This window comes from Meriones unguiculatus, chromosome 10 (assembly GCF_030254825.1).
Source record: "Meriones unguiculatus strain TT.TT164.6M chromosome 10, Bangor_MerUng_6.1, whole genome shotgun sequence".
NCBI classification, from domain to species: Eukaryota; Metazoa; Chordata; class Mammalia; order Rodentia; family Muridae; genus Meriones; species Meriones unguiculatus.
The window spans coordinates 56,985,915-58,139,347 of record NC_083358.1 but is presented as its reverse complement, the minus strand read 5'-3'; the positions used below and the strand labels follow the sequence as shown (position 1 = coordinate 58,139,347).

Below are 1,153,433 nucleotides of genomic sequence, written 5' to 3'. Positions count from 1 at the left end.
ACATCTGCTTTCATTCCCACCCGTCACTCCTGATGACTCAGCAGTGACTCTGCACAGTAGGCAGAAAGGCAGGTGGTCAGCTGCCACTGGATGATAAGTCAACAGATATTCTTGATATAAACTACTTGTCTACCAGGATTACCCTTTGCCTGTGGGAGGCCTGACTGGTTTGTGCTGATAGGAATGCCTGAAAGACTTCTTCCAGGAGAAAAGTGAAGCTCAAGGGCTTGAGAGCAACCGCTTTCAATCATTACCTACCAAAATCTTCACTAATAAAGTGCTGATTGCCGCTGTGTATGGGTACATACCCTAAGATCACTGCACTTAGGAAGTTATCACATACTTGAGTCCATCACAAGCTATCCGAGACCCTGATTACACAAACTAATCTTAGATGTTGTGTGAGGCTCAACAGCTTTGTACTGGGTACAGAGAGTAATCATTGACGATTGTAAAGTTTGTACCACTCAAGTATAAGCACCGAATTGCTGAGGAAGTGGATCCATTCTCCTGGGATGTCTACATTCTATCCTAAAAAGAGAACATGCTAAAATGAGCTCTCATTTTCTCTTATTGTTCAGCTTCCCAGACCTTAATAGTTAATGTTTATGTGTCCAGTGCCAGAAATATAACAATGCTTTAACCAAACATAATAATAATGATAAAGATTGATAATCTTTCCACCTTGTCAAGAGCTAGTATGTGGTAGGTTTTACATTTAAATTAAACTTTATATATATATATATATATATATATATATATATATATATATATTCTTACCCTTTGTGTCAAATTATTTCTTGATTTGTGGTCATTACCAAGAGGAGTAAGAGTATGTTCTTTAAAAGCCCAAGATCCTCTGCTGCTAATTCAGAATTATTCATTTCTAATCCCAAACTTTTAAAGATCACATAGACTTATGTGAGTAAAGTTGAGCCTGGTGAGCTAGCAAATTGTTCCAGATATCTTACACTGTCCTTATCTGTGTTGTCAGACCAAATCTCTGCCTCTCATTTTGGTGCAGCCTAACTCAAAAACCTTTAACTTTTCAACAACAAAAGCTGGTCAAAACAAGAATACTCCAATGGGTATTAGTTATAACTACTAGTCAAGAGTACTAGTCATGATACTACTTCAACTCTTATTTCCTTTTAGGCATTTCTTATGTCTGGCTTGAAGATATATGCTAATACAATCACCCCACTTGGTTGGCATCCACATCTTCCTGTGGCTTTTATTGTAGCCTCAGCATTTTTACTCCACTTCCCAGAGAACACATCTCCTCTGGTTCTACAAATCGGCACCCAGGTAGCCCACTGGTCATCTTTGTCCCAAAATAGCCAATATTTCTATATTCCTTAGCAAATGGCTTCTTTAGTCTATTCAGTGTGGGTTCACACCAAGCATCTTCTATGTGGGAATATTTAGAGTCTATTCTATCCAATTCCTTCTTTAATACTTATTACACTCTTACTGATTTTATCCATCTATCTTCTTATTAAAGAAGAGAAAACAAAGGTAATATATTACATGTATTTTTCATCACACCTAAACACATGAAAAGAGAAAGGGTAGGAATGATAAAATTTGCTTCATGGTTAGAGGGTGCATTCCATCATGGCAGGGGAGGAATGATAGCAGGGATAGCTTGGTGCTGAGGTGGCAGAGCATGAAGCTCATATTTCAGTGGTCCAGGATGCAGAGAGAATAGTGGAAGGGAGACAGGCTATCAAGTTCAATCACTTTATCCCATTACCCCACCTCCTCCAGCTCTGTCCCAACATCACCCAAGTTCTACAACCAAAACCATGAAAACAAACGAAAAACACCAACCAACCAAACCAAACAAAAAACCCAGGTTATCAATGATTCAAACATCTGAGAGTGTGGGGACATTTAATATCCAAACTACAACATTCTCCACTTGGCTACAACAAGCTTCTTAGGATCTCATAATGAAAAACTACATTCAGTCCAACTTCAAGCATCTCCCGTGGTTTTAACAATCTCAATTCTATTTAAAAAAAAATCCATCCAAAGTATCTCCTAAGATATAGGAAATATCTTGCCTATAAGCATCTGTGACATTTTGAGTAATTTATATAATTCCAACAGACAAAAGCACAAAAAATTCCTACTACAGAGAGGCAGTGTGGTGACATAGAAATGAAAGGCAAATCAAAGCTAAACCAAAGCATTCACAGAGCAAATAAGAAACCCTACATCTCTGTGTCCACCCTCTGAGCTCAAGATGTCACCATGATATATAAGATTTGGGTCTCCCTGAGGGGCCAATATTTTACCTATGAGGCATATTCCCTGTTTGGAGCTGATTCGGCTTAGTACCTGCAGCATTTCTTGGCAAATGCCTCTAAGTTCTGGCAGCTCTCATATCCTGGATCTCCACGGAAATTTAGGCTTTACTTCCACACTCTTATGTAGAGCTAGTCAGAAGCTTTATGCAGGGATTTCAACCTCAATACACATCTCTGGCTGCAGTGACATTCTTCAGCCTTAGTACGTGTTTCCATGACCTCTTCACTCTTGCATGCCTACAAAAACAGCACCACATAGATGTGCCCAGTTTTGCTGCCAGCTTTGCACGTAGCCTGCCCATTCAACTCTATTTACTTTCACCTCTGTGTGCCTTCAAGGCTGAGTTGGAGAAAACACTTCCCTTGGCAGTCTTTCTGTAACAACATACCCTGAAGGCTCTGTGTTTTAGCAACTCTCCTTTCAAATGAATTTGTATTGTTGTACCCTGAAGGTCTCCATGAGTAAGGTCTTGCCTAAAGATATCTATCCTATTTGTCTCAGTGCTAAGTTCATAGTTAGATCATTATTGTTGATTTCATTCTCACTCAAAATTTCAGGGCATGGGTAAACTACATAGAGATGCATTGTCAGAAAGTAACACAATGGCTCCTAGTTCAATTTCCTGTACTTCTCTGTTCTCTTCACATGCCTGGGCTTTGTCGAATTTCTCTGGGCATTCTGGTCTTCTATGCTCTCACCAGAATAACCCATTAAGCTCTGTTTATGACATTCAGGAAGTTCTGTGTCCCTCAATCGCAAATACTTCCACATCTCCTGAAAACTAGTTCAGGAAACCTGCAGCCTAAAACATAAGTTTTATCACAGTGAAAACTAACTTCTTGGAGACAATTTTCTGGTTTTGATTCTTTTCTCATTGCTGACAAGAGAAACTTAGTGGATAGAAGGATACTTTGAGCTCATAACTGAAGAATAGCATCCATCTTGGTAGGGAAAACATGGCCACAGGAGTGGCTTGCAGCTACGGTGGAAGAGTCTGCCTGTTTGCTCACGTCTAAGTGGGCAAGGAAGCAGAGAGAACTGGAAAGGAGACAGGCCATAAACCTCAAGGCTTTTTCCCAGAGACCTACTTCTTTTCCAAGAAGCCCTATCCTCAAAATGGTCAGCATTCTCTCAAATCAGCACAACATGAGAGCCAAGTATTCTAACACACACACCTCTGGAGAAGTTTTACATACAAACCAAGCAGACAGAGACAGAGTGAATGACTACTGCAGTTTGAATCACATGACAAAAGGAATGCTGAAAGCTGTAAAATCGGTACAGTATTAAACATTTTTGGAAAACTGTACAGCAATATGAAGAAGTAGGGCTTTTAGGACGTATTAATAATTGTGACAAGCAGTGTTTGGTTTCATGGATGCCATTGTTGTTCTTCTAAAAGGCGTTGAGGGAGAACATATTTATCTCTTTTGTTTTTTTCTTCTTGGGAGTGTGTTCACTACACTATAGTGAGAATTTTGGTTTCTTTAAAAAAAGTTAAATTACATGAATTGTGTTTTTAATCCCAGGTACAGGATACTGAGCTGCTTCAGATTATTCACAGCAGCTAACTGGAATATGTCTCGTGCTCTGGCAGGGGTGTGGTTTGTTCCAGCTGCAGTTAGCTTAATTCTGGGAGCTCTTGAGAAGTTATAAATGAGAGAGTCCCAAGAGAGGGCCCGTGGCAGCTGCCTTTCGTCCTGCTGCTGCCACCATTGCTGCTGGTTTGCCGGTCTGCTGAACATCCCGACAACAGAGATTGGACTTGCCCCAAGGAACTAAGTCCCTATTCAGCAGGAAGTAACCTATAGAGGTGTATGCCCTGCTTTCCTCTCTAACCTTCTTGCTCTCTGACCTAGTGTTGTATTGGCATACTTTTAAAATTTCCTTTTTCTGCCAGTTTTTTAAAATTTTTATGAATTATAGTTTATTCACTTTGTATCCCACCTGTAGCTTCCTCCCTATTTTCCATCCATGCCCCTCCCCCAGATGCTGAGACTCATAGCCAAATTTTGGGCAGGGTGCAGGGGGAGATAGAAAGACCTGGAGGAGACAGGAGCTCCACAAGGAGACCAACAGAGGCAAAAAAATCTGGGCACAGGGGTCTTTTCTGAGATTGATACTCCAACCAAGGACTATTCATGGAGATAACCCAGAACCCCTGCACAAATGGAGTCCATGGCAGTTCAGTGTCCAAGTGGATTTCCTAGTAATGGGGACAGGGACTATCTCTGACATGAACTGATTGGCCTGCTCTTTGATCACCTCCCCCTGGGAGGGAGCAACTTTACCAGGCCACAGATGAAGACAATGCAGCCACTCCTGATGAACCCTGATAGACTAGGATCAGATGAAAGGGGAGGAGGACCTCCCCTATCAATAAAAAAAACCTCTTATTTACAAATTTTTAGATCTCTTTCTCCCTACTCCACCCCAATCCCTTCCATCATTCCAACACCTGGTAGAGAGGGAAAGGGTTAATGGGAGAGGGGACACAGTTCTCTTAGCTGCTTCCTGCTGTTTAGGGTCCTGAGGATCCTTGGAGCCAATTCAATCCTCCTCCCTTCAGATAGCCAACTTCTTGTCTCACTGAAACAACAACAACCAGGAGCCTCAGGGGAGAAACAACAGCCACCTTCTTCTTTCTCAGAGCTCCCCAACACTTTCTGGCCTCTGGATTATTCACTCTCCAGAGTCCTCAGATTTAAACTATCTGCAGCTGGCAAAGAGTTCCTCTCAGAGCCCACATGAGGCAAATAGTTTGTTGCTGTGGACTATCTGAATCAGTCCCACATTCCACACCGGGATTAAAACAAAACAAAACAAAACAAAAAAAAAACAAGAACAACAACAACAACAACAAAAAAAAAAAAAAAAAACATGTTTATATCCACAACAGTGTTGGGAGTTAGAAGGGATTAGGATGGATAAGGCTTGGAAGACAGGTAGAGATATAAGAACCCAATAAAATAGATTTAAAAAAAACTGCAAATACACCTACACTAGGGTACCAATTTAATGTCAGGGATCTCTCACAATATACCTAGTCTACCAAGATTCTGATCTTGAACTTCCCAGCCTCCTGAATATGAATAATGAATTTACTCTTTTTTTTTTACTAATTGTTATTCCTAAGATATTTTTTATATAAACAGTTGTAGAGTGAAACAGTGGCTTGTCTTGCTTTTACACAGTGTAACCAAGATTTGAACCTATGTCTTCTAGGTCCAAATTAATGTTTACCCAGTTATAACCTTGAAACAGAACCACTCAGTCTCAGACTAATCGCCCTTTTAAATCAGAGCTGTTCCTTTTTCAATTTGACAGATGTAGGAAATTTCATCTGAAGAAAAACTCCTGTGTTTTATCCATGTGAATCTTGTACCCAGACACAAAAGTACCAAGTTAAAAAAAAAAAAAAAAAAAAAACTTCATGAATCAGGCAGGCAGTCACACCTGGCCTAGAATTTGCACTGTGAAATGGGAAGCACAATTAAATATTAAGAAATAGCTAGCCAAAGATTAATAATAAATGAAAAAGTTAATTGGCCTATGCAAAACTTAAAAATGCACAAAGAAATTATAAAAGTGTAAAAAGTTTCTCTCTGCTTGTCTTCTACCAAAGATGGCCCCCTCAGCAAGACATGTCATCCCAACACGGGCCCCATGTTAAGGTACTCCAATTAGCAATAGACCCTAGGCATCTCAATGTGGAAGAAAGCACTCAAAAGGTTTGTGATTATATAGTATGTCATAGTTTCCTGCAAAAAATAAGGGGGAGAATGAAGAAATCTGCTTCTGAGCTTGTGCTTAATTATCCTCCTAGACTAATCAGGAGAGGGGTGGATGTTCTCTCTCCCTCTAACCTTTTGATCTCTTTCCTACCAGGGTTTGTTTCACTTTCTCAAAACCACAAAAAGAATAAAACAAGGTGATCAAGGCTGAAGTCGTCCCCTTTGCAGCCTCCTCTAACTTGACACACTTTTTCATCCTTAAGCCAAACTGTGGAAGAATTCTGTTTAATAAATAACAGGTTGCTGCTGTTAATTGCTGTGGAATTGCACAGCAAAAAGCTCCTTTGTTTAGGCCAAGCAGAATTTCTTCCTTAAATCTATTGCAAATGTTACATGCACTGATTGCAATTAGCATTCTAGTTTCTGCTACAATTCTATGGCCTCTAGATCAACAGATATGAGGGTCCCAGAATTAGCACAGTTTGTGAGACCAACAATAACAAAAGATGTCATTTCTGAGACAATACTCATACTTCACAGAGTATTGTTAGAGGGGCTGTGGAGATGCCTTGTGGGTAAGTTGCTGACTGCACAAGCACGAAGACCTGACTGCTGATTCCATGGAGCAGCGTGATATTCAACTATGGCAGCTCATGTCTCTAAGCTTAGGCCCCAGCACTGTGGACTGGAGGATGAAGACAGGTCTGACCTTGGCTGATACAAACCACCAAGTCTAGCTGACTCCGCAAGATCTGCTTTCAATAAGAGACCTTGTCTCAAAAGAAAACATATAGAAAGCTATAGAGGAAGACACCTGAACTCACATTCTGGGTCTCACATGTGCATGCATACACATGCAAGTACAAACACACTCACACACACGCACACGAGCACACACAAGCTCAAACCATACATTGCAACAAGTGTTACTAAAAATTCTATTTAAATCTAAGTAAATTGTTTGCTACGAGTTTAAATACTTGTAAATTCTCAAGATTGCACATAAACATTTAATCACCTAAGCAAGTGCAGAGGTAATTTAGAAAACTAACAGACCTACATTTACTATATCACTCTTTGTCTTTTTTCTGTTCGTTTGTTTTTATGTAATTTATTTTTATTTTGTTTTCGTTGGTTTTTGCCTGCATTTATTTTTGCATGGAGTTGTCAGAAGGCCTAGAACCGGATTTGTGGACAGTTATGATCCACTATGTGGGTGCTGGGAATTGAAACCGGGTCCTTCGGAAGGACAGCAAATACTCTCAACCACTGAGCTATCTCTCCAGGCCCAACTCTTTGTCTTTAAGACAAGAATTTGTTTCTATTATCTTTACATTTTCATAAATGACTCCACACTTATCAGATAAGTCCAGATTCTCTATTGGCTGGACATTTTGAGATGTAAAAGTAGCAACCTTTAGCTACTTGTCCAGATAACAGAAGGGATTGAAGAAACAATACCAGCCAGTGTGTTTAGCTTATTCAAGGAAATACACAGTGTGTTTTGTTTCGTATTGTTTGATTATTTGTTTATCTTGTCATCTATGAGTCACTTGCTTAGCTTTTTTTGTTTCATGGAGTATTCTACTCCACAAATTTAACCAACAAAACATCTATGGTTCTCAAGTTACAGGATATTTATAATTTGAGTGGACATTAGGGATATGCCCTAAGAGCTGGACATAACTAAGTCTGTACGCACACACACACACACAGACACACACATTTACCAAATACATCATTTTCTAAACCTTACAGTTTATCAAAAGTTCCTCCCAAGCTAGAAAATAGAATGACCAGTGTGCATGCGTGTATGTGTGGTTTTACCATTGTCATTTGTCAAATACTTCATTTGATAATGATCTGTAATGTCACACACACTCAGCTACCTGTTTGGAATGCGGGGGATGGGCTTATTCTCCTGATTCAGAAATAACAGTTTGGAAGTTTACACCCCTAGAATTCCAAATTCCAGATTGGAAAGTGCCTTAAGAACTTAGAATCCTCTCACAATCCCTGCCTGCCACAGCTCCTATTCATAATAATGAAGCTGAATGTCATTTTGCATTCCTGAGTTTGGTTAGAGTATAGCTTCTTTATTTACTTTTATTTATTTTTTTGAAGAGATAAAACAGAACGCACACTGTATCCACATGGCTTGCTCTTCACCATCTCTAACTTCTCTCTACCTTTCTTAATTTACACCATTTACCTGGAATATAAAACTATCTCTTCTCCCACTTTCTATGATAATTTAATCCCACAGGTCTCTCCTTAGCTTCCTCAATTAACCTTTCCATATTGGCTCTTACATGTCCATCTTCAGAAAGACTCAGTTACTCCTACTTTTAAATAACTTTTACCAAGTGTGCTCAGTTAATTTAGAAATAACCTCTTTCTGGTAATTCTAAATGTCATTTTCTTACTGATCTTGACCCATTCTTTCACTAAGATCTTTTCAGCTTTGGCTTCTATGGGGATGAACCACATTAAAATAATTTCTGCTTTTCTCTGTTAGAACAGCCTTTCTACTTCACATTTCTCAGGACTCTGTGCTTACTTCTTTATTCCATATTCTCTTTCTTGGTCTTTTAGTGAGAAAAATATTGCCTTTAACCTTTTCTTTTGTATATATGTGTGCTGTGTTATTCACAAATGTCCAACCTCTACATATTGGATTGTTTGTGCAATCATGGTGAAAACTCCTTTTTTTTCTTCTCAGGTGTCCTTTTGGGACAACTACCCTACTGCCAGCTTGCCCTTGCAAACATTATGACCTTTCACTAAATACTCAGTAAGCGATCAAGAGGGAAAGGGGAGAAAGGATCAAACAGTAGTTTGTTGTCTTTGCTTGGTATGTTTTGTTTTAAATTACAGCCTGGGAGTTGGCATCAGTCATTCTGAACTTATGCTATGCTGGCCATTATCCACTGTGATTGCACTTCCCTGGAATAGACGTTGCCTGGTAGAGTGGAGAAACACCAAACAAAGCCTGGGAATTAATTCTGAAGACCTTGTAGATGTCTATTCCTGTACTCCAGCTCCACTCACTAGCTGTGACCTGCCTGTTACGAATCCTATAGCATGCCAAGGTATGGCTTTCTCGTATTCCCTTCCAACACAACACTCCCAAGATTGACTTGATCTTAGATATATAAGCTTTATCAAATCTGTACAAATTAGAAAGCAGGGTGGAATGGAGTACCATGGCCACCCAAACGGCTAGGCTCAGGGAGTCAGCAGAAAGGCAGTTTCACATCCTCCACTTCCACATTCACCAGCACAGCACAAGGCCACTGCAACCTTCCTTCTCACCATGCCATGCTTTCCCCCATTTACTGTCCCCCATGGCCTCTTCTCAAGCTTTGTCTTAATTTTTCTCTTATCCAATATAACCTCCTCTCCTTAAAATGCTGCTATATCTTATTTCAGTAATTCTTTTGTATCATGATAAATTTAATGGTAGGGATTGGGTCTTTCTTCTTTTTCATCTCTGATGCCCATTCCATACCTTTGTTTAAAATTTCATAGCAGTTTTCCTTGATGTCCATCCCTCCGTATTGCTCTGTAATTCTTTTATTGCAGTATTTTCTAACTAATTAAATACTTAGTGTTAACTCTCTATCAATGTTATTATGTATTCTCCTGACACCTTCATTTTCAAAAGATGTGTGTCAACCCAAAATGGATACTTCTTTCAAAATGCTGTGGTTGTAAGAACTTCAAAAAGAACACTCTACACTACCTCTGTAAGGCCATTTCCTCCAGTCTCCCAATAAAAATTGAGGATACATTTTCTTCCTGCTAGTAAGATAATGCACAATCCAAACATCCATTTATTCAAGAGCTGTATAAGAATATGCTCCTTATCCCCCAATGTTAAAAGAAAATGACTGTTTTTGTTTGGAAGAGGTAAGTATAAAGTGTGTATAGCAGAAAGGAAAAACTCAAAACTATTGCCCAGAGTTGAGAAACGTTGATATGATGCATTTAGGATGAAACAGAATGAACAGCTTCACAAGCACCGATTCAAGGTGGAGATATGAAGGGCAAATTTTGTAGTCAATGAATCATTGCTGGTCCTAATATAATTAAACATCAAGTTCCAAAAGGTAAGTAAAGCTAAATGACTCTGGAGAGGTAAGTGGAGGCCAGATCATGGACAGCCTTGTATGTCATGCCCTACTGTGTTATACAGAACCTAAGGACAATGAGGAATCAATGACTGTCTTAAGGAATAAATGAGCTGATCTGGTTTAGGGCTAGAAAATTAAAGCTGGTAGTGAAAAGGAATTTGAACTGGCTAAGTCATAATACAAGAAGGAGGAATGAGTATTAAGAGGAAATTAAGAAAAGTATGCAGAGAAAGGCTCTCCAGGTCTGTACAGTGGAACAGAGGGGCATACAGCAAAGCAAGAGCTAGTAGAAGCAAAACAACAACAACAAAATGTCAGGGCATCATGACTCACCACATACACTCTTAGAGGGTAAAGAACTCTGAGTAACCTCGTATGTAGAGCCTTCAGGGGCTGATAAAACTTATAAGTAACTTAAAACTTAGTAAATCATGAGAGACGACACTGAGGCAATGATAATAAGGTGAAGATATTGTGACTGTTAAAGTGATTCATGTAGAAATTAATATACAGGAAGAAGAAATTACCTGAATAAATAAAATGAAAAGAATACCCAGATATGAAAAGTACTTACATAAGACTCAAATAAATAATAACGATTTACTTATGTTTTCTTGACTGCAAAATGGGATTTAGGATATGACAGAGTTCACAGAGTTGTTAAAAATATAGTTATGACAAATATGTTAACATGTCTTTGTTGTTCATGGAAAGTCTCATGTAGGCTTTTTTTTTAAAGCAGATACATGCTGAAGGGCAGCATGAAGCAAGGGGAAAAGGAGATTCTAGAATTTTAAATCTGGTAGCTAGGGAATTTCACTGGGAAGATGATATTTCAGTAGAGAGTTGAAGGGAGTCAGAAGAAGAAGATCAGGAGGAGGAATAATAGGATGAAGAAGAGGAGGAGGAGGAAGAGGAGGAGAAGGAAGGAAAGGAAGAGGAGGAAGAAGACAAAAAAATGCCATTTGATACACTTGCATGGCAATCCTAGAGTTTTCAGATAAGATGTAAAGTGCCAGAAAAAAAAGATGGGTCAAGTGTTATTTAACAACATTAATCTGAGCCACTTGAGAAATAGGACAATTAGGTGACATGAGAATGATTACAGGAAAAGCAGCCTGAGGAATGTGGCTTTGGATATATTAAGTGTGAGGTTCCAATTGCACATTCAAGTTGTGAGGTGAAGTATACAGTTGAGTCTGTCTTTGAAAAGGATATTTTTATCTGCAAGCTCACCTTTGGGAACTATCAGTAATAGACAGCACTTAGAACCACAGGAAGAGGATAACCAAGAAAATTCATAGTGTGTGTGTGTGTGTGTGTGTGTGTCTATGTGTCTATGCGCACGCGTGCACACACACGCAAGTGTGTACACATGCACGTGAAGAGGACAGACAGAGGGGAGAGAAAAAAGAGAAGGAGGGAAATAGAGAGAGAGAGAGAGAGAGAGAGAGAGAGAGAGAGAGAGAAAAGCGAGTTAGGAGGAGAGAGAGAGCATGAACAATATCAACAGATTGGTCCCTATAGAGAATAAAGTTTGCAAAAACCAGCCACTACTCCAGGAGTCAAGGAAGAAGATGCCAGGGAAGCCAAGAATAAATTAAGGGAATGAGGTATTTTTGGGAGCCAAGTGCAAAAGCCATCTTCAGGAAGAGCAAACGACTAACTTCATCAACTGACAGCAAGAAGTCAGTTACCAAGAGGATGCAGGTATTAGAGGTAATAACACAAACCACTGGTGAAGTTAAAATGCTGAGGTTCAATAACATCATGGAAGGAAGACCAGGAAGGAGATGATGTGAAAGAGGAAGGAAAAATGACTTAGGTATTTCACAGCTTCTTGTACATACAAAAAAAAAAAAAAAAAAAAAAAAAGCAGTGGTAGATAGGCAAGTTAGGAAAAAGCAATTTAAAAAAATTTTGGGAAAAATATTTTGACAGAAAAGATCAAAGCAAGGTATTCTCTGGCTCTCTTGAAATCGAATTTATCAGCCCTGCTTCTTTGACAAAAAAGTTGAAGGCCATGCAAATGATTTTCTTTCTAGAACATTACCTCTGTGGCTCCCTTTATACTATGGGTGCATTCCTAAGGATAGTACTATTCTGCAAAAAAAGTGTGCCTGTTTTAAAGGGTCATGACCTGAGGCTCACACTGAATAACTCTTCAATCTTATTTTATCCCCCTGGTCTGGGCCCACTCCAACAGTCAATTGAATTGTTATAATGGCAAGTTTAACTTGTCTTTCACTCTGTGGTTCTGAGATTCTTCACTCTAACTCAGCACATGCTGGTTGAACCCATCATGAAGATCCAATCCAGACCTCACCCTCACCTTTGGGATCGTTGTACTTATTCCCATTTAATAGAAGTACCCATAAGACATGGCAGGTACTCAAATCTCTCTGGTTAGTATGTTCACGCGTCTCTTTTATTTAAAAGTTATCTGTTTTACTCATCAAATATTGTTGTAAGTGACGATTAATATTTACTATTGGTTTATCTTCTAGTAAAGCTTGCTGTTAATCTTAAACAGCTGTATAACCAAATCACCACACAGAGACTGGGTTTTTAGTTAACCTAGAACACAATGCTGGGTAATATTTACTCCCTCCTAAACCTCTAAGCCCTCAGTTTCCTAACATTTAGATTTCCCACATTATACTTGCTTTTTGTGAAATCTTAGGTCTGGTTCATGCTCCATGTCCTCCAAGATCTCTCCTCCAGCTCTGCTCCTAGCTCTCCTCTCACCCCTTCTCCTCCCACTCATCTCCTGCCTTCTGGCTCCTCCCCTCTTTGCCGTCCTCTGGCTCATCCCTGCTCAACATTGTGTCTAGTTGCTTTATTTTGTCCAGTTTACACAAGAGTTGAGACAGGATGCTTAGAATGAGTATCACAATACAATATCAAGATTGAAACCAGAGAGTTGGGGGTGGGTGGGGGAGAAATCAGTGTTTGAATAAACAAGGGTAAGGTGTATACATTAAAAAAAACATTATACCAACAAAATATTCAACAGTAAGCTATCAGTCTTCTTGATAGTGATTATACAAATATGGTCATATTCATAGGTATCCTAGTTTTCCAATCTGAAAAAAAATGGGACCCAGAATAAATTGAAAAAATAATGGATTAGAGTGTCAAATGAAAAAATAATAATTTCTGATACATCTGAGTTAGTATTTCATAATAAAGGTATCAAATAAATAAGGAGCCATAGTAGAATAGCCACACAAAAGAATCAGAAAAGAAAGTGTGACAGATGATGGGAAGTTCATCTGGAAGTTAAAGAATAATCAGAAATTATGCCAATAAATACCATAAGAAGAAATTGGACACTATAGTTCATTAGTGGATAACTTGCCTAGAATTCAAGAGGCCCTTGGTTATTTCCAGTACCAAGAAGGAAGAGTAGGAAGAAAAGGAAAAGGGAGAGCAGGTGGTTTAGGAGGAGGATGAGAAAGACAAGGAGAAAGAGGAGAAGAAGATGGACACTTTCTTTGAGAGTTGGTGAAGATAAATTTTAGGTTTGTGTGGAGGAAGGGAGCATAATTTAAGAGGGGATTATCATTCTGTGAGTGTTTTTGTAAGATCTTTTACTATGGATTTGGGATGGAGTGGTGTAGTGCCATGAGGAAGTAAATCCTAGGTTCTTTGACTTCATCAAATTAGACTAAAAGATCTTGTGTTTCTGTGTTTGAGCTGAAGCAGGTGTTTAGAAGGTCCCATGGCTTTTTCCCAATCTAGGAGAACAACGGACCTAGTCATTATGTAAGTTATTGCAGCAATATTCACAGTAATATGCAACAGATAAGAACTGGGAAATACCTAAGTGTCCATCGGCTGATGGAATTCACCGATAAAACTGCCATTTACAATGTAGGAAAACTAAAGATCAACATGTTAAGTGAAATGAGCCAGACACAGAAAGATGAAGGCAAAGCACTCCAAGAGCTCATTCCATGGAATTTAAATCACTGCTCAAACAGAAATTGGGAACAGAACAATGTCTTACAGAGGCTGAGGAGAGAAGGGACAGATGCCTGGGAATGCTTAGTGGATAGAAACCTCTAGTAATTTATAGATGTTCTAGAACAAGGCTCTGGTGTGCTCCTGCATTGTGAAATGACTAAACATAACAGTATATTCTGTATTTCAAGATATTTATAAAAGGATCCTGAATGTTTTTGCCATAAGTAATAGATAGGTATTTGAGGAAAGGGATGTGTTTAACCTAATTTAGACATTATGCTATGTCCACAAAACAAAACATTTCATATCTTATGTGCCAAGTCAAATAAATATAATTTATAATAAAACTAAATTAAGGGCTGGAAAAATGGCACAGTGATTGAGAGCACTTGCTTCTCTTATACAGGACCCAGGTACAGTTCCCAGCACCCACATGCTGACTCACAACCATCTGAATCTGTTGCCCGATTCTAGTCTCTGCACGACATCAATGTGATGAACATACACATATGTGGGCAAAACTTTATACATATAGAAATAAATCTAAAACTATGTTTAAAGCTATGTGGAGGGCTTGCTAGATCGCTCACTGAGTGATAGGTATTTGTTGCTAAGTCTGAGAATCTGAGTTCCAGCCCTGGGACCCACATGCTGGAAGGAGAACCAACTCCCATGGGTGGTCCTCTGACCTTCACATGGACACGGTGGTGTTTGGAGGAGTGCAAACTCAGGAGAACACACACAGACACTCAATAAACAATATGTGGGATTCTTTTTTTTTCTATTCAAAATACATTTTATTATCTCAGAGCATACATAGGAAAGTAATAAAATGTAACAATGATTGAGGGGAACACTGAGCTTAAAACATCAAATTCCTATTTGTATGTAATTATTTTTTTTTCAATGCAGTTTATTCAGGAACCTTGAACAATCATCTGACCCTGGGGAAAGCCAGCCCACAGCTTAAATAGCCCCTGGGTAGCCAACCCAGGCGTGCCACGTGGGCAATGCAGATAGGTCCACATATATGGAAGCAAGCCAGATCCTCAGCCTTAGCCAAATGTGGAATTGTTCGTGACAGAGAGCACTCACCATCGGGAAGGTGGAAGGCGGAAACCAGCTCCATCTTTAAGGCATGGCATTAAGCAGCTCTCTACAGTTACCCCTTTTTGTTTTAGACGCATCAGGCAAGAGTAGAGATCTGATCTCTGATATTAGAAATAAACTGGGACTTTGTACCGATGTTCATTTAGGTGTCATCCATATGTGGGATTCTTTTCTCGTAAAGGTTTTAAAAAGATACGAGAGACACAGACAGAAGGTACTTGGTATAGTTTAGTTATGTAGAAAGTGAGTAACAAAGGACAGACAGACAGTTAGATTTTATGAGATTATAACATTAAAAATAGCAGCTGATCAGTTGATTAGTTGTTTCATTTTATTTGCTTGTTTTTAATTTTATTTTTATTCATTATAGTTTGTGCACTTTGTATCCCAGTTGTAGCCCCCTCCTCCACCTCTGCCCAATCTCACCCTCTCTCCCTCTTCTTCTCTAGATGTCCAATGTGCCATCCATTGCACCACAGAGCCTACCTTATTTGCTTGTTTTTTGAGGTGTAGCCTCATTAGCTCAGGCTAGCTTCAAATTTGCCATGTCAAGGGTGACCTTGGAATCCTTTAATCTCTATGTCCCAGGTGTTAGGATTACAAATAACGCCTAAGTAACACACCTAAGCATTGGGTAGATTTAGAGAGCTGTGAGGGGGGAAAGCCATAAGTTTGATACCTTGGGCCAGTGAATGTACAGTGAAGCATCCATTAACATCGGGAATTACAAGAGGTTCTGAACCCAAAGAAGTGAGAAAGCAAGAAGCTGGCTGATTTCAATGACCATAAAACATCCGTGCATACAGCTAGTAGATATTTGGAAGTTCAGACCTGGGCTTTCTAAGAGATGCTGGGGTTGGAGATATTATGTCGAGTTCAGCAGGATGTGGGTGGAAATTAGAGTTGGAACAGTGGGTGCAATCCTCTGGGAGAGTGTTGAGAAAGAGTAAGAGCATTCTAGAAAAGAATCATGGAAAAGATCTACACTTGGCAGGCTGCTCAGGCTGTGTCTAGAATACAGGTGCCTTGCCATCTATTTTCTCAAGCTTATTAACCAATAAAAGCTGACAAGACCTAGCTTCCAAGCTTAAATCTCAAGAAAGCATTTGTGTCTGAGTTTTCCACTCCTAGATCACATGTCCCTCTTCTGATAATTTGCTTACATAATCCAGGAGTTTCAGATTATTTCAGATGCTATTGTCTCTTCTGTAGCTGCTGGCAGAAATGTCTAGTTTTATGTGAAGATGTCATGGTTTTGTTTTTGTTTTTGTTTTTGTTTTTTGCGGGGGAGGGGAGTCCATTTTCATATGTTTTGATTTTCTAGCAGATATCAGCTCCCTATTCTCAGAAAAATAGCTTGAGTATATGCTGCCTGGGGTGGTGGTGACTCAGTGTGGATTTCATATCCTGGCACATTAGTCATTCTTGCTGCCTCCTGTTTAGGTGCCTAGACATTTGTGGTTTTCTTATTTCTAATTCTCTGGATAAATCCCCTATCTCATAAGGCTCACCATTCCAAAAACTGCTTTTATTTTCAGCAAGACACACAGAGTTTATGGTCTTGAATAAAGTATGCAAGGGTCATTCCTTTTGACTATGATTTAGTCCATCAATTGAGTTTGGTTCCGACAATAAATTCTGCCTTTTAACTGAGATGAACACTCACAGCCCAGTGTAGTTTCTGTTGGAATAGTTCTAGATTTTCATGGGCTTATACTCCAGTGAGAAGCCATCATTCTTAATAGATTAGAAAATTAATTAAACTACATTATGCTTGAAAGTGGCCAGGGAAAATGGAAAATAAGAGTGTGTACTCTGTGCTCGAATCATATATTTGAACTTGCCCTAAGTAGTTTTAGCTCAGGCCATCAGCGTTTAATGTACAGATAACTCATTTTAAAATAGAAAAAGTAACAGTGTTATAATTTTTATAATTTTCCCTTACTAGAGCTTTATATATTTCTACTAAAGCTTTAAGTAAAATACATCCTAATGATTTCTGCACCTCACTAACTTTATAAAAAATTCTTGGCCAGTGACTGCTTGAGATTGAATACAAGAACTATTCAATGAAGCAAGCAATGAGCTCAATCTTACCTGAACATCAAAGGCTTTAAGCCCCTGTTTTTATGAATTTCAAAAATATCCTATAAATGTGAAATTGGGTTGTAGGTTGTTGCCAGTCCTCAGTGTAAACAATCTTATACTACTGAACTACAAGTGTCCTCAGTTCCTTCTCTCCATCTGTGGCTCATGCCTACGTTTCTATTCATAATACACTCCTCAGAGAGTCTGTTCACCTCCCATCACACAGAGATCAGCCCACAGATTTTTGCCCTTTGCATTTCCATTTATAAAGAGTTCTAATCCTAGGTATTATTGCTATAGATTTTTAAATTTTCATTTATTTATATTGAAAATAGATTTTTCTCCCATACAATGCATCCCAAGCATAGTTTCACCTTCCTCCATTCCTCCTAGCCTCCACTCTCTCTCCCCTAGATCCAACCCCAGTATGTCTCCCATAAGAAAACATGGGACCTCCAAATATTAACAACCAAACATGACAAAACAAAACACAATAAGACAAGACAAAAGCCCTCACACCAAGGCTGGGCAAGGCAACCTAACAGGAGAAAGAGTCTCAAGAGTAGACAAAAGTGTCATAAACACACTCACTCCCACAAAACTCCAAGGTAATAGCGACAACATATATACAGAGGACCTGGTACAAACCCCTGCAAGGCCCGTGCTTGCTGCTTCAGTCCCTGTGAGCACATATGCACCTGCTCAATTGTTTGAGTGGGTCACATCTCTTGTTGTCCTCCATTACTCTGACCCCTACAATCTTGCTAGCCCCTCTTAACCAAGATTCCCTCATGTCAGAGGGAAGAGACCCTATGGAGATCTTTCATTTAGACTTTCTATCTTTAAAGTATCTGGCTGTGGGTCTCTGCATCTTCTTCCATCTACTGCCTTAGGAAGCCTCTCTGATGATGATTAGACAAGTCACTGATATATGAGTATAGCCGAATATCAATAGGAAACACTTCACACATACTTTATTTCATTTCATTTATTTTTATTTTTACAAGTCTTGTTTGGTTCTATCCTAGGTCTCTGGGCTATCCAGTCTCCTATTCCTGGCCATCCAAGTAGTGTCAGACATGGTGGGGGCCTCAAGCTAAACCAGACTTTGGTTGGCCACTCACACAATTTCTGTACAACCATTGCCCCAACACATCTTGCAGCCAAAACATGTGGTAGGTCAACAGTTTTGTGGCTGGGCTGAGGTCTGTCTTTCACTCTCAGTAGCCTGCAGTGTACTCTCCCACATCAAAGAGGGACATAGGAGAAAGGCTCCGTGCAGGCACAGCTTGACCATTTCCACATTCAAGGAGCTGTGTGAACGTTTTCCTAGATAATGGGGCCCCAAATGGCAGTTTACAGAGAGTGACCCTCTGTCCTATCATCATCCTGGTTTGTTTGGGGATCACCATGGGACCCCATGGGCGAACAACTAAACTGAATACAACCCATTGTGAGCTTTGGCTGGCTACAAGGGATGGCCTGTTAAGATTCTGTAATCCCCATTAGTAAAAGTCTTCATTAGAATCACCCTCATAGATTCCATGAAGTCTCTACATTAGGTTTCCACACCACTTCCAAGGAGCTCTACATATTTAAAAATAGACACACTGAACATGATAGGGGAGAAAGTAGAAAAAGCTTTGAACTCATTGGCATAGCAGATGACATTCTGAAAAGAAAACTGACAACACAAGCACTAAGATAAAAAAAAATCAATAAATGGGACCTCATGAAACTGAAGAGCTTCTGTAAGGAAAAGAACACCATCAGCTGGACAAAGTGGCACTTTAAAGAATGGGAAAATATTTTTTACCAACTCAACCTCCAATAGTGGACTAGTACCCAAAATACTTAAAGAACCCAAGAAACTAGATATCAAAAAATAAGTCAAAACCAAATAGTCCAGTTTTAAAATGTGGTACAGATCTAAAAGGAATCTCAGAAACTGAGAAACACTTAATGTTTCCCATATCCATCAGGGAAAGGCAAATCATTCTGTATTCTTTAACTTTGATGATTTAACTCTAAGAGTCTTTATGAGAATTCTATTTTTTGATAGGTCCTACTCAGTAAATATTGTTTTAATGTTTTGAAATAATCCCACCTGGCTAGCAGAGAAAAATTGCACTGAGGCAATCTAGCCTTTAATGATAGACTCTGCACAGCCACGTTTGACAGCCATGGGCTTCGTGTAGACTTGTGATTTCTGTCAACATACCCGGAAGGTATAGAAAGCATAGCCAGACTGATTAGTGCTGAACTCAGGATCTATGAAGACTCAAGACTTTGACACTATTTTCAAGATCAGGGATTTCAACATTGTGTGGCTTGAAATTTCTTCCTGCTGAAACCCTGCAGCCTTTTCCAAAAAATTCCATTTTAACATCCACACCACATGACAGCATTCCCTCTCTTCAACGGAATCTTTACACCCTTCAGATCCGGAGGTAGATGTCACAAGTCTCCACCTCAGACTCCCCCTGTCCCTGTGGTTGCCTGATGAATATTGATGGGACACATATTTCTCTTAGTCATTTGTAAGAGTTCAAGTAACAAATGAATTTTTCTACCCCTGCTGCTCTCTAAACTTTAGGAAGTATCAAGTGAACCATTAGGCATTTCATGATATTCAACTTGGGAGACCATGCTGGGAAGAGTTGCAACTCAATGCCTTTTAAAATATACAGCTGTGGGCTGTGTCAAATCCCATCCTATTACATTTTTCTTCCGTTATTATTTTTTCATTTTATGTTGCTATTAATTATTTATTATTATTTTTACTATCAGATAATATTAATTATGTTATTTGTATGATTTTTTTCTCATTTCTTTTTATAAAGTTTATAACATTAACAAATTTGTGAACCACGTCTTGAGAAGCCAGCAAGGTCTCTGAATTGCCCTGTGCCAACTTGTCATTATGGAACCCTTGCTGTAGTATTTGGGCATTTCTTCAACACACAACAGTGAATACTGAGATCCTAAGCCTTTTCTTCTTTATTCTGTAAGTTTTATATAATATATAAACCTGGAGAAAAATTATGGTATTCTCAATATGAAACATTTTTCTGGGCAATATTAATGGGCATTTTTTTCTAGCAGAAATATAAGTATTGTAGTGATCTTAATAATGCTGAATTAGTTACTGTTCTATCACAGTAATAAAGCAGCATGGCAGAGAAAACTTAGACAAGAAGTCGTTGCTTAATTGGGGTCATGGCTCCAGAGGGTTAGAGCCCATGATGGCTGAGCAAAAGCATGGAGACAGGAACAACTGAGGGGTCACGTCTCAACATACAAGCAGGAAAGAGAGGAGCTACCGCAGACTGTGTGTGGCTTTGGAAGCCTCAAAACGCACCTCCTGTGACATACCTTCTCAACAAGTTCTACCTTCTAATCCTTCCCAAGGAGTTCCACCAACTGGGGAACAAGAATGCAACTGTATGAGACTACTAAAGGCATCATTCTCACTCAAACTACCATAACCTTCAAGTGGCTAGTTATTAACATCTAAATAAGCTCAAACCACACAATATTATAGGCAGTGATGACATTATATCTGAAGTATTTTTTTTTTCAAACCAAAAACTAAGGTTGAGAGCTTGCAAGCTTTGTGAACAGGAAAGAACTCCATCAATTCTGAATGGGAATGAGAAGAAGAATCTGGGAATCCGTGTCTTTCTGACTTCAAGTGGAACATAACTTATCCCAAGAAGGACTTGGTTGACAATTCTTTTCATTGACCTATTTTTTTGTGTGTGTGTCTAAATTATCATAAATGCTTATGTTCACTGTGGGGGAAAAAATCAAACAAAGTCTTAATCATATGTCATGTTTATTTGGTTGCTTTGTTTTGTTTTTTCAAGGCAGAGTTTTTCTGTGTAGCCTTGGCAGTCTTGGACTTTCTTTGTAGACCAGGCTGGCTTCGAACACACAGAGATCTGCCTGCCTCTGCCTACCTGAGTACTGGAATACAGCTGTGCTCCACCACACCTGGCTTCATATGTCATGTTCTTGAGGACCATATACTGTACAGAACATGCTCCTATAGAACCCTACTGCCAGAAGCAGCATAGTTTCTCAATAAATGCCCACTAAATGAACCTGCAAATAGGAGGCAGATACATGGGTTGTTAGAATCATCATTGGGCTAGTCTTGAGTGTCACCTTGATTTGGAATTACCTAGGAGATGCCTGTGGTCAGGACCCTGAAGGCAGGGGACACCTATTCTGAATATAAGAGGGCTAGAATCGTGGAGAGGAGGAGGAGGAGGAGGAGGAGGAGGAGGGAAAAACCAGATGAATGTTGTAATTCTGCTTTCTCTGCTTCCTTTTCCACTGAGATGAGGGGGAAAAAAGTTCCTCTATAGAGCCAACAGGGACTATGCCTTCTCCATGATAGATGCTGCCTTCAAACCACAGGCCAAAATCAAAAATTTCCCCTATTAAATTGGTTCTTGGCACAACATTGAGAAAGATTACCTAATACAGTTATACTTGTAACCTTAGGTGACCTTTCTCAATGTTGTGACAAGAAGCAATTAGTACTAAAATAAACAACAATATCATATATAGAATACTGTAATAAGAAAAAATATGTAGACATTTGCAACCTTGACCATAGTATTCTATTGAAATTATGTCATATTATCTATGCAAAAGTGACAGTTCTAAACTTTGGGCAGAGTGCAGGGAGTCTTATGGAAGAAGCAGGGGGCAGGCGGGGGTAGAAGGACACGGAGGGGACAGGACCTCCACAAGGAGACCAACAAAGTCAAAATATCTGGGCTGGGGTTGGGGTTTGCAGCAGAGACTGATGCACCAACCAGGGACCATGCATGGAGATGACCTAGACCCCCTGCTCAGATGTTGCCCGTTGGCAGCTCAGTCTCCATGTGACTCCATAAGGGGAACTGGGAGTGTCTCTGGCATGAACTCAGTTGCCTGTTCCTTGATCACTTACTCCTGGTGCTGCAACCTTGCCAGCCCACAGAGGAAGAGGATCCATGCAGTCCTGAGGAGACTTGATAGGCTAGGGTATCAAGATAGTAGATAGATAGTAGAGCAGGAGGTCTCCCCCTTTCAGTGGACTAGGGGAGAGGGATAGAGGGTAAGAAGGTGTAAGGATGTGACCAGGAGAAGATAAAGGAGGTGACTACAATCAGGATATAAATTGAATTTCGTAAAAAAAATTAAATAAAATTAAATTTAAAAGAGTGACAGTTCTTCTAGTATCTGATTGTTAAATTAAGCCTTAACATACATCTGTCCAAAGGAATATGTATTGATCAAAGTAATCTTTTCTAGGCTTTCTAGAAAAATAGAAAATGCAATGAAATCCATTTCTGCTTAGCACATGCCAGATATCTATTTCAATGACTAGTGCACTTTGGGCTGCAAATTGAGAACCACGAATACTAATTAGCAAACAAAAACACACATCTAATAGGGTTCCTAAAGGATATGCCTTAACATTGTACAGCACTTTGAAATTTAACAGAGCAACCAAAGATAAAAGAACAGTGTGTCAGCCTTGTAATTGATCATTTTGTCCCCTACCTTTCCTTACACAAAAGCCATGCTTGTAAGGTATTTGCTAAAGGCCATTTGATTTTCCTCAGATGTAAAAAAACAGATCTAATTAAAAAGCACACTTAATTTATAATAAACCTCCTTTCTCAGTATGCTTTGTGTTTTCCAGAATATTTTAACTCAGATGTGGGTTTCAAATCTTTGAATTTCATTTAATAAAAAGCACTAAGATGGTAGCAGTTCCATTTAAAATGAGCTAACGTATCTTTTTATCTAATGTTGGGTTAGTGATGTATCTGTATTCAATGTAAGCATTATACGCATATGTGCATAAAGATAGATACACAGAGTATGAAACCTCACTAAATTCCTATACCCAGAGGCTCATACATTTAAACATATAATTTATAAATTTAACTGAAAAATCATCATCATTTTCTCAACAACAACAGCAAAAAAATCTTTAAAGAAAATTCAAATTCCATAGTATCACTACAACATTATCCTGGTCCCAGATGATTGACATATATATGTGTGTGTGTGAGTGTGTGTGTATATATATATATATATATATATATATATATATATATATATATATATACAAAGACAAGAATCCTACCACTTTGATGACCAGAAAGGAAGATTAGCTTGAATTATGAGGCCAAACTCAGAAAAGAAAAAAAAAATGTATTCACAGTGTAAACCTGACCTCTCAGAAAACCAGTATATAAACCAGCAGAGACTAGAAATCGGAATAATTGATATTGAAAAAACGTTTATATATTGGTTGATTTTCCTCCTCAATTTGGAACTTCCAAGATAGAAGACAGGCACTTATGTTCAGCAACAGCAATAGGACAGAGGAGGGCACAGACCAAGCACAAAGGTGTACACGCAAAATAGATCTGTGATGCCAGCAGGAAAGAGGAGGCATGCTTAACTACATAACCAGAGATTTTAAAGGGCATCTGTTCACAAGGATCACGGTTGGAAGTCAACACGAGGTCCAAAGGATATAGCCAATTGGAAAAAGATGTGGAAAGTACCAGATGAATTGAAGCAGCTAGCACTTGGTAGTCCCACAAGAAAGAAGTGAAGACACATAGCCTACATGATCAGCATTTTCCCTTTCTCCATTGACAAGCTTTCTAGGAGTCAGAAAGCCGGGAACCACACACAAATAAAATGAAGTAGAAAGAGAGGGCAAATCGATCTGAAGGATACAAAGAGACTTTCGGTTTATCAGAGGACAAGCTTAACAGAATTTGAGCAAGAAGAAAAAAGAAGATGCTCAGAAAAAAAATACTCAAATGTAGTAAAAGTTGCTAAAGGGAAAGCTGTAATCTAGTGTCTTAGCCACTTATACTATTTAGTTAACTCTCAAGTTAAATCTCAAAGAGCTGCTAAAAAATGTTTTTTTCCTTCTTTTTTAAATAAATAAGATTATAGGGAAGTTCTACAGATGCTTTGCACGGACTTGCAATATGAAATGCAAAATCAGGAGCTACTAGGTTTGCACAAGAGGTTTCTGGAGATTGCTGGGAAATGTAGGTCTTCATCGCAGGAGTGAGGAAGGTTTTAAGCAGCTGATAACTGTACAGGAAATTCTTGCTTTCCAGCTTCCACTAGGTCTCAGAGTAAGGAACACCTTTACTCTCTCATGGCTCCATAGCTTCTTTCTACCCTTTTATCCTGCCTGCTTCAGCACTCTTGGGAATATAAGCAGGAACATAGTTACAAGGGTAGTGGAAGAAATTTCAAAACAATAAATAAGTGAAAGACAAGAACTTAATCCTTCTAGAAAAATGCTATTTGTCAAACATTGGACTGACACTTGTTTTGGTAATAGACGTCTTCATTTCTCACAACCTACCAATGAAGAATTCATGATAATAACAAATTTAAATTTATGGAATTTGTGATTCACATGGGAACCTTTTCTCTCTATATTGTAAGCACACTTGGATATTAGCCAAACAATCCAGCCAGCAAACATAAGTGAAGCACCTTTGGGTGGTTCCTCAGAACCCTGGCCTTGAGGTTTTTCTGACCTGGGAAAACACTATGGAAGGTTGTGAGCCCTTCCCAAAAGTTTCTGTCCTCCATTGTCTCACTGGGCTCTCTAGAGGGGAGGAATCCATATGCCCGGCTGCTTAGCATGCCCAGACACCTTGGGCTGGGTCTCTGATTCCTTTCCATGTGGAGCTGACTAAGGAGACAATCCAGGCATATAGTTTTACAGCACATGTGGAATCCGTTAGACAATTCTGCTTGGACCTAGAAAGCAATAACCCTCCTTTTTCCAACTTAAAAAGGCCATTGGGGTCTCACTCTTTTCCAAAGCTATTTGCAGCCAGTTTTCTTCCTATCTATTGACACATCAGTTTGTCTTATCCAATCCTGCTTATCTACAAAACTAATTTTATACTCTATTGCTCCAGCTTTATAGCTTTTCTCTGAGCTCCACCACGTACAACCTCAGCATCCTCCCAGGGTTTCTGATGATAACAGTTAGCATTCACAAGGGTCACGGCGTGGACTAAGGATCAAGACCTGGTTTTTCTCAAGGAATCTTCCCAATGGGTCTATTAGGTAGGTACGATGATTACCCTCATTTCATTTCTAAGTCACAGGAGCTTGAGATTTTCCTAACACTAGAACAACAGGAAATATCAAAGATAAGCTTAGAGCCAGAGTTTAGTGTGCTTAGCCACCGCCCTCTGTTGCTTCCCATTGCTTTAAATAAAATTCTACTCTGTACTCCCTGATTTCCTCTATACTACCTGTTATCTCTGAAGCTTCTGGAAGAGTTCCTGCTCTTCTTCTCAGACAGGTTTCCCTATTCTCCCTTCTTTATTTCTTCCTGCCTTATCTGCCTGTCTGGTTACAAACATGGGGTTTCAGGAAATGATGCTCCAACATGACGCACTGGCTTGCTTTACAAGGAAGGATGTTGCGAGGGCTTCAGAAGGTCTCTCTCTGACCTTCCTCCCCCTGTCTCCTGCCTGTCACTCTTCTCTCAAAGCTAGCCCTAGAAACCAGGTCTGAAGGAGGCGGGCAGGATAGCACAGGGGAGTAGGCATGCTGGGTAACGTCTGATGCAACAGCAGAGCTGTATTACAGCAGGATATTACATGACAGCTGCCAGTGAAAAACAAGCCTTCCCAGGGCCACAGGGACCAACATGGCAGATCAAGATGCCCTCTAAGTTCATTACAATGGCTGTTCTGTATCACTACCCATGCAGAATTGGCTGTTTCCATCATGTTTCTAGTGTCATGACACATCTAAAAGCTCATATAAGAACAGAGTATACAAGTAAGCCGTACTCCCCAGGAAAACCTCCAGTTTTTTTTTCTTGTCCTAACTCATGAATAATTCTCCTCTTCTTTAAGCTGTATCCTAAACTGTGCTGTTCAAAATGACAGAGGACTCGCTCCAAGAGACACTATATTCACCCCCCCCAAGTGTGTATTTATGCTGTACAATAAAGGCTGTCTTTCACTTTCTCCATTTGTGAGTTCTTTCTCTGACAGTGACAAGAACTTGGACACAGTGCATAGAAGGGTAGGCTCTACCTGTGCCCAAGATCTTGCTAGCTACCATAGCTGACAGCTATAGAAGCCAGAATTTTTATTCTAACTTTTCCTTGTCTTTCTCTATAAAAGCTGGACACAAAAAAATTTCTCTGGTAATATTAAACTGAATAAGATATAGCACACTCCTTCTAGGAAGCCCCTTCCTGGAAGGAAGTAGTGGTATTTGGAGAGCCTAAGTATCTAGAAAGACTAGCCTTGTGTGATCTGCAGTTCAGTCTACTGCGTGTCAAGCAAGTGGGCCACTCCACTCATCAAGTCACATTTATTTCATCAAGTCTTAGTCACCAAACACATTCACTACCATCAGATATTATCATTCATCCAAACACATTCACTACCACTAGATTTCACCTTTCATCCAGTCACATTCGCTACCGTCAGATTCCCCCACCTAGCCAAACATATTAATTACCATCAGGTCTCTCCATTTATCCAGTCATGCTCACTGCCATCAGATCTCTCCATACATCCAATCACATCATATCTCACCACTGTCAGATCTCGCCATTCATCCATTCATGCTCATTACCGTCATATCTCTCCATTCATCCAATCATACTCACTACCTTCAGAGCTCTCCATTCATCCAATAATGCTCACTACCGTCATATCTCTCCATTCATCCAATCATACTCACTACAGTCAGATTTCACGGTTCATCCATTCATACTCACTACCTTCAGAGCTCTCCATTCATCCTTTCATGCTCACTACCATCAGAGCTCTCCATTCATCCAATCGTATCATATCTCACTACTGTCAGATCTCACCATTTGTTGAACCATGTTCCTTCCCAGCTATTGTTCCTCATCAGACCTAAGCATAAAGACATTGGTTCCTGGGTTAGACTTCTTCATGTCTAATGTCTCTCTTGTCATGTAAAACTCTGATCTGACAAATTTGTGATAATTTTCTTATGTTAACCCCACTCTGGTTATAGAAATGCTGCCGTGAACCTTGATGTGAGAAAGAGAAAAAATATGGTTTTCTTCTCTACCTTAAATATTATTAAAATATTTTGATGTCCAGTGTCACCAAATTCTGAACAGTTTTTCCAGAAATGCGAAGTGTGTGTGTGGGAGGGGTAGGTATCACTCTCAGTTTTGTCAAGACAATGAAATGACATGAGGTAACTCAATGCCACATGCAGGCAAATGGCTGCTAACTATGACACATGGCGTGCTTTACCACTTCTAGCCTGGTAGCTACCAATCAGACAAATAACGAATAATAAAATGTGCACGCTCAGAGAACTCCATGCGTTATTGATCGTGAAATTAAAACAAAAACCATTTGAGTCCTAGAAGTACTGAGGAGACTGGTTCTAATACTGAAAAAGAAAATCAAGTCTTCTTTAGTAATAATTAAAGAATTCTGTGTGGAATCTGAGACCTGTAGGCAAAACTCATATTATTTGAGTTTTCAGTATAATAACGTTTTCACTATAATAATGTTTGAAATAGCAACTAACCAAACTCAGATGTATGACTTCAAAAGTAGTAGACAAAGAAAATGTGCAGCGTTCTCCAGGGAAGATAACAGTGTACCAGTTTCATTTCAACAGGCATCTATTCTGTATGTTTTCTTTGTATCTCATAATATGCCCTAAAAGAGCTTCCCGCCCCCGTACTAATTAGGATGATTATTTACAGTAATTAAAATTTATAATTCTGTGTTTTTCAGCTCTCATCTCAAACTTCCATTGCAGAATTGATTTTTGACCATTTCTTCATGTTTTATCATATGTGATTGGGATAGGTACTCCTGGGACTATAGCTAAAGTGACTATGAAGTTGGCGACATCAATTTTGCAGCCACACTGGCATTGATTTAAAATACATTTTGGACTGATGAAAAGTAGTGTATTCAGTCTGTCTGGATCTCCACTGAAATGTGCCTGGGGAGCTGCAGTGCCTCAGTTGTGAGGTGATGCTCACAAAAGAGTGGCATGTTTGGAAGCTACAGCAGAATGAGCTGCATTGCCAGGAAGGCACATACCATTTAGGGATGGAGAGAGGAAGTGGATTTTGCTAGAAGAGCCAAATAAATACATTACTCAACAATAATTTCGTTTTTTTTTCCTTAAATGCTTAATTTATTTTAAATATTTGAGTTTTCCTAGAAAGTTAGCTTTATTCTTATTCAAAACGTTTCTGTCTTATTCTTACAATATCAGACATTTTATTATGAGACCAGCTAACTTGGTAGATATGTCTACTAAGTGGCTGTTAGTCTGGAGTTTTATGAAATGTCTTCTTCCTAGGAAGTTTGGAAATATGGCAAAAATTATCATGAAAGTGAAATGTCCACTACCCCATGGATGGCTTGAGAATATAGTTTGTTTATTTCTAACACATTCTCTAGTTCTAAAATAAATATGGTGAGCATCTTGAATTCAGAATAAAGCCAATGCCGAAAGCTTTCAAGTGCAGGACTGAACATATAGCTCTGTCTATAAAGTGCTTGCTGTACAGATATGAGAGCTGAGTTCCACCCCCAATACCTACTAAAAAGCCAAGCGTAATGTTGTGGGCTTGTAAATCCCGCACTGAAAAACCTAGACTGGAAGACCTTTGGGGCTCACTAGCCAGTCAGCTCAGCCTGTGGGGGAGTTCTAGCCCACTAGGTCCCATGCATCAAGAACAGAAAAAGGGTAGAGAGTGGATACTGCTTTCTGGCCTCCACAAACACATGTGTACCTAAACACACACACACACTTTTAGATGTGGTGGCTTATATGTATTATCCTGCCAACTCCGAAGGCTGAGATTAGAGGATCATGGGTTCAGAACAGCCTGGACAGCACAGCCTACTCTTTCTTTAAAACTGTTAAGAAAACAAATCTTTATGGCCAAGGCTGGAGGCTAACACTGGTAATCGCAAACTTGGAAGGCTGAGGTATAAAAACTGGCATCAGTTGGAGGACAGCTTGGGTTGCAGAGTGAGACCTTACCTCAAAACAAGAAACAAGGGGAATTCGTAGCCATTTGTGTGGGAATACCACAAATGGTTCTATCTGTTTTAATCTCCATAATAAATAAGGGATTCTGGCTATTTCTTATGTTTGGATTACATAATGAGAATTCCACAAAATAATACTAAGACAGCTCACTTTGTTCTCCGTGATACATGGACATTTTCGTAAGCAGCAATCTTCACAGACGGCTGTTGGAATTTGCTCTGACAATCCTACTCCTTCATCTCCCAGAAAGGCTCTCTTGCTGTGGGCCCTGATAGTTGTCCCAGGACAGATTTTTCCAGTTAGACAGACCTCATATTAAAATGAAATGGGAGGGGGAGAACAGTTCACTGGAGCTGTTATTATCCAGCAGATTCAAACCAGATCTAGCATTGTGGAAGGAGATGAGAAGCAGTGAGAGACAAAGATAAAGCCATGTGCCATGAGATTCCAACTGCAGCCCGTGCTTTGCTGGTGACATTTTATCTTACATCTATTATCTTGGTCACTCTTAGTTCTCTCCATTTTATTACGTCTAATGAACACACAGAGAGAGAGAGAGAGTCAGAGAGACAGAGACAGAGAGAGACAGAGATAGAGAGAGATGGAGACAGAGAATATGTCAATACTTAACTCATCCTGCTTGCTTGTGCCCTAAATAGTTATATGGTAGAAGATTACACTCATGGATCAGCATAGTATGTAATCCAAGGCCACCTACTCAGCTCATAATGAATTTCAGCCCTCTCTGATATCACTCACACGATAATTATCTATTTTTAATGTTGTTTTTTAAGAGAGTTTATTTGTTTTAAATCTATATCCCTTTCAACATTCCAATCTTTCAAAAGTTACTATATTTCCTTGAACTTGTGCTTGTAATTTATTTTTTATTAGTGAAGAGAAACCCAAATGTGTTGTTAACATTAATGTGAGGCTGAAGAGCCCTGAGCCCTGGGGAGACTTACAAACCCCGAAAATCTCTTCTTGAGACCAGCAGGACTAGGACTGCTTCCTCCCCGCACTGGGCTTGCATGTCCCTGCTTGCACCTGGAATTCCTCTTCGTGGAAACAGGCATTACCAGGACCTTAGCCCGAGCCAGAGATGTACCCTGACCCGAAAAGCCTCTATGGACCTCATAGGTGTAAATGGCCTTTATTCTCCCCAAGAACAGCCTCAGCAGATGTTTATTTCTCAGCTGCTCAGAGCTGGCCATTCCCATGTCTAGATTCCTCTACTCAGGCTCTACTTTGAAGGGCTGAGAACCAGAGCCTGGATGGCACAGTAACATGAAAGACTCAGTGGTACTTGATTCTAATAGTGAAACGGCATACATATAGATAATACATGCATGCATATATACATACATCATACATTTATGTGTACATATATGTAAATATATTTTTTGGCATTATCTATATTTCCTTCTCAAAGCTAATCGTTTTATTTTCAGAGATGCTAAAGTGAAGTCATAAATGAAATAATGTTTTTCCTTTGTAGATAGGTAAAGGTTAAAGGCTAAAGATTAAATGGAAGTCCACTCAACGAGAAGGGGAAATTGTAGGTGTAGATGTGTGTGCTTCGAGTTGGTTTTTGAGGCAGAGTCTCTCATTGCTTGTCACTGAACTTGAAGCTCCTGGACCAGGCTAGACTGGCTATTCTGTAAGCCCTGGAAATCCTTTCTATCTTTCCTTCCCTCACCTGACACCATGCTTAGCACTTTCACATGGAAGTAGATCACAGACTGCAGATCCTCATGCTTGTGTGTCAAGCATTTTACCAACTGAACCCTCTTCCCACCCCAGAAAAAAAAAATGACCAATAGTGGTTAGTTGTTATAGAAGCATAAAAAATAAAGTCAACTTTGTCATGAATGCCTTAGTAGGTACAATGACATGTATTAGTGGCAGAGTTAAGCCAATAGTGTCCTCAGCAATGTGATGATGCTTTTGAGTCACCTCTGATGGACCAGCAACCATGTAACACAGACAAGTCTGCAGAACAGGACTTGGCACAGCAACCATGCTTCTTCTTGAAGCATGCTTTACAGTATATTATATACATAATAAATGGTTACATATATTTCCATTTAAAATGCTTCAAATTACATTTCCATATGCCTAGATGGCAATCACATGGAGAGGGGAAAAAAACAGCTTTAGAAGTTTAGAAAGGAGTATGGTCCTTCCTTCATATACATGACAACTGCCAACTCATATTGAAGTTGTCTTTTCAAGTAAAGTAATAAAACACATTATTGTCATGATCCTTAACTTGCCTTCTGTTTGTGGTGAGCCATAAACATAAATAAATAGGAGGTGGAGAATGCCTAAGCAGGTCACAGCATTTGCTGCTCTTGTAGAAGGTCTGGGCTCAGTTCCCTGTACCCACATGGTAGCTCACAACTGCCTACACCTCCTACAACAGGATCTGTCAGCTTCCAGCCTCCGAGGGCTCCTAAAGCATGTGATGCCCATACACCCATGTAGTCTCATGCATGTACATGTTAATAAAAATAATTTTAATTTAAGTAAATAATAACATTACCAATACCTTCCTTTTACCGAGTACTGGGTTAAAGACAAAAGAAACATCAACTATGACCTCAGGAGCTGCTACAAGAAGCCCACCAAGTGAGTAATAGTGACACAGGACTGTCTTCCTGGAGAATGAGACACAAAGAATCAACATTCCACAGACGAGCAGTGGGAGAGCACAAAGAATGCCTCACAGTGATTTTTGGTGACATCTAATGTGATGGACTTCAAGGAGAATTTATCTATTTCTTAAATACCAACAAGAGGAACATTCTTTTCTTACCTTTGTTTTTAAATAATAATCAGGACATTTGGTGATATATTTTCCCTTGTACCGTTTTGTTTTGGTTTTTTGTTTTTTTATTTGTTTTTTTAAGATTTTTAACGCTAGGTTCTAAAAAGGTAATGGGTTCGGTGGCACACACTCATGGTCTTGACACTTGAAAGGTGAAAGCAGGAGAATCAAGAGTCCAAGGACAGCCTTTGCTACACAGTGTTTGAGGCCAGCCTGGAATACATGACACCATCTCAACATCAAAAAAACAAAACAAAAAAAAAAAAAAAAAAAAAGAGAATCTTCTCCTTTCATCAGCAAAGCCCAAGTTTTCCCTGTCTGTCCAGCACTTGCAAGCTAGAGAGAGGGTAGGTCTGGGCTTTCCTGCATCCTTGAGTGCTTAACATTGGTTCTCTACCCATGATGCTGCATTGATGTAGAGTTGGAACGTTTTAAAAATTAAAATCTGGGGCTGGAGAGATGGCTCAGTGGTTTGGTTTAGGGCGCCGAATATTCTTCCAAAGGACCCAGGTTCAATTTCCAGCACCCACGTGGCCGCTTACAACTGTCTGTAGCGGATCTGACACCTTTACTCTAATGCACATAAAATAAAAAATAAATAAATTATTAAAAAATTAAAATCTGTTGTGGGCAGGATGATATTGAACCGCCAAAAATCTCTTCTAACTTTCAAAATTCAGCGAAGGGCATTGAAGTTCCTTAATTTGGGTAAAGATGCAAATATCCCCTTTGACCAATTCGTTATTAAATTAGAGTAAAAGCTATAAAAGTCACCCTCTTACTCAAGCCAGCACAGAGAGACAAAGGTCTGTCTGTTTCTGGTGACTTTTCCCTCAGGTAGATAACTGAAATGATTCTAGTTTGATGTTCAAACACTAAAGTGCCATAGTGATGAGCATGGTAAGATAAATAGAGGGATAGCTTACAAATATTTCCTTTTGCAATCTGGTATTGCATATGGATGCCTGGAATAAGTAATGTAAATGAGTCTCCTCTAATTTACATTTAAACAGGGGCTTAAGCAGGATCAAGGAGCACCACTCTGCCTTGATACGCCTGGGCCTAAGAAGAGTGGCAGGGATTGTCATCAGTATTATAATTATTACTAAGTCCCCCCTCCCAAAAGCTCTTGTTAGAAATGGATCTCTCTGCAGGGGATATCTGAGACTGGGGTTCTTGGGTAAAATATGAATTGAAGGCTAATGCCAAAAAAAAAGTGAAATTACATTTTCAAAAGAGGATGTTACTTTAAAACAGCAATAAGCTGGATAATTACAAGAATTTTCTGAATCTTCCAGCATAATTAATGACACGGAATACCGAAGTTTGAAATTTGAAATACATCTTTCCAGAATTATGCTTGTACATTTACATACTACTTTAGCCTAAAAATCAGTGTAGAATGGCAATATTAGTAAGTGTAAGCCAAACATGGATCGGTTATTTGTCCATTGTGAATATCAGAAAGGAAAACAAGAGCTGCTTCTCATCTTAAGTGGATTCTTGTTAACTGCAAGGCATTTCCTAAAACTAATATTAATGTTATCTTAGTTAACTTTTCATATATAACAAGCACTGGGTAAATAAACCCTGTATGAAAGCTGAAATGTAATTTATAATGAATTTGTGCTAATGGTATCCAATATGCCTGGTTTAAGTGGAAGCTTTATTGAGAATAAATGTTGCTCATTTGCTTCAAAGGGAGTTTCCAAACATGTGTAATTTGATGGTAATTTAAGGAGTAACACAGTGTTAGCTAATACAAGTACAATTTGAATTTCCTTATGACAATGTGGTACATGGGTCACTTGTTTTTCAGTATTTACTAGTTAAAAGGGTTGGGATGAGCATAAGAATATCTTCTATACAAGCATGGAGTCTCCAAAGTTTCAAACAAATAATTAATTCAGTCTACGTACTATGGAAGGCAAAAAATAATTCTACAAACTCCTTAGTTTTCCAATCCTTGGGACTTGGGAATACATAAGCGGGTTATATTAATGAGGAAACGTCATTGTATTATGAAGGTATGAGCCTTAGCACAAGGGAAAGGAGATCACCTTCATGCAGATGTCCATGTGGTAGCCCTGGGAGCTTGCCGAGGGAAGGGACCTGTTACAAAGGCTCTCCGCGCCAGGCAGATGTGCCAGGGTTTTGGCGATCTAAGAAAGCAACTGAATAAGCACACAACAGTGGAAAGCAAACGTTTTACTCAATAGAGAAAGAAAAAGCATCAGTCAGGTGGCACTGCAAGGGGGCAGTGAGGTCTGGTGAAATGACTCAAAAGCTCCCAGTCCCTTTTCAGGATTCTCTCTTATGAATCCCAGGGTTGAGAACTGTGTGGCTCTTTCTGCTGACTGACAGATGAGCTCTTATGTGACTTGGGACAATGTGCCCATGAATGGGTGGGACATTCCACAAAGTGTGTTGCTTAACATTTGACCTATGCTATTTAGTTCCCTGTCTTGAGAGGAAATACCTCTATGTATTGTTATCGCTATTTCACAAATGAGAAATAGAGACTTAAGCATTTAGGTAGTTTCTTTAGACTCATGGAACTAGAAAAATTGCCAAGTGAACCCTAAAGTGTCTTAAGCTGAAGTTTGTGCTCAAAACGGTAATAAGTCTGGCCTCTTACTACCAAAGCTATTTCAGAGTATAGAGTAAACCCAAATTTTCTAGGTGAGTAGCTGCACTGATATACATATGTAAAAATCTACCCAGTAATTATGCAAAGAGCCTGTAATAAGAAGGTGGCAGATTGAGGGGAGGAAGAGAGGAAGATGTGTACAAAACACAGCGGGAGTGATCTCTGTGTAATGACAGTGAGGGGGCAGAAGCACATGAAGCCCTGCTGATCATGGCTGTCCCCACACAGGCACACAGATCCAGCCTAAGAAGCCAGAGCATCTAAACACTGTAGATCCAGCACCACGTGGCCTGTCCTGAGGCAGATTCAGCCCCACAAGGAGGGCACGAGAGCACAAGCATAAATCCAACAGGGAATCGTGGTTAAACACACTCATTTCCAAAGCTGAAATTCTTATTCGCTCCCTAAGAGTCATGTATCCTAAATTCTCTGTCTTTTCAGGAGAAAGTACAGATGGCATTTCCCAGGTTGACATTTTAGAGTCTTGGGAATTAAAGATAAAAGAAACTAATTTTCTTTAAATTCTGGTACATTATCAAAATGGTACATTAAAATTTTTCATATTAAATTATTTAACTATTTAGCGCATTATAAAATTAAACATGACAGTTCTGTTTTAAATAATTACACAGCATAGAATTTGAATATCATTTAATAAGAGTGTTTCCTATCATCTGGAGTAGATCTGATCAACTTCATAATGCTATACATCCATGATTTAGAATACTATCAAACATATTAATAAACATTTTAAAAACATTTTTTCTTTGCTGTTGGATACATGACCAAATGCTGTGATGAATTTTCTAAGCAGAATCTTGACACTCTTCCTTTCTATAATTGTTGTAGTAATTATCTAACAATAAAACATTGCAAGATTCAAGCTTTATCAAGAATAGGAGACATGGCTGAACTTATTGTGTACTCATCTATCTTAGTGTGGCTTTTAATTAAATAAGAGAAGCATATATGAATCAGATCCTATTGTAACACCATTTACTGTCATTCTGATGGGATGAGAAAGTAAGATAAAAATAGATTTTAAACACCCAAGGACTTAGCCTGCTACTTAACAGTAATATCCGTACATATATTAAAAGCTGAAAGAAGGCCTGCTAAGGTGTTTATATGGTTTTAATACAGCACTAAGAAGACAGGAAGGCAGGTGTATCCCTGTTAGGTCAAGCCATTCCGGTCTATGTAGCAGCTTACAGGCCAGCCACAGCTACACAATTACACACTGTTTTAAAACTTTTCCAAAAATCTGAAAGGAGCTGGATACGGTGGTAGACCTGTAAATCACTCTGGGGACTGAGGCAAAAGGATGAGACTTTAAGGTGAACCTTAGCTCTACAGTGAGACAAGCCTTGAGTGACTGTTGCTGCTGCTGCTGCTGCTGCTGCTCCTCCTCCTCCTCCTCTTTATTCTTCTCCTCCTTTTCATGCTCCTCCTCCTTCCTCCTCCTCTTTCTCCTTCTCCTCTTTCTTCTTTGCTTCCTCCTTCTCCTTCTCCTCTTTCTTCTTCTTTTTCTTTGTTTCCTTCTTCTTCTTTAGAAGCCTACCTGAAAATGAAAACTTAAATAATAAGCTGTTTGGTTATATACTTCTTTGCTTGACATCTGACTCAAGATTAAATCAAAAATATTAATGTTTTTCATTATAATAATAGTGAAGCCAGGATTGGTGGCACAGCAAGTATGTTTTCAGCAAGGATGAGGCAGAGGAATCATGACTTTGAGACCAGTTTGGATTGCATAGTGAGTTTGTGATCTCAAAAGAAATAACAACAAAAACAGGAAAAAAATTGTAAAAGCAATTAAGAGAATGAGAGCAGAACAATGCAGAGCAGCTCTTGGGCCAGTGCACTCACGTGACACCATGGTTACCTGGCCAGACATTCTGAAGCAACTCTCCTCACTCTTCCAAAGACCCTTGCCTCCCCTTCCAGAGCGCCTCTCACATGCTCCTTGAATATCAGCAGCTACAGGCTTCTCACAGCCAGCAACACCCTCGAAGCTCATTGTAACCCTCTCAAGTGCCCAACTGTCTCTAATAGGTTTACATCCTAGAGATGTGAGACTTTCTACCAAGGACCGAACCTAAAGTTCCCTGCATTGCCCAGAACCTAAATACTGATATTAAAGCACAGGCTAGCATTGATAAATTTCTGAATATCCTTTTGGCTATACCATGTTTAGATATTAGGATTGTTGTAAACGGTAATCATCAATGAGATACACTCAGTGTGTAGGAAAAAGGATTCAAGGTTGGGGGATTGGGTGGAGACATAGAATGGTGACTCAGTGAGGTAACTAGTCAATCATACTTTATTTTTAATAACAAACTTAAGGTGTCTTAATAATTGTTTTACATTCACACACACAAATAATCATCATCATCATGTCTAGTCTGATTTTGCAGTTACTGTCTATTCGTTTAATCCCTGCTTCCATGGTTTAATGTTTTTTGACTCCTCCACAACTCATACTAAAGCTAACCCTGAATAAAGCAGTGCTAAGAAGCAGGACCTTTAGGATGACGAGGTTGTGAGAGCTGTACCCGAAACAATGGAAAAATGCCATAAAGAAGGCTCGAGGGGCCACACTGTCCTTTCTAACTCTTCCTCCACATGAGCACAGAGCATTTGCCTACTCTGGAGGATGCAACAGAGGAGACCTCTTGCCCCAATCCCACATCTATTTATCTTGAACTTCTAGGTTCTTGAACGCTGTGGTATTAGTTTAAATATTTGGTGGCAGTATCAAGAGCAAAGGCAACTGGTTGACCATAATTAGGTTTGTAGGAAAAGGATGTAAGTTTAGACATAGAGATTAATACTCCCTGTACTGTTATACAGCTACTAGATTGGTTTCAGTTAAACCACACTACCCCTCTATGGTCACTTACAAAGCATCAAGAGTAAAATATAAAGATACGAGTGTTGCCATATGATCAAGTTGTAGTATGTAGAACAATAAAGCCATGAAGGCAAAATGAAGTTTAAAATGTAGGCAATGTTTATCTTGAAGATTCAGTTCCCATCAAAGCCTAACCAAAACAGCCCTCCTTGATTAGAAATATCTATCAGGATGAAGGCCAATGCTGGCATCAGCATAAACAGCGAATCTATAATGCGCTGCTGCAGTGAGATCATCAGCCAGTTGTTTGAGAGTTGCCACTCGCAGCGCTCGAGGTAAATCTCTAACCAGGAAAATTTGCAATCTCTAACCAGGAAAATTTGCAATGTCACCCTCATCAACGAAGCTTCTTTATGAACTAGGTTACAATTAGCAGAGAGATTAACAAATGGTTGGAGTGAAAATAACCAGAGACAGTAGAATTCTCAATATGGGACATCTGCATCACACACCATCTTTCCAAGATGTGGGATCACTGCAGAAGAGAAAGAAAAAAAAAGTTCAGAAAAAAAAAAAGCCAGAGTCAGTGGATGACTTCAGGGAACCAGCTTTGCTTAGTTTGGTTTGGTTTGGTTTGGTTTGGTTTGGTTTGGTTTGGTTTGGTTTGGTTCTTTTCCTGACAAAGTGTGGCATCTACACCCACAAACTCACAGCAATTGTGAGTTGATGCACAAGGACTCCATAAGCTCAATCCAGGCAAAATTCCAGCATGGAAAAGTGAGAGGTGGATGCACAAAATCCTACCCCAAGCAAAATGAGATACTGATCATAGACAGCTGCTAGGAAAGAGAGGCAGTTCTCTTTAAGATCATGGCCTTCAGTGGGCTGATTCTGCCCCAGTGGAGGCCACACATCCAACAGTATATGGTCAGTACAAACTGGCCTGGACTGGTTAACAAGGATGAGGACACAAATTTGAGTGGGCAGAAAAAGAGGTACATATCTGGGAGGAGTTGAGGAAGAAGAGAAATATGGCCAAAATACGCTGTTCAAAAACCTCAAAGAATGAAGGAAACAAAACCAGAAAATTTGCAATGTTCTGAACTCTCACTGCTTATGTATGAAACACTTTCATAGACAGTTTTCTCATATTGAAGATATAAATAGTCATATAATGTTAACATAAGTTAGAAGAGGCAACGGACAATACTAGGATTGTTTTTATTTAATTTTTTCATACAACATGTATTTATTACATTTTCCCTACTCCAACTTCTCTTACATCCTTACCACCTTCATGCCCAATACATTGTTAACAAGTTTTGATTAATTATACTAGAGGAAAGAATGAATTGGGTTCCTTTGCTTGACACACACACTCAACATTCAACTGTGGTTTTTGTTCGAAAGATGAGAGCACAATCTATAGCCCGAAGATACAGTCACACAAGATATTTGTGCTATAAAAGTTGGCCAGGCAGGTAATTAGTACTTCTCTACATTATTTTTCTGCACTTTTTGATGTGTGCTTTATTTTTGTGCTTTTAGCTTTCTATTCATGTGTTGGATTTTCTGTAATATTATATCTTTGGAAATAGTCCGATCTAATATGTGTCACAGTGTTTGTGTTTCTTGTAGTCTCCCTGGCACTCTTTGCTTTAGCTAGTGAGCATGGACTTGTCCTCATATTGTTTTCTACATGCTGGGCCTTTTGCATTCTTTGTCTGGTGTGTGTCTCTTGATTTGGACCCCTAGTAGGTCCTCCAGAATGTTCTGTGTATTTCCTTCCATGTGATACTCAGAAACCACATACAGTGTACTCTACTCTCTAGTCTGTGTAAGTTCTGCCCTCTCACACATATGGTCGCTGGGTAAATTCCAGAAACACAACAACTTTATCTTTAGTGTGTCCCCTAAAAGATATGAAGCCGTGTGCATGGTGGGAGAGGTATGTTCAGAAATTCAAATACAGCACATTCTTTTTCATGTCTGTAGCTCTAAGCCTGGAGCCCCCACTCCTCGTCTTCCCATTCCTGCCGTCAGCTTCACAGCACTCATACTTCCCTGTGTCCCTCACTTCCCTGTTGGTCCCATCCTGCCCCACCTGAAGATAAGCTTCACATCAGCAGGAGCAGTTTATGGCACTGTTCACTACTTCTCTCCAGCAGGAACTCAAAGGGTATTGATTTTACAACCTAAAGGATCTTAAATATTCAATATCTGAACAGTCTTGCTACAACTTCACTTCTTAAATATGTCTTAAATCTTTTCTTTACTTCTGTCACAGTTGGCGTCCTACTCAAAACTCCAGATGGTCACTGCTGTTTTTGCTGTAGCCTCTTTGTACCAAGCAGTCCTGCTCTAATAGCCACTCACTCAAACTAACTCGACTTATTAATCCACAAGAGGAGTTGGGCCACACCACACTCTGACTGAGGCTCCACAGGTGGACCCTATAAAGAACATAAAGCACTGTCCTCTCCATTGCACTCCTATCCTTCTCACCCTCCCACCTGCCACAGACTTCGTGAGGCCCATAGCTTCCCTGCATCAGCTCCCTCTTCAGAGCTGCATGGGCATACTGAAGAGACTCCTGTCCACAGGGCATGTCCTAGCCCTCAGGCATCCATCTTTGCTATGCCCTGGAAAATTTGTGTCTGATACCATAATCTCCCTGCAATCCTGTCTCAGTAGCCATTGTACAGTCCATCTGACACACAAACTATTTCATTATTTCTCCCACTAAAATTTAAATACCTTGAATTCAGGACAGCATGGCATTTCTTTTCAGATTCATGGGCCAAACAAAGCACATTGCACAAGTAGCCTTCCATAAATACTTGCTAAAGGAAGTAAATGCAGCTAAACTATCCAAATTAAACAGTTGATTATATCTAATTAAAATTTCTAACTTGGGATCACACATTGAAAGATGTGTCATACTCCAAGATTCCTAATAAGATGAAGAAAAGATATGTCTTAAAACTAGCAAAGAAATGATTTGTAAGCAAGCCACAGAACAGCTATTTCAAAAAGAGTATGAAGAATGAAAAAGGTCACAAGGTTGGGGAGGGCCAACCAGAAGACAGAACCATATCCAAAAAACCAAGTCCTAGGGACTGCAGCTGTAGCACAGTTGGTAGAGTGCTTGCCTAGTGTGTGCTTGTCCCCACTGTTGCATAAAATCATTTCTGGAATCCTGTTAGAGAGGAGGATGAAAGTTAGTGTGCCAGGATTACAGGCACAGTGACAATGAGACAGCTGGAGACATAGGAGACTCTGAGACAGTATCCACTAAGCTACAGGCGAGACCCACAGTTAAGAGATGGTGTGGAAAACAAATGCTAGCCTTTGTAATAAATATACATGAATAAAATTAAATTTAAAAAAAGATAATCCAGTGGATCTAAGAAAGCTGTAGCCTTCAAGGAGGAAGGTCCAGAGGTGCTGGGCTCCTCATGAACCAGTGTGAGCCTCAGGAATCACCGCATGGCATAGAGTCTGTCACCTGGAAACAAATCCTAGGGTCAGCCTGACTAACCCTTCTTGAGTATAGGAACAGGATAAACTTTTATGAAATAACTTTAATAAGGGAATAAAGGAAACACCTCACCAAACAATACATTTGGATGGTTTTAAGATCACTATTATTAAGGTCCACCCATGACCTTTCTTGCCCACATTTCACAGTATTTGTAGAACAGAATTCTTTTCCCATCTTAAAAAATGAGTTAAAATAAACAGAATGAATATATGGAGACTAAAAAGGACAAAGGAATGAAGAGGAATGGAAATCAGTGAAAACACCTTAGGAGGACAGGAAAGTATCCTCCCTGGTGCCTAAAAGCTCTTACCTGTGAGGTGGCCTTTGGTATCTCTTGTACATGGAGAAGCTAAGTGAGAAAAAAAGGAGAGCCCCCAGTGACTGAGTACAATTGTCACCCTCTGGTGACTTTGTTCTGTGAGTCATTAATGCACAAACATGTTGCCTGTCAGAAATGTACAAGGGAGTTTTGAGAACTGGCATCAGGATGTATGTCTTCTGCTCTCAATTCTTCCAACCACTCACCCCAAACTCTCAACCTTGCTATCAAATAGGAAAATGGGAGATAAATTGAGGGACTGTGAACTAAGCTTCACTGATCAGTATGTAACTAGGTGTTCCTTTTAAGGAATTTCCACAGTTGCTCATGTCAGTCCTCAGCAGCAAGGTTCTAAGGACATGGTGTGCTTGTATCAAATCCCGAACTCCTCACCTAATGGTTCTGAAGAGAGAAGGTGCTTTTATTGAGATCCCAGGAAACGAGAGACTTTTCTGAGACACTTTTCAACTCATAGCTCTCAGACACTGATTTTTTTAAGGGGAAAAAAGTGGAAGAAGACTACTGTGACAGTTTTCCTCTTCCTTCATTTCTTCCATTATAGCCAATTAACAATATTAGCTAAGTAAATTCACATTGTTCATCAATCTGGAATCTCATTTGAAAGAAAAGAAGGGAGGTGTACTCTACTCTTCTCTTTTACACCATTCTTTAGCTTATTAGACTAGTCCAAAACTGGAGACGTTATTTCCATTAAAAAGACCCTACATTAAAATAACTCCATGGAAACATGTAACACAAAACAGGTGTACCAAGTGAGAGATGTTAAACAGAAAAGAGAGCTATCATGTCCCCAAGGAGTCTGAGAATCAGGTCTAAGTACTATTAGAGAGAACCTTCCATCAAATCTCTGTTCAACTTAATTATGGTTTAAGATGTGCACATGTGAAATTAATATTCAGGATCCTGGTGATTTAAAAAGCAGCAGTAGGCCACCATTTGAATTCACAGACTTGTAATCCATCTTGTCCCATGGAACAACTAAGTACAACATGATACCAGTGCTCAAATTTCTGAGGAAAGAAAGCAATAGTCCTCTAATTTTTAAAGAATCATGAGTATGTAACTTGAATACAAACTGGTGGTAATTATGTTAATGCAAAAGGGACATAGATCCTTCCAGCTCCAAAAGAAGCAAAAATCCTCACTTAGTTCTTTATTCTATTAGGGATGTCACTATCCACACACCAATGCCATCTTAGGTATTCTCATGTCTGTCAGAAATTGAGATCCCATGTGGAGAATGAGCCAGACCCAGGCTACACTGACTGATGCTCCATTGATAACACCCCATTTTTACCTGCTACTACTGCCCACGCTTGCTATTTAACACTGCCCATGGAGAAATGTACCAGACCCATAACATAAATCATCCTATCCCATCGTCTGTGTGGCCTACAGCATCTCTTGAGTCTTTTTCAATGTCCCTGTATCTGTTTCCCATGACCACTTAACATAATCCCCGTTCTCTAAGGTCCAACACTCCTCTGCTGAGAACCTTCACATCTACCTGGAAGTACCAGCTTCTCTATCTTGTACACTTGTGTGTGGAATCTCATTGATTCTGACCTCTGCACCCTACCCCAGTCACTCTCAGAGGGAAGTCACATGACATAGAAGAACAGCCCTAGCTTTGAGGTCATGCTTCTGTTCTATTAGTCACTCATGGCCTTGTATCTTTGGTAAGGCACTTTACACGTTTTGTTGTTTTGATATCAATAATTTCTGCTATATTTTGCTTATAGGTTTATGCACAACAAGTCAGGGTGGAAAAGATTGTACAAAAGTTCTCCTTCTAGGACTACTGTATGAGATTAGCAAATCTGAGTCCTGAGACTCAGTTGGCATGTGTATCACCAAGGATAAGGTCAAGAATCTGGCGGTGAGTTAGGCCAACTATAGTTAGACCAACCACTCTGGAAAGGGTGACAGAGCACTGAATGAAGCTGCCTTAGTTAACAAAGCACTGTGTGCCCACTCCACTGTCTTCATGTTACTCTCAATCAGGTAATACTGGCTCACTGTCCTGCTCCCAACACCCTGCCCTTCCCTAACTTGGAGCATTCAATGTTCAAACTTTCATGGGTTTCTTACTGATACTGTTCTCCTGGCTCTTAGAGCTTTCTATATTTATGTCTCATTTATAATGTCAACATCCCAAACAGCATTTCATCCCACCCTACAGGAAGTCATCTTTGCATTTTTTTCCAACATCCATTCCTTTATTCTGAACATACATTGTACCCTATACTGATCTTATCTTCCTGGTTTGTAATGTATTTTTACTTTTAGACCTTGTCTGGCTCAATAGATATAGTATTTTTGCAGGAATGAATGAGCGAGCACATTTTTCAACTTTTAAGCTCTCTGTGCTGCATTTTCACTTATATGAAGCAGCAGGGCATTGAAGAAAGACATTGTAGGAAAAAAATGTTGATACTAGTATGGCCATTTCTCTTTGACCTTGAAGACCTGGCTGGCGTTGAACTTGTGATCCTCCTGCTTCTGCCTCCTTAGTGCTGAGATTACAATTTCTAGTTGAATGACTAGAGGCTTAACATATATTAATGATTTCTAGTAGTGTTTTTAATATAGGCACCTCGGAGATGGCTCAGGAGTTAAGTGTTTCTGTGTAAATCTAAGGACCCAAGTTTAGCTGCCCAGCATCCATATAAAAAACCAGAAGGTGGCAGATAGAGGGAAAAGGGAAAGTGTCCGCAGCTTTGGTTGGTAGAGATTTGTTGACACCTGTAAGGTACAGTAAAAGTCTATTAATTCTGGGTAGGTGGGAAATCCATATCACTTGGTCCTCAGACTATATGAAAGGATCAAAATGTTGTCCAATGAAGTCTATGGAAAGATTACATCTTCAAACTCTTTCAAAGCTTACTATTTTCAGTAACATCATGTGAATATCAAAAAACCATTTGGTTCTGGACATGAAGCTCAGTTGGTAGAGTTCATGCTCTATACTACTGAGTTATGCTCCCAGGTCCTCCTGCGCTTCTTCACTGGGTTCGCAGGATTAAGATTCAACCCAATACCTAACTAGTACAATTTTTTTAATAATATTCTACTACAAATTCTGAGTTACAATGTGTTTCAATGTGTCTGTTTATAAAGATTTTTTTTTAATTTAAAATGTTTGTGTTAATAGAAACTAAAAATAGCAAATGGTCCCATATTTATATCTCAGTAGTCAGAATACAAATAAACATTCTTGGTGAAAACACATCAGTGCTTCCAATTAAGACAATATAATTGCATGCTTTGAAGTGGAACAATGGAGGAATCTGACAATCCATTGTATTAATATGAGGCACAGACTTTGGAGACGTATAAAAATAACGTTTAATCTTTGTAAGGCATCTGCTTCAATATACTTTTTGCATAACATTTATATATTGTGTGTAAAACACACACATTAGATAGATAAATAGATAGCTGGATAGATCAGCATATGTTAAAGAGCCACATGAAATCTGGGAAGACCCACTAATTCATGTTAGCCAGCCATTTCCCGATAACACTGAGAGTTCTGTTGACTTCTACAGACTCACTGTTTTCAGGATGCACACTACAGCTTTCTACCTCAACACTGAGCTAACCGGTTTATTTACCTAGCAGGTATCAATTGGCCAGATGTGAGGGTAGCAGACAATGCCTCAAGCAAACTCAGGGGTTACAAACGCAGAGAGTGGTGCTTCTTATCCAACATGTGTCTCTGTTTTATTTTATGCATAAATTGATGTATCTTACATGACCAGGAGGGAGGGGGGTTAATAAGAAGCCAGTCAATCACCTCTTGCATTTCAGCATACAACTGGTTGTCACAACACTGGGTCCTAAATTCTTCATTAGCTCACTCCAAACTCCTATGTACTGATTGATCCTCTCTCCACGTTGAGTGTGTTAGTGTGTACAGATGCTTACACCAATACTTGTTGAAGCCAAAGGTTAAAATCATATGTCATTTGCTATCATCTTGACCTCACTGATTTGAGGCAAGATCTCTCACTGAGCCTTGAGTTCAGCAGTTGGCTAGACTGACTGGCCAGTTAGCTCTGCACCCAGAATCCTTTTGTCTTTACCTCCTGTGATTACAGGTGCCTGTTACATTGTATAGCACTTCACAGGGGCTTCTTGAGCCCTCTCTTTAGCACTAGTACTGAATATTTTCAAGCGTCATTTTCCCATCTTCATTTTAAGTTAGCCTAATGGCAAATAAGCATTAGTTTCTTTGCTAAGATCCATGGTGTCAGGTTTACTGAGTCTGCCTGTAATATTTTTTTAATTATATTTAAGCAACATTACACTTAATTTGTTTTGATCAAGAAAAAGAAGGTAGAGAGGAAAAGAAAACCAAGGAACAGCATATTTATGGTTATCAGTTAGTGGATCAATAATTAATATTTGAATGCTGTTGCCTATAAGAGGCTGTTGTGCTTTTCAGGGCTTTAGAAATTTATTTGCATGATATATTCTGGTTAAGGACCACACAATACAGAGAAGCTTCTCTAGTAGTTTTTGGTTTGTATCTGGATATCTACAGGGGCTAAACAGTCCATTTTGGACTAAAACAGAGAAAGTATCACTGTTGCCTTTGGCCCACCACAAACAGCAGTTTCCGTTAGGATGCATGAGTTTTGATTCTAATATTCCAACCTCTGTGCTAATTGCAGCAGAATCTCTTTCTAATTTGTTCTTTGTTTTTTTTTATTTTAAAACCATCTCTAGTTTTTGTAATATATAAGACTAATTACTTGTAATATTGAAACCATCCTTCAGTAGAATCGAAATTCCTAAAATATAAACATGTTACAAATCTCCAGGATGGAGCAATTTTCTGAAATGTAAAATGTTAGCATATGAAATTAATTTATTTATAACACACTTTGGGGGTGAAACTCTCATTATAGACACTTTAATGAAATGTATTGTAAAGTGTATTGGGCAAACGTTTAGATACATGTTCAAAAAATATTAGTTAAAGACACATATTATCTAATAGGCACGTCTTTCATCGAATATCTTAACAGATACTAGGTTTATACCTTGCCTAAAAGTTATTAGTCTACTTTTTTGAGATTATAACTTAATTACAACATTTCTCTCTCTTTTCCTCCCTCCCCATTCCCCTTCAAATTCGTGGTCTCTTTATTCACTAGCTATTCCATGTTAGGCTACCTGCATGGTTTCAGGAATACTGACACTAGATAACCATTTGATGTGCTCCCCATGGGGAGGACCACTCTCCTTCTCCCAGGTTTATTCAGTTTCCTGTCCCTAACAACCATCTATAAACATAGGACTTACATACACTGTAAGTGGGTCTTCACCTCTCATCAAGGAAACCTCTGCCACAGATGGTAGCCAATACAGAAAACCCCAACCGACCAAAATGCAGAGTTGGGGCTCACAGCCTGGCTCTCCAGGGATCAAGAGCTCCATTTTAGGCTCTGTAACACTGAGAAATAATTTTGTTCATGTCTGTAAATTCTGAGAGAAAGTTAGGGCTCACTATAATTTCTGACAGAAATGTGAAGTGTGGTAGGTTTGAGTCAGGTGTTTCAGAACTTTGACGCTCCTGGGCAAAATGCTCTCGAACGCTAAGATGCAACTAAAGCAAGGAAGAAATAATCAGACATAAAATTTTAATTCATCGTTGTCTTAGAGCCTAAGGGTACTGAGAGGTTTAACAAAAGACCACTAAGAATAACATGCTGGAAATACACTCCAAAGAGGAAGAAAATAAACAAAGGGCCTCAGATAGTTCAAGGCAGTGCATACCACTAGCAGTGTGTAAGGCCAGAAATAAAAGTCTAAAGAAAAACTAAAAAAGCTTTGAGAATTGGCCTTCAGGATGGTGAATATGAGGACAGGAAGGAATTCTAGTTAAAGCCTTTCAAGATCCAACAGATTATACTTTTGATGGTCAATAGTATCATCGTGACCTTGACTGCTGCTATAGGAAATAGTGGGGCATTCAAATATGGCCAAGCGCCTGCTCCTCGTCAGTCAGACACCAAGAATAATGATGGCCCAAGAATAGAGGTCCTTTGGCTATATTCTTTGTTCTCTGTGGGAGGAAAATCTGAGAAAGATTTTCTATTATGCCCCAAATAGCATTCTTTCTGGCAGCCCATAATAGGGGGAAAGGGAAGGGATTATCAAATGAGGGGGAAAGTTTACCTAGGGAAAAATGTATAGAGAAACTTCAGTGTATTTCATATCAATGTCCTCTGGGATTCTGCTTCATCTGTTAACTCATTGAATCCCAAAAACACTCAGAGATAAGAAGCATAGTTCTATTTTATAAATATGCATGCAAGAGAACAATGGTGATAAGCCATTTTCCATGCCCTGTGACTAACAGGAAGATCTTTCTGGAAGTCTGTGAAGTGCAAAGACTTTGGTCTCTAAACTATGATGCTTTTTACACATTATTCAAGACAATGAGGTACCATCTCTCATGAATCCTGCCTCTGCGTCTCACAACCTCAGGCAGACAATACCCAGAATCCTCTGAGTTCCAGTGCACACTGAAGGCAACTAGCTGACTTTTAGTATTATTTTAAGAACCCATGTAGGACTGATGTTTCCAGCCCTTCTAGTGATTGCATTAAAAAGGACCTGAGAGATGACATGTCTTCCTTTAGTGAGAAGGATCTGAACTCTTCCTGGAGAGATGAACTAGGACCATATAAACTCAGCCTGAAAGAATTCATGTAAATTTAACCCCAGCTACTGCAGAAGGCCATGGCATGGCTATATGAAGACTGCTCCATAGATGTCCTTTCAAATGAGGATAAACTCCATAAAAGTAGAACTTTGTATAGATGCTTTAATGCCAAAAGACTTCAATAAAACAAAAACTATCACTGCAACAAGTAAAATGAAATGTTTCATGTTCACTCACTTGGTGTATTTTTTTTAAGTTTCGATAAGAAAATAACTCTGTTCTCAAGGTGAACTGAGAGATCTGCTAGAGATAACTCATCTAAAATGGCATAAATAAATTATTTTCTTTACAAAATGAAAGAAATGCTGTCATACAAAACACTTTATCCTGTAATTGTGTTAAAACATGCGATTATTTAAAACCAGTTCTAAATATCCCATCTATCAAAACTAAGATGAGACACAATTTTTGACTCACAATTTGGACTCATTGAGACTAGCCATTCACAGTAGAAAGCCACTCAGACTCAGGGTTGTGGAGGGAATCTCCGTTAAAAACCAGCACACCCTCATTCAAGGCTCTGCCAGAGAACTTAATTAGAAGTTACTGACAGCTTCCATCTTCACTGCTGCCCCTGGAATGTGCTAACAAGTTGGCTCTCCTGACTGGGAGAGCCTAAAAGCTCTCCCTGTTCCAGAGGTCACAACGTCCTCCAATTTTTGTTCTTTTCCAAAATAAAATTTTGACATTCGACGCTATTATAATCAGCCTCATAAAGTGTATGCAAGTATAACAACACATAGCAAATAACACCCTGATGAGTTCTCAAAATAATTATTGAGGCTTGGGAGCTGGTTCAGTGGGTAAAGTTCTGACTGTGTAACCATGAGGACCCGAGTTGAAATTCTCAATTATAAACCAAGCATGCAGCCACACCTATGTAACTCCAACAGTCGGGGGAGGAGATCAACAGATCCCAGGAAACTGCTGCTGGGCAGTCCAGCCAAAATAGTGAGTTCCAAGGTCAGTGTAAGGGCTTGTCTCAAAAAGTATGAAGGGTAATTGAGGAAGACGTCTGATGTTCACCTCTAGCCTGCACACACTATAGTTATGAATTATAGAAATAATTGGGCTCTTTGATTGAGTGGTAAACTGAGGCCCTGAGAAGTTAAGGGCAAGCTAAGATCATAGTTGCATAAATTATCAAAATGATGACAGTTTTTTTTCTGTCAATAAAATCAATTTTTTCTGCATTGAGAGGGACCTAACCTTCAACTTCTCATCTTGACTGTAAACTAACAGTAGTATGTGTTTAAAATTACGTGTACTAGAATAAAAGAGATAAAAAAATGCTCTGATGGCCACCTTAGCTAAAGTCTTATGTTCCAATTCTGAGTCTCTACCTAAATATTAATTAATTAATATTAATTAATTAAATAATAGTATCTCTAATTGCATACATTGCACATTAGACAAGTCAATAATTGTTCTGTAGATAAAATGATTCCTTCAGGAGAAAATCTGAAAGACTGGAATAAACTCTTTGCTAAAGTTCTGAAAATCTGAAAGACTGGAATAAACTCTTTGCCAAAGTTCTGAGCACCCTGGGTCCATCACTTAGACCACTGAAAACAGTTCGCTGTTTCCTAATGGAAACACTTCCTTCAGTTGCAACACTGAAAATTCTTGCTAAAGTTACTATGCTACTAGGAAACCATGAGAGGGTATCCCATTAAATTACTATTAGACATTAATACCATCCTACAATCCTATTTAGCCAATTAACTAGAACCATCTACCAGGTCCCTGAAGAACCAGATGATCCAGAATAGAATTAGGGAAGCTTGGTGCTGCAGGGTAAGCAAGGACAAGCTATAATCATAGAGTCACTATGCCCAATATACACATGTGAGATTGCTTCACCAGGTTCCTCTTGCAGTTGATGAAGATGACCATGAAGCACATTAATGCACACAGCATTGTAATCATGCAGATCTCTTTACTCCCAACCATAGTGGTCACATTGTATGGCCAAGCTTTTTCATCACTCCCATAATAACACCAGACACAGCAGACATGAGGCGCTGTTTCTCACAGCACCAACATTTATGGCCCTTCAGAGCACATTTTCTATCACCTATGGTTCCTTTAAGATTTATTCTTTATATTTCTAACAATCAGGAGTGAGATGAGGTGGAAATGATAGTGAAAGATATTTTTCACTTGCAAAGAATAATTGTATATTTGTGGATAAACAAGCACCTCAATATCAAAGGCAGATTCAGGAGAGGTGCCAGGCATAATAGCACAGCCCATAAAGCAACCACCCGCCATCACAGGCTCTTTCCTGGAAACTCCTCTTGCTCTACCCTATATTTAAAGAGAGGATGGGAAAAAGTAGAAGGTAGTTATTTGAAAAATGCATTCTTTTTAAATGTATCTTAATAACAATTTCAAGTTTGGGAATTGAATTCCTCAGTGTAGCTTCATCTAAATTTGTCGGTACTTTCCCCCACTATAGCTTCACTCCAATGTCAAAAAGTAAAAGGCTAGAAAATGGTCCTAGAGGATATTCCTCCTGACAACAGTGCCAAGGCCACGAAATTACCCACTACATTTACCTAAGTCTGAGCAAACAAAACCGAATCACATTATAAAGGCTTAAAATGACTTCTTCTGAGCAATTTACTAAAGCGAAAACCAATGAGCTGCAGGTCCCAGAGAATAATCCTTTCTTTAAAATTAAGGAAGGTGACACACTTGAAGAACAAGACTCATGGTTACCCTCTGACCTGCACAACACACACACACACACACACACTCACACACAAACACTTCAACATTTTGTTCTTTCAATGCGCCACTATCAAGCTCTTACTATCTTTATTATTAAAGTGCCCTTACAAGGGACATGAAATACTGAAAAATCAATTTAAAAAATTGAAAGAAAGAAAGGAAGGAAAACGTAATAAATGAAAGTAAACAAACAGAATGAAAATTATAAAATTTGTTTTGGGTTTTTATTAATACAAGGGAATATGAAGTAAAATAAAGAGAAGCTAATTTTAAGCTCTAGCTTTGTAATTATGTAAAATAAAATCTGTTTGAGGGCATAAATTAGCACAAGTCTTTTAAAAAATAATTTAGTAATGTGTGTCAAGAGTATGAAAACAAATAGTCTTTCTCTTTGAGGAAACTTATGGAAATGTGAGGGGCCACAGCAGGTGATGAAGGCATCCAATGGCATCATTCTTCCTGACACTGCAAAGTCAGAAATAATCTAATACCCAATAACAGGAGTTACATCTTATAACAGAAGTGATCATCTTGTAATGTGCTCAAGGCTTTGAACTGAGATGGATAGAACCGATAGAGATAACTCTTAAACAGAGAGTTACGTGTGTTCAAGATACTGTCATTAAAAAACAAGACAAAACAGAAAAAAAAACAAAAAACAAAAAACAGGGGTGTTTCGGGGCCTGGGGAGATGGCTCAGCAGCTAAGATCACTGCTGCTCTTCCAGAGTACCCAGATCCCATTCCCAGCACCCACATGGCTGCTTGCCTGTATGTCAAGTTCCAGGGGACCTGATGCCAATTCTAGCCTGCTCAAGTACCAGGCACACACACGGTGCACACACATGAATGCAGTCGAAACACTCATCTACATAGAGTAAAATTAAAGAGTAAAATTTTGTCTTAATTTATAACCTTAAAGGAATATGAAACACATCTTTGGAGAAGAAAGGTATAGAAAGTAGTATATTAAAATGCTGGACAGCATTAGTTACTTTTTCCTTTTCCTTGGCAAAATAGCAGACCACAGAAATGTGAGGAAGGTTTGGATTGCCTCACAGTTTTAATGTGACAGTCTATGATGGCCTAGGAAGTAAAAGACAAGAGGGTATGGTGGCTGATCAAATTGAAAGAAAATAGTTATAGACAGAGACAGAGACTGAGACAGGCCACACAGAGACAGACAAGGCAGAGACAGAGACAGGCAGAAACAGAGATGAATGGAGCCAGGTTACAAATTGCAGGGCTCAATTCCAGTGACCCATTTTTTCATTTCAAGTCTAGCTCTTATTGTTTGGGGAGCTCCCTGAACCTCCGCAAACAGTACCACCAGCTGACAGTCAAAGCTCAGTAGTAATATTTAGTTGAAGGTTTAGAACTTACATTTTTTATTAGGTTATTGGCTTATTTTCTGTCATGGGGGAATGTCATAGAGGCGCACATGGGTGCTCCAAAGTGTGTGTGCAAGTGAGAGGAGAGCTTGTGGGAGTCAGTTCTCTCCTTCCACCTTGAGCGTTCCAGGTGTTTAACTCAGCTTGTTGTGCTTGGCTGCAATTGTTTTCACCCTCTAAGCCCTCTACATGGCCTGCATTTTTATTTTTTTAAGAGTATATATTTAAAAGGAAAGGCAATCATTTGCAACAAAATAAAAACAAAACAAAAAAAAAAACAGGCTATGTTCTTCACAAAACTCATGGAAACTGTTACAACTCTTCCTTTAAGTAAAGAAGCCATGAGGAGAAGACAGTGTTCAGACGAGCAGGAAGGCACCTGGTACATGTATGCAAATAGTTCAGCCAAAGAACAATAGGAAGAAAATAAGTCTTAGGAAAATATTGTGAGTGAACAGTTTCTTTTCATAGAAAAGAGTCCTCAGAAACAAATGCCTGCCCTTTGCAATTAAATGTCTTGGTAGCGTGGATTCTGAGTAGAGATGAGTCTACAGACAGAAGAGGAAGACAGCAGAGGAAGCCCTAAGAAGCTCCAAAAGTAAAATTTTTTTAATCCCAAGGAAAAAAACAACAGAATATGTTATACCCAGAAAAAATGGGAATAGAATAAATAATATACTTATTTGAGGAAGGAAGGAAGGAAGGAAGGAAGGAAGGAAGGAAGGAAGGAAGGAAGGAAGGAAGGAAGGAAGGAAAGAAGGAATAAGAACAGGTTCACCTTCTTGGGCCTTCCTGGGATGACATTAGAAGATGTTCAGTCTATGGGAGTATTTTTGTTATTTCAAATCCAAAAGACATGAATTGTGTTCCAGGCTCTCAGTGTACATTGGAAAGAAACCATGACCTGAGGTGGTATTGTCTTTGGAGATTAAGAAAAATGCATTTCTATGCTATCGTTTTTCTGATCCTTTCCAATTATAACCACTTGCAGACAGTTCCCTGTGGCCTTCGCAGCTTGGTGACTACTAAATAATTGGAGTTGAGATGTCAAATATTTCCCTAATGAGCTCAAGGTCCAAAGTAAACCCTGGAGAGAAAATTTGGGACAGCCAGGAATTTCTGGTGATCCTGTATCTGGACATGAATGAGTGAGGCTTCTCCCAACACATGTGCATGATTGCTGAGCCAAAAAGAAAGAAAACAAACATAAAGGTGAAAGGACCCTCTTTTGTTAATAGATTATGAGGACTGCCATTTTAAAGTTGTAAGCCCCGGAATGGCTGGCTCTAAGCAGTTTGAATTCTATTCATAGGTAGTTCAATGTTCAGATGTTCTGCACGGGAGAACGAAAGCTACTTTGGAAAGGAAAGCACTGTAAGCCCACCTCAGAAATGAAGAGCCTGTTAGTGGAACTCTCTCCTTTTTCACAAAAGGGTTTCTGGCCCCTCTAAGCACAGAAGGCAGGTGTGAACTTACAAACCAAGCTTTGGCCCCAGCAGATGCCACAGGTTGCCACATGCTTTGTCATACTTGTGAGAATAAGCCAGAAAGAGTCACATGTCCAGGCTGGGTGACTCTCACTGCTGTATAAATTCTTTTCTAAATAGTATAGAGTAAAACAAAGTTAGTTAAACCTGAACAAAGAATCGAAGATGTTGCTACCCTAAAATTAAAACTAATAATATGGCAATTAACATCAATCATTATCAAAAAGAAGCCAGAGTTACTGGTTAGCCTAAGAGTCAGCTACTGAGATTTCCTTAAAGTGGAGAGAAACAACTTCTGGCTGGCTGATATAGTCTTTTTAGTTCATGGGGCTATCAAAGCATCATGGACATTTCAAACCAGGATATTATGCTAGAAAATTGTTTTGTCTGTCCCTCTTCATTGAAACACGGTTGTAAGTGAGATAGTGGGCACATAGCTCTGTGCCAGCTTCCCAGCCCTCCAAAACAGCACCTTGGCTTGAGAACAACCTTTGCTTAGCTCTTTGTAGTGTAGACACGTTTGAGCATGCCTTTTCCAGTGCTTTGGGGATTTTCCCAATGTAAATTCTCTTGGAACCAGCTCTCCGATGTACAGTGTACAGATGTACTGTAACTGACTCTTTGTTTATGATCCTGTATCCAGCTTTTCTTTAATGGGAATAGACAGATTAGACACACTTCTAAGGGACCTATTGTCTATTGTAAGAAGTACATGCTTAATTGCAAAAAAAAAAAAAAAAAAAACAGAAATGAAAAAAGAAAAGACCAACAACCCAGCTGCTTAATTTGTGGATATCAACAGCAGTGCCAGCAGTTTCAGCACGGAAAGTGGGGTGCTCATCATTTGTAACGTTGGCAAGGCTTCCTTCTAAATTTTATACTGAACAAGAATCTCTTTGTTTTCCTCCAATTACTTTCTCAAACAAGTAAATTGAGTACTGGTGGAAGGTGCTTGTTTTCGCAAGCAGGGTCCTCTATTTCACCAAAGAACAGGTGCTACAGAATGAGCACTACACAAGGCATTATAGACTCTGTGAAATTCTGGTAGCATGCCTTTGCTTCCGTTTAAACACTCCAACTCTATGGCTGGGAAGAAGTGAGCCTCCTCAGCTTTTTGACATTATCTGTAAATGAAATGGAGATTTTTTCATATTCAACTGGGCCTAGAAATAACCAGATCACTTCTCTAATGCATTACCTCATATGATTTTGACCTGTTTCTTCTTTTTCGTGGCCAATGGCCATAAAATATGATGGAGCCTCTTGGACAGCCACTGATCAGAACCTTGTTAGTGTATGCTGCTGGTGGTGTGGGCAGGGCCCATGTCAACAATACTTCACCTGACTTTGCTTTATTTTTTTTTTGCAAACTCTCTGGGGATGTTCTTTTAGCAATATGGACCCTTTTAACATCTGGTGGTAAATCTTCTATCAGTGAAGAAAGAGAAATCAAACTGTCAAACCACAGAGTCTTTCTAAAGCATCATGGACAGTCAAAGGCACTTTCTCATGAGGCCATCTTCACAGTCCAAAGAAGGTTGAAACATCTTGAGATAAAACTTCTATGCAATGAGAAGTAATTTCCATCTCAGACTTTAAATTCTCTTGGGTGGGATCCAAAAGGATTTCTGTTAATTGTGAAAGTATTTTCAAGGCAAATAGTCTTCAAGTGCAATTTCACTATATTGAAGAGAGATAATCTTAGAAACTTGTAAGGAGGGCATGTATTGAGAAATAGCTGTCCAGAGATAAATAGCAGGAGTCAAAGACAAACACACACATACATGGGAAATGCTGCTTTAAAAAAATAAAAAAGTCAGTGCTTCAGGATCCATTAAACAGAGGCATTCTGATCTAAATTATTCCAACAGAGCTCTGAGAACTCCCAAATGCAATAGATTTTTGGTTACTAATAATTGGGCCTGGATGCATGCCCACAAATTAAAGATAACTTGTGCCCATATCCCATTACTAATTCTTTTAACAAGCCTTCTCTGAGCAGTTTTTACTTTTTTAACCTTTTGGTTTCTGACATTGCATTCAGCAGAATAATTCCAAGGAACGAGTTTCAGCCTCGTTTCTGGCTGAATTCTTGGGATGCAGCTGTTTAGAGGGATCTCCTGCTTGTGACTGATGCTTTCTTGTTCATGCCAATTTTAAGTATTCACATCTGGGTTGGCAATGAGAGCTAATATATGTCCATCTATATCAAGACTGTGTACAGTGACAACCTGACTGTATATGCAGAAACCTTGAGGAGTTCTTGTTTATTCAGATGGATAAGCCGAAGTCTGGGCTCTGAGCTGATTTAGTATGAAAAGCCAACAGGTTAGTTAGTTATGAGATGAATCAGTGACAAACACCCAGTCAGTCCAGACCTGGTGATGCAGGTCTGTAATCTCAGCTGTTAGGAAGGCGGATCCAGGAAGATCTCAAGTTCTAGACCTGCCTGAGCTACAGACTGAGTTCAAGGCAGCTGGAACTACCTAGTGAGACTATTCCAAAACAAAAACAAAAACTAGGGAGACTTCTTAGTGGTCAAGAAATTATAAAACTGTAGGTTCCGTCTCTTGCACATGCATAAGTGCTGGGGTAACTTGTCTTATCTTATCCAGAGAGGATATATCCAAGACTCAGAATAGATTCCTAAAACTCTTAGCACAGATAGTACAAAATCTATATACTGTACAAAATCAATATATTGTTTTTTTCTGTAAATACATATGTATTGTAACATTTTACTTATAGTTTAGACACAGTAAAAGATTAATAATAAAACAGCAGTTATGACAATACAATAACAAGTTATGTGCATGTTGTCATTTTTTTCCTAAAAACATCTGTCTACCCTTCTTATGTTGATAAAAAGTGAAACCCCTTGACAAATGCACTCTGCAGTTTGTCCTTGGCAAACCTAAATTGAGAGAACCACTTGTACTTCATGCTATTACTAAGTAAAATAAAGGTCACATGAACACAGACATGTGATGCTATGAGAGTTGATCTAAGAGCTGACAGTGCCTGCAAAATGAATGACAGTATACACACACAGTGGAGCAGAGCAGGATTGGACAAGATCTGTGTCTCCATGCAGAACAGTGAGCCATTTAGATTAGGAATTGTTTGCTTCTGAACATTTTGCTACATATTATAATATGTTTGCATTATGATTGACCATGATTAACATACTCCACAGGAAGCCCATGTACGGATAAGTATAGATGCTGAAGTGAAGGTGTATTTTGGATCCTTTACTACTGATACTCAACACTTTGAACTTTGACACTCCTAAACATTTACATATATATATATATACATATATATAAGTATATATATATATATATATATACTTAGTTATGAATTGTGAGACTTATTATAGGTTTTCCACTAATTGCCATGAAAGTAAGATAATCTTCTCATGTGATTTATTATGCCCATGACAATAATGACAACTAGCATTGCTCTTGGAGTTAGGATAGAGATTAAACCCTACCATACAAAAGAGGCATTTTAATGAAATAGCCAACAGGATACTTAGGATTGTTGCTAATGCCTAAGGAAGATCTGATTGATGGGTCCTAATCCAGTGTCCAGGACAGTTAACCTGAAAACATGAGGAGCATATCCCCCCCCTTCACTTTCAGAAGGTGCTGGGGAAGACACCTGGCTGACTTTCATTAAACAAGTCTTCTTGAAGGCTCACCATTCTCCATTCCTTTGTTAGTCAGTGTTTACAGTGTGATGACCCAGGCTTTAGATACTTTCACAAGTGCTGTTTACATGCTAATAAGGGGTGTGGGTGCTGTGTACATAATCACTCAGATAATGACTGCCAGGAATGAAGGGAGAAAGGGAGGGAAGGAGGAGGGAGAGAGAGCAGGGAGAATAGCTCCAGTTTACTGATGTGAAGACTTTTACCTTTTCCTCTGTGCTGCCTAGAGGAGTCTGTGTCCTGTTTTCAGGAAGCTCATCACTGTGTCCGCTGCTCACTCACAGATCCTCATACTCTGTCAGGTCACATTGTCTGCCTTACAGTGGAGCCTCACTCCCTGCTGCCCAGGGCCTCAGGAAATGTGCCAAGCACCCAGCATTCTCGAGAGGTGGGCTCGTGGTATCACTTTCATGGATAAGAGAGCTATCTTATCCAACTGGGTGATTCTAGCTAGCCTGACAGTAGTGCTGCCTCCTTGGGGCTCCCCATTTGCTCTCCTTCCTGAGACCTTTGAGGACCTTTCTCTTTGCAGCTCTCGGGGCTTTGTTCAGGATGGTGGAGGCTGCTCATAGACGACAGAGAGGAAAACATCACACTGCACGTACTGAACACTGAGTGCTGAGCCACCAGATCCTCAAAAGAAGGCAAACGTGACCACCTGATATAAGGTGTCTGCCTCAGCCCCTGTCCCTCAATTTGGCTACATGAAGGGTCATATCCACACACACAATGGATGTGAGGCATTACTTATAACAGGCAGTAAACAAACAGAAGTGAAGTACACAATCTAATCCCAAAGTTCCTGGTATGATGAGTCCTCATAGCCTCTTTGTAGATCTATAGACATCTGTTCCAGGGTCACCTGCTTCAGCTGGAAAAAGTAGAGGTCTAATACAAACTTCCACCTGCATCACATGGTTTTAAGGCCTCAACAGCATTTAAGATCTAATTCATGTACCTTTGCTCAACAAACACTGCCCCTGTATTTCCCAACACATAGACCAATGGGCTATGAACTAAGAAGATGCTCTGGTCTAATGCAGTGGGAAGTTGGTGTGAATTCCTGAATGCTTCTTTGCTGCCTGGGTGATCCAGAGACCATTGGCTTCTCAAGAGGCCATATAGGTACAGGCTGCCCCTGTGACTGCAGTGACTGCTTTGAAGGTGCTTTTCCTTTGCCAATTCCTCCTGGCCCCTCTAGCCCGTATCAACTAACACATGATAAATTTAAGGTAAATCTTAACTCTCCGACAAGATGAGTTCTCCACACATTTACTGCCATGTTTCTCTAAGTAGTTACGCTCGGGTGGTATAACTTTCCTCAGGAAATCCTTTGTTGAGCCCACATCTCTAGAATCTCAGTGGGTGAGGAGGGAGTGACAAACTAGTTCTCAGTCTGCTTCAGTTTTAAGTACGCATGTGTGAATACAGTGTTGAGATCAAACCCAGATGGACTGAGCCTGATGGTAGCATATGACAGATGCAAGGGGAACTCAACAAGAATATCTCTCGTGTGAGAATTTTGTATCTTCATCTTTCTGTATAGGCCACCAGTCTGGAGACTTGTCAACCAGTACGTGCAAGCAAAATGCTTAAAGATGAAATGAGAGTGTATGGGGACTTGGTGCTCAAAGGGTAATAGCACTTGCTCTGCAAGCATGAGGACACAAGTTCGAGTCTCCAGTGCCCATGTAAATGGTTGGCCATGCTGCACATGTGTTTCTGACCTAAGAGTGTTGGGTAGAAATGAGTGGATTCCCATAGACAAGCTAGTCTAGCTGGAATGAGATTCTAGATCAGGAAGATCTAGAATCCCCAAGGCAATAAGGCAGAGAACAGTGAAGGAAGGCATCCAGCATCTTTCCGAGGCCTGTCTACATGCACACAGGCGTGGGAACCCACACCCACATATATGCACATAAAGATAATGCACACAACACATAGGCACATAAAAAACAATGAGGTGACCTGTTTGGCTGATAAAACTTCGCCCCTCATTCTGAAAGTCTCTCATGTAGAAAACAGTTTCTACATGTACATTAGAAAGACTTCAAGGAAACATATGAGCTACTAAAATTAGTGTAAGTAGTACTCTAGCATCGTAAAACTCTAGCATTGTCTTTCTTGCTAAGCAGGTCACTAAGCAAAACAAGCAGATAGCTAGCAGAGACCACCCGTAACGAGAGCAGCTTGTGTTAGTTCAAACTTAGTTGTGTGGGTAGCATCCAAAGATTTCCAGCATCCCAGCTTTCACAGGATTGTGAATTTATGCAAACCACCAGCATTCCGAGGTTAGTGGTGCAAGGAATAAACAGAGGAAGGCGAGCAGATGATTCCAGCTGTGTAGCAATTTGGAACAAGTACTTCTGTCTCAGATTAATAAAATGGAAATTGTGCTTCTAGAACTATGTTACTTCCTGTTAGTGCCAAATCTCTTTTGCATTTGTATGATCAAAAACTCATAATCCTATTGAATGCACACAAAATTGGATAATAAACTTTTGCAAGTGTTATTGTCAATGTCTGCTCACCAATACCAACACAGAGGGAAGCAGTATGCATAGGAGCTATTATAATGTTTTAAGCTCTTCACTCTTTTCCATTTTTCCATGCTAAAATACATGTTCAAATTAAGCATTGAACAGTATTAGATAAAATAGGCACATATGAACAAAATCATAATCTGATTAGCTATTTTGTGTATAGGAAAAACAGAGTTGTAATTCTGTAATTTGGATTTCAAAATCTGATGAAAAAAATGGCTTTACTTCTGCAATGAAAGTATTTTTTTTTCTTTTGATTTCTTCCGCAATATTATGTTTCTGCTGCAAAGCAAAGGGCTTTGCTGTGCTGGAAACACCAAGACTGCAGATGAGGCTGCACTGGGAAAGGGGCAGAGAGTGGTGGAGACTCACAGAAACTGATAAGCCCTCACCAATTCGTATTTGTTTCCTCATCCCTAAATTGCCATAAGACTGACCACAAAGAAAAACCCATCAGCTACCAAATGGCACAAGCAAGCTCTTTCCCTAAATCCCGGGCAGCTCACTGGAGAAATCTCAATAGCAAGTGTTTCCTTGAGAACATTAAGATGGTCCACTATCAGGGAATTCCTTTATGAAACCCTAAGCAGCAGGACTCACAGACTCACTGAAGCTAAGGAAGCTGGAGGAGAGACAGAGCTCCTCCACATCCTGAATGTCGAAAGATGGAAATCCTGTTCTTTAAAAGGGCTGCACAGTTCTTCAAGAAATAAAATAGCCAACTTTATTTTCTTTTAAATTTGTTCCTTTATGTGCAACTTGAGAAGTTTCCTCAACTTCTGACCTTACATGTCAGGCAGTTGTGGAGCCCTGCAGATGGGGAAGGTTGGAGAGGGGTGAGATGTGGCGAATGGCATTCTGTATTGTATCCCTGCTCAACATTCCTGCATTAGGGATGTGCCAGTGGCCCACCACATGTTTATCATATAGATTGCGCCTATACATTATAGACAATGAAGGAAACCAGACATAATTTCTTTTTCGTCTCACTCTGGAGATGAGAGAAAATTTGTAATCATTAAAGACAGGTAACTGTGCCACAAAAGTAGCTTAGGTAATGTTAAACCTGGGAAGACTGTGTTTTCTGAGGCTGGTATTTATAATATTCCGTGCCACTTTTATTTTAGTGACTTGACTCATTTAATTCTATCCCCAAACCTCCAGCATTCTACTTTTTTAGAGACATAGTACTCAGTGCTCAGTACTGTTTTTCCTTTAATGGCAGCATAGAGAAAGGAGAGAAATTTAACCCATGGAGATAATCAGCTTGGTAAACAAAAGGATTGAAAATTTTCTTCCAATTAAAAAAAAAAAAGCACATGATTTTTTTGATTGTTTTCCCCTTAAACAGAAGAGAAAGGAGAAAACAACAAGTTAATATGAGTGATCAGGTGGAGAAGAATAGAGAAAACGGGATGATATCATATCTCCTGCAGTATTAAATTTTTAATCTCTTACCAGGGCAGGCAATTCCTCTCTGTCGGACAGTGTCATCCCAGCGCAACCACCCAATATTCTTATGGCTCTCTGTGACCCAGTGAGCCGCTCTCAGTTACAGGCCATTTTCTAGAAATCTGGGTCCACAGTCACTGTGTTTTGGGGGAGAAGCAGAAGCTAGGTCATTCATTTCATGGCCCTCATTCCATTGTCTTTGGGGTTACACCCTGTCCCTTTTTCCTTCCTTAAAAAAAAAAAACAAAAAAACTTCCAACTGCATTCACACAGTGCATAGATATAGATGCAGGCAAAACATCCATACCCATAAGAACAAAATTATAAGATTTAAAAGGAAAGAAAATCAAGTATGACTTTCCAACACATGCTGGTGAAATATATTACTTAAATATGCTTCATTATGAGAGAATAGAATCTATCAGTTTTATAGGAATTCAAGTAAACAGAATGTCTCAAATATGAAACTATTCCAACATTTATCCCGAGGTTCTAAAATATATTTTTGTATAGGAAATTTTAAAAGGGGAGGGGGTTACTAAAGGTAACAGGAAACAGACTTCAACAATATTGAAAAGACTCGTTGAGAAAGCTCCCCATCAGTATTGAGGAACCCTGCTGGGTGTAAGTGAAGCTCCTTCCCCGCGTGATGGTGGCTCTCACCCACAAGGGCCCAGAGAAAGTGATTAAATAATACTGTATGTGCTCTAATGCATGTGCAAACATTTGGCTGAGAATTTGTATGCTTTCCCTACATTAGTGTGGGGCATTCCATAGGCCTACCATAAGGCTCCATTATGTGGAAGGATCCACTAGAGAACTCCCGTTATGTGGCAGAGCTGAAATATCTGCAGCTTTTATGCAGGCAATATTCCATTTTAAAATGTTTTCCAATCTGGCTCAGAACAACCCCCTCTGTGAACCAAATGTGTTCGTTACCAAATATTCTCCATGGTTTTCCTCCAAGGACCAAGGCAGCCTCCAGGTGTTAGTAATGACCTAATCAGGCAAAAGCCAGGAGTTACCCATTCTTAACCCAAGATATGTTTTCTTCTTCCTCCATATCGCCTTCACAGCCTTCATACATCTGTTAATTATATATTTGTAAATCTCTCCTTTTATCTCCCCAACAGATGCATGCTGTGATGAGAAGTACCGAAGCACGAATTAGAAGCAACGATGGTTATCAGCCTCTTATAGGCGGATGGGCTTCCTCCCATCCCGCCATGGAACACATGGAATGCCAGGGAATGGTTGGCTGGGGAACTCTTCCACATTGTCACACGCATTGGAAAAGAGAATGCAAGAGACTGATGAGCAAAAACCTGGAGCAAAGCAATCTGCTACCTCCCTCCCTTCAGAGAGGGATGCCCGGGCTGGTGTGAAAAGGCCCAGGACCCCAGGACCTAGAGGAGTTGAAGAGAACTGGATGTGAGCAGGCTGGGCAGAGGGAAAAGAAAGGTTTAGAGCTGCGTCCCAGCCGTTCTATTAACTGGGATCTTCTCTTGAACTCAGTCCACCGTCCATGTTGCTGAAAATTTATCATTTCCTTTATGAACTGGTAGAAAACAGACAAAAAATAAGTAAGAAAAAAAATGGGTAAAAGACAGGAAAGAGGAGAGACATTAGCTTGAAAGCTGCAAGTCCAATTCCTGAGTTTCCTGCTTTTGCCAGATCAAGCAAAGCATTTAAAATCATCAGCAGACATTTTGAAAGCAGCATCTCAGGTTTCTTGCAGACAGATCTGGTCCCGGGTCCAGTCACTGCTAGGCCTAATAGCACTTAGGGACAATGGCCTTTCAGTGGTCATCAGGTACCAGAGCTTCTAAATTGGCCAATTTCATGTGTCAGAAGGGCAGAAGATACACAATCACATAAGAAAAACACTTTAATCCAGTCATTATAAGGCATGGACAGAACAGAGTGACTGTGCGTTTACGTGTGTCTGTAATTTCAGCCAGGTTCATTCAGTCAGAAAGATTGTTCTACCAGAAAACACTTCAATAAGCTGGAATTACAACCCCAAATCTTTCTTTTATTTTTTTTTCAAGTTAATGTGAAATAAAGAGTTTTCCTCAGCAATAGTTCCTTTGCTGCCTAAACATCAATGAGTATCTTACCCTCTAGAACAAAATCTAATTTTTTTTTTATCTCTTAGTACACAGACACAGCACAGGCATGGGAACAAAATGGGATTTCCGTTTTTTTCTTTTCATTCACTTTTCTGCAATTGATCACTGGCCTTAGAAGAAGCTGGATGTGATGACACTTGGAGGCAGAAGCAAGTGGATTTCTGCGAGTACAAGAATAGCCCAGGGCTACCTAGTGAGAATCTGTCTCAAAAAAAAAAAAAAACACACACACACACACAGAGAAAGAGCGAGGAAAGGAGGGGTGACAGGTGTCATTTCATTGGTGGCTCTTTTCCATTCCTTTTTTCTTTCTCTTCTTTCCCTGACCTTCCAAGCTCCTCCTCCTCTATTATATCAGCGCCACCCTCACTGTATGCTCACATAATTAGTGCCTGATGCCTTTGCAACATCTGATTTTTTTACTGTATAGTAAGTGTGCAAATGACACTACAGAGTGGAGTTGGGAAGAATCATAGCTTAACAGGCATAGTTTTTATTTTGCCACGCCCAGAGAGAAGCATCAGCAGATCTGAAACGACAGAGACAGGGAATAAAAGACATCAGAATGTCAGAACATCAAATTAAACAACAGTACAGTGCTCCTGATCCCTGAGCTCTCTCTACCCACCAAATGAATGAGAACTCCAACACAGAGTAAAGCTGTAAGAAGTTCAAACAATTATGCTACAATTAATCTCTCACTTTACAGGGTGGAAAGTACAATGGTTGGTAATGCTTTGAACACAATACTTTGTGTTGAGAAACATAAAACTTCATTTGTTACATTGTATAATTATTTATTTTCAGTCCACTTAATTTTTAAATTCCCATGAATAAAAGCAGTGTCCTGGAAGTTGGGTGTGTAAATTTTAATGTACCACAATATTAAAAATTAAGAGATTTTTCACTTTGGTCCAGTGTCTTCAGGTGACTACAGTGTTCTGGGAAATAATTTGTCCCTTACAGATCAAATCTAGAGTCTGGGAAGGCTACCAAAGGGTCACTAAGATTTTGTTTCTTAAACCTCACTACTAAAGCAATTACCTCAATCATGTTTGTATCAGAGAGATTTCAGAAAATACATGCTAATTTCCAAAATGAACGTATCTGTCCCAGTGTGTCTTGACTTGTTTTCTGTTGCTGTGGTAAAATACCTCGACAAAAGCAACTTTAGAAAGTGAGGGTTTAGACAGACATGGTGGAGCACACCTTTCATCCCAGCACTCAGGGAGGCAGAAGCAGGCTGACTCCTGTGAGTTTGAGGCCAGCCTAGTCTACAAAGGGAGTCCAGGACAGCCAAGGCTATACAGATAAACCCCTTCTTGAAAAGGAAGGAAGGAAGGAAGGAAGGAAGGAAGGAAGGAAGGAAGGAAGGAAGGAAGGAAGGAAGGAAGGAGAAAGAGAGAGAGAATAGAGAGAGGAAGAAAAAGAAAGAAAGAAAGAAAGAAAGAAAGAAAGAAAGAAAGAAAGAAAGAAAGAAAGAAAGAAAGAAAGAAAGAAAGAAAAAGAATGTGGGCTTTATTTCAGGCTTACAGTTCTGGGGTACAGCCCATCATGCCGGGAGTTCACAGTGGCAGGAGCTTAAGATAGGTGCTCACACTGCATCCACGACAAGGGAGCAGAGAGCAGTGAACACATGCTAGTGCTTAGCTTACTTTCCCGATTTTGCACAGTTCAAAATCTCCTGTGTAGGGGATGGCCCCACCCACAACTAAAATGGACCTTCTCACATCAGTTGATGCAATCAATATGATCATCCACACATATGCCCAGCATATCATCTCACAGATAATTCTGGATTCTATCAGGCTGACAGTACTTACCCACACACAGTGTGTCTTCTCTAGGTGGCTCTAGACTGGCAGCCTCTTCTTTGTAAGTTAACTGTCTGCTCCGCTTCTAAAACCCATGATTACCTGTGCTCACACTTCTGAGGACTCACAGTTGGGGAAACTACTATGGAGGTGAAGGGTGAAGAGCTTTCCTTCTGAGTTGACTGGGGGTGGGAGTGAGGTGGGAAATAAGCCTGCATCAGACTAGCCTCATTGTTCCTTCCTTTTTACTTGTGACTTGGATACTTAGGGACAGCCTAGTAGAGAGAGAAGCACTATCCTAACACGTGAGAGTGGCCTTGTAGCCAAAGTGGCAAACCTCGTTGTATTTGGGAAATGAAAACAGCTCTTGGATTTCAGAACAGTTAAAAGGGGGAGCAGGAGGAGGAAGGGACAAGTGTAACACGACACTGTTCTTACCAGTCACATACTCTGGTTTCACCAGGAAGAACCTCCTTCCACATCTGGAGATGAACCTGCCCACAAGCTGAAGAACAAGTAATGTAGCAACAGATACTTTTATCATTTCTCCCACTGCAAGTTAACTCCACATGGATGCTCACTCCATTGCTCCATGTGGTCTCCAAAATCTCTTTTAAACTTGCCTCTTTGCACTCTCTCCTGCCTGTGGGATAAACACTATTCTAAACCGTTATTGTTAATTAAGGGATAACTTGAGACAAGTTCTGTAATGCTGGGACCTTCTTTGGGGCTACAGCTAGCTTTGAATAAAGTGCAGTTGAGATGGCATGTCACTGTTTATGTGACCTGTGTTGGCTAGTTACGGTTGCGATAGAACACTAAGGAAGAGATAAAATACCCCCTTACACTGGGTTGGGGTAGAATAGGGCATGGAGCTTCTAAAACGGCCTGGGTCCTATAGTTTTGCATGACAACAGAGCCCAGTCAGTCATTCTCATGACTGAATAACAACTGTGTCTCTTTCTCCAACTGCACATCAAGCTGCAGACGCAGTGGCTTAAAGCTCAGAGATGACAGCTGTTTCTGGGCAGTAGGATGGCTCATCAGAATGTGTGGATAAGAGCAAGCACAGCTGGGCTGCCTTGTCAACACATCCTGGTTTTCCTCCAGGGTACCATTCTCTATAGGTCTCTAATTCTAGTTCCATCTCAACCCCTACCAGCCCTCGCTATAACTTCCCAGATTACTCTCCTAGAAAGATAGAGCTTCCGAAAGATAAAAACCTAAAACCACACAACTGTAGCATACAAGCTTCTCTTCATTGATGTGGATCCCTCCATTGCCTTGCTTGTGACTGACTATGCCTGCCAGCTGATCTCTGATTCTCTGCTGTGGAACTCAGTGGTCACTAAATACCAATGACTACACTGCTTAGGAGCTTTCCACTTTGCCCTCAAGAATCTCTGGCTAGTAGACCATCTCACCCACCCTATTCGCCTTGCAGTGGGCCAATCACCAAGCAGCCTGTTCACTGGCGAGTAAAGCAACTATGTCTTCCTTGTGCTATTCTGTAATTCCAAATCATGACCACAGAAGTAAGATGAACAGAAAGAGGAAAGAGAACCATTAAAGATCAGCCAAAGTTACTGTGAACAAGAAGAAATAAAAGGTGACTACTTTGAAGCAAAATGTGTGCCATAAGTCCATGGAGACATGACATGCTTGTCAGGCAGCCATAAGGTCCTGAAGTTACTAAAAATGGTAAATCACCCTTCCACAATTCGTGGTCAGGAATACGTGAACCTCTAGGAGAGATCTGGTGGATTTGGACAAAAAGCTCTTCTTAGTTGGAAGGGCTCCACTGGTTTCAAAACAGGTGAAAATGCATTTAAAAATAAATAAATAAACAACAGTGCCTGGACATCCATTTAAAAGACATGAAGTACCTGAAACTTTAGGAATATTCATTGTCTGCCTTGTTAGACCCAGATGCCAAGCGTGCTTCAAGGCAAACTGTGAACTCAGTGACTCCTCTGAATTCGTTTTTAGCTCTCTGATTTTAGCTCTTTGATTTTTCTATTTATGATTTTCCAAGATAGAGAAAGGAGCTGATTTATTCACATTGGGTCCTCGGTATGTTTTGAATACGTTATGGAAGAAGGCTTTCAGTGGTTCCTCATTCATCTGAGTGTCTGTGACCTATGAACTGCCTCAAGGCGTTCTGTTCAACCTCTCTTTGGGGTTTTCTCAACCACCATCTCCATTTAAATTTTAGCATTTATAGGAAGTCTCTATGCTGCCAACACATGTCTACTTCTCTAGTGAACAGGCAATTCTGATAGACGAGCAAACACTGTGAGAAGAAAGGAGCTTTGTCACAAGTAGCCTAGGGCTCACTGAGCACGTGTGATGTCCATGTGCAAAGTCCATGACCTCAGGTAACACCGCTGTCTGAACTGAGTGTGCTCTCATTTTCCAGAGTTCATTTCTACTTGTCAGCTTTGTGCAGTCACTCAAGGATTTTTCTACATCTTGATGACCATTCTATGGCTTCCACTCTAAACACCATAGACTCCTACCTACCCTCATGTCTTTTTTTTCAACTTCTACAGAAAACAATGATTTCTCTATAATTATAGTAATTTCTTTAAAAAGTCATTTTTTGTTTTTGTTTTTGTTTTTGTTTTCCATTTGAAAAGAGATTCTTTTCTCTCCTGCTCTGGGGAAAGTGCTGAATTTAAGGTCCATGTTTATGCCATGTATAAGTTAGAATGAGTCACTGGATAAGGTACTATTGAGCTTCCACAAAAGGATTGTCCTGGGTCCCCTTTTCAGCACTTACTGGTTAGTTGGACTACAGAACCAAACAGCTATATATTTTTCTGCATTCACGGATCCAAGCTTGTTTCAGTAAAACTTGTAAAGAAATATTACCGCTTAATGCTTTCTTCAGAAACAACACCTAGGAAGTGAAATGAAATACCACTATCCAGAGAAACGATTGTGCAAATAAGAAGGATGCTTTGTTTTATAATTTGCTTTGGAAAACATAATGTAGATTCATGTAATGAAATTCTCATCAGAAATATGATGTGAAGTATGACTAAGCTTCCTGTAAGTAACTGCAAATCCTTGTGCAAGCTCTATTTCAATAGAAATTATTTTCCCAACCTAGAATAATTTTTATTCTTGCAGGTGTTAGAGAAAGCTACTAGAAGACTATTTTGTCAAAACTCTTTACATTTACATTATGATCTTCTCACAAGCAAATCCTAATTAAAAGAAATATACATATGTTATTTTGTACTTGTGTTTTCTAAAAAGAAAAAAGTCAGGAAAGTTGAAAAGCACTCATTAGTTGTCTGTTGTGTGTGTGACACAGGAGTAAAATGTGAGAAAACTTTAAAAATGAAGAGTTATCCAGTAAAGGACATTGCCATCAAGTATTACTTTATTTCCTCAAATACCTAAATAAAATTAACAAGAAATACTAGCTGTGGTGATATGCCTACCTTAGCATATGGGGACTTCCCATCATCACATGTTTTATCCAAAAGCAAAACAACAACAACTTAACTCGTAGTCATACTGGAAATGACCATTCATAAATGACCAATTCAGACAGTCATGATCATATGAGTGTCTGCTTCCTCTATCCTTGGCTAACAAGCAGGTTTTTGTCACCTTTCCATTTATAGACAGAAGCACTCCTCATCTGTGTCTCTGTGCCTTTCTGTGGGTACTGGAGGGATGCTTGCTCATCCCATCAGAAACAAAGGGAGTGCTGTGTGGAAATGATGCTTAAGGGCTAAGCCCAAGGATAATGTGCACCACTATGCTTGAATGCCATTGGCTAGAGTTCTCAGTCACATGGCCTCATCCAATCACAAGGGTTGACTGGGCATGCATTCTAGTGGTATATCCAGGGGGAAAAAAGAAGACAATTTAATGTGTTGATAATTCCTTGATGGGATGGCTGGAAAAAACATTCAGTGAATATAGAAAGTCAGACTGTGAGACTTATTTAACACCACCAAGGGGCATCATAAACTTTGTGAACCCTTCAAAGTATTTGAGGCATTATATTTTAATGTAAATAAAATTAGGCATAAAGAAATTAAAAGGATAAAGAGAAAAACACCAAAGAGATGAAGATATGAAAATAATGATAGTTTCGAACAACATGGGTTATATCTGCCTTGAACATACATGTTCAACAGTGATATAAATAATGTATGACAAGCTTCATATCTTCAATAACTATATTTATAATTAACTATGTGACACATAAGTGTGTATGCCACATATATGTAGATATGCGCACCAATTCTCATGGAAGCATCACACCAAGGTGAAAAATACCCAGCATTGTTTCCTGCTCCGGTGTAATGTCTACAAATTCTTTACCCATGTTCCTGTCTCTAGGCAACATCCATCCACTTTATGTTACTCTAGACTAGTGTTCTTGGATTTTATCCAAATAAAAACAATGCTCGTCTCTGGTGCATTCTTTCACTCAATGTCATTATCCTTGGATGTATCCATACACTTGCATAAATCAAGAGCACCTTCCTTTCAATTGAAAACTATGCACTATCCAAATAATATATAATCTTCTTACCCATTGTGCTCAGAGTTTTCTACTCACAAAAGACCCAGCTGTGAATATTTACATACAACTCTTTCTATGGGCATATGTTTTTATTTTGCTTGGATAAATATAACGCCTAGGAATGGAATAGTCAGATCAAAGCATTGGTTTGATTTCGGTGTTTTTGTGCCTTCATTTTGTTTAATTTTTCAACTTTGTTTTATCTTACTTGAACTATCACACTTTTTGAAAATATATGGTGGTTGTTATGAGTTTTTTGCTTGTTTGGTTTTGGTTTGGGGTTTTTTTTGTTCACTTGTTTTTTGTTTTTTGTTTTTTTTTTTTGGGGGGGGTTGTTTTCAGCTTCTTCTCTTCCCCGGTGCTGGATACAAAACTCAAAGCTTTGCACTTTTAGACAAGCACCACATATTGCAATATTTATCGTTAAAGAATTTGGACCAAATTTCAAATAATATACTGCTGTAGCTGCAGGTTGTGATCTTTATAAAAGTAAAAATGATCTATACAAAAATTCCCAATTCCTTCCCAATCGTTTCACAATTACCATAATTTTAATATATTTCATAAACACATATTAAGTCATTGCTATTTTTACTTAACAGTAGTGTTTGAAGCAATTAAGTTATAAGAAAAAATTCATTTTCCTCTAATTTGTTCAATTTTTAACTCTTCTTGTCTTCTTTTCTAACATCCTAGTATTCTTCTGAAAACATTTCTTTAAAATGTTCTTTAGTGGGTGGCTTTTAGAGAAGACTTCCCTCATTTGTGTGTGTGTGTTTGTGTGTGTGTGTGTGTGTTTGTCTGAGAAAGCATTGATTTTTCTTCCACTTTTAAAAGTTTAATCTAGACACAGAATTCTGGGATGGCAGGTTTCTCTCTGTCTTTCTTCCCCTCCTTTCCATTTGGCTTCTCACTCTTCAGCCTTTAGTCTTCTAGCTATCCTTCATTTGATTGCTTGCTTGCAGGCTTCTGAGAAGTTTGCAGCCATTGTCCTATTTCTTTGCAGGCATATCTCCCTTCTCCTTTACTTGCCTTCAAAGTTCTCCCATGCCATTTCACATCCAGAAATAAGTGTAGATTTTTATGATAGTTAGCATGTTTTGATGTTTTCTAATCTTGTTAGACTCATTTGATTTTAATTTTTAGATAACTTTGGAAACATCCAGCTCTTGTTTCTATTGCTCTTCTTTCAGGAGCCTAGTCATGCCAGAACTACCCATTTACTATTGTCTTAAAACTCTGATTCGTCACTTCTTCCCTCTTCCCACCCTTCTGCACTCTTTCAGTCTGCATTGTCTATTGGCCTCTCTTAAAGGTCATTCATGCTTTACTGTGTCAAGTCCACAGATAGTCACTCACCACCACTCAAGGAAGGCAGTCATTATCTATGATATTATGCTTATAATTTTTCTGACTTACACTTAGCTCTGTCTAGTCTCTCTGTGTAGGTGACTCACCTGATGCTGCACACAGTTGTGTTTTTTTTTTCATTAAAGATTTTAATGTAGAGTCATAATTTTTAAATTTTTATTTTTTATATTAATTACATTTAGATTTTGGTCAAATAATTCTGACATCTGTGTCATTGTTGTGTCCAATTTCTGTGTGTATTTTATCTCTGCAGAACAACTTTACATGCCTTAAATTTTTTTGTCAGATTTTTACTGAAAACCAGCCATCTCACTCAGAACAGCAGATACATTGGTAAATATTTCTGTATCTTGAGATTTACAGCCTATTAGTGAGGGCCTCGTGTTAACTAAGCTAATAAGAAGCTGGGCTGTTGGAGATTTGTGGCCATGGCTAGCCTGAGCTCACCACAGGCTCCTGATCCCTCTGGTGATGTTTTTGGTCTTGAGTGTGAGATTGTTGCCTGAGGTGGTGGTGCGCCTTCTCCTCAGTGCTGTCTTTTCCCTGCACCACTCCTCAGAGAGGATCTGTTTCTCACAGCTCTCCCAGCTGTACTCCACTCTCAATTTTATTCAACAGCTGTTAGTCTGGTGGTGGGGGAAAGAGGGGGGACACTTGCTAAGATTTTAATTAAGCCTCAAACTTAGGCTAATATAGAGTCTGCAGGGCCAAAGGGGGTCTATTTATTCTTCATAACTGATTTCTCTCTGTGCTATAATACTGAGCTGGAACTTAGCCTTACTCTTTCCTATGATGAGTACCATCTCTGAAATTCCTTTTCCCAAACTACAGGGGATTCGTTCAGTAATGTAAAACTGCCATGCTAATGTTGTTAATGTTGCTATTCTCCACCACAGCCACCTACCCTCGAAGACCCAAACTCCTGATCCAAAGCAAAAACAGGGAAGATGGCTGGGGAGGGAGTTCCTAGTTCCCCAACACCACTGAGTACATGAGGAAATACATTTGAAGGTTATAAAAAGCTGCCTGAAATAATTCAAGAAGACTTCTGCCTCATGGCAGTACACTCTCCACTTTCAGCAGCTTATTTTAGCTGTATTTTCTCACTGTCCAGGTTACAAAAGGTGCGAGCATAAGGCATTCTTAGAGCATCATCCCCACCACACCCCACTCCCCTTCCATCCCCACCTCCCCCCCTAGTTCCCTATTTTCTCTCCTGCTTTCATGTAATCTGTGTATGTCTGATCTCATGTATCCATAAAGTCTAGGACACACACATAAGAGACTTTCTCAGGATGACTTAATTCCTTTAAGATTTCTACTTCTGTCCACTTCCCTGAAAACAACAAACTTTGTTCTTTACAGTTGAAAAGATTCCTGTTGTGTATATACACAGCATCTCCTTTATCTGTTCTTCTGTTGATGGACACCTGGGTGGGTTCCATAACTTTGCTGCTACAAACTGTGATGCAATAGACCTACATGGGCTGGTATGCCCAGCACCTGTCCTGGAAGCTTTGGGTAAATACCCAAGAGCTGCATAGCTCTGTCGTGTGGAAGTTCCAGCTTTGGTTTTATGAGGACTCTTCACACTGACAGTCATAGTAACCAGCTGTTTTCCTGTCCCACCAACAGTGTACAAGAGTTTCTTTGATCCACCCTAACCTGCATCCTTTCCCTTTCTTGATGTACATTTGACTTGCATTTCTTTCACTCAGACTGGCTTTCAGGACCATCAGTGGCATCTTCCTACTGCTCAGCAAAGTGCACTGTTTCTCCACTGACTCGTGATCCTATTTCCCATTGCAGCTCTGTCATAAGTCATGAACGATTATTAATCTGCAGTTCACCCTTTTTATTTTTGATGATGTTATGATCAGGTTTCTTCATTCCCAAGCTGAAAGAGAACCCGACTTGGTTACAAGAACACAGCAGCAGCTTCTCTATACTCTGCTTTGAAAAATGGAACTTCCCTGTTTGCTCAATTGCACTGTTACTAGCAAGAAATATGCTGTCCTTGTTACTCTGAACCCTCTATGGATAACATGTCTTTCTATGTTCCTTTTGAAAATACTTTTTAAAAAACTTTTTCATATATTTTGAGTAGCTTATTTGGTGATGTTTTAGCAAATGGTGTTCTGTATGGAAGTTATTAAAGTTCTTTGATTTTGTAGATTTGCACTTTCTTAATCAAATCTAGACATTTTGTCATTTTTCCTTGAGCGTGTTTTGTCTTTTCACCTTTGATTCCTCTCCTTTGAGGGCTCTGACTGTGTACATTTGCACCCTCCGAATGATTCCACAGCTTTCCGATTATCTGCTTCTATTCTTCATTGTGGTTTTCTGCTAGTTTCTTCCTCTTTGCTTTCCATTTTGGATAGTTTTTGCTGGTACATTTTAGAATTCAGGAATCCTTTTTTTTTTTTTTTTCTGCAGTATTCAGTCTTCCATGAATTCCTACCTAGTACATTTTTCATCTCAGACATAATACTTTCTACCTTTAGGGAAAGTTTGACATGATTTTTAAAAATGTTTTCTAAGTTTGAGTAACATTTTGAATCTCCTTTAGCTTTTGAAATCTATGGGCTACACTTACAATGACCATTTTAATGTCCAAATCTGTTCATCTTAACATGTTTCATAGTTGGCTTGGATTCAATTGATTACTTTTTCTCCTAATTATAGATCCCATTTTTCTCCTTTTCATGACTAGTAATTGTTAATTGCATACTAGACAGCACAAATCATTCCTTGTAGGGTGTGAAGCATTCTTTCGAGCCCTTTGAAGTCCCTCAGCTTTGTTTAGGACTCTGTTAGGTGACTTGGAAACAATTTGATCCTCTCAGGTCTTGCTTTTCAGAGTCCTTAAGTAGAAATAAAGCAGTTTATGTCTTCTTCCCCTCTTCTGTCAAGAGCATATCATTCTGAGTATTTAGCCTATTCTCTGAAAGTCACGTGAGTTTCCATTTTGACCGGGAAGTAAATAGGACTTTCAGTACTGTGTGAGCTCCAGATGCTGTTGTTTTCAATACTGGAATTGAGTTCCTCTCCTGGCTCCCCGCAGCTTCCTCAGACTCCTTAGCTCAGAAAGTTTTGCTGAGTATTCCAGGGGAAGTCCCTACAGACGCTGGGAGGATTTGCATTTGTTTTGTTAATTCCTCCTGTTTTCTTCCTAGCAATATGTAATGTGAACTCAAGGTGGTTTAGTGTCTCTATATTCTTAGTAACTCGCATATTCCGGAAGTGTTCTCATTACTGCCTAGATCACTGGGGTTCTGCAGCCCAAACTCATTAGGCTGTAAATTTAAGCCATGCTATAGCCCAATTCATGTCTCCTAACTTAAATATCAGTGTCTTTCATTATCCAATGCTCAATTTATTAAAAAAGTAATTAATTATTTTTATCAAATTGATTGTTTTAAGTGCAATGATAAATTTCATGCTTTGTTACTCTATTTTGAGAATTAATTCTCAAAACATTTTTTGAGAATATAAAATGAACTGCAATAATAAGCAATATAAACAGATAGATTCATGGGTGTAATAGTGGCATGAATGTTAAAGAGGAAACCAACTCCTTTCTCATTGGCTGTAATGCTCATTTTGTAGAAGGAAGCACATACTTGGTCCTCAAAATCTGGCAAAGAACCCATGGTTGGGGAGCTCACAGGCCCCATTGGTGAGCCTACTCCCATTATTTTGCTAAATCGCCATGGTATCCAACACTCCGCTCAATTGCTCAATTCCTTTCTCTGTAGCCATAGATTCACACAGCTCTCTGACCTCATCAGAGAAATTTCTTTGTGTACTGGACAGTAGTTAATGCAGAAACTCACAATTGGCCAAATTTAAGAGAACGAGTGACCGTGAAGTAACTACACCCTTTCCCCGGGGTTTAAGAATCATCACAGAAGAGGGTTAGAAAGATCATCAGGGCAGACCAGAGCAAAACAATGTATTATGAACACATCAGGACCATTGCACTCGTGAACTCACAGGGGCTGTAACTGCCAGGACAGGATCAAACCAGTCAGCATTCTAGCATGGAGTAGGAGGGTTATGAGTGCCCCAGCACTAACTGAGGAGCTATGGACAGTTAATGGCTTTTGGGGAAGGAAAATTCACTTTCTTTAAGGCTGTGACTCCTAGAAGATCAACCATGTTCCATTAGACAGCTTAACACCCAGGAATTTATGATGATCTTAAATTGGAGCTAGTAACAGGAGAAGATGAGATAGAGTACGGGTGGTCAGGGAGGAGGTGGACCTGGAAGGAGTTAATGGGAGGAGCCTGAGCATACAATCAAAATGCGTCATATGAAATTCTCAGAGAATTAAGGAAAATATTTAGAATCTTTTCCTGAACAATTAAGTTCTTCACTAGAAATACTCATATCAAAACAAAATACTGAGATGAGTTAGATTCAGTACTAAAACAGTTGATCATTTGTTGCTATGGTTTGCTACTCAGCATCTCAACTTTCTTTTTTGACAGCATTAAATCTGGGTGTTTTTGTTTGTTTGTTTTTGCTTTTACTTTTTTGGATTGGCTTTCTGGCTGGTTTATATGGTTCAGTTGAGACTGTACTCCTGGCTCAGATGATTCAAAAGTGGCATATCAGTGCAGTTTGACTTCACTTTTGTCTTATCATGAATGAAAGTAGGGCAAATCTTTGTGTACTTGAGAACCATTGGTACTTTTCCTTTCAGTGGGCTATGAGCTCATTTCTTCTGCTCACTTCTTTTTCTTTAGAATCTTTGTTCTTCTCTCAGTCTCTCAGCCGCTTTATGCTGTTTGGAGATGAATCTATTTGTTTGGCATTCCAATTGTATTGATTATTTGGTTCTTCTGCTGTTTGGGTTTCCCCTTGATTCAAGCATTTTTTTTTCTCAGTGGGAAAATATTTACTTTCAGTTTGAAAACTTCTTATTAGACCAGTAGGTTTTAAATCAGAGTTGGAATTTTGCTAACTACTAGTACATAAAGAATTTCCCTAATGTTTCCTTTAAGCATTTTCATTGCTTTATTCATATGACTTCCAACAAATGAATATCTTGCATTTTTTAATGCTCTTTTCCAACTATCCCAGTTATGATGCTTTATTTCTGATTTCTCACACTGGATATGGATGTATTATTTACTATAATTACATGCCTTAGTAATTTTATGTGATGCTCTTGCATGTATTGTGTGATCTCTAAATATGCTATATAGATCACAGACATTCTTTACTTTCATTAGGTTGCCCAGGTACACCCTGTGATCCACCTGTCTCCCCAGTTCTGCAAATATGAGCATGGACTACTCCACCTGGCTCTTTATGTGGATGATGAGAAACAGATCCTGGTCCCATGTTTATTTGGCCATTGTTTTACCAACTGAGCCATCTTCCAGTTCTTATTGAAGAACTTTGCTAACAATGTTCAACATGACTTGATTTGCTTTGTGGTTTGTAAGAGATTTCCTACACTCTTGATTTCGTAAGTACTAAGTACATCTTGTCAAGTAACATAATTTTAATATGTATCTCCTTACTTATAAGATAGAAATAAATTTTGTTCTTAATTCAAGAAGATACATGCACACACACAGCAGCCTGGTATGGGATTAGAGTTGATAACATGATGTTCTCTTCTTCTTCATCCTGTTCTGAACTATGAATTAGTTACCTTAGCACCTCTTACATAGATAATTTATCTTTTTTCCTTTCCTTCTCTTCTTACTTCTTTGCATCATTTTATTGATTTTTTGCCTTTAAATATACATACCACTTGATTCAACATTCTACCCTGAATATAGTTTTCATACATCAGATATTTTGTTTTTTCACAGAAATGTTCAACTCTGTTCATTACATAGGTAGGCATCATCTTAATATAGTATGATATATTGATGATGAGGTGGACCCTACTGCCAAGACATCAGGAATATAACCTCTTTTTCCCTTTTGTAGCCACTCACCTACAACTACATGACTGATCTATGTAGATAACTTCTTCCCAAAAGAAAGATGTCTTGAAGTGCCTTGCTCTGTCATTTCTCTGAATCATATGCTGTTCCATGCCATCTTACAGGACTTCACTTGCCTTCTCTGAAATAATCTCCTGGAATAAATCACTTCTTAAAAGCTACAGGCTCTTGGGTTTTACTAAGACAACGATGAAGGCTTTGTCAGCATGCTTTCCTGGAAACTTTGACACACATTGAGACAGAGAGGACTCATTTACTGAGAAGGATGGTAAAGACATAGAGATGAACAGGTCATATGCACTCAGGTGCCAACTGCAAGTTCTGAGTACAGCCTGTGGGCATACAAAAGGAGTGTGCTATGCCTGCCAAGCTGACTGTGGACACTGGACTATGCCACCACACCACAGGACAAAACAGAAACAATGACTGGAGATACAGCACAACAAAAACACAGCAAGCACTCCAGTGGAAATTAGAGCAAACATTCCAAACAGAGAAGATTTCCAGCGGTAACTGAAAATGCCCCCTGGTTCTGTTACGTAACTTATAAGGACTATATTCCATTTACCTTTAAGTTTTGAAATGCAGAAAATGTCAGCTTTGTTTTCATATATTTTTAAGTTCAAGATTGGCAAATATTGAACCTTAGACCATTTCCACTGACAAGGCTGCAATATCCCCTTCATCTCCTTTTATAATACGAACAAAATGAATTTCTATCGTCTCTTGTTTGTTCTAACTCTTGCCTTTAAAAAATATTTTTAAAAACTTTTAAATTAGTAATTTTCACTACCTAATACAATCTTCTAAATTCCTTTTTAGAGTGCTGGCTATTAATATTTTAGGCAGCTTTGATGTTTTACTTTATAGTCTTCAATTTTATTTTACATTTCACAGGTTCCTAGTTGCAAATAATCCTACAGGCAATTTTCTCACGCTGCAGCTATTCCTTGAAAGATATGCTAATATGGCAAGGCACTTGCGATACTGGGGGTTAAGTTAATCACCCAAAATGAGTTGTATTACTGTCAGTGGTCTATAAAGACATCCCATAGCGAGTTACAAGGAAGGCTAGCTTTAAAGCTGCTTTTCAAAAAATACCCAAAGCTGGAGATGAACAAAAATAAGCACTTATTTCAAAGTCTATTGAGCTCAAGAATCAAACATTTGTTATTTCTGGTTTCAGAGTTACCCAGTATAAATAAAAGGATTCGTATTCTTTACAAAATTTAATTACCAGGAAAACTCATACGGATCTCACACTCTGGGTCTGGGTAAGACAAACACTGCATAGCAGTGTCTGTCTTCATACTCATCTGCCGCAAAAAGAAGAAATCACTATTTTGTTCTCTGTTTGGCTGAACCCCATGCTGAATATAAAAACTTTGAGAGCAAATTGCTTTGCTCTGCCCCCTCAAGGAAAGCGACATTTGCAATCTAAAAGTGACTTTGCAGGAACTCAGGAGGGGTGACAGGCTGTGGATAAGATCATCTTTCGCTGCGGCACTGTTCCCCCTATTAAGTCATAGGTTATGTAAGCAAAGTGGGGACCAGTCCATTGTATTTTTTTCCTGTTTCAGAAATTCAAGTCACTTTCAGGCTATTTTGTACCAACCTCGTGGTACCTCTGTGGTACTCCAGACCCTTTCATTGGGGGGAAGGAATTAATTATCATGGCTCACCCCTACCCTCAGGTACACACCCATGTGGCACCTCCAGACTCAAGACAATCTTCCACAGCTAAGCATACCACTGCCTTCCCTGATTCTTATTGGTGGCATCGTGTGTTGCCTTAATGCTTTTCTGTATGGGCAGCAGATTAAAGATTTTTCAGAGACTTAATCCTTTCTGTCAGAAGGGCGCTTCTCAGCAGACTGGCTGGCTATTCAGAGGCAAACTGAGGTAGAGCTCAGAACTGCATTTTAAATAGCTGCATGTCTGCACTTAGGATGATCGAGATTTCTCTTTTCTGTCTCACAAAAATATTGAAATAAGATTTAGATACAATGCCCGGGATATGCATTTTTATGAGAGAAGAAATATATTGTGAGAAGTGTATTACTTCACTTGAACAGATCAAGAGAGCAAGAAAGAATAAAGGTTTACCAGGAACATAGTATTTATTTGCCATGCATATTTGATGTGAGTTCATTAAATACGCAATAGAAGTGTCAACATAAAGTGTTGTTTAGATCAAGCTATGAAAACAAACTGCCCTGATACTAACACTGGAACATGCTAAGCTGCGGTTAAACATAAGCCTTATTTACTATATGATGAAGAAATACTTTATGGGGTATTTTTAAATAACCATCTACTTAGCCTAATTGAATTTGCCCTTTATTTGTAAAGGCTGATGAATCGAAGACAATGACAGTATGGCTGGCACTTTCACTTCCTAGCTACTCACCGTTTTCGGGATTTTTCTTCTCTCACCTTTGACACGCAGTGGTGATTATCAGCGGTCCACGCCTAACTGGAGAGCAGTCTCTCAGTCTCCCTGGGCCGTTGCCAAAGCTCAAGCCAGCTAGGAAACAGAACACACAGGGGCTTGTTAAGGAACACGTGTACTACATGTGGAGAGTATTTGAGGGTGGCGTAGCGTGGGAATCCACTCACAGGCAGGGTAAGGGCATTAACCAGAGAAAGCAGACTCATCAGGGTCCATTCCTGGAAATGAAATTTAAACATGCATTTCAGGTTAAAGTGCAAGTTCCTCCAGCAAACAAGGACAGCAGAGCTTCTATGCCATGTGCTTCCACGCTCTTCCTGCCATATGCCTTTGTCATTCCTGTTAACATGATGCAAAGGCATAAAGGAAGGAGAGTATTGTTATCCTGTGTCTCATGCAATCTGCAAGAAAGATAACCCACAGTAATTAATATTGACCCCTCTTTTACAGACAGTCTAATGGCGGCTTTTGAGGAAGAATACTGGTGGAACACATGTAAAGTCAGAGTTTTTAAGAAGTAAGCTTTAGATTTCTAAGTGATTTCTGCCACTGTTCTGACCTTAGTCCTTTAGGATGGAAGAGATGAAAACTATGAACACAGATGCTGCCATCAGGGCATATGAACCTTCTGCCAACATAAGGTAAAAGCTGGAATTTACTCAACTCATTTCTAAAACGCGGAACTATATAGTCAAAGGCCATTTCCATGATTAAATTTATTCAGGAACAGTAGATTTCTCAGCTATTTTAATCTTAATGTTGTACTTTTGGTTGTTTGTTATTTTGTGATTTCCATAGAACCTGTTGATTGAATTGCTGACACATATTCCGAGACACTGACGTCTTTAATTATCTAATGCTAGTGTGTATTCTTGTTGTGTCTTGTTCTGCTTGTTCAGTTTCTCAAGTGCAGTGGTTGAAATGAATATATATTTTAAAAGTCTCAAGATTTTAAAGAAATGGGTAAAAACTCTACAGTTAGTTCCCTGTATACAAAAGGAAAGCTAATTACTCTGTAAGCAATACTTATGCTTTCTATAGAAAAGTGGTAGCTCTCAAGGCATCTTTTAAGAATGAATATCAGAAAAACAGAATCAGGGTTTAAAATATGTGGCTAGGGAGTAGAGTCATTATTCAGACTACATGGATTCATTATTTTCCACTCTTCTTTAAATATTTTCTGCAAACGTCCAATTATTGTCTAAACTATCTTTGAGTCAAAATCTTCCTGTCAGCTTTGGACTCTAAGAAGCGAGGATTAAAATGTGAATAGTCTAGAACAAATCGCCACACCACCACCATTGCTAATAACAAAGCATCGGGGAGAATTTCCTGGTGTTTTCAGCTGGGCCTTTCATTGCTAACAAACAAGCATGCTCTGTGCACGTAATAAACATGACAACTTCTTCAAGTGGTCTCTTTAGGACAATTTACTGCTCAAAAGAAGAACTAACTAGTGATACTAAGATCAGGCTACATTGTTTCTAAATTACTGGTAAAATTGTTTTTTCTCCATAGTATACTAGTGAATATATAGTTTCTTTTCAATAAAGGAAAATTGATTAAATATTGTAGATTTCCCATGCTACCTTAAGATTGACAGTCTCCAAAATTTTACCATAATCTCCACTTGTGGTGTAACTACTTCTGATTTGAAACATTTTCGCTGCATGAACACTGAGAGGACGGTAATACTCCAGAAGCTAATGAAGTTACATGGCTCAGGAAATTCAGGAAAGTTACAAGACTCAGAGAATCCCTCTCCTAGGTTATAAACACACTAAAGAATTGCTGGGGATAGCAGATTCTCTGGTAAAGCTGTCTTCATGTTGTGTAGAAGCTCCAGGGATACATATTTTCTGAATCATCACCTATTCTGGGGTGGTCCTTTCAATGATGCAGCTGTTGTTAAGTCACTTATGCCCTATAATCCCCCACCCATGCCCTTGTAAGCAACCTCAGTAAGATAAGCTCTCTGGTTCACCAAGCTAATAATCTTGGGTGTAATGGTTTCTCTGTTTTGTTGTCAATGCCTCACTTGACTTGAAAAGACATTTGTTCATATTTCTCAGGGAGTCACCTGGCCTCACTCACTTGTCCTTCTCTTCCCAATGAACAGACCATTTTCTACAGCTGCCTTTTTGGACTGTGATATAGTCAAGTCAGTCAACCAAGCTACCAGCTTTCAAGTTGGGCTTGGTAGCTCTTCTTCACTTACTTCCCATGTGGCCTGCCAGTTAACCCAGCCTCTGCTAAGACAAGGTCCAACTGTAGCTGCCATGTACTGTGGTGTAAGCCAAAGAGGACCTGTTAATTAGGAAGAAGGTTGTGTGGATCACTTGTCATTGATAGTAGACTCTATTTGGCTTAAAAAACAAAAACCAGTTTCAGAGTAACAAATTATGGCCTCAAGTATAACACAATCCAGGATCTTTGAAGATATTTCTTAATCTTGTGAAACATTAGGAGTTCAGTGCTTCCCGTTTTCTTCTGGGAAGCTCAGAAATGTCTCTCAGAGGCAAAGCTCAAGTTTCAGTATTTGGTTGCTGATCAGGCTCATAGATGGGTGGTTTGCATTAGTTATCTATACTCCTTCATGTCTGCAGCCCATAACCATGTAGTTTTCATTGCTACCTACAAAATTCTGCCTACAGCAGAACTCACGCTAGCCGGAATCACCTTAGCTTAGAGGCAACACAATTCAGCTTATATTTTAATGAACCTGCTTATGGGATTCAGCTTTCCTGGCTTCTAATTAATTGAGCGTTTGATTTTATCTTCTGGTTTTCCTTGTTAACTTGATAATGCTCCTCTTGTGTCCTTTTGAATCCAGACCCTTAAAAAGAATTCCCCTTGGGAACAAAAGACATGGCTCAGGTCTGGTCTAAGAGCACTCACTTGCTGTTCTTGTTTTCTTTCATTTTGGTTTTGCTTTTGTTTGTTTGCTTGCTTGTTTGTTTATTTTTGAGACAGAGTTTCTCTGTGTAACCTTGACTGTCCTGGAACTCTCTCTGAAGACCAGGATGGTCTCCAACTCAAGAGATCCACCTGCCTCTGCCTCCCAAATGCTGGGATTAAAGGCATGCACTACCACCACACCACTCTTATTGCGAAAGACACCCAGGTTTGTTTCCACCCATAGACATTGTGATTGAGAACTGTCTATGGTCTAGTTCCAAATGATCTGACATGTTCTTCTGACTTCCGCAAGTGTTTCATGCCTATGGTGCACATATATACATGCTAGCAAAACGCCCCAATGCATGAAATAAAAGTAAAAAAAATATATTGTAAAACAAAAATGTTTTATTCTGTTGATATTTTCTGTATCTATCACCTACTCCCTATTCTTCCCATAGCTTTAAGTTAGTGTCTCCTGCTTACCTGGATGAAAGCAATACCTTTCTAATTCAGCTCACTCAGTCTTCCCTACTTCCTGCTACATCCTCCCCACAAAAATCTAATGTGATGCATCTTAAATCAAGCCTGACTATGTATGCTTCCACTTAAAATTTCCCTATAGTTCATTATTACCCACAGCTTCCTAGCAGGGAGCACAAGCTCATTATGTGCTTCTCCATATCTACCATCAACTTCATAGTTTACCCTACTGCCTGATATTGATTGTGTTTCACAATATTGTTACATAAATGGCTCAAACCACACTTTGTGGTTTGTGATTCTTCTGTGCTATTGCTTTGATTGCTTTCTCTGCTTGATATATTTTTCCTGCTTTACAACTTCGAGATTCATCCTTCAATATTCAGTACAGAGGGTTCTGCAATAAATCTCTAAGCAAATTTTAAAGGACTTTTCCTATATATCATATCACTTTTACCACTAACCACAATAAAATCAAAGTATAATTTTGTCTCAGTCCCCCTCTTGGAAATCACTAACTCAAAGATATAGTCTTTATTTTAATCAACTATGGACATTCAACATTTAGTAGAAAACACCTAGAGATGATTTCCTTATAACATCCGACTTCTGCATAGACCCAGTGACGATGTGGCAGCATGAGTCACTGAGAGCAAACACAAAGGGATCTGGGTACTACCTGGTGCCGGATCGTGCATCTGAAGATGCCAAGTTACAACTAGAAGGAAATATCTGGGGTATAGATCTGTAGTAGGAGATGAGCTGGGAATTCAGTAAAGATCTGGGCTCCAGATCAAGGTTGAGAAGTCATAATTACCTAAATGGTAATAGGCCAGTACGAAAATTCCAATTGTTTCCTGCTTAAACTCCTATGCTGAAAGCCAATTATTTATACCTTCTGCTTTAATTGGAGTTGTGGTTGCAGAAAATCATTTTAATTAAGTCAAATACTAAAGAATCTGGATGCCCACAACATCTCTTAGTCTAGATTAAGTAACAGGGTTTTGACTTCAACTACTAGACTATGGGGTTACTATGTTTACAATGAGAAATCCTCACATGAAGCTCTGACATAATTATGGAAAAAAAAACACATGAAAAAAAGGTCAAATTAAAAGTTACAAAACTGTGCAAGATAGACTACTGAAAAACAAATGTTGTTCTTTGGACAATGTCAGTGGCTATGATAAAATATAGCCAGTGTGATGGTGCAGGGTCCCACACAGTTGGCTGTCTGTTAACAAAGACTGGCATTTGTCAACTAGCTGTGTGCTTCTTTCCTGGTCTGTAGATCTATAAACACATGCTGGATATTGATAATAGACATTTATGCACTTATTCTTTAATAGTCACCCTGTGGTTCTGGAAGCAGACTATGTCATCACTGTTTTTTATTTGTTTGATTGTTTTTTGTTTGTTTGTTTTTTAAAGTTTTGTTTTGTTTTAAGATTTTTTATTTATTATGTATACAGTGTTCTGCATGTGTGACTGCATGAAAGAAAAGGGTACCAGATCTCATTATAGATGGTTGTGAGCCACCATGTGGTTGCTGGGAATTGAACTCAGGACCCTTGGAAGAACAGCCAATGCTCTTAACCTCTCCATCCCCTTGTTTTTGTTTTTATACATCAATTATGGAACCAAGAAAAACAGGTAAAACTTATTCTCCTTACAGAGATTCTCGTCCATTGAAATAGAAAAGTGATTAAAAATAAAATAAAATAATGCATGTTCAATCACAATACATATTATGACTCAAACTTAAGTGCTAGCATGGAATATGGAACACTGGAGGAGGGGCCATTCATTTCAAATAGAGTAAATTTTAACAGCAAATGAAATGAAGTTTGGGATGGAGCATCATGAATAACTGGAGGAAAATTTCTAGGCAAAAGCCAAGACTGTGAAGTGAGGAAAACTGTACAGTGTTCAAGGATCAACAAAGTGATTGAGTAAAGAAAACAAGATGAATGTGCTCAGGCCATGAGAGCTGCTGCTTCCACTGGCAGACTCTGTGAGAATTTGGAGAGTTTATTCTGAATAGGAGCCACTGAAAGGACTTGAGCGGAAGAGTGTTGTGACAGAACTCATCTTCAGACTTCTGGAATGGTAAGACGGCTTCCATACTGAAAGAAGCACACAAACAGAAGCAGAAACCAAGAAGGAGACACACACAGCAGCCAAGGCCAGAGCAAAGGTGCCTTAGGCTCAGTAGAAGCGGAAAGCATATTCTAGAGATCCCAGCTCAGTTTTAGTAGTTAAATCCATAACATTTTCTAATAGCACAAATATTAATTACAAGCAACAGTAATGCTACAGGAATAATAATGTTTTAAACCAACTAGAACAATGGACTTGTTAGTCACCATGTTGAGCAATAAGTACGAGTCAGTAAGTGAGAAAGTACGGGATTCCATTCTAGCTGAGCCTACTTGATATGCCTGTTAAACATTCTAGTAGAGGTGGGTGTTGAAGTAGATAAAAGAGTCCTGTTCATCACAGCTGTTGAAATATGGGCGCTGTTTAGTTATTTTTCTGTTGCTATGGCAAAAGCAGCCTCACAAATAAAGGTTTTACTTTGGCTCACAGTTTGCTGGAGAGTCCATTCTAGTGGAGAACCCAAGGAGTTTGAAGAGCCTGAGCACATCACGTCGTCAGTGAGGCTGAAGCAAGCAATAACGCAATTCAATGCTGTTCCTTCACCTCAGCTGGAGAAATGTAGCATGGGTGGTCTCATTTGTCTGTGTGTCCATGTTTCACAGGTAATCAATGCATGATACCCCTTCTTAGAAAATGGTCAAGCATGCATTTTTAAGTATTTTGTCTGAGACACGGAATTAAGCACTTGCACATACTTTCTCTCAACCCACTGCTTACCAGCTGTGTGAAACGGACACCACTGCCTTCCGAACATCCAAGGGGCTGGCCTCACTGCAGTGCTTTGGGTGCCCCATTTCCCTGAAAATAGTTGCTACACTTTTGAAATATGGTATTACATATAACTTTGCTGTATGTATATATTATATAGGGTTTTGTATTCTTTCTAAAATAAATTGTTTTAATAGGCTAGTTTATAATTCTAAAAATAATTGATTCTCTATGCACTTGTGCTCCAGACTAAAACCAATATGTCAGGTCATTGGCCACCTAAGATGCACAGACTTGGAAAGAGTGAAGATGGGATCACAGAATTTTGAGGACCAAATCAGACTCAGCCTAGATTCCAGTAGGTTGAAAAGGAATTCCACCCCAACATAACATCAGATCTGAAGGAAAAAAAAAAAAAAGCATTGGAAAAACCAAAGAACTGGATTCCACTTCAGACATGCATTTCTTCCATAGCAAACCAGTCATGCACACACACACACACATACATACACATACGAGGAGGGTGGGGAGGGCTATTATACAAAGATTTCATCTCTTGGAGCTTCACTTTCTACATACATACATACATTAAATAATAATACGTCAAGGCACTGGTTGAATTCAGTCAGATATCGTATGTTGTTATTTGAAAGCGTATTTAACAATAGTAACTAGGATTAGATAAGTGTGAGAATCATAAAAGTCATACATATATATGTAGGACTCCAAATATAAATAATTTATCATATATACATATGATTGGATAAGTGATAACATATGTTAAACGTATTAGATGCTTCATCGAAATGATAATGAACAATGTAAATGTAATTTAATAGAAATATAACAGCTAACTGTCCAAATAAGTATAAGCCAAACAGTTCATTATGGTAATAACATTTTTAGCTATAAGCAGGATATCCATTTTTATAAAATGGTTTAGAATCAGTTTTGAAAAGCCATACTCTATTCTCCAAAGATAAAATACTACATTCAGTTATGTTTAATAAGACATTACAGCATCCTATCTTTAAAAACACAGTTATATTTGTACAGCATTAAAATAGCTGCCTCAGAAAGGATGTGAGTTGTTTTGGCTTGGCCAAGAAAGGCATGAGAAATATTTGTCAGGGCTCATTTCCTAGGCCCACTCATCCTTGTAACTGCCAATCATTTCATTAGGCTGGTGATTGGAAACTGGGAACCTGAATAGAAAAACAAGCTCAGTTGCAACAAGAGCCAGTCTTTGAAGACTGCTAGCTTCGGCTGCTGTGTCTTCTGCTGTTTAAGAAGCACAGTTTTAGAAATACAGATGCCTCTTCTTCATCCAAACAATCATGGAGTTGGCAAAACTTGTTGAATTACATTAAGTGAGTTTTAGTGTGCCTGGCAGGACAAAGTGATTGCTCCTCATCCTCCAGGTGGGTCTGTTTAGACTGACAGTGCAGCAGAGGGTCCTAACACATGAAGCCTTGGAGCCCTGCTCCCAACATGGACATCTTCATCCAAAGCAGGTCTGTCATTCCGGAGAGGACCAAGCAACATCCCAGTGGCCGCACAGGATGAAGACTTGCAAAGCATTTGCCCAAACTCAGCACCCAAGTGTAAGATCTCCCACCAGTGAGATCTTACAAAGGCAATTCACCAAGAGACCTATCTATGAGTCTCAGGCTTAGCTAATCCTAGTTATTATTGTCAAATATGATACTGAGCAACTTATGGTATCTGACTGAATTCCAATAGCACCCTGAAGTATTATTTTATCTATGTATGTAGAAAGTGAATCTCCAAGAGATGAAATTTTTTATATCACACAGAAATGGGGTAAATATTCAGAGTTTGAATCTAATCCCAAGATATTTTAACTGTCCCAGGGCTCTGACCTGTTGCCAGCAGGATGGCTGCGTACTTATGGGCCAGCAATCTCATAACTATGCACTTGTCTTGTCCAGGACATGAGCAATACTAATTGAAAGAGTTGGAACTTAGAATCTGCATCTGAGAACCAGAGATCCATACCTAACATGCCACATGTTCTCTCAGAGTTCTTGTATTCCTTTTAATCCACTTGCCTTCCTGCACATGCTGGGACCAGTTCTGACCACCACATCACAACCCAAAACATTGACATCAAAAATGAAGAACAACCCACTTATGAAACAGCATCAATGGTTGCTCCAAGAATAGTTGGCATTAGAAAAGTAAAAATAGTATGTCCAAAGAACAGCCGGGTCTCAGTGATGACCCAACATTTTATTAATATGTTACAAATAGTGAGTGTTTTTAAATGACATGCTTTCTTTATAACATCTGATGTAGTTTTCATGGCAGTGAAATTAATATTGCTCTTCTCTACCATTTTATGAATAGCAAAAAGAAAAGAAAAAAGACTATTTTTTTAACAGAACAGCATTTCTAAAGCTGGCTTTTCAAAGCCCCAAACTAGTTTCCCTGACCAGAGTCCCCTGCTCCCTGTGGGTTCTTGTGAATAGTCATGATGTTGCTTGAATATGCATTGTTATAATTAAGCTGGATATTAAACACATGGTTTTTGAGAACCATATTCGGCAATAATAATTAGATGATGTGATTTAAAGAGTGAATGGCCGTGACATTGTTACAGATGTTGATGTAGGGACTGATGGCTGGTACAACCATACCGGATGGTATATCAAATATTCAAAATGCAGGAATTAGTCCACTGAAAGCAAGGATGGTATGGGAAAGAAGAGGTATTCATTTGGGGAAATGAGGTTTTTTAAATGGCTTAGATAACTTAATTTTTCAATTCCTTGAGTTTAATAGTGAAGATTTAAGTAAGTTATCCAGTGTTCTGAAGTTTTGAAGAACAAAATTACTTTTAAATTCCTTTGCTAGATGTGAAAGATTGAAAGACTGTCATGAATTAATCCCCCCCCTTTTTTTGTCCCTGTTGGAGACTGAACTCAAGGCACTGTCATGCTAGGCAAGCATTCCACTACTGAGTTATGTCCCCAGCCTGGATTAAAAAAATTTAATGACATTGGACAAACCTAACCAGTAAAATTAATACCTCTGAAACTGAAGTCCTACTACTGAATACATGAACAAATTTTAAACTTCTCTTTGGTTGATGGGAATGATAAATTTTAATACTAACATATTTTGTAATGTGTGGGTAAAAAGGAAAAACATTGCTATGCTACTGGCCGAAGTAAGAAAAGCATTAGAGTTGTGAGCAGACACTTGGCTGGGGTGCAATAACACAGAGAGAGATCCATGAAGAATGACCCCTCTGTGGTCAGGTCCCTGGGGTATATGACTGGTTTCTTGACTTATGCCAAAATCGCAGGCATCTAGACACAGACCTAAGTAAAAGAAGAGCACTATCAAAATAAATGTACTTTTAAGTACTGTCTTTACAAACCACAAGATCCTAGAACATGAACACCTAAAATAGTAAGTTTGCTTACAATATGGTAATCCAAAATGAGCAAAACATTGCCCTGTCAGTTTTAGAGTCAGGCCTATAGAATGCATAGCAAGACCATCATCTTTCAAACAGATTTGATTTTATGTCATTTCAGCAATCGAAATATAAATAAATAAACCATGAGAGCTCAAGAAATCCTGGTGTTTTGCTTTGTCTGCCGAGCTATTTTTCTGACAAATCTAAAGAAGGAATAACAAACTAGAGTATTTGAATTGTTAAAAAAAATGTTGAGCAGCCTGTAGCTCAGGCTAGCCTAAAGCTTTCTCTGTAACTGAGCATGACCTTGAACTTCTGATTCTCCTGCTTCTATCTCCCAAATGCCGGGACTGTAGGTTTGTGTCATTGTGTCCATTTATGTGGTATTGGAGATAGATCTAGGGCCTCTGGCACACCAGATTCTTTATCAGCTAAGCTCCAGGCACCAAAATAACAGTTTTCACAACCGAAACACAAGCAATTCTTGGAGAAGCAGAAGTACCTGGCCCTGAATATATCCTTGACATTAGGACTGAGGCACTGGGAGTTGCTTCTCATGAGTGAGCTGCATCCCCTGATGGTATTTCATGAAATAAAAATGAACACACATCTCCAAATCTACTTATCTGAGTTGTCAATAATTGAAAATGTCAGAAGCAATCAGAAGATAATGACACAGATTAGTTCCAATGAAATCTAAACACATGTATAAAGGAAAAGGATCTGGCAAAGAAAAACAGCAGGCTCTTCCCTGTCGCGTGCACTCTTGCAGGGACTCTCCTCCTGGCAATGATCTCAGTCTTCTATTCTGCCTCCCTGTTACTGTTTCTCGTCGGTTAGGGCAGTGTTCACAGCCGAAAAGGGCACACTGCTGGGACTGCTTTGAAATGACCTGACTCTCACTTTCATTGAGTATACTCTGACCTAAGACAGCGACTGAGAAAGTTCATAATTCTGGGAACTATCCCAAATCAATGGGAAAGAAAGCAGTTGAAAAGCAAGTCTATGCTGCACATTTCCCCCAATTACAATTAAAAATCAACAGCTGACGATTAAGGGGCCTTTTCCAACTCCTGGCAGACCTGCTCCTTTCATTACCTGTCTACAAAATTGTAGTGCATAAGGGAGAAGGTGAGGAAGAGGGGCAGGCTGGGAGCTGCCTCAACTCATCAGCGCGTTCTCTGTATGGGCATGAAGAGCGGGAGGTGGGTGGGAGGCAGCTGAACACCCCAGACCGAGGGAGTTGCAGAACCAGAGCTTCCAGCAGTCCACTGGGCCCAGGCGACTGAACTTTTAAGCGTGGTGTGCTCTTCATGGATCTCTTCCCAGAGAAAGGCTGGAATGAGCGAGGGGAAAAGAGCAAGGTGTGCTGGACGTTTTATCTCTGGGACCTTTCCTAGCCTCACCAGGAATTGGCATTAGAAAGGAAACTTGAAAAAAGAAAGAAAGAAAGAAAGAAAGAGAGAGAGAGAGAGAGAGAAAGAAAGAAAGAAAGAAAGAAAGAAAGAAAGAAAGAAAGAAAGAAAGAAAGAAAGAAAGAAAGAAAGAAAGGAAACTTGATCCGATGTGTCTTAACACACAGGGGCAAAAAATACACTTCCACAGCTTCTTGGGTAGCAGGCAACATCAATGGCATCTTTTTATCAAGGCATCAATCTCTCCGCAGCACGAGAGCGACAGGTGACTGATAATAATTAACACATCTTTTCAATTACAGCCTCTGACAATGTTACTGATAGACATGTCATGGGGAACCACACCTAACAAAAGATATGGGGAAAGCATCTGTGAGGATTTTCCCACTTGTATGCATTCCTCTGAACCAGTCATTCTCCATCCTCCAACTCAGACTAATGAAACTGCTTCCAGCGCCATTTTCTCTTTCACTTAAACAATTTATTGTTTTATTTTTAAGTATGTGTGTCAGAGAGAGAGACAGAGCCAGCCAGCCAGGCAGGCAGGCAGGCAGACCAACAGAAAGAGAGAGCACAAGTGAGCAAGTAAGAGCAAGTGCCAGAAGAGGTCTAAAAATGGCCATAGGTGCCCATAGACCTGGAGTCACAGACATTGGGAGCAGTCTGATGCTGGTTCTGAAAACTGAATTTGGATCCTCTGCAAGAACAGTTCACACTGTTAAATGTTGAGACATTTCTCTAGCCCCAAGAAAGAGGAAGCATCTAACTTTTCCTCTGTTGCTTTCAGATAGGGTCTAAAGTAGCCCAGGTCAACCTTCCTGCTGATTTTCAAAGATCGCTTGTACATTGAGTAACATTCACTTATTCGCTTGTTTGTTTCCTTTGCGACAGGTTCTTGTATGGCACAGGCTGTTTTTAATTTCCTTCCTAACCAAGGATAGCCTTGAACAGTAGTCCCCTATCTGCTACACCGGGCTGGGATTATAGGCATGCACACAGCACCAGGATTGGACCATATTTTCATAGAGAAGTCCTGTGCTTGTCTGCAGATATCACATTCAGAATTTTGAGACAACGTAGGTGTGACCCTAGTAAAATTTTCACCCAGCACCAGTATACAGTGTTAAACACTGACTTCAGCAGAGCTGGGAGTTAAGGGAGTCTGAATTATGAATCCCCCTTTTTTTTATGAGGAAATGTCAACTCTGTACTTTTTGAAAATTTAGCTCTGCATGTACATCTAGTTCTCAAGGGAAAAGGGATGCATCACAGTGTATTTCCTAAATTAATCCAATTATAATGATTTCTATATTTAACGACGAACCACAAATGTTTTTAATCACACTGTGTTCCCCTTGGTATGTCTTACACAATACCATTGCTTACCTGCTAAAGAACAGCACAGAGATGTCCTGTACTCTAATGGCATACCTGGCAAGCTGAGAGTTCATCCTCAAATCTCAAGCCACTTTCTGAAAAGGAAGAAGCCACAGATTTGGAACCAAACAAAAGTCTGTTTCGCTCATGTTGTCTTTGGCTTTCACTGTGCAGTGAAACAGGATAATTCCAATAAAAAGTATTCACCTTGGGGCCTAAAATTATACCCTTAAAATTAACAGGATAATTACCTGTTCTGCATTTTTTTCTCTGTCTCCGAAGACACAGCTTTCTCCTTATAGCTTCAGGGAAGAAATACTGGGAATTTAATAGAGGAAGAGAAAAGAAACAATATCAGGGTTGGAATGTCTCTTTGTTCATTTAATCTATTCTCAGAGCTTTGGGTCCCAGGATTGAAAAGCTACACATAAAACCGGGGTCTTTTCCTACAGAAAGAAAAGATATGCCTTTATCATCCATTATAATTCATACTTATGCTTGAGTGCAATTAGAAATGCTTTTTATCCAGGGGAAGGTGTAAATACTTGTTGTTAGATCGTTGTGAGATGCTTAGCAAGGGAAGTTCACTAATGACAGAGGTGAATTGGGGTGAGTGGGCACACTCAGTGAACTGCTTGCCTCATAGACTCCTAACTGTTTGACAAAAATCACTGACAATATGTATACTTCTACCATATCACTGTACTGCAATACACTGTCTTCCAGCAGTGGAGCATGAACTACCAAAATCAACCTTTGCAGAGAGTTGCCTGCTATTAGTAACTGTGAGAGGAACTGCGTTACGTGCCTCTCTCAGCTTCTGAGGGTCAGCTCTGGGCACTGCTTTCCCTGCGACTTTACAGTGTTCAACACGTCAACATTTGCCAACATTTCCCTTTCTTATAAGGATGCCAGGTATAATAAACTAAGAGCTACATTAATCATCTCAACTTGACCATTTATTAAAAATATGGACACAATTAGAGATACTTGTAAAGGGTCTTGCGATTAAACCCATAAAAGTAATTAAACTCCAAAAATCTGGGCCCAGGTGTCTTTTCTGACACTGATACTCCAACCAAGGACCTGGAACCCCTGCACAGATATAGCCAGTGGCAGCTCAGTCTACAAATGAGATCCCTAGTAAGGGGAACAGGGGCTGTCTCTGATATGAACCCAGTGGCTATCTCTTTGATCACCTCCCCCTAAGAGGGGAACAGCCTTACCAGGCCACAGAGGAAAACTATGAAAGACAGTCCTGATGAGACCTGATAAACTGGGGTCAGATAGAAGGGGAGGCGGTCCTCCCCTATCAGTGGAAGGGGGAATGGGAGGAGATGAGAAAGGGAGGGTGGGATTGGGAGGGGACAAGGTTGGGGGCCATAGCTGGGATACAAAGTGAATAAATAGTAATAAATAAAAAATTATATTAAAAAAAGAAAAAAAAGGATGGAGGGAGGGACAGAAGGAAGGAGGGAGAGAGGGGGAATAAGGAGGGAGAGAGAGTTCTTATGAAAAAGTTATCTCTTTCCTCTTGCATTATAATTACATTGCCTTATACCTATCTCATGAGTAAAATGCCTAAGACAATTATCTATGTTTTCTATATTTATGCTACCTTGATATGTTTATTGATTTACACCAATAGTAAATGGTCTAGTTACTTATCAGAAAACAATAAAAAGGAATTAAACTGTTTTCAAAAGTAACTAATCCTGTTTAGGCAGAAGTGTGTTCATTAATAACAAAATCTCTACAGTGCGGCACCAGCAGTCCTCAGGTGAGTAGCATGTGGTAAAATCAGCAGTTCCGGCTTGTGAAGTGTGGAGACAGTGAGGCAAACAAGTTAACAGCAGGAAGAAGCAGGAGTGCCACCTCCCAACCGTGAGCAACAAAATCAGGATCAATGGAGGCCTGTTATCTTTTAAGTTGTGTTAAACATTACAATTTTTTAATTAGAGCATGAAAAAAATAAATATTTGCCATATTAAATATAAAAACTCAAAAGCTTCTAAAGCTTTGTTGGCTGGTAGAAATGAGAAAAAGTATATCTGGACCTTCCTTCTCTTCCGTACCCTTCTTCTTGTGTGGGCTGAAGGAAGTCTGTCAGATCAAGGCCATGTCTGTCAGCATGATGGCAATCTGCCAACACTGCATATTCTCTGTTGCCCACCCCTGCTTGGGGACAGGGGAAGAGACTAAAGACTATGCAGTCCAGTGACATCAGTGTGATCTCATTAGAATTGCTGAGTCTGTTCCCTAGGCCAGCTTCCCTGTCCTCTCTGCCACTCTCCAGGGTGACATCTGAGAACACAGCAGCCAAGGATTTTTTTTTTATCAGCTAAATGTGAGTTCCATAGTATGTACACAAAAACTTAATTGCCAGCATACTAGTGTATTACCCAACGTTCACTAGAGGAACAAGACTGGTCGAATGAATGTAATTACAAAGGGGTTCACTGGCTTGCAGGTAGCTCAGGACTGGCTGTCTCCACAGTGGAAAGAGGCCTGCAATCTAGTAGCTGCTCAGTCGCTAGGTCAAATGCCTCATAGGTCTCAATCTGACACTGAAAGGCTGGAGAAGACGCAGAGAGCCACTGGTCTTTAATTCATGTTGAAAGCACAAAGACCCTGGGTTCTAAAACAAGTGAAGGAAGGCAGACACAGTGACAGTAGATGAACTGGACATGAGGGCATGACATGAGGGCCATCTGGCAACAGGCTTTTCTCTTAGACTTGTTGTGGGAGACGCCACTGGAAAAGGCCACTCATATTTAAGGTTGACTTTCCCACTACCAGTAACTCGAGAAATAAAAGAAACATCAGAGATACATGATGAAGCTTGCCTCTTAGCTGATTCCAGATCCAGTCAAATTGATAATCAATTCATTTTAACCACAGATAAAATAAATGTTGGCAGCTTTGGAAGTAAGTCATGAGAGCTCTGCTCAATGCAGGAAGATATAGAATTTCTACTTCCTCTTTGCATATGCTACGTTTCATATCTACCCTAAACACTTAAAAATAACCATCCTGTGATATAGTAATCCCGGTTTGGCTCTTCCCACCCCACCAGCTTTTTTTGAAAATATCCCAGTCTGGATGTTATAACTAATATCCAAAGGAATTTGGAATAGCCTTTTTCCTTTTGAAATTTCCTTTGTTTCGCACTTTTCACCTCTCACTGAAGGCAAGCTTTGAGCTTTACAGCACCCCACTGACCCGTGAAGCCAGGGAAGGAACTACTCTCCATTTCCCTAAGACAGTAAGCGTTGGTGTCCAACACTTGGAATGAGATGCTGAAAATCATGAATATCAGATGTTGGCATGCATGTGGGCTTATCATGTCAAAGTAACATCACTGTGCATGTATACATACAAGGTGATTTCCTGCTCCTTCAAGTGTGATCCTAGATTGCAGGCTTGTAGAACATTCTTAGATTCGGCCATTAAAATAGGAACAGGCACAGTGATCTGACTCTGATAGGAAAGCAGGCATCACAGCGCTGTCGTGCTCAGTGCAATCTTTACTTGTGATACTTTATCAGTTTGGTCCAACCTCAAATCCAAAATTAGAGGAATGCTTTCAAGAATTACTCTGCAAACTTCTTTACAATCGTTTCCCAGGAAAATATAGTCAACCTGCCCTGTATGCGCCTCCCAGCACTCATGGGAATTACACTGCTACTTGAAAGTCCTGTGGAGAAAAGAATTATGTCTTACATCTATAACGGGAGAGATTGAGTATGCGTGGTGTCTCTGTCTGTGCATATGTGTTTGTGTGTGTTCTTGTATGAACACATTAATGTGGCTGTATGTGCATGTTTGCGCCAGGACTTAACATCTAGTATCTTCTCAGTTTCTCCCCACATTTGGTTTTGTAAACAGGGCTTCTCAATGGACCTACAGCTCACTGACATGGCTGAACTAACTCGGCCAGACCAGCTGTGCTAAAAGCTCCATGGAACCATTTGTCTCTGCTCCCCCAGAGTTCTCAGAACATACTATTTCACCCAGCATCTATGTGGGTCCTAGGGATTTGAACTCAGGTTGTCATCCTTGCATAGCAAGCATTTTACTTCCTGAGTCATCTCTCTCACCACAACACAAAAAGGAATTTTAGGCTAGATATAAAGCACCACACATGCAATTGGAACAGCCGGGCAAGCTTAATGGCTAGAACGCATTTGTGTGTTTGCTGATTTATAATACTAAACAAAATGTGAATATTTTTATAGTTTACACACACACATACCCTCATTTGATGTCTCATTCACTACACTTAACAAATGAGGAAACCAGGGAGCAATCACTTTAATAAGTTGTCCACCATTACAAATCCAAAACTGTCACAATTTGAACCCACTACTCTTTGACTCTTGACTATAAGATTCATGCTTGTTTTTCTATTCTCTACTGTTTTCCCCTTGATGAATTTTTTTGAGAACCACAGAAAACTTCAGGGCTGACAGTGTTGAATGTTTCGTAGCTAGAATGGGACTAGGTTTCATTTAATGATTACTACTATTAGATAAGAATTCATCCAGACTCCTATTTTCAAACTCATCTGATTCCTTTAAAGTTTGGAGTCTGAGAGCTAGAAGAGTTCAGAGAGTTCTATAATAAATAAAATGGGAGAAATGCAAATAGATATTTGACTTAGCTAGTTGTAGTAGTGAATTTTTTTGTCCAACATAAAACAAAGTTGAATTCTGCACGTAAAATGCCATTTGATTTTCTAGTTCACACCAAGTAACCTGGCATTACAAAAACTTTTTTTTTTGCTCATTCTTATATTTCTTGATCATTATTTTTCAACTATTTCAGCCAAACCAAACACTTCATTTTATGTCAAATTGGCAGAATCTTTGTGAAATTTTCAGGGAGAAATATGTCCCCTGTTCTCTATAATGTCTCAGCTGAAGGTGTTTGCGGCTGACTCCAATCAGTAAGAATGGCCTACAGTGTGATCTAAGGGAATACTTGTCACCCTGAGCTTTGCAGGTTATCAACACTTTGAGAAAATGTCATGTCTAAATCTGTAAAAGAAGGAAGTCTACTGCAGAGTGAGAGGAACAAGAAGGCACCTTGGAGCAGAGTGTGAGGCTCTGGGCATTTTGTAGAGAAAGGCGTGTGGGCACTAGACATCTAAAGACAAGGAACATTTCCACTGGGAAAGTGAGATTTTTTTTTACAATTTGTCTTAGAACTGGTTGCCCTCTATGGTTATTTCCCTGACACTCCACAGAGTTAACACTTGCGTCGTGTTCAACAAGGGCTAATTTCATCAGATTGCAGCGACTGACAGACGCAAGTTCAATAGATAGAAAGCAATGATTCTTAGCTTACCAACAACTAAGCCTTATACTATGCAATCCATGTAGATGGATATAATCCTGGTTAATGTTTGTTAGTCAGCTCTCCAGAAAAAATAGAAAGAATAAACAAAGTCCTGATCTTTGCTCATGCCATTTTCCACATTGTAAACGCATCCATCTTAACTGCTATCAGCTACGGAGCACACATGTTAGCATACTCAGGACACTGGGTCCCAGCTTCAGCATTCCATCAGTCTGAATATTGTTCTATCTGCTATGCAGGTTTCTTGCAAACACGTTAGTCTACATTTGTACTTAATGCTGATTGCACACCACTTAAAAGTCCTCGTTTTCAGTCCTATAAGATCCCAGATTGCATTATAACACTTCTCTTATAACACATCCTTAGCATAGAAAACATCTAGAACACCTCAAAATTCCATAGGCAACGTTTGAAATTTTGTCTGTTTCTGTCTGTTATGCTCATGAATGGTTTTGTATCAAAGTCAGCGGACAAGAAGTAAAAGAGATGACCAATATTTCTTCGGTGCTTCTCATAGAATTCCTAGGAACGTATTGGTAGTTACTAAATATTGTTGACTCATATTTTGGAGTTCTTGGGTAGAATGCTTCAAATATCCTGTGTTTTGAATTCTCCAAGCAACCAAACAGTCTGTAGATACTATGGCTTCTTTTATTTAGTTTTGTTGCTTGTTCTTTTTGTCTATGAAAGATAACAGCTATGAAAGTGAAAAGAAAAGTAAAATAAAATAAAACTAATGGATAGAAATTTCAGTAAAAGATTTTTATTTAGATGGCTAGACATGATAGTTCATGCGTTCAATCCCAGAGCTGGAGGTGAGGTAGGCTGGAGGCTAGCCTATGCTAGATAGCAAGTAACAGGACAACCTGGGTTACAGATTGATAGCCTGTATTTAGAAACAAAATATGTATACCATTTTATGTTTTGGAAAGTTAAAACACTTAAGTTTAAGTGTGAGTTCATCTTCAAACATAAATCAACGAGAAGAAACAGACTACTCACCTGCATGTGGAACAGAACCCAAGCACTGGCAGTGGGAATGAGCTTTCAACATAAAGATTCCGTTTATGTCTCTTTTGTTCAAGTTTTCAAGAATGGAAGAAATCCTGGTTTGCACAGAAAACACCTTTATTTTTAACCTTTTTGCTTTCAATGCTACACGTATTCAATTATATCCAGACATTCAGAGGAAGTATACATTTTTATTGTTTGAAATTTGCATAGTTAGCAATATTTCAGAATCACACATTGGTAAGGTTTTCTCACTGAATCTTTATTGATTATGTGAACATGCAGGATTATGTCAGACTCACATGTACTGAAACACGAGATACTGAATAATATCATTAAAGCATCCCATGTGTCTCAATGCCTATCTTCATCTATTCATCCAGTTTCATCAAAATCAAATTTACTTTATTTTCCATATTGAATTCAAACCTTAAGTTTGGTTTTATTGCTAATGTTTTATATGCAGTTGTAAATGAGATTAACATCACAGGCCGGCATTGCATGTCGAGTTCTTTCAGCTTATTAAAAATGTCAGCAAGAGACAAAAGCAAGCACAACCATGCTTTCAGTGAGATTTTGTTAATGGCGCTATTACAATGAGGGAATTTTTTTTTTCGGTTTCATTTGAAAGATTTGTAGCAAGACTTGGTCTTGGCAGAACCAACTAACCTCAACTGAAAAGTGAATTCTGGAACCCCAGTATGAAACCACAAACACTACTAAAAATTCTCCATTATAAAGAATACACCTTAAAACTTGGCAATACTCATCATAAAAACTGAACACTGTTTTGAAAGAAGCCCATTAATCTGCTTTACAGCAAATGGTTGTCTATATAACACACCACAATTGTCTGAACTTATTTTGGCAACTGCTCCTACATGAATCAAAATGCCTGGATATTTTTACAACCATTACTTGCTCAACGCTAATTTCAACTCTACACAGCTTTGGAAACTCATTTGATGGCTTGTTCTGAAAATTAACATAAAGACTAAACACTTGTTCTGTTCCATGTATTTAAATGATTTTACCCAGCATGCTGGTTAGTTTTAATTGTCAACTTGAAACAACCTAGAATCACCTGGAAATAAAGTTTAAGTAAGCAACTCTATAGGTCAGATTGGTCATACTGCTAAAGCTCCAAGTCATAACGAAGACACCTTATTATTTACTGTCTAGATCATGATAGGCGTGTCCACGGAGGGCTGTCTTGGTCATGAATTGTCCACAGTGGTGTGGACAGCACTTTGTTTCCATGTCTCGTCATCAGGCCTGAAGGGCCAACGGACACCACACACTGAGCAGGAAGTACGTGTTTCTTTGGGGAGGAGGGGGGTCCCAGTGATTTTTTTAAACTTCCGGGCAGAAACGATGAAGCCTGGAGTCCTGGGTTCTTCTCTCAGGAACAGCTGGAGTAGGCCTGGTTAAACTTCCATCTTAACAGCAGAGGGAACAGGCGAATGCCTTTGCTTGACCCGGGTTACAGCTAGGATGCAGGTTCTGGGGCTGCAGGAGCTCAGGGACTGACCTGACCTGACTTGAAGCCGCTGCTTTGCAAGGGGGTCAGCAGTTGACTCCCGCAGATGAACGCTGGCTGAGTTTGTGGCCAAGCACCGGCAGCGACCGAAGTGGTTCCGCTGTGGCTGTCTGGCCGACAGTCAATCCCTGGGCTCAGAGATGAATTCCTTGGGAAGAAGGTAGCCCTTCTTTCCCCAGAATAGGTGATGAGTTTCAGGCGATCTTTTATGAAATAGATGGTGTATTTTATTTTGTGAAGAGCGACTTTCTAAACCTTGGACACTGGGGAGGGGTTCTGAGGATGAAGGTGCTCAAATGGCTGGGGCTAGGATGCTGGTGATGCTCTGTTTACATGGGGGAAGGGTAACAAGTGACAGCTTGTATGCTTGAACACCTGTAATGACCTAGGGCCTGTGTCAGGTGTTCCTGAGGCAGGCACGGAAACCAGGAGAGAGCTTTGTCCCATGTCTTCTCTTCTTAAAGTGAGATTTTACGTCTCAAATTTGCGGTTTCCGGGATTTGAACATGCTGTATCTCCATCCCATGCCTATTCGTCTGGATGCATGGTCCACAAGCCCATCATGGCACCACTGTATGTACTGAGCACTGGTCACCACTGTTAAAGGAGAGCAAAATAAGCAGACAGCCTGGGTGCATCCCCTCTTCTCTGCCTTTGACTGAGAATGCCATGTGCTAGCCGTTCTGTTTGAGTTCTGATTTGACTCCCCCTCAATCATGAGCTGTAACAGGAGTTGTAGATCAAATATACTCTTTACTCATATGTATTGCTTTAGCTCAGGATCTTTTATCACTGCAACAAAAGTGATACCTGCGCACTCACTAATTGTGTGGGTGGAGGTAGAGGTTGTCTGTGTGTGTGTGTGTGTCTGTGTGTGTGTGTCTGTGTGTGTTTGTGAGCATGTGTGTGAGTGTATATGTCTGCGTGTCGGTGTGTATTTGTGTGTCTCTGTGTGTATATGTGCATGTATTTGTGTCCCTGTGTGCTTATTTGTGCGTGTGTATATGTCTGTGTGTACCTACATGTTTATCTATGTATTCATATCTTACAAAAAAAAAGCTGTAATACATAGTATTCAGACATGGAAACAGTTGAACTCCAATAGTTCATCTTTTGAAATAAGCAATTATTCATGGTAGCTCTTTTGTCATTTGCACAGAGTGTACAGCAACGGCAGACAGTGTGTAAATTCACTGCTTGTTCACCTACCAAGACCATCACAAATCCAGAGCCCCGTGGCAAGTGAGCATTTCCCTGCTTTCTCGTGTGCCTTTTTCTTTACAACAGCATGGCTTCAAACCACACCATACATTCTCTTGACAGATTTACACTTTTAAGTACACTTTTTCAAGAATGTTGAATGGCTCAGATTGCACTCACAGATGCAGAGTCTTAATTTTATGGTGAAGATTTTCTTTCATAACTTCAAAATTGGTCAGCATTCACAGAGACCTGAACTTTGCAGAATTTAATTTGATAAACACAATGAGGGCATTGTGCGGGTTGCTCTATGTTTGGGACTGGTACAACGTTACTTGTGTCATCTGACCTTCATAAGATTTTTGATATCTACCATGAAATTTTATTTCCTCCTGAAACTTCCTGTTTTTAATTAACGATACATCTCCAGTTTAAGCAGCAATTATTTTGCCTCAATTTTAAAGATTACACTTATGCGTATATTTAATTTAGGCAAATGACATCTGACACTATTTTTCACACAATATGGTCATGATGCCATTCGTGGAGTTCACTTATTACTGCACAATTGTCTAACAAGGCATGATAAGAGCTGGAGCTGAGCAGATGTGCCGAGCCCTGCCTGGCAGTTAATTGAGCTTAGCACTCATACATTGAACTAGTGAGCTCACTTGTATAATTTTACAAGAGCAGACATGTGCAGGCTTGAAGTCAAACAAAGACCAGAGCAAAACCTCATCTTCCCAATCAATTACACATTTGCAGGAAGGTTGTGTGTGTGTGTGTAAATAAACAAAAGGAGCCACGACTGGAATTCTTTGTGGAAGCAAGGAGGCCAAGTGCACGGAAAGTACTTCATAGTCTCAAAAGGGCCAGAAGTTGGCAAATAGCACATTTTATGTTTGTTTTTGTTGGCTTTGGGAAGGTTTGGTTTTGTTTCATTTGGGTTACAGCTTGAGAAATAAGTGAAGTACATTTCAAATATTGAATTAAATGTGAGGCTTTAGAAATATCTCATAGAATCCTAAGGTTTCACAGAAAGCATCTTCAAAGTACACAGTGATCCAACAAATATCCACCCGGCATGAGGCATGAACAGCCTGCTTGGCTCTTTCTTTCCCCCACTGAGATCACCTTCTGGAGAGGATGGAGGGAAGCAGAAGGAAACGAGAGAAGGAAAGGTGGCAAGGATATGAAAAGGAGAAGAGAGAAGAGAAAGGGAAGGGGTGTCTTTGGAGCCAGTGCTGTGGGTCAGCAGTGTTATCACAGAATAAACTCCACTGACTCCTAAGCTGCCCCTCCCACCAAGGTCTGCCCTTGCCAAAGTCTCTGCATTCAACTTCCCTCTGTACTTCAGGTTGTCATGATTCTTAGCGGGTCATAGGGTGCACTGTTCTCAACCCCAAACAGTCTCATTCCAAAATCTTCATGCTATGTATGTCTTCTATTGTTTTTTTTTTTGGGGGGGGTGTTGTTTGTTTTGTTTCAAAACAGGGTTGTTTTTTTTTTGTGTGTGTGTATCCTTGGCTGTCCTGGATTGGCTTTGTAGACCAGGCAGGTCTCAACCTCACAGAGATCCACCTGCCTCTGCTTCCTTGAGTACGGGGATTACAGGGGTGCACTACCACACCAGTCAATATGTATGACTTGATGAATTGTAAGGAGGCAATCCTTTAGTTGCTTGAATTAATCAACATCAATAGTAAATGACACTTTTTTCCATTTTAATTTCTTGAACCTATGATTACAGACAGTATGGACCAAAGGTGAGATCCATGAACAACTACTCTGTATACTTAAATATTTAAAGAGACTGGAAGGAAGTTTTATCTGTTTCAGACCTGTGCCAAGCATATTTTGTTCATCACCGCTCTTAGTTTCACAGCACTAAGAGATAGAAGGCAATCTTCTTTCTCCAAATCAGATGATTTTGGCCTTAAACTTTAATAGCCAAGGATTTACTTTAATAATCAAATTATTGGTAACCTTCCAACCTCTAAAGTAACTTCATGTGTTCCTTCAGAGTTACTAACATACCCTTATTTCCAATGTGTCTCTGATCAGTTCATTGTCCAGACATTAAGATTTCATTCTGAGTTGATCTATTATTCTAGGCTATAGTTTTTAAACATACAATTTTACTAATTTCACACTCTCATCTACTTGGTATAGTGGAAAGGAAAACAGAACCACAACCCTCAAATAGATGATAAATTTCAATCGTTTAAATCCCAACATGTGAAGATCTGCCAACCAGAATAAAAACAGCCTTGACTTCACAAGGAACTTCTGTTTGAATCTGCACTGTACCAGCAAAGGTTTTCAACACTCTTCAGTCTTGAACATCCAATTGAAAACTGCCAAGTAACACCGAGAAAGCAAAGAAGCTACAAATTAGTTGACTTGCTTGTTCTTGTGTCAGCACAGGAGTTCACAGGGGCACCCGGGACAGGGCTGCCTACACGTGATGGTTTGTGTATATGTGTACAAAATACATGCATGTACACACAACTCTGCTGTGATTCTCTTCCTTTCTCAGGTTTCATGATTGCAAGGTCCGCCTCCTTCATGTTTCGTTCACCTTTGAAGAGCTTTCTAAATAACCTTCCCAAAGTAGAACATTGCCAAAATTAGCCAACTGATTCAAATACTCCTCATTATATACGCACAGGTAGCTTCCAAGATACCACGATTCACTCTTTTTCCTGTATACACTCGTTTGCAAACATCATTCATAGTGCTTCCTGTTAGGTAGCTGGTGACCTCAGGTTAATCAGCCTAAGCAGCCAGTTTTTGGAGTTGCTGGTACAACCCCACCTCGCTGTTACTTCAAATGGTAACATGATGCTATTCTGAATGTTGGAAAAGATTTGGTCCAAAATCCATTTCTGCAGCTGCCTCATTTCAGCCCAGAGATATAAGTAAAGTGACGCCCTGCACAATGGAGCCCAGGACAGAAGCACTCAGGAGAGTCAGGCAGAACTCACATATGCAAAAGCTGACTGCTTCTTCTTCCTACACAGCACAGTGTCTTTGGCATGATCTCCGAAAGGCTGCCATGCCATCTTCACCGTGAACACAAATGTCCCTAACCTATTATGTGTGGGCACTCTTATCAGGCAGCCACTGGTAGCTATTGGAGCAGATGTGTTCTGTGTCTCATTTGGTAAAATGATTGCATCTTTCCTTTATTAATCGATGATGGATATTCTTCACGTTCATATTACTTTGGCATGAGACACTCATGCTGTTTTATGGAAAAAAATCCATACTTTAGAATAGACTATTATACATTCTTGATATAACCAATGTCATTTCATATAATGAATGTGTTAATAAAATACACAGAATGATTGCTTCTCTCCCCAAGTGTCTGCACACCCTACTTGAGCCTGCATAGAGCATGTACAATACAATAATTATTATTACATTCTATTGTCAAAATATATTGGTAGCTTAACAACAAATGATGAGCAAATCTCAATGGGGTTTGAATTGTAAGCTTTTTAGTCAAAAAGAAAAGGAAAAAAAAAAAACTTCACTAAAGTAGTCTTTTTATAAACCCCTGAGTGCCTTTCTCTCCACTGTTAGAAAAATTCTCTAACAGAACTTTCTATATTTCTGGCATGTGTGGTTAAGATCTTAGCCCAGGCTATGAGTTATTAGGTAAATTTCATTATCTTTAGGCCCACACAGTTATAATTCATGCTTCAATCAACAATCCCGACACCACATTTCATCTTTAATCTTTTGGGGGAATCTTATTTTTTTTAACACCAAGACCAGTAATTTTCTGGCTAGTATCCCAGCATTTTATGACTTGTGTTTCATACCTGGAACAAATTTTTTCCTTCCTTATTTTAATACTGTCTTGCTTAAGTCCTGTGATGGGAAATTTATGTTGTTTTTCATAAACCTCTAATCCACCCTCAAGAAGAAAGTTCCTCAGGTAATTATTGTTTATGAAAGAGGAATGGAAAATTATCTTCTAAGAAGTTTAATCCATAGAGGACAGTCTCATCCACTTTCTGGGTCAAATACCAAATAACCATACCTAACTACACTACGAAAATGTAACCTCAGAATATGTGCTTGCTGGTAAACCCATAAACCATCACACTGTTCATTTTCATGTACTTAAGCATAAGGCACTTAAAATAAACTAGGGAGGTTCTTCATGATGAATGCTGACATTTATTGAAGGATTACAAAAGTGATTTTTAAGTTTTGTCTTCATTATTTTTTAATTTTGTGTGTGTGTGTGTGTGTGTGTGTGTGCGCGCGCGCCCGCATGCGCGCACACGCACATGTATATAAGCACATGTAAATGCTGGTGGCTGAAGACTCCAGAAGGCATCAGATTCTCTGGAGCTGATGTTACAGGCATCTGTGGATCAGTCAACACGGTTTCAGGGAATCAAAGTTGGGTCCTCTCTAAAAGCAGTATGTGCTCTTAACTGCTGAGCTATTTCTGTTGCACCCAGAGGAAAGCAATTATGAGAGACTCAACCAATGAAAAAATAGGGAGGCTATTTTTGTTTTGTTTGTGTTGTGTTGTACTGTGGGTGTTTTGTTTTGTTTATCTTCAAGGACATTCTGCTTTTTCAGCCAAATGCTCTCCTGCCTCCTAACTGGGCTTAGGTGTGGGACACATTCAATCCCAGTTTTCTGTATTCTGAAAAAGGAGACAGAGACTGGGTTGGTTATTGCACTTTTCTCTGTGCGGTTGCCAGCCTAACCCATTATCCTATTCTCAGCCCTGAACCTGGCCTAATCACAGACTCACTCCATAGTAAATGAAATGAGACATTGTCAAGTTAATTTCTTTTCTTTTTTTTAATTTTATTTTTTTCTTATCAGTTACATTTTATTAACTCTGTATCCCAGCCATGTCCCTATCCCTCATTCCCTCCCAGTTCCTCCCTCCCTCCCTCATCTCCACCATGCCCCTTTGCAAGTCCACTGATGGGGGGGACCTCCTCCCCATTCATCTGATCCTGTTTTATCAGGTATCTTCAGGACTGGCTGCAAAGCCCTCCTCTGTGGCCTAACAGGACTGTTCCTCCCTTCGGGGGTGGGGAGACCAAAGAGCCAGTCATTGAGTTCCTGTTAGAAATAGTCCTTGTTCCCCTCACTTTGGGAAACCAATTGGTTACTGAGCTACCACAGGCTACATCTGAGTGGAGGTTCTAGGTTATATCCATACATGTTCCTTGGTTGAATGTCAGTCTCAGAAGAGACTCTGTGCCCAGATATATTTGGTCCTTGTGGAGCTCCTATCCTTTCCCCATCAGACTAACTCCCCTTCTTTCTTATGATTCCCTGTACTCTGCCAAAGGTTTGGTCATGAGTCTTTCCTTTGAAAATACTGCTAGTCAGAGTCTTTCAGATGCACTCAGTAGACTCCTGTCATATGTTCAATGAACATCCCATCTGTCTTTCTAAACAAGGATTGATCATCTTACCCCATGTCCGCTCTCTTGATTATCTTTTTTAGGTGTATAGATTTCATTATGTTTATCCTATCTTTTAGGTCTATATAAGTGAGTATATACAGTATTTGTCTTTCTCCTTCTGGGATATTTCACTCAGAATGATCTTTTCTATATCCCACCATTTGCCTGCAAATTTCATGATTTCCTCCTTTTTGATTGCTGAGTAGTATTCCATTGTGTAGAAATACCACAATTTCTGTACCCATTCTTTCGTTGATGGACATCTGGGTTGTTTCCAGGTTCTGGCTACTACAAATAAAGCTGCTATAAACATGGTTGAGCAAATATCCCTTTTGTGTACTTGAGCAAACTTTGGGTATATACCTAGCAGTGGTATAGATGGGTCTTGAAGAAGCACTATTCTTAATTGTCTTAGAAAGCGCCAGATAGCTTTCCAGAGTGGTTGTACCAGTTTACATTCCCACCAGCAGTGGAGGAGGGATCCCCTTTCTCCACAACCTCTCCAGCATGTGTTGTCGCTTATGTTTTTCATCTTGGCCATTCTGATGGGTGTAAGGTGATATCTCAGAGTCGTTTTGATTTGCATTTCCCTGATGGCTAATGAGGATGAGCATTTCTTTAAGTGTTTCTCTGCCATTCGATATTCCTCTACAGAGAATTCTCTGTTTAGCTCTGTTCCCCATTTTTTAAGTAGATTACTTGTTTTGCTGCTTTTCAGCTTCTTTAGTTCTTTATATATACTGGATATTAGCCCTCTGTCAGATAGAGGGTTGGTGAAGATTCTTTCCCAATCTGTAGGCAGTCGTTTTGTTTTGATGACGGTGTCCTTTGCTTTACAGAAGCTTTTCAGTTTCATGAGGTCCCATTTATTGATTGTTGCTCTTAGAGCCTGTGCTGTTGGTATTCTGTTCAGGAAGTTTTCTCCTGTGCCAATGAGTTCTAGGCTGTTCGCCACTTTTTCTTCTAACAGCTTTAGAGTATCTGGTTTTATGCTGAGATCTTAGATCCACTTGGACTTTAGTTTTGTGCAGGGTGATAAGTATAGATCTATTTTCATTTCTCTGCATGTGGACATCCAGTTGGACCAGCACCATTTGTTGAAGATGCTCTCTTTTTCCCACTGAATGGTTTTGGCTTCTTTGTCAAAATTCGAGTATTCATAGGTGTATGGGTTTATTTCTGGGTCTTCTATGCGGTTCCATTGATCCTACTTTCTGTTTTTATGCCAATACCATGCAGTATTTATTACTATTGCTCTGTAGTACAACTTGAGATCGGGGATGGAGATACCTCCAGATGATCTGTTGTTGTACAGGATTGTTTTGGAGATTCTGGGTTTTTTGTTTCTCCATATGAAGCTGAGAATCTTGTTTTCAAGGTCTGTAAAGAATTGGGTTGGTATTTTGATGGGAATTGCATTGAATCTATAGATTGCTTTTGGCAGGATGGCCATTTTCACAATGTTAATCCTACCAATCCATGAGCATGGGAGATCTTTCCATCTTCTGATATCTTCTTCAATTTCTTTCTTCAGAGACTTGAAGTTTTTCTCAAACAGGTCTTTCACTTGCTTGGTTAGTGTCACTCCCAGGTACTTTATGTTATTAGTGACTATTGTGAAGGGTGTTGTTTCCTTAATTTCTTTCTCGGCCCTTTTGTCGTTGGTATACAGGAGGGCTTCTGATTTTTTTTAGTTGATTTTGTATCCTGCCACTTTGCTGAAGTTGTTTATCAGCTGGAGAGTTCTCTGGTTAAATTTTTGGGGTCGCTCATATATACTATCATATCATCTGTGAATAGTGACACTTTGACCTCTTCCTTTCTGATTTGTATCCCCTTGATCTCCTTTAATTGTCTTATTGCTCTGGCTAGAACTTCAAGTACTAAGTTGAAGAGATATGGGGACAATGGACACCCTTGTCTTGTCCCTGATTTCAGTGGGATTCCTTCAAGTTTCTCTCCATTGAGTTTGATGTTGGCTATAGGCTTGCTGTATATTGCCTTTACTATGTTTAGATATGTGCCTTGTATTCCTGATCTCTCCAATACTTTAAACATGAATGGGTGTTGGACTTTGTCAAATGCTTTTTCAGCATCTAAGGAGATGATCATGTGGTTTTTCTCCTTCAGTTTGTTTATGTGGTGGATTACATTGATGGATTTCCGTATGTTGAACCACCCTTGCATGCCTGGGATTTAGCCTACTTGGTCGTGGTGGATGATATCTTTGATGTGTTCTTGGATTCGGTTTGCAAGTATTTTATTGAGTATTTTTGCGTCAATGTTCATAAGAGAGATAGGTCTGAAGTTCTCTTTTTTGTTGGGTCTTTGTGTGGTTTAGGTATCAGGGTGACTGTCACTTTATAGAATGAGTTTGGTAATGTACCTTCTGTTTCTATTTTGTGGAATAGTTTGAGAAGAATTGGTGTTAGCACTTCTTTGAAGGTTTGGTAGAATTCCGTGCTGAAACCATCTGCTCCAGGGCTTTTTTTGGAGGGGAGACTGAATGACTGCTTCAATTTCCTTGGAGGATATAGGGCTATTCAGTCTTTCTACCTGATCTTGACTTAATGTTGGAAGATGGAATCTATCAAGAAAATTGTCCATTTCATTTAGGTTTTCAAATTTTGTGGCATATAGGCTTTTGTAGTATGACCTAATGATTATTTGGATTTCCTCAGTGTCTGTAGTTATGTCACCCTTTTCATCTCTGATTTTGTTGATTTGGATAGATTCTCTCTGCTTTTTAGTTAGTTTGGCTAAGGGTTTGTCTATCTTGTTGATTTTCTCAAAGCACCAGCTTTTTGTTTCATTGATTCTTTGGATAGTTTTATTTGTTTCTAATTGATTGATTTCAGCCCTGAGTTTGATTATTTCCAGCCGTCTGCTCCTCTTGGGTGTATCTGCTTCTTTTTTTTCTAGGGTTTTCAGTTGGGCCATTAAGTTGTTTGTATCTGATGTTACGAATTTCTTTTTGCAGGCACTTAGTGCTATAAATTTTCCCCTGAGCACTACTTTCAATGTGTCCCATAAATTTGGGTATGTTGTGCCTTCATTTTCACTGAATTCTAGGAAGCCTTTAATTTATTTCTTTATTTCTTCCTTAACCCAGCTGTCATTGAGTAACAAGTTGTTCAGTTTCCATGTGCGTGTAGGCTGTTTGTTATTTCTGTTGTTGTTGAGGTCCAGCTTTAGTCCATGGTGGTCAGATAGAATACAAGGGATTATTTCAATCTTTTTGTATCTGTTGAGGCTTGCTTTATGACCAACTATATGGTCTATTTTGGAGAAGGTTCCATGCGGTGCTGAAAAGAAGGTATACTCTTTTGAGTTTGGATGAAAAGATCTGTAGACATCTATTAGGTCCATTTGATTTAGGGTCTCTGTAAGTGTTTTTATTTCCCTATTTGTTTTCTGTCTAGTTGATCTGTCCCTTGGTGAGAGTGGAGTGTTGAAGTCTCCCACTATTAGGGTATTAGGATCAATGTGTGATTTAAGCTTTAATAATGTTTCATTTACGAATAAAGGTGTTCTTGTATTTGGGGCATAGATATTCAAAATTGTGATGTCCTCTTGGTGGATTTTTCCTTTGATGAGAATATAATGGCCCTCCTTATCTTTTTTGATTAACTTGGGTTGAAAGTCTATTTTATTAGATATTAGTATGGCTACTTCCGCTTGTTTTCTTGAACCATTTGCTTGAAAGACAATTTTCCATCCCTTTACTCTGAGGTAGTGTTTATCTTTGTTGCATAGGTGTGTTTCTTGGATGCAACAGAATGATGGATCCTGTTCCCGCAACCATTCTGTTAGTCTGTGTCTTTTTATTGGGAAGTTGAGTCCGTTGATGTTGATAGAAACTAGTGACCAACAATTGTTACTTACTTTAGATGTGGGGTTGGTGCTGTCACTGAGTTTCATTGCTTGTATTCTTTTGGTTTTTTTGTTGTGTAGTTATCTATTTCCTCTGTTTCCTTAGATGTAGTTGTTTTCTTTGTTTTGGAGTTTCCCTTCTAGTAACTTCTGTAGAGCTGGGTTACTATGTAGATATTGTTTAAATTTGGTTTTGTCTTGGAATATTTTGAATTCTCTGTCTATGTTGATTCAAAGTTTTGCTGGGTATAGTAGTCTGGGTTGGAGTCTGTGGTCCTTTAAGGGCTGTATGATTTCTGTCCAGGCCCTTCTGGCTTTCATAGTTTCTGATGAGAAATCTGGTGTGATTCTGATAGGTCTACCTTCATATGTTACTTGGCCTTTTTCCCTTGCTGCTTTTAGAATTTTTTCTTTGTTCTGTAGGTTCAGTGTTTTGACTATGATGTGACGTGAAGAATTTCTTTTCTGGTCTAGTCTACTTGGTGTTCTGTAGGCCTCTTGTATGTTTATGGCCATCTCCTTCTTTAAGTTGGGAAAGTTTTCTTCTATAATTTTCTTGAAAATATTTTCCGGACCTTTGAGCCTGATGTCTTCTTTTTCTTCTACTCCTATTATTCTTAGGTTTTGTCTTTTCATGGTGTCCTTGATTTCTTGGATGTTTTGTGTTTGGAACTTTTCTGATTTTATTTTTTCTTTGAGAGACGTGTTGATTTCCGCAAGTGTATCTTCAGCTCCTGAGATTCTTTCTTCCATCTCTTGTATTCTGTTGGTGATGCTTACCTTTGTAGTTCCTGATCCTTTCTCTATGTTCTCCAGCTCCTGGTTTTTCTCTATTTGTGTTTTCTTTATTGATTCTAATTCTGTTTTCATGTCTTGCACCATTTCCTTCATCTGTTTGAATGTGGAGTCCTGCTTTTCAATGACGGCTTCTATTTTTTGTCCGTTTCCTTTCTATGTATCACTAATTGTGCCTCTACTTCTTTGGGTATAATTGCCTGTATTTCTATGAGAGCTTTGTTTATTTCTTCTTTATTTGCCTTCATTTGTGTGGACATTTCTTTGAGAGCTTTGTGCATTTCTTCTTTGTTTGCTTCAATTTTCATGGTCATTTCTCTGAGAGCACGATTTGTTTCCTCTTGGTTAGTCTCGATTTCTTTGGCTAGTTCTCTGAGGGCTTTGTTCATTTCATCTTTATGGGCCTCTAATAGCTGGAGAAACATAGTTTTGAGGTCGTTTTCTTGTATATCTAGTGAATTGAAATGTCCATTGTTTTGTGGGGTTGCTGGTGAGGTCATTATGTCCTGATTTTTGTTGGGAGTGTTCTTACGTCTGCCTCTAGCCATCTGGTTATTTATAATCCTCACTGTTTGTTCCTCGAGATTGTAGTTCGGGTTATGATCCTCTCTTTCTGTTTTCTGAACTTTTTTTTCAGGAAGATGAGAGGTTCACTGGTTTGGGAGTGTGCACTGTGGTTTCAGTTTTGCCTAAGTAAGGAATGTGATGCTGGCGCTATTTGCGTGCGCTTTTACTGGGTGCAGTGTGCATGCGCAGATTCTCTGACTATTGCAGTGGCCTGCAAGCCACTATTATGCAGTTCTGTCTGAGATCCAGGGATTGTTTGCCTGGATTACACTGGTAGACCCACAAGGCAGAGGCTTCAATGTTGGGGTCGCTAACCCAAGAATCCCTATGATGCCCACACTAGGGGTGTGGGTGGCAGGGATCTCGTCTAGTTGCTTCTGTGGAGAGGCCCTGGTCTGGGGCAAACCCTCTAGAAGGCTCACTCACTCTCTTGCAGGACCAGTTGGAATGCACAGGGGTTCCCCTTGCTCACTACTCTTTGATTTGGTCCTGCTGCGGAGAGTGCATGGGTAGGCTAACAGTCAGCTCTGTGACACTGTGGCCACAGGACTCGGTATCCACCTTTCCTGTGTGCTGCCTCTTTGTCCTTTCCCTCTGCCAGGAGGGGTTATGTTGACTGGTCCCAGGGTGGCACGGGAAAGAGTTAGGTTGAGTGTTCTCAATCCCCAATCCCGGGCCCAGATCTCTTTGCCAGAAGCAGCCTGGTGGTAGAACCTATGTTTGCTGATCCCGAGAGAGTACCAGGTAGGGTTGAGTGTCCTCAGATCCAGAGCTTGGGTTTCTCTGCTAGGAGCAGCTGGGTGAGCTGGAAAGAGGGTGCTGTGTCTTTGGCAGGCTGCCTCTCTGTCCTTCCCCTCTGACCTTGCCCTCCGCTAGGGCAAGCTTATGGAGGTGCTCTCAGGGGAGTGCCAGAAGGGGTTGGGGCTTCTGGGTCCGATCCTGAGCCGGGGTTTCTCTGCCAGGGGTCGGGGGGGGGGGGGTGGCGCCCGTGATAGAACTTTCTGATAGACCTTATTGCGCTGGACCCAGGAGAATCTCAGGACGTGTAGAATGACCACAGTCCCAGATCCCTAGCTGAAGTTTGTTTGCTAGGAGCCGCCGGCAGCACTGGAGTTCCGGCACTGTGAAGCTGCTGTGCACCTCTTTATCCTTCCGTTCCACCGCGGCAGGGTTATGGCAGCGTTTGGGGGAGTGCCCGAAAGGATTGGGTTTTCTCAGCCCCATCTCAGGTTGGGGTACAGACAATGTGGTCTGTGGCAGATTCTGCTGGCCGCCTCCTGCCTCCTCCCAAGAGGGAGTAGGGATTTTGAGCTGGGCGTGCAGCTGCTCTCTGCGCGCAGCGGGAGCTCAGTTATGATGGCGGCGGGTACCCATGGTCAGTGAGACCTTCCAGGGAAAGACTGGGTGACCCGTGATCAGACTCGCAACTTTGCTTCCCCGTGGGGTTGTCTTGCAACTGGGACTCCCAGTCTCAGGCACCCTTGTGCCCACCAATCAGCCTGGGAAAGTGATTGGGATACGCAGGCTTGCGGCTCCAGCCGAGAGACACAAAGCCCGAGTTAGCCGGGTTCTCTTCCGGGTTCTGGCTGGGCAGCCGAGAGTGGACCAGACCGATTCCCATGCCGTGGGAGCCTCCCCTCACCTGGGAAACACTATCGCTGTTGTTTTAGGGCCCAGAGTTCAGTCTCCTGGTCGCTGCACGGAGTGTGTTTTCCTGCTTCTCAGACACAGTGTTCTCCCGGCGCCGCCATCTTGCCCCCCCCCCTCTTTCCGTCAAGTTAATTTCAAAAGAAGCTAGCCTTCTTCTAAAATGACTCTGTGGATTTGCTCGTTACAGTGAGGAGGGGTAAACCTGTAGAGAAAGCCAGAGCCTCCTATTGTGAGGATATGGAAGGTCCTACACACCTTTGTCCACTGTACTCATTTCTTGGTCTCACAAGGAAGCCACAGAACAAATTGGATCCTGTTCCCTGTATCTTCCTCTTCTGTAAGCATCTAGTCTGAGCCTCCCCCTGCCTATATTGCTTTCTTTTCTGTTGCTGAGATAAAATACCCTGATGAAGATGAAAGGCAGCTTAGGAGAAAGGATCTATCTATTTTGTCTTACATTTCTTCTATGCACAAGAAACGGAGAGAGAAAGAGACAGACAGACTTACAAAGACAAACAGACAAGAGACAGACAGATAAACAGTGACAGAGAGACAGAAAGACAGAGACAGAGAGGTGAGACAGACAAAGAGAAGCAAATGGCACTAGACTACCCATCATTCAGCAAAGTTCAGTTCCTGAAAGTTTCAGAACCTTCCCAACTGGGACCAAGAATTCAGACATGAAACCATGGGGAACATTTCATGTTCAAAGAATGATGTTCCTCAAATTTTATGCCCTACTTTTATTATTTTATATTTTCTGCAATTTTTGTCCTTTTTATTTATTTGTTTAATTTTGAAATAAAATTGTATTCTTTCACTGAGTTTTGGAAATAAACTTGAGAAATATGTGATAATTATCTGATTACCTTGTGTTTATTATCTTTCTGCAGCTAAGTTTTTATGTTATCCTGGTTCTTTTCAAATAGCCAATTTTCCCTCTTCTGTTATAATTTCTTCCTTGCATCAATACAGTACTAACATCTAGAATGACTGCAGTACTAACATAGATAGAAATAGACCTTTCCATGTCATATATGCTAGCAAACCTGTCCAGAAAATACAAACTTTTTTAATAGTATCAGACCCAGATGTTTATTTTAAAAAATTGTCTTCTCCATAAATAACTGACTTTACAGGCTTGATTGTGTCTGTCAATTCACACCTGTGTGAAAACAGTCTTGGCTGAAGAATCATATGAAGAAGCAAGAGCAACGGATTTCCTCACAGTAAACACCCAGATCAAGCCTCTCAGAGAGCGGAAGATGCGAATGGAAGCTGCTGTTCGGTGATTGCACTGAGATGTGAATCCACCGGAACCTTCCAGGGAAGATATGACCCACGTACTGATAATCCACATGCCTGAGGCTATCGGCAACTCTCCAGACAAAAGCTGGCCGACAGCGTCTGCCCCTGGACTGTCTGGTGTGCTGTGAGGTCCTGCATGATCTGCCATGCACTGGGTCTTTTTGAATTTCAGCATGGAAAAGTTGTGTTTTCAACTGAAGCAAATTATTCTTACAAAAATCATGTCTTGGTATACAGACAGAGCAGGTTCTCTTTAGAAATATATATGTATATTCATACACATATACGCATGGAACAATAACTACTAAATGAGGAGGACGTGGGTTTGAGAGAAAACAAGGAGGGAGGGTGGGAGGGTTTGGAGGGAGTAGTGAAGCAACTGTATCATAATCTCAAAAATATAAGAAAATATCACAGGTTGAACTTATGGGTTATAAATTATTTTTATTGACGTTGAAATACCACCATACGCTGTACCATAAGCTACTAAAAACTTCTACCATCTATTTTCTAATTTGGTAAAAAAAAAAATGATTTTGCCTTCATTTTATTTCTTTATTGTCCCTTGTGTTTTTGTTTTTCATAATTTGGAATCACCTTTCGAACAGTAAGCACTGTATTTTCATTTGCTCATTCATTGCAGTTATACTTACTCTTCCCTTAGTTGTGGGACTATGCTCTTCTCATTTGCATGTACACAGGCCCAGCCTAGTTTCTGCATCCTCTTGGTTTTCACTGGGAGGCAGAGCTGTTCTCTCCCTTCAAACCTTTCCCCTTCAGTTTGGCATCTTGCTTGCTCAGAGGTCAGCCCTTGCTTCACTGCAGGTAGAATCACCTCAGGATTACTACTCAGATGCTTGCTTGAAACCTGCTTTCATAAGTGGCCTTCCCTCTCGACTTTGTGACAGGAAATAGAACACTGAGGCTGCCCAAGGCAGAAACAACAACTGTGCCCAGTCAAAGTCTCATCCTTCCTCAGTTCAGTAAGGAATACAGTGTAGACAGAGTCCAGGCTCTAGCCTAGGCATTGAAATCACCTATGGGCCACTAGGCCTGTCCTGATAAATATTAGAGGTTTAATCTTGCATCTTCCCCAAAGTGAAAGCACATCCCCACCCCCCAAGCTGCACCCCAGCAGGTTAGAAACCAAACATGCAATTCCCTTGCTTATTTCTCAGGCTGCCTATGAAAGAGATAATCCTCTGCAATGAGGAGGTAGAAGTAGCAGAGGGGACAAGATCAGCATGGGGTCTACATCATATTTCTTTCTTTCTTTCTTTCTTTCTTTCTTTCTTTCTTTCTTCCTTCCTTCCTTCCTTTCTCTCTCTCTCTCTCTCTCTCTCTCCCTCTCTCTCTCTCTCTCTCTCCCTTTCTTTCTTGGCTCATTAAAGTTTCCCACTATTACCCATGTTATCAAATCATGAGTAGGTCGCCACTCACTCCCAGGATGCTTCATTGACTCCTGAGTTCACTCCACAGCCCTGTTGCTGGCTGAATGACACTGCATAAATTATCTAGTCTCTATAAACAGCCATCTTGTCTGCAAAATCCTAGAATAATGTCTTTCTGCAGCTGATTTTGAGGGCCAACAGGACAAAAAGGATAACTATCAGAACAAACAAAGCATAAAAACTGATGCAGTGTGAGGACCCTGTACTTGTAGATGGTCACATCAAAGGCAACCACAGTGTCAGTGCAGTCTCTCTTTTAATTTGGAGATGGCCAAAAATTACGTATAGTGTAAAAACTAAAAGCAAAGGCAGGACTTACAAGGAAAAAGTGGCTGCATCCCGATTGGCAATCCTACTTGTGGCAATGAAACTGTTCTTCTCTTTAAAATATTGTGTGGTAACAATGAAAACAGTGAGGAGAAGCCAAATATGTTAGATATTTTTAAATGTCAAATTTCCAAAAAAATATAATAATCTTTCAGAGCAGGCGAAAGTGCCAAAATTAAACTTTCCATTCCTTATGTACACACACATAGAGATACACACATAGACACACACACACTAAACTGAAATTTTGATCAAATAAATTAAGATCTGACAATATTTTAATTTCTGAGCTGCATGTTAATGTTTGTATTGTCATTTTGCAATGAGATTATTCAATCTTCACCGAATATCTATGTGATGTAAGTTCCTATTTGCATGTGTATGTGTGTATGGTAGGCAAATGTGTGTACATGCATGTTCCCATGTATGCTGGTGCACAGGTGTGTTTGTTAGAGAGACACAGAGAGAGAGGCCAAAGTTTTTGTCCAGTATCTTCTGCAGTCTCTCCCTACTATTTACTGGGAAACACTCTCTCTTTGATCTCTGCTCTATATCCTGATAGTAGGTTGATCAAGCTCACTACTGTAGCCTCTTGGCTTTACACGGGGACTGGAAATTCAAAAGCTGGTTCTCAAGATTTATCCACACCTAGCAGCCACCTGATTAGTAGTATTTCTCATGCCACTGATACATACGCTATTATATTATAGATTTTGTATGTATAAATGTGTAATTCACGTAGAATGGCAAATATTCGCTGTCTTTAAAGTTGAATTAATCGTGCAGGGATTAGTGGTGGCTCACGCCTTTGATCCCAACAGAGGCAGAGGCAGAAGGATATCTCTGAGTTTGAGGCCAGCCTGGTCTACGAGGTGAGTCCAGGACAGCCAGGACTCTGTTACACAGGGAAACCCTGTATTGCAACAAACAAACAAAAAGCCGAATCAGTGGTTCTTTTATCTTAATACTAATATATCCTAGCACTTTAGTTAAAATACGTCTGTTTGCGGCCTAACCCCAGATTTGCTTGATTTCACAAGTTCAGAAGGAGCTGGTAAGTTGCAGCTGAATAGATGCTCATGAGATCTGAAACAGGTGTGTATCAAAGCTCATCTGGAATAAGAAACTAATGTTTGCTTCCACTGTACAGCAAATCCTCAACAAATACCAAAAATGATTGCAGGTCTCTCAAATTCTTACATTCATTTACTTTCATCTTTTACAGCAAATAAATAAAAGTGCCAGGTAAAAACATGTAGATATTCCTTTCTATATTTTCCCCATTCTGAGAACATTCGCTATCTTCCTAAACTTCTAGAAAAAAAAGGAAATAAAGATAATAAAATATGCAAAAACACTAAAGGTTGGTATTAGGTAAATCAACTTTTATCTTGTTATTTTACAGACAAGTTTATTTCTTTTTCAATAGAATGCACTTGACTACCAATGCATGCATTAAGTTGTGTATCCACTTGATGTTACCTGCTATGGAAGCTGTTGGAACAGACATAATTAACGTGAAGGTGACAAGAACACGACCAGTTAAAAATTCATCAGAAGTGTAGCAGTGTAAATTCACCATAAAGATATAAATATATCCACTCTTTTTGTACTAGTCAGTGTTTATTAAGTACAGATCAAATGACAAGAGCCTGGTAGGTTTATTTTTAAAATTTGATTTGTTGTATAAGACAAAAATGTATCCACATAAGCTAACAGAATGACTTTGGTATGTGTGTGTGTGTGTTTCTATGTTTATGCGTCTGTACATGTGAGTATAGGTGCAGGCAGAGTCCAGGGGCCTTAGATACCATCCCTGGAGATAAAGTTACATGCAGCTGTGACCTGTCCAATATAGGCATTACAGCTTGAGCTCTCTGCAAAAGCAGTATGTGCTCTTAACTGCTGAGTAATCTGTCCAGGCCCAGAGTAACCTTCATAGGCTCTTCAAGAGCAGTCTTTGAACTCACTGAATGTGGTGGTGCTGGATTAAAATGTTCATAAAGTCACCAGTGAAACCTTCAAAGTGTATCCAGCCTTTCTAAGCCTCCAAGTTCTTCTGTTTAACTTGGAAATCACACTACTTCTTATTAGTTGCTAGCGTGTGTTTTGGACCTGACTGCATAAGCCTATTTGAAGAGACAGATTCTGTCACTGACATTTTCTAATAGTCTTCTCATGAACTCAAATGAATAGGAGTCATCTTTGAAACCAAATATCTTTTTTTTCCCCTTGAGACAAAAATCTGTCTAGGTAGCAAAGGTTGGAATATAATTCACCATGTAGCCTGGGCTGGCTATAATACGTAAGTATCTCAACGTGTGGCTAAGGCTAATATTAATTTCAAAACATTGAGACACACTGAAAAAAAGTTTAATTACCTTTTAGTGATCCTACAATGAAAATAATATCATTGTGTGGATTATGCTGGGAAAGTTATGCAATTCCTCCAAGACACCAATTCTTCAAATGCTAAAAACAAGTTCCAAGTGTTGGGCATGTTTAGGTGGTCGAGGGTAGATGGCATGAATTGCGTGCTGATGGGCTTAGCATTCCTGAGGGCCTTGGTTTGATAGGCAGCACCTCATGAGGTCTAATCTCAGACCTGATGTGCAGAAGTTCACTAAAGCAATGGGTGTAAAACGCAGAATCTGGCAACCAGCGATCTGTAAGTGGAAGCTGGCTGAGGAGCTGAGGAGGAAGATGTCATCTTTGACCTGGTCACCAATTGTTCCATCTCTGTGTGTTTTTCCTCTTTTCTGCTGCTCTGTCGATTATCTCGTAGTAGGAACTGTGTTGTCTTATTAATTATGATCCACCTACTACAGTATTTGATTAATAATGCCCCATATGTGTGTGTGTGTGGTTATCAGAAATAACTCTATTTATTGACAGAAATAAAGTTTCTTTTTTTTCAAAAAGTATCAACAACGTCTTAGCAAAGAGCATAAGGGAAATTGTCAAAAGCACTAGGATGAATGTCCTCTAAGATCCTAAGAAGACAGTCATGGCAGTAAGAGCAAACAGCATTTCAGTGCTTCTTATGTGCCAAGGCTGCAGAAAGTGCTTTCTTTGTATTAATTCACATAAACCTTTCAAGGAACCTCAGACAAGGGATGAGTTTCCTGATGCACAAAAAAGCGAAGTGGGGATGAGAGATGACTTTCCAAGGTCACAGAGGCAGTCAGTAGAGGAGACAAAAGACTTGAAACAAGCATGCTCCTTGCAAAAATCTGTGTCGGTAACAACACATGCTTCTGTCCAGAAGCTACGGCAGATTAAAGGTGAGAAAGAACAGGAGATTTAGGGTCAGGGGTACAGGACAAGAACAGATTTAAGTACCATAAAATGGGTCAGTAACCCGTATGAGCTCTCTCTCTCCCTCTCTCCCTCTCTCCATCTATCTAAAGCTAGTGTGAGAGTGCTTTCTCCCTGAAGAACAAGTTTGTGCAGGAAAGCACCTTAATTGCTTGCCATGCTGTCCAAGCAAAGATGTGCACGCATCATTAGGGAAGGCACTTTGTTGCATTTTGAAGCATGTGACAGTCCGTGATGCCAAATATAACAGCAAGAGCCAAAAGTTCCTGGGCTTTCGCTTTCTTAGATTGTAACAACAAGCTTTCTAAACTGCAGCATCAGTAGGGGCTGGGGCTCTCAGTTTGTTATTGGCTGTTATTATTTCATCTTTATTTTCCTGCAGTTCTTTTATATGTATATAAATGGGATGAGAGTTTCTCTCAAGTATCAACCTTTATTTTCAACCTTATGAAATAGTTAAATGACTTGGAAAAGAAGTGCCAATTACTGGCCTGCTACTGTTTTTTGCAGCTGTTTGCTATGAGAGGTCAGAGTGCTTTGCAGGACAATGGTCCCTGTCACAGCTCCTCACTTATGCTCTCTCAGTGTTAAGAAAAGCCACAGATAATACATGAATTAAGGGTGTGGCTGTGTGTCAAGAAAACTTCATTTGCAAACAGAGTAGAGGACCAAAGTCAATCCTCGGGCTACACTTTGCTGACCTCTAGGTTGTTACAATGCTCACAGTTTTACAAGCCCTGCATCGTTGCCCCTTAAATGTCATTTTAATCCCACATAGTTAATCATATTGGATTATATTAACACTCTTAGGTGTGGGGCAAAGCAAGCCCAAGCAAGCTAAGTGGGCAAGGACTGATCCCATAGAGGGTTGGATAGGAGTGACAAAGGGAAGCAGCAGCCAATGACCGTGAATGCTGATTACCAGTGCCTCATGCATACTTCTGCATCTGTGCTCCTACTACACAAGGCCAGGGCTCCTGTGCTAATTAAATATAAGGTCCAAATATTTTTCACTTAATTGAGTTAAAGCTAGAGATAATTAGTCGCAATAACAGTAACTTTGAGAGAATGAAAGGCTGGATTGACTAAAACGCTTTGAAAACACAGAACGCCTAGCTGGCCTTCGACATCTTGTTACAGGAATAAAGAGGAAGGCTGGAGAACGCATGGCAGCCTGACACTTCAAGACACAAGCATATAATTAACAGCTAGATTGGGTTCCAAGCCCTTTTTCGTCAGTTTTGTGCTTAATCTGTGTCTTGTCGTTATGAAATTAAAGTCTAACTGGTATATTTACATGGTGATTCCCTCATGACACTCTGGCTTCAGAAGTTACAGTGTTGTATATCATTAACCTCAAGAGTATGACATTTGCTTAAATTATTTGTAGTTGTGAATTATATTTGTTCATTATATATCTGAATGTTATATTAAATTTTCTTGTCAACTCAACTGATTCAGCCAATGCATTTTTAAATGAACTAACAGAATTGAGGGGATTTTTTTTTTTTGCTCTATATAATTGTACAAACAAAATTGGTAATTATAACACCATCTTTTAAGGCTAACATGCATCCCATGCATCCTATCAATTTTCTTCCACTCTGTGGACTTTTCATAGTTTAACTCTTGCCACTACTCTCTATTAAGAATACCCAAGCACATAACACTGGTCACCTCTGAAGAATATTTTCCTGGAAAATTTAAAGTGAAATTTACTTTTCTTAACTTTAATTCATGAATGAAATGCAAAACAAGACAAAACCGAAAACAACAACAACAACAACAAAAAAAAAAAAAAAAAAAACAAGAAATTTACTCTGGATTTTAGTCTGGTGAGAGAATGATTCCTGTAGAGGGCTTGGGCTTGGGGTTTGATTTAATTTTTAAATCTAAATTCTTTGAGGAGAGAAATGTCTGAGTTTTGTGTCTAGTAGTATTTCGAAAATCTCGCTTGAACGTTAGCTATTCCCCTTTCAGAATCCTGCACTCGCTATGCTTTTGTTATCTTCACCTTACCTCTGTGCTGTACCAACCGAACAGGATAAGCATATGCACAGTGGAGGCTACTGTACTCGTCAGCATTGTGTTACTACAACAAAATGCCTGAACTAATCAAGTTTAAAAGAGAAAAGGTTTGCTTGGCTCATAGTTAAATAGCTTTAGCCCATGTTTAGTTGGTCCTGTTGTTTTGGGGCTGGATGGATGCTGTACTTCATAGCAGGAACACCTGAACAGAAAGGACAAGGTTCCACATCCACCATTGGTGGGCATGCCTCACATTCCATAGGACATCCCAGTTAGTCCCTAACTCTTCAAGTTTCAACCATCTCATTATGCATGTTAGAACGTGGGAGCCATGTTTAACACGTGGATTTAGGAAGGCAATGTGACCCAAACTACCACAGCTGTTTAGCTGAAAGGGACACTGAGAAAGTTGTTTTTCATTAATGTAGCAATGACATATGGGGGAGTTATCACTAGGAAAGAGAAATGATGCACCACCTGATATGAGAGCTTGGTCCTTTGCATCAAAAGGACAACAGTAATGGTGATATGACACATACCATCCTAGGAGGAAAGAAAGCCCAGACCTCAGGGAGGCACAAATAGATATTTTTTTATGTTTGTAGTCATGAAGCAAGTTCTGAAAATGTACTTCAAGGGGTAATTATTGGTCCAGCGATTACTTCAGAGAGAATACCTGTTCATCAAGCTGGAAGCCCTGTACAGAATCTCCAGTACTTAGATTCAGGAGGGAAATTTAGTCTTCTTCTCACATTAAAATTACAAAAACTCCAGGTATAATTGCTAAGGTCCTACAGAAAGCAGAACCACTGAGAAGTGTGTGTGTGTGTGTGTGTGTGTGTTTAAAACCTAAGACAGTATAAGGAATTAGCTCATGTTTGGTATAGAGACTGGTAAGTCTGAGCTGTGCATTGAGAGCAAGCTTGTGGAGATCCAGAAGAGCCCAAGGTACTGCGAAAATTCAAAGGTAGCATTGTGGAGAATTCTCTCTTGTTTGGGAGGCCTCATTTTGCCCTGTCTGGACCTTGAAATGTTTACATCATAGAGATGTAAACAGAGACTTTCATTTACATCATGAGGATGTTTTACTAACCAGCAATGAAAATATCCCAGGTTCTTCCTCAGCACCTACTTCAAAGAAAGGCATCAAAATTAAATTAGTAAATAAGAATGGGATGCTTCTAACAGAGCCTTGCTATGGAGTTACTGTACATTATGAAGTATGTTTTAAAGTATTTCTATTACTAAAATAATTGAAGAGAATCTGCTGACCAGATATGGTCACATGTCCCAGTAAGGAAAGCAAGGTGAATATGGAGTGGGATTGAATAAAGAAGATTATATAAAATGCCACCCAAAGAAGGGAAGAGGAAAAGTAGGAGATAGAAGAATAAATATGCTTTTTCTAGATTATCATATTGATTTGCATATTGAGATATGGCATAGCTCATCTGGACCACTATGCTATGTGTGTCATCATCATGACCTTGGAGGGAATCAGAGAGCAGGCCAGACTGTAAACAAAAAGGATTGTTATATACAGTATTCAAGACCTTCTGTCTAGAATAGCATTGTTGGAAAAATACAGTCAAAACTGATAAACTCAAGAGAACTGTAATTATGGTAAATTCAATGTTTCTGTTTAGAGTGTTAAATGTCCCCACAGGCTCATGTGGGGTCCCCACCTGGTGGTACCTTTTTTTGGGAGACTGTAATGTCTAGGAGATGGGGCTTAGATAGAGCAAGTGAGGCACTGGCCTGCAAACTTTGAGGGTAATAGCTCAATTCTGCCCACAGCCCAAGGCTCTGACTCTTGGTTCACGGAGACCAAAGAGCGTGAGAAGTCTAGACACATCCTCTCTCCACAACAGAGCAGCATACTGCCATGCCTTCCCTACCATGGTGGAGAGTCTCAAACTGGGAAACGGAAGACCCATCTTCCCTTAAGTCCTTTTGTGTCAGCTATTCGGTCAAAAAAAATTAAAAAAGTAAATCACATGTGGGATTCACTATAACACCAAAAGCATTCTTCGTAGAATCTGGGAAAAGACTTAAAACTAATTCACACATATGTCCATTAGGCTTTATTTCCAGTTAGTCAGAAATTCTTACTGGTCCATTATTTTTAGAATTAACCTTAAGACTCAATATCGCTCATTCTCTCAGTTGCTAAGGTCCTAATCTAGGTCACTGCTCTCTCCACCTGCAGTTCCACTAAAGCCTATTTCGGCTTGCCTCCCAATCTTGCCTCCATGCAGAGTTGTCTTAACACAGCAAGTGCAATGTATTTCTTAATAAGCCATCTCTTCAGAAAACCTTCCCATGACAACTTGACTTGTGCAACAGCAAAAGCCAGTATCTTTAAGATGTTCAACAAGATGTTAGACAGTCAAGTTTGACTTATCTGTACCATCCATTCCTGCTTGACCACCTTTACCTCCTTGCTGGTCTTTGTGAGCACCAAGCCTGCTCCTTTTCCAGGATCCTCGCACCTCCTCTACCCTCAACCTTGAATATTTTTCCAGGTGCATTGAGGCTGCTTCTTCTCTGTCTTCACTCATTTATCCTCTCTACAAGGCCTTTCGGAACAGCCAATTTATGCCTGCAAGCAATCTTCCTCCCTACACCCGAAACGCTTCTTTTTTTCCATATCAATTAATATTAATTGCCTTATTGTTGTGGCTGGGATGACCTTGCCTTTGGAATATAAGCTAAGAGGTAGATATTTCTTTCTCTTCTGAGCAGTAATGAATCCCTGGTTCTCAGAGCAATGTGTTCGGCAGAGACAAAACTTACTATGCATTTGTAAAATGAAGTCTGGCAAAAACTATGGCGCTTTGAAAGAAAAGAGATCATACCCAGGTCATAACAGTCTGTGAATCTGTAATGAGTCATTCTCACATCACTTCTCCCCCCACCCCGTATCCGGGTGCCTATCACATAAACACGCTATGGTCTCCAAGGAAATACTTGATTTTGGCACTCTGTGACTAAAACACAGAGCCTAAGGGTTCACTTCACCAGCTCATACAGAGAGCACTGTGTCCTTCTCCAGCATCTACCATCTCCAGAGTAACTTATCTATAACAAACCTGCTCTGCCTTCATCCGAGCGTTGATGAGTAGTTTAAAATGATAGGTCCTTTTGTAGCTCTGCTTCTCCCTCTCTGAAAGCAATCAAGGGATAAGCACTTGACGGTATGCAAACAAGCACCATGGTAAATGTCCAAATGACAGGGGCGAATGCCAGGTTTCAGATTTCCCATAGCATGCCTATTTTTTTACATACGGGAAGAGAAGTTTTATAATCCAAATCCATTCCCTCTCAGATGCCTGCTGCCCAAGTAAACACTATGTACACAAATGTCTCCTTGTGTGGGATGTCTGTCCTCCAGTTGTCAGGCGCCCTCAGAGCAGTTGCTGCCTCACTCCTCCCAGGAGCCTCTGAGCACTTAGCACCATCCCTAGCCCATATTTCTGCCTGCTGGCCAGATGGCCTTCGTTACAGAGAGAAATTCTCTGGACAGGTGCTTCTTAGGCCTGGAAATACCATCCTGAAACCCAAGGCAGAGATAATCTTCTGTGTGTGTTCGGGGTGGTGGGGGTGATGCCTTTAATTGTAATTGTAAGTGTGATCTAGGAAGTTTGCACTCTGCTGCTGGGTTTCTTGCCACTCACTTGTTTGCCCTTTGCTCTTAGAAATAAATGCATCCAAGCCCAAGGAAATTGCAGTTTTTGTCATCTCAATTTTATTCCACTTGGGCCAGCAAGAGAAGCAACTTTAAGAGCTCACAAACTGGGTGTCCCAAGGACAGAGCCAAAATGGAAAACGCAAAACAAAACAAAAAGCATTCTACTATATAAGTTCCAGAACATTCTATCACCAAGTACGTTACCACACTGACATCTTCTAAGCCAGCAAGCATCTTTCTCTTTCAAAACTTAAGTCTCCCTCCTCTTTCTCTGCTTAAGTTCTAGTTAGTTCCCCAAGCTGGGGTGTTAGTTGCTGTCTGTCTAAATCCAACTCCTAATCCTCCTGCTGACGAGCTCTGCTTTACTGTGTGCAAAACAACCAATTGCCATGAGGGGAAAAGAATCAAACTGATGCTCAGCTCATTGATCCAGGAAGAAATGACTGGGGGAGTGAGTGAGTGGGAATTCATTCCTGGCGAGAAAGAAGATGCCAAGAGTCAGAGAATGCAAAATTCTTTCTGCGGCACACATTAGAGATAATCAGGGTATCAGGGGGCATTCTATAGTCAAGAGACGTCAGGGCTGAACCTCAGAGAACTCACACAACCTTCCATCTCTCGCTGTGTAAATGTGAAAGTAACAATAAATCTTGCTGACAATCACTTCCACGTCTGTTGGCAGGGATTCAGCAGTGGTTTGAAGAGTATTGTAAGCCATGCGTGCCTGGAAGCCAACACCCATTAACTATCTCCCTGGTTTCCCCTGTGACTTATAGAATGTGTTATTTTTCCCCAGTGAGTAACCCTTCCAAATGTTGAATTAGTAATATTAGCACCGAATACCACTAATTTGTCAGCTGGGTGGTGTTTTTCCATAGAGCTGGTGATGGAGTCCGATTACACCTTTTGCTGCATAGCCAAGCCAAGATGAAAATCTGAAGACATTTTATTTATATAATTCTGCCAGGCTTTACGAAAACACATTAAAAAACAGTCACAGAGGTGACTTAGTCCCAGTTCAAAATACTCACCCAGACTGCAAATAGAATCCTGACATTTCAACCTAAGCCTCCAATAAAGTTGGCATTTTGGCAACACCAGCACTATTTTGGAATTTCATAAACTAAATTAAAGTTTTAATTCATTCAGCAGCATTTATATATGAAATTCCCATGTTCCTGCAGAGTTGGGAATTAAGTTGGTGGCCTGAGTTGAGCTCCTCCAGAGTTTTATGGGGGAGTAAGGGTAAGGTTCAGAGAGGTTACCTAGAGTAAGGGGTCCAGAAACAACCCCCCCGAAATGTTTCCCTATGACACTGCTGCCCAGCACAGGAGATAGAGGCACAATGAGAGTTCCCAGCTGTGCAGTCAGCTGCCGTGTGGAAAGTGTGGAATATCTAGCTTCTTGCTTGCTTGCTTCTAAGAGCATAGATGCTGTCGGACTCTCCCTAATTCAGGCATCAGTTTTGAGGCCTGAGTGGCTTCTCACAAACAGGGCTTTGAACTTCTTGTAATCAAAAGATCCTTTCTTCGTTAAGAAGTCATTCTCCCTAGCAGAGCTTGGGTAGCCAGCAGTCATGCAGAAGTTTGCAGCACCCATACCCCTCAGAAAGTGATTAGCCAGGAAGACTGGAAGACTGGAGACTGGAAGGGACTGTGGCCACAGACTGCCCTGTTGTCCCCCACGATCCATATGAATGCTTACATTTTTTCCCTTTATCTTAAGTTCTTTTCTAAATAGGGAAAAATAATACAAGAAAGCAGACATTGTTCAGCCTGTTTCAAGTTCCCATTTCCCTATACTATTGTATACAACTTAAGACAATCATGTGACTTACTATCCAAACTCTTTGAAAGAGCTAGCGGGTACTCTTGAGAATGGCTAGGAATGGTATCTGTAAGCCAATACCAGCCTGGCTTTCCTACCACCCAAAGGAGAGCTGCTGCCTTTGGGGAAAGAAAAGCAGGTAGGTGGAGATTGGAAAGTGGTTGAATTCTTTACTCTCTGACAGAGGACTGAGACTCAGAAGAGAGTGAGCCCCTTTTCTTCAACCCTCAAGGACTCACTCCCACAATAGGGTGTGCATGTTGTTAGGCATGGGATCATTGCTTCTTAAGTAAACTTACTGTAAGAGCCAGAGTCAGCACAGTTGTGGGTGTCCTTGTTGTCTGTCCTTCCACCCAAATTTCCTGCCAGTCAGCACACCTAATCTTCAGCTTCTAGAACAGATTTTTAGCTGGCTGTGGTAGTGTTCACTTTTAATCCCAGCACTCAGGAGGCAGGGAATGGCTGGTCTCTGAGAGTTCAAGGCCAGCATAGTCTACATATCATGTTCCAGGTCAGCTGGGGCTATATAAATGGAACTCTGTCTTAAGAAGAAAAAGACAAAGAAAACAGACTTGTGTTCTGTAGATGTGAGAGGTAGGAATCTAGAAAATGCTGCCAATATAGGCTGTGGGCCAAGGTTATATTTCCTCACTCTCCAAACAACTTCAGTAAGCGACTTAACCTTCTGTGCAGTTTAATTTCCATTTCTGGAAAGCGTAACAAGAGAACAACCTCACCAAGCATTAAAGGACATAAATTCGTGTTTTTAAGTATTTACACAGGAGCTTGTATTTAGACTCCAATTGGTAAACAATGATGGTGTCTAATAATATTTTTTTCAGCATCATTTTTGGGATGGCAGGCTTGCAGTTTGTACAAAACTGCCATGGGTTTCTGCTGCTCACTGTCAACAGTCTTTTTTTTTTTCCATCCTGAAATTCATTGTAGAAGAACTTCGGTTTTATGGGATAAGACAGCAGTATACAAACAACAAAGGACTACCTGTTGAACACCTGCCTATACTTCACCTCCTCACTGCTGGATGACAGATTAGCTGATCAGTCATAAAGACAAGCCTCAAAAGGTGTTTGCAGGCTCAAGTCCATGCAGTCTCCTTTGCTCTATAGTTAAAAGTCCAAAATGAACACAGGTGTCTGTATGATTCCAGGTTAGTATTTTCACATGTATAATATTTCTTTGTTTAATGATTCAGGAAGTGCCCTTAGATAGTTTTTGATCCAGCAGGCTGGATGAAGAAAGGGACAGGCAGGCCCTTGTGGGGCCTTTCCTCTCTGAAAGGCATAAGGAGAGTGCCAACTATGAATAGGATAAGGAATGTGCTAACTATGAAAATCTATTACAGTTTTGCACAGGTGAGGTTTCAGCTGGCCACTTGGCTCTTGCCCATATGCTAGAAAGCCAGAGAACCTAACCAATAGATCTTCTGCCAGACAGATCGCACCTCAGATGCCTTCAGCAAAAGTGTTTAGAAGTGGTGACATCTACAGACAGTTTCCTCATTGTTCTCCCATCTCCTCTTTAAGAAGTGCTATGTCCACACATAAACTGGAAATAATAGATCTTTCTCATATGAGCCAAGCTCCCAAGTGTTGAAAATTCAAAGTAAAGGTATTTTCAAACTGTAAAACAATTATTGCCCAACTAGAGGGCAAGTGAGTTTTACATGAGTGAAAACAGCCTACCTTTTTTTTCATGTTTCAACAGCAGCAGCAGCATGAATACACATTAATATGTCTTCTATGAAGTAATATTCCCAAAGAGATAATGATGGAAATGTATAGGACAAATATGTCAAACAGAATAACAGCAGGTTAGTACTTTTCCAGGCAATCTTAAATCAAATCTTCAAATTGTATGTGTGTGTGTGTGTGTGTGTGTGTGTGTGGGTCTGTGTGTGTGTTGTGTTCCTGTGTAAGTATGCAAGTGTATGTGGAGGCAAGAATGCATCCACTGGTTTTTTGAGACAGGGTTTGCCTCTGGCCTAGAGCTCATCCAAGTAGCAAGATGACTGTCCAGTAACCCTCAGGAATCTGCCTGTGTCCACCATCACCATCCATGGAATTACAAACATGTGCCTCAGTGCCAGCTTTTGTTACGTGGGTTCTGGGGATTAAATTTCTCCCTATAAGCACTCCATCAGCTGAGCTATCTCCTCACTGTGATCCTGAACAACTTTAAAAAAACTTTTCAAGAAAGAAGATCAAGAACAGATGCTTTCATAGAGAAAACAGAAGTTACATAGCCATCTGGAGGTATCTAGGCCTTGGTCCATCAAATCTGTAGAAGAGTAAGTCCTGGGAAAGTATCTCTGACACACACTGTACACACAGCTCATGTGACATGGCTGCTTTCAACATGGAGCCATGTGGTGTCAAAAGAGTTCTAAGAGACTGGCCTCAGTTCTGAAACTGGCCTACATGCTGGTCTGATAATCCCATTCAATTTATGAGAACCAACTAAGTGTGGATGATATATAAAATTATTTATTATGATATTTGTTTGCAAGTAATTTTCAACACAAAGTAAATTGTTATTTAAGAATAATTTTAGACAATACATGGAAACGTAGGGGAGGTATTTTTACCATAAATGTTAACTATCTCTTTTATTTTGTTGGGATCTTTTTACCAGTCAATAAGTTAGAACATCCAAAGGAGACGTTGTCAAGAAAGATACCTTTGCAAGGAAGAAAGCAAGGTAGAAAAGAAATAAGTAAAATGCATTACAAAAACTAATGCAAAAGATGTGAGAAGATAACATGGTGGTACACAGGGCATTGATGCAGGAGAGTCATGAGTTTGCGGGCAGCATGAGCTACATGTGAAGACCTTGGGTGAGATTAAGTGACTGTTGAATGCTTAGCCTTACATGGGGCATCTAAATTACCTCCTCCATGGCCAGGGACAATCATGGAAAAGAGTCAGACAAAATGTAAGAGAGCACAATGAAATTCTACCTTCTGGCATGCTGTTGCAATTATGGACACAAGAGTGGGACTTTTAGAATTCCATCAAGGAGTGAGGAGGAAATCATGAGGACTTGCTTTTTAAGTATTTACCAGTAAGTTTTTTATGGCTTAGTAAATGGCCACCTTTCCATGTTCCTACAAAGAACTTCATTTAAACTCAGTTTCTGCCTCCCACTCCACAACACACACACCACCACCACCACCACCACCACCATCCACCAACCACCACCACCACAACAAAAACTAGGAACCTGAGTAAAAAGAATCCGAAAGAGCTGGGGTATGTAAAGAAGGCTAATGAAGAGTTAATATACTTATGTGTAGTTGTGTGAAATGGTTAAAACTTCATATCTTATTTTTAAACCTACTAATCCATACCAACAAAGAACAGCCTGTATGGTACACTTTAGTCATATAGATGGCATGATGAACTGATCAGAAAGGCAATTTCATTCTGGATGTAAAATAATCACTTATGGAAGCACAGAATGGAAGATCTTATACCTCCTCCAGGTACAAGGTTAAATGTGATAACAAAATGATGGCCACATTTGGAAGCATACACAAATAGTAGTTTGACCAGCAGCCTGTGGGCCTGCTCTAGGACTTCTAGAAGAAAGTGTCTAATACAAATAAGTTGTCAGAAAGGAAGTACTCTGTCATTGCTTACCCAGCATTTTAGGGTAAACTGACTCCTCCACTCTATGCTTGCACCATGAGGTGCCACCTCAATCCCACCACTTACCTAGGCATCTGTGTCCCCAAACCTCTAAAACTGTAAGCTCCCAAACTCCTGTTTCCCCTTTAGGAGGTTGACTACTTGTAACTCACCACAGTACCAGAAAACTAACTAGATGTCCCATTGTTTTCCAAAGCCACTTAGGAAGTATCCTCAGGACTTTTGAAGATGCATTCCATAAATCTTCACTCCAATCCAACAAGGGAGACACCAAATTGAAGTCTAGAGGCGTTGTGCAAAGTGCCACATTCACAGACACACACGGTACTGGGGTACCTGACATCTGGGGAAGGCTTAAAGAGCATAAGATGTTTGTGAACAGTCCAAGAATCTGCAATGCTCAAGTGCATTGTGGGTAAAGTTAAGCAAGACAGGAGGACATGTGTCTGGCCCAGGCCAGCATGCAGTGAATGCCCTAGGGATGTGAATTCTCAACACTTGGGAGCAGCACAAGCCTCTTTGCTCTCTTAGGTGTTTTCAGTTGCAAATTAGCAGAAAAAAAACACAACAACAAAAACAAACAAAAAAACAACTATAAAGTTTTTCATATAGTTCAGATTATTCAGCTGAGTGGGGGAAAGCATAAGAGAGGAACAGACTTGGAAATAATCAAGTTGTGACTTTTCTCACATGAAGACAAGAAACCAGCATGGTGAAGTACAGAGGTCTTGCAAAGTGTGACTGCAGCAATTTGTTGGCAGGGGAATCAAACTGTATCATAAAGTCATAGAAATCTCTGGGTTGGCACAAATTGCCCAAAGTAATCACCCTGGAGAACATGAGGTAGGAATGAAGATTCTGGGAAGAAGCTGGGAGGGAGAATTAGCAAGTGGAACCTGCAAGCCAGTGGCCTCAGGAGAGAGAGGCAAAGGTGGGAGAAGAGAGAAGATTCTTAGAGCAGAGTATGCAAAGGAACTGAGGAGCCAAGAGTCCAAAGGATCAATTCTGTGCATAATGAATCTACAGGAAAGAAATCATAGAGCCTGAGGCCATACTTCAGTGAGCAGTAAGGTGACATGAGGGTCACCGAGCAAAGGAGAGAACAGTGAAGAGGTCAGTGTTCTTTCAGCAATAGTGTGGGAGCCACTGGCAAACTGAGATCAAACTTGGGGACTTTCATGGTAAAAGGAAAAAGACTGATCTGGACTAGACAAGAGGAATGAGGGTGTCTGTTCTACCTCCTGCCAGTGAAAGAGGATGGGTGGTGGGTGAATGGAGGGGCTGTGGGGACTTGTGGGAGGCTGGACAGACAGACAGCCTGTGGGGTATGTCTGTGGGAGGCTGGGGGAATCTGTATGGGAAGCTTTAGGGAGGCTGAGGGGGATTGTGGGGATCTGTGAGGGAGACTGCGAGCACCTGTGGGATACAGCGAGATGTACCATTTGGAAGGAACACAAAGAAAGTAACCTTGGGAGGGACCCAAATGTCCATTCAAAAGGAACTTATAACAGGAACATTTAGAAATCAGTCAAGACTATCGAATACTTTGCTGAAAATGTGGTAGATACAACTGGAAAGGACCAGGAGTCTTGAGGAAGTTGGCTGTGGTGCTGAGGTTCATACATCCCCATGCTCCTGTAGAAGTGCCATGCCCCTTGACAAGACCTTAAAAGGTGACATAGTCTAAGTATGAACTATGGAAGCACAACTCTGAGGGAGGTCATTGAGGTTAAATGACCCATGGGGTAGTGCTAAAATCATCTAGGGCTGGGATGTTTATTTGTTTGTTTGTTTATTCAGTCAGCTCTCTCTTTGTATCTATTCAAAGAAAAGGAGAACATAGAAGTCACCATGCAAAAGCCTGTGCCACCTTGGGTCTATGCAGACTACTCACTTCCAGCAGGAGGAGACCAGAGAAGATGCAGCAGGTTGGGCTGTTTTGATTTATTACTATTGCTGTGACGAGACACCTTACCCTAAGCAATTTACGGGGGAAAAAGGGTTTATTTGACTTACACTTCCATATCAATGTTCATCATCAAAGGAAGGCAGGACAGGAACTCAAACAGGGAAGGAACCTGGAGGCCGGGCCTGATGTAGAAGCCATGAAGGCATACTGCTTACTGACTTACTGTGTATTACTCAACCTTCTTTCTTGTAGAACCCTGGACTGCCATCACAGAAGTGGTTCTCACCAGTAATTGGGCTAGGCTCTACCCCTATGAATTAAGAAAATGCCCTCCAGGCTTGCATACAGCCTGATCATACAGAGACATTGTCTTAACTGAGGCTCTCACCTCTCTGATGACACTAGGTTGTATCAAGTTGAAACAAAACTAGTCAGCACAGTGGGCAAACCTTTGTTCTTTATAAATACCCGAATGTGTGCTAGTCAGTTGTAGAAAGAAAAAAGTGAATCAGAACATAGATGTAAACCTTGGGCCAGGATTACAGTGTGATAGAAAATGGGAAAATTGGGCCTTGAGTCTCCTGGGGAAATTGGTATAAACAAGAATGAAAGTGACATGAATTTTAGGAGAGAGAGCTAAGAGGAGAGGCATGTCCCTACAGCCGCTTCTTACCGTGAAGATGGAAATGGAAAGCAGGAGAGAACTCTGCCACTCAAAAGCTTTCAAATTTGTTACCACATTCCAAAAAACATTCACTACAATTCATAACAGCAAAAGCTCAGAGGATTGAAATGTAGAACAGTTTTCTCAGTTCTCAAAAGTCCAGAGAAGCCAAGATGAAGAGATGCCTCCTACCCAAAGCCATGCATAGCAGGAGCCAAAATACCACAGAAAGTCTTCACACTTCAATGCTGACAGCCTGTTCCCTCCTGCTCTTTAAAATAGGAACATCCTCTCACCATGGATCCCTTGACCAATAGCCTTTTGCCAAAAAAGGCAAGCATCTTGCACAAGTATTCAACTCGCTTTGGTTCTAAATCATCCAAGTGTTGGCAGCCAGTCCCACAGTCCACCAGGAGCACGGGAGGAGGAGAGATTAACGACTCTCTCTCTACAGCAAAACAAGTCACAGCACTGCTTCATCCAGATGACAGCGGTCTTGGATACTGTTAGATGAGGGAGGAAACTCATCATGACGAAAATGAAAAGAAACATTCCAGGACAAAGGGAAAGGTCAAGGACTGTCTTATCCTTTTACTGCCTGGGGCCTCTGTTGAGCAAGAGAAAGTGGAAATACATTATCATAGTGAGTGTCTTACTTCTGCTTATCCCATTTTAGTTTCTCCCTTTCCACTTCTAACTTAGAAAGATCAATTAAAAACAAATGTGTCCCAGTGTCCCTTGGCAGGGAGGGTCACTGAGCCACTGCCTGGTGAGTGTCTACTGAGCCCTTGGCTGGCAAGAGTCTGTTGTCCCATCTCAGCTTTGGTACCAGCAGAGGTATGAAGAAAAGCATGGCCCTGACTATCAGCACGGGATTAAACCTACACCTGGCTTCATCTGCTCCACGAGGAACTGCGTTCGGAAAGGAGCCCAGACAAAGCCTTTCTACGTTAAATTATAGGAACACATAGGGATGTCTAATGATCACAAAGAGTGGTTGGAGGGTGGAAAAGCATTGGAAATCATTTCCCGTCATAATCCCCTCACATTGCTTTGCATCTCTAATATAGATCGCCTGGGAAATAATTTTACAGCATTTAAAATATCTCCCATGTTATATTATGAGCTGTTGGGTTTCTATGGTTTGAAAGAGCGATGAGACTGCAGCCTCAAGAACTAATAGCAAAGCATAAAAATGCTGGAGTCTAATAGAATGCAGCTGATTGGAGGCCGAAGCCAGGGAGGCAGGCATTCCTCCACCCCCAGGCTAGCAAAGCGACAGTCACTGCTGTAAGGTGGCAGCAGTCTCTTCCTCCGTGTGTTGTTCTCCACATCTTTGTCTCCTATTCTCTTTGTTCCTGTCGGTTTACTAATTAGCTGTGATTTTTTTTAATGCCCCTCATAGTAGGTTAATTTTGTCTAACTCACCAGCAGGGGTTTTTGTAATACATAATTCACAGAGCAATGTCAATGATTAAAATTCTTTCATTAACACAGCACCTTAAAGATAATAAATATGAAGCATTTAGCTCCCAATCTGTGGGCACAGAAAGCTTCATTTTGTGTGTGGGCAAAACAAAAAAGCTTGCTCAGATGATGGGCACTGGAGGAAAAAAAAAAAGAAAAGGAAAAGAAACGAGAGTCTGAGTTTTAAGCTGGTATAAAGACAAGCAAATCAGAAAGTACTTATTTTAAGCTCTGCAATTCCACAGGGGTTTTCAAAGAAAGAATTCAAGAAATTACACAGCCAGAGGGTTCTTTACCTACCCTTCAGAGAGCCACTTCGTAGTGTCGAGGCTAGCCCTCTCACCTGAGGGTGGACACAAACCACAGAGAAAGGCCTGCGTGTGGTGAAAGGGGCCCTGGCTTCCACATGCCCCTTCTTCATTATATTCAACAATTTTAACTGCTCTGGCTTGTGACTATGCAAGAACTGCAGTGCAGTAATTAGATACAGAGGATGAAATTTCATTTAGAGAAATTTTAATAACTCATAGAACATCTGTCCCTCTGTACCCTGTCTATCCACCTACTCACATGTGAGTCTTAGATTTCACTTTGTTAAGTGCAAGCTCTGTCTGCCTCCATGTTTCACTCTCATACAGAAAAAGAAGAAGAAGGGAAGAAGAAGAAGGGTAATAACCACAAATGCCTTGGCAACAGCAGCCAAGAGAACTAAACAAGGTCACCGAATGCGATTTTGCTCAATCTTTTCTCTAAGTTGTGTGTGTGTGTGTGTGTGTGTGTCTGTGTGTATCTCGCCTGTGTGTGCATGTGTGTATATATCTGTGTGTGCAAATGGGTGTGCACTTGTATGCAGGTATACAGATGTGTGAGTTTGTGTGGGTGTGCATATTTGTGTGCATATGTGTGTGTGTGTGTGTGTGTTTCTGAGTGTTCCTTCTTTTTTATTCTCCAAAGATGAATCAGATTGTTTTGGACTGGATATTTTCAAAGGAATCTATATTTTTTGGTAGTAATTATATATAGCACTACTTAATTTAGAAAATTCTTCAGTAATAAAGATATCAGTCGATACTAACTTTGCCTCACAGAAAGCTTGAAGTTCAAAGACACATAAGAAGAATGAAAAAGCACAAAATTTCTACCCTGTCCAAAGGTTATGGCTCAGATTAACAGGAAGCCTCGACATAATACACTTTCTACTCTTTTGCCCAGAAACAAAACATAGCATCAAACTTGGCCCCTAATTGGCATTTTGAGCTTAAGAGACATGGAACAGGATTACTGAAGTGCTCTCTCAAAGCATCATCCACTCCCGTAACTAGCCTGTCCCCTTCAGAGGCAGGTCATCATCCGACTTGTCTGAGAGATGCTCACAGATTTGTCCCTGTTTTCATGAGCCTGTGGCCAAGTCCACATATTTTCTATTTTTAGTGGATGGTGGCTCCCATTGCTCTCATGAGCTCAAATAATTACTGCCATTTTTTTCTTTTTCGAAGGAAAGTGAGCAGCACAGACCCTAGTTAGGCCCAGCGCCATATGAACTACTCAAACCAATACTGAGCAGTATCAGGTGAAGCAGCTACTGCCATGCAGGAAAGTAGTCATGAGCGTTTCTATTTTTAAAAATGGTAGAGAAGCTTTAATTTCACACATACAAACCAAAAAGAATTGATTTTTTTTCCCCCTTGTTTCCACTTACAGATTAAAGTCTGGGTAGCCTGCCAAACTTGGTCAACTGATTTCTGCTAAAGATAGCAGATGAGGTATGTACAAGAAGGACCGGGACCCCAACCACTGGGCAGTAGACACATGTGACTTGGCTATCTCACGTATCGTCTACGGATGCACTGAACTTCACTGAGCATGACCTCAAAGTGTCCCCGTGCCACATAAAAGAGGGTAGGGAGTTATGCCGGGGTAATGATTCACTGGATAGAGAGCTGGCCACATAAGCACGAGGCATAAACTTTGACTCCTCAGAACCCATGTTGAGCTAAATACACCGCCACATCTGTAGGCCCTGCACACTTGCATAGAGAAGGGAGGCCAAAGCTGGAGAATGCCCAGCAGGGCAGCTCAGAAGCTCTGGGGCCAGTTAGTTTGTAGTACACAGCCTTGAACAACAAAATCCCTGCCACTGACCAGGCAAAAGAGAGGACAGACACCTGGGGTTGCTCTCTGAAACTCTTAGGCATGCTGTGGTATGTACACATACACAAACACACACATTATACACACATATAAACAATTTGCAAAGCAAAAAAATGAAGCTTTTGTGCAAAATCAGTGTCCTCTCTCATTGCAGTCTGGGATTTTTTTTATTCTTCCTGGTGTGTTCATGACTCTTTCTAGATTGACTGTGTGTCAGTCAAGTGTTCAGACATCAAATGAGTAGTCTACCTTCCCCACCACAGATGAGCCTGATCTTGATGTGAAATATTTACTTTGGTTCCTGTGTTCACAAGCCTCTAAGGTATACATTCATGTTTCCATTGACTTTTTGTGTTTCTACAATGCATCAAGCTTATAGTAAGAACTTTGTATTTCATTTTGAGATTTACATCAAAGGAGAACCAGACCAGGTAAAAGGTTCAGCCTGAATGTGAGCATCAAAGACCTGCCCTCCAGAAAGAGGGTACTGACTCCTTAGATGGGGAATGGACAGTGGCTACATTCAGATATTAGGAAACAGAATTCGCAGGTGGAATGATCAAGGCCACTAAACGTCAGCTTCACTGTGACTCATACGTGCCTGGACCACAGTTATACATCCGTTCATGGAACCTAGCTCTCATTCTGATGAGGTCTCCAAGAGACGAAAGAGAGAACTAGAAGGATGTGTGGATGGATGGAGGTGCCCTTTGTAGAACAAGGAGAGCACATTCAGAGGCTTTGCTGGAGGGAGACATGAAAGGAGCAGTTCAACTTCACAAGGGCCAAGTTTGAAATATCTGCTAGATAGTCAGGCCCAGAGCCCGTGTGGACAGCAGGCCAGCAAGTGTGGTGATTAGAGAAAGAAGAGTGGAGAAATGAATTTGGCACTTGTCAGAAAATAGGTAAAAGTCACAGCTAGGGGTGGATGAGACTGTCCAGGCTGTGAGCACCTGAGTCCAGGGTCAAAAAAGAAAGGACAAAAATTAAATCACTAAATGAGAGAGGAACCAATGAAGGTACCTCAGAGGCACGAGGGAGAACTCAGTGCATCATGCTGTTCACGAAACCATCAGGGGAGCATAAGAGAGTTCACTATGGGAGTCCTCAGCACAGAGGTGAGTGGTGAATCTGACCTGAGCAGTGATGATATGTCACTGTAAATGAACTGAGGAAGTGGGTGACGGTACCACTTAGACAAGCAGAACATAAGCAGACACTCCACAGACACACACGGATAAAGAAGCCAAGCATTCTACTCCAAGCATTACTTCAAAACACTTCTTACATGCCCCATGTTATTCACACGTTAGTGAAAGTGTGTGCCTGGAGAGATGGTTAATCAAACTTAAAATGCACATAAAAATTTGGAATAACAAATAACAAGATAGACAACCATCTGGGTTAAATACATTCATTAGAAGATTAGATATGGTGGTAAAATGTTCAACAAAACATCAAACTGTAATAAATAGGCAGGTAACTTATAACGTATTTGGAAGTGGCACATCCTGCCCAATTAAAAACATTCAGTAGTAAAATCATGTGCTTAGGTTTTCAAGAGTATGAGATGGTGTCATACGTTGTCATAGACTATGTGATATAATAGTGTGTGGCTATAAAATGCTAATTGCAGTGCCTGTGAAGATGGCTCAGTGAGTAAGTTACTGCCTGTGCATTGGTGAAAGCCTGAGGTCAGATCTCCAGGGTACACGTGGAGCTAGATGTTGTGACATTCATCTGTAGTTCAAGTGCCCCCACGATGAGATGGGAGATGCCCCAGAAGTCCCTGGGCCAGCTAACTTGGGAAACACATCCACAAACAATACACCTTATGTCAAACAAGATGGAAGATGAGGATGGACATTCAAGTCAGGGTTGTCTTCTGACATGCACATATGTGGACTCACACACATGAACAGATACAGACATCTTACACACACATAAGGAGAAAGTAACCAGAGCAGGATTAATATGGAAATATGAACTGTCTAAAATCATCTGATAAATGTGTGTGCATTTATCTGTGTAAGAAATCAGTGTAGGAGAAAAAGATGGAAGGATCGATTCTTACTAACTAAGGAAGCATTCCAAAATTTCAGTAGAGTTTGTCCATGAAGGTTCTCTTTCATCTTCTCTTCTTTCTATTATATTCAATTTCTTAATTTTCTCAAATATCACTATTTGCTTATAAAGTGAAAAGTGAATAGACTTTGAACTATAACAAAGATAAATTATTGTGCCTATATTAATATGTAGATAGTATATATGAAATTTAACAGATGTTATGGTTTAATTCATGGTAAAGGAATTACCTGATCTCAGTGTATCTGTACCAACAGAGGTGGGCTGGAGTCTGTGGCAATGACACTCCTGACACCTGCCTTTGGCCCTACATCAAATCTGAAAGGAATATTCTAGATTCCTTAATCTCTCTTCTTAGACTTCCTCACTATTCTAAATTCTGTGGCTTACATCTACTTTTAGTCTTTCTCAGGAATAAATCACTAAAGGAAATTATTTTTCAGGAGCTGGTACAATAGCTCACAGATTAAGAGTGATCAAAATTTTCCAAAGGACCATAGTTATGTTCCCAGTGGCCATATCAGGCAATTCTCGACCAATTGTAACTCTTTACTTTAAGGGATCTGACATCCTCTTCCCATCTCTGTGCACACTGCACTCATTTACACAAACACACACACATACACTTGACTAAAAATGATCATCAATACAAGTAATTCTATAAAAACAAATTATGAGAATTTTAGGGAGAATGCAAGAGACGAGAAAGAAAGGAAGGGAAGGAAGAAGGGAGGGGAGAAGGCAGGAAGGGAAGGAGAGAGAGAAAGAGAGAAAAACAATTCCCTGTGTAGGTTATATGTATGTGCAAAGGTGTGGGTGGGTGGTGGTGTGCATTCATGCCTATGTATGAGGAGACCAGAGGTAGACATTAGGTATCTTCCTCTACTGCTGTTCATCTTATATTTTGAAACAGTATCTCTCAAGGAGCCTGAAGTTCACCATTTCAACTTAATTGTCTGGTCGGCGAGGCCCTAGGATCCACCTGCCTCTGCTTCCCTGGCTCTAGGTGAAGGGGAATTTCACTACACTCACCTTCTGCATAGGCTGGAGATCCAAACTTAGGTTCCCATGCTTGTGCAGCAAGCACTTTGTCCACTGATCTATTTTTCCGGACCCTGAAGGAAAGATCTTTAAGATATTTGACTTGGGCTGAAGAGTTGGCTCAGTAGCTAAGAATACTTAATGCTCTTGCAGAAGACCTAAGTTCAGTTCTCAGCACCTACATGGATGCTCATAACCATTTATCAACCCTGCTGCAGGGAGTATTGTGTCTGGAAGTCCATAGGCAACAGGCACATGTGTGATACACACACATGCATGCAGTCAAAACAGTCATGCAAAGCAACATTAAATGAAACTATTGTAATTGATTTAATAAGTTTAAAGGAGAGTACAGCCTGAATCCTGCAAGCCCTGTGATATCACAAAACAATGCAAAGTATCGACTCACTCCAGACCCAAACAGACTTCCCAACTTTAGTGCATAATGGAATCTGATTCCCTCATTTCTCCAAATTACCCACTATTCTAATGGGGCTAATGGATTGTTTTCCTTACAACAAAGGCCTATTATAAGCTATTAACAGAATCAATTTTAAACAAATGCATAGCTGGTTCTTTGTCTTTTAGTTGTGTAATTTGATTAGTACAAAAAGAGGCTGAAAAACTGAGAGACTGTTGTTGCTCCCACAGTATTTCATTATGTTTGCAACTACAGAAACACTGTATTAAGCCTCTACAGATTCCACATCTGTATATTTATATGTATATTTTAATTTTAATATGTGTATAGGAGCATACACAATGTGTGAAGGGAAGGTTTGTAAATCTCTCTCTCTTCCCCTCTCTCTCTCTCTCTCTCTCTCTCTCTCTCTCTCTCTCTCTCTCTGAGTGTGTGTGTGTGTGTGTGTGTCCATGCTTTTGGAAACCAGAAAACAATGTCAGATGTCTTCATCAGAGACAGTTTCTCATGGAAGGCTAAGCACAACAATTTGGATTCACTGGCTAGCCAATGAAACGCAGCAACCTGTCTCCAGTGTTGAGTGTTAGGGCTCCAAACGCAGGTCCTCATGCTTGCTCAGCAAGCACTTTAGCAATGAGTCAACTCCACGGCCTTTGTAGTGTTCTATAGGTAGTAAGAGCATCTTCTCTTCTACCTAAGCACTCTATCTTGACCCACCTAGGGGCCGGGATTCTATTGAAAACGAAAACCTACAAGAAAAGGTCATGATTGTTGCAAACATGTTACAAATATTTCCCAATAAACCAGCAATAAACTAGATATTTTTGCAATAAGCATCATTCATTGCAATTGCTTCTCTCAGGAAAAGAGTGAAAATAGACCCATCATACGATTCCTCTGTTTCTTATCTTTTCACCCTTGCGATGTGAAGGACTGTTCCATTAACCAACTGTGCTATTATTTAAAGCATTAAAATAATTTTAATAGGTTTTATTATTGCAATATTAAATATGTCTACTGTTATTAAATTTTTTAAATATTAAAAGTCACACTGAAAAATAAAATCATGCACACTACAAAAAGGAAAAGTTCTAATGTGTAGATGTATTCTCCATTATTTTTAAGGCTTATCCAATTTTTAATTCTTAACTTAGAATCCTCTCTATCTAGGCAAATAGCTTTTCATGAGACACTTAAGCACCACCCACCACTTTCAGTCTCCAGATCTGAGATGCTGTGAATGGTTGCTGAACATTCCGTCAAATGCCTTGGCTAGAATCTCTTTAAGCAGTCCCATGGTGATCAAGAAGAGGATTTTGAATTTTCTCCCCTGAGAACAAAGCTACACAAAACATCATTGCAGACATAAATTTGTACAAAACCCTATTCACATAATCTGGCTACATAGCATCACACATTGCTGTAACTATAAAAATGTGTGGAAACGTTGATTGACTATCTTTCTCCAAAATGCATTCTTCTAGATACCTAATTTCTTCATTAGAAGAGAAACTAATATTTTTTCTGGCAATTGTGGTAGATGAGGGCTGTAAAGGTGGCTTGGTGGATAAAGATAATTGCTGAATTCAACCCCTGAGATATATTGTCTGTTTGGCCAAGGATAAACACACACACACACACACACACACACACACACACACACACACACACACACAATGATGATGACTAAGACAATGACAACAAGGATATGATGATGATAAATTTATGAAAAGTATTAAAGGTAGGCAATTTTGTAGCAACAAATCTTTGTACTAATCTTGTAATATGCATCCAATCCTGCCCATTTTATTTTTTAAAAAAGAATGATGATGAGAGTCCAGTAGATTAAAAGTATTTTCCCCAAGATCACATAGCTGGGAGGGGGAAAGAAGGAAGGAGAGGGAGGGATGAAGGAAGGGAGGGACAGAAGAAGAGAAAGCTAGAAAGGAACCTTTCCACTGAATCCAAGCTCAGGACTTTCTTAAGAACACTGCCTTGCAAACTTATGTTCATCGTGGCTGCATTTCACTCCTTTCAGAAAAGTAAAAGCCTACCTTGATAAGAAGCACAAAATCAGAAGATAAATGCCTGAACAACATGCCCCCTTGGAAAACAAGCTTTGCTGTTTGTTCATTTATTTGGAATTATATTTGTCTGGCCCCTGCATTGTTTTTTTTAATTTAATTTAATTTTATTAATTACCTATTCACTTTGTATCCTCCCCATAAGCCCCTTTCTCCTCTCTTCCCAGTCCCACCCTCCCTCCCCTTTCTTCACGCATGCCCCTCCCCAAGTTCACTGATAGGGGAGGTCCTCCTCTCCTTCCTTCTGATCTTAGTCTATCAGATCACATCAGGAGTGGCTGCATTGTCATCTTCTGTGGCCTAGTAAGGCTGCTCCCCCCTCAGGGAGAGGTGATCAAAGAGCAGGCCAATCAGATTATGTCAGAGCAGTCCCTCTTCCCATTACTATGGAACCCACTTGGACACTAAACTGCCATGGGCTACATCTGTGCAGGGGTTCTAGGTTATCTACATGCCTGGTACTTGGTTGGAGTATGAGTCTCTGGGAAGACCCCTGTGTTCAAATTTTCTGGTTCTGTTGCTCTCCTTGTGGACTTCCTGTCCTCTCCAGATCTTATATTTCCCACATCTTACATAAAATTCCATGCACTCTGCCCAACAGTTGGCCATAAATCTCAGCGTCTGCTTTGAAAGTCTGCAGGGCAGAGCCTTTCAGAGGCCCTCTGTGGCAGGTTCCTAGGTTGTTTCCTGTTTTCTTCTTCTTCTGATGTCCATCATCTTTGCCTTTCACAATGGGGATTGAGCATTTTAGTCAGGGTCCTCTCTCTTGATTAGTTTCTTTAGATGTACCCTGCATTGTTTTTATGCTTCAGTTTTCATGTTTCCTTGACGAATCTGAGGGTTTCTTCCACTTCCGTCTGAGCATACACTGGCTGTGGCTATATGGCACACCCAGGATGTTCATTGTCTGGTCTCGAGTGAATAATGTCCACATCACATTCTAGACAACCTTGGCATTCTGATTGGACATGCTTTCTTTCGAGCATAGTGTTGCTGGAATGCACACGCCCCACATTCCCTAGCACTTTAGAGTCCTACTGGTGGGGAACAAAGATTTTACACATCAAGACAAAGATTAAGTGTTATAAGAGAAAATTAATGATTCTCACCGTCTATGTCTCCTTCTTTTGGCTGTTGGCATAGGCATGACATCAAGATGGACAGCTAAACTTCGCCAGATTATTCATGCAATGTCCAGAACAAAGGCTTCTTCTTTTCAAAATTAGAGAGAATAAAGGTTGAGGAACATTTTAACTCTATAAAGAGGACAAACAGATCTGCTCATATTTTTAATTGATGCAATTATTCATGATAAAAGATGTTATGAAAACATGAGAAACTTTTAACGACTAATAAACTGTTTCTCCTCTACAGCATTTGTCAGTAAGTTCTGTTCACTTTGTCTTGTTTGTGTTTCTCTGCCTGTGTTATTGAGTGACAACGTTTTCTAGGGACCCTTTTCCCACTTTCCCTCGCCTTACATTACTTGCCTAAGATAACCACACATGCCTGAAGATCTCTTGTCAAATTGCCCTTCTACCTCCAAAAGTGTATTGAATCCACACTATCCCAAAGATAGTCTAGCTCTTTAAAATTACAAATATCTGTAGGGGATGACAACCCCTGAGTATGAGCTTCTGGATGACAGGGATTATCTCCCTGAAGAGACAGACCTTTGCCAGACCCACTCAGTACCTCAGTGTTCACCTACTGAGTATTGCTCCAGCAGTTATGTATTATAGACAGTTTGAGATTGATTTTCTTTGTTGTTTGGTGCTGGAATTTGTCTGTTTATCTGCCATTCAGTGTATATGTCACTTATATTTAGCTTACAGCAGCTGGGGGTCTGTTTATGTTTACCATAAATGTGCACTCTGTCACGCATTAATGCCAGTTCATAGGTATACTACTGAATTATCTCAGCAACTACCACAGTCTCTGAACTGCTTACCTATCAAAAGAGTGTGTTTCAACACATCATCAGCCAAGCAGCCTAGCAACACCAACGTTCCTATCATGACACACTCAAGACCAAAATGAGCTAAAATTGAACTGGTACTGCTGAGAACCTCCACCTTTGGAGTGTTCCATACCCCCGTGCTCGCTGTTCATCTGAATATTTCCACACTGGTCCCTGATAAGCTGTTACAATGAAGAATCTTTATTAATTCTTGATAGTGACCTGGAGGAGCCTTTCACCTAGATTTTGATCAGTGGATAAAAAATCATGAAAGAACTGGGAATGTGAAGCCTCCTCGGCTGTCTGGTACCAGTCATCGGTATTTGTTGACAGAGTGCACTCAGTGACCCTGATGCCCTCAGTGACCCTGAACTTGTTAGAAATGTGCCCCAAGGTCATCGCGTTCTTTACGAGCATGCGTATTCTCAAACTGTCCGATGTTCATCATTGGCGAACAAAAAATGTTAATGATACAGAACATGAGCCTAATTGGACAGCAGGGAGGTTGGATCCACTTTTAGTTCTCAGAGGCCAGTCCCAAGGATCAGTCGCTACGACCATTCCACTCCGAGCACTAACGTGCTTATGCTTTCGGAGAATGATTTATGTTTCTCTTTATTTTTAGTAAGATGTTCCCCATGAGGTGGGTTTTTTGTTTTGTTTTGTTTTGTTTTTCTTGTGTGTGTGTGTGTGTGTGTGTGTGTGTGTGTGTGTGTGTGTCTTAGCCTGGTTAAATTTCCTATGAAGAAGATATAACTATTTGCATAGTTATATGCATGATCCAAGTAGGGAAATTATATATACACAAATATATGGCTGATAAAATAGGAATATTGTTAATTCTGTGCTTTTAATTAGGTATTTATTCTTCCAAGGAAAAATAAACAAACCAGAAACAAAAGCACTTACTTCAGATTAAAAATCAACGGTATTCTCTCTTTCAGCAGAGTAATAAATCTTACTATCTTCTTTTGAGTGCATTTTTCTTGTCAACGCTCTGTGGATAAAAAAAATGGTATTTGCCTGTCATTCATATAACACACCAACAGTGATGTCAGAACTGCCCTTCTCCTGTGCCTCTATCCTTCAATCTAGGGCCTCATCCCCCTGGGTGGTTGCTTAGGTTGCAGTTAAGCAGTTGCTGTAAGGCCTCTGCTCTGGAGTTTCTAATATAGTCAGCAAGGGTTTGAGTAATGACTGAGCGTCCCATAGCAATGACAGCACTGCTCAGGAGGATGACCTAGTCAAACATGGCCATCTCTGCACTGCCTCAAAGATAAAAATGTCTTCCCACTTCACTGTGAAAAGATGGACACCAGTGAAGGATGAGACTGAAGCATCATGGGTAAGTGTAATACAGATCTTTGCTTTCTCCCACTGTGGAAATCACTAGAGTGCTGGATAAGAAAATGGTGTGTGTGTGTGTGTGGGTGCTCTGTATATATAAATGTTGACACTACTATTAACTGGGTACCTACTTGCTATTAACTGCATACTTATTTTGAAGGGTGCTTAGCTTGCTTGGGATCAAATCCAATTCTAGGAAAAAAACTCATTTCTGAGCTCTTCTCCTGCTCCTTGTATACTCGTGTTGTTTTGTTTGTTTGTTTCGTTATTTGTTTGTTTTCTTTTCTTTTCTGAGTATTGTTTTGTTTGGGGGAGGATTGTCTGTTTTGTTTCATTTGTTTGTTTTTCCTGTGTAGCATTGACTGTCCTGGACTTGCTTTGTAGACCGGGCTGGCCTCAAACTCTCAGAGATCTACCTGGCTCTTCCTCCCTGAGTACTGGGATTATGGGCATGAGCCACCGCTCCTAGCTGCACATTTGTTCTCAGTGGGTATCTTCAATATTTCTACCTCCAGTGAGGGGGCCTTACAGTCACTGATTTATGAAAGTTTTACACATTTCAAATTTCACAAAGTTGGCAAGGAGAAAGCATTGAAAAATGTATCAGCAACATATGTCATAAGGTGCTTAGACCTATCATTAAATAGTTAGTTTTTATGAGTTCTACCTGTTCAAAGGATGCTGTTTCTAGGGACTGTTTCATAACTTCCCGGTTGGAGTTATATTATAAGCTTCATTAAGCTAAGAGAAGGTGAAGGAATAACTCATCAGAGGATACAGCAAGCAGGTGTGGTGGTTTGAATAGTAATGGACCTTATAGGCTCACAGATTTGAATGCTTGGTCATTAGGGAGTGGCACTATTAGACAGGAATTAGGGTGTGTATACTTGCTGGAGTAGGTTCGGTCTTCTCAGAGGAAGTGTGTCACTTGGAGTGGTTTTCAGAAGCTCCAGCCAGGCCCAGTGTCATTCTCTCTTCCTCTGCTGTCAATCCAGATATATAACTGCCAGTACCATGTCTGCCTGCCTGCTGCCATGCTTTCCTCCAGGCTGATAATGGACTGAACCTCTGTAAGCAAGCCCCAATTACATGCTTTCCTTTATAAGAGCTGCAGTGGTCATGGTGTCTCAATAGAACATTGACTAAGATAGCAAAAGAGAATACATGACAGCGAACATTTTCTGGGTCTTAGCCATCTCTCCATATGTCAAGTTGTTTTCCAAAACAGCAGAGGTAACATTTCCTCAGAGGTTAAAAGAAAAAGTGTTCAGGAACGGATGGCTCCTGGAAGAAATATTACCTCCTATCCCAAAATGTGAAATTTCTCATCAAGAGGGATGGTATGTAAACCTGCAGCTCAAACACAGGCTGTGCTAATAATACACTTGGGGTTGCTTGGGTGTTGTCACACTGACTGATGGTTCATGGCCTCTGACACCCAGAATCCTCAGCTACTTCCCTCACTATACCATAATACCAAACCTCCTCTGTCTCTTGGTCTGAAAAGTTCAGATTCCCATCTTTAAATTTCTTCTTCTTCTTCTGTAAGTACAAGTCACATAGCAACGATTGCCAAGCACACTTTTGGAAATTTAATGAAATAGTATGTGTCCAGAGTTCAACATGACATTTGGCAAAGAGCCAGGCAAATAATAACACTCAAATTAACATTATCTGCATTGGGATAGTACAGAATTATGTATTTTGCCCAGCAGTCTATGAATAGTTATGAGTACCATTGCCAGGTATGGTACAATCTGCAATCCCAGCTCTTGGAAGGAGGAGGCAGGAGGATTGTGAGTTTATAGGCAAGCCTGGACCAAATAAAAACTGGAAGGAAGGAAGGAAGGAAGGAAGGAAGGAAGGAAGGAAGGAAGGAAGGAAGGAAGGAAGACTCTCTTCAGTAAGTTGCCTGAGGTGACCTGTGAATATACTTTGCTACTACTCTCTTGACTCAGAAAATCCTACAAAATCACCCAAATCAAAAGATTAAAACCTTCATGTTCACTTTAAGAACACTGGTGAAACTGCCCAGGCCATCAAGAGCATGCACATTTGGAAAGCCAGCCAAGTATCTGAAAGAAGCAATGCACCCTTCTGTCAATACAATGGAGTCCTTAGGTGTGCCCAGGTCAAACAATGGGGTTAGAGACAGCATCAGTGGCTCAAAAAGAGTGCTAAGTGTTTGCTGCGCTAGATAAAAATGCAGAGTAATGCTCGAGTTAAGGGTTTTGATGTAGATTCTCCCAATGTTTGGCTGTTTCCATATACTGCCGGGTGGAGCCTCTCAGAGGACAGCTATGCTGGGCTCCTGTCTTGTTCCCTCTCTTCATCCAGTTCTGCTGTCTATTCTTAGTAAGGAGAACAGGGACTATCTCTGACATGGACTCTGTCGCCTGCTCTCTAATTGCCCTCCTCCCAATGGGGGTGCCTCCCCATGCCACAGGGAAAGAAGCATGCCATCCTGATGTGACTTAATGAGCTGGGTTATTGGGGTGTCCCCTTATGTGAGGAATAGTGCATGAGGGATGGGAGAAGAGGAAGGAGGTTGGGACCGAGAAGAAAGGAGGGAGCAGACTACACTCGGGATCTAAAGTGAATTAATTAATAAATTTAAAATAGATGTTGATTCTCCAGTCATTGAACATAGCCAGTGAACAGAGCACCTAAGATGCCCTCAATGAACTTAACAGAGCCCACGGCCAGAGTAGGCCATACATGAGCTGCCTCTGCCACATTGAGACGATCCTAACTGAAAAGGAACAAATAATCCGAGAGCCAGAAGAAGCAGCACAGAAGACAAACATATCCCAGAAGAAACTGAAGAAACTAAAACTCATGCTGTGGGGATAAATTCAGCATAAAATAAATACAGATAAAAAGAAAGGAAGGAAGAGAGAAAGTGAAGGAAAGAAGCTTTACATATATATTAAATTTCACAAAGTTGACAAGAAATAGATAAGGAAAAATATGTAGGCAACACATATCACAAGGTGCTTAGATTTATGGCAGAATTTTTTATACTATTATTACAGGGAATCAGACAGACAGTCTGATTTTATTCCTCATTCGCTTTCCGCTATACACAAGTTGGACATTATAAAATAAAGAATGACTTTAGCCTGGAAGCAGGGGTCAACCAGTCCAACTGAGCTAGAAACATGCTCCTCTGACTGGCCCAGGAGTCAAGAAGGTCATTTCCTTTCTATCTCCTATTGCATCTTATAATTCATAATGGATCAAGATGCAGCCCCCTCCCAAACACTCTATCAAACTGAGTCAGGTAATGTACATACATATTGCCTTAAAAAAATAGTCATCGATGTGATCTGCTGGGTAGCTTGTTTTGTGTCCTGGTCCCAAAACATTCCCCTGCTCCCTGGAAAGAAGTTTGATGATGGACAGTAGCAGAGAGAGAGGAGACATTAAATCATATCCAAAAAGAAACAAATGCACAAAGATTTGACAGCAACAATTTGTGAGTCAACAGGGAGGCTTGCTACCAGGAAGCACAGTGAATCAAAATGATCAAATGATTTTATTAGTTTGGTTTTATTAGTTAGATCTATTACCTTTGTTTTTTCATGATCAGGAAAAAAACGTAATTATCATCAGTTTATCAAGACAGCGCCTCGTGGAACATGCATGCTACTGCTTCTCTGATTCTGCACTGCAGAGCTGAGTTTGGTGCCAGCTCTTTGCCTCCAACTCACCCCCTTCCATAAGTAGGGCGCTGGAATGCATCTCACAATTCTCAGAAAACTGCTTCACTACGTGGAGAGAAAACTACAGAGTGTGGCTATTGTATTTTAAAAGCATTGAAGATGGACGCTTCTCAAAGATGGGGGGGATCTTAATTTATCTTCAAGCCTCAGACTGTAAGCATGGTGCTGCAATCACAGCAGACAGCTGCCTCACACCGCTGCCCTCCTCAGCTCGCCCCTGAACTTTACCTGGTGTAATCACGTTCTCTGTGGGAGAGAGGGGATTCGGCTACCAGGAAAGCTAATTCTTGGGCCTGCCCTAAGAGAAGGCAAGCAGTCATTATAAAACATTCCAGATTACTGACAGGCATTCTGCCATGGAGACTGCTGTAGACAGGGCCAAGACAATTGCCCAATAAAAGAAATATTATTATGTGAAGGAATCTAATGTTTTAATACAATATGAAAAATGATGGAACAAATTTGGGTACTTTTTTAAAAGCTTATAATAAAGAAGAGATCGGAACAGAATGCTCCTGTCAGATGTGGATTTACCCTGAATAAAAGCCTTTACAGATAACTCAGAGGAAAAGGGTGAGGGTGTTAGTTATCATTTTCCCATTTAATGAAAAGGTGTTCCTTGACTGGAAGGTGCTTAAGAAGTAGGTTTTGGGGTGAGGCAGTGTGGGGCAGTGGTGGTGACTTGTTTGGGGGAACACAGACAATGAAGGCCTTGAGTCTTAACATTCACTGTTAGCTTCAAAAATATCATTACTGTACATTTAAATAATAAAAAGTTCACCTTGCTGTTGGTATAATGCTCTTGTGGCACGTGTACAATTTACCCTTGTTCATTAGAATGCTGATTTCTCCACCCCATTATCTGGTTTCAGTCTGGACATTGCATTGTGATGCTTATTCTAAGCATCACCTCAAATTTGTGTAAGCATGCCCCCATTTGTTCTCTGTAATTGTCAATTAAACAACTGGCCAGTGCTGGGCAATGGAGAGAACAGTGTGGAATATCCTGGTCTGGAGGAGGAGAAGGAAGTGAGTGGGAGAAGTTGAAGAGCAGAGATAGACAGGAGAGGACTTTGAACCAGGAGGAGAGAAGAATGGGACTTAAGATATGACTAAAAGCAAGTATAATGTGGGAAAACTGAATGGGAGGAAACTATGCAGGCTTGGAGGTTTAGGATGAAGTAACTATTGCCCAGCATTGTGCTCTAGGTTAATTAAATAAATCCTAGTCTCTGTGTGGTGATTCGGGTATACAGCTGGTTTAGGAATAACCAATGTTTAACTAAAAGATAAATCAATATTAAAGATAAATAATAAATATCACCTTGCTGGTGCCAAACTTTATTCTTAGTTCAGTTTTGGTTCAAAGTGGTATTCCTTGTAGGATTTGCAGGTATTAGAATTGTCATTTTGTATCACTTTTTACCATGCCACAGCCCTGCTTTTAACTGCAAGAGTGACTAATGATAATTGATAGCTTCTTACTTGCTAGTGACTAGAGTCACCCTCAGAGCAAGCAACTCCCCCCCCCGTCCCTGCAAGGGACAGAGGTACAACTGATTCGAAGACACCCTCAAGAAAGTGAAATTTGTTCACATTCAAAAGACAAAACATTAAAGAGCCTGATCTTTTGATTTGGTAGCTAGTGTTTCTTTGCATTGTGAACATACAGGCCCAAGTAACAATAGCCAGCACCCGTTAAGACACCACTGACTGAAGAGCCTAGGGACCCCTCTACCTTTCAAATCGTGCTTAATGTCCTTTCTGTTCCTTCATTCCTTCAAATATGTTTCTAAGGGAGAGAAATACCTGAAGATAGATGTTTTCAAAAGTCAGCCTCAATTATACATCTGTAGTCCCAAGTGCACTTCCCTTAGGAGGCAATGGACTGACTGCTGATGACATTGCAATTTATATTATTGAGGAGCTCCCTTTCCACATCACATTTTCCTATTGGTTGCAGGCTCCCAAGTCAGCGTGTTACAGTGGTTGATAATAGGAGCTGGATAGTCAAAGCCCATCAGGGACAATTCTCTTGGGCACTGACTTTGTTCTGAGCTATCTATCTGTTCAAGGGTACGCAAGTAGCAAAAAACTGTGGAAGACATGACGGTTGTTCATCTTGATGGTGAAGTGGAATCAATTATGAGGCAAACAGTAGGGGGCTGGAGAGATGGATCTGCAGTTAAAAGCACATACTGCTCCTACAAAGGACAAGAGTTCAGTTCCCAGCACCATGAGAGGCAGCTCAGCACATAAAGACCTGTGACTCTAATTTTAGTGGATCAGATGTCTTTTGATTCCAAGGAACTCATGTACACACACACAGAGAGAGAGACAGAGACAGAAAGAGAAAGAGGAGCTTTTTAAAAAATGAGACTAGATCTGTAAAGCACACTTCTGGGCGTATCTGTGAGGGCATTGCTACCAGAGACAATTGGTATGTGTATGTAATGACAAGCTGCCCTGAGACTGGACAGTACCATCCACAGACACAGGGCTCAAAGAGAACACAACTGGAAGAAGCAGGAAAAGCTGGCCCAGGCTTGCTCTTGCTCTCTGATGCTTGGCTACCATGAGCTGAAGGGCAGTGGTGTTCTACCGCTCCTTCCCACCAAGATGCATTCTTCACCGTGAATCCAGACACCATGGAGAGAGCCAGCATGGACGAAAACCAGGAAACAACGTAAATCCTTTCTGATAAAAGTGTTTCTTTCAGGTGCTCTGTCATGTGATAGGAAAGAAACTTTTCAGACCAAGAAAAATATGAGGCCAACCTTCAGGCTTCAAGTTTAGGTCTTACATGATATAATTAAACTAGGCTTCAAGTTTAGGTCCTACATGATATGATTCGCCTAATCTATACTACATATCTTGGCACACACATGTGTAAAGTATGTACTTGATAAATTTACCTAGTGTGAATCTTGTATAATAAAGATTCTTTACAATGAAGAACCAAATCCTAGCAAAGTTCTGTATGGCCTCAAAAGTCAATAAACTCATTCTGAGGGAACAAAAAAGTCAAGAACTATATAACAAGAACTTCAAGTCTCTGAAGAAAGATATCAGATGGAAAGATCTCCCATGCCCATGAGTAGATAGGATTAGAATAGTAAAAATGGCCATCTTACCAAAAGCAATCTACATATTCAATGCAATTCCTAACAAAATTTCAATGCAATCCCTTATAGACCATGAAAGGACAATTCTCAACTTCATCTGGAAAAATAAAAAACCCAGAATAGCCAAAACAATACTGAACAATAAAAGAACCTCTGGAGTTATCACCATCCCTGATTTCAAGGTGTGCTACAGAGCAATAGTCACAATAGAATAAAAACCACATGGTGTTGACACAAAAACAGACATGTTGATCAATAGAACCAGATCAATCAGAAACAATTGTGCTGTGTAGAAAAGTCCTCCAAAAAAAGCAGGAATGAGATTTCACATTCCTCATAATTTTATGAAAGAATGAGAAGAAAACAAACGACAAACAAACAAACAAAACCCAGCAAAACTTTGATTCAGATCTGGGAAGGAATTAAAATTTACAAAATGGGCTTGGCCACCTAATTCCTCAGAAGACAAGAAAGGAGACAAAAGATTAAGGAGAAGAAAGAGGAGGCGAAGGATTCAATTAGAACAGCAGTATTTTCTCACTTGCAAAGGATGTTGAGCCGATGATCCCAGTTCCAAGTGACCATTCACAGTGTAAGGCAGGGATTCTGGTCCCTGCAGCCATCTCCTACTGCATCTCTGCAGTCTAGCTGCAGGCAGGAGGACAGTGTGGAAATGACCACAGACTCTTTCAAAGAGAGCTGACTCGGAAGTGTTTCTCTGCTGGGCATGATGGCAATGCCCACACCTTACATCCCACTGGCTGAAATTCAAATGTATCACCTTGCATCACACAAAGAAGCACAGGAAAGTAAGCAAGAATTATTGCTCGAGGGGCCAACACTCTTTTATATACTGCACAAGAATTTAAACACAAAAAAAAATTAAAAAAAAGACTTCTACAGAGTCATTTGTGAGATTTTTTTAAAATGTTCTGTATTCTAGAAACTTCCAAGAAAAATTATACTGTAGAAGAATACAGTATAACCTGACTATGACTGAATTTTTTTTCTATTTCATGCAAATAGTTATGAGATTTACTATTTTTGCGGTATTCTCCTTTAGTTTACCAGAGTTCCAATATTCAAAAATCTGGGGAAATGAAGAAATGTTATTCAAGACTTATTTGATCCATTGTTCTAGAAACAGGAAGGTCCACACCTACACCATTCCATTTTCATGAAAACACTTTTGCAAAGATGTGCAATAGAGAGTCCAGCTAGCCTTTGTATGCCCAACATCCCTCCAGGCCAGGAAATTCTTTCTTGTTGCTAATTTAAATTTGTTATCCTATAGCTTAAGCTCAGTTCCTTTTGGAATTTTCTTAGATACAGAAAACAGATGTTCTTTCACCCTCACTCTGCTATGCATCCCCACATTTCTACTTTTAGCCTTGTCCTCAGCAAGCTGAAGAATCCCAGAACCTCTTCCCACAGGTCCAAAACCTAAACCATCCCACGAGAGGCGTCACTCTTCTTAGAAATCACTCCAACTCGCATTCTAGTTAAGCTGTCCAGAAGGGGCTGCTCATCACTTAACCCAGTTTGGTAAGTACCTGTTCAGAGAGCAGCATGTGTAGGGGAAAATATTCAATCTATTTTTTTTAAAAAAGATATGTATTCTGTCAACATTAAAAACATTTATTCCCCGGCATTTTTCTTATCTTGCCTGTTGCTGCTTTTATGTTTGTCATCCTCTTGGGAAGAAATCTTGGCTCACAATCCAAATCTCTGTTACAGAATAGGCATTGCCATCGACTCTTCTCACCACACCCTTAAGGAAGAAAAAAAGTACTTTCTTCACAGATGCTGAAAGTCTTTCATGCATTCACAGCTGACACACTATGCTTTCAAGTAGCCCCTTTACAGTTGGACAATGCACACTCTTCATGACAGCCCTGGAAGAGAAATGTCAATGTATGAAAGTCAGGACAAAGGCAGGGCCTTACCTTGAGTTACCTGATTTTGAATTCGAGTGACAAAGAGTAATTTTTGCTTTTGGAGTCACCGCCTCAGAAACCTAACACAGATACATATCTCAACAGCAGCAAGATATGCTACGCAATTTTATCAATATAAAATATCTGGTCTGGAGAGGATATATTGAGTTATAAAGGATGCTAATGAAATGTAACTTCGGTGTCTAGAGGGGATAGCCATTTAATTATCTCACAAAATATGGGCAACAATCATGTGTCAATAAGAATATGATTGTGTATTCTTGACAGTGGAGATGGTGTTCTTGAAGTGAAAAAAAAAACGCTATGTGTGAGAATGAAAAGGATGCTTCTTCATTTATGTAGTTATTTGAGGAATATAATAAAGCTCACAAAAACTCAGGCACATCACTCACATGATCGTGGGGAAAATATCCATGTGCAAACATGCAATCACCCTTAATAAAGGCAAAAATATTTCTAACCATATGTACCTTCAAATTATTTTTCATTACTCACAATTTTGAGTCTATTTTCAGAAGTGCTTGTTGAGAAACAATTAAAATTTAGCCCCAGAACTTATGAGGCAGAATTGCTGTGCATTAGAAGTGAACATGGTCCATACAACCAGTTCTAGGCCAGCCAGGGTTAGAGAGTGAGACCTTGTTAACAGAGAGTGGGGAATGGGGGGTCCTGAGGATACATCTGAGGATGACCTATAGCTTCCAGAAGCATATATCCACACGTGTTCCTGCATGTATACTTGCACACAAACACACAAGTGTATCTGCACACACACACATATATATATACACACACATTGACACAAACAAGAACATACAAGAATGAGATAAGTTACTATAGATTTTATTTTCCATAAGAGTTACTTGAGTTTCACAAAAGATTTATTTTAGGCCCACACAACTTGGTGCACTTATGGAGGAGACTAGAATTTGCCATTAAAAGTTCAATTGACTCAGGAGCTTGGCTTTGATGTCAATAATGTGTACCCAAGACTACTAAGCTGTACATTTGTTGTGCTTTTGCACTTACAGTGTTTGAAGTATGGAAACCTCCTTCTGCTTTCTTTTCTGTTGACTATGCTTAGATATCACAATGTGATTTGGTGTCACTCACTTCTAAGAAGCTATAGAATATCATATACAGCGGATGTTGAGAAACTTTCCCAGTGAGAGACAGATCAGGAAAAACCTCATTTCACTACCAATGATGCTGTTTTTGTTTGTGGTAGTGTAACACTGAGAGACCATGAGAGATAGTGAGGAACATTCCTTGGTACCTGGGGATCTTCAGCTGGTAGAGATAGTAGTATCTAGAGACAAAGCTTACGCTTTCCTGACTAAGTAACATCACTGCCAGTTCTGCTCCTAAATAATTCTCTTGAATGGACTCTGTCATTTCAGACATAGCTACAGTTGTTTGTTTTTTTCTCCAGTATAAGTGTCACCTGGCTTTTGTTGAAAGGAGTATAGTGTTTGTTGAAAGAAAAACAACAGCTGACCAAAGGCCTGCCATTGAATAGATTTATTCAAAGTGACATTTTATTTTTCATTTCTGCCTCAGAAAACTCGGGAAAGGCGAAGAGAAATACAGAAGATCAATGATAGCTTACTACAGAAAGGAAAACATAATACCTACACAAGTATGCAGCATGCGCCTGCATAAATAATTAGCTATGACAGAGCATCATAGGTGATGTGAAAGAGAGTGAGACTTGATATCCCGTCACCTCTAGAACCAGTCACTGTCTTGAAGTTTCATAAGGCGGACCATCATTTTATAATATGGTAACTACTTTTTCATAAAAGAATCAAGCGTTAATAAAGAGGTTTTTTTAAAAGGCTTAAAATTCTAAAAATAAGTAAAAAGAATCTGAAGTAAACAGGTTGACCAGTGCAATGGGCTTTTGGCCACCAAAACAGAAGGCAAAGAGGTGAAAGGAAGGCATAGTTTGAGAGGGAAAATATCTTTAAGGTGTTTCCTATTCTTCCAACATAAAGCATACATTTTGCCAAGGGGTGGGCTACGTATCTATTCTCCCACAAGTTTCTGTTTTGAATCCATACATTGATCAAATAAGGAAATGCTTCTTATGCTAGTAAATAACATGGGAGGAATCTGGGACCAGGCATAGCCTGGGGTTTCTCCTGGAGAGGGAAAAGGCAGGCTCAGTAAGAGTACATGGGATTTGTGAAATGGTTTATATCCCTCTAGAATCATGGTATCCCTGGGATCCAAAGCCTGCTTCCTACTTTGGATTCACAAGCCAAGAAGTCAGCAAATAAACAAAAAATACAAGTCAAGGTGAGAGTTGGATTTCCTGGCTAGACAGAGAGAGGGGAGAGGACAGGAGAGAGGAAGCAAGGGGACAAGAAGGAGGAGGAAAAAGAAGGAAAGAAGAGAGAAAAGTGGCATGTTGTTACCAAATATCCAACCTTTAACTTAAATTGTTGATTTGAATCATCTTTTTTTTTTTTTCTAGGTCTTCCTTCTCTGGGCTAAGAAAAAGAACTAGAGGGGGGCCAAGATGGTGGCGCCGGGAGAGCATTGTGTCTGAGAAGCAGAACAGCACTCTCCATGCAGCGACCATGAGACTGAACTCTGGGCCCTAAAACTACAGCGATCGTGTTTCCCAGGTGAGGGGAGGCTCCCACAGCGTGGGAATCGGTTGGGTCCACTCTCGGGCTGCCCAGCCAGAACCCAGAAGAGATCCCGGGTAACTCAGGCTTTGGGTCTCCGGGCTGGAGCCACACGCCTGCCTGTCCCAATCACTTTCCCAGGCTGATTGGTGGGCACAAGGGTGCCTAAGACTGGGAGTCCCAGTCGCAAGAAAACCCCACGGGGAAGGAAAGTTGCAAGTCTGATCACGGGTCACCCAGTCTTTCCCTGGAAGATCTCCCTGACCGTGGATACCTGCCACCATCACAGCTGAGCTCCTGCCGTGCGCAGAGAGCGGCTGCACGCCCAGCTCACCAGTACAGAAGAGCTGCGTGCCCCAGTGCAACAGAGACTGGGAATCCCTGTCTGGAGAGAGCCCCACAGGGAAGGAGGAAACTGTGCTTCTGGAATCACCTAGGCTTTGCCTAGGGAAAGCCTCGCAGACCACAGATCACAAATAGGCCAGTACGCCTAGCCATCATGGATCCAGGCCCAAGCAGGGAGCACAGAGTTATTGGGAACCCAGCTCCCACAGACTAGCAGGCGGACTCACGCGCGGCCAGCCCAGAGACCTGCTTTGTACCAACTACTCCTTACAGACAGAACTGTGTGCCCCAAGACACCAGAGTCTTGGAGTCACTGTCTGGAGAAACCCTCACAAGGAACAAGGAACGAAGCAAAGGGGACGGACTTAGGCCACCCAGTATATCCCTGGAAAAGGTCCCACAGACTGGCCCAACCCAGGGAACTGCTGTGCCCCAGATAGCCTGCTGTTACCAGGAGAGCAATACTCACCCGCCACAGATTACCTCTTGGGTTCTGGGGCACAGAGCCCCAACCTCAGACCTACAAAAGACCGGGAACTCTGAGATCAACCCCCAGATACTGCTCCAAGGGGCAACTATTTATCCCTAACAAAACCGACCAAACCACGGGACACACAGGTTACAACAGCTGATCACTAAATTTACAGCAAGAAACCCAGAAGGAGGGCAGCTGTCTCCAGGACTTCTCCCGGTAAGAGGAGAGCCCTTTTGACTAATCAGGACCACAGCTACCACCCAGGTCTCTATGTCTGAGGTGAGTTGTAGCAACTCCTGAAAAACACCAGCCATCCAGTGACTATACCCAAAAAGCTGAGAAGGCTTCCTTCAGGAAAAACCATCTTCCTGCCAAAGGGATTCTCTCCACCACAATAGTGCAAGAACAACCAGAAACTAACTTCAAACACTTAAGATAGCCCAATGGGTAGAGGACAGCATAAAAGTTCAACCAACAAAAGCCAGAGCAATATGGCATCTCCAGAATCCAGTTATTCAGGGGCAAATAGCCTCAGACACCCCAGCATAATTGAAATTCAAGAAGATGACCTAACATCTATGCTCATGAAGAAGATAACAGAGGAAACAAATAAAATATGAAAAGAAATAGAGGAAGCTGCAACCAAACAGTTTGTGGCCTTTAGAGAGGAAATGCTTAAATCACTAAATGAAATAAAAGAAACAGAGGATTGTTCAAACAAACAGCTGAAGGAATTGATGGAAAAACATGAAAATACAGTCAGACAGGTGAAGGAAACAAACAAAATGGCTCAAGACCTGAATATAGAATTGGAAAAATTAAAAAAAAAACCACAAATGGAAGAAATTGTGGAGAGAAAGAACTTAAGGAAGAAAGCAGGAACTACAGAGGTTAGCATAACCAATAGGCTACAAGAAATGGAAGAAAGCATCTCAGGTGTGGAAGACACAATGGAAGAAATAACTGTATCTGTCAAAGAAAATGTTAAATCTAAAATATTCCTGACACAGACCGTCCAAAAAATTCAAGACAACATAAAAAGACAAAACCAAAGAATAATAGGAATAGAGGAAAAAGAAGATTCCCTGCACCAAGGCCCAGAAAATATTTTCAACAAAATCATAGAAGAAAATTTCCCTAACTTAAAGGAGAGGCCAATAAGAATACAAGAGGCCTACAGAACACCCAATAAAATATACCAGAAAAGAAAATCCTCCCACCACATAATAATCAAAACCGTAAGTATACAGAACAAAGAAAAAATACTAAAAGCTGCAAGGGAAAAAGGCCAAGTAACATATAATGGCAAACCCATAAGAATCACACCTGGCTTTTCAACAGAGACTATGAAAGCCAGAAGGGCCTGGACGGATATCATGCAGACCCTAAGAGAACACAGATGTCAGCCCAGGCTACTATACCCAGCAAAACTCTCAGTCCTCATAGACGGAGAAAACAAGATGTTCAATGACAAAAACAAATTTCAACAATACCTACAAACAAATCCAGCATTACAGAAGACACTAGAAGGGAAAATACAACCCAAGAAAACTAGCTACATTCAAGAAAACACAGGAAATAAATAACCTCACTACAGTAAAACAAAGAGAAACCAAGCACACAACAGTATGTCCACAGCCAACATCAAATTCAAAGGATGTAACAGCCACTGGTCATTAATCTCTCTCAACATCAATGGACTTAATTCTCCAATAAAAAGACACAGACTAACAGAATGGATGCCTAAACAAAACTCAGCAATCTGTTGTATACAAGAAACACACCTAAGTCACAAAGATAGACATTACCTGAGAGTAAAGGGATGGAAGACGGCTTTCCAAGCAAATGGATGCAAGAAGCAAGCAGGAGTAGCCATTCTAATATCTGATAAAATAGACTTTCAACCAAAATTAATCAAAAGAGATGGGGAAGGACACTTCATACTCATCAAGGGAAAATTCCACCAAGAAGACATCACAATCCTGAACATCTATGCCCCAAATACAAGGGCACCCACATTTGTGAAAGAAACATTGATAAAACTTAAACTACACATAGATCCACACACACTAATAGTGGGAGACTTCAACACCCCACTCTCAACAAAGGACAGGTCAACTAAACAGAAATTAAACAAAGAAACAATATCTCTAACAGAGGTCATGAATCAAATGGACCTAACAGACATTTACAGAACCTTACACCCAAACACAAAAGAATTTACCTTTTTCTCAGCCCCTCATGGAACCTTCTCCAAAATAGACCATATAGTTGGTCACAAAGCAAACCTCAAGAGATACAAGAAGATTGAAATAATCCCTTGTATCCTGTCTGATCACCATGGACTAAAGCTGGACCTCAACAACAACAGAAATAACAAAAAGCCTACACACACATGGAAACTGAACAATTTGCTATTAAATGACAGCTGGGTCAGGGAAGAAATAAAGAAAGAAATTAAAGTCTTCCTAGAACTCAATGAAAATGAAGACACACCATACCTAAACCTGTGGGACACAATGAAAGCAGTGTTAAGAGGAAAGTTCATAGCACTAAGTGCCTTCAAGAAGAAATTTGAGACAGCTCATTCAAGCAACTTAATGGCTCACTTAAAAGCCCTAGAAAAAGAAAAAGCAGACACACCAAAAAGGAGTAGACGGCTGGAAATAATCAAACTCAGGGCTGAAATCAATCAATTAGAAACAAATTAAACAATTCAAAGAATCAATGAAACCAAGAGCTGGTTCTTTGAGAAAATCAACAAGATTGACAAACCCTTAGCCAAGCTAACTAAAAGGCAGAGAGACACCATCCAAATCAACAAAATCAGAAATGAAAAGGGGGACATAACTACAGTCACTGAGGAAATCCAAACAATCATTAGGACTTACTTCAAAAGTCTATATGCCACAAAATTTGAAAATCTAAATGAAAAGAACAATTTTCTTGATCGATTTGACTTACCAAACAAAGCTGAATCAGGACCAGGTAAATCAATTAAATAGTCCTATATCCCCCAAAGAAATAGAAGCGGTCATCAAAAGTCTCCCATCCAAAAAAAAAAAAAAAAGCCCAGGACCAGATGGGTTCAGCGCAGAATTCTACCAGACCTTCAAAGAAGAGCTAACTCCAGTTCTCTTCAAACTATTCCACAAAATAGAAACAGAACGAACATTACCAAACTCATTCTATGAAGCCACAGTCACCTTGGTACCTAAACCTCACAAAGACTCAACAAAGAAAGAGAATTTCAGGCCAATCTCCCTTATGAACATTTATGCAAAAATACTTAACAAAATACTTGCAAACCGAATACAAGAACACATCAAAGATATTATCCACTATGACCAAGTAGGCTTCATCCCAGGTATGCAGGGGTGGTTTAATATATGGAAATCCATCAATGTGATCCACCATATTAACAAAATGAAAGAAAAAAAAAAAACATGATAATCTCCCTAGATGCTGAAAAAGCATTTGACAATATCCAACATCCATTCATGCTTAAAGTATTGGAGAGATCAGGGATACAAGGCACATATCTAAACATAGTAAAGGCGATATACAGCAAGCCTATAGCCAACATCAAACTGAACGGAGAGAAACTTAAAGCAATCCCACTGAAATCAGGGACAAGACAAGGCTGCCCACTCTCTCCATATCTCTTCAACATAATACTGGAAATCCTTGCTAGAGCAATAAGAAGTTGAAGGAGATCAAGGGGATACAGATTGGAAAGGAAGAAGTCAAATTATCCCTATTTGCAGATGATATGATAGTATACATGAGTGAGCCCAAAAACTCTACCAGGAACTCCTACAGCTGATAAACACCTTCAGCAAAGTGGCCGGATACAAAATTAACTCAAAAAAATCAGTAGCCCTCCTGTATACAAAAGACAAAATGGCTTAGAAAGAAATTAGGGAAACAACACCCTTCACAATAGCCACAAATGACATAAGGTACCTCGGAGTAACCCTAACCAAGGAAGTCAAAGACTTGTATGAAAAAAATTTCAACTCTCTGAAGAAAGAGTTAGAAGAAGATATGAGAAGATGGAAAGATCTCCCATGCTCATGGCTTGGCAGGATTAACATAGTAAAAATAGCCATCTTAACAAAAGCAATCTACAGATTTAATGCAATTCCCATCAAATTGCCAATACAATTCTTCACAGACCTTGAAAGAAAACTTCTCAACTTCATATGGAATAACAAGAAACCCAGAATTGCTAAAACAATCCTCTACAATAAAAGATCTTCTGGAGGTAACTCCATCCCTGATCTCAAGCTGTATTATAGAGCAACAGTTATAAAAACTGCATGGTACTGGCATAGAAACAGAATGGTGGATCAATGGAACCAAACAGAAGACCCAGAAATAAACCCAAACACTTATGGACACCTGATTTTTGACAAAGACGCCAAAACCACACAATGGAAAAAAGATAGCATCTTCAACAAATGATGCTGGTCTAACTGGATGTCTACATGTAGAAAATGAAAATAGATCCATACTTATCACCCTGCACAAAACTGAAGTCCAAGTGGATCAAAGACCTCAACATAAAACCAGACACACTAAATCGGCTAGAAAAAAAGGTGGGGAATACCCTAGAACTCATTGGTACAGGAGAAAACTTCCTGAACAGAACACCAACAGCACAGGCTCTAAGAGCAACAATCAATAATGGGACCTCATGAAACTGAAAAGCTTCTGTAAAGCAAAGGACACCGTCATCAAAACAAAGCGACTGCCTATACAGATTGGGAAAGAATCTTCACCAACCCTTTATCTGACAGAGGACTCATATCCAGTATATATAAAGAACTAAAGAAGCTGAAAAGCAGCAAACCAAGTAATCCAATTAAAAAATGGGGAACAGAGCTAAACAGAGAACTCTCTGTAGAGGGATATCGAATGGCAGAGAAGCACTTAAAGAAATGCTCAACCTCATTAGCCATTAGGGAAATGCAAATCAAAACAACCCTGAGATTTCACCTTACACCAATGAGAATGGCCAAGATCAAAAACTCAAGTGACAACACATGTTAGAGAGGTTGTGGAGAAAGGGGAACCCTCCTCCACTGCTGGTGGAAATGTAAACTTGTACAACCACTCTGGAAATCAATCTGGCGCTTTCTGAGACAACTAGGAATAAGCGCTTCCTCAAGATCCAGCCATACCACTCCTAGGTATATATCCAAAAGAGGCTCAAGTACACAAAAAGGACATTTGCTCAACCATGTTTGTAGCAGCTTTATTTGTAATAGCCAGAAGCTGGAAACAGCCCAGATGCCCCTCAACTGAAGAATGGATGCAGAAACTGTGGTACATCTATACCATTACTGAGTAATGGAGTATTACTCAGCAATGAAAAATAAGGAAATCATGAAATTTGCAGGTAAATGGTGGGACCTGGAAAGGATCATCCTGAGTGAGTTGTCCCAGAAGCAAAAAGACATACAAGGTATATACTCACTCATATAAACATACAACATAGAATAAACCCAGTAATATCTGTACATCTAAACAAACTAAGCAAAAGAGAGGACCCTAACTAAAATGTTCAATCCCCATCCTGAAAGGCAAAGAGGATGGACATAAGAAGAAGAAAACAGGAAACAACCTAGGAACCTGCCACAGAGGGCCTCTGAAAGCCTCTGTTGTGCAGACTGTCAAAGCAGATGCTGAGCCTGATGGCCAACTATAGGGCAGAGTGAATGGAATTTTATGTAAGAATTGGGAAATAGTAAGAGCTGGAGAGGACAGGAACTCCATAAGGAGAGCAACAGAACAAGAAAATTTGAACACAGGCAACTTCCCAGAGACTCATACTCCAACCAAGGACTATTCATTGAGATAACCTAGAACCCTGACAATGCAGCCACTTCTGATGAGAACTGATAGACTAAGATCAGAAAGAAGGAAAGGAGGACCTCCCCTATTAGTGGACTTGGAGAGGGGCATGCATGCAGAAAGGGTGGGGGAGAGGGTGGGGCCGGGAGGGGAGGAGGGAGGGGCTTATGGGGGGATACAAAATGAATAAAGTGTAATTAATAAAAATTAAATAAAAAATTAAAAGAAAAGAAAAGAAAAAGAACTGAATACAAATAGTTTCCCAGCCCACGAGCAGTTTCATGGTCTAAGAAAGTGGCTGACGTGATTCCAGTGATTCCAGCTTCCCACTCTCCTAGAATGGTCGAAGAGGCCAGGCTGGAGCAGGTGCTTCATGATGTCTTAGATCTTTGCATCTTGGCTCGCAAGCTGCAAGAAAGAGCTCTGGCTAGAAGAAAAGTCACTGTTAATTTATAGTGGTTCTAATGTTTTCCACTGAACATGTACAATGCAGGCAGATGGCACCTGAAATTCTTGATTTATGCTCTGAGCCTGAGCTTTGTTCGGGATTCCCAGTGGGAGAAATAGAAAGGCTACTTTTCATGCTATGTCTAAAAGCTAAGGGGTAATGACTCTGAGAGTCACTTAAAAAGTTCTGAGGCTCCTTGGTGGCAGCTTCATTGTTCTCTTCACAGCAGGCTGGAGGACAAAAGTTTATCAGGCAGAAAGAAAGAGGGAGGGTGAGGGACCTCAGGTTAAGTGGGACTCAAAGGAAATTCAAATATGCTAAAATAAAGTTTCCTCTTGGGTTTTAATTCTGGCTTTTGATTTGCATTTTTCTTTAAAAATATTAAATAATGTTTTCGATAAGGCAATCTTTTTGTTGCTTTCACTTAAGCCCAAACTTTTGACTTGGGGGCACTGTTAATAAAGTTAAATATTATGCTTGCATTGTTAGCTTAATAGTTAGGGGGTAGGGTGGCTTTGTAATTGTATGATTTTTCTCACTCAAATCTTTTCTTTTAATAAGTCAGTTTAAAAACTCTGTTAATGTCAGGGCACTTTCTACAGGAACTGCTCATCCACAAAGAGGCTTAGCCAACTCAAATCGCTTAAAACTGAGCACTTAATGAGTTCTGCTCACTGAGTTTATCCTTAAAACCTGGTTAAAAGCCACCTAAAACATGGGTTAACTAGGTGAAGAGTCTTAAGCTATCTTAAACACTGTGAGTCAGTTTTCAAGTAACATCTGAAGACAAAATTAAGCCACTGCATTGCAAATAAATTTCAAGGTAGATAGTTAAATTCAGTTACAAAACATTTAGCAACATAGGATTAATAGAGATGTTATATTTATGGGGGATTTTTAAGATGTATTGCTCTTTTGCAAATTCATTCTTAATTATTTATATGTCTGTGTCTGGGCAGAGAGAGGTGCCAGCAGAAGCCAGAAGAGAAAGCTAGAAAGGTCACCTGAAGCTGGAGTTAGAGACTGTTGTAAGCTGTCTGATGTGGGTGTTGGTCATCAAACTCGGGTCCTCTGGGTGAGCAGTACTTGTTCCTAAATACTGAGCCATCTCTCCAACCCCAGCTCTGCAATTTTCTAACCACCCTCTCTTTTTAAGCAGAACACAGTAGAATCTTCTAACATCTTCCTGCATAACCAGGTGCATGTGGAGCTGCTCTGAAGTCTTAGACAGTTTTTACTATAGCGTGCTATCTATTCACATTACCTTCATGAGCCATGGATAAAAATTAAGTAACGGGACTCAGTTCTCATGTAAAGGTGCTTCCCACCATGCTTGGTGACCTGAGTTCAACCCCCAGGACCTACAATGCAAAAGGCAAGAACTAACTCACACAAGTTGTCCTCTCAACTACACACACAAACACACACACACACACACACACACACAAGTAAAACATTCTTCTAAAAGGTGGAAAGTCACCACATAGACTTAATAGGTTATGAAAATGTTTAGGACTATTCAATAGTTTGTGTGTAATATTACAGAGATATAATTATGGGATGGAGTATATTATATAGGTGTTAATATGACAGTATCCGTATATAAAACAATCTGAGCAAATTTATACCTGTAGATGTGTGAGGTCCTGGGTTTAGTCCTCTGTCACAAAACAAACAAACAAACAAACAAACAAACAAACAAAAAACCCACAGACAATATAAAATGGAAAGGGGGAATAATGGAGAAGGACGTTTAAGTAAACAGAAGTATGGGAAGGTAGGATGATGACGTCTGTAGGTTATAACAATAGCTAAAACTATGCATGTTTGAAAAACCCATATGGAAACCTATTATTTTATAAGCTTAATATATATGTATATGAATATATATATATGCAGTATATATGCGCGTACATATATATATACTCATGTAAAAGAATTTAATTGAAATTACTGTACCTAGGGGTAATGTTCCTCACAGACGCCATAAACTGCCAATGAAATTCCAGTGCCAGATGTGGAATACTTCACCTTCAGTTTTTGATCATGCATGTCCGAGAGACACCCCAAACAATACAAGGTATGGCCATGGTACTTACCAGACACCAGATCTTGATGAGTCCCATTGTTGAAGACGGTAGCTACTCTGGTCAGGGGCCATAGAAAAGTCAAGTTAGTACTGACCTGGAAGCTCTCCCATGGTGGCTGGGTTTCATAGTACCTGAAAGTGCCATGCATGCTTCTGGGATGGTAGTGGGGACAGTCGTCAACAGTGTGATCTAGCTGTGAACACTGTGAGCTACAATCACCACCATGTAAGATATGTTCCTGACTATGACAGTGACACAGTGTTACTGCGGTAACCAACCGCTTTCTGATTAGATCCATTACACAGGAGGGAACACATGCCCAGAACTCTAAATAATTGCTGGAAAGCTAAATAAACTCCAAGGATAAGTCTACTGCTGTTATTTTTTTCAATAGACATAGTATCAAATTGCCTCCTAAATTTAAATTTCTATGACTACAGGTTAGCATAGCTTTCAACATCAAAGAAGTTTCGTTATGCAGTGATGACAGTTGGCATAGAACCTCTCTACCGATCAAAGTACAGAGACTGTCTGTGACTCAGCCACAAATAATAATAATAATAATAATAATAATAATAATAATATCCCATTCCCCAATGCTGAGGCCACTGCAGAAAGGAGCAGACAGATTTTAAGAACAAAATGTTGAGGAGGCCAGAATGAAACAATGTCTTCTGGACATGACAGTGCCATTATAGGCATGAAGTCACAGCAACTGTGGTTACCTACACAAGATGGAACATTCAACCTTCAAGCATGGAGGGGATGGGACACTCAAGCTCCTATACCTAGCTGAGGATCTGCTGATGGTTGATTAGTGATGGTCATATGAAACTCCCCAAATATTAATAAAATATTACACCTAAAAATTGGCAGCACTGTTCTGTAATGAAAATTCCTAGCCATCTCTGTACATGAATTCCTTTTTTAACAACATGGCTGGATTAAGCTGGGCAGGCACCCTCACAGCTAGTTACACATATTAAGTTCTAAGTCGTATGAGGGAGGCAAAGGCACACCTGCCAATATGGGGTATTCTTACCTACAGAGACTGGATGAGGATTCAGAGACTCCTTGTCATCTTCCTGAAAGAAACAGACAGTGGAAAATTCGTGGTGGTCCACCAGGAAGCTGCTGTGTGCTGAGGCTGACAGCTACTTTACTTTAAATCACTAAATTCTCAAGAATGTTGAGCGAAGCAACCACATTCCATTTAACATCTGCTGGGGAGAAATGGTGCACCAGTTTTTTTCAAGATACTCATAAGTAAGAAATTGTGTATGGCTGAAAGAATCAAGCAAGTTGAAGACAAATTTGACTAAAATTTACAGGTGTCTGTTTATTCAAAAGCGGGAAAAATGTTCATACTTTATTCAATGAACTCCTTTACCAAAGGGTCTTTTTATTATTATTATTTTATCAGTTACATCTTATTAACTCTGTATCCCAGCCGTGTCCCTATCCCTCATTCCCTCCCAGTCCCTCCCTCCCTCCCTCATCTCCACCGTGCCCCTTTCCAAGTCCACTGATGGGGGGGACCTCCTCCCCATTCATCTGATCCTGTTTTATCAGGTATCTTCAGGACTGGCTGCAAAGCCCTCCTCTGTGGCCTAACAGGACTGCTCCTCCCTTCGGGGGTGGGGAGACAAAAGAGCCAGTCATTGAGTTCCTGTTAGAAATAGTCCTTGTTCACCTCACTTTGGGAAACCAATTGGTTACTGAGCTACCACAGGATACATCTGAGTGGAGGTTCTAGGTTATATCCATACATGGTCCTTGGTTGAATGTCAGTCTCAGAAAAGACCCTGTGCCCAGATATATTTGGTCCTTGTGGAGCTCCTATCCTTTCCCCAACAGACTAACTCCCCTTCTTTCTTATGATTCCCTGTACTCTGCCAAAGGTTTGGTCATGAGTCTTTGCTTTGAAAACACTGCTAGTTAGAGTCTTTCAGATGCGCTCAGTAGACTCCTGTCATAAGTTCAATGCACATCCCATCTGTCTTTTTAAACGAGGATTGATCATCTTACCCCATGTCCGCTCAATTGATTATCTTTTTTAGGTGTATAGATTTCATTATGTTTATCATATCTTATAGGTCTATATAAGTGAGTATATCCCGTGTTAGTCTTTCTCCTTCTGGGATATTTCACTCAGAATGATCTTTTCTAGATCCCACCATTTGCCTGCAAATTTCATGATTTCCTCCTTTTTGATTGCTGAGTAGTATTCCATTGTGTAGAAATACCACAATTTCTGTACCCATTCTTTCGTTGATGGACATCTGGGTTGTTTCCAGGTTCTGGCTATTACAAATAAAGCTGCTATAAACATGGTTGAGCAAGTATCCCTTTTGTGTACTTGAACGAACTTTGGGTATATACCTAGCAGTGGTATAGATGGGTCTTGAGGAAGCACTATTCCTAATTGTCTTAGAAAGCGCCAGATAGCTTTCCAGAGTGGTTGTACCAGTTTACATTCCCACCAGCAGTGGAGGAGGGTTCCCCTTTCTCCACAACCTCTCCAGCATGTGTTATCACTTGAGTTTTTCATCTTGGCCATTCTGATGGGTGTAAGGTGATATCTCAGGGTCGTTTTGATTTGCATTTCCCTGATGGCTAATGAGGATGAGCATTTCTTTAAGTGTTTCTCTGCCATTTGATATTCCTCTGTCGAGAATTCTCTGTTTAGCTCTGTTCCCCATTTTTTAATTGGATTACTTGGATTGCTGCTTTTCAGCTTCTTTAGTTCTTTGTATATACTGGATATTAGTCCTCTGTCAGATAAAGGGTTAGTGAAGATTCTTTCCCAATCTGTAGGCAGTCGTTTTGTTTTGATGACGGTATCCTTTGCTTTACAGAAACTTTTCAGTTTCATGAGGTCCCATTATTGATTGTTGCTCTTAGAGCCTGTGCTGTTGGTGTTCTGTTCAGGAAGTTTTCTCCTGTGCCAATGAGTTCTAGGCTGTTCCCCACTTTTATTCCAATTGATTTAGGGTATCTGGTTTTATGTTGAGGTCCTTGATCCACTTTGACTTTAGTTTTGTGCAGGGTGATAAATATGGCTCTATTTTCATTTTTCTGCATGTAGACATCCAGTTGGTCCAGCACCATTTGTTGAAGATGCTGTCTTTTTTCCATTGAATGGATTTGGCTTCTTTGTCAAATATTGAGTATTCATAGGTGTGTGGATTTATTTCTGGGTCTTCTATGCGGTTCCATTGATCCTCCTTTCTGTTTCTATGCCAATACCATGCAGTATTTATTACTGTTGCCCTGTAGTACAGCTTGAGATCAGGGATGGAGATACCTCCAGATGATCTGTTGTTGTACAGGATCGTTTTGGAGATTCTGGGTTTTTTGTTTCTCCATATGAAGCTGAGAATCTTTTTTTCAAGGTCTGTAAAGAATTGAGTTGGTATTTTGATGGGAATTGCATTGAATCTGTAGATTGCTTTTGGCAGGATGGCCATTTTCACAATGTTAATCCTACCAATCCATGAGCATGGGAGATCTTTCCATCTTCTGATATCTTCTTCGATTTCTTTCTTCAGAGACTTGAAGTTTTTCTCAAACAGGTCTTTCACTTGCTTGGTTAGGGTCACACCAAGGTACTTTATGTTATTAGTGGCTATTGTGAAGGGTGTTGTTTCCTTAATTTCTTTCTCAGCCTTTTTGTCTTTGGTATATAGGAGGGCTTCTGATTTTTTTGAGTTGATTTTGTATCCTGCCACTTTGCTGAAGGTGTTTATCAGCTGAAGGAGTTCTCTGGTTGAATTTTTGGGGTCGCTCATGTATACCATCATATCATCTGCAAATAGTGACACTTTGACCTCTTCCTTTCTGATTTGTATCCCCTTGATCTCCTTTAGTTGTCTTATTGCTCTGGCTAGGACTTCAAGTACTAAGTTGAAGAGATATGGGGACAATGGACAGCCTTGTCTTGTCCCTGATTTCAGTGGGATTGATTTAACTTTCTCTCCATTGAGTTTGATGTTAGCTATAGGCTTGTTGTATATTGCCTTTACTCTCTTTAGGTATGTGCCTTGTATCCCTGATCTCTCCAAGACTTTAAACATGAATGGGTGTTGGACTATGTCAAATGCTTTTTCGGCATCTAAGGAGATGATCATGTGGTTTTTCTCCTTCAGTTTGTTTATGTAGTAGATTACATTGATGGATTTCAGTATGTTGAACCACCCTTGCATGCCTGGGATGAAGCCTACTTGGTCGTGGTGGATGATATCTTTGATATGTTCTTGGATTCGGTTTGCAAGTATTTTATTGAGTATTTTTGCATCAGTATTCATAAGAGAGATAGGCCTGAAGTTCTCTTTTTTTGTTGGGTCTTTGTGTGGTTTAGGTATTAAGGTGACTGTGGCTTCATAGAATGAGTTTGGTAGTGTTCCTTCTGTTTCTATTTTGTGGAATAGCTTGAGGAGAATTGGAGTTAGCACTTCTTTGAAGGTCTTGTAGAATTCTGCGCTGAAGCCATCTGGTCCAGGGCTTTTTTTGGAGGGGAGACTGTTAATGACTGCTTCGATTTCCTTGGGAGATATAGGGCTATTCAGTCTTTCTACCTTTGACTTAGTTTTGGTAGATGGAATCTTTCAAGAAAATTATCCATTTCATTTAGATTTTCAAATTTTGTGGCATATAGGCTTTTGTAGTATGACCTAATAATTGTTTGGATTTCCTCAGTGTCTGTGGTTATGTCCCCATTTTCATTTCTGATTTTGCTGATCTGGATAGTTTCTCTCTGCTTTTTAGTTAGTTTAGCTAAGGGTTTGTCTATCTTGTTGATTTTCTCAAAGAACCAGCTTTTTGTTTCATTGATTCTTTGGATAGTTTTATTTGTTTCTAGTTGATTGATTTCAGCCCTTAGTTTGATTATTTCCAGCCGTCTGCTCCTCTTGGGTGTATCTGCTTCTTTTTTTTCTAGGGTTTTTAGTTGGGCCATTAAGTTGTTTGTATCTGATGTTACGAATTTCTTCTTGCAGGCATTTAGTGCTATAAATTTTCCTCTGAGCACTGCTTTCAATGTGTCCCATAAATTTGGGTATGTTGTGCCTTCATTTTCATTGAATTCTAGGAAGTCTTTAATTTCTTTCTTTATTTCCTCCTTAACCCAGCTGTCATTGAGTAACAAGTTGTTCAGTTTCCATGTGTGTGTCAGCTTTTTGTTGTTTCTGTTGTTGTTGATGTCTAGCTTTAGTCCATGGTGGTCAGATAGTATACAAGGGATTATTTTAATCCTTTTGTATCTGTTGAGGCTTGCTTTGTGACCCACTATATGGTCTATTTTGGAAAAGGTTCCATGGGGTGCTGAAAAGAAGGTGTACTCTTTTGAGTTTGGGTGAAACGATCTGTAGACGTCTATTAGGTCCATTTGATTTAGGGATTCTGTGAGTGCTTTTATTTTCCTATTTGGTGTCTGTCTAGTTGATCTGTCCCTTGGTGAGAGTGGAGTGTTAAAGTCTCCCACTATTAAGGTATTAGGATCAATGTATGATTTAAGCTTTAATAATGTTTCATTTACGAATGTCGGTGCTCTTGTATTTGGGGCATAGATATTCAAGATTGTGATGTCCTCTTGGTGGATTTTTCCTTTGATGAGAATATAGTGGCCCTCCTTATCTTTTTTGATTAACTTGGGTTGAAAGTCTATTTTATTAGATATTAGGATGGCTACTCCAGCTTGTTTTCTGGAACCATTTGCTTGAAAAACAGTTTTCCAGCCCTTTACTCTGAGGTAGTGTTTATCTTTGTTGCATAGGTGTGTTTCTTGGATGCAACAGAATGTCGGATCCTGTTTCCTTAACCATTCTGTTAGCCTGTGTCTTTTTATTGGTGAGTTGAGTCCATTGATATTGATAGATAATAGTGACCAATGCATGTTAGTTCCTTTTGTAATGGAGTCGGTGATCTAACCCTGTTTCATTGCTTGTTTTCTTTTCATTTTTGTTGGGATATTATCTATATGCCCTGTTTTCTTGGGTGAATTTGTTTTCATTGGATTGGAGTTTTCCTTCTAGTATCTTCTGTAGGGATGGTTTGCTGTGTAGATATTGTGCAAATTTAGTTTTGTCATGGAATATTTTGTTTTCTCCATTTATGTTGATTGAAAGCTTTGCAGGGTATAGTATTCTAGGTTGACATTTGTGATCTCTTAAAGTCTCCATGATACTTGCCCAGGCCCTTCTGGCTTTCATAGTTTCTGATGTGAAGTCCAGTGTGATTCTGATAGGTCTACCTTCATATGTTACTTGGCCTTTTTCCCTTGCTGCTTTTAATATCTTTTCTTTGTTCTGTAGATTTAGTGTTTTGACTATGATGTGACATGATGTGTTTCTTTTCTGGTCTAGTCTATTTGGAGTTCTGTAGGCCTCTTGTATATTTATGGACATCTCTTTCTTTAAGTTGGGAAAATTTTCTTCTATGATTTTCTTGAAAATATTTTCTGGACCTTGGAGTCTGGAGTCTTCTTTTTCATGAATTCCTATTATTCTTAGATTTTGTCTTTTCATAGCATCCTTGATTTCTTGGATATTTTGTGATTGGAACTTTTCTGATTTTACTTTTTCTTTGAGAGAAGTATCCATTTCTGCAAGTGTGTCTTCAGCTCCAGAGATTCTCTCTTCCATCTCTTGTATTCTGTTGGTGATGCTTACTTTTGTGGTTCCTGATCTTTTCTCCAAGTTCTCCAGCTCAAGGGTTTTCTCATTTTGTGTTTTCTTTATTGATTCTAATTCTGTTTTCATGCCTTGCACCATTTCTTTCATGTGTTTGAATTTGGATTCCTGTCTCTCTATGATGGCCTCTATTTCTTTTTTCATTTCCTTTTTATATGCCACTAATTTTTCTTCTACTTGTGTATCTATTTGTTTGACTATGTTTGCCTGTGTTTCTTTAAGGATATTGTCTATTTCTTCTTTCTTTGCCTCCAATTGACTGGCCATCTCTTTGAAAGTCTTGTTCATTTCCTCCTTATGAGCCTCAAATAATTGGGCAAGCATGGCTTTAAAATCATTTTCCTGTGCTTCTGCTGAATTGGAGTATCCATCGATTTTGGGGTTTGCTGGTGAAGTCATGATGTCCTGATTTATGTTGGAAGTGTTCTTTCGCCTACCCCTGGCCATTGGCTTATCTGAAACCTTCCCTGTTTGTTTTTGGATTCTGCAGATCAGACTGGTGCTGTCTCTCTCTGGTGTCTGGAGAGTTCTTCAGGAAGCTGAGCACTCTCAGCGTGTGCTGAGGACTAGCTGTACCTGTGGGAGGAAAGTACGCAGGCGCAAACGGGGCAAATGCAAGCGTGTGTGTGCGCGCACGCGTGAGTGTGTTTGTGTGTGTAAGTGTGCGTGGATGCGTGTCTCAAGGGACAGAGTGATGGCTAATGTTGAACGCTTGAGTGTGTGGGAGGGGCTCCGCACTGTATATGTCGCAGGCGCTAATGATGATTGCAGCGCAATTTCTGGCATTAACTGCCTAACTCCTCAATTAGGCCCACAGGGCAGGAACTTCAATGTCCCTAGTGCCCCTCTGTTTCCCAAAGTGGGTATGTGGGTGGGAGGGGGATTTGATGCCTGGCTTCTGATTTAGAAGGACCCAGGATCTGGGGAACTGCAGAATCTCAAGGGTGCACTCACTTACAGGCAGGTCTCTTGGCAGAGATTGTGGTATCGGGGCTCTCTGCTCTCTGGTTTGGCCCTGCTTCTTTGATGTGTTCCGCCAGTTCTGTGCTGCTGTCACTGCCAGGTTCTGAGGTCTTGCTGCAGCTGGAGATTTCAGGGTGGTCACTTCAGCAGGAATGGGGTAACCAGGCTCTCTGTTCTCTGGTTTGGCCCTGGTTAGTCTTAAACTGGAGGGCTGTGGTGCCCCGCCAGTTCAGTGCTGCTCCGCCATCATGTCCTGCTGTAACTGGAGACTGGGTCACTACTCCGGATGCTTTCTGGGAAGTCCTGGGGTCTCTTCGTTGTGCTCTCCAAGCTTGGGAGGCCCAGCGCCTGGTGTGTCCAGGTCGTATGACGTTTCTGCATGGTTTTGGTGACTATATAGCGTATTCTCTGTCACTGTGGGATTGGGCGGGCCGTACCGTCAGTGATGGTGATCCTGCGGAGCTAGTATGGCGTCTAGCAGATTCGCGCCCTGGGAGGATGGTGCAGCCACTGCGTGAATCTGGGACTCCGGGACACGTACTGCTGGCTTTTGTCTGCCACTAAAGTGCTTGGGGCTCCGTCTCAGCGGCTGTATACCCCAGGCAGTTAGGTCTGCACTGAGAAAGATGAGTCCACTGTGCCGCTGTGCTGAGGAGGAAGGAGGTCTGGGGGAAGGGAGTGCCGCAAGATCAAAGGATCATTTCTCTCCTTCCCCAAACAAGTCCCCGGGTGACCGGAGACCAAAGTTTTCACCTCCTGCGATGTTCCCTGTTGTTCAGAAAGCCTCACCGTGGTTTTCCTGGGTTAGGGGTCCTTCCATTCACCAACTCAGAAGTTCAGGTATCCCACCGCTCAGAAACTGTGTGTGCTAGTCGTCCTACCAAAGGGCTTTTAAAATATAATTGTAATGATGCCCAGTGTTGCTTTCATTCAGATCTACACCTATTGGTATGAGTTTAGTGATTACAAGGGGAAAGTAGGGTGATAAATTTCTCGGCTTCCATCATTATTGCCACATTCAGATCAAGCCTCTAGGTAAAACAGACCAGGTTTTAGTGTAACTTCAAGTCTGGGATGGAGGACAATGGTAGAGTAGGTATTTAGCATGCTCTAGATCCTGGTGCAAGAACTAGAACAAAAGCAAATAAATGAAGAAGAGCAGGTGGGTTTCCATGATGTTTGCATTTTTAAAAAATTATATGCAATAGTCTTAAGAAAGGCAAAGGCTGTTAATAGCACTCTTAATAGCATCATCATTATTTATCATTTATATTTTCTTTTTCAATTTTATTGGCTACTGACCTAAAACTTGAGAAGAGAGATGAAAAAAGAGGCGTATTAAGGAAACAAGTGAACAGTTCTGAAAAAAAAAAAACTGACAAATGAGTAACACAACCTATTGGTAAAAGAATTATGCCTTAAAAACTCTGAATTTAAGGTTTAGATTTTCCACATACACACACAAAAAATAGTCTTCACTATATACATCAATGTCCTTTTCAATGGTATCTATATGAGATAAAGGAGGGCTGGCCACAAAGCTTAGAAAGAATTAATACATTTGATATTACACAGTATGTGTGGGAAAATGTGTATGTGTGTGTATCTGTGTATGTCTGTTAACATGTATGTGCCTGTTGTATGTGTGGGGGGGGAGGGTGGTATTGATTTATTTTCTTGTTAGTAGATTTTCATTATAAAATGGCTTATCTTATAGATGTAAAATCAAAATTAATATTTAATAATTTAAACATAATTTATAGTAAGTAGAAAACTAAAAGATGCATGTGGACGTTTATCTTGGGTCCTTGAAAAGCAAATTTCTCAGTGGTTAAGGCATTTGCCCTATGAACCTGAGGGTGGGCATTCATATTCTAAGTGTCCACATGAAAGCTAAAGAGGAGCTGGCCCACTCTTAATCCCAGAGCTAAAGGAGGCATAAGCAGGGCACCCCTTGGGCAAGCTAACTAGATAGATTGGCTGAATAGGCAAATGACACATTCAGCAAGAGACCCTGACTTAAAAAGTAAAGACTGATAGGGATCATAAGAAACACCTGATATCAGCTTCTGACCATCACACGCTCGGGTACACACATGTAGCCACACATGCTAACCAATAAGTGACATAATAAATTGATAATACCCATAAATTGTAATGTCTAGCTTAATTTGAATATTAAATCAAACTATGTTTTCCAATATAGTGTTGTTGCCTTAATTACCAATTTAAAACTTTTATTTCTTAGTGAAATAATTCAGTAACACCAAGCTAATTAAATTATAAACTTTTAGGCTAGTATGTCAAAGATAATGAAGGAACTAGAATTAACCAATAAACAAGTGCCTACGTCTACTCCATGCTTTAAGAGCTTAACCTTGTATTTTGATTGACTTCTATAAGATTTTCATATTAGATGCCATGAGGATCTGCAGACTGGTAAAACACAGAGATACAACCCTTCTCAGTGCTCTCAAACAGAATGAGTTCTTTCAGTATAAGAGCCAGGCAAATTAGCCATCATTAAGTACTTTATTTGTGCTAAGCACTATACAGAAATAATATCATTCATAGGTTCTATTATAAAATTACACTGTATTTGCTAAACACTATATTATCTTGTTTCAAACACATTTGTGAATGAAACATTGCATTAATCTATATATTCTAACATAAAGCATTAGATGATTGGATCACCACTAGCATACAGTGAGAGTCGGATGGGAAGAGGCATAAATAGCACGAGCTCTGTTCTACAGTCAGAGTACACATGGAGTTTTATCTCAGCTGCTGCAGTAGTGAGCTAATCCCTTCAAGTCTAATGACCATGGGCCATCATGGAGGAGAGACTTCATTGGCCTCCTACAGACTGACTCTATAGTCATGCCAATAAAGCCACCAACACCCTATCTTCTACGGTGATGGACCAGAGCTATTAGCATTCCCCTAATATAAGCAAGGGAGGAATGACTCCCAGTCCACTACCTTTAATTCTACCCACCATGCCCTCTTACTCGCAGCTGCCTAGGTCTTGAACGCTTGTAGAGTATAAAAGAGATGGTGGGTAGCCTAGACTCCATTTATGCAGTATCTGGGAGCTCACTCACACTGGGTAGGACCTTTTGGGGATGCAATTGCTTCTGGGTGACCTGCGCCTCCATCATGTAGATCCACTCATGCTCTGCTGCAGCAAGGAAGCCAAATAAACTCACCAGCTCTCCAATTTGGACAGGGTGGACCTGTTTCTTTCTTCTGCTGTCTGTGCCTTGTCTAGGGTGACAGACCTTCACTTCTCCCCTGGGAAAGTCACCCATCAGGAGCCATTTAAGAAAAACATATTGGTGTGGCAGGAAGCAAAGCATGTGAGGGAGGAATGCATTCTGGGAGACAGGGCTGGTTAGTTTGCAGGCTGAATAAGAAGATGGATGGCAGCAACAGACTCATAAAAAGATTTCAAGATACTTAACTGCTGACTTGAACATGAAGGAAGAAGCCACAAGCCAAGGAAGGCAAAACCAAAACGACTATAGAAGCTGGAAAAAAACAAGAAAACCCATGTAACTGTTTTTCCCTTTAAAGCAAACAAAAGAACACAACAAAGAAGGTGAGTTGATCTCAGCTCAGTGAAATAGGATGTCAACTAGTAGACATCAGAAGTTTAGGTTCATATTGTCTTAAGATACTAAATTTGTGACATTTTTTTGTAAGAACTATAGAAAATAATTCATTTTACAAAAAGGAAAGGGGCTAGCAAAGCACCACAAAGAGAGAACATAGTTTACCACAAAAGGAAATTTCTGCTTCTTATCCTAAGCCATATTTCTATGTTTATATGTAACAATATCTCCTGACTTCAGGTCAGGGGCACTAAAACACACTCTCAATATCTCTAGATGTTCTCATTCAGAAATGGTCCAAATTTGGCCACCTGTTATATAAATACTCATTATCAAGAGTTTGGCAATGTAAGGATCTGGTTTATTTGGTGGCATTATCTGTGTAATCTGTACCCAGGACTCCCCTTTACCTCTTCTCGGTCATCCTGCTATAGGCATCATGCTATAAATGCACCCTGAGATTTTCAGATTCTTGGAGCAGGGACATACATGAACAGAAACACAAACACAGAGGCAGTTAGGAAAGAGAAAGACACTGCCAAGAATGAAAGGAGCAGATAGTTTAGGAAAGTGTGAGTGTCAAATGCCCTAGACCACCGAAGACTTCTCCCTGCACAGATCATTTATCTGATGGCCATTCTTCTCCAGCATTTAAACATCACATAATTTCATCACATTCTCTGGTTATGTAACATGTAACCCACAGTAGCAGGGTTTCCCAGTCTTCCTCTCCCACTGTTTTTTTTCATTTGTGAATGTGGATAAACCTAAAGTTCTCCACTACTGATCCTCCTATCTCACTAATTCCCTGCACTTCTGGAGATCCAGGGTCAGTCCTCATCTTGCACTAGACCTTCAGCTCTTATAAACACTATGTCTTCAATAGTTTAGTGGAAATGAACAAATCATTATTTTTCGAGTACAATTAACTCTTACACTTAAGGGGGACTTTGAAATCATATCCACTTGCAGAATGTATTCCCATATAAATTTTTCCAATACCTTTTCCCCACACAAGTGATGATAATTTGGTTGCTAACAATGCCTTCTTTGATAAAAATGCTAGCTATATATTTAATCTATGTGGGTAGTGGAATGTTGGACATAATTGTATATACAAGTCTGCATTTCCCGTGGAGTCCCATGGAGTCCCGTGGAGACAAGTAGTCAATTGGACGTCTTCCTCATTCTGTCTCTATCTTGCTTTTTGAGGATGAGCTCTCACTGAGCCTGGAATCCATTGATCTGAATAGACTTGCTGGCCAGCAAGCCCCAGAAATCTGTTTTCACCTACCGAGCAGTATGGTTGTACAAGCATAACACCATATAAGGGTTTTCACATCAAGCCTAGGAGTCCAAAGTCCTCATGCTCAAGCAGTGAGCATTTACTGACTGAGCATGTCCCCAGGCTGACACAGTCAGTATTTCCAGGGCAGATCATTTATACAATTGACTTTTAAATATTTCTAACTTCAGTGAGGAAGAAAAGAAACCATGAAGTTATATAATCTTTCAGACTATACTATGGTTAGGTTAAGTTTAAATTGGTTCAAAAGAATGGGGGGGAAAAAAGCAGAAAAAGATTCCTTTAAAAAAAATGTCAGCCATCAAAATAATCCATACTTGGATCATGTTGAAACAGTGGGCACAAAGAGCACATTAGATTGACTTAAATGACTTGCAATGGCTAAAGGAGAAATTGACAGTGTTCACAGGTGGTAGAGGTGAATTCAGAAACAGAAAATCATGGAAGACACATTTTTTTGAGCCTTTCTTACAGTGTATTTTACAGATCACTATGCAAAGCCCACAAAAGAAGGATAGATGATGATCAAGCAATTTCCTGCCAGGGGGTCAAGATTTGCAATAGTACAGTGATCATTCTGAAAAATCTTGCAATAAGGAACAAATTACATTTGTTTACACAAATGTTTCCCTAACTATTTGACCTTTGACTAATCCCATCTATTATAATCCCTTTAACTCTTTTCATGTGGGAATATTTAGGGGAACTGCACAGGACAGCAGGGTTACAACTTCTCTTCTGTAAAGGCCAAGGAGGAAACACTTTAGATTTGGCGGGTCACACAGTCACTAGCAACTATTCAACTTGGTGTGCAAATATTCTAAACAGAGTAGCTTAAGAGGGGGATATGATGGGATCCAAATCAGTGTTTATAGAAACACAGCAGACCAGAGTTCACCTATGAGTCATAGTTGGTGACCCTGCAATGGAGGCAAAATTGTCCCAGAAACAGAAGCTGAAAATTCACATCGCCTCACCCCAACCCCATGAAGTATTGCTTTCAAGCTTCTTCAAGGAGCAACACCCATGATAAGTGTCTTTGAGTTTTGTTATGAACTAAAAAGCTGTCAGCCTACTGTGTTCTAGCTTCATCAGTGGTGCTATGTGATTAATTAAATAAAACAGAATGACAAAGCTATATTATATAAATGCAGATTTATCAATACAATTCTTTACAGACCTTGAAAGAAAAATTCTCAACTTCATATGGAGAAACAAAAAACCCAGAATTTCCAAAACGATCCTGTACAACAACAGATCATCTGGAGGTATCTCCATCCTGCTCTCAAGCTGTACTACAGAACAATAGTAATAAAAACTGCATGGTATTGGCATAGAAACAGAACGGAGGATCAATGGAACTGAATAGAAGACCCAGAAATAAACTCACACACCTATGAATACTTGATTTTCGACAAAGAAGCCAAAACCATTCAATGGAAAAAAGACAACATCTTCAACAAATGGTGCTGGTCCGACTGGATGACTCCATGCAGAAAAATGAAAATAGATCCATATTTATCACCCTGCACAAAACTAAAGTACAAGTGAATCAAAGACCTCAACATAAAACCAGATACACTAAATCATTTAGAATAAAAAGTGTGGAAGAGCCTGGAATTAATTGGCATAGGAGACATCTTCCTGAACAGAACACCAACAGCACAGGCTCTAAGAGCAACAATCGATAAATGGGACCTCATGAAACTCAAAAGCTTCTGTAAAGCAAAAAATATAGTCATCAGAACAAAACGACAGCCTACAGACTGGGAAAGGATCTTCACCAACCCTGTATCTGACAGAGAGCTTATATCCAGAATATATGAAGAACTAAAGAAGTTAAAAAGCAATAAATCAAGCAATCCAATTAAAAAATGGGGTACAGAGCTAAACAAAGAATTCTCTGTAGAGGAATATAAAATGGCAGAGAAACACCTAAAGAGGTGTCAATGTCCTTAGCCATCAGAGAGATGCAAATCAAAACGACCCTGAAATTTTACCTTACACCCATCAGAATGGCAAAGGTTAAAAACTCAAGTGACAACACATGCTGTAGAGGTTGTGGAGAAAGGGGAACCCTCCTCCATTGCTGGTGGGAATGTAAACTTGTACAACCACTTTGGAAATCAATCTGGCGCTTTCTCAGACAATTAGGAATAGTGCTTCCTCAAGATCCAGCTATACCACTCCTAGGCATATACCCAAAAGAAGCTCAAGTACATAACAAGGACATTTGCTCAACCATGTTTGTAGCAGCTTTATTTGTAATAGTCAGAACCTGGAAACAACCCAGATGTCCATCAATGGAGGAATGGATACAGAAATTGTGGTACATTTACACAATGGAATACTACTCAACAATTAAAAACAAGGAAATCATGAAATTTGCAAGCAAATGGTGGGGTCTAGAAAAAAATCATCCTGAGTGAGGTATCCCAGGAGCAGAAAGACACACATAGTATATACTCGCTTATATAATTTATAAGATAGGATAAACATACTAAAAAATGTGTACCTAAAGAAGATAAACAAGAAAGAGGACCCAGAGTAAGATGATTAATCCTCACCTAAAAAGACAAATAGGATGGACAGGGGAAGTAGGAGAAAACAAGTAACAGGACAGAAGCCTACTGCAGAGGGCCTCTGAAAGACTCTACCTAGCAGTGTATCAAAGCAGATGCGGAGACTCATAATCAAACCTTTGGCAGAGTGCAGGGAATCATATGAAAGAAGGGGGAGTTAGTATGACCTAGAGAGGACAAGAGCTCCACAAGGACAATCAGAGCACGGAGGCCCTCTATGAGACTGTTTCTCCAACCAAGGACCATATAAGGATATAACCTAGAACCCCTGCTCGGATGGATGTAGCACATGGTAACTCAGTAACCAAGTGGGTTTCCCTAGTAAAGTGAACAGGAACTATTTTCGACATGAACTCAATGATTGGATCCTTTACCTTCTCCCCACCCCCCGAGGGAGGAACAGTCTTGCTAGGCCACAGAAGAGGACATTGCAGCCAGTCCTGAAGATACCTGATAAGCTAGGGTCAGATGGAAGGGGAGGAAGACCTCCCCTAGCAGTGGACTTGGAAAGGGGCAGGGAGGAGATGAGGGAGGGATGGTGGGATTGGGAGGGAATGAGGGAGAGGGCTATGGCTGGGATACAGAGTAAATAACCTGTGATTAATATTAAAAAATTAAAATTAATAAAAAAATAAATGCAGGTTTATTGAGAGCATTGAGGGAGGAGGAGGGGAAGGGGGCAACTTGAGGGTAAAGGAGGGACAGAGAGGGCAGGAGCAGGCAAAGAGTGAAAAAGGGCTGAAAAGGGGTAGCTGAACCAAGATATCTGGATTATATAGTGCAGGACCTCTGGGAGAGAAATCCTACCCCTAGGTAGAGGACACAGAATGGCAGCCATGCCCTGCAGCAGGTAGGAACTTTAACACTATGGAAGAAGACCCACTAAATGCTAAAATGCCTGCCACTTCCAGTTTGAAACAAGTACTGTCTCCAGTTTACTAGTGGACTTAGGATCCAGATATACATTCCAAACTGTTGTTGGCCCCCAACAATAAAATGATTAAGCTACATATGCATTTCAGAAACAGGATGATTCAGTCTTAGTTTCTTGTCTCATTCGGGAAGCAGAAAGATGAATGCTTCTGCTCAGCTCACTCCTTCCTGTTAAGTCTGGTATCACAGACCGCGATGGATACTGACCACATTTAGGCTGCCTCTGTGAACCTGATTTAGATAATCCCTCACAGACACTTGTTTCCATGGTGGTTCTAAATCCCACACAGTTGACAACCAAGACTCACCATCATGGCCCATACATTTATTAAGCGTGTTACAATGTTGAAAAGATGGTATTTAGCCACTTCATTTTAAGAAGTAATTATGCAAGCTGCAATATAATATTCTCATAAAATTATACAGTTTTCTATTTGGGTATCTAAATTTAAGGGATTTGTTAAAATTGTCTCTTCAAGTATAGCTAGTGATATCCATTCCAACAAAGTTTTCATTAAGACAATTTCATCACCTCAGGGAGAGACCCTCAGGTGATTAAAATATAAAACAGTGATACAAACACAGTATTTTCCCCACTACAGCTCCTTCTTTGCTCTCATTATGTTGTTTAGAAACTCATATGCCTTGTCAAATTAGCAAAAATATTAGCAAGTATTACAGTCCTGGCTCCCAACATTAGTTTTGATCATTTAGCTCATTTCTTCATTTCTCTGGAGGTTCAAAAGACCTTTGGCAATTCTATTAAATGATCTCTTATTTTCCTCAGTAAATGCCATTTCCTTAATCTAGTAATTAATAAGAAACAAAGTCCCATTTGTTCAGAGTGTCTCTCGCTTGCTTTCTGTGCTGTAGACATACCATTTACCATTTTATTTTTTGCCAAAAACTGAGGTTATTATTACTGCCAGCATTTAATTAGATTGCTTGATCCTTGGTTAAAGTTTGTGTGTTTCCATTACCTACCTACAAAGACCAACCCAACTGCTTTTATTGAAAAACATTTTTAAATTTACAACCTGATCTCAGCCCCCTACCTCTTCTCCAAGTCCACCCTCACTCTCTCTCCTCCGTTCCCCCATCCCCTTCAGTGGAGCTGAGGAGCCTTGTGAAAGGGGGGGGGAGGATTGAGGCAGCTGAAGAGATTAAGGACACCACAGAAAGACCTACAGAGTAAACTAACCTGGGCCCGTGGGTGCTCACAGAGGCTGAACCATCAGCCAACGAGTATGGGCTGGACCTAGGCCACCTACACATATGTAGCAGATGTGCAGCTTCTGTGGTCCCCTTCATGTGTGTCCCCTAACAAGTAGAACTGCGGCTGTCTCTGACTCTGTTTCCTGCCTTGGGATCCCTTTCACAAAGCTGGTCTGCCTTGTCTGGCCTCAATGGGAGAGGATGTACCTACTCCTGCCATGACTTGACATATCAGGATGGGTTGCTCACCATAAGGGGGAGGAGGGCTCCCCAACTGCTTTTAAAAACTGCAATATTTTTATTAATTTGTTGGGAATTTTACCCATTCATCCAGTGAATTTTAATTGAATTAATCTCTACTCCTCCAAGATCTGAAGGCCTCACCTCCACACAACACAGCTTTATAGCATCTTTTCTCTCATCTCTTAATAACCTCTAGAATCCAGTGTGTGCTTTCCACACACTCTTGAGGATGAGCGTGTGCAGTGGAGGTTAGTGGACCTACTCTGGGCCACACCGGAAGAAAACTGACTCTCCTCCCCAGAGCCTTCATCTGTCAGTAGCTCCACAGCTAGCAGCAGAGGTTTCTAATCCCTCCCCACTTTCATGCTGGAGTGCTGACCAAATTGACCTGGTGTGGGGGTGAGCAGGCTGCTGGGAACTCATGCAGTCCAGCCGTTTCATGAAAGTTGGTATCTCTTAAAATGACAAAGTGACAAAGCTACTTGTCTATGACCCTGGATACTGAATTGCTATTATGATCACAGGAAAATTCCAAACAGGAATTCTCAATTTTTCACAGAAACCAGATTTTTCATGAACCACTTAGGTTATAAGTTGATAGTGAATTGCCATGATTCCATCAACACAAAATTCAACAAACAGAAGATTTTCTTGATTACTCAAAATTTAGGCATAAGGGATGACAACTAAATTCATCCACAATAGATTTTTAAGTATTTGTTCTTCCCAGATCTCAGTATTTCAATGAACTGTTCCTTGTCCAGAGACTCTTGTCAGGGGGAAGATTTTGTTTCCATGGCTTACACTTACTGTTCTGTGGTAACCTCTCTCTCTCCCTGTTCCTTTACCCTCATCTTCACTGTACCTTCCTATTGCACAGTATGGCCCAAACATGGTTAAGCTGTTGACCACTATTTAAATAGCCAATTCTGACTAAATAACATATTGACTATTGCCCATGTGCCACTCACTGTGGGCAGACTGGAGAGACAGCCATAAACCAGGTAATCCTTACTCTCACGGGGCTTACAGCTAGAGAAAAAACACAGGAAAAAAATGCAAAGGCCAGGAAGATCATTATAAAGTACCTACACGGGGGTGGAGTGATGGCTCGGGAGGTAAGAAACAGCATTAAAACTGAGCCTGTGGATAGGAAGAGACCAGGTCTGGGTATCCCTCTTACTAAAAGGGTAGCTGAAGTTGCCCTGTTCTGGAACCTAACAAGGTCAGTGTAGTTGTAGCAGAGAGCCCTGGTCTAAGGTTATAGAAGATCAGCATTCAGTCTACTTTCTGCATCTCATTCTTAGCAGTATACAACAGGGTCTTATAAATGTCTGCTTCAAAATCAACTTTGAGCTCTTTGAGGTTGATTACCAAACTTTATGTATCTTGTTCTCTAGGAGCTAAATAGGACCAAGAAGAGCCCTATATGTACATTTAACAAGTGTCTGCCCCAAATTAATGCCTGTACCATCGTAACCCTTCGTAATTATATGCTACTCTATTAATCATTTACCCACAGCTTTACCTCCCCATTAATTCCCAACAAAATTAGAAATCTAGGGATGGTTCCTCTCGTTTACTTTTGAACATTTCTTTAAAGTGTTTATTACAACATGCACATGTACACAAATGAAAGCAGGCGCACACACACACAAATACACTCATGGTGAGTGCTTGAGTGTTGGGGGGTGGGAGGATAGGGTGTTCAAACATGAATGCTTGTGCCAGTGTGCACACGGAAGTCAAAGAGCAACTGAAGAATTGTTACTCTCCTTATACCAAGTGGGTTCTGAAGAGTCAAATCAGGTCATCAGGCTTGGTAGCAAGCACCCCTACCTGCTGTGCCATCTCACTGGGCCTCAGGAAAATTTCTTCAGAGGGCTTCTTATTCATTACTGAATACCCTTCCTAACTTCCTATATTTTTCATCTCATTGCAACTACACTTTACTTTTTAAAATATTTTTATTTTATTTTTGTTTTATTTTTATGTATATGAGTGACTTTCTGTCATATATGTCTGTGTACCACTTAGGCCTTTGGCCTACAGAAACTAGAGAAGATGTCAAATACCCTGAAACTGGATACAGATAAACATGAGCCACCATGTCAGTGCTGGGAATTTAACCTGGGTCCTCTGCAAGAGCAGCCAGTGCTCTTAACCACAGAGCTATCTCTCTAGTCCTGTGAACCTTACTTTTTTAAGTTTTAGTTCCTAGGTTTCTACCTTAACAAACCCAGTTGTGGTATGTTTGAATTTTGGAGTCAGGTTTGAATAAAGAAATTCCCTAACCACAGAGCAAACTCAAGGAACATACGTTCCAGCTCCACAAGGAACATAGCTTAGAATTCTATACACATAATTTTTTCCTGCACATACCTATACCAAGGGTTAACTTACAAATTAATCACAGGAAAAGATTAACCATAGTACTAATAATAAAACAGAATAATTACAACAATGCATTATAATGAAAGCTACTTAAGACTTGTGAACTATTAATTTCTGGAATTTCCTCGTAATATTTTCAGATAAGTATTGACCACAGGCAGCTGACACCACTGAAAGTAAAACCAAGGCAAAAGGGAGTTCCCATGCATTTCAAAATGTGCTTAGCTTGCCCAGCCTCCCTGTGGTTCACAGTCTCCTGTGACATGCAGGTAACAGCAGGATGTGCCTATTGAGTTATTATGGAGATTAAAAGCCACTGCATGTAAGGTGCCTAGCAAGGTTAGTGTAGTTGGTTTGCCCTAAAATTCAGCAGCCTGAGTGACCACCCATCTTAGAGACACTGAAAAGCACATGTCAGTCCCTCTAGGCTTACAAAGTTGTGGTCCATCTAGATACAGCAGCCAACAAGAGCTTTTAAAATGCAAGCCTAATGGTGCCATTGCCCTGCTTAAAACCCACGATGACTCCCTGATGCTTTGGGGACACAGTTCAAACTCATCAGTTTAGTTAGAGACCCTGTGCCTGAGCCAGCTCACTGCCCTTAACAGCTCCCTTCTCAACCATTCGGGAGGCAGCCAGGGTCCTATAAATGTCTACTGTGCAAACCCTCCCAGCTAGAAACTAGGCATGGCTGCTTCCTGCAATGGCAGATCTGTCTGGTTCACCATCTTGCTCTCTACAGAGGAATGTCTTCTAAGCAGAACACTTGTTCTGCCCAAGGTAGCTCACAGTAGGAAATCTTCTTGCCCTACTCATGTCCCAGGCTGTCCTAATGAGTTGCGGAGCCTTCAGCCAGCAACTGGGGTTCTCCAAGGCTGGGAGGGGAATGGAATTTTTCTCTGTTTTTCTAGTGCTGGGCTTTAATCCTAGAGGCTTGCATATGCTTCGACAGCACTCTGCCACTGCAGAACTGTCTCTAGAAACTGAAATGCTTCCTGTGTTCCATTCATGGGGAATAGTTACTGCTCCCCCAGCACTATAGGCCATTTCACACCCGTGTCACTATTCCTTTCGTCCTGCTACACCTGCTCCTCCTCACTGGCCTATAGCCCATTGCCCAGCATGAGCACCTCTTGGCTCACTGAGCCCATCATGAGCACCTATTGGCCCATCACTCTGAGTTTCAATTCTTGAAAGCTTTCAGTGACTCCCTTTCTTGCCTTTTTAAGACTCATGTCCTATCTTCTTGATCCTTCCTTACAAAGCTTGGGTGCCTATTGTTTCAAAGTTATCTTATTTCCCCCTTTATCCTAGTAAAGTCAGTCCTCAGGGTCAGGAAAATGTCCTCATCTCTGTATCCCAGTGCCTAGGGGAGTGCCTAATGGGTGACTTTTCCATGAACTGATACACAAATTAATTTCATAGTCCTGCAACAAACTCCATAAATGCCATTTTGAAACGTTTTTTTAGATGCTATAGAAATAGCATTTGACAATAATACATAAGCATAGCTCCAAATGTGTGTTAATATCAGTATTCTTAGACTAGACATAGCCCAAAATATCTCCAAGAACCACATGGTATCCTTCCCCTTTTAACTTACACTTATAATGTATTGACTCCTTAGACCCTGAAATCAATGCCCATCAATTTCCTTCTCTAAGAGGCCTGGATGATGCAGTGGGGAGTCCCAGCAGAGGATACCCACCGGAGAATTACGCTGTGTATGTGCTGTGGAGAGAGCCCCACCAGGGGATAAAATAAGATGCCCTCCTTCTTCCTCACTGCGCTTCTGTGAGGCTCTTAGGGAGGAATATTCGCATCACAACTTTCTGAGTAAGTTAGCTCCCGTAGTGCTTTTAATTGTGCCATTTATACCTGACACCATTATCCCTATGACTAAACACTACACTGCTGAACATAGATAGTTATTGGATATATTATTAAAACTGGGAGAGATGAATGTGTGGAATACCAGATGCTAATATTATTTTCCTGATTTAGCACTTTGTAATTCTAAGCCTCAACACACACACACACACACACACACACACACATTCACACACATACACACTCATGCACACACATACACACTCATGCACAAGCAGTAGCTATGCTTAAACCATTCACAATGAATCATGTTTGTAATAGCCAGCATTTACTGAGCCTTCACTGTCTGCTCTAGGAACTTTACATGCATTTCAGTAGTTAGACTGTAACAATACTGAGGAAAAAAAAATATCATACAATACAACTACTTTTTTCAAAAGAAGAAACAGGCACAGAAAGGTAAATAGCCGCAGGTCACAACCTAGTGCATGGTGGGTACTTTCCTGAAAATCCTGTCACTCTAGTAGCACAGTGCTCTTCTATTTGTCTTGAATCCACACATATTTTAAGGCAAAACAAACAGTTCAATGTCTCCACCAAGACAAGAGCTTAAAAAGTACGAAACAGTATAATTCTGTCTTCTCATAAATAGAAGGAACCACATGCATTAGTGAATTTTGCACCACTCAGATATACATACATTTCACGAAATCTCTGCACTAATCTCCTATCTCCCCTTCTCAATAGGTTCAACTTTACACTGGCAACACACGGGAGCAAGCCACCCGGTGACAAGCTGACAGCTATAAGGTTTCACGCCTACAGCATAGATTTGATCAATAAGATTCTAGAACCAGATGAAGTGCTGTGATAAGCACTTTGTGTGCGGTGGCCCATTTAACTCTCATTGATATGTAGTTGAAATGATGGTCTCCTTTCTGCTGATACTTAGGGCAGGGATTTCCCCAAGGTCTCAGGGCAGTGATTCAAATACAAGTGTGCGGTTGAAGAAGCATTCTGACTGCTGAGAGACCATGTTCAGTGTCATGTTATGCCAAGTGGCCACAGGGCTCTCCAGTTTCTGAACTTCACTTCCTTTTTAGTCTCAGGTTCTATATGTATGAGTCTAAAGCATCAACTCTTCCACCTCTGTGAATGAGCTTTGTTCTGACTACTAAGCTCTACTGCCATTTTAACTTCCTTCCTAGTTGTTAGTGAAAACCTTGGAAAGAGCATGGCACAGCTCTGTTCTTGATAAGAAAGCATAAAATAACTTCCTGGACCTGCTGGGCATCCCCTCATCTCCATCGTTTCCATCTGTGTGCATTGTGCCACGCGTCCACAACAATCAAGAGTCTGTCAGAATCTTAGGAACTCAAACAAAACTGGTGGACTAGCCGACTGCCAACTGTGTGATTTGAGCCGGGCGGGGTGCTGTACACCTTTGATCCCAGAACCTAGAACACCAGGTGGACAGATCTCTGAGTCCAAGGCCAGCCTGATCTACGGAATGAGTACGAGGCCAGCCTTGTCTCTAATTAAATTAAATCAAATACAGTAAAGCAAAACAACAGCAAAATATAACTTAAAATGTATCTTTTTAAAACCCCCAAAATTTCCCTTTTTAATGCTATAGCAAAAGCAAAAACATATTGAGTGAATTTTAATGAAGAATAAAATGTAAATTCATACTTAACAAAAGTACAGCTAAAAAGAATAGAAACCATCATCTCGTCCAGGACCTCACAGCAGGAGATACACTCTGAATATTTATTGAATAAATGAATGAGGTTGACATTTATACCTCAGGCTGCCTTCCTCTAAATGGTAACATTACTATGAACTATGCTATAATTAGTATAAAGAAATATCTGGTTAAAACCTGCAAATACCAGTATTTAAAAAAAATAGCCATTTTCAGGGCTGAGGAGATGCAGTGGTGAGGAGCTCTTCTAGAGGACCCTAGTTCACCTCCCAGCACCCACATGGCAGTCTACAACCATCCATAACTCCAATTACTGAAGCTCCGCCCACTGCTCCTAAACTCTGCAAGCACCAAGCACACACATGGCACACATATGTAAGCAAAGGCAAAATCAATTAACAACTGAATAGATATGTTTATGTCTATCAATAGATTATATCAATATATATCTATAAATACATAAATCTAAAAACAAAATTTTAAAACTGACAATTTACCATGCTAAAGTAACCTTCATCCATGTTGCTAACCATTCATGATTAGCATTTCTCCAGCTAAACAGTGGACCTGTTTGCAAGTGGCTTTGGTGCAAGTCCAGTGTTCAAATCCTACTTCCTTCAGTCAGGGAGTTCCAAGTGAACTCTCAGGTATAAGAACACGTTAATATCAGACATGTTTTCTCCTTCCATTTAAGATCTGATTCACTCAACGACTCCTGTCACTTTTCTAAGATTCAAGAATACAAAAAGTTTAATTTCTCTTAATGACACTACGAACCCACGAAGACACCCCTGGGTTCACCACTGAGCTCAGCTGCAGTTCTCAGGACTGGGCAGCAGCTCATTAGTCCTCTATGTTACAGAATACTGTGATCACTAGTTATCTGGCCAGATTTTACAAGCCAGAAAACACGTTTTTCTTAATGTGGAATGACTCTAAGTCAATCTGACCAGAAACAAGTAATGATACTAACCTAAATAATTAGGGTCAGACTTCATTATTGGAACGAGGGCAGCTCTTTCAGAACTCTGTCATAGCAGGGCCAATATCATCACTCTTATTTGTTCTCTGTTTTTGTATTGATCTAATTAAACATCACACAATAAGACAAGGGTTAATGATATGTTGACCCCATTTATTTTCCTTTAGTTTTATATATATATATATATCTACAACACTGTATGGTATCTTCTGGAATTCTCTTAAAAACTAATTTTTACATTTCAGTTACAATCAAAGATAAACTTAAAAGAAACAATCATCTAGTTGTCTCAAATATACCCTGCTTATTAATATGACAAAAAAATTACATTGAGTTAATTGACCTAGGGTAATGACACTATAGGAGGAAAGTACATTATTAGTCAAAGTGCCCTCGTATATATCCTTGATAGTCTTCTGTACAGATTAGTATTGATACAAATTAATTTCCATATTCTGAAAAGTACTAATTGAAGCATTTTGGCCTGGTTTCCAGAACTAAATGTATGCCCTTGAACCATGTTTTGGATCCATTTGCAATATTCATCCTAAACACTGGAAATCCTAGTTTATCCTGGCTCTGATTCAACCTTCCAACATTTTCTCTCTGTTTACTTTGGTCTTTTGGAAGAGGTCCAAGTTTGTCTCAGTCTTTGAAAGCAGATGAATGAAACTGAAATTACATTTACTGTTCTTTTGGCTCTTGTATTTGTGCTCAAAGACAGATTTAATTCCTCTGGTAATTTTCATAAAGAAAAATTACTAAATTAATTTATTTTAGCACTCAGTAAAACAGAGATCACGTGTAGCTAATATAACACCATTCCCGTTTTTTATTAAAAAACAAACTCCTTACTAAAGGGTAAATTACGGTTTTCCCAGGTATGGCTATAAAAAGCTTTACATGATGCTAAGCGTTCTGGAGTAATAGAAATGAGACTCTTAGAGCTGATATAATTGAAGCGTGGAACAGCAAAGACTCCTGTGGCAGTCCCATGGTGAACCTAGGACTGGTGGTGCAAGCACAGCTCATGCTGTGGTCTCCTCGGACTTCTGGGAATGCCGGTGGTGCCCAGGTTATTCCACTTCTGACTTGATCTTCAAAGTTTTCTATGAATGGTTGCAAAGTCAGCTCTCACTCTCTTACTGAGCATTGACACTATCTTGATCTCACTCAAAAATAGAAACAGGAACAAATGAACATCAAGGATAACTGCATCAGTATGGAGAAGGTATGAAGGACAGGTCTTGAGACGACACAGAGCTAGCAGTTGCTAGGGCCGGAAATGCTCTAGCAAATGCCAGCCCCAGAGACAGACCGATAGACAGAAATCTCCACAAAGCTACATTTTCAGTACATAACTCTTAGCTCCTCAAAGGTTTTCATGCACACAGGCAAAACAACCCTCAGCTAAAGAATATCTTGCATCTCTAGTTGTCCTAGCCAAATGCTTCAATTCAAGCATCCGACATGTCAAGCCTTGTCTTATAAAGATATGAAATAGCTGGAGACACGCTGTACACAAAGCAAAGTTACATTATTCTAATGTTTTGCTTAGGTTCCACGTTCCTCCTGCTGATCTGTCTATAAAGTCATCCACGGATCAACAGAGGGCCGAGCTGTAAATATGTACCTGGCCTAATGAGACAGCCACGTTTCAGGAAACTCATGAATGAATCATTTCTTTTGTTGTAAGCCATAATCTTGGTTTAAAATGCATTGCGAGCTTTCTATTTAAGGGAACTCTGCAGTAATTCTTGCAAAGGATAATTCAAAATAATCACAGTATTCTGTTCGCAGAACCGCTGAAGATAGAAGCCACCCAGACCTATAGGTAGGGTCTCACAGATACCTAACGCTGGGGTAGACTGAGTTCCGTGAGTCAGAACCTCACAATTACATGGGAGCATTTCTGTCAGCTCTGGGTGTGAACAAATTTTATAGTCACTTGGATGATATTGTATGTGGATGACAGGACCAAGTTTCCATCCCGAATGACTGTGTTACAACTGACACAGCACACACTCAAAAGGGGCTATCGGTTTATCTTGACCCAAATGTGAGTGACCATGCTAGTAAGCACAGTTTCAGGTCCCCCCACCAAATGGCATGTTCCACAACAGACATGAACTTTGATAGTCAGAGAAGAAGTGATAGCTCCAACTCCAGGCCTTTACCGCACACACTGGTGGGGACAGCCAGTAGGTTGATTATAACAAGCAAAGCAAACAAACAAACAAACACCTCATTCATAGGTTTCAAATGCTCGCAATCTTCTCAGACTAGGGATGTGCAGAAGCCATTGGTCTGGTATGACTTTATTCCGCAGGTTTACCTAGGCATCAAAAGGAATGCTATGTTAAATAGAGGTGGGTGATAAATGGGTGCTAAGGGGAGTGAGGACTTGCAGGGTAATTCTTCTAATGTCAGCTCTCTCTAAGCAGGACGTTCTAATCAGTCACTCTGCAGCATTTTCAACATAGTGTGCCTTTTTTTTAAGGGAATCAGTCAAACATCTTGCACAAGCATTTTTGTGGATGTGAGTGTTGAAAGCTTGCAACTAGTGAGTCCACAAGAAAGCCTGAAAATAAGAAGGAGAGAGAGAGCAAACATAATCAGCTCCTTCCAGTAGCTTGTATTGAAAGGGGATCAGACAAATAAAGCATTATCATTAGAAGTGGGTGCCCAGGGCTGGATGAGTTGATTTGTTTACTGCAGGATTTCAGTTGGTTTTAAAGATGGAAAGTGCTCTAAACCATCTGTGTGTGTTCCTGGGAGGAAGAATGACCATGTGTTCCCATGCTAGCCGTGAGTAAACAAGAGGGCAAGAGCTGCAGCTCTCAAGCAGAGACACTGGACAAGATTGAAGCATGCCAGCTTACTCCCGGCAGAGGTAGGAAACAACAAAAAGAATTCTGGCTGAGGAAGCACACAGGGCTGGGTGAGGGCTTGTCTGAAAAAGTGCCGGGCCCCTGAGCTTAGTAACTCAAGTTCCATCTTTGGAACCCACACAATAAGGTAAATGCAGTGGCATGAAGCTCTCCTGTGGCACATGGCCAGTCATTGGCATGAACTTGATTGCCTGCTCTTTGATCAACTACACTGGCGAGGTGGCCTTGCTAGGCCACAGAGAAAGAGGATCCAGACAGTTTCTGATGAGACCTGATAGGCTAGGGTCAGATAGGGGAGTAGGACTTCCCCTATCAGTGGACTAGGGGAGGGGCATAGAGAAGAGGGAGAGAGGGACCAGGAGGGGATGAGGGCCTGGGATACAGCCGGGATACAAAGTGAATAAATTGCAATAAATAATAGTAATAATAATAAAGAAAAATAAAATAAAAAAAGAGAAGGTTAAGAGCGAGATAGCCTGGAGTATACAGTTCAGCAGCATGTACAAAAGGGGATTAGATCTCAAGATAAGATTGGAAGAAGGAACTGACTGTCAAAAGTTTCCTCTGACCCACAAATGTGCCAGAGCATGTCTATGCACACACTCACGTATATTTATCATGCACACAACACAAATAAATAAGTTAATGAAGGTATACACAAGTAAAACATGCGGAAATATGGTTCCTTCAGATAGCATTTACTTTACCAGTGAGTAGAGGAAATATCATCAGAAAAGATGGCAAGGCTTAAGGATGGGAGAGTACTGATCTGTAGAAAAGGCTGGTGTAAAATAACTGTGAAATGAGATGAAGGACATACAGACAATTTTCACCCATTGTTCTGTTCACACAGCAGAATAAATGCTATTCAAAAATGAAGTACAATGCTCTCACATCTGTTGATCTTGGGGAGTCCACACGCTAGATCTAATGACTACCACATGTCTCACCAAGGTAGAAACCCACACTTTGGTTCAAAGCTGCAAAACTTTCCTTTCTACATTTATGAAATATTTTCCTCTTTTTCAATCCTCAAGATAGCACTTGCTCATCCAGAGTGCCGAATCCCAGTCTCCAGAACCCCTTAATGATAAGATCATTGAAAATTGCCCAGCAACCTCATCTTTGAGCACTCTCGAGATCCCGCAGCTCGGTTTAGCCAGTCTGACTGGCATGACACATTTAAAGTAACCTCTGCATATCCATCTTGCTTACATCAGATCTCTTAAACTGTCGCACAGTGCCTGTGTGTTTATGAGATTAAACGAAGCATTTTCCTTCTTGATCCCGTTTCAGCCCTACTCGATGCAAATCAGAATCTACTTGATCAAATATTATTAATTCAAAGATAAATGCACAGATGCAAAGAGAACTAACCAATGTATAGAGATAGGTCCATATATGTGTGGATAGGGCTTTATATACATTCACAATCTGATATGCATTTTTTACAACTGTATGCAAACACATGAAGTTTTATTTTACTGCAGAGCCTCAGTTTGGTACAACGACAGAATTAAAGCATGATGAGCAGGACCTAGCAAGGTCCTTCCCTGGGGCCCTAGTCTCTTCATGGGTATAAGAAGTGTCTCCAAGGGCTGGTGAGATGGCTCAGTGGTTAGGAGCAACTACTGGACCCAGGTTCAGTTCCCAGCACCCACAGGGTAGCTCCCAAACATTTGGAGCTACAGTTTCAGCAACCCAATGCCCTCTTCTGACATTTATGGGCACATTCATGTATGTATACATGTGGGTACATACATACATGCAAACATACACACATAAAATAAAACTAAATAAATCTTTAAAAAGAGAAAGAAATGAAGAGATGTGACTTTTCAACAAGGCTTGGTGTCTCCATGCCTGTAAAATGATTTCGCCCCTTGAAGTTATGCTTAGGAGGGACAGTCAGTGTTCATGTAATTCTGTCACATAGTAGGTTCCCGGTGAGTCACTCTGATTTGTATTACTCTCTTCATAAGTCTTTTTTTCCCTGCAGTGCCAGACATTTTTAATAACAACAATAAATAAATGCCTGCTGAGTTAGATATTGCTATGATTTGATCTTGTTAATAGTAATGAGTAAATGGGTGGGTTTGATGCTTTCACATGTAAAAAGAAGCCATCTTTTGATGGAGCCTTGCAACATCTGCAGTGCAGTCGCACTGCTTAAGATGCTTTTAAACTCACACATCAAATCAAACACCACAGTGGTCTTATATCACAACCCACACAAAGCTCCAGGCCATGGAGCTGCAACACACAGGTCTGGAATAAATGCAGGGTACCTGCAAATACAGTCTCGTGGCAAACATAGCTATCTGTGCCTTCTCTCTCCTCTCTCCTCTCTCTCTCTCTCTCTCTCTCTCTCTCTCTGTCTCTGTCTCTCTCTCTCTCTCTGTCCCTTTCTCCCTTCCTTCCTCCTTCTTACTGTTCTCCCCAATCTTTCCTCTTTCTTTCTTTCACGCACTCCCCTGTTCCTCTCCTTTCCCTTTTTCTTTGCCTCCCTTTCTCTTGCTCTCTCCTAGTCCTTTCCTTGATCACCCCATCTCCGTGGGTGCATCACAATAGTGTATATATTCACATTGCTCTTGCAACAATCCAGCACACCTTGAGAGACCTTATTATCGACTTTGCTGGTTTGCTCCCCACTTTTCTAAATGCCAAGGAGAGCCAAGTCTGACGACAGTTAAGCAATTTCTTGTCATCATGCCTTCTGCTTTTTCATCAATAACATTTTGCTAAAACAAACATGTAATAGAAATAGATCCAGTTCACATCACCCAAGCTGATTGGGGTGGAATTTCAAGGCCACTAAAACAAAACAGAGATCACTGGCTTGACAGACTAGAAGAATCAAAAGTTACACAGGATTGGGAAGAATTGCCTCCGCATTGATTCCTGAAGTAAATCATTCTCCTAGCCCTTTTACATGCTGACAGGTTAATGGAAAGAAATGGGCTTATTTCTTCATTTGAGTGATATTCAATTTAATCACATTTCAGTGGTGAATAAAGACAGTGAAGGATGAAAACCAAACTGTAGTGCAACTTAAAGGAAAAAGCTACACTTTGGAAAAAGTAGTCCTTTCCTATTCAGGGTAATGAAACACAACGAATGAAAGATTATTGTCATGTGTATCTTGTTTTTTTGTGTGTGTGTTTCATAGGAGGATGGGTTGATAAATATGGTTACCTTAGCATTGGCAGACACAGCTGCCACTGTTGCTGGATTATAATAATTATAGTAATAGTAGATTCAGTTCACATGACCCAAGCTAACTGAGGTGGAATTTCAAGGCCCAGAAAACAGAACAGAGATCACTGGCCTGACAGACAGAATCAAAAGTTACACAGGTTTGGGAAGAATTGCCTCCATATATACTTTTACATAATTATTAACCATATAAATTAATTCTAACGATATATAATTATGATTATAGTGTCACACTGCTGAATAAATGCAATTGAAAAGGCTGTACTGGAGTGAATTTCAAACTAGACAATTGTTAGTTATCTGACCATGAGAAAAAAAAATTTGACTTTCTGAGTTTTCATTTTCTTATCAGTAAGATGAGAAAGGCAGTAAAATTTTAGCAGGATTTAAATTTGCAGTTATTGAAAAGCAGCTCCAACCCAGCTGAACCTAAGGAACTCCCAGCTCAAAGATGGGAAAGAGGCAGTCTATGCGATCCTTGAAGTAGACATCCACAGCCTCCTGCTGTCCAGCTTTCCAACGGGAACTGAACCCTGGTACCATCCTTCTGGGCCCTCCAGCCTATGGATAATTATATGGTAGTGAAAGGGGCTCTTTGACCTTCATGACCATGGGGGGTGGGGACTGCTTCCATGAAATTTTCCTTTATTAGGATGGAAGTGTAGCTCAGTTGATAGAGTGCTGTCTAACATACACAGAGCTCTGGGTTCTTCCCCAGCACCACATAAGAAGCCTTTAAGTCATGCACTTGGCAGGCAGAGGGGCAAGGGCATCCACCTCCTACATAGTGAATTCAAGGCCAATGAAGGCTATGTGAGACCCTGAAAAAAAAAAGAGTCCCATCTATGTATTCTTGATAAGCCCAGCACCTAAAACCTAGGAGTCTAGCTCTTGGGCTCCACAGTAGCATGTGCTAATTGTCACTCCTTCTGTGCATCAGTATTTTCAAAACACTATACTGAGAATATCTAAACCTTCTGACGACTTGCTTGATAGGAACTATGAGAAGGGATTCACAACAAGTTTACTTTTACAAGGTGCCATTTGTTGGAGTCAGTAACAAAGCTGATGGATCATTGTAGGAAGAAAGGAAACACCAATTTTTGTTCACCATGTCCCAGTACCCCATATGTCCTAGGCCATGAATATTAACGGTCCATTGTGGATTGTTCTTTTAAATTTCTTAATAAAATTCTAAAACTATATAAAATAAGAAAATGTGTATAATATACCCTAGTGATTGGCATATCTTATTTAAACACAAAATTCATGATAGCATTTTGACACCATCTTATCAAAAAAGCATTGATATTGGAGTTGACATCCACAAGTAGCTCCCAAAATTCTCCAGATGGGTATAGCAAAAGGAGTTGGGGAGAGGAAGGTTCTTCCAGCATAAATGTCTAAAGAAAGAAGACACTTCACAGTTCTTTCCAAATATTCTCTAAATTCCATTCAGTTAATTATCTCTCTATTCTGACGTATGTCACTCAGAATTATCTTCCAGGAATGATGTCCCAGTCCTGGATGCCCAAAAGAATCAAAGGAAGCATTAGATTCCAAAACCAAACTTGCATTTGATTGTGAACACTCTGAAGTAGTAGTGTCTGTTTTCAAATCCAGTCTTTGACCATTTCAAATGCCCCACTACTGAGAGATGCAATTCTATAAAATGTTATATGGCAAAATACACTACTTAAATCCCAAGTGTTTGACCTCAAAGGCTATTCCAGTCTCCATAACCTGGAAAGCAAGAACAAATCAATGACTTAACATGAATCACCACACGCATTAGCCACAAGCTAAAAGAAATTTTCTTTTTAGCAGGTTTAAAAAAAAATAGCAAAGCCCATTTAGCTCTATAAAATTTAAGCATGAAGAGGTTTGGAAGAATTAAGGTTTAAGCACTTTGATGCATTATACTATAAGCAGAGTAAAGTAGTATGCCTGCCAGGAAAGCAAACCTTTTTATTTTGAACAACTCTAGACTTATAAGCCATGGACACTTAAGTGATATTCTGACAATATTTTATTCTTTCTAGTTGAGCGTGCAAATCAGTAAATTGTGTATATAATGGATGGTTACATGAGCATAATTAGAGTTTATGCTTGCAATCCACATTGACATGCTTGATCAACACACTGGCATTCCACTGAGAATAGTTTATGCACATACAAAAATTAAAAAGGTTACATGTTATATATTTTCATATCTATTAGTTTATATTTCTAGTGCAGTGAAATAGTTCAATGTGTACTTCTTAAAATTAAACTTGTTTTCTACACTATTGTGTTCCACAGTGGTTTGTGTTGTTGGACCACACATATATTACTTGACAATTCGGTTACATCTGTACACAGTGGGTGTCATCTGGTTGTACTTTGGAGTACTACTGTGAGTAACAAGATAGATTTCTTGCCTTTTAAGCTTCATGTATGTATGTCTTTTTCAACAATATCTCTAAGTTTCCAAGCATCCAGAGCCCAAATGAAACTTTTCAGAAGAAACTGGATAGTTAGGGATGGTGGTTCACACTATTAATCACAGCACTTAGGAGACAGAGAAAGGTGGATCTCTGAGTTCAAGCCCTGCCTGGTTTACATAGTGAAACTCTCGAGGAGGAGGAGGAGGAATGAAAGGAAGAGGAGGTGGAAGAGGGGGAAGGAGAAGAAGAGGAAGATTGCAGCTAATCATGACAATCATACTTTACATATTTGTTTCCTGTTTGGAAGTGGTCCCTGAGGGTGATTCACTATTAGGTTTATATAGAGGCAGAAAGTAATTTCCAATAAGGTCAAATGTCACTGTTCTCTCTAACTTTCATAATCATCTCATAGAAAAGAAGAAACATTGACACCTTCTCTTAACTCATTCAGCATCCTTACCATAGGTTTTGATGCAGGCCTTTTCAAGACTCACCATGATAACATAACTCTTGGCTGGACCTTCTTATTTGAATGTCTTTTCTGTTCTTTGTAAAACATAACCTCTTTTTTCCTACATCTTTTCTCCTTTCCTGAATTTCCCACTCTCTCAAGTCATCCAAAAATTACTTTTCTCACTGATACACACCTATTTGATTATCCCATTCTTTCCATAAATTTTCTATTTCCTTTGTCCCTTGCTTTCCATCATTACTTTCCACCTGTCATTTCTGAATCCTTGAATACATCAGATCGAAAACAAAACAACTCAATGCTCTGCATTATCTTCACAATCATTCACATGCCACAGCCACACTGTGATTTATGCCAAAATCTGTCTTCATTATGCATTGGCATTTTCCATTGATTAATCTAAGAAGAGCCTAACCAACCCTCAATCCCTGCTCTTGCAAGCAACCCTAATTAACTCAGTGGGACACACACACACACAGAAAGTAGAAGGGGAACATTCAAAGAATGGACTCAAAAGAAGTGGCAAAGTAATAAAAAAGAATAATGTGGGTAAATATGATAAAATATATTTAAATATGAAAGTACCAAACTATAAATAAATTAATTTATTAAAAATAATCACATTCAATTGTTAATATGAAGGTTTCAATATGCTTCCATATGGAGACTAACAGGAATGAGCTACAGATGTATTCTGGGTGATTCTAGATTGCACATTCTAGCTGGAGAACTTTAACTTCTGAGACAGTGGTTAATATACCCAAGGTTCCATGATTAGTGAATCTAACATTTAGACATAAGAAAAGTGATTCTTGGAAAAGACAGATTAAAGGGAGACATCTCAGCAGTTTCCGTTTGTTTTCTAGAACACTGTTCTAGTTCGCTTTCCCAAGATGAACAGCTAACAGGAAAATTAAAAAAAAAAAATGTGATATTAGCAGCCAAACTTTGATTAACAGCCAAAATATACCTCGGCCTGCATCTTGTGAGTAGAAGCAGCAGAAGAGAGAAGCAAGATGAAGTGGTTTGGAAGTAGCAAGGTAAAAAGTGAGAAAATCCTGTAAAGTCTGAGAATCAATACAAGTCAATGTTCCCAAACTAGGAGATTCAGGTAGCAATGGGTTGCTTTCTGTTGAGCGTTTTCCTCCTTTACCTCTGTATTTGTTTTCATTTAATTAGCTAAGAATGCTGAGAATGTAGCTTAGTGGTAGAACACCTGCCTAGGTCCAGCATTCAATCACCAGCATTGCTAAATAAACACCTGATGGTGCTGAGACTCATTGTGCATGCCTATAATCCCAACCTTGGGAAGTGGAGGTAGAAGGATGAAGAGTTCCGGGCCACCTTCAGCTATATAGTGAGTCTGAGACCAGCCTTGGCCACATGCATCCTCATATAAAAAAATAACATTTAAAATATTAAAAATAAACAGGTAATAATATGTATTTGAATCAGAGTGATGAGTGCATTACCAAAATAATGGTGAAAATTAGGTAAAATGTAACATATAACAAATGAGGTCTTCATAATATAAAAGAAAAAATTTCTCTTTTCTATGGAAAGACATTCAAATAGAATATGCCAACTACTAATTACTTTTTTCATAGATTTTTTTTTAATTCTACATGTTGGTACCAGACAAGGAAGTGACTCAGTTACTTTTAATCATAAACAGAAAGTAGATATATAAATTTCATTTCAAAATTCTATTTAGAGATATAAACCAACATCCATCATACTGATTGAAGCTTCAGGAAATCCAAAGTAAAAATAAAAGAAGATTGTAACCATTCTTGGTTACTGTTGTAAGGAGTTGGCAGCAGTTGAAAGGTTTGGACCCTTTTCATGTGGCATGCCATGGGAAGCTGAATCCTGAGTGGGTGCCATTGTCTCCTCTACATTCACCATCAAGATGCTGGTGGGCAGTGGGCTAGAGCCAGTACAAGGCTCTAGAGCTCCCACATAATTCTGTCCTTGCACAAGTTAGGATCCTTTGCTTGTAAATATTGAGGTTCTGATTAGCCTACAACAACTAGCAATTCACAAGAACTTGCAAAGCTCAAAATGGAAACAAGGCGGTTTTCTCACCTCAGAAATAGATCAGTATCTGCTGAGGGACTTTAGTCAGCCTGAGGCACCAAGACCACAAAACTGCTCAGACTGTCTCTTTAAGATACTTCACAGGGTAGTGGGACTTCAAATGCCTCCTTCATTCCTGCAACACTTGGCTCTATATAAGAGCTCTCCAAAGAGGAAAGTAATACCCCTGCCCCAGGAAAACCATCTGTTGTTCAATGAAGGGAGTTCAGCAGCTTTGTTTTATGGCCCAGCAAGACTCCTCAGAAAGTAGAGAAGTTAGTCTTCAGAAAAGTGGGGACCCTCTTAAAGGAGGCCTCTGGGAAGCCAAGAAACCAAAGGATGAGTTGGTATAATAGGAGCCACTGTGGGGCTGCAATTTTACTATTTGGGGTTATGTTAAAGGATTTAAGTCTATTTTCCCTAGAAAGAAGAGACAGTGGAATGTCTCTATTATGGTTTCCAAGTGCCTGTAGAATTACCAAGGTTGACTAGTTGCTCTCCACAGTGGAACAGAAACAGACCTCTGGTTTGGTTTAAACTAAAATGAAAGTAAATCAGTTTCTCATTAGGTCAAATTACACTATGATAAAGTGGCTAAAATAAAATAAGAGATAATGGGCTGAGGGAGGTGACCAGGGCAGGGAGATGACAGTGGAAAGATCAAGGATAGTGATCAGGGAGAGAATATAAGCAGAGTGTAAGTGTGTTAATTTGCACGCAGAGTCAAGATGGTGTCCATTATTTCATATGGTAAACAGCTGAAAAGAATCTTTTAAGTTCTAGTAGTTCCTCAATTAGTTAAGCATAGGATGGTGTGCAGCCCTGCAGGCCCTCTTCTGGGTACAATGAAGCCTCTCTGGACACAGGTTAGGTCTCTATATAGTCTCTGTCATCTGCTGGGTCCTATGAAAATCCTACATCAGCAGTCCTGCGGGACCAACACATACTCTCCCTCCTCACTTGCACTTTCCAAGTGACTAATGATGCTGAATGTGTTTTCAAGTGCAGCTGGACATCTGCTGACCTTCTTTGGAGAAATGTTAATTTCAGTGCTATTTCTAGTTTTTACTTTGTATTGTTTTTGCTTAACTTCTATTGTCAGGTTGTAGTATTCTGTATGCTAAGAACTCATCAGATATATTACCTGAAAACAAACAATAGATTATAGGTAAAATGTTAGGAAACCGAGGCTCAGAGTTAGCGAAGGCACCACAGATTCTCAGAATTACACATAAAATCTACCACATAGATTCTTTAATTTATCGTAAAGACAGATTTCCATTATTCCCTCAGACCTTGTGCATCCAGGATAACTTAGATATGCCCTGACAGGATCATAACCTTTATTTGTTTTTTCATTTTGTCATCTAAGTCTTATGACTGCCTACCCCACAACAAGTTTCAAACTGAAGTAGTTTAGCACATGACATTATCATCACTGTCAGGCATGTCAGCACTGTCTCAGCCTCCAAGTGGATGCTTCGTGGCAGTGAGAACTTTATTTTAAACACAGTAGTAAGAGTCTTTCCAGATATATTTACATGTGGATTTTTACCACTTACACATGGGTTTTTCAACTTGTAAGTTAAAAGAACATGAGAAATATATAAGAAATTGTTGAAATGTCTCAAGGTGTGGAATCCAGCCTTCTGGTCTACCTTTTCCCCACAGCTATAGAAAAAAAAAAAAAGTTGTATGACACCAACTCTGTCAGCAAGAGCAACAGTGCCCAGCCTTTCACAAATACTTCCCACCGATTTTCTTGCAAGCCACTAATAGCCATTCATTCCTTGTGCTCCTTCTTCAGACTGTCTGATGGCTTTGGGGGAGATCAAGAGTTTGCCCTTATCCAGTCATAGCAGTGAGAACAACAGTTAAGCTGCCACACGCACACATGTTGACACCTGTCTTGCAGCTGCCATCCGGTCGGCAACTGTGCAGCTCCTCCTAACTCAGCTGTGCCTAAGAGGGTGAAATACGTGCAGCACAACAGTAACGTAAGTTTTACGTTTTAGCATTTTAAAATGGGTGTGAAGAAATGATTCCCACTTCATTATCAACTTTACAAAGGGAGGGGAATAGAGGGGCCCTTCCGCTCTGTCATTTGCAACCTGTGATAATCAACACCCTGACAAAGGCACGGACTTTTTTCCGGGAAGCAGGAATAATGACTGTACTAACTGAAGGATGTACAAATGTTTGCTATGACTCAACAATATTTGAGTCATCAATACAAAACTGTTTTAGTTCTCAGTTTTAAAAATATTTTCATTTGCTCAATTCCCTGTTCTCACAAGTGTTATGGCTGTCAGCTGACATGGGAGGGTAAAGTACTTCAAAAGCTATAAACGTAAAGTTAAGGGTAAATAACATACTCAACATTTCACTCTTTTGGCTTTTAGTTGCTATAAGCCAATATACTCTGAGATGGGGAGATGGTTCAGTAGATGCAGCAACCAGATTCTTGGCCAGAGCTCAAGTCCCTACAGCATCCACAAAAGTGGCAGGTGGATATGTTGGCTCCCTGGTAATACCAACATTGAGAGATTCTGCCTTAATAAGTATGGTAGAAAGCCACAAAGGAAGATTCCCCAGTGACAATCTTAGACCTCCAACAAATGTGTACATATGTATACACACACACACACACACACACACACACACGCAGACACTGTGCATACATACATACAGACCACATACATATCTAGGTTAAAAAAAGCTCCATAAGGGGGAAAATCTCTATCATAATAAGATATTTATTTTTTAAAATGTTATAGTTATTGTTTTAAATTATGTGTAGGTGTGTGTCTCTGCATGTGGGTATGTACATATGAATGGCATGCCCACAGAGGCTAGAGGCCTTGGACCACCTGGAACTGGAGTCGTAGGTGCTTGTTAGCCACCTCGTATGGGTGCTGGGAACCAAATTTAGGTCCTCTAGAAGAACAGAAAATGCTCCTAAATGCTGAGGCAGCTCTCCAGCCCCGTGTTTTCATTACAAACATCTGTAGGCTTACATTTTTCAAACACCTACTTTATTTAAGATTTTTTTTCAGTGATACTACTTTTACTCATTTAATTTTTTGCTTTCACTGTTTGCAGCTTTCTTTTTTATATAATTTATTCATTATATATTCTGACTGGAGCCCCCTCCCTCAACTCTTCCCACTCCCATCTTCCCTCTACCCTTTCCCCTTAGTCCACTGAGAGGCAGAATTTTCCTCCTCTGCCATCTGACCATAGTTTATCACATCTCATCAGGACTGGCTGGATCCTCTTCCTCTGTGGCCTGGTAAGGAAGCATCACCAGGGGAGATGATCAAAGAGTAGGCAACTGAGTTCGTGACAGAGGCAGCCCCTGTTCCCCTTACTCGGAAGCCCACATGGAGACTGAGCTGCCAATGGGCTGCACAGAGGGTCTAAGTTCTCTCCATGCATGGTTCTTGGTTGTTGCATCAGTCTCTGCAGGAACACCTGGGCTCAAATGTTGTAGCTTTGTTGGTCTCCTTGTGGGGCTCCAGTCCCCTCTGTGTCTTTCTATCTCCCCCATCCCTGTTCTTCCATAAGACTCCCTTCACTCTGCCTAAAGTTTGGCTGTGAGTCTCAGCATCTGTTTCAATTTTTGGGTGGAGTCTTTCAGAGAATGCTCTATAGTAGGCTCCCATCCTGTTCCTTCTCTTCTACCACTTCTGGTGTGTGTCTTGTTTGCCATTATGAATGAGATTTAAGCATCCTCTCTAGGGTCCTCCTTGTTGTTTAGCTTCTTTAGGTCTGTAGATGGCTATCCTATATTATACAGCTAACATCTGCTTGTAAGTGAGTTTATACCATGTTTGTCTTTCCGGTTCTGGGATACTTCACTCAGGATTATCTTTTCTAGTTCCATCCATTTGTCTGAAAATTTAAGACTTAACTGACTTTACTTCCCTTCTAACCCCCTGACCTTAGATAGGAGATAAGTGGGTAAAAGAGATGTAGATCTTTTTTAGCTACTTCCCAATGATTAGGGTTATTGGGTTCTTTGGGGATATACAGTCTCAGTTGTCAGGCTACCAGCAGTCCAATCAAACAGCAAAGAAGCAAACAGCAAACAACAAGCAACATCAAGAGAGGTGGGTACCACACAGCAAAAGCAGCAAGACTCCACCCAAATGGCATGAGTCTGCCAAAGCTGCAAATCTTCACCAAGGCAGCAAAAAAAGTTCTCTGGAGCATTTCTCTCTGAGAAAACCAGCAAAGTGATCTGAACCCTGTTTCAAAGCATACAGATGCAAAAAGCATTGTCTCATTGTCTGTGGGCTTCTATTTATCCCTTCTCAAATTATACGTGAAGATGTTTTCCAGCTCATAAAACCCACACACATCACACGAGGTATTTTCGAACTGACAAACATCACATGCCCTCTCATGGGGGCTGTTTCTGAAGGGAGTATTTTCTCTGGGATGAGGAGGGACAACATTCCCACATCCCACGCTTGAGACCAAAAAAAAAACATATTCACATGACACAACTGAGTTTCCAAAGACACCAGAAACTTCAACTTCAAACATCAGACTAAGTGATAACTACTTGATAGTTAGAAAATATTCTCTGATCCCCTTCAAAAGTTACTAAATAGAGGAAATTTAAAAGTCTTTATCCTGGGCAGGCAAGAAGGTGTGGTATGTAGAGGTACTTCCACGTAGGTCTGCCATCCTGTTTTGATCCCCAAATCCCATAGACTGGCAAAAGAGAACACCCCAAGAGAACTGTTATCTGATCACCTACTCACAGCCACTTGAGAGCTGCTGCATTCACACGTACCGACACACACTGTTATTTAATTCTCTGTTGATTTGGAAAAATCTGAAAAATAACAAAAGAGAATAATACATCCTTTATATTTTCATAAGTATGAGTACAAGTATCAGAAATGATTTTTAAAAACTAAAACTATCGTGAATAAAGTGTAATTAATAAAAGTTTAAAAAAACTAAAATTATCTATTGCTTACCATAAGTGTGGCAAATTACATTGGCCCTAAGCATTTTTTTGGAGGAACTGAGGCTTGTTTTTCATTTTCAAATTAATATGAATCAACCTATTAAATCACAGGAAAAAATGGAATCAAACCAAATGGAAACTAGCTGAGTTTTGGGAAACAAGAAAGCACTGCCCACAATAGAGAAAATACAGCTTCAGAGATGTCCACCACTCCATTCTTACTCCTGTTCCCAATGTTTTAGTCCCTTGCTGCTGTGATTTTTGTGTTATGATTTATTTTCCTCTTTGTTTATTGAGGCTACTCTCTAATATTACACATACACAAAATTTCTAGCTGTTTAAGAAACTAAATATTAAAGCAGATATCTGTTTAAAGTTGTCCATATCAATAAATTGCCAAGCTTCTTGTATTAGAAATTCCCGTGTTTTTTGTTTTGTTTTGTTTTGTTTTGTTTTGTTGTTTGTTTGGTTGGTTTTTTGTTTGTTTGTTTTTTGTTTTGTTTTTGTTTTTGTTTTTCTTTTTTTTTTTTTTTGGTATTTAGCACATCGCTTTAATTATTTAAAACCCAAAACATATTTCATTAAAAATTGAATCTTATCAAGACAGTTAAAGTGATCATCTTTTGAGTATCATTTGATTTAATTTTCTTAAAGGTCCTGTGATGAGAGCATTTTTAGAAGAAGAATAAAGAAGAGGAAGAGGAAGAGAAATGGTAAACGTGAGTGAAACTTAGGGAATTTTTAAACCACTGAGTACCACTGCACAAAAATGGTGCTGCCCTGTCAGTTAAACTGTCTTCCCTCTGTGGGCATACCTCCACTTTGCAGGGAAGATAGACATATTGGCATGTATTAAAATAGTCTAGAGCAAATTATGGTCTCGTTGAGATGGGGATGTAGCTAGGGGATGTCTCGGTGACTCAGAATTCCTCAGAGAAGAGCTGCAATGTCAAACTTGTGATATGGTGTCAAGATGAAATATGCTTTGAATTTCATTAATAGTATAGAGCGCATTCCGCCACTCCTTCAGGTGCCACACCAGAACGAGGCAAGTAAAGTGTTGCCGGTATCAGTGGATGGAGATGAGCACTCAACACTCTTGCCACTAAAGTACTTAAAACGTTTATACCTGTAATAGTCAAATTATGTTAATTGACTACTGAAAAGAGACTAGTAAGCTGAAGTGTTCAAAAAGCACATGTCTCGGAATCTCCTGTGGGCTCTTCAAGCTGGGCACTCACGGGACCTCTTTTTCTCTGTACCACGAAATCACAATGTCTTAAAATATCATCTTGGTCTTGATTTTGAAAAGTAAGTTCCAGAGAAAAGACCTCCATTAAATTTCTGATGAGACATATATAAGGAAGCAAGAATTTGACTTTCCAGTAGTTTTTTTTTTTTTTTTTTTTTTTAACTCAGTTGTACTAATATGTGTTAGGAATACTTATTTGATGTGAAGTTTGTGCACAGTGTAAGAATATTTCCAGCACAGCTCAGGTATTCAGCCATGGGGAGATGTTAACAATAAATCAGGCACAATTGTGACTCAAGAAGAAAATGAAATAAAATATTGGTTCCTAGGAGAGGTTTATTTTTCCCTACCTCCTTCTCTCAGGTCAAAATAAATAGAGATTTTTTTCTGAATGTCATTACAACTTCAATGACTTCTCACTTTTTATGTGAGAATATTCTACTTTCAGGGCTATAGATAACGATCCCCACGTTGCAAAACTCTGACCATATTCTATTAAAATCATTTTTCCACTTTTCTGTTAAACTGTATTTAATCCTTTGTGTCAATGTGCTGGGGGAGATAGTAAAGATATATCTGAACTTTGCCTTAAACTGCTTTCATCTTTTTTAAGCTCTCATTCATGTAACACGGCTTCAGCAATCTGATTTCAACACCTCATCTCCCAGGGGGGGGGGGAATGCTAAGATTTCCAGGCTCAGAGACCAGTGGGAAACTGGTTCTCCTCCACGCAAAGGTGTTTCATTCCAGCCACAGCTTCTCCACAGTGCCTCCTCCAGGCCTTTCAAGCCTTTTGAATTCCAATGGGTAGCAAAGAGGCCTTTTGTAGTAGGTAGAGAGCCCTAAAGCTGAGGGGACTGGTAATGACACCAGGCACACGTGGGCTCAGAGGATTTTTATCCAGTGGGGAGGGGAAAATCAAACCTCGTACAAGGGCAGCATATACTACCAAGAACACACTTGCTCAAAACCTTTGTTCTTTGTGTTGGCCGTAAGCTCAGCTTCACAACCATTATAATTGCTGCTTCACTGTCAAGGTTGTTACTGAGGTAGAATTCAGCTATGGGAGAGACTGAATGACAGTGCATGTTCTGCTGTGTCTCTTATCTTCCACTGGTAACGTGGAAATATCAGTCCTTCCAGAAATGTTTGCTTGCAGGCCTGTGATTCTACTCCTGGCCCTCGGCTCTTCTCTCCCAGCTCCAAGAGTCCTCTCCAAGGTGAAGTTGTCCCGAACTGTTCCACCTATGAGGAATGACCTCCACTGTTTCCGACAGTTCCGTGAGGTTTCAATATTCCTCATCAAAGGTAAAGTTTAAGTTCCCTTTATCTCTTGCCCCTTTGGCACACTTCAAATATTTTTTGCACAAGAAATCATGAGTTCCAACAGTGATGATAGTTCCAGGCCCATGGATATCTTCTGGCAGATGAAGAGCAAGTCAGAGCTCTCTAGGCCTGAATGGACAATTAAAGCATCCAGGCCAAATTGGTGGTGGTTGCTGTTTACCAGTTATCCAAAGGCTTTATGACCCAAGCTGACAGAGACAGTCCATGCTTTGGCAACAAAACCAAGCCACACCGAACCACATGCTTGACACAGAGCTTTTCCTGTGTAGAGGCGCTTTAGCAATGAGTTCCTTTGTACCAGAGAGACCTAGACAGAGAATGATGAACCGTACCTAGTTCCTATGACAAAATGGTAGAGTGTGGTTTTAAAAACCTTAGCCCCCAGCCTCGAACAAACATACATAGTGCCATTGCTCTTTTAAAGGTAATATATTAAATTGTACAACTGATCACCTTCCACATTCACTAAATTAAAAGAATGCTGGGACACACTGGGAAGTGTAACCAGTACACTCAGTATCTTCACGGGAAGTGTAACTGGACACTCAGTATGTTGATACGAATTTGTCCCCTTTTAGTTTTTCCTGAAAATTTCCTACACAATGGAAGGTGTTTGTTATTCCTACAGCTGCTCAAGCATGAAGGGAGTCTACAAAGAATCAAGTTTGGAAGCCAGAGGACAATTTGAAGGAATTGGTCCTCTCCTTCTACCTTGTAGGTTCTGGGGCTCAAACCCAGGTCATCAGACTCAGCAGCAAGCACCTTGCCCTTGTTTGGTTTAAACTGCTATGATAAACACTATGACCCAAAGTAATCTAGGGAGGAAAGGGTGTATTTGGGTCACACATCCCTGAGTGATGTACTGAGTCACAGTACATCACTCAGGAAACTCAAGGCAGGAGCTCAAGCAGAGGCAGACACAGGAATCTTGGAACAGAGATACCCACTGGCTAGTTTTCCATGACTTGCTCAAATTACATTTTTTTATTGGAAATAAATTTCTTTCTCACACAATTTATCTTTACTTTTGTTTCCCCTCCCTTCCATTCTTCCCAGTTCCCCCCCACCCCCACTTCTCTGCTTCAGATCCACTCCTGTTCTGTCTTTCATTAGAAAAGATAAGGCTTTAAAAAAACATCAATCAAACATAACAAAACAAAGTACAATAAGATTAAACAATAAATTTCATATCAAAGATGAACATGTCATCCCAAAAGGAGGAAAAGAGTCCCAACAGCAGGCACAAGAGTCAGAGACCCACTCATTCTCATACTCGGGAGTCCCATAAAAATACTAAGCTAATAGCTAATATATACAGAGGACGTGATGTAGGCATGTGTGGTCCTTGTGCTTGCTGCATCAGACTCTCTGCAATCATATGCATCTTGCTTTGTTGATTCAGGGGGACTTGGTCTCCTGGTGTCCTCTATCCCCTTTGAATCTCACTATCTTTCAGCCTCCTCCTTCTTGGGATTCAATGAGTGAGCTTTGAGCAGAGGGATTTGGTGGAAATCTCTAGTTTAGACTCTCTATCCAAGTAATGTCTGGCTTTGGGCCTATCTGTCTGTTTCCCTCAGTTCCTATCTGCTTCTGGAGGAAGCCTCTTTGATGATAACTGGATAATATATCCCTCTATAAATAATTTGTGGGTTCTTCTTTATTCCACCCCTCTTTTTAACTCCCTAACACTAGATAAGAAAAAAAAAAAGGTAGAGAGGAAAGGAAAGAAGTCCCTAAATAAAGTCAAGGGTAGTAAAAACCGTGACATTATTGTTAGACTACTTCCTGCTGATTAGGGAACTCAAGTTCCTTGGAGCAAGTTTCTTTTTATTGTTTTTTCTTTGAGCAAGATCAACAGCAACCAACAACCAACCAACCACCCACCAACTCTCTCAGCTCTCGTGGTGCCCTAGCATTTATATGCCCTCTGAAAAGTCCCCAGAATTCCAAATGTCACACAATCACAGAAACTATCTGCAGCTGGCAAAGTCACGCCTCTGCTAGAGCAGGAGGCAAACCCTAGTCAGCTCCTGGGAAGCTGTCCCATATTCCCACCTGTGGGATCAAAATGAAAACATAATCTTATGATATTTCTGTGTTTTTTTAAGAAGAAACAAAAATTCCAGAATTATCACTACAGGGTATGGTACTGATCTATGACTACAGAAGAATGTCATTAGGAATCATTTTCGTGGGTTTTGCCTGTTTGTTTGTTTTAACCAGTCGTGTTTGGTGTTTGATTTTATTCTAGGTCTTTGGTCTATCTAGTCCTATCTTACCCAAGCAGTGAGGAATAAAAGTTCCTTCTAAAGGAGTGGGCTGTAAGTCAAATCAGACATTTGCTACTACCCTAAGTTCTGTGCCACCATTTCCCTAGCATATTTTGAAGGCTGGACAGACTGTAGGTCAAAGGTTTTATGGCTGGGTTGGTGTCCACATTTCTCTTTCAGCAGCCTGCAAAGTACCCTCCTATAGTAAAGAGACTAGTACATAGGGGTGAAAGCTCCGTGTAGGCACCAGCTCCACTTCTCCACGTTCTATGAGTTATGCAGATGTTGTCCTCAGCAATGGGGCTCTGCTGTCAGTTTGTGGAGAGCAACCCTTTGTCTTAGTACCAGCCTGAGTGGTTTGAGGATTTCCATGGGATGTACACCCCCACCTCCAGTCACTTCCCCAGTAATGGCATCACACATCATGGTCTAGGAATTCCAACATCAATCATTAATCAAAAAAATGCCCACACAGGCTTGCCCTACAGACCATCTAGTGGAGGAAGTACCTTGGTTAAGGTTCTCTCTTCACAGAAAACTCTAGCTTCTGTCAAGCTGACAAAAAACAAAACAGAACAAAAAACCATAACCAACATACACTTTTATCCAATAAACCATCCTACAAGCTTTAAATATCTATTTATTAATAACCACATAATAGGTAATATAATGGAAAATTAGTTGTGGGATATGTGGGGCCTTCTAATTAGCTTTGTCTACAATTTAGAGCTGTTGTGAATATTTAGTCTTTACATTCCACAGAGCTGGCCTGCCGCTTACTTCTCTGGAATCCTGCTTTTATCTTACCTGTAGTAGCTCAGCTGCCACAGTCCCTGGTGCTACTATTCAGCCTAAATTGTTCTTGTAAGTCCTTTGAAGTTAGGCAGGATGGTACTGGCATGTTCTGACCAATGAAACATAACCAGCAGTGATAGCCATAGCCTGCAGTGCCATATTTAACAACCACTGTCAGAAACGTTCCACAGCTCCTTCCACCCCACCATAGTGCCACCAGTCACGCCACTGAACTAGAACCCAAATGGCCCCACCCCTTAGTAATCACCATGACCTCCCGCTGCCTTCTGTTAGGAGAGCAATAGACCTTTACCTTTAGCCAATCAAAACTGCAGGCTGTTATCACACCGTAGCTTGACTGTGTGGGACAATCACCTGGGTACTGATATCCATCAGTTAATCACAATGAAATTTCCCCCAAACAAATCACCTATAGGAAGCTCAATCCATGTGGAACCTGTGTTTACCACATGTACTGTGGTCTAAAGTGGTCTAATGGACTAAAAACGGAATTTTAAATGAAGTAGAAATAGGGGTAGGATTTGATGAGAGTTAGGGAGGACCTAGAAGTACTTGAAGGGTGAAGAGATGGGTAAAAAATCAGCTATGAAATTTCCCTCAAATTCTAAATTATATTTATTATTTTAAAAAATTGGAGTAAGGTTTTCTTCATACTGCCATTTTAGAACTTTTAAGACTTTCTGAACACTTCTCTTGCATTACAGGGATAGAGAGTTCCCTCCAGATGTGAATATGGAAATCCTTCAGGTTGTGCTGAGTCCTGGACTTATGGGTAGATTTGGTGTTAAGATCCTAGTGTCTGGAGACAGCTCTACTGAGCTCTTGCGCTGAGCACTCACCACTGGTTCTTCTTTCCATAATGAAAAAGGACTAGTAAAATAACTAAGATTTAAAAGAATGGTTCTATTAAAAGAAAAGTACTAATAAAATCCTGAAAATACCCAGCAATAAAGCTATGGGAAGACTCATTTTTAATAACATATTTTAAGAGATAAAGCAACTTTAATGATCCTTATAAACATGTTAGTTTGCTGTTCCTTCTACACTGATTTACATAAAAAAGAAAAATCAATATAGTGAAAAAAAACTGTTTTGGTTTTTTTGTTTGTTGGTTGGTTGGTTGGTTGGTTTATTGTTTGTTTTGTTTTGTTTTGAGCAGGTTTGAAGCCACCATGATGTGTGCTGGATAGAAAGTCTCTCTTGGCATCAAGACAGTATGATTCCCTCATTTCCTCTTTTGGAGCTCAGATTAATCAAAAGGTATTAGAATCTTAAGACTGAAATCTTCAGCCAGACACCATCCAAGCCACAGTTCCCAGCTTCAGTGCTATCTTCTGGTACTAAGTTCTATAATCAGAATTTGTGGGGCTAAAGAGATAGTTCAATAGGTAATAAATCTTGCTGTGCATGCATTAGGACCTGACTTTAGATGCCCAGAATCCATGTTAAAGCTGGACACGGCCACATAGCTTCTAAAACTAGTGCTGGGCAGAAAAGAGACCAGAGGGTCACTGGGGCTTGCTGACCAGTCAGCCAGCTCATCTGTAGAAAGAAACATGGCCGTGCTCCAGGTTCTGGGAGAGATCCTGTTTCAGGGACATGAATAGGAGAGTGATAGAGCAGGACACTGCCTGATGGCCTCCATTGGCTTCCATGTGTGTATGTATGCGCACATACGTGTGCTCAGATGCATTCACTACACACGAAGGAGGAGAGGTAAGGGAGGGAGGGAGAGGGAGGGGAGGAGGAAGAAACATAGAAACAAAGAAAGGCAGAAAGGGAGTGAGACAGGCACACCTCTTAACAGTACCTCTTTGTGTCTGCTCCACCAGCCAGAAGGTGCCCATTGGGGGAGGGTAGTCTCCCCACCAACTCTTCTTGGGAGTGTTGGGATTGCCTGTTCAGGGACATACCTCTTAGCTGAGCCTAGATCTCACCTAGATGACAATCAAGATTGGTCACTGCAAAGGGGATTTTTAAATAAACACTAAGCTTTTTGTTTTATTATTTATTTGTGTATTTTACAGTAGTCTTTTAGAAAGAAATGTGGTAGATCCTGTTCTATTTGTAAGGTGCAGCCCAAGACAAAGGCCAGTGGCCCAAGGATGTCTCTATGCTTAATAACCAAACAGTCTGTTTATGTCTCTGTACTGACAAATGGACTTTAAATAATATAAGTTTTTATTTTAGGCTCTGCTTCTGGTTGGTGAGTGGTTGGTTCTATTAATTCAGCTTCTCTGCTTCCACCATCCTCCACTAACAACAGACTGCAGCTTCCTATGCTTTCCAGCATGAACTGAAAACCTATTTCATCCTTTTTTCCTGTATGTTGGGGGCTGGTCTAGTCCTATGTACTCAAATGCTAAATTCTGACCCCCAAGATCTGATTTCAGCCCAGGCACTAAGTGATGTTGTATAAACCTTGCTCCCCAATTTGAAGTTGACTGATTAATAAAAATAGCTAAAAGCCTGTAACTGGACTTCTGAGAAGTAAGCAGAACTTAGGTTCTCAGGTTTGGGATCAGATGGGGACCATGAGGTAGGGGAGAGAAGCAGAAGAGGAAACCTGAGAAAAGTTAGTCAGCATGAGGCAGTATGGACCATCAGCACTTGACCATAATGCCTGGCCTAATGGAACAGTAGCAGTCCAGGCAGGAACAATTATGGCAAGTAACTTGTGTTGTGTAACTGGGAAGTAGCAAAATAGCTTAGAGGGCTGATACTTCCCATTTACTGTGTTGTAAAGCTTATCATAAATATAAAAGGCCTCTGTCTTTATTATTGGAGAACTGGGGTAGAGAAGCCTCTAGAGTCTAGTAAGTATTCCACTACACCCGTGCGCTTTATAGGGAGGACAAATTGTGAGTTTAATGTTCTGTGGCTAGGTTGGTGTCCCAATCCTGAAATGTAAATCAAAACAACTCTGAAAGTCTGTCTTAAACCCCTCAGAATGGCTAAGACCAAAACTCAAATAATAGGTCATGTTGGCAAGGATGTGGAGCAGTAGAGACAGTCCTCCATGGCTAGTGGTAGTGCAAACTTGTACAACCACTTTTGAATTCAATTTGGCACTTTCTCAGAAGATTGAGAATAGATCCGCCTTAAGACCCAACTCTATCCCTCCTGGACATGTACCCAGAAGAAATTCCACAGGGACATATACCAAAGAAGCTTCATAACATAAGGACACTTGCTCACCTATCTTCAAAGCAGCTTTATTCATAGCCAGAAACTGGAAACAACCCAGATGTCCCTCAGCTGAGAAACGGACAAAGCAAATGTGGTGCATGTTCACAATGGAGTATTACTCAGCTGTTAGAAACAACAGTAGCGTATTTTACCAATATGTGTCATGGATGTGCGCACTTACGCTAGCTGTTGCTCCACTACTACCAGCAATCCTTTGTTTGAAAGAGTCTGACACACGGTCCTGTTTGCCCTTATCGCAGTAGTTTCGTCACTGTGTTTACCTGACACAAAGGAAGAAACTGAGAAACTGCATTCTTATCTCTCAGGCTAATTCTACCATATTAGCATAGGTGTTGTGGAAAAATGAGAATGGAATAGAAAATTTTTCCAAAGGAAGAAGAAAGCCTTTCAATGGGGCTAAATAAGAAGACATGGGATTCCTACAGTTATCCAGGAATATCATGTAAAACAATTTTATGTAGATTTATAAAGTTAATTGCTTTTAAGTATTATTGTCAGAATGTAATTTATATTTATTGCCTAAAAATAATTATTAATAAAGTACAGCAAGAGGGAATAAGAATTGATAAGCCAGGAAAAAAGAAAGAAAATACTCAAAAGCTTAAATGTTTTCAATAAAACTCTTTCCTTTAGCACCTTAAACTCCTTAAAAAATAACCAAATGGTATTTTCCTTCTCTTGAAAAATCTATTTAGAGTTGAATGCGTAACACCCAGAACTCCCACTGAGTTCATCTCTTCTTTTGAAAACTGCCTCCTGCACTTTAAATAGTCAGGTCTTGATGCTACAGCTGGGTTTATAATCCTCAACAACACACTTCTCATTATTTACAGGAAAATCATTTTCTACAATGACGCCCCGACCCCTCTCCATCTAGCCATCACCTCTGCAGCACTTAGTCCCAGAGCCTTGGCGTCCTCACCACAGATGCTCACTGAGTGGTGCTGACACTGTAGCCTGAGCTGATAGAGACCAAATGAGGCTGTGCAGCTACACAAGGCACTGAAGAGAAAGCACTATGGGGAGCTAGACATAGAAGCAACAGGGGAAGGAGAGAGCCAGGAAAGGAGCATGGCTGACCAAGAATGCAAGGATGCCCTACAAAAGAGGCTGAAGATTTCTAGACAGTCAAGGGGTTCAAAACAGCAGGAGTCATGTTGAGTCAGGAAATGCAAATGTTGCTATTCATTGTCCCTTCAGTATCTGACAACATCTGAACACTGTCACATATTCTTGTCGTTAAAAAAAATATCACTGGACAGTCCATTGGGATTATGTTCATAGTGAGAAAGAGATATAGTTAAATGCTTTAAATAATACTGTAAACTTTGGTTATCTTGGTGGCTAACTCTATTTATCAACTGCAGTGGATCAAAAGATGCCCAGGGAGGCTGTTTCTGGGAGGTGTTTTTGGACAACATGAAGCTTAGTACACAGAGCAAAGAGCTTGCCCTCTGCAGTATTAGCGGCCCCATACAGCTAGTGGAGGGTGGAGGGCATGAGTGAGACACAAGATTGACTCTCCTCCCAATTAACAGAGAAACTCAAACCAACAGATTGTTCTCCTTGCCTTTGGGCTTAAAGTCAAACATCAGCTCTTTCTGGGTCATGTGCCTGCCATCCTTTGGTAGAACCACCTCATCTATCCTGATTCCCAGGACTTCAGAAGAGACTAGAACTCAGCCCCTCACTCTTCAGGGTCTCCAGCATTCTGGCTTACTCTACAGGGTATGAGACTTGCCAGGATCTACAATCACAAGGCAATTTTTAAATGAAATATATAGAGAAATATCACATTGGTTCTGTTTCTCCAGAGAACTCTGATTAATGCAGGTAATTTTACATGGAAAAAAGGGTTGGCTTTTATTGTTTCTTTGGTTTGCTAACAGTGGCTGGACACAGAAGACAGTTGACAGTGGCCAGTCAACTCAGAAAAGCACAGTCATCAAATGCTTGGCCAAATGGAATGGGGTAGAGAGTTTAAAGGTCAAACGAGCTGTGTTCAAAGAAAGTCTAGGTTTGTTCTAATTTATAAATTCCATCAGAGGTTAGAATGCAAATTGAAAAATCATGAATTTCTCAATTTAAACTTATCTTGTATTATTAATTTCTCAGCTTCTTATAAACCCCCAAGAGTCACTCAGGCAGTAGCAGTTCTAAATGTTCGTGACCAGAAGAAGAATTTAACTATTATGCATTATGGGAAGGGATAACTGTGGTTAAGTTTTTACGCATTAGTCCCAATATTGTTCAGGATGATCAGAGGTAAAAAACAATATATTCTCTGAGATGCTGTAGCCAACAACAAGAAGCCTTGAATTTTAAGCTCAATCTTAAAAAACAAAATAAAACAGAAATGGGTTTGGAGAGGTGGTTCAATGGGTAAAGTACTTACAGCACAAGAATGAGGACCTGAGTTCAAATATCTAGTACCCACATAAGAAGCCAGACATAGTGCTTACCTCTTACCCCAGAATTGGGCTGTAGTTACAAACAGATGGCTCTGTTAGCTTGCCAGTCAGCCAGTCTGTCCAAAATAGCAAACTTCAGGTTTAGTTAGAAACCATGTCTCAAAACAATAATAATTGTGTAGAGAGCAACATACATAAGAAAACCCAAGTTGAACTCACTAACACACACACACACACACACACACACACACACACACACACACCAAACTACATAAGAGATAAATTCAATATGTAAAATACCACATAAGACACATAACACACGACTACTTAAAAACTGCATCTGTCACTAACACAAAACATTCACTAGTGACTAAATGTCAATATTTACCAGGTGTGTTTATCAGCATTTTCATTTGCAGGAACATGAAAGTTTCTGTTTTTAAAAGCATGGAGGCATGAGAGGAAAATCCCAACAGTATTGCACAGCCCACTGCTTGGAAACAGAGACCATCTTCAATAGCTGAGACCAATGCCAGAAATATTATGCATGGAATGAAGGGGTCACTGTGGCAAGGCTCTCTCCAGGTATCTAAATGTCTCACACAGAGGGACTGACAGAACACCGGAGATAGGAATGACCAGATGCGTGATTTGACAGCACTTCCCCAAAGGATGTCTGTTCAGTAACTCCATGGACTTCACCAATTGCTGGATCTAAAGATACCCAGAAGGTCCAAAGACATATAGTACATAACCCAGCAGACCCAGTGAAACTGAGGCAAGCGTGTAACGTTTCAACAGTCTCATCAAAAAGGAATACAATCTTTGCCTACTCAGACAACATAACTTTCGTTGTTATGACTAGTCCTGTGCTTGGAATCTTATGAGAGAGCCTATAAAGGTTTTCTAAGTTCCTGTGACAGCTTCAGCAGGTTCTTAAAGGGGTTACGAGTCTCTGGATTCATAAATCTTGGGTTTTTTTTTTCTCTTACTCATTAACTACCAATCTCACAGTTGCTCTTCTTCACCAGTTCAGCTCCATTCAGATCAATCCCAAGGTGACCTCTGTCATCTGAAATGGCAAATGGGACTAAAAATTTCACAGACTCAAGAAGTAAAACTCAGTTTTTATTTTCATATTTATTTTTTCTCATTTAAAACAGGCATCACTTACCATGAATATAATTTTTTAAAATTAATTCACTCTAAGTAAAGTCTGAAACCAATTCTGAACACACACAAAAAAAAGTTTACTCAAGTAGTTCAAGAGATTTAGCAAAAAAAAAAAAACCAAGAGATTAAAAAAAAGTGGTGGGAACAGGATTCAGGCAATTTTCAGATTCTGAGAAATCCACAATAATTTTGTACTAAGACTTGTTGTATATTTTACGTGTGGCATATAAATGAAGCAAAGTTCATATTTTTGTGGAATTTGAAATTTTACAATAACTATTACCAATCTCATGATATACATTAATTGTATCTAACATGGTGTTACTGTTTAATGACCAGATTAATTCTAATATTATGTGATTTAGGTTACATTTAATTATATGCTATACACATATAGAACTTACATTTGGATTAAGTTTTTAACTAACATTATTTGATTTGTTTTTACTTTCTTGACTTTTGACCCATTTGATCCACCCTAAGTGAATTTTATTGTCTCTGTCTGACTTCCCACTCTTAGGCCTCAAAAGCAATGTTTAATACAAAGGCAGACAATAGAATACATAAGAGTAAAGCTCAACAGTGATTGGGCTGGGGAAATTTTATTCTCCTACTTGTTTTCCCTGCCACAAATATAAGATCAAACAAATTTAAGGTAGAAAGAAGGAACTAGGTTTAAGAATCAAGCAATAAAATTCCAACTTTACCATCCACTGGCTATCCAAATATGCAATCCTCAAATTAAAAAAAAATGTTTGAAAAACAGAGGCAATGGAGCAGTCTCACATACAGAATGTAAAAGACCAAGCACAGAATGACACTTTGGAAGCCAGTAGAAGTAGACCATAGCTTCTCTCTGTTTTTCATTTTGTTATTCTCTTATTAACACATATTAATGTCATTCAGTCCCCCAGCAAGGTAATGACAAGTCTCATAAAAATTATCTATCTACATATTATTTATAAAACCAAAAACCATGTCCCTGGTCATGGTTAAAGGGAACTTGAAGCTAAAGTCAAGGCTGTGGAGTGAGTGCAGTTCTATTACAGCTGTTCAGGAATCAAGAAGGCTGGGTAGAGCTTCCCAAGCCCTTAACACTAACTAACACTAGGGAGATGGAGGCAGAAAGAGTATGCATTGAGGCCAGCCTGGACTACACAGCTAATTCAAGATTAGCATGGGCTACCTAGGAAGAGTCTCCAAAATTTTCAAAATTTTATCATATAGCCTTGGGAGTCAGAAGTCCAAAAGGGCTCCCACTGGGTGCTAAGAGAAAGCTGAATAGCTTTCTGGCTGCTTCCTGGGGAGTTCATTTGCATGTTTTCTTCACACTCCAGAGGCTGCTAATAGTTTTCGCTCTACCACCCCTTCCACCTTCAAAGTTGACCACAGCAGATGAGTTTCTCATATCTCTCTGCTGTGAAACTGCCTTACCCATACTTAGACCTTAGTGATTGCGTTCAAATTGACTAGATAACTCAGGCTAATCATATAAGCTTACAGTATGCTAATTAGAGCTTGATTCCATCTGCTACCCTAATCCATTTTGCTATGGAGCTTAACACATCCACAAGTTGGAAAGGATGGAACGTGGGCATCTTTTAGAGAGAGAGAGAGAGAGAGAGAGAGAGAGAGAGAGAGAGAGAGAGTTTGTCTACTTTGCAGATGTTAGAAAATATATCCTGAGTACCTTGTGTGCCTGATGTTGCTTATTTGTGTCTTACAAATTGAACGATCAGAGACCAGCAATGTAATACATGGGAAAGATTTCTACTTAACAAGCTTTGCTGGTTTTTGGATGTGAAAGATCCCAGGACTGAAGACTTTGTGAAGGAAGCCTGCAAACCTCAGGAGGACCCTCACCAGCATCTACAATGAAAGGAAATTCAGTCTTGGAGTCTAAAGGACCAGCAACTGAAGTGAGACTCCAAAAGAAACCCAGCCCAACCAACACTGATTTTAACCCAGCAAGACTTCAGACTGACATGGCTGTAAGATAATAACCATGGATTGTTTTAAGCAGCTAAATTTGTGGTTATTTATGGCGTCAATAGAAAGAAAGCAGAGCCAACTACCAATGTTGCCTAATGGGTTCCACAGAGCCATCGTAGGAATTCTGAGTAGGCTGCTCATGGTTTAATCCCTCAACAAGCTCACACGAGGTGCCATATTAATATATAGCATGATTGCTTAGCTCTATGATGTCTTCCTCTAGTCAGGAGTTTCTTTGGCTACATGCTGATCCCTCTAATTTCTGCTGTCTCCCCTCAGAGCGTGTATTCTTCTATGTAATAAATATGTATTAATCACCCAGCACCGAATGCATTTTGCTGCATATTAGAGAATTAAAAAGAGATAGTACACAATTCTACAAAATCCTGTGGCTTACTATACAGGGGGAGAGACTGAAATGTATCTTTTCTAATTGTACAAATTAGTTGCCTTAGTTTTCATAACAAATACCATGAACTTGGTAGCTTGCAAATAAATTTATCTCATGGTCTGGCAAGATGTCTCAGCACATAAAAACCCTTGCCCTGAGACTGATGGCCCATATTTCCTCCCTGGGGGCCATACAGCAAAAGAGAGAACCAGCTCCTAAAATTGTCCTTTGACTTCCGACTGTATGTTCTGACATGCACAAGAATGTACATTTGCACCCAAACACACTTACTCAGATGTGCACATTTGTATACATTTGTGTACCCTCACTCACACATGCAAACAGATGCATCAAAATATAAATAAACAAAGATTGCCTGTAAAATAAAAGCAGACATACTCAAATGTGAAACTCGGAGGAAAGGGGCGGCTCTTCTGTACTTCTCCCTGAAGCATAGTCAGCACACACTTCCGTCAGGGCTTACACTTTGTGAATACTAGAGCAGCTGAATCAAGAAAAATATCACAGTTGGAACCCAGCAGACCCTGGCCAAAGCCACTGGTCCTCAGATAGCTAAGTAGGGTACTCTGTACACACACACACACACACACACACACACACACACACACGTTATATAAGGAAGGCGGCAGCTCATAGCAGTGGCCTTCTTAACAAAGTGCCTTAATCCAGTGATAAAAACCAAATATCGGGGGGAAAGGGGGTAAACATACAAATGTTCCTAAGACATTAGGGCATTCTCCAAAAACCTGACTTTTATTTGAGAAGAGTGTTAATGAAAGACTAAGAAGGACTGAGGGCCTGCCTTTGAGTGGAGGAGGCCAGAAGAAGTAAGAATGGAGGCAGAGAGGACTGCAGGGTGAGATCTTGGAACAGAAAAAGAGAAAGGCAAGGGGAAACCCCGACGTTTGAATATTCGTGAATTTAAAGTATTTGCATGAACTACAACTCATTTAACTCTTGTCCTAGAATGATTTTCTGTTGCTTTGTTAAAATACTAATCAAAAACTACTAGGGGAGGAGGGGAGAAATGGGTTTATGTAACTTCCAACTTAGAGTGTATCATCGAGGGGAGAAAGAGTGGGGACTCAGAAAGGATTTCTTGAAGGCAGGGGCTGGAAGAGAGGCTATGGAGGAGTGCTGTTTACTGACTTACTCTCCTGTCTTGTACAGATTGACTCCCTATACAATCCAGGACCAGTTGCCCAGCGCAGGCACCACCTACCATGGGCTAGGCCTGCCACATCAGCCATCAATAAAAAGAAGGCCCCTCAGATCTACCTACAGCCCAGTCTGATGGAGACCTTTCCTCAGCTGCGTTTCCCTCCTCCCAGGGATAAGATGACAAACACTCACCTGCACAATGGTATTAGAGCCTGTGCTTGCTGATCTAGAATCGGTGCCACCTGGGAGAATAGAGCCCATGCATGAAGGGAACCTATTTCATGCAAAAGCCAACTTTATTCAGAGCATAGACGATTCATAGTTTGGGAGTTAAGAAGAGTCACATGAGTAAAGTGTCCAATCACAAGGGTAGGCTGCAAGTAGCAGGCAAGCTGCGTGTGGCGAAAACACGTTTTCCCATAGAGCCATACAAACTATTAACAATTATAATGAATAACCTGAAGTGAACTCGCTCTAGCTCCTGTCCACCACACCTTGGTGGAACAGGAATACACTTTGCAAGAACAATTCCATGTTTTTCAAGAACCTGAGGTCACAAGACTCTTGTCTTCTGAAAGCATTCTCGCAAGCACTCGGGCCTCTGCTCACATGACTCCGCTCTTGGACCACGTTCTGACAGTCATGTAAAGTTTCCGAGTTTGCTTATTGTTCAGTGGTAATGTAAGACGATAGGGAAGGGGAATGAAGGGAGCTGCCGTCACAGTTTGCACACACAAGCCTATGCAGCCAGGATCCTTTAAAAACAAAACAAAGCTCACTCCCTATGTAATCCCACCATGGCAGTTAGGGGAAGCTGAGGCACAAAGGAAGAAGAAAGAAGTGGGGGGGGGGGGAGAAGGGAGAGAGGGGAAAGGAAAGGAACAAATATTTTTAAAGCTGTCACATCTAGACCAGAACCAGGGGTTTGCAGGTAGACCTCTGTTGAGCAGTTCTCACTTGTATTGTCACAGACATGTCTGAGTGTCTGAAAATCTCCTCTCCAAAGTGGTCAATTAGAGACAAGTGGGAAGCCCAGGGGGGAGGCTGGCACACCGTTGTGATTGAATGGAGAGGGGTAAGCAGGGAACTGAGGTGATACAGGACTGCTAATTTCAGGCAGACCACCTGCCTGGCGCAGACACAAGCCAGTGACCTAACGGTGATGGGCTAGCAGCATCCCTCTGCTGGTGTTCTGCTGGGCTGCAGAGGGGACACATTTAGAAACACTGAGAGCTCTAAGTGGCAATGAGGACAGAGAGATGACATTTCAGGAGCATTCTGAAACACCACACATACACACACACACACACACACGGATGTGCACACATATCACACACATACTATCTCCACAAAGTCACCAGGAACTCTGTTATGTGAATTAACTGGACTAGTCAAACTTTTTTTTTAATAAGTCGTGACAACGTGAAGCCTTATCTGTGGGGAAAGGTTGTCTAAGTGGACCCTTTCATCGCATCTCCTGAGGCACCAGAATGAAGCATTTTAAATACAACAGTTACTTTCTAGTTTGCTCCTTCCTGTCAAGCATGTGTTCAACTGCTTTGTTTTTCCCTCTGAGGCTGTTCACATTATAATGAGTGAAAGAAAAGAAGGAAAAGCACCATGGTCCTGTCAACCACGATAGAACGGATACATTTCTTAACAGGAAACCTTAGGAGCTTCGTGGAGTCTCTGCTTTCTTTCTGTCTTCTTTCAGTTTTCATGTGCTCACGATATTGTAAAGTGAAATCTCTGTCTTCTATTTTAAACATTGTCATTGCCCCTGTGTGTGTGCCAACAATTCACACCGTGTCAGGTGATAATACACCAGTAAATTTGATATTTTAATGGTTATAATAGCTGTAATAAAGAAATTAAATCAGATGCCATATGCAGAACATACATTCTTTCTTGACATGAACAATAAACTGAATTATAGCTGGCTAAATAGTACAAAGCGAGCTGTGAAACCATTTGGAATTCAGGTGGCTGTTGAGACATCTCTAGGACAAGCAGAGGAGGCTCCGGAATAAGCCATGTTCTGCTTGTCTCTCACACAGTCCCTCTAGGTCCTTCGGCTTCATCCATCAGGATGATGTCCACTAAAATTCACCCTGAAGGGCATCACAGTGAAACCTCTGGCTGTACCGAATCCTAGAACCTAGCACCGTGATTTTAATTTATTTTCCTTTGTTGAAAATAATCTTTTCCTTATATACTTATATATTTATATGTTCCATATATATATATATATATGTATGTCTATACATATATACATATACACACTCTATCCTGATTATGGTATCCCTCCATCTACTGTTCCTAAATCCTCCCCATCTTTCCTCCCATCTGGATCCACTCCTTTCAGTTTCTCCTTAGAAAACAGACTTTTATAGGATAATAATAAAATAAATAAATAAAATAAAACAAGACAAATCCAAGACATTGGAATTGCACAAAACAAACAAGGAAAAAAAAAACAAGAAAAGGCACAGGAAACAGTGACCCACTCATTTGTGCACTCCATAATCCCATAAAAAAAAACTAAACTGGAATCCATAATATATATGCAAAAGACTTGCAGAATAAAAAGAGAAAAATATAAATAAAATAAATATATATTTTTTTAAAAATATCTGCAAGACAACAACAAAAACAAGATCCCTGACAGGACATTATGAGACAAGGAACTGCCAACAATGGCACTGGGTTCATGTTCTGTTGGCCACCTACCCTAGGTACGCAGCCTACCCTTAAAAGTAGTCTGTTTTCCCCATTAGACTCCACTGGAGGAAACTAAATTTGTATTTGCAAGCTGTTACTGGTTGGCGATAGCTCCTGGGGTAGGGGTGGGGCATGTGTCCACTTTCCCTTTCAGCTCTAGGACCCGCCCTGTGTGGGCAGGGCCACAATTTAATATGCATATAATTTCACAGGGCTGATGAATGAGTCCACTATGGGTAAACAGCAGGGAGGGGCAAGATGGAAAACTCATTTGTTCATTTTCCCATTTGGAGGCGGTTACTTTTTAAATTACTGGTATTGGACACTGTAGGAGTGCCCCTTTTCATACACCCTAAAGCACTCGACTGGCCCCAGGAGTCACTAAGGCTAGTGGGTTTTAATAGTTATAGATCTTAAATGGAGGGTTAGAAAGTGTTTCTTTTCATTACAATTACAACCAGGAATTAACCCCAAGGGTATCCACTTAATTTCATAATATATAGACTGGAACGCTAATGTGGCTCTTCTACAGTGTAATAAAGAGGCAACTGGTCCTCCTCTCCCCAGGGTGGGTTTCTGTAAAATGTATCACAAGCACACACGCACGCACGCACACACACACACACACACACACTAAATGAAGATGATTTGAAGTTAACAAGCTCCATAAAGTGACCAGCTTGGGTGCCTGGTGTGGATGGCAGTGAGCGTGGTGTGAGAGAGAGACCCTTCCTGGGCAGCAATTCCTGCTGCTTCCTCTTGCAGTGGGAGCTCACGCCCAGCACTTGTCTTTGAATCACTCCATTGACACAGGAAAAAAGAGAGAAGGAAAGATCGTTTACAATTAAGCCCAGAAAGTCAACAGGAAGACAGAGAGGCATGGAGCGGGACTTGTTAATGGTTTCAGTGCTGAGATGAGAGCAGTAGTGTGTGCTGGCCAGGACTGGTCCTGTGAACTTAATTCTGCACTCTGTCAGAGACCTCAGCTCAGTTGTGGGAACTCGCTTCATACTGACAGGAACCTGGGGTAACACCAGGGTTAAGGTTGCCATCTCCAGGCTCCAAGTGTCTGAAGCCACTTCCTGGCAAAGATTTGATATCCCTGGTTCCTCCCGTTAGCGTTGGCCATTAAAGGCATTTTTATTTCCCAGTGCTTTCATGATGTTGAATCAAGGTCTGGGGGACAAATGAGAAGAAGGACACTATTTCAGAAACAGAGCTTCAGACAGAGGCGGTCTACGGACATCAGGAGAGGCAAATGGCAATTCAATAAAGCACAACCCTTCCAGGAGAAGGTTGTTCCCGTATATTAGACATTTCCAACATCGCTGTAACATTTGACCTGCTCCAGGCCTCCTGCCAGCCATACCCGGGGACTCATTTCTTCCTTGCTACTGACAGTGTCAGAGAGGTAGAAATAGCAGACTTCCCAGTCAACTGGGGGAAAACTAATGATGCAAAGAGAAGAAGTAGCCAGTCACCCAGCTCATTTGTTCACATCTATCATGCAGATCACTTTTCCAGAGTCAGATAATGAAGCCAAAAGAACTCTGGCTTCATCGAGAAAAGTGCCCTTTTATAAATCAAAGTTCCTAGCTTCCCTCCTGAGATAGGAAACAGTGGCTTGAAGCAGATGTCAAGAGGGTTGCAGCAGAGCACCAGAGAGGGGGAGTCTCCAGGGCAGACACATTCCACAAGAGGAAGCTGAGAAAGTTCAGAGTCCTCATTGATTGGCTCTGTGCTACAGAAACCATTTCCAGAAGAGTTCAGTATTTTTCTCAAGGCCCAAGCAGCACAAAACGAAGGGACAAAGGACAGCATGAGGAATATATCACAAACCAGTAGGGCAGCCAGGGATGTGGCTTAGCAAGTGGCCCTCTATCAGCCAAGCAGGTATAACTTTACAGTTGCAGGAGCCCTGCAGAAAAGATGCCTAGGCAATAAATATGTGGGTCACTGGCCATGCTGCCTCTTTCCATCCTTATTCATCTTCATAAAATACCGTGTCTCTGCATGGTCAGGTCCACGAGCATACAAAACTTTGACTCTTTAGAAATTGTGCTCATTTCCAAATAACTCCTGACGTCTCCTTTCCCAACGTCATTGTTTCTTTTCTAAACTCACAACTTGTGGGAATTTGAAGTACAGAAAACACTCTCTTACACCCACTTGTTTTGGTTTCTCTAAGCCTGGCACACCCAAACTGGCTCTTGCCTTTGGCAAGTATAATTAAAAAGAATAAGCTCACCTGTATAGAAATTTCTCATCTCTTTCTTGAAATCTTCTTGTGCTGAAAACTCAAAGCTCTTTATTTTATTTATATATTAAATAGAGAAGTAGTACAAAACTGTCCTCTACAATTACACGAAACATACACCATACAATGTTGATGTTCTGAATCTTCCCTAGGCATCATCGAACGGAATATCATATCAAATATCAGCTTATCCAATAACAAGCAATTTAGTTTTCATAACTAACCCAGAGAATATCTAAATGTGGTATACCAGACAATTTGTCTCCGTTTGATTATTTCAAGAGGTGTTTAGTTAAACTAATCTGCAGTAGCAATTTCACTTTGTTCAAATAACGTCTGACTTTAGCTTGCTGGTATTTTATCACTACAAAGGGGCTCAAATATGTTCATTTCAAATCATACTGGGTAAAACGTCTCAAATATCTACTACTGTTTAATTTGTTTACACACTTGTTTGCTTTGTGAGCCTTCTCAGACACCTTAATCTTTTTGATATCTGATAAAACATCACACTATTTGATATGCTCAATTTCACTTTGTTGGGGGTGAGCTGACATTCTGCCAAAACGTAATTTAATAATTCTTGAATGATATAAATGTGTTCTTTCATAAATAAGCTAGACAAACCATGTTTTGCCCATTACCTTCCTCAGTGATAGAAACTACTTCAAAAATGAGAGTCACACACATGCATATACACACCTCCAAAAGCTCTTCAGTCTTTCTAGAGGTCAACATCGCTAGATTACCAGAGGAGAAGTCTTTTTTCCCTCTGACTCAGCATTACAATGGAAATCAGAAGTTGCCCTCTCATAACTGCTTGAAATGTTGCCAGTGCTGCCCGATGACCCTGGAGACAGTTGACCCAAACCAAAAGTATCTGTTTCTCTCATAAAACTGTTTCTTCTTTTCACAGTTCTCTGCTAGTCAGTGGAACAAGTCATTTCTAAGGATGCAATATTTTTGCTGTTATTGTTTGTTTTGTGTTTTGGCTTCGGGTCTTGGTGGAGTTATTCTGCAGTTTGTTTTATTTTCCTAAAGAGGAATTCTTTTGTCATTCCCAGCCTTATTTTTCTTTCCTTTGAGACAAATCAAGTAATAGCAGGCTCATACTTGAACACAGACAGGCCCTTAGAAAACAGTCTGAGTCTCTGGGCTGGAAAGGGGTTAAAATGTCACAATGAAGAAGTAGAATTTAAATCTATGACGTTACCTAAGTAGTCAAGAAAAACAGAGAAGAGGAAATAAGAGAAAAGCATGCTCTGTGGAAGGAGCAAAGTTTGGGGCCAGTGCTGTTCTACATTTTAACTGAAACAGCTATTTCAAAGAGTATGGTAATCAAGTCTGTTAACACACCTGACAGTTCAGAGTTGTAGAACTAGGCAGCAACTTTATCAAAGTTGAGGTTATCAGTGACCTTGATAAGTGTGCTTCTGGGAGGGCTGAGGGTGAAGGCATGGTTAGCCTGCCTCCTAGAGAGAAACAAGACAGAGCGAAAGATGCCAAGGTAATCCCAAAGCAAGGGAGCAGAGGGCAATTGATGTTGTGCCCAGGGAGGGCCTTAGTGTGTATGGGATGGTTTTTTGTGTTTATATGTGCAAGTGTGCTTGCCTCTGCGCACAGTAAGGTTCAAGGAGGATGTCAGCGACCTGCTCTATCACTCTCCACCATATTTCCTGGAGAAAGAATCTCTTCCTGTGGTCCAGCAAGCCACAGAGCTCCTCCTGTCTCTGCATCCCATGGCACCGAGGTAACAGGCACATGACGACGCCTGAGTTTTACAGGTACTGAGGATTTGAATGCAGGTCCTCCTGTTTATGTAGCAAACACTCTTATCTACTGTGCCACATCTTCAGCTCGCGTATCATCAAAATACCTACGTTATTTCTTATGCACGTGTGTGCCTCTCTGCCCGTACATGTGCCACCTGCACACAAGAGCGTGAGGAGGGCAGAGGAAGCTCATAGCCCCTGGAACTGCAATTACAGATGGTTGCAAGCTATTTTGTGGGTGCTCGGGACCAAACCTAGGTCCTCTGCAAGAGCAAAAAATGCTCCAAACTGCTGATCCACCTCTTCAGCTTCTCAAGTATTTTTAATGCTAAAAAACAAAGAGTGTACTTCATTATCAATGTGACTAAAGTATAGGAATGAAAACTCTGGCTTTTCAGAAAAACAGGGAGAGGGAATCAGGTGGTGACAAGTGTAGGGAGTTCATCATTAGCACTGACTAAAGGAGGAGCTGGCAAGGTAGCCAGCTTTCTTAATCAGTGGAACAGCTGCCAGGCCTCAGAAAGGGTCCTTGACCCTGCAGTGCAAGGCGCTTCCCCATAGGCAGGTGTCTGCAGCCCTCCTTGACTCTCCTTTCGGCATTACATGTTTTGTTACCTTGCTCCACTATTTATCTCCCAATTAACAACGCAGCCCTAGCTTTTCTTTTCTACTGCTTCTAACCTTAATTCGCCAAACAGAATCCAGGGAGTACAGAGGGTAAGCTCCATGTATAAATGTTGAATAAGTAAATAACGAAAGTTCCAAAAGCAGATCGCCTCTAGATCCCAGGTGTTTTAAAATGTGTTCCTACCACTATGAAGTTTGCCTGTTTGATTTTGTTTTAAATTAAAAACAACAAGAAAAACGAAACATGGGTGACAAAGTCTTTTGGGAGTTGGGCCTGTAGTAGTTGGCTTTCCAACTTTGTGACAATCAGTTGGCACTCTTGGGCATGCTACAAGCTGCAGGCGGAGAACATTGAAGATTAGTAGGTATGGCCAATACAACTGCTTCCACTCATCCTGCTGAACCCTGACTGTTTTCACAAATGACAGTGCAGACCAAGAATCACTTGCTTAATAAACACCCAAGATTTAAAACCGTTAAAGAGGACAAGAATTATCCTTAGATGTTTGCCTAGCACATTTGTCTTCTAAAATTTTTGCTGGTATCTACCAAATCACTTAAGAGTTCAGCTAATATTTCTGTCCTGGTTTTCCACGGGGCCGTAAAATGAAACTTGGAGAGATTAAGAGCCTTCCCCAAGGGCAGTTATCTGCAGCTGCTGAGTGGGAGCTCACAATCTCAGTGCCTGCTTTTCTTAGCCTGACTAAGCCGACGAGCTTCCAAGGGAGTGAAGGCTTGGAGAGGCAGGAGAAGCGCACTGGCCTCTGCAGATAATGCTGATTTCACTTCTCTGGGCTGGCTTGTATTGATCTGCGCCAAGAATATTTATGAAAATTAAAATAGTTCATTCATGAATATAGCGGCTAAACCCTGCTAGCGTGCTTATGCCTTGGTTGAGTGACACCAAAAAACAACTGGACATTGCCCAGTAGCCTTGGATTTAACCCTTGCTACACCTGTGAGTCAGCGAATCCATGTTCACACTTTAAAATCTTCTCGGGTTATCTTTCAAAAGTCAGCTGCCAAACGGAAACAAAGCGATAGAAGAAACTTGGGAGCGGAGAAAATAGAAATATCCCCCTGGGGATGGGAAAATCGGTTGACTTTCGCAGGGTGTTGCCATCTTGCTCCAGTTTGCTGAGTTTAGTTGTGGGGGAGTTTTGCTTTAGAGCTGGTCATACTTTTAAGGTTGTGTTCCCAAATGAGAAATAACATTCCATTCTTCTCTGTCTCGAGCAAGGGGGAATTTCACACCCTGATTCCAAACCACATAGTAAAATAATAACATTCTGCATGGGGTGTAGAATGACTCTCATAATCTCCTCCGTACTGTGCGAAGACTTTTGCAGAAATGAGTATAAAGCGATATTGTTTGATTAGGTTCCTCAGATGAGGTCAGCGCCGAGCAGCAGAGGAGATCATCTTACCTGTGAACTGCAAGCACGTGTGAGCCATTCGCGCGGCTGCCTTCCTTTCACCCTCCTTCCTTCTTTCTTTGCTCTCTACAAAGTTCCCCACCGTGTTTCCTGCCAATTTCGACCTTCGAAAACTAGTGGGCCAAGTTCTTGTCATTAAAAATGCCATCATCCCGCAGATGGAGAGAGAGAAGACAGCCCTCTTGATGAACCAGTTCCCTGGTTTCTGGCTCTTCCATCCCTGATCATTTCTACTGGCTTCATTTTTTCACAGACAATCCAAAGCAGGGTGGGGAACGTGAAGACAAAACTATACCTATTAATCAATATTTTAAAAAAATAGAAAAATACTTCAAATTAAAAATAAATTCAAGTTTACTTCCTGTAGGACACAGAAAGATATATATATGTATACATATTCTAAAGTACATTTGATGCATGTGGGATTATTTTTGAAATTTAATGTTAAGAAAAAGCTATAGAATAGCATAACCACATATTTATATATAGAAATAAAATTTAAAAATAACATAAGACTTTTACTTTTATTCATTTTTCTGTTTTCTAGATTTTCTAAGTAATTAAAACACCTATTTACTTAGTTCTTCATTTAAAAGGTTTTGTAATATTAAACTACCTATGGTCCTATTTTTTCTTTCTCTCTTTTAGATAATTTTTAGATATTTCTTAAATCTTGGAAAAGACATTTGTGGGAATATATATATATATATATATATATATATTATATTTGGATTAGGCCAAGTTTCTCCTCTCTGAGCCAGTTGATAAGGCAGGGATTTAGAAGGCGAAAGCGTTATATAATCAGAATTTTATTAAACTGTCTGGGATTTTATAGATCATCTGTTGAAACCCTACATTTTATAATGGAGAAACTGAGAAGGATAAAGTTAGAAAAATATTAAGAGCTGATGTGTGGGTGGAACCGATGGGAGTGATGGGAGTTGAATGAAATTTTCACATTTGTAATTATTTCAGAGAGCCCTGAATCTGGCAGGAACAGATCTAGCTGAGAGGACAACCTTACCCCCCCTCAACTCTTTCCCTTCCCCATTGCTTTTGCTGGGGCTTTGCAGCTCCCAACATCAAAGTGCCTGGTTCTCTGCGGAATGTACACAGCCAGAGATACCAAACCCAGAGATGGTGCTGATGGTTCTCATCAGAACTCTGCATTCTAGGAGAACTTGTGCAGTGGAGGAGAGACCCCATCCAGCTGTCCTTCCAGTATCTACCAGCTGTGGAGTCTCTCTCAAGGGACTCTCCTCATCCTGTCCTTCATCTTTGGTCAAGACAACCCCTGTCCAGACACAACTATCTTGAGCATGGTAGCCTGCATTTTGATGGTGGGGTGGGGGGGACACAAGAACCTAGGAATTCCAGTGGACACCCTCCAGACCCCAATCCAACACCTTTGATAGGAACCATGTTCAATGCATGTTTATGAAATAAGAGGCAGAACTGTTCTTCATAATACTGTTGCTTTTAGCAATGACTATATCACTACAGATACCAAATAAGAAATATTGAGTTTGGTTCAGGGTAAGTCCACATAGGTGTGCACAAAATTTCTTAAAGTTAAACACTGTTATGTTTTTAAGGAAGTGTGTGTAAGCAGGCACTGAGAAAATGAAGTCTTATTTGCTTTAAGCCATTGACACAATGGAGGCAGAAAGTTAGTTCTTATTTTCAATTCAGTCTGTGCAATGCTCAGTCAGGAACTCAAAGGGACCAAACCATGACAGTCATGAACTTTTATGAGTCATATGCATAGCACCAACTTTCTCCTGCATTTGTATGTGAGAGCTTATTGTAACCTTTGGTTAATAGTTTCTACCCTGATATCACTAGTTTTCTTCACACACCGACAGCAATCCCCTGTGTGTTGGGTGTGTGTATTTGTGGGGGGGGAAGGGGGAGCATTTCTGCCCTAACCTCCTGCCCAAATGGCTAGAAAGCACATAATAGAAATTCTCTTAGAAGACAAAGGGCATTGTAAAAAGCACATTTTAAAGAAATTGTTTGGGGTTGTAAAGAAAAGATTGCTAGTATATCTTGTAAGCTCCTCTTTCCTTTCTGATTGGCTCCATTCAGCTCATGATTCTGTGTGTGGTGATGAGACACTAAAGTTCAGACAATGTACCTAACTTGCCAGGAACTCACTCTAGGTGAAGCATGACCTTCAAGTAGTGATCCCCTGCCTCTGGCTGCCACATACTGCTGCAGTCACAGACCTGCACCAACCCAGCAAGTTTATAAGGTGCTGGAGACAGAACCCAGTGTTTGATGCATGCCAGGCAAGAATGCTACCAACAGAGCTACACCCGCAGAGCCTCAACTTGCTTTGAAATTAGTCTCGGTGTTTGCTCTAGGCCACAGCTGCACTTAGGTATTTGTCCTACATGTTGTGGTGAGCCTGATTTTTCATTTGGACATTTAATTATCACTGGCCTTGCTCACCCTGGAGGTACTATCCCTCCTGGGGTTAATTAATTCCTAGAGATAGTAATAGAAGGTTAACTTTATATGCAGACCAGCCAATCCAGAGCCCCAGTCACTGCCTTTGTCAGCCACTGTGATACTTCTCTGGCTGCCCTGGGGCCAAAGCAGGACAAGAAGAGAAAGTCTACCTTTCAGAGTATGTGTGGTATATGGCCTCTTCTTAGGAACTGGGAATAGCAAACTACCTTTTCACTAACAGTCATCTTTTGATCTATTGACCTTACCATTGTCTAACAGGAATAAAGACATTTTCAAAGCAGTTATCTCATTTGAGTTTCATGACATTCTTATGAAGTCACTTCTCCTCCTCCTCATCTTCCTCCTCCTTCCTCTGCCTCCTTTTCATCCTCCTCTTCTTTTATGATAAAGCAGAAATGCATTCATTTCAGACAATTCCATTTTGTTTAAACCAGTGTGTTTTAACAGAAAAAAAAATATCTTGTCTAGTATAATAGACAGACAAGGGTTCAAATCCCACCTCTAAGTCTGCCATCATAAACAACCTTAAGAATCCCAGTCATTCTGCATACAAAGTTTGCAGCCTACTCACCAAGACAACTAAGGGTCTTCCGGGGACCTGTACTTCCCAAGGGTGAATTGTGAATCCTTCTGGGTTCTACTGTGTGGTTACAGCATCTGTGAGCCTTAGACAGCCATAGAAAGAACAAAAGAACTCATCCCTGCTCACAACTGTCATGGCCTGTAAGTGCCACATGCCCCATCCACTTTCAGACCATTGGCCAGAATGCATCATCTAATCTAGCTGCAAGGCAGATCAGAGGATGTAACAGAGTAAGTGAGCATGCACTAGGGACTACTGCACTAACATTTCCACCAGTTTTTCCCTAAGGAAATGTCCCGAAATTCTGCCAGCCCAGCTGAAGGTACACAAAGAAGTCACAGCCATTGTGTTGAAAGAATCAGTAGTGTTCGTCCCCTTTTGAATATGTTGATACTCTAAGATCCTGATCTGCCATTACTTCCTAGCTATGCAGAACATCAACATATATTCACTGAGAGAATGGCCTTTTTTGTTATTTATATTTCAAAATGTAAATTACTGGAATTGGAGTCTACTTTGTTCTCATAATCACTAATGGTGTGGAGAGATGGCTCCGAGGTTAGAGCACTGGCTTCTCTTCCATAGGACTCAGGTTTGATTCCCAGCATCCATATGATGGCTTACAACTGTCTATAACCCAAGTACTATGGGATCCAGAGCATTCTTTTGGCCTCTGCAGGCAATGCATGCAAATGGTATGAAGACATACAAGAAGGCAACATACTATAGAAATGATGCACAGAAATACAAGTAGGCAAAATAAACACACACACACACTCTCTCTCTCTTTCTCTCTCTCTCCTGCAATAATTACATTTGATTCTGGCTTGGGGCTTGATATGCTCTCGCTGGTTTTGATGCTTTAATGCTAACTGCCTAGGAGCAGAACCATGCATAGAAATCTGTATCAATTCAAATACTGCTCAGTCTCAAAAAACGTGAGACTGTTTTAGGGTACGAAAGAAATTATATCAACCGGCCTTTCCCTCTTTGAGAAACTTTATTATTTCTATTTCTATTTTTTTTTTGAGCACTCCTTAACAAATGATTAAATTGGTACAAATTGTGTGACTACATACAATTTTCCAATGAGCTTCCTTGGGGGCAAAGTTTTTATATTACTGCTCAGGTGAAATACGGCTGCTGTGGTCAGTGACAAGAGATACCAAAGCATAGGACAGGACACAGTCTTTTCTTGTTATAGGTTATGTATGTGTGTGTGTGTGTGATGCAGCCCAGGATTACCCAAAATTCCTTGCGTAGCTGAGGCTATCCTTAATCTCCTGATCCTCTTCTTCCACCTCCTACGCTCTGGGATTGCCCAAGCGAGTCACCATGCTCAGCTATAATCTACTCTCTAACCACCGCACAGCCTCCCTCCAAAGATGGATTTGTGTGTGACAAGGACTTGCAATTTCATTGATTACTCACAAAAGAGCACCTGACAATTTTTTTAAATGAATATAGTTAATTTGTTATTTTCAGTTTAGTGCTCGCTTAGTATTCTGTGAACTAGGAAAATACTGAACCTGGCCCTAGTTACCAGATAGGTTACTGAAGACAAAGAAACAGCTGCAAAAAATGCATCTTCTAGGTAATGTTCTCTCTCTCAGTCTCAGAAAGTTCATAAAATGACACCTGCATCATATTTTACTGACTTTGTTCTTATGTTTTGCAGTGTTAGAATTTGCTAATTTATATTTTGAGTGAGTTTAGAAATGGGGCTGTTACCGTGAACCAGAAATAAATGAAACCTTGGGTTGCATTTCCAGTGAAATCAACAGAGAAACACAATATCATAAATTAAAATAGGAAGGAAAAATAATCAGTTATGAACAGAGAGCATGACTGGTCTGCAAGTGGCATCAGTGTTGTATAAATTCCACAACACTATCTAAGTCTGTGCTGTACTCAGTGCCGCAAAGCCTGAGACAGGTTCCCAAGCTAAGGTTCCAGAGTACTGTCCATTCCAGCTCCCTCTCTCTAAGAGGAGAAGGTAAGAGAATGTTAAGAGAAATGGGTTCATGCAAACAAACAACGAGATCTTTGTTTTGGCTAGAGGATAATTTTTCTGCTAAGATCTAATAAGTATAATTAACTACATATTCTACATCTGAGATCCCAAAGACAGCAAGAGAACCAGCCAGACCTCCCTGGGCATAACAAAATATTTAATTGGAGTGTGGTATTCATTGAAATTTTTGTTTTATATTGTTTATAATAATTGTCCATCTGACCATCAACAGATTCAAGAGAATGTGTGTCTAGATGGCCAGGGAATAGTATTCTAATTAAGAATCAAGACTTAGTACTCATCCCGTCAGTTACCCAGCACGGACCAACCCAATAATTTCAAAGGTATACGGAGATGGGCTTAATCGCCAATATATCCATCATGGCTAGATTTGGGATTCTGTGAGCCACAAATTTGATGTTCCAATAGCCAGGATGTGACAAGTTGGCAGGAAAATAAAAGGCAGTCATGATACTGAATTTTATAGGTGGCCAGGTGTCAGGTCCCAAGCCTTCACACAATTGAAAATGATTAGAGAATATTCCCCCCTGATAAAGGTTCAGGGCACAAGATGCTGTTGAGCCTAGCAAAGGCAACTTTTCAACTACAGCTTAGGGAAGGTTAGAGGGACCTAAGTAATAGAAAATAGCCAAGACCAATTTGGAAGCTTCCAATCAAATGTAACAAAGTGCATTCTTTTTCCTGGGGATTGTGGCCAGGTGAGGGACCGGCTTATGAAGGCAATCTCTGTGTGACATGATTTATACGGAGGCCCACACAACTGCACACAATGGCATGCCAGACGAGCGATCTGGCTTTCCAAATGAGATGGTTGCAGAACTAGAAATAAACAAGATCCTGAGTGAAGGAACAAGTCAGAGCCTTCTGCAGTCACACATTCAACATTTCATCCCTAAATCACAACCAGTGAAACCAACTTTTTATTACTGTGGAATGAGTGACACATGGTTTAATATTCTTCTTCCCTCGGGGAGTGTGCTTTCCCCAAGAGCTGGTGGAAAGAGGCCCATGTGGCCTTCTCTCTGGTACGAGATCATTGACCATGCCAGCTTTGATGTTTATTGTCTCCATACAACAAAATTAGAAAAATGACCAAAAGGGAGAAAAAAAAAAAAGAAAGAAAAATTAAAGGTGATGAATGGGCTGTCCCAATATGTTTTGATGACTTTTTTTTTTTTTTTTTTTGGCTTCAGCTAGAGTCAGGGATGACATTCAATAGGCTAACCAGCCCATGTGGCCTGAGCACAGACCAGCCAAGAAGCATGAAAAGCGAGCCCAGTTAACACCCGTGCACACTGGCACAGGCTAAAGCCACAATAATGTGATTTCTAAACAAAAGATACCCTGCCCCCATTTTTAACAGAGGGAACTTGCAAAGAGCTAGTTTTTCTAGAATCAGACCAAAAAAAAAAAAAAAAAAGAAGCCAAAGGAACCTTTGTTTCTATTATCTTTCCTGTGGCTTCATATTGCAGGACTTCTTAGGCTTCTGTCAATCAAGTCTTTTCCCAGTCAGACTTAACATTTATGTACAAGAATGGTCCCTCAAAATAATACTCTGGACCCAGATTTGGCCAAAGTAGATCTGGTCAGTCCCATCCAGTCTAAACTCTGCCCAAAGATGATATCTTTAAGAGCTCTAGACTTCATGGCCACAGATAATATGGAAGCATATCTGCCATGGGCAGGGGCAGGGATTAGAAGCTCTCAGCAGCTGTTCCACCTTTGTGGAGTCCTTGTTTCTTCTCCCTCCTCCCTAAATGCTGAGGTGGACCAGGAGGCCATGATTGTCACAGAATCATTGCCGATAAGAGTCTACTTTCCAGCCCACTGATGTGAAGTCACTCTCAAAAGACACACAGAGGAGGAGGATAGGCTATGCTATACTTTACCAGCATCTCCCCTGCCAACAGAGCCAACAATGACAATCTCTGCCAGTATTTTGTTGTTGTTGTTATTGTCGCTGCAGAGAGACATAGATTTCATCATCTCCATAGTATCAACGGTCAAGATTCTCTTGGGTGGAGGCAAAGCTATTGCAATGTAGGCTGGCCTCAAATTTAAATTCTTTTCCTCAGCCTCACAAGTGCTGGGACTACTAGAATTATGCAGCACGACCTCTGGCTAGGACAGTTACTGATACTGGCTGAAACACTCCTCCTCCAAGGCCTGCCTAAAACAGCACTTTGGTAGAGTTTCTTCCCAGTATGCAGGGGAAATCAGCCCAGCACCTCTTTGATGCCCAAATCAGCAAATGCTCAAGTTCATTACATGTGATGGAATCATGTTTACATGCAGTCTGTACACACCCACCTGTTTGCTTTAAGTCATCTCTACATGGCTTATCATGCCTAATACAATGTACAGATTATGTAAATAGTGTTTGTGACATACTGCTTTGTAAATAATGACATCGAAAAACTGTTTAGAGCAGAGGTAGCTTAGAAAGTCTAAACCGGAGGTCTCCATTAGGCCCTCATTGGGGAACCCTGCAGAAGAGAGGGAGGAAGGATTATAGAGGTCATTGGAGGGGGAGGTCACTAGAACATGACCCACTGAATCAACTAAGCCCAGCTCATACAGGCTCCCAGACACTGAAGCGTTAATCCCAGGGCCCGCATGGGTCTGCACCAGTTCCTCTGCATATATGTTATGGCTGGTAGCTTGGTCTTTTCACAGGAGTGGGTGTGTCTCTGACTCTTTTGCCTGTTCTTGAGACTCATTTACTCCTATTGGTTTAACTTGTCCAGCTTTTATCTAGTCTTACTGTATCTTGTTTTGTCTTGTTTGGTTGTGGTCTCTTGAAGGCCTGCTCTGTTCTGAAGAGGAGATAGGGATAGAGTGGATCTGGGGGAGAGGGAAGGAGTGAAGAGTGTGGGAGGAGTAAAGGGAGGGAAAACCGATAAAGATGTTTTCTATACGAGAATTTTTTCAATAAAAAATTTTGAATGATCTGCAGTTGGCTAAATCCACAGAAAGGGAAACCTTGGTCCTGAGAACTGACAGTGTACACATGGAGCTGGTGTTAGACACAATTTTCTCGTGCAGTCATAAAAAGGTGTGCATTAGCCATAGGAAGCTGGAGATACAAGGGAGTGGCAGCAGGCAATGAATCACTTTCCTACCTGCCATGGGTTTCAGACCTCTATCTATGTTAGATGGCAGCAACTCCCCTGTGGCAGAGCTCTGAGGAGGAGGAAGCCATATTTATGAGTGGTGTGCATGGTAATCATTTCACAACTGTTAGCAAGTGGGACCTGTGTCCAAAGTGCAGTCATTCGACTCTGATGACTCAGCTTATTATCACCAGAGCTTGCTGAATCTTTGTTGTTTCTTTCATCAAAGTATTCATCAGCCTTGTCACAGTGGTGCATGCTTTAGTCCCAGTACTCAGAGGCAGAGGCAGGCATATCTCTGAGTTTGATGTCAGACTGCTCTACATAGCCAGTTCCACAATAGCCAAGGCTACACACAGAGATATCTTGTCTCAAAAACAATTAGACAAAGTTTGTAATTTGCCGAATTGCTCATTATTGTGGAATTATTCACAAGGCAAATTTTAAGAAATAACTACTTACCAGACCCTGAAATGGCATCTAGAAACATAAGAAAGGAAGAAATGTGGTACCCACCATCAAAAAGCTTAGAACCAATCTGTCTAAACAGACCTGCATAACCACTTTTGGATACAGGAATTGAGCTCAGCAATGACACACAGGAAGAATGGGCAAAAGATCAACTTGCCATTGTAAGACCTGGGGTCTCACAGCTCAGGAGTTCAATCGCGCCCTTCCCAGAAACTCCCCCAGACCAAGACTCATTGCAAAAGCAAGAGGTTTATTAACCATTGTACAACGGGGTCACCCCTGCCAGCCAGCAAAGAGTGGCACTGGGAAACAAAGGCCTTTAGGTTTTTAAAAGAAAAATTGTGGGAAATTTGAAGTTGCAGTTTTGGCAATTTAGGATTGGATGAGGACGTTATAAAGTAAGATAATTGGTTAGTCTTAGGTGCTCAAGCTTGGCCAGTCCTGCCAAGTGTGGATGCAGCTGCAATTTAAGGTGGGGGTGGTTAGCTCATCCTTGAAGACTAGGGGCCACAGACTTTTGGCTGGAGGTCAAAAGCTACTCAAAAGAAGTCTAGGTTCATTGCTAAGAAACGCTATCTCAAGGACAAGGGTCTGGTCCTTCTTTTGCTGAATGAAGGTCATTGCTTGCTTGCCCTTTTTTTTTATATCTGTCCTCACAGATAGGGTCACATTCCTTCACTCTCTGGAAAGGTATTAAGAGGCTTTAGCTTAACCTGGACCTAAAACTCAAAACTATAGGCTTTAGAAGACATATAGCTTACAAAGTTAGTCTAACCCTTTCACCATGTGCCCCACACAAGCTAACACAAGAATTTGGACCCAACAAACTGTCACACAACTTTTCACTTGTCTACTCAGCCCAGACAGAGAACCCATGCCAGACCAAAGTATGTATACCATCACAGTCCAACTCAGTGAGCCAGCAAGGTTTATTGGGGCTATTTACAGGAATATGGGTGAGGGGTTACTTATAGGAGCAGAAATTACTAAAAGACAATTTCATCACCAAGAACCAGCCCAGCATGGATGACAACTCACAAAAGCTGTGCAATCTGAAACACACTGCTCAGCCAGCAGGTAGATTAACAGGTTAGAGAGTGTCCTTTCCAAGGTGTTAACCGCTTCCAGGCAGTTCCATTGGGTTTTGCTTCTTCCAGGCATCCAGCCAGGTCTCAGAATATTCTTTGCAGTGAGGGGCTCTCAGTAGCTGTATTACTTACTCTGCTAGAGAGGTGCCTACTGAATTTGGTCAGTTTCAGAAACTTCCTGAAGCTATTTTGAGTTGCTCACCCTCCTGCTTAAGGAACTTCCCTGCAGGTTAAAATGTTTCAATCTAGGAGGAAATTGTTATATAATACACACTCATTTCACAATTTCTACCTACTGCAGAACCCCCAAATTAGATCTTACTTCTTCTGGTTAAATTAGATACTTGTTTTAAAACGTAACCTCTTTTGGAAAGTCAACTTCAAGATTTTCTCCAACACTTGTCTCCTGTTCATTGGCGGCCTATGAGTTGTATTGTCATCAAAGAAATATCCCATACCTTCTATTTGTTGTCTGGGCACATATCTGGCTCTCTCCTGGCCAATGCATAAGTGTTTCCTAACCCTTTAGCAGAGGGATGGAGTCATTTTTCAGGACACTAATACTTTCATTGCTTATCAAACCCTTTCTAGCCTACCAGCACAGACAGCTGATGTTTTCAGATTTTCCACATCTTATGCTGGCCTTTGCTTTCAGGTCTCTCATCCATCTATTCCCATCTGAACAAACTTCTACACACATGTTGATGTCTAATTTTTAAACACTATCTCATGCACCTCTTGTAAAAGACTTGTAGAATGTTCCTGGATTCAACAGACATGGTAGGAAGGGAGGCTGACATCTTAATATCAGATCACCTTAAATACATAGCATCCCATTTCTTAGAGTAGTGGCAATGTCCCTTTTGAGACCACCATCTCCAAGCAGAAGTCTAGGTAAGGTCTATGTCCCAGTCGTCTCCCACCAAAGATTTCCAATTTCTAATCGCTCCATCTTCAGGCCCAGGAACGCACCCATTCAGGGTGCTATAACATTGCCTATCTCTCATTCTGCCCTCATTCCTTTTTGTGTATTGGGAGATTACCATTATGTTAGTGATACCTACATATTATCTCTTTGGTGGCTTGAAGTATATTCTCCACTTTTGAATCCCCTAACTTCTTAATATATTAAGGACCTGGTTAATATTGAAAGGGAAGCTTCTCACTTCTCTTTCAACAAGCCTGGGGACTGTGAAGTAAAAACCCTGGCTTTTTACTGCTATTGTTTCTGAAATTAGCTTCAAAGACAAATTTGATTTCCAAAACCTGAACATTGTATCCTTTGTTCTTGTCTGAGCTTGGTCTCCCCCTGAAGCAATGGATGCCATGACTCATCAGGAGAGATCTGTAGTACTGAGTGGAGCGCCCGGTAAGGAAAAGTACAGAGCAGTCTTGAAATACAATCCAGCTTTCTTGGCCTCCATTTTCTTTTTTTAATTCAAAGTTCTAAAACATCAGAGAGAAAAACACCACTGAACACACTTGCTCTCTAACATACCTTTGCTATCCAATGGCCTAGAGCTCACAGCAGGAATACAAAAGTGGGGACAAATCCCCAAACAGGACAGCTGCATCATCACCCTGATATATACCCTGAGTTAATATTCCAGCTTCAGCAGAAAGAGGACTTCCCACTGTGTGCAGTGAGCAAGGCTGCTCTGCAGAGCGGGGAGGAAAAGGGCAATAGAGGAGGCTGACGTGGATAACAGAAGCCAAGAGTACTTTAAAAATCTGTATGGCTTCCTGAGGGCCACCATCAAAGAGTACCAAGTCGGAGAGTTTAATACCAGCTCTACATAATAAGAGCCATTGTCCCAGACTCCTACAATGCACTAACTGTTATCCTCCCACTATCGTATTTGTTGTTCTGTGTAAAATAGTTATAGCAAGTCAATTTCCCCTTGATGACCTTGAGGCTCATTCACTTTCTTAAAACAAAAAAAGGAGCAAAGGTAGAAAGCAAACTCAGTCTTCTCTCCACACTGGAAGCTCTGTTTATACTTTGTTCTTACTAGAAGCACTTCTTCCTTCTCTTTTCCCAGAGTTCATCCTAATCTTGACCAAATGACTTTTAAGCATTTACTCAGGAAACATCCACAGACTGCCAGTGTTTCTAACTGGCACAGGTTCTGCCAGTCACTGTGTTGCACTGATTGCTTAGCTTACATTCTAGCAAGCCATCAAATATTCATTTCATTATTTTTCATCTGTCTTCTGAAGTTCCCTCTGTTTGGGGAAGGAGCATACGTGTGTGTGTGTGTGTGTGTGTGTGTGTGTGTGTGTGCGCGCGCGCGCATGTGTGGTGTAGATGCATGTGTATGTGGGTGTGTGTACACATGCATACTAGCATGCACAAATACCTCTGAAAAAGGCCAAAGGAGAATGTTTATCTTCCTCTGTCATGCTCTGCCATGTTCCTCTGTTGGCAGGTTGCTCACTGCACACAGAGCTCACACGTTATGGAGAAGCTGGTAGACAGCAAGCCCCAGTGATCGCGCTGTCTCTCCAGCCCTCAGGGTTGGGTTCACAGGCATGTGACAGACTACACCTGGCATTTTACATAAGAGTCAGGATCTGAACTCTGGCCCTCATGTTTGCACAAGTGTTCATACGTGTCCCTTCAGTTTTGAAGGTGCTGGCAGTCTTCACAGGATTCGTCATGGACTCTTCTGGTTTAATAGCTACTGCCTGTTCTCTGAAGATAACTTCCTTTAGTGCTTTCCAAATTCATTGGAGTTGTCTGTCTCAAATTCCCTTTGGTCCATCTAAGAACCTTCATCCAAAGCAAGGGCTGATACTTGGGTCACATCTTACTACCATCTTCTCTAAGCACCTCTCAGCTGACTCTTTCCCTCCTATCGAGTTGCCTTGCCCAGTCTCCATTTGAGGGCTTCCGCCTTGTCTTATTGTATCTTGTTTTGTCCTCTTTAGCTGTGGTCTCTTGAAGGTTTGCTCTTTTCTGAAGAGGAGGCAGAGGAGGAGTGAATCTGGGGAAAATGGGAGGTGAGGAGGGGTGTCTGCGAGGACTTGAGGGAAGAAAAACTGTGGTAGAAATGTATAAGAGAAGAATCTATTTTTCAATAAGAAAGGAAGTTATATATAGGTGCTAATTAACCTTTGCTATCTAATAATCCCAAAACATCATGCCTTAAAACAGTGTTTGTTTAGTTTACAATTCTGTAGGTCAGCAATTTGGGTTGAGCATAGCTGAGAATTTCCAGTTTCAGCTGGTCTCAATCAAAGTCTGTGGTCACCTGCCAGTTCAGCTGAGAACTGGCTTTTCTAAAATGACCTCAGCTAGATGACTGCCCAGACATGTTCATGGAACAGTTGAGCAGAATGTCAATGGCTTACCCTTAGAACTCATGTATTATCATTTCTGTCACATTCTATTAACTAAAACACATTGTAAGGCCAGCCAACAATCAAAGACTGGATAAAGAAAGAGACTCCTTTTTTTGTTTAAGAAAAAAACAGGAGAGATACTTAGTATGTTACTGAATAACACAAACACAGCAAAACAACTCTAGTCACATTTGTAACAAGCCTACCAAAGTATCTATAACTAAAATTAGCCACACCAAAAGATGCCAGGCTTTTTGCTTTACTGAAAGAGTTGGGTTGCCATGAGTAGTGTATTTGATGCTAGGGACTGCTGACAAGGTACCATTAAAATGACTCTGCCTACCAATATCCTTCTCTTCATGTAGTGAACCCAGGTTTATTTTTTTCTTTAGCCAAATATTAAACGTTAGTCAATGTTACTTGCTTTTCGCCTCTAAACTCCCTACCACTCAATGTGATTTTTTGCATCCACAGTCCTGTATTTTTAACACTTAGCAACCCAGAAATCATTAGTTCTCTCTATGGAGATGTGACACCCCCAACATACATTTTACTTAACTCCAGAAATTAAGTGTTCATCCAATATTGAAGTCAGTGTACTAATCAAATATTCATTCATGCAATGATTTATCGAGACCAGCTATAGCTTAGAAGTACTACATAATGGTTAACAAGATAATCAAATGCTTCTGTTTTCTTCACTCTTGATGTCTACAGAAAGAGACTGACATTAAAGCAAGAATTACAAGTATGAACTTAAATTACAGCTAATACTCAATAAGGAACAATATAATATATTGTGAGAACAACAAGAAACATTTAATTAGTCACCTGACAGATGAGCAGAAACCAACCCAAACGAGTTGGAGAGTTCCGGGGAAGGTCTCATGCTGAGGCACACGTGTGCCATGGCTGTGTTGGCACCTAGCACATCGGAAGAGCAGGAAGATGCCCAATGTCATTATATCCCACTGAGTAAAGGGCAAAATCATCAGAAGTAGAGCATAAAGAACAGAAAATATCTAATCTTCAGAATGAGACTACCTCTGCCCTCAAATCCAAGGTCAATTCTGAGGAATCCCAGTTTCTCGGGTATTTTCTCATAGTAAAGTTGGATGAACTTTGATCAGTAGTTGGGATCTAAATAGATTCCTCGGAGAGAAAATGTTTGACAGGACAGACAGCAATCTCCCAGAGAACTGAATGAAGGTGGTCGAGGAACACGGATAGATTCTATTTTGTTCAATTTTATTTTTCCTTTAAGTTGGTCTAGTGAAAAAGACATGCTTGCAATTCCAGCCTTCCACTTGGAGGTCTGACTAACTCCCAGGACATCTAAAGATTCCACAACCCCCTCTGTGTTAACTCTCCAAAAATCTTGCTTTATTTGGAATCTTCTGTTTTAACTTTTCTTGAAATTAGAACTTGGCACAAATGTGCTTCACATGCAATGAAAATATTTGGTTGTTGCTGCATGCAAAATGAAGCTGAAAATCAAAGCTATAAAAACAAAAATAGAAACCTTAAAATCCTGGTTGAGGCTGTAACTCAGCTGTAGAGCACTTGCCTGGTATGTGTTCTCTAGTTACACACACACACACACACAGGGATAGGGAAAGACAGACAAACAGAGACAGAGATGAGACAGAGACAGAATGCCTTCCACACCCAACTGGCTTGGACATAAGTTAGAAATGGTAATGCGTCCATGGAAAGCAAATTTGGAAGTAGGTCCCAAACCTTCTTTTTGTGGTGTCTGGAGTTTCTCACTATATAGCTCAGGCTGGCTTTGAACTCTGATTCTCATGCCTTAGCCTCCTTAGTGGTAGGATTGTAGGCCTGTTTCAGCCTGCTTGGCTTTCAAACTTTGGCCTTCTCTGAGGCTCTCGTATTTGGCACTGTTGTATGCTGCTTTTCTTCTCCTTTTGGTCCTGTAGTCTGTCTAACAGTTAATTTAAAACCACTGTCCTCTGTCCGAACTGGGGTTGCCCCTTCATAAGCAAGCAGTGAAGCACTCTGAAGTGATGATCACTGCGATTCCCTGTTGTTAAGCGTGGCTCGGCCCTTTGTTTGAATTCAGCATCGTTTTCACACAGTTACTCTGCATGTGACCCTTCGGTCCATACTTTTCAATTCACCTGAATTTAAGGAAATCTGTCCAAACTTCTAGGTCAAAAGTTTCCAGGTCCCTCTCATTCCTCGGAGGTCACATTTTCTGTGGGTATGATACAACTTATTATCAATGACCAGAGTTGAAAGTGTAGTGCAAAGTTGAAACGCCTTCCATTTTAGGAGCTCAGCTCCCACCCTGGGTCTTGTTATTTTAAACCTTCAGCTGAAAGTTGCCTGGAGGTGACTGAGTTTTCTCGGTCCCTGGGGAAGCCGCTGTGAATGGCTGTTCACAATGCTTTTTCAGAGTGTCGCCAAGTTCAGTTTTTGCGACCTAAGTGATTATGAGTTTAAATGCATGCCAGGGGCCATTCAAATTAAAGGCAGGAATGAAAGTTTGAAATGGAGAGCTTAAAAGGAATACAGACACACGTGGAAAAGAAGGAAGAGAGTTTAAAACAAAGCGGGGAGGGGCATGGGAGGAGAAGAGGGATGAAGGGTGGGATTGTGAGGGGATGAGGGGGGATACAGCTGGGATACAAAATGAATACATTGTAATTAATAAAAAACTTAATAATTTTTTTTAAAAAGCATGGGTTCTGACCTGCTTCAGTTCACCCCTCCTTAGGGAACCAAAGCTTGGGTTCTAATCTCACCATAAGCAGAGGATTTCAGGGCAAGCTGTGAGCTGCTCCCAGCCCCAGTTCTATCATACAGGATACATGCATCTCTGTCTGTTAGGCACCTAGGACATGGTTGGTACTGAGCCATTGTCTTCTTCCCTGAGCCTAAGTAATGTTGAACCAGCCAGCATAGTGGCACAGGAAGTAACTGACACTGTTTTCAGTGAACTAATAGCGATGCACTGATCTATGCAGTCAATTCCAAGTGTGAGCAACAGCCAAACAGGCAAGTTACTTCAGCAAAGAAAAGAAAGAAAGAGAGAGAGAGAGAAGAGAGAGAGAGAGAAAGAAAGAAAGAAAGAAAGAAAGAAAGAAAGAAAGAAAGAAAGAAAGAAAGAAAGAGAGAGAGACACTCCTCAGGTCACTGAAGGGGCAATTAGTATGTATTATGAAGAGAAAGAGAGAAGAATAAAGAGGAAGAGAAAGGGTTGATGAAGCAAATTGCCTTTAGTTATCCTGAAACATTTTCTCCTCTTCTTTTGATGCCATAAGACCCCCTGCAGCTCCAAAATAAAATAAGCCTGAGTTTTGTTTCGCTCTTGTAAATAGGAAGGCAATAGCCACTGTGGAAACATGTTCTTAATCAAAGGTATTAAACTCTGGCTGCTCTTCTTCGTTTGAAATTGCCTGGGCTCATTATTACCATGGGGAAGAGAAGTCTAGTCACAGTTTAGCTCACATCTTGGTAAATTAAAATATTAATTACAAAATACGTTATTTTTATCTTATATCTTAAGCTCTTAGTTAGTTTAGCTGGAGAAAAGAACACCTTCCTTCATCTTGGACTGAAGTTGTTCTCCCAACAGAGCACTCAGAGCATCTCTTTCCTTCCTGGAAATCAAATCAGGATGTGAAATGTAACATTCTGAGAGACATCTCAGAATTAAATAGCAGCATCATTTGTGTTTTATGTTTTTATTTTATTTTTTTGTCTCTAAGCTAAGTGTGCAATTACAGCAGCTGCATTCACATGCTGGGGACTTGGGACCCTTTGTAGACGTGTCCCTTGGCTGTTCCAGGGGCCTGTGGCCAGTGCTAGGCAGAGCTGGAAAGGAAAGAAGGTGTTCCCTGTTCCCTTTCATTTCTGCCTCACAATTCAGCAATCGATCTTATGCCCATAGATACAAATGCTCAATCTCTGGGAAAAAGGCAAATAAAGCCACAGAATAGGCATCATAGTCCACTAAACCTCTCATTGTCTGCTTCTTCAAAGATCCAAATTACCAGCAAGGTATTGAGGCTGGGAGAGAAAAGGCAGGCTGCTAGCCAACAAAGCCACTAAGCAGAACATTACGTGGTACCAGGGTACTTGCAGTCAGCGCAGATGATTAAAAGCTGAGTCTCTCTTGTGGGTGAGTTATCTACATTAACTGCACAGAGGGTCCAAAGCCACCAGCCCCATTGCAAAATGTTTTCTTCTTTGCTCACTACTTGTGCAAGGCTTCTCCCCTCATAACTGGAGAGGTTCTCAGTGAATAAATCACCAACCTCAGAAAGAGATGGAAGGTTAAAAACTATAGTACCAACACCACTTATGACCCACTTAGAACTAAGTACTTCATTTCCTCGTTACTCTAATAATCTTGCATGTAGACACTTTTTCCTCGATCCATGGTGTTCATGAAGTAAGATCAGAGGCTTGGGAAGATAAAGCAGCCTGAACAAGTAGCCAAGTCTATAGGCTAATAGTCTATGGGGGGGGGGGAGAGAGAGAGAGAGAGAGAGAGAGAGAGAGAGAGGTGCACGTGCATGTGTGTGTGTGTGAAAATACCTTGCTCTATTGCTCTTGTTTCTTCCAGCTTCTAACTTTTGAGGTGTTGGGGCTTTGGTGAGCAAAATAGAGAAGCTTTTGGAAGCAAAAGAGAGAGTACCAAGACTCAATGAAAAGGCAGCAACCTAACCAGAGTCATGTGCCCTCTGAAGAGATCCCCAACTCTTTCTAGGCTGCTAGTTAGCAATGTTGGTGATTGGTCTCTTCATTCTCCCACTAAACACCACCCCCAAAAGACCTACTGTTTCCTCCTTTGTGCATCTTTCTCCATGAATTCCACATAACAAATAAGGAAAAACAGTTTCTATTCTTTCATACACATGTGCTTTTACCCCTAGTTACTTAAAGAGTGGCCCATAGGTCTCTGTACTTTACAGTCACTAGGAGGCTGTGGAGCTTGGCAAGGATCCACTGCTCAGCTCCATATTCTAAGAGATCTGAGATAAGCACCTGTGCCTCAGATTCTTCATAGGAAAGAGCAAGTCATGGCAATGCCTCCTTCACTGAATGTCAGGGACTAGCAGAAAGTGTTGCCTGGATGCTAGAGAGTTCCACGATTCCTTGATTTTATTGGGTTGAATAGAATCCCTCCAAGGTCCTCTGTAAAGGAAGTCCCAAGCCAGGCAAGCTTGGAAATGTTAACTCCTCAGACCAGCTCTTGCAAATACAGAGAGCATTTTAACATACAAAAGTATCCTCAGAAGAGAAACCTGTTTTAATATATTTAACGTGAATCTCTTGGGGCTTAGGGTTCTAAAGAACTCCCTACAAGTACAGAAAGAGCCTGAATGGAGTAGAGATAACACTGGAGAAGTGAATGCTAGGGGCTTCACTATAAATGTTACAGAGCAGAAAAGTGATGGAGAAAAATTATATACTTCGGAACCAAAACCTTTCCTGATTTAGAGCCCAGACAGGGAGAGAACAGCCTTGAACATGGGGCTCAGCTCTGACAGTTTAGTGTGTAACTGCATGTGCACGTGTGTGTATGTCAAGGAAGGTGAGGCTGAGCCTTATTTATCCTTGAACCTCTAGACTCTCCGAGCCAAAAGCTTTTATCAGTATTTAGGATTCCGTAAAATGAGAAAATGAAGGCCCGATTTGAAAGGGAACAGCGCAGCATTGTTCCAGTGAACACTTCCCTGGTGCTCAATGACATGTTTAATTCTGTGATTTCTCTCAGGGAGGCTCCCTCATCCTCCTGTAAGCAGACATTGGCACCAAGGGAAGTTGTGCAGGAGGTAAATTGGGAAGTGGCTCTCCCTGTGAAAAAGGAAGTGGGGACTGAACAGGGAGGGACTTAGCATGCAAAACAGAGCTGAGGAAGACTCCCCCTGCTCATTGGGGTGGACAACACAGAGACTGCACATACTGCTCCACTTACTTCCCACCGCTCTCCTATTGGTTGGAATTGCCTGGAAGGTTGTACCACACCAACCTCCAGGCTGATGCAGTAGCTCTCCACAGCACTACGCCTGGAGACTCTGCATCTATCACAGCTGAATGAGACCCTTTTCTTCTTCTCTTTCCCTTTTTTTTCCTCCATCCTTCCTCTTATTCTTTCTTTTTGGCAAATATTCAATGTACATACTGATGGGTTTCATGAAAACAAGGATGTATGTCTTCAACCATATCTACTCCCTGTACCCTTTCCTTTCTCTCTTCTGCATCTGAGCTTCATTCTCTCCCCAGACTGTCTGACTCCTGCCCTCATCTTGTATTACATATGTATGTACACATATGTGTATACATATATGTGATTTATGCATTTATGTAAAATATAGGCACCACAAATGAGAGATGTGAGACACTTCTTTCTGGTTCTGGCTTCTTTCTTTTAATATAATATTTCTTTTCTTTTTTAAAAAAATTATTTATCTATTTTATGTATATGAGCACTCTGACTGCATGTACACACACCTGCAGGCCAGAAGACAGCATCAGACTCCAGTATAGACTGGTTGTGAGCCACCATGTGGTTGCTGGGAATTGAACTCAGGACCTCTGGAAGAAGAGACAGTGCTCTTAACTGCTGAGCCATCTCTCCAGCCCTAATATAATATTTCTAATTTCATCTGGTTTCTAGCAATTGACATAACTTTATGATTGAATGAAACTCCATTGTGTGTGTTTATACTACATGATCTTTCTCCATCCTCCTGCTGCCATGCATCTAGGCTGGTTCTATAAGCTACTGTGAATAGTGCAGCGATAAACGTGGTGTTGTGACTCAGAGGCCTTTGGGTACATACCCAGCGGTTGCATAGCTGGACCATGTAGTAGCTCTGTTTTGAGAATCAGAATGCAAAGTCTTCTCCTAAAGCAAGATCCATAATCTCATCTCTATGGTTGCTGTTGTGAGCCTTTCCCACACAAAAAACTCAGTAAGAAAAAATACACTGGGCTGAAAGTGTACACGTAGAGAGACCTGTACATGGACAGGGACACAGGCCAAGTACCAAAGTAATTGTGTGAAGTCTTCAAAGAAAGGATACTCGGCCATGGTGACTGAGCAACAATGTCGGCTATGAATAAAGCAAGGTTGACTTTGCAAAGACTCATATTCGCTCTTCCTGGGCCAACCTTCCTCTGCCAAATTCAACCTTGACCTTAGAGTTTTTTCTCAAAGTATCATGGTTTCCATAATGCACTTTCCTGTTAGTGCTGTTGTCCCAGTAAGATGTTCCTGGCTGTGGAATTTCTTTCCTGTGTCGATCTGCAACTGGTTTTTTTCTGTGTTACTTTTTGTCTGTTTACAGAGAGCCTCATGACTGACACCAATTTGATAGCAGGTGGATGGGGTTTCACACTTGCACATTCCTCCCTGTGGTGAATTGCTTCCCACCACTTAACACTTGAGAACATGGTATTGGCCAATAAATGGATCCCTTAACTAGACTGCCTTTCAACTATAGGTTTGGACTTTCAGAGGCTGAATGTGACAGAAGGCCCTTCCTATAAGCTGGTCTGTGATTGTAGATATACAGATCTGCTTCCAGTATTGGCTTTTATTGACCCTTCCCCTATAGGCTGTAAAGGGTAAAGGGTGTGGGGGGGCAGGGAATGGAGACTTAGTGGACATTTCTCTAATCTTGGACTCGTCTGCCCCACCCATATCCTCCAAAATGTCAAACCTTACTTTTATAATATACAAATTGCACACGGGCACATTTGCCAGGATAATCCTTCACATTAAGATATCCAGCATCTATATGCTCCATAAACAGGCACTCAGAGATTCTTCTCCACTTTCTTCAGAAATATAGGTGGATAATAGATCCTCTTTGCTATTTCTATTTTCTCTGTCACAACACTTCATGGTGTAGTGAAGTCTACTCTAGTTCCTCAAACTCCCCACTTCTACTTTGGTCCACAGCCAACCTCTCTGCAAGGATCATCTTTCCATTTCACCCTCTATAGAAAGAAACAAAATTCATCATTAGAAAAAAGAAAAAGCTAGACTGGTTTGCAGATTTCTTCGTTACTTGTTTGTATTTGAGACTGGATCTGGCCATGAAGTCCAGGCTGGCTCCAACTCTATCTTCTGTCTCGGGATCCTAAGAAGTAAGCCACCTATTATGATGTGCCCACCTCCATAATTTCTTTTTAAAAAGAATTTAATTTATGTACATCCGTGTCTATTTATCATATAAAATGACATTGGCTTCTAAGCCTACTGAAGTTGAATCTACTCATTCAAATTTGTCTTTTCCTTTGTTTTAGCTAAAGTGATCACATGGCCTGTCTATAATGGTCACAGTATTTAATGTGAGTAAACATTTTCACGAAAACCTCTTTGAGTCTTTATCATTAAAATTAGTTCTCATTATATTTCATATGTTTACCCTGAATAGTCTCTATTTTATCCTAATAGTAATTACCAAAGAGCTTCAGACAGTATTTGGTTAATGAGCCAGGTGTGGTGGCACATGCCTGTAACCCCAGGAGTCTCAAAGCTAAGACAAGAGAATTGGAAGTTCTAAGGGAGATAAAGATGCCTAGTGAAATCCTGTCTCAAAAAGAAAACAGCGATTTTCTGAAGGTCATGATGGCTATGACTCAAGGGGGCGTGTCAGGAATAACAACTAGTCGTTTGGGCTAGCTTCCCTGGGCTCCGACAACCCTCTGTCCCATTATCTAAAAGCTCTTGTCCCACAGCCCTTCCCAATCCATGGATCTTCAATAAATGAGACTTGCAAAAGCCTGAACTACCCTGTCACTTCTCAAATTTGAATCTGACTTCTTGAAAAATCTCTTCAGCAAAGCCAAGTGTACCATTTGGCCACTTACATATCAAAATCATCTGTTTTCTAAACTGATGGACTGTTGTTGTTGTTTTTTTTTTTTTTTTTTTCATTTCAAACACAATATCACTGTAAGTGCTAAACATTTTCAGATCTCAGGTAGTGAATTTTCTTTTTCACTTTGTCTCCTGTTGATATGAATTCAGCCAGGACTCCCTGTATTCTATGCATTGTGATAACTATTAGCAATACAAGTCATATAGGCCTTAGCATCAAGAATCTTACCATTTGTAGGAGACAACAAACAATTAAGCCAACAACTGGACACAAAAACTTATACCAAACTGGTCAGTACCCAGGACTTAAAGAAAGGTCATGCCAGGATGGGAAGAATGGAGACAGTTTAGAAACCAACCCCTCAGCAAACATACTAGTCAGTTGTTATAATTTAAACTGAGTCATCCTAAAATAAGGTTAACCACTACTCTCAGTATGGCAGAACTGGGTCTAACTTGACAATAAGGCCTAGATAGCATTAATCAGATTCAAATGGGGTCAATATCACTGGCTTTCATCCAGGGTGACCAGTGTCTACACCAATTTCCCCACAGAAAAAAATACCACATGAAGTCACACAAGAAGACAACCTGAGGCATGCCAGAGGTCAGCAGCAAACCACCAGTAGCTGGTAGAAGCAAGGACAGTTTCTCAAGTGTGGCTCATTCAGAGGGACCAAGCCCTGAAGAATCCTGTGTCTTGGACATCTAGCCTGCCAAGGCCATAGCAAGTTGCACAGACACATGGAATCAAGACCCATTCTGTGATTCTCCCTGAAGCAAGTCAGCCTGTCTCCTGCTGTTAGACAGCCTGTGAAGTCCCTGGAACAGCCACCGTGAAAAGTTTCTGGACTTGGTATGTTCTATGCATCAGCTGATAAGCCATAAACACCGAGCTTCCTCCACAGCCAGCCAGCTTGGAGCATCAAAGCGTGTGTCTCAATACCACATCAAAAGTCAGGAAGCGCTAGCTGAAAAGAGACACCCGGACCGACGCGGGAGGCAAGCCATGTGCTGTCCCAAGAATCCTCTGAAAATAAATATCAATGAACTTTCAGTTAAGTCCTGGAATGCCCTTTCCTGTTTCATATCTACTGTAGCCAGAAATATAAGGTGCTGTGTCCGTTTAGTCTAAGGGTTGTCAGCAACCATCAGGAGTCACGAGACAAGTGGAAGGAAGCAGACCTCTCAGACCACAAAGAGCATGTGGTCTCCCTCTTCGCAAGGGCAATGACAGCAGACACCCTGGGCTGCGAAAACATGTTCTCTTGGGAATGTGCTAAAAGTAGCAGCTTCAGTCCTCTTTGAAATATCTCCACACTGTAGAAAGCACTTTAAACTGACTTTCATAAGGCCCAGCTTCATGCATGTCCGGCCACACATGCGGACAGAGTAAAGTAACAGACTCACCAGGGTGAGCATGGGGTGGAAGAGGATGGAAACTGAATGGAGCTGAGAGGGGTACTGGCAAGAGGACCTGCCTGCCACAGGCCTCACTGCTCCCTGGAAGAGGAGAGGTGCTGCCTTAATCGGGGGAAACTAAACAAAGAATGGGCACTAACGGACCAAAGTCAGTTCCCTGGGACTCAGTCTAGTGGCTCATTTGCAGAGCTGGCCTGTGGAGCAGGAGGGGGAGGTTTCTTCTTCCTTTTTGAATCCCAATCTTCTTTCAGATATAAATGTATGTCTTCGTTTGTTTGTTTGTTTGTTTGTTTGTTTCTTTCTTTCTTTCTTTCTTTTCAACATATCCCGACCACAGTTTCTCCTCCCCTCCCTCCTCCCAACCCCACCTTCACTCTCTGCAAGCCCACTGCTCCTCCATTACCCTCAGTAAAGGGCAGGCCTCCCAAGGCTATCAATTTGACAGCAAAGATACAGTAAGACTAGGCATATACCCTGATGTCAACTCTGGGCGAGGTAGTCTAGTAGGAGGAAAGGGATCCCAAGAGCAGATGAGAGTCAGAGACACCCCTGAATCCCACTGTTAGGAGTCTCAGAAGAACGTCAGGCTACATGACAATATCATATGCAGAGGACTTGCTGCAGACACATGGTTGCTGCTTGAGTCCCTGGGAGCCCCTACCAGCCCTGCTGAGTTGGTTCTGTGGCCATGTTCTGCTGGTGTCCTCGACCTCTCTCTTCTTTAAGCAGCTGGAGATCTGCTTTGAGAATCTGGGCTGAAGGGAAAAGGCAACTGGACCAAACTAGCTGAAGCTAAGGAGAATTAAGGATGAAGTTGGTACTAGAAAATCACCAAATTCATGTAATATCGGAAGAGCAGTGAACTTTGTTTCAGCCAAAATGCAGCATTTGCTCATGGTCACTGAATACCCCTTCCCCAGTGCTCCTAGAAGGAATTGTGCCTAGCTGCCTCTCAGAAGTCTGCCCAGTTTTGTGAGGTGCCTTATTGTGCTTTACAGTCAGCTAGCTCTGAAGGCAGCATCTGCACCTAACTATCTCTATGCCCCCAGGTCTCAACCTAGAGCACATTCACCATGTATTATTCTGTAATGAACAACCAGCACGTGTCTTGAGTCACTAAAACACCGCAGCCCCAAATTTGCTCTTTTGAGAGGCGATTTCTTCTCCTAGAAACAATGGTGGTGTTTCTCCTGCCTGGGCTTGTTAGGGACACAAGCGAGCTGACTTCTCTACATTTTTTTTGTTTGGGGATCAAATCCAGACCTGTGTGTGCACCCAAACACTCTGCCTCTGAGCTGCACCCCTGGCCCGAGTCCCCTTTGCTGTCTTGCATCATTCTGTGACTCTTTTTGTAGGAACAGCTGTGTCTTAGAATACAGAACATATTATTTCACAGATTTGAAGAACGGGCACTGAGACTTCACAGTGCCTGATATGTACAGATGTTGCCACTCAAAGTGTTAATGGCTGTGCTTATGCAAACTGCATGCAACACACAGTTTCTAGTCTGTATTTAAAGATGTTCTTTATAAAACATGATAAACTTTTAAAATTACAGTAGCTTCACTAATAATAGTTTGTTTTAAGAATTAAAAACATTTCATTGACCTTCCTGTTGCCCTCTTAACAGCATGTTAACCTGGGGATTTTGAGGCTGCATCCTCCTTGCACTCACCTGAAGAGGAAAAAGGGAGCACCAGTCACTGCCTGGGCTTCAAAAGCAGTACTTCAGAACTGCGTGGGGTGAATATGGAGACTGTTGTAGATGGCTGAAGCAGCTCGGTTTCCATCCAAAACAGGCTTTGTTAGGGAAATCATGAAAAAAATCTTCATTTATGAGAAGACTATGCCAGAACTCAAAATAAGTGAGGCATTGGGATTATATTCTAGAATGTCAGTGAAGTATGTCATGAATGTCTGATCATGTCGTCAACTCAAATTGACATCATAGAAAGTGCCCTAGAAAATAAAGCAATTATTCAGAATGTCTCTGGGTAAAGAAAGGTACAATTTGGTTTGGGAGGTCTGGAGACAGAACTGATGAGATAAGCTTCTTGGTATTTGAAGGAGCCTGTATAGTGGGCGAAATATGTGTCCCCGTGTTCCCATCTCAAGACCTCCACCTCCATCCTGGAACAGGAAGTGAGTCTCCAAGAAGCACAGCTGGGACTGTGTGTCATATCCTCCCAATAAATGTCAGAAGCTAAGCCAGGAGAGAGATTTATTCTGTTTTAGAGTTCTACACACAGAAAGGGAGAGTGGAAAAAGAAGACAGGTTTAGGGGGCAGCCCATCCAGAGTGAGACTCTAGCTTACTGTGTAATCTCAAATAAATCGCCTCACCCACTGGAACCCTACTTTTCCTCATTAAAAATAAATAAAAACAATAAGAGCAACAGTATTTACCTGGTGGCTGTGAAGATTTTAAATCATGAAGGAGAAGCAGATAACGTGTTTCCTGGTAAATACCAGATGTTCAATGGAAGGCAGCTATTATTACAGCTAGAATATTAAATTACATTTGCCATCAGCATAGACTTGCAGAAAATGAGATTCAGTTGTATTTATGCCCAAGAGCAATTTGTCCCCTATTAAAAAGATTTCAAATGTCAGCAAACAAAAGGGAGAAAAGTCCTATTTTTTATGTAACAGAAAATGATACATAAAAGCTAAGTAGCTAAAAGGTTAAAACTACATTAAAATTAATAAATCAATTGCCAAGTGCAAGCTGTTGGTATTCAGTTCTCTCCAGTTTTGTTCTGTTTACCCAAAGAAAAACACAGTAAAACCAGGAAATAGGAGGAGAAGAAGAGAAAAACCCACAGATGAGAAGAAATCTATTTTAAAATTTTAATGAAGTATAGTGGAGTTTATTAAAGTAGTTAAAGACAATTTTGCAGGAAAAAAATGTCAGGCAAGAGCTGACTTAAATCTTATGTTTCCTATATTCTTATATTTTTCTATATTGAAATAGCCACAAAACTAGGTAAACTATGAAAACATTTAAAATACTTTATTGTACAAGCATGATATTAAGGAGTCCATAGAAATAGGAGCAAACCAATAGGACCTTCAAGCAAAGTTCAGTCTAAACTCGACATTTTCTTTCAGGGGTTTGGTAAGAACAGAAATTTAAGTTCCATCTTTGACAGTTACCAGGACAGGTAGCAGACAGTAGATTTGATCTAAGTTTGACCCAAGCACAGTGCCTAGCAGAAGATATTTGTTGAATCAACACAAAATATCTCCACCTTTAGTGTTAGAAGAAAACAAGAAATAAAACATTGTGTTTCAGTTAAGATGATTTAAGAATCATGTTGATTCTGGATTACTGAGGGAAGGAATGCCTTCACACACTAAATACAAGTGTCCCCGAGACAGGTGGACATGACTAAATACATGTTCTCTGTAGGACACAAAGTTCAAAAGAAGGTAACTTCATAGAATATAATGTTTCCGTGTTGGTGGTGTCAGGGTTTGTAAGTGCCAGAAGAAATAGGACTCTTCTTTTCAGGAATTAAAATTTAAATCAGTTCTTGGAGAATATTATAGAATGTATAAGGAAAATATGCCACCCACTGTGGAAAAAAATCACACACACACAAAAAACATCAATAGAGAAGACACTATGAATGAGAATCAGGTGAAACAACATAAATAAAATATACCCAAACGGACCCCATAAGCTCACAGCCCTACACCAAATGTGAAATGAACATTGATCTGTATAAATTTCAAAAGCATGAAACTAAAATCAGTGTAATTGCTCAGGTACAAGAATGAACAAATATATTGCAAAAAGGAACAAACTAGAATTCATAAAAACTGGAAAATATAATTATTGAAGTTGAAAATCAATAAAATGAATAATATTGCTGAGAAAATTAGTGAGTAAGAAGATTATTATTTTTTAAACTGTAAGAGTGCCTTTGTGGTCATATATAAGACATTCTGTTCTCATTTCATATATTGTGCTGATAAAATACTTAGCCAAAAGCAACTTGGACAAGGAAAGGATTTATTTGGCTTACACTTCTGGGAGGGTCTGGACTGGACCTTGAAGACAGAATCCATGGGGGACACAGCTTGTTTGCTTGTTCACAGTTCCATGCTCAGCTAGCTTTCTTATGCAGCCTAGGACCACAAACCCAGGGAATGGTGCCCACTCACAATGGGCTGAATTCTCCTACATCAATTAATAATCATGACAACCTCTGTAGGCATGCCTATCAGCCAATTTGACCTAGACAATTCTTTAATGAGACTTTTCTCTAAGAAAACTCTAGGCTGTGTCAAGCTAAAAAATTAAACATCTCAGCAGAACTTGTGAATGAGTTAAGAGAAGAAAACAGAAAAAAGTCAATTATCAAACACATAAAAGCTGGGATATTTTCAGACTCAATGAAGCAACACCAACAACCAGATATAAAAAGCTTCAAAACTTTCCCAGAAACATAATCATAAAGAAAGCACACCTAGAGAACTGAAAATGAAACTAGAAGGTGCCGAGATGTTTTTAAAGAGTTTCAAAAGCTTACAGCTAGAGAAAAATTAAGATTCATTTACAAAGAATAAAGGTGATTAAAACAATGGTTGACGTCTCTATACTGCTGCAGGAGCAGGAGATGGAGACAGTGAAATAATGCTTCATGTTTTCAGAGAAAATAACTTTATATGTAAATCATTATGTTCTTTTTTTTAAAGATTTATTTATTCATTATGTATACAGTATTCTGCCTGAATGTATGTGTGCAAGCCAGAAGAGGGTACCAAATCTCATTGTAGATGGTTGTGAGCCACCATGTGGTTGCCAGGAATTGAACTCAGGACCTCTGGATCTCAGCAAACGTGGAAGGACTGAGTTTGGAGAAGGCACATATGCCCTGTGAAAACCAAAACACTTAGGTTTGGGGCCTAATGTAGATCTTCACTAAAGGAAACAGTACAATAACTTCCGTAATACTCACTTGCAATACTCATTTCCATAAATGCTTCTTATCATGGTTTATCAATCTGACTATTTCTACTCATCAATTGCAAAAAGTTTAGAAGAAAATATCCAATATTTACAAACAAACTGAGAAATTGATTGTTAAATATGTAAGTATTAATGATGTATAATCATTAATTGAAGATTAACTGTTGATTTCTCCATGTGTACGTGTGTGTGTGTGTGTGTGTGTGTGTGTGTGTGTTTGTGTGTGTGTTTGTGTTGTGTGGCAGTATTCCTGCATGGGACAAACATGTTATGGGTATAGATGTGTGTGCATTTGTGTACATCAGAACCTGAGGTGTGATGTCTTAGGTACCTTTAAATTTTTGCTGGTCTAGAGCCGGCAGGCTTACAATCTTAAAGTATTCATCTGGTCAGCCCTGCATCCCATCTGTCTATTACTATGAATACAAATGTGCCTCCAGACCAACCTTTTCTTTACTTGGAGCTGAGGATTTGCACTCAAGTCCTGCTGTTGATAGGTCCTTTACCAAATGAATTTTCCCTCCAACCTGAACTGAGCCTTTTTTGTTAGATTAAGTGAGGTACCGAGGGCCACATGCAGCTAGATCATCACTGCCTCATTGATCTACATCTCCAGCCCCTAGTGGGCATTTCTTGTGTGTCTCTTCAACTACTCTTGACCAGGGCTATGAATCTAGGCACAGTTATGGCTGTCCCTTACACAAGATGCAAAATCAATCAACTTGACAATGTCACACAACCGCCACCTGACAACACTACACCCTTTCCACTTCAAAAATGCAACACTTAAAAAAAAAAAGCAAATTTCATGATTTCCTTGATTTTCATTGCTGAGTAATACTCCATTGTGTAGATGTACCACAGTTTCTGTATCCATTCTTCAGCAGGTAAATGGTGGGAACTGGAAAGGATCATCCTGAGTGAGCTGTTCCAGAAGCAGAAAGACACACATGGTATATACTCACTCATAGACATATAATACAGGATAAACCTACTAAAATCTGTACACCTAAAGAAACTAATCAAGAGGGAGAACTCTGACTAAAATGCTCAATCCCCATCCCGAAAGGCAAAGAGGATGAACATCAGAAGAAGAAGAAAACAGGAAACAAGTTAAGAGCCTGCCACAGAGGGCCTCTGAAAGGCTCTGCCCTGCAGACTATCAAAGTAGATGCTGAAACTTATAGCCAACTGTTGGGCAGAGTGCATGGAAACTTATGTAAGAAGTGGGAAATAGTAAGAGCTGGAGAGGACAGGAGCTCCACAAGGAGAGCAACAGAACCAGAAAATTTGAACACAGGGGTCTTCCCAGAGACTCATACTCCAACTAAGTACCATGCATGGAGATAACCTAGAACCCCTGCACAGATGTAGCCCATGACAGTTCAGTGTCCAAGTGGGTTCCATAGTAATGGGAACAGGGACTACTTCTGACATAATCTGATTGGCCTGCTCTTTGATCGCCTTCCCCTGAGGGGGGAGCAGCCTTACCAGGCCATAGAAGATGACAATGCAGCCACTCCTGATGAGAGCTGATAGACTAGGATTAGAAGGAAGGAGAGGGGTCCTCCCCTATCAGTGGACTTGGGGAGGGGCATTCGTGAAGAAGGGGGAGGGAAGGTGGGATTAGGAGGGGAAGAGGGAGGCGTTTATGGAGGAACACAAAGTGAATAAAGTGTAATTAATAATTTTTTTTAAGGCAACACTTACTCAACCCAGGAGTACAAGATGCAAAGACAAGGTATCCAGGCTCAAGTGGGGGAGGCAGGAAACAGAAATGGGCTTTGTTTCTCCTTGTTTTCCATTCAAGCCTCACTGGACTGGATGGTGTTCAACTACACTGAGGGTAGAGGGCAACCCACTTTATTGAGTCCATCTATTCAAAAACTGGAGCTGTCCAGAAACAGCCTCACCAATGCACCCAGCAATCACGTTTTGATTCTGCTACCCCAGGAGTCCACTCAAAACAGTGTTAAAGAAACCATCAAAGTTAAGGAGTTGAGAAGAGCTTATGCTCGCTGAAGCTCCTTTACTGCATGAGCAATGAGCAAAATATGAAAAACTTTAGATTCAGTTAAGTGTTCATGTTAAAATATTTATGAAATCACCGAAGAAATAGTAATAAAGCATACAATTTCCAAAGACAGTAGAAAGAATAGAAGGAGGGGGTCAGAGACCCATCTAATGCAAAAAGAAAAGCAATGGAAAGTGCAGAAGTGGAAAAACACTTCAAAGAAATAGAACATAAATTAGACAAACCCCTCAAACAAGAGAAAAATATCAGTTTGTAAAATAAAAGCCAACTTTAAGAATGAAATATATCTAAAACAAAACAAAACAAAACAAAACAAAAAAAAAGCAGAGAACTAGGAAGACAGAAAGTGAGATGACAGGAATGAGTGGGAAACAGATGATACCCACGGATTCACCTTGATCTCAACACCCAGTGGTTTTCCATGATGTCTCCCAGTGTCTGGAGAAAGACCAGTTTGTTGTTCATATTTATGTACCTAACACCCAGCCTAGTAACAACGCAGTATCTACTGAATTCATGAAATCAAAATTGTACAAGTATACAATCCATCAGAAACTTGTTGAGTCTTCTCACAGGAAGCAATGATATCTCATATAATTTATGAAGATTGATTTGTTCTGGTATTCCTACCATAATAAATGGTTTTATTTCCCTCTAAAGGATAACATCAAGGCATAACTCATCCTAAAAAATATCTAGATGTGAGGTCATTTGTGAGGTGACAAGCATGCTTATGAAAGATGGCCTTTTTCATGCATTTATTCTACTTGTATTTATTTGCCCGATCAGTGTCAGATGCTGTGTAGGCATAGAGCACACGATGAAAATTAGATAAACACAATTCTTGACAGTTCGGATATTGCAGACTAGTTGTTGTAAGGCAAATCTGCAATCAAAGGTATTTTAATGTATGTATTGTACATGCATTTTAATACAGTTTAAATTGTATTTCCTTTCGATTATATTTCTTTTAGGAAGTTCCTTGACTGCAAAATAAAATTTCAGCTTGTCTTAACTCTATTAACTGGATAACCCTGGGCTCGTAATTCAGTCAGTCAGATCCTTTGCTGCTGAGGAGTTCAGGTTTCTTATCTCAGAATTTGAAAATAATCCCTACCTCTCCCTGTGACCGTTACCTAAGATAATGTGCCAGGTATGGCGATGTTTAACAAATGTCAGTTTCCTAAGAATCAGATTGTTACTTCTGTGCCCAAAGTTAATATGTACCATATCCCATTTGTAAATATTAACCATTATTCATGCCAGGCATCAAGTTTCAGAGAAAAGGAGCTGCCCAGATGGAGCAAGACCACTATTTATTAGAAGCAGGTTTTGGAGGAAGAAACAGACATGTGATGTATGCATACCTGTTCATGTTTTGTATCTGTTACATAGCCTGTTAGACTGTCAGCTACGTTTTGACTGGTCTACTGGTATTTTATTGCAATAAAGATCATATTATATTCTCTATATTTAACTCAGATAATTTAGGGCATTGTCCTCCACGCCCACCCCACAAAGGCAGCTGACCTACAGAAGACCTAGAAAGCACTGTTTTGATCATCATCTCCAAGCGCCCTCTTTCCACAACAGATGGAGAAATGCATAACTGGATATGCTGCATAAAACTAGAGGCTTTGAAATTAATAAAGACCTGGCTGTCACAGGATGCAACAATGCCTAATGGGCTACTAAAAATGATTAATACATGTCCCATTGGGCCAGCAAAGAGAAGGACCATGATTGTGCATTAAAACGAACAATTAATTTGATCTATCCTGGCAACAGAAAAGATTGGCCCAAGTTACCACACAATGACCCTGAGAAGAGGCTAAAGGGTTTTACTCTTATGCGATTCTAAAAATAGTGATGTTTTTAAGTGACGAAAGCCCAGAGTTTACTAGAATGAGCCATGCATTTGGTCTCACTGCAGTGGCTTAATCCTTCACTGGTGAGTGCTATCTTGCCTTTCATTCACCATTGCCATTGTGCTCTGAGTCAACAGCATGAGAGAAACATTAAACAAAGCCTTTGGGAAAAATACTAAACTCCTATGGATGCTGGAATAAAAGATGCTTTGTAAATGGAAGAGCTTATTATTAATTATTATTATGCGAATGTTCATTTCCCCACATTTCCCACTTTAGGCAAACAATACAGAAAGTCATTTTCGCTTTCCAAAACACAAACGAAAGATGCTTGGAATACTGCAAAGCTTTGTCTCTCTACTCCTCTGTATTCAGGGCCACATATGAATAGATGATTTCTTTCTGCTCAGCAACTATGAGATGAGCCGTTAAATCTCTCAGATAGTTTGGATGTTTTAGTTGTTGAATGAGACATTTTAAAATTGGTTTCTTTTTATTGTTCCCTTTAAAATACTCCCGTCCTAGCTTTATCTGTCACACACGTTATTTCTTCTTCTTAAAACCTAAAGGTTGCCAGTCCAGAAGTGGGTATTTCTCAAAGCCATACATGATAGAATACATTTTAGAAAATATATGTTTTAAAAAACCTAAAAATCTATTGTAATCTTAAAATTAAAATCATTAATTAAATATTTTGATATACAGAAATGGTTAAAATATGTCAGCTCAACAGTGAGGGTTTTAGAACTCCCGTCCAAACTATTTCTACCACTACAGAAAAGTTAGTAATCATCTAGAGTTTATCTAATTAGATAAATACCGCCCACAATAATGGGAAATCCTTCCTGTGGTAGAAGGGAGGATGAGACCCTGGGAGACTTCAGAAAAGGCTAAATTAGCTGTTTAGAGATTCTGCCACTGACTTTGGATTTCCTTCTCTGCCACACTCACATAAATTCACACATCTGTGCATTCACAGGAAAGGGAGAAACTATATTTCTGTTTATCATCTTAATATATTTATTTTAGTTAAGCTTTACAAAAGCATTAAAAAGCAGATATTATTAGCTGCATTTCACAAGTCCCTGAAGTCACATGAATAGTATTTGATAAAGTTGACACACACACAAACCTAACAGTATGCAAAGCTCTTTGCGATATTTTCATTCACTCATTCATGCATTCATTTACTTTATTAAATGTTGTCTGTGTTCTCTATCATTTACTGGGCATACAAATATTTCCTTTCCTGTCCCTGTTTACAAATGCCCCATCTATCTATCTATCTATCTATCTATCTATCTATCTATCTATCTATCTATCTATCATTTAGCTCTGTATCTTGATCTCTGTGTGTCTGTGGGTGTATGTGTCTGTGTCTGTGTGTAGGTGACAGGAACTGTAGGTGTCCCTTCTGACCCCAACTCTACCTTCTTTGCTGAGACAGTGTTTCCCATTAGCCTGGAACTTGCCAGCTGGGCTAGGCTGGATGTCCATGGAGCCCCAGAGAACTTGCCTGTTTCTGTTGCACCAGCACTGAGCTTTACCTAAATGCTGCCCACTCTTGTGGGTGATAGGTGGGAGAATAGGAGTGTGGATGACTTCTAAAAAAGGCTAAACTATCTGTCTAGAGTTTCTGCCACTGGCCTTGGGCTTCCTTCTCTACCACACTCACTCAAACACACACACATTTGCACATTCAAATACACAGAGTCACTCCTGGCTTTCTAAATGTGGGTTCTAGGTCCAAACTCATGTGCTCATGCTTGAAAAGGAAGTACTTTCCAGGCTGAGTCTTCTCCTCAGCCAAAACAAAAATGCTCCTATGAGGCAATCACTATCTTGGGGAGCCAAGAGCAGTATCCTGCAAAGGAAGTCTGTGGGAGATGAGCCTCCAAGGTAAGAAGGGATTTGACTGGTGATTCTTGCCACACCAATAATTCTGAATTCCATGCTCAGACAAATGCTAGTGAGGGACTAATTTTACTTTTCTTCACACACATCTCCCTCTTCTATGAATATTCATACTCATGGGAGAAAGATATTTGAGGGTTTTCTTATGTTCCTTCCAACTTAATCCAGTTGCGGGAAGCAAGCAGACTGACCTTCTTTAAAAGATGTGCACTCACTGTGTGCACACTCCAGATGCCCTAGATTCCACACCAGAGCACTCACTGTGTGCCCCTTCTAGAGATCCCTGGGCACAGCACAGTCAACCTTGGGGGTTAGCCAGACACATGGCAGCCCTGGGGGAGGCACATGACACGTGCCTTCCTAGGCCCTCTGCACTTCCCGGCTACTCCTTGGATGAGTTCCCCACCTGGCTCTGTGTGTCATCTACAGTAGCTCACTGGAATGCCTTTTCTTCTCCCAGACCTGGCCTGAACACTGACAAGTGATGGTAAAGATGAGGGTGACATTTCCTGATTACAATGCTCTGAACATAACTGCAGTTTGGACGACGTCCTTGACAGATTGGCTAGTGTTGGCGCCAGGTTCCACTGGACCCTTCCAGAAGCAGCTGTAGCATGCTCATCACCTGTCTTGACTGCCAGTCTCCCAGGGGCCAGGAATTCAGCAAGTATCAGGATTCAGTAAGCCTCTGCAATTGTAGGTGGACCAGGCACCAGCAATGTGCTTGGTTGTGGGCTGGGTGGCAGGGCATATAGAATGAGCTCTTTGTCATTTCTACTTTCTCTGCATCTCTGACGCTGGACAGATGAAGAATGGCAAGCTACAGACGGACGTAACAAATTACCCATAAAATATATTCATAATCATCTGATAACTAAAAATGGGAATCAGGCCACCGATCACATTAAACTTCTGTTGTCTTGGCAAAGACTGTTAAATTAACCTTGAAAACACCCATAATCCCTTGGTAACTAACAAAAAGATACCATTTCCTGTCCCCCACCATGGCTGCTTCTGCTGTTGCCTTCCTTCCTCTCCTTTCCCCTTCTGACTCAGCTATTGTCTTGTGCTCTGTCACTCACCATTTTTCCATCAATGCATGCCTCCTTCAGAATTCTGTCCCCATCCTGGAAGTCATGAAAGGGCTTCTATCATCAGCATCCATCATGGCTTCATGTGCTAAAAAGATGCCTGTAGGTTCCTGACCAAAGCAGGACCTGCTCTCTGAGTTAAACTACATCTAGCGACAAAATGAGCCTCCAATACCATTTCCTTTTACTGCTCTCTAAAAATCAAGGGAAATAAACAATCTCCTGCAATGAATTTTTATGTCAAAAGATAAGAACATGGACCAACTAATCAATCACACAGCCAGCCTTTTCCCCGTTTCTTTCAAGCAATATTTCTTCATGCCAAATTTTCTTTTGCTTTCTTTGGAAGAGTGGAAGTTAGCAACTGCAGGGCACAGGTACTGTTTCAGGCTCTGGGGAGTGAATTTCCTTCTGCCACACACACACCATATTCAAAAATGGGGTGTTGTGTGTATGTACTTCTAAACTTTGTGAATGAACTCATTATCTGTCTGATTCCTTACTTTCTTAAAGGCAGAATTGTAATGAACTATTTATGCCCCTACATAATTTGAAATTCCAACGACGCGGTTCTTAACAATCTCAGCATGACCATGGGTGTGAGCTGCATTCATAAGATTGAGTTTATTTTGCATATTCAGTATCAGGTGCAGTTCAGTGTTTTGATATTTTCTACACTGGCTTGAAAAGCTATTTATTACCACAGAGTCACTTCACCAGTAAATATTTATAGGCAGTTTTATTTCCAGTTTAGGGTTTGTGTATCGTATCTTATAGTACCTACAAAAGGCATTGTTGATTTGCTATTTTAGCTTCTGATAGAGAACACGTTTATGGCCTGATGATGGGAGGTTTCTTCTTTAATAATTTACAAAATTACCTGCAGTAAAGATTTTCACCTGTTCTTTGTTTCCTTACTGCCACAAAATTGGAATTACATATAAAACCCTTTCCTCCGGGAGATTCGTATCTACCAGAGACAGAAAACCTCCACTTAAATTTTTATGAAACATCAAAATTACAGCCTGGTTTTAGCAAAACAATAGAAAGGAGACTTCATTGAGTGCAGAGTATTTCCAATATTTGAAGACATCATTCTTTATCTCCCATTTAATCTTTATTGTCCCGTGGCAGCTTCTGTTTTGGGGCCTATTGATTCCCTGGTGTGGATGTTCTGTGTGCTCATTTGTCTTCCATTACCGAAGCTTCTGAGTCCCAAGCACAGGGGCTAACTCCGGCCATAGGACCTGCTTCTCAGATACTTGTGCTTTTCCAATTTAACTTGACATTGTTTCATGAACAGATTGATGCCCAGTCTCTTTCTTTTCCCTTGGACTGACCAACCCATGTTTGAATAGGATGATATGGAAACAACCCACTGGCCCCAAGTGAAAAATCCAAAGAGATGCAGAGACAGAGAAACCCAAAGACCGTCCTGAATAACAACTCACATTTTAAATCTCTCTTTATTGAATTATGTTTTAATAAAGGGTTTATGTAACATCCACAGAACAGTTATCAATTAATTACCCATGGAAATTTAAGGCATGTTGCACAGTAGTAGTTATTATACTCTGAGCATTAGACATATGTTACATAAAAGATGCAGTCACCTTGAAATTATGCTGCTAAGGCTGCCTTGTTCCTGTAGAATATTATACAATCCAGTGTGAAAATTATGTTTAAAACTTATCAGGACATGAAGGTGGCTTGCTCCAAATGGTTTAAGGTAGGCTTAAGGGTGCTTCCAGTTAGCTCAATAAAATTTCAGAGCATTGCACTCAGTAACTGAAAAAAATTTTTTTAAAGTTCTTCATCCCCTCCTAGCTTCTGTGGGCTGAGGTTGTGTGCTGCAAAGAGCAAGCAACCTCACACTTCGGGCATTGTTTGGTTATGCACCAATACAGAGTTACTCTTGGATAGTGACTCTGGCTTTGGCAAGGTAACGTGTTCCTAGCAGGCAGCTGTGTCCTGAGGACTTGAGAGCACCAGCACCTGGGACTGAGGTCCAGAGAGGACTGAGTATGAATGATCGCCAATGGCAAAAGAATCCCTAGGTCTGACATACATAGAGAAGGAGAATGGAAAGCCACTAGCTTCAGAATGATGGCACTCTAAAAGACTGGCAGGGCTCTTGGAGTAGAACAAGTTCAAATATGGGAGAAAGGGTGATGGATTTAAGATCCACTAAATCTAAGGACAGCAAGAAATTTCAGCTCTAAATAATATTGTTATTTTGGGGGATAAAAGCTATCTTGCTTTTGGAGAGTTTAAGTATCATTGTGTGTGTGTGTGTGTGTGTGTGTGTGTGTGTGTGTTATTTTTATAGTTACCAGAAATAAAAATCACCCCCTGTCAGCCTGACGAAATGAGGGAGTTGTGTAAGCTATTTTTTAAAGCATAATCTAAAATATCAGAAAACCGAAGTCATTACTTTAAGGCATTATACTACATTGATTTTTAGGGAAAAATTGCCTCCATAGTTTCAGTTTAATTTAAAAATATCAGAAACCCATTTAACTACTCATTAAATTAATTTGAGCAAATTCTAAGTAAAATAAAAAACAAAATCTATCCAATATCTTCCTACCTAGCAAACAACAAATGCTGTATCCATTCATGCATCAGTGTCCATTTCAGATAGATCTGTATCTGGGAGTTACTAAAGGGGAGATGGGACAGAGGACCCAGGCACTGCCCTTAGGGAGGGCATGAGCAGGGTGCAATAGGCCATCACATTACAGGTTGAGAATGATCTTCTAGGTAACCACACTCAGGGGTGCTGAACACTACAATGGAAAGAAAGAAAGAAAGAAAGAAAGAAAGAAAGAAAGAAAGAAAGAAAGAAAGAAAGAAAGAAAGAAAGAGGAGGAGAAGAAGCAGAAAAAGAGAAGAAGAAGAAGAAGAAGAAGAAGAAGAAGAAGAAGAAGAAGAAGAAGAAGAAGAAGAAGAAGAAGAAGAAGAAGAAGGAACAGCCGCCTGGAAAGTAAGGGCAGTGATTGACTGACATCACAGTGTCACAAGAGAAGTGATGCTCTGGAGAGAAGGTGCCAAGGTCCGTGCTTGACTCACATGGCTAGTTATGAAAGGCAGCTTACATTAGGCTGGACTTAGGCTCTGGTTTCCACGGGTGATTAGGACTAAGAAGAGACGTTCTTCTCATACTTGGAGCCAAACTTTTCTCTGAAGGATGCAATGGCTCTAACATGAATATTAATGATTCTGGGGAACTATAAGTGTCATAGATTTTGCCTGACAAGCTTTTCATCTAAGGCCTAATTTCCTTGTTGCAGTTTTGGTCATTCATCGCTGTCAAAAAGTCACGTCAATGAAAATTCAGCTAAGTACTTATGACCAGTTTAGAAATGAACTATATCTGATATATGAAATGTGAAAGATCATCACATGAAAATGGAATACCCTGCTGAACGCAAGGATGTGGTGATGAGGACTCAGAATTGCAATGACACAGTCAGATTTGTTGTCACATGACAATAATCCCTACTGTGCTCACATTCATGGAGATTGAAAAGGTAGCATGGGAGTCACGAAGACAAGGATTATCATCTTATAGCACACAATGATTTGATTCACCAAGTCTGGTTTGATAATGATGTCTGTAATCATAGAACCTAAAGTATGGGTCTAACATTAAAGGAACCCAGAGGGGAAAAGACAAGAGGATGAACAGATAGAACATAGAGAGATAAAGACATACCTAGAGAGATTGATACATGATAGATAATATATAGGTACATAAATGATAGATAATAGATACATAGTATGTAGGTAGTCATACAAATGATAGGTAACAAAAGATAGAGATGGATAGATAAATGGTGATGGTCACAGATAGATAATAGACAGATAATGAGATAGATACATAGAGATACATAGACAGATGCATAGATAGTTAGGTGACAGTTGTTTAATTGGGTGGTTAATTAAACATGATTTTGGAGATGTAAATATCCCAGGATGACGTCTGAAAACTAGAATCCCTGAATTCTGGTATCATGGCTCAAGTCAAGTCTAATGGCCTATGAATCAAGGGTGCCAAGGCTGTAAATTAAAATGTGAACAGGAAGGATTGTCATCAAAAGGCAGAAGAAACAGAGTTCTGGTCTCTAAGGGCAAGACAAACTTGTCTCAGCTTCAGAGATACACAGAGTACATGGTCTTTTTATGTGATGTTCTTTCCATGTTTTCCTGACTGTTGAATGTTGTCATCTCCCACCGTTATATTTCCCACTATCTGACTCTAGAAACACCCTCACAGCCAGTGCCAGGGCGATAGTTTTACCAAGTCTCTAGCCACTCTTCAATGATTCCTGTTGACACCTCTAAGCACCCATCATAATATTGAGGAGCATATCTTGTGCTAACTTTTTCAATGCCAATATTAAAATACAAAATTTGATCCTGATCTCTAAAAACTGTTCTGACTGTGAGAAAATGAAGATTATCCACTAGCTGATTTAATTTGCATCTTGTCTTGGACATGTGTGGCTTGGCCCTTCTTGCCATTTACACAGCACAAAAATGCCAAGAATTGCCCAAAGAACTTTGTGTGTGGCAGTATGCTGACGCTGACCGTGAGAGTGGCTGAGAAACTCCAAGCTCTGACATGTAACAGACATTTGGAGGATGAAAGGAGATTAATGCTTATATTAAGATGGAAAAATATTTCATCAAGTATATGATCAGAGGAAGTCAGAAATGAAGCATAGTTAAACAGATAATGGATTTGGATACCAAAGAAACTCAGAGATTCTGGTAGCTTAAATTAGTCAGTTTCATGTCTTTCTTTGAGATTTTTTTTGAATAATTATCAATTTTCATGCATACATTTAGTACACAAACTATGGCTGTTTATTATATGGTAAAATGCTTTATATTAAAATAATTTTAAATATGACCTTCTAAAATTTATTTATTTATTTACTTTACATTCCAATCTTACACCCCTCCCTCCTCTCCCCATCCCCCTTTTTCCTTCTTCCCCCTATTCTCCTCTCCTACTCTTTAGAAAAGGGGAGCCCCCCTCTCAACCAACCCCAGCTCATCAAGTCGCATCTGAGACTGAGCGTATTGTGTTCCTCTGTGGTCTGGCAAGGCAGACCAGCCAGGGAGAAGTGATCAAAAAGCAGGCAAAAGAGTCCATGTCAGAAAAAGCCACTGCTCCCCTTAGGAGGGGATTAACACGAAGTCGGAGTTGCCATCTGCTACATCTGTGTATGGGGTGTTAGGTCCACTCTGTGTACATCCTTCGTTGGTGCTTTAGTTCCCCTAGGACCCTCTAGGGAGGGTCCTGGTTAATTGGCTCTGTTGGTCTTCTTGTGGAGCTCCTATCACCTCCAGGTCCTATCCTTCACCACACTCTTTCACAAGATGTCCTACACTTTGCCCAATGTTTGGCTGTGAGTCCCAGCATCTTGTTTCACTGCTGGATGGAGCCTCTCAAAAGACATCTACACTAGGCTCCCATCTGCAAGCGTGGCAGAGTATCTTTAAAAGTGTCAGGGGTTGGCTCTCTCCCATGGGGTGGGTCTCAGGTTGGGACAGGCACTAATTGGACATTCTTTCAATCTCTGCTCTATTTTTACCCTGCACAACTTGTAGAAAGGATAAATTTTGGGTCAAAGTTTTTGAGGGTGGGTTGGTGTTCCCCTGCCTCCACTAGGAGTCCTGTCTAGTTAGAGGGTGCTCTCTCCAAGTTTCCATGACTCTTGCTACTAGAAGCCTCAGCTACAGTCACCCCTATATCCTCCCAGAAGCCTGCCTTTTATAGGTCTTCAGTTTGTTATAGAGATGCTCAGACCCATGGTTTCTCTTCTCTCTGCAGGACCTCTGCCCTCCTGCACCCACTCTCCCCAGGTCTGAGCTCCATGCTCTGGGTGGAAATGGAAATGTGTTGCTGATTGCTGCAGGCTCTGTTCCTATATTCTTTACTTGAAGAGGTCTGCTGATTTGGGGAGGAGGAGGGGGCTTTGTGGGGAATCTCTTGTTGTTTCAGGTAACTTGTCATTACATAGTCCAGAGTGGCAGGGATTTTTTTAAAAAAACATTTTTAAGCATGAAATATTTTTTTAATATTTTATGTTGATTTATGTTTTGCCTGCATGTCTGTATATACACCAATTGCATTCAATGCCCTCAAAAGGTGTAAGAGGTCTTTGGATGCCCTGAAAATAGAGTTGCAGATTACTTTGCATGACTTCATGGGTGCTAAGAAGCCAACCTGCTTCCCCTAAAAGAACAGTGAGTGCTCTTATCCTCTGAGTCTTTTCTGTATCCTGGAAGTGAATTCTTGGTTTTCTTGTCTCAGATGGATGCTAGGTCACAGGTGTTCACCATCTTATGTGACAGAAATCATTTGGGAAGTAAATTCAAAGCAATTAAAGATGGGCATGCGGCTCTGAAAATAGTATATGGAAGAGCTGGGGAAGTGTCTCAGATAGCAAAGCCCCTGCCTGGGAGTGTGAGGAACCTGAGTTTGATCCTCAAAATCCAAGTAAAAAGCTGTCAAGTATATTGGGTCATGCTTGCAGCAGCATCACTGGGTTTATGGGAGTGTGAGGATTGGGAGGATGGAGGAGAGATTGTCTTGCTGGCCACCCAGTCTAGCCTATTGGTGACTTACATGACAGTAGAGACCTTGTGTCAAAGGGTAGATGGTTTCTCTGAAATGACATTCCAGGTTGAGCTCTGACCTTCGTATGCACATGCGCCTTACACACCTACCCATGTGATATGTGCTCCTGCTATGGCCTGAGTAGTTGTTGGGACAGAGAGAATAACTACCACTAGAAAACTGGGAATGTGAACTGATGCTTTTGGGGACACAAAGAAGACAATTTAAGTCCCCTGTGCTGTGATTTCATATGATCACTACATCGGGTCGTTTATATGCCACAACAATTATCACATACTCTTTTCCTTAAAAAAAAAAAAAAAAAAAAAAGAAACGTATTTCCTCATAGGATGTCCGAAGGCCACACTTCACTTTAAAGGTCGTAGGAGAGACTGCTGCTATCTTTCTAGCTTCTGATGTTTCAAAGCAGTTTGTTTGGCTGAGATATGATTTTACTATGTAGGCCAGGCTAGCCTCAAATTGTCTCAACCTCTCAAATGCTGGGACAGACCAGTGCCGCCACACCTTTCCTGGCTTGTCCCTCTTCTGTCCTCGCATATCTTCCTCCTTTCTGTGTGTCTCTCATCTGTGTGCAACTTAGCAAACACTTGCGTCGCTGCTGTGTCTTGAACGCAAGGCATCTCTGGGCAGGCTCCCGCATTTGAACTTTTGGTCCCCAGATGCACTAACCTGTGAGGGTAAAGAATCTTGAAGAGGCAAGGCCTTACGGCAGATGACAAGTGGTAGACCTTCAATGTCACAACAACTTTTGGTTCTGGCTTTTGCCCTGGTGATGGGAACAAGCAGCCTGCCACCTCATGTTCCCACCACAGTCAGAGCTTACCTGCCCCGCTCTGATGATCCATAGCCTGGAGACTATTGTAAAGTGTGTCTGTCGTCCCTTGCCTTGTCTATGTCCACCCGTCTGTGAGAAGGGTGAATAAAGTGGCTGATACATTCCCACTGGTTGTTGTTGGATTTAGACCCACTTGGCTATTCCAGGATGATCTCACTCAACACTTTTAACTAACATCTGCAAACTCACTCTTCCAAGTAGGGTCACACTTGCAGCTTCCTGAAGTTTCTGTGTAGGCAGACCTTCAGAAGGACATTGTTGAGCCCACTGCACTCACCTAGCAACACCTTCCACTCATGTAGAGATCATCACTGATTGGTCATTGGCTCGGTGTAGAGACTCAAGCTGAGTCCCTGACTCACTGTAAAGTCCCAATCACAGTGACCTTGTAACTAGATGACAGATCTCTGAGAAAGGTGACCCTTAACTTATCTTTTTGTAGTCTTGTTTAAGAAGACCTCATGTCAAATTACTGGAGCCTCTATTACTTGTGGCTTTTTCCTCCCTCAGTAAGTATTTTACTAAGTGTCTCACATACTTTTTGAATACCATGACCAAGGCTATTTGTATAAGAACACATTTAATTGAGGACCATTCTGAGGGATTAGAATCCTTGACCATTGTGGTGGTCAGCACGGCAGCAGGGAGGTAGGTGGCCATGACACTGGAGCAATAGATGAGGGCTCACATCTCTGATCAAGCACAAGACAGACAGACACACACACACACACAGAGAGAGAGAGAAACAGTGAGAGAGAGTTCACAAAAGAGATAAGGAGAGAGAGACATAAAGGGAAATAGAAGAGGGGGGGGAGGGAGAGTGAGAAAGACAGTGAAAGAGACAGAGACACAGAGAGAAACAGAGAGAGAGAGAGAGAGAGAGAGAGAGAGAGAGAGAGAGAGCTCAGTAACTGGGCCTATCTTGCAGTGACACACCTCCTCCAAAACGGCCACATCTCCTAATCCTTCTCAAACTGTTCTACGAACTAGAGTACAACCAGTCAAATATATGAGCCTATGGGAGGCATTTCCGTTTAAACCACCACACCACTCTGTAAAGGTAACTATTTATTAACTTTTATACCAGCTAGCTCAGTTGGTAGAGCATGGGACTCTTAATCCCAAGGTTGTGGGTTTGAGCCCCACGTTGGGCACCATATGTAAAAGTAACTTTTTTTTTCGCCCTGTTCTGTTGCTGTCTTGGAGGCTTACTGCCTCCTTCTGCTAACCTAGACCTATCCCTGGAAGCTTCCAGCCTCCATACAACCTAATCTAAGCGTAGAATGTTATCTGCCTATGAGACTTACTTTTAATAAGCTCCCCCTTTCTTGTTCTCTTTAAGCTCTGAGCTGGCTGGTTCAATTCAGCTTTTCTGGATCAAACTCCTCTCCCAGCTAACTGATTCAATCTGGCCTTTATCTCTGCCTCTGAATTGTTCTGCTTGGCTTCAAACTGAGCAATCTGCTTTAAATTTCTGAGTCCTCCTCATTCTCTGGCTCCTTCTGTCTACAACTGAGTTTTCTCTCTTCAACCTGTCTCTCCATCACTGTCCCAGTAAAACTGCTTCCTCTCTCTGCATTACCCCTTAAATAGCTTCCCTTACCTCTGTCTTCTCCTGAGAGTTGGGCATATCCTATCTGTCAACTCTTTCTCTGATTCATCACTGTTTCTGCCGCTCAATCAGGCATCACTTTCAAACATGGGTGCTTCCTCCTACAAACCAACTTTACCTTCATTGTTAGGGCTTAGAGGCATGTACCACCACATCTGGATCTAAGATTTTCTTTATCTGAACTTTCTTTTTACCAGGCTGGTCGAGAACTCAGATCTGCTTGCCTCTGTCTCCTGGATTAAAAGTGTGTTTGTATTCTAGCTGGATCACACAGACCTAGAAGATCTTTGGATATAATCTCTTGCCAGAGCAGCCATGTTCTATATTAAAATTCCTCTACACCACACCTCGCACATGAGGGTGTCATCAAGAATAAGGGACATAATTCTCCCTCTCTTCCTTGAAAACAACTTTGTCCTATTAGGCAGAAGCAACATCATGTTTGAAGACTCTTTGTTTCTTTTTGAAAATCAGGTGGCCCTGCTATTTGGGTTCTATTCCAGTGTGATTTTTATCACCTCATCTTCAAACAATGGACATATCTTGAGAATACAAACTATTTATCACACCTATTAAAGTGTGGAGTTGTTATGAATCCAAAATCTAAACCTTCACAAGTGTATTTTTCAACTTCGGAAGGCATGGCTGCTTTTGCCTTGTATCTCAGGGCCTTTTTGAAGGCAGCCTTTATTTTTAAGAACAGATGCATTAGACAAAAGCAGGGGATGAGCCTTTATCTATCATGATAAGGAAGACTCTTTTTACTTTGGCCAGTAAACTATTCAGTCTAAGGATTAAAATCAATGATGACAGAAGTGAGTAAGCAAACCTGATTCTGTAGAAGCCCTACAACAAAATCCTCAACTGGGTCCAGCCATAGTCTCACCCAGGATATCCCTGTCTGGCTAGTGCTAATTTGTATCTTTTTGCTTTAATGCCACTACAACTAACGGTTAGACTTCTCTAGGTTCTGGAAGCTCTCCTAGGTAGATTTGTGAATCTGAATTTGTAAACATCTGATCAGAAGCTTGTGGCTGAAAAAAAAGAATAATTATGTAGAGGTCTTTTCTCTTTACCCATGGAACTTAGTTATCTCCACACAGTTGGTGTCAGAGGTCGCAGCAACGCGGACTTGATGCCTGGTTGATGTATCTCACAGGGGCCTGTTGTCTGAATCCTGGTGCCTCTAGTTAACACATCACACACTAAATAAGGAAAAGCCACGCATTTACTGTTAGAAGTTAGAATTCTAAAATTGGCTAAGTATCATGTTCCTCACAGAAATAATTTCCTTTTCTTTCTCTTTCCTTTATTTTTTTAAAGCTTCTCTTCGGTGATTGTACCTCTGAATGTCATCATGTATCTTCTCTTCCCTCTAACATCATCTCCTTTGACACCGACTTTTCTTCTTATTTTGTCTGGAGATCAGTGTACTATATTTAGGAGTTGCTTTCTGCCATCTGGATCCAGAGATTTGAATTCAGATCCTCAGATATGCTTGGTAAACATCCTGGACCTCTGAGCCATCTTGCCTACTGTCGTCTTCATGCGAGGCTCTTGTGGTTTTTTTAGAGACTTTCCCATCTCAAGGTCCTTATGTAAAAGTATTCACAGGTTTGAACTCAAGCTTGTTGGGGACCATTGCTCTTCCTACCACAAATAGCCTTATCAGTGGAAGAAGAGTCAAAAGCCATGAGGTTCTTGTTCAAGCTGAATTTGTATTTTTTTTTAATCCTTTCAAAGAAGCAAGTATATTTTGCTAAATGTAATTGCGTTCTGTCTACATAGTCCTTTCGTGTTAGAATTTAATTATTACTACCCTTAGGGCTGCCTTTCTTTAATTTTTTCCCTTTTTATTTCCTCTTACATACCTATTATTATTAACCCAGATCTCTTACATTCAAAGTTTATATCTGAGAATAGAGAATAAGATTGCAAATTCTATTGCTGACTTCATTATTTTTCTTCTTAAAATGGCTTCTGATCCTGACGCCCTCATTTTTATTATTATTTTTGCATTAGCAATGCAGCAGCTTAGCCAGGAGATGAGCGGATGAGCAGAAGAATTGGCTGTGTCTGATTTACAAGTTAGTGTTAGCCACTTGCTTGTTACTGGAGAATGCAATCTCTTGAAAGTGCAGTTGCATTGTCTCACCAGGGAAACAACAACAAGAAGGGCATTGTTAGAATATGACCATTAGATTTTTGTAACTATGAACCTTACAACAATGGGCATGGAAGTAGTAGGGCTTCTTCACAGTCATCACTACTGCTCAGCTGAAGTGAGGCCTTACTTGTTGACACAGTTGACACAAAGTCAAAGCATAATCTGTTCTACCCCAAGGATCCAATGTCCTAGAAAAGTAGGTAAGATGCCATTTTCTCACTGTTAACAAGGACTGTTCTTTTTTACTTATTCTTTCCCTTTGCTTGATTTTGTATTTTAGAGAAGGTCTCATGTAGCCCAAGCTACCCTTGAACTGACTATGTAGCTGACTGTGACCTTGAGTCCCAGATCTCCAGCCTCTATGTCCCAGTAGATGGTTTTGCAGCTGCCCTCATCAAATCCAGTTTGTCTGAAAGAAGGGCTTTCTCAGTAGCCCTGGCTGTCCTAGGACTCAGTCTTTTTGCCTCTGCCCAAGTAGTACAATTGTGGAAGTGTGCCACCCTCTGCCCAGCTAACTCTAACTGGTTTTTGTAACCCATGCAAGCTAGTATTGTTTACTTCGTTGTGGTGGGAGAGATGAAATAGGAAAGAGGAAGTGTTTCTTCTGGTTTTCACTCTTTTCTCTGAACTTTACTATTCTGTTCTGCAGCCAGCAGTTTGTCTTGCTTAGCTGTAATCTCTGAGTGAAAAACAAACAAACAAACAAACAAAAAAAAAAAAAACAAACGGCAGTCTTGGTCGCCCTGGCCCTGTTTCCACAGCACCTGGCAGAACAGGGCATGCACATGTGTTTCTTGCTAATACTTAATGAGTAAACTAATAAATTCCTTGCTTGCTCTTTTCCTTTGACCTTTTTCTTGGCCTCCATTGTTATTTCTCCTCTCTGAACTGTAGTAATAATTTAAGGGCTAGCCCAGTCATTTACCACAGCATGCTGCACTTTTGATAAAATTTTTGCCATCCTGGGGACTGGAACTGGAGACTTGCTAAGACTAAGCAGCTGCTTTACCACTGGTCTATATAGAGCCCAATCCTTATTTTGGTAAGGTTCATCCGAATACTCTAATATATTTACTGTCAACTGCTTTAAAATTCTTCCAACTTTCTTGGTTATCTAGAACTTACTTTATTTTTCATCACCTTTTAACCTCTATTAGATATTCCCTGAAAGTCCTGGCAGGGCAAGTTGTTTGTCACACACGTGCTTTGTGCTACATGCCTGCTGCTGTAGGCAATGGAGAGACACCTTTGTCTGGCTCACCCCTTCTTAGATTCCGCATAACTCACAAAACAGCTCGAGAAACATGTCCATGACACTAACACTTTCATCATTTTTGCCAAATTGATAAAATTGTTCAACAAAATGTCTTAAAAAAAAACAAAAAACAATATGGCCTTTCAGTGGACTAGGGGAAGGGAATAGGGGAAAAAAGGAGGAAGGGTGGAATTGGGAGGAGTTGAGGGAGAGGGTTCAATTGGGATATATAATGAGTAAATTGTAAAAAAAAATTAAAATTAAAATTAAAAAAATAAAACAATATGGCTGACTTATATGCTGCATTGACCATACAAATTTCAAATGCATCCTCCTGTTTGCACTTTGCAACTGTGAAGCTTGCGTGGTGCCTGTTGCTGGGTAACCAGTGGCACTCTGGGGCCACGAGTTACAGAATTGTCACCTCAAATTTTTGGACTCAAAAATGTTTCCTAAAGTAATCGCTCCAAGGTATGAGTCGGGGTTGGATTGTTAGAGCAAATAGCAAACCGTGCTAATGGAAGTCAGTGAGGAATTTAATTATTCTCCCAATTTCCAAAGGCAATGGTGTATCACACTAATACTTTTTTCCTTTGCCTTTGCTTCATGCTAGTAGCTGAAAGTGAAATGATGTCCTGCTCCCTGGTGAGGCTGGAGAGGTGCCTTAAAAGCGCCTCTGTGACTTATTGAAGAGGTTCTTTCTCCTGTTGCTAGTTGTGCCATGTACCAAGGGCAGACTGGCACAGCTCACAGAAACAAGAAGCTGAACATTGATTCCTAAGTTATCTCAGAGTCATCTTTAAATTTGGATTTTTTTTCCTCCTAAGTGATTTCTATTGTGCATGTTTGATGGTTCTTACCAATATTCCAAGGACATTGTATTTTATTAGCTTATTCAATTAATTTTAGCAACATTGTCAAAATCTTTGAAATTTCTGAAAATAACAAGAATATTTATATTCTTGTTATATATAGATATACAGAGAGAAAAGAGAGAGAGAGAGAGAGAGAGAGAGAGAGAGAGAGAGAATGGTTCCATCCCTAGCATGAAAAGGAAAAAATGTGGAAATAAAATGGCAGCACCTTTACAATAGGTGCCCCTCAAGCTAGAGTTGGCCACATCCCAATAAAGCTAGTCACAGGCTGCAATATCATGACTACAGGACATGTCTAAGGCACTTAACTTGTGAAGAATTTTATTTTTGCAGCACGGGGTACTCTAGGGCATCAGTTTTTGTCCTTAGTATGTCCTGGTTGACTGGGAGCTTGGGCTTCCAGCGCCTCAGGAGAGTAGACAAGTCCCCCAAATGATTAACATACAGACATTGAGGTATAGCCTCTACTGAATACATACCGATTTCATCTCATGGAAGGTCAAAAAATGCAAATCAAACCATTAGGAATGTGCACCAGCTGCTCTGTGATGGAGACGTTAACACTTCGTCATGAAAGAACACAAATCCCTGGGGTGTTTCCTCGTGGATGGACCACCATGAGTGACTCTTTGTCGCTGACCAAGCCACTCACAGTGGAGGAATCAGCAAACGAGGCCATCTACGGTACGGGTCTCCTCAGCATAGCAGTCTCCCGTAAAAACAAGATGCAGCTTGTACAGCTGGCTCCAGACAGCCTCTCATTACGGCTGGGGTGAAAACTGCTAAAAGAACTGGAAATCTGTACAAATAAAGAATTTGAAATCTTATGAAGTCAATAGCGTTGAGTCTAAAACCTTGTTTAAAACCAGGATAGTTTTATATGGGAAAGTGGAAAAGAAGAAGGGAAAGGAAAGAAAGGGAAGAGGAGATGAAAGAAAGGCTGGGAAGGTTAGAAAAAGAGGAAGAAGGATGATAACCCAGAGGTATCTTAATAAATGAAATGAACTATGGCATTCGGGAATGCATTGGTTTCATATATATATATACATATATATGTTTCATATATATATATACATATATATAAAAGAAACCAATGCATTCCCTATATCTGTATATATGTATATATATATATATATATATATATATACTTATACTTATCTCTGATTACTTTCTGTGTGAATATATATGAAGTGTAAAATGAAAAAATACTGTTACAGAAAATTATTTTGCACAGAAATGTCCATACTGCCAGACTTCCCACAAAAGGTTTTAGTCAGCCACCTTAGATTATTTACTTTAAAAAAGGAAGGAAGGAAGCAAACAAGGAAGGAAGAGAAAAGAAAAGTTAGTGGGCAGGTGTGTTAGAACATCTCAGTACTTGGGAAACAAAGGCAGGTAAACTCTGTAAGTTCAAGTTTAGCCTGGTCTACATACCAAGTTCCAGGTCAGCCAGGCCTACACAGTGAGATACTATCTCAAAAAAAAAAAAAAAAAAAAAAAATAGATGTTACTTTTTAAAATTCTTTTGGATGAAAAGTGACTGAAAATGAATCTGAATTTTACATTTTCTTAATATTTATTTTGTTAATGATATCAATGTATTAATTTATGCTATTCATCTTTCCAGACATACTGACCTTATTTGTTAGACATGAAGTAAGGTCTCAGCGGCTGTTCAAGCATAAAAGAAAAGGAAAATTCTTTTTTTGGGGGAAAAGACTGAGTTCCTAGCTCAGAACACTACCAGGGGCTGAGGTAGTAAATCAAAAAAGAATGTTGGCCAGAGTAATTATGGAATTAGGCATTTTTTTTCCTTTTTCGGTTTCTTCCTTCTTTTGTTTAGCTGGGTTGCACCAGTGTGTCCAGCTCCTTTAGTTCAGTGCAGTGAGTTGCAATTTTGATGATGACTCCTGCAAAAGCTTTTTAAAAGAAAGAGCACTGCACAGCCAGGCATGGAGAGTCCAGGCCTGTTCCTGGGCTTTTCGGCTCTGCTGCCTGGCCTGGGTTGCTGTGGGAAGGAGACTTGAGGTCTCTGTTATATTTCACTTCCTGCCAGTAAAGCAGGGATGAGACTAAGCTTTCTTGCTAAAAAGGCATAGTGGGTCGTCAGCACGGAAAACTCTGCACTAAGCCATTACCCCACCATGCCCAGGGAGGGGTGAGGAAGCCCCCGCACGTTTCCCATTCAAGGCCCTGAGCTTTCAACACAGAAGGACACAAGGGACTTTTCACTATGTGGCTTCACCACACGGTAGCACCTCTTGTAAGTATGATCTTCAATGGTCCCTGGAAGAGAGGATCTTTCTGTGAAAACTGTGGGTGCTGTCTATCATCACCTGCATGTTATTTATATACACAAGGCCCCTAAACTAGCCAAAGCTTTCAGTTAAGAGAAAAAATGTAAAGTAGAATAAGCCAGACTGTGAAAGGCAGCCTGTGTGTTTTCTCTCACAGGGAAATCCAGGCTCAGATCTATAAAAACATATATACATATACACACATACACAATACATACACACATACATACACGCATACATCACACATGCATATATATCATACATACACAAACATACATATATACATACATAAACATGCATACACACATACATAGAAATACATGCATGTTTACATGCACATATGTATACATACATATATAAACATTTGTATGCGTGTATGATTGCATGCACATGTATGCATACAAATGTTTACATGCATACATGTGCATGCAATCATACACACACTGTGGTAGTTTGAATAATAATGGCTCTCATATGCTCATAGATATAAATGCTTGGTCACCAGAGAGTGGCACTGTTGGGAGGCATGGCCTTAATTAAAGTAAGTCTGGCCTTGGTTTCAAATACTTAAGCCATGCTCAGCCTCTCTCTCTCTCTCTCTTTCTCTTTCCTGCTTTCTGTGAATCCAGATATGGAAATCTTAGCTACCTCCAGCACCATGTTTGCCTCCATGTGGCCATGCTTCTTGCTGTGATGATAATGGCCTAAACCTCTTAACTGTAAGCCAGCACCAATGAAATGTTTTCCTTTAAAAGTGTTGCCATAGTCATGGTGTCTCTTCACAGAAATAAACTACACGTGCACACACACACACATTCGCATACATGGACATACATACATATATATTCAGGACACTCAATAGAAAGGTGACTGAGAGAGGAGAAAGAAGTCTAAAGGGACAGGGATGGGAAGAACAAGAGTGGGTGTATGGAGTGTGTGTGACATGAGAGCTGAAGGAACTATTTGGGGTAAAGAAAGGGACCAGTAATGGGCAGAAAACAAGAATGAATGGGGGAGAGATAAATAAAATAAAATATAATTATGTATGTGTGTCACAATGATAATCATCATTTTGAATGCTAACTAGTAATAATAATAATAACAAACCAAGTTTTTCAAAGATTTAGAGAAATCAAACCCTGAAATGATTATCAGAGTTCATTGCTCATATTGACCAAGGAGACAGAATGACTGTATTTTTCAAAGATCTGGGTGTCTTTGTGAAACCTACTCCAGTTTCACCAGGCTTGGTTTCCTAGTTGGCAGACAAAGACACTGCTGAAGAAGGCATCATTGCTTTTCCATTTGGTATCTCCACATCCTAACACTTGACTGAACTCTACCATCAAAAGCAGAGCTCTGAACTAGGAGTCATGGAACACACCCTAACTCAAGCACATGGAAATAGAGATTAAGAGTATCATGAGTTCAAGATCATCCCTAGCTACACAACTTCAAAGCTAGGATGGCGTATAGGAGACATTGTCTAAAAACAAACAAATGAAGGGATAAACAATGGCGATCCGACTAGGGGAACCGTTTTGCTAGAACCTCTGCTGCTATCTTGCAGTATGCCCTGTAGGATCTGGAGGCCCAGCATTTGTGCTGGAGGACACTGCTAATTCTTTTGTGAGGACTGCGGATGCTGGGGGCACATCCCCTTGAGTTACTCTCTACGCTACAGTAAGTGATAGAATGTCAAGGATCTTGGTGTGTGACTCTGAGCACTGAAAATGGCACAGTAGATCTTGCCACTCTCCCCACTGTTTTATTAGCATTACCTGTTGAGAGAAGAGTGATTAAACAGTGAGTATTATCTTTCCGTGCAGAGTTAGAGGAAACAGTGCATGCTGGTGGAGCAGTGCCTGCTCTGTGATTAGTGAATGACTCGGAGGAGAGAGCATTGCAAAAGGGCAGCAGCCTAAAGCAGGATGAAGGGACACCTACCACCATCCTGATGGAATACGAGGGCTATTCTAGCTTCATTCTGTTGCTGTGACAAATATCATGACCAACCGCAGCTTAGTGGAGGGAAATGTTTATTTGGCTTGCCCTTCCAGGTCACGGGCCTTCACTGAGGGAAGTCAGGACAGGAACCTAAGTAGGAACTGAGCAGAAGCCATGGAGGACACTGCTTGCTGGCCTGCTTACAGGCTCATACTTCGCTAGCTTTCTCCCACACCCTAGGACAACACGCCTAGGGATGGTGCCTTCTGCAATGACCTGGGTCCTACTTTATCAAGCCACCGTCAAGACAATCCCCCGCAAATGTGGCCCCAGGCCAGTCTGATCTGTTAATTCCTCAATGGAGAGGCTCCTTTTGGATAACTCTAGGCTGTGTCATCTTGACAATTAAAGCTGACCATGACAATGGCACACTTACCACATGGTGTTATAGATAACTGTGACTTTATTTTCTTTCACCTTTCTCTTGCCCCAGACTCTGACTCTGAAATTTTCCCTTCATGATTCTCAGGGATACACCATGAAACAAAAACATGTGCAGTCAAAATCCTGCTAACAAGCCTCAATCGTATTCCTTGTGCCCATTCTCCAAGATGCCCTCATTACAACACTTACCTCATCTTGCACTTAGCACCATTGTGTTTTGCTTTTGCTTTCCCAGTGGGTTGAACACAGCCAGTTCCTACCTTCAACACGCCTGCATGGCAGACCCTGGTGTTACTAGATCAAATAAAACCATCCAACTTGGTGGAGAATAGAGCAAAATTAAGCCTAGTCTCCAAAGGCATCATGTTGTGTTTGAATTCAGCACCTGTGGTTTTTGTAGAGTGAACAATAAGCAAGTCAGAAAAAAGGAGAGCCAATATCGCACACGCTAACTACATTGTGATGGGTGTTGAGGAACAGAAAATGAAAGAGGTCTTTGATTGCCAGGCAGGGGAAGGTACATGGCAAACCCTGGTAGGGGAAACATACTACACACAGGGAGGACATGAAGGTGGACATTTACAAGAAAATTAAGGTGTCTTTAGAAAGAAGGAGAGCAGGAACTGAATGAAGGGCGTAAAATTGAGTGAGAAGATTAGTGGAGGAGGGGAATAAAAGGGTGGAGGAACCAGGATGCTGTGAATAAACAGGGGGGCTGGACCAGAGTGAGAGAGACCTTTGTGCTTTGTTCACATTGGCCGTCTGTACCGGCTACTTCCTCTCCTGCTGAGTTAAAAGGATTGATACTCAAATTTCTTCTTTTCTTCAACTTCCTTGGGAGTTATGAAGCACCGAATCCCTGTGATTTATGTTTTTCTCATTTGAACTTTTGATTAGACTCAAACATTGCCTAAAGTGTTTAACTTGGTCATGATGATCTGGGAGGGACAGCTAACCTACCTGTCCAAACTGGGCAGCTTGATGAACTGTTCACACTGATTTGAATGCTGTCATTTAGGCACACATTCAAAAATGTGCTTTTCATTGTTTTGCAGGCATTAAGTGTTTTTGGCAGGATGCTTAAAATCTGAATAAACAACTTAAACTCTTATGAAGGTTAATGACCGGGACAACCAATGCATTTGAAATATTATGATCAGCTCCATGAGCTGTGCATCCCACATTTTAACTTTGAATGTATTTGTTCATCTGAGATAGTCTCTTTTAGCCAGGCTGTAATGGCATTGAACTCCTGAGCCTCTTACCTCTACCTCCCAAAGTGCTGAAATTGCAGACAAGCACAACATATTTGGATCTTTTATAAATTTACACTATTGTGGGTGAGCACGGTAACTTCTGTGCTTTGGCCCATGTTTTGAGGTCAAAGGACAACTTTATTTATTTTTTTAATTTTATTTTTTTCTTATCAGTTACATTTTATTAACTCTGTATCCCAGCTGTATCCCGCTCCCTCATTCCCTCCCCAATCCCACCCTCCCTCCGTCATCTCCTCTCTGCCCCTTTCCAAGTCCACTGATAGGGGGGACCTCCTCCCCATTCATCTGATCCTGTTTTATCAGGTGTCTTCAGGACTGGCTGCAAAGTCCTCCTCTGTGGCCTAACAGGACTGCTCCTCCCTTGGGGGTGGGGAGGCCAAAGAGCCTGCCATTGAGTTCCTGTTAGAAATAGAAAGGACAACTTTAAGGGTCAGTTCTCTCAATCTGGTGTGGGTTCAGGGGATCAAACCTAGGTCTTTAGGCCTGCACAGTAAGCGACTTTACCCTCCGAGCCATCTTGCTGGCCCCCTAATACCTGGCATTTAAAACTTAAATTTGTAAGAGAAAATGTCTTCAATGTCTCTTCTCCCACCTGGACATACAACTGCCAGTTACATCCTGCAAAGCCTTTTCCTATTATTTCTCAAGAAAGCCCTTCTCTGCTCCGTTCCCCCCCTTTTTTTATTATCTGAACCTTTTCAAGGTCTCAGGCCTAAGGCTCTCACTTCCAGCAGCCACTGGCCTCTAGAGTGAGGAGTGTATACAGTACCGTGACGTGTCTGTGCTTCCCGGCCCAGCAGAAATGGCACCGCACCATCTTAAAAGCTGTGTCTTAGTGTTCCCTAAGCTGTGTGGTTTCTTGTTGGCATACCCACATCTCCTCAGCTCTCTTAGCCTCTCTGTGCCACAGTAAAGACTCTTAATAGAGAATGATAGATATGATAGATCCTTTCTCAAAACGTTGTGCATGTGTGCATGTGCATGCGTGTATATATGTGTGTGTGTGTGTGTGTGTGTGTGTGTGTGTGTGTAGTGTCCATGTCTATGTGGGTATTTACATGCATACATGCACACATACATGTACGCATGTATACACGTACACATACGTGTAGATATGTCTGTGTGGATCGGGCTATCTCCATCCTCTACTGATGGAATTAGATAGATGCATGCTGCCATGCTTCCCAAAAGAGGTTCCTGGCAGTCTGTACTCATATCCTCACACTTGTGGGGCAGGCATCGTGCTAACTGAGTAATTGTCCCAGCCTGCAAAATATTACTGAAAGTTTATCTGTCTAGCAAATAGTCAGACATATCTCTGAGTATTGGTGCTATTTTTATTATCCGTAGCACTAAAGTAAGGTCATCTGCTGGTACTTGAACATCTTCATAAATGTTTAATATCTGCACGTATATGAGTACATGCGCATGTGTGTGTGTATATTTATTCATTTCCCTAATTCTCAACTGGACTTTGCTGCTGTGTGAAGCTTTACTTGCTGTACTGTCTCCTCTGGTCTGGTCTGTATTTTGTGTTCCACATGCTACCTCTATTTGTTTGTTTCACACAAATGAAGGGAGATCCCCACCCTTCACAAACCCCAAAGAAAGTTTCTCTGGTGAAGAAATAACTTGCCCCATTTACTTGATCTCACAGCAAATCAAGCGCCTTGTTTGATGAACGGGTTCCATGAACATTAGAAGAATGTGTCAGCTAAACACATGAAAGCCAGTTTTATCAAAAAGTTCAATCTATTTAAAACATGCTTTGGTAAAGCTGGCTTGTATAAAGGCTGGGCTTGGAACCTCAGCTCTGAAGGAGTCCTTGAGAAGGGTTTGGAGCAGATCTTCTACCCTAAAACAGAACCACCTGAGATAGAAGAAAATCTCTTCTGTTTTAAATAGAACACAAAAGATTTTCACTGCAAAATTGATGTCTTACCAAAACACCTCCAGTGTAATGTAAATCATCCTATAATGTCCACTTCCTGTTTTCTTTCTTCCACAAAATTGAAACCAGTTAGTTCCCTTTGATACCATAATAATCCTACTTTCACAGTCTTCAGCATATTTTTGCCTCAGATTATAGAACCTCTAGCTTTTCCAGGGTTGCTATGTAGTCTTGACAATCTAATTCTCTCTGTGTTTGCACTGAATTTCCTTATAAGTTTCTCACATCACTTCATGAAGGTAAAAAGAGAGCAAAGTAGGGTCTCTACTTATGATTTTAGTGAAAACAATAATTCAGGAATGTTAGTCATTTTGCTATGAGGTTGAAGTTATTTTATTTTATTAAATAACCAGATCTTCATGGTCATACTCATATAAGCATAATATAGTAACTGTATTTTAACATTTTTATTATAAATTCTTATTTCATGATTTTAATCATTTCTATGTATAGTTTTATATTTTTTACAATCTAATTATGTTTACACAAAGAGTTATTTATTTGCAAATGGTGTTTCTATACAGTTTTAACTTAAGGAAAAAAAATCCTAATTTTCATATTTAAGTATTGAATACTCATGATTGCTCTTTTTGTTTTTTGCGTCTCATGTGATATTCTCCCCTCCACAGAAGGTCAAAAGGTTTTATAGTGTTATGATATTTTCTTTGATGTTAATCACATCTCATAGAAACCAGTGATATACCTCATCAACAAAACTACATTCAGTTGGCCTCTGGATCTATTTCACATTGCTTATGAATGGGTTAGATTAATTAATTAATTAGTTGATATTTTATGCCAAAGAACTAAAAATTCCCAAACTACTTTTAAAAATTGTGGTTAAATAAACACGAGATAGATAAAATTTGTTATTTAATCATGTTTAATCATGCAGTTCAATAGCTTTAAGGAAATTCATATTATTGTATAAAACTTTCAACATCATTGATCTCTTGAACTTTACTCATCTTCTCAAAATGAAACAAGAATGTGTGACAGAAGAGAATCCTGAGTGTTTTCCTTCCCTTATACTATAATTCTTTATCATGGCACTGTGGCTCTTTCCATTTACTTGGTAGGGTGTCTGATTGTCATTGACCCTATTTCTTACTCTTCCTTGAAGTAACCTCTTGAACTGTTTGGAAGGTTACTATACATAGTTCCTTCTCTAAATCCCAATGATTAACACATAGTCATTGGAGACAGCTGTCTTCTGTACTTAGGCAGTTCCAGAACCTTTGTTGTTTCGAGTTGATGAGACTCGGGAAAAGGAAGTGGTCAGGACAGACCAGGGCCTCTGCTTTTCCTGCATCATGTCCAGCAGCAGTGTGTAACTTATACACATGCATCGAACTCAAATGCAGGATTGTTACACAGCTGTTTTCTCCAGACGGACATGTTTCCTCCACGAGAGAAATGGAAGGCTCCTATTACGATGGAATCTCAGGAAACTCATCAGCAGGACTCTCTGGGGAGTAAATAATTGCAGGGTGGGGACAGAACAGCTGCCACAGTCCTACCCCATGCTTTTCAGTGATGCAGCTGTCTTTCAGTCACCAAACTCCTGTAAGCAGCCCATCACACCAGCTCTTCTACACAACCCTAGGAAATTCATGGCTTCACCAAGGCAGATGTGGTTACAAGCATTTCCATTATGGCTCTCCTATGTCTGCCTTTGGTTCACACCTCCCCAGGAAAAGCCATACAACCAGTGTGCTCTCCCTTTTTACTAAATAGATTTAGAAAAAGAAATAACAATGAGTGTGAGTTTAGTATTCAGAAAAGCATAAAGCACAAGGTGTGGACATTGGAAGCTGGCCTTTTGGTGACATGACTGGTTTGGAAATACGTATTTAGGAGTGAAAACTTTTACTTTTTTTTTTTTTTCTCATGGAAGCAGATCCTTCCGCTGGCCACTGGGATTTTGTTGTTCCTGTTTGTTCATCTTGTGCTGCTGGGAATGAAACTCGGGACTCAGGCACTCTAAATAAGCATTCTGCTCCTCACCTACATTGTAGGTCCAGCAGGCCGGCCCACTTTAAAACACTCACAGACTTCAGATCACCCAGTGCGCATTTGAAGTAAAAACTGTAGGAGCTTCCCTTTGAGGCCACATTCCAGAACAGGTCCCAGAGATTGTCTTCTGATTCCTGTACCTCAATACTCAAAAAATAAACAAAGCTAGGTAAAGAGCAAGGCTGGGAGTGTGGCTCAGTGGTAGAATACGTGCCTAGCATCAGAGAGGACATGAGTGGACCCCTTGCACCACGAAAAAGATGACACAGGAAGAAAAGCAGAAGGAGGAAGTGAGATGATATAAGATCACTTTTCCATGGTTCAAATAGGGGGTGGAAAGAGGGGAGAGCCTTGGGAAAGACGTCCCTGGCATTCCTTTAAGTGGCTGTGTTGGAGCAGAGAGTAGACGGGCTTGCTGCAGCAAGGTCCGGTGGGATGCAGTATGTACCTGAGGCCATGGAAATGGAGATGGGGTGGCTGAGGATGGGTGGATGTACCAATGTGTTCAGATAGTGTCTTTCCAATAACAGGTGCTGAATAGTCTCAGTGTCCCTTAGTCCCTTCCAGGAAAAGGGAATCAAATTGAATTGGTGAGTCGTTCAACACAAGGGGTAGGAAGAGCAGGGGGCGCCAGCCTCATCTAAATCTTTCCTTTTGTGAGTCTTTCTCTCTGAACACTCCCACCCCATCCCTGTTCCTGCTTCCTCCCTCCCCGTCCACTCTACCATGTTTGTTACTGATTCGGATGTGAAAAGCTCAAATGTTGTAATAGTTTAAAAGTAAATGTAAACCGAAGAGGCCGGTGAGCTACTCTCTGCACATGCCTCTGACAGAATGCAGGAATGGAAGCTCTGAGCCTTGGCATTGACAACCATGCTAAGCATATTCATGTTGACTTGAATGCACCAATGGTGGCTGTGGCTGTGACGCTCTCTCAGCACTGGCGTTTACATGTGAACCTAAAAACAGAGATGACTGCCTCCCCCCCCCCCCCCCATAGCTTGGTAGTTCTTAGCCAGTCACTTGAAGGCCTGTCACTTCGATCTGCTCAGCCTTGCAGCTTGCGGACATAGAAGGGAATACTGGGTGTTTCTAAGTCCTCAGAGACTTTAGACTTACCAACTTCCCTAAGCTGAAGAACATTCCTGCCAACACACACACACACACACACACATTCTCTTGGTTCTGCTTCTCTGGAGGTTCTGCTTCTCTGACTAACACTAATATATGAAGTATTAATTTTACTAAGGAAATCCTTGCCTTATGTGCCCTGTTCATTTAGGGCAAAAGCTTATACTGCTTCTCTGATGATCAAACTAGATTCTAGAATAAAAAGGCCTCTAAGCGTTAGTGGGTTATAAAAAGCCTCAGGGATACTGTAGTTCATTTCAAACACTTTCACTTCATGAAAGTGAATCTTCCTTACAATATCCTGTGAAACACAGGCTTAGAAACCTTGAAACTGCACCAACTTGCTACTGATAAACATTAATATTTACAGCAAACCAATTTTATTTAGTAACAGTTGCATATTTTTAGGAAGAAAGATACTTTAACTTGCTTTAGAGATGACATTCTTAAATATTGCCAACTCTGTCTCTGCTCTTTGTTCTCTGTAGCACATGCTCCTTTCGTATCTGCTCTTGCTTGCACTTGTTTGTATGTTAGTCAGTGTTAAGTCAAGAGGAGGGTAATTAAATTTCACTCGAAGTTCAGAGACAGAGTGATTAAATTTGAACCTAAATCTTTTTGAAATCGGCACCTCTCTTGTTTTTCAGAGTAGAGAAATTCGACTTGCAGTTTAGCAGAAATATAATTATCTTGTTCAAGATACTAGATCTTTTGAGAAACAATACAATATTATCTTGGGGAAAGAGAGGGTAATCAGAAATTCAAAGCAGGTTTTTCTTACAATTATTTTTACATATGCAGGAAGTAATTGAACTTTCCCCATGTGCAGGCATTTGCCACAACCAAATGATAGGCCTTCCAAGGAAGCCTCTATCTGCCTCCCTCATCGTGAAAGCAAAATGGAAGGAAAAATCTGATGCGTCTATGAAGCAGGGTGGGAGAGGACAAAGCAGCGCGGGCGCCAGATGTTGCTACAAAAAAAAAAAATTGGGACTGGGCTGGGCCTGTTGAGAGAGCACTTTTCTAGCACGCAGGAAACACCAGATTCAATCCTATCACATAATCTGGGCGTGGAGGAGCCTCCCTGCAATTCCAGCACCTGGGAGTTTGAGGGAGAAGGCCCAGAGTCTACCCATCACCCTCTGCTACCTGAGGCCCTGTAGTCGGAACAAGCAAACACGCAGACAAACGGAGCTCCAGCAACGGCAGCCATGATTCATGTCCTCCGGAAGTGACAGAGCTGACCCTGGGACCTTTCCAGATGTGGGGTCCCTTTTCCATTGGACCACAGCACTTGAAAAGAGTGATTTTTAGCAGGAACCAGGCAGTGTGGATGTACGTACCTGGGCTCTTAAATCCAGTTTTTCCAACAGTAGTTTAATCTCCTCTAAACTGAAAAGCCAGTCTATTTCCTACAAGCTTCAACTTTATCTGTCCCCCTCATCCTCCACCCCAAGCTGATTAAGGAATTTGAAGGCAGAACTCAGAGTAACATTCCAACAGCGGCTGAGACTCCTGCCAGAGCAACAGCTATCCCCATTCTCAGGGGGAACAAGGAGCAAGTGCTAATTAAAATGACAAGCTAGAGAGAGCAGGCATTGAGAAGAAGAAGCCGGCCCTATCCAATAATTCCAGAGATAAATCGTACTTGATTTGCTAACATATAGATGTGTCCAGGAACTATGAGGTACAAATGTCTTGAATACAGTTCCAATCAACCTGCAGAACAGTAATCAGGGAGGCATATAATGAGAACAGGCTCGTGGTGATGAACAACAGGCTGCACTGGGTCACCTTGAAACACAGCAGGACACAGAAGCCCCAACCAGAACGGATCTAAACAGGCAGCTTCTTCATCTAAAATGCGCTTTGTCAGGTTTTGGGCTTCCCACAAAAACAAAACAAAATAAAACAAAAACAGCAGTCAGTGGCTTCCAGAGTTTCATAGTTGGACTGTCGACTTGACACAGTCTATAGTTACCTGAGATAGGAGACTCAGCTAAGAGATTGCCCACATCAGATTGGCCTGGCATGTTCGGGGGGAGTTGGTTATTGACTGATGTACAAGGGCCTACCTCACTGCATGTGGCCTATTTCTCAGGCATGAGGACATGGTCTGTACGAGAAAGATACCTAAGCAGGAGCCTTCATGCAGGCCAGCAAGCACTGTTCCTCCATGGGTTCTGATGCTTCGGTTTCTGCCGAGGGACCGTGACCTCTAATGTGTGCCCAGTAAGCCCTTTCCTCCCCTAAGTTGTTTGTAATCAGAGTATGTTGTCATAGTAAATGGAATGAAGCACAGAATATCTTGGTCAAGCTTCACAGAGCCTTCTGCTCATTCTATCCTCTATGCCCTTTAACCTCTTGTAGTGGTTCTGACCCCTCATCCCTATTCAGACAGTTCAGTTCCAGACTGCGGTTTGCAAATTGTCAGGCAGTGATGGGGAAGTGCAGGACGAGACTGTAAGAATCTGAGCCGGTCACATCCTCTCGCAGGAAGTCTATGGGTCATCAGCTGTTGTTGGGGTCAGCAGCAGCAAGGTGGACCGTCACTGGAGATTAACAAGAGTAGGATAAAGCAAAGTTTTGAACATGGACACCTTGTCAGTGCATCATCAGTGCGCTAGCCTTCATGCAGATACCAGATTTGTCAATGTGCTCAACAGGGAAGCAAGAACACAGGAAGCCAGCTACATTTAGTTCAGGCTACTCCACCCATGTCTCCAGGATCCCAACCCTCACTCCCCTCAATCTTTTATTTCTGACCCTTCTGTGTGCCACTCACATTCCTGACCCAGGCTCTTTTTATTAGCTGTATCCCCTGCTTGCAATGATGTCTCTCCAGAGTCTAAGAACAACAGCTCTTCTTCACCATTCACCTCTCTAGTGTGTATATCAGTCCCTCATAGCATCCTAGCTGGGTCAGTGTTCTCACTACAGCATGGGCTCTAATTTTCACATCATGAAGTTATGGTTGGTGCACTGACTCTCAAGCTCAGCAGCCTGGACTTGAACATGGTTCCTCTGGTACTAATGGTAGAGTAGGATAAAAATGCTACAACAGCATGGCGGGGCATCTGCATATGTGAGAAAGACATCACGAGGTCAACTGATTCACTCATCGAGTATTCTTTGGTGGGAGCAAAATCGCAGGAAGAAACGCAAGTGAGGTGGCATTATAACAGATTTGCTGACATGCGAGCGCCAGTTAACTTCTGCAAGTCCGGCTTGCGTGTGCACGCCAGGGGCTCTTCCTGGCTCCCACAGTGCTCCTGGAAGCCAGAGGCCTTCCCTAAACCCAACAAACCGTTGATTAATTCATTAAGTATTCTAGTTCTAGTCTATACACTACTAAAGTGCACATGACTTAGGCTTTTGAGTACGATGATCCTAGATCAGATTCCTTGCAAGGTCATTCTCTAGCTCTCTGGCTGAAAACTGAGGCCCCTAACTTGTTGAAGTTTTGGGCTGACCACTTTTTAAAAAGGACAGAAAGAAAGGAACCCAAGTTTTGATATGTAATATACAGCACTATCATCTGTGGAGTTTTATACAGCAGAGAAAGGCAGGGCCACAGTGCACACTATTGCCTGAGTGGATTTAATGAACACAGTGTTGATGCAATCACATATAAGCTATTATATCACAATAGCCGTGCTTATATGGTTAAAATGTAGGCTGGACATCTGGTACTGCTCTATTTGGAGGTGTAATATATAGGGCAGGGGACAGAGTTGTAATCTATAGGTTTGTGTTTCTGCATTGTTTCTTGATAGAGGACCCATTCACATTATATTCATATTGAGGAAATTCAAGAAGTATCAGCTTCTTTGGTGGTGCTTTGGTAACTTGACTGGACTAAGAAAACAGTGTTGGGTGTGTCTGTGCTGCATGTGAGCAGAGGGGACTGTCTTGATGTGGGTAGCTCTATCACATAGGCTGAGGGTCCTTGATGGAATGAAGGGAGATGGAAGCGGCCAGCATGTGCCAACATCCATTGTGTCTTCCTGCCGTGATGGGAGCTGTTATGGTCTGCCACACCTCTCCTGCCAGGATGTTCTGAAACTCTCCTGGATCGAGGGCTGAAACAAAACTTTCTTCCCCCAAATGATTTTCTCAGGAATTTCATCAACGTGCCGGGGAAGTAATTTGCTCAGTGCCCTTTTAATTAGAATATGGCATTACTAATAAATAAGGAAACACATTTCTTTGAATGAATCACGACTAAATGAAGTAATGTTGATAAAGCAGGAGGCTCCCCTCCATCTTTTCATTTCTGTTCCTTTGGTGCCGCTCTCATTCCTGTCCCAGGCCCTCTTCACTGGCCACGTTCTTTGTTTGCAATGTCATCTCTCCAGCATCTTGGGCCATAAAAGGTGACGGGAGAGAACACACTCAGCACCAATAACAAAACAACAAACCAATCTTTGTTGTAACCTGGGCATGATGCAGCAGCTTCTGGCACTATAAGTTAGGTCACCATGGCACCCCTTTCAGGCTGTCCCAAGCGCTCTCCCTGACGTTTGTTCTACTATGGCTTTACCTTGCAGATCACCAGTGTCTTATCTGTCTGTTTTTTCTGTACTTTTCCACCAGTCTAGAACATGCCTCTGCACTGAATTCCTCCAGAAAACCCCTATATATCTTCCAAGACCCAGATTCACATTGTCTCCTCAAACTTATCTGGAATTCCATCAGTCAAGCGCTCTTTCTCTCTTGCGTTCTCATAGGAATTGTGCCTTTGTGTTACTGGGTGGTAAACAGCCATTAAAAACTGGTGCTTTTTTTTAACCTTGGAGAGGCAGAAAGATCAAGCAGCTGAGCTTGGGCTGGGTCATATAGGGAGACCTTGCCTAAATAACAAACAAACAAAAAACAAATAAATACTTTTTTCCCCTTCCTGTCTGGACATGCCAGTTGCTTGGTAATAAAGTTCTGAGACTTTCTGTTGACTCCAGTTTTCATCTTTGGCAAGTTATTCTACCTTGTTAACCCTATTTTTCACTTATAAAATACAAATAGTATTTACTATAGACTTGGCACAAGAATTGGAATTTTAGGAACAAATGAGGCAATGCTCTTCATAAAGAGTTTAGTCAAAAACAGGTGATCAGCAAACACTCATCATCATAACTAGGACAACGTAAGCCACTCAACTAATGCTAACTATGGAGAGAAAAGAAATAACAGCTACATCCAGGAACCTGTGTACTGTTTTGCAGAAAAGAATGAGAAGGTGAAAGAAGAAGAGGTGGAAGGAGATGAAAAGCTGCCCATTTATGTAATTGTAAATTAGCTAAATTAATACAGCCACATTGTTGCACAGAGCTGAGGACCCCATTGGGCCACACGAGGAAAAGCATCGGAACCTGGTAGCCTCAGGGCCACTGCTCATAGGATGTGTCTGAAAATATTTCCTGGCCAGGAAGTCTGGAGTCTGGAGGAAGATAACGGCAAACCAAAAGGCTCGATGGCTGGTTATTTTTCTCAAACTGAAAGTCAGGAGGTAGTTATGCTGCTTACAATATCTTCCTAATGAAAGAGGCTGCTATCGATTGACTATCTGGTGGCGGACGGCACACAGGCTCTTTACATATATTACCGCTAATCCTCAGGCCAACCCTGGGCAAGGTAGGCTGATTCCAATTTTCCGGAGGAGGAAACAATTTAGGAGAGGTTAAGTAAGAGAGAAGAGGCTTAAGCCCATGTCTGTGAGAATCCGAAGCCTGCACAGATTCTAGTGCCTCCGCTTCATTAAATGATTGACACGAATATCTTAGCATATAAATGAATGCTAAAATTGAGTAAATATGTAAGAAATGGATAAATATTCAAAGATTTGCTGTTTTGTCTTCATATATGTTAAAACTTGATAAATGATAGACAGTCTAATTATTGTATTAAGCAGTCATCTCTAAGGGTATGTTTACATGATTAAACCAATCCTTTCAGCAAGAGCCCTGGCCTTGGGTAGGTCATCCAAACATCCATTTCTTCCGGGTCATAGTGTTTCTGTGTAGGTTTGTTGTTGTAGAGCCCTAAACTGGTGGCAAATGCCTCAAGAAAAGCAACCTCCAGCATATCCATTTTCTCAGCTTTGCCTGGGTCCTATCTCATGTATTGAGTTAGGAACAATGTAACTAGCCAGTTGTGTTTGTTGTTACAGTTTCAAAGTTTTACTAAATTTTACACCAGGTGGTTAAAGTGGTTAAAATAAGTGTTCATGAACTGTAGTAAAATAAGTCACTCAATTGACCCTGTAAAAAAAGTACCTGTTGGGACAAGATTGTAACTTTCAAAAACTGCTTGAGATGTGGGGGAGATGAGCAGAAGGTGGAAGAGTCATGAAAATTTCACCTGGCATGTCACAGGGGTACATGGGGAAGTCACCCAGCTGGGGCAACCTCCTTCCCATCTTTCCTTCCCGTAGTCTCCTGACATGGCACCTCAGCGGCCACACGGTAAAGTGGCAGCTGCAATCAAAGGTAAGAGAAGAGGAGTGCGTGTGCTTGTCATTTTTTTTTCAAAGTGTAGAAATAAGGAGAAATTTAAATACGAGCGATTTTATATTTCAATAAAGATTTAAAATAATACAAACACACACGCTTTTTTTTTTACACGTGTTGAATACATTAATACAGTCCAGGCTGGCCTGGAGTCCCATTTCCTTGTCTCAGCCTCCTGAGTACTGAGATTACAGGTATGAGCTGCGATGCCTGCCTAATGTATATAATTTTTAAAAAGGGGGGTTATAAAGCTAGAAGAACAGAGACAGAAAAAAAAAGAGGCAGGGAAAAACACATATACACAAATAAGAAAGGTTAACTCATAATATGAAAAGATAATATACAAAAAGTATGATCATAAAAAGAAAGCAAAAAAAATCAGGACACAAGAGAAAAAAAATCACAAGAATTTGGAAAGGACTAGATGGGATGAAATTTACAGAGAGGGGTAGCAGACAATGACAGAGGTTAATGACATCAATAGCAGCCAAGAAGGCTGGCCAGAAGCTACGCCTGTCTTGGGCAGAAGCCCAGGGAGCAAATCCTCTGCTCCCGGTGAAGCAAGGTGCACGAGCCTTTGCTGCACACGGGGTCCTGGGGAGCCCTCGGGGATGGGTGTTCAGTGGGGTCAGCCTGTCACCAAAGCAGAAGCGAACAGAGCTTTCATAAGCACAATCTCCATTCTAGTTTGTACTCTCTAGGGCACGCGGCCTCAGGACCTGAGAGCAACCGTGGGAATTACCGCAAGGAGCAGAAAGGGCAAGAGGCAAGGGTGTAACACTGTGACAGGCGCTTGCCTATCGCCCAGCATGGGGAAGGGCCTGGTTGGCAGGGGCCATAGAAGTGTCACAAAGGGCCATAGGGGCATGGCCCTCCCAGAAAAACATCGTATTTTAGTGAAACTTTCACTTGCTTAGGGCAGAATATTTTGTTTCTATTCAGACAGTGAAAAGACAGGGAGATGACCATATTTGAAAACCCTAAATGCTGAACACTCCTTTAAAAAATTTAAATAATACCTTAAAAGAGTATAAGGAACCTGAGGTACTGTGACTTTTTTCACAAGGCTTTTGCTGTTTTTAATGCGTAGTTGTACAGAGAAATAAAAACAAAAATCTTAAATATTTTACTTTGTGTGTGTGTGAGAGAGCATTTTGGCTCCACTGCAATATTGCTTAACCAGTGTTAAGCAACATTATTTTAATTAGTGAGGAACAAAAGTCAGATGCTGTGAATCAAATCTTGATATTTTTCCTTCCTTATAACTTCTTCTTGGAGAGATTTTAAGTTATAGCCAAAAAGATAAGCCAATAACCAAGTTGGTCACACATTTGACTCAGCCTGGTAATGGATCTGCGCCAGGGAAGTGTTTTTGTGTTTGTTGCTGTTGTTCTTCTGTTTCTTGGCTGAATAGATTATCTGTACCAGGAGTTTGTACTTCAGAAACTGTTTCCAATTCATTTTCTTTCCCAGCGCTGTGGATTCAAAAGCAAACCCCTCTCTGACTGAAAGCTGAGAGCAAGTTTGTGAGACATCAGTGGTAGGCTGGGATCTTCTCTCAACTCCAAGCAAATTATAGTTGGTCAAATGTTCAAACTCAAGGAGAACCTCTGAAGGAGGGTGTGTCACTCATCAGCCAGGAGACCTCCAGAAAATTATTATTGTTGTTGTTGTTATTTTGTAAAGGTAGGAGATGAAGATTCTCCTCAGAGGACTGCGGAGAGGGTTGAGTGGACTAAGCAACACAGCATTTAGGACGCAGCCTGACAGCGCTCTCAGTGACTATTAAAAGGTAGATGGTGGCAAATGAACTTGTTCCAATATGCAAACAGCAAATGCAACAAAACACTTTAGGCTATCTGTTAAAAACTGTACAGTCTCCCTCTCTCTTGCTTATTACAGGTTAAAATGACTTAGTGCAGCCTAGCCCCATGTTTGGGTGTAAAAGCCAAATGTTTATTGTGATTGCTACTTCATCAGAAAACCACCAGTGACTCTTTATCCTGATCAATACTGGCTAACACCTATCATTATTGCTCCTGCTAGTTCTCTATGGTGGCTGGCAGTGCTTTTCAAAGTGCAGCAAAAGATCAGACTTTTTTTTTTTTTTTTTTTGCCTAATAAAGGCAAATGAGAAAGCCATGTGGCTGGGAATGCTAAAATGCTTTCTCAAAGGCTGAATTCTGACTCATGATTTAAAAATGCTTGTGAAAAACTATGCATAGATTGATCATTCATCCTCAGTCTCTGAGGCTCAAAGCACTGGATTGCTTAAGGATAACTGTGCCTTCTACATAGTTCCACACGATTTTTGTCTTTTAACTTCAGTAAGCACAAAATAAAAGGCTGTGTGTGTGCACACATGTGTGTGTTTCCTACAGCAGGTAAAGATTATGGAAACCTCACAGGCTTCCCTATTCATTAATTCTGACTTTAGACACTCATCTGTAACACGAAGGCTGTTACACATGACACCTTACAACCTAGTCAGGAAAACCTCACCTAGAAATAACAGGTTTTTAAAACCAAACCTGCCTGTCCAGACGTCTGAGAAACAGCGTGAATGCCATCAGAAGAGGAAAGAGGATGCTGGAGAAACCTTATTTTGACACGGGGAGAGGTCTTTTGGAAAACATTTAGAGCATGTTTAATTGGCCTACTTTGTTACCTGCGATGTCAAAGTTATTGTTAATGTTTTTTTCTTTGTTTTTTGACAGGAAGATGCGTCTCTGGTCGGTGGCCATGGAGACGAACTTTGTGTGCCTGCCAGCTCCCACTAGTGCTAAATGCTTCGCAATGAGGCTCAAGTGTGCAAAGTACAGGCTGCTTGAAGATGCTCTCTTACATTCACTGTTTCTCATACATTCACTGTTTCTCGCTCAGTGGTGGTCTTAGCTAGCTTTGTCTCTGAGCCTTTGGAGACTCAGTCTAACCCAATAGAAAATTCCCCCGCCAAATGATAGCTAAGACTGTCATGATTTGTCTCAGCCCCACCCCAGTTGCCTAACCTTTAGTGTGCATGCTCTACTCTGGGCGTGCTCCTTAAAGTCTCAAACCAATGAGTGGGAAGCCCCGGTGAAGGTCTCACTTTCAAAGGCGTCTTCCTTTCCTCACACTGGGAAGCAATCTCTTTTATTTTGCACTTGCCAGTACCTTTTCCTGCTGAAGTTTGAGATTCAATGCTGGCATTTGATGGAAAGGAGTGATCTAGAACTTTTCTTTGTGAAATGCGATGGGGAGGGACATCCTTAGAGAAAACTGGAGGGTCAAGACATAAGAAAAGTTGGCTTCTTTCCTGAAATCCTACTGGGGGCATCTTTCAAATTTTGTCTCTTTTCAATTTAGAATATTTGAAATGAGTGAAATTTTTGTACTTCAAATAGTTGGACGCATCCCACCCCAAGGAAGCAGAGTAAAATTCAGTTTAAGCCTCAGTGAAACATACACCACCCCACCCCTTCTCATCTGAATACATGAATTATCTTGAAAACACCCACAGAAGAAATTTCCTTTGAGAACAGGCAAAGAATGTGTCCACATTTCCTGTTTGGTTTTTTGTGGGAGAGTGCAGTGATGATTTTCTGTCAAATAATTGTTTTACTGGCTACCGTTACCTCTAAAGAATGTGGATGAGTTGGAACCAGCGTCGTATTTAAACAACTTGTATCCACTTCCATATAACTGACTATAAAAGCATACAAAATGAACACATACATGGAGATGTATAAAATACACTTTCATAAGAGAACGTGAGACCCTTTTTCCTAGAAAAGGTGAGTCTAGATGAACTCATATCAAGCGCTTCTGAGATAACTGGACCACAGCATTCTTCTTACTAGACAAGGAGAGCAGTTGTTCCCAGGGAAAGGGGTGGCGAAGCAACATTATAAGCTCACCAACACAAACCACCAGGGAAGTAGGAACGGTGCTTCTAGGACTAGTTGAGCAGACTCAAAGCATGTGGATAAATGAAAAACCCATTAGCAACTAAAGGTTAGACACTGGACAGTGGGTAGTGATTGCTGCACCAGCCTGAGGACCTCACTGCAGATGCCAGCGCCACAGTGCCCTGTGCCTGCATCCTCAGTGCTGGAGGGAAGAACGGGAAGATCGTGAGAATTCTCTGGCTAGCCAGTCTCTCCCTGAGCCGTGAGCTCCAGGCTCAGGGAGAGACTCTTTCCCAAAACCAGGGTGAAGAAATTGAGGAAGGCACCTTCACGTTGACTTCCGAATGACACGTGCCCACACAGACAAGTTCATACACACAACACATAAGAGCACACGTACACTGCACACACACACACACACACACACACACATACACACACACACACACAGCTAGGTAGCCAGTAGAATCATAATTTTAAACTGAAAAATTACCTTATGCTAGGAGGACTCGCATAAGGGATCTGAAGCAACATTTACATATTCCTTTTAGTTTATCAAACAAAACCAAAATAAAAACACAAAAAAACAATTGTTATTTTGGCAGCCCAACCTTTCCTTTTCTTAGTTTTTAAAAATTCATGACTGAAGCAGCCTGATGCTGTCTGGCTTGTATACAAAAAAGTGTGTTCATTACAATAGGGTAGAGGTTAAGACTGGAGAAAAAAATGCAACAAGCCTGAAAGGACAGCGGCTGTGTATGTGATACCTTCTTATAAGAAACAGTTTGCTAAACTCTGGGCTCATTAGCCATAACTCACACAGACTCTTTCCCAGAGGCAGCGACACTGTGGAGTTCGTTAAAGGGTCAGCTTCCGCTTGTGTATTGATGATACGTGACCATATGGCTCTTCTTCAAACACCGCTTAAGGTTTACTGTGTCCTCTAGGAGATGTGTGAACATAAACTTGGGAGTTATTTCTCTTGAGGCTGCAGAGCTGGCTCAGCAGTTGCAGAGTTACAGATGACCCAGGTTCGACTCCCAGCACCCACATGGCAGCTTACAACTATCTGGAGCTCCACTCTCAGGGCATCTGATATTCTTCTCTGGCCTCTTAGGGGACTATGCACGTGTGTGGTATAGACACACATGCAGACAACACACACATACACACACATAAAAGACAGTAACTAATACATATTTTTAAAGTTGAAAAAGTTAGCCTTTTAAAATTCCATAGGCACTTCCAGTTGTGTCCATGTAAAGGGACAGCTAACTGAGCAGCACTGCGGGACTACAAAGCTTGGTAGAAATGATTATGTTTCAAATCAGAAAGATCTGTCTATGGAAAGCCAACTGTAAAAAAACTGCACTTGTAATATGAGCTTTTCTTCACAACAGACTTTGCCACTCCGAGCAGCCTCTATTTCACAGTCTGTAAACTGGGAATACCTGCTTCAGGAACCATTCTTTTCCACGTTACTTTAGAAATCTATTGAAGGAAAAAAAAAATTAAGTGTATTCTTCTGTCCAAATTTAATCATAAAAATTGTAATCCTTCATCTATTTTATGGAATCTTACTTCTCACTGCAACTCATTTTGCAGCTCTCGTGTCTGTATGAGCGATAACTAGAATATGAATCTATTCTTTTCACTGAGAAGCATAAGCAGGCAAATTTGCTTGCATTCCTTCAAACAGCTATGGGTTCCAGTCTGAGGTTTCCTAAGCGGAAGGTGGGATGGGATTGGAAAGGGCCACCTTGGTCGAGTCTACTGCTTAACATACATAAAAGTGCACATTACTACTTGAAAAAATTCACATTTATTTACTGTCAAACCGTGTTAAACTTTACACTGGATATTAGTGATGGGCTCATTATTAACAGGTTTACACAAAGGGCTTGAAAGAAGAGCAGAGCTTTGCTGAAACAATTTACATGTCATTAGAACTTTACCATAAAATAAATTAATTACTAAATATAGGCAGAAGGAATATGGAAGAGTAATATTTCTGTTTTATTTTATTTTTTAAAAAAGAATAGGCACCTTTTGTTCACTAGAAAGTTTGTGAGAAGTGCCCAGTGCCCCCTTCGCCCTCTGTTCCAGAATAAACAGAGGGATGACCCAAGACCTCCAGATTTCCCCACATTTGTGCAAGGCATGGCAGGACTGACTTCAGGGAATTTTCTCCCCATAAAACACACTCTTTTGGCAATAAGAAATTTAAATGTAAGAAAAGGGACTAACTGGTCAAAGTGGAGCGCTCTCTACAGTGGAAAATAAGCAAACATGGGTAGAACTGACCAGGACGGGTTTAAGAAAAAAACGTTTCTTATTATGTGCGACCAAGAGCTCCTCACGATATTCTCTCCAAACTCTTTTAAAATTATTTTAATGACAATTATATCTTAGTTGGACACAAATGTATTTATTTTACCCTAGCAATAGAACAAAATATAATTTCTTTAGCCATTTTTTTTCTTCATGAGAATAGTTCATTGTACAGTTGAGGAAACATGAAATAAGGCCTGTGGCTTGATTGCTACTGGTTAAACATATTTTCAATTGTTGCCTTAATGTAAAAGGTTTGCAGGGAAGTGCAAACGGGTGCAGAATCTCTCTCCTGCTTTTCCAAGTCTTGTCAGGAAAAGTAAGATACAGTCAATCTGTCCCACAGGATCTTAAAGCCTACGTCTTGTATATAATACAATGCAGGCCTACAAAAAAACTGTGCGGCCCTATTTACAGACTCAGTTCGCCCACTGCCGCAAGGAACGTGGCTGGGAGGGTCTCCTGTTCGTTTTACAATCTCTCTACACAGCAGCAGAAAAAACGTAAAATACCTGGTTGGCATCTTTTTCTTTGTAACAAATAATTCAATTTAGTATACTCTGTGTATATACAAAGTTCTCGGATGTCTTATAAAAATTCACACAACTGTGAGGATCAGTCTGTTTTGTTTTCCTACACTGGAGAACCAGGGTCCACAGAGCCGATTCTTCCGGCAGAGTTGGAGGGAGCCGCAGTGGCCGCTGGCAGCGTCTCTATCGAGTAATACTAGCGCGTGGCCCTAGGAATTTCTTAGCTGTCCTATCAAAGGCTTGTGACCAGCTGCATCTGCCCTTCCCTGACGTCCCCCTCCGGGACGCACCCTTCCTTGTTAATGGGGATGATGTAGCCATCACTGTTGCCCCTGCTGATCTGGTAGCACATGTGAAGGTGGCGGCCAGCTCCGAGGTTGGGCATGCTTTTGTAGAAAACGTCCTCGTTCTCACTCCGCCTGGAGGGAGACAGGTCCTCGGCCGTGTCGGGGCTGCTCTCCGGGTAGGGAGAGTCTCTTAGGTTGGGCATGCTCGTGTACAGAGAGTCTCTGTTGGGGGACTGCAGGTGATCGTCGGCCTCGGCCGTCAGCTGGGAGACGTAGCTGTCGGTCGCCTCCGGCTTCACTTTTTTCTGGGGCTGGTACAGAAGCGAGTGAGTCCGCTGAGGGATGAGCGGGGCCTCCAGCTCTTTGTGGCGGAACTCCAGCGCCGGGTTGTCCCCGTGCATCAAAGATGAGGCGTCAGCCACAATCGCGTCATCTTCGCTGCTGCTGCCACCGATCACAGGTTTCACCGGGAGCTTGAGCTCCAGGTTGTGGGGTTTGCTGCCGCCCCGGAGGTTGTTATGCACTAACTCTGAAATGATCATTTTCTCAAACGCAGTGTCATTCAGACTTAGTCCACAGTCCACGACCTGCACCCCGTCGTGGTAGTCGCCCTTGCGCAGTGAGTAGCTGTTGTTGAAGTTACCATTTAGCGGTAGAGTATCCATGGCACTTGTGTCCCTGGCATTGTTCAGTGAATGTCCTGTAACAGAAAAGTGTGCGATTACCGAACTTGCCTCCACGCCTTCCTAAAGAAACTTCACTTTTCGTATACAAAATGTTTTAATGTCGTTCAGGACAAAGTTGAATTTGAAACCTAGCACTTGAAAAGTGCCAGGCTTTCCCGCATTCCCAACGGTAAACAGTTGCAACCCTTAGATAACAGGAAGAAGTTTCGAAATACAATACTGTTTTCCAGGGAGGGAAAAATGGCATCAGAATATTACTTTATCAATTTGGGGGACACTGTACTTCACCAATCAGGTTTTGGTCCAATTTTGACACATTTACAAACAAGACTTCACTCCATGCCCTTGCATAGTTAATGCAAAGCAATTCGTTAGTGACGTTTACAATTTAAAGTACAAGACCATGGTTCGTAAAAGAAAATCAACAGAATTTGTCCTAAACAACACTAAATTAAAAAGGAATAAGTCACATACAGAAACAAAAAAGGCAATGTGCAACGAAAGCCCACGTAACTGGCAAGCAACTTTTAGACAACGTTCTAACATTTCCTTTTTCTGGAGATGAAATTAAACGACAAATAAAAAGGAATGAAAAAAAAATGGACAGATACAAAGGCTTCATGTTGAACAGAGTCAAGCATCTTTCATTCTGACAGGACCAGGTCCACAAGCACCATCCAACACCACGACAGACAGCAGGTGGAATGACTCACTTTGGACAACTCACATTATGTCTGTCTGCTCAGGCTATCTGGCCTAAGAGTAGCTGATATATAAAAGAAAGTAAAATGATTTATTGTAACATGATGAAGAATCTCTAAGCTTCTCAGCAACTTAGTCAGAGCAAGGGTTCAGCAAATCAGATTCCCAGCAAAAGCAGCCTTGACTTTTCATTGAGTGCTTCTCGTTATTTTGAGTTGTGTTTGCTACTTAATGGCACGTCTTAATAACAATGGCCTTAGGCTTCTGAGGGTCAAAGTTGGCCTGCAGCCCTGCAGACTGCATCAGTCACAGTGACAGTACCAAATGAACCAGCAGAGACTACTGTACGAGACTGGCCCAGAGACATCATGGGCATGGAGGTCAAATGCAGAAATGTTAGAGAGTTCCTAAGTATGGGTCACAGAAATTAAACCAAGATATTAACTATGGAATGGGAGAAGGTGTCAGCTTTGGCTAATACATATTATTTTTTTTAATTTCTAAAAGAATGAGAGATTGGATAAATCTGCTTGAGATATGAAGAGAGATTTGGGAGGAAAGAAAATAATGGGAACATGCTGTATTTGAATCAGAGTTGCATTTTCAACAGACACATAGACATGTAAACTAGGACATCACAGTGATTGTCAAGCAAATGGAAAAAAAAGTCGGAGAAAAATAAATGGTCTACACGATGGGAAATTAGGGTCTGCAACCTCAAAATCCTAAAAGAAGAAAAAAAAATTATCTGTCTACAGAGGTCTGAAAAGAAAAGAGAATTAAAAAAACAAAACAAAAAAAAAAACAAAAAACAAAAAACAAAAGCATGGCATGATGTCACTGAAATGAAACTGGCCACTGTGAGGCTGCTGCATTGTATGCAAGGCTTGGAGGTCAGGAAAACTTTCACTCTTGAGGAAAGAGGAGGGACGCTCTCGTTTTAGTGCTCATTCCATCTTAAAGCTGCAGATATCGTAGAAAACCCGGTGTTCTTAAAAAAAAACAAAAACAAAAACAAAAAGCAACAACAAACCACGTCTCTGCGTGCTTCAAACTTCATGACCAATAACTGGCAGCTGGCGGACAAGTCTGCAGTAAGCCATGTGAGCAGATCAGGGAGAGCCTCTGCGACTCACTCTTATAACTCATACAGTCTCTACATTTCCGGAACTGTCAGTTCCACTTATATCATGCTCCGTGTGCTAAGAAAATGAAGCTGTGGTTGTTAGGTCTCGCGTAAGTGCCTACGTGCCACACTCTTGTTTAAGATTGTTGTCGGGAAACACTGGGCATTTTCACGTTGTCGCGTGGCTAAGACGCTGGCATTTGCTTCCCCTGCAATGAGGGTCAACCGCTTCACTTTCTTTCCTTTTATCATTGCTCCCTAAGTATAAAATAATATATGCTGGCTATAATTCAAACGGTGTTTTCTATGATATACTGCAGATTTAAGACCTCTCTGGTTTTGAAGAGGCATCTTTTTCAGCCCATGTTCAGGTAATTCACTTGAAGACTTTGCATAGCCTGTAGCAAGATTACTGTGGGAATGCAGAAATGATAAGTCAATTATTAAGCATTTTGGCTGACAGTACTTCAGGCTTTCGAGAGCAAATTATTTCAGCATTGCACAGACTTCAGTGTGGACAGCATTTGCTACAGACCTCTAGGACTAATGAAAGCCAGTACACAGAAATGCACTGTTAGAATTTGGTAACATTTTTAGTTGCAAATTGTGAACACTTGCCCGCTGAGTCTACTTCATGACTGCTAGGTATGTTTTAATTGTGCCCGTTAAAAATCATGCTGAAAAAATTTACATTTGATAGGCAAAGTTAAGTTTGACTCCCATACTTGTCTCTCTGTAGGTTGCTAGAGGAGAGCGTAAAAAGTAAGAGAACAAGAGAATGAAAAGAGAAGCTGCAGTTACATTAAAAAGGAATCGCAAGAAGAGCAAAAACAACAGACAAACTGGAAACAAAATTCTGTGTTTAATTTAACTGCAATTGCTACGCACAAGTATTATAATGCTAGTTTTAACCATGGTAAAATTTAACGAAAGCTTAAAAATTACTAGTAAATGTTTTTAATAAGCTAGGAAATATCGTAAAAAGGACAGGTTAGTGAAAACCTCCCCCTCCCCCAATTAAAAGCCCCGGGCACAGACTGACTTAATAGCTCCTGTACCCCCACCAAACAGAAACCCATGTAAAGCTGCACTATACTATAGTTGGAACTGTTGACAATGCCAGATGCAGTACACCTGGACATCCAAATTATCTTTAGCTAGCTCGTTACAGAAGGAAAAAATTTGTCAGCAATGTTTAGAGTCAACTGAACAACATATTATATAGAGAGGATACCTCTAAATGATATAAATCTTGAAGATGGGCTCTCGGACCATGTGATGTCAGTCCTGTAATAATATATTAAGATTTATGCCACCTGTGTCAAAAACATGGACAATCACTGCAAACCCACCACGACTGAGCCGTCACTATAATATAGTGCAGTTTTGGAAGCCTGGCCTGGGCAATGCCCTGCTTTTGAATTTGAGAAACTAGAGACGTAAGGGTAATAGACACATAGTAATGCGTTATTTTAGAAATGGGATCAGAGCTCTGTTTAGCAGCACAGAAAAATAGTTTTGTTTGTAAGTGTAAGCACACCTGGTGAGTTAAACACAGGAGCTGACGGGGCATTACACACAACTGTTTCAGCGAGCAATGTGTTATAGGGGTTGTTAGTGCCGTGGGGTCGAAGAAGAGGGTTTGTTAGTAGGTAATTGCCAGTCATTCCTAAAGCAGAGAAACAGAAAAAGAGTCCGTCAGTGTGCTTATTTCAGTGTCACCATTGCAGTATTTTAGTTAATTCATCAGGGCAGTGGGCAGGCTGGCAATGGAAAGTCTGCTGGAATTTTCCTGACTCTATTTGAACTACTAATTTGAAGGAGAAAGGGGAGAGGAAAGTTAAATTCCGGTAATTCGCAGGTGCTTTCTAAGTCTCCCAAGTAAACACCTGCTGAGAATGACATTTACTAATTTATACAAAATCACTGTTAAACAAAAATGGCAATTAAATGCGTGGAGATCAACATTATGTTTCTCGATGCTACTGCTTAATATTAAAACCCTAACCACCAAGGCCCAGCAGAGGGAATCTCAAACTTTCAGACTTACAGGTGTAGGACCGTCCCTCATGAAAACATCTGTGTTAATACTGACTTCCACACAAGCAGGGGGAAAGCAGCTTCCACAGACATGTAAGGACGACAAACTGCAAAAAGCTGCACTCATTAAAGGCAAAAGCATACATGCTGGGGGGGGGACAGATTATTAGACCAGGACAAGAATGCTCGTTCTGTGATCTCATTCGACAGATCTCAGACGTGAGTCTGAGGGTCTTTAGTGCGTGACAATCCTGTCAGTGGAGTGAGGGTAACCCAGGGTGAGTGTGCGGGCACTTCGCTCATTGTAACTGCTAAACCAGAGACCTACCAACCGTGGGCTACACCACGGATGGAACTTGACTAGAACGAGGCTCAAATTCAGGCTGTATGGACGTCACACAGACGTTTCCATTTATTTCACAGCCGAACCGCGTCATGGCAGTTCTATAGATCACAGATCACTAAAGCAAAACCGAAAGAGTCTCTCCAGGGACTGGTACAGCAATGCACATTTTCCATACTTGACTGAAATATCCTTAAGTTTTACTTGGAAAGACTCTGGCTTTCATATGTATGCCTTAATCTTGCTAAGGTCCTATATTTTTGACCATTATCATTTAGGGACTGAAATTGCTTATATGAAAAAACCTAAGTTGGTTCTACTCAACACCTGGAACTATATGGGGCAAGCTGGTTTCTACACTTCCATGCATTTTAATTTACTACTTATTATTTACTTTAAAAATATAAACTAAAGGAACGTTACAAAAATTACCTGAATTTTCATTGTGAACTGGCACCGCTTTACATGAATAGTAGTTACTCTCATTATCTTAGGAAGATAACTTATCTAGATGTCTTACAAAGGACAGATGTGCACTGAGAAAAGTTTTACTCTCTAGCAAGGTATGTTCTCAACAATTTAACTTTTTCCACCCACGTTCTGTTAATGTGGAGCTTAAAATTCTATTTTCTTCCCTTAGGCTACGGAAACGATCTAAATCTACACATACTTTGATGGGTGGTGTTAAAAGCTGACCCCCAAAGCTTACTAACTGGTGATCTAACCCCGCCACAGGTAAGTTGAGCGTCTTCTCTAGCGTTAGTCTAAGCTCACACAAAGCACAAGCTTCACGCTGTACACTCGATTCCCCTAATAACTGACCTTGATTAAGGGTAGAAGTGCTATTGATGTCACCTGAGATAAAAGAAGATTCAGACTGCTTCCTCACGGTGTCATTCCACATCCTTCTTATACGACTCTGTCAACAGGAAACAGCAAGACACACCCGTTAGGTTGGCTTCCTGTGCTCCCCACCCCAACAATACACTGATCTACCTTCAATCATTACTATACAACTGGCCTTTGGGCCTTTGAAGGCTGTGTTTTGTGTTTGGCCCAAAAAATGAGGACACCAATACTGACTTGTTCCTCTACTGAAGTCTATGCAATCTTTAGCCTTACACACTTTGTGTGGGTTTGTTTGTTTGTTTGTTTATTGAGATAGATTTCATATAGCCCAGCCTGGCCTCAACTTGCTCTATAAGCAAAAATGGTCATGAACCTTCTGCCTCTACTCCCCTAGGGCAGGAATTATAGACTTGTATCATCACACCTACCTCTAATCTTCTTCTCTTATGTGTTATTTTATTGCCTCCTTTAAGGTGGAGACACCAAATTATTAAATGAATGGGCTGAGAGGGCCTACTAAAGACACTGTTCTAGATGACCCTAAAATATGAATTATGACAAACTTCTAAAAGTGCACTCCTCAAAAAGAATGCCCTCATCTACATAATACCTTAAAAGACTGAAATAAAAATCCTAAAGTAAAAGTGACTACTTACTACCTAGATCACCACAAGGAGGAAACAATTAGTGCACCTAAACAGAGCAAGTCTCCACAGGCTTTCTATAAATAAGGTTAATTAAAGACGCTGTCAGGTTCTTTGTTACCTGTGTGCCAGAGGAGTAGCGGGCACTGGTGCGGGTGCTTGACGCCTTCACAGAGCTGTGGGGGCTCTCTGTCGGGAGGCCGCCACAGCAGTACCAGTGTCTGAAGCACTTGCCATACTCTTTTCGTACCTGGATTGAATAAGTAGAAGACCAGGTGGTGACTGTAGGCCTATCGGCTTCTCCGCGCTCTCTAATTAAACGAACAGTGAGGACAACTGAGATAAAAATTAAACTTCCACAGAGGAGACAGGTTGAACTCTGCACAAGTTCAATGCAAGTTCCTGAAGTATTGGTCACTAAAGGAACCTCTGGCTGTCATCCAGACTGGGTGAGGGGAGCTTGAAGATTTCATCTGGACATGCTTTGGATTTTGCTACTATTATGCAAATTCTGGCTATTAATACAAAAGGTAATGTTTGTAAGCCTGGGTAAGGTTTGTTCTGTCTAAATACTAAGTAACCATTTCTTGGAAAAATAATGATACAAAAAAAAAAACATCTAGCGTCTTCAATGCCTGGCTGTATATAGCAATTTTGAAGTTCATCACAGCCATTTTATAAGCTTAGCCTACCTCGGCAGTCAATATATAAATGCCTGGATTTCACAGACAAGACACCTTTGGCTTGAGAACAATAAAAAGCACTGCCATTCATTTGCAATACTTGGGAGGGGGTGTGTCCCTGGATTTCTGCTGTATCTGCCTTTGGCATCTGTGCAGTCTAAAGTACCCCTGCATTCCGCCAGCACACAGCAGCATGATTTATGCAGCTCCCACCCACATTAACGTGTTACCCTCATCCCCCGAAGCTGGGGTCCATGAGGAGACACAAACATTGACCAGCCTAGAAGAAAATTCAGCTTAACCTGTGAAATGTGAAATCCACGCAACTGATAGAGGCCCCTCACGGACAGTGAGTGTTACAAACGTGGGAAGAGTGGGGAGGCGTGGGAAGGGGCTGCTTGGTGGTGTACAACTATGCTAGTGGACAAATATGGTTTTCATACATTAAAGCAAGACATTTTGAAATTAAAATAGACAAGGAAAAATTCAAACAAAACAACAAAACCCCTTTCTGGTAGACTATCCAACTCTTGAGGCCATCCCCATCTCCTATTTCTGTCATCTCCCTGAAAAGGCCCCGACTGACTCTCCTCACAAAGTTAGAAAAAGAACACTACAAGAAGACTTTCTATGTCAAGCACAATTGCACTGCTATCCTCCCAGTTTCATTAAATGATACATATTAGAAAAAGCATGAACAGTACTGAGCTTCCAGCGCATTTCCTGGGGCCAGCTGTGTTCATTCAAGCATTAAAATAAAATTAAAAAAAAAATCAAGCTTTCATTTTACTTTATTTTTTCAACTAAACCATTTTATGTTATATTCTTAACAACCAATCATGACAACACCCACTAAGAGACATGTAAGACTGCGTAGAACATGTGCAGAAGGGCAGGATACGGGATGCTTTTAAAATGTAGTTGCTAACATAAAAAGCCAGTGAAAGCTCCGTGTTCAAGGAGCACACACAGCTATATGAAGAAGCAATTTCCTCAGGCTTCTGCAGCAAAGGCTAAGCTTTATGTCAAAGCTGGTGGACATGACCTTTGAGAAATGATCAATCTGTGACTGTATGTTTTATGCAGGATGCTCATTTACATAAGACACACAGAGAAACAAATGGCAGTGGTTACCAAAAATATTCCCGTACAATGTTTAAAATGTTGAAGTGTGCTGTTATTAAAACACAAGATACCTTAGGAAAAATTTCTGTACATGTAACAGCTATTAGTAGCTCTGAAAGGCTGGATAACCAAGACAATGGCAATCAAAATGGAATTTTATCCAAATAACACCCTCCGGTGTTGGTTTTGCCTAATGCCTATATTGCTATGACTGTACATTATCTGTCAGTATTTCACGTTCCACCGTCATTATCTCAAAATTACAGCTTATTCAGAACCGATGGAAGTAACAACACTATCATCTTGTCAGGTCTGAAAACTTAATAGTTTTCACTTTCACAATTCTCTCTCTCTGTTCAATTTAGTGACCAACTAGTAATAACAGAATCAAAAGACTACATTAGACATGCAGGCAGGGAAGGGCGATTCTGTGTGAAAGGCACAGAAATTCTAAACTTAAATGGCAGCTAAGTGGTTTCCTTGGTTCTAGCTATACACATTCAAGGTTTTCATCCTCAACTTTTATTTTCAAGATTATTTTTGCTGACTTGAATCCACATAAATGAAATCAGGACAAATAATCAGAGGTGAAGCACTAAATGATAGTTGTTTTAGATCTTTCAAAATCTCTCAAAAGGTAGCATTAATATTAATCTTTTACATGTCTGGATCTTTAAAAATTAATGCTATTTGTCCCTGGATTCACTTTCCTTTTGGACCACTGCACTCCTGTCAGGAAGATAAGACTGTATTTAAGCCTGTTCTTTTTTTAAGCACCAAAACTTGTAACTACGCACAGACACCTTACAAAACCTTCCACCAAAGAAGGGGTCCTGGCTTAAGTTCGAAAACCAAATTCAAAAGAGGACTGTTGTTATGCAGCTCTGCACGGACCTGCAGGTTTCCAGACAGGCATCATAGACAGCTGAAACCTGATGCTGTTTATGAACAAGCCAGCTTCAGGAGAAATCGTCTCTAGACCCATGTCCAAATCAAAGGCCAAGCGAGCTGAGCCCTTTCCCAGAGGTCCCCGTTCACTTACTTTCTTTTGAAGAGCACAGTGGAAGATGAAAATGAACAGTCCCTGGAAAGCATTAAAGGTGGTGAAGAGATACGCCATGACAACAGTCTCCTCATTAAGAAAAAGCAACCCAAAGGACCAGGTTAGGCCCAGGAGACACAGCAGGGCAAACGCGCCAAGCACCCAAGACCTGGGAAAATAAAGTGGATTTTTTTTTTTAAACAGGTTCAATGAGGGGAAAAAACTTATCTCTCATTTAGTAACGACTCAGTAGTAGAAGGCTGACTTGCTCTATGTTCACTCAAATTCAACAGCTTTTTGCCTTCAACCTTCTATCGATTAAGAAAGAACAGTTTTAGTACTGCAGCCTCCTGTGAGTACAGCAACAGCAGGTATGGCCTTTTCTCGCTCCAGAATGAACAGGTAGCAAAACTATATTAAAATGCAAGATGTAAAATATCCCCTGTGGCTTTATTGTCTTTCATGTGAATTTTAGTGGAAGAAATTAAGGAGTCCTTAATTAGTTTACTCCTATATTTTTATTCCTGTGGTGTAGGCATATGATACTAGATAATGTGACACACAAGCAAAGGTTAAATGGCAGATAATCACAGAGAGCCTGAACCTGAGATCTAATATACTAGTCTGAGGTGAGCCTACGAAATTACAATGAAAGTATGAAAAGGCCTAGCTGAAATGAGATTTTAAAAAAAACAAAACAAAACAAAACACGAGAACAACTTCAAAATAAAATATTCTGGCAGAGATTTCATCATGAATAGCTTAAGGAGAAAAGAACTGCAGAAAACGGGGCGGAATGAGAAGGGTTTAAAGTCATTGCATTCCATGTCTAACTAATGATCTTACTTGATAAATGGCTTATTATCTTCATAGCTAGAAAGCATTATAAGCAGAAAAGAGAAACAAAATTATTAGACAGAATTAAAATAGAAAGTAATAAGAAATCACTTATATATTTTATAAATTAGTCAAAATTAAGAAAGTCAAAATGCAGAGGCAAGCAATTAAAAAAATAAAGGCATATTATAGTTTAAGGATACTACAGCAAATTAGATACTCCAAAATAACTATAAAAATCAAGAGCAATTCATGATACTGAGAGATTTGCAAAAAATATAAATCATGCCATAAGTTTGTTAATGCAGGGTTCTACCTTACCCAGGTAAGTCCGTATTATAGTAGCCATCACAAACACGGTAATTACTGGTGTAGGTGAGAAGACAGAAAGAGGAAAGGGAAGAAAAGAGAGAGACGCTAGCGACTAGCTCTCTCTCTTACCATGCAACATGCAATGAAGCTGGCACTAACCTATTTAAAACATCTAATTAAAAAGAATATTACCCTTACTATAGATCTGCCATTTTTTTTAAACAGTAAAAATAGTATTTTCGCAATCCTGGCATATCCAACTTTAATACCCCCTTGAATTCTACATTTTAAAAATAAGTCTGAAAATGCTTCCATAGCTGATTTAATGAATCAACAGCTATCAATTTTGGGTTAATTAGATAGCATTTTCACTAATAGAATATTGCGGATTTTATTCAACATTGAGATAAAGTAAACACTTGTTTAATTAGCATGAAAACAACAGATAATCTACAAGATAACAGTAGTAATAGAGTAAATTCTCTTAGGAAAACAGGATTAGGAGGGGAAAATGCTCAGAATCCTTAAATCAAAAAGTCATTTAACAAAACAAACTTAACATAATCATATCAGCCATGCAAACAGGACCATCATTTGGAACCGCATTTTAAATTCAGATGAAATCACTACAGCGACATGAAATATCCATGAAGCCACAGAAACAGTTTTTCCACTCTATATCAAGCCAACAATCATCTACTTCTTGACCAATGCCCATAAGACGGTAACCGGGAAATTCAACCTCAACCAGTAAAATTTCATTCAGAACCCTGTCTACAGTTTCCAGAAGGCAGAAACGCCCTGCTCCCTGCGGAGAGCATCTTTTACTGAGCTCGTTAAGTGTAAGAGTTCAAATACAAAATACTTACTTAATGTTTTCCAACCTGCTAGAATCTGGTTTCAAAGTGTTTGAATGCTTCACCATTTTGCACAGCGTGATCACCAGGAAAATAATATTTAGCTGTTTTAATGAATAAAGCAAGGGTTAGATCACTAGGAACAATGAATAGAATACCTTTCGCAAATTTAGCTAATGAGTTCACCCAGTTGAGTCCCCACAGCATATGGGCACCGTACACAGGGAGTCAGTTTTCATTTATGCATACAGTGATGGATGCGGCCTGTGAGGAAAACACCCTGGCTATTATGACCGATCTAACAGATCATTTGACATGGAATTGCAAGCTCATTAAGCCAGTATCATGTGGTAATGATTAAATTAATTAGAAAAAAAAAACCTAAATTAGTTCCCTTAGCTAAAAGTAGTCCAAGGCCTAAAAGCCACCTCATAGAGACCTGAAGAGAACTCTGACAAGTGCATTTTCATCAAAAAACCTGCGGTGTATGAATTGTTGAGTTCTAGGAGATCTGGCTAAGAGCTTGGTCAACTTGATGTAGACCAACGAGGCAAAAGGAAAGTTTGCATGACTTGTCTGAGGTAACTGAGAGGAACAGATTAAGTAAAACACACCGAACAGTTCATATTAATAAGAAGGTAATGTTTTTATTGTGTGCATACTTCCCACCTAGCGTAAAGAGCCATTCATCCTTTCTTCCCATGCTTACACTGAATGAAAGTTGTCATTTCCAACAGAATGAGTCCTACTAAGTGTTCAGCTGTGTGAAGGCTTTAGGGACAATCGCAAGCAAACCAGAGGAGATGGAATTTGGTACAGAAGGCCTGGATTCCCCAGAGATCAGATGGGTAGACTCAGTAGGATATTGGGGGAGGGGAGGGACATTATTTTGACTGATGAGAGGGAACCAGCTGGTAAATGTGGCCGCTCCCAGCCCCCGGCTGAGAGTTGCAGGAAAGCACACTCATGCTTCTGCCCTGAAAGTAGCTAAGCTTGACTAACCCTGTGCCATGCTTGTGATATTTCATTCCTTCATTACTAAGTCACCTGTACTCTTCTCGAGACATTTCATTCCTTCATTCACAAATCCATTCGTTCATGGTTTTTTGAGGACTCAACAAGACCTGGGGTCTTCTGGACCCGAGGAAGACTCAGGAAGCTCACACTGTATCAGGACATGGACTCTGCTTCTGGCTGAGAGATGGTCAACTTAACTGTATTATCATCATGGTCTGTTTCACCCAGTCACAACCCCACACAAGCAAACAACCTCACACTCATTCATTACAACTTCTGACTTTATAACCTGGAAGCATTATACAGCTCAGTACATTAAAGGTTTCCAGCTATCGGGCTAATGATTTGGGGAACAAGGCAAACAATTAAAGCTGTGTGTGTGTGTGTGTGTTTGTGTGTGTGTGTGTGTGTGTTTGTCAGAGGCACTTTACTGCTTCTCTTAGATGTAGCATTTCCTCCTTTAAGGAATAAAATGAGGTTAACGGCATAACCTACATGCTGGTACATGCTCTACCTTTGCATGCTGGTTACTTAAGGGCAAAACATATTTGTTTAATTTAACTTCTTAAAACAACTATCAGACAGAAGATAAAACCACAGGAACATTTCTTGCTTTATTTTTACAGGATTAATCCAGCTGGCTTATAGATATGCTTTTGTTCTCAGAGATGGACCACGTCTTACTTTTCACCCAACCCATATTTTATTTTATTGACTGGCCAGTGCTACACAAGGATGTGTCTATCACGCTGTGGACACCAAGGACACAGACCCCGCCTCTAAGAAGTGGAAACGCTCTGTGGTGGTAATGGAGTAAACACTGATGACTTTTTAAAGGATGATGATAAAAAGCGATTCTAACATTTTTCAGAAGGAAAAAAACAATCAACAATATCATCAATTTTCTACTTTATGCAGCAGTAGCCTTAACAGTAAAAAATGGTGAAAAGAGCTGGGTGCAGTGGTGCACGCCTGGAATTCTAGCACTTAGAGAGGCAGAGGCAGGCGGATCTGTGTGAGTTCAAGGCCAGCCTGGTCTACAAAGTGAGTCTAGGACAGTCAAGGCTACACAGAGAAACCCTGTTTCAAAAAACAAAAAATAAATAAATAAAAACAAAAACAAACAAACAAACAAACCCCAGAATGGTGCAAAGGCAGAAGACCTTAGCAAGCCCATGCTCTACTAGGATTGTCACCCTGGAAGCCTGTGTATTTGTTAGGTAGTAGCCACCGAAAGACACTCTATATGTAAATACACTAAATACAAATCCAAAATCAAGGTAAACAAACAAATGGACTCCAACTCTTGAATGAGATGACCTTTTCTACAGAAGCAGATGTAATCTTCAACCCTCTATTATTTTTAAATGCCCTGAATGTAGAGGATTAATTAATTAATTGTTTCCTGATACAGGGTCTTACTATGTAGCTCTGGCTAACCTAGAACTAGCTATGTAAAATATATAGAGAGGGTTGGCCTTGAACTCCAGAGATCTTCTTGTCTCTGCCTTCCAAGTGCTTGGATTAAAGATGCATAAACCACAGTTAACTTAGAGTGTTTTTTTTATTATTATTATTTTTTTATCAGTTACATTTTATTAACTCTGTATCCCAGCCGTGTCCCAATCCCTCATTCCCTCCCAGTCCCTCCCTCCCTCCCTCATCTCCACCGTGCCCCTTTCCAAGTCCACTGATGGGGGGACCTCCTCCCCAATCATCTGATCCTGTTTTATCAGGTATCTTCAGGACTGGCTGCAAAGCCCTCCTCTGTGGCCTAACAGGACTGCTCCTCCCTTCAGGGGTGGGGAGACCAAAGAGCCAGTCATTGAGTTCCTGTTAGAAATAGTCCTTGTTCCCCGACTTAGAGTGTTTTAAGAATACACTTTAAAAATAAATATAAAACAAACTCCAGCAAAAATTATGATGTAAAAATATGATGCAGAAATTATGATGGAAAAAAATATGGAAAATAATAAAAAGCTCAGTGGGTTTTTCATTAAAATTGTTTTACAAGTGTCTACAAAATTTCCAGTTTAAAGAAATGGAAAAGGCCTCTGAAGAAAAATGACTTGCAAACAAACAAAAAAATAATGGAGCAAGGGTATATTTAAAGGGACAAAATGCCATCATTTCTAAACAAAGTAATTATAAAAGGAGGCTCACAAGGTATACTCTTGTGACAAATAATGTCAATCTAAGACTTTTCTCCATGCTTATTAAATATTGAAATTTCATGGATATATATTGTTGGTAGCATAGCAGAGAAATGGAGGAAGTGTTTATGACATAAATATTGAGCAACTAGAGACCCCACCATCAGCACACACACTCCTGGGGTGGGATAGAATGCTGACTGAAGCTCAAAGGAGGTTCTACACTTCTCGCTCAGTTAACATTCAAATATTGCAATGCTCCATTTCAGCTTCATACAATAAATGTTGCTATGATCTTCTACAGGAGGCAGTACACTCCACCAAAAATTACGAGTTTTTGTAGGTTAGAATATTTTAATATACTTCTGTTGCTATCTCCTTTCTTCCTTATGCTCTTAAAATGGAATCATGCGGCTCAAATCCCGACACAGAAAGGCAGGGAAAAGCAGCTTTCATAAAATCTATGGCCCAGAAAAGTCACTTCAAGACAAAACAGGCTGCGTTCAAATAGACTATTGTCTACAATCTACAGTTTCTTTCTGTGCACTTTACTCAAATCATAAATGATTTTCTAGTTCATAATAGTATAATTATGCTTTGTCTTTTTAAAATAACAAAATAAGTTAAATGAAACGTAAGTAAATGAAATTTACATTTTTTTCTCTATTTTATTTAAAATTACTATCTTCCATAAGCTTTGAAAAACCAAAGAAATGACAATAACCAGACGTTTCCCTGTTTGTTACCAGAAGAGTGACAGAGACAGGAAGGTGTCATAACACCACCACCGAGCGAGTCCCTGCTCCTGCCACCCGTCCTGTCTCATTAGGACATTCTCTGACCCCCTTTTGTTTTTTGTCCCCCTGCAACAAAAATATTACTAAATACTAATGAGTTTAAACATAGTCTTTGGGGAGATCATAAAAGATTACATATCAGTGGGTAAGGAAAAGCACTAGGCTAAATCTACATGCAAGGTTTTGTCTAAACCCAATTACTCACGTAAATCAGTAACTTTACAGTATTAGAACTGTGTTAGGAATGTTGTGCCAGCCGAGAATCTTACAAGCACTTATTTGGGTAGGGGGAAGCAGTTCACTGAGGCATGAATAGGAACTAATCTTGTATTAAGTCTACGCTACGGGCTTATGTGTGCATGTGGGTGTGTGCAAGCATAGCATACAGGTGCTAAGTCAGCTCTTAACTGAACGTCATGTAAGAGGCTGGGCGTAGAACCAGAAGGGGAAAATCCTACTCAATCAGCAAGTAAATAAGTAAATAAATAACCAAACAAACTGGAACATTTTTCCAATGGCTAATAATGCCCACAGTGTAATTGCAAGGATATTATTCAAATAATACTTTGTTAATTTAGTAGCACTAAAGAGTTAAGTATTGTCTATACTGCTACGTATGACCATACAAGAGTTTTTTTTTTTTTTTTTTTTTTTTTTTTTTTTTTTTTTTTTTTAAGGAAAGGTTCCCAGGGATTAGAGGAAAGCATAGTTTCTTTCATGGTCATCAACTTGCTCCATTGAATCACATCTGCCTGGGCTTAGCAGCTTAGCATTCATCCCATAGCATGCAGGGCTGACATGGATATGATAAGACAGAGGACAGAAACAGCGCTCTGAAATAACCTGGCTGAACTGCACATGTTCCGACCCTTTTTGTCCTCCCCAGAGCTTTTGCTACCTGGCAAATGCAAGTCTAAAACCGCACTCGTGTCTCTAGATCTTTGCTGTTTGCCAAGCAGAAACCGATTTCCCCTGGACAAGCAGCCAGAGAGGTGATCTCTGAAGAAGACTTCTAAGTGAGTATGTGAGCTGAACTCTTACTGAACTGAATTAATTATTAATGATGCAGATGGAGCTGTCCAAATGATAAGAACAGCTCCTGACGTGTCATGATCCAAGCCTTCATTAAACCATTTCAGGCATACTAATGGCTTCCCTCTGCTCATTACTAACGGGGACTTTTCTCATAGATATAATAAGTCCAGAGCCTGTAGGCAAGACATTCTATAGAAAGGAGCTAAGTAGGAAGTTTTATCTCCCACAGCCTTTCCTTTTTCTTCATAGAATATTACAAAGGTATACCTATTTAATACTATCAAGTTAAAATGTTTTCAACTCAGAAAAGTCAGAATTCAAAATGTATTTTCCTGAAATGGCAAGAAATGTTTGTTATAAAAATATTCCTTACAGGGGTAGTATATAATATAGTTTATGTTATTAAGATTCATGTTGGAATTAGATTTTAAATGTCTTGTGTCACCATAGTATCTACTTATGTAAATGTGTTTTCAGCATACATATGCTGTACAATTTTATTTCTCAATTTAGGTCAAACATTGTATTTCAAGATACTGTTTTGCGTTCTCTCTGTGCTGAGATGATTAGAGGGCAAAGAGATCTCAGAATCCCCAGAGCTGTCTGCAATTGTTACCTGCTAGGTTTTTGTTCTTGTTGTTGTTTGTTTGTTTGTTGTTAGGTTGGAAACAATGTTATGCAAATCCTTTCACAGTTCTGTCTGAAGGTAGAGTATAAATAATGATCAGAGACTAATAAATAGTGTGCTCTCATTATAAATGGGCAATGTACTAAAATATCTTAACCTTCTTTACTGAGTAAACATTAACTTGTTTTCCAAATGAAATGTTGGTTTTGTTAAATGTATTAGTTAGTACTATCATTTAGAGATATAAATCTCAGTCACCAGAAGTAAACATGTGACATTTTTATGTCCCAAACATCCCTAAAGCAGCCTTTGTATTTAATTTCAAAGTACCAATGTGTTTGTTTTAGGAGCTTCCAGAGAAGCCTATGTCTTTAAGGACACTTAACTGTACATTCTAGAACGTGTGTGCTCACATAAAGTAAGAGCCAGAACTGGGGCCATTACCTGGACAGAATAAGCCGATAAGAAATTGCCATTTCAAGAACACTGACAATATTTCAGTGGTTCATACGGGCATTTATCTCAAATTTTCATTTTGCTTTGTTAAGGTTCCTATGTGAAATAATTGCAATAAGAATTAAAATGCATGCAGTACTTTTCCATATTTTAAGTTTAGCTCAACAACAAATACTATTAATTAATTATCTGCGTGAGTTTGATGTCATGTGTCCTTTTCAATTACCCTCCCTCATGTTCCGAGAAAGAGCTGCACACTGAAGCTGAAGGACACCAATGAGATGGGTCTGCTTTGCCATTGGTACCTGGGATCTTACTGTCTCTGCCTCCCCAACTGTAGGGATAAAGGTTTCTCTGTTACTTGGATTTCTTTTTACATGGCTCCTGGGATGAAACTCAGGTCTGCCTGCTTGCATGGCCAGGGCTTTATTAACTGAGGTATGAACTTTTCTTTCAGAAATACTGAAATAACCTGAAAAGTTTATAAGACTCCTTCCGGAAAAAAAAGACAAGATGTAAACAGCGATAAAATATTTAAAACAGCAACACACAATGTCTTTAAGAACATTAATTGTACATAAATGATACTTATACTTGTTTATGTTATTTTTTCAAGCTTCTAAAGCTAGTGACACCCCTTTCTATCTACATTGTCCTATAACTAGGCCAAATTTTTAAATGATAAAAATCTTGATACGACATTTCAAATATGACTATAGTTATTAAGAGGCTTTAAAAACACCTTTATGTTGCTACTGTTGGCTTATATGACATTCATCTAAAATAAATTATCACTGATTTTCAAAAGTATGTCTTCAAAAGGAATCCTTATTTCTAGTGAACTTAAAATTTATTTACAATCGTTTTATTAATCTCATCTTTATTACAAATTATGAGCTAAAAAAATTAAGGTATGAACATTTACTTAAAATCACTAAGTTACAATTAGACTAAAAAAATAAAGTGTGGTCATGCACCTTTTTAAAACAGTCAAACAATACTTGACAGGGCTGATGAGTGGTTTTTCGTTTTGGTACTACTCTGCTGTCTTAGCAAACTGCATTAAAGTGGCACCGTTTCCTTCTCTGGAGAGGGGCTTTTCAGGCATGGTTAACCGGCCAGTGGACAGCCTTCAATAATGATAACAGTCTAAATATGCCACACAACACTGTCCTGTTCCTAGGCATGTTTACACATCTTCGACTGCATAAATAATCAGTAGTGGAAGGCCATGTCTTAATTTGAGAACCACTGTTGCAGTAGCAGCTGGAAAGACTGTGAACGTAGAGTCTGCTTACCAGAATAATGAAGGTAACAGGCCCAATGAAACTCCATATGAAATAGTTATCAACGTGAAGCCAGCAACTATTGGAAAAGAGAGAGAATGAATTAAGTCGCTTTCCTGAATTCTTACTTTAAGCAGAAAAACAGAACCACAAAAATTCAGCCAAGAAACCACCCCTTCATTTGCCTTTAAAAATTCATTAATCACTGGCAAGAAGAATTTCCATAATTCTGAGTTGGCTTTGGGCCAACCAAGTTTCATAATTCATTTATTTCAACCTACAGTTGAAGTAAACCTACAAGTCTCAGTTTAGGCATGATATCGGAGAGAGGTGTTCATAGGGAAAATGGAAGCCCTGGGACCTTCAACTTCTTTAGAAATGATCCCAAACAGTACTCATCACTGTATCGTCCCTCTAAAATTCTACACACAGTCTTCAAAATTAGTCTTTCAGGTTGATCAGAATTAAAAGAAAGCATTCAGATGCTGTTGGTGGAAAAATAGTATAGCATAAATATCTCCATTAGGAACAGACAAATACTAGGGGGAGATAAAAGCACACAACTTCCATAGTTTTAAAATACATGATCTGTAAACTTGTTAAGACACACTTTAGTTAGTGGCTCATACTTCATACAATACTGAATCCTCATTGAATATCTCTTATTTCTCTTTCATCATCTATGCAGTCATGGGTTCCTTGACTGCAAATAAATCTTCTCAATGAATTTTATCAGAGAAAAATATGACCAGAGTTTGAAGTCAAATTTATGCCTTTAGTAAATGAAATCAATGGAAATGTGGCTATATCTTCCTTTTGCCACTCTGTAAATATCTGTACTTTTTAGGAACAAGAGAGAGTGACTTATTTTAATCCTCAACGTCCCTGGTAAAACATTATCAAAGTAAAACATATGGGCTGGAATGTGCTCATGTCACAATGCAGGACAGTCAGCTGTACAGAGTGAGTTAACGGAGCATTAGCTTAAGTCAGATGTGTTAAGTTCAGGAGAATTTTTACTTAATTTTTTTTTTTTGAGGCTAAAAAGTTATTTACTTTTTCAATTTGTTTCAGGTCAATCTTTTGTGTTAAAAAAGAAAGTTCGTAATTTAGAATCTGTCTCACCAGAGAACAAATCCTTTGAACCCAGAAAATTACAGAAGGCTTGATTGTAATTTGTGCACGGCATGTCCATTCTGTCCCCAATAAAGCTTTCAGATGCCGTTTTAGTCTGTCAGGGACCCTCAGTGACAGCTAACAGGCTTTAAAAAATTATTCACTTGAAAAACATTCGGGTCACTTGCAATTACTTACGCCTTTTTTGTCCCGTAGCTCTTATAGTCGATTGCAGCTGAAATGCCAACCACTGCAGCAGGGAACAAGTACCCAGCGACATAGTAGTATTTCTTCCTGGAATACTCGCTCTCGAACACTTCCACTAGCATCAAGTAGAGCTGGACACCTTCCAGGCACATCCACGAAAAAGCTGCCAGGAAGAAAAAGTGCAGAAGCCCTGCAAACACAGGGCATGCAACCTGTGAAGGGAAGAAGGAGCACACAACCATTACAGGTGAGTACAAAACACCCTGCCCTCACCCATCCAACAGTCAGTGGCAGAGATCACTGGTGTTGCTTACATAGCTCATCATCAATGCTAAACACACACACACACACACACACACACACACACACACACAATTCTTCCTATAAGTGGACACAAGTTAAAGGCCTGGTAAAACATCAAGAGCTCAGTGCTTGAAGAACCTAACACCAAGTGTGCTAGCCACCCTCACTCTAAACCCTTACTAGTTTAGTGAAATTGACTGTCAAGTAGGACGACAGACCGTTAAATTCCCTTCTCAACCCCCCCCCACTCTAATCTCTACCCATGGGTGTTTGCTTCACACGTCTGTAGAAGAGTTCCACACAAACACAGTATTTCTAATGTCTACCACAGAATTTAAAAACGTTGCTTTAATGACAAATACCCTCACTCTAATTCCATAGTTACTTCCTTTATGTTTCTGAAGCGTTCTTAAATTCACCCCAGATGCAGGCAGGGTGATGCGGTAATGAATTGTTCTACGTTGGACACCGAGCCCTTGTGACGACGAAGAGAAGACTGTTGGTCAGAATGCCTATATAAGCAAGGCAGGCATTTGGAAAGTGCCACCTTTTTATTTCAGGGTCCCTTGTGGTCTTCTGTTACATAACGAGCCAGGAAAATTGCACTTGTTGTTTAATGCATGGATCGAATACATTCATAATAACGTCACCCACGGAGTTGTCTCATAATTTATTACAATGTATCCTTCGCTGTGACCATCGATTGCATCAAACAGCAAGGTCAGACACTAATGTCAGCGTCACACGTGCACTCTCAGCTAACAGACATAATCACCCAAGACCCAAGGTCAGCCACCTCCACAGTGCTTACCGTGTACTCTGTCTTTTTAATGCCTATTAGAAAGATAAATTCAGCGATGAAAAGGTTGATGCAAAGGTTCTTGTGGATAGTGATGCGGTCACTTTGCAGACCTCGGAAGAAGCAGAAGGTGAAGATGCAGATAGCCAGGCAGACAAGGGAGACGACGATGCCCACCCAGGTGATGACAGTCAGCAGCAGCTCGTGAACTTTGTCTTTATACTGGAAGACAGAATGTGTGAAGAACATCAGCATGCCGTGTAAACAAAAAGAAAGCAGCATCCACCATGTCTGCGATGAAGAATGTTCATGTGTTCAGACGAGGCCTCACAGATAAAGATGCTGACTGTGTAACACAGTTAAAGGCTGTCTCACTGGATTCACTACTTTAAAACAATCTAATGAGGGGGAAGACTTTATTTAGAGAATGATGCAAGAGGCCAAATGACTATCGAAACAATTACCTTCAAAGACGCATACAGAATATTTACATGAAATAACGACTAATGATGATGAAAATAATTGGCATTTTTAATGATTTTGCAGCTAACACATAATTCAACTTTCAAGTTTCCTTTACTCTTTGGGTTTCTACATACTTGCACAGTGAGCAAAAAATAAACAACACAGACAAGCCCCGTGCACCTGAGAGTTTTGCGTTGGACTTTTGTTGGAGTGAGCAGTGTCTAGGGATGAAAACCAGAGTCCTTCTCATACTAGGTGAACACCCAACCAGTGAGCTACAGCCCTGGTCCCGTACTACTTGTACTGAGTACTTTTTATTGTTTACTATCATTCTGTTTAGCAAGAGGAAGAACTATGTGGGAATATTCCGAAAGCTTTTCTGACAAAAAAGCTCTATAATGTGCAAATTACTAAAGCATGTGAAATGAGATTCCACTGTTCAAGAAAGAAAAGGCATCCTGCACTTGAGCCTCTACTCTGTCCTGACTGATATTCACTTTTTAAAAAGTCTACATTCTTTTTTTTATTAATTACACTTTATTCACTTTGTATCCCCCATAAGCCTCTCCCTCCTCCCCTCCCAATCCCACCCTCCCTCCCCCTTCTTCATGCATGCCCCTCCCCAAGTCTACTGATAGGGGAGGTCCTCCTCTCCTTCCTTCTGATCTTAGTCTATCAGATCTCATCAGGAGTGGCTGCATTGTCATCTTCTGTGGCCTGGTAAGGCTGCTACCCCCTCAGGGGGAGGTGATCAAAGAGCAGGCCAAATTCACTTTTAAAGTCCTCAGTGACCTCTGAAAAACACTGGCCTATAAGGGTGGGGCAGAAACTTAGTTCAAGTTTGTAAACTGAAAAAGTGCCAAGACTTCTGAACATATACGGACAGGGTAAAAACAATTAAAACCCTGCATTGCTTTGTTTGCTTTATAGTTACGATAAACACCCAAAGATGGACTATTACACAAGCTGTTTTGAATCTCTGAGGTCTTTCCCTGTGACTAATTAGAAGCAAATACTTACTACAACTTCCCTTTGGGCCATGAGAATGGCAAAGTTGGTTAGGTGGCTGCACGCACACGTTGTGCGAGTTTTATTAGTGTCAACCAGCTTGCAGCCCTGGGTAGACCAGTATCCCATCATGGTTCGCTCTGAGTAGTTCCAGAAGGAGCAGTTTGCATTGAAATAATTGTCAGGCTGGGAAATAAAACGACAAGAATAAAATTAGGATTTTACACTCAAAGATGGCAATAGCAATTGTTTAATATGTGTAAAAGGTAATTTAGATTAAACTTTGCATGTTTCGGACTATAAAGTTTTTCATCAGCAAAATTGTGGACTATGTTATGTTACAAGGCACATATCGAGCTTAAAGGGGCTTTATAGTCCGAAACACTCTTAACGTGTACTCTAAATTACTAGAGACCCATTTCACATGATTACAATTTCCATCTTATGATTTTACCTACTGATAGGTACATCAGAATCGCCCTCCCCTTCCTGATAAAAGATTAAGATTGTGAATTTGTTCTGAGAAAACTCTGTAAGGACCAAGTGTCTTTAAAAAACAAACAATTTTCAGTTTTTGCATCCGTTTTTGGATTCCTTGAAAGTGACATTATCACATGTAGTTGGCACTAATGCTCTTAAGAGCAAATAAAACACAGCAGATATGAGATGGTCCCTGACCACACAACCTGTGCCTGCCTGTCCTGGACACTTGGTTATCCTCAGGTACTCATTTCCTCCACTCATAACATCCAGTCCTCCAACGTCACTGTCACTTAAGTATCAACCTGTGTTGTAGGCCACCTCAGACAAGTCATGCCTCCTCAATTCTGAAAATCTGAAATGCAATATTTGATAAAAATTGAGCCAAATAGGATTAATTTTTGTGCACACACACTTGCACTTATGTATGTGCATGTGCAGGTAAGTGTGCGCGTGCGTGCGTGCGTGCGTGCGTGTCTGACCATGTGGAGGTCAGAAGACAAGCTCCAGTGGTGTTCCTCTGGTTTCCTGAATTAGGCTCTCAGCATCCTGAACTTTCTAAGTAGGCTAAGAACTCCATGGAGGTTTAACCCTGCCTCCTTCCTTTCATGGGTCTGAGTGAGTCAAACGTGGTCCTCCTGGACTGCAAGGCAAACGCTACTGAATAAGCCCAATATAACTAATTAAAAAATATAACAATTAGCCATACTAAAAAAGCAAAGCCTTAAGAGTTAATTCAGCTATCCCACTGTTAACATAAGAGTTAATTTTCATCCAAAAACAAATTAGAGTCATTTACATTTTCCTGTTGATTACTGAATTAGCTTTCATTAAGAATACACTTAAGTTCTAATAATCACTGAACCAGGCTCATTTAATTTTATGTTCACAGACTTAAATAAGCTTGTGTTTCTGACCTAGTCCAACATTTAAATTTCAAATGGAAAGGTCTTCTCCCACCCACCCAGCCCCATGATCCTTCCTGCATCCTCAGCATGGCTTTCCTTTCTCTGGGGTTTAAAACCCTCTGTGACTTTATTAGCATATATTAGCTTACATCAATGTGTGGCAGAGTGAAGAGCACTGGGTCCGTCAAGTACACGCGGCTGGACTCTTTATTGATGGAAACGGACAGGACATGGGAGTTCACCGCAATGGTGCTATTCCGACCAATGAAGTCTGCGCCCAGCTTCATGGTCGCATTCTCTGTACTTAGGAACTGTCCCAGACTCCGGTAAATGATCAACACCAGCTTTGCCAGCCCTAGGAGGGAAGCCATCGTCACATAGGACTCACAACAAATCGCTTAGGATGAAAGAGCATGCAGCAGAGCGAGAGTAAAACGAGAAAATCCGATGGACTCTCTAAATCAAGTTTATTGAGAAAGAGTAAGTTATTATTTTAGATGCTAAGGCATTTTTGTTTTATTAAGGATAAATTATCAAAATAGAACAGATCCAGCTTAATAGTTTAAAAAAGGTTGGGGCAGAGGAAACAAGGTGGGAAGGAAAGAGAAGAAAAGGCAAAGCGAAGCAAGGCTGCTCCATCTCACCATTCCTGCTGTTCTGCTTGACAGTGTTCGCTGAAAGCTGGATGGAGCTGCCAGCCCCCTTGAAGCCTAGAGGGAATTTAAAGTCTTGGACCTGCCCTTCTGTGCTGAGTACAGCAACCTCTAGAACTGAAAAAACAAAGAAAAACGGGGGGGGGGGGGGAGAATTGTTTAAACTACAAGTACACGAGAGAATCCCATAAGAATTATACTTTCTATTTGCAAAACTCTATTAATTTGGAGTTTTTGTATTAAGAAATTATTCAATGACCATTTCTTAGTGGAAAGTGAATCTAAAGTACAAATCTGAATGCCTTTGCCACACAGGTATTTCTCTGGGTAGAAAAGATTTTAATAACATTATGCATATCAAGTTTGTGGTGACACATTTTCCTAATTTCTATAAGCAGTGAGGTCAATAAAGTATAGTCATGAAAAATTGTCCGTAGGTGCATGTGATTTCACTCCCTTCTTTGATTAAAATTTTTATATATTATTTTTAAATTTTATTTTATTTTAAGTATGAAAACACTGACATTCAAAGATTCTTAGATGTAATTCAGTGTCAAATCAAACCACTAAAAAGCAAGTTTATAATGATGCTCATGCAACTCTTGGCCTCCCCATGTGGACACAGGCTCATGGAAAATATCAAGCAGCCGGAAGGAAGGCAGGTGGTCTCTCTACTCACATCAGATGCTTTGTGTGAGGGCAAGGGCTAGCTGGAAAGCCTGATTAGCAAGTGTTTCTCTGAAGACAACACCCACCAAAAAACTAAGAGTGGTATCACAGAGTGACAATTAGAGGCAGTCAAACAAGAGTCGTGAGTTCAAGGTCATGCTCAGCTACACAGAACAACCCAAGCCAGCCTGACTACATAAGACCCTGCAAAGCAAACATCACACAAATAAAGCAAAATACCACACACACAAACACAGGCACTCACACCTCTCTGATACATAATTATCTTCTCCCTACACTGAATATGGCTATAATTTCTAATTATTCCTCTTAAAAAGTAAATATAACAACAACAAAAAAATTAGTTTTCATGCAAATTCAAATGTTCCAGACACACAATGAGATACTTTCATCTAAGATATATTTTCATTTTAGCTTAAGAAAGAATTAATTTCATAGAAAAGAAAAATAAATCTGAAGTTTCTAGAGTAATGGGATTGTTACTATACACAGCTACTGATTTTGGAAAAAATGAAGCAATTTATATGGGATAATCAATTTTATAAAGAAAGTTTGCATCATCCAGTAAACACTGAAACAGAATAGAAACATTCTGGGGAATTAAAACTGATTGAAAGAAACTATAAAACTCAATAGTTTCTGAACATCAATGTTTTAATACGTAGTTTAATGTACACTTAATTTTAAATAAATTTTATATCTCCTCTTTCAGAAAACAGGATATCAATGTGTGTTGACCACTGATAAGTTTCTCACTGATTAAAGTTTTGTAAAAACAATCCTTAGTAAAATATGCAATATGCACACACTTTAAATATAATAGCCTAAAGAAAAAAAAACTAGTGTAATTAGTATATTAGAAAATTATAAAATAAATCAAAATTTAAAAATTTAACATTATTAGCAAAAAAAAAAATGGTATATCTCAGCTTGCTTGTTGATGATGATAAAACTTTTCAAAACAACGGGAATAAAGAAACAAGACCGCGAGCTGGAGGGTTCCTGTCAGAGTGCTATCTACGCAAGCATCTAAGATGACGAGAACACCCTTTAAAAAGATTGACACTTTACAGTGTTTATTTATCACCATCTTAGAATGCTTCATAATAACTTTAAAAAAAAAAACAAAAGAAATGTAGACTGCAAGGGAATAACAACTTATTATTCACAGTAAGCATGATTAAGAAATAAGCTATTAGATAATGTTCTTTAATTTGAAGAAGTCTGGTACTTCTTTCAACATCAATCTACGAGTAAAGTTTAATTCTAATAAAAATTCGAAAAGGCCTTATGAGTGAATGCAACTTGAAAAATTGATTTTAAAATTCATATGCATGAGCTATACATAAAGGCAGCCAAGGAAATTCCACAAGGAGAACTGTTGAAAGGCTCAAAAGCTACTGGTATCACAGAAATCAAAACAGTACCAAACAAAAGCAGGGCACACGAGATCTTACTAAGATGCTGACATGTGCAGGGCCTTGATGCATGACAGCGACAGGGACGAGAACACACCACGTGCAAGTAAAAGTACAGAAAGAACAGGTTTATTCACACAGAAAGAGCCAGATTAGTTATTTCTACCAAAAGCACAATGAAACAAACTTTAGAAAATCTACAGCCAAATGTAAAACCATAAAGCTTCATAACTTATACATTTACAAAGTTATAAAGTGTGGGATCCTTATAAAGTTAATGTAGAGAAGGTTTTTTTAAAGCAGGAAGCCAAGAGTAAAATTTACTTGACATCTAAAACTTCAACCCTAAAATTAAAGACTAATCAATTTCTTGTACTTTGTTACTATGAAAAATAATGCCTTTAAAATAGTTTAAAAAGTAAAAGAACATAGTATTTTTAAACTATATAATCCTCAACACATTAGAGGCCAGAATGCAAACAAACTAGGAAGAAATAGAAAAATAGGGACATGCTGAGAACAACAAATTCACAGATAAGAAAAAGAAAACACGCAAATGGAAGCAATACAAAAGGAACACTTCAAAACATCAAGAAAAACTGAAGTTAAAACACTAATGGGATCAATCCAAACTCATTAACAAAATTTATGCCAAAATGAAGTGTTAGCCTGTGACAGTGTAATGTTTTTACCAATGAGAACAAAACTGGAAAAAAATTTGAGATAGAGAAAAACCTGGAAAAAAGTTTGTAAAATGGATTAGCACAGCGTGTCCCCTAAAATGTTTCTGGTAGGATACATGCATGCCCAGAAACACGCTGAACAAGAAAGAGTACCCACAAAAATGTCTGGTCTACTTTCCCTTCCCAAAAGTGGGAAGCCATTCAAGTGCCTTCTAGGACACTTAACCATGGTGTATTCTTGGACCAGCTGAATGAACTAGAGACACACCTGTCAGTAAATTTACTCATGAAACTTCTGTTAAGGGAAAAATCATCTAACGGCATTTGCAGTATGAAATCATTAATTCCATAAATAGAAATTCTGTACCCGTGTGCAGCCTACCAAGTAAAATAATTTAAAAGAGTTTGAAGTCAGCTTGCACAACATGCTGGGAACTCCCATCTCAAAAAGATCCCAGAATAAAAGTAAAAACTTATAGAAGAGTTAAAAATAAATGGACAGTGATAATTATTTTCTACCTGACTTGGTCTACCATGGATAATGCCCCTCATTAACTTTACCTCCAAGAGACATTCTGTATTGCCTGTGTGTTTGAACTAAACTGAACATAGGGAAATCTCCCATGGCACAGCTGAGGGGCCAGTGCATGGACAGTGGTCACTTATGGCACATGCCTTAGTCAAAACATAGTTGAATGCACATACATTTGGTTCCCTAGAGAGCCATGCAGAGTCTCACTCATCACGGCTTGCCCCATCATCCAGGAGCAGCAGCTGTGTGAGATGAAGGAAAATCTCAGTACAGGAGAGCCTCTATGGAAGATGATGGGGGTTAGGGGAGCAGCCAAGTTCTAGATCAGTCTAGGCTCCAGGGAAAAGACAATACAGAACAGAGTTTAACAGATGCAAGCCCAGCCTTCTGTCTGCGCAGCAGGAAGGAAGAATAACTTTGCTGCTGTAAACTACTGTATTTTGACTTTTTCTTTCCAGATAGTACAACTATGTCTAAAGCCACAGGGGTCAGGGTGGGGTGAGGGTCATATTGGCGACTAAGGATATTCTGAAAATAAAAGAAATGATATTTTATAATGGATGTATCCGACTTTTTACTAAACTATACAATTAATCTTAATGTCACAAAGAAAGACAAAAAACACCAAGTATCCCACAGTGTTAGGCAACAAGTTCCTGAGCTTGGTCTGATCAAGCCTCTGGATAATTAATGTATCATACACAGTTGATTGAAAAACTGGAGACAAAATCAGCCAGACCTAAGTGTGAAAGCATCTATACAGGGCCATTCACCCACTTTACTTCTCCACCCAAACAGTTTCTTTTTAATATGCATTCTTTGAGTGAAAGGAGATTAAATCAGTACGTGGGATAGATTCATAGACAAACATTTATACCCACTCTCAGATAAACTGTTCACACATTTGCAAGGAGTTTCATCTTCTGAGCCTATTTTCTTAATGTTTAAGTGTGATTTTTTTCTTTCTTTTAAAAAGTACACCAAGGGTCTCACAGCAATAACGATAGGCCATTATGCCTTGCTGTAAAATTATACAATGCTGATAAGTGTAAGCAAGGTAGGATAAGGTAGACAGGCGAAGTTGAAACTAGATACCTTTCAAAATCAAAGTTAGAAAGTTCTGCTACTCCCAAGATAACAAAAATAAAATAACAAATTTAAAATTTTTTTGAGAAAAGGAACGAACAAAAGAGAGAGAGAGAAAGAGAGAGAGAGAGAGAGAAAGAAAGGAAGGAAGGAAGGAAGGAAGGAAGGAAGGAAGGAAGGAAGGAAGGAAGGAAGGAAGGAAGGAAGAAGTCTCTTATTGCAGAAAACATTCAGTGGGCAGATTTCTGCCCAAAGATATAAAAAAAAAAAAAAAATGACTGAACTAGAGCAAAATAGATGAACTTTATAAAAAGACGAGTGAACTGGCCAACTGGCCATAAACATTTGCAGAAATTGCATGAACAATTAAATGTCACTTAGTGGGCAGCCATCCACACCTTTAATAGCAGCATTGAGGAGGGTGAAGCTGGAGGACAGAGTTTAGATCACGTAGGCTACACAAGGAGAGCAGGTTTCCATCAGTCATGGGAAAAGTAAACAATGTTACTTAGAAATCATAGAAAGGCAAAGCAAACCCACTTGGGAGGCCAACGAACACCACTGAGTTGGCCAAAATTAAAAAGCTTGAGTACTGGAAGCACGGAGAACTGGTGGAACTCTCACACATCGGTGTAAGAGACCAAATGGGAAGAAAAAAGCCACCACATGGTAACAACTCAAACACCTGAAATGGGAATGGATGGGTACACGGGAGTTGTGAGGATAGTCTAAAAAATGGCAAAACACAGAGCAACAAGGGGGAACTACAGACAATCAGCCTGAATACAGAAATCCCAACATTAACTCAACACAAAAGATGCAAGATGTAAGAAGAGTACAAGCTGAAGTCTAGGGGCCCAACCACAACGACAGGAAGCAGAATTTCTTAGGGTGGAGGGTGGAGGATACTGCCTTTTGAAGATAAAAATGTAGCCTGTGCTGACAACTACTTGGGGAAACTTTGCTCACTTTTCATGAGATCTGTGCATTCAAAATAGGCAGCCCTGAATACAAATTAGACCCCAGAGTTGACTGCCGATCTTGCACTCAGATTGTGCAACCCTTTTTGGGCTCATACACTGTTTGAGTAAATGAAACCATGAAGTTAAAACTAATTGCTAAGAAAACCAAATTGTTTTAATAATTGAAGATATAGTCATCCTCTAAGCTTATATAACAGCTTCAAAAGAATAAGGAAATAGTAGGCTATTTTCATAGTATGTTTAAAGACAAGTTCAAGGAAAAACAGAATGTTTTTTGTGCTTAAAACACCATTTTTTAATAAAAAATTCATTATTAATTAGAAATAAAAAATACATAACTATCTTCAAATGCTTAAAATAATTTCCATGCTGGTAACATTCGGGTAATAAGTATAAAAACAAAATAAATTCCAACTCTGGATTAGTAATATCAGTAAAATGTATATCCTGTTTCCCAAATGGATATTCATCACATCATTAAGCTTAAAATTTTAACAGGAAGAACAATCCTTCCAAGCTTAGAAAGATGTACGTATTAAGACAATGATAATTTCCAGACATCTACTCTTCAGAGTTTGTCTTAAATTGGGACAAAAAAAAAATAACTGGGGTAAAGAGATAATACATTTTCTATTGTCATGCAAGAATTTAACATGGCTCTTCAAACACTTATGCACAGTTAAAGTAGAGAAAAAAAAATTTAAATTAACTTTAAATATTTGGAAGAAACAAATTGAAGCCACCAAATGCCATGCTACATGACTCTTTCTGGACATACTAAGAGGGCTGGGTGCATGCCACTTTGCACTTCGGGGTATGCCACCATACACGGCTGAATGGTATGCAATGGGCATGAATCTGAAGAATGTCATTAGCTCACAGAACTGTCAGATAATGGACACTTTGGAGTAGTATTAATTTCTTATTATGACTAATCTATGAGGACAGACTTATTAGATAACCAGAAAACTAAGATTATATGGTAGGTACATTCTTCATTTACACACTGAAGTTACCAAATTATTTATAATTTCTACACCTCAGAACAAATACTTAGTGTTTCATTTTATGTGAAAAATTTACATAAATGCAATAAACTTAAATTTAAAATTTCAATTCAGGTGGCCATATTTGAGTCCTCTCTCTCTCTCTCTCTCTCTCTCTCTCTCTCTCTCTCTCTGCAGTGGTTAATATGCAATCATAATATTGATGATCATGATTTGTTAGTAAGATATAGCATTTCAGCTAGAGGACTCCATTCATGCTGTCCTAAATGGTCATCATGGCTTTTGGTAGAGGAGTGAGCAGTCTTTGCTCTTTTCATGCTTCTTTTCTTTTTTACTAATAACTGGGAACCTTTTTATTTCAGTAACATAAACTTCTTCTGAGGTCAAGCTCACAATTATTGACAAATAATTGTCAATCCTAAATTGGAGAAATTTAAATATAAAACTTTACTCTCCTATCAAATATTGTCAACAGTTCATTTCTGACCCTCATTTGCAACACGTGGACTCTTGGCTGCTGGTCGAAATTGTTAGTATCCATTTGACAACCTAGAAATGAGGCTACTCTGTCCTACAATATCTCTTAATGGGAAGAGGGAGAAAGACTGTCTCACGTAGACCAAGCTGACCTTCAAATTCTGAGCCTCCAGACTGCACCTTTTTGGGATTACAGAATGCACAAGGACCACTGAAGCAGTGCCTAGCCCTAAAAGGTGCTGGATAATCAAAGCCTCAGTTTCCTGCTTGCTAGGTGAGCCCCCACCCACTGAGATCCATTTGCAACTGTTTTCTTTTGTGAATCAGGCTCTTACTCTATAGCCCAGGATGCCCTTAAACTACAGCAATCCTCCTGCCCCAGCCTTGCAAATGCTGATATTACAGGTATGAACCACTGACTCTCAGGTTAAATATTATATTTACCTGAAAGAGGTTGTGTTTAATCGAAACAGTTCACTCAAGTTTTATAAGCTAAAATATTTGGCTGGAAGAACACATAAAGTGATTTAAATTAATTAGGAATGTTATAAAAATGGAAAAGCATTCACCACATTCTCATATGAAGCACTTTCATTACTTAAGCAATCCATATTCTAGCATTTAAGTGCTCTATTTTTTCCCCTTTAATGATTTTTCAATTGAAAAACTTACACATACTCATAAAAACAACTTCTGTAAGATTCAGGCAGATTTCAGCTTAAGCATTAATTTTATTAAAGTATGATCAATAATTTTTTCTTTTTCTTAAAATAAATAACGCTGCAAAAGAGAAGTCCAATCCTGGGAGATGACAAATTCAGAATACAAACTCTCATCTTTTCAACATGTCTTCAATGTGACCACGGATGCACTCACCAATATTCTCTGTGGGCATTGAGACCCGGGTTGGTTCTAGAAGGTTGTCGGCTAGGACAAACGCTCCTTCTTCCAGCGTATCCAGTAACATTGTGGCTGTGTGTGCTTGCTCAGATGAATTCATGTGTTTCCAGGATTCCAAGGCCTCGGCTCTCAGCAGGTTGTCTACTGTGTCCACAATTGCCTGCATCCATGGGAAAACGACCATTAGTTTTGATGTCCTCCAGAACACAGGGGACTGTCAATTGCTGACTGGTGACAACTGTGATGTTTACCTGACGTGATGGTTTACTTTTCTTTCAGGACTTGGGCAACTGTAAGTGCAGGCTACTATCTGAGAAGAGCACCAAGTGGATGTGCATGAACAGCTGCTTGTCTCTCTTACAGACTTAAAGAGCTGGAAGAAAGGTGGCCTGTTTGTCCTTCCTCTCAGCGAACTGCAACTGCTAAAGGGGACATGGGGCTCCCAGTTCCAGCTCCAAGGAGACTAAGTATTGAGTACATGTGTGATTACAACGATGACATCTACCCTATTTATAACTGCAAATTTTAAATGTATGACTAGGAAACACTGATACTTCTGGAATAGGCCAGTATCTACCAGAAATTTCAGTCACAATGTTTCTTTGCACCTGAACTTGATGAAGTAATTTAAACCGCTTTACATACTTTGTCTATTTATTATCGCTTGAGTTTAAGGGTAGCTTGAAGGTTTGTAAGTCACCTGGCTATATTTTCGCCTTCCTATTACCTATACAGCTAAAAGGCACATTCACTTATACTTTAACTCCTAATGACTGGTCTGCTTTTACAGGAATGACAAAAACAGGCAAAATACCAAAAGGCTATACTGATGACTTAAGGAGAACAGAAATATATAAAGTGTTGAAAAACAACCAAGCAAACAACATTAAGTATCAATATAACCCAGTAGGCTTGTCCATTGGTGGCAAGATCTGATGCTGACACTCGCTGCACTTAGGCTGCAGAGTGCTGTGCCAGGCATAGCTGGACAGCTGAAATCACTACATGCATTTACTATTCCACCTGCCTACACATAATGTGCCATTAGGTCTGTCTATACATTGTTCTGATCTGTTGGTAATCGCTGAGGAAAAAAGACAGGCCATCTATGAAAAACAACAATGAATTTCTAGTTGGAGGTTCTGCACTGAAATGAGCAAGGGGAAAAGTTGTTTGAGGCTATTGTCAAAGTAAGATTAATTAGCTTAATCCATCTTAATACCCTCGTTCCGTCTGCCTTGTGAGCCACCACGACCTCCCTGGCAGGTGGAGGGTACTTCAGAGTGGCGTTAAAGGCTTTTTTTCCCCCTTTTCTTTCTAATGGGAGATGGAATGGTCCAGAATGCTCACACGGATGCTTCCTCAGCCAATAACTAGAGTGGAACAGAAATTGGTCTGCTGAGGCCAGATTCATTAGTCACCAAGAAATACAGACTAGAGCTTCTAATCTAAGTTACAAATGAATCCTCTGTAGCCAAGTAGAAACTTGCTTCATTTGCATAGAGTAAGTCAGCTTCTGATTTGTAATTTAAGGGGGCTTATTAGTCTTGTCTGAACAGAGAAGCTCATTTGAAACACACTGAAAACGACACCGGTCAGAAATTCGGGTCATATTGCGATTTACCGTGTATACACATTCTTCCTGATGGCATGCTCACATTAATTTGAAATGCTCCTTGCTTATTAGCAGTTGTGCTTTTCAGTGGGATCCAGATAATCACTAGCCTAGTCATGGTCACAAAATAGTCTTTTCTTGCCAAAGCTGAAGAAAGTCTACTCTTTGCGGGGAGGTATGTCTTGGGCAACATACTGATCACTGCATTCCACACGTTAATATTGTGAGGGAACTTCAACACCTGAGTGTGAATTGCTCTATTGATATTTATCAGTTATAGCCTCTGTCAGATTCTTAAGGGGTTTTAGAACATTACTGCCTGAAAACTGATTTCCTTCTGCCTTTTCTTGTAAAGGGCTCAGGTCCAAAGTTGCCATTTGCTAACTGGTGAGACGCTGTTCTTAGTGCCCAACCCTGACCTTGCCAACCAAGTTTATGAGGCTGCAGCTTCTGAGTAACTTCTCCTTCACGAAACTACAAAAGCTCTTTGGTTTGTTCCCCACGATGTGAATTTATCCTTTGAGGTTAGATTTACCAGGGTAATAACTCACTCCCCTTTCCCAACAGCAAAATCTCCTAACCCACAGAGCAAACCAAAACACAACAAAAGCAGTCTGGTTTACTGTGTGGGGAGTCTTGCCATGCTGTCTATATCACTTAAATTCACCAGGAAGAAACATTGGCCATCTCACAGAAGTGCCTTTCTGTTCCTATGAGCCAGAAAGAACCCCCAGCTACTATACACTAGAATCACCATCACAATAATCATATTTTATGTCTGGACACCCAGGCTCATCACCCTGCTTCCAGAAGCAAATTCCCAAAAGGCCAGGACAAAGCCTAATTTATTGACCAGTATACCCCAGAGATCAGAGCGCAGTGGCTTTTACATGCACATACATTATGCCCATACAGTCTTTGATATGATAAACTGCCAAGAATATATCATAGCTGTTTCAGGTTTGGGTCCACAGAGATGGCAAAAGACAACAAAGGTTCAAGAGTGCTTTCTTCCAATTCAGAGGACATTCATTAAAATTCTTGTATTTTTTTTTTTTTTTTGGATAAATGGGAAAACAGTAAAAAAAAAAAAATCGGTAAACTATTATTGCCTTATTCTGAGAAAATACAACATTTGTACAGCTGATATGGGGCACATTATAAAATTATCAAAGACTGAAAACTCTGAGTCATGCAGCAGGATGGCGTAAGCGTGGCAGGCAGCCGAAGAAGGGGAAAGCAGGGGGACAGCACAGGAAAGATACCTTAAGGTAAGCCCTGCATGTCTTCTCTCGCTTTTGGAGCTTTTAAGTAAAAGAAAAGAAAATCAGAGGTTAGATTTTATCTGCTGAAAAAAAAATGAGGAAAGAAGAAATCCTCAAAAATTACGTTGGTGTCCCTGACTTCTAAGTTGACTATGTACAAATATCCTCTGGGGATCTGGGCAACCCCCGCTCACAGCCAAATCTATCTGTTTACAGTTATTTGCTCTACTTTGTCAATGCCATTTAAAATTTTTTTGCAAGAGAAAAAAGGAGGAAAATATACATACTGTCATTAAAAAAAAAATGATAGTCCACTTATTTTTGACTCATTCTGGATTCTAATGAACATAATATAGACACAACACGGTAAGTGGCACTTAACATTATCTTAGTAAGAAAGCTTGTGGTGTGACCAGCATTCCTCCTAAAATGGACACCTCCTTCTCCCCAGAGCTGCCACTAATATCACTGCGTGTCACAACTTCAAGTATTCAGAGCTGCCTTTTGTTTTCAGATAATCCATTAACCATGTAACAAATGTTAATTGTACAGCAACAGTACTGGCCACACTAGCAACCAGCATGATGGGTGCCACTTACAGCTTTGTGGGAGAGGAGAACACTGTTCCTTTCTCAGTAATTCATCCTCGAGAAATGAGTAACCCAGGAAGTCAGGCGTTTGTCTACCACTGGTGGCCAAGTGTGGCAGGGCAGAGAGCCACCACACACGCAGACCCCTGTCCTACGTGGCAGAGCTCCTACCTTGTTATAGCTCCTGCCGGCAGAATCCTTCTCACTGGGTTTCAGCTCTTGCAGCTGAGCGTCCAGAATGTCCACCAGCTGCTCCATCAGCCTCACTGAGGAGCTCACGTCCCCTGCGAACACAGTCCCCTTGGTGTGCTTTGCCAGTTCATTGGCTAGACTTGCAGCATTCTCTCCACTTCTGATCTGGAACGACAATTTGTATTATCTCAGTAAAACTCTGTATCTGTGGCTTTTAGTTCTCTTCAAGCATCTCTGTTGTGGTAGAAAAAAATATTTGCAAATATGTCAAAAATCTGCAACTAATTGAGACCAATAACTTTCTCTTCATCTCAGAAGATTAAAGGCTTTTAGATCCTCAACACAGGAAGAAATTCTCTTAACCAGACACAAAAAAGAAACAAAGAGGAGGAGGGGGCGACATCCTTCAATTTTTTTTTTCAGTTGGCTCTTATTTCCCTGTAACCACTTTAAGTTGTTATTTTTAAAAGTTTACTTATTCCAATGATGCAGATTTTACATCACAAGGCAGTCTGTGTGATACCAACGAATTATCACCTAATGTCTGTATTTCAAAGAAGGTACATGGAGAGAAGGAAAAAAAAGAAAGGTACTACATTACAATACAAAATTCAAAGCAGTAACTCCTAGGCCTTTTTAAGGGTCAGCTTTACTCACTGTGTTGTAATCGTGTGTGATACAAACATCTGTTTGCATTCTGTGGGTTCAGTTGCAAACTTAATGAGACTTGATTTATTGGGCCAAGACACTATTTGTCTTAGGAACATCAAAAGAACCAGAACAAACTAAATGCGAACGAAATTAAACAAGTATGCATTTGTTAAACAGCTTGACACAGCAAACAGCATACCCTCAAAACAAATCTAACATCAACGACTAGTTTACAGACAAAACTGTACTTTTCTTTTCTTTTTAGAGCTTATATGCTGAACAAAGAACCATGGAGCCTGGTTTAACATAGAAAACTAAATTATTTATGTTAGAGATTCAAGCCCTCCATCAACCTATCACATCAAAACATTCCAACCCACCTTCTGAGCCAGTTGATTCACCCAGTGAGAGGTACAGTTGCTAAGATCCGGGCCCTTAGGGTTCCATGTTCCCGTGGAAGCCATGCAGAGATATGAGGCTGTTCCTGTAACAGATTCACAGAGCAGTGGTGAGACTGAAGCCATTTTTCTGCAAGCTTTCAGGAAACTGACTATGATAATCCTAGGCTGTGTGTTAAATTTTGAATAAATGCTAATAGAAGACGTTGGCAATAACTAGCAAAAAGTAGCAGGCAATGCTAAAGAGTATAAACAGTAAATATAAAGTAAGCCAGGACATCGGAGGCAGAAGACAGGGAACAGGACAGGAGCCTACCATAGATGGCCTCTGAAAAGACTACTGATTGAGCTAGCAAAGCAGAGGCTGAGATTCATAGCCAAACTTTGGTCAGAGTGCATGGAATTTTATGAAAGAAGGGGGAGACGAAAGACCTGGAGGGGACAGGGGCTCCAAAACGAGAACAACAGAGCCGGAAAAAACCAACAAACAAGCAAACAAACAACAACCAAACAAACAAAAAACACCTTGGGCCCAGGGGACCCTGCAAAGACTGATACCCCAACCAAGGACCCTGCATGGAGAGGACATAAAACCTGTGCTCCAATGTAGCCAATAGACTCAGTCTCCAAGTGGGTACCCTAGTAAGGGGAGCAAGTGCTGTCTCTGGCATGAACTCAGTGGCTAGCTCTCTGATAACTCCCCCTGGGAGAAGCAGCCTTGCCAGGCCACAGAGGAGGCTAGTCCTGATGAGACCTGATAGGCTAGGGTCAAATGGAAGGGGAGGAGGACCTTCCTATCAGTGGACTAGGGGAGGGGCATGTCAGGAGATGAAGGAGGGGTCACAGCTGGGATACAAAGTGAATAAATTGTAATAAATAATTAATAAAAAAATTTTAAAGTAATCCTGGACTATCCAACACTAACAGCAGAAATGGCAAAAAGCCCTTAATTTTCTCATCCAGAGTGATGTTTATAATGAGCAAGATGGCTGCAAGGGAGCCTCGCTAGAGTCCTGGGCAGAAGACTCAGCTTTCACATAGGAAATGGGACAGGTAATTTTGTGCCTAAACTTAAGTAAATTTTACAGTTTAAAAACCCTTATGCTGTGTAAAGAAACTGCATTAATACCGTGACAAACTAATGAAAACGGCTAGTGTAAACATCTCCCTCTAATGATACTGTTTCTGTGTCGTTTAGAAGCTACATATTAAACTACACAATTGTGCATTAGATGGTGGAGGAAATACCTCTTGTTCCCTTGGGACACGGTCGCTCAACCATCATTCCCCTTTGTGTCTGAGGCCACTTTATTCCCCTCTTGTCTAACGCTTCGCAGAATCTCTCTGGCAGGGGAAAAATATTTGTTACAGGAGGAATTTTGGTTGTAGAAACTGCTGGAGGTGGCTTTGTCCCTCTGCTTCCTTCCTGAGGTCCAGCTACTGTGGTGCTCACGGGGCCTCTCTGAGAAGTACTGCTTGTGGTTGACACTGTGGTTTTGAACAGCTCAGCTGAAGAAGTTATTGTCACAGCTGTGGTAGGCACTATGAAAAAAAGATGAGCGCATTAATCTCAAACACACCTTCATGCTCACCTACCGGCATGTGTATGTGAAAGGCTGCACGCACACACACACACACACACACACACACACACACACACACACTCCCCTTCACCCAGCCATATACCCCAAGCCAACAAACAGCGTTATAGAAAAGGAGAAAAGAAAAAAAAAAAAATCACGTCTATTACAATTTACACATAATGTTAGAAGATGATCATTTAAGCCAGACGATAGCTCAGCTCTCAGGGAGGTATGACCACATGATTTAAGTGTAATCTCTCTATAAAGCTCTAAGGCAATGTTGCTCAACCTCCCTAATGCTGTGACCCTCTAATACAGATCCTCATGCTGTGGTGACACCCTCCCAACCATAAAAAATCATTTCATTGATACTTCACAATTGCAATTTTGCTATGGTCATGAATCATAACGTAAATATCTGATTTGCAGCCTGTGATACATTTGACCCTCAAGGAGTTGCAACGTCCGCAGGTTGAGACCGTCTGCTCAAAATAATGCAGAAAAAGCAGGAAAATTCTATTATACAAACAAACTTGATGAAAAAATTCCAAAGATCAAGGGAAAAAAAAAACCCTGACAATTAAGGATAATTAGGATGATAAAAAGATTTGAAGTCAGCCACTCCCCAACCTGCAGCAAAACAAACATGGACATCTTTCCAGCCAGTAGCCATTCTTGCTTGAGGGATTTTAGCATGCCTGATTACATCCAAACAGAAGAGAAGTTTGGCACGCTTATGCTGCTCTGGGCTGGGCATCTTTACTGTGCAAAGGTGGGGATGAAAGGGCATGGCTCACCATGTACTCTCTTATGCAGACAGGGAGTGAGAATAGACAACGAGTTCAAAAACCAACCTTTCATTACCTCACTGACCCTTACCAGAGAATATAAAAGAACTACAGTTACACATTTCAGAACAAACAAAAATATTGTTCTAAGGGTTTTTGTTTCGTTTTGTTTAGGTTTTACTTTTTTTTGTCTTCTAATATTGCTTTCAAACAGTTAACTAGATTTTAAAACAAAGGCATGCAATTGTAATTCTCCATTAATAACTAAGCATCAAAAAAAAAAAAACTGTCACGAAAAATTTACTAACATTTAAAATCTGTCAGAAAATACCCAAACGTTTTATATACAGATATCACAATTTTTAAAAAAATCTTACATATAGGGTTCCTTGAATTTAAAATACACACATAAGTTATTCTTAAATTATGAAAATAGGAGCATTGATATGTTCAAGTGAAAACACTGCAGTGAAATCCATCATTTTGTACAATGAACATATGTGAATTAAAGAAAACACCGTTTGTTTTACGTATACACAAGGAACAAGCTACAATGCTGAGCATGAAAAAGCACATTCAAAATCACTACTATGTTTAGTACTTAAGGATCTGCCCTACAAATATTTATGTAATGCTTAAGGATTGAGAATATTTTATGCTAATTAAAAGGTGTATATAATTTGGGGGTTTTAGGTGTGGCAAACATCTAGTTATCATTAAATACACTACGCTTACCTTCTCTCTCCTCTCTTCTCACTGAGAACATTTTAAGCATGTGTTTTATTTCTAGGCTAAAATGACTGGTTGTATGAGAGGCGTCTATGCACATCAGTCAACCAGCATGCCTAGCCAGCTGCCGAGGAAAACTATTCAGACCTGTCTGTCTTTGTCTGTGAAAGTACCCTCCTGACATCCTGTTAAACCTGTGTAATTTTCTTTTGATTACGACGCAGCTAGGCCTTCAGTGCCTTCTCAATTAACATTGTCAAAGCACCACAATCTTTAGCAAAAGTGTCAAATGACTGTTGCGGAATCAAGTTCTGAAGAGGAATGGAGGAATGAGAGGGAGCTGAGAGAATGGTTTGGAGTTTGCATGTATCCCTTTCTTGTATGTCTCCCATCTTAGGTATCCCTTGGCACTATATTAGTGCACATGGGATCACTCAGATATGTATTAATATCACACTCACTGTTAGCTAAGCACCGATAAAGGCAGTGCAAATAACACGATCGCCACTGGATTCACAAAATCAGCCAGGCATTCATCTACTTCTCTCCAGCACACTACCCTACAGGGAGCAACTAGGATTTGTGGGATTTTGGAAGACTGAGATTTAGTAATACTTCAAGGCATAAAGATTTATATTTAATAGTTAGGAGGTAATTCTAAAAGTGATTAACCCTTTCCACAAGTAGAGACAAATGACAGTGGGGCATCTGGCAATGATAAAAGCTGGTGGTACTTCCTCAGCATTCCTGGCCTGCTGTTATGACAACCAACAGTCTGGATCAATAGAGCAAGTCTTACCACATGAAACAGGCACAAATTATCTTTTCACACACATGGAAATCTGGTCATGGAGAAGTTAGGCAATTGGTTTAAAGTCACCTGGTTATCCTCCTAAGTGTTTGACCTTACTTTTCTAGGTAAGAGGTTGTGCAAAGGCTGAGAAAGGACATCTCTACAATGCAACCTGCCCTTCTTCTGGGATATGGAAAGATCAAATTTCATCATGAACATGGCAGAAGGTTCAAACTTTGAGAATGTTCTCTGAAGAGCAGCACAAAACAGAATTGTTACATGATTGCTAGTATTTTTACTGAGTTCTGTTCATCAGAACATCCTAGCAAACATTCAGTGGCTGCCTCAGCACTCCCCCTACCATGTATCATTTGAGTGGTACCAAAGACTCAGTGAACACATTGACTGGGTACCCAGGAAGACTGTAATGAGTAGGAAACAATTCTGTCTACCATGTTACCTATGCTCCTTTTCTATCATTTTGAGAACAGTATCCATTATATAAGGGCCATGATCTCTTCCCAATGATTAAGAGTCCACCTACCATCATTGAATGAATGACCTCCAGCTAGATAATATACAGGCTGGCAAGGTAAAGTGCATACCCATTAAATTTAATCTATGCTGTTATATGAATGACATTTACTATCAGTGAAAAGATATTCAGAAAATGGTGTGTGTTGTAATATTTTGTACGACAAAATGGCTCCTTTGCTAAAATACAACCTTCTGTTATAGAAATACCATACTTCCCACAGGCAAATCAAACAAATATTCAGGAACAGACTAAAGATAGGCCTGTTTTGTTGTTAATATTTGGGATATCAGATCTGTAGGAAGATTAAGAAATGTCAATATGGATAGACTGAAGAGTTAAAATAGGACCAAAACAGGTTTTCTAAGACCTGTTCTAGAGAGAGGGAAAATTGGATGTAGTTTTATGACAACAAAGAAAATGGATCATGGTGGAGAACAAAAGTTAAATATATCGTGTGTGTGTGTTTGTCTGTCTGTGTGTGTGTGAATGAATGATCAAGAGAGAGAAATAATATACTTATGCCATCAGAAATGGAAAGGCTTGATCCATGAGTGAGGAGAGTGTTAGAAGCGATGAGCTAGCAAGATCCACAAAGCAGGAGAAAAGGACAGTGATTTCTCAGCACCCTTTATGATCCGCAGCCCACAGCACAGTTTTCCCTGTATATTTTTATTGTTTTGTTTTGCTGGCTATATAAGCTAGGCTTGTCTTAAATGCCACAGCCTCTGCTTCTTGAGAAGCCAATCCACTAAGACTTACATACAGGCTTTGGCTTCACAGGCCAGTTGTTGGCTTATGAAAAGGAAAGTCCTAATTCTTCTGGTTGCTCCAGCCCCTTCCTTTATCCATTTCTTGAATCTTGCTTTTGGAAAACCAGATGTGTCTTATTGGTTTGACCTTAATCTATTGGCCACAATAGTTCTGTGAGAGCCCACCTCCAGGCATATGCAGAGCACACACCTCAGATGAGAGAAATGAGTCACTGGAAGCATTAGAAGATACAATGTAAGGAGAGAGAATATGGGTCAAACGGCAGCAAGAAAAATTTAGGTCAGGTAAAATTTTTTATTACTTAGGGTTTAATAAGGGGTCAATATGAATTTTTATGTTCTGGGAATACGGAAGAATGGCTAACTATTTGGAAGGATAAAACACTGTCATGGGAATGCTCACTTGCTGCCTGTCTCATTTTTAACACTAGCAAGAACTCTTTCTGAAAAACACCTGAATTAGAAAGCCTTCTTGACAGGAATTACACCAACAAAGTACACATGCATGTCATGTGGGAAAGACACTGCTACTTGCTCTTGTGCTTAATGAAACAAGTAAGTGGGTCATTGTGCTATGGTGAATGCAGCCTATACTACCAAACAGAATCTCTACACCGTTCTTCACCTTTCATCTACTGATTAGGAATTTAGTCTCTCTCTCTCTCTCTCTCTCTCTCTCTCTCTCTCTCTCCTTCCTGCCTTCTATCTCTTTTTTTCCCCTAATGAGAGTGAAAGATTTACTGCCACCCAAAACAAGCCTAACAGTTGTTAGGGTGGACCAAGCTACGAATAAAAGTGAACAGGAGATCGATACAATTTTAGCCAATGCCTGAAGCTTGTCAATGCCTTAACTCTTTCTTTTGAGAGGTCGGAAGGATGAAACAGAAGCACTGTAGTAGCATTGAGAAAAATTAAGATGCATGAAGCATCCCAAACTGCTAGCCTCTAGAGAAAATAGACATCGTATATTTTAAAACAAATGATTCTAAGAGGCTCGGTAAAGATCTACTCTGGTAAACGAAATTTCTCTGTTCAAAATCTAACAACAGATTTTATAGGCACATTTTTAAACCAAGAATCTCCAGGCACATGATTCATCAGCATGCCACCAATGACCTTTCTTTACAAGTAAACCTCAACACATTTTTTGGTATTGTATGAAGATTCAGATTTAAAATTAATTTATAAAAAGCTCTGATTTCCCCCTTTAAGATCCTGACTATATGATAGTATTTAGAAGTTATTAATAACACATCTGGAAAGAAGTGTTTGTATGTAATTGAATGTGAGTATATCTAAATGCAGTGCCTCAATAGGAGGGTATGTTTAACCTTGGTGAAAGGATTAATTTCATCATTTGACGATTTTTTTTCAGTTTTTAATTTTTTAAGGAACCTCCAAACTTGAAAACTCCAATTTACCCATTGAACTGAAATATTAATATATGTTAAACCCACATCATTATTCATTTGAAAAGACACCATTAGTGCACACTCTATGATAATACGTTAACAAATTACTTTTTAATACTGAGTTTGAGGTAGTATTATATATATATTTTTATGTAATTACAGCCAGAACCTATTTCTCATAGAATTGAAATCAAAATAAATAAATAAAATAAATCAAAATATGTATCTAAACCTTAACACTTCTTTCTAAAATAATTAGCCTCTTTAAACACACCTACATGGGATACTCGTGAAGAAGATGTTAGCAGCATTACCACAGATCATCCGGAGTTGCATAAACATGCAGCCTGTGTGTTCCAGTTGGAGTCACAGAAATGATGATTTATAATGGCCAATAATTTACCGGGAAACGAGAATTGTAATTTTACATTATGGAGGAGGAAGAAGTTTGAAGGTGCCCTCTCAGTCCCTGTCAACACTTCAGAACACATAGCTCTGGGTACGTGCGGCAAAGCTGTCCATTCTCTTGGGACGTCCTAACACACATTTCCCTTAACCACTGGTGCCAAGATGTGAAAAAAGTCTGAGCACGCACTGGAATCAATTCAGAATACAGGTAAGGAAGAAAAGCAACATCAGGTTTGCAGGCATTACTGTATGTCTAGCAACAGAAACCTAAATTGAGTAATGTTATTCCTTCTAGGAGCCAACATGTGAAGGAAAAGACTGAGTCAAAGAAAGCTGCACAAAACAGGGATGTGATATATCAAATCATCCTTTGTGATTTAACTCTGAAAGGAAGAGAAACTAATGGAAAAAAAACAAAATTACTTTGAAAGTAAGCTGTTCAAGCCATGGAGAACAGCGACCATCCTTACCTTGGGCAGGGTCAGGTGGACCAAACTCCAGAGAATACCGTAAAATAAAGTTATTGTTCCACACGTAGAGTTGGTTATCTCTTGGATTGTAATCCACCGCAGCGATATACTGGTACTGGTTGGGGAAAGGGACGTCCACATACTCTCCCCGGCTTAACCGCGTGTTGTAAATGTAGTCAATTGTGTTCTTGCCGGCTTCACTCTCATTGTCTTGGTACACCGACCTGACCACATAGAGAACCCCACAGATCATGAAGGCATTGGAGGCCGCACGCTTGTCATACACTGTCTCCCACGTTGCTTCGAATCGAAGAGTGTATGGGTTGAGTTGGCTGATCACTATCATGCCGTTGTTCTGCTCAGTGGCATAGATGACCCATAAGCCATTTTCATCGACTGCCAGGTCGATATCGGTCTTCCCTCCCCATCTGTAGGGTGATGTATCATGGTAGTTGGCATAATTGATGATGGCCTCACCACTCTTGATCCTAGTCCTCAAGTCAAATTTCACAATGTTTCTCGTTCTTTCTTTGTTAAAGAAGACAGCTCCGTCATACACCACGAATCCAGTGCCATCTACTCGGTTTGGAAGCTTGTACGTTGTTGTCTGGCGGCTATTCTGAAAATCTTCTAATGAAGCGTATTCTATTAAAGTATCAGTGCGGTAGGGAGTCCAGGGCATGAAATAAATTTTATCTGCAGCCTGAAGAGGGTCCTTGCACCAAGCACCCGCCTTTTGCTCAGCTTCATATATACATGGTGAGTCCACAATTGCTTTCAAGGTCCCAGGACACACAAAAACTAACACCACAGAGAAAAGACAAGACGTGAACAAAGTTAAAAAGATGACACAGGCAATCACACATTTGACTGATCACAAATCAAAGGAGGAAAATCCACTTTACTCCGCATTCAATTTTTAAAAATTTGTACTTTATACATACTAGCCTCGTTTTCCCAAAGTTTTTCTAATGCAGGTACCAGCATACATACAGCTGGCATTTATTTTCATGAATAAAAACCTATGCTTAGGATCCCTATAACTAAGACAAAACTTAATTTCTAAATTGTGTTTTTATCTAACGGTTTGGTAATGAATGCATCAAAACTTAGAGCCTTTGCTTAAGAGTGGTTAACTATTTTATTTTAATCCAAACATTGTAACTTCTAACCCCTAATCCACCTTACGACCTCCCACAGGATAAAACAAAGCAGAAAACTCAATGTGAAGACTTATTCTGAAGTTTTTATAGGAGTTACAGGTGCTTCAGGTTGGAGAATACAAAATTTAGGAAAATGCAATCGGGAGCAGAGAGAAGTCAACACAAGGGAAGCATGGTGAGATGAGCAGGAGACCCTGTAACCATGGCATGCTACGGAGAGGGTTCTGGAAGCCAGGCAAGATGACACTTCAATAACAAGAAAATATTCCAGGTGTCAGAGAGAGAGAGAAAGAGAGAGAGAGAGAGAGAGAGAGAGAGAGAGAGAGAGAGAGAGGATAGAAAAGAAACAGAAAGGGCAGCTCCCATTCGCCGACTCAGAATTTTACCCCATCGCCAGTTAGCAGTCACACAATTTCATTGTGAGCAGCTGACGCCTTTATGAGGTGCATTATGAGGTCCTGCTGGTCATTTGATACAGGAGTGTTGCGGGGACAGGGAAGGGAGGAGGGTCACATCCATAAGGCACATAACAGGGAGCTGGGGTTGAGACTGTATACATTATTTACCTTTTTGCTCCACTTCTATTTTAAGCATCGGAAGAAAAATAAAAAAAAGTGCAAGGAAAAAAAGAAAAAAGATTAAAAATAAATTGACTATTAGTCTAAGATTGAATTCGTAATAGATGTTAAATATAGAAAGAATTAGGGAGTTGTACTACTTTGGATAAAGAGAAACACACAGGAGAACCTAGCGGGAGAGAGATTCTAAAGTTACATAAGAGAACACGGATCAATCATTTTAGTGGATTAAGGAGGCAACACAAATACGTTGGCGTGCTGCTTCACTTAGCATGCCTGAATAAATAATGACCCTTCACTAATGCAAGCTGAGCAGCCCTCGCCTTGCCAAAGTCCCCCAGCATCCTGACCAAGTTCTCCTCTCTATATGTATACTACAGACATAAAAGCATGCACAGGTGTGTCATCTCCATTTGCTCTGTGTGAGCTAAATTATCAAACTCACTCTTCTTATATAATGGCAGGAAAATGCATTTATAAGACTGCCAACTTGACTTTGGAGTTTCAGTCAAATTTAATAAATAGAGATGGCTACATTTCCCCAGAGATATCTAGACGAGAAAAAGCTATACAGTCATGCATCTCAGTACATTTCAATTATTTTTCAATTATTTCCTATTTCTAGGAAAATGCTTTAACCATTTAACAAAATGCTCTCTGTCTACAAATATATAAATCTTCCCTCACCCAGTAGAGATATTGAAGGGGTGGATAATTCCCACTCAGTATTAGCAAGATTTTTTAAAGGTTTCATATAGTACAAAATTCTAATTCAATTTTCTATATCAAGTATAATATATATTATCAAACTTGTAATATTAAGTCTATAAAAAAAGTAAGCAAAATACATACAAGGGAAAAGCAAGCACAGGTGGCAGGGAAAAAAAAGGAAGAAAGAATTATGGTTAGCTTATTATGACATTTTTCTACCATTGTTTATTAACACAGAAAGCAAGCTAGCATGCAGCAACCACCATACCCAGCATTCATAGCAAGTACCTCTATCCACAGACCCCATAAAAAGAAAGGCTTTGACAGGGCATCCCTGGCCAGGGTGAGCCGGGAGGAGTACGAGTACGAGCAGGGAGGAGCCCTGTGTGGTTACAAAGGTGAACTGCACACTAAGAGAGGGGCCAGGAAAGTTCTCATTGGCATGTAGTCTCCAAAAATGAGGACCCACACAACTCAACTCTTAGGTTGAATGGAGGCTCCGAAGTCTGCTGCCCAAGCATTAGAAAATGACTCCACTGACTTTCCTCCTTTCCCTTTCCAAAGGCATCAGAGTGTGTGACGACTGAGTATTCAGCGCAGTTGCACATTTTATTACAAGCTCAGCTTGATTACATATTTTTTAGAATCATAATTATTTGTCAAGATAAAACAGCGACCTTCCGGAACGCCTTTGAGAGAAACATCACACAAATATTTTTTTTTAATATTTTTTTTGCCATGGCAACAGCATATAATTTCTAAATTAAGCCACAGCCTGCTTAACCAACATGGTCTAAGCAAGCACTTTCAGGAGGCACACTTGTTCTGATTTGTGTGAGGCTGACTATGTGAGGAGAACAGGAGAAGTAGGGGTAGGCTGTTGGAAGCCACACTTTTGTCTGTGGCACTTGGTCCTGACGCCACGCCTCCATAACGAGCATATTGTACCTGCTCAGAATCAATACGAGACGGGCATGGCGGGGGAAGGAGGAGGACAAGAGAGGTCATTAGTGCTGAGGCCGCTCAGACTGGATTTATACACAGCTCTATTGTTCCTTAAGGAAACAGTGATTTTACTCACATGAAGCTATTACGTATTAAGGATGGGAATAAAACTTCTTACAACGCTTACTTATTTACAAGAGAATGTTAAAATAAATTAAATAAAAAATTAAGGAAAATGGATTCTCTATTGTCCATCCACTAGAGATTCCTCGATTATAATTATAATTATAATTATTTGATGCAGTAAAATTATAGGGCAGTCACTGAACAAAACATAAAATATAAATATCTTCATTTATTTATGATTCAAACCATACCATGTAAAGGAAAAGAGAATAGGCATCAATTTCATATAATTTATAATTTCAATAAAAACTCAGAAATTACATCCAAAGATAAAAATTAAAAAAAAATAGGTAAATCCTTTGATGATTGATGGATGGAGTTTTAAAAGAAAATAATCCTCTATATAAGAATTTTTTATGGAATCAAATAGGGTAGAGATCTGTCAGATCAGTCAAAATTTATCTATCAGGAGGATATAAAAATACAATAAAATCACCAATAATTTGCAGTCAGAATCACATGCCAAATATATGCAACCTGTCTTAAGAGGTTATATGAATTAATTTATAAGGATATATTTAATACTCTATGGCCCAAACACACAAATACACACCCACCAACACCAGCAGGGGACTGCATGGATGTACAAAACAAAAAAACTGGCCCAAATTGACTACAACCTACATACTCTGTATCTGAAGTGACACACTATTTCATTTGAAATAATCTCACGTTTATTCAGCAATAGTAATTTAATTCATCAACATAAATGCAATTTTCTCATCAGACGAACTTGTAGGTAACATTAGGATAAAATTCTTAAATACCGTTGGCAATTTAAATTAAGTAGGTGCAAGATTGAAAGGTTATGCCTGCTTACAGAATGCGGAACTCCAGTCTGACCAATCTCTTTGTTCTTAAGGTCCCTACGACTTTTGAAATGCACACTCACATGTTGCATTACCTGCATTCTGTTAAGATGCCTTCCATGTGTGTGATTTGGACACAGTGTGAAAGGGCCCATATAACGCACCTGCCTGCTTAGAAAGGAAACGGAGGAGTGGCGTTTCTAATGTTCTCCACCGAGTACATTTATGGCTAGGTTTTCTGAAGTCATGGAAAGTCTTTAAAATCGTTTAGAGCAGGATGGAGTCGGTGTGGAGTATATGAGGTTCCTGAAGGATTTGTTACGGATAGAGACTGGCATAAAGCCAAGTGGTAAGGCACACATGATAAACTTTATATGATGGTGACTTTTTTTTAATCTAAGTAATGTGAGTGAGGGGTGTGTAAACTCCAAATACGTGGTGAAAAAGAAGGTCAAAGCTGGGCCCTTAGACTGAAAGCAAATGCGAGGAGCGGACAGCACAGACAGAGGCATAAGGAACGAAGGGGAAATGAAAGCAGTAAGTATCTCTGTAAGATTAGGAACCGTCTAAGACGGCTCTGCATTAAATTTTAAGATGAGCTCCAATCGCGTAGTTATAGTGTGTCACTACTGAACGGTATATAGGAGTGATAACCACTTCTAGTCTTCAAAAAGAAATAAAAAGTCATGGACTTATTTCTGCCTCTTGCAAACATCTAGAAAGGCAACAGCAAATTAATTACGGGGTTTACTTTTTGTTTTGAAGGACAAAAACTAAATTAACAAAAAAAAAAAAATGAAAGCAGATACTTCTCTGAGTACAGCTATTTGCAAGTTTAGTGCACAATATACAATACTTCTGGAGAACTGAAAAAGTAAAATTTTGAAAGTTAGACGTTCCAGAAGATATCCCCATTTTTCTTTCTTAAACAGCGCAAGAAATTACTTAAGAGTCTGAAAGTAATATTGCTTAACACTGTTCTTGGGGTCTTAGACTAGGTTTCAGGAACCAGGTTGCAGAAAGACACAATTCTTGGCAGCTCTGACTGATTCCACTGTATGGAAATGGATGCTGTACTCCTTGTCTAATTTGAGGACAGAAACCAGGCTGAATTCAAGGGAGAGGGACTTCGTGGAACAAAAATTTTGGTTAGCTCAAAAGAACACAATGTTCCTCTAGTGGCGCAGGAGAGTGAATACGTAAAGCCACCGCGCCACACAGGAGCAACGCTTTAACAGCAGTTCACGCGGGGCTTCCAATCCTACAAACGGTACAGAAGATACTGAAAACACGAAGCGCATCCGTTTCAAGTGACACAGGAACACAGAGGAGGGACGAGAAGAGAAAGGTGATCTGTGTTTGGCCTTTAACCGACACCACACACACACACACACACACACACACAAAATCAATTTGTCAAAACGTGGCAGAAAGGACGGAGCATATCTTCCCAGTATCCGCTCCCCTGAGCCATCACCTTTGTGGATCTGCCTTGTGTAGTAGAATGTGGCCTCTTGGTGTTTATAGGTTGACAAGGGGTCTCCCTATGTTGCCCAGCAAGGCCCAATCTTCCTGATGCCTCTGCCTCAAAGGAGCTGGCACTGCAGACACCCATACACCACAGCACCCATTTCCAACTGTCTGTCTTCCTTCCTCTCTTCCTCTCTTCCTTCCTTTCAGTAGAAAGTACAGAAAAGTTTCTGAAATCTTTAAAAGTACTGTTCTAACACTGTCACTTCAAATGCTTCTGTACTAAAGTGACACATTAAATTTTCATTCAACTTTAAAAAGCAAAGAGTAAAAGCACTTCTAAACTAGCTTGTGACAATTAGTCACCATATTCAAACTTTTAGGTTGTGTAAAAAAGCTAAGGTATTTTTTTCCCTATCCAATGTATGAAATATAATGGAGAAGTATTCATTCTGATACTGGAAGGAAAAAACTAATTCCTACTTATAAATTTTCAACCGGATTTTAAATCTTAAGCATTATGCTAATGGTTTAAAAATAAAAACAGGTACAAGACTCTTGTCTGCCTTCTCTGTGCTTTCAGCTCTGTTTTAAGCATTAAGACTTCCTCACTGAATCTGGTAAAGAATTGCTTTCTTCCAGGACATGGAAGAAAGGGGGACAACTCTTGCCTCAGTTTCTGCTCTTGTAGCTTTCACCAAGCGTTCATGTTACCACGACAGCAGGTAGCCATTCAAATCCCTTAGGATTAGAACCGAAGTCAATTCCTTCTTCAGAAAACTGTGAGCCAAACCAATTTGTCAGCAACTGGTATTGGGCAAAAGTACAGATTTCTATCTGCCCTATTGAATAGCTAATTCAAGTTTGTTTTCTGGAAAAACACTAGCCTTAAAAGCCAAACACTTAAGAACACAGACAGACACTTGGCCAGCATCGCACTGTGGCTTCCTTCCACAGTTCATGAAGCTAATTGGAGTCCCGAGTAGGAGAGTGCTTTGCATGCATAATGGTTTTGTGGGCCATAAACATACGCTTCTTTCACATGTGTGGTCTTTCAGATCCAACAAGGAGCGCTGGAGAAAGGAGAAAATACGAACTTCATACTTACTGTAAGGGACACACTCATATTGAACTTCAAGGTATTTGTACGTTCCGGGACACGGATCAGGAAATACATCTGACCCAGTAACTACTACGCACTGCGTTCGATTGTTGCACCTGGAAAACAGAATCAATCGAGCCTGTGAAACAATATGCCTTTTAATAGTTGAGAAATAGAATATGAGCTGATTCATGAACAAAAAATATGAAGGTGATATTAGATGTCTCTATAAAACTCACACTTTCTGCGTATTATAATTTCTGTATCGAGGACCACACTAAATTATAACTAAAAGTGAAAATACTTGATAGTCTTCAAATACATTATACTATTATGTATTAATTGGAAATTGTATAATATCCGCTAGGTTCAGGGAGGCATAATACATTTAAAAATTAAAAGTTACAACCAGAAAGAGGTACAGTCAAACACAGGGTCACAACATACCTGAACACACAAGACCCAGATTTTAGCCTCTTCATCCAGTTTGTGCTACATGTTCTAACATAGACACTGTCTGCACTTGAGATCATGAGGTACTTTCCAGTGCTTTCCACCTAACATGTGGAGGCCTGCATAGATGGCATCCAGTGCCTGGAGCACAGTGAATGGTTAAGGCCTGCTGCTGCTTTTCATAGAAGCCATACTTCTATCCGCAACATGGCTGTGAATCCAGTTCTACAGTGGGCGCTCCCAAAGTTAGTATTAAAAACAGTGTTGTGAACAAGATCCCAAAATGTCCTGTAGAGTACTCTAAAGAGATACTATCTTTGTTGTTGTCATTGTCATTGAGTCACCAATGGTACTGTTATTAAGCTGGGATTCCAGGCAGGATGATACTTAAGTTCCATAAATGGGCCCAGATGTTCTTCTCTTAAGCCTTGTAAAGCAAGAGCTATTTTTTTTTTATAATTTGATTTGATTACAGCCCAGTGGAATGGAATGTTTATAGGGGTTTCATTATGCTTCTTGATAGTATATACATTAAGAAGGCAAAGCAAGCAGAACCAGGGCATTATTATAGAATTTATTCAACAATTTGAATACCAAATAGTCTATGGTGCATAAAATAGCAGAAGTATAAAATAGCACTGTAAAGCAGTCTGAGAGAAGTAGAGTCCTCCCAGCTCAAGGAACACTGGACTGATGGGGAGCAGAGTCACACTAACGGGGAGACATGTCAGCTCACACTCACTGGTGCCACAGACTGTCCTGAAGGGAATTAAAGTATGGAAGGTCGACAGGGTAAACAGCTAAATTTTTAAATCGAAAATATATTGCAGTAAACTTCAGTGACTCCGCCATATTGAATATCACTGAGACCAAAATGATACATTGTAAATATTGAAATAGTTAACATTGATCTCAGTCTCTAAGACAATCTGGCATTTTTTAAAGACACCCTGCCCTATACTCTTCAAGAACGTGTGTGACGTAAGTACAGCTTAGGTGGTACAGCTCCTACAACAGAATGCTTTGTTTTCTTCTTTCTCTGTCCTTTTTTCTCTCTCTCTTTTAAATTTCACTCATTTGAAAAAAACTATGATTCATCACTTAATAAAACAAATTATTTTTAACATGAATCCCAGAAACCATTTTGTATTTAAAAATTTAAAGCAAACAGTGGGTGGATTTACGACTTCTCAAAGTGTCATTATCTAATGTTTCAACCCCTAAAGAAACATAATTCTGATGTTTCATTTGTCTTCTTTCATGTTGTAGCAACCAGAAATCTCAACGCTTCTGAAATCTTCTGGGGATCCGCAACCCTACCCGGGTCCCCATCAAAAGCTCAGGTCTTTTGACATCCTGTCTTGCTTTTTCATACCTACAGGGATTCTTCTTATGCTTCAAGCTCTCACCTCTCAGAAAGCAAGAAACGTAGACCCCTATATGTCAAACATTTCTTTCACATTCCCCCAGCGTATGCATTTCATAATCACTCCAACTTATTCTGTGATTTATTTTTTAAGAGATTAAATATACTTGGAGAAACCCATAAACTAACAATTCAATTAGTAAATGAACTTTTCATATAAGCATTACTTCCCCTTCTTACTGAGAGCTCATTTCACATCAGCAAATTAGAAAGACGAGAAAGAGCTTGTACTGAGGCTGAAGAGCATTAAGAACATGAGGCTTTGGAAACAAAGTGAAAGCCCACATACTTGAAGAGAATTGTGGTTTATATAATTTTCTGAGAAATGAATACTATGATGGTGCTGGAGAGATGGCTGAAGGTTAAACATGCTTTCTGCTCTTCCAGAGCCCCGAGCTCTGTTTCCAGAACCCACTTCAGGTGGCTCATGAATACACACACACACACACACACACACACACACACACACACACACACACATATTCCATGAACACGTATAGAGACAGAAATTAATATTGAGTAAAGTTGGAATTTTAGAATAAACCAATAAAGAGTCAATAAGAAGAGCAACTTAAGTGTGAAATGGATAAGAAGGTCATAGTTGTGGACACTAGTATGTTGATTCAGAGATGAATGAAAGCTTTTTGAATAATTAAACACGGCACCAGCCGGGCTCATGACGAAGCTACCCAGTATAGGTTCTCAACATGAGGAAAAGTCTGGCAGCCCATTAACCTGTGTGCTCTGGGTAAAACTGTAAACTGCTATAATTGAAGAGATCAAGAATGAGAAAGCAATTACTTAGCCACAAAAGAAAAGTAAATTTCCACCAAGGGCTCAGCTTTCAATTTTCATTGCCATGGAAATGAAGAGGCAACATAAGCCAAAAAATGAAAGTAATTCTGGAGACTGCATCCACACCTGGAGGAGAGCGAGCTTGACTCTCCCTTTCTCCACATAAAGAGATGTGTGCATGCAGAAAGCCATTGTTGCACTAACAATGAAAACAGTGATATGTTTTGGTAACACCTTGTGGATGTACTGCTGTCAACAGCCTAGACAGTAATCATAATAGCTCTTGAGCTGCTCTGTACTGATGGATAGACACAGATGACGAAAGACAGTTAAAGCAGTGGCTATCAGAACCTGGTCCTCAGAACAGGGCCCGTATCAGCTAAGAGTTTTCTAAAGGAAAATGATCAGAGCCCACCCAGGTAAGGAGAAATCAGTGCTGGGAGACCCCAGCATAGTTTTAAACAGCAGGAGGATGTGTCTCATTGATCTAAAGACCACCAAAACAAAACACAGAAATTTTAAATATTTCAGAAAAAAAATAACAGCACAGGTATGGTAGTCACAATTTTTCTCCATAAAATTTTATGAAAACAAGACAGAATGGTGAATGTGATTTATCTGAGCATGTAACTGGGCCTTCCCATGTCAGTTTACCTTGTCCGGTCACTAAGTCAAGTATTTCTTTCGCCCCTTTTTCGAGCAGGCCTTCCAATCATTGACTGCTGAGTTAAAGTGAATACGACATTTAGGTATCTGCATATGACTCATATAAACCTACTTTATGGACAGGAGAAAAGGAATAACATTTTCCCTAAAAGGTGGTTACTAATTACAATTATTTTCATTCATTAAATATGAAATTGATATTGTCTCTGCATTTAGTCTTGACGTATTTAACAAAATGAACAATTCTAAGGTGTAACTACTCAGAGTGGACTCATGAGGAAATAATGTCTACCAAACTTCCGGAGTACAGCCCATGATGCCAATGGCCATGAAAATAAACAAAGATGTGCTAAAATGCCTCTTCAAACACTCAAAACATTAAGTTATTTTTTAAAGATAAATTCCTCTGGTATATCCCCATGATCTAGGGTAGTGTTCGTGGGTAAAGCACTTCCTTAGACTTTGTGAAGCCATGCATCTGGTCCTGAACTAGATTACACTACGTATTGTTTCTACATCAATTCTGACTACAAACTTCTGACTGTAATATGAAGAGGTCTTTCTCAACATACACAGGGAACATCATGCTAAACCTGAGGTTTCCATATGAAATTAAGATAAATCCAATAATAAATGCTTCAGAACAGCACCATATGCAAATAAAAAATTAGGAGGGTCATTATAATAACTGACCTAGATTAATACTTTAAAACTTAAATCTTATTCTTAGAGCCATCAATCACATCACGTAAATACTAATTTCTGCTTTGCAGGTTATACCTGGATTTAAACACAGCAAAACACCTTATGTTAGACAACATTTAAAAGCCCATTATTACAATCTCTCTATACTAAACAGAGGGAGTGGAATAAAAGAAATGAAGTCAGATATTCATCTTCATGACCTCAATTTTTAAAAACCACTAAGTCTAGGAATGTTTCTTTAGTTACTTTCAAACCCTCTCCTTTACAGTACACTAATAAATATTTTTTCTAAAACAAACAAACCCAAATATTGAGACTGACAATTTAAATTACTAAATATTCACAAAAAGTATCAATATATTTCATTATCATCAGAAATTGGAGCAAATATTTAAACTTGGTGTCCACGCTCAGGCTTACGTTCAAGAGATAACAGGAAAAAAAATGGCAAAATACTCCAATGAGTAGCTCACAAATTTCTTCGCCATCACAACTTGCGGGCTGGTTACACAGTTTTAAAACATGCACTTAATGCCCTATATGTAGTCAATGTTGGTATAAGTTTTTACAGTATCCACAGTACTTTCAAAATCAAACTGCCTCAAGAAAAAGGTGTAGATGGTGAAAATGTATTTTATAAAAGCATATTTGTTTACCTAACAGCATACCCAACTTTCTTAGGAAATGACAGGTGTACCCTGGCACAGTTCTGAAATCTCAGCTGTCAAGGCTAAGGCAGGAGAGTAAGTTCAAGGGCAGCTTGGTTTTCTCTGAGTGACCCTCAGAAAACTTTGTACACAAACAAACCTCAGTTAATTGAAGAAACACGATCTTTCTATTTGGGGGAAGAAAACTACTTACTGGTTTGTATGCTATTAATCATAGCTGTACTGGAAAGCAATGCAGCCAAGTACAGATTGCGAGCATGGGAAGATGAGTGCCGAAATAACATGCTTGTACATGATGAAGAGGTGGGCACGAAGTTCCTGCCTGCGGGCTGTGAGTCCACACACACTGCACTAATCAGTCCCGACTCAGTTCTCTCATCTAGAAGATGCACTACCTCCCCAGAAGTGTGTTGATGAGGTTCAAGTGGGTAAGGAAGAAGAACTTTGTGCAATGCCTAATCACCAGGAACTCCTGCCACCATAAAAAGCCTTGGAATTACGCCCCTTACAGAAAGGAGACAGAGAGCTGCAAATCCAGAGACACAGAACACACTTTCCCCTCCCAGTGAGCTCCCTGCACTGTGTGCATTCACTCCCGAATGTACCTTTAAAAGCAGGCTAAACTTATCCACGCAAACTTGTTTCCTTTCCAACTCTAATCTTGAATTGTACAATGCCCGACAAATTGCTTTCAGTCTGCTTTTGATTATCTTATGCTCATTATTACACTTTACCAAGTGCAAAGTATGGAGATGAGATTCCACGTGTAATCTATTGTGAGAGGTGTTTTAATCAATAGTCTTGTTCTGCTGATTAAGCAGAGGCTTCTGTTTTGGCAAGATAACATTAGCTTCTCCAGTCATGCTCCAAAAACCATTGGGAATCTTCCCCAGATCATTAGATATGCTACAATAAAGCTTTGGTGCATTTTCTTTTCTTCCTTAAATTACTTCTTCACTGTCCCATCGTTCCCCATCACCGACGGCACCACATTATCACTGCGGCTCCCCTGGAACTTGCACTCGAGCTATGTCTCCAGGCCATAGGATGCCATTTTCAATTGAAGCTTCTACTTGAAAATATAAATTAAGAAAATTTCATTATCTCCTGCCAGGGGCCATTATTCACCACAGTTCTAAGGAAGATTAAAAATGCAAAATCTACCAACTTGAACAAATACTCCAACATTCAACAGAGAAGCTTGGTATTACCCAGTCAGAAACTACATTCAGATTTGCTTATATCTGAAATGATCCTGCAGAATTAGTACAATTCTTTACTGAGTGTATGTGTTCAGTGAAGACTGTTTCCACAATTTCCTTCTCTAATTGGCATCTGCTATTTTTAAACTTCAATTACAACAAACTAGCGATAAATAGGTTTGCTGTTTCCACACTCCTCCCTTGCCAGCTACCTTCAATCTTCAAATGTTCACTTCTAGAAGAAATACGGGCTTTCAAAGTGTTAGGATTCTAAGAAGTATTACACCTGTTCATAGGGCCGACTATAAACAGAACAGTCATGGTGGTAATTGTATTTGCACATCCATGGTGAACTGTATATTCAAAATGAACAGAAACACCTACAGCTGAACCTTCTATAAGGGAGCTAATTGGTGGAGCTAATTCATGAGCTTCAAGTAACAACAGAAAAATTCAATAATGTCAATTAGTAGACTTCATTCTATTCAAGGACACAGGCTAAACAGATATAGAGCCCTTGCATAGGCTAAACAGATACAGAGGCCTTGCATAGGCTAAACAAATACAGAGGCCCTGCATCAAAAAGAAGGACACACACATATGCATACACACACACAAAGGGGGGAGGGAAGAGGAGGAAGAAGATGATGATGAAGAAAAGAGGAAGCAATTTCTAAGACTCATTGGAGGTGATTATATGACAAGCAAGTAAGAATTCAGTATATGTTTCTGAATAATGGAAATGATGACAATTGACTAACCTGGTTATTTCTACTTGTAAGTAAGCATGATTGACAAAAAAATATACAGCAGACACCCTGTCTTCAGTTGGCTTACATGATATGAAAGAATTCTGTCAGTTTGGACAAATTTTTATATCATGTAAGAATACAATAAACAGTTAATATGTAGGTTATCTATTTATTGGGGGAAGTACTCTTTAGTTTGCAATCATTCTCCCATATGATAACACTTCAAACTGTCTGGTCTATTATTGTTACACTTGTCCCTTTTAGTACATACATGCTGAGAATAAATATTCCACACACAGCATGTTACCTGACCCCTCGAACAGGTGATAGGCATGGGAAAGAGATGTATGTAAAGCAAGTCCTCAAGTCAAGCAAGAAAGGGAGACAGAGATCATGTGCAAGTCTCAGCTGATCATCATTTTCAGAGGTCAGGAGGGACACTTCTGAGTTCCCAATCAAGCATCTCTCTTTTCTATAAAATAAATTTATAACAGAATGCTTTTTATCCTTTAAACTTTCGCAGTGCTATGGAAGCAGGTTCTGATTTTATTTAATATTAATGATGATGTGAGAATTAGCTAATTGCTAGGTAAACATGACATTAAGAAGTTAAATGGTGTGGAATTACCATGGCAGGAAAGGAAAGTTCTATAGGATAGTTCCATTTGTCACAGACTCTGTTCTTGTGATGTATTTAGCAATTTGTGCTATCTACAAGAGGTCTATCACACAGAACTGAATTCTTTAGGCATGTTAGGCTATTACTTGTATGAATTATAGAATATTGTCTTATTTAATGCATTTCAAAATCATTTCTGAATGAGCTGCTACTGTACCAGAACCTAGAGCACCACATGCTAGCTATGCACAAACAATTTGAAAACAAAAACAAAAACAAAAAAAAAAAATGAAGTAATTCAAATTGTATTCCACTCCATCTCCTACATATTATGTTATCAAAAGTTTTGATATAATCCTGATTTTTCAGGGCTGTAGTGATTAAATCCTTGAAACTGCTTTGTGAATAATTTTACAACAAAACAACAAAAACTCTAAGTTACTGCATACATAACCATAAAAAGAAGTGTGTATTTTAGTGCTAGGAATACACTGTTAATGTTGTGTGGAAGAAAATTAGAAGGCCTCTTCCAAAGCAGTTCTGGGTAAGTCAACCAGTCTGACAAGACCATCCTATTTAAGTTCATTGCTATGGGGTTATCATTCCACTTTTAGATGTTGAAGACAATAATAGGAACAGCAATGTCATACATGATTGGTTTGTATCTCAGTTAACCACTGTGCCAAGAAACACAACCACAACATACATGGATCCTAAAGCATATACATTTTGTATCTTGCAGATTGCTGAAATTATTTTCAAATTCCTCATTAATTATGAAAATAAGCATCTTGAAGTGGTACTGCTGTACTAAAAACAATTTTGTGTGTGTGTTTTAGGGACCACTGAAAGTCCTTGCAGTTTTTACTAGACTTTGGGGTCAGTTTAATGCAAATGAGGTTTGACTCACTCTGAGCCTTATTAATCCAAAACAAAGTTTCTTGTTTGCAGAAATGCACACTCAACACAAATGCGCTTACTTTTATTAGCAAAATCAGACGTATTTATTTACAAAGCACGCCACTAAGACTGCTGCATTCGTAGGGTCATGCAGTCTAACTACTTAATAAAAAGAATAAGATCATTTAAGTGGGGACAAAATACATACATTAAAAAATTCAAAACTATTTCTTTTGTACCTGAAGTCTTCCAATATTAAAAAATACACATTCCACCTGTAAAGATTCAGAGTGTTGTTAACATGCTTCAGTGTGTACTGCATAAGTAGTCACATTTTTAACAGGGGGAATCACTACGAGATGCCCCAGTTAGATGACATCAGCAGCAGACTTGTTACCGGACTATACAAAAGACACAGTCTAACAGGACGTGACCTTGCACAGCCACAGAGCTGTTCTGTGATGTCTTTCTCTCCTATAGCCCTTGCTAATTATCTGCAAAGTTACAGACCCTTTTGTCCTGGGTTATTTTTCTTCAAATTGAGAGGGGATTTTGGTTTCTAAATATTTAATTAGTTTTGTTATGATGTGAGAATTGTACACGCCAAGCGCTTCGATTTCCACACTCTACTCTGTCTAATTATCCTCAGATTTAGATCGGTCAGCCCAGATCTTTTTTCTTTGTAATTATTTACTTCTGAAAGATCATTCAGTGAAGAAATATTTTCACCCTTATGGCTCTTCTTTGCCACGAATGGCTCTGCTAGTCTGTTAATTACCCACTTGGAGGATTAGAGCTTGAAATAGAGCTACGGAACTGTAACCGGAAGGAGTTTTGGAGGGCAAGGCAGAGTCAGAGATGCATGTGGCGCTGTTCTAAAGCCACGTTGAGATCACTCCCCAGGTTTGAATACAGTTTTGACAAACAGGAAAATTAAACCATTGAGGTGTTTTTTCTGACTCTTTATGTTAGACAGGTTGTCATTTAGTCAGTATTATAATGAACATAAGACAAATTCCCAGTCTAATTGATAACTAGTATAAGTTTTTGCTTCTAGAGATCTCATTTACATTAAACACTGAAACAAATGTTCATAAACATCCCATACAAATCAAACTGAATGCTCAGAAGTAAAATGCTAAGGCTTTTGGAAATGTGGCTTATTTAAAAAAAATTGCAGCTGTGCAAAACTTTAAAAAATGTAATTTAAAAATATATTTAATCAACTGAGGGAAAGTTTCTCATATTTTATTAAAATGCTTATAACCCTATGTATCAGGTGGCCAGAAAGCACCACTGCTTGTTCAAACTCAGTTCTAGGTCATTTCCAAGCATGACTTTACTCCACCAAACTTATCAAAACATACGAGTGTTAATACTTCTATGTTACAACCAGGCCTTTATTGACTTCTTGGCAGCTTCTAAAATGTTTGGCAGTAAAATACCTGTCATGGTTTACAAAAGGACGTATGAAGTATGTAGTGCTCTGCAAACAGCTGCAAAGTTCTGAGTGAGCAGCTTACTACCAGGAGTAAGTCAGTGCCACAGAGGAGTAGATGAGCTGTGCACATCTCTGTCAAGGCTCCACGAGGCAAAACGCTTTCTGCTAAAGACAACCTGTCACGAGACTCACCCGAAGGCCAGCAATCTGTCCCTACTCACTTAGCTTTGTGCCCTCTAAGAGCCAAGCCACCTATGCTCCCTTCTGTTGCATTCTCGGAGCAGGAGAAATAAGTGTTATGCGTCTGTCAACTGAGAACCTACTCAAACTGGATCCCACCTCCCCAGGAGCATTCACACAGATACTCAATATAAAGACAGGGTTCTCTTTCCACAACATGAAGATGTCAGCACTTGTGCCTCTGTGACATTCAATGCCATGCTCTACCCTAATTATCCCCAAATCTTTTTCCCTTATAAGTTTTAGCTTATGAGAGATTGTTCAGTGAAGAAATATTTTCACCCTCATGGTTCTTCTTGGCCACAAATGGTTTTGATAGTTTGTTAATTACAGGTCCAAAAATAAGTAATATAATTATCAAATATAGATACCAAATTAGAGTCAAATCTGAACAACAGAAGCTCCCTGTCAAGAGCAATTTTATTTAGGAAAAAAAAGGCCAATTTTACTGTAATTAAAAATAAGAAGTAAAGCCAGGGAGGGCGCTCAATTCTGCCCCAAGCCCTAGGAGTCCATGGACTCTTCGCCTCATTTCTAACTCTCTCACTTACTGTTCAGTCTGAGGGCTGCCAAAAAGTCAGTTTTAAATAGCGGCCTCTACAGATAAAACATCCAAAATCAGGAGAATTTGATTAAGCTACGAAAACCACACCCTAAAACTAAACAAAAAACACTTCCTCCACAGTGCAAGCCAGAACCGATTTCCAACAAAAAAGAACAAAGAAAATCTTAGGAGCAGCCTTTTGGTGTAAAGCCCTGGATTCTTGACCATCTCGGCGCACTACACAGAACTTTCTGCACAGGCATGTGGGAACCCTGTTCTCCAGATCTAAAGATTCCTTTTAAGGGCCTTCAGTCTCTGATGTGAAAAACTCTGAGTTTCTCCAGTTCCCGAGATACCCGTGTGGCCTAAGCAGTGACTCCCTGTTGGGCATGGAAGGGAGTTTCTCATGACCAAGGATCGAGTGTAGATGGAGAAAGCCAGTGGAAGCCACGCTGGCCATAGTATTAAGTTCTGCCGTGGATTAAGTTCTGCCGTGGAACTAAAACCCAAAGACATCGTTTTCTGTTCTCTTTACCTACAAATTCCCATGCATTCATTTTTCAAGTATTCACACTCTGCTTTATGTTCTAGATTTTATTTTATTGTACTCAATTTATCAATATCTAAAAATCAAAAGTGTAAGCTTCATATCTACTTGTTTAATAGCATTTGCCTATCACTGAGCATTTTGTTTTATTTTATGACTTTAGTGGTTACTGGACACTAAGTTTTCCCTCCCCGGTAGATGTTAAGTGTCTTGTAAATCCTGCAATGCTTAGAATGATTTTTACCAAGAAGCATTCACTGAATGAGTGTTTTCTAAACTGGATTTCTTAATCTGTTTCATCTTGTTTGTTTGTTTGTTTGTTAAGGGCTGAACAATCTAAAATGGCTTATGATACATGTGAGTCATCTCTTTAAAAAAAAAGCTGCAGAAATTTTGTATACGTATAGATATTGTTTCCCTGAAAAATCAACATAGTCCAAAGCTGGAAACACAGACCCTTGGGGTAGTGGAAGAAGTCAGCTGAGCTGGGAAGAAGGTCCCACACTCTTAACACCCTCATCTGAATATAAAACATCAACTCCTTACGAGACAATATGAAGACATGGGTACTTTGTGATTCACACTCAATTTTAGTGAAGTCTCATCTGACTGATAAATAGATGACAAATTTCACTGGCTTACCTCTGATAAATCAGACATAATATTTAATCATGACAAAATATTCATAATCTAATCCTTTTATCAAATTGACTACCACCGCAGGAGTCTCGTGTGTTTGCACAATTAAAAACCCTGAGTTAGCTGCATATAATAAGGCATCGCATTCGATGCAAATCCTTTCCTATTGAAATAAGTGCCAAGCTGACAGCAGGAAGTAGCTGATAAGAAAGCAACAAGGCATTGCTGATGGCATTCTCGATAACTGAACACAACTCATAAGCATTCTGTCTACAGCCTATTACCCAAAGAGCTCCTTTTAAAAAGTGTGGATCAAGGGACGCATCCTTCTGTTACATCTCAGCCACAGGAGGACGCAGCATCTTAAAAAGATGATAAATGGTAGATAGAAAGGGAGATGATAGATAGATAAATGAAATAGATAGATAGACAGACAGATGACAGATAGACTAATCTGCAATTACAGAGGCAATAATACCCTAAAATAACCACGTGCAAACAATATCTGTGTAGATAAAAACTAACAAGGCGCATGTGGAATTGTGTATTGCTGTTCTCTGTCGTAAAAGAATAAACTCTGGTGGCTTCAGTGTTAATGTAACCCTCTCAAACCCTGGTGTTCATTTCAATAAAGACATTACAGGAAAAAAAATGTATTTATACACACATATATGTATTCTGTACAATGACTGCATGCTTTTAAGAACGAGAAAGGAGGTATGTGGACGACCCCTGCTCCTTGGCCGAAAGGCAATAAAGGGAGTTAGAATGTTGCAAAGAAGGTGGGTGATGCCAACGCTAAGGTGCAGACAGGATGCAGCATGGAGTGCAGTGGGTGCTCGCAGACCTCAGCGTGCCCTCAGTCCCCAGGGTATTTTCCATCTAGGTTACTCTGGCTGTTTCCTCTCCTCCATCCATGTTTGGAAGTGTGCTGTGCCATACAGGAGGTCTGGCACATAGCTGCCTCTGAGTGGTTGGCCACAATTTTAAGGCTATCTCAGCTATGTGCTATATGCACCATGGCACCTTCTCTAAATTTAACCTGTCCCCCACCAGTCTGTTCTCTTGCAAATGTGTGTTCTTGCCAGATGTTCATGGACGCCTTTGGCTCCCACATTAGGATGTGCAGTGCATTAGAATGGAGTAAGCATTTGATAGTGCACACTAATGAAGCTCAGACAAAGACAGAATCCTCCTAAGTCAAACCTGGCTCCAAAGCCTTGAGATACCATACAACTTCTCTGGTTTACAGCATGTACAAATAATGTAGATGTGTTTTAAATGGCAATGAGGGCAAAAGGCTACTTCCACTTTATAATGTACTCATAACCTGAGTTAGTTTTTTTGTCAGTAACTTGTGTAGAAGGTGCAGGTCGTGGGGAGCATGAGAGCTTCAAGCACCACTGACGCCCTGTGCAAGCATGGATGGGAGCAAAGGGCCATATGCTGTAAACCACTCAACATCGGCCTTTGAAATCTAAAAATGCCAGGCGTGTAGAGCTAGAGAAGCATCTTTATAAGATTGGCTGGAAAACCATCCTTATCACTTCAGTTACAGACATAGGATAGGCCTCACTATACTGGACACAACCAACTCAATCCCTACTCCTCAATTTTAGGAGTTTCATGACTTACAAAAGTAGTAACTAAATATGATATCCAGATGGAACAAACAGTATTCTAGGTGATACATATAGTTTCCAAAGCAGATTTATTTGCAAAAAAGAAAGAAAAAAAATCCAAAACCAAAAAATAAACTCCATAATAACTAAAGCAGTACACTCACATATATTATGTGTTTTATGCTAGATATGATAGTCAATTTAAGCATATTTGATACATCATTACTAAGAAAGAGAAACATTGGGGGAGCTTGCTCTTGTCCTTGACCCTTAAATGTTTCTATTTCAGCAATGTCATTAATGTCAAAATGCCATTAGGATGCCTGACAACTCTTGAATATCTGTAGCCTTAGCAGCACGAAATCTTCTGGATTCAATCAGGAATGGTTTTCTCTTTGTACACAGCTAAAAAGCTTAGGGGAAAAAGCTTAAGGGAGACACAAAGGTCAAAATACCACTTTCACTAAAGAAAAGGGATGACATGGCAAAGATGAAAAAAAGCCACTTTTAGACTTGAACCAGGAAATTTTCTTTGTCTTTTGTTTCAAAATGCTTAGTTTTAAAACTTAACTCCCATACTTAAACACACGTAATCAATATCCTTATAGGATCTGTCTTATATTTCATGTCAGCACTGTCCTCTGGTTGGGCAACACAGAAAGTGATCTCTCTAGGAGGCTTGGTGGGAGGAGAACTCTGCACTGGGGAAGCCAACCTAGAAAAAGGTTGGGGCAGTGTAAGAAGCTGAACCGCCAGAAGGTGAAGCTGTCCAGCCAGGGAGCTGGGGAGCTGCTCTGGAGAATGGCCAGGCTCAGCCTCAGCTCTGACCTCCAGCACTAAACAGCAGCTGCCTCCCAGGGGAAGGATCGTATCCCAAACCTCAGGGAGGTTCTGTGAGGGCATGAGCCATGAATCCTCTCACAGGGCAATGACACGGGAACCAGGGTGGGGCCAGCAAAGCAGGAAGAATGGATTGTTGCATAGCATCTTCTATAGCTGTGTGAGAGGACACAGGTCTACCAACCATTTTCAGACATCTCATTTTCATGGTTCTTATTCTATTTTATCTTCTTGTACACACTGACATGTCAATCCTGTTTACTAAGTGATAGTCAATGGGTTTCCTATAGAGCAATGAACCTTAACAGAGAGCTTTTAATTGGCCCACATAGGAAACCACACTACTATTAATTCCTCAGATACAGCATAAAATAAAACCATCGCTTCTCAAACTCTAGAGCAATTAGACCTCTCGGCTATTTGGCTAACTCTACTTCATGATACCCAATGCAGTTAATTATATTTTTTGATGTTAATAGTCTCTGTCAGTCTTAAGCATAACTTTGCTTTGATGAATATTTAAATTATATTTGAATAAAAAATAATCTTGGTTACATTTCACATTCAGTAATCATTGCGGCTTAATAAAGGTCTGTTCATCAAGGGTTGAAATACATGGCAGTGAACACACAAACCTCTTGAATCGTTAGGTGTTGTTATCACAACAAGCCATCACCTCTCACAGACCTGTAAAACGTGTGACCTCCTTCATATAACACAACATGATCAGCTTTAGATAGCACATGTATTGTTCCATAAATTAATGATGCAATGATCTTAGGGCTAGATCAGGATGTAATTTAATGTGTGGACCAAGTTCATCATAACAAAAGCATAACAAAGTATGCTTTAAAGGTTGGTGTACATTTTCTTATCTCCTCGAGAGTTATGGTTCTAGCAATTTCCACAGGTAATGAGGAGCATGGAAATTCATCTTTTGAAAGATCCCTTGATTAGAGATTATATTGAAATCACTACTAAGAACATGTAACTTGAACACATTTCTTGACATGGAGGGCATCAGTGCGTCATAGCAGAAGCTACTGATGGTGTTATCTCCAAATGGGCTTAAGGGGTGAGGGAGAAGGGAAAATAAAGTCCAGCACTTTCTGTTGCTTGACACTGAGAGTTCCACCCAATTGTAGTATTTAGCATAAACTATAGAGATGGGTTATTCTAGCTCAACACTTCAATAGAACGAATAAACATTTTATTATCATTTAAATTATTGAATTATTAGAGTTTTTAAATTTTCAGCTTTTTTTCAAAACCCCAAGTGGAATGTTTATAATTTTACCTTCTGCCCTTGGCAGGTGCCCTGTGTCATCCACACTCCAACCAGGAACACTTGGGTAATGTGTGAAAGTGAAAGACTTCTTAATGTCTCACATATTTAATGACTGACAGAATTTGGCATGAAATTTGCTTGATACACTGTTAGCTTTATTCCTCTTCACCTCCCCCAAGCATTAGGTGCCGTAGGAAACACTTACATTGTGGTATGGTCTGTTACATTTATGCCAGGATTATGAGGAAGTATATAATAAGTAATACGAATATTTCCCATTTTCATCAGAGTAGCCACAACTTCAAATGACATACAAGCTACACCAAGGGGCTGGAGAGATGGCTCAGTGGTTAAGAGCACTGTCTGTTCTTCCAAAGGATCTGGGCTGAATTCCCAGCACCCACATGGCAGCTCACAACTGTCTGTAATGCCAATTCCAGGGGATCTGACACCTTCTCACTAATGAACATAAAATAAAATTAAATAAATATTAAAAAAAAAACCTAAACCAAACCCAGACTGTCACAAACTAAGCTTCTGTTAAACAAGATCTTCACATGATCTCAGTCCCTCTTGCACCCACAAAGGAGGGGATGTGAAAAAGGCAAGTCAGAGAATGGACTCAAAGCCACGGGAGACAGTGTTTAAATGCTGTTCCTGTTCCAGCGTCCACAAGAAGCATTTCCTCCTCATCTACAGCGTGCTCCTCCACCGTGACAGCTAGCCTCCATCAGGACCAAAGTAATGGACACGAGTGACTGTGGACTGAAACCTTGAATTCTTGAGCCAAAGTAACAATGTTCTCCCTTAAAATCTATCGTGTATCCATCACAGCAATAAGCCTGACCAGCAGAGGTGGGCAGTGTGTTAGGTGGGTCCTAAAACTGAGTTCTTTGGTGGCATACAACATGTTCAGAAACACCCGATGATCTCTTATGTGCTGACTTATATGCCATCCTTGGCTGGCTTAGATAGAATACACAATAGTCTATTGTCTATTCTATATAATAAAGAATCTCCTCTTTGTTGCCTCTTTCATAATGAGATTTCTCCTAGAAACATACTAAACAGATATTATTAGCTCTGAAATTAATTGCGGAATAGCAAACAGTACTGAACAATTTAAATTGGTAGAATATATTAAAGAAGTGCAGACTAAGGTAAGAAGGATTGGTCCTTAAAACCTGCAAGACAACTAAATGTGCATTAGTAAAATGTCACCAGAAAACACATTTTTTACAATAAATTTCTTACGCCAATGTGCAAAACAGAACATTAATACTGGTGTGGTTATGTTCTTACTAATACAGTCCTTATGTTAAAAATTCTAGTATAGAACTTCTAGAAAATGAGGAGAGCCAGGCTTTTTGATGACTTAAAATGCTTTAAAATAACTAAAGAGCTAGCTTTCTGTATTTGATAAAATTAGTCAATAAATGCCTGGTGTTAAACTTCCAATCAGAAAATGAAGTACAGATCCAGGGAAGGTTGGTGCACACCTTTAATCCTAGCATCTGGGCAGTGAGGCAGGTAGGTCTCAGTAAAGTCAAGGCCACGCTGGTCTGACTAGAGAGCTCCAAAGCAACCAGTGCTACGCTGAGAGAGCCTGTCTGAAAACAGCAGTAACAAATAAACCAAATCAAAACCAAAACCAAAATAAGCAATAAGGGAAGTTTATATATCGTGTGGGCGTGTGTGTACAAAATTTGATATAATCTTATTACACGTACAAGGGTAATAATGAAGTAAAATTATAAATTTACCTGGAATAACATTGGCTTATTGTTCATTTTATGGTATATTGCAATGGTATACATGCACTGCACTACAAATTATTATAGAGTTGTATAACATTTTGGTAGAAAACTGGTAGAAATATATGTTCCTTTACACTTCAGCAGAGTGGGTCTAAGGGCAGGGTGGGGTGGACAGCAACCAAACAATAAAAAGCCAAATCTGAGTAAAAATTAGTAACTCTTATAAACCTTTCTTTACAACTGAGTTTAAATGACCATTCTATGTGATTACTTGATGGCAGCTGCCAGAAGATAGTGTTTATTTCAAGGTGTCTTTATTCATTACCATTTCAGATTAAAAGCTCATTTACAAGCGTGGTGGGTGGCTGGGAGGGTGGCTGGAGCACCTGTAATTCCAGCACTCAAGAGACTGAGACAGGATGCTTCGTGTATGCTAAACACAGTGAATCAAACAACCATGACCCACTTTCCAAAAAAAACCCTAGTTTCTTTGATCGCCATACACTCTGTCCGGATCAAAAGTAAATGCAAAGTTATTTCACCCAGCAATCTTGAGGTTGTACAGAAAAGCAGCAACACACTGTTCTCAGAGAAAAATGACAGTTCAGCATCCAAACAGGAAACACAGTATGAAAGGGACAATGCTATGTATGGGCAAGTATCTGCAGAAACAGGAAGGCAGACTAGGCCTCTCCACAGACACAACTGGGCAAGGGAACTGCTTCACAGACTTTCACTTTACAAGGGAACTCCCAGGTCCTTGCAGCAAAGAACCTCTCCTGTGACCCCCTTGCTTCTTTTTCATTCATTTAGGTAGGCCATGAGGGGCATTTAGACGGCTTGTGTTATAAGTTATTTATAATTAGTCTTTCTCACACAGCAACTGCAAATGTCAGATATGGTTCATGGAGTGGTTCGCGTGTGTCTCTGTGTATGTGTTTTTATTATTATTATTGCCAGTGATCTCTCTTCTGTAACATGGACTTTGGTTTACATGCCCATCAGTGAGTAACGTGCAAAACGTGTCCAATTAGACATACAAATTAGATCTGCAATAGTTATATATTACTGTATTAAGATTCAAGAATCTCTACTAACTCAAACCTGCAGCCAAGGAAGGAATTCCAGACACTGTCTGTAAACAAACTCAGCCAAGACAGAGAATCAGTGAAACCCACCACCTGCATTTAGAAAATAGCCTCAGTATATTTTGCATAGAAATGGTGAGTCAGGAAACTAAGTCGTTTCTTTTCCCCCTCTATATTCTATCCTAATGGACAAATGGCTGATAAGCCTGACACCACAGATAGATAAAAGCACTTGGGATGAGCGGTGTATAGCATGAAGGCAGTTTCTCAGAAGCTGCAGACTTGGATCCAGTGGGAAAGCGTGAGTGGACTGAGCAACCCTGGCTAGCAAGCACTTAAACGCAGGGCGGAGCACACCAGCTCCCCAGTCCCATGAAGATGAATTCACAGGATCGCACAAACTGAGCTAAAGCTATCATTCTAAAAATACAATTTGCATGGAAGAGACCTCAGGTCTGAGAAAGCTATCTCCAAACTTTATTGTTGTCTGCAAGGAGAGATCAGTAAATGTGTTTTAATTAAATTGAAGAAAAAAAAAAGAACACAACAACTTCCTAGAGTCTGACATGGACACAGGGCCTCTTTACGGAGACTGATTGATCAATATAAAGGCTGAGAGGTTTGTATGTCAAGGAGACTACACACCAACAGAAATCTATAATCATGAAGTCTGCCAGAACTGTGGCTGCATTTTAATGGATTCTTATGGCTGACATCTGAGCTTCTTAGAGTAAAGTTCTGTATATGGTGTGCATGGGTGTGCTCATGTGCATGTGCATAGTCCTTTGTTTAAATAGTTCATATACTACTGATATCTATTAGTACATTTGAAAATGTTTATCCATTTTAGATAACAGAATGGAACTTCAAAGTTATTGAAGAATAAAAGTGCATCCCCAGGTGTGATTGTAATTCTAGCACATAAGGAGGTTGGATATACAGCCAAACCCCATCCAAGAAACAAACAAACAAACAAACAGAAAACATCCCATATTGCAGAAACAAATTCCACTAAGGAATTAAGCACTCAACACATAATTGGCCGTTTTCGCCTCTGTGCCAAGTAACTCAACCTTTCTGAAAGGTTCACAATACTGAAAAGGGGAAGAAAATGATATCATACCATTGGTTTTAAACACACTTATGGAGAATACACGTGAAGAAATGGGATCAAACGTGCTGCCCACTTGCTGATTCAGCAAGTATGATAAACGGCAGTGAAGTTAGTTGAACTCCTAGCCTTGGGTTGACAGCGTGGTGTTCAACAGCTCTCTTAAGAGAGAAGCCACAGACTAGCTCTACCAAGACAGAGGAAGTCTGGCTACTGCTCTGCCTGGCAGCAACATGAGAACAGAGGGCGGTCTTCTCCCAGCCCTGCCCGGCCTCACCTCAGCCTTGAGGTTTCAGTCGCCAACCAGGCTGCACTCAGATGTGGCAGCAGAGACTCAGAACTCTCAGTGAATTCCTAACTTGTTGATTAATCGAAGCTCTGGAGTAAGAGCAGAAATCACTTTTGTAACTGTTTTACGGGAAGGTGTCCCACAATTATCTTCAGCGATTGTTAAAAAGCTGCCACTGTCTGTAGTGGTGACTGCCTGATAATCTTCGGGTATAAATAAATCTTTCCAAGAAGAGAAATTAATTCAATCTTTTTGAGATGAACTGCAGACGCAGGTTGCACAGTAGTCATTGAAGAATCTGAAATGCTTCACATATAAAATCTGAAATACTCAGGGCATAGTGAGTATTCCAAAAGGACTTAGGCACTTCTTGGATAAAAATATTTAGCCAGAAAAAATTGGGGCAAATGTTTCAAGATCTGCTATCTGAGTAAGGGACCCAGAGAAAGTTCTGGCAGTTACTAACATAGGCACTGCCCAGTCTTCTAAATGACCAGGTAAACAGAAAATAGAGTAACAATAATTTCTCACTCACAACCTGGACTGGAAGCGAAGACCCCTGCTTCTTAACTAAGGAGGGGGTCCAGGTGAAAAGCGGGAGTGATGCTTTGCATGTAAAGCAGACAGCAGAGCTGTCTTCCTCACCATATGCAGGAAAGAGGCTGTGCAACCCAGTGGAGAATGTCTAGTATTTCTCTTTGAGCTTTCCAAAAGGAAATATCCTATGTTAAAGGAACAAAACCATCTCTTTGGCACAGTATTCAATGCCTCAGTTTTTGAGGGCTTATACATAGAAAAAAAAATCACTAAACTACTTGAGGTTTTGTGTTTTCAGAGTGAAGTGGTGGTACCTGCACAGTAACTATTCATTGACAAAGCAGCTGCAAAAACAAACACTGCCTCTATGGCTTCTTACAGTTCTTTCCAACGATACCAGTCAAATATGACAGAGTTCCTTATACTTTCCCTGCTGACGTACAATGACGAGGGTACTTTCATGCCTCCACTAGGAAAATGTTTTTAAAATCATCTCAATCTGAGCTTCCCCCTTTCAATACAGTGTTTATGTTCAAAGTGTCATAGCATTGATTAAATTATTATAATCCACAAGTACACTGCAATTTAGAAATGAGGTTTCAACTGCTGTTTTTGGAATTATTCCTGTATTTATGCCAACACGCCATATCCTATTTGAAAATCTGATAATGGTAGCAGACAGGTCAACAACACGCATTCCCAGAAGTTATTTATTTATTTATTTATTTTAGTCTCTAAATCCTTTTCAAGTACCGCAGCAACAAGACATGGAGTCCTCTGGTGCTCAGACCCAATGGAAATATCTTGTGTATTTTTTTTTACATATATAGGACGCCTGCCTATAGAAGCACAGTAAGTTGGACACGTGTACTAGACATTTGCTGTGTACAAAAGTGTGTGTGGTGCACGTCTGGCCAACAAGCAGTAGTAGCACTGTAGCATTGTCCGTCCCTAAAGCCAGACCTGCAGTCTCTGTACTAACTCCCACCATCGCTGGCTGTTTTCTCAGTCTATCGAAACAGGGAACCATCCATCCATACTAGGCCCTTTCCTTTCTGCTCCTCCCTGGCCTGCCTCCAGATGCTGCATTAATCGTGACTAAAGTGGTCCAACAAGAGGAATGAAGAAGCAGTTGATTATCAGTGTGTCATAATATATCCAGGGCATAGACAGCTCCCCAAACTGGAAACACCACGAGGAAACTGTTCTATAGGTGTAGGGTCTCTCATCTGCAAGAACTGAAAGCGAAGAAGTTCCCTACTTGTTTATTTTTTACAGGTATGGAAGGCTTGCATATTATACACAGTAAACTACGAGGGTATAGGACAGAAGCAGGAAGAGAGTTCACTCTTTCCCATGCACCTCAGACACAGCCAGAAGGTAACTCCACTGTTTGTTTGTTCTTTCAGTAGACCTATGCCGTGCTGCACCTGTCACAAAGCCACGTGGTGACACTCTGCTGTCGTACCATGGTGGCAACACCGTGCTGTGATCCAGCTTTTCTGTTGTGGATGCTCACCTTGAAGAGTCCATTTTACCAAATAAAGCGGAACACTAAAAAGCAGCTCTGTTCACAAGCTTGACGTCCAGTCTCATCTGGGATTTGGGCTTTAGATAAGAGTCACTGATCAAGCACTATTTATGCATAGAGACTACGTCTCACATTCTTAATACTAATTCCTTAAGAAATGAAAAAAAGACCATTTCGTTGGAACTCTTTTAAAACTTTGGCAATGCTCTCTAGTTTCTTAAGCTCCAGCAAGCCACTGGCCACATTTGAAAATCTAGCTATATTGGCTTTCAGTTAAAATACGGCATTCTATGTCATCCCAATCCACTCTCTTGAAAATGTGTATTCTTAAGGTGTAGACAATTAAGAAGTAGTGTTTGATTTTTTTTTCTTCATGTATCCTCCAATGTTTTCACTGTGTCTGTGATGACTACGCCCACACAGAAAGCTCGTTATTCTTCTAGGTGATCTGCTAATCAAGAAAGATATCTCATTAAGATATTGTGTCCCAGAGGAAGGAAAGCAGGAGAAGAGGGGAAAGCAATGAATGTAAAGATCAAGGGTTTTGTTCCACAATATTTGAAGTAATAATGGTGCTAAACTATGTGACCACAATGTGTCCCTTTAGTATACTTAGCATGTTCTAATAATGGGGACCTCTAGACAAAGTGGTGCTGGAGAACTGCCGTACTGCTGAACTAGTTGGTCACAATGACAGTAAACTACTCTGTGTGTGTGTGTGTGTGTGTGTGTGTGTGTGTGTGTGTGTGTGTGTTTCTGTGTCTGTGTGTGAAAGCAAAGTTGACTGAGCTGCCATGAATTCGGAAATTAAAAAAAAAAAAGGCTATCAAGTGTTGGGTGCCTTGTGTCTAATGTAGGTTCTCTTTAGCTTAGGATGCTCAGTTTAGGACCTCACTGTGGAGCAAAAGGAATACACATTTGAAAGACTCAAAATTTGGTCTTTTCGTAGGGAAAAAATATACAGCTCTTTCCTCACAATGAGCAGCAGGATGAGCTCCTTCCCAGCTGCGTGGCTCCAATGGCAAACAGCTTCCATAAGGAACGCATCTGAGTTAGGACATTTTAAGGTCTGGATGGGTTTATGGGGGCACGTGGCCATGTTATGTTGAAGAGCACCTATCTCCACTGTCTGCTTTCTGTCTAATTAAATCAACTGAGACAGTTGGGGGAAGAAATAAAAAGGCTCAATTTCAGCAAAGTAGATATTCTCACAACTTAGATTCCAACTTATATCCCAGGTATCCAGGCATTCTGTCACATCTGGGTAAATACCTATTTTATACTCAGCCCATGCAGACTAAGTTGCAATCCTTTAAATGTAGTTACAATGATGTACATCTTTAGCACAAATCATGGTGCATTGAACATTCAGTGCCATCACATTTTAAATTGCCTTGAACTTTAATTTTTTTAATTGTAGACAAAAATATTTAATTACAGATTGTACATAAAATATATTTCTTCCTTTTGCCTTATCCTCAGAATCAGAATCCTTGAATTGCAGAGAGGAACCTTATTAGAATATGTTTACCTTAACTATCTATGTACCATTTGAGGAAGGTATATACTCTCATTGCTATGCAGAAATCTACCTTGCATGTCATTTTTAGAACACTTAGTACATGGACAGCACAGCTCCGAACCTCTAACCTGCCCCACGGTCAGTCATGGCTGGGTAAAGGTAAGGCTGGTAACAGAGACACTGGACGTTGCTTAGCTGTTTAGAAGGATTTCATCCTAGTCTCATGAGGACATACTTAGCTACATGCTTTCTGAACTTGCTTCTCTCCTTTTACTGTTAGCTCTTTTAAGGTTAAGGACCAAGAGCACAGAAAAGAAGCCAGCAACACACTGAAAACATTTACATATGACACAACTGAGAAAGCAGTTTACATCCGGAATGCACAAAAAATTCTTAGAACTAAGCAAGCAGCTCAAGTTATCAAGGGGGTGCAAGCGCTAAGGAACACACCTGAAAGGAAAGAGCACATGGGAAGAACTTCCTTGCTAGGCGTCATTACGGAATTATAAACAAGGATGTGTTTATGAAATGGCCAACATTCAAGCACTGTCAACACTAAATGCCAGAGACAGTGTGGGGGAGCAATCCTGCCCATTCCTTCATTTTAGGGAAGCAGGATGGTAGCGCAGCACTTTGGAAGACAGTTTGTCGAGTGCGTGTCCCCTACCCCAACCTACTGTGAGGTGGGCGAGGAGGAGGATGGCAGGAGAGAGGATTTCTCCATATATACCAGGATGGCCTAACACACAATATTCCCACCTTAGCCTGTGACCCTGTGATGTGCCAAAATTTATAGGTTAGCTATACCAAACCCAAATGAAATTTTCTTATAAATCTTTATCGACTCTTAGTATACAAACCAGCACACTTTCCAATCAATTTTGATGTGTCTAAACTTAAAGTACTGTAAAGACTCACTTAAAACAAAATAAGGATAAGGAGCAATTATTGACAAAGTTCCAGACAAATCAACATTCTTCATAATTACAGAAAATTGTTCACATTTCTGAAGCCCTGAGAAACAAGCATAGATTTGAAATCTTCCTTATGTGTTCTATATTCTGTCATCTATATTAAGATGATGTCCAGATTTAGATGTTGCAGAAAACAGAATACAATGTAGACATTAACATCAGTGAGTGAAAATCTAGCAGTTTAGTGAAGAAGCTCAGCTGTAGGCAGCATCTATTCACTTCGGAAAGGCACTAATTTTAACCTATGGCTACGGTAGCTAAAACCGCACATGTGCGCATGCATCTACCTTTGAGTCATGATTTTGAAGGCATCAGGGAGGTAGCAGTCTGTGTTCTCCATCTGAAAGGGGTCTGCGTCACAGATCTTGTCGTCTGTCCGACCATAGTTAGCGCTCTCGATCATGATGACATCACTGCCTGGACATCGCAGGTCTATGGAATAACCTTCACACGATAGTTCTCGTCTCACTAACCCGAATGGTAAGGCTGCTCTGCTGAAACCTAAGAGAAAGTTAAAATGGAAAGTCAAGCTTGAACTCAGGTATCAAATCCATTATTTCAATAAAGCATTTTCAAGAGATAGAACTCGCCACAGTCAAGAGATGTCAGGAATCCATGTATTCATTCTTAATTAGACATCTAAAGGTCACTATGGGATACTTTGATGCATCCTTATTAGGGATCTTAAAATTACTTTTAAAAGTCATTTTCTCTATAATCTAGTATAAACAAAACTAAACAGCTTCTGTTGTGTAAATTCGAAGAAAAATGTTAAATTTAATTGACTTCAGGAAACCTTGTCAAGTTTTATAAGTATCTAAACATCCACTCAAGAAAGAACTGTCACAGTGTGAAGGAGTAGGACTCTGCCATATGCCATCCCCACGGTGTCATTTTTAATGTTCATGTTAATTGTGGTCAGCATCATTATTGTAGAATTACTCTGTATTAGGAGTTCTTTCTAAAATAACTAAAATGGTTATGGCAACGAAAATTCTAGATAGAGCATGCTAACATATTCTATTTATAGGCGGTATTTGAAAAGTGATACCAATAAAAAGATCTGGAAGATGAATAATCACAGGAGACAGCACTGATCCAACCCACTCCAATAAACACTAAAGAGCAAAGGTTTTGCAAGTTACACTTTCTACCTACTGCATTAGCCTTTCTACCTGTAAGACTCAAAAACGCTTAAGGGCTGTATGAATTACACGTGACACAACAGATCCACATGGTAGAAAACAGTCTTGCTTGGAAGTTAAGGTTCAGTCGTTGGTTCTCTATTTCCACCTCATGTGCATTCTAGGGATTTCACTCGGGTCATCAGGCTTGTGTGGCAAACACCTTTATCTCCTGAGCCACCCGTCCAGCCTTATCTAAGCCAAAATTTCAAACCAGCAATCCCATTGGTTAGTACCACAGCACAACCAATCGCCAGAGACAGGGAAAGTGAAGTGGAGATGAATGAGCAAGGAAGACAAGGGCTCCCACTGCACTAGAGTGGAAGGCTACCTAGGGATTAGTCACCACAGTAACAACTCTCAGGTGTTGCCTGAGTCTCATTTCCATTTTCTTGTCTGTCACCATCTACAACATTCCTTTAATAACTTTAATGTTCTGTGTTTGTTTGTCTGGTTTGGAGACAGGGTCTCACTCTGTAGCTCTGGCTGGCCTGTAACTTGCTGTAGACCAGGCTAGCCCTGAACTCAGAGACCATAGGCCTCTGTCTCCAAACTGGGATTAAAGGTGTGTACATCCATGACTGTCCTGCTTTACTAATCTATCTCTATTTTAATTACTCTGTATTACACAATTACAGGAAGAACACTGACAGATTCGCAAGAAGCTGCTTCTAGTTAAAAACTTTAAAGCAGAGTGCTAGGTGTGCCTGGGTCATGGCAATGGTTGACCCCCTCTCTATCGGAACTGTCCAATGCCCTCACTCATCCAAATCCTTGTACTAGATGCCTCATCCTACAAAGCGGTTCCTGAACCATACCCATAGGATCAGCACAAAAGCAATCCTCAAACTCACCTCAATTTTCCTGAGAAAACTAAATGTGGAACTAGACTTCAGAGAGAAGAGAAGAATTATATAATCAGGAATACAAACATCTTCAGGAGGTATGACAATCCCCAATCCTGGGAAGTCTGCACCAAGGTCCAGGGCAACGAGAGAACACTGGACAAAAGGTGGTGTGTGCCATTAACAAAGATGGAACACAGACATACTTGGCATCACTGGACAAGATGGTTAGCTGGACAAAGGTATTTTTCTTTCCCTACAAGGTAACAGGCACTTGACTCCTTTTCTGATTCTGTACTTAAAAAGCAACTTAACTAATATTGCTACATCTGTCTTAATTAAAAATATTTGTACGGCTTCACAAGTTCTTATTTATTTGTGGAAAAAGCAATGTGTAAATTCAAACAAGTGACATCAAATAAAATTTCAGAGTGTAACCTACTTTAAAGGCAGAGGTGATCTGCAATTATAATTCCACAATAAAGCAGAATAAATCATATTATTATAAAATCTTAGGAATATTACAACATGCTACTGAAAGACTGGCATGGACACTTGGTACTGTTTCATCAAAAACAACGGATTTCAAAGTTGTGTGATTTCTAAGCCGAGCGCTTTAACTTTGCTCTTTGTCAGTGTGCAGGAGTCTAGGTATAGATACAAGTGAATTTCCACCTGCTTGTGAAAGCTGCTTGAGGCGCCACGCAGCTCAGTGTTTTGCTGTTCTTTCAACAAGGAGGAAATTTTACAGGCTACATCACAGTCAACCAAAAACGGTCAAGTAAGGAAAGGAATGATCAGCATCCTTTAATAATTTAGGGATGTCTACTATGAGTCAACAGGAGGAAAGAGATCTGGGTTCCTGTGTTTTCTAATTTCTTTTCACTGCAAAGAACTTAGGAGCTCCTTATAGCAACTACTGTTTACCTAAAACTACAGTGTCTATTGTTTCAGAACATAAATCACCTCTTTACCAATTTGTCAAATTCTGGTTCTTAACTGTTCTCACTGATTTTTGTTGTTTGGTCACACTGTGAACTCTGAGATTGTGTTATTTATTGGAAAAACCTGTTTTCAGTTGTGGTGTGGCTCATCATTAGCACACACCTTTAATCCAGGAGTTTTCTGCTTGAATATTGTAAACAGGATTAAATAAAGTCAATCATAGGTCAAGAGGCAGAGAAAGAATCCATTTGACTGGGAGTGAAAATAGGATTATTAAGAAAAAACACAGAGAGGAAGCCTGGAGGATGGATAGAGAGATGAACAGGAAGTAGGGACATTGAGTTTGAAGGAGGTTGTTTGAGCCAGGTCTTTCTGGGATATCCACTGAGTAGGAAGGTCAATGAGGTGCTTTCTCGGCCTCTGATCTAGCAGGCTTTCACCTAGCATCTGGCTCTGGAGTTTTTACTAATAAAAACTGAACTATTGAGATTTTGTTAACGGCAACATACAAGCATGTGTGCTGGTTACATGTAACATTCACCTTTAACACACATCTACCTGATAGCGGCTGATAGCGTTCTTAGAATTCCACTAGCTAGTACATGTATGGCTTCAGGAATGGTGCAGAACCATAATGAAAATGGTACTTGTGGAACTGTAGCTACACAGACCACTAGTACAAAATAGATGACGATTAAATGCATCCACATGTAAAAAACAATGGGCACCAAATTGTGTTTGTGTGGTGTGTCTGTGTGTGTGGTATATGCTTGTGTGTGTTTATGTCTGCATGGATATATCTGTGTGTATGTGAGTTTTTATGTATATATGTGTGTGGTGTGTGTTTATGTGTGTATGTATATGTGTATTTGTGGGCATATTTGTGTCTGTATGTGTCTTTGTGTGTATATGGACATGTGTATGTGTGTATTATGTGGTACCTGTTTGTGGTGTTTGTATGTGGTGTGATATGTGTTTGTGTACATATACCTGGATTTCTGTGTGTGTGTGTGTGTGTGTGCGTGCGCGCGCACGCACGCATGCACGCACTTTTCTCTCTTTCTGTTGGTCTGTTTGTCCAGGAACCTTGAAAACTTGAGTCAAAAACTCCCTGTGCTTTTCTAAGTTCTCACATCCTTTCCTGAAGAAATAAATCAGTGAAAAATTATGTAAGATTTTCCCAATTTATGAGTCTAAAAGAATAAGATCCTTCTAATTAATCATGTGTGATTTTTCAACACTTTTTTCTCCGTGACCAACAATTAATAAAGCAATTGCTTTGCTTCTCCAAGCTGGGAAATCGGCATTGGTAAATGGATGCGCTGTGGTGGGACAAAGCAGATTGTTAGGTCTTGTCAGGAAATCTGGCTTATAAACTAGACAGGGGGGTAAGTCAAGGGTTGCTTCCCGCTGGATCAGCTATTCTAACCAAAAACTTACAGGCAGGGAGAAAGCACACAGATGTCAGTTATAACAACAAAACAAACGAAACAACAACAAACACAATCCCTGCCCTCTTCAGTCACTTCACAACACTCCCTATAAATTTAGGAGAACTTTGACCTCTGACTCCTGCCATGTAGGTCAGAACCTCCTAACTGAAACTCAGGGTTTTCACTAAGCAAACTCAAGCACGGACACAAACATGTGGGGGTGGGGAGAGTTATCCTTATTCGTTCCTGACTTACAGGACAAAAATCGCCACGGCTGTAGCTTTCATTTCTTAATGCGACCCATCCCTTTACATGAGGTCATTTTGATTCAGAAGCGGCCATTCAGGAATGTGTCCACTTGATCACTGAATGCGTCCATGCCAGAATAATCTCAGAAAACTGGGCTTGCATCTCTGTTTTAGACCCACGGAGTTAGGATGCTGGATTATGGGAAACTGGGACACATGCGCTTGTGGAGAAAAATGCCAATTTACTTACAACAATGATAGAGAGAAGACGTGCCAAGACCATCTCTGAGGTCTTTTAAAAATAGTTTTATTTCTCTGCTGAGACCATGTATTTGTTAACTCTCTGTCATCATAATTCCTCTTAATTCTCTAATATGGTTTTATTCTAATCTTTGAACATATCCATAATAGCTGCTTTGAAATGTTTACCAGCTAAATCTATCATCTGGGCCTCTCTCTGAGGCGGCTTCTACTAGCTATGTTTTCTCCTGAGTATGCGTCAACTTTCTCGTTTGCATGTTTCATAAAATTGTTGTTGAAAACTGTGCTTTTTAGACAATATCCTGTTGGCAGCTCTGGATTTGGCTTTTAATCCCCCGAGCTGCTGCCACTGTTGTGTTTTCTTCTGGGCCTTGCACAGATCTATAGCTCTGACTCTTCCTTGGTGTGTATTTACCTTGCCTCTACTCACTGCTTTAGTTTCTCAGCCTGGGCTTTCTAGAGATTATCCATCTCTGTGTATCGCCTTCAACCAGTGATGGAGCATAAGTGTCACAGAGAAGCTCGGAGCCCTAGGAAGGTCATCACACGCCAGCTGATCTGAGTAGGCAGGAGTTGAGCAGGCAAGGAGAGAAAACACCACTGAGAAATGTTGAAGTCCGCCTTGGTGATTCCTTCCTGCCAAGGAATCTCCTGTCTCCCTCCAGTTTTGTTGCTTTTCCTGGCTAGCCACGCATGAACCATGAACGGGAAAGACACAGCTCCTGCTGTGTCCAGGATTTGCCTGCTGGACATTTCAGAATGTTTGTCCGCACTGTCCTGTCAACTGAAAGCACAGTCAAATGGGGCTAGCGAGGCAGGAGGCACTCCCTCAGATACTTTCGCTGATAATAGCATTGGGTTGTGCTTTCCATCCTCACCTCCAAACCCCCTCAGCTCTGCCTGGCAGCATGGCCACCGCTTGCTGGGGACAGTGTTGCCCTGTGAAAATGCTACCATGGTGCCATAAGGAGAAATGGGGTCGGTGGAAGCTTCATGCATGAGCACTGTGGGATCGTACTGTTCCTGGCAGAGGTTCTGCAAAGTTTCACAAGCAAACTCACTACTGGCTGTCTGGCCTTAGTTCATTTCCACAGCCCAAAGTGGTCATTGCTGAGAGTTTTAGCTCACCACTATCAGAAAGCCCTGTGAAGACATTTCAAAGGTTTAATAGCTAATGATGCTTCGAAATCTCTTACTAGGAAGGTCACTGTTTTACGGAGTAAGAAATAGAGGCTAAACAAGACTTAAGTTTCCCATGGTTTCCCAGGCTATAGGATGCTCCTCCTACAAGTTGCTTTCATGATGCCTCAGGTCATGACAGCCATCAGCAGTAGGTACTGTATGGGGGAGGTAGTTGCAGTGTGCTGCCTGCTGTCAGTTTCAGGGGAGAAGGAGTAGAAAAGAAAACTGTGGGTGATGCTCAAGTGTTCAGATACCTGGCTAGTTCAACATGAGCAATATCAGGAAATCCCTAAATTAAAGTCTTGAATCCCTAAATTAAAGTAAGTAAGTAAGATACTTACTCCTGGCTGTACTTGCTATCTATTTTTATTTCAACAACCACTTCTCCCCCCACCCCAAAAAAAAAGCATTCCAACAGCAAAGTGTAATCCAATCCATCTTATAAGGCTGACAGTTGAAGAAAGAGCTAGTGGGAGGTTTCTGTGAGAAAAAGAAATCAATACTGCATCTTGGTGCTGCGCAAATGTGGATACTGGCAAAGGGTGGTGCTCTGAGTGAAGCGGACTGCTTTGCTCTGCTTCTTCTCTCTGAACAGATGATCCTGCAGACAGTTTCTTCCCCCAAGCTATAAAATGCCAAGCAGTAACTCTCCCTGCTTTAGGCTAGTGACTGGAGTGAGTACCTCTGGGCAACAGGTGCAGGGACCTGAAATTATCTGCATTTAGGAGGCAGCTCCCGGCAACAGGTGCACTGCTGAGATGGGAACCGGGAAGGTCACACCTGGAATGCCACCACTGGTTGCCACCAGCGTAAGCATCTTTGCAAGGTGATTAATGTGGTGCTCTGTCACCAAAGAGCACATTTTGTTGGGCTTGAAGCTAGTGGTTACACTACAAGCATTTTGCCTTTCCATCCTTATCTCTGTTCAGTCTTGTACAGGATTGTGTGGGAATCCTGCCTATAAAAAAAAGGTTCTTTTTAACTAGAATAGAAAAGGTTCAAGTTTTCCGGCACTGCTTTTCTTAATGACTCTGAATAACCCCTGTCGTGGATGCTACTGCTCATGCTGTACTCAGGTCCTGAAGATCGGTGGCTTTTGATTACCTGGGATCTCCATGGGACTGGGGCTGTGACATCAAGCTGTACGGAGGCATTAAGTCAGGCCACCGTTTATTACTAGTGCTGGCCTATGGAATCTCTGAATTACTTCCATTTCTCTATGCTAATGAGGTCTCTTCCTGCAATGAAACAGTGCTAAGAGCAAGTCTCAAAGAGAAATTAGTTCACTAATAGTTCAACAGCTCCGTTTACCTCTGCATATGCATGGTGTCAATGAAACACAATTTCTCAAAGCTCAAGAGATTGGGAAAACTTTCTGTGGTTAAAGGCAGGATGTGAGACACATAATTTCATGTACGTTTGTGGGAGGCAAGTGCTGTTTCAATTTCTGGACTACTCCAGTGTTTAATTTTATCAGGGCTGATGAGATGGCTCATTGGCAAAGATGTCACTGCTGTGACATCTAAAGACCTGCGTTCCAACTCTGGGACCCATGTGGCAGAAAGAGAGATGACACACTGAAATCACCCTCTGACTGCTGAAAGTTGTGCTCGGACATATTCATACACCCGTGCGCGCACACACACACACACACGAGCTTAAAGGAAACTCTGAAACATCAGGGTTTCTGTTAATATGTACAAAGTCTATATTTCTATATTAATATACAATTTCTTTGAGGTGGGTATGTGGTGGGAAGCCTAAACCACCAATGTAAGAGTATAAAAACCCTTCACCTGTGGCCTTGTGTGCAATGAGAACAATACAGAAAATAAAAGCACACGACGTCCATCACCCAGCATAAACACACTGGTAAAGAAACTGCGGGCAACTGTGTGGACAGGAAAGTCCCACGAAGTCCAAACACAAAGATGGTATTCTTACAAAAGCGGAGTTTGTTCAATTTAAGATCATGTGACCACACAACTCAACTGAGTGGCATGACATGCCTTTGCTTCTTAAATCTTATTACACTTGTTAATTAAGTGTCAGTATGTAGGTATGTGTGTGTAAGCAAGAAGACAAGCTCTAGGAGTCATTTCTCCTACCCTGTGTATCCCCGGGATGGAATCCTGGCCATCAATCAGGCTTCGCAGTAAGCACCTTTATCCACTGAATCCTCTTGCCATTTGGGTTTAGAACCAGTTCCTTATTTTCAATAAATAAAACACTCAATTGGAAGTTTAAAAATCGGAGTATTTAAAAAAGTTAACTTTAAAAATATCATTATAGTAACTTAAATAAAAATCAATTTAAACCCCAAATGCTATAATTTACTAAAATTGTAAATAAATGTATAATTAAAAAATTGAAAACTCTAAACACATAAAGTACATTGGACAAAAAAAAAAATTAAATAAAGGTATTTACTAAGTCTTACTAATGTCGCTTTCTGGACATTCAAAGGTAAATGTTAGAATCCCACCAGCTGTTAGGTTAAATATTAGTACTTCTGAAATCCTCTCAGTATTCTGAGAAAAGAATTCATTATGAGTCCTTCAAAACATTTGGGGTTAAATTACTTATTAGAAAGAAATTGATCCGACTCACTTAAAAACTTCCAAATTATCCACCACTGGGCAATAATTCACAAGTGTCATTAAAACACAGCAGTTTAAGTTATAAAATATGTCAGGTTTAATCCTGAACTTTAAAAGAAAAACTCCCGGCAAGGATGCCTACAAAAATAACATAAGCCACAGGAAAAGCTGTTTTTAAGAGTCTCAGCATGGTGCCACAACTTCTCCAGAGCTCAGAAACACAGGCTTCCTTAATTCCAATCTGCTTCAGAAACATTTCCGATGGATGTCTCAGCATTATGGAGTCGTCCCTAGACTGTAGCTTAGCTTGGCAGGGTGCTTTCCCAACACGCAGGGAGCCCTGAGTCTGGATGGGGGGACCTGATAATTTATATCCTATAGTACGTGCCTGTAATTCCAGCAATGAAGGAGGCAGGAGAACCAGAAGATCAGGACCACGCTCACCTGTACGCTTACTCAGCTTGCCGGGCTACATGCAATGCCAACTCAAAGAAAAGAAAAAAGAACCGACATAAATACAAACCAGTTCAAGGCTTCCCTCACAACCAGAAAGTAAAGTCGGATCTCAGGCTTCAGTACACGCACTGCACCTACTGTGCATTAGTGCTCTTTCCGGCAACAGGAATACAACTGAGTCAACAGGACCGCGAACCTGTGTCTGGGTAGCTGGCACGGAGGGAGGGAAAGGGGCCTTCTAACTCACCTCTGAAAACCAAGCCTACTGAAGGGTCAGCAGCTGCACATCAAAGTCAGTCAACTGCTGTGGTCATTAATTACATAAAAACAAAACAAAAAGCAGTGATCTACTTGTTTCTTTTCAAGGAAATAAATTATTCTCCACAATGTTTCTGTTTCCAGCTAGCTAAGAGCTACTAAAGAGTCAGCATCAAGAGTGAAATCTTTCTAGATCATTCACTTTGTACAACTAAATGAAAGTTCTCAGGGGCATCTGTATAAGTCATGCACTGTCAACAAAGAAACTAGAAAATAATTACAGAATAAGTAACAAAAAACAATTTATTATCTCAGGCAGGGGACTGCGACCTCTCACTGATGAACAGAATCGATTTCACAATTCCCTTTTCTACCCCTTTGTTATCAGAATCCCATTAATTCTCCCATCCCGACACTGAGAACTATTTGTCCTTAAAAGCAATGAAATAAGAAGCAAGAGCACAGAAATGTGAAATTTATTTATGTATGTAGCATGGTACCCCCAGCCAAGCAGACTAAACAAGATTCCATTCCTCCCCTGTAACTTCATTAGAGCCCATTTCAACTACGCATCCGGCAGGTCTCGCAGATCAAAGAGTGCAGATTTGGCGGTTACTCTATCCTCCTGCTGTCCTCAAACATAAACAATACTTTTTCTAAAATGCAAGAAAAAAATGGCAGATAGCTACTAATCACAATCTCTCTCTCTCTTTTTAAGGTAGATTTAAAATGGTTCTCAACAAGGACAACAGTGTATTCAAATGTAGGACTTCTCTATCAATAAAGTTTCATTAGGCAGCAATAAACTCTAAAGGTGTGAAGCAGTTCCACCGAGCTCAGGGAAGGCATCTCTAAGGATACCAATTAATGCAGACTCCAGAGTCTGCACTAACAACGTTGAAACTCGAGTGAAGCCACCCACGCATTTCTCTGTGTCCTGAGCGGGGAATCCTAAGGTGACTGCGGTCAACTACTGCTGACTCAAATAAGCATCCTAAAAGAAAAGGGCTCATGAGTCCAGGCACTTTCATAAGGAAAGTAATCCAGCCAAACCCTGCCTTTTCAGTTATCCATTCCAATCATCTGTCACTGAAAAAAGTAGCAACCATCAACTTTTCCTTCCAAGAAAGGGTGGGGCAGTTCTACCTTTTCATCATACACAACTTTATTTATTATTATCAGTTTTGTTTTGTTTTGTTTTTTTGACACAAGGTCTTATATATTCTAGGTTGTTCTTGAACTCACGATGTAGCAGCAGCTGCCTTTGAACTTTAGCATCCTCCTGTGTCCACCTCCTGAGTGCTAGAATTGCATGCTTGGATCACCATACCCAGCTTAGTCTTACATTCCTTTTAAAAGAGACAGTGTTTAGCCTAAAATCCCAAAGACTATCTAACTTGGAATTTCCCTTTAAAAATTAATTAATTAATTAATTAATTAACTAATTAATACTCATGAAGACCACAGAGAAGTTTTGTTTGTTAGGTCAACAAAAAAAAAAATCCAACAGGATTGTAAGAAGGGGCAGGGGACACACCTGCTTACATCCTTCCTCACCTAAAAAATGATAGGAACTTATGAGGAAAACTAACCAAACCAGCAACATAATAGATGCATGCATAAAACATTCCCTGAGATTGCCCTTCTTAATGATTCCACTAAACTAATTAAAAATTCCAAGATGCCCCAACAAGTGAAATGGGATGCCTCAGTTGGCCTCACCTGAAGATACAAAAGCAAGAAATAGCCACAATAAAACTCCTTGCTTTGTATGCTAAAATATGTATTTCAATTTTGACCTCGTTTTTTTAAAAGTAGAAACAAGCATTGCTCACTCTTTCCTGTTGTAGTTATGTCTCTGGCATGTGCTAAGTTCTCCCTTAGACTACTCTGGAATAAGTTAAATCAGTTAACAAACTGCCTAGAGGCAACACCTTTATTTCCAGGATCCATGGGAAGCCCTCCCATTGTACAGGCCGCTTTAGAAGCAAGCAGGTGACTCTAGCAACAGCCATGCTGTAATTTTGGGGAGAATTCTGGCCCATGATGGGACGCAGCTATCGATTCTTAAATGACAATGCAGTGTATTTGACATTGGAATGAGTCTGCGTGCCATCTCTGCATTTGCCTTTGAGGTATGTTTACATTTTGATGAAAGAGCAAATTAAAGGTGACACTGAAATTTTGTAAATCTTCAACGCCCTAAATTTAATCAGCCACTGCAAGGTTAAAAAGCCTTAAAAGAATAACATGGGACTTGTCTATGCAGTCAAAAGGCAGCTTCTTTTGTGTTGAGCGGCCAAGCAGATCCATCGAGAAGGAAAGTGCAGCAGAGTGGCAGATCCGATGGAGAAGGTCCTGTCCTAACACAGAACCATCTCATCCTCTGCACACTGGCTCTTGCAGAAGGCAGTGTCAGCTTCCAGCTCCAGGCAAGGTTCCTTGCCTGGACAAACTCCTTTGCAGAGCCTTCCCTGTATTTCAATGTTTATTTTCCCTCAAAATCTATGATGCTTTTAATTTTATACCCTTAATTCAAAGTGGACACTCTAAATTAAAAATGATCCTTGTCTTTTTTTTTTAAGTGAAAAAAAAATCAGAAATTAAGAGTCACAGTAACGATCAACTATTTAAGAGCTTCTATGGACTCACAGAGATGGCAGCAGCCATCCTGGGACTACAGGGGTCTGCGCCAGCTCCTCTGCATGTACAGTATGGCTGTTAGCTTGGTGTTTTTGTGGAACTCCCAACAGTGTAAGAGGGTGTGTCTCTGACTCTTTTGCTCGCTCCTGGGAATGTTTTCCTCTTACTGGGTTGCCGTGTCCAGCCTTGACATGAGGGCTTTTGCCTTGCCTTATTGTGCCGTGTTTTGTTATATTTGGTTGATGTCTCTTGGAAGCCTGCTCTTTTCTGAAGGGAAATGGGAAGAGTGGATCTGGGGAAGTGGGGAGGTAAGGGAAAGCTAGGAGAAGTGGAGGGAGAAGAAACTGTGGTAGGAATGTATTGTATGGGAGAAAAATCTATTTTCCATCATAAAAAAGAAAAAAAAAGAAGAATATGAGAGTTTAGGTGAATCTGACTTCTAATCACAACAGGTAAGTTCTATACAAATCACGTTTCTCAAAAGGAGGAAGCGTTAAAACTAAGATCTATGTCCGGAGCAGAGACAATGTCACTCATTGGCAGACTCTCAGCCATGTCATGTTGGCACAGAGGAGGTACTGCAACGACAGAGCAAAGAAACAGGCGCTGCAGAAGACAGTGACTCCAGTTCTGTCAACTGCTGAGGAGCTGAGACAAGAATCTGTCTTTACAAGTCCACTTCACACACAACGACTGCCCATGAGCACTGTATTTGGTGCTGAGCTGCAGGGATTCTGCAAATGCTGTACAAATGAAATGCAAACCTGACCTAGCCAATAGCTAATCCCACCACTCAGGAGACTGAGAGAGAAGGATGACTCCCAAGTTCAAGGCTACTGAGAGCTATCTAGTGAGTGCCAGCAAGCCAGGGCTTACATATCAAGATCCTGTCTCAAAAATTCAAGGAAACAACCTCTTTAATGTGGGGCAAACATTGTGCTTAATATTTTTAATGTTTAATTCAATCACAATCATATTTAATGATGTGAAAATTACACAAAATTTGAATTTCAGATTTCTATTATAGAATTTTTGGATATTTACTTCCCTCATTATAGAAAAACATATAACACCATCAATATGCTTTTGGACACACAAAGCCAAAACCGTATTCATGGGATACTTTTCCACATATATTAGGAAAAACATAGGAATGGTGAAGTCTCTTCTCATTGAATACTTCAGAGAAATTTGTTTTGATGATTGATATTGCCTTGATATTTCACACTGAATACAGATAGATTAAAAATAATAAAGTGTGATGGGTGAGGTTGAAGTTTCTCACAGAGCTAGATAAGGAAGAACAAGATCTACTCATCACAACTCTAAGTGGGGAGTATTGGAAGGTTGGTCAGATGGATCAGTGCATTTTTAAATAGGAATCAATGCATTTTAAAAGTGACTTGCATAAATATCCCATTATTAACTTCATCATCTCTACAGTAATAACTGAAGGGTTTGGCTCTACACTGTGTTAACTATTTCAGCTCAACAATAAAAACTTCTGAACAACAAGTTACTTGGCTTGACTTAGAATCTTTATCTCTTATAAATACAGCATCAGTATTTCAGAAGCTTCATTTGAAAACCAGACATGCTACTGAATTAATTCGGTGTTAGTCCACAGGCTAGTGGTTACAAAATATAGTTTACCTAAAAGTATTACCCAAATTGAAATTCATCAGAAATTAGGATCACAACTACAAATGTTTGGTATTGCAATTCTCATCCCAACCCCAGCCCACACTTAGCACATTTATTAAACCAAGTATTTATTAAGTGCTAGTTACCAGAGACAAACTAACATGGCTTGTGAAATTGCCATGAAAATTGCCACCTTGTCTCTCTGGGTGGAGTGTGGAGTGCCTCATATAGACATAGAAAATCAAAACATTACACACTGACCCAAGAACAGAAGGTCAAACCGTTTAGAGGAAAGTGCCTACAAAGCAGAATGCCCATTTTATTTTATTTGCTTTTGTTTTGTTCTGTGAAGTTTGGTTTCATTGTTTATACTTGAATGTCCTGAGAGGCTGGCCTTGAACTCACGGAGATCTGCCTGCCTCTGCCTCCCAGTGCTGGGATTAACAGCACCACCACACCAAGCAAGAACGTCCATCCTAAATTAGGTCAAAGAGAAAAAAATGCTGACCAAATGCTGGCCATGGCCTGGGCAAAACCCTGCTTCGATCCCTGGGAATGAACACTAGCATTTTCCAAAGCCCAGAAAATGGAATAAACAAAGTAGCAAGTGAACATCAACTACTGTATTTAATGGGAAAGAACAGAAAGAATGAAAAAAAAATCAAATTTGGTTACATTTTCTCATATCAAATTAGCAAAGATCTGGTTGTTTATTGTAGTAATTGGGTTCATAACTTAAGTGGTTCACATTTTGAGTCATTTTAATGTTGGAGATATATCAATCCATTTTTTTGGTGCTTTTATTTCATGAATAGGGATTGAATGCAATTAAGATCACATTTACCCACATTTTCATTATGTTTATGCTATACTTCAGCTATTTCTGAGATCATGAACTCATACAATCTTTCTGAAAAGATTCTTACCAAATCCCATTTATGATAATATATTCCCAAAACAATCTAACAATCTGACAGTAATTTGGACAAAAGGAGACAGTGAAAATTTTAATACTAGGTAATACCCCACAATAGGAGAATGATTTAGAGAATATTGATAAAGAAATACGGTTTATTCCTTGAAAATACCACACTATTAAATAACATGATAAAAAATTTAAGTCATATGGTGGATTCTGATCAGTTTGGAGGTAAGGCCAGGAAAATCAGAAACTAAGATCATCATATTGTTACATTGTGAGTTTTAGGCAGGCTGGAGCTAAATGAGATTGTTGTCGAAGAAACAAAACAAAACAAAATTATGATTATATTGTGTGATTTGGAATTGGATTTACAGGCCATATATAATATGATATATATATATGTGTGTGTGTGTGTGTGTGTGTTTGAACATACATACATACATACATACATACATACATACATACATACATGTGCTAAAGATGGCTCTGAGTAGTGCTTGCTGCTCTTCCAGAGGACCCGAGTTCCTTGAATCCATTATTTTGGGGAGTTCACAACCAACCATAACTCCACCTCTAAGATATCTGAACCCTCTTCTGGCCTCTATAGATAGCCACACACATGTGACATATACACAGAGAGACACAAACATACTCCCAAATGAATATAGAAATACCTCTTTATAAAAAGAATTATAAATCTAGTCCACCACCATCAAGCTTCCTTTTAGTTGAGCATTAATTCCTTTATGTACAACTAAGGCATGAGCTACATTGGCTAAATGATTGTTCAGGGTCTGAGCAGTCTGCCCAGTATGACTCATGGCTAATGCCCAGGTGGTAGCTCCAACAGCCGCCAATGAGATGGTAGTAACAATGGTGGCCCGCCTCTGAGAAAAAGGTATCAGACGGGTCTGATGCTCTTTGGGTGGATGACACCTAAACGAACATCGGTACAAAGTCCCAATTTATTTCTAATATCAGAGATCAGACCTCTACTCTTGCCTGATGCATCTAAAACAAAAAGGGGGAACTGTAGAGAGCTGCTGAATGCTATGCCTTAAAGATGGAGCTGGTTTCCGCCTTCCACCTTCCCGATGGTGAGTGCTCTCTGTCACGAACAATTCCCATTTGGCTAAGGCTGAGGATCTGGCTTGCTTCCATGTATGTGGACCTATCTGCATTGCCCCCGTGGCACGCCTGGGTTGGCTACCCAGAGGCTATTTAAGCTGTGGGCTGGCTTTCCCCAGGGTCCGAGGATTGTTCAAGGTTCCTGAATAAACTGCATTGAAAAAAAAAAAAATCTAGTCCAATATACATATGCACGGAGGGAAGAGGAGGTAAGGAAACCTTTTTGTAGCTTATCAGAAACCAGGCCATATAAAGTAATGGTACCCAGTCATCAAGATGTGTTTAAAACCCCAAAGGCCCAAGATACAGAACGGAAGTGAGTTTAGGTGGGCAGATGAGTAAAAAAGCAGAGTCCAAGAAAGAGAGCACCCGCTCCCTTTGTGGGAGCAGTCTGAAACTATAGCATTTCTTGTGCTGAGACCTGAAGTGAATGTTCCATTACTTCCTTCTTTGTAGCTCAGAGCCGCCATATCCTGCACTGCAGGTCCCCGGGAGGGAGTGCGAGCCACACGGCCTCTCCGAAAGCTAGTCTCCACTGCTTTCACAAGTCACCTCACCCTGTCTCGAATGCACTTCCCCAGGTTGACCTGTGCCCAGATTTATGCCACAAGGAAAAGGTAGGTCGATTAAGCAAAATGATTCTTAGAGATTTCAAGGCATTTTCCTTATTCACAACTCTCCCAGCTCCTACCTGCCTCCTTGCCATCTGTCCACATCTCCCCAGCACATCCCGCACTTGGCAATGTTCTGTTAGGGCAAACTTTATGTTCTGCAAGGTGGCTGAGAAAACGACTTGTCTGCAAATTGACTACACATATCAAGGAGAGATGCAAAAGAAGTTATCATTGGTACCAGAATGCTACTGCAGAAAAAAAAAGTGCAATTTGTTTATTCCATTAAATTTTCTTAAATGACAAATGCGCACCATCGAGCTGGCTTACTTTAAAATCTCATTTGCACGACCCTATCTTTATAACTTCATGGCATTCCCTCCAGCTGCAGGTCCCTCCTGCCTGCTCAGCTTTTTTGAATCCCCTTCTCATCTAGTGGGTAGGAGTTCCCTGCTCTTCAAAACTTCCCCAGAGAGAGGAAACTGCCATTGGGTCTTATCAAAAGACCCAAGGCAGAGAGAGAGAAAGTTTATTGTGCACACACACCAATTATGTGCACAGGAGTCCCAAATCACACTAACAATAGTGGGTGTTTCAAAGAGAAATCATCTCTTGCCAGAGAAGAGGGACAGGTCTAGGGACAGAACAGACTAAAGTCTTTGTAGGAGCTGTCACAGCAAGTCTTGCTGAAAATCCAGATCCAGACATCCTTAGCCCTCAGATAGCCAGCCCTGCAGAATCGCCCACCTTCTCAGGTGACATGGATGCAACTCTTAATTCTGCGACTATATGCTGCACACCTATAGCCTAAACTAAGTTGTCGAGAAGCACCTGCGTGAAAGCCAAGGCTGGAAGCTTTGCAGGTGTCCTTACATGTTGGGGGACTTGCTCTTCTGTAGTGGGTGTATTGCTGAGAATTTGTCAATCACATGCTACCTTTCAGAGGTACTACCTCACAAGATCCACCTGGATGTGAGCTAGGCTTCCAATGTGTGCTGGCAGAACCTGCCTGCTAACTCCAGGATCTGTTCTTCAGCTTCCCCACCATTCAAACGGGACTGATACACACCCTATATTCTTTTTTCTTCAGGTTTTGTAAAGATTAAATAAATTACATTCATGGGCTCAAACGTAACAACAGCCAAGTGGTCAATTTTGCCAGCACATCCTGGGGGAAAAAAGGCCCCGATGTATCAGCTGGCAATTCTCCTATTTACTGCAGTTTCTGAAAGGTCTAGATCCCATGTCCAAGGAAACAAGACTAATTGGTAAATTGTACAGCAGATATAACTGACTCTATGTAAATAGTTTGTGTATGATGAAATCATAATTGCAGGCAATTAGAATTAAGCTAATCCCTGTTAGGCCTATTTCGTTCTTCGCTCTTCTTAAAGCTACACTGGTAGCTAGGAAGGCAAACAGCATCCCTCACAAGGACTGAGCACATTACACAAACACTGCATGATATCTCAGTTTTCCTGGAGACCCTGGAACAACTCAAGCCAGGAATAACACCCAACCTACTTGCTGGACTCTCAGTCTTTCCTTTTTCTGCTTAGAAGACAAGACTTTTTGCAAGGACCGTCTTCTGTTGCCACCGTCAAGGACTCCTGCCTCCTTCCCCAACAGAGCCAACAGCACAGTCATGTGCCCCAACACTTACCTATATCTCCTTAATAAGTGCCAGACATTCTTTGGCTTCAGGATTTATTTGCTGCTTACTTACTTATTTAGCTATGTATCTATTAGTTATGCCAAGTGTCCACCATGACAAAAACTCAATACAAAACTAATTTCACAACTCAGAACAGGAGCCTAAGAATTATTTTACAGATAATTTTACACATTACTTCAAAGCTGAGAGACTGGCTTTAATTCTCCTCCCACATCAGCGTACCTTGTCAAGTCCTATCAGGAGCACTTTTAGGTTTCTAGGCCATTTCACCTGCCCACTGCTAATCTCATTCACCAGGCAAATCACTGCAATCCTCACACAAATTGATCAAAATCTCTCCTATGGAGAATCGGCTCAGTGGTTAACAGAGCATACCACTCTTGCAGAGGCCTGGAGTTTGGTTCCTCGCAACATCTTAGGGTGGCACGCAACTGCCACTAACACTCATGTACACACACACACACACAATTAGAAATACAATGATTCTTTAACAACTGTTCTAAGCACTGAAACTAAATCTTTTTTTTTTGAAACTAAATCTTAAATGCACATTAAAATAGCGATATTTCAGTACAACTAAAATTATCTTAGAAAATTTTTATTTATATTTCCCCTACATAGTAACGCTTTAGAATTATATACAGTGACTATTTTCTTTACAAATCTTACAGCAAAAAAAAAAAAAAAAAAAAAAAAAAAAAGTTCAAAAATGCTTTAACAGCCAGTAAACATTTTAATGATGAAAATATTACGGCATCTAATGCTGTTTCCACCGTTCTGAGCATCAGTTCCGGCAGCATGTCTTGGTTAGCTATGCTGGATGCTCAGAGTACAAGGCTTCTACTGTCTCTCAAGGAACAGTAGAAAGGGTTCTAAGTCTTTAGTTTATGGCTTGGGTCACCTTGACTATCACAGCATAAGGCACGAAGCCACGTTGCTGAGCAAATTAATCTTCTTTCTAATAGACCATTTCATTACTTGGGGGCAAGTATACTTGCCTATTCATACATTCTGTGCAAGGAAGATCAGGATTCTGTGTGCTATGCTGTCTCTGAATGGGGAGGAAATCCTACACAGCAAGCTCTGAAGAGTTTTCTAAGCTACAGCACTTGAGGGGAACTAGGAAACACACTTTCTAGTTCTGGGAAGAGCTGTGTGTATTTTCCTGCAGCCATTGTCACGATGTCACTGTCCCTGCAGGCCCGCATTTCAGTCTCCTCGTTCACTGTTTGACAAGCAAAAGAACAGACCCTGAGCTGGGCATAGAGGTGGGCAACTGGAACCACAACACATGGCAAAGACGCAGGCGGGTCTAGAGTTCAAGGTTACCCTTGGCTACCTGATGAATACAAATTCAGCCTGGGCTATATGAGACCTGGTCTTAAAAACAGAATAAAAATAATGATAATCACATGAATACTGACAAGACTTTATAAATAAAGTCTTAATTTTTTTTTAAATTTCAATGTACACATTAAATGGATCTACAAAAATAAGAGAAATTACAATGTCAAAAGTCTCTGTCAATAACAGGAAATTATGTAACTGTCCTTAATAGAAAGCCCTACAATCTTCTCGGGTATGATGAGGAATTTCTTTGTGTTATTTATTTTTCAGGGTCCTATCACATTAAAGCTTGAATTTATGTCTTTTCTGATTAGAGATGGAAAAGAAAGCATGCATGAGCATAGAGATGCTTCACTTACATTCCCAATCTCCTACAAAGAAATTACCTCATAAATACATATTAATAAGCCAATATAACCAACCACATCCAAACACTATGACATCAAATTTTAATTCTTCAAAACAATTCCATTATACCCTTTTAACTCAGTTTCCTCTCACTGAACTGCTTTTAGTTATTACTTTAAGAATTGTCTTTAGGTGGAAGAACATGCAATTGCTTTATTTTATTTATAAAACAGGGTCTCATAAAGTAGTCCACACTGGCCTGAAAGAGACCCCTGTGACTTCTGATCCTGGGATGCTGAGATAAGAGACCTTGCCCTGTAGATCCAGCTTTTTAATTTGCTATTAATTGCGCAAGCGTTTACTAAGGAATCATCGTGTTCTTAGGAAGGGCACACCTACTAAAACAGACTTGCCCATTTCTACTTTCAAACAGCGTGTTGTTAAAAATACACAGCAGGAGTACATCACACAGTGAAATAAAGATGAATGAAACAAACGGTGGGCAACTATCTTGACTGTAAGAGAGGAATTGGGATTAGTAATGTCTTAAAAATCCAATTATCAAGAATAAATAAAACAAAATAGGGAAGGTTCTGAACAGAACTTCAGTTACTGAAGGTCAAAGTTGTCATACAAACTATTACTACCATTTAGCTCTAAGTATTTTTATTTAAAAATACTACAAGGGTGTAGTAGGAATATCTTCTGTGTTATATGGGTTTAGCACCTATGAATAAATCTGATGGCCTATACCTGAGGCAGGAAACAGGAGGTGGGACCTCTGGTAGAAGAGGATGCTGGGATAGACAGGCATGAGATTCAACCAGCAGGATGTGAAGAGGATGGGTCTATGGTACCTGAGCACAGGTAACCAGCCACATGGCAGAATGTAGATTAGTATAATGGGTTATTTTAAATTAGGAGCTAGTCAGAGAAGAACCCTGCTATATGGCCTAGGTATTTAACATTTAATGAGACTCAGGAGTCATTATTCCAGGAGCATGGAGTGGGGGGGGGGAGGCTCCTGCTACAACACAAGGGGTCTGGGGAGCTGGCCCAGTCAGTAAAGTGACTGCCTTGCAAGCAAAAAGACCAGAGTTGATCACACAATCAATGAAAATAACTGCCAGTTGTGATGGTAATCCCAGCATTAGAGAGAGGCCTTGACTCAGAGAAGACTATTGACAGTGCCTAAGGAAATACTCCAAGGTTGCTCTCTAAGGGCCTGTACGCAGAAGCGCCTGCAGTCACACATGCGCTCACAAAATAATACAAATAAATTGAAAATGTATGCGATGTAGAAATTGAAAATACTGGTCAAAACATTTTTTTTTTTCTCACAGTTCTGCTAACAAGACAAATCCCAATATATGTTGGTCTCCTCTTAATTATCCACATTTCACTTAAATGAACGTAGGTGCTCAGGAAATGTATACAAAGCTGCTCCCAACACCTTTACAAAAATGCAAAAGTAAGCTGTGAAATGCTCCAAAACACAATCAGTGTTTTACATACAGAAACACCACCAGGCCCCTGTGGCTTACTGACTGTTTATCAAGAGACATTGCTGATACACTTGTTAGATCATTTCACTAGTAGCCATCTCAAACTCTCTTGTAATTTAACATGTAGTCCCCACAAGCACTTCTCACCTTACCTTCCCCAAGCCCACTCCTATGTGGTTCTTTAGCAGGCTTGGAAGGTCTGGTAGCTCTGCCTAGGCATCAAGATCCATTCCCAATCCTGGGAGACAACACGCAGGGCTCTGTTGAACTTTCTAGCCACATCTAAATCATGTACAGTTAAATCCCTGCAATCAGTACCTCAAATGGATGAGCTCAGACTGGACATTCAAGAATATGGTCTTAAGAAACAAAAATTTAAAGCCAAAGGGACCAGTGAGACCAGTTAGCATATACAGACCCTGACTCCGTAAACTTGTTGACCAAGTTAGGTCTCTAGAAATTATGTTAAGATGGAAGGAGTGATCTGACACCCCAAATCTTTTGTCCTCTGTCCTACACACACACACACACACACACACACACACACACACACACACACATGCATGTACCCCTGCACACGTGTGTAGGTGTGGTCTTGTTGGAGGGGGCAGATCGCTGGGGTAGGCTTTGAGGTCTCATACGCTCACGCTAGGCCTAGTATGAAAGCCTCCTTCTGCCGCCTGTGGAATCCAGATGTAGACCTCTTAGCTTCTTCCCCAGCACCAGACCTGCCTGCATACCGCCATGTTTTACCAGAACGATAACGGACTAAACCTCTGAACTGAACTGTAAGCCAGCCCCGGTTAAATGTTTTCCTTTATAAGAACTGTGGTTGGTCACGGTTCTCTTCACAGCAATAGAAACCCTAAGACACACACCTTGTACTTTTCTGCTATAATATTTTATTTACTTTTTTAAAAGCATATACTTCAAAATCACTAGCTTACTGCTAAGCATCACATTCTGACATGTTACTGGATTCCAAAAACCAGAAGGTTTTTATACCAAGGTCTAACTTGTCACACTTAGCAATTAGGAATAACTTCAATTTATATAGTACTACTGCAGAAGAATATCAAATCCTGTATCTTTCTTATTACCCTTTTATCTCCTAAAGTATCTTCATGTGACATATTCTATTAAAAAATAATACCACCTAAGGAAGAGTGAAACACGTACAATCTTCTCAGGACATGCTGTGCTGGGAAAGGTTTGATCCGGAAGCTTTTATTTGCATTTTTATAAGCTCTTCTGCACTGTGACCTGACTTCTTATAAGAAAACATGAGAGACTTACTATGTTCAGAATTGATGTCAATTCAATGAATATTTGTAATTGTTCTTGGTTGGTAGTTGTAACTTAGAAATATTGTCAAACACTGTAATGTGCAATGTAAAAAGTGCTGACCTGCTCCAAGTTGGAATCCAGGAAGGAACTGCACCCTCCCCCCCCCACATCAGGTAATGTGCAATGCTGTCAGACAGCACCTTGCTGCCTTGCAACTCCTGTCAGCATGCTCCCCACACGTTGTGCGCACTCCATCAGTTGGTTCTCAGGCTGCCAACACTCAGCCCTGACTTCTGCTCCAAGCAACAGTTCCTCTTAAATACTATTTAGCAGTGGATATGCACTTAATAATCCATATTAAGTGCACAAACAAGTATTTTTGGGCTTGTCTATCTTGAGCTAATTACACGGGTGGGGTACAGATTAATACTCACAGACTTCAGGCCTAAGTGCATCTTTCTGAGAAAGTGTGCCACATTCCTGGAATTTCAGAGCTATGGTCTTTTAATCCATTACCAGTTTTCTACCAAGGGACAGCTCTCTTGTTTTCCTTACATTAATTATATATGGGATCTTCAGGCTGAAACTCTGACAGCAGGAATGTAAACGAGCTAAGCAGAACTATTTTAATTAAAACGAATACATTCAAACACACCATTTTTAATAGAAATTCAATAAATGCTTAAAATTATTTTTTTATTTGGAAGGTTTTGTTGCTTAAATAAAAAAGCACATTTTAAGAAGCACGTCGCATTTGATTATTAATTAATGCTGAATAAGTAGCTCACTTAAAGCTCTTTCTGCAGAAGTAATAAGCAGCAGAAGATTTGGGGGAAGAGAAATCACAGACAACACAGCATTATCTAATGGTGAGCAGGAGGAAGCTGAACTTTTGGTTCTGGTAAAAACAATATCTGATTACAACTAAGTTTGAAAGACTATAATGTGTGAAATATGAAAGGTGTGTAATCATGGAGGTCACCAGGAAATAGCCTGTCTGCGCTGCCTCTGAAACGATGAATGCAGATGCAAACTAGCTAATGCTGCTCCCAACGCAAAGGTAACAATGCACTTGGAACCTCTGCTGTGGAGATGCCCCAGGGACTGCTGTTATTATGTTATTGGTAAGTACTGAGGAACAACGTCAGCCAGTGTAAGCCTCACTTCCTCTGTGTTAACTGTTTCCTGTGTGGCCTGTTTACATTCTCACAGAACTGTGTGTGACGCCTCCCCTGGCCCTGTTTAAGATACCCTGAGTGTGGGGTTGTTTCCATGTACACATGAACAATAGTCACCAGGCATTCGTATTTGGAAGAGATAAGATTTTTGTGGAAATCTCAATCCTTAATTAAATCACAGAATGAGTTTTTGAAGTAGTAAATAATAAATCACAATGAATCCTCAAACCGGTTGTCAAGGAAACTTCTTTGCTTCTGGTGTAATTGCTGTTGTGCCCATTCGCCCTCTCTGCCACCAAGCCTCATCATGCATTCTGGTCAGAGACTGAGAAAGTAGCTTTTCTATTCCTCTCAGGCAATCATGTAACATGCATTGAGCTTGACTGAACAGGGCCATGCGACCATACAAATGCTGAATTCAAGGCCTTCCCTTTGCTGTCTGGAGGCAGTAATTAATAGAAAGCAGTATATTCTAGCAAGAGTTAGTTACAAAATGCAAGCAAGGTGCCTTGGCAGCTCTTAGCAGCTGTTTTTACAGGATGTTTTTACTAATGTAATAATTTATTATCGGAACAATTATTTGTGAGCCAGTCATCCCCAATGTCTTAAAAAGTTGTGTCAACATTCTTTAGATTTCTCTGAAAACAGACACACATGAAAGCTAATAGAGCCATTATGTGGAATGGAAGGAAAAGAGCAAGATCAGTTTTTCCTTGACCATGCCTTCCTTCCTTCTATCTAATTATACTGGTCATTTGGGGCTACAAATATTATAAAATAAAATCCTGAGATAAACTGGTAGTTCTGTGTTGTGGATTCCACACACTGCACTGTTCTGTTGCTTGTATTTCTTTGTTCAGGCTCACAACAGAAGAGAGCTGTTTGCAAATGGCAACTTCTTGATACTTACTTCAACCATTACTAAGAGGTTAACAGCAATATTAGCAATATAAATTGTATCCAACACGGGATGTTGAAAAGGCAAAATTATCTTCACCAAAACAATGCCCTTGATTCCATGTTTTCATTCTTCGGTTTATTCTTAGGCACATGCATACCTCACTTCTCTAAAGCTGGTCACTAAGGGGCAGGTATGCTTGCTCATCTGTACAGATGGTCAATAACACTGTGGCGTAAGAGCTTCCTAATGGTGTATAAAAACACACTGACAATGTGTGTTTCCCAATGCATTTTGGTCTGAAAACATTCAATTCATTTTTGTTTTCTACATGGTATACATTATTCTTCTTTGTATTTATTTATTATATGTTATAGTTATCTATCTATCTATATTTATTTATTTATGTATCCATGGCTAGGGTATCCTTATGCATCCCATGCTAGCCTGGAGCTTGTTAGGTAGGGCAGGCTGGTTTTAAATTTGCACACACACCCCCCCCCAAGACCAAGTCCTTCAAATACTAGGACTACAGGTGTGCAACACCATGTGTGGATAATTTTTAAAACTACAGAGCAATAAATTGTATAACTTTGAAACAGCAGGTCAAAAAATTAAGTGTAATATTAGGAAAGTTCAGGAAACCAAATTCTGTCTGCATGCAACTCTGGATAGAAAAGAGAAAGATTCTTAAAAAACATGAATCAGCATGGAATGTTTACGGGTTAGGCTGTGAAGGAAGCAGTTTTTTTCTGAAAACGGAAAAGGGGTTTAACAATCTAAAACACACACACACAAAACACACACAAGACTAGCAACTGAACCTTTTGAAAAAATATTTATAGCAGTTTGTCTTCATTTTTGTCTTGCTTTTTTGTTTTTCTTGTTGTAAGCAAGGATGTGTGTGTGTGCATGAGTTTGTGCTGTGCACATGCCGAAGACAGGCTTCCCAAGCCTACATCCTCTTGTACAGTCTCATGACTCTACTGTATTTGTCCAGCCAGGGCTGCGTTGCAGACAGTGCCACTGCGCCCAATGTTATGACATTAACTCTGAACTTGAATAAACTAGTCACTTTAATTTTTAGACAGCAAAGAAAAACCTACATGTTGCTTGACACATCAGATAAACGAGTTAGACATAGTAATAATTATAAGAAATTAAATAGCTAGAAGTGGATAACAAAGTAGAGTTGGCTAGTCCAACTCATGTAAGCAACGTGGACATAGGACTCTCATGCTAGAAATTTCCTGTGTAAGATCTCCTTCCTGGTTCATTTGAAATAAATGAACTCACTCATTCTTTTGTAGAACCAGTAACTACACAGCATCTTGAAAGTAACAACTGTAGGAGGGAATTCATATTTTTTCAAAATGTTACAGTCAAGTTTGGGTGTCTGCATACCAGACTGACTGGAAACTGATCACAACATTCCTATTGGCTGGTGCTAATATATAAGCTAAATATTGCTATCTGGTTTCCTCATTTTTGAAACACAGCTTAAAAAGCAGTGATGTTTTGATACTATGACATAACTCCCTAGGTCAGGATGTCACGTTCTTCTCTGCTGATGTTCGGCCCTGAGAAATGCATCACACAGTAGGTACGCTACATTTGGTGCAAAGTGATATGCCCCCAGGAAATCCTTTCTCTCCCAAAAAAACAAACTCTACCTTAACTTGGGAAGTTAATTATGTGCTTTGGTTTCACAAACCAACTGCTGTTGCCAGCTGCATTCTAAATACAAGTAAACAGAGACAGTTTGAGCTGTCAACAAAAGACATAATTAAGTAGGAAAGACGCTGTCAATAAAACATGGCCACATGTAAAACTCTGGGAGGCAAACAGCGCCAACCACATTTGGATTACACAGTATAGTCAATACATTCTTAACCACTAAATAATAGGGTTCAGGAAGAACAATCTGGAAGGAGAAAGGTCCTCAAACATGAATGTGGAAAAACAAGATACTGTACAAGAGAAGATTAAAACAAAGTGTTCCCTCCCTTCTCCAGACAGGATTCCACAGGAGGATAAAGAGGCACATCAAACAATGTGCATACCTGTTTTTCCTACTCTACTAATTTCTAGAAGCATCCAAGAATTCTCTCATCACATGCACTGGGTATTTAGGTCTTAATGATCTGCCGGACTGGTTATGATGCTTAGAAGGAATCTCATGAACTTATGAACATGCATTGCCCATTTTTCAGTTGGAAAGATGTCAAGAGTAAAGACAGAAGAAACTCAGAGCCCCTGGCGCCCCCTCTCCTAATCATGTTTGCATGCATGTTTACAATGTTTCTAATTGTGTCATTATCCACCATAGCAGTCCTTTTTAGACATGCTGTGAAGAACATATGATTTGCTTGTATTCTTTTTTAAATGCAATGTTTTAGATAAAATTAACTTTTCCTAGGAACAAAAGAGACTGAACTATGTGCCATGTTGTTATAAACAGCATGCTCAGCACAAACAAAAATCTTAACTAAATCTATACAAAGGTGTTAACTCTTGATTACAGTGAAAACAACTAAAAAAATCACATTATTAGAGAGAGAAGTCAAAAGTGATCATTTCTCCATCATCACATTTTTCCTCACATATATTAAAAAAAAAATCGGGAATCTAGTTATACAAATTTTACCTAAGCTTTTCATAGAATATTTCCAAGAAGCAAGCTAATAGCAGAAATTGTTTACAAGGAAGACTGGGGAGAGGTGGGATCATATCTATGGATAGGGAAAGGCAAGGAAAACATACACAACAAAGGACTATGAACTGCAGGAGGCCTGGACCACTTCAGAGGCAGAGTTGAGGGAGAGAGGAAAAGGTCTCCACTTGGAACATCTGCCACCTCCAAAAGAGCAAAATCATCAACTATTATCACCTACCCATACAAGGAACATAAAAAGGTACACAGTGGCTTAGGAATTAAAATAAGATAAATAGGACTGGAGCTTGTGAAGGAAAACCTTTCCAAGGAGTGATGTCATGGGGAATCTGAAGATGATGGACTGAGAGCAGACTCACCATCAGCAGGAAGCAACCTCCAAAGTCAGTTTTCCTTCCTTCCTTCCTTCCTTCCTTCCTTCCTTCCTTCCTTCCTTCCTTCAGGTACTTCCTGTAGCAATGTGAAAACCACTCACCTGCTTTTAAATCACCCGCACATTAACATACAATTAATACGTAAAGCCCTCAAGAACTATGGTTTTACTCTGACGCTTTACTCTGATGTTTTACTCTGACACTTTTTTTTTAGTGTTGGATCAGCCAGTATACATAGGATGAGCCAACACTACAATTTCATTTTTCAACAGGCAAACCTGTTTATATTACTCTCTGTGACATGACACTGATATTTAACAAATACAGGGGCTGTACCCTTGGGTAGCCTGAGATCCACCTCCATTATGTGAAGACTGAAAGATGCCACCATTCTGGGTGAAGGTAGAAAGGGATGGATGGGGAGAGGGGGAAAAAAGATACATTAAAATAACAAGCCAGTCTTAGGAAAGAACTTCTGGCTAATGAACTCCATTTTCTGTACAAAGCAGAAAGGACAGTCTGGGATCCTTGACTCTCAGCAAGGCAGGTGAAGTACCCTTGTGTGGAAAACAACTCTTCTAAACAGGAGGGGCAGCAAAACACTAGAAAACACTGGAATATAATCTCTCAGTGACAAGCATATCCCATGTCACTCTTTCAAGGGATAGACATGGAAGGACTTCTCACCAGACAGACTTCTGTAGTTCCCACCTTCCAGCTCAGGAGCCAACAACAGCATCCTTAAGTAACTTATGTGTGCTCACAGTGCTAAAATATCGGAACTGACTCTATTATGTGTGCTATCATTCAGTTTCTGTATCAGTTGATAAAGAGCAGTCACCACAAGAAGGAACCTCCCTCCATTTACTTATTTACCAGTACGCTTGACTCATTTCAGCACACATATTTTAAGGCCTTCCTTTTCTGACCTGAGTTAATGCATCATGAATGAAATGAAGCCTTTGTATAACTTAGCGAGGTTTTAAGGGTTGCCTAACCCTTAAACAACGAAATGATTAATGTTCTAAATTGGAAAGAGTCTAAGAGACTGACCAAAATTCACAACTAAGTGTCAGAGAATGGTTAAATTTTTTTTTTAACTTTCAACTACATTGATTCTAGTTTCTTCAAACACTGCTCCTAAGCATTCTTACATATTCTTTCCTGAGTTTGTTAAATAATGCCTGCATGTTACAGACGGTTCAGTTTCTCCTGGATATTTCTCCAATGCATGGACTTATAGTGAGTGTTGCAAATTTGCTAGGATCCAGATTACCCAGGAGACAAGGTTCCTGGCACTGTGAAGAAACCCAGCTCAGTGGTTTTCAACCTTCTTAATGCTGTAACCTTTAACACAATTCCTCACGTTGTGGTGACCTCTAGCCAAAAACCTATTTTGTTGCTTCTTCATAACTGATTTTGCTACTATTAGGGGTTGCAATGTAAACATATCTGTTTTCTGATGGTTTTAAGCAACATGTCATGGGGCCAGTCAAGCCCCAAAGGGGTCCTGAGCTCCAGACATACCTGCCAAGTGTTGGGCTGACTGGGTGAAAAGTAAGGGAAGATGAGCTTTCAAGGAGAAGAGAACTGAGCACTCATCGCCATCTCTGCTTCCTAAGTGGATATGTGATGTGACCAGCTCCATGTACCAGGTGCCTCCACTCCTGGCCAAGATGGATTATACCATTAAACAGTGGGCCAGAGTAACGTCTCCCTCCTGGGAGTGGTTGGTGTCCGTGGTGGTGTTTGTTTGTTTTTCCAAACAATAAAAGAAACATGGCATATCTCCAACTCTTCTCGTCTCTATGTTTCATTCCTATTCATTCACAGTATTCTCAATCTGGTCCAGCTCAGCAGTGTCCAAGCCAATCTGTTATCTCAGTTACAAGTATTTCAAGAGACTGGTGTGGTGTGACTTCACAAGAACACAAGTATGTTTAGCCTTCATTTCACTGTGAATTTAACAGAACTGCTTGAAAATCAATCTAAGGTCCTTTTAAATGGTCTAGGGAAGTGTTTTAACTTCTTTAGAATGTTCATGTATGTTGAAAAACATCTGCTAACTTTTCATCTAAAATAATTCAACAAGAATTCTAATAGAATTAAAATACCACTACAGTATACGGTAGGAAACCGTTTAAGGGGGAAACACTCCATGTGTTTAAGAATAGGCCTGTATTCTGAGACTGACATTCAACCAAGGACCATGTATGGATATAACCTAGAACCTCCACTCAGATGTAGCCTGTGGTAGCTCAGTAACCAATTGGTTTCCCAAAGTGAGGGGAACAGGGACTATTTCTAACAGGAACTCAATGACTGGCTCTTTGGTCTCCCCACCCCCGAAGGGAGGAGCAGTCCTGTTAGGCCACAGAGGAGGGCTTTGCAGCCAGTCCTGAAGATACCTGATAAAACAGGATCAGATGAATGGGGAGGAGGTCCCCCCTATCAGTGGACTTGGAAAGGGGCATGGTGGAGATGAGGGAGGGAGGGAGGGACTGGGAGGGAATGAGGGATCCGGACACGGCTGGGATACAGAGTTAATAAAATGTAACTGATAAAAAAAAAAAAAAAGAATAGGCCTGTAAAGCATATAGCCCAGTATTTAGCTCACATTTCCCATGATTCCATTTACTCTAGATTTCGGGCTATTTGCTGGCACTGAGGTATCTTACTGTTATAAAATAGTTGAAAAGAACAACCTGATAATTTAAAAGGACACATTACAGCATCTCTCTCCGGTACTATACAATTTTAATTCCTGTTTTGAAGACAAACTGGTTGGAAAGTGACGACTTGCTTTGGTTCATACTATCTACTGCAAAGTAAGGAATAAATGTCTTCCTTTGCCTGTGCAGAAAGCCGTTCAGTGTAAGACTCCAGGAACAGAAGCATACTGGCAACTGATCACCACCACATTAAAAAAAAAAATCATTCTTCTTAGTTATTTGCAACTATAAACAATGAAAAAATTAATGCATGTTCTATTTAGTGGATACATACATCTTCAGACTCTAACTTCTACACTTAAGGAAAAAGTCCTTAAAAAAAAAAAACAAACAAACAGATGAGTAAAAAAATAAAGGCAGGTGGTGGTGGTGGCTCATGCCTTTAATCCCAGCACTTGAGTTTGAGGCCAGCCTTACCTATGGAGCTAGTTCCAAGACAGGCAAAGCTACACAGAGAAACTCTGTCTCAAAAACCCAAAACATAAAACCAACAAGCAAACAAACAAACAAAAAACAGAACAAAAAGCACTCATCAATTTATTTTTATGATTTCTTCAACTTCAATTAGCAGATATTTCCCCCACGTATTTTGCAAACATAAAATTTAGAGCACATATTCATGGCAAGTTAAATTTAGTTTCACAGATACAATTTGTAATATTTTGTTGATGTTTTCCAAAACTTCATGCCATACTCAACAGGACACTTGTTTATTTATGAATAAATGTTAAAAATTCCAATCAATTCTCAAATAGGAATATGGTCTTTGTTACTTCTTGCTGGGTCTCACATCAAGGAAAGAAAAAGCTATGAACCTACATTGAGCCACTCAAGGAGACAAACACAGAGAAAAGCACAGCTCTCCCACAAACACATTACTCTACATAAGAGGTTTGTTTACTGAGAACCTATAGCTACTCTGAAGCCCTCCCAAAGCTGAGCACATGAGAACAGGGCTCCAGCTAGACTACTGCACCATTGTGAAGACTAAACACTGTTTATCCAATAAAACTATGTAGCATTTACTATCACAAGCATATGGAAGATTTGGATTATATAAGATACATTTCTACTTATTTTTCAAAAGAAAAAATATATTAAACATGTAAAGATAGTTCTTTCAATTGAAATAAAAGTACTGGTGTCATGCCTAACTCATGATTAACATACCTGGTTAACATTTTTAAATGATTTTAATTGCTATTAGGCAAATAAGCCACACTTAATAACCTCTATATAGCTAACTATAAATGCTTTAGAAACATAAGAAAATAAAAATTAAGCTCGACACACGTCTCCAAAAATACCAACTGTCTCCCATTTCTCTCTCCCAAGGTTTTGTTTTTTTTTTTAAAAAAAAAAAAAACAACAATCTAAGAGTCTTAAAGAAAATAAACAGAAAATTGAAGTACTGCCCTGCACTTTGCAAGTTTATGGTTTCAATAAGTGTGGCTCTAAAAATAAATATGACATATGCTAGGTGGTTAAATACCTCTAGTTCACTAAGGCCATGGTGGAATTTACGTCACTCCCAGAATATCTGCCATGTGTACTGCTTCGGTTAGTCACATTTTCAGGGAAATACTAAAAGTTGAGGATTATTAGGGAAAAGGGCTGCCGTTGTTCATCTGTCTGCTGTGTCCTCCTACCACAACTCGCTTTGCCTTTGTTCTGACAGCAGCAAACAGCTGCTAGAAAATGAGCCACCTTCCCTGGGCTGACTCCCATTACTCCACACTTGTCTGACAAGGTCACTGGCTGCAGGGATTTGTGGGGAGAAAGAACATGCAGCCTGCAGAGTTAAGAGTGTAAGCCACAGGCAACCCACATATTTGTATTTTGGTGGGACAGACGTGTAAATAAATAAAAAGAGAATGATTTGCTCATTGAGCAAAGAGGAATTTTACCTTTAACAATTTCAGAAACCTAAAATTTTAAGTCTACATGGAAGTTTTCCACAGTCCTCCTTCCTTTGAATTCACATAGCAACTATACAAAATATTGAATCTGAAGATAATGTTAATGAGCAAACACTAACGAACAACAGACAGTGGCCCATATCTGCTGTACAAGGAGCAGGTGCCTACTGAGTGCCGTGGAATGTGCCAGGAATTCTGACGCTGAGGCAGAGACACAGCTTTCCTTCACTTTAAACTTCATCAAGAATTTAATTTGTCACTAATTTCACTAGGGTGAAGATGCAGGGGACCCTAAGGTTGAAATGTCCGTAATTCCATTCTGTGTTTATTTTACCTTTAAATTAAACTGGCATAAACTTTATTAGAATGCTTCACCCATAATTCACGAATGATCGAAAAGGTGAAACTGACTCTATGAAGCAAGGCTCACTTTGAATTTTCAGGTTCTCTTCTGATCTTTGAAAGGGCATAAGACCACATACATGACAACAATGTCAACTAATTAAGTTCTTTCCATACAGAGGTACACAGCAAAGAGGGGATATCCAGTTTACTGTGCACAGATATGGAAAGGAGGCAGCAAGAATCATGTTTTTGTGGCTCTGAAAGTTTAAACTGTGAAGACAAACTTATGTCTTTTTTTACATTCTTAGAAAAGACTCCCCTTTAATGTCCCCTAGAAATCTAGAGTTTAATAGACTGAGAATTTACCATGGCTTCATTTTTTATCTCCATGTAAAATTAAAGAATTTGTGCATTTTTCTCCTAACCTTGAAAACAACCATCACAAAGAACATAAATCAGCTGTAAATTTTAATACTTGATTCATGCATCACTGAAATAAAACGTTATTTTCTGTAACTTTGGGGATAGGGGCCTTCGCTGTTAAAAATTTAGTGTGTCCATACGGAGGGAGGAAGACAAGTGATAATTACCTCGTCTGCCCTGACAGAACGCGCTGTCCAAAATTCCTGCAAATCAAAACACTTAATAAAATTTATCAGCTCTGGTCTGGTGTGAAAGAAATCCCATTTCCAAAACTATGCTGACTGCAGTGGCTAGGTGTGTCGGAGCCCTTGGAAGGACGGATTTTCAGCCATACGCTTTGGCGTACTACTTAATGGTGTTTAAATAAAATGAGATCTTTTCTTCCTCACTTTTGTCAGGATTACCTCAATACTGTCAAAGCATTTATAGAGCCTCATACTTAGAGACATTATAAAGGTAAAATGATTGAATTTTATTTGAATTATCCAGTGACAACAAACAGTTACATAATAAAATAAGAGTAGGCTAACGTTAATCCTGGATGACGGACAGCCATCAATCATCTAGTGGCTCCCTAGCTGGAGCTCAAGCAGGACAGATTGTCAGCTTCATTTCTATTCAGAGGCGGCCAATCACCGGCATTCATTTACATCTCTCCATTTTCCTTACAGCATGTTAACAGCAGGCGGTCCATCCATACCATCTTTGAAAGACGTAGGTGGCTCAAAAAGCCTTCACATTTCAGTCAAGAGCTTGAATTAAAAATAAACTAGAGCCTTCGTGTCATCATTTTCCCTACAAGATCCTAACACAGAACAAACAGCGCTTACAACGCTCTGGTTTTAAGCTACTTTCTGCACAGCAGCCTAGCTGCAGAAATCTGTGCCGTTTCATCCACCACACTCTCTAAAAGGGTTAAGCATCACTTAAGCTGATAGTCAAGAACAAGCGAGAAATTTCAAGTGTTTCTGAGACTCTTCTTTAACTTTATTTTGCTTACAACAAACTACTCACAATAACATTAAAACAAATCACACCAGGAGGAAACACATGTGATTATTGTGACATTACCCTGTGGCCAGCAGACAAAAATACAGACACACATGAATATCCCCATGTCCTGTAAACAATGGTACCAACATAATGGTACGAAATAAATTACATTCCAAAATTATATCCCTCCAAGACACAGTGAAATATACCAGTTTAATCAGCACCAATTTTCATTGTGGTTACTATTTATGTGATAAATATCAATGCAAAATGTTACAGGCAACACTCAAGCATCGACATTACAGGGAATTTAAAGTCAAAGACAGGATGTTATAACCAACCAGGTTTAAAAACTGACAAGCTTTTCTTGGACATAAAAAAGACGTCTCTACTTTTCCCAGGTTCACAAACTACATTCAGAATTCATAAGGAACTTGTGGTCACAAGGCCACAGGAACAAACCTAAGTGTGCTTATTTTGCTCTGTTTTAAATTTTTCATTACGACTGTGGCCTTGTACATTTCCCTTAAGATGAAACTAGTAGGACCAAACCTATTTACATCTTCATTTTAAACAGAGGATGCTGAACCTAATTTCTAGTCAATGGCTCTGCACAGTGTCGTCATCTAGTGACAAATTAGTTCTTAGAATTTAGTCAGAAGTAAAGCCTGATGAAACAGTTATGAACTTACAAGACTTTCATTTATCAGCAGCAGCCATTAATGCTGACTTCAGACTAAGTAAATATATCCTTAAAAAAGAGAATTATTGATGCTTTTACTAGGTCAAATCAGTTTATTCAAGTAAGAAAAGTCAGTCTATTAAAATTTTCACAAGAAGTAAAATGAAAAACCAGGAAAAAGTTTGGTTTATGCTATACTAACACAAACAAAATACATAAAAACCCATTTCTGTAAAATGCCAGTAAAAATTAAAAGTATGATCACTTAATATTATTCCTTGTCTACAAAATTAATGTCATTAGAATAAGATATAGTTCATTGGTCAAGTATCTGTCTAAATATAGAAGTTCATGCTAGCATCCCAAAACAAAAATCAAAAACCAAACCAATCAAAAGAGAACTTTCTTTAAGGCTAATTGATATGACATGCCACAATGCAGTTTACATTCCTGTCTACATTTTCATGTTTATTTTAATATAGCTTTTTGCTGTTATAGATGTTACCTTCTGAAGGTGTGTATTCTATTTGTATATATGAAAAGGTTTCAAGAAAAGACAGAAACATGGGTTTCATTTTTATGGGATTTTTAAAATTGTTTGAAAAAAAAAAGGATCACTGGTTATCCCGGGGCTTGAGACGGCACAGATAACACTAAGTGAGATTTACGGGTGGGTGGGGCTGGAGGGACTGCTCAATTTTGAAGAGCACTGGACACTCTTGCAGACGACCAGGTTCGGTTCCCAACATCCAGGTGACAGCTCACAACCCTCTGTAACTGCTATTCCAGGGACCTGGTGCTCGTTCCCGTTCCCAAGGCACTGCATGTTATTAGTGCTCTCAGATCCAAGCAAAGCACTCAGACACATGGACTTCATAAGTTAAAAGAAGGGACTGAAGAGATGGCTCAGTGGTGAAGAACACTTGCTGCTCAGTTGTGAAGATTGGACTTTCTGTTCCCACAAACACGGGCCCTCTCTGTCCTTCGGGATCCTGCCCATTCTTTTGCCCTTCTCAGGGCACTGGAGTTGCAGCATGTGTACACGAGGACGTGTTTGTAACCCCCTTTCCTCACAAGTAGATCAAGAAAATGAATCTCTTTTTTAAAAAGATTTTAGGAATTCAAGTTTTCAATTTAGATAATTAGAAACATATGACGTCTTCCCTACAAATCTTCAGTTTTAACAAATGTTGAGTTATCCCTACCAAGAAAAGGCTATCTACAATAAACGTTCCCTCCATTTTATTCTCCTCCTGCAGTGAGAGCATGAATAGGACTTATGAAGGGACCCTGCACTGGTATGGATGGAATTAGCCATGAGTAGCAGGCTACCACAGGCTAAGACTTTAATTCTACACAGATCTCCTGGCTACTGTTAAATATTTCGCTTTTTCATGTGTAAGTAGAGTTTTCTTGTTTAATTGTGATATGAGACAGAATTATTCTGCTTAAGGTATATTGACCATAAGCTAAAATACAGGTTCAAAGGCCAGCAAGGCTTCATACTGTAGAAATCTGAGAATTTAAGGAACCATAAAAGAATTAGAAATTACACTTGGCTTCATGAAAGGTCAATTCAATCTCCTATTGGAAGAAAATTGCCTAAGTAAATAAATAGGAAGTGATCATCTAAGTATATGTGTATTAGACAACACTAAGTCATTTCATGAATTTCCAATAAGCCGATGGCTTTGATTAATACTTTCTCATATTCACCCTTTATCTAATCTATGGTGAGGATTTATAACTAGTTATAAATGACAGACTAAAATATTTAATCTATGTCTGTGTGTCACTACTTAATTATCATGTTTTTATCTCAGCTTGGGATTTTTCATGTCTGGAAATCAATACAGATGGTGGACAACTCATTACTAATAGATGGAGCGGCACAGATTGATTTCAAGAAGAAGACAAAGACAAAGAAAAAAGAAGACTAAGACAAAGAAAAAGAAGAGGAAGAATGAGGAGGAGGAGAAGAAGCAACATCACAACCTAAGAAAGAATTTGGGGGACTTTCTAATTATTTGCGGTTTTTTTGTTTTGTTTTGTTTTACTGGTTGAGTTTTTTTTTTTCTTTTAAGTGTATGCTTTTGAAATCTGAAAGACCTGATCAGGCAACATCTGAAATTTCTCCTTCCTGATATTTGAGAAATAGACAGACTTTCTGGGCAAAACTGCAAGAAGATGAAGCCCCATCCCCAACCACAGCAACAAAATGAACAAAGAAAGCGGTTCCAACTAAATGGTGCCTGGTTCCTCCAAATGCTAGCAACCCATGGTCAAGCCGCAGCACTGCCTGGGCCACCTCTACCCTGGCTAATCTTAAAGTACCATCTGACTAATACCCATTCCCTTTTCTCTGTCTCTAGTATTAGTGATTCTCAATCTTCCCTCTTCACAGCAACCTTAAGGCCAAAGTCTCAGCAGTAAAAACAAACTTTGGGACCTGCAGGTTCTTGGGATAGATATAAAAACAGCAAATTTGGGTATCGTCATCTCATTTGTTTTGATGTAATTTCCCAGAACCAATTAGCTACATCTTATTGTCAATAGTTAGATGACCAATGAGCCACCAGTTCTTCACCAAAAGATTACTTGAACCTCTGTTTTAGTCAAATATCTACTTAATTTGTGCAGCCCAACTCATCCTTTAGAACACACTGAGTATGACACTAAAATTCTGGTTTAAACAAAGACTGTCCCCATGAAAGCAATACTCCAGTGCAAATAAAAGAGTAGCTTCCCCACACATACAAAAAGAAAAAAAAAAAAACACAAAACACATACACAGATTCATGTTTTAAAATTCTAACAAAGAAGCAAAGGGTCTATATAATAATGCTATAAGAGACAGGGATGGTTTGATTTGGCAGGTAGTAGGTCAGTGGGAGAAAAACGTCAGTCAAAGAAAAAACAATCACAAAACAAACGGAATGATTTTGAGCTAAGAGTCACTTAGGAATGTAAGATGTATATGTGTGTGTGTATGTATATATATACATATGTATATATGTGTGTATGCATATACACACACATATATACATACATATATACATACATATATATACATATATATGTGTATATATATGTATATATATACACACATATACATACATAAAACTTTAGTTGTATAGAGGAACTAAAATGAGACCAGTGCCTGAAGTCAAGAGACTTGACTGCAAGACAGTGGGAGAGAAAATCCAGCAAGATCCCACATAGGATGGAAAGTAAAAAGCCACACCATCAGCTGTAAGAGAATGTGATCCAATTTAACCTTTACCAAATTCTTCTGAGCCCTGTGAAACAAACAGAGAAAGCAGGGACAAGGATGAAAGTGACCCTTGTGCAGATCACCTTTGTAGAATTCTGTGAACGTGTTTCTCCCTCCAAGATTAAAATAACTTGTATCAGAGCAAGAAATGTGCGGGGTTTTTTTCCCTTCAAAAATATTAACAGTATGTACTATAATACTCAGCACATACAAGTGGCACAGAGAACATTTTCAGTTAAATATTCAAAGATGCGCAAGAGCACAAGAGTGCATGCGTGCCCACGCATACACACACACACACACACACACACACACACACACACACACACATCCTTCAAAAGTAGAGCTTTGGTATCATGAGGTAGATTGCATTGGTATAGTTTTGTGTTTGTTAATTTACAGTGTTATGTGGGGAGGACCACCCAGCTATTGTGGGCAGTGTCAAGCACTCCATCAGCTCTGAAATTTTTCAGGCCCACACAGCTGGGTAGTGGGTAACCTTATCTGCTTACCCAGCAAGGGTGAGACTCTAGGTTCAATCACAGGAGAATGGAGGCAAGCAATAATCTAATAATGATAAACTAACCTATGCTCTTCATAGACATGCACGTTAACCCTAGAACGCTCTCTCAAATGAAGCATAACTATCATATGGAGTTTTAAAATTGAATTACCTACTCTTGAGTTTGCAATTAAGTATTTAGATGTCTTTAGTGACTGTGGCTGGTACTAGCCAACAGTCTGGTAAGTAAGTAAGCAAATGCAGCTCCTGATCCCACGTCTTAATCTAGCCATCCAAGGTGAGTGGATAAGAATGACGGAGGTCTAATCAGACAGTGATTTGCACCTTACTAAACTGTGGTCCTCAAATACAGAATTAAATAGAAACTGACTCAGTGGTGTCAGTGGTCTTCCTCTCACGCATCTGCAGCACTTGCTCTCTCTTACCCTGACTCTCTCTCTCTCTGACTGAGATCCACAAAAGAGCTACAGGCCTTGAGCACACAGCAAAGGATTTCAAATATGCCACAGATAAAATTTAGTTTGTTTTCCATGAACAACACCCTATCCTTCGTTTATGGTACATTAGTAAGGCCCCTTTGTCTAACTATGCAGCAAACATGCAGTCTACTTGATTTTAAAATGCATTGAATTAAGTCATTATTAAAGAATAATGAAATAATTATTGTTATTGCACAAATCAAAGAAAATACACAAAAACAAAGAATTTTTCTACTACTCTGTGTTCAAAAGTAACCACTATTTTAATTCTATACTGTATACAGACCTTAAATTATTCTCAACGCAGAAACACAATGCTGTTAACTGTATAAATTGTAACCATAGATAACAATTTATATTCTAGTAAAAAAAAGGTATTTATTAGCCACTTATGTGTGTTTACAGCTTGCCCTTAGCTAGTGGTTGCTAAGAATCATACACAGATCCCTAAGATACACAGATGAGGTCTTGGATTTGACAAACACGTAAATACACAAGGTCCATATATTGAAATTAGGAATCTGTGGTGTGCAACAAACAAAATCGGTTTAACAAGCTACAAAAGTCAATCTTAACCAGACAATGAAAGATTAGCTTGCATTTTACAAATCACAAAGCCTAAGGTAAAAAAAAGTCATATTACACAAAGCACAGTTTCCAAAAAAAAAAAAAAACAACAACCTTCTTATTCTAGAAAACATATTTAACTTCTCTGTTTTGCTTTTCTTTGAAGACATCATCTCATCTGCAGCCCAAATTGTCTTGAATTCAGAAAAGTCTCTATCATAGCCCCTCAGGAGTTGGGATTACAGAAGTGAACCACTATGCCTAAGCTTCAAATAACTTTGGACTTCCACAGAAACCACTTAAATTTTAGTCACCTTACATTATTCAGTTTTCATTTTAGTCTTTATGTATTTTTAAGTCAATGTACTTATTTCCACATACTTAAAGAAGTCTGAATGTAGTCAAAGTTGTATTTTCCCATTTATTCCATAGTTGCATTGTGCAGCCATGGGTCAGATACGAGTCTGGGATGCAGAACTACAATCCTAAAGGAAGCAAAAGTCCCTCTCCTCACAAAGCAGAGGTGGCACCTCGCTGAAGGAGGAGCTCAGCGTGATGACTCGACATGGGATATGTTCCAGCTCTGGCAGGCCTTTCAGGGACCTGCAGCAATTACAGCCAGGACCTGAAGGACGAGCATGACAAACCAAGCAACAGAAGCCAAATCCAAGAAGATGCACATACAGGCGGCAGCGTTTCTCGGTAAGAAAACCTGGCTTGGAACTCAATTCACTGGGAGGATGAACCTTAGCCCTGAATTTTAGCTCTACTACCTAAGCTATGAATTCAGGGGTTCTCAGTCCATGGTTTGTGATCCTTTGGCAAACTTCTATCTCCAAAATATTTACATTATGATTCACAGCAGTAGCAAAATTACAGTTATGAAGTAGCAACCAAAAGCACCATGACATGAGAAACTGTACTAAAGGGTAGAGCATGAGGAAGGTTGAGGACCAGTGGTTTAAATGATCTTGGCCAGAACTTATTCCTGCATTTTAAGCACCCTCCCCCTTTCTCTTTATTTATAATGCAGGGGAAAAAACCACTATCTTATGGCTCTAGGCACAAAATTTATTCCCTCCTTTTAGGAAGTCACTAGCCTTTCTGAACTTTAAAACAAAAAATATTTTTAAGTTTCAAAATCTGTTTTGGGAAGTTCAATTAATTTCAAATAAACTTAAACATGATGAAAGTTTCAAGAGGAGTCTGAAGCAGATTCACTTGCCTTACCTAAGTGTCACTGTTGGTCTCCCTGGAGTCCTGTATAATGCCTCTGGGGTCCACCACAAAGCTACCTAATAAAGGCTACTTCATTCCCACGTGTTTCTCAGAACACACTATTGGCTCAAGGCCAGTAATACTAACCTCATATTTCAGAAAATAGAAAAATCAGTCAGACACAGAGAGACTGGTTTCACTTCTAGAGTGGGCAGCTTCAGGGCTATGGGGTCAGGAAGGTTTTCTCCACATGTGGACAAAACAAACAAAAAAAATAAATGGTTGACCTTAAAAGTAGAGTGCATTCTCTATGTGTGGAGAGAGATAAACAGAAAGTAGATAGATAGATAGATAGATAGATAGATAGATAGATAGATAGATAGATACCCTTGAAATAGACCATGGCTGGAGAGTTGGCCCAGTGGTTAAAAGCACTGCCTGCTCTTCCAAAGGACCCTGATTCAATTCCCAGCACCCATATGGCAGCTCACAACTGTCTGTATCCAAGGGATCTGGCACCTTCACACTAATGCACATAAAAAAAAATTAATAAATTATAAAAAAGAAAGTAGACCATGTTTGAGTATTCTATAACCCCAAATAAAAAGCCAAAAATTAGATGCAAAGGAACAAAAATTCTTTAACTACTTCCAGTATCAGTATTTTTAAGACTTCCATCATTAGCTAAAAGTTAGTTCTAATACTTGCCTCATGCCAATACTGAACAAAACTGTTATTCAAGCTTATCACTTGATCACCAAAAATCTCACAATACAATTTTGAACATGGCTCACTCACTCATTTTCATAGTGAAAATGCTGGCTGCAGACAAAGCGAACTATAAACAATTAAGTTACAGGGAATTTTAGAAAAACAAAATATGGAAACAGTTTCGGAAATACAGAAGCAAAGTTGAAAGGCCAGAGCCCTTGAGATTACTTGCTGTGTCTTCCAGAGCAAGGGCTGATTGCTTGAGCAGCAGAGGGAAAGGAGGCGTTAACATGGAGAGTATCTGCTGTCTGTGCACCAGGACACCGGGGACATGATTCTTCCAAGACAATCAAATCGAAGAAAATGAGGAAATCCCACTTTCCTACTTCACTGGAAATAGCCAGTAGTTGAAACTTCCATGATAAAATGATGTAAGTTAAGGCACTGATTACACTGAACAGTACCAAATAGTTACAGTTATTAAAAAAAAAGTTTCCATTAACACCTACTTGCCAGTTCATTGTCTGGTATAATAGTCTACATATACAAGGCAGCTACAGTTATTTGAGAGAACAAAAGAAACTTCTGTAATAAGCTAACCAAATGTTGCAGTAGTAAACACTGGATGTTTTCAGAAACAGATCCTCACTAAATCCATACACATTTGCCCAGAGACATGCTGCACTTAGGAACCTCATGGCCCTTACCCACCCATACCATTTAAGTCTCCATGCTGGCAAGTGCAATGGCTCCCACCAACACCTCATTGACAGTCAAGATATGCAGAATCAAGCCGTGAGATTCATACGCAACTACTACTTAGGGACTTGGATGATTGCTGCCATAACATTATGGTCTGCTAGGGATGCTGAGGTGAAACTCAAACTGTTGAAAATCAAATACACTTTACACAGGGTCTCATGGTGACTCACACTAATGAAAATTTGAGTTCTGGCATTTTTAGTTCTACTTCCAAAGAAGATGCCACTGGTATCAGAAAACTGTAATTTTTAATGCTAGTCCCATCAACACTTAAGATGGCTGAAAGAAGAAAATATCTGCTGCTCTTCAGAGTAATTTAATCATGGTTCTAAGGAACTGCAAGAGTCTGAGAGGTGATTTAATACTTGTGACACATAATTCAATACATTTGGGTCAAATATATCGACTTCTAATCTTTTCAGACAACTCCATTATTTTTTGTTCCTAACCCTAAATATATACAACTCAACTACCAGTCTCTTTGTGTGGGAAAACATGCTCCTCTATTCTGCAGCAGGCTCTCACTACATGATACTTCATTTCTTGATTTTAATTGGCCCAATATAAACAATTAAATTTCAATTTATACTAAATCAAATTAAAACAACAGCACGAGACTGAAGTTGCCCATCCAGCTGCCACTCGGCTGCCTGAGCCAGCACAACCCACCTCTAGAGGGTTAGCATCTTAAGGATCCGCTCAGGGGGTTGCGGTCGGGGTGCCATGAATGCCCTCTGGATCTCGGTATTGCCTCCCCTTCCCCAGTGGAGCATCTGGCCTAGTGATGCAGAAAGAATGTCAAACGTGGCTCAAGGAACCTTCTCCAAATTTCCAAAGGACTTTTCTGCATATATCCTATGAAGCCTGCTATTTGGAGGTGAGTGGCAAAAAAAAATCTGTACCTGAGGTGCTTCAGAGGTCAAGGAAGGAAGATCAAGAGTTTGAAGCTAGCCTGCCGTATGTAGTGATAGCCTGTCTGGGGTGGATGGATGGGTGGATGGGTGGATGGATGCCTGAGAGTCCTTGAACATTATCCTATACTTGGAAGACAAACAAGCAAAGGGTGTGACCAAGCAAACCGCCAGTTCTACCCACTGTTTAGTTACATGGGTGTCTCCAGTGCCTACAAGACCACATGAGAACAGAGGTAAGACATCCTCAATCCTCAATCCGTACACAATAAATCATAAAGCTAGCTGATCTATAAGGTCCAAGATCTAGAGCTTAAGAACCATAAAATCTAATTTTTAATTCATGCTCTTATACCAGCCAGCTAAAACTACTAATGACAAATCCATCACCTAGCTTTGCTCTACAGCTAGATAAGATGAAGCGCTTCTTGGCTTCGCAGAGTCTGTACACATTGACACCTGAGACAGAAGTATAAGCACACCACAAACCACTTTCTCTGCCCTCTGGTGCTGTGACTTAATTCCTAGAAACCGCTCAGTATTTATTTCCAGGGTTGGGGATGCAGGTCAGAGGTACATGGCTTACCTATTATGCCCAATGCTCTGACTTTGCCCGACATATAGATTTTCAAAACTTATGTTTTTTACCCTCTTGTACACCTGTGTCTGCTTTATTAATTCCTTAATACCTATGATATTCCAATGATGTCACACTGTAATCCAATTCTTCTGCTTAACTTCAAATTTGTAAAATTTTACCTTCTGTAAGTGAAATAAAATAATGAGACAAAAGATATTTTTTAAATCAATTATTGTCTGCTATTTTCAGTGATCACAAAAAGATCAAGAGCCTGATATTCAGGCAGAAGCACTAAGCTGAAATTCTTATGAAATGACATGTGATGGAAAGTGTGTGGGATCTCACCCAGGCACTCCCCATGTCCATCAAGCCTTAGAGGGCCTTCTGGAAGTAACACTGACACAATCAATAGACTATGAATTTTTCTGCCTATAATATCCAGGACACACTTTTAACCTAGAACTTACCCAGACTTCTGACAGTTGTGATCAAGTAACAGATGAGTTCCTTAAACTGATTTAATAGCCACGTCATTAGCTCATTTGCATAACTAGTCCTGTGATAAAACACTGTTAATCATCCAATAAAAATGGCAATAAAACGTGCACATATCCTAATATTGGTGAGGATGTGTAATGAGAATTAACATAGCAAGGCAAGCCAGGCAACTGGAAGACAGCTTCACACACTGTGAACGGGAATGAAGCTGATGTCTGAAGAAAATGTCAACAGTGGTGAACAAGAATTGTGCTGGCAATGCGTGGATTTTAAAGGAGAGAACCGCCCTTTCAGATTTGCTACCTCTGTTTAGAGTTAGCACATGAACTACCTCCTTTCCAATCAAATTTCTTAATTTTGTCATCAGAGAACTTAAACCAAGCTAACCAATGATGCTTGAGTTCGAGCAAGTACCTACAGACAGTCTGTCTTCCCCAAACACCGCCTTTGTCCTGTTACCATGGCAAACAATGAACTCACACATCACAAGAGTATAAACACCTGCTTTAGGTTTTGCGTGTTTAAGAGATTAATGCACACTCAAGAAAAAAAAGAAAGCTTCAGAATCTTAATGCGTGATTTATTCATTAAAATACAGGAAATCAACCAAGTCGTTCTTTTGCTGTGGGTGGGGTAAGGAGGACTATTTGAAATATTGTGAAAAAAAAAATATTATAAATTTCTAGAACTCAAACATTCGATCACTTTTCTGTTCACTTTTTAGATTCTGTAGTTTTGGGATTTGCTTATAAATCAACAAAGTTCTTAACATATGTTTTAAAAGAACTTCAAGTATTTAAATTACAAACAACAACAACAAAATTGACTTTCTTAAATCACATAAGAAGTTTTGTTGGGATTCTGAAAATTGTATTTGCGTAGACAGAGTAAGCACTTCCAAAATGAAGGTTAAAAATAATAGTGTTAGCACAATGGTTCTTCTTTCCATGCAAAAGGGAGCTGAGGGACAGAAAAATCAAAATGGAGTGGATATGAAAATGCTACAGTGAAACGTGTCACTTTGTATGCTGATTTAAGAAGTGAATCTGAGAAAAGAGCATTTAGCTGCAACCATGGCAAATGTTTTTAAACAAAACAGTGCCCAAAGACTTAAAATATGATTAAGACAGTGACTAATTCTTTTTCCTTGTGCTCTTAAGTCACATCTGTTAAGTTTAACCTTTTTACATGAATTTGCTTGCTTTTTGTCTTTCATTGTTGGCATCTTCTTAATCCTTCTGACTAATTATAATAAATAATCTGATGTTCAAACATGAACGCTGAGCTCTGGACAACAAATTACATAAAGATATACATCAAATTCTATTTACTCACACAAATATCTCCGAGCATGTCAAAAAAGAAATTGTACCTATTATATAATTATAAAATCGGGAGCATACTTTAAAACACCAAAGCAAGCGTAAGCCATAGCAATGGAGAGTAAACACATTCCCTACACCAGGCAGCACACTTTGAGACCTGGAAAAATAATAATGACTATATTTGTCATATAATTTCCTGTTTCAGATGCTATGTTTTACATATTTTGTTTTTTTTTTCTTAATTTGCTCTTATTTTTTAAGGTGTCACATTTTCGCCGTCTCTGACATAAACCCTTACTTTACAGGTTTAAGAAATAGGAACACTAGACTGGGCATGGTGCCACAGGACTTTAATCCCAGCACTGGGAAGGCAGAGGCAGGTAGATCTCTGTGAGCTTGAGGCCAGCCTGGTCTACACAGAGTGCTCCAGGACAGCCAAGATTGCATAGGGAGAATGTTTCAACAAGACTGGTGTGCAGGAGGAAAGAGAAGAATAGAAAAAAAAAAGAATTAAAAAAGTAAGAACACTCAATCAGACACTGTCCTGGTCTGTCTGTCCAAGCTAAGCCTACGCAGGTAGTGCCCTACTTAGGCAAAGATCAAAGACTAGATACAGGAATGGATTATGTTCTGGTTCTAAGCATGTTTGGAACACTTTCGTTCTTTCCCAAAGACATTGGTTATGTGAAAAATAAACAATGTTAACTCGTTATGTTTTTAATTCTTGATACCAACCAGAACAAGCCCACTTACTAAAACCTCAATGAATACAGGCTATGCTGAATGAAATAATGGTTGACTTCATCAGCGAATCAAGCTAAAGCTCAGTGACTAATTCATGTCCCAGGGGTCACCTTATCTGCCTTGTCTCCTTCTTACACGACATGCACAGAATTTCCACATCCAGCCCAATCCTAAGCCAACAGTATAAATGACGAAGGAATAAAACAAGGAATATTAGTGTCTAATATTAGTGTCTACCCTGGAGTAGGGTAGTCTGTAAGCTGCCTCTACTTTCCTTCCATCGTCACTGCCACTGTCTCTATGGTAGTCATTTTTATCTTCTTATCATTTTTATCATTTTTCTAGCTCAGTTAACCATTACTTTTAGTTTCCTGTTTGAGATAAAATGCATTCGTGTGTATTGTCAAGGACCAGTCTAAAAGTATAACAATGATCTTGTAGCTGACAGCACTAAGAGTGATGATTAATTGCTGAGTAAATAGACACACACAAATTCCATAATTGGTTCTATCTATTATCTTCATCTCCTATGATGAGGCTGTCACACAGAGTTTTGGTGGTGGCACTGCTGATCAAAGGAGCTACGATCTCAATCTACAAATGGGTCTTTGCATTTTTCTCCACCTATCCAGTATATTTTCCAAGTTTACTTAATAACAAAGTGGTACTTTCAAATTACATGAACATTTTTAAGATGTATGTGTATTACTTAGAACAAAAACCTTCCTGCATAGAAGCCCTCAATAGATGGCGACTGCGTGAGAAGAAACTGTTATTATGTGAGAGCTGCCACCAGAAAGAGCCATCTGCGAGCTGATAAAGGATTTCTAACATTGCGTCTATGTGGTGCCAAAATATCTAGTCGATGCAATTAAAAAAGAAAGTTAAATAAGACGTCTGGCACCAGAGACAAAAGCATATGCTGAATGCTGTCTCTTCCATTTCCCAACATGCTGTCTGGGGCCGTGCAGACCTAGCCTGAGCGGGAACTGTGTTCACAGGCATGGACCTTTATAATCCCCTCCTTCCTTTTAAAAGGGAGTCAGTTGGCCACTGTGTAGGCATCTAGAAACACTCCAAAACTGAAAAGAAAAGTAGATATGTCTGAGCCGACAAGGTGGTAAAGGCACTTACAGCCAAGCCTGTCAAGTGAGTTCCGTCTGTGGGACTCTGGGGGCTGAATAAGAGACTCCACTACTGCAGGTTGTGTTCTGACCTCCACGACACATGTGAACACACACACGCATAAGAGAGATAATAAACAGAGATAGGTAGATGACAGATGGATAGATAGATGAATACAATATAAAAGTAGATAGTTCTTACTATACAAATTTACAAGCAATGTGAATTCTGTGTTAGTTCTGGGGATGAACATATCTCTGCAATCATTTACACAGTATTGATTTACTCTGCCTATTTCTCCTAACTATGAGTTCATTTCCTCAGCTACAGAATTGACAAAATACACTGAACTGCATAGATCATTTGGGAATATGACCCAGGACAGTGAATATAAAACATGTAGCCCAGTGCCTGGGGTCCTGAGGAGTTCAGTAAGAGGTCACTATTGCTGTAGATTTAAACTGGAAGTACTAAGTAGAGAGAAAAGCTAAAGTGTCATTTCTGCATACTCACATCTATTATTTAATCAAAGCAAGACTTCCAGTAAACACATTATAAATGATGGGATATTAAAGCTTTGGGAATATTTTTAATTCTGGAATTGATTATTCCACTGACAAGCTTGTCTCTGCAAATCACTGTAATAACTTATATTTTAATAGTATTAACTTCATTAAACTGACTCTACAAAGACCTTATCAAATTTGTTTCTCTCCTTTCTCTAATTTGCGTTCAAGACAGAGTCTGTCCTGTAGCCTACCATGGCCTTAAGCGTGCTATGTGGACAAGGATGGTCTTGAACTCCTGACTTTCGTGCTGCCATTTCCCAAATGGATTACTGGTGTGTGCTGTCACACCCAGCTCATACAATATTGCATGCTAGATAAGCATGCTACCTGAGTTACACCTGCTAATCCACGTCTGAATTTGGGGAGTTCATCATCCACCTTGATGGCTTGCACTTAGGCCTCAACATTCCAGATACAAATCATCATAGCCAGCAGCAGCACTGCATTTATGCCAGTTCAACCACTCTAATTACAGACTTTTCTGAGGGAACAAACCCAGCCTGGCCATGAGAACCCATGAGCAACTAGACACAGACTATCCTGGCAATAAATGTGGTTCTTTGAAAAATGGTCTGACCACAGTACTGAAAACTGAAGCCACTGAGTTCCTCAAGAATTTGAAATGGGAAACACACTGGGCAATGCAGGGGTCAGAGCAGATCCCAGGATGCTACACGTCATGTTAAAACAAAGCTGGGAGATGTGAAACTTGAGAGAGACAAAGCTGAGGATAGGAATGCCGAGTTCCAGACAGGAAGCAGTGGCACAGGAAGCAGAAGCAGAGGGAATCTCTAAGCCACACAATTAAACATCTAAGCAGACTCTGAGTGGGATAGTCCTGCTGCTCTGGGTTTGGTGTTCAAGCAAGACATGGCCACCTTCTGCTTCCCCTTGCAAACCTCATGCGAGTAAGCTCCGCGGGTCCCTCTTCAAGGCCAACGATGTGTCTGAATGAATCACCCTTTCCCTCGCCAGTCAAGGTTCAAATCTCACTGCCACTAACACTGAAGTCTCAGCAAGTCATATCTTTTTTATCTGGTATCATCACGACTTTATCCTTGTCTTTTGTTATTTTTTTCACCTAAGCTATAGCAATTGTCTTACTCAAAAAAAAAAAAAAAATAGGACTGTGGGGGGAGGGGAAGTGGCAAAGGATAAACGCAGCTTGCAGGTAGGTTTTATTTACCCTCTTGGTGACCGAATTTGTTTATTTCATTAGTTGCATTATTTTGGAATTTGAAGACAAAATAGGCAAATCCAAGTTCTGACTTTTCTTGAGGGGGATGGAGGGGAAGGCTGTGAGGAGATCAGATCAGCTGATGGAGTGTTTAAAAACACACTCTCTATTCAATATTCCCTCTGCTTTCACAGTAAACCCCATTCCCCAAAAGTTAATACTTACAGAATCAAAACCTATAAGTATCTTTTTTATAATATATTTATTTATTTTTCTGTGTTTGTACCTGTATGTGTGCCATGTACATGAGCACATGCCACTGTGTGTGTGTGTGCATGTGAGGGTGTATTTATTTACAAGTGTGTGCCTGGGTGTGGGTCACAGAAAAACTTGTTGTAGCCTGTTCTTTCCATCTCCAATGAACTCCAGAAGCTTAGCTAAGGTCACCAGGCCGAGCAATGACGGTCTTTACAAGGTAAGCCATCTCAGAGCATCAACAGCAACAAGTCTAAAAGGAAGGAATTTTGAAATGTTATAATAAAAATAAAACATAGGATCAAGAGCAACAGTGCTCACACGTTCACAAAGGTGGTAAACGTGAATGAAAATATGAAGCATTGGGCTAGAGATGGCTCAGTCGTTTAATATGCTGACTGTTCTTGCAAAGGATATGAGCTCAGTTCCTAACTCAACTCCAGGAGAGCCAACGTCTGACTCTCCACACTATGCCATACACGTGCGCCATAGACTTACTTATACAGACACATGAACAAACACGTAAATAAAAATATATTTTTTTTCTTTTCTGTAATGGATGGTGCCCAAGCTGGCTCTGCAGATAAAGTTATTCACTGCCAAGTCTACTGCCTTGAGTATCACCTCTGCAACCCACATGGTAAAAGAAAAAGACCAAGTCTTCTGTAGCATGGTCTCTGTCTCTCGTTCTCTCTCTTTCCCTCTCATGCATGCACACAAACATGAACACGCACACACACTAAATATTTAAAATGTCAATAACCCACTGGACGTATTAGTACCACATTTTACTACTTCTGAAATTAACCTTTTGTTGTTCCCATGAGATATGTACCTAAGCATAATTTCACTGCCTGAGCGGTAAGTGAAAGCACAGAGAGACATAAGTCAATACAAATGACAATAAATGCCTGAGTGTGAGTTGATAGGATGAATGCTGGGAAATGACCATCTACCAATGTGTGGTGACTGCAGAGGCTAGAACAGCTCTCAAAGGCCAAGAGAAGTTACAGGAAGTTGCATACAATGGTCATACTCTGAACACTTAGCAGTTCATTATCTTCCCATAATACAAAGATTAGAAAAATCAAAGAAAAAAAAAAACCATAATCTTTAATGGAAAATATACCAAGAAAATTCACTGCCCAAGGGATAAGCAAAAGATAGAACATAAACTCTTCTAGAAAAAATATTTACATTAGTCACAAAAGCACAATTAACCAAACTAATTAAAGTAGCATTCCATGAGCCGAGTTGTTTGATTTCAAGAATAGCAACACTGCCACAAGTGCTTCAAGCATAAATTAATCTGAGTAGTTCTGTGCAACTGACTGTGATATACATTCAAAGAGAATAAAAATTTAAGTTCTATCTTTAAATACCATAGTATTATATTACAAAAAAATCTCAGAAAATGACTAGAAGAAACCCAAAACTACATCATGAAGAAAAATTTTTCAGTAAGATAAAAAACAAAACAAAACAAAAAAAAACAGGAAGAAGCAAGATTCGTATTCAACATTTCTTCATTAATACTTGAGTTGCTTTCATGTTTTTGCAATTCTTCAAATTTTCAGTAGTTATCCAAATAGCTTGCAAATCAAAGTATTTTTAAAGACTCCAACATAAAGCCTAATTAAGCAGACTAGTTTTCTTTAAATACCAGCTTCCCCTATTTTACTCTCAATAGTATCTCAAGACCAACAAAACACTGCAGATGATGGTTCTCTGCATGTTCGGGGGTAAAACCCCTGAGAGCCACAATCCCCACACAGATGGATCTGTTCCTCCCAGCCCTGCTCAGCAGCACCTGCACCCCAGCATCACACTACAAGGCATTCCTAACAGCACCTGGACAAGCTGTTGAGGAAAAGAACTAGACACTGGAAGAGATGAAGGATAATTAACAAACAGAGGGAAAGAGAGAGGAGAGAGAGAGAGAGAGAGAGAGAGAGAGAGAGAGAGAGAGAGGAAAAAACTATTCCTGGCACTCTCTCAACACTTGTGCAGAACCAAGCTCCCAGCCGGCACCTGGTGAAGGGAACTGGTAGATGTGATGATTCCAATTTACACATTCAGCACAACGTTCTGTCTGCCTGTCAATTTGAAACAGTTTTCTATTCAGTGATAACAGATACCCTAAAAGAATGCAGTGTGGAAATGCTGACAGGAATTTTATGCACTAGCTAGACCCTCTCTTCTGGACCAGCTGCATTTGCCTTCCTAACTCTTGAACGGACTCACAGTTCTTTATTTCTACTGTGCTGGGGGAGGGGAACCACAACTGATTTTTACACGTTAAGATTTAATATATCAGTTTTTTTAATGTAAATACTAGGTTTTTTTCTTAAGCAAAATAAAATATTATTCAATAAATTCTTTAAATTTTTTCTGTGGGTAAATAGTACAATATTTATCAGATGTCCAAAGTGTAAAAATTTATATTTCTAGTAAACAGAGAATGCACCGATGTTTTTTCTAAGTTGACAGAGACAGTAAGCGTAAGACACAGGAGACTATCCACTTGTTCTAATGATGGCGTAACAACTCTCTTACACTTGTCCTATGAAAAAAAGCAATCTCTTCTTTAGTTGCTCTCAATAGTACCAGACTTCCATTTTTAGAATGGATGGCTTCCTGAAATAACTACGTGTCGTTCAGGATTAAGGTCTGATGCAATGATTCTTCATCTAAGAGGAAACAGTTTCAAAGCTAAGGAATATAACAGACCAACAGGTATGAGAACAGGAAAACTCACTTCTGAAACCTAAACCCATGTTCAATGGATTCATAAAAAGGTTGGTTTTTTAAAAGAAAACCTGTGAGTTATACCTTATTGGAGGCTAGAATACTTATCAGTGGTATAAAGAACAATACTTTGACCTCACCATTCTAAAGCAAATGGTTCCTTTTCAAAATTACTGAAAATAAAAATACATCCAGTATGTACCATATATTTTCCTCAACACAAAGTCTGTGAATTTTTTTTAAGTCAAAGAAAAATGAAGACAGCCTTGTAATCCATATATCCACTTACTAATGTTGATTAAAGGAGAGTAAGAAATTCTAAATACCAACATAGATATTCAAACACAGGCTGCACACAAGTATTGAAATGTATTATGTTAAAATAGCATGTTGTAAAAATTCCCAATAAAACCCACTTTGCTATCACACACTGTAAGTACTTTACTGCTAGCAGCAAGGTCACTAAGAAAACACTAACCTTAAAGTGAAATATTTTCACACAGGCTTGAGAAGTGTGTGTAAGACATCACAACAAAATATCATTACTTGTTAAAATGACAAAAATGTCTCCTTCCTAAAAGGAGCAAATCACAGAAACAAAACCATGAGAATTTTCAAAGGACTAGAGATAACCATTGCTCACCATGTCTAAACTGATGTCATTAATCTTACTTCCAACACATTATCCCAAACAATAGAAAGCAAGCATTAAGCTGACATCAAGCCTAGACTTCCAAGAAAGAAGTTCCATGTATAAGGAGAAGAAGCCAGTGTCACCTGAGGGGATTTTGGGAAGGTCATGGTCACCTAGATACCTTAACAACTGGAGGAATGGAAGCACTGAGCTATGAGTAACCAGGCCTTGCTACAATTAAGTTTTAATTACACTAACAGTCAGCTGTGAAGACCAGTGACTCTACAAGCTCACACTCTGAAGGCCTCAGACTGCACTTTCAACATCCATAGACTCAACATACTGCTTGGAGATGTCCACCAGTGAAAAACTCCAGGCCCGTGAATAAAACATTTTCAAAATCTTATCTGGGTGCTAAACTACCTTGAATCTGTTTTCCAAACAAGTAAAACACACAAGTACATTCATCTTATCACCATTACAAATAAAAACATGAATAAAAAGTTGTCACTGACCTCACGGAATTCACTGAAACACATAAAAGGAAGAAGAATTTGTGGAAAACAGAGCCTGATGGGGCAGGAGGGGTGCACATTAAGTCATTCTGCCCAATCAAAGCATGCTCTCACTGCTACTGGTCAGTTTGGACCCTCATTAACTACTACTGCACAGTGGTTTATTAATTCCGAGTGTGTTTGTATTTTTTTTTCTCAAGCTACCAAAAGAAACCAACTTTCAAAGTAACCCCTACCAAAATTTAAAATTTAAAAATACAAGCATTGTATTTAAGAGGACATTATCTTTTGGGTTGTTTTTGTGTTTGGTTTGAGGTAGGGCCTCAGGTAGCCCAGGTTTGCTTCAAATTTCCAATCATCCTGACTGTAGCTCATAATTGTTGAGATCACAGGCATGTGCCACTGTACCACCTAGGAAATATTATCTGGTCACAGAATTGATGTTAACATAGAGCAGACATTCAAAGCCTAAGAGTGGGACAGTGGCGACGGCAGGGGGGAGAAGAGAAGTTACCTGAATATTGAGAACACACTAGAATAGAAATGTTAGCTCCTAAATTTGCAAACACAGGCAGCCTTATAACTTATCCTACTGAACCCTCAAAATCGATACGTGGTGCTGGAAGATACTTGTTACCCTACCAGGAGTCATGTCACACAGTAGCTTTGACCAGTTGACGTGTCTGAAGCGTAGATGTGGGGAGAAGAGTGTTTGGAAAGGGTATGTGGGAACCTGAGTCAGTCAAATAGCTGTGGCCCAATGTTGTCAACCATTTGCTGGATCCTTAAATTGTTGCAGCATGTCAACTCTGTAAATGACTTCTGATCTAAAATGCATTCCAAAATACAATGTAAAGAAGTCAGCCATTCTAGTTACATATGAGGACTTCTGTTCCAAAACTGTGTCTTTAAAACTGTAGCCAAGGACTGAAAAGCAAAAGGGAGCATACATAATAGCCAGTGTGACAAATGTAAATTCGTCCTCCCCTCAGAGTCTTGCTATTTTATTAAAGTATATGACCTGAAGACATGTGTATACACTAGTTTTTTATGAAATCAGTTTCCAAATACCAGGGTATTATTTTAATTTAAACTTAGTTTAATTTTTTGAGCAAAAATGATCAAAAATATCTGTTCAGACTTTGTCAAAATTTTACAGCATTATACTTTTTACTTGTCTTATCAGTTAAACAAAAGTACTTGAAAGCATGTGATTCTTATATTTGCCTGAGCTACAAATCTCTGCAGGACACTAAACTAAAATGTACTCACGAATGTTAGTAATAATTAGGACAACAAATTAAGCCAACCACAATGTTAATTCAAACAGTCAAATGCTGCGACAATTCCAGGTTTATCACTTCTGGATCCATCTACATGTATTTCCCTCTTCTACCCAGCATTTAGCATTTTAGTTCAAACAGAAATGGGAGCAAGTGGTAAAGATTTACCACGTTGCAAACTGGGGTCACACCTATCTCCAGTATTTTTTAATCACTAAATATTTTCCACTCAGTTTTTGCCATCCATTAACAGCACTGTTGAAAGCGCGGGGTGACAGTTCTCAGAGGCAAGCTTTCTAATAAATAGAGCAGGATCACAGGATCTGCAGCAATCCCCGTTAATGGGGCAAAAGTAAGAGCTAGGATGTTCTATTTGCTGAAACTCTAAAACAGAGCCCGGATTAAACAAGCTTCCTGTGGCAAGCAGGATAAAGAGAAAGGATGACACCCAATGCCCCAACCTGAAAGAGGACTGGGGAGCAGGTCCTGACTTAAACTATTTGATGATGGTAGTGATCACTGAGAAATGAAAACTAACTATACTGTAACACAGGCTTTCAGAACATTAAGTCTATCATTTCATCAATATCTGATAACTTCAAAAGGAAACTGTACTTAGAAAACCATGCGCTTCTCACTGTAAACTTCAGAAAATGTTTTGAAGTTGCTGAGTTAGCATAGCTGTATTATTTTGTTACAAAACAAAGTCAGTTTTAATAAATCCTTGCTGTTGTGAGACAGAATGTTCTTGAACAGCCCAGGTGAGCCGCAAATTATCCCAGAATGGTCTAAATATGTGATTCCCCTGCCTCAGCCTTTGCAAGTACTGAGGTTACAGATGTGTGGCTACCTTGTCCAGCAATTGCCTTTAATCTGCATGGTACTGAACAAAGAAGATCTTGAAATGAATTCTCTCTTTGATAATAGCCATTAAGTGAAACAGTAGTGTACAATATCTTGAAGTATATTTTATTCTGGACTGAAAACTTCCTGAGGTAGGAATGTCTGTCAACCAGCTAAAGCCACATGTTACATTTTATGGGAGACGACCGGACTCAGCAATAGAAACTCCATGAAAGGACAAGCCTATCTGTGACATGGGAGAGGCTACACCACTGACCTCCAAGCTTCCAAGGTCAAGCCTAATATTTAACAAACAATGAAAACAAGAACACCTAAGGTGTCTACACAAAACTGTTTTCATTTCAAATTTGCTGTTTCCTCTAATTCTAGCTTTCAAGTGTTCAAAAGACTACTGCAGGCACATTTAATTTGTAATTTTTATTCTCATAAAATCAGTAACCTATTTCTGTCCTTGAAAGAAGGCAAAGGGATTACATCTCTACTGCGAAGAAATATTGTTATCTGCTATGAAAAGAAATAAACAGAACATCTTTGATTTCACTTTCAAGTGACAACATTATACGACCATAAGCACTTGAAATTTCCTTAAGCCACTTTTCCTGATCAGTTAACACGAAGTACTACACCCAGTCTACAATCTTGCAGCCCAAACATACCACAGAAGTAAACCTGATGTTGGTTATTGATCTATGCTGACCTTGAGAATATTAATATAAAATACCACATAATGAACTTTCCCCAAATAAGTTACGACAAAGAACAATATTTCACATTACACGCCTGCTTGTTAACTGTTACTTTAAATAATAAAACAATGTATTAAGATGCTATTAAAATAATGTATCTGTATAGAATAAAATAAAAGTAGGGCAGACCAACCGGGAATAGAGGGAAATATTAAGGAGAGGGCAGACTGCATGGCTGTGCAGGGAATTTTTTTTCAAAAGCAAATCATCAGATAAAAGGTCATCGCCAAGCATACCAAACGAGATTAGAACATAACAAAACATAACAAGGCTCCCTGCATCCTGAGGTTCCTCGGCTCTCTCCTTAACAAGGGTCAGAAAGCTGAACACTGTGCTGCTTCTTTATTTCAACCATGCCATTACAGTTAAAAATAAATGTCTTGCAATGACTGAAATCACTATCATGCAAATTGTGATTGTCTGAACATTTTAATAACCATAACCCAGGATACATATCTCTTCACAGAAACTACCAATGTCTGTGCCACACGGGGACTTGGCAGTCATGATTCAGGCCCACCCCAGACAGTGAGTCGGAATCCAGTCTGCTGGTCCCCAAGTGACAGACTCACAGCCATGCGCACTAAATTCCCATCCACAGCACGCTGGCTGTGACTTTTAAGGTTCAACATGACTGCTCTCAATCCCCCCCCCCCCCGGCAAAAAGAGCTTGGTGAGAGGACAATCCTTTCTGGGTCTTAGTTTCTTCACTTGTGGAGTGAGAAATTTTACACAACTAATCAACAAGCTGCCAATCCTCCTCCTGACTACTCAATCCTCCTCCTCCTTACTCAATCACCTGACACTACCGCCTCCCACAGCACTCTAGCACTCAAAAGAAAAACAAAACAAAAAAAAAAGGGGGGGGGGGGTGGTTCCAGGTCTCTGTGTGAGTCAGCAATGCCCTCCTGAAGGCTCTGGCTTCAGTCCATGCAACACTAACTGAATTCAAGACCTGGCTATGAATCACCTACTTTAAACCTTGTAGCTTAACTATCTCTTATCTAAAAGACTTGGGGCCAGAATTATTCCTCATTTCAGAACCTTTCAGATTTGAAACCATTTCTAAGATTAAACCGCTAACAAACAAACAAAATCAGCACGTTGGCCCTCACATATGTGGACTCCAGAGTGTTTTGTTTGGATTTTCAGATGTGGTATGCTCAACTTGTACTCCAAAGAAAAGCATAAAAACCAAAGAGGGGAGTGAAAAGTAATGATTAAGCCACAAATGCATCAAATAAAGAGAAAGGGATGATCACAAGGGAACAGTTTGGAAGCACCTTATAAATATGCAATGAACGAAAAGAAAATTTTATTTAGCTCTCCTTTAGAGAGTAAACCTTTCCACAAAACACAGCTATATTATCTAAATCTGTTCTGTTCCAGGAAATTTCTTCGTAATGCTGAAGTTTCCTAAGATACTGAACGTTGTCTTTGTATTTAATTATTTACTATTTTAAAACTATTTTAATTAATTACTTTAAAATATTTCAGTCACAACTTTGTTCCCTATTGCCTTTCATAACAATCTACTTCTACCTACATATTTCTTAAACCCAAATCTTGATTTTTAAGGCTCCATACAAAATTTCTTCAAAAGCTTGGAATTTTTCTAAAGGTGCTGTTTTCTATGTGTTACTTTTCTGCTTTGTTTTTAACTACTCCCATAATAATCTGGTCTCATCTTGATCTTACACCAACTTTGCCCACATGGAGATATGGGTTAATAGTCCCTCACTTCATTTGAAATTAACTAACTACAGAATGTGGGGGCCTAGGGTGTGGCCCAGGGTAGAATGCTTGCCTGGCATGAAGAAGGCCCTGGGTTCAACCCTGAGCACAGACAATTTCAGTTAAAAACACTTAAGAGTCATGGGAAAGTGCAAGTGAGGAACCATTGAAGACATGGATGGAAGGGGTTTTAGCATAAAATGGGAAAAACAACTTTAAATAAGTTATAAACCAAAAGGGGGGTATGTGAAATAAACCAACAGTAACAAAATCACAACACTGATTCAACTTTTAATTGGTGCTATATTACAAAATCTTCTCATTTCAAATTCTCATAGGAACTTGTTCAAGTAATACAAATAGTAAACTACTAGAGTAACTAAAAGATACTTTTCAAACTAAAAATGGCACGAGACCACTACCACCAATGAATTGTAGTCACTGGAAAAAGTGATCAAGTGGCTAAGAAAACCAAAAAGGAGTTCACATCAAAATATAAGTGACTGACAGCCAAGTACATAAAAAATGTTTTTATCCTTTCAAGTAACCCCCAAGTTAGAAATACAAACTAGAAATAAGCCTTTGTTTTAGTTGGCATCACTGCTAATAAATAATATTAACATTCTCATAAACTGCTTATCAACATGTACCCACTTAGAAAAGGCAATTATGTGTCTATATCTAGGACTCCAGCATCTGGAAATAACTCAATACTAAAGAAATATTTCCTATGAAGGTGTTCATCTAGTTAATACCTAAAAAAAATTAAGAACAAATGTCTGGTAAGTGAAAGTTGAAGTTAAATGTCTTTATATAATTACATGATAAATTTTGTAACTGCTCTGCAAAACCATTATCAAAATAACACCTATCAGTGAATAATTTATCTTTGTTTCATACATGATTTGGTATTTATCTGTAACATCACTATGTACATTGTAAAAAACAAAAAAAAATAGGATGTGTCTAAAGAAAATAATATAAAAAGTTCAAAGTATAAACAACTTTACAATGCTATCTTGATTCTTTTTAAATCTCTCTTTTCTCACGAAGATGTGCTGCATTCACTCTCAGAATAAAAGGGGGAAGGATACTTTTAAGAAAAATAAGCTCTCAAAGCAAGAATTATGGCAGACATGAAAGTCACCATCAGGAGAGTCCCATGCCGATAAGAAGAGATTATAAATGTTGTTTGTGCTTCCTGGAGCGCAGATACGGAATTCCCTTCTCAGCTTTGCATTTTAGCCACGAGATCCCAAGGCCGGGACTAGGTATTCTCTTGGAATCACTTCTGTCAAGTTGACAAAAGGAGTTCAGAGACAGGGTTGAAAGATGTCAGGAGATATTCACTAATCCACATTGATGTCTAATACATGTAGCCTGCATGGCTGTCATATGTCATTCTCTGTCACGCAGAGGAGGTGAAAAGAAATAAAGAGTGCCACAGGGTAGCGAGCATATGTTTCAGTAAGACACTCCCTTAGTAATGTGGAAGATAAATCAGGCTTTCAAGGCATACCAGTCCTCATTAATAGTTACGTTCAATCATTCCTATTATCCTTTTCTCTGATATTGTAACCCAACTATAAGGTAGACTTAAAAGTAAAAAATGCATGTTAATTTAAAAATAAAGAAAATGCCTTCTCAAAACTGAAACAAATGAATGGCAAATAATTAACAAAATAAAGAGCCTGCAAAATTATGGTGCTTTCGATGCTTCCTGTGTTTTTAATTAAGCCACCTTTAATATAAAATTGATTGTTGCCAATGTAACAATAACGGTGATGAATGCCTGATTTGCATGTAAAAAATCAATATTTCTAAAATGTACTTTCCTTTGAGAAAATCATAACATCTATAAATATTCGACACAGTCTTTTCCATCTGATAACTGAAGCTTGATAAGTACCCATAGCTGAGGACATAACGTTAGTGAGTTTTCTGGGTTAGCTGTTGAGATAGATACACTAATTTATGACACTTTTTCAACAGTAGTGGAAATACCAATTAGTCAAAGAAGAGACTATAGCTAAACAATATTTTTTTTGCCACACCATGAAAGACAGAAAGTCAGAATTAGTCTTAAAAAAAAATACATAAGAATCAAGTTCTTGAACAGTCTCCAATTATGAAACAGCATACATTAACGGTGAAAACTAACAGATGAAGTGACCTACATATGGGCCTGGCAAGACGCCTACCGCTCCTGCAGCACCCACCATGGGTGGCTTACACCAACTGTGGCTTGCAGTGGCACCCGCACTGGCATGCACAGAGCCTCCATGCAGACAGACACACAGACACTTTGTTAAAAATAAAAAAGGTGGCACAACAGGCACAGGGGCACACACCTTTCATCCCAGCACTCTGGAGGCAGAGGCAGGTGCATCTCTGAGGTGGGTACCAACTTATTCTACAGAGTGAGTTCCAGGACAACCAAGGCTATGTACAGAGACCCTGTCTCAAAAACAGAACAAAATAAAATAAAATAAATACTTCTTAAATGACCTAAGTTACGACAAAAACTTTTTCAAAGCTTCTTATGTACTCTATAATTTTAATTTACACAACTTTAACTCAAAAATATATCTTCAATTAGACAATAAGTGATTCTATGCTATACATCATATTCAAATATGATGCTATCTTGCACAGTTTATAAGTGGCATTAAGTTTATTTTAAACCCTATTGTACATCATTACCTGTGGAGAATATTGCCACAGTCAAATTATAGGACAGTCGCAAGGCACAATAAGTTTCAGGTGTCCTAACAGGGGACAGGGTTAAATGCCTCCTCCACTAAGGAGGAAAAGAGCTTTAGTCTGCACTAAAAATATAAATAAAAAGAAAAAGAAAAAAATGTAAATGCTTTGTTTTGAATGGATGCTAATTTACCCAATCTCTGAGTTTAAACAATGAGGTTACATTAGATATGCAGGGAGCACAGACACAATTCCTATCAATTTAATGGGAGTTATGACTTCCATTAAGTTTAATAGGAGTCATACAGCCAAATCCCCCATGCACCTTCCTGGAGATTCACATCCGAGGCATCGACTAATCAAACACACTGCACAAAAGTAGGTTGAGCTGCTAGGCTGTGCAATCTAACAGGGCTTCCGCAAGTCAGCTAGCACTGGGGGCCCACGGGCGTTCTCAGGAAGAAAAAGAGCAAGGTGCCGCTATGAAAAAACCAGCGCACCTAGCAGCCCAGCAGCACCACGAAGCCATGCTTACCCCTAGCTGCTAGTGTTATTTCTGCAATTTAATGTAACTATTTCTATGTATGTACGCATGTGTTTGCATGTATGTATGTATGCTATGTTCACTGCCAAAACAGGTTAAAAGATATAAAACAAAACAAATAACAAATAACCTTTCCCTGAGTCTAAAATTATGCTCAAGGAACATGATCTCCAGGATGGAAGAAATAAAATAAAATAAAACTAAAAACGTAACAGAAATTTCAAGGAAGCATGTGGTTTTATCAACTTCTGAATCACAGTGAATAAAACCACAAATTTTTTTTTTTCAAAATTAATTTTCAAAGCCTTACAATGCAGGATGGGACCAGGAATTAGTGACAGTAACTGCCTAGCATGTGTACAGACTGGTACTTACCACTCTTGTCCAAAAGCTCCTGTCCTCTCCTCCATTACAATTCCATCATAGTCTTCTGTGGCTGCTACAGACTGGTTGATGACTGGAAACCAGCATCACAGTCCTCCCCTGATCCTGGGAAGCTGACTTGGTATGTGTGTGCATGTGTGCATGCAGACATATGTAAATGTATATGCACTATATATATATATGTGAATGAAAGAAACACTAAAACTGTTGTATGTCTGATTCAGTTTAGCAGTGGAGAAGAATCGCTTTTTCCCACTAAACTCAGACCATTCTGAAAGAAACAGTAGTATACCAAAATAACCTTTCTCATTCATATTTTACCCCATTCCTGCCTTTGTTCCACAGCTACATATTAAAAATATCAATTTAATAAAATAGCCCTAGTGCAAAAGGTATTAGAAAACGTGCCGTCTAGATGCTGGCTTGATGCTATTCTCACCGGCATGTTCTCACGTTTTCTTGATTTCTACAAAAATGTGAATCTTTATTTTTCATTTGCATTTATTACAACATTTTTCTTTGAAATTGGGGTAAGCAACAATGTTCTTTGAATTAATTAAGTAGAACTCAGAGTTATGAGGTCTAATGATCCCTTCACGGCATAAAGCATTTGGACTAAAGTTCCTATCCCTGGCTTTGCTGAAGAACTGCTTTATTTGTAACCTGTCACTTGAGCGAGCCTTCATGTGCCTGACTTATGCTTGCCAGGGCTCCATTATATAGCATAATTTAATTCTCTAGGACACAAAAATTCAATTTGCTTTCCTTCTTACTGATACATGATTCCACAGTGGGTTACTGTGCTCATAAAAATTGGCCAAAATAATCAAAGCACACCAGGTTCTCAACAGAACTGACTTGTAAACGGCGAGGTTAGCTGTACAGAAATGTAAGTCAGTTATATGGAAAACTTACAGAACATTTCAAAGTATGCTCTTCATGCAATCACTGTTTGCACAGAGACACTACAGTCTTCCAACCTACATTGAAGATTCAAGAACAGGGCATTGTTTCTATTTTGAAAAAAAAAATCACATGATAAATTTGTGAACAAACAGAATATCAGTAGCTAAATTTTCAACTAATTAGTTTTACCACCTTAGAACATTTCAAATGAGTGTTGAGATTTCTTTTTGGTGTGCACAGGGAGAGGTGAGGGCAGTTAAGTGACAGAGTACCCCCGGCAAGCACAAGGCCCTGCATTCCAGGCCAGCACTGGGGAAAAAAAATAAATAAAACAAAACAAAAAACAAATAGCAAAACTACAAGAATTTGCACAAGAAATACATCCTAGAGACAAGATTTGTCTAACCATTGATAGATGCCTCATGAATTTGGTGACAGGCTTCTCGCGGGTACTGATGAACATTAAATTCAAAACTACATGAAGCCTTCACACTTACTCCAAGTGTGCAATCTCCTCCGTGTACGCAGGAGAAACTAAATGTGTGAAGACTGTAGATAGGGACCGTTAACCTCCATGATGGCCCAGTTAGGTTGGGGGCTTTATGCTTATCATCTTTAGAGCTATAGGGGGGAAAAATGCTTGTTTCTACTGAAAGGGTGCAGAACTGGGAAAACAGGTTAAATAACGTAATGACTCCAATCCTCGGTGGGCCTGGCAGGCCGGTTTCGGTCCAGGGAATACCTCAAGAGGCAGCACTGCAATGACCTGGTGATCCGCAGTGGGTTCCTGAGGCTCCAGCCCCAGCAAAGGAACACAAGCTCCTGCGCTGGAGCCCTGCAGCGCGTGCATCTCCTAATCTCAGGCACACGCTCAGGTTCAACACGCCACACAGAGCAAAGGGACAAAGGCAGCTAGCCTAAACCTTCTTCTCAAGGACAGAGCAGGGGAAATGTGAAAACAGCCTTTGTGTCTGCAAACGCAAGAGTGGGGAGATGAGCCCAGACCTCATCTAAGTGTGCTTGCTAAGTATTTTGGGGGCCTGAGTCCGAGTCACAGAATCCATACAAAGTTAGGCATGGAATTGTGGGGACAGAGACGAAAGGATTGCTGGGACTTAATGACACCAGCCTAGCTCCAAGTACACGGCGACACCTCGAATCTACGGAATGAGTCACCAGAGAGTGACAAACAGGACCACCCATGTCATCCTCTGCCTACACACACACACACAGGAAAAGGAAAGAAGAAAAATAAAATTCTTATAAAAAGAAGCTTAATGGCTGAGAAGTTAAAGTTCTATCCCCATGCCTTTCACACCTAACTTTGATTGGTTTCTCAGCAGCAATTCGCAGGTCGTTATCTGGTTTCTGGTAATAAAGACAGGCAGTGCCAGACACAAGTCTCCTAAGACAGATTCACCTGCCACCGCCTAGACCTGTGCGCTCACTGCAGCTACCCTCAAAGCCGGCAGCACTGAGTCTCTCTCAGGATTTTTTTTTTTTTTTTTTTTTTTTTTTTTTTTTTTTTTTTGCCAGTAGGAGGGAATTCTTTCAAAAGCAACACACCCTGGCCTGATGAGGCAAAAATGAAATTTCTCTTAAGAGCGGATATGAATCCTGACCTGTGAGGTGACACTGGAAATAAAACTACGGCGGCTCATGAAAAAAAAAAAAAAAAACCTCTGCACGGCGGCCCCCCATGGAGTGAAGCTACCGTGCCGGCAAAGCGGTCTCTATCTTGATTGGAAATTTTTTCATTATTGGACTAATGAGCCGTTGGTCCACACCTGGAATCTTTTTTAATGTATAAAAACACTCAACTATAACAGCAGGAATTCAGACAGCCGTTTTCAAAAAAAAAAAAAAAAACAGATGCAAAATTATAGACCATACGTATGATTTTCACAGCAGCCCAAGACTAAGATTCATATTATTCAACTCGGTTTCCGCCTGTTTATCATTACAGTGCTAGTTATTCAGACATATTACACTTCTAGATTTCCTACATTCTCTAAAGCAAAGAACTGAATCATCTCTGAATTAAATATTTGCCTGTGTGTAACTTTCAAGTAAATACATATATGTTTCAAATGTGGAAATATTTTCAAATATTCTTAAATATGTTCATCAGTTAAATTGCACTATTAAGTTGTGTTCGCATATCAAATGTAGAAAAAAGGGACAGCAGGCAGAAAACAATGAAACACAACTTGAAAACAAGTCTTTCAAAGAAACTACCTTTGACAAAATGAAAATGTTTACTTTGTTGACGTTCTCCACAGAGACAACACACAGTGGCTTCTGGACAGCTGATAATGAGCCTTTTCCTTATCATTTTATTAATATGTAAAAACCGGAACACTGAAAGTTACACATAGTTAAGTTCAGTGCTTTACTGTGTCAAGACTAAAAGAATTCACTCTATGTGGAAGAATTTCTAAAAGATTTTTTTAACTTAACATATTTTCATGCTAAATACAAACATTGCCATGAGCTACCAGCTATAAGATTGTCACATCTTACCTCTGTTCCTACTATATAGAATAAAAAATCTATGTGTGCTTCTTTAAAAATTAGGTCTGTGTTTAAAACTACACTCACAATTATTAAAAAGTTAAACATTTTGTAAGGACTGGGGTTATAACTCAGTAGTAAATATTGTTTTTCTTAAGTATAAGGAAAGTTTCTATTTTTCTGAAAGGTTTCACACTTCAAAAGTATAGATGTGTATTCACAAGTATGGGAAATTTTTATTTCAGCTGTTACACTAATATGACTTTGAAGCAGAATTAAGACAAAAGTTTAAAAAAAAAAAACCCTAAAATGCAAAGAATGATGACAAAAGAATTCAAGTTTTCTGAAATAAAGGCAACAATACATGTAAAATACATGTAAAATCTGTGCCAAAGAACTGTTGAAAATTATATTTTGTAATCTATAAGCTGATACAAAATATAAAATAAGGCATCTAGCACATTCTTTACCAGAGAACAGTGTAATGGAAGTAATTTATCTACAAAAATATGAATTCAGCATTTACTTTTAAAATAACAAAATAAGAGTGTAGCCACTTTAACACAGGAAGATTACATCCTTCAGGCCACTTGGGTTTAAGAAAAAGAATGAACTGTGTCTTACCTTCTGTATTCGGTGAGAAACTGATTATAATGATAAACCACAGACTTCGCATTCTGCAACCAGAAGACACCATTATTGATCCCTTTAAATATTTTCTTTGTATTCCTTAATGAATCTAGTTATAAATGCCCAGCTTCATCGAACCCAGCAGTCTGCATCATTGATCCTCATATCTGAAAAACAAACAAACAAATCCATCATTACTTTAAGGCCCTGGTATGGCGTCATAGCAAATGCATAAGTAACAAATCTCTCCCCTTCTCTCCATTTTTTAAGAATAAAATACATCTGATTACACATCCAGGAAGGTAACTGCTCCTACATGCACAATATTTGAGTCATGCTGAAAGCAAAGCCCCCAAAATGTGTAGCCAATTATATTCATAAATATAAATGTGCATTTTTTAAATAATTTCTTCCTCTTAGGAAGAATCTCTTGAAAATCACTTGAACTAAAACATCCATCTCTCTATGACCTTTTGATCAGAGAACTAGCTTTAGAATACAGAATACCTCTAGACAAATGTATAAACACATGAGCTTTTGCTGATCATAGTAGCAGCAATATAATTTAATATTTTCTTCAGTTACTTTGCAAGATAGATTTGATGAGTTCATTTTTCTAAACAAAGGTAAATGGTTGTTAACATATAGGTGTATGTTCCTTTACAACATAGGCAATCAAAATACCATCTTCAACCACTACTTCCCTGCAAATTATTCATAGAATAATCAGTTAGTTACTGTCTCAAAATCACTTTCTTTTAATGCTTTAGGTTTCCTATCATGGCTTTTCTCTGAATAAGGTGAAACTTAAGATCAAAGTAACATGACTGAGTCTACTGGACCCAAATAAATACTCAAAGACCCTGAGAACTGTATCTTCAAGGGCTTTGGGGGTTTCTTTTCTTTTCTTTTTAAGACAGCATCTAATTCTAGGTTATTCTGAAATCCATGATCTTCCTGTCCCAACCTGAGCACTGGCATTAAAGGTGTGTGTCACAAGACTGGATTGGATCGCTTTTTTAAAAATAACTGATACAGGGATGAACCTAATTTTGATGATCCCTGATGGGTTCGTCTCCCCAAACTAAAAACAGTACAAAAGAGGAGTATGACTTCAAATCTTTCCATATCCTCTGCTCTTCAGATCACAGGAAAACAGATCATTTTGAGACTTCCAAACAACTGGTTTACCTCTTTGTAAGGTAGTGTAAGGAGCCACTGAGCCTTACATACAGCACACATGAAATGAAGACAGTTCCCAAATATACTTGAACCTCCTGGTCCAACCTCCCATAGTAAGGAAACCACTGCTCCCTTAAAGAACCCTTCAGAAGCTGCAACTGTCAAATTTATGTAGTGTTTGCTGTTGGGTAAGGGGCAGGACTGTGTGAATTGAACCCAAGGACTAATCTATGCTAAGCGAGTTTTCTACCACTGAGCTACCAAACCCAGCCTTAACTGAAAAGATTTATAAACTGGGAACATAAAGCCACTTCTATTCCTTGACTCTCTCAGGGTGTGTACATACATGCCTCAAAACAAATTCTTAGTGATTTAAATCCTATCACTAAAAAATAAAAAAAAAAATAACTGCAAACCAAAATTTCCCTGCTCATCAAGTATTCCATCATGTCATCTGAATTACTCATATTTGTTAGAATCACCATGGACTACATTCTATTAGCAGTTCCCTCTATTCTGTCATGACATAACTTCAATGGAAAAGCGGTCAGATTCTAAATGGTTTGAAACATAACATTCATCAAACTACAAAGGGATTATCACTGCTGTCAGCAACAAATATACCAAAAAAGATGTGAGAAACAAATTACTCTGAATCTACTCTCTAGCATTTGCATATAAAAATCCACAAAAGACTCAGATGAAAAGCTATCAAGACATTTCTATTATAAGGAATTGGTTTTATCATGCCTACAGGTAAGGGATAAAACTATGTCTGTGCATATGTCTGTGTATGTATTGATACACTTCAGCCCATATTTTAGCGCTTGGGAAGTACTGAAGGGATTTTAGGCGTGGCCATGATAAGGGAGCAGTGGAGATTGGGCAGCTCTAAGAACACCCCATATAAGCCTCTCTATTGAAGGAAATAAAACAAACAAAAGCAGGGGTACCACAGTTCTTTCTCTTCTGAATGCAAATGCCACAGAAAAAAGGAAGACATCAGAATTTAATCTGATGGAGACAGGACACAACTCCATATGCAGAACTAGCCAGCCTGCTCTGATAAGCTTCCCCAATCTTAGCCAAAAGACAACCTGGAGTAAAAACCTGCAGTTTACGCTCCTGTGGCAAGACTTCTATTGAGGCTGACGGTTACTCTACATTAGACAGATCAAAACGCTAGTGCTCTGATACACCCAAGTGCTCGTCAATGAGTATTCTCTCAAGGGCTTCAACCTCCAATCAGCTGCTCAAGCAGCTGAGAATAATTTCAATATATAAATGATAGCCATTCATTGCTACAACTACAACTGAGCCAGCCTTTGGACGGCTCCACGCTCAAGCAAGGAATTTTGCCTACCCAAGTTTTTCTTGCAATGCGTCCTTTCCTCTCAGCTCTCCACACAGGCAGCTTGCCCACTTGTCCCACTCTCAAACCCGTTTCCAGTTTCCTACAGCAATCCAAGATCCGTCTGTCTTTGGTCACCCACTATTTGAAAGAGTCCTTGTTTGTGGGAAGAAAAGGAAGGAAGAAATCAAGGGCTGATGTCTGCCTTGTAGGAAACAGCTGCCAAGATAGGACAGCCAGTGTGAGTGAGAGGGAAAGGCAAGAAAAACCACACAACCAAGACCTCTATTGTGGTCTTTGGCCAGCACAACGACTTCAGAAGCAGATTTTATGCACTGAAATCCCATGTACTCTTAAGGTTTGAGAATGTGAAACACACTTTACAATGCACAGTCCACTTGACTGGAAGACCCAACATAAACGTCTGTTTCTGGTAAATGGAAGATGCTGGAATGTATAAAGCCATGGCTTCTTTTATGCAAATAAAGATGGAGTTCATCTGCCTGTGCAGTAAGTAAAAAGAATATCAAATTTATTTTTCTCATTCTACAACCTATAAGGAATCACTTTAACATCAAATAAAATCATTTCCAGAAGTTCATACTTTGAGTGTAATTTTTGAAAACTAAGTCAGAAGATTTTACTGCTGTGATCCAAATTAAAAACAACCCTTCATTGAACAAATGTTAATGAAAACTGAAATACTTACAAACCACAATCAGCTAAGAATAGAATGAATAAATAAATATGGTGAAAGGAATCCAAGAAAGCTTTGCTCCTAAAATGAGCTGGAGCCTAAGGAAACTCAAATACATTCATGAGGCTGCCAGACTAACCCTTCAAACCACCTGCAAATATCAGCTCACAAGGCCTGGCACACCGGTGCGGACCTACAGTCTGAACACCCTGGAGACTGAGACAGGAGGATCATAGTTAAAGGCTCACCTGGGCAGAGAGAAAGAGACAGGGAGATAGCGACAAAGACAGACAGAGACAGAGATACACACACGAGGGGAGGGAGTTTAAAATGGCTGTAACTTAAAAAAAAATGGAGGGGACAAATATTTCTCACAGAGCAAAAATAAAACTTAGGAACAAAAGCAGAAATGGGGTACTGAATATCCTTCCAACAAACAAAAGATTACTTCGAATAATACCTCAGATTAACTACTTATTTGTATTTAGATTTTTAGAAAATCTTTTTCCAAACACATCAGAAGGCTTAGCATGGCAAGGAGAAAGAATGGGCAGAGTGACACTATGTAACAGTTTATGTCTTAGTTAAACTGGAGATACCACTGTATTCCTTAAACTAGCTCTAATTATAAGTCTTCCGCAAATCCAAGCTTGTGGGGGCAAGCTCCCATGCTTCTGTCTCATTCTTTCACATAAGACGGTTCCAGCTATTTTCCTCCTAATCTCGCTTCTGTGAACCACAAGCCACTGTCTACCCTACCTCAGTCCTGACCTCCTCAGATCTACGCATCCTATTACCCAGCCATGTAAAAAGTCAATTAATGCATCCCTTACTAGGAAGCCTTTCCCAGCTGGGGAGCGACTTCCAGGAACACGCCTCAGCGCTGGGAGCATCCCAACAGCCCTGGACGGTTCAGACTGTGGTCTGCAACCTGCTTTTGTGTTTACTAGCTGCAATCAACATCACCGTGCCTTAAGCTGTCAGTGAAATTACTGAAAAGGGAAACACCAATGACCAGTTCTCCGTAGCATCGTTATGCTGCATGGTTCGAAATCACATTTCCCCTGATGATGTATCATTTGCTTAGTAAGTACAGAAGATAGAGGGCTGAACCACTGATAAGCATCATCAAGGAGCCTATAGAATTCAACATCAACGATAATTAAAGGGAAAGAAATGTAACTGAAATTTGCTATAAACTGAGTGAGGGTGGCTTTTCTACCAAAAGCAAGGTTGCTACTACACCGAATCATGTAAGCTGATTTCCACTCGAGGATACTGACCTACTAAGAACACTTGGCAGTAAACGCAAAGAGAACGAGGAGGAGAAAGAGCTCTCTACGCCTGAGACGACGGAAGTCACAAGTCCCTGATACTGCATACACGCTCAGGCTGCAGAAAATAAAGCCCGCATGCTCTGGGGGAGGTTGAAGCACTACACATTAGGGACTCTAACTCAAGACCCAGGACTGCTCCACAAAGTCAGCCCTTCCGAGCTCATTTCCACTCTAAAACCTTAATCATTATCAGAAGGGACTGCCCAGCTCAAAACCAGCAGTTTTTCCGTATTTTACTAACAAGCAAGCATGGGTGAGGAAGACACTAGCCTCCCCTGCTCCGCTCGCATCAACTTAGTGAAAACTCAGTGGGGGGTTCCATCCGTCATTACAGGCAGGCTAGGATCAGCCCGTCCTGCTCAGCCCTGAGAAAACCAACAGCTCTGGGAGTTTTCCACCAGTGGACGCCCCGAGTGAACCTTCGAAATCACTAGTCAGACACTTCTCCACACCAGATGCTTCTTTGAGATTTGCATTTATTTTCTTCCCTTCCCACGGACAGTACCGGTGGCAAGGCTGAGACCTTAGAACCACGTGGCCAACCAGTAGTCTCCACCCTCTCGCTTCCTGGGTCGAATCTCTGCAGACACTGATACCAATACCCACAGTGCTTCTTGAAAGCTCTAGGATCCCCGTAAGAGGCTTTGGTCTTACCCTTTACCGAAACTTCCTCGTCGTGAAAGAATAGATCCTCCTCTGGGGCTCAGGAACAGAAAAGAGTTCGGGAACCCTCCCACTTGCGTCGGCTTTACGCTATCATCTAGGAGTCTTGCTGAGCTTGCAAAAGAAGCTCTAGCTGTGGACATCAGGGCACAGTCGGGGCAGGCTGCCATCCTCCTCATTAAAACCCATCCAGTTGAAATGACAAAAACAAATAGCTGTCATTTTCAAACCAGTATGGGGGACAGCACAGAAAACTTGCAACTTAAGTTCCAAACAAAGGGGGGGGGGGGGGAAGCACAGCGGCAGAGCAGGCAAAAAATGACTGCACTGGGTATAAAAAAGATGTTAGCAATGTACTTTGTACTTCTCTGGAGTGTACAGACCACACAGAAGATGTAGAGTTCTTGATGTTGCCCTTGTTGTTGTCACCATTTGGGGAAATTTCAGAAAAGCTATTCTAATTAAATGACTGCATGACTGGTTGATTTCGGATGTCTGAAACCGGGGCTCGGGTAGGGCAGACTCACTGTTGCTGAGGATGGGCCAGAATTGCTTATCCTCCTCTCTCCACCTCCCAAAGTGTGGCATTCCAGGGTTATATCACTACACCTAACCCAGAAAAGCCATTATTACTTACGTATTTATTTATAATTTCTTTATGGATGGTGAGCATGCATACATGTTTACATGTGTGTGTGCCAATATAAACACACATGTGTGCACAGGCCCAAGGAGAATGTGCTGTATCTTCTTCATCTCTCCTCACTTTATTTACAGAGGCACAGTCCTTCCCTGAATCTTTGAGCTTGTTTTTTGATGCTAGCTCGGTGATTCTAGCTGGTCTTAGGCAGCCGGCTCCAGGATCCCATTCTTTACTTCTGAAGTTCTGGGACTAAAGGCATCCACACCACACCTGGTCCTCAGAGCAGGCTGGTGGTGGTGGTGGTGGTGGTAGTGGTGGATGTTTCTTTTATTTTAGTTGGATACCCAAGTATGGACATCAAGACTAGAAGTAGAACTCAGGAGAGGCCCAATCGGCAATCCTTGTAAGAATGTGCTATGACGGTTCAATCCCAGGCTCCTTCACTGAATCCTCTGAATTTCCCGCTTCCATGGAGGAGCCAACTGTCCACCAAGGCTAAGTGGGAAGCTGAGGACCCCCACCACTATCCACCAACCAATCCATAAGCCCCTTCTCTACTGGCCATGAACTGGAGAGTAAGGGGGAAAAATCTTATCCAAGGGGAGGTCAGTGTACAGCTGTAACTGCTGAGCAAAATAAACAAAGAAGCAAACAAGTAAAATATTGTTACACTTGATAGAAAACGAAATAGTTTAAAGTGAGAGATGTAGAGGTTGCTCCAGGGCAGCAAGGAGACAGCAGGTGGGTGGTCTAAAGTCCTGACTGCCACTAACTCAGGAGATCACATAAAACTCCTGCACGTGTCCTGATACAATTTACGTTAGGATGAAAAATGTAAACAGAGTCATTTTGTGATTATGAAAGTGCTGAAAAACCAGAAGAATAATGAGTTGATTTTCAAAATGTTTACATGAGCAAGACTAACATCCCTTAGGTAATGATAACTATGTATTAACTTAATTTTTAGTATTTCCAGTTGAGCTACCTTAATTTTATCCATTTATATTGCTATTTAAAGCACTAACAATTATGTGTTATAAATTAACAAATTATTCCAGACTGATAAATCTCATGAACCAAACTACCTGAGAAGTTGCTTCTAAGTCAGAAAAACAAACAAACATTTTCTCCAATGTAATTAGCAATGCACCTTAATTATCATAGAAGGAATCAATATTCAAATTCCCTCTTGGTCTGTATTTGCAACCAGTAAGGGAAACAGGAACCACCCAGGGCTTGCTGTATGTCACAACAACCTGTCACCACTGGAATTTTTTTGGAGGTGATGAGGTATTCTGAAAAAAAGCATGCAAATGATCTTTGAAAACATAAAAAAGTAACTTAGAAGACACTTAGCTACAGCCCAGCATGGCTGTTCCTGCACGTAATCCCAGCACTCAGGAGGCTGACATAGAGGACTACACATTCAAAGGCAGCTTGGGCTACAGTGTAGCAAACAACAACCAAAAGGCCCACAAATGAATGAACTAAAATGAAAAATATAGCATAACGCTGAAGAAAAACTTGACATAAGAGGACCATAGATGTGCCATAAATTATTAAGCAATACAAGTCTCACTTGGAAGCTATCACTTCATACGGTTTATGTAAGTTTGTACTTCCCTTAAATTGAAGTGGATCATATTAACCTTTTGTCCACTTCTCCTTGGCGATGAATAATAACTCCCGGGCCTTTAAGGCCTTGAATTCTGAAATCAATGTTTTTATTTTGTTTATTTCACTTAGTAATTAGTCTTGTGTTAGGTTCTAAAGGAAATGTTTGAAAAAACTAAGATATGGCAAAATTAAAACTATACAAAGAAATCTGCTAGAAAATGTCAAATAGAGAATATATAAAACAAATAATCACTAAATTCTTAAAAGTCATTAGTTACAAATGTATTTCATACCAGAATATGAAGAAAATAATAGAGTTTCTTTGTGGGTATCTCTCGGAGTTACACACTTAGAGCAACTTAATGAGGTATCAAGGCTGAGATCAAGGCTTAACCTGCCTTCTGAGTTGAGACCTTCACAAACATCAGCAGCTGTCCAGGAAGGTAGGAAAAGTCAACAATGATGTGTCTTTTTCTCTGACTTTCCCATTTACAGGCTTTTGGAGCTGATTTCGCCCTAAGTAATATCACAGAAAACACTCAAGGGCTTTTGCAGCTTAGCTAAACTCCTATTATATCAGCAGCTATGATATAAACACCTGACATTTATCCCACTCACATATTCTACTCTCCCCCTTTCTAGAAAACTAGATAATAATAAAAAAAAAAAAAAACATGACAGGAGGGACTTCAAGAAAGAATAGGCTCCTCGGGTGAAGACCCCTTAAATCACCAAGTTCCCTGCCTTGTGTATATTATTGATGTCTACAAGGAAAACTCAAATAATCTGCTTTTTTCTTAACTTGTAGAGAAAAGGACTATATATAATATTTCTAAATAATTAATTCCACTAGCAGTGTTAAACGATTCCATTTGAGTCCAAATAAATAAACAGAACAGAGTGCTGTCTTCCAAATATAGGAGTTAATTCTTTAAAAAAATAAATAAATCCTAGGATAGCCTTGGCTAAAAATTTAAGGCATTGTCAGAGAGGAATTTGTCAACATATATCTTCAGAAATAAATACCAACTGTGTCATTTTAAACAGTTGTTAGATAATAAAATTATTAAATTTTGTTGAAAACTCAAAACATTAAATTTTATAGGTTAGTCATGCTCCACTCAGAGTTGAAAGAGATCTGAGGTTTTCAGAAAGGTGATTTTGAAAACTAAAATGTACTTTTCAACCTCTGATAAAATTCCAATAGACACTGGGGAAACAGTAAACCAATGATGTTTACAAAAAGCAAAAGAAGGTTGCAAAAAACTGACCAAAACTTGCTCAATGTTTAAATAACTTTATAAGACTTCCCCATTTGGAAACTAATGCAGATAGATAGACAAACTGACAGACAGTACATAGTGTATATATAGTGTAATTTTTTAAACATTTTAATTTAGAGAACTTTGAGAGAAGAAAAAATTTTACTGTTACCTCATTACATACAAGAAAAGAGAAATAAAGTGTGCGTGACTGACGCCTGCAATCCCATCATTTGGGATTCGGGGAAGGAAGGGCAGCCTGGGCTACAGAGTGAGGGCCTGCCTTGGGGGTAGGAGGAGGACATAGGTGTTGTCTTATAATCTCAGCAGGAAGACCAAACATACAAGGCCAGACTGGAGTACACAGTGAGACTCCCATCCCCAGAAGTCAAAAAGCTGGTGTGAAAGGATGAGGACCCATGATCGCTACTCATTCTTTCTATCTGAAGTTATGAAATGTTTCATCATATTTGGAAAAGAGTAAAACCACCAGTTATGTGCAGAGAGATGGGATAACATCATGTGCACAGGACCAGATAGTTAATAGCTTAGGCTTTGGGAGTCAATAGTCCGCTATCACTATACAATTTGGCCACTGCATGGTGAGGGCTAACTGACTACACCCAGCTAGGTAGCAAAGCCTACTTAACCAGGCTGGCCATGGCTGACCCGCACTACAGATACACACACTCTGACCAGCATGACTGAAGACAGCTCCACCCTGTAACAAACACATGACTATCAGTGTGTACTGCAATTCCCATCCCCTCAGTCTTGTTTTTAGAAAATTAGTCTGAGCACTCGCCATGGCGGTGAGAAAACCAACACACTACTACACGAACAATGGATAGGTGTGTTGGCAGTGCAAAAGCAGATGCACAAGTAGCACTCACAATATTGGGGAAGCTTTTTCTAGACAAGAACAAAAAAACTTTATCTTACTTATCTTACTTATGTTAGGCACGGGAAAATGCAAACACCATCAAATGAGCAGCCGGAGCCTGAAAAGTAAGGAGGTGTGGAGAAGACCCCAGATACTCTACCGTAAGCATGACAGAAATGGCTCCAGTGAAAGCGGCTTCCAACACAGATCCTTGGCTCTGCTGCCCTCGCCCAGGAAAGACACCAGATCTATCCCAGTTACACTGACATTTAGCAGGAAATTGCTAAACCTGAGTTTGCCGACTTTCTTTGAGGAAGCTAAAAATTCTACAAGGCCAAATCACTAACGTTACTCCAAAAAACTATGAAGTCATGATTTGTATGCACTACTGGCTGAAAAGGAGTCTTTTCAAAGCTATTTATTCCTATATCCACAACCAACACTTGTTTTTAACAGAAAAGTGACTTTCTGCAAATGTAATGCCCACTGAAACTCAGCAAACCATAACACACGACTTATAAAAGTAACATCTTAAGCTACAACAGATATCATATTAAAGTAAATGAAGGCTAAACTTTTCTATAATACATAAGACAAAGAGGAGAGAAGGTTACAAATTTTTAATAAGAACATTATATTATGGTAGTGGTAAGCTAGGTGTTTTACTGAAAGTAAAGTGGATTACTGTAAATGAAAATTTAAAATGTCCTTTCCATTTTACAGATAACACAAAATGACTTTTTTTCATGTCTCTGGCGATAAGGATAAATTTGCCACACATTTAAATGGTGCCTTCGCTCTTCCCACCCAGGCTCATGAATTAATAATTCAGTGCCATTAATACAAGAAGATAAATGATAAAAAGGTTAAGGCGCATGGGCCAACCATATACACACACTTCTTTTAGCACAGTTAATATGCCCCTACCAATTATAGCTAAAACTTTTAAACAGTTTCCAATAGCGTTTTTACAATCTAAGTAGCAGCTTATACACACACAATTTCACAGGATACATTCCTAATAAATCTCCTGCTGGCCCCAAACAATCATTCTAGGGGATTAAAGCGCAACAACTGTTAGCATTAATAATGCTTTGCACACTGCGTATTAAAGAAGCCTTGCCACTGTCATTCTCTGGAAATCCTTCCAGACCAACACACTGATTAGGAATGAATGAGACCTGTACCTTCGGATTGCTAACTTACTCTAACAAAAAAATAAAGAAATAACTTTCAGGAAGTAGTAAAGAAAAGAAAACTCTGTGTCCACAATGAAATGTAAGACTCTGTCTGAACCTAGCTTACTAAATGGAAACAGAAAACAAGCACACTATTGAGATCAGCTCAAAACTCCTCTGAGTTTGGGAAAGATACAGCTGTGTTCTGTGCTTGTAGCTTTTGTTTTTTAAATTTTTATCACAAATACATAGAGTATTTTTTTTTTATTTTGCAATAGTAAATTGCAACTCGGGCCTGCAAGGAAGGACAAGAGTGTAGCAGGCAGAAAGACAAACTGAAAATCACATTAGTAAAACATCTAAACCAATCTAACTTCAAAAACACTTAACCTAATACTCTGCTTGCTCAAATTTATTCACTCAATAAATTGTAAATATGCCTGTCACACTGATGTTATTCCAAATTTTTACTCACACAAGATCCCTCTTCCTTTCTTCCTAAAAACATTCTATACAGTTACGGCAAGGCATCCAGTCAACGAACTGACCAGGAACAAATCTCTTCTTCTTCAGTCTCCTGACAGCAATTCTGCATCATCTATTCACAGCCACTACTGGGTCATATTATGTCAATTCTTCAAGTAGACTCTTTGAACTATTTTTTTTATGTTCTTAACCAAAAATTGTCATTGTATCAATGTTTATCTTTCTTCAACATAAGTCTCTTGAGGGCAATGTAGGCCTGGTGGAACAGGCCTGTGATCCAAGTACCTTGGTAAACTGAGGCAAGAAGATAGGAGGTTCAACTTAGTTACAGAGGAAGTTCAAAATGTGCCCAAATAATTTAAAGACCCTGACTCAAAGAGAGAGACTAAGGTTAGTGATCAAGTGTGGCCCTATGTTCAATCTGTAGCACTGCCACCCCACCAAAAATAAATAAAATAAAAAGCCAATGCCACCTTCCTGAGCTGGATACCACAAGCACCCAAGGATGCCAACAAAGACAAGAAAAGGGGAAGATGCAGGAATGGTTCTGCCATCATCGGTGCGGTGAACACTCCTGGTGTACGGCTTTTGTATTTGGCTGTAAGCTTGGTTATAATAAGCAGTGAGCACATTTGTAATTAACCCAGCAATTAGGACAAATTAATCAACTGGGGGGAAGGCATCATCCTAAATCCATTTATCTTTCACCTTAAGTCTGTAAGTGAAAATGGCCAGTCTTTCAGTGTGTATAAACTGAGTCGCACTTCACTTGATGTTCTCAAACCACACTAGGCTTGCTGCTGTGCATGTCGGCGCCACTTCTGACATCCTCATGCTCTGATTCCTCCCTGAAGCCGCTCTGCCACTTGTCCTTTGCAAGAGAACTTCTTTGGACCCCTGGATGGGTCTATCACTTGATTTTCTCTAACTGGAGCCTCTGTGAAAACTCCAACAAACACTAGGGAACAAGCTATTTTTAAACACGGTACCATACACTCACCACTATCAAAAAGTATCTGAAGACTCATTTTCAGAAGATCATGCCCTAATTGAAAACAGACCTCATGGCTTTCTCATCTATTGCTTCACAGAGTGACAGATACCATTCACAATGCCTGGCAAGAAGCAAAAGCGCAGTAAACATTCTGGAAGGGAAGGCAAGAAGCCAAGGAGAGAAGGAAGATGAAGCAGGAGATGGAAGCACGGGATGCCATGGCAAGATCAGGGGTCGATAAAGAAGTCAGTGACATTCAGACCCCAAAGGGTACGACAGGGACAAATTTCAATCTAAATTAGGAAAAGAGGAATTTTTTTTAGGGGGGAGGGGGTTAGGCAGGCCTATTTTTCAATTAAATACATTAATAAAACAGAAATGAGTATTTTGTCAGAATGAAGAACTTACTGATATGATATAAATTATCTTATCATTCTCAGCATCAACAAGAGTCAAACAAACCCCTCCAGAGAAAATTTCAGAACAACTGCCTCTCCTCATCTGAAGTCTGAGAAAGCAGAGGGACACCAAAGTATGACTAAAACAAAGCCTGCACCTCAGTTCAGAAGAATCACTAAAGCAACTTTAAATGTTTAGTTAGAACATTAATAGTATCTACACACAGAGAGAGACTCACAAGCACATATACACATGCAGGCACACACATGTACATACTCACACACACATTCCCACTCACGCACACAGGCACACATACAGACACACACAAATGCACGCCCTTGCAATTTACAACAATTTGAACCTGAGGTGTGTGAAATTATATGAAGCTGATAACACTGAATCTTCCAATTCTGCTTTTTTTTCCCCAATTTTGCTTTTTGATAAAACTGAAAATTGTGTAAATGAACAGATTAGACATCTGTGTTGCAAAGTGCACCCAAAAAATCTTGGATGATTTCTTTTTTTATTGCAAATCTTTTAAAGTTAGCTTCCACATCCACATATTATGCAGGAAACATCAGTAAAGTTCCTCTTTAACACTGAACTATCACTGAAGAGAGGTTTTAAAAAACAAATAAAACACTGTATCTCTATTCTAAATAAAAATGTGGATTTAGATGCAGGTCAATGACATGGTGGTTGTCTAGCAGGAACAAGGCCCCAGAGTCAATTCTAACCCCGAATAAAGAATAAAAAAAAATTAAATCTGTGCATTTTTCTCACAAATGTTAGAACAATCAGTAATCCAATAATCCACTAATATGCCATCTCACCTCTATGACTTGGAGGTTAGCTCCATGTTGCACGGGCTCCAGCCTTCTGTAAGGAGCCCATCTGGTGTCTTCTCTAAGGCACACAGATGACAGTGTTGCCTTTTCAGTCTATGACACACTACTGTAAAAAGCATGGCTACTTGGAAATCATAGCAGCATTTGCAAACTAATTATGCGTAATACATAAATTCAACATTGACAATAAGCCTAAGCAACTCATTTACAAAGAGACACAGGTATTAAATATGAAATTTAACAGGTTTTAATAATTAGACTCTGTAAATGGTGTGATATGTATGTCTGTCCTAATTTGGTTAAGAAGCGTTTCTCATGAAACACTCCTCAAACTAAACACAAGGAATTTATTCTGGCATTTCACTAAATTAAAATCTGAAATCCTACAGCCTTATGTATAAATTTAGATTTTATTAATACTTTAAATCAAGCCATAGTTATTATTCAGTCTCATCTAATGCAATTTACAGTAGACTTCTGCTGTGAAAGCAAGAACACAATGAGACTCTAATCAGATTTTAATATAAGGCACTTCGGAAGGCAGGGAACCACCTTCCAGTCCCCCTCCAAAAAAAAAATAACTATCATTTCACAATTAAAGATAATTCACTGGTAATGTAGGATCACCCACTGAAGAAAAGAGCTGTGAACAAATGGCTCTCTGCATTTCAGACCATGTTCTGATGCCAAAAATGTGGCCACCACTCTAAGTATCTCATGTAAAAATTAAGTGCCTTTGTTCCACAGGCTGATAAATGACTCAATGGCAACAGGGTTTGGCAAGGTCTAAACACAGACATTAAAATATTGTGAAAACATTTCTTTATATATTTTATCTTAAAAACATGAAAAATGTCATTTTTAAGAAACACTATCATTTTAATACAATGAAATTCACACTTCAGTATCAACAAGAATGCAGCTACTCCCTCTACTTCATGCTGATTACCTTGAGTCTTGTCCCCAGCATGACTGATCCCTTCAGAAGGAAAGAGAACCAAGTGCACATCCCAGACTCTCTGACAAGATTCCCTACTGACTCGCTTTTCAAGACATTAATAGGTAGGAGGATCCTAATGCTGGGAGTGATCTGGGACCAGGCATGCTGGGAGCAGGGATGCTGGAGCTATGGATGAAGGTCAGGAAGAATCTATTTTCGTGCTTTCTATAAGGCTACTCTCTCAGGCATCACATCACAAGAAGGGTGTAAGTATTACCTTTTCCCTAACTCCCATGAAAGGGTTGGGCAAAGTGTCCTGGCATTTTCAGGTAGAGAGACAACACTTCTTGTTCTCAGTATTAGACATTAATTTTGATATGGCGTTTATTGATTTATCATCTAAGCTACCTGAACTACAAAGCCCTATGGTAAAAAAGAGATGAAGGGAGAGATGGAGGAGGGAGAAGAAAGAAAAGGAGGAAGAAAAGAAGGGAAGGAGGAGACAGACAGACAGACAGACACACAGAGAAATAGGGAGAAACTCTACCTTGAGCAGAAACGAAAAAAAGAAAAGAGAGATCTGGCCCAAACAAAAATGACAGAAAATAAAACCTGAAAGCTGAAAACGATTGCCAAAAGACATAGGCCACCTGAGTACTGGAATGAGCACTAACCATCCTCAATCTACATCAATGACAGCTATGGAAAGCACTTACTAAGGGTGATGTGAGATTGAAACTCCATCTTAACAGAATGCATCACAAAACACCCTCCACTGTCCAGAAACAAGACAATTTTGAGGCCCAGAGCACCCAACACCACATGCGTTCTCTACTGTTACCACTCCTGGATTGATTGGGGGGAATCCTGAGCTGGTCGGGTTGTGAACTTAATTATCATCCTGACACTGAAATTACTCACCGTCTACTCTAACTACACTGAGGGAGTTGGGGGACCACAAGCTGTAGCAAGTGTTCAAACAAAACTCAGGCTGGGGCATAGCTCCATGGTACAGCTTTAGCCTAGCAAGGGTGAGGCCTCCTAAGTTTTGATCCCAAGTGCTCCTGCCAAAAGAAGACCCATAGAGCCCACTGTGGCTGAGGTCGCTGAGTCCAGCCAGCACTGCACTGAGTGCAGACTGGCTATTGCTTGGCCGACACACTACAGAGGAGCACCAACCACAGCTAACCTTGCTGCTGCCTAGGACTGGGGCTGAGTTCCTTGCTTCTGTTGTTTTGAGACAGGTTGTTCAATAGGCTGTCCTGTAACTCACAGTAATTCCCTTCCTCTTCCTACTGAGGCCTGGGTGCACAGGCATAAACTACCATGCAAGCTTTAAAATTCTGCCACTCTTATGAAATTAAATTTTTCACTCTTATAGAGAACAGAAGTTGGTAGGGACATCTTCTACTTTTTAATTTGTATATTAAATCAATTAAGTTTACTAAAATAAAAAAAAAACATTGGGAGTTTATGAAAACCAAAGGGAAATATTAACTCAGTAAAGATGAACTGCAACAAATAAAAATATAAATATTCAGGAGCAGAGAGATTTCTAAACTTCCTGTAAAGGAACAGACAGGTACATAAGGAAACCTCTGAGTGCTGACTATTAGGTTATTTGTTTACAGAGTTCTTACAGCAGGAGGAAGACCAGAGCAATGACAAATATCTCAATGTATCTATCCAGGATAAAGTAAACACTTTGTCTGACATAGATTACAATAGCTGACTATGGAGACCCTGATAAATCAATTAATTGAATTGGAAACCTAAACCTGTAGCCTGAAAACCATGCAATGTCTCATTTTATAGGAACATTTGGAAAACACACTAGTTTAGAACACAGCAGTTCACCCCAAAAACACTTCTAGGGATAGGCATAACCAAGTCAAAATCTCTTTCTACATAAATATCACATTAAAAATACATATAGAGGGACTGGGGATGTGGCCAGAGAGCAGAGCGCTCGCCTACCGTGCACGAGGTCTAGGGTTTCAGCCTCCAGCAACACAGTAATAAGTATAAGTGCATGTCAGCTTGAAGCAAACTGTGGGCAGCAAGCGCTTAGTTACGCTCTTCTAAGTATTACGAGAAACAGGAAAATGCCTCCCCCTCACGAAGGGGTATGACTAGAACCTTGGGCCTCGTGATTCCTCATTCCTCCTTTATTTATCCGAAGGTACCCAATCATTACAACATCTGTATATCATCGCTGCCTCTCACCAGAACTGTCATCTGCAGCTTCTAATTAGGTTTCCATCCCTTCTAATATGTCTCCACTCTACTTTGTGGCTCGGAAACTAGCGATTCAATGGGATACTCTCTGAACTGAAACTACAAACAGTCACAGTCTACATCATCCTAACAGAAAGCTCTTCACACACACACCCCAAATGAGCAGGCCAGTTCCAACTCCTTCCACTTTCTGTGTAACTGGTGCTGTGCAATCGCATCCCTCGAAGGCGGCAAACCTTCCTCCTCTAAGACAGCCTGCATCCTGCAGCTCTCCCCTCACAGGCATGAAAGTTTAGTCCCTTCTACACTGCTCATTCTGAAGGTGCTCTTCGCTGTTTCCACAGCTTTCCCTCTACTCTTCAGTCAGTCCCATCCTGTTTCTCCCACCAACCCAGTGAACTCAGACCTCACTTGATAGTACCATTCTTCAGGAAGGCCCTTAATAAATGTCCGTGCAGCTAAAACCTACAGATTAACAGTACCCTAGATGAAACGTACTTACCAGGAGTCTTGTTCTTGGAAAGGTTAAAGCACAGTATTTTAAAAAGACAGACTCGGAGACCAATGCAAGCAAATGCATATTTTTGGTCTGGTAATTTGGGCCAACTTGGTACCAGAAATTGTGTCAAATTTTTGAAGCCACACGCGTGGCCACAATAACCTCTGTGGTATTAAAGGGAACCAAAAATAACATCCTGAAGGTGAAATTCAAGGCACTGCAAATACTGTGGATTATTAAAGCAAACCCCAGCCCTTGCCTGCCAGTCACACACGAACACTATCCAAGACAGTTTCTCCAAACTAAAAAGAGTGTAGCCTACTCTCACCAAGTGGACCCGTGCATAATTTCAACGTAAATTTTATTTCCCAAAAAATACTCCTTTCATGATACCAAAATGTCCTCCTCGTTGTAGACATGTTAATACAGTTTCTTGAAACTGGGAGAGAAACGTGATCGGAAGATGGCAAAAGCTGAATCATTCAGGACTGGTAATAGCTTGCAGCCTGAGGACACTAAGCTGTGTAAGACCGACAGCGGTTGACATGGCTGCCAAGTGTTAGGACTCACTCCAATGTATGACCGTGACCATCACGGAACCCTGATATGTCCTCATACATGAAAAGTCGGCAGAGGCATTAGTAAACTGAACAGTCTTCTTTGTAAAATAACTTCAAAGATGAGAAGATCTACCACTCAGGTACATAAGCAAAGGACTAATGTTCTACACTTTGAAAGATCCTGGTTTTAGACGTAACTGCAAATGGTATTCTCTTTTCTCTTGAATCTGTCAAATCTATATGTGCTAAACCAAAATCACAGTGTTGCAGGTCGGTCTGTGGGAGCCGTCCCCAAACTGAAAGTTTGGATAAAGTGAACTTCTAACCTCTACTAAATTTGTAGCTGTTGGGAAGTGTAAAAACGACTGGGGTCCCCTTTAAAGCTTTTTCTATTCTCCTGTGATAGGTGATTTCAAAATCTCTAATTTTGCTTTTTAACACCCACAGTTCCCTTTGGGCTTTTATGCTAAGGACTGAACCCAGGGCCTCAAGTGTGCTAAGCACACCTGATCGACACCCCTAGCCCTTCCCCCTTTTAACTGTATATCTTAAAATGATGAAAAATGCTAAAGCTCTCATAGGTGCTTGGTATTCAAAGAGCCCATTTCACAAAGAGTGAATGTTCAGAGACTAATGACCCTAAAGACTCGGAGAGGCCTGGGTGCCCTCTGAAGTACCCTTACTAAAGAGTGCTAATGGAAACGGTTAACTATTAGCTCAAACTATACACTGCTTGGTTGGACTTTCCCCCGCTTTCAGTTTGACTCTGTGGGATCTTTAATTATTGATCCATTACAGGGCCTGACCCAAAGGCCTGTGCTCATGCTCTTTAAGTTTGCTATATTCTGCTTATGAAATAAATACAAATTAATGACAACAAAGTGCAGTTGTTACAAACTTTTATCAAGGTCATAGAATCTAATAGAAAATGAGACGTGAGGACTGAGACTTGTCTCTTACAAACAAACTAATTTACAGATTACAAGTAGCAGAGAGTAGAGCCTGTTTGCAGCCAAGGACTGAGATGGTCAACCATGCTAATTCCCAGCCAGGAGCCTTTAAACATGTGATTTATCGTAAACTGAGATGGAAGTGACCAAAATATATCAAAGGCATCAACTGGGCATGATGCATACTTCCCATACCAACCCTCTTGTGTAAACTAGCTTTGCTGTCCCTTTAAAACCAACCCAATACTCACAGAAATTGAAGGTGACAGTAAACACACACACACACACACACACACCAGTAAACAAACACACACACACACACACACACACACACACAACTGTATAATGTCCTTTAAGGAGCTGTAATGTCCTTTAAGAAGCTTGAAGGGAAATGTCTTCTATTTCTTTTCAGGAAAATAAAAAGAGAAGATGTGGTATAAAGTTTCATTTTTGCAGGCTGACAAAGGCCATTCACGGTTTATAGTGAAGAATCATCATACTTTGCACTAAGGGAAACTGTTCACTAGAATTTAATGGTGCCAAACATAAGGAGGGGTGGCAAGTTTCCCTGAAGTAAACCAGGAAGAACTTGAGTACGTATGACGTCACTGGAGACACTGCATGTCACCTGCATGAAGCTGTTTGAAGTTATGCCCTACTGGTAATCTCTAAAAGCAAATTTAGCTCTTTTGTGGGGGGAGTTGAGGGGAGGAGTCAAATAGCAGAAATTTGGAGTGAAGGAACAAGTATTTTTAGGGTTTATTTATGGTTTTTACTTATGTATGTGTGTGAGGCTGAAGACTTTATGTGCACTATATGTGTGCAGGTGCCCACAGAGGCCAGAGGCAGAAGGTCCCTGCAACTGGGGTTACAAGCAGCCATGCTCACCTGAGGAGGATACTGAGAAATGATGGAAATCAAACCCAGCTCCTCTGCAAGAGCAATAGGCAATCTTACCCTCTTTAGTCATTTCTCCAACCCCAGAACAGTAATTTTTGAGGAAGAAGAAAACTGTCAGCTATTCAGTAGGATGTGAAGAATATCAATTTATCAAAAAGCCATTTTGATTTTTTAAAAAGCTATTCTATATGAAGACATGCTCAAAGTAGTAGAGCAATAATATAAAATGCTTTGAAAATAGTAAGATTAGTGCCCAAGTGTTCTGAGGATAATGAACCAGTTTTATTAATGCATAGGAATTAGTCAGAAGTTATTCTTTACAAACAGGCAATGTTGGTTTAATAAAATACACTAATACTGTGTTTCCAGCCTATTTTAATTCAACACTAACGTCATGATGATATAACTACAATATTACTGAAATTGCCCTTCTGACTGTCACAGAATTAACATGCAACAGTCAGAAAAAGACCATATTGCATGGACCTATAATATTTTCAGTATTTTTTGTTTGTTTGTTTGCTTGCTTTGCCTTATTTTTTTTTTCAATAGGACTCTCTCTGTAGCCCAGGCTGGCCTCAAAGTCATGTCAATTCTCCAGCCTCAGCCTTGCCATTCTTAAAATTTTTCAAATAGTTAAACAATAAGTTCAGTATAAACTATTTAATCGACTATTGTTTTAAACAGCTCAAATTCTTAATTCTCTAGGCTTTCAAAAATACTCAAAAGTATTAAAAATAAATCCTAAGAATTTTGGAAAATGCGGTATTTAAACATGAGGTTAGGGTCACTAAAAAGGAACTGAAGGCCAGAGCACTTGCTGCCATGCCTGGTGACGGGAGTTTGAGTTCCGGAATCCCCACTGTGTAGGAAAAGAATCTTTTCTTGAAGGTTATCCTTGTACCTCTACATGTGTGCCATGACACATACAAGGCCCCTTCCCCCACCCAACACACATTAAGTATGTAAAAAAGGGAAAAAATTAGTTGAAGTAATAGGATACTTAAGCTTTGATCTTGCAAGTTATTTTTTTAATTTAATAATAAATGAAACAAATTAAATTGATTCTCATTTAATGGTTCCAATTACAGATACCTAGAATAAAATTTAAAAAAAAAAAACTAAATCCAACTATTTTGTCATAAACATCTGCAAAATAGTAAAATACAAAGCATGTTTTTACAAGAATAATAATAAACAATTTCTTTGCAGTGGATTCAGAATTCATCAATTTCTAAACCACCGAATGGGCACAGCAAAGGGCTATGCTATTAAAACAACAAAGCATAAACATACTTGGCCACCGTGTCCACTAATAATTGTGCCACCCCATTTGTATGAATTCTCTGTCATCATAATTCTATAGGATATTTTATAAGCATTAATCAAGGCTAAATTTTTATGGGGGTTATAATAAGAGAAAGGTGGTTTCAGAATGCTAATATCTTAATGTGTTGCAGCTGTTCTCCTAAACCCCAGAGGTAAAGCAAAGATTGTCTTCAAATAATTCAAATTGCAATTCAAATAATTTCAACCGGCCAGGTACTCATGCTTCACAGCGGATTGTTACTGCTAAGAGATTACACCAGCTTACCATGATGCCCACACAGGTCCTATGATGAAGACGGAAGGGGTTTCTTTGAATCTAGGCTGATTTTACTGATAAGTTATATGACTCTCTGATTTGATTTATATTTTGGGAAAATAAAGACTTCTTCGGAAATCAAGCCTGACTTAAGGAGCAATAAATACAAATTAATTCTTTGAAACTATAATACAAATTTCAGTTATTAAAGAATTTTACGAAGTTTTATTCTCTTAAACCAAAAAATAGTAGTCGTGTTACCTATCCTATTCACATTAAAACATTTAAACCACACAGACATTAAAGACCGTGTTTATGTTTTTGAATTTTTTATATTTCCTTAGAAGTGTTTGATTTTATAAAAAGGCAAAACTGAAATGCTTCAATGAATGGAGGAAAATGTGAAATTTTGAATTTTAATCTTTAAAAATAATGAAGAAATTTAATAGTCTATGATCTTAACCTGTTCACTCTTTTGTTCAGGTTTGAATTTGTAGTATCCTGTGAATGCCACAAAAATCTATCAAAGTGCACATAATAAAAGTATTCTTTAAACCTTTGTTAGATTTATATTTGAGAAAATCTGTGAGACGGACAAAAGGAATTCTGAAATAATTAGAAGAAAATAAGTAAGTTTAACTATTTTTACCATTTAAAAAATGTTGAAATTTTAAACGCAGAGACATGAAAGATTTTTAAATATTTTTCTCCCATGTAGTTATAAAAAAACATCCAGATTCATAACTTTTTATCCCTGGTTTCATATACCCATAAACAAGTCTGTGATTACTACTTAAAGTTTATGTTTTCTGTGTTAATTCAAAGTGCCTGATAGAGCATTTGACTCATGATTTAAGGAAGACCAAAGACACATAGTTTTTAAGATAAAAATCTTCTATTTTTATAGCCCTTTTATTAAAAGTTATTTCAACAGTATGTTCATCCATTAATTATATACGAGTATTATTCTTAAATGTAGAGTCTCTTCACAATATATCTTGCTTAAAAAAGAATCAGTCTGCTCAAATAAATGTGGGACCAATGCATATACATTTACTCTGAAATCGTGATTTACAAATGAGCATGAGATGTTATATCATGAATTGCTATTGTTTAAGAATATATGCTAAGACTATCTGACAACTTACAAAGACTGTCAAGGATGTTTCAAAATTTAAAAGCAGCTATCCATTCCTTCCATGATCATTCCCAAATAGTAAGTAATCAGCAGTTATTTTTTTACAAGAACATTTGAAAAACAATGGACTCAGATTTCATTAAGCTGAGGGGGGGGGGGTTATCACTGAAATAAACGCTCTAGTTTTAAATTTAAGACAAGACGAGTAGCACTTACCCTAGCTGTGCCTTTCCAATAACATCACAGAAGTTGTGCACTTTGTGACAGCCCCTGCGTCTTGCCTCACAGTGTTTTCTGGAACGAACTCGGCAGTAACCCTTACCTCGCTGAGAAGGAGGCTGAGGCATTAGCTGGCAGAGGTAACGAACTGTACTGTCAGGCTCCACTCCCCAGTGCCTGCCCACCGGGATGAGGCGTCGTTTAAGACAATGACACAAACTTGGCAGTAAAGAATGCCTATCAATAACGCTATTGAAAAGGAGTGTGTGATGCTCATGTGAAGCACAGCTCCGTAATCCTGTTGAGGAATAATTGCTGTTGCTAACAGTCTCACCCGTTATGAAAATGCTCCGGAGAGCTGTGGCACAGGCTTGTTGAGATAACGCAGAGGGTAATACTTACACAAAAGCCCGTGTCAGTGCCAAGAATCTCTCTATTAAACCACTTTTCTCACCTGCAGGGTTATTCTGTATACCAGTAACAATCTGACTCCACATATCAGGTACAGATTAGCTAATGAAGTAATATATTCAATACAGTGAATTTCATTAAGAAGCAAAGCCCTTTAAAATACAAAATAAGTATGTTTGTCACACCAATTTGTCAAAGGGAGAGAGACTATTACATCTCTCTTCAAGAATACATAAGTGGATAACCCTTTTTCATATCCCTAGCAAGCAAATGCTCACATATTACTTCATCCAATGTAAAAATAAACACTGGTATTTTCAATAGAAAGTGATACTGTTAAATTCTCTACTGAAAAACAAATGTATACAGTCTGTTTGAAACAATGGATATGACCTGAGTGCTTACTGCCCTAATTGTCAATGTGCCCATGTCCAGAATTAAAATAGCTCTGGATCCTGAGATTAGGTCTTAGAAAATCCACGGGCATGGTTCCTGAAAAAAGCAGTTTTCCATCAAGCACTGTCTGTCCCACTTGCATTCATGTTTTTCCAACAGTTCCCTCATCCCTTCCTGATGGTTCCCTTGTCTAAATGTTGCTAAACTAATGTGATCCTTATTACAAGCAGAAGTCTTTAATCTGAAGTGACCAGGTCTTTATTTTTGAAACAAGAACACATTCACCTAATTTAATTCAATTAATTTATAGGCAAAGTGCACGGGAGAGGGATACAATTTGCTACTTTGTGTTTACTGGATGTTTAATAAATATTTTGCATAACCTGAAAAAGTCCCTCTTAAAGCCTTGCCATGGCTTCCCTAATGGTCATAGATACTAGACACCTTTCAAATGTTTTATCTCCTAGAGACTCAATCATAATAAAGTCAATCCTCAAAATGAATCCAATGTGTTGATATTTACTATTTTTCTAATACTTTCACTAATTAAGGACGTGCTTGTGTTTTATGACTACAGGAAATGATAAGATTTGAGCTACTAAATTTCACTGGAATTTAACTAACCTCAAAATACCTGGCTTTCTAACCACCACTTACTCACACAGAGAAATAAATTATGTCTTTAACATAATTTTCAAAGGGCTAATTATCAATGCAATGTGCCCTGACTATTTTATCTCACATACAAGCTCCCTCTGCAGGTAATAACAAGGGTTAGCAAAAATATTTGCACTAGCTAAGTACTACTTACTACCTACCCTGCTCTCTCATTTGAGTAAGACGATGCTTCCTAAAAGTTATGATTGACAAATGATTACCTTACTCCCCATCCTATTTAAGAAGAAGGTAGCCTGGCTTGGCAGCACGCCTAAATTTATCAGTCACCCACAGGCTGTTCATAGTATTTGGAAGAAAAAAAAAAAGAGAGAAAAAGAGAGAGAAACCTTGTTACACTCAACCAGCCTGAAATGACAGACACCCCAAACTAAGCGCCCACAGCATTTACTTCATTCACTTCTGAACACAAAGCAGGCAAGCAAAGGGGTCACCTTGAGATCACCTGACAGGGAAAGACAAAATTTGTTTTAAATGAAGACACCTCTTTCTCTTGGGAACTCCAAAACTGTGGAGATTAGTTATTTTTAAAATAAAAAATTTCTTAATTCAACATAAAAATGAAAATGTCAACTTAAAAAACAAAACACTATCAAACTTGTACCTGTCCTTTCATCCTCTGTAATATTTGCTTTAGAATTTCTTCTACTCTATCTTTACCCAAAATCCTCTTCTGCCAAGTTCATATGAATTAGGGTGCACCTCTGCCAACACAACAGGAAAGGCTGAAGAACAGTTTCAATGTCTTGGGGATATGCATTAACCCAAAAGTTGCTGACAAGACAGTGTTTGATGCATTCATTGCCATAATTTCTCCTTTCCAACACCCACACCACCCCTTCATAATATGTAAATAAGGAATAGAAACTTAATGCAAATCTAATTTGCTTTGCTTTGCACTAACTGATAACATTTGTTTTCTTCTTTTGTTTTGTGTGGCTTGGTTTGGTTTTCTTATTCAAAGACTCCCTATATAACCCAGACTGATCTCCAAATCATGGCAATTCTCCTGCCTCATCCTCCTATGTGCTGGGATTACATTCTTGTACCACCATGCCCCACAAAGTTGATTCTTAAATAAATAAATAACACATTGTTAAGGAGCAAATGAAAATGATAAGATGTGGGTGTGGTACAGAGACAGAAAGCTTGCCTAGCATGTACAGGGCCCCAGTTTTCAACCTCAGGCTGCAGAACTAATGTTAGTTACTACATATATATATGTAGTTACTAACTACACACACACACACACACACACACACACACACACACATATATATATGGATTAATTCTCATGCTAGTTGCAGAAAGAACACAGAGACAAAAGTTCTATTTCTTTAGATGCACCACCTCCTACTCCCAACAGAAACAAAGAAAATAAGGCAAAGGGGTTTAAAAATGTAGAAATGTTTGTAAATTGTAAAACCAGCAACAATATAAAGAGTGCCTTTTGTGCACATTACGGGTATCACTGACTCAGAAAAAGCAAAGGCTGTTAACATCGTTCTTTATTCGCCTATTGATGTAACCACAGAGAGCACACCTAGCCAGGCGTTCTCTTCTGCACAGAGGAGCCTGGGGCATCCTGACTCTCCTCTATAATTTCTAGTTGTTGGCGCATCTGAAACTAAATGAAGTAGTTTCATATTGTAGCCATCTTTCTAAACACAGAAAACAGCCTATCAATCTCCAGTGTGCCCTGTGTCAATCCACAGCCTTCAGCAAGCTCTGTGAAAACTCAAGCAACTGACACAACAGCAAAAACACTACCAAAAGGATGCTCTCTATAGCCACAAGAAAGCTGGGTGTTTTAGGAACTAAAGTGACTTTAAGATTACAAAAATTAGGAGTACAAGAAGAAAGCTGGGGTGTAACATGAAGGGAGACCCTTGCTTAGTAGCAACTATCAGGCCTAGGCTCAGTTCCTAGAACTGAGGGAAGGGGGCAGAAATAATGGAGAAAAGGATGTGTAAGAAATGTAATTTCGAATCAATAACCGCAGTACCAAACACTAAAAGACGGAGGCTTTTAATGCAGAAGACTACAATTTTCCTGCGTAAGCTATGTGTGAAATAAAGAAATAAAAAGGAGAAAATAAATGTTGGTTTTTAAGTGAAGACAGAGAAAAATCATTTTTAACAGTTCTTTAGGTAAGTAGAAGCTGAGAAATGATTACGAAATGATGTTCTACATAAAAGAAACACCAAGTATTGAGCTTATCAACATTTTGTAATGTTCAACCATCTTATGGAAAACGAGTATCAGAGCACTTCAGTTTCAAGAATAATTAAAATTGAAGCTTGTTTTTAAAACACAATAAAAATCTTCTTTGCACGCTCTGTAAATAAACTGTGTTGCTATCCTCTACAGAAATTTAAAAATAAAAATAAAAAAGCATTAGTCAAGACCAAGGTCACCTCACCAGCCAACTGCCATTTTGACAGTAACTGGGGTTAGATTATTCTGCCATCTAATCCCTGAGTAGTATTCCGTCCCAGGTGTGGAACACAGTACCAGGGGAAGGATCCAAACAGTGGATGGACAGCACAGACAGTTTACAGTCCAAAGGCTGGGAACACCTTTGAGAGTAGAATAGACCTGAACTCGCCAAATCATTTCAACAAAGAGATGCCACAATCAAACATGGTTTTAAACTTGCATTAATTCTTTAACTGTCTAGAAATAGCAATGTATCAAGAGGATCAAAATATAAGTAGTCTTGTTCATGTGTATATGGTTGGCAAAGAACAGAGGTTAAACGGTATGCTTTGATGGCAAAACCATGCCTTTCTTATTAGACTGTACTGGAACATCTTTTCGCTGCTACCGTGCTAAACATTTCATTGTGCATATCAGAAAAAGACAGAGGCTCAGTATGCTTTTGTTCTGACAAGATAATATTGGTTTGATCTGATGATCTGTCTAAGGTTAGGCAACCGTCTTACTGGGTTCTGCCATCCTTCACAGTCAAGGATTAACAGTTCTCTTTTATGTCCATTTGTTTGTTTGTTTTTCCCTATGACCAGATTTTAAAAAAAAATCAAGGCTATTTAATATATTCTAAAACAGGATGCTTCTCCAGCCTGCTTTACACCCTCCCTTTCTATTTTTATAAGGTACTGGATCTACCCCTTTAAAAAGCCTTCCAGGGGTTTGGGTTTAGTTCCACCACATCCCCGCCCTTAAAGTGAGCTTCTTTTAAGGAAACTAATTTCAGGACCAGAATTCAGAGACAGAGGTGCAGTATGGGCCTGCCGTTTAATGTTTATAAAATATTCCTCACAGATTGGGGAGAGAAAACCATCAGTGGCAGAGTGGGACCCATGCTCGTCCCCCGTTTTCTTGTCTTGCCCTGATTAATGCCTTACTCCTCAGAGGGAGACTTCACATCCGGGACTACAGCAGACCTAAATTTTACCCTCAGGCAGAAATCTGATTTAAACATCTTTATTTAAAGTGACATTTGTCCTTCTCCTTTCAACTGGTTTCCCTAGAAATTCCAGGAAGTTGACTTCATGACCTAAAAACAGCCCGCTGGCTTTTGAGCAACACTTGTGACTATTCTTGCAACTGGGTGAAGCAGAATGAATCAAGGTGGCCATAAAACAGGTGCCCAGCTATCTGCGGTGATGAAGCCTGCGCCACTTTATTGTACTAAGCATTTAAGATAGAGAATTCATACTCTAGCGTCGGTGATAAAAAACAAATCCTAAACTGTTCCTGTGGCAGCCCTTTCTTCAGATTCCTAAAATCATGCGTAGCATTTCATGACACGGATTCAAAATATCAACTGATCAAAAATTCTAGAAAAGCAACCTCTACAAGAAATGCCAACACCCAACCGTAGTTTCCTGCATGCTATGAAACTACGCTGAAACTCCCATGAAAGTAGGAACAAAACAAGAAAAAAAGGATGCATTAAAAAAACAAATCGCCCAGTAAGCAAACACATGCATATTACAAGGGAAGCCAACACCCTCACATTGCAAAGCATGGTGACTTTTCATATTATTAAGGAATTTCCACACTGCTGGCAAGTTTCTAGTAACCAAGGTAATCTAATTTCTGTTGCTTTTCAACCTAAATTGATTTTTTTTTTCTTTTAGCTGTTCTGGTAATTGAACAAATTTATACAAGTGTGATGGGATTTTACGTATAACCACACAATGCATAAAATCCTCTATGAAGACAAACAGTATGGCTTCACAGAGCTGTATTTTTGTTGTAATTAAACAACTTGTATCTGAATTTGCTTTGTGCTTTCCAGACATTTCCAAAGCATCTCCCATAACTGCACTCTATTTGAAGGTATTATGAATTCAGTTCCTCAAACTTATTTTTTTCGAGGTATTATTTGCTTGTCAAACAAAAGAGGAGTTTTCTGTGGGGAGCAAGGAGGGAGAGAAATAATAAGCTTTTCAAAACTTATTGTACTAAAATTTGCTTTAGAAGTATCCAAATCATGGCCTGCATTAATCCATCAGACCAATGACCTAAAATTATTGATTTTTTAAAAGTATTTTTAGCTGATTGGACCTTCCTATTCTTATAGCCGTGACTTGCCTAAAAATAACCACTTCCATCAAAATTACATTAAGGAATTTCTCTAGTTTATAGCTCACATTTAAGGAAACCAAATGCCAGACTCACGTGGCTAGCTGAAGTCTGGTGGGTCCGAGTTACTCCTTGTTTGTGACTACACCAGATCAGTACACTAAGCGTTATGACTCACAGTACCTAATGCCCATAATTAGCCATCTATCTTTATATCAAACAAACCATTTCCTTAAGCTGTTTCTTAAAGCATTAAAAAAAAAAAGTCACTACTTCACCCAATCTTTGAGAGCATCTCAGGCAAGTGAAGATTTTACAGAATAGTCTCACTCTATTTTTCTGATAAGATCACTCTAATTATAGTAATCTAATGATTAAGTACTTTTTAAACCTTTAATCAAGAATTATTTGCAGAGATGAGTACTTGGGTAGGCCTGAAGAACTAGTGTTATGTAACAGAAAGGCTAACCAACCTATGATTTTCATCTAGCTTTCAAGTAGAAATGTTTTAATCTCTGTTCAAAATAGTTCCAAAACAGTTAGGAACTGAGGCAATGTGAACTAGGAAGCACAGGAGCCGAGCTGACCAATGTGTCTACAAGAATCCACACTCTTTTTAGGCCCAGTGACAAAATTGCTATCTTGAGTACTTCATCAAAACCTTCAGTTTAGATAAGCATGCTTGTAAAGACCCTTCCTCCACAAAGATGGACCTTATTTCTAGCACATATTACTTTGAAAATAACTGTGTTTAGTTTTATAAGGATCTCCTTTGCTGAAAAGCAGGCAGGTGTCAAATGAGCCTTTTGCCCTTCAAGACTGAGAAGCACATACAAAAAAGCAAAAAAAAAAAAAAACAAAAAAAAAAAAAACAAGATCCCAAAAGGTAAGCCTCTTCCAGGGAAATTTCTAAAAATAGCCTTTGCAGGGTGCTCAGTTCTTCTATTCTCAAAACTGTACTTGACTCTTAACCAAAATCCACCTAATCTGAGTTCTAATTATCAACGCTTAAGCAAGTGATGAAGATTTTGTTAAAATCAAAACAGAGCATTCATAGGCAGGTACAGGTTCGCTGACACCACATCTGTAATAAATTTGTGATGCTGTCTCTAGTCCATACCACATCTGTTGATAAACAATCATTTAAATAATTCTTCACAAAAGTTGGGTCAGATAAATATTTTTATAGAAAACAGAGCAGTGACATTTTATGACTTGGCTTTGCAGGTTGATGGTTTCTCTGACCTTCACATCTCCGTGTCGGTTTTCTCATAGCCCGTCTTACTTAAGGACAGTAAAATACCACCTTACATTTTTTAAGGAAGCACACAGAGCTTCAGTAATGATCAAAGGAAGCCCTAACCCAGCAAACCTTGGTTTGAAAGCTCTCCATCCTGCTGCATGTTTTTAGAAACACCCAGAAGCCTGGTGTTTCTGCTGATTGTGGAAACTGCAGCAGTAAAAACTCCAAGTGCTCATCTTAAATTAGGACTCTCAGTGCTGCGTGTGAGATCTATGTATTTATATTCGTTTTTATGACATTCGGAAGTTCTGGTGGCTGCTTTGATGTTCCTCCACTAATATAGCAGAACAAAAAGCCTGGAAAACAAAAGTTATTTATTGGAAATTCTCACGTCAAAACTTGAAGTAATTGGTTTGTTCTAGCCCACATGATTCAATATTCCGAATTCCCTAACGACCTGCTCCCAGGGATATCTGCATTTCTAAATTCGTTTTCTGTTGCCAACACATACTAACTTGGTGATTGAAAATGGCAGCTGAAGTGCTTCGAAGGCACATTAATTTTTCTCTAAGTAGCCCAATTGTGTCATCTAAATGCGGAGAAATCTTATTTTCACCACATTTTACACCTTTAGAGATTGGCCAAATTCAAGATCATATAAAAAAAAAAAAAGAACAATGTTTTCAGGGTAATTTTTGGATAATCACTAATAGCTCTCAAGGATGATGTGTCTTTTCTATAACACATTGCACTCAAAGACACCCCCACCCAATACTACAGTACTTCCTTGGCTAGTGAACAAAGCAGATAAATAAGCGATCATAAAATGATTCCAGGGTGATGCTCTCCATTGGAAAGGCACTAAAACCTCATCTTGATCTGAAAACAATTACCACCCCATTAAACAAAAGACTAAAATATTTAAGCAATTAATGGTGGGTTTTCCCCTCTAAAATTGTAACATTTGATAGAATTCATTTCCACTGTTACAAGCTAGGACTCCTAATTATTAGTAAATAATCCTTCCTCCAAGGAAAGAATGTCAGTTCCTGGTCAAAAACAAACATCACAGGTAAACGAAAGAAAAAGAAAAGAAAAGAAGAGAAAAGAAAAGAAAAAAGAAGAGAGAAAAGCTTACAATTTTCAACCATTTTCTGTTTATCTTTAAAAATCAGTTTGGAAAAACTAAAGTGAAATAAATGCAAGTAATTTTCCCCAGAAGAAAAGAGTTCTCTCTTGACCTCTCTGCCCTCCACAAATGCCCCACAGACTAGATTCCTATTTCTTTCTTCACTTAAGTTCTGAGCTGCTAAAAGAAATTGAGACAACACTGTGCTGTACAGATGGGGGTAAATTTAGACTGGGTGTTTTTACTGAAAAACAACTTTAAGCTAAACAAAAAGGTGTCTAGGGTTTGACAACTTTTAAAATTACAAAACTGTATCTACACAAAATTGCCTCTATTTAAACACAAGTCATAAAATTTGAGTGTCACTTAGAAACGTTTTCCAAGCTGATCCTTGTATCAAAAATTGTGTTAATAAAGCTCACAAGAGCTTTTAATTCTCGACAAGATCTATTTCCTGTTTATTCCCTATTAATTTAGCAAGTATATAAAAGTTTCCGATGTGTAGCAATGAATGTCTTATCACGGAATAGCTACTGTTGTATAGACTAATTGGACACTCTTCTAATTGTAATAATAGAGCAAAGTGCGTCTTAGAAAAGCGTTAGGTTAGACAGTAAGGCTTTCTCGGTGTTCTACTATGGGCACCCCAAGACAACCAACAGAGACTACCCTAAAACAAAAGGTCACCGTTTTCCTAGGAACAAACCATTTATCAACAAAAAATGATTGTCTCGCCTTCTGCGGGGGCTCCTGAGCAACACTGTTTTTCAGTTCACATAATTACAGAACAGAGAAAGTTCTCCAGCACAGCCTGAACCCTCCTTCCAGCTTGCACCCTTTACAATTCCCATTGCCCTTTGGGCCTCGGCTTGGAAGCAAAAGGAAGACGGGCTGCAGTTTTCTCAATTGAGCTGAGGCTAGGAACCCTTTGATATGCTAATCGTCCCCTTCAAACGGTAAGAATTCACACTTGCATTAATTCAAACAATTTGTGCAGCATGAGAAATGGCACCTCTTTTAGAGCAGAGCAACAATGGGGGAGATGCGAGCCGTCTGAACGAACCCAACAACAGAGCATGCGTTCCTGGGGATTCCATCACGCACCAGTTTGTTGGCCGGTGCAGGCAGGGAAGACAAAGTTGGAAAACACACCTGAACTTAGGCAGATTTTCTTGGAAGGAGTCTCTAAGGATACTTAGGAAACACCAAAGGACACTAAATGTAGATTTACCTTTCGCTAGGCTCCAGACAGTTCTAACCAACCTGGATGCTGTCACGGTCACCCCCAAACACTTCTGGATTTCTGTGGACGAATTAGTGCCTCTTTAGCGCCTGTATCTTAAGGTTACGCGCCAGGGACCCTGTGACTTAGCAAGCGAACTCCCACAGGCAATCATTGACCAGACGGGCGTGCCTTTCTTCAAGGTTGGAACGAGAGGTGGGCAGCGTCAACTCGGAGGGGCAGACTTGGACTGCAGCGGGAGAAATGAATGAAGCAACTACGGGGAACGCGACGCCCCTGGAAAGGGGTGCGAGCAGGGGAACCCAGCACGGCGAAAATGCAGAAGATAAAGCAGCGAGGGGGCGGGGGGAGGGGGCGAGGCGCCCTTCGGAAACCTGGCCTTTGTAACAGCAACCATCTGGTTGGTGCTGAGGAGCTGAGGCTCAGGCGCGCCCTGGCTGCCTGGAGAAGCTGCTAAGCAGCCTGACACCTTTCATGAAGCAGGAGGAAAACATTTCTTCCTTATGAATCTGAGACAGCACAGTTTCTATCTGAAGGCGCAGAATGAAGGGGCCAGGAAAGGGGGAAAAGGAGGGACGGAGGGAGGGGGAGGAGTCCCCACACGACGGGGAAAGGCTAAAACGGGCAGCGCAGGACGCTTTTAGAGGACAGGCTGAACCGAGGGCTACAAACACCCAGGAAGACGCACGTGCCTCGGCCTCGGATCGGGGACAGCCCCGCACTCGCTAAAGGCTCCAGCGATTTTTTTTTTTTTCTAACCCAAACCCCGCAGTTCAGCGAGGAGAAAAAAACTTTGCCGGTCCCAAGTGCAGGGTCCTGCATACGCAGGGACGCCTTCTCGCTGTGGATCTCCCTCGTCCGCGTGGCGGAGGGTCTCAAATCCAGGAGCTCACGCCCGTGACCCCGAAGGCTCCCCTCTTTGCATCGCGCTCCCCCCACGACTCCTTCTCCCTGCTGTTTTCGACCTGAGGCTCGCACTGGACCCGGCAGGCTCCCCACCCCAAAGGCAGCCGGGAGCCCACGCCCCTTAACTTCTTCTGCAGGCCCAGCGCGGCCCGCTGCTGCCCTCTCACTGCGGGTCCGGGAGATTCTCTGCCCTGGCTCTGGCCCGCCGAGTCCCCGGGCCCCGCCACGCTCGGGCTCCGCGGCCGGGCTCCCCTGGCCACCGCAGCCCGCCGCCACTAATCGCTGCCAGCCTCAGCGCCGGCGCGGCCACAGCTGGCTGTGCTCTGCTCTCATCCTCGCCCCTCCGTGCCACCTGACCAACAAGAAACGACGGCCCGCAACAACTCATCCGAGCCGCCCCCCCCCCCAGTCCCCTTCCCAGGGACTCGCTCCCAGCGACAACCCACGGACGAGTCCCCGCCGAGCCTGGGGCCCAACACCTGGAACGGGACAGCCCGGCGGAGGGCGCACGGCAGTCCCCTCCCGAGTCCCGCTGCGTAAAGAACCAAGGGCACCTTCCGGTCCCCAAGCTTTTTAAGACTCTCCCCTACCCCCACCCCACTCCATCCCCCCAAAAATGCAAGGTTAGGCTGGAGCTGCCTCGCAAGCCCGCGCGCCCCCGCCTTCTAGGTCCCCAGCAGCCAGCCTGATCCCCGAGAGCTTGACAATAGCCGCACGCGGCCCGGCGAGCCGGCTGCACCGCACAGAGTTCTGCGGATCGATGTCGGCGGGAAGGGCTGCGCACGAGTGGTCAGCGCGGGTCTGTCCCCGCGACACGGCCACCTCCACGCCGTCAGCCCCATCAGGAGGCGCCCAGCAAACAGGTCGCCGAAGCCAGGCACAGAGAGGCACATTGTTGGCGCTTACCTCGGTGTGCGAGCGCGCCCCGGGGGAGGGCCGATCTGGCGCGGGGAGCCGCGCGGGGGACACTGGCGCGAGAGAGGGGCCAAGGAGGGCGGCGCGGGGTGCTCCGGGTGGCCGAGCGCGCGGGGAGGCGGCGGCCACGGCTGGCGGGCCGGACACGGCGCCGCGCTTCGGCGTGTCCTCCGGCTCGAGTCTTCACCGCGGTCAGCCGCCGAGTCCAGCCAAGCAGCCCAGCGGCCCGGGCGGCTGCCGGGAGGTTAAGTCAACATCTTCCCGCAGTTTCCCACACGCTGCTCCGCGACACCGGGGGGAGTGAGGGGGGAGCTTTGCCCCCACACGCGCGCGCCCACCGATGCACGCTCCCTTCGGAGCCAAAAATCAAAATTCAAAACCAAAAGATGCGGGGATGAGAGAGCGAGGCTGGCGGAGGTGCGCAGACCCGGGAGTCCCCTAGCAGTGGCGGGAGGACGGCCGCCGGGGAGCGATGCCAAGTCCGTCAGTCTGTCCGGAGAAGACCCAAGCGCTCGAGCAGCGCCGGCAGGACCTGCATCCGGCGCACGCGCCGCCCCTGCGGCCTGGGGCACGACTCTGCCGCTGGCCCTTCTTCACATGTCGGGTCTCCCGGCCTGGGGTGGGGGGGTTCCGCGGATGCAGGAGGCGAGGAACTCGGGTGCGGGGAAAGCGACGGGAGGAGCAGGGCAGAGCTGGGCCGATGCACAGCCACGGAGGGAGGCTGGTCCCCTCAACAATTGCCAAGAATCCTCCGGTAGGCTCCCGATGGCGCTCGGGCACCTCTGCGTGCGTGTGCGTGTGTCTGAGTGTGTGCGTGTGTGAGTGTGTGCGAGCGGGTAGAGAGAGTGAGAGCTGGAAGAGAGCGAGGAGAGCAGGGAGCGAGAGGCGGGGGAGCCCGAAGTCCTGACACGGACTCAGCTAGGGCTGAACTGGAGTCACCTCCTGCCTCCTTCTCCTCCTTCTCCTCCTCCTCGTCAGTCCCCACCCCCAGCCCCCCCACCCCGGGACTGCTAATCATATAAACATATGAGCGCGCACCGCGGCGCAGCATCCGTTTCTCCCTCCCGTGTTTGCCAGCCGAGGGGCTTGTGCAAACTCCGAAGAAGACAAGCAGCTGAGTACAAAACGCGGAGCAGATAATCTAGAACTCATTGCGCCCAATGGCCATTTTCCACTCCATTGGAGCAGCTGCGGCGACGGGGCGCCCGAGCGCTGGGCAGGAGGAGGAGGAGGAGCGAAGGGGACACTTACAGGCGATCTAGCTTTTCGAGTGGTGGTGGCAACGGCCGAGCAGCCGCCCCAAGACTGGCCGGCCGGGACTCGGCCCGGTGGGGCGGCCGCGGGGCTTTCCGGGAGGCGCTGGTGGCGGTGGCGGCGGGGGACGCGCGCGCACGGCCGCGGAACGCGCCCCAGAGGAGCCCGCGCAGGCTCGGCCCCCCACTTCCTCCCCCTGCCTGTCGGCTAGCGTCCCCTTCTCACACACACCCCAGCCAGATCGCGGGGTTCGCTATCCAGCCTTCACCCTCTACACCCCGCCCCCCCGAAACTCCACTCACGGCGCGCCCGCTGCACGCTCGGCAGCCCGCGCGCACACACGCACTTTCCAAACGTCGCTTTTATTTCGGGATCCCGGTGCAGGGGATCCGGGAGAGCTCGGCATTCCGGCCGCTGGGGCCTGCAGCTCGGGACCCCGCTCCCAGTTTCCCTTTTCCCCTCCCGGCCCAGGAGCTCTCTCCCAGCCAGGACTGCGCCCCAGCGCTCTGGACGCGTGTTTTACCCACCCCGTCTCCAGGTTTTCTCAGCTCCGCGCGCCCCGAGCCGGAGGCCCCGAAACTTTTAGTTTCCGGAGCCCTCCTTTTGTGTGACTGCTCGCTGGAGAAAGGAGGTCTGTTCGCCGCGGCTGCCTCCGTCCGGCTGCCGCGCGCAGGGGACGCTCCAGGGCTAATGCGTCTTTGATACCTGAGATTTCCGGCGCGCTCGTTAACGAAAGTTACATTTTTTTTTTTTAATTGCGATGACTTTTCTTTGTAGTCACATAGAGCTAGCTAAACTTTGACTTTATTGACTATATTTCACAAGAGCTTTCTGTTTGTTTTTGATTAAACTCACCAGGATATGCAACGGAAGGAAAAGAGACTGCAAGGCTTTGCTTGCTAGAACATTCATAGTCCTCCTAGGTCTGGGTCCCCCGTTTCCTTATATTGAATATGCTCTTGTCCTCTCTGCTGACAGTGTCAGCAAAGGACAGAAACAAGCCACAACAATGTCATGCTAGGAGAAAATAAATAAATAAAGATTAAACGTTTAAAAACTGAGTAAACGTCATTGCCTGGAAGCTAAAAACTAAACTAAAATCAAATCAAATCTTTTTTTTTTTTTAATTAGAAGATTTCTGAGCAGAAAGCAGTAGGTTTTCCAATGTATTCATAAACTACTGTGTGAGCTAATGAATGCAGCCATTTGCCTTCGAAAGGCTGATTCTCCCAGGTTTGAAACCTCTAGAAAACTGGGTGAAATTTGAGCTTGTTTGCTTTCAGAAACAATATGTACTTTTTGTTACAGCGGGTATATTGCAGTCACCACACTTCGGAAATCATTCCAAACAATGTTATTAAAATGTCAACAGGAGATTGCACTGAAGACTTGAAGATTCTGAATATCAATTAGCATTTGCATTTTGTCACAGAGCCAAATATTTGCAGCACTAAAGTCATTCAAATACTGGTCAAATGCGTTCATGATTGCACAAAACCTGAAGATAAATGTGCATATAGCTCAGATTAGAAAGAGATTTTCCTATGATCCCGTTTCTTCTGCTGTTGTTAGGGTGCTGATAAAACGAGCTACTGGAGCACTTGCCCTTTAAAGTACAGACACTTTCCACTTGGAATTTCTTAGATAAATCAGTTCAAATTGCCATCTGTGCAGAGTTAAAGTAGTCTGGAAAATACACACCTTTGCAGAGCTCTTGCAAAATATTACAGGGTGCTGAAGTTTTCCCAGTAGTCAAAAACTATAGGAAGAGCTGGTCCACCTAGGAGAGTTAAGTCTGCCTACTTAAAGCAGCTGAAAAGAAAAGCAGACCAATGCCTCTCAGACTTCAAAGATCATTAATATCACATTCTTCTTTTTTTAAAAAAATGTTTTATTTGTGAGTGTGAAACACAGTATGTCAAACTACTAATAATTTGCATTTGCCAGAAAAATGTAGCCCTTTCCTTTGTTCGGCTTTGAAGGTTTTCATTCATCTGGCCTGATTCACAGGAAGCCCCAGTGAGTGCACAGACCCGTCTAATCCTGTTTTCTTTGGGGAAGCAAAACTTAGCCTGAAGTTTTTATTTAGTGAGCTTAGTAAGTAATCAATAGACATTTTTGCCTGAATTAAGCTGGCCATATGTTGGCTCATTTATTTAATTCTCTCAGAAAGAATCTCTCAAAGAAACCACTGTGTACATTTCATAGGTCTGATACTCTTTGAAGCCCAGGACATAAAGTGAGTCACTCTCCACTATGTTTCTAAGGAGACAACATCACACACACACACACACACACACATCTAGCAATGTCTCTTCCCCAATATGTCTTAAATATTAAGGAATTTTTATTGTTTCTCTCTTGATTATATAACATAATAGTTGAACTTTCTGTGTATGTACAAGGAAGAATTGGCAGAGCAATCAATTCAATTGAAATATTCAAGATTAAGCTGTTAGCCACAGCCTGACATTGAAAAGGAACAGTTATGTGATACATTCCACAGAGCCTGTTCACATCCAGAAAACATAGCTTACCTGACACTTCATGACAATTCAGAACACCCACTCTAGCAATACAGGTGTCATGGTAGTTAAAAAAAATGAAAAAATAAAAAAAATATAAAGAATGTCAGGGAAATTGGGGTGTGTTATTTGTTCCTAAAATCCAATAGATGCAACTACTCAATTTATATTATTATTTAAGTAATGTCAAATCATTGACTTCTTCATTATAATTGCTAATTGTTTTTTTAATAGATTCTACAAAGGAGACACCCATTTCCATTTGTTTTATGTTAAATCAACATCTAACCACTCATGGTGACTTCATTCAAAGCAAACAGAAGGGATTCATTAGCTCATGTGGTTGGAGAGATTGATGGGCTTCAAGCATCTTACCATACATGTTTTCCCAACTGTAGAGACGCATGTTTTTAATTTAAACAACTTCAAGAAACTAGAGATCATTTTATTCAATAGGCTCATGTATTTCTGATACCAAAATTATGTTAATTTTCAAAGCTATTTGCCATCCATGTTTCTTTGTTTACAAGGAAGCAATCAGGTACTTGTCAAAATACAAGTCTGAATTGTAACAGTTTAGGTAACAAGCTAATGGATTTGAAGAAAAATGAAGATGGACAAAGTGGCAAAATATGGTGATTGGTATAAGCCGGTAAACCCAGCTGCTAGCTTCTTCACTGACCCGCTGGAGCAAACGAGTATAAATTAACCAGATCTAAAGGGGATTGCAACAAGACCCTGGGACTTGACTGCGTCAAGCTGCCAAGACTCGGAACTGCCCCACTGAAGAGAACCATCTCAGAGAGAAAGCTGGGTCTGTGATTAAGAATACATGTCTACCTGAGAAGTTGAAAAAAGTACGGAAGAAACCAGGCATAGTGACGCCTTTAATCCTAGCACTTGGGAGGCAGAAGTGGGCAGATTCCTATGAGTTCAAGGCCAGTATAAACTACTCAGTGATTCCCTGGACAACCAATGAATGATACCAAGTGCGACCTTGTCTCAAAAAAACAAAACAAAATAATAATAATAATAATAAAATACCTTAAAAGTTTTAAAAAGAACAAACAAAAAAATCGTAAGACTACTCCACTTTCTAGTAAAAGTAGGAAAAAAATTAGTTAGGTTATAGCCTAAATTGGACTTGGTCCTCTTCTTGATCATTACTATTTGGTGCTTGGGGGAGAAGCTAGGCTCCCTGCTCTAGATAGCCCACACTCTAGAGCAGCTCAATGCAGTGAGAGTCACGAATTTAACTAGAACTGGTTGAAAGTTAATGGCTTTTTTTCCCCTTGCTATGCATGGAGCTAAAATGAAATCAAAACTCATTTTCCATGAGACTAGAAACATATGAAAGCATTTGGCAAAGCCAGTAAGTTTTTAATTATTCTCTCAGCTCTCTGGGCTCAGTAAATTTTTCCCAAGAAGGCCAAACCTTACCTTAAAGAATTCAAGACAGTTTCAAAATTCAGAGTAGTGAAAAGCATAATATAAATATGATTATGGTATACTATGCTTAATGATAGTATTTAGAAGATACAGTCATATGCATTTTAAGACCATCATTTTATAATTAATACTTAAAAAAATATCCACCCTTATAAGTGGCTGTAAGAATTTTTCTATATGTGTCAAGTGTTTAAATGTGCATAGCTATCTGTAAAGGATAATAAAGTTTTATACCGTTACAATTATGAAACTTGAAAGCAAGCAAATTAAAAATTATATCCCTTATAATCATTGTTCTACTGGGTTTCTCATAAGTCAGTCTTTCTTTTCCATAGATAGTTCCCATAATCTTGTTAATCTCTGCACCGTGAGGCTTTTCTCTAATTGGGCCTTATAGATCTTCCTCTATCAATGCTTCTGTCAAACCAAGGGTAACCGCACTGGTTTAACAAAACCCTCCATTCGAATCTGCAGTCATCATCGTGTTCACGACACACATCCTCAAGCACATCCTCTTGTTAATGTGTAGGTTTTGAAATGAACAGTCTCCCATTCTTTTTAATGTGTATACACTTTACCACTGTCAACCATGAAGAAGAGATTTCTTTAGGTTTCTTTAAACTTCTTGAAGTTAAACCAAGTTGCAAGTCTCTGCATGTGTCATTCCTGCTAAATTGTCATACACACATCACTTTGGGTGCAGAACAAAAGCAAAGAGATGTTGAGCTGTGGCAGCAGCTCCATGCTGAACAGCAGCCCTCAGAACCCTCGCAATGGGATTTGCCATGGCTCCTGGAATGTAACTTTGTCTATTCGTATTGCTGTCCACTGCAGTATGACTGAACTTGCTAAAGGCTCTAAGAGTCAGCATGCAAACTCGCAGATGCCCCTTGTGAATTCTAGAAGGTCAAAGATATCATTCTGTAGTTTTCTGATGTTTTCAGATTCAAACTAAGCTCTTATAGCTCTACAACATGAAATTGTTGTACTAAGAGTTTCACTTTTTTTTTAAGTAAGTAAGATTTATTTCACTTTTTAAAATGGTTTAAATTGTGAAACATGATGCTCTTTTACTCTGGCTTTGTTTGATTTTTCTGATTGATTTTACTAATACTAAATTTTCCATTGCTTTATTTTCTTATTAATATAACTGTTATTTTTCAACTATTTTATATTTTGAGACAGGATTTCAGGTAGCCCAGGGAACCTCTGACTGAATGTGTAGCTAATGGCTGCCTCAAACTTGTGAGCCTTCTGCCTCCTGCCCCTGTACTTGCGTGAACCACCACGCCTCTTTTAAGCAGTGCTGGGCGCAGAGCCCAAAGACTCATGAGCGCTAGGCAAGAACTCTCTGAACAGAGCTACAAAAGCAGCACTGCTGCTTTATTTTTGAAGATACTTATTTTTTTTTTATTTTGATAAGAACAAATTTGAACATGTGAGAGCCTAAATAGTTATTTGCAAAGTCAAGTCCTGTGTAGATTCTTGATACTATCATATAGTTTCTTGATAAGATATTAAAATGTTCTCATCTTTCCACAATAATTTAAATCATTCCATTGAGTTTTTAGCCCATTGCAACTCTTTGCAGTTCATCACCTAAGCCTTAGACTACACAATGACATTCTCAGCACATGCTTTTGTGATACATGAAACTATATTAGGAAAGAATAAAATTTTCTCTAAAACTAATACTGAAATTTAGAAACATAATGAATATTACTTGTATCTCTGAAATTGTGCAGTAATGATGGGATTTTATTTTGTGGATATTTTAAGTATTTTGCTTTTTAAAAATCACTTTTTTTTTTTTTTTGCTTTAGGTTAAAAATAAAACACTATTATAACCCATGCAGCCACCACACATGAAAAAGGCACTGTTGCACTCTTGCCTGGAGAAGTATTCTAGGGAGGCTTTTGTGTGTTTCTCTGAATTATCTACCCTCTAATTCAATTGTCCTTCCTACCAACATCATAGATTGCAAGAGATCTAAAACAGATTATTAGTGTGCCAAGAGTCCTCCATCTTCACTATGGAGATGTAATTATGGCACCAACTTAATTACTACTGTGTCCTTACTACTTGAATTAATGGCCCAAATGCAAACCATGTATTTTAAATTGTTCAGACGATATAGATTGTACTGCAAGAAAAACTAATTTCCTGTTTGTTATCTAATGGTAATTGAAACACAATAATTCATTATGATACTAGGTTATTGTTGTATATGAAGTGACAAGTCTCTGAGATAAAGGTGGTAGATATAATGAGAAAAAAAAACAGTTTTTAAAAAACAAAATCAGAGAGAAGTTGAATACAAATGTCTGCTATAAAATATAAATGGACAAGGAACCCAAGATTGAAAATTGTTTTTAAATAATATGAATCCCAAGGAGAATATTACTTCTTGGGATGCTTTTGTGGTGTTTTTCTGTATGTGTGTATGCAATAAATAAATCTACATGTTTTCAAATAAAGAATCTGAGAAACACCCGAAATAATGAAATTTGACATTTTCATGCCATTATTCAATGCATGCTTTCTCTCCAGTGCCCTATTGTAGAATGATTTTAAACTTTATGTACATATATACACATACGCATATGCACAACAAGCTATATTATGAGGTATAGATTCAAGATGGTAAGAATGGCGTAGGCTTATTACTGAAATTGTGTAATGTCAAAAATAGATACTGAATTAAGTATTTAGAAAACTGCCTTTAACTACATGAGTAAATTTATAGGTCTTTCAAAATCAGTTATAAAATATTGTCCCTCAAAACGGAAGCAAGTTTATCTTTGCTTAAACTTTCCAGTTAATGAAAGAAATGTTTAAGTACTCTATACTTAGATTATTAGCATCTACAAAACTGAAACAGATGCGTGTCTTAATATACCATTAAATTTATGATATACATAGAACCCTTACGTAGAACTGATGGAAGGCTGGTGCCTCTAATTTGCTCTAGATTTATACTAACCTGATCTGGTTTTCGTAAGTACTGAAACCCCTTAAACAAGATTAGAAAGCAGTTGTGCCCTGTGTGATTAAAGATGCAATTCCCATTGGGGAAATGAGAAAAGTTAGAACATGTTTCTTTCTTTATGGGTGTTTCTATAATAAACAAGACTGCCGTACATTATATATTTTTTGTTACTATGATTTCCTTGTTTTTAATTATAAAATAAACCAACTGAGTTTCAGTGGAGTCTCAAAATGAAACTGTGCCAAAATTGAGCTGAAGAATGTGCACTGAACTTCATAAAAATCCTTAAAATTGTTCCCAGGGTTTTGAGGTCTTGGGGTCTTATTGTACAAATACTAGTTCATGATTTTCTAGTGCAGAATATTGTCTTGATTTAGACCCGTACAAAAGAAAATCTTGCAGGCCTGATACACTTTAAACCTATACAATGACATGAATAAAACTGTTTATGAGTAATGATTGCTGGATTCATATAAATTACAAACAGAAAAAAAAAAACAGTCTCCTTTATCTCTTACACAAATAACATTTGCAGCACGATTTAAAGGTTCATTTGGTAAACTGCGATATATCACCTTCTAAGCCTCAAATCTGTAAGAATGTTTTGCTTTAAATAATGAGAACACTGTTTCCTTAAAAAAAAATCAGTCAGAAAATGTTAATACAAATATCAATATAAGCATATATGTATATATTTGTGTATATACAAAATAAGTGCATACAAAAGTATTAATTCATTAAAAGTTTATCTCTCATAAAAACTTTATTAGCCCTTGAAGTCTTTGTCACTTCATATAAAATGATTTATCTTTTGAATAACAAGGTTTCATTAATCTGTTTGACAAAGGAATTTTTGAATCATGTAAATAATTTATTTGGATGAATTATTTAAGTTCTGTAAAATATATATGTGAACACGTGTACGTATATATCCATATCTATATATTTGTGTTCTAGCACAATATTGCCGAGACAATACTGTGTAGGGTTCTGATGCCCTGTCCTTGGCATCAAAAGTGTGGCTTGCTGTGGCTGCCGTGGAGGAGGTCTTTGATCACCCACTGTTAGCGCAAGACCCCAGGTAAGAGGCCATTTGTGCGCCTTTTGGCAACACGCGATGCTCTCGCGTCAGGGAAACTTACACATTATTTTCTGTATTCATTTTCAATTTTGCATTTTGGCTGAAATTGTAGCCTGACATAATTTTCGACATGTAAGGATAATAAAGGCAATTACTGAGCCGTCACAGAAAACTGCTTTTCCTCAGTGTGCTGCTGTAGGTGCTACTGGAGAATGGCAAACACTGCCCTCCCCAGAAAATAAGTTGTCTGTACAGATATGCCTGCAGGAGCAGTAAGAACAGACAGCAGCCAACAGCGTGAACAGTACACAAAGCCGAAAGGACAGGAAGACGTTCCCAGTCTGCTCAACAGGCCATTCGGACACGCTCACTGTCCACTATTTCTTTACAGATTAGTCACATAAATTATTCACATTTTTCTCAACTTAGTTGTTTTCTTTTCCTCCAAAGATGTGTGTTTATGTGTTTCACAAACAATGCAAACAATTACCACAAATTTGGAAAAGTTACAAAATGTATTACAGCTTATCGATTTTAATTTTAAGCATGCAAGAAAGTTAGCTTTTGAATCAAGTCTTTCCTCTGCCAAACATATTTATTCTCTTTTGCCCGCTATATATGTCCCTGCTATGATAAACTCCATCCTGTTGGATGGTCTTTATTTGTTTGCTTTCTTTCTTTATATTCTGTAGGGTACTCTTCTCCCTGTTTTCCTCGTTTAGGGTGAGTTAATTTAGTTTTCATTTCTGTTTCAGAGCACAAACCCCTTAACACACTCTTTTGGCTTTCCACTTGTCAGAGAGGTCTTAATTTTACACATAAATTGCATTGCATTATTGTGGCATTTGGTAAACTTGCAAGTGCCTGTCTCTCACTTATAGAAAGCCCACCTGTAACACTTGCCACTTCGCACTTGTTATCTGCTATGTTTAAAGCCTGAGAAGGACTAGGGAGCCGCCAGCATATAGTCGTAAAAAGGCATTGTCCTAACAAAGTTAGACTATGACATCCTGGTGTGACAATAGTCCTGAAAGAAGTCTTTATTTTTAAAGTATACATTTGTAAATTAAGAAGAAGCAAAGAAAGAGAAAGTAGGAAAGAAACCACCACTCAGGAAGTTCTTCTCTGACAGCCCTGACCTTTTGCCCACATCCTGGGATGGAACCTAGAGCCCTTCCCTTCTATGCTTTAGGCCAGCACTTGGCCTCTGAGCTATATCCTCAGTCAATTCACATTTTGTAGACTTGACTCCAAACTCTACATAACATAGGAAGTACTAGGATTACCTACCGCTCAGAATAGCATGATGTGCACCAACCATTGAGGTAATTTGGAAACACGTCACCTGTTCTCAGAAGTCTTCAGCAGCTGCAGTTGTTGCTTGTGGAATGAATGGGAGTCAGGATGCTATCATTGTGGATTTACGCTATATGGTTTAGGTCAGTGTGAAGGTTATATGGTTCATACATGACAGCACTTTAGCCGACACAGATGTTAGAAGTCACATAACCCAGAAATCTTGCAAGAATATATTTAAGCATACATACCATTGTTACTTATTAACAAATGGAATAAATTTACTTAAATGGCTTGTTTTAGTCAGTTCATTGAAACATTTTTGTAAGCTATTTGTAAATTTTCACATAGTGGTGATTGCAATCAAAATTTGAATGATTTCCAAAAATTAATTCAATAAAAATGTTATATTTGAATGTATGTTTTTTTAAGTAAAGATAATTACAAATAAGGGCAATTTGTGAAGGGGGTTTCTAGTTTCTGCTATATGATTTTATTGTTTGTATGCATATGCGTGTCCTTCTCTCTGTCTCTCTCTGCCTCTGTCTGTATCTCTGTGTCTCTCTGTCTCTGTCTGTCTGTCTCTGTGTGTGTGTGTGTTGAGAAGATGAGAAATCACACAACTAAGATAGTGCTTATTGAACCCTGAGTTCAGCAAAAATGGCAGTGGCCTTACCACTTCACAGAGAACAGCCATCTCCCTCATGTTCTTCCTGTCTCTGTGACTGTCATGACACAGGAGAACCTCGATATTGGAGTCAATGCTGCTTTTCATAGTTTCTGTTTTTAACCCCAACACTCAGGTTTATTTATTTATAATTGGATTCATTTTATGTGCTTTGGTGTTTTGTCTGACACCGTGAGAGTGTCAGATCTGGGAGTTACAGATAGTTGTGAGCTGACATGTAGATGCTAAGAATTGAATTTGGGTTGTCTGGAAGAGCAGTCAGTGCTCTTAAATGCTGAGCCACCTCTCCAGCCCCCACTCAGGTTGTATTTAAAGACAGAACATTTTTGACAAATTGTAAAGATGCTAAAGAGCATCATACTCCCATCTTAGCTCACTATTACTTCCTAAGTCACCAAAGCCAGAAATTTTACCTCTGGGAGCCAGAAATGCCTTTTAACTACTTTTTCCAGACCACTAGAAATTGTGTTACTGTTATCTTAAATAGAAAAATAATGAATGGACATTTCCAGAGAAGCAGACACTGTTCTGTCACTTGACATGCTGGTTTTGTTACAATTCTTGCTTTTGCATTACAGCTTCTTTATGAAATTCTCCTGAAATATAGTCCATCATGTCAAGAAAACCATACTGACACTCACTGTACTTGTCTTTGATGATTGGAAATTTTGGGTCTTCAAGAACTATTATGACTATTATGTTGCCTATGACTCCTCTCTATTTTGATTTAATTTGTTCTCCACCCCAAGCACTCCTTAGACTGTGTTACATATTATCAGCTATTAGTGTAGCAATCCTCAGATGTTACAAACTATTGGACAGTAACAAGTCTGGCCAACAAATACAGTTTGCTTGCCCCATCAATATAGCATCAGGTAGTCTTCTGGGTTTTCATCTGTCATTTGTCAACTTAAAAATGAGATTTGGGGGCTGGGAATGTAGCTCAAGGGTAGGACACTGACCTAGCACACGCCAGGTCCTAGTTTGGGGGAACAATTAAGAGATTATGTATTTCCAGCTTCTGGGGCTTGAGGCAAGGGTAACTAGAGCATGTGATATTCTTAAGCTCACAGCCACCTTGAGTAGGGGAGGTTTCTCTTGGCAAACAAATGTGCAGGCACCAACCTACAGCGTTCTCCATGAATCCTATTGTCCCCTCCAGATCTAGCAAAGCATTTCCTGCCATGTTTTATCTAGCTTCTGCTATTGTTTCCTGTTCTTTTAGGATGGCATTAAAGGAAACAGAAGTGCATCTTGACCCATGCCTCAATGTGTGCAAAGTGGAAAATCGGAGCAACAGGGCTGTATGGAAGCTAAGTAAGACAATTGCAAGCCTGAGGACCTGAGTGGTCCTTCAGAAGGCATATAAGCACTGGCATAACAGTTTGCAATCTCAGTGCTGCAGAGGCACAGAGCAGGAGCCCTGCAGAGCCTTGCTAGCCAGCCAGTCTAGCCAAATTGGCAAGCTCTGTATTCACAGACCCACTGCCACAAATGGAGCACTGACAGTGACCTTTGGCCTCTATTCACACACATTCACACAAACACACACAGCTACACATGTCAACATAAGCACACACATGTACACATACAAGCACACAAGGTCGTTAAAGACTTTTAACCCACTTTCCTTCATGCATTTCCTTTTTCTTCCAGGAACCTATGAGCATCTTAGCTTTAAGCATCAGTGGACACCATTTTATCTTCTGAACCAGCATCTCTTGAAGAAATGTACTAAAGAGCAGCAAGCATGATTTCCTGTGTTCAAGGGCTCACATGATACTGACACATTTGTACTCACAATTCATGCTGTGAGGCTTTCTGCTTACTAGTTGCCTTAAGTTCACTCTCCTCAGTTTTCTCCTATCCTGCTGGCTGTTGCCCCCACCCCCAGCCCTGTAATGTCTTCTCCTACACTGTTTTCATTCTTTGACTACTTTGGTTTCCCTCTGTGTTTATCACAAGCAAATGCTATTTGTCATTATGTTTGCATCAGGTCATACCCCATAATTATGTTTCACCAACGGAAGACACATGAAAGAAATCAGACACTTCCACCCAACAAACAGAAGCAAACAAGCCTCTAAAGGATTATTACAAACTGCAGAGTTTAGTGGCCATTGCTCAACAAATGAGTAAGTATCATGGCAGAAACAGCTAAACATAAAATGTTGTAAGGCAAACAAACTAAGTTTTCACTTAAAACCACAAGTAATTGATAGCCCCACCCATGCTAAGAGCCTACTTTTCAAAGGACAGTATTTACTTAGAATCCAGACAACCTACAGAATCTGAGATAAGAATAATTTTCAATATCTCAATTCAGGGTGTTTCCTGTTTGCATCATTGATGTTACTTTTTTTTTTTTTTTTTTTGGCTTTTGGCTTTTGGCTTTTGGCTTTTGGCTTTTGGTTTTGAGACAGGGCTTCTCTGTAGACCAGGCTACCTTGAACTCAGATCTGCCTGCCTCTGTCTCCTGAGTGTTGGAATTAAAGGTGTGCACCACCATTGCCAGGCTGATGTTACTTTTAATTTTATTTTATAGTATCTGTTTCCCAGTACAGATTTCTAGCAGGATTGCAGGTTAAGACAATTTCTCATGGGATGTTATTGCATCAGGTTATAAGATGGAAAAATGTGATCATCATGAATTATTGTACAAGATGAGAACTATGTGAAATATGTTATGAGAAATATGCTCATTTTTATAAAGGCAGTTATAAGATAGATATACATACATGTATATATTTATACATATTTATAAATATGTACACACACACACATGTAAAATTTGGTGATCCTGGAGATTAACCAAGAATCTCACATGTATTAAATTACCTATCTTCCACTGAGCCAAATCACACATTGCTGGCTCACAAAATACCTTTTATAACATGTTGAAATATAGGGTAATATCATTTCTAAAAATTTATATTTTGTAGTCCTGTTGGAATATTGTTCTCTTCAAACAGTTCTACCAACTTTTAATTAACTGGCATTTTCCTTAATTTTGTTTCAGAGCACATGAATACTTGCCAAGTGTTTTGTCAAAGAATTACCCAGCAGGTTCACCATTAAAACTTTATTAGAACAATTATCTTGTTAATTGTTGGGTAGACTCCATTAATGGAAATCATTACAAATATCTTCCTGTTTAGAAACTGATATTGGCATCTATGATTATGTTGGCCCAGTCTAAAGCAAATTGACCAAGAGTGATGGCTCATACTTGAATCCCAGGACTCAGGACAATGCCGAGGCAGGAGGATAAAGGAATATTCAAGGCCAGCCTGGTCTACACAGTGAGTTCCAGGCAAGGGTAGATAGCTTCAAAAATCTGGACTGGGGAGACAGCTCAAAGTACAAAACACTTATTGAGCATGTGTATTCTGAATTCAGATTCCCCAAACCCTTATCAAACAAGGTGCAGCAAAGCCAGTCTGTAATCCCCAGGCTTCTACAGTGAGATAGGAAGTGGACACAAGAAACTGCAGGGCTAGCCTGGTCAATAGAGTGGTGAGAAACAGGAGACCAGGATCAAACAAGGAGGATGGTGAGAACCAGCACCCATGGTTGTTCTCAGATATCCATATGTCTGTCTGCCTGTCTCTGCACTGTCTCTCTCTCTTTCTCACTTTCTCAAATGTGTATGTGCACACATGAGTTTATTTTTTAACTTATCAAGATCCTGTCTCAAAGGAAATATTTATTTTCATCAGACAAGCCTCTTAAAAATGACATTAATAAAATTAAACTTTCATTAATTATAGTATTATATTTCTAGAAATTTCCATCTTATTTCTATTAATCTGACAAATTGAAAAATAACAGATAATAGTCTGTAGGTTGATTGAGTGATTTGACCCATTGCTTAGTTCATACAAAAAGAAAAAAGAAAGACACATGTTTTCCATCGTTCATAGTTCTCAACAGAATATGTATTTTAATGTAAAATTTCTTCTCCTGATGCTTCATAAGAACCGAGTATGCCTACACCTGGCTGAATCTTTTATATTCATTTATTAAATACTACAGTTCAGTTGAGTCAGGATTTGGTAAATACCATTTGAAATCCCTTTGCTTTGCAGAAGTTTTAGAAACATGACCACTGACTTGTTTGGGTCCTCCTATCAAAGAAACTACTGATGCTGTTTCTCAAAATAAAAATTAAGTGTATGATTAATCAGTTTTGCTCACTGAAAGATCCTCAAAAAAGATCTATAGGAAAAAAAATCCCAAAATAGTCTCATAATATGAAGTGCAGGCTCACTTACCCTTGGTTAATGTTAATTTTAGGCTTTTGTGTTCTTGCCCCTTTGTTGAAGAGCATCTTCCTATGCCTCCCTAGCTGCCCTGGAGTGCTGGGATTGAAGGTATTCACCATCATACCATCAAGCCCAGTTCTAAGCTCTCTCTTTCTCTCTCTCCCTGGTCTCTCTGTCTCTCCCTCCCTCCTTCCCTCTGTCCTTCCCCCTCTCTCCCTCTCTGTCTCTCCTTCTTCTTCCCCTCCCCCTCCTTCTGTCTCCAAGAGTCTGGTGCATGCTAACTGTGCGTTCTAACACTGAGCCAAGTTTCCCTTTCAGCTTTCCAAGAGCAGTACAAAGGGGAAGGCTCTTGAAAGATTGCCAATACTGAGAAAAAGCATAGTGAGACCAGAAAGAACTCACAGACTCCAAAGCTGGTCAGTAGCTCACTCTTCATACCTGGCCCTGACTGCTCGGGTCTTTCTCTGCCCTCTCCTCCCAGCATCAAGTAACAACAATCCAGTGTTACCTCTCTCACAGAGACCTCCTTCCTTCTCAATTCTGATGCCCCAACCAGGACAACTCCTCAAAGGGGAGTTCAAGCGTGTTAAAGCTAAATCACCTCAGACTCAACCTCACTCTCCCAACTCCTCGTTCTAATAAACATTTTTATGAGGAAGAAGGGTCTCACAGTCTCTGGTAAGTATTGGAGGAGGATAATGAAAAATCCCCTGTGGAATGTCACAGGTTTTCACCAACAGTTTTAGCCATACATTGTAGGGCAGAAGATAGAACCACATCATTCGTGGACCAACATTCCCTTCCAGACAAAACAACCAACTTAGGAGAGAAAGACCTCGGACCACCTGTGCATAACTAAAATATACTATTCGTTAGCAGGTGGGCTCCAAATGCAGAGTCTGACTTATAATTAGTTTTTGAAAGTCTAGCCATGCTCTGTAGATACAAATAAATTTTGCAATTAGAATCAGTTCCATTGTTGACATATTGCAGGAATAAATTAATGTGATTTCTTGAGCCACTTAGAGATACTTTTTCATAGACTGCCCACTTTGTGTCTCCACTGGGTTTAATTGGGGTGAAAGTTGGGGCCAGGTCAAGGGAGGAACACTAGCCAAGCATCCCCTAGGTCCCAGATGCTGGGCAGACGTCTTAAGGTCCCTCTATATCGGGCTGGCGTTTTGCTGCCCTTTGCTGGTAGTTCAGGATCTGTATCTGTTTTAATCTACTGATGCCCAAGCACAAGCAAACCAGCTATGCATTATGAAATATTTTGTTCTTTCCTCCATTTTAATCTTCCTCCTGGAAGGCAGGAGTGCTGGGATAAAGGAGAGACTAGCACGAGACTCCTGGCTTGAGCTCTGCCTGCTCTTTCTAATCCCGCTTATAGTAGGTGTTCTTGCCTGGAATGGTTTGCTTCTAGATCCGAGAGAGCTCTGTGTTTCCCATCATCACCTTACACGGAAGGGCGCAGACTCTAAGAATAATTCTTCTGAGCAGTGAAGCTAGACTTTTTTAAAAGTATGTTTTTCAGCCTTGGCAGTGAAGTCTTTGGCAGTTGTGTGGCCCAGAGGGAACCAGGCATAGAGTAAAGTCAAGCCAGGTATGTGTGCCTGCCTGCACCTGCTTCTGCTGTACCCCACTGTCTGGATTCCAAGTCTTGTGCACTGGGCTAGGATAACGTGGGAATGGCAGGTGTGCATGGGGCATCTGCCTGCCCATCAGCGCTGTGATAAATGGGGAAACTGTAGCAGAGAAACATTAACTTGCCTGACTATAAACAAAATATTAGAAGCCGCATCTTTGAGTGTAATTCCATCCTAGTACAGGTCTTTACAGTTTTCACAAAAGCTTTTCCTCCAAAAAGCAGCCTTATACAGCAGCGTAATCTATCAATTAGAAACAAGCATGTTCACTGTGATTCAGGCGAGACAGCATCAGCCGTGGCTGCATCCTCATCCCCTCTAAGGCTCACTCAGAGATGGAAACCCGGTGACCTACAAAACGCTGCACCCTCAGCCCCACTCTGTGTTCTTCACCTTGGTAAATAATTCATTCTACAAACATACCGGGTAGCTATTGAGCGCCAGACTCGAGGAATACAGAGATAAATAAATACTGTCTGCCCTCAAGAAGATCGAAGGGAGGGAGAACAAGGGGAGGGATGGCAAAGAAAACAGCCACTAACGTGGCAGGATCCTGAGCTGAGGCCGAGACACCTGTGAAAGAAAGGCGAGATTGGCCCTTTAACTGTTGAGGGAAGTAAAGTGTGAAGTAAGGGTTGCCTTGTCAAGCATCTCTTGAGAACTGCAAAGAGAAGGAGCACCTGGTTTCAGGAATGCCAAAACCTAGGGGTTGCAGCCCCCCCCACACACACACAGTTTGTTGTAAATCTACAAGGGTATAAACATGCCTCCATACATAGTAGAATTTAAAATGCAAATCGCTTCAATGAGCAGGAAAAACTCCACAGAAACCCACTGGGTTACACTATTAAAAATCATCACCATCGTAATACTGTCCTACAGAACCACTATTACACACCTATTATCTGTGCCCCTTTTCCCAGGCTCTTTGAGGCACAAGGGTAACCTGCTCAGATTTCCACTCTGCTGAAGTAGAAGCAACCCCCCGGGCTATTCATAGAGAATAGAGCGGTGTGGATTGAAATGTACCTGCCTAAGACGGAGGTGCGGTGCTGCCTAACAGTTGTAATGAGCTGTGATGTTATCCCCAATGAGCTGTGTGTGAGACCTTAGGCAAGTCAATTAACCTTTTCTGGCTACAATTTGCTCGTCGGTATAAATAGAGGTTCCAGATCCTTCATTCCCAAGGGCTCTTCAGTTGGGAGATGACACGCCAGCACCTTGAGAGGGCTGTCAGGTGAGTGTGTGGCTCAGTCGGCCTTGGGATCAACCCTCCATCGAGTGAGGCGCTGTTTCGGGTGCACATCAACACTGAAGCTAGAGGGAAACTTCATGATTTCCTGGGCACAGAGCTTTGTCACATAAACAATTTAATCTGTGTGAGGGTAAGTTCATGTATGTATGGGGAGAGCAGAGGTCAACTTCTAGTTTCACCTTGTGTGTTGAAAGAGCGTCTTTCTCTGACCTGAGACTCATCAATAAAAGCCTGGCTCCTGAGGGATCTAACTGCCTGCCTCAGCGTCCCTAGCACTGGGATTAAGTGCAGATTGACCATCCCTACATCTTTTGCATGGGTTAAAAAGAGCAGACTCAGGACCTCATGCTTGTTGGCAAACACTTCATAATTGAAGTATTGAGAGAACAGATATTAATTGACTCTTTGTCCTCTAATTTAATCATAATTAGGCCAAGCAGATTGGAAAGTTGGTGAGTAGGCCTTACTAGTTGGAAGCTGTGGACCCACATACACATCTACTGACCCATGGATAGAGAGACACTGGAGAAAATTCCAGGTGAATGTAAATGACAAGACCAGGCATGACAGGAATTTGGGACTGCACTGTAGCCTTTATGGCCAGGAAAACAGGAGATTCTTTTCTCCTATAGACCACAGAATTGACAGCACATCTTAGCACTGGGGATTTTACTCTCCAGGTATCTGCAGAAACTTGAATTCCTTGGAAAGCAAAACACTGACAATTTCTTGACCAGCCTTGCTGATAATTTCATTTCCCAGAAGGCAGAGTAAGCATTAAGGAGACTCCTGCTCAGGACCCAATTCTGACAGAAACCAGTAGGTAAAGTGGAAATGATTGGAACCTGGGGGAAAGCAGCCATGCAGTCCCAGAGTTTGATTTAAACAGTGTTCTGCCTATGCAAACACAAATGGTTCTAATGAGCAGGAAAACGGGAAGGAAACTAAAGAAACCAGCATGCCACACGGGGACTTGCTGACAGCCTCTGAATCTCAAGCAGCATGTGCAAGAGAAGGGAAGAGGGGGACGCATACGGAAGCAGGAATGGATGAAGGCAGCGTGGACCTGTAAGCACTCAGCAGGACTAAAGCATGGAGTGAGCTGGGGCTCCTGAGAGATGCTGTAAGGAAGCAAGGATGCTGGTCCTTGGCACGGAATCAGGGAGACAGCAATGAAGGAACAGGCCCAGATTCTGAATTTGAAGACAGATGCATCTGTGAATGGAAAGGTTTTCCATTCTTCTGTGCTTCTTCCTTGTAGTTCCTTCGTATCTCTGCTCACATATTACCTCTTTGGAAAGGACCTTGACCACCTTTGGAAAACAGTTCTTCCTGATATCTCCAACCCTTGGACTTTCCAGCCTCCTAACTGCTGGTGACACACTGCTCCTAACACCCTGCAATGTTTTCCCTCTGCATCGCAATGTAAGCTCCACAAGGAAAGCTACCTTGATGTTCTCACTAATGGCTGTCCAGGGCCTTGCATGTGCTCAGTAAACATGAGATCAGGGAGTAGAGTCAAGACCACTAGGCTAGCTTCCTAAAAAGAGAATTACATGAAGGCATTACATGATTTACTGAGAACTCAGATATATTAGCATGTCGAGATGCTAGCAGGTATTGAAAGTACTAAGTACTTATGTGCTCTAATTACTGCAGTAACCCTATGAATCTTGCATTATTACTGAGTTACTTCCTCAGAAGCATTCAGCTGCAGAGGTGCACAGCTAACACGTGAGCTAAGAGAGTTAAGGACAGTTCGCTGCACAGAACTCATATGATATGCCTGAGGAGCTTACTGGCCTAGCTGTCAGCATGTCTCTTGATCTCTATGAATCATTACCAGATACTTTCTGAATGATAGGGAGGAAAGTGTGATCAGCTACCTTTATCAAATCAGGGGTGTCATGAGGCACAGGGAAGAATATTCCTTATGTTAAAAGAAAAAAAAAAGACAGACCCTGAGGTATTGAGTCTCAGACAGCAGTGTTGTTTTAGAGAGAGTAGCTAACTTTCATTTATATAAACATAAAAGACTTTGTGATCATTTTTAAAAGATTAAAATTAGGAAAAATTAATCTACTAAAAAAGAATAAGCTCTTTTGTTCAAGTTTATATATCATTTCCTGGAAGAGTTAGTAAACAATTTACCTTTGCAATAGGTACAGATGTGCAGATTTTGGCAGGATATTTTGAAGTCTTTTTATCCTTGTGGGCTACATTGAAAAGTTCAGGATTAGGGAATGTTTTTACTATGTTTTCATAACTAGTTGAATGACTGCCCCCAGTTGCAGTGTTAATGAATCAGTGTCCGTCCAGAGAAAGGATTCAGATGGATACCACGAGGGCTTTCTCCTTCACCTTGTCTGATGCAAACATATTGTCAGTGACTGAGATAGAGCAAGAGGAAGTCAGGCCTGTCAAAAGTGGGTTCCATGAGAAAAAGGAGATGATGCATTAGATTACGAAATCAGGATATAAATGTTCTCAACAACTGGAAGATGCATAAAATTTAATAATATATAATTTGGTTAGGGTAATTGTGTGGGCCTGCCTTGGGACTAAAACACCAACTGCCTAAATTTGGTTTCAAGTCTATGTGACTTAGCAACAACACTCCTGGGGGAGAAGAGAGCCTCGCCTGGCAGCCAGCCGCTGGCGTGATGGTTGCAAACAACAAAACAGGAGGAGTTGAGTCTGCCTGATAAATTTAGAGCATTCATAATGTAATGGAGGGTGCAGTCAGTCCCCTCCATTTTCTGCTGCTTGCACTGCCGGGCTCAGTTCCGAGAGAAGCATTTAAAGGAAGGGACGAAAGGAAGATAGAAAAGCCCAGGATCTGGCACACAGAACCATAGAAAGACATAACTGTCTCTGATGAGAAAGGACTGAAAGAGTTGGGAAGTTTTAATCTGAAAAAAACAATTACATTTGATCATTTTATCTTAATAGTGTAACGATTTTAATCACTATTGAGGATTTACTATCAACCATTTTGCATTAATTAGTGATAACAACAATCCTAGGAGGTGAGTTCAGAGTTATTTTTATGTTCAAGGGTACAAAGAGATTTTAGGTGACAAATGCGAACAGATGGTACATTTTAAATTTGAACCCAGTGCCTACTCAGCCCATCAGCCACATTTCCCCTACGAAAATCAAACTAATTGCCCATTGCTTAGGCCCAGCTACAAAGTATGTATGTGTACACATGTGTATTACATATATTATAAAATTATGTGAAATGACAGAAAATCAAAATAACATTCAGAGAAAAGACTGGAAATAGACAAACAGATACACTTAGGTACTGGGAAAAATTGCTTTTTTCTTATGTATTTCTTTTAATTTTACAAAACTTCTTTACTAAGCTTATCTTGATTTTTTAAAACTCCCACCTACAGTTTTTGAATTAAAAAAACAATTACTATGTCAAAGAGGAATTAGCTTTATTTAAAATGACCCCAAAGAAGTTGAATTAAGATACCTAAAAGCTTTAGAAGACATTTTTCAGTATAAACACAGAACGACTTATAGTTGATCTTTTGTTTTTTAATTATTTTTTGGGGGGACAGGGCCTGATGTAACCCATATTCACCTTAAACTTGAAATTCTCACGCTCCTGCTTTGCCTGTTGGATGCTGGAATTACAGGTGTGTACCACACTCGCTTCATGAAATGCTGGGGACTGAACCCAGACTTCATGCACACAAGGGAAGAACTGTACAAACTGAGTCCCATCCCAGGTCTAGAGGCAATATGTTGGTAACACAAACAGTGAATTCCTTCTGCAGAAGCTGCTGACAAAAGTCTGGATGCACTACCTCATCATTCAAGTCAGTGCAGATGATAATTCATAAATTATGAATCAAATATGGTTCAAAATATGAGCCAGGAAGAAATAAGCCGGAGTAATTGGTGAAGATTTCATTTTGTGTGGAGACCCTTTGGACTGCAAATAGACTTAGTGAAATATTTCTCTACTGAACACAAGAGACGCTCAGAACAGGGGACACATCCTGGGTAATTCCTCACTCCCACAGCAGTCTGTGTGTGCAGGGTGCAGGGATGGCCAAGGGCAGACTTCAAGCCTCTATCATCACTTGCTCAGTTAAGTCCCAGATAGCCCTTGGTTTCTAAGATGAGCGCAAGCGGTCCCTCTAAGAAGTGATCTTTGGGTATGACCCCGGGTCTTTGTGCAAGAGTGCCAAGTGCTCTTAACTACTGAACCATCCTACCACGTCCTCCTCTTTCTTGAAAAACTGACTTATTTTACTTGACGCGTGCGTGCGTGCATGTGTGTGCATGCAGGTGTCTTGGATATGTGATTTGAAGCTTTCCTTCTTGGAAAGTGCTATATTCTGGTCAAAGCGGGGCTTTCAAAGGAAGCCCGGTGTGATGGCTACTTGATGAGCTCTGTAAGTACCTGGGGGACAGGACACTGCGCATGCTTATGGGGGAAGGAAGGGCGTAATTCTGACTGAAGTAATTGAAGCGTGCAGAGCAGTCTCCCATCCCCTGAAGTGGCAGCAATCTCAGACTGTGTCACCTCTCTCTCTCTGCTTCCTGAGTGTGGATGCCATGTGAACCACCAACCTCGTGCTTCTGCCGCCATACTGTCCCTGCCAACTGCCCTGCCGTCCCTGCGTCCTTCTGGAATTGCAAGCCAGATAAATCTGCCTCCTGCTAGTTGGTTCTGTCAGAGCCTATTACCACAGGAACAGAAAACATTACCCCAGACACCCAGAAACACACTCCTGCTCTCTCCTGCAGTGGGAAGGAATCACGGGTTGTCCTTGTCCCCTGCCTTCTAAGACTCCAGAGCTCAGGGAGTTCATCTCAGGATTGTCTGTGTTTACGTGAGTGCAGATTTAAGGACAATTTTGGTCACAATTTACAAAGATTCTACCCAAATCAGCTTCTGCGAAGACAGTTAACTGGTTTGTGGATCTCTGTGGGGTTGAGGAAGCAGGAGTAAGGCTTAGAGTCTGCCTGTTCTTACATCCACTAATACAGTCTCCCATTTCCTGAGTCTTCAAACCTTACAAGACCAGCTATGAGTGGCTCGGCCTCGGTCAGCTGTCCCTGTATGAGGGCAGTCAGGGATACTCTGACAAGAGTTTCCCTGCCAACTTCCCAAAGCAGAAGAGTGAAAATAAGTCCATGTCCTTGAGGTCCCAAGGACCATATTGCACACAAACAAATAGATCTGATTCATTTGTGATATAGTTCTGCATTCGAGTGTTTCTATCAATGATTTCTCTGTAGAAAACAAGAAAATTTGAGGAAGGGGCCTATACAATAGTAATCAATACTCAGTTTTCTTCCTTTTTTTTTCTTTTTTTGGATTTGTTGGCGATGGTAGTTGTTTGGTTTGGTTTTTGTCTTTGTTTGGCTTCTTTCTTTCTTTCTTTCTTTCTTTCGTTCTTTCTTTCTTTCTTTTTTTTTTTTTGAGACAACGATATCATCCTGGAACTCATGGATGTAACCAAGGATGACTTGGAATTCATGATCATCCTTCTTCCACACTACAGTGCTGGGCTCCCAAGTCTACAGGACCCAGGACGTGAGGCATTGGGGTAAGCCTGGAGCTTTGTGCACATCTGGCAAGCACACCCCCTGTATCCCCAGCCACACTATTGTTAATGTAATGTCTTAGTTTCTTGTTCAAGCTAAACATAAAAATCGTTTTTTAGTTATCTTCCATTTGTTGATATAGAGTTCTGTTATGGTAGCACTCACTTGACTAGATTACCATCCTGATTCAGCCTCCTAAATATTGGAATCACAGGCCTATGCTCCCACTTCAGCCCACCCAGGGAGGATTTCCTTAGGGACAAATTTGAGCTATGTATTTTCCCTACCCAGCTTGGGAACATAATTAAAGTCTGGGCAATCTTTACAGACAACATTGGCCACTGAGCTACATTCCCTGGGTTTCAAGCTCTTGCATTAAGACTTGAGATGTTCTCTGTGTCCCTTCTGGGGATGGAGTTTCATGCTGATGGCCACTGCTGCTCTCGCCATCAGAGCAAGCCGTGTTTACCCCACTCAGTGCTTCAAGGTTAAAGGTGTTTCAGTACTCAGCAACCTTTCGGTAGAAAAATTAGTCCCTAAATCAAGGCAGTGAGGAGAGCTGATAAAACCCAATATCCGTGAAAGATGTAATTTAAAGCAAGTAAAAGAGAACGGAAATTCTCTTAATTGGATATAAGGTGTGTACAGCGTGCTGCTCACTTAATATAGAAATATTTGAAGTCTTTGCTTTAAATGTCAGGAGAGACAGCCATGGCACTCACTGTTGCCTTACAATACTGGAATTGTGGTCAAACTAAAGGCAAACAGGGAGGGGGTATGCATGCAGAAAGACAGACAAAAACTGCAAGATAGACTTCTTTGTGTGGAGAATACCAGAGAAAACAGAGAAAAGTAATAAAAATGAATAAAACTAGGAAAGATATTATTGAAAAATGGTTTGCAAGAAAGTAGAAATAAGTTTAATAAATACATGTAAAGCCCAATATCTTTCAGAAAAACATTATAATGCTTCGGCATGATGGCAGATGCCTGCAATCTTAACATCATCTGTGCTAGAGTCAGAATGATCATGAGTTTGAGGCCAGCACAGGCTATATATGAACCCCTTAAGTGAAGAATGAAGCAAGGAAGGAAACAGAGGAAGCAAGGAAAGAAACAGAGGCAGCAAGGAAGGAAACAGAGGAAGCAAGGAAAGAAGGAGGGAGGAAGGGAAGGAGAAAGAGAAGGAAGGAAAAGAAGGAGAAAAGGAAGGAGTTAAGGAAAAACTAAATACTTGGGAAATGGAGCATATGGATGGATTGGAGCAGTTCAGATCTTATAAGGATTATTTTCCTTCAACTTAAACTGTAGATTCTACCATTTCAATCAAGTTGATGTTTTAAAATCTGACCACCCGTGTGTGTGTGTGTGTGTGTGTGTGTGTGTGTGTGTGTGTGTGGTTATAGGTCAGAGGCAACTTCTGAGAGTTATTTTTTTTTCTTTCCTACTATGTGGGTTCCAGGAGTGGATTCTGGCTGCCTGTCTTGGGAGCAAGCCCACTTTTCTACTGAGCCATCTTGCCCTTCTTAGTCTGTTTTGTATCTATAGAAGAAGTCAGGGACAAGCTCTTTCTAAAATCTATTTATAAGAGAAAAAGACACAGTAGCCAAAGAAGGAGTCAGGCTACTTACCAGAGAGCTCAAAATGTTATTATAAAGCTACAATAACTTAGCAGTATGACATTGGTGGAGGAACAGACAAATTGGCCAATAGAACCAAACATTAAATGGAAAACGTGTGGACATTTGATTTACGAAAGGCTAGCTTTGACAAATCACCCGGGAAAAGAACAAACTATTCCAAACACAGCACAAAGGCCACAATCTCCTATCTTTCAAAACGTATTTCTACCACAGACATGAAAGTTGACTTCAAATGGATTAGATACTCAGATACAAAAATCAAAATGCTAAGACCCTTAGAAGACAGAGGAACATTTTCTGAACTCAAAAGTGAAAGAGAGCAGTAGAAAAGGAAAGCATGCAGAGGAAAAGTGAACTAACAACTCAGATCCAAAGCAGCCCTGAAAGAACAAGAGCAGAAAAGCAAACAAACAAACAAAAACACTTCAGAAACTAAAAACTACACTTGTCACACACCTGAAAAAAAAATAGCAGGGTAGTGCATGTCACCTACAAAATCAGTCAGTCAAGGACCAATCATGTTTAGAGAGAAGCAGAAAACCCTGTTGCCAATAAGACAACTGCCTCATTAAACAAGGGATAGAAAATTAAAACCAGAAGAATTTTCATTATCTAATCAGCAATTTCATAATAAATAAATAATAAATAAGTAAATAAACAAACAAACCCCAAACCACCTGAGAGTATTGAGTGCTCACTGGGGTCCCAAACACTCGACCATTAACCTTTGTACTCCTGGGAGTACCTGGCCCTTCAGCCACTTGCCAGGCATAAGGCAGTGAAGGGAGTTAGAAGCCTGGTCCCTGGGGAGCGGGCAGTTTCATCCTCAGTGGCAGTTGTACAGCAGAGTCCCTCAGCTCCACAGTATTGACCTTTCAGACAAGGTGGCTCCGCAGTAGAGATGTTGCTGCGTCTTTCAGGATGTTTAGCACTGTCCCTAAGAGCCAGTTCATGTTCCTGGGGTCACCGTTAGCAAGTCAGCAACGCTTGTGGGGAGCACCACATATTCTCTGGAGGGAAAATCTGTCCCTCCAGGTTAGGAACCGTTGCCCTAGAGAGACTTAGATGCACGTATCTGCTTAGATATGCGTATTCCAGATTATTCATGAAATGACTGTCTGTCACAGTAAAGAGGTGAAATACCGGAAGCGGTGCAAATGCTCAGAGTGTAACGGAACCTTATATAACAGCGTGCATGGCTGTGTGATGTAAAGGGTTAAAAATTTATCGTTATGTGAAATAATCATAGACAAACATTGCTCACGCACGTAATAAAATGAGCAATCAAATATATTGAGGTGTGAGCACACGGAACAAAGCTCTTTTGGGGAACAACAACTCATAATGTGGCCTTGGCTGAGCAAGGCATAAGGTAAGGGGAGACGTCAGATAATGTGTAGCTGTGGTTGAAGGAAAGGATGAAGGAAATGTTACTGAAAGACACAGGAAGGATGTCAGGGGTCGTTATAATTTGCTTCCCCCCTGACACTAGTCTGCAATCTGTGTGTGTGTTTGTATGATGTGAGTGTGTAGATGCAAGTGCACACATGTCATGTGTTTGGAGGTCAGTGGACAAGTTTTGGCAGCCTGTTCCCTTGTTCCACCATGTGTTCTGGGGATTGAAATTGGGTTGCCAGGCTAGAAAGGTGAGTTCTTTTTTCTGCCGAGCCATCTTGCCAGCCCCCCCCCCATTTTCTTTTTTTAACTGTGTGGTGTGTTTTCAAGTTTCAAGTGTGCAAGTATTTTAACTCTGTGAACTATGCAATGTAGTGACTTACAGATTGGAAGTGCATTTGTGGAGATTTCATAGCTCGTTCATACATTTAAACAACTGTAAAGGGATTATAAATTATTTTAGAGGCTAATTTAGGACAGAACACTGGGAAGTTACAACACAGCCGTCATCCAGCAACCCTGACTTCAAAAGCAATGGCTGCTAGCTGGCCAGTGGTGTGTATACACTTTTTCTCCCAGCACTGGGGAGGCTGAAGCAGGGGGTTCTCTGAGTTTGAGGCCAGTATGGTGTATAGAGCAAGTTCCCGGACAGCCAGGCTGCACAGAGAAACGCTGTCTTGAAAAACCAAAAGCAAACCAACCAGACAAACAAAAAGCAATGTCTACCAACAGCTATCCTTGTTGACTTTTAAAGCAAAAGAGGATAATCTACTGGCAGCCATCAGGGCCAATAAGTTTGTGAAGCCAAAAAGTTGTAAGGAGCCCATCAATTACTGTTTTGCTAATTGGGAAAATATATATTTTTTTCCCTGTGAAATGAACCAGAGTTGTGTGAAACCAAAATCCCTGAGCTCTATAATGAAGAGATTAGGTGAAAGTGGAAAAGGAGAGAAGTATCCTTATTACTGCTTTTTTCAAACTTGCAGACGTAATCAAGCTTTCGGCAGGTTATCAATGCATTATTGTTATCTTTTAACCTCTCCTCCTCTTGCCTCAGCCTCCAGAGTGCTAGGATTATACATGGATGCCACCGTATCCAGCCAGAATTTCCCAACCTCAGAAATATTTGCACACTTGCGCGGCATGCTGTGAGGCAGCGATTCGATAACGTTATTCTGGCCACAGTGAGATTCTCTCAGATTCGCTACGTTGTTTTGATACTGAATTCTCTTTTCATTGCATGTCATAAGCACACAAGGTTTTCATACAAGCGCGTCCAGGCCTGAGGATGTAGTACCTGCTTGGCTTGCTGCATGCTCTGGGCTTGATCTTCAGCCTCACACAAGTACAAATAAAGTTGCAAAGATGTCCATAGTCTTTGACTCTTATTCCTTGTAAAACTCTGGGTGTAGAACCCATGCCTTTATACAGGTTCCTTCAAGTATTCTGAGCAAAACCCCCAACCTGACAATGATTTCCACATGGAAAAACTGCACAGTGGATTGTAGAGGGAGATTGGTTATTGTTGCATGTTAGTCTACCGATCTAATGGGCTGAAGTGCTTTATCTTCCTGTCCAGCACTTCCTTCTTGTCAGCATTTGTTGTTATTGTCAAACAGTACAGCACCACACTCTTATGCACTCAACGCCACAGTGAAATTGCAGAACATGCCTGGATTCAGCCATTGGTACCAGAATTAAAATGGTTTCTAAAAGAATAGTTTTCATCCCTTTAGATACTTTAAAAATATAGTTTACCTAATTAATATTCATGTATAATTTAGTTCCTCCTAGATTTAAATATATATTTAATTTTATGGAGGTTTAGTTCCTCCTGGAGTTAAGCATATATATAATTCCATGTGATTATTCTAGTTGTGAGTTTGGGAAAGAGAAATATTTTTCAATTCTATCTGTATATATACACAATTATTTAATGCTAGACATGTTCTTTTTATTATTCAAGTAATATTTTTATGTTAAAAATAACATGTATTTATTACAGAAAATGAAGAGTGGACAATATTTATTGAGTCATACTTCAAACTGTCTGTGGACCCTCCGAATCTTTCCCCTAATCCCACAAGGTATTATCACTCTTCAGTTTTTCCCAGTACACCACATATGTAGTGTACTTTCTCTGCCTGCTTTTTTCACACTTTCTGATGTTTAATTATTTCAAAGCGATATTTTTGCTCAGTGAAAATTTCCTTGCTTCCATAGTTAATGCCCAGGAAGCCCAGATTGGGGTATCACAGAATGAGGACTAACTTGCCAAGAAGTCTTTATCACTGACCCTTCTTCTTTAGGAAGATTCTGCTATTCATTAGATTAGATTGTAAAGAGGTTATGATCAAGACTGTAAGCAACTGGCTTGCTGTGTCATAAAAGCATGAAGACAATGAAGCTACACATTTAAATAAAATCCTGCAGTAGCTAGCTGCATTATGGAAGTTGTGATATATGGTTTAGAGAATATACATTTTAAAATTCACAGAAGCTTCAAAGCCCTGGTCAGACATAAATTCCAATCAGTTTTTCTGTAACAGTAAAAATCCAAAGGACTCTGGCTCCAAATCCAAAAATCCAAAGGACTCTCAGTATGTGTCACAGGTACACATTCCCTCTCTGCATGCAGAACGCAAAACACATTTATTTCTGCCTCAGTGTATATTTTAAAATAAATTACCCCAGGAAACAAAATGTTGAATATACTGTGCTCAGCTATGATCTAACAAAGGAGGCAAAACCTTCTTTTCCTTTCAAAGAGCCTGTGTCATATGTGGTGAGAACTGTGGGATGCTCAAGGCATTTGAAAGCAACATTCATCTATTATCGGCTCCCTCTTTGGCGTCAGTGGGCAGCACTCCCCCTTCATCATGACAGTGCACTTTCTCTCGCTTTCGCTCGGAGTTTCAAATGTAGGAAGAGTTCTTTACTTACCGTTCTGGGAAAGATGGAATTTATCATTGTACCGCAAATACCCTGGAAAGCAAAGAAAATATTATTATTTATTATGCCTTCATCTACAGAGGTCCTGACTGCCGAGTGACCGCCTCAGCAGCAAATCAAAGGAAACACAGCTCAGAAGGCCAAGCGTTCTTGAACCGGGACGACTTGTGCACCGGGCCGCCTCAGGACTGAGCCATTACTGTGATAAGCACTTTCAAATGCAGAGTGCTGCGGCACTTTATTTTCTCAAAATAAATGCTATAGGGTTAAGAGAAAATAGTCAACATATGGTTTTTTCACTCTGCCGTCAGATGAGTGAATATAGAGGTGATTTAAGTGATGCTTAAAGTTCTTTCAGAGAAACTTGGGGTGCATTCCAGTTTTCTGCTATCAACACAAGGACCATTCTTTCTGTTTAAATATAAATACAATTTCTAACTGGAATCCTGACTTGAAAAATCGAATGTAGAAACAAAGAAATGGAGATTGAAGTTTTACTTTTTTTTTTTTCATTTGCTTCTGCTTTATATTGATTTATCATAGGGCTCTCAATATAACACAGGATAAAAGTTAGAGCCAATTTGCTTTCTGGAAAGCCTCCCACCCTCAACACACACAATTCCTGAAGCACTAGAAAGCCTTGCTTTACCGGTAAGTACTGTTTCCAGCCCTATGGGTTGGGCCCCAACTTGCTATGTTCTTGAAGGTTTTTCTTTCCTCTTTCTTTCTTTCTTTCTTTCTTTCTTTCTTTCTTTCTTTCTTTCTTTCTTTCTTTCTTTCTTTCTTTCTTTCTTTCTTTCTTTCCTTCCTTCCTTCCTTCCTTCCTTCCTTCCTTCCTTCCTTCCTTCCTTCCTTCCTTCCTTTCTTTCTTTCTTTCTTTTGGGGGGACTTCAAGACAGGGCTTCTCTGTGTAGCCCTGGCTGTCCTGGAATTTGCTCTGTAGACCAGGCTGATTTTGAAACCAGAGATCTGCCTACCTCTACTCCTGAGGTTGAAGGTATGTGCCTCCACTGCCTGGCTAAAGTTTCTAATAAACATTTACTTTCATTTTATTTTTTGCCTTTAATACAAAATATTTTGCATATATATATATAAATATATATCAGAATGTGAGAAAATATGCTGTGTCACATCTTAATAAGGTTAGTAAAATTTTTTTCTGTTTATATTTTTTAAGTATCAAAACATAATTTAAGGAAAATATCTTTTGAAATTAAACTATGGCTAAGAGGAATGGAAAAAAAAACAAACAGAAAAATAAAGGGAGTTTGCTAGACTATGCTAGATGGCAATAATTCAGATCCAAAAATGTTGTCTACAGAAGCAGAATTTATATCAAAACTAGTCTTAATGTACACTTAAAATGATTATTCCTTAAAATATAATCCTTCTGTAAAAAAGTGCTAAAATTCTAAATGCAGATTCTAATGTTTATAGTCTTAAAAGACACATGGCTAGAAAATAAAATCTGAATTGATAGGTGCCTGTTTTATAAATATTTTCACAAATGAATTCCTTTTTGTCTTTATTGTAAACATTGAATTAAAACTGTTTTGGATTTTTAGAACTTTTGCTTCCTTAATTATTATTTTCTTTTCTATGCTTTATAAGATAGCTTTTTATTCTTGAATAAACATTTGGATTCTGTAACAACACAATTTCTTTTAATTTTTTTTAAATCTTATCATTTGTATCTAATCATTAGTGTTTATAATCCAGTTCAAAATTTCATACTTTTTGGGTTGCTTACTGAAAACTTTTAACATCCTCCAAAATCATATTAGAAAGGTGTTGTTGCATTATATTTGTTTCTTATTCACACAGGATTTTACTGGAAGTTTTTGATATCACTACTCAAAGTTATAGTTTCTAAACTTCTATTTTTTACGGCACTTTTAAGCATAAGCTCCTGAAGAGGGCAGCACGCTCTGGATATCACTGAATTCTAAGCTCGGATGTGACAGCTTTGGGTTTACTGCACCTTTTTTCTTTTCTTTTTCTTTTCTTTTCTTTTTTTTTTTAACTAGAAGGGTGGAACTGGATCTGTTTCGTAGAAATCTGCTCCCATGATACAGTGAACCAGCAGAAATTCCAAGCAGCTGCACACCAAGGTCAAAACTGCATTTGATTATTCAAGAAGAGCATTCAAATCAGCCACCCACAGCCGTGTGTTTGGGGGAGGAACAACAGAATGCTCGCAAGGGGACTTTGCACGTGGAATATGTTTTATCTTAATGCTGTGGGTGACTTCTGTTGGCAAAGCGTTCACTGTTCACTGTGAAGCCTACTAAAGGGTTAGATTTAATTATCTCACTTCTTGAACATTTCATCTCAATTGCTATGGCAACATTCACTTGCCTCAACAGCAGTGCACACTTTAATCAGATGCTTCCATTTTTCTAGGAACCTAAACTGTATAGTCAAATTTACAACCAAATCCTGATGACCTGATAATGAGGCTTACAGTTTAACGTATCTTGCCTTCACCTACACATACAAATATCCCAGAAAGGTTTAAAAGTGTTAAGACATCAGCTGTAGGACTTGATGTTCGGACTCTCCTACTCAGTTGATTCCTTTTTAATTTTCTTATCACTTATCATTCTTTATTCTCATCATTCACCAGTCTGTAATCTCTAGCCAGTCACCACCCTGGGCAGGGAAGAGGATGAGAAAAGAAACAGCATCTTGTATGCAAATGGCAAGCCTCCTTAGGAGCCTGTTAAATTACTTGTCTCTAACTGCCACACGCTTTGGATTGCCATGCCAAAGAGCCCGCCTTGATTTCTTGAATATAGGCAAGAGAAGGAAGGGAGATAATTAAAGGCCATACAATCTGATGCAGGATGCAAAATACCAGATTCAAATACAGGGCTATAAGAATGAGGGAACTTCAGTCCTGTTCTAGTTAGTGTGATGTTTTCAGTACAAAGGATTAGGCTTTGTATGTCCCTTGGGTGACTATATAAGATCAATATGGTCATGTAAATTACTGGCACTTTACAGAAGACTAGAAAAACTTTGGCAAATAGGTATTTATAAACATTACTCAGGTGATCTTTAGGTTAATTTGATACTGTGTAATAATCTACTTTAAATTGTTTTGAAGAAGCAAAGCAATCTAAGACCTTCCAACAATGTTAGAGGCTGCTATGCTTTAGTTGTTATACTTCTCCGAAAAAAATGTGGCCAGCAGTCGTATTTTAGCATGTATGTACAATCATCATTCAGTAGTGGCTAACAAAACTTCCACTAGTGGAGGCAGCCAAAAAGATGGTTGCTGTAGCTGCATTCCCTAGTCTGGCGTCTGAACAGCAGTTTCTAGGTGGCATCTTATATATTACAGGTGACTACAGCCATCAAAACCTGAACATAAAAGACCATTTAACAACTGTTCTTACGTACTTTTAGCTTTAATTGAGCTCCGTATTAGCAGGTTATCAAAATGTCATTATTGAAAAGTTAAATTCTCATTAATGATAAAGTTTGGAAGCTAGATAACCCCAGAAGCTAAAGGGAGATCAGGTGCTTAATTAAAAAAAGAAACCTACAAGCTGAGATAAGTGTGGATGCTGTCTTCAGATATCTGAAGGACTTCTTATGTAGGGCACACGGGGAGTGTCTGGAAAAACTGACAAGTGGGAGAGCCAGAGAAGTGGACTTCAGCTCTGTGGAAAGAAAAATCTAAAACAACAGTATTGCTTAAATAATACCCCAAGCCACGAAACACCAGCTTCCCTCCCTAGATATTTGCATGTGAACTCTGTGAATTCTCTTGCTTGGATTCTGGGAGAATATTGTAGGAAGCATATTAGAGCTACTCCAAGCACTGAGACCAGGAGTTCTGGTGAGTCACTGCTTAGTGGTTTTTGTTTTTTTTGTTTGTTTGTTTGTTTTGTTTTTGTTTTTGTTTTTATGTCTTTATGGAAACCTAGCAATGATGCTCAAACAGCACACTGAAAATCCTGGTCTGGACAAACAGGGAATGGGAAAAACAAACTTCTTAGCGGAGAGTTCTGTAAAGCCTCCAAGGAGACATGCAAATTGGTTCTAATTGGCTTCCCTTAAAGAACCTTTGGGGTCACCAGGGGATGAAGAGAGGTGAAGACTGAGCTCCCCTTTTGGTCTTGACTTGGCTTTTCCATCTGGGGTACTGCCACAGGTGGCCTCCCTTTCTGCCTACGTTAGACTTCCTCTCTGGATGAAAGGAAGATTTTTGGCACTGTCCTCAAACTCTACGTTCACTCAAGAAACAATAATTGCTCAATTAGGAGAAGCAGGAGCTTTTCTTCTGTGTCCAGAGAAATTAAAAGTTGAAGAGAAAATTACACATCTCATGGGAATGCTCATCTTTGGCACGATTGCTGACTAAGATAAAGGGAAGCTGTAAGTAATTTAGAGATTATAAATATAAAGAAGTTGCTGACTCCTGAGTCAAAACAATGCATAACTCTTCATGCAACATTAGATCCCGTAAAGTTCCAGTTTACATTAGGTAGAAGTAGTATTTTCATTAAGTTTGGTTTTGAAGTTTCCTAGGGTGACGTATCTTCAAATCACATTGAAGGAAGGGACCCCAGAAAGGTCTTGTGTAGAATGTAAGCTCCGTGTGCTCCAGCCCTGTGCTGGAGAAGGTGATCTCTGAGAAGTGATGCCCAGAACATGTGTGCACGCTACCTACAGGGGTGATCTTGCAACTGCCATGAAAAAAAAAACCTTTTTATTTTCACTATAAAAAACTACAGACTGCTGTATACTTATTAATTATTTTTACCTTCTTTGTCTTTCCCAGTCCCTACTCATCAAATCTTTGCGTTAGGGTGTGCTGTCGAAACTTCTCCTGCTGAGATGTCGCTACCAAATGGCCCTGAAACTTGCCTCCAAAAGGCTCACCCATAAAAGCTTTTACAAGCCAGCTCCATTTGGTTGGCTGTGATCCAGGAGACTCTGCTCCACGGCACCCTGGAGGAACTTTTTGATCCCAAAATGTCATCTCAAACTCACAAACATTTCCTTGTGTCAAGAAGACCAGGAGAAAGACCTCATCTGTGCAATGGTTTTTTTCATTTTTGTTAACCTGGCCCCAACCCCCAGAACAAAGACTGTCTTCAATTAACAAGTGTTTATTTGATGCCTATCGTGTCTAAACTTTAGAGCCAGATGAGGACAGACAGGAGATGTTTTTAATGGTGATGTTCGTTAAGAGAATGAAGAATGATGTATTGCTGGTATATGAAAAAAAGTGAAGATCCTCTAGGAGATAAAGTTAACATGAAATAATGAAAATGCAGTGCCTTTTGTTTTCTCCCTATCCTATACCACAAAGTCTTTTCATGTAATTTAATGATGTTAACTTCATTTAAGTAGTTTCAACAACAAGGGGAGAAAAAGCACAAATTTTGTAGCATAGACCAGACCAGTATGGCTCCACTCCCTTCCATCTCCCACCTTGACTTCTTGCCTGTAAAATGCTAAGGCCTCTCCATGAGGCCATCAGAGCCCTGGTGGTGAGCTGACTGAATGTAGGAAAAGGCCAGACTAGGGTGTGCGCTGTGCGCCGTGCAGCAGTGCTGATAATAACAAACACTTAGAAAGTGTTCGTTCAGTGCATAATGAATGAGTAGTTACTAAAATGAAAGCAATGGTATGGCCCAAATCCAAGGCATGTTTAGGAAGAACAGTGGCATTTGAGATGATCTTAGTTTCTTCATGAAGTTAGGGGGCTTTTCAGTGGCAGGGGAGATTTGAATAGTGGGCAGGAAGGAGGCAGAATTCAGAGCATCAGAAGATTGCTTGAGATACCCCCAAATTGCTGAAGAGACCTAATTCTGCAGATGGAGGATTGAACTCAAAACCTTGTGCACACTACATGGGTACTCTAGAACTGAGCCATGCTGCCAGCTCAGTTTCGCCTTGATGAGGCCACAGTTTATGATTTTTGTGTGGTTTAGATTAATGAGTATTGTAGAGAAGTGCTTCTCAAAACTAACTTCAATTTGCAACCCTTCCCACCTCGTTAAAGCGAAGACTCTAATTTAGTAGGTTTGCATTACGAATGTGATTACCCACTTTTAACAAGTTCCCAGGTGGCGTTAGCACTGATGCCATACTTGGAATGGGAATACTGAAGAGATGCTGAAAGCTAGGCAGTGTCCTTCAGTTTTGAGAATGCGGCTACCTCCTCTAGCAATCCAGACAAGATGGAAACTATGCTTTAGAAAGATGAGTCTGAGGAAGAGGTGATGCAAATAGACTCAGCTGGCAGGCTCTCTCTGCTTTTTCTGCATGTTTTACCAAGCCTTGATGCCTGGCTCCTGCTGAGAGAATGGTTTGTAGACATGGTCAGTTTGAAAACAAACGGTTCTCGGTGGAGTAACTGTGGGCCTAGTGACTTTAAAAACTAGTGAAGTTTAAAGGAAAACATGGGGAATACTGAATGTTTTTTCCTCCATCCTAACTAGGAAAAAATGCACCCATTTCTAAAAATCCTGAGATTTTTGCCCTTATCTCCTATCCTGTGTAGCTGTAATTATGACCTCCTACATAGGAGGTCTTCTCTCTAACTCTGAAGCCACTATCCTATCATATGTAGCTGTAATTATGTCCTCCCATGCATCTCTCTAACTCTGAAACCACTATATCATAAAGATGACAATAATAACAATTAGCAAGATGGCACAACTTGTGTTTTGAATGCTCATTAGTACTGCCAGGAAAATTGCTAAAAATTTTTTATAATTAAATCTGTGTAGCAATACTGTGAGAAACGCAGCTAAAAATTGTCTCCATTTATATAGATGAGTATAAAAATAAAGGAATACTCGTGCGAGAATTTTGTGCCTGGTACAAACTAAGTAAATACATTTATCAGAAAAATGATCAACTGTATTGTACAACATCACAGATTCCTCTTTCATATTTTGTTTGACTTTTTTTCTTTGTTCCTTATCTCCAATAATTATAACTATGACTATCAATTAGTGTTTCCTGTGCCTTGGGTACCACTGTAAGCAATTTGCATGTGTTGTTCATTTAATGCTCATAATAATCCTATAATTTAAGGTGTTATTATTATATATGAGGAAAATGAGGCATAAAGAGGCTAAATAATATGTCTAAGTTTCTGTATCTATAGCAGGAGAGTTAGAGCCAATTAAATTATATGACTGATGATCATCCAATCTATCTTTTAAAATGTAGACTTCTGGGCACTTTTTTAAATAAACAATTTCAAATCACAGTATTAGTGAATAGTTAAAGTGTGTGTGTTGGGGGGGCAACAAGATAGCCATGAGTTTGAGTCCCGGAACCCACAAAAAGAGGAACGAGACACCTGCACCACAAAGTCCTTCCTTGACTGCCAAACACGTGTGTCCCCACATACATACAACACACATGCAAGCAAAATAGTGAATAGATGTCCAAGTTAATTTTTCTCATACATTGAGAAAATGTTCGTAAAGGTTAAGGATACTTCTGGGTCCTATAGGCACACCACTATAGCATGGAGCTAGTCCTGGAGTGGCAAGTTTTCTAGGAACAGCCAGTAAAATAGTCCAAGTCCTTGTGCTCCTTCCTAGTTATACTCCAACTCCCTCTCAGGAGAACTCAGTTCTAGAACAGAATAAAGAGCATTTCCTCCAACATGGAAGGGCACATTGAAAAGATAGTCCCTCTTATGAATTCTTGCCTTAAGTCTCTCTGATACTTTTGTTGTAACAGGGACCCTCTAATCACACATACATCTTGGCTTGATCTAATTTTTCAAAAAAGTGTTATTTGTTTTTATTTTACATCCACGGGTATTTTGCCTGCATGCATGCCTGTGTGCCATGTATGTGCCTGATGTCCATGGCGGCTGGAAAGGGGCCTCTGGAACTAGACTTACAGTTTGTTGTGGGCCCCTGTGTGGGTGCTTGGAGCGGAACCCAGGCTCTCTGAAAGAACAGCCAGTGCTGTTAACTACTGAGCCATCTCCCAAGCTTTTTCATCTAAAACTTTAATACATACATCCAAGCTGGCAAACTAGGTTTCAACAGTTCTGAGACTGTGTGATTCTTTCTTTTGCTTGGTTTTAAGGACGATTGCATTCTGCAAGTGTACCAGATCCCTGTTGAGCCCAGCAGTCTGATGGCACATTCAGCCTTGCTCCATGAGTTCACATGTTCTGTGGGCTGTTTGTCCCACAACCAAGATTAGCACCACTGAATGCAATGAGTAACACCTTCAGCTCCTTCCTGGCTTGTGTCAGCTACAGTTCCCTTAAAACGTCGGTATAGCCAGGGAGCCTCTTACTCACCAGGCCCCACGCTATTCTTCGTCTGGGGGGGTGGTTGGTGTGACACTGTGCTGTCCAGGCTGGCCTTGAGTCCCCACAGCTCCTGAGTGCTGGGATCACAGGCGTGTGCCACCTCACTGCAGGCATGGACTTAACACTTCTGAAGAGTATGATTGATTTTGTAAGATGCCTATTTTGGGGGAGATTGACTTTAGATGTTTTTTATTTTACATTTATCTGTGCATGGCTTGCTGGGGCTTGCCATAGAGTGTATGTGGATTTAGGAAGAAAACTGGAAAACTGGACAGAGTCATTTCTCGCCTTCTACTACCATGAGTCCCAGGGACCAAACTCAGGTGCTGACATAGCACTTTGGCAATAGCACCTTTACCTGCTGAGCCATCCCATCAGCCCCTGTTTTTAGGTTATCGTTTTGCTTTATCATCAGATTCAGATCTTCTACTTTTGTGGAAGACTGTGATGGCGATTCATTATTGTACATCATATCAGTTGGCACATTACTTATTATATTAATATTATAATGTGGTTAAAATAATCGCGGTTAAATAGTTCCTTCTTTCTCATTTTGTAAGTATTTTCAGAGCACTACAATAAATTGTATTTACTTATGATAGCATTAACTCATGGATGGTCATTTCATTTATTAAGTTGTGATCTGCCATGCCAGAACATTCTAATACTCCTGAATATGGACTCCCCCCAAGAAGCTACAATCATGTCACTGAAGGTAGACAGGCAAAGAGTTAGGAGTCCCGAGTTCAACTCCTCAGTAGAGGACTTACCAACAGAGTGTCGTGGGAAGCAATATCAGGCAGTCCCTGACATCTGGGTCACAAAGAGGGACATGTACACTGTTTAGGACAAACTTGATTTTACTTAAGTCTTAATGTACCTGGTTTATCCTAAGCCAAAAGTCCCCTTAGAATCACATCCATTTCTGACACCAAAGTCCAGCTGTCAAGGTCTACACAACAACCCAATGATGGCCTCATCTTGCTTTTCACCAGGAAACCATGTGAGACAAAACCGACAAGGGTAACTCTGGGTGCTCAATGTGCATCTGCCTCATGCTGTGTGTGTGTGTGTGTGTGTGTGTGTGTGTGTGTGTGTGTGTGTATGTGTGTGTGTGCGCGCGCGCGCGCGCGTGCCTCGTGCTGTGTGTGTGCTTCATGCTGTGTAGGTTAAAACACACGCTGTGTGTGTGCAGTTGTGTCAAGCCGAATCTGCAATCTCTTATTGTTACTGCTCATTTGGATCCTCACATCATCTCAGATATGATCACAGTAATTCTTCTTAATCTGACTTTTTTCTTCAACATGTTCCTGGCATTGGGAAACAACATCTGTGCTTTTCCGTAACTCAGTATTCTAGGCTAGTTTTGTATTTTATGTTTGTGTGCTTCGTTCTCAGAATTAGCCCTTTCTCCAAGGAGTTTCCCCTTCTTTCTGTTACAAATGGTGGTTAGAAACCAAGCTGTAGGAGAAAAATGTGCCTGGTGCCTGAGTCTTCTTAGGACCCAGGAAGAAGGGACACCTGGTATAAAAGTCCATCTATCTATTCACATATACAGATCTATATTTATTTCTTATGTATTTATGAAAAATTGAGACCTCATTTCCAAACCAGTCTTATGGGGGCCTAAATAACCTGTACTTTCATTTTCACTGCTCCTTCCTCTGACAATGGCGGTCTGTCTTCCATTATATATTAAATGTAATAGTTCCTTCTTGGTCAGTTACTTGAGTTGAGGCAATAGATACTATTTCTACTGAACACGCCCAGCCACACCACAATGATCCCCTAACCCTATCAGAGGTGTAACCCTCAGTTTCTAAATTCCGTCCCACACCACCAACAAATGCCCGTTTTCCCATTCCCGCCTTATGAGTTAGCATGGACTTGTTCAAGAAAGAAGTGGAGGAGCAGAAGGAAAGGGAAAGTGAACAGCAAGGTGAAAAAGAGAATGAAGAACAAGATACATGTTTAAAATCACTTCTCTGTAGGGTGAATTCTGAAGTTATGGCAAATTTTTATGTTTAATTGAAAATTTTCTTTTTTATCCAAGAAACTAAAAACAAAATAACTCTCCTTTAACTAACTAGACTTACATATTTGACTGATATTTATTGAGTGTCTATTCTGTGGTAGTGTAATAAATTTTAGTAAAAACCCAATTAACTGCAGTTATCAATTAATCAATACATTTTGCTTACTGACTTTTCAGAGAAATTGGCCAATTAAAAGAAACCACATTGAGACTGACTATTTATTCAAAATAAGGTCACTCCGGAAGTGGGCATAGATTTTGCTCTAATTCTTCTGACATATATTATCCAATACAATGATAGAAATTGTCAAATTATGAAGCTCAGGAAAAAACATTGAAGTCAGTCATGATGGAAACACTGGCTGTCTGGCTGTCCTAATGATAGCAGCATAAATGTAAAGAGTTTCCATTACTACGAGAAAAAAAAAAAAAAAAAAAGAACATGGAAGGGACAAAATTCTAAGATGGCTGGAAAAATAAAAGTCATTCATTGTTCCTTACAGAAATGAAAAAATCCTCAGATACAGAATTTTGGGACAGGGCTTGAGTCCCTCCTAACTTTTGATTCTTTGGGCTTTCTTCTTCTTTTTGGTAAAATGTGATCATGTGCCTCCACCATTTAGAAATAAGCTCCGGGGCTAGGCAAGCAAACACTCAAAGTGGGGTGGGGGGGCTGTCTCTGTTATTACTGAGTTTCTGGATGTGTGTACTTTCTTTCTGTTTTCTATTACCTCCACCCCACAAGCCATATATATATATTTTTTTTCTTTCAATATCATATATATAACTGCACTGTCCCTTTTTAGTCATTTCAAAAGCTGTGTGAATCCCTTACAGTGATTACAACAGGAAAAAGGGGGTTGGAGAAATGGGTCTCAGATTTTCTTTCTTCCTATGTATCTCATAAACAGTATGTAAAAAGCAGCCACGTCTTTCTGCTTTTGCTCTTTTTTGTTTGTTTGTTTGTTTTGTTTTGTTTTGTTTTGAGACAGGTTTACTCTGCGTCGTTCCAGCTGCCCTATTGGTCTTGTGTGTGTCATTGGGCTACGGGACCCTGCCCCCCACACTATATTTTTACTTCTTAAATAAGTGATCAAGTCTGATTTTGAAGTGGAATGCCCATTTCCACAGAAAAGAGTGGACAGAATATTATTGCAGTATTTAAATTATCCAGACAAAATTTTTCCGATAGGGTTGTTTTTTGTTTTTTTGTGGTTTTTTTTTTTTTTAATTACAAGCCTTGACTATAAACAGCACATTAATTTACAGGAAAATACCTTCAACAACATACATACTGTCTTCCAGTGTTCATTTTCAAAAGCTTCTAATAGAATAAGGATTAAACACTTTCGAGAGGCTTATTTCTCAAACTCATTGACTTTGAAATATTTGGCATCTTGTACCTTTAATGTGAATACATTTTTTAACTAGATGCCAATTCAGTATAAATGCAATCCCCACATATTTGTAAAAATACATATCCAATGGTAAGAGACTTACATATATTACTTTATAAGTAAAACCCAAGGGTTGGGGCGATGGCTCAGTCAGTAAAGTGCCTGCCACACAGCGTGAGGGCCTGAATGTGAATCCTCTGGACCACAGTAAGAGTGAGGAGCTGTGTGTGCAACCCTGGCTGAGCGGGAGGACACAGGAGACACGAGGGATCGTGGGCCAATTGGTGAGCTCTGACTTAGATCAAAACTGTCTCAAAAACTGAAGTAGAAAGTAGCGGGGGAAGAAAGCGGATGTCACCCCTGCCCTCCGCACTTGTGTGCACTCAAGCACATGCTGATACATACAGAACACACACAGACTAAATCCATAAAAATCAAAATGAGAATATTTCTACAAAACAATTATTACATATATGGAACCGAACTGTCATTTTATTTATAGCTACACATCCAAAAGTTTCATTGCAGTGCTGGGTGTGTGGCTCAGTGGTAGACTGTTTATCCAGTATGTGCACAATACTGTGCTTGTTCCCTAGCCCTGAAAAAAAAAATCAAAGCTACTTTTTACTTTACTTTTTAAAAACCCAGCTACAGCTGAGTTTGATATTTTTCTGCTCACGTATTGACTGGGCCGTGGCATCCCTCACTGCTTTGATGAGCCTCACAAGTCATACCTTTTGCCTCAAGCCACTTTTGAGGTAAACAAAGTCACAGAGTATGTCTTCAGACCTCACCTGGAAACCGTTCTAACCACTTGTTGGAGGTGGCTGTACACAGAAGCAGTGCAGAGGCTCCCCAGGCTGAGCAGCCCGGACACCTCAGCAAGAAAGGTCACTGGCTGAGGTGTTGGTGCCCTGCCAAGTGACCTGCTCCTCCATCCACACATGAATCTGTAGCGACCATTTGTGGGGTTTTGCTATACATTTATATCCAAAGGGGGAAACCTGTCACATCGACTCTGAGGAGGAAGTGAAGCGGAAAGTGGAGGGTGACACTATCAGAGAGGGTAGCACAGGCTTAGCTCTGCTTTGAGTGGCTGTGGAGACACCAGACAGGAGCCTTGTGGAGCACAAGAACCTATCATCTCTGCAGGTGACAACCACCAGCTGAGCTGTGCTGTCACCCAACAGTACTGCCTCTTCCCTTTTGTAAGTGAAGAAACCTGGCTGATGCAGGATTGCCCTTCCTCTTGTATTTGAGAATGTATGTTGGTGCTAAACAGAAAATGAGACCTGTCCAAACCCCATCCACCTGCTTGCTTCTTCAGAGACAGGTATTAAGAAAAATATTATCTTCAAGTTGGGTGGCAGTAATAGCTCAGCAGTTAAAATCACATATTGCTCTTGAAGAGGACCAGAGTTCAGTTCCCAGAACCTAGGACAGGTGGCTTGCAACAACCTGTAACTCCACCTTCCTGGGATCTGATGGCCTCTTCTGGTCCACTCTGCACACACAATCACACTTCAAAAATAAAATTAAAATTAATTGATATTAAATACTTTCTTGTGTGCTTTTAAAATTGTATTGCCATATCAAAGTTAACTTTTCATGTTCTTAGAAAGAAGTCACCTCTTCCTGGTTGTGTGTTGAGTCTTTCCTTCCCGTTAAGGGAGGATTACCAGGGAATAATGTTGACAATGACCGGCACAGAAGGCTTTAGTATGTGTTACCTTGTGAGGTGACTCCCACTCTGAACTGGTGGCATGATTCGCAGTGACTCATCCTTGTGTTTTTTTCTGTCCACTCCGTCCTAAATGATAAAGGCCCTGGGATTCCTTGGTTCTCAAGTCATTTCCTGCTATGGGGATAAATTACATACAAGGGCCATTGGGATAAAATTTAAAGACCTAAGATATATGACATTTCTCAGGGACTTTATGAGCATATCATTCAGATATAATTTCATGTGGTTTTATTGGAGCTGGAACCAGAGACAGATTAGAAAATTACAGCAGGAGACAGAGCAAACTAAGTAGGGACCTCTGCTTGCTCTATTCTGCTCTTGCCCATTTTCACCAACATCTCAGCCTCTGTGTGTAAATTGGGTCCTAGCTGCTGTGTTGAAATCTTCTCTTTGGTAGATCGCTAGTGAGTTTCATACACTGAGACATGTTTGCTTGGAGCCTATCATACACTGCAGTAAGGGAAGCGAGAAGATCCCCAGCCCTAGAGAAGAGTCAGCAGTCATGCCACACCACACATGCTGTCTTCCCCACGAAGCACTCTAACCCCAGGGCTACATCATGCTGGCTCAGTGCGAAAAGCACTTGCATTGCAAGCCTGACGACCTGAGTTCGGTCCCTCGACCCACGTAAAGGGAAAAGAAGAGGACCAAGTCCACAAAGTTGCTCTCTGACCTCCACACGCACGCTATGGCATTTGCATACATACATTCATGTATCACGTACAATAATCCTACTTTTAATGAAAAATATCATCCACAGTGGTAGCATTTAATATTAATTGTCTCCTAGACACACAAGGAGCGAGTTTATGAGTTTATCTCAGGAGTTGCTATGTCTTCATAATCAGTCCCTGCCTCTGAAAGTGCTTGATCCATCCCCCTCAAAGCCCAGAAGTACCTGACATGGGAAAAATTGAAGGAGTGTTGAACCATCCTCAAACATGCCCCAGGGTCCAGTGGGTACTCATTCCTCAGATGCTTGGGAACATATCTTAACACAGAGAAACACAAGTGATTTCATGTGCTCAAGCAAAGGATGTACCTATCTGTAACTTAGATTCATATCCTTAAAAACTGATTCATCACACTCCTAGCCTATAACTGATTCCTACTTAATTTCCCAGAAACATGCTTCACTTCCCGCCTTTTATATCCCATCTTATTTTTCCCACACTGAATACAATTCATCACCAGCCAAGCCGGACCTTGTCTTTTCCTTTCCTTCAGGGTGGTCATGTGCCTCATTGTTCTTCATTATCACTTAGTGATATCTGCGCTATTACCAAAATAGACCTTACAGGCTAACAGAGATCTGTTGGGCACTTCCAAAGTACAGATAAATCTTCCCAAAGCTTAAAGCAGTTGAATTAGGAACACACTCAAAAAAAAATTAAAGGCCCAGGAATATAGAGCTCTGTGGTGGAGCATTTGCCTAGCATAAATAAGGCCCCAGGTTTAGTCCCTAGTACCTCACAGCAAGGAAAGCCAAGAAAGACAGATTGAGTCATTGATTACTGAGCAGATGAAACTGAATGAAAAGATAGTAGTTTCTTTTTCTCTCATATATATAGTGGTCTCTCATATATATGATAGATAGATAGATAGATAGATAGATAGATAGATAGATAGGCAGGCAGACAATATAAGAGGATGCTCACTGCTTTCTCCATATATGATCACAACAGGAATTTGCACATGGACATCATGCAAAGTGCTAGGAATACTTTGTGCTGGGAGTAAAGGTGAAGTGTACATTGTAAGTCTCAGCACGTTACAGGAAAACAGCTCCAGTTTGCCCCTTTTCTTCCCGTGTTTCTGATGCAATTACGTTCGTCAGGGTTTCCCTTCTTTATTTCCTACTAATAGTTCCTACAGTGCATCCTGTAAATTAGTCATTTGCATTTCCCTTCTCTTTAAACAATGAGGAGCAAGAGGCAATACAGGAGGACAAGGAAGAGGCAGAGGAGGAGGAGGAGGATAGAAAGCCAAGTGTAATTTTAAGTAACTTCTTTGGATGGTTGGGTCAGGTGCTTCATGACTGTCACAGCGCGGAGCCTTCGTGTCTGCTCTTGCACAGGCCAATTTATCAGCTGCAGCCAGTGCTGCTGGCTGCCCTTTCTGTCTCAAGACTCCAACGCCAGACACAGACGCCACTCCATTCATTCCCTTCATTCTTTACTTCTTTAACCTGATCTAAGTACAGTCTCCTCTTAGGACCCTCAATTTCAAACCTGTTCATTAGGCTGGCTGAAAGTACTTCAATCTTTGTATTTCCTTTCACTCCTTACAAGGCGAGCTTTCTTTCCAAACTCATTTCTTCCATCTTGTCTCTTGACTTCCTTACTGCTGACATCACTATTTGGCAAGGATGGTGTCTTTTATTTTAGTTCTTTGAGGGCCTTTCCTGCTTGATTTGGGAGACTGGTCTAGATCCAGCAGAGGCGGTCAAGTGTTAGGAGTGATCTGGCCAAAACATTCCAGTGATGACTCTACAGTCTATATTTGAAAAGTGAGCAACAACTCAGAATTTTTGAACTCTTGGGAAAGTAATGATTCAGTGACTTGAAAATCAAAAATGTTTTGTTTCTGAAGCTAGACGGTGGTTTGTATATGTAATCTGCCATCACTTGGCAGGCTGCGACAGGGGGCTCTTAAGTCAAAGGTAAAACTGGACTGACTACGTAGCAAATAATAAGCAAGCCTCAAAACATAAGACTCTTGCCCACAAACAGCTACAAATTCTGGCTAAGAGTAACTGTACAATTAATGACTGAGCAGAAAGAGAACAGACTTTTTCAAATGCAAATACAGCAAGCTTCACCCTTTGGTTCATTCACTCACATAAACATTTTGATCCTGTTGGATGGAGCAGTAACAGCTGTAACAGGAAAACACCTACCTTTTTTTGGAGTGCTAATTTGAGCACTAAGTTACTACTCCTTACAGTTAGAAATGGTCTGGGGAGTTGGTTTGGGAAGCAGTCTTGGCACAAGGCCAAGGCTGACCTAGAACTGTCTGCACAGCCCAGACCCGGAGCTATTCCCACGTGCTGGGGTTACAAGCATGTACTATCATGCCTAATGTGTGGCAACTTTTTGTTCCATTTGTAACTCTTTATGTGATGCCATTTAAAGGTAAAAGCCGAGTAAAACAGCAAACGCTGTTTGAAATATTGGACTGAATTCTATTTTCCTCAAGATCTTTACTCAGAGAGGTTTGGTTTCAAGGATCACAGAAAGAGTTTAGATTTTAAAAAATAAATGCTAGGCATTTTTTTTAATTATTTTATTTATTTATTTATTTATTTAGATACTGAGTCTCTCTGTGTGGCCTTGGCTGTCTTGGACTCACTTTGTAGACCAGGCTGGCCTGGAACTCACAGAGATCCTCCTGCCTCTGCCTCCCCGAGTACTGGGATTAGAGGTGTACACCATGGCACCTGGCTTTTTTTTTTAATTTCCTGTTTCTTTCAATCAATGGGAGGAAGATTTAGTTATGTGACGAAAAGCAAGCTGGACCTAAGATCAGACCCTAGAACACATACAAAAGCCAAATGTGGTGTGGGACAAATCACTAGCCTCAGTGCAGGGAGAGGAGCACAATCCATGGGCTCCTGGCCAGTTAGCAGAGGCAAACAGGGAGGTCAGGTTCAGAGGGAGACCTGCCCTTAAAATAAAGTGGGGAATTATAGAAGGAGATGGTTGATCTCAAACCTCTGATTTCTGTATATGCACACACATCTACAGAGCACACATGTCTCCATAGCACACACATCTATAACACATATGTCTACATAGCACACACATCTATATAGCACACATCTACAGAGCACACACATCTACAGAGCACACACATCTGGATAACACACACATCTGCATAGCATACAATAAAAAAGTAGATACCAAGGAAATGAAGACAAAAAAGAAGACATGTCCATGTTTTTGAACAATAACCATTATGAGAGAAATGGTTCTGTTTCCTAATACATGCAAGTAACTAACATATGTTTCAAAGGTTTTTTTGTTTGTTTGTTTGTTTGCTTGTTTGCTTATTTTTTTACCTGTTTCACTTAAAAGAAACTTTTTAATGCTCAACTGACTTTTGAGGGAACATAATCCCAAATTTAAAAGAGAGAAGTTGAGCAAGTGACACAACTAACAGGTATCAGCTGGCTGAGGCGGAAGCAGAACTGCCCAAGCTCTGGCCCGATGTTTTCCTGCGATATAATCCCCGCCACTGCCTTTTAAAGGTGAGTCCTGAAGCAGTGCGCAGCAGCCAGCTCGGCTTGTCAGGCGGACACCAGTGAAAGGTATAGCACATTGGCGGCTAGCTTATGTTTTATATATTGCCTAGATAATAAAATATTTGAAAACAAATTAAATTTTTATCAAAATCCTTGGCAAAGTTTACAGTTTCCTTTTGTGTGCTCAATTTTTTGATAAAATTTAATATTTATATTTTATATTACAGTAGGAAAAAACATCTATTCTTTGATTTCAAAGTCAAGAAAATTTTAACATTCTGAGGACTGGCTCTGACATCAAAGATATTCAAATAATTGCCACACTGATAACATTAACTTGATTGAATATTCTTGTCCTCTTGGTTAGAAATATTTAAAAGTTGTCTAAGCTTGATTTTTTTTTTTAAACTTAGAAAAATACAGTCTCCAGAGAGAACTCAGTTAGGGGCTACTGCTGTGGATTTAAAGAAAAGATTGATAGGTTTGTGTGCATTCTACATGTAGTTTTAAATTTAAATGCAAAACCTTCCAAGTTTCATAAGAAGTAAAGACAATATTCTGTAAAGTTTAATTAAACATACCTAAGTATGATGTTTCATCTGATCAGTACTATATAAATGTTGATCTTAGACCATGCAGGTTAAATGTACAGACATCATCTCAAGAACTAAGTTTCAGTATTTCAGGGGTTTGCACTCCAAACGTTAGGATGTGTTGCCCGGTAGTCTGTTTTCTAAAAGTACAATGACTGCACAGTAAAGGAAGGCAGGCCATTAGCTTTCCTAGTACTGTATTTCCTTTTAATTAACCTTTCCCTACCCCCAACCTCCCCCACCCTTTAACTGTTTCCTACATCTGTTTTGGCCTTACTCTTCAATTTCATTTCAGTTTGGTTTTCTTTACCCTTGTTCCATAACCTAAGACCTACCCCTTTCTACCTCTTTTCCTTCCTCAGTTCCTCTCTCCCCTCCTCCTTTTTTCTGTGTTCTGCCTCTCAGAACACAGAAAAGATATAAGACTGAACCATGTCCTAGCAATATAACACTCTGGCTTATATGTTTTTTGTTTTTTTTTTTTTCCTTTTCCGGCATATGAAACTTTTTCTCCCTTTTTGTGGTAATAGAATTCTTTCACTGGGTTGTTCTTCCTCCTGTCCCACAATCCATCACTCTACCTTTCCACACTCGGCATGCAGGTTCTGACCTTGCCCCCCTATTACCGCTGAGGGCCTGGCCTCTTTCATCCCTTCTGCTACATTGCCTGCATTTCTTCTTTCAAAAGCTCTTTGGTTCTGTTCATAGCAGCCGATCCTCTTGATATCCTGTCTAGGGAGGGAAGGGAAAGGAGAAAGCTCACCAAACGGCTTAACTTTCATATAGTAAATGGGAATGTTGGCTGGAGCTGAGCGCTGTCTGTGCAGCAGGACAGTCCGTGGGCACTATGGGAGCACAAAACCTTTGAGTCATGTCTGTGTATGTCTGGATTCCGGACCTGCGTCTGAATAACGTGTGCTTTTCTGAGCCCTGTTAGGATTATTCAGTGCAGTTACTCAAGCCAAAGGGTATTGAAGTTCTAACAGAATTGCTGCCAAGCCAGAGAGTTTGACTTGCGTTCAGAGATATAACAAAAAGAAATAAAAAGTGGTTTAAAGCTGTGGCGTGTTGATAGCCACTGCCTAGGAGTTTATAATAACTCACCATCTCAGCTACTAAATAAACTAAAAATTATATCAAAGACTCTCTCTCCTGGCTCAAACAACCCTTTTAAGATGGATATCATTTACCTAGTAGCATTATATGCAGTGGGAATCTTCTTTAGGAATGGAAAATATGGAATAATTGGCATCTTGTCAGAGAATAGTTTGGAAGAAAAACGTGGACTACAATCCCTTTCATTAAGTGATCTCGCCTCAATATTAATGGCTTACAGGAATAAATACTACTTTCCCGGATGTGGCTAACCCTAACTTTCTTTGGTTGTAGAAGGAATTTCCCTCAATGAACTCAGCTTCCTGAGACATGTGTGCGATTACACAGCTAAAGCTCTCAATACGAGGACCGTTGCCTTGTACAAGAGTGGAGGTGGGGCCAACAGAGGGAGTGGAAGGCGTCTGGCATTATTAAATGTATTCCCATCTCAAGGGGGAAGGGCCCAGATATGCTACAGCATCGACATGCCAGAGACAGCCTTGATCACAAAAGGATGTTGTCACGTCAGCAAAGCTGAGAAGCTCCATTTAGAAACTTGGTAGCACGCTGGAGTCTCGCCAAGCATGCTGGGTAGAGTGACTCTGGCCTGGGATTCGCGGTCTGTGGTTTGTACGTACACTGTTTACCATCCAGCCTTCAAGTCCACATAACCAACTAACGTTCCGCTTTAGCACCCTCTCCTAGGGCAGAGGTACAGTAAGAAAGAGAGCGCTAATTGTTTAAAAGACCTCTGTTGGCTCCTTCTCTTTACTCTAGGCAAGAACCCTTTCTTGACTAAACACATTGTTCTGTGTTCAAAAGTAGAGGAAATGACTCGGTGGAACCTGGGAAACTATCAGAGATTTATGAGCAGATGGCTACAGTAAGGCATATCCTTAATCTGAGTACTTGGGAGGCAGAGACAGGTAGATCTCTGTGAGTGGAAGGCCTGTCTGGGCCGTGTAGGGAAGAATAGTTGACCATTAGATCCCAGCAGTGTTGGGGATATGTTTACATGCTTTATTACACACACACACACACACACACACACATCACATCACATCACATCATATCACATCACATCACATTACATATGTATTAGGTTTTTCAAGACAGGGTTTCTCTGTGTATCTGTGGCTGTCCTGGAACTTACTCCATAGACCAGGCTGGCCTCAAACTCAGAGATCCACCTGCCTCTGCCTCCTGGGTATTGGGTTTAAAGATGTACACAGCCCCACACCTGGCTGTGTGATCATATTTTAGGCTTTTCAACATACCTTTCATTTCCCCCCTAGTAACAGATGAGGAAACTGAGGTACCAGTTAGATAATATACCTACTGACAGCACGTGATACAGCTCGGGGCAGTTTGACCAAGGCTGTACTCTCAGCAACTCAGCTTGTCATAGGCTGAGTTAATTAATTCGACTCTTGTTGTCTGCTGTTGTGGTTTTATTTTGCTTTGTTTTCTGTCTGCCAGGCTTGCTTTACTGGATTGGTCCATGGCTGAATAAATGCTTTGTCTATGGTTGCTAGCACAAAAGCCCTTCCTATGAAAGCTCTCTCTCTTGGCCTGATTATTCCAAAGCAGAAGCACCTGTGTTATCTGAAGGGCGTTAGGCCACTGGTCCCTGGGGCAACAGGCTTGAGAAAGCACCCAGTGGAATGAGTGCATCTGAGGGAGCCCAAGCCCTGCTGGCTGCAGTCATATAAGTAGGTTAATTGTTATGACTGCGGCATTCAGAGCAGCCTTCTCGGAGGTCATGGGGCCAAGGGTTCCTGGTAAAGAGCCCAGAGTTCAGAGTGGAAGGTGAGGCCCAAACAACAAGAAGAAAATGAGGTCAGCCACACAAAGCTGCACTAGAAAAACAAAGGTACAGAAGCCACAAGCTGCTAGGCTCAACTAGAGAATGGAGACAGGCTCGGTGCGAGGTGAGTCGTAGGGGAGAGCACTTTCCCTCATAGGGGAGGAAGGAGGTGTCTTCTATATCCTAACTACCATGACAGCCTTTGGGTACCCAGCCGGTTCTCCTCTCCTGAACTTCCTGACAGTACACGCCACAAGGCCATGTCTTCCTTCCCGTTAAGATAGGGTTTCCTCTACAGTTCTCTGGAGAGGTTTTAGTCTTTCATTCTGCAACTCCGGTGACATTGTGATGTTGGCTTGACCCTGTGGATTGAGTTAGGTTAAGACTTCAGAATCTCTTCACATTAGCTGAGAGTGACGCTGGGACCTGTGTGACACTAGCTCTGAGAACCCATCATCGCCCCAGTTGTGAGAATCAGCACCCAGGAACAGGTTCTCTCCTGTTGTATTCCTTATTGTTTAGCTTGGCATTCAGTCCTGACCTAAATCCAGATCTGCAGCACCCTAAAGCCACAATTGGGCAATGTTGTTACATTTTCTGCATTGTAGGATATGTGAGTGTGTTTGCTTTATGGCTTCATTTTTTATTTAATTTACTTCTAAGGCTGTTGTGGTCTAGCTTTCCAGACTGTTTGAAATTTTGAATTATAAACTGGGTTTAGTCTGCTCCCAAGTCTGTAGTTCTATTCAGTGTATCAAAAGGTTGCTTGATGATCTCCACAAAAAATATTCTATAGGGTAGGTATATCTTGCTTGTCTCGGGAATTTAGATGCCTTCTGGTTTTTGTAGTTATAAATAGCATTGCACACACATTGTTCTGATTTTAATCATGGTCAGACCTTAAAAAGTGTTCTTTCTGAGGAATTTCCTATGGAAGTTCTGGAGCTGGTATCTGGCTCTCTGGTGAGCTTCTCTTTGTATATTCAGACCATACTAGTAACATTTTGGGATCCATACTAGTAATATTTTGAGTAAATGGAAAAGCAAATGTACCATCTGATCTTGAAATGTGTAAATATAGTAAACCAAACTGACCCACAAGAATGTATCCTTTTCACAGTTTGGATGTATAAATGAGAACAAACCAGTCCTCTCAGTGTCACAGAACTTAACAGATGGAACACCCATGAGGGGGTAAGACCCTAAGTTAGGAAGAAAACATTAAAGATCAACGGAGCAAGGATCCTAATGGATTTCAGCTACCTGTGCATACATACGTGCTCGCACGTATACACACACACACACACACACACACAATAGGCACTGTTCAGCATGGCCAATCACAGTGTGGAAGCAAGTATCAGTCAGATGTAGTTTACAAGGCACACATATTTGGGTCTGAAGGAAAACCAGGATCAGAGAAGGAATGTGTGCCTGCTGTGTTGCTCATACCTCCAGTTCTGCCACTTGGGTGTGTGGGTACAAATATCTTTGAGGCCAGCCTGCCTAGGTCCAGAACAGCCTGAGCTGTACAGTCACAGACCACAAGCAGAACCTATGGATTCAGCCAACAGAATAAGAAGGAAGGGAATGAATGACAGGAGTCTATTAGGCAGGAGGGTTAGAGAAAAATGATCTCATTTCTTTACCTTAGAGGTGAGCTGACACTGGGGAAGGTGTCCCTTCCAACATCAACCGAAGGGGCTTTTTCTACCTGCCTCATGGAACCACCTCTCTTAACCACCTCCACAAAACACTAGCTGAGTTCATAGGTAGCCCTGGCTGAGCTGAACATGTGGTGTAGACCAGCCTGGCCATGAACTCGCGTCCCCACCCACCTCTGTCTCAGGAGCACTATCACACCTCACTGCGCTGGTCCATTGACTCCTGACTTGACACTTCTGCCTGCCCCTCTCCAGGAAGGTCACTACCACCTCCCTAATCTGCAGTTTCTTCCTGATTACAGGCCTGGGAGAGAGCTTGACCCTATATAACACAGCATGTTACACAGAAGGGAGCCACCGTACAAGGCAACCGTGGTGAGGATTCCCCAGTACCACGTCTCCTTGCTTTCATGCAGTCAAATTAAAAGCAGAGAAAGACAAATAATTGATAAATTGAAATAAACATTCTAGGATGGATAATAATAGTTCACTTTATTTCAGTTTGAGACCTATTGCTGACTTGTGTTTTAATTTAACTAGTCTAGCTTTCTCTGCTTACAAATTCTAACAGTTACATTTCATGAGCATGAAGCTCTACATCTTGTTCTTTATTTGTTTGTTAATTTTTGAGGCAAGTTTTCTCTGTGTAGCTCTGGCTGTCCTGGAACTTGCTCTCTAGAGCAGGTTGGCTTTGAACTCGGGGATCCACCTGCCTCTGCCTCCAGAGTGCTGGGATTAAAGCTGCATAGCTTCATCTTATTTGCTGTCTTCAAAAGACCCCAAACCCTGAGTGTTATCTTCTCAATACTGGCTTATGGCAACCACAGCTGTTACTGTAGTTAGTTGTCTCATTGTTTTGAGATGTTGGTGATGCAATTAGGCTTAAAGGATATATTAATTCCCGTTTCTGTTACCACTGTCTTGGTCATTACAACTTTAAGGTTATATTCACATGTAAGTGATATGTAATTAACATGAAGTATTAATAGTGATATCGGCAGAGCTCCAAGAACAGCCCAGATAAAGGAGCCTGCCTCCTATCAAGAATTTCTCTGACAAGGATAATTTCACCTATATTTATTGTCGAGCAATTCATCTGATGGATTTCTTACAGCTGGCATACCTAGAGATTTCAGGAAATACATCAAAGAGTGCTGCGGGGGAGGAGAGCACGTTGCGTTCTCTTAACAATAGTTGGCAGCCAGCAGCATTCCTTTCCTCCGCGTCTACTCTGACTTGCTCCAAGGTTAAAATGAGGAATATGCGATCTGCTGCTCACTTCCTTTTGAAAGTATGGGTTTCCCACCGTCCATGAAACCTGCCTGCCCCTTGACTGTGTAAACAGCAATGAGCTAGCTACTGTGAAAATCAAGAGAGACAAGCTGGTGATACTCCAGTGTCTCTGGAGAGCATATTAGCATCAAGACTCAAACACTTTGATCAGGGCATCTTCTTCTGGACCCTAAGCACTTCAGGGCTCTGTTTCTCTCTCTTCTGCCCCTTGTCTCAAGGGGCTGTGCACAGTATTAGATACTAGCAAGTGATCTTTAATGAAGGAGCTAGCTGTATGGTGTATAAACGCCCTCCACCTTTGGAGAAAACACATTTGTTGCTTAGTCATAGTGATCTATGGTAGGAAAAGTCATTGAACAAAACTCGGAATCAAAGCCAAAACCAGGACCCATGCTGCCTCTGGCTGAAACAAAGTGCTATCAAAATGCAAAGAGCTGGCAATGTAGCTCAGTGGTGGAGGATTTGCTCAGCATGCACAATGCCCTAGGTTCAGTGAAAATCAATCAATAAGTAAGCAAATAAAAATGCAGACTGGAGCATCTGTGAAATAAGGTTATAACTGGACACATGCATACTGCAGATCATAAAGCAATTTAAAATGGATATGATCATAATATATCTGCTATAGTAAAAATTATAGAGTATTTGAAACATTAAGGTAATTTTAGAAGGAGACAGAATTTATAGTATTTGTTTTGAAATGTTTCTTGTTGAAGAAAAAAAGTTTTAAATCAAATCTGAAGAAAGAAGACATGTATGTTGGTACACAGCTTTAATCTCAGCACTCAGACAGACCTCTGAGTTCCAGGCCAGCCTTGTCTACAGAACAAGTTCCAGGACAGCCAGAGCCACACAGAGAAACCCCAGCCCACAAAACAACAAAGCAATTTCAAGAAGAAAGGAGATATCATGTGGAAAATGTTTTTAAATAAAGATTTCTTTTATTTTTGTACGTGTATGTGTGTGTCTGTGTGTCTGATGTCTGTGATAATGGGGTTGCCTGTAGAGGCCAGAAGAGAATACTGATCCCCAGAAGCTGGACTTATAGATGGTTCTGAGCCACCTCATGTCAGCTCGGAGAGTCAAATTCCTGTCCTCTGCAAGAGCGGCGAAGCACTCTTAACTAAGGAGCATTCTCTCCAGCCTCATGGGAAATATTTTTTCTTGAATGCATGTGTAACATAGAAAGACTTAAACAAGAAAACATGATACATGTGCCAGTGTTCAAAAAGTGTATTGAACAAAACACACAGGTTCATTTCCGTGAACAATAACCTGGAGCCCTTCTAGGAGGGAGGCTGGCCCAGGTAATAACTTCCTAGAGTCAAATTATTGTACTTGCCTACACAAGCTTCCTCAGCCATTGTTCACAGCAAAACTGCCTGCGAGTGAGATGTTGAGGAAGTGGAAGTAAGTACACTGTTTCTCCGTATCTTGAGGAAATACACTTCTAATTTTGCCCTACCAGAATCCTAGAAGGGTAATTATGATAGCTTAGACAGGGTTTCCACTAAAATCGCCGTTTTTGTCTCTATACCTTAGGTGAAACAGAGAAACAAGCCAATCAGCATGTTAAGAGGAGAAAGAACACGAGCTCTCAGTTACCTAAATCTTCAGCGTAGGAGGGGTGTGCATCAAGACTATAGTTTCTAGGCCGGTGCTTGCGCCTTGCTTGAAGCACTGAGCACTGTATATCAACTAAGTTAATGGCAGTGAACACATTTGGAAGTAGAGTAGGTGCTGTTATAATTAAGAAACCAGGAATCTGTGTACAAATTTTTCTACTGTCAAATATAGTCAGCCTCTGCAGACATGGGAACACTTTTCTGAAAAATAAAATAAAATAGTCGGTTCATGTGGTATAAAATACATTCAAAGGTATGTGCTTCCATGGATTTTTCAACCACATTTTCTGGCATATTATGGATCTTTTAGCTAGAAAAATTTGGAGAGCACAGAGGCAGGCTATTGTTTGAGTCTATGCTGACAGCCACAGCATCCTAGAATCTCAGGATTGAGGAGCATAGGGTAGATCTGACATCCTTAGCTGCCTTTGTGCTAGACGTTCAGTGGGGTGAAAGGTGAGCCCTGTCAGTTAGGGAAGGTCTTCATTTCACTTATGCTTCTACAACTTGGAGACAAACCTGAACAATGAAAGCAATGAGACCCAATATGGCGATCTCTCCCTCCCCCTCACATACTATAAGAACTAGAGAATGTGGCCATTGCTATTGCTCACTAGCAATGGAGATGCTTGATTTTTAAAGTGTGGTTTTTCACAGACGTAACTTGAGTTAAGTTATTTCTGTTTTCTTAAACATAAACACACACACACAAATATACACACAGACTCTAAACAAGATTAGGAAGATAAATCTCAGAAATTTAAATGAGAAAGAGAAAATAGCTTAGCTTACTCTATAACAGAGTTTAATTACAACAAAATCAAAAAGAGAAAATACAAAAATATATGAAATACATGGGAAAAAAGGGAAAGGCGATACTTTTCCTATTGTGCTTTTTGTTTGCTTTAGACAGTGTTTCCCGCAAGACAGGCTAGCCCCAAATTCACCCTGTAGCTGAGGATGACCTTGAACTTCTGATCCCCCAGCCTCTACACTACAGTCTCACACCACCGTGCCTGGTCTGTGCAAGGCCAGGGATGCAAACTCTGGCCTTTTGCATGCCAAACAAGCCTTCCGTTGACTTAGCAACATCTCTAGCCTCCGTCTCATTTTACCTGTGATAGAATGCACAGAAAATAATGGACTCTTTTTTTTTTTAAATGCCTGAAACTTGGCATTGCAAGGGTAGTTCTGTTTATTTATTTAATTTTTTTAAAGTCAGATATTTGGGGGGTACTGTAAGAAAGAAACTACTAAAATGTCTACATACAGATGCCTAGTTAAAAACTGCAAAGGGGGTCTTACATTTAGAACAGAAACATATGGGGTTTGTTTGGGGTTTTTGTTTTGTTTTGTTCTTAAAATTGTTACTCTAGAATCAAAGATGCCCAGCATAGGCAAATAGCAAAACATTTAAATTGAAAAATAAACACAGAAAATCTTAGCATTAGAATTAAAACTAGTATGTTTAGAGATCCCTCGTTTTCATAAATTATTAAATAAAACAGTAATGACTGGAAGATTTTTTTTTTAATTATATATTGCTCAGGTCATTGAATTACTGCCACACAGTAGGAAATTCTTTCTGGTGCCCTTATATATGGTGTCTAAAAAATGCAGGTGTTATGACATGGCCATTTAGAGGAGGTTACAATCCTTGTATCTCTTTGAAAGCTAGCCCCATGTCAATGATGAGTATTTGGCCTATATTTGAAGTTTTTGATCATTTCCTGCCATCAGGGTATTTCGGACTTGAGGCAGAGGAGAGAAAGCCAAGCCCAAGGAGAGTAGACCTCTTTCACTTTTCTATAGTGAACTTGAAACAGGAGCATAGGTTCTTAAGGGCTATAAAGTCCAGATGTGTGCTGAAGCTGAGAGAGTAGGAAAAGGCAGAGCACCCAAAGGGAGATTGAGTAGGGCAAGCACAAGAGGAGAAGGGCTGAGACTAAAGAAATGAGCAGATGTTCTAGACAGCTTACTGCAGAAAAGGTACTCATCCTTGGCCTGGTTACTGTCCTCAGAAGATCTGTCTGGACTTCCTACCTTCATTTCTCTGAATTTTAAGATTTCCTTTTAGCAGGGGCAGTGCAAGGTGCTGAGATAGACCCTACTGTCTTGTGCATGCTCGGATAGTTTCTACCACTAACCCACACCTCTAGCCTCCCTTGTGAGTGCATAATAATTTGAAGTTTTGCTTAAATACTAGACTATGGCTTAAATTTAGGCCATGGAAAGATGAGAAGAGTTGCATATTGGGGATAAATACCTATCTTTATCTTTTAGGTTTCTCTATTTGGAAATTTATTAAAACATAAATAAATTCCACACACACACACACACACACACACACACACACACACACACACACAGCTTATACATGTTAGATAAGAGCTCTACCACTATGCTACATGTTCCTGGACCTCATCTTACCTTTTGTCCTGATACAAAGGCTCTTATTTATTTGCAGGCAGGCTGTGAATTAACTCTGAAGCCTAATGAGGTCTGATTCTCCTTCCTCAGCCTCCCATTGCTCTTCATAACTCAGGACTCAATGATGAGATTTTTAAAAAATAAATAAATAAAAGACCAGTAACCTCTCTAGGTCACATGGATTGTAGTAGACTAAAATTAGATTTTGTTTAGTCAAAACTTTAAAGTTCTGAGACATTCAGCCCAAACTCAAAGCTACAGTTTCATAGTATATAGAAATTGCTTTTTGCCTAAATGCGCATGATTTGACACAACTTGTACTTTCAAGAGGAATATGTTAAAACAAATCTGTAATGAGATACCATCTTCTGTCTACAACACTAAAGATAAATCAGAAGTCCCAGAGTTAATGAAGATTTAAAGAAATGGGTTCATCTCATGCCTGCCTGCCTGAAACTTGAAAGGCAACACATCAGCATGCACTCGGCAAATACTTACTGAGCACATCCCAGATGTCAGGTATTGTTCCAGGCTCTGATATTCAGCAGTAAATAAAATGCTGCCAGAGTGTTCGAGGAATTCCAGAGCCCTTAACAGAACGGTCGACTTTTTCAGGTGTTTATTGTGTCCTTGCCATAGAACAGCACTCAGTCATTAAGCGGGATGTTCTTAAAGAACGTGTTGCAGGAGAAGAATTCCCAAGGAGCCACTGCGGGGGGGGGGGCTTTCCTCTCATGAAAAACACATAAAGGGATGGGAAGTGTCACTCAGTGTTCCAGCAGTTGCTTGGCATGTGAGAAGCTCTGGACTCAATTCCCAAACCAAGAACCACTGCCAAAGAACTCATAGTAGAGTGCCACTAGAAGCAATGACCAAGGCCCAACGTAGTTTCCTCTCTATGCTGTCATTTTAGATACCTTTAATTTGTCTTCCTTGTCTTTGTTTGTTTTTTAAAGATGGGGTCTCCTAGGACTCTTGCTGTCCTCAAATTCCCTATGTGGCCCTGTAGCCAGGGATGACCCAGGAAGAACAGCGTGGCAGGATTATCCTCTTAATGTTTGATCCCAAAAGTGCCTTCAAGATGATTTCAGCTGAGTTCATTTTAGTGGAAACACATTAACTTAAATTTGGTCTCATCTCTGGTGTTCTGTTTTTTTTTCTTTGGAAAGTACGGGCTGGGGATGGTGGTTGGTGGGGAGTTGAACGGCACTCATAACCCTGACTCTCAGGAAGCAGAAGCAGGGTAGCTAGAAGCTGGAGCCTGGGCTGCTTAGTGAGAGCATCAACAGTTTGGCATGCATAGGAAGGCCTTCCCCACACCCTCCACAAAGAGTGTTTGCAGATGAACATTAACTCATTAAAGGCAGTAGATGCCTAACAGAAGCTTAAAATGGCGCATCATACACACCCAGCAATATGTCCACAGTACCTTCTGCATCTACCTTAACTAAAGAAGAACGAAGCAACAGAAACATTGGATGCTACATGAGAACCGCACAACAGGAACTTCATCACTTCAAACGTTAACACCTCAAGTTTGGAATACGTAGAGGAGTGTGTGTTCTGTTTATCAACTCTTTTGGCATCTACATGTCTCTGGGTTGGAAAAGTAGAAATGGCACCCCAAACCACCCCCCAAGCTATGAACTTAAATGGCTTTTCTCCCTAACTCAGACTCTAGACCTGTATATGCAATCATCTCTTATTTACTCAAACTTAAATTACCTAAAACAAAATCCACAGCTTTAGCTATATTGGGTACATTTCAAGCAACAAGAGCATTGAATGACTAGCGGCTGCAGTACCGGGTGACTCAAGTTACACATAAGTGTGCTCATCATGGAAGGTTCTCTTGAACCAAATTATGGGCGTCAGTAAAACATAAGGCTCCCCCATAATTGACCATTGATTGAAGGACTAGGAACTGAGCTCAGTCAGTAAGAACCAGGCCTGTGACTTTGGAAAGGTAAGAGAGAGATGTTCTCATGGGTTTTGAAACTATAGAGACCAGAGGCAGCTGAAGGACCACATCTTTAACAGACCTCACCTGAGTATAGGATGGAAGGAGAAGGCTTTTGGCTACAATGACTGAAGACCATATCTGTGAGCTATAAAAGCTAGCACTATTCTTCCTTGCTTGGGATAACATGGGTCAGCTCTGTGTTCTGATGTACAATTGGGGAAAATAGTGATAGAATTTAACATGCATAAATTGAAAAGAAGATTGATGTTCTGTCTTTGATACCACCTGCAAGGCATAAAAGTGACTGTTTTTTTTGAGTCAAATTTTGACTGAAATTCAAAGATGAGAGTCATGAAATTATATAGATAAATGTGTGCTATTGTCTGTCAGCAAAAATAAGTGGTCTGAATTTGACTGAGTTTACTTTCTGAAATGCTGTAATCAGATCAGTGAGAGGTGTTCATATAACTGACTTTGTAATGGTATATATGTACACTGATATATAACTTGGAGGATCTTTCCCTACATTGACCAAGCACTTAAGTTCACTAGATTCTGTTTGTTGGTGCTAAAGTGCTTTTTGGTTGATTTTGGTGAAGCCTACTTTCATCTAATGACTACATTAAATAGGATTTTGTGTTGGGAAACCGTCACTAATTTGTGTTTCCGAGGAATGAGGCCAGGGTCTCAGACATGTTAAGTCAATGCTTTATTGAGGTATGCCCTACTGTTGTTTTGGATTTGGTCTTGAACTTAGTCTATAGCCTTCCCAGGCCTTGAACTTGTGATCCTCTTGGCCTCACTAGTAGCTGGAATTACAGATTTGTAGTCTCTTGTTCAAGATTAGAGTAGTTTTCTTTATGCATTGCCTAAATAAATGTAAATATAGCTAAAATACAGAAATATCACATTTATTTTTCTCGATTTTTTTTATTTGTTGCTTGCACCCAGTTTTGTATCTGATGTGAACTATTTTGATAGTCAGGAAACCACATAAATGCTTTGGAGTGAATGGGTGGAGCAAATGTAAAGAACCAGCTTGCTGGGATTAAATAAATCCTGCTTTCATTTCAGTGAAGGCCTTTCCAACTATGTTTTCCAAGCATTTGTCATGCTCCAAGGAGAACCACAGGCCCTAAGCTGAGCCGAGTTCTCCACTTTCACTCTGATGGTCTCAGCGGCAATGCTGTCTTCATACACGTCATGATATTTCCGTAATAAAGCACAGTTAACACAAAAGAAAAATGCCAAGAAAATAGATTTGTTTCTGCAGATGGCAGGAGAAGGGATGAGTTACCTGGGCATGTTTCATGAAGCAGTTCCCAAATCCTGTTTTCTCTGCTGTTCAGTCGTTCACAGGCCAGAAGGGAGAAGATTGCCTGTTTATGGGAAAACTCCCTCAGGAATCAGTGTGAGATGTTCAGACACTCTCAGAGTCAGAGTGCTGACAATGATCAGGGGGAGAAAAGACGAACCCCACGAGCATCTGGGCTGTGTACAAAGAGCCATCACATTTCAGACTCTGGGCTGATATATGACCCACCTGGAAAAGCGCATTTCGCTTGGATAAGCTCGATTCCAGAAGTACAGGGACGGTTGGAGAGAGTTAAGAGAAAACTCTTTTGAATGATGAGGTGGCTGGGGAGGTGAGGTTGGGAGAGGGGCTTGGGAGGAAAGATTAAAGCGACTGACTAGGGAACTTTTCAGATTTGACATGATAAGAGCCAACAAATATTTGAGAACAGCAAATACCAAAGAGACATTGTTTGGAGTGGTAAGAACCATAGAAAGAAGGCGATCCAGCAAACACTAACAATCTAGTCGTGTAAGGGGAGGAGAGGAAAATGAAAAAAAATCTAGTAACTCTGGAATATTCTCTTGAGAGTTTAAGAAGCTTTAATTCATATCCCATTTGTTACAAAATACAAAGAAAGCCCTGGGTGCTGGGGAAGATGATTATAAGGGATGGGTGGTGGATTATGTTACTAGAGACATTCTCTCCTGCTTAGTATTTCTATAAATCTATTAAATATGAAACACTAATTTATGTTGAACCTTGCAGTACAGTGAGGTTTAAAGCAAACTTTGAAAGAACCCATTATTTCACAGTTTGCCCTTGGATCCCTGACTGTCACAAGGGAGAAGACAGTTTTTAATCTGCAGTTTTCCAAAAACAATTCAATTAAAAATAATAAAAAAATTCTGAAATCCTGCCCATAAGGGTTAATAGCTACAGAGGTGTCCAACCGATATTCAATCACAAAACCTCAAATGCTCTTTTCATTAAGCCTCTGGTGTCAGGTTTTTTTTTCCCCTAGCTAAACCAAGATAATTGTTTTGGGGCTAATTTCTGAGGCTATTTAATAACACCTCCTGCTAGACTTCCCATGTAAACTCAGCAAGTAGATGCATGTGGAGTAATAGAAAAATACTTGTGCTTATTTTATAGCTCACATTCTTATTTTTCTTTACAAAAGAGAGTTTGCTGCTAAAAAGTGGCGACTGCCATCCTACCTATGCCAGGGAAGATTGCATTAGGAGACAAGCTGATGGTGAGGGAAAGGTCCCACTCTAGCAGGATTTGTATGTAAATTCCATCAGTTCATATTTTTGTAGATGATGAAAAAGATACAAAACACTTGATTTTTTTTCAGTTGGCAAAATAATGAACAGGGCACCCAAAGATGCTTAATACACTTTGACACTGAATCATTCATATAAACGGGCTTTGTGGTTATTTTTCCCCCCCTCATGTAGGGTTTTTTTTTTTTTTTTTTTCTAATAGTACATTTTAACAGCTTAAAGCTCTACAGATTATGGCTAAAGTGTGAACACGAACTACAAAAGAGGTCATCATATTTTAGTTTTGTTAAGGGGCAAATTTTGTATGACGTTTCCTTAAGAGAACGTTACCCATCTTTTGGAAGAACTGCCATCCTTTCAGCTTGAATGAAAAGCAACACATACCCTCCAAACTTTTGGCAGGGCCAGGGGGATAGGTATGCTTTTGTAATCAACTAACCACAAAATTAAAATTATGTAGATTGATCTATAATTATTCTTTTGTGTAATTTGTGATGACATGTAAGGGCAAAAGTATGTTTTTGAAAAGCTGGCCTCTAGAGAACATATGTTTTCAGGTTTGCAAATCCACCTTTCTCAGCAATAGTCAATGAGTATAACAGAAACAGTCAAGAAAAATGTTCTGTCGGGCAGCATATAAAATGCGTTCTCCTCATTCAGCTACTGTCATCTTAGAGTTCCATATATTGTCCTGTGAAATTCCCATTTGTGTCAATGGAGAATCCAGGCACTGGGAAGAGGAAACCCAAGACTCTCACAACAGTGACCGAAATCTCCAAGCGCAGCAAGAATGTGAACTAGGTTTGTGCCTTAAACCTGAGGCAGCGATCCATTATCCTGTGAGCAGAGCTGAACTTCAGCCTGTGCTCATTTGTACCCAGGGATGACTAACACACGTGGGCTATTCCCTTTGGTATGTTTAATAATTTTAGTCAAAATAAGAAGCATACCTACAGTTCAGCTTATGCCAAGTCAAACAAGATTAGTCACATGAACCTTGTCTCACTGATAGATGAATTCTGATGAGGAAATGTCAAACCGTGACGCATGGCGTTTGATTTGCAGTTGGTCTGTAGGGAGCCATGGTGTGGCCCTCTCCAAAGGAGAAAAAAAAGCCTGGCTAGGGTGTCCACAAAAAGTCATACATAACTGGCTGGCTGACTATCATCTGAAAGTTCTCTTCTTTTGGAGTATCCGAACACACTCAAGTGTCCTGGGAGCAACCATTTTCAGCCTCCGCTTTCAAAAATCTTGATAACTCAGAGCCAGAGCCAGAAATGGAAGCAAAAGAATGACTGGGGAAAAGAAGCAAGGCCCACACTGATTGTAAGGGCACTAAGTCCTTCCACAGCCTTCTGTTATTGCTGGCAAGTCATATATGGTCCTGGCCTCCCAACCACCCTGCAAGCTAACTCTGTTGTCCCTATTTCAAGGGGAAGACTGAGGCTCATGCATGCATGCGTGTGTGTGTGAGTGCGTGTGTGCGTGCGTGTGTGTGTGTGTGTGTGTGTGTGACTAGAGGCTGACACTGTGTTCCTTCCTCAGTCTATTGCTTCCTTATTTTTGTTTGAGACAGTCTCTCACTGAATCTGAAGCTCACTGTTTATATAGGCTGACAAACCTATATAATGCTCTAGCATTCTGCCTCTGCTCCCCCAAAAACACAGCATACAGTGTGCCTGCCTTTTCCATGAGGTGCAGAGGATGAACTCACAAACTCACACTCTTGTGGTAAGAGCCATTCCCCTGACCCCTTCCTTTTGAAAATTAAATGCTGTGTTATGATGTTGGACTTGAATCCATGTAGAGCATTCTCGATGACTTCAGACATCAGCCCTCTCTTCGCTGCCATTCTTTTCACTCTTCCTCATTAACACCACAAAATGTACCTGATCTTCTATATATACTTTGGGGGATAGATATTGATTTTCTTGTGTGTTTTTTATCGTTTAATGCTGCTTCTGGTGGTTTTCGGCCAGTTTAGTATAGGTTTTACATTCTTGTTTTGTTGGTGGTGGGGTTGGAGGGCTCTTTTGTATGATCCCGATGAATCACTTGGTTATACCGTACTGACTTTTTACTGAGATCTTTGTTTTTTCTCCCTAAGTGCCATCACAAAGGAGGGCGAGAGAAGAGGTTCTCTAGTTCACTGCTGCATTGTAAAACTCAAACACAAGCTAATAACAACAAGGATGACAATATCCAATGAATGCAGACCTCATTTGTCAGTTCAGTGTTGGATGGCTTGTTAACAGGAGCTAATCCAGTACTCACGCCTTGCAGAGCAAAGTGTTATTGTGACTGTTTAGGGCACAGTGGCCCTAACCCCCGCAGGACCCACGTAAGGTTGTACAAAATCAGTGTGGAATTGATCTGATACAGCTCTGCTCCCCACCTTGGATTTTCTCCTTCCCTCACTGTCAGCCATGTTTAGAAATTGGGGACTCGGCCAAGTGACATTATTTAAAGTAGCAAATGGAACTTACTTCATGTTGGAGACTAAGTGAACGGCATCAGAAGGAAAACGTGATTGTCCAAGCACCACCTTTCTTCCCTTCTCATGCTGTGTCTTCTTCCTGGAGAGCTGAGAATGATCTTAAACCTCTGGTTCTCCTTCCTTTACATCTACAGTGCTGGAATCATGAATGTGCTTTACCTGATCCTTGCTGTGCTGAGATGGAGCTGTCTGCAGCTCTGTGCTCCCCTGTCTCATCCTTCTGATGGTGAGTTGTGGGGAATGCTTCAGATGTTGCACCACACTGAGTGCTCAGCACACTCTTCCTCAGTAGATAACATACTAATTCTCACACATTCTGTGGAAAAGCCTCCTTTTACAATGCCTAGCTAAGTGAAGAGACTCCATCAGGACAATTTGGAAATATTGAAAGATGATGTTAAGAAAAAAGAAAAGAAGATTGGGTCTGTGAGACAGCTCAGTGGCTTAAAAACCTTGTGGCTGAGCCTAACAACCTGAGATTGATAACAAGAGCCACATAGTGTAAGGCTAGAACTGACTCCCGAAAGCTCTTTTCTGATGCCCACAGATGAGTGAACATCATGCTCACACATGATGAATGTGCCTACACAAACACACACATACACATATACACACGTACACAATGTAAATGAAAAACATTAAAAGAAACTAAGGTTACAGGATACACATGTACAAACAAAATTTTCATAGTAATCAAGTTTACTCTTTGGGCTGTAGTCTGTCTGATTGGGATCTAATGTCTGTTGAAGCTAGTATACACTGCCTCACTCAGGGGTGATTACACCTCTCTTAAGAATTAAAAACAGACAGGTGAGGGGGGGACACATGCTAGCACTCAGAAGGCAGAGGCAGGTGGATCTCTGTGAGTTCAAGGCCAGCCTGGTCTACAGAGCTAGTTCCAGGCCAGCAGAGGCTACATGGTGAGACCTGGTCTTGAGCACTGTCCACCAAGCAACCCCCCAAACAAACAAACAAACAAACAAACAAACCAGAAACCAATCAAACAAACAGACAAGCAGAAATAAAGAAAAAGAAAAACCCACCTGTTGGTGAACAAATGTGATACAATCTTTTTCTGTTTTGTTTGCTTGCTTTCTAAATGGCCTGTTTGGTCAAATGTTAAAGCACTTACTTTACAGAAAAAAAAAAAAAAAAACGAAGGGATATTTTCTAAAATTAATTTATTTTAGAAAATAAACCTGGTCAGAAGCAAGCAAAGGAAGAAGTCATAAAAATTCAAAGATAATGTCACCGCTTCAGTTTCCTAGCTTTATGGAAATCACTGCAGAGGGAAAGAGGACAAAACAGGGCAGAAAGGAAGACCGAACAAAGTGGGTTAAAAACTGGGAGGAGAGAAGCCACGCATCAAAGAAAAAGAAACAAAGGAAATTACATGCTGTTCTTTTACGGGAAAGAAATGAAAACTTGGGATACGTTGAAAGAGAAGCAACCATGAAAGAAGCCTGAAGGCGTGCCCAGAGCTGTAGCTGTCAGGAGGTGGAGGTGCTACCTGCCACAGCTGTGTAAGAGTGCCTCTAGTTAATGCAGCAGCGTTATTTTTGAAGTACTCAAGAATGCAGACATTTCCCAGAATTTTCTCTTCTGAACCCATAGGTTACATGTCACGTTCGTTAACTTTTAACACTGAGTTAGCTTTCTAAACACTTATTATTCCCTTTTAGGCTTTTGCGTGAGACTTCTGTTTCATTGTGTATAAAAATACACCCAAATGATGCTGAGTGTTTAATCTTAGCTTTGAATTTCTAGGAAAACTTATTTCTTGGGTATTAAACATACTCGGGGTCACTCGCCCTTCCAGTAAGTTTATTTAACGTAAAATGACCAGCCATGAGAGAGAGACAGAGAAGGAAAGATGGAAAGAGAGAAGCATATGAATTAGTTCATGTGTGTGCATGTATATATGCAGATACATGTGAGGGTGTGCTTGTGGAGGTCAGAGGTCAACCTCAGCTACCTTCTTCCCCCTCTCTCTACACTGAGCCAGGTTTCTCACTGAACCTTGAGTTCCTGAGTTCACCTGGGCTGGATGGCCAATGTCTTTCCTGGACCTGTCCGTCCATCCCTGACCACTGCACTGTCAGCTCTGAAGTTACAGCTGTCAGCTACCATGCACCGCTTGATTTAAGTGCAGGGAGTCTGACCTCAAGTCCTCATACTGGGTGACAGGCACTTTGCCTAGTGAACCACTTCTCCAGGTGCCAGTTCAGTCGGTATTTCCAAGCAATGGTCTGTAGAGATGCATTTATTTTTCAGACGTTTGACAGCACTTAGCAATGTTTGCCTAATAATAAGGTAGCCATTTGTTCCAGGTTATCTGGCACAATCCAGTTTGCTCTGGCACTATTATTAGTAGTATATGTTTTCACTCTTGAAAGTATCTAAGTTTAACCAAGAAATTATATAGTTACAACAACCTAATATTAAGGCACCATGAGAGGCAAAGATCTAAAGTGTTTGTGAGAAACCCACCAGTAATTCTACATATTTTCATCATTGAACTTACTGTGAAACTGTGGGTAATTACTTATCTACTCTGAGACCAATTTTGCCATCCAGAGCATATGGCTAATAATAGCCCACAGAGCTATTGAGATAATGTAAATGGAACGGTATTATATCTTGGTAGGCACCCAAACGCGGATGCCATGACTACTCTTTAAGACTGTTGTGAATTTACTTGAGGTGATGGACTTTTGCTTAGTAATCAGCATTTTGGTAGGTACTAGGAAAATACCCATTAATGGTGCCCATCCTATCACCACCAGCACTACCGTCCACCAAAGGAGGTGAGGCATAAACATTAGACATGACCTGTCCTCTCTAGCTTCACAGTCATGCTGTGAGGTCCTGTCTGTGGGAGATGCTTAGGAATTTGCCTGGTACCCACTGTAGGAATTATTATCATTTTGCTGACATGTCAGAGTGCTTTGTAGGACAAATAGGACAGCATTTGGCCCAGCCATGGAGCAATATCTGTGAGCTATAAGAATCACAGCTTTTAAAAAATATGCTTCTTGCTGTAAGAATGAATGACTCAGAGCATCGCAAAAGTCCCCTCAGTGTAGAGCATAAATTTCTACCTTTGGGCACCCTGGGAAGAACCCGGACCCCTTTCTCATGTGAGGAAGTTTCCCTGAAGTCCCTATCTTCAAATGGTTTCCAACTATCTAACTATCCATCGTTTCCACTTTGAATCATTTTTAATATTTAAAAATTCACTAGTATGTGTTTTACGGTTTCGGATGAGTAATCAAGATGTGTCTGACATGGCGGTGTCTCTCTTCTCTGCCTGTTGTACTGCATATACCCTTGAGTGCAAAAAAGCAGGGGCTCTTTAACCACACCTCCGTACCACAGAAGTGTAACTTTGAGCATGCTGTGCGTGTGTGCGTGCTTACGTGTGTGTGTGTGTGTGTGTGTGTGTGTGTGTGTGTGTGTGCGCACATGCACATGTGTGTATATACGTTAGTGTAGTGGCTAGAGGACAACCTGGGGAGTCATTTCCATGCCGCCCACCATTGTACAGGTCGAGGTGGTGTGGAACTCCCTAAGCAGGCTAGAATGCTGGCCAGCAAGCCCTAGGGTGCCTGTCTCCACCTCCCCAGAACTGGGGCTACATGGTTATGCCCTGTGTCTGACTTGTTCTATGGGTGCTGGGGAGCAAAGTCTGAGTCTCAGCTGAGTCTCTCCCAACCCTCCATATTATTTAATGTCTCTGAGTCTCAGTCCCTTGTTTGTGAAAATGGAGATATTCTTGTATTTATCAATTTTATTATGTATTAACTGTGACAACATCTGTAAGGCCTCCAAGCCATGTAGCATGGATTCATCCCACAGCATTCATTGTATTGTGTCTTGTTGTCAGTTAAAATGGTTAATGATATTGGGTCAAACTGCACTAGTGAAGACCAGTTTGAAATTGTTTCTATTGAAGCAGGGAGCCAGAGCACACATAAGCCAGATGACACCTGCCTTACCCCATCAAAATCTCTGAGCAACACATTATGAAATGTCGCTCAGCTATCCAGGTCTTCTCTTCCAAATTCTCATCGTCACTCAACTTTGAGTGAGCATAGTTCATTAATGATTTTTCCTGACCGAGTACATATGTTTTTGGAATCCAGTTACCACAGGAACCATATAGCTGAGTTCTCTTTAGACTTTCAGACTTTTAGACTTAGCAATATGGAAACTGAAATGGCCTTTGCAGGCCCAGGATTCATTCAGCTATACATTTTGTTTAAAAATCTCTGCGTGTAGGTGCCCCTCACTCTCTCCACAGGTGTATTCTCTAGGAAGTGCTGTAAGCTTCAGCTGCAGTGCAGCTGTACCCCTCCTGCCTAGGAGATGCGAAGCCATGGGTTTGAACCCAAGACTCACCACCACCCAAAACCACAACACCGGCAGAAACATCTGTAAACACCTATAACACAGAACTCAGGAGCTGAGGCAGAAGGATTACTGTCAGTTGGTAGCTAGCCTCGGCTACATAAGTGAGTTCTAGACACTGTGAGTCAGGTACACCACCTGAGGGAGTGCTCGGAGAAAGCTATCCTTTCTCTGTCACTACACTCACAGAAAACCACTGAAAATCAATATTCCATCATTCCTTTTCCTCATGCTTTAAGTAGATTTTCAGTCTCAAGGCAACAGACCCCTTGATATCCTTGGGCTAAACCAGGGGTGAGGTGCAAACGAAAATCTATTTTCAAATAAAACTATGACATTATTTGCCTTTTTAAGTGTTGCCATTCTTGCTGAAGATAGAAAGTTTGACGTACGAAGATGCTACCATCTGAGTAATATTAAGGTGATGGCACCAAGCATGTTGCAGTGTTAAGATGATTGCACCAAGCAGGTCCCAGTATTAAGGCAGTGGTACCAAGCATGTCGCAGCATTAAGGTGATGGCACTGAGTATGTCACAGTGTTAAGGTGATGGCTCCAAGTATGTCGCAGTATTCCACTTGCAAAAAAACAAAAACTACATAAAACATACAGCAAATTAAAAACCACTGACTTCCCGTAAGAATATGTTTTAAGATTGATGAAAATTATTACAAAATCCAAATCCATGAATATGGATCATTAATGTTAATTATGACAAAAGGGAAATGCATCCAAAACACATTTACATCTGGAGAGATGGCTCAGTGGGAAAGAAAGCTTGTTATTGCAAGAATAAGAGCCTGAGTTCAAATCCCCCTCGTGTAAGTAAAACAGAAGAGCGTGGCTACACGGTCCTATAATCTCAGCATATGGAGGGGAAACGGGCAGATCCTGGACCTTGCCAGCCAGCCTCGCTAGAACCCAGCTGTAGACTCGGAGAGAGACCCTGTCTCAAGTCAGCAGGGGCAAGAGCAGTAGAGAAGGTTAGCTCACATCTGCCTCGGCCTCGGCCTCTGAATATACGTGCACAAGAGTATGCCCTCACACTCATATGCATGCATTACACACACATTCACACATACACACACACACACACACACTCACACACACACACACACACACACAAACACACACACCTGTGCAGCTCAACTCTGTGCCAAGATCTGTCTTGCTGAAAAGGCTTGTGAATTGTTAGTGTTAGGGGCTGAACTAGATATCCCTGCCATGGATACCACTGCTGCATCAGGAGCAGCTGTCAGACACGTTGGTGGACTTGTGTGCTTTGCGTAGTTACTTTGTAACAAACGGATAAATGGGCCAGTCACTTCAAGGAAGACACCCAATGAGAGATGTTGCCAACGATAACTCACAAACATCCCGATAAAAAATCATAACCTAATGAAAGATGTGAATCTATCCTGCTAGCTTGATCATTTTCCACGTTGTAGAGATGGACTTTTCTGATAAGCTCAGTGGTGATGTTCACAGAGGTGCTCTTTGCTAGATGTACTTTGTGAAATGTGATGGCATTTAGGAACTCTCCATATGTCAATGAGGCCATATTTTCCAAATGAGCAATTCATGATGTCTCAGAATCCTGTGTGTAATCTATGGGGAAATATTCATTTCAAATATAAGATTTACCAATACACTTTACCATAAGCAAGTTTAACTTAATTTTTTTTTCTGTGTGTGAATGTGACCATACATGGGTTTTAAATACATGGGTATTGTGGGTATTCTTGGAGGCAAGAAGAGGGCAATTGAATCTCCTAGGATGGAGCTACAGGTAGTTACAAGCCACCTAAGCATTCTGGGAATTGAACTCCAGTCCTTTGCAAGAGCAGCAAGTGCTTTTAATGGCTCCATCATCTCTCCAATCTTCACAATGTAGTTTTAAACTTTACCAACATGGCTTCAGCTTCCACCGCAACTGGCCTCTACTACCGAAGGTTCTTTATTGAACAGAGAATTACGTTTACTTGGAAAGGCTGTCAGAATATTCTTTTCTATCCCAACCATCTGTGGACAGCTCTTTTTTTCATGTTTCAGACACTACGCTGCAGTATGGCAGATTGGGATACAAGGGAACAGGTGAACTCAGCTGACCTCCCTCAACTCAAGTAGCAAACACATTCTCAAAATAGTCACATAACATAATTTTCATGCTGATTTTCTATTTTTAAAATGTGCTTATTTTTCTTAAAAACATGCCATATGGGGCTGCCAGGTTGCACTACCAGGTAAAGGCCTTCACCCCCTGAAAGCAAGCTTAAAGACATGAATTCGATTCTTAGAACCCAAGTGAAGATAGAGGGAAAGAAATGACTCCACTAGGTTGTCCCCTAATGAGTGCCACAGCACATGCACACACAATTACAATATAATAAAATACATTTTATAATGTGTCACATAAAATGGGTTTGTTGTGATTTTTTAATTGAATTAACAATGGCACATGCATGCACAATAATAATAAATTAAGATTTATAATGTATCATATGAAATAAGTTTATTATAACTCTTTTTAGTTGAATTAGTAATTACACATTTAATTTTTTTTTCAGTTTGATATCCAATGTGATCAATATTTAGAAAAGCTTTTGACAAAGAAGATGGGCATCAGAAGAAGGAGAAAACAGCCGTACCCCAACATACCTAGTGCACGTGGGCCTCATCCATGCTAAGCAAGCATTCACTATATCCCCAGGTCCCTGGGTAACTATGGAAAATAGAAAAGGCGCTATGTTTAATAACTACTGCTTCAAAAGGTACTCCTTTTATCTCTCTATCCAAGATGCCTGCTTCTCCTGAGTTGGTTCACAGATGTTTATTTAGCAAGAGTAGGTGATGGGAAGCAGAAATTCTACATAATCCCTGAAGAATCAGATACTGTAGCAGAAAATATTTTGATATAAAATAAACTGTGTATTAATTAAGATGCAAAGTAAAAAAAAAATCTCCCCATTATTTTTGCTTCATTAACACCTGACTTTAAAACAGACGGTTTGACCATGATTCATTAACTAAGCAAATACACTAGCATTCACGGAAAAAAACACTGCTAGTTATGCAGTGAGTTAGGTATCAAGTTGTGTGAAGGGAACAGGGAACAGTTTCGTTTCCCTTACTCCCACGCTGTGGCAGTCACATCTTTGAGCTTACTTGTTTAAGTGTAAATTTATAAATCTTGCAGATTGCTTGAGAAAGGACTTTTAGGACCTTTACTTTTAGGACCTCTTCAGGGCTCTCTGTTTAAAGCTGGGCCTATAATCTTGGCTGTTTAGGAAGTGGAGGCAAGAAGATGGAAAGTTTAGCCTGCTTACACTGTAGAGTGAGTTCAAGGTCAGCCTGAGGGCTGGGGCGCACTCTGGCACAGATGAGGTCCTGGCCTCAAGAACTGCAAAGGGGAAAACAAAAGAGGGTTTTGAAGTTTTGTTTTGACTTTCGACTTTTCATTCGTCAGGATAAAATCCAGGGCTTCACGTATGCCAGGCAAACCTCATTCCAGTTTCCTATAACAAAACTCTGCTCTCCTGTTGGCCTCAGAGGGAGATGGAGAGGAAATGCTGATAGGAGGAATAATGGGGTATTGAGACTGTACTGGAGCAGAAACGCTGAGCTCTAGGTAGCATAAGCCATTGCCTAAACTCTCACAGAAACTAAATTCTCATGTTCAACTGGGCTTTGGCTTTTCATTTAAATGCTGCGGTGTTCTCTTCTCTCCTCTGCCTCCTACAAACCAAGCTCACTGTCAGGAGGTGGTCAGGAACCATGGGACAGATGCTATACAACTTTTAGTTGGGTCATGTGATAGACATCTATTGAAGGGGTGTATTCCAATTTTTATGTTTCAAAATATTAAGCAGTTCCCCAAGTTACAGCCTAGTACATAATTTAAATACTAACAATAGCATATGTAATTGTCCTTTCTTCTAAAGTACCAAGGAGTAGAAGCATGTGCTAACGCGTTCATGCCCACATACACTATCTGTACACTGGTTAAACAATCAGTGCTTCCCCAGGTGAATGCAGGAAAATCAGGAGCAGCCCTGCTCCCTCCATCCAGACAGTACTGCCGCTCTGGCAGCACACACACATAATGGCAACAAAATTGCTTTAAATAATCAACATACACAAAGGCACTCCCCCCCCACACCAGTGATTGGAAATAACTCTGAGAAATGCTTGCATTTGGTAAATTATGAGCTAGGCAAGTTATGTTTGCATGAATATAATGAAAAACATTTTTTAAAAAAATTAGTGAGCATATAAAGTAAGACATTCTCTTGGTAATGAATTTCTTTGACAGATAAACCAACAACCGTGCAGAGCAACATTATGAAGGTGCCTCCCTGTGTGTGTAGGGGAAAGAGAGAGGGGAACCAGAGACAGACAGACTGACAGACAGAAGGAGGAAGGGGACGAGATAGATAATGAGGGGAGAGGAGAGGAGGAAGATAAAGATGGAGAGAAAAGAAGAGAGAGTATACATACATTATAGACACAAAATTGTGTAAATGTCAGGACATCCTACAACTGAAGAGAGGTAGAGAATGAGAGTCGACCGACATAGGCAAGAAGAGCACAAAGGCTGTGCGGTGCAACACTGCTGACGTGGCACACAGCTCAGTCACATTCCCAGACCTCACTTCCTGATCACCAAGATCACCTAGCATATAAACATAATCATATTCTCTTCCCACCATCTAGACACCACGCCTCAGCTGCACGTGGAAGCAAGCCTCGGTGGATAGGTGAAGGTAATTTATGTGTGGCTAATAAAAATGTATTTGAATAGGGAGAAAATAATTTCCTTCTCCCAAGTAATATGGTGCGATTTGTTACTGACTGCTATGAATGCACAGAGCATCAAATATGTGGATGCCAAAGGAAATAGATATATTCAGAATAAAAGGCCGAGGGAAGACAGGCATACATTTAGAATTTTCTAGATTCTCACATTCTTAAGCTAGGCACAATGAGGCTAGGAAACTGAGCACTTAATTTGCTGCCTGAATAGGAAAACAACTTTAAGAATTCTATAGCCTTTAGCAGCAGCCAGGACTGGGGGACACACCTTTATACAGAAGGGATATGATCAAAACCTCCCCCTCTCTCCCCAAACAGGCCAGTCATGTGACACAGGAATTTGTACTTAGGCCTATACCGAAGAGAGGCCACATCCTAAAAGATAAAGTGGACCAGGAACAATGGGCAGAGCACAGTAACTTTCTTCAGGGAAAATTCCCCTGATTCCAAAGCATGAATTGAAGGAAGGGCCTGCCTGTCATTTATAGCCTGACTCACCCAAATCACCTACTCTTCCTCATTAACCACCACCCACCCCCAGCTGATAGAGGAAGTGTGAAGCAGAGAGAAACCAGGACAACAGTCCTCTGGGCAGATCAATGGGGCAGAGACCAATAAGATGGAGCTTGCCTCCCCCTGAGGCTGCCTATCCTCTGCTAGCCCTGTCTCTTAGAGTGAGCTCCCAGAAAGCACACGGCTGCTCCAGTTTCGGTTTGCTGAGTGAGTAGGGATGACAGTCAAGTCCTGCGACCAGCCCAGCGTTTGCCTCCTCTTCCCCTGAAAGAAACTCGCCTTCACTGACTCTTTCCCGAAAGTCACCAGTGACTAAGTCATTGTGACATCCAGTCTGTGCCTCTTGCTTGCTGGCTCATCAGGCACCCCTTCTGGAAACTGCCCATCCCTTCCCCTTTCTTTCACTGGACATTCCGGGTTTTCCTTGCTAACCTATAAGTATAATTCTACCCTCCAACCTTCTCCAGGTCTCTACACATAGGATCTATGTTGGAGTCTCTCCTTTGGCAATCTTGTCTAGTCTTTGGGCCACTGAAATGAATATGGATTTTCAATTGTACCCTGCTTTTTCTCCAAAAGAATGGGTACTAGCATAACCAAACCCAATGATGTCCAAACATAATTATCTTTTCTCCCATGTTTCTATTCCCTCATCTCTCCTTCATTGTATTTTTATTTTCAGTGAAGTTCTTATTACATAGCCCTGACTAGCCTAGAATTTGACATGTAGGTCAGGATGGCCTCAAATTCAGAGAGACCTACCTGCCTCAGCTTCCTGCTTGCTGGAGTAAAAGTTGTGCACCACTAGGATCAGCCTCATTCCTATTTTTAAAACATTCTCAACGAAGATTTAAAAATCTCAAGATTTAAAAGCTTAGAGTTAGCTGCAACTTCCCTGTCCCTTTCCACACTCACTTGCAAACACCACCAATTAATTCTCTGGGGCATTCAACCCCTTTCAGCCTCTTCCTCAGCTTCCTCTCTCTCGACAGCTTCTTCAGTGCTCTTTATAAGGCCTTTCTTCATTGAAACAGATTCACATATCGCTGCCAGCAAAATCTTTGTGAAATGCAGTTTTGTTCATGTTTATATGCATTTTCATAGCTAAATGCATTTGCTCCAGACATTTGCTTTGCCAATGCTTTGCTTGCCCTATGGAAGAAACGTCTTTTCTTTAACCTCTCACTGCCTCTTATCGGTGTCTTTGCATAGTGTATGAGTCTAACAGGTTTGATTTCTCATAGAGAAAAGGGCCTACAAGAAAGGACTGATGTCTTTACCCTCAAAGCCTTGTGCATGTGACAGTTCCCCACAGAAACTTGTGTTCAAGATTCTTTGATTTTTAGATTACAGTCATTCCATTGATTAAAGATCTTTAATATCCCCCCATTGGCTACACGCTACAAACCCCATTATCAGGTCAACAGGGCTCTGGGATTCAGGATCTGGAAAAGGTCTGGAAGAGAAGAGCATACAGTGAAGACGGGGGGAGGAGAAGCAGCCAGTAGTTTCTGGGTGTCTCGGTTCAGACTCATAATCCTAGCACTTGAGAGCTGGATGTGGGAGGATCAGACATTCAAGGTCAGCCTTGAATACTTTTCAAGCTGGAGGCCAACCTGCTGTACACAAGGCCTTGAAAGAAACAGCCACTCTACCAGACTGGCAGCATTCTGGAGTCTATCCACACAAACAGAAGTCCCATCGCCAACCTCATCCTGTGCCCCGGTTATGCCATGTTCAAGCCTGTCACACCCAGAGGATGCCCCGGGCCCACTGGCACACATTCAACTGAATGTTGTTCTCTGCTCCAATCTTCAGGTAGGCAAACCAGAACAGCTAGCCAAGCGTCTGGATGCACCTATCCTAAAATGCTGATGGTCCTCCCAGACATGGAGAGCAGAGGTCAAGCATTTGGAGCCTGCTCTCCTTATCATCAGCGAACGGATGTGTTTTCAGCAGTGCTTTTCAGGCAGGGTGGCTTCCCTGTTCACAGCCTCTCACCCAGGGGGCTGTGAGTCAACAGAAACTTGGGACATGTAATGAGGAAGGCAGGCAGCTAAAGGGAGGCCTGGGCCAGCTGCACGCAGGCCTCCCCTGCAGCTGTGGAAGGACAGCAAAGCCAAAGGTAAGCAGGAGAAAGGGCAGCGCTCTGGGGGTTCCTGAAGACAAACCCTGTGTCCCTTGCTTCATACACAGATACCCCCTTTCTTGATGTAGGTACCACTTGATAAAACTTTTTGGTGCACTGGTATTGGAGAATGTAAAACATACAAGGCATTCACTGATTCATTGCCAGTTTGGTCTCATTTCTCACTTTCCTCTGGCTAAAGTGAACCTTTAAGAGAAGCTTTCCACTTCCTCTTTTTCCCACCCAATGTCAGTTTAAATGGTTGTAGGTTGGTTTGTAGTTTTTTGTCTTCTGTTGGAAGGTAGAGTCATTTTAATGATTGTGTGATGTCCACCATCCCAGCAGATGACCTCAGCAACATCCTCACTGCGATCAAAGGCACCCTCAGGAATCTCTTCACTGGCCTCCTCAGACTTTCTCTGCTGTGACCCCCTCAGTCCCCCTCTCTTGGTATAATAAGAACAAGACAAACTGCACTACAGCTACCTTGGCTCACTGCTGCCCCCCACGTTCAGCTGCTAATTAGCGGCACACATTGCTGCTAATTGCTCTTGAATTGGTGGGTAGTTGTCTCCTTAAAAATGAACTCACACTCTTTTTTTTTTCTTTTGGTATTTTCCAGGATGGGTAGTACAGGTATGTACTCTCAGCTTCTCCTGAGATCGGAAGGATTGCAAGTTCAAGGCCAACCCAGGCCTGACAATTTAACGAGAACCTGACTCAAAATAAAAGAAAAAGAACAGAGGATGCTATAAGCTTGCATGAAATGTCCTTATATGAGGCCTGATAACAGAAATACACAAGTAGGGTCTCTGAAACTGGTTCAGCAGACACACAGCACTCGTGCCTGGGTGAGGAAGGGAGTTCAGATTCTGAACATTCATGTAAACACTGGGTAGGTGCAGTGCCTGCCCACAGCCCCTCACTTAGGAGGCAGAGGTAGGAGATCCCTGAACACGCTCACTAGCTTTACTAGCTGGGATTCGAAAGCTCTGCATTCAGTGACTAAGGAAGACACCTAAGGTCAACTTAGCGTTTCTACTTGCATGCAAACACAAAAGCATGGCTATGAATACAACATGTGTGCCCACAACATGCCTGTGAACATGCATATGCACATGCACACACATCACATGGAAGCACACACCACAACTCTGATAAAATGTGTAAATATCAAGAGGAATGGCCACATAGCTTAGTTGTAGACACCAGCCCACATAGAAAAAAAGTAAAAGAAGCTAAATGTTTACATTAAAATCCAAGTGCAGTTTTTTTAAACATAAATATTCTAATAATTACTTTGGATCCATGTTTATTTTTGCTTTCTGGTCATGGATGTCTGATCATGAATGACTCAAGCTGTTTAAGCTCAGGGCATTAGCAACTCATAGCTCTGGAAAACCAGTATGTCCAATTCTGCCTGCCACAGGTCAAGACAAATGGGAAAAGCCCTGTATCCATCTACAGGCTGTGCCTACTTTGTTTTCCATAGGCTTATAGAAAATGGTACTAAAAACTTTCTCTTCAGTCCATTTCCAATAAAACGTTTGGGCTTTCCTAATGGTCTACTTCACATGCTCTTCACAATTTACCTTAAACGTTGAAATGGAGGCAGCTCCCTCTCTTAATTAAGGACAGGGCTAACAGATTGGCAGAAAGTGAGTCTATCTCCCAGGGGGTTCTTGAGAGCTGTCTTATGGAAGGCCACAGATCCTTGTATGTAACGAGGGCTTTCTGGGGGAATAAGGCAATCTGTGTTTCCTGGAGAAGACAAGTTGTGTTTCTTCTAAAACGGAAGTGTTGGTGCAGGGCTTGTATCCACCTTGCTCACTCTCCTGTGCTTTGCGTATATGGCAGGAAAGGCACATCAGAAACATTTGTAGATGTGGTGGCAGGAAAACAGTGGTGATGCGGTGAGGCAGAATGTGTGGGACTTGAGCAAGCACACTAAAATGGTGTTTCTTTCCCTACATCATTTTCCGAAGGAGTTACCATATGCCCTTGGGGTTGTAATTTGGATAGATTGTCCCTGTAGGGTGTTTTCAAGATGCTTAGGTATTTGGTTCTATGTGATCTCTGCTAAGATTCAATGGGCAGGGGGGAGCCTGACGCCTGGGCCTGCTGGGAGTAAGTGCTTGTACAAGGAAGCCAGGCAGGCTCTGACCTGAGGCCTCAGGACCTGGCTGAGGCTAGCCGCAGCAGACAGACTCTAAGACAAGGGGTCGGTCCAGCGGTGACCAGTAACACTGTAAATGTACACTGGAATTTAGTTATAGAGATACACCTGAGTGTAGCTTCACCATTTATGAAGCATGATCAGGTTAGACAATCATGTGAAATGTTCCAGACAAGCACCGCGAAACTGGTGTGTTACAGATCAAAGAGTGATAAATCAGCGTCGCAGTGACATTTATCGTTCCCTCCTCTGCTTTTGTAAATCCCCAAACATTTTATTTTAATCGAGAAGAAAACAAGGTATGTCACTGGTGAAAATAGCATACATATTTTTGTGCTTATTATTGAACGGAACGAAGAAACATCTGAAATCTGTTTGCTAACTACAGTATGGTGGGAGCAAGCCTGCAGGCACAGCGTGCCGTCCTGGTCTGCTTGCCAGTTCTGCTTAGTCCCAATGTATTAATGAACAAGTGCAAGTATTTGAAGAATCAGCATTTCCACATTTGCATGCAAACTCTCATGCTGGGTAATTATACACAGAGCTGGCACTCAAATTAATTAAGGCTGATTTCTCTGTGACTGCAAACTGGTCATATAGCCCCGCTTTGCCTTCCTATGAAGTCATCACTCTACATTCAATGTGACACTTCTGTCCCTGGTATTCTCAGGGACGTTAATGTCTGACAGTTGTGAACCAGGCAATATTTTGGAGAGCAGCTGACAATAGCTGGGTGGCACTATGCTTCCCCCCCCTCCATGGTATAAAGATAAAGAATAGCTTCTGAGTGCTTGCTTTGTAATTATCTCAAATAATACTGCAGACAAATTACACATATTGTTCCGGCGGGCTCCCTCCCCTCTTGGATGACTCCACCCACTTGATTAAAGCTTACAAACAATTCATCAAACTTAAAAATTTTGTTTATTTGATGTTAACAAACAATTAGTCTTGATGGGCTTAGTCCTAATTTTGAAAAGGCTATAACAAATGGTGTTTTACTTTCAGAGCTCTGGCTCACGCCATTCAAGACCGGGAGATTAGGAGAGAGAAAGCAGTGATGACTGCTAGATTTGATTAAGACTTTCTGAGTCCTCATCAAATAGAACAGAATTGAAACGGAGACTCTTATTTGCCAAAGAGATCCCTGAACATTAACTCCTAGGACAGAAGGCTTTCCTAGGCTCTTCTGCAATCAAGCCATCTCCTCTAGTTTCTTGCTTTCTCAGAAGGAACTCTTTCTGCGACAATTCTTTTGAAAAGACATCCTCAGAGCAATTAAGTTACATTATGATTCTCGTTCATAAATTTAAATCTCTGGATGTGAGTAGCTACCAAACATCCTTCAATAGGGCCCCGGGAGAGGAGCCGTTTTGACACGTCTCCCTGAAGTCACTCCCCGGCACTCAGGCATCCTCCCCCTCATTTCTCTGCATCCCATTAGCCAGAAATGGCACAGACAGCTCCTGCCGGGGCTGCCTGCCTCTTTGGAAAAGCAAGCACCATACAGTTCTGCTCCCCCTTTCCCCCCACCCCGGTTCAGGCTGATGAACCATGCTGCCAAGTTTGAACTAGTAATCTACATTTGAAAGGCAAGATCTAGCAGGAAGTTTATCATGTGTCTGTAAGCTCAAAACAAGAGCTGAATTGGCCTTACCTTATCAGGAGGAATCCTTGATCCACACAGGACACCACTTACTTGCTCCCTTCAATTTGAGACAAGTAGTCCAAGAGAGAGAGAGTCCTGAGCCTTTCTGGGAGAGACTCCTGAGGAGACCAGTCACAACTCCACTACTGGGATCCTCCAAAGCCTGCCCTTCTGGCCCGTCATGAATTTCCTACGCAGACAGGTGTCATATTGGCATAGATCTCGTTGCCAAGTACATTTTAAGAGGTGGGCGTGGCCGCCATCAGGCAGCCTGTTCCACTTGTCTTTAAACTCTCCTAACCCTCTTTGCCTTCAACATTTCGCTCCGGCACCTGGTGACTTCATGAGGTACCCACGCACAGGCCTCAACTCACTGAGGTGTGGGAACAGTATCGAGTAAGCAGCGCAGTCATTGTCCTACACAATGCTCATAGCTACTGGCAAATACCTGTTTGCTGAATCAGGACTGGGCTGCGGGAAGCAGGACTGGGCAGTTCCACGGCTTTCTGTTTGTTTCCTTTTTACAAACCATCCTCCTCTAATTAACTAGTTAGCAAAAAGAGATTCTTTTTTTTTTTTTTTTTATTTATTCTTTAACATGAGGGCTCTCACCATAACACGAGGACTACTCCATTTCAATCTTTCTTTTTTTTTTTTTTATCACTGCAAACATTTACAAAAAGAAAGCAGAGAGTGCCTCAAATAATTGCAATTAAGTACTTTCATATCTTGTTCATTTTGCTCTTAAATTATCTGATGGCCAATCAGACATAAATGTCAGTTAGGATTCAAACATATTAAGCTATGATACCCATTAATTTTTTAAGAGAAAAGAAGTGTTCCATACACTTCTAGAAATAAAATCACTATTTTTTCCTCTTCTTCCTTCATCCTTCTCGCCCCCTTCCCCAATTTGAATAGCAGACATGGCAGTTAGTCAATAAATGAATTAAAATTTTTGACAGGATTAAAAGTGTTTTGTACCTACATTATCTGTCCTACAGACATTTATATAAATAGAATTTAGGATATGTCACAACCATATGTATTACCTGTTAATATAAATACATCATAACAAAAACAATGTTTAGAAAATATGGGGCTCAGTGAATGTTGGCATATCATTTGAGCCAGTGTTGTCAGAGCATTCAGAAGTGAGATTTTAATGTTCTCAAACCTCTTGACTCCTTGGTGACATTTAAATCAAGCAAATTTATAATTTTAAAATTTATTTAATCTTAAATATCAATGCTCCAACCAATATGCCTCTCAAAGTAAGGATTTCTTGTATCATATTGCCTTTGCTTTAAGCTGCCCTCCATGTACCTCAAAATTGGCACACAATGATGCTTGCTTAATAGTTGGGAAGGCATGTTTGTGATTGCATGAGTGCAAATTAGAAGAGGCTCAGATTAACTAACCTGCACATTCTGTGGCTTTCCCTGTGGATTGGAAGGATATAAGCTATGCATATAAGGTGCACATGGGAATAATTTTCTAAGTAAAGGAAATCCCGATCACTGTGAGGAGAACACATAATTAGCTCTCAGATTACTCATTCTTGTTTTATTTATTTTAAAGATATATATATGTATGTATGTATATATAGTGTACGTTTTGTGTGTGTGTGTGTGTGTGTGTGTGTGTGTGCGTGCTACATGTGTGCAGGTACTCATGGAAGCCAGAAGAAGGTATCAGATATCCTGAGCTGGAGATACAGGGCAGTTGTAAGCTGTCTGATGTGGGTGCTGGGAACTGAACTCCAGTCCTTTGGAAGAGAAGCAGACAGAGGTACCCACTGAGCCATTGCTCCAGCCCACTCTCCTTTTAAATAAAACTTTTAGTCAGTTTTAACCATTACAATTCTGAATAATCTATCCTTTCGTATGAGTGGCTTTTTTTTTTTTTCTGAAAAGCTTCATAGGATAAATTTTATCCCTTTTCCACATGAAAGTTATTCAACTATTTGAAAATGGCTATCATTTTTCCCAAAGTCCTCTTTTTTCCAGATGGAACATTCCTTTAATCATTATAATGTGATATGGCTTTTAAGACCTATCATCATGTTGGATGGATTCCAGTTTGTCCGTGTCTCTGCTAAATGTGGCAGTCAGAACTGAATGTATTACTTGAAATGTGGTCTAATTATGCAAAACACAAGCATTCTGCAGTTGCTCAGAACTCTTCTTCAAGTCGTTTGTAGAGGCAGGAAATGCACTCCCGAGAGGGGCTGGCGTCCTGATCATATTCTCGGTTCCTGAACTTGCACAGAACTAAAACGTCTGTCTTTTTCAGACAGAACTCTACTTAAAGAAATCTCTCATGTCTTGCTGGAATTAATGTTTTAAGTGGAAAAAGAGACTTGCATGCCCATCCATACACAGTTCATCTTTGGTGCTGGTGGATTGTTCTAATTTCTTATGATAGTTTTTTGAAGCCTGACTTAACTATCCAACATGTTACCATATTTTATCATGCATCATTCACTAAAAGGCAACTGAGTGGCTCCCATGTGGTCAGGCAGCATATTGGTCACTGATGATGCCAAGAGCAAGAAGATGAAGGCTTGCCTGAGAAAGCTTTACACACAGCAAGGAACCTTCTGATGTAATAACAGGGCCTTCGATGACGTCTTCTAAATGACTAGTATGAAAAAGAAAAAGCTGTGGGTATCTCAAACACCATCCCCCTGCTGATAAGAGATGGTCGTTTGGCCTAAGCTAGTGAGAAAAGACTGTCTTTGCAGACTGTTTACTCAAGGACAGGTAAGAAGCAAGTGAGGAGTGCGATGGTATTTAGTAAACAGAGCATCCTTACAGTTTCAGGGCTGCCTACAGCTGAAAACTGAGGCTCAGGAAACTGAGGGGATATTCGCAAACATATTTGGCCCAATGTGTTTTAGAAGTTCTATGTGAACATCTGAGATTCTGGCCCTGAAGTCTCTTCCTAACTGATATCAAAGAAACAATTCTGCCATTTTTGTAAACTTCAATCATATTAAAATCTCGCTCTAACTCAGCTTCTAGGAATGTGTGTTTTGGTCAAATGACTTGCCAGAGTCCAACTCCAGAAGAGCATAAGAGATTGGTTACCTAGAGGTTGTTTTGTTCTTTTCTTTTCTTTTTTTCTCTTTTCTTTTCTTTATTACACTTTATTCACTTTGTATCCCCCCCATAAGCCCCTCCCTCCTCCCCCCCCTTCCCACCTTCCCTCCCCCTTCTTCACACATGCCTTTCCCCAAATCCACTGATAGGGGAGGTCCTCCTCTCCTTCCTTCTGATCTTAGTCTATCAGATCACATCAGGAGTGGCTGCAATGTCATCTTCTGTGGCCTGGTATGGCTGCTCCCCTCTTAGGAGGAGGTGATCAAAGAGCAGGCCATTCAGGTTATGTCAGAGGCAGTCCCTCTTCCCATTACTATGGAACCCACTTGGACACTAAACTGCCATGGACTACATCCGTGCAGGGGTTCTAGGTTATCTCCATGCCTGGTACTTGGTTGGAGTATGAGTCTCTGGGAAGGTCCCTGTATTCAAATTTTCTGGTTCTTTTGCTCTCCTTGTGGAGTTCCTGTCCTATCCAGATCTTACTATTTCCCACTTCTTATATAAGATTCCAAGCACTCTGCCCAAAAGGTTGTTTTGTGCTTAATGGACCCACACTAATTTGTTATAGTGAAGGCTGTCTTTTCAAAATGTTCTCTTTTACTTTATGATTTCTGTGTAATTTTTTTTTTTAGAGAAGTAGAGAAGGATGTAAAACTCAGAACTTATCTTGTATTCTTACTAAGTCCAGCTCAGCATTAACTGAATCTTCCTGAACCTACCTTGTTTTCTTTGATACCACAAACACAACAGGCAGAAATGCTCATCTGAAATTCTTTTATAGGGAAGGTGCTAGAACATACTTGTGGCCATTCATTTCAGCTTCTTGGGTTCACTTACTGTAATAGCATTTATTGGAAGGAAAGTAAAAATTGAATTTGTTCCTCAAAAAGCTTTACATGTAAAACACTCCTTAAAAGGCAGGAGACCTGGCCCTGGAGTCATGATAGTAGGTGAACTGTCCCTGTCCCTCACTGGCTGCCACACCTGGGAGAGTGGGCCCTGTACCTTGCCTGGGCAGTAGGGTAGAGCTGGCCCTTGTTGCTGGGATTGCAGTTGAGCAAGCCCCAAGAGTGAAAGAGTGGCAGACCCAGAGGGCTGTCCATCTCAGATTCCTCTCTGGCCCAGACCCAGGGCCTGGCTCCTTCCAACATCTATCCCATCTAGGAACTGGTGGAATGCATGAAGGGACCAGTCCTACAGATCTAAAACTACAAAATCTCTCTGACACAGAGCAACAACAGGATATCCGAGGGGAGTCCGTGTGAGGTTTCACTGTTGATAGAGTAGTAGAAGCCAGATCCCTCAGACCATGTCCAGGAATCATGGCAATGAGCTCTTGCAAGCAAAGAAGTGTGGACCAAAGGGCATACTGTAGAATACAATGGGGCACATGATAGCTTCCACAATGAGAATTTTTTTCCTTCTGTTGTAAGGGTGGAGGGCAGGTACAAGGGGAAGGGGACTGAGGTGCATGGTAGGAAAGTCACAAAGAACCAATAAAAATTTGATTAAAAATATTCCTTAACATGTTTACCTAGCACAGGATGGGGAAGTGGGGGTGTGGACGAATGGTGCCCTACAATGATGATTTGTAAAGAAGTAAGTGACAGTTGGAGAAGGCTTCAGCTTCAGAGTGTCAATTGATCAATGGTCGTATAGCATGCATGACACCCAAGGTTTGATTCCCAGAGGCTTCTATAAACCCAGCACTCAGGAGATAAAGACAGAAGGATTAAAAATTGAATATCACCCAAATGAACTCAAGGTTAGCCTGGGCTACATAAAGCCCGATCTTGAAAATGAAAATAAAATAAAAGAATTAAGCTTCACCAGTCTAAAATTACATTTGAAAATAAATGTATACTGCAGAGCTGTTCTCCCTGACAATGTGGAGATGAGGTGGTGTTATGCTAATCCACTGCAGCTGGAAAACCGTCCTCACTGAAAAACTGAAAAACCAAATTCTGATCAGTTACTCGCAGAAGGGCAATTATGGGAGCTGGTCTGCTTTCATTATCCAAGATGAGTGAGAATAAAATGTGAAGCTGAAGCATAAATGATGCAAGGCGTATTAGGTTTGAGAGTCCTTTTTGTTTTAATTATCTAAGTTTTCATTAGTAAGTGCTTTGAAATATATGATCTGTTGTCGGGGTGGCTGTTTCAAGAAAAAGAATAGTAGTTTGTTTTCTATTATATTTTACTATGCTGTTGCTAATAGCTAACCTTTTATAATTGTGTGGCAAGGATTGCAGTGCTTAAACATTGCCCGTACATTTTCTTATTTATTATTAATTTCAACTCTGTGATAGGAAACCATTGCATCATTTCCTCTAAACCAAGGAGGAAACTGAGGCAGAAAGAAATTAAGCAGCTTGTCCACTTCACACTGTTAGCAAACAAGAGAGCCAGGGTTGAAATCCAGGCAGAGTGTGAACCAGGCACTTCTAGCATTTATTTTGCAGCCACCAGCTGCTTCCTGATGCACACCTTCCACTGCTAACTGCTCTTCTGTGATCTGTGCTCTGATAAGAGAGAGGTTCGTCCTCTCATTTATTTTATAAAGTTAAAAATTCTTGAATGGCTTATCCAAATTGAGTATAAAGTATATGGCTTCTGTTAGGATTCAAAAGCGCAAACTGGATGCCATCAGGGAGCAGTGTATGGCATCCCCCTGCATCCCTCTGTACATATGCATCTGTGCCCATAACAAGCACTGCACTTATTTGTGTACCTGTCTCCTTATCACCAAGCCCTAAAACAGTACAAGCCCTAAAGGACGTTTGTGGAATGAATCGATAGCTGAGGCCAGTTCTTATCATTTCTTTATCATTTTTTGACATATAATTTTCCCTGCCAGGTATCAATTTGTCTCCCGCTGGGTTGAGGCAGAACGCTGCCTTCTCTAGACTGAATTAATGTTCTTCCTGTTTACCAAACTAAACAAGGTAAAGAAACATAGAGTGAGTCTTAGACTCCCTTCTCAAGCAAGGACATTTTTTTCTTTGTGTGTGCTGTTGTGCTGTGTGCTGTGTGTGTGTGTGTGTGTGTGTGTGTGACAAAGTCTCATATAACCCTGAGTTGATCTCCCTATGCATTCAGGGATGACCTTGAACTTCTGGTTCTCCTCCCTCCACCTGCAGAGTGCTGGCTGTGTGTGTACCAGTTTACCCAGTTTCTGTGGTGCTGGGGATTCAACCCAGGGTTTCCTCCATGCTATGCAACGACTCGGCTGAATCTCGTCTCCAACCCACAAAGAACGTTTCTGAAAGCAAATGAGTTTAAAAGTCTGAGCCTACAATCCTCATATTGATTGCCCTAACTTTTTCTCATTGCCTGGAATAGATGAGACTTGATGCTATTCTTCCTCAAATCTCCCTTGTTAAGTAATTTGACCTATAGGTCAAACAGGAAAGAAAGCCATAATGTCGCTGCTCCAACAGAAACCTGAGGAGAAAACAGTCAAGTGCAGGCTAATGTTAATTAACAGAATATCGCTATTCCTGTCTTATTTCTGTCATCAGATATTCATTAAGTAAAAGACTTGGGGCAGGTGGGAAGCTGTGGCTAAACCCCAAGGAGATTGCAGAGGACTGAGCACATCACATGCAGCCATGGGGGACTACGGTTACTCAGAGGAGAAAAGTGGGAGGCAGCCTGAGGATCACCACCAGCCACAGCAGGACGCGAGGGCTGATGAGTTCTTGGACACTAGAGACATCCATTGCTAATGGGGTCTTGAACAGGGGAATGATGCTCTAGCCCACACTGGCTGGTGTCAACATTTTGTGGTTAAAAAAAAGAAAAAGAAAACAAACAAACAAACAAAACAGATTTTAGACTTACCTCTCCATGAAATGGCCTCCTAAAAATCCGCTTATACAAAAGGTTCAAATACCAAAACCCTAAAAAGGCCAAGTGAGTAACCAATAGTGAATAGGAGACTGGGTTGCGGCAGGAGGGTTCTGGTGGCCTAAATCTGGTCAATACTGTTACCACTTTCAGCTTTCATATATCCAGTTTTCATGGGGTGATTTAAAAAAGCTTGATACCTACTTAACATTTTAAGTGCACTAGAAAGAAAGTTACTTGTGACCATTTCACAACGCCCAATTTAACTTTCTAGTTAATCGGAATACTGGATGATCCTTTTATAGTTTACTGAAAAGATTAATAGAAACATCAAGTCATTTAAAAAAACCCTTAGAATGTCACTGTAGTAAGACAGTCTATAAAGCAATCTTTTTATCATTAACATCATCAATTTTCAGTTATCCAACAAGTCTGTATCTGACTTGTCTTGCATTGCCTTTTTTTTTTTTTTTTTTTTTTGTCCCACAGTGATCCGAAAAGAAGCACAGCATACAGTGACCTGTTATTCAAGGAATTGGTCCAACATCGTTGGGTACAGACTGGTTGGCAATTCTACTCTCCCACATAATTCAATCTATTTGGATCTTTGTTTGGCAGAAAAAAATGGATATAAATACTTTCAAATGCATTATTTAATTTGTTTTAAATATATATGTAAGGCAGAGGAAAAGTGGCTTGCAAATACGAAAGCCACCTTGCCCCAGTTTGAATGACTCGTGCTAACTGAACGTCTTAAAAATAAAACAGAGTAGACATTATCCAAGTATATTGGTATGTACAATCAAAATAGTCTTTATTTTTAAATTATTGTTTCTTTTCTGCAGCGTAAAGATTCTTATGCACTTACAGGAGTTCTGGCTAATGCTTTGTTAAGCCTCATTCGATCTGAGCTAAACTGAACAAAGCCAAGCTCAGTGAACACTAGGATGCTAGAACCAAGTGGAAAGTGGACCGATCAGACAAGCGCGTGGCAGCGTTGGGCCTGAAGTGGCAGAATCTCGCTTCTCCAGAGAGCCAGGAAACAGCTTTTATGTCAGCTGGTTCCCATGGAGTTGGTGTGATCCTGCCAAATGGCGACCTCACCAGTGTTCTGTGTCTGGGCCAGTGTGGGTGGACAGGGCTTTCATGGAGAGGGCTAGGACGCTCCACAGCTTGTGAACTCTTTTAAGAAAGCAAAAATGTCACAAGAATCTCACAAATGTTGCCCCTCTGCGGATCGGAAGTTCTTCAGAAGCAGCTTTTTAACAGCCGGGTCTCAGCTAAGCGCTCCTGAAAGGGCTTCCTTTCATCAGCGCCGGCACAGGCCTCTGTGGCAGGCGACCCACCAAGGTTTAGATTAAACATCGGAAACAGATCACTTAAAGCCTCCTTCCGAATGCAGCCACCAGCAAAAGCAAGTCTCATGCGTCCTGTGATGTATTACCATAAGTCTCACAAAATCTAGCAAGAAAAGTAGGCTTGCCCAGAAAAAGAACAGGGAAAATGGGCGGGGAAAAGAAAAATCTAGAAGAAAAAATGAGGTTGCCAGTTCTGTGATTTTTTTTTTTAAGCTGGGAATACTAAAGAAAACAGCACCCCAAAAAACAAAGGCACCAGCTTCTGGATAAACAGCTAAAATGACTTTCTTTATGTTCTATAACATCTCCCACTCTGACCCACCTGCCCTTATGTTTGGAGGGCAGATGCCAGCATTTACATTATGAATGAAGCTTCAAGCAAACAACAGAAATACTAAAAAGATGGAAGTGATGGCTTCTGTTCTCGTTAGTATAGATCACATCTAGAGAGAAGGAAAAATAATTTGTTCCTGTTGTCAGTTATGTCCCTCTTTCTTTCACTCTTCCTTTCTTACTTATTTTTATGTGCACTGGTGTTCTGACTTGGACATGTCTGTGCAAGGGTGTCCAATCCCCTGGAACTGGAGTTACAGACAACTGTGAGTGCTAGGAATTGAACTCAGGACCTTCCAGTGCTCTTAGCTCCAGCAACCCCCAATCCCCACCACCTTATTATGTGATTACTGGGAATTGAACTCAGAACCTCTGGAAGAGCATCCAGTGCTCTTAACTGCTGAGCCATCTGTCCAACTCATGTCCCCTTCTCTTCATCCTCTCAGCCCCAGGACTGGACTGGAGGGAAGGGCCCTCATTAAGGAGGAATGGAAGAAATCAGGAAGTCAGGCTTGCAGGCTACTGGAAAGAGATGTCGTCAGAAGGTTGGGTCTTATCAGCTTTTAAAGAATCCCAAGAGATTACCCTCAAGAAAGTTTCATAATCTGCTATGTGAGCAATTACCATCTGTGAGATTAGATCACTCGAAAATGCTAATTTAGCTCAGGCTTCAAACACTCTGGCTTTGTCCCTGCCCTTTTTCCCTCTTCCCTCGTTCTATCCACAAGCCACTCCTGAAGTTCTGTTGTTCCGTGCTCACCCACACAGGCCCCCTTGACAGGCACACGGGTGGCATGTGCCAGCAGGGCAAATGAGGTGGGCAAAGCGTAGCTTTTGTTACACTGCCCAGATGTTACCATCCTTTGTGTTCCACCCTTTTGTTTATAGTCCGAGATGAGGCGGGACAAGACGTGTTCGGAAAACTGGTGTCTCATAGAATATTTTCTCCATTTCTAGACTAGTCGATCAGAGTTCCTTTCCCTAGATGTATGTCTCTACGAAAAGCATGGAATGTGGGAGGAATGCCGGAGCGTGTTATGTATTCCTGAAATATGGAAGAACTTCAAACATAGGTAGTGCTTAACAAATCTATGTTGAATAAGAGAACAGTCTTTAGAAACTCATTTAGGAAAACATTCTCTTAGATGGTCATTTAACATGGCTGTAGATCAGCAACAGGGAAAGAATTGTAAAGTAAGCCCTAAAGGAGCCCAGGAGGCAAAAGTGCAAACTATTCAAAGTTAAACTTAATGTAAGAGGAAGTCTGAGGCCATGAGCTCATACCAGCCACTGTGCTAAAAGTTACATTTGAAATCATTCTGTGTAAAGCTGTGAGTTTTAGCGGGGGTTACAGACTTTTTTGGGGGAGGCCAGGTCCCAGGACTGTTCTTCATCCTTATCTGAAAAAAACAGACATTTATGTTGAATAGGAAGACGTACACCTCAGGCAAACCTACGTCCCAGAATAAGAAACTTCATCAAGATGAAGCTTTTGAATGGCGATCTTCAAGGTGCAAAAAAAAGTGGCCTTAGGAGGAGAGCCTCTGTTCCGGTTCAGTCAGTAACCTATCCACCACGCTTACAAATTCCATCCATTCCACGGGGCTGAATGGAAAGAAAGGAACCTGCCTAGGGTGCTGCCCTGTCTCTGAAGGTTACAGAATGTTCGAGAACACCCCACAGAGCAGAAGAATTGCACAGCTGGATTACAATCTTACCCTCAGCTCTTACGTCTAGGGCACACAGTGTGCTCACAGCACACACTAAATACAGCGAAAGGTTGGGGCTTGTACAGGGATGCTTCAACCGCTTGCTAAATCCATTTAAAGAGGCATTGCTGTTAATACACTTTCTTCAAAAGCCCCTGTCATTCCCCGAGAACCAGAGGAGGGGCAGTTCTTGCAAGGGAAGTTGGCTTCTTTTTCGTATTTTGGATGTAATTGACTTCTGTATTTGGGGGGCAGAGGGGGAGATGAAGGTGTACAATTTTGTGTGCAGTGCATGTACCCAGGCACATTAAGGTCACAGGGAACATCAGGGGTCCTGCTCTCTCCTCTAGACACCCGCTCTCTCACACTGAGGCCAGAACTCTGGGCTTTTTGTTTGTTTGTTTGCTTGCTTTTTTGTTTTTGTTTTGTTTTCAGATAGCTTGGCAGCCAGTAGGCCCCAGCAATCCCCCTGCCTCTGCTTCCCTCACATTTCTACTGTTGCACTTCCCCCAGTTTCCAGTGTTTGGAGTCCAGGCACACAGTCTCACCACTTTGTGGCTGCTAGAGTCTGACCTCAGCTCGGAGGCTGTGCCTGGCTTGTGTTTGTTTATTTGTTTTGAGAGAGGGTCTTACTATGTAGCCCGGGCTGACCTGGAACTCACTCTAGAGACTAGGCTGGCCTTGAATTGAGAGATTCACCGGCCTTTGCCTCCAGAGTGCTAGGATTAAAGGCCTGTGCCACCATGCCAGTCATGAACCAGGCTTCCTATGTGGGTGCTGGAGTCTCTCACTCAGCTGCTTAAGCTTGTGCAGTAAGATCTCTTCCCCACTGAGCCTGTCTCCTTTCTGCTCCTTCAGCTCTTTTCCCCTGGCAACAGCTTCCTTCCTTTAATAGTTTCCTTATTGCAATGGCAGAAAGAAATGTGTATATGTATATCTGTATATACATATATATATGTGTGTGTGTGTGTGTGTGTGTATTAACTGAGCCAACCAGAATCTGGGCTGTTGCTTTTTAAAATGCTTTTGTAGCCAAACAGATGTATCTCTAAATTTTACTTGTGTTCATTCACTGGCTTCTATACTATATTTAGGATCCATTGCTCATTTTCTTATCATTTTCGATTTCATTGCCTTTGTTTTACATTGGAGGAACCAGAGGAGGTCAAATGTAATCCAGACTGTTCTGTTAAAAAACACTATGTTAAAATCAGATAGAAACTGTATGTATGATTAACAGTATGAATCATCTTAAAAAAAAAAAAAAAGCCCAGGAATGTAAACAAGTGCTCCGTGGAGCCCCACCTGCCTGGCTGCTGTGGTGGGGCTGTTTGTATCTGGAGGAAAACAATTCCTCCTTCTCAAGGCTGAACTAAAATTAGGCTCCACCTGCAAGATGTTAATGGAACGCACACAGCTGCATTCCGGAAACAAGTTACCCAGATTGCTTTCGGAATGCTCTGTGTCAATGCAAACTTGTTAGCTCGATGCCTAATTCCCAAAGTGTAGTATTAATTTTAATGGTAATTATTAGCACAATAACCAACTGATAAGTAATCTCAAAATAGACCAAGTATTATCAGATTTGAAATATGCTGTGATTTTTTTTTTCCCAAACATCCTGCCTACTTTAACCCCTTACTCACTGATGCTTTCCTTCCTCTCTCTCTGCCTTTACACTCATTCAGGGACAGGGACCAGGACCCTGGGAAATCACTGCAAGGGGGCCCAAACAGTTCTGCCTTTCATGGGGCTCCCTATAGGAGAAGACTGGGAAGCACATGCTTTTCTTGCCCTTGATCCTTTCTGTGGATGCTGGAGCTTTCATTGGAAGAGAAGATTCAAATAGAAACCAAATTCCATCAGGCTTGGGGCCAGCTTTTTCTGCAGATTTAAGATAGAGAGGCAGCCTTCGAATTCTTGCCAGAGAAGGCAAGTTCACTGTTCCTGTGGAGTACAAGTCTCCACAACTCTACTCTGGAGGCCAAACTGTCCCTTCTTGACCCTGTCACTCTTCTGGATTGCACTTCAGCCCTTGCCCTCAGAGGGAAACATATATTAGAATTTAATTATTTACTAAAATATGTCTTTGCTGGACCTGGTGGCCAATGCCTTTAATCCCAGCACTCAGGAGGCAGAGACAGGAGGATCGTTGTGAGTTCCAGGACAGCCTAGTCTACAAAGTGAGTCTAGGATAGGCAGGGCTGTTACACACAACCCTTGTCTTGCAGGAATTGGGGGGTAGCGGTGAGGGTGAGGGTAGGGGAACGGGGTCAAAAATTTCAAGCAACTGGGCTCCAGAGACAGTTCAGTGGGTACGGTTCTGCCCAGTGCTCAGAACCATGGTCATCCCAGGTCGAGGGAGGTAGAGGGAGACAAGTGGCTCCCAGCCCAGCCGACCTAGCTCACTGGGCAAATTCCAGGCTAGACGGTGTCTCAATGAACAAAGTGGGTGAGCATCCATCCTCTGGCTTTTACATGTGTGTGAACACCACCACCACCACAAACCACACACACACACACACACACACACACACACACACACAATCGACTTTAAATTTCAAAGAAGCTGTAATTGGGGGAAGGAGAATCTCCACTTCATATAAATCTAGCCTCAAAAAACCACCCAGGAAACCCGCTTTATCATTTCCTTTACTGCAGCGTCTTTAGTCTTGAAGGGAGCAGGACAAGTCGGTGGTTCTTCCGATTTGTTGTGTTCCCAGTGTCACTGGTGTCATCGTATAGATTCTTAGTGTTTTTTTATACCTGCCTCTTTCTAAAATCTCTCTGAGACTTTTTTTTTTTTTAAATCGGCTACAAGTCAAATAGGCTCAATTAGGTCCCGAGCGGCAAATTCAGTCTCTGTTAGAGATTAAACAATGGAGAAAATAGCGAGGCTAACGAGAGGGCTGCTTTTCATTACCCTATCTGATTTCATTAGCCTAATTCACGCTTATTAATTATTGGTCTGATGAAATCATCAATGCAGGCATGCCGGGCTCATGACGGCTACATTTGGGAAATATTCAGTCTTTCTCAGGCTCTTCCTTAAAAGTGCTGAGACACTATGCCATTTCATTTCCCTTTCAGTGAGCTGTCCGACTCCATAACTCCATCTGCACTGCCCGTGAAGCCAGCATCTCCGGAATAAACATGGCGTTTACCACACAGCTCTGCTTTGCATTGTCAACAGAGAAATAGAAAAAGAGCTGTGAGTTTTCATTCCTAGAGAGTGAACTCCTGTGTGTTTCGACAATGAGGATCATTATGGACTGGCTGGCCCCTGAGATTGGGCAATTCTCGCTCATGTTCTAACAAAGGGCTGAGGATCCGGCAGGGGTGGGAGGGAGTGGACGAGGCCACTCAGATAAGTTTCATTCACTGTCGGAGCCCAGGGGAACAGCACAAGGAGGCCGCACTGCGGCAGCCCCTATTGTAACTTTACACTATTTTTTTTCCCCTTTCAGTCGCTACTGATCCCTTGGGTTTACATGTGTGTGTGCTGGGGTGGGGGCCTGGAGGGGATGAGGCTGCATGAGAGAAAGGCAGTGTAAAATTAACTGATCATATAAGCCATCTCAAAGGATGAAAAGACAGATAAAGCCTCGGTGGCTCCCAAGAACCGTATTACAAGGCTCCCGCTGTGACTTTTATTTTTAATTTTATTGTTTTGGTCTGCGTCTAATGACAGCAAACAAATTACTAACCAGGTTAAAATTCCGTTTTTAGCATGATGTTTCTTGTTTACATATTTGCTAGTGAATGCTGCTTGTTTAAACTTGATCTCTTTCTTTCGGGAACCCTAAGGACAATCAGGAAAAGGAAGAAGCCTTGGGTATCAGAGATGGCCTGAATGCAGTGTGTGGCCTGAGTGAGTTGTCTAAACAATGTGCAAGACACTAATGGGGCTTTCCATCCTAACTCTCAGGGCAGTTCTTTGAGGTCTTGTTGTCTGCTGTCTGGGTCCTGCGGGTGGGAGCTAGCATCATGTGCAGTCCATGAAAATGTTTCACCATTGAGTTATAGTCTCCCCCCTTCTTAAACACTTTTTAAAAGAAAAAAAAAAAAACATTCTTATTTAGGACACTACACAGAAAGCAGCTGGCAGTGCAGGAGCATAAGAGCCATTGGTCTTGTTACACTTTGAGACAGGCCACCTGAAGAGTCCCGGCTGGCTTTGAACCTGAGTCTGGACCCTTGGCAGGTTTTAAGCTGTGGCCCTCAGAATCCAGATTTCCAAATAAGCAGAACTGCAGTCCTGCCCAGAACTATTGTTCTCTATCAAAAAAGAGGAAAAAGGCTAGGAAATGACCAAGCTATTCACAGAGTTTGGGTCTTTCATTTTAAAAAATCCATGATAATTTTGGTCTTTCCTACTGGAAAGCTGGAGGAGGTATTCTCGTCAGCAAATACGATGCAGACGTGCGGCAGCCACTCCACCCTCCTCGTTCTTTCGTGTTCTTCATTATCGCCAGTCCATCTTTCATCTCAATCCTTACGACTCTGGAAATTGGCCTGACCTCTTACCCTCTCCCTTTTATGAAAACACTAACTCTTCTCACACCTCCCTTTGCCTTACCCGCCATCCTGTCCACCCATCGGCCCCTCCTTGAGTTTTCCTCCTTCCTCAATCCTCCTACGAACAGCCATTTGGAAGCAATTTCCAGGTGTTTCTCCTTCCCTGTGCATCCGTCTTTGGTAATTTAGAGGTTAGGGACTGTGTGTTTTCTGCTTGTCATGTTTATGCCTCACACTCTGTGGGTACCTAATAAATGCTGAATAATAGCAGCTTTATGACGGGGCAGAACCAGAAACACAGGTTCTCATATTTAGCATTTCATCACCAGCAAGGCAGGCTTATTCACTGTCAGCCCGCAGGCTAGGCACTCACTGGAGTTCATTACCAGAGCCCCGAACCTACCTCTGCATACCAGACTGTCTTTCTTATTTTCTTGACAAAAGCAAAAGACAAGACCACCACTGACCTCATTAAATTCCCAGCATCCCAAAGATATAGGAAAACCAAGACATGGAGACTCTTGGACAAGAAGTCAGAGTCAGTTTGTTCCTGTGTGTACGTGTCCCTGGCTTTGTTTTTGATAGCATGCAAAGGAAAACAAAAACAAAACAAAACAAACAAACAAAAAACTGGACTACCTAAAATTTTTATTTTCTATAAATAACCAAATAGCTCTGTGTTTATGCCATGTCTCAACTAGCAGAGGAAATATATTATTAAGCTTGAAAATTTAGGTCAAAATGCATTTGCTTGTAAAATCAACCTAATTGCCTAAAGGGAGCTTAAGAGTTGGCTCAGTGAGTCCTGCTGCTGTAAAGGACCTGAGTTTGGTTCCCAGCATCTTATAACTCCAGCTCAAGGCTGGATTCCTCCAGCCTCTGTGGACACCTACACTCACATTTGAGTACTCCAACCTTTAATAAATACATGTAAACTAGCAATAGTCGTTTTGTTTTTTTAGACTTCCCTCAATAGATATTTCAATTCTGTCTCTTTTACCCACCTGTGTAGAAAGAACCTATACACACACACACACACACACACACACACACACATACACACACACATGCACACACACATCATGAAAATAAAATTCCATTTGCAAATTGGGACCTATTAATCTAGGAGCTGATCCACTGAAACATTATTGGTTTTGTTATTGTTTGTAATTGTTAATTTAGTACATACTTATCTGGTGTTAAAGAATTCTTGGCCTCATGGTAAACATGAAGGTGCTATTCAGTGTAGAGACAGAGATAGAAACAAATAATTGAAGAAACATGGTATGATATGATGGATATAATTATGCATTCTACAGGAAGATAAGTTCTTCTATGTGCCTGAGAATAGTAAATATGGAAGGTGGCATTTCAGCTACGTCTTTGAGGTAAACGGTGTTCTCTGTCAGAAGGTAAGAAATATATCATATAGGGCTGGAGAAGAATAAGCCCAAAGAGAGAGCTTCAGGACAAGGGTGCTGAATAGAGAGTTAGGTACAGAGAGGGGGATGATAAGGAGTGGTGGAAGTCAGCTTTGAACTCCCCGACGGCCAAGCCCTTTGTCCGTTCCTTTAGGGAGATTGGGTTATAGTTTATTGGCGCCGGGAAAATTTTAAAGCAACAGGACAATGTGACTGTGTTTATTCCCAGGAGAGAGGGCAACATAAAGAATGGGTTTAGGTAGAGTCAAGACTGTGGATGAGAAAAAAGTAAGTGGCCTTTATTCTAGTCATGGGCTGAGGTAATGCAGGGCCTGTTTTAGGTGATTCAAAGGAAGGGTGAAAAGAAGAGATGACTGAGAAGCACGAAGGGCCGCCAGGTACCATGGCGGGACTCATAGGGAAAACAAAAACCACTTCTGTTTTACCCCAAATAGCTCAGGCTTTGGACATGAAATTATTGGAATCTCACAGTAACATTATGACACAAACTCTAAGTAATTACACTGTAGCTGTTTTGTGAAGTTCAGTAGACATTGCCTAATGTCACAAGGACAGCGGAGTGGGTTTGAAACCTGGAATTCTGGTCAGCAGAGTGGTGCTCAACACACATTTGCAGAGTTTCCAGGTGGGAGGCAAGAAGCCTCACACTTAGAGTCCTGCTGATACTTTAAGATCAGAGTAAATCCTAAATGTTACTGTTATAGCAAACCTAATACCTCCATTCTGCAGGAAATCACTTTTCTGTCTATTAGTGCTGATAAAATGCCTGGACAAAACAAAAACAAAACCAAGAAAATAAAACAAAAACTACAAAAAGCAGAAACTTCTGTTCCTTTTTTGAAGAGTGAAATGTCTGTGTTACAAAGAAATCTTTGCTGTGACAGAGTGTGCTAGAGATGAGCCTAATGTGTGAGTAGAATAATGTTAGTTTTCAAATAGGTAATAATCTTTGTTTCAGCTCATTGGCAATTTGACTTTCAGTTTTTCAATATGACTGATTGAAAATATTTAGGAAGGTATATTATCAAATAAAAATAGTTCTCAGACGAGCTGAGCAAAAGTGTTCCCGACTGGTGCAGGGCTCCTGTTACAGAGGCAGTCATTAAGTAGGGGGGTGCAATATTTTCTTTGTGTGTCACAGGCCGCTTGATTTCTCCTTGCTGTTTCTGCTCAACCTTTATGTCATTTCAGTGTCCCTTGTATTTGCAAAGATTTGGGAAGGTATTGATTTGCATGAGCTGACTACAGTGGCCTGAGACTTAGGACAGAATACAAGATGGAAAAAAAAAAAAAAGGAAGAAGAAGAAGAAAAAGAAAAGAAAGGACATAGCCTCAAGCACTTTCTCCTTTCTTCCCCTTTTATTTTACTTTTTCCTATGACACTTCTTCCTGCAAGGATCCTCTCTATACAGTGGAGGGTGCTTTTGATATGTAGATCAAGCAAAATGGTCTATACATGGCCCTGCCTTTCAAGGGTCCCTTCTTCTACAATGTGCCTGTGGTGGTGGTGGCTTTGATTTTTCACAAGGGTTTGTACTGTTAACTCACTATCTTCCATTACCCCTTACCACAAAAATTCCTTCCTAAAACCTCCATTCAGCGTTTAATCCATCAAGCTGCAGCTCATTTTTCTTATTCTTCCTTCTGGAAGATTGGGTGACTAAGTCTTTGCTTTGATTTTCCCCCTGACTTTGAGGGTTCTCACTTTCCTAATTGCTACAATCTGCTGTCTCTTTTTGCTTAGAAATAAACAAAAACAGAAACAACCGAAGACAAATGGAAGGAACTCTGGTGTCACCGATGCAGGCAACTTCTGGCCTCTGGTTGCAGATGGTCCACCCTGCTATGTGACCTCAATTTCAAGAAAGGCTTTATGACAAGTGCTCCACCCATCAGAGCTACAGGTCTGCTGTAGGTCACACCATGACTCCCATGGCTTCCGATTAGAGAACGGGGTCTCCTGCAGTCATTTTCAAGATTGTTGGACCCCTGACTCTTAGCACTGCTTTCTATACTTACAGTTTTCTGTGCCCAGATTTAGGTGAGTAATGGCTATGCACCTGTGTGCCACTCAGGTAGTGCCAGAGCAGCTTTGGCTTGGGGTGGAAGAACTTAATATTAACGATTTCTCTGTTTTAATACTGCAAAGGGTCCACCTCTACAGATGCTTTAGGATTTGTGAATAATATTCTAAAAATTAGAGAAAATTGAAAAATTTCTGAAGATGCCCATTCAAGAAAAAGAATGATAGAAAGAAAATGTAGAAGCATTGCCATTTTATTACAGATGTTAAAACTTGAAAAGGAAAATGGCATTGCTTAATTCTGTCTATGCTTCTCTCTTGACCTTCCTTAGTTTCCCATTACAGAGAGAAAGATATGGAAGCAATCATTAAATATATTTTAACTGTGTATTACTTTGGATAATATAGTATTTAAAGAAATAAGAATATAATTTTAAATAAGAATGGAAGCATATTTACATGCTAATAATGCCAATCCAACAGATTATACCTTAATACATAATTTTATTTTATTCTTTAAGGTAAGAAAGCTAAGTCCTACATGAAATTTTAGAAAGAAAAATGAAATTCATGTATTTTTTGTATGGAAGAGTCTCATGTAAACCCATTAGGTGAATTTATTTTGTTAAGAATATGTGTCCAGGGGGAGGGGCATGGGTGGAGAAGGGAGAGGGAGTGTGGGATTGGGAGAGGAGGAGGAAGGGAGCTACAGAAGAATACAAAGTGAATAAGCTGTAATTAATAAAAATTAAAATGAGAAAAGAATGTGTGTACATGTTAAAATTTGAAATATGTTTAGGATTCTGTTAAACTAATAAAAATCAGTTGTATAACTCACTTAAAAATATCGTGTAAAACTCTATCAAACATTGTGCTGTGTTCTTTGATGATAGAAAGACTGCATGAAGAGCATGGTGGCCTAAGCCTTTCAACCCAGCACTCAAGAGGCAGAGGCAGGCAGATCTCTCTAAGTCTGGTCTACAAAGACAAGCTGGGCTACATTGTGAAACCTTGTCCCAAAACTAAACAAAACTTACATGAAAACACTAGGATTATCACACCTATTTTTAGATGAACTTAGCCTTTTCGAAGAAAATAAATAAAAGGCGGGACCTTTGGTTTAGATTTCTTGAATTTTCTTGACTGAGAGGTAGGTGTGAGTGTGTGAGAATGTGTGAGTGTGTGTGTGTGTGTGTGTGTATGGTGTGAGTATGTTTATGTGTGTGCTTCTATCAGTGCATGTGTGTAATGCCTAGGAGATCAAAGGACAACTTGATTAAGTCAGTGCTCTTCTAACCTTTGTAAGTTCTGGGTGTTAAGCTCAGGTCACCCTGTTTACAGGGTTCTGCCCTTGTTTGCTGAGCCCTCTCACTGACTCAGTCAATCTGTGACTTTTATTCTTCATTGATTACTTCACGAAGATCATCTGTTGAACATCTGATTGCACACACATGAGTTCTACGGTTAGAGAAGAAAGAGTGGTACAGGTGTCCTGGAAGAGAAGCAATTTCACTGACCTTGGAATATGAATATGACTTTGAGATGTGGGTAAGACTGAAGACAAACATTAGTCGCTGTGAAATCACATGGGAAGCGGCAGGCAGTGGTGCAGACACGGTTGAGACTGAGGTGGTTGGAGGGCTGTGGATTGTGAGCTCAAAGACGGCCTGGCTTGCAGAGCAAGTTTGAGCCAGTTTGGACTACAAGGGAGACGCTGCCCGAAAATAACAGAAGAATGAAAGAAACCCATGTCTCAGCGTTATTTATTTACTCTGGCTAAGAATGCCTTTGCTCTCACAGACAAAACAACGTGGACAAAGCCCATTAAAAAGTAGGTATACTCACTGGAGCATGATCAAATTCCTAGTGGTCAGCCTTTAAAAAACATTGAGTCCTTCCCTGCCTACAGCCCTGCCAGAAGCTATTAATTTTGGAGAGCCATGTGCTAGCATCCTTATCACAATAATTAGCGTTCTCTTCAGGGGCTTTTTGTTTAGGCTGTTACTTTTTTGGGTGTGTGGGGGTGTCGGGGTTAGGGGTTGTCCCAGAAACCTATGTCCCTCTTTCTCAACTCTGAGCCTGCAGCATGAACACCATGGCAAAAGCAGCTTTCTTCTCTTTTCCACATGCTTTCTGGAGAGAGCATGTACCACGGACATCCACAGGGTCTCTGCTGTGTACCAAGGACCTCTGCATAAAGGGGAAAAAAGTAGGTGTATGCAGCTGAAAAGAAAATTCTAAATGATGAATATTCTTTGCTTCAATGCCAATGCCAGAAATAAGATTTTTTCCCCTTTTCATTATGTGAAATAAATACGGTTGGAAGCTGGAAAACTGTAAAAAAAAAAAAAAAAGTCACTTTATCCAATGAAGCAAGTGAGTTCATTCTCAAGGTCTCAGCCCAGTGTGTTCTCTCCCTGGAGCTGGAGGAAGCCAGTTCAGCCTCATCAGCTACATCCTATGGGTGGCCTGGCAGAGCCGTGCCAGCAATAAAACCTGGAACCAGCTCTCACATGCTTTCAGACATTCTCAATTCACTTTGATCATAACTAACAAGCAAATGGCCATTTCTCTTACAATCTGTTAATTCTCCAGGGGAAACTTCATCCAAGGCTCAGGAGGGTATTTCACATTTTATTTTTAAAATATAGAATGATACTATCGGCAAATATATTTATCCTTAGAACATTAGTCAGTTTTCCATGATGTAATCTTGGTTCAATGTCCACCCGTTTTTAATTGCTGTTTCCCACAACTCTGAGCTGCTTTAAAAAAAAAAATGCATATATTTTAGATTACATCTCAGTTCAATGGAAAACGGTAACTTTCCCCTGCAGTTTTCAGGAGTGCCTCGAGCTGTGTCGTGAGGCTTCATCGTCCTTAATGCTGCTGAATTTTGCTGGGCACAAGAAAAAAAATACTCATTATGGCAAAAAAAAAGTTACTGAGTAAAATTTCTTGAAACCAAGTGTTTTTGAGCTAGTAAAGCTGTCCTTACATATGTATCAGTTCCTATCAGAGACCACAGTGAGCCTGAGTTAGAGGGATCCAGGCTGCAGCCACCATCCAGGAGAGCAGCCTGTGAGAGCTTGTTGAAAGCAGAGGATGATTTAGAGAGGGAAATTTCAGAGATGACAGCTGTTTAAATCTAATCAAAACCTCTTTTCTACACCAGGAGACAGTTAGTCTTTCATTGGCTCTAATATGTATCTTAGGAATCTGTAGGGTTTTGGAAGGCTGCAGGAGGCTTCGAAAGCAACACTTGAGAGCCCAGTTCAAAGATAAGACCTGCTGCTACCACTGCCAGCAGATAAAAATGGAAGCAGAGTGGGCACAAAAGGCTGGAGCCTAATCTGACACAAGATTCTACATAATACATCCAACAGCATACCTTTTCTTAACTCAGGGTGCTTTGAAATTGTTGTTGTTATTATTATTATTATTATTATTATTAATTATTATTATTTTGGAGAAGGAGTCTTAATGATGTAGCCCTTCCTGGTCTATATATAACTGACTGTGTACACGATATATAGGCCTCAAATCCACAGAGCTCTTCCTGTCTCTGCCTCAGAAGTGCAGGAGTAAAGGGGTGCACCACCTACCCTGGCTTGTGGTTTTGTTTTTAAATACACATTACATATAAATCTCCATGTATATGCCACACACACACAATGGTAACTGTTGAGACATTTACTTACAGGCCTTGCCACTCAGAGTGTGCCCTGTACACCCTTAATGAGTTAGTTAGAACTTCGGCTCACAGAACATAGTGGTGCACACTTTTAATCTCAGCACCCTAGAGGCACAGGCAGGTGGATGGATCTCTGTGACTTAGAGTCCAGCCTGGTCTACACAGTAAGTTCCAGGACAGACAAAACTACATAGTAAGACCCTGTCTTGAAAAAAAAAAATTTAAAAAGCTTCAAAAAATTAAATCAGAAGCTCAGGCCCCAGCCATCTTCATTGTAACTGATCCCAGTATGACTGTGGTACATATTAAAGTTTAAGACACATGGATTTAAAAAGATGCATAGCTCTCTCCTTCAATCTTGTGCATCTTCAATTTAAAGCCATTCCGAGTTGCCCTAGCATCCAAGACAGCACTACTTAATGAGGGACTAACAGCAAGAATTAGCAGAGATTCCCTGTTGAAAAGTCCTGGAGGCCACTCCCCAGGCTCGCTGGGGCTCCTTCCCAGAGCTGGTCCTGATGCTGTGACTGTCTGCAAGGGAAAGGTGACACACAGAATGGAACACAGGGTTGTAGGAGGTTAGTGTTGGCCCTCATCTCGAGCCTCGATTGGGACTCTTGCCCAGACCTTGTAATGCTAGGAAGTGTGGCTGATTAAAACCAACCTGTAGCTATAATGCATATGTTTTCATGAAATCATTTTGTTACTGTACATTTCTTCCATCTCTTCCCCTATTGTGCCTGGCTTGCAGGATAAAGATGCCGGCCTGGCTGCTCTGTCCTTCCTCGTCACCTGGTTTCTCTATCCCCTCTCACAGGACTGCTACTCTTTCACCAGGAAACTTCTGCTCCTTACAGACTCCCATTCACCCATGCTTCTGGGCTCCGGGCCACAGTCTCACAGTGACGAAGGGCAGTAGGCCTCCCTAGGCATGCAGGCATAGCTCCACCACCACGCGCCTGTTCTCCAATCAGACTGTGAACAGGGAACAGTCTAGAAATGGAACTTTTCCTCAAGGTAAGTCAGCACCAATGGCCCAAGCAGAAGAGCACACTTCCAATTAAATAGAAAAACACATGGGGGATTTAGAACAGAGTTCCTCTTTGCCCTGGAAAAAGAAGAAGGTGAAAACGAGCTGAGTTCAGATCAATTGCTGGGGAACATATGGACATTTTTTAAAGGTAATGATCGCCAGCCAGCCATTTATTAAATATCCCATCCATTCCACCTAGCTTGAAGACTTTAGAAATGAACACAAAGTCTCTAAATGCCACACTTTCTTACATGTTTCCTGGACCCAGGCTAGTTGTCCTCCTATCTGTAGTGAAATGGGAAATCTTCCTAGCCTAGCACAGGTGTCTGGACTGTTTAGAACACTCCAAGAATCCTGCACGCCTTCTTTATAGTCAATCTAATTAAAGATTTGGCTAATCACATGTTTCCTGTTTATCTCTCTACCCATAAGCATCAAGAGAATAGGGCCATGTCCCATTTGGAGTTACAGACAACAGACATGCTTACTGGATGAATGTACACTTAGTCACATAAGTATACACTCCAAAAGTCTTATAAAGAGCACATCCACCTGAGTGAGCAGGCATATCACGGCACCTTACATCAATCCAGCTCCTCTCTGGACACAGTTTGGGCAGACTTGTGTGTCTCTTTTTCCAAATTCCAAAAACAAAGCAAAGCAACAAAACAACAAAACCCTACAAGTAAGAAATAGTAAAGAAAGAAAGAATAGTGATAATTTTACTGGCAGTTTCATGGTGCAAGAAGATGGAAAACTACTGATGATATAACTAAACTACCATAGCAAGGTGGAGCCCTTGTCAGGAGCAGACATTGCAGAGAGCAATGTGGGAGTCCCATGGTTCATTCTAATAGTTGCAATCTCGCCTAAGACATATCTGTATGGGCTGTTTATGAGGAATATTTAGGAGAAGTTCCATTAGAAATAAGTCCTCTAAGCCTGATGCCGTGGCTCGTGCCTTTGAACCCAGCACGCATGGAGGCAAAGGCAGGTGGAACACTGTGAGTTTGAGGCTAGCCTGGTCTATAAAGTGAGTCCAGGGCAGGCAAGGCTACATAGGGAAACCCTGTTTTGAAAAGTAAACATTAAATATCTATATCTATCTATCTATCTATCTATCTATCTATCTATCTATCTATCTATCTATCTATTTATCTAGAGAGAGAGAGAGAGAAAGTTGTCTAAAATTGAGTTTGTGGTATGGTGGCAATATTTATAGCCACCCTGATGTGCCTCATCAGCTATGAAGCATGTTTTAATACTTTAGTGCCTTTATTTCTGTAACATACAGAAAGGATGCTGGCTGTAATAGCCAGGAAAACTTGGTGTAAAGAGCACTTCATCAGCTGGGCATAGTTGGGCACATGCTTCCGTTTCAGCACTCAGGAGGAAGAGGCAGGCAGAGCTCTATGAGTTTGAACTCGGCCTGATCTACAAAGTGAATTCCAGGATAGCCAGGGCTGTTACACAGAGAAACCAACCAAACAAAAACCCATTTCATTCCATGGTGAAGCTGACAAATTGTTGCCAGTGTGCTTTTCCACTGAAGACTATCATAAATATATAGATTTTATTTTTAAAGATTATGTCTGGAAGGAACCATTTGGTTATGATTCCCCAAAGTTTTTTAATCTATTTTTTTAAAGTAATGATTTATTGAATGTTGTACATTGTACTTAAATCCACTCACCTAAATCCTACATAGCTCTGGAGAGCTATTTCAAAGGATAAGGGCCTGGCACTAGCCTGAGGAGCTGAATTCAACCCCAGATTTCATGTGGTGGGAAGGGAGCACAGACTCTTCTGACTTCCAAGTGGTGCCACAGCTACAGGCTCCCACCGTCACATGCACAATAAGTGATTAAATGTAAGAAAAAATAAATCCTACAGTAGTGTCATAAATAATATACAACAGCCCTTATAAATATGCAATAGATGCAAATTTTATTATTTATCATATTGTAAAAGTAATATGTGCTGGACATTAACTTATAATTTTATATTCATTATGCCTGTGTATTACTATAGGGCTCCTTCCCTAATGCTGAACTTCACAAAGAAGCAAAAACACACCTACTTTAAAGGGTAGTAGGAATGTAAAGTTTACCATAAATTTCAAATGTGCTAGTTACTAGAGGTGCATGTACTTTTTATTGAAATAAAGAATAACAGCAGCCAGTTGAAAAGACTAAATTATGTCAGAGGTGAAAAGCACATGTTGACAGACAAAAGACAGTTGGAAGGAAGCTGTTCTCTCAATAGCCACTGTGACACAGCCAAGTAAAACTGTACATAAAATGTTTTTTCTAAATGGTTCCCTTCTACAAGAGACCAAAATTAAGTATATGCAGGAACATAATTAGAGGATTAATGGTCAAAGCCAGTGTATGAAGGGAGAGATTTCCAGAAAAAAGGTGTGATAAGCAGGTTTTTTTTAATGATTGTACTTTAAAAAAAAAAAGACCCAAATTATAGCACCAATTGTTCTCTAGTGTGAGAGAGGTCATACTAAATAATTACTCTCTGATTTCCCACCCAACCATATCCACGTTGCCAGGAAGAGGTTTTCCTCTGCTACTTCCAGCCTGGTGATTGCAGCAAAGCCCACTCCTTGTTGCCCTGACACTGTCTCTTGTTCTCAGAAGATCGTCAAAGCCCACACTAGCCAGTCACTTATGGTAATATTTAAAGAATCAAATAGGCGCCTGTGGGTTTTGATTTCATCATGACAGGAGTGGTGGCTTCCGCCTTTCACATCTGCTTCCATGCTTCCTTCCCAGATCCCATGCCCTTGTCTACAAGGCCACACTAAACCAGATACCTTCTAAAATGCAAATGCGCCTCCTGCCATAGTTAGAGGGGCATTGTGCAGCTCCCTAGCATTTGTCCCTGTTTACAAAGTTATGGGGTGGCTGACCGTGGAGCCCATGTCAGTTATTTGAGCTAAGAACAATGTTTTAGGCCTCAGAGTGAACCAAGGAGAAAGAAGTTTTTAAACACTCAGCTTGGATTGTAACTGTGATCTGTGTCAGTGTCGAGCAGGTATCAGAAGTTTTATTCCTGGGCCGTCATCAAAAAAGCACCTACACTACTGTGCTTACCTCAGGCAACGTGGGGAAGAGAAAGCCTTTAACAGTTGGCCTGGCAGAATCAGTCAGTACAGAGACGCCCAAGGACAGCTAAATAATGAACAAACAAACAAAGATAAAAAATAAAACAAACACTGAGAGTTTTAGCCTCACCAATATGTTCTCATTTCTTGGCAAAAAGAACAAGGGTTCAGCAATCCCTTCTTTTAGCTGTGGTTTTACAAATCGGGGGGAAGAGCTGCCAAGGGGCACGCAGTACATGGTCCACAGAAACTATGCCCTTAAAGCTGACAGACCCTTACAAAGAAATGCCCATTTCACTACCACATCCTTTTAGCATCTCCTCTCTGCACTCTAGGTACCACACAGAACTGTCCTGCTGTTTCTGAGGCATGAAACACACTTTAGTGGGTGTCATGGCGTGCTGAAGCTTGCCTTGAGAGTCGGTTTCCAAACTGATTTAAAAGAAGGCATCCCGCTTCGGCAAGGCATGCGTGTCACTAGGCCCACAAGTGCGTATTGGTTTGCTTGTTTAGGGAGGATTTTCCACAGCTGTGCTTAGCACATCCATCCAACTTTAGTGGGGAGAGAAATTATTTTCCGATGGCAAGCGAAGACATGACCAATCATGTGAGTTCATCATTAGAAGAACTTCCCTTTCAACTCTGTTGACTTGGTTTTTTATGGGTCAGAAGGACGGCTACCTGGAACCACCCACTGTACCCTAGAGATTATTGACATGGACTCAGTTCTCTGCAGTCTCCTGAAGAGCTTAGTCACAACCATGACATGCTAGAAAAGGAAGGTCCCACATTTACCTCCCTGCAAAGGCCCAGCTGCAGTGCTCCTAGTGCTACAGGCTCCTGGATGCCCTCTCTCGTTTGGAAATTTGTGATTTCTTGAAACCGAGGTTGTCATGCAGTGACACAGTGGGAATCACTGAATGTACTTCTCAAGGAGAATACTGACTGAGAGTAGGTTCGTGTGCATATTATATCTACAGGACTAAGTTCAGTAATGGGTGCAATGCAGCAGCTCAAATACATATAAAATAAATGAATATGGCCTCAAATTTACTCAGATTAAATCCATTTCAGACTGAAGTCCCAGCCAGTACATATAATCAACAAATTAGATGAACCTAGTCAAAGACATAATATTGACAGATACTCTGAAACCAGAGGGTATAAAGAGAGGACATGATGTGATCATGTTGCTCAGGGCTAACACAAAAACCCTTTCTGAAAGTGTCTTAGTTATCTGTGCCCTTGTGTCATTTCTAAGACTGTGGAGACAGTACAGCTCTTTTTCCTGCTCTCTGGAAAGCAAGGCAATCAATGAGACATTTCTTGAATCCATGCCTGGTTAGGGAAACTCTTGAGAATTGAAAGAATTTGATTCACAAAAAGGTTTAGTAGCATTCACGGAACGCATGTTCTAATTACTACATGCTGTTTGTGGAAAAAGCGGCGCTGATTATTTCAAGAGGGAAGCTCGCCAGCACTGCCACAGCAGAATGCAATGGAGATCGTGGGCTTCTAGAACAGGAAAAAAAAACCTTCCCCAGGATGGTTATACACATATATAGATTTGAAAGTGTACTGGAATTCTGAAAACATGAGGATATATTATGTATTAAAGTCCAGGATGGATCTTAATGTATTATGTGTGTTAGAAATATAAGATAATAAATATAAAGTATAGGTGTCTGTTCTTTCTTTTTTTTTACTTTGTAAATACTATGTATAGACATGAGTCTATCTGTAGTATGTGCATAGATTATACATAGATTGTGTGAGAGAGAAAGACACAGAGAGGGAGAAGGAGAGAGAGAGAGAGAGAGAGAGAGAGAGAGAGAGAGAGAGAGACCAGGTACTCTCCATCATTCTCTGGCTTAGGATCTTAACGCCAATTCTGTGCTTGAACCTGGACTTGGCTGTGTTTTGAGTAAGCTGACTGACCTGAAAGTTGCAGAGATCATGTGTCCTAGCTCCCTCCCTTGCTGATGTGGGGTACAGAACATCCACGCCACTTCCTGCTTTCATGAGTGGTAGGGCCAATGTAGGTCCTCACACCTGCAGACCCTAGTCTGTAGAATTATCATCTCCCCAGCCCTGATGAATATTTCCTTAGGAATTGGCCATATAGCTGTTTGTTGGTCATTGTATAAAATACAAAGATTTCACAGATACAAACAACATGGAAATAGAAGTTATAAAAGAAAACGCTAAGCCAAAAGAAAAACCATCATCAACATGCAGAACTTCCTTTTGCAGCTGAGATGCTTTAAGCCGGCAATAAAACTATAGAGCAGCAGGAAGTAGTTTTCCCATGATCCTTTTTGCTTTGTAAACACAGGATAACATAAAGCAAGATGGGCACCTTTTTTTCTCCCTGAAGAGTCTAATCCACGCTGAACAACCTTTAGCATTTTTATTTACTGTTGTTGAAAGACACCTTCTACAGATCATAAGAAAGGAAGACCACAGACATAAGGAGCTGATTCTTAAAGCATGTCTTCTCTTCCCTCAGCAAGCTTCTTGACTTTAATGATTAGCATGGGCAGCAAATGTCTGGAGTGTACAAATGGAGATGTTGTAACAGGAACAAATGGCCCAAGGCCACCACCTGCTCGGGCCCTTTTGCAAGAGATCAGTCCTAATTTAAACAAAACAACAGAATTACATTTATCACGTACTTGAAAAACTGGACTCTAGGAACCATTGCCAGATGGCACGGAAGTAATTTTGCTCCTCTTTATTGGAGTGTTGAACTAAACTGTATCCACACTACTCTTCCTCCTGTAATCTATCATAACAAAATTGTGTTCCCCAGTAAGAAGTCAAAATTATGTTAGAGTATGAGAGGACAGGCAGCCAGGAGGGGTGGGGACCGGACAAGACACTCATATTGTTCTTAACACATTTGAGCAGAGTGTGGGAAATACCCAGGCAGCCTGAATGGTTGCCTGAACGGTGCTTTTCAAGTGTATGTGGGGGTACTATTATTAACTACACCAAGTAATTGGTATAAACATGGACTGTCCTTTGCAAACTGGGCTGTATAATCAACCTATGAACAAGCAGCCGTAACCTTCTGGTTTCAGAAGAACTCGCCAGGGAGATGAGCCACAAATCAGTGACATCAGTTGTCACATGAGGTAACAGTTTTAAAAACAGTATTTATTTTTGTAGTTATTTATTTTTAATTTATGAATTCATATTTGCCATGTGGGTACAGGTGCCCACAGACACTAGCGGGCATCTGAGTCCCTAGAGTTACAGGCAGCTGTGACTGCCTGATTTGGGTGCAGGGAAGTGAATTTGGGTCCTTTTCAAGCACTGTTTGTACTGTTAACCTTTGAGCCATCTCTCCAGTCCTAATATGTAATATTTTAAAAATTCTAACTATGTACTTAATTATTACTTAAGTTTGAAAATGATGCCATTGACCGAAAACATCTAGCTGTACTCACTGTGTTCTCCGCACTTTAAATGATTTGAATATTATTCAGATAGTTTCCCTAAGAAATGGTTTACAGAGTCTTCATCTTTATTGTCCTAAAAGCTTTTAATATGTAAGATGGTTACTACTGTAGAATTTAAATGTCCCCCAAAAAACCGTGTAATGCTAAATAAGTGAGAAGTACAAGGCTAGATGGCCAAGGGCCTGGAGGGCTATGCAATTTTCTTACTCCTTCTTTCATGGCTACCTTGCTATCCACATTGCTTCAGATGAAATAGTATCACATGTTGATTTCATGTTGGTTTCGTAGGAACATGATAAGGAGAAATAGGATATTTTGGAAATTTCATAAACATCTACTGTATGTTCTAATCTGTTGCAAGAAGGAAGGTAAGGAGGTGTTCTTGAGATTCGTAGACAGGGGAGATTAAATACACTGGCTATAAAGAGCTGGTGTGATGGCTCCATGGGTAAACCATGTGCTGCTGAGTGTGACAACCTGAATCATATTGCTGGGACCTTCAAATGGAAACAGAGAACTTACTCCTAAAACATTGTCTTACAATCTGCACAGGTAAACCATGGCATGACACATCCTAGACTCTGTAGGCCCCCCTCCCCCCCAACACACAGAGTAAATTAAATATATATGTATTAAAATAATACAATGTGAAATATTTAAATAAAGTAGAGGAAACTGTAATTCCTGTGACTGGAAAATTTTATTCATAATGCATTAATAGCTTCAGAAAGCCTTCTAATAATCCCTTTACTTCACCTTGAACTGTCTGTAATAATAAATCATTACTGCATGTTTATCTTCTTTCTTACTAAAACTGCATGCCTTCCAAGATTCAACCATGATTTATCCATTATTAAATCATACAGTGTTTGATCCAAAGTAGACTCCAAAATGATCTTTGATCAAATTAATAATTATCACATATTTAGAGTGTTCTCTGTGTTTGAACATTAATATTCTTTATTTGATCATTACCAGATCTTATTTTCTTTTGAATTTTTTGTTTGACATTTTTCAAAGACCCACTCCTCCTCCTAGTTCCACTAAAATCTAGAAAGCCAGCCCATAGAAAGGCCTGGAAACTCTATGTGTTTTCTTTCCAAGACATCTTTTTTCCACAACTCAGGAAAAGCCAGTTTAGAACCTGAAGGTGGATGTGGCTCTGTGCTGGGCAACTACTTCCTTTCAAAGGCGTCACTGTCAGTGAGGGGACAACACTAATAAAGGTAAGGTTATAGGTTTTATTAGCTTGACATGAAGAAAATCTACTGCAGTGTCAAAGACTGTACCTCCACCCTCAGTGAGCTGTCTGAGGTCACAAAGTGTATAAGATTACTCAGAGCAGACCATTAACTGTTGGGAAAACAAACAAGTGCGGGAGATGTAATATACAAGAGCCAGAACAATTTTAACTCTCTCAGTGCTCACACAAACCAGGCCCATCAAAGAAGATAAACTTAAAACCTGCATTTTTGTCATGTCCCCTTGAAACTGGAGTCTTCATTCTAGCTAGCACTCCAAAATGGGCTGACTTAGCAGGAAAGATCTGTTCTGACTGTTAGAGACTGTTTCTAGTTCATTGCTGGGACTGCCACTTGGTAACCAACTGTCAAGACTGTAGCCATGTGGTTAGAGAGATGGCCCAGTGGATAATCTCCTTGCTGTGAGAGCATGAGGTTCAGGGTTTGGATCAACAACATTTGTGCAAAAAACAGAGCATGACTGCATGCCTGTAACCCTGGGGGTGGGACAGATAAAGGGGATCCCTGGAGTTCATTTGCCTGCTAGAGGAGCTCACTGCTAAGCACCTGGTTCACAAAAATATATAATAATAAGGTGGTGAGTGACCTAAGCAGACACATGGCGTCACCCTCAGTTCTCCATGCAGGCATACCCACATGTTCACACATTGATATTTTCACTTGCATATATGCATGCATCGAGTGTGGTTGCACAGCCCACACACACACACTGAGAGAGAGAGAACAATCAATCTGAAAATCTGAAAATCCTTGAAGCTGACTATGGTAAGCGTCTGAGGGTGACCTAGTATGCATGTGTGTACTGACATATGGTATATAATGAAATAATGGAAATACTTTCCAGGAAATGGAAAGTGACAGTAGAGTGGTAGGTCCTTGTTTCTGAAGACACCATGCACTTCAGCCACAGGACCCGGAAAGCTCCCGTTGTGTGATCTGGCATAAATCCCTACTCCCTGAGGACTGGCATCCATGGAACCAGAAGGAGTCATGCAAACTTCCAAAGGAGGGAGGCAACCAACAGTCCTACCCAGCTATGAGCTCTATGAATGACATCGAGGACCATTGTGGCACAATAACCCTAAGGGTGTAGTAGTTGCCTGCGTCCCTTGGTGGTAACCAACATCTCTCTAATTGGACTTAAGGTCTGCTCAACAAGAGGAAATACTTTTCTGATATTGAAAATCTAGCCAACTACCCAGGGCTAGTGAAATCGTTTAAATCTTGGAGAACCTACAAATGCTACTTCACTAAGCCAGCACAATCCCCAACTACATTCTAAATATTTGTTCTTATAGTCATAGATAACCATAGCCATCATCTGTCATCAGAGAAACTTGTGTTTGAAACAGATGGAGACCACTGTAGAAAATAATTGATCAAAATGTAGGATTCCCAACTAAGATATTTACAACACAACTCTCACACTTAAGGCTCAGGGATCATTGCGGAAGATGGAGTAGGACGATTTTAAGAGTCAGAAGAACCAGGAGAGTGCTATGAAATCATGCTTCCTAGATGTGTCAGAAGCTACACCCATGAAGTCTCATTAACATGACTGACAAAACATTACCTGAACAAGGACAACATGAATAGACCTGCTAACATGGATGGAGGGAAAAGCCCAAGAGGCCTCAACCCTACACAAAGAACTACAGGCAGCTAAGCGTGCTGAGAGCAGGAGACACAGTCTTCCTCAGGGAAGAGTACACCATTTGCTTACCCAATACTACATTGTCAGCCTTGAAAACAGACATGCAAGTAACATACAGACTGTACTATGTGTTTAGGAACACACAAGTGTGTGCGCACATTCAGTACGCACACGCACACACACACACACACACACACACACACACACACACTACCACCACCACCATCATCAAAGACAACAATTAAAGATAAAGAAGCTATTGGTTTGAAAGAGAGCATAGGAGAAGCAGAGGAGAGGTTGGAGGGAGGAAAGGAAATAGGAAAATGATGTAATTATATTATAAACTCAAACAATTAAAAAATAAGATGAAAAGGTTTTTTGTTCTAAAAACGTGTGTCCCTACACACAAACAACATTTCATTGTATGTGACACTCTTCTTTTTCTGATAAATACTGATTCACAATTCACTGGTTAATACTCAAAAAGAGCCATTTAGGAATAATTTTTATATGTTCTATTATGATAAATCTAGTTTCAGGGCATGCAATTAGAAAGTGGAGAATCAGCGAGGCACACTGCCAGGTAAGGAAGGTAAAGGAGTCATTTACAAACCACATGGTCCTCATGAAGTGATAATTATGAGGAGTCATTCGGTGGTCCAGCGTTCTGCACAGACCCTGCCCATCAGTGTGTTCACATCAGAGACGACAACAGTCATCTTGACTAGGTTCTCAGTTGAGGACAGAATCCAGCTTTTAGAGGGAGAGTGCATCTTCTACAAAATTCCGGCATAATCATTTCTTTCTGATTTCAAGTTTTCATTTCCATTGCCTTTATCATTTGGGGGTAAATGAAACAAATGATTATTATCGATTGCTCAAAAATGTAGCAGAGGGATGTGCAGGGATCGCTCTGTCAATACACTGCCTGCCATGCAACCATGAGGACCTGAGTTTGCACCCCAGCAGCCATGAAAAAGCCCTAGGTAGTGGTATAAACTTATAACCCCAGTGCTACTGGGAAGGCAAAGACCTCGCTGAAGTATTAAATGAATTTTGAGATATTCCATGCCTTTTGGCTTTATTCATGAGACAGTCTTTCAACTTTACCTAAGAAAGTACTGAAACAGAAATATCCCATCGTGGTTATCTGCAAATGCATGCAGAATATATGTGAGAAATTCCCATATGCAATATTTCCCCAAATTACATATACACACAGACTTTCTCCATAACTGACTCAGATCTCTTGGCAAAAGTGAAAGTTGACCTGAATAAACTGCATTGAAAAAAAAAAAAAAAAAAAAAAAAAGTGAAAGTTGGGAGTGGTGCCCAGAGCAAAGGGAGCACAAGTGTAGCTTCTCATACGATATTTTAGCTGGACAGGTTCACTCGAATATCGTATGCCCCAAGTGTTAGTCTGTTTGAAATGGTATAACAACGTGTCTTACACTGAGTAGCTTATAAACAACAGCCATTTGTTTTTCACAGTAGTGGAGACTGGGAAATCCAAGATGAAAGTACCAGCAGGCTTGGCCCGTGATGAAGACTCACTTGCCTTTTAGTGATGGCGTGGGTGGTGTGTCCTCAGATGGACAAAGGGGCAAACAAACACTTGTGGCTTTTTTTATAAGGGTAATAATGCCATTCTTGAGGGCCCTACTCGCTGACTTAATTGCCTTCTCAAAGGGAATGGTCCCACTGAGGACTGGGTTTCGATGTACGAGTTCTGCAGGGCCACAAACCCTCAGACCACAGCCATGTGCAATAAAACCAGGCTGGGTCGCTGGTTTATGTTAGAGTTGCCTCCCTAATAAACATGGTGTAGCTCTCGGAACAGTTTAAAATTACATAGGCCGAGCGGCCAGACCGGCAGGTTGCTCTGCAGTCCCTGTGGCTGAAGAGGATTCAGGGGTTACGATACTTAGAATTCTTTTGAAAAGATGTCTCAGTAGACAGTGCTGTACAGTGGAAACACTGGCTGTGGTCGAAAGCCAGACATCTGACACACAGTGGATTATCTGAGGCATAGTGAGTAGAGGTGTAACAGGGCCTCTTACTGCAGGAGTCAGGGAGAAGAAGGTAAGCTGGATGATACGATCTTGGCCTCTCTCTCTCATTTTCTGTATGAATATGGACTTCTGAGTTCAGTGAGGTAGACATCTATGTTTTTATCTTTAAAATGGAGAGAATCCCTGTCTCACAGAATTGATGAAATTGATCAAATATTCAGGCCAGAATGATGTGAGGTGCTTGGTATTATATTCTTCCTCCACAGGCCCTGAGCTAGATATTCCAGACAGAAGAGTTCCCTTCCCACCAGATACTGTGGATCTAGTAAAAGAGAGGCAGACAGTAGTCACTTACTGTGGGAATGCATTTGGACATTTTCCTCAATGTGTAAAAGAAATGAAAAGGGGCAGCTCTGTTTGAAGGGCCGTGGGTGGGTGTGAAGAGATGGATCCACCCACTCAGCCTCTCCCAGTTGCGTCCAGCTGCCTGGAACTACCTCCTTTGAACTCTGAAAACAGTCAGGGTGATCTCTGGAGGAACCTTTCACACCGTGTCTTGATTTCTGCAGATATAGATACGTGCACAAGAGGCAACCGTATGTGATAAGAGCACTGAGGACATGCCCATTCAGGCAGAGGGAGAAGACAGTTGTCCTTTCATGGAAGAAGAGAGGAAAAGGTCAAGAGTGGGGTCACACAGAAGGCAGCCAAAACTCCATGAACTGAATGTCAGGAAGCTGAGATCACTGCTGAGGAGGATGGACAGGAATGAAATGTGCTTAGAGATGTTTCAGGAGGAGAGGTGAAACATGAGAAAGGAAGGAAAGGGGGAAAGAGGAGGTACTTTGGGCAACCATGAGTAAGCGGCCTGGACTCTCACTCGGAGTACAGGGGAGCAGAGAGTAGGAGAGACATGCCTGGAAACCAGACAAGAGAAGGGCTCTCCCAAGAAGCAAGGACTGTGCCCTCGACCTGTGGGCTGAATTCCTGGCTGGACACTCATCAGCTCTGAGAACAGGGACAACTGACATAATATCTGAGCCTCTGCATCCCTCCCTTGGAAATGGCAATGGTAAGAGCAATATTAAAAATAGGGACTAAACAGAGAGACACTTATTGAGCAACCTCAAATGCTAAGTATCTGATGCAGCACAGGTAGGTAGACCCACCTGGTGAGTCACTTGTCACACAGTTGATAAGATAGGGATTGGAAGGAATCCAGGCTTTCTGGTTCTAGAGCCTCCCTCATTAACACGATGTTCCCCTGTCTACCCTGCGTGTGCTGAGAGTCAAAAAACACCTATCATCCGCCTCACCCAGAGTCAGGCACAGAGGAAGGACACGGGTGAATGAATACTAGCACAGAAGAGGAGGAGACCACGGGAAGGGAAGAAGCAAACCCTAAAAGTTCTCCGTGCTCAAGCTCTGACATTTGTAGTTAGTTCACTGGGACCTGTGAAGTTGTCACAGGCCTGCCCTATAACAAGAGCTGTGACTTAGAAGGATTCATCTTTTAACAAGGATCAGCTTAAAAGGGCCAGCAATGAGTGGAGACCAATTAGACTTTTATTGCGGCCGTCATTAAATGAACCCCAGAAAGCAAAGTGGGAGTGGAGAAGTAAGGGAGGAAACAGATGGAAAGGCCTTCTTCCAGCCTGCTCTGGACAGTGGAGGCAGCAGAAGATGAGTCAAGGATTTGAGGTCACATGGCTGTAAACACAGCTGATGCCATTAATGTTTCCTTGGTCCAAAAACCAAGGAAAAAAGCTGGACCTTGAGGGGATGGCAGGTGACATGTTTTACAGGCTGAATTTAAGGTGACGACACATCGCTCAGGTGGAAACATTTAGCAGATGGCTAGCTTTACAGAGAGTAAACACACTGTGTGACAAACACATGGAAGCCTGAACACTTTTCCCTCAGAGCATCATTACTGAATACGTATTTTGAGACTCCAGGCACATGTAAACAAATTTGATGCTCACGCTTTCCTCCCTGTGTTATAAATGACATGCTTCAATAATTCTGAATTAAAAACAATTCCTCTTTTCACCCCAGTGTTCCAGGAGGTGTTTGTTGTCTCCTGTGGAAGGTCACTTTCCTATTTTGGACACTGTAACTGTAACCTCTGTCCCTTTTCTGTGTAAGAAAGCGGACTGAGTGTTTGAAATAAAATCATCATCTATAGTGTCACCTGCAAAGGAAATTATCCTCTTTTCCAGGTCTCTTGAAAGTGTACGAAGAAAAAAAGGGGGGAGGAGTAGAAGACTTGTAACTCTATAACCCTTCACCTATAGGCACATGAGGTTTTGATGTAGCATTGTTAGCAAAAAAGATAACGGAAACACTCACCAGGTAGAAAGACAGTACATCTCTCTATGCAAGAAAACAAAGTAATCCCCTATACACCAAGTGAGGAGATGAATCTCCAAGATGCACTAGATTAAAAAAAAAAAAAAGTGTTACCAGGTGGGCAGTGCATACTTTTAATCCAAGCAAAAACAGCCAGCCTGGTCTACACAGTGAGTTCCAGGCCTGCTAGGACCATACAGTAAGACCCTGTGTCAAAACAAACAAACAAACAAACAAACAAATAAACAAACAGTTTAAAGAAGGCATCTTGATGAAAGGTGTCTAAGTAGGTAAGGGCTGAGCTTACCTCGCTCAGCATGACCTGAGTTACTCTCCAGAATTTACATAAAGCCCATATAGTAGCACATTTGTATAAGTCTAGTGTTGTTGTTTCAGATGGCAGAGACAGGAGGGCCCCCAGAAGCTTAAAGGCTAGCTAGCCTGTCATATGGAGCAGAAAACAACAAAGGAATCCTGCCTCAAATAACCCAGAAGCCAAGAATCTATTCCTAAGGTTGCCCTCTGACTACCACGGATCTGTTATAGCAAGTATATACCTACACTCACAGGGACTGACATGCATATCCATCCATCACCCATCACACAGGCACACACCCATGCACATTCTCACACATACACACACAAGCATTTTCTAAATCCTTAATATATAACATACATACATATGTACATACATACATTTGACATTGAATCTGAAGGAATAAGCCTTTAGTAGAGTCATCTGGATAGGCCTCTACACGCTACCAATTTCTAGTAGTTACAGAGAACAGAGAACAACATTGGATAACACCAAATAAAAGCAAACCAAGAATGAAGGATCTGCTCAAGACAAATAATTAATTTTCATTAACAAACTGCAATAGAAAAAGAAATACACAAAGACTATAATTTGAAGAAAGAAGGCAACTGGTGAAACTGAGCTATATTATCCAAGGATGTCCACAGGTAACAGAGACACACAGGAGAGGGTAGTGGGAGGGAAAGCTAGAGACCCATGGATCAAGAGCACATCAGGAGAAAAACCCATCAGGCCACATGCTTACAGCAAGTGGCCTTGTGTAGACATGTCCCGTTAACATTACAAAACTGAAAATGTACCAGAATAGCAAAGGTTTTTATTGTTATTTAATGAGACAAAAATAAAATGGTAAAGTATATGGTTTATATATTTCTAAATTGTCTAAAACGTCTGTTAGTATCCACAGGTAACCACTGACAGTGTAAGAAGAAATGAAAGCAAGAATGGGTTTTCACTTTTCGTCAGTGTTCTTCTATGTGACTTTATCCTTTTACAATAATATATTTGTATGTTACTTCTGTAATTAAAAGTAAAACTAAAGTTTAAAAAAAAAGCAATGCAGTGTGCACAGAGTCATTTGGTATAATGGAAGTTCCTGGTCTAGGCTGGATTCTAAGACAGTGTTTATTGGAGCTGAGGAGTTTCCTCAGAGGGGAAAGTGCATGTTCTGCAAACGTGAGGACCTGAGTTTGGATCGCCAGGACCCATAAAAAGCTAGGTGCAGAGGTGGATGTGTGTGTAATCTGGTGATGGGGGATAGAGACAGCAGAATCCTGGGAAGCCTGCAGACAAGCTAGCTTACTGCACACAAAGGCAAGAAACAAGAGGCTCTCTCTCCAACATGGTGGAGGCTAGAGAGGATAGTCTGTTCTCTGATGTGGGCCATTGCATGTGCTTGCACCTATACATGGATGCACATATGAACATACACATCACACACACAGACACTTCCCCCAAAGTGCTTAATAACCAAAAATGGACTTCCATCGATGTTGTAGTGAGAGATACAGAATTATAAAAATTGACTTAATTTGGAGTACTAGGGCCGTGAGTCAGCATTTGGACTTAGCTTGTTTAGCTGTTTCCAGTTGGATGCGGAATAGCAAAGATTTTCTTTTGTATTATTTGATACTACCTCTGATTCATAGACCTGTGTGTTTGCCATGTTCAGGAAACTTCCCGAACACTGAGATGAGGGTCTCTGGTTAATGACAGGAATGCACTGTGGTTTTCAAATGGATGCCAAAACACAAAGAATGAATGCTCAAATGTAAAGACTTCTGTTCCAATGGATAATTGGGTTCAAGAGTAGCAAACCCACAGTCACAAAAAAACAAAACCAAAAACCAAAAACCAGTTTTGTTCTGGCAGCCTTAATGCTACATGTTTGTTTTGAAGGTTTATTTTTTTCTTGCATTATTTTGTGTCAGTTTGCAGTGAAGCTTGCTTATGAAAATACTCTTCTATGCAAGGATCATGGGTTTATTAAACTTATCAACCAGTGAAACACTTGGTCTATGAGCAGAAATGTAATACTCCATTTACAAGGCTCTGTAATACGTCTTCACTTTTGGTGCTGTTTGCAACAGATTCTTGATTTGATATGCAGATACTAGTGAAGATGATACGGACTGTAATGGCTTGTTTTTTTTTTTCCTCTCTTTCTTGTAGGTAGTAATGAACTCTAAACTGAAATGAAGAAAGAAAGGAGTGGAGGGGGAGAGCCCACAGTGTGCATCTTTGCTTTCCACCATCAACAATTTCCAAGCTATTTAGCAAATATGGGACAGCTGCTTTATTGAGCTAAAAAAATGACTAAAAATGTACTGGTAGCTCTTTGGACTCTATTCTGATCTCCCTTAAATTCCACACAGCTTGGATTTTTCTGTAATTTTAATGAAAATGTGGCGGGGCACACCCCTCTCATTGAAATCATGCACTGTCAGTGTTTTCCGCTTTGCAACTCAAGCACTTTTTGGGACACATGCCAGGTACAAGCTGGGAGGGGGAGCCTGAGACTAGAACACAGAGGTGGGGGAGGGAAACTGGACAAATCCCAGGGAAATGGCCCAGATGATAAAGTAGGATTAATGTAGCTTTAGAGAGTCTAACTACTACTCAACAAGATTCAGAATGGGGTAAGTACAACCTTGAAGCCTGTTGAATGTTGAAAAATTGAGAAAGATTTTAAACACTTTATGTTTATTCCTACTTGGCTTCTTCATATTATCAAAGAAAAAAGCCCATCTACCCCCACCACCTTTGTTTTCCAAGCAAAGATCAACAGAAGAGGGAAGGGAGAGATGGGGAAAGGGAGAAAGGGACAGAGGAGGACAGAGGGACAAGAGAGGAAAGAGAATACTGTGTAATCTATTATTTTGTAGAATTCGTATGTACATGGTAATTACATTCCTTTTGACAGAGGTAGTTTTGCTTGCTTGTAAAGAACGCACACTAATTCCCCATCCCCAGGGACAGCCATACAACGGTGATGTTAAGTTTAAAATGGGGGCTGGAATGTAGCTCAGTTGGTAGAACACTTACCCAGCATTCAGGAAGGCAGACCTGGGTTCCATGTGCAAGCCATGGAGTGATAGCATGTGATCGTGATCTCAGAAGTTCTCACTGTTTGCTTTAGCCTCACATCATATTGCGTTCTCTCCTTCTCGGGCCTGGCTTTCTGAACAGCAGCTGCTGCTTCTCTCAGGGTGCAGTGGTTGAGGACATAGTCTCTCCACCCAGACTCCAGTTTGACTCACAGTTCCTTATCGTGACTTCAGGCAAATTGACTCAATACTTCTAAGTCTGTTTTCCCTAAACTGGAGATCCTGAAAAACCTCCCTCAGGGGGCTGTGGCAAGGAGTAAATAATACAAGACTCATCACGAGGGTTAGCACCTTGTTGAGACTCAGAAAGGGCTAACAGGTTTTAAACATAGCACTCTTGAAAAATGAAGGAAAACCTTCCAGTTTATTATGCAGTAAAATAATGAGATAGTCTGAAGACAGAAATGTAAATTAAACGCTTAGTTGGGACTAGTGTGGGGAGTAAGGAATGCCTAGGGAGGACTAAGGCCTCTAGCCCAAAAATAACTTTGCACACACCAAGAGATTTCCTGTAGGATAAGTTACCAGATCTCTCCAAATGTAAACCCTTGGGGGTAGGAGAAGCAAGGTGATCCTGTTTCTGGGTGACTCACTCTGCTGCAGATTCTTTTCATCAAATATCGAACCTGAGATCTTCACAGCAAGAAGTTGGAATGGAATTTCTTAGCTCACTTTGAGACAGCATGGTTTCTGAAATAGAGAGACCTAGATGGGTGGAATGCATCTCCAGTGCTCTTTAATTGGCCCATGGAGGACCCAGGGCCCTAGGAAAGAGAGAACATTCCAGAAGAGGGAGGAGGGGTCTGAGGAACAAGAGGCAGCTCCAAGATAAACTTCCTGAATTCTGAAGCTTAGTTCGAATTGCTAACTTCCTGTTGTCAATAAAAATGGTCAGTGTCTGGAGCTAGTTGGGGGCAAGGGGGCTGATGCCAGAGCTGGACTTTGGTCTGAATAGACCCTTCAATATGGCACAAAGCCTGTGATCTAAGGGACTATCTGGCAGGCAGTGTCAACAGTCCAATGAGTGCAGAGACAGTTCCTTTTAGTAAAGCCAGCATGCACCCCTATCAGAATTACCACTCTGTTTTCCTTTTCTTGTGAAACAGGGTCTCATGCAGTTTAGGCTGACCTCCAACTCTGTATGTAGCCAACCTTGAACTCCTGATCACGCTGCCTGCAATTCGACTATAGGCATGTGCCCCCATGTGCGGTTCATGCACTCCTGGGGAGCGAACCCAGGGTTTAACATAGCCTAGGCAAGCACTCCACCAACTGAGCTACATCCCCAATCAGAACTGCTGTTTTAGACGTTTTCTTCCAAATACGGTCAAATAGTAGTGCCTAATACCTGTTCCTGCCATTGCTAAATGGGTTGAATCAAACAAAAACTTAGGTTTATAGAGGTGTCTGTATGTGAGCTGTGTCCTAAGAACTTTGAACATGACCCCCGCCCCTCAGCCCCTGCACATCCAGGTGGTCCTTCAAGCAGTATGAGAAATGTGTCTTTCTTTGGAGCTTTATCATTAACTCTTTAGTCCCTTATCTTTGTCTAGCACAATCCATTGTTTTGGCCCTACATTCTAATTGTAAATATCTACACGTTTGGACATGGTCTTGAGCCCAGTGTACTGGGAGAAAGAAGATGAGCCTTTTTCTCTGTCTTGCTGCAGTAAACACAAAGGATTTTTACAGCATTAGGTTCTGGCATGTCCTCTTAAGGTCCAAGGAGGAGCTAAGGCTAAGAACAATTTGGGTGGCAAAGTTGGACTCCTTAAGTGGAGGGCTCAGAGCTCAGAGTCCTGTTTGACTTTCAGCAGTAACCCCTGTCCGTCTTTCAGTTCCCCAGTCTATAATATGAAGGTGTTGTCTTCTTGGGTATCTTTCTCTGATACTTCAAATTTGCATGATCCTCTTATCCCTGATGTAAAGATGGTTCTACGTTCAGTGCTCAATTAGAAGCCCCCAGCTCCTTGGCTCTGATCTCATTACAGGCTCTAGGATATAACAAGCATTTGTTATGAAATCCCTCTCTTTCAGGCTGTCTTTAAAAGCAGAAATCCCTTAATAGTATCTTATCACGGGCTCCAATCACCCCTCCCATTGGTTTCCTCTGCATCCAGCCATCCACTGACCCACACCGGAATAGGTGAAAGTTACATGAAAAGAAAGACGGCATAAAGTTAAGTCAAAGCTGAACTGCAGATCAGTGGTTGCAATTTTACCCCAAAGCAAGGCTGTGCTCCTGAAAGGACTAAGATTTATTGGTTGCAACACATGAAGATGTAAAATGCACAGTTATCGCTTTTCCCCAGAATGTGTCCTGGCACCAGCCTGGGGAAACTGCATGGAATAGCAAGTTTGGGCTGCTTAGTTTGGGCTGTCATCTTGCGATAAGTCAGAATTCTGAGGCAATACCTCATCATGCTGTCTTGTTAGAAGTGAACCCTGGACTAGTATTCATTATGACTAATTTGATTATTATGGTTTAGACGCTTTCATGTTTAAATGAGGCACTCTCATGACATTCCAAATTTTGCATTCACATAGAATGTAAACTCAAATTGCTTTGAAATTTTTAGTTTATTTTGGTTTTTATTGTTGTGTGTATGTGTGTGTGTGCCTGCACATTTGAGCTTGTATGTGTGTATATGTGCGTACGCATACACACCCGCGCACACACACAAACACATACACTCACTCATGAGGCCTGTGGAGGACAAAAGAAGGCATCATATCTCCTGGAGCTTGTAAATTATGGGTGGCTTTGGATGTCCAGATTAGGTACTTGGATCTTGTTTAAGAGCAGCAACTTCTCTTATTGGCTGAATCATCTTTCCAGCTCCAAGTTACACTCATTTTAAATGCAATTGTTTTGTTCCTTTTATTCCTGGTATAATGAAAATAATGAAATAATGAAAAAATTATATGCTGAGAATATGGAACTTCAGAACACAAGATTTTATTTAAAGTTTTTTGATTATGCTGGGATTTCTTTAAGTATGTTGGTCAATTATTTGTTGTTTATCATCATTATGTTTGCCATCATCATCATCGACAAGGTTGTATATAGCCCATGCTGGCCTCAAATCATGATTAGTAGTGGAGTCTGATTTTGCTGTTCCCTCCTGGGTGCTGGATTACAGGCCTGTGCCATCACCCTTCCTTATCTGCAGCTAAAGGTCAAACCTAGGGCTTCATACATGTTAGATAAGATACATGTCAGTTCCCTTTGCTTGGTTGATTGCTACTTGGTTTTGGAAGAAGCGTTACTTAGATCTTTGTAATGTGTCAGTATCCAGCTTCTAAGTGTGTTGAAATATTACTTTATTAGTAGATTTACTTAACAACTATAAGCTCCATGTCAGAGTTGACAGGACTCTTTTCATATATGGATTTGCACTTTGTTCTCGGCCCACTCTGTGAAACTGGTAATGCCGCTTTAGCTCCCTCGAATAGATAAGTAAATTGAGGGCCACTGAAGGTGGAGAGACACAGGCCGCACCAGATATCTTCAAATCTGATCTAAGGCTCAGAGACCACGCCCAAGACCAGATTCCCTAAGGAAAACACCAGGAACTGCTCTATCAGCCTAAGAAAAGAATGTCTGAGTGACCTCACAGTCTTGGAGGGTGATAGGGCTTGTCTGTGAGCACCCAGCTGTGCTGTTCCGTTGCCATGAACACACACCGACATGGGGTTCTAACTGTCACTTCCCCTGCCTCTACAGAGCTTACAACACATTACCTTTCAGAGCAGGTTTTGGCTGCTGCTTCTGAGAAGCTCTGAGCAGCGTCAACCTAAAGAAGTGTTTTCTTTGTTTCTTTGTTTGTTGGTTAAGAGAGGACCTTAGGTAACCCAGGCTAGCCTAAAACTCACTCTACAACTAAGGAGGACCTTGAGTTTAGGATGCTCCTGCCTCCAACTCCCCTTTGCTGGGATTCCAGGCATGCACCATTACACTCAGTTATAAGTTCCTTGCTGGTGACTGTACCCAAAAAAAGGTAGCTTGTTGGATAAGCGTTCTATCAACCGGGAATAATCTTTTTACCCCTTACATTAACGTATTTACTTTTTAGAATACATCAAGCATTGCTTAAATGTATGGAACTCTCACTTTGCAGATCGGTCTCTTGGCATGGTAACTTTGGAGAATGAACTAGCATTATATTAAGTTCCATTAGTAGCTAAAGAAAGAAACCAAAATATGTGACTAAAGAGACATATGCTAAAGTGCCCAATGCACAGCTTACGTTAGAGGAGAAAATATATAGAAAGGACGTTCCACAGGAGGAAAGCCTTCCCGGAATAAAGTCATATCCAGACAGTTGGAGAAAAAAAGAGACGAATCCTTGGAAAGAAAGCTAGTACTCATTGTGAGTTTTCAAAAATGGCGTTTGCAGGCTGGAGAAGGGTCTAAGCAGTTAAGAGTTCTTACTGCGCCTGCAGAGGACGCAGGTTCTGTTCCTATCCTTCACATATGGCACTTCACAGCTGCCTGTAACTCTAGCTCCAGGGGATTTAATGTTCTATTCTGGCTGCCATGGATACTGCATACACACGGTTCCCACATAGACAAGCAAACATCTATTCATACACACAAATAAAAATAAATTAAAAATTAAACAAGGTCAGGGGCTGTGAAGTTATGTGGGGGAAAAACCATCAAGAGCCGTGTTATCCTCGCAGAGAACCCAGGTTCCATTCCTAGCAGTCACCTGGTGGCTCACAGCCATCCATAAGTTTAGTTCAGTTCTGTGAGGTCTGATGCCCTTGTCTGACTGCGGCAGCCACCAGGCACTCAGGGAGTTCACACCAGTGTACATAGGCAAAGCATGCCTACACACAAAACAAAGAAATCTAAAAAAAAGTAAGTTACAATATTGAAGATAAAAAAAATCAGGCCTTGGGCTGTAAAAGTAGCAGAACTTTACATGGCTTGCCTAAAATGCATGCAGCCTTGGGCTCAACCTCTAACCCCTCTGGACCCCCAAATGCAGATATACCTCTCTCTGCTGTGCCCTGGTATGGGCTTATAGATATACTTACAGGTACAAAAATGTCTGGACAAATTCTGGCAGGCACTCGCAGAGTGGATAACACTGAAGGCCTCTCTCTTTCTCTCTCTCTCTGGGAGTGCTGGTCACAACTGGAAGCGTTAGCACTGTAGTGTTGAATGTTTTATAGGAATGCATTCATGTATTCCAGAAGAGAGAGGGAAAGGCTGCCCAGAGACTCAGCAGGTGACGGCGAGCAGCTGCACCAGGCTGGAAACCATGATTCTATCTATGTGAAGGTGACAGTGAGAATAGACACCACAAAGTTGTCCTCCAGCCTCCCCTTGTGCAACAAGGAACATGTCCCCACACGTGTACATCACACATGGATAAAAACAAAGATCCTCAAGAGGAAAGCACCCATTTGATCAGTGTTCTGGAAATCAAAGTCTGCAAACATGAGAACAGAGGTCTAGCCAGCCTCAGGCTTCTTTGCTGCTTATTTTTGGTTTATTTTTGTATTTTTGAGACAGACTGTTGCTGTGGAGGCTATGCTGGAGTCCAGTTCCTGTGCTCATGCCTTGGCCTCATGGATGCCGGGATTACAGGAATGCTTGTTTTCACTTAGAATGACAGCCAGACAGGGAAGAAAATGCAGATTCTCTGTTTGCCCCCACCCCACCACGTGGCTTTCCACCACCCACAGCCTGTGTGAGCGCAATACACTTGTACAACTTTTGAACCTCAACACACATAACTCACTTCACAGTCTACATCAGGGTCACACGCAATGCAGTCTGGGTTTGGACAAATGAGTAATGATACACAAAGCGTGGAATGTCTTCTCATATGGCCATTTGCCATCTTTACATCTTCCTTAGTGAGGACTCCAAATTTTGACCTGCTTTTCTGATAAAGTGTTCTATGTTTGCACATTTTAAACATTCTGTGTTTGTCAGCTTTCCACTGATATGACACAATAGCCGAGGGAGGCAGTTTAAAAGAGGGCAAAGACTTATTAGGCTTCAGGGTTTCAAAGGTTTCAGTCTGTGGTCAACTGTACCTATTGGTGTTAGAATATTTTGAATCAGGGCATCCTGGTAGCTACAGTGGTAGAGGAGTCTGCTCCCTTCATGGTAGGCAGGAGTGACAGACTGAGAAAGATGAAAGGGCCAGAGACAACATAGTCTTCAGCCTCACTCCCAGCCCTCCTCCAACTACGCCCTGCTTTTGAGTGGCACATTTAGCTATTGCCTCACACGTGATTAATCTATTGATAAGGATGTCCTGATCCAGGCACTTCTCCATGACTCTAATCTCTGGACACTGTTGTACATATGAGCCTTTGGGGGACACTCAAGATTTGTATCTTTTGTATATGGCCAGCGTTCTGCTGCTGAACAGGAGCTTCTAAGTGTATTCAGATCTGTCTTATTAATCCTTTCTTCTGTAGACTACACTTCTCTCTCTTGTGTTGTATTAAAAAAAAAATCAGTAAACTCAATGCCATCAAGTTTTCTCTCATGTTTTCTTTTAGTTTGATAGCTTTCTATCCTCCGTTTAGCTCTGTCATCTTTTGTGACTACTGTAGGTTCTGTCTGTTGAATATGTTCATTTTTGTTTTGAGTTGTCTTGTTGGTTTTGCATCAGGATGTTCAATTGTCCCAACACTGTTGAGAATATTATATGCCCCCACCCCACCCCATCTTGCCTCTGTCAGGGTCTATTCCTGGGAATCCCTTTTGGTTCCATTGCCTGTTTATGTTTTTATTTTTATTTATTTTTTTACCAGATGATTTTGATTAGCTTCATGATATGTCTCAGTTGGGTGGTGTCAGCTCTCCATCTTTGTTCTGTCTGTCACTTTTATGGTTGCTTTCTTAGCTTCGCACCTTCAGTTCCCTTGTTTATCTCTGCACAGTAGCGAGCACTCATGGTGATACTGAACAGCAACGCTGCTGGAGACTTGTTGAGCAGTGGAAAAGCTGTGGGTGCTTTGTCACTATGTACAGCATGAGCTACAGCTTTCAAATTAGTTATTCCTCATTAAAGCAAGGAAGGCCCTTTTTAAAATTCGTAGTTAAATTATTTGTAGTCATAACTCAGTGTTAGGTTCTATTGAGTGCTTTTTATACATCAGTGGGCTTGGTTGCATGAGCTTTCTTCTCTAGCCAGCTTGTGTGATATATTACACTAATTGATTCTTGAATGATGAATGAGTCCTGAGGACCTAGAATATATCCCACTTGGTCCTGTATACAACACGTTTTATAGATTGTAGGATCTGACTTGCTAATGTTTTACTGAGGACTTTTGCATCTACAGTCAAGACAGATACTACTCTTATAGCTCTGTCATTTATTTCTCCCTACCTCCCACCTCCCTCTCCTCTTCCTCCTGCCTGTCCTGCTCCTGTTTCTTCTCTTCCTCCTCCTCCTCCTCCTTCTCCTCCTTTTATAATGTTATTTTGTGAAAAAGATAATTTTAAAAACAGAATGCATGCTTTGGCTCAATTACACCTTACTTGGTTGAGTGAAATGCCTTAACACAGAAAGAGAAGAATGACTCCTCTTCCCCTAGGCTGTTCACACATAGGATGGACCAATAGCTACCAAGTCATAAAATGCATAAGAAATCCTTACTGAATTAATTTTGTTATACTAACTTTTCAGTACTCTTGTTTCAAATGTTTTGGAATTAAAAACAAAGAGAAAGATGAGGTGCAGAAGGTAACACGTTCCTGGACACGTTGGTGAAGAATGACAAGATTTCAGAACCTGAGTCATGTCAGTGGGTTCATTTTACAATCTGTAAACAGAGAGAGAGTTAGGAATTGGAAGTGACTTGTCTGAAGACCCCTAGGAGGGAAAGAGGATGTCTCTAGACTGTACTCAGGAGTTTTCATCTTTCAGCAAGCATAGTGATGGTTTCTTTTGAGTCAGAATTCACCCACTGTTGTTCCCTCAGGAATGCTAGAAAGTGACCATGGACTAATGATCCAGAGGTGAAGGAGGAGATGTACAGCCATGTCTATTTGAGTCTGAAATGACCCAACCGCAGATAGCCCACATGTTAAAACACTTGGTCTGCCACTCCTGATGAGACCTGATAGACTAGGGTCAGAAGGAAGGGGAGGAGAAGCTCCCCTACCAGTGGACTGGAGTTGAGGCATGAGTGGAGAAGAGGGAGGGAGGGTGGGATTGGGAGGTTAAGAGGAAGGGAGCTACAGGTGGGATACAATATAAATAAACTGTAATTAATAAAAATAAAAAACCAAAAAAATAAAAATTAAAACAAACAAACAAAAAAACACTTGGTCTGGCTGGGCGCGGTGGCACACTAGAACCAGGCAGATCTCTGTGAGTTCGAGGCCAGCCTGGTCTACAAAGTGAGTCCAGGACAGCCAGGGCTACACAGAGAAATCCTATGTAGAAAACAAACTGAAACAAACCAACCATCCAACAAAAAACCCACACACTCGGTCCCAGTTGAGGACACTGCTGTGGGTGCCTGAGAACCCTGAGGGGCTAGGATCTAGCTGGGGGAAGTATGTCACTGGGACTGATTTCTTTGCTTAATATCGCCGGCTCTTTCTGTTCATGCTCTCTGCTTCTGAGCTTGGCTATGACATGAGGGGTCAGCTGGAAGCCTCAGCCACCAAGGGACACAGCTACTCTGTTCTGTTTCTCCTGCAACGAAAGACAGAAAGCCCCTTCAACTGTGAGCACAAACAATTCTTCTCTCCCTTAAGCTGCTCTGTCAGACAGGAGAAAAGCAACTAACATATGGGCCGCATTTAGCTTATTGTATCACAAGTTGTTCTGTACCTTTATTTTATTAAAACTTTATTTCCCAGTTAGTAGCTCTCAATAGAATTGCCATATGTTCAGTGCTGTAATTGTGCAGCCCATGTCTTAGCTGTCTCTTTGGGAAAATGAAAAAAGACGGAAAGGAAGAAGAGAGCATGTGAGGATTAAAAGATTTAGACATTTTGAAAATTAGAACTTTACATACATATGTCTCAAAATTGATTTTCCAGGGAACATCGAGGTGTTCTGCAGGGGTATGTGTGACCCAGTATGCGGGGCCAGGTCAACAGCCTGTACACACATGTATCCTACATGCTTCCTGGTAAGTTAGGACGTTCACAATTAGAATCAGAAATACCTGCGACCCCTCAGATTCTGCCACAGAAAAGAGGCTTAATTTCAATATAATGGTCCATATGTGGACGATAGAATATATTCAAGCAGACATAGTCCATATTTTCAAATTTCCTATTCAGCTATTGAAAATTATTGTTTTTAAGAAGAAATATAATAAATCACCATTTTATGAATAATAAATACAAATTATAATTATATTTCACATAGCATCTATACCACTTTCTCTGTTCCTTTTGTTTGTTTGTCTTGTTTTTCTGTGTAGCTTTAGCTGTTCTGGACTGACTTTGTAGACCAGGCTGTCCTCAAACTCACAGCCATCTGCCTGCCTCTGCTTCCCTGAGTGCTGGGATTAAAGTTATGCACCACCTCACCGGGCTCACTTTCTCTATTCCAATGGGAATGTCAGCAAAGGATGCCCTTAGTGTCAGTGAGAGCTTGATTTGATCATTATAGCTTTTTCACAGGTGCTGCACAGAGGAAAAAGCCCTGGGAATCAGACAAATGCAGCTCCAGGTCATTTTCTGTGACTTGCCAGCTGAGGAAGCCAGGTATAGTTATTTTAATTTTTTATATTTTCTTCAGAAACTGAAGATTACAAGGCAGGAGGAGTAGGGGTGGGCACCTTTGTTCCGGCACTGTGGAGGTATTGACAGGAGGACTGGGTGTTCAAGGCCACCCTAAGCTACACAGCTAGTTCGAAGTCATTCAGGGCTCCAGGAAACCCTGCTGGAAAGTCTAAACCATGTGAGCTGGAGAGATGACTCCATGACTGAGGGTGCGTGTTACTCCAGAGGACCTGAGTTCTGTTCCATGCCAGGCAGCTCACAGCAATTGTCACACCAGTACTAGGAGATCCAACACCTTCTGGCTGTTGTGGGCACCGGCACAGATGTGACAGACATTCACACAGAAGAATGCATATACGTGTAAAAATAATAAATAAAGAAGTGACTTTTAAGAGACAGCCAGACATGGCTCTTGACATGGCTGGAGGACCCACACGGTGGCAGAATCTCTAAACACATCCTCTGTTGTCTATGTGCACACCAAGGCATGTAAACCACCCCCACCAAAATAGACAAATAAACAATAGGTAAGCAATAAATCAGTGTGCCTAAAATGTTTTGTGAAAGCAAAAAAGGGAAACAAATAAAAAGAAACTGTACATTCTAATTCTTAGCTTTAAGGGTTCTGTTTCCTTGGTAGCAAAGGAAGTAATCACTGACTAACTTCATAGCTACCTCCATAAAAGGTGCCCAGGGCCCTCTGCTTGCTCAGGAGTTGGAATGTGTCTGCTGTAGGTTCTGTCAGTGCGGTCTTTGCCTGTTTGTTTTCAAAACACCGGAAAGTATTACAGCAGGTTTAAGAACACGCACGATGCATAGTCGATGGCTTGAACAGGTTTAATCTGTGTTTTCTAGCTTTATTTGAGCACAGATTTTCTTTAGTCTCTAGAGAACATAAATTAATGGTTCTGGAGAACTCAGTTTGGGGAAAACTGGGCCAGGAAATGGGGAAGTATGGGTAATGGCTTTAAAGCTCTTGAGAACAGGGGAAAACTTGAAAAAAAAAATTAGGGACAGCTTTTGTAGCCATCCATTCCCATCAGAATTCCCTCCCTTTTCCAATTAGAGAATGGGTCCCTCAGAGGAAGACTTCAGACTTTCCCATCAAAGTACCCCTGAAGCAAGGGACAGTGAGCAATGATTTTATCATGAAAGCCCACAAGACCCTCCCTTGTTACACCAAAAGACATCTGTTTGTTTAAAGTTAAAAATAAAAGGTTTTAATTATTGAAAAGTAAATGGTATGTACAACATGTGTCTGAACGCCCATGTGTGCACACAAAAACATAAAAACTTCTCTTTCTGATCAAATCTGTTTCGGGAAGTTGTGCTACTTAAAAGAATAGTTCTGTGTACGTGTGTGTGCACATGCATGCCCTTGTACACGCGTGTGGACTTCAGCACACACGTGTGTGGATGTCGGATTACAACTTCAGGAGTCGTTTCCCTCCAACATTAGGTCCAGAGGTAGAACCTAGGCCTTCAGGGTCACAGAGCAAGGTTTTTGCTCCCTGAGCCCACGACGTCCTTCTTTTAGTGTCTATAGGGTATATGAAGCCAATTTTTTCATGTAGTGTCAAGTAGCCAAGAGAGGAGCCCGTGTATTAAGGCCTTTGGTCAACCAGTCAACACACGTTAGCTGCCTATGTGCTTTTGAGGAATTCTTATTGTCTTTTATTCTATGAACGTGTTTGGGATGGATGGTGAGCATGAAGAGGAGAGAAGAGATACGTCTCAGTTTCAGCACCGAGTGGCGTCTGAGGAAGGTGTGACAGCATTAGGAAGGCTCTCTGGAAATGAGCTGTTCTGGATGAAACCTACTGTCACAGTGTGAATTTGTGTGTACCTCAAACTTTGTATATTGGAATTTTAAAACCCAAAGTGGTGGGATTAGGAAGTGAGGCATTTGGGACATTGATAGAGGTGAGAGGTTCACATTTACAAGAACTTCCCTCACAACTGCTGCCATCTGAGGACACTAACTGGAAGGTTCCATGTTTAGACCAGGTGAAGGCCTTACTTGACACCAAACCTGCTGAACTACGATTTTGGACCTTCTAGTGTTGCTGGATATTTGATCCCATTGAGAACTCCAAAACGGTGAACTGTTTTATGAACTTATTTGGAGGGGTTGAGCCCTATCACACACCTTTAATCCAAGAACTTTCTATTTATTGTAAACAGGTGATTATGGTGTGGTTCAGCCAGCCCTAGCACACACCTTTAATCCTTTCTGTATACAGGATTTAATAGAGTTAACCCTAGGTCAAGAGACAGGGCAAAAAAATCAGCTGACAGAGATTAAAGAGTAGGAGGGACTTTGAGTTTTGGGGTATTTAAGGCAGCATATGAAAGTAGAAGAAGCTTTAACTCTCTAGCTCCTGTGCAAAAAGCCTTTTGGGAGCTTGAGCTAGCAAGCCGTTGGCCTTGAGTTTTTTGTTTTTTGTTTTGTTTTGGCCTTTTCCTCCTGGGTTGTTATCTGAGCTAGTGAATCTTTTAGGCTTTTTACAATGGGATATGAGCTGAGAAGGAAGGTCAGCTGGGTGCTTTCTGTGCCTCTCAGAGATAGCAGGTTTTCACCCCCAGTGTCTGGATCTTGATTCTTTATTGGTAAAGTAGAACGGTTGGGATTTTCATTCATTTATAACAACAGTCTAGCCTCCAGCATTATGAGAAATAAGTGTATGTGTTATAGACTAGATTAGGAATCTAATCATAGACTAGATTCCTAGTCTATGATGTTTGGTGATGGAGACTGATAAGAAAGATGGCTCATGGTGTCACAGAGATCTTTCTGAGACAAGGGCAAAAAATCTATGAAAGCACAAAGCTGAAAGTGATTTGGCCTAGGTTTTCATTTGCTTGACAATAATAGACGGAGGGGGGGCCTGATGTATGGTTTATTTGAGAAAGATACTCTAGAAACACCAAGAAACGGGAAAGCGCACAAAACAATGTCTAAGAAGGGAGTGCTATAGTAAGTTAATGCTGTAGACATCAGGGCCCATTTTCCCAGGTGAGATTGCTTTGAGAAAGCAAATGGAATTGACCTCAAGAACATTCTACCAGCAACTTAAGCAACTGGATTATGCTTCCGTCTTCTCCACATGGATGGATTTTCCCTTGCATTGTATCCATGCTTTTCCGAGTTACAGCCAGGGAAGTCAGGCCAATGCATGAAGAAATCTATCAGTGGGCAAATAGATGAAGAGGCACCGATGTGAAGAATGTGTGCAGTGTGCAGAGATGTGCGATGTCCCTTTATTTCTGACTATCAATGGTTTCTTCATTTCTGTTTCTCACAGGAAAGAACTGAAAGCTAAATGGATTAGAACAAAAAAAAAAAAAAAAGAATCAACGAGGGAGGTAGATGAGTTCAGAGAGGTGAGTAGAAGCCAGATAATGTTTCACTTTACCAGCTTGTTTTTATATTCCCTTTACCTTTTAATTGATTAGTTTATCATTTGTTTATTTTTGTTTGAGACAGGGTCACACTTTCACTCTAGCCTGAGCTTGCCTGGAATTGACTGTGTGGATCCACAGTGACCTTGAGCTCACTGGGTCCTGTTAACTCACTCTCTAGGGAATTATTGTCTTGAGCCACCATGTGCAACACTTTAAATATTTGCTTGCACACACAACACACACACACATACACAGTTTTGGTGCTGGAAGTAGAACCCAAGCCCTTTGCATACCAGGTTCATGCTCTGTCACAGAACCAGTCCAACTACCTACAAAAATCTCCCTGCAAAGCCTAGCAACTGGTGGTCTTAAGCGGAGACACGGTCTGCCATGACTAAGCTCTGCAAAGGTCATCATGGATTACTTTATGGAAGACAGCTTGCTGGGAAGCAAGACACCAGGAAGCAATTTTGTTGGTCTGAGCAAAAGAAATCGGGTGATTGGGTTGAGCTCTGATTCCCTTCACCCCAGCACACAGTGGTACAAAGGTCATAGCAGGGGAGGTAATAAAAAAGGTTTCCTGAGGAGACATTTTGGAAGTAGATCCAGCAGGATGGCACAGTAAGTTGATCTTGAGGATGGAGTGCAGCCTATGACAGCAACTCAGTTTTACCTAGAACAACTGATAGATAGTGGTTCTATTTACTGAAACGAAGATATGTAGATTTGGCAGAGAAGCCAACGGCTTTCATTTGACTAAACTGGGTTTAGAATGGCTGTCAGGTGTCCAAGCAGGATGTACAGAGTGAGCTGATGCTTCCATTTAAAGGAAAGATAGTCAAAACCAGATCTGTATTTAGGTCAAACAAGAATTCTACAAACACGTACCTACACAAAACTCTCTGTTTCTCTTTTCATTGCAACTACAGAGTTGATGATGCTATTTTTGTCTAATCACTAAATGTTCAGAAAAGCATAGAGCTGGTATGTGCTGATAAACCTCAGTGGCTATAAATCTTTAAGCATTCACAAGCAAGTGAAAATTTTATGCAAACATTGTTGAGCAGATTTTGATATGAATAATATCATTATAGCCACTTCAGTCCTTTTAACACCATCTTCTCAAAATTTCCCAAAACTTTCCATCTCCTTAGAGTGAAAGGGTATGTATGTCTAATGTATATACCTTGCCACCCCCAGCAGACTCCATTTTTACTCTATTCAGTCCAGAATGAGCTCTTTGCTTTTAGAAACCGCAAGCTATCCACTCAGAGCCTTTCCCATTATTTCTTCCCTCTTTCTGGAATTTTCTTCCTATGCAGAGTTTCTTTCATAGTTGTTGCTCTGTCTATCTATCTATCTATCTATCTATCTATCTATCTATCTATCTATCTCTCTCTCTCTATCTATCTAGTTATGATCTATGTATCATCTATATATCATGTATCTATATTTATCAGGTGTGTGTATGTGTATGTATATGTATATACTTGTGTGTGTGCATATCAAAAAACAACTTGCAGGAATCTCTTCTTCCTTCCATCACATTTGTTCTAGGGATTGAACTCAAGTCTTCAGGGTTGGCAGATTCTACCAAGTCTTCTTGCCTGCTCTCCTTCATAATTTTTTTTTCATTACTTGAGCTCATTTGTTATTCATTTGCTTGTTATTTGTCTCTCTTACTAGCTTATAAACATCAATATGCTAAGGGCTCTACTTGGTCTTTTCTGGCTAATGCTATGTCACCAGATTCTAGACTATTACCTGATATTTAAGAAGTGCTGGGAAAGGACTTAGCTGAATAAACTAGGGACTTAGTAAATGATTCATTTTAAATTTATATGCTTCACAATAATTATTTTATGTGCAGGCAAAACATGCTCGGATGGGAAGTCTCAGAGCCAAGAATGTCACCACTTGGACTCAGAGACATAAAAAAGAGAAGTAGAATCAGTATCAAGGAAATCTTTTTCTTTCTTTCTTTCTTTTTTTGTCTGCAATGTATTTGGACATATGCTTAGTCTCTTCTGAATAAACACCTATGAACAGAGTGTTTGCATCAGGCAAACGCTGTACGTAGAGTCTTTTAGGAAGCTGACAAACTGTGCCCGAATAGTGTGCCATTTTGCCTTCTCAGAACCAGTATGTGTGAGTTCTGTTTGTTCTGAGTACTTGGTAACACTTGGAATTTGCAGTGTTAGGAATTTCACCATTTGAGTAGCTGAGTATTGGTTTCTCAGTTATGTTTTTAATTTTAATGCACGTTTCCTCATGACCAATTTAGTTGTATGTCTTTATACATTTGTATATCTTTATTAGTGAAGTGTTTTCTTAAATCTTCTGCTCTTTTTATTGAGTTCTTTTTTCTTTTTTTTTCTGTTTAATGGGATCTCTGTGCTGCTTGTATTTTCAAACTGTATTTATTTATTTATTTATTTATTTATTTATTTTATCAAGGAAATCTTTTAAAAAAGCACATGTCCTCATGTAAGCAAAGGACTCTGGTATATGATGCAATAAGCATACTTGCAGTGAGACAAGATCAATTATTGTAAGAACAATAATGATCCTCTGTAGACCATAAAGACTTGAGTTTAAGTAAAGTAGGAAAGGTAAGAATTGGAATTTAGATGATGAAGACCAATGTTCTTAAGCTCTGCTGTACATCAGAATCAAGCAGGGAATATTTAAAACGCATCATGATCAGTTTGTGCCTCATAGCCATAAACTTAGAATATCCTAAGACAGAACCTGGATATCACGGAGTAATTCCAAGATCTGGACAATTAAAACTGTTTATTTATTTGTTTGTTTGTTTATATCTATTTCACACACATGCTATGGTACATGCATGCCATTGTAAACACATGGAGGTCAGAGGACAACTTACAGAAGTAATTCTCTCATTTCTGTTGCATGAATCTTAGGGCTCAGATTCAGCTTGTCAGTCTTGGTGGCAAGAGCCTTTGACCATTGAACCAATTCTGAAAAATTTGAGTCAATATACAGTTTTGTGGTTCAAAAGTATGGTGCCTAGACTGGCAGCTCTGACATGATCAGGCAATCTGTTAGACATGCAGAACTGAATCCCCTGCTCCATGCCAGCCTACTGACTCAAAACCTACCTGAACTAGATAGAGGGGATTTGCATGTACTTTATAATCTGAGACATGCTAATACAGACCACAAGGGCAGTGCTGGCCAGGAGAGAAGGGCATTTGCTTTCAACCTCAGAGCTGAGTCAGAGAACAGGAAATGTACTGTGATCTCTATCTCTGATGCGGATTAGGTCCAGGGCTGGGAATGAGGACATTCCCAGGCTGTACAAATGGACATCCTATAGCTCTGACTCTAGAGGGAGGACAGTTAATGGAACAGAGGAGCAGGCATCATTTAAATGTCGTGTGTGGTAACTTGTAGGAGACAGGTTTGAAAGGGTGAGTTAGCTCTAGACTGTAAATTCTCCCAGACAGTGATGTAACAGGTGGGTGGGGTGACTACATCTGTATTTTGGACTCATGTTGGCAAGTTAGAAATTCTTAATACACTTTGAAAAGAGGTGCAGGGAAGATGCTTCACCTGACCTGAAGTGGTCTGACGAACCCAAGTAAAAAGCCTGGGAACAGTAGCACACACATGTAGTTCAATACCCGTGGCAGGCAGAGAGGCAGGGGCAGGGACAGCAGCAGTCATCCAGAGCTCGCAGGCAGCTACCCTGGAGTGTGCAGCATAGCAGCAACAGCCAGAGAAACGCTGCCTCACAAGAAGGAAAGTGAGAAGCAACTCCCAAAACTTGTCCTGTGTTCCACAGTATGCTATAGCACGATCACATCTACACACACACACACACACACACACACACACACACACACACAAACATAAATATCTTTAAAAACAATAATGTGAAGATAGTGAAAGAATGAGAGTAAACGTTTTTTTTCTTGGTTCTTTGAAGTTAATGAATGTAGATCTTTAAGTCTCTAATATTATGCTATGTAGCTTATTATTTCAGTCACTGAAATATTTAAAACAGCATCTAAAATTAAGAGAACACACAGAAGCAAGAAGATTAGATTGTGTCTTGCTTGGATAGCTTGGCTAAGATTCTGTCAAACTCATTTCTTTAGAAAAATAAATTTTATTTCCATACCAATAGCAAAACTGACTTTTTTGTCACTTCATATAATTATTCTTACAATTATGAATTTTAGAGTTGTAAAGCACTTTACATAAAGTAGTGATGCATTTGAAAGTTCCTTTCAGCTGCTGATCAAATTTAATACACACCTCACTTTCATCCCATACCCTGTTAGATGTGTGTGCAAGGTTCTCTGTGAAGAGTTAAGAATCTAGCTAAGCTGCCTAGAAATAAACCTGAAGCCCATGGTGTATGATTAGCAATAGAAATGGTCTGCTTTCCTATCATGAAGTTCTGAAAATTACAATCAAGCAGCTCCATGTAAAATTTAAAGCCAATGACATAGAGTCACACTCTGAGCTTAGTGTAGTTCTGAGCTTGGAGTAGTCTCTCTTCCTCCCCCTCTCTGTATACATGTATACATGTATGTATACATACATATACACATACACTTATATAAATCTACATGTATATACATACACATACATATATGTACAAACATACATATGTACATACATATATGTACAAATATATGCATATATGTACATACATATACACACATATGTATACATGTGTATATATGTATGTGTTATGTATACATATACATGTCTGTATACACATATATGTGTTTATGTGTGTGTATACAGACATGTATACACATATACACACACCTGTGCTGTTTAAATGAATACGTAGTTACAGTAAAGAAGCAGTCTACCTTCCTCAGGCCAGCTCCTCTGACTAGGACTGTGCACAGCAGAAGGAGCTTTCCGGTTTGGGAAGGATGGGAAGTTAGACTTCAAAAGCTCGGCTGTGCTTTCCCTCCCTTGCTGCTCTATTTTGCCCATCTCTTCTTGTGGATGAAAGGCTTAGGGAGAAACCTGGATGAAAGGTTAGGCTAAATGAATATTCAGAGCCACCCAAGGTCTACCTCTGACGTCCATATGTGTGTGCACATATAAATGCACCCACGTAATGCACATATAACACACACGCACGTACACACACTGTCTTTGTGTCAAGTTTGCATCTAGAACATTATGCTGAAGGCATTTGTCAGGTATGTATTAGTATATGGGCATGTGTGTATTTATATGAATATGAGTGTGCATATATAACACATTTCCAAAATCTTCTGTTCTGCAGTAGAAAGCATGCTTTGTGTTATGACCCAAATGTGTATGTATTTATTTAAATATAAACGTGTATGTATTTATTTAAAAATATATTTGTGTATTAGCCCTTACACACCAAGGCTACCTCTACTCTATTTGACGGAGAAAGAGAAAGAGTGTGGTGTTTACATTCCTAACACAAAGTTTAAGTTTACCTAACAGTGTTACAGAACCTAATATATTCCATTTCAGTCTAGTTTTTCCATCTTTTCAATAACTATTCTCTTTCTTTTTTATAGAAATACTGCTTATGACCCACTACCTTGATTTAACAATGTGCTTCAGGGTTCCAACCAGTAGTTTGAAAACACTGCCATAGATAGTGTCAGCTATGATTCTGTAAGTTTTGGGGATGTGTTTGTTAATCCCTGTAGTCATTTAGTATGATATATTTAATGCTAAGGAGAAATATGTGGAGTTGGGTTCTGCATATTGGTAGCATTTTCCTTCCTTAAGTTTAGGTGATTCAACCTTCATGTTTATTACCAATTATTTTCAAAATATCCTTCATATATCTTCTTCAATTAGAAGTCAAGAAATGAAGCCTTGACTCTCTATCTAAACTGTCAGGCTCTTAAAAGAAATGTGTGAGCTAATGGCCACTCATAAGATAAAATCTATGAGCAGATCCTCTCTGCCTGGGAAGACAAAAGGCTGACTTTCTTCTTGAAGCTTCTGAGTCTTGAAATGATTCACAATCTGTGACCTAGGTCCTGTCTTCTACCTACAAGATTATAAATAATTTAGAGCCTTAGACCTAAGAGAAATCACAGTATTTCTTTGAGAAGTAAAGAAATTTAATGTAGCATCTAAATATTTGTAAAATGCATCATTTATATTTTTCACCTAAATATGTGTTGTCATACCTGAGGTGCTGACACGTCATCATTTGATAGACTTGGACATAAGGATCTCTTGTTTTCCCTAAATCTGCTACCTTGCCAGGGGCTGGAGAGACAAAGGCAGGATTGCTGGTTGATGGGAAGGAAGGATTCCCTTCAACCTGCCTGCTCTGGAAGCTGACTCTATGGAGGAAATAGCAGACATAGAGGCTGTTCATGAGCCCATATTCTCTCTCGTCTATAAAATGGGATAATACCAAAGTTTAAAAAATACAGCAGAGATGGCTTATTGTTATTCCATAAGCATTACAAATGTTTATATCAATCAGTTTTAATCAAGAGGAGGCACCTAGTTATCATGATAAAAGAAGTCTAGAACCATTAGAAAATAATACAAGTATCAAATTCTTCCTTCCATCCCCTTTTTTCCTTCCTATCTTCATCCCTTCCTTCCATTCTTCCCTCCTTCTTTATTTTCTTTTTTTTTTTAATTCAACATGTTATGTAGACCAAGCAAGCCTCAAGGTCTTGAAGTTGCTTTGTAGCCCCATAGATGACATGGAATTTCTCTCCCTTCCAAGTGCTGGTGTTATAGGCATCTCTATAATTACTTATTGCTTATGTGTATGAGTGTTTTGCCTACATGTATATCCATGTATAGCTTGTCTGCTTGGCACCTGCTGGGGGCATGGGATCCCATAGAACTTGAGCTCTAGATGGTTGTGAGGCACAGTGGGGAGCTAAGAACAGAACTGGGGTCCTCTGGAACAGCAACAGTGCTCTTAACTGCAGAACTGTCCCTCCAGCCCCATGTTTTGGTTTGTTTCTTTCTCTGAGATAGAATCTCACTATGAGCCCAGGCTGATCTCAAACTCAAAACCCAGGCTGGCCTTGGGGCTGTAGATTCCCTTGCCTCAGCCTCCAGGGTCCTGTGATGGCAGATGCGCACCACCTTTGTTTAGTTATTGGTAACTGATTGTTTATGTATCCAAACATTTAAGATTTCACTTGCAGAGGTGGTAGTTATGTCCCACACCACCATATTCATAATTCTACTCTGGGAGACGCCTTCAGTAAATTTTCTTACCTTAAGTCACTTTCTGTGGCCAATGTCAACTACAGTCGATATTATTTTTCCAGTGGAGTCTACTTGTCTTTTCCAATGTAGGTAAGATGGTGCAACATGGTTTCAGAAGTTGTTAACATATTAGGACATTTGAAAAATATGTCTGATGCTTAATCTGAAGACAGGGATGCAGAGGAAACTCCAGAAATTCTGTGTTCTTGGGGTCCAATGTTATCATGGGACAAGAAGACAAACCATTGGTGGTAGTTCTCAATGGGCCAACGATGGCTCCCTACACCTCAGGGTTCAACAAGAACACAGCCATGGGCTAGGACCAGCCTGTGAGCTTGCATTAAGCTGAGCCATGTGAACTTGTGACAGTCTAGACTCTTGACCGTGGTATCGATACCTGTCAATTATTGAGCCCTGCCACATAGGCAACTCTCAGACATGACAGGGCATGATCAATCTGTAGCTTAAACTGTAGCTGAGCTTCCTCTGGGGTCTCTCACTTTTCACTACATGAAGGTTGAACTTGTCATTCTAACCGAGTTCCCCCTCTGTCTATCGGTGGGGAAGAGTCCACTCATTTCTCAGTCTCTCTCCCTTCAGAACAAGATAGTTACATGATTGTGGAAAGGATTGCTTAACCAGTTGGTCTCAGAGTTTTCACAGAGAAAATGGAGGTGTTCATTGTGAATGCTAGGAAGCTTGTTGTCAGAGTCCATGAAATAATGAACAGAAAGTGCCAAGCGGAACTGGGGGACACAGCAGCTTTTCAATAATTGACGGGTATTATTATCACTACATGCGTAAAGATTTCCTGACCTCCCTCAGTGCCCACCCCAGGGCCTAGAAGCCCAGATCAATAAAGACGTGCCTCTCTTGGATGTACTCAAGAGGTGGTATGAAGCAGCTATTCTGGGGTAAGGAACCTTTAATAAAGTGTCTACAGTACAGATTATGGGGGAAAAGAAAGTCATTAAGGGCGCCAAGCTGGTTGGGAAAATTGGATACATACACTGAGTATTATTGCGGTCATGTGCTTTTATTCTTACATGTGCTTTGGGAATATGCTTTTAGTTTGCATGACTTCTGAACCCATTACCCATTTCTAGAATAATAATAATAATAGTAATAAGAGTAATAGCTAACATTTACTGAAAATTACTAAGGGTACTACAAAAACCTTCCAAGTAGGCTGTGTATCTGGCTTGGTATCATGGTAATGGATAAAGTATTGAAGCAGAAAGAGTGGAGCTGCCTCCTCCCCTTATTTTTAACTCAGCTCTCTCCACCTACCCGCTACCCATGCTCTTCACCATTCTCCTTGTTGCTATGTGTAAGTCATCATTAAAGTCTATAACTGCCAATTTTCTGTTCCTACTGGTAAAGTATAGGTACCGATGCTTCATTCACACATCAGCAAATATTTATAAATGCTTGCTCTGAGGCACCGGTCAAAGGACTGAGGTGGAACATTCCCACATGGACCACATAGTCTAGGAACTTAGGGAGTCCCCAGGTCCCCTCCCACCGTCAATCAGAGTCTTTTAGCTAAGCACCCCCTTGCACATTTTACATGGTTTGTGTAGTTTTAACTTATTTTCTTATATTTCTTTGTCTCTGTGCCTGTCTGTCTCTGTCACTCCCCCCGGCCCCCCTCCCCAGAGTGTGTGTGTGTGTGTGTACATGTGTATATGCACATGCCTTGGTGCAGGTGTGGCTGTCAAAGAACAATTTTCAAGAGTAGGCTTTCTCCTTCTACCATGTGGGTCCCAGGGATCAAATGCAGGTCATCAGGCTTAGAAAGGTATCCTCACTTGCTGAGCCACCTGGCTTTGGCAGTTGGCAGCCCAAGTATGGACCAGGTGGAATCCTGGAGCTCCTGAAGTTCCTTGGAGCTCCCAGCTGATGGAGCTTTGTAATAGTGTTTAGTCTATGAATTTTATGTCTAAGATTCTCAAAGCCTAACAGGATTTTGGATCTTTGAAGGGGCATGTCACTTTGGATAGTTAATTTTGTGAGAGTGGGAAAATACAGCTGAGATTGCCACTGGCTAGTCACTTTTCAAAGGCAAATTAAAGAATGAACTTCTTGCTGACAGCTTTTAGACAAAGAACTTTTATCTACATAGATTCTGCAGCTCAATCTGTACAAGTGGGGGTGTTCTTTTTAAATAAGGTTTGTCTTAAAGACGGCTTTATGGTTTGGCTGTGAAATGTCCCCCCAAAGCTCATGTATTTGAACAATTAGTCCCCATGTGTGGTACTGTTTTGGGAAGTCAGAACCACTGCAATCCAGACAAGAACTGGAGTTAAGGCTTGAAAGTGGTCTAACCATTTTTAGTTCTGGATTGAGTTCTCTGTTTCCTTATTTGCCATGATGTGAGAAGGCTCAGCTGCAAGATCCTGTCACCCCAGTGGCTTTCATTAAGACTAGAGTCCCCTGAACTATGAACCCAAGTAAATCCTTCCTCCCTTAAGCTGTCAGGCATGAGGAAAGGAGCCAATGGGTGGCTATAGTCAAGGTCTGGGCTGCTGGAGGAGCTGGGGTTTTAGAGCAGACCATTCTGTGTTGGTAGCTGTGTGTTTCACTTTCTAGGTAATGGCTCTCTGAGGAATGAAGCCATATTGTAAAGAAAAGGTATAATGTCAGTCTCTTGTTGAAGCACATTGGGAACGTGTCCTCTGAAGAGTAAGGAAGACCAAGAGCTGGCTTTTTCTAAAGAATGAAACGAAGCTCCATCCTAGGAAGTAGATTTCACAGCTCAGTCTGCTTCCCTAGCCAAAGTATTTTCATGATGTCTGCTCCATTCCATTTCTTCAGGGCTACAAGACACGAGCACAAGACTGAAAGGACAGTGAGTTTATGGCGATGACATCCTATTCACTAACCCAAGAGGAAGCTCCCAGGAAGAACAGCACGGACTTACTTTCTCAGTCATCCTGGAGACTAATGGCTTTCTTCCCAGTACATGCTTAAATATTTTTATAAAGAGAAATATATTTTTATAAATAGGGGCAATGAGGTTTAGAGGAGGAAGGAAAGGAGAGAGCTACAGCGACAGAGAGAAAGAGGGAGGGAGGGAGAGAACAAGAGTGAAGAAAGTAAGGGACTGAGAAAGTGCACTGCATTTGCAGGAGCATTTCTACCCTCTTCACATGTCATTAGTTTGTAGTGCCTTGCTCACGCAATGTGCTACAGTGAAGGATATTTGAGTATGTAGTTGTGAGGCAGGGTCTTATGTGGCCCACTCTGGTCTCAGATTTGTGCTTGCTCCGTAATTTAGGGTAACCTTGAACTCCTGATCTGTCTTTGTCTTCCAAGTGCTGATATGAGAGGCATGCTCCACTTGTCTCTCCTATGTAGCACTGGGGATTCTGGGACACCAGGCCAGCTCTTTACCAACTAAACTGCACCCCAGCCCTGAGAACCTTTTCCATTTAACCCTCTCAGGTCTCTGTTTCCTTAGTCGTTAAAGAATGGCAAAGTGTGTTTTGTATCATAGTGCAAAGATGACTAGGGTCTAATAGAGAAAATGTCTTGAACTACCCCCGCAAAACACAATACAAAGTGTTGCTATTGTCATCATTTCCAAGGATGCTTCTTACTTTCCCAGAATCTGGTTAAACTGGGGGCTTAATGATGGATACAAAACAATAGTGTTACAAAGCAAAGCTTCAACTGTTTAATTCAGTCCTTTCTATTGTGTGGAATTTAATGCGTGGAGGCATTAAATGACCTGTGAGGGCTACGCCGTTTTTTTTTCAACAAGGCTTTTGTTTTGTTTTGTTTGTTTGTTTCTTTTTCTATAGCTTATTTCTGTCTTGGCTGTTCTGAATTAAACGTCAACAACATTTTTTCCTCCTAATTTCTCTGCTAAAATTGGCATGCCTAATCTGTGATTAGAGTGGCTACTAATCCTACAACTTTTATGGGAAGATAGCTGTATTAGTTTCCCAGAATTACCAAAATAAATACTACAACTGGAAATTTATTCCCTTGAAGTCTGTGTGCTGGGAAGTCTGAGCCCACGGAGGGGATGAGTATGAGCAGGCTCCTTCTGGTGTCACTGGGAACAGCTCTTTGCTACCATTGCTCAGCTCCTAGCTACAGTGCCTTATCCATGTTATTCTTTGGTTTAAAGCTATGTCACTCAAATTTCTGCCTCTGTTGTCACCAGCTAATCTACATTCCTGTGGGAGAAGGCCTTTGTGTTTCCAATGTCCCTTCCCTTAAAAAGATGTATCTCATCAGATACAGAGCCCACTCTCATCAAAGACCCTATTTTAACTTGATTACAGCTGCGTAGAGCTTGCTTACAAATGGCCAAATTCTTGAGTCTTGGACTCAGGACTCACCGTAGTTTGAGTCTCCATTACCTTATGCTTTAAACACCTGTAGCCTAGCTGCTGGCATAATTTTGGGCATCTGTAGAACCTATGGGAGGTGAGGCATGACTGATAGACAGGTGACACTCGTGGGTGAATTTGAATGTTCTATCACATGCTCACCTGCCTAGCCTCTTGCTGTGGGTCCCAGCCTCTGCTTCCTGATCTGCTACCATCTGCTGCCATGGAGGAAGCGCCTTTGTCATTTCTTTCTGCTATGATGACCAAAACTGTTTTCAGTTACAAACCAAAGTAGATCTGCCCCAGTTCTTACTGTCAGTTGTAGATATGGCCAAAATAATGCAAATTAACTAACTCAGGACCTGGACATATCTTTTTAAAGGACACAGGTCAACCTACAACAACAATCTTCTGGGGTCACCCTCAAGGTAGTGGAAAACGGCCTCACCAAAGTCTTTGAAAATTGACTATATTTCCATCGCTCATATCAATGAACTTTGAAATTGCCCAGTGGAGGAAACAGACACTTAAATTTTACAATACTTATTATCTTACTTCCTTTTCTATTACTGTGATCAAACATCATGACCAAGGCAGTTTACAAAGCAAAAGGTTTATTGGGGGCTCACAGTTCTACAAGGGTAATGGTCCACCTCCATCACCATCGTATGGAGAAGCACAACATCAAGCAAGCACCCCGTGTGTGGCAGGAAGAGCTGAGCGTTACAGCTCAACCAGTGAGCGGGAAACAGAGAGAAGAGACTGCGAATGGTGTGCAGCTTTTGAGACCCCAAACCAGCTCCGAGTGACCTACTTGCTCCACCTAGGCCACACCACCCAATCCTACCCGAAGAGTGCCACAAACTGGGGAGCAAGCATTCAAATTAACAAGTATGTGGGGACAGTTCATCCAAACCATCACACTTAGTATGTTCTCACACAGACCCCTCCGTGTGCCCACTGAAGGCGCCACCTTCTCTTGCTGTCTGTTGTCACTGATTTAGCTCTTGTTGAGGCCTTCCGTCCCAAGTTGCTCTCACTGACTCAGATGGCAGCCTGAGATAATTCCTGCCTATTTGAGGCATAACCAAAGGGAAAGCACCTGATCAGTGCTAGACCTGCAGAACAGAAGATCTTTGGTTCCACGTCAGACCCAGATCTGATTCTGAATAAGATGCTGCCTTCTAAAAAGATCATCACTAATGTTCCTTCAACTGGGAAAAGGCTTATGAGGTTAAAATAAAATGAGTGCCACTTACCCAGGCCCCTAACTGGTCAGAAGTGCTTGCAGTTCCTCTAAAATCTCTCCTATCCAGATTCATTAAATGACTTGAATAATGAATATAAAATGAACTAGCATGTCAGAAGCATTACATAACCATCAAGGATGTTGTCAAAGATTATTAAATAACTTGAGAAAACATGTGTGCTACCAATGTGCATTAAAAATGCAAACTCAGAAGGGCATGGAGCGTCAGAGTTTGTGTGAGTCCACACATACCAGGTCAGTGCAACTGGAGAGTGGTAAGTCCTCATTTCTCACAGCTCCTGTTTTGTGATGTATCTTTTCCTAAAGCAAAAACTTACTTGGTCTGAAATAAGGAGGTAAAATCTTCCTATACAAATGTTCTTTCTTCTCTGTGCGTAGTGTATATGTGAGTGTGTGTGAGTGTGTAGGTATATGTGTGTGAGTATATATGTGAGGATGTATGTGAGGATGTGTGTGTGAGTGGGTATGTAGATATGTGAGTATGAGTGTGTGTCTGTATGCGTATGTGTATATGTGTATGAAAACGTCCATGTTTGTGAATGTGTATATAAGTGTATGGGTGTGAGTGTGTACATGACTGTGTGTTCGTGTGTGTGTGAGTGTGTAGGTAAGGTATTAATATCAGGTTTCTTGATTGCTTTTCGTCTTATTTTTTAAAAATAGGATATCTAACGGAAAGTGCAGCTCATCAGTTTGAATGGATTGGATGGTCAGTGGGCTCAGGGGATCGGCCTGTCTCTGCTGCTCTTCTTGCCAGCACTGGGGTTACAGAGAAACTCTTGGCTTTCCTGTGGTGTCCTGTGGATCCACGCTTAAGTCTGCACACTTACATGACAATAGTTCACTGTCTCAGAGATTTTTCCAGCCTCCCTCTTGCTCCTTTTTCATTTATATTCCCCATACTAGAGATGGGATTTGAGAGGGAAAACGGCAATTGAGTGGGGAGGCTTTGGTCTTAAGGTGTGATAACTCATACTTGCAAAGTTGCAGAGGGAAAAATGTAAATACACAGTAAATTAGACCGAGGAGAAGAGGACAAAGTGAGGGAGTGAACAGAGCTGTACCTTTGAACTAGATTCCAGCCTGACTTTTTTCCTTTCATTAGTTTAGGCTAAAGTAAGACTGTTAATTCTATTGCTGCAGCAGAGATAAATGAATAAATAAGCAGGGACTCAGAGACATCTGTTCTCACACAGTTCTATAAATTAAGACTCTAGGAAGGCTCTCTCACAAGGCTGTGATGTGACCACTAACTAGGCTACCAGATAGAATCGGCCGGAATTCTGTCTGCGCTCTAAGGCAGACAGGTCTCCCCACTACCATGTGGATGACACGAATCCATCCTGGAATCCTGCTCAGGACACAGATCTAAGCACCCGGAGATTTTGGCGATTAGTCTGTGGCAGAGCGGGGAAGACTGTCTTTGCCTCAACATTCGCTCCACTCCCTTCCTGGGCCCCCTGCGATGAAGCTACCACCACCATGGGGTAGAGACACAGGTGTGGCACTCTGCCTCACACCTGTGTGGATTCTGGTGCGAGACTGAGCGCAGTCCCTTCCAGTGTTTCATTGTTCCACGGCTTGTTCTGTCAGAGCTCTCACCAGGAAAGCCTTCCTGGTCCAGGTGCTCATGAGCTCTGTAGTCCACAGAGCTCCATGGCTGCCCCACGGTTCCAGCCCACCCTGGTCTTATATAGCTAAACACCTACTTAGACGAATGCTACCAGACTAATCAGGGAGTGCTTGCTTTTAATTTCTTTTTCATAGTTTGAATCTTTCTGTTCAATGAAGCTTGCCTTATTTGAGGGCACAACACATGCCACGTGTCAGTATAAAGCACTGTATCATGGGTGTGCTATTTAGTTTCATTAATTACGTGAACCTTGAAGATAAAGACAGAACAAACAATCCCATCATGACCATAAAGCTGGACTCAAAAGTCAGTGTATTACAGTGGACTGTTCCTGGGCTTTAGTATCCACAGGCATGCTGCTTTCTCCTTTGCCCAACCATGGCTTCCTTTTGCTCATATAATATAATATTTGGTGAGATTTATTTTTTTAATCTATGTGTATGGGCACTTTGGCTGCGTGTTTGTCTGTATACCACATGCATGCAGTATCCGCAGAAGCCAGAAGGTAGCACCAGATCTCCTGGAGATGGAGTTAGAAAGGTTGTGAGCTGCCATGTGGGTGCTGGGAATTGAACTCAGCTTTTCCGGAAGAGCAGTCAGTGCTCTTAACCACTGAGCCATCTCTCCAGACATTGTGATAGTGTTCTTTAAATTGATGGTTTTACTTGACCTCAGTCTAAGTAGCACAATCCATGGAACATGTAAATCACATGTGAGTTATACGGCTTACATTTTTTTTTTTTTTTTTGGTGTGAAACTTTTTTTTTAATTCTTTATTAATTATACTTTATTCACTTTGTATCCCTCCCCATGGTTCCCTCCCTCCTCCCATCCCAATCCCTCCTCTTCTCCACCCTCTGCATGCATGCCCCTCCCCAAGTCCACTGATAGGGGAGGTCTTCTTTTCCTTCCTTCTGATCCTAGTCAATTAGGTATCATCAGGAGTGGCTGCATTGTCTTCTTCTGTGGCCTGGTAATGCTGCTTCCCCCTCAGGGGGAGGTAATTAAAGAGCAGACCAATCAGTTCATGTCAGAGACAGTCCCTGTCCCCATTACTATGGAACCCACTTGGATACTGAACTGCCAACGGCTACATCTGTGCAGGGGTCTTAGGTTATCTCCATGCATAGTCCTTGGTTGGAGTATCAGTCTCAGGAAAGACCCCTGTGGTCAGATTTTTTGGTTCTGTTGCTCTCCTTGTGGAGTTCCTGTCCTCTCCAGATCTTACTGTTTCCCAGTTCTTTCCTAAGATTCCCTGCACTCTGCCCAAAGGTTGCCCATAAGCCTCAGCATCTGTACGGCTTACATCTTAATTCTTATTTTTATTAAATTTTTATTCTGTGTGTGTGCATGTGTGTATGTGCATGTGTATGTGCATGTGTGTATGTGTCTGCATATATGTTTTTGGGCTTGGGAGCAAGAACCTGTACCTGCTGAGCCTCTCATCAGTTCTATTTTCTCGTTTACAAACTTCATATGAAAGCATATAATACTGAATAAAAGTACTATTGTTCACATAGTACTTACAATTCTTTCCTCTTTCACTAGCAGTAACTTTGTGGAGGTGCAGGAAAAAATTCTCAGCTCTTGATCCTCTGAGTCCCAACTCAAGATATAACAGTGGCGACAGTGGCCACTAATGTTTAATATGAGTGTTCTGTGAAACCATCACACATTTTAACCAAGAAGTTATGTAACCTAACTTGCTAAAATCCTAGACCTGGCTAGCAAATGCAGGATTTTAACTGAGACACTCTGGTTCCACTCTGCTCCTTAATTACTCCATACCTTGCTTCTTGGGTTTAATTTGGGATTAAAAAGATTAAAAGAAAAATAAATTGCAACACACATAGCTCAAGTCCTGTTTAGCGCAGGGTCTAAGGTGTAGAACCAGCTCAATACAGTTTAAAGATCTTTCTAGAAGATATGGATGGATCTTGTGTCATCTTTCTGTAGCTGTTTCAAAATGGTGCCATGAAATGCCAGTCTTTCACACTCAGGCTAGACCTGTGCCTCCCCTAGGTAACTAGAAACCCAGGGGACACCTGACAATCCTGCTGTTGGGGACAGCAGCCCAACTGATATGAGCTACTTCACAGTGACCTTCCTGAAAGTTTGCAGGTCGTGAAGAGCAATTAGCTGCTATGGTGTCAATGAGTGTGAACTGCTGTAGGTTGTTGGTGAACAGGGAAATCTCTGCTGGGTCAGTGCCCAGGGCAATGAGGTACTAAATCCTCTGCAGGGGGCTAGAAAGCAGACACCTGTAAAAAGCCACAACTGCGCTGGGTGTTAGGGTCTGCTCATAAACGGGATGTGTTCCTCCTGCTTCTCCAGCCTGTGTGTGTGTAAATCAAGGTAGTAATCTCAGCCTCCACCTTCCTGTGTGGCCTACATTCATTTCATTTTAGGAGTGGTTTTCTCTGTAGGTATAGAAGCAAGTGAAATAATACAGAATTGCTTATATTGTGCAACTTTTGATTATCAGTACAACTTTGGGATATCACTAGCAATCCTCCTCATTTTAAAGCATTTCATATTAAAGTTAACAGAAAAAAAAGACAGCAAATAATGCCATACTGAAAACATTTACTCAACCTTTAAGAAGACAAAAAAAAAAAAAAATTCACAATTCTAAATTGAACCTAGACATTGCCATTTGTTACAGTAATGGTTAAAACAAAATTCTGGAAATTAGTGCTGCATGTGCCATCATAATGAACATGCTTCACCGAGATAATTAAAATGATTGTTATTTTGCTAATGATATAAAGTGTCACAGCTGATGGTGATTGTCAGAGATGTCTGCAAAGAGCATCTAACAGAGTATGGCACATCGTCGTTGAAAAATCATAACTGTATCCCACAATTGCAGAATGTTTTATTCATATGGTGTTTAGGTCTGGATATGTCCAAGCTATTTGCTAGGTGAACAGTCACACTTGATAGATCCAGGAGGGAATTTCTTGGTACAATGAACAAAAAGAACTATTTTGTTCTTGTGCTCCAACCTTAGACCAAGAAGAGAAAGAAAAAAAAAAAGCTGCCATAAAAATATGGTCACCTTTCTGTCTTTAAAACAGCTCTAGTGCCTGGGGAAGGATTCTCAGAATGAAAAAAAAATCAGTGACATTACACAGGAAACTGTGTTCTTCACTTTGTAATAGTCGATCTCATTTAGACAGTGGTCTCTGAGCGAGTTGTACACGATGCTGTGAGAGCTGGCTGGGGATTCGGGCTGAAAACCCACAGAACTATTACAGATGACCGAGACCTGCGTCCGCCACTAAAACTTTACTGTTTAGCTCTGTTCCTCAGTGCTTTGACACGTACCATAATCCAAACTACCTATGATAAAAATAAATCACTTCTCCCTACCTAATGATCTCTTTCTTATTCTCCTTTCCCTGTGCCGAGAAGGCAAAGATATACTCCTTATAATTGGAAAGGGGAAAGGCAACATAAGCTTTTACAATAAAGCTTTTGTTATGTAGCTGTAAAGTTGCAGCAATTGAAAATAAAAGAGGCTATAACCAAATAGACGGTGTATCTCTAACCAGGGTGCTGCCCTGAGGTGTTGATCCTTCCACATTCAAGGGTAATGTTAGGTCACCGTCAGTAATAAGAGGGGGGTAGAATTTTCTGCTGTTCATTTAGTTTCAATGACCCCTGGAAAGGGCTACTTACTGAAGTGTGTTTGTTGGTGGAGATAATTCCATGGGGGAATATTTTAGATTCTGCTACAGGAATGGTGCTTTCACTGGTGGAGCGGGGGGGGGGGGGGGGGGGCGGAGAGGCCCTCCATTTAAAGAAACACTGACATCACATCCAAATTCTGCTACCTTCCTGGTACAAAGACACAGCCAAGTTTGTGCTTGAAAAGGAAAAGGTTCTCTGCATGGATTGTGCATCTCATATCAGTGACATCATTGTAAATTCATGGTTGTTCACATCCCAGATGGAGAGCAAGCCCTCCAAAGTAAAACAGGAAATGAGAAACTATTACCAAAAGCCATGAAAGAAACAAGCTCTGCTGGCAGGTTGGGACTGCAATGAATAACTCAAGTTGAGGATACACTTGAGTGGCCATGCCTCCCATCTTTTCAAGGGTCATGGCATCTGTTGTTCCAGGCACTTGCCCATGGAAACCAGTGCCCAAGCTCTGAAAACTGGCATCGAGTATTAATGAGTAGACAGCCTCAGGCGGAAAATGATTGGCCACCAGTTCAGAACACTGGATTAGCAACTTTACACAATGAAGCATTTGAGGAAATGGTCTTAAGGGACCATCTTTAAAAAATGCCTTTGGAGATGGGGGAGGAACTCTGGAGAAACTGAGACCAAATAACTTACCAATGACCAGAAATAGCCTGACATCAAAAAAATATGGTTACAACAGGAGGACTAAAAGGGTTAGATCTGCCTTTTGTTGATTACACCTACAAGGCTTATCCGGAATCTCTGCTTGATGCCTGGTGAAGGGGAGAGGTGTGGGCTTCGTGCCTTATTCTCCCTTTCTAGACCCTAAAACTCCAATTGAAAAGCTGTTGTTGGGGAGCTCATGAGAGCACAGTGTCTGTACAAAGTTACCTGTGGCAACTTTGCAGGTTATACACTAGGTAAGATGGCCTATCTTCAAACACTCTTATAGGTTTCAAGATGATGTGTTTAGAAGACTATGGTGTCACTGAATAGGGCTGACTCTTTCAGATCGTGATATTAGATCAGAGAAGGGCAGAATGAGATTCTGTTGTATAGTGTTGCTTTGCACCACTAGAGTGCAAACCAGCACTATACATTGTTAAGTATGGCTTTTAGCTATCTGCTTTAAAGCTTTCAATCAGTTAAAGTCATGTGAACTCTCTCTGAGAGGCCATTTTTTGGGTATGGAGGAGAAAAGTGCTGATCTACTGCTAATTTGGTCTGGTTTGGAGTCACCTAGGAGACACATTCCTTGGAGTGTCTATAAGGACGTTTCTAGAAAAGTTTGGGAAAAGAAAACATACCCTGAACATGAGTGACACCATCCCATGGGCTGGAATCCTGGATGATATAAAATTTAGGAGAAAGTAAGCAGAGTACAATAATCATCTCTTTTTGCTTCCTGATAGATGCAAAGTGACCACCCACCGCAAGCTCCTATCACCATGCCTTCTGTGCCATAGTGGACTGTACCTCCTTATACAGAGAGCCAGGACTGTCCCTCCTTGTACAGAGAGCCAGGACTGTCCCTCCTTGTACAAAGAGTCAGGACTGTCCCTCCTTGTACAAAGAGCCAGAATAAACCTTTCCTTTCCTTCCTTAAGTTGCTCTTGTCATGCATTTTGTTACAACAGCAAGAAAAGTAACTAGTGCTGCAGACCCTGGATTACTATGTCCTTGTCTTCCTAATCAGTTCTCCCAGCTAGCTTTAACTTCCTATCAAATTGCTTTCCCTTCTTAATTTTAAGCCCCTTACAGTTACCAGGATATCCAGCACTTAGATGGCACTATAAAATAAATATGTTTTCTAAATTTTATGTGTGGTGTACTGAATTTTCAATTCTTCAGTCCAACTGTAGTGAGGCAAAATGTCTTCAATGAACTATTAAGTCACAGGGCTTTGTGAAGGAATTAGCCTCAGTGCCATGTGTAAGTCCCCTGAGTAAAGAAGGGTATGTAGTAGCAGATCCTAAGACACCCACTTCCATTCCAAGATTCTTGTGAAGTCAAGTGAGAAGTTAAAGCCTGACAACAGATGTTTGGACAAAAGCTGTCTCTAGGCCCATGGATTCCCTCTGGAGCATTCTGGGAACTGGGGAAATTACTGTCATTCAGAAGATACTTTGTCTCTTGCCACCTGGTAAGGTGTCCATACCTTGGAATGCTGGTCAAACAAGGACAAAACAGGCCGAGTTAATCATGCCACTGTGTCTGTGAACTCACCCCTGAAGCTGCTCTTGCTGTGTGATTAGCCGGTGTGTGTGAGTGAACACGGTGGAGTAGAAAGTCTTCTTGGATCCACACTGATTGGAGTAGTGCCAAGAAATTACGTGGTGCTTAAACTTTGGCCAAGAAACACCGGGAGAGTGGTCCTGCTTGTCCAGCCTGGGATGCTCTGGCATGGCACACAGGACAGGCGGTCTCTGCCCCGTCAGTGGCTGTGACAGACAGGTACTCCTGCTCTAGTCTCACGCCTCTTCAGTTCAGCTTGGCTGCTTAGATTATCGCTCCTGTTGGCTATCCTATTGGTGGGTTTCAGTAAGCCTTATGTACTGCCCTAGTGCATGCTAATTGTGGGAGCACTCCATTCTGACTGTGGGAGCACTCCATCCTGATTGTGAAAGCACTCCATTCTGACTGTGGGAACACTCCATCCTGATTGTGGAAGCACTCTCTCACAGGAGTGCCTTCGTTATGAAAGTGCTCAGTTATTACAGAGCCTGAGGCAGGGAAGCAAGAGTTTGAGGCCAGCCTGGGCACCATAGCGAGACTGTCTCAGGGCAAGCTCAATGCTTGATTTTGTTTTTTCTCTCTTTCTTCTCCTTTCCTCTTCTTCCTCTCCTTTCCTTCTTCCTTCCCTTCCTCCCCCTCCACCATCCAATCACACTACAGTGGAAGGGAAGAGACTTATTAAGTCATGAAATGAGCCTGTTGATCACCATAACAAGTGGCACGCCTATTTGGCCTCATCTATGTATGCTTGTGATAGATTAAATCAGGAAAGGTAAGGCTTACAGAACCAAGCTAGAGGGCCTGGATCTTGTCCAGTTAAAGAGAAAACATTACTCTGCCTATTTATCTTCTTCCCAAATATGGGCTAAGGAGAATAAGGAAGTTGCAAGGAATGTAGAGATATTCTGCCAATAACAATCAGCGTGCTGAACTGATAGAAGTGTTCGGGGAGGAAGTGCCAGAGGCAGAGATGGTTCTGCTTTTATTTAGCACATTTAATAATGATCTGGAAAGGGGGAAACACATTAAAATCACAGATTATCCTAAATTGACAGGTGGTGTAAACACAAATGAGGGCAAACAAAAGGATATAAAGAATTTAGAAGAGAAATGAGATTCCGTCAGGGGGTTAAAAAAAAAAAAAAAAAAAAGAGCGCTCTCACATCTGCGCCAGTATTCTAAATCAGCAATGGAAATTGTTTTTAAAAGTCATTTAGCTTAGAAAACATTCATAGGCTTTGCCCACACTTAGAAGTGCTAACCCCCCAACACTCACAGCTATTTTTATTCAGTTAGATTAAGCTGATTATTCCTATCACTTCAAATGCAGACCTCATCCCGCCCCTCCTGTGGGTTTACCACAGACGGAGGCTGAGCCCATAGTCCTGGAGGAAACCTCCCGCCACTACTCCCTTAACCTTCACACCCTGATGTCTGTCAGCTTTCTCCTCCCTGCTTCCAGGCTGACTTTCTTACAGATTCCGGCCGCATCGCACCTTGTTACCCTGTTTCTTTCTTACTTTTTTTTTTTCTCTGTCTGATCTGCAAGGAACCTTCAACACTGAGTTTCAGCCTCACCTCCTTCCTCGTAGTCCTATGTACAAAATCCCTCCCCATCTCTGAGCTCATTTTGGTACTGTCTTTGTCATAGCACCCATTATCCATTGGAACAATGACAAGGTGTGCATTTAGAGCAAATAATTGCGTTCCAGGCTCTCCCATGTGGTGCATTTTTCTTTTTTTAAAAGTAATTAATTTCTTTATTCACTTTACATCCTGCCCATAGCTTCCTCCCTCTTCTCCTCCTGACCCCACCCTTACTCCTTCTTCCCCCATTTTTTTTGTTTTTGTTTTTGTTGTTGTTGTTGTTTGTTTTTGGAGGTTTCTCTGGGTAGCCCTGGCTGTCCTGGACTCATTTGTAGGCCAGGCTGGCCTGGAACTCACAGAGATCTGCCTGCCTCTGCCTCCTTGAGTGCTGGGATCACAGCCATGTGCCACCATGCCCTGCTCACTTGGAACATTTTTACATGCATTGTCTTTGTGACGTTCATAGCATATAGCATCTTAGGACACTAATGATTTCCATACAGAGGAGATGGAAAGTCCACATTAAGCTCAATATCCTGCCCATGATTGAGCAGCTGAGTTGTAGGGCCAGCATGCAAACTCCTTTCAAGATCTCTACTTTTAAGATTATGCTTTGATTGTAATTTACTTTCTTGTCTCCTGGGCTGTACAACTGGAGGGCAGGGGCCATGTCAGGATCATCGAATATCTAGGCTTCCTTGCATGGTACACACTGCTTCATAATAATATCAACAAAAATAATTAATGTTTAATGTGTGCTAATCATGAATCTGTAGTAGCCACCTGAGCAGGTGTGAGGTGATAGCTCATTGTAGCTTTGATTTGCACTTCTTCAATGAGTGGATATTAGCTGTTTGTATATCGTTATTTGAAGAAATACCTCCTCAAGTTCCGATTCGATGCTTAAGTTTAATTATTGGTCTGCACATTCAGGCATGTGTGTCACTATTGATTGTCCTCATGCTTTTGCATAGGTCATTTCGCAATGTCCTCTGACTGAAAGTAAGTTTGCACCTTTAGGGATCCCAGCTGGTTAGATGGACAGCATGGGCTCCCTGGCTGCTGTTAGAGCCATCTGCGTTGTCCAAGCCATTCTGCTTCCTTTTAAGCATCTGTTCCACAAGTTCTCACGTTTGTGGTCATCTCTAATTTCTTTTATCTTCATTTTCACTGCTATTCTCTATCAAGGTAGAGGGATCAGCTAAATCCAGACCCAGGATAGTGCCTGGGAGAGTCATTGTGCTCTCAATAAGGTTTGCATGTGTCTTCCAAGGGGCCATGTGCTGGTAAGCTGGCCCGCAGTGTGGGGTTGTTAGAAGGTAGTAGCCTGCTGGTGGGCTACTGCTGGTGTTTCCTTCTCACACTCTGTCTTACTATGAGATCATCTGTCATTAAGACTTCATAAGAGTCTGAATCAATAGGGCTGCCTTTTATTATATTTTTTAGCCCCATAAACCACGATTCAAGCAAACCTCTTTTTATTTTTTAAATTATTCCAGCCTCAGGCATTTTGTGATAGTAAGAGAAAACAGTTTTACACATAGCAGAATCTGTGCTAGTCTGGACTGGAAAGAAGCCTTCCAGGGCAGCTGTGCTACAGCGTCACTCACTCCTCTATGTTTTCATTTTCTCAACTAGAAACCAGCTTTTTGGCTACAGACCATGGCCTAACTGCATCGCCATCACCAGGAGAATGTTTCATTAATTTCGATTTCTGTATCCCGTTCACAAAGATTCCATTCTGTCTGTTTGAGATAAGGTCTGAAAATAGCGTTTCATCAAAGCAGTAGGTGATTTTTGCATGTGCCACCGAATTAACCAATTTTTATCTAGGAAATAATGTGATTTATCACCATGGCACACTTCTAAGAAACTTAGGAGAATGTGTTTTCTTAAAAATTGATAATTCATGCATAATAAGTCCTGTAAGATGAAGAATTTGTGTGTAATGGGCTAGGTGAGTGGGTTTTGTATTTATTCACAAATGAGCCCTGTGTTATTAGGAATGTTTTATAGCAAACAGTAATACCTGCATTATTTAACAGTTCAAAAACTTTCCCAGACATTATTTTATTCCATGATCACTAATTTCTTTTTACAAATGAGAGAACAAATACTTTCACACATTAAAAAGCAATTCTTAGTGTGAACCAGGAGCACAGGCACAGTTTGAGCCAGTATCTTTTGAATCTAACTCCATGGTTATTTCTTCATCAACAATGGCCATGTAGCTGGTTACAGTGCAGTATGATGGATAATATTCATCGCCACCTTGACTAAACTCAGAATTGCTTAGGAGACACTCATCTGGGCACATCTGTGAGTGTTTCTGGAAAGATGTAACTGAAGAGCAAAAGTCGTTGAGAACATGAGTGGCTCCATGCTATGGGCTGGGCTCCTGGGCCGAGTCCAAAGATGAAAAGCGATCTGAGTACAGTCCTGCGGACTGCAGGTGCCATGTGACCAGCCCACCCACACTTCTCCATCATAAATTGCCTAGCACAGTGGGTTCTATCCTCAGACTGTGATTCTGGCTTCAGTTGTTCTAGTCATAACTCCAGGGACAGCAGCTCTACACAGAGCTTCTGGTTTTATGGACAGTGACGTGTCATTTCTACAAAACTCAAGAGTCTTAAAGTTAGTGGTGAAGGATGCTTGAATGCTGAGCCATGGAAAGGCACTGAGAATATAAGGCATTGCTGAGCCTCTCTCTAGCAATTGCTACAGACCTGGTGAGCATTTCACCAAGCTTTTGAGACGGCATTGGCTTGAACTGGTTTAGAACTGGCGGCGTTAGAGCAGGTCTGAGTCTGCATGTTGAGGACCTCAATCTAGAGTATTGATCAACATCTCAGTCACTCTTTCAGAGTGGATCCCTTCCACTCTGCCTTAGTGGATAACATCACTTTCTAGTTGCAGAACCTTCCATCAAAGACTTGACCCTTTCTGTAATTCTGCCTTTTGATTGGTCACTGCCACTAAGCTATTGTCTGTTCAAACATGTCCCTACTTTCCTCATGTCTTTCCACCTTTCCTAATTCTACTTTGAATTAGAAAAATCAGCTTTTTTGTGTAATGTAAACTGTAGTAGCCTCCCAAGTGGGTTTTCCACTTCTGTCATTATTATTATTATTATTATTATTATTATTATTATTATTATTGGCTCAACAATCCATTCTCCTCTCTCAGCAGAGGTCACTGAAGATGGAAAGTCTTTTTCCTTTTGCTTCTGTCTCTGCAATGGATCAAATCTAAGCCTCAACGTAGCTTTTTGGTCCTCTGGGTTCTCACAGTTCCTCTGAGCCCAACACCTTTTTTTGTTGAATATGTTCATGTTAGTAGCATGGCCCTTACATTGGTCCCCTGCGTGCAGCAAGCTCCTCTTCCTTTGGTCACTTCGTTCTTCCTTTTCCTGCTGCCTGGTAGTCATTCCTCCTCTGCACTGTTAGGTGTAGCTGTCCTCTTCACTGAGATATGACCTCATTTGTGATGAGGTCATCAACATTCCCCCCTCTGAGAAAGCTGAAGCAAACCCTCTTTTTCTGTTTTCTTTATGAACTCCAGAGAGGCCTCAGTCTATTCATGGGAAATATATCAGAACGGCTCCAGTGGCGTAAGGCTGGGATAGATGATGACATAGTCTGCATTCTAATGGAGGTTGTACATGCGGTGAGGGTGTGGAAGCTGTTACCTGGCACCAAAGGTCCAAAGTCTAGTGGGAGCTACTCAAGCACAGTTTTTATCTCCAAAGGAAAATGAAAGTGCTGAACTAATTAGCATAGTGAATGCCAGAAGTAGATGTTTATTGGTGAAATTAGCACCTTGTTAATTAGCATGATGAATTCTAGAGGAGGGCTGTCATTAGAAATGTAAAGGGAGATACTTGAGAGGTATATACCCTCCAACTTGGCATGAATCAGATACAGACAACAAGAAAACATTTTAGCCAAAAGTTGAACAGAAACAGTGATGTTTTTGTATGTTTGTTTTATTTTGCTGTTGTTTATTTCTTTTGGAAACAGGATTTCTCTGTGTATCCCCAAGGATCCTGAAACTCACCGCTATGTAGACCAGCCTGGCCTTGAACTTGAACTCACAGAGATGTGCCTGCTTCTGCCTCCCAAGTGCTGGGATTAAAAGCATGTACCATCATGTTAAGCAAGAAGAAACAATCTTTAAATCTACCATACTAAGCACTGGATTACAAAACATTTTCCCCATATATATATATGGGAATATATATATATATATATGTATATATATATATGTTTTTTTAAACACACACACATGCACGCACACACACACACATACAACACAAGTGTGTGTGTTGTATGTGTGTGTGCGTACCAAAGAATACAGACTTTTGTATGTAGATGTACCCATGAGTGTGAGGCCTAAAGCTGATGTGCTACGGATATTTCTTTCTTTCTTTATGTTTTGGTTTTTTGAGTTGGAGTTTCTCTGTGTAGCCTTGGCTGTCCTGGACTCGCTTAATAGACCAGGCTAGCCTTAATCTCACAGAGATCCACCTGCCTCCGCCTCCCTGATTGCTGGGATTACAGGTGTGTATTATCATGTCCGGCTGATATTTCTTGGTCACTCTTCCACATTATTTTTTGAAATATTGTCCGGTCTCTCAATCAAACCCAAAGCTTACCAATATGGCAGTCTCTACCAGCTTGCTCTGGAGAGCTCCCTTCTCTGCCAAGTGGGCCATCATACCCACCTGGCATTTACATGAGTTTTACACTCATGTTCATGAGGCAAGTGCCTTAGCGCCTGATCCAGCTTCCCAGCGCACAAACACTTCCATTTGTCTGAGGTTGACCACGAGAGCTTTACTACTCAATTATTCTCTCTTCAGTCTTGAATGAAGATGGCGGTAGGAACAAGTACTAAAAGGATAGACAGGGTCACACTTCTGTTACAGAACAGGTTTTATCAGCACGCTCTTGTGTTTAGTAGCTAATAAATTTCAGTTCAGTTCATACCATCTGTATGGGAGAGTCTGTGGTGAGCCTCGCTTTCATTTATAACCTTACTGTAAAGGTGTGGGCAATAAAACCATCTCAGAACTTGTGCATTGTCTTCTAAAGAGACACATGAATGTCAAGAGAGCTTAGTTTTTATCTACAAGAATGAATGAACGAAGTTCACTTGTCTATTCATCTACTTATTTAGTATTGCTTACTATCTGCCTTCTATCCAGAACCTGGGGCCTGAAAGGCAATGGAATATGTAACAAAGTCAGCTTTTTAGAGTCACCTGTCTTGGAACATGACCCCTGAGATATACTATGAAGGAAAACATAGTGGTGAAATGAGATGAATTAAGGGTTATGTGAGACATAGACCTATCTCTTGTACATATATATAATGTGCATAAGCATCTTAAAGACTCTGAGGGATTATTTACGGAACACACATACACAAGGGGGGGTTACCTTGTTTTAGCAGGTATTTTCCAAAGTTATTTGAGCATGGAACTGTTTTCTTCTGTGACATTTGCTATCAAAGCCTAGAAAGACATTGGGGATTGGGTGTATGCGTGACAGATACAGATAGGAAGTTGGCAAAGCAAACACCTCTGCTTTGATTATACCAAAAAACTGGTCTGGGTTGGGAGCCACCCTTCTCTTCCCGTGTGCATCTGGAACCTCTGCAGCATGGCTCTGCATCCCTTAGGCAGGTCTTACCTTCGGACCCACCCTTTACCCAGAGGAAGGAAGAGGAGTCTTCCAGAAGCAAGAGTACTGGGAGATCCAAGGTGCACTCAGGCACTAAAAATCAGAAAAGAACATACTACTTGGTGTAGCAGGATAAATGAATCCATGAGAGCTGCAGTAAAGTGAAACACACTTTCTATCCCATTTCAAGGGTCAGCTGGTGCTTGTACATGCACATGCGTGCTTTCCTTTTTCCTTGGAGAATTATTATGAAGCTGTTTTACTTCAGTAAGGTTCATGAGTTTATGGCCTTGAAAATGCCCTTGATAATAAACTCCAAGGACTAGAGTAAAGAGTTAGGACTATTAATGGACTTTTCTCTCTCTCTTCTTTCCATAACAGCTCAATGGAGATGTTGGCTTTCCTTGCATTTCCAAACCAGGAAGGACTTAAGGAAGATGGCTATTTTCTCTCTTTTCCTGACTTGTTTAACTAGACATTAAACTATATCATAAAGTTTGGCAAATACATTCAAGGGAAATATGATGCTCAAAAATGAATGGACTTTATTGCTACATGTTTGGATGACAGAAGGGCTATCTGAACAAATACAAAAGTGAGGGAAGGATGGCAAACAGAACTTTCTTTGTTCTCTTAACTGCAGGTGAATCCTCCTTCAACACGGGATGCTTTCCATTCTTTTCATGCTGTTGTTAATTACTATTCATCATCTCATTTATATTTAGATGACATTTACCTTGGTAAGCCTTCCCTGAGTCCTGGACCTAGCATGGCCTGGGAAATATTCCAGGTGCCTGAGTATGTCTTCCACAAAAAGGCTTGCATCTGCTATGTACCACTAGATTATAAACCCTACAGTGGCTCTATCATGATAACGATATACATACATCCCCTGAGTCTGACACATCAGCTGCAGGAAGACAGAGGCTCAGCGTGTATCTCTGTCTTAGTTGGTTGATAAAGGGCTTCAGATTTTACATAGAGTGCAACTATCATTGATTTCCTGTGATACATTTGGAAAACTCACAACAGCATAACTCTTACACAGATACTAAGCTTCACAGTCACTAAGAGAAAGTAAGATTGGCCCCAAGGAAATGAAACCAGAGCTTAGCGTAGGTTATGGAACTAGAGAGAAAGAAGATAAGACATGCAGCTTCTCAAGAAATTGGATTCTGCAAATTCCTAGCAGTGACTCCTGTTGATAGAGTAGGGTTTTAGGTTATAAAGTCTGTTGGATGATCAAGAGGGACCATTGTTTAGAAGGCTTGATTTGTCAGTATGTACAATTGTTTGCTCTGAGGTTTCCTAGTCACATGATTGCAGCAGCCAAGAACTGCATGTGAAAACCACAGAGCAGTACACAAATAAATGAAAAGACCTAAGTTATAAACACATTCGAGCACACGCATCCAAAGTGGCTTCTCTTGAGACCTTTATTTGCGTGTATGTTTGCACAGCTATGTAACATGAAGAATATAGTATATACATATGAGGGTGTGTTTGTGAGAGGTAGGGATGAAAGGAAAAAGAAAAGATTGTGGTAAGAAAAATAAAGAAAATAAAGACATAAGTAGAAAGAGAAGAAATCAAATGTATAGTCGAATTCTTGGTTCTTGGTATAAATAAATCAAGTTTTAAAAGCAAATACATTTAAGTCATATAAGCTAAATGTAACTGTGTGTGCAATGATTATTTCTTATTTCCCCACTGTGTTCACTGGCCTACATACATATACACACAGTTACTATGATCTTTGCTGCTCACTAAATAAATAGCTAAAACAATTTGTGATGACCAAAGTTTGGTTGTCCATTGAAAAAAGATCAAATGAAATGTAAGCATTTGGAACTTTCAGTGTAATGAGTTGCTTGCTCTATGGCAGATAAAGCCCTACAGCTATGCAGCGAATGGGGGAGAAAACAGAGTTTTGAAAGTCAACTTCCAAAATGCTCCATTTGAGGTCTGCATAAACTATCTTCACTTCATTCTAAAAAAAAAAAAAAAAAAAAAAAAAAAGCCACTTGAGCAGTTGAAGAGGTACAAAGAGGGAACAGAAAGACAGGGGCATTCATGACAAGCTATAAATTTTGGTGCTTAAATTGAGGTGGGGAGAAACTGTGTAGTACTTGTTTCAAAAGGTGGTAAATGATGTTTTCATTTGTGAAAGTGTTTGCACTTAGCCATTAATAAAGGATTGGGTTACATGGAGGCCCTTTTTCATCTTAAATCTTCAGTCTTTAGATTTCTCTTGTCTTCTTTCATTCCACTTAACAGCCCAGAGCTGATTTTATTCAAATATGTATAAGGTCTCAAATGAAAAACATTTTGGTGATTTGCATGGCTTTTTTCAAGCCTGTACAATTTAAGCATCATAGACAATAGAAACAGACTGTCAGCTTGGAAAGAAGGGACAAAAATGATTGGTGTAAATCAGTTTTTGAGATGTCATGTTTCTGCAGAGGCAACTTAAATCAGTATGGTATCCCTATTCCCAAATATGGAGCATGTGATACAACGCTACCAGCTCCAGGTTCAGTATGGGACCTCATCTTAAAAAATAAGGTGGACCCATGCAGAAAAATGAAAATAGATCCATATTTATCACCCTGCACAAAACTAAAGTCCAAGTGGATCAAAGGCCTCAGCATAAAACCAGATACTCTAAAGCTGTTAGAAGAAAAAGTGGGGAACAGCCTAGAACTCATTGGCACAGGAGACAACTTCCTGAACAGAACACCAACAGCACAGGCTCTAAGAGCAACAATCAATAAATGGGACCTCATGAAACTGAAAAGCTTCTGTAACGCAAAGGACACTGTCATCAAAACAAAACGACTGCCTACAGATTGGGAAAGAATCTTCACTAACCCTTTATCTGACAGAGGACTAATATCCAGTATATACAAAGAAATAAAGAAGCTGAAAAGCAGCAAACCAAGTAATCCAATTAAAAAATAGGGAACAGAGCTAAACAGAGAATTCTTGACAGAGGAATATCGAATGGCAGAGAAACACTTAAAGAAATGCTCATCCTCATTAGCCATCAGGGAAATGCAAATCAAAACAACCTTACACTCATCAGACTGGCCAAGATGAAAACCCAAGTGACAACACATGCTGGAGAGGTTGTGGAGAAAGGGGATCCCTCCTCCACTGCTGGTGGGACTGTAAACTGGTACAACCACTCTGGAAAGCTATCTGGCGCTTTCTAAGACAATTAGGAATAGTGCTTCCTCAAGACCCAGCTATACCACTGCTAGGTATATACCCAAAGTTTGCTCAAGTACACAAAAGGGATACTTGCTCAACCATGTTTATAGCAGCTTTATTTGTAATAGCCAGAACCTGGAAACAACCCAGATGTCCATCAACAGAGGAAAGGGTACAGAAATTGTGGTATTTTTACACAATGGAATACTACTCAGCAATCAAAAACGAGGAAATCATGAAATTTGCAGGCAAATGGTGGGATCTAGAAAAGATCATTCTGAGTGAAATATCCCAGAAGGAGAAAGACAAACACGGTATATACTCACTTATATAGACCTATAAGATATGATAAACATAATGAAATCTATACACCTAAAAAAGATAATCAAGAGAGCGGACATGGGGTAAGATGATCAATCCTCGTTTAGAAAGACAGATGGGATGTGCATTGAACGTATGACAGGAGTCTACTGAGCGCATCTGAAAGACTCTAACTAGCAGTGTTTTCAAAGCAAAGACTCATGACCAAACCTTTGGCAAAGTACAGGGAATCATAAGAAAGAAGGGGAGTTAGTCTGATGGGGAAAGGATAGGAGCTCTACAAGGACCAAATATATCCGGGCACAGGGTCTTTTCTGAGACTGACATTCAACCAAGGACCATGTATGGATATAACCTAGAACCTCCGCTCAGATGTAGCCTGTGGTAGCTCAGTAACCAATTGGTTTCCCAAAGTGAGGGGAACAAGGACTATTTCTAATAGGAACTCAATGACTGGCTCTTTGGCCTCCCCATCCCCCAAGGGAGGAATAGTCCTTTTAGGCCACAGAGGAGGGCTTTGCAGCCAGTCCTGAAGATACCTGATAAAATAGGATCAGATGAATGAGGAGGAGGTCCTCCCCATCAGTGGACTTGGAAAGGGGCACGGTGGAGATGATTGCGGGAGGGAGGGACTGGGAGGGAATGAGGGATCGGGACATGGCTGGGATACAGAGTTAATAAAATGTAACTGATAAGAAAAAAATAAAATTCAAAAAAAAAAATAAGGTGGACCTACTAAAATCTGAACACCTAAAGAAACTAATCAAGAGGAAGAATTATGGCTAAAATGCTCAATCACTATCTAGAAAGGCAAAGAGGACAGACATCAGAAGAAGGAGAAAACAAGGAACAAGTCAGGAGTCTGACACAGAGGGCCTCTGAAAGGCTCTACCCTGCAGACTATCAAAGCAGATGCTGAGATTTATGGCCAAACTTTGAGGAAATTGCAGGGAATCTTATGAAAGAAGTGGGAGTTAGTAAGATTTGGAGGGGACAGGAGCTCCACAAGGAGAGCAGCAGATCCAAAAAATCTGGGCACATGGGTCTTCCCTGAGACTGATAGTCCAACCAAGTAGCATGCAAGGAGATAACCCAGAACCCCTGAACAGATATAGCCCATGACAGTTCAGTCTCCTAGTGGGTTACATAGTAATGGGAACAGGGATTGTCTCTGACATGAACTGATTGGCCTGCTCTTTGATCACCTCCTCCTGAGTGGGAAGCAGCCTTACCAGGCCACAGAGGAAGACAATGCAGCCACTCCTGATGAGACCTAACAGACTAGAATCAGAAGGAAGAAAAAGAAATCCTCCCCTACCAGTGGACTTGGGGAAGTGCATGCGTAGAGAAGGAGGAGGAAGGGAGGGGTTGGGAGGGGAGTAGGGAGGGAACTACAGGGGGGATACAAAGTAAATAAAGTATAATTAATAAAAAAATTTAAAAAAATAAGGTAGAGGCCTTAGAGGAAGACACCCACTGTTGACTCTCTGTGTTCATGTGCAAACACATACTCATGCAAACATACACACAAAAATTAAAACAATTTAAAAATGCATCAAAGCCGTGATGATGGTGGGCTTCCAGCGAAATTAAAGATCTCTTCTTGGGCCACACAGGGTACTCGTCACACCCTGGCCCACACACAAAGTACTCCTCAATCCTCCTGTCATTTACAGGAGGCACTCCAATTTTTATATTACTTGGGGAGCTTCATTTAGCCCCTTTTCCTCTTAGTATCTTTGGGATGACTGTTAGATCCCTTGTTCTCCCAGAATCCCAGGCCTCCACTGGCTGCTGTAATCATAACTGTGGGCTTTAATGGTCTTGTATCAAGACCATCTGCTCTTCTCCCTTGAGTAATGGAGTTTGTCACTGGGTGCACATAAATCACAGACAGGAGAGCTTTCTCTTTTCTTGACCTCACAAACAGCAAACACATTTAGGATTCAGACTTGTCTTTAAATAGTGCCCAATCTTCACAGGCAGCTAGGATGCAAAGGGGTTTGTAGCCTGGGGGAAGAGCTGTTATGTTGACCTTGGCTGAAAGATGTCAGTAGTCTTGAGAATTACTGCTTCTATGCTGTCCTTGTTTGTGCCTTTAAATCACATCCGTGGGCTATGTGTCCAGGAGGTATTGAACATGAAGTATGAAGAGCAAAGACTCACACTTCAGTATCATCAGTAAAAGCCCCCTTCTCGGAGTCTGAAATAAAATTATATACAAGGGACACGTTTACTGAAATTTACTAAAAGATGATAAAAGAGGTAAAAGAGGGCAAACACACCAAATCTTTCTCAAGGAGCATGTGTCACTTGTGAATACATTTATGTCCAGCCCCTGTGTTTTGACTTATAGCCAGGCTTCGTTTTCAGCATCTCCACATTCCTTTCTATGGCAAAGAATGCCAAGCCCCCCTGATCAATGCCAGCCATGCTGAGCACTGCTGACTTCTGATGTGCTGTGTTCTCTGTGTGCATGGAAAGACACTGGACTTGTTACCTTGATCATAATGAGGCCGGCTGGATAGATGAGCATAGTTCTGATTTTAGAACTGTAGGTCTTTATGACCATGAAAGTACATGACAGTACTTCACTGCTTAGCAGCAGTTTAGAAAACTCAGCAGTGGGAGAGGGTCACTTGTGGGCAGCCGTGGTCCCCTGAAAAATTACCGTTCTCAAGAACCACTGGCCTAAACCAATTTTTTGTTTGTTTTTCAAGACAGAGCTTCTTCTGTGTAGCCTTGGTTGTCCTGGAATTCTCTCTGTAGATCAGGCTGGCCTTGAACTTAAAGAGATCCAGGTGCCCCTGACTCTCAAGTGCTGGGACGAAAAGTGTGTGCCTTTATTTAGACTTAATAAGTGAGGTTTCCTGAACTTGTAGAAAAGGAGAAGGACTTGCCTTTCATAGAATAATCTTGCTGTTTTTCTGCTCTTGTGGGTGATGAGATACAAGACAGAAGTATTTTAAAATACTCTTGCTCATTCCTGTTCATACTTGAGCTGTTTCTCTAATCTCTGTGATAGTAGACTTTACCATGGAATCTGCCACACGTGAGGTTATCAGTGTGTCTCTAGCTGATTAATGCTGAGGGCTGAACACACAGCATGGGTGCTGTAGAAGACGACAACTTTTAAAACCAGCAGTTGCTGACTCTGTCTCCCTATGTCATAATGTTGCCGTGCTATCGGTCAGCCCGTGGGATGACATGGCTTTAGTCCTGAGACTTACTGTATTGCAATGCATGTTAATTACTGGACACCCCAAACATACACCCCTCTTTAAAAAAACCTTGAACCTGAATACTTGAGGTAAGTAGTATTATGAGACTAAAGGGAAAGTGACCCCCTGGGATAGGAGATTAAGTTGGGGTTAGGTTATAAGAGGAAACTCGAGCTGGCCATTATAGCACATGCCTTTAGTACCAGCACTCAGGGCAGTAGAGGCAGGTCGATCTCTGTGAGTTTGAGGCCAGCCTGGTCTACATAGTAAGTTTCAGGACAGCCAGGGCAATGTAGAGAGACCATGTCTCAAAAAAAAAAAAAAAAAATTAAAAAAAATAAAAGAAAAAAAAAAAAGAGTTCGAAAAAGGAACCAAACTTATTAGGACAGAAATAAATCTTTTTCCTTCTTTCTTTCTTTCTTTCTTTCTTTCTTTCTTTCTTTCTTTCTTTCTTTCTTTCTTTCTCTCTCTCTCTCCTTCCTTCTTCTTCCTCTTCTTCTCAACATTAAAACATGTAGGAAAAACCATTTAAAGCTTAAATGAGTGAGAAGCATATTCTAGCTCTAGAATGTTACCCTAGTGTGCAGGAGCCTTGGATTTTGATCCTTCCTCGCACAAAACAAAGAAGTTCCACTCATACTTGGGCCCTTTCCCACCAAATGCCAATAGTCTGACCTCAGCTTCCTCAGTTTACCACTGTGGGAGGCTGCTTTCTGCTGTGTGAGTGATTCCTTTTAACCTTTTGGATGAGCTGTTGATTTGCTTTAAAATAAAATAAAGACACTGTAGGCAGGGTAACTGCCTTGAAGTCCAGGGAGAAGCAGGGCTTTGAACAGAGCCATTTAGGCTTCTAGGAAGGCCAATGCCTGGCTACTGTGGTCAGTTCTTCCACTTCTCAGGTTTCTGAGACAAGTTATTTTCCTAGCACAATCCATAGCCTCTCTCCCAAGTTGTCTGTCTTTCCTGTTCTCTCTCTGCCTCGTTTTCTCTACATATATTTTTGTAGCCACCAAATTGTTTGAGCAATGTTTCTCAACCTGTGGATCCTGATTTCTTTGGGGTCACATATCCTGCATGTCAGGTATTTACATTGTGCTTCATAACAGCAGCAAAATTATAATTGTGATGTAGCAACAAAATAATTTTATGGTTGAGGGTCACCACAACATGAGGAACCATATTAAAGGGTCACAGCGTTAGGAAGGTTGAGAACCACTGTGTTAGAGAGCTCTCTCCCATTGGGAAACACTGGCAAGACAGGAGAATGTTTCTGAAATTTGAGAGGGTCATTACTGCCATTACTGATTTAGGGGTGATGGAAAAACATTAATGAGCATCGATGGAGGACTTTATTACCCTGGAAGAAATTGATTATGCTTCCAGATGAACCTAGAACATTTTGAGAGCCTTCCTGAAGCTGATTTCTGTTTATTTAACTACCTTCTTCCCTCCCCTCCCTTCCCTTTTTTCCTTGCCTTGCTTCTGTCCCTTCTTTCTTTCCTTCCTTCCTTCCTTCCTTCTTTACTTCCTTCCTTGCTTCCCCTTTTTACATTTCGAGACCAAAGCCCCAGTTGACATTGAATATCTTAAGGAGCTGAGGATATCCTAGAACTCCTAATATTCCCTGTGTCCACCTCCTGAAAACAGGGATTACAGGCATGTGCTAACACACAGGGGCCAGTTTTAAACTTTTCTTGTTTCTTTTTGTTGCCTCTTAGAAAGTCTGATAGCTCCAGGCAGAAAGAAAATAGCCTCAGTCAGGCTTTTTCTCCCACAAGGACTTGGGGAAAAGGACTCTGTGTAGATGTGCTAATAGGGCTCTAAGTGCTTGCAATTCCTGAGGGGTGCTCACCAAATTGATAAGCTCAGTGCTAAAGTGAACTGTCTCATGCAGTCCCCGGGAGCCTCTGATTCAGTGTCAAAATGCAATTGTGCTCCCTTAACACTATGGCTGTCCCACAGAAGAAAAGAAACCCTTGAATGCACTATTGACAGCATAAGCAAATTAAAAGACTCAGCAAAGTTAATATTCTCACATTCTAACAACATCTCCCATAAATTATTAAAGCCCACACAATTTATTACCCATGTTACATGGGGGGAGCAAGTTGAATCATGAGCTGTGCTACTTAATGATTTATTTTTTGTTCTTCGATGTGTTGAGGTTTATAAATCACCCAGTTCTGCTCTGCACTGCACGAGAGAAAGGCATTCGCCAGTCAAGCCTTTCTCCCCGCCAATGGTCACCTATGCAGGGCCTGGTAGAGCCTCGTTATTTTAGCGCCTATCAGCAGCGCCTTTCTCTGTTTAGGGCTGGCTGTTCCTTTCCATTACTATAATGCTTAAGCATGGCTGGAATGACTATGATTTAGGTTGTTAGATGGTAGAGCTACGCCTTCTTAGAAATAAATATTAACCTCATTATTTAGGTAGGGTGGCGGACAGACTTCTTGTGTTCTGTAACAAGCCTTCTATGCAAATAAAAATTTACTTAGGAATCCCATGCTTTAAAGTCTGGTCTGCCAATTTAACCAAGTGCTATTCTGACTACATTTCACATATTTAAACAAATATATATATATATATATATATTATTTCCCTTCACTCTGAGGGACTGTTTTTTATCTCTGGTGTCACCATTGAGTTGGGCAAGTCAGTTAGGTCTCAGAAACATATTTTCTAATATATTTCAGGAGCATGATGCATTAGATAGTATCTGAATTCTTTTCCAGATATAAGATTCTGAGAGTATAGGATATAATTGCATATTAGGCAGCAAATTTTATTCCTGAGGTGGGAAGAGGGGAGCAGATTTGCTTAGCCAGTTCTGTCTCTGTTATAATCTAGCTTCAAGAGAGCTAGGGTCCTCCATAGACCAGCCTGTCCTGTCTTGTGTGTGCTGGCCAGAGAACAAGAGAAAGGTTTCAAAGGGAAATGAACCACACATGAGAAGGGAGACCAGAGCTGGTTTAGAAAGAGATTGTTGTAGAAATGGTACACAAATGCGAAGACTCTGGAACCCTCTGTGGGGTTGGCTTACAATTCAAGGACCCTGTTAGCTTGAGGGTTTGAAAATATTTGTGCATGTGCCCTTTGCAAGGAACCTTTTATCTCAGTTCTCATCCCAGCCTGAAGTTCCCTGGAGAGTAAATGCTTGTCTGAGCTGTAGAGCGGCCACTTGCATGTCTGATTTTGAAAACAGTGTCACGTTAGATCACTGTCCTAAAGTTAGCAGGAAAATAAACAGTCAAGCACAAACTAAGAAGGCATGTAAATACAAGTTGTTTTAATACAGTTTCTTTTGTAAAGGCAATTTGATACACATACTTCTTGGGAATTAAAATAATAGACATCAATAATGCATGGACTACACATTTAATTTGTTTCACGGAAGTAAACAAACAGTGTATTTTTCCTCTGGAGCCTCAGCACTTGAAGAACATATTTTGACCTTTAAAAATTACTTCATTTGTATAGTATATTATTAGCTACATGGATGAATAAATGTATTCATGTAATTTATTTTAGGGTGTGTGAGTGTGTGAGTGTGTGTGTGCGTGCTATGCTGTGGCATAAGTGTGGAGGCCATAGGACAACATGAAGGAGTTTGTCCTCTCCTCCGACCATGTAGGTTCTGGGAATAGAAGTCAGTAGTTGGGCTCTTGAGTAAGTGCCTTTACCCACTAAGTCCTTAGGATGTGTTTGATAAATACATTAGTATTCTAATCTTTGAATACCACTTGAGTGGAATTCTGTTTTGTTTTTTCACAAAGATATTGATCCACTTTTAAGCACATCGTTTATGCTTAATGAACCTCAGTTTCCTCATCTGAAAAATTGAGACAGTAATCTTTAGCTGCTTTAGAAGGCTGACACATAGCTAAATGTGTTTAAAACTATGAAGGTATATGAAAACATAAATTATAATGTTGCTTTTAATTGTATGAATAGCTAAATTTTTAGTTTTTCTTTCAACAAGAAAGGTCGAATTTCACTCAGCTACTATAAAAGCTTCCCTGGATAATATTTACCCATTAATGGCTTTCTCTTATTTATAGAAGAGAAGAGACTGTGGACTGGGTAAGTTGAAGAAGGAATGTCCTTTCACATTCCATCTGCAGGGAACTGTACCACATTATAGAAATCTGAGGACACAAAGCCAGGGCTTTCTTGATGGGTTATAAATTCACTATTGGGTTTCACTTACACGCCAGAAGCTTGAGTATACTGTCATATAGACAGACATGCCAAGGACTCACTACAAATGGGGGGGGGGGTCCTATATAAGTGTCCTTCCCCTCAAATGAGTGCTAGCTTTGGTGAGAATGTCAGGGCACATGTGGGAAAGCTAAGTTCAGGCACTGGTTGCGGAAGACCTTTGTAAAATCAGACATTGGGCTTATTGTAGACAGTGTGGGATAAACCCCCAGCGAAGAACAAAGGCTTCAGCAGCTCTTGGTAGCACGGAAGGTCCACTTGGCTGATTACGTTGAATCACTGAACCTTACGCTGCCCTATGTATACAATGGAAAACTAAGCACCCTCCTAGGAGGGGAGGTGTTTAGATGAGATCTTTAAGGCTTAGGTATTGTGTGTCATGAATGAACATGAAAGCCTGGATGCATAAATAGCCATTCATTCTGTCAACAACATTAATTGAAAACTCAGGGGTGCATAAAGCCCCGCTTGGGTTTATTGAGTGAGCCACGAGAATACCTTCACATCTGTATGCAAATATCTCACAACCGTGAAACCCGCGAGTGGGTGCTAGCCATGTGAAGAGGCTGTTAAATGGCAACACATGCTTCCACTGTGAATGTCCTCCCGCTGTTTGCCCGACCACTTCTGTGTCATAATTTTCAAAATACGTGTCTTTAAGGATATTATGACACTTAAATAAACACTAAATTTACTCCAGCGTCTTGAACAAAATGTTTCCCACTGACCTGCAACCTCCAATGAAGGCTGGTGAAGTATTAGCATGCTTGCTACAGCAAGGTTAGCATATGGATATTTCTTTGTGTTCTGAAAAAGCCAGAATAAATTTACTCAAAGCCTTTTGAATAAATTTGTTAGTTGCAGGGTGCACCAATCTCAAGTATTGTCTGAATTTACAAAGTCTTTTTCTTGCAGTGAGTATGTCTCTATTCTCACAAACTCTCATTACCACACTTGTTGCCCTCAGAGACTCCAGTCTCCTTCTTGAGCATAGCCAGGTGATTTGGAAGCGGTAAATTACCCAACCTCGCTGTGTTCAGTCAACTCTGTCTGTTCTGTCCACCATAATACTCTTAATTTTGAGCCTCAGAGGTGTCTGTTGTAACACCTAGAAGGAATGAGGACTGATGTCTGCCTCTAGGATTATACTGAGTGTGCAAATAAAGGGACCAACAGTTGCTTCAGAGTCACTTCCGTAAGTAGACTTCAGAGGAAGAGAGATACAGAGATTGGAGATAAAGATTCCAGCTTTATTTATTTATTTTGCTTTTGTTTAATATGTAAGCTAACCTGGCTAGTTCAATTCTTAGAAGAAAAAAATGAAGGAGAAAGAGGAGGAAGCCGAGAACAAGAAGGAGGTAATGGAAGAGAGCTCCTGAAAATAGGAAAACTTTTCCTATATTATTCTTTCTTTTCTCTTCTCTTCATTGTTTGTTTCCTTTTTGGTTTTTTGTTTGTTTGTTTTGTTTTCTGAGACAAGTTTTCTCTTTGTAGCCCTGTCTGTCCTGGAACTCACTTTGTAGACCAGGTTGGATTTGAACTCAGAGATCTGCGTACCTCTACCTCCCAAATGTTGGGATTAAAGGCGAGCACCACCACCCAGGTTATTCTATATTTTCTATCATTGTGTCCTCTGAGCAGCTCGAAAGTACTTACATCCTGGTCCTGGAACAAGCTCCTAGGACGACCAGTCAAAGCACGTAAACTTCTCATATGAAAATGAGAACCCCAGGGCCTGCTGTGACATCTGCATGGTTGTCCTGAGAATCAAATCACGTGCCTAATTTGATTTAATATAGATGCTTTGAAAACTGGGAAAGAGTCAATGAATTCTCATATTTTAACCAAGATGATTGCTGCTGCTATTGTATGCTTCAACCTTCAATTCATTCCTCTAAAATATTTGTAAATAATGCTGTTGAGCAGTGAGCTAAAGAGAACCCTATCAAAGAATGATGAGATAATGTAAGGTGGAATGTTACTGACAAGGGCTAGAGAGTCAGAAGCCCAGGATGAAGGGCAGTGCCCACACCAGTCAACCCACACATCCTTCCCTCATGTGACAGACGTGAAAGACAAAGACAGGAGGGAAGCCTGGCTTGTCCTCTTAGACTTCATCTTGTTTAGGAAGAATGGCTTCCCAGCTTTCTTTGCATGGCAGGTACTTTTTCATTAGGTTCAAAGTTCACAGGGAGGACCTGTGTTTGAATATAGAGTTTTTTTCGAAGAAAATCCTGTTATTTAAACATTCAGAAATGTAAGTCAAACCCCGACAGACAGAGGGAAGCCTTTTTAAGAAGCATAGGTTGAGGGTTGGGGAGAGAGCTTAGTAGATAAAGTACTTGCGAATTCTGGGACCTCAGATCCCCCAGAACTCATGTTTAAAAATCCTGGTACGGTGAGGTGTGCTTATAATGACAACTGGTTGTAGAGACAGGAGCATGGCCTGGACTCACTGACCACTGGGCAGCTTCTAAGACCGTCAGGGATCCTATCTCACTGTTTTGTTTTGATTCACTTTGTTTTAGGTGAACAAGGCCTAAGGTCAACAGCAAAAGTTGACCTCTGACCTCCTCATGTACATGCCCTCACCCACGTGCAGTCTCAAGCTCAAAGCTGCCGTTGAACACTGAAATGCCTGCTCATTACTTAGGCAAACTCAGGGCAGAAAACTACCCCTCTGCATTCCTGTGAGTCACCTCTCAAACTTAAACAAAAATGTGTTAGAACATTTTTATCAACGTAAAAGTCATTCCAGAAGAAGGAGAGAGAGAGAGAGAGAGAGAGAGAGAGAGAGAGAGAGAGAGAGGCCGTGCTAAAGCCTGCTTTGTGCTTCTGTAACACAATACCTTAGGGGCCTTGCAGCTCCTCAAGAAAGGACAGTATGGCTCAGTTTAGCCCATTCTCTTACCTTGCCAGGCCCTTCCACTTCCTTCCAGGAGATGATGTAATAAGAATTGCTCACAAGATTACAGACACCTAGATCACGGACTCCCCTCCTCGAGAACTGTCTACAGTGCCCTGTGACAACAGCCCCAGGGACTAAGACAGTCAAACCCTTAAATGGCCCAAAGAGCTGAATGCAGATGCTGGAACAATACCTTCCCATGGCAAGCTCGTGTGCTTTCATCTTGCTAAATGAGGTTATGAACTGACCGAAGAGACAAGCACATCACTTCAGGTTTGCTGCCCTGTGATCGTCTTAGATATTAATTGATTATGACCACAATTGCCTCAGTACAGGACATACTGGGAGCGTGTGACTCACCCCCATCTCCTGGCACTGTTAATGATTTCAGTGAAAATTTTCCAATTACTGAGGCACTGTCGCACAAAATAAGATTACCCTGGCAGTCACAATTTAGGTCCCATAAGGAGAGACCTGAGAGAAATGTTATCATGGGCACGTGGGTCACAATCCCGCAGTTCTCTAAACATTATCACTCATATTACTGGGAATTTACAGCTAAGACACACCCACTAAGTTTATCCCTACAAAGGCTTTGGCTGGTCTTCATTTAGGTATCAATCGACATACCTTGTGATCCTCAGTTGCATCTCTCAGTGGTAAGGTGGCGTGGTAGTCGCGTTTCCCTGTTCCCGTGATACTTAAGACTGCCAGTACAGCACAGCACAGCCATTCTGTGTTCCGGGAAACTGCAGCGGTGTCTCCCTCCTGTCTGAGACTGAAGGCAGTGACCACCATTTAGGGTTTTGTTTTGTTTTTTTTAATTCTTAGTATCTGTCACAGGCCCAGACATTTGGTCCATGTTCAATATAAAAGTCTGGTTATTGATTCAAATAGTCACAGTACATTGTGTTCATATTAAATATTTCTGCTGTTCATATAACAAATTATTGCTTATTTTTAGTACCTTTAACAAAAAGAACTGTTACGCATATTTGCATCTGTGGATGTGGGGGGGGTGGTCTGTGTGCGCATATTTGTATGTGTGGGAGCCAAAGGTCGTTGTTCTCTACATTATATTTTGAGGCTGGGCCTCTCCTCAACTTGGAGCTACCCTCCCTTTTCTGTCCCTCCAGTGGCTTTGTAGGTGAGCGCTGGGGATCAGATTCAGGTCCTCATTATTATGTGAGGCGGGCACATTATGCTACCAACTGAACCCCTGGACCAAAGACGGACTGATAATGCAGAAGGGCTGTGAACACACTTGGTTAAAAACAACTGAGTCCTTCAACGTCATTGTCTTCCAAAAGCTGCCTGTCACAGGATGGGTTGTTGCTTTTAAAATTTTCTTTCCCAACAAACAAATAACAGAATTTCTTACTATTTCTGATTTTCTGAACAGAGTTTTAAATTTCCCAGGGAAACACACATAATAGGTGAGAGCCGCTTTTGCCTGGGGTATGCCACTTCCTACTAACTTATGAAGTGTTCAAGCCCATCCACTGACTTTAAATAGAAAAGGGAGTAGAATAAATGTTTTTGAAAACCCCAACTGCCAAAAAGTTCTGTAATGTAATCTAAAATAAATATACCAGCTTAACTTTCACTTTTTTAAAAAAAGAGAACAGCAGGTTTTAAAAACCATCAGCAGAATAAATATTTATGGTGCAGAATGACAACCTGACTTATCGAAAGCTTTGGCATGCAGTGTCTCAGTCACTGTTTGACGGGGCATTTCCACTCACGGGTCTTCAGGGGACTAAAAGAAGAGTTTCATCAACTGTTTCCAGAAGAGGATGAGGTTATGACCCCCTTCCAGATGTTTTTCTCGTCACATAATTGTGATGATTCTGCCAAATCTCCCTGGTTGCTCTATTCCCATTTCGATGTTTGTTGAGCATTGATTTATGAAGACAAAGAGGCGTGAAAGCCAGACGGTTGATACAGACCAGCCATACTGCATATAGGCCCAATGTAGAAAAATCTTAGATTTAAGTGTTCTGATATATTCAGAAGTTAGAGCTGAGGCAATAGCTCTGTAGGTAAAGCTTATGCACTACAAACATGAAGACCTGAATCCAGATCCCTGGGAGCCGTGTGAGAAGCCAGGCATGGAGTCATGTGTCTATAACGCCAGAAGCAGGTGGAACTCGACCTTATTGAACCAGTGTGGGAGTTCCAGCTTGAGGGAGAGACCCTGTCTCGAAATATAAGTTGGAGAGCAATAGGGAAAGACCACTGTATTTTACTTCTGGCCTCCACATGCACATGAACCCAACATGCCCATGGACACGCACGCACATACGGATCACAAACATGCACCACACGCAGTCTGAATCCTAAGGTATATTTATAAATCCAACAACTGGCAACTGAAAACCACTCAAGCAGTGTAGTATGCTCATAGCAAACAGCACTCTTCGTGAGTCCTACAGAAATCGTTGCATGGCTTCATATGGAAACTTGCACCATAACCTCCTTTCTAATTCTTTGAAGGTTCTAGATTATTGTTAGCTGACAATTGTCACAACATTAAGGCATAATTTTACCTTATGAAAAATGAGGATTTGGAGTCAGTTACGAATGACATGTACCCTGTCTTCTGTCTAAAAGGAGAACCAAAAATAAAGCTTATGCATAATTTTCTTTGAGGTCTAGAAAAGAGACCTAGACTTTTGCTCAAGAGCAGACCTTTTTTCTGTGTATTTTTTAACATACTAAGGAGCAGAATTGACAGTCCATAACACAAGTTATAGAAAACTGTAAAAACTACAATTCAGTACAACAATAAATGTTAGTGACCCACAATAAATAAAATATCAACAATAGCTATGCTGGCACTCACAAAATGTCTACTACTCACCAAGGACATTTGCAAATTGTCCAGTAATTGTTTAAGTTTTAAATCTTTTCTCATTATTACAGTGTGTATATAGCACAAAATGATGGTTTTCATTCTGTTTTTTTTTCCTGCTGTGGCCTCGTGAGTTATTAGTATTCATCACATTTTATAGATGAGATACTAAAGGGGCGTAGACATCTTGGAAACTTACAGAGGTTCACAGCAAGAGACAGTGATAGAGCCTGAATGCGCTGGATTTCAGGGTAAATGCTACAATTCCTTTGAGCAATGAGTAGCAGATACAGTGAAAACCTTGAGCTATTTGGTTTCCATCTTGCCACATGCCTGTGTTTTCTGCAAGTGCTCCCCAACCTACTATCAGGTTCCATCCACTGGAAGAATGTTGGTTCTAGTTTGACAAATTGACAAAGAAAAGTGGTAACAACATTCACCATAGCTTTAAGCAAGCTTAACAGGAATCATTCTGCCTTCTTGCTGGCGTTATTAACTTGCATGTGCACACATATGCATGTGGACATGCATGTATGCATGGCTGCGTGTTTGTGTATGAGCACTTTTTTTCACTTCCATCTCTTAGGTATTAGCAATAAGGCCCAGCCACTGGTGGAAGTCTCCAAATTTATAGTATAGTTAATGACTGGCATTGGATAGCAATGGGACTGTCAAGACCAGAGGTCAGCACACTACACCACACAGGCTCAATTCAAACATATATGTATATATATTATAGATAGGTAGATACATACATATACAATAAACATAAACAAATGTGTTCATTTTATTGATATATGAATATAGGCAGAATTCAGGACTGGAGACAGAGATCATATAGTCTATAGAGCCTCAGGTTTTACTGGCTACTGTTTTACAGAGAATGTAAGATGACTGCTGGCTAGCCCCGCTCCCTGTAGTTAATGGGTTCTGATCCAAGTAGGAAGAGATACCATGGCAGATGTGATTTTCCTGGCTTTGAGAGCTATGAAGAAAACTGAAACTCAGAAAAACCTAGATTGGTTGGTTCTTGCTAAATATTGAAGTGTTAAAGAAATAAGATTAGACACCCTGCTATTTACCTATGTTCTGTGTGTGTGGTTATCACGTTGTGCAGCTTAAAACCATGCAGACTCATTAGCTCCATGGTCTTATGGGTCAGGATTCCAGCAAAGCTTTAGCCCGTCCCTAGGCGCTCGGGTCGTTCGCAAGCGTAAGATCAGGGTACCAACTCTGCCTACAGTCTCAGCACTTGAGATGAGGAAGATATTCTTCTCTTGCTGTGGTGCTGAGAGTGAGTACAAGTGGTTGGCTCCATCCTAGGAATCAAAGGGTAGAAATAGGACAAATTCCTCCTAACACCACATCCAGTGGCCATCTCTAGACTCTAATGATGCTCCTCCCAGCACTGTTTCCCACTATTAGTCACACTGGGTCATGTCTGGTCTGCCAGTGTCTCTGGCCCATTCTTACACTTTGTATGTAAAGGGCTGTGTGCACTCAGGATGCCAATTGAGTTTTTATTTTGCTTCTAACACCTCCTTTTAATTTATTTCCATAGGGAAGGCTTTCCCTCCTGCTTACTTTATAAGATCACTCTAACCAATGGAAATTATTCTATCCCTGTCACTCTCTAAGACAGTCTGTGTTCTGATGTTAACTAATTTCCTTAAACAAACAAACAGACAAACAAACAAACCATGGTTCCCATCATATAACTCCCCTGATTAAACCTATTGGTGATTTTCCATTGCTTCCTGGATGAAATCTCCATTCCTCTACATAACAAACAAGGCACTGTTTCTTGGATTGTGGTTTAAAGTGAAATTATGGTATAATTTTTTTCTCTTACTATATAGCCTATATACAAGCTGCTTATCTCCTGGATAATAAATGCTGTGGCGTGAGTCTACACCATTCCTTCTGCCTGGCAAAGGTCTATAAGTGCTCTTAATTATACTATTTTTACATAGCTTATTATCACATTTTTTCCCTGTGAAACTCTAGGAAGAATTAAAGTTTCCTCCCTGGATTTCCTAGCACTCAGAAGGACACACCTGTGTTACGACATCTGTCATATTGTTGTTACTGTTTATCAACATGCCTTTGTTGCCTACATGACTCAGAATGTCACAAAAGCCAAGTGATACATCATTGAGCCTCCAGTACCTATCAGAGGGCTTCTCACAATACTGTCAAGTGTGTACATAAAGGTTTTGAGTGAGGAACTTCACAGGCAACAAATTGGTCACCTTCACCCTCATTCCTGCCTCCTGTCATTCTCCTTTCCCTTGCTGAAGGTTTTGAAAATGAAGAATCTTTAGATGACTTGCAGCATATGTTGGTGTTAGCACTGGCCATACCCATGGTCCATGACAGAACAGGCTTATACAACTGTTTCTTGTACATCCAAACTCATTCTTTCAGTGAATTGCAGCAAACCGAGGTAAAGAGATATGCTTCCAAGGGACATCACCAGGAGATGACACCCGTGAAGTCATTCATTTCCTCTCTCCTTGCAGGTGGTGGGAAGTGATAGGACAGAGAGAAAGAGCTAGTGAACAAATATGGGAAAGTTCCATGTGCTTTATAACTTAGTCACACCGTCGTTTGGATGCCAGTTTGACTGGTCTGTTTCTGACTCACCTAGCGCAATGATTCTCAACGTGTGGGTTGCAAACCCTTCGGGGTCACATATCAGATATCCTGGGTATCAGGTGATTTACAATATCATTCATAACAATAGCAAAATTACAGCTATGAATTAACAAGAAAAATGTTATGTTTGGGAGCCCCTGCCACATGGGGAACTGCATGAAAGGGCCGCAGCGAGCCACTGAGCCACACTTACCTATAAGCACAGCATGAGTCTGAAAATTTTCAGCTTTTCTTCAAAGGAAAACAAATCCTTTAAAAAATATTTTTAATGCTGAATTGTGGATCTAACTTCATAAAGTCTAAATAAACACACCTGAGAAAAATCCCCAATATATTATTAGAAATTGCATTTGTGATCCGGGATTCAACCAGGAGGTTAAAAAGGTAATGAGTGTTTCCACATTAAAGGAGAGCCAATGGTTAATGTGGCATAAAATCTGGGTATGAGACTCTGACCTGATGATATTAATTTTTATCCTCTGAAATCACATTCTCAGCCTGAGCTCTCCCGGGTTCCTCTGACTTCAAAGAAAGTGAGAAGGCACACAGCAGAAGTGGTCCAATTTACCTCTGTTTGCAAACGGACAAAGGTTATGGACATGTTTTCTTCTTTTTGTGCATTGGACTCTATACCCTTAGTTGTCTCCAGAAAACCCCTGCCCAGGCTAATGCATAGATGTGGGTTATACTAACATCACATAAAATTGGAAGCAAAATATTAATAATAATCCATAATAATATAACTTGACAGAATCATATTTATTATCAGTGGATTTAGCTGATAGGATAAAAAGGTGAATCAATTTAGAAATGTAAATTTTGTGTAGATGATAGCCTGACCTGTTTTGTCCCTGAACCAGTTTATTTTATGATTGTGATCATTAGAAAAAGCACGGTTTCCCCTCCTCTGCTAAAGCACATTTTCTCCCTTCAGCGTGTTTATGAATGTGCATATGTGTGCACAGTGGTTATTTTAACACAAGTTTGAAATCAGGAGTTGTTATACTAAAGACCAAAGGAATGAATTAGCCTGACCAGGTCATTAAAAGACCATCTGTTGGGTACTAGCCTGGAGCCACTGTTGTGTATTTCTGTCTCAACCCTGAACGAAAAAGCAAGCACTACAATCCCTAGCCACTTCTGAAAGTGATATCAAAAAATGTGCCCTCAGAGTCAACTATTGGTCAAGACTTACATCGAGTTAAACAAAGCGAGGAAGGACCGAGGATTCAGATTGGTTGAACGTTCAAACAGAAGACCTGTAGCCCCCTCCTGCTGTCCCATGAAATATTTCCCATTTTTTAAATATGAACTAATTGTATTATCTCCTGAAAGAAAAGCACACACGAACTCCTTTGTTACCGGCTCAGTCTGCAGTCCTTGCCTTTCTGTGGAGGGTTATTTCCTGTGGAAGTGTCTCAACATAATTCAGTACTGAGGGAAAGTAACGGCAACAAGAACTAAGCATCCCCAACACGTCCATCCACGCAAAACCATCTGATAAAATATCTGAAATGAGTCAGGCCCCGGGGAGCTTAGGCGGCAGGTGGGTCTCTGTGAGTTCAAGGCCAGCCTGGTTTGTATATTCATCATGAGTTCCGGGCTACATAGTGAGACCCCGTCTCAAAATCAACAACAAAAGATTTAAGTAAATAAATAAACTCCTCAAATTTTTGTTGTTATTTCATTGCAAGACAATTAAATATAATAGTTATGATCTAATGAAGGCTAGCTTGCAATTTAAAGCGCCTTTGGTAAGGCTGGAGAGGTGGCTCAGTAAGTAAACACACTTACTACCAATACTCCTGAGTTCTATCTCGGGAGCCTCATGATAGAAGGAGGGGACTGACCCCAATGGGTAGGTTGACTTGACTGTCCTCTGACCTCACATGCCTGCACATACATACACACACACACACACAAAAAAAAACAAACAAACAAACAGTGTGCTATAAAAGTAAATAAGCAAAAGATAAATACATTTGATGAAGGTATTTTTCCTGAGTCAAACTAGCCTAGTGTATTTTTATAGTTTAACAAACTGTAACAAAATCCAAAAAAAAAAAAAAAAAAATGGAATTTTTGTTTGAGTTACTTCTGCTCTCAAATACAAGAAACTGGTAAATAACATAAAGTTATCTTCATCATTCCTAAAAGAGTTAGAATTATAAACAATAACATTTAAAATTAATTGACTTATTTATGTGCTTTCATTTTTGGTTAGCTCTTAACTGAAAATTTCCAGTACCCCAAGAACACAGAGCCAGAAACTCGAACACAAACTTTTTTGCCAGGCAACACTGGGGTTTCGTTTTGTTTTGTATTGCTTTTCAAGACAGGGTTTCTCTGCATAGCTCTGACTGTTCTGGAACTCCCTCTGTACACCAGGCTGCCCCAAACGCAGAGATCTGTCTGCCTCTGCTTTTCCCCTGATTAAAGTGTGTGCCACCATCACCCCACAATGGTAGGGTTTGTAAGAGGGGGTGATGGTGAGGACATTTTCACAGATGAATCCTGGAATTCACCAGTGTCACACTTTCCACTAAGCCATGTTTCACCTACAGCTCCCCTTTGGTCCTGCCTTCACATTTCCAGAGCCAACTGTACCGTGTTGAAATTTATATGACAGGCGGTTTCAACACTTTTGTTTAGTTAAATGCAAGAGCATCACTTTAAAAGAAAAGGTCTATTGCCAAAAAATATAAACAGCCCAAACTTTGATTAATATAAATATTTTAGAACCAGAACATTCTGTTACATCTTATGAAAACAATCCTGATGGGGCTGATGGGAAAGCAGAAGCTCTTTTGTACATGAGATGAACTCAACAAAATACAGCTGCAGAGCAAAATTTTTAAGTAAATATGAATTGTTTGTCTTTTCAAAGGGCCGTGGACTTTACTTGAATGGAGTTCTTCTGAGCACTTCATGTTTCATTAGTAAAAATGAAAGTTTTCTTTTATTGACTTATTTCTGATGCAGCCCAATTTAAATTTCAAAGTCTTCTAATTAAAAAAGATGCCATTAAAATGAGTCCCCCTGCCAAGTTTAGGGTTATTTACTAATAAGCTGCTGGACAAGAGATGTATGAAACGAATAGATGAGAAACATTGACAGCAAAGGCTCAGAAGGCTGAAGTTAGTCTATTAAGTCGTCCTCGTTTGTCACGAATGGCCCCAAAGCACACAGAAAAGCATCCTACTACCTTAGAAGATTAATTCTGAAGGAGGTACTGTGAGGTCAAAGAACACCGGAGCGTGTGCCTAATCTTGAAGAAATCAGGCTGTTTCTCACAGCAATTAAGCGGAGGTCTGAGTTTCACCCACGGTGTATTTAAACACAGGATACAATTAAGCTCCAAAGTATTAATATCTTTGCTTTGCAAAATTGCCCAGGAAATAGATTTGCCCTCTCTCAAATGAACAGCAAGTCAAATTAAAGGAATAACTCGATTCGTAGCCAAGTTGCTTGAAATGAGAGTGTCACATTCTTTTCTAATTGCAAATGACTCATAGACAGCAGTATAGTTGTTTTTTTTTTTTAAACCTTACAATAGGCTGAGTATTTTGAGCTTTCCAGCTCCTTTTATCTAAATAGGGAATCTCAGGCACTTTCTTGAAAATGTATTGTTTTCCTGCTGTAATTAAACAGACAACTCATTGTGTGTTAAAAATCAACTCATTATAAAAATCTGAGGACTTATAATTTGCTACCAAGATAATATTTTAACAGGGGAGCTTAGCAACGGATGTGTAAAGGGGGAAAAAAAACAAACTGTAACTTATAAGCAATCAAATGATCAGAAGGTTTTTCTTAGAGTTATTTTCTTCATATACTTATCTCAAGCAATGAGCTAATGCTCTAGAGAAAATTATTACAGCTTTAAAACATTGCTTCACAAAGACAAAATAAAAGGCTAAATATAAAAACAGCTAGACAGCTTTTATTTGTTGTACATCATATCCCTAAAGGCAAAAAAAAAAATATTTTAATAGTACACAGTTGTATTAAATAAACTACCACTTTTATTCAGATTTTTTTTAATTTCTAGGATTAAAAGATTTTTGCCCTTTTTCCATTTTTCTTTTGTTATTTCTCTTTTGTCTACATATCAGATTAACTTTCCATTTCATTGCCAAATCAAATTCTTTTTGTCTTTTTTTTTTTTTTTTTTTTTTCCAGGAGAAGGCAGGGAGGGAAGTTGGTCTTGGAATAGGAAAAGATAAATCAATAGCTCTTGTTTAGATAGCTGAATCAATAATTTTTTCTTTTCATATAGGGGCTTGGTAGCGAGACAATTTTTGTTACACGGTGTTAGGAAACTCAAGGAGAAAAGTGCAATCCCAGACTCACGGACATCCTTGTAAAACAATAAACCCGAAGGAATGGATCAAATAGGGTGTCCGCGATGCATGTGCGAGTGTGCGTGTCTGTGTCCACAGTTGTCTCTTCATATTCTCTCACACTTGTCTCTGCACTCGTGTTGTTTTCAGCAGCTGAGAACAGAGGTGAGGTGTAAGCCAATGGTCTTTGAACCCACAGTATGGGTAGTTTCGGCTGTGTGTGTTGTGTGTGTGTGTCTGTTGTGAACGCTTGGGAGTGTGCAGCTGGATGAGCCTGAGCATGCGCACAGACGCCAGAGTTGTCTTCCGCTGTGACTCTGTACCCTGTTCCTTTGAGAAGGCTCCTCTCCCTGAATTGGAAGCTCCCTGTTTTGGCCAGCTGCCTCAACAACAACCTCCCAGGACCCACCCGCTCCTCTTCCCTTCAAGTTGGGGTTAACCCCATCATACAGCCTTGCTTAGCTCTTTTCATTTTCTCTTTATGGGGATTTGAACTCAGAACTTCATATTTGTACACCAAACACTCACCCAATGAGCCATCTCTCTTCTGCTAGCTTGGGCCCCTTGGAACGTCTGTGGGCTATATGAGAATGTGTGGAAATTTGAATCAAACAAAGCATTTTTTTATAGCACCAACGAGTTTAATATACTTCTCGCTGCCATCGCTGGCAACTTGGTCTGTTGTGTAACCTTTAAAAGTGCAGCATATCCCAAAATGAGTTACTTATTAAACAAATGTTCTTTTTCTAGTGCAAACTGACCTTTAAGCGATTATTTCTCAGCGCCCACAACAAAGAGGATTTCACCTGTCACCTTTACACTTTTGATGAGCTACAGTAAGTGGATCCACAACCTTTTCATAACATGGAAGGGACCCGATACACAACAGGGACTCACAAAATGCTAACGAGCACTTTTTCTTTTAAGAATAAGTCATTACTTTGTTAACTTGCTGTGACATGCAGAAGCTATGCAAATGGTAGAAATAAATTGTTATTTTCATCAACCTGCAACAGTTTTAGACAACACAACTCCAAAGCACAGAGGCAGCCATTTAGATACTAGTGTCAATTTCAGCAGGTTTTCTCCATATATAAAGTGTGCAGATGCGGGCTCCTGTAGATGTGGGCATGAGAGCATGGGTGGGCAGGTATAATTTTAAAGCTGCATTTGATTGAAAAAATGCTATTGTCATATTCTGGAACCCATGAAGCATTTGTAGATAGTCTCAGTTAAACCTCTACCCACTTAAGCTTGTGACTCATTATCTATGTAAAAGGAAGAGTCTTAGTAGTATCAGAAATACACATGTAACTCTAAGGTTTTGTTTTGTTCTGTTTTTGTTTTTTTTTTTTAATTGTGCTTTCTTCAGAAACAGATTTCTTTGTACAGATGTGATAAGTTCAGTCATGTCTTGGTTATTTTTAATTAAATAACCAAGATGGAGATGGTGATTGTAAACTTTATTCAGGAATCAAATCAATCTATCACATACAGTTTTAAGACATGTGTTACCCTAAGTCCCACTGCTCTGTTCATTGATGGGTAACCTAGTTTATACTTCCATAGAGCTGTGGAATATGACAGAGAGTTCATTAGCCTAAATATTTTCACGCAGAGAAAAAGTGAAATTCTATTCTTAAAAAAAATCCCAATAAAAAGAGTTTTACCTGCAAGCCCAGTAGAGTGTAAAGAGTCCAAACTTCCCACATATTGGTTTATAAACTTAAGGTGTAAATAGCTACTTATGTTCAAGAATAATTTTTTTTCTTGCAAATCTAACCTTTAAAAGAGAAAGACAGGTGATGATATATAAATAGCTAGCTAGCTAAATAGATAGAAAATAGATAGGTGGATATGCTGTTTTTAAAGGCTTTGGGCTCTAGAATCTAAGTTCTATATCTCTATACAACAATCTCTCCTCTTTTCTCTTATAAAATATGTGTACTAGAATGAATTAGAAATATAAGAAGTTCTCTTAAATAATGAAAAATAACTATTCTTAAAATAAGTTTCATGAAAGAATTTTTTTTTTGGACTCCAATGTGACAAGGTTTTCTAAAACAGGGGCAGAGCAGCTACAAGGCTCCTGGGAAAAACCAAAATTAATATCCTTGTGGGGGTAAATGGAATCTAAAAAAGACAGAGAGAGAGAGAGATATCTTGTTTGCCTTCCTACAGTTTAATTTACAAAAAGGCAAATCAGTTATTTTATTGACGTTATCACGGAAAACAAAGGAACCCACCGGTACTTAAGACTAAACAGGCTCGTGTCAAGACTTCCGGAGTCACCAACTCATTAATGTTGGTGACTGCTGACACACAGAGGAAAATCAACAGCTCTGGATAAAATAATCACCAAGGGCTTTGATGTCTGTAAACGATTTAAATTCCTGACGTTGAACATTTACAGTGAGCGATGAGCCTTTGACATTCACCATATTTCAGTCGGCTCTCATCACAGACACAAGCCCAGAGGCTCCTTCCGGAGCTTCGGAGCTTGCCGTTCTTGGCTTGCCTTTCTTGGTCCTTTGCACTGTCTTGACCATGAGACAACCCACACCGCCGGTCTCTCAGGGGCCCACGCCCTGCCTGGTGGCCCTTGCTCCTCGGAACAATAGCTCAGATCCCTCACACCCTCTGCTCTCGCAGGCAGCTCTGTGGGGTAGTTTCCTTTATCCCGTACTTATCACCGTCATCACAAATCAGCACCGCTCGAGTCCTCGGGCTTCAGAGCCTCTCTCCCTGTGAGCAGAGACAGCCTTTCGGCCACAGATGTGACCCGTTAACTGCACAAGCAAAGAGGATAACTTCACGTAACAATACTTCATTCAGCAAGAGAATCTGCAGCGGATTACAGTCTCTCCCTGGTTAAGTCTGGTCTTAATTTACTGCTTTTATTCAGTTTTCAACCACAAACGAGCCCCTTATGAGGCATTCACTAGGCAGAATTGACAACTCTTTTTATCTACTTGAAAAATATTTTTGGATAATAATTTATGGTTACAAAATATTTTAAGCAGTTTGAGCACTTATATTCATGCTTTCAGGGCTTTACCATGCAGCATCCTCGTTAAAAATGGACTGCCAGACAATCTGGTAACCTTACACACAGCGTTTGTAACAACGGAGTGACTTGGCCACAGAGAAACACAGATTCTTAAGAAAGAACTCCAGGTATTTCATGGCGAGTCTCTCAAAGACTCTACTAGGCTTTTAAATTGCATCTCCGGAGAGGGTGGGACCCCGAGTGGTGTCCACAGGCTCTCAATATGGGGGGGGGATAATTGTGGCAAGTATTGTATTTTATTTACAAGTTAATGTTTAAAATAGCCTATATAAACAGCTTTCAGAGGAGAAAAAAAATGCCACTATCTAGGATAGAAAGGACAGTACTGTTTGCACTTTACACAGGAAGCTGGAAGGCAGAGACCAATGTGGACTTTCCTTTCTTTCTTTCTTTCTTTCTTTCTTTCTTTCTTTCTTTCTTTCTTTCTTTCTTTCTTTCTTCTTTCCTTCCTTCCTTCCTTCCTTCCTTCCTTCCTTCCTTCCTTCCTTCCTTTCTTTCTTTCCTTCTTTCTTTCTTTCCTTTCTTCTTCCTTCCTTCCTTTTTCCTTCTTTCCTTCCTTTCTTCATTCTTTCTTTCATTAAACTTTTTTTTTTAAACTTCATTCTGAACAAATGCTGTCAGTTAAACTGTCTACCCACAGGTGCCTCTCAGCCTCAGGAGTGGGGCATTTTCAAGACTGAGTACCAGTTGCTAGGTCTGCTCTGTAAACTACTCCCCACCGTAGGTTCAAAACACCATCTGTGTGTAATAAGTGGCAAGTGCTGGTGTCAGGCTCGTCTGTGAAGAATGTCTTCTGGTTTGCCAGCCCGTGACCTTGTGACTACAATGGACCCAAGCAAAGGAGAAGGAATGTGCTTTATAAACAGAGACAAGGATACAGTGTGGTTGGCATCCTTTGAGATGAAAATGTTGCTTTTGTGTTGCTTTAGATCTTTAAACCTTGGGTACACAAAGCTCTGTAAGTTTTTTCTTGGAAGAATTTGAGCATTCCAGGCTCCTTTCCCCAAGTCCTTTCTTATTTTTTTTTATCAGCGTATAGTAATTACACATAATGAAGGTTCTATTATGACTTTTCATGCATGTATATATGAAGCATTTTTATCATCTTCACCTCCCATCATCTAATTTTGCTCCCCTCTAATCTGGCTGATCCCTTTACTCCTCCCAGGTAGCTCCCTTTTTAGACTCATGGTGTGTGTGTGTGTGTGTGTGTGTGTGTGTGTGTGTGTGTCTCCCAGTGATTTTCATCAAGGTCTCTTACAAGAGTGTGGCTAAGGGTTTGTTCATAAGAGCCTTGGTACATTAGCCCTGGCTATACCACTGAAGAGAATGCTAGACTCCTTGATAGGAAGAGATTCTTCCTACTGTAGAATGAGCCTTCACAGGCAGACATTTGCTCAGTCAGTTGAGATAATAATCATCTGTTTCCCTCATCAGTCTACATGCTGTCTTAAGCTGGGTATTGAGGAAAGCTTATGTGGCCTTAGAAAGAAAAGACATTGCTTTAACAAGAAAAAGCTAGACAGCAGTCTCTACATGTCTCTTCAAGTACCGTATGTAAATCATATTTAAAAATCAAATTATGCATGTGTTACAAAGGAGAAAACTACATAAATGTGCAATAGGAAAATAATGAACTGTATCATTTTGGTTAGTTAAGTAATTATTCCCTCTTTATAGACTACAATTCTGTTTGATTTTCATCATAAAAACAGGTGGGGTTTGTTGACTGTTTATTATGACTTAGTTTGAAATTCTGTTGAAAACAATTCTGAAGATCATTCTTGTCATTTTAGAATGTGTCACCCTCTTCCTTTACACTATAGAAAGATTTCATTGCCTCCATGATATGCTAATAAAGTATAAAAGAGAAAGATTGGAAGGAGATAAACTAGTTCATAGAAGCATCAGATTTGAATGACACTTAATGTAATCCCTAAATTTGCTTCAGTAACGATACTACAAATACATTCTGCTGTTTATCACAAATATCTTAAGGCATAGACAAGAGTGACTTTAGTAGCCAGTGATGGAGGTTTGGGACTGTGACGATTCCAGTGAGCTGGCTCTGTCACCAGGCAAAAGTCAGTGCTCAGCAGCAGCAGCAGCTGCGCATCAAAGACAATAAGCTTTCTTCACAGGGTTGCTGCTTTCTCTCTATTCACTTCCCAGTCATGGTCTTTACCTATTAAACCAGATCCCAGGCACCCCAATCTTGTCTAATTTTTTTCTCTCTCCCCACCAATCACTATGTGTGAAATAAGAGAAAGAAGGAGTGTGTGTGTGTGTGTGTGTGGTCATTTAACAACAAACTTCCTTGTTGCATAGCTATCACAAAGTTGTATAGGCTAAATAATCTGTTTTTTTTTTTAATCACTATAACTTCAAGGTTCTAATGGTTCTAAAAGTATAACAGCCTTTATCACGTACTTCCTGAAAGGAAAACCAGTGCTTGGTTTTGGGTTCATGTATAGCAAGTGATTCAATATGGTTTGAAAAGAGAATGAAAGCTTGAAAAGCAATAATTAATCCACTCTTGTCATTCTCTTAATGGTTTGCACCTTTCATTAAGTTTTTTTTAATCCAAATGTATTCAAATGAAAAATTAAATAAAACATACAAGAAAATCTTTCTATAGTACATTTCATAGAGTAAAACTCCCACATAGTGAGGTAGGAATAACTGGGCATTTAAATGACTTAAAAAGTAAAAGTGCAACAGGTTGAGCAGAAGCAGGTAAGAATCTCCACCCCTATCCTAGATCCTCAAAAACACACACACATACACACACACACAAAAGGTCTGAAATGGGAAGTAGGATACATGAACACAGAGACGGGCCAGTTTCTTTCTTAACTAAGTGAAAACCTCCTTCCATAAATACTGGTTTGCAGAGATTCAAATTCAAGTGTGGGGTCTATCCAAAGGTGCCCTGGGGGCCTCCAGGCTCAGCTGCACATCTGGTCACTGTGTCTGCTAATCGTGGTCACTAAGGAGTCTAGCCAAATATTAGGAACCCTAAAAGAGAATGAACCAAAAAGCCATGCTGTCTGAGAGCACTGAGCGTGAGAGAATGCAAAGGTAAGGACCATGTTGGAGGAACATGGGTAACTCACAGGTGTAAGACTCCAGCAGTCGAATGGCTTACGGGCATCCAATGACAGGTGGTATAATGCACCTTTAATCTTAGCACCCAAGAAGCAGGGGCAGGTGGATTTCTGAGCTTGAGGCCAGCCTTGTCTTTTTTGTTGTTGTTGGATTTCTTTTTCTTTTTTAATTTTAATTTTATATTTTACAATTTGCACATTATATATCCCAATTGAAGCCCCCTCCTTGAACTCCTTCCAATCCTCCACTCCCTCCCTTTCCCCCTTATCCTCTTCCCCTAGCCCACTGAAAGGGGGAGTTCTCCTTTGCCACCTGCCCATTGCTTATCAAATATAGGATAGCCATACTAAAATCGATAGACCTCAAGAAGCTAAACACTAAGGAGGACCCTAGGGAGGAGGCTTAAATCTCAGCCTGGTCTTTATAGCAAAGCTACATAGAAAAACCCTGTCTCAAACAAAACAAAACAAAAAATAAGAAGACAAAAACAAAGAAGAAAAGACCATTTGTCTCTGTGGCTAATGGGACCAAACACACACACACAGAGGGTCAGATAAAAGGGTTATGACTTTTCCAAGCCAGTAGAGACCCACATCTCTAGTGGCAGGTACTTCCAGGCCTCAGTATACTTCCAAAAGTCTGAAGAGGAGAAAAAACAGGGTTAGTCACAGTATCAGAGCTAGCACTTGATGAAATACAGCATTCTTGGAAGGCTATGCAAGTGAAGACACTTCAAGGGGTAGTTATTAGAGGAGAATGATAGCCTTGTTAGGAACCACAAGCCTGAGATACAAGAGCAACTCCACAGCCAGTGTGGGGACTGGGATTCGTATCTTTCCTTTTTATTTCTTAGAGAGGAAGAATTGGGGCTAAAGAAACATTTGATGGTATAAAGAGAAGCTTGATTTATCAAATGGGGGTGGTAACTGCACACACACACACACACACACACACACACACACCCCTAAATTGCTTGGTAAACACATATCCTTCACTCAAATTATTAGGTTAATCAGCAGTACTGACACTGTTTGCCGAAGTCCCAAGCGGCCGAGCACGTGTTCAGGTGCCGAGTGAGTGTCTGAAATGTCGGTGAGTACAATTAAACATTCCATCAACTGTTTTGGCACCCAGCAAAGGCAGGACCAGATTGAATCTGCTGCGCACCCGGTAACCCGGATAAGCACTGCGTGCCCATCATCTCAATGGAGGTTGTCTGTGATTTGCTTATTGCCAAGTAACCCAATTTTAGAATAGCACAAATTTTAATTATATGTTTCATTTAACTGGCACCTGTCCTTGGAGGCTGTCATTAAAATTCTAACAAGCTATGATGTGGGAACTGTTATTATGTATGATTTATAGAAAGGCAAAAATAAATAAGGAGGCAAAAAAAAAAAAAAGAAGAAGGCAGAAGGCAGGCTAGGAAGGGCAGTGTTAAGAATGGTAGGTGAAAAATCCTGGAAGCCCACTGGTCAGGCACACAACAGCAGCTGTCTAGAAAGCTCTGGGAAGAGACATCTGGATCCTCAAAGTTCTGGTGCTTACATGGGATTTTGCTCAAGTCCCACCTTGCTCATCACTTCATGTTGTGGGTGGGGCACTCTCTTCCTGAGCAATGTGCTCTCCAAAATAAGACGCTTGAGCTGAGACCACGACCACGCTGGTTGAAAATAAACACATGTATGTAGGTATACACATGTGTCTGTGTATATGTATACTGAGGGGTGTGTGTGTTTGTGTGTGTGTGTGTGTGTGTTTGATAAAGTGCCTCATGTAGTCCATGATGAGCTGGAACTCACGAGGTAACCCAGCATGGCCTTAAGCTCACAGCAATCCTTCTGCCTCCATCTTCAGAATAAGTGAACTAGAGATATGAGGCACCATAATAAAATCCCACCAGCAGTCACGTTCAGTTAAAGATGAAATGCCTTGCTGTCTGGATTCTATGTCTAAATTGCGACAAGCCTAAGGCACGGAAAGGGTGCTGGTAGAGGCGGAGCACAGTGTGGCTAGGAGCTGGGACACAGAAGAGCAGACATGACAGGGATACATGTTGGCCCCGGGAGCATGGGTGTTCACACCTGCCTGTTTCACAAACTTGAATATTTCTATAATAAAAGAAAGGTCAGTTTAGAAGCTCATGTAAACAGCTATGCAGAGTTATATGGGTAAAGTAGTTCATTTGTGCTGTAAAGTTTGGTCATCACACTAAAGCAGACCTTTTTTCAGTTATTGTATATCACTGTGCTTCTCTTAGTGAGTCTACTGTAGATACAGCAATTTCTCCCAAAACAGAATTTTTTTTTTCTAGTCTCTGCCTTCAAATATATATATGAGCCTTAGGTTTCTAGAGTACGTGCCAAATACACTTCCTGTTTAGATCAAATCTGGCTGGAACTGAAATAATTAGCCCTGCTCTTGATTGTAATGGAAATGTAACTTAACTCTTTCCTGACAGTAACCCTGTTCTGTCCTGCTGTGAGCAGTAATTCATATAAAATAATTAGTAGACTGTTACCGGCAGAGAAACATGCAGAAGTTGTTCTAAAACAAAGGCAAAACAACAATAAAAATCACCACCTTTTAACCTCTCTAGAAATTTAAATAAAAATATGTGGAGAAAGTCACATGAATACAGCCTCAGACAGGGTTGTGACCCTGCTGAATGACGGAAGCTCCCACAGCTTCTATACCTGAGTGGGGCTGGGGAGTCTATAATTAGAAAACACATGCGTACAGAGAATGCCCTGAGTATCGGTGCCTATAAAACAGAAATATCGAACGGGTTGGCTTTCATCACTGTAACTGCATGAAAGAAAAGCACGGAAAGAGAGCTGACTATAACACAAACTGCGCAGCGTGCATGCCTGAGAGGGGTAACAAGGGGACAGCCTGGACTCTGCAGCAGTAGCTGTGTGTGTGTGTGTGTGCGCGCGCGCGCAAAAGGACCAGAAGCCTTGATTGTGCCATAGATACTGGAAGCCGCACGCTAACGAGGAAAATAGCTAATTCTCATTAAAACTTTTTACCCCTGGAGGAAGGGCATCGGCTTTGTAAGTGCCTTAATGTTCATTTCTGTCCTGCCATTCCCCAAATGTCCTGTAGAATGACATTTTAGAAAGCTGTTGCTATTCGGGGTGTCTCTGCTGCCGGAGAGGTCCCAGGATCACTCCAAAGTGTAGCTGTCTCCCCAGCGCTCAGCCTGAGAAAATTTCATCCACAGAGCTGATTCAGGGACTTCTTTGGATCTGCTACTGGCAGCATTATACGGGATGAATGAAAAAATAAAGCCCTCAGCAGCTGAATGCCCTTGGAGAGCACTTGGGAACTTTATTGGGTGCCAAATAAAGTGGCCTCCAGCGTCAGCTGCGGGAAGCGCATTGTACTGGGCTCGGCAGTCTGTCCCGGCCGCCTATTCATTTCTGAGAAAATTTTCAGGTATTGAATTTTAATCCATGATGCCCAATTATAATCTGGGACCCTTTTACATCAGAGACTGGGCTTCACCCCATATGGCAATTAAGTCAGGACCGCTTAATACACGGTTTTAATTTCCACAAAGCAGGTGCTGCTCCTGGTCAGGCACCAATCTGTGATTTTTCTTCCTTCTGTGGCTTCTGCAATTTTCATTTTCATATGCTGAGGACACTCCTTCCTGTAAGTATTTAATGAATGTTAGATGATTTCCTGCCTAACCCTGTAGACCTTCCCACAAATATCTTTTAAAGGTATTTGTAACTTCAAAACAAAACAACAACAACAAAGCATTATTTTTGTAGGTCCCAGTTTGATCTCCATTGGGCTGTAATTTTCTTTTCTTTTTTTTTTTCTTTTAAAGTAAATGAATAATGGTATGTTTACAGTATTAATATGATGCTTGGAATTAGGAGGTGGACTCCCCGGGAATAATGACTTTTTATTAAGTTAATTTTTATACATTCCCACATTCAAGTTTATTAAAAACTGACAAACAAGAACTGTACAAAAATATTCCCAAATTCCTTATCACTTTGACATAATAATTATCTTGAGGGACATAAACTCCTAGGACCCTCTCTTCCTCCTTCTCTGCCAGGACCTCTTTCTGTAACAGCTTCCCTTTTCTTAGAGTTCATCTTAGGGTCAACACCCACAAGTGGTGTGGCCAGAGGTAGGCTGTCTGGAAGGACAAAATAGTAAATGTTATTTCTTCAAACAGTCAGGGTTTCTATCTGGACAGGTTCTCTGTTCTTTAGGTAATTTCACAGCTTGAAGGTGTGTGTTCATACTAACCTCTATGCCTGTGTTTATTCAATAGAATTATGTTCCTTCCTTCAAGCCGATAGTTACAGTTTCATGACTCAGTTTCTTTAAGAATCTCATGAGCTTCATCCTAGCAGAGCAGTCTCCCTTCTGGTCCGACTATACACAGAATACAGGTTCCAGAGACCCATTGACTAGGTGTATGGGCAGTCAGACTATTAGAGACAAGTTTAACAATTTTAAAACTATTGTCTGAGTTTCTTTAGGGATATGCTATAGAGAACCCATCTTACAATGTGGCAAACCCGAACCGGAAGGTAATGAATGGCAGAAAAGTGTGGTGTAATTCAAATTTTGTCTAACATAAAGAAAACTTTCCATAAACATACAGAGATCGAATAAGCTTTCAGTTGTTTTGAGACAAAGTCTCATGTAGCCCATGCTGGCCTTAAGGGCCCCATGTAGCTGAGGCTTACATTCCTGATCATCATCTTGCTTCTACCTCTTAAGTGCTGGAATGAAAGACTGTGTCAACAAAACCCATACATGGCTGGTAGAAATTTATCTCCCCTAGCCCAGTGGTGGTGGCACATGCCTTTAATCCCAGCATGAGAAGGCAAAGGCAGGCAGATCTATGAGTTAGGGCCAACCTGATCTACACAGGGAATTCCAGAACAGCCAAAACTACACAGAGAAACTGTCTGAAAAAAAAGAGAGAGAAAGAAAAGGAAAGGAAAAAAAAAAAAGAAAGAAACGTATTTCCCTAAAACAGAACCAATAGAGAAGGATCAGGAGGCAGAGCCTGTTTCTCGCTGTGGCAGACAGCTTTTTTTGGGGCTGTTGACATCACTATTTCTCTTGCTGTATTTTAATTATGAAATTCTGTTGTTGCTGTAATGTGTGTTAGTGTGGTTCAGCTGAAAACTACTCCAGTCATGAATCTCTAATAAAGGGGAGGATGGGAGGGAGAAAGGAAGGGAGGACACACACACACACACACACATACACACACACACACACACACAAACACAAACACACACACACACAGAGAGAGAAAGAGTTTAAATAAAAAGCTATGAAGACTTAAGGAGGAGGGAAAGGCTGGGGGAAGGGGAACAAGGACTCCTTCCACTGAGGGCCAACCTGGTGAGGCCATCAATTCACTTCTCCTCATCTTTTGTTGCTCCCAGTAGTTGAAACCACAGACTCCTTTGCTTTCTGTCAGTGTGGTCCGCAGCTCCCTCTCAGGAGTTAGTCAAGGATGAGCCTTTGATAGGATCACAGACAAATACAACGAATTGACCAATTTGGGGATTTGAAAGATGCTCAGTTCAAGAACTGTGCAAAAATGTCTTGTTGTAAGGACATTTGCTCAACCATGTTTGTAGCAGCTTTATTCGTAATAGCCAGAACCTGGAAACAACCCAGATGTCCCTCAACGGAGGAATGGATACAGAAATCGTGGTATTTTTACACAATGGAATACTACTCAGCAATCAAAAACGAGGAAATCATGAAATTTGCAGGCAAATGGTGGAACTAGAAAAGATCATCCTGAGTGAGGTATCCCAGAAGGAGAAGGACACACATGGTATATACTCACTCATATAGTCCTATAAAATATGATAAACATAATGAAATCTATACACCTAAAGAAGATAAATGAGAAAGAGGACCCGAGGTAAGATGATCAACCCTCACTTAGAAAGACAAATGGGAGGTGCATTGGACGTAGGAAAAAAACAAGTAGCAGGACAGGAGCCTAAAGCAGAGGGCCCCTGAGAGGATCTACCTAGCAGTGTATCAAAGCAGATACTAAGACTCATAACCAAACCTTCGGCAGAGTGCAGGGAACCATATGAAAGAAGGGGAATTTTGTATGACATGGAAAGAATAGGAGCTCCACAAGGACCAAATATATCTGGGCACAGGGTCTTCTCTGAGACTGACACTCTACCAAGGATCATATATGAATATAACCTAGAATCTCTGCTCAGATGTAGCCCGTGGTAGCTCAGTAACCAATTGGTTTCCCATAGTAAGGAGTACAGGGACTATTTCTGACAGGAACTCAATGCAGGCTCTTTGACCTCCCCACCCCCCAAGGGAGGAGCAGTCCTGTTAGGCTACAGAGGAGGACTTTGCAGCCAGTCCTGAAGATACCTGATAAAACAGGGTCAGATGAAAGGGGGAGGGGGTCCTCCCCAGTCAGTGGACTTGGAAAGGGGTAAGGAGGAGAAGAAGAAGGGAGGGAGGGCGGGCTTGGGAGGGAATGAGGGATACAGAGTTAATAAAATGTAACTAATGAAAAATAAAAGAAATCAATAAAAAATAGTTAAAAAATGTCCTGTTGTATGATCATGTGGCATCTCACTTAAAAAAGAGTACTCTATGGTGACTTGGATGTGAGTGAGCAGGTCCCAGCGGTTCACGCAAAGGAGCAAGCCCACCTGAGGCCTGTTTCACCATCACTATGAGAGGAAGGAGGAACTTTAAAAGGAGAAGGCCCCCATAGAAAGTGCTTAGTGATTGGAGTCACACCCCTTGAGTAGGATGAATGCTGGACAACATCCCTATGTCAAGCTTCTTTTTTTAAGAAATGAACTATCTAGCTTCACTTATCTTGCCATAAAACAGAAAATGGACTGATAAAAGCGTAGCTCGCTGGAGGAGGGAATACTTAGCATGCTCATGTTCCTTGCTTTAATCCACAGACAGACACGTACACACATGTATGGTGACTAATATCTGTTTCCTATAACAGCAGATATTATTTGGTTGAACAAATTAAATTCTATTTGAAAGCATTTCTCAAACAGTGTCCTAAGAACTATCCATGTCTTACAAAGTTATACTTGCTTCACTAAAGCTTCATGTCTCAACAAATGCCTTTGTAACCCAGACAAAACAATGTTTGCCCTCTGAGTGTGGCTTGGCACTGAGAAGTTCTTCAGGGAAGGAGGAAAAAGTTTAATTTGTTGAACGTAGCATTTTACAATATAATTTGCCCCATTGTGAGACACCTCCCTTAAAAACACTGCTAATAATCTCCACTTACGTACGCCAGGATATAGATGAGTGATACAGTGCTTGCCTAGCATGGATGAAGCCTGAGGTTCAATCTCTAGCGTTAGCAACAAGCATTTTCAAGAAAATGATTACAAAGCAGTGTACTCCAGTGAAACTATCTGTGAATTCATGGTTGTTCCTTTTGTTTTGAAAAGTGAAAATAGTGGAGGCACACGGATCTGTCACACTACAGCTTAATACAAATATCCAATATGGAGATATTGGCTGTGAGCTTCATAGTTCCCGATGCTGTGGCCTGCCTTTACAGTGCTTATGTATTTCCTGCATCTCTGTCAGCCTCTGGCGCACTTAGGCCAGGTCCAGATCTTAGTTGTCAGTGTATGCCTGGTTCTTAAACATATAAAGATCCAGTAATTAGAGGCATATTTGTTTAAATGAGTGATAAACATTGTCGTAGATTTATTTGAGCTATAGGTCTAACCACATTAGAATGTGGGTTTAAAAAAACTCCTTGTCCTCAAAGTAAAAATAACAGAAATAAAAATGAGAAGGGCTAAATTGAACTGGTCTTTAATAGCGTTGTCAGAGCCAATAAATTCCTCACCAATTACTCTATTATCTGATGCCTCGTTGCTCCTGTTAGCCGGTCTATTTGAAGTCAATGTTCATTTTGTTCTATAATTTTTCAATTTGTTTTTAAGTCTTTATGTCTTCAATTACCTTCCAATAGCTGTTTCTTACCTGCCATTTATTCTTTGTTGGATGACTTCTTAAAAGCAAGCTAACAGTGAACTTCATCTATCATCAGACGCCTTGAAAAGCTTGTTGAAAAATAAAAGAAAAGGCAGTGAAGGACTGGGGATGGGGGAGAGATGTGATGTAAAGGAGATAAAGTAGATAGGATTTTGAATTCACTTAACACGTGGCTATTGAGTGCTGATTCTGGCTTGGACACTGCATATAAAGTTTAGGGCATTCAAGGTCAGCCAAATTACGAAATATTCATGGAACAGAGGGAGATAAGAATTATCAAAATTCCACCCCCCAATGTAGTTTAAACTCTAGAATGACTTGATGCTTCTAGAGTTATAATTTTACTTATAAACTATTTTATTCTATCTATTATGTATTATGTTTGTGTTCAATTTTTCTTTTTCTTTTTTTTTTTTTTTTCGTTTTTTAAAACAGGGTTTCTGTGTAGCCTTGGCTGTCCTGGACTCATTTTGTAGACCGGGTTGGCCTTGAATTCACAGAGATCTGTCTGCCTCTGCCTCCCTGAGTGCTGAGATTACAGGTATGCACCACTGCACCTGGCTCATCTTTTCTATATTGGAAAATTTACAAGGTTTTCTAGAACTCTGCAGGCAAGACACACAACATGATTCTGTCACCTAAAATTAAATGTAATTTAGTCACCTGAAATCAAGGTAATACTCGATCATAGGTCTTGACAGGCTTGCGCTATGTCCCCAGAGCTGCACTGTCTTCTTTATTGTGTTGTTAATGTCACTGTTACCGACATTACTATCTTAATGTTCAGTCAGTCCCAGGGCTGGCGCATGCTCAGCTCCCTCCCCACCGAGGACCATTGTCATGTTGTTGTGGATAAAGTTTTATTTTGGCCAGCTGTGAGTCTTGTCTTTTCTACAGCCTATTACAGGGTTTTGTGCCTCACCAGCAGATTTGCTCAGAACTAAATTGTCTACAAACCTGCAAATGTTTATTTGGCCATGTTCGAAACTCATATGCTGACTTCCGGTCTACATAGCCCTTGGTAATTTGTGTTAAGTAAAATCATAATTTGGATGAGAACAAAATGATTGATAACCAGGGGAAATTTTTAATATCTCCTTCGGGATATGATTTTTGTCCTATATTTGAATACGATGCGAATATTATTCTGGGAATTTTTATCTAATAAAAGTAATAATCTCCGCTCCAACGGTATTCAAGATCTGAATCAGTTGAGTGAAGGCCTATGTAACTTTGCAGAATGTTCCTCTGTTCTACATCTAGAAGTACATGTCTAACTTTTCTCCTACTGTGTTTTATGCTGGGAACATAACGCTTGCTCAGAGTGTAATATATGTTAGTAGCTATCATATCTGGGTTCAAAACTGGCTCAACTGATTCTGATTTCCAGATGCCCATCCACTTGTATGGTCTTTTTCTACACAGAACATGGCTGAATGCATAGGTCACAACAGGAATTACGGAGGGTGAGTTTTGAGGGCAAAATGTCATCAAAGCTACTGTAACTTTTATTATCCTGCTTTGAGGGCGTCAGCTGCTCTGTTGAGGGGGCAGTCGGCAGCTCTTTGGAAAGGTCTATACAGCAAAGACAAGGCTTTCTGTCCACAGCGGAGGCATAGATGAGCCTTCCTGCATTGTGCTCATGATCTTGGAAGCCAACCTTTTGCTCCAGTGTAACATCTGACGTGCTAGTGTCAAGATCCTAGGAGACCTTGTACAGAGATCACCCAGTCTTCCATTCCAGACCCACAGAATCTATGAAGTAGTACGGGTGGCAATCATTGTTAGACTAATTTGTTATGTAGCAGTTGTTAGGGAGAGGAGAAGAGTGAGGACAGAACCTGAAGCCTTTCACGATCTAAGCCTATGCACCGCACTCCTCAGTTCCACACAGAGCTACACTGACTCCTGCTTCTGCCAGTGGCTCCATGTGACCACAGGAAGAGTCTGTAATTATGTGACTTAATCTCATCGTTTGTAGAAGTGCTGATACGATAGTTTCCATATCTCTGAATGATGATTTCTTTGAGGTGAGTTTAAAAAAAAACCCTGACATATAATAATTGCTAATAACAAAAACTCCTAATAATAAAAACTTACAGAACTGCCAAAGAGATGGCTCAGTGGGTATAGGGACTTGCCATCAAGCTGGAGCACCTGGCTTGAATTCTCAGGACCTACATGGAGGAATAAAGGCAGGCATTTCTCTCCCTCCCTCTCTCTTTCTCTTATACACACACAAACACACTAAAGAGTAAGTAAATGTCAAAATTTTACAAAAATATTCTTCATCGTCAGATATTATTAGAAGTGACTTCAAGCATTGACCTAAGAATTTTTCAGGCTTTTTCTTTCAACCTAAGTGAATCTATATCAGATTTTAAAGGGACTTTTATCTTATATTCTAAAATGTATGCAATATAGAAGAACTAACTTAACTATGACAGCTTGCCATCATGGTAAGTGATGAAAGTCAGACACAGAATGACAAATATCATGTGGTCTCTCACACATAGCATCTGGATTTACAAAGATAAGGATGTGAAAGCAAAGGAAGACTATTGGGAAGAAGAAAGTGACCAGTGGCAGGGTGACCTGGGGAGCAAGTGAGGCAGATAGAGAGGTGAACAGGCCAAAATATGAGCTTGGAAACTTCATCCCAAAACTCATTATTTTATACAATTAAAATATATGAATTTTTTTTCAAAAATCAAAAGAAAGAATGCTATTAACAAGGAAAAAAATGGGGTAAGTCATTTAAGAAGTTGTTAGTGTTGAAACTAGGTTCCAAGATGGTGAAAAGCAAGACAAGAAGAGGACGTGGCTGACTTGTTTAAGAAGCCTGGTACCTCTTATGAATAGAAAACACCACGAAAACAACCCAGGGCAGCAACAGGCTGTGACAAACTAAAAACTATAGGCACTGACCTCAGGTACAACTTACAAAATAAGTGAAATGACAGATGTGATTTCTGATCGTATTCGCTAAAGCCTGTATCTTAGCTATCTTTCTTTTCTTAGCAAAAATAAAAGATAAATTGGAAAATAACATGATACTTTGCAGATTGCTTGAGTTATCCAGCCCACCTTTAATTCAAGGGATTACTGGGGAAACCCCGAGTTCATTCAAAAGACACTCCTCAGATCTGCTCAGGATTACCAACACTGTCAGCAGAACCTGTTCCAAATTTATTGCCCTCATTCAGGTTAAATAATAAAAGGGCCCATTTGTCGCACCACATGTACATACACAATTTTAGCTTTCATCGTTCCCCACAAGTTTAATCCGGTGATTTATGCTTTTCTAACTCATATTCGAGGATTCTGTTGAGAAAGTCACCCAGACAGACAGAAGCACTGGTGGGATTAATAGGATGTGTGCCAGGTTCAAAGCTGCTGGATTCCTTCCCGAGCAAGAAAAAAAACCTTAACATCAGAACCCTCCTTTCAGGGTCTCATCACGTTAATGACTTTTACAAAAGAAACTGGCTGAGGTCGAGGAAGTTCAGAGAGGAGGACCCAGACTTTAGACACACGCTGTGTGGAAGAGTCACTGCTGCCGGCAGCTTTTCCTGTTTAAAGTGCTGAGGACACCATCCTGGTTTCCTCGGAGGAGATCTGCCCTCTGTGTCAGTCATTGCACTAATGCTTAAACTGGTTTCAGAACTTTTGATTTTCTTTCTGATGTTGTCATATTTCACTTAGCAGCACACCTAGCTGCAAAATAAATAAATAAATAAATAAAAGCAAGAAAAAAGTATATCAGGTGAGCTGACTTTAAAAATGCTTTTCCATCATGCAATGCGTTGCTTCAGCATCGACAGAGGGTGGGACCCAGACCTGGACCGCTCTGGCTAGCTCTTATGGATGACTTTAAACATTTAGTTTATGTCTCACTGGAGTAAAGTATTGGAATAAGGGTGTGAAAAAGTTCTCTCAATTCCACTCTGTCAGTATGTTGTTTCAAGAACTTAAAAACCTCCTTTATGTGTACCTACCTTAAGAAATGAAGCTCTTCCATCAGCTTCCATTAAGACCCTCCAAGGACATGTTGCTGGGCATATTCTGTCACGTCCCTGAACTCAATAGCTGTTTCAGAGGATCCCCAGCTCCCTCTCAGTTTCAGCATTGTTGTTTGAATACTCGGGCCATGCAGCAGCTGTGTTTGTTAACTTGGTAAGACTGCCTGAAAAACTTAAATATATGTCTACGTTTATGTCCACATGAGTGCACATGGAAGCCAGACAAAAGGATAAGATCTCTCTCTCTCTTTCCTCCCCCCTCTCTGGTTTGTCTGTTTGTTTTGTAGACAGGGTCTAACTATGCAGCTTTGGCTGGCCAGGAGCTCAAGGTGTAGATCAGGCTGGCCTCAACCTCCTGGCATGCTTGTACCCCACATTGTCACTAATGTTTAAAAGATTAGCCTTTGGCTTATTTTTAAGTACCATAGACTTAAGGGCCATGAAGTTCATGACACATACCTTTAATCCCAGCAGCCAGCCTGGTCTACAGAATGAGTTCCAGGACAGCCAGGGATACATAGAGAAACCCTGTCTCAAAAGACAAACAAATGAGTAAAATTAAAAAATAATATAGACTTAAGAACACTAGTGTGCCTTGCATTTAAATACACTGAGATGTATTTGGCTGGTTTACAAAAGTGCAGCTGCTCAGGTGATATTTAATTTAAATTTATTTGAGTCAAATTTATGAGTTATGAATATAACTTGAATTCTTTCAGAGTAGTTGGAAATTGCTTCACAATGAAAAATCAGGAATTATTTTCAAAATACATATCATGTTACTAGGGCAAAATACCAGGGTATAATTTTCTATTTTTATGAAAAAATAAACTATTTTCTGAATAACACTTAGCCTAATAGAATGGCTACTTAGGATTTTAAGAAGAAAGAAGGAAAGAAAGAAAGGAAGGAAGGAAGGAAGGAAGGAAGAAAGGAAGGAAGGAAGGAAAAAAGATAAATTTTTCTGCTCTGTTTTCCTTAGGGTCCTTGCAGGAAGATTTGTGTTTGCTTAGAGCACAGGGAAGCCCAGCAAAGGCTCCTTGGCAATATTTAATATTATATTAAATTTTTAGAATTAACTTATTTAGCTATGCTGGCAACTGAAATTAAGGCTCTATGCTGTCCCACTCTTTTCCTCTTTGGCCCTAGTGTTGTATTATTCTAAATGTTGCTTCAATGATCACTCTAGTTCCCAGCAAATTTGCCTTGGGAAATTGAAAAGAAAGACAGGCAGGTCTGGGGAAGAGAATGCAAAACCTTCAACAGGTCTGCATTTTAGAAATAAGCAGACCTACACTTTCATAACTTGCCAGCATATGGCTTACAATGCCGTTGTGCATTTTATTCTTATTATTCAAGCTACAGAATTCTTAAATTGTCACTTTAGCTTTTCCTAATGTCTATTGTGATTCTGCACTAGTATAAGACTACAGACAGCCATTTGGGGGTTCATATTTTTGTTAGTGCTTCTAGTGAGAAGAACAATGCCATTACTCTTGCTGGCCACTTGTGGGATTGTGAAAAGCAATCTTAAACAACATGAGAGTAAGCAGGGCATTTTGGTGGCTTTTGTCTTAGTTTGTGTTTCTATTGCAGCAACAAAACACCTTGACTGAAACTAAGTTACACTTCCACATTGCTATTTGTTACCGAAGGAAGTCAGGAAAGGAACTCAAACAGGGCAGGAACTCAGAGGCCAGAGCTGATGCAGAGGCCATGGAGGGGTGCTGCTTACTGGCTTGCTTCCCCTGTTTTGCTCAGCCTTGACCACCAGCCCCGGGATGGCATCATGCACAATGAGCTGTGCCTCCCCTGCTGATTACCAGTTGAGAAAATGCCTTACAGCCAGATCGCATGGAGGTACTTCCTCGCCTGAATCTCCTTCCTCTCTGATGACTCCAGCTTTTGTTAATTTGAAACAACACCAACAAGTACAGATAGGATATTTTCAAATTCCATACAACACTCTGGGTATCTTTTCTTCCTAGTAACCCACTGCAAACAATGTATGTTTTGCTTGTGTGGGTTTATACACTACACAAAGCCTTGCAGGCATTTCCAACCTTTTGACTCTGTGACACAACACCATCACCTGCAACTTCAGGCTGGGGAACCATGCAATTGCGTTCTAGGACAGAAAATGGGACATGGAGAAAGAGAATGTTTTGTAATGTGTTTGGCCGTATTCACAGGTGTCCAGGGCTACAAGGTACCGGGGTACACACTTGGTACAACATAAGTTGTTTGGCTTTTTTTCCCCCTTTCATTTCTGTAGTTCTGTGTCTCACTCCAGACTTTACCTCCTTGCAGAAGAGCCGAGGTAGCCTAACTTCTCCAGACCCAATCTGTTCAACACTGTCAATCACACCACCTTCCAAGGTACTTCACTGCACACAAATCAAGTTTGAGGCACATTTCCTTCTAATCAATAGACCCTTATAGATTGCTTTAGTCTACCTAAATGACTTCCCAGAAAATATCTTGCCGTCTTGTTTCTAAAGGGAAAACATCAGATGAGATTTCTGTCGGGGCCATTGAAGAAGAAATGTGAGCGTATTCCTCTGGGGCATTGGGGCACCTCAACTCTAGGTAGTTCTTACATGATACGATATAATGTTTTCTCTCAAGTCAGAGAATCACGCAACAGGGGCATTGGGACTGGGAGTGGGTTTGAATTCAGGCAAATGGCTGAAGGATCTGCAGGCTGCCAGAGTGTGTCAGCACTTACAGAAAGGCCGCCCTATCTCCAAAGCTCTGAAGCGTGGTCAGACCAGGCCCACGCTAAAACACTAGCCTGCCTTGACACCCTTAGCAAACCAGCAGCAGATGTGGCTACGCATGGCCCCTTCCATAACAACCCAGCACATTTATCATCCGTACCCCAGAGATGGCTGTGCTGTAAGGAGAGAGTTAATGTCTGGTAAGCAGCTGCTCCTCGCGCTTTGTCCTGCTCTGTAGCCGAGGGCGACCCTGGCAAAATCTGTGTTTATATTTTGCACTATGTTGCTAGCTCAATATTGTCCACTGTGTCACCGAATTTGATCATCACAACGGCACTGGGCAAGAACCAGGATGTCCCTAGATTGCCTTCAGGAAACTGACTCAGCTGCAACCGTCTGTGTTCTGACTGGCAATCTTGAGTTATATTTTTAAATGGAGTCAGAAGATTCCAGAACCCACCTTCTTTTTTATCATATCATGCAAAAAGAAAAGTCATTTATATCTACTGATTTCCTTTCCTGGTATTTCAGATGAGAGTTTAGTGTTGAAAAGAAACGGATTTTGATCTAGGTGATGCCTGGATACTCATGGCATTTTTCAGTTGCAGAAAAACATAGGATGCTGTGTCTTTTATGACACTACATTCTGTCAGATGTTAGGTTCCGCCTGAAATAGTAGAGATACTAGGAAGGGCATTACCTTAAGGAATTTTGTTAGAAATAGGCATGAAGATGAGGGTCAACTGAGCCTGTTGACATCAATATTCTTTCAGCACACATGACTACTGTGGTTCTGGGATCTGAGCCTAGGCGTTAGAACATTGGAGGTAAACACTATACTCTAACACAAGGTCCATCCTGAGTTCAGAGAACACATTCTTTTTTTTTTTAATAAGATTTATTTATTTTATGTATATGAATGCTCTATCTGCATTTACACCTGCCAGAAGAGGGAATCAGTTCACATTATAGATAGTTGTGAGCCACCATGTGGTGGCCGGGAATTGAACTCATGACCTTTAGGAAGAGCAGACGGTGCTCTTAACTGCTGAGCCCCCAGAGAACACATTCTTGACTGTACCCCCTATGATGCCTCTGAGAGATCTCCATTTAAGGCTAACTCCCTTAGCTTGGGTATGGGGTGGATCTAGGGTCTTTCTTCTTCTTCTTCTTCTTCTTCTTCTTCTTCTTCTTCTTCTTCTTCTTCTTTTCTTCTTCTTCCTCCTCCTCCTCCTCCTTCTCTTCCTCCTCCTCTTCCTCCTCTTCCTCATCCTTCTTTTGAGACTGTGATTCTCTGTGTGTAGCCCTGCCTGTCCTGTCCTGGAACTTGCTTTGTAGGCCATGCTGGCCTGAATTCAGAGATCTGCCTACTTCTGCCTCCTGAGTGCTGGATTAAAGGCGTATGCTCCTGCCTCCACTGCCACCACCACCACCACCAGGCTAGTGACTTGCTTCTAATGAATAGAAAAATTGCAAAAGAGAGGGTGACACATAGGACTACAGAAACCATGCAGCTCTCCTTATTGCTCACAATGGAAGCTTGCTTGCTGTCATTCTCAGAGCAAGTCTGTGGAGCAGCAGCTAGAATGGAAATGAACAGAAAAACTCTACCTCTTGACAATATAAAACCTCTAAGGCAGTGGTTCTCAATCTGTGGGTTGTGACTTCTTTAGAGGTCAAAGGATGCTTTCATAGGGTCTCCTAAGACCATCTGAAAACACAGTTTTAATATCATGATTCATAATAGTAGCAAAATCACAACTATGAAGGAGTTGGGGAGTTGGGGGGCACCACAACATGAGGAACTGCACTGAAGGGCCACTGCATCAGGAAGCTTCCATTTTTTTGAGTTTGGATGAAGATCCTTCAGGTGACCCTGAGATGGCCTCTGGTCTGGCTGTTAGCTCTATGTCCTTCGTTTGGCTGCACCAAAATTCCCAACCTGAAGGAACTGACTTCACAAACTTCAGTCTGGGGCAGTTCACTTCACAACAGTATAGAAGGCATACATCAAGTTCAACAGTTTTCTCATGGGCATAAAGCTGTCCACTATCGGTGCTTTGTTTTAGAAATAGATTTGATGTTAATTAACTATGAAAACTGTTTAGTCAGTAAGATCATTGAAGATTATTGGTTTGTAGTTAGAAACATCAGAGCTGTCCCTATATTTAACCATTTATTTGCTTCAGGGGAGTTCTTTAAGCTCTGCTCCTGTTTCCTCTTCTCTGAAAGGCTCTATCTACAGATAGAGCTCTCCACGGGTGTTTGCTTGCTCCTTTGTGTTTAAAGTGATTGATGAAATAAAACAAAATCCTTATTAAGTGTTTGCTGTTGTGACTTGTGTATTAGTGGTCTAATCACTGTTTTAACCTATAAATATGAGTTTATACCAGAAGAGGAAGGAGGATGCTGTCATTAACTTATTTGCCTGCAGGGAGACCTTGAGCTCAGACTTATCCACAGAAACAGAAGAAAGGTGAAAAAGATCTGAAATGTATTTTTCTCTCTTGATTTCAGTTTCCTTATTTGTTTTTAAAAGAAAGTTTTTAGCTTTAAAAATTCAGTTGCATTTTATCTATTTTGTGGGTTTCTAAAATCTCTAGGAAATGATGCTGTCTTTATCATCCAGATCATAATAAGAAAAGCAAAATAAGTAGCACCTATTCTCTACTGCCCAGGATGCTTTTCTGTTTCTTTGAGGTGATGATTTTCCTAAGGTGCGATTGTCCTGTTCCCTGAATCATCAAAGATCTTGCATAAGAACAGGAGTAGGGTTGGGGAGATGGCTCAGGGGTAAAAGCTTTTGCTGAGGAAACCTGAGGATGCAAGTTCAAAATCTGGAACTCAATTTAAAATCTGGATGCAGTGTCACTTGTCTGTAGTGTCAGAACTCCTCCAGAGGTATGGGAGACAAAGACAGGAGATGAGGCTAGAAGCTCACTTGCTTCCAGTGCAGTGCAGTGGTGCAGCAGAGAGACCTCCACTCAAAGTCAAGATGGGAGGAGAGAACTGAATCCCCAAAGCTGACTTCCCTCCTGCTGTGTGTGCCCACACTCTCTCCCGACAAACAATGGATAAATAAATAAGTAAACAAATAAATGAATGAATAAACGAGTAAATAAATAAACCTTAAGCACAGGCCGGCATAGTGGTACACATCTTTAATCCCAGCATTTAGAAAGCAGGGGTAGGCCAGTCTCTGTGAGTTCAAGTCTAGTCTGGTTTATATAGTAAGTTCCAGAACAGAGTTTCTTAGTGACAACTTTTCCCAAAAAAGAAAAAGAAAGAAAAAACAAAAAATAAAAATAAAATAAAAAAAGAAAGAAAGCGGAAAAAAAAAAGAAAAAACAAAAATGACAAAAAAATAGACAGCCCCAGAAATAATAATGATCCAAGCCAAGCATTGGAACAATGGCACAGAATAGCAATAAAAGCCATTCTAAAATATTTCACAAGACACAAAAATGATGTAATTACATGACAATAACTGAGCTGTGATGCTTCAAATGGGAGCCACATTACAATGGTCTTTACTAGGTGTTTCTGAAATCCTATGGGGACCGTCAACCTATTTCCTCTGTCACATTTTCGAAAAGATAATTGCAGGAAATACTGCAACCATTTCTCACTCATGGGTCATACTGAGAAATCCTTAGAGACTCTGTGAGATGCACACAGTACATCACAGTACCACACACAACATGGTGTCTACCTGCCTTAGAGCATTTACAAATCAAAATAAAAAAGGCAAGCTTTCCTTTGGCAGTAAAAGAATCAAAAATGTTTGTTGGATGGGCAAATAAAAGTTTTCCAAGACTACTGTCTATGTAAAATCTGAGAAATAATACTCATAGCTATAGTGATTTTTTTAAAATAAAATTTAATGTACTACCCATTAGGTCCTTGGATTTAGAAGGACATTCGAAACAGGAAAAGCAACTCCGTGCATACTTCACTAACCAAGGAATAAACAAGAAAACCACTTGTGAATAGTCACAGAATATTGCTTCAAATTTTTTCTTTAAGCTGAAATTCCATGGAGTTCATTTTTTAAAAAACAATGAAAATTAGCTTAGTGGAATGATAAGTAATAGTGCTGGGAAACAGCCTCACACAAAGGCCCTGGAAAGGGTCTTTTCCAGCTGAGAACATATGACTGCACGCTTCAGGCTGAGGGAAAAGACATAAAGGGCATTTGTTTTCATTAGAAGAGACACATAGATTTGTCGAAAATGGGTTTTCATTCTTAGAAAGGCTCATGTCTCCATCTTGCTTGCGAATACGTTAAACATACAGGATCTAGTTGGCATCAGTTAAAAGTCTTCCTTAAAATGAAAGTGTGTGTCTGCTGAATAAACCTGCACTTGCCAGTAGACATTCAGGAAGAGGAGTGACTGCTGTGTTTAACTGAACCACTTTCTTACATACTTAAAGGCCTCAAAAATTTTAAATTAATGTATATTTTAACTGTGTACTTCCCCTCAAGGGGCCTTTCCATGCACAATTAGTTTCTCCCTCTACTTTGTAGCCCCCATCTTCTATCTATTATTTATAAAATTGTCCTGTTTTTTGCAACCAGAAATGTATATTGATCTTTGTGAATGTTGATTTATCTATGCAGAAACCCTTGTTCTTGTACATTAACAATGAAAATCAGCATGTGTGTATGTGTGTGTGTGCTTATGTGTGTGTGTGTGTGTGTGTGTGTGCGCGTGCGCGCCCCCCACACGTGCAGTAGTTTTTTATGGAAATTTCAATTAGAAGGGCTTTTCTATAAGTGATGCTCATGGACATATCAATCTTGTGCATTGAACAGAAATAGAGCAGTTTGTGACCGAGACAGGGAGACAAAACAAAGCAAGAAATTGTTCTTCTGAGAACCATTTCTTCTTCTTTCAAAAAAAGACCAGTACAGATGAAATCTACCGACCAAGGTGACGTCCGTATGGGATAAGCACTTGTATTAAACAAAAAGGGAAAAATAATGGCAGGAAAGAAAATAATTTTAAAAATAAACCTTATGAATGAATCATATTTGTGGGACAGATTTATTTCTTATGGGTCAAGCATTCTTTTAGGAATAGCTGTTACAACAGGAAACAAAGTCACCAAAAAGCACTTCCTCCGAGGCTTCTATTCTTGCGTAACGATTCTGAGAAAGAAAAAGGGAGAATAAATAATAAATAAAACTATGTTATGGGTCAGAAGAGTGAGGTAAGCGGAGTGGGCGAGCTGGCAGGGTGAGAGTGGGCATGGCACAGATGATGTGAGAGAAGACAGAGCAAGTCTCACAGACAAAGTGATATTCGAGCAAAGATGTGACTGAGATAAAAATTTCTCTACAAGTGGGAAAAGGCTTTTGAAGCAGAAGAGAATTTCAGTGAAGTCCTGGGGCTGGTGTGTGGTTCTTTTAAGGGGTCGTTGGAAGGGGTGTGTATGTGAAGTAAACAGCCCGAGGGGCGGGGCATGTTAGAGGAGCTGGTGGCTGCAGGTGGGGTGGCTGCAGGTCACTCAGGAACTTGCAGACCTTTGGGAAGACTTTGACCTTGATCCTGACTGTTGAATTACTATGTTTTGTCCTTATTTTCTCCTCCTCCTCTTGATCTTCCTCCTCCACCTCTTCCTCCTCTTCTATGTTCTTATCACTTCCAATGTCGAAGTACTCATTGGTCACCTATCTAGAACTGAAGAAATATATGTTTCTTTGGTCTGAGGGGCATATTTATGTAGGTTTCTTAATCTCTTTAATTCAAAATTATATGTAGAATTCCTAATATGGACAAAACTGTAGACTGAATCTGCATTTTTAAAGGAGAGGCGGCAACCCACACATAGTGACTACAGAACATGTTACTCTAGGCTGCCACTGGGACCTAATCCCAAGAATTTCACATGTGCTAACTCGCCTTGACCTCTCAGCAATCCCAAGAAGATGAAGGCTGTTGTTTTGTCCTTTTGTGGCTGAGATGAATGAAGGTAGCAAGATGAGGTAACACATTCCTCTCCTAGATAGACAGACAGTAAGCCATCTGTCTGACCTCTGAACTTGCGTATTTTAACTCCAGTGTCTGTGTTCTTGACTATTCGCAACACTGACTTCTGTTGTCATAATTCTTGACAACACTCACAGTCTTTGAAATGTTTTGTCTCTTCATTTATTAACATCCCACTGTCTGCTCAGTCTGCTCAGGCATTGTGTGGACAGGACGACTACTAGCCTTAATAGTGTCTTTGTCTGAAGTCAGGAAGGATCTCTTCTTCAAGGCCACTTACGATGATGTCAGAAAGTCTTTGTGATATTCTGATCTTTAAAGAAAGCAAGACATGGCTTGGGCTGTTGCTTAGTAACAGAGTGCCAAGCTCTGAGTTCAAGATATGTGTATATGACGTCATATGGCAGAGGCAGCAGAAAGGCAAGATACTCCACTGCCATTGCTGGCCAATTCAACTGTGATAACACACACACACACACACACACACACACACACACACATACACGTTCATCTATAAGTCCAAATGCATAATAAACATAAAAGATAAATTTTAGAGGTCCTAATGATAACAAGTCACATCTCTAGACCTTGTCTCCTTTAAAAGCAGATGACCCAGAAAGCTGCACTTGAAACCAAAAGCAAAACCCTCTCAGGAGGAAAAAAAGACTTTTTTTTTCTGTAAGAGAATTTGAAGTACTTTGATAGGCTCAAATTGAAACCCTCATCAACTGACAAATCTATAATGTTTAAACGTATCCGAATGCCACTAATATGACATTTTAGCAGTGTATTCTGGATTTCCTTAGAGATATCTTCAGCTTCTTGTCAAGTGTGTCATACAGTTTTTATTTCCATTCTAATTAAATCATTTATTTATATACCTTGCTGGGACAGGTTCCCATGTAGCCGAGGTTATCTTCAAAATCACTAAGTAACCGAGGATAACCTTGAACTTCTGATCCTTCTACCTCTCTTTTCTGTGTGATGAAATGGCAAGAATGTGCCTCCGTGTCCTGTTACTGTAGTGCTGAGATTGGAACCTAGGGCATCTAGGTAAGCACTCCTTTGTGTACTTAAAAAGACACTTCGGAGTCTCAGCAAGTGTAGAGTTGTGTGGTGGTCCTATTAAAGTAACATAGACCATAACCCACTGAGCACAGGTTGAGTACTGAGTACTGAGTACTGAGCACTGAGCACAGTACTGAGTACTATGGAAATGCCAGAGAGCAGTTCTTCATAGTAATTATATCCATCACGCCTGACATTAATCAGTTACCTACTTAGAAGGGTCCTTTCCCCCTCACCAAGATGAGAGCATGCCTTTGCCATTAATTTTATATTAATTAGCACTTACCCTCAAGAGAGTTTAAAGTATGACTAGTTATTAATTTCATCCTTACAAATAAGGAAAATGAAGTTCAGAGAAGAGAACAGTGAAGCTGAGCTCAAACCCCAGAATTTTTTGACCCTAAAGCTAATGATCAGGGAAGGGTGACTCTTGGGAAATAAGATGAACTTGGGAGGGGGCGACTTTTTCTCCCCCCACCCCTGAAGATTGATAGACAAATCAGAGCTATCAAAGAAAGAGTCAACAACAGAAGGGCAGTACTTTGCCAAGGTAGAGCTTCTCTGTGTGACAGTCCCCAAGTCCTGTCTGTACCGGACCCAGACCCAGCTTCATTTCTTACTGTTTGGAGGAAAGTTTGAATACCTGAACTCTGTACTGTAATTTCCACTACAAGACACTGTCCAAGAATGTGTTTCAAGGTTCCTTATAGCTCTTTTCTTCTCTATCTATGCCTGCTTTTCAGCTCAGATGGTGTGCTTTTGAAAGGGTAATTTGAAGATAACAGAAGACATGAAATAGGAATAGCAAACATGTTTCAAAGCCTAACCAGGTGCCTGGTAACACTCTATTATATTAATAAACTCATTTGAAGAGTGAGCACAGGGCTTTTTCCTCCCCTTTAACAGAACAAATTTTAAGAACTTGGGCAAAAGCCTGAAAATATCTGTAGCTGAAAGACTTCAAGAAAAAAATCAGATAGGAAGATCTTTGCTTCTCCACCCTTCCCTCCCAGGTAGCAACCTGACCTTAGGAGGGATCTCAACAGACCATCTAGTGAGACACTCAGCAAAAGCCATTTTGCTCAAAGCCATTAACTTTTCATAGAATCTCTGAATTCCAATGACCACTTATTTTTTTTTTTAACTTATCTTGTCTAGAGCTAATTTGAGAAACAGTTTTGGGAATGTGTTACTACAAAAACTCACTTTCTTATAGCTGATGGAGAAGTAGTGCTTACTTTTAGTTCCTTTTGGTTTCATTCAGAATCTGTCCCTGGTGGCTTTGTATTCCCTGGGCAGACAGCTGAGGATGACCCTGAACTTTGATCCTAACCCCACCCCTCTTCTGAGTGCTGTGACTACACACACATACCATGGGCTCTGTTTGTGCAATGCTGGGGGTAAAACTCAGTTTCTCTATTGTTCAACAGACGCTCTGCCACCTGGCTTGCTGCTTTTAAACTTTATTTACTTTAGTTTTATTAACTGATTGAGATAGAATTACTCTGATAGACTTTTACTTCTGTCCTAGAACTCATGTCAAGTCTTCGACCTCAGCCTCTCTGATTTATATTATAATTCTTTTCGTTTTAAAATTTATATCTATACTGTTTTTCCCACATTGCTATAAACCCAAGAATAAGGTAAAAGCTTTATTCTTTGAGAATTCTAGTGCTTCCCTTCCACTTTGCTCATGAAAAATGCTACTTAGTTTATGCCTTTGAGACCAAGTTTCATGTATCCCAGGCTATCCTCCAACTCTGGATATATAACCAGGCTGAACTTGAATCCCTGATCCTCCTTCTTCCATCTCCTACATACTGTGATTTACAGGCTTGTCTCATGAGAAGCTTTGATTAAAGTATCCTGTGATGATTTTTTTGAGCACCTATTGTGTGCCAGATAGGAAATGGGTGTATGAGACTCAGTCTCCATGAACATTGTCACTGTTATAACATACAGAAGGTAGGCAGGAAGCACGGAATCTCAACACAGTGGGGGTGAAGAAGTCCAGTGCAGCAGACAGAAGCACAGCGCTCACTCCGCAGGGGCAGAGTAGACCCTCAGACATAGTGTCAAGTATTTCTGAGATTACAACGACAGCCATCGCTAAGAGGAGAAAAAGCTACTGGGCCATGTGCAATTTCAAGAAGCCCAGGCCTCCAGCCCAGCAGGTAGAGCCCTGAGTGCTTGGAACGTGGTGCTTCCTGTGGCTGGACCAACAGGAGGATTTTTACAGGTAACTCCTACTGGAGAGTCAAGTGGCAGCCAAGTCACCAATGGCATAATGTCTGTATTTCGTTTTGATGCTGATGAGGCCATTTCTATGCAGGATCCATTTTCGGGTGGCTGAAAAGAAAGCTGTTACAATTATAAAGCACCTCCCAACAGTGTACAAAACCAAGGAGGACGTTCTCATTATAAATTAACCCTATGAGCAGTGTAAAATGGCTGAAGCATCTGCTGTCCTCTGTTCTGAACCTGCCTGCTGCCCTTCTCAGAGATGGAGGGAGGAGGTTGGTTACTGGAAGAACGTTTTGCATTCTCCACAATGTTTGGGTATAACACAGTGACCTTTTGATAGACACCACCTAAATCCCAAGAACTACCTGGCTATCCATAATCAAGATAGCTTTTACCCTATTTGCATTTTGCAAATTAAGCATCTATCTGAAGGTCTGAATTCCATTGCAAGCATCTTTCAGCTCCTCTGCACCTTCCCTGGCTCTGGAAGCGTTTCTCTAGTATGCTAGGTACTGAACTTTGACGAAGAGTCCGCTGCAATAACAGTAAAGTTTAATGGCGCATAACTTTGAGAGACTGACAAATTCCCAGCCAAAGTATTGATTCTTACAGAATTTATGAAGCACACGCTGTATTCTGTGTCATTATGGTCCATTTTTGGCTGAAAGAATCATGTAAAATAGATTTTTAAATGAGTGGTAATAGCCAGACATAAAGAAGGTATTGATGTGCGTCTTGGAGGGTGAAATAGCATGCCAGATTAAGGTGGACAACAAATCAAACACAACGTCCCGTCCCTCTGTTACTGCAATGTAAATTCCCTGTTCCTTTTAATCACCCCCTTCCAGTTCCCACTTAATTTGCCTTCCTTAAGACCTCTTCTGAAGAGCATTAGAGAAAGGGAGTTTTGGTTTTTTTTTTTGTTTGTTTGGTTTTTTTTTTGCATGCTTGCAAATATTATTTTGGGGCAGGTAGTGAGAGTCAAGGAACTGGTGGCTTAAATTTGACAAAGCAGTTTGCTCTCGTGTATAAAGGATGCCCTTGAAAATAATGTTAAATAAAATGTTTTACTTCAACAAATACATGCTTATAAATGACACAGGTATTGAATCGGGGTTTGAAGATTGAATTTTTTTTTCACCAATATAACTATTTTTAAATAAAAGGAATTTTTTTTTTCAGTAACAAAACTGTATTCTTCTGTTACAACTTTAAGCTAAGCTTCTTTCTTTTCCACAGTGGACTTGTGAAGCTGTCTCTGAGTCACCTTTGTGTTGGAAAAGTGTGGAATTCCCTCCCGTGGCTCTGGGCTGCTCATCCTAATACCTTTCATAAACAACTAAACGGAAGGTTCCCCACACCCCTGACATTTTGTTTTGACACGCTTGGGGAAAAAAAAAAAAGAGTAGCTTTCAAAAATAGTCATTTACACTTTGATTTTATGCTTCGCTGTGGAATACATGTTTAATAAATGCATGTCTCAACGACAGAGTAATCAATACAGATTGTGTAGTACATTATGAAGAAACCATGTCTGAGATTATTAGAAAAATTAAATGCCTTGGGTTTTGCTTACTTGAGCAATATGGAAAAATTAACAGTTTAAATCCTTTTGTGGGCCTGACTGGATTTAGCTTTACTCAGAACACACCATAGTTGGTTCACTGCTTCATACACATTATTTCTTTTTCATTAAACGAGTTCACATATACCCTGTGCAGTTATCTATCATCCATCTCAAACATTAAGGTACCCGACATCTTAATTTTAAAGACTAATGTTTATAAACAAAGATCCTACAGAGCAATGGGACACAGACAGGAAAAGGCTTTTCTGCAACCTTGTGGTGTTTTCATCTCATTCTAAACACCTTTTCAGAGCTGAAAAGAGAGAACACCTTGTCCAGTTACAGCAAGCAACCAAGGAGCCTGGATACCCCCTTACACACACACACACACACACACACGCACACACACACCCCTAAAACCCTGCCAGAATCAACTAAATCCATTTTCTAAAAGCTGATTTTCAACAATTTTGTCTAATCAAAAAAGTAAGTAGGCAGGAAGAAAAGGCTGAGAATCTCAATAGACTTTTCTCAGGCCCAAGAAGCTGAAGAACTCAGTCTTGGTCACCAGTGAACAGGGCAGCTTGATGAAGAACGCTGGGATAACTCACAGACTAGAGGCTCAGAGGCAAAGAGAGAGCCAGGTTTGGCATAAACATTTTCCCAGGACAAATGCTAGCAAATCCAAACAAACAGGCTGGTCAGGGTGGGAGATTTCAACACAAATTCAAGGAACAGGAAAGCAAGTCCTCACCTCCAATACAAACATTGCTCAAGAGATGTCCATTAACATAAGGCTGAAGAGCTCCCCTTTCACAAAGTCGAGGGAAGTTATTCTCATGGAACTCCTTTTGGAGAACATTTAGTTTCAGGGGCTGCTGTGTTAGAAGTCAAAGCCATGGGTGTCACCAGCAAGTTTTAAGTGTAGTCACACCCCAAGATCCTTATATCTTAATTCTCTGTTTTGTTTTTGTTGTTGTTGTTGTTGTTAGTGTTTTGTTTTATCTGCACACCAATTTTTAGAAACTATAGGCAGATTATATACACTGGATATGTACATAAGTGCACATAATTGTAACATCCAGTTGTGACAAATCAGTTTCACTAAAATGAAAGATTTAGCAGATGGAGTGAGAAAATGTCATTATAACAGCATATTAGACTTTGCAAATGAATGATGCCTAAGGCAACAGGAGTAGGTTTGTGTTCTGATTTCCATTCGTTTCATTCATTTGTCAACTAACATTCGGAATCCATCTTTGATCTCAGAGGACTTGAACAAATCAAAGTATAATCAGTTCTAATACTTGGCGATGCAAAGTGACACTCAGACCAAATGTGGTTTCTGACAGAGTCCCTTGCCTATGGTACTTGTAGACCTGGCACGGTTGTGGTATCAAGAGATAGCTTTTTTGGTTAGATGAGAGAATACGTTGAGGGGATTCAGCATTGCTCAGTGCCCCACCTCCTACTGAATATCAGGGATCACCCAAGTCTAGTTAATTGTTTATGGGGAGTTTCCCTTATCCCACTTCTTCCATGCGTTAGTCCTGGCCCTTCTATTCCCACCATCTTATTCTTCCAGGGGTCAGGATGTGATCCCCACCCATGGAGGAAGGGCAGGGGAGGATTCTGAGGGATAACTCTGGGTCTGGCCCTGGGTCACACTTCAAAGCCCTCCTGAAGCTGGTGACGTGATGCTGCCTCACCAAGAAGCCTTCCCTGAAGAGTGCACACCCAGACTTGTTCTTCCTGTTTGGCTCTTTCTAGACTCCCCACCTGGATCTTTGGCTTGGGACACCAATCTGAACATAGTTATCGTTAATAAATCTTTTGCTCATCTACAGGTCTGAGAGGCAGTGGTTATGGATAGCTTCTGGGGGCCCAGCTCTTCTATTAACTTTTAGCTCTAGAGTTCAATTTACTTTCTTGAAATGATGCTTCACTCAGTGGAGTTGTGACAAGATGCATCTCAAGCAGGGTGGCATGTGGTTGATCAGGCAGACAGTATGACTGCCAATTTGGCGTGCTGTTAAGATTAGCCATTTGTGTTGTGAAAACTCCTGTTAGCTTCTTACAGACACAAAGCGTGTGATGAGAAATTATCTTTATTTTGCTTCATGAATATCTGCCATTTGATTTTTTTTTTTTTAACTTTGCAACATGAGCTGACATCTTCTGGGCTTAAGACAGCATTCCCAACCCCCTCCTACCGTGAATAAATCCCTGAAAACACACTTTCTCTGTAGAGTCAACCAACAATGTGTTCAAAAATCACTAGAAATCAATTTCTATTAAGACTCAGCACTGAAATTTACTGTGTGACTTTGGAAAAGCCACTTAACCTCTCCAAAAGCCTTCATATATAAAATGGCCGTCATAAGGATCAAGCCAGATACAATCTTTACAGAAGGGCTTTACAAATTGTTGAGAATTAGCCAAATGTTAGGGTGTTTGTGGGCATCATGTTTAATCGGATTCCTTCCTTTTTGAGAAGCTGATCCTTCAGGACACACTAGTAACTATCACCCTCCATCTGTTATATCACCTTTTGACCTCTTTCTAAGTTAAAAAACAACAACAACAACAAACAAACAAAACTAATACTTCTTGGCTTCTGCCTCAAAGTTCCTCTATTCTGCCAACAGTCCGCAGGCCAGGAGCTCTAAACATTTCCACCTTCACTAATCTTCACTCTGTGTCGAATCCTGAAATTATTAGGAAGCCAGACTTCATTTTATCAGTTTCCTAAGAAGCCTCTTCTCTATTCTGGAATTCCTTCTTCTACTACTTCTACAGTAGTTTATCTTTCATAATCACTGACTACAGCCTAGGCTGTCTATTTGAGACAGGGGGGTGGGGGTGGGGGTTGTAACATGCATATGAGGGGTGATGAATGAGACTTCTAGCTTCCTCTTCTCATTCTTGCCACCACAAAAAAAGCACTTGCCCTAATCTCTGAAAGGTACCTTAGCGCCCTCTGCAGTATGCGGATTTCGCCTCCCACAATCTTGTTTACATGCTGGTTCCCGCCCCCGCCCCCTCCCCCTTAAATTATTGGTGGCTGTTGAACTCCTCAGTGACAGCATGCTCGGAAGAGTGCTGGTTTAATGAAAATTGTGACAGAAATGGCTCTAAGATGTCGATCCCTTTGCAAGTTGGGGGAAGAAATGATATCAGCTATTTTACATAGCAAGTCCTTTTTGAGTCCCTTCACAGGTGATAAGCCATAGGGGACAATTAGAGGTGACCATTGGAAGCCTGCAAGTGCCGAAATATTATGCTGTTTTTATCTGAAATTATTCTATGGCAACTGCATGACCAGAAGAATTCTGATGTCCCCAAGCCTAACCTAGCTTTTTTTTTTTTTCTCAAAACAGACTTTGTGTGGACTCGCTTTGTAGACAAGGTTGTCCTTGAACTCACTGAAATATGCCTGCCTCTGCCTCCCAGAATGCTGGGATTTATAGGCATGCCCCTCTACACCAGGTTTAACCTAGCATTCTTGCCTTTTCCTTCTTTATCTTGTTGTCAAAAGTGTCTGCCTTGTCTAATAAACCCGTGTGCTACAGTTGACTCCCTAAAAGCTTCATCTGTCCACTATCAGGTCTTCCAGCATGTCAAAAGGATCGTTGTGCTAATTCTAACCCACTTTGGAACCACATCCTGGTAGCTTTGCAAATGTCTCAGAGACCAGGTGTGAGGTTTAGTGAGGAGCAGCAAACAGCATACTTGAAGGAGGCCTGGATTCTTGTTTTTTCCTGTCTAAACTAGCATCGCAGTCCAGCCTATCTATGAGAGCAAAACAAGACAGATACATTAATGCATTTTATTGTTTGTTTTAACTAGGTTTTATAATCTGGTAATTCATGAACACTTTTTGAACCTTTTACTTCCTAAAAAATCATTCATTTACCTCAAACCTATTAACTGGTTTTTATCACCTGAGCTTTATTTTCATTATTTCACATCACAGTCACAGAGTGGACATCCAGGAAGCCACATGTCATGAAAGTCTCTTCAGAAATTATTTTGAGATTTTCGAGAAAAAGTTCCAAGAAGCCAGTGCTACATTTTTACCTAAATCTTTTGCAAAACAAAGATCCAGAGCTATAAAGCCCTACAGCTCAAAATTAAGAATGCAAATGTCTACCTGTACTTTCCAAAAAGCTAAAGTTAAGAAGACTTTAAAACTGCTTACAGGCAGCAAATCTTCAACCCGTCTATGCTTCTTCAGCACCAGGATTTCCTCATGCTAAGTAGCTTTAAAACTACTTAGCAGCATTTAATTGACTTCTTACTCACCACTCAGCTTGCTTCAGGTCTTTCATACGCAAGCTCTCCCAATTATAACTTGCACACAAAACTTCACCTTAGCTGGATTTCCAACTGGTGAAAGAATTTGGTGCAATTTCAATTTGAATTCGTGATAGGGAAGGTGGGGGAGGAGTAGCATTTTTTAAATGCCAGTCAAACCATTCTGTGTTTCCTGAAGTCAATTCAGTTGATTACAAGGACCATTAAAATGAAAGGGAAAGAAAAGGAAGAACACAGAACAAGAGGAATTGAGCTTTGCTGTGTTGTGTGAAGCCTTTCCTCAGATGCCTGTGCATCAGGAATGTAGCCAATCTGAGCAAGACTGTTCTAGAGTTTGTTGCTAGGAAAATCCCATTGCACTTTTTCAAAGCATTCCTAGATCCTCTTCCCCACTTGTGGGTTCTTTCACTATAGTGTTGTAATTTTACAGAGTAAGTAAAAGAAAGTGATATCGATGACCTGAGGTCTGCTATAGTTGAAACCCGATGAATTCGCTGCTTAATGATAACTGTGAGAATTATTTAAGTCATTTGAAATAGTAGACCAAACTCCTGACATTTATCTCTTCCATCACATCCTGCTTTGCAAAAATCAGCCTCCTAAAGGAGGTAGCTCTGGGGGAGGAAAAGTTGACAGACCTAGTTCAGAACAAAGATGGATTTTGAATCTCAAAGGCTGGCACTTTTAGATTCTTTTACCAAGACAACAGCCAGGAAATTTGGCTTGTATGAAAGAAAAGGATTTTCTACATTCTTTTATTTTCTTAACTATTGAGAAGCAAGCCAGACAAACAGTACTAGAGATAGAAAGAGAGTGAATTAGGAAGAAGGTGGGAAATTCCTAGTTCTCATTAGCTGAGTGGAACATCCAATGGGCAGAGTAAGTTCTGTTTTCCTTCTCTTGATTCCTTCCTGCTGATGGGGAGTGGGGGTTGAGTTGGAAATAAGCAGAGAGAGGTTTTAGAAGGAGGAGAGGGTTGTTGAAGCAAATTGAACTTTCGCACTTCCCAGGAGGGCCCTGAGGTCACCCTGTCACAGGCTAATTCTACCTACTTTTTTTTAAAAGTAAAATCATCTGCATTCGTGGCTCCCCAGCCCCAGCTCTGGAATGGTGTGGTCGCTCCTCACAAGTCCCCAGTATGCTGGGAAATTAAGTTGGCTAGCGACTTTACCACAGAAGGTTGTCCAAAGAGAACGAAGCCGGCCACTGCAGACAAAGGTGTAAGCATGAACCACAGTCATGCACTAAGAATACTTTAGCACTTGTCAGCAAAAGTGGGGAAGGAGGAGGCTGTGCAAGAGGAAGCCTGCAACGCTGTCATGGTCCAGTGAAGACACACAAGTGATGTCACCAAAGGCAACTTCTAGATTGTCCAGGATAGTCACGCTGAGCTGTCCAGGAGGAGGCATGGGAGAAAGGACACCCTAGGAGGATGCCTCCTGGGGACTGCACGGCTCCACCCTCTTTGGGATTGACAGTCTTCGTGTCTTCACAAAAGTCCACGTGAAGGAGTCTCACATCTGACAAGCACCTCTGGCTCACCCAGACAGAAACTAAGTTACATAAAGACACAGCTTAGATTACACCATGCAACTGAATCAACAATTTGACTGAAATAACTCTTCCACTCCACCAGAGAGCCGAGTGGTGAAGGCCTGGTCAGCTAGAAGGGTCAGCTTGCCATGGTGTGACTACATTTGTGAGGGTTCTGAGTCCTCATTATTGGGCCTTTGCATGGGTATTTCTAAGTATTTGCCCTAGTGTTCATATCAGTATTAAACAAGGACTGTTGGCCTTGGAAGCCAGGCAGCAGGAAGTGGGTCATGGGAAGGGGATAGAGAGTTGGCACTAAATTAGAAACGAGAGCCCCGTGGAGGCACAGAACCATCAAGAACGTCTCTCTGAAAACTCTGATCTTGCTTTTTAAAAGGCACTGGCTCAGGGTTGCTTCCCACAGAAAGTCTAATTGCATCCAAGGCCACCTACTAAAGAGCTTGGCCTCCGCTTCAGGCTTATTGGCTGTTGTCTCCCTGTGCGTACCTTTCCTAGCGGGGAAGACAGGGAAAAAATGATAGGGAAGTTTATTAGATGAGATTGAATTGGCAGGGCTTGGCAACTTGGCCGAAAAATTAATTTCAAGTAGAGAAGAAGGAAGGATGAAATCGGAAAAGCCTCTTGATGACATTAATTTCTTTCAGCAGAGAGTACATTAGTGCTGGCGGGAATGGAATGCAAGTGTCTCCTGATTCGGTTCTTGTCAATTCTAACATAACTGACAGCTTTACCTGTTTGTTGTTGTTGCTAGGGTCAAACATATATTAGACAAAATAGGAACATATTAGCCAAAATAGGAACTATGACAATCAGTGAATATATTTTTTGCCAATGGAAATAATTGTATCTTTGCAGCGTAAAGATCCACGCTTCCTGTATAATGGGCTCTTGGAAAATATTTCTGAATGGTGAAAGCACATTTAGATTCTGAAAGCACACACGAAAGGCTCTTCCTTTTTTATCCTTTGTATATGTCTGTGTGCTTGTGTGCTTGCGTGTAGATGTGTATGTGGGTGTCTGTAAGCGTGAACAATCGTTCCACAGGGCACATGTAGAGATCAAAAGACAATTGGGGTTATTGCTCCTCCCTTTTCACCTTGTTTGAGGCAGGAGTCTCTTACTTCTCCTGACTCTACCTCCCATCTGGTCGTAGGAGTACAGGGCTGATAGACTCATCATGTCCAGTTTTTCATGGCTTCCAGAAACACAAACTCATGTCCTAGCATTTTCACGACAACTAACTGAGCCATCCCAGGCCCCGCACCCCAGTCCTGGTCGCCTAATATTTATTAAGATTTTTAATACAATGGGGAGCACTTATAGAAACCTGGAGAAACACCAGACGGGATAAGGTGACTCCGAGCTGAGGGCAGGGTAAAGCAAATGCTGACATTTGAAACTGGTTGGCTGGGAAGAACAGGTCCCGTTGAGAAGGGACTGGTTAGACAAATCGTCTGAAGACAGTGGAGGACTGAAACTAGCAGAGATGTGTCCAGGCTGGAAGCAGAGATGACATGCATTCATGTGCTCTGATGGGAGATTTCCTCATGCATGGAGAAACTCAACATGTATGTAGAAGGCTGAGTAAAGAAAAGGGTAAAGAAGGAGCTGAGATAAGATAATTTTGTGTCTATGAGAATAGAATCCATTATCTGCTTAGTTGTTTCGTGTGTGTGTGTGTGTGTGTGTGTGTGTGTGTGTGTGTGTGTGTTGGGGGTTATATGTTTGTGGATGAACATGACACGTGTTCATGCTGAGGCCAGAGGTTGGTGTTGGCTGCCTCCCACTGCACTCTTCACCTTACCTTTAGAGTTCGTATCTGTCCCTGAGCCTAGATAGTACTCACTCATCCTCTATCTCCATCCCTCCAGAGGTAGGGTTACCTGGGTGTGACCATACCCAGCTCTTACGTGGGTACCAGAGAGCTGAACCACGCGTTTATGCTTATGGCACTTTACACACAACTAAGATATCTCTTCAGGGCTGATCTTCTTTCTTACAGAACTGAAACAAGTTTATTACAATCTCTAGAAAGCACAGTTTCTTCTAGCCATCTGGGAGTTTGTCCCTTATTTAGACTGAAATGTTTATAAAGGTGGGTGTGTGAAGAGGCCAGAGTTCAAGATTTCTGTGGGCTGGTGTGAGCAAGATCTCAGAATATACTAGCAAAGTCTAAATTGAATGATTTTTTTTTTAATCTTCCTACAACTTGCTACAATCTGGTACCAAGCCCACATCTGTGACCAGGCTTAAAGAAGGGATTCAGGGTATTTGGAAAAGACAGAAACTATTCTGTAGACATTGGTCTCATTGTAGTTCCTGGCACAGGAAAATCAAGTTGTAAATGTAATAAGAAACAGTAACAATACAAGCTGAGAACCGTTCAGCATAATTCTGTGTATATCCCTGTCAATTCAAGAAACAAGGACCATTTTTTAGGGCACAGTGAAGATCCTAGGAGATCACCAATCCAGTTCATCATTTTTTTTTGTTTGTTTGTTTGTTTGTTTTTTCTCATACTGGGTATACGAGTCAGCCCTGATTGCATAGTTGGCGTATTAAAGCTCACTGGCATATTAAAGGTCATGCTCAGATAACAATTGTACTTTTAATATTACAGTGTTTAGGAATAGCTGCACTTGGGCTCTTTCCCACACAGGTAAAAGTGATGGCAAAGTGATGACCAACAGGCCTAATTCTTTCTCTTGGAAATTCTTCAGTTTATTCTCTTCTTGTTGAGATGGAACTCTGCAGGAAATTGTCCCTACTTATTTTATACCTTGAGGAATCCAAGATTCTTGGATTCCTCAGAACCTTGCACAGGCTGTCTTCTCTGATTGGAATGTTCTAGAATGTTTTCCTATTCTCCCAATTTGCACAACCAGGTCATTCTTTTGAAAATGTATCCAACCTTTGCAGGTTACCATGCTTAATCCTGGTCATCCTCCCCCCTTCCCTTCCTGTTAAGACATTTACAACTTTTCTTATATTGCTCATTATTTTACAATAGCTATGTCTCTGTATTTTCCATGAGGAAAGAGGCTATGTCAAACTCCCTCACCATCCTGTCTCTGGGTATCTATTTCAGTGTCCAGCATGTGGGAAATGTTTGACATATACTTATTTGAAATAATTATGACAAAGACCCAATGTGAACAATTTCATTCAATTATGTTTCTGACATTGTAAAATTGGAATTAATTATTAAGAGAAAAATAATTTCTTCAGATGAAAAAAAAGTATAAAAAAATCACTCAAGATTTTAGGACTGAGTTTCCTTTTTAGAAATTCTGAGCAAGAGCTCAAATTGCAGTGTGTTCTGGAACCAGGGAACAAGAAATTAGCTGTGTGACTCTCTTTCATTGTATTGATGGGAAAGAGAACTCCAGAAGCTCCACAGCCTTCATGAGAATACAAGAGTGGATCCCAGAGCATGGGAAGTTAGGGATCATTTCACAGTGCATGTGCTCCAGATGCTTGGAGCAACCACATCTCTAGAACTGCAAGAAGGAAAGCACTACTTCCTGGGGAAGGGTTATGGCAAAAATTACACAGTTTTGAGATTTGCCTTCAAAGAGAAGGGCCATATTTTAACAAAAAGATAAAAATTAAGTTTTTCCATATTATTGATGTTGTATTGGGAGTGAGGGCCAGAACAACATGATTGAACTCATGCAGTGGAAGCCATTTGTGTTCCGAATGTGGAATGAACAGGGAGGTCTGACCAGGCTCCCTACGAGTTCAGTTGACCTCATTAATCCTAGAGAGCCAAGGAGAATTTCTCTGTGTAAAGGACACATAGCTCTATTTCTCTTAGGGATGCTTTATAAAAACAGTCCACATAACAAGAACACGGGTGACAGGCTCACAGGCTGTCCTCAGAAATGCCCAGAAAGTTCAGCATCGAGTGATAGGTGGGAATGTGGCAATTCTGCAGGAAACCACGGCATGATATGGGTAATTTGCTATCCGGAAAGGCTGAACGTTAGACCACATGCCAACTCATCCTATCCTGTAGCTCTGGAACTGTCAACACGCCACAGACTCCTCCGGAGCACAGGCTGACTCTTAGATAAGTGCGCAGCCGTTTCTGGGTATTACAGTCTTATAGGATTTAGAGAGTGGGACCACGCACTGTGCTTTTCCAGGGAAAGTATAAGATAGTTTGCCCAAAGAACGGATCTATATGTCCCACGAGTCTCAAATACTCTTCGTTCGATATTTATGCAGGTGAAACTCTGCATGACTGATAATTATCTGAGCCTGATCTTTTTTGATCATCATCATCAACAACAACAACGAAATTGACTTATGTTGTTTTAACAAACTTCAAAAAAAATTCAAAGATTACATACATGGAGGGGCACCTGGATGCTTTTTTATTCAGAACCGTATAAAAACTGGGCTTGAGGATGAGGAAAAAATATTCTAAAGAAAAAAATTCAAAGTTGGGTGTGCATGAAGGTGAAGGTAGATCTGGGAAAATTGGGGAATGTGACTAAAATATATTCAATGCAATTCTCAGATAATTAATTATAAATAATAATATTATTTATATATTTTATGTATAATATACTATCCTTACTATAAGACCTATAATCATATATAATTATACCATCTCTAATATAATGTTATAGATAATGAGAAAAACCTTGCTGTAAATAACTTCTTACAAGCATCACCTGTGATAGGGCATCAGCAGTCTAGCAACCTTGGATGGGTTGCAGCCTTTTTTATTTGTATAAAGTACATAGAGAGGCCCAAGCCTTTCTCTACTTTGTTGTGTCCTTTAGTGTGGTTGTGTCTAAACATCTACTATAAATCTTTACAGAAGTTTTATGTACAAATTTCAGATTATGCCCTCAGAGGAAGAAGTGTGTGCTTCCCTGTTCCTCCCAGCTGAAGACAAACAGGATGGCTGGAGCTGCAGCAGCCCTGTTGGATCGGGAGACAGAAGTGACGGTTGACACTGGCAGAGTGGTTAGACTGAGGGAGCTTTTGTCTCTGATGTTGGAAAGCTGCCCCAGCCCAACACTCAGGATCCAGACCATTAGATGTGGGAGAGCACATTTTTATCTTGTTTGAGCCGCTGTTTGGGTGTTTGTCACAGCAGCATAACAAAGGCCCTAGTAATATAAATGAGATAACCAAACTATTAATAAAACCTTCTGCAAGCCTTAGAGTTTCTTCTCAAAAACCTAAACCTAAAACTGGTTTTCCAGTAAGTGGAAAAAAAAAAAAACCCAAACTCAGCACTATAATGAAATCAACAACTTGAAATGGACGTGTCGTTTTGTTTTCTATCTCTTACTGTAATCAAGAAAACAGAACTGGCATAAAGATCAAGGAAGAGAAAAGAGCAGATGCACATCAGGGAGGAAAACACACTTCATTAGAAACAGTGATGCTTTGAGCTCTAATTCACAACTTTAAAAGGCACAGTTTGCATGTGCTCCTGGCAGGCGTGCCATGCTTTTCTTCTAATTATATTCATATGTAAATATACATATATAAATATACATGCTCATCCAACTTTCCAAATATATACAATGGACTTATTCCATAAATTTAAAAACAGTAATTTGAAAATAGAATTAAAAAAAAAAAACACATAAGGGATTTGAAGTGCTTGACAAGCGTTTCCAAAAATAAAGATTTTCATTATGAATAAAATGCATAGTGATCTTTTTTGGAGGGTGTTACCTTAAATTATACAGTGTTTCTTAGCATGGTCAAAGGTATTGCCTCCCATTTTATCATGATATTGTGTTTATAGGATAAAACAAGTAAATATCTGAGCCTAAAGCTGCCATGAATCCTGCTTGCATGCTGGATCCTGTAACAAAAACACAAAGCAAGGCTGGGAATGTGACTCCGTCAAGGCAGCGCATACCGAGTGTACACAGAGCCCGAGATTCGATACCTAGCTCTGCATAAACTGCTTGGGGATGCACATCTGCCTGCCAGTGCTGCATCTCAGTGCTCATGGCCCGAAGGAGGGAGGACCAGAAGCTCCAGGTCATCCTCAGCTGCAGAAGTTCCAGGCCAGCTTAGACTACTTGAGAACTTGTTTAAAAACATGTATATGTATATGTATATGTATATGTATATAAACATGTATTTTACTATATAAATATAATATATAGTATGTAATATATAATATATTATACAAATATATAATATGTATAGTGTGTATATAATATGTATAATCAAAGCAACCATTACAGGAGGACAATACCAAACAGCAAGTGTTCCCTAGGTTTGAAGTGATGCAGGGTTTGCAAGGGAAGGAAGTCTCATGCTCAGGATTATAAGAGAAGCTGGAGCTCCTGACCAGTTAGAGGACAACTGCTTTGGAGCTGATCAGCTTGCTGGCTTCCTCTCCAGATCAATATGCAATGAAATTATTTGTACCAATTTCTAGTAAATAGTAAAACTATTCTTGCTTCAAGATATCAGTGTGGAGCAATTGTATACATTTGCTTTGTTTTTCTCAGCAGATCTTCAATTTTCCTTTTTACCAATGTAAAAAGAAAGTGAAACTACTGATGCCAAGGGTTACATTAAAATATCATCATCGAGGGAACTTCCTGCAGATGACTACCTGAGATATGCATGTTATGCATTCATATATCTGAGTGATACATATTTGCAGACAACGAATGTTTACATAGTTATGCAAATCTGTAATCTAAAAAGGAAAGCAATTAACACCTAGACTCAGCTTGGCTTCAAATAATGCTGAAGGTTTTTGGCTGCATCCGTATCCAGGAAGTGTTACAGTCATGGCGGAACATAAGCATACAGTGTCCATGCTGACATCCTTCCATGTTGAAATGTTAAGCTTTTCTGGGAATTCCATATTCCGTCTCCCTAGTCTGTGTTTAGATTATGAACATGCTTTATAGGGCTGTGTTGAATTCCATGCTCTTTGCGGCACTGGGAATTCTATGTGGGCTGCATAGGATTCCTCACCTCGGAGCCCTTACAAAGTACACACAACAGAGTATCATCTGCCTGTTCTGGTGTGCCTTTGCACGCTTCTGGAAGCACAACCCTAGGAACCCAGGGAGCATGGTCTGCTCACAGCTTAATGCTGCTCGGGACATTCAGCTCCAGCTTGGTCATTCAGGGTTACTTTCCCTACTTCTTTCTCTACTTCTAGATTCAACCACATTTAGTCAAAGTTTATTTTATGGAGAAGAAGCTTTTAAATCCGTAATAAATCTTTCATGTTTAGAGAAAACATTGGAAGGAAAAAAGAAAGAACACATACAGACTGACATACAAAGAGAGAGGGGAGAATGAGGAGAGAAGGAGAGGAGGGTGGGGGGAGGAGAAGAGGGGAGGATGGGAGGAGAGGAAGGGGGGGAGGAGGGAAGGAGGGTGGGGAGAATGGGGGTTAGGAGGGTAATGTATTACCTCTATAGAGCAAAACCCCAAAGTTGGAGGCATTCAACTTGAGTGGTTACCAACTGAATTGTCATTTTAAAAAGATTGAAAAACCAAAGAAATATTTAATTAAAAAAAAATCACTGCCTCATCTTCCTTTGTTGCTGCTTTTCAGTCCTGGCAAAGAAACCTGACAGCTCTGGGAAAACAAAACCCTTCAACATTTCTTGGAGCTGAGCCTCAGTCCTCAGTCCTGCTTCTCCTTCAGTATACACATTTGGGCAACTCAGAGGCAAAACAACAGCTCAGCAGCAGCTATTTCAAGCCTTATAAAACCCACCCAGAGAAGTGGAATGGTTGAACAAGCAAGCCTCATTGTGGTGTGAAGAAAGAGGATAAGGTACTTAGATGCCTACTCTTGTCACAGAGTGAAAATGTACAGTACTCACCCCTTATTTGAATTAAGAGAATTTTTAGGAAGAACCTGCACCCGACTGAGTAATCTTTGAAAACACTTTAAAGAATGGCCTCCTCACTTAGCATTTCCCAAACTCCGGATATTCGCAGCCATAATCCAGGCAAAGTGTTGCTAATATGTGGTGTGACCTGAGAATGATAGATTTTTTTAAAGAGTGTTTAGCTAGGTATGCCAGCTTACATTTGACATGCCAGTACTAGGGGAAAGAAGTGTGATCAGAAGTTCAAGATCTTCAGCTACACAGAGAGTCCAGTGACAAACTGGGCTACTGTCTGAAAGGGGAGGGGAAAGGAGGAGAGGGGAGGAAGAGGGAAGGGGAAGAAATGAAAACAGCAGCCAACTAGGTCTTCCTCCCTGGACCTGCTTCTAGTCCTAGCCTACAACAGTGTCCCTTGGCATTTGTGCTGGGCATGAGAATAGTGGTAACTAGACTTTTTTATTGCTATTGTTCTTGTTAAAGATTTATTTATTTATTATGTATGCAACGTTCTGCCTGCAGGCCAGACAAAGGCACCAGATCTCATTATAGATGGCTGGGAGCCACCATGTGGTTGCTGAGAATTGAACTCAGGACCTCTGGAAGAGCAGACAGTGCTCTTAACCCCTGCGTCATCTTCCCAGCATGTAACTAGTCTTTTTCCTCTCTGTTTTTATCCCATTTTGTTTTTCATGCTCTAAAGGGGTACAAGTAAGTTCCCAATGTGTTGCTGGCTCATTAACACATGGGTTCCTGGAAGTCATGACTTGAGCCTCAGCTTGAGTGAAGGTGGGCTTAGGGTTTTGTCCCCCCCCTTAAAATGAATACATTCTGATGTCTGGAAAAGTAGCTCAGTGGTTGAGAGCACATGCTGGAGTCTGGTCCCCAGCATCCATAAGCACCTGCAACTTTGGTTCTAGAGCATCAGCCACCTTCTGGCTTCTGATGGAACTGCATGCACGCACGTGTGTGTGTGTGTGTGTGTGTGTGTGTGTGTGTGTGTGTGTGTGTGCGTGTGTGTGTATGCTCACACACAAATAAATACAATGTTAAAATGGATACATTATTTACCCAGCACTCATTTATTGTCTATGAGCTATGTCCTAAGCATATGCCAAGTTTACAACAGAGAATCAGAGAGAGAGATTCCTCAACCATGACACTTCTGCTTAGAATTTTCATCAAGGGTGGTGCTTCTCAGAGCGACTGTGGTTGTGGCTCCTCCCTTTCCATCCACTAGCATGTAGTGCTGTGCTCTTTTCTCTGAAATGTCTTCTGGTTTATTTCTAATATTCCTTTTACATAGCATAACTCTTCCTTTAAACCTGGGTTAGTATAAAATTTCAAAATTTTTCACACTGTGTCCCAGGTATGTGGATAGACAGAGCTCTAGTACTCACCGTGCTAGATTGGGGCTCATCCCTTCACTCCATCATGCCACCAGAAACCTCTACTTCCTCACTCTACTTGGTCCTTAGAAGTGCTGAGCCCTGAGTGGTAGCTCTGAAGGTGACGGAGATCTCTGATGATGACAAAAAAGATCCAAGAATGTTCCTAGAGAAAGGAGTAGGTTGAATTGTTCTTAAAGAAGATGCCTGAGAGGGTGGGAGGGGAGGGAAGGCACAGCCCTGGGCCTGTGGTCACCGTGGATGGGCTGGTGGTCAGGGCTCAGTGCACACTAAGGAAAGACCTTGGTGCCCAGCACTGTAGCCATCACCTGGCTTGGATCAGCACCTGACGCCTCTTCCCTCCATCACTTGCTTCCTGGCAATGAGGCTGGTATTTTATACTCATTGCTGTCTCTATAATTACTTAGACTTTTTTCTTACAAGCTCCCTCTCATCCTTCGCTCTAAAGCAAAATTCATGATACCACATGCTTGTTGCACGATAGTATTTAGCCCTGTGATCTTTAAAAGCTACCCTTAAACATTAGAGCCACTTACAACCTCCAGCAGATGTTTATTGGATGCTTATTGATAGCTTCCGAAACGCCAGGCAGCATGTTAGGTGCTGGATTCCCAACTCCAGCAAGGTCAGACACTAAAAACTCTCAGTTATGCCTTCCACATTCTACAGGATCCAAAGAAGATTAGTTTCAGTCCTGATCCCGTGTTGCTATCCCCAAACCTCTGAATCTATTTGGAGGACTGTAAACACACCTTACAGTGAGCAATTCATGGCCAACAGAAATGCACCCGTAGTCCATTACATGGGTTCTCTGTGACTCTACTTGTTACTGGCTCTGTCATCCAGGTACCTTATTTTCCACTACAAGACTCAGGGTTTGTGTGTTTGTCTCATAAAGTCGTAGAAGGGTTAAATAAGATACTCTGTTTTAGGAGTCCCATACTGCTTTGTGCTCTAGATAAACCACAGCTTTATGGTTTTAATGTGAATTAAAAAACAAAACAAAACAACAACAACAACAACAAAAACCAAAAGCAATCACCATGAGAGGCTGTGGGTGGACAGTTTGCAGGGCCTGCCTCTCCTAGGATGCAGCTTAGGTGTGAGGCTTACTGACCAGGCCTCTTGGTGGCCCCTAACTGTCATCTCAACCCCCATGCTGAGAGATTTAAAGCTATTGACTCAGCTCCTCCCAGCACACAGTCCACCAATTTGCTTTGATTTTAAATGTTTTTGTTTGTTTGTTTTTAGCTCTTCACCGATTTAAAAGCTTAACACAAAGTCATCCTGCTGCTTACCTCCAGTTCAGTATTCAAAGAACGGCATGGGACAGGCTACACTTGATCACAAAATATTTGTGTTTGGATCTTTTTGCTCAACTGTAGGTGGATGTAAATGCTCCAAGCACATGGGAGGTCGTTCTGTCTTTTCTATGGATCTAGAGTATACTGGGCTGAAACACTTAATTGTACCCCCAAATCCACTGGACAATTCATATGGCAGCATATGACACAGCGTTTCTCAGAAGAGCACTGCAAGCGCCCTCTGAGGTGCTCTGTTCCCTTTCTTCCCCGGGCCGCCCGATTGTTGGCACTAGTTCCATCCTCCTCTCCTGGCCCCTCACCCCAGCTCTCATCCCACAGGCTTGCAGTTCTTGGTCAGCCTCCCACGTCTGCTCCTCCCCTCCCCGGCTTTCCTGCCCTCACCTCAGCACTGACACAACCCTAGAGCGGCTGCCTCCACCTCCCCTGCGAGCTGTTCATCTATCTGTCCTTGGGTCCTTTCCTCCCACTAGCTGCAGGCTAACTCCCTGAAACAGCGTTCTGTCAAGCCGCTGCGACGCTGCTCATTTACTTACCTAATAAAGCCCGCAGTCCTCAGTCTAGTTTTTAAGGCTCTTCATAAATCTCCTTCCACCTTCCCTAGCAACATTCAGATTGAACGTTTGGCTCCATGCATCCTCAGTTTTAGTCTGGAAAACGTAGCCACTGTCCTCCTGAAGCACACTTCTTATTTTCTCTCCTGGCTTTGGCCTGTGTTATGTTCCCATTTACAATACACTGTTCTATTTTCCCCATCAATACAAATCCTGCCCATCCTTCCAGATAGAGTTAGAAGTCCATTTTATTCACAGAATTTTCCTTCTCTACCACCCAACAATGACCCACTTGTTCACTTAAATCCTGTAACAGATGTTTATTGAGTGCTTACTATATAGACCAAGCAATATGCTAGGTGTTAGATTACCAAAAAGAACAGTGGTCAAATCTATTCTAAAGAATCTCAGTTAAGCACTTTCTAACTGCCACAGCATTTGCTAGATGACTCATTTTGGCACTAGTTACATATTTCTGATTTTCCCCCCAATCTTCTTAATTTTTTCAGGTGGCTCTGAAAATATCCTTAAGGTGAATGATTTATACATAATGGAAGTTTATTTCTCATAGCACAGAAAGCAGGGACGTCCAGGGTCAAAGTGCATGCAGATTCAATGTTTGGTAAGAGTTCCTTTTTCTTTTCCTAAGAAGGCATCTCCCTGCTTTGTTCTCCCATCAGCCCTTCAGACCTTACCTGGCCTTCTCATGAGGATGCCTATAGGAAGTGACCCAGTCATCCCCTGAATGCCTTACCTCTTTAATATTGCCACATGGGGGGACGTTTCAACATATGGACTTTGAAAGGACATACATTTAGATCACAACATCAAATGGGACATTCTGAGATAAGGAAGCCTTAGGGAAAGTGTTAGGCTTGGTTAGATTCATGTGGTTCACGATGTTATCTGCTCTGTCTTTGGGCTCCTGAACGAGAAAGCCAGACTCCTATTTATTGATAACTGTAACACATCCAACAGAGTAAATCTTCAATTTGAACTTCTTAAGTGGAAATATTCTATTTTTATTATTGATTTTATGTTTGGTTTTGCAATATTACAATAAGTGTAATTGAAAGCTCTTGGCTTCTGATTTCAGTCTCATTAAGATGCATCCATCAACTTGTTAGAGCTGCTGAGATGCAGAAGCCAGAGATGCTTCACATGGTCTCCAACAGTTCTTCCAAAATTAAATAAGTAAAGCTGAGGAGTCGGGAGGTGAACGAGCTGGTAAAGCATTGGCCGTGAAAGCACGAGGAGCTGGGTTTGGACTTCCTGTACTTACCAAAGGAGCCAGGTGTGGTGGCAGGTTCCAGAAATCACAGCACTGGGGAGACAGATACAGGTGGACATTCTGGGGCTGTTTGGACAGTCTTTCTAGACAACCTGTGAGCTCCAAGTTCAGCGAGAGACCCAGTCTCAAAACAATTGCAGTGGAGAATTACGGAAGATGCCTGATAATAAACTCTGGCCTGGTCGCACGCCTCCCTACATATATATGAACATGTACAGGTACAGGTACACACACATACACATGTACATACACACTCATGTGCTTTCATGCATATACCCAAACACACACAGAGAGAGGCTGGAGGGAGAGAGGAAGAGGAAAAGAGAGGAAGGGAGACAGAGAAAGAGAGAGGAACACAGTAAATAAATATAACGTAGCAGCATAAGTATGTTTGTATTCACTTAGCCTGTGGGAAAAATTTTGCTAGAATTTTTAACAACAAACAGACAACAGAATCTGATGTAATTTTCCCATTCCCAAATATGAAAACTTTATACATTTGAAACTTTCCTTTGGGTATCACTGGCATAGCTAATGGCAAGGTAGAGATATTTACATAAGTAGGAACTATGTTTAAAGCAGAAAAAAGTGTAAGCAGTGTTTCCAAACCATATTTCCCCTCCGGAAACAGAGAAAAACCTCAATAGGAGGAAATCTTAATTGGGTTCATAAAAGTTTGAACAGAAAGTGATGCTAAACATTAGCCATCTTTTTTCTCAGCATTAAAGGTAAGTTTCATTTTGTTTTGTTTTAAGACCCTTAAGGACATTCTGTCTTTATTTCTTCCTATTGATTTAAAAAGTTTGACTCTGATTGTCGGCTACCTATTTATAAGCAGTTTGCTAACTATCAAGCTGTATCACTGAGATGAATGTCTTATGCAAATCAGCTGATGAAGCACTGAGTGAAGAAAATGTTTGAGGACCTTAGCAAGAGAGCAGGGTAGCCAACCACAGCTTGGCTGTCATGATCTGTAGCATTTCTGGACATCCTTGCTAGACAACTCCTACAGGACCAAAAGGTATTCCTCACACCTATGTGTAGTAAAGTTGCTTTTAATTATTTATAAAACAAGCAAATATTAATGAGCTCACAAACCTACTTGATTTTGTTTCTTTAAACTTTTTTTTTTGGTTCAAAACAATGTTTCTCTGTGTAGCCTTGGCTGTCCTGGCCTCAATCTCACAGTGATCAGCTTGCCTTTACCTCCCTGAGTGCTGAGATTAAAAACATGTGCCACCACACCTGTCTGTTTCTTCAAAAATATTTAATGTTAAATTTTATCTACTGTTTATATGTGTTTGTGCATGTGTGTGCGGTGTATTTGTGTGCATGTGTGCAGTATATTTGTGTGCATGTGACACTGTGTATGTGCAGATGTTGGAGGGGAAGAAAACACTGGGGAGTTGGTTCCTTCTTTCCAAAATATTGGCCCAAGGATCCAACTCAAGGAGTCGCTCTGGGAAGAAAGTCTCTCTACCCTTAGAGCCATATCACCACCCCTTGGTTATGTTATGGCTTGTAACTAAATGTCTAGAAATGAAACCAACAACTCTATTTGACCTAGGAGACATGGTGAGTAGAATGCTTACCTTCTGTCTTTATTGGGGGCTCATCAAGAGGAGGATATAATTTAAAAAATTTCTTTAGATTTATTTATGTGTCTTGTCTGCATGTATGTATGTTTGCCATAATTTAAGAGATCAGATGAGCTTTCATTATTATCAGAATCATATGTTAGTTAACTGGTTTACATAATTTTCTTTTAAGAAATTATTTATTTTTTATTAATTACAGTTTATTCACTTTGTATCCCAGCTTTGGCCTCCTCACTCGTCCCCTCCCAATCCCACCCTCTTTTCCTCATCTCCTCCCATGGCCCTCCCCAAGTCCACAGATAGGGGAGGTCCTCCTCCCCTTCTATCTGACCATAGCCTATCAGGTATCATCAGGACTGGCTGCATTGCATTTAAATAATTTTCAAAGTAAAAATTTGTTTCTTTTCTCCTCAAAATGTCAGCAGCAATAATTTATTAAAGATAGAAAAATGTATGGAGTCTGAGATGAAGGTCAATGGTAGAGGACTTGCCAACATATGTGAGCTCTGGGTACAATCCCTATCACTGCAAACCAAGTAATTAATTGGTTAACCAAATAACAAAATGTCAAGAAAATAAGCAGTACAGCTTGAACCACAAGGAATTTCTTATGAGGTACAGGCCCTGGAAGCAGGGTTCAGTGGAGGACACTTGACAGAAGTGTGGGAATCCCTGGGTTCGCACGCTTGCGCATGCGCGCGTGCGCACATGCGCGCGCGCGCGCACACACACACACACACCCCTACCCGACCAACCCCGGGTTTCCAGTGCTGCTGACTGTGTGTGGTGGGCCACTCATTGCCTCTCTGTACTCCAGTGGTGACCCAGGCCTGTGCATGAGTTACTTGGAGAGGAAGTGCTCTTGAGCTGACATACAGAGGATCTTCCTATCCCCAGCTGAACAGACTTCTTCATTAAAGTCAACCAGCAACTGCCTCCCCCTTTCCTCCTGTCTCCCGGAGCACACCATTCCACCATTGCTTAAGGCTGATTCTATTAAGTCAGTGACTCTCATCTGGGTGTCAATGACAGTGTCTTCTCAACACTGCTCACAGCAGACAGCAGCTACTACACACAGGGGAAGGACCACTAAATCACACCCTGTGCTGTGTACACTCAGCCAAAAGAAAAGAAGGATTTAATTCTGGCACATCATCTTTCCCCATGTCTGAGTGGCCTGACACCCTCCTCAATCACATAACTAATATGTGGAAAGAAAGAAAACTCTTTGAAAAATCAGTGACCCATAAAGTTAAAAGCCAAAAATTATGAAGCAGCAAATGGCATATTATATGTCATTTTTCTCTGACATAAAGTAGATTCTGCTTAAGTGTCCATGTATAAAAATGCTCTGATTTTGGGAGTTTTATATCATTTAATACAGACATATATATGTATACATATATACATATATATGGTACTGTATTGTAAACATTATATATTTAAAGCTCAAAACAAAACAAAACAAAAAAAAGGGAGCAGATCTCTGATTCATTCATATTCTTAAATTCAAATACAACCTTTCCCTTGAATGCTGGAATTATAATTTGACCTGTCCACACCACATACATAATTTCATCCTAACACATTTGAACACTTCATTCTCTTTTAATTGTGGATAGTCTTAAAATCCAGGACTGAAAAAGGTGGCATGAATTTCCCACATCCTGATGTAAGCTAATTAGCTAATTAGCGAGAGGATGGTGGGAGTTAAGGTGGAGAGCAGCAGGAAGGGACAGTGCAGAGTTGGAAGTGAGCAGCTTTGGGCTTCCAGATAGGAGGGCATTCTGCACCTGCCTCTTCAGTGGTCTTTTCAGGTGTCCCCCGCCCCCCACCACCTCACTGATAAAACTGCTGATTCTTAGCAGAGTCCGAGACCCTGCAGAACAACACTGACATTTCTCTTGTTCTCTTGCAGGTGGCAGCTATAGCTGATGTGATTCCAGGGAGGAGGGATGGTAAACTTCCTGGCTTTATCTAAATGTAATCATGCATTATTTGGTACCAAAATCGATTGTATTTGCTTAGGAATTAAAAAGCCATGAGAGACGTCTCCTCCATTCTAGCCTGACTGAGATTTATACATTTAAGTTTCTCTCGGAAAGACTGCAGTCTGGCACCGCAGCACGTTCCTTGAAGCCTTCGAGAAAACCCAAGCTGATCTGTCTTTCAGTCCTTTCTACCCAGGAACATAACCCTTGCTGCAGAGACCAGTGAAGCTGCAGGGGTTCCAGCATTTGCCTGGGTGTCTCAGGGAACAGAAGGAAGGGAGAGGAATGCCACAAGCCAATACCACAAAGTCAGGGGCACCACAAGACTCGATGACCGGAGGCTGAACCCAGTGTTGCCAGGTTGGGGTCCCTCTCTGTTCACCTACGGCTAGTGACAATTCCTAAATAAAATCTCGGGTCCTTGTCCAAATCCCAGCAAGAATGAGTGGAGAGTGAGTACCTAGTTCTGTGTGTCACGATAGTCATAGCACCTTGGTTTTGCGGGGTTTCTGTAAAACGAGATCATGGTAACACCCAGTTCTGAGGAACTGAAGAAGTGTCACCTGAAGAGCTCTGACATATGCCTCCCCTCCTGTGTGGCAGTAGTTAACTGAGTGTTCTTCCTTCATACAGCTGATGGGCTATAGTTGATTAACCTGATCCCAGACCACTGATATTTACATTGTTTGTTGCACTGGGTCTACTATTCATAAAGCTAAAATTAATACCTTCCTCTACATCATTTTTCCTCATGCACTGCCTTGGATTCGTGGTTAAACACTTGGAAGTATAATTAATGATCATCCAATATTAATGGAATAAACTGTGAGCCTCTCGGGCTGGTACAGGCAGAGCAGATAAATCAGGCAGACAAGTACTTGGAGTCGCTCATGGTCAAGTCTGTAGGGCCGCACACAAGGTGTTTAGGATTGGGGAATTGTGAGCATCCGCAAGCAGGATCTGGCCTGAGCTGGGTTCATTTCACCAGGACCAAATAACTTTTTTCTTACAAATAGTAATCACTGTGGCACAGCAGAAAGTTCACAGAACTTGTCTCTGTGTGACCCTGGGCCACAGCATGCTGCCTGCAAAGTGTGAATGAGGCAAGTAGCCTTCCTCTCCCAAACTCAAAACACTTCAGGGAGGGCCTTAGAAAGTGTAAATCACAAAACAGAAAACTATATGCCTAGGAGATTTGATTGGAGAAATGTCTGCAGCATAAAAAGTGCTTGGTGTGTGTGCTCCCTTCTGAGGAAGGGTCTCACTACATAGTTCACTCTGCTCTCTAACTTGTGGTCCTCCTGCTGCAGCTTCCTGAGAGTCAGGCGTACAGGTGACTCACGTACAGGTGGCGCACGTTTTCCAGTCCAAACAATGTGTTTCTTTTAGAAAAGCTAATGCCTCTATATTTTCTGCCTAGCTCTTAGTCCTTAAACAACACCTCCTGTTTTGCGTTTGTTTGTTTGTTTGGTTGTTTGTTTTTGTTTTTCAAGATAGGTTTTCACTATGTAGTCCTGGCTGTTTTGTATACTAGGATAGCCTTGAATTCAGAGGCATCTGCCGCTTTCTCATGTGCTGGAATTAAAGGTGTGTGCCATCACTCCCAGCTTAGATACTGTGTGGCGTAAGCGAGGAGAAACAGAGATGTTCACACGGTGCTACAGTCACTGCAGACTTGAACAAGAAAGTCGGGTTTCATGAGATCAGGGTTGAGCATGATGTACTGTGGCTTTATGTATTAAAAAAAAGTGCAAGATAAATCTCCCTTTCATAGTCCAGAAACATCATGTACCAGCGCTCCCCATCCCTCATGATGTGGGTCCTGACTCACACTATACTTGCCATAGAATAAAACATGGAACAGGGCCCAGCAGGAAATGAGGTCTGGGGAGAGGGCACGTTCTCTTTTGGTAGTGTGACTATGCGCACTCATGTAAAGCTCTACATATGAACAGACACTCTGAGGATGAAAGAAGGAACAGGGAAAGATGTCCCTCAGCCAAACTGTGAAGACAGTGACGTTTGGTTTTGATATGCTTATATAGTTATTTTTGTAATGTGTGTGTGTGTGTGTGTGTGTGTGTGTGTGAGAGAGAGAGAGAGAGAGAGAGAGAGAGAGAACCTAAGTATACAACTGTGCACCATTTGAGTGCAGGAGCCCTTGGAGATCAGAAGAGACTGAGTCTCCTGAAACTAGAGTTATAGATAGTTGTGAGTGGCCACGTGGGAGCTGACAACCAAACTTGGGTCCTCTGCAAGAGCAATCAGTGATCTTGAGCACTGAGCCTTCCTGGAGCCATATTATCTAGTTTTTTGTTACAGCTCTGCTCCCTCCATTTCTTCACTTGCCTTCCCTGATTACACTGTGAGTTTCCATCTGGGCAGCTTGGCCACCGAAGGTCATGCAGAATTGAGCTCTCTGTCCTTCCTCAATAATGTCCTCAGCTCAATATCTAGTATCAATTAGTAGCCTTCTAAATGGGACTAATCAATGAATGTGTTGATCACTGAAGATGTTAATAACAGAAATGGAACAAAATGAAAATTTCTTTCTCTGACATTTATGAATTTTTAATTCAAAATTTCAGGTTGCATGTAAAGTAATGGGTTTAATTACGGATTTTTTTTTCATTCCTATGTTCATGATTCTTGGATCTGATACAGAGTGGGTGGTAACTCAGCTAAGATTTCGAGTATTCTGGCTAGTGGTAGAAGAGGCATTGTTGGATGGGATTAGAAATAGCCCTCCAACCCTGCCAGCTTTGTCTACTGTGTCACACAGAGCACCTGAAGGAAAGACTGGACCAGAAGGCAAAAGCACCATTTGTGGACAGTAGTCTGCTGTGTTTCTTTAGGAAAGGAAGGGCAAGCTCAATTCTCCTGCAGTAAGGGTGGCAATGGCCTCTGAGGCAGCTGCAGAATTATAAGCTGGAGGCATGGTTCTGTTAAAGCCCTTGCCCAGCATGCCTTACTCCCAATTTAATTCCCAGGCCTACAAAATAATCACTCGCATTGTCACTACTGGTAGTGTGTTGGTAATGAGCACCTTAAACAGGTCCCGGATGCTGCATGGTGGGTAGAATGCTCTGCAAACATGCACAGGGTCCTGTGTCTACTTTACAGCATCATAGAAAGTTAGCATTGTGATGCATTCCTGTCATCCTGGCCTTGGCATGGAAGTTTAAGGTCATCTCTATCTTCATAGAGAGATGGAGGCCAGCTTAGGTTATATGAGACCTCATTGCAACAAAACAAAGCAACGCAAAGCAAAACATAGGTAATACTGTGGAAAAGCCAATGGTCTCTTGGGAATGATACACAAAGAGAATGGTTCACTAGAGGGCTAGAAAAAAAAAAGAAGAAATGCAAGTATATTGGAAGACCACCAGCATGTTAGCCTTGGTTCTCCAGACAAATTTCCCCAGATGGCCATCCTTTGTACCCTACAGCCCTAAACTACTGTTTTTGCAAATACCTTGACAGTGACACAAATCCATTGTTATTCTGAAAGGGAAAAGAAGCAAAGTACTATATTTGTAAGTGTGCATATAATGCCTTAACATGCTGGTAAGATGTGTCATTTACAGATAGATACATGTTCCTTTTCAGGAAATAATGATTGACATGAGCGAGGGCACCATTTGCAACATTACTTAAATAACTAATAGAATGCAATGACTAACACAACAAAAAATTTTAGAGATTACATTTCAATAATTACATTTGAATATTTGATTAAGCAATCTATTTCAACATCTAAAGCACAGCCCAGTGTTTGCTTGGTCTGCATCACCAGTAGTTTAAGACAGTAAAAACCCCAAGATGAGAAAACACAATAAGCACGCTTACACACTGACTCTATAATTGAACAATATAAGATGATGTGAAAGATAGTTATCTTTGAGATCTCAGGGAATTTTTTTTCTTTTATTGGCTACAGTCATTTGCTTGGCTTCCACATTGATACACATCACTTTGGGTCTAAGAGGAGAAATGTTGAAGGTCCAACGATGACAACTATAAAGGACTATACATTCCAATCAGCTCCCTCCTATTCTATCTTCTGAGAAGTGGAAGAGTTAGTTCCTTGCTACTCAGGACCAGGAAAGCCCCCAGGAGATGATTCTGTTTGGGTGATATTACCATACTTCAAGCACAAGAAGAGCCACATTTTAAACCTTGAATCAGAGGAAGTTGTCATTTTAAAGACCTCTGAAAGGGCAAAGACCACAAGCACAGGGAATTTTATATAACTATGATATTCGAGGTGATAAAGACCTGGCAGACATCAGCTGGGGTTTGAGCGAGGATTGTTGAAGCATGGGGGGGAGTGCAGTAGATGACTCTTGATGTCCATATTTTTGCACTGAATTATAAACATTGCACATTAATATTTAAGTAAGGAGAAACATGTCTGGTGTCTTTTTATTCTCCTACGTTCTCTCCACCATATCGCTATACAAAATGTGTTCATGTGTCCATATTGCCAGGCATAGGCATATGCATGTAAGCAGCATTATAGAGATAACAAGACAAATGTTTTATTAAATTTAATGCCTGATACAGAATTTTAAGTTTGTTGTCTTCCACCCAAATATAATGCTTTGGGGTTTGGGAACTTAAGGCTTGACAAATCAACTTTCTGTTCTTGAGTTAAAGGCAAATCAAAAGCATTCAGCAAACTTCATGAACGTCAAATGTCAATTGCAACAGAAGATTTTGATATAACTGTAAGCAAATCTGAAACATACGGACTGAATTTCCCTTGCAATACTCTAATGCTTGAAAGGGAAATCTGTGCAGAAATGTGTTGTAGTTTTTCTGAAACTCCTAAAGTTGAAAAAACATTTTTTATTTATTTAGATTTAGAAATAGAATAACCATTTTGCACCCTCAGAAATTTAATTAAGCACCAAATTCCCTTAAGCTCTGCATGGCACAGGAGCTGGCATGAGCAAAACCTCTCTTTCAGTGGTTACAAACTGTTATACACATTTAAAGTATAGAATCTTTTCAGTGGAGGAGTAAGAGCTTTGCTCTCTGGGGTTCTAACCACCCACATAATGTCCCTCACCCTAAGTTGCCTCCAGGAAACACACACTCTAAATAAACACAAAATGGAAGCTCAAACAACCACATCACCTAAACAAAAACTGTAGTGATGGTATAAAACCCAACATTTTGAGGCCATCTTCCCACACTCAGGAGTCATTACATCTCTGCTGGTTGAATCACACAGGATGTGGGTACTCTCCTCTGATGCTGTGAGCTTGTTTGGGTTTAGAGCTCAGATCTTGATCTTTGACTTCGTTCAGTCTAACACTACATCCCATTGTGGAATCCTGTCACACCTGCGGTTTGCTTTGCTGGACTGTGGAGATGCATGAAAGAAGACAGGAAGACGGACAATGGACTCAAATAAACTATTATGACCTGCTACTCTAGGGTTGGTGTCCACATCATCATCCTTCAAAGGTAATGAGTTCAGTTAAGAAAAGTCTCACCCAGGATAAGAAATCTCATTTGAGACAGAGACTCAGTCAGACAATATGCTTATGAGTTGTTTTTCTAAAAATGTACAACTATAACACACACACATATGCATACACACACGTACATGCACACACGGCATAACCTTTGGGATAAGGTGCAGTGGGCATTGCCTATCAGTTCTGCTCCTTACTGAGTGCCTGAGAATGTATCTTATACTTCAAACCATGTTTTTTCCCTTTGTAAATATGGGGATAGTAATACCTCCTTCATTGAGCCATTCCAAGAAATAATGACATCACCTCTTTACTTGGGAGAATGTTTTGTGTGTGACTGAGGCTCAGTGTATAACTTTTGCCTCATCATGTTGCCTGACATGCTAATAATTCATTCCATGGTATTTTGATTCACATCATAAAATCATCAAAAATAAATAAAAATCGAACCATCAAACGCAGCATAAACATCTGTATTAGAAATACTCTATTTATTGATGCCCAAGATTACAAAATGACTATAAAATATACTAAAATTATGACCATTATTTTGGCATTTTTCAGTGAATGGAGAAAATACTTAGAGATAAATAGAAAATGAAATAATCTTTTCTTGATCTTTCTAAAAATATTAAGCACTAAAAAGAGAAAAAATCCAATTAGAAATTATAAAAGAAAATGAAAAATTTCACATCTTAGATATTAAATGAAAACCAGTTATTTTCTAGACTTCCCTCCCAAATACAATACAAGCTTAAAGATGACTTGTCCACCCCCTTTATCAAATATCAACTATCTTGGTAGATATTTGCTATTACCAGGCACTGGGGACTAGGTTAAAAAAATTAGCTAACAGAAAGCATTGACTCTGATTAAGTAAATTCCATTGAACTCTTTCTAGTAAGCATTATTCAGGTCGTGAATGCTAATTTGTCCTGCAGGGGGCTGTGGGTAATTATCCAGAACAACTATCAGCTTTATTGAGTTGTTACAAAACAGTATTACTGAGTGGTGTGCTGTAAAAGAAGACAACCTTGGTACGGACTCAGAGAAGAGGGTATTTCTCTTTTCCTTCTCTAACTGGGGAGACTGTGTGGGCAAGGTAGAAATGTTAATAAACAGCCTTTTGCTTAGGAACATAATGCCCCCTTTGTGTCATGTCTTGTTTAATAGTCATGTAGAATTCTTGACATGCAAAGACATGTATGTGGGAAGTGCCACCCAGCTACCCGAGACAGTTTTAGCTTTCTGCATACTTAAGATTGTGTCAAATCAGAGCTGTTTAAAAAAAAAAAGAGGAGGCAAACATGGTACATTGGCTGCGTTCCAGCCACTGCACAGAACTGCTGACATTAGTAAAATCTAGATAATTTAGTCCCATATGGGGATCCATACCACAATTATATTGTCCCTGTTTCCACACAGCCCTGATTTTGCACTTCTTTAAGCCTGGCTTTTTATAATTTTAATTCCCTTCACCAATAAAGCAATTTGCATTCACACAGTCTTCTGCCCAAGTAAGAGGGTAGAAAAAAAAATGAGGCAAAATTTGCCACATGATCTTGGTCTCTTTACAGCTGATTACAAGGAACCAGATTCTTCAATGAACCCATTCTCTCCTCCCTGTTTAATTGATGTGAAACATCATCACACTGTAAGCTGGGAAGGCAAGCAGGCTGTGGGGTGCATGTGACAAGACTCACACCTGTTCAGATCCCCAATTCGATGAGACATTCACTATGGACAACACTCAGGAATTAAACAGCTGGCACTGCCCTTGGGGGTGGGGGTTGTGCAAACTATCATAAAATACTGAGACTTTTGTCTAACGCCCTACCATTTACAGAAATAATTTGAAAAATCTGCTATCTTGACCCATAGCGGCTGATCCTGACACCTCATAAATGTTTAATAAAAAAATAATAATTTCCAGAAAACCCCTTTCTCTATAATTTGAACCAAACAGTGTTGAAGTCAAATATTCATGTGAAAGTACATTTTCTTTTCTTTTAGACTCATCGTGGTGTGAAAGGAAAAGCAGCCGTGAGAGAAACCAGGGCAATGTATAGTCATCACAGACAGATAAGGCAGAGACGAAAAGTCAGACTGGAAACCTAGGACAAATTCCTCGTCTACCTCCTTCCACACACAGAGAAAACCGTGAGTTACCTGAGACTATCAGGCACATGCTTTCAGACAACTCAGATGCTGAGAAGCAGTCGTGAACTCTGCAGTCCTTATGCACTGAAACGTCTTCAGTCTGCTTCACTGTGGCCTTAATTGGAAAGTGGACACATTCCTAAGGGACCAGGGTCATTTTGTCCACACTTTGGCTTTGGGAGGATTCTAGCCTTTCAAATGATCATGTAACAATAGCAACAGCCACTAACTGAGTGATTTCATACTGCTTTAGATATGATATCAATTTTCCTGCCAGGGAGAGTAAGAGATTTTGTTTGACTAATTTTCATTTTGATTTTGTTATTACTTTTGTTTATTTGTTGAGACAGGGTTTCTCTCTGTAGCCTCTACTGTCTCGGAGCTAACTTTGGAGACCAGGTTGGTCTTGAACTTGGAGATCTGCCTGCAGCTGCCTCCCAAATGCTGGGATTAAAGGTGTGTGGAACCCTGTCCTGCTGAGATTTTTATTTTTTTTTTAAAGTCTCTTTTTTTTTTTCTCCAGATGTAAGAAACATCTTCCTACATAGGCTTTGTGTAGCTTTCACTTCCGTGATGTTAACACATGAAGCTGATTGAGTTCTGAGTTAATGCAGCTCAAGTTCTCTGGGCATGTTCCTTGTTAATGTTCTTGTAAAACCTGTGTGAACCTGAATATACTCACATATTAGACCCTGAAGGCTATTTTTCCTTTGTCAAGTAGCTTTGGTTGTTATTGTGACTGTTTCAAGGAGTCTGAGAAAAAAAAAAGACAACTCAATAATAAAGACTAAATTGTTCATGGATACTAATGACGATTTACACCAAGTATCTCTCTTTTTTTTTTTTTTGACACCTTGACAATGACAAAAGGTCCCATAGAACTGCCCTTCCCTAGAGGAATTAAAGCAGCTCTTGCTGCTCACTGTAACCATAACCAATGCCTACCAACAGCCTTTTGGTAGATTTTTAAAAATAAAAATCAATACTACCACCAATGCGTATCTTTTCATTTCTATCCTCGAGAATATAAAATTGCTTTTCTTTTTATCATGGCTCATTTCAAGGGAAAATGAGTTCCATATGTATTTCATGTCTAGTATTAGAGAGTTCATGTGAGTGTTTCAGGTTAATATTTCTGGTGTGTGTGTATGTGTGTGTGTGTGTGCACATGCTTACATCTGTCATATGCATATGTGTACATGTGAGTTCAGGAGAAAGTGTCTATGTGTGAAGACTAGAAATGTCTTCCACTCTTTCTCTCTGTCTTTTTTTTTTTGTGACAAGGTATCTCATGGAACTTGGAGCTCACTGAACTAGAGGAGCTGGACAACAAGCCCCCGAGACACACTTGTGCCTGTTTGTCCAGCCCTGGAGTGACAGATACACATCACCATTCTGACCTTTTATGTGAGCTCTGGATATCTGAACCCTCAGCTTCATGCTTGCCCTTCAAGGACTTTGGCCACTGTGTCATCTTTCCAGTCCAGTCATTTAGTTGTAAAGTCTTGTCATTATTTACTCAGGACCACCATTACTAAAGAAAAACTCCATCTAGCCTTCAAAAGTGGGCCAGAGAGGGTGCTGGCATATTTCTGTCAAGCCTGCTTTAAACCGGAGGCTATGCACCTGAGAAATATTATCCATTCGTCACTCACGTTATCATTAACAACCCGCACACAGCTGCTTCTCCAAGTAATAATTATTAACATGAATGTTAGTTCAGTCTAATTTGGTTCATTAGCAGGATAATTCCTTTGATTTCTAAAGAGGCATCATACATAGCACTATAATCAGCAGGCAAGACAGGGTGTTTACCATCGTTCCCTCAACTTCTCTAACTAAACGAGTACCAACTAAATCTGTGACAAGGTTCTGAGAGCTTTCTGCTCTGGACTTTACTGCGTGCAGTGAGACACTTGAATGCACTCTTTCCCTCTGTCACCCTGGAATTCCCTCTGCTGGGCAGACTTGCAAGGATTAAGAAACTTGTCCTGCGCTTGTATTTCACTAGATCCTTGCATGCCATTCAAAGTGACTGCTGCTTGAATGACTTCCTCCTGTTTGCACAGAAGAAGGGACTGGTGTGAACCATTCAATGGAGAGCCTGCCTGGTGCTGGGAGACAGGGTGTCCATTCAGCACTGTACCAGTAGTCACTAACCCATTTGCTTGACACAGGAGATGGAAAATAGGTCTCTGTTCCTTCAATCACTTCTCCAGGCTCTGTGTACAGTCTTTTATTTCTTCATTTCTTCTTACTCACATTCTTTTATACTTTCTAACATCATAATGTGTCTAGTTAGGAATCTGATAATATGACTTCTACAGTGACCAAGGCAGACATGGGGATAACTATAATAAACTCTTGCGAACTGTCCATCAGGACGATGCATGTTCCACACCACCTATTAAATGTTCATCTGAAGAAGGCAGGTGGTCAGTGCAGCCAGCTGTGGGAGATAGGGAGGCAGAAGGAATGTTGTGGAAGTGGCTTTTATGATATATCACTTATGATATGCCATGTTTTTCTCAGTGATACTAAATAATTTTCTATGAAAAGAAGATAGTCCACCCTGAGCAGAATGAGAGCCATGCAGTCACCAAGAGAAGAAGAAAAGGCCCTCAGGCTCTGAGAGGCAGCCAGTGAGGGGCTTAGAACGGTGAGCATGTCTGTAGGCATTATGTGCATCTGTGAAATGATCTCTAACTCCTTCTACCTTGGCTGCAGTGGAGGTGGGGCCACAATAACATGGGTATTAAAAGAGGCTATGAATGGACCAATGCTTTTGTGAACTGAGTTTATAAGGGCACATGGCCTGGGATTTTTAAGGTTAGTTGTTCAAAGTGAGTCCTGAAGCCACCCTCGGCTGAACCCTGCATAGTCTTGGCATAGCTCAGCTTCTCTATGTTTTTAATTTAATTTTATGTGTGTGAGTACCTTCATGTAAGTGTTGTAGCTCATGAGTGCCTGACAACTTTGCAGACCAAAAGAGGGTATTAGATCTCCTGAAACTGGAGTTGTAGATGATTATGAGCTACCGTGTGGGTGCTGAGTACCAAACACAGATCCCCTACAAGAGCAGCCAGTGCTTTTAACTGCTGAATGTATCTCCAGCCCAAGGATAGTTCAGCTTATAAACATTATATCTGAAGTGCATATGGAAGACATTTGAAGTGCATATGGAAGGGCCGCTGTTGGTAGCCTTCCCTGTGAGATGGCCAAGCCCTTGCTTGAGTGACCATTAGGTATTCTACAGAAGGCTGAGTGGGCCAGCTTCGCAGGGGTCCACTCTGTGCTTCACTTAGTATCAACATGGCTTAGCACCACTGTTCACTTTCTGTGTTCGCCACCCTGCAGTCTGTGATGCTTTTCTGTTCGAATCTGTTCTTACAGTGAAGTTAGGCAAATTGTGTATTCTAATTCTTGCCTCCTGATGCAGATAAGCCACTTGGGACACCCTAGGACTGAGGGAGTCTGCTTGGTGTTATCCATGTGTGGGAGTCCCGTGAGTGGAGGTAAGTGTGCCACACCTATGATCGATGGAAACATAGAGGAAAACTCAGTTGTAAGACAATGCGAGCTCTGGTTCCTTCAGGCCTCCTTACTCCTCGGGGTGACAATGGTGAGAGCATGTGTGAAATGAGGAGTGAAGTAAACGCAGTTGTGTTGGCTTTGTGTGTTACTTTTATTGTTCTGGCGAGAATTAAATGCATGGAAAATCTATAGCGCATGAGCTCGGAAGTTCCAGGGAGTCCACACAACTTAAGCACTCCTATTTGCATTTAAATTTGGCATCATGCATGATAAAATTGAGCAGTATAATTCTGGTAATAATTTATAGTTTTTCTTAGGACATTACATAGCAGTGGAAACCATGTCATGTCACAGAAGAGGCAGAGAAGGAAGGGGTAAGGGAGAGATTTCTATTTAAAGACCTTTAAACTGTTTTCTCATGATCTCAGAATAAGATATTCTGTGTTTTAATTCACCCTGAGCCCCGCACACATTACATCTGGTGCTGAGGGTGGGAAACCCTTCTCCCAGGAGAACAGAAAGCGGGGTATGCATCTATGTGCATAGGTAGTATGGGCTTCCCACCTTTTCTAAATTACTTTATCTCTGATATCTCAATGACAATAGTGAACAGAACCTATTCTTAGGGTATCAGGAATTGAATTAGAAAGCAAACCTGTCCGTCCCCTGTCATTGTTCCATTCAACTTTACTAGGCAGCGTGATGGATGCCTTTCTGGTACTGACATATGATGTATAGCCACTGTCCCCATGTGCTGCCTCCCTCCTGAGGAGTGAGATAAAAGGCCACCAACTAATGAGAAAAGGAGTTGAGATGAACACTGTTCCCACACACATGGTCACCAAGGAGAATGCCACTAATTAGAGGCCAAGAAGCAAACAATTTGTAAATGAATTAGTAAATGAACAATACCCTAGGGGCCCCAATGAGTTCATTTGCTTTTAGAGGAAGAGCAATTTACCCATCTGCACTGGCGAAATCAATCCCTTGTTAGCACTGTTTAATGCTAGTGTCATTGGGTTGAACTTTTTCATGTCCATAGTATGTCTGGCTAGGAGGGAGGAGAGCTGAGGGGCACAGTGTTCACAGCATGGCTTTTATCTTCCTGGAGGTTCAGGGTGGATTCGCAGAATCCTACTGTATCAGCACATCTCACCTGGGCTTGAAACATCCCAGGATCTATCATGTCTGCTATGTCAAGTACACAAACCTCAGGCTGGCTTCAAACTGCTGGGCTCAAACAATCCTAGTACTCCATACCTACACACACACACACACACACACACACACACACACACACACACACACACACAGTTTGCTGTGGATATCTGTGGGAGCTTGGCTCCAGGACCAGAGAGCACACCATTAAGCTCAAATGTCCCAGTTTGTAACCATATCTCATGCTAGTTTCTCCAGCATTTAAAGCCACCCCTCTGTGAATTACAATGCATACTACAAATGTGAATGCTATATAAGCTTTGTAGACAAGACCATATGAGATCAAACTCAACCATCTTCATGACTGCAGCCTTTAACAGGGCCTTTGGTAGCACAATAATTGACAGTCAGAGTACTCAAACCTCAGGGTCTGTGAAGCTTTTCCCACCCATTTAGGATGAACATTCTTTGGAATATATTTTGGGAAATGCCATATTATCTGCACATTTCCTGACATCACCGAGGTTTGAATGAATGTCTATGAAGCAGATCCACCTCTTCCCGCAAGTGCTTGGTGCTTTTTGTGGCTGTCTTAGCTGGCCTGCTTAGAGTGATTCTCACCCACCCTACTCCTTCCAGGCTCCAAGACTCCTTGAATTTCACACAAAGGAAAGGACTCAACAGACACAGAATAGTAATTATTCAGCACCTCCATCTCCCTGTGAGATTATATGTATGTGTGTTTACATGGTTGCCTGTGCGCACACACATATGTGTACATATGTACGCAAGACAGAAGCAGTGGCAGTCTTCAATCCCTCTTTACCTTAGTTTTGAGCCAGGGTCACGCAGTGATCCTGGAACTCACTGATTGGGTACAGTAACAGTTGGTCAGCAAGCCCCAGAGATCTTTCTTTACTTGCCTTCTCAACTCTGGGATCACAGGCACATGCCACATGCTCACATGTCAGCTGAGTGCCAGGCTGTCAAGCCACTTTGCCGATGGCTGCATCTCCAGCCATCTAAATGAGTTTAAGAGAGGTGAAGCCTTAACAGGAGAGCGTCATGCTTTCTAAACGGAAAGTGTGCTGGAGAGAAGGTTAGGCGGGTGAAGGGGCTTGCTGTCAAGCAGGGCAACCTGCATTTAATCCCCGGAACCCACATGGCTGAAGGAGAGAACCAGCCCCTGCAAGTTGTCCTCTGACCTCCACATGTGCTCAATGGCATGTACCTGTCTGAATACACACAGGCACACACACAGGAATCATAAAAAAAAAAAAAAAGAGTATGAATGATTGTTGGATAGGATTTCATGTTACAGCTAGCCCCAGTAGAAAAACCTTCCTTGGAACTTTTTTGGCACAGAACATAGAACTTTGGAACAGAGGCATAGGCCTGGAGGCTGGGGACAACGGCAGCATAGAAATATTGCGGAAATGGATACCCACCAGCTACTGGGGGTACCTGTCAGACGCATTTTCAGAAACCCTGTCTCATAAAATAGCTGCTTCTTTTTAAGGGTTACACTGCTGTTGTGCATCGAAGTAAACAGAATAAGTGTTGTAATACTAAAGACTTTTATACTTGCATTTCTATGCTAATGACATTGTGTTTTTAAAGGCTGAATTTTGCTGCAGCAGGAACCTTTGGCCCTGAAGTTACACTGTTGTCAATGTGGATATGCCATTGTCTTTGGAACCAGGAAGGGCTTTGGATCTAGGGTAAAATAACACATTTATTACTATTATTATTATATTTTAGGGGCTGGGGACAGCATTTCCCTATGTAGCTCTGGTTGTCCTGTAACTCACTGTATATACAATGTTGGCCTTGACCTCACAGAGATCTTCCCACCTCTGCTTCCCAAGTGCTGGGAGCAAAGGCGTGAGCCACAACTCCTGACTGAAGATCCAGATCTTTGGGATTTGACTGTGCCTGTGTGTGTGCATGTGCATGCGTGTGTTACTGCGCATGTGTGCACGTGTATGCACGTGGAAGCTACAGGTGCCAGATGTCTTCCTTAATAGTCCTCTTAACGCTTTGAATTTGCGCTCTCCCTGCACCTGGAGCTCAACTGTTCAGCTAGACTGATTGGCCAGAAAGCCCCAGGGATCCTTCCAGCTCCACCTGCCCAGTGCTGAGACTACAGATGAGAGTTACAGCACTTTTGGCTTTTTCTGTGGATAAGTGGAGTGTAAACCTGGGTCCTCATGCTGGCACAGCGAGCACTTTACCAAATGAGCCATCTGCTTAGTCCCCAAGGCTTGCCTCTTCATGTTCTTTCTCTTTTTTGAGTGTTAAGAGATTAGTTTGGGGTCTCAAATGGCTTCTTTGGTGGGGGAAGAGGGTTCTTCTTTTTCTTCAATGTGCTGGCTTTATCTTTTTAATTGCTATAAATTTAGTAATGTGAAACTGACCACTTTGGTCATTTTTAACTATGCAGTTCAGTGACAAGTACATTTGTTCTGTTGTGTGACATGACCCAGCATCCACTTCTAGGCCAGCTTCATCATGCCAGATTCAGCCCTCCACTCTGTAAACAGCTCTTCCTTCCCGCACTCTGTTCCCCAGCCCTGCAAAGCAGTCTGCTATTTTCCCTATGAATGGAACTATTTTAGGCCATAAAATTTCAGGTAAGCAGAATCATATAGTATTTGCCTGATTTATTTCCCTCGGACTAATACCTTTAAAGTTCATCTTTGTTGTAGCATGTGTCAGGATTTTAGTTCATTTTGAAGGTCAAGTGATATTCTGTTGAGTGTACATAACATATTTTCTAGATCCAGTAGAATACAGGTGGATATTTGGGTGGCTTCCACCTTCTGTCTATTCAGAACATGCTGCCGTTAACATGGGTATGCAAAGTTCTATTTATGTTCCTGTTGAAATATTTGGGCTATCCTATATTCAGTTCTCTCTCTCTCTCTGTGTGTGTGTGTGTGTGTGTGTGTGTGTGTGTGTGTGTATGGTTGAAAAAGCCAGTGGACTCTATTGTTTCTGGGATGTGGGGCTCAGGAGCTCTTGGTGGGGCATTTCCTCTTCACCACCACAGGCTTCTGGGCCTCACAGGATGGCACTGGCTCTGAGGATGGCCGCTATTCGTGGGTCAGAGCAATACTTTGGATCATGCTCTTTTGGATCTTTTTCTTTTGGATCATGCTCCTGATGCTACTGACAGTGGCCGGAGCATTCCTGTTGATGGTGTTCCTCATGTAAAGAGTGGCAGGTTTGCACTGACTGGATCTGCATTTCATGACAATCACAACCCCTTTGCCATCGGCCGCAGGCTGCACTCCCACAGTCTTGCAATGAATCAGCCGTTGTAGCGGAAGGAGCTGCAGGCCTTCAGATTTTTGGATTCGGTGTTGCTGCTTCTTCCTCTTGATCAGGAAAATGGAGCAGTTCCAAAGGACCATCTATGGAAGATGCACAGCTATGTGGCCGCTCCTCATCCTCTGGAGCCCAGAGATGGAAAAGGAGCCTACATTCACTTCTTTGTCGCACTCTTTTGTACTGCACAAGTCGCACAAGTCTAGGTCCTCATGAGTGCTGCATAAGGCTTCTGCCATTTCCATATCCTTGCTACACGTGCTTCTCTTTTCATAATAGCCATCCTAGAGATGAAACCTCCTTTAGCCTTTTCCCCCTATATTCTGTGTAAAATTTTGGCAGTAAGCTTTCTAATCCTCTTCTAGTTCAAGGACGAATTATTCCATCTTTCTAATCAATTCTATTAGTTTTATCAATAATGCACACTGATAGCCCACATATTCATAAATAGAGATTATGCTAGGATAAAATCTGTTACTTTGGTTCTCTTTGTTTCATTGTATTAACGATACCTACTGCCACAGAATACTGAAAACAAATAGAGAACTACTATCTGAATTATATAAAAAGGAAGGCCAAATAGTTTCTTCTGACACCAATTTTGTTAGTATTTATAGCAGGTGGGCCTCTGTTTGTGGGCTTGCTGGTGATGGAATCCATATATCTCTCTGTAACTTTTTGCATTCGGGCTCATATCATGCGGCCTCACGTAGCTTCATAAATACAGGTGCTTCCTGCCTGTGGGGTTCTCACAAGGGCACACAGATTCTAGGCTCAAATGATGAAACATTGCCTTTGTTGGTACCAACAGCGGCAAGATGCTCCTATTAAAGAAGACAAACAGGTGGCTGGATGGTTTGTGATCATTTTAACAATTGGGTTCAAGTCCTGTTCCCTCTTCCAAATTAACTGCAAGGAGATCCATCACCCAGGCCAATAACTTACCTGGCAGGTTGTACGGCCCTCACCGTCTCGGCCTCTGTGATCATGGGTGTGAATCATAGCATTTATGCTGCCTAAGGCACAGCATAAGAAAGCACAACCTAGACCCAGCTGATTAAGCTGTAGCATAAAACAACACTTCAGTAGTCAGGCACATGACAGCCCACGATAGTTTATTGGACCAAAGAGTATAACATTGTAATTTACTTCTCTAATACATGTCATGTTCTCTCTTATTGTTTCCCTTATGCAGTGAAATATGCAGGAAAGAGATTGCTGTACAGGCTTCATGTGTTATGCCCCTCCAAAATTAGAGGGTAACAAACTGTCTTTATTATCCTGTGCCTTTGGTAAGCTGCCACAAATCACAGAAGCCACTGCAGGTGAGCATCTAGTGGCTTCGAAAGTCAAGGCAAACTAAAAGACTTCATGTCTCCGCCTGAAGCTATTTTTGAACTACAGTTGCAGCAAGACACAATTACTGCACTTCCTGACCCTTCCTTTTTATTGTGAGCTCCTAACCAATTTTTCTTTCCTATTGACAGGAAACCAGGATTTATAAAGTCTAGCTCAATGCAAATATTTCAAGGCTTAATTCCCCCCCCCCCATGCATCAGTGTAAGTTGTTAGCGTTTCAGTGAGTTTATTTTTCTTTCTAAACTGGAATTCATGGCTGCTCTCCAGCTGCAAACAGCCCCAGTCACAGATAATTTAAAGAGAATAGCTTACTTGTTTGTCAAGCAAACATGTGTAATCTGATGAAATTATTAATGTCATAGTGTGAACTCTCTTCTCATAAATACAGTTAGCAGTGCTGACACTGCAATTAGACTCCAATGTTCTGGCTCTCTGCTTACTCGCTCAATCTGTCAGTCCGGTGTGGGGGAGACAAATTGTGGTGGGCACTTGACAACGCACAAAAGAGATATAAACCTCATCTGATTAAACCTTGGTGAAAGATTAAATGGTTCTGAAAGTTTGCCAGATTCTTACGATATGACATTTTTAACCAGTGGTAATAAAAGTCCCGTTCAATAGAGGTTCTTAGAAGAGATTATGGGGAGATCGTATACATGTGTCTGTATGAGAATGAACACACATGGGACAGACTGGGTGAGAAAGAACACAGTCTCTTCACGCGGAATCTGGCTTTATCACGTTATAATAATATGCTTGGCGCTCCCTTGATTTTTGTAGTAATTTGTAGGAGAGGAAATGACACCAACTCACATGCTCCCAGGCTGACTGCTTTCTGTTATCCTAATTCACTAGTAGAGTCACTGCCCACACTGGCCAATTTACAACAAGGATCTCTGCTCTCATTGAACGCAACTGTTGGTGAAAATGTTTCCATGCTTGATCTAGCAGCAGTCAAGACGGAGTACATTCGTGCCTGTAAGCCTTCTCTTTTTTCAACTCACTTTATAACTTTTCTGCTTTTGATCTTAGTTCACATGAAAGTAGACAAATTAATTATAATGGCTAAAGCCTACATTGTACTTTTGATAGCACTTCCAATACCCAAAGGCTGAGCGGCTTCCTTTATAGTCTTCCCATCATTTCATTCTGTATGCCATGCAACTCCTGCATTTACCCTCTTGTAGGTGAGGAAACTGAGGCACAGAATGGGGAACTAGCTTGCTTAAAGTTCAGTAGGTGATGACAGGTGAATTAAGAGCTGACAGCAGTAAGGCATACAGCAGTAAGTGTCTATTGGTTTAACTGTCTTTCATCTAGAGGTTATTGGAGTATTGTGTGTTCAGCAAACCCTTCTAAAAGTCTGTCAGCACAGAGAAATACTTGAACATAAAATAATCATAAATGGATATTTTAAGTCTACAGCATTAACCAGACATGCAGTCCCAGCACTCTAAAGCCTGAGGCAGGAGGCTTTCCATCAGTCCAAGGCTAGCCTCGTATGCTTAGTGAGTAATGGCTAGCCAAAGCTACATAGCAAGACCTTGTCTCATCAGTCTTAAACCAAGCAGCCAAACAAACAAAAGCCACAGCATCACAGACTTGTAATTGTGAATACTCATATTAAAGAATACATGAAACTTAATGATTTCCTCAAATAACAAAGAAGCCTCTTGTACTTCGTCCCCCTAGTGACAGAAGCACATGTAAGTGCATTCATCAAAAGTGAAATGAAACAGAGAGCCCAGAAGAGGTGAGTCCTCTTTACCTAAACCTTGTCGGTTTGCAGATGAACTGAAACATAAGACAGGATGCTTTCTGCACTCAGTTATGGCTAAAACCTTCTTGAAAATTCAGAATGAACCGACAGAAGTCCTTCCAATCCTTTTGTTCTCTTTATGTTTGCTTAGTAAGATGTGTAGCAGGGGCCTTTCTTCTCTATTGTAGGAGACTTGTGTGGGGAAAGACCCTTTTAGGAGGATGGCGGTTCAAGCAGTCAGTGAAGAGAACCATTCTTATAGGGAGCAAGCATAGGACAAAACGAATTCCTACGAGTGAGAACAACACTTTCAGTTGTGCTAAAGAGCGTTTTTTTTTTTCCAATCTGAAAGTTCATTATATTTATTTGTCATCAGACGAATTATTCTGCACTTGTTGCTAAGTCTGTTGCTTGCTTTCTCGGAGTCATTTCGCTCACTTCTAATCTCTGTCTTCTAAATGTGATAAGCACTATAAAATTCTTTCCTTGTATGGGAATTCTCAGGTCTTTTTCCCCCCTCAACAGCTTGAATTCCTGTATTCTGATTAAGATAGATGAAGTATTTGCATTCTATCCATATTCATAATCCTCTTTCAGAGTCAACCTAAAATACCGCATTTGTTGCCCAGGCAGAGACAGGCAATGTGCTGTCGAGCTCGGCAGCTTTTTGTTTCAATGGATGAGGATCCATCGCCTTCAAATCCACCAGAAGAGTGGCCACTAGGTGAATTCAGGCTGTAAAAAACCCAGGACAATCAGAGTGTCTTTTGTATGTGGCAGAAATGATAATTAATGATCCCCCCTTTTAATGCTACAGAAAAAAGAAGGCAGTGCACTTGACAGACATGTTATTAATAGTTTCTGCCAACTTGCCATGCATAAAGGGTTTATTGGTTGCAATACCAGTGTATGAAGACATTCTTTTCCTTGAAATGTTCAAGATGGTTGTTTTATGGATGGAAAATGAATGCAATCTGTCTACCGCCACTCAAACTTTGGGTTTCAATAATAAAATTAAAATGAGTGTGACATTTCCTATTGTGGTATTTTACAATCTGCTTCCTGCTGGTCTGAGCAATGACGGCCTTACCTAGGTAGTCTCCATTTAACAAGAAGACCCACTGATATTGTGTCTCATGGTTAATTTATAAAGAAGATTTATTATTGATAAAGGTACTTGCATATTGGCTATTGTTCCTCTGATAAAAGTGAATTCTTTCATCTTGGGTTGGAGGCTTTTTCGGATTGACGAATAACAATGGATGTTTGGTGCTCCTCAAGAACTAGAAACTTAGGAAGTATATTCAGGGGCAATGTACATCACTGACACATTCTTGCCAGGTGGGTTATATACAACTTTAGGTAAACACCTACTATTTTGTTATTTAACATTAATTAAAAAGATAGGTTCTCAAATGCTTTCTCAACATTTAGAAGCTAAATCCATAGGCTTTATTTACCTTCATTTTAAAATTTCTTCATGAAAGTTTTTCTTTGGGATGGATCTGCTATGTCAACGATTTCTGTCCATCATTTAATCAGGAGAAACGAACACCACTTTATCACATGGATTCCCAATAGAGCAATAGAAATACCAACAGCAGCTACCTAGCTTCTTCCTTCTTACAGAGGGGTGGGGAGATGGACAGTCAATATTTTAGTAGTCCTTGGATTTTCTGTCAGACAAAATAAAATTTAGACATATGTTTAGAAGTATTCTCACTATTGACAAACTTGTAAATATGTCTGGCTTATTTTGCTTACAATAATCTCTTATTAATTTATATAACTGCTATATTAATTCACAAACTTTAGTTTTTAAGAGTCATTAGTGGTTTACAAGAAGGGGAAAGATGCAGCTAGAAAGGGGTGTTTTCTACTTTGCTCTTGCATTAATTTATTGTCTCTGGGGATTTTCATGTGGGCACCTTTATTGAGAATATGCTAACGACACCCACCATGATTACTGATTTTTCTGAAGTTTTTGTCCTTTGTGGGTAAATCAGTCAGGAGGGGAAAAGAATCTTTTCTCTGCTTCGACATCTGCTCCATCCTCATTCATGTTAGTACGATGCCTAAGTTTCATATTTTTACTGCAATGTTAAAAGGCATTTAAAAGCTCATCAGGAATTTCTAGTTATCCATCTATGTCATATGTTGCTACTTTGATGCAGTCTAAGGACAGACTTGCCTACTCCCATTTACTTGGGTGGATTAATTTTATTATGTAAGGGCTGGTGATGGAGGTGAGCAACTTTGTTTATTTGGGAAGTGTCACTTCTGAACCCTAGCTAATTAATGTCCCTGAGCTTAGATGCTGCAAATGAAAATAAATGTAACCAATGTATTAAAATACCCCAATGTGAAGGCAAAGTATGTGTGGGAGAGGGTGTTGTAAAAGGTACTGATCTTCCCTGTGCTAGCCATAGGTGTTCTGACAAGGGTGGTGAGCTGGTCCTGCAGGCTTCTTCAGGTCACGCCATACTGATAACCAGAGCACTCTGTGCTGTTTGGAAATTTGTTTGTTCTCTCTGAGGTGCTTCCTCAGTGGTGACCTGAAATACAGCTGTAGGTGATCTTTCAAGTCTTCTCCACCAATAAAATCGTGCCTGTGTTATTTCTATAAAATAGATTAGAGATGATGGTAAAGTTGTTTTACGGTGTGGCTTTTGTGATCTTGTCCTGGGAAAAGCTACTTAAGAAAACCCTGTCCATCTTCAGAAGAGGGACTCAGAGACTAACTCCCAATTAGACTGTCATAAGCTAGCACAAGCAGGGCTACCACATGTTCAAGGCGACACCTGGGAATATAAGACAGGAAGATTTTGAATTCTAGGCCAGCCTGGGCTACATAGTGATATCTAGACTCCTTTTCTCCCCCACCCTTCCTTTTTCTTTCTTTCTTTTTTTTTATTTATTTTTATTTGTTTAGACAGGGTTCATCTGTATAGCCTTGGTTTTCCTGGACTTGCTTTGTAGATCAGGCTAGCCTCAAACTCACAGAGATCCCCTTGCCTCTGCCTCCCTGAGTGCTGGGATTACAGGAGTGTGCCACAGTGCCCAGTTGAGATCCAGTCCCTTAAACCAAAGCAAAAATATAAAAAGCAAACAAAATAATCAGTTGAAAAGTAAAAAAGATAAGCACATACGCATCAGATTCCAAGTGAGATTCTATGTCCTTTTCATTTTAGGGTGAGAGAGCAGTTGCTAAGGACACCAGTGCTCATTGACTGAAGCAAATCTGCCCCTTTCGTGAGTGAAAAGCTGCAACAGTCTGACACTACCAGCAAGACAGAGCCAAATTAATATTCAAGACTGACACTTAGGTAAGAGAGTTTGCAAAACTGGGTGCCATTAGCTCGCCAAACACTGTCAAAACATGAAAGAGACATGCGTAGGAAGGCTGACTCTGGAGTTCTGATGATCTTAAAGAGAAATCAGCTACTACTACTGTTCAGATTGCTTCTGGAAGGACCCATCCCCTTCTTCATTCCCAGTAACTGCTTCCATTGTCCCCATCCTGACACTCAGACTAGGAACATCTCCACAGCTTCCCTGTTTTGAACAGCAAGACTTCCCAGGAAGGACATTATAAGAGTTTTGGCAAAGTATAGAATCTACAGACTAGAACTTTGTTTATCTGAGTTTGTATGTGTAAAGACACAGGCATGTGCTTATACACCTGGAGGCCATTTGATAACCTTGGTGGTGAGTTTCCAGTTGCCTCCCGCCTTGTTTTTTGAGGCAGGGTCTCTCACTACCCCTGCTACTTACTCAGGAGGCCCTATGGCTAGTCAGTGAGTCACAGCTCTCTACCCCTCCCCGCCTCCCCACAGCTCAAGGACTGTGAGCTCTTGACACCATGCTTGGCTTCTCAGTGTAAATTCTGGGGATAGAACTCAGGCCCTCGGGGTTGCACAGCAAGCACTTGGCTTGACCGAGTGGTCACCCAGCCCCTGACTAAATCAGCTCTGCATGGCCCTCTCCTTGCCCCTCCCTTACCTATGTAATCATTTCTCTGGACATTTTCTCTGACAGCTATTACTGATTTGTGTTCTGATTTCTTTTTAATAATTCTGCCTTGTTACACCCAGAATGACAAAGCCAAGACTTAAATAGAAATGACTTCACTGATGTGTCTCAGCTGACCAAGGCAAACTCACACCCCAAATAACCTCTACTCCCTTCCTTCCACATCTCCCAACAAAGGAAAGACACCCATAGCCACTTTGTCTTTTTTTTTTTTTTTTTTTGATGTATTATACAAACAGAAATCTTTGGAGAAGCAGCCCTAAAAATAGTAAGTGCAAACATATCTTAATATTTCATGAGCTAAAATTTCAAGTGCTTAGAATTGAAGATAGGCAGGTAGCCAGGGATGTATGGAAAGAAATATTTATTGCAACTCCAGACCTATGTTTGTCAGTAAACACCCTTTCCCTGGGAGTCTGTCTTCAGACTCCTGGGACACACTGATGATTGGGCTGGGTATGGTAATTCATTATGCCTTGATTGAACCTCCTCCAGAAGACACTTGACTGAAGACTTTTGGTGTGCTTAATTGTTCTTGAATTTTTCTTCCAAATCTCCTAGAGGCTTGACGACCCAGTCTCTTATAATTTTTTCATATGAATAACCTACTTTTGGGATTGTTTCTTGCGAGTAGATCATGCTGTTTTTTTTGGTGGAATTTCTGTCCGTTTTTGTAGGCCTTGTTTATTGTGTACATACCATGCATGGTTCAATTACTGGACCAACCAACACTCAGTATAGGTTTGATATAGTCAGAATTGACAGGTGCCACAAATTTTTCAATTTCCAGAGCAAATGCCTTTCCTGTTCTAACTCTGGAATGAGAACCAGATTAAGGAAGCTCACACACCCCTAAGCAAGCAAATTTAGGATTGACGTCAGCTGAGCCCTCTGTATTGGGGGCCCAGAATATCTCTGGTCCACCACATCAAATGCCACTCGTGCTTCTAAAACTTATTTCTGAACCCAAAATATTGAGCTTCTTACCCAGTTTTGAGGATGATTCTATTCACTCAAAATCAGTTTTTCCCAGTTTAGAAATGATGCATACTTAAGTTTAAATCCCGCATAGTGATCATTTTCAACCAGGAACACATTTGGACCCAAGTATAATATTTCTCATTCGGAATGTACTTTTTTTTTTTCCCTAAGCAATAACCTAAGTATTTCTGTTTTATTGCATTTTCATTCCCATGTGGCTTCAGTCAATACGCTGTCATTAACAGACTAAAGACTTTTACATGCAACTGAATTTCAAACTTACAAAATATACACAAAACTACTTGAAAATTGGTATTTAAAGAGTGAGTAGAATCTAAAGTGTGCTTTACTTCCTTGGTCACTTTGCAAATTATTTACATAAAAACCTCATTTGTGTGTATCTCACTTTCCTTTCTCTTTTAGAAATTTTAGTAATTCAAACCATACACACAAAGTGATGAGTGTATTTAATGATAATGGAAATATTGAATTGTAAAAATATAAATGAGCAGAACACAGAGTTTCTAGGTAGAAAAAATTGGCATGTTTGGGGGGATCAATGAATGTAACATATCTCACACAAGAAAGCAGAGTGGCAAAAAGCTTCAAAATGGGAGGGGGACATGAATGAAAAAGGGCCATGGAGATATAAAGAAAGACACACGGAGAGGGAGATATATATAAAAAAGGAGACAGAGACAGAGAGATAGAGGGAGGGAGGACTGAGAGACATAGAAAGACAGAGATAGAAGAGGACAGAGAAATAGAGACAGAAAGAAGAGAGAGACAGAGAGGGGGGCAGGGAGAAAGAGACAGAGAAAAAGAGAATGAGAGTGACAGAGACAGAGACAGAGACAGGCAGAGAATGGGAGGTGATGACAGGGACTCTTTGAGGGGTACACGTTGCATTTCACAGCTGATGGTGACATGGCTGCAGGTGCTGAGTCTGAAGGCAGCCTGGGGCAGACCTGGTTCCTAATAAGGACTACTACTGGAAAATTTGCAGTTTTTATTTCCTTTAAGAAAGCAGCAAAACCTTTGTGACTAATATACTGACATGTTTTTTAATACAAGAGACGTTTCTTTCCATTTATGGAAAGTGGAGAGATCATTCTCTAAAGTCGTGCCAGACCACATGGTGCTTGCTCTAGAACCAGCTTCTGTATCTACATCGCTTTGAACAACCCTAACCAAAGCAGAGGATGGCAAAATGTATTATTTTGTGAGCATAGAATAACTTTAGGGTTCTGTTTCAATGGAGGAATGAGAGGAAAGATTAAGAAATGAAGTACCTTGGTTGAATGTCAGTCTCAGAAAAGACCCTGTGCCCAGATATATTTGGTCCTTGTGGAGCTCCTATCCTTTCCCCATCAGACTAACTCCCCTTCTTTCTTATGATTCCCTGTACTCTGCCAAAGGTTTGGTCATGAGTCTTTGCTTTGAAAACACTGCTAGTTAGAGTCTTTCAGATGCGCTCAGTAGACTCCTGTCATACGTTCAATGCACATCCCATCTGTCTTTCTAAACGAGGATTGATCATCTTGCCCCATGTCCGCTCAATTGATTATCTTTTTTAGGTGTATAGATTTCATTATGTTTATCATATCTTATAGGTCTATATAAGTGAGTATATCCCATGTTTGTCTTTCTCCTTCTGGGATATTTCACTCAGAATGATCAACCAAGGACCATGTATGGATATAACATAGAACCTCCACTCAGATGTAGCCTGTGGTAGCTCAGTAACCAATTGGTTTCCCAAAGTGAGGGAAACAAGGACTATTTCTAACAGGAACTCAATGAATGGCTCTTTGGCCTCCCCACCCCCAAAGGGAGGAGCAGTCCTGTTAGGCCACAGAGGAGGACTTTGCAGCCAGTCCTGAAGATACCTGATAAAACAGGATCAGATGAATGGGGAGGAGGTCCCCCCCATCAGTGGACTTGGAAAGGGGCACGGTGGAGATGAGGGAGGGAGGGAGGGACTGGGAGGGAATGAGGGATTGGGACATGGCTGGGATACAGAGTTAATAAAATATAACTGATAAAAAAAATAAAAAAAAAATAAAAAAATAATCTGCCAAATAAAAAGTGCAGTGACAGTTAAAAAAAAAAAAAAAGAAATGAAGTACCTGAACGGGTGAGCCTTTTACCTTCCAATCCTAGATTATATTTTCTTTCTTCCTCCCCCTTTCTTCTTCCCTCCCTTCCTTCTTTTTATCTTCCCTTATTCCTTCCACATATCTTTCTGTCTCTCCCTTCTCTCTTCCTCATGCCTTCCTTCTCTCCCTTTTTTCCTCCCTCCCTCCCTCCCTCCCTCCCTCCCTCCCTCCCTCCCTCCCTCCCTCCATTCCTTCCTTCCTTCCCTCCTTCTAGGATTTGTGAGATCTCTTTCTGCTACCTTGGCTTCTTACCTGGCTCACTTTCTTTTTCTTTTCATTAAAATGTTGAGTCACCTTCTGTCTATACTTTTAGAATAATCTTAGCATTTCTTTCTTAGTGAAAAATGATGCCTCTCCTTATCACCATGTTGACAAACACATACTGTTTTATGTACTTCCTCCCAGTTAAAGATATACAAGGTCCTCAGAAGATTACGTTTGCCTGCCTCTGCCTTGTCACCCCTCCCCCATGCCAAGGACGCGTCTAGCCAGCTTTAGACATTCCCTACTGAAACCGATACTGTGTTCCCTTGTGTGTCTAGCCATGTTCACACACACGGGATATTTCTATGCCATGTAGCGTGGAAGAGAAGTTTATTTTCTTTGCGTTATTAAAGCAGTGATAGTTAGGAGATGGAGCAATGAATCCCTCATAGGGAAGTAGCCAGTACATAGAGGCATATTTGGTTGTCTTATCTGGGGGATTGATGCTAGCACGTGGCAGGTAGGAACTGGGAATGCTGTCAAATGCTCTGAGCGCAGGGATCAGATCACCATGCTAGTATGATGTGGCCAAAATATCAGCTTTAGCAAAGAATATTAAATACCAAACTTTGATATACTTATTTTTGTATTATCTTGTTCGTGGACCCAAAACTTCTGTTGTCTTCATGTGAAGGGTTCATGAGCAGGGCAGCAGAGAATGTCCAGCATTGGTCTCTTACCTTGCATGTATGTGCAGTCACTTCATGGTGGACAGGATTAACATGGAGGCATATTCAACTTCCCTCAAATCACCACCTTCTCTCTAAAAGTGATTGTGCTGGGCCAGTGAGATGGCTTATCAGGTAAAGGTGCTGGTGGCCCAAGTCTGTGACCTGGGTTCAGTCTCTAGAACCCACATAAAGGTAGAATGTTGACCTCTAACCTCCATACAACTGCTTCCATACACACATGTACACACACACTAAATTTTCAAGATAATCATGTTATTGATGTGCCCATAAGCCATGGTATATATTCTGCTTTCTCTATATTCTTGTAAATTCTTGAAATTAACATGAAACATTTTATATATATTAGTAGCATCTAATTTTAATTTTAATTTGCAGTTTCTTGATTGCTAAAAACGTCATTCCTTATGCATATTTCTATTTGAGAAACATTTGGGTATTATTGGGGCCATTTGTTCCTTTTTGCACAAAGTTATTTACTTTCCTTCCAATATAGATTATATGCATATATATTATATATATGTTTTTTAAATATGTGAAGTGTCTCAAGTAATATAGAAAATGAATATAGAATATAAACCATCTGTAAAGCATTGGCTTTTCTAGTGTTCCTTGTATTTGCCTTTATAGACATTTTTATTTTTTTTCAGATGTTCTATTCTTTTTTTATTGGTTAAATTTGTCCTTGGAAAATTTCACACTTTAGATTATCTGAGTAACTGGCTACCATGCATTCATTTTATCTGTGGGGCTGGAACCTTTCTTGCTGTTTCACTGGTAAGAATGTGAGCTTCTGTGTGGTTTATGGAAATCTTCATGCCTCTGGCCCTCATGAAGACAAATTTGGCTTCATATATAGTTCTTTGGTCACCAGGTTTTCTTTCAGCATTTTGACTATATTGGCCAGAGATCTTTGGTCCCATAACTATTGATGATCCCTGGCATGTGATTAATCTCCTCTGTCTTGTTTCTTTCAAGACTCCCTTTTTGCCTTGTGGGAGCTTGATGAAGTATGTCATGATGGGACTCTAGAATTCTTCATCTTGATTTTGGTTGTTCACATTCATGTTTCACATGTTTCTCTCTTCATGTAGTCTTTCATATTGTTTCTTTGTCACTTGGGTGTTGGCTCCCCACAGTGTGCATATTGTTTCTTCCCACTTGATGGTGTCTGACAAGTTTCTTGGGTTCTGCTTATTTCCTTATTTTTATGAAACCCTTTTGTTTGTTTCTTTTTTTGTTGTTTGTTTTGGTTTGTTTTGCTTTTGAGACAAGGTTTCTTTGTGCAGCTGTCCTAGAACTAGCTCTGTAGTCCAAACTGGCCTCATATCACAGAGATCAGCCGGCCCCTGCCTCCTGAGCGCTGGGATTAAGGGTGTACACAAACACTGTTCCACTAGAACCCTTTTAAAAATCTGTTCTTCAAGAATTTCTATTGTCCGACCTTCAGTTTTTTCTTTCCCTGAAGAAATCTACTTTTAAAACCCTCTAGTGATTTTTTTTTTCTATTTTGGTCATTGCATTTTTTAACCGCTTCCTCCCCTCTTCTGCCATCTCTCCTCTTCCTTCTCTTCCCACATCTATTTCTCCTCTCTTATCTCCTTTCCTTCCCCATTTTTGTCCTTCTATGCCTTTACCTCCCCTTCCCATCCCCAAACTGTCTCTGTACTCCTCCTTCCTTTCACATCCTTCCTTGTCCCCCAAGTTCTTCTCTTTCTTTTGTCAGGTTTTCTCCCTCTTAATTGATAGTTCTATTTTACTTATAAACAATTTCCTAGCTTTCTCCCCCTTTTATGTTAGTTCTTGATCTTAAGACACCAATCTGAAAGCCTTTGTTCAATAAGTTTGCTATCAGATCTTTATAATAGTACTTTTGTTTTTCACTGTTGATAGGGACCAGAGCTTTTTGTGTCTTTGTAGGTGTTTTTTTGTTGTTGTTGTTTTTCTTCTTGAAAAGCAGTGTTTTTGATCTATCAATATGTTTATTCTGAAAATCATAGTCTCCTCTTTTTCTAAGTTTGTTTCTGCTTGTTAACATTTTTGCTTTTAGCCTTTGTTTGGTTTGTTTTACTGTTATTGGCTGTCTCTCTGGAAAGAATCAGCCAGAAGTATAAATTTAACATCTTTTCAGGTATTTTCTGAGCCTTTCTCTGGGAATATATAGTCTCTTTCTAATTTTTCTTACATTTACGGTTTTCTTTAAATGTCCTAGTTTTAACATCTGACTCACAAAAGAGGTGAAAAGAGAGAGAAATAAAGAAGAGATAAGGAGTGCTGGCTCTTTAAATCTCTCAGAAGCCATTGCAAGTCTGTATAGTCAGAGGGGAAATAGAGCAGCCCAGCACCTACCTGCATGCTTTGATTCCTGTGCAAGAAAGGCCTTACTGAGCTACATTACTACATTGAATATATTATTCTATATGCCTAGGTCACTCTCAGTTTTTCAGTGTTTGTGAGAAAAATCCCTGTAGGTCAAGAGACCTCTGTGCAGCAGTCTCTGAATCTCCCTAAGTTCATCCATTTTCCACATGAATGACTATTCAGATAACCCTCTTGTCATACTCAAGATGGAAATGGTTGTGCACACCGAGACTGTCACTAAATACACTTACTTGCATTTCAGGAAATGTCTGCTATTTTCTGATACATTTTAAAATGGTTTATGAGGTTTTGAACCTCAAGTGTTATTTATTCATCAGAATTATTTTGTTTTAATTTCTTATAGCATTTAGCCTGCTCATCATTTCTATGCTGTAGCCTTATCATTTCTCACTATCTTTGTAAAGCCATAAGACCTATGTCAGGCATATATTGCCGCTGAATTAGAGGTGAAAGAACTCAGCTATTTAAAGCCGGGCCTAGTGGTGCATGCATGTAATCACAGAGCAAGTGGGAGCTGAGGCAGAGGATTGCTACAAAGTTCAGGTTAATTTGGGCCACAGCAAATTTCAGGCCAACCAGGGATGCTTAATAAGAACCTGCCTTAGAAAATAAAAGCAAGAGACTAACTCAAGCATTTAAAAATTTGCCATATATAAAATAGATTTTTAAAGTCATATGTATGAGGAATAGATCTCCAGGGGCTGTGAATGACTAAGAAGGGCATCGTGGCAGAGTCTACAAATTTGGAGACAAGAGATAATTTCAGAAACCATATACGGAACTCTGGAAGAAAAGGTAATGTATCATTTAGTATCCATTTCAATGAATCCCCATTTTCTAAGAGCACAGTGCATGGTAGTCAAGCTTTTTCTAAATGTAGACGGTACTCTGCATGAGCCTATAAATCATTGCATTTAGCCCTTTGAAGCTCAGCATGGATACAACATTTTTCTATAAATTAGTTAATACTTGGGGCAAAGATACCAATGATCTGCATTTCTCTGTTGGGTTGACTTTAGAGACAACTTATAGACCACCCCAAAATACTCGCTCTTTTTAACTGGTGGGCAAGAATTGGAAGAGAATCACCGAAACAGCTTGTCTCCTCATTTTAAGGCATTTGTAGTCAGGTGGGAATTTAAGCCCTGTGAATAGAGGGCCTCAGTGAAGTGTGGCAAGGCTCAGAGATGGTGAGGACTTACTGTGCAACTTTGCCTGGCCTTATTATTCACCTGCTCCAGTGGTAAACAATGCTATGGACACTAAAGTGTGCAGAAGGTCACAGTAGTGCACATTTTTGTCCCAAGTCCTTGGAAAGCTAAAGTAGGACAGTTACTTGAGACCAGGGGTTTGAGGCAAGCCTGATTGAAGAAATTTCTTCTCTAAGAAATAAAAAAGAAAGAAAGAAACAAAATAAAACAACAACCAAGAACTGAACTCCTCTTGCACAGTGTCCTTTTGTTGAAGGTGCTAAATGGAAGACTTAGGTATGTCTGTACAAAACATTTGCACCATGGCTTGAACACAAACAGGAGTGCTAAAAAGTCTGCTGTAGCTGAATCTGTACAGAGAGCATGAGGGAGGGGGAGATTTCTCAGTGCTTCACTGACTGCACAAATGAGTTCAGATCCCCATCATCCTCGCAGGGTGGTCGATCAACAACCCCAAGGCTCCAGACACGGTGGCAGGAAATTCCCAGAGCAGGCTGGATAGCAAGACTAGCCAAATTGGTGGGGTCTGTGTTTATTCAAGAGACCCTTGCCCTATTGTATAAGGTGGGGAGTGACAGAAGAAGACTCAACCTTTGTCTTCCACTTACACGTGCATACATGTACCTGCACATATTTTATGGACACACAGACATAGACACTCATGCACACATACCAAACAAAACACATTTATGCACGAAACCAGAAGCCTGGGGCTGGGGGGAGTGCTGTGTTCGAGGCCACAGGGTTAACCCTGCAGGGACCTCACCTCACGTGGAGGTTATTGCTCAGTCTTGGTTCTCCATACCAATGGGCTTTGATCTTCAGTCCTGCGCTTGCTTCATCATTTATACATGGATCATAGGTAGGGGAATCAGATTGTACTTCTAATCAATTTTTACTCCAGTGGATCTGTTCTCTTTGGAAGGAAACGTTGTTCCCAAATGCTTTTTATTTGCCTGTAGGTAGAGCCATGATTTTAGTGACCATAAGGTAGAAGAGCGCGAAGACTACCATCTGAGTGGACACTACAGACAGCAGCACTGCTTGCCAAGAGATGAATTATTTTCTCCAGGGATGGTGTTTCATTGTTCTTATAAGAAATAACATAACAAAGCACAGGGCCCCAAGACAGCATATAGGACAAAAATAGCTATGAACATGGCCTCAATCAAGATGGTAACTTTACCTAAAATATTACAAGATTCTATTTTTTTCCTTTTTGCAATTTCTTTTTTGTAACTCATGATTCCTGAGCATAAACTTTGTAACTGACAATGTTATATGTCAAGGTCAGAAGGTTGAAGGACTCTCCTTTAAATCACATGTGGAGCTGAAGTTCTTGGCCATATTCCACAGCAAATGTGCTTCTCAGCATACAGTTTTAATAAGTGACAGTACTTACATATCATAAATACATTTTTATGATTCCTCAGATTTCTAAGACAGGAGTCCATTCAGGTGATTAGATCTTTATAGAGTGAGGTCTTCCAAGGGACTCCACATTCTCCCTCTCTGTACTCTGATCTTAAAACTTCCTTAATCACTCTGATTTCTTTTGTCACTTTCTAATTGCTGTACACAACACAGATGGGTAACCTTGTTTTCGCTCCTTGAACACAAGGCTTTTTCATTTTGTTTTTTCAGTTCTTGAATGTAATTGCCTACCCTAGGCTGAACCTAGATCATGCTATACTGAAGGACCTTTAAGTACTATGGTTGGTCATTTTATTTGGGGCAGACTGTACATTTATTTTCTGCAAAGCCTGTATTTTGTATTCCGAGTTTGCTTCTAAGTCATGTTTCTGATTCAATTACTAATATTATTTTAATGTTTAAGATTTATTTTTATCATGTTCATTCTCTCTTTGTGTGTGGTTGTGTGTGTGCATGTGAGAGTAATGCCCCTGGGGTCCAGAGCTGGGTCCCTATGGAGCTGTGGTTATGGGCAATAGTGAGCTGTCTGACATGATTGCCAGAACAGCGGTATGTGCTCTTAACTACTGAGCCCTCTCTTCGGTCTTTCTCTAGCTCAACTATCAAAACAAAACAAAAGATGACCAAAATCTCCATCTTTTCTAGATAGTTTATGGGTAGAAAGTTACACATACTTACACTTTTTAAAATGTTGCTGAGGGGAAAGTTTCCTTAGATATGTAAACTCTAGTTTAATCAGGAAACAAAAATGATACTTAAGAATTTAGGAACTGTTTTCCAGTATACAACACAAAATGATGGAAAAGGCAGTGTAACAATACATCTGCCCTTGCAAGACAGCTACTTTTTTGTTTTAGAAGGCTTTGCTCAATGGATTATGGTGGGGCATGACCACATTCCACACTTTTCCGGAGGCTGAGGCAGTGGGTCATGGCCCAAAAGTCCCAGCCAACCTAATCAACCCAACCAGAGAGCCTCTCTCCACCCAAGTAGAAGTTTATGCTAAACTGTGCTCAATAGCAAAAACCAGACTATCATCTATATGGTATATAAGGTAATCTAATTTCTCTGAGGCATACAAGCAGTAAAGACCACAGTCTGGAAAACTAGCCCTGGCTCTCTTTGCCACTGGTTTTACTCGGTGGTAAAGAGAACCGTTTCAGATGCTGCTAAGCACAGTATGAACCCTTGTAGAGTAATGGTGGAACATGTCTGTGTCTGACCGAGAGCACAGGGTTGCTCATACTCCTGGGGATTTAAGGGTTTAACTGTCTACAATGGTCTGTGTTGGAGTTTATTCAGAAACCTGGAGCCCAAATGAAATGAATTACTGCCATGGACAGTCTGTTTAATTCCTCAGGCTCATCAGCTGTTCCTACCACAAGAAAAGCTTAAGACTTAAGAATGAACTCTTTAAGGAGTTAGATTTTACAATTTAAATACACACATACACAGGCTCACTGCGTGTGCAGTGTTGATCAATTGCTCTTTGAATTTCACTCTTGAAATCAGTTTTGTACAAGGCAGACAGATGGCAGACTTAACCCTCTCGAATTCTGCAAGTCTAAGTAGCCCTCAGCAGGTACCCACCTGGTGAGGGAAACTGCTCTTCTTACATGGGAGACATACAACTTAAAACGTGGAAGCTGGCAATTTTAGAAATGTGCGCCCTTTCTAAATGATCATGTCTAGCCACAAATTTGTCCTGTTTTAGTCCACCACAACTGCTTTCATTTGAGGATTTGATTCAGTCTCTTCAGAAGTGCAGATGCCTTGATACGGAGGAAGCCCAAGTCTAGGAGGCTTTCAGATGAGCTTGTCTTATCATTGTTACACACGTGTTGTCTATTTCCCCGTTCCTATTAAAGATTTTGTCAAAGAAAACACGTTTGAAAACACCTTATTTAAGCTCAAACTTCAGCATGAAAAATAACCTGCTCAACAGCTCTCTCATTTCTAGAGTGGAATCACACATTGACTGTCAGCAGGGGGAAATGTGGGGGAGAGATCTTAGTGCCTGGCTCATAGCTTTTGTTTACATGAGGCTGACTTTGTTATAATCACTACTGGGAAACAGTATTCTTGTGCATCTGGGAGTTTTATATATTGCTATGAATAGCCTTAATGTAGAAGTAGTTTAAGCACTGTCTTTTTGCTTAGCCTTGCCTCTCTCTTTCCTTCGTTCCCTCATTTCATGCCTCTCTCTCTCCATTGCTTTTTATCTCTGTTTCTTGCCATTTCATTTTTTCTCTTCTTTCTTCTCATGGCAGGGTCTTGTGTGTCCCAGGCTAAGAATTTTAAATAAAATTAGAGTGACACATTGTAGATTTCTCTGTGTGTGCTATAAAATGCTTTCTATATAATGAAAATATAATGTATAAGTATAATGTATATATAGTATAGAAATATGAGGAAGTATATAATTAAGCAATAAGGCAAAAAATAATCTATTGGAAAAAGCTATTTATATGACATCTTTAAACTGATTTCTGTCTAATGTCTACTGTGTTAAAAAATAAGAAGTAGAGACATATTCATGTCATAACATATTGGGGGATGTGTACATTTATTTATCTATCTATCTATCTATCTATCTATCTATCTATCTATCTATTTAATCAATCATGGTTCTAGGGATTAAACCCCAAGGCTCTGCTCATGCTGGGGAAGTGCTCTATCACTAAGTTTGATCCTTAAGTATATTTTAATAGTTTTCTAATTTTAAATCATACTTGTATAATTTATAAGCGGTGATAGTAATGAAGGCGTGGATTAAAGCTAAAGGGAACAGGCTTAGCTAATTCCTCTGAGCCAAAGTAGAGTTCACAGGCTTGTATAGCTTCTATAATTCAGCACTTTGGTTTCAACCTCAGAATTATGCAAGTAAGATGAGGTTTATGTGGTTACTGACCTCACTTTGCAATAGTCTAGAGTCTAGGTTTAGGATCAGAGTTACAACAGTGAATATAAGAAAAATATGCTTGGATAGTATAGAAAATATATAAAATTTAAAGGACACATTAGGTCACTGTGATAAATCTTTCATTAGCAAATTTCCAGGAAGAAATATATGGTTGACTTATTTAAAGCCTCCCTAAAGATTTTTGGCTACAGCTGATAATCTGTTTTGTTGTTATTTTTTTATTTTTTTTTCTTAGGGCTGGGGACTTGGATTGCTAGGCAATGTCTACCACTTAGCTAAACCCTCAGGCCCTGTAATCATCTGTTTTCTATCAGGATCAACCAGGATCTGCTTCTATCAGAAGCCAGATCATTAGGTTGTCTGCCCAAAGCAGAGCTAGCATAGTAAAGGAATAGAAATGACTAGAGGGAGGGGTTATCATGTCTGACCTCATGTAGGTAGTCTGTTCTGCCTGAAATGGAGGTTAGCTATCTACAAGAGCCCTGGTCGGCAGTTGTGAATACAGTAATCTGGAACCGTTAATGGAACACAGACATGGAAAGAAACTCCTAAGGACATGTGGGTAATTGGCTAGGGAAAAACAGAAACACGAAAACAAAAACAAAAAACCAAAACTTGGAGGTTGATGCCTGTGAGATGAGAGCAGAAGAAAGGATTGGGTATTTAGGAAGAGATGGAGTCAGGATCAGGAGGACCAGGGACGTCACTGATAACTTCAAAGCGGCTGGGTGGAATCTGCTGTTAGTGTTTCCGACCCTCTTTATAAACCAGCCTGTACGGTAAATGGGGCCCAAAGTGGGTTAGAGAACATTGTAACCTCATTTCACCTTATTTAGCTATGTGCCAGGGATCTCAGCAGGTAGTTCAATTAACTTCCACTAGTTAAATGGGATGAAAATGAGGTTACCCAGATTGACAAAACTCGACGCCAGTTCCCCCCTCTAAATCAGGAGGGGTTCAGCTCTGGGCCACATCCCTAGCTATTGGGGACCCCAGGGCAATTGCTAGTCTGAACTGAACAGGAGCTTCCATGCTCAGGGCCACAGCCCCACCCTATCTCTCCTCAGGAAGATAGGAAAATGCCACTGAATGTCTGGCCACTGTATTCGTATGGATGTCTAAAGTTCATTGCACTCTTTAAATTTTTCTCTCTTCCTACATGGATGCAAGACCTTGATGGACAAAATGTTCCCACGTGGTTTGATTAGACATCTGTGAATGCAAACAGTGGCTTTCTTTCCTTAAAGCCTGAATTTTGCGAGATTATTTCTCTATTGATGGTGGAGTTTTTGAGCTTAGAAATCTCAATTAGCGCCACTTATTTTCAAAATAGTCTATCAGAATCTGCAGTTATCTTAATATGTTTAAAGGTAACATAAATGGAAATAGTTCTTTTAAAAAACATCATTTAATGATGTTTGGAGGTAGGCAAAGTTCAAATTATGCTTCTTTAATTTGTATCTATTTTCAATTATAGGAAGTGGTTTTATGAGTAATGGCCACTTTCAACAGAGAAAGGAATGACATAAATGTTGAAATATGCAGATGCTCAAATTCTCTGGGAGCACAGTGTGTGTGTTCTTTTCTCATTAATCATTCCTTGATTGTCTTTACATTATTTATTTAAAAAATACTTCTGCCTTTAATCTCTGTTCTCAGAAGGCCATGAGCTTGAGGCTAGCCTAGGCTACACAATGAAACTAATGTGACTGTCTCCTTAAATACATCCCATTTGTGTTCTACAGAGGGAAAATAGGCTTGTATATTCTGAAATCAAGATTTCTCTTTCTTTCTTTCTTTCTTTCTTTCTTTCTTTCTTTCTTTCTTTCTTTCTTTCTTTCTTTCCTTCCTTCCTTCCTTCCTTCCTTCCTTCCTTCCTTCCTTCCTCCCTTCTCTCTCTCTCTTTCTTTCTTTTTCCCAAGACAGGGTTTCTTTGTGTAGCTGTGACTGTACTGGAACTTACTCTGTTGACCAGGCTGGTCTAGAACTCAGAAATCCATCCACCTGCCTCTGCCTCCTGAGTGCTGGGATTGAAGACATGAGCCACCACCTCCAGAGTGAATGTGGGATTTCTAATGTGAGATATCGCCATCTCACAAAAGTCATGGAGACAACACAGATGGCATAAAACTGGTCAAGAGAATGTTTGTAATCTACCTGGGATTGCATGTAAACTCCATCTGCTTGCCATAAAGATTTCCTATGGTACCTATCTGAACTGTTGTCTTAATCTACTCTTTATAAAGTGCAAGGTAGTTTGTTAGGACTTGTCTACTTCACAAATGATGAACCTCTTCTCTGTGTGGTGTGGATCCTTTAGCTCAAAGAACCTCAGTTCACAACCCCAGGCCAGGGCCCCCAGCTGCCTCCTGCTGCTGTGGGTGATGATTTACTGTTGGCAGATGCTCCTTATGCTTAGCAGCAGGGACTGGCCTGTGACCTGCCTCCTCCCCGCCAGTACTTGGTGGGATTTGCCTACATTTTCTCTTAAAGTGTTACTAGGATTTGTAATGAATAATGGTAAAAATGATGGCTTTAAAGTTGTGTGAAATGAATATATCTTGTAAGTCACTTAGAATATACTTTAAAAATGAAGCAGTTTTGAGGGCTAATTATGCTTGATTTAAACCAATCACATTATGTGGACATAACCACGGCACTGTATCTCATAAGTAAGTACAAGTATTATATCAATTAAACTAAAAAAATTTTTTAATCAGGAAGTAATTTTAATTTGGCTTATTTAATTTTTGTCTCCAAATCTTATCTAAACTCTGCCAATATTGGGGACAAAAACCAAACAGATGTAAGTAAGTGGGTTTCAAGATTCTTCAAATATTATTTTGGATGGGGTAAATATGAACAAAGTATAAAATTTAGATGGCTGAAAATAAAAAAAATAAATATTTTTTATGTAACATTTTTTAGCACAATCTATATGAGACTTGACAAAGAAATAAGTGCTGATGGTTCAGTCTGTATAAGAAAACAGAATAGCCCTAAGCTCTTTTGAAGCTCACTGTGCAGAGCTGGGCTGTGACATTCTATGTAATTGAGAGATGTGTATAATAAAACAGATCACTTCCAGTAGCATCTAATTTTGTTTCACTGAAATAAGAAAAGAAAACATACTGAAAATAAATGCATGCAGATGCCAGTAGTATTTTTCTGACTTGCATTGATCACCAAAAAAACAAACAAGCTACAAGCAGTGAGCACCAGCTCTGAACCACAGGAAGCAGTGATAGCCACAGAGTCTTGATCCCGTGGATATCACAAAGGGGAATCTGAAACCTTTTACTATTAAATGATGCCTACTAATCGTAGCCAAGCAAACCAGGAGGAGCATTGGATGTATTCACTGTGAACTGCTTACGGCTTGAGACTTACAACCCCAGGGACTTTTAACAAACTCTTCTTATCCCCTTCTCCAAACAGAGATTTGAGTCTGTGTTGTGTGAATGCTTATCTATCCAAAAGAAGCCATGTGTTGCTTCAGAAATGTGTCTTCATAACTCTTAAAGATATTTTTAATGAACTGACCTAAGATGTAAGTTTTAGAACTATGTAGCAAGGGCCAGCACTAGCTGCACATAGACAGCCACTCTCCAGAAGCTCCAAAAAAATGGAACGGAGCCCAGTTCAAGCTGGAGGTGTCATCTTGTTCTAGCCAGCTGGGTGACCACCAGGGTGAAAGTGATGAAGTGCTAAATAAAAGGAATCCGCATTCCATTGTAACAGTGGTCAGGAGCATCTACAGAAGGAGCGATAGCCCCCGGCTCGTGGCCCACCCTGTCTAGAACTGGGTCTCTTATCTGTACCTTACTGCCTAGCTTTCCCTCATTATAGGTTTTGTTGGACATGGTGCCTCCTCCTGTGCTTTGTGCTTATTCACCAGTTCTTCTGAGCAATAATTGTTACATGATGCATGAAGTGTTGACCAGAGACCCTTGGTGAAAGTCTGCAGGTGTCTTTTGATTTTTTAATTTTTGTAATACAACAGATTAAAGTATTTGCTAAAATAAATAAATAAATAATGCAAATGAAAGATCTACAAAAACGCAGGAGATATTCTGCTTCTGGAATACAACATAAAGTTGTTCAAGTCATGTTTCCCGTGTTGAACTCTGGATGAACCGCATGAGATGCTGCTGCATCCGGGGCTGTGTGATAGTCTGCACAGATGCTCTACAGCCATTTCAGCACCGTGCAAGCAGCTTTTTAAAACAGAGAGTACAGCATGACCAAAGCAGCCTGCTTGATTAAATAAAAATGAGCGCCCTGCTTGCTACATAGAACAACACTTCAGCAGCTATGTCTTTGTGGCCTTAGGCCATATCACACATGAGCAAGGCCATGATGGAGCACATGGCAGCGTGTTTCTGAAGGAGACGTGCATTGCTCCACTTTGCATGTCCACAGCCCACAATGCTTTCATTTCAATGTGTGTGCCAGGGAGGCTGTGCCATGGTGAAATTTAAGGAGTCTGTGTTGTGTGAGTTCTTCTCTATCTAAAAGAAGTCATGTGGTGCTGCAGAATTGTATCTTTGCAACTTTTAAAGATTTACTTTAATTACTTAAGATGTAGGGTCATGTAAATTTTAGTTCTATGGAGCAACTGGGGAAATCCACACCCAGCCTCCCCTTCCCATATGTTTTCTTCAGAGTGACATAAGAGTGTTCCAGTCTTTCCTGATGTGTCAGTAGCAGTCCTGGCTCCCTTACCTTAGTCTGCTGTCTCTTTCAGCAAGATATTCAATTCTATGGCACCTCCCTTTTTTCATCTGTAAAATGGGCATGAAAGTTCAATTCAGAGAATTGTGGAACATCATATGAGTGGGCATATGTAACCAGTCACAAAATGCCTAGTGGGTACACCCTGCTGGTATAGAGGTCTGTCTGAGATATTCAACCCGTCTGCAGAATGGACGGAAGAGCAAGCTGTTTGACAGACAAGATGGATTTTAATTTGGATATATTCCACCTAACTGTACACAATACTATCTGAATATTTCCATGTGGTTGTCCAAACAAAAGCCAATCATATTTAGAAGACATTCAAATAGGCAGGTAGATAGAGTTGTTCTTAATCTAACACATGGGATCGACAAGTCTCTCTACGTGAAGACTGTGGAATAAGCATGGTGAAGTCAGTCTGGAGAAAATCTACAGTCCTTGATAAAGGGAGAAGCAGTCTTCTCTTGGGATGAACTCTCCAATAGGTTATCCAATCCGAAGTGGTCAGCCCTAAACATGTATGCATCCAACCAACATTAAATGGACTGGGCAGGTTTTATGTATACACACGTGTCTATACATGTAACATTAGTACTTAAAGAAGAAGGGGGTCATGAAATTGAGAGAAAATAGAGGAAAGACATGAAAGAAGCTGGCAAGTGAGGGGTGGGCAGAAATGAAGTGAGCACATTCCTAGTGTATGAAATTCTCAAAAAAAAATTAAAATTATTTAAAATAAAAAAGGAAAACAGGAAAATCCACAGCCAGAGCAGGAGTGGCTAGAGAGGAGTTTGAGAATGGTGGGTGATCACTCCATAGAAAACAGGGGAATGAAAATCTGACGTGTCACCAGGAGAGGCAGGGAGAGAAGGAGGCTTGGCTGGTTATATTGACTGCCAACTTGACAGGATCTAGAGTCACGCAGGAGACAGCTTTGGGCATTTCTATATCGATAGCCATTTCTAGATTGGGCTAATAGCAGTGAAAAGATCCACCCTAACTGTCATTACCACTATTCCATGAGCTGGGGTCGCAGACTGCCTGTAAAGGAGAAAGCTCTCTGAGCGTGAATACTCATTGATCGCTGCGTCCGAGTGCTGATGCAGTGTGGCCTGCTGTCCACCTCCTTGCTACCATGCCTTCTTTACCAACACAAGCTTCCCTTTTTACTGTGAGCCAGAAAAGCCCTTCCTTCCTCAGGTTGCTGTGGTCAGGTATTTTTGCGGCAGCAATGAAGGAAATGTTCAGTACAGAAAGCCAACAGTGAGCAATGTGTAATGAGGCATTGTAATGGAGATGGTGGCTTTTTTTTTTTTTTTTTAACAGCCACTTTGTGAGAGTTCTGAGTAAGAGAATGCTGTCCACGGTCGGGGGTGGAATGGCTAGTTGGAAAGGGTAAGGGCAGGAAAGCAAGCCTGCCTGCTGCGTCCTCCCCCCAAGGGAGAGGGAGTCTGCTGGCCTCCACTTCTTTCTTCTTAAAATGACCCAGCCACTGTGTTAGAAGTCTGGTCTGGGCCTTAAGGTATCTGAATGGAGACCTCAAACATGTGGCCTGTTCTCCACAGCTCAATCATTTCCTGCTTTCTTTCACCGTGTGAGTTTTCCGGCCATGTATCCACTTTAGATATCCAGTGTGAAGAATTTCTCCCTCAGGAGAATGGGTCAGCTGTGACCCAGCTCCTGGACATTGCTTTTGGTAGGATTCTCTCACATTTATGGACTTCTTCCTCTAAACATTTTCAGGTTTTCTTGGTGTAAGAGAGAGATGTAGCCCCAAACAAAAATGGAAGCACATGGGGCTTGTTTGGTTCCTCTGTCTTCACCACTGGCAGTGAGTGAAACACTCTCCCTCCCAGATTATGACAGCCTCAGCCTGTTTTTAACTGAGCACATTCTCTGGGAAGCAACTGCTAAGTCCAGATGACACCTGACAGCAATTTTTCATCTATATTCCTTCTTCTCTCTACTATGTGACACATTTGTTTTGACATCTACCCTTTATGTCTGTTTTTGTCTTTTGAACAATACTCTTAATTCTGAGAAATCCTTGCTTGCACCTTGCAGAAGAAGGGGAAATTACAAAACTCCTAAGGTTGCACCATCCTTTCTCCAGCAGCTATCCAATGATGGAAGATCTTCAACTAAAACTGTCTTAAGCTAGAAACAGGAAAACAAAACAAAACAAACAAAAACAAAAACAAACAAAAAACTCAGAGGTGCTAAATACCCTTTCAGAAAACATTCTAAAATACACATGCATGCTTTTGAGCTCCAGAGGAAAACAAACTCATCTACGTTGCTTGGGGGCTAGTTGGTACCTTTGAGCAGCAAGCATGAGGCAGCAAAGAGGGAGGAAGAGCAGTTAGGACTTGGACTCAGTGATGAGAACTAAGATGGTAAGCTGTGCAGAGGGTGGAGGGTTAGGGGTAGGGAGGAAGAATCTGACTATATGCACATCATTTTGGCCAAATTCATACCTGTTAACAACCAATGCTACCTTATATTCTGAAAGGCAACAATGGCTTATATTGTATCATTTTTAAGGTCGGTTCAGCCAAAAACTTCTAAAAAAACTAGATGTTTAACATTTTGTTTTATCCCCAGTTTTACAGAACAGCAACTGATGTCAGCAAGCTCTGGCAAATGAAAGGAACAGAGAGGGAATGGGTCGGGTCTACAGCAAAAACCGGGCTGCCTCCGATCACTTTTAGGCCTTGGCTTCAGTGCGGGGCACTTACTACCCACCAAGGCCTTTTCTCAGCAAAGGTTAGAAGGCCCGCAGATGGGAGCTTGTAGCTTTGTCAGTGACAATCTTTCTTGCTGTTACTCGAATTTACATAAAGTAACGATGCAAAGTGCTCATCATGCTCCAAACTCAATCTCAAACAAAATGACCAGTAATTGAAACAACAAAGGTAATTGGCCATGGATGATAGAAGAAATTTCACTCTAAGGAGCTTACTGACTGGAAAAGATTCAATAACTCCAAAGCACTGGAAATATTTTAGGCACCACAAGCCCTCGTTTGAGTCTATTGGCAAGGAGAATGTAAGAGTCCTTGATTGCCTAGCCTCATGCAGTGCTTTGCCTAGACTCTGTAATTTCTAAAATAGACAGCATTTGTGGAAATGATCAGCCACGCTCCCCTTACCTACCAAGCACTGTGCTCAAGGCAGCGCACACACTTCAGCTCCCCTGCCACCTGTATCTATTTACTGGGCATGCTAGACTTCATGGAGACAAAAGGAATTCTCCCTCTCTCCCTCTAAGTATTGTTTTCAGCCAGATTGTGTCAGAATTATTCATTTAACAAGTATTTATTGCCAAGATATTATGAGGTGGGTAATACTTTAGGCTCTTCAGAGGATGGGTTAAAACAAAACTAGAGAGATAAACCTTTTTCGTGGTAAGAGAGGCAAACATAATCATTGTTTTCCTTTTCCCTGTGTCCGGACTCAGGCATAGTCCACAGTATGTCTATTCACGTTGTCATTTAGTCCTTCTGTCGGAAGATTTCATGTAGCCCAAATTAAAATATTTGTTTCTCTTCTAAATCAAAGCTGTTTTCTCTGATCTGCCTGCCACAGCAGAAACTCCATAGTAGGAGGGGCATGTGCTCACTTCATCCCAGCTCTCTCCCTGCCTAGCCTCTTCCCCCTCTCTCATGATTTTCTTCAGATGCCAAGACAGTCCAGCTGAAGTTACTCCCGGGCTCTGCGGTGATACTAACCCCCCACAGCAGGGGAGATCCCTAAGGGTCTCAGCAGCCCTATGCACATATGTGTGAGTGCCAGCCTCTCCTCAGCCTTGCGCGTATGTCTGAGTAAATGGCTCGCTTTGGGGATTGCACTCAGCTTATACTGTGAAAACAAACACCCACAGCCCTCACCTAACAGAAGGCAGGTTCCAAGATTCTACCCAAGCAACTTTAGTTTTCTGTTGAAAAGCACATTTTCGTTCTCTAGGTCCACACTATGAAGCTAGAGTGTGTGTGGTTGTAAGAGTCAAAGGATCATTTTCATTATCTCGTAGCTATCTCTTAAGGCTGTGTAGACATTATTGTTCCTTGGGAACATCATTTATGATAGAGACAATCTGTGCTTTGCTCATAAGCGTGTTTGAAAAGAACAAGCACACAAAGCAGGCTGCTGTAGCCATGGGACATGCGCATGCTCCTGGGAAGGGCCTGTGCCAGTGTGTTCTGAGCAATCAGAGCAGCATTTCCTCCAGGTTGAAGCTGATATCTAGCAACAAGAATAACCGTATTCACACACTGTCCCAGAAAGGACTGACCCTCAAAAATCAGTGTGATCCCAGGGGACTCACATAGCAGCGGGTTCTGTGTTGAGCAATAAAGTCTTAAGGAGCCTTCAATCCAAAGGACTCAGTCCTGGTCTTCCTAAGGGTTTCTCCCACCTTGCTAAGAAAACAGATGTGGTTTCTAAGCACTTCCAGAGGAACAGAAAAGATTCAGATGACAAATCCTGTGTGATACTGAGAGAGAGCTGAACTCACCATGGACTCAAGAGGCTTCTTCCTGCCAAATGGAAATAGGGGTCACCCACAGCCTCTGACCTAGTGGTGTAAATTTGTCTGGAGGACTAGAACAATAAAAACACTTTAAATAAATGGAAAAAAGTCACAGATGACACTGGATTTACGAGACCTTCAAATAAGAATGAGTGTCAACACATCTTAGCACACTCCATAAAATGGGAAAGGAAGAAGAAGCCAACATAGCCATGATACTAAAACCAGATAAAGATACAACAAAAAGTAACTTACAAACCAATCTTTCTGCTGAAACAGATGCAAAAATTCTCAAAATACTTGCAAACCAAATTCTTGAAAACACCGAGGGATTATTCACTGTGGCTTTATTCAGGGGATACAGGGATGGTTCAACATATACAAATAAACAATTGTGATACATCACACAAATGGTCTCAAGAACAGAATCCACATGGTAATTTTGACAGATGCAGAAAAGGCTTTTGACAAAATCAACAACCCTTTAGGACACACTTTCTGAAGCCACAGAGTAGAATAAACATGTCTCAACATCGTATAGCCTATCTGTGACAAATCTACAGCAAAATTATATTAAAAAGAAAAAATCATTAGAATATATTTAAAAGAATTCATTCAAATCTTATTATGTCAATGTACAATCATCATAAAAAGAATAAGTGATATATTTCATATTCTTCTTTTTCCACATTCCAACTTTGAAAAACAGATCCTATTGAAGAGGTCCAGCGTGTTTCAGTTGAAACAACCACATTTCAAATGTCTGTAGACCTCCTCTGTACAATGTGTTTTGCACAGCACACAGACAGTTCTTTCTTGAGAATATAAGTACAGCTGCTGGGCATCTCCACTGAAACTCTGAGAGAACTATAATGATTAATATATCTCGAACTTACACATCTTCCCCCATCACTCCTACCTACTGAGGACTCCTTTTTCCTCTGCTTTTTCCTCTTCACCTCTTCTCTCTCTTCTATTTCTCCACATCAGTGGTCTCCCACCCACTCCTCCTGTCTTTCTTCTTATTCTATCATTAGTCTCTGCTTTTCCTGCTCCTTCATCTCCACTTACACTGAATCCTCTAGCTCATATGACAGGCAATGGAGTCCTAATTGTGAACATTTTCAGCAGTGTCTGAGGAAGAGATAAGTCCTCAAATAGATGCCCCTGCTTTCAGTTACATTCTTTCTTCTGTCCTCTTTCAATTATCTTCATTCCTGAAATATTTCATGTCATGTTAAAATTCTATGTAAAATATTGCCAATTTGCAGTGTGGACATAGAAGTAAGCAGAAAACAAAACAAGCAACAAAAACTATCAGAGTCTTCTTCAACTTGACTATGAGGGAGGAGATGTTCTTTCCATCTGTGCAGCAGTGTTTCTACTCTTAGAACATATGCTGTCAACATGGAACTGTACTGTAAGTACTATGAGATAGATGCTCCAGATATTAAAGATTACATTGAAATGAGTGCACTTTCACTTAGCTTGTTTGGTACTAATGAACAGTAGACTTCATGATAGACTGCTAGAGCAGAAAATAAACAAAAATATCAAATAAAGAGATTGCTAGAATTGGGAAAAAAAAAAAGTATGACCCTATTCACACTCCCATACAAGAGTAATATGTTTTGGTTTTGTTTGATAGTTTTTGAGGTCATTTACTCTCTATTTTTCCCTAATTATGATCCCTATTTTCTTTTTTTTAATATTTAAAAAAATAATTAAAAATTTTCACTTACTATCCTAGTCATAGCACCATCCCTCTGCTCTTGTCTCACCTGTTTTTCAGAAAAGCTGATCTCCCTTTCCCATCCACCCCAGTTCATCAAGTTGAATCAGAACCGAGCATGTCCTCTTTCCCCTGGCAAGGCAGTCCAGCCAGGGGAAAGTGATCAAAAAGCTAGCAAGTGAGTTCGTGTCTGATGCAGTCCTTACTTCCCTTACAGAGGACCCACATGAAGCCTAAGCGGTCCATCTGCTACATTTTTGTAGGGGCCTAGGTCCAGTTCATGCATGGTTCTTTGTTGATGCTAATTTCAAAGGAAAGAGGTTTGACTTTCATTGCTCTGTACCAGCACAGTGTTTCCAAATGTAAGAGCTATTTAATGTTTAGGGGGAAAGTTGCAGCTTGAGGTTGGAGAGTTACAGATTGAAAGTAAATACAAAAGGCTCATGACCCGATGTGGGGACAGGAATTAGTTATCTCTACCCAGATCACTAATAAACCAGCCAATATCCTGGAGAAAATTAGATTAGAAATATGTTAGATGTCGTCTCATTTCTAAATGGCTACTGTAGCTATGATAATGTAAGATGTCAGCTCTAAAGGTAGAGGGAAGATGCAGGTCCTACCCAACTTCAAGTAATAAAGATCTCATTTGCAGTTTCTCAGCTAAAGTAACAGCAGAACCACAATTAGGGCAATTGCATTCTGTGCACGAACACTTTCTTCTCACCAACTTAAGTTTGATTCAGGCTTAAAATCATTCTTATTCAACAACAGTTTAAACCTGCAAGAGGGTGAAGCCTGCGTAGAGGGAAGCCTGCCCCCTCTACATAACTAGCAACAGCTAGCATGGTAACACCTCCTCCAACACAAACAAATTAGAAAATAATTGCATTAATTATTTTAATTCCTGTCTAAAGACTGTAATAAATGAATCTTGTTGTTTTATTCGTAAACAGTTATCCATTTTTTCATGTTAATTTGGGCTTGTATCTACCACCCATGAGTTGACATATATACATAGTGGGGTGGATTTCATATTCATTCATATAACATTGCCACATATTGCTCAGAAACTTCTTGATATTGGACTGGTTTAAAGGAAAATGAATTATTTAACCACCGAAGAGGATTCTAATGAGCCATTACTAAGCCTTTTTGATAAACATTGTATTGACATCTAGTGGCTACAGAGGCTGATAACATATCTATGTTATAAGCATCTGTATTACAATATTTTCCATTTCAAAAATGAATGAAAAATAGACAAAGAATTCATCAAACACTGGGTTGAAAAAAATCTTTTTGCATTGTTATGTTAAACAGCAAGAATTTGTTTCAATGATCTTAAGAAAGAATCACCTCATGGTTGCCCAAGAAATATTGATAAACCTGTCTGCTTCCATCTTAGGGTTGAAAGCCATCTTATAGTAAAGACAAGCTATGCTCAATTCTGTTTATGATTAAACCTTTGTTTCTCAAGGATCAGACTATGCCCCATCTGTAACATTAACAACAAATGGTTCTGTATTGTCTGTTCCCCAAAATGGCAACCATGCCTTTCTTTCAAAAGGTTATTATGACCACCTTGTCAAAGGTTATTATGACCACCTTGTCAAGACCCAACGTTGTTATGACTTCCTTGTTGTAGCCACTTTGCAACCATGTCTTTGTTTCAGGTTGTTATGACCAACGTGTTATACTTACGTTCTGCTTCTATAACCCTGCCTATTTGCCTGCCAAATTTCCCTCAGAAAACTCCTACTCTTGGAATATAAGAGCCCATTATAAGAGTTCAGTGCTGCTCTCTGAACCTTCAGGGGGAGACTGCCTGTGTATAGAAATTTTTAAAAAAAAGGTTGCTTCAATTAATTTGGCCACGATTTTCCTTGCATCTGTGGGATTAACAAAGTAAGCAAATTTCCTAGATATTTGGTGAGATTTCATAAGATACATAAATAACAGTATCATCAACCAGCACTAACAAAGGTCCCATGTCATTATTCTGCAATGTGCTTAATTGAACTTGGCTCACTTTCAACTACAATATCATTAAAAAAAAATCTTTAAACTTTCTTATTTTCAGTGAGGAAACTGAAAATGAGAGGTCAGGCTACTTGTTGAAAGTTAGATAACTACAGAAATAGATTCAGAATTCAAACCTAGACTTGCCCAAATTCCCAGTCTGAACTCAGGCAAGCAGTCATTCTCTAGAACACAGAAACTGCTCTCTATGCTACTGCCTCCATTCAAAATTAATAAGTAAAGATGACTGTATTAATCATTTTAACTAGTGTACCTTTAAAAACTATAGCAAATAATCCAATTTTTCCCCTGAAGAAATATTGCTTCTATGTTAATGAGACATAGTCATGTAGCATACACACATGTCTTATGGCTTGGAAATACAACATATCTACAAAGAAACAGGGTGCTCTTCTGGTATGTATATTTTCCAACTTAAAAACATTTTGCATATTTCTTTTCTACTGACAAAACTATGAGAGGTTGTCATAGAAATGCATCATGGTGAGAAGTAAATTTGGGACCCAGATTCTATTCCCAATACCATTTATAAGAACCAGTAAAATTATAAAGGGAGTTGATAAAACAAAAGCTAGTGGTAGACAAAGGGAAGGCAGGATGTGAAAGATGGCTGCAGACAAGAATCATAAGAATAAAAAGGGAAAGAGTTGGATGCAGGAAAAAGATGTTGGTAGAAGGTAGAGTCTGATGGAAGGGAAATAGGGAGGGGTCTTCTTCAGGGACAGCAAGAGATGGAGCAATGATGTCTTCAGAGTCTGTTTCTGTAAGAAGCAAGAGTGGAAAGATAATAAAGGCAATATACAGCAAGCCTATAGCCAACATCAAACTCAATGGAGAGAAACTTAAATCAATCCCATTGAAATCAGGGACAAGACAAGGATGCCCACTCTCTCCATTCCTCTTCAACATAGTACTTGAAGTCCTAGCCAGAGCAATAAGACAACTAAAGGAGATCAAGGGGATACAAATCGGAAAGGAAGAGGTCAAAGTGTCACTATTCGCAGATGATATGATAGTATACATGAGCGACCCCAAAAATTCAACCAGAGAACTCCTTCAGCTGATAAACACCTTCAGCAAAGTGGCAGGATACAAAATCAACTCAAAAAAAATCAGAAGCCCTCCTGTATACCAAAGACAAAAAGGCTGAGAAAGAAATTAGGGAAACAACACCCTTCACAATAGCCACTAATAACATAAAGTACCTTGGTGTGACTCTATCCAAGCAAATGAAAGACCTGTTTGAGAAAAAACTTCAAGTCTCTGAAGAAAGAAATCGAAGATCTCAGAAGATGTAAAGATCTCCCATGCTCATGGATTGGTAGGATTAACATTGTGAAAATGGCCATCCTGCCAAAAGCAATCTACAGATTCAGTGCAATTCCCATCAAAATACCAACTCAATTCTTTACAGACCTTGAAAAAAAGATTCTCAGCTTCATATGGAGAAACAAAAAAACCCAGAATCTCCAAAACGATCCTGTACAACAACAGATCATCTGGAGGTATCTCCATCCCCGATCTCAAGCTGTACTACAGTAATAAAAACTGCATGGTATTGGCATAGAAACAGAAAGGAGGATCAATGGAACTGCATAGAAGACCCAGAAATAAACCCACACACCTATGAATACTCAATATTTGACAAAGAAGCCAAATCCATTCAATGGAAAAAAGACAGCATCTTCAATAAATGGTGCTGGACCAACTGGATGTCTACATGCAGAAAAATGAAAATAGAACCATATTTATCACCCTGCACAAAACTAAAGTCAAAGTGGATCAAGGACCTCAACATAAAACCAGATACTCTAAATCAGTTGGAAAAAAAAAGTGGGGAACAGCCTAGAACTCATTGGCACAGGAGACAACTTCCTGAACAGAACACCAACAGCACAGGCTCTAAGAGCAACAATCGATAAATGGGACCTCATGAAACTGAAAAGCTTCTGTAAAGCAAAAGACACTGTCATCAAAACAAAACGACAGCCTACAGATTGGGAAAGAATCTTCACCAACCCTTTTTCTGACAGAGGGCTAATATCCAGTATATATAAAGAACTAAAGAAGCAGAAAAGCAACAAACCAAGTAATCCCATTAAAAAATGGGGAACGGAGCTAAACAGAGAATTCTCGAAAGAGGAACATCGAATGGCAGAGAAACACTTAAAGAAATGCTCAACCTCATTAGCCATTAGGAAAATGCAAATCAAAATGACCCTGAGATTTCACCTTACACCCATCAGAATGGCCAAGATGAAAAACTCAAGTGATAACACATGCTGGAGAGGTTATGGAGAAAGGGGAACCCTCCTCCATTGCTGGTGGGAATGTAAACTGGTACAACCACTTTGGAAGTCAATCTGGTGCTTTCTCAGACAACTAGGAGTAGTGCTACCTCAAGACCCAGCTATACCACTCCTAGGTATATACCCAAAATTTGCTCAAGTACACAACAAGGACATTTGTTCAACCATGTTTGTAGCAGCTTTATTTATAATAGCCAGAACTTGGAAACAACCCAGATGTCTATCAACAGAGGAATGGATACAGAAATGGTGGTATTTTTACACAATGGAATACTACTTAGCAATCAAAAAGGAGGAAATCATGGAATTTGCGGGCAAGTGGTGGGATCTAGAAAAGATCATTCTGAGTGAAATATCCCAGAAGGAGAAAGACAAACATGGTATATACTCACTTATGTAGACCTACAAGATATGATAAACATAAAGAAATCTACACAACTAAAGAAGATAATCAAGAAAGTGGACACAGGCGAAGATGATCAATCCTCATTTAGAAAGACAAATGGGATGTGCATTGAACGTATGACAGGAGTCTACCACAAAAGGCATCTGAAAGACTCTACCTAGCAGTGTTTCAAAGCAGACACTAAGACTCATAACCAAACCCTTGGCAGAGTGCAGGGAATCATATGAAAGAAGGGGAGTTAGTATGATATGGAAAGGATAGGAGCTCTACAAGGACCAAATATATCCGGGCACAGGGTCTTTTCTGAGACTGACACTCAACCAAGGACCATCTATGGTTATAACCTAGAACTTCTGCTCAGATGTGGCCCCGTGGTAGCTCAGTAACCAAGTAGTTTTCCAAAGTAAGGGGAACAAGGACTATTTCTAACAGGATCTCAAGGGCAGTCTCTTTGACTCCCCCTCCCCCAGGGGAGGAGCACTCCTGTTAAGCCACAGAGGAGGACTTTGCAGCCAGCCTTGAAGATACCTGATAAAACAGGGTCAAATGAAAGGGGAGGAGGGGAGGAGGTCCTCCCCTATCAGTGGACTTGGAAAGGGGCAGGGAGGAGACCAGGGAGGGAATGTGGGGTTGGGGAGGGAATGAGGGAGCAGGATACAGCTGGGACACAGAGTTAAAAAAAAATGTAACTAAAAAGAAAAATAAAATTAAAAAAAAAGAAGCAAGAGTGGCAGGTAGAAGGGTAACTGGTTTTATAATTGTTCTGATAATAGGCTCTGTGTGCACCTAACCTAATTAAGAGGATGAGGATACTGTGTAGCTATCAGTCCCATCTTCCTTCTTGGATCTTTGCATGATTCTCTTACTCAGCGTAAGCTGCTTGCATCTGGACAAAATGAGATGGAAGGGTGGAGAGCAGAATAAAATGTAAGGATTAGAAGAGACATGTTTCTTTTTTCCACTTTTTTTTTTGAGTGTAAGTGCATTGTACACATCTCTAACAGTCTTTTTATGTACATGGAGGACAGAAGACAAATATAATTTTATAACAGGCACAATTTGTGGTTCAAGAATACAACACATCTGCAAAGAAGAAGGGATACTTTCACTGGTGTTTTTTTTTTGTGTGTGTATGTATGTGTGTGTGATACATGTATAAGTGTTCACATGTATATGTTGGGGGGGTATGTATATGAAAACCAGGGGCTGATGTCTTCTTGTGTCTGAACTGTTTTTTGGAGACAAATGTCTCACTAGACATAAATCTGACTGATTTAGTAAGACTAGCCAGCTACCATTATCCAGGGATCCCAGCGTTTAATTTAACCTTTTACATAGGTACTAGGGATTTGTCTCCATGCTGGAACAGTGAACCGTGTCTCAGCACATGTTTTTCTGTGGGCTGCAGTATGTCACATCCCTGTACAGATTTGTAGCCTGGTCCCTTCCTCCAGCCCTCTCTGCTGTGAGAGCTTTCTGAAGGCCCCTCATCAGTGGGGAAGACTTTATGTAGCGCTGTGTCCATCCACAGGTGACTTCCATCTAGTGCTAGGGCTGCAGATAGCTGGGGACACCTAAAGAAGCTAAGCAAGAAGGAGGATCCTGGGTAAGATGATCAATCCTCACTCAGAAAGAGAAACGGGATGGACATTTGAAGAAGGAGAAAACAGGAAACATTGCAGGAGCCTACCACAGAGGGCCTCTGAAAGACTCTATCTAGCACTGTATCAAAGCAGATGCTGAGACTCATAGCCAAACTTTGATCAGAATGCAGGGAATCTTATGAAAGAAGTGGGCGATAGTAAGACCGGGAGGGGATAGGAGCTCCACAAGGAGAGCAACAGGACCAAAAACTCTGGGCACAGGGATCCTTTCTGTGACTGATATTCCAACCAAGGACCATTCATGGAGATAACCTAGAACTCCTGCTCAGATGTAGCCCATGGCAGCTCAGTGTCCAAGTGGATGTCCTAGTAAGGGGAACAGGGGCTGTCTCTGACATGAACTCAGTGGCTGTCTCTTGATCACCTCCCTGTGAAGGGGGAACAGCCTTGCCAGGCCACAGAGTAAGACAATTCATCCTGTCCTGATGAGACCTGATAGGCTAGGGTCAGATGGAAGGGGAGGAGGACCTCTCCTATCAGTGAACTTGGAGAGGGGTAAGGGAGGAGATGAGGAAGGGAGGGAGGAGGGAGGGATTGGGAAGGAATGAGGGAGGGGGCTACAGCTGGGATAAAAAGTGAATAAACTGTAATTAATATAAAAAATAAAAATTAAACAAAGAATTCACAAAAAAAGGAAAGAAAAAGAAATAGGAAAGAAATGGAAACACAGCGAGGAGGTCTTTGTGATGAGCAAAGAAGGAGCTTGTGATAAAGCCAGGAATGACAGGGAAAGCTTGCGTGGCAAAGGCAGCATATGAGAACCTGAAAACAGTCCACCCTAAGGAAATACAGAATCACTGAGGATCTCACCTTCGCCCTTGTTTGAAGACTGAAGAAAGCAGTGGCAGTGCTTGCCGGTGGGTTGAAGATGAAGGGAAGGAAATCAGCAACATTGAAAAGGCAACTTTTTCACACTTCCGTTGGTCATAACATAACAAAGATAGCTAAATATAGGAAATTGAATGAGAGCTGAAATCTTAGGAGGGTACAGTTGACCCACAGTTATTTGGAGGATGAAAAAGGGAAAACAGTGAAGGCGTTGAGAGCTGCTGAGGGGCTCTCTTTCACAGGAGCACAGGGTATGCTGACATGGTCCATACAGGCCCTGACATCCAGGGCACAATGACTAGCACTTTTTGAGTTGCATGAGAGAGCAGGCTGTGTTTCTTCACATCAAATTAGACCAAATTCATGGAAGTGTTCCTCAAATTTTGCTGTACATTAGAATCACTCTTAAAAAGAAGTTCACAGTTTTATTTCACAGAGAGAAATCCTGAAATCATAATGTGTGGCCTGGGACCAAAGCCTTAGCAACTTTCTTTTTTCCCTCTTTCCTCCCCGACTCCCCTCTCTTTTGAATTGTATGGGACTCAGGGCATTTCTCACCACGGATTACCACACTCCAGCCCAAGCTGAACAATTTCAGAATTCCAGATGAGGTCCAGGTGCCGCCAAGTGTGAGAACCACAGACAGCAGGCATTGCCCGCCTCCCCAGTGCTTCTGTTAGATGGGAGTATAGGCTCTTATCCATTCTCATCTGTAGGGCAACCAAAAAGCAGGTGCCGTGTGCATAGTTTTTTGGTTTTTTTAATTAAAAAAAAATCATCTAGTGGTATGGAAGGTGTTGTTAATTAATGTATTAACATACACAACTGGAACACTGTACAGATTGTTCTAGAGTCTCCCTTTCTTCCTTCCTTTCTTTTCTCTTTCTTTCTTTCTTTCTTTCTTTCTTTCTTTCTTTCTTTCTTTCTTTCTTTCTTTCTTTCTTTCCTTCCTTCCTTCCTTCCTTCCTTCCTTCCTTCCTTCCTTCTTTCTTTCTTTCTTTCTTTCTTTCTTTCTTTCTTTCTTTCTTTCTTTCTTTCTTTCTGTCCGTCTGTCTTGTTTTGTTGGTTTTGGGGGACAGGATTTCTCTGTGTAACAGCCCTGGCTGTCCTGGACTCCCTTTTGTAAACCAGGCTGGCCTTGAACCCACAGAAATCCACCTGCCAGGCTGATTTTCCCTTTCTTTCAGATGATGATTTACTATGGATCACAGTCTGGTCTAGCCAGCAGTTGGGCTGGCTTCAAGCTCATGGAGATTCTTCTGCCTCAACCTTCTGAGTGTTCTGATCACAGGCCTGGGCGGTAACACCCAGCTGTTCTTGCCTTCCTGACCTCTTATTTCTGCTATGACTTCCTTGTAGTTTATTTTTTGAGAGACACTGGATTTTCCCATTCTCTTTCAGTATATTAACGTACTGAGCACACAAATTCCAGAACATTGTATGCCAATTGAAAAACGAGAAATGCTAGGTTGATGAAAAGTTGGCATCAATTAGTCACAACATATTCAGAAATGCAGCCTGTCCCTGGGCCTCCCAAAGCATATGCATAACAATAGGAGGCCCTGATTATTTCATGCCCAGGGTACTGGATTTATGCTAACATCCTTTAAATATTAACAACTCATGAGGTATCAGAAAAGCTTTCATTTGAATGTCTGAGGTGACTTCAAGTAACTCACCTTGTTCTGCTTTAACAAATGGAGTCAGTGTTCAATGTGGTCACATAAAAGTTCCTTTCCCAGAAGTAGTCAAGTCGTATTAAAAAGAGGCTCAGCAAATGACGGGGATGCCTCCTAGTTTTCCTCTCTGTTTAGACACATTCAATTCTGCATTATCCCACTTTGCTTTGATGCCAAACAAGATTAAATTTTCAAAAATAGTATGCTAAATTTATAATGTAAATTTAAAACAAAATTACTTATAAGAAACCAACATCAGCATCCAGGGATGAGGCTGAGCCATTAGCATAATTTACAACAGTGAAGATACTCTGGCTCTAATTATTTGTGGCCAATTATCAATTACTGGTCAATCCTAGAATCATTCACCATAATTATTTCCCTAAGGTATTATCTTTGTATATAATGATGAGTTCATCCCATTGCTTTCCTTAGAAAAATAATACTTAGTGTTGTCTTTGTTTGGTTTGGTTTATATTTATTTATTTATTTACTTATTTTCTGTGAGATATTTTTACTCTGTGAGAAAATCAAATCTAAATCGTTATGCCTGAGGATTTTTCTAAGATTTTAAATCTTTATCTCTTAAGCATCTAAAGAAAGAACTGAACATATTTTGGTTGATAGAGAAGTTTCTAGAAAGAACTCCTAAAAGGCTACTGTTTTATGTTTGTATGATTTTTAAAAATTAATTCAAGTTAAAACATAATTTTGTAATTTGAAAAGGTGATTTGCACTTCTTATAGTCACATTTTTAAATGGATTTCTTTCTCTGTATATATAGTTCCTCTCTATTAAAATCAACCTCAAAGCCTGGAAAAGCAACCTTACATTTGAATTCCTAATGACTCCTCCTATTGTCTCATTTCTGTTTGAACCTGTCAATCAATCGTGAAAAGTGCTAATCATTCCCAGAAACCCCAATGTTGCTCACGAAAGCACCAGCCACTGAAAAATAATGCCAATTGGTCATGGACAGGCAAGAAATCGCACCAGGGGCCTGTGGGCACAATGGAGTTTATTAAGTCCATTTTGATCGAGTCCAGCTCTCCCTACACGAAAGGATCTGGGATCTTAATTTGAAAGTCAGCGAAAATCAGCAAAGGTAGCGAACATGCACTAGCCAGCCTCCCACTGCACCATAGCAGCTTGTGGTCAGCTCCTTTGACGTTCTGTGGCATCTGCTTTTATTTTTCATCTTCATTTTTCTCCACTTCTTTTGAAAGGTACGGAGGGAATTAGTTGGATGCTGGTTGTTTTAAATTCTTGATTGATCCATATTGTTATTCAGTTGCAAATATTTTCAAACTCTGTTCTTCTAATGGAGCAAACATCATAGGAAAGCTAGTTCCTGTTAATGTCCCCACATAGCCATATCCTGTCTCTGAGATCTGGCTGAGTTTATTTCTCAGAGAAGTTATGATGGGCATAAAGTGTGGGCCCTAAAGTAGTGTAGGGTTCATAGAAGGAATAAGGTTAAGCAACTGTATTGTCCTCCTCATGCAGAATACCAACTTTCTCCTAGTCTTTCAAAAAAAATTTTTTTTTGAAAAAGAATTAAGCAAACAAACAAAACTCAAACTTAAATAAAAATCCACACAGCTTATTTGCTTTCTTCAGGGCAGCAGCTGCAAAGGACTGGCATGAAAGGAGAGGAAGACATGGCTATCACTAAAGAATAAACAGTAATTACCTTGTAGAAGTCTCCAGAGCGATCGATTACCTCTCTGGTTTGTAAGAACAGGACTGGGAATACACAATAATTGATTTCTATTACTTATGTGTATTTTCCTTTTAGCTTTCCGAAGAAGCAACGTAGTTTAATTGACTTTAATTTCAAATTACGTATTTTTATGACTCCCGGAGTTGGCTGGAATTAGAATGAACAGAGCTGCTGGCCCCACAAGCTATGTTCACCAGAGAAGGCAGAGAGACTGAGTGCTTGGGTGCATCCATGCATATGTGTGCAAAATACGCACTTTAACGATCACACGTCTCTCACTTATTTTTGAACCTTTTTTCTTTTTTTTTTCTTTTTTTTAAATGTAGGCAGCTGTTAGGTTCTTTTCCCTTATTTTAGAGAAACTAAGACTTTTTCACAATAACAAGTTGTGAAAGGACATAGTGAAGTTTGGCATGGGCTCAATAGAGATGAGCCTCCTCCAAGCATGACAAATGGGCAGAGCCGCCAGTGGCAGGTTCCTGCTGCATCTTCAGACACCAGCGTGGGCCATCCTGCTGTGATGTCACGGTCCAGTCAAGTTCCTGTGAAACTCGGAGGAACTGAATTATTCTAACCCAAACCTTCAACTTGTACTTTGATCATGAAAACAAGACATCTTTCCAAATAACTGGGAAACTGAGGCAGCATTACTGTGACTCAAATTCAGGAGATGAAAGAACTGGAGCTTGAGAACCAGAGCAATGAACTTGCGCTATCTGATGTTTTAGATAAAGAAAGTTTTCTAGAGCGTGTCACGTTTCCTGGCTTCTTGTGATCTGCCTTGGGGTGGTTCTGTGATATTATCCATGATCAGCACACTACCGGACACTTTATCGTGGTGCCTGCTACACTGTTATCATTATTGGGTAATTGGACTTTCCTCACTGTGCCTTTTTACGATACGATTTTCCTTTTTACATTTTTTGTCTGTACCATTTTTATTCCAGGTCTAGAACAATTTTAGGTGATAAAGACAGTGTTTGCAATGAGCTTCTAGTGAGAGAGTCCCTGCTGGGTTGGTGACATCATTCAGGCAGACACTGAGATTTCCATTTTTCATTGTTTGGACAAAAGTGATTAAGGGATCAGTTATTCTTCGGTACCATAAACAAAGAAAGGGCACAGAATAACAAAAGGGAGTCTGCCGTGGAATACTGCCCTTCTGATTTCTGGAATAGCAAAGAACCATAGGTGCACATGGGATGGCTTGATAGTAGTTGGCACAATTACTATTTAAGGAAGTTTAAGTTTGTAATATTGTATACAATATATGGTTCCAACCACAAGAAATCTACTAAATTAGCAGAAATTACATTACTACCAGAAGACGCTTAAAACACAGAATTTTTTATGTCAAAAGCCTTTTTCTTTCTAAACATGAAACAAAATTAATGATGTAAGGTAGCAGATTTATTTAAAGGAGTAAAAATATGTTAATATATGATATTTCTTTATATCTCATTTTAGATATAAAAATCATGTGTAATATCCCAAACTAATTTCTCATATCTTATTTGTACATTTCCCTCATATCATAGATGTATTCTCAGAATTTAAATATAGAATTCCAGGCTCTGCAAACCACTAAAGAGCTGATATGCCTGAAAAATATTTCTGTGGCAAGAACTGTTGTGTTGCTACCATGTAAACTATCTGTCACTAAGGAAGAATCAGCTTGCAGTACTTGAGGCTGCTACTTTAATACTGGAAGGTTTCAGCGACAATGCAGGGGCTGCAGACAATGAAGCCAAGATAGGACCACTGACATCAGGCTGTCACTTGGACAATGCCACCAATAGCATGAGTGACATTTGATGGTGGAACAGTAGGCGGCTGCGACATAGTAGGCTTGCGCTTTGTCAACTATTCCTTTTCTTCTTTCTCTCCCTGGTGGCTATTTGTCATTCTGAGATGACGACAGACTTCCCTTCCCCTAGACCTTTCTGAACTCTGCTGTCTTTGGCCATCATGGCTATAGCCAAAGAAACTATTTGCAACGCAGTAATTGTATGCCACCCCTCGTGGAAAGGTAAATGATAATGAGGGCTGTCCAGAGAATAGGCGTTCTGTCAGAGGGAAAAAGAGTGCCTTTTAAGACACACAGCCATACAAAGTGCCTTATAGACTTGTCCTGGAGTAACTGTATCAATTAACCACGCTAAAAGCTGGAACTCAGATGGGCGCTGCACACAGCATGTCTACTGGTATTTTATTATCAAGGCCATTATGATGAGTTCATGTCCTAGACAAAGGGAGAACAGAAAAAGAATTCAGGCTGACAAATTAGACTTGAAATCAGTTTCATTTACATAACGACTGGAAGTTCATTAATAACGGAGTTTTAATTATTCATGCTCTTGTTTCACTAGATACAGCAGTTTCCCCCCCGCTGTGCGGGATGTCTGGATTAGCTAAAATGAACCTTAGCAAACGGATGGGCTGCCCAGAAACTTGGAGGCTTTTCTCTTTTCACACTGCTGGAGCTGGCTGGGGGCAGGGAGGTGGCTTGTGTGTACAAATTGGGGCTCAGTAATGAACAGGCTGGAGAAGGCAGTGCTGAATAGAGGGAAAAGATACAGGCCCACACAATGTCTTTGACTCTGTGTTCCATGTAAATTAAAAAGAAAGAGAAGTAAATACTGCAACAGTCATGCACACGGTGTCTTCACCTGACGTAACAGTGCCTTCAGTATCTGCTGTTCTGAGACTGCCAGAAACGTTCACATCTGCAAACACATGACTGAAACTGTGGGTGCGTCATTTGACATCTTTGGATATAGGATCAGGAGCAGGGTTTTCTTTGCTCTGCATGCACTTGGAAGACTCCAAAGGAAGAAGAAAAATATGACAACCTTCCCTTTCTTTAAAAAATTTTTTTTGTTATTATCATTTATTATAATTTATTCAATTTGTATCCTGGCTGTGGCCCCCCCTCCTTTGTCTCCTCTGAATCCCACCCTCCTCCCCCTATGTCCCTCCCCTAGTCTACTGATAGAGGAGGTCCGCCTCCCCCTCTATTTGACCCTAGCCTATCAGGTCTCATCAGGACTGGACAACCTTCACTTTTAATTATCTGGAAAAACATGAGACAGAGGTTGACAATAGGCTCTAATTCCCTTCGTGTCTAATGGCAACAATAATGATATTTCTGTTCTTACTGGTAATCCATAATGGCACTAAGATCTTTACTCTAAAAAACTTACATGACCTGGGCACACCTACATCTTTGCACCTTGCCTGGGTATCACTTTGTGAAGGGAATAGTTGAGGGGCCTGTTGCTAGGGAATCATTGCCTCTCAGGCTCTTTCACTCCTCACTCACTTTCCTATTCTAAGGGACTTGCTCACAAAAAGAGAATCCCTGATAAAACAAGACCCAACTGTTCTCCACGTTTTTACAGATGACCAAGATGAGTAAGGGGGAAGGGGTCCTTTTCAATTTGTGGTCATAAGACTGCTGTAGTATCTGGTTTCCAGGGCTGCCATTTTCAAGTGCTTTAGAAAAAAAGTTGTTTGTCAGAAACAGCCTCACAAACAAGCACTAGAAACATTAAGAAAAGGAAAATGAACAAGGAAAAAACAAATTTAACAAAAAAACTTCTAGATTCTCCCATCTGACTTAAACTACATCACAATATCATATTTGTTTTCCAGGACTGAAACTGAGCTCAAAAGAGACTGCCAAGTATCTGATGAAGAGGGAGTCTGTCTGACAAGAGGTTCCCACAGACCTATGTACATTTAAGGATAAGGACCAATTACTTTTTTCCTACATAGCATATATACTTCTTTCTTCTCTCTTTCTACATTCTCTTTGACACAGATAAAACTTTGGACCAGACAAATGCAAAAACTTAGTTACTGCTTCCCCCCTTCTTCTTTCTCCTCTTCATCCTCTTCTTTTCCATCTTCTCTTCTTTATCCTTCCCTTCTTTCCTTCTCCTCATCTTTCTTCCTTAGAATGTGGTTGGCTTACTTAACTATTGACTGAAATGGAGAGTGGTACACTGAAATGACTAGTGATCTTCTTAGAATAATTTGGGAAAAGGATGTTGATACAATCTCTATCCCTGTTACTGTCCCCTCCCCCTCTCCCACCCTCTTCTCCTCCTCCATCAGATGTCTACTCTATTTCCTCTTCTGAATGAGATTCGAGCACCCTCTCTTGGACCCTCCTTGGCTTCTTTGGGTCTGTGGATTTTAGGACGGCTATCCTGCACTTTATGGCTAATAGCCACTTAAAGGTGAGTACATACCATGTGTCTTTCTAGGTCTGGGTAAACTCAGGATGATCTTTTCTAGTTCCATCTATTTGCCTGTGAATTTCATTACTTCCTTTATTCATTTATTTAATCATTTTATAGCTGATCCCAGCCCCCTTCCCCCCCTTTCTTCTCAGAGAAGGGGAAGTCTCCCATGGGTACTAACCCACCCTGGCACATCAAGTCACAGCAGGACTAAGCACATCCTCTCCCACTGCTGCGAGACATGTCAGCTTAGCTAGGGAAAAGGAATCCAAATGCAGGCAACAGAGTCAGAGACAGCCTCTTGTTTTTAGTAGCTGATTGTTATTCCATTGCAGTGGGAGAGGAAAGAACGGGAGAATGGAAATTGGTGTGTGTGCGGGGCATCCCTGAGACAGGAGAGGCTCCCAGGAGTCTCTGGGGGTGACCCTAGCTGAGACTCCTAGCAGCAAAGGATATGGAGACTTTATGCCACTTAGTGTAGCCAGGTAGGACCTCCAGTGGGGGGAGGGGGACACCATCCCACCCATAAAACCTTCCACCCAAAGTTTGTCTCACCTACAAGAAGTATAGGGATAAAGGTGGAGCAGAGATTGAGGGAATGATAAGCCAATGACTGGCCTAACTTGAGACCCACCCAGTGGAGGAGAGCCAACCCCTGACACTATTAATAAAACTCTGTTATCCTTGCAGACAAGGAGCCTAGAATAATTGTCTTTTGAGAGGCTTCATCCAGCAGCTGATGGAAACAGATGCAGAGACCCACAGCAGAGTTCAGGGAGATTTATGGAAGAGTGGGAAAAAGGACTGAGGGACTCAGAGGGGTCAAGGATACCAAAAGAAGACCTATAGAATCAACTAACCTGGGTCCATAAGGGCTCCCACAGACTTAACCTGCAACCAAGGAGCATGCACAGGCTGGAATAGACACCTGGTACATATGTAGCAGATGTGCAGCTTGGTCATCATGTGGGCCCCCTAGCAATTGGACTAGAGGCTGTCTCTCACTCTGTTGCCTGTGTTTGGATTCCTTTCCCCTAGCTGGGCTGACATGTCTGGCTTCAGTGGGAGAGGATGTGCTTAGTCCTGCTGTGACTTGATGTGCCAGGGTGGGTTAGTACCCATGGGGGACTTCCCCTTCTCTGAGAAGAAAGGGGGGAAGGTGGTTGGGATTGGCTATAAAATGATTAAATAAATGAATAAAAAATTTAAAAAGATGCTGATGTGAACAAGGGCCATAGGAAGAATTAGTAAAAGTTAGATAGTCAGGTGGGATTGGGAGGGGACAAGGGAGGGGGGCTACAGGTGGGATACAAAGTGAATAAACTGTAATTAATAAAAATAAATTACAAAAAAAAACTAAAAAAAATAGACAGTCTACTCTGCCTGATAAATTTATCCCACATACTCCACCTGATGATTAGGACACCGCCGTCTCTGGTTAATTTAAGCATACCTCAAAGAAACTTCACAAAGAAACAAAAAAACACTTCTACACAAAGAAACTTCCTTCCTTCTCCCTTCCCTTCTTCCTATTTCTTCTCAAACTCTTAATTCTTCCTTGCTCTTTAGAAGGAATGGTGCTTAGTAGCTACTTTTCTTTTATGTGTAATGCCTGCACATGTGTGTGTACATAGGTGCAGTTGCATGCATGTGAAGGTCAGAAGACAACGTTGGGTGTCAGTCTTCAAAAGACTTCCACTTTGATCGAGACAGAGTTTCTCATTGGCTTACAACTTCACGGAGTAGATTAACCTAGCCTGGCCCATAAAGTTCCAGTGTTTTCCCCGCATCTGCCTCCCTTCTCCCTTTGTCTGGGATTATAGGCACATTTCAGCATGCTCAGCTTTAACAGGTGGATTCTCGGCATCAGAACTCATGTTATTTTCCTTGAAGGCATGTCCTAAACTAACTGTGCTTTCTCCTTATCCCTGGCTAACCTTCATTTCAGTTGTTATTATATCCTATTACTCCTGGGCTGCTTTCCCTGCTGCATCCCCATCTCCACTCCCACTTTCCTGCCTATTTTCTGAATCTATATGGGAGATTTTGAGTGAGTAATTATTGTTGCAGTATGATCAAAACATATTTATAGTATTTTACCTTTTAAATCTTTCATATATATATATATATATAATAGTCAAGTATAAAGAAGAATGAAATGCCTTAGGGGAAAAGAAAGCACGTTGAAAAGATTTAACAAGATTTTTTTACTAGCGAGCTAGCCTGAGGAACATGCCGGACTTGAGTCCAGGGGGAAATAGAGGGACATTTAGTGAGATGTAAAGTGCGTGTAGTTCAGGCAGCAAGCAAGGCATTATTGTCACAGCGCCACCTCAGTAATGACCTCAGACAACCTGAAAATTCATTCTCAAAGGGAACTGTAAATTTCTTGACCATTTTACATTTTATTCCCCACTGACAAAGTTAAGGGGGTAACTCTTCAACCCAGAGCTTTGAATGGGCAAATTCTCTTAGTCACATTTCAGCTGCAAAGACATAATTTTTTGAAAGCCCTGTTGCTGAAGCTTCTGGCTCTTGACTGTTTTAAGTTGGATCAAAGGAATTTGAAATCTAAGAGGAAATGTTGGGAAACTGCAACTTATCAAATGCATCTATTAGGAATAATTGTTTTAGGCTAAAAAATGCAGCTTTTGTTTTTAACTTTGAAAATGGTTTGACTTGTGAATTTTTCTTTTGATGGCTAAGATAAAGCAGCTGTTGTAAATTTTCTGTTTATAACTATAATTTTTAATTTTACAAAACAGAGGCCCTGCTCAGGCTATGCAAGCATGCACTATCCTGCTGTCTCTCCATCCCTGTTTCTGTAAACTTTGATTCTCCAATGGAGTGACACTGGGTATGTCAGCCGCACTAGAGGGCGGGCCTCAAGCTCAGGAGGAGCTGAGGAGCACAAAACAGACTCCTTGTCTTTGGTGTGCTTTTAACATTTTTTGTTCTATTTAGTGAGGGTTTTTGTTTTTGTTTGTTTGGTTGGTTTTTGGTTTGTTTACTTTGAGAAAAAGAACATGAAGTTGGGTGGGCAGGAGTATCTGAGGGGAGTTGGGGGAATCCAAACAATATGATCAAAATATATTGACTAATTTTTTTTTCTTTAAAAAAATCAGAAAGAAAATCCTTAGTTTAGTTATTTGGTATAAGTCATGCACAAAGAAATATTCTGAAGCTCATTATCCCTGTCAATGACAAACTATTTCAAACACAAGATCCTTTTGCATTATTAAGAAAAAGCTAGCTGAAGAACTGGTTCAGTGGGTAACATGCTTGCCGTGTCAGAGTGAAGATCCTACTTCATGTCCCAGCACTCACGCTGAAAGGCAGAGCACAGTAGCACTCATGGCATTCCTGTGCTGGGCAGGTGTTTTCTTGGGCTCACCAGCTCTTCTAACTGAATAGCTTAGCTCCACACTCAGAAGAAAAACATGTCTCAAAAAAATAAGATGAAGACCAATTATGGAAGACAATTTATGTGAACCTTTGATGCCCCTGTCTACAAGCACACACACACACACACACACACACACACACACACACACACACACACTGATACATGCATGTAACAAAACAACAGTGAGTTTGTGGGGCCATATTAAACCACAAAGCTGACTTCTATGGGCAAAGGAATCAACCAGCAGAGTGGCAGGCCCCACAGATAGATGGTCAGCAGGTAGCAGAGATAGTCTGTGTCTTGTGATCGTTACGAAAGGGTAAATCAAAACCCCAGTGAGACTTCATCTCATGCTGCCTAGGTTGCCCATTATCAGAACAACAATGACAAGTGTTGGAATCAATGTGGAGAAACTGGAAATATTGCAGGCTGTTGCTAGGGATGCAGAACGGTATATTTGCTATGGAAAGCAGTATGAGATCTCCCTCAAAAATTAAAATTACAGTCACCATATGGCCCAGCACTGCTGGGTCAAATATATCTGGCTAAACGAATTAAAATTAGGATGCTATAGAGAAAATACTCTCTTGCTCATTGCAGCATGAGTCACAAAAGGCAAAACCTGTGAACAACCTGAGTGCTCAGAGACAACACATAAAGAAAACAAAGGAAGTGCACACAGTGGAAGCCAATTTGCTTCTAAAATTGGAATTTTACAACATATGACTTGGATGAACCTTGAGAATATTATACTAAATGAAACAAGCCAGTTGTAAAAGGAGAAACTTTGCTTGATTCCATTTGAATGAATTATTGACAGTCAAATTCAAGGATTTGGGAGTAGAATGATGGCTGGCAAAGTTTAGAGAAGGGTGGCACATTACCATAAGCAGGTGTAAAGTTATAGTTCTGTAAGATGGGTATGTTTGAGATCTATACTTTACGGCCGTGTGCATATAGTTAATAAAGCTATTGTCCCATAAAACATCTATCCATATATCTGTCTGTCTGTCTATCTATCTGTCTGTCTATCTATCTAACTAAAGACAGACTTTCATGTAGATGCAGCTGTCCTCAGACCCCACTATGTAGCTAAGAATAACCCTGAACTTGTGACTCCCTGGCCATCACCTCCCAAATGCTGGGTTGCAGGCATTCGACATGGTGCTTGATGTGTGTGGAGATGGAATCCAGCATAGTACTGCTTGCATACCAGGTAAGCACTGTATTGACTGAGCCACAACCTTAAAATATTTTAAAAGGTAAGACACCTCACGGTAAGACATCTTACCACAATAAACAGAATAAAAATATTTACCCACCATTGGCACATTGCCATTTGCCGAAAGGAACAGAACGCCTGTGTGGTGTAATGATTGATTTTATGAATCTTTGCAGCTTTGCTTAATTGCGTTTTTCGTGTATGAATCGAAGCATAATTTTTCTCTGACTGAATCTTTGTAAGAATCCAGGACAATACTCTGTACATACTATGGTGGCTGTTCACCTGGCTGTTGTTGTTGTGCTCTGACTGGAAGTTAAGAAGACCAATTTTGCCCATTGGGCATTGAATATATAATGCAATGTTGTCAGATCCATAGCACCAAATTGAAAAGCACATGTAATTTTCTCTCAGTAATGGGATCAATAGATTTCCAAGGGGTAGACTCCGTGGCACGACGTGGGGCCTCCACTCTGTGCTGCAAGTACCTGCTGTCGGCTGAAAGGGAGGAGCTGAAGCCCCTGAAGCATCCACACACCCTTTCTGGGGTGTTTTGTGCACAATCAGAGTATTCAGAAGACCCAGCTGGGCGTGAGCGCATGCCTGTTAGGCCGCCAGTACTTTATAATCACTGTTACATAAAAAGTTGCTGTGTAAAGTTCCTGTGTAAATTTTTAAAAAATTGATTGGTCCTGAAATATGTTTATTTTCCTTTTGTAAATCATTTCAACAAAAAGGATAAATTTAACCCAAAGTTAAAAATGTAAATATATGACCCCCCTCCCCCACACAGGATATCTTTTTTTTTTACCTTTTTTTTATTATTATTATTTTATCAGTTATATTTTATTAACTCTGTATCCCAGCCGCGTCCCGATCCCTCATTCCCTCCCAGTCCCTCCCTCCCTCCCTCATCTCCACCGTGCCCCTTTCCAAGTCCACTGATAGGGGGGACCTCCTCCCCATTCATCTGATCCTGTTTTATCAGGTATCTTCAGGACTGGCTGCAAAGCCCTCCTCCACACAGGATATCTTATTATACATCAAGTATCTGATTACTGGTCACAACAAATTATTGTGAATTTGAGGCCAGGCTGGTCTACAGATCAAGTTCCAGGACAGCCAAGGCTACACAGCAAAACCTTGTCTTGAAAAATTAAAAAAGAAAAAAATTAAAAACTAAGGTCATCTTCCATTGCCATCAGTCTGATGCCAGTCTGTGTTCCATGAGACTTTACCTCAAAAAATAAATGAACAATAATCTAAAAAAGTATGAAAACTCATCATATAAAATACACTATGGACTCCATTCATCTCTTTCTCTATTCAATCTTTTCAAAAATGAATTATTGTTTTATTCCTATTATTTATACCATTATTATTATTATTATTATTACTATTATTATTATGTGTGTGCTTTAACCCATGAGTGGCAGTCAAAGAACTATGTGGAATTAGTTCTCTCTCTACATCTTTATGTGAGTTCTGGAGAGCAAATTCAGCTCACTAGGCTTATGTGGCATGTTCCACCAGGCCTGGCTCATTTATTTTCAGATTGATTCTTTTATTTGTTATGCACATACATGAGTGTTTTGCCTCAATGTACATATGTGCATGTCTGGTGCCTCTGAAGGTCAAAAGTGGGTGTGTGATCTCCTGGAACAGTAGTTACAGATGGATGGCCATGTGGGTGCTAGGAATTGAGCTATGGTTCCTTGCAAGACCCACAAATGCTCTCAACAGCTGAGCAATTTTTCTAGAGCCCTCTCCCAGCTTTCTTGCTCCCTCTCTCTCTCAATTTAGTGTGGGTGCTGGTGATCAACTCAGACCATCATGCTATTACGACAAGTACTTTATCGACGGAGTCATCATCTCAGTCCTTTAAATTTATTTTAAAAAGTTCAATAAGAATGACACCTCTCATAGAGTGTAAGGTCTTACAGAGGGCATGGAGAACAGCACAAGAATAAGACCCTCTAAATCAACATGAGAAGAGTTTCTATGGACTCACAGAGACTGGCTCTGCACCAGTCACGTTATGGCTTCCAGATACTGCTTTTGTTTGTTTGTTTGTTTGTTTGTTTGTTTGTTTTGGAGTCCTGAATGTGTGAACATGTGGATCTCTGATTTTTGTGTCTTCTCTTGGGCTCTTTTCCTTCTGTTGGTTTTTCTGGTTCAATTTCAATGTGATAGCTTTTGTTTTATCTTATACTTTACTTTGTTATATTTTATTATTGTCTCTTAGAAGTGTGTTCTTCTCTAATAAGAGACAGAATGAGAATGGAATCAGGTGGGAGGAGAGGTGGGGAAGAACTGGGAGGAGTGGAGAGGGGAAGCTGTAATCAGAATATATTATGTGAGAAAAAAAATCTATATTTAATAAAAGGGGAAAAATTCTTGCCTATTGGCTTTGAAGGCAGCTCAGTCAGTAGAGTTCTTGTTTAACGTGTAAAATACCTTGGATTCTATCTCCAGCCCCAGATATCATGGCTCACGTGGTGCAATCTCATAATTCCAGGGAGGTAGCATCAGGAGGCTCAGGAGTTCAAAGGTCATCCTTGGCTCCATAACTAACCTGAAGCTAGCTTGGTTACATGAGACCCTGTTGCAACAATAAGAACAATGACAAAAAAGAATCATGCCTTTTATAAAACTGGGAAATGGGGACATAGTAAGGAGGGATATGTTGAAGAATGAGGAGGACTTGTTCTAAACAGCTATGTTTCCAGAATGGACAAGGAAACCAAGTTGAAGGCAGAATATAACAGAAGAAAGCAATGAACAAATTCTGTGGGGAGGGTTGGACTACAGATTGGACTTGATAGATGAAGAGCTTCCTAGCTGATGGTTTCAAATTTGTCATCCATCTAGTTCAATGTCTCCAGGTGTTTCTCAATGAGGCCCCAAACCTGCCCTCATTGACTCAAGAAGGAAGCCTTCAGGTAGGCTTAATGCCTAAGATTAAGGCTGCATTAAGATGAAGTCTGAAATGTACTGCCACCAATTAGCCCTCCAGTCTTTCTGTAAGCCTTGAATTTTTGATGCGATCAATGACACCAGTGGAGCCATCTTCTGTGCAGCGGTTATTAAAGATATAAAAATCAATACAAAGATGATACTTGGAAATCTATATCACAAGATAATGAATCACCATGAGAGCCCACTAAGAAGAATGTCAGCAAACCAAACAGAAGGTTTGTGCAGAACAAGGTATTTCATGCCAAGAGAATTGCAGCTAAATTTTGTATGAGACAGACATCCAGGGAGCATGCTTATGGCACAGTTGCATGAAAAGATTTTAATAAATTAAGACAGAAGTTTAGCTAGGCAAAAGGCAAAAGGCTCCAGCAGAATTAAAAGGGAGAGGGGCTATAAAGAGAGGTAACGGGAGACAGCAAAGGAACTAGAATTGAGATGTAAGACTAAGCCAATAACACCACGATTTAACTTTAATTCATGACAAAATAGCATCAAACTTTCTGTCAGTAATCCTCATTCAATTTCTTTTAAATGAAGCATGATTTGCCTGCACCTTGCGTCTGTAAGTACTGATTGCTATTGGAGCTGGGTCTCAGGGCTTCACAGATTGGTCCAAATTTAATTTGAACTGGGGATTGATTTTGTTTCCTTCAAAGGAAGATTTTTTTTCCCTTTCCAAAATTGAGCTTGAGCCTGACATTGCAAGTTCATTTTAGTTTTCCCCTTGATCCAATTGCAAGTGACATGAGAACATTTATATGCTTGGTCCTTAAGGGTTGTCCCAACATTGCTAATGATATCACACATGGCTAAGAACTTGCCTGTGCCTTGAGAAATATGGATTCCCTATCATTTCTTTTATTCTCGTCCTAGGTTTATTTATTCTTATTTTATGCATATGTGTGTTCTCTCTGTGGGTGTGTCTGTGCACCATGTGCTCTAGACATGCACACGGAAGCCAGACGGGGTTATGGGATCCCATAGTATTCAAGGTACAGATGGTTGTGAGCCACTCTGGGTACTGGGAATCCAACCTGGTTCCTCTGCAAGAGCGGGCAGTGCTCTTAAATGCTGAGCCATCTCTCCAGCCCCCACCCCATTATTTATTTATTTATTACAGTTTATTCAATTTGTAGCCCGGCTGTAGCCACTGCCCTCCTCTCCTCCCAATCCTATCCTCTTTCCCTCTTCTCCCCTATTTCCCTCCCCTAGTTGGCTGCTAAGCAAAGCAGAAAAGGAGCAGGCCTGCCACAGTCCTTGTTCACTAAAACAGTGTATATTTAATAGACACTAAATTTATGCCTGAGATTTCCCAATTTATAACTATGTAAATAAAGTTTTATAGACAAGGATTAGGAGAGGATGTGTTTTGTGTATATTGGGTGGTGTGAAAGTCATAAATGTTTCTGTTTCCTCTCCCTGTGAAGGCGCCCAGGCGCCCCTTGCTGCAAATCTCAAGGGGCTGCCCTCATGGAGAAATAGGCTCCAGACTACTGAGTATTAAGTCCTTAACTGAAAAATCTGGTTCTGTGTTCATCTGACTTGATTTAGACAGAGAACTCATTGCTTTTCTTGGAGTCTTTTCTTCTATTCTTCATTCTGATGCCAATATAATTTCCAGAAAATGAAACAATGATTAGTTTATATTATGGCATAGTAAGTTGGGTTTCTCTGTATTTTCATTGCATGTTTTGGAGGTTAGTTTAATCAGCAGTGGTTCTTGTGGAATTGGTCAAGTTTTTGTTTTTGCTTTTGCTTTTCCCTCCTAATGTATCATATAGAAGCAAGACACACCGCCTGTCCCTTTAAGAGGTCTTTTCAGCTTTGACTTCAGTTGCCATCCCCATTCCATCCCCTCTCCTCCACCCAGGCCCTCACAGCAAAGGAACCATCAAGTAGCATAAAACAAGAGAAATTCAGTTAAACATAAATAAAAGGCAGACCTCTTGCTGGCAAGATCTGCCCTGATGAGCAATGTCTGTGGTTTAAAATATTGTGATTTCAGTCATCTCTGATTACTCTCCTGAACCCCAATTGCCTGGGGAACACTGACTTTCCTCAGCTCCTCAGTTTTCATGTTCAGCCTTGATGATGTTCTTCAGGGAGTGTCCTAAACCCCTGTAGAACTCTACTTTAAATTACATGGAGCTACTTTGCAGTTTCCAACAGGTCCAGGATCCGGAACTAACTGGGAGCCTTTTTGGTATGACCTTTAGATTCTGTAAAACACTTGTGTCTTATGGACCCACAAAAGCATTAGCTCTTCTCGCATAGAAGTTTTCTTTTTATCTTAATAGATGTATTTATTAATTTACAAATAGTAGGTTTGGGATACAGCTCAGCAGTGAAGCACTTGCCTAGCCTGTGTGAGGGAAGACTTTGGTTCAATTCCAAGCACAGTATGTTTAAAAAAAAAAAGAAGTTATTATATTTAAAAGCTGGGTGTGATCTCTTTTGCCTAAAATCATAGCATGTGAAAGGCTGAGAATGTGAGGCAAGAGAATTGGTGTGAGTTCCAGGCCAGTCTAGGTTACAAAGTGACTCCCTGTATAAGGAAGGAAAATGTTTACAAGCAGTTTATTGTGATGTGCTGTGGTTAGAGCTGCTGATATGCTTTGTCTCTGAGGACCTGATCCAGGGGAAGGGTTTTCATGAAAAACTGTATAAAACAGCTTCTGAGAGTCACATCTTAATTGCTTTCAGAGCAAAGCTGGAACCCTTAAATTTTGGTTATGAAATAAATACAAAGAACAAATATCTTAGACCTGGGTAGAATAATCAAACATTTTAATAGGTGGAAGGAGTGAAACAGAATTGAATAAGAACAAAGACATCCATAGCAGAGTGAATGTTTAAAAAGGGAATTTTAAAGTTTGGGTAGGTCAGCCTGAGAGAGAAAGTTGTGTTTCAGGCAGTGTGTGTTCTTCAGATTAAAATCTGATGAAACCTTAACAGAGTAAAAGGGGCTAGGATAGAAGTAGGCTAGATATCTGGAAAGTGGGAGGTCAACCAGAAAATCTGATCGTTCATACAGCTAATGTGGTTGAGAGAGACAGGGAGCCCACAGAGGGCACCTACCACATTCCATAAAGCACAAAAGAGACTTTACAAAATACCTATAACTTAATTTGGGAATTAAGAATAAAGATGTATTATCTCATTATGTATTATACAACCCAATACTAAAATATTCTTTAGTTTCTATGTAATTAGAAACTGCTTTAAATGATTACAGACTTAGCACATGATGGAGGCAAAGAGAATCACCCAGGAATTATAACTTGGCTGTATGAAATTTTCTTTTTTTTCTAAACAAACTTAGAACTGTGAATACTTGAAGGCATCTAAGAGTCAAGGCTATACCAGGCCCTTTCACTGCCAAAGCTCCTGCTGTCTGCTTGGCTCATATAAACTGGAAGAAAGCGGATAGATCCTACACTGTCTAATTTTAGGAAAGAGAAAGAAGGATTCAAAGATATATTTATACATATCTCACACACATATATAGCATATTTGCACTTTTGGGTTTGAACCCAATGCCTTGCACATACTAGGCATGTGCTCTATTGCTGATACAACCTCAGCCCTACCCTATTGACTAAACTAAATTAAGATGGGATGAATTGAGAAGAGGACTAGAAAAAAACACAGTAGAAGGCTACAAACACTTTTGTTGCATGTTGACATAAATGGTTGTCTTCACATCTTTCATTGTATAGTGTGGTATTTGTAAATTCTCTGCAGTGGTGTTTCCACTGTAGTCAGAAAATTAAAAAAAAAAAAAAAGAAGAAGAGTCCAACGGAAATTATCAGTCTCACCATTGAAATGTCTGTAGATGCAAAATGAATCCACTTCACCACTGGCGATGCCTTGAGCTAGAAGGAAAGGTGATTTCCATAGAAGGGCAAAGGTGTTTTATGCCTAATTAATTGAGAAGGCTTTGGGCAAAGTGCAAAGGAAGATTCGATAAGTGTGTGGAAGATTCGATAGACACAGAGGGAAATGTCAAGACCAATGGGCACTCCTTAGCAAGAAGAGGGGTTTGTGTGTAACAGCAAAAAAATAAAAATAAATAAAAAATAAAAGTGCAAACTGGCAAAATGAATTCAGGAGGAGGTGAACAATGCATGAAAAATGATTAGAAGGGAAACTAGCCTTGAACTAAACAAAAAAGAACCACAAACAGGATTTTGTCTTCTCAATGTTGGAATTATTCAAGTCCGTTGGGAAATCAGCTTATGAAATAAGGAACAGCAACCTGACTCCTAGTCTGACAGACGCCCGAGTTCATGCCTTAAGTCATCACCATTGGGTCTGTCTCCTTGCCGCTGGGGCTTTGGGTTTGCCTCCAAGAGAAAGTACATAGACTGCTTTCACTCTCCCTAATTCACTCGCTCACTCACAGTCATTGATTTTTCTGAATCTGTAGCTCATCTGTTTGCAAAATGTTCATTGACTTCATGGGACCAAATGGTTAAGTATTGGTTGAAGTTAATGTGCGTGTATGCAATAAAACTGTCAACCCAGGCATCTTCTTGGTACCTAAGCAAAAAGAGAAGGCATAACTAGACAATGAGGCATATTGGAAAGAGGCTAAAAGAACAGTGCATGGCAGAAAGGGACTGGCCTTTGGGCATAGAGAGACATGGGTTCAAATCCCAGCTCTGCTACTTTAGCTACATATGATCATATCACAGTGTTGAACTTTATTTATGTTTAAGCTGAGAATAGCATATTCTTCCTGATGTATGTTTTGTGAGGGTTAAAGGAAGTGTATGTAAATTAGAGCATGTAACAGTGGTGGTTCTGCAACACTCTCCACTCAGTAATGGTATATAAGCAACATGATTACTGCTATCAGAAACTCAGCGTGCTTTTTTAGGTCGATTGTTCTTTTTATATATTTATTTCTTTAACATGTGTGTGCTCATGTGCCTATCCATGTATGCACATGTGTGGAAGTCAGGTGACAAGTTTTGTTTGGGAGGGCACTTTTCCCTTCCCTTCCACAATCCTGCTCCTGGGGATTGAACTCAAGTGCCAAACTTGGCAGCAAGCTCCTTTCTTCACTGAGCATCTCACTGGCTTTCTTTTAATTAATTACTTTGCTTGTTCATTCATTCATTCATTCATTTACTTTTTTTCAGTTCTGGAGGTAGAAACCAGACCCTATGAATGTAAGCAAGATGCTACACAATGAATTTTATCTCTGTCTGTCTTGTCTTTCTTAAGACATAATATTTTAGGCCTGGAGGGATGGCTCGGTGGTGAAGAGAAAGCTTACTGCTCTTTCAGAGAACCCCAGTTCAATATCGAGCACCCACATCAGGCCACTTAACAGTGGCTTATAACTCCAGTTCTAAGAGATCCAACACCCTCAAGTGGCCTCACTTAGATGAACACAAGTGAAACAAAGATACACTCACAAGTGTGTACACACATAAATGCAAACCACAAATCATAAAGAAAGCCAATATCTATCCATATTGGGTGACAACATGATAATTCCATACACGTATTCAGTATGCAGTTATTATGCCAGGGCCATAGGCACCCCTTTTTCCTCAAGAGGTGTTATATTCTATGTTGGGAATTTTCATAGTGTTTTAAATACCTCAAAATTTCCCACAGATTGCTCTAGGTGACAGCTCATTCCACATTGCTATGAAATACTAAAATGAATGATAACTTCGGCACATCTTTCTGTTTGTTACAACAGCAGCACCTTCCCCGTAGCGCTTCCGGGTCTCTAGCAACTACTGTTCACCGCTTCCTCCTTGATGAGATGAGGCAGACTTTTCGTTTGTTTGAGGATTAGTGTGCAGGGTGGGGTGGGGTTCATTTGTTTGTTTAATTTTGCTGCTGCGGTTGCTTGCTGTGTTTTCGGAAGGGTCTCATTCTACAATCCTGGAACTGGCTACACAGCCCAGAGTGCCCTCAATTGTCTGTGCTCCTACCTCAGCTTCCCAAGTGGTCAGACAACTAAGGCGTGAGCCTCATGAGCTGTGCCAGACTGACAAGGACATCTGTCATTTCTGCACTTTATTTTGAGAGGACGTGCGGCTTAGAATTTTAATATGATCAGAAGATTTTTAGTTTTCTTTGTATGGGTCAAGTTTCATATTATTAACACAAGGCTAACTCCCCACAGGGAGGCTTTGGGGCAGATCAGACCTAACAGGAAGCAGCCTGATTGGCCAAGAAGGATATCGAAAAACAGCCCTCGGGAGGACACTGGGTCACCAAGCCGCTGGGCTGGATTTAGCCAGGTGGGGTTACTCCTGAGTTCTCCTTGCGTTTCCCACTCCTTTGGTCAAGTACTTCACAGGCACATCTTAACACTGTGTGTGTGTGGGGGGGGGTTGATATGAGTTCATGGTTGAAGAGAAACAATCAATTATGCTGGGAAGATCCAGGTGGTAAAAGGGGCTCAATTCATGGTCCTAGGAGCTTGCAGTTTGCTCACCAAAGCAAGGTCCACCCCTAGTAGTCTGGAGGTGAGCTAACGCCTTTACTGACCCACCCCCAGTAGACTGTGTCTGCCACTGAGGCCTCGCTTCCCAAAGTGCTACAGCTTCCTCAAAACAGAACAGTAGCTGCCACCCACATACTTAAGCACATGACCCTGTAAGAAACATTTCACACTCAAACCATAGAAAGCAGGTTCTGGTCACAGAACAAATGTGTAACTAAAAACCCAGCAGTGGAGGTGCTCATCTGGAAGGGATTTCCCCTCTTCATCCTAAAATCAGTGCAGTTGACCCTGAGAGGAGGTCCTGATTCCCACTAAGCTGGAGATTTTCATGGATATCTTTTAGGTCTTTTCCTTGTCTGAGTAGTCAAAGACTCCTGTCTGGGATTCCGCTGGCTCCACGGTGTGTTGCCCAGCTCAGTTAACTCCCCCACCGGAGTTTTAGTGATGAGCTAGCTCATGGCAAACATATACAAGCCCAGTGTCTCTTACGGTTTATCCAGCAAGCACAATGCATATAAACTATATTCCTTAAGAAACATGGGCTTTATAAAATAATTTATTACTCTAGCTGAATGTTCTTTTTGTGTGGCATGTGAATATTTTCATATACTGATTTTATTTGTACAAAGAAACCACAGAGATCTCTGCATGAAGCCAAAAAGATCTAGTGTGCATGTTTTTGTTTGAGTATGATGGCTAATCTCAACTGTCAGTTTAATGAGATTTGGAGTCACCTGGGAGATGGAGTGCTGGTGAGGTCTGTTGGGGGATGTTTTCATTCCATTAATCGCTGCAAGAGGGCCTGCCCACCGTGGGTGGCACCAAACCATGGCTTGGGGTGTGGACTGTACAAGACAGGAAAGTGAGCTGAGTTACTGAGCCCATCACACCGGGCTCTTGATTGCCCACATAGTGAAACTGGCTCCCCCAAGTCCGGATGTTTCCTGCTGTGATGAGCTGCAACCTGGACTGTAAACCCAAACAAATCCTTTCTCCTCTAAGCTGCTTTGTCAGGGTATTTTGTCACAGGTAATATAAAAAGAAACTTAAGGATCCGTTTTTAAACGAACCTTCTACTTTTGGTGAGCAAGGAGCCACACACAGCAGACTTAGGACCAACTGCATATTACATTCTGCTAAATATTTTTGTTGCTTAAGAGCTTTTCTCTAAATATCACCCTTCAAATTTGAGGTTCTTTTTACCATTTCTTAAAAGTATCAGGGATTTTAGCCAGATAAATGCTAATTACTCTAAATCATTCAGGAAGTCCCACTGACAGTTTGGGACTGGAGCCCAACTTGCTCCTTCAAGTGAACAGACATCCATCCCTGTCCTTTCTGTTACCATGGTGATGAGTTTACTGACAGCATTAAACTGAAAAATGATGCCTGACTACTTTGCTGTAGAATTTCTAAAGTATCACAACAAAAGAATTGTCTTAATATCTAGTATTATATCCTACACAGTTGCATTGCTATCAACGCATCCTATTTTTTAAAATACATTTTATATACTGGGTTATATATATTTTTTTTAAATAAAACAATGGAAGAAGTATCTCAGAAGCACAAAAAAGAGTACCTTTTATTCTTATAAAAACTGTTTTCTCCCAATAAAGTAAGACTTGTGACTATTATTTCCATTTTGTCCACTTTTGCCTTTGACAATGAATATAATGTTGACTAATGCTATCATTTTGAATATGACTAGTGTATTAGGTTTGGGGAAAGCTCAGTTGCAGAGGGTAGATTTTTCATATATATAGCCAGAATTAAAACTCCAGGGCTATACACATATACACAAATACACAAATTATACTAGCATGGTTAATCAAGATGATTCTGATTTAATTTAGATCTGATTATAAATTAATATTTATTTATCTATCTATCTATCTATTTATTTATTTATTTATACAGTGTTCTACCTGCACCTGTGCCTGCACACAAGAAGAGGACACCAGATCTCATTATAGATTGTTGTGAACCACCATGTGGTTCCTGGGAATTGAACTTAGGACCTCTGGAAGAATAGTCAGTGCTTTTAACCTCTATCTCTTTAGCCCATAAATTAATTTTTTGATACCTCAGTAGTAATCCACTTATTAAAACTTAAAAGATCAGATTATATGGATTACTAATGAAAATATGTCTAAAGAAAATGATAGCATTTATGATACAGTCTAAGTAAAATAAATGGCATTTTTAACATATATTCGTCTCAATAGTATATGCTATCTTTACTATCATTTTTGGAAATAGGAGGTAATTCATCACTGTGTGTTCTTAAGCATAACATTGGCAAAGGACATTTTAGGGATGAGGAGTGAAGATCCTGAAGTAGTTGGTGTTAAACTTTGCACTGACCTTTGATTGTGGTCCAGGGTTCTAAAAATGGTGCCCCAGCACTCTGTGCTTTGTTAACACCAGTCCCCAAGGGAAAGCAGTTTGGTGAAATCAAGCAACGACTTGGACTTTCCTGGCCTAACAGCATCATGTTTTGATCCCTAGAAGAGGAGGAGGAATGTGCATAGAAACACGGGCGATTGGCGAGTCCACTGGAGAGATGAAGTCATTAGCTGTCCATAGGCTCATTAAACTCTAATGGTGGTCATAATCCTTGCTGTGATTTGGAAGCACTGCCTTCCCTCCCCTGAAAGCCTTTTTGTTTTGCAGTCTCCTTTTCATTCAGCTTCCTGAAATGGTATGCCAATTGACGTTTGCATGTTTCCAAGATGGCAACGAGCCTTCTAATTGCTTCTTCCACTACACTGTGTGCTGGCAGGAATGCACCCACTTTCTGATCACTTGATACCTCCTGTCACCTTAGGGCTCGCCAGCACACATTAAGTGGCAATGGAACACCAATTACCTTCCTTCCTGGTGTTCCTGTGAAAACGTGTTGTAACTCCTTTAAAGAGAGGGATTTGGGAGTTCGGTTTTAATACTTCCCATAGGGTTTGGGAGGGTTTAGCCTGTGGGAGACACTGAGTTGCATCCCCATACCATCAGTAACACCATTACTAAAATTCATTGTATTATTCATGATATGCACAATCATCAATAATAGTAATACTGATAACTACCAGTTTGTGGCTTATAAGAGTTGAGAGACAGAGACAGAGGTGATACAGTACAAGCATTGTAGCTAACCAAGAAATTTCTTGCTTGATATACACCAGCAGTATTTTTAGTGATCTCAGTCTACTGGCTATATTCTCCCACAGCTTGTTAGAAGTGTACTGTTATTTCTTTCATTTTGTAGGTGCGAAACCTGAAACCCATAGATAATGGCAGAAGCCCCATTTGGATCATTAAAATAGTACACATGTAAATTCAGGTTGGTGCTAAAGCCTAGTATTTTAGTTGTTATAGGTAGAGCCAAAGACTGTCTGGAAGAGTGGTAGGAATTATTACTCTTAACCAAGAAAGCAACAGAGTGGTAAACAGTGAGTTAGACACATGAAACATTCTATTATAAAGGTCTCCATCCCACCTTACTTTATAAGCAGCATCCTCTAGAAAAGCCTTCACCCCCTCCTACTTCATCAACCAGCATCCTTGGCAGAAGAAGCCCAACTGGGATGCATTATTCCTTTACAAAGAAATGCATCCTGGTGGCTTCTTGCTCCATGATAGTCTAATTCATCTCTTCCTAACTGTGACATGTGATGCCCACTCACATTCTAAGTATTCTACCATCACAAGAATACTTTTGCAATGCCAGGGAAGGTAGGCAGCCAGCTGGCAGGAGCATACAGCAACCCACCAGAAGCCATGCATTCAGTGACTCACATTTTCATCTCTACCCAGGACCACAATTTTACCCTGAAATAAGGGCTCATTGAATGTCACAACTTAGCAAATCACCCACAAGCAAAGCAGGACAGTTGTATATATGATTGAGTTCACACCACAGATAGAACCATAATGTGACTTACTTTGAAATTCATGGTTTGTCTTTAGAAACTATGTAGGCTCCATAGTCCCCGAAATGAATTGTGGAGTTTAGAGGAAGTGGCCTGTCACCTAGAAGAAAAACAAAACATTCAGTGTCTCAAATTCAGCATGAAAGGACTGAAGATGCTCTAATCTGCATGTTAAATGTTTTGCTTCAGAGTCTAGGGATGAGGGTAGTGGCTAACACGGAGAGCGAAACTAGGAGGAAGGACGTTTGTATCCAGCTTTTGAGGAATCAGCTCAGATGAAGAGAGCATAGGCTACAAATGATTCCTGGAAATGAACAATGTAACCAGACTCAGGAAGGAGGAGCCTGCTGGCACCCACCAGGGAAGAGAGGTTAATGAGAAGATCAATTTCAGTCTTAGGCAGCCATTGATACCACCTGCTCATCTTAAACACACAAACACAGGCCAGAAATCAGAAAGCCGACACCATGCTGCAAAAGCCCTCTCTACAGTGACAGGAAGACCTGGGCCCAACTCTGACCTGGGAATCTGGGCATCTGCTTCTCCAGCAAATGAAGATGTAAGGCGGAATCAGGGAGGGCAGGGAATGAAGGAGCTAGGTAAAGTGGAGGTCAACTAGGACTCAAGGAACAGTTGACACACTGGGGAAGTTTCTTTCTTCTGAAATAATTCCACCCCCTCACATCCAAGGCAGCGAGTCTTTAAAACTACACAGATAACATACAGATGTTGTTTGCTGGTTTTACTGATTTTGAGAATCACAGACTCCTTAGGTGTTGACTACTCTTCCTTCAAGCATAAAGAAAGGCTCACATGTCTGTTTGGGTTGTCAGCTGCCAATGGCCAAGAGTCAAATTAACTCCATGGAATTTGCAAAAAGCCAATCCCCCTCACCCACGGAAGGAAGGAAGAATTTCCCTGTACTTTGGCAGTTGTTCTTATCCTGCAGTAGCTACTATCTGCTTCTCTCAGCCTCTCTAACCACAGTAGAGACCTTTCAATGTTTTCTTAACCCCTGACACTCAGGGGAATCTATAGACGCCTAAGGGGAGATCATCAAAGCCTCTCACTTATGCAGTAAATGAATATTCATGGCTTGATTTTTTTTTTCTATTTTGGGGCAAAGGTCTCCTTAGGTAGCAAGCTGCCCATCAACACTGTATCAGTTGCTAAACTGTTGAGATTAAAGGTGTATCCCGTCATGCTTCCCTCTCAACTTCATCTTTCTCTCTGACCTTCCTCTAAGAGACATGCACTTTTAGTAGCTATGGTTGGTTGAAAAGTCACCAAGGAATGTCCTTCTGTATGTATGCTTTTCGCACTGTTATTCTAGTGTGAATTATCTTGTCAGTGGTAACATGTTAACTTGGAAGGGAAAAGGTAAAGTAAGTTGGTTACCTTGCTTGGAGTTCTGGGATGGCAGGCTGTTAGCTAATTATGGCTCTTCTGCTCCTTTCTGTCTCTGAGAGCCAAAGTATCATGTGTAGGTTCTGAATACTTAAAATTCATTCCTAATTAAGCAATGTGTAGATGGATGGATTTTCTATCAAGTGAGTCTCAAGTCTGTAGCAGAAAATGAAGCAGCATTTCTGGTCTGAGACAGAAATGAGGTTAATCAAGATGCTGCGTGAGAATCTGCTTTCTAATAAAAAGTTTTCCTTAGCAGTTTTCTAAAGCACAGGATTCCAAGATGGGCTCACCTTTTATATACTTTATTTTAATATCTGTGGTGCTGAGAAACCAGTCCAGGACCTCACACTTGTTAAGTAGGTTTTCTACCAGTCAGCTCTAGTACCATCTTTCCATTTATAGAATTTGAGGTTATTTATTGAATTTAATCATAATAGTTTATACATCTCTTATTCTGTGTTTCATGTAAAAATTAATTGAGAAGGAATAAGAAAGTAAGCTTTCAGGGATCAGAAATTTTGAGATTTCAACATTCATATTATACTTCTGACATGAATTGAAGAGATACATAAACACTTTCTGGATGTGAACACAGATAGAATCAGGTACATGTATGAAGCCAGATGGTTTGACCGTAGAACAGTGTGGCTAAGAGGGACTGGGAATGTAGCTCAGTTTGTAGAGTTCTTGACTAGCATGCACAAGGTCCCTAGTTCAATCCTTACCATCAACTCTGCATAGAATGGCTCATATTGCTAAATGCTGATAATCTTGGCACTTGGAAGGTTAAATCAGTTGTATCAGAAGTTCAGGGTCATATTCAGTGTTACATGTGAGTCTGAGGGTAGCCCCAGGAACATGCATTGCGAGCTTGTGCTCATATAACAATAATTAACAAAATAAAGTAAAATGAGCTATTTTGAAGAAAGTTGTTCATTAGGATTTTCCCCCAAATTATAATTTTTTCAATAAGGTTTGCCACAAACTCCCAAATTCATAATCCTCCTGCCTCAGCCTCCCAGGTAGCTGAGATTACAAGTACATGGCTCCTGCTTTCTTCAGATTTTGAAACTACTTTCTCTTTTAAAATTTCCAAGTTCCAAACAATAGAATTTTAAGAAATTAAGTCTAATCAAGCTAACTCCTTGTTTCATGTAGTGCTAGTATCTGTATATAAAAATATAAGACCAACACTCTAAACCCTAGTAAGAAATGGTGTCCTTGAAACTGTGATGTAGAGGAGAATGTTTCAACAAGATACAAGAAGCAGTAACTTGCCAATAACACTAAAGCAACATTTTCATCTGCCAAATGCAAATGAGCATAATTCCGAGTAAACAGAGAGAAGAGTACACAATTCACAAAAAGCTCAAGAAATAAAATACTATCCATGTACAGGGGGAAGCACATCTCTGGCGTTCTCTCATCTGGAGTAGAGGCAAAGGAAAAGACTAACAGAACAGGGGACCTGCAGGTTGCCGTGCAGCCAAACAAGACATTTTTAACTTCCAAAGGTTTAAGCAAACTTCTTTGCCTTAAATGTGCACATTTCTTTTCCCTGTCCCCCTGCCTGGACTGTGGTGGTAATCTCCTGCCTGTCTGTAGCATCCCCCGAGGAGCAGGTGCAATTATTGAGGTCAGCCCACTACACTCTACCATCGTATATGACGCAGCCCTGGGAAGCTTTTGCTATTACCAGGAACATTGTCATTTTTCTAATTAAAACAACTCTTAGAGTATTCTTAGCTGACTGGAATATTCATAGAAGGGAGTTTGCCCTCTTAATTGGGGGCTTGGCTCTAGGATGGGGACATTAACCAGTAGGCAATCAGTTGGGAACAAGGAAGATGTTTGAGCAGGGAGTGAATGAGCCAGAAATCCAATTTTGGCACATGAAGTATCTGCAGTCAAGATCAGAGCAAGGACAGAAGATGAATTTAGACAACAATTAACTCAGCCAATGATTTTAGCAAAGTTTAAAATGTTTTATTCTGAATAGCAGCATGTCATATTAGTGGTATAGCATAACTGTCCCATATGAACGAAGCCTTGAATAGGACGGAGTATGAGATGGGACAACAATCTCTTGGGTGATGCAGATGCAGAAGTTAAGAAGTTGGTGAAGGTCAGTTCTCTCTTGTCAGGAAGATGCTAGCGATGTCACACTAAACAGAGACTGTGTGGTGGGAGCTGCTTAGTCTGGGAGAACCGTTCCTGGGATGTTTAAGCTGAGTCTAAAGCTGGGAAGCCTGGCTGGTGAGCTATTGCAGTCCAGACAAGACGGTGATTAATGAGGACCTGGGTGAGGTGGCAGCAGTGGGAAATAAAAGGAAGCAAAAGATGCAGGAGGTGTTTCAGAGACAATCAGTAGGAGTCAGCGAGTGCTGAGATGAGCAGTCGGGGGAAAGGAGTAGACATAGATAAATTAGAAACATGGTCCCTCACAGAAGAAACTGGGAGGCCACTGGCAAAACTACAGATGTCCGGAGGACCAAACTGCTGTGGTGAGGTGATAAGGAACATAGGTGTGGTCCTTTCTGTTTGCCGGGTTAGAAAGTCTCATGGTACAAAAGCAAAGAGCCATAACCGCAAGGTCATAAATTAAGGATGAAACAAGAAGGAAGGAGCTCACCGTCTTTCTGATTGATGAGTTGGTGAAAGCTAGGATAGTCTAAAATCATCAAAACTAAAGTAGATAGTACATAGAAGTGGGGATTCCAGGACAGGAGATAATTAGAGGGCAGCCCAGTTATAGGTGAGGAAAGCAGGGCTGGTAGCAAGCAAGTAACAATCTGTGATCTTTTCATTACTGTAAACTTTTAGTATGAGTTAATTTACTTAATTTTCATGATTACCCATAGAAAATTGATTTTGTTATAAACTTTACTGCAAACATTTGAAACTGGAAGGACAGAAAGTTTGAAAAGGCCACACCTTAGGCACAGCAGGGGCAAACTTCAGGTTTAAATCTGCCTGAGAACTCCTGTCCTTTACAAGTGTGCCTGTGGAGCCAACAGGAGATTATTTGTCTACTTTGCAGCTCTGTCCATTGAACCCAGGGCCTCAAACATTCTGAGTAAGTACTCTACCACTGAGTTGTACACTCAGCCGAGAATGCGTGAGCTTTCAAAAAGGAACTGCTCTTAACAAAACAAAATATCCCACATATTATATTTTCATACTCTCTCTAGTAAAGTGAATGTCCCCAGTCATAGTGCTAAAGGCTGTAGTAACAGGCCTAAGAAACAGAGGTGGATGGGGAAGTTTTAATAGTATTCAAACAGCAGCATGCAAAATAAGTATATTCCATTTTCAACAGTGTAGAAGAGTCTGTCAAGTTTATAGGAGGGGCCCTGGCCTTTCTTAAGGCGGGAAGGGAGATGCTATCAGTGAAATCTGCCCGACCTTGGGAAAGCAATTTTCGTACAGAGACTGTTTTAGTTAGGATTCCTATTGCTGTGATAAAACACCATGACCCAAAGCAAGTAGGGAAGAAAGGGATTTATTTTACTCACAATTCCATATTATACTTCATCATCAAAGGAAGTCAGGACAGCAACTCAAACAGGACAGGAACCTGGAGGCAGGAGCTGAGGCAGAAGCCATGGAGGGGTGCTTCCTGGCTTGCCCCTCATGGGTCCTCTCAGTCTGTTTTCTTATGGAACCTAGGATCACCAGCCTAGTGATGGCACCACCCTTAATGGACTGGGACCTCTCCCATCAATCTCCATATAAGAAAATGTCTTACAGGCTTACTTGCCTGTAGCATGATTTTATGGAGGCATTTTCTAAGGATCCAGACTCTCAGATGACTTTAGCATGGGTCAATTTGACATAAAACTATCCAGCACAGAGAACTGCAGGGTTTTTTAAAACTTGTGATCTTGTTTCACCAAAGAAAATTTTATGCCATCTGGGACATATAGATATATAAAATAGAAATGCAAACTAGGGGTATAGCTCAGTAGTAGAGAGCTTGCCTTAGCATATGCTAGATCCTGTGTTCAATCTCCAGTCCAAATAAAACAATAAAAACTAAAATGAAAGCATGTATGCAAATCAAATATTTGCTGATAAGAAATCATAAAAATGTTGTATAAAATGCTTTCATATAGAAATAATTTCATCACGTAGTAAGGCCAAAGCAAGTTAGGACACTAATGAGATGGATGAGCTTATGTGTATTTGTACACAAACTTAAATCATGGCTGTGTATCTGACATGGTAGGACACAGAGCAGCTTCAGTGTTTTCCAGATTCAGTACTGTGGTTTTGCAGTTGGCAAGTCAGAGCCACACAATGCTGGGACACTTCTTTAATCTTAGCACCTGGCAGTCAGAGGAAGGTAGAATTCTGAGTTTGAGACCAGCCTGGTCTACAGAGTGAGTTCTAGGATAGCCAACGCTACATAGAGCAATACAGTCTCATATACCAAAACCAAACCAAACCAAGCCAAACAAACAAAAACCTGAAGTTAGCAGTCAAACAGCATTTTAAAAATCAAATATTGTGACACAATCCCTAGATAAATTAATCAATAACAGTAAGGAATAGCCATAAAAAAATGAAAAGTTCTAGTTTTTCATAGGTAAACCAGTATAGTTCTATTAAGAGCAGAAAACTGTATGGACCCAAGCAAACATTCAAGAACATAGCATACTTTTGTCTCTTAAGCACTATCGTGGTCAGGGTTACTACTGCTGTGATGAAATACCATGACCAAAAGCAAATTAGGGAGCTGTGATGGTTATTCTTGGTTGTCAGCTTGCCTATATATGGGATTAACTAAAACCCAAATGGCTAGACACACCCAGGAGGGATTTTTTTTTCTTATTTAAATCATTTGAATTGGGAAGAGGCACTTCTAATCCGATCACTGAGGCGGGTAGATGAACCTTTAACCCCAATCTTTTGAGATGGAAAAATCTGCCTTTAATCTGGACCACACCTTCTGCCCTCAGTTTAAATAAAGGACATGGAAGAAGGAAGCTCAGGATCTCTTTATTTGTTTTGCTTGCCTTTGCTTTTCTTAGCAAACCCATTCCCTCACTGGCATTAGAGACTATATCTTTGGGTTTCTGGCATATACTGAAGACCAGCCGAGACATCCAGACTCATTGATTGAAAAACTACTGGATTCTTGGACCTTACTTCATAGGCAGCCATTGTTAGATTAGCTGCACAGCAGCCTGTAAGCCATTTTAATAAATTCCATATATCCACATATCTGTGTATACTTATATCCATCTATGAGATTTATGAGAGAGAGATTCATTGTATAATTTATGTTCAGATTTCCTGGAAATGGCAACTATCAGGGAACAGCAGCTTCTGCCTGTTAAAGCCCAGCTTCAGAGACCTGCAGGCTTGGTCTTCCTTGGTCCATCCATGTTCAACCTTTCCCTGATGCTCCAAGCACCATCTTCTGGAGCCACTTCATTTCCCAGGCTACATCTCTACCTGTATTCTCTGAGACAGGCAACAATCAGGGAGAGCAGCAGAGACCAATATACATCAGAGACAAACAGCATCTGGCATGCCCCATATCCTAGTCCCCATTCCCACCTGGAATTCCAGAGATTGGCAGCCATCAGAGAGTACCAGTTCTCCTTGTAAACCTGGAGATCTGCTAACACCCCAGAAAGTCAAAGGACTACTGCCATCTGGAACCACCATGTAATCCTACAATCCTAGAGGCCAACTACCATCATACACCACCAGGTTTGCTAACACCAGGGCCAAACACATGGCTGGAGGACAGCATTAAGAACACAATCAACAAAATCCAGGGCTATATGATACCACCAGAAACCATCTGTTCTACCATTGCAAGCCCTGGAGATATTATCACACTTGAAGCAAGAAATAGTTTTATCTTAAATCTGACATTATGAAAATGGTAGAGGCCTTGAAACATAAAAATAAATCCCTCAAAGAAATATAGGAAAATAAAATCAAACAGGAAAAGGAATAAATAGAACTGTTCAAGACCTAAAAATGGAAATAAAGCAAACACAATTTAAGGCAATTATGATGAAAAGCCTAGGGAAGAGACATAAGCCTAGGGATGAAAGCCTAGGGAACTACAGACATAAGTATCACCAACAGAATCCAATAAATGGGAGAATCTCAGATATAAAAGATACAGTTGAAGAAATTGATACATCAGTCAAAAAAAATGTTAACTTTAAAAATTTCCTCACACAAAACATCCAAGAAATCTGTGAAACTATGAAAAGATCAAACCTATGAATAAGAGAAATAGAAGAAGGAGAAGACTCTCTGCTCCAAGTCCTAGATAATATCTTTAACAAAATCATAAAAGAAAACTTTCCCAACCTAAAGAAAGAGATGCCTGTAAACATACAAGAAGTTTACAGAACACCAAATAGATTGGACCAGAAAAAATATCCTCCTGCCATATAATAATCAAAACACTAAATGTACAGAACAAACAATATTAAAAACTTCAAGAGATTAAGGTCAAATTATATGTTAAGGCAGACCTACCAGACTTATACCTGACTTCTTACAAGAAACTATAAAAGCCAGAAGGGCCTGGGCAGATACCTAACAGATACTACAGGCACCACAGATGTCAGCCCCAACTACTATACCCAGTAAAATTTCTAATCACCATAGAGGGAGAAAACTAGATATTCCGTGACCAAAACAAAAACAAAACAAACAAAAAAGTAACTAACCACAAATCCAGCCCTACAGAAGATATTAGAAAGAAAACACCAACCCAAGGAGGCTAACTACACCCAAGAAATAAATAACTCCACATTAGCAAAATCAAAAGAAAGAAAGCACCACATACGCACACACTCCACTGCCACCAACATCAAAATAGCAGGAATTAACAACCACTGGTCATTAACATCTCTCAACATAAATGGCCTCGACTCCCCAATAAAAAGGTACAGGTTAACAGAATGAGTGTGAAAACAGGATCCATCAATCTACTGCATACGAGAAACATACCTCAACAATAAAGATAGACATTACCTCAGAGGAAAATGCTGGAAAAAGGTTTTCAAAGCAAATGAATCCAAGAAGTGTAGCCATTCTAGTATCTAATAAAATAGACTTTCAACCAAAATTAATAAAAAAAAAATGGGGAAGTTCACTTCATACTCATCAAAGGAAATTTCCACCACAATGATATCTCAATTCTGAACATCTCTGCCCCAAATACAAGGGCACCCACATTCGTAAAAGAAACATTACTAAAGTTTAATTCACACAACAAACCCCACACAATAATAGTGAGAGACTTGAATACTCCTCTTTCACCAATGAATAGATCATCAAGATAGAAACTAAACAAAAAATAATGAAAATAACAGACAACATGAATCAAATGGACCTAACAGATATCTATACAACACTTCATCCAAACACAACAGAATACACCTTCTCAGCACCTCACAGAACCTTCCCCAAAATTGACCATATACTTGGTCACAAAACAAGTGCCAACAGATACAAGAAGATTGAAATAACCCTTTGTATTGTATCAGATCACCATGGTTTAAAGCTGGAACTCTGCAACAACAGAAAACATATTAACACACAGAAATTGAACAAATCCCCACTCAGTGACCACTGGGTGAGGGAAGAAAAAAAAAGAAAGTTAAACATTTCTAGAATGTAGTGTAAATGAAAGGACAACACAAACAAATTTATGGAACACAATAAAAGCAGTGCTAAGGGGAAAATTCTTAGCACTAAGTACTTTTATAAATAAATTGGACAGATCTTATTCTAGTAATTTAAAAGCTCTAGAACAAAAAGAAGTAAACATACACAAGAGGAGTAGACAGCAGGAAATAATCAAACTCACGGCTGAAATCAATAAATTAGAAACAAAGAGAAAAATACAAAGAATCAATGAAACCAAAGCTGATTTTTTTGAAAAAATCAACAAGATAGACAACCCCCTAGCCAAACTATCTAAAAGGCAGAGAGACAATATCCAAATTAATAAAATCAAAAATGAAAGCAAGCATAACAATAAACATTGAGGAAATCCAAAGAATCATTAGGACTTACTTCACAAGCCTATATTCCACAAAATTGAAAAACTTAATAAAAATGGACAATTTTCTTGATAGATTTCTCTTACCAAAACTAAATAAAGATTAGGTAAACAATTTAAACAGTCCTATAACCCCTAAGGAAATAGAAACAGTCATCAAAAGTCTCCCAACCAAAACACCAAAACAAGCAAACAAAAAAACCAAAACAACAACAACAACAAAATGTCTAGGAACAGATAGTTTTAGCTCAGAACTCTACCAGATTTTCAAAGAAGAGCTAATACCAATACTCTTCAAACTATTCCACAAAATAGAAACAGGAAGAACATTCCCAAACTCATTCTATGAAGCTACAGTTATCCTGATACATAAATCACACAAAGACTCAACAAAGAATGAGAATTTCAGACCAATCTCCCTTATGAACATTGATGCAAAAATACTCAATAAAAGACCTGCAAACCAAATCCAACAACACACTGAATATATCATCTACCATGAGCAAGCAGCCTTTATCCGAGGGATGCAGGGATGGCTCAATATATGAAAATCCATTAATGTAATCCATCATATAAACAAACTGAAAAAAATCACATGATCTTCTCATTAGATACAGAAAAAGCCGATGACAAAATCTAGCACCCCTTCATGATAAAATCTTGGAGAGATCAGCGATACAAGGCCCACACCTAAACATAATAAAAGCAATTTACAGTAAGCGGATAGCCAACATCAAATTAAATGGAGAGAAACTCAAAGCAATTCTACTGACTTCAGAGACAAGACAAGGCTCTCTCTGAATATCTTCAATATAGTACTTGAAATCCTAGCTAGAGCAATAAAAAAAAATCTAAAGGTAGAAGAAGTATTACTATTTGTGGATGATATGATAGTATATATAAGTTACCCCAATAATTCTACCAGGGAACTCCTATAGCTGAAAAAAACATTCAGTAAAGTGGCTAGATACAAAATAAACTCAAAAAAAAAAAAGCAAAAAACAAACAAACAAACAAAAACCCCAGTAGCTCTTCCCTATAAAAATGACAAATGGACTAGGAAATTAGAAAAATTAGTCCTTCACAACAGTCACATAAAACATAAAATATCTTGCTGTAACTCTAACCAAGCAATGAAAGACTTATATGAAAAGAACTTCAAGTCTCTGAAGAAAGAAATTAAAGAAGATATCAGAAAATGGAAAGATTTCCCATGCTTGTGGATTGGTAGTATTGACATAGTAAAATGGCCACCTTACAAAAAGTCATCAACAAATTCAATGCAATTCCCATCAAAATACCAAGACAATTCTTTTCAGACTTTGAAAGAACAATTCTCAACTTCATATGGAAAAACAAAACCCCCAGAACTGCTAAAACAATCCTGTTGGGAGGTATCTCATCCCTGACCTCAAGCTGTACTACAGAGCAATAGTAATAAAAACTACAGGGTACTAGCATAGAAACAGGCTGGTAAATTAATGAAATTGAATCAAAGACCCAGAAATAAACTCACATACCTATGGACATTTGAGTTTTGACAAAGGAACCAAACCATACAGTGGAAAAAAAGACAGCATCTTCAACAAATGGTGCTGGTCTAACTGGATGTCTACATGCAGAAAAAGACAAATGGGGCTATAGAGATGGCTCAGTGGTTGAGAGTACTGTCAGCTCTTCCAGATTTCCTGAGTTCAATTGCCAGCAACCACATGGAAGCTCACAACCATCTATAATGTGATATGATGCTCTCTTCTGGCCTGCAGGTACACATGCAGATAGAGCACTCATATACATAAAATAAGTTAACCTTAAAATAAATAAAAATAGAAAGAAATAGAAAAAGTAAAATAAATCCATATTTATCACCCTGCACAAAACTAAAGTCCAAGTGGATCAAAGATCTCAACATAAAACCAGACACAGTAAATCTATCAGAAGAATAGGGAAAGAATCTCGAACTCATTGGCACTGAACAGAACACTAAAAGCCCAGGCTAAAGATCAAAAATTATTAAATGGGCCTCCATGAAACTGAAAAGCTTCTGTAAAGCAAAGGATACAGTCAATAGAACAAAATGACAGCCTACAGACTGGGAAAAGATCTTTACCATTCCTGCATTTGACAGAGGGCTAATACTCAAAATATATAACGAACTCAAGAATTTAAACATCAACAAACTAAATAACACAAAATGGAGTACAGAATTCTCATTAGAGGAATATCAAACAGCCAAAAAGCATTTAAAGAAATGCTCAACATCATTAGTCATCAGGGAAATGCAAATCAAAATGACTCTGAGATTCTATCTCCCACCTATCAGAATGGCTAAGATCAAAAACTCAAGTGACAACACATACTGGTGAGGTTGTGGAGAAAGTGGAAACACTCCTCCATTGCTGGTGGGAGTGCACTTTGTACAAGCACTTTGGAAATCAGTCTGGAGCTTTCTCAGAAAATTGGGAACAGCTCTACCTCAAAACCCAGCTATACCACTCCTGGGCATATACCCAAAAGATGCTCCACCATACAAAAAGGGCACTTGTTCCACTACATTCATAGTGGTTTTATTCATAAAATCCAGAAACTGGCAACAATCCAGATGTCCCTCAACCAAAAAATGAATAAAGAAACTGCAGTACCACCACACAATGGAATACTATTCAGCTATTAAAAACAAGGACATTATAAAATTTGTAGGCAAATAAATGGATCTGGAAAAGATCTTTCTGAGCGAGGCGACCCAGACCCAGAAATAAGCACATGGTATGTACTCCCTTATAAGTGGGTCTTAGCCATATAATACAGTATAACCATGCTACAATCCACAGACCTAAAGAAGCTACGTAACAAGGAGCACACTAGGGAAGATGCCTAATTCTCATTTGGAAGGGTAAATAGAATAGACACCGGAAGCAGCTGAAGAGAGGGAACAGGACAGGATCCTTCCATAGATGTCCTCTGAAAGACTCCGTACAGCAGAGGATGGGAATAGATGCTGAGACTCTTGGGCAATTGGGTAGAGCACAGGGAGTCCTATGGAAGAGTGAAGGGATAGAAGGACCCTGAGGGGAAAGAAGCAACACAAGAAGACCAACAGAGCTAACCAATCTGGCCCAGGGGATCCTGCAGAGATTGATGAACCAAGGACCATGCACGGAGAGGACCTAGACTTCCTGCTCAGATGTAGCTGGTAGGAGCTCAGCTTCCATGAGCAGGGGCTTTCTCTGACATGGACTCCGTTCCCTGCTCCTTGATCACTTTCCTCTGCCAGGCCACAGAGGAAGAGGATGCAGCCAGTCCTGATGAGACTTGATAGGCTGGGGTCAGTTGGTAGAGGAGAAGGTCTTCCTCTTTCTGAGAACCAGGGAAGGGGATATGGGGGAAGACGAAGCGTGATACTGGGCTGAGATAAGGGAAGAGGCTACAATCGAGATGTAAAGTGAGTAAGTTAAAAAAAAAATTTTTTTAAAGTTATGTTCCTTTAGAGAACTCTGACTTATACAGGGAGGAAAGGGTTTCTTTGGCTTACATTTCCACACTGTAGCAGTCTATCATTGAAGGAAGTCAGGGCAGGGACTCAAACTGGAGGCAGGAGCTGATGCAGGAATACTGCTTATCATTGTGGATGTAAACATGTTTTTGTTTTGATCCCAGGTGTAGGATGTGGGACTGATTCAGATTGTCCACAGTAGCAAACTAATCACCTCATGTGGGCTCTGACTGGGGCTCTTTCCCAGCTGAAGATAGTTTAATTCTAAGGACTTTGAAGGCCAGAAAGGCTGCTGGTACTTCCCACTGCTGCTTCTAATTGCTGGTGATGCAGTTTTATGAGAAGTCAGAGATATCCTGAAACAAAGTTGGACTTTCCCCAAGGAACCTGACAAACCTAACCAGCAGGAAGTAGGTAAGAAAAACTATGCTCCTTTTCCCCACTAACTTTTTTCTCTCCTACCCAGTGTTGGAGTGTTGGACAGGATTGGTGTGGAGAGGGAGAAGGAGATATTAAGAAATGAAAATAAACAGTATGCCTGCAGCTTACCAGGGTAGAAGCCATGCCATGGAGGGGTACTACTTACTGGCTTGTTTCTTGTGACTTGCTCAGTCTGCTTTCTTATAGAAGCTAGGACCACTAGACCAGGGGTGGCCTCACCAACAATGGACTTGTCTTTCCCGAATCAATCACTAATTTAGAAATTGCCCTACAGGCTTGCCTATAGCCTGATATGGAGCCATTTTCTTAACAGAGGTTCCCTCCTTTCAGATGACTATAGCTTGTGTTAAGCTGATGTGAAGCTAGCCGCAGAGGAACTGAATAACTTTATGCAGCTTTGCTCTTGATGTGGATGTGAAAGCCTGTACAGTTCACTGTGTATGGTATATGTTCAAATCCAAGGTTCAGTGGCCACCTAATGCAGCATGGGCCAGCACCTTGGACTCATGACCTGTTGGATTCTGAATTGATTTTTGTTTATTGTACATTCAATAACTATCAGTTACAATACTGTATACAGGGTGGTAACTCAGAGTTTACAAAGCCATAAAGACCTACGTAGTGATCAGGAGTGAACAGGAAATATTCAAATACCATGATTTGAGAGAGCCTTTAGACACAGGTATTTGGGGATCTCATTTAAAGAAATCTAGGACAAATATATTGGATAAAAGACCCTAAGGATTTGTACTCTATTCTCAGAACAATGGGAAGATATTGAAGTGGTAATAATTATACTTCAGAGGGTGAATGATAACCACCCAAGTTCACATAGCTTCTAATGGAACCAAAAGGGAGTCCAGGTTTATCTGTGTACAGTTCTTTTCTTTCACAAAATCTTATCAAAATCCTGAGCTGTCTTGCCTGGAAAAAAACCCAATGTTTCTGTTTGTTTGTTTGTTTGTTTGTTTGTTTTTGTAATTTGTGGTATGGGTGGCAGTGTGATTTCATTTCTGTTGCTGTGTTAAAACATATTGATCAACAGCAGCTTAAGAGAAGGGTGTTTATTCAGCTGGCAGGCAGTTTCACGCTCAGGGCTGTTTAGGGGATGACACCGCCCAAAGTGGTCTGGACTGTCGTACATCAATTAACAATCAAGAAAATCCTCTCCAGACTTGTTCACAGGTCAACTACTTTCTGGGCCATCCCATAATTAGGTCTTCATACTCAGGTGATTCTAGGTTGTGGCAAGTTGACACTTGAAATTAATCAATACAGGAAGTATGAATACCCATGTCTTAGTTACTTTTCTATTGCTATGATAAGACGCCATGACTAAGGCATGGTTACAGTTCCCAGAGGGTTAGTGTCAATGGCCATTATAGTGTGGGCCATAGATAGCAGTGGCAGATAGGCAGGGTGCTGGAGCAGTAGCTGAACGCTCACATCTTGATGCACAAGCATGAGACAGAGAGAGCTAACTGGGAAAGGCACTGGCTTTTGAAACCTTGAAGCCCAACACCAGTGACACACCTCATCCAACCAGGCCATGACATACTAATTTCTCCCAGATGGTTCCAAGAAGTGAAGAGCTTCTGGGAGATTTCTCACTGAAATCACCACACCCGTTAGTATTATTTACTAATGATAAACATATCATCAGTACAAATCTGATGCCACAGTAGAAGTGGGAAGTACGACCTATATCAGTCTCAATGGTGTTCATAACACAGAGTGAACAATACCTTAATGGCTCAAATATGGGTTCCATCCTTGAAAAAATTATCACACAAATAGAAAATAAAAAAATGTACCACAACAATTAGAAATGACTAGTTCCGTATATCCGTTTTGTATGTTTTTAGCTTAAATCTCCATTCTAATTTTGTGCAATGTAAGTTTTTATAATGGGTCTCTAGAGAACAAAGCACTTTCCAAAACCCTGCAACTCATGTGATTTAGAGTGGTGCCGGGGCATTTTATCAAGCCACCATTGGGCATACATTTTCAGTTCCTTTTTTTTTTTTTTGTTTTGGGAGAAGGTTCCTGAAATTTTAGATTCAAGCTTCCTTGAGTCTTCCCACACATCTCACCATGTTGATTAAGGTTCACATTGAGTAAGAAGAATGCAAAGATTTTTTTTTCTCCAAACACAACAAGTGAGGGAGCTGGAGTGATGAAACGCCCTCTATTGGGATGTGGGGGAAGTACGGAAAACGTGGTTCATCCCCCTCCTTCTGTGTTCCATCGGGAGAGCAGGATTCTCATTTCAAATACAAGCTTGTAACTTGGATCACAGCTAAGTTTATAGCCTCTGTCCACATTATCATTCCGCTCTATTATTGTCATGTAACCTCCTCTTTAGGAAAAATCAGTGGACCCTAAAATGAAATGGTCACAAACATGCAAATGGCAGTAGATGAATTCTCAGGCTTTGGCAGTGTTACTTGAGTTAGAGATGGCCTCAGAAGGGACAATCATAACATTTTTCTGGCTGTCTTGTCTTGATTTATAATTTGAATCTCCATAAATGATAATAGAGAGGGCAATTATCAAAGAAATGGAAAGGGCAATTATCATTAAATTGAAAACACATCACACATCCAACACGATGGATGTCTGAGCTAAAAACAGATTTTGTGGATCCTGCAACTGTTCCAGAGGAATTTAATGGAAGCAACTTTGTCTCCCACCTCCTCTAATTAGCCAGATGACTTTGGATATATCCTCCCCCCCTTTTTTCTTTCCCTTGGATGAAAACACAAGAGCTGATCATCTGAATAGGGACACACTTAGGATATGTGAATTTATGAGACTAAAGCAATTGTTATATACTTAGTATAAAAAATTTCCTCTATCCATTCTCTCTCTCTCTTTCTCTCTGGGTGTGTATTCTGGTATGGGAGGCCACACTATGAGTGCAGAGGTCAGAGAATGACTTCAAGTGTCACCACTTTTTGTCTACCTTGTTTTAAACAGCGTCTCTTGTTTTGACCCTCTATGGGCCAGGCTGGCTGGCTCTTGCTTCTGGGGATTCATAGCCTCTCATGTCATGGCAGGAGCCAAGGCATCTGTCTTTTGCATGGTTTCTGGTGATCTGAACTCAAGTCTTCATCCTTGTGCAGCAAATACTGTACCAGCTGACCAATTTCCCCAGGGGCAGAGTTTTTCCTCTTAATGGGAGTAAATGCCATATAGGAAACTTAGTCCTTTTGTTCTTACCTGTGTAATCCAGGCAGTATCGCTTTCATCTCAACCAATTATTGCCATGAATGAGCTTAGGTGAAGCAGCAATGTTTTTGTTCATGAGCATAAATGTCAGGGTGGACACTAGCATTCTCATAAAAGGCTTTTGTGTCAAGTAAGTCAAACAAGAGTTATAATCCAAGCTCCAGGCACTAGTTTTCATGACTCCAAGAATGAAAAGAAGAGGTAAATCTTATGGACACTGCTCATAGAGAATACTTGTCAGCTAGAGCTGATCCGTTAAAACCAGAAGTATAGCTGAGCTTAGAAAATGGTGGGGGCAAGGAATCCAAACACTGAAAGTTACTTTTGTTAGCTTTTTAGTGCAGGAAGAGTAGTTATTACATGGATACGAATGTCTGTTAAAGAGACTCTTCCTCATGTAATTTGACCCAGTTAGGTTCTAGCAGTGAGTAGCCAGAATTTCCTTTCTCAAAAGTAGCATTCATTCACTGAGCAGCCTCAGCTCTGCCTGTTGATGTTTTTAACGTATGTGCCATGAAGAAATGGTCTGGGAGTCTCGAAAAGCCAAGTAAATTTTGAAGTCATTTTACCTGGGTCTCTGCTTTTTACTCTGTGCCTACCAATAAGCCCAGGCTCTGTTACTGGACAGCGCCTAGCTAGAAGAGACTTGTTTATTTGAGGGCAAAGCATCAGAGGTGATGATGGCATGTGTGGCTATACTGAGTAACCAAGCTGGACATTATGGTAATGAACCAAAAGTGAGATAAAATTGTTTAAAGTTAAAAAAAAGGAAGGAAAACTCAACTGCTCTTTTTCTGTCAGCAGCTTTCCGTCAGTAATTTTAATATTTCCATCATCTCATGGCAAATTGTCTCTGGGCCTGTCTTTGTAAGTCATCCCCCAAAACAGATCAGTACGATTTTACTATGTTCAGTGTGACTCCTGGAGCTACATTCTCCTTCCGCTGGGCGGCCTGAGCTGTACCTGCTGGCTTGCTTATTGTAGTATTGAATGCATGCTCTACTCTCTCCAGGCCAGCGACAGGTGACATCCATGCTGGAGAGTCTGCTTCTGTAACTCCCCAGTGAATCATTCTCTTTTTTCTTTCTAGCATTTATCCTCAGATTCCACAGCCATGTAAGAAATACCTTTTTCTTTCTTTCTTTCTTTCTTTCTTTCTTTCTTTCTTTCTTTCTTTCTTTCGTTCTTTCGTTCTTTCTTTCTTTCTTTCTTAAAAAATTTTGGGTGGTTCTGAATATTGTACTAAGTCAGTACTTCCCTAGTGAGCTACCATGTTACAGGGAAAGAAAATACAGCTTTTTCAAAGTAGAGCTAGGCAAAACTTCTATGTAATGTGTCCACTATGAATTTATAGAAACACACATGTTTATCTGGAAATCACTCATCTTAACATTGTCTAGTTCCTTCTTATTTTGAGGGATTGGTTATTTTGGCCAATAAACATACTATAAAATACCAAGGACTCCACAAGCTCTGAGCAGATGCAGAGACCCACAGCCAAACATTAGGCAGAGCTCGGGGAACCCTGCAGAAGAGGGGAAGGAAGGAGTGTAGCATCCAGAAGGATTGAGGACAGCCACACGAACAGGGCTCACAGAATCAACTAACTGCGGCTCATAGAGACTGAAGTGACAGTCAAGGGGTTTATAAGGGTCTGCACTAGGTCCTCTGCAAAAATGTTATGGTTGTTAGCTTAGTGTTCTTAAGGAACTCCTAAGGGTGGGAATAGGGCTGCCTTTGACTCTTTTGCCTGCACTTGGGACCCTTTTCCTTCTACTAGGTTGCCTAATCCAGCCTTGCTATTAGGGTATGTGCCTAGTCTTACTGCATCTTTTTATGCTGTGTTCAGTTGACATCCCTGGGAGCCCTGCGCTTTTCTGAAGGAAAAAGGAGGAGGAGTGGATCTGGGGGAGAGGAAAGGTGGGGAGGAGGGAAACTGGAAGGAGTAGAGGGAAGGGAAACTGTGGTCAGGATGTACTATCTGAAAGAAGAATAAATAATATAAAGAAACAGAGGAAAATATACAAAGATCTCAAAAACAACAGCAACAACAAAACTAGTGGGGTTTTTTTGTTTTTGTGTTTTTTACAATTTTTCACTATGATCGGGGGAATACAACTCAGTAACAGAACAGTTGCCTAGAACTCCCGTAGCTCTGAGTTCATGGCCCAATACTGAAAAAGAAAAGCATTCCTTTAGAATTCTGAGTGCTTTGAATTTACTGGTCTTGTTTAGCCACTGTTACTAAGTGATTTACATTCTTCATACCCTCCCCAAGGCTTGGGAATTTCCCTTGAATTACAGGAAGTCCCTCTCTCAACATGACATTTACTTCCCTTGATGTCACAATTTCTCTTGATAAGTATAAACATTTATTTTTAACATGGCTGTTAGATCTTATTCAGTGTTTGCTTTCAATCCCTGTGTCAAGGACAGATAGAGAAGAAAGGTCAGCTTGGAGGTCAGTACACTCACACATTGAATGTGGAGTAAGTAGAAACCACACAATACTTTTTTCGTATTTTAAGTGTGTCTTGAAATGTCAGAAGAATTTGTGAAACATAGAACAGAAGGAGAGAGAGAGTAAGTTCTTTAACCAGAAACATCAGTGAAATAAAATTCTTGTCAGAAAATTTCATCAACAATATTTTGGAAAATTGGTACATTTTTTATCAGTTATATTCATCTTTTTTTTAAGTCTTCAATTTTTTTAAGTCTTTCATTCTTCCCAGATTCCACAGCTATGTAAAAATACTTCATTTAATTTTTTTGCTGGTTTTGAATATTATGGACTAAGCCAGTAATCCAACTGAGTTTCAACATAAAACAACAACAAAAACCTGACGGTTTTTCAAAGTAGGGAAACAGGTAAAGCCTCTATGCAATGTGCTCACCATGAATTATATAAACACACAAATACATATCTGAATCATTCACCTTGAATTAAGTGGCTTTTATTATTTTGAGGAATTGGTTATCTTGGCCAGTAAACATATTCTAAAATACCAAGGACATAAACATATTTTAAAATAGTAAGTAATGTTCTTAATTTTTTTTTAATCGACTTAGTTTTCACATGAATCCAATGACAATTTTTAAGTTATCTGATTTTACATTGCTGAGAAGTTATAAAAAAAGTGGCATAGCACATAGCAAGCAATTGATGACCTGACACCCAGACCTGGAGAGGCTTTTAAAGTACAACAGGACATGTCTCAACTGTGGTAGGGTTAGCAGGAAAGTAAGCCTGTTTTATGAATGTTGTGCTGAAGCCTAGGATGTTTTTAGATTGAACTGTTCTTAGGAAAGCTAAGGGTATATATACCTCAGTGATAGAACAGTTAAGAGTCATGTACAAGGCCTTGGGTTTGAGCTCCAGGAAACAAAAACACAAAACAATCTTCTCCCCATGAGAGCAATCTTCATCTGTGTGTTTTTGTTTGCTTATACAGGCTAAGCAAAAATTGTGCCTCTGAATGATGTCTCCAGACCTTGAGTTGTTAAGACCAGATCCTGTTATATTACATAGCCTACGCTGTTCCCAAATTCCCTATCCTCCTGCCTCAGATCTAAAGCACTGAGCATATAATTGTGTGATACCACACCTAGCTTCTCCTCATTTTAAATATGCCCATAGACCTCCCTTACTCTCGTTTTCCAAAACCTCAAATGTTCATTTTTCTATTTCTATATTCAGTAGAGATACATTCAACTCCCTATTAGGTAATCAAATATCTGCAGTGTGTCAGGTAGTCTTCTAATCTCTGAGGAAAATATATATTATATATTCTGTGCTTGGGAAGGTTTTCTTTGGGTAAAAATACAATAAGTATATTCATTCACATGGACACAGAGATATACACAATGACTCTGGTAAGAATGAGAAACTTAGCAAAAAAAAATATAAAGTAGGATAACATTCTGGAATATACAAGTTCATTTCCACTGAGTATGTATTACATGTATGAAACACTAGTCCAAGTTCATTCTAAAGATCAATTTGTTTAGTTCCCAGCACACTCTTTGTAGTTGGTGCTGCATTCACAGTAGGTAACTGTGGTGACAGCAGTCTTTCTCCCCTGGATGCAATGTGGAGTTGATTGCTCGCCTTCAACCTGTGGGCCTTATGGACCAGGTTGCTGGGTAGGGGTGGGCAGAGACAATAAGGCATCTAGTCCTCTTTAACTTGTCTGTCTCTGTCTGCCTTCTCTTGAAGTCCTAAGTGCTAGGTTAGAAGTCAGAAGAGGAACCCCAGGCTGTGAGAAATTCCAGCAACAATTGGGGCAAACCACAGCTCTCACTGCAGAAGGGGGAAGGCTTTATTGTTGAGATGACATGACTTGGGAACATTGATTTGGCTTGCAGTAAATGACACATTTTGACGTGGAAATGGTTTCATGAAGTTTTATAATATCTAAGGAACAAAATTATGTGATAAGCCACTTTGCAACTATTTTGATGGAACGTTAGGCACGTTAGTAAGAGCAAAGCAGGAAAGCCTGTGTTCTAGAGATTTGGGGTGCTGTCTGATGACATTCTTAGCTTCTGGATTGGCAGAAGCTAGTAGTCCTTAAGTGAATGCATACTGAAGGGCTCATGGGACAGGCATGAGGCTGGCAGGCCAGGAACAGTGGTGGACAGTGAGTGACTATGAAGTATGTAGTTTGGCTAGGTAACATTGCAAATCTTTTCAACAGCAATAGTGTTTTAATCATTTAGTCTTCTAATCATTTTCTCAGCAGTAGTTTTAACCATTTAACCTTGTAGAGTCTGTAACACGGCTGTGGCTTCTCTCTTAAATTCCTGGAAAACAGAGGCCAGGTTTAAACTGAGCTCTGACCAATCCCCAGCCTGGGCAGGAACCTTCTGTGGACCAGCACCTCAGTGCTCCACTACTGCAGTGGTGAGCTCCACGTGTAATACCTACTTAGCAGAGTCCAGCCCATCCTTTGCAGAATGAGAGGCAAGAGTCCTCTAACCTTTAGTTGTACAGTGGAGAGCATGTGGAACAACAGATGGGCAAAACCAAGGGAAAGAAGGGTTAACTGACAAATGCACCACATGATAGTATCCGATCACACCCTGCCTGCCTCACTCCCAGGCCATCTTACAGTCTAGCCCTGATGCCCATAGAATGAGGTCAGTGTCACAGGCATCCTTGAATCAGCATTATGTAGGTGTTGAGTTCTCATGTTCCACTTTCTTCATGGACTCACAAGGGTTAAAAGTGAGGCGCACTCCCACTGGGACCCATCAGTGCCCGCCCAGGCCAGGGTGCTTTTCCACCAAGGGACCTTGTGCTGTCCTTGTCCCAAAGGCATTATGCTGTCTATGGTCTTTCAGTGGATTGGAATCTTAGAGAAATAAGGGAGCCTAGGAAGGAGATTGACCCGCACTAATCTATAATCCTTTCATTGTGTTGTAAAATTATGAGAATTATTCAAGTGAAATAGGAAATTGACTGCCATTTGATTAAATAAAAGGGAAGGAGCACAAAGTAATTTTCTTAAATTGAGGGCAAATAACTGTCACAAAAAATCAAATTTCTTGGCTCACAAATAGGTCACATCCTTTGTCTACCAGGCATACTTGGTGGGAAGAGAGCGAGAGGACACATAGCCCTGGATACCCTCAGCCAGCACATCCCTCGGCCAGATGGACCTTCCTTAACAAGGAAGGAGATGGAGCTGAGGCCTGTGAGCTCAGCAGGCACAGCTCCAAAGGGTGTTTACCATTTAGCTTAGCAACTCCCATTCTGAAGCCCTTTTGTGCACAGCAGTGGGACAGCTCTGAGCACAGAGGAAACAGAGCCATGCATGAGGCCTGTCCCTCCCCCTCCCCGGGAAACTCCTGATAGTCCTGACACTTTCCGGTCAGACTATTATACAGTCCGGGGCCTTTTCCAAGCAGGAAGTATGATGTTCCAAAGACAACTTGACCTCCCCACTGAAAATAGGCCTGGGTGAGTAGGTGAACGGAGGTGGGGGTGCTGAGAAGAGAAAAGAATTAGACCTGGTGTAATTCGACCAAATTCACAGATACAAGCAACTTAATTTCCTTAGGAACACAAGCTACCATTTCTCTTACGACAAAAATCCCAATTATTTATTCCCCTCGGAGTACTTCACACGCGCCCCTGAGTTTCTAAACGTTCGAGTGTTCTGTAAAATAGTCAACATAATTACAGAAAGCGGCCTTTAAACAAGAGACCCTGTTTCCTGCATCCTCACTGGGGTGGCTCCTCTGAGTCCTTAAGAGCATCCAACTTTCAGGAGGAGCAAGCCTGTTTGCTGGGGTCTTTCACACTGCTCCTCAGCAGCAGGCCCCATTGGTCTCCCAGACCTGTAAGCCCACAGTCGCCCTATTGTTTACTCTGCAGTGAGAAAAGCAATGGTCCTCATAAACCCTAACAGCCATGTTCCCTCAGCAGCAGGTCCCCATCTCTAGTTCCCAGAGGGGCTTCAAATGGAGGCAATAGATAAGCATTGCCTTAGCTGGATGCAATCTATGGCAAAGCCATCAGTAAGAGCCTTTTGAAGAGTGTGGTCAAGGCTAAATGATTTGCTGTGAGACAATTTTGTTCTTGAGGTAGAGAGAAATTAGGGATAACTTCTGAGGACTGAATAAGCTGGCCAAGCGGCAATACAAAGCCTTAGACCTCTTGCCCTCTCTCAGCGTTTTGTTCTGTTTCAAGGGATGGGGGAGGGGAAAGCCCAATTGTGTCCTGATGATCGGAACATTCCCTTCATGGGAGTTTGAGAAAGACACATGCCACCACCAATTAACCATCAACAGGCTAAGGTATTTATCCTTTCTGTCAGATCCTGTGGGAAGCGTGCCTTATTAGCATCGAAGCTCAAAGAAGGAACAGCAGTCCACAAGTCACTTACCAGACCAGGAAAAACAGTGCAGGCATTCTGGGTTTGGAAAAAATAAAAAAGCAAATAAATAATAAATAAATGCTGTTGCTCTTCCTGGTCTCTACTTCAGTCCCCAAATTGAAAGTCACCTGATGAAATCCTATTTCCTCCCTGCTTCTCTGTGTTTTTACAGTGGACCAGAAGCTTGCATTTTAAATCAGTCCCATCATCACAAGCCTTCCAGTGATGGGGGCTGCTAATTCCCTCCTTAACCATCTCCCACCCTTCCCTCTCCACCGCACTTTGAGTCAGAGTGGCTGGCCTGGGACTGAGAGATTCTCTGGGGCCCATGTTTTGGCCCCATCAGAAGAAACTTCTTCCCTGCTTTCAACTGGTTCCTGGCATGTATCAGGGGGATCTGTGCTGAGTGGCCATGTGGGACTCACTTTTCATATCAGGCTGTGGTTAGGCTTAGTGGCAACTCTCTCATCCTAGCCAGTCAGTCCCTCTGGAAATATGTGCTACTCTCCTCTCCCCCTCTCCTTCTTTCCTTCATTTGCTTTCTTTCTCTTTTTCTTTCTTTCTTTTTTCTTTCTCTCTCTCTCTTTCTTTCTTTCTTTCTTTCTTTCTTTCTTTCTTTCTTTCTTTCTTTCTTTCTTTCTTTCTCTTTCTTTGTCTTCTTTCTTCCTTCTTCCCTTTCTCCCTGAAAGGGCTGGCAAAACACTCTGTCCCTTCCTCACCCTTAGGCTGCAAACACAGAATTATTATCATGTGTGCTTTGTACGTAACTTGAGAAAGCCAGGCGAGGACCAGCTCCTGATGTTCTCTGCTTCCCAGGTTAATTTAGTTGCTTTTCTATTAAAGATCTTAGTAGATGTAAGTAAACTGCTGATGTATAGCTTCACTAAAAAATTACGGATAAATAACACCGCTCCCTTTTCATATTAAAAAAAAAATGCAAGCCAAAATTAAAATGGGAGGATTTAAAGTATAATGGTAGCATTCTAAGAATGAACTAGGAAAATATTTTAAGTACCAAAATTGTTAAGATAAAGCAAAGGGAGCTGGTGCATTCTGGGGATGGATGCAATGGACCACTTGGTACATGTCTTAAGCTAGCACTTAACAGAATTTAGCCATTCTTGAATCAGTTTGGAAAGCAGAAGGGAACAATATAAGGTCGCCAACATTTTATATTGCCAAGTCAGGTTATTTTAAAGACAACAAGAACTGAAGTACCACAGCAAGACTGAGGGAGGGGGTTGTCAGTCGTTTCCTGAAGTGAGGACTTGTTCACACTGGAGTGGGTGGGGGCTGAGGGAGGAAAGCCATCATCTCAGAATGCAAGAAAGCTTTGTCGGGAATAAGGAGCTGTGACTCCCACGCCACTGTCCTCAGGGGGAAGCAGCAGCAGCTTCCTGAAACTCGCCAAGCCGCTTCCCACCTTACATCATTTGCACCCCAACCTCTGACTGGAAATGTGTGTCCTGGGACCCTGGATGGAGCTCTCTACTCCACTCTAACCACAGTACTGAAACCCCTCCTCAGGTTTCTGGCCCTCCCTCCCCACTTCCACTTCTCCACGCCTCCTTTTGTTTCCTTTCCTTCTTTTCTTCCCTCCTTCCTTCTGTCCCTTCCATTTGCCCCCTTGCTGACTGGGCCTTCTGTAGCCTAGGCTGACCTGGCATTGCAGCGGAGGATGACTTCAGACTTCTAACCTTCCTGTCTTTATATCCAAAGAACTAGAGTTGCAGGTGCGCACTCTCCACACGCAGATTCTAAGGCACTGGGACTTAGAAGCCCAGGACTTCATACATGCTAAGCAGGCACTTGTCTAAACCGAGACTCCTTCCCAGCCTCTTGCTTCATTTTTCTGCAGACTTATTACTGCCTGAAGGTATATGGCTGTTTGTTCATTATCGGCCTCGGTCTGTCTGTGTGCAGGCAAGGAGGACATGTGTCTTTGGTCTTCTTGTCACCTTTCTACTACTACATTTATACATGTGTGTAGTTGCATAATCCCTTTTTATTTCATTTTACTGTTCTCAAGGAAATGTTTCCGTAGAGCCTGCATTATCTGGTGTATGAATACCATTGTTAGTGTTTTTCTTAATTTATCTGTTCTATGTTTATGAGTGTTTTGTCTGCATCTCTTCCTGTGGACCATGTGGACCATGGCTGTGGAGGACAGAATAGAGTGCCCAGTTCTTTGGGACTGGAGTTACAGGCTGTTGTGGACCTCCGTGCTGGTGCTAGGACCTGAAGGCAGTCTTTCAGAGGAGCCACCACGCTCTCCTGAACAACAGCTCTAGCTCTTTTCATTGTATATATATATATTAGGTGTGTGTGCATTGTGAATGATAAAACCACTCGTTTTGAGTAAGAGACGGAGAGGGCTTCAGTAGCACAGACCAGGGCACAGCAGAGGGAAGTGACATTTAACTTTCCTCACTGCGAGTTCTTCCAAGCAGCAGGAGAGTTACAGTTCATGGAACATGCAAGCAATAGAGTGTTTGCAGAAATCAAGGCTAGTTAATGATACAGGGAGCAGAACTGTCTCAACACCAAGGTGGGCTGCTCAGAAAGGGTGGGTCTCTTTCCTTTTTTTCCCACATGGCCATCTTATACACAACAGGGCTGGTGGCCCGCACTCCTGTGACGGAAGAAACAAGGATGGGAGAACAAACACAGACTAGTTTAATCAGAGTTTCTGTGGCATAGGGCTTCACAAACAAGACTCAGATCCAGGGAAACCCGGTTTTACACTTAGACTTGTGAGGATTGTCTGTCAAAAGGGTACAGATACACCACTAACAAAACTGTACTCAACTTCACGGGAACCAGTGGTGAGTAAAGAAATAAGAATGGACAAAAGAAAATGATCACATGGTTGGACAGAGCGGGGGAAGCCCAGCGATGCTGAGCTATTCAGATTCTTCTTCATCTCCCTGTGACACACTCCTTCCTCCCAGGTATGGGGCAGAACCTTGCTGTACAATCAGAGAATTAGGTCATAGGATTTCTCTTTGGCCACACATAAGGAAGGCAGGGGAAGGTCAGAGCTTATTTCTAGTGCTCTGACCTGCCTTGAGGGGGAGAGGCATTCTGATTTCTGTCAGTTGCTTGAGGGAAGGAGAACAGAATGATGCCCTGAGACAGAAGGGCAGAAAAAGGCCATAGAGGGACTCTGCTGCTTCTTTGAACATTGTTCTCTTTAAAGTACTCAGTATGTGAAAGGTCTGCCAGCCAGGATATCCCCTTCTGAGCCCCAATACCTTTTCCCTAACCTTGTTGCTTATTGACACCTCTGAAATTCTCTTTGCAGTTTATCCTGAAGCAGAAAGTGTTGACTGACACGCAGAGCTCAAGTTTCTCCTGGACAGAAACTGTGACGGTAGATGTCAGGTGAAGTACAATGAGCTACTGTGTCTTGGGATGATTCGCTATGGCGACACAATGCCGGAAACAGGCAGCCAGACTACCAGCAGCAACAGGTCACCGTAGCAAAAGCTGCTTCGAATAGACAACTCGAAAGCAGATATTTTGAAAGGATTTCTAATTTTGGAGCCACATGAGGGTGATTCAGATTTTTTTTTATTCTTTTAAACATTTTTACTTGAAAAAAATAATTGTCATTTCATGTGTGTGTGTGCATGTGTATCTGTGTTTGTGTGCCATAGTGTACAAGTGGAGGTATAAGACAACTTGTGGGGACCAGTACTCTCTTTGTACCCTGTGGCATCCAGGGACTGACCTCAAGTTGTCAGGCTTGGCAGCAAGTGTCATTACTGGCTAAACCACTTCTGTCCCTCCTCCACCCCCCGCCACATTTTTTAATTGTTCTTTGGAGACAGGGTCTCATACCTGGAATAGTTTCTGCATCCAGAAATGACTTTGGCTTCCTCATCTTCCCACTTTTACCTCCTGTGTACTACTAGCCTGTTATGTGATCTTGGCAACCTAATTCAAGACTGTCAGCGCGGGAGGAAAACAGTCTACGAGCTAAGCTACAAACCTAAGCCCTTACACGGAAGCTGGAAAAGTGTACGGTTTTCATTTTGGGACATATGGGCTGACTCAGAAATGTCATTGGAAAAAGGATACTTGTAGGTATCAGAGTCCAGAGTCTGTTATCCCCAAATCCAGCATGATGACATGTCAGTGTGCCATCCACGCATGTTGGATAATCTCCTGCCACTGACTTTCACCCATCCTTGCTGCCATGTGTTTACTGTAAGCTGAAGAAAACAGAGAGCTGCATAGAAGAAAAGCTGTTCTCTCACCTTTCTTTCCTGAAACATGGCATAGAGGAATTCTCTGACCTGCCTCCCCTAACTGCAAGTCCAAAGACCCCCCCATGCCCCACGCATTCTGCTTTATGCCTGGTGGCAATAACATCTGAAGGGACCGGCTTTGCTTCCTAAGCTGGCTAGCTTGTCATAGTTAGGTTGTAACTTCTGTTACTAAGTCGCATTTCCACACAACCCCACTCTTTCAGAAGACTGTCCGTGAAAACACAGTAGTTTCTCGTTTTTCAGGCTTCATTTGTGCAAGCTCCAAATCATAGCGAATGTTATTGCCATGCTTTCTTCTTGTTTATCTTTTCTCAGAGGATGGTCAGTAATGAGCATTAGGCTAGATGAGAAAAATAAATAACCATGTCTTTTACATGTTCTGGGTCCAACAGAACATATCTGTGGCACTATACCTGCTTAGGAGACTGCAGAAGCATTGGGCATGATTAATAAACGCCATCTAAAGGGTAATAATTTTTTTTTTAAATCAATGTCCACAAGGTCTCACTGCTTTGCCTGTGGAGCTGAAAATACAGTTTCTCCTGTCTCTTGCTTCTCAAATTCAGAGGAGCAGTAGAAAAGCGTTGGAATGTTTTTCTCTTGTTAGTCTGTTTCTTGTTATGGGACGTCAGGTGTGGCATGCTGAGTGAAAAAACAATTGCCCAAGTATATACACATCAAGTTTAGCACAGATTTTCATGTTATAAACCCATTTTTGACACTTAACAAAGATTTAAACAAGTGAAGGAGGGGAACACATCCACAGGGACACGACATGAAGAAAATGGAACCAGAGAGTGTGAACACCCTCATGTGAATGCATGTGAGCATGCCTTTATCTGTCTGTCTGTCCTTCTCCCTCTTTTTCCTTCTGTCCCTCTCCCCTGTCTTCTCTTTCTCCTCCTCTCACTCTGTTTTTTCTCCCATTCCTTCAGGCCTCAGAACAGTATATAGATGGGGATTTGTAGAGTCTCTGTGGATTAATCCATCATATTCTGAAAACTGGGTTCCCAGAAACAAGAGTTAGACTTTACTTGATGGCTGGCCATAGTGGGTCCTCCAGCAATGTTAGTTTCTAGTACTGATAGAAATTGTTCCCTTTAAGACACCAAGCATAAGCTTACAAGATAGGGCAGAGGGGGAAAGTGCTTGCTCTGGAAGCTGGTGGCCTAAGTGTGATTCTGAGAATCCATGGTGGAAGGTGAGAACAGACTCCCAACGTTTGTCTTCTGACCTTTACACATGCATGAATTAACACACACACACACACACACACACACACACACACACACACACAGAGAGAGAGAGAGAGAGAGAGAGAGAGAGACATACACACACACACTAAATAAAACAAATAAGCAAGCAAACAAAACCCAAAAATTTGTGGCTGGGTTAATTAGAGCAGAGCTTGCCTTGAGTGTGAATCTCTGCTTTTCATCTCCACAACAACAATTAAACAAACAAGAATTCCAATGTCCAACCAGCTAATTCCAGTGTCTCAGCACCATCTGTACTGCTGTGACACCAAACGTTTGGTGACAGGTGGAGACAGAGTAGTTGGGCTGACTTTCACAGTGAGGAATAAAGAATAAAATAGTTAAGCAACCTCAGAAAATCAGAAGAGTTTGATTTTGAACCATTGTCCACTCAAAGGAAAATTCCTCTTACTTTAGTATCTCTAATCAAGATTAAAAGTGGAGGCAAGGCTCAATGCTTTTGATATTTGGAATAAAGATGTGCATTTACATTTACAACTCTCTGGGCACAATGATAGATGCAGTTATTTGTGGTCGAAGTGGATTGTGGACCGAGCGGCCTGTGAGAATGTTTCTCAAGTGTGCCTGCAGGACAAAACCTCCAGGCACTAAGACGTCTCAATTGGCTTTTCAGCCACACTGCAGTTTATTGTACTCTTCACATCAGCTCCAAAGAGACACTACATGTCATTGTGTCTATTGGAAAAATCATTATGGTGCAATTAAAAGCAATGCTGTTTCACAGACGAACGTGGGCTTCTAGCCCTGTGTCTCACGGCTGGCTACCTCCTTGAGCCTCTTGTGTCTGTGTGCTCTTCTGATGGTCAAGAGACCCAGCTGTCGAGAGACACTCAACAGATGGCCTTTGCAGCGGACGCACTACCCTTCTCAGGAGCCTCTCTGACACCGAAGCTGGGGACCTCCATCAGTGCTGGTTTGCAAATGACTCCCTTGAAGTAACAGTGGTCTGGAATGCTCAGTGACAAAATTAATCTCCGTCCAGAAACGTAGGAAATTGAATTGCCCTTATGAAATGAAGTGCATAATATAATGCTTAAATGTATTGTCCCTTTGAAAACTTTTAAATTCTTACAGATAAGTGACAGACCAAGAGAAAGTTGACACATCAATCAATGGAGCCCTTCTTTCTTTAGGATGAGAGCAAAGCTACCCTGGACCTCTTTCTCATTGTGTGAAGCTCTATTAAGATTGGTTTTATATTTCTTTTTTAAAAAAAGAGCGATTTAACCTTGGCCTTGGTAATGATAGGACTTGTTGAATGACATGGTCTGTAATGAAATTACCCTAAGTGGTTTGAGAATTAATTAAGTGGTTTCACTTTACATTGTAGCTGGCATTTTAACACAAAACACTGAAACCTCCCTCTTCATTACTGTTCTTGTACATATATGTGTGCATCATTACTTGAAGCGGAAAGCAGTGGATAAAAGTTGTGAACAGTATATGGAACAGTGTGGGATTGGACTTCATTGCTCAGTATTCAGAATGTCAGTGACAGACTATTTCTGACTCATGTTCCTTCCTGTCAGTCACACAAAAGATTCAGGTGCCAGAGCCTCAGTTCTGTCTAGAGAACATTCCGGTCTGTCTGGGTATGTAATTCAAAAACAGGACAATCTTGAATAATAGGTATAGGCCTTCCCCTGCACCCTGCAAAAATGTCCTGGGTGCACCTGCCTGGTACCTCCGCCTCTTTCTAAATCTCTAAAGGGTGTTGGCTTTCTTTACGTTGGCCCTAACATAAATGTCAAGTCTTCAGAGCAGGTTATATGAAGATTACTGTATCCTTTAGGGTTAAGTTTAGTTTTATTAAAATTATTGTCTTCCTTCTCTGATATTATCAAAACTGTGTCCTAATATATCTATTTATTACAAAACTCTGACATTTGTGTTTGTCTAGTTATGTCGGAGAAACAGAAACCACATGCTGTACATGCTTTCTGTTGTGTACTCACACTTTGCAATCTTACTTATTCCTCTTAAAGATTTGTCAGTTGACCAAACACATGAAGGACAAGCTTCAAAAATCTGTCTGTCTGACTGTCTGTCTGTCTTCTCTCTTTCTGGTAAACAAGGGACCAGAGGCAAAACACAGCCTGGTATAAATGAAATAGTATTCACTTGAAATGCATTGTGTGAGTTTGAGACTAAAGGATTTCAAGCATTGTACGAAGTCCTCAAAATAGATCATTGGATTTCATTTTTACCAATGTGTCAGAAGTGTTAACATCTAAAAGGGCAGTACACTGAAAACGGTGTGGAAGCTGATCATACACTCAAGCCAACCAGGTCATCTTCCAGAATTCTACATTTTCTCAGAAGAAAATAAGTATTTCTTCCCTATAAAATTTACTATTACTTTTGTTGTTGTTGTTGTGATTTCCATACAGGGTTTCTCTGTGTAGTCCTGGCAGCCCTGGAGCTTGCTCTATTGAACAGGCTGGCCTCAAACTCAGAGATATACCTGCCTCTGTCTTCCATGTGCTTGGATTAAAGGCGTGTGCTACCACTTGCTTCTGTTACTTTTTATATGTATGTTTGTAGAATTCTGTCATGTTATTAATGGATGGGTGGGCTAATTAAAATATTAAAAATACACATTTATATAATGAAAGACATCTTTATATCTTAAAATGCTGCAATTTCAATAAAAATCTGATAGACAATAAATACATATCTTCCTTTTTGTTTGTGTTTTAAAGATGGAACACTATGAATTTGCATGTCTTCCTTGTACAAGGGCCATGATAATCTTCCCTGTGTTGTTACAATTTTAGTACATGTGCTACCAAACTGAGCACATACATGTTCTTTTGAAAGAGTCAGAAACATGTGTAATAAGTAGACTCTTATTTGAAAATTTCAGTTGTAAAAATATAATTTTATGATTTTTCATTCATGGAAATTAAATAAAAAATATTCTCATTTATGGAATGAAATAAGTGTGTAACAAAAGTGCTAAGAGGTACTTTAGATCCTTTCCTGACAGCCTACAAATGGTAATACTTTCCAGGCTGAGGCTGCATAAGAACAACATAGCAGGCCTGTTTTCACGATCTGTGCGGTTTGGAAGCTGAAGAAGGGACAAGTTAGAAACCAAAAAAAGTGAATTACAAATTATAATGATTACCTCTCAGTGTGTGTATATGTGTTTGTGTGTGTGTTTGTATGTATGTGTCTGTGTGTGTTTGTATGCGTTTATGTATGTGTCTGTGTGTGTATATGTCTGTGTGTGTGTTTGTGTATGTATGTGTCTATGTGTTTGTGTGTGTGCTGGGGATCAAACCTAAGGCCTCACACATGAGAGTCTATCCCTCTACCAATGAAGCTATGTCTCAGGCTCTGTGTACTTTTTCTTGCAGCACTGTGGATTCAGTGGAAGGGAAACTGCACAGTTGGAATGCTCTGTGCTCACCTCTGTGCCGTGCTATGATGCAGCAGGTTCAGGACAACACTGACACTTATGTGGACACAGGACCTTCAGTGGGTCCACACAGCACAGAAGCACAGACAGACAGGATGAAATCGACCTGAGCTCTTCAGAGAGAGCCACTGTATGGCTGCACAGTGCCCCGCCATCCCCCTGCCTACTTCAAGAAGGTGAGAGAGATTTACCACGTGGAAGGGTCCTGAAAACTGACGTTAGACTCTGTGGTTGTAGTCTCAGTTCTGAACATGCATGAACTTCATCTGCAGCTATGATGTTCACATCTGCCCACGAGGCGGGTCAATAGTAAAAGGAAGTAGACAAACTGTGGGCTTGAATCTGTGGCATTGGTGGATATAATTTAAACACTTTTTTTTTTAATTTTTCCCCTTTTTTCTGAAGAATAAACACATAATGAGAGAAAACAAGGCTCCTAAAGGATTACATGTCCCAAAATGCTTTATGTCTGTGTTAAACTCAGTGCTGTGCTTTCCAGCCTCACTTAGGAGGAGTATTTGCTCACACTCAAACTATAAACCCAAAAGCCGCTCTTTAAGGTTTCTGTGTGTGGTTTTCACATTGGCCCTCCTGTCATTGTTCTGCTATCTCCATGTAAAGACCAAGCTCTTTTTGTGTAAAAAGACAGGCAGTGGGGATTTCATCAGGAACATGAGTACCCCTGTGCTTTAACCCAGCTAGTGTTTAATGATTTGCCATTTAATGCAGTTCATCTTCCATAGTCCTGAGTTCAAACAGAAGCAGCTGCTATTAGGTATGCAATACTATTGAACTTCCCACCAATGACCTATGAGAGTGTCTTTCTTAGCTTTAGCTACTGAACCCATCTGGCCTTTCCCCTATGCCTGACAATAGCGGGAGAGGAGCTGTTTACTTCCCATCCAGGCAATCCGGGACAGAATGTATAATTATGCTAGCAAAAGATCTTCAAATCAAAATTCCTTGTGTTAGCAGTGATCTGCAGCTCGGAGGACAAAACAATACACTTTAGCTCATTATCAAAAGAACAGTGAGAAAGCTCAGGAAACATGGAAAACTCCTGCTGAGCTGAAATCAATTCAAAGGGTAGAGGTGTCCCTGGCTGCAATCTGCAAGAGAAACTTATTTTCTTATAACTATTTGCTTTCTTCAGTGTGGAAGTGTAGGCATTTTAAAAGTTTCTCTTCTCATAGTTTTAGAAGACGGCTAGACAGACACAACTAGAGAGATGAAAAAGTTATCTATAAAAAGTAGACTTTCAAAAGCCTAAAGCAGGGCTGGGATGTGGCTTTTCTAACATACAGAAAGCCCTGGGTTAAGTCCGCTAGCACTGCTTAAATCTGGTATGTGGTGCATACATATAACCCCAGCACTCAGAAAACAGAGGCAGGAGGATCAAATCTTTAAGGTCATCCTTGGCTATATTATAGCTACTTTGAAGCCAGCTTGGGCCACATGAGACCCTGGCTTAAAAACTATCAACATCATCCTCAATAGATTAATTACTGAAATGAGCTAATGGGAAGATGAAACTATATTATATAAATACAAGTTTATTAGAAGCAGTGTGGGAGGGGGAAGAGAGAGGGGAGAAGCCTGAAGAGAGAAAGAGGGGAGAAAAAGAGGAGAGACACAAAAAGAAAGCAGAACGGGGGGGGGGGGTGAGGGAGGAGGCAGGGAGGAAAAGGAAAGGGAAAGGGTAAGTGAGCAAAAGGGCTGGAAGGAATCAAAATGTCTGGATTATATAGTGAAGGGCCTTTGGGAAGCCCCACCCCTAGGTAGAGGGCAAGGTATGCTAGCCATGCTCTGCAGGATGTAGGGAACTAATAATCATTACAACACACACACACAATGAACACTCACTGATACTAAAGTACAAGATACGTAAAGAGACTGAAGATTTTTGGTGGGAGAAATGGGATATTTATTATGTTAACAAATAAGATGCATGTTCTACATCTGAATTTAATGCTTTTAGAATCACTGTCAAGTTGTTAAAAAAATGAGTACAGGCTATGCCTCTTTCCTCATAAATATTTTTTAACCTTGTAACATTTATAAATTAGGATTTACAGGAATATCAAAATAATTATGAATTTTTACTGTAATTGTAAGGCTTCCAGACAATTATTACTTAGTTATGGTGGTGTCTGATCCCATGGCTGCACACAGTGGGCCAAAAGCAGCTTTTTTTTCTGGCAATAGATTCCTAAAAGTTGCAGGAGACCGTTTGACCAGATGTTTTCACTGTGGACTATGTACTTGAAGGTCTAGTCTAAGAGTAAATGGCCCTTCTCCCTGCTGATTCATCTTTTGTTCTTAAAACAAGGTTTTTAAAATTTATTATATTATTTTAAAGATTAACTTTGTTAATAATTTTTAAAAAGTTGTATTTACTTCTATGCATATTAGAAGATGCTGAGGTAATGATGCTATTTTATTTATCTCTTTTTAGTACAGGGGTTTGAACAGAGGAGCCCATGCAGGTACCTCTTGGAAGTACAAGCCCAGAGATATCTGTATTTTTATGTTGAGACAGAGTTCCAGCAAATTGTTGAGTCTGGCCTCAAATTTGCTCGGTGGCCATAGAAGGCCTTGAATTTGTGAGCCACTGACTTCTCAGGTCTTTGCTATTGGAACACCTCTAAGGACATTTTCTAAAGTTTGATGATGTTTAGTAGATTAGCCTCGCAATTTTGGCAAAGATGTAGATAATTCCTACAATGTTTTTGATTATCAATTATAATATGTAAAAAGGAAAGCCATTCTTCATGAGATGATTGCATGAAGAAGAGTCTGAAGCATGTGCATATCGAGCTCTGTTGCACAGACCTGTATTCTCAGTACGAAGGAGGTGGAGACAAGTGGACTGGGCGTTCTAGGTCATCCTTGCCTATGTTGTGAGCTTCAGGCTAGTTTAGGCTACATGAGAACTTGTCTCATGAAAACAAAACCAGGTGAGACCAAACAGTTGTCCTCTGACTTAACAATGTGTTGTGTCTGAGCAACTGACAGGAAACCATTGGGCCCATTTATTATATTCAGTTTTCCTGCCTGCCTGGCCACGGTGACAGGGCATGTGTGCCTGGACCATCAGCTTCGTCTCTTCGTGGAAAGAAGCCTTCTAAGCAATTATTTATCTGTAGCAGCTCGGGATTTTCATGTGAACAAATGAATGTATTGGAATGGAGAACTGAGCCTGAATGATCATGATTCCATTAGAAAAAAAAAAAAACAACCCATGATCCAAGTGAACATTCCATTTTAACACACATGTGTCCATGTGAGTTGCTGCAAATTGCAGATCAAGTGTTCATGCATCAAGCTCAACCTGTTGGAAAATTTGATTTGGGAATCTTCCCCACACTCTTTAAGTCTAAATACTGACAGGTATTTTATATGATTTTTTTTATTCCCCTGTTTGCTCAGTTCCAAGATTTATAGGAGCTCTAATGTGAAGCATGGCAGAAATGTCACTGCAGAGACAGCAGGGGTTTCCCCCACAAAATTTTATTATAATTGTTTCCAGGCCCAAGGGCAAATTATTATGGGTAAGTAGATATTTAAAAATAATGCTTGCATTCTTTTTCCTTTTAAAACTTTGAAAATAAATTCTGTTGCCTGGGTTTGTTTCTAAGATGGTAGATGTCCTGGTTTGTTTTCTTCTGATCAGTTTTAGCAAATGTATTTGGTACTTATTAGAGACCATCTTTTCACAAACAGCCAGAAGGAAACTCAGTCTCTCCTTAGCTACGTCACTTGATGGATATGGCACAGCACTCAGTGAAAGTGCACATTTCACAATCACTGTGAGCCGTGTCCACAGGACCCTCTCAAGGTATGTTCCTGTTCTGTGGCAGGAAATGAAAACCAAAATAGAAATGGCCTCGCCTTGGAAGGGAGGTCCACAGACAGGTCTGTCCCTGCCAGAGAGTGGGGGTTAGGGGTTCATGGCAACTGAACTTTTCCATTGTGGTTAGTGGACTAGTGACTTTCTAAATAACCCATTGCAGGGCAGCAATGGTAAATGTAGAAAAGACTGAAAACCGGTAAACTCTTTAAAGAAACGACTTGGCAGCATTGGAAACAAGGAAACCATGGATGAGTAACCAAGGAACACTTCCATGGGGAGCAGTGAGTCTAATAAAACTCAAGCCATGTTACAGCTTTCCTCTGCGCCCTGACTGAAAGCTGAGGTGTCCCTCCTTGTCTCTCATGATAGCTGTGCCGAACAGCGTGTACAATACATGTTAAAAAGACAAAGGGTTAATGTCGCCTTCCCTTTCCCCCGACCCTTCCTCCTCCCTTCCCCCTGCTGGTGCCAGGGTCTTCCTGTGTTGCTCTGGCAGACTGTATACCTGCTATTCAGCCCAGCCCAGCCTCACACTCCCTGTAACATACTTTTGACAGCCTCTGGAGTGCTGCGATCACAGATATGAGCTGCCATGTCCTGTCACAAAAAATGTATCTCACTGGTTTCATAGGCACAGAAGCCTTCTGAATAGAGGAATCAATGACACTGAGAACGCTGGATTTTATGCTTATGTTTAAGGAAGAATGGGACCTTGTACAGAACTGTGATTAGCCAAAAGCAAAGCTGTCTAATGCTATAGACTGAAAGAGTAAACCTTGCAAGGCCTGTTTTTCTGGATTCTTCTTGGTCTCTGTGTAGTTCTGAAATCAAAGTCTTAGGTCTTCCTGCCAGCAAAATGGGAGGTGGGGATGGGGAGGTGTTTGGTGAGTGCTGACTTTGGCCTCTAGTTGCTGTGGCTCTCTCTGGGGATGAGAGAACACCGCCTCTGAGATGTTTCCAAAGCCTCAGCTGAAGGATCTTAATAAGCCACGTCACAGCCCTTCTTTCCGCAGACACAGAAGCAAGATGCTATGGAGGCCAAAAGTACTATGTAGAGGAATAATCCCATCAAAGAGAAGCCAAAACGGTTGAAGGAAAAGAGGCTTCACTTGAGACGTTAAAAAAAAAAAAAAATTCATGTGGGAATCTAATGGTGTATTGTTGACAAGCACAGGTGTCCATGGGGACGTCTGAATGCTATTTTCTAACGTCATCGCCGAGGTAATGAATGTGGATTATCATCGTAAGGATTTGCTAATTTAGAAGAGGGTGTCCTTGTGCTCCTAGTGGAGCTGTCTCATCCTGAGTGCTGTGGTTACAGGTGTATACTTCCACACCTGGCCTTTAGGGTGGAAACCCTAAAATATCCTCAAAATCTAAGTTTTCTTTTTTTTTTTTTTAATTGTAACCTTCAGTAATTTCTATTCCTTTTAAAAGGATTTTGAAAAGTCATCCTACTCCTCACAGATCACAGTCAGCTGTGTTGCCATTATAAAATGTAGTTTAGAAAGAGTTAAATTGTACTTTATAGGAAAAGAATAATGTAGTAAAGGGAGATGTTTGTTGTTCCTAGAAAACAGCTTTGCGTAATTCTTAAGGCTGCGACTTTTTCGGCAGCTTCCAAGGACAACTTGCCTGAGAATTACCTGGGAAACTTGCTAGAAATGTACGCATTCCTGGGATCCAGGCCAGATCTACAGAGCCTGTGAGAAGTTACACTCAGAACTGGTTTTACTGCACGCATAGCTACAGATGCTGTTTAAGTGTGGACAACTTTAAAGGCTCCTTTTCAGGAACTCTTTAACCGATATATTAATTTAGAAGCACTGCCCTGCAATAGTAAAGCAGCAGGGTTACCTCCCTGAAAGTGTGGAGCGAAGAAAGGCTGATCATTTCCTGTTGTGCGCCTGCACTTTGTGAATTCTTTTGTACAGGCCAGGCACGCAACCAAGATAACGCTACAGCATTGGATAAGTGCAATTTTCTCCATTACGAGGCTTCGAGGAATAGTATTTCGATGTAAAATGGGCATCTTCTCCTTCTTTCCTCATCAGAGGGCCCTAATTAGCCAACCAGAACTAGGAATATACAAAGGAAATTGATGATTTCACGTATATCATGTATTCAATAATATTTATATCATGGGAAGATAAATAGATCCTTTAAAGCTAGCTACAGAGATAGTGAGAGACAAACCTCAGGAAACCATAAACTCTTCAAACAGGGAGGGGAGAGATGCTGGATTTGCCAACCATTAATTCTTTTTTCCCTTTTCCTTTCATTTTTAACCAGAATGTTGTTTTCGTGTGTGCTCTACACAGTGTTTGTCGTTAGGGATAAACTTATTATCCACGAGAGTCCAGAATATGAATGTTCTCATCTGTAGGTATCTGCTGAAAGAAAAATCACTTCTAGCAAAGAGGAAAATAAAGCCACTAATGTTCACACTTATTCATTTATTTCATCATTCAGCAAATAGTTATTGATGACTTAATTTGCGCATAGCTAAATAAGATAAGGTCTGTGACCTTGGGAAAGCTCACAGCTTAAAGTCTTGAGAGGAGTGGATAAATGACATGACAAAGGGCTAGAGAATGGACAAGACACACTTACCAGGGACTCCACTTTTCTTTTTTTAGAACCCTGGCTTGAGTCTCAGTGAAGAGAACGTAATTAAACAGCTAAATGGGGTCCTAGAAGGCAGTGTTCAAGGGTTAGCTGCAGGAAGGCAGTCTCCATTGACATTTCAGGACTAAGCCAGCAGGAGTCACTTCTGATTTCTATCACAGATGGTTTCCCACTCAGTTCCTGAGGTTCTGATTTGGGTCACACACTCTGGGAGTATTTGCGAGCAAAGTCATTAGCATTTCCATCTAATTCCCTCTTTGTTGAACCAAGCTGTCATTGGCTTAATAAACAAGCCATAAGTGTTTACAGACAGTCGTTATGATCTGCTCTGTCCTTTCCGCTTCTTCTTATAGCATCTCTAGCCAGGGAGTCATCCCTTCCCCGCCATTGTTAAGCAGGGTGTGTCGACATCCTGTTTCTTTATGTAATTATCTTTTTAGGATCTGAATAGCGCTGTCTGCTAAAATGACTACCCTCTAACTACTGAGACTATTGTTTGCAGGTTCTTATCAAAGAAATTATACAAAGAAGGACACTGGTGACTCTCAATTAAGAATGTGATGAGTTGAAGGTATTTGGTAGCAGTTGAAATCAGTGAGTCATTAAAGATTCTTCTGCGACACTACTAATTTCTTTGTAATGTCCTTCTAATTGCAGCGTATAAACAGATGTGAGCTGGACTCTATGTAAAGCATATTAATCTTGTCTTTTCTGGTTAAAACCATTTTAATTCCCACTTCTAGTACAGTTGAACAAAACAGAAAGCTCTTGTCTTCAGTACTTGGCTGACTAGCTTCTTGGTTTCCTCCTTTATGAAATGTTCCCTTTTAGCTGGAAATGTGTAGTCTAGAAGAAATCACAGGATTGCAGGTGCCCTGTGGATATCTATAAGGGAAATGAAGATGATCAAACTTCCTTCTAGACCCTATGGGTCAAAAAGGAAGGACACCATTTTTTTTTTCCCTTTGAAACAATGGGGACACGTGTCGTGTAATTTTCAAGTCTTGTATACAAATGACAACGGCAAGTCTCTGCATGAGATCACTTCTTAAAGACAGGACGCATATCCTACAGCCTCTTAAGCTGGAGCCTGCGATTAGACTCAAGAGCTATTTAACAGAGACATGAAGGAACTTCCACACATTTCCTTCAAGCAAGACAATACTCTCCAGGGAGCAGCCTTGGCCTTTGGTCAACCTGACTTAGTGGGGAGAGCGCCACCTATTGACCATGGCGGCAGAGTGCCGGCACCTGCTACCCTTGCAGCTTACGCCCCCCCACCCCCCCACCCCGTTTCCTCAGAGAGCTGAGGAAAATAACCTTCTGAGGTGGTCTAAAGTTCACCTAAGTGTTTTCATATCACGCCTTATAATTTGAGGCAAACACATGAATTTAAATCAGTTTTTCAAACAACCAGGCCTCTCTTCTCATTTACTAGAATGGGGGAAAAAATCAGTTTTATTACCTTAAAGATGCCAAACAGTGCCATTTTATTACTGTGGGAAGCTGGAAGTCATTTCCGAACTCTTTTGGCAAGGGTGCTATGTAGAGCGTCCAATTCAGCTCTTTAAGTGTCTTCTGAGAACCACCACACAGACTGTGATTTACTGTCTCCAGGAGTTAAAGGGACCCTTTCTATCCTGAGACAGGAGAAAGAAAGGTGAAGGGTGTTTACGAAGCATCCCAATGAGACTTGCAAGACTAGGAGAGGGCTCTGAGCAGGAGGCAAAGATGTTTAGCCACTTGGAGGACACATACTTTTCCAACATATAGTTCTTATTTTGGTATGAAATATTATGTTAAAAGTTCTTCAAAGTTGTGGCAGTTTGTGTATATTGGTAAATGGGTCTTTCCGGCCCAGTCATAGGCATCTCACAGTTGGTGGGCATATGGTTGTTTTGCCCCTCCCTACCCTGTCACTGTAGCCCAAACAGGCTTTAGCATACTTCCACAGCAAGTAGATAAACAGATGTAAATAGACACAGGCACAATGGCACACACACACCCACACACACACACACCTGCAACCACAGCTCAGAGATTAGGAGGATTAGGAGTACAAAGCTAGCCTCTGCTACCTAGTGAGTCTGAGGTCAACCTGGTTCCTTGTGAGCTTATCTTTATACATATACATTTATATATATACATATACACATACATATATACATATATATACATGTACATATACATTTATACATGCAAACAGGTATACACACATACATGTATATATGTACCTATACACACTCAACTTTCAAACAACAAAACCTAAAAGTAGCATATGTACATATAATTGTTTATATATAATGTATGCATATGTGTTATATATAAACAAATCTGCAGATACATGTTTCACATATGTGTGTGTGTGTAAAATACACACACACACTGTGAAGGTACCAAAGTTGCCTAAACATATTCAATGGACTGAACACAACTGAACAAGAGTCAGAAAGATTTTTACATATTTCGTAGTTTGCAACCCAAAGATGGAGAGACTGCAGCCAGTCTTGTTTCCATTCACTAGTAACAAACGAGAATTTTAATTTCTGTCTCAGCTGACTCAGATCTCTGGTGGCTGATCTCATGTAATCTCAAAGACACTACCATTGATGTCAACTAAAACATGTTCACACACATGTCTTTTCTGCCCCTGATGTTATTTTGAGTAGGGATTTTGACTGGCTTGCCTCTTCCGGTCACCCACAGGCATAAGCATCAGGTCCTGGGAGTGGAAACACAGAAAACATGGTATTTAACCAGAGGACGTATTAACCTGTGTGTAACTAGCCCCGTGCTCTGCACACAGTGGGCTCTGTTTCGATTATCAAATAATGTTAAGTTATACAACCATGAAAATAATTGTTCTGTCCCGTAAAAGATGAGAAGCTGTCTGTTAATGTAAAAGAGGTTAATAAAGTCCTTTCCTTGACTAAACTCAAGGAAAAAGGCTAGTCACTGTCAAAAGCAGCTGTCTATGCGGGATGTCACTTCTTTCCTGTTGTAAACAGCTCGAAATCTTTCATGGGGCAATGCCTATTCAATAATGTCATGCTTCTCTCTTTTTGTTTATGGTGTATAAGTAAATAACCCATCAATTAATTGTTAGAGCACTGTGGAATAAACCTATGGCTGTGGGCATGCTAGTCAAGAAAGCGCCCTACTGCTGTTACAGTCCTAGCCCTCAGCAGAGTATTGCATTCATAAACTCGATAATAAAGCTATCTGTAATGGCAGCCCGTAGTTCTGACATATGTTTCTGTTAGGTGATATTATTTTCTTACAAAGATGGGGTTATTAATGCGGAAATCATCCTTTAATTTCATTTATTTTGTTCTGTCAGGCAGGTTCTGTTGCTTGGAGTGGACATAAATCACTGGAGATTGCATGCATGCTGTGTTTTAGCACCCAGATGATGTACCTGCCCTAAAGTAGAGCTACATCTAGTAGCCATAGATGTCCTACTGCTTTCACTGTGCAAATGGGTAAAGGTAGCAGAGGCTGAATTCCCCAGCAACGCCTGTCAGACCAGAGGCAGAGGTACAAGGGGGATGCCATTCAGAGAGCCAGGAATGCAAGACCTGCTGTTCCTTGCAATGGTGACAGGGAACCAAATGGCCCCTGTCATGAAGGGAAGTAAATGAGCTCTAAGGCTCTGATGCCTGCACAAAGGAAGAGATGCTTCACAAAAGCAAACATAACTACCACTCTTCTGAATTATCGCCAATGGCTATTCCAAAGGAACAACAGAAAACAGGATTACGTTTTAGGATGGGTTAAGAATATTTCTCTTTTTAAAAACATGTCTGGGTCATCCATTTCTGTATTTTATACCATTTATTCTGTTTATACCTCCCTCTATCCATCCAACATTTGGTCATCTATCTCTAATTTTATTCTTTCATCTCTTCACAAGCCTAACCTATGTGAGGTCCATGCTTCATGACTCCTACATATACTATTAGCTAATGGCAGGAACACGTGGAAGTGAGAGTCTTGTCTCTCCCTTGAGAGGGTCCCATGGGACTGAGAAATTGAAGCACATCGGCACAGTGGAGGGGGTCAGGAGACGATAACACTTCTCACTGAAGATCAAAAGACTTGTAAGTCACGGCCCTGGTTCTGGGAAGTCTGTCACAAAAGTTCAACTGTCAGAGGCAAACGATAAGAATTAGGGCAGTGGAGATGAGAATGACTGAAAAGTCATTCCAGATACATGGTCTACTATATGTAAAACATGGCATCATTAGAGTTTGCTTCTGGCCACAAAATGTCAACTTAAAGGAAACAACTTGTCTCACAATGTGAATTAATGATTTAGTTGGCAGTGACTTGAGGAGGTGATAATGTAATGATTACATACTCTCTGCCTCTGCAGCCAGACTCTCAGGGTATGAATTTTGACTCTTGTTTATTCTTGTTGATAACTTGGGGGAAGTCAAATTCCTCTACTTCAGTTTTTTTTTCTTGCAAATTTGAGAACTATTGTCTCTCTTGTGGTGAAGATTAAACGAATTTAAACATGAAAAACGCATATGTATGTGTATGTGGCTTAAAAGAATATAATATACTTGTTATATTTAATCTTGATTAGCATGAGAGACACATAGGAAGTGGTTAGTAAAGTACCTTTATGGTGCATTGGTGAGGATGCTTTTAGAGAGGATTACTACCTATGGCCAGAGAACCGCACCCTAAATGTGGATGGTACCACCCCCTCGGCAGGGAGACTGGGAAGCAGCAGAGAGGAGGGATGCAGAGGGATGCGTTTACACAGGCTGCAGCTCCGTAGTCCACCGTGACCTGAGCTCTTCTGCTGTGCCCTGGCTTGCCTGCCATGACAGCCTGAAGCTTCCCAGACAACCCTGTTGGTCTTTTCTTCAGGTACTTGTTACTGCCAAGGAAAGTCTCACATATATGTAGTAGTTAAATTGTCCTTAGCTTACAGTTGTATTATTGGCGAATGCTTATCGATAACAACATATCAAAGATATCACAAAATGGGGTTCACCACACTCAACAACCAGGGGCTCCACTCTCCCTAAAACTTAAAACCTTGTACCAGATAGAAAAAAAATACTGGAAATAATTCAGGTGCTCTGAATTCAAACTTTCTTTCCTGCCTTCAAAATTGGGCCCTTTTGGCAAGATATTTAATGCCTGTAATTGTCATGCAACAGGGCTACAAATAACACCAGTATGCCTCTCTTGGGCTGTTCTGAACATCAAATACAACGGTGTATATAAGACTAGCATCACCCGAGGTTTTGTCCCCTCATCCTAGAAAGCCGCTAAGAGGTGAAGAAAATGCATAATGGCTAATCTAAGCATTCTGAGAAAAATATCTTTCCCAAAATACACTCCCCAGTTTGAGAGATCACATATAAATAGTCACATCTCCACGTGCCAGCTCTGGGAAACAGTCTTGAACATTACTGCTGACTTTGATAGCCTGCCTTGGCGTTTCTGCCAGGACTTGCTCTCTGTTGTGGCTATTCATAGCACACCCTTGAATAATGCTGTAGGTTAAATGTGGATGGCTCCTCCAATTGTGCAGGAGGCAGTAATAATGGCAGCTAAAACAGTCATCCGGAGAATGAAGTAAGCATGATCACATTCTAATATAAAGTCTCTCTCTAACGTATATACAATATAGGACATACATGTTATATATAAAAACATATGAAAATACATATTATATGAGGATAGACATAGTACATATTATTTATAAGGATTTTATATATATCCTCATCTATAATCCTTCGAGTAACCCCAAAGAAGATAATAAAATAGTACTTGAGTAAAACATACTAACGTGCTGAACATGCTAACTTCTTTGCTGGATATAGATCACAGGTGCTATAAGAGATCTCTAATCTTGTATAAGATAGAATTAAGAAAAACTAAATTATATAGGAAAACAGATATCATATCAGATCTTTTTCTGGAATTCTTTTTTAATTGCAAATATTGTTTTAAGTGTCTGAAGCCAGTTGAGGCGAGCAGAATATGCAGACTGGTTTTAAATAAATCCTGCAGAGCACTATGCTGCTAATGCGAATGTCTTCCGTCTCTCCAACATCTTTGCTTGTCTCTCTGACATACCAATTACTTAATACCGTTACATTTCAGGCCAGGGTTGTTAGTCTGCCTGAAGGAGCACAGAGGTTCCAAGCTGGCATAGCTTCTATTTTATTAATTTTTTTCCCCTTGCCTGCAACCTGATTTCTTCTGGGTCTGACCTAATTCCTTTGATGCCTGGGGCTCGGAGGCCAGGGCTAATCTGGAGGAAAGGTGAGACAACTGATAGAAAGCTGAAGGAAGAAGAGAGGGGCACCTGGCAGCTGCGCTCCTCAAAGTCAAACCAAGCACCATGTTCTACCCTCTTTTTTTTTTAAATTTACCTTTTATTAATTACAATTTATTCACTTTGTATCCCAGCTGTAGCCCACTCCCTTCTTCTCTCCCAATCCCACTCTTCCTCCCTCTTCTCCTACTATGCTCCTCCCCCAGTCCACTGATAGGGAAGGTCCTCCTTCCCTTCCCTCTGACCCTAGCCTATTAGATCTCATCAGGACTGTTTTCTTCATTCTTTCTTTAGGTAGTTAGGTAGTTTATAGCTAGGACAAAGCATCACGATGGATCACGGTTTTGGAGGTGGTAGCAAACTGCTAGTTGTTAGCACGGCACTATGAATCTCAGTATAAGAAAAAGGTTTAGAAAGAGTTCTGCAAAGCTGAGGAAGCCAACATCATGGAAAAGGGTTGCACTGTTGCTCACAGAGAGGTCACGTGAGGCTTTCGGCTTTGTTCTAGGCCTTGGAAAGTGATTCAGACTTTCCTAGACCTGTCCGTTTATTTATTGTACCTCTGGGTCTGTTCCCAGGAGCCGTTTCCCTTTGGGAAGCAGATTCTTCTTACTGCTCAAATATGCTTCAGACATCTTGTAGTCATTAAAGCACCCAAGTCAGGCCAAAGAGGCAGATTTTCCTAGTGTAACGTTGTTCATCTTGATTTTAGATTATTTTGAGTCTTGAGGAATGGGGAAATGACATTTACCCTTCCTTGCTTATGGCACGCTCCTTTCTTTGAAATGTGGAGAAATCATAATTTTGCAAGGATCCACAGAAAAGGAGGGGTAGTGGTGTCCACTGTGATCTGTTGTATGGAGACTTACAAAGCTATCATGACACCTGCCACCATCAGAAGAGATGAGCCATCTAAAGCAAGGAGACGATCAGTGGCAGGAACTGTCCTCAGCACAGCAGCCTGCCCCAATGTGGGGTGTACATGCACAGATGTCCACAGTCACTCAGTGCTCTGTTCCCGGACTTGATATCCACAGGGCCTCCAAGCCCATGTCTCCGGGCCCTGTGAACAGCCTGGGTACCGTCAGCACAGAGGATCCACTGAGTTCTGGAGCTGCACTCTGGCCTGCCCTGGGTGCCTAATTGATGCAGCTTCATATTTCAGGATATAGTTGCATATTCTAAAACCTTATCTTGGGCAGTTGTTTAGACCAATTTAGTTATGAGCTATCATAATGTTACTTGGTACACATGCTACTCTTTGTAATTTTCCAGTGAATAAAAAAAAAAAAAAGAAAGAAAGAAAGAAAAAGAAAGGACATGACTGGTCTTAGGTTTTGGTACCAATGAGTGAAAAGAAGAAATAAAAAGGAAAGAACATTACTACTCTTAGGTATGGTGGAGGAAAACATTTCTTTTAGATGAAGGGAAAGCAGAGCTAGAGGTAGTGGCATTTGGGAGAGTCCGGAGTGGACATGACCCTGAACTGGGCCATTGAAGAGAAGGGGAGGGGAGAGGAGATAGCCAGACCAAGAGACCAGAAGGGTAAAGGGTAGAAAAAAAGACCAGATAACCAAAATGGTTGCATTATATAGGGCAGGGCAGGTGGGGAAGGGTGGCCCAGCCCCTGGGCTCGAAAAGTTTAGGGATATGCCAGACAGAAGGGCCCTGTCCCACTTTGATATGTTAATGGGCATCTCAGCCATTTGTCCTAGGTTTGAGACCTAACATCCAGGAATGGTATGTTTGTATTGTTTATATTTTCCTTTTACAGTTTTCTACTTTAATAATATACACACCAGTTAATAGGCACGTGGTGAGGAAAAAAAATGCTCCTAGAAGGAAGAGAGGGTGGGAGGAAGGAAAGGAGTGGAAAGGAAGGAAGGAAAAGGAGAGGAAGATTTTTAAAAACCAGATAACTCACAATACATAAAGCTAAAGCTATAATTAGTTATAGATAGAATGTTGGCATCGGTTAGTAGGGCTATGTATGGCTGTAGATTGTTGCTCTGTTTTAGCATGAGTCCACAGAATCAATATTTTTCACACTGATGGTAAAATTTTGGCAGTTTGACCTGTTCCTGAAAGAACTGGAAAGGTCGTTTTAAAATGGCGTCCCTCTGTGCCATCTCCTCTTTGACAGAAAGAAATAGAAGGTCATTTATGAGAGTGGGCTGGTGCCACTTTATGTCATTGGCCCCTCCCACATAGACTTAGAACACCCAAGCCCAGAAAATCCATCTTCGGTTTAGACCACAGACAATTCCTTGGGGTTTCCCTTTGGCAGAGATGCCTGGAACAGCCCCGTGCTTAGTGCTTTACACTGCTTAGTTTTGAGATCAATTACGGCACATGTGTTGGGCAGGTAAGAGATTCATTTGCATTTGTAAACATGCGCACCCTTGGGGCAGTTGAATTTTACACGCAGGTGAGGCAGGATCTTTTAGCAGCAAATCTGTCCAGTTGACATTTTTATGCCTCTCATTTTTTCTTTAATTTTGTTTAAGTGCAGGTCTAAACATGTGAACAGCTGCTTGTTGAATGCAGCTTTGGGTTTACATTATAATTTACGTGGTTCATAAACAAATATTAGGTATAAACTTTATACATATATACATACATTTATTTTCCTAAGATACCAACATTTTTATCACTAAGTACAGTAAAGAAATAATTTATTTCTGTCCTATTAATACAACCACCCATTTTTAAAGGACTCCAATTATACTAAAATAAGATGACATGATCTTCTTATAGAACATCTAGAAAAGATTGTTTCTCTTCTTGCTGGTTTTTTCTTTTACAAAATTATGAGACTCATTCGGTAGAATGGCTCCACAGAAGCTGTGCTCTGCAAAACTCCCCTGTACGCAATTTTATTTTTACAGAATTCTGATGAGCTGTGTGTGGTGCTGTGTGGAATTCCTCAAGCGAGCTAGACCTAATGCTTATGATAATGATCATAGCAATTACAAACACAATAGATGCCCATTGCCTCTGATGAGCTCCGAATTCCCTAAGAAAGGAAGCCTGGTCTCTTTCTTCCTGAGTGGTCTCATGTCACATCCTCATTGCTGATAACTAATAGGTAAAAATGCAAGCAGGTGATGCTGTAATGTCACAGGGAAACAAAAGCAGAATGGTTCTTCTTTCCACTTGCTCTGCTAACCCCTTTCTCAGATGATCTTGGCGCTCTTACCTCTCTACCTCACACTCCTGCTAACCTCTCACGGATAGCAAAGCCAGCTCCTCCCCCTCCCTTCTCTCCTGCTGTTTTATTACATTTTCTTATGTGCATACCATCAGGTCCTCTTGGACACATAATAAGATTTGTGCCAGACTATGTTTCTTGGCTTTAATGGTTAGTTAGCTTTCCAGAATACACATGCAGCTTTATACATGCTTTTATTACTGACATCATGAGAATGCATCGCTGCTATGTTTACAGTCGGGTGTTCACCCTTAAATAAAAGCCAGGAGACCCGGTTGTTTAAGGGAATCTTTGAAAAGCAGAATAAAAACAGCTGTTATCTGCTCGAACCATTTCATTTGCTTTCATGATCCGCATGGTAATGATGTGCAGCGGTGGTGGGCAGTCTCCTGCGCTCATTATCTGCCATACATCACAGCCTCTTTCAGGTCCGAATTGGGGCTCTGTCCCAGAGTTCCAACACAACCATTTCCCCCTCACTTCTAACAGGTGCTGGCGTGTGGGGGCAGGAGACATGGGAGCATAAAACACCTATGCTTGCTCCCCACTGACCTCTGGATTCAGGAGGCTGGATTTCATTGGCAGGGTGGGTTTGAAAGCAAAGCCGGCTCTTTACTGAAATCTCACTCACCAGGAACACATTGCACATAACCCCTTGTCAAACAAATGAACAATAGGGTGGTCTTTATTCATCAAAGCCTGGCTCAATCAAGTACAGATGGGAGGGAACAACAGACTTCTCCTGCAGGAAGATTTCTAGAAACAGGAGAAATGTCTTTCACTCTCCTTCAAGACACAGAGGGAGTCTTATGGAAGAGTGGGGGGATGGAAGGACCTGGAGGAGACAGGAGCTCCACAAAGAGTTCAACGCAGCCAACAAATCTGGGCCTAGGGGGCCTGCAGATACTGATGCGCCAACCAAGGACCATGCAATGAGAGGATCTAGACCCCCTGCACAGATGTAGCCCACAGGCAGCTCAGTCTCCATGTGAATTCCCAAGTAAGGGGAGCAGGGGCTGCCTCTGTCATGAACTCAGTTGCCTGCTCTTAGATCATTTCCCCCAGGTGAAGCAGCCTTGCCAGTTCACAGAGAAAGAGGATGCAGGCAGTCCTGATGAGATTTGATAGGCTGGGGTCAGTTGGTAGGGTAGGAGGGCTCCCCCTTTCTGAGGACTAAGGGAGAGGGATGGGGGGAAAGAGAGGGAGGTGGGACTGGGAGGATATAAGGGAGGGGGGCTACAAATGGGATGTAAAATTAATAAAGTAATTAAAGAGAGAGAAGGAGGGAGAGAAATAATGGGCAAGAACAAAAACCCTTCAAATCAAATTAAACTCAAAATAAAATAACACAAATAAACAGAAAACTTTCAATCCCATTATTATTGTCAGAATCCAAACCAGGGAGGGCTACCTGCCAGTCAACACTATACCTTCCCCATCTGTTTCTGCTAGGGACCGACAAGCTTAAGTTGGTTTGACCATCCCAATCCCTCTTCTCTTATCACAGACATTGATGACTGGGGACCAGCTTGTAGTCCGTGACTTTGAAAGGTTGGTAGCATCCATTAGAGAGAGCGCAGCTCACCCCTGACAAAAATGCCCTTTGTTATCTGTAATTAACAACAACAACAAATTATTCATAGCTGAAATGTTGGGGATGGTGAGATGGCTGAGCCGGCCAAAGTGCTTGCTGCCAAGCAAGGTTTGATCCCTGGGGCCCCCAGAGGAGAGGGAGAGAACCCACTTCTGCACTGTTGTCTTCTGACATGCACACACTTATCATCATAGCATGTCAAGACAGCACAAAAAGGGCAACGTCTTGAATACAGAGAATTTCAACTGTTTTTTGTTATAGTACATGTAATGTATAATTTTATATATACATATATATATATACATATATATATATATATAGTGTGTGTGTGTGTGTGTACAAGAGAGAGAGAGAAAGAGTACAATGAACTGTGAATCAGAAAAGCAAGAGTGTTTAACGAACACGGGCTGGGGAAATAGTTCAGTAGACGAAGTGCTTGAGGGCTGAAGTTTGATCCCTAGAACCCATGTGAAAAAAACCTGAGTAAGATTACAAGAATTAAAAATGCTCGCAATCCTAGGGGGGTGGAGGTGGGTACAAAATGACCCCCTGCTGCTCATTGGCCAGTTAGGCCAGAGTAGTTCACTTTCAGGTGAATGAGAGACAAATGCACACGCACACAGACACGCACTGACACAGAGACCCTCACAGACACAGAGACAGACACACACACACAGACATACAAATACACACATACACACACTCACAGGCACACAGTGCAGACTCTGGCCCCATGACTAACTTTTTCCCTCTTAGCTCTGGTGCCTTTTAGAACCATGGGTTGGGGATTCTTCTGGGAACAGTGACTGTATGGACTGTTGGGAAGACCAGATACTACTCTTTAGAAAGAGCATTCTTAGATGTTTTAGTAAAATCAGTTTCACTTCTCTATCAAGCCATTATGTTCTCTGGTAGTTCGGGCAGTCCTTCAATGTGAAGGAGCAAAAGATACGGAGATGTCACTCAACACTCACAGGCTTAAAACAATGTTAACCTCAAATCATATTTGAAAATCCATTTGTGAAGTTCTCATGGCAGAGGGTGTGTGGTGTCAGCTGATAAAACAACCCAGTGGTGTGGAGATCACTGGGGCCCAGCTCTTCCTCCAGATGAAAGCTTTCAGGAGGCACGAAACAGCATTCTTCCTTCTTGTTCTCGGGGAAGAGCATCAGCAGAATAGACAAACACGTGGCTAAAGATTTTTAAAGGCTCTTCTTAAACTTTTGCAAGATAATTAGAGTCCAGATGGGAAAATTTTCTACTAATAGATTAAATATGTGTGAAACCTCAGATTAATTATAAATATCTTTTTCAGGAGAACTACAATTTTATAGCTTTTCATGAGGAGATAATGTTTTATTGGATTTTGAGGGAAAATGAAATAAAATCATTATGGATAAGAAGAATTCACACACACACTTGAATCATGATTCCACAGTGACTTTCTGGGGGAAGGAAAAGAGATTATCCAATTGATTTTTAAAACACTTGTTGGAAAAATTTCAAAATTCCTTAAGAAAACACATTCTATTATTTTGGAAATGTGATATTTTGTTCTATATTTATGAAACAGTATATTCCAGTACTCATATAGTGAGCCTCTCTCTTGAGAAGCCCTTGTCCATTTCACAATATGTTTAAATGTCCTTTTCTTAAGCCTTTCTCTCTCTTAGTGCCTGTGTGTAAGTCTATATTTAAACTCTTTCTTAAAGTCCAAGTTTTCTTCATGTAAAATCACTCCAAGTAACTCCCTGAATATGTGGAAAAACAACAAATTCTAAATCAACACAGAATCTTTGGCAAACGCTGAAGACTTCATTATTCCAGTTTCCTGGTGGTGTTGAGTATGTGATAATATCTCACTGAAATTCACTTTCAGTGAAAAACTGGAGTACACCATGTCCCCCTTACAGAGTGGGCATTCCTTAGAAAACACTTGCACATGCCCAACAAGGCTAGTTTGGAAGCATCTTAAAATTCAATGCACTTTGTGCACCCCATAGCGTAAACGCAGGCCACTGCCTATGCAGAAAAGACAGTTAAGAGAGTCCTTTAAGCGCTGGAAACTAAATGGTCCCAGGTTATTCTCTTGGAATGCCAACAAAGGCTTTTAGAATCTCTGTAAGCCACATTTACACTCAATCTTGTAAATGTTTTTATTTCCTCAGAAGAGGGGATAAGAAGTGGGCCGTATCCAAGCTTTATGAATCCATGGCTTGGGCTGAGCCCAGAGTGTTTTTATCTGACTATCCTTAGGCCTACACCTGGAAGCTTCTAGCCTCCATACAATCTAATCTGCAAGCTTGAGCCTTGAAGGCTTCAGCTTCCAGCCTTCATCTGCTAACCTAGAATGTTTTCAGCCTAGAATGTTTTCAATGTCAGAGACTTACTGCTGAATAAGCTTACCCTTTCTAGTTCCTTCTGAACTCTGGTAGACTAGTCCAACTCAGCTGTTCTGACTTAAACCTCCTCTCCAAGATGACTGACTGAAGATGACTGGCTTCTCTTCACTTGTCACTGAATTGTTCTGTTTGGAATAATTGCTACTGAACGCCACAAACTAAATTGCACTGAACTGCCTGCACCAAACGCAACCAAACTGCAGCAACTGTATTCCTCTACTCTACTCCCCTCTAAATCTTTTTCTGAGTTTTCACTTTATCTGTCCCTCAATTAGACATCATTGTTTGGGATTAAAGGTGTGCACTAAAGGTGAGTTAGTATTCAGCCAGAGGAATTAAAGGTGTGTACTAAGGCCTTGTTCCAGCCTGATCACACAGACCTAAGTCTTTGGATGTGATTCCTTGCCAGAGTAGCCATATTGCTGGCTCCTCTACAGAATCCAGACACTATCCAGACATGATAAAATAATCTTGATTTGTCTATTATTCAAACTAAACTAAAAAACAAAAGACAATAAATAAGCAAGGAATAACCAACAGTTTTTTTTTTTTTTTTGTGTGTGTGTGTATGTGTGTGTGTGTGTGTTTGTGTTAAAAGGAATAAGTGAGACCAGGGTGTGTGTGTGGTGGTGGTGGGGAGGTGAAGGGAAAGGAGGCAAGACAGGACCAGTGTGTGAGAGCAGAGATGAAGGGAAAGGGAGAGGGGACTACTCTTTGTGAGGAGAAGAGCATCAGGCCAGGGGAATCTTCCAGTGACTCCTCATAAGAGCATGGCTAGACATACAGACAAAGACCAGAGAAGTAATGAGCCTCATGACCCTCCTGTGTGCCTTCCACATGTTCAAAGACCCTGAAAGAAGCAGTAGACAGAGCAAGTTCTGGGTTTTGACTTGATTCTATGCTTCCATCTCTGTGATGTTGGCATGAAAACAGCTTTTTTTGTGGTTCATCTCCTCATGTCCACAATGTGGCTTCAGAATGTTCCAAGATGTTGGACATGATGTTTCTTACCTGTAATCCTAGAATAAAGGGTGTAAAGACAGGAAGATAAGGAGTTCAAAGTTATCCTTTACTAAGTAGTGAGCTTGAAACCAGCCTGGGGTACATGGGATTCCATCTCAAAATGAAACAAAACAAAACAAAACAAAAAACTTGTAAAAGAATTTTTTTGCACACAAGTTCTCAGAAGATTGTCTGGAAATTACTGTATTCCATAAGACTTTGTTACAAAAATATTCTCGTAAGAATTCTCTACACTGGGAAACAATTTTTTAAATTTTTTTTAAAGCAAATTTTATTAAAGCCACAAAGTTTATGCAAGCTGTCTAGGATCCAAGAGCTTGTCAATGGTAGCCTGAGACTGACACTCTGTAGATCTGATTCTAGGATCGTAGTTTCCTTGTGCTCAAGTACATTCTCACAGGGCGTATCCGGATCCATGATCACTTAAAAACTAAGTAAGAGGGTGGGCGAAAAGGTCCAGTGTCTAAGTGTGCTAGCTTTCAATCCTGACAAGCTGAGTTCTAGACACAGGGAACCACCTGGTAGGAGAGAACCAGCTTCAAATAGTCCTCTGAGGGCCACATGCATGTTTGAGCATACCCCCCACACACACACGGTAAACACATAGGAGAAAACAGAACCAAGTAAGAAACTAGTATGATTTTCTGAGAAACATCAAACATGTTGGTTTCACTATTTCACACTGTCACTGATGCAAAGACAGGTGAGTGAAGACAAAACACAGAAACGTTAAATCACTGAAATGTTAGTGCAAATCCCCCCGACTGCTCTCTGATTTTTAAACTAATATTTCTTTTCCATGAGTACCTACTTATTCACTTCACAATAATAACATTAGGTTTGATATGGGAACCCAGAGGTATCATTATTATATGAAAAAAAAATTGCTATGCAAATTCCAATAAAATTTTAATTGTTTCTATTCTGGGCTTCATCACTTGATGCCAAGGTTAACTCATCAAGGATGCCATGCCACCTAGATTCCTTTGAGTGGATCAGAACTGTTATTTAGCTTTTCTCTCAGCTAAGTCACCCTTTACCTGTTGCAGCTTCGATTACGTGGTTTTTTTTTTTTTTTTTTAAAGTGCTTCAAAAAAAAAAAAAAAACAGTCTTGTATCTGGAAACACCATGAACAGAAGAAAAAGGACATTTGCTCAACCATGTTTGTAGCAGCTTTATTTGTAATAGCCAGAAGCTGGAAACAACAACATTCCTCAACTGAAGAATGGATGCAGAAATTGTGGTACATCTACACAATGGAATATTACTCAGCAATGAAAAAAAAAAAGGAAATCATGAAATTTGCAGGTAAATGGTGGGATCTGGAAAGGATCATCCTGAGTGAGTTGTCCCAGAAGCAAAAAGACACACATGGTATATACTCACTCATATAGACATACAACATAGGACAAACCTACTATAGCCTGTGCATCTAAAGAAACTAAGCAAGAGAGAGGACCCTAACTAAAATGTCCAATCCCCATCCGGAAAGGCAAAGAGGATGGACATCAGAAGAAGAAGAAAACAGGAAATAACCTAGGAACCTACCACAGAGGGCCTCTGAAACCCTCTGCCCTACAGACTATCAAAGCAGATGCTGAGCCTGATGGGCAACTGTTGGGCAGAGTGAATGGAATTTTATGTAAGAACTGGGAAATAGTAAGAGCTGGAGAGGACAGGGTCTCCACAAGGAGAGCAACAGAACAAGAAAATTTGAACACAGGGAACTTCCCAGAGACTCATACTCCAACCAAGGACTATTCATAGAGATAACCCAGAACCCCTGCACAGATGTAGCCCAGGGCAGTTCAGAGTCCAATTGGGTTACATAGTAATGTGAAGAGGGACTACCTCTGACATGAACTGACTGGCCTGCTCTTTAGTCACCTCCTCCTGAGGGGGAGCAGCCTTACCAGGCCATAGTAGAGGACAATGCAGCCACTTTTGATGTGAACTAATGGACTAAGATCAGAAAGGAGAGGAGAACCTCCCCTATCAGTGGACTTGGGGAGTGGCATGCATGCAGAGGGAGGAGGGAGGGTAGGGTTAGGAGGGGAGGGAGGGGCTTATGGGGGGATGCAGAATGAATAAAGTGTAATTGATGAAAAATTTAAAAAAAAGGGAAAAAATAATTTAAGAACCTTAAATAACCTTCAAAAGTGGAGGAAAACATGGAGTTAGTCAATTGGCATGGAGCACGTCTTGCCCCTGGGGGCAATGGTCTCCTGAACCTACTCAGACCTCGGACACCACCACTGCTAGTTCTAGAACTGATGCAGGATGTTTCAATGAGGGGGTTAAGGCTTCTCATAATATTTCCTATAAGCCCACACCTGTTTGTTTATATCCCCCATTTTTATTCATTATTAGCCAGATAGAGCCAAGTAATTGTGGTAATGATACTTGCTTTTTTGCCCAATGCTGTAATGCTAGTAAATTTACTAGCTGGTTACTCGCATGTCTCGCTGGGTGCCTGTGCCCGTTGATGCCCTCTCGCTATGACTCTCTTCAGACAGAAAAGGGATCCTGGAATTACAGCTGCCATTGTTACTGCCATCTCATTGGCGGCTGTTGGAGCTACCACCACAGCATTAGCCACGAGTCATACTGGGCAGACTGCTCAGACCCTGAATAACCTTTTAGCCAATGTAGCTCATGCCTTAGATGTACAAAAAGGAATTAATGCTCAACTAAAAGGAGGTTTGATGGTGTTCAATCAGAGGATTGACCTCGTACAGGAGCAAATTGATACCCTATGGCAAATCGCTCAACTTGGCTGGCAATGAAAGTATGCTGGACTTTGAGTCACTAGCATACAACATGAGAATTTTTCCCGTGCTGCAAATCTGTCTAAACAATTGTCTAGCTATATTTTAGGTAATTGGACTGGAGAATTCGATACTACGATGGAGCAGCTGAGAGTGGCCATTGTCATGGTAAATTCTACCAGAGTGGACGCAGGACTAGCCACAGGATTATCATCATGGATTGCTGCAGCCATGAATCATCTGAAGGAATGGGCGGGCATGGGAGCATTAGCAGGCCTTCTGGTGTTGGTCACCTTGGTTTGCCTGTGGTATATATGCAAGATTAGAGTCTCACAACAGCGTAATGCAGCCATGACCATTCAGGCCTTTACAGCCATTGAAGCAGGACAGTCTCCCCAAGCATGGTTGGCTACCATAAAAAGCCAAAATGTTACGCTCAGGATGCGAGGCTAAGCACTGCACTCAGGGTCAGCCACTTTTGACCCAGAGAAGAGCATGTCTGCATGTGGGTTGATGCCCCAGGTCCCGCCTCTGAGAAAAAGGTATCAGACGGGTCTGATGCTCTTTGGGTGGATGACACCTAAATGAACATTAGTACAAAATCCCAATTTATTTCTAATATCAGAGATCAGACCTCTACTCTTGCCTGATGCGTCCAAAACAAAAAGGGGGAACTGTAGAGAGCTGCGTAATGCCTCGCCTTAAAGATGGAGCTGGTTTCTGCCTTCCACCTTCCCGATGGTGAGTGCTCTCTGTCACAAACAACTCTACATTTGGCTAAGGCTGAGGATCTGGCTTGCTTCCATGTATGTGGACCTATCTGCATTGCCCATGTGGCATGCTGAGGTTGGCTACCCAGAGGCTATCTAAAGTGGGCTGGCTTTCCCCAGGGTCAGATGATTGTTCAAGGTTCCTGAATAAACTGCATTGAAAAAAAAAAGTGCTTCAAAAAAAAAAAAAAAAAAAAAAAAAAAAACAGTCTTGTATCTGGAAACACCATGAACAGAAGATGTTTAACTCTGGCACAGAATGCCTGCTTGATGAGTATTTGCCAGACGTCAGTGTGGCAGATCAAAAGAAAGGCTGGTGGGATGGCTTGAGAGGAAACGGGCTTGCCAGCGATCCAAGGGACCTAAGTTTGATTCCTAGAAGGAGAAAGAAAACTCCTGCAAGTTGTCCTCTTACACCCATAGGAGCACAGCTTATGACTAAATAAATGAAATTTAAGTCAATAAGGTAGTATTGCCATCAAGAACTCAGGGCTTTTGGAAATACCACAGGAGTCCTGGGACCAACAGGCCACTGGCAGTGATGGCGGTCAGGTTAAACAGAGATGGTGTGCATATCTGGGTTGTCCAAAGCTACCAATACAAAATGTGTGTGGGTAATGCTGCCTGTTGTCTGTTTTTTAATTAAATTTTTATTTTTTATATTAATTACAGTTTATTCACTTTGTATGCCAGCTGTTGTCCCCTCTCTCATTCCTTCCAGATCCTATCTACCCTCTGTCATCTCCTCCCCGCCCCTCTCTAAGTCCACTGATAGGGAGGTCCTCCTCCCCTTCCATCTGACCCTCATTTATCAGATCACATCAGGACTGGCTGCATTGTCTTTTTCTGTGTTCTGGCAAGGCTGCTCCTCCCTGGGGGGTGTGTGTGTGTGTCAAAGAGCTAGCCACTGAGTTCATGTCACAGACAGTCCCTGTTCCCTTTACTAGGAAACCCACTTGGATACTGAGCTGCCATGGGCTACGTCTGAGCAGGGTATTTAGGTTATCTCCACGTACGGTCCTTGGTTGGAGAATAAGTCTCAGAAAAGACCCCTGTATATCTGGGCCCATTGTCTTTTTAAGAGGCGAATATGATCATATTAATAAAATTGAAAACAATGAAAAAGATTAGATACACTTTTAAAAAGTTACTTCAGGATATGGGGTTCAAGTGTATTTTTTGTTTTCTTTTTACTACCCCGTCCCAGTCTGTTTCTCAGTTTGAGTGGAATCCCTTTCGGTAATTTCATTAAAACAAGCTGGCTGTGGTCTGAACCTGTAAGCCTGACCAGCGGCTGCTGGATGGGTGGGTGACAACGGTAGTATAAGCATTCTCTGGTGGATGTTGTGTATCAAGGAGGGGTCACGACTCAGCGACCCCTGGGTGCAGGAGCCCGGGTGTGAGTCATAAAGGAAGCACTTTCTTCGCTGAACTCAGGAGAGAAGTTTCTGTACCCAGCAGGTGAAATAACATCCTAGGGAGCTTGGGAGGCAGAGCGCCGAGGTCCCTCCTGACCTCAATTTCCCAAAGACACTGTGTTGTCTGTGTATATCACATACTGGCTGGGAGAAGTGCAGGGCTGAGAAAAACTGCCAGGTCCTCAACAGATACCTACCCCAGTGTAGGGGCATAATAGTCTTGGCCTTTAGTCAAGGAAAGAGACTGGATGTCACTGATTTTTGAGAAAGAAGAAAGGTAACCTTAATTTGACTGCTTGTCACTTACCAGTTTTGCCCTTGCCAACTCAAACTAATCTGATATCACTTAATCCTTTAGTAGAGAACCCAACTATATTAATTTTTTCTCGATTGTATTTTGAGGAGTGTTTCTTTAGATTTAAGCATAATATACTTTTGTGTCTTTTCTATTTTAAATATAAAACTATTTTAAATATAAGATAGAGTATAATTAATTACTTGTGTTGTAGTTCCCTAAATAGACAATCTTTTACTACCTAGTGAGGTTAGTTCAAAGAGGAAGCTGAAGATGGAATTGCATAATTACTTCACGGGCAACCAGGTATTTCTTGAAGTTGATAGATAAAAATTTCAACGAAGAGCAACCACTTTAAGAAGGTGCAGGACAATGGTACTCACACAGAAAGTATTCGTAGTGTGATGTGTATTTAGTTTACGGTATGGGCATGCTGTATACTATTCTCATGCACATATTTAATGTAGTCTTTCCCAATTTGGCTACAAAGGTGTAGAAGGGCCTTTTTATGATGGAGGGATCAGCAGGATATTCCTGCTTCACATGGGCTTCTCTTTCTTTCTCATCATCAAATTAAAAGTCAACAACAATAAAGCAATTAAAAAGGGATATATAGCAACAAAGGTGGCAGAGACACTGGGTCATTCAAGATAATATGGGGGGAGAGAGGGGGAAGAGAGAAAGAGAGAGAGAGAGAAGATTGCTGCCTTAAAGTACTCAGATGGCTGAGGCAGGGGCACTGTGAGTCAGGTCATCTGGGCTACAGATTAAGACAAAACAATTAAAGAATTTAAAGATTAAAAACAATCAAACAACAATGGAACAGGGAAGGAAGCTTGAGTAATTTTATTTTATTTTTGAATCATAGTTAAGATGGCAGTGGCTGTGAAGTGGCTTTGTGGGTAGGAACACAAGCTAGAAAACTCTGGTCCAACCCTCAGAGGCCACGACAGAAGGAGAGACCTGACTCCTGAATGTGGTCTTCTTTCCATGTGCATCTCTGCCTCTGTCTTTTCGTCACTGTCTGCCTCTGTCTCTTTGTCACTGCCTGTCTGTCTAACTGACTGATTATTTCTCTCTCTCTCTCTCTCTCTCTCTCTCTCTCTCTCTCTCTCTCTCTCTCACACACACACACACACACACACACACACATACACACACACACACACACAAATTCCAAAGTCAAGTTGAGCAGAGGCTTCCTTCAGAGAGCAATAGGATAGGCTGCTGCTGGGCTGTGGAAACCACCTGGAAAGTCATTTCCACGCCCTTAACACATGTCCTGTGCTTCTCATGCTCTTTTGCATCCTACACTAATGTTCTAGAACACAAAGTTTTGTTTTATCCGAAGCTTCTGCAAAACCAAGATGAATTATCCGTTTTTTTTTTTTTGTTTTTGTTTTTTGTTTTTCTTTTCCCAAAGTGATACAGTAAACTGTTTAAAGATTGTTTTCTGAGAATGTTTGATTTTCCTAAAACTGTAATTGCCAATAAAATCTTCACAATAAAATTTAGCTCCATGTAACAAGAGATTAGGGGACCAGTTACATTTTCTTTTTTCCTCTTTTTCCTTTGTAGTGTTAGGTCGAATTGGAGAGGGAAGGACAGACAGCTGGAATCTATAAGTATCTGGAAACATCAACAGTGTTGAAATTTACACTGCTGTGTGCAGATGCTATCAGGAAAACAGTTGCATGCAAACAAGGAGCGGGTAAGCCAATTTTACTCAAGAGCCTTTCCTTTGGATGAGACAGACACCAAGATGGAGCAGGTGAAAACAGTCAGTTTTGGCAAAAGCTTTTTCAGCTTGGTGACAAAGACATGGTCTATACCAGATGATTGACTTAAGCATGCATTGTTTTCAGCTTTTTAGATTATATTTTAAAAAGGCTGAACTAATCATGGGAAATGGTGCCAGTTGGCACAGCCTTTCCCCTGGGGTTCCAAGTTCATAGAAAACTCCCATGTCCTAATTCTCCTGGGCATGGTCTCTGATAATGTTTTCCCAGTGGAGACGCTGGGCCACATCTTCTGTTGCTGACTCATTAGCAAGCTTATCTGGTGGAGACTGGTTAATCCAAGTGTGGAGTTTGGGAATGTGGGATTAGACTAATGCAACTCTGATACAGAGGTTATATAGGGTTTTCTTCTTTCTTTCTTTCTTTCTTTCTTTCTTTCTTTCTTTCTTTCTTTCTTTCTTTCTTTCTTTCTTTCTCTCTCTCTCTTTCACTCTTTCTTTCTTTCTTTCACTCTTTCTTTCTTTCTTTCACTCTTTCTTTCACTCTTTCTTTCTTTCTTTCTTTCTTTCTTTCTTTCTTTCTTTCTTTCTTTCTTTCTCTCCTTGGGGCTTTCTCTGCCCACTTAGCATCTTTGTTAGTATTTGCTTGCTCCTGCAGCATAATCCTGTAGAAACTGGTTAGAATAGATGAGGCTCCAAGGCCATAAAGACCCCAAGGCAGCAAAAGTTACTTAAGAAGACAGGTGCAAAACTTGATTATCACAAGTACGTTCAGAATCTTCCTCTGAAAATAGGATTTGTTTTTATTGCTTGCATTTGGACAGAAGAGGGCTCCTTAAGGCCAGAAAAAGTTTTTGTTTGTTTGTTTGCTTGCTTTTGTTGTTGTTTTGAGGAATAGGGAGGACAAGGGGTATGAATTCAGTGCTCTTCTGCATGATTTAGGGTTACCAGTTTGTACTCACATTGGGAAGTAACCTTGACATGTGTGTGCAGCATAATGTAATCAATCAAATATGAAAGGTGAGATTAGTTAGGGCTGGGTTCACATCTTGCATATTTTTAAGGTTTAGTGTGTGTGTGTCCATGTGGGTGTAAGTGCCTCAGGAGGCCAGAAGAAGGTGGTATACTCCGGAATTATCTGGTGGAGCCACCTGACACCCTGCTTTGGGATCTCAGATCCCCTGAAAAACCAGAGTGTACTTTTAAGCATTTAATTATCCTTCTACCCTCCATTTTGATTGTCTAGTTGAATATTTATGTGATTTTGTGAGTTGCTTTTTTTGAGGCTTCATGCTTCTCATTCATAAACTGAGGATAATGATCACTATAGAAACAGGAAGATGATCTACATAGAATGCACAATCTAGTAAGTCAAGTATTTGGCAGAGTGAGAATTTAATCGCAGCAGTGAATGTTTCTGCTATTTTCTGTGCACTCCAAGTCTTTCAGGAATGTAATAAAATACTTGTTGTTTTGCATCCTCTATGCTAGTTAGATTTTTGTGAACTTGACACAAACCACAATTATATGGAAAGAGGAAACCTAGGTCAAGGAGTCGCTTTTGTCAGACTGGACTACAGGCATGGTATATGGGAATTTGCTTGAATAATGATTGATGTGGGAGGGCCCAGCCTACTCTGGGTGGTGCCATTCCCTGGCAGGCTGGCCTGGGCTATATAAGAAAAGCAGATGGACCACCCAGGGGAAGGAAGCTAGTAAGCAACACTCCTCCAAGGTTTCTGCTTTAGTTCCTTCCTTCAGGTTCCTGCCCCGATGCCTCTCAGTGATGGATAATGACCTGATAGTTAAGGCAGATGAACTTTTTCCTCCCCAAATTGCTTTTGGTCCATGTTTTATCACAGCAACAGCAAACCAAATTAATATAATCTACATGTTTGCTTCCTTGAAAAGAAAGGCAGGTATGCACCTTCTCATCAGAGAAAATAGTGCCTAGCGTGCCACAGATTTGGAGTGTGAAAAATGTAAATAGGAAAATCATCAGTTGTGTACACAGGGACCGCAGATGGCCTCTGGCAAGACTGGAGCTCAGCTGCACACCTAGGGCACATGAAGATTAACAGCCTGAATGCTGGGATCTCAGGCATATGCCATGACACTGATATCTGTGATGCTAAGGTTTGAACCCAGGGCTTTGTGCATGCTAGGCAAGCACTCAACCAACGTGGCTTCAAACCCATCCTTCTACTCCCTCTCCACCTGCTGTAATTAAAGGTTATCTCTATGCCCACTCTACCTCCCACATAATGAGATGGAAACCTGTTACATTAGGTCTCACCCAGGCCACTCCTGCTCAGTCTCTGTCCTCATGATGACTCCTCATGATGACTGCCTTGTCATGATATGGCAACCTCCTTTCTTCTCTTTCCCCTCCTTTTCTCTCTCTTTACTTGGGACCCCACACTGGGGATGGAAGTCTCACCTACTGTCTCCTTTGCCTTCTCATAGGTTCTTCTGCTTTTTCATTGTAAGGGAGTCATTTTAACACAACTTTGAGCTAGGAGATTCCTCAACAGCAATGACAATACCGGAATCTGTTAGCATTTAGCTCACCACTGTTCCAGCAATTAACAGTCGTGCATACAGAGACACACCTTAATACAATGTGAATGAAACTCACCGCTACGTTCACCTGTGGTTCTAACATGTCACTCTTGCGGTTCAAGAGCTGTATGCATGTTGTCATGTCTGACTCTTACATATTAACAGCCCTGAGCACTAAGTGAATGTTCAGAAAGTGATCTTCCTGCATCAGTGTTTCAGTGTTGCTGAGTTCCAGACGAGGCCATTCATCCACTTTGTTAACAAATCTGATTGCCTTTTGTATTTTAAAACAACATAGACTAAACAGGAACTCAAAATAAATTTCTATCTCTGTAGTAACCCACTGATTTTTAGCACAAGAGTCTCCTTTAGATGTCCAAGCTCTCCATGTACTTGAATTATCTTTTGATTGCAAAGGTATATAACACAGCAGGTACTAAGACAGCTCCCACATATATTCAAAACTAGTATTATAAATGGTGTTTGTGGCTGAATTCATATAATAGTTAAACAATTGAAGACTGGTTAAAAAAACAAATGTTCACTTATAGTGAATTTTTAAAAAAATTATGCTACATTAATATATATGTATATATATTTCCATATATATTTATATATTATAAATATTGTATATTTATATATATATTTCACTATATATATATAGTGAAATGATTCACGGGGCTAGAAAACATGGTAGGTAACTGTTCACTGATGCAGAGAAGTGTCGAAGGACACATTAGAGAGCATGTCAAATGAAAGCCACAGTAATCTGCTTAGGTTAGCAGAGAAAAACTTCAGAAGAACATAGTAAATTGGAATGACTAGGTGAGGTGTAGGGCCTCTGCGCCACCTTGTTAGCTATTACAGCTATTGTAATAGTCACAGATATTATAATCGTTAACAGTTAGTAATAAAGGAGTATTCGTACTTCAAGGATTAACATTGCACACCATGTATACATTGTATTTCTGTGTGTGTGTGCATATGGCCACATTCCTCCCTCATGAAGACCAACATTTTCTGTCAGTGGCAAGTGTTTGGCACACAGCCTTTGTGGGAATTTCTACAGATCCCCCGAGTTTCACTGGGAACTGGATTGAAACGCAAGCTGACCAACTAGTGAGTTTTTAGATGGTTTCTGGCTGCATCATTCCACCTTTCTGCTCATGAATATTATAGAAAGATCCAAGTTAGAATGAGGAGCTCAGAACTCTGGTGGTTCAAATGGAGGTTCAGGACTCTCCTTCTTCCTGGTTTTGGGGGAGCCTAAAGTACAGGTAACAGGGTCGTATGGTGTACATCCCCTGAGCCTTTCAACAGGAAGCACAGTGTGAAACCATCACTTCACCTGTGTCACAAGGTCATCTGACGAGTGGGCTTAGTGGGGTTCTACTAGTTGACACACTGATGTTCGAGTTTAGGTTAGCCCCTGTGATACTGTGGGTATGCTAGTTCTTTTTAGAGATGGTGGCTCACAGTTCAAGAAAATCATGTTCTGCTCACATCTCTAATGATACCCAGACAGTACCTAATAGAGTGCCTTTCAGGTGAGGATCATCAACAGAGCACAAGAAACTAGAGATTATGTCGAATTTAATACTTGAGATGAGTTTCTAAGATCCTTCAGTGGGTTAATGAGACAGGGAGCCAAATTCTGGTGCCACTCCTGATCCAAGCCTCTTTCAATTCTATCTTAAATTATTCTTTGCCTAAGTCTTGGTACATGCATTGAATTTGATTTTAATTTCTTTTAATGTTATTTGTAGTTTAAATTTCCTTTAAATTTAGTAAATATAGCAAGCTATTTTCTACCATCTCATTATTTATCTTTCTATTTGTCTCTGAGTTCATGTTCTATTTTATTTATTTAAGAAATAACTTAAAAATCACTTTGAATGTTCCCCCTTTTGGGTGTGTTTCTTTGACTAAAATCTCACTTGTATTAGAAGAAAGAGTTTTATTGTTCACAAGGTCTTTCATTTCGGTGAGGTCACACTATTGAATGTTTTGTGGTTCAATAAGGTTATTTATTCAGATGATCCCTCGTTAAAAATGGCTAAGAGTTCTATATTTAAAAGGCTGTCTTAAAAGTGTCTAAGAGATGACAAGAGTGTGAGGCATTTAGGACAACACTGAAGAAAAGTGGGGATGTAGAGAACTAAAGCCTTTGTCATAAGAACATTTTTGCTTCTTGTCAGTATAGGATTAAAGCTGCACAGCATCGGGATACAGACATACAACCGGACATTCGTCCTATACATAGCCAATAGGAACCATTCTACCCTGTGCTTCCACTGGGAGAATTTAATGTTCTAATCTGCTTAGATTGCTAGGAAAAAATGCCGCAGACTTACAACAACTGCCACAACCCCAAACAAGCAGAAATCTTTCTCCCAGTTTTGTACCTAAGAAGTACAGGTTCAAGGGATTGGCAAATGAGCTCTCTTGGACCTTGTTTATAAAAACATTGGTTTTGTCCCCAGGGTTCTTCATTCTATGAACCTGGTCTGATGTGATGTATGGCAATTAGCAGCGGTAGGTATATGGCAGAACAACATGTGTGCTGCCTGATGGAAGACCCCTTAAGGCCAAGCCTCAAGGTCTTCCCATAGATCAACACACAGGAAGGCAGGCTTTTTGTAAAGAGAACATCATACCAGATGAACTGGTCTACTGACCGTTACCAGTCAAAGGGGCTGACACTATTGCCACAATTAAGGAGTTAAGCATAAGTTTGTAAATAGTTGTGGGTAACAGAAGCTGTGAAGAGTAATCTAAGATATTTGAAAAAGCAGTGCCTTGCAAAGTTTTAGAAAAATATAATAGCAAGAATCTAAATTAGGGGCTGGAAGAGATGGTTCAACAATTAAGAGCACTATTCTTCCAAAGGACCTAAGCTCAATTCCCAGCACCCACACGGCAACTCACAACTGTCTGTAACTCCAGATCCATGATATCTGACATCCTCACACCTGCATGCAGGCAGAATAGCAATGTACCTAATTTTTTTTAAAATATATATAAATAAGTCATTAGAAAAAAGAACACAAATTAAAATGCCATGAATCCATTTAACAGGGTATGAACACTAAGGAAGGTAGGTCAGTAAAATTATTCACAAGTTACTTCTGAAGTTGAGACAGAAGAATTAGCTCAAGGAGGAGGGAAGACTTTGAGCATAGAATGGAGCATTAGGGTACAATTTAGAGCCCCAGAGGAGGGTCAGGGAGGATTAACCACTGCACTGTTCAGCCAGGATGAGACTTTTAATTTCTCAATTGACACAAGACACTAATCCATAGACTCAAGATTGAGCTTCTCTTTGAGGATACACAGAAGAAATGTTACTCTACGCACATCTCTGTGAAAACGTGGAGGCCAAAATCCTCAGCGCACAGTGTGTAGCAACTAGATAACAAATAAGTATAGATAAGTGAACTTATTGCTGATTAGCCTGGACAGTTCTGAGGTCAATCTGCTTTGTTCAGTCATGTGACATAGGCAGAGATTATTTCTCCATCTGACTTTCATTCTCTTTAGAGATGAGGACTGTGTACTCCTGCCTCAGAGGATTCCTCACAGGATGGGGAATTTAGCCCATGTGCACTTTGCTTTTAACGAAATATACATAATGAATATACATTACCTGGCTTGTTGATGAAAAAAAAAAAACAAAAAACAAAACAAAACCAAAAGCATGTTTCAATAATTTTATATCTATTCTTATCAGTTTCTTTTTTTTTTTTCTAAGTTTACCTCTGTAGTAGAAACTTTGGTGATATTGTCTGCTCCTCTATGGATTAAAATCTTTTTCTTTTGTTCCTGGTGCTGATGATCAGACGTAGGGTCTCATACATGCTCACCATATGCTTAACCACTGAGTTAAAACCTGACCTTCATTGTTTTAGGGAAGTGCTGGCAAATGAAATAATCTGTGATTCTTGGGACTGCCTTGAGACTGCAATAACAACAGCAATTACTAGTTGTTCACATTGATTTTGTAAGTTCAGGTGCATTAACAAATATTATCCCAGGGCCGGATTTGCCCATACTACCAGTTTTGAAAAATGTGAAACTTTCTTTAGGCTCCTAGAACCCAACTCAGCCTGGCTGATGTGAATTCTGTACAGAAAGATCAACTTGTATAGACTTAAGAATATACAAAGTTGGCAGTCTTGGACGTGGTGGCACATGCCTTTAATCCCAGCACTCTTCGAGGCAGAGGCAGGCAGATCTCTGTTAGCTGAAAGCCCACCTGGCCTGTAAAGTGAGTCCAGGACAGCCAAAGCTACACAGAGAAACCATTATCTGGAAGACCAACACACACATACACACACACACACACAACACACATGCATATATAAAAAATTAGTCACAGTTGAGTAATATATGCCATATTGTCAAAGTGGTCCACTATCCTTCCTTCTGTCCTCTCTCCTTTCCTTTTTAGTGTGTATGTGTGTTATGTAACTGCATGTAGTATATGCACACATGTATGTACAGATAGCATACAAAGGTCTCCCGCTCTGCCACTTTCTGCTTTTTCCCTTGAGACAGGGACTGTCACTGACTGTGGAGCCAGACCGGCAGCCAGGAAGCACCAATGATTCTCCTGTCACCCCAGGGAGTGTTATGTTACAGAAGCACCTATCCACATGCAGCTTCTTATGAGTCTAAGGGACTTGAACTCAGGTCTTCACATGTGTGCAGTGAGTGCTCATACCTGCTGAGCCATCACCTAAGTACCCTAAGGGCTCACGAGGTAATTTGAAAGCATCATTCTCAGCCGTTCTCACTGAAAAGTAGCGGGGGGAAAAAGACACATTGGGAAAATAATGAAGATTTACCTCAGTTCAATTCTAGTGATAGCAGTAGGCATACTTAACTATGGATATTGACATGGTCATAATATTTATTTTGCACCGATTACATACATCAAGTTGGTTCAAAATTTTTTAAATTTAGCATGTACATGCCACATGAGTTCCTTTATATATCTTTTTATAAGGCACTATCATGGGAAACCCGGGGCCCTAGCATGAATACATCTGCTTCTAGGTGCTGTAGGGAGAAACACGATGATAGTGTTTGAGTCTGTTCTTGGTTATGGATGTATTATCACCTGACTGAAAACAGAGGGGAAAAAAGAAGCCTTGAGCAAATACGCACAACACACACACACGCATGTACACATAGACACAGACACACACACCTTTGAGAAGATGGAGACCAGCAAATAAAAGCAGCTTGATTGGCATGTACCACACACTGGAAGCAAGGCCAGCTGAGCTGAGCGAAGTGAGCAGTTTTCTGCTTGCTAGCTTGTTCCTTTTAGGTTTTTTTTTTTTTTGTTTTTTGTTTTTTTTTTTTTCTATAAAGGAAACTGTGTCTGTTTCTTTTCATTTAGATAGAGGGACAGTCAGTCATGTTATTAGATTACTTTTGACTCTGACCTTGTCCTTGACATTTTTTATGGTAAAAAATAGTTATTGTTTTTTATTTTTTCAGGAAAAAAAGAAAAAGAAAGTTCTTTCAAGTTAGTGACATTGAAACCTAATCAATTGGGCTATTTAAATAGAAAACAAATTAAAATTGCTCAGCTGCCATTAATTTTTTTTTTTTGTAATTAGCCACAAGTTCCTGAAGGACATTAGACAATTATAGAAATATATGCAGCTATGTGGTCTCAGGCTTCAAGTTAATACCTGTTTTCCTGCTTCATTTTCTGTGGCAGTTATTTTGGGGACCATACGACTTTTGCTCCTGTGTAAACAATCATGTTTATTGCACAGCAGCACATGAGCTGAAAAGCAGAATTGTATCAGTTTCCCTCCAAGAAATCACCTTGTATAGGTACTGTGGGACTCCTGTGGTTCAATTTTAGTTTGCAATGAACTATGGCACAGACTTCATCATCAGCATGCCAGCTTGCTTTCAGATTTGTTTCCCTAGTTGTCACCAAAACTTTCTGTGTGCTCAGAGCAGCTGTGCCAGCTTCCCTGAAGTGATGGATAAGGATTCGTTCTTGTTACTCTTCTCTAAAGCCACTGCTAACAGGAAATACTTCTGTATGTTTTACCTAAGTTCCTGTGCTTATTGTTCATTGATAAGTGAAGTCATTTGCCTTTGTTCTTTGATTTAATTTAGTTGACATCAGTCATAAATTGTGATCACATCAAATGTTCTTGACATTTTGTGTTGTATGACTATAGCACCAGGAAGGTCTACCCAGACTCCATCCTTGTAGACTTTGGGTTGTATTTCGAATTTGAAAAAAAAAAAAAATATATATATATATATATATATATTCAGTTTTAAAGTATATTTCTGTGCTAGACTTATATTCACATAGCTTTATGATTTCCCAGTATCCACACAAGCCCCCAAAGCTGTATCTCAGTAAGGAAAAATAGTGGGTTTTAAATAAATTTATAGGACCATCACTTTTATATGGCCCCATAATAAAAGAATATGTGGAAATGGTATTGATGAAATTTAAGCATTCTCTTCAGGTTTATGGAAGAACAAAGGAACGGAACACTGCCACTTTTTATATATTTATCAAAGACTGCCAGGCTACATGCAGCATGTGTAGAGCTGACCACACTGCACTGGGCTGTCTAGGTGGAGGCTGGGGTGCTAGGCGATAACAGTGTTCAGAGGAGGAAGACACAGCGGCTTCTGTAGAGAAGATAATTGTTCTGGAAATGTGTCTTGAAACCTCCTGCAATTAAAAAGAATAGATGAGCTTGATAACTCGGCCTCCCTTTATCCCATTCTGTGGCTCAGCGACTTATAAAGTCCCCCTTTGGAAGCCACCGTTTTACACTGATCCGGCATTGCTAATGTGTCTTCTGCAGTAGAGATACGAAAGCATTCGCCCTCTCAGATGCCACACCAGGAAACCTTCCTTACAGCACAGAGCACAAACAACGGAGAGCACAGCTAGAGCTCCTGCTCACACCACACCTGCTGGAAAAGGAGTAATGATCGAAACACTTTCAGCGACTAATTCCAAGAAAAATCACTGAACAATAAGGAAAAGCACAAAGTAAGATGACCTTCTCTTTTTCTTTGGTTCCAAACCATCCTTTTCCTGTCCCCTTACCCAGCCAGGTCACAAGTTCTAACTTTTTTTTTTTTTGCATATTTTTTGAGAATTTTCTATATCTCTCCAACCTTTTTTCTACATAAATGAGACTACACAACAAACTTAAGTATTGATGCTTATTTTTAATTTACTATTACTTTGTGCATATATTATGTACTCTTGTATAAATGTGAGGGAGTGCGTGTGCTAGGGTTCACCTATGGGGATCAGAAGACAACTTTTGGGAGTTGGTTTTCTTCTTTTGCCTTGGGATCCAGGGATCAAAGTCAGGTGGTGAAAAGCAGCCATCTTTTATATGTGGAGCCATCCCGCTAGCCTACAGGTGACACACATACATACATTTCCACATATACAGAACACATAGATCTTTCTTATTTTGAAGAACCATGTGACATGTTGTTGTATGACCATGTCTTATTTCAATACATTTCTAACTGGTAGGCATTTGGATAGTCTCTGAGTCCCTTCTTTGGTGAGAAACCCACATGGTGCACTTTGACAAATATCTTTGCACATTTGTGTGAAATTTGTGAAAATTTCCAGAGAAAAGCATTTCTAGAAGTAAAAACACTGAGTGCAATTTTGCTTTTGATAGTCATTGTTAAACTTCCCTACCAATTGCTTTTCTGCCAATGGGAGAGGAAACAGCCTACTTGCTTGACCTTGGTCAAAACTGGGTAATACAAAAGCTTTTTAATTTTTAGCTATGTATCTAATATAATACTTGCTTTAATTTGCATTTCTTTAATTATTAGGAAAGTTGAGCATCTGTGACAAACTCCTTTCCAGAAGATTCTGTTTTGTTAAATAAACAAGAACATATGATGACCTAAGAAGGCCCAAACATCTATCTATGCACACAAACATTTTTTATCTCTCTCCTCCCTTCCTGTTTCCTTCCCCACCCTCCCCTCCTCCTTTCTTCATCCTTTATAGAAAACATGGCATGAAAACCATTTAAAACTGCATTTCAGCTGTTGAATCTGTCCATATAGATTCTGACATATGGTGAATACTACATGTCTTAGGTTAGTGATTTTAGCAGGACCAGGTCAGGTCAATCGATTTGAAACACAACTAAATGTTTTAAAGGGACATAGAAGGTCAAACTGCTAGTCTATTTTTTTTTTAATTTTTCTTTTTTTTTTAATGTTTTTTTAATCTATTCTAATTTCTAAACTGTTAATTTCTAGAGGAAAACTGTCCTACATGGCTAGGCATCTCTCCAATGTGATTTGATAGGAACAGCTTCAGTAGTGGGTTGACAGAAACAGTGGATGAATGAGAAGGACCGTACAGGAAAGATGGCTTTTGCTTCCCTGAACATACCCGAAGCCCACAGCAGTGGCCAGCTTGTCATATGTGCCCAACACAAATGGACTCGTGAACTCATGCATGATGCCCTTGAACACTGAGCACTCAGGCAAAACAATTGGCATGCTAATTTCAGTATAAAGAATTATACTAGCCATTCTCTTTGAGAAATGTAAGACATACCAGAATGCTAGTTAGGATTCCCATGAAAACACTGATGTTTTTGAATTATCAAATTAACAAGTTATTAATTATTCACTATCACTTATGCTGAGATTTTGAGATCAGTTATATTTATCCAATTTTCTCTTCCTCTCATACTGTTTCCCTGTGTAATATGTTCTGTTCTGGCAATGAAACAGAATCTTTGAATGTAATGAGTTTTTTATCAAATGATTTATTAGGTTATGTTCTGTCTGCCCAGCACTCTATAACTTTCATTCAATATTAAAATCAATGTTAAAGTTGTGTTTTTAAAAAACAAATACCCTAACGAACTTATTGGTGCATACCTGTAGTCCCAGCACTAAAGAGGAAGAAGCAAGAGTAACAATGTAGGTGTGAAACCAACCAACCTGCTCTATATGAGGAGGCCTATCTATGCTGGCCAAGGCTGCATAAGAAGGTTCTGTATTCAAACCACAACAACAACAAAAAAAAAAAAAAAGAAAGAAAGAAAGTAACATAGATATTGGCACGAAGCTGAACATAGCTGATTTTCCACAAGGCTGGGTTCCTAGACTTCAAAATGTGGAGTGACTCATAGGCTTATAAGAGCTCCTCCAATGGGGTGTGAGTCCATAATTAACACACCCACATATTAGTGTGAGAGATGGGGACTTGCTAGCTGTTGCTGAACAGGAGCTCCGTTCTACTAGGAAGTACCAGATAATGACTGTTGCAGAATGCTCTTGTGCATTGTGAATTCAGATAATGATTTCTGTGCCTCAAGATCTGGTTGCCATCCAGATGTGGGCATTGTCATTTCTATGAAGAATCTCCTGTACCAATGCTGTGTAAAGGATGTTCCCCAATCATCTCTGATTGGTTAATAGGGAAGCAGATTAGACAATAGCTGGGCAGAGAGGACAGGAGGTGGGACTTTTTTTTTTCCAGTCATGTGGTCTCAGGTACAGAGAGAAGGAGACAGGGAGAAGGCACAATAAGGAGTTTGTGATGAGGAGTTCCCTATGAGGACACAGAGAGATACAGCAGAAGGCCATGGAGGGACTGAGATGGGAAATAAAAGGAACGTGGCTGGGAGATAACCAGGCTAGTATAATTGAGTTAGCATAGATGAATATCTGCCCAGTTATAGTGCTTAAAACTTGTTGAATAAGCCTAATAGGTCTCAATTATTTAAGAGCTAAAATGGCTATAAGAAAAGACCCCTACTAATACAGTTTTTCAACATATGACTACAGACATGCCATGCTATGTTGAAGCTTATTTAGAACACTGAATCATAGAAGGGTTCAGTTAGGCTTCTTCCTGGAAGAAAATCTACAAGATTATTTTATGCCAACAACTGGGAGACATTGGGGCACAAATTGCAGGAAAACGTATCAGCCACTTTTGACCTAACAGTCATGACCACTGAATGTTGAGGCCTGGGCAGCACAGCTAGCCTAAGAGGAAGAACATAACGAAGGGGTTTGAGTTGACGAAGATGAACAGGTGACAGAGTGGGGATTTAAGGAAATGTTACATGACAGTTTGTTTGCATTCTTGTGTCCTAAGTCCAACACTGCAGTGTGGTAAGAAAGAGCTCACCTCAAGCAGGAGCAGCTCATTCACAGGAAAGAAAACATAGTGTCACTGACTCTATTCATAGGGAAGAACAGACTGGAGTATCAGAAGGAAATGACATGTTCATATCTAAAGGGGCTAGAAGGGACATTAAAGCTTTATGGAGTCATTGTTCAAGATGTAAAGTGACTAGAAGACGATTCCTTGCCGATGTCTTTAGTTTAAACCAACAATCAGACTGTGTGTGCATGCACAAGTGTGCGTACATGTATGTGGGCACAAGTGTGAGAGTGTGTCTATATTATTGTGCCACAGTGCACACGTGGAGGAAGAGAATAATTGTTGGGTTTCACTCATCACCCTTGTTTGGTCCTAGGTTTCCTTCTTGGACACTGCATATGCCAGGCAGGCTGCCCTGTGTGAATCCGGAGTTCTGGAGACTCTCCTTTCTCTGCTCACAGCTTCCATAGCCCCGCTGGAGTTAGATGTGTGTAAGGATCCGAACAACACTTCTGTGACAAGAAGTTTGCATACAGAGTCTTCCCTCTAGTTCCCCAAATGTCACCTTCTCTCATCAGTGAAAACCAGTAATAAAATACAGGTCCCTACTGCTATCACTAATTGTACAACATTTGATGATTTCTATGGACCCGTGATATGAAACCAAATATTAGAAATACATATTAGGTAAACTGTTAATTTTCAGAAGTTATGTGACACAAAAGATTATTAATATGACCTAAAGTACAATTATATTTAACTTAAAGCTAGAAATAGAATTAAAAGAATAAGTCCTACTCGTGATATAAAACAATTAGTAACTTAGGGATAATCTTAGAAACAAATTTCTGAATCAGATATAAAAATATTGTGAAACCTGATGCAGTCTTTAAAGAATTCAAAACACGTAAAGAATTCAAAACCTTCCTGAGATCTCTAACTCACAACAAAGCACGACTGTGAGAGATAAGTGGAATTAATTTATATTTCATGTATTTCCCACTTGCATTAATATGTTTCAGGTTGTTAAAATAGGAGTTTTGAGGGAAACTTAACACTCCTTTCCCCCTAATGTTTACTTAGGAAGAATAAGCAGGCAAGACTTTTAAGGTAAATTTGAAGCAAACACTGTCACTACCAAGAACCATACTGTAAACTTAAACTATGTAAATCTATGGTTTGTGTATAGAAATGGGCAGCTGAATGGAAAGGGATAACCATTTCAGGAATAGCTGTTATTATTTATAAAGACGTCTTGTGTGTTAAAGTCATTGCAACAACAGAACAGTGGGAGGAGGCTGTTGGGACCTGTGCTGGGTGAACTTAGCAGCTGCGAGAGCCTCCGTAATCCCCTGCCTCACACAATTCCAATATCAGTTTCAGGTGGACTCACACACTAAGGTGACCAACTAAGACCGTTTTTAAACAAGAGAAAGTCCAAGTGCATGCTTCGATTCTTTTACTAGACGAGTACAAACTCACAAATGATTACAAAGCAACTACAAAATGTTAAGTGTGAGTGGCAGGGAGATAGTTGCTGTTCAAGCCTGGGGACTTGAGTTCGGATCCCTGGCACCCACATAAAAGCCAGAAATAAGGATGTCACCTGTGACCAGAGCTGGAAAGGGAGAGGCAAGAGGATCCTGGAGCATGTTGACCCAAACCGCTGAGCTCTGTGTTTAGTGAAAGCCTGCCTCAAGAAGTAAGGGTGTCAGTGGCAGAGGAGAACACCTGTGCTTGACCTGGGCCCTCAGCATGCACAGGCAAGTACACAGAACTGGATTTTCAAGCATAAGGACATTATTTAAAACAGAATACTACAATATATATTTGATAGAAGTTAGTAACATTGTATTTAGATACAAAGCCAATCGCACTTGGTAAGTACAAGGCACAGGAAATAAAACAACCTCCGGAAGAGGAAATACAGCTAGGAAATAAATATGAGAGTATGCCCAGATCATTAGTAGTCAATGAAATGCAAAACTGAAAAAAACATAGTTTGTAGTCCAGGCTTCTTAAAACAACCCCCTATTCCCAGCCCCCCAGTCTGGGGATTTGTGTATTAGGGAAAATGTGAGGTGTGGTTAAGCCTTCTGTGTGCTCAGCACTCTCCCCCCCCCCGTGCTGTAGCCCTGGGCACCAGGCCTGCTCCAAGAACTTGTTTGACTGGTCCTGATTGAAGGACCAGTATCTTTTGTTCAGTATCTTTTGTTCACTTTGCACAGGTGTGTACTCTCCCAGCCCAAGGAAAGGAAACTTAGAGCAAGAAGACTAGCAGGTCAAACATCAATATTACTAAAAAGAAACAACAACAACAACAACAACAACAACAAAAACAGGTCTTTGAAGGAGGAATGGCAGTAAACAGCAAAGAGTAATACTAAGCAACCATTTCCATGATCACACCAGCGAGAACTAAAATAAGGAAACAATATCTGCTAGCAGAAATGGTGGTGGGAATTCAAGCTTTGCTATCAAGGGCATGTTTTATACTATGTATTATTGGATAATAACTATCAATTAAAATTGGCTAAAAGATTAAAGAGTACTTTTCAACCACTTAACATGCAATGTTTACTAAAACCTGTGTCCTTGGCATTAGGGAACACACTTGACATGGATTTTCTAATTTATTTGTCACAATGGCATGTATGTGATAACTAAGACTTATTTTTATATACGGGGACATTTAGTGTCTCAGAAGTTAATAGACTATAAGTACCTCCCTGCCACTGGACAGGGGAACACAGGAGAAAGTAAGTTTTTTTTTCTTTTTTTGTATGTTTTATGTTTTAATTTATTTATAATCTTGTGCATATGAGTTGGGGGTGTGAGCATGTAAGGGCATGGGGTCCTTCACAGCTGGAGTCACAGGTAGTTTAAGCCTCCATGTGGGTGCTGGCAGCTGAACTCGGGTCCTCTGAGAGAGCAGTAAGCACTCAGACCTTCTCTCCACCACCAAGGTCATAAACACAGAAATATAAACACTGAAAAGCATCCTTCAGACAAGCATGTTCCGCTAAGTGGAGGCCTGATCAACCCCTCTTGCCGTCTCTTGACAAGGGAGTGACAACCTTGGTGAACTGAAAGGTGTTCACAGCTAAGCCCCTAGTAGAGGCAGCAGGCCCCAGCCGAAAATCCTGCCGGTTCTGATACTGATAATAACTGAGGACGGAGATGGTGGAGACGACCACGGGAGGGATTTGAATCTTCGGCTCGTTGGCAGGCAATGCGCTCAGCCCTCTGAAGGACTCCACAGTGCTACCATCATCTCTAGCTCATGTGTGTGTTAAAGCCCTGATATTGTGAGGTCTCCGCCCCCAAGCCTCGCTGAAAATCCTGCTTCTTTGCCCCAGTTTGGTTGTTTCTGATGAATATAAAGGTCATGTATTTATCGTCCTGACCTCTGCTCTCTGCTATCAGTGTTGGCTATCCCGCCAAACCTTCAGGCCTTGCAGAGCTTTGGGGCGGATTCATTCTGCATGATTCTTGATGAAGTGTCTGGCCAAAATTTCTCTCCTGTTATGCAAGAACAAAGTGGGCTCCGTGCCAAAATGGGGGGGTGGGAAGGGAAGGACTGATGAACAAAAGAAAGGGAGGGGGAGGGAGGAAAGGGAGGCCTTTTAAAAACAAGGTTATACCATCCCACTGTATGAAGTGAGAGGGGGTGGGTCAGCCCTCAGGCATTGTGGAAGCCTGGTGTTTGGGCTGCCCCCATAAAACAGGCTGGAAGGAGTCCCAGAATACCAGGATACTAAGCAATGTTTCTTTGGTTGGCAGGGCTCTGCAGTTCCCTTTTCAATGCCCAAGAAGTCTGAAGAGTGAAAGTTGCCCACCCCTGAGGCTGCTGGGAAAGAGGCCTAATGCGTCCCTGGAACAGGTTAGCGAGAACCAGCATGCACATCTTTGGACTTCACAGTTTTGAACTGAACAAAGCGAGATTTTAAAAGTTTGCTAATTGACTTGCAGAGAAAGGTTGAGGATATGTGCATCCGTCGTCTTTGTACATGGAAGCAGGAAGGAAGGCATCGCCAGGCTCAGCAAAGGCGAAGCCAGCAGACAGGGAAGGGGGTATTTAGTGCTATTTTGTTGGTAAAGATGCTACAGTGGATCAGAAGGGAATTCTTTCCTTTTACAGAACAAGGTACCTACAGGATCCAGTACATTTCTCTTTGTTCTAATTAACAAAATGTCAAAGGACGTATCTTGCTTTTAAACATAGTACCAAGGATATCAGTTTGCAAAAACAAAATCATTAAGTCCAAATGAGGAACCAGAGGTGAGTTTAGCCTTGAGGTCAATGCTGAACCATAACATGAATCTACTATAAGAGTTCACAGCGGTGGAGGTTGTCTACATATTCCTTTTGTGAAGACTAAATTGAAACACAAGGAGTCACCCAAGACACGATGTCTGTAAATAATGTAAAACGATTCTGTACACTAGCATGCTTGAAATATCCCACTTAAGCAATAGACACATTTCAAGATGGTTCTTCCCAATATGCTTATAGGCAATACTATCCTTTTATTGACGATAATAATGATTATGTTGTGGGATTTGGGATTGAATGATAGTATGTTGTTTCATTTGCATTAATGAGTCTTTCATTCTGCTTTAAAATTTTTTCGTGTGTGTGTGTGTGTGTGTGTGTATCAGTTATGTACAGGAGTGTCTTCTGAGGCCATATGAGGACATCAGAGCCTCTGGAATTGAAGTTAAGGTATGTGTGACCCCCTGATGTGGTTCTGGGTACTGAACTCGGGGCCTCTGGAAGTGAAGCAGGCCAACGCTTACCTTCCACAAAACACCTGATATCCTTTTGTTTTGAACTGTAACCTCCTTCCTCCATTAATACTTTTTGAGTGTTACCCATATGTTACATGCTCATATATTAAGACACACATCAAGTAAATCTGCTCACAGGAGAGTCTATCCCTGCATTGTCTGCAAAGTCCTGAGGAGAAAGAGTTCCCATAATCTAGTCTAGAAACCTAGAATTCTATTTACAACAGAGGTCAGTGCTTTTGCTTCACAGCAGAGCCTGAGAACAGGAGTGATGTGATTGAGTACCAAGCCACCTTGCTCTCAAGTGAGTAGACTGGAAAACAAATGTTTGGACCATCCCTGCTGCTGTAATGTAAGACCCGAGGCTGGGAACTTTCACAAGGAAATACGTGTATTTAGCTAACAGTTTTGGGTGTCCAAGAGTATCGTGCCACTCTGCGGAGATCTTCCTGGTGGGCAGCACCACGCTGCTAGAAGCAGCCAGAGAAGAACTCACATGCTGAGATGTGAACCTGGAATAGAGGCATGAGCCCTAGCCCCAGTTCACCCTGTACTTTTCTTGAGACTGCCCCACTCAACAAGGCCAGAATTGGTTATTTTTCTGGGCAGCTCCTTGAATAACCACATAATATGGACCTATGATCTTACCATTTACAGGTCCAGTTGCTTAACATTGCCCTAATGGACACCAAACTTCTAATGTAAGAGGCTTTGCAGGGGACACACTCAATTCATACCATGGTAGAGACAGGCACATATTCAGTCATAGCTAAGAGGGATGAAAGCTGCCTCATCACACTGTCAGTGATCTTCTAAGCTAGGACTGATGAACGGGCACTAACTCCTCATGAAATGCCTACAATAACTATGTTGGTATTCTAACATAGCACTAAGGTCCTACATGGTCCTGATGGATGTGTGGACCACAAGGAACAGACAATCTGGTATGCAGGCTAGGCTGGATAATTATTGCTACTATACCTGGGACCCTCATATGTTACTTAGTATGTGATGACCTCCCAAGGTTAATTATATTGACTTGTCTTAGTCCTTTCATTGGTCTTCTAGCAATTTCTTCCATGTATTTTACAGGCTTAAGTATTCTTAGTTAATTCACTGTGTTATATTGAGGCTTTGTTTTATGTCCCAGTGTTTTGGAGTCAACAACTATCTAAAGAATTGGACACATAGCATACATGTCTGCTTACATATGTAGCTAAGGGATACATTGTCATGTGTGCTATTGATATTCATATAATCATCATAAATGTTTGAATATTTATATATGTATTTAAAGACGATCACAGCATACTATTGAATTCTGTTGAATGTATCTGATTATCAATCTTTCTTGTATATTGAGTCTCAGGCTTATATATTTAATCTTTGGTATATCTAACACATTTTCCCAATAGCAAGCAATTTTAAATGTGATTGTTGCTTTACCTTACGCCTCAGATTGCCTGGATAGTGCCAGGTTCAAAGTGTGTCATTAAAATCACTTATTGTTTTTTCTCCCCGTTTGGAATCATCTGCAGTATAGGTAATCCAACCCACATGCCATCATCTGACCTTTTCATAATAACAGGCCTTTTCTGTCCGTCACTAATATTGGCCTTGAGGGGGGAATGAGTATCTTTAGAAATTCCACGAACAGAATGATGACAATCTCAAGAGAACCAAGCCAGTCGCTCCTCCTGGATGAGACAGCTCAGTGAATAGAGCATCTGCTGTGTTAATATGAGGACAGAAACTGGGACCCTAAAACCTATGTAAAAGTGTATGTAAAAGCTAGCAGGCATGGTGGTCTCCTGTAAACACAGAACCTGGGGCCACAGCCACAGACTCCCTTGAGCAATTTGGGGAGCAATATCAGCCAGAATTGGTGATCTCTGGGTTTGGTGAGCAAAGTGGAGATCAAACAAGGGGGACACTGACTTCAACTCTGGGCCTCTACATGTATATAAGTACATGGTTATGTACCTGCACACACATGAACACCCTTACAAACATACTCAACTAAAAACAAAGCATTTACATTTAAGTAATGAGGTGTCAAGCACATGCAACACCACTAGAAATTTTCTTAGAGGCTTGTGTCAGTGTCTTCTTCTCTAGATCCTCATGAATGAACTTTTTCTATCTCTAACTTATCTTTCTGAGTGTTGTACAAGAGGAGGGAGGCCATTTTGTGGTCTCAGGTCTTTTCTGCTTTTGTAGTTTGATGCCCACTGTAAGCAATAAGCCAGCCTTTGATCCTGTGAAGCCAACACATGGGGTTCTGCCCACTGTTGCCCCATTCCTTGGGCGTCAGGCACAACTTATTAGTAAACTACCTTGAGTCTTTCCAGGCAGAGAGCCCTCATTTGTCTATCATTGTAGGGATCAAACTGCAGCACTATTTGGCATTCCCAGTCATCTTGTCACTCTGCATTTTCCAAAGGCCACCATTTAGAGACACGGAATTGGGAGTTACACATTGCTTCCATCTTGAAGGACTAACACATGCTAGTCAATCATCCATTTCTTCAATGTTTTCATTATTTACTGAGTATTTTCCAGAGGTCTGTAAAGAGGTTGATAGAGTTGCTGCCATGTAAGCATCCATTAAGTACTGGGTAGAATGGCGATTTTCACAATTTGGTACTCAAATTAGTTGAAACAGCATGAACATGGGACTTGTTAGCAAGGCCAGTTTTTTCACTGCTTCCAGATATAGTGGATTCTAACCCCATGGAACTGTTTTTTAAGACGCTCCTTCTTCCTGGGTAACCAACATGATATAGAGTAAAATGCGAGAGACATTAGAATTTTACATACATGTAAATAAATGGGTTTTCTTTTTGATGTGTTTGTTGTCAACCTGGTTTTAGAGAATGGAGGACCGATTAAGCAAAACAACCATGCCTAAGTCATATGTATTAACTAGACAAGTAATGGTTGGTTTCAAGGGCTGCCCTAATGGATAGAAAAAGAGTCTTTCCAACAGTCTTTGATATATATTAAACAGGAAGCAAAGTTTTGTATTAAACCAATAGAAAATGAGTCATCTCAAAAGTCAGCTCAAAAGTTTGTATGGTTGCACAAAACTGTCATCCTAGAACTTGGGAAGCAGAACTGGCAAGACCAAGAGTTCAAGCCCATCCTTTGTAACAGAGTTAGCCTGAGCCACCTTGCATGACATGAGACCATGGCTAAAAATAAATAAATTTTAAAAGTAAATTATCCTGAAATTAAAAAGTAAAGTATCCTGAAATACTCCTGGCAGGAGATGGAATAACAAAGAACTAGCCAATGAACTAATTAATTAATCAAAAGGCCATAAACACGAAAGCCAGTGTGCTCTGAGGTAACACATTGAAACCTATTCAAAGTAAATTGTAATTATACATTCAACAATGGAGGAACTTTCCGTGTCATGCAGGCGCCAGCACATGGAAGCAGGCAGCAGCTGAGAACCAGTATCCAACTTGCTGGGTGTGTATTTCTCTCTGGTGTCTGCCTCTCTGCCCTCCTTACACAAGCTAGGACTCTCTGGCATTGCCCAGTGCCTTTTTGTATAAGAAGGAACATGGCTGTGGGGTGCTATTCCATGCCAAACGTCTTTCAACAATCTATGCTGATGTTTGTTCACTTCCGCCGTCTTTCCTCTGTGATTACCAGCGGAGGCTTGGTTGCAGTGCCTGCTGGAAAAGTGCTCTGCTCTTGAGCTACAAAGTCTGAGCTTGTAAGGTTCTGCTGACAGTGCAGATGCCCTCCCACTCCCAGGACAAAGAATGGCCTGTGCGTTTCACGCTGGGTGCGATCCTTCTGCCTACGGAGGGGGATGGAGGTGTCTGTGTTTGCCTCTTACACTCCTCCTACTCTGTCTGAGCACCTGCTTTGTCTTTATTCATTGCACAACGGTTATTATCATTTGAAACTGAGTTTACTGAATTTGCTGCCCCTTGCTCCATTCCCAACAGCTGACATGGTGCTTGAGAGATGGTTACTTCAATTAGTATTTACTGAAAAAAAAAAAAAATGAATGATCGGTTGGATGAATTCAGTAAGTTGTGATGAAACACTTGATTTTTCTAGCTCAAAGTCATGGTGTTTTTTTTTTTTTTTTTTTTTTTTTTCTTTTAAGTGGCCTCAGTATTTCCTAGTAAGCAATTAGGACAGGAACTATTACAGGTGGTTGGGAGTTGAACCTTTACAATGGGTTTCAGGAGATTTCTTGCAAATGGTACAGTGTTTCATTTGTTAGGAATGAAGGCAATACTTTCTAGATACTTCTGCCAGGCTAAGTACCTTGTGATCCCTCTTTTAGATTCACAGCAGGCTTACTGGGATCATATTAATCAATGTGTAATATTTTTAGGAGGAAGCACAGGCTTTAGGAGCCCAGGATGATGCTGTCTTCTCTTCATTGACATATTTCCCTCCTTATCATCCGGTTCCCTGTCTACAGACGGTCTTCCTCCAGCTTCTGTTTATTTTGGTGCCTTTATGTTACTTCAACCTAACTTGGTCTATAAAAATAGAAACAGTGAAAATGCTACTTCAGTTTTGCAGAACCCTGAGGATTTTATCTGCTGGCCAAGGTCCAGTGGTCATAAAAAATGTTGGTTCTGGTTTCTTGACCTCCTATACTCTTTCTGATGGTGAATGGGAGCCTAAAAGATGCCTCTTTCCCCAATCAAGTCTTGATATTAATGAACTACAGAAAATGAGAACTTGCTCCACTTTTCAGTAACATCTGCCATACTTGGGTACACATGGCCTAAATGGATAGATTTTTAAAAGCATTTTATTAGCATACTGAAAATTCCCATTAAACGCTAGAGAAGTCACTACGTTGCACACTGTATTGAAAACTACCCTTCTTGGTACTTCAAAGGATGGGCCTAATAAGTTTTTCTCATCTATAATATCTGTAATTCTATTACACTTAGCATAACTTAATTCTTGTGGTATCTCCGCAATGAAAAATTATTACATTAAAGTGGAGTTTCTTGAAAGCACAAGAGGCAAAATCACATGTAATGAGGGGAGAGATGAGCTTAAATGCTACCACACATTCCTAAAAGGACTCAGGTCAATCAGGGTCTCTAGAACACTTTGCCTTGCCCATTCCCATGAGAAGACGAGTTTTTAACTCTACTTAGATCTTAAAATCTGGAAACTGTTCTTTTTTTTTTTTTTTTTTGAGAGAGTATCTTAAGAGAAACAGACAACCTTCTATCGTATGTATATATTGTTGTGGTTTTGCCAATTTTTACGTAGAAACCATAGCATGTATTTCCACACACAAAATATGGTCCTAACAAATCCTCTTGTTTAGAACTTAGGTCTCTGCCAGCTGCGGTGGCACATACCTGTAATCCCAGCACTAGGGGAGGGAGAGGTAGGCAGATATCTGTGAGTTCAAGGCCAGTCTGGTCTACAAATTGAGTCCAGGAGAGCCAACGCTACAGAGAGAAATCCTGTCTCAAACAAACAAACAAACAAACAAACAAACACCCCCAAACCCCAACAAAACAAAACAAAAGGCAAACAAACAAACCAACCAACCAACAAACAAAAAACACAAAACAAAACAAAACAAAACAAAAGAACTTAGGTCCCTGAAAAAGGCAGGCAAAAGCATTAGATAGAGTGAGGACTGCTTTCTCTTCATAACAAGTGTTGTGCTATGTGTTGAAAGGCAAATAAATAAATAAATAAATAAGCCCTCTAACAATGGCCTAATGGTTTTGGATTCCATGAAGTTTAATATCTTTTCCTTAAAATTCTGGATCAACGGCAAAGTTCAGTTTCTATTGTATCAGTTGTGTCCATGAGAAAAGGGAAAAATCAATTAAAGTCAAATATTGTAGAAGAGCTGCTAAACATATGGAAACAGAATTAAGTTAAAGCCTTTTTCTGTTTTCTTTGGTCGTTCTCCTCCAAGTGGTGTCCAAACCACTTTGTTTCACTGTAGAATGCGGGAGGCTGTGTGCTCCTTTTCCTTGGCAGGTGAAGGCACACTCACACAGAGGGGGCTTTTTTTGTTAGGGTGTGAGGTGCTGAGAAACTCGCTGACTGATGACATCATCCTCTGAGGCGAGCCTGCTTCACTGGCTTCAGGAATCAGTACTAGGTGCAGCTAGTTTGCTCTTGCTCCAGTTAGTGATAATGAAAAATATGAATAAATAAATAGGCTTAGGCGAGTACTGAACATACTCAGTGTTTGCTGTAATATTCTGAGGGCTTCATTAAAATCAGTACTCTAAATGCAGAATGCCTGGATTCTTGTGGTGTGTTTTTCAGCCATAACTGCTTAAAGCCCGGGTTTCTTTTATTCCCCCATTATTTGTAGGAAATAAAAATTGAATTAGCCCAGCTTTGCCTTGTGTGTGGAACAGAAGTATACATGGCATTTCTTTCTTTCTTTTTTTGTTTCTTTCTTTCTTTCTTTCTTTCTTTCTTTCTTTCTTTCTTTCTTTCTCTCTCTCTTTCTCTCTCTCTCTTTCTTTCTTTGTTGTTGTTCAGTTTTGTTTTGATTGTTTTTTTTTTTTTTGAGACAGGGTTTCTCTGTGTAGCCTTGGCTCTCCTAGAACTCTGTAGACCAGGCTGGCTTCAGATTCATAGAGATCCACCTGCCTCTGCCTCTCAAGTGCTGGGATTAAAAACATGTACCACCATCACCTGGCTATGTGCCATATCAAAGTGAGCCAGTCACTTCAGAATAAGGCCATTCATTCAGCTGAAGCAAGTTTACCTTTGGAAGCAAACCAGCCCTGTATAGGAGGCAGGAGCATGTGGGCTGGCAGAAGTGGATTATATCTGAGTGCTTTTTGCAAATCCTTTTAACTCTAACTTAATCAAAACAACTCTATAAATGGTGCATTTTGACATGTTGTCACTATTTTCGGGTAAGTATGTGAGTTTCTATATATACATATATGTATATGCACATACATGTATATGTGCATGCACACATACGTGATATGTAATCTCTGATCTATCTAGTTTAATGAAAGAATAAGCTGCCGTATACCAGCCTCCCCATGTACTCTCTGTCATATGTAAAAGATGCAGCATACTGTAACATTTACTTTAAGAAAGAAATATGTTACTGATAATATTAATGTTAAAATAAATCTGCACCTAACTTATGATTAAAAAAATTAGAATCTTAGTACAATTCTGATTATAAATATCTGTGGTTTTATTTCAGTGATTCCTTAACATTTCTCAATAGCAAATGAATCCTAAACCGAAGATATGCTTTTTAGACTTATAATTTATTTTTATTTTATGTGTATGAGTGTATTGCCTGTATGTATGTGTGTGCACCATGTGGGTGGTGTGTCCACAGAGGCCAGAAGAGGCGCTGGATCCCCTGGAACTGAAGTCACAGATGGTTGTGAGCTTCCCCATGGGTACTCGGAATCTGTTCCTCTGGAGGAACAGCCAGTGCTCTCTGTCTCTCTTTCTCTCTCTGTCTCTGACAAGGACTCACTATGTATCCATGCATTGAGACTCCTTGCATACATGGGCTGGTATCAAACTCATAGAGATCCACCTGTTTCATGGGCTATCACACCAAGCCCAAGACTGAAGTTATTATCATGACAATGTTTTGTTATCCCATATATTAGTTTTTACTTAACACACAGACACATGTACATTTTCTACTTTCTGCCTTCATTTCTCCCCTTTCTCTATGTGTTAGAGAACCTATCTCTGTGTCTTTGTGTCAATCTTTGTCTCTCACTCCTCCTCTATATACTCAAACACATCTCCATCAGCTTTTCTTTTCTTTCATTGCTTTTTTTCAGTTTCTTAGAACTAGGGCAAATGTTCATTCAGGTATCAACCAATCTATGTTTGTATCCATCTGTCCATATACACATAAAATGGGAATATATAGAATACTTGGCTTTGCAGGGAGGGCCAAGCAATTGTGTTGCTTAATTTTTATTTTATATGGAGACAGGAGAGATATCTGTGAGGGAGTTGTGTCTGAGAAAGGAGGGGGAGCTCATTAGGAGCTGCATATACAGAGCTGTCACTGAGAACATCTCATATATTAGGAAAGTGTGTTCAGTGGGATGAAGCATGGCGGAGGTGGGTGGGAGGATTCAGGCTTAATGGGACAGCCCGCTGAAGTGCAGAACTGTGGGGTTGCAGGACTGGGAGGCAAAGTCTGATACATTAGGACATGGATGGTCACATGATTTGTAGAAGCGTTATGAAGCTTCTAGGTGACAGAGAGTCTTAAAAAGCTTTTAAACAATAGACTAGCATGTTCTTACGCGCATATAGATTCATAAATTCAGCAGATAGGTGCTGAATAAAAAATAAGGAAGGAGAAATACAGAGCACTTGATTGTGAAAATGGTTAATGGAAGCATTGAAGACAGAGTGAAAAGCCAATGTAACAAGCGTTGGCACATTGGAAGAGGAAAAGTGGTTAAGAACAACCGACCACCAGAAACCAGATGTATATATAAGTTGTTTACAATAATAAGGGACCTGTGAGTGAGGTCACACGTTTTATTAGACATTATAGCTGTGGATGTAGGACCATTCTGTAGCCTGTGAGTCATGAACTCAGAAGACAATTAATAGAATTGAAGGTTTCAAGACTTTAAGCATTCAGAGAGTTACTAAGATCATGGGATGGCAATATGGAACATAAACCAAAATAGAGCTTGTAGTAGAAAATAAGGTTGCAATCATTAGTAAGAACTGATGGGGTGGTGCTAGAGAAACGGGTCAGTGGTTAGGAGCACTGGGTGTTCCGCCAAAGGACTGGGGTTTGAGTCCCAGCACCCACACGGCAGCTTACAACTGTCTGCAACTCAAGTTCCAGAGGATCCCTGGCACGGGGCACACCGGTGCACATATGTATGTATACAGGCGATACCCATACACACTAAACAAACACACAAACAAACAAACACACAAACAAACAAACAAACAACCCTGCCAGACGAATAACGCAGCATATATATAAACAAGTCTGCATTCGATTTTATAACCTTCATCTCTTAAAATTATTTTCTGCTGTTATTGTCTCTGGGGACAGGGTTTTGTAGAGTTTCTAGCAGGTCCCCAGGCATGTTTGCATAGTTATCCCTGCTTCTTTGAATAAGAGAGGTTTTGAACCGGAGCCTACCCACCGCGCCAGATCGGATTTGCTGTATTTTCTTTGCCACCGCCAAGACTCCACACTGCAACACTGGATTGGCCAGTCTAGCTGTTGTTCAAAGGCAGGAAACAGGAAACTCAGGATGACAGGCAGAGGCATGCCGAGAAGGTGCCCGTGGGGATTATTATTCATTTGGGGACAGAAGATCATGCAGCCAGAGTGCTGGGACTATGGGGCTGCAGCAGCACATTGGTTTACACGGAACTGATGAGAGAACACAAAACCTCATCCACGCCAGGCGAGCTCTGCATCAGCTGAGCTACGCCCCCAGCCCCTTCACGGATATTCTAATGAGAACGGTATGAGAAGACCTGCTGAGAATCCAAGGCTGTCGCCAGTGTCTCCATTATCCAGAGAAAGAGAAGAAAATCCAGTGGAGCAGTAGAGAATAGAAAGAAACTTATTTAGGAAGTCCACGCCGAGACCCAGCCTCTCATAAACGCCTCTATGTACTAATAGACATACCCCGCCTTAAAAACAATCCTTTGAGGTATTTTCCTCATGTTCTAATGAAGGATCAAGCCTAGTGTTGAAAGTCAAATAGCTAGTTATCTGCCCCATTCAGAGTCAAATACTCAACGCTGATGGCACTCTTTACAACCAGTAGATTTCGACTACAGCATAGAAGAGCACTCTGTTTACATCATGTAGGCTGTATTGCAAGGTCTTGTGGCTGATCACTGATAGCGCCTTATTCCTTCTCTGTTAATATTACTAGATAATTTAATGCCGTGAACATATATGCCTCTCTGTGTGAAGCTGGAGTCTCTCACTACTTTTGCCTCAAGAAAAAGCAAAGTTAATAGCAGGGAGGGCAGGCATGAAGTAAAGCTAGCAGGTGGCGTGGATTCTGTCTGTTAATTCCAACTCTAGGAAGTGTGTGGGGTGTTCAGTACATGCAGATGGAAGTAGGGGTGAAAGATTACAAGGATTGTGTGTTCATCTGGGGACTTTTAGTTCCCACAGTGCTCCATTTGGTTTCCACCCTGGCTACTGTGACATACTGGTTAAGGCACCATTTCCTCTTCTAGTGCAGGATTTGAAGCTTCCCCTCTGTCTTGCTCTTGTTTGACTGACCTCAGGAAAAAAATAGACTTTGACTAAGATTTTTCAGCCCACTTTGTGGCATATCCCACCAGGAAAACCTGATTAGTGTTGGCTCAGTGTTCTCGCCTGAGGGAGGTCAACTATCAGACAGTGTGAGAAAATAAGCTCAACTGATTATCCCAATACAATCCTTAGATTTAAAATATTAACTATCAATATTCTACTTTTCCTGATTTTCCAAAATACTATGAATTTTAGAGAATTCTGATCACCGTAAGGGCCCTGCTTAGGTCTGTTCCCTATACTGATTCTCCTCTCTTATATCCTCTTTACGTAGTGGCCGGGGTACACTGTGTGCCATGTGGAGTCGACGGACAACATGAGGGAGTTGGTTCTCTCCTCCCACATGGGACCCTGATACCGAAGTTAGATTGTCAGGTTTGGAAGCAGTTTTGCAGCCAGCAACAACACTGGCTCTGGTTGCTCTTTACTTGATCTGTGACATTAAAAATGATCAAACTTCTGCTCCTCAGTCATGTGTTTCTACTCACGTCAATGTTAACAGCTCTTACTCTCAAGAACTGGGCTTTGGATATGGAACTATGTCATAATAGAAGTAGTGAGCTTTGACTCAATGCTTAAATCAACGATTGTGAGGGACTGCACCATGGCTAGGCACACTACAAATTCATTCCTCCTCAAAATGTTACTTCTCTCTTTGGTCATTTTTCTTCAGTCTGACTTTCTTTTTTTTTCTTGTTTTGGTGTGTGTGTGCGTGTGCGTGTGCTTCAGTAGAGACAGAATGAGGGTTAAGACACTGCAGAGACAGCACTGGGAAATGACTCGAGCCATGTGAGGTTAGGGGATGTAGAACCACGTTCTTCTAAAAATGCAGAAGTATTTCATGACTGTTAAAGGCCCTTGGAAATGACATTTGCCATTTTATTTGTCTGTAAACAAAATCTATTCAGAGAGAGAGAGAGAGAGAGACATAAATGTAGCAGGCAATTCCAGAGGCAGCTGCCTAATGCAACAGTGTTAAGTGTATAGACTTCCATTATTGCATCATTGTTTCCTAAATAAAGCACATAGGAGTGGAAATGTGTATCTGCCCAATGGGTATTTCAGAAAATCACTCAACTTGAAAAGGAAAATTTTTCCTCTTTATTTTGAGAAATAAGTTAGACACAGTTACTATACTGTTGCTACATAAAGGCCACACTTTTCAATGAAATCTTTCATTAGCAGCATATTGGGTGACTTTTTCCAATTATTTGACCGAATTTGTCAATTGCACAAGCTAAATTTCTACTGCATCCTCTCAGATGAGCACTCTGCGATTCAGTGTTCCTGTATCCCTACAGAGTGAAATTCTGACAATACAAGAACAAGAATCTTAGAAAACAGTTCAAAGTTTATGGAAAAGTTGTTATGTATAGGCACCTCTAGAGAAAACATTATTCAGCTGGATTACCATAGGATTGACTCACTAATAGCCTAATTTGAATAATGACTAAGTTACCCTTTAACATGCTTGATTGTAGCAAAGGGATTATGAAAATATCACAGAAATTGTATGTTTTTTTTCAAGATTAAATCAAAGCTTCCTGACTTGATCTTCATAGCAACCAGGAATACTGCACACTATTAATTTTCAAGTCTTCTTATTGTAATGTATTTCTATGTCAATTGCATCCAAATACTTGAATGATTTAAGATACCCCTTTTACTTAATAACAGATATCTCAAGTATACATATGTAGGCAGCAATACAGAAGTGCTGGTTCATGGGAAGAGGAAAATGGTGCATATGCACCAACTAAGAGGAAGAGTGTGAGGAGGTCCCACATGCTGTCGAGCCCCAGTCCTAACAGGCTTGCAGTTATGGAAAGCAGAAGGCAGCTTGCACTTTTAAGAGGCTGGGATCCGTTAAGGAGATTAGTTTCTAATGCCTGAAAGAAACACTCATCATTTGGGAAAAGATTTAAACAACACAAGTGTGGCCTGTGCTGATCATGTTGTGTTCACTAAAAATGAGTGCAGAGTGTATATTCTATACTCTGAAAGTAGTTCCAAGTGTAAAGTCTTTCACATATAAAGTCCATATTTCCTCATTTCTGTGGAGAGCTTAGTGTACTGATAGGAGGGCATATGATCGGTAGTGACACATTTTGTTCCATTTCTGACTGTAAGCTTTTTCAAAGTTAAAATAAAAGAAGCAGCAGAAAAACTGTAGTATTATAAGATTTCTCAAAGTTAAAAAAATCAGTAGAAAAACTGTAGTATTAGCACTAAAATGATCAAACAAAACAGCAAAACAAACAACAACAATGAAAAACAAACTAAAATACAAAACAGGCATGGCAGAGTGTGCCTGTAATTCCACCACTGGGAAGGCCTAAGCTGGAAGAACACATGAGCTCCCAGCCAGCCTGGGATCCAGGGGAAGACCAACCCAAACAAACCAAGAAACAAACACAACAGAAAACAATGGAAAAAAATTGGAGGGAAATAGAATTTAACTAGTTCGTAGTTTTAAAAGTGTTTTTATATGATACTCATGGGGAAAGGGACACAAGAGATGTAATGAAAATTCCAAGCTCAAACCCTTCTGACCATTAAAGTCAAGGCCAGACTCCCACGGTGTTTCAGTGCTAGAACTTAAAACAACGGAGCCCACACCAAAGTCCCTCAGAGACAGAACACAATGGATCTCATACCTGTGTTCTGCAGATGCTTCCATACAGATATACTGTCCACTCATGCTGAAAATACACTAAGGTGAAGGACTGTGGTCATTCCAGAAGTGGAGAGCATTATATACAGGGAATTTGAAAAAATAAGCATTGTGCCTAAACTAGAGCAGTGATTCAGAGTTGGGGCATTAAGAGAAAAAGTCTAAGGACAGATGGGGTCTTTACAAGATAGTCATTAAACAGGTTTTCTTTGGGAGATTTTTTTAATTAATTAAACTTCACTCATTTCAATGTCTTATTTATAATAAGAGCTTAATAATTGTTTGCTATATTAAAAAAAAAAAAACAGGGAGAAATAAACTACTTATCCCTTGAGGATACCTAGGGGAAATTTCCATTGAATTTTCTGGTGATGAAGTTGAAAATTAGAATCACAGGGAAGATTGTTCATATTCCCAACTGAAGATTAGATTTTTAACCCGATCCGTCCACCCATTAATCCATCCCCCATCCATCCATCTATCCATCCATCCATCCATCCACCCATCCACCTATTCACTTAGACTCTGAATGACTCTGATATCTTTGTCATAAAGTTCCTGTCCTTAAGGACTGCTTCAAGACTTTGGCTACCCTGCTTAGAATCTCTAAAGCCCTGGGCAAGGTCTTTGCAAGATTAACCAATTCTAAAAGGACTGAAAATAAAGCATGAGAGCAGTCAGAGTCATTTCGCTCAGCAACAATATATCCCAAACCCAAACAGGGCAAGTTTGAGTGTTGCTGGGAGACAGCGCCTCTGAGAAGCACATTAGAGGGTCCCCAATGGCATTACAGCATCACACTCAGCAGTCTCCAAAATGGCAGTTTAGAGACTGCAATCAATGGACTCCACTCAGTGGGAATAGCACACTGAGAGAACACAGCCCCGTGCATCATCTAATGAATGACATTCGACAGAACAAACATGTGTTTGAGCTGCTCTTGTGTTTGCTGTCTTTTTTGTTGTTGCCATTTTATATGAGACTAAAGAGACAATGAGGCAACTAACATTTCCCAACAGTACAAACTCAAGGCTTTCTTTGTCTTTTTCTCTTATCATTTATAGTTCTCTGTTATCTATGGATTTGTTGCTTAATTTCCCCACATGGATGATAGGGAGACTCTCACCTGTGTGTATTAAAAATTTGGGGAAATCTTAAATTTTTGTTTGTTTGTTTTTACACTATTACCAGTTTGAAGAGAAGATACAAATGGTCAGGATGCCAACTTGTTTCTAGTGGACACACTGGCTATGCTTTCCCATCTTCTTCCTCCTTCCTTTTCTCATACTGGGAATGCAGACATAAAAACAGATATTATCCTTGATCTCTTGCAATATATATTTTCCTGAAATATATAGGTACCAAAAATACAGTTAAAACAACCCAGAAAATAAAAGTAAATAAAATTACCAAACATGGTTCAAGTGAGCAGGTTACTCATCATATATAGTTGGGAAAGAACACCTTGACTAATAACAAAACTGAGGAATGGATGACAGACAAGAAGACAGATAAGCAGAGGGAAGAGAAGAGAGAGCTCCAAGTAGAGAAATGTGAAGTTCAAAGGCTGTGCTTGATTTGTGCAAGGAGTAATTAATGTCTAGGCCGAGTGAAGGCTGTAGCACAAAAAGAAAGCCTTTTCTAGGGAGAACCAGGTAAAGAGTAGATAGAGTATATAGCCTTGGTGGCTTATCACATGCCCAGCTTTAATGAAATAAGGTATCATCTGAGAGTTTTAAGAAGAACAATGCAATTGCATTAGAATGATCACAAGAGAGCCAGTCAGGCATGATTGCGTGGAAAATGGACTATTGTCTCGTAGAGCAGGTGGGAGGCTGTGAAGATGGATCTAGGTACAAGTTGAAAGCAGAGCTGGAAAGTGTTGGAAGTGGATCAGATGTGGGAAGACTGATGGGAAGGAACTCAGGATGACTTGCAAGTTTTGGTTTTGGAAAGCAGATGGTTCTTTCCAGGTGTGGAAGACTGGGTGAAAGCCAGGTCAGGGGTCAGTGAGTTTCTGCAGGTAAAGTCTTTCTCTTGGGCATGTCAGATTTGAGATAACTTGTTAGATAAGTAGGTAGAGGTGACAGTGTGCAGTTGATACACAATGCTGGCACCCAGGGAAAATGTGAAGGAAAGACTGATTTAATCGTGGCAAAGACATGCTAGCAATAACATGCTGACTAGGAACACGAAATCAATATGAGCAGTATTTGTAATGTGCTGATTTTGCATTTCTTGTGGTTAGTGTTGCCCTCTTCGCATTTACCATATGGGGTGTGGCCTCCTTTGAGGAATTGGCATTACCAACTGCATGTTCTCTATATGCACAGAACCTTCTTATGGTTTTTTTTTTTTAATTTTTTATCAGTCTATCTAGTCGAGTCTGTAGTATAACACTTACTAATGGGATGCAGATCAATTCAACAGGAGTAAAGTAATTACAGGTAGTATTCAGGCTTCTGTTGTCAGTGCTGTATCCTCTGTATATGTGCCTTTTGGTCATAGAAGCCAGTATTCTCAAACATGAACTGACTTAGGCTTGTGTATGTCATGGTATCAGTGGTGTTAAAGATGAACACACCTCCACATTGTCATCAACATCAGCCTGAAGAATTTCCTCAGTCTCCTAGGAACTTGGATTCGGGTAGAACCAGAATTTTCTGGCATAAAAGAATTTCAGGACTAGTTTCCATGAAGCAATGTTGAACTTCTCCTAAGAATAGAAAAGAAGGCACCCAGAGGAAGAATGGAGCAGAGCTCTGAGCATACCTGTTAGCTTCTTAAGGGAGAGTACTCTTTAAGTGGCCTAGCGGCACCTGTCAGTAGGATTTGGAGGCTCACACAGCTCCACTGGGCTTCTTAGGCATGCTCTCCTCCCTGGTTGCTCCCCCTTCAGTAACTGAGATTCTGTGTAGATCTGGAGGTGCCTCGGATAGATCACATTTTGATAAGATGAAGCCAGGAGCCACTAGGCTTGCATAAGGAGATTAGGATATGGCTTCTCCAGATGAAGGGGGTTGGTTTCCTGTGAGATTCGTAAACAGTTGCAGGTTTATAACTGGGAAGGGAGAAGGGCTTTAAGCAAATGTTTCTAATTGTGCTGGAATTTTTGATTTTCAGCTGGCAAGAAGGTTCAGCTAGGCTCTGGGGTAATGGTTTCCTCTCCCTTTTCATATCCCCACAATTTTCTCTGTCTTCCTGTCCTGCCTCAATGCTTTCAGACTCCCTCAAGAAGATTTTTTTTTTTTTGGTCAGCTTTTTAGCTTAAATATATTCTTATTTTCTTTCCTTTGGTCTTTCTTTAAACTTTTAAAAACTATACATGCACATATAATTGTGTGTTTATATGGTGTATGTGTGGGGTGTGCTGTGGTAACACATGTGGCACAATATATTTGTGGAAGTCAGAGGAGAGCTTTGTTGAGTTCATTCTTCCTTTCCACCTTTCCATGGTTCTGGAGATCAAACTCATGCCAGCAAGCTGTGTGGCAAATACCTTTACCTGTTCCATCATCTCACTGGGCCCCTTCTCTTCTTTCCATCACAGCTCCCCTCCTCTAATGAGCTCCTATTCATTTTCCTGGTTTGAGCCTACAGAACAATCCAGGGTCCTCTCTGAGACGTCCCCTGCCACCTGCTGATCCTCCTTATGAACGTATCCACCAGGCATTTGTGTGAGAGACTGATGACCACCTGGCTTTCCACTGTAGCCTGCATTGCTCTGTTTCACTTACTGTATCTTCTTGATGGCAAAATAGCAAGCACTTAAATAAAATATCTTCATGATTCCAGGATGACAAAAAATATGGAATCTTTAGGAGGCAAGATGGAAAATAAAATATATGACACAAACAAATCTATTTTACTCTGTTTGATTCATAATAGCATCAATAGAAATTAGTCAAATCATCAATGCCATGCGCCTTCATACTGCCGTGACTTGAAATGGAAGCACAGTTGGGCAGTGTCTTCCCAGTCTGCTTTTGAACTGGGATGACTCAGGAACCCAGACTGAATTTAATAGGATGAAAATGTAGGGCACCATGAGCTCGGGGAAAATCAGGGTTCTTTGCCCTGAGTGCACAGGGCACACGGTAGCTACTTGGACTTGCTCATCAAGGGAGCAAGGTCACCGCTCCCCACCTGCACCCTCCATATGATGTGGGAAAAATATTCTCCTGCCTGCTTATGAAAGAAACCATCCTTTCCCACCTCACCTCAGAAACGCACATTCCTGTATACCTCAAAAGCTGGAAAAATCTACCATGTCCATAAATTAGTTTCATGATCGTTTTTGAGATTATGTTGACAAGGGAATGAAAAGGTCTACTAAAAGTCTTCCCGGTGGAAAAGATTAGGCAGTGCCCTGTGCCCTAAAACATATTGTGGCTTACAGGGGGAGGTTGTTACTTTTGCTATTAGCTCCTCTGCTTTGTTCTTTGTGATCAGTCATATTCCTGCAATATTTTCATGTGCGTCAAGCACTTTCCCTTAGCCGATGCTTCACAGGAGCTGCGTGGATATTAATATGCTCATTTTGTAAATGATGAATTAAAGCTTAAGGAGTTTAAATAACTTCCCAGGCACAATAGTTAACGAAAAGGGCACACATGTTAGACTCAGGAGCTGGGCTTTTTATTCAGATCTTATTAGGTACTGGAGATAATACCTTAGGTAGCTTACTTGTTAACCCACAGTCTCTCATCTCCTCTCACTCTTCACCCTACCCAGTCTTCATTCATTTCCTTTGAAAATGGCTGTGGTACAAGTAATCACAGGTCATTGTTAGGAAGAATAAATGATAACATTAGTCTGAAAATTTAAATAATTATCTAATAGATGCTAAGACTTGCTTTAAAACCAAATCCAGTAATTTTATTTTTCCTGGCATTATGCTATGTAACAATACAGATATGTAAACACAGAGCCAGATCCCAATTGTTTTGTTAGAAAGTCTGAAGTAGTTATTAAAAACTAAAGATTGAAGATGGCCAACATTAGTAGACAGAGGGCTTACAATGGGGAGGAGTGAGAATTAGAAGTTGTTGCTGGTAGGAGACTGTTTCTAATCCCAGCTGTAATGTTTGTATCTAACACATGAGAGAGAGAGAGCTAGATGACAGAATGTTCTTCCTTCGTCTCTGAGCAAACCTCCTGAGACAGAGGGTAAGACAAAGCCTGGGGTTTCCCATGTGGCAGCATGCCTGCCTGAGATTGGGGAGGGGCTTCCCAGGAAGGCTGTTGGCCTCTTCTCGGAAGGACTTAGCATGTGAGAGGCCATTATCTTGCCATGTGTGGATAGACAAGCTCTAAGTACCTCCTACCTCAGATGAAAGCAAATCTGTGACTCTTAAGGCTTCAAAAGGAAACCCTAATGCTCCCCTGAAGACAGACAGAAGCACCCCTCTGAGAAGATGTTTAGGAAGCGATCCTGTGACAGTCATTCTCCAGCCCAGAGGAAAGAACCAGGATTTCTCACCAAGAACATGGCTTCCTTCCTCTCCTTCCTTGGCAGGATTGGGAGACTGGGGATGGGGGTGGGTAGTTATGGAGTGTTGACCTCATACACACTAGGGAAGTGTTGTACTGCTGAGCTGATTTCCCTTTTTCTTTGTTTCTTTTTACTTAAACTTTCTAATTTCTGGAGACTGCCCCTATAAAAAATTAACAGCACGCTTAGTAGTGTGGCCAAGGTAATCAGAGGAGATTACCAAAGAGCAATCAGAGGAGACAGAAGCTGAACGAGCAAAGCGTCCCACATTGTTTCCACAGATACATACACTTTTTAAATATGACTTGAAATCCACATATATGTATACATATCCATATATATCCTATGTAAGAGTTATCATCTTGCAAGGTAAAGCCTAAACCTTAATGAGATTGCAGGATGAATTTAACATTTTTCTTTCAATATTCTTGCGGGAGATGATGCCATTTTCCTTACCTGATTCTGAGTCTAATTAAGATATATACAACCTACTATAGACAGTAGAGATAGGAGTGAGGGAAGCATTCCAGGTTCCTCCTGTGCTGTGATCTCAGATCCTTTTATTTCTACCCACTGGCCAGTCATTACTCAATAGCACAATTTTGTGTTAATTAGAAGGCATTTCCTTGGGGCTCCTGATGCAAACAATGTTCACTGTCTTCCCAACATAAAAACACAAGAAAGACGAGAAGCATGGCAGAAGGAAAAGACTTTTCTCAATTTTGCAGAAGATGAGGATAGTAAACCATGGTCTATATTAAATGAAAAGATGAGGACCATTAGTCTAATCTGGGCTTTACAGAGATAGTGACAAAGTCAGGCTGAGAGGGAGAGAGTGGGTAACCATTCATGTGGTGACTGCAGGTTAAAAAGAGGCCTTTGTTGTCCATAGAACACCTGTGGGGAATTCAGCAGCTGCTGTGTGTATGGGAGGCTGCAAAGTTGGAGGCACTGGTGAACCTGCTTCTCCTCTGCTCTGCTCTTCCCAGACAAGATTCTGACAATGGTCTTGGTAGCCTGTTTCCTGTACTGCATAATGGTTTTGGTAGCCAGTTTCCTGTGTTGCAGCTCTGCCTTCTGTAAAGCCAGCTGGCATCATGCTCCCTTTCATGGACAGCGATGCCTCTTTATTTTTATCTCACTCGGCTAAGCACCTGAAGTATTTTATAATTTACTTTTTGTGCCATTAATCCTCACAAGTCTATAGATTAAAGGAATATGCATGTGTGTGTGTACATCAATGTAGCTGTAAATATTTAAAACTGAAAATTGTATGCCAAGTTTCCACAAATATAACTAGAACTTGGAATGTTTAAGACATGAACGCAATGAAAATTGGGATTTATTAAAGTGTAGAAAAAGCCTGTGCTGCTAAGTAGCAAAGAGCTTTTCAGAAAGTCACAGAATGCCAGGTGCGTGTATATATTTTAGAGTTGTTTTTCATAAATCTATTTTTTTACAACCTTTGGAAACCTTCTGGAAAATGAGAAGAGAGCGTTATAATATTTATGATCCAGCAGTGGATTAAGTACCATTTAATATTCTGATTTTAACCAGTTGCTCAGTTGGTAAACAGTTACTAAGCCCTGTGTGAGAAGAGGCACTGGAGGGTGACAGCATCTTTTTATCTGTGCAAAGCTTGCTGAGGGGTCGAGATCCTGGCAAGTAGGTTAGTGAACAAAACCTGATGGGATGAACTCCACGAAAGCTGCACAGGCCTATGGAGGAAGACCTGAGAAGAGACTTCTCTCTGGAAGGGGTTGTCAGGGAAGCTTTCGATATACATGCGGGATGGAAGATGTATTAGTTTCAAATGAGACAGGGGAGCCATTTTTACAGCCAGGGGGGTAAAAGCTTTTGTCCTTCAATCAGTGTTTAGTGAGACTGCTGAATTTCTGCTTGTGTGATAGGCATGAAAAATAGTCATTGTATAACAAGATGCAAAGGTCCTTGCATTGGAAGTATGAATTGGCAGACATAGTTTATAACAGTTGGTAGCTCACATTCTAGGGGAAGATGCACAATCTGTTCCATCATTAAATACTTCAGTGACTTCAGGCAAATCCTCGTTCATTTTTTTCTTCATACAAGGTCTCCTATGTCACAAGCTGGCCTTGAACTCACCATACAGCCAAGAATGCTTTGAACATCCTTCCTTGTGTGTCTGCTTCTGGTGTTCTAGGATTACATACTCTCCCAATGGTGTCCTTATCCCCAGTTCAGTTTTGTAGATTTTGTAAGATTTTCTAGGATGCAGCACCCTTTTTGTTGAGTTGAGTTTGGTAAGTTTTATTTTCTTACAGGATTATTGGTAAGGCTGGAATTAAATGAAGCCTATGAGGTACTCATAAGGTACCCAATTTAGAGTAATTATCCAGTGAATTAGAGTCCAACCTGAGTTCTTCACCCACGTTATTTTCCCTCCTAATATGTTCTCAGCCCACGCTGCTTGTCAACTGTACACTTGTCTCTCCACCCCCTGTGACCTTCCTGTGTGAAGATACCATTCTTCAAGGTTCCTCTGTGTGTTCACCTTAGTGTCACCCTGCAGTTTTTCTCCATAACTGTTCCAAGGCAAATCAATCAATATATGCTGCAATTATTATCTGTTTTCTCATTTCTTTTCTAACTCATCCATTTCCCCTCTGTTTTATTTTTTTGTGGTTTTAAATATTAAAGTCCCAGGTTGGCCTGAAAATTCTCTGTGGGTATGGGAAAGCCTGGGGATGGGTCTCCTTGCTAACTCAGGTGTATGTAAAACATGGAAACTGAGACTGTAGGCCCCAGGACCTCCGATCCTGCTCTGCATCTGGTCTTGGGTCAGATAACATGGTGTGGTATCTACCTGAAGACTTTAAAATCTCCAAAGGCTTGCCAGTATCTAGAGAGTGTAAGACTCCAGCCTGAACCGTTCCTCTCACCAGAAAGGTCTCTGTCATTGTCTTCTCATCCCTGGCAAAGCAGTCCCATCATGGCTGTTAGGCAGTGTGGGTCATGCTGAAATGCAGGAGTTTAACAAAGCAACTGCCTGGGTTCAAGTACTGGCAAGCAGAGGAAAGGAGGCTCATAATAACACTGAGGGACCATTCTGTGATGATGTCTTGATGTCTTGGTGGTCCCCAACCCCATCTCTCTATCTGCTCTCCCATGTTTTCTGAGGGTGTCTTGTTTACCTAATGTAAGATACACCAGAACTCCCAGAAGAAGGAATGCTGAATCTGAAACTTAAGCTGTTCTGTATATTATTTCAGTCTATCCAATGTCAGATTTTCAAAGTGTAAGCTGGTGTGCCAAGTTGTTTTTAAAACCCACTTGGTGGGGAGCACTTTTCTGGGGTTTCTATCCTTGTAAATGATGTAGGAAAGGTCTGTAAACTGCAAGAAGATTTGAACACCCTAATCTAAGCATGGCCTACCAGATGAACACCACTGAGGTGAGACTTTGTCCATTAGGTATTTAAGGGAGCACAAAGTCTCCACTGTCACAAGTAATGTGACATGGTTCTCTCTCCAGGCTCAAGAGTTCAATTGAGGGGGCTGTGAACCTATCTGTTTTGATGGAGTGTAACTTCTTTCCACAAAACCCTGGGGCAGGGTATTCCAAGTTATAATCTCAGAACCTGAGAAATGGAAGAAGGAGGATTATGAGTTCATGGCTGTATTTGGTTAGACAGAGTTCCAGGACAGCCTGGACTATATGAGACCCTGTCATAAAGCGAAACAAAACACAAGACAAAAGTGGTTTAGTTCTGGTGTGGAAGCCCATGAAGGCGAATCAAAAGTAGCTGGGTCCAGAAACACCGCCCAGTTCTGGTCATGACGCCTTTCTGTGTTCCTTCTATTGAGGCTGTCTCTCTGAGGTGGGAAACCGCACAAGCTTACATGTGTAGGCGCTGTGTGACAACTCTGCTGCCATTCTTTGGCTTTCGTGTTTTGGCTACCTGCCACTGAAATGAATGGCTTTCAAATTGCTTGAAAAACGAAATGGCACTTTTGTATAATTTTAGAAGAGGGGAGCCACTCTTAATCTTTTTAAACTTACTCAGACACTTGTCAGTTATTTGAAGGGGTTTATAACTTTGTCACCTATGTAGTCATTCAGGTTCTGGCAAAGCAAGTGCTGCCAGGAACAGGAGTACATCTTCCCCAAAGTCTAAGTACTAAAATGTTACTTAATGTGTGCTTGATTCTGAGTAATCAGCCCCTCCCCACCGGGAGCCAAACCTTCCACTCCCTTCCTAGGTTGTCATGTTGGCCAGAGATATCAAGGACTTTTACACCATTAATCTGGAATAATTATTTCCCTTTGTGCACTTGTCAGAGAGCCTGCTCATTAGGTTGGCTTTCTTAAATAGAACTTTGTACTTCCAGATTGCTGCTTCTCATTGGACTTTACAGTTCATTGTTAAGTATCATCCTTATCAAAACATGTACTACAGCCTTGAGTGGCTTTTTTCATGGGGCTAAGGGGACAGGAGTTCTTAAAGGCTTTTTTGATTTTATGAATTTTGGAAGTTGCCAGAAACTAAGACAAAACAAAATGAAACAAAAAAAAAAATCACATTTAATAAAATAGAAAATAAAAGAGGTTAAAAAAAAACTCTCACAGAAATAAATAAAAAACATCTGGGCTGACAACTTCTGTAAGTTCCAGACTTCTGCAGCTTTAAGGGTCAAGTGTTAAAAGTCCAGAAGTCAAGATATGCAGGAGAAATGCGAAGTGGCACACAAAGGCTCGAGAGAACACCAACAAATAATTTAGGCCCAGTTTTTTACTAAGTTTGAAATTGTCATAATTTGATAGTACATATCTTCCATAACTTTTTATTTAGTTATGGAAATAAACATGAAAACGTAGGTATTGCTTGCTCAAAACCATCCCTTTGAGTTGTACGAAAAATAAGTAATTAATAAAATTTTCCTTCAGGATGCGGGACATGTGATGCTAAAAAAAAATCCATGCTATTGCTATGAAATCAACAAATGAATGGTTCTGTCTAAGACTCCATCACACTCAAGTGACAAATTGTCTAAGGAAAGCAAGAGCGCGTTCATGAAAAAGACCAGCCTGTATTGTGAAAGCAAAATGCTGCTCCACTGTGATGAGTCTTGGTACGTAAACTCTTCAGTAGATGGTGTATTTCACTTTTCTTAACCTTCTAGCCTACCTGAGTCTTAAATTCTGCTAGTACGGACCAAACTGTTTTATGGCTCTGAAAGACTTCTGTCTTCCAGTCTCTGATATTATCTCAATATTGTGACTCCATGCATTGATTTCTTCACTGACTCTATTTGATGTAAAAATTAGGAATTCTTTCAAACTGCCACCAAATAATTTTGGATCCTTGCTACTGAAATCTTGTGTTGGTGTACAGGACAGAGCTCTTTGCAAATACTCATTTGAATGAGTCTCAGACCTCAGTATGAACAGTGTTGGGTATATGTGTCATATGTGTTATTTTCAGGGCGTTCTTGGAATCAGTAAGAGCTGTGTATCCTCTGATAAAGTGGGATGAGGCATAGACATAGCTGTGTATTAATGAAATCAGAGAGGTCAGTTTGTATGTTTAACAATCCACCCTTAAAAATCACAATTTTTCAACAGTCAAACCTCAAAAACAAGAGGAATGAGAGAAAATTGTGCAACAAATTGTAAAGTCACCAAAGTATTTCTCAGCCTACTCAAATGGAATCTGCAGTAATTACTTTAAATTTGACATATATTGAGACTATGTGAGGGAAAATAACATAGAGGAATGGCCAGGGAATGAATGTGTAAGATATGTTTAAGAAAGTGGGTTTTTGGTGTTGTTGTTTTGGCTTGTTTATTTGTTTTATTTCTCCCCCCACCTCTCTGTACTTGGGTTCAGGGCACACGTGGCAACATGTCTGTTTGGAAATGAGATTCCCCACCTTGTTATAAGTATCAGAACTGGTCACCTAGAGACGAAGAACAGAATCAGATATCTGTGTAGTCTGATCTAATGTGGTAAATTGGTTGGCTGTTCCTATAATCTTTTGTCTGTCTCCAGCCTACCACAGACACAAGAATGACTGAATGTTGGGAGAATTTACTGAATACAATGAGCAAATTCTGGTGCATAGCTGTGTGCACACACACTGCCTGCAGAACAGGTCTTAATATCTCCTGTTTAGATCTGGGGATAGATTGGGGGAAGGTTCAGGGTTGAGAGAGAGAGGGTTGAAGCTTTTAAAGAGTTTGAAATGAAGAGCGCTAATGCCACCCCTGCACACTGCATCCTTTCCATTCTTGTCCACACTTACTCTTAAGGTCCTGTTTTTCCTTCTTACTTTACTCTGTGTGCTAAGGTTTCCTGGTTCCCAGGTTAAGACCAAATGAAAACAAACAAAGAAGTTTATGCCACAAGACAACATGAATACAAAGATCAGCTGTGGAACTGAACACCACATAAACAAAGACATTCTGAGATAAGGATGACCACCCATCCTTCAACCTGATGACAAGCAGATACTTCTTTTGTGGCTTTGGAATGAGGCCTGTGGAGGAGCCTGGAGTCAAGATATCCCCCATGGTTAATGGCTTTGCTTGTTTTGCTTGAAGCCAAACCCTAGCTCAAAAATCCTCAGGGGACTTTTGCTTGGATGCAATGATTCTTTTTGAAACGATCAATAGTTATGAATATACAGTCATAACACCTTTTCACTGAAGAAAGAAAATATGTTGAAAGTGTAATCAAAAAATTAGTGTGACCGTTTGAGTCTCAGGCACTGCAGGGTGTTCCACTGGCACAGTGAAAGGTCACACAGCTATACACTGTCTCTTAAACAGCGAAGGCATAATAGCTTTTGCTACTCTGCACAAATTCATAAATCAATGATGCATGCATATGAATAACTTTAATTATGATTCCTTCTCAGATGGTTGGTTTATGTACTGTAATTGTTTACTATTTCCCACTATTACAATGGAAATGCTTGGTTTGGACATCTCATATTTCATTAAAAAAAACATTCAGTGTGTGTGTGTGTGTCTGTGGTGTGAGCAGAGGTCAGAGGATAACTTGTGATAGTTGATTCCCTCCTCCTATAATGCAAGTTCTGGAGATCGAACTCAGGCTGTCAGGCTTGACGGCGAGTACCCTTGCCTAGAAAGTCTATCTGGACGTTTTGTTCTCGGTTTAAGAATATTTTTATTTTTAATTGATAGCAAGGAAGAGCAGTCCTTGAGACCTGCTCTTCATTGTGATGCCCTTTTTTGTTGTTGCTGTTTTGTCATTGTTATTTCATCGGTGGGCTTTCATTTTCCTTTGTTTTGGGACATTTCTAAAACTTGGTTCTCAGACTCAGGGATCTTCATCTTATTTCATGCATCTTGTAGCTAGGTGTAGGGAAATTACACATACGTTTTAATACATTTGTCTTTGACAACTCTCTGTTCATCCTACATCCTAAAACACACCCAAACCTTTTGTGTCCCAGGACTGGGACACACGTACAGTTGAGGAGCTACTTCTTTGAAGTTGGGATCTGCATAGAACCAAGTCACATCCCAGTCTCAAAGGGATGCTTTCATCTTGAAGCATCGGGGACAATGAAACTAAATCAGGCTGTGAAAGCAGTGTGGTGGGCACAGTTTGTTCCTCTAGGTCACCAGGCCTCAGAATACTCTCTGTAAACCAGGTCCCTCACAAGGCTGCCCTATTTCTTCATAGTTTGAAGCATCAATCCACATTGATCCTAAAATGGATAATGTGTGTGTATGTATGTACACACACACACACTTTATGCAGCTCCTTTTAATAAAGTATTTTAAAAAATCCTTAAAAAGTAACATTTTCTACAGAAATAAGCTAAAATCTAACACATAATTAATTTTATGACTTATGAGAAAATTTTACAGGAAAGGTATATCATATTTAAAGACAAAGTAAGTACAAAGATTACTTATCGATTTGACACAGCTACAGGAGGAAACATGGAAAACGTTACTAATATATGATCTGAACACTGAGTTAGAACAGAGACTTCAAACGTAGCTGTTCAAGCAGAACTTTTGCCTGCTGGTGTGTGAGAATGTGAAGGCTATATTTGTTGCTCTCTACTTTGAGTTGCTTTAGCTTCGCTTATTTGACGCAGGTGCAAGGCTCGTCTCATTTAAAAGGTTAGTTCAACCTGAGGTTCATAGAGGAAATTTGTTATCTAATTAACATGTGTTAATTGCAGATATACACTATACAGCGAATGCAAAACAGTTAATTTTAAATAAATGCTCACCGAATTTAATAGGGATAAATGGACAGCGTCCATTGATTTGTCAATATGGCCACAAGTTTCTTTCTCCTGTCTCAGCCTCCACAGGCTTATACAGGGGGAGCATTTATAAGAACACAATAACTCATAGTTTGTGAGTCATTGTCATCAGTGATTTCCAATTATTTATTCTATTTTCCTTTATAATATAGTGTCAGTTTACAACAAACCCTTACAGTAGATTAGCCATAACTGGCAATTTTATGATTGTTTCACACTTTGAAAGGATCATAGGATCATGTGATTTTTTTTTTTTTTTGGTTAGTTACTTTTGACTGAAAGTTTCTGTCTTCTTAAACCGCACCTGTTAAAGTTCTGTTCCTTCCTCAGTGTGATGTTGAGAGGCAGAGTTCATAGTTTAGAAAAGGTTGTGAAGGAGAAAACCCTATGACCTTACCTTTGGAAGCAGTGCTCTCTCCAATGAAGTACAATCAGAAGGCACTTACAAGTCCTGGTCTATGTAAAAAGCTCTTGGTCAGCCAGGACTACCTAGTGAGAATTTGTCTAATAAAAATATTTGAGGAAAATAATTGCTTGTGTAATTTTGTTTCCTTTGGATACCTAGTGACATTTCTAAACTAACACAGAGAACAATTTGGACAACGAAGATATGGTGAAAAGACAACCTTTACAGAGAAGGAATTAAGCTAAAGGTGCATTTCACAGTTTGCTCTCTGTCTGTCATGGGGCTCTTGGCTACATTTTTGAGTCTCGAAATGGTACAGAGCTAACAGGTACTTACAATGATGTTAAATATGAGGAGAAACCACTAAGAAAAATGAAGATACTTAACAGAAAGGACACTTTACTGGTGATGCAGAATTTTTAATACTTCTGAAATATTTCACCTAAACAAATTCAACTTACTGACAGCTGTATACATATTATCATATGGAGTCTTTTCCCAGTTACCCACCATTTGTGCTAAATTAGACTTGTCCATAAGAAAGAATCATAAGAATCATAAAAATCATAAGAAAGTTTGATATAATTTAGTGCCATGCCAAAGTCAAATAAAGCAAACACATTCTTTTCAAAAATCATGAAAAATGAATAGAAAAGTTATCAGAGTTCATGTGATAAAATTTTAGTAGAGTTAAATTTGATTCAATCAGCTCCAACTGCTATAACAACTCAAGTTCCACAATATTTGTTTTCATTTCCTTATTTCTTTTCTTCTCTTTCTTCTCTTCCTTCCTTCCTTCCTTCCTTCCTTCCTTCCCTCCTTCCTTCCTTCCTTTTTCCTTTTTAGTTTGTAGACTAAATCTCACACAGCAGGCTAGCTTTGTGATCCTTGTGTCTTGGTTCCCAAGTGCAGTTATTATTATTTTTTTTCCAAGTGCAGTTATTAGTGGCCGGCCCATGACACCATGCTTGGCAATTAGTTGCAATTTCTGTGGAGTCTTAATACACAGGCCTAAAACTCAGTTCACACTCTCATGTGGTTCTTGAAAAGGTGGACTTTTAAGTGATATGCTTAATCAGGTAACTTGAGCATTTATCATAATGATTCACCAAAGGAAAAATTTCCATAGCAAGGTTTTTATCACTAAAATAGATGTGTGTGTGTGTGTGTGTGTGTGTGTGTGTAAACATGTATGCATCTATATGTAGCAGACCCAGTTCCACCTTGTCCTCAGATACCTTCCGCTTTTTATCTGAAAAGAGTCTCTTATTGTCCTGGAATGTCTTCAAGTAGTCTAGGCCAGCTGGTCACTGCAATTCCAGGAATTGCAGTGTCTCTACCTCCTACCTCTCCATGGCTGGGATTACAACACATATCACCATGCCTGGCCTTTCAAGTAGGTTCTTTGGCTTGGATTCAGGTGTTCAGCTTTGCAAGGCAAACCCTTTGCCAATGGAACCATTGTGCCAGTCCTAGTGATTATTTATTTTAAAGTACAAACACTGGGTATGGAGTAAGTCCAGCTGTTTATGCAGACACCACACAGGCTTTGTTCCCCTAACTGAACCTTCAGGAACTCTGACTTGAGGTAACTTGGTCATGTTCCTCCACAAGTCCTCAGTTACAGTCTGTGCTGAACACAGTTGCAGAACGTTAGCCCTAGCCACCTTCTGCTTCACAGGGAACTGGCTTTTACTGAATTCAGACTTCCAAAAGGAAAATATGCAAGCCTAATGTCAACTGATATTTGTTTTAGCTTTAGTTGGAACTGAAATCGATAGTGTTACTAGTCTTTGCTGAGCTAATTGGTAGTAATTTTCCATCTGTGTTGATAGCTTTGAGCATGCACGTATATAACAGACATATAAATGTATCTAAGTCCCAGTGAGCTCCATAAACATATTTTTAATGGAAATCTAGAACTGTCTATTGGCATAGTAACATAAGGTAACATGAGTATCATGTCCATTAAAATTCTTAAGAACTAGAAAAAATAAATAAGAAGCTGTTCTTTAATTTGGAGAGAGTCTGCTGCATAAGAATAACAGAGATACTCTTTATGTTGAGCAAATTGGTGACCACAGTGAACAACTCTCAAGTGTTTAAGTGTCAGGTAATAAAGCCAAAGTATAAAGTAGGCACATGTAAGAAACAAATCATAGCCTTCTAACAGGACAAAGGCTCAGGTGATAAATCATTTTTCTTCCATTGATCCTGTGTGAGGAGGCCAAAGAGATGATATACCTTTAAATAAATTCAAAAGCCTTTCTCATTTAAACCATCTCTGTTGCTATGTTTATTCCAGCACCTGAAATAAAATTGTAGCCTTTCCATTTGTTTACTTTTGAATCTAAGATATATATATATGTATATATATATATATATATATATTTTTCTTCTCCAGGCACGGAACTCAGCACCAATTTTAAGCCAGTCTGTATCATTTTGAACCAACTTAATTTAAACATTTTACCATGGCTCTATATTATTTCAGGAATGGATGATGAAGAAATGATTATCTTTTCTGCCATTCATGGTATCCACTCATTATTGTTATTTTATAACATGTAGCAAAGGTATAAAGCCTGGGGAGATGGCTTCATAAATAAAGCACTTGCCATATAAGTGGGAGCACCATAGCACCCACTGAAACCACTTTTGTAAAAGCTGGGTGAACATAGCGGCTGTCTGTAATCACATAATACAGAGTGCAGAGCAAGATGATCCCTAAGACAGGGTGACTGCCTGCACTAGCAGAATGCATCTGCCCTGGGTCTAGCAAGCGACCCTACCTTGGTAATTAAAAGAGAATAGCCATTGAGAAGACAGCTTTGTGTCTCCATGTCCCCGTAATACATGTCTGTGCAGGTGAATCCGCACACACATGTGGGCATATACACACACATATACAACACACACACTATCAAATACATGGCAAGTTCGCCCTATGATAATTCCTGGTGAGAGTGCCTAGTTAACTTGGATTTACCAGGCATCAACAGAACGAAAGCTTGTTCTGGAATGAATTTCTATTCAGACACCTCACAATGGGAGCACATCTCCTCTCTAGTCACACTAGCTATGGCTGTAAGTTCTAAAACACCCTGGAGAAAACCACTTTCTTATCTGGCGTGCTACAGAACAGCACCATCGATTCAATTTGGTCCTCATGGGTTTATTGTTGTAGAAGTGCAGCCAAACTGGCTCTTCTTCTTACTTTTAATTTTAATCATAAATGAGTGTCAGAGACAGCCTTGGCCGTAGATAATGTGTGACTGCTTCTTAGAATGAGTAATTTCCTTCGACACCGCAATCTAATTCCCTTCCTATTCAGGCAGGACCATGGAGAGTCCAATCTGATGACCCCGGTACCCTGGTAGAAGGAACAAATTGCCTCTGGGCCAGAGAACTGATGTAGACTTCTGACCTGGAACAAGCAGAAGGTAGGCAACACGTTGGGAGTCTTTGGAGAGAAAAAAGCTTGCGTGTTAGTGGGAAAGTCTGGCTTGTCCTCCGACAGTAGTTTCAAGTTGAAAAACCACAAAATGACAAGACAAAATGTTAATTTTCTTCTATCCGATCTGTATTTTGAAACAGAGTTAAAATAATATTTGCTTATCATATTTTCAAGCCACTGTTGGTACAAAATGACAGAACATCAACAAATGACTTTCTGATAAAAATGTAACATTATTCAAGGTGTGCATATTAGATTTCTCATTATTTACTAAATGATTATTTGAGGACTTTGTCTGTGAAATCCAGTTCCTGTCACTGAATTACTGAAGTGAGTACTGCATAGTTCTGCTTAGTTTTGCTGGTGGGAAATGTAGGCAAACACATAATAGCAGTTGGATAAGAAACAGAAATTGTACTACCGAAGAACCATAGGCAAAAAATATATGGAAGACAGAAAGGGAAACTAAATGACTCATGGGAGGGATGGCTCCAGAAGCATAGATGGGAATTTGTAGATCAGAAACAAAAGAGAACAAAAAAGATAGGTTGGGCAGAAGGTTCCTTATGCACACAGGGAGGGAGAAGCAGAGACTCCAGGGGAGTCAGTGAGAATCATTTGAATTTTGAAATCAGAAATAAACTAGGTAGAAACCAATGTCGTGGGAGGCAATCTTTTGGGAGTGAGGAGACTGACTGAAATTTGAAACCCTGGGAAACACTACAAAATACATATCAAATAAAGGCCTAATGGAAAGACAGACTCCAGTGAGGAACACTAGCAAACATCTAGTTGTTAAAATTTCACTCTCTATGTCTTAGAAGCTGTGTAAGGATCTAGGGTTACAAAACCAAATAGCTAAGTGTCTGACTAGTAGGGTGCTGCCAGTCAAGGTGAGACATGTATGTATAAATATGGTAATTACAGTTTTGTGGGTTTTTACATGCTGCAACACACACATGAATAAGATGCTTTCAAGAAAATGATCTTTCGAATCAGATGGCCTAAGTTTTAATTTTGATTTTGTCAGTTGCCAAATTAATTAATTGTAGCTTTAGGAAGATCTGTGCATTATCAGCATGTCTCCATGTGCTTCTGTGCAATGAAGGACCTTCCAAGGAAGGTTGTTACAAAAATATAGCTAAATAACCCAAGGGCAAGCTTTAATTCTTTGCACATGGCACTGCTCAGTTAGTATCACTTATACACATGTGCACACAGAGAGCATCATGGGAACACAGAGGGGTTACTTCTAAATTAGATTAAGAGTCAAAGAAGAGAGTAGACCAGTATCTGAGTTTTGTGGGATGGCTAAGAACACTCTGAGCATTTAGAATCATGAGTGACATAGAAAAATTAGAAACATTTCATATTCTCAGAACAAGGGTAGTGGGCAGTGGACTAGCGAGAAGTTCAGTATAGTATTCAGTGATGGCTATGAGCTTTCTCAGGACGTTGGGATTGAAGTTAGGCTGTCTGGGTTCAGTTTCTAGGTTGTTTGAAATTACTAGTGTGGCATAATCTCTGCATCTCAATTGACTTCTCTGCCAAAGAATGATAGCAGTATCTTCCAGAAGTAGAGTTAGAAGCACTAAAACTTTATCTGGCATGTAGTAGATGCTCTGCATTTGCTGATACTGTTATCAGACATCCAAGTTGGTGGAAGAGTCAGTTCAAAGCAACAGATGCTATTCTGAAAGGTTTCTCAAATTGCTGTGTATTCTATAGCCTTTTAAAATCAAATCACATGGTATTTTGGTTTGTTTGTTTGTTTCTATCACTGTGAGCTCAGAATTCAGAAGTGATCATTTGATTATCACTTATCTTACTTCACACTACAAATTAGATCTCTATAAAATCTTGTTGGATGTATGTTATGAAGAGTTTTGATTGTATATATCAACAATGCCTATGGGTTAGACAACTTCAAAAATAATCATATAAGCAAAAAGACTTTCTTTGTCTCCAAGAAAAGAAAAACAACACAAAAGAAAACCGATACGGCAAAGGAGGTAACTTGATGAACTTGAAAGTAGACCACATACATGCGGCCACTAAATCGCATGGAGCTTTTAGTATCCTCCAGAGCAGCGCTTCCCAACCTTGTTAATGCTGCCACCCTTTCATACAGTTCTTCATGTTGTGGTGACCTCATCTATAAAACGATTTCATTGCTATTTCATAACTATAATTTTGTTACTGTTATAAATCAGAAATATCTTATATACAGGACATCTGATATTCGACCCCTGTGAAATGGTCCTTCGACCCCCACAGGTTGATAGCTGTTGATCTAGTACAAAGGAAGGTATTTTTTTGTTTTTTTGTTTTGTTTTGTTTTGTTTTTTGCTTGTTTGTTTGTTTTGTTTTTGGAGAGAAAGATATCAGAGAAGATTAAATTATCAAGTGACCCAGGTGAGTTTTTCCCCTTACCTGAAGGATGGTTTTAACAGTAGCACCTTGTGTGTTGACAACCATGCATATTTAGGACCATCTGCACATCCCATTGACAAGCCCCGGGAACATGGGCAATGAGCATAAGAAAATTGCTAAGTCAGTTAAGATACAGTCAAGTCAGCTGGGAAGGTCCAGGAATAGGCACAGTGAACTGGCATCAGGAGGAATGCCTTCAGCCTCTGCTTTCCTGTCCTTGGTTGATATCTGAAGCTAGAAAACTGTTTCTAATCAACATGAAAAATGCAAAGTATTACAAGGAGCTAGTATGGAGCTCTGCCCTTTTCGTATCCTGATTAGTATTTCTCATCCTGTGATTAGTATCACAATCAGCCACATTCATCCTTTTATGTGGAAATTTAGAAAAAAAGTACTATTACAGCTTGTATAGGCTTTCAGGAACTGTGTTTGAACGGTGCAAGCAAGGAAGGGAGGTGAGACAGGGCGGGAAGCTGCAGATAGGACTTGCAGAGATCACAGTCCTGAGAAATTCTGGGATGGGTTCTACTAATTCTCTGTTGATCAAATCGCTTATAAACTAAGGGTTACAAGATGTCCTAAACTTCATGAAGAAAGGTGATGCCTTTGTTATCATGACAATCCAATGGTTAGTACAGGGCCCACAGAAAGATTTGATATATCTAGAAGGAATGAAAGAAGGAATATCAAATGTGAAATGAAAGTGACTTAGAATGGCCAATAGTGGGAGAAATGGAGGTTGTGGGAATGTAAGCATTATATTATAAGGGTAGAATTTTATAGAAAATTACATTTGACAAAGCATTTGGTCATCTGTACTCTGGAAGAGACTTTGAATTCTTTTGTATATCACATTTTGTTTTCCACACTGTATGTTTCTGTGAGCAGGCATCAATTTTGGTTTAGGAGCAATAGCCTGCCTTGTCTTAGCAGACTTCACTGTGATTTGTTGTGTGATATCAATAAATGAATGAATGACAACAGTGCATATCACCAAAGGCACTTAGCTGAAAAATTATGGGTATAATGTCAGGCTTTAGGTGTATCACTGTAAATAACTTGCACACTGTAAGTTTTAAAATTGTTTCTGTAAAATGGGATGGTGATATTCTGTAAAATGGGTAGTGTATGTGTGTGTGTATGTGTGTGTGTGTGTGTGTGTGTGTGTGTGTGTGTGGATAAGGTGAAGCAATTCCCAAAAAGTAAGATATTTTACATTCAGAACTATGGTAAGTATTCTTTTAAAAGACCATTTGCCTTATTATTCCCAGATAAGTTTTGGGCTTTGAATTCAAGCCCATTTGGGACTGTATTTGTGCTGTCGACACATACACTCTTGCATCACTCACTTAGAGCTCCTTTATTTCTAAAGGAGGCTTAGAAGAGGGCTAGTCACAAGTCAGGAAGCTCATTAGTGGTCATAGAAAATGTACTTTGAGCCAGGAGATATGATAATCCCTTGATATCCCCTACTGTGTAATCTTTGCCCTATACATCCTCCATTTCCTTTTCCCTGAAAGATCTTTCCCCTGCTCGGCAGTCTTCCTCACATCCATCCTGAGAGGATTTCTACTGTCCCTGACTGGCACCTAATCCCTCTAAGGGCCTGACTGATGATCAATATGTGATAATGACTTCAGACAGAGGTGAACAGCCATTTTTCACAAGTGCCAATTCTGAGAAAGTAAAAGTGTTAATAGACCATGTTTTAAAAATACAAAGAACATGGTAAGGACTATATGACTGGACAAATGTTACATCTTTCAAGCCATAGAAGTGATCATATCTGGGTATATTTAGGAAAATTGTAGCATGGAAAGCATTTTAAACATTTATTATGAAATTATAAATATGTTTTAATCAACTAATTTATTAATCTTGGCAGAGAGAATGTGGGCTTACTGAGGAAAATGGAGAAAAGAATTCCCAAGAGTGGGAGGGGCAAGAAATACTGGTGTATAGTAGTGGTTAATTTATGTGAGAAATTCTAATAGGCTCCTTATATGCCTTATCTACCCGATGCTCACACAATGAGGAAGATATACAGATGTTTTCAGAGACCATGCCACTGGGACAGAAAGCCACTTATAAGCTTGCTGCGGTTGAGGGACTCAGCTGTCAGGACCCCCCTGTCCTAGGAGCTCTGGGAAAACACTTCACAAAAGCGGAATGCTCTAACAGGCTACCAAACACTCGAAGAGTAGGAGGCTGGAGAGTCCAAGACCCAGATCCAGAAGGCTGCCTGTGCTCAGAACCTGATCTTTGCTTCAAAGAAGCACCCCCCACCCCCACCGCAGTTGTGTAAGATCACAGATGGACTGACAGGCTCCCTCAGTAATGAGGGAAATAAATACCTTTCAGCTTACTGGCTTTTCAGAGGCACCTTTTCCTAACACTAGGGTGTAGAGTCTCAATGTACACATTTGGTAGGAGCAAACAAGCAAACATGTATTCCCTATCAGCTCTGCTACCTCCTGCCCTTCAGTCCTGTAACAACACTGGCTCTGTAGGCTGAGATTGTAGGAAAATTTATATCCAGCTAGGTTGGTTGGGATTATTAATGATAGATTTTATACAATGTGTCAGTGACTCAAGGATTTTTCATGTTTCAATATGTAAGTAGAGCTACTGACATAATTTTGTAGGTGAGATATTTTGTCATGAAAATTCTATCTCGTTTCAGAAAATGTTATTTTTATTAGTTAATTTCCTCCTTGCTGTGATGCAATACCTGACAGAGACACCTTCCTGGAGGCCACCTTCTTCTTGCTCACAGCTTTCAGTGGTTCTCAACTTTCCCAGTGCTCTTACCCTGTAATACATTCCTCATGTCGTGGTGGCCCACAACCATAAAATTATGCTTGTTGCCAATTCATAACTGTAATTTTGCTACTGTTATGAATCTTACTGTAAATATTTTCGAAGATAGAGGTTTGTCAGAGGGATCTTGTCCCACAGGTTCAGAGCCCCTGCTTTAGGGTGCATCATTCATATTGTGGGAGAAACATGCTGGCAGGGAAGCTCTTGAACCTCACCTGCTTGCCAGCGGGAGAGTGAAGGTGTCTAGTTATATCAGGTTGACGACCAGGAAGCAGAAAGCTACAGCCAGAACTGGTGCTTGGAGCAAGGCTACCTACCCACTCACTGCAGAGTGAACTGTTTTCTTCTGGTTTCTGTAACAAAAGGTTAGAGAATCTCCCAAGGCAGCCCCATCATCTGGGACCAAGCTCGCAAACACACCAGCCTCATGATATTTATAACACAACAATTTATCCTCGGCCCCTGCAGGCTCGTGGCCATCTCATAATGCAAAGCGAATTCAGTCCAACTTCAAAAGTCCCCATTTCCTTTCAATTCTAAGAAACGCCGAAAAGTCATCTGAGACTCAAGGCAATTTCTTAACTATGAGTATATGGGAAATGAAAGCCATGTTACACAGTTTAGTAGCAATGGCACCCAGCAAACATTCCCATTCCAAGAGGAGGACTGTGAAGAAAGCAAGGAAAGAACCTGTCAAAATAGGAGAGAAACCCACAGGGCAAATACCAGCTCCCACAGGCTCCATATACCATGTCCTGACTTTGGAGCTGGTGCCAGCACCACCTGGGCTCCATGGGCTTGGCGGGTTCTAACTCCACAATCTGCTCTCTGCAGCTTGCATGATTTTTCTCTTGGGTCAGCATATATCAGTTTCTGCAGCTTTTTTTAAGGCAGGTGTTCTAGGACCCTGGGATCTTCATTGCGACTTGGGCTTGCTTTCATGGTGGGTCTCCTTCTAGGGCACCTGACACTGCTGTATAGATTCCTGGTCTCGTCCAGCTTCTTCCTTCTCACACGGGTGCAAGCCTCCTTGCCCGCCCTCTCAACTCTTGTGTACTAAATGCCTACATGACTAGTCCATGTGGACAATGCCAAGTTTTGCTTGAAGTCTGAGATGTAGCCCGGCCCTCTTGGATCATAGCAACAGAGCTTAGGAGCACCTTCCTGTCTATACCAGAGAAAAAAAACATTTGCTTAGACAATTTTCTTGAACCGGGACACACTGGAGCCTTCCATGGGTGGGGCCTTGCCATCAAGATGTCATTCCTATTTCTCTAGTGCAGAAAGCCTTTAACGGCGACTGCTGTCTGTCCCAACAATTGTGCTCATTCTGTCCACTGCTTCTTTTTCCAGAACTCTAATTGCTGAGGCTCATTTTACCTGAGGGACTGAATGGGATGCTCTATGTTTATGATTCACGTGCAACACTTGGGAGCCGTAATCACTGTCTCTTCCATTCTACCGACCAAAATAGAAACTTAGGGAGTTTAAGTGTCTAGTGCAGAGCAACCAAGCAAGAGGAGCAGAGCTTATGACTGAGACGGCACTCTCTTCTGTGCTTCTGTCAGCTGGGGAGCTAGACCTTGATTTCCTACTCCTCTGTGTTCTGTAAAGACAGGACCAGGCCGGGTCACTCGGCACTGGCCATGCTGACCTGTCTCAGCTCCCAGAGCTCTCCCTCTGACCATGTTCTGAGTGGTGTGTTATTTCCAGAAACCTTCCCACCTATGCTCTCTTTCTTCATGGGGTTTCAGCAGGTCATAGAGGTGCTTTCTGGATCACTCACATTAGCCATCTACCCTGGTCACTCTGTCACACTGACCTCTCAGAGCAGTTTGGGGCTGCGAGAGTGTTTGAGAGGCTTCCTTAAACTACCTGTGTGGTACTTTTGTGTTTGAGTTAATTAGACTAAAGTGATTTTATTAAAACTAAGAAAAAAGTGTTTTTTCTTTATCCTTGGAAATATTGCTTGCTCCCAAATCTTTAAATGATGTTAATATCATTAATATCATTGTACCTGCCTTTGATGTTAATAAAGGCATTTTTGTTTTCCAAAGAGAGACAGAGAAAAAAAGAATCTGTTTTCTTTTTTTCACACTCTTTATTATTGTTATTATTGATTACAATTTATTCAATTTGTATCCCGGCTGTGGCCTCATTGTCTCCCATTCCCATCCTCCCTCCCTATTCTCCCTCTATTCCCCTCCCCTAGTCCACTGATAAGGGAGGTCCTCCTCCCCTTCTATTTGACCCTAGCCTATCAGATCTCATCAGGACTGGTTGCATTGTTTTCTGTGGCCTGGAAAGGCTGCGCCCCTCCCCCCATGGGGAGGTGATCAGAGAGCTAGTCACTGAGTTCATGCCAGAGAAAGCCACTGCTCCCCTTATTAGGGACCTCACTTGGAAGTTGCTTTCTAAACAATGACCATCTATACGAAGTCTGTTTGTCTATTTACTGCATGTCCTTTTAAATAGAATATCTGTAAGAGCAAACTACTAAAATAGCACAGTACAAGCTTACTGCCTGGAGGAAGGGCCCTCGGGATCCACATCCTGAACATATCTATCTTCCTGATTGCATTCTTCACACTACAATTGCTTAACCAACCTCGTTCACAGCACAGTGATTCTCAGAAGCTAGCATGGGTCAGACCAGCACCTAGCCATCTCATGTAATACAAGAGAGAGTTAGTACAGTTTACCTTGTCAACTTGCTTTTTCCATAGGAATGTGAAGTTAGAACACAGTTGCTGCTCAGGCCTCCACAGTGGCAGCTCTCCTTCCATCAGGCATATAAGGGACACCTGGGGCCTCTAGCTAACAGACTCTCCCCAGGGAAGGGAAGTGCTTCCAAAGCTGACTAAGACTCGGTTATTCATCCTGCTCCCACCCCGTTCCTTACAGATTGCTTGGGAAATCAGAGAGCCTAGCTGTGGGTGCTGTGACATGTCCCTTTTCCTTCCAAAGATATGAGACTCCTGCTTCTGCCATGCGGGTTCTGATTCTTCAGAATCCCTGCTATGCTGTCCATGGGACTGGAGCTTGTACTCTCCAAGGAGAAAAAAAAACCTGCAGAAAAGTACATTTTTAAAACATGAAAATATAAATCCACAAAGTCCTGAACTCAGGTGCTTTTAAATTTCAGATGAAATTCCAGCTCTCTCTCTCTCTTTTTTTTTTTTAACCAGACCTGTTGCTTTGATGTATTACTAGAGAAAATAAGGTGAAAGGCGCATATGTTATAGGCACTCGGTTCAATTTTGTACAAAAGTATTATTGTTATATATTTAAATACACGTTTCCTCAGAGAAGTCCAATATTTGGGGTACATTTCAAGCTTGTGTAAGTTTCAAAGTCTATGTAATCTTTCAAACAAGAGCTTTTTATTTGAGATTAAACCTTGTCCATGAGAAGGCTTGAGCTTTATATTTCTGAAACATGGATATCACTAACCCCAAAGGATATCCTGTAAATCACCTTGGGGCTGAGAATGTAGTTCAGGTTGTAAGGTGCCTGCCAAACAGCATGAGGCACTGAGCCTGATCCTCAGAATTGTGTAAATTGGGGTGGTGGCTCACAGTTGTAATTCCAGTGCTTGAGAGGTAAGCTGAAGGAATCAGAGGGCCATAGTCATCTTAGACTGTTCAAGGCCAGTCAGGGCTACATGAGGCCTATATCAAAAAATGAATGACTGAATGAGTACATAAGTAAACAAACAAACGTGCCCCTTTAAGTATTTAAATAACCTGATTGGTTTAAAAAAGACATTATTCATATTTATAGTATTTATTGTGGTTTATTTACTCTCCACCAGAGAGAATATAATACTTAATACTTTTGATTATTATAATATTATTTCTTTCACTGGCAATAAAACAGTAGTCTCTGGAGTCAAGGACAGATTCTGTCTGTCAGTCTGTCATGTAAAAACAAATGGGTTTGTGTGAGAACACGTTCCAGAACCAGAGTTTACATTCAATTTAGATGGCTCCCTTCTTAGTTCTCAGTATAAAATCTGTATCCTGGCTTTATCGCTCAATGCAAAGCGTTGATGTTACGTGCTCTCCTTTTGGAATTCCACGTCAGTGGTGTGTAACAGCAAACTTCCTTGGTAATCACAGACTGCACTTGTCACACCAAATCATCAAGTGCATAGAGGGCCCATAGAACGGTTAGGCTGCTGTGTGTCAGTCAGTGTGATACAGTTAGAAGACTTACCCAACAGTGCGGCTGAACCTTCTCATGCTTTCCAAAGTTGGGAAGCCTTTTCATACCCAAGTCTGATGTCTAACCGGTGGGAGCATTTGTTCTTATCCGAATACTCCCCGACAGTCTTCAGGGATGTGAGTGTAGGTTTTACATCATAATGCATACTAGGCACTCACAGCTCTAACATTTTTTTATGTTTGGTAAATGTCAATAAATCTGTGGCATGCGAAAGGGCACTGCTAACATGGCAGCTATTTGATTTCTATACTTTGTCAAATATATGGACCTCTTAATTCAATAATCCATAAAGGCAATGCTCACTGTGGTTTCCCATTCATGAACCTGACCTTTCCTTAATGTCAAACATCATTTTCAACTAGCAAGGGAATAAAGCATATTATTTATATTAAGCTAATAATTATTAGAGAAAATAAATACAGAGGAAGTAATCATGAAAAAGATGAGCCCTTATTCATTTCCATCACTATGACTTGATATAATATTGTATATATTCTTTCTCACAGCGCCAAAATATAAAGAGAAATGTGGCATATCATGACAGAGTCTAAATTTACCTGGTCATTATTTCAGAGTCTAAGTAGGAACATGAATTATTTCTAAAGCCATCCATTTTACTTGCAAATGTGAGATCTTTCCCAAAGTGACCTATTGTCTTGAGTTTTTATTCATGAATTTTTCGTGTTATCCAGGGTAGTTCTATGTTACCTGACTTTTGTTTTTAAGAAGCAGCTAAGTGGATTATGAATATCCAGAAGTTAAGGGAGAAAATCCTCCTCCTTTCACCAGCTGGATACTTTGGTTTTGGTGTGAAAAAAAACATTCATCATCAAATATTTATTGAGAGCACACACTATGCCAGGCACTGTGCCAGGCATTGTGGGGCATGGAAATATGTCTAAGAAACAGTTCCAGCATTTGCAGACTTTATGCTTTAGTCATGTGTGAACTTATCAGCCAAATTAATCTGTTGTTAAACTTTCAAATGTTACCAGTGACAGTTATTAATATGTGTTCCCACTTCCTCAGAAACATCCTTTGAGCCATGCTTACATGTTTTCACAGCAGGTGTCAATCACGCAGACTTTCAACACTTGCTTTGCACTTCTGTGAGGTGCAGGTAGATGTCAGCCTCCAACCTGGAAATCACCTCTTTCCAGAATGTGGCGAGAATGTATTTGTTGTTGACAGAGACATCTGTTGGCAGCTGATAGATACAGTGATTAGGTATGCATGTGTTACCAGCTTTTGTGTAAATAGAATGTCATGACAGGGTATAAAAGGAAAGATGAAGGGCAGAAGAAATTGCCCAGTGGTTAAAAGCACTTGCTATTCTCACAGGGACCCAGGATCAGTTCCCAGCATCATTATGGCAGATCAAAACCACCTGTAACTTCATTTGCAAGGATATCCTATCCCCTCTTCTGGCTTCCTTGGGTACTGCATCATGTGGTACATTTATATACATGCAAACAAAACATTCATACACATAAAATAGAAATGAATAGATACTAAATGGGGGAAGAATCCATTATTTCCACTGTATTTTAAAGATACTCCAGTTTTAAGTAATAGTTCCTGACTCAGGTACATCCAAAATTTCCATAATGAACCCCTGCAGTGAAGGTTGACTCCGGTCAAATAAGATACCCTCCTTACTTTGGGACTGTAGAAGAAACTTCATTCCTGTGTGTTCCCAGCAGCAGAACATTCTGCAAGGCAGAGCAGGCCTGCACACATGTTGATATAAGGATGTGTGACCTTTTTCACTGTGATCTGATGTCACGCGTGTGACACGTGAGCGTTGTAGAAATCTGTTTGAATTAATCTCCACAGGATCAACATGTGAGATTATCCTTTGACCCTATTTTCCTGTAAAGCATTAATATTTTTAGCTGTTTTGGGTCCTCCTCATTATGATGATGGCAGATGAGATGTTGAGCACAGTTGGAACAACTCATATCTTAATAGCTGCTAATCTCACGAACATCCTAGTTGACTGGCATGTGGCACATGCCAGAGAGAAGCTAAAAAAGTCCTCTAGGATGATCAAAAATATTGTTATTTATTTAAGAGCAATTTAATCCAAATAACAGTTTTATTTTCATTTCACCTTGACTCAAATGAAAAAATAATCTCCAGAAATATGCAAAGCAAGGATATCTGTATCAGGAGGGTTGTCAGATGATAGTTGGAAAAAAATCAAAATCAAAACCACAATGTCTCACAGTGTATTTATTATACACTGGTTGCTAGAATCTTAGGTGAGGCACATTAGAAATATTTTATGGCATAAAACTGATGTTCTTTCTCTCTGATTCTATATAAAAATTTAAAATAGCAGTTGCTTGAAGACTACACATCTATTGCCAGGCTTTGGCGGCATACACCTTTAATCTCAGCACTCGGGAGGCAAAGGCAGCCAACTGAGTTCGAGGCCAGCTTGGTCTACATGAATGAGATCTAGGACAGCCAAGGATATACAGAAAAACTATGTATCAAAAACAAAAACAAACAAACAATCTAGAAGGAAAATAGTTTTTTTCACATAAAATAATAAGCATAAAGACTGTGGTTTATATAGTTTGGGCTACATGAAATTATTTTGAAATCCTACCCTATAGTTAGAACCTTTACTTCAAAATATCAAGCCTTCTGAGTCAGGGGTATGCAATGAAAAGATACTATCTAACAAAATCCTCAAGTAGCTTTTAGGGAAACATCTTGGCATCTGATTAACGATATAAACTACTAGATAAGGCATTGGGGAAGGACGGAAAAGAACAAATGGAAAGACTGTGTGGTCAAAGGTTTTAATTACCTACCTACTAGATACTGCATTCCTCTCTTCTTAAGAGTTTATCAGAATCAACAGCACTTCTGGTTTCAGTTCTTAGGAGGTGGAAACAGGAAGATTATGAGTTCAAGATCATCCTTGGTTACATAGTGAGTTTGAAGCCAGCCTAGGCTTTGGAGACCCTATCTCAACAAAGTACAACAAACAACTAAAACAAACCAAAACCAAATGACAGAACAAGAAACAAGGATATCTGGGTCCACTAAACTATCACTGCCTCCTTTAAAATAAAGGTGGACACTGAGAGTCACATCCAGGTTCTGAGTGTGGATGGCTGGAGTGCTCAGAGAGGAATGGGGGTGGGGGTGGCTATACATGTCCCTTTTTCTTGCTTTTCCCATTATTTGGAAACAAAATTGATTAAGTGCTATGATGGCTAGAGTGTCACACCATCCCGCATAAAGAAGCTACACAGACAGGAGAAGGGCAACAGAGAGATGGAAGCAACATTGAGGCGCCCAATTATTGAGGTAAGACCTTCACCTAGGGCTTTGAAGAACCAGCTCACCTCCATTTTATGATTAAAAGCCGTGTTATACAGTAAAGATAAACTAGGTTCATTCTTTATGATTAAACCTGCTTCTTGAAGATTGGGCCATGCCCCATCTGTAAACTTAACCACAAAAGGTTATGATCTGCCCATTCCAAGAAAAGTAATCATGTCTTTGTTTCAAAATGTTATTTACAACAATCTTGCAAGCCTACCTTTGTTTCAGGAGGTTGTATGGCTACCTTGTTATGACTACCTCTTGTTACTCCCTCCCTGCAACCATGAATTTGTTTCAGGAGGACATTAGGAGTGGTGGGCTGTGTGAGGTAAAGTCCACTGACTCTTTGTACAGGGTACTTAGCATGTTAAACTACTGAAATATCATTCTCTCCACATGTTTTTTAACCGAATGGAGAGATGCACTGTTGATCCAGGCTAACTGCATTATTTTTAAGGCATGACTAACTAGGATAGTTAAGATTTGGTCTGAATTCACATTGTGTTACAGAAACATGTATAAAATTATTTGCAGAAAGAAGAGGTTACGGGATAATGTAGAACAGTCAAAGGAGAATTTAGTTCACTCAGAAAACTTCTGATCTAGTGCTAAGAGTTCTTTAAAATTTAAAAATTTTTTAATTTAATTTAATTTTATGTGTATGAATGTTTTGCCTAGATGTCTGAATGTATGTCAGGTGCCATGGAAGTTAAAAATAGAATTGGAGTTACAGTGGGTTAGTTGTGAGTCACCATGTAGGTGCTGGGAATTGAACTCAGGTCTTTTGTAAGAGCACTCAGTACTTTTAACCATTGAGCCATCTTTTAGTTAGTGGGTATTGTTGTTGTTATCAGTGCTGAGTATTATTACTTTTTGTTTTTTGTTTTTCACAATACAGTTTCTCTGTGTAATCTTGACTGTCTTGGAACTCACTCTGTAGACTAGGCTAGCCTTAAACTCAGAGACTTGCCTATGCCTAAGTGCTGGGACTAGCCGATATCACCTGTCCCAGTGCTGAATGGTGTCTGACACACAATTTGACTGCCTACTTTTGGGAGGAGGAGTTGTCTTGAAAATTGCATTCATAAATGAGATTAAAATTAATGATGGTTTTACAGCGTAACAAGAATTTGAGCCATCCTTTCTCCCTCCAGGCATTAGTGAAAAAATTTTTTCATTGTCATTAAAGATCTTAAAAACCTGTATTTCTCAAGGCTCCTCCTCCTGGTGGAAAACTGAATTTACTTCACCTGAGTTTTGGGACCTGACTGATCTCTGGAAGGTTCAGAGTTTGGGAGCATGGTTACAGACGAAATGAAATTGAGAGCTGGGAATCCATGAGGTAGAGCAGGAATGGGAGGTGTGGGGTGGGGTGCGGAGAGAGAGGGTGTGGGTGTGGGGTGGGGGTGGAAACTTGTTCTGAGCCACCACCCTTCAACTTCCAAAAGGCTTACTTTGCGTGCTGAGTGTGGGTTAGGTGGATGGAGGCTGAATTAGAGACTCACCCCAAACAGGCTTGAGTCTCTGTCATATGTGAAGTTTAAATTTGGACTTGCATACCTTCTAAACTATGAACCAAGACAATCCTTCCTGTTCCTTTTGAAATACCTATTTTCAGGCGTTTAAACCTGGCCACGGATGTATAAACTGAGATCCTGGATTAAGACCATTGCCAGTTACTAGTCATCCAGTGATATTTGCAGGGATACTGGAAAGACAGGGTAGCAGTCAATTGCTTCTGCAAAGGGAGAGGTTTGAAGCCTGTGGTAGCTCCAAAGTGTTCCCGCCTGTACTTGGAAGGAATGAACACAGGCCTTTTTCTGAGCATTCCTTTTGAAAAGCCTGTTCCTGTCTTTTGCCCCCTTGAGCCTGCAGGTTGGTTTCAAAGAAGCGATTTTCACTGCCCTGGTGTAGGGTCAGCGGCAGCTGTCAAATGACTTGGAGGGCTATTCAGGCCTAACACTGAGGAAGACAATAGCTGAAGAAGCAGCTAATGGGCCTTGTCAACTGGCCCGAGATTGAGCACCAAAGTGACCCCCACATTTTAAACAGTCTTTAGTATTGATTGCAAACTCTTCGAAGTTTAACACAGAGCAATGTTGTACACAAGAGCCATGCCCTGGCACACTCGTGGCGTTACATACAGAGGGCGTGACATTTGATGATATCTAAGCTTCTTCAAATGCCAAGAGGAATCTGGAGGAAGATATTTGATATTGACTTTTAAAAGGTCCACATAGATAAAATTAATAAATCTTATTAAAGTTTATTTTAAGGATATTGATTTTAAAGTTGAAATGCACCCACAAAGAAAGTCCCATGATAAGGGTAATGTGTAAATTCCTTTAAAACCCATCGTTACTGTAATTATAGGGAGCATTTTACAAGCATTGAGGGACTGCTTAGGATAGACGACTGAAATTTAATCAGTTTCTGGCACAGACTGCCTTCTTTTCCCACCATGGATTTCTGATGCAGACGGACCTGTTCCGAGACTGAACCTTGCTTATCACATTGGCTCTGTCTTTGAGCGCTTTCCAAAAGAAAGACTTTGGGTCTCTGAAAGAGATAAGGGAACAGGGCAGTGTTTCTCTGTAGCCTTTAGCCTTCCTCCCATCTCATGCCATTCTCAGCAAATGTAATTCAGTTCTCCAGCCTGGCTTTTGTACTCAAAAGAAGCATTCTGTGTTGAATACATAAAACATGGGCGTGCTAATGCTAACCCGAGAGCATCCGATAAGAAAGAAAGCCGAACCTCTCTACACTTGGGGAGGAAATATTTACCCTGAGAACCTCTTTCAGAAACAACTAATTTCATTTCTAAGCATTTCCAGTTTTATTTTTATTAAGTGGTGTAGGCCTGCCAGTCCTGTGAAGAGAAACCTGAGTTTGATGGAGTTTCTTTTAAAGCGAGAGGGAAGTGGAAAAATAATCACCAGTGATAAGTGTGGAAATTAAACTACCTCCAGAGTTCATGTTTTACAAGGTCAAAATCGATTAGTTTATCTCCCAGCTGATTTAAAACCTATCTGATTATTTTTGATAGCTTAAGATGTAATTGTCTGGAAGTCTATACAGAATTTTTAGACTTACCTTTATTAAAGCCTTAGGAATTGAAGATAGAACTATCTGGCTTGATTTCCATATTTTTGTTGTTAAAAAAAAATGAAAACTCCCAAGTTGCTATATGTTGTTCACATTCTTATCTCAGTATTTAACAAATCTCTGTCCTAGTGCAAATTAATGTTTTGTTTTTTTTTTAAGTTCATTTAAACTTAGGTTCTTGAACATAGTAGCATTGCAGGATGGCATCTGAGTCCTAGAGATCAATTGATGGCTGTTAAAGATCCTGAAGAATGGCCCGTTAAAGCAGTTAGTACATGACAAATAACAAGGTTTGTGTTTACTGTGGAGATTTATCAACTAGACAGAGCACTTATGTCTGGGACCCAAATGAAAGTCTACTTGGACCAACTTATTAATAAGTCAGTGCGCCATTTTAAACATACCGTCTTATTAAAAAACTCCAGATATATTAAAATTGAGCTCTGATGTGATAGGTCCCATCTCCTGAACCACAACCACAAAATACATACGCATTACCACAGACTGAGGTCTGTAGAAAAGAGAAATCAGCTTTTCATTTTTATTTCTTTCTATTTTTCTGAGGGACAGCTGCCGTCCTTTGCCTTAGACCCCTGGCCAGCAAGCAGTTTCTAGCAGGTAGCTCATTCTCTCTCCTAGTCTGCATGAGTGTAATCACACATCAAAGCGGTGTGTCCAGCTTCAAGTTACCAGCTGTGTCGAGCTATAGAGACCACACTGAGGAATCTGCTTAAATATGCCAAGCCGTTTATAGAGCAGATAAAGGAAGTATTTCCAACAATGGAGCATGGGAATGTCCTCCTGGATATCCAGGGCGTCAGTAGAGAAGTTGTCAGGCTCTCTCATCCACAGTGGGATCTGCAGTAAGTCAAGAAGTTGATTCCGAATGATGATTTGTTTGATTATCATCTCAAATGACAATGCCAGTCATTGATTACTTGGAAGTGATGCATTGAGAAGAATGCTTCAGGCTCAGTGTAATCACAGAGAAAAAAAAAGCCACAGTAAATTAGTGACTTACATGGTAGTGGTCAGAGTCCTAATGTGAGTGAGCCCTGGGCTTCTAACTTCTGCAGCCCACTGCTCGTATAGGCTGGACTTCTCCATTCAGGAGGTTAGGAGAGAGAGGAATGTGTGCAAGTTACAAGGCAAAACCAACCAACCAACCAACCAACCAACCAACCAACCAACCAACCAACCAGCTAAGCCAATAGCTGGTTTATCCCAGTTTTAATAGTCAAGTAAATGGTTTACCAAACATTGTAGTGGCCTAAGTGAAATGTTTTGTTTTTCACATAAAATTTTGGAACTTGATATTCATAATTGATTAAACAAAATAGAGTTGGTTTGCTGAGGTGGCTCAGCCAATAAAAGTACTGCTAACAAGCCAACCACTGGAGTTCAATCCCCTGGACCCACGTGATAGGCAGAGATGGCCAACTTATTATTATTTATTATTATTATTACAATTCATTTACTTTGTATCCCAGTTGTAGCCCTCTCCCTAATCTTCTGGTTCCAACCTTTCTCCATCTTCCTCCTCTATCCCTTTCCCCTAGTCCACTGATAGGGGAAGAACTCCTCCCCTACTGTGAGGTCCCATCAGCCCTGCCCGGATCCTCTTCCTCTGTGGGCTGGCTAGGTCACCCCACCAGGGAGAAGAAATTAATGAGCAGGCAAGTGAGTTCATGTCAGAGACTCTCTCTTTTCCTCTTCCTAGGGAACTCACATGGAGACCGAGCTGTCTATGGCTATATCAGAGCAGGGGGTCTAGGTACTCTCTATGCCTGATCTTTGGTTGATGCATCAGTCTCTGCAGTCCACGCTGGGCCCAGCTTTTTTGGCTTTGTTGGTCTTTTTTGTGGGCTCCTGTCACTTCCAGGGAGGATCAACTTTTAAAAGTTGTTCTCTGATCTCCCTCTCCCCCTCTCTTTCTCTCAATGCAGCTTTTAAAACCCATTACAAAGAATAGTAGTGTTAGAGGTTAGCCCAAGGGTGAATAATAACCCAGTGTTCCAGAGCGTAGACATCACCATAGCCAACAAACAAACAAACCAACCAATCACAGTTCTTTGGCTAACTGAACTGAGGTAGTCCTCCTTGGAAAGTCGGCATTTGTGATGTTGCTTGAACAATGGATGGTTCTGCTCTCTTTTGCCTGACAATTCATCAAATGGTAACCCCAAAACATGGCCATGTCTTATAGCAGCCACTACTGCTGCTGCCTCTTCCTGCTGTTCTTCCTCCTTTTCCTTCCTCTTTCCCCTCCTTTGCCTTTACCCACTTCTTCCTCTTACTCCTTCTGCTCCTTTACCTCTTCCTTTCCTCTTTCCAACACCTCCTCTCTCTATTCTTTCTCCCCCCCTACCTCCACCTCCTCCCCCCTTACCTGCTGTTCCTCAGTCTACTTTTCCTCATGTCCCTTTTCCTCCTATTCCTTCTTCAAACAATTGATCTAGATTCTCATACTTTACTGTAGCCAAAACTAATTTTTTTTTTTATATTCTTGCTTTAAAGTTGCTCAACACGTTCCTCTCTGAAGCAGTTTATCTGGTTACTGTTATCAGGAAATGGATGTCTTACTTGGCATCAGGTTTCCATCTTCTCAGCATGTCCAATCCATCTCTTGATACTCACCTTTGACATACCTTTGGGATCATTTTCAGTCTCCAGCTACTTCTCCACATGATGCCAAACAACTTTTTTTCCTTTGCCTTTTCTGCTTCAGGAGCCACTGAAGGGAGCTCTCACAGCCCTTTGCCTCCCATCAGCCCACTGGTTGCAGAGACCAGGCTGGTCTTTGCAGAAGTGAACTGCTCGCCTTTCTCATCGCTTATACTCTTCACAGCATTTCCCAGCACTTAGAGGAGAAGGCTTCAGATGTACCAAAGCTCCCATCTGACCTCATTTTCTTTCCCTACCTTGCTCTTCATCATGCTGTGAAAATCTCCCTTCTCTATTCTTTATTCACAAAACTCAGTCTCACCTTACAGTTTTGATTCTGTGAATTGTGTACGTGATAGGCTCTTTGCTTGGGATGATGTCCTCCCCCAGCTTTGTTATTTATTTATGCAAATACCATGTTTTCAAAGAAGCCTTCTGTTTCATTTTTCTTGCTTTGTGATTTTTTTGCTACCACGTGCTCACTTGTGTGATTATTTATTTAAAACCCATCTCCTCATTTTGAATATAAAGAACATTATCAAAAATGGGAAAAGGACCAATATTTTCATTTTCTCTTTCTACTGTACATGATTACTGCTTGCTACAGAAACTTTGTGCTTGTTGAATGATACCTAGACTGACCCACTCCATTTTTATTTTTTACCAGATATTTACTTGCTTTTTTTGTTTCTAGGGCTAACACTCTTGTTCCATTTCTGTTACTCATAGGAGAAGGTTTTGGCATCTTTCTCTGACTTGGTCTCAGATTAACACACATGTTCTTCCGTGTTCTTTATAAATGTTGAGAACTGGCTGTAGGGTGTAAGGTATGATGCAGTAATTAGAGAAGGCAATGGAACCATTTGTTCCATTGTCTGTTAACTGAAATGTAAGGAATCCAAGGTGGTGGCATCCTTCTTAGTATCTATGGCTCACTGCAGGTATATTATAGTCTGGATTATGTAAGAAGCCATAAATCCTTTCTTCTACCATGAAAGTTCCCTGCTAGAAAAGTGACACTCGAAGTTGTACATAACATCTTTTAGTGCTATATAGAATGATTCATTCCCTTATATGTTCCGGCCTCTGCTTGTATCTCTTTGCCATAAGTGGTGCTCATGACCTCTTCTGTGTCTTTTCATGTTTGTTATACATGCACATTATTTACCATGTTCACATTCTATGTAGAAAATAAATATCTGATGTCTTGTATTAGCTGTATGTTATAAATTTCAGCTCTCTATGCTCATATAAAGATGAAAAGAACAATTTTAGGAAATTGGCCCAGGAGGCACTGAAGACAAAATAGTACATGAGTCATATGCTCCTCTACAATTATTGCCTTAATCTAAGAAATAAAATTAATGGATGTAATAAAAGCTCATGATAATTTGACTTATGGTTGTTTTAGCCTATGTATATAACCATTCATTACAAATATTCACAGTCGTAGTTTCCTTCAGAAAGTACTTATTGAGCCCTGCTTCTAAGGTTAGCATAGCAGACACATGACCCTGAAGGACTCTTTGGTCATGTTGTCTTACTAGAATCAGCAGGAGAGAAGATAGGAAGACAGGGTTTTTCTATGAGAAGTTTACATGTTTCACAGCCTGTTGCAAAATATGTAAAGGCTTCTATTAAGATTATGGCATGATGGTCTAGGACTGTGAGGACACGTACTGCGTTAGTCAAGTCCTTTCTACATACTGTCCCCACTTTATAGATGAGCTTGAGGCTTATGGTATTAAATAAAGCTGTTTGAGACCTAGAAGCTTCTAAATGGCTGAGTCTGAAATGAGGCTTACATCTGTATGTGGAGCTGGAGCTGAGTTTTCAGTCCCTAAGCATTGTTGAAATAAGTTTTTGGTGTTTACCCAAATGTTTACCTTGGCTTGGAAAAAAATTAATTACAGATATGCCAGATGTAGAGTTTACTCTGTTTATAAGAATAACAAAGGCAAATGATGTTATGAAATGCTATGTGTAAATGTTCCTGTTGAAAGTGAAACAATTGCTATGAATGGGATCCATGAATTTGTACTGATTAACAGTCAGCAAACTAGCCTATGCTCTTGTTGGCTAATTGTAGGACATATTTTCTTAATCTGATACATCACTGAACATGCTAACAGCTAAAAACATGGAAATTGAAAAACAAAACACAGAAGTGAAGGTGCCTTCATTAAACACAGCTATGTTCCCTAAAGACAAAAAGTGGGTTTTTCTATTTTATTGAAAATAAAATATTTCATTTATTCAATATACAGAATCACTAGAGTTTGGAACACTTAATGGTGTAAATGTCAAAATATGCTTCAATTGGATATATGAGACTATCATTGAGTATCTTCATTAAAATGTATAACTCACAGTAATTTTATATTTATAAACATATACAATAATGCTGTGTTTAATTAACACATGATGTTTTAATACATTATAAGTTAAATGCATGTAACTGGATATGTAGGGAAACCCTTAATTATCTAGGCAGACCTCCTTACTTATGAGTGGTAATGTTTCAAAAAATTTAAAAATACTTGTGCTATTTTCAGGCCAGCATCTATAATTTACACACTTAATTTGTAATGCCTGAAATCCTGTCTTAACCTCTATTTAAGTTAACTTCAAGCATCCTGTGCAGCAGCATTTCTAGAGGTGAGCCTGGCTTCATTGAGGAGATCTTATTGGACAGCTATATCCACAGAATGATGCTAGATATTAGCAATAGGAAGTGTGGCTCCCAGGAGAATCATGGTGTATTATAGGATACAGAAGATCAAGACTTAGGGCTAAGTGACACAGAGCTGGTAATACAGAGAAGTAGTCCTGCATTAGGGTGCTATCAGCAACAGAGCTCTTGAACCAGGGTCCGTGCACCCTGGGCATTGTGGTGGAGGAAGAGAAGTTGATATCATGCAAGATGGGAGATGTCTGTGAGAGGTAGTGAGAGAAGTGATGTAGAAATGAAACACAAAATGAAGATGAAGTGTTAGCTTTTCTTGTACAATGTACCTTTTATCCTTAGAGTTATTGAGATTTCGGACAGGACAAGCCTTTGTTGAAGGAGGTCCACTTTGCAGTGTGTCTCCAAGCAGAAGAAGAGTCACCCCAGTTTGAGAACCACCACTGTAGCAAAAAGCAGCATGGATGTCACTGGGTGCTGGAACAGTGCAGACTTCCCAAGGACTTTAAGAAGGGACAATTGGGCTGGAGGGACAGATCACTATTTAAGAGTGCTTACTGCTCTCAGAGAGCACCCAGGTCTGGCATCTGGCACCCACAGCCACCTAGCACCTCACAACTAACTCCAACTTCAATTCCAGTGGGTCCAGCCCCTCCTCTGGCCTCCGAAGACTCCTGTCCCTACATGGTATATATACATACACACACACACACACACACACACACACACCCATACACACACATACATGAGATAGAGATAAATAATATTTCAAAGGGCAAATTATTATTATTTTTTTTTACCTCCTAGGCATTTACTTCTTACAGTTCCTAAGTCAGGATGTAGGCAGAAGATATGTGATTTTTCTCATCTTCCTTCTAAGTACTTAGGAAATAGTGTTTGTAATTCAAGAATTGTTTAATGACAGGTAGGGAATTGTGTTGTTCTCTTTCTCTGTCTTTCCTTTCTGTCTCTCTCTCTTTGTCTGTCTGAAGATGTGAATGTATCTGATTTTTTTATTATGTTGAATGATCATCTAGCTCTTGTGCCTATAACTTCATAAAAATTCAAAATCATAAATTACCAGAATATAATACACAGCTTCTTACTGAAAGAAAGCTGAACCAGCCTCCCGCCTCACAGAAGAAATGATACCAATCACAGAGAGTTTCCTTATTGGGACTTCTGTTTAGTGAATTTTCATTATTTTCCACTTTAAAAAGGGGACCAGCAATGAAAATGATAAAATATGACTGGCTCACAATACAATATATCCAACTCGAACCATTTTCTAAATCCAACGATATTTTTAGATGAAAGCAAAGGCGGTCATTTCCACATCATTTTGTGGAACTTAAGCCTACCCAGAGGAAAGGTAATTTTGTTTGATCCTGAACATCAAGTGAATTTGTTCACCAAACCATTTATTCCAAAAGGTAATTAAAATAATGTAAAATTGATCCAGTCTATGTTTAACAAAATTAACTAATTATAATCTGCTTAAACCATTTAACCTGTAAAGGTTCTTTTAAAAAAGCTTTGATTTTCTTTGGAAAAAAATAAACAATCTGTCTTTGAAAAGGAGATACCTCCTTGTTTTCAGTTGGTCCAAGATGTGTCCTCCCCAACAGCAGAGAGACAAACAAACAAGATGAGAAACAGATTGTCTCTTAAGCAACAAGCACCCAGGACAAGGGAAAGACATGGTTAGAAGTAAGGAAACTGGACCCTGGGTTTTGGAAGCCTCCTTTCAGTGATGGCTACACGCAGTGCTGCTGGTAGCCTTTCGGTGCCCACTGTAAATGGCCCAACATGAACAAAAGGTACCCTCTTATCTGCCTTTCAGTGTTTGAATCGATCGTGGGCAGCATAAAAAAAATTCACATTAGTGTTTGTTGGTGTTCTACTAATTTGCACCTACTCAACTTATACTTTAAAAAAGTTACATAAAAAGTGCTACTTGCCTGCCACCAGCTACATTTATCCACCCTGTTCTAATCACAGAAACACTATGGAGAAGTCAAAATTCAAAAACAGTGTTAGGCACTTCTAAATGTCCCTGTGAGCTATGCAATGGTTATGAAAGAACAGAGATTATCTGTGACATCTCCGGGCTTTAAGCAGCGTGAAAGAACTAGGAACCACCTCAGGGAGAAGTAACCTCAGGCCCCGGGGTGGCTTGCCGATCAATTGCCACCTGTTATTAATTCATTATAACCCACTACTTTATTTTTCAGATAAAATTGTCATTTATGTCATTCCTAAAACCTAATGACATTATAAAAGACAACCGGTGCTAAAAGTGCCAGCTGAACTATGTCTCTCTACACTGTTTTTTTTTTTTTTTTTAATCTGATTTTTTTAAAAGAATCTGATTTTGACAGAAATCTCTGAAGGCTCCCTCCTACTGAGGTCAGTTTGTGGACTTGCGTTTGTCCAATGATACGGAATCACGTGAACACACCTCTACATCTAATCAGGAATTTTTTTTCTAATTGAATTATGACCTTTACTCCACCTTCCTCTTGATTGTGAATGACGGTGACCTTTATCTAATTTAAAGCAGACACTCTCATGCAAAATTATGCAAATGACATGTTTAAAGTCTGAATCAAACTGAAGATGAGCGTAATGGACTGCTGAGAAAATCTTTCAGAAGCGTTCACTGAGGCCCATTGAGGGTTTGGCGAGCGCGTGGATTCGTCCGCCTGTGAGCAGTCAGGCTGGAGAGCTGCACAGGCCTAGTATTGTTTATATATATATATATACATTTTTTTTCAGCTTCTATTTAGAAAACTGGCATGCCAATCAATATACATATCAATTTTGATTATTCTCCTCGGCATCCTCTAGCATTCAGGAAATGATCACCATGTAATGAAGTCAGATGAAACTGTTTTTCAGGGGCGGTGGTGCACTGTGCTTGAATATTCAATTCATTTCCATTTCAGATCATTTTAGGCCGTACAGAAACCTAGTGAAAGTCAGCTCTGGCACGTTGGATGAGTTGACTTCCTGATACTGTTTTATCTCATTAAAGAGGAACTTTGTGCCCGTAGCAGCTGGCAGCCAGCAGTGTTTCTCAGATATATTTAGAAACTACTGTCTCAAGGAAAAAAGTTGAAAGAAGAAGCATGTTTGCATCCAGAACGAGATGAGCCCTAAGTCTTGATTCTCCTTTCCTGCATTGACTCTCCTTTCTATTTAGATCAATTGAAATGATTATGAGTGGACATCAGTTAAGGTGAGCCCAGCTCTGAGCAAAAACTGTCACAGAGTAGAATCCTATAATCCACCCTGCCCTTTCTTCAGGAATTCCATTCTATTCCTAACACATGGTACAAATAGGATGCCATGATTTCTCCAATTATACTTATTTTTCTTTATGCACAAGAGCATAAAAATGCCATAAAACTTGAAACACATGATCCTTAGTTTGTGTCTAATTCCCTCCTCCCACCCCTCACACACCACACACACACACACACACACACACACACACACACACACACACCCGACTTTAGCGACATAGAAATTATGTCATAGTAGTAGGCAACTGAGTGCCATTCACTGTCATAATTTCTTCAAACAGTACCCGGTAGAGAAGCACGTACTTTCATGACTAGCAAACGGTAGGAGTAGTGGGGGTCGTGGGGGTGGCAGATTGCTCTACCTAAAACAAGCAGATTGACCCTGACAGATAATAGCATTTTGCACTGCCTAATACATGTTTATCTTTTGCCATTGACATAATCACACTGACAGTGCTCTTAATGTAATCTTTCTTAGGAAATTAAACAGGTTTTAATGATATGCTTATAATGGATTGAGGACAGAGATCCAGGGAGAGAAATATCAATGCTAGATGTTTGGGGGAGAATGCATACATGAAGCAATGCTGAGGGAATCAATGACCATCAGGAAGAAATCAATGGCAGTCTGTGTTTAAGAAACTCATTTACATAGTACTCAGAGAAACCAACAAAAGCCCTAGGAAGGTATGGAAGACCCTTCCTTCTCCAGGAGTTCTCTATATTCACCTTGCCTCACACACACAACTCAAGAGAAGAGTCCTTTTAGGAAGATGTGTGTAGCTTGTCTAATTCACAGTTCTCAGAAGTTGTCAATCTGGCTTTTGAGCTTAGGTTCAGGAAATCCCCGGCAGTTTGGACACATGCTGCTCACAAAATGGACTCAGAAAATTGCTAGAGCCAGCGCCCTTCCTGGCATGGCTGGGAACAGGGATGGACACACTAATTTAGGAGCCACAAAGGGTCCAGAGACGTGGCTCAGCTGTCAGGGCAATGGCTGCTCTTCCAGAGGAGCAAGGTGGGGCTCCTGGCATACATATGGCAGCCCACAGCCTTCTGTAACTCCAGTTCTAGGGGGCCCAATGTTCTCTTCTGACCGCCAAGGGCATCAGGAGCACATGTGGTTCATGCACACACATTTAAACAAAACATGCATATATATAGAATAAAAATAACTAAATCTGAAGAGCCATAGACATGAGCACATACTGGCTCAGAGTCTTTAGGTCCAACTGATGTTAAACTGAGTCAGAGGAGCAGAGTTAGGTGAAACTATTAGTTTTAATCAAAATTATGAATATGACTTCCAGTACCAGAAGCATTTTTTTTTTTCGTGGCTGTGGTCTATCTCACTGAGCCAAGGACTAGACAGTTTTAAATCCAACACACCAGAGATGCTTTATTAGGAACAGATTAGAATCAGCCCTTTCTTGCTTCATAAAGCTATTTTCTAAGCTACAAAAGAAAATGAAACTAAGAAACATCGAAATTGTTATGTCTATGAATGGCATGGAGCAAGGCATGAATATATTTTTTTGTTCAGAAAACATAATTGAATGGAGACTAATCTCAGCATAGGATTAGGGTGATCACAGCTGCCTTTTCTCCCTACTGTAAAGTTGAGAAGTGGGTATTTTTAAAATTTATTTTACGGATGAAGAAGCTGAGGGCTGGAGAGAGGCATTGGCATTCCTGACGGAATTGTAGCATAGGTCCATGTCTGAAGCCAGCCAGCTGCTTTGTGCTTTCTTTGAAGCGTCAGCTTCTGTGATTTAAAATGCCTATTTACCTCTTTCTTCTAAATCAAAGATGTGAAACTTTAAACTATGGCCACACACCCCTCTCGTTAATTAGAGGCACATAGTCACCTGCAGACTCTTTCTCCATCCCTACCTGAATCCACTAAAATCCCAGTGGCCGGTTTGCAATGGCTTTTGTCCCAAGCTAATCAAAAAGATTTCACGATAGTGTTTAACACCACTGTGGCTGAAGGTGGAAAAATGAAGAAACCATTCAGAGCTGAGACGAAATGCCACACCTGAGCTTTGCTATCCAGCCAGTACTGGAGCCCTCGTTTAGTGTCCTTACTCCCCAGAATCTTTAGAGGCACTCACTAGGAGATTTTTGTTTCCACTGGGCCTTGGTCCCCACAAGGAGAGCGGAAGTCCTTCTACTAGCTGGGCACCTCTGCTGCTTGCCCCCACTTTCTGCTGTGGTGTGCGCCGCCTATGTGTCTTCTTGAGGCCGTATCTTACTGCAGGTGTCCGAGACTCTTCCCAGGAGCACCCGACTTTTTGGAAAAGCTTTGTAGTCACTAGTCTCCAAAGCCCATGGCCCACAGTCTTCCCTTCCACATGCCCAGTTAATTCCCTTTTAGAACTTGGCTCACGGTCACAAATGTTCTCTGTTCGACCCTTCTTCGGCAGAGCCTCCTTCCACCCTCCTGCCTTTCCTAGCCTGTCTCCTCTTAGAGCCAAAGGGTAATTTTTGTTTAAGATTAATTACTATTGGCACTTTACGGTAAGTTATGAAGATTTGATAGTACAAGTTAACAAGCTGTAAACTGTGGCTTATAAGAAACACATAGGTCTGAATCCTTTAAAATCAGCTAGCCCTTTCCTCATTTCAGACACTACCACTCTCTTCATCCTTGTACTATTTTCCTTGTCTCTGTAATTTTCATTATCTTTTCATTTTTCCATTGTTTCCACCTTCCCAACTAATTCTTTCAGCAGTTGTGTCTCTGTTTTACATCAAAATGAGAAATTATAATATCTATCATTTTTATTCAGTGGAGTCATTTCTTTCCTCATGCTACTTCTTTTTAAGTTGAACACATGTACACTATTGTATTTTCGGGAAAGCACAGATCCAGTGTTATAACCTCTCTCTCTCTCTCTCTCTCTCTAAATATATATATATATATATATATTTACAAATATAATTTACAAAATTAAAATAGAAACATGTTGTAAAGTGGATCTCTTATTACCCCTGAAACAAAATTTGAGTATATAAGTAGTTCTCACTACATTAAGCAAGCCATGAATTGTCTATACATTAATCAAACACAGACTCTCAGCTTAGCATAGGGTCCAGATCTGTGAAAATTGAAACATAGGTCTGATTTTCACCGTGAATTAATTTAAGCCAGAACAATTGATGCATTATTTAAAAAGAACCCACACAATCAGAGATTGAAGCATACAGCATGAACTTCAGCCACTGCGGACATGAAATCCTGTGTGGAAGGGGCTCTGTAGCTTTTCTGGGAGAAGACTGATAGGAGCCATGCAGTAGTGACAACCACTACAACCACAGCAGCAAGAAGAGAGACATGGTGCTGGTTGAATGCAATTGCAAATTTTCGCTCTTCTTCGCAAAACAGTCGATCTTACGAGCTAGCGAAGTTTTATTTTTGAACTCCCATGTAATGACAACTGTCACTCTCAGCTGACTGCTAATACATTTGAGAATTAAGTTGTCTGAATATTTTTTGTAAATCTCCCCGGAGAGGAAAGTCTTTTGATTTTATTTTCAATTTGAAGAAGCTGACATTTTCAGGCAAAGAATTGAGTAATGGGGCTGATGGGTGGAGTGACGCGGGATCCCTCCTTGCAGTGGTTTGGGGTCAGCCGTAACTGTTCTGAGTGAGAGTGTCAGCCTCTTTCTCTTTGCCTATCTTTATCCTTTTGTGGTGGAAATAGCACCCAAGTAATTTGACTTGAGAAATCAAATCTGAGTGGAATGCCTTACAGGCTAAGGAACTCACTCAGCAGAGATGATGGCAGGATAAGCTCAAATTTAAATTAATTCCCAGATTTTCCCATACCGATGGCTGCCATCTAACGTGACTAATCCATACAAAACTGGTATATTCAACTAGCTGTAAAGATATGTTCTTGGGCTTTCTGCCTGCCAGTGGGTAGAGACATTTTGGACCTAGAAGAGCAGTCCATCTGCCTGGTGTTTGAAATATGATTGAAAAAGAATACTGGTTTCACACAATGGTATCAAAATTGTTTTTCATTTGTTCCCCCAAATAAATGTGTATCTTATACAATCACTACTGACCTCTGGTCCCCACACCTTTTCCACTGGATTGTGTATTGATCTTGTATAGGTTGTACAGATCTGTATTGCACAGATGATATCGTCGGGTCAAATGAGCAGTGTATGAATGAGACTCCCATGGGTAACATGCGTGATATACTTCATCTTTTTACATTGGAGGAAAGACAATAGGGGAAGACTGAAGCTACCACAAACAGGCAGACAGAAGGAAGGTTGCTCTCACTTTTCTGTAAGGATGGGATCTTATTTTGCCCTCATAAAGGGGATAACAATTATGACATAAGGACGTTAACTGTGCCGAGTGGTTCACACTCAGCATATTTAACATTCATTATCATGTGTTAGCTCTTGCTGCTTTGTAAATGGGCTGGCGATATTTTATCTCAGGAACTTTCCATACAGATGTTCCCAGTGAACAGAAAGGCAAAAGAAAGGGCCATTGCTGACCACACAGTACATCTGGTTCCACAAGACAGGGAACAGTTTCTTATGTGAACAGTTGTTTGCATCAATGTTTTAATTGTTAGCAGAACTTCAATGGAGTTACTAGGAACGGCAGTTAGACAGAGCCTCGGGTTAATTTCCAACATTACTCTTTGCACCACTGATACTCCAAACATATAAAAAGCTGTCAATCTTATTTTTAGACAGAAAAAAGAAAGTAAGGGGAGGAGTTGGCACTTCAAAGACCGAGTTGACACGCTGGTCAATTACAGATCTGATTTAGTTCTACTCTCCTAGTAACCATTCCTGTCAGGCTTTCAGTGAGATAACTCTTATAAAACCTGTGCCATAAGGCTAATACAGATCGAGAGGAAGAGCTATGAAGCAGTTGAAAAATCAGAACCAGATACCTAGTTCTGCTATGTCAAGACAGCAGACGGCTGAATGGGGTATGCTTGCTATTGGGAGAGAGAAGGAAGCACCCTGACAGATAAGCCAGGAAGCATCTTTATATGTGATTTCAAAGGATAAGCAGGTTCAAATCCCATGTCTGCTACAACTCCGTAGCCTTGACAAAGTCAATTAACTTCTCTGAACCTCTACATCTTTATCTACAGCATATGTATGATGGTCCCCTTGACCTCACAGCATTACCATGAAGATTCAAATTAGTGCAAATAAAGCAGTAAGGATCTGATGTCTGTTCCCTAGATGCCATAATCTAGTCACACTTGGCAATAACTTCCAAGGTCTGGGAAAAATGTGTAGTGTGGTAGAAAAGCTTCCTGAGGAGCCGTGCCTGCGTGCAGATGAAGCAGCATCAAAATGCCTGCTGATAATGCAGCTCATTTTCCCTCAAGCAGGGCTGCAAGTTTCTGTGGTCCCACTGAACACTCCCAAAGTTCTGGACAACTTATCAACACCCCACGTAGTAACCTTTTAAGATGAAAATTTATCTTTTAAACTGTATTCAGTACAGCCAGCAGAAGGGAGTCAGGTGGGAATAACAGCCTGCTATTAAATACAGCCATGAGGTTTACCAGTGCTCTACATTTTGCTGCAAGGCACGCTGAAATAGAGGAAATGTAACTTACCCTGAGCAGTTGCTTGAATGAGTTAGTGGAGGAATGGGAAGTATACAGATGAAGCAAAGGAACCCAGGGGGAGTTGAAGGCTGTGACCATTTTATTTAGGATGCACAGTAAGGCCTGACTAAAGGCATAGGAGGTAGGTCTTTGGAGACTTTCTTGAGGTTTGCAAACAAACGCAAGCATCTATAAAAATTTCTGCTTTTGAAATAGCCCCGTGAAATGATAGTTTGGAATTCCAGGGGGAGAGCCTACAGACCCATCAAATCCACGTAATGTGGATGCAAAGAGAATGCCTAGTTGGCAGCATTTTCTCCGTCCCCAGAAGAGCCTCTTGGCTACTTTCTCTGTCTCTCCTCAGCATGCCTGCTGACTGAGTATCTGTGGTATTCCTTTGTTCTGAAAGGGCACCCTTTAGTTTAATACTAATCTCAAGTTCACCCAGCCAGGCTACCCTGCACATCTCACATCTCCTGTGCTGGAGGGGTGGTGGTGTGTGTGGTGGTGGGGTGGACAGGCTGGGTTCCTATCCAAATCCTTTGGACATAGAAGAGTCTCTCTTGACCATGGAGTGAGGAATCCCTTTCTTCCCTGTAGTACAGATGCTCAAATAGAATACTCTAGTGACAATGACTGCACCGGAGATATCGTGGGCAGCCACATGGCTACAACAGATACACTCAATTAACCTTTCCCGGCAAGCCTCAGTTTACTTTACAACTCAGGATTTCAAAGAGTTTTCAGAGAAACTCTAATGACTAGGTAAGTAATAAGTCAAATTCCTCTTTTCTCGCCGTGAAGGGTTTTTTATTACACACTGCTATAAACACCCCTCTTCTCATCTTCTTGGAGTAGCTTTCATACCAATAGGACCAATAAAATGCCATGAAGCAGAACATATTTATGTGTTAAATTTTACATAGAATAACCTAACCAATGCCAGAGACAGAGAGATCGCCCTGTGTATAGGAATACTTGTGTGGACGGCTTCTTTATGCTAACAATGACAGGGCTCCGTGCCTTGTACCACTGTACTCAGAAATCAGAGGGTAATTTTTTCAACATAACATTCAGTATCAAAAGGAAACACACACACACACACAAACACACACACACACACAGAGCTTTGACACTGAGATATTTTATGTGGATAATAAATTTCCCCCCACAAACTCTACTAACTACAAGTATCTACCTAGAAGATGGAATCTGGGCTTTACGACATCAAAATGATTAGGTACACCAGAAAACATTTCTCTTTTCTTCTCAGGACTGTCAACTTTGTTTACTATTTATGTTCGGTTCTATCTCATACAAGGGATTAAATATCCTTGTCAGAGCCATATGTCAAAATGCAAAAACACATTAGCAAAGAGTATATTCAGATGTCATTTATCTGAGTTGCAACTGGAATGTTTTAATTATATTTGTACTAATTCAAAAGATTTTTTGAATTTGTAATTACATGACATTTTGGTGTGATTTAAAGTTAAAATGACTAAGGAATGATTAAAATACTATTACAAGTCACTTCAAGGAAACACATTTGAAGTATTACAAGCTGAGGGGTTGCTTTCAGAAACAACACACATACACATATATATATTATACAATCTATTAACCTCTTCCACACATTTTTTAACCCAAGCTTAACTATTTGACTATTGAAATCATTCTTGAATAATGCTCTCCAATGGCACTATATACACATCAGCGTTTAAAGAGCCTCTTTACATTAAACTTTTCTGAAATAGAATTTAAATTTCAAAACAATATGTAACAGCACTTCTAACAACAGTAACTGGATCCCAACTAATTGCAGCGCTTCTGATAGCCTAGCAATTCGTGAACTGTGAAGAATAAATCTGTTTGACAGGCCAGTTAGCAATAGGGCCTCTAGCTTGTTGCCACTGCAGCAGAATGAAGATCTACAGATTTCCCACTGATGTTAAAAACATTTCAACAGTTAATTCTTTTTTTCAGAGAAAATGCTGCAAGAAGGTCCTAGGCACAGGCAAACAATACACAGCCTCCCTTCTCACCACTGAATTTTACACTTGGCTGTAACTGGCCATGGCGCAGGAGAAGTTAAAACATCTAGAGAGGTTATTATTTTTTTAAGAGGGAAAACTTGATAGCGAATTGTATTTCTAGGTTGGAGAGTAGGCACTCTAGTCTTCCTTGTGTTTTAAAACTGAAGCTGGCTACATGAAAAATAAACATCCAAATGCCCGACGCTTAAACAATTGTGCCTACACGGTTAAGTAACAAAAGCGTGAGGCACCTGGAATCGCAGCATTTGCGCCCAGTGCCAGCAACAATGTAAAGCATTCCAGTGACATTTGACAATGAGCAGACAGGAGAGGCATTACACGCGTCTTTAGAAGAATCAGGCTTCCTACCTTGAAAAGACAGATGGAGGTAAGTTCCTTTATAAGAAAAAGTTGTAAGCAAAACCAGGCAGCAGTTGAAGTCAATTGAGTCCTTTCTGCCACTGTATACACACAGCAGTTCTGCAATAAGGGGAGAGATAGAAAGGGAGGAGCGGCCGGGAACGAGTGACCTCCTCAGGCTGAGTCCTCTCCGGGAACCACACACTGACAACCACAGTTTCTGATTTGCATGGATTATCTCCACTTGACCAGATCCACAGCAGATACATTTAAATGGAGCTGGCACAATGGTTAAAAAGATGGGAGAGAGAGAGAGAGAGAAAGAGGGAGAGAATCAGAATCAGACAGGAGATCGCAGAGCGTGGATAAGCTGGGGCGTGCAGAATTGTGTCTCAGAAGAGCTACAGCTCCCTCTTCATGCCACTATGTTGTCATTACGAGCTGGTTAATCATAGTGAGAAAGAGACCCAGGTTTGTCTGAATGCCACCTGCTCTGATTTCTGTAGACAGTTTATGAATCTTCTTATTTTGCCAGTAGGATTTTAGAGAATATAACAGAAATATTTTATCAGTATCCAGGTATGCAAATTTGGACAAAGTACCAGTTTTGAACAAGATTGGTGTTTTGATTTGAATGGAGTAGATAACAGGGAAAGAACATAATTTGCTGAAAGAAAAATGTATTTGAAAGAGAACTGATTCCTGGCAACTTTAAGAGTTATTTGCATTTTATCACAAAGCAAATAGAAAATGCTAATCTAATATTTATGAATAATTGATTGCCTGAAAGGACTCACATATGCTACTGAAAAGAGGTAGTTGTTTCTTTAAATCTCTTTAAGTCACTGTTTTCCTGTTGATGTTTTTCTATGCTACGGCTGTATCGTTAAATGTATAGTTATTATTTATGTCCCCACTTAGCTTCTCCAGAGATTGTCTGGATGGCTATATATTTTGTCTTTTCATTTGGAAGCTGAGAAAGGGGAAAGAGGGCATGATTTTAACTTTTACCAACAGCCACTTGGCAATCCCGCAGATCTGGAGAAAAGGGGGGACGTCTTTGAGTGAGTTAATATGGAGCCTGCCTTGTCTTTGTACAGAGGTGTCTCAGATGTTCAACCTGTCACACAATTAGGCTGATTCTGTGGAAAGATCAGTCAAACCAGCTGTTTAAGCAAATTGATCACAGCTATGCGGAAGCCATTGTTGACTTGGAGTGAACCTAGTGCCACAGGTTAAGTATGTTTCAGTGCTAAACTCTCAGCATAAACACATGAAAGGCATTTACAAAGGGCAGGAGAGATCCCACAACATCTGCCCTGCTGCTGTTGCTCTGTCTCTCTTTGAACATATTACACTTCTGGAAAACTGACTTGGTGGGTAGATGTGATCCTTTAAAGGAATTCGTAAGGAAGATGCTAACACATTTTCATGAGATTGTAGAGAAGATTGGGGACTTCTGAGGTGGGCAGGCTCAGGCGCAGCAGCCGTGTTTAGGAGACAATTGCTTGGAAGTAACGGGTGAAGACAATAGTTATTTTCTGTCTGTGACATTCTGTAGTTTGATTGCTATCAGAAAGGATGGCTGATTTCAGTGGCTCATTTTTTTTCCTTTATTTTTTTTTCTAATATCAATTTGAACACAACTTGTATACAAGTCTGACTTGTAACATTATTGGGGTCTTAATACCCTCTTCAGCCTGCAAGCTCAAGTCAGGGACTGTATAATTTCCTTTGACATAGTTCTCCAAATAGCCTGAAATATCCTTTATCTAGTTTAGATATTTCAAATGCTTTTTTTTTTCTTCAGAAAAGATATTGAAATTACTGCACAATCTTTCATATTTTCTACACTAGTTATTCCTGTAAACTTTGGAGTCAGGAATTATATCTTCCACGTCTTTATGAAGTAAGCAAAGTGACTATAACATACGTGTCATGGCATGCACAGGACAGAAAGGCCAGTAGCAGTTGCGCTCAGTTGTGTATTTTCACAAGACCACAATTAGACGTTTCTCTCCTGTATTGTGGACATCTTCCTGAGGGTGTTCAGGATTGACTTTTAACATTCTGGTCACCATTAATACCTCTGAACATTACCAGCATTGTGACTGTGGGCATGTTGCTTAAGATTGTAGTCATAGGGGCTCTCTAATATATGGCCAGCATAGGTAATAAAGACAAGGTACCTGGCAAACATTTCACCAGCAGAATCTGTTATGATCACTAGAACTCTCTTCCCGGTGAGTTGAAATGCCTGTCTCTGGGAAGTGCTAATATGGTGCCCATCGGCTGTAGAGAGAAGATGGTTTCTTTGTTTGTCCTTGGCTTTTTCTCTCATATGAGGGAGGCTCATTCCTGGGCCCTGACAACCAGAAGGAATGGCGTCTCTACCTTTTTATAACAGACAGAAATAGAAGCACGGCTCTCAGGAGAGCTGGAGAGTGTACTGTGGCAGCAGAGCCAACCTTCTGCACAGGAATAGGAGATGGCTGGTGTGGTACAACGTGAAGGGCACCCAGAAGCTCCCTGGTCCAGAAATATCTCCCCATCTGTCCCCTCCTGTTCCCCGAAATGCCACCATTAGGGGCTCATTTCTGTGTTTTACTGGCTTCCCATTCTCATTTCCACTGAGCACACTACTGGCAGAGTTTGCGCATTAACACGTTTACACTTGAGTGATACGTGAATTCACAGTAGTTTCGCTTATTCAATCAGAGATAGTTTTTCTAGCGAGTAGGTGGAGATCAGAATTCCAGGAGGCCCGACTTCAAGGCAGGTGAAGAGGAAACTTGTTTGGTGCGTTCAGCATTGTGTGGCGATGAAGCTGCGGTGTGCGGGGTGCTGTTGCTACATTTTCTATGTATGGATGTACGTGTTCTAATGTGTATGCATGTTGTGGATGCACAAGTGTGAGTGTGCACATCTAGATGTGACTGCACATACGCATGCTGGTACACTTGCACCAGTGCGTGAGTAGATGTGGAAATCAGAGGACAATCTCAAGTACCGTCACTCAGGCAACATCCACCTGACTCTTTGAGATTGGGTGTCTCGTTGGCTGGGGGCTTACCAATTAGGCTATATCAGCATGCCAGCAAGCCCCTGGGATTAAAGTGTACCCCACCATGACTGGCTTGTGTGTATGTGTGTGTTTGTGTGTGTGTGTGAGAGAGAGAGACAGAGAGAGAGAGAGAAAGAGAGAGAAACAGAGACGCACAGAGAAACAGAGACAGAGAGACAGACAGGCATAGAGACACACACACAGAGACAGAGAAACAAAGAGCAGTGGCAAATTACTTAATGTTTGCAAAACAAAGATAATAAAATGCTCTTTACTGGTCGGTATAAAGAATAAAGGCAAAGTACTTGGTGAACACTTAGTCAGTATACTCTTGTTATAATCGCTAGTAATCTGTTTCCATTAAGTTGAAATGCCTGCCTCTGGGAAGGGTTACTAAGATGCCCATCAGCTATAGAAAAAGATATGGTTTCTTTGTCCCCGGGATGGTACTTGGACATTTGAGTAAATGGTAAATGGGTCCCGGGGCTGCAGCTGTGATTCCCACACTGGCTTGCTGCACCCAAAGCCTCCATGCACAACTGATTTTCATTTATATATGAATAGGTCATAGAGCACTTTGGGTTAGAGAATAGATGGAGCTGCAGACACCCTCCTCCAAACTACATGTGAACTTTTTTACTGACTAAGCTATATGCCAGTATGTAGGAGAACCTTCAGTTTGCCACTAGAGCACATGTAAAAATGCTGGGCCCTGAGCCTCATAGGACAAACAAGGATTTATTTATTTATTTGTTCATTTGTTCACTCTTTCCTTCATCCATTCAACCAAAATGAAGAATGTTTGGTTAGACAAACCTAGGCCACACATGTGAAAATGTTTGGTGTTTGTTGTCTTACTCTTATGTATGCATCACATGAAACAATTGATTCTAACTTTAGAGAAATTCACAAAGGGAAGGTTGGAGAAGAACTGAATAAGAAGGACTTTGCAAATAGGGTGTTGCTGGGATTCTTTCTTGAAGACACAGGATGCCCTGCCTTGAGACAAAAGAAAAGGCATCAGTTGTGTCTCAGAGTAAGTGATCACAGCTTCTGGGGCAGGCCAGCAGGAAAAAAAAACACCAGGAATTGACACAGGTCACAGATACTCATGAAGGATGCTTTAGTAGGTGGACAGGGCTGCTAGGGAAGAAGTAAGGAATGGGACTAAGAAAGAAGACTGGAACGGAGGCACACCTGCTCATTTGCATCTTCTCCTTGCCTCAGGGTATGTGTTCACACACTTCCCAGCCCGGCCAGCATGTATGTAAGGAAGTTTAAATGACAAGGAATGCGTCTCCAGTGAGAGAGAGAGAGAAAAAAAAAATAGGAGCTAGGGCCAATTAGCTCATGGATTTCAGTTCTTATGAACTGAAGTATTTTGGAGTTTTCTGTGAAGTCTCCAGTTCCATTCTGTACTCAAAGTGCTCTATGGTCTATTCATATATGAATTAAAATTAATTGTGTTTGGAGACTTTGGGTGTAGCAAATCAGGGCGGGCATCACGACTGGAGAGCCCTGTAACTCATTTAGCATTGAAAAACTACAGCACTTTGAAATCCTTAGTGAGACGGATTACCAGCATAAACGCCACTAATACTAATGATGGTTAATAATTGGAAAATCATATTTACAAAAACAGCAATGATAACAGTGAAACTAGCTAGCACACCTCCCAGTTCTAATCCAAAATGCCACATTAGAGCTCTCCCCATTCTCTTTTATTGCCTGAATCTTAGTTATTTTGACATATTTATCCAGAAATTATTGAAGTTTCTACACTTAACCCAGGGATGACAAATTGCTTCTTGTAAATATTACGCTTACAGTAAAATTCACTATAAGATAAATGATTACAGAGATAGGGGACCTAGAAGTGGGAAATGTATTTGAATTATAATAAGGACTGGTTCAACTTAAAACTAATTAATAACTGTCATTTTCTCACAAACACAAGGACAAGTAAAAGCTCCAGAAGAGGCACCTGAAGCACAGAGGTTTAAAAACTATGCCGATGAACACAATGACTGAATACATTAGGATTCTTTTGCATTGCCTTTTGATCATGGTTCTCCTTGTTATGATCCCACCACGCTGTCATAATGAAGGCAGAAAGAGTGGTTTAGGGGCTGGAGAGATGGTCAATAGTTAATAGTACTTACTGTTCTTGTACTGGACCTAGGTTGGATTCCTAGCACCCGTATGGCAGCTCACAACCATCAGAAACACCAGCTCCAGGACTGTGATACTGATTTCTCATATCTCTCCGCACCAAGCACCTAGACAGTGCACGTATCTATCTCTGTTCAGGCAGTTATATCAGGAAGGCTCTAGGAATGAATGATTATGTACATTGTGGCTTCTAAACTTGTCCTTTTCTATTCAATATAGAACAATTTTTGCTTGGAGTTCCTTCAGATCAACACTGTGATCTGAGGTTTAGCCTGCCCAAGCCCTGTCTTTTCCTGCTACCTTACTTTCATGGAGTTAATTAGTTCCTGGGGAAACCCATATTCTTCCACTCATGTATGTTCTTGTTGGCTGCTTTACAGCTGAGAGTTCTTAGCAATCAACAAGTTTTACCTGAAGAAAAACCAACTATTCTTCCTACTTTCTTCCCTTTGCCAGACAAAAACTAGATGCATATTCTTTTATGTTCTCAGACCCTTAGATTTCTTTTAATTCCTAGATGTTCTCATTTTTGGAAAATATAATTTGGGGAGCAAAAAGTTCCCCAGCAATTGCTTACCCTGAATTGTTTCTCAGATCACTCCTCTTTATCCACCTCTCTGGTGTGTTCAGTCCATAACACAGGCACACTAACATACACAGAACTGGGACTGCAATAGACTCATTAGACTAACTGCAACAGACAGACCAGCAGCGCAAACAACACGTTGACATACTTAGATCAATATGCTTCTGGAAGACGTTCAGGTTCAGTGCCCAAAGAGGTTCACATTAAGGAGGATTTGAAAGATGTAAGAGAATCTAAAAGGAGCTGGCTGGGAGGTAGTGTGAATTCCTTATGGTATATGGAGAAACAGAAAAATGGATGGCGCTTCAAGAATGGAGTCATTAATGAAAATGACTAGACACTTGGAGTTTGAATTTAATCCTTATCTCTTCCAGGAGGAAACTCCTATGTTTCATTGTATTCTGTTTGCGTTTGCAAAACACTGAGTTCTGAAGACAATAGTATTATTTCAGAAGAAGGGACCATTTCAATTAATGAATCCTTTTATTTAGATTCTACTCTGGGACATTTTAAAGAAAAGAAACCTACTAAAATCTGTACACCTAAAGAAACTAATCAAGACGGAGGACTCTGACTAAATGCTCAAACCCCATACAGAAAGGCAAAGAGGATGGACATCAGAAGGAGAAAACAGGGAACAATACAGAGTGTGCCACAGAGGGCCTCTGAAAGGCTCTACCCTGAAGGGTATCAAAGCAGATGCTGAGACTTATGGCCAACCTTTGGGCAGAGTGCAGGGAATTTCATGAAAGAAGTAGGAAACAATAAGACCTGGAGAGGACAGGAGCTCCACAAGGAGAGCAACAGAACCAAAAAATCTGAACACAGGGGCCTTTTCTGACACTGATACTCCAACCAAGGACAATTGATGGAGATAAACTAGAACCCCTGCACAGATGTAGCCCATGGTAGTTCAGTGTCCAAGTGTGTTCCATAGTAATGGGAACAGGAACTGTCTCTGACATGAACTGATTGGCCTGCTCTTTGATCACCTCCCCCTGAGGGGAAGCAGCCTTACCAGGCCACAGAAGAAGACAATGCAGCCAGTCCTGATGAGACCTAATAGACTAGGATCAGAAGGAAGAAGAGGAAAACCTCCCATCAGTGGACTTTGGAAGGGGCATGTGTGGAGAAGGGAGAGAGAGGGTAGGATTGGAAGGGGAAAAGGGAGGGGGCCATGGGGGGGCTTCAAATTGAATAAAGTATAATTAATAAAAATTAAAATAAAAATGGAAAGAAAAACAAGAAACCTCTAGAAAAATTTTAGTTTCTACAAGTCATTTCTAAAGAGACCCTAGTGACTTAGGAAGAAAGATAGTTTTTGGAACTCTGAACTTAGAAGACAGAGAAGACAAGTGTGTGTACGGAGCACTTGCTGTCACTCCAGAAGTGTGTTAACTTTACCCGTGGAAGCAGCAACTCCAAAGAAAATGGAACAGTTTTATGCTTTATGTCAGTAAAAGGTAAAGAAACACCAACTGCTTTCAAATCTCATCCTAAACATTTATAATTCAATCATTCATTTTTTTTCTTTTCCTTATGTTTTATTTATTTGTTTTCTTTTCCTTTTTGCAATCGGACCTTACTACTTTGTTGCCCTCCGTTGAGCAATGTAAAGGCTGGCTCTACACTCTGAGTGCAAGGGACATTCCTGCCTCAACCCTCTACTTAGATGGGACTGTAGACTTAGTATCCTGTGCTTGGCCTTCTTTATTTTTTAGCATGCATGCAATTTTTTACCCTACATGTCTGAAATAACTATTGTTTTAAATCTCTTTGTGGATATTTGTTTTGGGAATTAGTTTCCCCATCATCTCAGTACCCAAATTATCTTACAGAAACAATAAAAAGAAGGAAAGGTTTATTTTGGCTCCCAGTTTCAGAGGACTTTCCCAGTGGTGGGAGCACATGGCAGAATCTCTACTTCAATGGACGCAAACCATAAGAGAGCTACTGGTAAGGACCGTGGACATAGCCCCCAGAGCCTACTTCTACAAGCCAGATTTTACCTTTTAAGTGCTCCACAGGATTCTAGACAACGCCACAACCTGGACATGGGAAGTCATCCATGAGCCTGTGGGAAACATTTCACATTCAAACCAGAGAATGTGGTTCTTCCACCCTCAAGAAGCTTCATGAAGACTCACCATCTCATTCAAAACAAAAAACAACGACAGGCAACGCCTCCGCTTTGCATCGACCTACAGGTCCTGCTGAAACTCCCTGCTTCTTTTCTTAAATCTCTCATGTCATGTCTATCAAATCCCTTTCTCTCTCCAGTTGGACCTTTCTGGCCTCCTTAGGCATGAGTGCATAAAGGAAACCTCTTTTTGAGCCATTGTCTTCCCTATTTCCTTTGTCTAACATGCCCTTCCCATGAAATGAAGCCTGCACAGGCTTTTCAGTATTTCTTCTAAAATGTCTTTCATGGCATAAAGGCTTCCATGATCACAATATTTGGATTCCACCCATCACCCAACCTCTCCAGTCCCTGAGCAGCTGTGCTCACCTTATTCTCTCTGCAAAGCTTATCTCTTTGACCTCATCTATATTCTGCCTAGCCATTTGTCTCTTAAATGTCTTCCTAGGCAGAATGTGAGCTCCATGAGAAAAAGAAATTTTACTTCTCTTTAATGCCTCATACCCAGCATTTAGGATAGATGCCCAGTAAATAATTGCTCAATTTAATAAATGAGAAGTTTATGATTTAATGCAAGTATTTATACTGAGATCTAGATGCTCTGTGCTTCTTGTACTTCTGGGAAATGTTTCCAAATCCCTCTGAATTCCTATTAGCTACTGACTAGAATCCATATTGCTAACTCTCTGGAGTGGAGGAGCATAGATGTTCTAATTTTATAGGACAATGGCACTATTCTGTTATGGCAAGAAGATCACATACAATTTGTACTTAGAAGCCCCTTGGTTTTCACTTGTCACTTTTGATTTGACTTCACAGGAGGCTCCAGAACTCTCAGGAAATAGTAATGAGGGAAGAGCAGACACACCAACAGGTATGCAGGGTGCAGCCTGGTCTTCTTAGAAGGATGGAAGGCAGCAAGATCAAAGCATAGGTATCCATGCATAGATAGTGCTTTTCGTGTGAGGGACAGAGAGCATGTGTACTTGCTGATTTTCTTTGATGGAATTTCAAAGAATTTAGGGGATATTCTTACAGATTGGAAGTTCCAAGCATCCATTTATGTATATGCTTGGCGGCACAAACACACACAGATTTTGCAGGAGTCTTGGCAGTCATGCTACCTACATAGGAGACTTTGAACTTAAATGCCAACATTCAACCAACATTCAATGCATTTGCCAATTAAAACATACACATTTACCTATGTACGAGTGCGTGCGCATGTGTACATGTTATTCTTTTGTCCAAACATATAAGATAATATAAAGCACTATGTGACAGATCTTTTTTTTTCATCATCTTTAACCATCAGAGGGCAAAACATACAAAGCAGAAAGCCTCAAAAACTTCCATCACCACATCTGTGCTCGTTGGCTGTAGTGACTTTGCTTTTTTTAATGCCATTCCAGAGATGTCTGCACAACACATCTATCCTTGCAAAGCAGAGGAAAGCTGCAAAGGAAACACAAGCAAACAGCAGGAACGCAGATGAGAAGCTGTTTGCAGACATGGATTTAGCTCAAACACACCAAAATCCACCATAGTCAAGGAGTTAACAATGTTGTGGTGTTCTAATTAGGGCTGTAGTTTGGGTTTGACTCTGATAAAAATCCTCAAAGGCTTATCCCCAGCATACCAGGACTGCCCAAATGTCTTAGTCTACAAAATTAGGCTAGGAATAGGATCCAAACGGGATTTCTAAAAAGATTTTTTAGGACTTTCTTCTGTGACTAAAGCTTGATGTTCAGCAAAGATTGCAAATACAGCCTTTAGAAAACATTTGGTTAAAAGCTAGGAAGAAGTAAGAAAGGTGTTCATGTATACTGCATTGCAGTATGTATCCAAGTGAAACTGAGGGGACCTCTTTCTTTCTTTCTTTGTTTCTTTCTTTCCTTAATTGCTTGCTTGCTTTTGCTAAGACATGACTATAAGAAGCCAGAATTAAATATATGATTAACCTTAGTGCTGAAAGACAGAAATAAATGAACATGCATATTAAAGGGTACTTTGGTAAATCTGGAAATTGCTAACATCAAAAAAATTAGACGTTTAGTGGTCCATGGGAATTTCAAAATTGCTACCAATTGCTGACCACTTGCATCATGTTCTCTTAGGACCTTGTATTACAAGAAAGGTGGGTAGTAGGGTGTGGGCTCTTTTATAATATTTGTACCTAGTAGAAAATGATAAATGCCAGGACACTTTAGATGAATATGTAAAATAAGTTGGAATGTGTGCATTTCAGATGAAAACCTTGGGAAAACATATTTCATTTATTCAACAAATACACACAGAGCACTTGAATTGCTGAGGCAACAGTAGGCAAAACAGTACCATGGGGTTTGCAATGAAGAGTGATAGGAGAAGCCAAATATCATCGAAGGCTTATGTAGATGAATTTTTGTATATCTATAAGACCCTGTTTTATTATGAGCTGTAATGTGAAAGATAAGAATTAGGTACTATGATATAAATTGGTAGAGGACCAGAGAATTTTGCAAAGGATGGTTTTATAAGGTCTGAGATTTAAGCAGAACCCATAGGAGGTAGAAAAAGTTGCTATCTGTTGGAAGTAGAAGCATCACACATGACACTTTCGTACGAAAAAATATTTGGTTTGCTTAGGGTCAAAAAGAAGGATGAGGCTGAGAGTGGGCAAGAAAGTGGTAAGAGATGTGATCAGAAAGGTAAGAAAGCCAGGCCTCTCTGAGGTGTAATGCTTGGAGTCTTACTTTGCTTCTCTGTATCATATGAAGCTCTTAGAAGAATTTGTATATTGCTTCAGGAAAAGGGTGAAGAAACTTCATACAGTCTTTAGTTTGAGATTATCCTTGGCTGCTGCAGAGAGTGTGGCAAAACATAGTAGAAGAAAGTACACCAAGCAGGCAGTCACTATTTTCAGGGAGAAATAGGGACGTTTGGGTAGGTTGGGAGTAAGAAAAACCAGCAGGAATGAGACATTCAAAACATGAGTTTAGGATGTGTGTAGCTTAGCTGATTAGATGTTTGAATCAGGGCTTGGGTTTGATCCCTAGCACTCCTTAGGATAGGTTTTGATGACTTCAATACCTTGAGAGGAAGAGGTAGACAGATCAGAATTTCAATACATAGTTAGTTCATCCTTCAATACATGGTCAGTTTAAGGTAGTGCAGGAAATATGATAACCTGTTTCAATCAAGGCAACCCTAAAAGGTCCAAAACTCACAGGTAGGAAGTCAGCAAGGAACTGCTAAGAGAAAACAAGGGAAAAGGAAGCCTCCAGAATGATGTCTAAGTTTCAGGCATTAACAGTAGACCATGAATCTTTCAGAGATGAAAGCTGGAGAGGGTCTAAACTGCAAGCAAAGGAAGTATTTTAAATGTTTTGTGTTTGCAAGCAGCTGGGTACCTCCAAGTGGAATCATGGATATCCTAGGCTGTGGATGAATAAAGTGGGGGCTCAGAGAAGAGGTTCAGAGCAGGACGATTTAACAAGTTCTTTTTCGTTAAACATGCTCAGTGGATTTCCATTCCCTAGAATGCAGTTTGAGGTCTCTAAGACGTCACTGAAAGCCTTCTACCATCTTAGTTTTCCTGTATAGGCTTAGTGATATGTGAAATGATTTTCTCAAGGTTGTGATCGGAATGAAATGTAAATCAATAAGGAAAAACCAAGGTGCTGGGTTCTCTGTACAAGTCTTTTCCTTTAAGAACAAGGTGCTCTCTGAATGCTTATGCTGTTTTTACATTATTAGTAGCTGAGTGGACTAGACTGATTCATAATTTTTTATGGTTTCTTCCATTTACTAGAACAGGCACCCCTTAAGGGCAGAGTAATTATCAGCATCCTGATACCCAAGGCATAATTTCCCACAGTCTACAGCACAATGCTTAGTAAATCCAACCTACATTCGTATTAGGTTGAGAATGCATATTAAGCTACATTTGTGTGTGTGTGTATGTGTGTGTGTGTGTGTGAGAGAGAGAGAGAGAGAGAAAGAGAGAGAGAGAGAGAAAGAAAGAAAGAAAGAAAGAAAGAAAGAAAGAGAAGAGAAGAGAGAGAGAGAGAGGCTTTACAGATCACTTGAACTAAAATTTAGGTTATTATTGAACAGGAACTGTGGTTTTTACAAGATAGTAAACTAAACTTTCCAATACAACTTGGATCTTCTGTGAAGTATAAAATCAGGTGTCTAGCTGATCCTGTGTTTGGCAGTAATAATTTTGAGCTCTTCTTCCGTGTTGAACTCAAGGAGGCAGGAAAGGGAAAGCAGGAGATACAGTAAGAAGAAGAAATGGGAGATCATTTTCCTCCTGCTTAATTTAGCTCTCACACATGCTATTACCAGAACAAATGGGCACTATTTTCTTTCCACTTCTAAACATACTTAGGCTTCTCCTTGGAGATCACTTTCTCTCTTCAAGGCTGTCTTGGAGGTGGATTTTCAACTGATTTTTATTTCTATAACAATAACTTTTGGAGTCTGGGAGTACATTTCTTGATGTATTGTGGCTGGGCTCCTCATTCCCTGGGGAATGACCTTGCCTAGGCATGAAGCCTGTTTCAATACTGCCTGGCTCCTCTTCAAAAGAAATTATAAATATTTCTAGAACCAATGTGGTTTCTAATTGGCAACAAACTCAAGATCTCCAAGGCTTCTTGTTTCTTGGGTGTAAACTATTCTGAATGACACAGAAAGTTCCAGAAGACTCAGAAGTCTTACACTAGCTTTATAATTCATAATGTGATTCAGAATATGAGTCCTGCAAAGTCCAGGATGACCTAGTGCATCAAGTGGGAAAAATTATGAATGGAGCAGGTTAGCTTATGCTTCCAGAGTGTTTTCCCATTGTGTGGTGAAAAGCAGCAACTGTAAGAGCTTGGGTTACAAACTCAAGTGTTGTCAGGGGCCAAGAAGGTAAAGTGTTGAATGGGGGAAGCTAGCCTGTGTTAGACAATGGAGCAGTGTAGCCAGCCATGGCAACTGGGCAGTGCTGCATGCCCTGTCTGACCTAAAACCATGCATACTAATTAGTAAACAAACCATGAAAAGAAGCCTCCAGGAACATACATCAGATCATATTACTCTTCTGCTTAGAGATCTTCAAGGCCTCACCTTCTCCACAGAGCAGAGTGTAGAGCTTTCCAGTGGCCACACAGCTCTGCTTGACCTGGGACATCCCTGATCATGCCTCCCTCTGTTAACATATCCTGTTTCCAGCCAGTGTGAATTCTCAGCACTTGCCGATCTTCATCTCAGGCCTTGGTTCTTGTTGGGTGTTCTGCCTGGATTAAGCTTCCATCAGAGTGAACATGTCCTCTATCAGTTTGTCCAAGTGTCTGGGTAAGGGGAACCTTGTTAAAAGTGTTCTGCTGCTGTTTTTACGATTCTTCACTCACTCTGTTCTGTCTTGTGTTCTTGTGTTTTCGTGAGGGAGTGTGTGTACATGTGCATGCTTTACCAGAGAAACCCAGTTTAGTGGGTTTTATTATTTTATTATTTTTTTCAGGTAGTTTTATTATTTTCTTCAATTTCCTTCTAAACACACTGTGTTGAACTACTTTTATTTGAGTCAATATGAACTCTCGGGCATATTTCCTCGTATTCATGGCCACCCTCTTCAAATAACATAATGCCACTTAAGATAAGATGTAGCTCAGTTGTCTTCTGAACCACCAGTCTCAGTCTGACTCTAGGACTGGAGAGAGTAGTGTGGAGGGGATGTGGCTATCTACCATCTTTTTACCCACCATGCCACCCCTGTTCTGTCCCTGGCCACTGCAAGATATGCTTGCTGGGTATGGTTGCTGCTGCAATATTAATATTAGTTGCATGGTAAAGGCTTTGGGTTCTACAGAAATCCTCCATTTGGGAGTCTGTTACTGGACTAGGGAGTTCAGGATGCAGGTTTACAATCTGTCTTCTGCAGAGTGGAACAACTCTAATTTCTCTCCACAACCCCTTTGTAACTTTCTTAAACTGAATGGAGATTAGCTGCCATCTGTGGTACAAATTAGTTCAGAGGGACTACCCTTAACTCTTCCTCTTCACTGTCTCCCATCACAACCACCTTCAGTGAGAGTGTCCATCATCTCCAAAGAGACAACTTCCTTTCTACTCTGCTTAATCCTCCTCTTTTCTTAGATTTTCAGGGCCTTCTCTTAAACAATGGGAGATATATGTCAGACCCATTAGAAGTATTGGATAGTTCCTTCATTTGGTCCCATCTACACCTACCTCTGAAAAGTCCTGTTTCTGGAAATGTCTTGATTTATAGTTACTAAGCAGTTTTACATCATTTTTAATATGTCCTGCATGCATCTTCCAGTACCTTTGCAAAACAGGTTAAAACTCTAAAAGAGAGAATGTCATGTTTGCCATTACATCACAAATACATTTTATGTGTAATTTACATAGTTGTATAACATTAACAAGGCATCCTTTTAAAATTTCTTTTGTGGCTAAACTTTTGTAACTCAGAGAAATGCAAGATGGCTCCATCACTCTTTAAAAACATACTATAAGAATGAAAAGAATCATCTGAAATGTAAATGGATATGTACTTAAAAGTATATACCTTATTTACTATAATTCAATATATAGATTTAGGTTTTTTAGCACGAAGAATGGTTAATGTCTGTTAATATATTTGGAATTACATTATAGTAAGGGCATTATTTTAAGAGTGCAATACAGCTGCATGAGTTTCAGACAATCAAGACAAGATTATTTGAAAATCTTTTTAAAATTTTGTCTGTAATGACACAGAACTTGGGAAAAAGTATCAAAGAGAATAAAGGAGTCTTTATATGTTTCAAAATAAATAACCTTTTCTTCCCACCCCCTTTAGAAACAAAAAGAAACAATTTTAAGGAGAATGGTGATGGAGCATTGTGAACATAATTGGAAACACAGAGGGACTATTTCTGTGTTTCATTATACATTCTGAATTGCTGCTCCAGTATTCTAGATTTGCTTAGACAGCTAAGGCCTGCCAAACAAAACAGCAGCCTGCTCTCCGGAAAAGAAACACCTACTGTATTGTCTACTTGGAACAAACAAATGTTGATGAATGTCTGTGCCACATGGATCCCTGTCCACTGTGAGTCACACCCTCAGGGATGGAGAATCAGAGCTTTGGAGAATTGACATTGAATCCATCCACTTAGCAAAACTCTAACCTTCAAACAAAAGCTCAGGACAATAAAATATAGGTTTACAGCATACTCAAATTATAAAATAATATAGAAGTTTTACTTCTACATCTACACTTTTCAGAAATCAGGCTGTCTGAGTCATCCAAGCCTTTTTAATCCATCTCTCTTTTATTCAGGGCGGCAAGAAGAGAAGGTCAGGGACAGACTTGCCTCTGTCTTGTCCTTAGAATAACAGCTTAACTTGCTGATGAAGTGAAGGGAAAGAAGCAGCTCCTCTCTCCACAAATGAAAGTCACTTACAGGTTGAAGCATTGCAATGGATAAAGGCATCAGTGAACAAATTATCTGAAGAGGCTTGAAAAATCTCACAAGCAAAAGTATAAAGGGAAAGAAATGTGTATACAATTTGCAAAATTCATGGTCACATTTTCTTACTCTTTTTCTCTTTTCTCCATCTCTCTGTCTCTCTTTCTCTCTGTCTCTATCTGTCTTTTTTACTCTTTCTTTCTCTGGGTGTGTTTGTGTTTGTGTGTTTGTGTGCTTCAGTGTGCATAGTGCTGCATGTTTGTGTCTTTGTATATATCAGTGGCTAGAGAAATCAGGTATCATTCCTTAGTTATAGTCCACCTTTCTCCTTCCTTCCTTCCTTCCTTCCTTCCTTCCTTCCTTCCTTCCTTCCTTCTTTCCTTCTTCCTTCCTTCCTTCCTTCCTTCCTTCCTTCCTTCCTTCCTTCCTTCCTCCTTTTTTATTCTTTCATTCTTTCTTTTGAGACAGGGTTTCTTATTGTCTGGGACTTATCACCAGCTCCACGGGGGCCATGCTTGGTTTTGTTTCATGTAGATTCTAGGGCCTTAAGTCACAACTTTCTGCTTGCAAAGTAAGCAATTTGTAGCCCAATTTGTTTTAATAAATAAATCATATATGATTTAATCTCCATTCCTTATTATAAAAGGAATAAAGGAGATCAGTAAAAAGCTCAAATTTCATTTTTACTTATAGTCTTTAGTCATTTATACATTCCATATTCAGAGAAATACAGCATGGTGCAAATCAAATCTCCTATTTCGAAGCAAATGATCCATCTTGGAAGAAAATGCTGATAGATGCTCCTTTTGCTTTAAGTGTCTTAATAGGTAGATTCTGTCTTATACAGTCATCAATAGACATGTGGTAGGAGATGATGATGGGCCAATGACAAAGCCTGAATGTCCTTCAGACCCATGGAATCTGAGCTCAGAAGTTGGGAGAGAAGAGTTTCTCAGGGTTGTCAGGGGAGGTCCTCCTACTTACACCTTTTTCTCCTTCCGCCATAGTTTCTCAACTCTGTATTCAGTAGTCAAGAGGAGCAGACTAACTAACTAAGCCTCAGTTCTGTTTTTATTTTACACCTGTATGTTAGAGAAGGGGGTTAATTTATTTCTCCACATCTAGAGTTTCTATCAATTACACAGGGATAAAAGTAGTGCCAGAAAGGAAATAGCAAGAGGAGATGCTTTAACCATTTTCCCATTGCTGGGATGAAATATTGACAAAAAGCAAGTTAATGAGGAAGTGTTAACTTCGGTTTGTAGTTTGAGATGACACATTTCATCGAGGTGGGGAAAACATGGTCCCTGAGATTCTATTTTTGGCAGGTGGAGTTTGCTGCAGCTGCTTACAGTGTGGTATTTACCAGGAAGCAAGGAGTCCCTGCAGGTACCCAGTATATCTCTAAACCTCTAGTCCTGCCTTTATACCCCTTCTGGTGCTAGTGAGGTGCCACATCAATAACGTTTCTAAACAGTGCTATCCACCAGGGAGTAAGCGTTCAAAACACAAGCTCGTGGAGACTGTTCATTCAAAAGATGGCGATGAGCAAAACCTAGCCAAGAGTGCTCAACATTTTAGCTATTTTGACTCTTTGTGTTCTGAGGCTCATTTTGGGTGCTTTATTACTAACCTACCCAAGAAAATAGAATATTCAGCTTCAGACTAACTCACTTAGTCCTTTAGAATTTTAATTCCTATTTCTAAAAGAGGCTTTTTTTTTTTAAGTTAGCTCAGTAATACTGAGTCACTACTATCGCCTGTAGGCTTCCTCTATTGCCACCAGGTGTCCAGTTTGGGTCAAATTAGAGGGAAAACACCAAATCCTCTCTAGATCACACAGAAGGAGCAGAGAGAGACCATTTCCTTCCTAGGTATGCACAGGTGAAGAAGGTACAGTGGAAGTCAGTAATGTAGTAAAAATTGGTTACACATTTTATGGATCCAATGTGGACATAAGATCAATACTGCAACACTGGTAATTTGGGTCACTACTAGCTTAAGGATTACTTAATTTCTAGCAATTTTGGTCACTGAGTAAAGGTCTTGGATATATTGGAATTGCTCCCTGTGATGACACAAGTCATGGAGTCTCTGGTCTGTATCTAAACATGAGGAATAGTGTGTTGTCAATATGACCGAATTGGTCAGTATTGTTTGTCACAGCATGTCCCCACAATCAATCTAGAAGTGCCCCAGTCCTTCTGCAATCAGGATTGATTACGATGAAAGCCAGCTGTGGCTCATCTATTTCATTGCAGATGGCCAGTCTTTGATTCCATTGAGAAAAGTAATTTGTCACCAAAACTTCAAATGCTGCCTTCACAGTATTTCACTTTCAAAGGCACAGGGTCAATGATCACATGGAAGTGTACATAGATTTGTTCAACCTGTCATTGAGTGTGCTCTGTGACACAAGTGCTAAAGGAAGGGCTGCTGGCTCCCAATTCTAAAGAGTATTTGCATAAACAAATTTCAGCGAGTCCCATTGGACATTCTTTCTGGTCCTTGCTTGCACACAGGAGACTCAACGTCTGGGCTCACAGCTTAAGAAGTCTGTGTGACTCCCAAGCTAATGTATCAGTCCAGTCATACAAATGTAATATAATAACATACAAGACTGCTAACAAATGGCCTTATTGTTGTACTTATTGCTTTCCAATTCTGATAAAAATTTACGTTTCCATGCAAAATGACTTTATTCATTTCAGTAATAAAGAAAGAAAGAGATGAAATAGAAGTTTGATTTAAAAGTCTGTTTTGCTCAAGATAAGCTGGTAAAAGGACATTTGTTGAAGCTATTAAGAACCATGTTTTCAAAAGCTCCCTGCTAATTTGAACCCTATCAAAGGAACACACATATGTGCACCCATTTTTCAGTACATATCAGAAAACATGAATAATTGAAGTGCTTTTGTGTCCCAGATTTTCATTAAATACAACTTAAATTCTGGTCTTGGGCTTCAGGATTGGGCCAGGTTTACTTTAGCAAAATGAATTAAAGAAATAATGGATCAAATAAAGCTTTCTATCAGAAAATCCACACAAGCTGAGTTTTTTTTTAAATAAAACAAGTGTAAGAAAAATAATGGATTCACTTAGATTTCTCTAGGTTCATTCTTTTACAGTTTTTGAGATTATATTATTTTAGTCACTCCAGGAACTGATCTTCACTGCACAAAGGAGATGAGATTGGAAATTCTTCTAATGAACCCCACAAAGAATGGAAAGGAGGAAGTGAGAAAATCTTGCTTAATTAATTGCTGCTGCTAAACTGTGAAAAAGAAAATAGAGAAGACAATAAATGGTGATAAGACTTAAGGAAAAAAAAAAACCCAAATCCAAACCCAACATGCTATTGGATGGTTTGTGAATGATGCAGAAGTCCCAAGTCACAGTGATGGCTAACACTGTGCTCGCTGGGTGGTGGTGACCTTTCCAGGGTCTGATTTAAAGGTTAATGCAGTATGAGCTTGAAATTCGTGCATAAGCTGGAATGTAAACCTCTAGGAAGGACTGAGAAATTTATGTGGTTAGGTAACCTTGGATTTTCAGCTCTACAAATATGACTAGACTTCAGAGAGCTGGAGTCTTGTTTTACTGTTGTGTCCTTCACCTGCCACAAAAGGAAGTGGTTATGTTCATCAGAAACTTGTAGTGGATGGCAGAGCAGCAGAGATCAATAGGTTAATATTTATAAACCACAATTCAGGTGATTTAAAGTCTAAAGATGCATAAAATAAACATTATGCTAATTATGACCTATTGATCATAAAAAAAATTTTCTTTGCTCCATGGCAACACCTTCCATTTATTCTCCAGGATGTATGCATGCTAGTTTCTAATAGATATTAAGTCATAGTTCCAATTATCATGTAATAACCCTAAGACTGATGTGGAAGGCATAGACCTAAGTATGCTTTCTGGGGGATTATACTTATTTATTATTACAAAAGCTTTGTACATGAAGCAAGGAAAAGAATAAAACTGTCAGCGATGCTCTGTTAGATAAGAAAACAGTAATCAAGCCGGCACAATTAGCCCTCTCTTTTTGTCAAGATTTCTTTTATATTTTAATTATATACATATGTGTGGCTGTGTGTGGCTATGTGAATGTGAGTGTAGGTGCCTGAAGATTCCAAAAGAGGGCAGTGGAGCCCCTTGAGCTGGAGGTACAAGGCAGTTGTGAGCTACACAACAGGATTGAGAATTAAACTCAGGTCCTCTGTAAGAGTAATACGTGCTCTTAACTGCTGAACTATCTCTCCAGCCTCTATTTGCTCTTTATCTAGGAGTGTGAGTGTGTGTACCAATAATTCATTTTCTATTTTCATATGTGATTTGCTTCTTATGACAAGCAAAAGTCATAAGAATGACATTTAATGTCATGTAAAGATAATTAAGAGAATGGCCATTTCCCACTCCTGTTAATGGTATTAGCATTCTTCCAGTCACTTAGATTGTAGACCACTGAGATGGTTTAAATGAGAAATGCATCTCCTGCAGGCTCTGGTATTTGAACACTCAGTGGGGCTGTTCAGAAAATGTGACTTTACTGGAGAACTATGTGACTGGGGACTGGCTCTGGGTGTTTACCATCTTAACCTCATGTGCCATATGAGCTCTCAGCTCCTATTCCTGCAGCCATGCCTCCTGCCTGCACCTATGCTTCCCTGCCATGTTGGATTCATCCCTCTGGGGAGCTCATAGAACCCTGCCTCTGAGGCCAGATCTTGTGCAGGTAACTACAGATACAGGAAGCTCAGGCATGCTCAGGGCTTAAATAAACCCTTCCATGTGTAAGTTGCCTTGGTCATGTTGTTTTATCACAGCAACAGAAAAGTAACTGGTGCAACCACATCTTAATCCTGTGTTTCATTACCTTTAATGAATTATCCATCCCACACAATCCAAAATCAAAACATCCCTCACACCAACCACCTCTTCCTGTTTCCATTACCATCTGTCTTTGGTATCCTTCATGTCACTGTTGTCATCTTCAGCTGTACCTTCCCATCATGCTTGCGCCCTTCTTCACCCTCATTTTCTTCAACAACCTCTTTGATACTGTTTCTGGCTTAATGCCTTCCATGGCTGCCTATTACCCTCACACTTACTATATGTTTAGTTTCCCCTTTTAGTCCTAAATGGAGGCTAAGAACACAAGCTTTACAGTGAGTTTCTTTTGTTTTTGACCCTGATCATCTTCGTTTGTTTGTTTGTTCCTCTTTTGTTTTCTGTTTTTTAAATACTGCAGATTAAATTGGGAAACTTGTACACATAAGGGAGAAGCTTTGAACTTCCCCCGTCTGCTCATGTTTGCTCTTTTTAGAACCTAGACAAGATTACTGAACATCTTGGCAGCATCATCAGGTTCTTGGGAAGTAAGGATGACAAAATTGATTCGGGCACATATTCATTAAATGTCTGTTGCATGACAACAAGTGTCCTAAGATTGATAGTGAAACAATAAATTAGACTTTCCAGGGGAATAGATTGGAGAGATTGCTCAGCGTATGAGCATTTGTTGTTCTTGCAGAGGACTTAGGTTGCCAATACTCACATGGTGGCTCATAACCATCTGTAACTCCAGTTCCAGGGGATATAGCACCCTGTTCTGGTCTCTGTGGGTACCAACTAACTACTTGGTACACATACATACATTCATGCAAACACACACCTACACATATAAAATTTGAAGATGGATAATTATTATATAGTACATATACGTTCATAAAAAATGATACTTCTTCCGTTAATTGTCGATAGACCCTCACGTAAGAATGGGATCTCATAGAACCCTGCCTCTGAGGCCAGATCTTGTGCAGGTAACTACAGATACAGGAAGCTCAGGCATGCAATGCCATGTTGTTGCTGGTTTTTGTTTTTTTTTTTGTTGTTGTTGTTGTTTTTTTTTTTAAACTTTTAGCTGTTTTACTCGAGTTCTTATATCTGCCACACCTCTCCACCCCAATCCCTTCCAACACTCCAACACTAGGTAAAAGAGACAAAAGGTTAATGGGGAGAAGGGCATTGAGATCTTTTTAGACTACTTCCTGCTGATCAGGCCTGTTGTGTTTCTTGGGGCAGCCCCATATACCATACCTGCGATTAAAACAGAACCATATTCACATAACATAACCAGATTTTTAAAGATACCAAAATTATCATTATAGTTCTGCTTTGCTGTTTTATGCCAACAATTGTACTGTATTTAGTGAGAAATTATAGAGACATTTTCAGTTAACTAAACATTTTCAAATTAGTGGTCAAGTTTTTTGTTTTTTGTTTTTTGTTTTTTTTTTTACCCTGATAACTCTTAGCTGCTCTTGTCTGAAACAGCTTATATTTTTGTTTTTGCCCCTGAGCTGCTAGCTAGGGCTTCAAAGCCACTATTTGATGGCAAGAAATTATCTTGTATGTCCCTCCTGGACCTGCACTCATGACTCTAGTGACAGCCCTTACCATAACATGTAGAAACCCATGCTGCCAGGTTCTTGTGGAAAGTACCTCATAGTTAACACAGAGAACATTTTGAGCTCTGAGGCTTTTAGTAGCTTAAACACCACTTCTTTTCAAATGACTGAATTTTCCTCAATTGAAAACAAGAAATTTTGATATGGAAGCCCTTGTGCTATTCCTGGGAAAGTAGTAATCTCATAACTTCAGGCTGCTGCTCAGGTGGTGCAGGTTGCTCAAGATTAGCTCTTTCTCTCTAAACAGGCTGTCTTCCTTCCTTCCTTCCTTCCTTCCTTCCTTCCTTCCTTCCTTCCTTCCTTCCTTCCTTCCTCCCTCCCTCCTTCCCTTCCTTCCTTCCTCCCTCCCTTTCTCCCTCCCTCCCTTCCTTCTTTCCTTCCTTTCATCTTTCTTTCCTTTTTTAATTTATTTACTTTACTTCCTCCCACCTCCTCCTGGTGTCACCCTCCCACCCTCTTCCTCCTTTCTCTCTCCCTTCTCTTCAGAAAAGGAGAGCCTCACCCCTTAGCCACCCACCTCAGCACATCCAGTTGCATCAGAACTACGTGCCTCCTCTTCCATTGAGGCCAGACAAGGCAGCCAGGCTAGGGGCAAGTGATCTAAAAGCAGGCAACTGAGTTGTTTTTCCTTAACCCTATTGCCTTGGCCTCCTGCTCTTCCCAGGTCCTACCCCATCCAGGGGCTGCAGGGCCTTGCAACCAAAAGTGCAAGGAGCAGGATGAGGCTGAGATCTGCCTTTTTGCCTGGGCTGGTTTTCTTTTTAATCCTGTTCAGTCACCAGGTCTAAACCCTAAGTTCTCCCTTTTCTAGTGCTATTCACTTTCCAAGTGCTTCCATCTTTACCTGCATTTTTTTCCCCAGTTGGTCTCATAGTCCTCTATTTCCACTCACAGTTTTTTTCAATTGTTCAGATATTTTCCCAATCTTTTCTGAGACAGAATATAGGAGAAGGAGAAAGGAAATACAGAAAATCCCCCCTGGGAGCAAAGTGGGGAGAAGCCAGCAGCAGCAGGTGCAATAAACTTTGTGTTGATGTCTTATGGCACTGGAAACCAGATTTTCCATTATTCCAAGCTGCACATTGGGTGCCACTTATAGGCATATTTTCAAAAATCTATTTTATTGAGCCGTATAAGTCTACCTTCCTTCTAACACTTATTTCACCCTAATCTTTTCTAACCACTACCCCAACACTAGGTAGGAGAGAAAAAGGTTAGAGGGGAAATGGGACATGGAGTTCTTTTAGACAGCTTCCTGCTGAGTAGGGCTTTGAGTTCCTTGGGGCAAGCCCAATCTTAGTCTTATCAGACCATCTCCAACTTCTTTTCTCTTTTATCTGTACCACTTGCCAAATCAACAACAGCAGGAGCAGGAGGAACAGCCACACATCACTTGGGAATCTGGTCTTTTTATATCCTCTGTAGAATCCCAAGAATTAAGCTGGTAGAATCCTGCCCCTGCCAGAGCATTCGGGGGCAAATAGTCTGCTGCTGTGAACAGTCTGAAGCAGCCTTATATCCGGTTCTGGGACTAAAACAAAAACATGTTTGCATAACATAACTGGGTTTTTAAAGACACCAAAACTTCACTACATGCTGACATGTCTAGAACATAGCTTGTCACAGCACTCCCTTCCTTTCTTTGACTCTTACATTCTTGTTCTCTGGGCCTTGGAAGGGATGGTAAAGATGTTCTACTACAAACAAGTATTTTTAAAGTAAACCTCCATTTTATCTTAGTTCTTTTTACAAAAAAAAAAAAAAAAGAAAAAGAAAATTAACACAGGAAAACTTGCTCATACCCAGTTGTTCCCATTGTTAATATCTTACATTGAGACATTAACTAAAACTGAGGGTTTCTTTCAATGTATTTCTTTTCAGTGTCGTTTTCTTTCCAATTCGAGGACTCTCCAGGATGACACATTGCATCGAGCTATCATTTGTCCCTTTATGCTTTTCTCCTGTAACTGTCTCTCACATGTTCCTTGCTGATGATGACGACCTCAATAGTCAGTTAGATGCTAGGAAGACACAAACTCCATGTAGAAAAATAAGACCCAGTAAAGGCATAGGAGGAAAGGAAGCTGCTGGCTCATTTGGGTTGGATGAGGATATAATGTTTCTATATTATGTTTGAATTCAAACCAGAATTAATAGCTCAGGCTATAGTACTGTGTATAAAAAGTAATTTCTCGAACTTACAAACACCAACACAGAGGCTCTAAACAGCAGCGGGTACTGATGGAATTAAATGAGTATACGAAGATGATGGTTACTGGGTCGAGTGGCCAGTGCAATCACGTAAAAATGTGCATACTTTTCAGGATGAACTGGATGAGAAACCTGGAGCATTTGGAGAAGATGAGCATAATCTGATATAATGATTAAAATAGAACAAGCATGTGATTTTGCACCATGTCATTATCATGATAGCTTTGATGACCATTTACCTAGTATCACCTACATCTGATTTGGATTGTAGTCACTCCCATCATGCTCCAAGATCAGACCTTTATTAATATTTGTTTTGCAAGATGACACTCTATTATTTACTCTCAAAATCTTCATAACAATGCTATCCAATCTCAATTGATCTTAAACATCACCGCTGTAAAATTGTGCCTCTCAATTTTTTTTTCAAAGATCCCTCCAGTTTTTGGTTTGTTTTTTTTTTCATTTATAATGCGTTGGAAATATGATTATGAGGGATCTTATTATGTTGATGCATATTTATAATTGGTTGGACTTATATTTGAAACTAGGCTTCTTTAGCACATTATCACATTTACCAGTTCATCTTTTTAATTAGTTACTAAGATTATATACCAGAGGCAAAGTAGTTTATAAAGATTTGGAGATGGAGACTCTAGAGAGCATGCTGCCAGTGCCAGTGAAAGCAGTTCTGGCTGCACCTCGTCATGGTGGTAGCCTCACGGGAGAGCGCACAGTGTGAGATGGAAAACCACAGTGGGAGGAGGGGCCGGTCTTACTCTATTATAGAAACTCTTTTGAGAATTAACTCTGGATCCCATGAGAGTTACTTTAATCCTTGAATATCCTAACCATCTTTCACTGGAGCCCATCTCTTCAAGGTGCTATTTTAACACTGACCTTTAAACATTACCAAACAACTAGTTCTATAAACACACCGTAACGGGTACAAGCTACAAACACTTGGAGTCAAGTCACCCTGAAACCGTGGCTTCAAAATTCTGAGACTGCCTCTGTTATGTTCGGCAAGGAGTATTGAGTAGCCTCGTGACGTTCCCACCTGCAGAAAGCATTAAAAGCTAAATACAAACTCATTATTCAGAGTTAAGTCTTTCACCCTCGTTTGAGGGCAGGGTGGGAATTGGCAGTGTCTCTCACTCTGCAGCTCAGGCTGGACTTAAACTCTCAATCTCCTCTGTCTCAGCCTCTAGAATTCCAGGATTACCCATGTGCACTCCTGTACATGGCTTTCTTCACACTCTATTATGCCATTTAGTTGTTTCAGCCTTTGGCTATTAGCATTTTTATATCTACAGGAAATTTCACCTAGTATTTACTAGGTTTAACTACTTTGTTAAATAGGAAGGTAAACCATAGGCAGCGAAATGAATGAGTAAAACAAAGCGCCCATACTAAAAACCAAATTTCACATATTGATAAATTTATATAAGAATAAAGAGATGACAGAAAAATGCAGAAAATGGGTTGAAAGTAGGAACAGTATCTCAGGATTTCAGACATGGAACACCAGTGAGATGGTCCACACTGCTGTCAAAACCATTTGGGCTCACCAATTTGCATCAGTGTGTGTGTGTGTGTGTATATGCATGTGTAGGTCAAAGGTTGGCAATGGGCTTCTCCTAAAATCACATTTTTCCCTACTCTTTATGATAGAGTCTCTTACTGATTTCAAGTTCACTGACCTGGCTACCGAGGTGGGCCAGTAAACATCCCCTTCTGTCTCTACCTCCTTAGCACACAGAGCACAGGGGATTTATTCTGGGATCCCAATGTTCCAGCACCACATCCTTCACCGGCAGACCAGCTCACAAGCCCTTCGTGCAGGATGCTTTGATTGATTCAGCTCCACAATGTGTGTTAATCATAGTTCCTAATTTTGCTAAGTGGTGAGACAGACAGAGATTGCCGAGTGAGATCTCAGGACTCATGGGTCACGGAGTGAGCCACACTTGGAAGAGAACTTTGGTAACAGGGGTTGTGAGTTTAACAATCTAGAAGAACAAAAGGTTCTTTTTGCATGATTGCAAATTTACTCAGAAGAGTTTTGAGGCAGAAAGGTAATTGTTCTACTGACCTTAAAGAGTTACCCATGAAATGAGTGATAAAATAAAATGTTTTAAACAAACAAACAAACAAACAAAAAACAACCCCAAAGTAGATATTATGGTGGCATAAAAGGGGTTGATCTTTGTTGCTTTTCTGCCAACCAAAAATTATGTCAGCTGATGCCCCTTAGCCAAAGACAGGCTAACAAGGAAACATATAACCTGGTTACGAGGTGAAAACTTTACACAACATGAGAAGCTTTGTATGAAGATACGAAGACCCAAAGCAAACACTTCACTGCTATGCTTCAGACCAGCCAAGTATGGAGCTCTATGGAGGGATCGAAAAGACAGCAGATGTGTGATCTCGTGTGTACAGGCCGAGGGAGCAAACCCAGGATGGCCTGGGTATTTACAATTTTCTTGGACCCTCAGTTTTTTGTTTGTTTGTTTGTTTGTTTATTTTTCTTGCTTGGGCTAACAGGAAAAGATTTTTCTAGAATGTGGGTCTTGATTTTTCCCCCCAATGCTTCTAGAAATAAACTGAGGAAGTTAAAGTAATATTTATAGTTACAGGGGAAGCGGGTTCTCGATCCTGCTACCTGCTTCGAGGACCATGACTTTCTCTGGTTTGATGCAGGAAGAAATGAGGGGGTATGCAATACAAGGCAGAAGGTCAGAGAGAAATTTTACTTCTTAGCCTTCTCCTAACCCCTGATTCGGGGTGAGATTTCCTGAATCCCAGTAGTCTGATTATGCAGTCAGACCTGGGAAATTTAGCCTGTTATCTACCCGACTCTCAATACAGTGTAGAAAGGAGCCATTGTACGTCACAAATGATAACAATCTGGCTTTATTACAGCTGCAAAGCCGTCCACATTTCAGGCCTGACCTCCAGGAACATCAAACAGCAAGAAGGCAGCTATGAAGTAAATGCTAACACCAGGCGCTTACTTCCAAAGCTCATTTCTTTTCTTTTTTTAAATTTTATTTTTTTTCTTCACAATTTATTCATTATATAACCCGATTGAAGCCTCCTCACTCAACTCCCCCAGTCCTACCCTCCCTCCCTCTTCACCTCATCCCCTTCCCCTAGTCTACTGAAAGGGGGAGTTTTCCACTATTGCCATGTGCCCATAGCTTGTTAAGTCTCATCAGGACTGCCTGTATCCTCTTCCTATGTGGCCTGGCAAGGCTGCATCATCAGGGGCGAAGGATCAGAGAGCAGTCAACTAAGTTCATGATAGAGGCATTCCCTGCTCCCCTCACCCAGAGATCCACATGGAGACTGAGCTGCCAATTGGCCACATCTGAGCAGGAGGTCTAAGTCCTCTCCATGAGTAGTCCTCCATTGGTGCATGAGTCTCTAGGCTCAAATCTTTTAGTTTTGTTGCTCTTTTTTGTGGGGCTCCTGTCCCCTCCTGTCCCTCTAATCCCACCCCTCTCTTCCTTCATAAGACACCCTGCACTCTGACCAAAGTTTGGCCCTGAGTTTCAGCATCTGCTTCGATTCCCTATTGGGTGAATCCTTTCAGATAACCCTCTACAGTAGGCTTCCATCCTGTTTCCTCTCTTCTACCACTTCTGGTGTCTGTCCCGTTTGACATTCTGAATAAGATTTAAGCATCCTCCCTGGGGTCCTCAGTGTTTAGCTCCTTTAGGTCTGTAGACGGTTGTCCAATATTATATGGCTAATAATATCTGCTTTTTAGTGAATGAATACCATGACTGTCTTTCTGTTTCTGGGTTACCTCACTCAGGATGAGCTCTTCTAGTTCCATCCATTTGCCTGAAAAAAAAATCATGATTTCCTTGTTTTTAATAACTAAGTAGTATTCCATTGTGTAAATGTACCACAGTTTCTATTTCCATTACTCCATTGAGGGACATCTAGGTTGTTTCCAGATTCTGGATATTACTAATGAAGCTGGTGTGAACATATCTGAGCAAATGTCCAATTAAAAAAATGGGGTACAGAGCTAAGCAGAGAATTTTCAACAGAGGAATACTGAATGACAAGGAAACACTTAAATAAATGCTCAACACCCTTAGTCATCAGGGAAATGCAAATCAAAAGAACCCTGAGATTTTACCTTACACCCATCAGAATGGCCAAGATAAAAAACTCCAGGCCACAGAGGAAGACAATGAAGCCAGTCTTGATGAGACCTAACAGGCTAGGGTTAGATGAAAGGGGAGGAAGACCTCCCCTACAGTTGTTTCTTAGCATGGACTGTTTATTACTCTTGCAGCCAATCATGGAGGTGATAATTTTATTATATAGGATATATGGATTTCTTGCTCTGTGACTTCTAATGGCTCTGTGGTGTTCTTTCTGTTACTCTCTATTTAAAGACAAGGAAACTGAAAATGCTCATCAAGTTTTCAGTGACAACTCATTTTATCATTCAAACTGCAAACAGGTAACAATGTATAAAAACAATAATAATGCAATCTGAGGCCAAATATTTATTGCAAGAAATTAAAATTCATACTAAATACATCTTTACATTACCCATGAAATATACGCTTATCCTTTTACAAATCTATTTGTGTAAAAAGTCAATTTACATAGAAATATCTGCCAAGTTAGTAAAGAGAGTACAACTGATTCTTTATTCCTCTGGTGTTATCCTGTCAAGACACTTGACAAGAAGGGGCTGCAGGGCCATCTCTCCTATTCTGGACTTCTCAAAACAGATAGGGGTGCCTGGATGCTTGGGTCCCAATGGATCAAATATCATTGACATACTGAGTGAAAAGTACACAAGATGAAAGTGTAGATTCAGCATGAATATTTTACTGTCCACATCCCTCATTAGTGTAGAAGGACTTCTTTGTCTTGTTTTAAAACTCTCACACCCCAATAATTTTGCTTTCTAGATGGGCATCTTCTGAGTATTTACCCGGTTCCACATTCAGAATTCCTGAATTGCTTTAATACTGCTGTTTCCACACTGAGGAGCCCTGGATGCTGCTGACCTTTTTTTGCAGAAAGCAAGTTCACGAACCTACTCAAGCTCCCTGAAAGTAGCTGTTTATTTCTTTATGTTTCCAAGTAATGTTCATCAAAATTAGAATTTCTTCACTCATTCATCCATGATTTCACTCAACAACCATTGTTCTTGCAACTCTTACATATCAGGCATTGTGATAATTTCTGTAGACACCATGGTGAATAGTAAACACATAATTCATCTTCACTTTTTTTTCTTAACAGCAGAAGCCTATGACTATAAATATAACTTCTATGAGAAATTTAGTGTGATTGTAACTAACCAAATTATAGATGAGTTTTCAGTATGTAATAAAAACATATAACTTTGTTGCGTCTAGGAAGTTGGGAGGGTTTCTAAAGGAAGTGATTTGTAATCTTAGATCTGTAGATAAATCCTGGTTTGCAAGATAAAACAGATATTGATTCCACAAGGAGGAACAATAAGTGAAGAGTTTGTGATAGGTCAGATGTAGTGACTTTTACATATAAAAGGAAAGGCCAGGATCATCTCTATCTAGAGTTGGTGTGAGTAATGGATAGTCTGATATACATGCAGTGGGGAAATAGGAATCTTTCCAGCTTGGAAGAGGAAGATTAGGCTTTAATGTGTGCACTAAGAGAATGTGGAGAAAATTGTATTGTATCAACTCCATCTTCTTTCAAGATGCTCTCTTTGAGTATGACTGAGATACTTGTTTTTTTTTTTTTAAATTATTATTCATTACAATTTATTCACTTTGTATCTCGGCTGTGGCTCTCTCCCTCATCCCCTGCCATTCCTACCCTCCTTTCCTCTCCTCATTTCTTAACATCATGAAATAACTAGAATCAGATAAGTCTAGCAGTAGCTTCTAACTGAACAGAGTAGGCCACACACTCACTCATGCCTCTTCCCTTGGGTAGCCCCATCAGGGCCTGTATGGATCTAGCCCTGGTGTCTTGATTGAAGACTTCAGCCTCAGAGCTTCCTATGGGTTCAAGTAGGACCACACCTACATTTCTGGTTTCATTTCTGTTTTGTTTCTGGGATCTGAATTCCACACACAGCCTGTAACTTACTGAAGAATCGTTGTGAATGTTGAACTACATGCATGTTTTTTCATGATTCTATGAGACCACATTTTCCTTATCAGTTTTATCATTTGATGAACATTGGAGTGGTACATTTTTGGTCATTAACTGTGAATTTAAGGTCAAATCAAATTATAGGTGTCAATTGTAGCACTGCGTGATATTTCAATGTGGCTTTATATCAAGAAATAGTGTCTATTTCCTTAAGCGTTTATCAGCTGTTTGTGGTGAAAACAGTTAAACCACTGTGTTCTAGATTTCTTGGACCACGCATGTATTATCAGAACCCAGGGTCACACTACTGCATAGCAGAACACCACAACTCACTTCTCTCATGTCTCTATCGCTAGTTCACATTGACAGACTTATCCATTCTCTCCTTTTACCCACACTGTAATTTCCCCTGTATCTACTCTTGTGTGTTTATTTCTCACAGCACTGCCCAATAAACCTGTGCATACAAATTCCAGACCTTACAGTATGTTTCTTGAGACATCTACCATGAATCAGTTAATAGTGGAAACAGACCGTAGCATGGGGTCAGTAGCTGAACTGACTATCAGGATTCCAGTGCTGGTGAAACACGGGCAACTCTTGCCAGGTATAGCAGAGGGATTGCTGAGCATTTTACTAGTGGAAAACTGAGCATTCGGTAGTATACGGGTGGAAAGGAATGAGCCTCAGCTGACTGAGACGTCTGAGAAAAAGTAAGTTTCATAGTTTTGGATATTTGCTTTTGAGGACTCTATCCTTAAGACAGAGCAGATGGAAGGAATATTCAGAGTGCTCACTAATTACGAACAAATGTGAAAGCAAAAGGGCTTACAAGGGATTCTTTCTCTCTCTCTCTCTCCTTTCTTCGGTTCAAAGGCAGAAGGGAGTGATATGATCCCAGGGTTTAGTGATAAGAAGTAACAAATCTCCCAAGGAAGGTGAACTCTCCATTTTCACAAATGTCAAAGTGAGACATAGGTCGAGGACCTCTGAGTTTATGCATCCTTGAGACCATAGGTCTTTGGGCTCTCTGGGGTTTTTGAAGCATTTTACTTCTTCCTATTAAAGGTTACTGTCAGGATGAGGCAATCATGTCTGCTTTGCAAAAGATCATACATGTTCAGAGTCATGCCTCATTAGCAAATCAATGTATTTGGCCAAGTGTGAATCAGGGAGGTAAGTGCTGAGTTTGTTAAGGAAGGACAGGAACTGTGAACCATCAGATGATTAAAATGACATGCTGCTTCCAGCAAAATAGGGAGGCAACCAAGAAAATGGGGAGAAGAAACAAAAATATTTAGCTACACAACTAAAAAGGATAAAAAAAGTAAGGGCTACTGAGATGATAAATAAATTGTATCCATCATAGTTCTCTAGAATCACTATAGAGTGAGGGCCCCAGGAAGTGAGAGTACAGCAGCTGACTGACTACAGCAGCTGTCCCCTGCATATGCCCTTCCTCCATGGCACCCATGCTGTGTGTATGTATCGGACAGGGCATGGCTCACATGGTTTGAGGCTATTGCTGGAGGTCTTGGTTGATCTTTATAACCAGGGCACCTGTTAGCGACAAACGCTTTCATTTTATCCCTTGCCCTCTGGCACACTAGTTAGTACAGGTCTGCTCAGCCTCTGAGATGTTCCCTTGAAATCTAGTCAAAACAGTTCATAATAATAATAAAAAAAAACAATACTTTCTCCTGAAAAAAAAAAGGGCACGTAATAATGTTACTATTAAAAACTTCAAGGATGCAAGGGTATGGTCCACACAATACTTTCTATTTAATTTCCCAGCATGGTTTCTATGGAAACACAGATGGAGTCAAAAACATTTCAGCAGACTAGACTTCTGTAGAATAAACGAGACGGTAACAGCAGCCGAAGCCACTATGCTACACATACCGTCTTTATGAGAAAGACAAACATGGCATGTACACATGCATAGTCTCTGGGGTGGAACATAGAGCCACCTTTCTTTACCCTTCTTGAAAGACCACAGGAAAGTAGCATCTGCATACAGTGGGGAAAAGCTTATATTTACCGTTGTGCCTAACTTGTTCCTGCTATCAAAATACACCAGAGAGCATCTGGACCATTTACACAGACTGTATAATATCAGTCGTGATCACTATATTGATAGTATAACACTAATCCATAAATGGAATGTGGCAAACATATCAAAGATCTTAGTGATCCAAAGGGGTGGACATGAACTCCAGTGACTTCTCAGTAGCGTTTGTAGGGGTCTGGCACATGCCAGGCCACTGTCACTTTCAAAGTAACTCAGAGGCTACTGCATCTACCATGCTTTAAGCACTGAATATGGTGCTTATATACTTCAGATTCTGGAGGCAACTTATTTCACATCTGGGTTATTGCTACAACTTACTCTACTGAGTGACAAAGAGAGTGGCCATCTTGAAGAGATGTGGTTTTAGACAAGCCATGTGACACTGGACTACACAATACTCTATGGCATGGGGCACTATGCATAGATTTGGGGTCAGTCCTTCATTGCTGCATAGCAACAAATGTCACCCCTCCACTGCTTCTATGTTCCGGCACACATGGGAAGTCACTGTGCAAACAGCAACTGCTCATGGGTCCAGAAACACCCACTGTGAACTCAGTTCTGCAAGATACTCTGGGTCATATGTTTGTGTATATGCAGCCATTGAATGTGATCAAATAGAAGAGGTTTTTCTGGACAGTGACTTAAATCTTTATTCTCCAGGTTATAAGACTTAATGCTCACAACCCAACAGCATTATAATACTGTTGCCATCTTGCCTTTAACTGGCATCTCTAGCTGCCTGTGTGGTTTCTTTGGACCAGGGACAACAAACAAACAAACAAACAAAATCCAAAAGCTTGATGTGCATTGCCTGCAGATAAGCTTGAAATGTAAATAGCAGTGTCTGAGGTACAAGGACATGGATTTAACAAAGTATGCAAAGGCCATCCTTCTATAACTGCAGGCTTGGTGACTGCACTTACTTTAATATTTTATATGTAAAGAGAAGTCAAAGGGCTCCAACAGTGCCAAACACAGCAAACATGGTGTTGCGGGTTCTGCCCTCCCCCACTTTCTCTTTTGCTAGACTTCTCATTAGACTCTTGGCCACTTCCTCATGCTTATTCACTCCTGAGGCTGACCACCATGGTCCAGCAACAAGATATCTTATTTGGCCACACTGACTAACATGTCTAATCAAGATTTAGCAATTCACCCTAACACAACTTTTCCTTTTTCTCCAAAACAAAAAAAACAAACAAACAAAACCAACAAACAAACCATCCACCTGCTGCTGTTTCTGCCTGATCCAGATCAGCCAACCTGTTTATCTTGCTTAATAAAGTATCTTTTTGTGTTGGAAACTGGTGGTTAAGTTTGGTCTGTATCTCATCTCAGGTTCAAAAGGAAGCTCCCCACTACGCATGGGTCCTTTCAGAATGGGCCCAAAATAAGGTGACTTGCTGTGACCTCACAGCAAGCCAAATTTCTCAGCTTGTTGGTTAGATGATGTGGACAGAGAAAGAATAGAAAATTCAAAGTAATGTTTAACGAAAAACAAAATTATCAGTGGAATTCTTGGAAGTGAGAGTGAGCTTTGGCGATCCTGTTATCACATGTTAATTTCTTCCAGTGAGTATCTACCTTACCAAAGCTGCTAAATAACCAAGTACACAATACTCATGCATCTAGGAGGCTCCTGTCCATCTTTGTTTGCACCCACTTAATTTGTGTACTGGTGAAATGAATTTAGGACCAGAGTATCCTTGGAAGAAAGGATAGAGTGCTAACCTCTATGAGGGTACTCATCCAGAATTTATTAAGTTAACCCTGGTGTTTAAAGTCTAACATATTTATAGTAGAAACTGATATGATGTGTCTGTGGTATGTCTCTACCTGTTAAATAGATTGCACACTGACTTGGTAGCAGGTTGCATTTATAATCTTTCATTTATTCTAAAAGGAAGTGACTAGTTTTGACATATCTGAGAGTACTGGTTTCTCCTTAGAATATCTCATCTAGAACCATTGCCTTAGTGTTTGATACACAAGTGTCAAGTCCAGCTTAACATTTTCTTGTATTACATAAGCTACTTCGTAATAGTGTAAGAATGATAGGGGAACAATCAGGGAATGCACTTGGTCCTATTATACACTGAATCACCCAGTGATGGCTGAATCAGCTCTTGAATTGCCAATCTCAAGATGAAATCTGGGTATGGTCACTAGCGCAGGGACTGTACTATTCATTATATACACAATCATTCTGGAGCTCTATACCCTCAAGATGCAAAATATGTAATATAATTCTGGAAATCTAGAGTGGAGACTGATGTCACTCCTTTTGCGTGTTTGTGCTGCTCTACATTATAGCTCTCCGGTCAGTATGGATGGAAAAGTTCTTGGATGGAAAACATCCCAGGGGAGAGCTCCCATGGACCTTCACATTTTTGTGCCATGCCTCCCATGCAGTCATCAGATTCTGCTTGCTAAGACTTCAATCGACAAGGTCAGCAATAGTGATTCTGGAAGGCTAATTAAGCCTTAGGATCAGGACAATGTGTCATTCTCAAACTGAAGGTGAAGAACGGTAGAGTGGCCATCTGGTGATCCACAGGGGTATGTCGTGGAACTCCTATACATAACTGGGGTATGTCTTCGAACTCCTATATATATATATATATAACTGTTTTTGTGTACATATCTGTGAATGCTCATATGTGTGCGTTCATGTACACGCCCAGGCATGAGGAGGCCAGTGGACAACCTGTGTGACCAATGTCAGGTGCTTATCTTTCATTTTGAAACAGTGTCTTCTAGTTCAGAACTCACCATGTAGATTATGCTGGCCAGCCAGCAAGCTGCGGGAATCCAGGCAGGCCACCTTTCCTGGGTTTTCTAGGGATCAAATGAAGTTTTTGTGCTCACAGGCACAGTTTACCAAGCAAGCTATCTCAGACTTCCCATCCCATATATAACTTGATGGAAAAGGGTGGAGGAGCCACAGCCAGGTGATTTATAGTAACTCGGGGTCAGACTCCTCAGGGAGTGGGATCTGGTTTGTGCATTAGAACATGTTGAAGTCATGAGAGGCACTAGATTCTGTTCAGAGGAATTTAGAAAACAGATAATGGAGGAAATATGATGGCATCAATGATGAGCCATATTTTGTCATTCTTTTTCCTTCTGAGTAGTCCTAGGGAAGAGCGCTCAGAATTCTAGAGTTTTTTCTGGCTAGAATGATGTAGGTGAGGGTGAGCTGCTCCACGGGTTGACTGAAGTGCAGGTGTTCTGTGGGGAAGGGCCGAACTGTGACTGCTGTGTTGCAGGCTGTTGATGGCCCATAGCTATGTGCTCTCTCTGTCTCTGTCCCCCTCTTCCTGTTGCAGAAATTCGCCCGGCTACTTTCAGGGTAGTTGGTATCCAGGGACACAGTCTGGCTGCTTATTCTGGATCGAGGACATCGTCCACTCATCTTTTAAAGCTCCAGCCCTCAGGGAAATGGTGAAATGATGTGGGTGGCATGGACTGCGAGGACCTTAGCTCCCAAGCAGGAAGCCTAACGAATAGGCTCAATGTCTGTATAAAAGCAGACTTTGCTGTGCTGCCCTCTCACCTGGGCCCTGAGTCCACAGCTGGGCAGTTCTGTGTGTGTGCCAGAAAACAGGTTCATCCCAATCACCAAATCTGTTGGAAACATGATCTTGGATTTTCCAACTTTAAGACAAGATTTTGCTTACAAAGTAGCCAACTTCTGATATTTTGTTATACCAGTTTGGATGTCACCTCTTAATCACTCCAAAGTTAAACATTTCTATGTCCAAGCTGTAAAAATTATCATGCTGAGGAAGATGTAAACAACTCATTCCTCCTCCTGTGGAAGACCCTACAACAACCCAAAGATCATTCTGGAAAGCTAATGAGGTTATTTGGTTTACACAAAAGACAGAGTAATGAGTATGGGTGACCCTAAAGCAACCCTGAAGAAAGGTCTGGGCACAGCGATGGCCACTCCCCATGGAGACAGCCTCTCTGCCCTAGCCTTCCACAGCTCATGTACTCCAGCACACTTTTTAAGAGCCTAAGGCCAGGAGTGTAATTAGAATAAAATTGCATGTGCATGCCTGGGAGAATGTCCTGTGACCCTCCACTCCCACTCCTTTGAGAAAAAGTCAGCACTCCACAGGCCTGTTCCCTGAGGATTCCTCAGCTGAATGGCCATCCGCTTTCTTAGAATCTTGAGGAAACTGACCTGAGGTATGAGAAGAAAGAGAATTGTTTAAAGAAATACCTTGTTTATTTCAATACCATAGGCTTGACTCTCCAACAGCTTCCTGTTGTTAAAGCTGAGGAAGCAAGTACTGGGGAAGTAAGTACTCCTGCTTGGAGGAATACCTGAAACCAGAGAGTGACAGACCATTTGGGTAGGACTGATTGCACTGGATCTGTCAGTATGGAAGCTTCACGGCTTCTAGAGCAGGTGGGGTGATTTGAGTGACGTGTTCCCCATGGGGTCACATATTTAGAGACTTGATCATTGGTTGGTGATGCTGTTTGCACAAGTTGTGGATCCTTTAGGATGTGGACCTTGCTGAGTGAACAGGGACCTATTTCCAGTTTGCTTTTTCTGCTTCCTGGGCGTGGATGAAAATGTGATCAGATAGCTTCCAGATTTTACCAACATGCAACACATTTTTCATCATAATATAGTTTAGCCCTCTGAAGCAGTAAGCTGTGTAGCCTAAGGTTTCTTCTACAAACTGCTTTTGATCATAGTATTTTATCACAGCAAAAAGGGTAACAAAATACAGCAGGCAATCACAGTCACCTGAACAGGAGCATAGAACTGTGTGTAAAACATACTGGGATGGAGGAGGCATTCGTGCTGCAGGAGTCCTCTTTAGCCTCCCCAATCAGTGAGCAAGCATACTACATGGAGGTGACAGGAACAATGAACATAGCAGGGATTATTGTGAAGCAGGAGAGACTAGAGGTAAAAGGGACCTTGTATTTGACTTGATATAAGAGCATGTGCTGATTGACAAAACACGATGTCTCTGAAAGCTCAAAAGAGTTCTTTTATGGCCTATAGCGATTGCTATGCAAGATCTAGAAAGTCCGGCTGCTCTCTTCTCAGGAGTGCTGCTTCGGGAAACGTCAAAACGTGTGGTGGGGCTTTGTGTAAGGCAGTTTCCAACTCACAGCTTCCCAGCTGACTGAAGAGGTGTCCTCTCATCTCTTCCCTCATCCCTGTGCCATTTTCGCTCCAGGTTCTTTCTGCTCCATCATTTTATAGTTTTGTCCTCTTGGGAATTAATTGTAACACACACGACTAGGCCAAATAGCTGCTTCTCTGTAACACAGACTAGGGTGCTGTTTTGTGCTCCTTCACCCCCCCACAGCAGAGTTTCCTAATGACCCTAAGCCTTGAATTAATTATTATTATAGCATTACTTAAACACGTTTAAACATAAAATAGGTATAAACTCTATGTGCTTACCAGCTTTATAACAGTATGTATAAGGAAAACCATTTCACAAGCTCAAGTCAATAAAAACTACAAAACTAATAAAATTTAAATTAAGACCATTAATTTAATGGACAGATGAAGTTGTTCCCTGGAAATTAAATTGCTGCTCACAATCTGAATGACAATCAGCCTCTTTTGAGTTTGGTTTGCCAAAACTATCTTGTCATTTGATATAGCTTAATTCTCTCACATCTTCCCTGTAAAGAAATAAGATTTCAAACAACATTAGTTGCTTTTCCTTAGCTGGTACTCCATTAATCTTTGAAGTACACTGCTCATTAGTCTTAGGCAAGATAGGGATGCCACTCCATCCAGTGATATTTTGAGCAAAAATTTGGATCTAGAGCCAAATGTGATTGCTATCTATCTATCTATCTATCTATCTATCTATCTATCTATCTATCTTTCTCGATCTACTTCTAAGATAAGTCAACTTCTGATATATTTCACCTTCATATATATGTGTGTGTATATATATATATATATTGACATCTAAGATTTCAGAAATTATGCATACACATACACGCACAAATATATATAAGGATTACAGAAATTAAGCAGCTTTTAAAAATGACATCCTTACTCTAGGGATGGGCTGTGAATTGTAGTGATGTTACATTCCTTGGTCCTTTGGAAGACATAAGTAATTCCATAGGATTTCATCTTGATGTACAATTAAATGTTACTTCTTAGTAAAATGTGCAGTTTGTTCAGTTACCATGGTTTTATGTTTATAAGACAAAACCTGTATAATTCTCAATTCTCGGGATGTGCTTTGTTCTTTCCCCAGTGATCTGGCTACCACACAGTGATCAGCAGGCTCAGAGGCTGACAGATAGGAGTGATGGCCCAGCAGTTCAGGACAAGCTGTATGGATGCTGGGAAGTCTTTCTTGTGTTGGTCATGTGATTGGACTGTTATTCTTCTTGCTTTTTATTTATGAGTTTCTTCTAGTTCTTTGTTATTTATTTAGCTCTATATTGTGTAGCAATGCTCAGTTTTACTACAACAATTTTGCCTGGTATTTTGCAATAATTAAACTTTTCAGAAATGTATAGTTATATGTGTAGTGTGTAGGGTGTGTGTGTTTGTGCTCAAGCACACACATAGGCATATTTCTCTTGGGGTATATATACTTGCCAGAGGTTGATGTGATGTGTGCTATGCATTGCTCTTATTTTATATATTGAGACAGAGTCTCTCACTGAATCCAGAATAAACCAGTTAAACTAGCTTCCTGTCTGCCTCCACAGCATGGGGATTAAAATGGACTACCACTCCCCCCAGCATTTATGTAGATGCTAAGGATCCTGACTTTGGCGCCCATGTTTCTGTGCCAAAGGCTTTAGCCAATGAGCCATCTTCCAGTTCCTCAGAAATGTATTGAACCAAATATAAATCAGTTGTATCCCTTAAACATAAACTCCTCTTCACATTTATTATAGAAAGAAAAAACTACATTTCATTGTTACTATGGAGTAATATCTCTATGGAAATAAAGAACATTCCAGGAAGGAACTTTTAGAGCCTCCTCATTGGGGCCTAGGCAGAACATTCAGCGAGTAAAAGAGCTTTCTCAGCAGCTGTGAGGACCTTTGTTCAAATCCCAGAACCTACTTAAAGCCCAATGTGATAGCAAAATCATCTGTGTGCCATTCACATTTTCCTTCAAGGAGATGGAGGTGATGCAAGAGATAGCCTGGTACACACTACAGAAATATAACAAAGACAGCCTTTGTCAAAGGTGAACCTGAGCACAAACACCTCAGCTTGTCCTCTAACCTCCACACCTGAGCTACGGCACAAGTATGCCCACATTTACATATGCCCATTGTATACAAGCATATGTGTGCACACACATACACACATACACACACACACACACACACACACACACACACACACATGCACACTAATGGCTACTAGTCCACATAACCAGAGAGCTGCTATTCTATTCTCCTTAGTGGGAGTCTGAATATCTGATCTTTGTCCTTATCCCTGGCTGTTCTTTAGAAAATTTACGCCCAATGTGCTCTTCAATTAAATTATCATTATATGTGTAAACTTAGTTCTGCGGTGTGCTGTTTCAAATCTTCAGACAACAGCACACAACTTAAGTAGAAGTAAAGAAGAAATGGAGTGTGCATGTAATTCTAGCCACATCAGGTTGGATTTGTAAAACACTGGTACCTATTGGATGAAATCCAGACGGGTATATTAGCCATCTACCAGAAGGATTCAATTATGACACTCTACACAGAGCAGGGTCACCTAGAATACATTCCAAGGACAGCAAAGTGGAAATACAGTGTGGGTAGAAATGAGATGAGGCGGAGCAGGTAGACTACAACCTGGCAGGCGTGTCTCGAGGAACACAGATGTGGACTGTACAGAGAACCTGAATCTGGAATTATTTTAAGCATTGGCCTTGGGGTAACAAAAAGAAAAGCCTATTTAGTAAAATTTAGTTGAATGTCAGGAAAGTCCCTAGATGAAATCATTTGAAACTGTTACACTGAAATCAGTTCAATATGTTTGGTGCTACTCTTATTTTTATAACTAAGTTATTTATGTTAATGATATTGAGAACGACAAAAAGACATTTCTTAGAGTTTTTTTTTTTTCTCTCAAGCACTTCTCAAGGATCCCTTCCCACATATTTTCTGTACCCTGTTGTGGTTATAGATGATAGCCAATATTTTACTAATTTCCAAGGTCTGTAAGTGTATGAATAGGATGTTTGAGGTGATAAAGCTAAGACCTGAGATTTTCCATATTGATGGCTTCTGAAGTGCTGATTGTTACAGCAAACAGGATAGAACTTTGCCAACACACTGGTGACATTCTCTAGTTACTCATTTTCCTGCCTAAATTTGCACGTGTATAAAATTACAAAGTTAATATCTGGGGTTGCATCAAAATAGATTTTTGACTTTGTGGATCTTAGTATTTTAGCCTCCTGATGCATGCTTCTGAAATAATGCTTCTTAAGCTTTTAATGGCAGCTTTTACAGGAGAGTTTCTGAAAATTCCATGAATGGGGCTCTCACTGACTTACCTTCTACACATCCACAGCAGAACCAAAATATGCAAATTACAAAGCGTCAGGATCAGAGGATGTGTGGACTTGAGCTCTCAAGACCCAGCTTGCGGCAGTCTACCATCTGCAAACTCGATACTCCCTCTGTACCTTTCATCCATGATGAGACCATCTAACACAATTCTTGCCTCTGGGATTTGTTTTTCTCTGACAACCATCTCTTCTCTTGTTTGCCAACCAGTTCCTTTCATTGGCCTATTTTCCATCAAGAGTTTTTTCTCTGTTCTCCTTCAGTGACTAGCTATGCCGAACGAAGACAATTTTGAACAAAAATATATTTGTTCATTTCCCTCTGAAAAATCAGAAAAGTATTCACCTCCTCTTAACTTAATGTCTTCATGTGTGGTAATCAGCCATACAGAACACATTGTCTCAGTGCATAAAATAAGTTCCAGGGACTTACCTAGGTCTCTTAAAAGTACAGTGATGCATTGCTTGTGGGCACATGATACACACTCTGGAAAACTTCACTCATTTATGCACCACCAGCACATTCTTCATATATTTTCTATAAATGAGCAGTGACAATAAAAATATTAGTTTCATTTCACCACTCAAGTTTATTTTTACTTTATGTGTTATGGAATCACTGAGTTTTGCATGTTCACTTTTAAAGGGGCTCTGGCGGACAATTCATACAATTCTGTTTTTGCAAACTAACAAAAATTCTGCCATGCTATTGTACAATGATTTATGAAAGTAATAACTGAAATGCGATGGTTTTTGAGAGACAAGGTCTCATTGTCTAGCACTGATTATCTTTGAATTCACAGTGTGGACTAGGCAAGGCTGGAACTCACGGAGCACTTCCAGGCTGTGCTATCTGTATGTAAAGGAGTACATTACTATACCAGGCAAGAAAATGTGATGTTTTATTTCTGCAAAACAACAGACTAATGTGTGAAATGAAAAATTTAAGCAGGAGGAGAGGGAAGAAGGAACAATGACTATATCTGTGTTGATGCCAACCTTCAAAACTTGCGAACTTGTACCAGCATTGTCATGGCATTTTAGATACATGAGAACTTATCAGCTGAACCAACTTCTAAATTCTCTCTCTCCATCCCACCTTCCTCCCTTTTCTCCCCAGGTCCGTAAATCTCTTTCTCCCTCCCTTCCTTCTTTCCACAAATAATTATGTTGTATTCAGCACAAACAGGAAGTTTTCATTAAATCCACAAGGGAAAAAAGTCCATGTGATGATGTGGGTTCTGTTTTATGTTTGGACTTGTTTTTGATAGTAACTTTTCTAAAACACTTGTTCTTTTTCTGTCTTTGCTCACTCATGAAAACACTCCATTATGAAATTAAAAAATAATAGTCAAATCAAACATTAACTTTGTGAGTTGAAGAATGTATTTTTTAATAATAATAGAATTTCTTGGTCATAATAATGTCAATAAACATATTGATGTTTTCCCCTTAATCTAACATAAGTGTTATAGAATTCCTATTTTATATTTGAAAAGTTGTACATTTCTAATAGCTGTTTGGATGGACTAGCTGATTCAGTGCACACAAAAGATCTATTTATTGATTTAAAACATGGCCCTGTAAACTATACCTCTAATTTTTTATCTGGCTGTATATCTTCTCTCTATTGTCAAGCTTTCTTCTTGCTTTTGTTTCTCCTGTACTGGGGCATAGGCTCAGGGCATTGTGAGACCTAGACAATCATCTTACCAATGAGCGATATTTTAGCCTGTACTGTCTTAACAAACACTTTTCAAGCATAATCACACACATATGTGTTATACGCATGTGTTTTACAATGTGTGTGTGCTTAAATGTATGTATGTATGCATGTTCTTGTGTGTGTGTGTGTGTGTGTGTGTGTATGTGAAGGACAAGTATGCATGTGTGTGATGAACAGACGTTGATGTCAGGTGTTTTCTCAGTTGCTCTCCATGTTAATGAAGCAGGCTTTCTCACCACATCCAGAGTCTGTCAATTTCCACTCATCTGGGTAGCAACGGGACAATGGTTTCGCTGTCTCTGCCTTAGAGTGTTGGAACTGGAAATTGTAGCCACGACTGCCTGGCTTTTACATGGGTGCTGGGTGTCTGCCTGGCTTTTATATGGGTGCTGGGTGTCTTACTTCAGAGAACCTTACCGACTTTTCAGTTCTAGAGAATGATTTATTAAAAAATATGTCTTATTTGTTTTTTAAGAGAACCCAAAGAACTCAAATTTATGATTTAAATTAAATAATTATGATTTTATAAAAATCAATAGGCCAGACCCCAGAAAATTTTATAGAAATTTAGTTGAAATCTTTCAATAAAATACAATTATCTTACTTCCAAGAGATGTAACTAAATACTTTGAAAGTTGATGCTCCTTTTTCCTCTCTTTCAGGATGCAAAAAACAGAGCTCAGGATAGCTGGAATGTCAACTGAGCTGTTGATGATTACCCTACACTTTCAACCCTGCAGTAACATTTTAAAATTAACAGGACCACCAGGAATAGTTATTCTAACTAGTCAGCACTGAAGAGCCTTCTCTTTTTGTAACAATAAGATGTTTTTTTGTGTTAGGAAAAAAGAAAAAAGACCATATGTCATGTCATACTGCAAATGGCTTAAATGACCACATACCAATTAGGAAAAATAGAATCCAAATTTTGCTGAACAAAAAAAAGAAAGAAAGAAACCCTCATTATTACTGAGAAAGAAGAAGCTTACATGACCTCTGTGTTTAGAGCCTGAGTCAGATGCAGTTTGAGCTTGGCTTCCTGCTGTCAAGACAAAGGAGATTAGCAATGTACTTACCATAAAATCAAATGTCCGTCTGAAAAACAGAAAAAGGCAAATTTGAAATGCAAATCAGAAATTACTGATTTTTTATGACTGTAAGAATTAAGGACTCTGGATTATGATGAGATGGAAGGAATGATAAGTAGATAAAAGCTATATTCTTAGCTCATAAAACAAACAATAAAAACAGAATCTTCGGTGGTTCATTTGAAGTATGCAAGCAGATTTGTTTGGCAGACAAAAAAACTTATAAAACATTCCCTAGCCATATCATCAGTTAGACAACTACTTTCCCCTCATCAAGCCACCTACTTATGGGCTCAACTGAAATCCTTACATAAATCTCAAATACTTAAGATTCTCATTGTTAATAATGAGAATTACAGACACATATTTATAATATGGCTACTAATTATAGTCTTTAATGTTTCCGATTAGTAGATATATTCATTTTGGCTTTCAGGAATTAAAGTGTGATAGACACATTCAAGGTTCTGTGTTCATCTTCTAATACTATTAATAACTCAGCTTTACAAAGGGCACTGTGGAGGGAAGTAGAATATGATCCTGGACCTTGTTGGATGCAATCCAGAAGAATCTTTATTGTGTGATCATCTATTTTCAATGCAGGATTACATGGTATCCCACTAAAAGAACATGCATTCCTTCTCTATTTTATGTGTATGTGTGTTTGGTACACACGCATGTCTGCACATCACATGCATGAATGGTTCCTACAGAAGACAGAAGAGTGTTGGATTCCTTGTAACTGGAGTGCCAGACAGTTGTGTGTCTTCACGTGGGTGCTTGGAATTGACCCAGTGTCCCCTGAGAGCACAGCCAGGGTTCTAAACTGCTGATCCATCTTTCCAGTCCTAGGAATTATTATTATTTTTTTTAAAGCAACCCACTCTCTTCCCCTCCAAAACCACCAAAATAATAGAAGATCAAAAGTGAAAAAGCAAATTAAGTCTCCAAACAGTATGTCTCACTGAAACAAAGTGGCTGTCTGGCAGGAAACCTGTAGAGTGCTGTGGGCTTGGGAGAGCACTGACTGTGGTCCAAAGATAGACTGTATCTCATGTGCCAAACACCAGACCAAGGAAAACTTCATGCTCTTCTCTGTTTAAAGCCACGTATATCTTTTTTTTTGAATGCAGACTTAAGAAATATTTAGAGAAAAGCATGTCTAATCCTGTAATTTGGGATTAAAAAGTCATTATTAAGAGCAGACAAAACAGAATTTACCTTAGGCTGATGTTTTGATGGGTGTTGAAGACCAGCATCAGATTTATGTAGACAATCCAGAAGAGTCATTTCAGGCAGGAGGTTAAATGTGTTAAATGGATAAATAAAGTTTGAATGATAATGTTCAACTGACAATAGTCGCAAAATTTTATTGGTGCTTCTTCATGACTGTTTTGTAAGTCTTTGGCTTCTTTGCCTTACATGAGGTAACAGGAAAAAAAAAATGGGACATGACTGGTGTAGGGAGGAGTTTAGACCTGGGCCCAAGTGACATACAGTATTAAAGTGTGTTTACTCTGTTGTCTAAAATGAGCAGATACAGAACTTACTGAGAATGAGAAGGCATCAATTTAGCTTCCCATATGTAGACCCTTTACTTGATCTTGGAAATTCCATGTGTGACAGACAACAACCGTTTTCAGTCGTATCACAAGATTGGATTTCTCTGACTTCAGCTAGAGGAAGCTTCAACTCTATCATTCATGAAAATGAAGTTCTGGCCTTGTGATCAAATGTATATATGCAAAGTAGCACATCAATTTGGAGTTTCTTCTAGTTTGTCTTTTAATTGTGTTTCTCTGCAGGACCAAAGCAAACTGAATTTATCAACTGAGTGAAAAATAATCATAAAAAGTATAACATTTGAAATGTTCAGTTATTTTGCCAGAAAAAGAAAAGGTTGTCTCAATTTTTAGACACAGTTAAAATGTGGAAAAGCCTTTAAATACTAAAACTTTAAGGGTAGTTACAAATTCTAAATTTATTCATAATTAATGTTCCAAAGTCACTATAGTAGAGGACTTGATATAAATGCACTAATTGGTTAGACATTTTATGAAGTGGAATGGAATTATTTTGTTAATAGTTTCAACTGAGAGACAAGCCTGGTGGCATATGTTTTCATTCCCAATGCTTGAGAAGCAGAAGCAGGAATATCTCATGAGTTAGAGGCCAGCCTGATCTATACAGCGAGTGGAGGCCAGCCAGGACTACATAGCAAAACCTTACCACCACCCCTCTTCCCCCCCAAAAAAAACACAGAAAAACCCAAAAAGCAAAACAACAACAAAAGGATATTTAACTGAGATTCAAGACTGAAAGACCATTCATTTTTTGGAGAATTTAAAACACAAGGACATCATTAATATGCATTATTTATGCTCAACAGTGTTCTTCTTATCCACATGTGCCCAAAGGCTTAGGCAATGGGCAGTATTTTTTTTTAATAAATTGAAAAACTAAATAAACTAAATAGAATTAAAGCCACATGTTCCTTTTTTTTCTTTAAAAGGGGTATATACATACTACTATTTTACCATATGTTAAGCTGGGATCTGATTTCAGGTAATTTGTGTTTAAAGACCCATTCTAAAGAAGAGGGAAGTTCACCAGATGTTCAGGATTCTCAGAAACAGTCCACAGAGCAGTGGGACACCATGACCCTTTAGCGGTGGGCTTTCTTGTAGGTGGGCACTGTGAAAGAGTAGTCATTATGGCATTGACCGCGTGGATCAGCAGACACAGACATCTCTGAGGTTCTTCACAAGCACAAAACCTGAAGGCAAGTAAACAAAATGTTCCAAATCATTGGGGGAAAAAAGGAGGGGAATAATGAGCACCCCTTTTGATCATTTAATCTAAAAGAAGACAGCACAATGGCTTCTGGAATAAATGTAAAATTCCTTTAAAAAAACGCTATTATGAATTTCCTTCCAATCATTCCTTGACTATCATTGTGTATTATGACAATGTCATAACACCATTTTTTGATGGAATGTCAGAAACATTTTACACGTCTGTGGCTTCTTGGAAACCACAAGTGCTTTTATAACCCCAAAAGAAAAAAAAAATCTCTGTAACAGGCTCCTCTTTTCGTTTAAATGACTGTCAGGGGCTATCATCATGTTCACACTGAGGTTTGAGCACCTTTAGCTCAGTTTCTCACACACCTGTAGGGAGCACGTCATCGCCAAGCTCCGCCTTGGTTTCCTCTTTCAGCCTCACATTATGTCCTACTGGCTGAATGTTTTGTCTGTTTGATCAGCCAGGCTAAAAGTGGGCTGAATTTTGAAAAACTTTGCTGGTTTTCAGTTCTGCTTAAGAGAGATTACCGAAGCCCTGGACTTATAAAAAGAAAGTGCATTTTTTTTTCTTTTGATGAAATGGAAGGGAAAGTGTCTCCCCTTGTTATAATACCCCGAAATCCCAAGAAGTACAAGCAAAAAAATCTGTTTCTATCCTCAGAATTTAATACAAAATCATGTTCTTGTGTCATACAGAAAATTTGTCATAGATTTTTATCTGCAGTAAAAGCGATGTCAAGGGCGCCACATAATACATTTGTAAAGCTTAGAGATATTTTAACCTTCATCTGTGACCAGAATTGCAACGGTCAGCGAGCCACTGCAGCTCTGGGTGACTGCAGAGAATGGGGAAAAAAGGCTGCCGACATTAATGTAAAACAGCGTCGGATTCCACGCACTATAGACTGCTCAGGTCATTTTGAAAAATATTCTTGAAATTACAGATTTATCACACAAGTGAAAACATGCTATCACAAACTCCATGGGTCTCCTGTCCTTGTAGTGGGTCTGTGTTTTTAGAGTTCGGTGGGATGAGTGTTTTGTTGGTTCAACTCTGGCAAAGGCCTGTGAAGAGTGTAATGGCCGCATTGTTTATATGGCTTCTTTTCCGAAATGCCTGTTGGTACGGACTATGAACAGCGAGCAGGGTTCTCAGAGGTGCAGCTGGGACTTCTCTAGCATCCACAGACACTGCTTCCACTTCTGGCAATCAGGTGTCCAGAAGGTGAGAACAAGCCTCTGTCAAATGCAGCATTCTCGGAAAACTGAAATCCATTCTTTTCTGTAACCCTGCGCCATTTCTTTCTTGCCTTTCTCCTTCTTGTGTTGTTACATGTACATTTCTGGTCAGTATTCACATTGTCCTCTAATCACACCAGCTGTTTTCATATTGGAAGTTGATTTTTCAAGGCCGCACCCTCTCATCCAGGCAGCTCTCTCCCTGCCTGGGCCCGTGCACGGCAGAGATGTAAGTCATTATCAGCATTGGCTTGTAAGAAACTGCTTCAGAATGAGTCCACAAGTGGACGATGTAGTTTTCTTTACTCTCCTATTAAACGAGATACTAGGTTTGCATAGAAAAATTCAAATAAAAGTTGATTTATTTAGTTTTCTAAGGCTTCAGACATGGCATGGCTCACGCTGGATCCTGGTCATTTTGTCCCTGAGTACAGTGAGTATTCTGAGTACCCAGTGATTTAATTTAGTTGGAATAGCACACAGTTCCAGCTTTCGACTTGTCTTTGAAAGTGCATTTCATGACGGCGTCTGCAGAAGTCTGTTTCCATTGCTCTGTATCCTTCAGCCTTAGATCTCTATCAGTTTTTCCCCCTTTGCTCATAATCCATTACAGAAAGTAATGCAGCTCTCTGTAGCATGGCCAACACTCCATGATATGTTTGCAATTTTCCACAAGATTTGTATAGTATAAAGTAAAAATGTTTGCTTTAAGAGACATCTGCTATAAATAAACTGACAGTGTAAATTTTCAGGAGATTTACACAATTGCTTTAAAGGCTCAAAGCATGAACCTTCTGTAGAAAGTTCCAGTACTTTCTCACATTCTAGTGGGTGAGCTCCCTTCACCTCTGAGCTCCTGAACTTCTACCCAACTCTGGTTCCCCGTACTTCCCCGCGAACTGCAATGAAAACAGCCTGTAGTGCTTTCAACGCCCTCCTGGATCGGTTTTCCTTCTCAAAGAAACATGCGAATGGCATTAAAATGCACTTCCCGCTCGCACAGAATATTGCCCCAGAATGCTGGGGAAACGGCCGGTTCCTTCAGATTCTGATATTATCTTTATTGAACAGCATTGCCAGCTTGAAAGGGTCAGCCACCCAGGTCAGGGATACATATTCTTTAAGAAGTTTCCAGAATTACTTTGTAAAACTCGGTCTCGGGAGTATTTCTTAGTGAGAATGGAGAGTCTTGCATTTCTTCTTTTCTAAATTCTCTCTCCAGTGTTCTGTGTAAAACAAGCAACAGTGCTCAGAATGGGCTTTCTGTGTTGCTTCCTCTTCTTTCTCTAAATTTAAAATTTCTAAGTTTAGAAAAAAATTCTAAAAAGATTTTTAATTTTCTTTTAGGATATAAGAGCAAATATCTACAGGGCTTTTGTCAGAAACAGGGTGGAGAACTCATTGATTAAGAATGATAGTACTGGTCCAAAAGTACACAGACATTCAATGACTGCAGTGGTCATTGGGGAACACAGAAACCTCATTTTAAAATCCTTTGTTTGGGCCACTTAAAAATTTTAATAAAAGTGACATCAGAGCACAAAGTAGAACACAAAGAGAGCAGGCTCAGAAAGAGAAGCTTGCAGTTGTGTCCCAAAGACCAGCCAACCTTGGTTCCGGTCCTTGGTCCCCATTCCCCTGGTGGAAGGGGAGAACTGACTTTACAAAGATGTGTTCTGATCTCTACACAGGTGTCAATCAGGTGTGTGCGCGCAGGCTCTTGCACACACGTACACACAAAGGCATGTGAAAAGAATATAATAGCATTGAAGGAATATGAGGATGGCTTAGAAACCTGCCCTCCTGCCCTCCAATGATTGTCACGTGCATACATACACACGTACACACACATGGAATTTAAAGAATAAATATTAAATTCTGTGGAAGAACTATATTCCAACTTTGGCTTCCATAAGTTTCAGGGGTAGATGGAAAAAAAATCAGCAAACTAAAACTCATAATTTTTTCAGATAACAAGGAAGTGAAGAGCAACTTGTGTGTATATTTCTTCATTTATTCACCACATCTTGAGAGTGAAAGCACTTTTTAGTATTTATAGAAATACATTTTAAATTGCTTTTTCATTTTAATACCCTCAAGGTAAAATTATTTTATTGGAAAATTGATTTGCTATCAAATAAAATGAAGATAAGAGTTTAAAAGAGGTAAAGCCACATGACAAAAGTTTGCCTCCCAGACACTGCCAGCTGCTCATGTATGTGTACACATGCTTTCTCATGCATACAGTATATGCATATATATTTAAAATTTTCTGGTATTTATTGTTCTCATGAGTGGGGTTTGTAGCCACGAGGGGAAATGTTAAGTTGACAACTTTCAGACAGGCTGTCTCCTATACCCATAGAAATTACATAAATTGTTATGGTGATCAAAACCAGTTGTCAAAAAAAATTATAAAATACTTCCTTCCCCCTCTTAAAAACGGTTTAATTTTCTCCTATCTCTTTCAGCCCTTTATCTTCTCCAGTGTCCTACCCCTGCAATATGTGTGAAATGTTATCAGAAGCTTTCTGATATTACCATAAATTACTGTGTAAGCAGAGCTTTTGCTTATCTGTAAAGGGGCTTTTTTCTTTTTCTTTAGCAATTTTCTCCATTTCTACATGTGTGAAAGGTTTTTTTTTCTGCCTTTTTTTTTAAACCATGAACTGAACCTAAAAGGCTTTGACTTTTATTGAGGCAATACTGTAGATTCTTGTTCATAAAATAATCTTGTGACATCACAAAGGGACAGAAAAACATTTTTCTGTTGTTTCTCTTCAACAACAATTTGTAGGCAATAATTTCTGTACAATGGGACACATTCCTGTGCCCAGTACAGAAAATGTATCATTACATTTAGTATATACTTTTACTATTTTAAATTCATTTTTGATTTTACATTGTGTATGCAGCCAGTTTGTGATTCTTTTTCAGTTATTTATTTTAAAATCTATTGTCATCCCGCCTCACCCACGCTACATAGTTAAGTATAGCTCTTTTGATAAGAATTGCTTCCCAGGGCTCTATTGTACCTGGATAGTCATAATTTTTGACAACCATGCAATTATCTTTTCTATTGTGAGCTTCCTTAAAAATACCCAGGTTAATTGGATAGAGCTTCTGTTTTGGAATAAGTGGGGTGATATTCTATTACGACTCCTGCACCCTGCACCAGGGCTGTGCCCGTGCTGCCCGGGGCTGAGATGGACTGCAGTTTCTATTTCAGACAGCACAGGGAAAGAGTCCTACAAGAGACCCAGACTTTAGAAATGATTGCCAGAAATGATGACAGAAAGTCCAGAAACCACCTGAAAGAAGAAAACTCTGAAGTTCCCCAACATCATGTCAACAAAACAAAACAAAACACCAGTGGCCTGATGCTTTCTGTTCACCTCAAAGAGTTGTCCTGATGTATCTCTATTTGTACGTAAATGCACTTCAGGTGTGTTTTTCAAGCCTGTACAATATGAGACATCCAATCCTTTCTTACACAGCACATGCATATTAGCATCCTAAGAAAATTAAAAAGCAAGCAAAAGAGAAAAGCAGTCTCTCTGTCTCTATCCACATTGATATCTAGGCAACAAAGTCAAAACGTGTGTGCTATCCCCCAAACACTATGTATGTCACCAGTGGTTAAATGTTTTCAATGGGAACAATAATAACACAGCCAACAAAAATGTTTAGCTGGTAGGCTTCATCCCTGAAAGGTGATTTTGTTTGTTGTTCTTGTTGGTGGTGGGGGTGGTAGTGTTGTGGTGGTTTTGGCTTTTCTCAGCCCAGCTACTGGGAAGAAGACATGGAGTCTCTGGCCACAGGCTCAGCCTCCTAAGGATAAGTTAAGGGCAAATATGCTCACTTCTGCTCCATCATCTTTAGCTCTTCTTTCCCTAAGCACTTCAGCACAGTGAGCTGCAGCGAGGGCTCTGCTGGTTCAGCCAGGGATGACCCTCCCCACCTTCCGTACCTGGCTTTGATGAGCCAGGCTCCTGTGTTCAACTGTAAAGCAAGAGGAGAGACTACACAAAACCACTCTGATGAATCTGAAAACAGTATTGACCTATTCCTCTGTCCCCTAGTTAGTAATTCAATATATGTATTTATTTAAGTGAATAGATTTTTTTCCCCAGCAGTTTTAAGCTTACGGATAATTTTCTCAGAAAGTATGAAGTTCATATTATGCATCCCCAGGCTAATACAGCTTGCTCCGCTGCTAATGTCTTTCATTAGTGTAGTCCATCTGTTAAACTGATAAAGCGGTATCTATATATTGAGATTAACTAAAGAGCAGAGTTTACAGTGAGCATTTTATTAAGGGTTATGTAATTCTGAGTTTTCATAATGTCATGCATATCAAGTAGAATGATTTTACTCTTTTAAAAATTATCAACCCTTAGGCCTAAAAATGTAACTCAATTGATAGCTTGCTCCCCTACAAAATTGGTTGTAAGAGGTAAAGACAGAAGCAGCCAGACCAGGTAAGAAACTTGTGCAACAATTTGGGTGAAATTCAAAATTATGTGGGCTAGAATGAAGGCACTGAGCGGTAGATAAGAAACATTTGTAACATTTCCTGTCAGAAAGTGGTATATTTTTTATCACTAATATAAATTATTCTTATTTCCTGTGTCACATAATGATGATGTCATATTCTAGTGTTAACTATTTCACAATTTTCCGTAAATCACGAGGCCTGTAGTTATGGTTTTTAAAAATCTAGCCTTTTCTAGTTTGAAAAATTGGAAAAGTTTTATTGTGAGTAGATTTATATGATATTGCTGGGATATATCTTTTAAATGGTTTTCTCCTATTGAGATATATTTAGCTCACTTAAAATATAATTCAGTTCCAATTTGCCATTTTTCTTGCCAGTAAGTCAAAGTGTCATAGGGAATAAAGGCAGAGACTCATTACAGTCCTAGGCTCTTGAAACATTTTCTTTTCTTCCCTCAGAACAGCAAAATTAAGGGGAGGAGTGTGGCTACAATGAATGGGTGTCACTGAGAATCGTGAATAGGGCACACTTTGGGTAGAGATTCTGAGCTCTGGAGTGTGACCAGGCGGGAAGGATGCTGAAGATCACTTTAGGTTTTGAAATGTTAAATTACAGCCAGTTGTAACTAGGAGAGACAGTGCAAGCCCTGCCACTATCATGATTTTCCCCAAATTTGAATGCAACCATTGGATTTCAAGAAACCCAGGAAGGCTTTGGCTGTGTGTCCACCTGGACAAGAATTCCAGAGGTGTAAGCAACGTCACCTTGGCATGAGCCACTGAATTTAATTTCAACAAGGAGCCATAAATATGGATACTGTAACATAGGAAGCATTTATTGTACATGACTACTTTGGGAGATTTCTTATAGGAGTTAGTGACACAATGAAAAATAAAACCAAATCTCCCTTCCTGGGACTTAAGCTCAAGTAGGGAGCCAGGCAAGCAACTGCACCTATAAATGATACATGTAACACAGTTATGAGTTAGCTTAGGCTGTCACCTTGACACAGCCTAGAGTCACTTCAGAAGAGAGAACATCAATAGAGAAACGTTCACCATCAAATTGGCCTGTGGCTGTATCCATGAGGCACAGGTCTATGTGGGAAAGCCCAGCCCGGTAGACGTTGCCATCACTAGTCAGAAGAGCCTGGGCTACGTAACAGAGCTGAGCAAGCAGGAGGCAGCGAGCCTGTAAACAGCATTCTGCCATGGCCACTGCTTCCATTACTGCTTCCAGGTTTGTGCCTGGAGTTCCCACCCAGGTTTCCTCAGATGATGGACAGTAGCGTGAGTATAGCCTGGATTAGACTGATTACCGAGGTGAGAACATGGCACAAAAGTGGTAAAGATGGGAGCCTGAGTACATCAGGCTCCAGGTGTGATGACCCAGCAGGCATCAGGAGTTGGAGGGAGACGAATGGAAAAGAAGCACAGTGGACAATTGGGAAGGATGCAGGGTTTTCATGCTGTGGGGAGTCATAGGCACCCAGGCCACTAAAGTGTCTTACAGTAGAGAACACAGCATAGAACAAAACAGAGGTTCTAATCAGCCCACTTCACAGGGACGAAAGAGCGGCCAGGGCTTGTGCTTCAAGCTATTTTTCTTGGCTGAGGTGACAGTGTTTGAAAACAGCCTGGGTGTGTACAGTCTTCTGGATTGGGACAAGAATCTCTGTGTGAGTGTTGACTCCGAAAGATGAAGTAGAACAGGCAACACGTTTTCAGAGTTAGAAAGATGGGCTGTCTTCCTGGGTTCACCATAAATTCTACAAGAGTTCTGTGATGCAAAGAGAAACACGTTGTTCTTGTTTTGGAAAGTAAGGAGATAACATGGAGAGGCCATTCAACTTTATTCCTTTGAGATGAACATAAATGTTTGCCATTGTTATGATTTGAAAGGAATGTCTCCTGCCCAACTGATGAGCTCACACCATCCGTAGGAAGAACACTGAACTAAGTGTACACTTGCTTGGGTTTTCTTTAGGAAAATGGGGCTTATCCCACAGGCATCTCATATCTTTATCTGTAAGAGGGTTTTCTTTTGTTTTGTTTGTCTTGTTTAGCTAGTCATGTGAGAAATTAACATTTGTTATTTATATGCCAAAGCTATCAAATTGCCAGAATTGACTAGAGAGTAACTCAGTTTCATACTAGGAAGGGTTGACAATATTCCCTCAGCTTTCAGGGAGGAGAATCTGTTAGCACATAACTCTAAATGTCTTGAGTTTCAATAGATTTTTAATTGCTGTTATCTTTTCTTTTTAATTATAAATTAATTTTGGTTTAGCTTACTCATTTCCATTTTTATTTTTGTACAGATGTATTCCTAAGCTTTCAGAATGTGGCTGTGGATATTTGATATCATAGTATTTCTAGACTGTAATATCCCTGAAGAATTGAATTCCAGTTACTAGGATTTAAATATGAACCATCCTTCTCCAATTGCTGAAACAGGTGTCTAAGTAATTTCTTCCCTTCATCTCTCAAATTGCTTAAACCTTAAAATTGGCATTGTACAGTTACCACTGAATTTATTTTCCAGAAGAATTGGTTAAGTAGAGTTAGATAGATGGATCACTGGCTTAAAAATTCTTGCCGCACAATCCACTGAATCCACAAAAGTACAGTATTAGTGGTTCACATCTGTAATCTCAAAGCTTCTATTGTATGGTGGAAGGTGGAGTCAGGAAAATCACTCAGAGTCCAACCAGACTGGAATACCGAGAGTGGTAGAAACAAGGCAGAGCTTGCCTCAACAAGGTGGAAAGGGAAGTTTACTGTTCACAATTTGAAGGGTCACCATCTATTGCACACAGAAAGACCTGGAAAGAGAAGACAGCTCACCTCATTTCTTGGGGCAGTGAGAAAACTGAATAAAGCTGCTCAGTTCATTTTTCTAAAAGTCTCAGAACTCAGTCTATGGAATGGTGATGTCCTCAGCCTGGGTAGATCTTCCAGTCTGGACAGTCCTTCACCCAAATGCCCAGAGATGGGTCTCCATGGTGACCCTAAATTCCATCAAATTGAAAATCTAGATCCAACATCATAGGAACTGTGTCCCCTGCCGTGCAATTATAGTTTAACACATTTAGTCAGATGTAGAGAACATGGCTTCTCTGGCAAGAGATCATATCCAAAGACCTTTTAGGTGTGTGCAACCTGACTGGGATGCAAACCTGCCTTTAATCCAGGAGACAGAGGCAAATAAATATGAGTTCAAGGCCAGTCTGGTATAGAACAAGTATTGTGTAAAGAAAAGCTTAGGTCCAGGTCTGGTAGTACAGGCCTTTAATCCCAAACAATGGAGGTCAAGTTAGGAGGAAATACTCATGTTTAAAAGTGATGTCTAACTGAGTGGCAGAAATAGTGACAAATCAGAGAAAGACTTAACAGAAAGTTTTACTGGAACAGTAATAGAGAGACGAGTTGAAGAAAGAGAACTCAGGTGAGGACCAAATGAGCCAGAGAATGAGAAGTAGCCAGAAGAGATTGCTGGGGTTATTTTGAGGCCAAGCAGAGCACAGATGCTGAGAGAAAAGCCAGATTAAATAAGTTAACTGGGAGAGGAGTTTGAGCCAGAACAGCTGAGCTGAACCAACCAGTCCAGAGCTCAGAAAGCATAAATAAGGGTGAGCTTATTCAGCATTAAGTCTCAGAGGCTGAAAACATTCTATATCTAGGTTAGACTGTATGGGAGGCTAGAAGCTTCCAGGACTAGGCCTAGGATAGCAGACAGAAGCAATAGTCTTCTGAGATAACTGAAGCAGAAGAATAAAAGTTATTTTTACAGTCAGCTAGCTATTTATGTGCTATGAAGGTAGCTAACTTCATAGTTTTTCTCTCTTTTTTTCATCTGTAAATTAGAATCATAGTACTTTCTATTTCATTAGGTTCTTTGGGAGCTTAATAATACGGGAAAAGTATGGCAGAGTATTTGGACTCTAATAAGTCAGGCTTTATTGTTTTATTCTGAGAAAGGGTCTCATGTAGTACTGGATGGTCTCCAGTTACTGGTCCATCTACTGCAACTCCTGAGTAGAGGAATTACGGATGTTTACCACTATTTCCTTGCTTGGGCCACACATTGTTTAAAGAGCTTTGCAAGCTTATCAGTGTAGGAATGAATTTGTTATTACCACCTAATACTTATGGTACAGGTTAAAATAATAAGCGACTCTAAAGTCAACCTGACCAATGGTAATGATAATGGAATAGTTTTAGAGAGACTGAAAGGTCAGAATTCACCAAAGACAAAAAAATGGATGAAGAAGGAATGTGGTTCAGAAAAAAATGGAAGAGTTGCTTTTAATTGTACGTGATAAGAATAGATTTAGAGACCTCCTTTGTGGGTGTGAATGTATTGTCACCAAAGATGAAACTGTCCAAAGAATATTTCTAAGTGGAATGGTAATTTGTTTATTGACTCTGTAATAAATGGCTAGGAATAAATGAATCTGTTGCTCTGTGTCTCCCTCTGATTCTGCACTGTTTCCTCAGCCCACTATTTACCTTTTGCTCTGAGACGGTGATTTCTAACTTACCCAGGGATATCAGGAACGTACTCTGCAGTCTTGGATAGCCTTGATGCCGTTCTGCTGCTTCTGCTTCCTGAGCATCTCTGATTTCCATAGGCTGCTACGGCCTCATTAGGCCTGTTTCTGCTACTGTATCTTAATCAGATACTGACTTAAATAGTCTTTTTCTATTTAATCAAGTTATTTTCTCTTTTCTCCTTCTTCTGATGTCCAGCCTCTTTGCCTTTCTGGATAGGAATTGAGCATTTTAGCAGGAGTCCTCTTCTTGATTAGTTTCTTTAGGTGTACAGATTTTAGTAGGTTTATCCTATATTATATGTCTATATGAGTGAGTATATACCATGTACATTTTTCTGCTTCTGGGATAGCTCACTCAGGATGATCTTTTCCAGATCCCACCATTTACCTGCAAATTTCATGATTTCCTTGTTTTTTATTGCTGAGTAATATTCCATTGTGTAGATATACCACAATTTGTGCATCCATTCCTCAGTTGAGGGGCATCTGGGCTGTTTCCAGCTTCTGGCTATTACAAATAAGGCTGCTACAAACATGAGTGAGCAAATGTCCTTATTGTGTACTTGAAAATCTTTTGGATATATGCCTAGGAGTGGTATAGCTGGATCTTGAGGAAGCGCTATTCCTAGTTGTCTGAGAAAGTGCCAGATTTGCTTTCCAGAATGGTCAGGAGCCAGAGGACCTCTGAAAAGCTCTGCCCTGAAGACTATCAATGCAGATGCTGAGACTTATGGGCAACCTTTGGGCAGAGTGCAGGGAATCTTAGGAAAGAGGTGGGAAACAGTAAGATCTGGAGAGGACAGGAACTCCACAGGAGAGCAACAGAAACAAAAAATCTGAGCACAGGGGTCTTTCCTGAGACTGACACTCCAACCAAGGACTATGCATAGAGACAACCTAAGACCCCTGCACAGATGTAGCCCTTGGCAGTTCAGTATCCAAGTGGGTTCCACTGTAATAGGAACAGGGACTGCCTTTGACATGAACTGATTGGCCTGCTCTTTAATTACCTCCCTCTGAGGGGGAAGCAGCATTACCAGGCCACAGAAGAAGACACTGCAGCCACTCCTGATGAGACCTAATTGACTAGGATTAGAAGGAAGGAAAAGAAGACCTCCCCTATCAGTGGACTTGGGGAGGGGCATGCATACAGAGGGTGAAGGAAGGGATTGGGATGGGAGGAGGGAGGGAACCACAGGGGGGATACAAAGGGAATAAAGTGTAATTAATAAAAAAATGTAAAAATAAATAGAAAAGATACAAAGTGAATAAATTGTAATAAATAAAAAATTATATTAAAAAAGTTATCTTTTAACCAAGAAACAATTATCATTATTTGTTTTAAAGTTCTATTTATTCATTTATTTGTATGTGTGTGTGTGTGTGTGTGTACATGTGTGGGCACACAGATGTGATGGTGCTGTTATATCATAATACACATGTAGAAGGCAGAGGACCCCACATATGGGAGTCAGTTTTATCTTTCTGCTATGGGTCCCAGGTTTCAAACTCAGGTTGTCAGGATTGGAGGCAAGTGACTCTACTCAATCAACCATCTTGCAGACCCAAAGTAGAATGTTTTTGATAAGTGTGACCATTATCTGGCAACTACTTGTTCATTTCATTAAAAACTACCTGAAAGCAAGAAATCTCGATGATTGGAAATTGTGTGTGAACAGAGCCATGCATAAGGAGCTCAGAGGACTGAGCTAATCTGAGAACCAAATTCTGCGCCACAGAAGAAAAAGATCATGAACAATTGTCAAAGAAACGTTGTCAGCTTAAGGTGGAAAAGTCGCAGGTTGGGTAAGGATGGTCTGTATAGTAAAACACACAGCGGAGACAGGAAAATGAAGACATTGGTTGATCCCTTAATTTACAGTGTATGAAGACATTATTTTTGACCTTTCACAATGTGCTCAAATTTTATCAGGCTCTCACTACATAATAATGAATTTCAAAGTGGGACCAAGAGGGAAGAGTGAGGGAAGAGGGCCAAGTAAGCAAAGAAACTTCCAGATTGTTTGACTTTTATTTTTGCCAGGTCCAGCTTTTCTACAATTCCCACAGCTCTGCTAAACCCTCTTGAAAGGGAAATTGGACCACGATGTTCCCCTGATATTATGTCTTTCTGCCCTGTGCCCTGATTGTTAAATACAACTGTTGCTCTCTCCCTCGCACCCCCCTTCCACTGGCTCAGAGTGAGTAGTAGTAGAAGGCGTCGGGAAATTTCAACGTTTACATTTAAGCCATGGATTTGCTAACTAGAAATAAAGCCCCCAGAATGTGGGCATGGTTGTAAAGCGGGCAGAGAATACTAATTCAGCTGCCCGAGAAAGGAATGGCGTTCCGTAGCTGTCTAGTTTCTGAGACGCCAGTGTAGCAGCGTTCTTCAAGCACTTGCAGATAGTGAAACCCCAGGCTTTGATGGGGAAAATGGAGCAGGTACTTCAAATACATAGTGTCTTATCTTCTATCTTCTCAGGGGTGAGGAATGGTAAGGACTACGGAATTTCAGAGATGTGGGTGTGGGGCTGTGAGAAGGGATGGTATTAGGAACAGAAGTGAGGTGAAATGAGCCCGGGGGTGAGCAGTATTTCGCATCCATAAACTAGATGCTGTAGATCAAACCACACCCAGAGACAAAGGACTGGGTGCTATTAATTAAGAATTTTGCCCCAATTGGCATTTTTCATCATGGGTGCTGCTCAGTGCTAGGATATGTGCTTAACACGTACAAGGTCTTAGGTGCAATCAGTCCCTCGCGTCCACATATGCCCACAGTGCACATAGCCATTTTCTTAATTAATGAAAAAATTAAATTAGCTTTCTTCAAGTGTGTGCATATGTACTTACATGCCACAGAGCACTAGCGGAGGTCAGAATGCAGCCTGAGGAAATCCGTTGGGTCGGAACTGAATCAGGTAGTATTATCAGTTGAAAATTTCCCTGGTCCGTATGTTTTCAAAAAGTACTTTCATTTCATTTGTTTGTTTGCCTGTTTATTTATGTGGGGGTATGCCTTTGGGGCATGTGGGGTAGTATGTGTGTGAGGAGGGTGTCGGGGCCCGTGTTGGGGGTCACACGCTATGACGCATAGGTAGAGCTTGGAGAACAGCTTGTGTGAGCTGACTCCCAAGTTTACTTAGTGGTAAACTCCTTTGCCCATTGAGCCTGTTGGCTCTCTGTTTCTTGTGAACCTTTATTTCCGGTGACGGAGGCAGGAGACTCTAACCCTGCGATAACTGTAGCTGCCCCTGGGCGAAGTGAGCTGTGATTTGGCAGCTGGTACGTTCCCCTCTGCTTACAGTCTTCCCCTCACCAGGTGCTCACACCGTTCACCTGCCCCCAGCCTCTCCGCTCTGAACAATCTTAGGCATGCTCCTGTCCGGAAGGACGCCTTAGGAACAGGGTCTTACTAGGTTTTCAGAGAAAGCAGCTTCTCCACCCGCCGCAACGCTCTCACCCCTCCCGGTGTCCCGTGACTTCTCTATAGATCAGACAACCTCCCCGAGAGCTTGAGAGTGTTGTTAGCAATTCCTGCAAATGTCAAGGTTCTTGAGACACTGACGTCCTTCAGTGAAGGTTGAGAGGGATGCCATTCCTCAATGTAGCTGAGGCTCCTCCCTCAAACTATGAGGGGAAGGTCAAAAGAAAGAGACCCAGGACACCCCGCTTGTTTGCATATTGGCAGTCAAGTCTTTGAGCATGAACTACTTCAACTATTAAACCAAAGGGCTTATATTTAAGCCAAAGCACAGGGAAGGGAGACTTAGCACACTGACCTAGGGATTTTCAGTTTTCCTGAGTCAGCCACAAAGAATTCACAAGAGCCAGTGTATAGAAGGTACCTTGCAAATGCCCCGGGATGGTAAACACTAAGGCTCATCTGTTATTACAATTGAACTATTCTTTAAAATTAGACTAAAGGTCTGTAAGGCCATGTAAAAATTACCAAATTTCTTTGCTGCCTAAAGTCAGCTTCCTATACTATGAAGTGATGCATACAAAACCCAAATAAGCATTTGTTGAGCATGCTATTCTCATTTTTAAAAATTTTAAACATATAGGAAGAGTGACTATTTTAATTCTCTAGCATCTTTTAAAAAAGTTTACACATTTGCTTGTACTGGAAACTGTGTAATTGTGTTTACTAAAACATATGGATGTTTATTCTAAACGCTTCATTCCCAGTGTAATGCCTCCACATGTGCCTCTCAAGCTCACTGGGAATATTTTAACCCTCATAAAGTAATGTGTGCTATATAAATGTGCATAATTGTGCTTCATAAGATAATGTTCACCCTCATCTTAATTATTTGAGTAACATGCAAATATTTAATTGAATGTAGAAATCGACCCTATACATATTTATTTGATCCATGTAGTCTCGGGGTAAACCTAGTGTGATTAGTGTCAGAATAATTGCAACTAACTTCTCTGCAGAAGACTCAGTCCCAGCCTGATGCACCACCCTTGAGGAAAGCCTCCCAACCGAGCTTGTGTAATAGTGACTGCTTCTTAGATCTTACTAAGAAAAGGGAAGAAGTTAAGCAAAAGGACATTTATTTAAAAAAAAAAAAGAATCTGAAAATACAGCCCTGGAAAACATGGCTTCCATTGTCTATTCACATTTTAAACTCTCCCGGCTCCCACTGTTTTTTTCACATTGTGCATTTTGCATTACTGCATATTTTGCATCATTGCATGTCATTTCAACAGTCTTTGAAAATAGATGGCAGTGAATCCCAGTACTCAGGGAGGGAGGCAGAGGCAGGTGGATCACTGTGAGTTCAGGGCCAACCCTGGTCCAGGACAGCCAAGGCTACACAGAGAAACCCTGTCTTGGGCCCCCATCTCCAGAAAAAAAAAAAAGACAGCAGTGGATGAATATTGAGAAACAAGATTTCAGTGCTTTAGAAGTAGTTTCAATTTTTTTAAAAAAAATTTAATTTATTTTTTATTTATTACAATTTATTCACTTTGTATCCCTAGTTTCAAATATTTTAAATTAATTTTATTTCATTTTTTTAAAGAAAGAACCTGTGCTCATGGAGAGTAAAATCAGGATGTCAGAGGTGTGCTGTGGCTTGGCAGTGGGAGACCCAAGTGCGTGGACTTGATCTTGTTGACAGGTGTGATGAGCCTTGAGCGGCTTTGCTGTGCCTGTTCTTTCCAGTGCACACTGAGGTGGTGGAGGGAAGGACACATGCTCCTTTTCCGTTAAGTTGAGCTTCACCGAGGGAAGTTTTTAGAGCAGATTTGAAGGCCATCATCAGGGGAGCGAAAGATGCTCTTAGGGATTGTAAGGCACGGTGTCACCGGAGATGTTTGACCTAAGCTACACAACGAGGAACGGACAGGACCTGGATGCGTTTTTGGGTTCCAGAGCTTCTCTTTGGTCATAGGTGTTAATATATGAGGGCTGTAGGCATGCCTCCCTTTTTTGGATTTTGTAAGTAAGAATATTTTCTACAAAATATAACTGGTTCTCATTTTTCTCAGTTTTTGCCTTGATTTTATATTTTATCATTTTCATTTGACAGTATAATAATTTAGAGTTCACAGAATAAATTAGATTCCATAAAGGATACTTGACACTGTACTCTTACATTTTTATGTTGAATAGATAAAAACAATACATCCTTGTAGGTTAAAGGGTACTCAGTATTTCAGCTCATTTGTAGGGTGACTTGATAAATGTGGCCATGGTTCTCTGAAGTCCTTCATCAAACAACAGTGATTATCATACTGCCTGTAGAACCACAAAGCTTTAGTTTTTATTTCACACTTTCTAACACTGTAGCTTTCATGGCCACCTTAACTTGCTGAAGATATTTATATAGTTTTTACCAAAGTTTTGAATGAAGACAAGAAAAATAAATATCTTAGGCTGAAGTCATTCGCTCTCTGTACCTTTATTGCATTTTGGTGCACACTCCCTCAATAAATGCCCACCTCCACATAAATGATACGGAATTATTTTATAACTTATTTACAGACTTTGCTACAATAACCTTGATGAGTAATTTTCACTAACAATTCTCATTTGAAACTAATCTTCGTATGTTCTTTTTAAAGTTTTATTCCTCATTTATCCATTTGTTGTTTGTGTGTGTGAGCGTACATCACCATACATGTGGAGGCCGTTGGAGGATGTCAAGTGTCCTCTTCCGCTGGTGTCTGCCTCTCCCTGAACCTTGTGTCTCCTCTGCTACCTGGAAGCCAGCCCATTCCAGTTGTCCTCTTGTCTCGGCCCCTGTCAGAGAGGGCTTCTAGGCATGTACAGGCCTTTCATCTTTTTATGTGGATACTCAGTTCCAAATTCCGGCACTTTCAGTTGTCCAGCAGGTACACTTCACTGCTGAGCTATCTCTCTAGCCCATATTGTTGTATCTTATTTACATTGCGGCTTCCTCAGTGGGGTATAATTTTATTTATTTTTTTCTTTTTTGGTAGAAGATATCAAATTATACATACATCTTCACCCACTCGAACACACAGTAACAAGCAAACTGAGACATGGTGAAACTATTGTGAGTTCTTTTATGTTTTGAAATTCTCAATAGAGAAACAAAGGTCCTGCTCAGACCCCTGTGAAAGACCTAGACATGCTTTTATGGCTTTTACTATCCACCAATATTAGTCAAAAGTTGAAAAAACATAGCATCTTCTTGAAATCTAAACGATTTCATATTTCATGTGTGGAGCTCCGCAGAACTGATTGATCACGCTTTGTTCCCTGAAGGGGATTCTCCGGCGGTGATTACGTGCCCAGCTGTGCAGCTGTAGGCAGGCCACTAAGCTCTGTTAGTCAATCTGCCCTTCACAACAGAGTTCAGATAACTCTCCCATTTGCCTTGCCAGCGATTGGGAGGCTCAGCATAAAGTTTCGAAAAGTAGAAGGCACAAGACCTATAAACACGCCATACCATTCATACATGCAATATTTATGCTTATACTTAGGAACCATAAACTGCAAATATTCCATGTAATTTATGGAATCAGGTTTTAGTCAGATCCACAGTATTAGTTTAGAATATTCATTCCTAGGGAACAAACTTCAGCTTTGACTGATATATGTCCATTTAGTTAATCTATTTGATGTTGGTTGAGCAAGATCACTGTGAGTGATGAGTCTGTGGTCGAGATATGTGTGGGATAATGGGTGAGGTATGGAGTATGTATCTCTCTGTATTTGGCTTTGTGGTTGAGTTTCCTAGTCACAGGAACTCAGTCAATGGCTATAAGGTGTCTGTGTATCAGAGATGCCAGCACAAGAGAAAAAGTCATAGCAGGTAGGATAAAGTCTAACCTTCCACACTCTCAAAACCCAGCTTCATAGACTGGGGGTTGTCACAAACTTGGTAACTGTTTTCTAGGTTCAGGGAGAGACCCTGTCTCAAAGCATTAGGCACGACCTTCGAATGAAGGTAGGAAACAAACTAATCTGAGGCGTTTGTGACAGCACTGACTGGGGTACATATTGGGACTTCTCTGTAGCCTTTTTTACTACTCACACATCACATCACATCACATCACATCACATCACATCACATCACATCACATCACATCACATCACATCACATCACATCACACCACACCACACCACACCACACCACACCACACCACACCACACCACATCACATCACATCACATCACATCACATCACATCACATCACATCACATCACATCACATGATGTTAATGAATATTGCCAGAGACACAGCCTCACAGATTCAGGAATAATGAAAACTGCTTGTGCCTGTATAGAAACATAACGCTTTAATCATGAAATACAAAGACTTTCGGTATTTTCCTACCTATCATCACCACTTTGAAATTCATTATGCTAGAAATATTGGTTCTAAAACTTGATGAACTTCATAAAACTTATTTTACAAATATGTGCATACACAACATACACACACAAAAATGAAAAAAATAAACAAATCTTTAAAAGTTGATTTGACTTGGGATCAGGACAGGTCATCTAGAAAACTTCTACAATACAATGACTCTAGACAAATTTATACTATTTTGTACACTGTATTTATATAAAACAACTTTCTCAATATGAATGATTGTAACACCAAAATCAATTAGTTTTGTAAGATGTTAAGAATACTTTCTCCTGCTTTGTCAAATATGTCTATGTGTGATTTTTATATAAAATCTACTAAGTACGACCTTCTCATTGGGATAAAATGCTTTTTAAGTAGTATAATTATTTGTAAAATAAAATTATCTTAAATACATTTTTTAAAAATACATTTTTAAAATATTTTTTTTATAAATGCTGGATGGGTAATGTACCTTATATACCCATACAGTTGAGGTCTTATAGTTTCTTTGTGGAGCCAGTGGGGTAAAGAATGGAAAGAGTTTAGATCCTACATCCTGACAAAGAGATGCTATGTCTGCTGACTAGTGGTTTCCTTCCTCAGTCTGTACCTAGAGACAAATGAAACAGTTCTCTATGCCTCATCTGGGGTCCCTCAGTCATCTCATTCTTAGCCCTTAAGAAAATGCGTGACTTTTCAAGACCCAAGGTCAAGAGCATCACTCTATATTTTTAATCATGGTTCAAACTATATTACACAGGAAATTGCTGAGTCGTATCTTTTTCTTTTCCTTCTTCCAAGGATCCCAGTTCCTTCGAATTATACCAGGTACTAACTCGATCGAGAAGATAGAGTCCGCCACAGGTAGAAGACAATAAGATGGACCTTTTCCCCTCGTCACTGCCCTTCTGCTTTCTGGGGAAAACATCCGTTTTATTAAACTTTGCTATCTTCATTTTGACAGTTTTAAGTACAATGTTCTTGTTGAAATTCTCTGCCATTTCCACGTACTTGAACTTAATCAATGTTCTGAAAGTATGCCATTTGTATCATTTGGAAAGATTTAAGTCTTGGACCTTACACAGAGAAAAGTTAAATTTTCAAATATGAATGCACAATTAATTTGCAGAGTGAGCTTTACATATTCTCATATATTTCATGTCATTCAAAAGTCTTTATTTTCCACTCATTGGCAATCAGGGCACCATCCAAGAGTCTAGAATTATTGAAGCATAGAAAGCACATAAATCCTACATTTTATGGCTTGTTCCTGAACATAATTACATAGACAAAGCCATTGCAGTTTTTGAAGCAGAATATTATTGTGAACTGCTTGAGGAGAACACTTGTAGGCTTCATAAGTTTAAATGCAGTGACTGAAAAACAAGAAATGTCTACTTACTACCAGGCTATGTAAGAGATCTGAAAGTTTGAATAAAGAAGTCGCTGGTAATCCTGAATTCAGTGGCAAGAAAATTATAAATCTTTACCTACCATAGAGCTTCCTCTATGAAATAAGGATGAGTTGAAGAGATAAAACAAGTGTTTACAAGGACAGGCCTAAAGCTACAGTTCTGAACACGAGTGTTCACAAAAGTAGCTGTTGCTGCTCTATCATGGCCATACTAACACTGACTTCTATAACACTTTCGATGTCTACACCATCTCTCCTCTCACTCTGGCCCTCCCTACTTTGTCATTGGTTAAAACAAACCATTGTAGTGGTAAATCTGTCCACCACAGTTAATTACTTCAGTTACATGACTAAACACTTAGTTCTAGCACCTATTTCCATGGGTTTAGAAGAAATAGCTCAATATACCTTTGCGTGTTGGTTGCTGTGCATCTAAAGCCATGAAGACCAATTCGGGTGCTGAGAGCAATAAAGACGTAGCTGTGGTCTCTCCCATGAGTGGCTTTTAAGACACTGATGTTTATCTATGCTTTCAACATATCTATTCTTAGCTGCTCAACCATAGGTAATGAGCCCTAAGAAACTGTTTGCTTGTAGAGGAGAGGCACAGAACCGAAACCACCAACCAGAACCTGTTGGATTCTGACTGTGGACAAAGATTCCACCCTCCCCTTTTAAATCTGCTGTCTCTTCATTTTCTTTTTTGAAAGAATTATGAAAGATAAAAGACGTTACTTTCCAGTAAACACTGGGGAAGAAAACACACAGATATACACACATGCACACACACACATACACAGACACTGGTGCACACATGTGCAATTAATGTTGATGCATGCAGACCCATATTTATCAAAAATTGAGAAAAGGAATTAAGATAAAAAGTGGATAAAAATAAGGTCTGATAGGAAATGACTGACTGCTGGCCGTCAGTCAACACTGAGCCATGATAAAAGCTTCAAGAAGTGAAAAGCAATAGCTTATGTTTGATTATATACTGTTGTCTCCAATGGAGACAATTCCATTCAGAAATATTATAATTTAATGATGACATGAGTTTAATTTTTCATTTTACTGTCAGTTTCACTATATAGCAGGATCCTTAAAAAACAATTAATTGGCTTTCAAATAACAAGCATTTGCCAATGCTTTTCAGATTGCAATACAGGAAAGGAATAGGAGCACAGGAACTCAGGGGCAGCCCATCTTTAGGACAGTATGTGAGGCAGAAAAGGAGATAAGTACACTGAAGGGTATACAAACAACCACTTAGGAAAGCTACAGAGCAACAGATAGGATGGGAGGGCGCACCATCTAATAAGCAAGGCTTAGAGGGAGCCATTCTCTATAATTTTATAAAATATAGACGGCTCTCATGGCTTGTATCTATACATTATGTTGCTGGAAAGGATGCCATGGGAGACTCTTCTCTGTGTTACCAGAACTCTTCAACAGAATCAATACTCACAATCAGGAGTCATTCAATGACTATTGTCTCTTATATAATGAAAGCTTATGGAACCCAGGTGGTTTTTTTTGTTGTTTTGTTTTCAGACAGGGTTTCTCTGTAGCCTTGGCTGTCCAGGACTCACTTTGGGATTAAAGGCATGTGCCACCAAACCAAGCTGGAACCTAAGTCTTAAAGGTTTTTACATTTTCTGCTCAGGACCTGGGTGGAAAATCAGGACAAATATCTAACCATTCATGTGCTAATCTGTTGTCTATAGCACTATAGTACCTTGTGCTTGGTGCTCATAATCCACATTTATGCTAGAATTAATACTGGAAAAAGAGCTATCATTTGACTTTATACAATAAACATGCATATTATTTTGTGATAGTCTCAAAGGCCTACATTATCCACATATATACTATTTTCATTAATAGTTTTATTTCTTATTTATAATTATCAGTCTTAGACACTGTTCTATTGCTGTGAAGAGACACCATGACTAAGGCAACTGTTGTTAAAGAAAGCAGTTAACTGGCTTACAGCTTCAGAGGTTTAATCCATTATCACCACAGCAGGGAGCATGGTGGCATGCGGGCAGGCGCTGGAGCCTAGCAGAGCTACATTCTGATCTGCACGAGAGCCTAGAGTTGGCATTGGCTTCAAAACCTTAAAGCCCAGCTCAGCTTTGAACACGGGTGTTCAGAGAAGTAGCTGTTGCTGCTCTATCATGGCCACGTGGATACTGACTTACATAACGTTTTCATTGTCTGTACATCCATTTGTCCTCTCACTCTGTTTTTGAAACCTCAAAGCCCACTCCCGGTGCTACACTTCTTCTAACAAAGGCCATGCCTACTTCAAGAAGGTCACACTTTCCAGTCCTTATAATCTTTTCAAATAGTTACACTTCCCGGTGACTAAACACTCAAACACAAGTTATGGAGAGAAGATTCACTCAAACCACCACAATCACATGGTACAAACCCATGTTCGTGAGGTATACCATGATATTCCAGTATATGTGCGTAGTGTATAAAAACCAAATCAGAGCAATTAGCACACTTACTGCTCCTTTATGGCTTAACCTGTTCTCAAGCCTGTCTGTATTTAGCTGTACTGTTATGCCAGGGCTTGTTTGACTTAAAATTTATTCTTTTCTAGGATGAGATGATAAATTTCATTTTAATGTCTCGGTAGAGCTCAGTTTTGATTTTTTTTTTTTTCACAGAGAGGCAGATTGACAAGCAGGGTAGAAGTGTCTCAACATTACCCCAGGAACTTTGTCCATTCACAGGTATACGCCCCTGTCCAAAACAGAGGGAGCAAGATTCTGCTTCCTGAGCCTTAGTCTTTGGCCAAAACCCTTGCTAATTATGTAGAAGCCAACCAGTGCTTCTCTTCACTCTTGTCTAAGCTGAAACTTTTAGCATCCCTTCTGTCTTCTTCAGGGCATCACTATGTCCTCAGTTGCTCATTTGGAAGCATGACTTCAGCAGACAAATCAGGAAATGATTTGTCTCTTGGAATAATGTTTACCAGTAAGGCTTGAAACTGAACTAAAAATTAGACTATTTTTCTTTCATCCAATGTACACAAGGATTCAATACCTGATACTTTTCTGTTTTCATTGGCAAAAAAAAGGAAGTTTCTGATTCATCTAGAGAAAGTGAGGCTAGGTGCCTAAGCAGATAGAGGGTTCTCAGGATCTCTCTGCACTTGCTGTTCAGTTTTGCTATGCTTTCTTCAACAATTTAACATTTGTTGGAGAATATTTGATCCTATTGTGAACCCTAAAATTATGAACTGTAAAACCCTGTTTTTTGTTTGGTATGATTGAGCCCTATCACACACCTTTAATCTAAGAACTTTTTATTGTAAACAGGTAACTATAATGTGGTTCACCCAGCCCTAGCACATACCTATAATCCAAGAACTTTGTGTACACAGGATTTAATAAAATTAACCTTAGGTCAAGAGGCAGAGCAAGAAGCCAACTGACAGCTGGAAGGGGAGAAGGATCTCCCGGAACAGTGGACTTGGAGAGGTGCATGGGAGGAGATGAGAGAGGGATGGTGAGTTTGGGAGGGAATGAATACAAAACAAATAAACTGCAATTAATATAAAAATTAAAGGATTCGGCAAGATGACAGGACCAGGACAACTCTCGTTCTGACCAGCAGCACAGCAGGATCTGCACAGTGACCAGCAGTCAGAACTCACGGCCCTAAAACATAAGTGATTATGTTTCCCAGGTGAGAGGCTACCCCATGGTGGGGGATTCAATCAGATTCAACTCACCCAGCTAAACCATGGAAGAGATCCTTGTTCCACCAGGCACTTGGTCGACAGCCCAGAGCCACACACTGGTGTGATCTGATTACTGTCCCAGACTGAACTGTGGGCACCACAACATCACAGACTGCGATTTCTAGTCGAGAGATAACCCCACAGGGCAGCAAACGATTGGGACTGACCTTAGGTCACCCAGACATTCCCTGGAAAAGACCCAGGATTCTGTGGGTGCCAAGGAGCCATCCCAAAGTCAGAGCTGGGGAACCAGGTGCCAGCACACAGTCCTGCCTGAGTGCCTGACTTGCTGCTCCAGATAGAACTGTGGGCTTCAGGGCACCAGAGGCTGAGTTTCTCTGTTGGGTGCAAACCCAGAGGGAGGGGAATGGCTGGTCTCATCTCAGAGCACTCAGCTGATACCACCACCCTGAAAAGGTCTTGGGAAAAATTACCCAGTTTTGGCAGACACTGAGGCACCCAATCACCAGAATGGCAAAGCCACAGAAGTCTATGCCTGTGGGTTCTACTCACCATCACAGACAGAACGGCTGTCCCCAAAGCAAAGACTGGGTGTCCTTGTCAGGAGGAAACCCCACAGCGGGGGGGATCATCAGGTCCAACACTCAGGACACCCAGCTCAAGAAGACTTTCTGGATTCACGCAGACTCTAGGCTCTAACCTTCTACTGCAGGCAGGAGCGCTGTACTCACCCGCCATTATTGAGCACTGCTAGGGCACTGGGGCACACAGCTGCATCCTCAGACTTACAAAAGCCAGAGAGCCATTACAGCAGCCCTCAGATACTGCTCCAAGGTTCAACCAGTTATCCCTATCTAAAATGACAAAACTGTGGGATTCCCTGGTTCTTCAAGAGGGCTGCACCCAACAATATACCTTAAGAGTAACAGCTGCTGCTCACTAAATTCAGAGCAAGAAACCTAGCAGCAGGGCAGCCATCACCAGGACCTCTCCTGATGAGAGGAGAGCCTTCCTGAATACCACAGTTACCACACAGTTCCACACATCTGAAATGAACTGTGACAATTCCTGAGAAGCACCACCATTCAGTTGACCATACCAAAAAAAGCAGAGGAGAACTTCAAAACCCTGCCAAGTAGATTCTCCCTGCCCCAGGACTCAGCAGGTACCAGAAATTAACAGACAACACCTGAGACAGAGAGATGGGTAGAGGCCAGCGAAAAAGCACAACCAAACTAAAGGCAAAGCAATATGGCATCCCCAGAACCCAGTTGTCCAGGGGCAAGTAGCCCTGGATACCCTAACATAAGTGAAATTCAAGAAGATGACCTTACATCTATGCTTATGAAGAGGTTAATGGAGGATGCAAATAAAATGCTTAAAGAATCAGGGGAAGATATAATAAAACAGATTATGGCCTTCCGTAAAGAAATACAGGAAGATGCAGCCAAACAGTTTGTGGCATTCAGAGAGGAAATAATTAAATCACTGAAAGAAATAAAAGAAACAGAGGAATGTTCAAAGAAAAAGGTGAAAGAATTGAAGGAAGAACGGGAAAAAGCAGTCAAACAGGTGAAAGAAATCAACAAAATGGTTCAAGATCTGAAGATAGAATTGGAAAAATTAAAACACAAATGGAGGAAATCATGGAGAGGGAGAACCTAGGAAAGAAAACAGGAACTATAGAGGTAAGCATAACCAACAGATTACAAGAGATGGAAGAAAGAATCTCAGGTGTAGAAGATACAATGGAAGAAATAGATGTATCGTCAAAGAAAATAATAAATCTAAATAATTCTTGACACAAACCATCCAAAAAATCTAAGACAACATAAAAAGACAAAACCTAAGAATAATAGGAATAGAGGAAAAAGAAGATTCCCTCCTCCAAGACCCAGAAAATATTTTCAACAAAATCATTGAAGAAAATTTCCCCAACTTAAAGGGGAGGCCTATAAGAATACAAGAGGCCTACAGAACACCTAATAAATTAGACCAGAAAAGAAAATCCTCCTGTCACATAATAATCAAAACGGTAAGTATACAGAACAACAGCTACAACAAAATACTAAAAGCTGCAAGGGAAAAAGGCCAAGTAACATATATAGGCAAACAGATCAGAATCACACCTGACTTCTCAACAGAAATTATGAAAACCAGAAAAGCCTGGACAGATATCATGCAGACCTTAAGATAACACAGATGTCAGCCTAGGATACTGTACCCAGCAAAACTCTCAGTCCTCATAGACAGAGAAAACAAGATATTCGATGACAAAAACAAATTTCAACAAAACCTACACACAAATCCAGCATTAGAGAAGATACTAGAAGGAAAAATTCAACCCAAGAAAACTAACTACTTTCAAGAAAACACAGGAAATAAATAACCTCACTACAGCAAAACAAAAAGTAGCCAAACACATAAACACTGCCATAGCCAACATCAATATCAAAGGACCTACCAGCCACTGGTCATTAATCTCCCTCAACATCAGTGGACTCAATTCTCCAATAAAAAGACACAGATTAACAAAATGGATGTGTAAACAAGACCCAACAATCTGTTGCATACAAGAAACACACCTAAATCACAAAGATAGACATAACCAGAGAGTAAAGGGCTGGAAGACGATTTTCCAAGCAAATGGACCCCAGAAGCAAGCAGGAGTCACCATTCTAATACCTGATAAAATAGATTTTCAACCAAAATTAATCAAAAGAGATAGAGAAGGACACTTCATACTTATCAAGGGAAAAATCCACCAGGAAGATATGACAATCCTGAACATCTATGCCCCAAATGCAAGGGTACACACATTTTTAAAAGAAACTTTAATAAAACTTAAACCACACAAAGCAGATGCTGAGACTTACGGCAACTTTTGGGCAGAGTGCAGGGAATCTTAGAAAAGAAGTGGGAAACAGTAAGATCTGGAGAGGACAGGAACTCCACAAGGAGAGCAACAGAACCAAAATATCTGAGCACAGGGGTCTATCCTGGGACTGACACTCCAACAAAGGACCATACATGGAGATAACCTAAGACCCCTGCACAGATGTAGCCCATGGCAGTTCAGTATCCAAGTGGGTTCCACTGTAACAGGAATAGGGACTGTCTCTGACATGAACTGATTGGCCTGCTCTTTCATTACCTCCCCCTGAGGGGGAAGCAGCATTACCAGACCACAGAAGAAGATAATGCAGCCACTCCTGATGAGACCTAATTGACTAGGAACAGAAGGAAGGAAAAGAAGACCTCCCCTATCAGTGGACTTGGGGAGGGGCATGCATGCAGAGCAGGGAGGAAGGGAGGGATTGGGATAGGAGGAGGGAGGGGACCATAGGGGGCATACAAAGTGAATAAAGTGTAATTAATAAAGAATTTTAAAAAATTAAAATTTAATTAAAAAAAAAAAAGAAACTAGCTGACAGAAATTAAAGAGTAGGAGGGACTCTGAGCTGAGGGGCATTTAAGACAGTGTGGAAATGCAAAAAACACTTTAGCGTAAACTCTGGCTTTAGCTTCAGTTTCAGCTCCTCATTTCCCTGGCTTTTTGGGCTTTGAGCTAGTTAGTAAGCCGTTGGCCTTGGGTGTTTTGGCCTTTTCCTCCTGGGCTGTCAGTTAGTGAGCCTTATTATTATTATTATTATTATTTTTTCATCCAGACCTGAACTGAGAAGGGAGGTCCAATTGGGTACTTTCTCTGCCTCTCTGAGCTAGCAGGCTTTCACTACCGCATCTGGCTCCTGAGCCTTTATTGTCAAAATAGAACAATTACAATCTTCAATAAAACAAACAATAATATATTTAAAATATATACAGCATAAATATCTTATTTATATAAATTGGAACATTTTTACAACTTTACAAATACTTTGTTTCAAGCCTCAGGTCGACTTTGACTCACCCCTATTTATCTGTTTAAGGTTATTTATGAATCTGAAAACTTCAGCACAACTGTCCCCACTACTTTTTGCTGAATGCAGCTTCCTCTGAAGTTGCAATTGCCAACTGTAAATTTTAAAGACTCTTTCTGTTAGTTTTACAGTACAAACAGCGGTTTTCAATTACCTAGACAGTAGTACAGAAATGCAGCATACTTGATATATATGCATATATATATGCAAACACACATCTTTCATACTGTAGTTTGAATGAAAATGGACCCATAAGCTCGTATGTTTGAAAGCTTGGTCCCCAGGTGGTGGAGCTCTTTGGGAAGCAGTAAGTGGCATGGACTATTGGAGAAGTTGTGTCGCTAGGGGTGGGCTTTGCTGTTTCAAAAGCCCATGCCATTCCCAGGTAGCATTCTATTCCTCCAGCTTGCTCTGAGCTCCTGTTCCAAACCCATGCTTGCATGGTGATGCCATGCTTTCTGCCATGATGGTCACAAACTCACCCTCTGAAGTTGTAAGCCAACCCGCAATTAAATATGTTGTTCTGTAAGTTGCCTTTGTCATGGTGTCTCTTCCCAGCAATAGAGCAGTGACTTAGATACATATACAAAGGAAATCAGTGGTAATATTTAAAGAAGAACAGCAGAAGAAAATATCGTACTTCAAATCTCCCTCAGAAGGGAAATAAAAGATTATCAGCAGTTGAGGAAGAGAGAGAACTGGGTGGGAGAGAGGGTATGAAGGGGAATAAGGGTGGGATCAGGTTGGGGAAGAGCAGTTTAGTGGTGAGAGGGCTGGGAAAGAGAAGGGAAAACAATGGGGTGGGAAGGGAGGGATTTCTGGGATGAGCTGGAGCCCCTTCACTGGATAAAGCCTCCTGGGAATTTATGAGATTCCTAGCAGTGGGGGATATAGAGGTGGCTACCTGCTAACCCAGGCAGGACTTCCAGTGGAGGGAGTTGGACATGCATACAAATCCTTCAACCCAAAATTTACCCTGCCAACAAAGTGTGTAGGTATAAAGTTGAAGCAGAGATTGAGGGAAGGGCCAAACAATGACTGACCCAACTTGAGACCCACCGTATGAGAGAGAGCCAACCCCTGACACTATTAATGATATGCTGCTCTGCTTGCAGACAGGAGACTACCATAACTGTTCTCTGAAAAGCTCCACCCAGCAGTGTATAGAAATAGATATACAGACCCACAGCCAAATATTGGGCAGAAATTGGGAATTCTTGTGGAAGACTTGGGGGAAAGATAGAGGGACCTGGGAGGGGGGGACAAGAACTCCATAAGAATACCAACAGAGTCAACTAACCGAGGACCATGGGGCCTCACAGAGACTAAAGCATGAACCAGGGAGCATGCATGAGGTCCCCTACACATATGTAGCTGATAGGTCCCCTACACATATGTAGCTGATAGGCCGCTTGGTCTTCATGAGGGTCCCCTAGCAATTAGAGCAGGGGTCTGTCTCTGACTTGGACTCTACTGCTTGTTTTTAGACCACTTTCCCTTAACTGTTCTGGCTTGTTGGGCCTCAGTGGAAGAGGAAAAGCTTAGTCCTGATGTATCAGGGTGGGTTGGTGTGTGTTTATGGCCCTTTTCTGAGGGGAAAGGGAGGGGAGAGGGGGGGAAGAGGGTAGGAAGGTGAGACAGGGAGGAGAAGACGGAGAGGGCGGCAATAGGGATGTAAAGTGAATAAATAAGTAAATAAATAAAAACGATTTCAACACTATAGATTGCTTGCTATCATGTATACCTGACAGATTCATTTTTGTTGGGACAAATTAAAAAATGATGATGAGGCACACAACAGATTTTATATATAAAAGAGGTTTATTAGATGGGGATGGAGAGAGAGAGAGAGAGAGAGAGAGAGAGAGAAGTAGAGAAGGAAACATGATGGGGAAGAGAGGAGGAGGGTGCCCGGACAGGGAGGGGAAGGGGAAGAAGGCAAGAGAAGCCAAGAGAGGAACAAAGTAGTGGGTTGATCCTTTTAAGGAGCAAAGTAACCATGCCTGCCAGGTGTGGCCATTTGGCCAGAGACACATGATGACATCACAGGTTGCTAGACAACCCAGAAGCAGGTTTCTAAATAGTTACAATTTATCTATTTCTGTATTTTCTTTGCTTCATTTTGATGATGAATACATATTTTAAAATTTGTCAATATAGTTATATAATACATATATCTCCCCCAACCTGCCCATCTCTCCCCCCTATTTTTTAAGATGCCATCTTTAAAAAAATTTTTTTATTAATTACACTTTATTTACTTTGTATCCCCCCTGTAGTTCTCTTTGTCCTTCCCTCCCAATCCCTTCCTTCCTCCTCCTTCTGCACTCATGCCCCTCCCCAAGTCCACTGGTAGGGGAGGTCTTCTTTTCCTTCCTTCTGATTCTAGTCTGTTAAGTTTCATCAGGAGTGGCTGCATTGTCTTCCTCTGTGGCCTGGAAAGGCTGCTCCCCCCACAGGGGGAGGTGATCAAAGAGCAGGCCAATCAGTTCATGTCAGAGACAGTCCCTGTTCCCATTACTATGGAACCCACTAGGAGACTGAACTGTCATGGGCTACATCTGTGCAGGGGTTCTGGGTTATCTCCATGCATACTACTTGGTTAGACTATCAGTCTCAGGGAAGACCCATGTGCCCTGATTTTTTGGTTCTGTTGCTTTCCTTGTGGAGCTCCTGTCCCCTCCAGGTCTTACTAACTCCCACTTCTTTCATAAGATTTCCTGCAATCTCCTCAAAGTTTGGCCATAAGTCTTAGCATCTGCTTTGATAGTCTGCAGGGCAGAGCCTTTCAGAGGCCCTCTGTGGCAGGTTCCTAAGTTGTTTTCTGTTTTCTCCTTCTTCTGATGTCCATCCTCTCTGCCTTTCTGGATGGGGATTGAACATTTTAGCCAGAGTTCTCCCTCTTGATTAGTTTCTTTACTTGTACAAATTTTAGTACGTTTATCCTATAGTATATGTCTATATGAGAGTGAGTATATGCAGTGTGTGTCTTTTTGCTTCTGGGATACCTCACTCAGGATGATCTTTTCTAGTTCCCAACATTTACCTGCAAATTTCATGATTTCCTTGGTTTAAATTGCTGAGTAGTATTGTGGGAGTGTACCACATTTCTGTATCCATTCTTCAACTGAGGGGCATCTGGGTTTTTTCCAGGTTCTGGCTATTACAAATAAAGCCATTACAAACATGGTTGAGCAAATGTTCTTACTGTGTACTTGAGCCTCTTTTGCCTAGAAGTGGTATGGCTGGATCTTGAGGAAGAGCTATTCCTAATTGTGTGAGAAACGCCAGATTGATTTCCAGAGTGGTTGTACAAGTTTACATTCACACCAGCAGTGGAGGAGGGTTCCCCTTTCTCCACAACTTCTCCAGCATGTGTTATCACTGGAGTTTTTGATCTTGGCCATTCTGATGGGTGTGAGGTGATATCTCAGGGTCGTTTTGACTTAAAGATGCCGTCTTTTTAAACTCAGGCTCTCACGGCAGGCTGAACTTGAACTTTCGAGCCTCCTTCCTGAGCCTTTCACAAGTGTGACCATAGGGAGGGTCTCCTGGTCCTGTTTTGAAAGCCTCTTCTGTAATTGTAGGAGAGTTAGCTGAGTGTGTGCAGTGTGGTGTGGCGTATATGTTTAATGACATGTAAATCAAGCAATCTAACATGCTCAAGAGAGAAAACCATGGATATAGTTTAGTACAGCCTTCTTAAAACAAAACAAAACAAAACAAAAGTGAAGGCTTTAGGAAGAGCTTAATTCATCCAGACAAACGCCTTCTAATCTCCACCTCACATGTATATTGCATGCTACCACTCAGGATTTAGAAACCAGGAAAACAGAATTCTCAATGTGAGACCTGGCACTCCGAATGCTGAACAAAGAATTGGACACACTGCTCATTGCTTTACAAACAGAATTTTCAGCATCCCAGGCAGCCAGAGCGCCATCCTTTCTGCAAAAAGAAACACTTAGATCTGGGAGAAGAGGCTCAGTCACACTGACGGAGCTTGTCTTGATGTGCAGCAGGCCTGGGCGGCAAAATAAATTTTTTTTCCTTAAAAACTCCCAAAAGTTTAATTCGTTTTCCCAAACTCTAGGCCTCTTTTACTCCACTTAAAATATGTAGTTGTCTTCCCTATCATTCACGATTTTTTTTTTCTTTTTTTGCTGTCAGGCTTGCTTTGTCTAGCAAATGATTTAATCACTCAGAGACTGTCAGCAGCAGCACCCTAAGAGATGCTGAAGTCTTAGAAAGTATTCATCCCTCACCGTATGCACAGTACAACGCAGTTTCCACACGATGAAAGTACCAGGCAGCCTCCGCTCCCCAGCTCTCCTCTGGTTTCTAAATAGTTTAATAATAAAAGTTGTACACAGTAGAGAATGAGCTAGGTGACAGCTCATGACTGCATGGAGAATTGCCGAGGTCGCAGGTGTGGCTGGATGCCTTCATACCAGCAAGCAAAGAGAAATTAAGAATGCTATGGAATATCTTAAAATTCGGTTTTCTCTGGATCTGAGAGCAGCTGGGCATCACCAGCAAGAACAAAGCCTGTAGCCTTTTAAATGCAGGCAAACGGAACCAGGCAACCCTCCTTGGAGACAGCAAAGGAAACAGGAAGGGGCTTACGGTGGAGTCAATGGGTAAAAGTAGCAAAGGAATGGGAAGTTGAACCGTTAAGTGCCAGATGAAATTGCTACCTCAGCATTTCAGGGGAAAATACACTTAAGAAAACCTGTTTCACCTTTCCCTGTTTTCACACTATCCTGCTACAAAACAATCTACCCTATAATCATGAAAATCAACTTGAAGGCAGATAAGATTGGGGAGCCTAAGGAAGGGGTGGGAAGGAAAAAATAGAGGGGGAGGGACAGAGGGTGGGAGAGAGAAGGGGGGGTTTTCTTTCTAACCATTGTTTCAAAGAGAGTTTAGAATCTCATCAAAGCAGAGGGCAAACTACTAAAAGACCTTTGTTTGCTTGAATGAGATTCCAGCAACTGCACTGACTCCCGAAAGAAAGCCGCTCGTGACATTATGAACAGGAACTGAGACAGATGAACGTGCAGGGTAGGGAGTAAGAGCAACAAATAGTAACCCAGGTCCTCTCTAGAAGTGAAGCCAGCAAGGTGAGCTGCTGCTCCTGCTGTTGCTGGCTGGAGCTGCTCGGCTCAGCTGCTGGAGACAGGATGTTCAGGAACTCCAGAGCCGCAGCAGGCAGCAAGCGTACCAGAGACCGCGAGGCTCTACCCGGTGGCTCCTGCCTGTTAGGTGTGGTCACCGTCTGCTCTTCAATGGGCAAGGAGAACTGAAACTTTCAGAAGTCAGTGTGATTTGCAACAAGACAAATTCTCACAACATGGTAATAAAGAGGATACATGATGAAACCTGACAGGATGTTAAGCTTGTTGCACAAGTGTGGACAGCTGAAGAGGCATGAAATAATACAGTTGTCAGTGAGCGGCTTCACCTCCGCAAGAAGCAAACAAAGAGAGTGATGTTAATGAGCTCAACTCTGTGGCTGGGTAATCCTCAGCCAGTAATTGATAAATGGGAAAACCATACGGCCTCAACTCCGTGACTCATAAAAGACATGAATATTCATGCCACCTCCTTTGGCCAAGAAGAATTCTATAAGCTCCCGAAGCAGGAATTTGAAAGAGGGAATACACAGTTTCTTGCTCAGCAGTAAAATGCCACTTCTCTTTCAAGGCCTATTTTCTCCTATTAAAAGTGAAGTTTAGCGATACACAGAGGACCGCGAGCCCAGTAAATGCAGGCGAATGACAAATGGCTCGGCAGAAGCACCGCACTTCAGCTTTTTTCTTTTTTCTTTTCTTTTCTTTCTTTTTTTTTTTTTTCATAAGCTGCATTTGGAAAAATATTAAGTCTTTCAGGAAACTGAGTACACGCACGGCTAGAGAAAATGAAGCCAGAATACAGTGTCGGAAACACTGACTCCAGCTTCGCATTCATAAGGATAATTTGTTTTCCAAGCAAACCCTAGAACTGAGCTTCTGATCCGCAGCGTGTATGCAGTCTGGCCTGTCGATCTTCTGAGTCGTGTTCAGCATTAAGTTGGCATGCAGTAAGCTGCAGCATGGTAATGAAATTAGTTAAAAATATGGAAAACGTCGAGTTTACAGTACTTGTATAAATGTGTACATTTTAACTTGCAGAAAAAGGTATGTAACTCAGCGAAATACACAAGTGTACATGTGAAAACAACTTCACACAGTATCACATGTAAGTGAGACTTGCAGAAATACAAAACTCCACCAAGCACATACATTGGAGACTGTGGGAAAGTGGACATGAGAATGAAGAACTTTTCCGTTTACTCAGGTTAGAATTTTTATTTTTCTTTGCTACTTCCCCTTCAGTCCCAACACCTGTTGCTGGAACTCACCTGCTCTTCAAGAACTCAAAAATAAAAGCAAAGGAAGAACAAGGGTTGGGGGAGGAAGCAGTACATTGGCTGTACATATATATCGGCATAGAAACATTCAGTACTATTTAGGAGACCAATGTGCTGACAGACAGGAGTGTCCACTGAGGAAGCACTGATGAGCTGTGCTCCCAAGATGCAGTTCCAGGCAGCAATTAAAACCCATCGAGTGAAGATCAATTAATGAGATGCCTCTGTTTTTATAAAATGAATCTGAAGTGACTTGTACGTTCTGTCTTCTCTCTTTCTCTTTCTCTCTCTCTCTCTCTGTCTATGGAGGAAAGGAACTTATAAGCATCAGTTATATTTGTCTATGTCTAAATGTTCATGATGAATTTTTAGTTCACCAGTTCTACCCCAGGGGTCTTCTTTAAACGATTTGCCTGTTCACTTTACCCAGATCCCCTTTTCTGATTAATCATGGTTTGCTTCTAAATTGTCATTTAAAAATTATTAGTTTTGTGTCCCCACATGAGATCCTCTGTAATTTGAAATAACCAAAAGTCACATGTCAGTACACACACACACATATATATATATAAATATATATATAATTTAAAGTTATACCTATCTATATTTCTATTTCCAACAGTATACTACATATAATAGTCATACATACCTGCCTGTGGTGATTTTTTTCATTTTTTGATAGTTGGATCCTTGTAAAACTTAAAGCATAATTTGTGTAGCACAAGCCAGCATGAGAGCACGCCCCTGAAGCAGTGACAGATTTCTTTTTTTACTCTGACTCAGTTCAGTTACTCCTAATTTCAAAAACAGACCATGACCCATTTCCATTTTCCTTTTTTACCATTTCTCTGAATTTTTACATATAAAACAGACACAATTTTTCCTACAATATAGCACAAACATCTTTATAAAACACAAATGATTCAGAGAAACTGAAAGTTCCTCGCTATTCCTACTTGAAGGCACTACACACATTGTTAGCTTGTTTGGTAGCTTATAGACCACGGTCCAGCTGCTTTTAACGTTTACTCTTCCTTCTTCATTTTGAAGTGTCTCAAGTGCACAGAAATGCTGATGGTACTGGGAGTACCTACATGTTTAGGATCAAGATACTATTGCTAAATTTTATGCTGCTGTAAACTGAGCTATTTAATTACAAAAAAAAGAAATCTGAAATAAAAGCAGCCTTCTTATTCTTGGATCTTTGGATAGCTTTAACATTACAGATATGCAATTGCAAACCATGTGCTGAAGATGAAATCTTTAACAAGGATAGCATTGTTATTGTTTATATATGTGTGTATGTATATATATATATATATATATATATATATATATATATATTTTTTTTTTTTACTTGTTCGGAAAGAGTAGGCCTGGAGTGTAACAGAACAAAGGCACACCCTGAAGTGAAATGCCTGCTCATTCAGCTCCCAGCAACCTCAAACGCAAACCAAGAGAACAAAGAATGTTCATGTGCTTTTAAATAAAAAAGTGCCTGGTGCTTTAATTATGGTTTTTCCATAAATATCAACTCGTTAAAAAAACAGTTACAGTTTACTATGTTTACGTATTAATTCCTTTTTCCTTGTCTTTATCTTTCTTTCTTTCTTTCTTTCTTTCTTTCTTTCTTTCTTTCTTTCTTTCTTTCCAGGGTCTCCTGTATCCCATGCCTGCCGTGTCATCCTTCTGCAGCTAAGATTCTGTTCTTACTGTGTCTACACCTCCCTAGTGGCAGGACCACAGGCGTGCCCCCCACGCCCAGCTCATGCGGTTACCTTTAGATGCAGGCAGGTGCCCAGCTGACAGATATGCATTATTTATGTATTTGCTTCCCAGGGTCATTTTCAAGTTTATGTAATGAACCACTAAACACCATCCCAGACAGACAAACACCCTAGAGTTCTTAATTTTACCAGTGAAAGTGATTTCAAATGGGCAGAAAATTTGTTGTTTTAAAATAATTTTTTTGCATGTATGCATATGATGTGAGTGTGTGTGAGTGTGTGTGTGCGCACGCGCTCACGTGTGCATGCTTGCGCACACTGGGAATCAGAACCAGGGTAAGTGCATGCTAATGACCCATTCCTCCTCAGAGATTCACCCTCAGCCTTTGCATACTATGGCAAAACAACAGTGGCCATTAATTGAAATTTATTATCTACAATCAAGTCCAGCATACTTATGAGAGTGGGATTTTCATGTCTTGGTGAGATCACAGACTTAAGTCATTAATGCAGTGACTGATGCTTGTTAAACAATCAGTAAATAGTGGCTTTCTGCTCATCATTCTCATTTTTTCCCAGCCTGACATCCTGTTGTGTATATTGTTTTCCTGAAAAATAGATAATTACAAGGATTCTAGTAATGGTGCTCATGCATTCACAGAGAACAAACTTAACCTATAGTGATGAGGACTGACATAGCTGAGAAACATTCAAGATTGAGCTTCCATGCCTTTACTTACTGAAATTATAACAGACATTATTAGCTGACATTTATTGCAAACAATTCCAGGTGAATCTAAACTCAGCCTACTATTGTCTGCCAACGCCTTGCTGGCGGGTTGAGTGGGCACCCTTGTAAATTATTTTAAATTGTATTAACAACATGGATCCTTAAACCCACCAGCCCTGATCTCACAGGTTTATTTTCTCATGGATTAATTGAATTCAGAAGCCTGGAGCTGTGATGCCTTTGGCATTCCGTTACGTTTCAGTTTTGGCTTAAGGCTGAGTTGAAAACATTTAATTTAAGATTAAATGCAGTCTTGGAAAAATATTTACTGTTTATGGGCCAATAACTTTGTATCAATACTTGATGCAGGTTATTAGGACTAATCATGAGAGGCCATGTAAGGTTGCTGGATAATGTATGTCAGCAATGCTGGCAGGACCCCCGGCACCATGCCTTTCCATCCGTGATTAAAAACACCTGGCACATCTGGGCAGTACGCAGAGGCTTTCCCCCTCGCTAGTGTTCTGAGCAATGGGAACAATCACAGCGACAATGTTCTAAGAGGTTGAGGTTTTTTGCTTCATACACACACTCACGTGCACACACACACACACACACACACACACACACACACACTGATAGAAGAGGCCTTCACAGAAAGCAATAGGCCTAAAAATGACATGTCATTAAATGTGTTTTCTTGGCACTCTGTCGGAATCAGAGCCACAGACAAACTTGTAGAGCAGGCTGTATGTGACATTAAGGGAAATAGGCAACTCTTGGCCAAGGATATGAATTGCCTTCAGACCTAGATCATGAAAATGAGAAATTTTACGTGGGCTTTGATTTCTCTAAACAAAATTTCCGTGGAATTCCCTTGTCAAAGGAAAGAACAAACGTTAGAGGCAGATGGTTGTGGAAGTTGTGGCTAGTACAAAATTGCTAGCTCGCTATAAGCTTCCTTTCTATTCTAAAAATAAAGATGTTCCTTTCAAAAAAGAAAGATAGCATGAGCATACACTCAACTGAACCAATGGACAGACCATTATTACCCCAGTCTGCTTAGGAACTCTCTCTCTCCCTCTCTCTCCTCTCTCCCTTTCCTCTTTTCTTTAATTTCTTTTTTAATAGCGTTTGTTAAAGTTTCAGTGCTGAATGGGGAAATACTAAAAAGTGTTTTACACGTAGTGAGCATACTGACCAAAGTAATATTTAACTTATTCTTACTGAAGATGTCTGCCTTTGGTATTCTTACCCCAAGGACAAATGATTAGGAAGAATTGTTTTTTCTCCTAGATGAAAATATGCCCCAGCCACCTTCCTCACTTCCCCATCTAAGTTCTAAGGAAGGAGATTAAAATTGTCCTTGAACATTCTGTCTGTGACAAGCTTTGACATGCTCAGGAAGAATTCTCGGAACAGAGCTGAGGCTCTCTGGGAAGGGTATTGCCATTGTTTTCCAAGGTTACTTTCTGTTCATTAAAAACTTTGTAAAACAATGATGAAGAAGAAATCGCTTCCCATCAAGCACACTAATCATTTTTGCACCTTCCCCAGCCTGACTTTGTCTCCGTTCAGGGGCAGTGCCTGCTCAGATTCTGTAAGAGTCCTTAGCTTCACAGTTACTGTGAGCAGAAAAGGGCCATAATTATGCTGCATTTGATCCATATCAAAGCAACTGCTCCACATATCGATTTACATAAGGTAAAGCACATAACCAAGTGTTGCCTTCTTCGCCCTACCTCTCCACTTTCCAAGGGAAGTTCTCACTGCACACTGTACCTGAATACCAAAGCTTCCCGTGGAAATTTGTGATGTTAAACAAACCATGCCAGTCATTCAACTTTTTAATTAAGGATGCAGTGTTCCATCCCTTTTCAGACATTAAAATTCAGGTGCAGTCATTAATCTTTCTAAACGAATTCACCTGTGGCTAATACTGATGTATTTTCTATGAGGCTTGTCATGGGTTGCCGCTCGCATAACCACTCCACAGTTAATTACACAGGGGATTATCGTTAGTGTCATGAAGATAAAACCTCCCAGCAGCCTTGGAGAGAAGCTTTCTTTTCCCTTTCTCCCCTCCCCTCTGTTTTGGAGCAATGCCTTACCTCATTTTCGTAGTGAAGAATAACAAGGTGAGTTTGTTTCAGTGGCAAGATGAAGATACAACTCAGGGAATTAGGTAAAAGGTGGGTAGAACTGGGATACCTACTTCAGAGGTGTGCTCTTAAAAACAAACCTTTGCAGTCCTTGGCCCGCGCCCAGGGAAAACTGAGGAAGATTTGGTTGACATGCACCATTTTGTGTTTAGGCACTTTGATTACAAACAAGAGATAAAGGTTTTCAGAATCTGTGAAGGACACATTGCTATCATTCATTGTCCAGGACATTGAAGAGAGACCTTTTGCCATCTTTAGGAGACTTCTTGAGATAGACAGGGAACACCTAAAATGTACAGGAAAAGACAGACATGAAGGAAATTTATAGGCTAAGCTAACAATCTAAGCAACTGTAATCAAAACCCTCCCCCAAACAGCATAGCAAATTAAACTAATGTATTTATGTTAGTAATTTGGATTAACCATATGTAGCAACTCTATATTAGGGCAGAAGTAAAATAAAACTATTCTCTTTTTATAATTACACATTGAACTTTATATATACACTAATTGTACTTAGTTCATACTTTCTCTTGAGATTGTTATTTACAGCACAGTTGTATATTATCAGCAAACAAAGAAATGCTCAAAAACACAGATGATATTGAATGAAAATACAAGAAACATTTAAGCTTTGTATCAAGACAGTTTAAAATCACATTAATAAATAAGAAGTCTTGGTTATGGAGCCTGAAACTCCATTTAACACTACAAAATAATAGAAATAAGAAAAATTCAAAACAAATTGCTACAGAAAAAGTAGAAATTATTATTATTATTATTTTTACCAAGTCATTTAATATAGTTTAAATAGATTTAAAACCTGTTAACCAAACAAAAAAAATGTAATTCTTGGTGTATTTTTATAGTTTGTTTTAGATGTAATTTATATTTAGAAATATATTTAGGTTTAGGATAAAATAATTAGGCTTAGAAATAGATTTAGAAATATAATGAAGAGATAATTATGTTTAGAAATATATTTCCTATAAAAATTTATATTAGCATAAAATGCAAGTAGTTTACTGAATATGTCCACTTTTCTCTGTGATCTGCAACAGAAAGAGGCAGGGTGATCTCTAGGTATGCACAAAGAAATGATATATTCTAACTTGTCATCTTTTTTAGGTGTATTGATATCACTTTTTGTGTGTTAGTGCTTTGCCTGCGTGTGTATCCCTGTGCAACACATTTGTGCATGGCGTCCACTGAGGTCAGCAGAGGTCGGAGCCCCAGAACCTCTGTGGATGGTTGAGAACTACCATTTGGGTGCTGGGAATTGAACCCGGGTCCACTGCAAGAGCAATAAGTGCTCCAACCACTTGTTGTTGTTAACCATTGATCCAACTCTTCAGTGAAAGAAATGAAATATTAAAGAAAAAAAAATCTTAGCAGACAATCAGTAGGTTTCTTCATCAAGTAAACAGTTTTTTTCTTTGGTTTCAAATACACTGATGCTAAAAACTATTAATATATTTAATAAGTTTAAAATGCATTAAGTCAATATTTCCCATGGCATTTCTAGTTCCTTAACTAAAAGTTCATTGTGGACATATTTGACTGCTGTGAATTTTTTAAAACTGGCATGCATGAAAGCTGAAATCACAGTTTTCTGTTTTTGTGTTTGTGGTTTTAGCCCCTAATGATGTGTTTTCACATCATCTCATTGTTCGGTTTATGCATGTAGTTTCATTTAAATAGGCTGTAACAAAACAGTGATAGCTGGGAGAGTTGGGGCCTAGCTGTGGACACTTGCTGACTGGCCTCATTGATTGTTGGGAATAAAGCACCACACCGGCCCCTCAAGATCCTACCACTACACCTGCCCCACGTGATCCCTACAGCCACACCTGTCTCATGTGATGCCTCACGTGATTCCTACATCACTTGTGTGCTTCAGTACCGCCTTGCCTCATGACAGGACTGCACTCAGGCAGGCCCTGGGTCGAGAGGGGTTCTTCCTCTGCATAGTCCACATATAAATAGATTCTTTCCTAAGACCTTCTCATCTTTCCTAGTGCTTCACATGCGTTTTGAAGAACCTCTAACGCTAATGTTAATAAAGCACTAACAAGGTAGAATGACTAATAAGAGTGCCTAGGAGTATGCAATTTTTTCTGCTAATAACAAACATAATTTTTCTATATATCCAGCTTTCTAAAATGTTCATAGAATACTGGAGGTGAAGATGTGAAATCTTCTACGAAAAGGATAACAGTATATTGTGAAATCCCCTGTTTGACTTTTAAATTCATCCTTAACCTGAAAGCCATTGATACCTGTAGAAATATTACTTCATACTAGCTTCTTCTAAGAATTTTTTCAGAAATAAATAATTTTCTGGAAAACAACCTTTATAAGAGAGAAGGTTTTGTTCTTAAACTTATTATAAAACTGATTCCTCTCTTTATGTATTTTAAATTTAAATCAATTGAGAGAAGTAGAATTGGTTTAAGATGATGTATTTACTTGAATTGTAAACTTTTCAAATTTCTTGGAGTTTCCTATTTTATGGAAGTTGTACCAAGTTCATAGCATCATGCTTTATGTAGGAGATCCTTTTGGATTTTCATGTTTTCTACTCCTTTCCAAGAACTCATTTCCCTAATCTCTTCCTCTAAGCTTTTGTAAAATAGTTGTCTTTTCATCAGGGCTGATTAGACTGTACAGCCTCTAAGGAATAAGCAGGACATTTATGGAAAAGCATTCATTTTTCATTGTATATGTGGTGTATCTGTGTGTGTGTGTGTGTGTTTGTGTGTGCAGGTGTGAGAAGGTAGAAACCAGAGGAGGACATCCCATGTATTTCTATATTATTTCCTAGAGACATGGTCTTTCATTGAACTTGAAGTTTATCTTTGCATCTAAGCTAGCTGCACAGCAAGCTCTCAGTACCCGTGGTTGTTCACTTCCGAGTAATGGGGTTACAGGCAGAGGCATACACAACATTTGTGTGGATGCTGGAATTTCATACTCTGGTCCTCATGTTTGAACAGCCAGTGTTCTTATCCACTGAACCTAACAATTCATTTGTAATTCATTGTTTTGAACAAGATCTATCACAACTCAATGAATGTGGGCATTTGCCTAAGGGTGCTTGTGTGGGTTACTGAAACTTTGAGGTAGAGATGATAATCGGGTTAACTTTAGCTGAAAAGCATATTTGTTTTCCACAGGTATTTGGTAATAGCTAAAAATTCCACGTATCAAGTGCAAAAGTAAATATATTCCAGTAGTTTAAGCCGATTTGTAACCTATGGTTTGAAGGATTCTGGGAAAGAGCTGAAATCACAGATTATTGAAAAGGTAATTTGTGGTAAAATGTTTGGACCATTCTAGTTAATTTTGCAGTCTTTTAAGCTCTGAGCCTCTTCTATTGACTGTAACATTTTGAAAACATTGACAAGTATCTGTCTTGGTGAAGCCCAGGTTTTTAGGGAAATGTTAGCCTATGTTATTCAAGTGTGGTTTGTACTGATTCCCTAAAAATTTATCTCACAGATCACCAGCATCACAGACACCTACACACACACACACACACACACACACACACACATGCACACACCACTCCCCACAGACACACCACACACACCCTTCCTCCACACATGTACTTTTTATATGTGTATATGTATTTATAAATATGCCCATTTCAGGGTGGCATGCATTTGTTGCATAGAAAAACCATGAAGTAAAATCAGTGTAAATAATATTAGAGAATGTGTCTCTAAATAAATTGTGATTGCAAAAATTTTAGAAAGTAAAATATTATTTTGAAACATTTTTCAATTTTGCTTTCTTGGCAAGGTGGTTCAAGTTGCTAATAGAGGATCAAAAACAAACAAACAAATAACATTGCTTCAGAAGGGAAATTTTATTCACATGCAGATTTCTAAGTAAACCTCACCCTGATACTTTAAATAAGGAAGTAGGTAAGGCTCTTGTTTCAAAAATATGTTCAGTTCATGGGCTGAAGCAGTATTTACAATGTCAAATATAAATTCCACAAATTAATTTCAAGCCATATGCAAAAATGATCTTTAGGATATGACCTTTCTCTTTTTTTCCTAACTTTGTTTTTTTAAACATTCCAGAAACTGAATAAACCTACAGACTGAATTGACGGCTGGCTCTTGAATTCAACAGCTTTCCATATGAATTCAAACCCATACATTAAAAAGTAAGTTTAGCGTTGAAAATTAAAGATTATGACTAATCTCAATAACAGTTGCCTTTATCATAATGTTTGAAAAAAATGACTTATTTGTTTCTGTTATTTTATGTGTATATACGTGTGCCTGGTGTGGATGTTAGGTGTACCATGTGCATGCTGTACCTGGGGGGCCTAGAAGAGAGTGTTGGATCCCCTTGAACTGGAGTTACAGGTAGTTGTGAGGTGCCTTATGGGTGCTGAGCACTGAATCTGGGTCCCCTCCAGCGGCAGGATATTCTCTTGACCACTGAGCCGTCACGCCAGGCCCTTACAATAATCTTAGCCAGATTTTCTCATTCCTCAGACCTGAGCTCATGATTCCAGGTGTCAGTAGTCCTAGCTCTTCAGATTGAAAAGGTGCTTCGTACTCAACCTTTTGTATGCACAACAGTAAAAGCGTTGCATCTCTACCTTTCATGCTGGTTACACATCATCAACATATGGTGGCCCCCTGATAGCCCCATACTCTGACTTTGGTTTTATTGCAGACAGCTTGCAAACCTACTGACAGGATATAGCATGAACATACCCTGCTTTATGGAATGAGATGACTCACTTGCAAGGTTAATGGAGCATCTGTGATGCAAATCTGTGACCGTGTGAATAGCTCTGTTGGTCGACCTGGGACATTGCTCAGATCTGCTCCTGAGTTCCATTCCATACTTCCGGAGCCATCGCTAACTTTGAGTGTCATTGAAACAGTAAATGTATGAAGGCATGGAAAGGAGTGCTAGACATGTGGCCATTTACACACCACGGGATGCTTTTAAATAGAAAAGGAACTCATCGCATTCAGGATATCCCAGGCAGACACTGTGTTCTGAAGGCCCACTTTGCCCTCTGGACACCTGTTCCATTGCTGCTTATGAGGACCCTGACATGAGGCTATATATTTGCTGTGAAAGCCTTCATTTTATTCATTTAGGAGTCCAGACACATGCCTTGGTGAGAGTGTTTACAAGTGTGCCCTATTCTAACAAGCGTGGGATAAGCTCTGAATTCAGGAGCACATTTCACAGAGAACAGGCTTGCCTTTTTATCCCAGAGTATTAGGGTTGAGAGCCCAGCAGGATTCATTTACTCTACAAAAGCGCCTCCATGCTGCCCACAGTGTGTGTCCAGCCAGAACACCCACAAGTTGTGTGTTTTCAGCAAATGACATTTTCTAGCTGCTCACTTCATATTTGTCACATGTATGCAAAGTGTCACAGGAAGGGAAAGCTGGGTCAGTTTGTGCATCACTAATCTCATTAGTGTGATGGCTCCAGAAACACACAACAACAACAAAAAGTAACTAGTAAGCCACTTGGCATAAGCACGCTACGCTCAGCGGGCACCTTATTGAAACACGCACTTCACTAGCTGCTAAGAAAGGCTGCAGGCAGCAGTTCCAGTCTCACTCCTCACTCCCTGCTGCACGTGAAGACTAACTCCTCAGACCCAAATGGAAGGAGGGGTGACAGGCTCCGCTACCTTCATGAGCCATGGTGCATCTCACTTTTGAAAAGCTTAGAGCCTTTCAAATCCAGGAGCATAGTATTCTTCAAGACAGGAGCAAGGAAGCTCTGTTTGTCCATTGCAAGTTATTTTTTTAATTGTTTTAAATTTTATTTTTTTCCCTATATTCCTCTCTGCACTTAGAACATGACTTCTCAGACGTCAAGTGAAGGTCTAGGAGATCCCAGCGACATCACTGCTGTCATAGTGCATGTTACACGCTCCTCATACCATCACCACGTATAAGCCATGGCTTCCCTGGATTACCAGCCTGATAGGAGCTTTTTAAAAAACTCACGGTGAAAGTCAACAGTGCTCTCAGTGGCAGCTGTATTCAGCTACCTTTTAAAATGGCAATTATCAGTCTTGGGTAATTAGAGTGATCTTACAGATAAATTAATCAAGAGAGTTCATCAACTATGCTACATTGTTCATGAAACTGTCCAATGGTGTTAAAAAAAATCACTTGGGATAGTCAATTGTGAAACAAATATAAGTCTTAGTACTGAAAATGAATAAAATAATTTGTGTTTATTTCAAATTTCAGTGTGTGAATGCACATGTATGTTGATATGTGAATACATGTGTAGATGTGTGTTCATGTGTGTGCTTGTGTGTGGAGGCCAGGTGTCAACACTACTCCAGGATTTTCTATGTCTCCTGGGGTGAAAATCATGTCATTATGTTTGTACACAAGTTGCTTTCCTGACTGAACTCACTCTCTAATTCCTCTGTGATTCTTCCATCATGGATATATGGATATATTCAATATACTTCCAGTATATAATTGATTTCCCTAGACAATAATAAGTTGTTATGTATATTTTGGAAAATATTGATAATAATAATAATAATAATTACAACTGTCTCCTATCTGAAGTTTGTAAGCTGAATTACATTTATACTATAGGGCCCTTTCTGTTCCAAGCTTTCTTAAAAAAACTACAATATTTCTTTGCAATAATTAGAATTATATACCAACAGAGAGATGTTGTCTTGTGGTTATCAAGGAGCTTACAGCTAATTTTGGTATTTGCTCATAGCACCTGTGTTAGCTCTGTCCTTAGCTTATTGCTTTCTTACCTAATTCATGGACTTCAATTATTTTATATATGTACTAGGGAAGCAGACAAACAAAATTAAAATAGAAGACACATTTTTTTGAGCCAGTTTGTCTCCCATCTCAGTGCTAGTTAAATCAACAAGGTATGTTGTAGGGTGCTTTGATTGAGGATGTAAAGTTTTGGATTCATGAGGTGTTTAAAGCTTGTAAAGGCTTTCTTGGCTGGGCACTATCTGGGCATTAAGTAGAGACTAGACGGATTTCTCCCTACAGAGTCTGGGAGGAGGGTTACAGTCAGCTCAGTATAGTGCAGTCAAAGCCATGATCTTGAGAATGGCAGGGTATCTCCAGCTGTTGGGCCCCAGATACTCATTGCACCATCATCTCAATTCTGGTATGTCTGCAGGGAGCTAAATTCATTTTTTGGTAAAAGGGTTTCCAGAAACTTGTGGAAAAGTTTTTAATCAGTTTAGGTTGAGCACGCTGCTAGCAAGAGAGAGGAGGTGAAAGCATCTGAGTGCACTGAGATAGGTTGTCACTGTCCCAGGCAGAGAAAAGGACATTCACTAGCAGTGGGCATGAGGAGGCATGTGGCTCTTACAATTCCAAGGACGTCATCAGAATAAATCTAAAACCAAGCCAAAAGGATTAAGCATTGCAAAACTATTTTAAGCCTTGACTTTATTCTGAAACCATCTTTTATTACTAAAGACCCACTTCATGAAAGACTATATAATATGAGACCCAAATACGGAAGGGCTATTATTGTTGAGGAGTTAAGCCAATGCTTTGTTGGACAAAGCCTCAGAAGCTGAGGGAATGTAAGGAGAGAAAAGTCATCATAGGAGAGGGGAGAGAAGCACAAGAGAACAATGGAGCAAATATCAAAGTGCAATATGTGCACACATGAAAATCACACACAAAACATATTGTTTTGTACATTTAATCTCATCAATAAGGTACATTAAAAGAAAACCCTTAGCGATTTGGGAAACATGGTGTAAGATGCTAAAAATGCTTTAGGCAAGGCATGGAGAGTTTAAGCTGATTTTTCAAGATGCCTAATTTTCAAGACAGCTGTTTGATTTTAATTCAGTAGAGAACGTCATAGCCCAGGCTCCAGGTGCATGCCGAAGAGTGCTCTGGAGGACAGGGGTGCGTGGGTGCTGCCGGGAAAGGCTATGTGGACCACATGCAGCACCGCGTAGAAACAGTCTTCTGAAGAGAGAATGTCATCCAGACGCGGTCCACTCTCCACAAGGTTTCAGTAGGTGGAGTTTAAGCTGGACAGAAATCAAAATACCCGTGAAAGAGAAACAGCCAAGCAATGGCAATCATTGAGATAACCAACAGTGTGTGGAACCCTTCAGCTTTTCAGTTTCATTTTATGCCTGTCTGAGGCTGTACTGCAACCATTTCTTCTGTCCCCTTTGATTTGCATTAATAGCTCACCAGCCAAAATTTACCAATAAATTGAATCTAATCAATGACAATGAAAGTCCCTTAACTTAGTTTGACTATAAAGCCTCTCCTTATAATTAGAGCTTTTGGGCCTCCCTCCCAAGAATTATGAAAAGTATTCACAGTCAGATGTCAACTTGCCTTTTTCTCTAACACATTTGTTCTTCATCAGCACAAGTTATTTCAGAAAATGACTTAAACCACTGTTAACAGATAACGAGATGCTTGGGGAAGTACTAATTTTTAAGTGTATTAAAAAGGGAAACCATTCATAAATCTAATATCTGGATTAAATCAGATTTGACATGAAAGTTTAATCGTCTTTCCTGGCATGTATCTTTTGCAGTAGGCAATCCTATCCATTGACCAGGTCTGAATGACATCTTTTTGGAAATAATAATGACATCTTTTTGGAGATGCACACAGCAACATTTAAAGTAATAACTACCTGGTGACTATAGGACTGGGACTATAAAGTTATCACCAATTTAACTTGCTTCCCCCTGCCCCAAAAAACGTGTTATTTGTTTTGATTGGATAGCTCCTTCATTTGAAAATGTACATCCATCAAATTTGAAGGACAACAGGAATATATCATTTCTGTACGATGGCTGTGGTTTTAAAGAATTTGGTGAGATATTTCTCCCATTTAACTTCTTTTGAAAGAACTAGTCTATAGTTTAATAATCAGTACAAACAAATTATTCTTACAGATGCTCTCTAAATGTAGTATGTAGGCACATAAAAAGTGCTAAGTAAGAGGTATTTTATCAAACTTTCAAAGCTGTGTAGGTGATAAATAATACAGTTTTAACAGTAGTATAAAATATTGCCTGAACATAGATAATATTTCCAAAGACACTAACAATGTGAACTCAAGGCTCCCTTTTAAAGACGGAAGAACATGTAAGTCACTTATTAATTAACGCCTCATTTTTCTTCTGGTAATTTGTGGGTTTGTAATTCAAAATTTATAGATGCACTCTGGGTCTTTTCTTGAAAATATGAGATGGGAATTTTTGTAATATTAAACATACTGTAGTTTATTCTAACACATTAAGGGAAATATTCTTGCAAACAAATGAGAAAAAAACAAAATAGAAAAAATGGAAAAAGGATTGTAATATTGTACAAACATAATTCTATTTAAACGTATTAATTATCCTCAGTCACAACAGCAGCTCTCTTGATTCTTACCAATAATACATAATGTCTGCATTAAGTCAGTGGCTTAACATGAAACCCAGATAATTACTCCTGTCTGTCCTGCCTTACTTAGCAAGGGGACATGAAGGGGTAGACGTGAAGGTTAGGAATGGCTCGTGGAAATTTGACCTGTGGGTGTATTGACTCTTAATATATTGCTTTGTATTATGGACTGACAAAGAGGTATTGTAGTGATGCACAACTGACCTTTGACATTTCGTAGCAAATATTCTCTGCCGTGAAGTGACTGAGGAAGAGTGCGTGAACCGTCCTCATGCAGGTCTCAGTGTTCCTTCTAGGTAGTGATTGCCTTGGGGAGTGTTCTTTGCAGTCTCTCACAGGAAGTAATTCGGATTAAGCTTAGCAAAGGGCTGAACTTCTCGAAATACTTAACATTCTTTGTAATTGCTTCTCTAATTATTTTAGGAAAAAAATTATGGTGACCTGTGTTAGCAGGCTTTTTAATTTGGCTCATTTATAAAATCTTGCATTTTGTTTTTTCAAAGTATGCTATGGCTACTTCGTATGCAGAGTGGTGTTCTATCTGCACGTTATTCTGTGTATGTTTCAGTTAATATCAACATACCTCACTTGTTCAATACATACTTAACATGTGTATTTTACAGGAAAAGCATTCTGTTAGGCAGTGAAGATGAAGGTGGACTTGATGAAAATATTTTGATCTTTAGGACACTTTTCAATTTAAAAAGTTTTTTTCAATTGATTTCATTTCCTCAATCTGGCAAAAAGACATACTGTGCTTAGTAAAATTCAAAAGGAAAAAGAGTGGCTGATGATATAATCTAATCTTTGGAATTTACCAGTAAAGGTCATTAAATTAAGAAGGTAAGTGGAAATCGAAAGGAGCTATAACCTTTCATTCTGGCAAGGTATTAGCTGAATATACTCAAGTTAATTTTGCAACCTCACAGTGACAAAAGGGTTATGACCAGTAATCTTGCCAGCATTGAACTTTCGGTGTTACTGACAGAGGCCTCATTTCACACGAACTCTTCAGTCTGTGTAACTCTGCATATGCTTCATTGGTTTTCAAAATACTTTTAAATCTTCAGACATTGGAGATAAGAAAGTGTTAGGAAAGGTGTTTAACTGACCAATTATTTGATACGATTAAACAAGTTGCATGTGATAGCATTTGTTTGGTTATAAACACTACTTTGTTGAAATTGTGACACAAATGCATGTGTCCCCAATATATACAAAAATTAAAAAATAATAGCTAAAAATACACTCTTTTTGTAGTATGTGCAACTATTGCACTTTTAAAAACACACTCTCTAGTTTAATATGTTCACATGAAGTATCTCTAAATTTAATTTGTTTATAAATAAGTTATAGGCATTATAAAGTTTGAAATACTAAGGGTGTGTGTGCCTGTATGTATGTGTAAGCAGTTATATATTCACAGGAACATAATTTAAATGCTCTCTAAAACTCTTTCCTTTGGAGAATACATGCCAGAGCATGAACACATTTCATATAGTCTTCTAAATGTAATTTCTCAATATCTTTAAGAATCACACAAAATCAATTCAGTATAGGAATACTTTTGCGTTAGAATTCATTGTTTCTGAACCACAAAATGTCCACATGGCATAATTTTATAATATAAGTAATCTTTGTTTCACCTCTAAATTATTATTTTTAACATTGTCATTTGATACATGGCCATTAAGTTCTATAAATATCTTAAAATCTGGCACTGTATAGCCAAACAAATGCCCTGCATTGTAGAGAAATGCCTCACTAGATCACAGTTTAAACTTCCTTAATTACTGCTTTTGCCTTTTAGGTAATTTAAACAGATAGCAGAGAACCCTAGGCTGAAAATACAATTTTCACCCTTTTAAATGCAGGACAGCTGTGTGCACCAGCAGACGGTGGGTGAGATGGAGTCCTGTGGCTGCATACAGGACTTCTTCATCTCTGGAAATTAGGAGCTTTGTCATCTTAGACAAATGGCTTCTCTTTGTCTTATTTCCCCTCATTTGCAAAATAGAAAATGACAAGAAATGCAGAAATTAAATAGTCCCCAATGCTTGTAAGTAGAAAACAATGGGGAAATGCTTCTATACATTTGTGTTCCTGCTCTGTCCACTGCTCACCTGTTTTAAATGTTCAAAACTCATTATCTGGAAGTTTTCCATGTTAGTTATATTTTAGACAAGATCAAGAAAAGTAGACATTCTTTATTTCATGGTTCCTTTGAAATTTAGCAATTTACATTTTTGGTACAAGTTTCTGAGTTGAGTGTTGGTAAAGATTCAAAAAATGATAAAATATAACAAACACAGGATTTTACTGTACAGAGAAAAACCTGTTAGAAGAGAAAGGTCATGAACTTGCTTTTTTCTTTGTGTGTCCAATGAAGTTTAAAAAATAATTTTTATCTTTCAGAAAAGAATTATTTTATTTAATTTTATGCAATACAAAATTACCCAATTAACATTACATTAAATGATTAAACACTTATTTACATTTAGAAAATAGAGGCAGAAATACCATTATAATTAAAAAACATATATTAGGTAACTCTATACCCCTAGTGTATTAGTGGGTGTTTTTCTTTGTGAATTTAAACAAATGGGCCTTTAACTTCAAAAGCCTAGAAGCCAGACTGATACTGATGTTAACAAATATTTAAACAACTTAGAAACAACTGAGAAAACACAGACCTAAAACCAGCGAAACAAAGTTCTTATTTGAGGTACAGACTGGTGGGATTAGACGTTGTTGACCCTGAGAACTGATCATACTGCTGTGTGCAACGGCAGGGTTCAAGAGTTTACCAGGCGCCTTTGACCTAGGTTAGAGCTGTTTGAAAAGTTCTTCCTGCGGCCTCTGTATCTCCTGACCCAGAAGAGGACCGTGAGAACACACACACACTTGCAGTTCCTTACTGACCTTCCCTGCTCTTGAATCTCGCCTCTTGAATGTTATTTGAGTGTGACCCACAGTAGGTTCATCTAAGCTCTGTGCTCATCAGTTTCCTGAGGTCCATTCACTCTAACAGTAACTGATGTTTTCCTCAGTAAGTAGTAACATAGTCATTCAGCTAATTTTAGATGGGTTACATCTTTGCCTTAAAACACTTCTGATCATCCAAAAAACCTACACATGTAGACCTAAAGAATAATCTCAAAAGTTACCAGAACTCAAATTCCTGTCACTTTCAAGTCTTACACCCTCAAATTGCAACTTTGGAAAATGAATGCACAGTATAAACATGCAGATTATAAGTGAAGCTATTGAGAAAGTCTATATTTCAATTAATTATTTCTTTGCTCAGATTGGGTAAAAGAAATTCTGCCAACTTTTGACCTTAATTTTCTGTTTCTTTGTCACAAAGAATGTGATTCATCTCCAGGCTGCAGTGCAGTTGTGAGTACAAAATTACAACCATGAATGAAAACTGCCAGTTTCACCTGGATCCAATGACATCACAGTTAAATGGTGCTTTCATGGGGTGTGCAGAGGCACACTGCAAAGTTGTACCTACTCTCCCCTGGCTCGTTTTGTCATTGCTAGTGTTAACAAGCCATCCAGGGGCTTAGGGCAGTCCCAGCAATACACCTTGGAGCCTCAGTGAGTCATCGGGGTCTCCAAGGTGCATCATGTAAAAGTCAAGTAATTAAATACTGATTACTTACTGTTTAAAGAAAAAAAGTAGATGGCTGGGAAAAGTTGGATTCCAAGGGTCTCATTTCACAGAGAAGGTTTCAGTGAAAATTAAGCTGTTAGCTGTTTAAATACATTCTGCTCGAAGTGATTCTAAAGAGAAGGGTGAGGACAAACTACAAGTTGCGTTTGTGCGCCGTGCGAGGGGACAGCAGGCAACTCCCTACACAGTATTACCTTTCTCTTCTAAACTTAGCTGAGACCCTGCGGTGGCAAGAGGCCTGTGATTTTGTTCCTGTTTTTCAGGGTCGGAAGACTTCCTTTCCGTACTCCTGGCACTAGTTAAGATGCTCTTTAGCTCTCTAGACAGTTTGTAAACAAAACATCATCTTTTTACCTGATGCTAAAAGCCAACCTCTCCTCAGAGTTCAGATCTAACTCGGTTCAGTTCTTTCGTCTTTCCAGTCAGGTAGTGGGATCCGGCAGGTTTTCCTGAGAGAAGCAGTTTAATAGGAGACAGCCTTATCTGTGCATATGGGTTTCAGATGCAGCCCAAGGGTTGGGGGGGGTGTTCCACGCTCTGTGCACGGACACAGCGTCTCAGCAGTGGTAGCCGCTGCATGCACTGGGGATCCAGCTCAACTCCTGCTTGCCTGGGAGCGCAGAGAAGGGCAGGGCATGGCAGGAACAAGGTGCACCTTCCCAAGGACTGACTTTCCACCAGGCGCCACTGTGGGAGGTTCCCAGCACCCTCCCAAGCAGCTGGGGACGCGGCTTTCAGTACTGGAGGCCATGGAGGGCGTTTTGGTCATGTGTACTGCACTGTTCCTCCCGCTGCTTCACCTTGCTCCCCTCGTTATACTCGTGGTCAGCATGAAAAAAAAATGCTAGAGATGAAAGAAATATTAAGGTCACTTTTCTTGCAGAAAGACACCTCAGAGTTTTTCCCTCACACACCCTGCCTCCCCTGCCTAGGGTGGGATTATTTCCCACCTCAAGGATGGGAGGGAACAAGAGTCCCTCAGCAGGAGACTTCACAGCAGCGCTTGCTGCTTTTTTTTTTTTTTTTTTTCCTTAGGATTACCACCAGCTATCTGTTAACAAGTGTGTGGATGTGGTTCTTAGATATTTATCTGTCTGGAGTTATCGCGTCTGCTTTGCCCAGCACGCTCACTTAGTGATGGGAGATGTTCTAAAGAAGCACCGCGGAGTTTCTTTCTCACCATGTGTCTATCAGAGTGTTTGTCCACAGAGCTGATCCAGTGCCCACATGGCCTTTTGGTGTAAGAGGCACAGTAAAATGAGACATTGGCCATTTCTACCCCCACCCTGTGTGTGTGTGTGTGTGTGTGTGTGTGTGTGTGTGTGTCTGTGTGCTCAGTCACCTATTAAGGCCAGAAAAAATCAGGTGCATTGTAACTGAAGTCATTGTCAACTGCCTATCATGCTGGGAATTTAATTCCTGTCCTCTGGAAGAGCAGAAATCCCTCTTCCTCCTTAACCACTGAACCCTCTTTCCAGCCCCAACTAGGCCATCTCCCTATTTTATTTGATCCTAAAGGCTTTGTTTTATTGATAACGATAATGTGAGTACTGAAATAAAAACTGGAGTACAGTGGGTATATAAGTAGCTACATTGTTGTTATTGTTGTCGCAGAACATACTGTGTAGAACTGTCCATCCTGAACATAATTGCGTGCATTGTGTGTTTGTACAGCCCACAGCCCAGTAGGCTTGTTTGTCTCAGCCGCACCGTGGACAATTGTGGGATGTGACATACCGCTGTGCTGTGACCACTATGACCTCCCTGGGCTACTGAATTCTTCCAGTTCATTTTACTCTTACAGACTGTTGATCTGGGCTCAGGCTCTGAAATGTTGCTGTGCAGAGTATGACTCTTCTTCCTTAGCCAGCTGTTCTTAAGCACCGGTTCCACTGTTGGTGGTGAGAACCTGCTTAGTTTCTCGTAGCCTGTTGAAATCTATAAACACCTGAAGGTATTTACAACTACTGTGAGGAAAATGGCACTGGACTGGATACTATGGGGGAATTTTCTGGAGCAAAAACTAAGGAGCAGAAGAGTTCCGAATCATGTATGAGCTACTTAATAATTAAACATGTTTGAAGATCCTGCTGGGAAATTTGCTGAAGTTGAAAGGAGAATTTAGGTCCCTAAACAGGCTAGATTAAAATTTCAGACTTTTTCCAGATACCAACGTGATGGTGCTTTTTATGAACTGACAGTAATTGTATATACTTATTATATACAATATGATGTTATGACATATACTTACATTGTGAGATCAATTAGCTAGACTAATTAATATGTACTTTCACTCCTCCAATCAACAAGTTGGGGAGTGAGAAGATTTAAAACCCATTCTCGGGATTTTCAGAGTCATTGTTCACTGTGACTGTGACATATTACAGCAAGTATGCTGAAGTTATCCAACCAACCTCGCTGAAATAGTATATCCCAATTAGACCACCCAAGGCCTTTGGAAATCAGTGCTCACGTTTCAGGAATTCAACTTTCCTTGTGCAGCTGAATCACGTGCTATTTATCTGTGCCTGGCGTGCTTCAACCTGCACTCTCCTCCAAATCCCTCTGAACTGTGAGAAATGATGTGATTTTCTTCTTTTTTAGAGCTGAGTAGCATTTCATTTTTCATAAGAATGCAAACATACGTTAAATCTCCTTTATTCCCTACAATAGATGTTTCATCTATTGTAAATAACACCATAGTGAATGTTGAAGGACATGTGGCCTTCAACATGCTGGCTCATTCTGCCTGGCTCCCTACACTGCAGTGCCTGCATTGCTAGTTGATATGATGGTTATATATTTTCAACTTGTGAGAAAACTCTGCACTGTTTCCACGAAGGCTGTTGAGCAATATGCGTTTATGCTGACCTTGCCCGAGGGGTTGTCACCCCAACCCACCTCATCCTACATCCTTGTCAGCAATTGCCACTTTTTGGTTGTTGTTTTGTAATAACCATCTTAACATGAGTGGTAGGTTATTTCTATGAAATTTTAATATGCATTTTCAGTATGATTAGAGAACAATGGTTTTTCCTGTTTCGATTTGCCATTTTTATGTCTTTTTTAAAAATAGGAACTAGCTTCTTTAGGTGTATAGATTTCAGTATGTTTATCCTATCTTATAGGTTTATGTAAGTGAGGATATACCATGTGTGTCTTTCTGCTTTTGGGATACCTCACTTAGGATGATGTCCTCGTTTTTAATTGCTGAGTAGTATTCCATTGTGTAAAAGTACCACAATTTCTATATCCATTCCTCAACTGAGGGACATCTGGGTTGTTTCCAGGTTTTGGCTATTATGAATAAAACTGCTATAAACATGGTTGAGCAAATGTCCTTGTTGTGTACTTGAGCCTCTTGGTAGCTCAGTAGCCAAGTGGGTACCCTAAGAAGGGGAACAGGGACTGTTTCTGACATGAACTCAATGGTGGGCTCTTTGATCTCCTCGACCCCCTTTCCCCCAGGGAAGAGCAGCCCTGCTAGGCCACAGAGGAGGACTTTGCAGCCAATCCTGAAGACACCTGATAAACCAGTATCAGATGGAAGGGGAGGAGGTTCTCCCCTATCAGTAGACTTGGAAAAGGGCAGGGAGGAGATGAGGGTGGGAGGGTGGGATTGGGAAGGAGAGAGGGAGTGGGATACAGCAGGGATACAAAGTTAACAAGCTGTAACTAATATTAAAAAAATAAAAATTAAAAAAAGAAAAAACAGGAACTAGGTATCCCTGTCCTTTGCCCATTTTTAGACTTGTTGCCTACTTCCTTGCTATTGAGTTGTTGGAATTCCTTATATACTTTGCATATTAAACACTTTTTAGATATAGAGCTAACAAGTCCTTGTCCCATTCTACAGATAGTCTTTCCATTTTCTTGACTGCTTCCTTTACTGAACAGGGGTGTTCCAGTTCACATACCCATTCAGTGTTTTGGCTGTTAGTCTTATATACACAAGAAATGCTGAAAATAATAGTGTAGTCAAAGATGATTTGGGGGCTGGTGAGGTGGTTCAGCAGGTAAAGAGTTTTTTGAAGGCCTGCCTGATGAGCTGAATTCTTTTTTTTAAAATTTTTTTATTATAATCACAGGTTATTTACTTTATATCCCAGCCATAGCCCCCTCCCCAAATGACTCCCAATCCCACCCTCCCTCCCTCATCTCCTCCATGACCCTTTCCAAGTCCACTGATAATGGAGGTCCTCCTCTCCTTCTATCTGACCCTCATTTATCAGGTATCTTCAGGACTGGCTGCAATGTCCTCCTCTGTGGCTTAGCAAAGCTGCTCTTCCCTCGGAGGAGGGGGAGGTCAAAGAGCTAGCCATTGAGTTCATGTCAGAAATAGTCCTTGTTCCCCTTACTAGGGAACCTGCTTGAATATTAAGCTACCATGATAAGCTCAATTCTAACCATAGAAACCCATGTGGCAGAAGGAAAGAGCTAATGTTTACAAGTTGTCCTCTGATCTCCTCATGTGTTCTATCTCATACATTCTCACAACATGTGTGTGCATGCACACACACACACTTAGGAAAAACAATTTAAAATGATTTGCATGTATCTTGGCAGCTGAACTAAAACTTATTTTTTAATTAAAATAAAACCATAAATATAAGCTTGTAAAATTATATTTTAAAAGCTTATAATTTAGTGACAAAACAATACTAAGCATTTTACAATATATTTGTGAGCCTAAATTAAAATTTCTCTCTCTTTCTCTCTCTCCCTTCCTCCCTATCTAGCTTAGATTGATCTGGAACTCATGACACCCTGCCTCCACTTCCGGAATACTGGGATCATAGGCTATGCATCATATTCATATTGCTGAGAAGATCATTTTTCAGTAATGAAGTGCGCAACCTGTCTACCAGCATGAATTATGAGAATAGATAAGAAAAGGAGAGTGGGGAAGAAGCGGGAGATAAGTAAGAAGGAAAGAGGAGGAGAGAGAAGAGGAAGGTGGAGAGAAGATAGAAGGGAGCAGGGGATACAAATAGAGCAGAAGGAGAGGGAAAGAGAAGAGGAGGAGGGCAGAAGGGAGGGGAAGGAAGTAGAGAACCTGTTAGAGGTACATTGAAATTGTTTTCTCAATATGCTCTGAGCCAATGGAATGAATCAGAGTTCAGAATCTTTTCTAGGCAGAATGTCATTCTAACATGTGAACGCTTCCAGAGATTGCTTGCGGCAGTTGTCATGGCTGATCCTGGCAACAAGAGATGGGAAAACTGCTTTCATGATGCACAGAAGTGAAACCGGAAGGGAAACAACACGGCTCTATCTCAGCAAGAAAAACAGCGCAGCTGTAGGCAGATTCCTAGCAGACAATTCCTTTGGAGTTTCTTTGCCTGGATGACTTCCAGTAAAAGAGCAAGTCAGCCATATGAGTGGGAACTTGGCTTCTCAGAAGACAGAAAGAAGGGAGTAGAAACAGGCCTCTGAAACCCTTCATTCCTAGAATATTCCATGTTGGATGAAAATACACTGATAGAAACCACAGACCTACCTTTTTTGCATAGCTCAGGAGATGTATTGAAATGAAGACGTTGCTTTGACTTATGGTTTATCAGTTTAGGATGGCCACATGTCTTTTATTATTCCTAGAGTAAGCTTAACTATGTTGCTAGCAGGGTCAGGTAACTGTCCAAAATACATAAAACCTCAAGGAGTGTCTTTCCTGTCAACACTAGCCATCATGGCTTACTAATTTCTCAAATGTCACTTATAAAGCATGCTTGATGATATCAGATGAGGGAGATTATTAAAGGTTTGACAGAAACTCAAATAACTCAAGATTATGCTTTGTACATGACAATAATATTTGTCAGCCCTATTTCACTGAGTATGATAAAGTGGCTCACAACTAATGTACTCACAATCCCGATCATATGTTCTTTCATGACCAAAATGTTTGTGAGACAAATGTTCATGTATAATGATACCAGTAAACATTCCAGCTGAAAATATGTAATTCCTTTGAATCTTTTTAAAAGTAATAATAGCAAAGAACATATAACTAATACATTCAAATCTAAAAGTATCAAGATACACTGTAATCTAAGAGCTTGGAAATTAAATTTGTTAAATGCAGAGACTCAAAACATACTAGATTCACAATGATACTGAAAATGTACATGCCAGGTTAGATAACAGAACAATAATGTGGACTGTTAGATGTAAATTTTGTGAACAGTAGTGCTAAGAAAAAAATATTTATTTTCTTTCTTTAAAAGAACCTCAGAACAAAATTATGGCCTGAAGTTTAGTCACGAAGACTCCATTTAAAGAATCACAGGTGAATGACAACAAAATAACCCCAAACTATTATTGCCCGTTTCCAGCAAGACAAAGCTATTCTCACATATTTCCCCATAGATGCCTGCTAATGTCTTGTTATACATTGATCTCCTCCCACCCCAGGAAGTAAGGACAGATGGAGAGAGGGCTGGGCTAGGCCAATGTTCTTCTAAAGTCAAGGCAAAGATGAGAAGAGAGAAGCTGGATGGATACTAGCTTCAAGCAACTTATCCCCTCCCCTTAGATATTACAGAACAATTAGACTTTGCTAAAAGTTGGGCAATGGGATATTAAAACAGTCCCCATTTCAATAATGTATCACAGCAGTTATCCCTTTACACATCTTATTACTGTATAACCCTCTACAATCACATGCTTTAAAATCTCCTGGTAATCATGCCACATTACAATTATTGTCTTAAAGTGTATCTAAGACTTTTTCAATATTTAGAAGTAGTCTTTTAAATCAGGCTTGCTTATGGCTGTCCTTGAGGTCTGGTATTTCTTTTTTCCTTATTCCCCTTTCTTTTTATTTTGGTCATCTCATACTGTGCTTATACATATATTTTTATATCCAGGTTAGTGTTGCTAATATTCTAATTTACAGCACATTAGATATCCCTGAGTTTTTTTCTGCATCAAAAAAGTATCTTATGGATATCAGTGAGGGAACATAGCAGGGAGCAGAGGAGGGGTAGGCACCAAACAGCATGACAGAGATAAAATAAGCACCAGGGAGGACTCTGAAATACATGGGCTATGAGGCATGGAAATATATTATTGTGGAGGGCAGTGGAGGACTAAGCTTTTCAGAATGTTCCCTGGAAAACTGCCCTACCAAGTGACTGAATATCTTTGAAGTGTGCATTAGGAGAATGAAGTGTCTTTCTCTCAGTGTTCCTTTAAAGCCATCAGATTCATGATCATTTTCATTTATTTATGGCTTTTGTTTGTAAATCACAAGTATTGTTTAGGGAGAGTCATTTCCTTAAATCTAAGTAAGAGTTCTTAGCTGTAGGTAATATTAAAATCTTACAGATTACATGCAAAGGTATTTTTTAATAAGTTCTATTGGGTGTAAAGAGATAAAAGAGAACAATCTACCATTCCTCTGTAAGCTTGCAAAGCATGCATAGAAGATGAGGCTGGAGAGATGCCTCAGTATTTAAGAGTACTGGCTGCTTTTGCAGAGGACTTGGGTTTGGTTCCCAGCACCCACATGGCAGCTCACAGCCATCTGTAACTACTGTTCCAGGGAATCTAACACCCTCTTATGGCCTCCATAGGCACAAGGCACACGTGGTGAACTTACTTACATTCTCAACAAATAAACTTAAACATTCAAAGAATACATATAAAAACAGGCATAACTCTTCCCAAATTAGAAAAAAAAAACAAAACTTCACTAACTTGGAAGTTACAACAGAAAAATCACAAATAAAATGTAGCAATTAAATAATATTTAAAATAATTTCTACTTGAAATAATAGACTATTTGAAATGGCCAAGTGGCATTGTATGCAAACCGTGGGAAGGCTTTTCATAGTTCAGTTTGTAAGATCTGATATAAGTGGAGTTATTACCATGGTAACTATTTTTCAGGCTAATAAAAGTGTAACAAATATGGTCTAAAAAATAAAGTAAAATAAAATCCCCTCTGAACCTCCACCCAGACAGTAAATTTCCCTTCTGAGTAGAGCAGTCATTAAAAATGTGCAGCTCCTCAGCTCCACAGGCCTCTTTGTTACTGTAGAGAGCACTTGTCCTGGGCCGGCCGCTGCTGCAGCACGTCTTTACAGCTTCCCTTCAGGGTAAATGTGAGATTTATTCTTGGTGCAGAAAGCAAGGAATGGGTACAGTGAGTGTGAAATCCATGGAATGCACATGCTCTTAAAAAAGAATTTCTCTCCTAAGCTAAGCTTAAATCATGGTTTGTGCGCAAGTACGCTTCTTCTTCTTCCTTCTCAAGCAGATGAAACTGTAACACAGCACTGGTAATTTATAACTGCAGGTGGGGGAAAAAGATATTTTCTCTGGCAGATTCTTTGAAAAATGTTTTATAACTATTTCTCTTTTAGAAGTAACAGATATTTATTTATGATTACATGTAGATATTAGTACTCGTCTTCAGACGGAAAAACAAAAGATTTTGGAAATAAGAATTCACAAAATTTATAAGGGTGATTAAGACAAACGTTAAGCTTTTAATTCCACTAGCTTAATAACCCTGTCACTTCAAAAATACTTCCAGCCAAATATTCCTTCATAAGGCAGGTGTGATGTTCTGATTGAATGAACAGGAATACTTAACTGAATACTTTGAGGACATTGACTAGCTCACTAGTCATCACCACTGGCTATTCATTTGTGGAGTCACAGACATTCGCCCATTGGTCAGACTTTTCTTTTTTAACATTGCAAAATGTTGCATTATCTTAGTACAAAAGTTTTGTGCCACAAACCAGATCTCGCTTGACCCTTGGGACATTTTAAAATAATGTTCAGGGCTATGGAAGTGGCTAAGTTGCTACAGTAGTTGAGAAGCATGCACAAAGCCCTGGGATCACTTCTTAGCACAAACGGAGCATAGTGGCACATACTAGCAAACTCAGCATTCGGGAAGGTAGAGGCAGGAGGACCAGAAGTTCCGGGTCATCCTCAGCTACACTGTCAATTTCCACACCAGCCTGTGCTACATGACAGTATATTTCAAAACAAAACAAGAACAAAACAAAACCCATTATGTACTATTATTTAGCTTAAAGCAAGCTGGCTCTCTGCTTCATGAAATGGTAGTCAAGCATCATGGAAGAATTATCTCATATTTCACAACAGTCCTCCCAGGCCTTTGTCTTGGGAACAACTGCCTGAAGATGAAATCAGGTCAGCTTGACATAAAACAAACAAGGACATGAGCTCACTCATGTTTAGTTAAAACTCAGAAAGTAGAAGTTTTGCAGAAGGACAGAGGCTACCTCAGAACAGCAATATAGAAAGGTTTTGATACTTAGAATAATATGTCATCTGTCGCCTGTGGCTTGGAGCTGATGCTATGTACCTGAAATCCTGATTGGGGAGCCAGTTGTGAGCCCATACCCCTGACCCACACAGGGATACACCCATGTAAGGAAGACAGAAGTTGAATGTGAAGTTTTAATTGAAGAAATTATTATTTTGTATTTCTTTTAATCATCTCATCCATAAAAGATAGTACTAATATTTTCACCCTCTAGATGGGAAACACGACCCAGAGACAGGGAAATCCCTGGCCAAAAACCTCTGTAAAATAAAGGCAGAATTTTAATGTAATTTTTATATAAATTTATATATTACGTAGTACTTTTTATCATAATCAATCTTTTGTAATATTTGTAAAGAAGATAGTGTTATTTTGAGAAAATTACAATAAAAACCAACAACAAAAAGGGAAAAGAAGTATACAGAAAACATATCATGTGATTCACAATTGCTGTGAAAACAAGTTAAAATATGAACAACCCAAAAATGTATTCAGGAAAGAATTTCTACGCATATAGAATAACAAGGAAGGGTTTTGTGCAAGAACCATCAGTCAGCTCTTATTGCTGTCTTGTGGTGGTTTGAATGACAAATATCCCCTATAGGCTCATGTATTTGAATACTTGGGCCCCAGTTGGTAAAACTGTTTGGAGGGTGTGTGTAATGGGACCTTTACGGGGCGGAGCATTGCTGGAGGAAGTATGTCACTGGGGTCATGCTTTGAGGGTTTATAGCTTTGCTCAGCCTTTTGTTCTCTGTGTTTCCTGTGTGGATGGAGTGCCATCAGCCAGTTTCCTGCTCCTGCTGCCATGTCTTCCACCAAACTAACAGAGTCTATCCTTTTGTAATGGAAAGTCAGAATAAACTAGTTCTTCATTAGCTGCTTTTGGACTGGGTGTTTTATCATACTAACAGAAAAGTATCTAATAGAGACCTCCTAGAATTTCTTCCATTGTCTAGGAGACTTCAAATCTAAAGCACAGAGTAGACACATTACATTGCTATTTTGATACTAAAAAAAAAATCCAGACTATTTGTTCTAAATAGCACATTATTTTTTTCAGGAGAAGAGTCCAATAGGTCATTTATATGTTCTTAGGATAGCCAGGTTACCTAACTATTTTATGTTCCTTTTTTCAAACCTAAATGAAGGCAACTTTATGAATCCTGTTTTGTACATGGAAAAGCTGGAGTTTTAATTAATAAGGGAAAGTCAGGATCTCAACCTGGATTTGTTCATTCTTGCGTAATTACCCCAGTATACTGCGTCATGGTCTAAGGGATTTGACCAATACTCTTTTCACCATGGTGCGTGCTACAGTCTATGTAACCCTAATCATGAGGCCACTTAGCCTTGATGTAGCTTCAGCACCCAGCCCCAGCTGACCCACTCCACGGAGTCTTGCAGGGAACATGAACATCTTATTTTTTCATGTGGTGGAGATGTACCTACCCCACATGGTGACATCTCTGTCCCCTTTGTGCCATGGGAAAAGAAGTCATATCTTGTAGTGGTCTCGTGACTTAGAATAAAGAAGATTATTCTGCAGCTTTTGCAGTGACCTGTGGCTTCGGAGTCAGCCACATAATCTTATGCTTGATTTGGGCCACTTTTGAATCTTGTTTTGTGGAAAGCACACATGTGCATGCCTGTGCACGTGCGTGCACACACACATACACACACTCCTGTCCATTTATATTCCAATGCTAAAATGTGTCTGAGTCTTATTGTATAAACTACAATGAAATAAACAAAGAAACTTTGATTCTGACATCAGAGGTTAGAGCTGCTTTGACCTTGACCATTCAATGGAAGAAAAAATTTCTGCTCTTACAAATTGACTGTTGCTTGGAGTTTTCTGTTGAAATCAACCCTTCCTTCCTACTTATTTAACTATGTAGTTCTATAGCTCTAGCCAGTCATTTTTTTCTCATGGTCTAAACCATCATTTTTTTTTTCCTGCTGGAATTTCCCCACCATCTTGTAACTACTGTTTCTCTGATGTCCTTTTTAGATGAGTTCTTTGCTGCCTCTATTCTATATCCACCCTATTTGGGAGTTCCTGTTCATATATGACAACTGCTCTTGTCAAGGAGGCCAGTGACTAAATTCAAAAGTCAGTCGATGCTTTTTTTAATTGCTTCCCCTGATTGGAATTTTCTTCCCTGGATATTGCTAGAATTTACTCTTTCCTCCCTTTAGTATTTCTCCCAGGTCACCTGTTTTGGGAAACATTTCTCTGTCCTCCTTAAACCCCTCACCTTCTCTCATCCCTATCACTACCCACTACATAGTTTACTCATTTATTTAATTGTTTATTAGATAAATATTGAATATGAATATCACTTAAACGGGATGAACATTTTGTCTTTTGTGTTAGTAGTTGTATCTTAAGCTTCTCAAGCCTACACCAAGCATTGAATAAATGCTTGGTGAATATGAAATGAAATAACAGATGTTTGTTGGTGGTAAATAAGGGTCTTTCATTTTCCTGGAGGCTGAAGAGAGCAAGGTGAACAGGACAAGGTAAGTAGAGTCCACTTGATCTAGATCATGAAAGATTCATTATTAATTCACCCAATTTTTATTCAATATGAAAAACAGAACTAGAATGTATAAACTAGGAAGCTATACAAGATACAGTGACCCTGAATTGGAAGAATCAAGGAGGGCAAAGCCATAAAAATATGCATGTGAATTTAATAACCATTCGAAGTGAACAGAGAGAGCACAGGTATTCCATTAGGTGGAAGTGGCTGAAATGAGAAGGACGTGATGAAAGATGTCTGCAAAGTTCATTACACTCTGCTCATAGGGAGAAGATATGAGGAGAAAAAGAAAGATACAGTGATTGAATTTGTGTCTCCTCTGTACCATGCCCTAATGGTGGTACTCACAAATTATTTCATCTTTCTTGTTGCAGTTTTGTGGTGTAGCAATCACAGTATGTTATCTGCCGCTTTAAAAGTGAATGAAGTACTACTTTAATAAATTTACTGTAAGTCCTAATGTACAGTAAGTTCTCAATAAAGGCTAGTTGCTTTTGATTGACAGGGGAAAGGCAGGACAGAAATCATTATATTTTTTTCAACATATGTTAGGAAACTAGACATGGAACCATTGTGGACAATCATGGAGATATGGGCCTTCAATTCAGTGACTGTTGCAGCATTATTGTTATAAATTAAATCCTCCCCTGTTTCCATAATCACCTACATCATGTTAGATAGCGAATCAAAATGCTGGCTTTTTGTCAGTTCAAGGGAAACATTGAAGTGCAGCAAAACAGTGACATTTGTTGGCTTTGTATTAATTGCTGAAAACAATTCATTTTATCTCTAGAAACGTATTTCATAGTTATTTTTGTGATAAAATGTACAGCCAGATTCCAAAAACCAGAGGCAACTAAAATGGTTAGAAATAACATGCATAAACATATTGCCTTCTCTTATTTGAAGATAGATTTTTATTATAATATGTGCATACATATATAAATGGTCACTTGATGCATACTACATAAAGTTCTAGAACACTGGCACCCTATCTCTATCCCATCCCAACACAGCAGATATAACTCATTTTAGAAAAGAGACGCTCTAAGTAATTCAGTGCTTTTGGGAGGCTCAGTCATTGGAATAATTACCTTAATTCTCCATTAAATGAAAGTTATCTTAAAAGAGATGTTCTTTGACTGACATATGCCTGCACTTTAAAAAAGATAGACAAAGGCGGTACTTAGTGTAACTGTTGATTTTCACTGCATTGCACAATATGCATGGTTAAAGGCCCGATTCTCAGAAATGTAGGACACCTTATTGTATGACCTTCTCTGGTTACTTACCAGGCAGATTTTCTGCACTGTTAGTTAAATGTCAATGGTACAAGTGATGGGCTGTAAAACTGAGCATCTGTTTGTAGGAAGGTAGGATGGGCTATCTGTTAACTTCTGTGGAATCTTTGTCATCTTTGTCATTCACTTGCTTGCTGCATTGTCTGCTTTTGGCATGAGCATGTCAACAGGTGTGACAAAGTTTAAATGAATGTAAGATGCCACCTGCTTCTCTAACTCTGGCATGAGGAAAAGCCTCCTGTAAGAAGAGCTGCCTCCTGGAACATTTTGTTAGCTGTCATTGGCTGGAACTCATGTCACAGTATAAGAGACCTGCAGGCTTCTAAGCAGGCAGCCCGCCATCCAAACAGATGGGCATGGATTCTCAGCCAAGAGGCCAAGTGTATACAGCAAACATAGGTATCAGGGCCTCGTTTCCCACAGAGCTTGCTAACGTCTGTTTGTCTTGACATCCTACGAGCTGTTGTGACATTTTTCAAGGCACCAAAGACAAATGCTTATTCTGATACATATTTCAAATTTTGGTTGGTTACTGAGTACTTATTAAATAGAAACTAAGGCAGAGAAAAAAGGATTTAGGGTGAGCCCCCCCAAAAAATGTTGGTGTATGCATACATATTGAAGTGAAAACGAAAAAAAAAGACTTTAATAAAGTCTTTGGTTTTCTCCTTAAAGCACAACTATCATGTGATAGAGGAGAATTCTGAGGGTGTGTTTGTAACATTGTACACAGCAGAATTCAAGAAGATACAGGTGACTGCAGCAATAGAAGGAATGCACATCCCTCTCAGAGGCTGCCTCTCAGTGTATGTGACAGGCTCAGAAAATCATGATGGCCTTGGCCATATGGTTAGTATAATCTCTGGTTACTTTGTAGCATCTATCATGTCCCAAATATATTTGACATCATATAAAACTGAACATACTTGACAAAAATGAATCTGATTGAATTTATGAAGACACAGTGACTACAAAAATAAACCCATTCAGGACAAACAGCAAAAACACAAATCCTCACAATCTGAATATATAGTTGTCTGAATAAAGTCTTTACAGAGTTAAATTTGTATTTTATAATATTTATCATTCTTAGAGATACAAGTTTCATGTCACATTTATTTTAAATATGCATAAGCAGATAGATAGATACTGAAATAATTAGACAGAGATAAAGATGTAAATAGAAAATAAGCACACACAGTAATTTCCTAGCTGTACTGCATTGCATGTGTTCAGGTTCTCAAAGCATTGAAACCCAGCCATAAGAGGTACCTGGCATCTAATTATGGGAGACAAGATCCTTAGAAAAATTATTGACCAGGAAATGTATTTCGCTTAGGACTGTGGGGAGTTTAGAATAAAAAACAAAGAAAATGGAACCATTTCTTCAATCTCCCAAATGAACACATCCATATCAAAAGGATCTGAGGTCAACCTAAAAGGACTCAAACCTGGGAGATCTTGATCAATACATTAACAACTGCAGAACTGGGTCATGCTCTTGTTATGAGTGGCTCCTTTTCAAAATACAGATTTTGAAAAATAGTAACCAATGAGATAGTATGAAGAGATGGGGCCTTAAGAGGAGATTAAGTAAAGAAAGCTCTTACTCCAGAAATGAGATGAAGTCCCTTACAAAAATGCCTTCATGAAGATTTTGGTCCTATTTCCATCTTCTCCAACATGAAGATCCAGAATTCCTCCTTTCTCTTGTTGTACCAGCAAGGAGACATCTTTGAGAAGAGGGCTGACCTTACCAGATAGTGGAGCTTGCTAACCTGCTAATCTTGGGTGTCTCAGTGTGTAGAATCATGAGAAAATAATCACCTCCTTAAATTTTATACATTCTACAGTATTTGGTGACAGCAGCATAAATTAAACTAAGATTTAAATATAAATAAAATCAAATACTCATTTATATATTGATAAAACAGTAACGCCATACATTAATTAAGAGATGGACTTTTAAAAGATTTATTCATTATTGATGTGGACCTGTGTCTCTGCACTATGTGCATGCCTGGTACCTCTGGAGGCTAGAAGGTGGGGTTGGAACCTTTGGAACTGGTGTTCCACACAGTTGTGAGCAGCCAGGTGACTGCTTGTAATCAAATCCAAGGCTTTTCAAGAGCTGTAAGTGATCCTAACCACCTCTGCTCCTAAAATGTACCTTTTTTTTTTTTTAACTCAGAAGAATTCCAAATCACAAATGAAGAAGGAATGAAGAAAATGTGAAATCACAGTTACTGTCTTCTATAAAATCGGGCAGACATTTACTAATGAATGTGAAACTGGTGGAAAAAACTAAGGATAAATGAGATATCTGCAAGCCTGGAACTCTTCAATAATCTTTAAATATGCATTAATTATTATAAATTGCCTGATATTTCTTCCTTCCAAGAAAGGACTGAGTTTGTCCCGTGTATGTGGACTAGACTTAGCAGCTCACTTCCACAGAACAGTGTGGAGCTAGAAAAGGAGGCAGTGGATAGCTGCTGAGCTGAGTGGCAAAGCTTAGCATCCAGGAAGAGGTCATGTTAGTACCGGCTGCATCATGATCCAGGGCCACAGTCTCTTCAAATGAACGTGTTCTGTTCCATTGTGGGAAACCACAAGACAAGTGTAAGCACTTTCTGTAAAGCACCGGTCCCTTCTGTGTTGAGAAATGAAAAGAAACAAGACCCAGAAACAACTAAATTGAGGTTCTTTTGGTGACGTGATGATTGAACGTGAAACAACATAGCACGTTGGATCAGTAGATACAAAGAGACACTGAAGAATGTCTTGGTGAAATCTAAGCATAATTTTTTCCTTGTTGATAGTAGACTGTCATTAATTTTTAGTTTCAAAAAAACCATCATGATTATGTAAGACGCTCACATGGGGGAGGTGGAGTGAACTGGTTCACAGGAATTTTCTTTGTTGGTTTTCTGAAAAGCTAAAGTTATTTTAAAGGTAAAAGTTTTAAAATTGTATTTGAAAACTATTACTGTTGATTTGCTAACATGTTAATCTCACAGCCTGACTTATGTTTAGAAAAAAAAAAGGTGGAGACAATTCTATTTACCTGATATGCTGCCTTGAAACACTGAAACTTGACTACTCCATTATCAATAAATTTAAGGCACTTCCTATAAATAGCTTTTAAATTAAAATATATACAGGAGAAATTCAAATTAGGTCTATAACATTTAGATCAAGTTGTAACACTAGAAATATGGCTAATTTATATTTCTTTCCTTAAAGAATAGTCAACATTGTATACACATCTTTTTGCCCACAAACATTTACAGGTGGTTTTGAAAGGGCCATTCTTCTTTTGCTCTAGATATAAATCATATGAATACTTGACATCGACATTGAAAGCAAATTTATTTTTGAAAAGGTTTCCCAAACAGAGCTACTTAAACACCATTATGCAGCCAGTGAGGAATGAATGCTTTCATTAAATTATTAAAATGTATCACATGATAAATGCTATAACGCTTCCTACACCCCGGCCTGTGTACCTACAACAGACATGAAAAGGGAAGACATCCCACAGAGCACCAAGGAGTGTACACTCCTGTGACCAACCGCTGCAGATGAGTTCTTATCTAGAAATTAAAGTAATACTGCAATTTTTTATGATGGAGTTGTATTCAGTAATCCCACAAGAAGCAAGGTATGGTTCTAAATACTTAAACCCTAAATTTGTAGCATATCTTTTGTTGTATTCAGTAATCCCACAAGAAGCAAGGTATGGTTCTAAATACTTAAACCCTAAATTTGTAGCATATCTTTTGTTAGAGTGGCCCAAAGGGCCTGAAGAGTTGGCTCAGCAGTTAATAGCATTGACCGCTCTTCCAGAGGCCCAGGTTCAAGACCTAGTCCCTACATGACATCTCACAACTTTCTATTACATAGTTCCAGTACATCTGAGACCCTCTTTTGGCTTCATACACAGGATGCACAGACTCATATGCAGGCAAAACATCCACACATGTAAAATAAAATGAAAAGAGTATTAAATATAAAAAAAGGAAAAAAAAAAAAAAGGATCCTGAACCACTACGAAAACACGCACTTTCCAATTGTCTTTGTGTAATTCTTCTTTATATCTGGTCCAGACATTCTTTTCAGTAGTCAGGTAGCTATGTTCTTTAGCCTCTGAATACATTTTTCCCCCTTTTTTCAGGGCTGGGGACCAATCTCAGGGCTCTGTGCATCTAAAGCAATCGATGCACCAATGAGCACTTTCTCCACTCTGCATATGTCCAACACATTCTTACATCTGCACTTTGCCCACTCTACTTCTCTGACTGCAGTTTGCATGGTCTCATAACCCTCCATTTCTAATTACAATCAAGGCCTCAGGGCTCAAACCAGAGAGTGCCACCCATCCATCTCCTCATCACCCAGCCCAGGGAAGCTTATCAGCTGATATGTTATGTGCTCATGCTAAACTGGGTCTCTGTGTCTACAGTTTTATGACTTGGTTTGTTTTCTTCCAGAGTAGGTTATTTCATCAAGACTTACTCAGGTTTCTTTCTTTTGCTTTCAGGCGGTGTATTTTTTTTTTCATCAACCATACAGATAATTTTTAATATCCCAGGGCAAACCAGTGAAATTTGGAATTCTGATTTTGGAGCAGGGGTGGGAGTGGGGTGGGACTGTTCTCTTTCAGAGATCTGTAGACCTGTGGCATCTTGAAGAGAGTCCAGGTGCACAGTGCAGTCTGTGGTTTATGTCCATCCTGCATGTGTTTCTTCCTCCACATTCTTTTATAGCATCTCCAAGATGACAAGGTGGGATGCGATAGGGAAATCCTCCAGTCTAAACCTTTGAAAAACCCCAGTCTGCTCTTGCTGTTCTCTCTAATGGAAGCTGGTGATTGTCTGGCTTGTCTATCATTTTCTTATAGCTCTAGTCTTGCCCCTGGGGCTCCCACTTGTGTTGCTCCTATAGGAATCCAAGACTTGTATTTCTTACAATCATGATCAACATAGCTAGATTTGTATTCAGTCACAAGTGGCATTTTTGTGCATGGATTGTGATATGCTTATTAATTAAACAAATAAAAGAGAAAAAGAAAGATTTTACAAATAATTTTAAACACAAGAACATAAAATGGAGGCTTGGAGGAAAAGGTGAAGGTGGAGATACTGAACCGTTGGGCTTGGGAGAGTGCTTGCTTCATCTTCAGGAAGGCCTAAGCTGGCATCTGCAGTACACATGTAAAAGCATGTAGAGACGCATAGAAGTGCATACCTCAGGGCTGGGAGGAGGTTCAGGAAGATCACTGAAGGTCACTGGCTGATCAATCTAGTCAATATGGTGAACTCCAAGTAGGTGAGAGACATATCACAAAACAGACAAAAACCAAAACAAATAAGGTAGAGAACAATAAGTAAAGGAAGATGTCCCACCCCCACACATACATACACAAACACATATATACCCCTCAGTCACATACATGTACACACACACCCATTTACACACATGTACCCATACATGTACACACATACACTCACAGGTACACACTTTCATGCACACACACACGCCCACACAAATACACACATGTTCAAACACATCTATAGCTATTAGCACCCACATGTCTGCACATATGTACACATGCTCACATGTGTATATATACACACATACACACACTAAAAACAAATAAGCAAAACTTGAGTTTCTGAGTCTTTTCCTCTCACTCTTCCATTTCAGTTCTTGAAAATTAAAACGTGGTCCTTCAGCCTAGTATCTTTCCAGACAGAGGCGGGCTATAGTAATTCAGTGTCTAACATAGACCCCTTACACTTGTTTATAATAATATTGAATAATTTCAATACACAGTCCAGGCAGTAAGTTATCTTTAATGTCCTGATTCCAAGCATGGGGCTTCCTGAGTAATACAGGCTGGCTCACTGAATCTACGAGCCTGTGGGTCTTCCGTGATGGTGTTGAAGGTGTGAGCTTCCATGCCCTGCTCAAGCACAGCAAACTCTGAGTTTATAAATCAAAACACAAACTATATCACGATGAATGGAAAGATGTCACTGTAGTCCAACTTGTTATTAGAGTCTAAATTCTACTTTACAATTTTTTAAACAAATAACATGTCATGTTCTGTTCATCTGATTATTCCATTTTGTTTGCAGATCTGATATTTTACTGGGCTTAATACATTGATCAGATATGTTTAAAAGCTATCTCAAATGATTTAGGTTTGTTCTCCCAGCTCAGTTTCTGGAATCTATGTTTGGCTGAACATTACCACTCCTCCCTGAAACCTGGGAGCAATATGTAGTGACACAGGATGCTAAGTTCAAAGAGCACAGGATAATTCTAATCTGTTCTAAATGGAAATTAAGGTTAATTCTAAATTTTACTTGAAATAGCACTAAAGATTTAAAGAAAATGAAGACTTCTGTGGTTGAAAACATCTGTTCATTCATTCATTCAAGATTTCTTGAGCAATGACTTCTCGTCTTCAATATTATTGACCCAGAATGAAATGTTCATTGAGCGAATCTTCAACTAAACTTCTACTTTATTATAAACTCACATCAACCCATGTGAGATGGACCTGTCTCCATGACACAGAACCAACTCCAGTCTCCTTGCTGTAAGATTATGATAATAGGAATATGTGAAGACTTCAAATTAATCTCATGAAACAATTCTTGGCCTTAGCAATGTAACAAAAATCAAAAAGTTAACATTAAACTTGGCTTTGTTGATCATTTTTTTTTCTAAATACCAATCAGAGCCTACTACATTCTCCTGAAAACCCGTCAAAAAGTCATGCAGAGAGGTGACATTTTTGGGAAGTGTTTCTGGAATTAAAGTGGCTTTTATGCATACCTCAAATTATGCAAAGAAAAGCAAGCTGCTCCACAGCCTAGACCCCCTTCACTCTCCTGTAAGCAGATCTTCAGAGTGCAGCAGAGTTTTCACAAAGCTAAAGGACCAGCTGAAGGAAGCTCCCAACCTTAAGGAGTCCTTTAATTCTCCTTCCTCCCATTTAGGCTCTGCGGGGTTCTTAGGGAAGGCTTCACTGAGCAATTAAATGCTGAGAAATTCATCCGTACATCCAAATTTGGAAAAGAGATGAATATGCATTTTTGCCTCCAGATAGGAGTCTAGTCTCCACCTTCCTTCAGTGAAGTGACTGCATGCTTGCTGACTGAGGATCTCCCACAGTGTTTTCAAGTTCACGTTAAGTAGGCATCATGACACAAAAAGTTATTTTTTTCTGTGCTCAGGAGGGTTGTGTAACATCTAATGTGATCAGATTCCTTTCTGAGTAATGAATATGGAAATGAGATAATTGGACTCTAGGAGTGGGTTCAAATGAACTCCAAGAATTTAAATAACTAAGGCCAAAGGGTATGGATAACTGTGTGCCTATGAGTAACACTATATAGTGATAATTGCAAGGAACCAATTTTATTAAACAAATATTATTAAAATTGTTTCATAATTGAATACCTCCATAAACAGCCATTACAGCAATGACTTGAAAATGACTCTAACATCATGAAAATAATTAATTTTTACCTCAAGCAGGTATGTTCTTAACTTAGAATGACTCCGGGGTGAAGATGTATATTAAATTTAAACCATGGTAGAAAACAGGACCTCACCACGATGTTCGCTATTTTATTATTATTCAGTTCTTTCAGTCTTGGACACACTGCACAGATTGGCCCTGCTTAACAAATCAGGGAGTGCAGAACAGTTATTGTTCTGTGTGGATGTCTTCTCTTGTACTTTTTGTTTTCTACCCTTAAAGTTTCTATATTTATTTATCATTTGGGCTGTGTGCACAGGGCCTGCTATATCACTGGAAGCAGTGATATAGTTGGAGGCATCAAATGATAGATGCAACGTGAGTCTTTGTTTACACTGTGAGTTTTTTAAAGTAAGGGTTTGAATTCCCTGTTCCCTCTGCAACTGTCAAGTGGAGTAGGACTCTCAGCATTGAAGAGATCTCTTGGTCAATACTGACTGACTCCCTTGTATCCAGTAAAAAACCAAACAAAGCAACCAGGATATATTCATCCTGCACACTCATATCTTTGTTGCCTTTTCTACTCAACCGTTAAAGAGTCCCAGAGAATGGTCTTCAGACTTTGCAGTGTTGTGAGACTCCACCTTCACTTCTCACAGGTTTGGCTGTGTCTCCTGATCCTTTACGAACCAGGCTGGGATCATGAGGAATGATGCTGTGGAAATTCTCCCCAGGAAGACATGAAGAAAACATCCCAAGAATAGAAGCAGGACTGCTCTCCACAGATGAGGAGACTACAGGGAGGACCATCCCCTTTTCCGTCAAAAACAAGGAAATTATTTTGTTTTAACTTACTGGGGCAAAAGAGTTTTTCTCATATTCAAGTTCAGTGTAGACTATTATTTCCTTCCTTCTTTTCCCACCTAATCTCTCTAGCTAATCATCCCACTTCCCTGGGAACACACCTAAGAATACATAACTTTTAAAGCACTGTTAAACCAGTGGTCACTGTGGGTTTTAAGGTATCTCTACTGATATATGTCATATTCTTAGTTTCTCTTGTTTTTGAAATACCAGTGACTTAAAATATTCTTGCTTTAATAATGCTTTCTTAGAGCTGGCTGCTGTTCTCTAAATTCATGCCATTCAAACCCCATTGCTTCTCACTGGACATGTCCACATTTTTCAGTTCTCTGAATCAGAAGTTCCTGGTTTCTAATTGAGCTGTAGCATTAGCTGCCAGGGTTTCCTTCTTCTTCCCCAAGGCTTCATTTGAAAGAATCCTCTCTGGAACCCGAATCTAATTCTTGTTTCTCTAGACAAATGCTCTTATTTTACACAACTCAGGGCTCTCCTGCTTCATTAGTCTTTCTTACAGTGTTCTTCCATCTACATACGAAGCTTCACAATTGCTCATGTTTCATTGCCCTCTCCCCATCAAACTTGTGGCTTCAAGAGAGCAAGTATATGGAAAAGACTATTATGATACACACCATAGTGACTGAATTCTACTTCATGCTAATGCTTATCTGCTGTAATCACTGGTTATTTGTGTCATTTATAAGCAATGTAATTGGTGGGCTAAATTACAATGATCACTTATTGCAGGTAAAAATTTTATGTTCCTTCATTTAAAAAAAATTTAAGTCCATAAGCATCTTGCTCCAAGCATTATAAGAGGTAACAAAAATAACATTTGGAATAATATGAACAAAAACAACAGTGATTTCCTTTCTATAATTCAGTCTAGTTGTGGATTTGTTTTTACCTTTTTCTTTGTCCTAAAATTATTTTTTATAGACAGGTTTCCTTAGTCTTCCTTAAAGGTTAGTGATCAGCAATCTTCACTTTATCATAACTACAGGACTCTATCCAAACTCTATAAACCAAAGTCTCCTTCTGAAGGGAATGTAATAAGAAAACCATCTATTTATGAGAATGAGATCAGCTTACTTCGAATATAATATTCAACAGCTCTTTCTTCAGTAATTGTTCAAGAATGATCTGAAGGTCCCAGAGAGATGGCCCAGCCAGAAAAGAGGCCATTGCACAAGCATTGGGACCCAAGTTCCAATCCCGGGAACCCATATAAAGAGCCAAGACGGGTGGTGTGTTCTTGTAATGCCAGTGCTGTTGGGGTGAGAACAGCTGGATCTCTGGGACTTTCTGGCCAGCTATTCTTGCCATACTGGTGAGCATGAGGTTCCAAAAGAAACCCTGTTTCAAAAACGCTGTGAAGTAACTGAGGAAGACACCTGACACTGGCCTCTGGCCAGTATACACTTGCACACACATGAATGTTATACACACATACATTCATGCATACACATAGCATAGAGAAGGGTCTGAGAATAATTCCCTTCAGTTATTTTATTGTCCAAATCCACCTAGTGTCAGAGATGACTACAGCTGACAGCAGGATGCACTTGAACAACTCACTCTTGCCCTGTCCAAGCAGATGATGAGAGTGAACGAATACATTTTCTTCAAACTGACTGAATGTTTTCAAGCCAATATCTATCCAATCCATGTAACTAGAATTATTCAACAGCCAACTGGCAAATTAAGAGCCATCTCTGGTTCTTGGAATCATCTTCTTCCTAGGGAGAAGACATTTATCTTCTTTAGGCTAATGGCGACTGGATTGAGCCAAACAACAGTTTGCTCTAGCTCTTTTTAATGTTGGATCTACTTCCTAGATTCTATTTTGATCCTGTGACAAGGACTTGTAGGTCCTGATTCCTCCTCCTGTGATTGATAACTGCTTTTTTTGTGCCCTGAAACTTTGGTCAGCTTTTCTCTATGAGGACATTGATTTTGACACCTAGCATGACCTTCATGCTAAGGGTTAAGTTCAGATCTTCCTCTAGAGCCAGTCAGTTTTGGGTGTGAATATTTAATGTGGGTTTTCCTACCTGTCTAGGAAATAAAATTAACAGTTTTCTGATACAAATACAGCATGGGTTAATTTGGATTTGCATATGAGTTAGGTATAAGTTCTTTAAAAGCCATGAAACACCTTCCTGAAAGTGATTAAACAATAGCTGAAGGTTCATGTTTCTCTAGTCTTTTTATGTAAGTAATCATCTCCATTTTAGAACATAGCACATGTATTTAAAAAAAATTCTGTGCCCTTTCTTCCACACTATTTTCTATATCTTCTGATGGAACTATCCGGCCCATATGTCAAAGTAACCATATGTCAAAGTATATTCTTTATTCATGTCTCTCCTTGAACTGATGTAGATATTGCAGTGTTATCCTTTTAGATCTACCTCAGTACATACCATGGAATACTCCTCTCAATTTCCCCTTTAACTACTTTTGTTCAAGTTGATATCATATCTTACCTAGATAGCATCAGATTATCTGCCTCATTTTCTTTTTTTAAATTATTTTATTAAAGTATACTTTGTTAACTTTGTATCTCAATGTAGCCCCTCATTCCCATGCCCCTCCTCCAGTCCACTGATAGGGGAGGTCCTCCTCCCCTTCCATCAGATCCTAGTCTATCAGGTCTCATCAGGACTGGTTGCATTGTCTTCCTCTGTGGCCTGGTATGGCTGTAACCTCATCAGGGGGAGGTGATCAAAGAGCAGACCACTGTGTTCATGTCAGAGATAGTCCCTGTTCCCATTACTAGGGAACCCACTTGGAGACGGAGCTGCCATGGACCACATATGTGCAGAGGTTCTAGGTTATATCCATGAATGGTCCTTGGTTGGAGTATCAATCTTAGAAAAGATCCTGTGCCCATATTTTTTTTCTCTCTCCCTGTAGAGCTCCTGTCCTTTCCAGGTCTTTCTATCTCCCCCTTCTTTCATAAGATTCCCTGCACTCTGCCCAAAGTTTGACTATGAGTCTCAGCATTTGCTGTGATACCCTGCAGGGTAGAGCCTTTCAGAGTTCCTCTATGGTAGGCTCCTGTCCTGGTCCCTGTTTTCTCTCTCTTCCCATTTACCTTTCTGAATGAGGATTGATCATCTTACCCAGGTTCCTTCTCCTTGATTAGCTTCTTTAGGTGTATAGGTTTTAGTATGATATCCTATATTATATGTCTAATATCCACTTATAAAGTGAATGTATACCATATGGGTCTTTCTCCTTCTGGGATACCTCACTCAGGATGATCTTTACTAGTTTTCACCATTTGCCTGAAAATTTCATGATTTCCTTGTTTTGAACTTCTAAGTAGTATTCCATTGTGTAAATGTACCACAATTTCTGTATCCATTCCTCAACTGAGGGACATCTAGGTTGTTTCTAGGTTCTGGCTATTACAAATAAAGCTGCTACAAACATGGTTGAGCAAATGTCCTTGTGTACTTGAGCATATTTTGGATACATGCCTAGGAGTGGTATAGCTGGTTCTTGAGGTAGCACTATTCCTAATTGTCTGAGAACTCACCAGATCGATTTCCAAAGTGGTTATCCAAGTTTATATTCCCACCAGCAATGGAGGAGGGTTCCCCTTTCTCCACATCCTCTCCAACATGTCTTAAAGTCTTTCTTCTCCCCCAAGCTGATATTTAAAAATATATAACAATCGTCATCACATTTTTTTTTTTAAGTTCTATTAAGACTTTTGATTGGAAAAAAAATTACCATGGTCTTTGAATCCATCCTGATGGGGCTTTCAGCTAACTCTTTGGCATCTTTTCCTTGAAGTCAGAAACTGGTCTAATTTCCTTACCTTGAACCTTTTTACTTGGCTGTTTTCTAAGTCTAAGACATTTTTTCCCCAGACTTTGTGTGTTTCATTCTGTGGTTCAAATGTCAACTTTAAGATCATGATTTCAGTGGGGAGTCCTAGATGGCAGAGATCAGCATACATAATATCTGAGGAGCACAGGATCTGAAACTCCAAAACTGTTGAGTGGAGGGGCAGCTGAAGCCAGAACATCCACATTGAGGCTTCCTGGGTGAGAAGGTACAACCCTTGAGGTGGGAAAATTTGGATCCAGGTCAGCCATGGATGTCTCCAGGACTGAGAGTGGCAAATATTCAACCCCCCACTTCCCCTTGCCCCAAGCACAGGCCTCCCTACTCAGTGGAGGTGGCTGGCAGTAACCCCAAGCAGGGGCCTCCAAGCTCAGTGATTGAGAAGGCAGAGGCAGTGGCAGTATGGGCCTCTCAGGTCTATGGTTGCAGCAGGTCAGTGGCTAGCCCAAGCAGGAGTCTCTGGACTCAGTGACTGAGAAAGCAGAGGCAGCTACCCTAAGCACAGGTCTCCCTGTCTGGCAGCCAAACAGTGTACACCATTGAGCTGACAGAATTCCTACACTCTCATTTACCCCTGCAGGCTCAAATATGAGAATAGAGAACAGTGGGAACCCTTGTGATTTTCAAGTAGGCCTGCGAGAATGTGAGTGTGCCTTCAAGTGAATGTGTCCGGACCCCCAGATCCAGGATCCCTCTAAGCTAGGAGCCAGACATCAGATCCCTCTCACCCACACTTCCACTGTGGGCAACATAGGGATCCTTGGGACAGCTTTCTCAACATTGAAGCCCCTGTTCTGTGGGTCTATCAGTGGAGTCTAGGCAAACAATTCTTAGAGTCCAGCCAGATCTGAATACCAGGAGGACAGTACAACAGGCCTGTAGGCCACTGAGGTATTTGTGGCACCTGTGTGTGTGCATTGTACCCACGAATAGTGCTAGCATCCCCTCCTGCACTTAAGCTAAACCTTTCCAGGCATCCACATGCTCTAGCTCCCTGTCCCTCAAGTCACACTTCCAGGCACACTCCCACACTTGCACACATGTGCCTGTCACCTTTCTTCCTTAGCTACAGCTGAAACACCAACAACCACTCTAAAACTGGTGGACCTCTCTCATCTTCCTGAAGAATACTCCAGACATCAGAGACAGATGGACCCAGCCTGAAGTACAGACCCCAGGAACAAACAGCAAAGATTATGGATAAGCAGATGGCTAGAGGTTGGTGTAAAAACACATCAAACAAAAATCAGGACATCATGGGCTTCACCAGCAACCCCCCAAATTGATGGATATTGTAATTCATCAGAAACGTAGGGAAATGATCTCAAATCTTTGCTTATCCAGTTATTAGAGGCACATAAGGAAGAAATGAACAAAGCTCTCAAAGAAATACAGGCAAATGCAGCCAAACAAAGAGAGGCACAAGTAATGGCATATAGAAAGGAAACAAACGAAAAAATAAAGGCCATCATGGAAAGACAGGAATCCATATTCAAACAGAGAAGTAAATGGTGCAAGACATGAGAACAGAATTAGAATCAATAAAGAAAACACAAACAGAGAAAACCCTGGAGCTAGAGAACTTAAAGAAAAGACCAGGAACCACAAACGTAAGCATCACCAACAGAATACAAGAGATGGAGGAGAGAATCTCAGGTGCTGAAGATACAATTACAGAAATTGATACATCTCTCAAAGAAAAAGTAAAATTAGAAAATTTCCAAACACAAAACATCCAAGAAATCAAGGATACCATGAAAAGATGAAATCTAAGAATAATAGGAACAGATGAAAAGGAAGATTACAGGCTCCAAAGTTTAGAAAATGTTTTTAAGAAAATCATAGAAGAAAAAAATTTCCCAACTTAAAGAAAGAGATGTCCATAACATAAAAGACGCCTACAGAACACCAAATAGACTAGACTAGAAAAGAAACTTCTCACATCACATAATAGTCAAAACACTAAATCTAGAGAACAAAGAAAAATATTAAAAGCTGCAAGGGAAAAAGGCCAAGAATGGTTGCGGAAACATTCTGCTGCATCAAAGAAACACATCTCTGCAACCCAAACTTATGGGACACAATGAAAGCAGTGCTAAGAGGAACGTTTATAGCATTAAGTACCTCCAAAAAGAAGTTTGAAACATCTCATACAAGCAACTTAAGGGCACACCTGAAAGACCTAGAAAAAAAAAGAAGACACACCCAAAGGAGTAGACAATTGGAAATAATCAAACTCAGAGCTGAAATTAATGAATTAGAAACAAAGAAACCAATTCAAAGAATCAATGAAATCAAGAGGTGGTTCTTTGAGAAAACCAACAAGATAAACAAACCCTTAGCCAAACTAATTAAAAGACAGAGAGAAACTATCCAAATCAGCAAAATCAGAAATGAAAGGGGGACACTGAGGAAATGCAAACAATTATTAGGTCTTATTACAAAAGCCTATATGCCATAAAATTTGACAATCTAAACGAAATGGACAATTTTCTTGAAAGATTCCATTTACCAAAATTAAATAAAAATAGGTAAATACCATATCCTCCAAGGAAATAGAAGCAGTCACCAAAAGTCTCCCTTCCAAAAAATGCCCAGGACCAGATGGTTTCAGCACAGAATTCTACCAAACCTTCAAAGAAGAGTGAACTCCAATTCTCTTCAAACTCTTCCACAAAATAGAAACAGAAGGAACATTACCAAACTTATTCTGTGAAGCCATACTTATCCTGATGCCCAAACCACACTAAGACCAAGCAAAAAAAGAGAACATCAGATCTATCTCTCTTATGAACTTTGATGCAAAAAATACTCAATAAAATATTTGCAAATGGAATCCAAGAACACATAAAAGAAATCATCCACCATCCCATAGTAGGCTTCATCCCATGCATGCAGATGTAGTTCAATATACAGAAATCCATCAATGTAATCCACCATATAAACAAACTGAAGGAGAAAAACCACATGATCATCTCCTTAGATGCCGAAAAACATTTGACAAAATCCAACACCTGTTCATGTTTAAAGTCTTGGAGAGATCAGGGATACAAGGCACATAACTAATCATGGTAAAGACAATATACAGCAAGCCTATAGCCAACATCAAACTAAATGGAGAGATGCTTCAATTAATCCCCCTGAAATCAGGGACAAGACAAGGCTGCCCACTCTCTCCATATCTCTTCAGCATAGTACTTGAAGTCTTAACTAGAGCAATAAGACAACTAATGGAGATCAAGAGAATTCACTTTGGGAAGGAAGAAGTAAAAGTATCACTGTTTGCAGATGATATGAGAGTATGCATGAATGACCCCAAAACTTCAACCAGAGAATTCCTTCAGCTGATAAACACTTTCAGCAAAGCGGCTGGATAAAAAATTAACTAAAAAATATCAGTAGCCCTCTTGTATATGAAAGAAAAAGGTCTGAGAAAGAAATTAGGGAAACTACACCATTCACAATTTCTCCTAATAACATAAAGTACCTTGGTGTGACTCTAACCAAGCAAGTGAAAGATCTGGTTAAAAAAAAACAAAAACAAAAACTTCTGAAGAAAGAAATTGAAGGTATCAGAAGATGGAAAGATCTCCCATGCTCATGGATCAGTAGGATTAACATAGTGAAAATGTCATCCTGCCAAAGCAATCTACAGATTCAATTCAATTCCCATCAAAATACCAACACTATTCTTTACAGACCTTGAAAGAATAATTCTCAACTTCATATGGAAAAAACAAAAAACCCAGAATTACTAATACAATCCTGTATAAGAACAGATCAGCTGGAGGTATCTCCAGCCCTGATCTTAAGTTGTACTACGGAGCAATAATAATAAAAACTGCATGGTACTGGCATAGAAACAGAATTATGCAATGGAATTGAAGATCCAGAAATAAACCAACACACCTACAGACACTTGATTTTTGACAAAGAAGCCAATACCATACCGTGGTAAAAAGACAGCATCTTCATCAAATGCTTCTGGTCTAACTGGATGTCTACATGTAGAAAAATGAAAATAGATCCATATTTATCAAAATGCACAAAACTAAAGTCCAAGTGGATCAAAGACCTCAACATAAAATCAGACACATTAAATCGGTTAGAAGAAAAAGTGGGGAAGACCCTAGAACTCATTGGTACAGGATACAGCTTCCTGAACAGAACACCAACAGCACAGACTCTAAGATCAACAATCAATAAATAGGACCTCATGAAACGGAAAAGCTTCTGTAAAGCAAAGAACACTGTCATCAGAACAAAATGACAACCCACAGACTGGGAAAGGATCTTCACCAACCCTATATCTGACAGAGGGCTAATATACAGTATATATAAAGAACTCAAGAAGTTAAGCAAAAACAAATCAAGTAATCCAATTGAAAAATGGAGTACATAGCTAAACACAGAATTCTCAATAGAGGAATATAGAATCTCAGAGAAACACTTGAAATGCTCAAAGTCCTTAGTCATCAGGGAAATAAAAATCAAAATGACCCTGAGTTTCATCCTGTACCCATCAGAATGGCTAAGATAAAAAACTCAAGAGACAATACATGCTATAGAGGATGTTGAGAAAGGGGAACCATCTTTCCATTGCTGGTGGGAATATAAACTTGGACAATGACTTTGGAAATCATTCTGGTGCTTTCTCAGACAATTAGGAATAGTGCTACCACAAGAACCAGCTATACAACTCCTAGGCATATATCCAAAATGTGCTCAACTATACAAAAAGGACATTTGCTCAACCTTGTTTGTAGCAACTTTATTTGTAATAGCCAGAAGCTGGAAACAACACAGATATCCCCCAGTTGAGGAATAGATTCAGAAATTGTGGTACATTTACACAATGGAATACTACTTAGAAATTAAAAACAAGGAAATCATGAAATTTGTACGTAAATGGTAAAAATTGGAAAAGATAAACTTGAGTGAGGTATCCCAGAAGCAGAAAGACACACACTTAAAAGTGGATATCAGACATATTATATAGGAGAAACATACTAAAATCTGTATACCTAAAGAAGCTAATCCAGAAGGAGGACCCTGGGTAAGATGATCAATCCACACTCAGAGAGGCAAATGGGATGGACATAGGAAGAGAGAGAAAACAGGGAACAGGACAGGGGCCTACCACAGAGAGCCGCTAAAACACTCTACCTAGCAGGGAATCAAAGCAGATGCTGAGAATAATAGCCAAACTTTAGGCAGGGAATCTTATGAAAGGAGGAAGAGATAGAAAGACCTGGAGAGGACAGGAGCTCCACAAGGAGAGCAACAGAACCAAAAAATCTGGGCTCAGTGTTCTTTTCTGAGACTGATACTCCAACTAAGGACCATGCATTGAGATAACCTAAAACCCCTGCACAGATGTAGCCCATGACAGCTCAGTATCCAAGTGGGTTCCCTAGTAGTGGAACAGGGACTATCTCTGACATGAACTCAGTGGCTGGCTCTTTGATCACCTCCCCCCTGATGGGGAAACAACCTTACCAGGCCACAGAAGAAGACAATGAAGCCAGTCATGATGAGACCTGATAGGCTATTTTTAGATGAAAAGGAAAAGGACCTCCCCTATCAGTGGACTGTGGAGAGGTATGTAAGGAGATGAGGGAAGGAGGGTGGGATTAGGAGGTGACGAAGGAAGGGGCTATAGCTGGGTTACAAATTGAATAAACCGTAATTAATAAATAAGTAAATAAATTTGAAAAGGAAACAATGATTTCAGAGTTTCCTTGTTTGGCACCTTCTCTAAGGGGGACCTCAATCCAACCAGTCATTCTCTGTCTTATTGCTATCATCTATCCTTTACACCACCGTGGTTACAGTATGCAGTTGTTTTATTTTCCATCTGACCTCCTCATTTTCCAAGAATATAAACTTCCCTATCTCAAAATTTCCCACTCTCCTTTACATCCCCAGCAGCAGAATAGGGGAAACACAGTGCAGGTGCCTAATAAATATTTTATGCACCTGACTCAGTGAGTGAGATTTGTGAATCTCTGCTTCTCTGCCTTGCTAAAAGCTGCTAAAAAATAGACAAGAAATAAAGGAAAGTATAAAGAAGAGTTTACTCTGTGAAGAACTTTTGTTGCCTTTTCAACAATTAGTCCCACACTCCAGAAAATGACAGGCCCTGTAGACCTGAACATTCAAATTATGTTTGCAACCACAAGGTCATTCTTAATTACATTTTTCATATATTCAATAATAATGATGATAATAATGATAATAATAACAATAATAATAAACACAAAAGCAATAGGAAACAAACCAAAGGCAAAATTTCATTTTTTTTTCTGCATTGTTCTATAGATTGGTTTTTATAGTTGCTGGTGAATTGTGTCTTTATCCCTTGGATAATGATATCTTGGGGTGAATTTAATAAGTGAAATATGAAATGGTTATAAGTAGTCAATGCAAGGATGAATTCCCTTCTACTGCTAGGTATTTCTTATTGAGATTTACCTTTAATTAATTATGAGCTCAATTAAAGAATAGTGTTTAGTCACTGTAATTTGGGTATGTTATTCAAGGTTCATGTCACTGCTCTATTCTACTAAGGCTAAATCTCTTGACATTGATTCACCCAGAGGGAATGAAAATGCCATTGGTTACCTGAACTGTGAGAAATGCCATGTTGTTACAGTGTACCTTAATGTACATTTTCTCATGTGTTTGGAAGCATTCCTTTTTAAATACTCAAGGGACTGAGGTATTATTGTTCACAAACAAGACAGAGCAGTGCCTACAAATACGACCCTTAACTTTTGTAAATATCAAAGTTTAGGTTTGGGTAGAGGAAATAGAGTAGCAAATTGATACAGATGAGTGAATGTCAATATGGACACTGCAATTTTCCTTGGAATATTTGATATCTTCTAAGGTGTGTTGAAATCTGTTTTGATACAAAACCTTCTACAAAAAGCAATAATAGAATGATGAGGACTATTTTGCATGTTTAAAAGGTGTATAATTTCACATACTCTTATGACCTCCAGGAAACAATCATTACAGAGATTTCCAGGATGAAACAGAAAAATAATAATGAGAAATAGGGCAGATGATAGATCCCTTTGTAGGCTAAGTTGAAATAGGCTTTATGTTTCATCTTAAGTAAAATACATATATATATGTGTGTGTGTGTGTGTGTGTGTGTATGTATATATCTGGAAATAAATGGTTTTGTGCTCATCCATACATGTGTACAGTTTTGAACATGAACCAGAAGATACACATAAATGATCTGGTTTTTTTTTTGGGGGGGGACACAGAGACTACAAAGTATGAATTGATAATATTTACTTCCTGGGCATGAAATTAGAAAGCATTGCAGTGATGAAGAAAAAATGGTGAATTTGATTCAGAGAAAACTCATGTATTTTAAACATTGTGTGTTGTGCTATTCTCTGAACTGTGTAAACCATCATCAGTCATTTCCACGTTCATTATTTCATCTTCTGTGCAGCAAGTGTGTGGAGATGTTTCTGGGATGGCGGATTGTAAAAGGCATGAAGAGGAGGCCGAAATCATCCTGAGAGCTGCTCTATGGTTGAGGGTGACTAAGGAAAGGAATAATCTCTTGAACAATCTGAAGTAGTATTGTGAACATCAAAGATACCTAATACATGTTGAGTAACAGAGCCATTAGGAACTGTCAACACAAACTCACTGGCTGAGAGTTGACCGAGCCTACAGACATTCCAGTTAACTGAAATATCTTTACTTATGAGAATTGGTTGTCAAGAAATCTGAATAACAAATCTTATTTATCTACCACGAAAGAAACCCCCAAAGTTCTGACACAGGCTATAAAAATGTTTTTAATGATTTATATAATTAAAATAATTTTTATCATTAGTTTTCATTTAATATAGTTTATAGAATTAGAAGTGGATCTTATAAAAAATAACCAGAAGCAAAATATACCATATGGACAGTGGAGAAAATTAGTTTATATGGAAACAAAAAAAAATTGGAGAACATGTTCACAAAACTATCTAGTACATGATCACTTAGCCTTGTGTGGTAGGACTTTCCATATCAATGTAACTCTTATAAATATCAGTTCAGTTTCTTGAGGCAACACACATACCAATCTGCAATGAAAACTTCAAGAGAGAAATCAAAATGAGTAAGCAAAAGACCAGTGAGACATAAAATGCCCAAGCAAAACAAAATTAGGCAAAATTGTCTACAAAAATAGCAGTGAGTTTGGTTTCCATTGTCTACCTGGGCATGGAGTCTGCTCTGCGTTGTGGTTAATGTGCCCACTGAGACTCCACTGGATAAAATTTGCTTCTGCTTGCTAGTAGGTATTAATTGCAGACAGCACTTTAGACTATCATTCTGCTAAAGGAACAGCATTAAAATCAATCCTAATGCCATACTGCTATACCCATAGATCAGTGTCTCACTCAACGCTTATCAGAGAAGTTTTTTGTTTGTTTTTTGTTTGTTTGTTTGTTTACTATGGGAACTGATACTGAGACCCAGAACTGGACAGTGTGCAGAGTGGTCAGAGCATTTGGAACAATAAGTTCAAAATGGGGTGTCTTCATCAAAGCCATCCCCTCGAGGCTCAACGATCCTCTCAGACGAGGAAGGGACAGATTGTAAGAACCAGAGGTTGTGACTAAGTCTAACGAAACAGTTTCTTCTAACACAACAGGGGAGGCACACATGTGGACTCACAGAGACAGTGGCAGCATGCTCAAGGACTGCACAGCTTCAGGCGAAACTGGGCGGTCACAGTTTTAACAGTTCTAATAAGAGATCAGTAAAGCCCTTGGTAATGAATGAATGAGTTTACCTTCTCAACTCCATTAAGAATATATTTTCTTCTTATATATTTCATTTAACTACTTGCGTTCTGTGATTTGGAAGACTACTCAACAGAAGGATTTTTTAAAAATATCTATTATATATTCATCTTCAACAGTGAATGCTAGACCAAGATGCAAAATGGCTGCTTCCTCCAAGGAGAAGACAGCAAACAAGGATGCATTGTTTAGTTTGAACATATAATAAATTCCCATCTTTGAAATAAAGGCTGTTTCCTTCCTCATAAGAATCTTATGAGCAGACTTGAAACTATAGCTGTAAATCACTGGAATTAACTGGGGAAAAAAATCACCCTGCTTAGTTACAAATGTTGTTGTTTCAGAGACATTTGACAGCAAGAGAAGGATGAGCTGTGTAACTCAAGTCTCCTGAGAGACATAGTATATGGGAGGCAGAGCCACCAACGGGATTCATAACAGCAATTGGTTCATGTGATCTTTAGAGGCTGAGAATCGCTATTACATGGAACACAGAGCTCATGGGTTGACAGTTTTGCAGCTCAGTCTAAAGTTGAAGGTCTTTGCATCAGTGAAGCCCGTGGTATAACTGAGTGTGAAGTCAACAACCTAAGAGCCCAGCAGAATGGTGATTTTAGTCCTGGAGTTCCAAGATTAGAGCCTAGAGTTCTGATGTGCAACAAGAGCAAATAAAGAATGTGAGGTGTTGATAAGCTTGCATTCTCTAGGCTCAAAGACATATGCATGGTGTCTACCATGCTGAGGGCTGATCCACTCAGTACCCTTATCTCAGCTGATGATCTCTGCAAATTCCCAACAGATACACCAAAAGAGTCAATTGCAGTTTTCTAGGTCTTCCTTAGTCCATTCAGGACAACATGTAAAATTAACATCACAGGGGACACAGAAGTTCACAGATGAATGTCCCTAGGGATGAAGAAGAAACAAACTGCCAGAACAGGAAGATAACTGTCTCTCACATTACTTAGAAAGTAAATCCATCTGGATACTTTAGATTTCGAGTGACTGACAGTACAAACATTCTCCTGTGAAGAGGCAAAGCAAAAATGATAAAGCAGGAAGGTAGAGAATAAAAATATTTTGTATGAGTTTATCTCAACAAAGACAAATAATTATAAAAAAGAAAAAATAAGCCATACCGAGAAGTCTTAATAAGATGTCTTGTTTTCTCTTCAGAGATGAGTGGCTCTTGCTTCCTTGTTTGTGGTTCATCCACTTTTTGTACTATGTAGGTTAAATCTATACCCCTGGGCCAACTTCTCCCTTGTCTGTATATTTCTGGGTCAAGTCCTTCTCTCTGAGCCCTTACCCTTAGGCAATTTTCATGTCAAGTAATGCAAACCAATTTTAATATTAGCCTAAGGTAAACATAATTAGGAGGGTAAATTTTTTTGCCAAAAGTGGAAAATTCATGCAATGTGCTTCAACCTCAAATGTATCTCTTGTAAAAATAATTATGTCTTATAATTTTCTAAAGCACATTCTATCAAAGAGGACCAGGGTTAATGGCATCCATATATTATTACATTTTTCCAACAAAGGGTGTATGTTTGAAGATAAGTTTTAGGTTATTAATCGGGCACTTTCTTGCAAAATATTCAACAGTTCATACCCTACTTACCAACAAATTGCTATACCATGAATAAGTACAGAGAACTCCTTAAATATTTAATGCCTTCAAGAGGCATTTTAAGTATTTGAACAATCAAAAGAAAAAATAAGATAAAGGACATATGGGACAGGAAAGTTGGAGAAAGTAAAACCATTTAGTAGAGGGTTTGTTGAATGAAGAGGAGTGAAAAATAGTGTTGAGACAATAGATATGGGATGCAGGAGGCCCAACAGAGCTGTTCTTGCCCATATTCAGATTTTTCTCAAAATAGAAGGCCAAAAAGAATCATAACAAAGTACAGAATAGGGTGAAAATGCCAAGGAATAAGGTCTGAAGTCAATTGTTATGAGAGAAAAATGGAATCAATATTGAAAGCTGATGTCATTTTTAGTAGAGAGCGTGTGAGGATGTGTGTGTATGTTTATTATGTGTATTCACTTGCATGTGGGTAAGTGTATTCATGCACCATGATAAATCTTCTGGAGATCTGAAGAGAACTTTGGGTGCTTGTCGCCATTTTGCACCTTGTTTGAGGCAGGGAATCATCAACACTGCCTCCACCAGGATAGTGTGGCCCAAAGATTCTGGACATTCTCCTGTCTCTGTCTTTTCTCTCTGAGTGTGACAGCTGAGACTGAAGGTAACTGTGCGAAGGGTCCAGCTTTAAAAGGGTCAAGTCTGGGACTTGAACTCATGTCCTCACTCTTGCAGAGCAGGCACTTTTACCCACTGAGCAATCTTCCTTGTCTTTGCTGAACTTTTAAAAAGATTTGTGACTTTATATTTTAACTTCTTTAAACTTTCAGGTTATTGTCTTTTTTGAAGAGTAGTTTCTGCCTGTTTCCTACTTTCTAGTATTTTCTAGTTAGAGTAGTTGTAATCTGTGAGTCAATAACTGTATGTTTCACATTTTTAAAGTAAGATCAGAAGAGAAAGAATCACCAGTTCGGCTAGATTCTTTACTAAAAGTCCTGAGACAGGGATTTAATTCTCAAGAGCCAGATGGAAACGTTGCCCCTAGTGAACAGATGGGCTACAATGTAGGATGCTGGACTCTGGGGATGGGAGGAAGTGAATCTGTAAAGAAAGAAGGCTCACTGGGCAGCAAGAAGCCCAGTTCCACAAAGGTTCTAGAACACAACTGTTTCTGTGGTGTTGGTTTCCTCTTGTAAGTAGCTTCTGTCCCTGCGTCTCTCTCCTACTATCATTTAACTTTAAAATAAACATCTTGAGCCCTGAAACACTCACGCTCCCGGGTTCAGCTGGTTCCTTTTCTCCACATTCAAAATCAGTGGTCTGGTTCTCAGTGGAAGTCCACTCCCCGCCCCTTTCTCGGTTTCCTAAACGTGGCTTAGAGAGGAAGCCTTTGGCCTGGTGCTGCTTTCCTAGATAGTTCGGATTTCTTTTTTAAAATTCTGTTTCAGGGAAGGGGTCTCATCACTGCTGAATGATTTGAAGCCACAACTATGGGGTAGAAGGCCACCACAAAACTTTCTGAGCAATGATCTCGTTGAGCATGGCTGAGTCACAATTCTGAGTTTTCTCTGCCTGGAAGCATCTTGGAGGCAGAAGGTAAATTGTATAAACAGTTACCGGGAGAACAAATGATCCCCAGAAGCAAAAAATTAAAACACAACAGCTAAAAATAGGCAGGCTTGCCGGTGTAGGAATTCTGTGTGGGACCTTTTGACCTACAAATGGATCTCTGAGGCTAATGGAAGTTTTATGGATATTAGACACAGAATAGAGAAAAGAAACCAAGTTACCTTGTGAACTGAAGGAGTATATAGAATATTTCTGCCAGCTGGAAGACTGAAGAAGTTTCCCACCAAGCTGATCTCTGGTTATTAGTGACATCCCAGGTCTCAGGGCTTGGCAATATACTGTCCCTAACATTTCATGTTATTCTGTCTCTGTTTATATCTCCCTGGCAGATATGCATTCCACTTTAATGAGAAGCTCTTCCTACAAAGGAAGAATTCCTTTCTTTAATGTACTCAAAGCCTGAAAAAAAAAAAAAAAAAAACCCAAACCAAAACAAAACAAAACAGATCCTAACCTTTAATTGTGAATTACTGCATAACTTTCAAGGAGTGTGAAGGGGGATGTTAAGACAACCATGCTGCCATGTATGAATTTTTTTTTAGGGATAAACAAATCCTAGGGTTAATTTAAAAGTCTTCAGCTTAAAAGTCAAATATTTAAAGTATCTGTTTTGAAAAGAGTGGAAAATCTAGAGGGATGCCTTAGTCCGTAAAGTGCTGGCTGAAGTGACAACTTGAGTTGGGCCTCAGCTGAGGGAGCATGTGCATTGTAAGGCCAGAGCTGGGGAAGCTGAGACAGGAGGCTCCATAGCTGGCCAGTGCATCTGAACTAATACATTTCAGGCTCATAAAGAGACTCTGTGACAAAATAATAACATGACCAAAATAAAATAATGTGGATAGTGATAGAGAAATACTCCCAATTGTATGTGGTATTCCATACATTCTGGCTTCCAGGCACTGTAATGTAAACTTGAATGCAGACACAGACATACATGGTTACACAAAAGTGTTCTTTCCCTATCCCCATGCTTAACTGACATTAAAATATCTTTAATAAAATCTTCAATTCTGCTTCAGAAAAAAAAAAAAAAAAAAGCTGTGACATCAGTGACATTGTCGAGTATAAACAGTCACCTTGAAGCTCTTAGCTTCTGGCCACTGAAAGACCTGATCCCCAAGGTGCCCATGCCCATCCATGCGGGCATGTGATCTCCCCATTCTCTGGTCTCGGTACTTGCTTTCTAGCACAGAGCTCTGGACTATAAGGCATTTGATTTCTGGTAATTAATCAGCTCATCATACATGCTGTGTTTTTCCCCCAGGCCCAGCTCAAGTGAGTGATCCGAATCTGGCTTAAGGAAAAAAAGAAATCATTTGTGCTCCAAGTGTTCAGAATGAAACACTGATAAACTGTTCTGGGGAAAACACTGAATTTAGATGGCATTGTTTTTCTTTTCAAGCTATAAGTCATCTCTGGGAAAAAAAATACACATAGCAAAACCTCTAAACCAAAACAAAAGCTGAGCAAAAACATGTCAGATGCCCTTTAAACAGAAATCATTTTGCCCTAATAAAAAGAGTTATCAAGATTTGCTGGGTGTTAGTGGCTCCGCTTGCTGCCTTCCCTCTCAGGAGCTTGCCTGGAATGTTAATGCTCACTCTTAAACACTTTTGTGTTTGACTATCTATAGTCCTTTATCTCTAAATTCTTGTTTGCCTTGTCTCCACAATAACCCAGTTACTACTAATTTTATCAGTTGCTTTGAAAAATCTGAACCGGCATTAATAATTTGTTGTGCCTGGAGATTCAGCAACTTTCATTCTATTCAATTCCTTTCCTGTCTATCTGGACAGACATTTGAAAATCAGGATTTGCTGTTAGAACAGAGAAAATTCTCATGTATTTGTTTTGCAGGTAATTTTGAGCCTTCTTGTTTTTATAAATAATGTAGTCCTGTAATAGGTTCCCTCTTCTTGCCAATTATTTTGCTCAAAACTAAGATCAATCAATCAATCGTCAGGAACATTTCTGAATTGGCTGCTTTTGATTTATAGATGCTATGCTTGAACGTTAAGCAGTGGAGAAAATGACGTTTTGAAACTATAATAAAGTTTAATGATTTCTAAGGCAGCATGAACTTCAGGCAATGCAAACCCACATGCTTTTCTCCAACTCTGATTATATCCCTTATGGTTATGAAGCAATAATCTTATCTTTTTTTTTAATTGTGCTTTAATATTTTTTTTGGTAATTTTTTTTTCAATGCAGTTTATTCAGGAACCTCGAACAATCCTCTGACCCTGGGGAAAGCCAGCCCACAGCTTAAATAGCCTCTGGGTAGCCAACCCAGGTGTGCCACGTGAATAATCTTATCTTAAAGAATTATTTCTTTAAGTTGTAGCATCCAACTACAGACTACAGATTACAGAATTTTATAATGATAGGTTTCATCAGCATTTCTCAAGAGGTTCCCCACCCTCCCAAGAGATGTTAAGCAGCTCCAGAGATTGGAGGAATGTGATTGCCACAAGTATGTACAGAGGTCAGAAATGTATGACATAAAGATCTCACAATGCAAAGACAAGCCCACAGTGATGATGGTGGTATCCATACTGTTGGGACTGAAAATTTGGGGGATGCATGTACACACATTTGTACATATATGCATACTTACTTATTAATATATAGCTGAAACAATTTTCAGAATTTAAGTACATGCATGAAAGTAAGAGTGATGTCAATAAGTAAATCTGGACCAGTGTATGAACCTCAGAACTGACAGTGAAAGAAGAGATCTGATTCCTGAGACCTGTTTGCTGTCTTTTACATGATTGCCTTGGCACATGTATACACACACACACACACACACACACATACAAATTTAAAAATTAAAAAATAACCAAAATAACTCACAAATAAGTTATATACATATTTTATGTAAATTACATGAGCTTCTTTCTCTTCCCATGTAACCCTCAGCTTCCACTGAATTCTTCTTTGTGGACAGAAAACTTATTCTGAGCAAAATAAAACCTAGGAACTGGGGTGTTTGGGATGCATTTATTGAGGTTGCTATTTATACTTACTTAAGCATTGAAAGCTAAGAGAGCTATTTCCAGCACATTATCCATTTGTACACCTTTAACCTACCTCATCGCCTCCTCCTCGGGCCTCCTGTTGCCAGGTGATAGAAAGACACCTGGTCAGGGTCATAGGCTTTGTCCTCATGGGAGACACATTCATAAAGGAAAGCAGTCAGGGGCTGCTCAAATAAAGTGAAGATGCCGCCTCAGAGCTCTTGTTTGTTTTACTTCAAAGCAGTGCACATACAAAGAGAGAGCCCTTGAAGTCACAAGGAAATGATGCCGACTCAGCCAAGTGGGGGAAAGTACCCAAGATGTCATGCCGGGTAGTCTTGTGTTGTGTCCATTCTTTTTCTGCTATTATTTATAAGCATTCCATGCATATAAGTAAAATAAACCATATTGGGCTAGAGGGTAAGTTAAACATCCAAATCACAGCACGCTGACCGTGAAAATTTACTCTTGCTGAATATTTGTGGGTTATCAGGATCAAAGAAGACTCCAGTGTTTATCAAAAATCTCAGCCCACTGTGGCTTAGCCTTCATTAACCTGGTATGCATTTGAAAAATTTAATAGAGTGAAGGTAGACTAAGCCTGAACTGAGTTTTCCACCTTAGCAAAGCACTTGCCCTTTTGGAGAGATAAGTATCAGTTCTAAATATTGGGAAACAGGAGAGGAACAGAAGGTTTCCATATGTTGTCTGAATTACATGAGCTCAGGAGGCTCAGGAGGCCACTGAGTGGATTGCCATGGAGAAACCTAAAGATAAATGTCACTTTTATAGAACAGTGAATTGAGGTGCTGAAGGGTATCATACTGTGCCTAGACAATGTGTGGGTTTTTTTTGTTTTTTTTTTTTTTTGCTTAGATTCAAAATCATTTTAAATGAGAACAAAACTGTATGCAAAATTCTCTGTTGCTGAAGATTTCAGAATGTATGCAGAGTAGATCTAGAAACAAATTTCACTTACAGATCTATTCACCAGAGATACTCAATTGATCTCCTAAAATTTCTAGGAATAAAATTTACCTTTTAATAAGGCAGATAATTATTTGCAGTATCTTTTCTCTCATTCACACAAAGGTGCTTAGTTCTTCAACAGAACAATGGGGTTGTCTGTATTGTTCAGGAGATTTGAGGGTTAGTTGAATATCCAAAGACCAACCAACCAACCAGCCAACAACAACAACAACAACAACAAAACAAAAACAAAAAACAAAAACAAACAAACAAATAAATAAAAAACAAATAGCAAGAAAAACCAAACCAAACCAAAGAAATTCACTTCTATCAAAATCATTGTACGCTGTGGCTGGGAAAGTTAATCACTTTGAAGAAGGGAAAGCCAGTCACAGAACCAGGAACTAGAAAGCTCATGACAAGTTTTAAAATTTCTAGGTTTGCATAAAATTTCTAGGTTCCCATGCTTTTAAATATATCAACTTATTTAACATAAATATATAAAACATAATGAAAGACTTTTCTTTTTTTCATTAATAAAAGAGTTTCCTTAAAGAGAATGATTATAAACAATACTTTGCTAATAGACTTTGCTTTCTTTCATTGTGTAATTTGTTTGTGTGACAAAAATAGAGATTTTCCATTTGCTCCCCCAGCAGAGTTCTCATTCCATGCTTCATTACTTTACAGATCAGTTTCCTCCCCTGTCTCTTCTAGAAACCCTTTAGAAAATAGAGCTGGTATGCATGAGTGCACAATGCTGTAATTATCAAAATTTTTCAGTTAATTTAGGTAACTGTTGGATCAGTGGCAAGGTAAGCCTTAGATGTCACCTGTGCTGTCTTTGTATGTTTTCTGCTTAGGTGGCACAAGGCATCCTTTGTAAACTAAGGCACAGGTATTCATAGAAAACTATCAGTGATTTTTTTTGCCCTCATTTCCAAACAACCTTCTCTTCATCAAAATGCAGACAGAGAACAAGTGATCATGCAGTGGCCAGCTGATTCATGCACAGCACAACTCCTGTACCTAAGTAAGGCTCAGGCGTAACTGTGGAGGAGGAGCCAAAGATTTTATGAGCCTGGAAAAATAGAAGTTTGCTGTAACAGTGTCTCCTAGAAATGTCAGAGAAATGACATCTATGATGCCCCAGTGGCATGGCTACCTAAACAAGACTTGAACAAGGGCAACACCAGGGGATACCCTAACGATGAAGGGGAAACTTCCATGTGATCTAAACCCTAGACAAAGAACTACAGGCAACTAAGGAATGCTGAGAGCAGGAATAGTATTCTCTAGTAAAGATTACCTCAACTGGCTATCCGATATCAAGTGATATATATATGTTTGTATATACATATATATGTATATATAAATTAAAGAAAAACACATCATAAATTTAAGAAAAAGAAAAGGAGGGAATGCATGGGAAGGGCTTGAGAGAGGAATGGGAAGAAGAAAAGAATAAAATTAAAATTATATTTTAAATTATTTACACACATATAAAACATATATATGTTTAAACACTCACACACACACACACACCATCGTTTCCCTTGCCAGGGAATAACGTATTAGATTTTCTGGGAATGAGAAGCTCCTTGGTGAATGTAATGCCTGATCTCCACCAACACTGTATTTGATCAGATTATCTACAGATGGGACGTAGAATAATGCATTTCCTATGTTTATAAATGACACTTCACAGAGGTAGTGTTTATGGCTTACTGTTTATGGCGGTTTGAATGAAAGTGGCCTCTCTGGACTCACATATATTAGAATGGTTGGTCACCAGGGAACAGGACTGTTGGAGAAGGTTTAGAAGATGTTGGCTTATTGGAGTAGGCATGGTTGGAGATGTCTGTTGCTGGTGAGCTCTGAGATCTCTTAGTATTGCTCTCTTTGCTCAGTGCCTGTGGATCAGGATGTAAAGCTCCCACCTACTGTTTCAGCACTTGGCTCGCTGCTGCTTCCACCATGATGATCACAGGTAACCCTCGGAAGCTGCAAGCAATCCCTCAATTAAGTGCTGTATTCTGAGAGTTGCCTTGATCATGGTGTCTTTTTACAGCAATAGAATGGTCACTCAGACACTATTCTAGAAAAATGCCTGCAATGCCTGTAATCTTACATCATCTTTGAAACTATAATTTCTCTAAGGAAACTGGAAGCATTAGAGATGAAACTGAAACCACAACCATAATGAATTAAGGAGGCAGTTAGAGAGCAACAGACACTTGGCAAATATATATCTTGATGTGAAACTATTAAAGAGAAGCGGAAAGCTGCTTCTTTTAAAACCACAATGCTTGCATTTTAGTTTTAACACATAAACTCATCTGGGTGTGAGAAGAAAATAGTTCAAATTCACATAGTGAACCTGGCATACTTAAATAGATAAACCTACCTTGAGGTAGGGGCTCCTATGATCCCATTCTGCAGTTTAGAAAACTTAAGCTTGAAAATGTGAAATGGCTGACTCTACCAACGTCACATTGTAGTTCAGCTGCTAATCCATGGCCTGTGCTGATACATTATATAGTGTTACTTGTGGTGATTTTTTTAAAATTTAAATATTACAGGGGGTTAAATTTAAATTTTATTTTAGTTAAAGTCAAAGCTGATAAGAAAAATTTCTAGAGCCTCCATTCATTCCCAGCTCAGGCCTGGCCTGACACCATGGAGCACCAAAGGGCCCTGGATACCATGGAACAAGTGTAAGGAAGATGTACTGCTGGTCCCCACCAGGCAACAGGTTGTTGGTTCCTAAAAGTGGCTGTGTAGATCCCATTAACTCTTACTGTCTGAACTGAAGACTGAACTTGAGCCTGGGCCAAGCTCCACATGGTGCTTCCTCTGGGCTGCTTATTCCTGCAGAGCCTGGGGAGCAGTGATTGGGAAAATTAAGACAGGAAGGTCATTGTCAGTCAGTAATGGACACAGGGACGTCAGTCCTCTGCTCAGGTGTAAACACAGATGCACGATGCCTTTTCTAAAGCCTGTCTTGCCTAACCTAGCATCAGTGATGGAAATGGAGGGGGAGGCAGGGCACAGAGCACTGTTCTCTCTGCTCCTCAGCATCAAGCCCTGAATCACAGCTTCTCTTGGAAAAGGGGGAAAGAGGGCTAAGTAGCTTATGCAGGGAAGGAGCAAACGAGCTGCGCCTGAGCTCTAATGGTCACATTATCAGTCATCAAAATACAAGACCACACAGCTAATAACATTCCTTGGGGAGGAGCCATATTTATATTCCCTCTTTGGATCAAGACTTCTCAATAACCTATTTATGTAAATTACACATATCAAATACGATTTCTTTATCTGAATCTCCAGATTTACAGTGCAAGTTTAAAGTAAGCACCTGTATCTCTTGCAGACCTCCAGAAATACCCTAGACCTAGATGGAGTACAGGAGTGGGAACATGGCTGGGTGGTATGCTTATTTCTGGTCATGCATGGAGTGGAAGACTTTTTAAAAATGGATTTAGAGATTGGACACGTTCTTATGGCTTTCATTTTGTTTGATTTCAGAGCACTTTTAAAAAGTATTGCATTGACTTATTTGTGTGTGGGGGGGTATGTTGTAGCACACATGTAGAGGTCAGATGCAGAAATGAGTTTTCTCCTTCCACCATGCAGGTCTGAGAGATCCAGCTTATGTTGTCAGGCTTAGGAGAAGGCACCGTTACTTTCTGAGCCATCTGGCCTGCTCACAGATAACAGCAGCCATCATCTAACAGATTCGTGCAGCCTTAAAAGTGTACTGCGCACTTCCAGATACAGGACTGGAAGCCAAGTCTCTCTAGCATTCATCTTCAACAAGACAAAGCATAAGACAAAGCACAAGTCACGAATTCCTTACTCTATCCCTGGTAGGATGTGAGAGGGAATTGACCACAGGGCAGAGGAGCACCGCCCCTTCAGAGATGTCTTATTTGTAGGCTTCTTGTGAAACACGGTATATTGAGTGTACCTGCTTGAATTTCTGAAAGCTTTCCACAGAGGCAAAAAAACACAGATTGTAAGAGTAGACACATCAGTGTTGCCACATGAGATTGCAAACGTGGAAAGTTTATAGTGAGCCATTCAGGCTTAGATGGGACAGAGGAGAGCTGATCTGTGTATTAATGCCACCACTTAATTCAGTCTCCAGTGGAAAAGTTCATAACGTTCATGCAGCAGCTGATTCAAATTTTAATATTCGGTGCTTTAGAAAAAAAATAAGGCATACCTTATAACTCTGTGAAGTGTGCAGAGAATAAAAAATGTTTGATATAAGGCCAGTTGAGGAGCCTTTGATTTATGTCACCATAAATACTTTACCCACATGCATGGTTAAACTGCAGTGGACATATCATTCACAGCACAGAGCCGAGTTCCGGAATGAAGAACCAGCAAACCACCTGTCTTTATTGAAAATGACACACTGGAATGTATCCACAGTTGTTTGACTCTCGAGACTGGGCCAAATTGTTTTCCCAGATATCGTCTGTGAGGGCTAGAATGTTTGCATGTGTATATTGTTCCATCACTCAGGGACTGCTGGAGCACTTCGCTATTGTTAGGGACCTGTCTCATCATTCACGGAATGTGTCTGGATGGCCATATGGGGTGCCCCGTCACGTTATGGCAGGCTTGTTCCGAAACGAAACAACAGGTTCACACAGGGAGGGGCATTCACTTCGCTTCACGCCCTCCCTGCTTTCTTTGGAATTTTTCATCTAAGAAGTCAACAGACACAATTGTTAGCTGATAAGCTCCTGTGAGTGAGGAGGCCGTGACCTAGAGAGTGCTAGTAATCCAAGTTGTATCATCCAGGTGCAAATGGCCACGGGTGAGAAGAATGCAGAGATCACGAGAGATTATATCATTTATGTATTGATGAGCAGGAAGAGAAAACCACCTGAATTGATTTGGGAGAAGGACATACACTTCTACAGTATCAAATTATTAAATGTTAGGTAACAGGTCAAAAGCAATTGTATTTTCTGATGTTTCTCTAAAGAGAAATTATTAAAATGGAAAAACTTACAATAAAAATTAAAAATGACACTTAGCATTTATACAGAGGTTTTGGTCTGTTTTAACCGACGATTGCTAATTTCATGTGTAATATCTGAGGAATATAATTCTCTATTGGCTCTACACAACATGGTACTGTTTAGTTTTTGTTTTTGTTTTTTTCCCATTCAGTTGTAGAATGCTAAAGGGCACATCTGTCCATTACGTACGTGCTAGATGTCAGCAGAAAACCTCGCAAGCTCCAGATACTGTGGGGTATCCTCTAGAAGGTTAAAAGTTACTCAGGAGTGACAGCTAATATTCAGTTTTACAGAGAAATGCAAAGATGTATCATCATTAATGTATTTGATAAATTTGCGGAAACATAGCAATGACACTAGGTATTTCTGTATGCTTAAATTTATGAACTTTTAAAAAATTAGTATGCATAACTCTGACTCCTTATACATTCAATACTTTCCACTATTTAGACCCCCCCCCCCCCCAGGAATCTATTTCTTCAGCTACATGTGTTTCACAGTGGCTATCAACACAATAATTGAAGATCACGAAGGTCCCGCCTGGTCAAGCAGGGTAATCACGTGGCTGCTTTCTGACTTGGCCTCTCAGGCTCACCTAGCCAGGTTTAAGGATTTTAGAGATGCCTTGTGTACTGCACTCCATAAAGAACCCTAAACATCACCTTTGATTAACCTGGCCATTGTATATAAGTTATAACACACATGTATTTTTCACCGTGATGAATTCATTCACATATTTCTGCGTGTTGACCAGCCTGCTTACGTGGTGCAACTGTGGGATTCTCGTCCTCTCCTGCTGGAGCCTCCCTGTTTTGTTTTGTTTTCCCTCAAGCTGGCAAGAGTCTTCCTGAGTTCATGCTGTTGCTCCTGCTAGTCTCCCTGCCGCCTATCCTATCTTGTGGACTTTTCTTATCCAGCAAGAAGGAAGACAGAAACTTGTGAAGTCTTGCCAGGCTGACCTTTTGTTTACCTACCATTGACAGAATCACACAGACCGCTTTTGTCTTAAGGGCTTTACTGCTAATTCCTCTGGGGAAAAAAATATTGCAGAGATAAAAATAACAAGCATGGGAAAGCAAGGAAGGTTATAGACACTTAGAAAGTTCTTACTCCCTTGCCAGTGGCTCTTGACTCCCTTCTGCAGATGGGCACCAGAAACTTCCCTTTGAATTTTGCCCAGTGATTTTGTTTCTCAGGAGGAGGCTAATCTGCATGTCACTTCTCCTGTGACCTGCCTGTGGAATGGGCAGTGAGCAATCGTTTTCCATTGAGGTCTCCTGCCTTGCCTCTGGAAAAATTTGAGCAGATGCTACTATGCAGGTCTCCCCTCAGCCCAGACTCTGTTCCCACAGAATGTATTCTCACTACCTGCTCCACTCTGCTGCCTAAAGTGCTGGTGAACTGTCTCAAATAATGCATGCTGCTTTTTCTAAACTTCAAAGAGTGCTTCATGGTGCTTCATATTGTACTCCCAATCTTTCCTGCTCTTACTTGCTTCCACATGCGCTTGTAATCTGTCTACTTAATTTTTATTTTTTAAAGGGTTTTACTTGCAGTGTGACATTTAATGAATATAAATGATACTGGTTTGGTACAAGGTTAGACTCTTCTGTTTAGCAAACAGGTCTTTATTGGCTAATAAGCCCCAGGGCTCTTACAGACAGCAGAGGCACCGTTGCCTGCCCCCTGCCAGTGTTTCACACCAGTAAATGCAGACAGAGCATGAGGGAAGAAATGAAGCTGATACAGAGCTAAATGGTGACAAATGCTACAGAGAGCGTGAGACACAGAAGTCACTTGCACTGCAGCTCTGTAGACACATGCTGATAGTGTCGGAGGGAGTGACCCAGAGAACTTAATAGAAAAGTGATAGTTGAGAGAAAATTTTATAGATATTCATAAAGGGGAGAGAAGAACTCAAGCTAATGGCATCTGCCACTTAGTTTCTCCTAGACAGAAACAAGAGCCAGTACAAAAGCTCCAGGGAAGGAAGAAGCCTGGAATATTGTATGAAGAAACTATAGGAGGGTAAGGTCACGATAGAGCTTGTGAAAGGAAAGGGGGAGATACCAAAGAATCAGAGGGATTTTCACACACACACACACACACATACAGAGTCTGTGGTTTATATTCTTACTGAGCTAATCAGTGCTTTGTGGGGCATTTTGGCCAAAGCAGACACACTACAGAGTCTTTAAAGATATCTTTGAGGACATAAGCTCAGGCATTTCTTTTTATTAAGCCACTTATTATAAAAAAAAGATATCTGTCACCATCCTGCAAAGTTATAAAAATGTTCGAGTATTAAGCTAATTCCTAAATTTGCTCTTTGCAATGACTCAAAAAATCTAACAGAATCAATCCAAAAAGCCCATAGCAAAAATGAACTTTATTTTTACCTCTTCATTTTGGCATTCTGAAGATTGATTTTCTGTAAGGATAGCTATCCTGAAGGTGGCACTGTGTGTCATGGTAGGTATAAGGACTTTGAATTCCGGATCATTCAGCAGGAGTTGTTCATCCGTGAACCTCTGAGCAAATGGGCAGAGGATTGCCATGTGACAGAATACAGAGGGTGATGCCCTCCTTTGAAGAAAATAGACTAACCTAAGGGTAGAGTTTACTTCAGCAAGTCAATTTAATGTTATTCCTTAATAAAAACGATGACACCAAGTAATGAGTACTGCAAATGTACCTAGGACAATGCAACATTGGTAATCTGTTTTTGTATTCTCACGGCTTTTCACTGTGCCATGATATATAGTAAGGAGGACTTGTGCTAATTGACTCCATGCTGCTTAACTTAGATAAAATAGACTTAGTGAATGGAAGCAGTCCTGATAAAGTTGGCTGTATTGAGTCTCGTGTCTTTTATAGGAAATTCTGTGCTGGTTCGAAAAGATGGGCCTCACCCTGATTTCACCTTTGCAAATCTCAGACTAGTAATTTGGGGGGGGGGGTAATATGAAAATGTTCTGGAATAGAGCGAAAATAATATTTTGAGAAATCAGACAAATATCAGATCCAGAAAACTGCAGTATAGTTCACACAGATACTCCTGTGTCTCTCAGAGGTGGTGGTAGTGAGATGATAGATAGATAGATAGATAGATAGATAGATAGATAGATAGATGATAGATAGATAATAGATAGAGAGATGATTGATAAATAGATAGACAGATAGGAGGGAGATATGAGTCCGGTGAGAAAAAGAAAATGGACCAACTTCTATTGTCTTCTCTTCCCTCAACCCAAAGTCAAGTTTTGCTTTCAATTAAATTCTTCATGTTTGAAGACTTGTCTGTTTATGGAAAGCCAGAGTGTTTAGACATCATGATTAGGCACTTTCCTGGGAAGCTTGTGTGTATATTTAATTCTCATGAGGCATTTAAAATTAACCTTAGGAACCCATGGACTGAGTCTGGAGAGATGAGGGAGTGGTGCTGCTCTTTCAGCAGATAGACCTTGGTCCCCAGCTGCAGGTGGTTTTCTCCTAGCTGTAACTCCAGCTCCAAGGGGGCTGCTGCTTTCTTCTGGTCTCTGCCAGCACCGTCACAGATGGAATACACACACACACACACACACACACACACACACAAGTTTTTAAAAAATAAAATGTCATTAATTCACATAGTGTATTTAGACTATGTAGAATCAAATCCTGGCTCCTCCTCTTAGCTTTGTGACTGTAGTCTGGCATTTAGTTCTTCAGCCCTTGGTTCTTTTATCTGTGAAACAGAGAGACAGTTGGCTGCTATAAACTCAGTAATGATTGAGTTAAAATAATGGAAGTGCTCAAGTATTTACCAGGAACATGCTGACCATTCTGTTAATGTTGTCTATGGTATGGCCAGCAAGTTACTGAACAATATCTGTAGTGATAATGTGGCCCAAGATTCTGGTGTTTGTTTGTTTGTTTGTTTATTCCTATGTGGGAAACCAAGACCAGTACCCAGGCTTTGGCTACTTCACTTGGTTCTTTTTCCTACCTCCCTACCCTACCCCTATCCTTTCCAACTCACCAACATGAGGTCAGAGAAAAAGAATGATAGAGGGAAAAGGGGGCACAGATATTTTCAGACCACTTCCTGCCGATTAGAGGGGTTGTGTTCTTCGGAGCAAATCCAGTCTGCTTTGTCAATATATCTCCAACCAGCAAGCAGTGAGCAGCAACCAGCAAATGGCAATCAGCAACCACCAATCCAGGAAACAACAAAAGCAATCAACAGCCACCAAAAGCAGCAGCAGCAGCCGAACCACCAGCAGCAGGGAGACGGGGAGCAACAGCTGCCACTTCTCTGGGGCCTCTGACATTTTTTTCATACGCTCCCAAGAGTCCCCAGAATTCCAAACTTAAACTATTTTCAGCTGTCAAAAATCATGCCCCTTTCTAGAGCAGGAGACAAATCTCACTACAAAGGTGCAAATCTGTGAGAACCTCCTGCAGGCCTTGAGTTGTAATGCCATAAAACTGGATACAAATCCAGATGTGTTTGGAGAGGTGAAGACAAGAACCCCCCTGGAGCTTACTACCCAGCCCATCTAGTTGAACTGGAAATCTCTTCAGTGAGAGACTCTGTCTCAAAAAAAAAAAAAAAAAAAAGATAGACAGTCACTGAGGAAGTCACTCAATTTTAGCACTTAACCCAAACCCCAAACCCCACACATGTTCATACACATATACATAATATATACCAGGCACACACACATCCACACAAACAACATATAAACATATATTTGGGTTGGACCTCACGATGGCCTGATTCTCCCAAACTTTCTTTAAAAGTATTTATGTTTGACAATTACATATATGTATAGGATGCATTGTGGTCATATTTACCAATGCTCGAATCTCTTTCCCACCCTTGCCAGGTAATTTCTTTTCCCCAGTTGCCTGTATCCTGCGTGTGTGTGTGTGTGTGTGTGTGTGTGTGTACAACTTGTGCAGGTAGCCATAGTGGCTCTGTTTGTGATTGGACAGCCTTTCTTCTCATTCTTCTCCTCACTCCAGCTCTTGTATTCATTCTTTCTCTCTCCTCTCCCATGACCATTCCTTGGCCTTACAGAAGATGATACTGATGTATGCTTTAGGACTGGGCCCCCAACAATCAGAGTTCTCAGCACTGCTACAAGTGGTGACATTGTATTAACCTCTGCCCCCTGCAAAAAGGTTTCTATGACCCAGGCTGAGAGCAGTGTCTGGATAAAAAGACAAATGCACACTTTTTACCAACTGTGTTCATCTGGCTTTTTACCAAGTTCTATATCTGGCTCCCTTGGATGGCATTGCCACCTAGGCAAACTTTGAGGATTCTTTGCAACACCTCAGCATTCTACCACCTCAAGACTTCCCACTCTGCAAGTGTTCAATAAACACCTCCAACTCTTCAGAGAGTTCCTGTGGGGACCGTAGCTCCAGGCTCCCACTAGAAAAAGAAAACGCCAGCTCTAGACAACTCCTGTGTTTGTTGTTGTTGTTGTTATTTATTTGAAATTGTAATTATACAAATGTATCTTGGGTCCATTTGCTTGGAAAACCGTCTTCCAGCCCTTTACTCTCAGGTAATGTCTATCTTTGTGATTTAGGTGTGTTTCTTGTATGCAACAGATTGTTGGGTCTTGTTTACACATTCATTCTGTTTGTGTCTTTTTATTGGAGAATTGAGTCTATTGATGTTGAGGGAAATGAATGACCGGTGGCTGTTAGACCCTTTGATATTGATGTTGGCTATGGTAGTGTGTTTGTGTGTTTGACTACTTTGTAAACTTGTACAACCACTTTGGAAAGCAATCTGGCCCTTTCTCAGACAACTAGGAATAGCACTTCCTCAAGATCCAGCTATACCACTCCTAGGCACATACCCAAAAGAGGCTCAAGTACACAATAAGGACATTTTCTCAACCATGTTTGTAGCAGCCTTATTTGTAATAGCCAGAAGCTGGAAACAGTCCAGATGCCCCTCAGTGGAAGAATGGATGCACAAATTGTGGTATATCTACACAATGGAATATTACTCAGCAATAAAAAAAAAAAAAAAAACAAGGAAATCATGAAATTTGCAGGTAAATGGTGGCATCTGGAAAAGATCATCCTTAATGAGCTATCCAAGAAGCAGAAAGGTGCACACAGTATATACTCACTCATATAGACAGATAATATAAGATAAACCTACTAAAATCTGTATACCTAAAGAAAGTAATCAAGAGGGAGGACTCTTGCTAAAATGCTCAATTCCTATCCAGAAAGGCAAAGAGGCTGGACATCAGAAGAAGGAGAAAAGAGGGAACAAGTCAGGAGCCTGGCAAAGAGGACCTCTGAAAGGCTCTGCCCTGCAGACTATCAATATAGATGCTGAGACTTATGGGCAACCTTTGGGCAGAGTACAGAGAATCTTAGGAAAGAAGTGGGAAACAGTAAGATCTGGAGATGACAGGAACAAGGAGAGCAACAGAACCAAAATATCTGAGTACAGGGGTCTTTCCTGAGACTGATACTCCAACCAAGGACTATGCATGGAGATAACCTAAGACCCCTGCACAGATGTAGCCCATGGCAGTTCAGTATCCAAGTGGGTTCCATTGTAATACGAACAGGGACTGTCTCTGACATGAACCGATTGGCCTGCTCTTTAATTACCTCCCCCTGAGGGGGAAGCAGCCTTACCAGGCCACAGAGGAAGACAATGCAGCCACTCCTGATGAGACCTAATTGACTAGGATCAGAAGGAAGGAAAAGAAGACCTCCTCTATCAGTGGACTTGGGGAGGGACATGCATGCAGAGGGTATAGGAAGGGAAGGATTGGGATGGGAGGAGGGAGGGAACCACAGGGGGGATACAAAGTGAATAAAGTGTAATTAATAAATAATTAAAAAAACAAATGTATAATATATAGTGATCAAACTGGGATGGTTCACATCAGAAATCTGACTTCACAAGGCACATTTCCTGAAATGTGGATGGCATCACTTTTCCACCAGCCTTCTTTCAGTTGTATCACACCACAAAGTAGCTTATCATACCTGCTACTTGACAGTTTAGTCAAGTTGGGAGGATGCAAAAATGTGAGCACTCAACATGGCAAGAGTAAGAAGTGGGTATGGAATGATGTTTTTGTCAATTGTCATCTACCAAAACTTACCCAGAGACCTCTAGTTTCTCTGTAACAGAACAGTGAAAATAAGGCCACATATAGAAAGCCCACCACCGATGGCCAGTGGTAGGGAGGGCAGGATTTTAACTTTTCAAATTTTCTCTGTCTCTCTCTCTCTGTCTCTGTCTCTCTCTCTATATATATATATGTGTGTGTGTGTGTGTATACATACATATCTGTAGATCTATATCTATCTATCTATCTGATAATATATATTAATCCATAACTCCAGTGGAGTAAAATGGAGCTAGAGTGACAGGATGTTGCGGGCTGCCCCAGTGGGTACTGGGAGCTGAACTTCATCTCCTGTAAGAGCAGTGAACTCGCTTAACCATGGAAGCATTATCCATATTCTTATCTTGGTATAAAGGGAAGGGATGGTACCTAAAGAGCTGTGGAACAGAAACCTGCACGAAGAGCTGAGGTGATGGCATAGGCCTGTTCATCTAAGCTTCTAAGGAGGTTGAGGCAGGAGTATGGCAAGAGAGTTCAAGGCCAGCCTGGGCACCTTATTGAGAACCTATGCTTAAATAAGAAGTAAGAAAAGGGATGGGGTATAGCTCAGCAGTAGATTTGTAGCCTAGAATATGTGAGGTCCTAGGCTCTATCCCTAGTACTGCAAAATATAACAAAATAAAAGCATGAAAAACGATGCTGTATTTTAAACAGAAGCACTTCTCAGAAATGGCAAGATGGTAGAGAGAACACGAACATACCGAACGCTCACACTCACATATCCACACACCTTGCGTCATCGAAGCATCAAACATTTTACAGAAAGACAATTCCTTTCCACAGTTCAACTGTTTTTCAACTGCCTAGGCATTTCCCAAGCAAGTCAGTTATGTTAATGTATTTTTTTTTCTATTTTACAGAAAGAATTTTGGGGTGGATTGAGTCATTTAACAAATTATGACATACAGATTGTTCTTTTAATTAAAAGAGTTTGTTTTTAACTAGAAGGGTTCCTTACCCTTCCTGCCTTCCTCCCTTCCCCTTCCTTCCCTCTCTCCCTCTATCGCTCATGATTTGTGTGATTTATGAGTTTTCCAAAGCATATTTAATAACACACCACAGACTGAGAGCTAATTGCCTCTTGCAGAGAATGTTTAGCCTCTGAGTTTTTTATTTTCTAATATTTTAGAAGGAAAATTTACAGAGATGTCTAAGGATGCTTCTCGTGTGTTCATTTGTCAGAGAATCCTATTGTTTAGTGTGATCTAGAATATTTCATAGTAAATGATCCAAAAGGAGAGTGCCAGGCTAGCCTGTCCCACTGTGCTGAGCATGATCAAATTAACCTGCAGAATTAACCCAAGCTGGCTGACAAGGCAGGTGGGCCACAGGAAAAAACACTTGAGAAGAAATAACGGTTTCCACCAAGAAAAACAAAAACAAAAACCAAACAACCAGACTTTCCTTTTCTTCTCTGGGGTAAGGTCCATTTCAAAAGGAAAAGAAATCTGGAGCAAACCGTGAGCACACCGAGCGCTGGGAACCGATGTCGACATTTGGGCGTTTTATTTGTGTTGATAGAGAGACTGTCACATCCTCTTAAACATGGCTCCAATGTTGGATACTTCTTTTTACTTCTTTTTGTTTTGGATACAGTTTAGATGCTAGAGAGAACGTGACTAAACTAATCAAGTGCAGATCAGGACATGGTTTAACCCTGTTTTCTTCTGTTTTTCAGGTACATAGGTCACAGCAATTCTTTTGGTCCTGGGGGACTTCGGTCCATGCTACGTTACTTCTGCAATGCTCAAGTGCTGCTTGCTATTCCTCTTGGGTATTTGTCTGACTCAAGCAAAAAGCATGACATGTGCAGATAGTCATAATTTTTGGGACCTCTACCTGAGGACATCACCAGGCAGAGGTTGTAAGACAGTATCACTCTCAAGAGGGCGCACCCAACCCGAGCTTTCCATGGCCATTAGCACGGCCATTAGGCAGCATTTCCACACTGGTTGTTTCAGTTCTTGCTGAGATGTGGATCTTGAAGTTTGCTTAGCAGAAGTGAATCTACTGTGGAGTCAAAGTTAACCAAAGTGGTTGTCATGGTTGTCTTCCTCCTTTTCCTCCTCTTCTTTTTTCTTTTTCTGTTCTCCCTTCTTTTGACCTCTTTTTTTCTCTCTTTCTTTCTTTCTCTCTCTCTTTCTCTTTCTCTCTCTCTTTCTCTCTCTCTTTCTTTCTTTCTTTCTTTCTTTCTTTCTTTCTTTCTTTCTTTCTTTCTTTCTTTCTTTCTTTCTTTCGGTGTTTCTCTCTTTCTTAGACAAGGTCTCATGTGTAACGACCTAGTTTAGGATGAACTCTAACTTCCAGTCTTCCAGCCAGCACTTCTGTGGTGCCAAGATTGAAGGTATTTACTGCCATCACTGTTGTCTGCAGTGCTGAGAACTGACAAGGACTTCCTTTGTGCACAATGGGCAAGTTTTCTACTAACTGAGCTCCATCCACAGCCCAAATCTTAAGTCAGTTCTTACTATGATGGTGATTTAGAAATCATTATTCTCAAACTATTTTTAGCAAATATTTCACCTTTATTCTACCTTCCAGTTAATTCGTAGACACAGGCTATGAGAAATGGAATCCTAAGGATTGGGCCACCAAAGTCTCTATGGACTTTCATGGAATCGCGGATGTCTTTTGTCACTGAGTTATCCAGGTGAACTCACATCTGTACTGATATACAGGGACATCCACCCCATGTTGTTTGGCTGACAACTGAGATGGTGACCAAGCTTTGCAGCTCATGTGATGGCTTCTTTCACCATTCAGAAATTACTACTGGACACAATGAAGAAAGTCCTGAGAATCTTATGAAGTTACAAAGAAGAGAATTTTACAAGTCAGTATATTTTAAATGTAACTGGATACTAAAACAGTCTTGCATTTTAATCAATTTCTTAAAGTCTGGATATTCAACTTCATTCAAGAAGGTGGGCACCCTGGTAGCAATCACATCTAGAATAATAAAGATGATTATATGCTTATGGTTTTGCTTGACCTACTTAACAATATGAAACACAGAACAAAGAAGACAGGCAGATATGCTGAGAGCTAGAGTCCCAAATCAATATTCAGCGCTTGCAATTCTCCCACCTATTCAGTTTCCAGCTCTGTGCCTCTCCTTTGCATTGTTCCTGCTTTATTCATTTACTTAGTTATTTACAGCTCCTTCATCTTCAGGTTTTCCTTATTCAAGACAAATTGCATTATACTTATGCATTATATTTAGTGTACTTAAGTCACTAAATGTACTTGGTGGAGAAGAAAGGCCACCAAGTAGGTGCCTCCGAGGCAGGGACAGGGGAGCAGTCCAATTATTTGCATAAATGAAGTAACTTAAATGTTTTATGCATAAAAAGTTCAAGAAGTTGTAAATTTCAGAAGTTTGTCTATTTATCAGAACCCAAAGAGCCTTTTATCCTTTGCAAAATATTTCTCTCTAAATTGTCTTGTTGGCATTTCATTTGTAATAAAAAGGAGGACTTTAAAATATCCTCTCACTTTCCCTATCTGTAATCAGGAATACTGATTAACACAAGTTCAGTTTTCCATTGCAGGGTGACGCTGTGATAAGATAAAGCTTCAATTTCAGGGTTGAAATAATACTGCTTAATTCTGCTGTGTGTTTTCACCTTGAATATTTTGTTTTAACCAGAGTAGCTATATTCCAAGTAATTAAGATGCTGCAACTCTCTTTGAAGCCCAGAGCATCTAATCACTTAACAAAAAGGCTTTATTTCCATATGGTAGCTGCTGCCAACTGCAGATGTTTTAGAGCAGGCCGTTGTGACAGACAGCTGCCGCATCTCCCAAGCAAAGAGCACCAAGGACCTGCGCCCATCAATCCCCACCTTGGCTTTGTAAAAAGAAACAAAGTCACATTTAACTTCATCTGGATTTTAGTCCTACATCAGCCTATGATAAAATGAGTTGTATTGATTTTCCTCTGGAAGATAATGCTTGCTAAGCACCGAACACCATTTTCTTTCTAAGAAAACAATCAGGGAGCATAGCCATCTCCTCTCCATCCTGTGAGCCTGGATGAGACTTTGTTTATACCTTTCTTTCAGATAGTTTCAACAAACAAGTTGCAAAGAATGAGTTCTAAACAACCTTTCTTCCAGTATTGTGCAATACTTACAACAGTTTTAGCTGCAAAAAGGAGATAGCACCAATAAACAACCAAAGATGGCACCTTTACAATTGATACCTGAGTGCAATCAAATGATTTCTCACACATCCCAGAGAAAACTGGGGACCCTAAGGGTGGACTTTGAGAATCTTACATTCTCCCCAGAAGAACTTTCTGTCTGAACTATCACCTGTCACCAAAGTAGATATTACTCTTTAAAATAATCAACGTGCATTTATGATCTTGCTTAATGACATTTTACTTCCAGAAGATGCTTGATTAGTGTTTGGAGAAATGTTTGCTACACCAAATCAAGGCATGTAGAGAGCGACCTTGATCAAGCTTCCATCTCTTGCCTAAGCCTAGAGAATGTGGTATAAGAGGGAAAGGATTAGGATGCTTTGTTGGCATGAAAAAGACCCAGGAGACTCAAAAGTCAAATTGTGTGCTGTTGGTGGTAGGCATTTAGAATAGTCCTACACGGACCATTTATAGTAACAGCAAAGGTGGGAAAAAGAAGTCACATAAACATAAATGCTTCTCTGAGGTAAATAAGATTTAGAAATTGCAAGAGCTTGAAAAATTATTAGAAATTTTTATATATTAATAGTGAGTTTTGAAATCTGGAAAAGAAGAATGAAGAAACTTAACTTTTTCATAAGAATTCAATTTCCAGTTACAACAGGCTCCTGCTTTTCTAGAATAGATTGATATGTAATGAATTTATTGAATCCAGACATGTATGGACTGAATTCATGAATGAGTGACTGAATGAAGAAGATAACCAGCTCATGTTCTTGTGATCTTTGCCAGCACAGTCCAGTCAAACAGGTACTGTTATCCTCAGATGGGAATTCGGAACAATATTGTCTCTAATGCCATGTAGTCAAGCCTTTCTGAAATGACTACTTACATCATACCATATTTATTGTGCTTGGGGACAGTGGATCTCACAGAACCTTGAGAGCACTTTACTGACTTCTGTCATAAGAACACAGAAAGATGAAATAAAAGGAATATGTATTATATAATGTATGTAAATTATATAAACATAATTATGTGGTGGTGATTTAAGGAAGGGTGGTCCATAAATGCAACAAACCCTGCCATCTGGCTTTCATCCTTACATTCAAAGATTGAGCAGATATAAGGCCTCAAAGACAATGAGTCTTTTAATGAGTCTGTAGAGCAGTGAGCAAAAGAGACAATTGGAAGATAGGATACTGCCATAAAAAATTTCTGTCCTTACCACCTGAAGAAAGAAACTGGGACAAACATGAAAGGAATACGAGGAGCTGATTTGGAATTCCACTTTTGAATCTCCACTATCTCTGATACTATAAGAAAATAAAATCCAATTATCAGAAGAGTCCTAAGAAAACATTTTCAATATTAATCTGTGCAAACACTTGAAGACAGCGTTTTCAGAATCTGTTGGAACTGTATATTAGTTCCTCCTGACTCACGTGGCTCGGCTCTGAACTCGATGGTAGGGAATGAGAAGCAGGTGCAGGTGTACTGCTAACCAGCTTTGTTTCTGCAGATGCTGACTATCTCTGATTCGACACTGAACAGTTGTACTTTTTTGCTGCACAATCAGAAATATTTGCCTGACCTTGAACCTTAGGGTCATCAGGTTGTTGAAGACAGCTAATTGGTCACATGTTACATGAGGTAGAAAAGAAATGCCCTTTCCAAAGCAAAACAATACAAGCAAGGAAGTTCATGCCTAAAAGTTTGTACTGACTCCTGCCCAAGGAGCTTAGAGAACATTCTAGACATTGTGTTATTATGCCAATATACATCAATACGCCTTCATTCAAGTACAGACATGTGGGAAGCTTCCTATTTTCATTTATTATGTTGAAATTCTCATATGTCTGTCAGTTCACCTAAATAACTTTGATCACAGGCACCATAGAAATAATTAGATGGATAGATGGAAAGATTGAGTTAAGAGTTCACCGAGTTTCATGTCTGTTATTCTTGCAGATCCATTAACCATCAGTTTTCTACTTAGGTTTTCTCATTGTGTTAAAAGCCTCTATACTTTTTAATGAATGGCTTATCATCTTCCAGGCACAAGACATCATTATTTCAACTACAAGACAGTAAAACATTTTTGAACAAAAGGAACAGTGGAGACTCCCATGTGATGGATATGTATTTATTTTTAAAGTAATCAATAGTTGTTTGCAAGTAATTGCATGCCATATCATTAAGTAAGACTGAAAATACACATCTGTGTAAGAGATGGTCTAATATGTTCAAACTGGGAGGAAATTACAGATCTTCCTGAGGCACCTTGTTTGGGGAATTATCGTTGTGGCCCTTATAATGGCTGGCTTTGTGCAGTATATTTCTTGTGAATTTCAAAGAAAGAGTAAACTTCCTTGAACTCCTGAACAACTATACTTATTGAAGCTAAGTACTGCATTTTCTATAGAAATCAATGAGGCTAATCACACAAGCACAGGTCAACATATCCCATTCAGCTGTCTGAAAATACTTGAATATCATAATTGGTCTGCAGCTAAGCATATTTTGTTCTACATATCTCAGCAAGATGAGAATCCTTCTCAGTGCTCCACACACAAGTGCGTAATGAAAGATTCAAACCACAGAGCATTTTTGTCATTAGAAAGACCACTCCTGAAGTGCTTGCATAGGGTTGAAGTCTCTTGTTCCCACCATTTAAAAATGAACAGCACTGAGCATGGCAAACATGCTAATTATTTTCAAGCAAACAATGAATTCCAAATTGGAGACATCTCTGAGGAGGAGAAAAAGACATGAGTTTTATAAAAAAAAATGCTCTCATCAAGAATAATAACTACTAGTTTCAGAAGACATACTGGATTGATATTTTTTCTACTGAATGTTTAACCCAGCATGTACTTTGTAAACAATACTTATCACATGAAGAGATTATTTTTGTTTCTGTTTTGCAGATGAAAAAAAAATTGAGACTAGCATCATCTACCTAATATATAGCCAGTGGGTTGCTACCTGGGGGTTTGGGGGTTTCAGTATAAGCATGAAATGCCTGGACTAAACCAGGCAAAGTTACAATTTGGTGCCTTGTTTGTTCAGGGTCAGGAAAGGCACATGCTCTGTTTATTGCTGCTTATGTACAACTGTTGGCCATCAACCAGGAAGTAAAAGTGGACAGAGGTGGTGTTGGTTGTCCCAGGTCCTTTGTGGCTTGGGTTATGGTAGTCTTGGTAACAGGAACAAATCTTATCTCCCTCTGCTTTTCTTCTTTTGTTTCAATTCTACAAAGACAAGGCTATTTCTGCCATCTGTACATGCTACAAAAGTATTTCTTGTGTTTAGGGAACATATCACGAAGTACATTTCTTAAACTGGAAGTTCAACACTCTTCTATGTGACAATTTTTTTAATGATATCACCAGGGTGAGAGCCTTGGAACATGACTCTCAAAATATTCACGTAAATTTATGTATAGTTTGAGAGGATAAAAGAGGGTCAGTGTGGTACTTTGTTTTTAAGATATTTAAAACAGTTTACTTTTTCAATAGTTCATGTACATGTATACTGCATTTTAATTACTCAGATCCATACCTCTCTCATCTTTTTTTTTCACACCCCTGTTAACTCTTCTTTCTCCTTACAAGTCTCTATCCCAAATTCATGTCTTTGTATGTGTGTGTGTATGTGAGTGTTTATGTGTGTGCAAGAGTGTGTGTCACTGAGTGTAATCAAGACCATATTTGTGACTATGGGTTTGGAACTAGGGAGTAGAGCTTGGTGGACTCACTGTTGGGTACACAACTGAAGACATGGACTATGCCTTTCCCAGAATCTATCAGTAGCTGATGTTTCATGATGGAAGAGTAGGTCCCTGTGAGCCCTTCTCCCATCCATGAGAGACTGCTAATATAACTAATTTTATACAGGCTCATTACAGATAACCACAGCTGCTATGAGTTCACAGTGGCAATAGCTATATCATACTCAGAAGACAGTGTTCTGTAGCCTTTCTCCATAGCTTTCAGCTCTCATTTTCTTTCACACTGCTATTGTGCTTCATGAGCCTTAAAGGGTTACCATCATAAATGATATAAATGCCTTCTTTAGGGCTGCACAGTCAACCATCACTTATCAGAAAACTGATAAACTTTGAGCCTTTGAACTTAACTGTTTGGTAAAAAGAGATGTTCTCTGAGTAAGTCTGAGAGTAAGATTTGTTAATTGGTATAAATATAACAATTTAAGTAAGCAGTTCAGCTTGATACTCTGCCAATTTAACAGTGTATCCACAGAGAGCCTATGACTTCCAAAGCAAACGTTTTTTAAAATAGATTTAGAGTACAAGCATAGACCCCTTTGTGTCGTGCACTGGTTGCCCCCATAATATCCATGCACTATTGCAGAAGTGGACACGTCTTTGATGGAGGATTGGTACTGAAGACTTTAGAGTTCAGAGTTGGAAAGAAAGTTTGATACCCCTTCTTTCTCCTCAGTGGCCTGCATAGAACCTTCAAGCACTGTGAAACCTGTCTACCAGGACAGAAGCTTTCAGCTCAGTTTCAGAAAAACTTGTCTGTATATTGTGACCATGGTGTGTGATGGTTTGTCTACAGCAATAGTGTTGTATCTTTCATTTCTCATGTGCAATCAAGAGGAATTGTTTTAGGGGCCTGTGTGGCTTTTCTGACCAACAATTCAAATGGAGTAAGATAGTAAGTTTTAGCTAGAATCAAAAAGTAGTTTTGAGCTGTATTTTTGCAATGGTTGGGGCTATGGAACCCACCCTTAGGTCTTTTATAAAGCCATCTGTCTTTTCTTTCAGGAGTTCTCTGTTCAGCCCTACAACCCATTTTTAAATTGGATTGTTTGTTGCCTTTGACTTTGGTTCCTGTTTTCTGAGTTCTTTGTGTATTTGAGGTATTAAACTCTAGGATGTATAGCTGACAGATTTTTTTTTTCTTTTTATCCCATCATCTGGGTGTCTGGAATTATGGAGCATGGAATCCAGGCATGCTTTAGAAGAGAATAAAGAAAGGAAAGTTTGATGCTTTTGTAGCAAGTGGTACAAGCCCTCTGGCTCCAAGAAGCTCCGAGCAACATCCTAGTTGCAACTGAGAATACTGGAGGACTTGGAGGCCTCTCTAGCAGGGGCCTGTCAGAACCACCTACTGTTAGTCCACCTAGGAAAGTTGGGGAGAAATACCTTCCCTTTCCCTAACCTGGATATTATATTTCTGTCCACAGTGGATGTTCAGCAGGCTATTTTTACAGCTTGTGGAGACTCTCACAAGTACTGACCACTTCTTTTTTTGGTACCTACAATTACTTGTAGGCACAAACACAGAAAGCATCGGCCTCCCCATTCTTGCTGATTCCTGTTAACCTTTCACAACCTCTACTCTGACTTTTACAATCCCTGTGTGGCATTTCCAGTGTCCCTCCCTTGAAGCTCAGATTAATCCATTTCTTCCAAAGTCTGTACTGAACATCATCTTGGTCTCTTTGCTTGTGCTGAAGCCTGTGTATTCATCCAGTTACCAGCTCAACCACTTCAAATCCCATTTTAAAAGGAAATAATGTTAAAGAAATTACAATACATCATGCCACCAAGTCTTGTCCAATCAATAATCACCACAGACTTTTCGGAGAATATCACTTTTGGTTCTCCTGAGGCAATATTGTGCAAAAGGTGTAACAATGGTAACTATGAGAGATTGTTGGAAGTCTCTGAACATTTTCAAGATCCTTCTCCGTAAGTTCTCGTGGTTAACCCATCACAACACGCCTGTGTGACCCCTTCCATATCCTTGAACTTAGTCCAACCCATCATGTGAGCTTGCCCAAGGTGTCTCTGCTTCCCTGAGGCTTTACTCAGTTTCTCCAAACTGAGGCAGTCTCCCTTCTTCTGACTATGCATGGTACTTTATTTCCAAATATAATAGTGTTTCCTATGTGTTCAGTGAATTATACCATTGTCTTGCAATTCATTTGCAAGATTCATAAAGGGAGAGATTACAGTCTACAGCAGAGTAGGAATTTTTAATGAATATTTTAAAATTAATGCTCGCTATTTAACAATTCTTCATTAAAACTGAAACAAAGATTAATCAGATTGAAAAATTCCAAGTAATATGTAAGAGACTTAAGAATCCTAATCTCCCAAGAATGTTTGTTTTCATAGAAAATATGCTAAAGACACCTATTTTTAAGCTTTGCATTCTTTCTTCTCTCTATCTCTCCCTCTTTCCCTCCCTCCCTGTCTCTCTCCTTCCTTCCCTTTCACCTCTGCCTTTTTCTCCTCCCTGTTCATTTTTATTTTGATTGCTGACAGGGTCTTGCTATGGAGACCAGGCTGCCTTGAGCTTAAGATTCCATTCTCATGCCTTAGCCTCCACATGGTGGGCCTTCGGTCTTCTTTTTTTAAAAATACCGTATTTTGATGACAGTTTATTTATTTGTCGTTTACTTGTGAGTGTGTGGTAGTCAGAGAACAGCTTGCAGGAGTCAGCTTTCTCAACCACCAAACTCAGGTCATGGGGTTTGGTAGCAAGCGCCTTCACCCTCAGAGCTTCCCTCACCACTGGTTTGTGTCTTCTGTTATGACTGCACACACCTACACTGGCTAGGAGAAATCCTTGTTCTCGGAGTACACACTTTGACCTGAAGTTCATTCTTTCTGCTTTGAACCTGGGGCCAGGGCACAGTGCAGAAACTGCAGCAGCAGAGCTTTGCAAGTTCTGATGAACACTATGAAAAGCTCGGTGATGAGTGTGCCCTGCCTGTAGCCAACACGTCTCACGGAGTCTCTGTCCCACTGCTGAGGTGTTTACAACACATGGGAAGATGGAAATCTGGCCACTCCAGCCATGTCCTGGCTACATTTTGAATGTACACAGTACCAAAGCAGGGAGTTAGATAAGGTGAAAGTCTATGAGCTTACCCATCCTTAGGCTGTGCTCTTAAGACCGGACTCTCAGTAAAGTTTAGCAGTGGGCTCTCTGTACCGCTCAGCGTAACTGAAACCCAGAGTGTCCAGGATCAGCTACACAAAATAGAAAGCACAAGATATAAAAGCAGAAAAGGTTAAAAGAGAGAGTTAAGTATTATTGCAAACAATAAAGATTGGAAATGTAAAGGTATGGATCTCCAGATTAGTCTTCTAGAACATTATAGATATGTCCTATCATGGAAGCTAAAATTTGCAAGCTACAGTGCTTTACTAATATGGAGGAAGCAGTCTTATCTTTTCAAGGCCACAACAAAATGTCGTAAATATTGGAAATAGGAATTTTCTTCTTTTGTCCTGAAAGCTGGAGCCTGCACATTGCAGTCAGGGGGCTTCCTCATACCACATTGCTGGAAGTGACAGGAAAGGATGTTGATAGAATTCCTACTTCTTCCTACCTTTTCAGGCCAACAAAACTAACAAACATGATCTGGAACACAGGCTTTCTTTGTGCCATTCATTGCCTCAAGGTGGAAGAACTGTTTTGGCTTTCTTTCCATTAAGAAACCAAGTCACAGGAAACCTAAAGAGTCACTTATTTTTGTTTTAGTTCATTTTGTTTTGTTTTGTTTTTGAGGAAGGGTCTCACTTGGCATCCCAGGCTGGCCTGAAATTTGCTGTGTAGATGAGGCTAGCCTGGAATTCCTAGAGATCTGTCTGCATTGGCCTCCTGAGTATTGGGATTAAAGGGGTGTGCCACCAAGCCCAGTTTAAGGGTGTTTGGTTTTAACCCTGCAGTCATTAATGTAGTGGCATATGCTGTGAAAGGAAGTGAGAAGAGACACAGAGTGGCAATTTATTCTAGAGGGTTTTAGAAGCATTTTATTCTCTTGAAATCTAAAGATTCTTGATGAATAGAGAAGGCTCTAGTTATTATAATGTGTTTCTGAGTGATTGAATCTCAAGTAGTATGAACTAATGCAAACATTCTGCAAAATGGAAGAAAAATTCAGGAATTATCTGGGGTCAGCTTCCGAAAATACAGTATCAGCCACACCATAAGCCCTTTTATAAATATTTGAGATTTTATTCAATCAATAAGGACTCTCTTGCTTCTTTCAATAAAATTTCATTTTCTTCTAGCTGTAAAATCACATTTTTTTCTAAGCTCTTGAATTTTTCACCAAGTATCCTGGGGAATAAAGGTGGCATACAGGTTAAACAATCATTTTTAAGAGTGTTGATTGGTCTACATTATCTGTGCCCTATCTTCCATTTTTGAGCATGACGCTGTTAACCATGAACCAAGTTTAGACCTTTTTCCATGATAGTTTTGAACTTTTAGTTTCATTAGCTTCAGAATGTATTATAATAATTAAAAAGATAAATGCAATAACAGATTCATTTAATTTTTCTTTCAGTTTCCGCATGACTTTTGGTGAGAGAAATATTATAGACAGAAAAAAATACTCTCAGTCAGAAAAGTTCTTGTGTCACAGTGTGAGGCCCTCAATTTCAGCCTCCACCATCTTTGGGAAGAAGCTCACCTGAAATACAGAGTTGGGATGTGGAAATAGGAGCAAGCTGGCCACACCAGTGAGCTTTAAGTTTAATGAACAAGCTGTCTTGAAAAGCAGCTTAGTGTAGTGGCACACACACACCTTTAATCCCAGCCATCAGGAGACAGATGTAGGAGGGACTGTGTGAGTTCAAGGCCAGCACACTGACCAAAATGCCTGGTCTACACAGCAAGTTCAAGGCTGCCTAGGGCTCCAGTGAGATCCTGTCTAAAACAAACAAACAAATAAATAAACACCAACTGAAATAATAACAAGGTGAAGAACAATAAGAAGATGTCTAGGGCTGATCCTTGCCCTCTGTGTGCGTACTCACACTCACACCCATACACATGTACATTCACACACAGGAAGAGAAAGAAAACAGATCGAGAAGAAGAGAGTGATGTTTTACAAACACTGTTCAGGATTAAACCCGTTTATAGAATGTGCATATCATGAAGGATACATGCTGTTAATTCTGGAGCAGAATTGTCATTAGTGGAATATCATCCTATAGGGGAATTAACTGGAGATGTGGGAAGTCTTGAGAAAGTCTGGAACTACAATATTTGATCTGTACCCCCTTGGAATTGCACAGATGTAGCATCTGAGACCAATCGGCCTCTCCACCCAATGTAAATTTGCTAAGTATATAGGCTCTATGTTTACAAATACTTCATCTTTACATCAAAACTTCTAGGTTCAAGAAAAATCCCATATAGTTAGCAAATGAAACAGATTTTGATATTTGAAAAAAAAGTTGAACTCAAGACCCTTGTTAGAAAAAAAAAAAAAAACCCACAGTTTTGTTGAGTATAACAAACTAATAATAAATCATGGTGCATCATTTATGGCTAACTCATACTTTTCCTGCTAAAACATGCAGTGTGAATATAATATAAAAATCCTAAATGAAAACCAAAATTGTCGAATAAAAGTTGACACCACACAATAGATTCTTAGTGAAACTGGAGAATTGTAATTATATATAATGATGAGGCACTTTTCCCCATAATCTCCCAGAAAATACATTTTAATATTATGGTAATTTGTTTAGTTTCTTATTCTTATGTTTTATATCATTCTAATGTGATCAAATGGAGAAAAAAAAACACATTCTGTCACTTATAATCACACATGATTAGCAAACAGTGATGATCTGACATGACACTTCAATTCAAAAATTCTCTCTCGATGTTGAATGCTTTCTTTAATAAAGTGGAATGACAAACATTTTATTCATTAGAGGCTTCTCTGCAGAGGAATGTGAAATAGGAAGGGCCATGAAACATGCATAGATATGAAATTCACACTACATAAAGAGCATGCTAGGATCCATGAAAATAAAATTTGTGAGCTGGAGTGTACCTAGAGAGTCTGAAGACTCTAACATGGCCCCACTGAGAAATGGGCTGTACGCTTTTCCTCCCTTAGGCATTATTTCAGAACAGGAAAAGTTGGGATAAAGACTCTGCTTAGCTAGTGACACAAAGTCCAGCATACTTCCATTGACAGCCAAGTTGAGCAATTTGCCATAGGGTATCAATTTGCTCCTGCACGAGGTCAATCCTCTGATTGAACACCATCAAGTCTCCTTTTAGTTGAGCATTAATTCATTTTTGTACATCTAAAGCATGAGCTACATTGGCTAAAAGATTATTTAGGGTCTGAGCAGTCTGCATAGTATGACTCATGGCTAATGCCGCGGTGGTAGCTCCAACAGCTGCCAATGAGATGGCAGTAACAATGGTGGCTGTAATTCCAAGATCCCTTTTCTGTCTGAAGAGAGTCATAGCGTGAGGGGCATCAACGGGCACAGGCACCCAGCGAGGCATGCGAGTAGCCAGGGCATACCTAAATTCACAAGCATTCTGGCATTGGGCAAAAAAGCAAGTATCATTACCACAATTACTTGGCTCTATCTGCCTAACAATGAATAAAAATGGGGGTTATAAACAAACAGGTGTGGACTTATAGGAAATATTATGAGAAGCCTTAACCCCCTGGTTGGAACATCCTGCATCAGTTCTAGAACTAGCAGTGGTGGTGTCCGAGGTCTGAGTAGGTTCAGGAGACCATTGCCCCCAGGGGCGAGACGTGCTCCATGTAAATTGACTAACTCCATGTTTTCCTCCACTTTTGAAAGTCATTTAAGGTTCTTAAATTATCTTTTCTTTTTTTTTCTTTTTTTTTAAATTTTTCATCAATTACACTTTATTCATTCTGCATCCCCCCATAAGCCCCTCCCTCCTCCCCTCCCGATCCCACCCTCCCTCTCCTTTCTGCATGCATGCCACTCCCCAAGTCCACTGATAGGGGAGGTTCTCCTCTCCTTTCTGATCTTAGTCCATCAGTTCACATCAAAAGTGGCTGTGTTGTCCTCTACTATGGCCTGTTAAGGCTGCTCCCCACCAGGGGGAGGTGATCAAAGAGCACGCCAGTCAGATTATGTCAGAGGCAGTCCCTCTTCACATTACTATGTAACCCACTTGTGTCACTAGCATACAATATGAGAATTTTTCCCGTGCTGCAAATCTGTCTAAACAATTGTCTAGCTATATTTTAGGTAATTGGACTGAAGAATTCGATACTATGATGGAGCAGCTGAGAGTGGCCATTGTTACAGCAAATTCTACCAGAGTGGACACAGGACTAGCCACAGGATTATTATCATGGATTGCTGCAGCCATGAATCATCTGAAGGAATGGTTGGGCATGGGAGTGTTAGCAGGCCTTCGGGTGTTGGTCTCCTTGGTTTGCCTGTGGTGTATATGTAAGATTAGAGTCTCACAACAGTGTGATGCAGCCATGGTCATTCAGGCCATTACAGCCATTGAAGCAGGACAGTCTTCCCAAGCATGGTTGGCTATCATAAAAAGCTAAAATGATACGCTCAGGATGCAAGGCTAAGCACTGCACTCAGGGTCAGCCACTTTTGACCCAGAGAAGAACATGTCTGATTGCATGCGGGTTGATGCCCCAGGTCCCGCCTCTGAGAAAAAGGTATCGGACGGGTCTGATGCTCTTTGGGTGGATGACACCTAAATGAACATCAGTACAAAGTCCCAATTTATTTCTAATATCAGAGATCAGACCTCTACTCTTGCCTGATGCGTGTAAAACAAAAAGGGGGAACTATAGAGAGCTGCATAATGCTGTGCCTTAAAGATGGAGCTGGTTTCTGCCTTCCACCTTCCCGATGGTGAGTGCTCTCTGTCACAACAACTCCATATTTGGCTAAGGCCGAGGATCTGGCTTGCTTCCGCGTATGTGGACCTATCTGCATTGCCCAGGAGGCATGCTGGGGTTGGCTACCCAGAGGCTATTTTAAGCTGTGGGCTGGCTTTCCCCAGGGTCAGAAGATTGTTCAATGTTCCTGAATAAACTGCATTGAGAAGAAGAAGAAGAAGAAAAAAAAAGATCAGATAGAAGGAGAGGAGGACCTCCCCTATCAGTGGACTTGGGGAGAGGCATGCATGCAGAAAGGGGGGAGGGTGGGATTGGGAGGGGAGGAAGGAAGGGCTTATGGGGGGATACAAAAGGAATAAAGTGAAATTAATAAAAGTTAAATAAAAAATTAACAAAAAAAAGACTCTGCTTAGCTTATGTAAATACATGCAAAGGAACTTTTCACTTTTTGTATTCGTGGTGAGCAGTTTGCCTATGCTGTTCCTTATCCACATGGCCAACATTGCCTGAGATACACGAATGCTATGCAATACATTTTAATTCATACTATAGCATAAACATAATAAAATTAGATAAGATGCCTATCGTTTTGAAGGTCCCATGAAAAGCCTCATTTTTCCACACATGAATTTTAAACCATTTGCAAAATAAGACCAAAGGAAAAGGAAAATGGTAACCTAAGCTATTCGCTTTGTTATTGACATGCTCTTAGTAGTTGATGTGAATAACTTCTGAAGAGAAAATAGCATCTTGATACTGAAATGCAAAATCATGGTAGAACTTTCAGCAAAGTCTCTATCTCAGGGCACTGTTTGGCCATCATAATCAAACTCCTAATGTCTGTGATTTATAAATAAGGTGAGACCTTATTATTCTATTGAATTGTTACATGCTAGCAAAAATGACTTAAAAGAACCTGCATTCTTTGGGCAGTTCCACTTTTGAAAGAAAGAGGACACGCTTAGCCTGACAGAACCATTTTTTATCCCAAATTCTTCAATCTGATTAAGCAGTCAAATGTGAGAAGGAAATAATGCTGAGAGTCCAGTAATCTGGGTTAAGTGGATCTACCAATTAGCTTTATCTACCAGTCTGAGACCCCAGCATTATTAACTGGGAATCCCAGGTGAAGAACTTCCTCCACATGTCTGTGGAGGACTTTTCTTGATTGATGTAAGAGGCCCAGGACACACCAGGCAGAGTCATCTCTGGGCAGGCATCTTAGGGTATATAAGAAAGCAGGCAGAAAACCCATACTTTTTTTTTTTCTCTTCATTAATTTTTAAAAAATTTTCTTTTTTATATTAATTATACTTTACTTTTTATCCCAGCTGTAGCCCCTTCCCTCATTCCTTCCAAATTCCACCCTTCTTCCCTCATCTCCTCCCTGCCCCTCTCTAAGTCCACTGATAGGGAGGTCCTCCTTTTCCATCTGACCCTAGCTTATCAGGTCTCACCAGGACTGGCTGCATTGTCCTCCTCTGTGCCCTAGCAAGGCTGCTCCTCCCTTGCGGGGGGTGGGGGGAGGTCAAAGAGCCCTCCACTGAGTTCATGTCAGAGACAGTCCCTGTTCCCCTTACTAGAGAACCCACTTGGATGCTGAGCTGCCATGGGCTATGTCTGAGTAGAAGTTTTAGGTTATATCCATGCATGGTCATTGGTTGGAGAATCAGTCTCAGAAAAGACCCCTGTGCCCAGATATATTTGGCCCTTATGGAGCTCTTATCCTCTCCAGGTCATACTAACTCCCCCTTCTTTCATATGATTCCCTGTACTCTGCCCAAGGTTTGGTTATGAGTCTCAGCATCTGCTTTGATACACTGCTAGGTAGAGTCTTTCAGAGGCCCTCTATGGAAGGCTCCTGTCCTGTTTCTTGTTTTCTCCTACTTCTAATGTCCATCCCATTTGTCTTCTAAGTGAGGATTGATCATCTTACCCCGGGACCTCTTTCTTGTTTATCTTCTTTAGGTGTACAGGTTTTGGTATGTTTATCCTATTTTTACAGGTCTAGTATCCACTTATAAATGAGTATATACCATGTGTGTCTTTCTGCTTCTGGGATACCTCACTCAGGATGATCTTTTATAGATCCCACCATTTGCCTGCAAAATTTATGATTTCCTTGTTTTTAATTTCTGAGTAGTATTCCATTGTGTAAATGTACCACAGTTTCTGTATCCATTCCTCCTTTGAAGGACATCTGGGTTGTTTCCAGGTTATAGGTATTACGAATAAAGCTGCTACAAACATGGTTGAGCAAATGTCCTTGTTGTGTACTTGATCAACTTTTGGATATATGCCTAGGAGTGGTTTAGCTGGGTCTTGAGGAAGCACTATTCCTAATTGTCTGAGAAAGCGCCAGACTCATTTCCAAAGTGGTTGTACAAGTTTACATTCCCACCAGCAATGGAGGAGGGTTCCTCTTTCTCCACAACTTCTCCAGTATTTTGTCACTTGAGTTTTTGATCTTAGCTATTCTGATTAGCGTAAGGTGAAATCTCAGTGTTGTTTTGATTTGCATTTCCCTGATGGCCAAAGACATTGAACATTAAGTGTTTTCTGCTACACACTTTTAATCTTAGCACTTGGGAGGCAGAAGTAGGCAGATCTCTGTGAGTTCAAAGCTAGCCTGGTCTGGAGACTGAGTTCTAGGATAGCCAAGGCTACACAAAGAAACTCTGTCTCAAAAACCAAACCAAACAAAAGGCAGCTGAATGTGAGCCTGGGAGCAAGCCAGCATGAAGTTTTCCTTCATGGTTCCTACTTCTGTCTCTTCATGACCTCCTGCCCTGACTTTCCCTGGTGGTGAATTGTGATCAAGTTGTTTAAGTCAAATCAACCCTTTCCTCCCCACGTTTGTTTGGTTAGAGTCACAGCAATAGAAATAAAACTAGAACAGGTCAATTTGCTTCATTAGAAAGGAATCATCACCATGGCATAAAGTGTTCCTTTTTTTTTCTATGTGTGATCATGTGCACATATAAGTACATATGTTTGCACATACAAGTGGAGGCCAGAGGTCAATGTCAGGATTTCTGCAATCATTCTACTCCATACTTTTGGAGCCAGGGCTTCCCACTGAACTTGAAGCTCACATACCCGGCTATACTGTCTGACAGCAAGCTCAAAGGACTGCCTGTCTCCACACCCTTAGTGCTGGGAAGAGGTTTGCACCAGCCGGGATTTTGTGTGGGTGAACTGTGGGTCACACTCAGCTGGCCATGCTTGTCTGGCAAGCACATTGCACATTACTGACTTACCCCACCCTCCCAAGTTCAAAACTCTGTTTCTTCCCAGAAAAGAAAACCTCTGTAATTTTATATTAAAAAATCCTCATGATTTAATGGTGAACCAATTAGGTTTTAACTTTTTGTACTTCCAGGATTTAAACTCACTAAAAATAAACATAATTAAGAACTCAATTCATGACTTTGAATTGAGTGCTAACTATGGTGATAAAAAATAAAATTTGTGATAAAAAGCAAATTTTTCTTGCTTTAAGGTGTGTCTAAACCCAGGAGGCAGGCATATTTCAAATAAGTCAGTTGTATATGTTAATGGTCAGAACTGCCATACACACATCACTCTGAATGGCAACACCTGAAACTCTGGAGAGAGCATCATCTTGATGAGCATCAAAGGTTAGTAGAAATTTATCTGTTTGATGAGTCAGAGAAAGGTGTACCTGCTGTGCAGAGAGAAATTGAAGAAGAAGGGCAGCTGTGAGCCGAAAGTAGTTCAAACAGCAATAACCCCAAACTTAGTTTGGGTCAAAATGTACACAAAGTGTTTCCTGTAACTAATTCCATTTCTCTCTGTAACAACTCTGACAATAGTTTATGCAGTGGTCTCTACTTCACTGAAGAGAGATGTGAGGCTTGGAGGAGTTGAATGATAATAGGTCAGCCTGCTCAGGCAGGTTCCTGCCAGCACTGGTTCTAACTTAGCTAATTTGCCTCTGGGCTAGGAAGTGATAATGTTGACAGCATATCTGAAGGCAATGCCAATGAAGGCTCCATCCCCTAAACTGACTGATAGCACACAGGCACACTTTATATTTTATTCTGTGACTGACACTGGACATACTTGCTTTATGATGGGGAAAAAACAATCTTTACAGAAGGTAGAAGCTTATGCTATGAAAATATTTTTTCCTAGTTAAATGCTCACAGCAGATAAATTAAAAACTAGTACCGACAGAGTTTATAGTTAACCAATAAAAATTAAGTACTATTGGCTTTCAATGTCTCTGGATTCTCTCCCATGAATTCAACCAATAGTTAATTAAAAGAAGTTAAAACAAAAATGCATCTGAATTGACATGGACATTTATTTTTCTGGGCAAGTATGACAACATTGTATTAGGAAACAGAAGTAGCCCAAAAAAGATAAAAGGTTGGGTTTACTGTATAGGTCAGGCACACAGAAACTAAGGAACGTGAGCATCTGTAAACATGAATTCTTGTATTCATGGAGTCCTTGATCTATGTAGACTCAATGCATTATTGCTCATTCCTAGCCAAAGTGCTCTATGTGTCTGTGCATGTGAGCATAAGGAGGGAAGGTGAAAGGGCTCAGCTGTGCAAGCATTTCTGTCCATGACTCTTCATCTTAGTTTTCAGGCAGAATCTCTCACTTTGCCTAGAAACTCGCTGAGTCAGTGAGACTGGCTAGCCAATGAGCATGGCAAAAACTTAACCAAATGTGCTGAATCCCCAACCTGAAAATATTTTCATTGCCCTTATCTATATAAACAGCACTCTACAAGGATTCACTTACAAACAACCAAAACAAAATGAACCAACCATGGATACTGTCTGTGCTCTATTTCCACAATTGATTACACAGATTCATAGCTTTCACCTAAGAAAATTCTACAATCATTTGATCAATCATAAACTAAGGTGAACCATTGATCTGTTATAAAACACTTACTGAGTATTTAATATGTGATGGACATGATCCTGGGTGGTGGAAACGTGCTAATAAAAGAAGGAATCTCTCCCCAGGGCTTACATTCTGGCAGAACATCTCATTACAGCCATGTACTTGTTCAGATGATGTAGAATGTCAAAGGACAAGCAGCATGGAGGAAGGAAAGTGATGGGATTAATAGGAAAGTCTGACGGTTTCCAATTTCAGATATAGTGGTCAGAGCAACCTCACTGGGGTGTTGTTTGAGTAGATATGAAGGAGATCAAAGACCAAGACATGCACAGGCAGAGGAGAGTCAGAGAGATAAACAAACAGTTTCAGAACTGTATGAGGGAAGACATGCTTATGATTGATTTTGGAATGTGGGTAATGAGCCCAGGCTATGGTTACCTTGGCTTGGAAAGCCATTCTTCTCATCCATATTTTTAAAGTTTGGAGAAGTACCTTTTGCTTGTATTACTTCTGTACAGACTGTAAATAATGTAGTAACAGCCACGACACTTGAATGGTGTGAAGCAGAATCCAGTGTACCAACAGTGCACAACGAAGTTAGTGCTTCTGGAGAAAATGATTATATGTAACATTCAAAAGTATTTTATTGTCATCAAAATACGTTTTCAGACATCCTATGTTACTTTAAAATTTAGTTATAGAGAGTAGGTATGGGTCCCACTTTAATAATGAAGAAACGGCTTAGGACACTCATTCAAGATCGTGTTGTTCATTTTTTTAAACACATATATGTATTTTATTTTATTTTTTATACAATTTATTCAGTTTGTATCCAAGTTGTAGCCTCATCCCTCATCTCCTCCTGGTCCCTCTCTCCCTTCCTCTTCCTCCCCTATCCCTCTCCCCTAGTCCACTGATAGGGGAAGTCCTCTTCTCCTGTTGTCTGACCCTAGCCAATCCGGTTGTTATTAAGGCTGGCATGAAAGCTCAGTCTTTCTTATTCCCAGACTTCAGAATTTTTCATTCAGGTACCACATTTGTGAGTAGGCCCCGCTAACTCTCAGAGTTTTGCAGATGTACACAAATCCTTCAGAGAATTTGGGAGAAGGAAGGCAGAAGAATAAAGTTAGATTGAAGGCGTGTGTGTATGTGTATGTGTGTGTGTGTGTGTGTACACTCATTTCAAGAAAGGAGTAAGAGAATTAGCATTCAGAACACTCCTGGTGTGGTGTTGTTTTGCTGGGTTCTGTGTTATTTGGGCAAAGGGGAGATAGTGATTAGGTCACATAGACAAAGATTTATCTTCAGATGTTGTACCAAGAACCAGGCAGCAGCTAGCAGGGAAATGAAGCCAGATGGCAGAGAACTTTAAATGTCACTAAAGCTTTTGACTTTCTTTTGGCAAGGACACACCACTGACAATTTGTTAGAAGTGAAGTGATAGGGAAAAACAAAACATGCTTTTTTTTTATTTTAGGAAGACAATCTTATAGAACAGAAAGGAGGTAGAGGGAAAACAGAGAGCCATTCAAAGAATATCAAGATAATCCGAAGGAGAGAGAAAATATCCACAGGTCTGTCTGTATTAAACTAAATTCATTTGGGTGCATTAAATTAATTCCTTCTTTCCTTTCTTTATTTCTGTCTTTCTTCTCTTTCTTCCTCTCTCTCCCTGTCCCCCCACCAAGTAAAGCCTGCCTCTGTTTGGAGTTTGGTAATTTCCAGGTACTTCACCTGCATGCTAGAGAGACTCCTTCTTGGGACCTTTGCCTGTGTGCTGCTGGAGGTTTCAGATGTTAACTGTCTTGGTGTGATGAATACATATGCTGTCTCAGAACCTATAAGGAAACACCAGTGCACATGTTATATAATGTATAGCTTAGAAGGAGATGACCTTTGCTCCTCCCACTGAAGCAGCAGCAGTTAACATTTTCTGCATTTAGAAATGTCCTCATTTCCCTCCTGTGGCTGCTGTAGCAGCAACCCTAAGAATGCCCCCAAAACAGAGTTTAATGAGAGTTTAAGGACATATGACACTTACGGAAAGGTGAAGATGGTCTACGGAAAAGAAATCATAGGTAGAAAAAGGAAGTCATCAGCAGAGACTCTACCCAAAATCACCTTTGCATCATCACAGAAGGTTACACAAAGTATCTTGCCAATAGCTTCAGAAAACAAAGCCCTAGAGTATCCCATACTTATGGCCAAGCAGTAGACTCCCCTACTATCCATGCTCATCTCTTGGTACGATTTTGTTTATCTGAGGTAAATATGAGCTGAAATTTTGTATAATTCTTAAGAACAGCCTTTGGTATGGATAGTCACCTATTTGCTTTCCTATCCAAGTATATACAAAAGACAAAGAATTTGTCAAGAGACAGTCCCTGTTCTCCTTACTAGGGAACCCACTTGGATACTAAGCTGCCACGGGCTACATCTGAGCAGGGATTCTAGGTTATCTCCATGAATGGTCCTTGGTTGGAGTATCAGTCTCAGAAAAGACCCCTGTGCCCAGATATTTTGGTTCTGTTGCTTTCCTTGTGGAGCTCCTGTCTTTTCCAGTTCCCACTACCTCCCCATTCTTTCATAGGATTCCCTGCACTCTGCCCAAAGTTTGGTTAAGAGGGGGGAGCAGCCTGTCCAGGCCACAGAGGAGGACAATGCAGCTAGTCCTGATGAGAACTGATAAGCTAGGATCAGATGGAAGGGGAGGAGGACCTTCCCCTATCAGTGGACTTGGAGAGGGGAATAGGAGGAGAAGAGGGAGGGAGGGTAGAAAAGGGAAGGAATGAGGGAGTGGGCTACAGCTGGGATACAAAGTGAATAAACTATAATTAATATAAAAAATAAAAAATTAAAAAAGACAAAGAACTTGACTCATCTCATAACAGATCTAGTACCATTTGAAATTGAATAGTTTTCTTTCTCTTTCTTTTTCTTTCTTTCTTTCTTTCTTTCTTTCTTTCTTTCTTTCTTTCTTTCTCTCTCTCTCTCTCTCTTTCTTTCTTTTCAGTAAGCAACCAATGATACTTCAAAATCTCAGAAGCAACTTCATCTTAGGACTCAATTCGAACGGTGGACAAAAGAGAAAGGACCTGAGGCAGCATCCGTGCAGACTCCAGTGGACAATTAGAGAGTTTTCTAAGTTGTGTCCTGGTGAAGTGGTGGGTTTGTTTGCTTTGTGGAGGCATTTTAATTTGGAGAGGGAATTCAAGAAATAGATAATTTGGTCAAAAAAATAGAAGTGGAGAGATCACAAAATAAATACATGACATACTGACAAACAGAGACCAGGATATGATACAGGAAAGAAGAAAACAGAGAAGAACATAAGGGATGGTGACAGGAAAGCATTCTCATTGTCCTGGTTTACATGGCATTACAAGATTTCTGTTTATCACATTGAAGAATGGCAGGCCCGTCTTCTTCCAATTAGTTCCCAGTACATGGCACCAAGGTTAAATGGTATTGGGCAGCAGAAATCATTTGTCTTGTGAAGTGCAGATGATTCAGAACATGGAGAAAGTTATGGCTGAGAACACGTTCATTTATTTTTGTGATTTACGTGTAAACAAGAAGGAATATGCATGTGGAAAGGACCTCTATAATAAATAATTCATTGCTCTTACAAAATTCTTCTCACCCAAAATAATTTTGCGTGTATCCAGTATGACCTTGCTGGACAATCTTCAGCTCTCCAGGTCATGGGATCACCACATTAAGATGCCTGAAAGAGATTTCCACGGGCCAGGTTCCACTTCGGTTGACTCCAGCCATTCCTGGAGTTGGTGCAGTCAATGGACTTGTCCCTCAGATGGCAGCCAGGGAGCTTGCCTAGGCCAAGATAAATGCATTAGGATCAGAAAAGAAATGCAGCTCAGTGGGCAGTGAAAATCAATGCGAGCAAATTGCCCCCTCTTTGCCTCGCTGCCTTGTACTGTCCATTAAGCCCTATTTGCTGGTTCATGGTTGCTCACTTCATTTACTTTCTAATCCTTTTTTGCCAGCTTGGCGTATCTCCAGGTTAGTGCAATCCTGTTAATTGCCATTGCTTGCTACCGACTGGCTGTCACAAGGCCTTATCACCTCATTACAGGGACTGGACATGAAATTCTACACGTAAAACTCAGTGTGAGGCTGGGTTTATTTAGGATTGGGACTTAAATCAGACATGATCTCACAGCTTCTTGGACATGGAGGGTTTTCCATGTCCTCATACCTCCAAAGAAGCTGATTGACTGCATTTGTATGGCTTTCATGCTGCTTAGCTGCTGCAGCAGTCACTGCATTGCTGTAGGCAAGAAAGGTGCATGAGTCTAAAGGGCCATGGTGCAAAGATGCCCTAGGAGTTGTTTTCCACTGAGAATCCAGCCGCCCCACCCCAGGTATAGGATTGGTTTTACCGCATGGCAGTACCAGACCACTGCCTCTCTATTTCCTCATTTATTACCATTATTTAAACTAGTGAACATGTGGAAAAAACACACATGATAAATTTAAAATTTTGTTCCAAGGGCTGGGGAGATGGCTCAGTTGCCTAGCAAACATGAGATGCCAAATTCAAACCCTCAGAATCCACATTAAAAAGATCAGGTTGGGCTAGCAAGCTGTTATAATCCCAGCTTGGCTTTTGGCGGATGATGTGAGTTGGGGAGACAGAGAGGGCCACATCCCTGGGACTTGTTGGACAAGCCAGCCTAGTCTACTTGGTGAGTTACAGGGCAATGGGGCACCCTGTATCATATACAAAGATGGATAATGCCTGAGGAAAGGGACCTAAGATTGTCCTCCTCCTCCTCCTCCTCCTCCTCCTCCTCCTCCTCCTCCTCCTCCTCCTCCTCTGTCTCTCTCTCTCTCTCTCTCTCTCTCTCTCTCTCTCTCTCTCTCTCTCACACACACACACACACACATGCTTTGCTCCTATCAAGGATTCCAGTGATGACTACCAAACCCTTTTTTAACACAACAGCATTTACTGAGCAGCTATCAAAAGCCAATGCTTTCTGAAAACAACCCTAAATTCCATTATCTCAATATTCTTGGTACTGGAGATGAAAGTCAGAGGTTGGACTCTGTGTTTTTGATTAGTAATGCTCCACAGATGTATCAGGACTCTGACTCTAAAGCTCTTAGTTTGAAAAAAAACACTTTTATTAAAAGTCATAAAAATTGATTTCCCCTTTTGCACACTAAAGCATGTCTTGGTAAACTAAAGATAAATCACAAACTGTTGAGCTTCGAAAAGTCTTTCAGTTTGTGGAAGGAGTAAAAAGCAGCTACATATTTCATCTCAATACTTAGCTCATGTTTACTTAATAATTCAAAATAGAAAAAAAATCTGCTTTTTTTGTTGTTTATTTATTTATTTATTTATTTATTTTGAGACAAGGTTTCTCTGTATATTACCAGCTGTCCTGGACTTGGCTGTGAGACCAGGCTGGTCTTGAATTCATAGATCCACCTGCCTGTCCCTCCAGAGTGCTGGAACTAAAGGTGTACATTACCATGCCTTTAAATCTGCTGTTCAAGGAATATTTTTCGTTCCTTTCTTCCTCTTACCCTTATCCATTCTCTTCCTAGCCCTCCTCCCACATCCGTCTGTCTCTCAGTCCCTCTGTCTCTGTCTCTATCTTCCTTTCTGTATCAGGCCTTGCACATGCCAGCTGAAGGCTCCACTACTGAACTCAACCCTGGCACACACAGCTCTATTAAAAACACATTCTATCACATCTTATTCACTGTGTGTGTGTGTGCCTGTTTGTGCTCTGGTGCTTGTGTTGAGGTCAGAGGACAATTTGCAAAAGTTAGTAATTACCTTCCATACATGCTTCCAGGGACTGAGCTTGTTTGATCTCAAAGAATTCAGGGCCTCAGCTTAGCAGCACTGTCTTTAGATACTGAGCCACCTCATGAGCCCACAGCATTCTACTTGTTGAGTTCTATGGTAATTTTCCTGTTTTAAAACTGAGCATTGAATTTTGAATTTTTGTACACCCTCCCCCTCTTTTTAATTTTTAAGGCAGCGTTTTTCTGTGTAATTCTGGCTGTCCTGGAACTTGCCCTATAGAACAGGCTTTCTTGATGATGGTCATGCATGGAAACACCTGTTAGTTTGTGCCAACTTTCTTTGTACACCTGGGATCTCTGTGGGCCCCAGTTTCTTTCCTCTTTGCTATGTCCATGCATTTCTAGGAAGGGCGTAGTTCTAGTTTGGAGGCTGTGAGCAGAGCAAAGGAACAAAGGCTCTATTTACACCCAACACTGCCTCCTGTGACCTTGAGTATTCATCTTTCTGTTCAACAAACTTTGATTGAACAACCTCTGATGCTTGGGTCTCTTGTGGGATTTCTTGGTAAATCTCACATTTTTTCTTAGTCCCTGCATGTGTAATTTTTGAACTAGTAATTCTTTATTTTCTACAGGCTTCACCACATAAGACAAAGGTGAAGTTCAGAAGGCTGTCCTTCTAAGGTGCTCAAAGTTACTAAGTGCCTCAGTTCTCAGAATGTATTTTATCTGAGCATAACCCAAAGGAGGATCTAACGACAGACACTGCAATGCCATCATATTAGTCGGCTTGCTTTTGCAAACTTGCAAGTTCAAGGTTTATGGCCATGATAATGTTTCATTCAGCCAAAATGTATATACAATATTTAAACTAGATTAGGACTCCAAACAGAAAGGAGAGGCTAACTCTGTTGACCGTACTATCAACCCTAAAATACAGCTTTCCTATCGTATTTAGAGAAAAGTTGGGTTTCTGTTTCTGAAGTTGAATGTGGAAAACTGAAGCCTCAGATTCTGAATACATCCCATTTCACAATGATTTAAATAAAAGTAACTTTAGTTAAGTGAGCAACTATCAAACTGTGGCTTTAATGTGCAAGCATATGCACATTTAAATTTCACAGGAAGATATGCAGGCATGGCTTAAGTCTTTAAATATTGTGTTTACAAGCACAATGCTTGCAGTTATAATCCTTCTAAGCAATATGGTCCTTAGAGGCACGTGTGAGAAATTAATTATGAAAAGTAGATAGAGAGATCTCCTCAAGGGAAATATCATCTGTAGTATATTTTAATTTTGTAACACATAAAAATAAAAATAATATCAGTGGGTTTATTTCAGAATGTTTTTCCAAATTAATGTTCTTTAAAAATTTTATGGCTAGAGTTATTTATTGAAGAACACTTACTATTATTATGATTATTATTTATTACAATTTATTCACTTTGTATCCCGGCTGTAGCCCCCTCCTTCATCTCCTTCTGGTCCCACCCTCCCTCCCACTTCTTCCCCATGCCCCTCCCTTAGTCCAGGGATCGGGGTGGTCCTCCTCCTCCTGTACTCTCTGACCTTTACTGTTTTTTTAAAATTCTGTTTTAGGCGACTTAGACACAAATTATATTAGAGAGATAGAAAGGAAGAGACTGTAACAAGTGTATGTTGCATAGAACACTTCCTCTGGGTTAGCCCCAGATGAAAACCCTTCTAAGAACCAGCATCTTCAGCAAGACTGAGAGTTTAAAATGGTGCTGGTACAAGCAGCCATGAGTGTCTCACAGCCTGTACTGTTTCATTCAACTTCAGTTGTAATATCAGAATCACAAGCTCATCAAAGAAAACGACATCTGAACTTAAGGGCTGAGAAACTTTCTGCACATGGCAAGCTTGGGAAATAACAGAACTCCTATGCTGCCAATCAAGAAAAGCTTCAAACCACAAGAAAACAGGGGGAAGGGAAGCAACAAACAAAGTGGTACTTTGAAAAGTTTCTTTCTTCTCCTTCCAACTTTAAGGTTAACAGAATCAAAGATTCTAAACACACGCCATCGTAATTTTTATAAATGTGCTTATGAATACATTTACAGTTTTAATTACAACATACATAACACATAAACAGGTTGCCAAATAGATTCTTGAGTTCAGTAAATCCAAGAATTAAAATAAAGCTCAAAGCTGCTCATAATAATTAATTTAGTTGAATTCAGATCTTTTGCATAGTGGAATCAAGTAAGGCACTTTTAGATTTACTGAAATTAATGTTTCAACAATTATTCATTATATTGGTGAACTTAGGAATGTGTGTAAGAAAGGAACCATTTATTTAATTCAGTAGGCAATAGCAAGTTGGGATTAATGAACTTTGGTATTTTGTGACATTTCATTAATAAGCTTTTTTCCCCCACTCTGTACTTACATAGTTTTGTATACTTAGCAATTTTCTGCCAAGTTATGATCAACTACTGACTAATTTCCCCAATCATCCATTACTTAAGGAATGCAAAATGCTTTCATGTCATAACTAGCAATGATCTTTTTGTTTCCTTTCAAGCAGTGTTCTCAATGCCATACATCATTAAACTAAAAACTAGGGCAAAAGTACTCAGGGTGTTCTGCACAGTTGTAGGGACACACACACACACACACACACACACACACACCACACTAAACAAACAAATGAAATGAAGGGAAACTATCCACCATACTTTTGACCTTCCATGACAATTTTGTAGTGGGGAAAAAAAAACTTTATTTTATCAACATAATTAATAATTTGGATCAGAAGGTTTGCTGGTCACAATTTGAGGAATTTACATTCAAGTTTTATTACAAATGGTCAAGAGCTACTTAAAATGTCACGAAATTACATATCTGTGATCATCTGTGATATTACAGTTTTGTATTTCAGCTAGAGCAGTACCCAGCACAGAGCCAGGGCCTCTCCTTCTGCAGTGTTTTTGGTTTTTGTTTGTTTGTTTGTTTTGTTTTTTTTTTATCTGCAGGCTGCCAGGTTGATGCTGTTCTCTGTGACATACATACTCAAGAACTATTTGCTGCTTGGTCAAATGTTTTTTTCCTTTATTTTTAATTTTGTAATGAAAATAAATATGCTAAATTGTTGAGAAAAGCTGTAATGCGTAAGGATAATTTGGAACTTTTATTTGGGGAGTTTCTGATTAAATATGAAAGCTTTGCCTCTATCCCACAGCATAGCTGAGTGACAGTGAGTTGAAGAGAGAGATCGAAGTTAAATAACGCTAAAAGGCTGACCTCTGTCCACAAAAGACAAAGTGTGCATTGGCTACAGTCTCACTGAGTAAACCTGCCCAGACCAGACAGGCGGCTTAGAACAGAACCTGGTGATGAAGCTTGTTTCTCTTCTTGATGCTCCATTCTATCTCCCATCAGCCTGAGGCTTAGTCTGTGTTCAGTGGATACAGCTTGTTTTAAATGCCTGTGAATGACACCAGAGTGAGGCGCAGGAAGAGCGAGGGAACCCACATCGGTAGACCTTGCCCTATGTGGTCATATCTGGATATAACTTTACTTCATTACAGATATGAGGAAAATTCAAGCTCAGAACTTAAGATGGATAAAAATCACAAAAGCAACGTTCTTATGCGAACCATTTCAGCAAAAATACATTCCCAAGACTCTTTTATGGAGTGGAATCTTGCAATTTGCAAGCTTTTAAAGCAAATTCCCGTTGAATGCTGGCGAATTACACAAATGAAATATGTGGTGCTGTACAGATCGACGTTCTTGGAGGGCAATGACAGGTTGTTAAGTTGTGGGGAATTATCTTCTCATTTTGATTCTACCATTCTGGGTTTGGAGAATCTGTGAAATCACAGAAAAAAATTACAGAGCTTTCCCAGCGCTAATATCTACAAGGTTAAAAATCATGCATTTGAATGTAGCCCTGTGTATTTTCACTCCTCTATCACACTGCTAATGATGCAAGATTTAGAGCCACTTGAAGCAGAACTCATAATTTTCTTTCCTCTTGGTATTTACCTTTTGTAGCAATATATGTTGATTACAAATATGGTTTTTGATTACTCTTTGCTTGACTAAATCATTCAATAAATACTTAAAACTTGTTTAGATGACAGACATGCTGGAGAACACATAAAAGGTACAAGAAAAGGCTTGTTCTTGATATTGTAACATTTCGCATGTGTACATGTGTGTGATAAGCTTGTATACATGTCTGTACTTGTAAGCATCCTATTGTGGGTGCTACTGTGGAGACCTGAATTGATGCCAGCGTCTTCAATTGCTCTTCATTTTATTCATTAGGTCGGAGTCTCTTACTGAACATGGAGTTTTCCTATTCCAGCTGGCCTAACTGGCAGGCTTTCTAAGGGGATTCCCGGACTGCCTCCAGAGTGAAGTGCCGTAATCAGAGGCAGCCACCATGTCTGCCTGCCCTCTGTGTGGGTTATGGCAGTCTGAATTCTGGTTGTCATGCCTGCAGTACCAGTGCTTTATTCACTGAACCCAGTCTCCACCTCTAGATTATATATTAACTGAGCTGAGGGGGAAGCAGCATTACCAGGCCACAGAAGAAGACAATGCAGCCACTCTTTTTTTTTTTTTTTTTCAATGCAGTTTATTCAGGAACCTTGAACAATCATCGGACCCTGGGGAAAGCCAGCCCACAGCTTAAATAGCCTCTGGGTAGCCAACCCCAGCATGCCACGTGGGCAATGCAGATACGTCCACATACATGGAAGCAAGCCAGATCCTCAGCCTTAGCCAAATGGCAGCCACTCTTGAGGAGACCTCATTGACTAGGATCAGAAGGAAGGAAAAGAAGACCTCCCCTATCAGTGGATGTGGAGAGGGGCATGCATGCAGAGGGTGGAGGAAGGAAGGGATTGGGATGGGAGCAGGGAGGGAACCACAGGGGGGATACACTGTGAATAAAGTGTAATTAATAAAGAATTTTTTTTAAAAAAAGAGAGAGCTGAAGAATTTGTTGGGCTGTGTGCTAAGTACAATGGTGGGAGGAGCTAGATTTAAGCAATGTTTTAATGTCTGTAACTAAAAGACTTGCAGCAGTTGCTCAATGAATGACTCCAGGTTGATTACAGTAGCTGCTAAGCAAACTTGCTGTAAGGCTTACATGAGGAAATGACACAGCCATAAATACACAGGATATGATGCGTCCCCAAACAACATTCTAATAACTATTCTTACTGAGGGTTCTAGATACAGTTATTGAGTCAAATCATTGTTGTACAAGCATGAGGACCTGAGGTCAGACTCCCAACACTTATGTAAAAGCTACAAGTGATTGCAAACAAGTACAGAGCAAATGCTAGAGACTGAAACAGCTGGAGCCTGTGCACGGAGCGGTCAGTCAGTCCACCTGAGGCAGTGCACTCTTGGCTCAGGGAGAGACTGTCCTGAAAATAAGGCAAAGAGACAGAGAAAAGCATGTGATGCTGTTTTCTGTTATCCCCCTTAACCTCACAAGCTAATGTGAATTCACACATATGTGCACACAGAACACACAAACAGAAAATATCACTGGCAGGGAACATAGTGGGGCTATGATTCTACTGGAGTGGAAATAATAACACCTAGAAAACCTGGAACAGTGGAAGGAATTTTGGACTATGAACAAAAATGCATCCATTGAATAAAGACTTGTTTCCGCATAGAGGGAGACTGGTACAAACACAGGCTCACTTTATCAAGCCTGCCAAGTTAAACTCCACATCTGGAGGTTGGTGAGTTCACTAGCAGTGCATGAACATGGTAAAAACTCACAGCACAGCACCTGGTGACATTTCAAAAGAAGAGAGAGCAAGAGGGAGACAGACAGACAAACAGACAGGGGGAGAGACTCAAATATGATTCATTTTCCTTAGATTACTCCAGAATAGAAATGTTCTCAGATTTACATAATTAATATTTTCCACAGGTGTATAATACCACAGAACGAAGCCATTCTCAAGTGTCACAGGCATGGCACTGTTTGCACCAAACAATTAAGTTTGCTTAGATCTTAGTATTTCATGAGCGACTTCAATGGTTCTTGGGAGAATCTGAGACTGTGCCTCTGTCTGTATATACAGATGAATGTTTGATGATGTGCAGATATTTTAGGTGTGTTTTCATCATTACTCCGATGGCTTTGGTAGAGATCAGCGACTATTGGAACTAAAATAGCACGATTGACTGTCAGACAGAGTAACTGCACAAGGAACAGCCTGGGGTGAAAGAGGCTAGTCACACCATCATGTATGGTGCTATGCAACTATCCTCACAGTAGAGGATATGAAAGTGAACAGTTACTAAATAACTCATCAATTTTGGAACTAGTAAGCACAAGAGAGCATGTTTGTATATGCGTATGTGCGCTCACACATGTATGCATGTTCATGTGTGTGGAAGCTAGATGTCCGTGTGTCAACCTAGGGTGCCTCAGATGCAGTCCACTTACGGGGAGCCCTCTGTCTGCCAGTGCTGGGATTAGAGCAGTGTGCTACCTAACACAGCTTTTCCATGGAGGCTTTGGGAATTGATCTCAGGTCCTCATGCTTGCAAGGTAAACACTTCACTAGTGGAGCTATTTTCCAAATCCCAGCCACAGTGGGAGTGTTCCTTATCCCTGCTTAGTTAGGATGAGATCCCTTCCCAGTCTGCTTCGTTGAATGTGTAAGTACAGATGTCAAGACACAGAAGTAGACCTATAGGTGAGAGCTGCATAACCTAGAAATGGAAGGAGCTAGAAATTTGTGTTTGGAGGTTATACAGAGCATTAGGGGAATACAGATTTGGAAATATGGGTGTGGATGCTATCATCCAAAAACCCAGAGATTGATGCCTTCCCCTTACAGCAGGGCACATATGGTTTTGAAGTTACACAGCTGGTGCCTGTGGTTGTAGGTTCTCAAGCACAGAAGCACAGAAATGGAACAGTGAGGTTGTTGAAAATCAAGAATAAGGATTAAAATTGTACAATTAGAACAGAAAGAAAAGCCAAGAAAATGAGCATTTCAAAATGAAGTCAGAAGAGACTTCAGGGATGATGATGATGGTGACTATGATGGTGATTATGATGATAGTAATGTTAAATATGGCAAAGGGGGAACTGCTGTGTTTCCTTAGCTAGTAGTCATTGGCAAGATTAGGTGTACAGGACAAGACTCAGGTCTAATTGTGTGGGCTGAAAAACAAAAACAGTGTATGCTGATATTGCCCAGTTGTAGATATCAGTGTATCCCTGAGCATTGTGGCTCAGTGGTAGTGAGCCTGCCCATCTTCTGTGACGTTATAGGCTCCGCCACAGCCCCGTAGAACGGTGTCAGTGAACTAAACATAGCAGTTGTTCCTCACTTGCCCATATTTTAGTACCATTCAGGCACTGTGAAGGATGTTTGGAGACACATACCTTCATTCCTTAGGACTGAGACAGAAATTGAAGACTCACCTCAGGACATCCCCCCATGAGTCACCAGTGTAATGGTAGTTAAAAGTCCTGAGACCTGGGAAAGAGCCTTTGTGCAGGCCTGAGCAAAAATCTGTGATTCTTTTCCTCCCATCCCTTTCTATCTACATATCCCTATCATGTTTATGACCAGTGTTGCCCTCGGGAGAAGGGGCGGGGTCACAGGGAGCTTGAGTTTGAGTCCAGCCTTTGTGACTCAAAGCTGTGGCCTTGGGCATTTTCCTTGCACTCTCTAAGTCTTAAGTGTCTGACCTGAAATGAGCACATACTGCTCATGCTGGTTTCATAAGCTGTTCAAATGATCAAACAGATTATTTCAGGCAAAGTATTTATCATTGTGTCTCACACCATTGAGTGCTTAATACATGGTAACTACTATAATTATTATTTATTATTATTATAATCTGTACTTTAATTACTAGTGAGTACAAGTAGGGACATGTCCCTCTGGGGAAGCTGCCTACTTTTATGGATGTAATTCAGCCATAAACATAGATTCTTATAGTCTAGTACACTTACACAAAACACACTTGTGCACCACACACATATACATGCACACATAAAATCATTCAAACACACAGTCTTTCATTAGTGGAAAGATAAGATTTTTGCAGTAAGATAGAGGCTGATTGTATCACTTCCTGGTATGTCTGGGAAAGAACTTGTCTGTTTGATATACAACTTCCTCACTTATAATAAGAAAATGATACTTTTGTTATAAGACCACTGTACAAAATGGATGTGGTAACATTTACTTACAGGGTTTAGCTTTTTAAAAGTTAAATAAATCTATATTTATTTATCTTTAGCATTGGATTAAAAATGTAATTGAATGACATTTCTCGTTCATAAATTGCCTGTGTCCTTTTGTCTTTTCTTTCTTATTAGTCTTAAGTAGCTCTGATTCTCTGTGTTGATTTTCTCCCTGCTTTGAAGTCTCCAGGTAGATTTGAGAGTCAGCATCCGTCAGCAGCCAGTCTGACAGAGGTAAACCCAAGCACAAACAATGCAGTCCTTTTACGGTGTTTTTGTGTCTAGTGTGGGAAAAGAGAACAGCTCTGAATGGAGAATGTGAATTCCCATTGGTGGGGACTCACCACGGGGTTCTTGTGTTGTTTAGGGGAGTGGAATACATCACCACACTTTGCTTTCCTTCTCTTTAATCCAGGACCAAATTTTACTTTGTCCTTTGAAAATCTCATTTGCCTCCTAGAGCAGGTGCTTTGTACCCAGTGAGGCTAGGTCACTTCCCACAGTTCTTCTCTCATTATTTGCATACTTACTACGCTTTCACTTTTCAATAAAATGGTTAATCATTTTCTCTGGTGTATTTGAGAATTTTTTTCGAAAGCATTTTTTTCAATCTAGTTTAATCTTGTTTAATTTAATATATTAAATCTTAATTTAATATTTTATAATTTGAGCTAATATATTTAAGGTGTATTACATCTTAATTTTATATATTCAATCAAAGTTTAATAAAGTTTCCCTTTAACATCTTGATTAAAAGGACTATTGCACAGTACTTCTGCCTTTCAATTAAACTCCAACCACTGCTGTCTCAGTGGGCTTCAGGCTTCCATCAAGGGCTTGAAGCCTGAAGTCCAAAAGAAGAAGAAAAAAAAAAGAACCAGAATTTTGTTACCAAGACTATTTTTTAATTTTAATTATTTTCCTTTACTTGTTAGCATAATACTAGCTATTGTAGCAGGAATTCCTCAGACTCCAGTGGCTTATGTCAGTGGAATCTAGTCACAAAAATCAAACAAGTGTGGTTTTATTCCAGAAGGTGGCTCGGGTACTAGGTATAGTTCTACCATGATGAGCCACTGTTGTCAACATCTACAGCAAAAGCATCCAGAAAGATGACAAGATATTGGGGGCATGTGGACGAGTGCCAGTAAGCAGAACTAAAGGGATCATCTACTGCTTGCTGGGTTTACTCATGTTCAGTTGTGTAAAAACCCAAAGAGGAAAGAGTTTGTTCATATTTATGATGTCATAATTTGCATCTCTAAGTAGATAAACCATTTACTATGTATTTAATTTCCATATTTTCTAGAGTCTATTATGAAACTTTAGGTTGAGGATATGAAAAAAAAATATCTGAGACATATCCACTGTGAAAAGAAGTCAACAAAGCACACGAAAAGTGCAAGATTTTTCCTGTTTCTTGGATCAAATAACTTACAAGAAGAAAGTTAATGCAAGAAATGTTTAATGTGGCTTATCTTGTGTAATGGTTTCCTCCAAGATTTAAACATTCCATCCTTCAGGAAGCTCCTTAAACGAGAAGGTAAACAACTTAAAAAAAAAAAAAAGAAAAAAGAAAAACTTCAGGAAGTCCCTGAAACAGACCAGACTCATGAGGCCCAGCCCTGGCAGAGTAAGAAATAAAAGCTGAGTGTCCTTCTCAGATGAACTGAAGCTGAGCTGTTAAGGAGAGTCACACAAGCTGAAGTGCAAAGATTCTCAGAGGAGTAAAATCTCACAGAAGCCTCCGCGACCAACTAGCTGCCTGGAAGCAGAAACCAGCCAGGTTTCTGGAGGATGTTTGTACCTCCATCCAGTTGAGCTGCCTGTAGGCAGTGCAATGTGCTCCAGGTTCCCAGCTTCTGTGAGCTGTCAACATGCTGGGGTGGGCTCTGGAGATGCAGCCCTCTGTAAGTCCTTTCGGCTCCTGAAAGTAACCCCTCACCCAATTGCCTGTCAGGAACCTTAATAAAACTCACTGCGACATGACGCTGAACCTTTGTGGTATCTGTATTTTGTTTTGTTGTGTGAGTCCTATGTGGGATGAGTAGATGTTTGCTTTCTGTCTCTACAGAAGAAGTTTTATAACACAACAGCTATTACTGGGAGAGGACACAAAGATGGTAGGTGTGATGTCAGGAGCAAGGGCTGCTGGTCAGTGCATCTCTAGGCAGGAAGTAGAGAGTGGACAGAGAGCTAGACAGGGTTAAAACACATTAAGGCACTTGCATATCACCAGTGACTGTCTCCATTGAGCTCCATGTACTGCAGTTTTATAACTTTCTGAAAACACTTCAACTGCCTGGGGCACCAGATAAGCAGACAGACATCCTACACCATACATACATACATACACTAACCATAACCAAAATTGCTTTACTTTTCTGTTGGAGACAATAGTGACCTCTATTCCCAGTCATTAAGCTCAGCCTAGCCTAGTAAAGAAAAAGTCACAGAGTAAGAGACCCTCACAATTCACAGAAGGTTCTCTGTGGGAGACTCACAGCCTTCCTGTATGTAAGTAACTTTGACTTTAGAGGCCTGAGACACTGCAAGGGCAGCAGTAGGCTGCCAGTCATTTCAGAGACTACAGTCCCTTTAGCATTGAAAAACAATTGTAGAAGAATTTTAATTCAGAACATGGCTGTTCTGGCAAGAAATCACATCCAAAGTCCTTCTATGTCTATGTGATCTAGCTAGAGTACAAACATGCTTTTAATCCAGGAGACACATCTGAGTTCAAGGCTAGCCTGGTATACAGCAAGTTTCAAATAAAGAAAAGCCTTTCTTGTTATTTAGCTTCTTTAGTTCTGTGGATTATAGTATGGTTTTCTTGTATTATATGACTAATATCCGCTAATAAGTAAGTGCATAACATGCATGCCTTTCTGGTTCTGGGTTACCTCACTCAGGATGATCTTTTCTAGTTCCATCTCTTTGCCTGAAAATTTTATGATTTCCTTGTTTTTCATAGCTGAGCAGTATGTCATTGTGTAAATATGGCACAGTTTCTCTATCCATTCTTCGGTTGAGGGACATCTAGGACATCTAGGTTGTTTCCAGATTCTGGCTATTACAAATAAAGCTGATATGAACATAGTTGAGCAAATGTCCTTGTTGTATGGTGGAGCGTCTTTCAGGTATATTCTCAGGAGTGGTATGGCTGGGTCTTGAGGTAGTACCATCCTAGAGTGGATACTTAATTCTCATTCAGAAGGGCAAATACAGTAGACACCAGAAATAGTTGAAGAGAGAGAACAGGATTGGAGTCTAACATAAATGTCCTTTAAAAGACTCCATCCAGCAAGGGGTCAAAGCAGATGCTGAGACTCTGAGCCAAACTTTGGGCAGAGAACATGGAGTCTTAGTGAAGAGCGGCAGGATAGAAGGACCAGAAGGGGACAGGAGTTCCATAGGGAGACAGACTAACGAAGCCAACAAACTAGGGTTCAGGGGGCCTGCAAAGACTGGTGCACCAGCCAAAGACCATGCATGGAGAGGACCTAGATCTCTGGCTCAGATGTAGCCAATAGGCTTCTCAGTCTCCATGTGGGTTCCCTAGTGAGAAGACCAGGGGCTGTCTCTGACATGGACTCTGTTGTCTGTTCTTTGTTCACTACTGCCTGGAGAGGCGGCCTTGGTAGGCCACAGAAGAAGAGGATCCATGCAGTCCAGATGAAATCTGATGGGTTAGGGTCAGATAGTAGGGGAGAAGAGGACTTCCCCTTTCAGTGAACTAGGGGAGAAGGATAGGGTGAGATGGAGGGAGGGTGGGACCAGGAGGAGATGAGGGATGGGACACAATTAGGATATAAAGTGAAAAAAAAAATTAAAAAAATGTCTGATGTAAGGTATCTCTACCAGAATAATTAAATACTAATGACATGAATGGGAAAAAGAAAGAAAGAGAGAGAGAGAGAGAGAGAGAGAGAGAGAGAGAGAGAGAGAGAGAAATTAGATCCAGGTGTGGTGGTACACACCTTTAATCCCAAAAAATGAGGGTAGATGTAATTTGTAGAAGGAAGCATCCATGTTTGAAAGTGATGTCTAATGAGTGGCAGAAACAGTGATGAATCAGAGAAAGGTTTGACAGAATAGGATACTTCCAACCCTCATGAGAAGAGAGAGGAAAGGGTAGCTATTAAGTGGCAATGCAGAGATCGAGGAGGCAGTTTTACCTGGACAGTAATAGAGACAGGTTGCAGAGAGTGGGACTTTGGTCTTTAGGTCGTAACATTTGTAGTATCGATCAGCCAGGAGCAAATTTAAAAACATGGGTGATGTTGAGAAAGGCAAGAAGATTTTTGTTCAGAAGTGTGCCCAGTCGAACCTTGTGGAAAAGGGGGCAAGCATAAGAATGGACCAAATCTCCATGGTCTTTTTGCACAGAAGACAGGTCAGGCTGCTGGATTCTCCCACACAGATGCCAACAAGAACAAATGTATCACCTGGGAAGAGGATACTCTGAGTATTTGGGGATACTTGGGAGTATTTGGAGACTCCCAAATACATTCCTGGAACAAAAAAAAAAAAAAAAGATCTTTGCAGGAATTAAGAAGGGAGAAAGGGCAGACCTAGTAGTTTATCTTAAAAAGGTTATTCATGTATAATTCTGCTGACTTATTTATCACACAACAAATGTCTCATGGCTGTTAATGTGTACCATAATTTAATTCATACACAAAAATTCGGATCATGAGAGGTTAACTGTTTTTGTTGGACAGTCCCGATTTAAGTAAAACTGACATGCGGTAAAGCAGATATGATCTTTTTAAGAATAACGATCCAGCTGCATATATATTATCACTACTCTCTGTTTCTCAAAATAAGATTGGGCTTAAGTAGTAATGTTCTACTTTCCACAAAGATGGGGGTGTCTCCTCAAACCTATTACATGGTTTTATCATTAGGTTTATATAACTGGGTATATGCATATGTTTAAACCCTGGGAAAACTCTATCATGTTCTCAGAAACAAAAAGACTTACCTGCATTTCGATTTGTGTTCACTGGCCTGTTACAGGCAGTGGCTAAATGTCAGGACACAAATGTTCTTGATGATGTGGTTTTAATTAGAATTCCCATGTCAAGTATGTTGCCTTTTACCACTGAAAGGCATTTACTGTGGTATGTGTATGATACCAAATAAAGAGTATTTAACATTCAAAAACAAGAGAGAGAGAGTGCTTGCAGAGAGAGAGAGAGAGAGAGAGAGAGAGAGAAAGAGAGAGAGAGAACTCAGGTGAAGACCAAATGAGCCAGAGAACGAGAAGGAGCCAGGAGATTAGAGCAGATTGCTAGAGTTAGTTCGAAGCCAAGCCAAGCAATTCAGAGGCCAAGAGGGAAACCAGATTGAATAAGTTAACTGGGAGAGGAGTTTGAAACAGAACAGCTGAGTTGAACCAGCCAGCTTACCAGAGCTCAGAAAGAAAAGAAAAAAGAAAGAAAGAAATGGTGAGCATGTTCAGCAGGAAGTCTCAGAGGCAGATAACATCTAGACCTAGGCTAGGTTGCACAGAGGCCAGAAGCTTCCCGGACTAGGGCTAGGTCAGCAGACAGAGGCAATAAGCCTCTGAGATCACAACTGAAACAGACGGATAAAAGTTCCTTTTACAATCAAACAGATGCTTTGAACTAACTCCAGAAAAAAAGAAAAGAAAAAAAAGAAGGAAGAATAGAAAAAAGGAAAGAGAGCCAGAGTTGGAGAAATCTGACAGAGTTACGGTGTGTGGTTTGAAAAGAGCACTGAAAAAATTTTCAAAAACAAAACAAAACTCCATTCAAAACAAACAAACAATAAAACCCCCATGCAAACACATTTTGAGTGATTTAAAGGCCATTCATAAAATCCGTAAGAAGTATCTCGCAATCATTACTTAAGAAATCAAACTTAAATATGGTGAGAGACCACTGTGCCCCTTAGAATGGCTGGAACTTAAGAGTCAGACCCTACCAAGTGCTGGCAAGGAAGGAGACAGAGAAGATTGCTCACCTGGTACTGATAGATTTGAAATGGCTTGACTACTTCACACAAATATTTGGCAAATTCTTGTTGTTACATACACACTTACCATATGATCCAGCTATTCCATGCCAAGGAATTTTCCCAAGAGAAAAAGAGAGCATATGTCCATACAAGCCTTGTGCATTCATACACACCGAGCTCCATTTTAATAGTCAAATCTGGAAGTAAATCAGATGTCCATCAACAAGTCCCAGCAGCTGTGATGATCATGGAATAGAATTGTCTTTAAGAATAAAAAATGTCTAAACACTGACCACTGCTATAACACTAAAACAATTATGCCAAGTCAAAAAGCCAATTAAAAAATATTACATGCTTTATAATTCCACTTATGTAAAGTATTAGAAAACATAAGGTAATCCAGACTGAGAGAAAATAGTATTATTCTCCCTCTAAAGATAGGAGAAGAAGTTTTGAGGGAGAGATATCAAAGTATTCCAAAATACTACTGGGACTGTTACAGGTATTTTTATTATTTTAAGTGTGGTAACACTTTGTATAGACAATGATTCATACTCAATGGCATATCTTAAATATGAGTGCATAAGGTTATCAAACCTAAGAAAATTATTTTTGTAAAATGCAACATGTTCTGATTTAAAATTAGGTATTGCCTCTGTGATAGTCCTAGTAAAAATGTATAACCAGAAATTGAATCTAAATTGAAGAACATTCTAATTGACATCTTCAAAACACACACACACACACACACACACACACACACAGAGAGAGAGAGAGAGAGAGAGAGAGAGAGAGAGAGAGAGACCCTGAAATTATATTGAAAAGGAAAGGAAAGGTAATAAATGTGACAAAAGTTTTGTGATTTTTGAACCAAATATGTGTGCTTTGTAAGACACTCAAACAGCAGGTAACCCCTTCCCATGGCTGGATGTTAGTAAAAAATGAACACTGTACATCAATGCTAGTTTCCTGAATTTGAGGGCTGTGTGGTAGGCAGGTAAGTTTCATAGGCTTTTCACAGTACATACTGATGTTTGTAGAAATTGTACATTTATGTGGTGCAGAAACTCTTTGGCAGCTTAACTCTGAAAACAACCCTGTCCTCAAATAATTTTCAGTGTCTTTCTAGAAGACTGTGATTGTCTAAAGAGTAAAACATTTAAAGCTAAAAGCAAACTCTCCACTAGAAAAGAAAATGAAATTAAAAATAAGTAAGAGATTTTAAGAAATACTTTGCCATCAATTAATACAAGAATGGCTAAGAAGCCTCTTAAGGTTGTTACCACAATTAGTCATCATGGCAATGTCAGTTCAAAACCACATGAAACTAACTATACCTACACATACTTAGCCTCAAGAAGTTGAATGGTATTCACTGCTATAGAGAGATGCATAATGGATCTCTGTGTTTTGAGAAAAGGCTATGGAATGGCACCTTGGAAAAATAATCTTACAACTTTTTAAAAGAACTAAATATATATGACTTTGTAATGAACCTTTACCCATGGAAAATGAAAACTATCTTTATGCAGAGACATTCACAAACACTTACAGTACATTTAATAATAATGTAAAGAAAAACAATAAAAAGTATGCTTGTAACAGGTGAATGGAGAACAGATTGTGACATCACCGACAGAACACTATTCACCAGAGAAAAGGAATCAAATCTTGGAGCATATTCTAGTGTAGATGAGGCTCATAATAGTTCTTCTTAGTCAAAAGACTGTGACACACCATGCGGCTCACACCCACACATTCAAACTTTCTATGTAAAATTCTAGAAAATAAAATTCTATCGTGATAGGAATCTCAGTGTTTCCTACTAAGTATTGCTAATGGGTGCGGTCAGATACGGGGATTCTAAAATGAGACTTCTCGTTCTGCCATTGTAGCCAACAGTAGGGGAGGTTCTTCAGATAGCTGAAAACTGAACTACCACCATTGCTGGTCCTATGAATAACTATGTAGGCAAAGAAATCGAAGTTAATATGTAGAAGAGACCCTCTCATGTTTACTGTAATAAAATTTGCAGTAGTGAATGTACCTAATTGATGGAGATCATCAGGCATAAAAAGGAATGCAATCCTCTGAGTTGGAGGAGGACATGCTGAGCTAAGACAGACACAGACAAATACTGCACGTTTTCACTCAGGTGATGGAGCCACACTGTTTATCTCATACAAGAGAATGGGATATTAAGTAGTGGTTAGAACCTAAGTGGGGGTAGATAGGAGAGGTGGAGGCATTAAATAGTGAGTAATCATCATAGACAAGAGATGAAGTTAGCTACAGTGTGATATTACAGAGGAACCGTAACCTATAATCATCTACTATTTATCTCCAAATAACTACAAAAAAAGACACTGTCGTTAGAACAAAACAACAGCCTACAGATTGGGAAAGGATCTCCACCAACCCAACATCAGACAGAGGGCTGATATCTGGAATATATAAAGAACTAAAGAAGTTAATAGGCAATAATTCAAGTAACCCAATTATAAAATGGAGTATGGAGCTAAACAGAGATTTCTCTGTAGAAGAATATAGAATGGCAGAGAAACACATAAGGAGATGTTCAACATCCCTAGCCATCAGAGAGATGCAAATCAAAACAACCCTGAGATTTCATTTTACACCCATCAGAATGGCTAAGCTCAAAAACTCAAGAGATAATGCAGGCTGGAGAGGCTGTGGAGAAAGGGGAACCCTCCTCCATTGCTGGTAGGAATGTCAACTGATACAACCACTATGGAAAACAATCTTGTGCTTTCTCGGACAATTAATAGTGCTTCCTCAGGACCCAGCAGTACCACTGCTAGGCATATTCCCAAAATTTGCTCAAGTACACAACAAGGACATTTGCTTAATCATGTTTGTAGCAGCTTTATTAGTAATAGCCAGAACCTGGAAACAACCCAGATGTCCATCAACGGAGGAATGGATACAGAAATTGTGGTATTTTTATACAATGAAATACTACTCAGAAATTGAAAACAAGGAAATCATGAATTTTGCAGGCAAATGGTGGGATCTAGAAAAAATCATCCTGAGTGAGGTATCCCAAAAGCAGAAAGACACACATGGTATATCCTCACTTATATAGACCTATAAGATAGGATAAAGGTACTAAAATATGTACACCCAAAGAAGATAAACAAGAAAGAGGTCCCGGGGTAAGATGATCAATCCTCATCTAGAAAGACAAAGGGGATGGACATTGGAAATAGGAGAAAACAAGTAACAGGACAGGAGCCTACCACAGAAAGCACCTGAAAGACTCTACCTAGCAGTGTATCAAAGCAGATGCTGAGACCCATAACCAAACCTTCGGCAGAGTGTAGGGAATTATATGAAGGAAGGAGGAATTAGTATATCCTAGAGGGGACAGGGACCCCCAAAAGGTCCAAATGTATCTGAGCACAGGGATCTTCTATGAGACTGTTTATCCAACCAAGGACCATGCATGGATATAACCTACAACCCCTGCACAGATGTAGCCCATGGTAGCTCAGTATCCAAGTGGGTTCTCTAGTAAGGGGGACAGAAATTGTTTCTGACATGAACTCATGAGCTTCCCCTCCCCCCTAAGGGAGGAGCAGCTTTGCTAGGCCACAGATAAGGACATTTCAACCATCCTGAAGATACCTGATAAGCTAGGGCCAGATGGAAGGAGAGGAGGACACCTCCTCTCAGTGGACTCAGAAGGGGGAGGGAGGGGAGGATTGGGAGGAAAAGAGGGAGAGGGCTATAGCTGGGATACAAGTCAAAGTATAAAATTATTTAAAAATAAAAAAATTTAAAAAAAAGAAGCACAGAGATCCTGTGTGTAGGAATGGTAACAAGTTGAGAGAGGCAAGTGATTTACCCCGATTTTTATCATCACTCATTGATACATACACTGACTTATCCTACAGTACTCCAGGAGTAAAAACAAATGAGAAATATATATTTTACAGAAAAAAAAATGGGTCAGCACTAGCACCTTCTTAAGTGTGATGTGTGGGTCCATCCTCTCACTGTTGATGCATTCAGTGATGTTTTATAAGTCAGTCACCTGGAATAGTTAACTTTATATATTCATAATTACATATACATAATTATATGTAAATCACTCTTAACATTTTGTTCAACAAAGAACATAAAAGGATCCAGCTAGTTTTTGGTGACCTTAAGCAGCAAAGAACACATGTTTATATTTTGAGGAATGCATAGATGCCTGCCTAGCAGAGGGTGTAGTTGAGATGATGGTTAACGTGTGTGTGTGTGTGTGTGTGTGTGTGTGTGTGTGTGTGTGTGTGTGAAATCCAAAGAACTAAAATTATTTTTGGCAAAGGCCAAGGGAATTTTCTCTAGCCCTAAAGCCAAAGGCATTACTCAGAAACGTACCTACAGTATGCTTAGCCTTCCAAGTTAGTGATTGTTAATGGCTTTTGATTACCTAGTGTGGAAATGCTTCCAAGAGAAGTGGAAGTCCAAAGATGCTAGAAAACTCAGTGGTCACCAAGGAAATTTTGGATGCTGTTTCTACAACATTGGGATACATTTCAAATGATTTTTTTCACCAAGATATGGTGATGCTCATGCCAGTAAGATTTGGATACATGTACCAACAAGCATTCATTAAGCAGAAAGAGTGCAATGCAAGCAGTGTTCATTGCTTCCTTCCCCGGTTCAACAGCCTTTGGATTCATCAATCCTCTCTAGAGGATTGATTCCTCAGGCTGAATTTCTACAAAGCAATGTTATGTGAGAGACACAGTGTAGCAACCCAGTGTAAGTTTCAGGGAAGCGGACCATTGTGGTCAGCATAGTTCTTATTCTCTTCTTTCGGAAGTGCAAAGAATTCCCTGCCCTAAGACTGGACTCAAACAATTACTCTGTTGCCACTACTCAACCCTTAGGTTATGTGACTGGTTCTGCCTGAGGAAGAGTGGGTGCATGTTTAACATATAGAACTTCTCTCTGAGACTGAGACAGTCCATCCTGCAGGGAAGATGCTTTACGCAGACACCAAACAACTCAAAATATTTTTATGAAGTTCTTGAAGCTGACCAGATTCATGACGCCAGTCCTTCCCAGAATAAGCAATAAGGACTGTTGATGGTTATTCTCAGACAAGCAAAGCTGCAAAGAGGACTCTGAGATCAGACCAGCTGCCTGGAAGAAGCAGAATCCAGCAGAGCTGTCTGAAGAGGTTTAGATGGACTGAAGCATTTGGAAAGAACTTTCTCCAACCTGTAAAACTGCCTGTAGGCTGTGTAGCATGCTACAGGTGATCAGCTGTTGTGAGCTGGCACTCATGCTGGGGTGGGACTTGCCTTTGAGGCATTTCCACCCCTATAAATAACCCCTTATCCATATTGCTGTATGGAACCCCAATAAAACTCACTGGTTCTCCACAGTTGGATGTTGGTCTCCTACTTGGTCTGTAGTTGAGTTTCTTATCTGGAGCAAATAGACTTGTGTGTTGTATATCCGTAGAAAAAGTTTGTCATACAACAGTAAATCATTTCAGGACAAGAACTTTACAGTTATTCCTGGAAGAGCTCATTTTTCCTTACGGAGCATAGTTGTTTCTCACTCAGTCTGAGCCCCTGTTGAGCATAATGAACTGGACATTCCTTATCTACTCTCAATGGCCATATCATAGGAGACAGAACAGTTTTCTTACTCATATCTCTAGAGTTGGCTTGGATCCTGCATAATCCTGCCCTATCCTGGTTTATTTTGACTTCCTCCAAAGAACCTGAGCTTGATAGTTACCAGTAATAATGTTCTTCTTTTAAGGTCATTTGCTGCCAAACACAGACTTAATTAGAAATAATGGCTGATAGAAGCACATTGACCCAGGGCTCTCTGTCAGGATCTGGAATGTTATAATGGATTAATTACTATAAGAAATGGAAAACTATTTCTTTAATACGGGGTAAGGTCGACAATTATCCAGTTTCCCTGTTTTTCTAAATTTAACTTTTTCAGCTGCACATTGCCATTCTAGAAGACCTAATATTTGTCTGAGGAATATGTAGGCCAATTGTGATATGGAATGCTGAGAGTTAAACATGCAGAATTTACACTGGCTGCATGGGCCAGCATGCAAAAATTTACCTTAGGCAGAATTCAAAGTCAAGGTAGTGGTTCTTAGAGTAGGTGAAAGGAACACCTGAGTAGCAGGACTCAATGCTAAGGAGAGCAAAACTGTTTCATTACTGGAAGATAATAAAATTGTTACAAGTAGGAAAAAAAAAAAACATTGATACCTTAAAAGATTATTTTAACCAAATGCCATAGTAAATTCTAGGCACAAAACATCTGTAGTGATTTTAATGAGGATAGTCTCTATAAGCTTATATTTTTAAATAATTGGACCCTAAATTGCTGCAACTATTTGGGAAGGATTAGGAGGTGTGACCTTATTGAAGGAGATGTATCACTTCGAATGGGCTTTGAAGTCTCAAAAACACTTGCCCTCTTCCAGTGAGCTCTTCTTCTTGAGTGACAAGATGTTAGCTCTCAGCTGTTTCTGCCACCAAGTCTTCGCTCTCCCATCATGACTCTAAACCTCTCCAATAGCCCAATTAAATCCTTTCCTTTATAAGTCATCTTGTTCGTGATGTTTTGTCACAGTGGTAGAAAAACAATTAAGTAGCAGTAAATCTGCGTTTTGTGTTTTTCTTGTTGTCTATTGAGGCATGATTTTACAAACAGTACTTCTAATGATTTGATTGAATCAGGCTTAGTCAGAGAGAACATCGGCTGGGAACATGACAACATTGTTCCTACTTAAGGCTCATTTTAGTCTAAACAACAATCTCATTTCTGTTGTGAACATATGTCTCTAAAGAATTGAACATACCAATGATAGTATTTTTGAAGAAAAGAATTAATGTTACCCAATGTCTCCTACAAGTGCGGAAACATTTTCCATTATTCACTGTGCCCAGAGTACTTTTTATTTTTCATAAGCAGTTCTATGAGGTAGCACTTGCTTGACCTCTGTCAAAATGGTTGGGCAATATACTCAGACAAAAATTAAATTAAGGGACACATGGATCATTACATTTTGATAGCATTTTAATACTTAAGTTATTGACTGAATCAAATCCACTAAGTATTAAACATCAGAAAGATTAATGCCTGACCACGAAAGGTATAATCCAGAAAGTAGGTGAGGCATGTATGATAGGGTTAGAAAGACAAAACAGAAGACAATGCAAACTTCTGATCACCTTAATGCTACCCAACTGCCAGCAATCAACAGCTCAATAGAAAAAATTCAGACAAGGTTTAGCTTTCTTGATTTGACAGGATGTTCACATTCAGGAAGTAGGTTTTCTCATCAGTTATAATTTAAGATGCTAAAATGACTACTTCAAAAGGTGACAAACATACAAAGATTTTGCCTGTGGTCTAAAATTACTGAATCACAGATGTACTCTTGAATATTTAACACCTGCTTGGAAATAGTGTATACCTACCGTAAATACTGTTACCCATCTGGACTACAAGTTTGCTACCTTAAAGTTCAGTGGCTTTGTGTGTGCACCAGAACAAGGAAAATCCAGAACATTCCTCTGCCAAGGATATCAGGAAATAAGCTCCTAACACTTGCAGAAACATGATGAAATGTTACTTGGGGAAAACAATAAAAAAGAGGCAAGAAAATATTGGGATCACACACACACACACACAAAAAATGAATCAATTGAACGGCAAAAGAGAAAAACAAAGGCATGAACGTAAAATATAGATGATATCATTTCCTGTTAAGTAAGGTACCATCAGAATTGGATCTAGGCAACAAAAAATCTGTCTGGATGTTCTAGAACTCTCTTTTTTTTTCACTTTCTCCTCTACTGCCTTTGCGAACCATCTTCATTTTCTAAACTCACAATGCATTCTATACTCAGTGACCAAAACAGTCTTCCAAAATATATGTTGGGTTATATTATGCCTGTTTAGACAATACTCTTAAAAAAAAAGGACTCCTGCTAATGATAAAATATAATGTACCTTATAATAGTCTGAAATAGAATAATTGAGTTGACCTGTTGTTAATTATCCTTCCTCATTTCTGATCTGTTTTTCCTTCGTTCATGATGTCATCATCACAGTGACTTCCTTCTCAATCTTGCAAAACATCAAAATGGTTCATTTCTTGGGCATTTGTGCCTGATGTTGACTCGGAGTGGCTGAGCTTCTCTGCAAATATTCCCTCACTACTTCAGCTTATCCTTAATAAGCTCCCAGCCAAACCTTGGGCTTCAGAAGGGCCTTCCTCTAAATTATTTTCCTTCCAGCCATTCTCTATCTTCCAACTTTCTGTGTCATAATTAATTCTATATTTAATTCTTACTTCTTGTCCCAGTTTTAATTCACTGTTTCCGGCTGTAAAACCAAACTTGCATAACAGGACTGAAATCTCTTCCACTATTACCCAGCTCATAGGAAAGCATCTCTCACACTGTGGATGTACACATTTTCAAATTAATCAAATATCTTTCTTTTTTTTCAAGTTGTGTTCAGGGAAAACTACTAAAATCTAGATCAGCATAAAATGAAGTTGGAAAATTAATGAAACAGCCGACCAAGGAAATAGAACATTTCATGAGGGAAAAATAATTGTCTTTCTTGTTTCAGCTTGGATACATGTGAGGTTTTCTGTTTCATAATTTCCTCATTTGAAATAAAAATTTAAGTACATATGAAATAAAGCAAATTGGCAAATTTTTAAAAAACTGCTTCTTTGGTATCCAGTGACAAGGAAATGAAAAATAAATGTTCTTATCCCAAGCACCATCATAGCTCACTCACTGTAACTCAAATTTGTAGAACAATTCAATGTTTTTCTAAGGAGAAATTGTTAGCCTAATCAGGTTTGCCACTTACTCATTTAAACACATTATAGTACATGGCAGGAGCAGGGAACTCAAAAAGTTTGGATATCAGTGAGGCCACAGTGGGAGTCTCATTTAATTTTACCCATACCAAACCACTCTTCTTGGCTAGAGGCACAGCCATTAAATGTTAGCCAAACATGTATGAAAGACATTTTCTTTCACACATAGCGGGGATCATGCCAAGAAGCAAAGATAAATCAGTAGTGATTCATCTCAGGGACGCAGTCATCCAAATCAGTTATTATCATGTTCTAAGACAACATCCAGAGTTCATTTTGAGTTTGCAAAGAGACATAGACATTTTTTTTTACATACTAGATATATAGAAGTGTTTTAAAAATGCTTACTTACATAAATAAACCATCTTTAAAAATAATAGTAAATGGATTTGAGCATTATGGGGCATGCTTATAATTCTAAAGATTGTTAGGCCAAGGCAGGAGGAACACACCTTTAGGAGCAGTCCAGGTTGCATAGTTAAACCCTTTCACTGAAACTGTGGAGAAGAAGTCATAAAACTGGTATTTCTTTGTGAGAAACTTTGCGGGTATGTTCCTCCAAAGAACATATTTTGTAACATAAATGGGGACGTTTGCTTAAAATACTATGGTGGGTCAGTTTTGTTCAAAATCAAAGTGAGAGAAGAGCCTGCAACAAGATTTGGACAAGGGTTTAGAGTTCTCAGGGGAAATACACTTCAGCACTGATGGAACATCCCTTTCTCTGTACTGGTGTCTTTCTATTTAGTCCATGGTTGAAGAATCTCCCATGTCATGTTTTTCTGGGCCTCATTTCTCCCAGAATGAAAGAGTCTTAGGTCTAAACTACTTAGCCTGTTTAGCAACCTAAGTCTCCTGCTAGCCTTGATCTCACTGAGTTGGTTTCTCAGGACAGGGGGCTCTTTCCCCTACTATGGTGATTGTGGTCTACTTTCAATCTGTGAGGATAATGTACTGATGTGAGAGAATGTGTCTTCTCTGACTGTGGCAGGGAGCTACAGATGAGAGAAGAAGATGTATCAATGGGGCCCAAGCTGTGGGCAGCATAGGCTATCTCTGTTCTGTCATGTTTTTAGGAGGAACGAAATATCCAAGTCTTAACGTAGATTCATTTGTCAAGATGGAAAGTATGAACAACAATCTGTACTAGTCTTTTTCTTATGTCATATAAATGCGGCATTCAGACTTCAAATATGTGAGCCTGAATTTGGATTTTTGCCATGGGCCTTACAGATGTTAGAGGAAAGTTTGTGAAGGTAGAAGAACATTCAGAACAAGCCATTACCTGTTGGACTTAAAACATGAGAAGACTTGGCATCAAAAAGTCATGATTTAGAGCCATTTTCCCAGATGGACTTCTATATCCTGTGGCACCTCAGCAAATGGAACTGAGCATCCCTAGGATTCTGCTTCTTCCCTTTATGTGTGGTACACAGAAAAGCACACATCTCCAGCTGAGCAGGATGTGCTTGTGTCAAAGGAGGACAGGTAACATTTTCAGGAAATACTTGCTGTGCCTGGCACGGTGGCACATGCTTTTAATCTTAACAGAGGCAGGATGATTTTTGTGTGATTGAGACAATTTTGTTCACATAGGCAACAAGGGCTGCATAATGGAAGTCTGCCGAAAAGACCCAGAAGAGGGGAAGAATTACTACTCCACCCTGTTTAAACTGAAAATGGCCAGGTGACGTCTTCCTGTCAGTGAGATGTGAATTGGTGTGTGAACCTTGAGATTCATTACGTGGCTTTGCTGTCATTTTTCCCTTTCAGTATGGCATTGCCTAGGTCTTGGATAGATGCCAGCCTTCCAGCACATCTGAAATAAAGACTGACATTGAACCAAAGGACTCCTGACTTTCTGTGAATGTGCAGCCAGAGTACAGAAACAATTCTCTGCCATTATAAACTGGGTGGGTGTTACTTGTTACCACAGCACAAACTTAGCTAATCAAAGGTAAAGGGAGAGTGCAAGAGAGACACACCATGTGGACTTTTTGACTAGAGATCACTAAAGGTTAAGGCTGGAATTTGATGTGCACATGTACAGCAGAAGCCCTTGACATGGTGCCAATATTGTCTTCAAGCTGCAGAAGTGAAGAAAAGGGAAAGTAAAACCATAGGAACCTTATTCAATCAGAACTCAAACTGAACCCAGGTAACAACCAGGAGTCACGATTACCCCGAATTGATAAGAGATTGCCAGCAGCAAGAGAAATTTTAAAAAATCTGGTATAAGTTAGCTTAAAATTTTCAAAGAAATAATACATTACACTTCCATAAGCTCAAGATCAAGACTTAAAAATCAAATTGATTATACAGATAGTGTGTTCGTAGTTTAATGTAGATGTAAACTAAAGTCATCCAAGAGGTTGTAGGTAATCTTGAGGGATATTTTCTTTTTTCTTATAATAATTTTTATTTTTTATATTAATCACAGATTATTTACTTTGTATCCCAGCCATAGCCCCTTCCTCATTCCCTGCCAATCCCACCATCCCTCCCTCATCTCCTCCCTGCCCCTTTCCAAGTCCACTAATAGGGGAGGACCTCCTCCCCTTCCACCTGATCCTAGCTTATGAGATCTCTTCAGGACTGGCTGCAATGTCCTCTTCTGCGGCCTAGCAAGGCTGCTCCTCCATTTTCTTAATGGGGCCATACAGGGGCTGGTGGTCATGGGTGTTATAAGAAAGCAGGCTAAGCATGCTGGGAAGTGCAAGCCGGTAAGCAAAACTTCCCAGTGGCCTTTGCATCAGCTGCAGGTTCCTGTCCTGTTTGAGTTCCTGCCCTGACTTCCTTCAATGATGGATTATAAATCAAATAAACATTCCCTACCCTTGGTCATGGTGTTTCATCACAGCAATGGGAACCCTGACTAAGAAGAGAGCAATTGCTGTCAATTGTGAGTGCTCATTTGAAGTGGAAGTTTCTGGTTTCTTTGGAAACTCACTTGTGCCATTTGAATATGTTTTTTGTTTCCAAGTGTGGTATGTGAGAATGTTTTTCTCCTGTGGAAAACTATCCCCTGTGAAAAGGTGCATCATGTTTGTCAGTTGGAAACTACCTAATGAGAGGGGCGTGATTTTTGTGAGCTGGAAAACATCTTTGTATGTACAGCTCTAACAATGGATGAACAGAAACCCCTAGTTAGTGAGACAACGCTTTTTGCATCACTAGGCTTTGCAACGTTTTGGATCTCTTGGTGGTATTCACTGAGAGAAACACTTCTGAGAACTTTTCATGCTGCTTTGGCAGACTTATGACATTTGGGCGGAGTCTTGCTGCATTCACTGAGAGGTGCCACTGCTGTTGATGTTTCTTGCTGCTTTGCTGTTTGACTGGAATGCTGGTGTCTTGAAAAGTGAGATTGGTATATCCCAATGACCCTAATCAGCAGGAAGGAGCAAAAAGAGGTCTACAGTCCCTTTCCCTACTAATCTCCAGCCTAAGGTTTGGGAGGAAGGTAGCTGCACTTAATAACATTAAATAAAGCAGGTGTTTGAAAAATCTAAGCCTACACTCAAGAGTTGTAAGTACCTAATGAAAGAGGTTCTGACATATTCTTGGTCTGATTGATGCATAAGCTGAAGTAGATCATGATGATCCCTTTGCCCAAAGTCTCATGGCTTTGTGTGTAAGCAAACATGATGCCTTAATTCTAGGCTCTGCTTCCGTTTCCTAACCTACAAGACCATGCCCACAGCCAGTCTGAGGCCCTTCATATGGCTTTCAAGATACTTCATGTAAGAATGAGAAATACAGGTAGGTAAAGAACATAATAATCATCTCCTGCATTTGAATGCTGGTTTAGTATTGTCTTCTTTCATAATAATATCCATTTGTGAGATTTGGAAGGCAGAGGCGATTGCTTTATCACTCATATCTTATAACTGACAAAGTGTCTAAACACCTGCTCCGGGTTGAGCTCTTTTTGTGGAGCTGAGATGAGCAGGAAATCCAAAGCACCTTGCGAAGAATGAAGTCATTTCAAAACAGCGGCAGCTTCTGTTTTAGGGGCTACTTGACAAATATACCACAGTGCTCCTTGAATTAACAGAAATTGAAAATTTTCTACCTTAAGTTACATTCAAACACACTAAAAAGCCTTGGACAGCTCTATGAAAAGTTTGTTAAACTAGGAAAATTTGCTTATCCTTGGCAACAAGTGATGGTAGTTTTCATTTATTTATCCATTTATTTGTTTTAGATTTATTAGCTTGCAAAGAATTAGGTCTAGACTTATCTTTTATGTATGTATATGCATGTGTCCACGCCCACGGAGGCCAGAAGAGGGGACTGAATTTCTGTGATCTATAGTTACAGGTGGTTGTAAATCATCACTTTTGGTTACTGGGAACCAAACTCAGGTCTTCTGAAAGAGCAGCAAGTGCTCTTAACCACTGGTTCATGTCTCTGTCCCCAGTATTAGAACTTATTATGGCAGTTTTTAAGGAGTTAATTTCTGTTGTTTCATTCTTTCTCTTTTCTTCCATTTCATCCTGGCTCCTTCCTTCTGCCCTTCTACCACCAGTGCCTGCCACTTTCATACCACATGTGGCCTCCTATCCTTCTTCCTTCAACACCTCCTGTTCCCCTCTCATGGTTTCCTGCCTAGTTTCATATTCTAGACCCATTCTCATAACCCCTTATTTGCATACATAAAATATGAAAAGTCAGGATCCACATATGAGAGAGAAGGTGCAATGCAAAGTTTATCTTCCTAAGAACTGGCTTTCTTTACTTCATATAAGGAAATAGAGCTCCTCCCCCAGGTATGTGTGCAGGAGTGGTGTAAGAGTCATACTATTTATACTCCAACAGTGTGTAAGAATCTCTCTTTTCTCACAGTGTCCCAAACACTTATTTTCTTTTGCTTTCTTGACCTTACCCGTTCTGATTGGTGTAAAAGGACTCTCAAAGTAATTTTAATTTTTGTCTCTGTGATTGCTAAAGATGTTGAACATTAAAAATGTATATACTTGTTAGCTTTTTGTGTTTCTTTGGTTGAGAGCTGTCTGCTCCAGTTTATAACCCTACTGAATGACTGGCAGGGGACCCCTGCTCAGTTGTGCCTGCCTCCTCTCTCCCACAACATCAGCTTCTGCACTTTTAAAGGTCTTCTCTTCACCTCCACTTGATATCCAGTGAACACTGAAAACCAACTTGACCAATCTTTATTCCATTCCTAGTTCCTTCTTCTATCTCATAGGCTCACTACTCATGAGCAGTAATTTGTTGATTGACTACTTTCATCTCAAATGCCTTCTCTTATCACTAAATTTTTATTCAGCATTTTTCCTCCACATTTGGATCCCTGTGAATAGACTCGTTCCACATTTTCAATTCCACTGAAAGTCTCCGTTATTTATCATGTGGATCTTTGAAATACATCTCTGCAGTTACCACTTTCTGTCACTTTCCTCACCTCCAAAAGACTGCACTGACTATTCCTTGGCTATTTTCTAAGTAGAAATCAAATTCAACCTTTCCTCATTAAGAACAATCAGATACCCAGGACCTTGGAGTTAAATTTTAATACTTATTTCAGAATCTGAATTCAAGAATGACAGCAGTGTTTCTTTAGCAAGTGCAAACTGTCTGCTCATGCTATCAGCCCCTCCCGCCCCATAGTAGGGAGGCATCTCTGGGGAAGTGATCCCCTTCTGCTGAAAGCCTCAAACTTGTCACACGTGTAGTCCTTGCTTCGTCTCCATTTGGAGCACCTTTTTCTTGTGCACTCAAGCTGAGCCAGTGTCTCCACTTTAGTGCATGCATTTATTTCTCTCAGGAGATAAATTGCTATCTCATGGAATCAGGAAAGATTTCTTCCTTGCTAAATCACTGCTGGTGTGAACAAAATTTACACTGATATAATCTGATACAGTCAAAACAGAAATACAAAAAGATATTTAATATTAGAAGAAGCATGTAAAATTTTGCAGTAAGTACTGACAGAGTGGATTGTTACTGTTTTAGTTTTGAGACACGATCCAGGTCAGCCTCAGACTGCCTATGCAGCTTGGTTGTCTTGAATTCACAGTCTGGCTCTCTTAGCCAAGCAAGAGCTGAGACAGGAAACATTTGAACTGTGCTCTATTTCCTACTCTCAGAACCCAAAACATCAGTGTGAAATCCCAGAGGAACACAAATGTCTTCACCCACCTCATTGTCCTGCATGATGCACTATAGTTGGACTATGGAAGAAGCACACTGTAGAGCACCTTATTGGGATAAATTAAAGTACAGTAATCTAAAACTGAGATTCATTTTCTAATTACTCTGTGTCTAATTGAAGCTGTGATGTCGCCATTGCCAATGGAAACCAAGTCAGAGACTTGAACTACTGAGGAACAAAACAGTATCATTTTATTATTTTCAGAATACATATTCTGCATGAATAACAAAAAGACAGTATTGATTTTGGATACACTCATACACAGGGCTGCTAATGGTTATAGAAATCTTTTGTTCTACTTGTTTTTCTATGACTCTCATTAAAATGTGAAACTGTGTTTTATTATTCTCAAATCATTTATAGAAGCCTACATAAATTTTAGACTGGAACTCTGCCTAACGTAGCACACAGATCAAAGGTCTATTTTCTAGTAAATTACATTCCAGATTTTTGTGTCACAAGTTTGCCAATTTATGAGAATATTAGCCATAAAATAGTCTGTCCTCTGATCTTTGCATTTCAGCACAGGGGAAAACTTGAACTGAGTTAAAGGAAGCTTAATTAAGATGGACCTCTGATGGAATTTCTAAATATACTTAAAGAGCAGACACATTTACAAAATGAAATGCAACTTTCTGAAACTGTAAGTGACGACATATCCTCCAGATTGCATCTTAGCTTAGTGGATACAGTATTTAATGAGTGTTATTCCAGTATCATCCATTTTTGGTTACATTGCAGTTGAGAAAGTAGCTCATTGGTACACTGAACTCCTGAGATTTAAGAAAGACAAAACTGACCAGGAATAATAGGTCAGAACTGTGTAGGAGTGACAATCTGTAGGAAATGGGGGAGCAGGGGTTGGCTGGTGACTGCCTCATGGGTCCCTCTGCAATAGACAGATGAGACTTGATCATGCTCCCCAAGAATTTATTTGTTGAAGCATAATCTCTGCTGTAAGATATGGAAAGTCTGTAATTTGATCATCCTATAGATTTTTTTTTTTCTTTTGAGACAGGATTTCTCTCTGTAGCCTTTACAGTCCTGGACTCATTTTATAGACCAGAGTGGCCACAAACTCACAGAGATGAACCTGTTTCTGCCTTCCTGAGTGCTGGGATTATAGGCGTGCACCATCACACCCTTCTTATAGATCTTGCTGTAGACCCAAATGGGTCATCAGGTGAACATGTGGCTGCTGCTGGCTTCAGAAAAAAGATTGGAAGACAGCCTAGCATTGTTCAGTCTCTTGCCCCGTGAAGTCTTTTTTCACCTTGGGCCTTCACAGAGAAGGCTATCACAGGTATAGCTAGGAAGCTATGGACTAGCGCTGTAAGCCAAAATAAAGATTACATTGTAAATATCAACCTTACGTGTGTCAGTACAGAAATGGAAACACAACTTCTACACACATACCTTAAATTTTTTATTATTATCATTGATTACAATTCATTCAATTTTTATCCCGGCTGTAGCCCCCTCCTTAGTACCCTTCCAATCCCACTCTCCTCCCCCTATACCTATTGCCTAGTCCACTGACAGGGGAGGTCCTCCTCTTCTATTTGACCCTAGCCTATCAGGTCTAATAAGGACTGGTTGCATTGTCTTCCTCTGTGGCCTAGCAAGGCTGCTTTCCCCAGGGGGAGGTGAACAGAGAGCCTGCCAATTAGTTCATGCCAGAGAAAGCCTCTGCTCCTCTTCCAAGGGCAATGCATGGAAAGGACCTCCACCCATGCTTTTAATATAGTTCTCCATGATTACACAAGCCCTCCATGAGGCCAAAATGATTACTCTTAATCAAGAGGTTAGTAGCTTAAAGTAGTTTACTACTACTAACAAAACCCAAGAAAATTCAAAATTATAAACCTTAAGAAAAAAATAATGGAAAAAAATAATGAGAGATCCATCGTCATTTCTCTGTCAACAGTGCTACCATTCTTAATATGCCGTTAGATTTGTTATGACAAAGAAGAAGACCAAGACACCTTACTAGGTAAATAGAGGTTGAAAAGCATCCACAGTGCTTATTCATTAGAAGGCATGGTCTACAGAAAGACACTTTGTGTTTCATGGTCAAACAAATGAGAGGAGAGAAAGAGAGAGAGAGAGAGAGAGAGAGAGAGAGAGAGAGAGAGAGAGAAAGAGAGAGAGAAGAAGAAGAAGAAACAGAGAGAGAGAGAAAGAGAGAGAGAGAGAGAGAGAGAGAGAGAGAGGAGAAATGTTGACACAGCAGTTTTGTTTCCAAAGGGTAGAACATTCACTTTTTAATTAGACTGTAAATTCTTCCAGAGAAAGATCCACGCTTTGATTTATTTAAAATACCAAGTAGTAGGGCGTTTGGCACATAATAATCCCCGAAGAAACAGCCCGACCAGGTCAACTAACGAAGATTTACTAATTGCTACCAGAAATGCTGATTTATGAACAGTTTATTTTTCAGACCGGAGGGGAAAAATAATGGATTTTTTTCAAAGTGTAAAATCATAGTAGGTGTTAAAAACATCTAAAAAGAGTTTCTTGGTTTTTATGGAAAAAAAAAGTAGAAATGTAAATGAATTCAGTAATTGTAAAATTCAGTTGTTATCTGGTGATTATTCATAGATGCATATATTCAGTATAATTAAAAGTAGCTGCTCATGTGAAAAAAGCGTAAATTGGCTGGGAAAGACAATAGGACACATTAGAGTGCCAAGGTAGCAGTTAGGCTAACAGATGATAGAGCCCAGCATGCAGGGAGTGTGACCATTGTGTCTTCTCACTCTGTTATACAGGAGCAGAGGTGCAATGTTGTGCTTCCGAGAATTTCTTCTCATTCCAAGGCAGTGACAACAGCGCTCACTGAGTCCCTGAGATGTTGTGATGTCTAGGCTGGCCAATAAAGAAGAGAGAGGACACAGAGAAGCATGATAGTCATGAGCTAAGCTCCTCGTAACATCGCTGCCTTGAGCATTTTCCTACCCCATCCTCCCTTCACTCAGTACCATCCCAGTGATGAGATCACATATGTATATCCCTACAGTGTGACTTGTGTATGAGTATTCATGGTTGGAGGCCTCTTTCTCATCAGCAATATAGGTGAGCATAAAAACACACATGAGTACATGTACACAAACACACACATACATACACACATGCAAAAAACTTTCAGAAATATACACATATATGCACACATATGCCACAAATTACTGATAAAACAATGAATTTCATTTTCTTCGATTTATGATACATACAGTAAACGTTTTGGAAAATGAAAATGTACTATATCCCTATAGTACATGTCTTAGAGTTTTATTGCTGTGAAGAAATAGCCTGGCCACTGCAACTCTTATAAAAAATGTTTAATTGCTGCTGGCTTACGCTTTCAGAGGTCCATTATCATCATGGTGGGAAGCATGGCATCTTACAGGTACACTTGAGGCTGAAGGAGCAGAGAGTTCTACATTTTGATACACAGGCAGCAAGGAGGAGACTGGATTGCACACTGAATGGAGCTTGGGCATAGGAGTCCTCAAAGCCCACCCCTACAGTGACACACTTTCTACAACAAAGCCACACCTCCTCATAGTGCCACTCCCACGGGCCAAGCATTCACACACGGAAGTCTATGGGGGCCACACCTACTCAAATGACCACAGTGGGTATTGATTTAGTTGAAATACCAATTTCTTTTTATCTTAGAGTCCTACTTCCTCTAAAATATGTTTCTAATTTTTCTAATTTGGAACATTTATGTATGTATGTAGTGTACGTGTTTGTCATAACCAACATACTTTTCATCAATGAATAGGATAAACACATTAATCATTCCTTTTCTATCATTAAAAAACCTGATAGATGTTTACATCAACATGAATGTTTACCCTTCTTCCAAATATATACGTCATCACACATATTATCTTAATACAAGCATCCAAATATTATCAGCTGCTAATTTTTGTGTTTCTCATTCTGTTATGTTATGAAATATATAATATTGACTATCTTACAAACTCTAAACACAATATTTTATGATAGGAAATAGCAGTTGGTATCAAATTCTGATTTCATTAAAGTTAAGAACATGGGCTGTGTGTGATGATGCATGACACAAGTGCTAATCCTAGCACTCAGGAGGCAGAGATGGGTAGATCTCTGAGTTTGAGGCCAGCCTGGTCTACACAGGGACTTCTAAGTCATCCAGGGCTATAAAATAAGACTTTGCCACAAAGTAAACAAATAAACATGTAAATTAATTAATAACAAATGGATAAAAATTAAAAATTAAGAACATGGGAATGATTGTTAAGTTTGATCAACACAAAGAAAAATATTTAATTAATTTCTTGTTTGAACATTTATTATTGTGTGTATGTGCATGTACATGATGTGTGTCAGCATGTGTGGAAGTCAGAGGACAACATGTGAAGTCAAGTCTTTCCTTCCATCATTAGATAGATAAGTTATGGGTATCAAACACAAGGCACCAGCTTGTACAAGGGGCTTTACTCATGGAGCCATGTTGCTAGCTCTATTTCATCAAATTCTTAACATCACTCAGTAGCATCACGTCATCTGTTTAAACATCTTGAGCAGTGGTGAGTTTAGTGTGCAGTGATATTTAAAGAATTAATGCTGCACAGTCCTTGGAGTTTGGAATCTGCAACACATTAGCTGCTGCAGTTCTTCCTCTCTCTGTCTTGGTCTCTCTGTGTCTCTGTGTCTCTCTCGCTCTAAGACAGGGTTACTCTGTGTAGGTTGGCCTGGAATTCACAGAGATCTGTCTGCTTCCTCCTCCAGAGTGCTGGGGTTAAAGGCATGTGTCACCGTGCCCAGTTTCTCTGTTAATTCTCTGTTAACTTTGTAAATATGTTTCGGATCATAGTAAAGGATGCAATTTGAAAACTCTCCAGTTGGTTGCTTCCTCTTTGGGATGCTATCATTGGTCATGTTCTGCAACTGACATACAAACAGCTCACACACAGTCTCTGTCAGGACAGAGAAATCTCCACTGTGCCTGTGACTGGCACTGAGCAGAATGTACACGGTGCTAGCCCACTGATTGGAAATTGTTATGTTCATGCCTGACTGATGTGTGCCCACCAAAGCCCATTCCATTCAGTCTTTTATTTCTCATTTAGACTACCTTCACCCTGTACCCTTTCATAGCTAAATCAGTGGATATACCATCCATCACACACATTTCTCCATCTACAGCTATATCAACATATTTCTATGATCCAATTCCTCAGTCCATTTTCTATTGCCTCTTCTTCCTAGAATGTCCCTTTGATTATTGCAATAGTTT

General features: G+C 40.4%; 1 protein-coding gene, 1 long non-coding RNA gene, 2 other non-coding genes and 1 pseudogene across 53 annotated transcripts; 2 read left to right on the top strand and 3 right to left on the bottom strand.

Moving 5' to 3' along the window:
- The first annotated feature begins 276,606 nt into the window (after positions 1–276,606).
- Positions 276,607–276,683, top strand: Trnak-cuu (transfer RNA lysine (anticodon CUU)). Its single transcript has one exon. It is a non-coding gene; the product is annotated as a tRNA-Lys (tRNA).
- Positions 276,684–304,693: 28,010 nt separating this feature from the next.
- Positions 304,694–941,304, bottom strand: Adgrl2 (adhesion G protein-coupled receptor L2). 50 transcript variants are annotated; one of them, XM_060392548.1, is made up of 28 exons: positions 940,973–941,304; positions 799,765–799,852; positions 511,405–511,446; positions 447,351–447,523; positions 381,981–382,194; positions 357,544–357,653; positions 350,574–351,374; positions 344,331–344,624; positions 343,065–343,168; positions 342,013–342,198; positions 341,252–341,290; positions 338,348–338,531; positions 330,587–330,712; positions 330,092–330,297; positions 328,567–328,740; positions 327,094–327,303; positions 325,971–326,191; positions 324,669–324,735; positions 317,297–317,388; positions 316,437–316,481; positions 316,125–316,151; positions 315,279–315,447; positions 312,550–312,678; positions 311,758–311,854; positions 310,093–310,221; positions 309,278–309,295; positions 307,452–307,490; positions 306,599–306,738 (listed from the first exon to the last, which is right to left on the bottom strand). In XM_060392548.1, exons 4-27 carry the CDS (start codon positions 447,421–447,423, stop codon positions 307,453–307,455), a joined length of 3,753 nt encoding a protein of 1,250 aa, XP_060248531.1. In that variant the 5' UTR covers positions 447,424–447,523; positions 511,405–511,446; positions 799,765–799,852; positions 940,973–941,304; the 3' UTR covers positions 306,599–306,738; position 307,452. The 50 variants fall into 50 exon arrangements, with proteins under 50 accessions (XP_060248498.1, XP_060248491.1, XP_060248513.1 ...); XM_060392549.1 differs by having other exon boundaries at positions 306,601–306,738; positions 307,438–307,490; XM_060392515.1 differs by lacking the exon at positions 307,452–307,490 and having other exon boundaries at positions 304,694–306,738; positions 311,791–311,854; positions 940,973–941,298.
- Positions 668,063–712,272, top strand: LOC132656865 (uncharacterized). Its single transcript, XR_009594647.1, has 4 exons — positions 668,063–668,114; positions 674,464–674,548; positions 677,025–677,116; positions 709,823–712,272. It is a non-coding gene; the product is annotated as an uncharacterized LOC132656865 (long non-coding RNA).
- On the bottom strand, positions 736,331–736,888 carry LOC110559973 (large ribosomal subunit protein eL28-like; annotated as a pseudogene).
- Positions 831,500–831,604, bottom strand: LOC132646133 (U6 spliceosomal RNA). The gene has a single exon (XR_009584264.1). It is a non-coding gene; the product is annotated as a U6 spliceosomal RNA (small nuclear RNA).
- Positions 941,305–1,153,433: the final 212,129 nt, after the last annotated feature.

What these genes read in the sequence shown, in the direction of transcription:
- Adgrl2 (XM_060392508.1), bottom strand. Translation starts at nt 447,423, where the DNA reads ATGGTGTCTTCTGGTTGCAGAATGCGAAGTCTGTGGTTTATCATTATA. An exon ending in CATGCAGGGCTTACCTTAAG is followed by an intron (nt 338,532 to 341,251) that starts GTATCTTTCCTG and finishes CCATGGATGCAG; the next exon opens with GCAATTGTGGACACAGTAGA. An exon ending in CAAGCAGAACAGCAGGAATG is followed by an intron (nt 330,298 to 330,586) that starts GTGAGATGGAGC and finishes CTTCCCTCCTAG; the next exon opens with GGCTGGCAAAGCTGGTGTTG.